The sequence below is a fragment of the Tauraco erythrolophus genome, chromosome 1, assembly GCF_009769465.1.
Source record: "Tauraco erythrolophus isolate bTauEry1 chromosome 1, bTauEry1.pri, whole genome shotgun sequence".
Classification (NCBI taxonomy): domain Eukaryota; kingdom Metazoa; phylum Chordata; class Aves; order Musophagiformes; family Musophagidae; genus Tauraco; species Tauraco erythrolophus.
The window spans coordinates 74,089,914-75,243,346 of NC_141465.1; the positions used below are offsets into that span (position 1 = coordinate 74,089,914).

The 1,153,433-nt window shown below is 39.9% G+C and overlaps 5 protein-coding genes across 8 annotated transcripts; 3 read left to right on the top strand and 2 right to left on the bottom strand.

Annotated features, from left to right (window-relative positions):
• The first annotated feature begins 5,980 nt into the window (after positions 1–5,980).
• On the top strand, positions 5,981–9,891 carry METTL21C (methyltransferase 21C, AARS1 lysine). Its single transcript, XM_009990939.2, has 4 exons — positions 5,981–6,134; positions 7,329–7,471; positions 9,081–9,198; positions 9,483–9,891. The coding sequence occupies exons 1-4, from the start codon at positions 5,981–5,983 to the stop codon at positions 9,875–9,877; spliced, it is 810 nt and encodes a 269-aa protein (XP_009989241.1). The 3' UTR covers positions 9,878–9,891.
• An 8-nt stretch (positions 9,892–9,899) lies between these two features.
• TPP2 (tripeptidyl peptidase 2) lies at positions 9,900–68,326 on the bottom strand. The gene is made up of 30 exons (XM_086620013.1): positions 68,165–68,326; positions 61,953–62,081; positions 60,697–60,792; positions 60,157–60,261; positions 59,338–59,462; positions 58,434–58,597; positions 56,210–56,364; positions 55,079–55,155; positions 54,452–54,579; positions 52,455–52,554; positions 50,136–50,284; positions 49,888–50,003; positions 47,713–47,881; positions 44,089–44,246; positions 41,992–42,068; positions 40,997–41,103; positions 40,036–40,190; positions 38,778–38,894; positions 37,109–37,209; positions 35,019–35,115; positions 34,625–34,762; positions 32,819–33,063; positions 32,536–32,614; positions 30,658–30,696; positions 23,401–23,552; positions 23,212–23,308; positions 22,170–22,300; positions 20,660–20,867; positions 11,801–11,920; positions 9,900–11,156 (listed from the first exon to the last, which is right to left on the bottom strand). The coding sequence occupies exons 1-30, from the start codon at positions 68,324–68,326 to the stop codon at positions 11,067–11,069; spliced, it is 3,786 nt and encodes a 1,261-aa protein (XP_086476139.1). The 3' UTR covers positions 9,900–11,066.
• Positions 68,327–148,401: 80,075 nt separating this feature from the next.
• FGF14 (fibroblast growth factor 14) lies at positions 148,402–583,355 on the top strand. 3 transcript variants are annotated; one of them, XM_086610973.1, is made up of 5 exons: positions 148,402–148,609; positions 477,722–477,832; positions 488,028–488,131; positions 580,454–580,652; positions 583,219–583,355. In XM_086610973.1, the coding sequence occupies exons 1-5, from the start codon at positions 148,402–148,404 to the stop codon at positions 583,353–583,355; spliced, it is 759 nt and encodes a 252-aa protein (XP_086467099.1). The 3 variants fall into 3 exon arrangements, with proteins under 3 accessions (XP_086467099.1, XP_086467112.1, XP_086467106.1); XM_086610980.1 differs by lacking the exon at positions 148,402–148,609 and adding an exon at positions 441,714–441,906; XM_086610986.1 differs by lacking the exon at positions 477,722–477,832.
• Positions 583,356–591,121: 7,766 nt separating this feature from the next.
• ITGBL1 (integrin subunit beta like 1) lies at positions 591,122–681,269 on the bottom strand. Its single transcript, XM_086610996.1, has 9 exons — positions 681,230–681,269; positions 677,268–677,390; positions 673,524–673,664; positions 670,617–670,757; positions 667,070–667,216; positions 615,913–616,029; positions 598,396–598,542; positions 592,697–592,810; positions 591,122–591,213 (listed from the first exon to the last, which is right to left on the bottom strand). Exons 1-9 carry the CDS (start codon positions 681,267–681,269, stop codon positions 591,122–591,124), a joined length of 1,062 nt encoding a protein of 353 aa, XP_086467122.1.
• A 92,002-nt stretch (positions 681,270–773,271) lies between these two features.
• NALCN (sodium leak channel, non-selective) lies at positions 773,272–1,027,225 on the top strand. Of its 2 annotated transcripts, XM_086611009.1 has the most exons (43): positions 773,272–773,379; positions 775,679–775,861; positions 796,377–796,460; positions 798,478–798,617; positions 799,443–799,571; positions 820,904–821,058; positions 859,022–859,164; positions 859,283–859,387; positions 862,121–862,207; positions 900,339–900,470; positions 907,398–907,565; positions 913,743–913,934; positions 921,390–921,527; positions 925,416–925,490; positions 959,559–959,695; positions 961,406–961,547; positions 977,735–977,808; positions 988,156–988,257; positions 988,685–988,754; positions 989,997–990,088; positions 993,057–993,179; positions 995,502–995,558; positions 995,929–996,049; positions 996,151–996,282; positions 998,122–998,289; positions 999,518–999,622; positions 1,000,326–1,000,432; positions 1,002,258–1,002,378; positions 1,002,464–1,002,562; positions 1,008,048–1,008,141; positions 1,008,672–1,008,778; positions 1,009,182–1,009,256; positions 1,012,331–1,012,450; positions 1,013,485–1,013,553; positions 1,015,383–1,015,531; positions 1,016,226–1,016,319; positions 1,017,117–1,017,249; positions 1,017,820–1,017,935; positions 1,020,259–1,020,416; positions 1,020,777–1,020,927; positions 1,024,315–1,024,464; positions 1,025,148–1,025,265; positions 1,027,032–1,027,225. In XM_086611009.1, exons 1-43 carry the CDS (start codon positions 773,272–773,274, stop codon positions 1,027,223–1,027,225), a joined length of 5,217 nt encoding a protein of 1,738 aa, XP_086467135.1. The 2 variants fall into 2 exon arrangements, with proteins under 2 accessions (XP_086467135.1, XP_086467141.1); XM_086611015.1 differs by lacking the exon at positions 862,121–862,207.
• The last annotated feature ends 126,208 nt before the right edge of the window (positions 1,027,226–1,153,433 follow it).

The window sequence follows — 1,153,433 nt, forward strand, 5'->3', positions numbered from 1 at the left end:
TCCCCGGTGACCAATACAATAAATATGACAGCTGGAACGTGCCTGCTAAAAAGACCATGTCTTTAAAAAAAGGTACGGCAGTCATTCCAACAGCAGCGTATCTGCCATTTTCTTTCTAATAACAGCTACTGACCTAGCCCAGGGCTGCTCACTTGCACTACTTGCAAAGTCATATTGCATTCAGCTCTGCAGTCCCCAACACAAGAAGGACATGGAGCTGCTGGAGTGAGTCCAGAGGAGGGCCACGAAGATGATCCGAGGGCTGGAGCACCTCTGCTATGAAGACAGGCTGAGAGAGTTGGGGCTGTTCAGCCTGGAGAAGAGAAGGCTCCGGGGTGATCTTATTGCAGCCTTCCAGTATTTAAAAGGGGCCTACAGGAAAGCTGGAGAGGGACTTTTTACAAGGGCATGTAGTGATAGGACAAGGGGCAATGGATTTAAACTGAAAGAGGGCAGATTTAGATTAGATCTAAGGAAGAAATTCTTCCCTCTTAGGGTGGTGAGGCACTGGAACAGGTTGCCCAGAGAAGTTGTAGATGCCCCATCCCTGGAGGTGTTCAAGGCCAGGTTGGATGAGGCTTTGGGCAACCTGGTGTAGTGGAGGGTTTCCCTGCCCATGGCAGGGAGGGTGGAAACTAGATGATCTTTGAGGTCCCTTTCAACCCTAACCATTCTATGATTCTATGACTCTGAAACACCATGTTTACGATATCAACTTAATACAGTTAGTATCATAATACTAGATCGTATGTATTAAAAAAAAAAAGTGCCTTAACTATCAAATTTCAGAGGAAAGAAACTGGTGAGCGTGGGGATGAGCATCCAAGAGCTTCTCATACTGGGTGTGACGACTAGAGACATGCAGTGGCCAAGGTGTGAAATGCACAGCTGCAGTGACAGAAAAAGCTCATTTTCCCTTTGTCACTCTTCAAGAGAGTGCTACCTGAAGTCAAAAGCTTTTCATCTAAAGATGTAAATGCCCATAACTTGAATTATAAATCTACGTTTTCCCCCCGCCTCCCACCTTATTTCTAATGCCAATATTCATTAGTTAGCCAGTTTTTTTTTCCCCCCTCACTTTATGATTTTTAAAGTTCCCTTTAATTTTTTCTACCCTCTAGTCAAATTTCTTTCTACAGAATCTTTTCCGAGAAGAAGGGAAGGCAGAAGGGCAGCAAAGCAGTAACTGCCTATAAAACTCTCGAATTCTTGAAATGTGTAAAGAATACATATTTGGTTTATCTACAACACCTATAATACCCACCTGTTTTAAAACAAGCAACTGCAAGATATTCTGATGAAAGTGTGATCTTCATGTTTGCACGCTCTCTTTCAGTACAGTACACACAGTATTTCCGACGGTTACGGCCTGCACTAAAGATGACGGGAAAGCTGTTAATTCCTTGGGACTGCCAGTTCCCCGCGCTCCCCATGACTCAGGGCAGGGGAGGGTACCCGGAGCTTCCCCAGCCAGATGCTCAGCAGGGCAAGGAAGATTTGACCTTTTCCTGGCAGCAGGAGCTTCGTGAACTTTTCTCTGCATTTGAGCTACTGCCAGGCAGCCACACACGTTATTTATGCGCTAGTTTGCCCGCGGTGAGTTGCTTGTTCAGGACAACGCTGCGGGCTGTAAGGTGAAGCAGGGAACCTTTAATCTGCAAAAACGGAACAAGAGGTTGGAGGAAGCTGAGACTTTTTCTGAAGGTTGGTATGCTTGGGACTTCAAAGCCTAAGAGCGTTTTTGTTTTGTACTGCAAATGTGGAAAAGCTTAGTAAGATTTCTGAGCGTTGCCTGGTAATGTTACTCTAAATAGCCTGCAATCCAACTGGTCGAAGCAGTTATTCCTTCCAGGTGCATGCCTATATAAAAACCTCTGGAGTGTGCATCTGCCCACAGGGAACCTCCAGCACCCTCTGCCACTGCAGGTAACTGCCCAGCTAACCTCATCTGGCATGTGTTTGTGTTCTCTGCTACCTAACAAAGGACATATGTTTGTCTGAACTCTTCTATTTCAGGTGTCAGCCAACAGAATCCAGCTTACTTAACACCTACGATTTCATGAGGAGTGACTATCATTGCTGGTTTTCAGTTTTGGATGCATTTACCTTGTGGACTCAAATATCATATAGATTTACTATAGTGATGTTCCTAGCACTGACGTTTATTTCCTAACATTTATATTCATTTTTTAATATATGTATACATATATATTTTTTTTTACTTAGTGCATGAGAATATGAGAAAAATGCGTTAAGCTCTAAGAAACACAGATGCTTGCGTATGGTATAAATGTATGTCTAAACCCTGTCTGACAAAGAACATACTGCAACTGTATTTCTATGTGAGTGAATGGAATTGGCTTTTGCTCACATAATTCAGACTAAAAGACTATGCCATGTAACTTTGTGCAGAGGTGAGAAACACATTTCAGCAGTTGTGTTTACAGCTGAAGACCCCGTGACACAATACTGCTCAGTAACCCTTTTTTTTTTGGGGGGGGGGGGGGGGGCGGGGGGGGGCGGGGCACATAGCTAGATTTAAAAAGCTTTTTCCAAGATATGGCTTTTGGAATTTAAGAGGCACAAAGTTTATTTTTATAGGGGATGAACTGTTACCTTAAGGTTTATCATCATCTTAACAATTCGGCTGTTTGTGTTTAATTACCTTGTCAAATAGATACAACTTTGTGAATTATTCTTTCTTCCTTAGGTTCTGAAGAAATCAAATGTGATTTTTAATTTGTTTTGTTCACAACAGTGTAAGACTATTAATGAAGTCGATATGGGTTTAAAACTTTGGAAAGCACAGAATTTAATGATGATTTCCCTTCAGGATCATTTTGCAAATAAATTGGCCACTAACATTCAGAAGGAGCCAACATTTTCTAAGGGAACAGATTTTGGTTGCAATATTATTATATTACCTCAAAATGCTTCTAGGGATATTGCATTTTCAGTGAAATATGGACCAGAAAAATATCAAAATAGTAAGAAATGTCAGTATTTACAATTCTAGAAGCACAGCAACGTGACTGTATTACACATAGTATATGTAATAATGCAAACATCACCTATTTGCAAATAGCTTACTCAATACTTGCTTGTGTCTGTAGTTTTCAGGTAGAGTTTGTCATTTAAAATGATAAAATAAAGCTGTGCATCATTAAGGTTAAGATGCTAATATACTTGAATTCTTGAAATTATAAGCTTAAAAAGCTTGACCTTCTACTCCAGTTTATGCAATACATAATTAATAGTTACGGCAGTAGGCTCTCTCTCTCTCTCAAAAACCACAATGAAAACCAACACCACCTTTCTCTTTCATAAAAAACTACCCCTATGAAGAGATATTATGATAGCATCTATAAGCCTCAGCCATAAACCAGAGCCCGGTGCATTAGGTGACATACAAACACAAAGTGCGTAATTTATATCCCCCCAGTTTACCATCTGAGGACTCCAGCAATCAATGGACTTAAGGACCGCATCAGTCACACCACAGGACCAGCGTGACCACTAGGCATCTTCTAGAACTTCTGGCCATTTTAGGAAGGGATTTAACAAAAAAAAAAGCAAAGCATTTTTGTAATATTTAAGCAGAGTCCTCTTTTAGAGGAGCTCAAAGGACAAAGGACCAGAAAGCATAGTGATTTTTATTTTGAAAATTTAATGTAAACATGTCTAATTTAATTTAGAATTTGATCGATACTGAATGAGTAATAATAGGGTATATATCATGATCAGAGATGCAATTGTATTTTACTGCAACTACCTAAGAGTAGATCAACAAATACATATTTACTAAGCTTGTTTCCAAGCTATTTTGTGGTACGCACTGTTATGCATAGCCAACTGAATTTTTTACCTGTTGCAGTAATAACTTATCTAAGCAAAGAAAAAATACAGAAGGATGACTTTGTCCTCAAATTGACAGGTTAAACAGTTTACTCATTAAACAAACCTTTATGGTTTTTACATACAAGGGTACTGTATAGTACAGATATTAATAATAGTACAGATTTCATGCTACAAAAGCCTTACAAAAGAAAAGACAAACAAAAAAAACAAACAGACAAAAACCTCACCAAACTTGGAAAATGTAGTGCTTTGCACGTTTAAACATAAAATGCTCAGAAGACTGGATCTTCAAATAAGTGTTGTCTGGGTGTAGCCATCATCAGTTCTAACATTCTTCTCTTTTCATTACACACCTTGCCAATTACACAAGTCTTAATATTATTTTTCCAGAGATTTCTTAAGACATTAAAACATAACCAGATTTTATTCTAGCTGAAGATATGAGAAAGAGGCATTGCTGAAAACTGGAAGTATACTTCTGATTACATGAGATTGCATAGAAACCATTGCTGCTATAAGGAGGCACACTTTCATGTGTGAAACTTGAACATGGATGCATTTGCTCCTATGTCAGGGAATGCTGTAACTGCAGCCTTATCTCAGTTTTTTACCTACCATCGTATCTCCAATTACACACAAAAGGTGCATAGCCAGAACTTATTACTAGCTAGATAGAGGCCCTCTGAGGAAAATAAACTAAAACAATAAATATCTACACAAATCAATTTACTGTAAAGCACACTCTTTTCTGAAACAGAACAAAATGACTGCCATGACTGAACAAACGCAGTGCTAGAGGAGTCAGAACACAAATCCTGTCCTTGTGAATAAACAAGAGTAGCAATAAGGAATATATCAGGTATCAGTAAAACTGCAATGGTGTCAATATCAGGTGTGCAATTCTTCTCACACTAGTCAGAAGTCACTCTGCTCCTTAAAAAACTACCTGCAGGAATTGCTGAATGTCCTGGCTGCTGACAAACCTCTGCCCCTTCTGGCCAGGGCATCTAGAAGAGCCGCCTGTGGCACGATGCAACCCAAATTATACAACACACTGCAGTGCGTGTGGCTGGAGAGAGGAAACACACATGCCTTCTCAAAAACGAACAGATTTAGGCAAATCATGGATAAAAACGCAGCACACTCCAGCCATCATGATATGTGGGAAGGATGAACTTGTACAGCCTCTGGCCAGAACAAGTTATGACGCATTTTCTTCTCTTTATAGATATGTATGTGTGTTTGCATATATATACACAAACACACAGATACGCATAGACATAGGTGCTATCACTGAAGAAAACTCTAGCAAAGCAAAAAGTTTCACTGGCATATTTCTCCCCAGGCCAATTTAGATCCAGTCCTACTCCTGCTTTTACTGCTCCTTAGCTGGCATCAAGAAGTTCCTCCTCACATTGGGTGCTGCCCTGTACACTGAGGATGCACAGTCATTCATAACACACACAGTTCTCCAAAAAAGCTTACTTATCCAAACTTCTCATTGCAATTATTTCCTAACCACAATCTGCATACTCTGCAGTTCACTACATTTCAGGGCAATTTCATCAGCTGTTCTGCACGAAAACACAGAGAAGAGAAAGCAACAGTATGCAAGGAGACAAAAATCAAGAGCACTGGCTGCAGCAAATTAACCAATTTCATCGCAGTAATGCCAAGTCCAGACTTCTTTGAGAAATGGTAAATTACACAGATAAAAGCCATAGACAGTAAAAGAGAGTTGATCATTCTCAGCTTTTGCTTCAACTGATAGGTGATAGCTCACTTTTCAGACTGATTCATGGCATCAATTCACTGACATAATACTAAGACTTTGCATAATTGAGAAAATAAACACAATAAAATAATAAATACAACAAACATGATAAAATAAAAACTCTGATAGTATTACTGCATTACCAGAAAGTGCTCAAAGCAATTTCCAGTGGCGTGGGGATGTCACCTCTCATCATAGCTTCCTGTCTCTTCAACCCATCATTGAAAACACCCCAAAACCAAAGCCATCCAAACTACTCTGTGTCTTCTTCCAGTCACCTTTCATACAAAGAGATTGTCTGCAAGCTTTTACAATAACATTTTCCCCCTTCCATTTCAGCTCTTTGCCATGATCTCTGCACAGCAGCCACCGTTCCCCAGCAAAATTCAGGGAGTAATGGACTGCCAAACCGAGGAAGAAGAAACTTGTGAAGAGCAGTATGACTCTGAAAACTGCACTTGCAGCTCCAAGCATACATCATCAATGGCAGAATCCCACTCAGGTTTAATCCAATTTAAATACTGCAATTACTAGGGCGTGCTAGCATTTCATACTTTCACTTTTCTCAGTCTTGAAATAGTAGATGCCACCATGTCACTACTTCTTTCTATCTCTATTTTTTTCCATTTCTCCTTATGCTTGTGTTTATTATCAGACCACATCCACGACAAGGACTATCTCTATAATCAAGATATAAGTTTAAAAAGGTCTTTGGATTTTATTTAGACATCTAAGAATTATTTCTCAATTACAATCAGAGATGATTATAATACACATTAATTGGGCTGGCACTGTTGAAGCCATGGTATTACAAGTTTTAACAGGCTAAACTGCTCAAACACCTACCAAGGACTTCAGACAGGCATCAACTAAAATCCATGCAGGCCAGAGCAAAATTTTTCTTTGCAGTTCAAGTTAATTTTTTATCACCTATGCATATTGTGCTAACTGGCTTCCAACAACAGTGCAGTCCTTCACAACAGTGTCCTTGTTCTCAGTAAGATCAGACGGAGCAGTTCAGCAGAGTTCTCACGGAAAAAAAAAATCAAATCTACAATTTACAAGGCTGCTTGCTATGACGAGACATGCTAGCACAACTGTAGTACTTACACTTGCTGGACAGCACTGTATGTGTCAACATACACTTAAAGAGTAACTTACAACTCTCCTTTTGTGGAAGAAATTAGAAAACAACCACTAAAAAGGGCTAGGTTTTCTTCAACACAAGAGGTAAATCCTAAATCCTTTTTTACAAAAGCAGCTTGATGTTCTAGATCTGCTGGCCCCGCAACTGAAAACTACAGCACACGCCCCTACCTAGCACACTTGGGCATAGTATATGAACTACGGCACACCCCAAAACACAAGGTAACTTGGTCCTGAAAGTCTTCTAGCTGTTATTAAGAGAGTTATATATTTGAATTAGTAGATTTTTCTAAAAGGCTCATTTCTATTCATAAATTGCCTACGCAAACACTCGGAATGGCAGGAAATGACCATTGCTCCTTTCACTCCTGGGCCAGCCAGACCATCCACTTCTGCACAGCAACTAGTCTCAAGACCAATGGCCTGACAGCTTCTTTAGCCCACATGCCTACACACTATTTTGCAAAATACTTTTTACCCTTTCTTTAACAAGTTGCATATAAACACCTGCATATACAAACAACTACGATTTTTGTCTTTTCTCTCTCAGATTCACCAGTAACTCTGAAGATACTACAGAACTGGGTCCCTAGAGTTTCACCCTACTTTGATAAAGAGCACTACACGTACGTAGGCCACCAGATCGTCATTCAGGAGTCCATAGAACACTTTGGAGCTGTGGTGTGGCCGGGGGTAAGTACCTGAAACAGCACCCAGAAAGCTGATGTGACGGAAGAGTAAACCATGGCAGTGGCACACAAATATTATGGAAGCTTTCTTAGATGGCGCTCCTGACAATGGAGGTTTCCCTAGGCAGAATGAAGCTGTGAAGTACTTCAGCAGAAAGCTCTGTCTCATGCTAATTTGTCAGTTCATGGCCAAAGAACTGTGGCATGTAAGTATTTGTAAATTGGATGCAGATATTTAAAAAAAAAATTAAGGGAGCCTGGGAAGAAGTGTTCAGCTTCTTCCATGTTTCCCATTAGTCGCTGCTGTGAAGCAAACAACAGTGCAAAAAGGAGGCTGAAAAAGAAAATTGTGAGAGATTAAATAAAGGAGTTTAAAACAATTATGCTTCTTTTAAAGAACAAGCTGGAAGAGTTCCATTGCAGTATGGAAAAATCAAAACTTCAGTCTTTGCTTCTCCTGCTCTTAAAAACAGAATTTTTTTGTGGACTGAGAAAACTGCCTTTGAGGGAAGAGAGTCAACTGATAAAGACATGAAAATTAAGATTTCAAAGTTTTTCAGATCCACATTTATTGAAAAAGCTCACAGGAAACAGCAGACAATTTCAAAACAATAGAGAAAAAGAAAGTGTATGGGCGAGTGAAACAGTATCTTATTTTGAAATGTCAGATCGTCAGTTCTCAGATTAATCAGGTGTCAGAATGCAAACGGTAAAACTCTCCAAGAAAATCAAGAGGTTGCACAAATTGGACTGGTGATTCATTAGCTGTCAGCTTCCCCAGAGCAGGTAGCCAGTGTTGCATTATGAAAAGCACAAGAGTTAAAACAGTAACAGTAATACAACTCTAAAGAAGAGAAGCAAAAGGGGGATGTTAGTTTCTTTGGCACCCATTTATGTTGTTTATAAACAGTTGATTTATATTCCATTGATAAGATCTTTACAAAGGTCTGATAAGCAATACTTCCATACAATGCACAGCTGTGAGGTTTTTTTGTTTGTTTTTTAAAGTTTATACTATTATCAATAGACAAGTGCTGAGCTGGTAAATGACAGATTTCTAATATTTTCTTTGCCAAAAAAAAAAATAAAGCAACAACAACAAAAAATCAGTTTTCAAAAAAATCTCTGCTGAAGCCTGAATCTACTTTATGATACTGATAATAAACCGTAACAATTATGATAATAAACCAGAACATTACTTTTTACATATTGTTAATCCTCTTGTTTCCTGTTCTGACTGTATGGTTCACATCTAAACACTACCTATCTTGAGCTGTCAGAGGACTCACAGTGTATAGAAGTGTGTAGCAAATCCATATCCCATAAACTTACAAATAGAATCATAGAATGGTTAGGGCTGGAAGGGACCTTCAAAGGTCATCTAGTCCAACCCCCCTGCAAGGAACAGGGACATCTCCAACTAGATCAACTAAATAAGCTGTTAAATTTTTTTATATTAAAAACAGGACACACACTAATTCTTTCCATATTACATCCTTATGTTACAGCCTTCAATGTTTTTCATTGTGTGAAAAAAACCTGTATAAAAACATCTAATGAATTTTTGTGCAACTTACCTGTCACCGCTTATGGATACGTGTTAACTGTTTTAGGCACTGGCTTTATCTCAATATCTGGAATCAAATCAAGAACAATTCAACCTCAAAGACAAAAAAGTTCTGGAAATTGGTGCTGGAACAGGCTTGGTTTCCATCGTGGCCTGTATCTTAGGTCTGTAAATTCATATTTCCTTTTGCATTTCTTGTGAAAGGTGATCTAGATCTGCCACTTTAAGGCAATGAAGCAACAGTGGAAGCAAACTTTGTTTGTCCCTTTTTTTTTAAAACTGAAAGTGATTTTAAAATACTGTTTATTAATAAAGTAACTACCCTAGTTATTGGTGAGGGGGAAGCTGGGGATGTTATGTAAACAGGTTTTTTATATATATACACCCACACATGTATGTATGTTCAACTACATACGGATGAACTGAAAAAAATTAATCTTTTCTTTAGGAGCTTACGTTACAGCTACTGATTTGCCTGAAGTTCTTGAAAATCTCTCGTATAATATTTCAAGAAATACACAAAACATGAATATGCACAAACCCGAAGTGAGAAAACTGGTATGGGGAGAAGACCTCAACGAAGACTTTCCTGTATCAACTTACCATTATGATTTCCTACTGGCAACTGATGTTGTATACCACCACACAGCTTTGGACCCCCTGCTAGCAACAATGGTGTATTTTTGTAAGCCAGGAACAGTATTACTATGGGCAAATAAATTCAGATTCAGTACAGACTATGAATTTTTGGAGAAACTTTGTGATATATTTAACGTAACCATTCTAGCAGAGTTTCCAGAATCAAACGTCAAGCTGCTTAAAGCCACAGCAAGAGAGAATTAAAGAGAAAACTACTACTAATTTTGATTTAATGGCAGCACCTTACAGTTTGGAATATTTTACAGCATTAAGGTGCACCTTCTGTGTGTTTATGTTTGTAAAGTTGCAGTTGTATCCGAGTTCTGCATTACAAGTTATGAAAAACCTGGCAAGACAAATGATACAGCAATTTGTCTCTGGTTGATACATAATGAACTTTACAAACAGACCAATTTCACTCCACTGAAGGAACAATGTTAGTAGCAAGAGTCAGTAAAAAGGCTTTAACAGAAAGCACTGATCATCTGGGCTGCACTGAACTTCTTTTGCTTGTAAGGGGTTTTCTTTCAGCAAGTTTCATTTATATACTCTTTCAGAAACCAATACAATTTTCAGCTTCATTATATGTTTTTATTAATTATAAAATAATCTTTTAAAGTATCAGAGTGCACATGGTGTTTTTTGATCTTCAACTTCGCACATTTATTCTGCTGTGGTTTACATTTTTAACATTATTAAACATATATGTATAGCTTTACAATACCTGATCAAGATTTAACTGTCTGGCACTTTTGTACATGTATCAGTCTGTCCTGATACTCGGCTTCACATGGATTTTTGAGTTTGCCTGAAATCACTCCAAAATGAAGATATACAAGAGCACCTATGCATCAGCAATTCTGAGTTACACACTGTAACTGTTGGAGAGGTTGAATTTTTCTTAAAAAAAATTTATATGTAAACTCTTGCAAACAATACAGGTAATGACGCCCCGTTACTTTAGTCTAATAAATAAGATTTTAGCTACTCTTGTAGTAGCTTTAAGGCCTTCATACAATTGAAATTAAGATCAAACTTGTTAAAATTCAGTTTACTGTAAAAAATACAGAGCTTTTACAGGTTTGCAGTTAAAAGTAACATTTAAGAACCTAACATGCATGCAATAAGCCTTTCCAGCCTAATTCCAAATCCTTGCTGTTGGCAGTTCTGGCACATCCATTGCCAGCAATGGGATGCACAATAAGGAAACTCCCTGATGACAGGAGTAAGGTTAACAGGTATTAAGCTGTACCCAGGTGCCTTTACTGATAAATACACACAATTTAATAATCAGCATTCAGTAATGAAAACATGCGTTCCAATAAAAAGTCAAACTTATCTTTTCATATCCTGCTCCATATAAAATCAGTTTAAGTTTACAATTACTGTTTTTCTAGAATACACAATAATCAGGTGGATACATGACAGGAAGCCAATTTTCAGTGAAAGTTGCACAATGAGTCCATCCAAGCAGCTTCATTAGCTGAAGAAAAAGTAAACATTAAAAAAAAGTGAGAAGCTCTAGGGTCTTACTCTTTTTTTAAATCTAAATCCTTCCAACAAACATCGCATTGATATCAACATCTTAAAGATATCTTATCAGAAAGATAACAGATTGGAGAACTGGAGATCTTTGATTTACTTAGTCCTGAAAGGGGAAAAAGAAAGCCATTCTACGTGATCTATAGCCTTTCAATCCAATGCACAAAAATTTTGTCCTAGGAGTTACAGTAATTCCCATTAATTCTCCAGCTACATTCTACCAGCAATATTTGTGATTAATAATAGTAACAATAACAGTGGTTAAACAGCAACATAATGGGATTTTAAATATGCAGAAGATCTTTGGCTAAGTTGTCTCTACTTTTTTTGTGTCCTACAGTAAATTCCTGAAAGTAAGTCTGCTAAAAATGAGTTACTCAGAAATTAGCTATTCTAGAAGAAAAACCTGAAGAAATCACTATTAAAAAGGGAGGCCAAGTCACAAAAGCCTGCATAAAGTGAAAACATTAAGTTTAGTCAGTTCTACAATATAAAAGGTATCAAAAATTCAGACACACTTGTATCTTACTTTTAAAAGCTTACTCAGCATGAACATAGCCCATTACTTCACAAAATACACCTTACCTGAATGCAGTTTTTCAAGTTGTCCTTCGTTGGCTTCTCTTCTGCAAGTTTTGTGGCAAACTTGAGACCTCTCCCATACATTTTATTAACCAATGCATGCTTATAGGCAAAAGTCAAAACCTACAATGTGAAAACAAACCCAAATTAGATATTTTAATCTTACAAGGGTTAATGAATAATAGCAGATTCTGTTCAGGTAGCCAAAGTGATTTAAACAAAGCAAAACATTTACACAAGATAGCTTGCATTTTTCTTTGCAGTTAAACAGATGATTCACAGTAGTAGTTATAAACATGAACTTCCTAGAGACTATTTCTGGCTTCATGAACACATTTGACTTCAGAACATCTTACGTAACACAGATGTCACCAATTCTTTATTCATCACATTTATAGCTTCTTTGGATTTTCACTCTCTAGAGGAAACTGTATGATATTAAAAAAGTAAAGAAAAAAATCAAGAATGAGCCAGGTATACCTTTGACCCACAGAAACAAAGACCCAATTGAGAGCTTTGATTCCTAGAAAGTTACAAACTAACTGCAGAAACACGTATGAACATACACAGTGAATGATACATACACACACACAGAGAAATGCACATAATTATAAACAAGCAATGAAGACAGGTAAGCATGAAGACAAGCCTCAGGTTTTGGGTCAGCTCCTCAATATTGGTAATTTCTGAAGAAGAGATTATAAAAAAGCTTCCTCTTGATAGTATTAATTCTAAAGAGACAGATTACAACACTTGTCAATGCTATAACTAACGCATGCCAATGAATGTGTCTACTGAAGAGCTAATGTTAAATAAATCAAGTTCTTAACACCCAAACACTGACAGCGTTCAGGGTGTTGCAAGATAGCTCATAACACTTCACCAGCTACAGCACTAAGACTTTGTGCAATCAAGACATTGTTTCATATATTCCCTTTGGAACATTCATAGTAAATAGCCTCTTTTTGATTTTTTACTGAGGAGTGGCATAGCAGCAAAGTTGGGAAATACGATGGTGTTTCTGTTGGTAAAGTTTAAGAAATCTTGTATTAGAGTTTGCTATTTATTTCCCTGCACTCATTACAGTATTTTTCCTTTCCCCTGACTCCTCCAACAAAAGTTAAATTTTCCCAATGTCCACTAAAAATATTCCATTAAGAAAAGCTAACAAAAACTTCAAGGATGTTCAGAAATAAATACTTGGCATTGCAGTCAAAAAAAAAAAATTTCTTAAGAACATAAACACTAAGGAATCTAAAATCCTGATCCTGCAAGGACTGAAGAACTTGACTAATTTTAGCTGCCTGAACACTTCAATTGAATGTTAATTGCACACACAAGTCTTTGCAGGATCAATACTTCAAAGACTGAGCTAAAAAAAAAAAACAACAATCTTAATTATCAAGCAAGTAAAGGTGTAACTTTGAAGCTCTAAAGTATATGTCAAGCACTCAGTTGCTCATTCTTCTTCTGACTTCAAGTACTTTTGTTGTGTTGAAGTATTCACTTAAGCTGTTGTAGCTTAAAACACACACATATATGCAACAATGAGCATACAGCACCATTCACATAGATTTTCCAAATATTGCTATTGGAAAAATACTTTGCATGCTGCATTCTCAATCCAATTATTTTGGATATTTCACTAAAGCAAAACACATTAGCAAACACTTCTGAATAACTGCTGAGCGGATCCATTAGCAGACTTAGTTGGTTAAACTAAACTTAAAAAAAAAAAAAAAATCCCTTCTGTAAAAGGTGATAGAACCACAAAACAAAACCAAACCAAAACAAAAAAGGTCAAATGAAAAATGCATTGGAGATCTCAGCAAATATAACATATTGGAGGCTAACCAGAAATAATGTCACTGCTCTATTAAGAAAGCTCTTACCTGACCCTGTAAGTTTTGAATGGTTATTGAACATCAGTGATAAAGGCAGGAGGAAAGCCACTTGACAGCCTTTCTTTCGTAACAGGGCTTCCTAGAGTTTTTGTGGCAAGAAAACAAAGCATTTTACGAAACACCCTTGCTCTGGCCAAATAAAAGATTGGGTATTTCTAAATGAGAAAAAAAGTTCTCTGCTGGACCAAAAGGTTGAAAACAATGCTCCAGGAGCTCTTGATAAAAGACAATAATTTCTGTCTTAGTCCTTGGAAAAAAACCCCCATCACCTGTATACAAGTTAAGTAAAACTACTAAAAGTTCATTAGCACTTCAGAAGTTAAGAATAATGCATGAGATGCTTTAAATCAGAATAGGTTTACAAGCAAAAAAATATTATATAAGGAATAAAACTTTAACTTGTACGCATATTGGTCAGATTAAACCTTATAATTAAAATATCGCAAGCTTTACCATATCACAGAAGTGAAGACTATGATTCCTTGATATGTGTAAACAAAATGTACACCGGAGTGCTATTAAGATATAACAGAGAAAACAGCTGCTATCGGAACGTGTAACAACAGCGAATCCACCCATTTGTAGGATTTAAAAGCAGTTGCTAGATGAAAGACTAGGAATGAATTTTAAGTATTCGATACTATTTCATAATTTCAAAAAATGTAATTAAGGCTAGCTTTTACGGAACAAATGACATGGCCCAGAAACCGACCAAAGAGCAATAAACAAAGGGTAATAAGAAAAGGCAATGTGTACTTCTATGATACTGGGGGGGAAATCACTGTTAGATACTTTATTCCCCAAGCAGCCTAACTTGCCATTGGCTACATAAAGATGCATGTTTAGGACAGTAAATTCCTGAAACGATCTCTCTCAAGACATTTGCCAGGCTAAAGTATTTAAAAGCCTAAAAGCACTCTTTAAAAAAGAACACTTTTTGAACCCAGCAACACTAAACTACTCAAAAAACACCCCACTTTTCTAATATCCTAATACTAATACCTATGAAAATGAAAGCAGACTTGTAGAACCAGTTACTTCATTATTTAAACAACTGATTACAATTAATCTATATTTACAAATAATTAAAATACTAGGTTAAGCGATATCATCTATAGGTAACACACTCCAACCACTTGTAAGAACACTGAAGATGTCATGTTTACAATTATCAGAAAATGAGATTTTTCAGGTTCATATACATCTATGGTAATAAACTAAGGTTTCTTAGCGATGTTTGTTGACTACTATCTGCTCTATCAATTGGCTTAATACAAATAAAAGTAATATTCATATAAAAAAACTGACTCATCGTATTTCTAAGAGAGGGAGGAGAGTCAAGAGAATCAAGTATCCAGCAACAAGTTTTTGGCAGCGACTGAATACGATTAGCTGGAAGAGACAGCTGCATCTGACAGTGCAGACATTAACATGAAAAATAATCCAGGCTAAAGATGGTTAAAAGACAGGATGGAAAGATCTGGGACTTTTATTAGTTTTTAACCTTATCTTTAAATGTGACTTCAGGCTTACCCTCAACAGCTAATGTAAAGGTTAAGGGGTTTTAAATTCTACAGACGAGTCACTCCCAGTAATAAACAGGCAACATCCTATTACTCTCCTGTAGCAGTTTTGTTTAAAACTGGGGATTTTGGCCTATGAGTTTTAAAGCTATGTTTTCTGTAACAGAAAAATTGCATTACTAAAAACACTAAAGCACTATCACAAATATGTTAGCATAATCAAACAAATACTTGATCGAGCTGTCTCACATGGAGTTTATTTGAAATGCTTTTGTGTACACAGAGGACAAATGTTTTCTTTCATGTTTCATTTAAAGTAAACCTTCGGAAATAAGTGATGTAACTAGAATAGCTGAAAGTGTCAACAAATGCCCTTACTATCACGAGTCAGCACCAGCCTCCCTACATACTTGCTACAATAAGGGCAGAAGCACAATAATTCAATGGAAAGCAGGCAATTCAAAGGAACTCAAGAATGACCTGTGGCAACACAGGTGCTACACCTGCAGAGAGGTGAAACAAGTGATAGTACTTGGTTTACTAGAGGGTGAGCAGAAACACACAGAGAAGTGATGATGTTTCTGATTCATCTTTAAAAACAACATAAAAGACAACATGGTCTCTCTTACTTAGTCTTTCAATTACTGACATCTGGATGAACTCTGACTTATGGGAAGCTTAGAAGTAAAGACACTTAGAGCAATGTTCCTATCTAAAGCCATAGATATACTTGAATGATCAGTGCAGTATTCAAGCACTTTATTTCCCTTCTCACTCAGCTGTTCCATCTTTCAAGTGCCAATGTCACAAAGCCATGTCCACATACAGGAAGATCTCCATGTTTTCGGTTCCAACATAGTGCTTCAGAATAAGCTAACTGCCTCTTGAGGACTCTCATTTGAAGGACATTCACACAAGGTCTATTCCTGATCTTGCATCGCTACTCCGCTTTGCCCTCCCTCCTTCCAAACCTCTTCTATTCACCAAAAGGCAAATGAGTCATGCAAGGTTAGGTGATGGAGCCAAGACGCAACACTTCATTTTATCAGACTTTTCCAAGTCAGTCCAGAGTAGCATCACAGAAAGGCCGCTAAAGCCATAATTTCTTGTCTTCTACCAAGGTGAATTTTACCAAGTGCAAGTGAGCTGGACTGAAGAACACAACCAACACTTTTGCCCTTACCCTAGCAAAAATACTTGTTTCTTAGACAGAATCTCTTTTGAAGCCTTAAACGCTACTTTACAAAATTAAGTCCTCAACACTGTTCCTAAACTCCCCATCTCAAAGGAAGCAAGCGACATGAACAGTACGGTTCCCCTTAAACAGTCAGCTTCAAAATTTCCCACTAACAGTCTGCAAAATAAAATTATTTGCACTAAGCTATTCAATTTGTTTTTAAAATAGCAAAGTATTCAAGTAGTACAACAGCATATTGCATGCAACATCAAGGTGGCGATTTATACAAGTGTTTCTTCCCAAGAGACAGAAGCAGCTGGAAAGGAGGAAGACCAAAAGCCACTGCAGATATTTAAAACATTCTATTGGCCCATCTCTAGGGCAGAAGACACTTTCTAAAATTCAAACAGGAAGGTGAGAGATTTTAAGCACAATTCCACCTCCAAAGCTTGTCAGCCATTATAAATAAAAATGAATGAATACTGATCAGACAGCTTGAACATAAGATGCAGTTTGGCAGAGGTGAGGGAATGAAGGAACCGTAAAGTATTAAGTTAATTTTTGAGGGAAAGTTACAGCCCATGACACGTGCACAGCTGTTCGCCCAGTTTACCACAAAGACAGCAGGGATATAGTTGTAATTTTTTTCTTACCCTTTTTTGTGTCAGGCCATATCATAATTATGTAGCCTTAGTCATTAATAGTGACACTCGAAAAAAGCTAAACAAAGCATAATTGGATCCTTATCCTATGTTTATGATTTGGAACAATCAAAGAACATTCCATCACTGACTGGAAACTGTAGTGCTAACAACTGAAACAGCTGGTCTGGAACAGTGTCATTGCTAACTACAGCCAGTTCCTAAGAAAACTACTAGATGGATATGACACCTGTTAATAAAGGAAATGAAAGACTATGAACAGCAGCAAGCATGAAACTTCTAGGAAGCAAAAAAGGAAAAACAATAAAGTTTTTTCTCAATTGCAAATAACGCCTTTGGCCCTAGCCCTAGTCCTTTTCTGCAAAACTGTTATCAGGGAGAATCATTAGAATGCTCTATTATCTTCTTTCAAAGCAAAATGGCCTTTCAAAGAGTTTCCAGAAAAAGAAAACCCCAAATTGTGAACAATTAAAAGTCTCAGTTCCAATAATCATATGAAAGCTTTAAGTAACAGCATGTATTTCTTTCCCTTCAAACCTTTTTTTTACCTTATCTGGAAGTACTGCTGGGATTAGAATTACTGAACAGTACCACAGGAGAAACGAGAGGATATATGCATGTGATCTTCAGATATATTAAACCGACAGCTAGCAAAACTAACACCACATCATTACTGACCAACATACGTGCTCCTAGATCACAGAAAGCATGAAGAAAACCACCACAGAAACTAGTGAGCTACAAAAACCACTTGCCAAGCAGTCACTCAATCACAAAATGGTTGAAGGCAGAAGGGAGCTCTGGAGATAGTCTATCCAACTTCTGCTGCTCAAAGCAGGGCCACCTATAGTAGGTTGCCCTGGATCATGTCTGATTAAGTTCTGACAGCCTCCAGGGACTGAGACTTCACCACCTCTCTGGGCAATCCATTGTAGTGTTTGATCACCCTCATAGTAAAAAAACCCAAGCAAACATACCACACCACCCTCTCCACCTACTCCTTCCAAAAAAAAACCCCCACAAACAAACCAACAACCCCCACAGAAAAACCAAAACCCAACTTTTTCTTAAGTAGATATTCCTGTGTTTTAGTTTGTGCCCACTGCCTCTTGCCCTGTCACTGGGAACCACTGGGAAGAGCCTGGATCCACCTTTACTCCCCCATGATTTATCCATACCCAAACAAAATCATCTTGAACTTTCTCTTCTCCACAGTGAACAGTCTCAGTCTCTCATATGACAGATGCTCCAGTCCCTTTAATCATCTTTGTGGCCTTCACAATACCACTTATATTAATAATCATAACTACACTGACACAGGGTAATTTGTCCAGCAGCAAGACAACATAGAAGATAAACTGCGGGCCAGGCAGGGTTGAGTAAGTGAGGCTAGGTAGGGTACAGGACAGAAAGGTTGCAGAAAAGCACAGGACAACGATGTACCTCAGGAGTCATTAGGATGTAGCATAATAGGCTCGTTTTCTCTGTTTTCAGAAGTCGCTCACTTAAAATATCCAGAGCACTCTAGAATGCTTCTGGGCTAAAAGTATCCTCAATGTGCTGGTTTTGGCTGGGATAGAGTTAATTTTCTTCACAGTAGCTCCTGTAGGCTATGTTTTGGATTTGCGACAAAAACAGTTTTGATAATACAGCGATGTTTTAGTTATTGCTGAGCAGTGCTAGCACAGAGTCAAGGCCTTTTCTGCTTTGCCCACCACCCCACCAGTGAGTAGGCTGGGGGTACACAAGAAGCAGGGAAGGGACACAGCCGGGACAGCTGACCCCAACTGACCAACCCATACAATATGATGTCACACTCAGCAATAAAAGAAGAATAGAGAAGAAGGAAGGGAGGATGTTCACAGTGATGGTGTTTGTCTTCCCAAGTAACCATTATGCGTGATGGAGCTCTGCTTTCCTGGAGGTGGCTGAATACCTGCCTGCTGATGGGAAGTGGTAAATGAATTCCTTGTTTTGCTTTGCTTGTGCATGCAGCTTTTGCTTTACCTATTAAACTGTCTTTATCTCAGCCCAGGAGTTGGCTCACTTATGTTTCCAATTCTCTTCCCCATCCTGCTGCAGGGCACTGAGCAAGTGGGTGTGTAAGGCTCACAACAGTAAATCAGTTTAGATTTAAGTTATTTCCGTATGAAATGCTACAAAAATCTAGAAAGTTTTGTTGGCCTTTCAGTACCAATTTAACCATACAGAAGCATCAATCTTCAGAGCAAAACCTGAATACACACTTAGACAAATCCATGGTCAAGGCAGTGAGAGACAGGTTCAATCCCTAATCTGTGCAATTCAGATCAGACTTACTTATTCCATGCCCAGAGCAAACAGCTCAGGAGTGCCAGGAATCAATATCTGTCTTGAAAAAAACCCTGTAACAAAGAGTGATAAACTCCCAATAAGATGTCTATATTGGCAGTTTTTCCACTGCAAATATTGCCATCAGCTTTAAAAACAATCAAAAGGCAGAAGTACACCAGGAGTCACTATACTGGAACACAGTACTGCATTTACAAATAGACAGCAAGAAAAATCACGTGCCAGATAATATGATTAAAGCACAAAATCTGCTACCACAGGATATTACAATCAGCTAAAGATTAGAAGAAGAATGCTGAAAAGAGGTAGGTGTACAAGAATATATACATTAAAATATATACATTAAAAGAAGTGAGGGTAACCACCATCAACCTTCTTGTTCAGGCTTCCAGCTAAAGCATGAGTTCTTACTGGGAGGATTATTTACTGTCAAGCAAACGAAGCAATTTTTTTAATTTTAAAGTTTTTCTTTTATAACTATCTGAAGTGCTTTGGGAATTTAATTGAATTATAAACAAATATACATTGGTCACCTCATCTTCCGCTAGAACAAAGCTGTATGCAAGAGTTGAGTATAGCAACTAATTAATACTCAGTAACTCAATGGTTAAACAAGGTCAAACTCTAAATTAAAAGCTACATAACGAATCACCTAAAACGGATCCCCCCCTGCCCCAGCCCCGGAACTTCTGTCCTGAATGAAGCACACAAAAACTTAATCTCAGAATGAGGAACCTTGAAATGACAAGGAAGTCTGTGCTAATAAATATGTAAGTGTAATTACTTCCAAGGATTTCTTCCTTTACCTCTACAGACATTAATGACAGCAAAACACAAAACTTCTCTTGTCCATAGTGTAGAAGAGGCTACAGAATGCAGGACTGAACAGAGTAGGGATGCTGCACACTTCTGTGTGTGTACAGCTAGAACAGTGCAGTGGCTAATCAAAAACATATCCTGAAAAGTACAGAAAGAAGCAATTCAATAAAGCAAGCAGCTTTTTAATGGAAATCTGATACTGTTCTATACCCTTCCCTTAACCTCTACATTCACATGCACAGAGATAGGCTTACCATGGATTTAACAGACTTGGTAAAACCTCTGTGCAAAAAGGTCATTAAGGAAGCACAACATACAGAGACAGCATGAAAAAGTAGAAGGGAGGAATGTATGAGGCTGTGCACACAAAGGCGGTGCATAATTCCAGGAGAAACCATTAAAAAACCCAACATGCAAACCAAAAAAAGCCTGCTCTGCTCTCTTACCTTGCTGTCAAAAAGATCAGTCCATTTTGTTGTTTCCCAGAATGTCTCTGTTAAAGCTTCTGAGCAGCTCTCATGATCCTCATCTTTGCCTTCTGCATCACTGGAAGCAGCCCCTTCTTGGGCCTGCCGATGAAGAAGTTGGTCAGCCAGTGCACTTCCTTTTCGACAAAGTGCATCCACTAAAGTAGTCTTCTGTTTTTCCATTTCACTAGAAAAAAAACACAGCATGGAAAATATTAAGGACTTTTTGCAGATACCTCATTAAAAATAGAATCAGTGCTGTACTGAGATTAAGCTAAAAAGTTTACTTCAGTTAGTACATACAAAACGAAGACAAGCACAAAGATACATTTTTAAAGTATGGCTATTTACCATAAATTAAGTGTAAAAAAAAAATGATCTAGACACTATGCATTAAATAAGCTAAATCATTCTTCTAAGTCTTAAACACCTTTGCTGTCTTAAGGCAAGGGCAATTCAGGCTTCTAAAACTGAGTAGGACAGCATCTAGAAATACAGCTTTACATTTCTTGGCATTATGAACAGAGAGAGTCAAATCCAACACTAACAGAAGCAGATACAATTCTGCTGACTTCAAAGGAATTGCACCCATTTAAAGCACCACTGAATTTGGTGTTCAATTTCAGATGTTAGAGATTCAACCACATGACCTAATGGGTCAACTTACCAAGAAATGTTTAGAATGAAGGTTATTATGTCATAGGTTTGCTTTTATTTCAGCAATGCTAGAATTATACAGAAATATTCAGGATAGCTAGAACAGACAGATTAGCTTTACAACTGAAATCTGGTATTTTATTTAAAATAATCAACAAATATGTATCTCTCCTTTCAAGAGCCTAATCTTCAAATCTGCTGCTCTATTTGCGGCTAAAACAGCACCACACCACACACTGTGAAATCTACCAGTTATTCTCCGGACTAGGGCATCACCTTCAAAATACTGTTTTCCTACGGATATATACTGGTAATTCAGAGGAACAATCTAAAACTAAAGAAAAAAATGGGTCTCAAGAATACTCTGAGGCACAAGCATGGTCATCATGTCTTTCACAAATGAAATCTTTTACAAGTAGTTACATCCTGCACTGCTGTCTATTTTTCTTCAAATCCAGATTCAGAAAGTTGACAAATATTACGAAAAGGCAGGTAGTGGTCAAATACCCCTCTAGATCGGTATTCTAGTAGTTCCTCTGATCTGATATTAAGCTTGATATAAAAACTTAATACCCCATTTTTCTGACATATTTAAATCCTGAAAGCACTCTTGTTTATTTTATTTAATATTTCTAAGTAAAACCTTTCAGGTTTCAGTGTTCCTGCATTCTGGAGATACAATAAGAGAACAAAACTTTGCATTCAAGTTTTAAATTACCTGTGTCCCCAAAATAACACAAGTTACTCAGTCATTCCATTTTTTTTATAAGCAGAGACAAAGTACATAGATTACAGAAATAGGATGCAGGAAAATTATTTACTGGGTAGGTACTTTTTTATAGTAGTTGCATCAGGCCTGGGATCAGTCTTCATGGCAAAATATACTGCTAGTGCTGTCTGATCAATATGAGAGATTACAGTATTTGCAGCTTCAACAATTTCATCAAGTCTTTTCATTCGTTCCTAAAAGGAGAATAAAAAAGGTGTTTAGCACTATGAAAATCACACTACTCGATTGTTGATTCTACCAACGCTAGGATAATTGCAAAGGCATGCAGAAATAACATTAGATGATTCAACACGTCCTCTTCTCCACTTTTTTATTTAAAAACCTGATAAGTCGTCTGCATTATCAAGATTTCTCACATATGTAGTCCATTTCACTGAAAATAAATTGTAAAATATGAAGTAGGTATATGCAAAATGCAGAACTTACAGGAAGAAAAAACACCTTTCAGTACAAATTAGTCTTCTTGAGTAATGGTAGCAGTCACTCATCTCAGAAATAAATATAAAATCGGAATCAAATAAATAGAAAAATATTCAACCTACTGACATATACACAAAGCTGTTTATCTTCCAAGACAAAAAAAAAAGCAGACATATGTGAAATTTTCTGTTCGCAGTTCTCATTTTTGACCACAGTGACAGATGGTGGACTTAACTGTGTCATTACAAGGGTTCCTGTCCTCAGTTGTCTGAGCAATTCTGCCAAAAAAAATTACCAATCCAGTAGAGGAGCAGAATGGGCTGTATGCTTGCCTCAGTAACCACGGTTTAGGATAATATCATTGTAGCCTAAACCAGTAAGGAAACTTACAATGTGTTTAACTTCACAAGGAGTAAGTGATAAGCAAGCATGCTACACAAAGGCATACCTTCTTTCACTCTGCTGTGGGATTAAGTAAATGACAGTCAGTTAGAGAGGCAGCTGCCAATCTTATTAGGAATTTCTGCTTTATAGTACTGGATACAGCTCTGGCAGTCACTTCAAGACCACATACATATAAAGAAAAATTCAGCCATTTACGTTACACGGATGTATTGCGACAAACATGTACTGAGATAAATCACGTTTTAAAGTGTTAAATAACCTTTTCAGAATCCAGTTGATGAAGTCTTGCAACATACAATGGAAGATGATTAGGAAACGCTTCTTTCAACTCATTATACATGTCAGTGGTATCCAGCCTAGAAGAGGAGGACACAGCATGAAAGTAAAGATTCTGGGGTTTTTTTTGTACAGATGCTTCAAGTTTGTGTAGTCATGAGAGTAGACATACTTGGTCATCCACTGTATTTTTAGATCTCTTAAAGCTTCAGCAAATTCTTCTTTTGCATCTTTTTCTTTTTCCTGTTCTCTTTCTTTCTCTTTGCTGCCATTTTTACTCTTTGATGGTGATGGTATCAGATGATAGTGAACAGTAAGGACATCCTGGAGGTGGGAAAAGAGACACATACTGAGAAGGATACAATACACTTTTTTCTGATGCTGTACAAAAGCCAAATCATAGCAAACAACTACTCTGAGCTATGCATGCATTGAGTAAGGATTCTGAGAGCAAAGGTATTAGTCATTAAGAATTCAAGAACTACTTTAGCTTTTTATTTTAAGCAATGCAAGGATGTAAATGTTAAAATGGCACACTGACTGTAAGACAAGAAGGTCTAAAATTTAGCAAGTTTGACATTTTTGTATTCATACAATTTCACATAATATTAGTTAGGGAATCAGAAGGGTGGGGTTTCTTGTTTAAAAAAGAGCAAATCGCTTGGTTTAAAGGCAAAGGAAAAAAATCAGTTAGAAACCCCATTCTACAAATCTGGAAATAAACAACTGAATAAAGATGACTGAATTCTAAGGAGTAACACAACAGTAGCATAAACATGAATCATGCCACAGGATACACAAGTTTACTCCTCCTGAAAGAATATTTCTTCCATGTGCCTACTGAATAAGCTGATGCATCCACAGGCAACTGTTTTCCAGTTTGCTGCTACAGACTTCCCAGTTTCACCTGTATCTGTGCCCCAATTAAGCAAACAACTGCAAAACTTTTTTCAAACCCTTTATGTCTGCACAGAAGTATCACTATAGTTTGAGTTCATGCTACACCAGTCGACAAACACTGTGAGAGAATCAGCTACAGCTATTTAAAAGGAAAATCCTAAATAATCTTAGACCATACTATGAAGTCTATTTCCTGAGATGATTTATATATAAATTTGCAAATGAGCCAGCATCAGACTTAAGTAATTGCTTCTGAAAGTTTACAATTGCTGAGGGAGGCCATTTTACTGGTTTTGGTTTTACTGTTGCAATTTTTTAAAAAGCCTCTCCCCAAACAGTGAGGGCACACGTCCAGTTATTTTACATACAGGATATTTCGCAGAGAAGATGACTTAAGTTTAAATCCTCTACGTATCATTTCTCTGTTATAACATTGTGCAAAATATTGTGTTGCATGCTCAACTGCTGTGGCAATTTAATTATTCATATCAATTATTCCAAAATACATTTGTGGGAATAAGTTTCCCATAAAACAAGTCAGTGTTGCCTAATGAAATGGAATCTTGTGCAAAAGATGGAGTTATTTCAGGTTACTTAAATAGTGAATAAAAGGTGACTGTTAGAAACTGCTATGCCTTGCAATAATGGACTTCAACACCACACTTCTGAAACTATTCAAGAACATTGATGTAGAACAATTTTATTTGAACTGATAGTTCAAACAGACCAGCAGCTTGCTATTGATTACTGGAAAAATACTGATAAGACAAAGTAACATCAATACCCCCTTAAAAACATTTTTCCAGCTACTTAACATGTAATTGCAGATGACCCACAAAATTGACATTTACTTTTTTTTTTTTTTAAACCTAGTTTAGATCACTAATCTACATTAAAGCATAGTTTTCACAGGAACTGTCCCACGCACACGCATTTCAAGTATGAAGAGCGTGACCAGGCAGTACACCCAAATAAGACTTCAACAAGATCTGGGCCAGAGCATGACAGAACAGGTCACGAAGGCAAACACATTCAGTGGAGGATATAGCAGTTAGGAATCATCATATGGAGCTGGCTAAGGTAATTAGAAAGGTAGAAAGCGACAACGTAGTTTATTAAAGCAAACCAAACATTTTAAGACGCCTAAGAAGCTAGCTCAGTACAAAAATCTGAATCAGTAATTTACAGTGTTTTTTAAAAGACATCCTCTATTGAGAGAAATACTTTCTCAAGAAACAAACTTGCCTTCCTAATATTTTCTTTCCTAACATTTTTCTCATATTTCAGGATTTAGTTCTTAAAAAGTTCTCTTCGATCTGACTTGGCAACATACGTTTGGAGTTATATACCCAAATGGCCTCTGCATTCTCAAGCCTTGTCTATATGAGAAGACTACTACTCTAGTTATCAAACCAAGCGTAATTAGATTAACAAATTCCCAGTTATGTAGGTCAACACTTTCATTTAAGAGACTAATTCTAGGTAGCTAAACCATCAATACTTAAATGTCATCTCACCCTTCTCTCAGCTAGGTAGTTTTGGTCTCACGAGATTCTGCAAGTATTACAGGCTATGACCATGGAAAGGAAAACTATGAGCTTCAGAACCAGGCACCCTCCTTTTTCAAAAGAGCTTACAGAAAAAGAGGTGCACACTTCTCTACAGATATCAAACTTACTTCATGGGACAAATAAGGTTTAGGTGCGTATCACATTTAACTGAAGTATCACAAGACCATAAGAAGGACTGAAAGCCTCCTTTTCTTTAATCTGTCTGTAAACACTAGCATTATTTATAAAGCTTGGCAACCCCTAGATACCAGAAGAACCCAGAATGGCACCATCATTGCTGTTACAAAAACATTCATAGTTAGAGATTAAGGAGAAGGCAATTCTTTACAATTCCATGCTTTAATCTATTTTCTTATTCAAACTTTGCTCTAACAATTCCACAGCGACAGAACTGCTAGAGCAGTGTACTAGATTTGATGTTATTTAAAAAGCTATAAAAAGATATAGAGCTATAGACAGAGATAGGCAGCAAGCAAGCATGTTGTCCAGTGAAAAAATGACTTTAAGGAAACTTCTAAATCAATGTGAAAACTGCCCTTTGTTTATCCTCTACAAAAAATCAAGCAATATCAAAAACTTTGAAAGCATATAGGATATGCCCTTTGGTCAGTGTACTCTGTGCTGTTTGATAAGCCCCAGTGAGTTTACTTTTAACTAGAACTGCAAACTGCATACATACAACAAGCGTAACGTCCTCAAAACAGTCACCTCTTAAAAGAGCTTAATTAACAATTAACAATTATGTTTAAAGATTTAAATTTAGATTTTTGTCCAATGATCCAACATCTGATATTTTATGTGGAAAAGACATATGAACTATTGTTCTTTGTACATTAAAGTATTCCACAGCAAAACCAACCACAGGAAAAAGCTCCTTGAAGGAACACATCCCTGGTCTCATTTTCCATTTAATAATATTGTGCATATCTGCATATACACACAGTTGAATGTGTATAAGGAATTTTTATCTACTTCAAGATGCAAACAATTCATGCAACGTTGCTCATTTTTACAGCAACACTCTTATTTAATTGAAAATTAATGAAGTTTCTTGAAGTCACCAGCCAGGCTTACACAAAATTCTCAGATGTGTACTTCATCCTATTTTTGAAGGCCTCCTGATTAAACAGGGGTAGTGTCTTAATGCTAAAAGGAAGTCGTTCTTTTACGTTTGACTTCACAATGGTATTTATTAGTCTTCCACTAGTACTTATCAATATCTGCATAATGTATTTCTTGCTTCAAACTGGAGGAACAGATGGCAGAGTAGGGAGGAAGATGTAGAAATTTTCTACCCCTTCGCTAGTTGGTACATACTGCTGTTCAAAAGCTGGATTACGTAAAACAATTAAAAAATGCTTCTTACAGACCAGAAGTACTCAATGATGTGTTTTCATTCTAACTATGTTTAGGACAAAACTTGGAGACAAACAGAAAAAAAAAAATCAGTTTGTAACTGCATTACAAAAGTTATGTTGTGAAAGATGAAAGGTACATAGAATCAATTTGGTTTTCACACTGTTGTTTAGCACGTGCCTCCCCATTAGAGACCAAGAGCAATTCTAAGGGTACATCAGCTTCCCAAGTCGTAGCAGTAGGGCACTGCCTTCCTTCATCGGGGATTAGTTCAAAGGAAAAGCATCACTGAATTCTGAACTTGATACATACTACAGTTCAGTAGTTAGAAAAAAAAAGGATTTTTTTTTTTTTTTAAGTCCAGACACACTGAAGATATTAAGTAAAAACCCATGGCCAAGGATTGTTTTGGGTTGTGATTTGGGTTTGGAGGTTTTTTTTTAGATAAAATTAAGTTTCCCAGAATAGCTCCTCGAGCAGAAAATTATGGATTAGGCATACAATTCTGCTAAATGTGTCCAGTAAAAAAGACACCTGCTTATAATATGGAAAGAACCCATGGACGTTTTTGCCAGTCACAAAAGAATTAACTATCTTCATTGGGAAATTAGGTTGCCATTTCCTGGCATAAACTCAAACTGCTTTCATGTGAAATAGAGAAGCTGTTGAAGTACGGGCTGGACAAGCAGTCAGGTGGATCGAAAACTACTGAATAGCCAGGCCCAGAGAGTGGTGACCAGTGGCACACTGTTGGAAGCCAGTAACTAGTGGTGTACTCCAGGGATCAATACGGGATCCAATCCTGCTCAACATCTTCATTAACAATCTGGATGATGGGGCAGAGCGCACCCTCAGCAAGTCTGCAGATGATGCCAAACAGAGGAGTGGCTGATATGCCAGAGGGTCATGCTGCCATCCAGAGGGACCTAAACAGACTGCAGAAATGGGCTGTCAGGAACATTATGAAGTTCAGTAAGAACTGCAAAGTCTTACACCAGGAGAAGAATAAACCCACGCAATAGCATGTGCTGGGAGCCACTCAGCTGGAAAGCAGCTTGGCAGGAAAGAACCTGGGGGTCCTGGTGGATACCAGCTTGAACGTAAGCCAGCAATGTGCCCTTGCAGCAAAGAGGGCTGATGGCGTCCTGGGCTGCATTAGACATACTACCAGCAGGTAAAAGGGGGTGATCCTTCTCCTCTACTCTGCACTGGTAAGGCTACACCTGAAGTACTGTGTCCAGTTCTGGGCTCCCCAGTACAAGAGAGACATGGATGTACTTGAGAGAGTCCAGTGAAGATCCATGAAGATGATGGACTGGAACATCTCTCGTATGAGGAAACGCTGAGAAAGCTGAGACTGTTCAACCTAGAGAAGACAAGGCACTTGAGGGATAGAGGGAGAGAGGGAATCTCATCAATATGTGTAAATATTTGTAGGGAAAGTGTAAAGAGAAATCAAGACTCTTTCTAGTGGTGCACAGTGACAAGATGAGAGGCAATGGCCATGAAAAAAAAACACTGGAGGTTCCTTCTGAACATCAGGAAATATTTTTTCACAGTGAGTGTGACTGAACCTGGGGCACAGGTTGCCCGGAAAGGTTGTGTAGTCTCCACCCCTGGAGATATTCAAAAGCTGCCTGGGCACGGTCCTGGTAAACTAAGCTGTAGGAGGCCCTGCTCAAGCAGGGGGGTTGGACCTGATGACCTCCAGAGGTCCCCTCCAGCCTCAGCCATTCTGTGATTCTTTGAAAATAAAAGTACTTTCAAACAAGCAGAAACGCCCACCCTGGATTTCTGGTAGTGTCATGCATAAAGGTGCAAGTTAACAAGTTCCATCTCTCCTCAACTAAACAAAAAAAAAAAGCTTCCACAGATTAGTCGTCACCAGTATCAGAGCAAAAAACATACATAAAATAAAACCGAGATTTGTAAATTAACACTTTTAATCCTACAACAGGACCTGGACTTGTCTGTGAAAAATATGAAAAATCTACAGATACCTTTTTGACTGACTGGGTCACAAGAGATCTACATAAACATGTTTTCCATGCTGAAAAACATCTTAACCACATGTAAACTTACAGCAAGGCACGGTAAATATTCAGAACTTGCCAACTAGGAAGCCCTCAGAGTTGTGCACTCAGAAAAATAATGGATCTTTTATGGATCGATGCTCTGAGATACTCTGTGTTTTATTTTTTGCTGCTAGTACGCTGATGCCTCTTAGGAGTAATAGGTGAAAGTATCAAGAAGAACAGTTTTTATTTTGGCTTGGGTGGGTATACTGCTCAGATCTGAACACAAATCTCTGTTCTAAAAACAAAAGAAAAAACCATGCAACCTCTTGGATTTGTTTAATTGGTTTTGTTAGGCAAAGTAAGTTATGATTCAAGTTTAACTCCCTTGTTAGAGATTCATTTAGTGAATATTTAATGCCCTATTCATCAGGAAGCTGTGCATTCACATGGCATTTTAAATCATCTTTCTAGAAGTGATCTGCATAATATTCAGATGCACTATGAAAATAAAATTACCACAATGGGCATTAAAATCTTTCTTGTGAAGCTTAATCACATTCCCACACAGTTATTACACTAAGACCAGAGGTAAGTTAGCAGGCTCAGTTACCAGCTTACTGTTAAAAAAAATAACAGATTAAGGCAATAAACTGTGTTATTCATGATTTCTGTGCCTTATTTCTAACAGAATCCTGACTAATTTGCATGTCACTCCAGAACACAGTACCTTGAAAACAAAAAAATGTAGTTAGCCTTACAACTTAAGAATGAAACAATAAAAAAAACCCATCACAGCAGCCTTATAAAGACAGCCTACTAAAGCAGGTTTTGGTTTTTTGTTTGTGTTTTTTTTCTTATAAAGACTGTTTCAGTCTGACTGCTGACACAATACTGTATTACCGAATGTAAAAATATGAGAAAGTACAATATTAAACACTGTTATGTTAAAGGTCATTCACTGCCTACCCAAAGTCTTATACATGCTCCAAAATTCTTTCTGTAAATTCTATCTGCTACATCACTGTATAAACTCTAGCCTATAACGAGTTATACTCGATTTGAGTAGAATCATGAACTGAGAGACTTTTCAATCAAGTCTGTCCCTCCCAAGAAAAAAACTGCTGGCTATAGTACGGTTTTTTACAACTAACGAAGTCAGCTCTCAGTTCAGTAGACTTGGTATACAGTTAGATGCTCAATTCTACATGAAAGTGTTAGGTCCATACTCAGTTCTCAATCTGCAGACAGAATAGAATAGGCAGAAACGCCACAGAAAACCTTGACCACAAACACTGAAGACTCCTGAGTATTTAATAAAGAAAAATTACAGACCACTGATCACCACATGCATTTTTAGAGCACTTATTGCACAAGTATCCAGATGCTCACGTGCCTCTCGGCTTTGTATTACAGTAGTGTTTTGTCATTCTACCAGTAGACATACTTAAGGTGCTGAAGTAAATAACTCAGGACTAAGGAGGCAGATGAAGGAGACAAATTAAAAACCAATACTGGTAGACAAATTCTTTAAGTCATATGCAAAAAGACTTAAGTATATCTTTTTCAAAAACTAACATTCAGTACCTTTTTAAATTTTCCTTGTCGCTTTGCTGCAGACTGCCCCTGGGAGTTAGAATAACATACTGTAAGAAAACATGCACACACCACACAGGATGGAGACACCTTCTCTGTACAATTACGGTTATACTTTCAACCTACAGATTTTTAAACTTTTAGAGAGTCACATCTATGATCAAACATGCTTTTAAAGCATGCTCTTTCAGGTTTTAAAAATTAATAAAACAATACATTATTGTGTATACAGTCCATTATTCCTGTAAGACAAGCAAGTGTTGTTAACCACTTAGCTTAAATTAATAAGTTACAGAAATTCAGCCTCAAAAGCGTAGATTTTAGGTTTTGCCTGTTTAGTGGCATTGTTCTATTTCATAATAAATACACACAAATTAGATACGTTTTCCCCTCAAATTGCATCCACTTGCTGACCTAGAGACAAATTTGCTTCCTAGTCCTCCTTTTTTGGCTCCTGGTACATACTGAGGTTCACTAAAGGCAGCAGAAAGTACCTGATGCTATTTGATACAGTTCGTTTTCCAGTGAAATATGACCATAACAGTAATGCCTTAGACTATAACATGAGACATGACTCTGCTAGAATTTATCTGTGTAAGCTCTTAAGTATTCCTCATCACATGAAATTTGACAGGTGATACCTACCTCCCTCCTACTTCCCATCCCATAACCACTTAGTCTGGTTTTAAAGTAAGATAAACATGAATTACAAACAATAGTTCAAGGAAGCACAGGATTCAAGTTAGGGAAACTATACTACACTACTGTAATGGATTTACCATGCATTTCATAGAAGTATACTTCCAACCTTGCGGGAACCAAAAAGAAACATAAAACTAAGTATTTTAGAGTTCTTAGTTACTGGGTTTTTCCTCACTGATCCATAAATTCTCCCGACAGACATTCTCTAACCTGCAGTTACATGCAATCTGTTCCAAAAGTACTACCTACAATCAAATCAGATTGAAAAAACTAAACTTTTCTACTCAACAAGATCTAAAGGTACGTGCCTACCTACTCACAGAAACTTATTTTCTATAAAAACATACTCTAGTTTTATACATGTTATTCACCCACATCTAGTGATATATGGACATAGATGAACTACCTGTAAATACTAACAATCACCAGGATTGATTTAAATTTACTCTCAGCTTTGCCATCTATTGAAAAATAGCTAAGGCAATCTTCTAAAGACCTTAGCAGCAGAAACACATAAGAGTGATCTGGTTACTATAATCACTGTTGCACTACGGATTCATAAAAGTTAGAAACCAGTTTTTACAGGATGCTGTATTACGACCAGAAAAACCTTACAGCTTTTTTCTAGCATCACATACAGATATCTTACATTACTCTGTGGGAGCACAGAGTCATGTTAGTGGTTGACAACATCAGTGTGCAGCAGGTAAGAGTATCTGCTTATGCATTCGAGTCAGCAAAATTCCTACTCCTTTAACAGTAACATGTAAGTGTTAAGAAAACAGATACTTTTGCCGAAAATTGTAAGCATGCAAGGAAGAGTATAGCTGTTTATCAGAGAACCAACATGCACAAAATATATATGCACGTATTTTTCATTCCAAAATTATACTAAGCTAGGCAATAACACAAAAATCACTTTTAAAAGCTCCACACCAACAAAAAAGCAGTTGCTTCTAGAAAATCAGGACTCGAGTGAAATAATTAGAATTCAAAATTTAGAAAATGCAATTAAGTTTGAAATTATAAGATGAAAATAAAGATAGAACTACTCAGAAGTTACTTTGAAATTATAATGAAACAACTGCTTCTAAAATGTGTTACGTTACTAAACCTAGTGCTCTTTAAAGAAAGAGAAAGAAGCCATCATCCATTTCAAATACTCACAGCTTTCTTTCCAAGTTCTGTTTTAGACAGCGTAAGAGCCCCTGCAAGATAACATCCTGGTCCTGCTCCTTTAGGTATTCTATTCAAAGAAAGAAAGTTCCGTGTTAAAAACAGATTCATTAATGTTCCATGGGAATTACAATAAAGAACCTGAACAGTGAAAGAGGAACACAAGTGGAATTACCAAGCCTAAACAGGTAGACACTATCAAAGTATCACTTTAGTTAGGTGCAGAGGCAGCTGGTTAGATGTAGATGAGAAAAACAGGACTTCAGTAACTTACTTGTCATCGGGCAGAGATGTAACAAAGAATGGCTGACTGTGTTTTGGTGGTAATGTCAAACTGTTGGATTTCTTCTTCCCTAAGAGAGCAAGGCTATGGTTTTCATAAATATCTAAGCTCAAGGTACTAGATAACCTGTGAGAAACAATAAATGGAAGGTCTTTGATGCGATCCAGCTCACTGTTCTGTTCATGACGAATTTGTAAACGAATAGTGTAATCTCCTTTTTCCAGTTTCACAGAATACTGAAAGAAAGAAGTTCTCATAAATGCCAAGATTAAATACTTCACCATTCACAAAGAAACCCAGAAATTAGACTGTCATGTTCTTCTTGATCCATATAGTTCCAGCCATTTGAAATACACTAGATTGCTTAGTTTTGGAATCTCCTGAAAATAGAGTGTTTTCAAGACTTGATAGCAGCCAAAACACATTTTGGATTGACTAAAAAAATAAGTTTTCAGATCGCAAAATAGGCTGACATAATTTGTTTCTATTCTAATACTGTATTAACTGCTCAAATAATAACCAGAATTCTTGATAAACTTTCAGTTCAAAATATCTAGCAGGTTTGCCTTGATAAACTTTCAGTTTACTAAGTAACTTTGGGTGCTCTGTAGTTTAGATCATAGGACATCATCTACTGTCTCAAACACTGTACCAGCTTTCACACTGAGGGACCCAGTATTCCTGTGAGATTTAAGGCTGTAGTTTAAAGAGCTGACAGACTCTGCACTGAGCTTTTTATATATTCAGCTAGGAGTATCTCCATTATTAAAAAAACAACCCTGTCCTCCCCCCACAAAAAACCCAGAACCCCCTACAAAAAAAAAAAAAAAAACAGGCTCTCAAGTACTTAGTTTGGAATACGTTCTTTCATTTCTATCAACCTAACAGGGCACCATGTGGATGTTTTGAGCAGTAGCATGCTAAGTTTCCTTTCTGTTGCTGCTGCTATAACATAAAAGGCAGTTTTAAGTAGAAACAGACAAAACTTCAGAACTATCCTGCTCCCAAAATCTCTCTCTCCTGGGTTAAGGAGTCACGATTCCTGTTGGTGTTTCTTCCTAGACTAAATAATTTTGAATTGCTTTAGAATTGTTTTATGATGCACAACACCGGAGATTTACAGTGTGGTGATCCACCAAGTGTAAGTAACAGACTACTTCAGTGATTTTTAGATTTCGTAGCATCTTAAAAATGCAAGTTAAGGAACAGAAGTTTAAATAATGCAATTTCTGAAACTCATTTATAAGATACAAAAGACATGCCTTAGCTGATCTTTATACAATTCCAGAAGGATCAAACTATTAAAATAAACACTACATTGATTAAGTTCAACTGTGATTTTAGTTGGTAAGAAATCGTTTCAAAACCAAAAACTACAGTGTTTCTCTTACTAATGGATCCTTTCCACCTTGAATAAAAAAGTCCAAGGTATCATCTTTGTAAAAAAACTCAAACAAAGACAACGAGAACTTGAATTCACTTCTTGAGAAGCATGAGTCAAAACTCAGAGTTGTTAATTTGCAATTTCTTGTAGAAATAAAACACACCATAACTCTTCCTCCTTCCTTGGAAGAGGAAAACAAAATCATAATAATCTATTTCATGGAAACAAACCTGTCAATCATTACTTCTTTTCATACAAATATATCACCACTGAACCTGTCTTCTTGTGAAGATACAAGAACATTATACCTATGCATCAGGAAATGTTAGGAGCTAACAGTAGGCCTGGGACATAAAAAGAATGAAAGTTTTCACACTGTGCAGAAAACAGACAGTAAATACATTACGCTGTACCTGGTGTGGATAGGCATCTCCTGAACCCATTTGTCTTTTGTTCTGGTCAAAAATAATCCACAGTTGACTATCAAATTCAGATTCGTACAACAATTCACAAAGAAGCGGACAGCTTGGAGTTACTTCTCCACTCTTAGGCTATTAAAAGAAAGGTCAGAACATTTAATCCACTACTGAATAAAACAAGTACAATCTTTACACACATATTCAAAAGGATACCTGAACTAAAGCCCATTTCAAACAACAATAGTTCCTGAAAAGAACCAAATCAGAATTTTGACTGTATAGAGTCTAGACCTTGTTTCTGATAGAAAGCTAAAGTTAAAATCTGGTTTTAGAAAACATGCTGTATTTATTAGTGACTTTTAAAAAAATAACCACCCATAACCCTTACCTGATGGAAGTTATAGGTCAAAATCATCTCATACAGTTGACGATTATTTGGTAAAATATCTCTGGACCCCAAAGGTTTTATTTTTGCACTCACTGGTCTGCAGTTAAACAACAAAAAAAACAACAGAAGGTACTATTAAGAAACACGCATCCTCCACCAGAATTTGTTGTGCTTAAGCAGAAGCATATTCTGAAGTGCAACTGAATTCAGCACACGCAACATCTCTTAAATATGGTAACTATCCAAGCAGCATAAATTCCTCAGTTACAATGAATGTCAGTTCAAAATCAAGGTTTAGTGATATTCTAGACACTGCCAAAAAAAGAAGCCAACAGAGCTTGGCAAGCACATCTAAATGCTCAGAATTGAAGCCTATTAAAAAAAAAAGAGAAAACAGACTTCAGGATTGAAAAAAAAAAAAAAAATCAGGTTACTTTACATCTGTAGCATCCATGCTGCAGTCAGCATTTTTAGTAATAGATTGAAAGATTAACAGCATCACAAGTAGAGGACAGAATAAATAGTTGGATATTTTTTGTGTTATAGAAGGTTGTATCAGAAGACAATTTGTAAGAAGTCTTACAGAAATCAGAGCAGTAACACAGAAGAAAGCTAACATATACTACCTACGTAATGTATATAAACTCAGATACAGTTATGACAAGCTGTTGTTCCGAGCAGCAGAAACACTTTAGACCTTAAGCATCAAAGAATATAGGCTAAATAATGACACAGCAAAATCAGAGCTTCAGAAGTAAAGAACAGTAAAAGAGGGTGGCGTGGCATCATTTAAGTTTACATTTCATTCATCCATTCATTCTCACAACCTTTAATTACGTGATCAACATTTTTCTAGAAGATCCTGTCAGCTCTTTCATTGTCAACAGCGTAGACTAGTCACCCAGTAAAACATCTGAGCTGGGTCAGACCACAAGTCCATTTAACGCAGGTTTCCTAGTCAGGCAGACACCAGATAGACTGCTGACAGAAGACTTAAGAACAGAATAATACCACACATGATATGTCTCCCTAACACTCACCCTGCCTCCAAGCATTTGAAACTCAAGAGACCGAATGAGAAGCCATTCAGTACCTTTTTTCCCCGTGTCACGAGTCATTACTTCATTCAAGAGATACTATTCACATCTTAATTTAAATACATAAATATTTCCCATTAGTTTAGTTGACTGTAGTTTGCTTACTGTCACAAGTGCCTCAAATATTACAAGGAGACAAGATTATCTCCATTTTACAAACCACGAATGAGACAAAGATATATTAGAGTATTGGTTTATTTCCTCACTTAAGGCATATCAAATCGGGTACTTCTAAATCTAAGGTTAGGTGGCATGTTCATTAAACATCAAACTCCTAGCAACCTCAACTCCACTTACAAGTATCCAAAAGTCCTAGATAGAGGCCAAGGTCTCCACTGAGAGGTCCTAATAATGGGAAACTTTGGATTACTGATCACTGTAAAATTGTGTGGCCCAGGTCTTAAAAGTACTGCTTAAACTGTATGGCATTTCTTTCTTCTCCATACGCAACCAACTGAAGCAATTGCTGCACCAATTCAGAATTTTTCCAACAAAGCTTCTCCAAATCAGCATGTGTCAAACTGACAACACCACCGTTTTGCACACAAAATTCTGCACCACATCCTACAAAACCACTTCCAATCAAGCAAGAGAGAGAAGACAGTCTTCCCAGGTCAAAATTGGACAGGATCTGAAGCAGCTGCTTAAAAAAAACCTGAAACAGACAGCACCAAATAACTCTAATTTGTTTATTTAGATGTTAAAGTGCCTTTTACCTCTAAGTGACTCCTTTGGAAGCAATGTATTTTTTTTTTTTTTAATTAGCTTAAGGAAAATAACTTGTGTGGAAAAAGTCACTGTAATTCCCAAATTTTGTCGAATGTAAAAGGAACCAAAAAGGAGAATGCTGAGAAATTTTAATTGATGCTTCCAAACATACTTAAAATTTGACAAGAATATTGTTATCCTAAATTTCACTGTTAACTTGTTACTGTTTTAGCCATATACTAATAGTTTTCCCACTTTCCCAATACAGTTCCCCAGAAACTCTACCTGAGCGTTTGAACCCAGCTTTTCAGATTTATGCATGGAGCAATGTCTTCATACTTCAACAGGGACTGAACATCAAATCGTACGATGCCTTCTGAAGCGTGCTAAAGAAAGAGTATATAACAATTATGCTTCTGTGCACTTATAACGTCAGATGCGGACCATCTGTTATGTCCCTCAAAAATCCGATGCAAACTGTATTTATACTATAAGTAGTAATACTGCGTGAGTCTGAAAGTCACAAGCTTATCTCTATTTTAAAACAACAGATATATTGGGACTTGCAAAACATTAGCAATTGGAGATAAATTCTTAAGTTATCAAGGGGAAAAAACAAGTATACAGAACTGTACAAGTCATACTTCGGGCAGGGCTGGGTTTCGTTTGTGCATTTGTGACGATTTCCTTTGAATATGTAATTCAATAAATACAAGTATTATTCATCTAGAATCTTAAACCAAGTATTTTACGATGCTTCTGCTTAGGATTATTATTACAAAATAGCTTAACTTTGCTAAAAAAATCCACAATACTACATACACAGGCTAGTGATGGGCAAAATAGTTCGAAAACTTTTTTCTAGCAGTATCCCATGACAAAGCCACCAGTATATCAGTACTCTCAAAATTTTATTTTATGAAAGTTATAGGTGCTGAAGAAGGATGGACAAAACTATTTGTATTCTCTCATTTTCAACTTTTCATTATTCAGTGGATCTAATCCTGCTGGAGTCAGGGGAGCTGCTGTACACATCGTCACCACCTGCTCCTTCTTCTTCTGCTCTAGTGGTTCAAGACTGGGTACTTGAGCACAATGCACCCACTCTTTTTTCCCCAGTTTATTCAGCTCTTAGACCCTAAATACATACAAATTCGCTTGAGGGAGAGCTATAATTTTCTCTGGCCTTAGCTGAAAAAAAGAGTGAGAAGCTAGGATAAATTCGCATAGTGCTGTTTCATGTAGGTATTGTGATCTCAGCTATCTATGAAAGTCCACTCCTGAGGGATGCAAAGTCAAGCCAAGCCAGGTTTTCACAGGATAGCAACGAACACAGGAGCGAGCCAAAGTACTGTAAATAGTATGATACTAGTGTTCTTAGTAACTTTTTCAATCCTTTAGTATTACAGAGTCTTAGGAATCATGACATCACTATTCACTGTGCCTTCAACTGCCCTAAATAATGAATCTCAAATCAACTGGTACATCTCAATAAAACATGGAACAGAAAATAAATTCTCATGACATTTTATTCTGAAAATGGTATTCAGAGTGTTGTCTTTTAGTAATGGTAGTCTATATATTCAAGTTTAAGAACTGTGGTCCCAAAGTTTACTCACACAGACAGTTGCTAGTGAAATATAGTGACAATTTAAGCCTTTTAGTATGTCCTTTCTATTGGGGTCGTGTTTTAGTTGGTTTTGTTTGGTTTTTTTCCTCCCTCTATTGATTTATAATAAAAAGGCATAGAAAAATTCATAAACAATGGTAACAGGCATATCTGTAGGACTGAGTTCCTATTTACCTATTTTTAAGGGAAAATATGAATACATCTCATGTATAAAGATACTTTTAGTCTTTTAAATACAGGCAAGAATGAAGAAAATATTTTTTATTTTTCTGAAATACCACAGGACTTTAGAATAACTCAAAATAAACACTCTGTAAAACTTACCATGTTTAGCTGAGGAGTAGCACAAAGCACACCATGGAAAGAAATTGTATAATTAATGCTAACATCGCTAAGGCTTGCCCACCACCGAGCCACACAAAATTCAATGGTTTTTCCAGCCTGGGTAACAAAAGCACAAAGTCAGACATAAGCTCCCACCTTCTCCTTCTATTCACCCCAGCCTCCCTCAACCCAAGCAAAAAAAATGGGAATATAGCTCAAAAGAGACCCTGTTATGTCCAGTTTATTCCAATTGTATAGGTCTGTACAGTACCAAGTAAGACACTCTACTTTGTTCAGAAAATACAGGACAGCTCCAACAAAACAGGATGACTAATGACTGCATCAAAACAAAGAGTGTCAGGGGTATGACCTACAGAGAAAGGTACAGCTTTTAAATATTACATCTTCATTTTGTCCTTCAAACTAGGCAGACAGGTTAGTTCATAGACTAGTTTAATGTGTGTGCCCTAGAAAATGTGTATCAGAAAAAAAGAGATCTCGTCTCGCTCTCTGAATAAATAAGATGACAATAAGCTTGGAAGGTTTGGGGTGGTTGTTTTTTTTTTTTTGGGGGGGGGTGCGCGGTTGTATGTGGGTATTTTTTTAACCAACATAAAATTCACAAGGTGTCAGCAGGACAAACTTAGCTTAGCATCCCCCACCTGACATTTTCACAGACGGTAAGGGAGTGAATAGCACAGAAACCACAAGCACTCTTAGGCTTTAGAGCTATACAACTAAATTAAGCAAGGTGGAGAACAAACTTGAGAAGTGGACTCTAGTATCCACACCCCTGAACTCTTAGCTCACTACTTGTTTCTGTTCTGGACTCCTGAGCTAGCATTATTCAAGCTAAGCCTGCTGTATCTAAGCAGTATGAATGTAAACCAGTCAGTATCACCTGGCTTCAACATCAATGAGATGTCCCAGATTATCACATTAAGCACTAAAACTACAGCTGCCCAACAAGTCATAGCTCCTATTGGAAAGGGAAACAAACTGGTTTGTATAAACAAGTATCAAGAAACTGAAGAGACTGACATGTATTATAAGGGTGATACCAAATAATTGAAGAAACACTAGCAATCTATTAAAGATTTTTTCAAAACTGAAAACCTGATGCATTCGCTACTGTAACAAATTTATGGTTTCTTGGTTTTGGACTTTTTCTTTGGAAAAAAAATCCAGAATGAGTTATGTTATACTGCACTGATTATATTATTTCCTCTCTTCTCCATGCCACCCTAAGGCAACTTACTAAGACAGGAAATGCTTCAGTCACTGATCCTTTTTCTGGTAAGGATGAAAATTTGTAGAACTCATGACTTCTATATGCTTTTTGTTTCACTAGCTGAACAGCATGAAGCACAAACTTGGCAGTCACATCAGATGAACATGAACATACTGTCACTTCTAGATTAAAAAAAAAATTAAGTTTAGTTTCAAGAGCCAAGAATTTTAGAAGGAAAGCACAGATTCACCAGAAAAACACTAGTTTCACAAGCAACTTGTAATTTAAGAAGTTATGCAGTACACCAAGTGGCTCCATACGTGAATAATGCTTATATATCAGTTATTTACAAAGACCCTTTCAGATTAAGGAAAACTAGCTAAATTCAAAGATCAGTTAAGAGAAACATGACTCAACTAAATGGTGAAAACTAATCAGAGAGTACAGATATATAATCTGTACAGGTCAGATTGTGCTAAATTCCAAATTAAGAGTCTTACCACTAACTTCAGTCTCAATGAAAGATTCTTGAAAGGATTATTATTTAGTAATCTCATACAGGAAGATGAGGAAAAAAACCCTTTTTTCCCTCCTTGCAGAATTATGAGCTACTGGCCCATTATGAAAACCACAATTTCTTCAGTTAAGACATCTTTCAACGCTACATCCACGCACCTTAAAAAAACTAGGCAAACCTCAGACTAATACTCTTCCATAAACATGGGGTATTCCTCCAGTTATAGGCAACCACTTCTGATTGTATTTGCTGGTTTCTAGAAGACTGAGAATCAGGATTCTACTATACCAGAAACCATGAGATAACTCAAAATCACTCCTCTAAAGAGCTTAGAATTAAATAAATATTTTGTGTATTCATGGGTCAAATCCTTCAGTCCTTATTCAGTCAGAACTCAAAATGATTTCAAAACAACTTGTCAAGTCTGACAGATGAGGTTTTTTATTTAATTAACATGATAATTTTCCTTACCAGCCCATGTAGCTCCCTGTGGAACATCAATGAAATGCCTTCGGATTTGACCAGGTTTAAAATGAATATCTGTGTATGTCAGGTCATAACTTGATGATTCATCTACTCTGTATGTCAAGAAGAAAACAGAAGCAGTAATCAAACAAGCTGTGAAGCCACTTGTTTTTTCAAATGCAAAAATACTCTCCAAAAAAGCATACAATGAGGACATGCAGTTCGCAGCACCCATTTTTAATCCATACTAGTACTGAATCTGACAGCACAATGTATCTAAGAGATTTAAAACATCAGCTTCATTGCATTATGCAGACACCCTCCCCATCCACCTGAAGTTACTGTGCTTAAACGTAAGTATCAAAGAATCCTATTTTTCAGTGGATCTGCTTTTCCTGGCTGAGCATCTTTCCACTAAAGTGAGCTAAGGTATGTAAGAAGTTATATTTCTACAAACGAGTTAGAGAAAAGTTGCATCATTTTTTCTCAGGGCAGATTGTCCACTGAATAGGTTTAATAAGACACTCTCCTTCCTTATCAACATCATTGAAGTCACATGTTTAAACCAATTATGGGCACAATAGTAACTCTCTAAATTTGCTGTATTGAAGCCATTACAGAAGATTATCCTAATGTTCACCTGCCAAATAACGTCCCCTGCATTCACGTACTCTAATCTACTAGTTAGAAATGAAAAAACAAGCTCCCAGTTGACCTACACCTATGAGTATATCAATTAACACTTTAGCCAACAAGCCAGAAGTCATCAATATTCTGATGGACAAAGAAGCTGCTGCCACTGTGGCTAAGCCCACCAGAACACCCTGCCTTCTGTCTGCCAGGACCAAAACTACAAAAAAGTCTGCTCCTTTGTGAATGTTAGTGGTATGTTCAAGGACTCCCAGAGAAAGCAGGTGATGAAATAAAATGACAACATGCAAAGTGGGTACAGAAAACCAAACTAGACTTAAAAAATTAAGATCAAGCCTAGGTTTACTGACCTTGTCGGTATAACAACAGTTATTGGAACTCTGAACAGAGGGCCTGCATTAGGCATTGCTATATCATATCCACACACCTGATAAAATAAAATACAGTCACTTAGAATCTTTAGTCAAAACGAAACTATAGAAGACAAAATTAAAGTAGTTGCACAGTATTTTGAATCTTTGTAGTTATCACTGAGGAAAAGAAATCTTCATTTGACCACTGTCACCCTAGAAATAGTAAAACTGCAACATTCATCAAGAAAAAAAAAATTAGTTTACACATTCACAATCATTTTAGCCTTTTCCCAGAAGCTTTCAACCCACATTTGATAGACCTTATATCAAAAGCTTGGCCTAGTTTCAACTCAGAATTTGTCCCAAACAGCCTTGTTATTTTAGCTATTGTATTAAAAATATTTTAATTCTTGTTTTCCAGGATTATATTTGAGAAAATACAGTTCAATTTACCGCATCTTTCATGGCCAAACTGTAAATACTACCTCTGAATAGGGCCAGGTCCTGCACTTGGGTCACAACAATCCCATGCAATGCTATAGGTTTGGGGAAAAGTGGCTGGAAAGCCGCCCAGCAGAAAAGGACCTGGAGGTATTCACCAAGAAAGCCAACAGCATCCTGGCTTGTATCAGAAATAGCATGGCCAGCAGGACTGGGGAAGTGATCGTCCCCCTGTACTGGGCACTGGTGAGGTTGCACCTCAAATACTGTGTTCAGTTTTGGGCCCCTCACTACCAGACAGACATGGAGGTGCTGGAGCATGTCCAAAGGACAACGAAGCTGGTAAAGGGTCTAGAGCACAAGTCCTGTGAGGAACAGCTGAGGGAACTGGGGTTGTGTAGCCTGGAGAAAAGGCTGAGGGGAGACCTTATCGCTGTTTGCAACTACTTGAAAGGAGGCTGTAGTGAGGTGGGTGTTGGTCTCTTCTCCCAAGCAACAAGCAACAGAATGAGAGGAAATGGCCTCAAGTTGTGCCAGGGGAGGTTTAGATTTGATATGAGGAAAAATGTCTTCACTGAAAGGGTTGTCAAGCACTGCAACAGGCTGCCCAGTCACCACCCCTAGAGGTAGTTAAAAGAGAGGTGGGTGTGGTGCTTAGGGACATGGTTTAGTAGTGGACTGGGCAGTATTAGGTTAACGGTTGGACTTGATGATCTTAAGGGTCTTTTCCAACCTAGACGATTCTGTGATTCTATGAAAATTTATTTCATCATCACTTTGCTAAATTGTTCTCAGAGGGACCATAGAAGACTCGCAACTCTAAGCATCTTGAGCAAGTAAGTTCCAAGAAGGAAGCTGATCATATCTTCATTATGATCAACTACAATGCACTGGAAACATTTCAATGTTAATGTAAGGTTTGGGATAAGGATGGAGAGGGCTGAAAAATATTTTCTGTTGGTGGGTTTCTTTTGCAGAAGTGAAACAGGATGTTCAGAAGAGAAAATGAGAAATTTAATGGCTTTTGTATTAAATTTGTCCAAATTTGAACATAGCTGTTCAAAGGCAGCAAAACGCTTCTGTTGTACACAGTCATTACGACACATTTTTTTTCCTCCACCTTCCAAAATGGGATGGGGTAGAGGTGAGGAAACAAGGAAACAGGTTGCACCACTATACCCAAGGTAAAGCAAAATCTTGGGTTCATATGAGACTGCATGGCAACACCACAAAAGCTAGGCTAGTTCTTAAGCTACCACATAAAGAGAGAAATATTTAAGACTTCTTAAAACCACAAAATCTCTGTCCTCAGTAATAATACAGGACTGAGCCAGGCAGTCAAATGTGAAAATATATCCAGAGAAAAAACCTTAATGTATTGTTATTTAATTTGGTTTAAGTTATTTATATGCTTTTATTTTTTAAACACAGATACACGAAGTCCCATTGGTATGTGCTATACAACACTGGACAGCGTAACTATTGCTGAAGCCTGGATTCAGCCTGTGCAGTGAAATGGAGCGTGGCAGTATTTTCCACTCTGTAGAGTACACAGCTTTTTCTCCTTAAAAATTACTTCTATAAAAAGTTGATAGAGACCACATGAAAAAGAAAATGCACACAATCTTGCTTAGAAAACCAATACTTCAGTACCTCTGTATAATGTAGTCCTTCTCTCAGGCCACGCGGATCCACACGAATATTTATGTGTCGACACTGATTCATAAGCTCTAAATGACTAGGACACTGGACCCATGATGCATTTGAAGTTAAAGCTAAGTGAAGCTGGAGAGATATTCTTTCAGTGTTTTCTGTCAAGAAAAAAGATTAAAAAACAGTTCAGTAACAGTTATTTGTGCTTATATTCTACTGCAACACAATTATTTGCCATTAAAATGTACACATCGATAAAATCATAGAATCATAGAATTTCTAGGTTGGAAAAGACCTTAGAGATCATCCAGTCCAACCGTCCCTAATCCCCCATTAAACCATGTCCCTAAGCAGTTCATCCACCCTTTCCTTAAAGCACATCCAGGGATGCGGGCTCAACCACCTCCCTGGGCAGCCTATTCCAGTGGCTGACAACCCTTTCAGAGAAGAAATTCCTTCTAACATCCAAACTGAACCTCCCCTGACTAAGCTTATACCCATTTCCTCTTGTCCTGTCACCCATAACTAATGTAAAGAGCCCTTCCCGCACCTCCCCACCATCCCTTCTCAAGTATTTGTAGGCTGTAATCAGGTCTCCCCTCAGCCTCCTCTTCTCTAGGCTAAACAGCCCCAACTCCCTTAGCCACTCCCCATAAGTTTTATTTTCCAGCCCCTTGACCAGTTGTAATACGTAATAGCAACCAATTCCTTAGAGTCCTTGGATGTCAGATTCTCCACACAGTGCAGTGTTCTATATTATTTCTTTTAACTTGAGAAAAATAGAATAGCATCAGCGTACAGTTAAGATAAAGGCTGTACACAACTTTGAAATTTTCCCCCTTGAAACAGTCAAGCCTGAAGTCAAAGGTAGGCTAGTAAGCAACACTTCAATTGCCCACAACGTAGTCTAGAAGTAGGTATAAACTTTCTTGTACAGATACAAAGCCTTGCCTAATGCTGAGAAATAAAATAAAAAGCAATTGTACTAATTCTGAAGGTTATGATAGTTACCAAATTACATTATAGAGCAACCTAAGTGAGAAGTAAAGTCTATTAAAAAATTACTATGATTATCTAGTCTGACTTTGCAAACAGTCAATTTAGCCAATTTCACAAATTAGCTTCCATGCCAAAAAAGCTATGGGTTAAAGCACAGCTTCCAGAAAAGCAATCAACCGTAGTTGAAATGTTTTAGTGATTAAAAAATCAGCTTTCTCCTGCTCCAAAGATTAATGACACTTTGAAGAAAAGATTTCCACGTTTTCTAGTCCTATTTAACCTCAGGTTAATTTTCAGACATTTTATCACGTCTGTGTTAAGTAGAGAAAAGAACACACTATTATCAGATGTAATTCCCTCACAGGTACACGAGAAGCAATAAAAGCTCAGAGAGAACTTCAACAGACAGAGCAGATCAGTCTCACTTAACTTCTTACTAAATTTTTTACAAAGACGAAGCCAGGCAGAAAGACTAGAAGGCCTGCACGGATGAACAAGGAGCTCCTGGACCAACTCAAACACAAAAAGGAAGCCTACAGAGGGTGGAAGCAAGGACAGGTAGCCTGAGAGGAATACACAGAACTTGTCCAAGCAGCCAGGGATCAAGTCAGGAAAACTAAAGCCCCGATAGCACTAAATCTCACCAGGGACATCAAAGGCAACAAGAAAAGCTTCTATAGGTACATCAGTGATAAAAGGAGGACTGGGGAAAACATGGGCCTTCTTTGGAATGAAATGGGAGAACTGGTTACCCAAGATATGGAGAAGGCTGAGATACTCAATGACTTTCTTGCCTCAGTCTTCACTGTCAAGTGCTCCAGCTGCACTGTCCATGTTGCAAAAGGCAAAGTCAGGGGCTGGGAGAATGAAGAACTGCCCACTGTAGCACAAGACAAGGTTCAAGACTATCTAAGAGTCCTGAAGATGCACAAGTCCATGGGATCTGATGAGATGCATCCATGGGTCCTGAGGGAACTGACAGATGAAGTTGCTAAACCATTATCCATAATATTTGAGAAGTTGTGACAGTCTGGTAAAGTTCCTGCTGACTGGAAAAGGGGAAGCATAGCCCCCACTTTAAAAAATGGAAAAAAGGAAGACCTGGGGAACTACAGGCCAGTCAGTCTCACCTCTGTGCCCAGCAAGATCATGGACCAGATGCTCCTGGAAACGATGCTGGAAATGATGCTAATGCACAGGGAACAAAGAGGTGACTGGTGACAGCCAACATGGCTTCACTAACGGCAAATCATGTCTGACAAATATGGTGGCCTTCTATGATGAGGTTACAGCACCGGTGGATAAGGGAAGAGCAACTGATGTCATCTACCTGGACTTGTCCAAAGCATTTGACACTGTCCCACAAGACATCCTTGTCTCTAAATTGGAGACACATGGATTTGAGGGATGGAGCACTCAGTAGATAAGGAATTGGCTGAAAAGTTGCACTCAAAGAGTTGAAGTCAATGGCTCAATGTCCTCCAAATGCAGACCAGTGATGAGTGGTGGTCCTCAGGGGTCAGTATTGGGGCTGGTGCTGTTTAATACCTTTCTCAGGGACATGGACAGTGGGATTGAGGGCACCCTCATGAAGTTTGCTGATGACAACTCAACATGCTGGAGGGAAGGGATGCCATCCAGAGGGACCTTTGACAGGCTTGGAGAGGTGGGCTTGCGTGAACTCATGAAACTCAACAAGACAAGTGCAAGGTCCTGCACATGGGTCAGGGCAATCCCAATCACAAGTACAGGCTGGGCGGAGAATTGATTGAGAGCAGCCCTGAGGAGGGGGACTTGGGGGTGTTGGTTAATGAGGAGCTCAACATGAGCCAGGAATGTGCACTTGCAGCCCAGAAAGCCAGTCACATCCTGGGCTGCGTGGCCAGCAGGTTGAGGGAGGTGATTCTGCCTCTCTGCTCTGCTCTCTTGAGACCCCACCTGGAGTACTGCGTTCAGCTCCGAGTCCTCCAAAATAAGAAGGACATGGAGCTGTCAGAGTGGGTCCAGAGGAGGGCCACAAAGATGATCTCAGAGCTGGAGCACCTCTCCTCTGAAGACAGGCTGAGAGTTGGGGTTGTTCAGCCTAGAGAAGGGAAGGCTCTGGGGAGATCTTCCAGCTGTCTTCCAGTACCTGAAGGGGGCCTACAAGAAAGCTGGAGAGGGAACTTTTGCAAGGGCGTGTAGTGATAGGTCAAGGGGCAATGGGTTTAAACTAAAAGAGGATAGATTTCAATTAGATCCAAGAGAGAAATTCTTCATTCTGAAGGTGGTGAGGCACTGGAACAGGTTGCCCAGAGAAGCTGTGGATGCCCCCTCCCTGGAAGTGTTCCAGGCCAGGCTGGATGAGGCTTTGAGCAATCTGATCTACTGGAAGGTGTCCCTGTCTATGGCAGGGGAGTTGGAACTAGATGATCTTCAATGTCCCTTCTAATCCAAACCATTCCATGATTCTATGACTGTTTATCTGCATGCCCTCATTTACTGTAAAATTTAGAGTTGCACTTACTCCTTTTATGGTACAGGCTCCTTTCACTCCTTATTATGACAGTTTATTTCTTTAAAGTTTACACTATTTCCCACTGCAGCCACCCCCTCCTCCCCCCACATACAAAAGCTCTTTCCTACCTGTATTCTCAGGAAAAACAGGTTCTATGCCAACCCCATGATCAGAAGGTGCAGCTATTTGGGCAGGATCTCTGAGGTAGATTCCACGGTTGCTGCCGACAGTAACTGTAAAGCCTATGTTACTTGTGAATGATGAATTCTGAATGAGGTAGTCATAGGCTTTATCAACCTGTTAGAAAGAATACATTCTAAATTAATCAATTTCAACTTTATATTAAAGATAATATTCATAAATTACTATTAAGTGTTCAGCAAGCACAGCAACAAACAGTGAGGTAACTCACGTGCTACCTCAGCTACACTGATTGTGCCTTACATGATACTCAGCACAGAAAAATGAGGCAATATTTTCAGTCTGCAGCATCTACACAGAGTACAGAAAGTCAAGACTTTTTTTTTTAAAAAAAAACACCCTCTTTTGCTATAAATCCATCAAAAGATGCACAAAAGTTTTCAGATACAACTGGAGAAGAGGAGGTTCTGGGGAGATCTTCTAGCAGCCTTCCATTACTTAAAGGGGGCCTACAAGAAAGCTGGAGAGGGATGTTTTGCAAGGGTGTGTAGCAATAGGGCAAGGGGTAACAGCTTTAAGCTGGAAGAGGGGAGATTTTAATTAGATCTAAGGAAGAAATTCTTCACTGTGAGTGTTGTGAGGCACTGGCACAGGTTGGCCAGAGAAGTTGTGGATGCCCCATCCCTGGGAAGTGTTCAAGGCCAGACTGGATGGGTCTTTCAGCAACCTGATCTAGGGCAAAGTGTCCCTGCCCATGGCAGCGGGGCTGGAACTACGTAATCTTTAAGGTCCCTTCCAATCCAAATCATTCTATGATTTTATAACTTCAAAGACAAAGAGGACTCCAAAGGCCCAGAACTACTACATTAATTTAGATGCCTTTTTCATATGTGGAGCAACATTAGTTACACATTTAAACCTTTTATACAATACAAGAAGTCCAGTAGCTCATAAGAGACAGGCAATATGAGATGCCCATAGAAGTTTTAAATATTGATATGAAATAAGAGAACCAGGTCATGAAATCCAGCCCTAGATTTAAGCAAATAAGCTGTCACAGTAAACTCAGATGACAAGTTCACCTTTTTGTTTCAAAAAGGCACTCTTTCATCTTGTTTTCTATTCCACTGATTCCAAAATCCTACATTCTCTTCTACTTCACAATGAGACATCTTCAGCAGCAGAGATTACGGCACTCTCCTTTGGGAGAACTGGACATATCACAGCCTTGATCTCCCAGATCAGCGTTTCAACCACATGTGTTAACACAGGCTTTAATCACAGACTATCAAATCACAAGATGACTGGTGCATTTCATTTTTCTGTGGCAATGTTTTTTTTGATATGGCTACCACTATTGTTGCCTTCTGTATCAAACTCAGTGTTACAGACGTGCTTAATGGATGTTAGGTACTAGGTTCTAGCACCTCCAGAATGTGAAGTTTAGGACTAAGCATTTAACATCTAGCATCTTTAAGCATGAGAGCAAAATCTCAGTACCTCTATTTGGCTAGGATGGGAGTGACTGCAGGAAAAAAAAAAAAACAACCAAACAAAAAAACCCAGCAACAGCTCTTAAAGAACCTAAGCTTATGCACAGAAAGACTGTCATTCAGTATGCCTTCATCATACAAAGGATAATATCTCAGATTTCCAAGCTACTTAGAAGTCCACAGGATACACTGAACACTCAGACTTTTCAATGCAGGCCCAGAGCAAAATCATCACACAACTGCAGCTGTACTGCTTTGTGAATCAGCGTGGGTATCTGTGTTTTCACTGCCCAGAACTTACAGATCCAGCTTTTGTCTACACAGAACAAGTTCATTTCTCTCTGACAATAGCATAAAAACATTTTTGAACATTAAGACAGAATTTAGGCATCCAAATCCATATGTGGGTGATAAAAACCCACATCCCACTTTTATGTCCACATATATTTTTCTTCAGCTTAAGAATGTGTCTAGTTAACACATTTATTCTACAGTAACCACATTCTGAAACTGAAAGAACCATCTCATTCCTCCTCCCCTCCCACTACATTCCCTTCTTCTCCCTTGATCAGATCTGAGAATCAAGAATCATCTAGAAAGCTGCTCATTTTTGTGAGTTAGTTTTCCACTGGCAGTTATTTTGTTGGGGGTTTTTTTGCTAGCAAATACCTGAATAATACCATGTCCTTGTGCAAATACTTCTATGTTTTCAGCTTTCACTGCAGTGTTTTCTAAAGCTCTTCTGACAGAATGAACAGTGTAATGAATATCATTAGCTTTGAGTCCTGAAATTAAAAATAAGAGTATTATTGGACATAACAAAAAAATCTGAAAGTTAGAGGTGGTTTTTTTTTAGAGGAAAAAGTATCTAATATCTTTTAGACTATGTATTTATATTTGACATTGTAACACATTACCTGACAATACTAATGCAATGCCTCCACATGCATTGGGAGAAGACATGGAAGTGCCATTCATGAGTTGTGTTCCTCGCAGAGTCCAGTTTGGAACAGAAGCAATAGCACCTCCTGGGGCACTGATGCTGACTCCAAGGGCTCCATCAGTGCTAGTGTTAAAACAGTATGGTTGAAAAAGAAACATTTTTTTCTGCACACTTTAAGTTATTCGTGCACTTAAAAAAAATTTAGCTTTAGGGAACATTTACAAGTATACTGCTCCACTAAATCCATTAACTCCTTAAACCCCCTAAAAAGCATCCCACTGAGTAGCAATTTAAAACATCACATTGATCATCAGCTGCACCTGTTTTACAGCGAAAGTTTTCTAAACTTTCACTCCTTCGATACTCTTCACCAGGCTTCAGTTTAGTCAAGAGAATATCTTCTGGGATTTGAATCAGAAAATGCATGCAAACAAACCTATTAAATACTTCAATACACAAATCAGTATTCTGCATGGTCTATTTAACAGTTATTATTTTTTAAAGGAAAATAGTAAAAGGAAACAGAAGACTAGAAGAGATACAAAATCCAGATCTCTAATTTTCCATGTTGTCACTTCATTATCATGTCAAATTCTGAATTACAATACAGAATCTGAGACAAAGAGGGCAAGGGGAGAAGACAAAAAAAGGCATGTCAAGAGATGGATCAGAATCAACTGGGCCTAAACCACTTTTCTTTTTTTCCCAAGCATATTAAAGAACAGAGTAAGCATCTATGGCACAGTTAAAGCAGCATCTAGTTTTCAACTGTATAAGCCCAATATACTCCACTTTCCTCAGTCTGGATAGACAAAAACTGCACTACCTGAATAAGATCCCCGTTGTGCCTGAGTGATTAAGTTCTGTGGAGAAGCAGGGTATTTTAGGATATTTACATCTCACACTAATAGCTTCGTATGTCTAAAATCTGTCTCAAATCAGAGTACTCTCAGTATGATACTGTAATGTAACTTTTGGACATATTTTATGACAGCCCCAGGTTCTGTCTCATGACACTTCTGGCCAAGCAGCGCACAGTCTATCTGCCTGAAAGCTTCTAGTGCTTACTCAGACAGATGGACCTCCCATTCCCAAGCCTGCTCCTGCAAAAACTTCAGGAACTCTCCAGTCACTTGCTTGTTGCACCCTACACAAGAGGAATCCCCCTTTAGCCACACTTGAACCTTTCAGCTGAAAGTACTCATTATATTTTACATCTCTAAGTGACAAAGCACACAAAATATAGTTTTTATATATATGTGTGTATATATGTATGTATATCAATATTAATTATAAATCTTTCTCCCTTTCTCAGCTGAAGGCAGAGAATTTATTTCTCTTTTCCCTACATGAAAGATGACAATTCCACATAAAAATGTTCTTGGAACAATATACTTGCCTGTAAAGATACAAACACCATGACAGCTAACTTTAAAGACGAATGCTAGTAGGGAAGCATTTGCTATGTAACCAGCAAATAAACCAAGTACCAACCTTGAGCTATGATTTTTTTATTCTTTCCTTTACCCTATAATATTGTAGGCTAAACTATAAAAGACAGTATACCGTAACTCCACAACTGGCAAGAACAATTCTAAAGTCTAAGCACCGGCAAAACTCAGGAAGAGATGCTATTCTCTTTTTCTTCTTTTGGCTACCACGTTACTATCAAATGCTTTTAGACATGAAATAAAAATTGAAGTTTTACTTTCTTTTTTTTCTAAAATTTTCTTTTATATACGTTTGAGATAATTATCTGTAACATGAGGTAGAAAAGCATTTTTTTCTGTCTATCTACATCCCTACTGGACTCAAGCAAAACCCTTAAGTTGTGCTATCACAGCAATGTCACTAAATCCAGAAGTAATACCACTGCAGTAGCAGTATTTCTGTTCACCTTCAGCAATAACAGAACAGTTAATTTCACTACACTAACTCAATGAAATAAATGCTATGGAAAAAAAAAAAAAATCATCTGCAAAAACAGATTTCAGAAAAAGAACAAATTTCCAAAGAGCTTTTCAACAATTTTTGTCACCTGTGAATAGGTCTGCACTCATCAGTTACACCTTCCTGAAACCTACAGGTTGTGCCGAGGCAGTTCAGTGGTCTTTCTCCTCCCCCAGGAGTTTTAGACCCTGACATACAAAGGCCTTCCAAGAACAGCAGGCTACCTACATTCTTCCCATAGGAAAGAAATACTTTTATTCTGATATTAATGACTAATTTTTAGATTTTGAATTACATAATCTGAACCCCAAAGTAGTGGATTTGTTTTTTTAGTATAACCTACCTAGGCCCTCTGGATGACCAAGTATATTGATTTGCTGGCAGTTTTTCTCTTAAAGAGTATTCAGCAACCATCATGTCAGGTGACACATAGGCACCAACACCTGTAAAAAACATTCAGCATTTTAGATGTACAATGAATTTTTATTAAAAGCAAAATTAAAATATTTCTTTGTTTTAAATTCATTATGCGAAGAATTTCTAGTTGACACTTAAAAATGGAAACACACATTTTCCATCTCATTAAATTAGGTACTTTTACAAAGCAAGTGTAAAGCAGCATGCTATGCATTAACAATGCTGATGGTCATACTGTATAATATTAAAATATTATGTAAGCTTCAAAGTTTCCTTTTCATTCCACTAGAATAGAATGTGTTTACTTTTTACAATTCTTTCTCAACAGATCACTTTTACATGTCTCCACTGTCTCCTGCCATCCCTTTGGCTGCGTTTACACTGTTACAAACTACACCAACCATACCTCAAAACAATCTGTGTGAATTGGTTCATGCTGACATGGCTCACAGCTACACCACCTGGAACAGATGGCCACATCCACACAGCTCAAACACAGCGATGAGACAGTCATTACTTTCCTGTATGCCAGTTCAAAGCGCCCAGAGTATGTTACTGCTTACGTTAAAGCCTCCTAAAGTTGTGTTTTTAGAACATGATGTCAAGGATGCACATTGCATCCATGCCGTGTACCTATTGCAAAGTGTACAACCCCTTTTCTTGATGGAATGAGCACTATCAGGATGGTAGAAAACTACCATACCAAGCTGACAAACAAATTTGGCAAGGTCCATGTTCATACTGTCTGTGTGAACTAAGACAACCCGACAATTGTATTTTGCTTTACACTCAAAACCAAAAAAAACCACACCCCTATCTGTTTCATTCCAGACAGAGGACAAGGAGCAAGCTACTTTGCATGCAGAGTGAATGACGACCCAGTCTCTAGAATGATATAACATGTAAGCTAAATTGACAGAGTAGATGCACTGCATGAGCAAAGACCTGAATGCAGACCTGAAAAGAGCTGTTAGTTCCAGTTTCAACCCCCAGGCTCAGTAGTAGAGTAACTGCAGAATAACTTTTGGAAAGTAGTCAGCATTAATTCTACTAGCTGTCCTGAAATAGTGTGTCTCAAACTTTCAAGCCTAAATGCTAGTCTCCTTGCATAAGAATTCTGAGACTTAACAAGTATCTCGTCTAATGCAGTAACACAACATCAGAGGATTTATATAAAAATTAAGACTAGGGAAGTTATTCCCAAATGCTAGACATTGTGCTAAGTCTTACACTTCAGTCTTTCACTGAAATACCAAAAAGATACACTAGCCCACCAGAACAACTAATTCTTATGCCAGTAATAGACCTGCACAGAAGTGGCTCTGCAGACAACAAAATTCTCCCCCTAGAAGAACTTGCCTAGGTCATGCCATGGGATTATTTTATATGCAAATTAAAAAGCTTTATTTCATTACAAATAAAAATTAGAGTATCTGATGAAGACAGATGATCTAAAACTGGTTCTGACAATTCAGAATGCATTATAAGACTTTCCAGAAGATTAAATAGAATCTGACTTGCTTATGGTTTTTTACAAGTTGCATTTACCAGCAGCTAATGGTCTAAGTGAAGTGGTGTGCAGTTACAGTTACAAAATAATCCTGGAATCTTCAAATAGGTCAGATCACAAAGACTCTTTTGAAAATTTTATACATAGCCAGATCAAATCAAGACCACCCGTCTCCTACCTCTGTTTTCTACATAAGTAAGATCTTGAATTGTAAGATGATAATAATCTAAATTTTTTTATATCTAAGCATATAGCAATTGCCTCTCAGAATTAGTCTTCTAGCCCAGTAGTCTTTCATATTTTTTTACATTTAGATCAGCAATCAGTGATCTCAAACATGTAACACAAGTAAAAAGCTTGAAAAGACAGAAGCTGAATACTGTCAAAGTGTTTTTTCAAAAGAAATTGTTTACCTATTACACTAGATGTAGTCCCACCAGGACATCCTACTGTAGAGAGGCAAGGGCCATTGTTTCCTGCACTCGAAACATAGATTACGTTGTGTTTCCACACTGCTTCATTAATTACTTCACAAATTCTCCTGATGTAAGAGAGAAAAAAAGTAGTTATTTAATCAACAATATTGCTTTTTTCCCCACAGGGCAAAACTCCCATTCCTAGCAGAATCTCTGTGACCAGTCACAGAATAAGGAATACTATACAGCCTGCTTCCCACACCTAGCAGAGGCGGTTTCAATACAGAAGCTGACCATGAAAAACATCACCTAGTTTTAAAAAGCAGTAACAGTTATGTAGTAATATTAGGACTTAAAACACCCCCACAGATTATATAGTGTTCCAGATACAAAAATTCTTTATTATTCTAAAATATTCTTTGTATTATAAATCGATAGCACTTTGATAGGTCTACCTAACTTTCAAAGACAGTAAAAAAAGTAAACTGCAACAGTTTAATGTATATGAATCATTTGGGCCTGAACGATTCATTCTTACTGACAGTTCATTCACGCAAAGCTCAAACAACATAATTCCACTTCTGCGATATTAAAATACTTAATATTAACCACAGTAGTACTCACCCAGAATTTGGCCAATGTGTTGCCTCTCCATAGCTATAGTTGACAAGATCACATTTGTATTTTATTGCTTCTATCATCTGATAAAGTAAAAATAAGAGCCAAAATACATATTAGCCATAGAATAAGTCACTTAAAGAATGGCAAAAAACATCTGCTTAAATTGATCTGCTACAGATCTAAGAAAAGGGGATAAATTTGACTCTACAAAATAAAATTATTTAATTTACTTCAATCAATTATTTAAGTGATATTTTCCCAGTGAACAAACAGAATAAAAAAATAACACTCCCTGAACAGTCTTATTCTTGCCATGTTCTAAGCTATAAATTAAGACATTACCCTAAGAGAAAACTGCAGACATCGTTATTATTGTCTCAAATGCCTGTCCTCAATAACATAGAATTCTCCTTTCCTAAGCAGTTTGGTTAAATTCCAAAAAGTCACAAAAACATTATTGTCCATATTCGTGTTGCTACAGTAAGATATTCTATGGGCCACATATGAAATTTTCTATTCTCTGTTCCTGTTCTTGTATAAAATTTTTCCCCATCAACTCACTACATGAAAAAGGTCTCAGGGCTTTCGTCATTAAAAAGGAGTGATATTTTTCCTCACTTCAAAGAAACAGAGTGAAAAAAAATTCAGCCACATGGGAAGATACTAGTCTCAACTATAGAATACTTAAGTATTTAAATAGTCTAGAATAATCTAAGTATCTATAAAAAAAAATACACTCACAACACAGAATAAGAATTTTAAATAGGCATGCAAGTAATTTAGCCTACGTGTCAAGCTAGCCAAACACACTGCAACTCTATCAGTCAGAAACACCCTGTAAGTGCTCTATGCAACAGAAGCCTTGTTTGATATCAAAAACACCAGTCTTAAGATATGTTTTAAAATATGTTCTGGTTGGTTTTGCGGGGTTATTTTTTTGTTTGAGATTTTTTTTTTGCAGGGGCATTTGGTTGTTTTGTTGTTTGGTGGGTTGTTTTTTTTTTTTGCGCTGTTGGAAATATTCTAGAACTATAAAAACATGTCCTATAAGCAAGTAGAGCAGGAAGTGTTTCATAATATTCTACAACTAAGTCACACTGTGGAGATTAACCATTTATTCAGTGAGATACTCACAGCTCTTATTAGACCGGTGCCAGTTTCCATTGTACTTAGTCTCGTATCGCCGATCTTGATTGCAAGAATCTGAGCTCCAGGAGCCACACCATTTCGTTCTGGTTCTTCTGGAAAGTATCCAGCTGCAATACTAGCCACGTGTGTTCCATGTGCTCCTGAGCAAATGAAAAGTTGTATCACTGCATGTTTAGTGAACTTCATTTATACAGCTCAATTAATTTTAACTTATTGAGCTGTAAGTATATAAATCCAGTTAGCAGTCTGTCACAAGTGGTGTTCCCCAGTGCTGAGTACTGGGATAAGTTTTGCTTAACATTTTTATTGATGATCTGGACTAAGGGATCGAGTGCAACCTCAGTAAGTTTGCAGATGACACCAAGTTGGGTGGGAGTGTTGATCTGCTTGAGGGAAGGAAGGCTCTACAGCAGGATCTAGACAGGCTGGATCAATGGGCCGAGGCCAATTGTATGAGGTTCAACAGGACTGAGTGCTGGTCCTGCACTTGGGTCACAACAACCCCATGCAATGCTACAGGCTTGGGGAATTGTGGCTGAAAAGCTGCCCGGCAGAAAATGACCTGAACATATTGGTCAACAGCCAGCTGAATATGAGCCAGCAGTGTGTCCAGGTGGCCAAGAAGGCCAACAGCATCCTGGCTTGTATTAGAAATAGCATGGCCAGCAGGTCAAGGGAAGTGATCATCCCCCTGTACTGGGCACTGGTGAGGCGGCACCTCAAATACTGTTTGGTTTTGTGCCTCTCATACAAGAAAGACATTGAGGTGTTGGAGCGTGTCCAGAGAGGAGCAATGAAGCTGGTGAAGGGTCTGGAGCACAAGTCCTGTGAGGAGTGGCTAAGGGAAGTGGAGTTGTTTAGCCTGGAGAAAAGGCTGAGGGGAGACCTTATCGCTGTTTGCAACTACTTGAAAGGAGGCTGTAGCGAGGTGGGTGTTGGTCTCTTCTCCCAAGTAACAAACAATAAGACAAGAGAAAATGGCCTCGAGTTGCACCAGGAGAGGTTTAGATTGGATATGAGGAAAAATTTCTACACTGAAAGGGCTGTCAAGCATTGGAACAGGCTGCCCAGGGAAGCGGTTGAGTCACTATCTGTGGAGGCTTGTAAAAGATGTGGCATTTAGGGATATGGTTTAGCGGCAGACTTAGCAGCGTTAGGTTAATGGTTGGACTTGATGATCTTAAGGGTCTTTTCCAATGTAAATGATCCTGTGATTCTACAAAATGAGCCCAGGGTTAAATCACTTTACTTAATAGATGTCATATTATACTAAGAAAAAAAAAAGCCAGTAAACAGTAGTAATCTGCAAAACGAAAATACAGCTTTCTGAGAGGAGAAAGGAGGCAGCAGGTGGACAGAAAGGAAGGACTAGCTTAATTCCACTAAAAAAAGTTACTCAGAAGGCTCAACACTTCCTACTCAAAGTTATGAGAATTATACCTGAGATGATTCAGAGGGAATTAAGAAAAAACACAGAAATAAAGCTGCTCAGAAATATAAAAAGGAATCTCTCAAAAAAATTACCATTGATTTAGAAAGCAGAACTGCTTCTGTAGTCTAGAGACGTGATAGTTTCATGAGAAATTAAGAGCATTTTCCAAAACAAAAATACATCCATACCACCTTAACCACTCAGGATGCTTCCAAAACAAAACATCATTATAAGAAAGAATACAAAAATATGGAGTCAGAGTGATTGGAGCTACAGCTAGTGACACCTCCATCACAAAAGAGTTCAAATAGACCAAAATAAAGATTAATATCCCTTTTTCTCATAGATGTCATATTTAAGATTTTTAAATTGCACAAGCATAAAGGACAGCAACTAAAAAAAAATAAAATCAATCAACACTCTACATTAAGAAACAAAATAAAATTGGTATTTTGAAAGAAGGTTCTCTCTGTTTTAGGCTTTAAGATGCAGGAACATGTTAAAGAGTACCTAAGTATACACTCTATGTGTACATGCATATGAACACAAAGCTGACATTATTTCAGAAAAAAACGCAAGCAAGATTGGTAACGAGCTGTTATTATAGGTTTAGTTCAGGAAATCGGAATATTGATCTTGATCATCATAGTAACGAACGCTGTATTAAAACAGCTGCACTGATTCATCCCAAGTATCAGAATCAGGACCCAATACAAATTGCTGCTTCTCATGATACCTACTCAGCAGCAAAATCTTCTTAAGATTACTTGCATTTACCTCCACTTGTCACAATAGAAAGAAGGTTTCCATCATCGTATATATTCACAGAATAATTCAACATCTCAGATGTTCCAAAAGATCCATATTCCTGAGCCTCTTTATAGGTTCTCAGCACTGTACAGCTAGTTAAGTCGCCACTCTCACTTGTATCTATGCAGGCTCTGTTGACAAAAACAAAAAAGGCAATTTTCGAGATGCTGTAAACTTTGTTATCTTCCTCTCTTCCTTCCCAAAGAGTACCACAAAGACTTCAAGAAATCTGGATCTGTGTTTATGGTATCTTACATATTTAAGTCAATATTTTTAAACCTGGTTGTTTTCATTTTGATTCAGAAACGATAAAGATCTCCAAATAAACTGTTTTTCAAATGCTACTAAATTCCAATAAATCTGTCTTTGAAAAGCAAGCATATGGAAATTCTGGCAATTTCTTCAAGGAAAAAAATTTTACTAAAGCTAGCTGTTCTGTGCTGGTACACAAACATTTGAAGCCTTACCCACTGTTTTGTATGATGCAAATTATCAGTCAAGAAAAGTGCCATATTATATCCTGAAGTTTGTGCAAAGACTTCTGTTCTGGGTTGGTTTGTTTGGTTCCCCCCCCTCCCCCCTCCCAAGCCTTTCTTCTATCACCAATGGATACTCAAAGCAATTTTACCATGCCTCAGAGGAAAATCCCACAAGCTTACACTTTCTATCCAATAAGACTTCATTCTACCTCATCTTCATTTAGGATCGAAACTTTGTCATGAAATTGAAGTGATATAGCAGGATTATTTTTAAAGCGAATAATGTTTAAGACCCCTATACAGAGGGTAGATTTAAAAGTTAACACAGTCTTCCGTACAAGCTGTTGTTTTATGTGTAGAACAAGATATTTTATATAAGTTTAGGCACTTACCTCCAAGTCTCACCATCATTCCATACTAGACAATCATACACTGGGCCAGGATCGCTATATTTTTTCTCAAAAGAATTTAACAGTTCCACTTGATTTTGAAGTTCTTCCTTTATTAGCTTATTTACCTAATAAGGCAACAAAAATATGGTTACAGTACCTCTAAAATTATTAGAAGATAGCTAATCCTATATTCCTTTCTGATGCTATATATTTGCTCTGTTACTTCATCAAGAAGGTAAGACTATCCTAGGAGTCAAACATCTAGAGTTCAATGGTCTTCTATTCATTTTTGGCCTATTAAGTATAACTACTGCTTTCTGGTTTGGGTTTTTTTTTGAGGGGGGGGGGTGGGGCGCGGGTGGTGGTGTGGTTGGTTGGTTGTTGTTTTGTTTTTGTTTTTTTTTTTTTTTTTACAGATTGTTAAATGATACAGAAATGACCTGTGGCATTTCTGGTACTTCATTGAAATAGTACCTAGCTTAAAAAAGAAACACCACATTTAGAAGATTCCATCTGGGAACACAGCAAGGATAACAGCCTCAAAAAAGAACATATTAAAAGTATAACTTACTAAAAATATGAATTGAAATAATACCCTTTTCATATCTGACAACAAGTTTAGAAAGTTAACAACGCTAAGCAAATCAAACAACCATCCATATAGTTTTAAATTAATCAGAAGATAAACTATTAAGTTTTCTGTCAAAATAATCACAAATATCTTTCCTTTGCTCATCTAATGAAATATTTTAATCTTCTCCAACAGTAACAAATTATTGCCAACAACAAGTTTACAAATTCATTTAGACTTATACAAACCTGGGAGGGAGAGCTATGAGCAGCATCAAATTCTTCTTGTTTCCTACAGGCCTCTGCTAGAGCCAGTCTGTGAACAGGATCCCAGAGCTTCTCCTTGCGTTCTTTCTGTAAAATAAAACCAGGATCCTCAATATACTGACAAATACATATGTCAAAGTATGAAGACTACAAAAATAATTTGAAAACTCTGATTTGAGACATAATGTCTAAAAAAGTTCAATACAATGCTATAAATAAACATCAGTTGTTACAAAGAAAAGAGAAATGGCTATCAGTAATTTCAGATTTTTTTGCCTCAATGCACGACTGTGAGGAAGACCACCGGGCCACCTCCTATTGTTCTAAAAAAATCACAGAAGAAATAGGTCATATCAAAACTACACAAAAAAAACCAACAAGATTTAAATCAATAGACTTCTCAAGTGCTGGCTAGCAGCCTATGTGTGTTAGCAAACCATATATTGTAGTTTCCTAGAAAAACATAAGTATCGGAACATTGAAATATGACTATACACCAGAAGCAAAATGTAATTTTTTTACCTGAATCCTCTCCTTAAGAGCTTTAGGATAGATATCATAGCCATTTTTTATGCCAATGTGGTATTTGCCTGAAGGATTTACCCAGTTTGCTGGAATCTACAGAGAAGTATATTCAGAAATAGATTAACAAATGGATAAAGAAAATAATAAAATCAATCAACCGTGTTTAAGAGAGCTTAGCAGAACAGACTTGAAAATATCACCAATTTAATTCCCTGTCTCCATGACAGTAACTACTGGCCTAAGTTTCAACAACATGACACAGCAATTCTGATCCAGTTTCAAAGGAATCAGTATCAACTCATGTGACACCACCATTGACCATCTTTAAGTATCAGTTGTCCCCATAATCCACTTTTAAATATACAGCCCCAGTCGTGACTTTATTGTATACAGGTCTAGGGAAATAATAGCACTATAAATGAAAAGAAGCACCCTAGCATGAAGTGGTGCTATGGTTAGAGGTCATGACAAACATCTGAATGTCTTAATTTCACATGTTGCTGCAGTTTAGGCTTTCACTATATATCCACTATTCCTAGAAATAGCAAAAGAGAGTGACAGATTCACCCTTACAATCATATTCTATGCAAAATTCAGAAGCAAGCTGATAGCACAGAGAGATCCAAAGATTTGATGCCCACATATCACCTCAAGAATATAACCAGCCAACCAAGAACATGTCAGTAACAACAGCAGTTCTATGTAGCTGAGACCTCTACTAGATCTCATCATATCCTTTCTGAAAGCCCTACAGCATTTCTGTTCTATTCACAGTAAGAATGCAGTGAGCCTAGAGAACTAAGTCCTCACAGCTTTTTCAGTCTCTAGAACTACTTACCACAAGCTTAACGCAATTCCTCTTGTAGTTTACACAAATGTGGAAAATACTAGCACTTTTAAAGACAGAACTGTTTGATGTTTTTAAAGCATGTTACGTTTTCTTCAGCCAACTTCCAAAACTGTACCAGATACTAATTTGAACAAAGAGTAATTAAATGATTATCAAGCCCCCAACAAAACTCCGTACACACTCTCATTCAGCTACAGAGAATATGTAATATAAAGACATATGAAAAGTAAAAGAAATGTCAAGCTATCCGTACAAAGATGAGCAAATGCAGTACTAGTTTTGGACAAGATCTGGTTAAAAGGAAGTAAGTTCTGCAGAAACCAAAATAGGTGCTATATTTTTTGTTAAACAAGAAAGAAAGAAAAAGATGCCCAGAGGTGTCTCTGTACCACCAACTACTCACCTTTAAAGTTCTTCCAGAAAGACCAAGAATTTCCCCATCTTTAGGTTCTACAATGGTACAGGTAGTTACATCACCACTGCCTGTTGTATCAATTATATCAATTATCTTGGGCTTACCATCAGTTGTAATCTGAAGATATGAGCACAGAAAAATTGAAAGCGTAGTTGAACAACATACAAACCAGAAAATTTTTCTTTTTTTTTAATAAAAACATTGACTAATTTTCTTAAGCACCCAACCGCTAACTGAAAGATATAAAACCAGCTTGATATTAGTTAAATTTTCAATGAACTAGCAAGGTGTCCATCTTTCTGGTTTATACAAATACACTGACTCATTTCTAAAAATGTTAGAATTCTGAGAAACAAGTAAAAATATTGTATCAATAAAGCACAGGAACCTCAATTTAAAACCAAGCCAAAATTTGCAAAAACTACTATTTGTTTTCAAATGATTTGTTGCATTGCTTCCATCTCACCATTCTGGCCAAATTTCACAGCAATGAGTGCACAACTCTAACAAAATGAAAGGTGCTGAAGTATATGCACTCATAAGCTTGAGTCTCTTAAATGAGCTTAAACCTAAACACGTTACCATCATCTTATTTTTCCTGTTTCAAGGATTCTGCTTCATGTTTTAATCAATTTGAAGTGTTAGGAGCTATGGCTATGTATACTTAATACTGTATAAGAAGTACGGCCCAACATAAGAAGAATATGGAGCTGCTGAAGCGAGTCCAGAGGAGGGCCACGAAGATGATCCGAGGGCTGGAGCACCTCTGCTATGAAGACAGGCTGCGAGAGTTGGGGCTGTTCAGCCTGGAGGAGAGAAGGCTCTGGGGAGACCTTCTAGCAGCCTTCCAGTACCTAAAGGGGACCTACAAGAAAGCTGGAGAGGGACTTTTTACAAGGGTATGTAGTGATAGAACAAGGGGCAATGGATTTAAATTGAAAGAGGGGAGATTTAGATTAGATCTAAGGAAGAAATTTTTCACTCAGAGCGTGGTGAGGCACAGGAACAGGTTGCCCACAGAAGTTGTGGGTGCCCCATCCCTGGAAGTGTTCAAGGCCAGGCTGGATGAGACTTTGGTCAACCTGGTGTAGTGGAGGGTGTCCCTGCCCATGGCACGGGGGTTGGAACTAGATGATCTTTGAGGTCCCTTCCAACCCTAACCATTTTATGATACTATTTTTACCAGGGTGAGGAGAAAGAGAGCTGACTAGCTAAGAAGAGTTTACAAGCACAAATTTAAAGCTTTCTTAAATTAAATGAAAACTAGCCCCGATTGACTTTGCAGTAGTTGCAGTCAACTAAACAACATCAAAAAAGAAACCACTAACCTACCTAAAAGTTCCTTTCACCTAGACAAACCTTCTACACTATTACCAAGAGTATGATTAATATAATTTATTTTTTTTAACATCTAGCAAAAATACTCCACGTTATCTCCTTGTAATAACATGCTTCATCTAGTAGGTGTCATATGAGTTTATTCAGCAAATAAACTATACGCCATATACAGTAGTATTTGCTCGAAGGGCAGTATGAATTCGGAAGGATGGAACATCTCTCCTGGGAGCTGAGAGAGCTGGGGTTGTTTAGCCTGGAGAAGAAAAGGCTTCGGGGAGATGTTATTGTAGCCTTTCAATACTTAGAGGGAGCTTATAAGATGGGGACAGACTTTTTAATAAGACCTGTAGCAACAGGACAAGAAGCAATGTTTTTAAACTAAGAGAAGGTAGATAAGGGAGAAAATTTTTACAATGACGGTGGTAAAACATTAGAACAGTGTTTTTATCACATCTCAACAAATAAGGATAAATACTACCAAGGCCTCAAATTCTCATTGTTTAAAAACGTACAGCCCCTCAAAAAAACCCAAAACACCACCACCACTCAACCAAAAACCTAAAAAATAAAACTCAAACACACCGAACGGAAAAATATCAAGCAACCAATAAAACCAGGTTTAAACAGCTGGAAAAAAACAGAACGAAACCTCCAAATCCAAACCCATAGCAGCCATAAAAAGGGCATTCGTTTCACTTCCCAGAAGGTAACAAACACTCCTTTTGAAGAGGCTTGCTAAGGAAGAACTTCCATTACAGAAACCAACACTGTTACTCTGTTCATAGAAATTCACGTTCAGTTAAGGAAACTGTTAAAGCATGTTAACCTGGTAAAACATCTACTGCACAACAGTTACACGGTAGTAAAAATTTACTTGGGAAACACAGCGCGCAGGCACTCAAACTATATAATTTTCTAGTTTTTGAAATTAGTGCCTTCAAATGCCAGTCTCCACTCACAGAAAAGTCAAGAACTGCTCCAATAATAAATCAACTGCAAGCCAAACCCGAGATTAACAGAATCAGACATTTTCCAATATGCCTCCAATCAAAGTGAATTATTCGGTGATCAAAGCCCAAAAAACAAAGAACGAAAATGTAATCCAAGGTGACTTGTATGAAGTAGACAAGTTACACTGCAACAGGTGGCCAGAACACAGATTTACGCTGTAGTGAGCTTGGGTAGCTTTAAAGTCGTTCCCCAGCCAGGAAGACAACGTGCAACACCTACGCTACACGGCTCTTCGCCTCCTAGCTGAACGGCAGGTCCACACACGCACGTGAGTTTGTGCAACGAGAATCAACAAACCAGAGTCTTTCAGTCAGACACAAGAAACTTAGAGTTTCAGCTGCAAAGGTCTAAGGTTTGGTTCCTAACAGCAGCAATCCAGACAGGTTCACGGTCAGTTAGTGCAAGTAACCGATAGGGCTGCTTCTGCCAACACGAACTGTTGCTTGGCATACTGCCCACCACTCGTAACGCTACCGTGAAACTCAGAGTTCAGCTAGGATTTCCTTTTCAAGTCTTGTAATTCTGAGGGGGGTAGAATCAATTCCCTTGTGTGAACAGAAAAATCCTGAAGTAATGGATTTATTACAGACAGAAGGTATGTTTTAGTACCTTTCACATTAAAATTCAAGAACCGAAGAACTTTTATACAATTAAAAATATTTTATAGTGTATTTATAGAAAAATCTCCAATCCTGCCTTTAATACCATGGTTTGCCTACAGCCATTTGAAAAAATAAATCAAATAGTGTACTCGTCTATAACTGAAAATTATTCTGTTGTTTATACATTTTAGTCTGAAGTTTAAAAAACATACTTCCATGTTAGCTCTGACTTCGTAAAACAAATAAATCAGAGAATTGAGCAGATGAAAAATAATCTACCTGCATAAAGTAGAGGAGCACCAGTATCTGTGATGATTTCAAATTAAAAGGCAAAGCCAGATGCATTTAACCATGTTTTTGCCAGACCATACAATGTTACTGATTCCAACCGACAGCTATTGCAGCAACAAGAGATGAACAAGTTCTTCAGCACTTTGGTCACAGGACAGCTGATCATCATCACAAATAAAATAATTTTCAAGCTTTTTTTTTTTTAACTCAATGATGAAAAGCAAGTCAAACCAAACCAACTGCTACTGCTAAAACATCTTCTCATAAAGGTACAATGTAATTTTAATAAATAGTAATTCTAACAGGTGCTTCACAAAATAAGCAACATTGCAAGAAGCACAATTATCTATCGTGAAACATAACAAGAAATGACAACAGCCACAGGGAAAGGACAGGGTGGGGTTGAACAAAGTCTGTACATACACAACCAACAACGCTCCATTGAATGTACCTTATCTGTCCACCTAAAATTTTATCAGTCACTGTGCCTTAATGAGGAATTACAAGCCATGACTCAGCACATAACAATAGGAAACAGATTCTACCAAGAGGGCTGAGAGGGGAAAAAGAAATAGCATGAAAGAAGCTGAACTTTACAGTTGACATTAACAGGTGGAGTGTAAAGCAATGGAAGATGAGGTGAAAAGAGTTCCCTAAAAGGCACCAGCTACTCAGAAATACTCAGCAAGAAAAGGAAAGTGAATACAAGTTAGATTAACATTTTGTGTAGCAAAAAAGCAAGCCAACCAATAGAAAAATTAAATCAATTTAAGAAAGTTTGTTAAGCCCAGCAACTATGCTCTCCATAGCAGCAAGTGTCCAGGGAAGAATATAAACATAATGCTACTTCCTTGTTAAACCCTGTCCCCAAATCTTTTTGCCCCTCAGCAAGTGATTGTATGCCATACATATATTTATGGTATCAGTGTTTACAAACCGAAGCATAACATCAACACACACAAAAAAAACAGCTTAACATTGTCCCAAGGTTAACTACTTGTTAAGAGTACAGCTACACTGTCTCTCTGTCTGTGCCCAGGACACTGCCTTATTTCACAGAGGCAAAATGTAAACTGCCTAACACTCCACAGAGTGAGGACATCCTCTTGCTGAAAAAAAAAAAAAAACACAAAAAAAACACACTTACAAAGCTATTCTACAGACTGCGTGCTACCTAAGTCCCTTTCATAATTCCCTGTACCCTATGCAATAAGCATCCCTGTTCTGTAGGTTACCCAAGTAGTCCAAGTCAGGTGTATTAAGTGGGTAGTGTGGAAAGAGCACACAGCTTCTTTACGCTTCTTTTTCTCCACCATCCCTGCAAACTCACTCTCACCCACTGCAAGACGAATTCCACACCCCACTTCACCCCTCTACAAGTCTTTTACTTCACTACCTGAAATTTTATCCTCCACATAAAGAAAACAGGTTGAAGAAAATTGGTATGGTCAACACTGAGATCATGAGAGTTCATAAGTATTCCTTATTATCCCTCATGAGCCTTGGGTTGCCTATCTCACAACAAAGCTTCCCTCTACTGCCCATAAACTCATGCTTTTGTTTTGATTGACCACTCCTCATTCATAATGTCTAGAGATTTAGGTTTTTTTGCTTTCATATGTGAAACTTCAGAACTATGCACATCTTGTTTATATTCACATCTTCCTAACTGTCTTTTACTACCTTCTGGTATACCCGTGGTATTATCTTGTTTAGTTTTTGTCTAGCTTTCTTTAAGCTTCCTAATTAATATTCCATTTACAACCTTTTGTCAAAGGCACCGGTTTCATTCCACCTTAAATCAATCGAACTTACAGCTGTCCATTTCCTCCTTTCACCCTGCCTGTCTGCTTCACTCATCCTTCCGCTTACCTGAACCCCTTAAGGAGTCACTTCAGAACACTGAACTAAAGATCTGCCAGAGTCAGGTCCCTGAAATAAGTCACTTAGGAGTAAAACCTGCCTGCGCCAAAGAAAGGACAGAAACCAACACAAGCCCTGCTTAGCTTAAAAAAAAAAAAAAAAGAGTATCCAAGCGAGTTGCATACAACTCTCTGAATCATTTCTCAAGGCTTGCTTTGCCACATCTGAGAGAAAACATGTTGACAAGAAATTGGAAGCAGTAGTGACATAAAAGGCCACGTACAAACTTATGCGACAAAGAAACATTAAAAGACAAGAGTTAAAAGAAATAAGGAAGTGCTGAGAAACGCCAAAATTGAAGTCACACACAGAGAAACGTACACATCTGAGACAGGGATCATAATGGCAATCACTGCGCGACCTGAGTTACGAAGCTAGCAGAGCCAAAACAAGCTGCCAGAACCAAATTTGATACAGATTGTTACTGCAACATAACACGCGAAAAGTACACTGAGAGAGGTATGCTAATTTTGCCAGAAAGACACTTTACATGTAAAAGATGTAAGCGGCTGCTCGTAGCCTCCAGCTACCTACTGTGGAAGTAACGCTCGTGTTTAGCAGAAACCCAGAGGTACCCCTTCATAACGAGCCGCACGGGAAAGAGGACAGACGAAGAGATTTAAGCACCGTGACACGCCTGCGAACGGCTTAAAAGGGGGATCCTTACACAAACACCCGACGCGACCGGCGCGGAGCCCCCGCCCGCAGGATTCCCCCGCCCGCCCGAGCCCCAGCTCACGCGAACGCTCAGCGGGAGCTGCGAGCAACCAAACAACGACGAGTCCCCGGGACAGCCCTCCGGGGACCTCCCTTGATCCCGCCGACGCCTCGGGCCGCTCGGGGACCATGGCCGCTCCCGCACGAACGCCCCGGTCCCCAGGGAGCGCGGCCGCCCCTGACCGCAGAGCCACGGGGGCAGGTTCCGGCAGGGCCCGGGTGCTCCCGCACACCCCGAGGGCCCTCCCGCCGCCGCTCCCCGCGGCCGTGACTCAGGGCCGCCGCCCGCCCCGGCGGCTCCTCCTCACCGCCCGTTACCTGCATGCCCGGCGCCCCCGGGTCCACGCCGGTGTCCAGCACAGCCATCAGCACCCCCCGCCCGTCGAAGTCGGGAAAACGGGCGAGGAAGGCGGCGGCGCCGGTCTCCTTCTTGGGCAGGAGACCGTGGAAGGGGAACGGCTCTTCGGCGGCGGCCGCCATCGCGGGAGCGGGGACCGAGCCGCGCGACACCAAGGCTCGGCCAACAGCGGCGGCTGCGGGTGGAAGGTGGGAAAGGACAAGGGGCGACGCATGCGCCATGCCGCCCCACCAATCGCGGGAGGGACGAGCGCTCTCGCGGCCCGCGGCGCGACCGAGCCGGCGCCGAAACGACCAATAGGGCCGCGCGGTGGGCGGGCACTCGCGACGGAGCTGGCGGGGCCCGCGGCGCGGGCAGCCAATCAGAGAACAGACGCGCTCCGCTCGCCGGAACCCGGGAGCGGGCCGTGCCGCGCGGGGCGGCGCGGGCGTCCACGGCGGCCACGTCCCGCGGCGACGGGGGAGCGGCTCGGAGGGGCGGGAGTCGCCTCCCGGGGTTTGCCGGCCCAGGGCGGCCTCAGCCCCGCTTCCTGGTGGGTGGGACGGCTGCGGTCTCCGCGGCGGGTCCGGCCTGCCTCAGGGCTGCTGTCTGGCAGCGGCCCGCGGCGGCGGCGGGTGCCCTCCCTTCCTCCCTCTCCCTCCCTCTTCCTCCCTCCCTCCGTCTCCCTCCCTCCCTCCCTCAGGCACCGCGGAGGGGACGTGCCAGTGCTGCAGCGCGGGGGTGCGCGAAACCCTCCGAATCAGAATCAGGACCGATGTGCAAACATTTACTTCCCCCCCCCCCCGCCCCCCGGATTCATTGTCCGGGATAAAAACACGTTCCGTGGTTGCGGTGCTCGCAGGAGCGCTGTCTCCGTCGCTTTGGATTGGCACGGCTTTTGTAACGTGTTACATGACAGTTTGATGCTTGTGCAGCTGTTTGGCAAAGAGAAAAAAGGCAAAGACTACTGGAAGGCTGTGGCGAGCTCCGAATAAAATTTGTGGTGAAGTAGTTAAGGGAAAAACTCGAAGAGGGGTTTTAAAGTTAGTTTCTAGCCTTCACGATCGCATGCAAAGAAAGCTGAACTGTCGAGTATCTGAAACCAAATATACAGAATACTTTTAAGACGTCTTCTTTGTAGTGTCTGACACATGGATTTTTAGACGTGTTAACTGGCAATAAGGGTACAAACTGGTTGGTTACTTCAGTATCACTTTGCTTTCTTCGGGCGAGTTTCTGTTCAGAGTTACGCTGGGGTAAAAAGATGAAATTTGTCTGGATTCATTAACATACTGTAAAGCAAAGGAAATTTTGACTTTTGAGAATTTTGCTATTTGTGTATTTTTTTTTTGCTTCACGAGTCTGATGAGATTGTTACTGAATGTTTACCACACATTAATTTTCATTGAACAAAAACTGGCATTTGTTCTTTCTTAGCAGAAATGGCGGAGGGGGAAGTTTGCTATAGCAAGTGGTGGTGCATGATGCATTTTCCGCATTTTGTGGGCCACCACTGGCAATGTCTTCCAGCTCATCAAAGTCTTTAGAGATCTACAGAATTTTTATGCAAGTACAGTACCAAAATAAACTTGAAGAACACTGCCTTAAAAATACATATTATTAAAAAAAAAGTCAAAGCTGTACCATATGCACTTACTGTGTAACTCAATCTGCTTCCCTCTTTGGCTTTCAATCATCAGTCACAATTTTACATTCTGATGTCTAGATACCATGTGCTTGACTGTCTTAGAATACTGCTGATGTCTGACAGCCATATTCAGATTTTTTAGAATTACAAAAAACATTGACTAATCTTACTTCAGGGGAATTATTCTGACGAGGTGGTTATTCACTTGTTTAATATCTAACTCACTGCCCGTTTGAGTTTAGTTTTCCTTCCATGTATCATTGCTAATGCATCTCAATGGGAGGTGCTTGTATTTCTGGCCACATGTTCAGATCAACAGAAGTCTAATATATCCTATTCCTAGTATATGTTGAGACATTAAACTACATCGAATTCTCAAAATGTTTCATATCCCATTCAATAAACAAGACGCCTGTTACAATTCGGAGACATTTATTAATAGCCCTGAAAATTTCTGCTGTATTCTGTTGCCTTGGTCTTAAGAGTTATACCACAAACAACTCATCTAATTAGCAGGTACATTAATTGTATAGATATATACAACTCAGTGGTGTGCACTGCCAAGTAGCAGGGCAGGTTCTACAGGAAAAATCAGGATCTGAGGGAGATGTGCCAAACATCTTTTAACAGACTTTAAAGAAAAACCATCAAAGAAAATCTAATTTCATTTTCTGTCTTTAAAATATAACCATATTATATTAATTGTACGAGTACTATTGCTGTATTAGGACACAGGGTTAGGGTTAAGGTTGTACATTTTACGGAGCCTTTGCAGATCTGAACATACTGAGATTTTTTGAATTTTACATTTAACTCTGAGCTTCTCAGGTTTTTGATGTTTAGTTTGCTTATAGAACTTGTTACAATAATTCTGCAATGTATTTATTTTATAATGGCAGTATGCACACTCAGCATTGATTCCCCTTACTGTGAGTTTCTGAACTGTAATAAATAGAGCTTTATTTTGCTCTGAGTTGCTATTGCTGTTCCACAAAAGTAAAGGCAAAAGTAAAGCTGCCATGTTGAAAACTCAGAAGAAGAGTTTGTCACAAAACTTCTTGAGACAGTATGGTTTGGTTGTTACAGTAATGATTTAGCCTTTCTTGGGATCTAAGTTTGTACAGCAGCTCATCTGGCTTTGCTGTGTTAAATAGGTTCACATCTTCATATTAGGAACTGTTTCAGCCATTTGTGTCTGAATCTGGGGACTGTGCCGAAGTGAAAGAGTAAGGGACTGCCGCCATGTCCCAGGAATCTGATTTTCAAAGGTGCGCATGATTTGCAGATCCCTTTGAAAGCGTTGAAAACTAGGGCTGCTCATTTTCCCTAGTGATCATCCCTCTACTGTGAAATAGGTTTCAGGCCTGGTAACATCTAAATGTCCACAGGTGGCTAGATTTCCACGGGCATGTGGTGCTCCGTCTGGATTCAGCTCTGAATACTCCCGATACAGACGTGCTTCTAGATCTGCTTCTGAGAGCCAGCAAAGCTGCTTCAGTCTTGACAGCACCGCGCCATTCCCTGCCTTGCTGATACGTTAGGCCTGTCAGGACGCAGGGCCAAGCCGACAACCCCCTTTGATTTCACATGCAGCCCTAAAGCACTTCAGATAAGAAGGCTGAGGGTACCTGCTGTGTCTTCTGCCCGACGTTACGCTCAAAAGCTGGATGCTGATCTCTTTTCTGTCTGAGCTTGCATCTTTCTGCAAACTAAATGTTTTAGCTGCTGCAGGGTTCTGAGTCAGGCGTTCCTGTTTTGCATGGAAGCATCCCAAAATGAACAAGAGACAACATGACCTAATATCTTAATAGTGCAGGCATTGACGTGGATGGAGAAGTATTGGAATTTTCATCCTTTCTCTAATTAACACTGAATAATTCTATGCAAAATATCAATTGGAGTTGAGCGCAAGAACTCTTTACATTTCGGTTGCAAGCAATTGCCTTAGTCACTAGGTTACAGATTCCACCCGCTTGTGTCTTCTTTCAACCCTGCCTCAGTTACAACATGTTGAGAGGAGGAATGAGCCTACCAGTTAGACTGGGAGAGGAGGTGCTTGATCAAATCACATTATGCAAGGGAGGCACTTCAGTATTCTGAGTGACTTCATTAATTACCAAAGTGTTCAGTAGAGACTCCTTCTCATTCCCATTTTGTGAGAGAGGGTTAGCTTCAGTATTTAACTTCTAGGTTATGATGGGGATAGATGGTCCTTGAATGACGTGGATGTCAAGATGCACCTAATTCCTGCCATTGCCTTTTGTCTTCCCCTTTACACTGACTCTCCTTAATCCCACATGAGTGTAAATCAACACAAGTCCTCCAGAAGGAACAGTTTCCTACTCCTTTCCAGCCTGATCCTTGGCCATTCACTCTCGTTCTGCTTCCCCAGTCACTTGCACTGATGTGGCTTCCTGGTGGAGCAGATCAAGGAATAAATCTGGTTGAAACTATCCCACAAAAGCAATTGGAAGCATTTACCTGAGACAGGTTCCTGTGCTGCCTCTGTCGTGCTTGTGCTGGTGCAGACTGGAGATGGTCCCTCACAGCACAGCGTTCCCTGGTTAAATGGGCCACAGGACTATGGCGCTGCACGGGGCGCCCTGGCAACCGCACATGGTCCACAGCGTGCACTAGCAGGGAGCTTGGGTTTACAGGATTTAGGTTTTGTTTACCAGGCACTGTACTGAGATTTCCACAAAGCACCTGGGTTGCTACAAGCCTGTGTATGCTTTTTGTTGGATCTATTTCATAAAGCTTTTCAGAGAAGGCCAGATCCTAGTACTTTTTTCTTTGATTAGTACAGAACGTTTCAGCGTGGACAAAGGTCTCAGATCTATGCAGGGAGCACTTTAACACTCTTTCTTCATAGAGAGAAAAACACTTACTTATCTTTTAGTTTTGATAAAAAAATGTTCCTTCCTGGACAACGTATCCTCAGCTTTGTCTTCGTGAAGTTATTTACTTGGTTTTATCAGTTTGCCGTGTTCATCCCTTGATAAATGTAAAATAAGATCATTGTATACACGTAAAATGATGAGATCATTAGCTGACAACAGCTGGCTGTTACTCTCCAATATAATCGTATTTCAAATACACCTGTAAGAGTTAGCAGAAGCTAAAATTAATGAATTCTTCTCTGTCACAGACACTTGAGGCCCAGCTAATGGTTTCAGGCTATGGTGTCATTTACGAAATTGTTAAAAATTGTCTGAAATGATACCCATATGGAGAGCAGGTCATATATTGCTTTAAACATTTTCTCAATAATGCTGCTCAAAGAACTGATTAGTCCTGAAAAATTAAGAAGGTAGGGTTTGTTTAGCAAGACATTGGCCTCAGCAAAAAGCTGCAGCGGAAGTCTAGTACCGGTCGAACATCAAATATCTAGTGGTCTTCTGTGGCAAAATTATTAGTAGAATTGCTTTTTAAAAACATGTTTTCTTGACAACAGAGGCACAAAACCAAACGCCATTCTCATTTTTAATCTTCAATGTAACTAACAAATGTTTTTTAAGTTTGCTTTTCTAGGTATAAAAAGAAATAAAGAAGAGAATCACACCCTGTGACAACAAACGCCTACAATGAAAGAAGGCTCAGAGGAGATGGGCAAGAATGATGAGCTCAGGGAAGAATATAAGAAATGGCCACCAATTATTGTAAGGAAAGCTGAACTTTTCTCAGCACAAAGGGTGTTGAGGGTGACCTTTGTTTTAGATATCCATCTGTACCAGTGGGGTTTTGAGCTGTGTAAACAGCCTTGCCTGAGATAATTAGGGGAGAGAAAGAGCTAGGGTGGAGAAGTGTGTGGGCGACTCAGCCAAACCTAAAAGTATAAAAGCTGAACAACCAAGAAAATGAGCTTTGAAGAGAGCAACTGACTTGAGCTGATTTCAACTCATGTCTTCTTCTCTGGTGACTCCCAGTGTCATAACAGCGACCATACAGGGGCTGGTAATGACAATCAGGTTTGTATTGTGATCCAGCTGTGTTCTGCAATTGCTATATTGCACTTTTGATTTTAGTACATTGCTCTATCACTCTGCTAGATCAAAATCCTGTATAAGATCGAATATCTGAAAATGAGGAAATTTGGTGTTAAACATGAAGCCCTCCTTGTGTGGAGTATCTCGGAGAACCTACTTAGAGAATATTGGACTCCGACACATCCCCAGCTGTAAGAGCCTTGAGGACCACCACAGGCCCTGCCACAGCTGGCAGTTGACCTTATAGGAAGCCTGCCTTCTCTGAATTCCTCATTCAGAATAACTCAAATCATTGGAGGTTGTGTTGCAGTTGCAGAGTGACTTTCTAGAAACTTGGCTTCCCTAAGAAAATTAGTCATGCATTTTTTGCTTCACGTGGTGGAGATGAGACGGATGTTTAAAGGAATGAGAGAATGTGTTTCTCTCATTAACTTACAGCTGAAGGTTTGCAATGATATAACAGCATGATGAGGATACAGCCAATGTGGCCTCCATGATCCGTTTTTTAGCTGGAGAGTGTTCAAAGCCAAGATAATATGTTCTGTTTAAAAACATGAATGAAACTGAGAGAGGCATGCCTTCATCGGCGGAGGACAGATGCAAGAAGGTCTGTGGGGTCTTCTTTAACTATGCTGCAGAAATGAGCAAAGAAATTGCTGAATATAAATACATACTTGCTATTTCTAGAGCTGAGTGTGCAGATTCATTTTTCAGTTTTCTCCGAAGCTTGAAACAGTTTTGAGACTTTTTCCCAGACTTGGCCTTGCACAACATGCAGACATGTGTAATAGAAATACAAAGATTGGTAGAATGAATTACCGATGGAAATGTATGTATGCAAAAGGACTGGAAGAAACAAGATGAAACAAAGGTTGAAGAACATCATATAGTGATAACAAAGGAGAAGGTTAATGTCAGTCAAAGGGATGAACACCAACATATGCATTGTTTACAGCAAGCCCAGGAGCCTGAGCTCTGATGGGGCCACAGCATGATCACACTTAAGCAGAAGACTTGAAGTCTGATAACAGGAGGATGGCAGCAGGGTTGTAGCCACAAAGATGCCCCAATGAGGATACACAGACCATGGGTAGCTACCTTCCCAAAGCTTTATGGAGGAGGAATCTTTAAGCAAGATTCTGAGGCAAAAGTTCATGCCATCGTAACTAACTCGCAAACTGAATAAAACTTATGTCTAAAACCTGTTGTCAGCAAGAGGAATCCAAGAGGTTTAGTTAGGAGTTGATAGCTGATGTCCCTTGTCCCCTGTGTCCTATATAAATTAAATTGGCCAGACTACTAGGACACACACATCTTGCTGCAAGTGAACATGTGAGTGCAGGAGAACAATCTATGAGATAATCAGTGTAAATGACCAAGATCGGTTTTGTTTAACATGGGTTTCACCTTCTTCGTCCATGTGGTTTCGCACTAGTTTTTGTTGTATTAAATTTCTGCAATCACAGGAATACTATATTACTAGGGTGATTGCCGAAGCAGACAGCATTGCAACAGTGTTTATTCTGTTACATGAAAGTCACTTTGGGGTTTTCAGGCTTTTAATTAGTTGAATTTTGTAAGACACCACAGCTTTGATTCTTTTTAAATTTGTGAATGCAAGTACTCTTGTGCAAGTTACGCCATGTCCTGGTTTAACCCCAGCCCACAACTAAGCCCTACCCAGCCACTCCCCCACTAGTGGGATGGGAGAGAGAATCAGAAGGGTGAAAGTGAAAAAAACTCATGAGTTGAGATAAAAACAGTGTAATAGGTAACACAAAAGCCACATGCTCAAACGAAGCAAAAGGAATTCATTCACTACTTCCCATCCGCAGGTAGGTGTTCAGACACCTCCAGAAAAGCAGGGCTCCATCACGCATAATGGTTACTTGGGGAGACAGATGTCATCGCCCTGAACATCCCCCTCTTGCTTCTTTTTCTGCCACCTTTATATGCTGAGCATGGTGTCATATGGTATGGAATATCCCTTTGGTCAGCTGGGGTCAGCTGTCCCAGCTGTGTTGCCTTCCAATTTCTTGTATACCCCCAGCCCACTTGCTGGTGGGGCGGTGTGACAAGCAGAAAAGGCCTTGACTCTGTGCAATCATAGAATCATAGACTGGTTAGGGTTGGAAGGGACCTCAAAGATCATCTAGTTCCAACCCGCCTCCCATGGGCAGGAACACTCTCCACTACACCAGGTTGCTCAAAGCCTCATCCAACCTGGCCTTGAATACCTCCAGAAATGGGACATCTACAACTTCTCTGGGCAACCTTTTCCAGTACCTCACCACTCTCAGAGGGAAGAATTTCTTCCTTATATCTAATCTAAATCTCCTCTCTTTCAGTTTAAATCCATTGCCCCTTGTCCTATCACTACATGCCTTTGTAAAAAGTCCCTCTCCAGCTTTCCTGTAGGCCCCTTTTAGGTACTGGAAGGCTGCAATAGGATCACCCCGGAGCCTTCTCTTCTCCAGGCTGAACAGCCCCAGCTCTTTCAACCTGTCTTCAGAGGAGAGGTGCTCCAGCCCTCAGATCATTTTTGTGGCCCTCCTCTGGACTCGCTCCAGCAGCTCCATGTCCTTCTTGTGTTGGGGACTCCAGAGCTGAATGCAGTACTGCAGGTGGGGTCTCACAAGAGCAGAGTAGAGGGGCAGAATCACCTCCCTCGACCTGCTGGCCACGCTTCTTTTGATGCAGCCCAGGACACGGTTGGCTTTCTGGGCTGCCAGCGCACATTGCCGGCTCGTGTTGAGCTTGATTACTAAATCAAGCTGAATACTAAATAGTCACTCGAATAACTAAAACATCCCTGTATTATCAACACTGTTTTCAGCACAAATCCAAAACATAGCCCCGTACTGGCTACTATGAAGACAATTAACTCTATCCCAGTCAAAACTGGCACATACTATTACAGATTTAAGTACAGAGATTCAAGCTTATTTATGTAAATCCTACATCCTTGCAAGCTGTTTCTGAAGATTTCCCATATCTGCTTAAACTCTAAAGTCCCATCTTGGAAAGGCTGAAAAATCTAGCGTGTATCTGCATACATATATGAAATATATTCATATTCCCTATGATGGAAATCAGAAGCTTTTGTCTGAGAAATGCTTTGTTCATTCAGAAGTAAATATATGAGGCATTTCAAACTATATTTTCTTTCAGAAACTATTCTATAAGCCAATGAAGTATATTTACAAATTTTCCTGTAACCACTTTTAAGATGTCTTTTGGCAATTTTTTTTTATTATAGATGAGCCTGAACTAAAATGGAGGCAGGATCTGAGCTCCCTTTGTCTCCATAAGGGACAAATCTGAACACCAAGTGTCTTTCTTTGGTTTACATGAATAGGAAATGGGCAGCAGCTATTGAATTCCAGTAGTCAGGATTAAGGAATGTGCTTTAAGTACCAGCTTGTCCTGAAAGAAAAAAAAAAAAAGAAGAAATCTGCATCAAGATAAGAGAGGTTACTGTGAATTTATTTAAGGTAAGGGATGTCTTTTGTGAGAAATCTCTCCGAACAGGAGCAGCTCTTTCCTCAAAGATAGTGGTGTCCATACCCCCCAGGTAAATCTCACTTCGTTGTTGTGCACCACGCAGTGGCACAAATACTCAGTGAAAGTTCACCTGCATTTTAAAAGAGAGGCAGCTACAAACCTCATACAAACTAGTTACAATATGTAGCAAATTTTTACATCTTGTAAGTAATTTCCCTATTTTTTTCAATGAGTACTTGAACACATTAGTAACCTTCAGCAGAGATATTGCTGTCTCTCTACAGGGTCATAGATACAGTTATGTAAAATGGCCTTTTATTTTCTGTTTTCCAGTGGGTGACAAAGAGCAGCATAACCCATGCTGTGATTCCTCTTTATGCCTATATATGCCTCTTTATGCCATAACCTCTTGACTTTTATGGTACTGTTGTCTCAGCCTCCAGTGTTTTATGTGTAGGTGCAGACATGCGGTACGACATTTTCTGTTGAGATCCGCATCAGCTAAATAGTGTCACGGCACACTCTCTGTGCTAACTGTGTACGATATACGAGCCTTTAATATAATTTCTTGAGCAGCACAATGCTAGAAGAACATCTAGCAATTAAGGAAAGTATTTCACAAAAGAAGACTTGAGTAATACCTGAAGATACTTAGATTGGTTTTGAGTTTAAATACTCAAACTATTTCTTTGTTTGTTTGTTTTTCTCAAGTTGCTCTCTAATTCTTTTTTTTTTTTTTTGTTACTCTTCCATTTTCCCAGAAAGACAAAGATGTGGCTAAACAAGAATTTCAAAGAAATTTGTAAATCCGTTGGTAGAATTTTGCTAATGGAACAAACCACCAAGAATCTCTAGAAAGTTTTCGACTGCTTCCAGGAAATACCTTTTTTGAAGAGCTGCAGAGCTCCTTCCAGGAGATAAAGAGAACACTGGACATCCACTAAAAATTAAGCAGTTTTCTTTTGCTGTGCATTCTTGCAACTAAGCCAGTCATATGCAATGAAGTTTAAAATGAGCTTTTAAATATGGTTTCTTAATAATGGATCTCAACCAAAGGCTGTGTAAGAAGCTTGGGTGCTTTGGACAGCTCTGGTGATTCATGAGCATATTCACACACGCCCAGTCAAGGCAAATGACATCTCTGGCTGTGTTCTGTCTACTGTGTCTTTGTCATGGACGTAGTGCTATGCTGTCAAGCAGAGAAGAGGAAAGAACTACAAACAAGATAGCAAAAACTACTTGCTGGGTCTGCCTATGTGTTGTCTTTGTGTCTTCCGTGTGGCTTCATTCTTCAGTGCAGTCTCATGCCACAGAACAAGTAAATGCAAACGATTACAGTGGTCAGTAGGCCTGCAACAGATTTCAGGAAGTATTTCTGCACCACAACGTAACACCTGCTGTTGCTACTGCTTGTATTAGTGCCACCTGCTGCATCAACCGTGGGCAAACTCTCTCAGCTGTCATATCAAATTCAATGCAAGCCTAAAAGGAACAACCTTTCTTTCTTCATTCATTTGTTAAGAAAATGTCTATCAAGAACAGTTTGAACTAGTGCTATATTTACTACTGAAGATAGCTGTGACTTCTGTGTGATCTTTGAATGAAGCTAGATAAAAGAGTAAATTAGACAAGTCTAAGCGTAACCTTTCGTGCTGGCAATGCTACAAAAGCACATTGACATGTCTCATTTTACTGGTACATTGGTCTTATTAATAGAAACTCTGTGATTCAGAACTTTTCTCTTTGCTTTTGACCCAGAAAGTATGCCTGACCCAGGAATGACCTGCTTCCCTTGAATTTATTTGAGGTACTAGAAAACATAATGCCCTCAAACTTGGAGAGTGAAGCAGACCTCCTGGGAACAATGGAAGGAGTTTGATTGCCCTTTTTTCATTCTGTGGCTTATTTCCAGCTCCCAAGAAAGTTGGATGTCATGCTCAGTGTGGTGTAGCTGGTTTGTACCAAACTGGACTCTACAGAAGTACTTGCAGTCTTGTAACAAGAACGTATGGTCTGGATGCATTATCCAAATCCCATACCTCAAATCCTTAAATAGTTTATGTATACTTAGATTATCCACTCGTGGTGATATTGATCAGTTCATCCGTCCTGGTTTCAGCTGGGATATAGTTTTCTTCTTAATGGCCAGAATAGCTCTGTGTTTTGGATTTATTATGGGAGTTGTTATGAAAAGAATGTTGATAACCCATTGATCTTTATAGTTGTTGCCAAGACATCAAGGACTTTTCGTCTTCCCATGTTTTGCCAGTGTGCAGGTACACAACAGGCTGGGAGGAAGCATAGCTGGAGCAAAGGACCCACTACTCCTAGTTTAGGATTTGAGTGTAAGCTTAAGATTGAGGCCCAAATTGGCCAATGAAATATTCCATATCATGCAATGTCACGCCCAGTATATAGATGAGGGTTGGCGGGAAGTTTTATTTCTCTCTTTTCTTCGGATCACTCTTCAGACCTCTCACTCTTCTGGGATTGCAGTTTTGGGACTTCTCTCTTTCAAGATCACTAGCTGGGATGGGTCGGGTGTTGGTCAGCAAACAGTGAGCAATTGCACTGTGCATCACTTGTTTGTGTATATTATTATAATTTTAATGTTATCATCTATATATTATTGTCATTTTATTATTAATCATGATTACTTTTAATTTTATTTTATTTCAATTATTAAATTGTACATATCTCAACCCATGAGTCTCCTTCCTTTTTCCCCTTCAATTTTTTTCCCTATTGAGGGTGGGGGAGGGTAAGCGAGTGGCTGCGTGGTGTTTAGTGTCTGGTCGGGTTAAACCATTACATCATCATAAGGCAGAGGAAATTTGGGGAAGGGATCCTCAAGGAATATCATGTAGACCAGAAGAATGAAACTCATGCTGATGTGAAATGCGGTAGGTGTTGCATGTCTTTCCTGAACGGGCTTTCCTCAGGCTTAGGAAGGAGACCTGTCCATAGAGGGTTGTTCTGTATGGTGCACAGGGTGAACTGCATCCAGGTTGGTGAGAGAGCATATGATTCAACATTCCATCTGTCTGTATGGCTGGGCTTACTCTCATCGCTTTCTGGGATGGCTGACTCTTGTTAGCAGCTGTTTCAGCTTCTTGCCTGTCTGTAAGACTCTGTTTTTGCACCATGTGGAGCCCCCTCCTGCCTGTGTCATTCCTTGAAGAGAGGCCAGCAGACAAACATCGAATGAAGCATCAGTTCGTCCTGCGTAGGGCTCGAGAGCGAGCTATCCCTTGTCCATACGTAGTGCTATATCCTGTCTTTTGGTTGGGGAACTCAAGGACTGTATGCTGCAGATCGGTCCTTATTGGGAATAAAGGCACTGATGACCCTGCATGAAGCACTCAAGAAGGCCAGTTGCTATGGTAGGTGGCTGCACTGGGTGAGCCAGAGAAATCAGTATAGCTTCCCTGAAGTCCTTTGGAGCGGTGGCCATGGAGCTCCCATCTAATCTTTGAGAAAGTTACCCCTTCTTTTCCCAGGCAGGTCTTCCTTTCACCAGAAGAGCAACTTCTGGCTAGCCAGAGAGGAAAGGTTTTTATCCATGTGCTTTAACGTGCCCTGAAGAACTAGCTTAATAAAATGTTGTACATGTCTGCTTGCTGTCACACACAGCAAGCTTCAGGGCCGTGTTATGTTATTGCTTTCAAAGGTATAAAAACCTCAAATCCTTGCTATTTCTGGCTGTGTTATCATTCTACATGTCACACTTGACTGAATTCATAAATGGCATAATTCCTGCCAAAATCAAAAAGTTTTCTTTACCCATATGAGTATCTTTAAATGTCTTCTGAATTTCTTCCTCTCTCCGCTAGTGTTACAGCATTTTTTCTCTATTGTAATTCAGAATTATAAAGTATATATTTGTACACAGATATATGTGCATCTCCTTAGGTGGATATTTCAAGTCTTATTAAGATGAATATAATTTAAATATAAAATAATAGCATCTGATACTTAATATACGAAATGCCTTTCAGATTAGCCATGCAAAGTATATAGAAATCATTCACTTTATGGCCACTAGATGTGGCTATTGCGCTATGTAGAAATAGCTGAAGCATCATTGACTGTTCTAAGTTGTAGTCCCTTAAAAAAACCTCTGTAGCTTTCTAGTGGTGTGTCCTCAATTCCATACATTGAGTATTCAGCATTTCTTAGAAGTTGTAGAGCAAGGGAAATACATTATTTCATTATTCTAAAGTCTTAACAATTACATCTTTGTACTAGATGAAAAATGTTTTTTCTATAAAAGTAAATTTATGGTAGAAAAATAAATGAGTAGGTCTTTGCATGGAAGAACTGCTAGATGCTCTTCAATTTAATACTCAAAATATTTTGTGGTTCAGAGAGAACCTGGAAATTAGAAAACATGCCTTTTCAATTGCTAATTTATTTCCTCCAGCTCCAAAATAATAAATTCAATAAATTTATAATTTTTTTTCCATATCATACCAAAGGTATGCCTAACACTCTCCAGATAACTATCACAAAATATCTTCTGGAGTCAAAGTCTTCTACTTATCCTTGCCCATGAATTCATGAGTGATACAAATATGATCAGGAAAGTAGAATTGGAAAGGGAAACCACAAGTCATTGTGAGGTGAAAACCTGTTCAGAATGGGATTCCAAGACTTTTGGATCCTCAAAAATAAAAGAATTATTTTCTATGAGCCTTAAGAGACCATGAGGCATGGACATAGCTTACTGGTTTTTAAGTCAGTGCATACAGTCCATGGGTTTAAAACTGTTTTTCATTGATGGAAAAGGTGAAACTTCAGAGAAGATTAAATTTATGCCTATCATCTCTTATCGTCCCACCACACACCACATTGGGGAGTCTTATTCTCATCTCCTTGATGACCTCCCTGTAGGCACTGGGGTAGCTGTGAGGTGTCCCCAAAGGGATCTCTTCCTCAGGCTGGATAAGATCCCTGCCCCAGGCTCTCCTCAAGGGCCCTGCTCGACTTTCACTGAACTTGCTGCAGTCTGTTGATGTCTTTCTTGTATTGTGGAGACCCAAACTGGCCGCAGTATCGAGATGTGGTCTAGTGAGTGCTGAGCAGAAGCGGGCAACTTGTGCTTCCCGATCTCCTGCCTGTGCTCCTGCTGATGCAGCCCAGGATGCTGTTGGCTGTCCGTGCTGCCAGGGGGTGCTGGTGGCTCATGTTGAAGTAATTGTTTGGAATAGGAAATTGTCGTGGGTTAGGCCGATGTGTTAAACCATGACGGAAATACAGCACAGAAAGAAGTTTTCAGCTTTTTAAACGGCAGGAAGTCATAAGTGAGTTCTGCATGGATCTGTGCTGGGACATGTTTATGTGCCTGGAGAAGGGGATGTGGCAAGGTAAGAGGTTTCAGACAATTCTAAATTACACAGGGAAATGAGGGCAAAAGGAGAGTGTTTCTTATATATGATACATAATTATACATATATGTATACGCATGTTGTGGTTTAGGCCAATCTGGCATCTGAACTCCACACAGCCGCTCTCTCACTCCTTCCCCAGTAAAGTGGAGAGGAGAAAAATGTAATACAAGGACTGAGGGTTGAGACAAGAACAGAGAGGGAGCACCCACCAACTGTGGTCCCGGGCAAAACAGACTCGGCTTTCTTAAAGCAAAGCAATTTATTAAAAGGATAAGGACAAACGAAACCAGTAACTTGAGAGGATAAAAAGAAACAAAGCCAGATCTTAAAACAACATCTCGCCCCCACCCCCTTTTTCTTTTCTTCCCGGCTCTACCTCCTCCCCCCAGCGGCGCAGGGGACAGGGAATGGGGGAGTGCAGGTCAGTTCATCCCATGCTGTTACTGCCACTCCTTTCTCAAAGGAGGAGGAGTCCTTACACCCTTTTCCCTTGCTCCAGTGGGTCCTCTACTCATGAGGAAAATCTACAATCTTCTCCAGCGTGAGTCCTATCCACAGGATGCAATCCTTCCCCATCGGATTGCTCCAGTGCTGGCTTTAACACAGTCTTGGATTCTTAGGGAGCTGTTGCCGCTCGCTCTGGCATGGGTCGTCCCACAGACTCTAGATGCGTCTCTACTTTGTCGTGCATCCCATGCTTCACGACTGTCCTCAGGCTCCGGCATCTCTTCTCTGACATGGGCTTCTCCACGGGCTGCGAGTGGGTCTCTGCTCTGCCAAGTCTGTCCTGGCTGCAGGGGGGCCACCTGCCATCTCGCCACCGGTTGCAAGGGAAACTCAGCTCCAGCACATCTCCTCTCGTTCCATCTTCACTGACCTGGTGTCTGTGTGGCCATTTCTCTCAGATCTCAGCCTTCTCTGGTTGAACTCAGCCCAGTGGGCACCCCGGGAGCGGGGTGCTCCCTGAGTTCCCCAGCGGGTGGCGCTGGCCTGGAGCAAGCCAGGAACCAGGGAGTGGGGGCAGCGCCCTCTTCCCCTCCCTCCTCCTGGGCAAAGCACGCCTTTCCGATTCCTTTGTCCCAACTTGAATAGGGCAATTTGCAGAGGCTAGATTGGCTCAACCCCGAGGGGGATGGGGGTCTGATCTGGTGGCCGGAACCGGGTCTGACCGGGTTTCAAAACCAGGGAGGTCACAGGGAGAAAATTCCCTCTCCTGCCACTAGAATCCCCCCCACATCAAACCATCACAGCACATGTACTCAAAAATGTCATTTTGGATTTTTCTGGATGCTCTGATGAAAACATCAAATCAGTGGCTGACAGGGGTCAAAAAACAAACCAAGTGCTAAGAGTTATTAGCAGAAGGTACAGAGGATAAGACAGAATATCATTATGCCACAGCTCCATACATAGTTCATTATATGCAGATCTGCTTGCTTCATATCAAAAAGGAAAGAATACAAAAAAAAAAAAGTCCAGACTGGAGAAATAAGAAAACAGAACTAGAAGTTCAGAGGAGAGCTACAAAGATGAGCAAGTTTATGGATTTCTCAGTAATCTGGGATGCTGGAAATACTGTGGAAAAGAGAAATGAGGAGGATAAGGCAGATATCTGTAAACAGATGAGTGGCGTGCTGAAGGTGAATAGAAATATGTTCCTCTCTCTATCTCCCAGTACAAAACCTAGCATGCAGGAGACAAAACTGGATGTATACTTTTGCACACAATATAATTAAGCTGCAGATTTGTTTTCAATGGATGTTGTGGGTACTAAAAATGTATGGATTCAGAGACCTCATGGTTCTTAGTCAAGTAGCAGTTATTAAGTGCTTATAAACCATGAAGTGTACAGGCCACAGAAAGTTGGAGAGCATATTGCATGGGAGAAACATCCTACATGTTTGTCCTGTTCTTCCATACTTCCTTGAGTATCCTCCTCTGGTTACTGCCAAGAACAGGGTAATGGTCTGAAGGGACCTCCAGTCTGAGCCAGTGTGGCCACTCTTGTTTCATCATTTTAACCAACATGGATAATAGAAAGGAATGAAGAGGAACTTCTGTATATAAAGCCTACTTCAGGCAAATTCAAAACTGTGTTGCTTACTTGACTATTGAAGACCCTGTAAAATGGCATGACAAGAAAAAAATAATAATTTTGTAACAAAATTGTACAATACAAGTTAACTAAAAAAGTTAATTTAAAATGTAGCTAATTTAAAAAGTAGTTAATTTAAAATATAGCATCAAAAGCACAAGCAATTACTGATTTAGTAAAATTTTATTTCTTAATAATTTTCAAAAACCTAAATGTAGACAACTGGCTACCTTATAATTAAGATTAGCTTAGCCGTGAGTGCTGGAAGATTGCGATGGAGAGCAAGAGATGTACACACATATATACACATACCATTTATGATAAAAAAGTCTAGTGGAAGGAGCCACGGAAGTTAGCTGCTGTGGCCTTGAAAGTGAAGTGGAACAAAAGTAGGCCATCAAAGGCTGTCTCCTTTTTTGTGGCAAAGGTATAGGCAGGAACTGGATTGCAGTTATTTCTTTATAAAATAAAATAAGTGAAAGACTTTGGAAGTGATGGCATTTATCGATGATGCCACTGACAAAGAAGAGAATTCTGGCAATTGGAGGAGCACAGGCAGCAACCATCAGTGAAGTGGCAGTGACAGAAATGGTTGTTAAATGGGGTCATGACCTCTTGATGTAGGAAACCTGCCAGTGGGAATCCCTGCTGGGCAGCAGATCCACAACAGAAACCAGAGCTACCCAGGAAGGTGATGGGGCCCCCACATGTTGTCCATTTGGCAGGAATGAGAAGCAGAGCTTCCCGATATTTAGGGTCCAGGTTTCAGAGAGTATAAGCATGGAGAAGGGTGGTACCTGGTGATTCGAAAGTGATTTACAACAATGGAAAGACTGAAGAGAAGGGATGGTTGCTGCCTTCTGTCAGGAGGTGAGAGCAGCAGTCCCACAGACTAGAAATCGTTTGGGTTTCTTGGGCTGGTGATACAGTAGGTTTGCTGGCCTTCTCTTCCCCACATAACGCTCCCGAAGAAGGTACCGTCGATGCAAAATGCTTTGCTTAAACTCATTCAAGTTAGTGCCTAGGTGGTGCAATTTGATCTGACAGGATTATTATGGCTGGCAGCCTGAGCTACTGTTATGTTCTTAAATGTCTAAAAATGAAACCCTGACATTCATAGGGTTAAATAGTGTCCTGCAGGAGAGATAAGTAGTCACATCGCAACAGCCATACCCAAAGGGGCAGGAGTTACTCCTTTCTACATCATCTAGGCTCCAGTGTTCACTGCTGCTCAGAAGTGTGGGCAAAAAGAAATGCTGGTATTTACCCATTGAGAAAATCAATAGTTACTTTCTCCGTTTTATGAGCTTGCTTAAAACTGATTTTTTTTCCCAAGTGCCCTGTTGAGGATCTTCCAATCTTGCTGTGCTGTGAAGTCTGCTCTGTCACCGAGTTGGGATTTTTTTCCTTTTCTGCTAGCAAGAGCAATAGCTATAATCCCAGCACTTCCCATAGTATTTCTCAGTCCTGTGACCAGACCCTTTGAAGCCCTACTGGAACTGAAGTGGTTCACCACCTAGGGCAGCTTCCCACTTGTGAAAAGTGTTAAAAGGCTTGAATGAATTATTTAAGCAGTGCTGGACATTTAAAATATCGAGGGCTCATCACCTGAAGCACTAAAACTTGGGTGGTCAGTCAGAGTGGCTCAGGAAAAAAGCAAAGTACCTTCTGGCTGCATTGCAGAGCCTGAGAACTGTGACCTTCCTGTAGAAACGCCCAGATGTCAGCCTGCAGACTCATGGCTCAAAGCTGAAGCATGGGCACATGGCAACTGTCCAACTTGCACCACGCAGACATGATGGTCCTTAGTCAGGTGGCATCTGCCAGCAATCAGTGTGGATATTCTGCTTGCTTATTCCCCAAGACAAGACATAAAATTAATCAATGGATGTTAAATGCACATTTCCTGACCCTGAGACCTCAGGCACGATTCCTTTTCAGTCAGTCTGGCATATGTAATATTCAATTTCTTGGCTTTTAAAATTAGGCATGAAAATTTTGGCAATGCTCACCACCTGCAAGAGCCTAGGGAACTTCACACACCATTAAAATTGGTGTCAATTGCCCTGATGTTAACAGTGTTCAGAGTCCTGCTCATCACCTTCACTTTGCCTCATTGTTTGTATAAAATATACTATCGCCTCTAATGTCTTTAACGTGCTTTAAGAGAAGCTTCTTTTCTTTTTTGATTAACCTTATTATCCATTTCTTCTCCCTTGAATTTTCCAGAAATTGCTGAGAGCAAGAGCAGAAGATAAGAAAGGCTAGGAAATTACAAGAAGCTGTGCACTAAAATGGATTTCTGAGTGCTTCTATTGGGTACCTAAAGTTACGCATTTTATGTTTGTTTAACACAGCAGGCCTGATTTTAAAACCTGCTATGCAGTCAAAGGTCCCATGGATTGTGAGACCATTTCGCACACAGTAAGACACGTTTTCTGCAGGCAGGTGGTAGCTACCAATCACAGTTTTCAGGATATACTCCAAGGGAATGAAGAATCCATCCCTTGAGGATCTTCATGGTTCTCATAAGAGTAAAGGTAAGTAAAACGGCTTACCTGTCTCTCTGTGGATCCAAGAAATGACAGAAATCTGCTGTGTTTCAGAATTTAATGTTACAGGTCACCAGATCTCTGATCCAAATGGTGGGATTTCAAAGGAACCATGTCTTTTGGAAAGAGCAAATGTTAATGGATCAGCAGGCTGCTATAAGAAAGCACTTTTTTCCTGGCCTCAAGTTCTGCTCCCTCAAACTTATGTAGCCCAGCTTAGCAGCACAACTGGAGAGGAATAGTATTGGGAATGTATCCACCCAGAAGTCTTCCAGATTCTTTCTCTCAATGAGCTGCAGCTTATTGCTGAGTTTTATTTGTATAACTCAGCAGGGCAATGGGAAGTTACCAAAAAAACATCGAAAGTGTCACAGAGTTCTCTTCCCTTCCAATCTTGTGCACATGGATAGGTGAGAGATGAGATCCAGCTGGACAGCTCGGCTCAGCAGGAGCCTTGGGATAAGAGCCATTCCCTTCTGTGTGAGGGATGTGTGAGATGCTCTGTGTATAACATCAGAGTCAACACGAAAATGATCATACATCAAGACACTTGAGTTCTTCATCCTCTGTAGGAAAAGGGACTGGGACAGTGTAGCAAAGAGGAAGCTGATAGTCGTTCCTTCTCAACTACAAACTGGTAACTACTAATGCTATGCTGCAGAGATTTCTGTTTAGGAATCAGTAGTAATGGAGAATTACACTAGCAGCTGCTGTTTTAGCATGTCTAGGATGGCCAGCTCCTCATGTTGCTACTCACCTGTCTCAGGTGAATTTGCATTACATGTCTGAAGCTGTCTTCTCCCTACCCAACTCCCCGCTTCTCTAAACCAGCGTGGCACCACTACCTGCGTGGTGCTGCTGGAGTCTTAATTCGTTTGGATTGTAGTTAATAATACTTTGCTACTTACACAGCGCTTCAATATTCAAAGTGCTTTACAAATATTCTCTAATTAACTTTGAAGTGTTTCCTGGCAGCATCATAGAAAGTAGAGATGGAAAATGCTTACAGATAGAAAAACGTTCTACCCATGACAATTTTCAGAATACTCAAAGATATGGGCATCAGTCACTTCTTTTGGACACTATTGGAAAAAGTGATCACCAACACCAATTAGCACCCTCCCTTCTAGTCCCTACCCTCGCTGTACAAATATCTCCCATGATTTCACAAGATGTCAACTAATTCAATATTGACATGTGTCTGGATCAACCTCTGTAATTCCTCTTCTTCCTTCTGGCTTGACGGAGTGTCATCTGCGCTGTAATTTGACTAACTGATAGTATTCTCTCTGATTATGCAGCATTAACGAAAAGGATTAGAGGAAAGAGCGAAGCAAAGATGAGATATCTCTTGAAAAATTGCTTAGAGGAGTTGTGGGAACAGCTAAATCCATTGAGTAAAGTTATATCTTCCAGGTGATAACTAGGACTGATAAAGTTATTTTTTTCAAAGGCAAAAAATGAGAGTTAAAAGCATTTATTTTGGAGAAATGGGATTTAGGGTGTGTTTCTCATGCAGATAAGGTGAGGCACTGACAAAGCAGTCCTAAAGCGTTGATGCACTTCACCTTGAGCAAAGTATCTATCTCTCTGCAATTAGCTTTTCAAATGAATGCACTGCTTTGTTGTTAAATTGTCTTGGATTGCAGTTAGGTAAGATCCATTTTAAAGTTGCTGGCATAGAAGCCACTCATTTCTCTACATTCGTAACTTAGTTTTCACAGAACGGGGTGAACAGATTTAAAATCCACCGCTGCCAACGGAGAGGTTTTGCTTCCTTTTCTGTCTGCCTTGCTACCTTCTCCTGCATGCATGCTCCTGTTGAGCTTTTGGAAGTGAATTTGGTTTGCCATCCCAGAGCAGAACAAACTAGGGAAGGGGGTTTGTTTGGCGGGTTAGTTTGGTTTGTTTTTTTTTTTATTTTATTTTATTATTGTGAGAAGGAAGCACGACAGAGAAGCAGATCCTTTCCTTTTTGGTGGTGACAAGTCATTATATTGAGGCATTGGTGAGATCACAGCTTAACACTGGGGATGAACCCTTGAAGCCAAGTGAGATGTGGTTGTTGCTGAGATGTCCAGTGTGTTTACACGGCAGGTGCTGACCAGGAGCCCTGAGAGCTACAATTCCCCGCCAGCGAGGAGCTCAGGGCAGCATCAATCTCCTGACACCGGAGCAAAGGGTGGGCCGAGGAGCACTGCAGACAGCCTGGACCAAAGCACAGGGAAGGTGGGACAGTGGCAGTCTGGTTCTCCAGCAGAGGGAAAGAGCGGCTGCTTGTCAGACACCTTCACAGGGAAATGGCAACGGCCAGACATTTATTGCTTTAACCCTTTCCCTGGTTGTTTATAGACCTCAATTAAATATGCTTTTTTGTTTTTTTTTTTTTTACAAAAACGTGAGTTTTTTGGTCACATGAGTCCTGGAGAGATATTTTCCCAGTGCCTGTACCATGAAGCTTGTCCCAGAGTCCCACTCCACATGCAGCCCTGTCTTTTAGGGAGGATAAGTGGGAGGAGAGATGGGTTTATCAGGAGGTGAGGCGGAGCAGGCAAACTGCTGTTTGCCTTGTAGGCGACCATGGCACTCGCTAAACTCCTTCCTCACCTGCTCTCCTCTGCCACATCATCGGAGTGGTGATCCCTGTGCCCGGGCAGGTCTCCCTCATCTTCTGGACCAGGAGCCTACAGAGGAATGTCCCTGTTTAAGGAACGTTTTCTGTGTGCGAGGAACGTTGTCCCTGTGTCTCTGGACCTCACTAAAACACTGCTATCTAACTCAGAGAGCTGACGTTGGCTCCAGGTCTGTGACAGGCGAGACAAGCCAAATGTTACACTTCATAAGGGCTAAATAATGCAACAGCTTTAAATAATTCAAGTCTTACATGCTATTAATGGGTTAATCTAGGAGATGTGGCAAAGGCAGATGAATAAAACTAATGTATGAGCAGCAGTTTTCAGTATCTACTAAGAGCAGGATGTTCTTGCTTAGCTGAGCATGACTGGATAGCCAAATTCACCTTTACCCGACACGGGTGCTGGACTCTGTTCAGACCCTCGCCTTTCAGAGGGTGTGGATTTGTGATCCTGAGCTACAGAGGATGTAGCATAGACCGTCTCTGAACTGCAATTAGGAGAACTTGTATGTTTGATGGTGTGATTCTGCTGAAGCCAGGAGCAAAATAAATGACTGAATGAATAAAGTCCCTTTACGTCAGTGGAGACCAAATTATCTAACAAATTAACGATAAATACCTTGCTAAATTAAATCTTGTTTTCTCCAAATAGCCACAAGGAGTTTGAACATTTAGCAGCAACCTGACTGCATAAAAACAAAGACATCTTAGGCAAATGCCAAATATTACAAACAGAGTATTGTTTAACAACCTGATACTCAGATAAGCGTTTATGAATGTTATTCAGACTTTACATAAGCATTCTCTTTACTTTTTGGAGGAAATCAAAGGCAAGCCTCAAGCCAAAACAATGCTTCAAGTCAAGTTTTTGATGCTATTAAAATAAGATTTTATGATGAAAGCTGATTGTATCTTTCTCGATAAATACCTGCTTCTTCTCAGTAAGATATAAGCTACTCCTTACAATATTACACTACTTATAGCTATTTTCTCTCCTCCCCTATATATATACACATACATGTATAAACATATGCATGCATTTGTGATCTAACATACATAGAGACACTCGCACATGCCACTTTCACACATCCTCAAGGGCTTTTTCAACTAATGGAGCACTCTAGCATCCTTAGGCTGAGATGAAATATTCAACACCTTACAGAGGTTATGCAATCCTTTTTTATATGTAATTAAACTATTCCAGTTTATATGGATTAAAAAATTCATGAACTCTTCAGTCATTCTGGTTAAAGCTTCTGCTAGTACAATGGAGTCATTCCTTGCAAATATTCTGTACAAACTTTCTTGTAGTGCCAGGGAGCATGTTCATCTTTTCCTCCAGAGTAACTAGCATGAAGAGACTGACATGAAAATTATGAGATTTTTGTATTTGTTTTTTTTTTTTTTTCTATTATGGAAGTGACAGTCTCTGAAACAAGTTGTCTGTAATCTAACTGATTTACTGTATCCTTTGTCCCCTCCTCTGTTTTCCCCCAACATGCCCTAGCCCTAACTCCCCAGCCCATGATGCTCATTTGCCGGAGACTGCACTGGTGTAGCTCGCTGTGTGCAGGCTGGCTCCCAGGCTGTTGACAAACTAGGGGTATTATAGCTGAATTCTGCCAGATTTTCTCAGTGGGAACATTAATATAAGCCCCTTTCCAGAAGCACTAATTTTCACATGGCTTATCACAGACTTCTCTTATTTTTTCACGTTCTCCTGAAAACGGCCAGTGGGTTCAATGCGTTTTGGTGGGCATGAGAGACACCTGAACACACAAGCAGGTAAGCAGAGCAATCACGTGAATTCCTTTTGCTTTCAGAAAGCCAACTGAGGAAAAAGAGGGGATATAAAACATCATGTTCAGGCCAAGCTACCGCTATTAACTGAGAGAGCATGGGAATAGGGATCCTACTGTGGACAGGCAATTCTGTATTTTTACAAATGCTTTTCTTGTTCCAGATACTGCTGGAAATAGGATACGGGTTAACTGATTTTATGGACTGATCAAAAAGGGCAGAAACATTTCAATCTTTTCTACAACATAAAGATTTTTTTTTAAAAAAAAAAGGAGAGAGGAAAAAGCAAATAGTTCTCTGAGCAGCAGAACCAATGTGGTGTGGTTTTCCCCATGCTGCAGAAGGATGAGAGCTTGTTTTCCTCACCCCAGCTCTTGTCCTTCCCATCCCTCAGCATGGCAGACTGTGGTCCCAGCTCCCAGGTGCTTGGTCCAAGCTCTGTTGGGCTTGGGGGTGTCCATGCACTGGCCAGCTGCCAGTGAGATTGATAAGAGGCTGAGAAATCATGACCTTTCCTTTTATGGTTTGACTGGGACCCTTTTCTACCCAGCTGCTGCTTTGCCTGGTGCCTGATATATTTAAGATCTCGACTAGTCTGTCAAATTTGATTGAAATTGTCTGGTAGGTTCAAAAATTATTACACAGTGAACATACGGAGAGGTGAACAGAGAGGGGGACAGGCAAGACAAAAATACCTCTCCTCTTGAATCTACACCTCATCAAAGTTTAATTAAAGTTTCTCATGAAAGTCACCTGGATGAGAAGCCTGATTTATGCTCCCATGATTTAATCATATCATCATCTGACTTTCTGCTTGAGAAATCTAAGTATTATTCTAAGCGTACAGACATCCCACCAAAATTCTTGCCTAAAAATCAGAAGTCCTCAGGTGCTGGTTTTCCAAGCTCAGAGTAATATTTTAGCAATAAATATGCCATGAATTTTATTTCCTCCTCTGTGTTGTTTTGCCTGCCATTACTAAGCTATATGAATGAAAACACTGGTTTTTATAGGCCGACTGCAGAAAGCAATGTGCAATTCAGAGAGAGGTCCTGAATTTAGTTACTGCAAGCTGCGTCACTCTCTGCTTTTTTTCTTTCAGCTTTTTCTCTTTAGCTGTCTTTTAAAAACCAGGTTAGTGATCATTTAAGAGTCTTAGTGACTTTGCACAGTGCGAGAGCAGTAAGGGGGGTGATGGGTGAGAGAAAGCGTGAGCTCTTCCCAGATCTCAGTAAGAAAGGGCTGACAACAAAAGGCTTAATAAGATAACTGCTTTAATGACACAGAACAGGAAGAGGAATATAGATAGTAAATGTTATATCCCTTTAGACACTGGGCACCCGCATTCATGCAGCATCGAGCCTAGCCTGGATGGATCTTCCCCTGGCGTGCTGTGCAGAGCAGATCCTGTCTGTGGAGAGAAGCTCCCACTTTTTGGTCACTCAATATATTGTATAGTACAAGAACTGTGTTGTATACAGAACCATGTAGAGTTTACCTTTCTCAATACTCTGTTATGAGTTGCAGATTATATTAATAACATTGAGGCTTCTGGAGCCCTAGCAAAGCAGACGTGGCCTGCCCAAGATCACCGTCTCCTCAAATGCAATGTCTTCAGCAAGGCACCCAGTACAGATGTGTACCTTTTAAGATTTTCCTCTACGACTTCCATTTAAAAATAAGCTAGTACATATAAAATGTGTATGAATCATTTTCAAATGTCACCAGAGAGTTACATTAAAGGGTACTGTAATACTCTGTAGCAACTAGAAATAAATCCCTTAGCATGGAAAACTGCTGTACTGCAGAACAACAATTACAAGAACACAAAAGGAAACAAGATTCTTGAATCTTCTGGCTGTATCTCCAAACCTAATTAGTATAGCCTCCAACTGTGTCAAAGTGCTTCATTAATGAACCTCTGAATCATCTGTACTCCTCTGTGACTGATAACCATGACTCAGTATTACCAGCTACAAGGATGAGGTGGTTTGGTGGTAAAGGCATTAAATTGCCCGCTATCTCCAGGTTCTGCCATGAACTTGCATGGGCAGGCTGTCAACTCTGCACCTCAGATCTTCATTGAAAGGCAATGTTCCTCAACATCATGACATTCCTGTTACTCATAGAACGGATCATGCATTGCAATGACCCTTGAGCCCAGCAGAGTCTTCTAGGTAGTCCTGAAGTGCTTGAGAAAGTAAAGAAAGTGTTCACAGCTGGGAGTCCTCAAATGCAGAACGACCTAACTTCCAGATGTGGCACAAGGAAGGCATTTTGGAAATGGGTAAGTTGTAGCAGTTGGGAAAGGAGGAATACGTTTTTAAGGAAACGATAATTAAGAGAGAAGAATGGATAAATTAGGAGAATTTAGGTAATTAGGAGAAGAATGGATAAAGGAAAGGGGAAGAAACAGTAAGCGGAGCTAAGTTTAAATTAACAGAGAAAAGATAGACATTCAGGAAAAGAAAATGGAGGTATTATCAGATTATGTGGAGAGAGATTAATAAGACAAGTGAATGCAGAAATCCTGGTAGGGAAACCAGAGAAGCCTGTTTTTTAATGAACGGAGGAAAGAACTACCTCAGTTAATTAAAACAGAGCTGCTCTCGTAAGATACTAGGTAAAACTAATATCCACAGATGCCATCATATTCAAATTGATCCTGACGACAAAGATACATTTTTGCTGTTTCTTTTCTTGCAGAGACACATCAATAATGCATATCTTAATTACACTCAACTACAGAACCTATGTATTAGTGTGGTGCCACGTTGGTGATGAATAGAGAGGTCTGCCAGTTTGTCATCTTGCTTAGTACAGTGCTGGGAAAAGCCTAGCTTGCCTGTGTAAGGGCTGCTCTTTAAGAGAAGACTGGAAAACAGGTATTAAAAAATACATCATACTGAATAGTAGTAGGTCTCTATGATGAATACTGTGCTGAATTCTGGCCTCCTCATTATGGCTCAGATATATTGTTAGATGTACCTGAAGTGCAAACAGTTCAAATGTGACAGCAAAACAAAAGAAAGATGAGGCTTGTACAACAAAAAGCATTGCAAAATCAAAGATCCCTTAACCTGAATATCAGAAAAAATAATAAAAATATAACATTTCAGGAAAAATGTTATTACAGTTTAAGGAATTCAGACACTTTAAATAGCTTTATCTGATTTTTCTAATGTCCTTGTAAATCTATCAAACAAAGAAAAGCTGAAGCTTATCACCTGTTTTCAAGTAGCATGAAAAATTCTGAACAGGTTTTGTTGCATATTGGCACATATACCACTTACTGTGCTCTACTGCTAACATACTTTTCACAATACAAGGATGGTAAGATTGCCTCCCTGAGAAGCTGTCTGTCAAAATCCTGTTTACTCTAGCATGTCATAAAATCCAAGTATAACAAACTTTTCTGTCAGCTTTAGGTTGCGACTATAGCTGGATCTGACATCAGTTCCCTATATAACAAATTTTGACTGTCACTTTAGATACTATAAAACAGACTTGTTTTGAAACAAGATTTGGGTAGGAATGTTGGCTTTTAATTTTTTTTAATTTTAAAATCTGAGGTTGAAACTTCTTCAATCGCAAATACTCTAAGTGGAAGGTGGCAACTGATTGTTGGTTGACATCTGAAACAACCCTGCATGGCAGGAACTAAAGTTGCATATTGCCTTTCTTTTCCTCTTTCTTGCTTGACTTTAAACAAAAACATGTGTTTCCTCAGAGCATCTTCTCCTAGGAATTGATCTGTAAGTATAGAAGAAGCATTCAGGTAGATACATTGGCATAGCATCAAAATTCAAAAGAGACTGTATGGGCTATGTCTGTGAAATCTTGTAGGAGAATTTCCTACAGTCTATGTTGGCCTTGAGGCTGTCTTGCAGAAACATAGGGGTGGTTGCTTTTGTACAGCTGGGCATCTAGTCTCTGGCACTCCTTCCAGTCCTCTCAACTACCTCATATCATGGAACTCACCACACCCACAGGCTGCCCTCATGCCCTTTAGAGGTCTGATGTTTTAACTTGGGGCCCACACCCTCATGCACAGCACGCCTTTCAACCGGTCCAAAGTGCAAGATGCAGCTTATCCATTTCTGGGTGGTAGTGATGCTAATCAGAAGGGTAACTGCCAGGAGGGACCCCTTCCCTTACCTGCTGCACAAAAATTTTGATGCTAGGCAACCGACATCTCTACAGCAGCCAGAGCCTGACTCGTGATGCCTGGAGAGCACCAGGGCAGTCCAGTGTGACCCTGCCCTCCACAAAGGGGACTTCAATATCACTGACTAAATACTATGACAGACATTGCCAAGCAAGCCAAATCTACCTGAGCCACCACAGACCCAGGGGCTGGGTTCAGTTGCTCACACAAGGACACTTACTGCCACTTGTGATGCTCTGGGATGTCTGAAACTTCTCTATAAGGGAGGCAGATGCAAGGTAGCAACTGACAGGGATCCAAGCCCTTCTTGGGCTGGTAACTAGAGGCCAAGCAGGGCACTCCAAGGCATCAGGAATGGTGCTAGATGCGTATGTGTGGGCAATTGAATTAAGTCCCAGGAGACAATGACACTAATTCTGACAAATGATGGCCACTGTCAAATGTATCAGAAACAGTTCAGAGCAGGCTGGATGACACAGAAATGCCCCACCAGGGATAATCAGCACATGACACTTTCAGGTCCCCTCCTCCTACCATGCACTAACCCCTTGGCAGTCCCCATTACCTACAGATCTCTGCCAAAAGCATAGAACCCTGTAATCCCACAGCCCAGCTTCCATATGTGCCTTAAACTCTGCAAAGTCCAAGTCCCAGGAGGCAACCAGGCTGGCACTCTCTTCATGTGGAGAAAGCCCTATGGGCATTAGGTGCTTCATATGGGATCAGAGGGACTGCATGGCTGAATGGCACTATGAAGCAGGGCACCTGCTTACTGGCTACTAAAGGTTTTCCTACTCACCTTCCAGGATGTCTTCAAAGCCCTCCTCACCTCATCACTCACAACTGAGTGAAATCTTTTCAGAAGTTGTAGAGTCATGCATGGCCCTACCAGATGTTGTAGTGGCATCTGTGTAAGGAAACTCTCCTATCGATAGGGTATTCAGGTGCCTCTGTATCTATAAGTGCTCAGAGCCTGTGCCGAGTAACAGTTCCTCTTAGGTGCATGCAGGCTGCTACATCTAGGAAACTTCGGTGTGCAGAGGGATGGTTGGAGGAGGAACTACTTCTGACTGTTAGCTCTCAGACTGCTTTTTGGGCACAGTTTCCTGGCTCCTGCACCATATCGTATTCCCACCTTTGTTGTTGTGTTTCTGAGAGATACCTCTAGGCCATCATGCTAAGTCAGTGTAGAAACACTGCAGAAAACTGAATGAAATTTCCTAGCAAAGCTTGTGTCCTTTCTACCACTGAGATGACCCAGAACAGTAGGAAAAGCAGAAGGAATTGCAGGAGACATTGTAGATCCTAGGCTCAGTTTCTTGGCTGTAAGGCCAAGACCTTTGACACAAGCTTTAGATGAGAATGTCATAAACCCAGTGGAGCAAACACTGAAAGTCTCTATCTGAAGCTATCCATGTAAAGGAAACTTCTAGTGCTGAGGAGATCTTAAGGAAACCATTTTATGTTGGTCCTGTTAGTCTCTTTGCCAGGGATTCGAGTGTCTAGTATTTTGTTTTACTTTACCTCACTCCTCAAATAAAACTCTTATAGTCAAATTTCTTCTCCTTTCATTCCCAGACTGCAAGGACCACTGATCAGACACAAACGAGGCTTCGTCCTCTCTATCAGAGTGCTGTAACATCTTATTTTACACTTCCACTCTCATCTTTTGTTGCAAGCCCGTTCATGTTGGCTTTTGGTTTTGTTGAACTTCCTCAGTCCCTCCTTTCTATGAGTCTGAGCTCAGAGCACTTCAAGCATTTATCTTCATGTGAGATTGCACTGGAGTGATCTGAGGTGTTATCTTTGAATAATTTTTCACTTTAAGTAATCCATCATTCTAAGTCAGACAGGGCAAGCATTATGAGTTTTGTGTGGCAGAAATAAAGTTCTGCAGTGGCAGTGAAAAAAGCTAAAAAGATCATACAGCAAAGTCTTCTTGTCCTTTTTTTTTCATCCTTAACCTTGACTATAAACACTAGATTGACCCTTCTTTCCATATTGAGCTAGTAATATCTGTCAGTGAAGAGAGAGTGGGGATTTTTGTGAATGCAGGTAACTAAAGTCTTCTAATGTTTTTTCCTGTCAATAGTATTCTAAACAGGATATTATTTCAACAAGGCCAGAAGTTTTGGACAGTGAGACATGTTAGTAGATGCATGGAGGTGCAATGGATTTCTGTGGGAAAATGACTGATCAGCTCATGCTATTTCATAGAATCATAGAATCATAGAATGGTTAGGGTTGGAAGGGACCTCAGAGATCATCTAGTTCCACCCCCCCTGCCATGGGCAGGGAAACCCTCCACTACACCAGGTTGACCAAAGCCTCATCCAACCTGGCCTTGAACACTTCCAGGGATGGGGCATCCACAACTCCTCTGGGCGACCTGTTCCGTTGCCTCGCCACCCTCAGAATGAAAAATTTCTTTCTTATATCTAATCTAAATCTGCCCTCTTTCAATTTAAAGCCATTGCCCCTTGTCCTATCACTACATACCCTTGTAAAAAGTCCCTCTCCAGCTTTCCTGTAGGCCCCCTTTAAGTACTGGAAGGCTGCCATAAGATCATCCCGGAGCCTTCCCTTCTCCAGGCTGAAGAGCCCCAACTCTCTCAGCCTGTCTTCATAGCAGAGGTGCTCCAGCCCTCGGATCATCTTCGTGGCCCTCCTCTGGACCTGCTCCAGCAACCTGGACCTCCAGCAACTCCATGTCCTTCTTGTGTTGGGGACTCCAGAGCTGAATGCAGTATTGCAAGTGGGGTCTCACCAGAGCAGAGTAGAGGGGCAGAATCACCTCCCTCGAACTGCTGGCCACGCTTCTTTTGATGCAGCCCAGGATATGGTTGGCTTTCTGGGCTGCAAGTGCACATTGCCAGCTCATGTTGAGCTTCTCATCCACCAGCACTCCCAAGTCCTTATCCTCAGGGCTACTCTCAATCCATTCTTCGCCCAGCCTGTACTTGTGCTTGGGATTGCCCCGACCCACATGCAGGACCTTGCACTTGGCCTTGTTGAACTTCATGAGGTTCTCACAGGCCCACCTCTCCAGCCTGTCAAGGTCCCTCTGGATGGCATCCCTTCCCTCCAGCGTATCCACCGCACCACACAACTTGATGTCATCTGCAAACTTGCTGAGGGTGTGCTCGATCTCACTGTCCATGTCACCGACAAAGATGTTAAATAGCACTGGCTCCAGTACTGATCCCTGAGGAACACCACTCATCACTGGCCTCCACTTGGACATTGAACCATTCACCATTTCCAGTGAGTGGGAACTTCACCAGACTGCCACGACTTCTCAGATATGTCCTTCTTTGGACACGCTCCAGCACCTCAATGTCTTTCTTGTAGTGAGGGGCCCAAAACTGAACACAGTATTCGAGGTGCAGCCTCACTAGTGCCAAGTACAGGGGGACAATCACTTCCCCAGTCCTGCTGGCTACACCATGTCAGTTCTTTTGTTTTCTTCAGTAGCTGTTTCTAAGGTTTTGTGTATTGGGTGGGGTTTTTTTTCCCTAATAGCAACTCTTCTTGATTTTGGATTTGGAGAGCAATGGACTTGTTCGCTGATTAGTTTCCTCAACTTTAATATCTGTGATTTCTCTGACCAGGCAAAAGAAGGCAGCAGATAAAATAGCTGAAGTCCTGACTGCTTTGTGACATTAATTGGGAAGTTGACGTAGACACCAGGTCAGATCAGAAGCAAGCGTGGAAGTGTCAGTCTCTGAGCTCAGACTTGCACAGCCACTGTAACTGCCTGATGGCTGAGCCACGGTCACTGTCGACAGCAGAGCCCCAGCTGATGACAAGTGCGATGCGATATGATTTAACTTAGCCCACTGTGAAGAAGAACAGCAGCAAGTTGCTTCCCGTACATTTGTCATGGTCCAGGAACATGTGCACCGTTAGCTCTTGCTTCTCAGCAGAAATGCGCTAACATTTTACCCTGCAGCAATCTGGTCGTGCCTCTGAGCCTAGTGAGGAACGTGCTAACACAGAAAAGCTCAGCTACTGTGAGCTTGGAAGGAAGAGAGAATATTTTGTCGTAGTCACAATGTGTTTGGAGTATTGTTAGAGGCGTTTGGCATACCACACTTGGCTCCTGATGCACGTCTTCCCAAGTGTGTTCAAAGACTTAAAAGTTTTAATTAAAGCCCCTTTTTTAAATCACTGACTATTGAGAGCATTAAGAATTTTCTGGGTGACAACTGTACTACGTATGGCGGACTGCTCAGTTACCAGTTAGCAGTAACATTAAATTTGTGATGCCAGTATATAAGTTAGCTAGAAAACCATGGAATATTATATTAATCAACTTGGGAAGTCACTATGTCAGAGGCTTGCTGGAATTAAAATTCAGCTTTGCATAATCATCTGATATGTAAGCACCAACAGATCCAGAAACTTTACTCATTTCTGGATTACTGTTATTAGTCAATTTTTAGTCTGTTAGGAGTATCTCAACACACATGTTAATCCACACAGATTATCCTAGTTTAGTATCTTCTCACTCATCCTTCCATTTTTTTAGCCAGTAGGCCTGTTACAAAAAGCGCTGTATTACTCTTAATCTTTTGTTCTATTTTAACCTAGCACAACCCACTTCCTTTTGTTCACATATGTGGCAGAATGTCACTATGGTAATAACTGTGCTATTTTTTTCAGCTGTTTTAATGGTATGCCAACATTTGTTGGAAGCTAGAGATTTTGCTGGGGTACTATTTCTCACAGCTGGAGCATATTGCCCACTGAGGTTTGTATTGTTGATTCAATTTCTGATTATAAATCTAGACCTAAATTTTATTTGTTCTCCTTGGCTTTCACTGAATGAACTAAATTTGTGGTTTTGCATTCTTTATGTGTAATTTTCCTTAAGACACTCTGTGAAAATCACTATGTAAGCACAATTTATGCTGCATGGTGTTATTAAATATTCTCTTTTAAGGTGTACAGTGAAAGAACTGTATAATTCATTTTGTTGTAGCTTCACAAATAAATATATTTTGCTAAAATATTTTTGATTAAAAATTGATGTGTCATGTAGCTACTTCCCACTGATTTTAAAATGAACATAGATAGGATAGGCTGGAGGATTTTCGAAAGACATGTTCATCTCATGTATTTTCTTCAAGTTGAATCTAAAAAGGTTTCCACTCACAAAACACTGTTTCAAAGCTACCACATGTAAGTTCCTATGCCACTGCTCCTATGGAGGTCAAGATTTTAGTGTCAGATCATCAACAATAGAATGTATATTTCATAGTTGAGATATGCGAATCAATCTCCTTTCTTTCACTTTGAATTTTAATATAATACAGATCATAGTATGAAGAACCATGGTATGTAGTACTGCCTAAAATATTCTGCTGGTGAGAAGGCAATGTGAGAACTGCCATTTAAAACAAAAAATCTGATTCTTACGTCAGACCAGGAGGTGATTATGCACTGCTACTTCGCAGTTCACCATAACAGCAGTGAATTGTGAATGACTGCCTCGAACACATGGGTGGCTGAGTTTCTAAACAGATTTTAACCAAACTGCGCTTCCACAGTAATCATCTCTGGTGCATTAGACATCTAACAGTTTTTTTTCTGTACCAGTATATTTTATGATGTAAAAAATTTTGGTTTGTTTGGACAACAGTTTTTACAGAATTTGCCTTTAATGCTTTGCAGAGGGATAACTTTGTCTATGGAGCTACAGTCTAGTATTACTCTCAGATCTACATGATCAGCTTTCATTTTTCTTCATAGTATTGATGAATGTATATACAATCTGATCTAATTTCACTATGCCATAGCTTACATTGGCAAAAAAAGTTCCAATTCAAATAAATCCCATACATTACATCTTTAATAAGCATTACATTTGAATCCAAACACCACTGAAACTTAGGAAGATCTCCAGTTTTCAGTAAGCACCTCAGTTACATTGAAAGTAATAAAAGCACTCGATCAAATCCAAATGGAAATACCCTTCAAAGTAGGCAAGGGAAGTTTAGAACTGGATCTGAGTTTATGTGACTCAAACCTGTCTTTAAGAGTTGAATTATGAAGTTACAACTGTTTCTTGATTTATTGACATGCACAGGGCATGGCAAAACTTGACATCCTCTGCTATACTGTACTGTAGCCCAATTTTGGCTTGTTTTTGAAGGAATCATCATCTTTCTGAATCACTGAGGTACAATAGCACCTCCTCTGCTCTTGTCACTGGCTCTTTCCATCAGTTTCTCTCTGGCTCACCACTTTCAATGTCCTATCCTGCCTGCTCTGCAGTCTTTCTATTCCTCAGTCAATATATTACTGGCATATACTTTTATCTTTCCTGCTTTTCTGGAATCCCTCTTCCTGAGAGATCTCTTGTGCTCCATATTCTCTGTAAACACTCTTGTATACTTGTAGCTTCTTTAAACCTATGTCTACTCTTCTGCTCAAATATTTAGGGGTGGGGGGCAGATCTAGGCTAAGTAACTCAGAAACTAGACTTGTGCCTCAATTTTCTATTCCTGGTTCATTAGTCCTTGTGAATTGGATGAGTCTCCTGTATAGCTAATGGAGTGAAGAGTGTGCTTTTGAAAGCCTTCAGGAGGAGGCCCTATCTGCTTGAATTTTAAGTGCAAGTTAAAAGCCTAAATTAGGCACACTGTGTGTCATGTTCCATGACTCGTTGGACGCAGAGATGAGATATTGTTTAGGCCTGTACTTCCTCAGCTTAAGACTACTAAAATTGAATTTTCTTTCTTCCTATCCCTCGTTTATGCTATTATCATTGACATTTCAGATGTACTTTCAGTAATTCAGATTTCCAGCTGTGCAGTTCTCTGACCTGTCTTATGTTTCTCATGGGCAGCTTTACTTTTTTAACATCCTTCAAAACCCATCCTTTTCTTTACATTTCTACCAGCAAAACCTCATGTAATTTTTTTTTTTTTTAGTTTTTCCAAGGTTACAGTATCCTTCTCTTCCTCCAGTCTCTCTCACTGAACATGTCCTTCTTACAATTGTTCAGCTTGCAACATTCACTCTATTCTGCTCTAAATTACAATTGACATGAGTTCTGACATCCTTGGTTCCTTATCTCTTGCAAGAGAATGCATTAACCCTGCTGTCTCCTGTTCAGAGAACCCACACTAAGTTGTTCTGTAACTGTGGTTCTTCTCCTCATTCGAGTGCCTTTCTGCCCTTGTGTTCCCTCTCTGTTACTGTCCGTCATTTTCCTACTTTGTTTCTTTCTTTTCTTCCTCTTTTGGAGATGCGGAATACATGACGGTAGATTCCTGTTCTCAGCTGGCTTGGCAGGACACTTTTCCTCTCTCCATTGACTATGGAAGGAGGCAAAGACAGCAAGCTTCTGTTGGGCCAGCCATCCGTTGTGTCTTCTTCTATACTCTTCCCTCTGCTTAGTGACTTTCTTGTAGTGTATTAAGGAACATGTCTCCCTATAACTCCTTCCTATCCAAAACCTATTTCTCTGTCTTCATCCTTGTAATACAACAATGATTCCCTGGGTCATTTCGTAGTGGACAGGGGCAACAGTATCTTCAGGCTGGATTGCTATGGAGAGCAGAGGAATTTATCATTTTAAATCTGAAGGATATTGGTAATTGCGGCACTTGTAAAAGATGTTCTCATGTGCAGGGAATGCTTGTTTCAAATTGTATTTTTCGCATAGCTTTTATTTCTACAAGTAACGTTTATTTTTAACATCAAAGTATTCATGTCAGGAGATGGTTTTTAACCTTCCTTGGTTTTATGTTTAAACTGCATTGAGAGTAATATTTTGATTAAAATATTTGTCTTAGACTTGAATGACAGAGCAAATGTTAATGAGAGATTCTACATCACAAGAGCTACAGAGAATGAAACAATCTTTAAAAAACCCACTTTTTGTCCTGCTCGCTTGAGCAGTGAAAGATTATGCTACCTGCCTGTGAAGTGCACTTTTCGTCCTAATTGTACTTCGTATTCCCAGGAGAGGGTCACACGGGACAGAAGCCACTCATTCATTCTAGCATGTGTCAGTTCTAGTGGACTTCTACTCCACATGCCCTGATAGAGTTAAATCTGGTCAGAGACATCAAGGACAACAAGAAAAACTTCTATAGATACATCAGTGATAAAAAGAGATCTAGGGAAAATGTAGGCCCTCTCCGGAAGGAAACGGGGACCTGGCTACCCGGGATATGGAGAAGGCTGAGGTTCTCAATGGCTTCTTTGCCTCAGTCTTCACTGAAAAGAGCTCCAGCTGCACAGCCCAAGTCACAGAAGGCAAAGGCAGGGACTGGGAGAATGAAGAACCACCCACTGTAGGAGAAGATCAGGTCCGAGACCATCTAAAGAACCTGAAGGTGAACAAGTCCATGGGATCTGATGAGGTGCATCTGCGGGTCCTGAGGGAACTGGCTGATGAAGTTGCTAAGCCACTATCCATCATATTTCAGAAGTCGTGGCAGTCTGGTGAAGTTCCCACTCACTGGAAATGGGGAAACATAGCCCCCACTTTAAAAAGGGGAAAAAAGAAGACCCAGGGAACTACAGGCCAGTCAGTCTCACCTCTGTGCCCGGCAAGATCATGGAGTAGATCCTCCTGGCAACTGTGCTAAGGCACATGGAAAAAAAGGAGGTGATTTGTGACAGCCAACATGGCTTCACTAAGGGCAAATGGTGCCTGAGTCATTTGGTGGCCTTCTATGATGAGGTTACAGCATTGATGGATAGGGGAAGAGCAACTGACATCGTCTACCTGGACTTATCCAAAGCATTTGATACTGTCCCACACGACATCCTTGTCTCTAAACTGGAAAGACATGGTTTTGATGGATGGACCACTCGGTGGATAAGGAATTGGCTGGATGGTCACACTCAGAGAGTTGTGGTGAATGGTTCAATGTCCAAGTGGAGGCCAGTGATGAGTGGTGTTCCTCAGGGGTCGGTACTTGGGCCAGTGCTATTTAACATCTTTGTTGGCAACATGGACAGTGAGATGGAGTGCACCCTCAGCAAGTTTGCAGATGACACCAAGTTGTGTGGTGTGGTGGATACGCTGGAGGGAAGGGATGCCATCCAGAGACACCTCGACGGGCTGGAGAGATGGGCCTGTGAGAACCTCATGAAGTTCAACAAGGCCAAGTGCAAGGTCCTGCATGTGGGTCGGGGCAATCCCAAGCACAAGTACAGGCTGGGCAGCAAATGGATTGAGAGTAGCCCTGAGGAAAAGGACTTGGGTGTGCTTGTGGATGAGAAGCTCAACATGAGCCGGCAATGTGGCAATGTGCGCTTGCAGCCCAGAAAGCCAACCGTATCCTGGGCTGCATCAAAAGAAGCATGGCCAGCAGGTCGAGGGAGATGATTCTGCCCCTCTACTCTGCTCTGGTGGGACCCCACTAGGAATACAGCGTTCAGCTCTGGAGTCTCCAACATAAGAAGGACATGGAGCTGCTGGAGCGAGTCCAGAGGATGGCCACGAAGATGATCCGAGGGCTGGAGCATCTCCAGCCTTCCAGTACTTAAAGGGGGCCTACAGGAAAGCTGGAGAGGGACATTTTACAAGGGTATATACTGATAAGATAAGGGGCAATGGATTTAAACTGAAAAAGGGTAGATTTAGATTGGATATAGGCAAGAAATTTTTCACTCTGACGGTGGTGAGGCACTGGAACAGGTTGCCCAGAGAAGTTGTGGATGCCCCATCCCTGGAAGTGTTCAAGGCCAGGTTGGACGAGGCTTTGGGCAACCTGGTGTAGTGGAGGGTTTCCCTGCCCATGGCAGGGGGAGTTGGAACTAGATGATCTTTGACATCCCTTCCAACCCTAATCGTTCTATGATCCTATGATTCTAAGAAGGTTAACGAAGCTGGTGAAGGGTCTAGAGCGCAAGTCTTATGAGGAGCAGTTGAGGGAACTGGAGTTGTTTAGCCTGGAGTAAAGGCTGAGAGGAGACCTCTCTCTGTAACTACTTGAAAGGAGGTTGTGGTGAGGTGGGTGTTGGTCTCTTCTCCCAAGTAACAAACAATAAGACAAGAGGAAATTGCCTCAAGTTGCACCAGAGGAGGTTTAGATTGGATATGAGGAAAAATTTCTTCACTGAAAGGGCTTTCAGGCATTGGAGGCTGCCCAGGGAAGCGATTGAGTCACCATCCTTGGAGGTATTTAAAAGACATGCAGTTGTGGTGCTTAGGGATGTGGCTTAGTGGAGACTTGGCAGTGCTAGGTTTGCGATTGGACTCGATGATCTTAAAGGTCTTTTCCAACCTAAATGATTCTATGATTCTATGATACTATAATATAATTCATTAAATGTTATATCAAAATGTCAATAAATCAGAGAAGGGAAGTGAAAGGGTTTGTGTCTTTATCAGAAGAAAACCAAAAGTATTAAATTAATTTTGCATGCAGTAATGCTTACAGAAGCATACATTAAGTCAAATGTAAAATGCTGCTGTCTTGAGAGATACAACTTGTTTCAGACAAAACCAATCTGCATTGTGTCCAATGTGTGGTAATGCATAGGTAATGTGTGGTCCCTTAGGGAAAACAGAATATAAATTAGTCGGTCTCCCCAGAGCTGACACTTCAGCACATGATAAAATACACATTAATTAATCAACAGGAACTTTTGTAGTTTTTAAATGGGTGAACACTGAAAGGCTTATCATGGCTATGTCCACACATTGCATAAGCATGAATGAATCAAACAACAGTAGAATCATAGAATCATTGAATGGTTAGGGTTGGAAGGGACCTCAAAGATCATCTAGTTCCAACCCCCCTGCCATGGGCAGGGAAACCCTCCACTACACCAGGCCACCCAAAGCTTCATCCAACCTGGCCTTGAACACTTCTAGGAATAGGGCATCCACAACTTCTCTGGGCAACCTGTTCCAGTGCCTCACCACCCTCAATGTAAAAAATTTCTTGCCTGTATCTAATCTAAATCTGCCCTCTTTCAGTTTAAAGTCATTGCCCCTTATCTTATCAGTATATACCCTTGTAAAAAGTCCCTCTTTAGCTTTCTTGTAGGCCCCCTTTAGGTACTGGAAGGCTGCTGTAAGATCACCCCGGAGCCTTCCCTTCTCCAGGCTGAAGAGCCCCAACTCTCTCAGCCTGTCTTCACAGCAGAGGTGCTCCAGCCCTCGGATCATCTTCGTGGCCCTCCTCTGGACTCGCTCGAACAGCTCCATGTCCTTCCAGTAGGTCGATACAATCAGCTACAGATATTTTGTTTAATTTTTTTTCTATTTCTAATATGAATACTGTTGGGTTTGGTGAAATTAGAATGGAGGTTTCCCTCTTGACTTATTACATTACTTTGGCAATTCACCTACAGCTATATACACAAACACAGTATTAAGAAATGTTGCTGACTAGTAACAGCAAATTTACTGCACAGTTAACCAGTCCAAGTCATTCGTTTACCATGGTAATTTATTAAATGATTAGAAGATTGATCACAAAAAAGAAGAACAGACTTTTTAAGCATAGCACTGTTATTTAGCATTTTGGGAGAAACCAAAGAGTATAAGATGTTTGTTTCTTGTGCAGCATCTTTCCTGGTTTACTTGTGGAGCTATAAAGCACAGTAATGATGCTTCAGAAATCTGTTTCGTTCTCTCATTGAAGGGTGAAGATTTAATTTCTAGAGAAGAGTGCTGAGAGATGAAAAGCCTGGGTATTTGGGGAAATTTCTTCAGATCTCAAAGTCCTGATGCCATCTATTTCCTCAGTAATCTTTGGAAAGTGCCAACTACGTGAAATTAAACACTGACAAAAATACCATTCTCAAAAAAAATACTCCTTATGTCTGATACTTATATGCTTGGTTAACCATTAACTGGGGATTAAAAAAACTAAATGGCTCTCTGTTGCATGAATTTTCTTCCAGCTTTCGTCTTTTCCTCACACATTTAACAAATGTTACACTAGCAAGATTTATAAGTTCATTAACACTCAGATTAATTGTGCCTTCATTATACATAGCAAGAGAAGCTTCTGGAAAAATCTGGCCAACAGTACCTTAGTATAACTTTGCAGTTGCAGTATTAAAGCACACGAGTTACATGAGCTTAAACACTTAATTAAATTTTATCAATATTAATGCTAAAACTGAAACCTGAGACAGTATCATCTACATTCCCTTATAGATCAGGCCCTTAATTCTCAGCTAAAAAAAAAAAAAAAAAAAGAATGTCAGGTCTTAATTAACTCACAGCAGTGTTACAAGTCTCCATTATTTTGTAAAATGTTTTGAAAATCTCAGAAGTTTAATGCTAGATTAATGATAACAGTCCTTATTACAATAATTATTAACTGTTTACAGTTGTAATCAGGGTGCTGAATGCCCTGCTCATTGCAAAGAGGCCGGAAAAAGTTCAACTTGTTGTATAATCAGCTATCTGCTCTTCAGTACACAAGCTAAATATAGTGGAAGATGTCAGTTACTAAATATGTAAGACTTGACGAAACAGCTCCTCTCTAACCTCAATTCTCCCAAACAAGTGCTATCAAATTCTGTAGAATTTTAGCTTTATTTAAATATCAGTATGGAGATAAACAGACTTGAGCCTATGTGGTTTAGATGAAAACCCTCTGAACATGAAGCAGAAATGACCAGAGCAATGCTTCCTTCCTCGAAGTTACGGGCACACAGCTGCTAGTGCTTCTGCTGCTGCTTCCAGCTTTCTCAAGTGTTATGGTTGGATGAAGTCCTTGGCACTGTTATCTGTAATAGGTGCCTGTTTTAGAATTGGTACCCCTGGCATTGCTGTGGACAGTGGTAACGCTGGGATCCCTGGGGAGAACTAAGCAGCTGACAAAACTTGGGTCAGAGTCATCCTCCATAAGCTTGGAAAAGCTTTGAAGAAGAGTACAGTGACAGTCTGGAACTATTTACAGGAGCAGAAGATACAAAATAGGATGAGAAGAGAAAGACAAGTTGTGGCTTCTTGCTGAACAATAAATAGTTTAGCGTTTCCAAAATCAAAGGTGGGAGAAGCAGAAAGAGAACGCTCCATCTGGCTTGAGCAGTTGGAAGAGCTGACGGGAAAGAAAGACTTTCTGTTATTTATCAGACTCTTACTTCCTGAAGAATGCAAGTGAAGAGTTTCTACAGCAGGGACAAAAGCCAACAGCTTCATAAGAATCCATGTGTAACACATTGAGAAGGGAAGATGTGCTATTCCCTCAGAGCCTTGAGGGATTTTGTTTCAGATCAGTTTTCTGCAAAGTGATAAAAATGAGAAATTCTTGGACTGAATTAGAAGAGAATCACAACCTTAATTTTTAAAGAGGGTTTTAAATAAAAAATTGACCGTGTTATGATTAAATATGGCTTACAGATCTTCTTCCTTTAGATTGTTATAACCTCGGATGACAACGTGGTTTCTAGACTTGGTTAGTCCTCAGAGTTGGCAGATGTGACTGGACTATTAATCTTCTGATTATTTGATTGCATAGGTTTGAATTTGCCTACTTCGTATTTGGGTTCAGGATGGTATCCTCACTGTTCTTGAAAAATGACATTCAGATGTCAGATGACACTTGCAAATAAAGGTGAAGATTCTGGGAATTGTGCTTCATCTGATAGTGAGGAAGGTAATAGTGAATAACTCCAGTTGGGATGGGATTAGTTTCATCTCACTTTAGACACTTAGTTATTTCCAGAAGAGTCACTCAAGCAGTGGTAGAGTCTCATACCACACTTCCTCATGGATTTAGTTCAAGACATCTATGTTACCAGCATGCCACAAGAGGCCAGAAACAAGGACTAGGATCCTCCTAGACCTTAAGGCAACAACATTAAAAAGAGCCGTTACTTGAGGTAAAATTTAACTGCAAAGAAAGCAAACCTGTGAAGAAAGGTAGGTATGATTAACTGCAGTAACGGTGATGTAATTGACAATTATCAGCCTCAAATAAGGAAAACTATTAGGAAGGGTGCAGTGCTCATGCTAATCATGTTTTAAGATTTTTATACAGTGATATCTCCAATAGGAGATGAGTATAAGAAATCGTAGGCATAGCTGACAGTCCCTCCTACAGTTCAATTTGCCTGACGCATTCCATTAGAAGACTCTGTTTTCAGTTATTTAAAATATTGTCAAAGATTAACCAAAGTTCTGGGCTAATTTTTTTCCCAGGCTGGGAATTTGTAGTTTCTTACAAGATATTAGGTAAAAATGAGACTGGAAACAAGCTCTTTGTCTGTCTTCTATTAAAAGCATTTTTGTTAAGAGCACTAATGCTCCCATGTTATAAAGAAGAATCTTCAAGTTTATTGGCAGGGTGTGTGTTTTCTCTCCCATAAGGATCTGAACAAATTTAAATGATTTAGAGACTTACCAAACATGCCCAGTTTGGCAGCAGAGGCAATAGAGCTTGATCACTGCAGTGGCTGAAGATGTTATCTGTGTTAAGCATTGGTTAGGTGGAACTGCAGGGTTTTCCGCACCCCCTAAAATGAATGTGGTGGCTTCACTTTAGAAATGGTTAGATGCTGGATTGAGATCCCAAAACAAGCACTGTGGTGCTATTACAAAAAGGACTCCCTGACTAGCACTTCAAACCCTTTCCAAAAGCCTCTTACATTAACTCATAAAACTGGCCCCGATACCTGCGTGTCACGGGCTACGAAAGAGTAACAACTTTGAAATACCAGAATTTGGTCGTCTGGCAGGTCATCTGGGCACCAAAATTAGTGAGCATTTATACCACTTTTCTCTTTGATATCTATGTCTAAAAAATAAAGGGCAGGTTGTCTTCCAGCTCCTGGGGGCCGGTCGCTATCCCAGCCACATCTGGACTGCACATTAAGATGAGAGCTCTGGTTGCATTTCCTCCATTCCCTGCCCACAGGCTGGTTTCCACTGGAAGAAAAGAAAGGGCAGAAACCACAGGATATCACAGTAGCTTCTTCAGTTTAGGTGATGGCGGATCAGGACTGTGAGCTTCTCGGAATCATCATCTGCTTCGTGACCCCACATGCACAAATAGGCTCTGCAGCCTCTTCCACCTCCTCTTCCAGCCTCCCTCGGGTTTGGCTGCTCATGCTTAAGCCAGCACTGGTATGGCCCAGCTCTGTCATCTGGGAGCAGATGGCTGGGAAGGAGCTGGGTCAGAAAGAGTGATCCTACCCATCCCTTAACTTGGGAACTGCTTTTAAACCCAGGCTTAACCTGAGCTTTAAGAGCAGCATCTGGTCCTTGCCTGAGCTACGCAACAGGAAGGCCAGTGCTCAATCTTCTGCTGCATTAAGCCTGACCTTGCTGTGCTGACTTGGCTTTCCAGCTTGACCTCGGCTCTGCCTTGCTGCTGTGAACTGCCCTGGCCATCTGGACTCTTGGCTGACCCAGGTGGCCGTTCCCAGACCTGCTCTGCTCCTCTTGCTTGGATGTCCTGGGTCCGCACCAGGCGAGTCAGGGTCCTATCCTATCCCACCATCACCCTCTGCTCCCAGCTCTCCTGCCTGCATGGGCAGCACCTGCCCTGCTTGTTCCCTGACACCCTTTGGCACAGATCCTGCTCTGGTGTAAATAAAAGCACATATAACATTAGTATGTAAACTCTGTCATCCACATCAAGATGATTGTTGAGCAGCTATAACGGTGTTTAAACACAGCCTTGTTTTTTTAAAAAATAAAATTACATTCAATACCAGAGAAGGTAGTAATGAACATTCAGAAACCTAGAAGTCCAAATATCCAGGCAAATATCCAATGAAACATATCACTGTGGATGCTCTTGCAGTTCTGTGCTGTTGCTCCCAGCAGTGTGCAGTTCGTGAGAGTCAGGAGGGTTGAGGGTCTCTCCGCTCAGGATTTGAGTAATGAAAGTGTCACGATGAAACTGGGCACTTTGGGCGATATCTTCACATGCCTCAAACTAAGCCTAGAAATCATTTATGCCTTATGCATTCAGAGTATGCGTTTTATGAATGAAACAAGCTGAAAGAAAAATAAAGCACAGGAACACAGAAACAATTTTTTCAATCAGCACATACCTTTTTAAGTTAAACATGGAAAAGCAGTATGTACATCTTGTTTGCACAAATACATAACCAGGGCACCCTGTAGGATCAGCACAAAGCAGAAGCAGGCAATAATAATCATTCTGTTAGTGTGGTTACCTTCACGTGGCTTTGCAAACTCAGCTCAGCATACGGGAGCAAAACCAGATTCTAAAAATTTCCCACATTCAGCTGACCAAATGTGCAACTGTACTCTCTACTCAATGGAGACACACCAGCCATTTGCCAGGAGTTACTGCTAGAAGGTTGTATTGTTAGTACTAGCCCAAGATCGCTGTCTACTGAGGTGCAAAGGGTGAAAAATAAAAAAGAAAAAAAGAAGAGAAGCAAGAAGAAAAAGGAGGATTTGACTAACAACTGTAATGTCTAAATAAAACTGTGAGAAGATTTATGTTTTTTCCCGACACGTGAATTTTACAAAACAAAAAAATAGCAAATCCACCTATTAAGTTTATCAGGAGTTTCTGCTTTTCATTGTGAGATGCTTTTTGGAACTCCAAATTCTATATGCCATGAATTCTTCATTGGAGGGGCCATTCTCACACTGAAATCAGGCTGTGCTGCTCTGCAATAAATTCTTCTGGCACCTGTATATTCCTGAGCCATAAACTGCACTTGAGAGTGACTGAACTTTGCCTGCCTGATAACCTCCACACAATGCAAAAAAAGAGACAAGCAGAAATTTTATGGAGCTACTTATAAGCTTATCTCCCCCAGAAGGCTTCACTTTCTAAGTCAGTCAGTAGCAGAAGTCAATCCAAACCTGCCAGTGACACTATTCTCGTAGAAAAGTGTGCTCTAATGCATTTGGAAGCAGAGAGAAAGTAATGTCAAACTCTAGTATGCGCTAGCAAAAGGAAAATCAAACAGGAAAAGGAGCTGCTGGCAGTTTTCTTTTTACTTGAAATTCTTCTATTTATTTTTCCAAAGCATCGATCTACAACTAGAAAATCAGAGTAATCTCTCATTCTCCCTCCTCCAAGGCAAAGGGTAATCCTGAACATGCCTCAAAACCTGACAGTTTGAAGAAAAGTCAATCCACACTTCACTGAGCACAGTGTTTAAAAACCACAGATATATCACTGTAGCTCAGTGTCCTCCCCTATTCCTTTGTCCCTTTCCTCACATTAGCTGACACCTGCCCCGTCCTTTGAACAATGGTATTCCACACTTAAGGCCGGTGTAGAGCTGGATTTTACTCTTCCATGCCTGCTGTTTTATCCCTTTTTTCTCTCACTGGACTGCTCTAATAAGCTCTTTGCTAACATTTCCTTCTGTATGTTTCTTGGTCATAGCACTTTGTGCCTGTCCTCAGCTCTCACCTTCTCCAGTCCTCTGACTTCCCTTCCTTGCTCCACTATCTCTGGGTTCAATGCCGTGAATCTCCGCCTCAGCTGCTTCCTGTTTCTTTACCCTTCTCACTTGCCCCTCAGCCCTAGTTCTACTCCATCTCTCACCTTCTCATCGAGTTTCTTTCTGGACCGTATCTCTATTTGCCTGCGTGGTATGTTTTCTCTAACCACAACCACATTTTCTTCTCTATCATTTCCTCTACCTGAAACTCTTCTTTTGCAGCCAGCCTTTTCAAATTTGCAGTAAAAATAACAACCCTAATACTCTTTGCCCCTTCCGTTTCTTTCATCTCATTTAAATTGAGATAATAGTTCAAAATTTCGCGTACAGCTTGTCCCTACAACTGTTGCATGGAGAGTGGGCAAACAGCTGATCCATTTTAGAAAAGAGAATTTGTTTCTTCAGCATCCAAATGCCAAATTAGGTAACTTCTCATATAGGAGATCCACTTACCATCTTAAAGGAAATATTAACTTCTGCTGTTGCATTTGAAAACTAAACAAGCCTGGGAAACTTAAAGAAGGCTTTGCTACAAGTTCAGAATAAGCAGATGTAAATGTCTGTAGCACCTTTCACTGGACTGAAGTGTAAGGAAGAAAGAAGACATAAATTCAGTATAAATCATAGATTGATATGAACAATAAATGGGTATAAACAGATAATAAATATAAATTAGTTATATAATTAAAAATACAAAAAATGAGAATTTTTCAAATGTAGCAATGCAATAGTATCCCTTAAATCTCCCAGTTCAAGAGAAGATTTTTTTTCTTTTTCTCATGTCCATTTTGCACTAAACTAACTCAGCACTCTTTATGCTCTGCATAGTGCCTTGCACAACAGAACTCTGCTCTGCCTGGACAGTAAAATAAGCCATAAAGATGAATATGCAGCCACAATTCTACAAAGAATAAAAATGAAGAGCAGTAATTTACACTACTGCATTTATAATTTCCTCCTGTTTTACGTCAGTACTGAAATGAAAAAGGTGAGGATGAAACAAGAACTCCGAACTGGAAAGAACAGCTCTGCTATTCTTCATTCAAAAATCTTTATAAGAGATGGAAAGGGAGCAGCCTCAATTAAGTAAGACAGTTTTCATCACATGCTGCTTCACCAAACAGGCTTTTGACATAGTCATATTTTGTGTTCCCCAAAATAGCACTTCAGCATGCTTCAGTTTCTGAACTTGTTTTTTTTTAACTCCTTTGAATTTAATTAGGCTATTCATCAGCTTGGTAAATGAAAAGAACCTTTTAAAAGGGGAACAGTGATTGATTTTTAAAGTGCTATAATCACTCCATCTAGCTGTAAATAAAATATTTTCCAGTTAGGTATTTCAAAGAATATTAATATTCAAGTTTAAAATTATAAGTCCTCTGTCCTTATTTTAATAAGTAACCAGGAAGCTGCCATAATGTCACTGGGTGAAGTCCTTCACCCAGAAAAGCCCTTGTATAAAGCTCTCATTAATATCCATGTTTCACGTGAATCATACTGACACAGGTCAGATCTTTTCTTGAGAGGAAATTTTGGGAGTCAAAGAAAGTTCACTCTGCACAGAGTCTGGATCTGGGTCTGAATGGACTCACATGCAAGCCAAAGCTGTATGGCCATACCAGCACCTCTCAATTAGGGTAAGCTACTGCTTCCCACACTCAAGTAACAGTGTTGAGAGGAGTCTCAAGTGCGTGTGTGTGCCATTGCACTGGGAGATGTCAGAAAACTGCAGAAAAATGGAAGCCCAGATCTGATTCTTCTGCTGGCAACCCAAAGGCATCAGGTCCAATTCAAGTCTCCTTTCATTTTAGTGGGGGATTTCCCTGCGCATGGCAGGGGGGTTGGAACTAGATGATCTTTGAGGTCCCTTCCAACCCTAACCATTCTATGATTCTATTCTATGATTTTGCAGAGTTGTGCACCGAGTTATATCAGAACAGTACTTTATAGATGGCAGCGTTTGTAACTTCAACAGTCAGTTAGTCCCAGGGAGGGAATTACTCCTGAAAGATGTTCCTTCTAGATGTTTTTGGGTTTAGATGGTGTCACAGACACAGCCCTGCTGCAGAGACTGAGGTTATTCCCTAAATGGCAGGGTTAGTCTTCAGGCGATTGGTGCGACAGCTTGCAACATTTGATTTCTTAGCACGGACCAAGAGCAACAGCTCGATCATCAGACATGTCTCCAGTGTGACAAGGCTGACTGACACCCAAGTGTGTTGTCACCACCACAAGTTTGGCTGCTGAGACCTCTTACAAAGACAGTGAATACCGTTCTGCTGTGTGAAATGCCTGTAGGTCTGCTGGAGCTGGCCAGTTCTGGAGCGAGGACTATTGCTTGCATCTTCTGCGCAGCTGCACTTCTGCAACCAGCAAGTGCTGTCATGTAAGGAAAGAGGTGGTGGCAGGACACCTTCAGCCTCTCATCTCTGTACGGCACATGGCTCACAACACTCCCTCATTCCTTCTCTGCACCAGCCCAAGTAGTTGACTTCACTGTCTCTCACTTCATCTATCTGTCCTCCTCTTATCCCTCAGCTCACAATCAGCTCTTTTCCAGCTATCCATCGAGTATCGTCCTGCACTTTATCTTTACTAAGTATTTTTCTCTTGCTTTGTCGTTAGTAACATTTCCCTTCCATATATCCCTTCACATCACTTACTCTACTACTGTTTCTTTGCTTTCTTTTCCTTTACCTCTTTGCCATCTTGGCTTGAGCAATGCGCAGGCAGACTCGATGACATTCCAGCCACAGCCTACAGCCCACTGAAATCCTGCATCAGCCATGGGGAGAGCGCAGTGTTGTGGTGCACACCCACAAAGCGCCATACCTTTAGAAAACAAGCATATATTCTGTCCAGCACACAGAGATTAAAAATTACAAAGTACGTGTGGGAGTATAATTGCCATTCCTGTCGTCTTACTGTTGGGTATAAAGCACGTTGAATTGACCACTGGAAAAGTATTTCAATTATCCCATTAACAGCACAGAGAAATCCAGTCATGAGTCACACCAGTAAATTTTAGGGGAGACAAACAGACTCACGCTGTGTGCACACAGTCCTCTTCTATTGATACAATACTTCGGAATCCCAAAGCGCCTGACTCAGTGCTGCACGTAGAGAGTGCTCCGTGCAGCTCAGGAGCCTGCTAGCGCTCAGGCATGCCCTCACAGCTCCTCAAACCATGGGTCAGCCAAAAGCAAGGAGCCTGGAAGAAGCAGAGCACAAGGCAAATGCCCTTCTCCCCTGCCAGGGAAGAGGGGAAGGCGGCACCGGCATCAGTACGGTGTTTTGCAAGAGCATCACTGGCTGCTCGGGTTCTGGCCTCGTGGGCTTATAAAGCAGAGAACTGGAGCCCAAGCATTTTTGTTTCAGGACAAAACAGCGTGCAAATGGGCACGTAACTGCAGCATTTACTGAGGTTTATGCTCGTCTGTCACACGTCTGCAAAAAGACTGCACTTTCGTTTTGGGAGGGAGTTTCAACTCCCTTCAATGGAGAACGCTGAACAGCAAGTGAACCCTCTTCGCTCCCCTCCATTTTATCTAACAGGTTTAAATAATTCATGTAATAGCTAGAAAAAATCCCGGAAAGCAAAAGTGTTTTAAAATTTCCTTCCATTTGTGTCCTTCAGGCTTCAATGAAACAGCTTAAAAAATATAGGCCCATTCAAGCTGAAACAGCACAATTTTGGGGGTTCTTGCACAAAAATACTTTTACGCTCAGAAGTAGTCTGCTCTGAGTGATCCTTTTCTCTCTCGATTTTGTTGTTACAAATAGCAAACCCTCCTGCCTCCAAGCCACATCACCTTGAGAGAATGAATGCTACTTACAGGATTCAGAGCACTATACATGCCATCAAAATATTACAATGCATTTCAAGTCTGGAGACAACATAGCATAGAAATACGCCCCAAGAATGCCAGAGGTGATGAAAGGCTGATGAATAGAACATGAGATGGAGGAGCACTGCTGTTGCTTCTTCTTTTTTTTTTTTTTTTCTCTGGGAAAAATGATAGCTTTTCTTTTTCCCAATGAAAAAGCTATTTTTATTTATTACAGTTCAATCCCCCTGTTATGTGCACCCTGCCCCTAATGGCTACAGGATGTGTAAGTGCTTAAAATGGATTCTGGTTGCAAAATTAATTCCTGCTTCCATTCAGATTACAGGAAGTTCTAGCTACAGTTTTTATAAATGTTTGATGCACATATCTTGATTATTTTACTAGAATAATCAGGTTCTGTTCTTACATAGTAGAAGTAATTTTTTAGAGGTTATACTTTTTTTTTTCACCTGTAAACTATTTCCATACATAAAATAAATGAGTCATTAATAAGTCAGATATACTTCCAATACAAGAAATAAAAGGGAGAATTGGATCAAGTCTGCCAAATTTAGCAATTTACTTGTACATACATTTTAGGTGCCTAACAAAGCAATCCTTCTGAAGTAAGCGTCAAAGTTTCCTGTATGGGCAATTAAGATGCATCATTGACTTTGATGGTTTCCAGAGGGAGAGAGGTGCTGTCTCTCCAAGCTGCATGGCTTGGATCCTGAGTGATGAGAAGCTGGAAGAGATTCCGCTTTTAGATGCTGGAGAGTTAAAAGAAGGCACTCTTTCATCACACTACGCTTTGCAGAAAAGTACTGCATGTCAAGGACTCATCCCTGACATCTTACATTGCACTTCACGATATCCATTTATATCAGGCTTCTTGTATTCCATCCCATGACCTGGGATAATGAGGTGTGTGGCTGGTGTGCCAGGATTTGATGTGTTGCAACATGGCATTATCTGCCTTGGGAAATGTGAAATGAAGGCATTGTCTGAAAAAACATAATTAAGGAAAAGGTTTCTTAGCCCTTAATAGCAGAGCACCAACATCATCAAGACTGTTGCTCTTTTCTGAAAAGAAATAGAATAACTAATGCTAAATGGAAATGTTTTTATTCTTATTTCTTTGGTTAGGGGAAGCATTCTGCAGAATACACGGCTTCAAGAAAAATGGAATGAAGTGAAGCAACTGAAATCAAGGCTATATAGTGCTCTTGCAAGCTTAACTGAGGCTTTGTGTTTGCATAATGCATTATTATATTTTCATATCACCTGCACCCCATTAAAAGGAACTATTCCTTGAAAATAAGTGTTCAGAGAATTCATATCCTCACAATGGAATCATGTCATGGGAATCAAAAACAAAAGGTTTGCTGGGTGGTCAGGACTCTGGAGTGAATTTGCTTTTGTACTACCTGCTCATGAAATCAGCCTACACTGCTGCTGAAATCACAAGGCTTTTTTTCATAGAAAAAATCACAGTTCTGTAGTTCACAGTTATACAAACAAAAAAGCAGCACTAATTATGCGTTCTTACGACTATCGCCAATACTGTTATTATCTGTAATGCAGGGGCACAAATGAGTAGCCCTAATATGGATTTGGGATCCATTGCACTGGGCACCCTAGAGTGAGATGTTATACAAGCACAAAAGATGGCACATGTGCTTGGAAGAGCTTACATCCTAGCTTGACATAACAAATCAATGAACCTCATTGGTACCAGATTGGAGGGAACATGGAAATAAAGAATAAAATATGGAGAATAAGACCATATGCTTACATAAGTGAGCAGGAATATTTATTACTTTTCTCTCTCAAAGACTTCTGAGAAAGACAAAACTAGATGTGTGTAAGACCTCGAGGCTCATTGTGTGTGAGCTGAGGTTGTGTTGAGTAGCTTCAAAAACAAGGTCCTGGCAGGGATGCTGCACTTCCCATGAGAGATCGATGTGTCGCAAAACCCTAAAAAGAAGCTGGTGTGAAAGATGAGGAATGCAAGAGGACAAATGAAGCAAAATAGTCCAAACAAGAAAATGTTTTTAGGATCAAGGCCTTAGCTTTTCATCCTCTACAGAGTCCTTTATATTGATTTCAGTGGTGTTTAAAACTCATCCTTTCCCTTTACTCATTGGATCAGGCTGTGTAGAGATGAACGCTATTTGACCTCATTGGCCCATCAGGGCAAGGATCTGGAAATTCTGCTTTCATGGTGTGGCAGAGTAGAAATAGTAAGTATGGCTGTACCTTCGTCATGCTCTAAAGCCTCTGTATTGACAGCTATGTCAGTGTGAGAGGGCCTTATTGTAAATGAGAATTAGACTGTGAGCGTCTACGTTCTTCTCTAGTATTTTCCTCACAGGGATGAAGCACATGCCTCCGCCAGGATGACTTTAGGCCCCACACTTCAAGAAGACTAGCTGGCCCACTTCTACTTGATGTGGTTGGAAACAGCTTCTTGAAGAAGCAGAAATAAGTGGAATTACCCTGCTCTAATACATCACTCAAAAGTGCGTTGATAAAACCTTAGCAAGTTCCTCATGTTGGCTCTGTATTTCATCCTTCCTTTAGGTTTTAAATGTGCAGTTTTGGCTTTATGAAGTCATTGAAATACAACAAGCAAGCAGACCACAATGATGAAGTGCTGAATATTGATGACAGAGCAATTGAAAGAACACTGTACCCAAAAAGGGCTGCAGTACTAATTTTGTCCTGTCTTTGTCCTGCATGTGTTGGACATCCTGTAATTGTCAAAGCAGTCCGATGACAAATTCCAGTGAAGTGGAATTGCTTTTTCAACTGATACAAAATAACACCACCAGGCTTTGGGTAAAATTGATGAAAATGGTGATATGAATATTGTGCACTCAATTACATGTTCCAAAACAGTCACTAATGTAAAAAAATTGATTACCGAAGGTGCTATACTTTGTTACCTGCCATCACTCACAAAAGACGCCTGTTGTCCAATATCGTGAATGTTGAATAAATTGACTTGACTGCAGGATGTAATTACTTACGTTAATAACCGTCATGAAAGATATTCCAGGCTCCTTCTGCAATACTTGCATCTGTTGAATTTGCATTTTTTGGGTCATATAAGGAAATTTAACCAATAATATTGAATTCAAACTGAATCACTTCCTCTCACAGATGGAGTCTTTTACATGAAGAAGAGATGAATATTTAGGACTAAGTTTTCAAGGCTTTCACAAGAGATAGTTATATCACTGTATAATTATATTGTTAGCAGAAATCGAGCAATAGCATTCAAATTCACATCTGGGCTAGAGTAAGGACTGGAGTCCATATTTAAGCTCTAAGCAAAGATTCAGTTCAGGCTTTGCTAGCGCAGAAACCCTCACAAGAACATGAGTGTGCCCACATGGGAAGATGCAGGTATATCTCTGAGCTCAGGGGTCCTGGCCTGCTCCTTGGTGGCATCCCATCATCTGCCCACATAAGCTCTACATGGCAATCCTAGGAACACTCTCTCTCTTCATACTGCACAAATCCTCTAACTTAATGCTTTGAACTTTCTGGCATTTAGACAAATGTTCAAGTGAAATGGCCGTTTAATTACCTCATTGGCAATTTCACTCATTAGTTGTTGGTGTTGGTCTATTGTTAGAAATGCCATGTTGGTTCTGGTAGTTTCAGATATACACATCTTTTCACATCAGCCTGTAAAGGTGAACTGCAGGTCCTGCAGGTATTTCCATTACAATGTACTGGGTTTATCCAGAGGGACAGACCAGCGAGAACAAAGAGCCACATTTATCTCTCAGCTTGGCATGTGCACATATATTTCATGCTAGACCCTGCAGCTGCATAAAAAGTTTCAGAGGACAAGCAGTAACGGATTGAAGGAGACTGGCTGAAAATGTTCCCTCCGCAGTTTTCACAGGAAGTCACAGGATATGTATATTTTTAAAAATCTTTTTACCACTTCCATTCTTTTCCTAGTGGTTGACTTTTCAGCTGACAAAGTGATTTATTAACTGTCTTTAAAAAGTTCCATTTCACTGAACAAATGATAAATATCAAAACCTGAAGCCTGACCCAACATCAATATCAAACTGGCTCAAACATTTGCAGGCTTAGTTTATTTTCCAAATAATAAACAAAAAGAAAGTGAATAAATACTCAATATAAGAATGCATTAGAAAAGAATTACTGTTAGTCACAGTGGCTGGAAGACCCAACTTACTGTTTTAATTCCACTAGAGGCAGAAGATAATCACATTTGAGAATTGTCAATCAGTCTCTTTTTCCCCTCCTCTCCTGGAGAAAGTGGGTTCATGAAGGAGGAAATGTAGTTTTAATAAGTAAATAAAACAAAGCGCTAAATTGTGTCCTTCTAGTTATCCTTCTCTTCCCCACCATTCACCTTCTGAAGGTCATGTGACAATCAGTGTTGCCACTTCTGCTGAAATCACGGAGAAGAATGATCTGGTGCTCCTGCAAGTAACCACAGCAGGGAAGATGGTCTCATTCCCAAATGCATACACACATGTGTACACACACAGTGAAAAGGCAAAGACTGTGAGGCACTCAAAATTCATTCTTTCCTTAGAAAAAGTGATTTCCTACTGTCACGAATGTCATTGGTTTCACATATACATGGTTTCATTTAAGCCATTTATAACTTGTTCATTGTATTTTGTTTAAGCATCAGTCTTCCTAAATGGATTCTTTTTTCTCAGTTAAATACTGTTTAAATATAAAAAGACATATAACTATGAAAATATTCATAACTGTGGTGCAGCTTATATTACATCTTGTTGATGCTAGCTGAACTGGCTGTCGAAGAAGAATGGAAGGGACGAAATGGTGCCCAGATGCAGCAATACCTGGCAGTTCTCTACACCTACTCAATGTAGGTCAGTTGACCTACCAGTCAGCTCAAGCCCAGGGTCCTGCAAGAAAAATGGAAATTCCACGTGATCAAGTGAGACCTCTTGCAACAGCACTATCACCTTGTTTTCTTAACATAAATCGTCACTTACTCCTTGAAAGATGTGAAGAGCTGCAGAGGTCCAAAGCTTTCCTGAATGGACCCAAAAGTTCTGCAGCCTGTTGCTTCTTAAATTGCATTTTGGCATGGGAAGCAGAGGAGCAAATGTCACGAGTTTCATCTTTTGTGACTGCACATACTGTTTTCTCCAAGCAAATCCTAGACATTACCTAAAAGATGATTTACCAGCATAAGTCAAGCCAGAATACCTTTAGGCTCTTAGAAACATAGCTACTCTGCACATTTCCTGGTGTCCATATGGCACAGCAGCATGTATCAGAAACAAATTTAGTTTTTAGAAAGAATCTGGAAAACTGCTCAAGGCAAAAGATTTTTGAGTAGAAGCAGAGGGTCAGGAGTGGAGATCCTGCACTGGAAGGAAAAGCAAGAAGCCGGAGGCAGTCAGGGCAGATTTCTCCACTGACACACATGTTTTCTCAGAGGAGAAATAATCCCGGGAGAAGACCAGAGGGAAGGCAGGTTTAAACCAGCAGCTGAAGGAATTAAAGGCTTTCTGGATTTACATCTGAGCTCAACCTTTTCTAAAGGAACTGCTGCATACAAGTATTTCTTTTAACAATTTAAAAAGTAAAAGTTAATTCTACATGGTCTTGTGATTTCCAGAAAGATGAACAAGAGGAAAATTTTTGCAGCTCAGGGAAGACTGAACATATTTATTTTCAGTTGCTCTCATAAAGGTCCCTGCTGTGTCAGAACCTGCTGAGAGACAGAGAAGCCCCTGCACAAAAGTGAGGAGAGGACAAAGAGGAGGAGAACAGCATTATCCCACAAGACAAGAATAGAGCACAGACTGAAAAAAGTGGAGTTTCTGACCTATCTTTTCTTGTGTAGAATACCAGATTAGTAAACAGTAAGTGTAGCTTGTCTCCCCGGCACCAGCTGAAGGCCAAAGATAGCACATCGACCTTCTCCAGGGTCTGCCGGGACAGGGGTAACCTTCGAGGTTGGGCTTGTCAGGTTTGCTGATATTACAGGAGATTGTCTCCATGGCTAAAACCTAGGCTGCCGGGATACCTCGTTTTGCTGCTTATCCAAGTGACCGTGAAGAAAAATGAATTCAGTTTCTCTGAAGCAGAAATGCACAAAACTCGTGTGGGTGGAAAAATGTGGGGCTGAATGGTGTTATGATTTGTCATAAGAGTAAATATATTTAATGACATGACCCAAATCTCCACCAATATTTAGCTTTCTACAAAATAATAAGAAACTCAATTGATGTGAATGGCTGTAGTGTCAGGAGTTGACAGAGCCTGTGACAGGTGCTTCTGGGAGAGGTAAAATGGAAAGAATCAAGAATAATTGTGCTATATGGACGGCAACCCCTTTATTTTAATGGTGATAATAAGCTCAGAAGGCTGAAGTCAAAGTCAAAGGAACTGTGTTCCTGAGTAATCCCATGTGTCATCCACGTCCAGCTTAGTCACAACCAACTCTGATAAGTGTTTCAACCCTCAGCATCCATAGCCAGATATCTTCTCCACAATTTTAATTACCTAGGATACTCCATTCCCTGGACTTTGCCAGAGAAGTCATCGTCATTAAAAGTGTTCAAGGCCAGGATGAACAGGGCTTGAGCAACCTGGTCTCGTGGAAGGTGTCCCTGTCCACAGCAGGAAGGTTGGACTAGATGATCTTGAAAAGTCCCTTCCAACCCAAACCATTCTATGATTCTATGATTCTATGACTTCTGCTTCTACCTCCTCAAATAAAGCCAGTATACACTTAATAACACCTCAGCTCCAAATTTAGACAGTAGAGGCAACCCTATCATTTTAGTTTGTTTTGCTTTTATTTAGTTTCAGAGATCAGACCCTTTCAAGACATGAATTTCCAATTCGGAGGGCTTCCTTATTCCTTCAGGACTGAAAACATCAGCAGAAACCAAAAATCCTGGGGAGCTACACACCCCGCCAAAGCTTTGTTAAAAATAATATATCTTCTTTAGGAAGAAAAAAAAAGAACTAATTGTGTTTCTTAGATCAGACAATTGCAGGAAAGAGTTTTAAATCTGCAAAAATCAGTTAAGGACCTGACTTCCATAGGAAAATAGTGGAAATCATGTATCTAACTAGCATTTGTATCTTACGAAACTTTCCTTTTCAGTGAATATTCAGTTATCCAATTTGCAAGCATAAATGCACAATTTTCATGATCTACTTAGGACAACATATTGTACAGCACTCTGAAATGGTTGTAAACTATTTATATGGCTATTTTACTGTCAGTGTAAAATACTTTTTTAATCTGGAAATACTTCTTTCACTTAGCTGCTGATCATGATTGAAGAAAAGATGTGTTCTTTACACTTCGTATAGGTGTCCACTGAGTCGTGATAAATATAGTCTAAAATATCTATCATAAATTAATGTCTTTCTTTTTTTTTTTCTTTTCTGGAGTAATAGCATCCAATTACTTTCTGTGTTTTCCCTGAGAGTAAGATCCACGCATTTTATCAGATAGCTGTAAATACGTTTGCTTTGGTCACTACATACATGTCAAAATGTTTTACTCTATTCTGATGTAACTTGTTATTAATAAAACTATACTTTCAAAAATTCTCTTGAAAAACATCTCTAGCCACATGAATCTGTTTGTCTTAATGGCCTCCAGACCATTTTGAAGTGTGATGTTTTGGACATATCAGAGCTTTTTTGACCCTTGCATCTAAATTTTAAGTTACCTACCTAATCAAGGAGTTAAACATCTTTTCCTGTAAGTAGGTGCACCTGTACATGTTTCAAACGTGTTTTTAGAACTACCTCTGGCCAATTGTTTGGTATCAAATGTGTCAAGTACTCAGCTTTTTAATTCCTTTTGGATTTGATTGACACTCTAAGAAGAAGGGTGAGGTGGTCAGGATATTTCACCTTAGTTCGATTTTCTCCTTTCCCTGTCCTTGAATCTTAAAATTTTGTCATTTATTTTTAGTGAAGTGGCAATAGATCCATAATGACAAGACATGTATCAGTCAATTAATGTATTCCTGTTTCTTTTTAAAATATAGAATCATAGAATGGCATAGGCTGGAAGGCCTGTATATAATATAGGCCTGTATATAATATACAAATATTTATATAATATATAATATACAAATATATGTATATAGGCCTGTATATAATATACAAAAATGCTAGTTCTCCACTTTCATAAGGACTACAAATGTAATTTCTATTTTATTTTTTTTTCCCCCAGAAATATTTTCCAGAAATCTTTTTCTGGAATTCATAAACTGTTTGAGTTTTTTTTTTTTTCTTACTCAATGGCCATCTCCATCACCTTACTGTCAGCTTTGTGTACTACTGTCCTTAGAGGTACTAGTATCACCCTTGATCGAGGAAGAAAGAGGGAGTATCGAAGTGGAGGGGGGGGCTACAATATTGCCTTAGCACATAGGAGCAACACACCACTGTAGTAGTTCTACTTCTGCAAGAGCTGTACTACTGTGCTGCAGTCCTATGCTGTGCTACTGTAATATGCCGGACTACCATAGAGGCTCTGCTACCCTCACTTCAAGAGGAAGAGTCATAAAATGAAATGGCTAAAAATAACTCTTAAGATGAGAAGCTGGTCCTATCCAGGTTATAAAAAGGAGGCTGAGATAAGATCTTGCATAGCTACTCATACATGTAGGGGAAAAAAAGATCTAAAAGAGTGCAGTTCTGGCTTTTAGAAAAGAAAGTAAGACTGAAAGTCTTTTCAGTCTTATATAACATGAGACAACCAGATCCAATGAGCAGAAGTCAGGCAAATTCACCTTGACATATGATGCAGTTTTCTAATAGGGAGGATGATAAATTAACGCTGATTTTGGAGGGTGGTGCAGTCACTATAATTGGAAGGTGACGTTAGTTGCCGTCCTAAAGATAGGATTTGATCCAGCTTCTGAGAGCTTGAAGGCTGCACAGGCAGGTACCTTAGTAAGCCTAGCTGGTTGTGTTCCTTCTTGCCTTAGATCCTGTGGCTCCAAATACCACTCTGCCATTCACTTTCAGCCACACATTCCTAGGGGAAGGAAGGTTTCACAGTCTTGCCTGCACAGTCACACAGATCTGGCAGCTCTGCCATAAATGACTGTAATCTGTTCCCATGGCTCCTCATTTGAAAAAGAGGAACAACAGGCCAAATTTTGTTTTCTCCATTTTTCTCCCTTATTCTAAAACATCAGACTGACTGGAGCTGGATGCAGGGCAGCAGATAGACTGGTACTCTGAGATGCCCCTGTCAGTAGACTGACAATTGATATTTACTCCAATCGAACATCAAATCTGGGATGATAAAGAAATGTTTCTGGGACGAAAAATATCTCCATACTGGAAGGACTCATGACACTTTTTGCAATCTAAGTAAAAGAAAACTAGGTCCTTTCTGTTGTAGTAGATCCCCTTCACTGTATACTGATGCCTCAATCTTGTCTGTTCCCTCCCTGTGGTATAAAAGGGTTTAGTTGCCTGAGGATTGAAATATTTAAGTCTAATTAAAGTCATTGTGTTCAGTACAGGAATGTGTGGGTGACATTTACATGCTTTTAATACATGAGAAGTCAGTTTAAGTAATTTAACAGTCATCTCTGGCCTCTGAAGATGACATACTCCTTGAAAAGATGAAATCACCACTTCTTCTAATGATCTTCCTCATGAATACAGCATCAAATGCAGTCATTAAATGTCATTTGTTACCCCAAAGCTTTTTGCTTATTGAGGGTCTTTTGGGCCCTTCTTACTCCTTTCAGTCTCCTCTCTGCTTCCTCGCTGGGGAGTCTGTGGGCCTCTGTGTCAGGAGCAGAGAGCTGGTACTCTGAGCCACATGCAACTTCTGCAACATCTGGAATGCAGCACTTGGGACAAGACCTCAGATCATCCTCCAGAATGGGGAGCTGGTGCCTCCATCCAGAGCCGAAGGGTTTAGGCTCGTAGCTATCGCCAGTAGAAAGGTGTCACATCTTCTTGGTCAATAGCAGGAGGCCCCCAGTATCTAATAGGCTCTGAGTGTATGTCTCCATGGCTCCAAGGTAAGGAGCTTTCAGAAGCCATAAATACATTCAGAAGGCAAAGATAAATGGAGAAGGTGGCAGCAAACAGAGGAACAGATCTTCTCACACAGGGGAGAGGTGCCCACCACCTTTAGCACATCTGTATCAGAAAATGAACCAATCTGTAACGAGATCTGCTTTACCACTTATCCCCAAAGCTACCAAGGCTGTCCAGCACCTGAGATTCACTTCTCCCTGGACCTCTTCTACCTGGATGATCCACACCCTCACTTTCAGGCATTGCTTCCCATCCCTTTTCCCACGAAACAAAGTCCCACCACTTGCTTTTGGTCACACCTTCAAAATCTGACTCCAAGCTCTTATTAAAATCCTCTTGGAATAGATTTTCCAGGCAAGGGGAAAAAAAAGACATTCTGAGATGAAAAAAAACCCAACCTTATATACAGTCACATTAGTCACAGCACTCCAGAACTCCACTCTCTGCCCAAGACTCCTTAGAGCTAGACAGGGTACAAACACAGAATAAAATACTGCCATGTCACAGACACTTATAATTCTTTGAGTATTAGCTTAAAAGCGCCAAGAAGTCTGGTAGATGGTGTTTTACATTCACTTTGTGCTGTACAGACAGACCAAAGAAAGTACAAGGAGTGGACAGTCAGGTTGGTTTCTTGATCCCTTGCAAGTCAAATGACCATTTCACTGTATCCTGAAAGTACCAAACATATATACCATGTGATGTGACACTGAGCTGTTTTAAATTACTTATTATAATAAGTGCTGTAGGAGGGGAGTCTGTGCAAGCAAAACCCAGTGTGTCTAACTGATGTGCAAAAATTTGAAGAAATTTTAGGTATTTGGACCTGATGGGAAAAGAAAGGGCCTGCATTTCCTTTAAAGTTAATGGAGCAGGGTGGGTGTCTCTGAAGATAGTGGAAGCGAGATGCAGCCTCACTAAGTCAGATGTTTATCTTCATTAATTGCACAGAGACTTAAATGCTAGATAACTTTGTCTATTCAGAATCCACTCCGTGTAGTCCTCTTTGAAGATATGGACCTAATAAAGCATGACCAGCAATTTTTAGAAAAGAAAATGATAACCACAGTGTCCCACTTTCCTATCATGTAGATATTAAAAGAGTGATGAAAATGCTTGATCCAGACTGGGACAGCCATGGCTGTGCACCCTGATAGACCTAGAGAAGTTTGTCTTGATCTTTTCCAGGAAAATTTCCTAACAAATAGGTTCTGGTGTACTAAGTAGATCCTTTCTTCTAAGGTGAAAAGACTATAGACTACCAGGTGAAAAAGCACAGTTGTGGGGTTTCTTACCCTGGACACTGCCATTCAGGGATTTTTGAGTGTGTGTTTTGTCATTTTGATAGATTTTCCACATCTTTTCCTGGAAATAACACAGATACGTCAATGTGATTGAGACTGCGTCCTTTCTGAGTTGCAAGAAATAGCCCAACAGCTGTAATTCTGCAGTCAGCCACATCGAGAAGTTGCCAATATGTATGAATTGCTTATGACACCAGAGTGGAGAAGAGCATAATACATTTAATATAGTGAAAGCTTTAACATAACTCAAGGTTTAGCTACTAACAGAGGTAGCTCACTCACCCTGCAGGGACTGCTGATCTCCACTTCGTAGTGAAGTGCTACCTTCAAGTTTATCGGCTGGCTTTCTCCAAGTCTTTCCAACTATTAGAAACATAAGCATGTATCTCTCATATCGATCTGAGTCTTTTATAAAGCAACACTTTGCACAGTATCTCAGTAATGAACAAGATGAAGCAGAGAACCAGAGCAAAAAGTTATTTTTGCAAAGGAGAAAAACACAACTGTTATTTTAAGATTTTAGGTTAGGAGGCTCCTTCCTCCCTTCTTTCTCCTCCCATCATAAATAAAATCCAGTTTGTCATAAAAGCCCCCTGTATGCAGGTTTGTGTGAAAGAGCTCGATAAGCTCCGTCAACCACTCCTCCCACAAGCCCATGAGAACTGATGAACTCACAACACCGTGAGTTGGCCAAATTTCAGGGCAGCTGCCAGTGGGCACCAGCCTCAGCAGCGGGTGGGCTGTCAAGAAGGAGAAGGAGGAGGAGGAGGTCGCTGCCCTGAAAAGGCTGTGGGCGGGTGCACACTCATCCCGCTGGACTGGGGCCCTTGGAGGACAGTGAGGCTGGATCCACCCCATGGCCCTCTGCCCCCAGAGCGAGTGTGCAGCCAGGAGGTCGATGGATAATTACCTGCTGCTAATTGTAACAGCCAGCCTCTATTAAGAGCAACAGCTTCAGTAATAAAAGGTCTCCTCGCAGATACTGGCTGTAGGCTGTCTCCCCTGATTTGGGAGCATGTCAAATGAAAGGGAATTTTCAAATTTTCCAGCCTATTTTTCAGTAGAAATCATATCTTTTCTTTTCTTCTCTTCCCCCCCCCCCAATAAAACCACAACATTTTGTTCTTGACCTTTTATTTTTTAGGCTGTCTTGACTACTATTTGAGGATTTTAGTTATTTATAATTATTCTTATCACTTTTTTGTTTACCTCACTGGCAAAACTGTAGATGTGGGGATGAAAATGCATCTTGTCAAGGCATTAAATGCTCTTGGTTTGTTTTTCAGGGAAAAAATAATAAAATATTATTTTAAATTTATCAAAGAGTTTATCTAAAGAAGAACCAACATTTTTCAGTTAGCTCTCTTGGGAAAAAATTGAGATACCTCCTTGAGCATACTATGATAGGAGCAAATCAATACAGCTGTGTAACTACCACATGTTCTGGGTAGAAGAAGGTAGCAAATGAACTGTAAAACCAAGGGTCTTCTTTCCTCAAGATTCACAGGCATTTTCTGCCTAGAAATAAGCTCAGGTTAGTCTATTAGGAAATGAATAAATAGTAAGATCACTTCAGAGGCTTTTTGTAAAATTGAGTCTTCAGCAATCCTAAATATAAATCCGCATCGCTTGGTACCAATCTTGTCCTGCTCTATCTATGGTTAGAGTTTGTCTGTATATGGGAATTTAGCTACAAGATAAAATAGTCCTTTATATAAATATCTTATGAGTCAGTCCCAGCTGTAACTCCAAAGCGGTGAAGTTGTTAAGTAAATGCTGTTAAGAGAAATGTAAAATGAGCTATGATTTCTTCACAAGAAAATGCTTTTATGGCATTCGATATAAGAAAAAATGCTTTAAAAAGGCAGCATTGGCCCCTGTGTCATGCTATACAAATGACTATTTGAAAAGTAACAGGGTTAAAATAAGACAGAGATAGCAGTCAACATGTCTAGTATAGCTATCGTGATGGGCTTACACCAGCCACACTGGGGCATCCTATGATGCTTCTGTAGATCAGATCTTACAATCTTTTCATAAAAAGAGAAATTGATCTTTTATGAATATGAAAAATGATGCACCCTGTACATAGTGTGTTTCTGTCTGTAGATAAATCTTCTTATTATTAGCTCATCAAACCTAATCTGTTATTCCACTATTAAAATTAGATAAATTATTTATATAATTTTTAATCAGTTGAATTAATGTTTGTCATGGTGGCTCGTGATAACTTCGATTTCTACTTTTTCTCACCAGGAATTTTTTAAAAAATATAATTAAAAGTCACATTATATTTTTAAGTTTTCTGTTTCATCTGCAGCATCTCCTGGAAATATAGCCTATGCACTATTTATTTTTTGTCACAAAACAGTTAATTTCTTTACAGCTTCATCAAAACTGGACTGCCTGGGGAGTAAGCCAATTTTATCAGCTATTAAAAAGGTCATTCTTTTAGATTTTAAAATATACTGAGTAACGTTTTTTATGGGCCATATGTTAAAATATAGCCGTATTCTGATAAGTGATCATCATGTACAACTGATTTCATGGTATTCTCATTTTTATTGTTCCTCAATGGCTTCATTCCACATCTGTCACTTTACAACCCAATTGTGATTGCTAGCTACGCAAATGTAAGTGGTGGAGCGCATGCTATCTTTCTTAGGTATATAGAGCTGACTTGGGGAAATAGCACCATCAGCAACAAATTTTGTTTCAGTTTCATTGACTTCTTTAGATGTTCCTGGAATTGTCTTATAACTGCCAGTGGCCTAAACCGTAACAGAGCCTTATTCCTGTGTGGTCACATCTGACCTGCATTGCTAACAACAGCAGAAAGGTTACAAGCGTTCCCTTTTGATCTGGTGACTTTACATAACTTTAAATGGGCACTGAGAACAGATCTGTGGCTGATGAATGTCCCGGTGCTGCTAATCTGGAAGCAGATGAAACTCACATTAAAGCCATCAAGACGTTGTACAGAGGAAAGGTCTGTCCATGCAAACCAGGCTGAACAGAGCCTCAGCATCTTCCCAAACCTCCAGCACCACAGTGGTGTAGGCCAGCGGTTGCTCAACAAGAAGGTGGCAGGGTGAATAAAAGGGTGGTTTTGATGGAAAGGAGGGGAACTGGGAAGCTTAAACATTTGTAATTCTTTTTTTTTTTTTTTTTGAGAGGAAGCAGGAAACATGAAGTCAGAGAATAATAGAATGATTTGGGTTGGAAGAAACCTTGAAGATCATCTAGTTCCAATGCCCCTGCCATGGGCAGGGACACCTTCCACTAGATCAGGTTGCTCAAAGACTCATCTAGCCTGGCCTTGAGCACTTCCAGGGACGAGGCATCCATGACTTCTCTGGGCAACCTGTTCCAGTGCCTCACCACCCTCAATGTAAAAAATTTCTTCCTTATATCTAATTGAAATCTCCCCTCTTTCAGTTTAAAGCCATTGCCCCTTGTCTTATCACTACACACCCTTGTAAAAAATCCCTCGCCAGCTTTCCTGGAGGCCCCCTTTAAGTACTGGAAGGCTGCTACAAGATGACCCCAGAGCCTTCTCTTCTCCAGGCTGAACAGCCCCAACTCTGTCAGCCTGTCTTCATAGAAGTACTCCATTTCTCAGCTGTATTACATACAGTCCTACCGTATTTTCCAGAAAAACTGGGGAACAGGCCAAACTTAAAACAGCGTTCACTTCTTTAAAAGTATAAACTGAGCAGAAAGTCAGGCAGAAAAGAGAAACAGCTGCAAAACTCTAAGACCAGATAGGAAGGCAGCAGAAATGACAAGAGTTGCGTGCATAGGCAAAGTCCATGCAAACCAGCCTCTGTCCCAGGAGAGGAAATAAGCAGCTGAGCGTTGTGTGTGTGTGAGGGTGAGCGAGTTACTCAGATGGACCTACTCAGCTGCTTAATTGCACCTGTACACACAAATGGCATCAGCTGCCTTGGAAGAGAGGCGACAAGGAGCAGTGCAGCTTGCTTGAACCAGCTGGCCACCCTCAGGCAGAAAGGAATAGATAAGGACAGGGAAGTGGTGGAACTAGGATGTGTGGCTAGCTGAATCATGGTTTGGGCCACTGTGGGGCCGTTTTCAAAACCACTTGCACTTTATGGCGATGATATAATATTTCTTACATGGAAGAGGTATCTTTAGGAAAGTATGTCAAAAGGGTAGTTACCTTTCTTTGATGCAGTTTAGATCTGGAGACAAGCACTGCTCTGGCAAGTGTCACTGGCCAGCTTTCTGCAGAGTACTGCCTACGTTCTCTGAAACACCACTTTCAGAAAATATGACCTGTGTTCCCAGAACTGTTCAGTTTGAGAGAAATTATTTCCAATTTATTTCTTTGCATATGAAATGAGTGTCTCTTTGGTCAGTGTCATGCCCTAGTCTGAGGGATGAGAAATGAGAATCCAATAGTCATGCTTCTTCTAGGATGAAAGCCTAGACCTTGTAAATATGACTTCTTAAATTGAAAGCATCTGAGCTGTGGCTGAAGTTGCAGAGCTTGGCTAGATGATAGTAGGAAAATATTATTTACTAAGATTAGTTAATCTGTAGATGTTTTCAGAGTGTTCAGAAAATGTGTAGGTCCACACAGCAGCTGATGAGTAGCAGTTTCTCTGATCTGAATCCCTGCAGATGCAAGGGAAACGACTATGTATCTAAGAAGCTGCTCCCTGTCCCAGAAGCCTGTGGTCAGCCTTCGTGATGCCCTGAGAAAGAAGCAGAAACAGAAGGTATCGCTCTGGAGAAGTCACTCCCCTAATGGATTGTGAGGAGGAGCTTTCTTTTTTTACCTATCGAAAAGAATCAGAGAATCATAGAATGGTTAAGGTTGGAAGGGACCTCAAAGATCATCTAGTTCCAACTCCCCTGCCAGGGGCAGGGACACCCTCCACTACACCAGGTTGCTCAAAACTTCATCCAACCTGGCCTTGAACACTTCAAGGGATGGGACATCCACAACTTCTCTAGGCAACCTGTTCCACTGCCTCACCACCCTCAGAATGAAGAATCTAAATCTGCCTTCTTTCAGTTTAAAGCCATTAAGACTTAAGGGGAACACAAGCTGCCATGGAAAATGAACTATTTACTTGATTTAGTGTGCTGGGGTCTGAATGCTGTAGATCTGGAAAACGGATTTTTAGTGTTTTCTTGGGACCCCTGTGATTAAAAAACATAATGGAAACAGTGGATTCTTCATGGAGGTCTGAGGGCCTTGATGACTTAATGGCATCAGTGAGAATAAAGGCAAAGAGGATACTAAGGATACATTTGAAAATGAACTTAGATGTTGTAGAGATGAAGGCAATTGAGGCAGATCTCAGAATGGGATCTAAATAATTACCACATTGAGCAGAACAATGCCTAAATACTTTCAATACTTAAAGGAGGCTTTTAAGAAAGATGGGGACAGACTTTTTGGTAGGCCCTGTTTCAATAGGACAAGGGATAATTGTTTTAAACTAAGAGTGGGTAGATTCAGACTAGATATAAGGAAGAAATTTTTTATGATGACGTGGTGAAACACTGGAACAGGTTGCCCAGAGAGGTGGTAGGTGCCCCATCCCTGGAAACGGGATGGGATGGAAAAAAAAAAAAGTCAGGATGGATTGGGCTCTGAGCACCTTGATCTAGTTGAAGATGTTCCTACTCATTGCAGGGGAGTTGGACTATGTGACCTTTAAAGGTCCCTTCCAATCCTATTCTAATTCTATGATTCTAAAGTCAAACTACTGAATGCAGGGTTGTGAGGTGAAAGTCAAGATAGTATTGACGTATACTCAAGTACATCCTCTGTCTTGGTCTTGACATAGATATCCTACCCCTTTTTCTTTCTCCTCAAAGTACCATTTCCTTAAAGAAGGGTCCTTCCGTGTCTTTTGAAGCCGGGCAGGGCTTCTTCCAACCTTTTAAAGCTTACTTACAGCTGCTGCCGCCGCCTTTCTGAAGAATAGGATAGTGGACAGAGCAGCTACTCAGGATGCAAATATTACAGTCTCCTCTCCACCTCAGGGCTTTCAAACCCCCTTTGTAAGGTCTGTAAGCATCCTAACTTCATGCAGCAACCAAGCAAGGGTAGTTGAGGATTAAAATGTCAAATTTAAGGTTTTTTTTTCCATTTTGTCTCATTCTGGTCCAAGCTAAAGAAGAGGAGAAGCAACAAACAGACACAGGTGGGTGCATGTGGGTGCATAAAGTGACATGGCTGTGCATTAAGGGTCACTGAGATCTCAGTCCTACTTCCAGGCATCCTCAGGAGAATCTTTGCAAGCCGCTTGCGTCTGTATAGGGGGAAGAAATGGTCTCACAGCAGCAGAGAATGGAAAAGTAATAAAAAAATTAAATTAGATGAAATTAGTTTAAATAATGAGAAAGACTATAGAGGAGATGATCTCAGAGGTAGGTGCCCTTTTGAGCAAGTAGCTTTATTAGATTTTGATTTAATTTATTAAAGCTAGGTTGACAGTGTCCTTTTTTAATGCTGCGTGGAACATTATCTTCTACTCCTGTTGATGGACAAAGGCAAGAAACAGTGCATCTAGTGTTGAGTGTGGTGAGAGGGAGGAGCTTCAAGTTCTGTTCCCGTTTTCATCTCTCCATATTTTGGCCCTATTTGGTGGTTGATGCCTGCTAAATAGGCTTACAGCTAAAAAGCCTTCCAATTTTATGATACATTGTGGGAGCTAACTTGCAAATAACATCAATAACACAATGAGACTTAGATTTGGTGGCTAAACAGTAAAAAAAATAAATAAGACATTACAATTTTAGTAGCTATTTTAGTTAAAGAATTTCAGGTGATTCCAGTTGGCTAACACAGCTTTTGGCTTCCTGACTCTTTCAGCTGAAATCAAGAGAGACATGAGGGCTTTTTCTATGCCCAGATCAGTGATAATCTAAACATTCTTGTTATCAAACCATATCTCTTGTGCTTGCTTATTGAGCTTACTGAGCTTATTTACTAAGGAAGAAATAGGGCCTTCATATTCCTAAACAAAACCACTCACGTTTAGAAATAGCAATATACCTATGCCAGCTTCGAGCACTCCTTGCTGGCATGGTACACTGCAGCAGGGGCTCTGCCTGTTTTTTTTCTCAGTTCTAATGTCTTTTCATTTCTTTGTAATAATGAGTTTATGAAGACACTTGTTAATGAAGCAAAATCTGATTTTCACATACATGTAGAACTCTCTACACTGCTCTGTGATCCCATGAGAGTTTATGAATGATGTAAAAAGAGATTAGCATAAACCAGAATAGGAAGCTCTGTCGTATCAGCCTGTGATGACTATTTACTTTTCTCTGTGTAAGTCCAATACATTCCAGGGATAGCCAGACCCTAGATGACTAGGTATCTAGGCAAATCTCTTACTTCCTATGGGCTCATGCTCAGCAGATGCTCCTTCAACCTCTACCAGTGCAGAAGGGAATGTTCCCTCCTGCCCAGATTCAGGCAGCCCTGAGATGAGATTCAGAATTTATTAGGTATATATTCCAAAAATTCTGGACCCCAGCTTATTTATTGAAGAGCACAACTGTTTTCTGCATCCTAGTTTTCCACAGCAGTATCTTCATCCTTGCCAGCTGCCACCTGGGTGGGACTCTCTCTAGAACTCCATTGAAACCTAATACATGTCAGAGGCAGGATTAAGTCATATAACCAGTAACCTGTTCACTCTTCAATGACTTCTGCAAGCCTTGTCTTGCTATCATTCAGTGAGAAAATGAGCCTTAGCTGAAGAACCAAGAGCAGAATTTCTGCAACTCCTATGACATCTAAACGCATATTAATTTTTATTAGGCTAATTTCTAGAATTCTTGATTTTACTGCTCTAGATGTGACTTCAGATGGCTAATAGGGTTAAAACAAATAACTTTAATTCTGTTTTTTAATGCTTTGTTGCTTTTTCTCTTAAATGAAAACTAACTAAATGCTGTGCCTGAACAGTCCTTTTTTTTAATTTAAAAAATAATAGCAGAATGGATCAGATGTCCCCGTAAAGAATGATTAGACCATTACCCTAAGCCTTCCTCTGCTCTTATTTGTATCTCTAATAATAAATAGCAACTCCAGTGATTTGACAGTTACTCCAGATTATCAAGAATGCAGATGGGAAACTAATTTGGGCTTTGCTTTCCAACGACACTCTCATTTAACACACCTCATTTTAATGTGCCTCGTTCTACACTTCCATGACACAAGCCACAGAGTAGTCATTTAGTGTAATATAAATGCAGGATCTAAGATGAGCAGTAGACACATTGTCAGTCTCTCTTGTAATTTATTATTTACAATATGTTCTCATTCATTTGCAGTACAAAAGTACATCACTATGTGTTTTAATTTATTAAATAGTAGATTGTTGCCTCTAAGGCCCATGCTCCAAGTACAAAGTAAAGCCTTTAACTGGAGTGTGTTTGCTGATCATTGTGCAAACTCTGTGCAGTACAAGTGGCTACTCAAAAATTAACAAATTTATGTAGCTGAAGAGCTAGTGAGTTGCCCTGATCAGACCTGAAGCTAATCATTTGGGTGAGGAAAAAATGTAAAAAAAATGTGAACATCTCATAGTGAAAATTTTTCCTCTGGTAAAAAAACACCAAGTAGTTTAGAGAAGTATTCTAGATTAACAGTTTGTTCAGCACGAGCATCCATTAGATATTGATATGAAGAGAAAGATCTGAAGAAAGAAGTTATATGTGTAATTTAGCACCTTTCATTCTAAGGCAAGATTACATTTATTTTGTCTTCACCATCTTTATTGCAGTAGTTAATGTTTTATTGGTATAGAACAAAGAATCCACTACAGATCCTTGTTTTTCAAAAAAATATTTCCAAAAAAGGACTTACATAATTCTTATTTGTAGATAGGCCTTGCTACTTTATTCGTGCAGAATACAAGAATTTAGAGTGAGTGCAACTGTAAATTCCTTCCAGATTAATACTTTTCATACAGTGGAGTGACAATAAGGGCATCTGAGTGTAAATGAGGATAGCAAACGCCTTTGGAAAAGCTTTGCCTTCCATTCCTCTGTGGTTACTTACACGGCTTGTATAGTCACTCACACCTAAGCGGAATAAATGTAATATAAAATCAGAAATATAAATATAATGTAATATATGTAATATAAATCAGAAGTCTCGATTTATCTAATAATTTCCAACTCTTTCTGTACATGATAGCACAAGGAGAAAGGCAAGGGAGGACACGACTTCTGTCTGTGTGCTGCAAATCTCTACACCATGCAGGAACTTGTAAGGGGAAAACCAGAAAAAAGCAAAGATGCTACCTGGAAAACATGTTAACTGGAAGAACATGGAGTAATAATCGTAGGACCATATAAAGAGCCTTTCACTAGCTGTACTAAGGTACTGCTTGCTTTCTTCACTGAAGAAGCTGTGGCCAACATTTTCAAGCTGGATATTTAAATCAACATTGCTGCAGAGCAATCTAAATAAATGTCCCAATTTTCAGATTTGATATACTGTTGTAGCTTTTCTTGGCTCCAGAAAGTATGAATTCTCAGTACCTCAGAAGATCAAGCTGTTTATGTGGGTGGTGATCATAGTAGAAAGTTAAACCAATGTAGCTTAACTTGCACATGCAGAAACCAGCATGTCCATATACAGGGTATTTTTCACCAGTAGATGTCCAACCTATCTACTATTTTACTCACTTTATTGCCAGTATGCTAATTTTTGAAACTAACTCAACTAGTTCTCACTTTCCGTTCATTGGCATGATACGTAATAAAGCATTGGATTCAACTTGCAGATTAAGGATCCTAAATGTAATCTGTATTATGGAGAGCTAGTCAGTAGAGTCAGTGGAATCAAGAGTAGTTTTCAGCTGACCTGATGCAAAGCTGACCAGACAGCTCTCTCACACATAGATAGATACAGATTACGTGTAAATACACGTAGACATCTTACATTTAGGCCTTTGAAACTGGGAGCAGAAATCACTTGCTACGACTATCATCAGGTATAAAGATTTGAATTCAGTCTTGAACAGTTACTTTATACATCCATTACAGAATAATTGCATTACTAGAGGTAAAAAGCTAAGTCCTGTTACAGCTGTCTTCAACAATACTCATCAGTTAATAAGATCTCAAAACCAAAGCATACAGGAAACTTATACAGTACCACTGAAGTAGAAAGCACGGCTTTGGAGCTAAACAATGGATAGTTTTCTTGGTGCGGTCTCTACCAAGAAAAGATTTTTCTTTATTTAGACAGGAAGAAAAAGCAGAAGTCATTTACCTGGGAGGACAGATTTCCAAATCTCAGTTGTATCTCAATGGCACAGAAAAATTGCCTATCAAGGTACTCAAGCTAGATCTGAATTAATTCTGTCTTGGGAAAGCCTTGGCTACTTTTATGGTCAAGGGAGAAAAAAGGAGAAGTAGTGTCTTTGTTCTTCTCGATCACTTCTGCTGTGGAAATGGTTAGTGATAATGAAATCTGGCACGTTGAGAGCTCTCACTGAAAAAAAAAACCCAACTCTTGGCACTGTCTCTGCTTACTAAGCTCTTTAATTCCTTTAACTGTTTTTTGTCTTATATATCTGGGCTACTGACAAATTGTTTTATAGAATCCGACATATATATAGAATAATAGAATCACAGAATCACATAATCACAGAATGATTGGGGTTGGAAGGGACCTTAAAGATCATACATGGTATACAACAAAGAAAAAGTTTCAGTCAGTGACCTTAGCATTATATTCTTGGGTCAAATCCTCAAAGTATTGCTTCCAGTGGGAAATACTTAAATATCTGCAATGGCTGGGCTGCAGCCCCTAACGTTAGGCATAAAAAGAGTGGAGAAGAGTAGTGCCAATAACTCCTTCCAGCAACCAATTCAGTGGATGGTTCTTTTACTTTTCGTCCTAATGCTCATGAAAACACAGCATAGAAATTTCTCATCGTTCATTATGCCGATGCCAGGAAGGAAAGTGTCAGAGACTGTGCAAGAATGGGACAAAAAGAAGTCCTTTTTTCCTTACAATGACAAATTTTTACAGAACATTCACAATTTTTATGTCTCCCTCTCCTGAACGAGGGAGATTCAACAGCTCTCCAGTACAGTTCTGCACCTGTAGATGTGCCCTGCTGCTGAAGGGATCAGTCTTCGTTATGGGAAACAAAAGGGAAGACTCCTTAGCTCCTTCCTCAGTTACGTTCAATGCCATGTTTTGCTTTGCCCATTGATATTTTGATCTTCTGCCTATGCTGCACACAGCTCTCCCTTCCCTCATATGTGGACAGGCAGTGCTGTGGCGACCGCATCTCTTTTAAGTTAATATTGAGAAATACAGCCACATAGTTCTCCATCATAGAATCATAGAATCATAGAATCATAGAATGGTTAGGGCTGGAAGGGACCTTCGAAGGTCATCTAGTCCAACCCCCCTGCAAGGAACAGGGATATCTCCAACTAGATCAGGTTGCTCAGGGCCTTGTCCAACCTGGCCTTGAACGTCTCCAGGGATGGAGCATCCACCACCTCTCTGGGCAACCTGTTCCAGTGTTCTACCACTCTCATAGTAAAAAATTTTTTTTTTTTTTTTCTTTTTTTTTTTTTTCTTAAAAAAGAAAGGCTACTTAAACATGCTTCTCATTTGTACTCAACTTGGGGCAATCTACATGTCCCTGCAGTGCGCCAGAAAAAAAAACAAAAAACAAAGGAAGAAGTAGAAATCTGACCCAGCTCTTTCCTGAGCTTGATGTGTTTGTGGACATGTCAGGAAAGAGAAAGCCTGAATCTACTGCAGGGCTCAAAGACCTTCACATAGGTGGAGAGATCTAATGCCTGGCACATGTATAGTTTGCTATATTGGACTGTTGTTATAGATAATGGCAATGAGAGGATCTAGTGAAGAGACAAATACTCTCTTCAGGCTGAAGATGGTCTCTTGCTTCCAGGTCTACAACTTCAGCCATTGACTAATTTTGGGGGTGGGCTGGATTCAGTTCTCTGCATAGTCAATGGAAAGACAAAGATACTCAGGTAGGGCAGACAGCATTTCCCCTCTTGTCTCCCACGGCCGAGTGTCTACAATTTCAGTGAGATCAGTTCCTATGTCAGGCAACTAGAAAGATGCATCGACTTCTGTGTCCAACTATTTCTTACCTACCTGTTTGAAAGGCACTGTTTATCTTACAACAGTTTGATATTGCTGACTAAGTTAGATGAATTACACAACAAACAAAGCCTGGAAAATAATTCATTCCAAGGGAAAAACACGTGTACTTGATTTAGGTTTTGAATGGTTTGGATTGTCTTCCTTCGAGTGACTCTGATTTCTTCCTGTGGATATTGATTCTTCTTTCAGAGAACATACGTGTTGATGTGAAAACACTTCAGTTAAAAAAACTTCGCTTCAGGAGAAAAGTCCTCTGTGTCCAGCAGGTACATGTTTGCAAATTCCCCTGCTCTGCTTTGATGGCAAGCAGATTTCTGCTGTCCTTTGGTGATCTGTCCTCATGTTCATGGTGCTGCATTGTCTACACACTTCACTGTGATTTGTTTCAATAGCTTGGCAGCCCACCGCACCACCTTTTGTACCCACCACTTTAATTGGTGCAGCTGTTGCCTGAGGGTGCTTTGCTGAACGGCATCAAGGCAAATATAAACAATCTGCAAATGTGAGTTCAAGCTTGTCACCACTGTACTTGTCTTTATTTCGTCAAGAACTGAGTCTCTGTGTTCTGTATCAATTACACTCTCATTTACATCAACATATATTGTACGTTTCCTTGTTGGATCATAGCATGAAGTGTGAAGTACCATGCTTTGCTTATGCTTTCATCAGTGTTTGTTGATTTTCTACTCTAAGGATTTTTCAGAGACTTCGTTACTCCTATTGCTCAGGTCAGTGACAAAATACTACAGTATCTTCCCCTTTCCCTAATAGTTTGATTTCTTCACACCTTTCAAATACATTAAATATAAACTGAGACACCAACGTAAAAGCTTTTCGGAAGCTCTGCTGAAGCAGAATTATTTTGTTCCACTTAAACCACTTGAAGCATTTGGCAGTCCTTCACTGACGCAATTTTTAATTAGCCACAGAGCTGTAACACAAATGTTTTGCCCTTTAAGAACTATAAAAGTTTCACTAGTCAGTCTTCATAGCAATTACACATATCTGAAATTAAATCAGGCAACTACAGATACCAAAGCATTGTATCACCTAAACAACTTAGAATAAGCTATTTTTAAGTCTTTCCTCTGGCCTAAAATCTGCAATATTTGCTTAGATTCACAGTTAATTGCTTCTTCAATGCTATTGCCCTTAAGTCCTTGAGATATTTCTTGCCATGTATTTGTTTTATCTTAACTGTAACTGCTTCTTCAATGTTTTTACATTTCTGCCCTGTAGTACATGCTCTTGCACTTTACAAAACTTTTATTATTGAAGGGAAAGAAAAGAGGCACAATCTGCATTTGAAAGTGGTGCCGGGACTAGGTTTGTTTAAAAATGAATGCCTTCTGCTCTAATACCCATCACTGTATTTTGTTTGTATGGCAACGATGATCTCAGATTTGCTACAGATTATGGTCTCTGTAACGACTGACTTGCGTTTCCACAGAGCAAAACACTCTATTTTTTTAGACTATTAGCCTCACGATTTAAACAGGGATATCGCCCGGTCCCCTGCCATAACCAGAGTGCTTTAGAGCTGCTCGTACATCGTGGACTGGCCAAGGCTCTGCTCTCCCAAAGTTTTGGTTGGTTGAGCCAGGCTCTGTGCTGACGCTGGCTGGAGTCGGTACAGGGGCAGCCCCGGAAAGCAGAGCCAGGAGATGGCTGCAGGCAGAAAAGCTCAATCTGTAAATCCCTCACCTGTCTCTAACCCCTGCCAAGTGTTTTGAAGGCGGTCACTGCCATCTGGTTGCCGCAGCTTAAGCAGAGGTAAGTACGGCCATCACAACCTGCTCAGGTACACCTGCCGCAAGTCTGATGGAGGGAATTTTAATAGGCTTCCTGAAGACAAATACCACATGCAGACCAACACGGGGCCCTCCCACATCGTACGTCACCCCTTTTGCTGGACTCTGTGCTCTGCCAGACCATCTGCATTTAGCTCCTCAACTTGGAAAAAGCAGGGGTGACACATACCCCGGTGACTGATACACGTTTATGATCACGGGACCCCACATTTGTCAGGAGAGATGTTCATACAGTTAAGGCATACAAAAGCATTTCTGTGCTTCTATGAACATATCTCATGTTTTTTAATGATTGATGAATTAATTACATTTTTTCTAATGTGGGACAACATCTGAGCTGTCTCATTCAAGCTATTTCTTCCAAGTGAGGTCTTTTATTCTTTCCTGCAAAGATAGATTTAGTCCAGGCATAGTTTTTGACTGTGTTTTCCCAGACCCAGCATGCCAAGGTTTCGATCCTTGACTAAGGCTCTTTGACATTACGACGTTAATAACAACAAACTTTTCAGTAAAGTGATCTTGGCACCTCCTTGTAAAGCGTTTCACTGTGCTTCCAGACCACAGCGGGAAGACCAGGATTTCTGATCTGGGTTTCTGAGTCTCAGACCATCTAGTGTAACACTCAGTTCACACCACAATCACATCTCACCCACCTCCCAGTTACTCTCTCATGAAATCTTACTATATTGTATGGAGAGAGTAGGATTCCTCCCACAATTGCTCCTCCTGAACATCAGGAACTTAGGCCCCTACTGAGCAGGCAGCTCAAGGCCCTTTTCCTCCCATTCATTTAGCTCCTTCTTTCCCACGCAGGTAATGCCGTCATGAGATACCAGGCTGGCAGGATAAACGCAGATAATGGGGAGAACACACATGTACATGAAAATATCCACTTGCCTTAATAACCTAAAACAATTCCAGGACCTCAATGTGTGTTCACTTTTACCTTAGCTACCCAATCAGGCATCAGAACACCACTGGTTTAGAGCACTATTCACCAGAGTTGCCCCAGGAACTCCCTGCAGCTCTTTCATCACCTTGGAACAACAGGGAAATCCTGATATTTGGTAACTTATTTTTGTATATATGTAGTTATGAACTTGCTGACATCTGCTTGTGAGAATATGGTCTATTCCCCATTGTCTCCCTTCCTTTCTCAGATAAGAAATGCCAACGTTATACTCCTACAGAAATCGGCACTGGGCTGGAAATGGTGGATCAACATGTTCTAATTTACAAGATGATCCAATGTTCAAACTCATCCTCTCCATTCCCTCAGGGTGAGTGCACCCGTATTCTGAATTGCAGGAGAATGACAGTATCTCCTTCTTCCCTTTCCTGTGACATTTCAGAAAAGGATTGATCCCTTTATCTCTATTGCTCTTGGTACTTGGGCACTTCTTTCTGATGTTCTCTCTGTGGAAGAGTCAAAAAACGTACCGTGAAGTATGACGAAGAGTTCAGAACTAGCTGTCTCCAAGGATGGCAAGAGTCTACAGTTAAAAACATTCAGTTTGACATACAACTTGTGGGTAAGACACCTAAACTGAATTATGTGAGCTGAATATCTAAGTTCCATTGTAATCGATAGGGATTTAGGAGCTCTATACAGTCGCCTACATGTGGATAACCATCACTGGCCAAGATGCTGTAGTATGTGGCTGCAGCTCCAAAAGGGCCCGGGACTCCTATAGATCCAGAATCATATCTGCCATGCCTTATGTTGCAAGATATCCAACGAAGTCTCAGATGGCACCAGACATCTAAATTTCAGCAGCCAAATGAAGTTCCAGATCTTCATAGACTGTAATGGATTCTAACCATCTAGTTTGCAGGTAGACATCTAGATGCCTTGTTCTGCAGGTTCAATCTCACTAAACGGCAGCTACCGTCTTTGTGTTTTCTAAGCTATATGGGAATTATGCAGGCTCCGTATTTTAGAAGACAAAGGAGTTTATGGTTGATGTATAAACAACTAGCCTTGTCTAATTTACTCTTGCACTCAGTGTATACTGAAATGTTGGGTTGAGGGAGTTACTCAGTCCACAGCCTTACTGACTAATATACAAGCTGCTTTATGTGGTATGTGTGCCTTGACATCTTGGGAAAACTCTCTCTGTTCTCAAAGGACTTCCAGAACAAGGCTTTGCTTAATTTTCCACCCATAAAAATAAGTCCTCTGATGCCACCACTCTATGAGGATGGGTTACCTGGAATTTTGCTCCTCCATCACAATCACGTTGGACTCCCGCATGGAGTCCCTAGGTAGGGTAGTCCCTTTTCTCTGATCTAGAAGGCAGAGACTCATGGTGGTATGATGTAAAAGCAAGGGGCCTTTCATCTTGTTATGTTCTCCCTCTCTCCCAAAGCTGCAATAGTCTCTGTCAATCAGAGGTCTTTCCGGTACAGCTAGGCTGACCAGAAAACTTCCTCACTGCTTTGTCCCTTTCCCCTAAATGGGAACCTGAAATCCTTGGAGGAAGAGCTGATCAAATGTTTCCTGTTAGTTTTCCACTTCTCTTGACCAGCAAAGTCTACGTAGATGACATTTTCTTCTATAGGTCTGCCAATTTTTTTTTATGTTTATATTCCTTTTCAAGTAAAGTCTTATTATTCCATGGTCCCAAGACAGATAAGAATCCTTAAGGAAATGTTTCCTTCTCTTTTTCCCAGTTGTTTTTTTGATTTGATCGCTTGCACATTGTAAGGAGTAAAGTATGAAATTTATTTTTGTTCATGAATCTTCCCACTGTGATAAAATGCATACACCCAGTTCAGTGTCAGTTAATGACAGGCCATTTATAAATTGATTAAAGTGTTGAAAAGGATGATTTATACTTAGGATAAATAGGTCTAAGTATATGTTTTAAACTTTTTAAGGTTGTTATAGGTATTTCATCTGAGAAGAGAAGACCTCCTGTTTTTTTTCCACATTCAGTCAACTCTTCTTTCAAAAGGCTAATCGTTCCATGACTTTGACCTTGCATAAAGAGGAATTCTGAATAAATTCTTGGTTTTGCTTGGGTATTCTTCTGCAGGCTTCCCATGTGTTGGGGACCTCCTCAAGGGCATTAAGTTACCAGACAGTCAAGGCAAACATTCATTTTCTCAGCCGAGATATGGAGTCTCTGATTCTGTTCTAATTCCAGTAAACCTTAAATCATGTATCATGATTTGGTTCTGCAGCCACAACTCCCAACACCTGAATGATGATGAGATGCTAAAGAGAAGTTTTACTTCCATTTAGATAGTGGGGAGTTACATGCTAGCCTGAGGGAGGTATATAAACCAATTACTTGGGTGGAAAGCTCGTCAATGACTTTTTGTTTTCTACAGATCACAGACTGTTCCCAGCTATATAATGTTGGCTCTTGTGGTCAAGGAAAGATGGACACAGACCTCAGATATTTTGTGAAAGCTCTAGATCAATTTGATGTTTGCAGGGAGCAGTGACATATGAACTACCATGAATAGCACAAAGGCTGCTGCGAACTCCCAGCCAGCTGGCTGCAGGGTGGCCGAGCCAGCTCATCCTCCCACCAGCCCATGTAACGTCTGCACGCCAGGAAGGACGGTTCGTTAGCTCAACAGGCAGCACAGCCAAGGCGGTGGGACAAGGGACCAAGCCACTTCCTAGCATTAACGTCTTCGGTTTCTAAATTTTCTTAAATTTCATCAATCAAGTTTTGCTTATTTTAATTTTTGCAAACTTGGGTGCTTAGAGGTAGGCACCTACCTCCTCACCCCAATGTTCTGCGGACTCCATGGGCCACTTCTCACAGCCCTTCATTCCTGTGTGTTATTCCTCATCTCTGTAAAACAGAGTAATGGTGTTTCAGTATCACGTAGATGAGGATCTGACAACCAAGCAGTTCATCTAGATGTGTAAATCCAGAATCTCGTTGAAATGGAAACTATTGGGAAATTTTCGGTTCCCAGAGCTTTTCTCGGTGTGCTGACCAAACATTTACTGTAAGAGCTCCGCAATGGCAGCTTCCACGGCTTCAGGAGAAAACACCAACCTCTGACCATGTCTGAATGAATGCAAATATTAATAGAAACGTTGGAGGTGAAAACAGTGTCCTGGTACTTCTACTTTTTACTCTTTTACTGGAAAAAGTTAAAAGAGAGGACCTTTTTCCAAAGAGGTAAAGATGACCAAGAAAGTGGATTTAGATGACTTTGGCAATGAGAGACAGAGCGGGAGAGGAGATCGAGTATTCACTGTCCCATTTCTATCACCTGTTTTCTCCTTCTACCTTCTTCTCAGCTGCTCCTTTCTACTACTTCTTCGTTGTCTTTTCCCTCATTTATTCATGCCCTCTGTCCCATCACTTACAACACCTTCCAGTATCCGCACAGTCCTGCAAAGCATCTAAAGGGGAGATGGAGAACAACGGGCACTAGCTTCCAGCTGGTCCAGTGCCACCGCTGCCATGCACGGGTGCAACCACGGTGGGCTTGGTCGGCACAGCCCTCTCCCAGATGCCAGGGAGGATGGGCAAAAGGGGCAACGCTGCTGAGTGGGACTGTGGGGAGCAGCGAGGGGTGCTGCTCAGGAGCTGGTCCATCTGCCTGTGGAACTCTCAACTTGTATGAACAGCAGGTGCTTTGTGGGGTTATTTTAGCATTGCCTCTGGAGGTATTTGCGGTGCTTGGGAACCCCGGTCACGGCCCAGGACTCCACGGTGCACGGTATCACGCTAACACGAAGCAGACGGCGCTCGCCTCGTCCCAAACCTCACCAGAACACTTTTTAGGTAGGACGCCAGCAGGAAACACCATTTTCAGGTCGGCTTCTGTTGGCCACCCGTGTTCCTTGAGACCACGGCGTGGCTAAAACGGGCAAAAGCCGGCCTCGGGGGAGGGCCAGGTGTCCGGGGTCAGGATGCTTCCTGGGGGGCTGGGTGGCATGCTGAGCGGCCTGCGGGGCAGCTTTGGGGCAGCTTTGGGGCGGCTTTGGGGCTGCTTTGGGGCAACTTTGGGGCGGCTTTGGGGCTGCCTTGGGGCAGCTTTGGGGCAACTTTGGGGCTGCTTTGGGGCTGCTTTGGGGCAGCTTTGGGGAAGCTTTGGGGCTGCTTTGGGGCAACTTTGGGGCTGCTTTGGGGCAGCATCGGGGCAGCTTCGGGGCACCTTCGCTGCAGCCCGCCTATCCTGCCCGCGGGCGGTGCCGGGCCGGGCCGCACGTGGGTGCATGACGGCGATGGGGGCCGGCGGGGCCCGGCGGCTCCTCCTCCCCCGGCGCCCGGCGGCGACTGGGCGCCGAGGCTGCGCGGGGCGGGGGGTGCTGCCTCCTGCGCGGCGGTGCGGGGCGCAGCGGCAGCCGGGGCCGGCAGGCGAGCGGCCCGCGCGGGCGAGGGCGGGCGGCGTCGCGGGGCGGCGGCGGCGGGGACTGCGGGGCATCGGCGGGGGCTGCGGGCGGGGTCGGCGCCCGCGGCCGGCAGCGGTCTCTGCGCCTCAGCCGGGCTTCGCCGGGTGCTGGTGGTGCGCTCTCCCGCCGCGGGGCTGCACAATGGCAGTCGTTCAGTAGGATGGATCCTGCCGTGGCTTTTGTTCTGCAGATCCACCCATCCTCCTAGCAGTCAAGTACCAGGCTATGGTTTTCTCTCTGGGGATCTTTCTTCCGCGTTTTGCCGGTGTCTCTGATGAGGTTTTGGCCTCGGCTGGGATTTCACTACCTTACTTTTCGTTTGGCTTCGCGCTGAAGGAAAAAGGGATTTCTTTTATTTTCTCTCCACGCTTTTGGTTATAAGCCAATGTTGATCTAGGGGGAATAACCATTCAGCCTGGCTGAAAAAAAAGCATCCGTTGAAAAGTCTCAAAGAAATATACCACGTGAGGAAAAAAAACTGGGAGAAGATCGGAATATAATCGTTTTTTCTATGATAAAACTGGTGCCCCTCTTCAGGAGAACTGGTCTCAATTTATTATTATGCAACCACAAGGATCTCTTCTTTCTCAGGGTGTATAAGCTGCTGGATTGCTTTTCGCCCAAATCAATGTGGTTTCTTTGGAACATTTTCAGCAAAGGATCGCATATGCTGCAGTGTCTTTGTGGCAAGAGTCTTAAGAAAAACAAGAACCAAACTGGTAAGCAATCCATTGCACTGCGTTGTTTTTCTTTTATGCTACCCTGTCTGTTGCTCGCCGAGGTAGATCTGCAATCCTGCTGAGGGGAGAAGGGGGAAATATAACGAGGCCAGCACGGACATGCATGTGCATACGTGTATTAATAAGCAAGGAGCGGTTTGGATTAGCTTCAGCCACTGTCACCACGGAAAAGAAAGGAAAAAAAAATCAGAGGCGACCCTAGCCCAGCCTGTATCTCCTAGTTTCAATGTGCTATTCCCAAGGAGGAAACTTTTATTTCGCTACCCTTTTTGAAGGGAAGCCAGTAGAGCCCCCCCCCTTCGCCCCGCTTCCCGTCCCCGATGCGAGCCCCCGTGCGCACCCCTAGTCAGTTTTTGGGAAGGGGAGCCCGGGTCTCCGGTGCTGCTGTGAGCCGGCCCTGCCTGCGGTGGGTGAGTGTGCCTGGGCTCAGGTCCTGCACAGCACTTTCTGATTAGCTTGCGATGTGTCATCCCGCCCCCCCCCCAACACACACACACCCCCACCCGCTTCGGTCGGCTTTCTGAAGTCAAGCCGGACACCCCTCGCCCCCGGCCTGGGGGCTCCCCGTTATCACACACCCCCGGGACTCTAGGCCGGGAAGGTGGAAGGGGGAGTGGGTGGGTGAGGAAAGGGGGTGGACACCTTCTTGGAGCTTGTGCCCAGACAGAAACTCAGCCAGCTATGCCGAGCGGCAGCAGCAGCAGCACTGCCTGGGTGGCTGCGTCTCTCCTCCGCTTCTCCCTGCCGGGATGACCCCTCTGTGCACACGCCGGTGTCTCTGCGTGCGTCTCCATGTCTGTTTGGCAGCCGGCATCATGCGCTTCCATTCGACCCGGCTCCGAGGGGGAAACTTGCAGTACATTACATAAGAAATGCAAATGCAGGTGCTCCGGGCCGCCCGGCCCCGGGGGGTCACGCTGCCGCTGTTGCATCCCTCCTGGTCGGGGCGTCCGTGCGGCCAAGCCCGCGGCTTGGGCGAGCGAGGTGGGAGAGGAGGGATGCTCGGCGGGCGGGGGAGCAGGGAGCTTCTCAGGGAAATACCGGCCCTCTCCGCCCCCCTCACACCGGGCTCTGGTTCCCCCCCCCCTTCCCCGCCGTCGTGCTCGCTCCCCCCCGGCCGGCAGCTCGTCTGCAAGCACTTGCGTGCCTGGGGAGGCGATTGCCGCTGGAGCCCGGGCTGTGAGGGGAGGGATGCCGTGTGTGCGCGCTGGTGTGTGTGTGTGCCGGCTGCCCTGCAGTGGCAGCTCCCGAGCAGGAGGCTCCTGACGCTGGCACTGCAGTGTAGTAGATCATAGGCTCTCGTTGCCTCTCTGACACCCCAACATCAACAAGCGGCAGCCCTGGCAGCCCGCACCCCTCTCCTCCCCACCCGGCAGCCGGGATGCCGGCTCCCGCTTTGCCCAGCTCGGGGCCGGTGCAGAGAGTCGAGGTGGGCACCTCGGCGCATTTTTGCGCTCCCCTCCTCGCTCCCGTTTGCCAGCTCGTCTCGCCCCTTCCCTCCCCGCCGCTGCAGCAAAGAGCAGCCACTTCTCAGCATACCAAAGAGGCCGAAATGCCCCGCCGGAGGCTGCGCTCCGCCTCCCGCAAAGTGCCCTTTGCTTCGCTCGCCCCTTGGCGCTGCAGCGAGCCGCCTCCCCCGGGGGGCAACTTCCAAGCCGTGTGCTCCTCCGGGGCGGGACGGGGCGGGCAGGGGCAGGGCAGCCGGCCACCTTCTCGCAGCCCCTGGGGACGCCCCTCTCCCCCTGCCTGGGGCGCGCTTGCAGCGCCCGTGACCGCAGTGGGGGAGCGGAGCCGTGGCGTGGCTCTGCCCGCCCTGCCCGCTGCCCTGCCCACCGCCCTGCCCGCCGTACTGCCCACTGCCCTGTCCGCTGTCGCCGCCGACTGCCCCCCGTGGGGAGGCCGGCTCCAGCGCCCTGGTGCCCTGGGCTGAGAGGCGATGCTCCGGAGGAAGGGCTTGAGGGAGGTGGTGGTTTCTAGACCTTTCAGTTTGCATACCAGGTGGGGGAAAGAGAGGCGTATAAACCCCCTTCCTCCCCCCAAAGGCCCATGTCTTTTCCTTGCTGAGGGGAGGCTGGTAAGGAAACGGCCCCTGAAGCCGAGACGTGCCCCTCGGAGTGCCAGAGTCCCCAGCACACCTCTCCCCCTCCCCAGGGACTTTGCCGCCCTTGCCCCCTCTGCACCGGGACCAGGCGGGTTCGGCGGCAGGAGCGGCACTGCACCCCGCCGCCGCTGCCAGCCTGCCTGGGGAGGGCTGAGCCTGCCCAGGGCCGCCGGGAGGGAGGGGGGGCAGGCGACCCGAGCAAGCGGGGCGAACTGAGGGGGCAGAAACCCGGGGGGGCGGGCTGGGAGAGCCGCTGCCCCCAGCTGCCGCGGGTGCCAAGGGGGCACCGGACGGTCGGGGAGCCGAGGGCGGAGGTGGGGGCTTGCGGGCGCTGTGCCCGCCGGCCAGGTCCGTGGTCCCGCTCTCTGCCAGGCGCGGTTTGCGCCGCACGCCCCGTCCTGACATCCCGTTCCCGCTAAACTGCGGCTGACTGTCTGGGGAGGCTAACAATCCGCTTGGCCGGATTAGCTGGTAGCTCGGTCACAGGCGCTGTTGCTCCGGGGGCAGATCGTCTCCATCTAGGCTGCGGTGGCCGGCGGGAGAGCAGGGAGCCGGTGCCGTGATGCTCTCCCTGCTTCGCCCGGTGCCCCGGCGCCCCGGGCCTTGGGGGTCCCCCTCTGCGGGCAGCTCCGCTGCGGCACCGGCCTCCGCTACCCGCCCCTTCCACCCGCCCCGGCCTCCCCTGGCCTCCGTTGCCCACCAAACTTTCCAGGAGCGACTGGGCTTTTTGGTCTCAAAAGGCACCACACGAGCGAGCAGCTGCTGCTGATCCAACCGTGCGGAAAATCAGGCAGGTTAGGCAGCTAACGCTGGCTGTAATTTCAGTTTATTTAGTTATTTTCGGCCTGGTGCACTCTTTTTGTCTCTTTCAGGAGCTGGTCTTTTTCCAGAAATGGGGCTGGGTGGCTCGTTTCAAGATGTTCTCTGCTTCGTGTTTCCTCTCCTCCTCCTCGCGGGGCTCCCCTGCCGTCCCTGGGGTCCCAGCTGGCCCCACCGGGCTCACCGGCAGCGGAGTGAGGGGCGCGTGGGGCAAGGAGGGATAGGGTGTCTGGTGGGGTGCATGCAAGTCTCTGGCAGGGTTGCATCAGGAGGCTTTGGTTTATCTGTCGTAGAAACACAGCTGGCTGAAACCTCTTGGAGTCAAATTTGAGATCCTGGAAAGGGGAGCTGCCTTTGATTGCTACAACAGTTTTACCTCTTTACAATTCTTCACAAGGAGAAAAACTTTGAGAAGCAATACATGTGGCATTGCTTGCACAGGTTGATTTTTTTTTTTAATTTTTCCAAAGTTTAATAGTACAAAAAGTAATGAAGCCCCACGTATCTTCAGCGTCCTACCTGGCATGAAAATATTTGCAATGTACTAGATTCCCTGGGCCTCGTTTGCTTTTGTAATGATTCCCATCTAACTTTGCCCTTTCTGCTTGTCACACACATGTAGAGGACTCCACAAAGTATGAGACAAAAGAGACTTTTTCTCACAAAGAGTTAAAAGTTGCTCAAAACCGTAAGGCTTGAGCCAGGGCTTGTAATGACAAGGTGCCATCCTGGTGGCTTCCCCTTAAGGCTCTAAACTGGCTATGTTCAGTCAGGGCATGCTAAGCTGTGGGGAGGATTTGAGAGTTGAGGGGAAACGGGAAAGAAGAGTATCTCTGGGTGTTTTCTGAGGCAAATACAGCAGGTGAATAGATTTTTTTTAACCAAATGGCAGCTGTTAGGGTGCCCATGGGAGATGAGTTAGTAGGCTGGAGCACTAGATGCCCCCCGCAGCGAGAATTGCTGTCACGTTTCACTCCTGGTGGGAACGCAGCAGGAAGAGGATGGATCAGGTTTCCTCTCCGTTTACCTCCAAGGGGAGGCATCTCTCCAACTCAGTCAGGGGTGTTGACAGCAGAGTAGATGGGAATTGGCATTACTATAAATACGTTGCTGATAGAGGAATTTGGTGTCTATTAGTATCAATCCCATATCAATCTCAAACACAAAACCTATTTAAAGAAAAGAGCATCTAAAATGCAGGCTGTGGCTGAACTGGGATCTCTGCATAGTCCTTTGTTAAACTCCATCTCTGCAAAATAGTCAGGCTGTTCTTTCATGGTTGCTTATCGTTTTTGAAAAAGTTTCTAAGCACAGCCATGCGATAACTGCATCTGTTTGAAGAAGAAGCTTGGATCCTGCCCATAAAATATATATTGTGCATCTTTATCTGAATTCTAAGTAAATTGGGCCCTCCTGCTGCCTTCCCACCTCCCACCAAAAGACGAAGGATATTTTGCCTCAGTAAGAGCTGCGGGATTGGGTCCTTGAAGTTACTTTCACATAGGTCTGAAAAGCAGCTCTGACTGCTTAAATAGGGTAGTTCCTGTACTGTTGATCAAGCTGCGGTGTGTTTCTCTTGCTCAAATGTAAAATTGCTTATTTACATGTATCTCACCTACTGAGGTTTTGTCCTCTGTGGAATATATTTCCTGAATTTATACAAATTTAATTATTCTTGACCAAATGAAATTGCATATTCTACTTGTTAAGGGGTGAAATTTATGCCTGCTCATGCATCTCCCTACTGTGATAAAATGCTTGCGCCGAGTTCAATGTCTGCTAATGATAGGCCATTTATAAATTAATTCAAATATACAAAGGATGACTTAGGCTTAGGGAAAATATACAAAATGTATTTACAGATATTATTGGTTTAAATATTTATGTGTATGCAGTTTTCCTTTGAGTTTGATGTTTATTCTACTTACCTGCTTTGATTATGTTAAGTATGTTAATTTTGAGCTAAAATTCCAATTGACTTCAAAGGTAGATACGGAGTGATTTAGACATTCATAATTTGTCCCTTTGCAAAGATTTTCTGTCTGGTAAATGTCCGTAAAAATAGAATCTGGAGAGGAAGAGTGTTGTTTGAACCTGGAAACCAGTTTTTCAAGAGGACTTCATGAAACTAAAGAAATAGGAAGGAGGGCATTGTACTGACTCTGGGTTGGTATTCCATAGTCGGTGGGGCACTACTGAGGTTTTTGTATAATCACTCAACATGTAGGATGAAACGCTGCAAGTCTAGAATGTAATTGGATAAATGAAGTGGTTGTGTGTAAATTGAACTCTACTGAATATTTACAGGTGTTTGCCAAACGTGCCTGTGAACACCGAGTCATACCGGAGCAAGTTTCATTCAGTCCAGGATGATATTGTTACTCTGGGTGCAGTGGTTTGTTTTGATACCTAATTCTGTTTCAGATGGCTTTTGTGATTTTGGGCACATTGTTACTTCCCTGTGCCTTGCTTTCCTGCTCGTTAAAAATCGCAGGCAATGTCTGAACATTGCACGACCGTGCTGTTGGTCCTTTTGTTTACTTTTCACATTTCAGTGCATGATAAGCTTTTCAAAGACAAATTACTAGTTTACTGAACAACTTTCTGAGTAACGAAACATTGAATGATCTTAAAATTTTGAAATCTCTGTTGTGAAAAAAAATTGCTGGTGGTGTAGCATAAGGCTTGATATACAGTTAACGTACCTGAGAGCTACTCGCCACTGCACAGAAAGAGTGTATCCAGTAGGAAATAAACTTTGCAGGACCGGGGCCGTGTTTAGTTCAGAAAGAGCCGGCTTCTTGCATAGTATGTAAACTGTCAGAACAAATGAAGCATCTGGGAAGAAAATATTTTTCTTGGAGACTATGTGATGAAGTGCTCAAAGGAGGACATTCATCTTCAGACTGGATATTAAGAAAGTTATTTATCGTGTTCTTAAAGTGGATCCTTAGAGCTTCTGAGCTACTCAGAAGTGCTGAAAATGATAATCGCAAAGGGAACCGATGGTGTTTGGCACCATGGTGGACTGAACTCACAGCGAGCAAAATGTATGGAAGTGACGTATTCTTTTTAATATGCTCTGCAGCAAAGGTAAATAGCGGGTGAATAACTTACAAAGTTGTTATTCAAATCAGGAGCACGCTGACTTTCAAGAGGACCTTTTTGAGGGCAAAACCTCGAAAATCATGAAGTGAAAGGCTTTTCATGGATAAAGAGAATGCGGGTTTGGTCTATCTGTAGCATATGCTGTTAGGAGTGCACACCTTAAATAGTAGCAAGGAAAGTAAATAGTTGCTGATGAGACAGCATTGAGAAGTCAGAAAAATAATATCTGTCGTGAAATTCAATGCACAAGTCAGAATAATAGCACCTTCTGCATTAAAATTCAATGCACTAGGTTAGGTAGCATACTGTGTTGAACATAATGGACATTTTAATAGTTTGAGAGTTAATATTGGATGGTTGTGTGGGTCAAATGACAATAAATGACACGCAGTTGCGAGCAGAAATTGATGGTGCAATTTTAATGTCCGCATTTTGTGTTTTCACTCTGACACCTGCTTATTTCACTTTTAACTGGAAACAGCATGAGGAATTGCACTGAACCAAGTTTAATGTTTGCATAAAGAATGCAGTATCTTGGAAATTACTTGGCTTAATCATTTTGTGGCACTGAAATTAACCTGGTCCCATCAGACAGTCAGATTGAAGCAAGGTTAAACATTTTAATTTCATTGGAATTGTTTTGGCTTTTGCTTGCAGACAGTGATACAAATAAACTGTAATCTTCTGTGAAAAATTTGTTTTAAGGAGATTCCAGAAAGGTTTGTATTTCATTGAGCTGATAGGAGAATAGACTTTGCTGTTCCCTGAAAATTCATCAAATCATCCATGTTTTTTTCCTGTGGCTTGGTCATCTGGAAAGATAAGAACACAGCGAGGATACAGAATGTGTGGGAATTGCGCCTCAGCACTTGAACGTGTCTTGTCTCCAGCTCTGGGCATTAGGTAGTGTGAGAAAAATAAAAGACACGGGGCAAATCTAGGTTTGATCCTTCCCTTAATCTGTCCTCTCAGTCTGAGGCTGTCATGGGACTGTCTTAAGTCAGAGGTTTTATTCAGGCGACTACATGTAGTAGCCTCTGAAGGAGCTACACACCTTTACTTGTTAAATAGCATTTTTATTTTGAGCATCGAAAACTTTGGGTGGAAGGGAACTCCACGTAACCATGTGCTGTGGGGAAAGGGTGCGGAGGGGTTTGTGCTTCCAGTGGGTACTCTTCGGTTCTTCTCCTGTTGAAAAACAGAGGCTAACGCTGCTATTCCTGCTCCGTGTTTGTGATTACTGATTACAGGGAGTTTTTCAGGGGTGAGTATCTCATCCATAAGGTGAAGGACACCCCGGTGATGATGCCTTCTCCTTCCTTGAACTGTCAGAGAACTCTGGGCATTTCTGTCACCTTAGTTCCTGTGCAGTTTAACTTGCCTCCTCTGAGGATATAGGGTGGCTCTGGCTTTGGAGGACAAAGATGAGACAGCAGCTGACACATACATCCCTTTGCCTGGGGATCTGCCTCTCTTGTCCTCCTGAAGACAGCCGAGGTTTTTGGTTGTGCGCCTGGATGTGCACAGGGCTCCAAAACTGTAGGGCTATGAGGAGTCGGGAGTCCTGTCTTGGCAGGTTGCCTCTGCTTTCGTCTAGCTAAGAGGAGTTCATTCCTACGGATTTTCTAGGCCTATGGGACAAGGAAGTGTCTCCTGAAAAGGGCATGTTTTCACAAAGTCCTTTCTCTTGAGGGAAGAAGCGCGATATTGCTCCCTTGAACAAGCTTTTAAAGAATTAAGCTCTAGTGTGACTGAAAACTAGAATTTTGTACCAGTGTTCAATGATTTGAACAGGAGAGAGAGCCTGCATATAAAAGCAGAGACTTCTGTTTACATATAAATCTCTTGGTTCTTACCAATGCTAGCAAAGGAAATATACAGGAATTTCATTGCCCTTTAATGAGGTTTGAGGCGAAAATGTTAATTTAAAGAAGGCAAGTTTGCCAGACTTGTTACTCTTTCAGTAAATGTATTTCTAAGCGTGTCCTGCTACATTTAAACAAAATGTCCAGAGGAAGCCATTCCCAATTCATGCTTCTCATTGGAGAATTGCATTATGGAGCATTGCTATTGCCCAGTATTTCCTACATGTATCACTCATTGCTAATGTAGGTACATTTATTGACATTGAATGAGGTGAACAAGAACTACCAGTGCAAAACATAGTGGAAAATATAGAAAAAGATGTGAAAAGATTATAGGGTAGGGAAATGCTGAAAAAAATCAGTTAAATCATTAGTACAGCAGTATCTTATAAAATAGAGTATCATATCAGGAATATCTTAATAAGGGTTAAATTAATTTTAGTGCTTATTAATTCATAGTGCTCATGATATGAAAAAACACTTTACAGTTCTGACTTTCTTGCAACTAGAAATTGCAAGTCGATACCCAGACTGCTAATAGTCCCTGAGAAACTGAACCTAGATGTGATTTAGGCAGATTATCCCACTAGGAGATCAACCCAAGATCTCAGATGTGAATTAACTTCAGGCTGTCTGAAACCCAGGTGCAATTTTGCGGCTTGGACTCTTTCAGCTTTCACTAAAATTCATGTTTTTAAATGGCATTAACAGGTGGATTAAAATTGTGCCCCCTAGAGATTTCCTCCTAGCCCCTTGCCAGTAGAAACCTTTTTTAAATGTTTGTTTGGATGTTTTGACCCTGTGTGAAGGAGACTTTCTGCCTCAAAAAAAAAACAAAACTAGAACTATGCAGACTCTCACTATGGACATTTGCTGGTCTCCTGGCTTTACTCAGACCTGTTTTATCTCCGTGAATATGACCTTGACCCGTCCCAAATGCTGTCATGTCTATTGTAGCCTCTCACATCTCTTTCAGTTTTTTCATCTGCTGCTTGTGCAGGCATCTCAACTTTTTATTTTGGGTTACGGTCTCTGAGGAGAATTAGCCCTTAATTAGATTTCTTTCAGATGTTTTTAAGTTCTCTCCACCACTTTGAATAATTAGGTAGTGGCAGTGAGCGGAACAACTGTACAGGTTATTACTAATGTAATAGATATTTATGATGGATGAAGGGTAGGCTGATGGACTATCCTTTGTTTTATTGGGCATGAGGTGTATGAATGATTAGTTTCCCACTTTCTGCTAATTTACAGGAGCAGAACAGTTGCAGAAGTACATAAATGCAGAGGCAGTAAAGCAACTGTGATTGATGAGGAAAAGACAGTAAAATCAGAAAGAGAATTCAGAAGACCTAAGAATAAATGTTTTCCATTTCAGTTGTTTTGAGGATTGTTTGAGGATATTACTTGATTTAGGATAAAATGCTTTATGTGAGATTCTGCTGTTAAAGCAGAGATCCTCAGCTTCCAGGAAAGTTTTTTGGATAATATTGCTGAACTCTTCTTACTTCACCTGGTAGAGAATCAGTTCCATGTCCTGACTTTGCCTGCCATGTGGATGCTACGTGCCTCCTTGAAGCTTGCTGAAGATTTCTCAGAGAATTGCAAAACCCTTATGGATGCAAGACATGCCCCATGTCCATACCTTCTGCAAGGTACAGACAGAGCAAACTTGTGGTCTGGATCTTGTTCACCTTTGATTCACCTTGTTCACCTTTGATTGAGTTCACTTTTGATAGTCTAGTTTTGAGTCATTATTGTATGAGAGGATTATAACATGTCCCTTCAGTGCACATGCTCTAGGATTCTTGCTGACCGGGGACATTTGTGGGAAAACCAGTGACCATATGTGTTATTAATTCCTGTGTTCTGAAGTGTTCTGCTCTGCCTGCTTGCACAAAGTTTTGAAACATGTCAGAGATTATTTCCCTTACCTTTAAAACTTGTAGCACGAACTCTTCTTCCATGGAACAGGACACCTAAAAGCAGCACAGGATTGTTTTACAGCAAATACATCATTATGTAGCGTTTGTATTGAAGACCACATTTTTTGAAGAAGGCCTTATTTTGTTTTAGAACTGGACTTTAAACCTTGATAATGTTTGTAGAGTTGTAAAAGTCTAAGTGGAAAAAAATAAAGCTGTTGTAGTTTCCTACGTCATACCTATCTGGGTAAAATCAATGATTTCACTCACAGTAGGAGGAATGTGTGCCAAGGTAGTGGGAATGGAGTCACTGTGATTTTGTGGTCTTTCCTCATTTCCATTCTTCTTTGCGATTTATAAGAGATGATGTATCTGGGGTATTACTGGAAGTGGAGATGAGTCCTGTGATTTGTGGGCCACAGAAGATATTCTCTCCTCACTGAAGGTTTTCAGTGAAAGTATATCTTAGAAGATATTTGCTTTCTTAGCACTTCAACATCATGCATGTTGATTTTGACCATTGCCGTACACCATTGAGGAAAAAACAGTCTAAGCGGTTCCTTAAGATACCTAAGTAAATATGGTGCTCTTGATTTAAAAAAAAAAATCTTTAAGCCCAATGAGAAAAAATAATTGAACCTAAGGATATGCAGGTGAATATCAGGCTAGTTTAGCTGTATGGCTACTTAGTTTCACAGTCTCTTAGATGCTGGATCAGAAGGGTTTTATTCCAGTTGTGCCAGCTGCTGTCAGGATGAAAGTGGAGGCAGCAGTTTAGGATCTTATAACGAAAGCAGGAGTAAGCTGTAAGTTGTGCAGGCTAGGTTAAAACCTTTTAATCAAATATCAGGAGAAACATCAACATGAGGGTTCATTATGTTTGCTGAGGCCCTTTTTCCTTGGCTTTCAGTGGCTGGCTGGAATGACTATGGTCTAAGGTAGCTTCCGAAAATAATACCTACCAATAGATTTAAGATGGAAGACGAGGGAAAGATAAATACTAAGCCTTGTAGTCATATATATAGACTAAGGATTGGGGGTGGAACTTGATAAGTTCGAACAAAAGTAAGTCAGAATGTGATGTTAGTACATTGGGGGAGATTTTTTTCAAGTGCTATGTGGATGATACATGAATAGTGTGGGATGCTCTCTCTCCCACTTATTCTCAGAGGGAGATGAAAAACCAGAATGACAAAAGAAATTATAAAGTAAATAATAAAGGGATTAAAGGAATCTGTAGTCATTTAGAAAGGTTAGTGATAGAGAGTCCTACAGGCAGGCAGAATTTAGAAATTATTTAAGCTACTTATCAATCAAAGAGCAAAGAGATCTGAAATTTAAGGATATTTTCATGGAAAACATCTATTTCTAGAAGTGTTTCTTTCCCAAGGACATCTAAGAGAGTTACGTTTGAGAGTCTAGCTTCTCTCAATTTATTCCATTTATAGCTATCTCGCTATAGGTAAGATACCCTTGTAAATGTTGCTTCGCTTTTATAAATGAAGGTGCTCCTGTGCTCTTATGAGTCTACCAGCTGTCACTGTGCAGCTCTGAAGGACAGGCCTCCAGGGTGACCTTCGGTAGAGTGTCTGGTGCCTCCTGCCCGCCTGCCTGCTGTCGCCCGGGTGGTCCGCGAGCCGCCTGCGTGAGCACCCCTGGCAGCCCTTACTGTTTCCGACTGGCATGGGCACGTGGAGCCCTACGTCTGCTCCAGCTGCCTGGGCTAGCACCTGCCGGCTTGACCTGCAGGAGATGGCACGCCAGTCTGCTCACAAGGGTGGCCCTCAAGATAAAGTGAAATGGTCGGCGTAGTTGCCACAGTAACTGCTGGTGAGAAGAAATGTGTTATTTCTACACCCCCCCACTCTTCCCCAAGTTGATTTACAACACAACTTTTAAAACATGATGCCTCTGCTTCTACGGATCTTAAGCTTTGTAAATCTTTGTATCAGACGCCATGCACTGGGCGGTGTAGACTGTAGATCTATCTAACATGGGAAGCATTTAAATAGCTTTTGTCTCTATCAGGGGGTTTCAATGGCATTGCTGCACACTTGCAAGCATTAGGCACTGCGAAGGAGGGTGGTATAGCTTCAATATTAATTTGCCTTTTTATTCCGATAGCTTATTAAGTCTACAGTCAAATGGGCCAAGAACGTTAGGTGCCATTCAGACCCAGCGGATCACCATAAATCTGCGTCAAGAAGCTCTTATTGGAGATGTTAAAATAACTTCAAAGGGAGAGTCAGTCTTTTCTTCTCATTAACAGATGGCAGGCAAGAATTGTGAGTAAGAACTGTCCACCTTCAGTTTGGCATTGTTATCCCTCTCCCACCTTAAACTCCTCCTAATTGCTCAGGAAGCTAAGGCTGAATTTACGTTACTTAATTAAAAAGGGCCAGGGATTGATCCATGTCCAGATGGCTCTGGCTGGCTCCTGTCCACATTACTTGTGGTTACCACCCTCCCTAACAGGTCTGGCTTGGAGAGAGCTAGCTGAAGTGGTCTAAAACCACCTGGGACTTAAGGAACAAATGTGGGTGACCAGGGATCTAGCACTTCTTTTATTTGGCTGTATGAGCACAGCCACAGAAGGTCAGAAAACCCCTTTCAGCTCCACTAAGGAGAGTTAGGGCAAGCTTTGCTCATAGGGTGATTTTCTTGTGTCCCCAGCCTCAGTGTGGGAATACATCCTGACTAATAACAGCATATGACACCGTCCCAGCTAGGCAAAGGGGACATCAGAACTTCAGTAGAAGGGATAAATCCCAGCTTCACCCTTTGAAGAAGGAGCACCTAGAAAGGGTCTTCCCATGGGCTCTCAGTTAACCCTGTGAAAAGCTGGTGGAGCAAAGAGACCGGAGTTACCCATGTCGGAGTAAGTCTGGCAGCTGAGCTCCAGAGACCTGAGCCTGCAAGGAATGAATCATAACAATTTCTGAGGAAGGTGAACCAGATAGGAAGGGAAGTTCAGTCTTGCTGTGGAAAGCAACGGATTTCCCCTTGCTACTCTCTCTGACAAGAAGAAGATGCAGCTCCAGGATAAGAAAGAGCTGAAGGACAGGAGGTTTCCTCTGTCTCTAAATAAAACCTTTTTCTTCCACTTCACTGACTTATACTTGCTTTCCTCCTCACTGACCTTAGTAGGGATCACCTCTTCATTTGTGTGAGCATCTGCAACAAAACTGGTCAATGCTATCAGTCATCTGAGTAATCTGTTGTTCTACTGCACAGCCATCATCTATTTGCTGAGCTATGCGGACACCAACCTGAGATACTGCTGCACATGCTTCTTGATCTTTAATTAAAGGGTACATATTTTTCTCCCCACATCACCACCAGTCCCTCTCTTTCCTTATATTCCTCCTTGTGAGGAGCACAAGTAAAGAAACATTTTTACCAATTATTGATGTTTTAAATATTTTGGCAGGCTAAATCTAGTCATGGTCTGTGATTAAAGGGGTCTGTCTTACAGTCTGACAGTATGGTCCAGTATATTTGTGTGTATTTTGCCTATATTAATGACAATTAGAAATCATAAAGCAGTTCATTTTTTTGTTGTTGTTTTTTTTTTTTATAATAATTTTAGGGAAAATCAGTTTATAGCACTTGGAATCTCTTGATTCTTTTCTCTGAGGATGCAAAGGGTATGTTTACTCTTACTTTTAATGCTAAACATGAAAAGGTTGAATTTAAGTAGTGGATTCTCCTCTTTTCATGAAATCCCTGTAAACTCCTTAAGGAAACTGTTCCTTTACAAATTAAAAATCTGAAGAAACCTAAGTATCATGACTTAATCTGAAACTAAGAAGGGTGCTGCATTAAAAAAGAACAGAAATTTTTATGCTTTCATTGTCTACAATAAAGCCAATCGTGAAATTATCTAATGATGGGACATAATTTTGTGTTGCCTTAAAATAAAGCACAGTGTGGGGCTGTGTTCAGCGTGTGGACTTGCAACTAAGTGCTGGGATTTCTGAAGCCCACTAACCCTCTAACCACTCTGTAAATTTGGAAGTCGAGTCAAATCTTCTAAGCCATAAAAGTCTTTTTAGCGATAGAGGAGTAAAAGACTTTCAGTATAAATACTTCTCAATTTATTAGATATCTTGGAAACTGTTTCTTTAGTTAGTAGCACATTAATGTAACAAGACTAGGACCTTTCACATGGCATGGCAATTAAGCCAACTTGGGCCAGACTAACTGCATTGAGATTCTTTCCAAGAGTGAAAATATCTTTTCTTCATTCCCCCTTCCAGGCTGGGGAAATGAAGTTTTTTTGGTGTCTCCTCATTTACGGTGTCTTTATTTTTGGTATACTACCTGAAAGCACCAACTTTAATCCTTCTATTGAAAGTTCCTTGCTATTTGCTTTGCGCTGCAGTGCTTCATTTTCAGATTAGGTCATCGAAGACCTCCAAAGAAGGGTTTTACAGGAGGATAAAGGGAGCATGGTCTCCATAGCCAGAGCATGGGAGCGTTGTTGTGATAGAAGTGATCTTTGCCCTCACAGGAAAAGAAGGGAAAAGTGTTTTTGGCCTTGGCACACTGCTTTGAGTTTTTAAAATCTAGCTAAATTTAAATACTCAAATCCTTTCTTGCTAATCCACCATTCCTTGGTCGCTGTAAGGAGAGGCCTCCATTTCTGTGGAAGACAAAAATTTTCTTGTGTGGATTAAATGGTTCTGTGCTTAATCAGCTGTTACTTGAATAATTCTTACAGCATCAGCCTCAGTCTGCTCCATCTTCTCGTCTATTTTAACTTACAGTGACTAATTCATGGAACAAGCATGTCTTCCTCAGTTTGCATCCAAGGTCATTAACATATAATGAAACTAATCTAGGTCTACAGAAACCGAATAGAACAAGCAGCAAATGAACAGTTGAGGTAGAACAATGATTTCCCCCTGTATGGACATGGTCCTCTTGGGTTTTCCCTCTAAAGAGAATTGAGCTTTTTCCTCAGAATCTCAAGGTTCTTGTTTTTTTTTCATTGCTTTCTCTCTATTAGGTACAGGCAGCAGTAGAAACCAGAACAAGCTGGAGGGTGCACATATAGATTTCAGAAGTCTCAGTGTGTCTTCAGTGAAGGACCTCGAAGCAAATTTATGAAATGAAAGGCTGAGTTAGCAGGAATTTCTAATCCGTTTGGAAAATAATTCCAAAAAAGGGAATATCAGAGAATGAAAGTTCAAACTGCAAACACTGCAGTACACAAATTACTAAGCAGGTCACCTGGTAGTCTCCTTGCCCCTGACACATGGCACTAATATTTCCCTCCTGAAGGGAATGTGCAACAACAGCATTCTAAGTCCTTGAGAGAGTACTATCTTTTTTTTTTTTTTTTTTTTAAATCCAGTGCAGAAAGATCTGGCTAGTGTAGAAATACGTCGCACCTGTTGATATTAACCGTACTTTCCAAAGAATGGCACCAAAAATATTAATCTTTTTAAGGTTAGCTATAATGGTGAGTTTATAAAGAGCACTGGTGGAATGTCCAGTATGTAACATGCTGCCAGATGGACTGCAGCACACGCTTCAACTAATGATGAAATAAAGGTCCATCACTGAAACAAAATGTAAAAATACTTGCTTAGGTTCAGTGCTGTTTGACCTAGGAGGGCAGTTAAGCCAGAAAGCCCCCTGATAGCCAGTGATGGTGGTACCCTCTGTGGGTGCCTAAGCCTTTCAAACCGAGAATACACGGAGAAAGTCAGGTGGCCAAGGCACTGAAGCAGTGTTTTCTGAAGGGTTTATAGGAACCAATTATATGTAATTTGTTTAAATTAGTGGTGAACAGTACTACATTAACAGTTGTCTTAGCGCTAATGACTAGGAGTGTCTGGACTGTGGTACTTCGCGTGCTCAAGTCGTACCTGTGCTTCAAGAGGAGCCAGATCTTTGATCACACCGATGCTTTCACACTGAAAGGATGGAGCTGAAGCTTTTTCGCTCAGATATTTTTACAAGTCCATTTTACCTCAGTGTACATTTACATTCCTATCTTCTTTTTTTCTATTTTGCTCATAACTGGGCAAACTGTTACCACACCATTTTCAAGGTCATAAATTAGCCATTTCTCCTACGTTTCCTGTCCCAGCCCTGTAAAAAGGCACCATTTTTGTCATAATATTTCACGTCTGACAACTGGATGGGCTGCTCTTGCCCCTCGATGCACAGTTACCTAATTAGAGATTATCCTGTTACAGAGTTCTTTAACCTATATTTCCTCTTCTTTGCCCATGGAGGACATGGGCATGGAAAAATTACTTTTGCCAGTGCCATAGCTTCTACTACAGTCCATCTGCTTATTCCCCTCTTTCCTCCTTCAGCTGCCTCTCCCCATCCTCCTTTCAGATATATTTGTTAGAGAGAGAGTGGAAATCCTGTTTTACAGCACCCAGCGGGGAAATTTTCCCACCTGGGGATGGGATTTGGAGCAAGTTTTTCTCACCGCTCACTCCATGTCTGTGGGTACAATGCAAAGCTCCCGTCAGGTCATGTCCTTCGCTGCAGCGTGCGGCCTCGGCAGCACTGTGTATTTCTGTGTATTTTATATCCTGATGGATTTTAAAAATCCTGAGAGCTAGGACGCCTCTGCTGCACTCTGCAAGGGATTTTGTGGTCTTTCTCCTACAGTTCCCTTCGGTGATGAGAAGAGGTATCCGGTGCCTGCTTTCAATGCCATAGTAACAATTACCATCATCCTTGGATCATGATGCGTGGCCCTGCCACCTGACGAGGTTTCTTCTTCTGTAACGGAAGAAACCTTTGCTTTAGGAGTGAAGAGATTTCGAACTTTGATTTTATGGTACCGTGGGGCAAGTACTGCCCTTCTGAGAACATGCTCTGCTCAGAACAAATTAGGGTGGATTCGAATAACAGATGGGAAGGGAAAGGGCTTCTGAAATGTCTCAAGAGAAAGCACAAGCCTTGCTCACTGTGGCATCCAGCCTGTATGCAGAAGGATTTGCGTGAGTGGAGTTGGGGGAGGAAAGAACAAAGCCAGTAAATCCACTGGTACCCAGATGTCCTGCAAATGAGCTTCAGGTTATGTGGCTGAGATATCAACATTTTTCTACAGAAGATGAAAAAATGCTTTAATTTTATGTCTAATTTTAGGATAGAAAGCCTTCCTGCAGTTCCATGTACTATACTGACAGTATTTGCTGTGTACTCCTTTCCCTTCTGGCTCTTCCAGGCTCATGGGTACCATGAGTCTGCTAATACCTACAAAATTACTTTTATTTTGATTCTTCTTTGCCATGCAGCAGCCATTTCAGCTGTGTGCACTCGACTGCTCCATTTCTGGTGATAAGGATGAGGATTTAAGAAGATAATGTCTGAAAAGGAGCCAAATAGTCATATTTATGATGGATATACAAGAACCTGAAGGAACACTTACAGGTCAATTTTGGTATTAGTGCCCTGATGTCTCATAGTTGGCATGTACTAATAAATATGAAGGATTTTTCAGTGGATGCTAGTTCTAATAGATTTTGGTTCTTAGCAGGCAATTTTTAGTTTAACAAGTCTAGTGATAATTTGAGAGATAAATAGATTAATACATGTTATACGAATTCCCATTCTGCTGTTAACAGATGATAAAATGTTCTTAGAGTGTAATGTGATGGTGGGATTGGGCTCATGGTTTAGTTGCATATTTTGGATATCAGTTGTGTTACAAAAAAACCCACCGTTTTTGCTTGGAGCATTCAGCCGTTGCCCAAAGGTCTTTTCAGTAAGGGGTAACACTGCCCTTGTCTTCGGTGAGTGTTGGAAAAAAAAATTTCCTTGTGCTTGTTTAATGCATGGGATTTATTTAATTAACAACAATGCAAAATGGAAGGTGCAATTGACCTGTTTGATTTTTAGGGTAGTATTAACATTCAGCTTCATAACCAACCTTTCCCTACTGTACACTTTTACCAATGCATTTCAGTATTTTGATAGGTTCAATGAAGAGCTCGGTCATTCAAAAATTGTACCAATTTAGTAATAGCAGAGTCAAGGCCCTGTCTGTGTCTCAGTCTTTACCCAGGTGAAGCTGCTAACCATTGATTATGTTACAAAGATTAGTAGCAAAAAGCAAGTATAAATTTGCTGTATTTAAGGTGCATTATTCCTGAAAATGATCCAGTAGTTGTATTTATTCTTCAGAAACTAAAATTACTCTAAGTATCTTTCCTCCCACCTTTTTTTTTTGTGTGTTTTTCTTTCCCTCTGCTCTTGAATACTGGAGAAAAAAAAGCGTTGCAGATTGCCTTTTCTCCCTCTCCACAGGTCTGGACTTTTCCTAACTGTTATAGTACTGCAAGAGGCCTAGATAAGGACTGATTTTACAGTATCCAGCGACTCACCATACAGCACGTTCACACCGAGCTGCACCCTGCACGACCTGTGCCACCTCATCCAGTCTCAGGCTGCAGCTTTGAAGAATTGTGTATGCAAAGATGGCAATTCCTACAATTTACAAGCTCGTGTCTGAAACTGATATTTTTCATTCACACACTTTGTTATAAATGCAACAGGAAAATATTGCCTACATGAAAGTCTGAGGAGATACAAGAACCACTGAGATTCCTGGGCCGAAGTTGTTGCTCGTGTAAATAGATGAAACTGCATTGACTTATTAAACTGACACTAAATGCTGTATAGTTCTTTCTGAAAGACTCAGTTAGGGAGTGGTCCAGTGGCCTAATGTAATAAATAATGGAGTAATAAAATACAGCCATATACAGGACCTTATTAATAGAGGCAGCAAACATATGTATGTCAAAGAGAGAGCAAACCAGTTAAGAAATAAAATTAAAGATTTTAGGGTATTTTCATTGCTGAAATAAGAAAAATGTTCACATTTAATAAACAGTGTGTAAACAGATGAAAAATGAATTATATTTAATTTGTTTTATTTATTACTATTTTAGCCTAAGACGATTTTACCTACATAAATAGGAAAATACTGAAGTAGGAAACAAGGAAAGTATTTATAACTTAACAATGTCTTTTAAAAGATAATTGCTCGCTGTTCACTCTAGGTAACCTTGATCATAAGGAAATGTCTTTGTTAGTCTTCATTGGTCTTTGAAGATGTTCCAGAGGTAAAAGGAAGGTAATGCTTCATTTGCCTTACCAGTGGCTTGTTCTCTCTTAGTAAATAAATAGGTCATAGTAGCCATAGGAGTGGAGGCACTTGGAGTCGTGGTCATATAATGTCTTCACTTTTAGAAGCAAGAATGGAAGCCCGTCTTGCTTGACATACCTTTTCAGGGACAAAAACGATTAAGAATGATGTCATCATAAAATTAAAATAGAGTTTTAGATGGTCACTGTTCTTCATCCCAAGACCTCACAGTACTTACTGCTTTCTGTTCAAATTTGACATCTCGCTGGGCAGTGGCAAGGGGTAGGATTTCATTACTGAGTGCCTCTGCTTTATCTGCATAGTATTGCCATGGTTGTGAAAAAAAGCACTAAAAATATGGGCTGACTGTGTCAGATGTACCTCAAGAAAATTCCCATACAATAATGTGCACTCATTTAAATGGTGCTATTCGTATGGTAAGGGCGAGATTATACTTAGTTCTGCACTTGGCATATGGAGGACAAGGCAGCACCCAGTTCTTTCTCTCCCTCGTTTTCCTGCAGGGTGGCTGGCACAAACAGATTTCTTCTATCCTGGGCGTAGAGGGATGTCCAGGAGATTGACTCTTGACAAGGTGGGAAAAGCCATGTCTCTGCTTTTTCTGCAGCAGCCAGAAGGCTAGAGGCAGACGTGTGGGCTACAGGACGTAGAGTAATACCCCAGTTCATCTGGTTACAGCAAATCCGTCTCTGATGTCACACGGAGTGGTGCGATTCTGCTGATTAAAAAGGCATCCGATTCCCAGATTCCCAATGGCACGTGAGACACAACTGCAAAGCCAGTACTCTGCTTTAAAGTAGATAGCAACTAAAATTGACAACTCTACCCCAATTGTTCATGGTATTTTTTCAGTGTTGTTAGGTGCTTCCTGCTCCTCACTCCTTTGTCCCTATGCCATAACAGGTAGTTCTACTTAAGCTGCAGTTGAAGTCTTCTGTTTTCCTCATTTCCTCTGCTCAGTTAACAGTGTACACTACTGTCGTACGTTGGAGAAATTAAAATAACAAGTTAAAGGATGCTATTTCAAATCTTTGATGAATAGTGACTTCTAAAGGCTGCTACTTGTGGGTTTAAGCAGGTAGAAGAATGGCGAGGGCTTTTAGCGTCTTTCATCTCAGAATTTGAGCTGTGACTCACATAGAGTTGCTAACATACAATATTTACACGAGTGGAAGCAATATTACCTGTTCTACTGCTCTCTGAGCATCTGTTCAAAGCTGGAGGTGGTTGATATCCAGATGACCCGATCACAGCACGTGCAATGCAGGCAGAAAGTCTGGGGTGTATTTTTGGCTGTTTATGCTTGAGTGAGGGTGACTTCGGCAATCAACAAGGTGGGGGAACAAAGAACCGCCTCTTGCTTCTTGCAGAATTGAGATGACTCCTTTTCCTAGTATTTCTGCTGTTTTCTTTTAAGACAGTTCCTTGACTATGGCTATGGCATGAAGCTAATGCGTGGGCATGTGATGTAAATAAACATCTTCACTGCAGACATACATTCCTTGACCAGCTTTCAGGTTTCCTGGTTCAGGTTAGAAGTGCTGTTCAACATTGACCCCAGGGGGTTCAAATGACAGTGAGAGAATAAAGAAAAGATGTCATGCCCCAGTTCCTCTGACCGCAACCTCCCCTCTGTCGACACGTGAAAGAAAATTGCCCAGGAGTCATAAGCATTTCTCTATCTGATGTGGGGATGATGTTGACAATTCTCTTATGTTTAAGCTACTGGATCTGCAGTGAGATACCAACAGCCTCAGGAGAAAAATTAGCCAAACCCGTCACCATAGAACAGTGTCTCAGCTGATGAAAACTGAAAAGGTTTCTTTCACATCAGTGATGCTTTGGAGATTTGCTTCTGTCACAATAGCACTTACCTCCTAGAAGGACTGCCGCATAATATAATATCTGAAACAAGTGCATTACCTTCTTTTCTGTATGAATAGAAGTAATGAAAAGTGCTTTAGAATATTTTGTGACTGTAGTGATTTTAAGGAGAAAGGGATAAAAGTCTTTGGCTGGTTTCATTGATAATGCCAAGCATTTTGATTTTTCTAGGAGGGAAAAGAGTAAAAAGAATAGCTAGTCCTGTGGAACATGATCAGATGCATGGTACTTTTCCTTTTTTTTTTCCTTTAATATCAGGTCCATTTAAATCGATTCGTCCAGTAGTATTCTGAAGGCTCTGAGAGAACAGAGCATAACCTGGAGCTCTGTATTCCTTTACTTTCTATATGGTAGACAGAAATTCCAGTTTGCAACATGCAGATTTTTTCAGCTGCACTATAGAAAAGAAAGTCAATAAAAATTAATTGCTTTAAAGTATTTGTATCCATCCATGATCATAATTTATTCTGCAGATATTAATTAGGACTTGCAAAATTTCTATGGGCTAAAGGAGTCTTACTAACGTCTGTTTAGAGATAGGAAAAAGAGAAATAGAAAAGTGTAATGACTTAACATTTTTGTATAATACTTTTTTGAAGAACACAACCTTGTTTTTCAATAAAAAACAAAAAATCATTCCCTTCTTACTAGCCTTCATACACTGGCATCCAGACATCTGAAAAAAGGTAAATAGCTCCCAGGGATGTGAGGCTGTTAGACCTGCTGCATGTAATCACGGTGCTTGTTTTCAGCTTGTTTTTGTTGCTGCTTGACAATATTTGTCAATACATTATTAAAACCAAACAAATCAATTAAAAGACATTAAAAGTAGTTGCAAAATCAAGCATTGCAATGTTAGGTCTGATTGACTTTAAAGCTGTAATGCCTTAACTACATCAGTAGGATTAAATCCCTTGGTTTGCAGGCCATTGTACCAGGAGGAATGAGAAGCCCTGGTATAAAGCAACCTCCTGTTGGCAGAGCAGTGAACTTTCTTCTTAACTGATCTCCATTGTATGTCTTAGTTGTGATAGATTTGGGCTGTAACGACTTGATTGCCTGTAGGTTTTTATTCTTTGTCTTCGCCACCCGAGTGCTGAGCATTGCCTGAGCGCGGCAGGAGCAGCGGTGGGAGGACCTCCCGGATCACTCAAGAAAGGTGTTAGAAGCAACCAGAGAAAAATCCTCCCTGCCCACTGATCAAAATCCTGGGCTGAAGCATGCACAGCACAACCACAGACTTTAGCTGCTAAATACTCTTAAGTCTGTTATAAATACACAGTCTGAGGTTTTCTGTGATACTTTTTCTGACGTCTGCTCTACTTCATGGATGCCGTAGACCTTTTCAGAGGAATGACTGAGAGGGTTTTTTTAAACATGGGCAAGACGTTTCCAGACAACTCAAGCTGACACTAATAAGTCTCAGGAGGACTTATTAGCTCAGGTGTGATTAGAAACCGAGCTGCCTGTGTATACTCGTGCTGCACCGTGCCCAAGTGAATAACGTTTCCTATAACGTGGCGTGCTGAAGAATGCAATGCAGAAGGTGTCTGAGTGGCTCCAAGCAAAGCTGTCTAGACCCACCTGAAACTGGTGCTCGTCTGGAGCTAAAGATCCCTGATGGATGCAAACTGATGCCAAGTGCCTCACACCATCTTGCTACTGGTGTGAGCCTAACTGGGGAGCGGAGGTATCCCCTCCCCATGCAGAAAGTAGTTAAGGTAGGGACCAGTACCTTACAAAGAGTTCAGGGTCCAAACGCCTTTCAGCACTGAGGACTGCTACCTGGCTAACTACGGAGTCTCTGTGAACTTTGACAGGAGAAATGGTTGCAGTTGCTCTTTAAGTTGACAGCTACTGTATGTGAACTGGTAAAACTATGTAGGATTCATAGGTTATTTTTCCCCTGTTTTTCTCTTTTTTTAATATTGTTTCCTGCTTTCTCACTTGTATGTAAACATGACCAGACACTGACTAAGTATTTTCTTTGTGGCTAAACTTTATTCTCTCTTTCTATGAACTAGAGCATAAAGTTTCACCGCTAAGAAAATAAACTACGGGACCACGTTATTTAAAGCTATAAGAGGACAGTGAACAATTTAAGGTGGTGTTTCACTACAGAAGTGAATGAGTTTTGTTTATGATACTGGGAATGGTGTATTACTTTGTATTTTCTAACCTCCTAATAGGAAGTCTTTATGGAAGGTCTATTTTTGTCAAATGTGTGTAATTACCTATGTATCAAAGTACAAAGCAAAATCAGTGTAGCCACTGCAATATTTTCCTTTGTGCACTTTCTGGACAGAAGCCTGGATTTTGCATTGTTGTTCTTTTCAGAAAGTGTTATACAAACACACCCAGAACATTGTATGGAAGTCTTGAAATGAGGTCTGAACATTTTTTAAATATTGTTTTGAGAAAGTACCTTCAGTGCGCAGATATTCACACTGAGCAAAATACAGCATTCAAAATGCTGCCTGAAATATTGTGAAGAAAATTTAAACAATTTGATACAGCTTTCCTCATAGTATTATTTGGCAGTTTACATAATGCATATTTATGAATAAAGAATGTATACCTTCGGAGCCATAGAGAAGGGAAAGGAGAGGTTTTAGTTTTAGCTCATGCATATAGATGTACATAATTTGTATTGCATTTATTACAGACTTTCAGGCTTTGTTTGTTTGACATATGCTATCAGTGATCGTGCCAATTTGTATATTGATTGTTATTTGCATGTAACCATAACCTTTCTGGACATGTACTGGAGAGCCTGCTCGTCGGGCTGTGGGTGCCAGGAAGGCACCCAGGATGCTGGGCTGAAGGTGGGATGAGGGCAGGTGATTGTGTCTTGCTGGAAGCTTCTGGTTGTTGTGAGGACTCAGTGATGGGGAAGACGGCTCAATAGGCTTACTCCTGCTTGGCCAGGAAGAAAGTTTTGAGGCAGGTTTGAGATGGGAGTAGGTGTGAAGGGAGTTGTCACATGCAGTAGCTCGGTGAATAAAGAGGCAGGAGATAAGACTGGGTCCTTCCTCTTGGGATGAAAGTGTTTGTTCTTCCGTACTTTGACTTCCTAAAAGTGTTGGGGAGATGGGATGGGTTGGGGTGGTCCCATGTGACACGATGAGCAATGACAAGGCTGTCAGGTGCCTTCCCAGGCAGCTCCACTGAATGAGAGGTTCCAACCTGCGAGCCGAGACTGCCGGGTGAAATGGATGTTTGGCAGCCCTGGCCACAGCCTGAAATGCAGTTTGTCGTCCAGGCCTTCACAAGCAAAGGTGAAACAGCAGCATCTCAGAACCAAATTCTTCCGGAGGGTCAGAAAATGTGACCCCAACGCTCCTCCACAAATCTTCCTGCAACGCCCTGGTTTCCAATCTCAAAATGTATATCTCAGTCAGTCCGGCAAACTGATGAAAATCTTGTCTGTTGCTGGTGCACTGTGACTTTTACACTCGAGCCTGGAAGGCAACTACATTTGTGGCCTTCTGGCACGGGCTCTTCGGGTGTGCCAGAGCAGGTCTCCCATCAGCGCCTAGATCTGTAACATCCTGGCTCCTTTCCTGGACAGTGATCTCAGTAGTTTGAACTCTCAGGCTAAGGGCATGTAGGAGATACATAAAACTGCCCCTGAGATTGGCTTCCATAAGCTTTGATTAACCAGTTTGGAGCCTCCTCTTCTAGATGTTTTCTGGGGAAGTGGGTGGAAGAAGAGGACTATCTGTAGGAAAGTGTCCTATTTCATTCTCTGGCTGCTTAAATAAAGATGAAGCTGGCAAACTCCTTTTTCGTTCCTATTACTGTTTTTCTCTTTTTGTTCGTAACTCCCAAGCAACGCGAAATAAAATGTTACAGTTTCAAAGGAAAATTGGATTATACTCACTTGGAACGAGGGAAGGAAGAAGAAAACAGGCTTTATATTTTGACAGAATTCAATCCAGACTTTTAAAAAATTAAAATGAATAGTTTTGCAATATTTTGTAAGACTGTGTATTCTAAAGACGCAGCTAATCAGATATGCATGCAAATTTAACACGGGTTGCCAACTCTCATGAATTTTTTTTTTTTTTTGCTACAATTATGCGGCGTAAAAATTGGCCTCTTGTGAGAAGTTGCTGACAGCTCAGCAGTTCTGCTTCAGTGCTGGCTGCAGAGGGTGGGATGGCGGCCAGAGCAGGAGGGTGGAAGATGGCTTAGGACGGGGGTGCAGGATGCTTCCAGCTGAGGCAGCTGTTGCACAGCCTTCACCGGTTTCTGCTGTCCCAGGTGCGGCAACCTGTGGGGCAAACCAAGGAGTCTGCTGCATCTCCTTACCCACTCTCTCCTTTTATTTGGGGTGAAGTGGGAGAGAGAAGCAAAGGAGAACATGGAGAAGATGCTCAGAATCTGTGTATTTCCCTGTCTTATCCCTGTTTGCATGTAATTAGATCCCAGAGGGGAAAAGGTGAGATGAGGCAAGGGGTAAGAGCTGTTTGGAAATAATATCTGCAGAGTGAGAAGTAAAAAAGCTGGTCATTTGGTCCTTTAATTAGGCATACCATGTAGAGAAAAAGGAAGGCAGCAGTTTTGGAAGAGATGAGAAACTGGGCAGGAGCAATGCCCGATGCTAGAATTGATGAACAAGATGGGGGTCTTGTCCACAGCTGTGGAGGGACACAGGAAGCAGCACACGGAGGAAGGAGCCAGGGCAAGTACCCCTGCCTTTTTGCGGAAGCAGAGAAATGAAGTTCTCTATGGGAGGTTTGCCCCAAATGCTCCAAAACAAAACCAGATGACTCCTTCCAAAGAATGGCCAAATCCCAGACAGAACTGCTCTATTCAGCATTGTGGTGACATTCGGCTTTGCTTGTGTGTTATAATCTCGCGAGGCTGGCAACGCTATGTGTGTGTGTATATATATATCTGCACTTATATAATTCAAGAAAATCTGCAAATTGAAAGAAAGCAGGAGGCAATAAAGCATTGTAGAGTATTTCTCCATTACTGTGTTATTTAAACTCTGAAAAGGTAGCTATGCCTTTATTAATTTGATGCCTTATATTTTTGGCTTTTTGACAAAATACTCCTGCCAGGTATTGGTCTATTATATTAACAATCCTATGCACAAGTTTATTGCATTTAAAAGACAGATATGACGTACTTCATTTTCTTTTATATTCTTGCATGTGTTGGTGTTTATTTGAAGACAAGAGTAAATCTGAGTTAGCCAATATTATTACCTGTAGCAAGTTCTGATGAACGGATATCCAAGCCAACCCTGGAAAATAAGTCTGCACAGAGATTTGGCCAATACAGGTGCTTTGGTTTGTGCCAAACGGTGGCTGGGAAACAGACCTTCCCTGACTCACTTGTCTCATTACAGTCTCCTGCTTGGTTCAGTGGTCAGATTGGAAATTTCAAACCGTGGTAGACAGCCAGTAGGAGCCAGCTGAAATGAAGAAAAGTTGTCAATTTTAGCAGTCTGCAAATATGTGGGAGTGAGAGCTAGCTGGTAAACAACTTGGAGAAATGTTAGGCTGACTTCTTCACTGCTGTGCACGGTGTGAGACCTCCTGTATTTGTGCAAAGCATAAATACTGAATGTGATCTGCCGGCTTATTGCTCTCTCGTTTGGCACGGTTGTGAGCCGCACGAGTTACGGGATGAAGGCCGGCGCCGGAAACAGCGTACGGGCTGGAGATGCCCCACATGGAGCTGACACTGATCGCCTTCGTTGCCTTGTGGCATCGTCGTCATCAACCTGACGCTGTTCCCCCGAGCCTGTGGCATAGAGGCTGGGTGTGTAGTATGGCGTCCGTGGCACCACGCTCTAGTTTCTGGCTCAGAATTCCCTTTACACCCAACCTGGAGCTGCTACACCTCCTGAGTCTCTACCTAATAAGGAACATCCCATTTTGTTAGCTTTTTGGGTGCTGCAGAAGAGCGTTATCACATGTCATAGCTGAAATGGTGAGATTTGTTTCTCGAGCTATAATTCCCTAAGCGTGAATGTTTTTGAGTGCTAATTTTAACTTAAAGACCAAAGACTTGAAGACTATTTTTAACTTAAAGACTTGATTCTCTGTGCTGGGAAACTAAAGCTGGGATACAGTCAAAGGACGTTATAAATACAGCATGCCTATTCTAACTCCTCGCTTTGTATTTTGATCACATAATGACTATTCAACCTGAGGGATTCCTATTGTAAGGGGATGTTGGCTTTTTTTGCAAGTTATAATCAAAATTAAAAAGAGAGAGATGGCAAGCTGTAACTTTGCAGTAGGTGTGTGGTTATATTATGTCTTGAAGAAGAAGACGGTCCAGAAAACCGTCTGGTACTGCAGACTTTGTACATATTTTAAAAAAGTCTTTGAGGGCAAACACTTAATTTGTGAGACAAACCTGATGAATACCAAGTGGATCACTTAAATATTTGCTATGAAACTATTAACGATTGACATTAAGCGTGTGACACTTATGGTGAGACAATAGCTCATCTTTTACGCAAAGAGAAGAGATGCAGAATAATCTTAATATCATGGCAAAGACACTGTATGTTTCCTCCTTAGAACTTTATAGTCGGATTTCAAATATATCACATCTTGGATTTGTGCTTGAAGTAGGAACAGAGCTAGGTGAAGCTGTTTTATTCTCATTTCCCCCGGTAGGTAGCTTGACTCTGTTCAGGAGAACATGGTTACTCACAGCAGTAGTTAGAAAAACAAGGGGTTTTAAATTATTGGAGAATATTAATGAAACATAAATAAGAGACTTAGGCTCATAAATGGACATACTGCAGATCAGATGAGTTATGCTTGTGTAATCAGCAAAAGTCACGTTCAGCTTGAGATCTGTCAAATTAACTTTAATTTTGAATTGTGAGTATCCAACTTATGATACATTCTCGCAATGAGCAGCTTATCACAAGTCTGTAGGAGAGGAGGCACATGCATTAAAACATGCTCAAAAGAATTTTGAACAATGAATGCGTTAATGGAAAACATGTTCCGTTCCTAGGCAATTCTTGTTGAGTAATAAGGGCTAAATTTGACTTAATTACTGGCTATTATTATTTCTCACTGTTTCATGTGTTAAACCCATTGCAAATGACCCAATTTTGTGAATTGGGGATTAAGTAAAAAGAAATCCTGCCCCTGTACTCGGCACTGGTGAGGCCGCACCTGGAATATTGTGTCCAGTTTTGGGCCCCTCGCTTTAAGAGAGATATTGAGCTCCTGGAGCGGGTCCAAAGAAGGGCAACTAAACTGGTCAAGGAGCTGGAAAATAAAACTTATGAGGAGCGGCTGAGGGAGTTGGGGCTGTTTAGCCTGGAGAAGAGGAGGCTGAGGGGAGACCTGATTACGGCCTATAAATACTTGAGAAAAGATGGTGGGGAGGTGGGGGAAGGGCTCTTTACATTAGTGATGGGTGATAGGACAAGAGGAAATGGGCATAAGCTTAGTCAGGGGAGATTCAGGTTGGATGTTAGGAAGTATTTCTTCTCTGAAAGGGTTGTCAGCCACTGGAATAGGCTGCCCAGGGAGGTGGTTGAGTCCCCATCCCTGGATGTGTTTAAGAATAGGGTGGATGATCTACTTGAGGATATGGTTTAATGGGGATTAGGGATGGTTGGACTCGATGATCTCTAAGGTCTTTTCCAACCTAGAAATCTATGAATCTATGAATCTATGAAAGTGAAATAGCAAGGATGATTTATTTCATTGTTGTCCTGAGAAATGCTTTCTAAAACACTATATAAAAATCAGGTGAGTCCAAATTATCTTGGTAAACCTTCTCTGAAAAACAGAGAGACTCTAATATGTGGTAATGGCATGAGGTCAGATGAAACTGTGCAGTCAGTATGTGAAACCAGCAGTGAAAGTGTGAGTCTGCTCTGAGTTTGTGCCAAAAATACATTTGATCCAGTTCTAGCTGGGCAGTAGATAATTAGAGCATGGGAAAGAAGGGGAGTGAGGTGCTGTAGAAGCCACAGGAGCGATCTTGCTCTCCTAAATCACTCTCTTGGCTGCAGAAACCAGTATGCCTTAACCAGACTAGTCAGCTTAGACTGGTATGGAAAAAAAAAAGCACACTATACTTAGCTGGTGAACACATCTCTAACTACTTTACTAGGTCTTTGGGCTGTGGACATGGGCACGTGTGGATGGGCATGTATTAGCTACAAAAAAGCTGTAGTGTTGCATACTATATCTTAGCTAATTTACCATGTTCTTGCCATAGGATAATAATATTTATCAGTTCTTGTACCTGAACAAAGCAAAGCATTTGTGGAGTAAGGAAAGGTGACTGATCACGACCTTTTCTTGTGCTTTACACTTCTTATGTAAGGAAACAGTTTCCTTTTCCATTGTTGCTCCATTTCCTTTCAGAAATGCGTTAAATGTTATTAATGTTTAGTATAGTGTATTGATACATAAATATGTATCAATAATACAATCAACACAATGCACTAATATATAATACCATATTAACCATTTCATCCTTTTCCTAAGATGAGGATTGCATATCGTTAAAGTGGCTGTTCTGGCTTTTTAGAAAGATCCATATGGTTGTTAGAGAAGATTCAAAGAAATGCAACTTGCCTTTGGAGTGAAAGGCAAGCCCCGTCTCTGGTGTCAATACATTTTGCTGAGAAAAAGTTTACTGTAGAAAGTTCTCTTGTGCCAGAAGGGTGAAATTATTTGCCAAATCCTCACTGCTTTTGAACTATTAGATATCTTGTTGCTCAGCCATTGAGTACTTTGAAAATAGGGATTAGGGCCTTCAACCTGATATTGCATGGAAAATGTATGCAATCCAAAACTAGGTCTGATAATCAAACTGGGTGTGGAGATGTGCTCCATTAGGCTGAGTCACCTGGTATTCACTCTTCTGTATAGATTAGGTTACTGATCTGCAGCTGAGTGGTGATGGAAGAATAAACACCCTAGGAAAGTGCAGGACTCACCAGCTAAGAAGTAAGTGAAATACAGTCTCGATTTAATAAGGAAACCCAAGTAAACTCTATTGCCATGACTTCTCTAGACAAATAAATATCCACCACTCTCTTTTGCTTCTCTTCTGTGTGCATATATATGCACGTGCACACACACATATCGCTGGAAGTGTTTCCATCCCTGAAAGTGTTCAAGACCAGGTTGGATGAGGCTTTGAGCAACATGGTGTAGTGGAAGGTGTCTCTGCCCATGGCAGAGCGTTGGAACTAGATGATCTTTGAGGTCATTTCCAACCCAAACCATTCTATGATTTGATGATATACGTATACATGTGCATCACCTTTTCAAATCCAGTCTGGAAGGCAATAGAAAGTATTTTATGCAATTATACATGCCATCACATGTGCATGTGTAGAGTTATATACCAGAAGGTAGTCTTTATGGTTATATACAGCTTGATTATGCACTGCTGCCTTTGAACACAATACCTGTACACGGTTTGACATGTCAAGAGGTGCAATTAAAAGGTGAGTTTTCAGATTAGCTATTTGTATCTGGTAAGAATTGAAAAAGGAGGATGAGCCTTATTGAATTTACATTTGTAAGTGTGTACACCTGCAGTTTTGATATAAATGAATGTAGTTATAATTAAAATGGTCTTTCTATAACATTTTCTGTTCATGCAATTAGAAGAAGGGTAACCTTTGTATGCAGCTTTGTTCAAGAATGCTTTCCTTAGGGAGAAACCGAAGTCCCTGTTGTCACTCCCAGGCTTAATTACTGTGGCATGTAGCCTACATGCCAAACCTCCTTTTTGTCTGCCTTTGTTTTTGCAGCAATTGTTGGGAAAGATGATACCTTCTTTCTATAAATAGGTGAAAAGTCGTAAGACAGAGAAGCATCCATCCATAGCTGAGACAATACTGCGAAACAAATGAATAGGATTACAACAAGTAGACATCAGAAAGGCTGAAGCTCTGATATCGAGTTTCAAAAGCCTCCATTTTTCTTAAGCACAGGGATCTTGTTAGGTGGCGTACCAAGGATTTGGATTCTATTTCATATATTCTGGAATAACTAGTCTAAATCAGAGGGTGGTCACTGACATTATAGTAATGTGCAGCTGACCTGAGCAGGGACCTTTCAGGCTGTGTGTTGGAGTCCTTAACCACAGACAAAATAATTTCTCTGTTAGTGCCTTAACCTTATGTCCTGTGTGTGACTGTCTTATAAAAACTGGTAGCACACTAACATTTTAGCTGCATTATGAAAATATTACAGTATATTTCTTCTGCTTTATTCATTAGAAAATACTGTCAAATGGCCAAGTTAAGTTCATGAAAGGTCTTGTTTTCTTTTATATTAACTAAAGCCTTTATGGGTTATTTTGTAAATAAGGACCTGATTCTCTTCTCCATTGTCTCTTGCTGAATTAATTCTCTAAGAGGCAGCGAAAATAATCAGTTCCTGAGAGCGATACCAAGAGAATCACTCCTGCGCACATGAAAATCATCCATGGAAGCTGCTTTAAAAAGTGCTCTCTAGAGGACAGGCTGCAAAGACATGATTAATATTGATTTTTTTAGTATATGAACATGTAACTCAGGTGAATTCAAGATTTCTGTTTCTCCTGAAGTTACAGTGAATAAAGTACCTCTGTCAGAAAGCAGTTTTGGTGCTGCAGCAGAGCTGCATTTACTACATCTGAGGGGGAGGTGGGACTCATAGGTTATGATTCATCTGGCACATAGTGTCTCTCTCACTGACGGGTGCAGCACAGAGGGGGAAGGACAAGGCTGATCCATTTTATTTTGATGGCTCAAAGTGGACATGATGTGTATATGGGCAACGAAGTTCAGGCCAGTTGCCAACTGTAGGCACACACTCACAGGCTGCCCCAGGAGGTTGTGCAGGCTCCATCCTTGGAGATTTTCCAGATTGAACTGGACAATGCCCTGAGTAACCTGATCTGATCTTGGAGCCAACCCTACTGTGAACAGGAGGTTGGACTAGAAACCTCCTGAGATTCCTTTCAACCCAGATTACCCTATGATCCTAACGGGGGATCAATAGCAGATTGCCATACAGCCACCCAAAATTGTCTTGTGGTTGCCAGCAGAATCCCTATCTGTGGGCAGTAGCAGCTGCTGGAGGACCCTGTGTCCACACAGCAGAAGGGGTGCTCCAAGGTCACCCAGGCACATAACTTCAGCTGTGGGACCCCGGCGAGTGTGCAGCACACTAACAGTGCAACGCAAATTTCAACCTAAATAGAGCCACTCTTTTATAGTAAATGGCTGGTATCAGTGCATGCTGTGTTGGCACGATGCTGCTGAGGGGTGAACTGGATCTTAGCATCACTTGGAAAAATCTCAGGGCTGTTCAAAATGCTGTCAGACTGTCAGAGATCTGACAGGTCGGTTTTGCCAACAGACATTGCTGGAATATTGTTTCTTCTATTTTTCTTAAATCCCATTCTTAGTAATTGGAAGCAGTGGGACACAACATTCTCTATTTCAGCTAGAAAACTCACATACTGGCAATCACTGTGTTAGGTTAGTCAAAGCTAACTGGTTGCACTTAGAACTTCTTATTTTTTTTAAAAAAATATCAGGCATAGGTATTAGTCTGTGTTCAGTTCATTTAAAAGGTATTGTGTTTGAAATAAGTTACCAAGAGCAGTTTCCCCATTTGGCTTTCAGATGAATATAAATATGGTCCTGTTCCAAAGAATTCTTTGTTTCAGGCCCTGGTTTTATAATATTATAGTTACAGTATAAATCATTCAACAGGTAGACATATCAACTGGTGCTGATTGCTTTGGCCATCAGACACAAATAAAATAAAATAGTTTCTTTATCGAAATAAAGCACTGATTAATGCAGGAATTTTTTTTTTTCTGCTTTGCATTGAGATGGCAGGTGGCATTTAGATGTTAGGATTCTCTTCTTTTTATGTATTCCAGTGAAATTTCCCTTTGTCACTTTCCAAAGAGTTCCTAAATTCAGTTAAATTATGCAAGAAATATTTTGCCTTGACTTGCTTAAAAGCATTGTAAATATGTCATCCACGAAGATGATCTGAGGGCTGGAGCACCTCTGCTGTGAAGACAGGCTGAGAGAGTTGGGGCTGTTCAGCCTGGAGAAGAGAAGGCTCTGGGGTGATCTTATAGCAGCTTTTCAGTACTTAAAGGGGGCCTACAGGAAAGCTGGAGAGGGACTTTTTACAAGGGCATGTAGTGATAGGACAAGGGGCAATGGATTCAAACTGAAAGAGGGCAGATTTCGATTAGATATAAGGAAGAAATTTTTTACATTGAGGGTGGTGAGGCAGTGGAACAGGTTTGCCAGAAAAGTTGTAGATGCCCCATCCCTGGAAGCGTTCAAGGCCAGGTTGGATGAGGCTTTGGGCAACCTGGTGTAGTGGAGAATTTCTCTGCCCATTGCAGGGGCATTGGAACTAGATGATCTTTAAGGTCCCTTCCAACCCTAACCGTTCTATGATTCTATGATTCTATATCAGAGTCTACGAAATAGCTACATCTCTGTTGTAGCTGATTTATATATTTTTCTGGATAGTATGTGATGATGTGATTGATTGAAAGTTTTACTTACATGTACCCGAATGTCAGAAATTTTGTATGACAGCCTGTTTTTTAATCACATAATAGTATTCTTCAGTGTTTAAATTTTTATAAATACCATTTTCCTTTTCATTTCTCAGCCTAATTGCTTATCTTGAATAAGTGGGATATCCAGCCCTAGTATAGACTAGATTCAATGCACAGCTGCAAGTAGAAATCGTCTAGGCCAACATTGAGATTAACATTGATGCAGATAGCAACAGTTTAAGTGACTCCATGTACTGATTGTGTGCTCACTGGAGACTCAATTATATTTGAAAATACCACATTCAATTGTTTCAACATCTAGATTGAATACAAAGAGGACAACTAATGGCAAAATCTCTTCAAATTTGCTCATTCTGAATATCCAGAGGGAATGACGGTGCAATACCTCTATGTTTATAAGGTTAAAAACCACAAAATATTGGGATGTATAGATAACAATACATTTGCATCTATGTCCACTTCAGTAGAGTTTAAGAATAAGGGCGGAGATCATAAAGGAAGAAGGTCAATTGCAAACTTGCTGAAGTCTTCCAAGTAAAATGTTCAGTGAGCATCAGAAGGGGGTGATCTGAAGAAGGCTTATTCTGTGCAGCAGCTCATGCAAAGTCTGCTAAAGTTCATAACATTCTTAAAATTTCTAAGGATTTTGCTTCAAACTTGTGAACAATAAGAAAGACACTAGATCTGGGGATTTTCATGCTGAATTGCAGACCAGTAATCTACTAATTGCTATCACTTTATTGTTGGCAAAAATATTTTCAGAATTTGCCAGTGTCTGCAAGAAGACGCTGGTATTATGCTGTGCATATTTAATGCAGCACGTTAGAATTTTTTTGTTTTGTTTTCATGGATTATTTGTTGACAGAAGATAAGGAATATCATCCCAGTTTTGTAAGAAACCGAACTCTAATTGACATTCATAGGAGTAAAAGTCACTCAGTACTTTATAACACTCAGTATCTTGCAATATCACAGTTTATGTTGTTGGAATAAAATATGACAGGATAAATTGAAGTGGATTGAAACAGTGTGTGCCATTACCAGTTCTCCTGTTGGAAAGAGGAATGGTGAGCAAAGCTTAATGCAATGAAGCCAAAGCTTGGTTTCAAGAACAGCTGTTTGTAGTTCTGACGATAAAGCTGTCCAAAGAATGGTGATTCTCATCAGGAAGTACTTGCCTGCTTATCAGACACTTACTGCTAGAATGAGTATGTTATCTAGTAATCTTCATAATCAGGCTGAAAAATTTTAGACTGTTGATTTCAGGATCATCGCTGCATAAATCAAGTCTGTCTCCCTTACAGAATCAAGGATTGAAATTTAAAGTACTAGTAAGATGTTGTCACAGAAGTTAATCAGGAAGAGAAAGTCTGGGCTGGGAATATAAAATGCAGGAGAAGTCTATAGCTTCAGTTATGTATAATTGCAGTGTGATACGTTATGTACTGCAACTGGTATATGATGTACTCTATAGGTAGACAATATCTAGAGTATCCTTTTGGGATAATTATTTGCTGGCACCTTGAGGCTTGTAGGTATTTCCCAATGTAAGTATGCTGTAATGATGTAATAGCAGAATATTTATTTAACATGATAGAGCTTACTTTTTGTTAAAAAAGTGGGACTCTACATATGTTATACCAGAATTTCGTAAATGCCTTTATCTGAATTGTGAGAGGTACTGTATCCTTCTCCCAGGTCAAGCATCAGAATACTTCACATTGCAGAGTGTGTCTTTCTGTGCTCAGAATTCGTGGAGTTTTGCTATCATGTTGGATTATATGTTTGAATCAAATAACATAACAATAAATGCAAACCACAACCTGCCCCCAGCAAACTACTTTCTGATATCTCTGAGATTTAATCTGCATGCTCAGGTGAAAGGAAATTCAGATATTTGGTGTGCACAGCATCTTCTGTGTCGCAAGAGTGTAGTAAATCCAGCTGTTCAGAAATTCCTTCACAAAGCAGACAAAAGAAGTAAATTAACAGTATCAATACATGACTGCTAATGTGGATTGTCTTATGCTTTGTACTGAATTTTCAACTTGAAATGTCAGAAATGATGCTGGATGTAATAGGAAATGTAATGGAATGCTAGTTGGCATTCCTGAAACCAAGTTTGTTCCTTTTCTTCTGTAGCACTCCTAGGAAGATTGGGAAAACCAAATCACTTCTCTTAGATTCCCATCTACAGTATGGGGAGGACACTCTTCTACCTCAGAGCAGTATTGAAAGGACAAATATGTGCTGGATGATGTGCTCAGAAGGGATGCAATCTTTGTCTATATTTATAACATTACTTTAGCAAAGCCTGTTGCTTTTGATTTCATAGATTCATAGATTCATAGATTCATAGATTTCTAGGTTGGAAAAGACCTTAGAGATCATCGAGTCCAACCATCCCTAATCCCCATTAAACCATATCCTCAAGTAGCTCATCCACCCTATTCTTAAACACATCCAGGGATGGGGACTCAACCACTTCCCTGGGCAGCCTATTCCAGTGGCTGACAACCCTTTCAGAGAAGAAATACTTCCTAACATCCAACCTGAATCTCCCCTGACTAAGCTTATGCCCATTTCCTCTTGTTCTATCTCCCATCACTAATGTAAAGAGCCCTTCCCCTAACTCCCCACCATCTTTTCTCAAGTATTTATAGGCCGTAATCAGGTCTCCCCTCAGCCTCCTCTTCTCCAGGCTAAACAGCCCCAACTCCCTCAGCCGCTCCTCATAAGTTTTATTTTCCAGCCCCTTGACCAGTTTAGTTGCCCTTCTTTGGACTCGCTCCAGGAGCTCAATATCTCTCTTAAAGCGAGGGGCCCAAAACTGGACACAATATTCCAGGTGCGGCCTCACCAGTGCCGAGTACAGGGGCAGGATCACTTCCCTGCTCCTGCTGGTCACACTGTTCTTGATACATGCCAGTATCCCATTGGCCTTTTTGGCCACCTGGGCACACTGCTGGCTCATATCAAGCCGGTAGTCAACCAACACCCCCAGGTCCTTTTCCGCCAGGCAGCTCTCCAGCCACTCCTCCCCGAGCCTATAGCGATGCTTGGGGTTTTTATACCCCAAGTGAAGGACTCTGCACTTGGCCTTATTAAAGCTCATGCCATTGGCCTCAGCCCAACGATCCAGTCTGTTCAAATCCCTCTGAAGGGCCTCCCTACCCTCGAGCATATCGACACAGCCTCCCAGCTTGGTGTCGTCCGCAAATTTACTGAGGGTACATTCAATCCCCTCATCCAGGTCATTGATAAAGATGTTAAACAGAACTGGACCCAGCACTGAGCCCTGGGGAACCCCACTGGTGACCGGCCTCCAGCCGGATTTAGCCCCATTTACCACCACTCTTTGGGCCCGGCCATCCAGCCAGTTTTTAACCCAAAGGAGGGTGTGCCTATCCAGGCCAGCAGTTACCAGTTTCTCAACCAGAACACTATGAGAAACTGTATCAAAGGCTTTACTGAGGTCCAGGAAAACTACATCCACAGCCCTTCCCTCGTCAACCAGGCGGGTCACCCTGTCATAGAAGGTGATCAGGTTTGATTGGCAAGACCTGCCTTTCATAAACCCATGTTGACTGGGCCTGATCACCCGGTTAACCTGTATGTGCTCATTAATAGCACTCAAGATAACCTGTTCCATGACTTTGCCCGTCACCGAGGTCAGACTGACAGGCCTGTAGTTCCCCGGATCCTCCTTCCGCCCTTTTTTGTAAATGGGGGTAACATCCGCCAGCCTCCAGTCCAGTGGAACTTCCCCAGTGAGCCAAGACTGCCCAAAGATAATGGACAGGGGTTTGGCAATGACATCCGCCAGCTCTCTCAGGACTCTCGGGTGGATACCATCAGGCCCCATAGACTTGTGGGCATCCAGCCGAAGGAGCAGATCCTTGACCCGTTCCTCTTGGATCACAGGAGCTTCGATCTGCTCTCCCTCCTTGCACTCAGACACCGAAGGCCAGCTCACCTGGGAACTGCTGACCTTATTATTAAAGACTGAGGCAAAGAAGGCATTAAGGACCTCAGCCTTGTCCTCATCCCTAGTGACTAACGTACCCCCTGAGTCCAGTAGGGGCTGGAGGTGATCTTTAGCCCTCCTTTTGTTATTAATATATTTATAGAAAGACTTTTTGTTGTCCCTTACGGAGCAGGCTAGTCTAAGTTCCAATTGGGCTTTTGCCTCCCTGATTATCTCCCTACATGCCCTAACTTCCTCCCTGTATTGATTCCTGGATGCCTGCCCATTCTTCCAAGACTTGTAGACATCCCTTTTTCTTTTGAGATGTTCCCAAATCTCCTTTGTTATCCAAGCTGGTTTTCTACCCCGGCGGCTCGACTTCCGGCACACAGGGACAGCTCGCTCCTGTGCCTCCAGAATTTCCTTTTTGAAAAGTAACCATCCCTCCTGCGCCCCCTTACCCTTGAGAGCTGTCTCCCATTGGACTTTGTTAACCAGACTTCTAAACAGCCCAAAGTCAGCTCGCCCAAAGTCCAGCTTGGCCGTTTTAGTGTTCCCCCTCCTAACTTCCCCTAGAATTGAGAATTCTATTATCTCGTGGTCACTAAGCCCCAGGCGTCCTCCAACCTTCACATCTCCCACAAGACCCTCTCTGTTCACAAACAGCAGGTCTAGGGGAGCTCCTTCTCTAGTCGGTTCACTAACCAGTTGTGAGAGGAAGTTGTCCTCCACACTCTGCAGGAACCGCCTAGACTGTTTCCTGACTGCCATGTTATACTTCCAACAGACATCAGGCAGGTTAAAGTCACCCATAAGGACAAGGGCTAGTGAGCGCGAGACTTCCCCCAGTTGTTTAAAGAATAGCTCATCAGTCTCACTGTCCTGATAGGGTGGCCTGTATTTCGGTCTAATACAGACAAATGCTATTATTAATGTACATGGTTTTGGATATAGTGTTTCGAGGACTGCAGCTTCTTGCCTTCACACTACAGTGAGCATATATTTTATTTTTATTTTTTTTTTGCCACAGCTGTGAAGTAACTTGTGGCTGGGAGCCACGTTCATTGTTTGAGAAGGAGGAACAACGCCTCAGGGGTTTCTGTGCATCACTTGTGTGTTTTGTGAAATCTGTTTCTGGAAATTCTGCTATGCTATATTTCTATGACTAAAGAAAAGTACAAAGAAAACATGACAGAAGTCAGCACTGTTATCGGAAATGCGTTGTAGTTTAAAGGATCAGTGTATTGTATGGGTATCCATATACCAATATCATGTTATGAGTTATGGATCTCATTTTGGAGTAAAATGTGCCTACGCGAGTCATTTAGCAACCTTAATCTCATTTTATAAGAGAGTAATTTATAAATGTCATGATCTCTGAAGAAATGAAATTGCTTTGTATACACTTTCTTTATACAGGGTAGACTCACAAGACTCACAGCCAAAGCACTGCATGTTTTGCAATTTATTATTGTTACGTCCATGATTCTCTCTAATTTAAAGCACATAATAAAAGCGAGCATTGCCAACAGTCTTTACAGGGATAAGAAGAATAGTCTGAAAAAAGGTGCTCATATATATGTATATGTGTATATATATGTGTATGATTTTTGTACTGTCTTTCAGTTGTTTCAGACTCTGGATATCTCTGTTTCTTTTCAAAGCTCATGCAATCTTACAATTTATTGACAGGTACAGCAGCTTCTGGATGCATTGCAGGTACTTTGCCTGCATTGCCTTAAGGTCACGCAATGCTGTAAATGTCAGAATTAATTTCATTAAATATACTGCTTATGTTTTAAATATTCATAGCAGTAATCTGTTTATTATAATGGCAGTAGCCACATGCTTATAATTCTAAGTGTGTAATTCCTCTGTAGCATTTTATAACATATTCAAAACTGGCAGAAGACATGTAATACCCACTATTTTATTAGAGTGTCATAATGCTTAGTACACTCTATTCGTTTTTAACTTTTTCAGTTATTTAAGGGTTATCGTCATTGAATGTATTTCCTGTTATTGATGCCTAGCAAACCTGTATATTCAGTAGCAAACAGTGCAATTAATATCAGGTTTTTGTTTCTTATCGACATATATCTTTCTAAACACTCATACTATTTTGAATTCTTCGTTTTAGTTTATTCCTTTCAATTGCATTGTTAGCATTTGAAACACTGCTAAATATTGTATTCTTGCACACAGATAAACAGTGTCAAAGCAGCTCTTTAAGGTAACAATTACATGTTGCTGAAGCACTGTCTTACACAGCACGCCGCTAAGCAAGGCATGTGTATTATATTGCTTGTTACTTAGTTTCAATCACAATTTCCTTTCTGGAAAATGATGTTATTTCTGATTTTCATCTTTCATAGTGCTGTAGCTGCTGCTGCCGCTGCTTTTTTAATATTATCATTTTTATTGTATTGTCTGGTTAAAGCCAGGCTTTGTCACTAGCAATTTTTTAGACCTGTATGCTATAAATAGTATCCCTCAGTTATTCATTATTTTATTATTCATGAAAAACTGCAACCCTTTTTCTTTATCCACTTGCCAACTGCTGTGCCTATTGTTTGTTCCTACTCTTTTGAAGAAGACTGAAGACTAGATGTGTTTCCATCTGCCCCAGTGATGGGAGAAAAAGATCAAACACGTAGCTGCTGTTGAGTCAATACTACTTGCCGTTGAGAAAATGACCGGTGGTTAGCCAGGCACATGAGCATCGATTTCGGCGAGGCCGTGCAGCTGCAGCTTAGAGCTAAAGCTGGTCAGAGGGCTGAACGCCAGGAGAGTTCAGGCCGTGCTGTATACACCCCTCCCTACCTGTGGGAACCCGGTTGTAATGCTCCACGGTGTGATGGTAGTGCCGAGGAGCGTTTGAAAACACGTGGGTAGCGTTAATACCTGGTTTATGAGACAGCCGCCAAGTCGCCTTCTCCTTTCACATATAGTTTTCCACGCTCAGGCTTTTTTATATTTCTCTCATAGAGGAGGTGAATATATCCAGTAAACAAAAAAAAGGTGTTTATGTGCATGTGGGTGTATATATAATCTTTAATCTGTCATTGGTTTCCAAAGAAGAAAAGAATTTTCCATAGAAACCTTGATAGTAACAAGAATAAAAATTGTGATTTCTTCACGGAAAGTTATAGAACTGTGGAGCCATAAAACTGTGTTAAAGATTAAAAAGAGCATTTTGGAGTCTGTGACTGCAATAGCAGAGATTGCTTTAGTTCAAAACAATTCTATACTAAAGGGCCTTTTTGGTGGCTTTGAGGAAATGCTGCTTTTGTTGCGTGTAACAGCTTCATTCCTACAGATGTAATTTATGAAAAATAGAGAAAACTCATAACTATTTTCCTACTTCAGACTCTGACAAGAAATGCGATGACAGATGTGATTTGTATCTTGCACGGAAGGGAAAAGCGAGGCAAAGAAATCACAAGTGTGGCTTGAGCTGAATAACTGGCTTTGGCTTGGCTATGTCCATGGGTGAAGATCAACCAAGCCAATAGGATTTTCTTCTGCTTTTCTGCTTTCTCATACCCATCACTTGATGCATATCCCTCTTCACTTGTAGGTAGTCAGTTCAAGTAACTTGCAGTTATACTTTGATCTGTAGAGACACAGCACTCCAGAAAGCAGAGCAAAGGCAGATCTCTCTTTGCTTGTGAGTTCATTTCCGTACTACTCAGGTGCATTGCAAAACCTAAGAAGTGCATGTCAGTGACAATTACTTTCTCTCTTCCACTTTCAGAATAATAACAGAACTATATGATTCTTCACATTTCCTAAGGGTCAGTAGCTTTTGCAGTTTCTGTGAAGACAGAATCTGTTTTCTCTTCTAGAAGTTAATTCCAGCACTGAGTGTGGTGTCAAGAAAAAGCTCCAATGCTTTTATGAATTTAACTGTTGAAAATGGAAGTCATATTGCTGTAGCGGGATATAGGTTTTCTGGAGGATCACATGAAGATGGTTTCATGGCAGTCGTCTTTTAAAGAGGAGGTCTTGATATTATTGAATTTGACTCATTGTTTAACGGGGCAGGCAGGTAGTGATGCACTTAATCACATGCTATTGATTTCTCTGTTCTGACTGAATTAGTTCCTTTAAAGATTAGAAGTGTCATAAAGAGAGAGGTGAATTGTAAAGACTACTCAGAGCTGTAGCTATGTAAATAATAAAGAGGCTTTACATATGAGGGCATTACAGTTCAGCCTTCATTTGACAAGATGAAGTCTAACCTTCTTTAAGCCCTGGAAAGAGGAATGTGTTTTTATAGCAGCGGCTACAGTTAGATTTTCAGAAACACTCATAAATCCGGGCGAACAGCCTGGTTACTACTGAAGGTCTTAGTGATCTCAGGGCAGACATTCATCATGGGGAGTGCTATTATGGAAGAACTTGTGTATTTCCGTCTGCTTTCCTCCTTGCCAGCATCACTTTAGTTCCCTGCGCATTCAGTTCTTCAGCCAGTTACTTGCCTCAGTCACTGAGTATCTGTTGTGCCTAACGTGACGGACAGAACGGCCATATCCTTACTCCACAGGCACCTCGGAGGATGGAAAAGAAGCTTTGCTGGACTTGACAGGAGACTGGACGAGCAATGCAAAGCATATTCACTGAGCAACAGTTATCTGCAGGTTACTATGACAATCATTGTTTTAACTCTGGTTGGAGCACGCTATGCTTTACGCATGAGTGCGTGTTTGAGGCAGAGCGTTTCATACCCTCAAGAGGGCTGGTGTGCTCAGCCTTGCTAGTGGCAAGTGTTTCTGGTAGCAATGGGAACACCAGAATCACGGACAATTCTGCAGTACAGCATCTTTTTTCTAGGACTTCATGTGGACGAGCTGAAAGAGAGGAAAATAATACTCTATAAGGAGTCTTATACTTATTGCATTGTTCTAGACAGAAGAATGCGTTTTTGGTTTAGAGAGGGGTCTTTTGCCTCTCCTGGTCAATTAATGATAGCCTCTGAGCATTAATGCCTCACATCCTCCTTCTAGCCCTTCTAGTAGATGGGTGTCACAGTTGCTAACCTCCAGTCAACGGGGACCCCCTCAGTTATACAGGACTGCTGATAAATGATAGAAAGTGGCTTGGAAAGCACTTCTTCCAGCTCTCTCAGTAGCAAAGAAGCTAGTTGCACCAATTTCATGGCTGCTGTTCAACTCCTCTGTTAAAGGTTGCTTGATTCCTTCTATGTACTGCCAAAGAAGCGTTAAAGTCTTGAATGCAGACTGAAGAATTTAAGCAATGCTGTGGATGAGTTTCATATGCAGTAAGGGCATACGTGAAACAGTCACAAATACGACAAGATTGGCCGAATGAAGAATACTGAATTAGTTTTTAATCTGTCTAATTCCTCTTACGGCCTTGAAATGCTTGGTTTATCACAGTGAATAGCTCTAGCTGCCACAGCTTTACTGTTCTATTTTCTGTCCATTGTGTCTAGTCAGAAAAAAACCCCATCAGATTCTTTCCCTCTTCTCGTTATGTCTATGCCATTGGCTCAGAGAGTATGTTGCAACTAAGAATTCAGCTGAGTCACAGCAACATACTATGGTTAATTCATGACAATGTGATGCAACATTTTGTAAACGGCACAGGTGGTACCATTTTACTTTGACACACAAGTCTTCGTTGTTTGCTAAGAATCCATCCTTAACATTTTGGTTATTGCAGTCCAGTGTCTTACTGAAATAAAACCAAAGTGCAACCTACTGTGGAAAGTGTCCAAGCAGCTGCCATCGACAGCAGGAGAAAAATCAAGGGCTGAGCTTGGGAAGCGATGAGTTAAATTTAAGGAGCCAGTCAAAAACATACCCATATTGCCTATGCCTTAAAATATGTCTATATTCTACACCATGCTTTGTTTTGTAAAAATACAGGATTTGTATCTTGTGTTTGTTTCTTAAAGTAAAAAAGAGGTAGAGATTTGCTAGGCCCTGGCTGATTGTGGATCTACTAATATGTGACTTGCTGCCTCTCACAGCACGCAGTTCCACTTTCCTGCTCCTCTGCTCCCTAAACTCCTGTTAACAGTCATATGCTGGAGATGAGGATGCTTTGAACAAATGTCAGAAATTCTGACTTTTCTCTCAGATACACAAAGTTGCATGATTTTACTGCTCTAAGGGCACCCTCTCACCATGGTTTTGCTTCTAGAAAGAAAATGACCATTATCTACTCATTTGCTCAGGAACTGTACACACACATTTAAAAAACCCCTGCTTGCCAAGTCATGTTGAGCACTCATGTAATAGGGGATTCCAACAGCAGTCGTAATGGGTTTAATGAAATTAACTGTTTTTCTGAGAACAAGTAAATGTGCACCCTATTCTAGGATTTTGATTTTCTATTACTGTTAAGAATGTGTCAGCATTTTCACCACAGAGACATTTCATGTTGTGATGGAAAATAATTTTCATCAGTCTGAAATTTGGTATGCTAGCTCAGCCCTTATTTAGACATCTAAATAAATGGATTGGTTTTGTCAAAGTATTTATCATACTAAAGTCAACACACCACAGAAGTAGAAAGCATTGTGGGAGGACTTGCTCGTCTTCAGCACTTTTGGAGCTATGGCACTTACGTTTGATTTAGGAAGCTGACTCTAGACAATCATATTTTAAAAATTTGAGCCTTAGTGCATAATAATATTTACTGCATAGTTTCTGTATCAAGGAGACAGTCTTGAAACAATTTCTAGTCTACCAGTCAGCATTTCTATGTCTATGAATGGTTTGTTACCATGATGATCTGGCTCTTCTTGATGAAACTTTTTAAAACTGGTTGCTCCTGTATTTGTAATACATTTTCTTCTACCTCTTTCTAAGCTGTGTCAAATCTTCTACATTGCAGCCTGCACTGTCAAAACATCATCAGTGTCTTGACATAGTTTTGAAATGGGAAGTGTGGGCAGCTGAATGCAGATTGGCAATGCAAGTAACGCTATTTGGGGACAAAGAAGTTGGGGAGAGGTTGAGGGATTTAGGTAATACACAATTTGAGATGGGCTCAAGGCAAAAATGAGGAAGTTTACTCATTCACTTTCTAGGTGCTAACTGATACGTGCTGACTGGTTTGGATCTAGTAGTCTTTGAATTGTTGTCAGCAGATCCCTAGAAGTCTTTGAGGCTATGGAAAGTGGTAGAAAGCTGTCCTGTGGAAGGAAACAGCTGGCAGTCTTTGCTGACACCTGCCTCTACTGGCTCTAATATAGCACAGCAGAGTCTTTAGGCCTTAAACAGTACCTGAGAGCCTCAAACTCTCTCATACCTGTGGCCGAAATGAAAAAACATGGAGTAAGACATAGAGGTAAGAAAGACACAGAGTAAGTTCCTAACATGCTAAAGAGGGTGTAGCAATCACTTTTGGAGACCTTTTATAGCATACTGTGAAAGTTACTGCCTTTTGCGTTTCACCTAGAACAGATCAAAAAGAGATATCAAGGGAAGAAAAGTCAAATGAAATAGTCACAGGTAAGAAACGATAGAAGAAATAAACTTTTTGTCTGCACAAGTCTCACAGGCTACCAAACAAGATCATGGTTTAGGGAACCAGAGGCTATAAAAATCAGGCTTAAGCTTAGACTGAAACTGCCTGGAAACAGGGTGATACCATAATTGCAACAACTTATCATATTTATAATAAAGCTGCTTAATTTTAGTGATTAGGTAGTAAAAGATGGGCTTTACCCTGGAGCAGTGTTCTTCTCGCAATGACACATTCATGCTCAGTTCCGATTTGCAGGCACAAAGGGACACTCTCCTCATCCCGGAAGTGAGATCTTTAGGGAAGCTTAGGGCAGCTGTAGCACAAAAAGGCTGACCTCCTGCTGAAGTTTATTTACATCTTTCAGCTTACATAAATGTCGTTGTAAGACTCTTCTTTTTGATAGGTTAATGAATTTATACATCTCATGCCTTTCTTTTCTACAATGTTTATACTACATGACTTCGATTTATTTGCCCTGTTCCACAATAAATATTTTAGATAATTGTCTTCTAGAATAAATCCCATGGATTACTTCATTTCAATCTGGAATGCATTTGGTGAATACTTTTACTTTCCTTCTCATTTCAGAGTCATTGCTTCTCTTCTGCTTATAACTCAGTGTGTCCCTTGACTGGTGGTAGGCACGTTGCTTAGTGGCACAATACTTAGTGGTTCAGGAGAAGTGTCAAGGTCTGACAGCAATCTGTTGGTCTAGACTTCTTGGAAACCACTAGTTAGACTAAAACATGTTTTTCATAGCCTTCTTAAGCTCCTTCTCGCCAAGTGCTATCTACGTAGGTTTCCAGTGCTGAAGCAGGTCAAAGGGCTATGCCAAGTATATGTAGGAAGGTGTGGGAACAGTGCTTTTCAAATACTGAGTCAGATTGAGTAGTGAGAGCTGCCAGAGTATGCCAAAGGTAAAGGCAAGGTGGCCGGCAACAAACAGTACACCCGTTTAACCCATTTAACATGATTGCTGACTGTTGGCCTTGGTTTGCTGTTGCTGAGGAAATGAGCTTATCCAGCACATCAGTGGTTACATCAGTGTGCTTAAGAGAAGGACATGATATATTTAGTGTCAGAGATAGTCTGCAACTTCAAAGTCTTTGATTATTTCTACTTCAAGAAAGTGAAAATTAGAAAGTCATCCAGCACAAGCATTTTGAAGAAGTAAAGGAAACCAGCTAGTTGCTGTAGTTGCTATTAATGTAGCCTTTTGGTTTTCATATGGATGAGCAAAACGAGGTCAAATGGAACAATTATGTCAAATTATGTTGGTTTTCCCACCCTTTTAATGAGGAAAAAAAAGAGAAATCCTTGGATATTTTCCTTGCTTTTCCAGTTTAGCAGGTGGGATTGCTTAATCACGCGGCCATACTTTACTGGGTCTGCACATGGCACGTGAACGTAGGAAAAGCAAACTATACCTCGCATGCTTTCTCCTCTGTGATCTCCGATTTAGGGTACGTTGCTGCTTCTCTGTCCAGAAGCACATTCTCCTTCATAGCCTTCAAAGCATAGGAGGAGGTGTGAGCGGTGAAGTGGAAGCAGGTCTGTCTGCAGAGCGTGCAGGAGCGCAGTGCCGGTCCTGCCTTGTTGTGTGGTTTGGAGGTGGCGGTGCCGGAGGGGTTAGCGATCAATCCAGCTGCAGAGTTATGGATCCCCTCAATGATCTGTCCACCTCTGTGACGCATATGTGCAAGGCAAGAGATGTGTCTTTATGTATCTGTCAGCCTTAATAAGGCTGTGCTCAATGCACCCGGCAACAAAATAATTAGCGTAGTTTTCAGGATACCACAGGTACCTGCTGCCAGCTGCCTGCTGAGCGAGCGGAGCCGGGCTGGGGGAAAGGGAAGAGCCAGGGCTTCCCATACCCTCTGCTAAATCAGGCAGGGTTGACAAAACCCTGACTTTTGGCACGCAGGTGCCTGCCAGAGAATGGCACACGTCAGCTGAAGGAAGAGCGACCTTCCGCAGGGATGTATTTTCCTCCTGCGTGGCTGCTGGTGGTTTGCAGTGCTGCCTGTTGGCATGCAGATTGCACGTTAGCTGATGAAAATAAGACTGTGGGTTTGTTAGGAGTGTTAATGGAGATACTGTTGGCCTGAAATCTCACAGTGAACACTGGTGGTCCTTAGAGCGTCCTTCCCCAGAATGAATAAAAATATGGTGGTAAAATCACTTGATCATAATTCATTTAATCTCGTCATGCCAAATACTAATGTTTTTCTTAGACATAATCGTTCAAATGCTCTTATCAGGTCAAGGATATCTCTGTATGCAGAGTGCCAGTGCTATGCATGTCAGCAACTGGTGTGTCCAAACAGATCGTCGTGTCTGCTCTACACCCAGTGCTGCTCTAGAGATGTTATCTCCATAATATGGCATGGGTCTCTCTGTCACCTCCTGATCGTTTTCTGCTGAACATTGAATAGATAGGGAAAATCTGTGTGTGTGATGAGGAGGGAAGATCAACCTAATGATTGAAAATGGCAAAAAGACAAAGATAAGAACTCTACAACTGGCGGAGGAAAGAAAATATTGAAGACAATCACCTTTTTGTTATAGAAATATCTCTTACATTTATTCAAAAATATTTTTGTGATTGTGCACACTGTACTTGTTTTTATGAGGAGGATGATGACGAGGATGTCCATGATAGTATGCAGAAAGAAAGCAGATTTTAAATAGGACCCTATGCTTGGCTTTGATTTCTTTTCTTTTTCCAAAGGTTGCATCTTTCAATTTCTTTCTTTTCATCCCCTCTCTGCGTTCTCTCGTTCTCTCCTTGTTCTAACCTTTTTCTTTTATTGTATAGATATAGCTACAATTATTTTTAGACAGTAGCTGTTGAACTAGTGGTGTAAGTGGAAGGTGAGAAGCTGAAGCAATGAGCAGTGTGTCACTGGCAGGCTTGACCTCATTTCTTTTTGATTCTTTTCTTACAGTGTGAGTAAAAAACACTTAGAGAGGGCACATGCATGCACTTTTGGGACCTACTTGCACATGTGAAGGCAGCTGAGGAGATCTCTGTTCTTCGCTGCTTGTTCCCACCTTCCCACCTCAGCTCTCCAACTTTGTGATTGTACTGGTACAAGTGATCTGCGAATCTGTTCTGCACACCAAGACTGGGAAATAATCTGGGATAAAAATAACTTTTCAGAAAACAGTGCACAACTGATACATCTGAGAGCTACAGCAGATGCATAGGGACCTGAAGCCAGAGTAGAAGTCTCTTAAACTGGCTTTGCCTCTGAGAAAAAGTATTTGTGGAGCTACATCCTGACATAGAGAAATATGCAAACACAAGAGTATACATACCAACCATATCCTGGGCTGCATTGAAAGAAGCGTGACCAGCAGGTCGAGGGAGGTGATTCCATCCCTCTACTCTGCTCTCATGAGACCCCACTTGTAGTACTACATTCAGCTCTGGGGTTCCCGAAACGGGAAGGACATGGAGCTGTTGAAGCGAGTCCAGAGGAGGGCCACGAAGATTATCTAAGGGCTGGAGCTCCTCTCCTATGAAGACAAGCTGAGAGAGTTGGGGCTGCTCAGCCTGGAGAGGAGAAGGCTCTGGGGAGACCTCGTACCTAAAGGGGCTACAAGAAGGCTGGAGAGGGACTTTTTACAAGGGCGTGTAGTGATAGGACAAGGGGCAATGGCTTTAAACTGAAAGAGGGCAGATTTCAATGAGGTCTAAGGAAGAAATTTTTTACATTGAAGGTGGTGAGGCACTGGAACAGGTTGCTCAGAGAAGTTGTGGATGCCTTGTCCCTGGAAGCATTCAAGGCCAGGTTGGATGAGTCTTTGAGCAACCTGATTTAGTGGAAGGTGTCCCTGCCCACAGTAGGGAGTTTAGAAGTAGATGATCTTTAAGGTCCCTTCCAACCCAAACCATTCTATGATTCTATACCTCCCTCATGCGATGCGGTAGGGTGCGAACAGGCAGGGACTGTTCAGTTCTCTAGTGCCCTTTCTACTACACTTCCCAATGCAGTTACCTGGGGGGACCTCCCTTTGGCAGGTAAGACCAGCCTCTCTGCTCTGCCCATCCGAACAGCTGAGCAGCACAGTCTGGCAGCAGGAAGGAAGGGCTGTGACAGGGAACGACCTGGGCTTCAAACACTGCCCACTAGGGACTTGGGATGCTGGGGGAATGCCTGCAAGGGGACACTTCTTTTCCTACCTGTCCTGCTTTGAGGCTCCTAACAAATTTCAAAGACTTCTGCTTTGGAAACTAGTGTTTTTAAAGAGGCTGTGGAGTGATAAGAAGTTGAAGGACTTAATGCAGTTACGAGGGGGAGGAAAAATCTTTAGTAAAGCATTCCTAGTCTTTTTTTTTTTTTTTTTTTTGTGTGTGTGTAACAATGTAAAGCATTTTCTTTCTAAAGATAGTTTGGATCCATGACATTTTTTTGTTCTGTGTGGACTTGCACTTTAGCATATATCCTTGAGACCTTTTCATTCATCATTTCCTTTAAACTAGGACTTTATTTTCTAAAACTATGGAAGTCAAAATAAAATTTATCATCTTGCCAGATACGGTTCCAGTGATGACCATTTCTATTATTGCTGTTTGTTTGTTTTTCCCCTGCTGTTTGTTGAATATTTTTGTACTTAGCAGGTTTGTCTGGTTTCTAAAATAGTTTCTTCACATATAGAATGAAGCCTTTGGCTTTTTATTTTTAAGGAGAACGAATAGAACATTTCACAAATTGAGACTGAATTAAGTTATATTTGTATCAGAGCTAATAACGGCAGGTACCCAGTATCTGTATTCCACCATAAAACTGTATGGAAGGAGAAGAGCAGTAAAGACACTCAGCTTGCAGACAGTATCTTCTTTCTGTAAGCTTCCATATATTCTTGGATCCAATGCAGGCTTGTAGCAGATTTTTGTGCAGGTTGATGACAAGTGATCACTAGGCAGAAGTAATATACGACCTTTGTATTTTGCTTTGATCACCTGAAGTATGTGTTGATAGGGACAATTGTAAAATGTATTCCCCTTTGTTGATTTTCTTTCTTTCCATTTTCTTTTAATCAACTTCATTGATAGAAAATCATGTCTCATTTGAAATCCTCACAGTTTCTTAAATTTATGCCTGGAAAACTGCCTGCTGATTGTGTTAATATAAAAGAAATTTCCATCTCAGCTATTGATAAAGTAGATTTTTAAAATACTTCTCACTGTCACATCTAGATGCCAAACCTTGATTAGAAAAATAACTGAGACTCCTTGTCTCCTGGAAAGTGACAATGATGGTTTTGAATGGTTTTGAATACAGTGAGATAGCATGATTTCATGAGATTGACAGAGAATCACAAATGTTAGTCACTTGAGAAACAATTTAGAAAGGAGTTATTTCTGAGCATTTCTTATCAAAATATACTCGTGTTTATAGGAACAAATTTTACTCATCAGCGGGACTTAAATCCCCAAATTATGAAATACTGAAGATGTGATTTTTTAGGTTATAAGGGTGAATAAGGAATGTATAAGGAAAAAATAGCCTGACAATAGTACTACTTCTGTAATTTTAACTAACAGCTGCTTTCCCCACTCTGTATTGACTCTATGCAATCAAAGATTTGGTAGCAGAGATCTTGGCCATGCGTTTCAGAACAGCAGGACCTTGTTGGCACTTTAAAGAGGAGGTCCCTCGGTTACCTTGTATAAACAGAGGCCGAAATTCTTGAGATGGAGCTAGTCAATGAACAGAGCACAATCACACATGGGATACACTGCAGAGTCTTTATCCTGTTGAAGACACCATTGGAAAAATCCTGGTGGATGTCAGTGGTCGTTTGAGTTAAAAGCTCACCGAAATAACTGGCAGTGGGATTGAGTCCCAATGCTGGCCACAGTGCATGTCATTATTGATGCTGATTAATTATAAGTAATGCTTAACTTTTCAGAGAGGTTAACATCTGGTAGGTTTGAAGGGGTAACAGCAAACTGCCTTGCGTTTACCAAGAGATAAACATTACATACAAAATTTAATGTTATGTTCTTCTGATTAGCATTGCAAATTTAAGTAATTTCTTTGTAACACTTAATTGGGTTTAAATGTTCTTTAAATTTTGAGAGAATATTTTTTCTTTTTTTTTTCTGTATCTGGCAATTTTCAGGTCGGGTAAATATTTTTAAGATCATATTATGATGTGAGATAGCCACAAAGCAGGACTTTTAGGATGGAGGTTCATTAGCAGTTGCTCCAGAGCTTAAGCTTCCCATCTCTTTGTTGTTTGCAAAATTAAAGCCAGCTTTGAGAGTAATTTCTAGTGTGTGACAGCAGTGACTGACTGTATAATGCACACACATGTTTAAACATGTATACAAGTAGCTTAAGAGAAGAAGAGATCTTTTGTTCTTTTCTGTTATCTATGACTCTGTCCTTACATCACTGGGAGTTAGCCTTGTTTTGTCAGAGATGAGTAAGTTCACTAGGAACGGTTAATTCCAGAATAGGTTCTCAAAAGAAGTGTTTTAGTAGATTTATCACAGTGTGCATTGTGTGCTTTATAGATTTCAAAAGGAAGATGTGTCATGTTGGAATGCAGTGACTGTATCCATGTGTCTTTGGAAATAGGGTAACTTGAGGAATGGGAGCTAAGTGGATGACAGAAAAGACAGCTGTCAGTAGGAAAATATTTTCCAGAAAAAAAATCATCTTTGTTGGTCCTGAAGTAATGCATTGTCTATTAGTACCAAAATTCACAAGGTTGTTTCCAGTAAAACTGTATTTGGAATAATTTCTTTGGGATAGTAATGGTGGAGACTTTTTTCCCCCCAAAATGCGATCACTCTGATCGTGTAAGCAACTTCATAGTCAAGAAACGAATGTACTCAATGCATTGAGATGCCTTTATTTGTTTCATACACACATGCTTTATAATTTCAGTACTTTCTGAAATAAAGTTTCAAAATTTTTTTTCAGTCCATTTATGCATAGTTGAGTTTTTTTACCACCAGATTTTCTCATGTTCTCTCAGAGGAATGAAGTTTCATACAAAGATACAGTAGAGACCAATCTTATGTTATCTGACTTTAAAATCTTTGTTTTCTCATTGATTCTTAGCCTATACTTTTGCTTCTGTTGGTTTAAATGGGAATAGCTAGAAATAGGACTCAGCTATTCAACTTTTTAATCATTGATGAACTGATATTTATATTGAATATCATCTTGCTTCCCCATTATTTTTTGTTTTTCAGAGGTGTAAGCAATAAAATTAAAATTGCAGCTATGAACGTTTTCTAACATTTGTAATAAGAAATAGAAATTGTTATAATATTATGTACAATTAACAGTTCAGTGCTAGAAATATGTAATTCATAAAGTTTACTGGAAGCAATTAAAAGTTTCATTCTGTAAGGAATAAAAAAAAATGGCCCTTAAGCTGGTTTGTAATGAAGCCTAAATTTAATCATAAGAAATTTTTTTTAAGAATTGCCACATTCTTAATGATTTTCCAATGCACTTATCTGAAAAGCAAGGAGAGAGGGACTTTTTAATTTTTTTAAAAATTGAATGTAAGTTATGTGAGGCAATGCTGCACAATTACTATAGAAATCTGTCGTGGGTTAGGCTGCTCCAGCAACCGAACCCACACAGCTGGTCACTCACCCTCCCCCAGCCCCAGGGATGAGGGAGAGAATTAAAGGAGAAACGGGAAACCCCATGGGTTGAGATAAGAACAATTTAATACAGATTATTTAATACACAGTGTAGATGCTCACCACCCCCTCGTATGCGAAGCCCGTCTTGTCCTGAAGCTGCAATCCCGGACGAACGTGAGGCCTCGAAATACAGAAGGGCAGAGAGAGAGAGAGAGTACTCCGAGAGTGGGAGTACTGGGAGAGAGAGGGGAAAAAAAAAGGCAATAGAGCAAAAGCGCAGAAGCACAAAAGAGCAGAAGCGGCGAAAGAGCCAAAGCGCAAAAGCCCTTCTTCCCGGCTGACCCTCACTTTATACTGGGCATGACGCTGCATGATATGGAATACTAATTGGCCAGTTTGGCCCTCAGTCTTAAGTTCCACCACAAATCACAAGGGGAATCGTGTCCCCCTTGTCCCGGCTATGCTCCCCCCTTATCCTGCCGTGCTTCTGCACTCCGGACAGAACACGGCACACTGAAAAGTCCTTGGAGTTTCACGTTCAACTACAAACATCAGCTTGCTATCAGCATTCTTCTCAGAGCGAGCCTCTGAGTAAAACCAAAACACGGAGCTCTTCTAGCTGCTAAAAACAAAGCGCTAACTCTGTCCCAGCTAAAACCAGGACAAAATCCCATAGCAGAATTGCAGTTCCTTAAAAGACAAATAAAATAGGACATTAAAGTCTAGCATGGTTACTCCAGGCATTTTCTCAAGGGGATTCTCCAGGCATTCTTTCTTTCCAGGGATTTTGGATTCCAGGAAAAGAAGCTTTTTCCTTCATTGGGAGCAGATTGTTGGTTGTCAGCATTACCATTACCTACAGATACTGAGGACTGTTAGAAGCAAACAACGGCAAGTGATGGCTGCAATCCCTTGGTTAGGCTAATACTGTTTTACCAGGAGTTTCTATGAGCAATAAAGCAAGGAAGTTGGTTTTCTTCAAAACTCAAACATACAATGTATTTATAAATTCGTTTGGAGTTCAGTAGTGGTGCCAGAAAGTCTGTTCTTAATGTTAAAATTGAAATTAGTTTAAATCTTGATCTAATGTTAAAAATAAGTAGTTGAAAGACTTATTTTTCTAGTTCTCAGCCGTAAGCAGAAAAGCTATTGTTCATTCAGCAAAGACATTAGAGCTGTGCTCAAATGAAATAAAAAAAAATTTAATTGTATTTTCTAGGTTTTGCTTTTGAACAGGGAGATGAAGAGGAAAATAGCTGTTAACTGGTGAAAAGCAAAAGCTGCTAGAGATAGGGCAGGCTAAGCAATACAGCAATCTTCTGGAAGCCAGGACAGGAGTTTGAGGCATTGATGTGGTCAAGCATGGTACATTTGCAAGCTCAACTTTTCAGCCTCCATTGTCTTACCAGCAGCCAGCCCTTGACTGCCTGGTGATGGCTAGTCTCTAGCACTGGAGAAAGACCTGGAGAAAATCTGCCTTTTCACTGTCTTGGCTGCATGGAGCTGTGTGACGCTGGAGCAGGAAAGCAGAATTACCACAGCCATCTGACCAAAAACTTTGTTGGCTTCTGGTAGCCATCTGAAGGACTATGAATTACTTATGAGGCTTATCCAGATCTTCCCTCCTTTTCTTGCATTGCTTCAGGAGGCACACGACAAACACAGAGGAGAGAGAAGGATTTTCTCTCTATCAGGGAGGATTTCCTGGTTCAAGCTGTAAAATAATGAGTGAGCACGGCCAGCAGTCCGAGGGAGGTGATTCTGCCCCTCTGCTCTGCTCTCGTGAGACCCCGCTTGCAGTACTGTGTTCAGCTCTGGGGCCTCCAACACAAGAAGGACATGGAGCTGCTGGAGTGAGTCCAGAAAAGGGCCACGAAGATGATCCAAGGGCTGGAGCACCTCTCCTATGAAGACAGGCTGAGAGAGTTGGGGCTGTTCAGCCTGGAGAAGAGAAGGCTCCAGGGTGATCTTCTAGCAGCCTTCCAATACTTAAAGGGGGCCTACAAGAAAGCTGGAGAGAGACTTTTTACCAGGGCATGTAGTGATAGGACAAGGGGCAATGGCTTTAAACTGGAAAAGCATAGATTTTGATTAGACATAAGGAAGAAAGTTTTTACCATGAGGGTAGTGAGACACTGGAACAGGTTGCCCAGAGAAGTTGTGGATGCCTCATCCCTGGAAGTGTTCAAGGCCAGATTGGATGAGGCTTTGAGCAATCTGGTGTAGTGGAAGGGTGTCCCTGCCTGTGGCAGGTGGTTGGAACTAGAAGATCTTTAAAGTCTCTTCCAACTCTAACCATTCTATGATTCTATGATTCTGTGAATGGTATGGGGATGCTGGCCCTTCCACAACAATACTTTGGCTGAGCTGTCAGCTCAGCACTGTGGATTGTGGCCATTCAGCTCATTCTGCTTCCATTGCAATTTTTCGTAAGTTGTCACCACACTGAGTCTTTTCTTCCCTTTTTTGTGTAGACAGGGCAGGAGGAGAACAAGTCAGGTTTTATGTTTTCTGACTTGATGTCTGGTAGTAAAATCATTCTGCAGGAAGTCCTAAAAATAATTGGAGTAAATGCCTTAGAAATGCTGACAAAGTTATGGGATGCTTTGCTAACTGGACTGTGGCACTGGGCTTTTGTGGGAGATGGCCTGGAACACCAGCAGCACAGGTTGTTCTGAGGCGGATCCATGATTCACAGTTGTGGTGTCTTACTCTGCATCTCCGAAAACACGGTGGATGTTGATTCGAATGGTTTTGGGCTCTGGGCTCTGTGAGCTGACTCATCCGTGGACATATACTGCTCAAACACCAAGCGAAGCAATGCAAATGAGTTGTCTCTCAGAAAGCTATAGAACATTTCAAAAAATATTTTGTAGAAGCTGATCTGAAAGTATCTGAAATGAGACCTCTTTGTCTGTCATCGGATTGCGAAGAAAAGAATAAATAAATGCAGTATGCACTTCCGTAGGAAAAATGTGCATCAGGGTGTGGGCATAAGAAAGTAAGATCCAGCTCTTCATATTTGTTTCAGGAAATTTCAAAGGTTTTGGAGCCAACAATTTTATTCAGAGTCAGGACATCCTACAAAGATCCACATGGGATAAGCAGATGGATGTTCGGCGTTTTCCCTTTTCCACTGCCTTGTTGAGCTTGGACCAATTTTATGACAATTAGCATGTACCTGGAATACCAAGCCTTAAAAAGCTGGAGGGAAAGAAGAAGGTTAAGCGTATGTTAGAGTGCTCTGGGTAGACATACAGAGATGAGAAGGCGGTTTTCCCACTTATTTTGCTATAGATGTCATAGAATTAAACCTCTAAATCTGATCTGGTAATTCTAATTTCATTTTATAGCTGATGGAGGGAAATGACAAATTCCAGAAGGTGCTTCATCGGACCTTTTTTAGACACGTTATTTGGGCTGAGCTGGATCACTCTTTGGAAATGCTAGTTTCTTTCCATTGAATACACAGTGCTCAGGCTGATTCACCCACCCTGGGTGTCCAGCATAATATTCCTACATTAGACTGGCTGAATTTCGCCTGGATTGTAGGAGACAGGAAATGTTGATCCAGACTTGATCAAGAAGCATGTTTTATCATGATAATTTCATTCTAGTGCATCTGCAGTGACTGTATGACTCAATATGAGGACTGGTCTATATTTACCTGCCTCATTCTCAAAGTCAGACTGTTTCCTCACAAAAAAAAAGGCAGCTTTGGAAGACAAAGAGAGGGAGGGTCACTAATAAGGAAACATACTGTTTCCATTCAATCCATCAGAAAATGTATAGAGAAAAACATCCTGTAATGATGAAGCAGGCCATTTCATGAGACCTCATTATCTAAAGCAACTGTTTCTCAAGAGATCCTCCTTAAAGAATCGAGGCAGAATTGTAGTCCCGTGGAGCACTGTGACGGGCTGTCGCACAGGGCTGGGCTGCGGAGGCTGAGTGGGGCTTTACGGTGCCAGGCGCTGACACTTTCCTGTTTTCTAAAGACCATTTTGCGAGCACACTGCGTGGCACCATGGGTTGCTTCCTCCAAACGGTAATTAAACTTCTACCTGGAGTCTTAGCCCTTGGGAAGCAGATTTTCATGAGATTCTAAGGTATCTAACCCAGAGGGGCCTCCAAGGAATGTTACACAGTTTTCAATATTACACTGAATGAAAACTTAAATCCTATCGTTACTTCTGATATTGCAGGAGACTGCGTGCTGTATATATAATGTCGTTCTCAAATTCCAAGCAAGAATTTATCTGAATTGTTAGTTTTTCTCTTCTGAGATTTAAACACGTTGAATGAATTGTATGTACAGTGTGATATTGTATTGTCCTGCCGCACATGTTTACGGAAGTTTCCTGATTGTATATTGCAAATATTGGGGCGCAGTATGATCTTGACGGTCTTGCTTGCCACAGTTTGTGTCTTCATAGAATCATAGAATGGCTTGAGTTGGAAGGGACCTCAGGCTTCCTCCGTGTCGTTCATCAATATTTGCAGCACCTCTGGGAAATGTGGGGAAAGAGAAGGGGTAGACTTTGTGGAGGACAATATTTCTGTGCATATGTTTATCTGCTACAAAGTTATTTTTCTAAGCTCTTACTTTGACCATGTTCTCTCCATGGCACCCCTAAACTTCCCTCTCAAGGCTCTTCATTACCCGTTGCTAATGTTATTATCTATCATTCCCTGTTAACATCCAGTTGGCCCAGGATGTTTGAGTATATGTGCCATTTGTTAATTATCAAACAAGAATTTTGGCTTTATAAATACTTTCTAAAACTTTATGTGTACAGTGAAAGTGTTATCTGTAAAAAGTGCTCTTTCTTTGTGAACTATAAGTTCCAGCCCCTACAGAAGAGTGAACTCTATGGACCTGTTCAACATTTCCTTCAAGATAATTATTTTAATTTTGTTTAATCATCCTCTTATCCCTATGAATATGACATAAGATTTACCTTCTCACACACCCTCTCCCTTTTTTTTTGTTTTGTTTTGTTGTTGGTTTTTTTTTGTTTTTTTTTTTTGTCTACTTCACTGAAATCTCTCAACTTTAAACCTTATTTCTTCCTTCTCCATATCTTCTGGTCTTTCTGTGGCTCTAGAGGCCTTGGTGGGGGGAGTTTTCTGTACTCTCTGTTGTTCCTCTTTGGTTTCAGAGAACTAAACATGGTGTTCCAGTTAAGGGTTGCCCTGGTTTCAGCTGGAGTAGAGTTAGATTTTTTTGTAGTAGCTAGAATAGCTCTGTGTTTTGTATTTGTCATTGAGATTTGGTATTAGAAGAATGTTGATGACATACTGATGTTTATAGTTGTTGCTAAGACATCAAGGACTTTTCAGCTCCCCATGTTTTACCAGTGTGCAGGTGCACAACAGGCTGGGGGAGGACACAGCGGGAGCAAAGGACCTGCAACTCCTGGTTTAGGATTTGGTTTTAGGCTTAGGATTGAGGCCCAAATTGGCCAATGGGATATCCCATATCATGCAATGTCATACTCAGTATATAGATGAGGGTTGGCCAAGAAGCTTTCTGTCTTCAAATCTCTCTTTGGATTTCTCTTTGAGGCTCTTGCTGTTCCAGGATTGCATGTTTGGGACTTCTCTGTTTCAGGATCACTAGCTGGGATGGGTGTTGGTCAGCAGGTGGTTAGCAATTGCACTGTGCGTTGCTTGTTTGTATATATTCATAGAATCATATTCTTATATTATTATTATTTTTATCATTATTACTTTTAATTGTATTTTATTTCAGTTATTACGTTTGTCTTATCTCAACCCACAAGTCTCCTTCCCTTTTTCCCCTTAGTTCTCTTCCCCATTCCCCGGCTCTGGGGAAGAGTGAGTGGCTGTGTGGGGTTTGGTGGCTGGCTGGGTTAAACTATGACAAGGCTGTACTGATTCATGTACCAGCCTTCTAATCACTCTAATATTATTTTCTCTTCAGTACCTTATACATCCCAGCATTGTTTGTTTATTAATTTGCAGGGTGAGCAAAAGTCTTCACTGAGCTCTTCTGCAGGATGTCCATAGTCTTTTCCTGTGAAACATTTTACTAGCTATAGTTTCTTCCTACTGGTTTACCTAAAATTTAGTTCTTATTCTCTGAAGCATAGAATTCACGTCTTTCTCATGATTTCTCTCTTCTTCCACCTTCTGTGCTATTTAGAGGTATAAGTATTAGTATCGTACCTTCTAAATTGCCTAAAAATCCTGAGTTTTCTTCATGCTGTGGTTAAAAAGTTTAGTGCACTCACTCTTTACTGCTGTGTCTTTTTGATTAGTGTTTCAATTTTTTTTTTAAATACCCCTCTCGGAAGATTAGTGTGATAATGTTATTTTATGGTATGATTACTCTGTGGAGGAAGTGGAACTTAATTGTATTGTGTCGCTGTTAATTAGTGGCTCAGCTGTAGTTACTTCTTAAACCAATTCCAGTATGTTTTAGAGGAGAAACCTGAGAATAGCTTCGAGTCCTGTATGCTGTGAAAGAAGCTGTTTTGAGAAGCCATAATTTTAGGGGTTAAACACATGTACCATATTTTACACGTGGAGCTGAAATGTCTTATAAACTCATGACATTTTATATCCCTTAAGTTTGTGCAACTGACTTCCTTTTCTTGGTCAACAGGCTTTTGAAATACCACTATTATGTTATATATTTATAAGTCAAGATTTGTATCCATTCATACTCTGTTGGAGATACCACTTCACTGATTTCGTAACGTATTTTTCAGATATAATGCTCCTTCCCTCCACTACAAAAACTCTGTCTTGCCTGTGTGTTTTAGGGTCAGGATTTACATTTATCTTCACTTACAGTGATTTTCTTTGTTTCTATGATGTCTTATATCATTACCAGGCAGACTAAATCACTTAGTCTTGTTTCTCAGATTCTCCTATTGCTTGCTGACATTTATCTTTTTATTTTTTTTTTAATATGGATGCTGTAACTATTTGAATAAAATCCCTGCTGTCTCACAGCATGTCACTTTTCAGATTTTACCTCAGATGTTCTGCTGTCTTACTTTCATTTCACATGATTTCTTCTGTCTCTATCCAGATACAGAGTTGTGTGTAATGTGAGGAAAGAGATACTGAATTTGGATGGCACATGCTCAGTTTCACACAACAAATAATAAAACATTGAAGTTTTTGAAAAAGATAGTAAGTAATGCCTAAGCTGTCGTGGTTTTAGGCCGATCCAGCAACTAAAACTCACACAGTCTCTCCTTGTCCAGTAAAGTGGAGAGGAGAAAAAATATAATAAAGGGACTGAGGGTTGAGACAAGAACAGAGGGAGCACCCACCAACCATGGTCCTGGGCAAAACAGACTGGGCTTTCTTAAAGCAAAACAATTTATTAACAATTACTTAAAAGGACAAAGGGAAACAAACCCGATTACTTGAGAGGATAAAAAGAAACAAAGCCAGATCTTAAAACCGACACCTTCCTCCCCCCCCTCCCAGCTTTCCTTTTCCTCCCGGCTCTACCTCCTCCCCCCAGCGGCGCAGGGGGACAGGGAATGGGAGAGTGCAGGTCAGTTCATTCCGTGCTGTTACTGCTGCTTCTTTCTTAAAGGAGGAGGAGTCCTTACACCCTTTTCCCCTGCTCCAATGGATCCCCTACCCACGAGGAAAAATCCACAAACTTCTCCAGCATGAGTCCAGCCCACAGGATGCAATCCTTCCCCATCGGATTGCTCCAGTGTGGGCTTTACCACAGTCTCGGATTCTTAGGGAGTTGTAGCCATTTGCTCCGGCATGGGTTGTTACACAGACTCCAGATGCCTCTCTACCTTGTTGTGCGTCCCAACATGACCGTCCTCAGGCTCAGGCATCTCCTCTCCACGGGCTGCGAGTGGGTCTCTACTCCACCGAGGCCGTCCTGGTTGCAGGGGGGGCCGCCTGCTATCTCACCACCAGCTGCAGGGAAAATCAGCTCCGGCACACCTCCTCCCGCTCCATCCTCACTGACCTGCTGTCGATGCGGCTGTTTCTCTCAGATCTCAGTCCTCTCCGGGTGAACTCAGCCCAGTGGGCACCCCAGGAGTGGGGCGCTCCCTGAGTTCCCCAGCTGGCTCCGCTGCCGCCATCCTCAGTGGGCGGCGCCGGCCCGATGCAGGCAGCTGCCCAGCCGGGAGCCAGGGAGCGGGGGCAGTGCCCTCCTCCCTTCTGTCCTCGCTCCTGGGCAAAGCGCCTTTTCCGGTTCCTTTGTCCTGACTTAAATAGGGCAATTCGCAGAGGTGCTGATTGGCTCAACCCTGAGGGGGATGGGATTCCGATCTGGTGGCCAGAACCAAGTCTAACCCGGTTCCAAAACCAGGGAGGTCACAGGGAAAAAAGTCCCTCTCCTGCCACCAGAACCTCCCCCCCCCATCAAACCATGACAAAGCTGAAGAATATTGCCTCCAGAACTAAGTAAATTCTTATTGGTATGATGGATAAAGATGAATTAGCCACAGTACTTCAAAGTGGAGGCTATTTGAGGACCAGGGACTAGGGATCATAAGCTAAATATATTCATTATAAGTAAAAGCAGAAAATCTCAGTAAGAAGTTGTCAGGAAAAAAAAATCTATGCCTGACAGAACTAGCAGCAATAGGAGCTTTGTGTTGGTTTGGTTTTTTTTTTCATTTGTTTGTTCAGAATAGACTAGAATAGAACAAACTAGACTATTTCAGTTGTAAAAGACCTACAATGATCATCTAGTCCAACTGCCTGACTATTTCAGGGCTGAAATGTTATAAGTATATACTTACAAAAAAAGTATAAAGTTAAAGTATATTGTTAAGGGCATTGTCCAAATGCTTCTTAAGCACTGACAGACTTGGGGCATAAACCACCTCTCTAGGAAGCCTGTTTCAGTGTTTCACTACACCCTCAGTAAAGAAATGCTTCCTCATGTCCAGTCTAAACCTCCTCTGGTGCAGCTTTGAACCATTCAAATTGAATGGTTCAAAATTGAATTGGCTCAATGGCCGTACTCAGAGAGTAGTGGTCAACGGCTCAATGTCCAAGTGGAGACCGGTCACGAGTGGCGTCCCTCAGGGATCCGTGTTGGGCCCGGCCCTCTTCAACATCTTTGTCGGTGACGTGGACAGTGGCATGGAGTGCACCCTCAGCAAGTTCGCCGATGACACCAAGCTGTGTGGTGCCGTCGACACGCTGGAAGGGAGGGATGCCATCCAGAGGGACCTCGACAGGCTGGAGAGGTGGGCCTGTACCAACCTCATGAAGTTTAACCAGGCCAAGTGCAAGGTCCTACATCTGGGTCGTGGCAATCCCAGGCACAAATACAGACTGGGCGGAGAATGGATCGTGAGCAGCCCTGAGGAGAAGGACTTGGGAGTACTGGTGGATGAGAAGCTCAATATGAGCCGGCAATGTGCTCTTGCGGCCCAGAAGGCCAACCGCGTCCTGGGCTGCATCAAGAGGAGCGTGGCCAGCAGGTCGAGGGAGGTGATTCTCCCCCTCTACTCTGCCCTCGTGAGACCTCACCTGGAGTACTGCGTCCAGTTCTGGAGTCCCCAACATAAGAAGGACATGGACCAGTTGGAGAGGGTCCAGAGGAGGGCCACGAAGATGATAAGAGGCCTGGAGCACCTTTCCTATGAGGACAGGCTGAAAGAGTTGGGGCTGTTCAGCCTGGAGAAGAGGAGGCTCCGGGGTGATCTTATAGCGGTCTTCCAGTACCTCAAGGGGGCCTACAAGAAAGATGGGGAGAGGCTGTTCAGGAGGGCCTGTGGTGATAGGACAAGGGGTAATGGTTTTAAAATAGAGGGAGGTAGATTCAGGTTGGATATTAGGAAAATATTTTTTACCATGAGAGTTGTAGAACACTGGAACAGGTTGCCCAGAGAGGTGGTGGATGCTCCATCCCTGGAGACGTTCAAGGCCCGGTTAGATGAGGCCCTGAGCAACCTGATCTAGTTGGAGATATCCCTGTTCCTTGCAGGGGGGTTGGACTAGATGACCTTTGAAGGTCCCTTCCAGCCCTAACGATTCTATGATTCTATGATTCTATGATTCCCACGCGTCCTGTCACTGGGTCCCAGGGAGAAGAGATCAGCACCTGCCTCTCCATTTCCCCTCCTCAGGAAGCTGCAGAGAGCAATGAGGTCACCCCTCAGCCTCCTTTTCTCCAAACTAGACAAGCCCAAAGTCCTTAGCTGCTCCTCACAGGGCATGCCTTCCAGCCCTTTTACCAGCTTTGTTGCCCTTTGGACGCATCCAAGGACCTTCACGTCTTTTTAAAGTGTGGGGCCCAGAACTGCACACAGCACTCAAGGTGAGGCTGTACCAACGCTGAATACAGCAGGATAATCACCCCTTTGACCAGCTGGTTATGCTGTGTTTGATGCACCCCAGGATGTGGTTTGCCCTCTTGGCTGCCAGGGCACACTACTGACTCCCATTGAGCCTGCTGCTGACCAGCACCCCCAGATCCGTTTCTACAGGGCTGCTCTCCAGCCCCTCCTCTCCCAATCCATCTTTGTGCCTGGTGTTACTCCATCCTAGGTGCAGAATCCGTCATTTTGACTTGTTAAATTTAATCCCATTAATCAGAGCGCAATCTATCTAGATCCTTCTGCAAGGCCTCCTGGCCCTCAAGAGAGTCAACAGCACCTCCCAGTTTATTATCTTCAGCAAACTTGCTAATGGTGCATTCAACTCCTGCATCCAGATCGTTGATAAAGGTAGTCAACAGGACTGGCCCTAGAATTGAACCCACTGGTGACTGGTCACTGGTCACATGTAGCTCCATTCACTACAACCCTTTGAGCTCTGCCTTTCAACCTGTTTTTCACCCAGTGCACTGTGAACCACCTCATCCCACAGCTGGACAACTTGTCCAGAACTATTCTGTGAGGGACAGTACCAAAAGCCTTACTAAAATCCAGAAAAACTGCACCCACCACCTTCCCATCACCCACTAGGCAGGTGACTTTATCATAGAAGGATAACAAATTAATTACACAGGACTTTCCCTTTGTGAACTCATGTTGACTGTGCCTGATGATTGCATTGCTCTTCACATGCCTTTCAATAATACGCAGTATAATCATCTCCGTAATTTTTCCAGGAACTGAGGTCAGACTACTGGATCTGTAGTTCCCTGGGTCTTCCCTCATGCCCTTTTTGTAGATTGGAATAATGTTGCCTAGCTGCCAATCAGCAAGGACCTCCCCAGACTCCCAAGACTTTTGGTAGATGATCGAGAGGTGTCTTACCATAATATCTGCTAGCACCTTCAGTACTCTGGGATGAATCCCATCAGGCTCTTGTGAACATACAGCTGATACAGCTGGTCCCTTACAATTTAATTGTCTGCAAATGGAAAGCCACTGTTTCCACACACATAGTCCTCTAACTCAGGGGACCAGGCAGCCCAAGGTCTATCAGTATTATTAAAGACTGAGGCAAAAAATGCATTGAATGCCTCCACTTGTTCTTCGTTGCTATTAGTCAGATGCCCACCTTCAACAAGTATCGGTACAATATTTTCTTTGGTGCTCCCTTTGCTATTAGTGTATTTTAAAAAAGCCATTCTTGTTAACAGAAACAACACTGGCCAGTTTCAACTCTAATTGAGCTTTGGCCTTTCGTGTCTTCTCCCTGCATAAACAAACCACAGCTCTGTACTCTTCCTGCAAAGCCTGACCTTGCTTTCAAAGATCATACAATTTCTTTTTCTTCCTGAGCTCCACGAGGAGTTCCCTGTTCAGCCAAGCTGATCTTCTGCCCCTCTTGTTTGACTTATGACACAGTGGAATTGCCTGCTCCCGTGCTTCTAAAAGGTGGTTCTTAAAGGCTAACCAGATACAGACCAAATAGATTAAGAACACAAGAAATGTTGGTAAAAGTGTCAGTCCGATATGCAACAGAAATTATAAAATTGCTAGTATGATTCAGGAAAAACAAAACTGTTCAAGAAATATTTCTTTTCTGTATTTGGAAAGAAACAGGATGATGTATTCTTATTACATGAAAATAATTTAGTCATTCTGATCCTGGTTCATAAACAATTAGGATATTAAACAACGTCTGCTAGGGATAAGCAGTTTTAAATCAGCAGAACTTGTAAGTAGCTGATTAGGAAGATAACTGTTGTCCTAGTGTTAATTTTGAATAAATATCAGAAAAATATTGCAATTTGAGAGAACTATCATAGGGCAACATTGCTCCAACATTAGAGAAGGGTAATTTGTCTGACATGGATAACCATAAATTGACACCAGTCTCAGGCAAAATAATGGAAAAGTTGATATGAGATGTAATTATTGTTTGATATATCTTACGTGCTACAGGGGTTTTAAAGTAGCGTTTTCCAATAAGCTCTTTGACAGCCTATCACTTTTCTTCTGACCTCACCCCTTATAACATATCCTTATTTAGTAAGGGATCTTTGAAATTTCATATCATAGAATGTTGATAACCACTTGTCAGATAACAGTTTTTCTGCAGCCATTTCTAGGGAAAACAAGCCCATCTAGGCTCCTTTCATGGTTATCAGCTGGGTAAATGAACCTATTCATCACTTTAGACTACAACACTCATATCCAGGAAGTTTTTTGTCTTAGTCATTAAAATCAGTTTCGACTACGTTATCATATCGAATTAAAACCACAACATTAAACTTGTGGTAGCAGAAACGTGTACACATGTGCACTTTTTTTTAAGGTCTTTGATTCATCAGAGTATCAGATGGAGGACGTATGTGGACTTTTTTGGTGGATTCTCTGTTATACAGTTCTTTTTCCTCCTTATACTGAACTGCTAGAGGGAAACAAATGTCTTAGTAGGCAACTTCTATTTTCCTCTCCCCTAAATGCCTTCATTTTGGCAGGGAGGAAGCATCTGCACAGTACTGTAATTTCTTCCCACTAATGTTCGCTCTGACGAGAAACACAGAGGAGAAAATCAGTCCGTGTTACAGACAGATTTAGAGGGTGGCATTTGCTTCACAAGCCTCCTCACTCCATTTTTTTAAAGCTCCATAGTGACAGTGCCATAAATGTAACCTCTGTCTAAATGACCTTGCACTTGTATGAAAAGTGATTAAGGACAACTCATACTGTTTGCATTTTGTTATGCATGCAGGCTCATGTTGCAACAGCTTTTGTAAATATTGTCTAGCTGTCATCAATGAATGTTTAGACAGGCCCAGTCACATTAAAATCTAGTCACTTTATTAGATGCCTTCGTTCCTTGATTTTTGAGTCTCAACATTGTATTTTAGATTTTTCTTTGACTATGAAGTTCACAATTCAGAATTAGCCTTATTTAGTCTTATATTTTAAAAGCAAAGACCAGTTTCTTCTGCTTTCTCATTTATGAATGAATAAGAGACTCTTCCTTCTTTCAAGTAAACTTTACTTTCAGCCCTTAAGAGATTCTATGCAACTCATCTTTTCTCTCTCCATACTCAGAACACGTCCCATTTTAACAAAGGCTTTTGTCGGTTCAAGCTATATTAAGTTATGAGATGAAAGATGGTCAGATAGTTAGATACTTCCAATGGAAATACAAAAGAAGCTTATATGGCCAAGAAGATGTTATTCTGAAACTTAAGAAAGATTGTCATTGTCAAAATTCGAAAACAAGAGGTAGTTTTTTCAAGAGTATATGTCTTTATGGCTTGTCAAAAATTTATGCGTCTCCCATTTTCCTTTGAGCAAGAGGTAGGTTCAAGGAACAAAAAACTTGCATTTGAATATTTTATTCTCACAGTAGCCTTGGATGGTCTATAGAACATGTGCCTTTGATCTGAGGCCCTCTTTTCTGTAAGTACTCTGTAGATCATTGATACCTGCTTCCTTCCAGGAAGAAAGCTTGAGGGGAGGTTGGTCAAAAACGTACCTTGCCTTTCAATACCTCCAAAATGAAGCATTTAAGATACACATTACAGAATCATGGAATAATTTAGGTTGGAAGTGATCTCTCTAGTTCTTCTGGTCCAAGTTCTGCTCAGTCTAGGCCCAAACAAATGAGGTTGCTCAGGGTTAAGTGTCGAGTATTTCCAAAGATGCCAATAATCAATCTGGGCAACCTGGTTCAACACTTGAACTCCTTGTATATATTAGCAGACGAATGCAGAAATTTTATGGAAAAGCTCTTCTTTTACATGTTTGGCATTACAAAGTCTCTTTTTCTAATGTGCTATATCTTCAACCTCAATGAATGGTAGAAAATGAAGAGTTTCCCATCTTGCTTTACCCCTATCAGAGCAGTGCATTCCTGTTTGCTCATGAATAAACCATACGCTAGAGTAGCAGAAGTCCAGATGATGTCTCACTTTACCTCCTTCCTGTTATTTGAGTCATCTACGCACAGACAGACCAGATCCATCATAGTTTTGTCTGTCATTTTGTAAGGCACAATTTTGTATGTTGTCTGTGATCATCTGGAAGGATTTTCAGCAGTCTTATTTTTAGTTTGGATAATGTCTGATCAAAGGAGACAGGGTTAAGGTTGATGCAGGAGAAACTCTGTAAGTTAATGCCATGATTACTCAGGAAACCATCACTTAAGAAAAATTTTAGAGTAAAAGGAAAAAATGAGATGTGCTTGGCAAATCAAAGAGTTTTATAATAATTGGTGCTACAGTAGCACAGCTACACGTATTTTTGGTCATGCCCTGGAATAAACTAAGGTGGAATTACACAGATACAAAACGGAATTATATGGATACAAGTCACCTTCTTGAAAAAAAGGAAGGAAGGAACAAAGACCTTACATTTGGAAAGGGCAATGTATGACACAGAAAGGTCTTGTTTTCAGTGTGCTATGCTAAGGAAATGGCAGCATGTTGTTTGTTTATTAATAACAACAGAAAGGTCAGATGCTGTTCCTTCTGCTATCAGCTCTATGTTCTGTCTGCTGCCTTCCCTAGAAAATTCCTAGGGCCTACAATAAGGGCATGAAGGTCATGTAGTATGTTCACATCAAAAAGATAATGCTATCTGCTTCAAGATGCTACTTAGGAAATTATAGGCAGAATGAGCACATTTTATAATTTGATTTGTAATGGTGTCTGTCATGGATCACAAGGTCAAAGGCATTGGAGTGCATTTGTTCTGACTGTAACAGATTTTGCTGGTATTTATGTTTTAACATTTATGAGTGAAAGGCAAAGCCAGTGGTTTGTGTAGAGTGAGTGAATGAAGACTGGAACTTGCTTCTCTGTCACCTGGTCCCACATAAGGGACTACAAAGGTTCCATACTTCCTTTATGGTAACACTCCCCTTTCATTGTCAACTTCCTCAAGTGAAGCCTGAAAGAGAAGTAATATGGGACCTTGTTGCATGTGAGGTCAATCAGTAAAGCCTTTTTTTGCTGAGAACAATCTGGGGGATTCTGTGCTCTGTGTTGATTAAGATTATTCTACTATGTGTTTGTTTGTTTCTTTTCCTCCACTGTTAAAAATATGACTGAAGATGAATGATAAGAACATTTTTTAAACAAATTGGAATGGTAGAAGGAGAGAAGTCTTGAAAGGAGAAAAAGACTTGAAAGATTATGACCATTCAGTTTAGGAAGGAGATGGATAGTAAGGAATGCAAAGGGATGAAGAAGGTAAATTAAAAGCTCTGATTACTCAGAGGTGCAGGAGCAAGCAAACTAAAGTACAGCTAGATGAAAAGCAGATTAAATATTTGTACTGCAAGAAACTCCTGTAGATCTACAATGCCAGTGGATATTAGTAAAGAAAAGACATAGGGTTAAAAGGATGACTGAACGTTTATGTGGAGTATAAAGCTTTCAGACATACAGCAGGGATTAAAAAGAAAAAACAGTAACTGGGCTGGTGCCTCAGCCGTGGCCATTCCATTGCCTTCAGTGCTGTCACACCAGCCTACGTGCTGAGGATCTACCTCTGGGACCCTGGAAAATTCAGTATCTCAACACTTTGAGGCATAAGCCAAACTTTAATTATTACTGGGGGATTAGGAATATTTTTTTCCCCAAAAAGAGTAATTAATAATTGCCTATTTCAGGATTTCTTTTGCTGTCCTCTGAAGAGATCTGAGGATGGTGCTGCAGGAGACGTTACTGGACTAGCCAGGCTGCCAGCCAGGCCTGGCATACTGTTTCTGGGCTATGCTGGAACATAAGCTCCGTGTGTTTAAAATGGATCTCGAGCCTATTTAGTAGTGCAGTGTGATAATTACAGTGTCACCACGATGCTCCTGAAATAGGATTTAAAATTCTGCAGACTCTCACAGCAGCTTTCATAGGACCAGATGCTTGAGCTCAATCTGTGTTGACTCAGCTCAAGTGAAAACTGCTTGAAGTTTTTGCAGTTAAGGGAGAAGTTGCTGTCTCCAGGAAAAAAAAAAATCGTTTATTTTTAACCTTCTTTTACTGATTTAAGAAGCTACAATTTTATTTTATGAAAAATCTTTTTTAAAAGACCTATGATCTACTGTGAAAACTTTAACCTTGAACTGACTTTATAATCACTAAAATGGACAGGTTTTTTAATAGATTGAGATATTCTTTACAGTTATGCAAATGTTTATCAAACTCACTTTGATCAGAATCCAACTGCAGAATCATAAAAAGCAGGTTAAAGGCCTCTTCTAGTTTCCATTTCTATCAGTAAGCTCTAGATACATCTCCCTCATCCATGGAACTCCTTCTCACTGGCATGTAGTTTGTTGGAGTCAAGCAAAAATATTTTGAAAATCAAATGTGACCTTAATGATTCAGGCTTTATATCATTTCATGATGGATGACATTATCTGAGTGGGAAACATAAGAAGATATTTGTTACTGTAAATTCCTTTGTGTTAAAGTTATTGATGCTGTCAAAATTTCATGCAGTATTTTTTTGGAAGGGAGATTTGTTCAAAAGAAGGGATCATGACTTCCCTGTCAAGTGTCATTAAAATGTAAATCATTGATTCCTTAGAAAGAACAAACATGATTTCTTCAATGATGATTCACTCTGAAATATATATGACCAATAATCTGGAAAGAGATCTTTTTTCCCTCTTTGCTACTGTTCTGAGTTGGTAAAAATTGGAATAATTTTTACACAATAAGTCATTGCAGCTTCCCTGTCATCCAAATGACTTGATACATTTGGTATGAATAGAGATGGGAACATTTTGTAAGTTATAACCACAAGATAATTTATTCATACAGAGAAGGCATTGTATTTGATAACTGATAAATTTTGTTCTGTTTTCATGATAAAAGCAAAAAAGGGTGTGTGGATTGCAGCTGCTAGCTTAATAGCGTTACTGATGACTAAGGAGGGAATGGATCTTTCTGTGAGTTATATAATCAGTTTAAAAGCTCTCCACATTCTGCCTGTGACAGTTTATTAAAAAAAAAAACCAAAACAAAACAAGAACCAACCATGAGATTTATTTAAAAAAAAAAAACACTTAGCTGTTCTAGATGAATGTAACAACAGCCAGATAAAGATCAGGTGTGAATTATATGAACAGTAGCTCTAGGAATATTTTTTAAAGTAAGCACTAAATCTCTTTTGTATTCAAATGAAACTAAATATTATGTTTATTTAGGCTCAGAGATTCTCATTTAGGAAACGATGAAGGGAAGGATGGAGTCTTTAGCTCCAACTAATTGGGAACTTGCTTGGAATTATAATAATTATTAACAACTGAGAGAAGTAGCAAGTAAGGCCTCTTTTCTCAATACACTGGGGGTTAGTGCTTCCTAAGATGGAGCTTTGACTTAAACAGTGATAGCCTAAGTAAACAGATAGCCCACAGAGCATTCTGTTTGCTTTTAAGCCTGGGACTTATTATTGGCTCAGCAAAATGCTAAGTAAGTGTGTGCTTACCCTCTGTCTCACTGAAGGTCTTTTATATACGTAACATTTACACTTATCCAGATTCTCTTTAAATGGAGTGGTGTTTAGAAGCCATGACAGAAAAAGCCCAAAAAGAAGAAAAGGGGTGAGGCCTTTCAGAGAAAGAGCAATCCCTCAAGAAACCCAAACAAAAAGAGGAGATATTTCAAAAGATATGGGCTTGGATGTTTTTTTTGAGCAAACACAATCTCAGAGTAGATGAAAAACCTTTTATAGTGTAAGCCCAGAGGTTTCTTGTCATCTCCAGGGAGGCTGAAGGTGTGTTTGCATCACTGGTTTTCTTCTCTGGACTCTGGAGAAGGCAAATGCAGCAGAGATTGGCATTAAAGTGGTAATGGGAGATTTCTGCTTTTATTCCCTTGCATGGAAACAGAGTCCATCACAAGCTGACCCAAAGCTAGAAATTAGAAACAACAAAGAGAACGAAATAGCTGGTTGATTAGGATGGGGAATGATTTTAGAAGATATAGGTGGAAGAATACCACCACAACTAAATTAGTCCCTGACCTTCATCCTGTGATCAGGCATGTAACACCACAAACGAGCTGTATTTCTTCCAACATCTGCATTTTTCTTTACTCTCTGTTTATCTTAAGCAAGTCATGTGACATTTTGAGGCCTTGGCTACCTCAGGTGTAGGATGGAAGAATTATTCCCAACATCTGGTAAAACACATTAGCTCCTTCCATGAAAGGCACTAGTTAAGTAGAAAGTGTTGACACCGTATTGTTGAACACTTCTGTCAGGTGATTTACTACCAGGCATTCTATTTGTCTCTGCATTTTCCAAACTGAATTTCACTTTTCTTTCTTCATAGGATGTTTTAGCCTCTCAAAGTCCTTTTGTATTTTCCATAATACCTCAATGACTTCAGATTTTTACAAAAATAAGATTTCTTTTGTGTCAAAAATGTATGTCAAAGAACCCGAAAGTTAAATACAGTGGGATCTACTAGCTTTTCAAAGATCAGCCTTGGAGAGTATTCGGTGGAGACCAGCTGAGCAATACAGCTCTACGTGTATGTGATGGTGATGTGTATGTGGCAGGGAGGAAGGTGGAAGACCAGGGATTTATAATCATAATTTTGTGGTGGCTTGACGGGAAACATTAAAAAGAGCAGAAAAATCCATCTGTAATGGGAAATTGGTTCTGTCTGTTTCCAAATTCTTTTTGTGCTCATTCGTTTTCCTCATATGTGATACTGGAATCTGGATCCACTTATCTCTGGCAAAACTGGGCGTATATGCCAGGTCTGGAGGCAATTCCAAGCAGCTTGGAAATAAATTGATTCTGGGAAAACACTACCTGTATATTCAGATAGTATTTCTCAAATTGTTCTTCCACACGATTTTCATCATCTCAGAGGACATTTTGAAAGACTCGAAATCCTGTGATGAAACAAGGCTGTTAGCAGTACTGAGAGCAATCAACAGAGTAATTCTGTGGCAGTGGATGGTCTCAAGTGCCCCTGGTGAGATAACTTTGGAGAACATTACTAGAAACCACAATGCAAGCTGGAAGATTAGCACTGCAGCCAAGTTCAGCAAGCAAGTTGTTGCATACATGGGCTCCCACAGTCCTATCTCAGTGCACCTGCAAGCTTAGTTTCCTCTTGGTTCTGCATCCCAAGCACAGGGAAAGTCCTGCTGGGTTGGTGACTTCAGTGCTCGGCACATCTGCTCCACCTGACCATGTGCGATGAGTCCAACAGCAAAGTTCTCACTTCTGTCTGGCAAGGGAGCAGCCCACACATTTGTTCATGTACTCAAAAGCACCACAAGAACAGCAGAGCAATCCTTTTCAGCTATCTTCTACTATATAAATAAATAAATATAGTAAGTAAAAGTGTTTGCTGCAAGATTACCTAGCATAAAGTCTGATGGTTTTCTTTTTCTAATTACGGAAAAAGTACATTGAACTGCATGTTCTTTATACCAAAACACCTTGGACTTATAGGCAAAGAAGAAGAATACACAATGTTTTATTATCCGTTGCTGCTTCTGTGGTCTGCAGAAAACACTAAAATTAAGGTCTTTGACAAAGCGCCTTTTCAGAAATACTAAATTTGTCACATTAATCTCAACTATTGAAACCATTAAAAGCTTGGTGTTTTTGTCAAGTAGAGTATTGAATGGATACCACATCATTTATTATCTTCTGAGATAACTGGGGCATACATATGAAGTTTGAAGGAGCTATTAGTTAATGAATTGCAATTTTGGGTTGGCTGACAGGACATTTAAAAGACAAGTAACAGTCTTGATCACTCGTCTGACCGCCTTGCATATCATACAGTTGTGGGAGACTGTATATTGGCCATCTGTGCAATAATTGCATTGTTTCATAACAAGATTGTAAAATAGCATGTTTAGTTCCAGATATGAATGTTAAGGTGGGCCATTACCCACCGTGATGAGAGCGTTGTGCTCTGCCTTGTGTCGTATTGATGTGGAAGCCAGAATAAGGCTGTAAATAAAGATTCTTTTCTCTCATTCTTTGCAAAAGCAGTGCATTAAGACATCCCCAAGTGGGTCTGGCATAGAAGGAAGCAGTAAACACTGTCATGTGGGGCATCAGTATCACTGGAAGGAGTGTAAAGGGGAGAAAAGTATGACTTACGTAGATGTCTGGTATTCCTACCTTGCTCAAACAGTATTGCTTGAAGACAAGAGTCCCATCATACACAATAGTGTTACTGTGGCTGCAAGGATAAGAGGATCTATCATGTTTGTCTCCTGGAAACACAGAATCATTCCCTGTATTTCAGTAGGGAATTACTGTATTATCACTCTATTATTGAAATAGTCTTGACTTCTATTTTAAAACTCTCAGAAAATGAGATTTGTATTTATTCTCTTGCCAGATTATTCTATGGCTGAATACAGGGTGCTTTTTTTTGAAATATACGTAAATATGTTTCTTCATTTATTTTTTTTTATTGCATTTTAAAATATCACTTTTCCCAAAAATGGCTTTAGTAGGCTTCAAATACTTGTAGGACACTGCCCTACTCCCAAAAAGAAGCAGCTATTTTGTAATAAATACATCTAATCTTTTTTTCATGCTAAACCACTTTGTGCTGCCTCTTACCCGCTTTATCTGATTTAGCATTGCTCTTTAGGTAACATGGTGCTACTAATTGAATCTGATGATTCAAAGGTAGTCACACTCAAGTGCTAAGGAAAGGCACGCATCGATTGCTAAAGGTGGTGTTTCAAAAGGGTAGGAAATGATTCAGTCATCAAAAAACCTGAAAGACATCATCTTTGACTTTACTAACTTGACGTTCAGTATCAGTAAACACTTTTCTTGCATAAAAGACTGCAAATCCACTGAAACAAATACAGCCATTTTGCCTACATTCTGAATATTAGCTTTCACTGATAAGTCTTCTCAGTTCTACTTTTGGAGCAGTCAGTGGCCCCTATTTTCAACTGTCAATTATTCTTAAGTGTCCAGGATTTGAGTACTTAATTTTCAAACATGGGACATGCACTTCAGCGCTTAGTACTGGTAGGGTTTGAATGCCACAGATATAAGTGATATGATCACTTATATTAATCATTTTACTCAAGTTGTATTTTTTTATTTCCTCCAAAATCCAGGAGTGGATGAGTTGGAAGTCGAGTGCACCTTCTTCAGTAAGGGTACAAGATTGCTACTGTCTCCTTTCTTTTAACATCCTTACTAAAAATTCAAGCATTGTAGAATGTATTTTTCCCGTAGGTATTCTGTAGATACTATTTATTTTAATAGAGTGTTGCTCTCTGATGAGAAGCAACAACACTGAAGATATAATATATTCCAAATTCTTTATGCTTTTTTATTTTCCTAAAAAAAACCTTTGTCTTTTGGGACAAACAGTTTCTTGCTTCTTCCTATTAATTCACAAGCTTCCTTGCACTGCATGTATCTTATGCAAATTCACAATGTTTCCATTTATTTTCTTTATCTGATATTTAGTGCCAATGAATGTAGTTAAAATTGCAAAATGCATATCTTGGAGCTGAATCTTTAAGGAGAGATTTTGCCTTGTACCTTCACCAGCTTCAGAGCAGGTGTTATCACCAGAACTAGATTGTAAAGCGGCTGTATGGAGCTTCTAGAGAAAAAACTCCATCGTCCTTTCTTCCCCTTCCTGGATGGAAAGAAGGAGATCCTCAGCAGTTATAAGCAGCATAAATTATGCTGTAACTTCAAACAGCATCATGTTGACATCCATTTTAGCACTTTGGAGAACTGAAAATATACAGGTGCCATAAATACAGGAGCATATGCTAGTCTTTTGCAGAACAAGTCTGGTTTATCTGGGATAGCACTAACTGTGTATGTGCCATTGAGTTGATCTGGGCATGGGCAGAAAGTCTGACACACAAAAAACTGCATCGGATTTACTGCATCCAAATGCCCGTAGCCTGCTCAGTGCGCAGGCAGGCATCCCAGGGAGAGATTTCGTACACGTGCACTTTGGAGCTGACTTATATTTAAGCAGTGGACATTTGCCTGTGCTTTTCTGAACATGTGGCAATGTGGATAGGGGTCGTGCTGCTGTACCAACCAATCTAGTAAACACTCAGACTGCTCTCATACACTCCTCCGAATATTGCACTAGTATGATATCAAGGTGGAAGGAGAGATGTGTGCAAAGGAGGTGTGCTCTGTCATATGTTGTGTGTTTTGCGGCACAGTGCTTGGCACATCAAGCCAGACAGAAAATTGCCTGTTTTGCATAGGATCTGGAGAGGCAGCAACACCACTGAAATAATCGTTCGTATGATGGGTCAGGACATGTACAGTTTACTGCAAATACATAGGAGAATTTAGACTTGGCTGCAGCTCTCTTTTGGTGATATCTCAGCTTTAGAATCATCTTATTTGCACTGAAAATCTAACATTTTCAAGAACTCAGTTGCAGCAGAGTTATTTTATCTCATTTCCCTCAGTTAGTCATTCCAGAAATTTTAAACTCAGACCGTAATTCGTAGACTTTGGTTATATATGTATAAAACTATGCTTTTACTGTCACATGCTCAGGCCAAGGATAACACTGATCTGGTGAATGTGTTAATCTCCCTTCTCAAAAGTATTTTATCTGAGGCATTGCTTAGATTATCAGTGCTGCTGGGGAGGTTTTGGCATGCCTACCTATAGTGTATCACCTGCATCGATGGTTTGTGCTGTAGTTGACAGTTCCACCATCACTTTCTTTAGACAAGAACTTGACTTCTCTTAAGACTTTTTTCTAAAATCACAAGTAATCATTTTTATACTCTAAGAAAAATATTTTCAGCTGTAGTTCTATTAATTATTTAAGCCTGTTGATACCTGTATTGAACAGCAAAGAGGCACGCTGGAGCCAATTCTTAAGTTTTTCATGTCCTTAGTTTCCAGTTCAGCTAGGTGCTTTAGATTCACATGTACATTAGAACACTAAATCAGTACTTTTGGGTAAACACGCATATAAACACTGTTTTGCTCTCATGGGGTATAGAATATTTCTTTGTTCGCTTTGCATGATTTCAAAATCTGAAAGCTTAGCGATGATGTTGGAATGTTTTCAAGAAGAGACTTGAAACACCTTATGTGGATTGTAAAAATCAAATATATCAGATGTTGCATGAGAGGTTATAGAGAGCTTAAAAAACAAAGTCTATCGAAGTTTTGCTTTTCCTCCTGTTTTACCAACATCCTGAGAAAAATGAGTGCTCATTGATTTCCTGAAGTAGCCTATCCATAGATGGACATCATGCAAAACAAGTATAAAAGAAATGCAAGCTGAGTGTTCCTGAAATTTAAAAAAATAAAATTTAAGTTAAGGGAGCCCCTTGAGATATTTGTTTGCTCTTGTGCATTGTAACACCCTTAAATTCCTGGGTAGAAGAGGCTAAAATCATGATACAAAGAAGTATTTTGCTGTATGGGTTTACTTTACAGCTTCAAGACACTGTAAGGACTATGAGTGGAATCCATTTTGTTTAATTTTTGACGTCTGAAAGACTGCTGAATGTCAGCTATTTATCCTCGGGCCTGTTAACAATGAGTAAAGAAAAGGCTACTCAAGAAGGCAATACTTCTTTTACTAAAATAGTCATCTGTGTCTTATCAGATCAATATAAAATGTGAACACCTTAATTTTAAACCCCTAAGCTCAGTCAGACGGAGTTCGCCCTAAGTCAGGAAACTGTCCTTCTAGTTCAGTGTCACCCATGTAAGGAGTTCAGGTAGCATTTTACCTTCAGTGAGCAAAGTTCGAAAATGACTTATTAGGTGATAAAGCTTGGTTAGCTTTGTGCAGTTGGTTGCTGAGGCAATGGACCAGGCAGGGATTTAAAGATGAGAGTGCACTATAGCTTTTTTAAGAGGGTCAGTTTTCTGTGAAAAGTTGTATTTGGTCTTTGTTACGTAAGAAATAGAGAACAGCATTAAGGAAATCCAAATTCAAATTCTGAGTACTACAACAAACACATAATTATCAAGAAATACTCTCCATTTAGTCCATGCCTGCCAAAGTTAAACAGAAGCTGAAGAAAAGTTAGCATTTGGTAAAGACAGATTTCAGATCTTTGCATAGGGTTTGATATACCAATTTAGTCTGGTCTTCTTGAATTATTGACTCGCATGTGGATAAAGGAGACTCTTTTGTAGTATCCTTTTAAAATTTCTTCCCTAAGATAGTTTGGGGTTTTGATCATCTCCTATTTTCTTATAAAACTGATGTAAAGAAAATGGTAAAATAACTTTAACTCATTCCACAGAGTCTTTGTAGTCTGATTCATAGGAAACAAAAAGCAGAAGTTACAAATAGAGTTAGAGAAAATTCTGGCTTTCTAGGTTGCATGGCCCTCCGAAGGTTCAGGGTGCAGAAGGCAGCTCTTCACTGGTGCAGGTCTGACTTGCTTTGCAGATCCAGAGAGAAAGCAACATGTGCCTACAAAAGGAAATTGTGGTATAATAAATGTAAATTAGCTCTATATTACTACTGCAACATAACTCAGTATTTCATCGGAAGGTCTCTGTTCATCACCAGAGTTCCTCCACGTAGGAAGCCTCGAGCAGGCAGCGCTTTGCTTGCTCCCGTGCTGCCACCGGCTCTGCTGCCTCCGTGTCCTGCAGCAGGGCTGGAGAGGGCAGCGCAAAGGACTCTGCTGACTTGGGGTGACCCGAGCTTAGATCCAACTGGTCTTGAGTGGAATTTAAAATAGTGCCAAAGCAGGAGTGGGGAAAGGAGAAGTAAAAGGCATATGCGCACCTAGGTGACAGCGAGAGGAGGAGAAGGCAGCAGCAGCAGCAGCAGCAGCACCTTCCCCGTACAGCTCTCTGCAGGCAAGGCTGTATTTACCTGATTGCATACCCAACAGAGTTTGCTGCCCATTTCCTGTCCTTTTGGGCCGGTAGAGAATTGGATCGATCATAGGAGTGGTGTCCATGGCAAGAGGCTGAAGTGGTCTGCCTGCCAGAGCCCAGAGGACCATGGCTTAGAGCACCTTTTGAATCAGATAAAACAGCAAAGAGAAGCAGCTGGGAAGTATCTCTGCAGTTTAAGAGCTTCAATATGTAATCATGGTACAAATGAATGATCCGGCCATTAAATGAGATTACTGACTTGTTACATCAGGCTACTTGGTTTTCCTTTATTAATATATTTCCTTACTTGGAGGCTGCAAAAGAACACTGCTTTTATGAGAGTATCTGACCATGGTTTTTTTTACAGAAGGAAAGCGTGCCTTGTCTATTTCTTTTATTTTATAAGAAGTTTTTTTTTTTAAAATAAGTAATTCAGTGAGATGTCTACTAGTCTGTCTATTGGGGTTTCTGGAGAGAGTGAGTCTGTAGATACTGAATTTTGCCCATACTAATAGAGGTGATTATAGTTGGCATCTGAACATCAAATGAACGAAGGTGCTCCAAAGGAGACCAGGAGGATCAAATATTCTCTCAGTCACTCTCTATGATAAGTTAACTTATTCCTGCCTTACAGTCAGAATAATTCAGCTTTCTTCTCATTGCATCTGCTGCTCTGTAGTTTTAAGTTGTCCCAAGGCTTGGTTTATTTAAGCATACGCTGCATGACACTGGACATCTGATGTGACTCCTTAGCACTGTGGGCTTCCACCCCGCAGGCAAGATTTAGAGAGCATTGCAAATAGAGTTGTATGCAACATTTTCTTCAAAAGAAAAATACTCCAATTTTACTGCCTTCTAATGAAAAAACTGTTTTGAGTAATATGTCATTTGCTAAAAATGTTCTTGTGCCAGTGAAAATGTTTATCTAAGTTGCCTGCCTGGTTTGTCTGCAAAAATGCTAATGCTATTTTACAAAAAAAGATGATTTTGAGCTTTGAGGTGGGTTGGAATGGACTGCTATCATACTTGAAATTATATTTTATTTCTTCAGCTTTCATAGGAGCTGGGTACTATTCAGTATCATTGCAGAGGTCTCTATAAGTTACTGTAGTACCACTTCTAAAAGGCTGTTTGCCTTTTGAATGATTTCTTGGATTCGGATCAATGAATCATATTGCATAGCTTTTTCAGTGTTTGAGATGCGTGCTGTTACAATTGCATGGCTTTGAACTGTCTCCCTTCCCTTCTCCCATTTTTGGAAATTCAAACAAATTTTGCTTTGGCATTCAAATAAATTTTGCACTGAGATAAGAGGCTAAGGAGAAGAAGTGGTCTCATCAGTCTATGCTGTTAGAATATACATATATACTAAACAAATGCAAGTAAATAAGATGGTAGCTGAGATAATCAAACTTTTATTCATCCTCACCACTCAAATTTATCTTACAATTATCTGATTTTCTCTGTTCTTAAAATAAAGCCTATGCAAGGTGCAAGCTATTGTTGATGAAGAAAGTAGCCTTGAGGTGATGTCTTTAATCTCTGAGCTAATATCAGATCCTCATGACTTCTTAGAAGACAACAAAATGGCATTTCTAACATTTATCCCCTTCTCCCATCTTTCTGTCCTTTATGTGTTGATTTTTTTCCCTTTTCCTACTCATTTTCTCTTTTTTCCACTGTTGTAGAGGAAAATGCTCCAAAACTTAAACAAAACCACAAGCAGGAGTAGTGAGCACTGTTTATGTCAAAATTAGGTGAGTGGTATGTGAGCATCCAGCAGCTATGGAGCTGCCAATCATATGGCAGCGTTCAGAGGCAGAAGATTAATTATACTTAATCACTATTGACCATTCACTAATTCGTACCCATCAGACACACCAATATTCTAAACCTCTCAGCTGCTTCAGGTTTCTGACCTTTAATAAATATACTTTGCAACAAATAATTTTTTTTTGTCGGGCAATTCATGGTACTCTGTCCTCTTTGGTACAAAATATGCAACAAACCACTGTATTTTCAACTGATTTTTACATTAAATGAGTGAGAATTAAAAGTTTGGTGTCTGATGTTCCTGAAAGTTTTTCACTGCATTAAAGGTTTTTTTTTATAGTTCTGAAAGGACTTAGATATATGCGTAGCAAATATTATCTAATCAGATGTCTAACATCAGAGAGATTGTATACTTAAAGCTATGAAATTTTTAGATGTAATTATTTATGTATAAATGTATAGTGCACAAACAAAAAAAGTGACTACCTCTCAATGTTAGGCATTTGAACTTACGTTGACTGAAAAATCTTCTTTAAAAGCAGGTCCTAAACATAGTTTGTATTTTTAGAAATGCTTACATAAAAGACTAGATATATTTAATTTTCAGAAAGTAATGAAAGAAAGCGTAATAACAATAGCTTTCTCCAAGCAAACATGCTTAGTGTATTAGAATGATAAAAATACAGCTTATAAAGCTAAGGCAAGATAGCAGTAGTTAAAGGAACTAAAAGAACTGTGTCCCAGTTATTTAATATTTATTATTTCTATTTTGTGTGTTACTTAAATGCCTGTCTAGTTAATCAGAAAGTTTGAAAGAACTAAGTGAACCTAGGAAAATGAAGGAGCGAGGGGGTGGACAAACATAAAAGTGGTAAATGGCTACATGAAAATGTGTGATTTAGTTGTGAAATTTTTAATTCACAGGCTCTTTGAGATGTCTTATAAGCTGCTTCTTAACTAGGAGATAATATAATAATATTTATCCAGATTTCACTTCTTGAGGGAGTGATGTTGCCTACTGAAAAGGTGAGGAAGAACTTTTTGTTTAAAATTCTTGGGTTTACTCTTTCCAGTGGCATGAGAATGTTTTATTTTAAGAGTTTCACAACTTCCCATGCTGTGTTTCCACCAGGCTATAACATGTCTTGGAGCAGTAACTCCACCTCTGTACTGGAAGAGAATAGTGAGAAAGACGATGATACGCACAGAACTGATGCTGTTATGGCAGTGACTGTTTAATGATACAAAGGATGCTCAGTTTGCAGGAAGAGGCAGCATCATTTGTAGCGTCAGCCGATACTGTCCGAAAAAAGCGGTAAAACCTCGTGTGCGCCCATCACCCTGGTGGGTGAGGCTGAAAGTTCATCTGCGGCTTCTGACTCTCTCAGGTGACCAGATAAAATGTACTGTCTCTCCCTGAAAACTGAATTGCCCTCACGTAACATGGAGGTGTAGCTGCAGCTGCCTTCTGGCTGGGAACAAGAGTAGGTGCCTTCTCAAGTTGCCTTCTGGGGGAGCCCGCAAGCACTGAGCTCTTTTGAGCGTGAGCCTTCATCCTGCTGGTGCTCACTAGACCTCCATGGCAGCTCCTGAACAGCTAAGCCATTTTTGAAAGAAATTCAGTTCCCTGATCTTGTCAACAAGCACTGCTTTGCCTGTTTTGCCATCAGGATGAGCTAAGCATGAACCACTATGTGTTGCCCCTTGTCTACTATGGATCCATTATAGCCTGCGTACCGGTAAGAGGATCACTGAGGCTTAGCAGCAGCCATTAATGCACTTATACACCCATTGCAGTTTACTTGCTTTTTTTTTCTAAAATCCTCTGCTTTGGAGTCAGATGAAGATTAGACGTATCATTGTTGGAATGACTTAAATGTTTAGCGGATCAGAATTTGATTCCTATGCGAGCGCGAGGCTCACAGATATAAACAGCATTCGGTGAATCCGCCTGCTTTGGCTGAGTACAATGAGAAGAGAACAGATAAGGTACCTTAAGAAACAGATCTTCACTAATCTAATCTACTCTGTGTATAATTTGATTTTATTCTGACTCAGAGGAAAGGTGATTTTTTTTTTGACATCTTTACAGAAGCCAGATCAGCAGCCTTTCCATCTTAAAGACTATGTATTTTAATTAGTTCAATAGCCTGAAGGCTGCAAATGCAAATCCCTTGATATGAAAGATGGGGAGACAAGCAAAGGAGATGTCTTGAAGAACTTCTGTGGAAGGTACATAGCCTACAGGGTAGTAGTCATCAACTTCTGAGGATCCTATTGGGAATACTGCACCCTTCTAAGGGCTTTACAGCCACTCTTACTCGGGCTCATCAAGACTATTGTAGCGTATTTAGACCCTCAGGCAATTGTCTCAGCAGGACTTCTCAATAACTTCTATCTGGGCTTGCCCAGCTTCGTTACAAAGTCTATCAAATAAGCAAAATGAGAACCAAGCAAAGAAAAACCTTTTCAAGAAAATACCATCTTCTCCCCAGACAAATCTGTTTGCCTACAGGTTTCTCAATACTCCTACATAATTTGGCAGCAGAATTAAAAGAGTTTGGATTCTTTTTTTGTGGTGCAGAGCTGATCTTAATCTTCTTTTCGAGGTGCTCCCTTTGTTATAGGGCAAAACCCTGCCCACCTTCCCTGTTCTTCCTTCTGTGGCAAAGGTCTTCATCCTCAAAATATTGGCTCCAAGACTTTTTATACACTTTTTTAGACACCAAGTCTACATCGACTGCAAAATTAAAGAAAACCAAGGATCTTGATGTGGTTCATAACCATTTTCTTTAGGATTAGCTTCAGAGCAGACTCCTGTCTGGACACAACGTAGTACCTGACCTTGGGTCTCCACTGGGCCCTGCAAGGGGAACACATTGCTGCCCTTCAGAGCAGCATTTCCATGCATGGTACCCAGGCTGTTGCAGTCCCTGGGTAAGGAGCGAGTGCTTAACCCTGCAAAACTTGGGACACAGTTGGAGCAAATCATATGGTGGTTGTTTTTACTGCCTTTTGGCACAATCTGTACTTCATGGAATGAAATGTCCAGAGAAAAGCGTCTAGGTTTTTTTCAGAGAGGACAGTAAATGCAGCCTTCAACTGTGTGAGGAAATATCAAGTAAGCAGTGGGAAAACTTCTGTGATTTAACAGCGTAGGTGTACCATAAGAATCTGGCAAGTTGTGGTGCAATGCTCAAAGACTCCCTTTGAGCTGTGTGGCTGAGGTGACAATGTGGGCTCTTGAGATATTTAATTCTGCTGCAAGCAAAATATCTGGGAGGAGTTAACATTAACGTGACCGCACTGCTTCTGATATCAAAATGGTGACACGTAGGCATGACTATCTGCTTGCTGTTGTTGGGATAGTCTTTGCCTTGTGGTTCTCAGATGGGGCTAGCCATGGCACCAAGACCCCTTCTTGCTGCCTCAAACACCATCATATCCTCCTACCTGTAGCATTCATAGATGGATCACCCCTTGACTGTCTAAGCCAGGTTTCTTGCTCTAGGACTTTAATCTACCCTTTTAAATAGCCTCTCTCTTTCTATAAGCTTCCTGTATATGTTACATCTCTGTTTGGGGAGGCCCAATAAATGCATAGTATATTCTTTTTGCTATCTGTCCCCAGTTGCTTCCTTTTTTTGTTGGTGGTGCAATGCTTCAAATTTTGTTGTGATGAAGAAAAATGATGAATCAGGAAGTCCACACAACCTGAAAGAGGTTCATTTTATCTTCTCTCTCTAGATTTTCAGTCCTTTGCAAACTTCATCTTGGTAAGGATAAGTATAAAAGATGTAATTGTTACAACCCAGGGCTTTCCAGCCATGCACAGTGATTTCTGATGTCTAACATTCTTACAATGAGGTTTGAGACTTGCTGCACCACAATCTTTGACTCCCACTGACCTTTAAGAGAGACTTGCAAAACAGCCATTACAATTACTCTGCTGGGACAGATTGTCTTTTGCTTTCTGCCATAATATATAGAAGGGTGAAATGGAAAAACAAAGTGGTGTTTGTTGAAAAATTTCTATCCCCGCACTAGTACCTCAATTTCCCTGCCGGGCTTTAGTGAGGGCTATCACTAGGGCCTTTGTATGGCAAAATCTGCAAGCAGATGGATCTCTGTGCTCCTAGAGTGTTCTGAGGGAATACAGAGGTTAGTGTCTACATGTGTTTTAAATAACACTGTTGGTAGCTGTTACAGTCCTGTCCAGAAATGGTCAATATGAATCTCTTTGATTTAAGTATTTGATGCATAGATTACTCAGACCAATTGATTTATGTATGGAATATTCTGGATTTATACATTAAGAGATACCCTGCTCTTAACAGACAGTTTCTCTTCTTTTCTCCCAAGGATAGGAGATGATTTCTCAAGGATCTTGATGTCTTTCTCTTCTTTCTTATTCTCAGCTACTAGAATTGATAGTGAGTGAAGTTTAGACCTTTATTTTGCCTGTAGATTAAAAAAATGCCAAGGCTGTAACCTTTTCAGAGGAACCAGGCTACCCAACTGTCACCAGTGAAGAGTGGTACACTTGAGTCCAATCACCAAGGCATCTTAAAGAAAAGGTTCCAGCTGACATAGGACCACTTTGCACAGTATTTCTTTGCATCCTAAGGTATGTCAAATGCTGCACTATGAGAAGTAATTTTTTCAAATGATAATTCAGCAACTTCCTATTTTGTCTGAAAGGAATGGTTCAGTAGAGGAATAAAATTGGATATTTTGCAGACAAACTTTGTGATATAAAATATAAAGTTTCAGGGATTAATTTTAGTTTTCCTGTTAATTTGTCATCTTGTGATGGACACAAAAAGAGCTGTTGCAAGGAAGTTGGTGTAAGGAGTGTCCACTTATTGCTCTCATCTTGAAATGTAGTTCAGTCTTCTGTATACTTAATCAGGATTTTGCAGTCTTCATCTTTAGACAAATATGGAGCCAAAATAAAGCTTGAAGATGCTTGTCCAGCTTGATTGAAAAATGGGATTGGAGAATGTATTTTCAAATTAATGTCACAATACATTATCCTCCAGTACAAATGGAGTTGCTTTCTTAATCAGTCTGGAACTACTGAGCAATGAGTTTGTTTTATGTGTGTGCTTTTGCTTGTTTGCTTGCTTTTAACATTCTGCATGCTCGCAAACCACCCTTTTTTTCCCCACCAAAATTCCTTATCCTCTGATAACCTCAAAACTGTCAGACAGTTTGTGGCTAAACTACCTTGCTCTATAGTCTGCTCTGAGAAGACAGGATTTCCTAAACCACTTTCTCTCCAAAAGCATTTTTTCTCAGGTAATTTTGCCCACCTCTTCTTTTCTTTCTTGCTCTCCTGAAAAATAGCAAGTGGTTTTCACTAGCAAGCTAGCAGGCTTGAAACCTCCCCAGCCAGCGGTGATGCAGCTGAATAGCCCCTTCCTGCTCTTCTTCTCTCCAGCAGCTCAATAGTCACTGGTGAGTCCTTACAGATGCCCCTGCTTCCTAACATGACTCTGCCCTCTCTTCCAGGTTGCGAGTGTGACGCCTAGTTGGATAGTTTTCCTCAGAGGCATGAATTTAAGGGGTAAAATATTTTTCAGGATTGTCATCCTTTGCTTTCAGAGTGAACGGTCCTGCTCGTACCAAAGCGTGCCCTTCATGGTTTCCAGGAAATCACTGCAAACACTGAGTTAAACACTGCTTTAAACATCACTTCAATTCTTCAGCCAAGTCCTGTTAGATAATGAGGAAACTATAGCTCCTGACAGTGAATTCATGTGGTAGCATACCCAGTTTATTTGTGCTCCTACTGACAGTTGCAGGAAAGGCTCAAAATCACTATTGGATCATATAATCTGGCCTTTTTTCTTTGACATAAATTATTCTGTCCACATTGGCAAACTTGACGTGCAAGGCCGGGTCAGGATGAGGAGATGTCCAGAGTACAGATGTCAATGGTCAATTTATATAGATTTAGTATTTCATTTACCAGATCTCGAGCCTTTGCAATGTGTTGGTTTTCACTTTCATCGTGAATAACATTGTGCTTACCAGCTGCCTGCCCAAATGAGGACTGTGCATTCAATCGACAAAAGAACTAGCGATGCACCTTTACGAAAAAGTAGATTAGAACAAAAAGATAAATAGACAGAGCTGAGATATTGGGGCTGGCTGTGATATCTTGATGATATGTACAGTTGTGTGTTTTCCTTTTTCCTAATATTATGCTGACACTGTATCAAGTGTCTGCCCTAAATGCATAGGAGAATCAGGAAAAAGTATTACATAAATGGAATATTAGAATTTACTACTGCCTTTGAGAAAACAGTGAATTTGACTTGGTCTTTGCAGGCACAATTTATTGAGTTGAATTTATTCATCGCTTAGTCTTTGCTTTTTGCTGGAATTTTTACAGGTCCTTTCACCACGGACCTGAATTTTTTTTTTGTTTCTAAGGGCTTGATTCAATAAAAAGACAGATTGCTTCTCTGCTGCATGTTTCATACACCAAACGATGCAGAACGCGCTGAGACATATGGAAAATATATACTCTGAAACGATGGGAATATCAGAGTTTATACAAATTATTTACAACAGGTACTTACAGCTGGAATTTCTAGAGCTAAGAGAGGAGATGAGGATGACAGATATGCCAACTAATAAAATGTATTTCATTTCAAAAGAATACAGAAGTGACAATTACTCATGCATATTATTTCCTTGCACGTGGTTTGCAATCTCTCAATGAAGAGCTAGATAAAAATAAGTAAAAGAACGGGAGATATTCTGAAGCCACTTTTGGGGTTTTGTATCCCAAACCATCAACCATAAATAACAAAAGAAGGTAAATGTCAAATTGTATCCCATCACAGCACGGCCCTAGTTAATTTAGCTACCAGAAAGGGTGTTCTGAAGGGACGTTTTCCTGCCATATGGCGCACTGCAAACGAAACGGCATCTTCCCTTGAGCTTCATTTGGTTTGGGTACACTCCAGTTCCGGCCTCTTTCTTGTCTTCTCCTCAATCAAAAAAAGGAGTTTGCAGTATCTTAATGCTTTAAAATGAGGCTGTAGTTTCGGCTGCGCGATGAGCGGTGTGAACGGGGCTCCTGTGAGTACGTTGCCAGACAGACGTGGCACCAGGCAGGGGCTTGGGCTTTCCTGTGGCTTCCAGAGACACTGGAGACACCCAGCACCCACTTTGCAGATAGTTTAGTTTAGTACAAGGAAGATATAGATCTGGTTTACTGGTCTGTATGCTTAAACCACCTCCTTTCTCTAATCTATTGTTAAAGGAGAGTCTATCCAGAAGATTTTCAGGATTCAAGGATCACCATTAGTTAGTGAATCCACCACTGCTTTAGCTTTCGTATGAAAATGAAAGTAAAAATAGTAATAGATATGTCAGACTATTCTCATGATTAAAATATAAGCTGTAGTTTAACAAAGATATACACAGGGAGTTCATAAAATCAGCCTAGGATCCACACCTTCATAATACAGTGTTCATATGGCCACATGGTAATTATATTTTATGAACTCCACCACATCAAACTGTGAGCATGTCTTAAATTTCTGCGGATTCTATTACCACCTGCAGTTTTTCAAACAGAGAAACCTAATAAATTATCAGCATAGGGATTCAGGCAGTAATAGAAAGAGCAACTGTGGAATTCATGTCTTTCATTACAACAGTACCAAAAAATCTAGTAAAATGGTTTTACCAGTAACCTACAGCAGAGCTGGGAGTTTCCTGGGGTTCAGCCATTGTGCAGTAACTGGTTACTGGTGACAATGACCAGTCCAGTGACAGGTCTGAACTCTCTGAAATTAATAGGGTTTCAGTCTCTGGATACAGCTAAAATTCACATCGAGGCTACCTGCTGCCTCAGGCACCTTGGCGTGTAGTAGTCTGGCCCTGTCTTCTTAAATGCTGCATGAGGATGAGAAGTAGGCTCCGAAATTACCTAGGCTGTCACTTTGACCTTTTCCAGCTGTAGCAAGTAATCATGAATTTTAGCTCTTCTTTTCGTTGGATTTTTTTTGCCAGTCTGAGCTCTTGGGTTGCCAGCACCAGAGTAACCCTTGGGACGGACAGGCAAAGTGGCGATGTGCTTTGGTAGGACTGACTTTGCTTCCAATCGAAATCAATCCCACTGATTCAAATGTCTTTCCTTGCTAACACCAGATGTGTTGCTGAAGCCAAAACAACAGCAGATTACAGTCAGCTGTACTGAGGCAAAAGCCAGTGCTAGGTACAATGGCGGAATGGTGCCTGAATCACTTGTTTTAAGCTTCTTTCATTCAACATACCTGTCTGCACAAGTGAAAACACAGATATGCAAACTAATTCATCAAACACACTCAAAAATAACCAGAAGCAATTAAAATATGAATTTACTGTCAATGATGTCTCATAATTTTATGCTAAAATGTTATTTATTTGGAGCTGTAGTTTTCTGTAAATGCACTTTTTTTAGAGAACATGAGAGTATAGATTCTTGTATGAGGATAAAAATATAAACTAAGAGAAACAAGTTCATTATCCCACTGTTTTCCCTCAAAGAAAAGTAGGAAAAAAAAAAGAAACACTGAGAAATATGAAAGAAGTTATAAATGTACTTTTCCTGCTGCAGGCTTCTTCTTGTCTTTATGTCTTTGCTATGGATAGTTAGACATAATTTTAACTTTTTTTTTTGTTACAAATTATATTATAGGCTGCTGAAAAAAAGTCACAGGCAGTTCAGGAATGCTATGCAATTATCACTCTACAGCAAAAAACATTTTTCCTCGTGATGTAACCCTTGCATTCTGACTTGGAGTACCTGATTCAGGATCGCTGGATGCTGATGTTATGGAGATGGTTGAATTAATTGCAAATAACAGGGAAGAAGAGTGAAAATTTGTCCCTATGTGCTGTTTTTAAAAACTCCTTGATTTCGATTTATATTTACACTGTATTTTAATTGTTTTGCAAACAACTTTTACAAATGCATATTAAAAATGCAGCAGTTGGCCAGACTAAGGTATTTAATTTGCTTATGTAACAAGGGGCCACACCTGGCCTCTCTCAGGGGCTTTTAAAGGCAACTACTCCATTGATTGTATCAGCAACTTTGGTACTTACTTCAATTGTGATGCTTAAGCAGTGCGTTAAAACATATATACAAGTCGGAGAGACTGGTTTCCTGCTACCTACTTGCTTTTCATAACATGCATCCAGCTTTGGTTATTTTTTGTTGTGCATGCAAGATATGACCAGAGCAGGTACAAATATCCCCAAACTAGTTTTCACCTCGGTCTGACAAAGGGGCGCAGAAGCCCGGATTTCACTGTAGGCTACACAACTACAACCTTATTGCCAGTTAAAATTTTATTACTGTACTTCAGCTTTATCAGCACCTGAGCAAACTAGTGCATTCAGCTATGCTTCTGCCAGCCTCATACAAATTTGTCCAGGAAAAGTGAAGTATATAAACCTTAAACTTTCCCTGATAACAGCTGTTATTGGCTGAATGAATTACCACAATTTGTGCAGTTGGTTCTCATTAACCAAAAGGCGAACATGCAGATCTCTCTATTCTGGCTTGGCAATACCTCTGTCTGCTATGTAGGAATTTTCATGCTGTTCTCAGCAAAGTCAGTGCATTGACTTCCTAGTCTCTTCTGAAGAAACAAGAGAACTTCAGCATATACATAAGGGAAGACCAAGTGATTGGACTGTAACACTATGGAGATTTTTTGAAATTAATTTTCTACCCTTTCCTCCTCTCCGTCCTTTTACACCTCCTCTATAAACTCCCTGCTTTAGGGAGTTCAAAAGCCACAAAATGATGATGATCACCCTGTACCTCCTCTTCACAGATACTGTGTCAGTAACAAAGTTTTTTGTATCCATCGTTCCACCTGAGAGCCAATGTCCTTTGAAATCACTTGAAAGGGAAGGAAAATTGTTTGCTTAGATTTGTGTTATGTGGTTTAATTCAGGTGATTACACAAATCCTGTATAGTTGTTACTGGTTGTGTAGTAGTTGTAGGCTGAACAATTCTATTTCTCTTACTGTGAGGTAACTTCTACTAAAGGTCATTGTTAAAACTGTCATCTGTTGTGATTCTTGGCACAGAAGGAATCAAGATTATTCCTCTGGAGAAAGATGTTGCACAGTATTAGTCCGTCCTTCATTTTCTATCTGTGAGGCATGCAGTCACAGCATCAATGTGAGATCTGATGCAGTTTCTGTGTTCCATATCTTACAAGACTGAGTAAAGTCAGAGGGCTATTATGTAAAGGATATGATCAGATGGCAATCATCTCAATTGTTTGATCTGTTGTGATGCCTTGAGATCTTGAGAGCTTTAACTTTGTAATAGGGATCTTTGAACTGAATGTGATAAGATAGGGATCCAGGCTCTTGATGTTGACTTTGATGCCGTGTGGTAATAGAAATACTAATACTCAACGGAGCATCAATACTTAGTATTTTCCTACGTCAACACATAGCATTATCTGTGGTGGAAGACCACCTTGTCCTTTGTCTTGTCAGATTTCAAGGATCTGCCTCCTGTTGAGAACTTGGCTAGTTTATGGTTTATCTTATTCCTGGTCTTTCCTTTGATGTCAGTCTTCAGCAGGTGCTGGAAATTTAAGAGGTATAATGCAGAACTATGGGTAGTCCTCATGATTGCTTCAGCTCCAGAGTGGATCCACTTTGCAGCCCCTTTGATTTAATCACAAATAACACAGAAGGAGAATGAAACTTTTTCCCTGTGTGCTGTTAATAAGAACTCCTTGATTTCAATTTATAGTTGCACCATATTTTACTGAAGTGGAACACAGATAGGCTGTGATACTAAAGAGCTATGAAAAGAATATGACTATGTATAGGGGTGGAGAGGGTAGTAATAACTATATGCCTTGCATTTTCTGTTTCATATTTAGGGCAATTTGCCATTCAGAAAGTCTTTGACTTAGAGATTTCTTATTTTCTCCCTTTCCTTTAAAATATAAACACTGTATACAAAATGTCAGTGTAATAACTAGTTTATTATTTCTGCTGCACTCTCAAGACATTGATTTTTTAGTCCAGAATAATGCAAGGTCTTAAGCATTTATGATAAAGCACCATAAGGTATCTGAACTATGTATAGAAGGTATGCACTGAGACTTTGTAATATGTATGTGGAATTGTTTTTTAATCCTGTACATATCTGACTCAAAAGTCAATGATTCTAGTGGAATCTGGGGGCTGTGTTTCTCTCTGTCATTACGAGCAACAAAAATTCTAGTCCTGAACCCTGAAGGTAAAAGGAAATTTAACTCTGGTGTTTGATTTGCCTTGGCACCTTAGAAGATCATGTCATTAACCTCGACTGAACATTTCATGATGCCAGTTCACATTCAAAAATAGTCTGGTGTATTTTTGACTCCTTGACAGAGCATTTTGAGGCAGGACACATTTGGGCAGACTTCAGGCTGCACAATCAAGTGTAAGTGTCCAATTAGTGCTCATTGTTCTCTGAGATGATTGATTGCGACTCACTGCCTGACCTCCCATTTTACAATTAAGACGATGTTTAAATGACTGGCCTCCATGAGAAGATCTGACAGGTTCTTGGTAGTCTATCAGAGTTGCCTTGCTTTGGGAAGGATTGAGCATAAATTGTTTTCTCTCTGAGCCTATTGCTTCTGGGAAGGGTGGCAGTGGATACTGCAACATTATTCTACTGTTTTGGAGTCTTTTAAAGAAAAAGATATACGAGAGTCTGTAAGAATTTCTTTTTAGCCTTTTTTTTTTTTTCTTTTTCCAAACAGAAAACCCTCTTTTTCATGACCCTTTTAAATCTTGAGTACTCCTTTTATCTTCCCTGACGGCACTACGCATCACTGTCTCATGATAGGTAGCAACCTCCTATTATTGCCTTAGCCTCTGTAAACTGACTGACTGCTGCGTGTCTCTCTCATGATATTGCAAATGAGAAAGCCAGACTTGTTCTGGCATCTGTGTTGAAGTGAGGAGCGTATAACAGTATTATATCTGGCAAATCATATGGATGCCTTGTTTGATCACATCAATCATTGGCTTTGTGGATGAGAGTTTTTAATGATAATACCAAGTACTTTCAAGGAATCTGGCTGAAAGAGAAAGGGCTGGACCCAAAGGAAGGATGTCAAAATCTAAATGTGTCTCAAGCAGAATTCAGAAGCCAGTACATGAAGTTGCGATGGGGAAGCTGCTGTTCATCTGCTCCCTAACCCTGGAAGAGCAGAATGAGTGCTGCTCTCTTTGACTGTAAAATTTCTCGGGCACCTGGAATCTGACTTCTGTAAATATACAGGCTCTTTCGTTCTTGATGCGATTAATAGCTTGCACTTAAGCCCCATTGGGACCTAAAGATGAGCTTCCTCTCCTTAAGCCAGGTTTTGTTTTTGAAAACAAAACCCAGTTTCTTGATACCTCTGGGTCCAAAGCCCCAACGTCTTGATGGTTGGAGCATACCAGAATTAGATATCAAGAGGGTAGCATTGTGCAAAAATAAGCCCAAGCTGCCAAGTACTAATACTCATAGTATTAGCTTACACTCTGAAACTGGTCACAGGGAAGAGAAGGAGGAGGAAAGTGAAGCAATCTGGTATAGGATGGAAAACACGAAGAGTGCGTGGGGAAGGTTAGGGACCATGCCAAGAGGTCTGGGAAGAACAAGACAGCTGGTAGGAGTGGGAGGGTGTAGGAGATAAGAGGAGAACACTACAGTGAGGCTCACCAGGTGAAGTGCTCAGGCAGCAAGTAGCAAATGTTGGTTCAGTTCCCTAATTTGTTGAATCTTCCACCTCCCAGAAAAGTGCCCAGTACCACCTGGTAGCCGACTTACTAAAGAGGAGGGAAGCTTCTTTGCTTTCTTGCTTCGTATCTCCATGTAAAGCAAGCTCACTACCATATAGAAGGAACTACTGTGGTCCCTGACCCAGCTGAGAAATGTTCATCTAATACTATTGAAATGAGTCTTTGGAGCAGGAACTGGTATTTGCACGCTCTCAGATGTGTATTGTAGCTACAAAATACAATGTTGCTAGTTTTTAGGTGACATTGCCTGGCATGACCTAGAGTATCTGTCGTAACTGAAAAAGTGGATTGAATTGTGCATGCCACGAGGTGGCAGATAATTGGATGCATGCATGTGTGCGGGTGAGTGTCCTGGGCTGAACTGATGAACTCTTGAGCAGAAGCCTGCCACTTGCTAGCTCCAATCAGTACGGGTTGCTTGTAAACTTTGATAACATCTGGACTAAACAAAAGTGTCATGTCCTCAGTTCTCCAATTAAGAGAGACATGAGCCAGAAACAGCAATTAGGAGGCTGATCACATATTGTGCTTCTGCACGTAGATGATTTAGGTCAGGAAAACTGGGAGCTTGGGGTGCTGGAAAAAAGAGCTGACGTCAATAAGAAGGGTTTCTGAAAAGAAGAGACAGTCTCCAAAAAAAGAAAAGAGCCTGGAAAGATGAAGATCTCGATTAGAAGAAATATCCTGGGAGTGATCCTAGAGACCAAAGATCTTACCAAAGACCGGAGTGGAGATGAATGCCAGGAGACACTGAGGGACCTTGGCCTGTAACAACCAAGATGAGTCATGGTGAGCAGTGACATAGCAGGAACTGACCTGACTTTCTGCCTGACTGTCCTGAGCCAACAATGACTTCCCTGCTCAAAAGGGATGGCAAGATCTAGTAACTATAGCACTGGAGGCAGTGAAAGAGTGGGTGCCTCATAATCAAGGAGGGTAAACCTCTTGACTCACTGATTGTTAAATAAACCCCGGTATCCACATCCACTGTGGGATGTTGTTCACTCTGTCTTGCCTGTGGCACTCTGAATCACAGATCTCAGGGCTATTGGGTCCCAGTGACTTGGAGCAGCCTTACAAATGCAACTCTACCCTCCCTTAGGGAGCAGAAATTTCTGAAGCTTGAAGGATTTTTGACCACATCCATTTTCCCTCTGTCATGCCTTAGCAAAGCCTACAGCTATTTCAGGCCAGGAACTCATATCAAGTTAGCATTTTCTACTAAAACTGGGTCTTTGGAAGGGCTTATAATTATCTAACTGAATGATGCGACCTGAACTTTTGTAAGACAGATGGTTTTAAATACAAAAATACCCTGCCTGTAGATACATAATATATTTTTGACTTATTTCTCCTCTTCTCTCCTCTCCTCAGTGAGTGACAAGTATTTAAGGCTTGCATATTCCTCAGTACAATTACAGCACGGCGTTCTCATTTTCTTACCTTTCTACAGTTTGTCATCCACTCTATTCTTTTTCACTGCCATACAGTATGTTCACATTTTCAGTATACTTCCCTTTCCCTGTCTGCTCAAAGGGCTTTTACTGGTGCAGGTTCATTGCCATAGAAGAGTCAGTGGAATACTTCAAATGTCCATGTACACTCTATGTCAAGGATTTATAAGCAGGAAAATTCAGCGTACCATCAAAGGAGGAAAGGCATTTATTTTCTTTAGTTATGGAAAATCACTAACAATAAATTTGGTTTAGATATAATAATATCATTAGTACTGTGCAGATTATTCCATTTTATTTGTGGTTTAGGTTTCCTGACTGAGATGCGTCTGGTAGAAGTCATAGAACCTGTAAAACCACTGGATTGGTGTCATAAGGTGGGGTGTTGGTAACGAGCAATGCTTTTCTATCAAAATAAGAACAGAAATAGGCCATATGGGACACAGCGAGTAATACCACTGGAGGTACTTCTGGCACAAGAAGTGTACATGTGCTAGAATTAGGTCATGCTCCTCGTCCAGTTTCTAGCACAGAATTGTCTGACCCTGGCACTTGCCCCAGTGCACCTGAGGGGAGCGATCTGGCCTGGCATCTGTCATCAGTTTTAAACCTTAAAATGGAGATTTGTGATAGTCTGGGGAAAAATCAGTGCTTCGAGCAGATCTGCCGTGGTCTGCATTATCTTCCCTGAGGGTGTCTGTGATTCTTGACAGACTCTTGGTTGTTAGGAAGGAAAACAGGAAACTGGAAGGGTTTTGTTTGAATCAAAAAGATCTTCTTACAGGGCTACCCTAAGCAGAACACTATGAGAGATACGGCCCGATAAAGACTCAGGGTGCACAAGTCAGATACCCCAGCTCTGACAGGCACAGACCTCAGGGATTTTTTCACTTTTTTCTGCAGCATGGACCACAGATCACCAGCTGAAATCACCTTGGCGACTGGCTCCTTGTCGTTCTCAGGGTCTTTGATATTGTCTACATGTCAAACTCTCCTGTTCTCTACATATAACAAGTGACTGCTCAGCCTCTTTGTAGGTTGAATTGCTTGGTTATGTCTTTATTAGTAAATAAAATGAGCCAGGAGCCGCCCTCTGGCCCCAAAACCAGCTCGTGCAGCTTGCCTTGTGTCCTTTGGGTGATGCTCTTCCTTCCTAAAGCAAGGATACACAGACCTAGCTAAAACCTTGTAAGAAACAGCTGTGACATTTTAATGCTCTGCCAATGTTCAGACGTATATATTGGTGCCCAACAGGTAGATGTTGATCCAACCAAAGTCTCTGAGCCTTTTCTAGAGGTGTTAATTAGCCAGCTGATACATAAAATCTACCTGATGAGCTGCGTATGTTTCGTATCAGGGATATGGAGGAGGCCAGTGCAATCTAAACGTAAGGGCAAACGGGCAGACCCAAGCTGTAGTGATCCAGAGATGCAATGTAGAGTGTGTATGTGGTGTAGGACTGGACCTGCTTGACATCCTGCATCCTCTGCCAGTATGTTGGATTAGGATTTGAAAATTAGACTCTGGGATTATCATGGTTGATAAAATGTACATGGGTGGGGAAGGCCAATATTGTATGTTTCTCCTGAAGAGGCTTCTCCTCGACTTCTGTTACTGATGCTTTAATCTGGAAATAGGTGCATTTCAATGTTTTAACTGTACAAAGGTTGATGTATGAGTTATAAATATTTCAACACTTCTTTTTTCTTTTATTCCTGCAGTGTAACGTGACATTTATCCTATTTATTGCCCAACCAGTCATGTGTCTTGCTGTAAAACTGCATGATCCTCTTTAATAGAAAGTCCTTGTGGGCCTAACATCCCTGATGCAGGTGAAGAAACACTGTCTTTTTGCTCACAAAAGGAAGCTTTTTGCAGGGGGAAAAGCACAATTATTTTGGATTTTAGTTTTACATACCACTGTAATGTTGGATACATATCAATGAATGGATAACATGCAATATATTACACCCTTTTAAGATGATTAAATGAATGCCTTCTCTGACTGATGATCAGCTTAATGCTAGAAATAACTTAGGAGGCTCTTTTATGTCAGCCTGCTTGTAGAGAGAGTGTGGCAGTGTTTTAAGTAGTGCAGTATGTTCTGTGAGTTTGGTGCAGTGCAGCAAGCTTGTATAATATTAGCATCATCTTGATGTTACATTTGGATCTTAACTTTGAGAAATGGAAAGCATCCAGTGTTTTGCCTTTCTTTTCTGTGTCTCTTCCCCTTGTCTTCTTTTTTTAAAAAATAAAATTGTAGCTCAACAAATGTGTTCCAGTACAACGTTGCTACCAGCAAGCCCATCATTTGCTGAGGTTTGATTTTTGACTAGATGGTTATAGAATCTTGAGGAAAGTTTCTGCTCACCCTGAGAAGTCATGGGTCTAAGTCCTTTTTTTACCCCTGTGTAGGCAGGGAACAGACGGTAAAATGCTTCTATGTTTTTCTCTGTTCAATGTTGTTCTTAAAAATCAGTTTCAGAGTCAGATCCATTCATTGTCAAATATTAACAAAAGCTCCAGAGCCAGTAGTTGTTGCAGGACTAATATTTTATATTTTCCTTTCTCTGAAATCTTTGGAAACATCCATGCAATACATTTTCCTTTTGCTACCAGGTTTGCTATTTTCTCACTTGCATTTGTTTCAATGTACTAGGGCTCTACAACCAGTTCCTTGAATTCCAGAATGTGAAGCTCACTTGAAAAAGCAGGAGTCATTAGCTGCTGTCTTTAAGTCTCTTCCTGCAGTGAAGGTGTGTTTTTCCAGGCCTCTTTCTATAGATCTGCTTAGTCTCATAGTAATCTTTTCTGCTTACTCATAAAGGGGCAATCTAATTTAGAAGGCTGCTTCTCCTGAAAGATAATTTTTTTATCTGCCAATTTTAGACTCATTTTTTTGGAATGAAGTCATCTTTTTCACAACTGAGGACTAAAAATGATGAATGATTTCATTTATTTATCCAGGCAGAATAATACACTTGTTTTTTTTTGGTATCTGGCTTATTTCAACATTAATGCACCTGAAACACAGTCAGCAGTCACCTTTCTCATTTTCCTCAGAGTCTTGTCATGATCATTAATTAAACTGTATCTTTTAAATGTAAATATACTGCAACAAAGTAAAAGTGTTTTATGGCCATCACTCTCATGGGTGTTGTTGCTAGGATGTTTATGCACACTTTGATTATTCTGCAGCCCTTAGGAAGAGTAACAGTGATGCAGTAATTCATAATTTCATAAAATATCGATTATCAATCATAACATTCAGATGCCTTCTAATAATAAAATTGTAGTGATTTTTGCACAATATCTCTCCCTTAATATTTAGTAATGGCAAAAGCATAGCAGGAAAAATAGAAATGGTTCAGGCAGGTTCTTTAACTATATCGTTATATGGTATTTTTATATATGCTGTTACTAAATTTCAATTACCCTGTCAGCCTCCTCTCTCCTTTTTCTTCCATTTTCTCAGGTTTTTGGTGATTTCAAATCCTAATCTCCTTCTTTCAGCTTCCTGAACCTAACTACTACCTGCAGAAGAAGCAATTTCTGATTCAGTTCTATGTTACATAGTTTCTGCTAAATGAAGTTCGTTCGTAAATGAGGCTTATAAATTAGCTTTCCAACCGAAAATGAGTCTTGATGTTGGATGCTGGACCAAAATCTAATCATGCAAAGACATCTGGGATAAGGCAGAAAGGAGATTTTAAGCCGATTTTTTTCTTCTTCTGAACTCATGCTGTTCTCCCACACACATACATGCACAATTTCTCTTCTCTGCCTCCCAGTACATTTGCCACCCCCCTTCTTCCTTACTCTTTGTTTTTCTCCCTCAATAAATGTCTAAAAACTGGAATTGGAGACCGATTATATTCGTATTGCGTTCATTGTAAAGGGAAGCTCTGACTCCCCTGCCCAGGTCGCGTACGTTAGCATTTCTCAAAGGGCATGGCATACAGTGGTAAGGAAGAAAAAAATTCATTGAAATTCCATCCAAACCCCTATTCCCTATTTTTATAGCTTCTCAGTCTCAAAGTTTTCATTTAAACATTTTTTTCTTCTTTCTTTTTATTTTTCTTTCTAATGAGAGGCCTTATTCTCCTAGTATTTTTAACACTGAGTGTAAAGGATAATGAATTTAAGGACAGCCACTGCCCAGATGGTCTCTCAGTTCTGTTAACAAAGACACTTTTTTCTCAACTCTGGCTGGACGTGTTCAACATAAGGTGAAAGCTGCACTCTTTCTTTAGCTAAGATGATGCAAAATCCCACTGAACGTAAGGGGTTTTATACCTCTCAGATACAATAACAGATCAAAGGATAGATTAAGGTGGAGCCTGAAAGTCCTAAAATGTTTTTAAAACTACCAGAGCCTTGTCTTCACCAGGACTTCGTCTCAGAGGTAGTTACCCCAAAACCAGAGTGACTTTGTGCTGAAAAAAAGACTGTAGGAAAGAAATGGGGTCTATTTGATACTGGGAAAAATTTGAAATATTAGCAGCCTGGGATAGAAAGGCTTGGGAAGAGCTGGTGCCCATTCTCATGATTTACTCATCAGAATACCACGTTTGAGGGTATTTTGCTTGTTTGTTTAAAGGTAAGGATCTAGCTGATGTAGTTACACTCCCCAAAAATGGGAGCTAAATGCAAGTTACATCACACTACAGTTCAGAAATATGACATTAGAGGTAACATTAAAAAGCTTTAAAAATGCCATCAGATCTCTCCTAATTAATTGTAATTTCCAGAGGTTGAACTCTCCTGTTTCTCAACCTCTGCACTTCTCAGTAGTATTAATGTGTTGTTTTGGTTTTGGGTGGGTTTTTTTGGGTTTTTTTTTGTTTTTTTCCTCAAGCTCTGTTAAGAAATTTTATTGTCCTCTGAAGGAACAGCATTTTTTCTGTGTTGAAGGAATGAACTTTAGGAAGGCTCCTGCACTACTAAATATCTTCGTTGATCCCTTTTACCTTTGGGGCTTTTAAGGTTTAAATGTCTTTGCATCTGCTGCCCTTTTTTCTGGTTATCTCTTGTTCTGGTGCATAGAAAAGACTAAACAGTCCATAATAGCTATGTCTTAGCAGATAGTGAGATGGTATTATTTATTCTTAAGAATAAAATCTTTGATATGATCTAAGCCACCAAGATGTGTGATAGAAAAACTAGCTGACTACATGACTGTAGTATTATTACCATCCTCCAGGTCCTCCTTTTCGTGAAACTTGCTAGTAGAATTTTGTTGCAAATAAGGCTCTGGGTCTCTGAAACAGAGTTTGTCCCATATTTTCTGGCATCCGTTCTTTAATTTTCTTCTGAAATGAAACAAACCTTCTCTTCCATTATAAGGGACACAGACAGGACCATGCATTTGTCCTGTGAGTGATTGGAAGGCTCAATCTATCAAGCCTTTGTAGAACAACCTGAAGCCATGTAATTGTTGATTAAACCTCCATTTTGGGGTAAAATGCATCCTGAGAAGAATGTTTCTGATAAGAATCAGCTACAAAGCTTTAAAGAAGGGAAGCTCTCCATCTATGTTTTCCCAAAGTTGAATTATATACCTGAACTAAAGACCACAGAGGCAGCTTTATACATGAAACGTCCACTTAGGCTAGGAGGGTGATGGAGAGCAAGGGACTAAACTCCTGGAGAGGGTCACTAGTGACGGTGTGAGCAGTAAATTGTGCCACCTTAGTTGTGCTGTTATGTTTTATTGAAAAAGTGCAGTGAGTACTTTGCTCTGGAACGTGATAGGGCTGTGAAACAAGGGACAAGACAACTCTTCCTAGCAAAATCTGAATGTTTCTTCCTTCACCAGCACTCTCAAGAAATTTTCATCCAGTCTCAGCTGGCGATGTACAGGAGGATAGGGAGGTAATTTGTACTCTTGATGCTGATTTGTTCTGAGTCACTAAGGAGGTGCTGTAATGAAGATGCCAAAAGGGCAAGTCAAATGGGCACCCTGAAGGGTAAGCACTGAATGTAAGTTTTAGAGTAGAACAGAGGTGATATACTGGGACTACAGTTTGGAGGTTGAATGGCCTAACAAAAAAGACAGTAAATTCTGAAGAAACTGTAAATGTTTTTGCCCCAAATTGGAATTCTGATTTGTTTTTTTTTCTTTTGGCTGGCAGTTCTTTCTCTTCCCCAAATCACCCTGCTGTTTGAAGTTAAGCAGTATATATTTAATTTGGAGTTAGGCATTGTGTAATTAGATCTATGCAGTAATCTGATAAAACCCTAAAAGAGACTACATTTCCTCTTCAAATTTATGAACAAATTACTTAAATACAAAATGATAAATTAAAAAAAAATAATCCCAGAAAAACTGCAGTCAGATTACATAACTGAATACTACCCTTATAGGGTGCAGAATCTCAGGTCTATTGGACCTGAGGGATGGAAGAAAGAACATCTAAAGTGATTTAAGTCTACATTTTGATATTATAAATATATTTTCACTCAATCTCTTCATATTTGTATTCAGTGCTACCATGGTGGTAACATCACATTGGTGAGTCAAAGTACAAAAAGAGAGGCTTTACATTTTCAAAAATGAGTAGGAGAGCAGCTATCATGCATCTGCAGAGATAGCAGTAATTGTCACAAGGCTTACTGGAGTTTGTGCAGAAGAAATTTTTCAATCGTTTAGAAATGACTGTCAGATGTAGGACAGCATGCAAATCGAGCAGATCACAAACGCAACCCTAGCATAGCTCAAGAACAGACTTCTTGCCTTTTGCAGTACTAACATTATGAAATAAGAAAATACAGTAAGTGATAAGAAGGATTCATGGAATCATAGAGTCCTAGAATGGTTTGGGTTGGAAGGGACTTTAAAGATCACCTAGTTCCAACCCCACCCCGCCATAGGCAGGAACACCTTCCACTAGATCAGGTTGCTCAAAGCCTCATCCAACCTGGCCTTGAACACTTCCAGGGATGGGGCATCTACAACTGCTCGGGGCAACCTTTTCCAGTGTCTCACCAAATATGCTGGCAAAAACATATGCTGGAGAAAATATGTTGGTTTACTACATGTGATGCATAATTATTCACATTGATCACTTAGCTGTGGTGGAATATTTAGTATTGCTGTTTGCCACACAGTAGGATAGAAACTTTATGCTTAGTCAGTTACGTATCAGTTCTTAAAATTAATGACTTGTTTGAAAGGATATGTGTTTCTTTGTGGCCACTGATGCCTCAAATGAAGGAAATACCAAAATGTTTCCAAATTAATTTTTTGTTATCACATAACCTCAGTGAAAATAGTGTGTTTTTTTTTTTCTTGGGTATTTTTTAAGAGTATTGGGGATATTTTAAAATAAAAGAATGCATACTGTATAAACTGATTTCCGTTTTGACAAGATATCTTCATCTGCAGCTAATAGTACTACTGGTTGTAGATACTATTTGTAGGCACCATCTTGTTCAGAGAGAAATGAAATTTAGGATGAGTGTTTGTTTCCAGATATTTACCAACTCGTGTGCTGCAGTGTTCAGCAAAGCTGAACATCAACCATCATTTCAAAGCTGTATAGTACAATTTTTTATTTCCTCCTTGTTATCAACTCCAAAAAGTTCAGAATTGTTCATATGCAACAAAATTTTCTCTGACCTCTGACTCTTTATCTCTTCAGCCTGCAGTCAAAAGTATATAAAAATATTTTCTAAGTGGTTTAAGTTGCTTTCTACTTTGTATGAAAATAGCAATTTTAAAGTTCTCTTAGGGATGACAAAGATGAAGAGATGCTGTCAGCAACATAATGCTAATTTCTATTTCTGTCACAGTATGTTTGAAGTTTTTATGAAGCAGTTTGGAAGCTAGAAAAAATTATCTTATACATGACAAAGTTTATGACATAATACAGTCACTTCAAGGGTGAATGATAGCAAGTCATTCGTGGAAAAAAAATCCGATAAATAAAATTTTTCTGTAGAAACATATCAGTATAAAGCAGTAAGACACAGAGATAAATTAATTCTGCAGCGTATTAGCACTCGAATACCTGCTTTCACACTTTAATTTCAAGAAGAAAATTTACCTTCACCTGATTTAGCCGTTTGCTCTTCTCTCAATTTCTTTGTCACTCTGGAGTTATGATGTTCAGTCCTGCCTCAAACACAGCAGTGGAAAGACCAGGTTGTCTAAAGAGTCATGGACAGATTGCAGAACCTGCTGCATATTGATTCTGTTAAGCCTGAGCTCCCAATTAAAATGAAGTTTAGTTTTTCCATACCCACAGTTCTGTAAATGAATAAAGATATATTCAAATGTATTAAAACTGCTAAGTGCTACTTTAAATAATAAATTCAGTTTTTTAATAATTGAACAATACATTTGGAGGCAGTAGAAGTGTACTTTGCAGGAAAAGTACGTGTTATATGGTATTTCTTGAAAAGATTCTGTTTCATCTCATTGTCATTTTTCTATCCAAGAAATATTTTGCCTCCAGGTTGACCCTACTATCAAAATAAGAATTAGTGGTAATTATTATGCTGGGAAAATCCAATAATCAATAGGAAAATCTCCCTCAGGTTTGACTAGCTGCAATAAACATCTACTGGCAATGACAGAAACTGATGTTTAAAAGCAAAGCAAAATACGTGAAGTATTTTCTTGGTCCGGTACAAATAAAACCAGTCTCTGAACTAATGGAACTCATCAGATATACAGCATGTTGTTGATGGCAAAAGAAAGAAATAATCTGTTTTTAAATAATGAATCCTCATTTACTTCATAGCATTTTAAAAACAGGTAATGTAAATGTTTGCACAAATATAAGCCACCTTTGAAATAGTGCATCTTCAGGATGACTTCATGCTGAAATGCATCTCTTTTTCTAAGGTGATTTATTTGACTTCTACTATTTTATTAACAGATTAATTATTTCTTTAAGCAATTTTCTTCTAAGAGGCTTGGTGCTAATTTGCGTCTTGTAGCATTACTGTTTAATTAGGCAATCACCTTTCTGTCTACATGCTGGCAGAAAAAAAGAAGGGACAGCATTACACAATGGGTTCATTTAAAACTGCAAAATACAAACTTGAACTAACAAAACAAAATGAAGTTAAAATACAGCTGAAGCCTATTAATAGTGAGATTCTTGATGTTAGCACAACCCTGCTGTTGGGGTATAATCTGTGTTTTCCTGTGTAGAGTATAACAGAAGTTTTCCAAATACACCATTATTTAACCTGATAATCCTTCCAAGACTTGTAAACTCCTTGAAGGCCTCATATTTAAGGTTGACCAGATTTTTCTTCCTTTACTTGTTTTGACTAATGTCTTTTATCCTTTCAAATTTTTGCTGTAACCCCTGAGATCACTTGCAGGACAAAGTGATGCTTATTCTCCCAAGAATGTGAGAATTCTCAATAGATTTTAACATCAAGAAAAACAGGTGAATCAGGCTACAGATACATATGCACATGACATAATTTGGAAGGCGTAACACATAAAATCAGCAAATTCCTTCAAAAGAGATGAACTTTGAAACGTGTCTGCAGCATACATTAGCAGTTCGGGGGTTTCTGGGACAACATAAAGAGCCAATTCCAAAGTTATGGGCCTCTTCTAAAAAAAAAAAAAAAAGTCTTAGTCCTTTATGTTTTCTGCATTGAGAAATCTCCAGAAACATCAATGAGAGCGATAATATTCAAATCCTCAAAATGCAGTCCAGAGTAGCTTGTTTTGAGTTATGTGGAAGAAATCAAAGATAGTGAAATGTTTCTGAGCCCTGGGTCTCAAATCATTTTATGGCTCTGCTTCTCCACCTGCAAAGTAAGGGGAGTCATAGTTATACATTGCTTAAATGCTTGCAGATTTGTAAATAATTAAAGATACCCCAAACCTGGTTTTGTATACTTTGTTTAAAAATATAAAGTAATTCTCAAACATATGAAATATTTTGCAGTGAAAATAATATGCTTACACTTTGGTTTGTTTCATAACTTTTTTCTCCCCCTGTTCTTCATGTGACATTTTCATCATGAAGACTATTCATTTAATATATTTTTTTTTAATAAAACCTAGGATTGTAATGAACTATCCTGATTCTGAAATTTAAAGGAAAAAAGCTTCAAATTACTGAAAGACTTTATAAAAAGTAATGAGGGGTTGTGCTACTCTATTACTGATTTGCTGTGGCACTTCTGGCTTTAGGAATTGTCACTGTTTGTGGCAGTGGAGGAGTAAAGAGCTTTCTTTGTTCTTGCATTTAACTTATTTTTTTAATTAAGGATGAAAAAAACATTCACAATAATTTAAAAATAAATTGTTCATATAATTAATCATCCCATTGAAATGTGTTATCCCCTTCTTCTTTTGTTCAATACTTCAGTAATCTTTGTCAGCTTTGCAATGCTTAAATCTCCCTACAATATGTGTCAGTTATTGGCCTAATTAACATACAGCTTTACATGATTGAGTGATCAGTGCAAATTAGATATCAACAGGGGCCATTGACCTAATGTGCAGATGATCCCAAAAAAACAGATCCTCAAAGTTTTACGTTGAATTCAGAATGCAGAGTTAGTATCACATACACTGCATGGCTGGGCTCAGCGTATGATGATATAAAAATCTAAAAATAGATTTTTAATCTCTTGGATTAAAAATAATTCTCTTGCCATTCAGAAAAGTAGAGAGGACTTGAGTGTGCCGAGAAAACTTCATGATGTCTCCTGTCAAAGCACAGAGCAGCAGAAGGAAGGTGAAAAGTGTGAAAAGTGACCTCAGTGTCGTTATGACATTACAAAACTTAAAATGACATTTTGAAGTAAACCACCCCTTTCTTTGGGAAAGCTCAATCTCCATGTGATACTCATTTTACTGGAAAGGTGAAAGGGGAGGTAACACTGAGTTTGCATATTTCTAACAAAGGAAAATGTATGTCTATTTAAAAATAAATCTCTGAGTTTCTGTAATTATTTTGTGGAAAATTACCTTAAAACTATTTTCAAATGTTGATGGCTAGTACTAATCAGGGGGCAGAGCCAAGGTTATTGTCAAAGCCAAGTGTATCTGTTAGTTCTGCTTAACTCCTTTCTGCAACTTGTGTTCATAAATACAAGGCCTTATACTGGATTAAGGTCAGGAGCATGTCTGTTGCCAAAATTCAGGGATGATGGATATGAAAATACTCTTTAAAAAATACATGCAAGAATTCTAGTGTGAGTTTTCTCTGAGACAATCTATTTGAAGAACAAATAGGCTGTGTGGCACATAGCGGTGTGGTTTGCCTTGTCAGAAACTTCACAGTTTAAGCAGTTTTTTGATCTGCCTCAGGTGCCTTTGCTTAAAACCTTTACAATAGTTGTGCAGAAGTTTCTTCATCTGACTTCCCAGTTTATTCCATTACAACCCAGACCTGTTACCCCCGGGTAGACCAAGCCCACCCTTACCCAGGCAATACAATGTGGTCTGCCCCGGTTCAGCAAGTTTTGGCTTGCGTCTGAGAGCATGAGTGACATCAGCAGGGTTCTTTTTTCTCACTGATATTAGCTCACAGGTGGACTCAAGTCCTGTTTGCTGGAAGGTTTTCTTGGCATCTGAAGCCAAAATATTCTTTGTAATGCTTTACAGTGAACAAGTCAACGCTTCAAAGCATAGACGTAGGGTTGCTAGACGTTGTCTTTCGTTTTTGCCCCCTGTGTACAGCTTCACAAAGCAGAACAGAGGGGGTTGTATCAGAAGAGGCTTCTGGTGGTTGCCATTTATTTATTTATTTATTCATTCATGCATTTTGCAAAACCACTGTTCATTTTATTTGTGCGTAGCAGATAATATTAATTACTGCACTGCAGATAATAACACGTAAAGGTCATCCTTTGAATTGTGTTTCACTTTGGTATCTTTTTCATGCTTTGAAGATAATAGTGTGAAGTTGTTTGTACACTGTGGAGTGTGCTTCTGTCCCTTGGGAAGCGTATTGAGAAAATAAATAATAGTAACAGGATGGTGCAGCATAGCTGTTCTGCAATGTTTGTCCCTGCTTTAAATGTCTCTGCTGCTTAAAGCAGTGCCTGACGACAGTGCAGGGGTTTCTCAGTCTGTAAATGCAAAGGTATCGATCTGAGGACACTGAAATAGATGTATCTGTGTGTGAGAAAAAGGATGTGTTGGGCTGGAGGTTATTAAATTATTCCAAATGGTTTGCTGCCGTGGTGCCACAGCCTTCCTGTGCGTCCCCCTCGCACCCAGTGCTGGGTGAGGAACAGCAGCTCAGCGTGGGTCTGGGCTCACGGAAAGGCATTTTGTTTATCAAGGATCTTTCCCCACACACAGTGCAGGAATGTAAATGAGCTACTTGGGAGAAATGTGTTAGATTTTGTCGGCACACACGTAGCATTTTTTTCCTTTGGAGAAGTGCTATGGGTTTACTGGTGGTCACATAGCATATGGTTTGGCTTCTCCACCTTGAACTGCAAGACAAACGTGTCGCATCGTCAATGAAGATGCAGATCGCAAGCGGCATGTGTTCAGGACCTGCTTGGGAAGAGGTTTCATCTTTTTTTAATCTCAGCAAGCAGGGACAGGTATAATTGTCATGTAGTGGAGTTGGCTGGGCCCCACCATCATGTTTGGTCACACCGTGGGCCTGTGGGGGTCCTGTGCTGGAGGCAGTGCGATGTGCCAAAGCTTCAGGGGCAGGGGAGGTGCACATGTGGGCCCATGGTGTGGCTTTACAGCTTCTCCCTGCTACCTGCAGAGCAGCTGGGAACGGCTGAGCTGCCAGGGCTGTGACAGGGAAGGGAGGAGAAGATGATGAGCGAGGGATGCTATGAGGAACTTGAGGGATGGAGGTCGATAGGGGCTTAAGGTCCATCTCCTTTTCTTGAAAACTAGCACCTGGAGTTTGTTAAAGAAGAGGAATGTTTTGCTGCTGAGAGTTGATCGTACAGCCTAGACAAGCCTTTTTGGTGAATGCAAAAAAGTCACTGAAAAAGAGAGAAAGGCGGTCTCATTACGGCTTACCTTCTGAGGATGAACAGTCTGTAGAGTTAAAGTAATTTCTAGCCTGTGAAATACCAAAAAACATTTAATTTGAAAGACACTTTAAAAAAATATACAGTATGTATTTTAATTTTTTGGGAAGAATTGGTAGTTTAGTAGGAATGGTAATGATGTTTGGAAATTTCTCCTTGTAGTTAATGCTTAAAATTCAGCCTGTTTAATGCTCTTCAAAAATGTACGTAATTTATCCAGTATTTTATTGGTACTGCATTGATTTCCATGCAGCTTTCACTAGAAAGATGCCTATTTCATTTTTGATTAAATAACAGTTAATGGTCTAAGTCTATGTCTATTATAAAGAATGAAACTGAGTCCTAACAGTATTCATAACTATAACATGTTGGTGAGCTATTGTGAATGTCTATGACCATACAGCTTCAGAGAACATTACAGTCTTTTTCTCAAGTACATAGTCATGCCTCAGAGAACCTGAAATAACCCTGTTGGAATATTAACCCAACATTCCAATAATGTGGCTCACAAATAGGCTCCTTATACAGAATTTAAAGAAAAGCTGTTTACTGCTCTAGCTTCAGCTGTTGTTGGTGATTGGGTAAGTTCTCTCTAGGGATATATAAGCTATACAAAAGCAAGATATATCCTACTTTGCATTATGAACAAGCCTTGTGTAGGTCAGAGGTGTTAAATCTGAAGCTGTTTAGAACACATCTGGGTCATCTGCACCCAGGAAAGGATGCAGTATATGAAAAGTACTTGTAATAAGCTGCAAAATAGTTTGAATTACCTCTGATGCCTTTGATAATTACCACGTGGTCCTTGGCTATTGATAGAAGTGTTTCAAAGGAGACATAGTGCTGAGTCTCGAGGACGTTGTTAGTGCTGATGAGGTCGCTTATAATCAGTAAGTGGTTCATCATGCTGTTAGAAACCAGTTGGGAAAGCCAATGATACAGAAAAAAGCCTCAAAGGAGCAGCATCACTGTGTCTCGCATTACTCATATTATTAGATGGATTCTCGTAGTAGCTTTACTTCTGGAAATAATTCTTCATGACAAGGAATGTGTGTGTCATTAAATGTTTGTGCCATGTAATAGGACCTAGGCCCGAAGAGTGTAAGCGAAGAATCAGTAAGATATTTTGAAGCTCAGAAAGACTCGCAATCCTACTGTTTTCAGTGAAAGCACATGAAATATAAGGTAAATGTGCAATTAGAAAAAAAATTCTGGTAGTGAACTACTTTAGTTTTAATCCTTAACTTACTACAGTTATTTAAAGAAGATTCAGTGTGTTTTGACAGTGATTTCCCTGCCAACAGATTAAGGCTGTAAGGCAAAAGCATGTGCACTTTGAGTGCCCCTTCAATTTTGACAAGTGTCTGGCTCTTGTCACGCTGGTTGCTAAACCTAAAGGTAATAAAAGCCCACTGTATAATTCTTGACATCCTGTCAAGGACTTTTGAGAGGTCCAATAAACTTGCTGTGGATATTCGAGACAACTGTCCTGAAACAATGGAAATAATTTAGCAGTCCAGGTTTATTTGGGTTGTGTGTTTTTCTCTCGTAAACAGTTGTACAGCGTGGTTCAGGACACATCTACTCTACTCTCGGTAGTTACTCTATGAGTGGAGGATCTGTAGGGTACTTTCTTCTTCATCAACCGGGCCCATCCATTTCTTAAAGGGAAATTGTCTAGTCAAAGGCAGTGCTGAAAACAGATTCTCCGTGAATTCAAAATAATTTAAAAATAATCAGCGACTGGCTGACTGTTCTGTTTGGTGCCGGGGCACAGGCTGCACCCCAAACAGCCTGCTTGTGAGTGGAGGACTTGCGTTGGCTTCAGCGGCAGCTGGGCACTCGCCTGCCTGAGAGGATCTCGGTCTTGTGGAGAGCGAGCGAAGGGTAAAACCCGTCAAAAGTCCCCAATGTCCGTTCTCAGCAGTGGCTTCCAGTGTTGCCATGCATCTTTTGAAGGTGTGCTGTAGTCCGTCAACTCATTTAACGAGATTATTTGATTTGCTTTTTCTTGTGTCAGCGCACAAAGGTGCACTTCCTTCTGCAGGTCTGTGCAGCAGAACACATTTGGGCAAATTTTCATTGTTTTATGCCTAATAATTCTCGAGTCTAAAGAGAGGCAGTAGGAACACAGTAGGTTCAGACCTATTCGACAGCGCAGGAAGCTGAACCGCTTCCAGAACCCTTGCTTTGTCTGCTGGCAGACTCCCTGAGACAGGATATGACTGGAAGACACCTCTCTCCCTCCTCCACTGCTCATCTCCAGCGCTTTATGTAAGAGATTCCGCACTCTTTTGTTTTCGGGACAAAGACGCGGCTCTGCAGAGCTGCTGGGAGGTGGGGCGTCGGTGGAGGTGACGGGCCCACACATTCTTCCCCAGAAGGGTGTGCGGGAGGTGTGAGCATTAGGCACAGGATGACTCATGTGATTGCCCTGGAGCAGGAGGCCATGGGACATTTGCAGACAACCCGTGGCTCTTCATCCGGCAGAGAACAAAGTGCCTCTGCAGAGAACACCACGGAACTCAGCCCGGCATGAGTGGTCCTCCCAGGGGGAATGGGCAGCAGCGTGCCCACCCGTCCAGCTCTTGTGCCTGTAATTAGGTCTTGTGGCCAAGCACAGTATTAAATACTGGACTGCCTTCTCCAGAGCAAGCACAGATAGTGTATGCTTTTTATGTGTTTCCTGCTGATTCAGGCAGCAGGTCTTCTCATCACCTTTCTTGGTCCACTCAATGCAAAAGAGTACTAAGGGTAGTCAGCTGGGTCAAGCCGGGAATGTTTTCTTTGCATCAGCACAAGATGGACAGCTGTGGTAGTAGGGGGAAATTTATTGAGAAGTCTGCCTAGTCTCTGCCAGGCACACGTATCTGCTGATGCCTTAGGAAGGCATCTGGCTCTTGGATGCAATGCCGAATCATTTCATGAAACGTTCTGGGCAATATATCTCTTACTGCTGTATGTGAGCTCTGCTCTGCTACCACAGTGTAAGAAGTGCTGAAATGCATGTGCTGAAGCAGTCAGCTCTTTCCTGAGGTGACCACAAATAGAAACGAGCCTCTTTATGTTATTTCTGGTCACTCATCATTCGAGTCAGAACTCCTTTCGGTCTGACCTGGAATAACAGTACTACTTTGTATCCTCAGGACTGTCTTTTCCTTGTTTCTGAATGCATTTGGCAGTCATTCCCACTCATCTTATAAAGTCAGGGAGCACATCTGCACCCCAATACGATATGGTAAGAGGAGATGACTCATAAATCCCGGATTTCCTATAGGGTTCATAAGGCTGATGTAGCCTTTCTCCGAACATGTAAGACAATATCATGTAATTTAGCACAACAGCTTTTGTCACTGCCATAGCATCAACTAACGTCAGCCTGCATCCTTAATTTTAACCTTGGAAGATTTATATCTCAGTGAAGCCTTGGATATGCCAGTTTTCTTCCTAGAAGTTTCTGTCTCAGCTAGATGAGGCAATACTGAATATTTTAGATGCTGGGAGGCTTTTATGGCTTCATAGCTAGATTGGTCAAAAAAGCTGATGAATTTGTGCTGATCGTTGGGTTTAAGAATTTATTCTGCTTACTCTGGTGAAATCACTATGGCTGTGCTATTACAGATCAGTTGCTACAAGTGTACGAGGCCTTGCCCAGAAGAATGCTCTAAAATGACTACTATTTCTGTACCAGAAACATTTTTTAATAGCTTCGAGTCGCTTCTGATAATTGAGATTTGCAGAGCTAATGTTTGGAGCACAGCTCAGTGTTCAACTTTGTGAAGAAAATTTGGATCTATTGCCCAGATTTATAAGTCAGTGAAGAATTTCTTTTTAACTGACCCTCTTTTTCTCAAAACCTTGGGAAGCATGAGAATCTCTTTAGTAAGGACTCTGGAATAGGAACAGAAAGTCTTCGAAGAAAAAGTGAGAATTACTTAACCGTACCTGGAATTAGTCAGAATCATAGAATCTTAGAATCACAGAATAGTTTGGGTTGGAAGAGACCTTTAAAGGTCATCTAGCCCAACCCTCCGGCCATGAGCAGGAACATCTTCAACTAGATCAAGTTGCTCAGAGCCCCATCCTACCTGGCCTTGAATGTTTCCAGTGATGGAGCATCTATCACTTCTCTGGGCAACCTATTCCAGTGTTTCACCACTCTCATGGTAAAAAATTTCTTCCTTATATCTCGTCTGAATCTACCCTCTTTTAGTTTAAAACCATTACCCGTTGTGCTACCACAACAGGCCCTGCTGAAAAGTCTACCCCAAACAAAACACCTGATCTAACTTCCTCCCTACTTCTATTCCAATTTTCTTGCTAAAGTCTCCTGGCTTTGCAAGTAGTAAGAGTATAGAAAACTGAAGTGACTTTCTGGCTGTTATAAGCATTTAGACTTTTTACTGGATAGATGTCACAGTGAGTTTTTAGAGGTTTCTGTTAGCACAACTCTTCTGTTACACTGCAGGTGTTCAGTTGAAGGGATGCCAGTTGCCCTCCTGTTTGATGGTGCAGTCTGCAATTGCAGTGAGTTGCTGGATGCCTGGTGATGCCACACAGCTGTTTCCGCCTGTTTACACTGTGGAACAGATTCTGATTGCTGCTCTTCCTTCCAAATACTGCTATGCCCAATCCTTCTCTCTTTAACCTTGAAAAGTCAGGATAACACAGAGCAGTGCAGTCTACTGCATAATCCATAGAGAAATATAAGAAATGCAGCAGCACTTTCTTTCACAAGTACTTCACAAGAAGACTTGATTCTTCACAAACCTTCCTGTCAGCTCAACAACAAAGTGATACCAAGCTGGACATGTACTTGGGATGGTTTTGAAGGGAACTCTATTGGTGATGGAAGAGATCTCCATTTAATAAATATAAGTAGTGGACTATACATTTTGTGTAATCGGGGTGCTTAGTGATTATTAGATAGCTTATATGAAGAGAATTAAGGCTTCATGTAGATTTCAATGTGTTTAATTTGATAGAGGCCATGCAATTTTTGTGTGACACGGTAACATTTGTAAGCTGATTCAAGTGCTTCATGCAGGTATTCTGTCAAAGTTTTCTTATTACAGTTATGCATATTAGCAACACAGTTATATGAAAACGATACTGCTTAGTTAAACACAGTACCAGAAGCATTTGCCCTCTATTCTGAAGAGCAGAGAAGTGGAAAAGTGCCAGACTTGGGGAGAGAACACCCTTCTTCCACCAAGTTTGCGTACAGCTCAACACGCTGCCTCTGCAGCTCAATTATGCTCCTGTCCAATTCAGCAGTTGAACCAGCTCTGCTTGGCATTGGGGAACATATCTGAGCTTTGAATAATTAGTCTTGGTTATTCTCATGGGAGGATGTACGTAAGCATATAATGATTTTCTCTGCTGCCTCACTCTTTTCAAATTCAAGTAGTACTTAGCATTGATTTGACTGGTAGGAAGCTTCACACTGCAAAGGGTGACTGTCACGTCTGGCTTTAAACATGTTAGTTTACAGATAAATAGCATTTTCTGTGGTGGCTTTATTCTCATGCTGAAGGTCTGTTCTGTGGCCCTAGGTCTTAGGAAGTATGCCCATAACACGAATCCTTTCAGGGCTTTTGTCTGTCCTCTGCAAAAGATACTAAGCAAACATTTCCCATGGAGTATGTGGATGCCATAAACTGAACACGGCAGTAAGTATGCTTACTGGGAGTTTCTTCAAGACCACGTTTTAGTTCATGTGACTTGTGTAGGCTTCTCTTCTACTCTTTCATGTTGCCAAAAACTGCTGAGTAAGGGGATTTTACTTGGTGGTCAATAATTTTGTCCAACCCTTCAAATTCTTCCCATGAAAACTGGTGAAACCCAAAATACAGCTTGTTGACTTCTCATATGTAACTGCATCCTATCTGAACTTCCTTTTCTTCTTTCTAGTGAAGTCCTCCTTCAGTGAAATCAGACTAGAAACACATGTTGGTTTAGGCACTAGCACCTCTTCTTTGAGTAACTGCTGAGTGCTGGATGTAAGGGTAGGGATGTTGGATCTTCTCCTTCCAAACAAGCTGCTTAGACTTCCAAAAATATTTGAAAAATGTTGCACCTACAGTATGTAACATGTCAAAACATGTAATTTTTCACCTGGTTAATACCTACCTCCTATACTTGCCTTCTGTTGCATTCAGCATAAAATACAACATCATTCTGAGTTTTATGTTTCATGATTAACTCTTGGCTAGTTTATACTGTTTTTTGAGATTTTATATACCTTAGCAGATGGTGTTAAAATTTCTGTGAATAGTTTAATATAATTTCTTCCCACTTTCTTAGCATCACCCTTTGCTTTTAATTATTTTGCTTGCAAACTAGCTGTTGCAAAGTAGCTGAACATTCAGTTACAATACAAACTTTAGGAGGTCAAAATATGAAGCAATTAACTAATTTTTAAAAGAAAACTTTTCAAGAGTGTGTCAACCTCTTTATTTCTGGTTATTGTATATATTAAAAAAATCCATTCCAGTATAGTGTGATAGGTATTCCTGAAGTTTGGCTATAAATCATCTTGCGCAAGTTTGTGCTCTAGTCACAGTCACAGGGAAAAGGAGAAACACAAGGATAAACTTTATCAGGCTCCAATTCTGCAAAGATGTCTTTTTGTGTGGGATCCATGCAATGCCAGGGCCTTTGTCAAAAAAAGAAAAAAAAAATGACTAGGAAAAGAGTTTTACTCTCATAACTTCATTTTCAGACATCTAAATACGATAGCATTTTTTCAGATGTACAATATATGCTATTAGGATGGATCAGAAATGTCTGTAGACTAATTCCAATCTTTCATTCTGAAAGTTAAGTACTTCAGGCAGGACTCAATTGACAAAATATAGGTGTAAAGTGCCATTTAAGACACTGGTGGCTAATATAACACAAGAGTTTTAGGAAACTCTCTGCCTTATGGAGTGGTAGCTAAGGCTTGGCAAGATACCTCATGGTGCTCAAAGTGGTGCTGGGTGTCTTAAATGAGATAATTGAATCCAGAATTTAGCACTGACACAGTGGGAGCTTCTGAATATCCACCACCTTTGAAGTCATGAATGTATCCAAGAATATGCATTGCATCAGATCATCTTCAAGAGTTTAATTTTAGGCAGCCAAAAAAAAAAAAAAAAAAAATTTCTACATGCTAAAGTACTGGCGAAACTAAATAACCCAAAATAATGAAAATTTTCATAGTGGTATGTTCCAAAAATAGTATTCTTGCTGTCCTATCTGTTATTAATGGCAATCTCCACACCTTGCTATTGTGTATTTTCTGCATCATTTACTGCAGTATTTTGAATGTCATGCTATTAACAAACTGCATCTGTCAATATGAGGAGTAGTTTTACCAGGTCTTGTTGATGACAGCAATATCCAAGTTTAAAAAAAAAAAAGCTTGAGGAACATTAAGTTTCAGTTGACATTTTTATAGACAGAAATCATGAATCAAATTTAATGCAGCATATTTTAATAACATTTCTTTATATGAAGAAAATTCTATTTCTTTGGATTTTTTTTTTCTCCTAACATATCAGAAGTGACTAAAACCTATTTAATTTTGGAAGTATGCCAGTAATTCACATAATATAAACTTTCTCATCTAAGAGTTTTTCTTATCTTACCTGGATGGAAAAGCTTAGTATGATTGGATTTTAATAAAAAATAAAGAAAAGCATGTGTCCCAACTGATGACAAAAAGTTATTGTCTCTCTCATGATTGTAGAATCTCCACATTTTTCTGTATTTTCAGAACTTCCTATGACTTTCAACAGCTACCCTTTGCACTCTTGCAACTGTCATGGTTTGATGTGGAGGGGGGGGTGGTTCTGGTGGCAGGAGAGGGGTTTTGGTCCCTGTGACCTCCCCGGTTTTGGAACCGGGTTAGGCTTAGTTCTGGCCACCAGATCAGACTGCCATCCCCCTCGGGACTGAGCCAATAGGGCGCTTCTGCGAATTGCCCTATTTAAGTCAGGACAAAGGAACCGGAAAAGGTGCTTCGCCCAGGATCGAGCAGGGAAGGGAGGAGGGCACTGCCCCCGCTCCCTGGCTCCCGGCCGGGCAGCTGCCTGCGTCGGGCCGGCGCCGCCCACGGAGAATGGCGGCGGCGGAGCCAGCTGGGGAACTCGGGGGCACCCCACTCCCGGGGTGCCCACTGGGCTGAGTTCACCTGGAGAGGACTGAGATCTGAGAGAAACAGCCGCATCGACAGCAGGTCAGTGAGGATGGAGCAGGAGGAGGTGTGCCGGAGCCGAGTTTCCCCTGCGGCTGATGGTGAGATAGCAGGCGGCCCCCCTGCAACCAGGACGGCCTCGGTGGAGCAGAGACCCACTCGCAGCCCGTGGGGAGAAGATGCCTGAGCCTGAGGATGGTCGTGTTGGGGTGCACGACAAGGCAGAGAGGCATCTGGAGTCTGTGTGACGACCCACGCCGGAGTGAGTGGCTACAGCTCCCTAAGTACCCGAGACTGTGGTAAAGCCCACACCGGAGCAATCTGTGGGGAAGGATTGTTTCCAGTGGGCTGGACTCATGCTGGAGAAGTTTGTGGATTTTTCCTCGTGGGTAGGGGATCCATTGGAGCAGGGGAAAAGGGTGTAAGGACTCCTTCTCCTTTAAGAAAGAAGCAGCAGTAACAGCACGGAATGAACTGACCTGCACTCCCCCAGTCCCTGCCCCCTGTGCTGCTGGGGGGAGGAGGTAGAGCCCGGAGGAAAAGGAAAGGGGGGGGGGAAAGTGTCGGTTTTAAGATCTGGTTTTGTTTCTTTCTGTCTTCTCAAGTAATCGGTTTTTGTTTCCCTTTGTCCTTCTAAGTAATCATTAATAAACTGTTTTGCTTTGAGAAAAGCCCTGTCTGGTTTGCCTGGGACCATGGTTGGTGGGTGCTCCCTCTGTTCTTGTCTCAACCCTCAGCCCCTTTGGTTTTTTTTCTCTCCTCTCTACTTTACTGGAGAAGGAGAGACTGTGTGAGTTTTAGTTGCTGGATCAGCCTAAAACCACGACAGCAACACATAGCTTTTCAATCTCCTTTTTCACCACCATTACACTGTCCTACTCTTTTTCATCTCTATTAAAAACATCTCTTTTACTCAACAGTGAAACATTGATTTCTTTTACCTGGGCACTAGCATCGTTTGCCATCAAATAAAAAAAAAAATTGGTCCAACTACTTTGATAGACCTGCACAGGTTTCAGGTTTGTTTTTATAAAAAAGGAAAAGCTATATTTAGCTAGAGTTACGTTTGCTGAACTGCAGCCTGAAGCTGAAACTAGTTTTCATTTTGAAGTTCTCTTTTTCCCCTGCTATAGTACTGACTTGTGATATTGGCTCTACATAAAAAAGACCAAATTCATGCTGGAAATAGAAACGAGTGTCTTCTCAAAATTACAAAAGTGATCTTTGCATCATCCCCTTCTCTGAAATTCTCACTTTAACCCGTACATCTCCACTGCTCAACATAGCCCCTTACTGACATGCCAAAATTAATATCCGTGCACACCTGTATAGTAACTATATTATAGGACCATAACCTGTATTAGAGCAAAGCTGTAAGTGATTCTGCAGTTTACAGTGTGTGGTTCAGTTCTAGCCTTGCTAGTGGGAGGTTTTTCCCTGCTGCAGAAGCATGAAAACATTATTCTATGTGTGTGCATGGAAATATGCAGGGAAAGATATAAACATGGACGTATTGGATATTTCTTTGCCCTGACATTTAAAGGCATTCGGTAATATCCAAAGCTTATATGGCTGTCAACGACAAGGTCTAATGTTAATTCTTCCCTTTATTTTACAAGGAATGCTGACCATCTCTTTTGAGCATTCACTTGTCCTTACAGCTGCTATCATAGGTAAAGTAAAACCGTTCTTGGCTTCTTCCTGTGTAATTTGATAGAGATAAGATCATCAAGGATTTTGTGTTCGTATTTTGACTTGCCCCTGGTATTCTTTTTCCACTGGATTTTGCCTGAAGAAGAAATAGGGCTTTTCTTAAGCCATCAAGAGCATACATTTTTACTAGTCATTGCCTTCTCATTTAAAAAGCTTCAGATAGCTTTTCTATGAACAGGGAATAGATAAAAATCAAAATTTCTCTAAGTAGAAAGAAAAATGAAAAGAACAAATGTCAAAACTTAATTACATAATAACATCCCTTGTATTATCTAGGAAATATATGTAGTGGAAGCGTTCAGTTGGAGAGTTTCTTGTGTTTTGGCATTTTTTAGATTTTATTAAAATATTTACAAGACATTACCTGCATTTTTATATCCATACACACATTTTACTGGTACTACTGTATCTGTTTTTCCCTTTTTACTTAGTCTAATAAAAGACCACAAGTAGTTACAATGAATGTATTTGAAGAATTCAGTCCTTTTCCCCTTGTGAGCCAGTAGTGTGTTCTTCCAGTTTTCCAGCACTTAACCTGCCTATGGCTTTTCCAAGACAGCTCACGGTATGATAGGCTTCATCCAAAGCAGCATTCATTCTTCCGTCTTCGTTTTCTCAACAGTTTATTTTACAGTGTCTTCACTGCTTTCTATTTTTTCAGACTTTTCTTTGTCTTTCCAAAGACAAATTTGAAAAGGGATTTCAGTATCACAATCATTACTGAAACATCACTGATTTAATATCTCTTTTTGTTTATTAGTATGCTTTCTTTTTCTTGGGGTTTGATGTTTATAAAAGCTCCTATTCCTCTTAATCTCTGTGGAGTATGAAAGAGATTTTTAAAATATACTCTTATTTTTAAAATATACTCTTATCAACCATGTGTTTCTTGTCTTTTCCTTTAAGTCTGCTGGTTTTCAGCCAGGTTTACTGATCCATTAGCATTGAGACTGTCATCACCAGGTTTCTCATGAGTACCAGAATACCTCTGTCTAAATTTTTGGCTCAACTATGCATCTATAACAGAATGCATTAGCATCACAGGCTTGAATAAATATTTAATTAATAGCAATATATGAGGTTGAGGGGATCAGAATCTGTTGCAGGTAAATGTTGTTGCCAGATGGAGCTGACTGGTGAGGACCTTTACCTAACATGGGCTTCAATTTTAGTCACTTAGTTCACCGAAACTGGTTTAATCTCCTAAACTATTTTCATAGAAGTACAAGTGGAAAGAGTTAGATACTTCAGAGGTGTCCAGAGAAAGAGCCATTGTGGCTGAATCTGTGTATTTATGCTAGACGGACATGCTATTCCTCTGCAAGCATTTCCCCTTCTCCATTTGCAATATGAGGAACTTGTTTTCCTTAGATAACTGCTTCACTGCTTAAAATTTGAGTGCAGATTAGCTGCCTGAATCTGGTAGATTGAGCCAACAAGGCTCAGCACAGGCTTCAAATCTTGCTGAAGAGAACCGTAGTTCGCATGGCAAAATGAGCATGTAGTTGCGCTGCAGACTGTTCAAGATTTCTGCTCAGCTCCGGATCAGCCCTTCATATACCAGCTCTTATGTGGTTTAGGAATTATACATGGCTCAAGCACCTGTGTTAAAAAAGCTAAGCAGATTGCCCTATCTAGGAAGTGAATGGAAAAAGAATTAAATCTCCTACTCACAGAGCAACTGGGACTGTCTTTGTTTTCATTTGAATTTCAGAGCCCTTTCTTTATAGCTTGGCTAAGCCCAATGCATATTTAAAGAAGGTACCAGGGATAACATGTTAGTGTGGAAATCTGTGAAAACGATTTAAACAAGTCTTTCGGTTAAGCTTAAAATTGTTTTCTGGCTTGTATCCAGACAAGAAAGGCACACAGAAATGCCTACCATTTTATATCCAATCCGTTATTTTTGGAGTAACAGCAGCTGAACTAACAAAACTCTAACAGAAGATGCGTGTACACACACTTTCACATGTGTTCACAATAGCAAACACTATTTTAATCCTGAGTAACAACCATCTCCAACCGTTTTTCAAGTGTGTATTGACATGCTGGTTAGAAGAGTTTTTGCTTAGAAGAGAAATGAGGATTATTGTTGCAAGTAGTTGCCATCAGAAAATAACCCCACTGATTCCAAGCTGCTGTTTTGTGGTCAGCAAAGATTTGCTTTATAGAGATTAATTTCAGCGCAGATTAATCTTAATGAAATTTTCGTTTAATTTTCTGTTTGAGTAAATGGCAGGTACAAAGACTGTAGATTTAGGATATACTGGAAAAGAACTCTAGATAGACTGAAAAGGACTACACTGCTCATAGGCCTTGAATGTATCACTGATTAGGAAGTTTTCTTAAAGTTCTAGTTCTTGGAGAAATATAAATATCAGAAACCCATTTATAGTTTTTAATATGTTCTTAGCTCTAGGACCTGCAAGATAAATGTTGGGAAATTATTCAAAAATGCTATTCAAATGCTCAAAAAACAGAAAACAAAACAAAGGCCCCTAAACAGTGTTCTCACATACACCCTAAATGCTGTCTTGTAGCATGTGGGGACCTGGTTCAAGAATTGTGAACATCTGGCATCAGCAATAACATGAAGGCTGTGGTGGATGCCTCGGATTATTTTTTTTTTCCCCACCACCTAATATATTGATAAAATTCCTGTTCAGAAGTAAAAAAGACTGTATCATCGGAGTGGGGGAGTTGCTGGTGAGTAGGCATCTGAGACTGTAATGCTGTAGAAAGTATGAGAAAACTGTACTGCTTGCTCAAGAGAATAAAATAAATTGAGAAAGAGAAATAATTAGTACCAGAGGAAATATCCCTGCTCCTGGGACTTTCTGCAGAGAGGATTCATACTGGCATTGAAGAAGTATATGTTGGCCAGAAATCTTGAACATCTGCCCCAATTCCCAATGTCATTCATAATCAATATGGAGAATTAAAAATAATTATTAACTGTTGAATGTTTTTACTATGCCCTTGTTGGTTGTGATTTTATATGCTGGATCTTGTGTGGTCTCAGTACAGCTTCAGAGAGGCAAGTGAATGGGGAGATGAAGCACAGAAATTTTAAGTTATTTGATTGCGTTGGGGCTTGCACATGTGCACAAACAGACTTAAGGAACCAATGGAGAAATCTGAGAGAGATGCTAATTTACAGCGATAAATTTACACACATATCTACTGTATGTTTTTATTCCCAACATTTACGAGCAAAAAATATCAGCCAAAAACACTGACTAAGAAGGCTGAAGAAAGATATCTTGACGTCCTTGGCAAAGTGCTGGTAGTACCAAGACAGTACTTAAAAAGACAATTAAAACAGACACAGAATATCATTGCTGATATTCCCTCCGGACAGATCACTTTACAGATAGCTAGCTACTTAGAGGCAGGCTAACAGTATTGGCACATGGCCATTGGAGGGCCCTTAACAGTATCATTTTGCTAAAAGCCTTGTCAGTTGGTATGCTGATATCGGGATGTTGTTTGTTTCGTTCCCCAAGAAGGCATTTGGCCAACCTAAATCAACTGCAATCTGATCTACTTTTTCTGGTTGCTACACAAACCATAAATAAATTTTATTGTTGTAAGTATCAATCTCCTTAACAAACTTAATCTAAGCAATCTCTTGCAAAGTAATATGCTTCCAGTTCATTCTTTTTTTGGTTTCCCACTTAATAAAATGTGAGGTTGTCCTGGAAACTCAGAAATCTGGCAGAAATGAATTATCTTCTCAAAACTTTTGGGTAATTTGGACCTTTTATTTCCTTATGGCTTATTGAACTGATCCACAAGCTAGTCCCGTTCCACCACATTGCAGAAGAAGATGCTGTGACACAGATTCGTGATATTTTGGCATTAGCTATATTAGGTACTTCTCCTGATGGATAAACTTAATTTAGGTAAGATGTCTGTTGGAAATCTTTTTCTTTTTTTTTTTTTTTCCGTATAAATTAAGAGACCCTGGGTTACTTTGGCTAAAAAATGTGTAGCAGTCAGGTTTTGAAGATCAGTATGGAATCAAATTGCACTTTATTTATGCTATAGGTAGTTGCCGTATCAAAGGTAAAACCAGTACCTAATATCTCTCCATTAAGTGTAGAAAGTTAAAAGCCTTTCTGGTTTGCTACCTAAACAAGCGGAGGAAACGGACAGAGGTTTGAAGAGGAAGAGGTAGTGCATATGATATGTCCAATGCTTAATGCACGTGAATAAACTAGACATTCAGGAGCTGTTTCAACTGAACAAACTGCATGAGAGTACAAGTTTTTGAAAAACAAACATGGAAGAAGTAGCATATGAGAATTGTACACTCCCGGGCTACAGCAATTAGCATATATGAAATCAGAACGGTAAATTTCATGCTTATTTTTCCTATTTTCTGAAGTGATAAAAGAATTAGAGCGTGATAGCCCTACTTGAAACCTGCAGAAAACCACCAAGCATGTTGTGCCCAGGACATTTGCAAAACATGGTGGCATTGTACAGCTTGGTCTGGCACATCCCAGCCTGTACCAGGCAGTGGGGCAAGTGGAGCTGCAGAGCCTAAGGACCTGCTCCTGCCACTGCTCTTTCATTTTAACAGGTGGATGTGAGCTGTATCAACAATAACTGCTTTTAAGAGGACTGTCACTCTTAACACTCTGTGTGGGTAGCGTTTTCCTAGCCCTGATGGTCTAAGGGCAAAATGAGGTACATTGGTAGAGTCAATACCATTTGTTAAACCTACCAGCGTAGCCAGAAGAAGGAGCCAATGCAACCGTTATTGGTAATTATTTCAATGACGTGGCCTAAAGAATGTAAAACTTATTTTTTTTAGCACCATTATACATCTGAGATATTACGATTCTTGAAATAATTTTTTTTTCTCCTTTGACATAACTGCTTTTTAAAGGAGCATGTCCTTCTCCCAGAAATATATTTACTATTTTGTAGTTGTGCCCTGAGCACACCCACGGCCCTGATGGCCCAGCTGAGCCTCACCTGGGACTGCCATCCTTCCCCATAGCCTAGGAGAAACCTGGACCATGAAACGTGCATGGGGGTCAGCTTGTACAATGCAAAAGCAGTTAAAATTAATTGTGACTCTGAATAATCACGTGATACAAAGGAGAGTAGGCTGAAAGATGGCACTTTAGAAGGCGGTGTAAAAATGCATAGGGACGTAACAATGCCTAGGGTTCCTTCCGTGGGTATCACAGCAAGATCAAGAGAGATATGAAGGGTGTAGATCTGTGAACTTCTTTCAGGAGTTTGTTAACTTTCAGTATGATTAGTTTTCAAGCATGCATGACTGAGCAACTCACAAGAGAGAGTGCCGTCTTGCACTTTCCTCCATGTTAGTATAGACCTTTAGCAGATTCTATTAATTTTAGAATTACAAATATTGTGTCATGGCTAATACAGGCAAACAGCATGATTTAATTCAATAAAATTGACCTGTTTAATGTGTATGTCTCATTTTCAAGGAAATAAAACCAAAGCTGGTTCACAGAAGCCATGTTAAAAGCTTGAAAGACTGTTTTCGCTTCAGATATTGATGTCTGATCTGTTAGTGCATATCTGTTCTGCTTAATTTAAATAGTACAACAATAGTTAGCAGAGGAATCGGAAAGAAAAAGAATGAGTAGGAACAATTTTTAAAGAGATTTTTATCAAGGTTGATTTGAGATTTTTTGGCCTGAGAATGTTTTAGAACGTTTTATATATTTATATCTTTAGAAAAGTTTTCTCTATTTTTTCTAGCTCTAGTTTGCTATCTTCTCTTTTATAATAAAAAAGTGAAAAATAAAGAGTACTGGGATGCTTTTGAAAATCCGATTTTCAATTTTACAGCATCCCTTTAAATCTCTGACCCATTCAGAAGGTATCAGTGGTGTCACTGGTGAGATTAGTATATATACTTACAATTGAGACAATATATACTGTTTTTTTTAAAAATGAGCCTTTAAAATTTAAAAATTTTGAAAAGTTTGTTTCAAAAGTTAAGACGGTAACTGCATCTAATAAACACCTCCTCTCCTTCCCATCAAATAATTGACTTTCTATCTTCCAAGCTACAATTACCATAAAACTTAGAATGAAGTTTTCCATATTTCTTTTTCTTAAGGCCAAAGAGTAACGCACTATGATACAGTCAGGACAAGAGATGGAGCTTCAGTTCTTGTAGCTGGGTTGCAGGGGCAGACTGCAGCTTCTAGGGTCACTACTATTTCCCATAGCAGATCTCAAGGTGAGCATGGCAATTCCCCCCATACCCACTGGAGCACAGCTTGCGAGGTCACAGCCTCAGTGGACTGATTATAGGTCCTTAATAAAGTCATATGTTTGGTTTTGGTATGTTTTTTTTTTTATTAATCATGTAAATGATTAATAAAATAGACAGCACTCGCACTCCTTGATGATGAACACTAAAACTACATAAAGACAGTTAAAAAAGTCATTTCTCCATGGAGCCATCCTCAAGCATTCTTGCTCTATTGAAATTATCATTCCATTCATATATCTGATACTTTCTTGTGAGGAGAAAAGAGTGCTGAATCCAAATGATGCTCATTTTTACTCTCTTATGATCATACTTGCATATCTTCTATGAACCGCAATAAGAAATTGTTAGATACGAAAAATTCAACAGAGTTGCAGGTTTTGAAATATACTTAGTCATGAAGTAGATTGTAATCCTACAAGCATACACCTAGCTGAATGTAAATGAATAGTCTGTTTCATTCAGTAATACTTTTCATATACGTAAAATTAAACTGATGTATTTATTTTATGCTGTTTAAACCTAAGGCTACACAATGCTTTTGTTTTCCTCACAGCTGGGTGAGTTGATGACTCTGGGATTGGAAAAATAAGGCTTAGAAACACAGACAAATTCATATGTTATAGAGACAGAAGTTATTCTGTTTATTATCTGCTTTTCACTATTTCACATGACAGCTACCATTTAGGAACTGGGCAAACTTCACAGAGATGGTTTCTTTAAAGAGTCTTAAATATTTATAACTTTTTTTTAACCTTAATTTCTTGTTCTTTCAGCTGCATATAGTGATGCTTAAAAGGTCTATCTTCAGATCAAAAGGAAAATTATTAGATACTTCTCCTTTCCCCAGATTGCCTTGTTCTTCAGAACAGATTTATTCTTTTACAAATTGTAGGCGTATATTCATTCCTTAATGAATTAAGAATTCATGAGACACTGTCTTGTCTCCGTTTTTGTGGAGTTGTCTGTGCTGCTGCTGCTACTTTGTGTTAGTGCATAGTGACGTAGCCTCTAACTTGTATGAAACAGTTAACATTTTTTTTCCTGAAGTGTACAGACTGTGGTTCCAGCACTTACGAGGAAGAGAGATGCGGTTTCTTCACTCATGAAACTCACTTCTGTGTACTTTCATGTTTTACTTCCCTTATGATGTAACTATAGTATCACCATTACTATGCTGCTGCAATATTTTCATTATTACAGCACGGGGTGCTTGAATACTCTAGAATCCTTTATTGAAGGGAAAAACAGATTTGTTCTTATTTCAAAAGGGCCAGAAGAGTTCAATTTTTACATTATTTTATCGCTTCTCCAGGTCGTTTCCTTCAAATGCAATAAGCTAACATGCACACATGCTCTTCAGTGTGCACAATATGGATAAACGCGAATATCTGAATATCTGAAGTCATGGTGTGGGCTAGGGTTCACAAGCTCTTTTAAGCAGAGAAATGGTTAAGGCAGGCACTGGCAAGACAGCAGATGGGATGATGAAATGCAGCTGCAAGGGATAAATGCACTCAGGAGAAGGCTGCAGAAGAGGGGAAGTGCCTAAGGATGCAGGGAGAGCACTTAGAGGAGTGCTGCTAGGAAGGCATGCTGTGAAGCTCAAGGTGACATGAGCCTCCAAAAGAAGGAAATGGGAAAGCAGCTCCTATGTGAAGGCGAAAAGATAAAGATGCACTTTTGGGAATGGATTTGAGAATGAGTGACAAAGACCCTTTTTTTCCTAGCAAAAGGTTGGCAAGATCGAGTCCTCGCACCTCAACTTGTTTGCAGGGCATGTGTGAGGTTCTGCTCCCCACACTTCAGAAGTCTTTTGTGGGGTATCAGTTTGTGTTTGAGCTAGTTAGTGTTGGCCCCTTCACCGTCAATGGAAAGAAACAGATGCTTTTAGGGAGTGATTCATCTGACCTGTTTTGGACACCTGCCTTAGGAGGAGATGAATCATGCCCTAGAACTGCTTCTTTCTCTCCATTGACTATAAAGGGATCCTAGGGCGACTAGCTCAGATTTAAATATCTATATAATAGATGTCTTGGCTTGCCCAGATATAAATGGTCCCAAAGAATGCCATGTAAGTGCTGAAGTTAATGTTTGAATGTCACCGTTGTGGCAGCTCTAGGGCATGAGCACTGTGGCAGTGTCTCTGTATTTACCTTTTACTCTGCTGCTTTGTGAGTAGATAGGATAAGGACAGTGGGAGATGGTGGCCTAAACTCAGACCCCTCATACCACCACTGGATGTGTGCTGAGGTCTGCTGGCTGCTACAGAAGCCTGTGGCTCTCCCAGCCGTCCTGCTGGTTCTGAGGAGTTGCTTCCCTCTGAGCTTCAGGGGAAAATTTTACAAAGGAGAAAGAGAGGAAAAAAAACACCCCAAAATCTTTCCTAAGGATGAAATTTGGCAAATCCACCAAGTTACTTGATGTGCTAAACTATCTCTCTCCCCATTTGTAAAGTAGCTCTGTAGCACTTCAGTGATTAGGAAGAAGACAATGAGGTTTTGCTGTGGAAGGGATAGGGTTATCTTCACATCAGCAATTTGTCTGTCCCGTGGAAACATGCTCAGTTCTGTCGGAATTGTGAGCCTCCGTGTACCTTAGTCCACATAAAGCCCATGGGAACTTGACAGTTTTCACTCGGTGTTTGTGGACACGTTGAACATGACATCATGGTGTCACAGTTTCCCAGCTGTGAAATCAGGATTGCTGTCATGGCTCTCACCTGCAAAGGAGATGAATTTTCCCAAGGCTTTTGATTAGTATAAATGATGACAGCCTTCAAAAAGCCTCTGAGGAAAGTAATGATCATTCTTTCAGATTAGGGTTTGAATCATTTGTAGTAAATAAGATAATAGGCTAAGCCTTGGACAATATTGAAATGTTGAATAGCTGTTCGTCAAGTAAGCACTGTCAAGGTAATGTACCTAATAAGACATAAGTGTGGTGGAAAAAAAAAAATTAAAGAAATAAGCACTCTTAGCTCGGGCATTTCCTAAAGGCTGAATATGAGCAAATGACTTCTGCAACCATAATAATGTTCTTTAAATTAACAATTTGTGTGCATCATTGCAATATTATAAAAACAGGTCCACTGTAATTATAAATATGTATATAGTCTTTACAGATATAAGTTTGAGTCTGTTATGATTCTGTTTGTAATATTTGTGCTAAGAACTGAAATGTCTTTTCTGATTCCTGAGCACAAGCTTAAAATCATTATGACTTCTCTGTAAGCTCAGCACAAGCCAAATTTGGCATATTTCCTTTTTCTACAGTAGGAGCTTGGATATGTGTCAAAACAACGGAGTTGGCTAAGGAAATGAACAAATTTAGGTCAGAATACAGATCTATATTCTATATTTATTCTTTATGTTTACAGTAAGCTGATATCATCAGTGACTTTTTAAAGATGGCAATATTTGAATTAAAAATCAATGGGATTATAATTATTTTATAATTTAGAAATTTTTCTGCATACTTTTCATATTGATTTTCCAATTATTTCATACTCAAAGTACAGAAATTAAATTTTTTCAATATAATCAAAAGCACAAGTGCCTTCACCATTAGGATATTTTTTGACTTTCGGTCGGTGTTTTGCATATATTCAGATACCGTGCTTTTCATTCATAGGCAGTTCAAATGACGCAAAGAAAATTAAAGCTTTGTTTAATGACTAGTACACAGCCGTGTTTGTAGAATTGGCCCTAAGAAGTGGATTCAAATCAAGGACTATTTTCCTCACCTAACTATACGTTCACTTGAAATTTAAAATAAAATTGGCCTTAATGGCAGATTTAGATTATTATCTTACCTGCATCTATTTGTGTATTTATTTTTTTTTCTGTTTAGGTGCTGGGAGTTAGACTAAATGATCTTTAGTGATCCTTCTAGTCCTGTTTTTATGATACTCACAGATAAGGGGAGAAGAGCACTGAAGTGACACAAATGAGGTCTTCTCTCTTGCTACCCTCGTATGGACACTGAAGCCCTCTTATAGCTAACAGAGAACACTCCAAGCTCTAACTCTAGTGACAGGACTCAGGAAAAGCCTGGTTAAGAGAAAAATTCAGGATGATCCAAAACTGCATTCCTTTCTTGTTGTGTCTGCCAAGATCTATTCCATTCCGAAGTTCACTAAAAGGACCTGAGGCTTGGATTTTACAGTAAGCAATGTTTAACTGATATTATCTAGTTATTAGAAATAAAGTATGAACTCTCCCAAATTACAAGTCATGCCTCGCTACAGAAGTCAGGTAAAACAGATGTGGTTATTTGACGAAAGAGTTAGTGAAAAGGAGAACTCTCCCATCCAGCCAAACCCCAGCAGTTTAACAAGGCTGCCTAGAGCTCCAGTTAAAATTGTCTTAGATTAGTTCACTTGTACGGAGAAAGGCAAAAGCAAGGAGTGCTGCTAATAAAGCTAACACTGCATTTTTCATCTAGTTTGAGCTGTTAACAACATTTGATACTTTGGTTAAAAATGTATTATTTGAGGCAGAGGTTTAAAAGTAAAGCATCAAAGATATGTGGGATGAGCCTCTGTGAAGCAAAGACTATCAACTTATTCTTTGTTGATAGATGTTTCTGACTCAGTGTAGCTGTACATATTGGTTTTGTGCATTTTTACAATTATTGAATACAACTCAACAATAAGATATACAATACTGTTTCTGAACTCTGACTAAATGAAGGAAATTTCTGAGGCAGACTAATTTATTACTTTCATCACATTAGGATGTGATTTGAATATGGAAAATGTCTATTTCCCATGCTTTCGTTTGAACAAATACTTGTAATTCAGTGAACTATTCCTGCATTAAGTTAAAAAACGTGGATGCTGAGTAAACTTCATATCTGGAATCCTGGACTTTTGTTCATATTTACATATATATATAGGTATATTATTTATTCATGTGAAACTTTTGGTCACTATTAAGACTTCTTTCATTTTCAATATCAAATTTGTATTTCCCTTTGCTGGGATTTTTCAATATTGTATCTGAAAAGGGTCTTCATCTTTGGCATGTAGGGTGCTCTAGTCTACACAGGTTGATTTTCTGCGGTTGCTGATTAACTTGTTTCTAGAATGAAACAGTGGCATAAATCTGTCCTGTACTTGATAAACAGTTTTGACACACACTCTAAAAACTCACTTGAGAAATATATTTTCTTTGTTTTTTAATAATAACAACAGAAACAGAATAAGGTTCACCAAGCTGAGGGAGTAGAAAAAACTCCAAGGAAAGGAAAGAAAAAAAAAGTAATACCTAAAACTTCTGAAGATTTGGAGCTAAGTCCTAATAATTTGTATTCTGGGAAGTGCATGGCCTGTTTGCCAAAACCTTGTATAAATTCTCCTGTGACACTTTTTTAGAGCTGCAGTTGTTATCACTATGGACCAGCAAAACAGGTTAAATCAGTCACTGTTCACCTGCGTGTCCACCTGAGTGTTCACCTGAAGAAGTCAATCATAACTGATTTTTGAGTGGTTTCATTGTCAATTAAATACACAATATGAGAGCATTTTTTGTATCTCTATATGGTAAAAAGACCCCTACACAATCCATCCAGAGAAATGTGTACTTTTGGGTACTTAAGAGGTACTTCAAAATGCTCAAGAACAATCATGCTTAAAAATTTATTGTGGTGAGTTTAGCAAGTAGGAAGGTAATTCAGGGCTTAACTCTCTCTGGAAGTCAGCAGTTGTGTCCATCACTCATCCTTGTGACCCAGGAGCACAGGAGGAAAATCCATTAAATAAATACTAGAAATTATGCAGATTTCAGTCACTGCTCTGCCTTGACGATGATGGATGGCTACTCCTCTTTTTCCATTTTGATGTAAATGGCAAAACTGAGAGCTCATTTAAAAAAAATATCAATAACTTCAGCAAAAGGGGGCATAAGTTTTAACTGTCTTTTTGCAGTGTGTTGGGACAGCTCCGTTCTTTTTGGTTTTCCTTTTTTTTCCAGTTAGTTGGAAGTGTTTCCCTGTTTGACTATGAGAGCAATGACCACGATCACTGTATTGCAACGGGTGCATAATAATAGCTTTATAGGTCTGAATGTCAAAATGCTATTAGTGCTGAGAAATATTGTTTTGGCAACTGGATCTTGTGTGGAACAGCCTAATTTTTAATAATGTAATTTGCTTAATGTTATGTATTCACAAAATTAACAGTCATTGAAATTTCCCATGTATTTTCTTTTTTGAATGGAAATAGTTTTGCCTGTCAGATGCCATGTTATTAAAGAACATTAGTTAAATTAAAATTGCACCTAGGCTGAGAGCGTTCATGACACTTAATGGACTTTTTGCAGTTTGCTTCCAAGTACTTACCTACTAACAAGATTAAAGGCATATTAAGACAAGTGTATTTGCGGAGGGAAATTGTGTGCTTAAAAAATAAAGCCACTTTCCATTTTATGTCTTTTGAGCCAGAAATTTGTCACACAGGAAGGTAAGCAAGGTAAGCAGCTCTTCTGCCATCCTTGCTGCAGTCTGGTGAGGCACTGAGCTGTAGCGAGGGAGAAGTCAGATGGGTGCCTGCCCCAGGCACTCTGAAAGAAAAAGCTTAAATAGCGAAGGGAGGTCTGAGCCCTGCTGACCAGCACTGTCCTCCAAGAAGGGCTGCGTGTCCTCGATGTCAGGATGGTGACAGGCAGCAGCTGTAAACATCTGGAGGTGGAATCATGGAGCGTCTCTCCCAGGAGAAATCAGCTTCCCTCCTTCCTGCCCCATCTTTATGCCACAATATTTTCTTACAGTTCTTCAGCAATAACCTACATTTACTGAGAGCTTTATTACGCATTTATGGTCTTGTGCAATTTGATAACTCCTCCAGACAGCAGAGTAACTTTCCAGAATACAAGCATAGTATTTCTGAAAATTATCAGGGTCTCAGGAGACTTCATCAGTATTTATAAAATGTCTTTAGATGTTCCTGTGAGAGGTGTTTTATATTGTGATAGCTGTTGTGGAACAAGCTCTCCTCCCTCCCTCTATCCCATACCCCAAACAAACATCTCTACAGTGATAATGAGAAATTTCCAGAGCACAAAGACAATTTTTTCCTCAAAGGGTTGTGCCATACCTCTCGTGAGATTTTCCACATCGGTATTCAAGTCTCGCTGCGGTAGCTATGGTAGTGTGAGGCTATCGAGTACAGAGAACTGGCAGTTTTAGCTGAGTTTTGCCTTTTGCAGCTTTCAAAGAGAAAGAGTTGAGATTGTGCTTTTCACCTTCAACATGGAACTAAATAAGCACTTTTGAAAAGCATCGTTTTAGGTTATAATCAGTGGGAGTGACACAGAGGCAGATAAGAAGAGTACCAATGACCCAAACCCAAATCAGAACCCCCACTCTGAACTTTCAGAAGTCAAAAGCTGGAAAGACAGATTTTAATTCTGCATCTGGGATCACAAACTTCTGTAACAGTAATATTGCCAAAAATTTATACTGCTCTTCTGCTCATTGTCAAAGCCTTCTTTAATGGGGGCATTTCTCCAGAAGAACAGTGAAGAAGTTTGTACTTCTACAAAATACGTCTCATTTTTATAGTTTTCTTTCTTTCAAGTATACACATTTAAATATGCTATTAGCCAGGATAGTACTTCTTAAAAATGTCAGAACTTTTAATTACTGAAATCAGAAAGGAATCTTGCTTTTATTAAGGAATAGAGAGAAATACATTTCCATCTTTAATAACTGGAGGCCTAAACCTCATCTTGATAAAGTCTGCAGAGATGAATCTCATACACAGAAGCTAATTAATATATTTTAAAAGTGACTAACCTCGAATAATTATTTTTAAAAAGAACTGTGCGCATGATTACATCTCTAACCTGTACCTGTAGAACACATAGTTTCCAGCATTCAGTGAACTGCAACCACCTATAAACTAATAGTAAGGGGAAACGGGTATTACCTAGCTGTGAGAAATGTGAAAATGCTCGTTTGGGCCAGATTAGGCTTTACATTGATCCAGACAGGACAAGCTGTAGGAAAGACTAAGTGCTGGAGATGCATAATTCAAATATGCTTGTGCAGCATCGTCGCCGGAGTACCTCGGGTGGTGCAGGTTGCCCATGAATGACTTTACTGGTTCCAGGAAATAGAAGCAGTACCGTTATTAACAGGTACTGGAAATCAGTGCCAAAATGAAATATCTTGAACTCTTAGAACGTGATAGTATTGTACTGTTGAAAAAGAATCATTAAGGCTCAGCAATAACTTTACTTGAGTGGAAGATCCATGTGTCTTCCAATAAAATTAAAAGAATCATAAGCATTCATTTCAGTAAAAGATTCATAAGCATTCATTACTGTGAGAGTAGGACTGAGCCATAAATTCCAGAGGAAGTTCAGTTGCTAGCCAGTAGGAATTTCTTTTTTGTGTGTACAGATTGAATTATAAAGCTGGTGCCACAACATTATTTCTAAACTTAGTGGTCATGGTTTTATTTTCTAATTTCAGCTCGTTTTGATGATGTACTTTTTTTGCTGAATTATACTTCAGAAGTAATTTCTTGTCTTTGATGATGTATCATACCTATGGCTCACAGCATTTATTATGAGTGTTGTTCAGAGACAAGTTTTCCTATTTTTATTTTTAGGAAAAGAAGGTATTCTTGGAGAAAGATCAGTTTGGTAACATGAGAAATCCATACGACGTGTCATCTAGCACATTATCATGTTTCTAATAGTCAGCTGTAGCAGTTGGTAGCAGAAGAAGACAGGACAAGCATACTGTGAACCTTCTTTCACTAATTATCCTGAATTTCAGTAGTCAAAATTTTGGAGGCTTTCCTTTCATGCTCCAAGCTGACAAAACACTTGCTAAGGGTCCGGAGGGAATACATCCTGAAAACTTGACATGAAATACATAGGAATATTTCCCCCTTGGCAACATCAGCTGTTTCTTAACATTCTTAACTTTTCAACACCTAGGAATGAAACAGTCCTGGAGACTAGTATTATACTAATCTTCATGTGTTGTTACAATATCTAAGGCCTTCAAAAAATAGTTTCTTGTTTCTGTAATTCTTTTCCTAAAATGATAAATAAACAATTTTTCTTATAGCTGAGAAAAATTAGAAAAATTATGATGAGATATTATTTTCAATTTTATTGCTGTGTTCTCAGGGCTACAAGTTTGTCTGGATATGCTGTTTTCATTTGATAAATTATGTTTCCTCTGTCTTGTTATGTAAAGACCCACATATGACACACGGTGACTTTTCCCCCTTACATGTAATTAATTTGTTCTGTACAAATGTAAAATTTTAAGCTATTTTGCAAAATCAGGCAAGGCAAACATGCATTAACTAGGAAGTGAGTGCACAATGGCAGTGGGCTTTTTCTTTCTTTTTCTTTAGTTCTCAGCTAGCATTGAATATCAACAGGTAATTATTAGTAGTACGCAAAGGTAAACTCATCACTTTTGAAAGAGAGTGGTTTTATATAAAGGCACCAAGAGGGCCTCCAGCTTGCCTTTTACTAGATGACAGATAAGTACTCTTGAAAGAGCTACATTTCACAGAGCTGTTTCACCTTTCTTCGGCAGTGCTGTCACAAGAGTAACAAGGGGACAGACGGGTGGATTTGAAAAGAAGGCTAAGTGGCTATTCGCTTCTGCTTGCCCTCTGCAGACACTGGCCTCTGGGTGCTCGGGAGGGAGACCTGTCCTCATTTATCCCTGTCCCTCGAAGCAGCTGTTGCAGTCCCACTTTTCCTATTCCTAACTTACTTTTGGGGCCATGTTCAGATACGATCCCAGTAAGGATAGGGCTCATTCCCAGAAGGGAGCATCTCCCTCCCCCTGCTCTTCTCACACAAAAGCCATTTTGCTCCGTATTATTTTTTTAATACAAAACCAGTAATTTTTGCCTATCCCTGCAGGTATCTGTAACAGCTTGAGCAAACCAGGTTAATGCTAAACTTAGCCTTAAAATGGTCTCACATGGCTGAAACTACACAGCACTTCATAACCCAGCACTATGTCCACTTCATAGTCTCCAGACGAGAGATTGTTGATAGACATTAGAATATAATAACTGTACAAGTTGAGAGATATTTCTCTATGTTTTTATATGGCTTTTCTCTAGTTTGTGTCCCCGGCACTTAGACCTACGCATACAAGAAAAAAGTCCGTTATGGAGGGACATCAGCTACATAATACTAATTCGATACAATTGCTGCAGTTTTAAAAGTCTTTCATTTTTCATTGCAGTGGCCAGTGTAGAGCAGGTTTGATATTCAGAGCGGAAAGGTGAAAATACATATTACTAGAGATTCAACAAAAACAGTGTACTTGAATGCCTGTTACAATATCTCATATGGAATATATATAGAAATTTTAGTTGGTTTAGACATCATTATGCTTTTCCATATTTTCCTTTTGATGTAAAAGTCTTCTACCTCAGGCTTTTACATGTATTAATAGTATATCACGATTTGGTATTTGTCTTATGTAAAGAATAAACATATTTTTTCTAAGATAAGTTTCACTATTGAATTCATGTGAGACAGATTATTTTAGTGTGGGTAAGAGATTATGTTGTACTCTACAGAAGTGAAACTGTTTGCAATATCAAAAGCCAGGGTTTCCTAAATCGATACTGAAATATCAAAACAAAAGGTCAAGTGCAAGCAAGGAATTTCTCTGTTCTAAGTAGGTGAGGTTTGTTAGACAGTGTATTTGTCCTGTGGGGTTACTTATGATTATGCATTTCTAAAGTATTCATCAACCACAGCACAAACATTGACCTGCAGTTGTCCATGTGGAAAAGGTATCACAGGTAGAGACGCCAGCACTGATTTAAAACTAGTAACTCCGGCCTTGTCATTTGGGTAGCACCACATTGGTCCTGTTCCCTGTGCTGGGTGCCGTACAGTCAGCAGTGGTGGCTCTCTGGGCATCTTCTCTTCGCTGCCTGTGGGGAGCAGTTGGGCAGGCGGTGGGGATAACTTCATAGAATCATAGAATACCAGGTTGGAAAGGACCTCAAGGATAATCTGGTCCAACCTTTCTTGGCAAAAGAAGGGCTGGACAAGATGGCCCAGCACCCTGTCCAGCCGAATCTTAAGTGTCCAATGTTGAGGAATCCACCACTTCTCTGGAGAGATTATCCCAATGGCTGATTGTTCTCATTATGAAAAATTTTCCTCTTGTTTCCAATCAGAATCTCCTCAGGAGTAACTTGTTCCCATTACCTCTCATCTCTTCCATGTGACTCCTGGAGAATCTCCATCTTCTCTGTAGCCACTCTTTAAATGCTGGAACATGGTGATAAGGTCTCCCCTAAGTCTTCTTTCTCGAGGCTGAAAAAACCCAGTTTTCTCAGCCTTTCCTTACATGGCAGGCTTCCCAGTCCTTTGATCATCTTTGTGGCCCTTCTCTGGACCCTCTCCAGCCTGCCCACATCTTTTTTTGTGTAGTGGGGACCAAAACTGAACACAGTATTCCAGCTGAGACCTGACAAGCACTGAGTAGAGTGGGATAATGACTTCTTTATCTCTGCTGGTGATGCCCTGGTCGATGCAACCCAGCATCCTGTTGGCTTTCTTTGCTGCAGCAGCACACTATTCACTCATATTGAGCTTGTTGTCCACCAGGACCCCCAGGTCCCTTTCCACAGTGCTGCTTCCCATCTGGGTAGATCTCAGCCTGTGCTGCACTCCCAGTTTGTGTTTTCCCAGGTTCAAGACCTTACATTTGTCTTTGTTGAACGTCATAAGGTTCGTGTTTGCCCACTCTTCCAGCCTTCCCAGGTCTTCCTGCAGGGTGGCTCTCCCTTTCAAAGTGTCCACTTCCCCACTCAGTTTTCTGTCATCAACAAACTTCATCATGATAACTTGATCCCATCATCCAGATCACTTAGGAAGATATTAAACAACGTTGGACCCAATACTGATGCCTGTGGGACCCCACTTGTGACTGGTTGCCAGTTTGAAAAGGAGCTGTTTACCACCACCCTCTGGGTGCAGCCTGTCAGCCATTTCCCACCCACTGTACGGACCACTTGTCTAGATCTTAATGCATCAGTTTCTCTAGGAGAAAGCTGTGGGAAACCATACTGAAAGCCTTGGAGAAATCCAGGCAGACAATGTCCACCACTCGCCCCACATCAATTGAGCAGGCTACTTTGTCATAGAAGGTGATTACACTTTGAGTTAACTCAGTTACCCCTCCAGTGAAGTCCTTCCATTTCTGTCTGGGCTTGGCTGTGCTATCTTCTGCTTCTCTTGCAAATGTACTTGTATAGATATACGTATTCTCTTAGGTTTGGGCAAGTTGCACAGAGCCTGTAACACAAAGGTGTTAACATGAATTATGTTAAAATGGAGTGAGGTATAATTCCACACGTAGCTTAAATGGATCTAAGATGACACTTCTGCTAAAGGAGGTGTGTTGACATGGCCACCCAGCCCACTGATGTCCCCTGGCTCGGGCACGCAAGCTGCACCCACTTAACAGAAGCCAGTGTGGCCCAGTGAGGTCAGCTCACCGATCCAGCTGAAAACGCTGAGCAGAATGGGAATGGACATTGGTTGCTGGTGGCTGTGTAGCCCCTTGGATACAGCTGTACCAAGGCCTCTTGGTAGCTAATGCTGGTTAGATGTGCCATGAGGTGGCTATGTTTACTGTGTCCTCACAATGGGGGCATATGAGTTGCCTTGAAGTAGCTGTAAATTCACATCAGCCTCATCAGCTCCCTTTTGTAGACAAGCCTGCAAGCTTATTACAGCATCTTTTTTGAGAACACGGAGAGCAATGTGTGCTTCACGGGTGTGTTGTAAGTTTACATCTGAAAAGACTTGTGAATCTTGGATGAAAACTAAATTTTAAATCCGTAAAAATCTTATTGATTATAGAACTGAGGATTCGGGAAGGTGGCAATTAATGTGAGAAATGACTGTTATTTTAACTGGAGTTATTGCAACCTACGGATTTTTAATGGGTAGGACGTAAAATCCTTGTTAATATTTATGTTATTTGTAAAAAGTAATGCCATAATTCCCCTGGGTAGCTGACTTCATTAAAGGTACATGATCTTTAAATTGCCAAGCGGGTGAGGTGAATGCAAGCTGCAGCAATAAATTGTTTACTTGGTGGGTTCACCTTAGTGCTCTTTCTTTCAAATCTCAGGCTTTGTCAATGGTTCTTGCAGGGTGTTTAATATTTTAAAAAGTGGCAGTTGCAACAATACGTAAAGGGAGTGGACAATAATAATCTGAAAATGCTGTCTTTTTCTTCTTGTGAGCCTATGAGTGTTTGCTGGATGCGGAGAAACACAATTCAAGGCTCTTTGTTAGGATGAGGCATAAAATTGTATAGAATAATACCATCCGGGAGTATCTTTTTTCTTTAGGATTGTGGCAAGCTGGTGTTTTAACCTACTGTGCACCTAATAATTGCATTGAAAACAGTCGTATTCCTTTTATTCTCTGTTAACTGTTGTTTTCTTCTTTCCCAAGCCTACATTTTTAATGTTTTGCCTGCTAATCTGTTATTTGCATCACAAGTCTCGTTTTTTTTTTGGTCACAGATGAAAACAATATAAAGTAATAGATTTGTCCTGATTAATTTCATGTGACATATTTGACTTAAATTTTGTTCGCATGGATAGGATGGCAGCTCAGTGAGGTTAAATAATGTATTTATTAACAATAAATAATTGGTGTAAATAATCTATTTTTGCAAGACAAAAATCTGAAAAGGTAACTTTTCCTGATTCATAAGTACAGTGGATGCTGATGAACCCCTTTAAAACCAAAATAAATTTGAAAAATATCACATGAAAAAAGAATAGATGAGGAAAGATGAAACCCCTCATGAAAAACCACTTCCTAAGGTTTTTTTCCCCTTTCAGTGTTTTTCATAGTATCAAACTGGGTAAACTTCTTGATTTAGTATTCTCTGGGGTTGTCAAAATAGGAAATTAATGTGAAGTAAACTGTTGAAGGAAGAAAAAATTATTTAAAAAAAAAATGAGGTTTTAATTCTACTTTATTTACACTTCTCATAGAAATTTCAAGAAAGGGAACTAAAGTCTGCTTCTTTTTTTTGACAGGATAGGCAATGTTGAGAAGGAAAGTTGATTGTCTTCAATATGGTGTTGCATGACACTTTTTTCAAAGATGAAAGCAGAAGAGAAGTGCTTGCTATTACGGCATGCGTTTGGATGATGATATGACTTTTAAATGGATATTTAAGACCAAAGTGAAAGCCTTCTGTTGGAAAGGTGTGCCAAATCCATGGCCCAGGCCAAGCTCAAGCTTGTCCATAGGCAGATAGGGTGAGCACACTGGTGAGGAGCAGACCTAAAGCTAAACCCCAAATACTCTGTCCTTGCTAGCCAGGGGTAGCTGATGGGTAAGTGGTCACCTGCAGCTGTCCCTCAGCAGGGAAAGTCAGACAGTGGCTACATCTGGGAGAGGCAGTGATAAAGAAGTGGCTTCCGTGATTGTGAAGGGGCAACATGGATCAGCCTTAGAGGTTTGAAGATGTTGCATGCAGGTCTAGGGAACTGAGAGTGGGCTGCTCATGAAACAGTGACAAGAACAGGAGAAATGTGTTTTTATCATGTTTTTCCAATAACTGGGCTGTCACCAGAGAGCCGTTGTCTGTTCCTGGTGGTGCGTTTTCCGAAAAAGATTCAATGGGGTTTGGTAAGTTGCTGAGGCATGAACGACGCATCTCCAGAACATCTATGAGCTGTATCTAATGGAGGTTTGCATAGTGCAGACACTACATCTCCAATGGAAGGTCCAGCTGTGAAGAAACTTTGAAAAGATGTGATATCTCCTCTCAGTTTTATTAGTAGGAAAATGAATGCCCTAAGAAAGGAATGAATTTTGGTTGCCAAGTAACATTTTCATATTATACCAAACTGAGGAAAGTTTTTGTGTTTTATATGAGTTTATTGAATAATCATGTTTAAAATCTTATTTTTGAGTGAAACATGGAATATAGTTGTTGTAATAGAGGTTCTCTAGGGAAAACAGGACAGAATGATATAAACTTTTTTTTCAGACTGGGAGGATATTAATGTTTTAGTGAAGTGAGTTTTAGGATGGTGCTATACTCACCAAATCCACCCAAAGATTTCAGAAAGTATTGCATTGTAAAACATGCACTTCTTACTTTCGCTAGAAATGGGTACATTAGTGTGCTGGTTTAATTATTTTTGCAATGAACATGAATTGGATGAAGAAATGTACATTCCTTTTTCACTCATTCTTCAATAACCTGGAATGTGGATAAGAAAATTCTCGTGATTTGCCACATTCCAATAATCCTGAAGGTTTGTTTGAAATGTTCTGAAATGGAAAAAGCAAGCCTATTTTTTTTTTAACTAAAACACAGTAGTACAGTTAGAATGATTTAAAAGCTGTTACTTCTCTTGAGTAAGAACCACAAACTTTTATCAAACTTTGCTTCAGCATTTTTTTGTTTTTTTTTTTTAACTTGTTTTTGATGTCAAGTTTTGGGAAAAAGACTCCACAATAGTTAAAAAATTTTTATTCCAGTGTAAGAATAATTTCCTCAGCTTCAGACAGGAAAAAATTCTGCAGTGGCTAACAACTTCTAAAGGAAGGAGTTTCAGGTAGCAGGGCAGCTTAGTGATTCCATTTTGAGTTACTGGGCACTTGAATATATATATGATTTTTATTTTTTTTTAACTGTAGTACTGAGGAGATGCTTCAGTCGCTTACAGAACTCTGTGAGAAATTAAATTCACTCATGTCTTTTCAAATTTTTCAGGAAGGGGATTTTGAAGCTTAATCGCTCGTTAATGAACTGTGCTTCTAGCTAACATTAGCGAAATTGTGTATGTGAATAAATTAGTAAAATAAAAGGAGCGTGTTTGAATTGGTTTACTTTTCCACCTAAATTAAATCAGCAACCAGGCTGAACACTGGCTTCTCCTTTATTGATCAGTTAATACTGCACACAACTACAAAGTTTCTAAGCAGTTCTGACTTTCAGGTTTGGACTAATTTTGTTCTTCGAGTTTGCAGATTCTGAAAAGTATACAGCTATTTGTAGGCTGTTCAAGCTACCTCAAAACCATAAACCCCTATGTTTTAAAGTAATTTTGTATTAAACATGTTGTTGGTTTTTTTTTGAAAAAGCTTTGTTTTCTTTTAAAAGCAAGGGGATTCTGAATTTTTTCAAGTAGAATGAGAGGACTCCGCTCTTGAGGGTTCATGGAGGCTAGCTGAGAACTTATTTGTATGTATATGGCATGCTGCTGCAACACTGGTGGTCCTTTCGACTCAGTGTTCAGCTGGGAAAGACAAGCAAATCTGTAATGGGAAAATCATATGGATGGATGGAAATTTATGAGATGTAAATATGATGAATTGTTGAAATACAGGTAGTTAGAGAAAGGGTCCTAAGAAAGGGGTGGTGGGAAGGTCACTGATCTTAAGAAATGAGGGTGAGACTGGATAAGAGTAAGCAAAGCATGGCCAGGAGCAGAAAGCTGTCTTAGACTTGCAGCATTGTGAAAAGCTATGCCCAAGCGAGAGAAGGATGAAGGTCTTTTTAGGATTCTGGGTTGATATGGACTTTGACACCCAGAAAAGGCTTTTTCCCTTAGGTGTTGCCAAATTCCCAGAACAACAAAACCACATAGGCACAATCGACTTCTGTGACAGACAATGTAGCAGGCTACTTCGGGTGCTGGCATTTCTCTGCCCTGCCTCAGTGCCCAAGGATGCAGAATTGCTGAGAGGCAGGACTGCATCTTTTTCCACCAATATAACCTCACTCTCCTTTATGCCTCGGGCCAAAGTGCTGTGTTGCTTGCAATCTGTGCTGAAACATCTGTGTCACACTTTGTGTGAAATGGCTGTACCCAAAATAGTTGGATGGAGAGCACTTTCCTTAGGGAGCAGGAGCTCGGGATCAGACCTGCTCCATGACCCTTCTGTGCCTACCAGAAAATTCAGTATGAGTGGTGTTTTTTTAAAAATGTGCTTTCTATCTCTTTCAGCAAGTTACTTAGGGGTTTTGACCAGGTTTTGGGTTATGTGCTTCCTTCTTGCTGTTAGTCAGTAAAGCATTAAATTAATTAGCTCAAGACTTCAACCTATGTAAACATACAATTAATGCTTTTAACACTTTACATATGGATTGAGTTCACGCCACAGAGTAGTAATAATAGTAATAAAAAAGCTCAACAACCAGGAGTTACTTAATGTAGCGATATTCAGGAAAGCACAAATGCAGCTACTCTGGTATATATGTGTGTGTGCAGCCCTTAGATTTCTTACCAATCTAAATAAGAAGCAAGCAGGTCTTTAGGGCATTATCTGGTTTTAGGGCCTGGATAAGGGCTACTCCGCTCTAGGTCTCTCTGAGTGCTTTCCTCACTGCTCTCCTAAGGTCTGCATGCCTCAGCAAGGCTGACTCAAGACTTGCCCTCACGTTAATGTGGTTGCACAGTGTCCGAGTGGGTTTATACTGACTGCTATGTCAGTACTGTACTCAAATGGACTGGGTAGATGACGTTTGCAGGCTGGAGCACTGTGGCTGTTTCTTACCAAGCTACAAGTTGTCCAGGAATGAATAAGTTTTGCACCGTAGCAACTCAGCTACAGGCACGTACATGAGTCACCTCTAAGAGGATTTCTTGGTATCTAGAAGAAAAAACTAATTGTATTTGAAGAAAAAGAAACTCAGATGTGACTGATTCATCTGGCCTGACGTTCAGGCAGGTGTTTACAAAGCACATGGCTGATCAGAGCGTTACTCAGCTGTGAAAAAATATATACTCCATACTTGCCCCATTTCTTTGTAAATTCTCAGTCAATAATTGATTTATTTTTCAAGTAGTATGTGTCCTGTTTGTTTGGAATTAGCATTTTGTCTGATCATCCTCTTGTGCGAACCATTTTGCTCGAATCAATATTTGTCACGTTTATTCTCCAAGGTGCTGAGTGATCCTGTGAAATCCTCAAATGTTGAAAGTGCTTCTGACATTCATGTGTGTTGATAATACTGAGTATTTTGCAGCACTGAACTCTGATTACCCTTTTACTGTCTTCTTTGATCTCTGCATCTGAGTCTGCCTGCTTGAGGAATCTCTCCTCTTTAACATCATTCTTTTCAGCTTATGTACTGTTGTTTAGTGAAAGTTTGAAACGTGTGTAAAGGATTAGTCTGTTGATTGCATGGGGTCCCTTTCCCAGCCTTCAGCAGAGTTGCCTACGGCATTCCTCTGTGCAAGCTCCCTTTGCATGAGCAACAACTGAGAAACAAATCATCCCATACTCCCCTTTTGCCGTACCATTGCTTATTGATTGTACTGAAGACTGGCATATGCAAAATAACAAGCAACATTTCTGTTCTAACAGAGCAGTCAGATTCAATCTATGCTAGTTAAAATGATCTTTGAATTCAGACACAGTAGAGGTATACAAGAAAAGAAAGGGTTACTTGAAATATAATTACTTGAGTTGAGTTAGGTGATTCCTCAGTCCTTTGCTTAGTGTTTAGGGTTACATATAAAACAAATAAGTATATTAAATAGTTAATTAATAAGCTGACGCATTGAGTCTCACAAGCCAACAAAGCCCTTAGGCTTTGAACAAAACTCCCCAGCTGCCAATCCTTTCCCAAATTGAGCTTTGTTGCATGTGAAGGATTGCATTATGGCATTTGCAAATAAGAAAAAAAAAAACTTGTTATTTAAGCATTTGGACCTTATTTACCAAAGCGGCCTAGTAGAAGCTAAAACAGCTCTTCCTTCTTTCTGCAAAATGTTTCTGGCTTGAAATAGCTATATTATCTTGATCTTCAGTGCTGTTATGGACTTAGAAAGAAGATCCGGCTGTTAGGTTGAACTCTTTCATTCTGGGGAAAGCAACAAAACCAGTAAGCTTAACTTCAATAATGTATATACCAAAGAAAAACTATTCATATGGACCAGTTGGTAAGACTTACATGAACTAAAGAGTGCAGGAGAGCTCACTTCGAGGAAGTAAAGATGTTCCTATGGATTCAAGTACAGATCTGTGTAAAATTTTCATTTTAGTGCGAAAAAGATCTAACAACCTATGAAAGTATATGGAGGATGAAAGCCAGAGGGGAATATGGCAAGATTGAGGTATACTCAAAAGACGCTGAACTGTGATGCTGAAATTAAAAAAAAAAAACAACCACAACAGAGAAATGTGAAAGAATTTACCTGATTTGCTTAGAAATGCTCCTGGGGAAAAATTTTTGACCATTATAAGATGCACAGTTAGAAGGGGAACAAGATAGGCTGCAAGCAATCTAGGAGGCTTGGAACCAATGCCAGATACCAATACATCACATGGATGATAGATTGACTGGTCAAGACTGATAGTCTCCCAGATCTGCTATGCAAAACAAGAAAGGATTTAGTTCAACTGGGTGTGACAATTAATCTGTGACAGTCTTAACTGTAGGGACCATGAAATACTGGAGTTCAAAATTAGAGGGGAGTGAGGAAGGCAGACAGCAGAGCACAGACCCTGGGCTTCAGGAGAGCCCAGGCTTCTGCAGGGAACTGATAGGTGGGATCCCAAGGGAGGCAGCTCTGAAGGGTAACAGACTTCAATAGAGCTGGCAGGTCCTTAAGGACAGCATCTAAACGTCCTTAAGGACAGCATCCTAAGCAAAAAAATGCTCTATTCCTGGTATCCTGGTATTGAGGAAAGCTAGTGACTATGTCAGGAGACCAGCTTGGCTAAAAAGGGAACTCATGAATGAGCTCTAGTGCACGAAAGTTGTACACAGTACATAGAAGCAAGGATGGGTTACAAAGGAGGAATATGGAAACACTGCCCAGCCTTGTATAGCTGATATTGGGAAAGCCAAAGCTCGACTGGAGTTGAAAGTGGTAAGGGATAATCAGAGAAAGAAAAGTTTCTAGTGCTACATTACTAGTAAGAGGCCAAACAAGGAAAGTGTGAGTCTATGGATGAATAGGCTGGGTGATTTAGTAACAGGAGGCACAGATAAGGCTGATGGGCTCCATGTCATCTTTGCTTCAGTCTTCACCAGAAAGGTTTCTCAGGCCTCCGTGCTTCGTGAAAGGCTTGGAGGAGGAGAAGAATGACCTGCAGTGGATGAGGACTGAGCCAGGGATTAGTTTTGAGAGCACAACCCATTCAAGTCCATGCGATCAGATTGGCTGCATTCAAGGCTGCCTAGAGAGCTGACTGATGTACTTGCAAGGCCACTCTCTTATCATCTTTGAAAGTCAGTGAGATCAGGGCAGGTCCCCAATGAGTAGAGAAAGACAGATGTTGCACGTGTCTTCATAAAAGGCAAAAAGGACAATCTGGGAAACTATAGGAGGTCAGCCTCACTGTGGCCCCTGGGAGGTATTGCAGAACAGGTCCTCTTGGAGCATGTTTCCTGGCATGTAAAGAAGGTGACTAGGAACAGCCAGGATTAATTTACCAAGGATGGATCATGGCTGACAAACCTGACTGCCTTTTTTGATAAAATTACTGGATTGGCGGACAAGGGGAGAGCAGTGAATGTCATTTACCTCAATTTTAGCAAAGCTTTCAGCACCATCTGCTACAGCATTCTTCTGTCCAAGTTAGGACATTGCAGACTAGATCAATGGACTACCAGATGGGTGAAAAAACAGTTGGATGGTCAGGCTAAAGTTCAGTGATCGTACTTTACCTGGAGGTCAGTTACAAGTGCAGTACTGCAGGGATCTGTCCTGGATCCTATTCTGTTTAATATCTTTATCAATGACTTGGAGGAGGACATGGAAGGCACCATCAACAAACTGAAGCCCTCAATATGCTTGAGGGTATGGCTACCATCCAGAGAGACCTAGACAACCAAGAGGAGTGAGCTGTCGTGAAATCCAACAAGAACAAATGTGAAGTCCCACAGCTGAGATGGACCACTGCTCTGCAACGATGCAGGCTGGGGATCATCTCTACAGAGAGGAGCTGGAGGTCTGGGCAGACCTGGAGCTGGACAGAGCCAGCAGCTAGCTGTGACAGCAGAGATTGCCAAAGTGTCCATGGCTGCATCAGTGGAAGCACAGCCAGGAGATTGGGATAGTGGTTGTCGCCCTCCGCTCCGCATAGCACCTGGAGTGCTGCCTATGGCTCTTACCTACTCCAGTACAAGAAAGATGTTGATATGTTCAAGCTCAGCAGAGGGCCACCAAATTGTTCAGTACTGGGGTAGACTGAGGAGGAGGTGCTTGTTCAGCCTGGGACAGAGATGGCTTCAAAAGACCTAACAGCAGGCCCATGGTGCCTACAGAAAAGGGCTGGGAAGTCTGAGCCAGGCTCCGAGGTGTATAAGTGAACGAGAGGCAGTGGCCACAGACTGAAAAATGGGAGGTTACAATCTTTTATAAAGCAGAACTTTCTCACCTCAGGAGGACATTTGGGCAGTGGGACAGGTTGTCCATGAAGGTTGTGCGGGCTTCATCCTTGGAGGGTTTCAAGATGCAAGAGGTTAAAGCCCTGAGCAATCTGTTCTTATCTCAGAGTTGACCTTCCTGTGAGTAGGAAGTTGGACTATACACCTTCTGAGGTCCATTCCAACCTGAATGATTCTGTGATTAAATAGAAATAAACCTATATTTAGTTTTCACAGAGTGTCAGATAATGCATTGATTTTTGTGTGTTCAGACAAGATTTTTAAGTTGGGAAGTGAGGGATTGAGGTATCTTAATCTGTAATGTGTGTTCTTTCCAGAATTTGGACATCAGTATTAATAAGTACTGGGTATGAAGAGGCAGAATAGTGAAGAGAGGGAAGTTTATCTTCTGATTTGGTGGTGTCTTCACTTGGTTTCAGTCAAAACAAAGTATTTTACGTAAGAGCTGGAGCCCATATCCTTCAATTTCTTGGGCATAAACTGATTCCAGTGTGATTATTTACTGGATGTATTCCATCGAGTATGGTGTTTAATGTTTCTTTGACTGATTGTTCTGACAGAAATTTCTTATGTAGTCATATAAAAATAAAACAGGAGGGAGAGAGGGAGCTTGAATTAGCAGCCTTCCAAACAACAAAATCATAAATCCACAACTGGCTTGCTTTCTCTTCCCTGAAGTCAGACATTATTTTCTTCTGATTGAATCTGTTATCTTCTGAAGAGTGAAGAAAAAAAATTGCAACTGTGTTTTGCAAATATGAGAATCTGTGAAACAGAATAAATTACCAACTATTGGCTTGATTCTGAAACCTGAATTCAAGTACGTGGTTGGTTAGTCATACAAATGTTTCTCAAGTAAGCTGGCATCCTATTCTCAGGTGTCAGGTTTTTTTTTTTAACTGTGATGTGATGAACAATTTAAGATATTTCAAGTTGATGTGAATATTAGAGTGATAATTACACCTAGCCTGTCTGTGTAGTTCCTTTCTGGCTAGTGTTTCCAATCTGCATTTATTTAAGTGCTTTGAAAGCACAGGCTGTTCTTTGTGTTGGAAAGGTACATGCGACCAAAATACAGGGGAATTTTACAGAGAATGTGAGGTATAATGTTGAATATTCCTCTTCTCTCTACTGTCCATTAAAATAGGTAAAATCTAAAAAGCCCAAGGGCCTAATCTGGTGTATTTGTTACTGCCTTAGATCTGCCCACAGCTGTCCCTTGAGGCACGTGGAAAGATTTGATAAGCAAACCTTGCCAGATGGCTAATGCTTGAAGGGAACGTTTTGCTACAAACATTGCAAAGTACAGAAATTTTAAAGCGTAGCAGCAGTCTGAAGGCATAGGACCGCACTGTACTTGGACGTACCTGCCCAAGTATCTCATCTTCTGGAGTGGGGACAAAGGGCTGAATCGGCTTTTCAAATACGCTGGACAGCTGGCGTTAGCATAAACATTTGTGGTGTTGATTCAATAAAAAAGTGAACAAAAATTATGTAGATGTGCACTGTAGGAAATTAAGGTACCTCCAGTGTGCCAGCTTCCTCACCACATTCTAGATGTATGAGGCTCTGGACAGGGAGGAAGAAAATTTGGCAAAGCTGTTAAAGTTGAGTTGACACTGTGCTGCACGCACACGGGAGAGAGGACAGGAGCTGCTGAGGGCAAATGCCAGCTGGTGGCAGTTGAGAAAGCAGTTTGCTGCACCTCCTCCTCTGTCCCCATCCCTGCCCTTGCTTATGGCAGGTAAGCAAAAAGGTATCAGGCTCAGGAAGGTGGCTGCTCCAGCCAAGTAAGAGGCTTTTGAGAAGAAGAAAGGCACTTTGATGCTTTGGTGGTTGTGGGTGTGTCATCAAAATAAACTTTTAGCGATAACAAGGCTGCCTCCAATGAGAAGGATGATATCCTGTGAAATAGTTGTGCTCGGACAAGTGCTTAAAGCTTCTCCTATACATGTGAATGGACAGAAAATAGATTAAGGTCAGTATTGCGTACTTGTAATTCGTTCTTTTAGAAATTGTGTTTTGGGATGAATAAACTGAAAATGATGGGGTTACATACATAATATGTATATATTATTAGTTTCCTATATCCTATATTATCAGTTCTCTTAGATTTTGGACATTTGTGAAGAAATGAGCCTAATTTTAAAATGTAAGGATCAAGTCCTTAGTTGCTACTCCAGAATATGATCCATCAGGTCTAGAAGTGTATGCAACTGGTGCATACATCTATTCTTTACATCTTTAAGGCCCAGCATCACATTCAGCATAGATTCTGACAAGGTGGAGGGATTGTAAGGATTCCTACAAGTACCCAGGTCCATGGTTCTTGGGAGAACTCTGTGCAACCTGTAGTGTAACATTGTGGTCTGAGGTGATGTTGACATCCCTCCCAAATTTGCAAATTCTACCTTCACTTGCTCTTTTCTCCTTTTCAACTGCCTTCTGTCATAGTTACTTAAAATTAAAGTCTTAACTACAGAACTACTGTATATAACATCATACAAATGCTTATACAGTTGAATAGTTTGACTAACCTTGAGCTGCTAGAAATGAAGTAAAATGTTGAAGCAAAACAGTAACTTTGGATGCTTGTGTTACCGGAAAGCATCCCATGATTGCTTCCTGAAGCACTTAAACATGAAATTTTTGCTTCCTAGACTTTATGTAAGCAACAGATCATAGGTCTGCTGGAAAAAAGAAACCTCAGCAAACCACAAAGGAGTTTTATGGTCATAACCTATGGAGCATCCTTTCCCTTGGTATTCCTCAGGATGAGCTGCTTGAGAAGTCCAAAATTTGCTTCCTTCATGCTATGAAAATAATTAGCTTAGCCACTTATAGGACACAAGTGCTGTCCATCACCTTTGGACAGCAGCACATTTGGATCTATAAATGGATGTTGTCAGAAGACACTGTACGGCAAAGGAGTTTTGCTTGTCGGTTCTGAATCACACTTGAAATGCGTGAGTATTCATTGCTAATTTGACAGCAAGCGCCATTAAGTTACAGAATAACATGCCTAGCGTTACTGCAATATCAATTTGTAAAACCAAATTCAAAACATATTCACTTAAACGCTAAAGCATTTTTTTTCTGCTATACTTGCAAAAGTTATGAACGTCTTTGTTCAAGTGAATCCCCATTTTTAAAAAAATGTGAAGTAAAATCCAAAATTAGTAGTCGGTGAGGACCACGTGTGCCATGTTTCAAATTTTAGCAGTTATTCCTGTAATCTTTCCTTAAGGAGTAAAAGCAGGATAAAAATATCAGCCTAAGAACATTATTCTTCACTCTTTGACTTTTGAAGGCAAGGGAAAATATACTGTAAGATTACCTACAGTGCTACCAATTAGCGTCTGGTAAAGCATTGCATAGGGGAAATTACTTGCAGGATGAGGGGGGAAAATACTTGTACAAATCGTATTGATAAATAACGTACCTCAGCAGCTTCCTGTGGTGTTTAATCTTAACTGTTTCAAAATGTTTTCCATAACTGTATGAATAAACCAGTCATTATACACAGTAAAGTGGTTTTATTTCATTATTTTCTTCCCTGCATTTGTTATGATTGATCACGTAGCATACCTCACCTCTAGAAGAGAAGAAATGGAAAGCTAGCAATGCACGCCAGTCACTCTTCCTTCAGAGGTGGAAAGATCCATTTAAGCTGCACAAGCTTAAACAACCCTGTAAGTCTTTTCTGGAATCAGGGCCGGACTGGACCGATGAGATTTCTTTACCTCCATACAGAAGATGCTTCTGTATTTCAAAGGGAGCCTCATCTGAGGCAAGGAGGCACCCAGAGCCCCACAGGCACCTGCTGTGACCTTGAGGAATACTCACTGGTGTCACAAGTCTTTCAGGTGGAATCTTTCTACGCAAGACAGTCAGGCACTTGCAAAAGACTATTTAAGTAAGAACAGAGCATTGCAAAGCACATTTCAATTTATTTTTTTCTTGAAGCAGTCAGGATGACTTGTATCATGTAAATGATGCTGCTTTTATTTTTTTTAAGAAAGCGAGTAGGGATTTGGTTTTGTTTTGTTTTTGCATTGGAAGATCCTATTTTGAGTGGTTTACAACTTTACCAAATTTAAACATAGGAGTGAAACTATTGGTGCTGAGTGTTTGCCTCAGAATGTCTTTGGTTTGCTTAGTGATTTTTGTCTTTTTTTTTAAAACCTCAAAGGAAGTATGTTGAAGGAAAACACAAGTCATGCAATTCTGAAGAATTTCAATTTATATGTACTCTGGCAAGTCTTTGATGATCCATAGCTGAATGTGAGTCATCTTAGATCTGAAATAGACAAGCATAGCTTTTTTTCCTTTTTTTTTTTTTTCATAATTTTGCTAATAATGAGCAGCCACTCTCATATGTGGAAATGAAAGTGCAATTAATGACTGATACATTTTTCCCGTACAGAAAAGACTGAATTAAGATTTTATAGATAAATTTCCTTTTTGAATACTCTGACTTTCAAAGACTTGTTATTTGCAATTTTAGCACATCTGATACAATGATTTGCAGTGTTAATTTTGTGTAAGCAGTTTTAGCTGATCATTTGTTTATCCCTGTAGGTTGGTCACAAATGTATAGTGCAGATTGAAGGCACATAAAACCAGATCTCCCTCTAGAGACAGCTCTGTTTTGTTTCCTTCTTGAACTTTAAGCAAAATAACATGAAAGCTTGGAGAAAACCCGACCTTGTTCTGTAAGAACAATTCCATACTATTAATGGCAAGTCTGGAGGTGGACGATTTCCATGAGCTCCATACATGTAGGGATTGATCGCAAACATTTTGCTTAACCCAACTGCTGCTTTTTTCCTTTTCCTTCTATATCTCCTGGAAAGGAAAGAAGATTAATTTTATCTTTTCCCCTTGTCTGCTGAATGTTAAATTCAATTTAGAAGCTTGAATCTTCAATACCACTTGAGTATGGAGCTCCAAAACAAGCAGAATATGGTGTGTTTGGAAAGGCATGCTGATTACAGTAGCTGACTTTTTCCTTTCACTAAGTGCCCATCAGCACAGGTGACGGGGACACACTTTAATTTGAATTCCTCTTCATTTGTTTGCTGTATGTATTGAAGGATGTGATTTTTTTTGAAATGTGTGACTATTTTGTAGTGGATTTAAGGAAAACTTAACAAGAGGTATTTATCCAGCAAAATTAGAAGCAAAATATTGATCCAGGAACAAGTGATAGTCAAAGATATCTCAAAGTAGAAGCTGCAGTGAGATTCCAACCCCAGTCCAACAGTGAATGTGTGAGCTTTTGCTAAGCTGAACTACCTGTTTACAAGAGTAGTAGAAGAGTGTCTCCTCTGACTTTACTGCATTGATGGGAAGGCTTATATAGTGCCATGAATGTTACTTCACTACCCTGGTACTTTCACATGCTAGAATGGGTAATTCTGAAATCCATATAATGCTTATTTGGTGTTGTTGATATTAGTGTAACACTTTTTTACATAGAGGAAAAAGCAGAGTTACATGTGTTTCTATAAATAAACCTAGTGAATTAAAGACCTTTAATGTGTCTCTCTCACTGTGGCTGATGAATTCAGAGACCATTTGCAGTTTTGAGTAACCGGGAGTGCGTCTATATCAGCATTTTGGTGAATGCCAGGTCCCTAGCACCAGCTGCTTTGCTCTACAGATCTGTTCGTATTGCAATAGGCCACATGCTAACATAGATGCCAGTGGGTACTGTGGGCTGCATTGTTCATGTTAGCAAATCTTTATCAAAGACTGGGCAGGTTGAGTCAGAGAGAGGAGAACAAGTGAGGACAAGCAGTGGAAACATTAAGCAGAAACTGAGACTTCCATTTTTGCAGAATATTTACATTTTTGTTTAGCTTTTTTAACTCCCCCCCACCCCTCCTTTTTTTTTTTTTCTAGAATGTTTATGGATTTATTTTGGTTTGTTCTGATTTCTGATGGGGAAAGATCCTGCTTGACTGCCTTCTACTATATTTAGAACTAATGACCATTCTCTTTGGAAGAGAAAAAGTTAGCTGAGATGGACTGCTGCTTTAAAGTTTTTTTTCTTAAGACAAAATGTACTAGAAAAAAGTAACAAAAATAGAAAAAGACGTTCTTGTCTCAGGTGCTGGAAGACGTAGGCAGAACACATGGTCTCATCAGCTGCTCTGCGATGTGGCAAACCTGTAGCAGGATTGGGCTGTTGAGAATATTATTGAGTTACCTCATTTGTCACAAGTTCACAGAAATGTTGCTTTGTGAAAAAGCTGGCCTTGCATGTCAAAGCGAGATTCTCAAAGAGGGGAGAAATAGGGAGCAATAGAAAACAGATGTCTACCAGGACTTGCGCAAGGTTTAGCTAGAGGTGATGGGCATGGTAGTAAAATCTGCATCCACCTCTCTGCTAGGTCTTGTTGGGACAATGTTCAAAAAGTAGGAGGTTCCTCACTGTCCTAATGGGTCTGTGACTCTGGGGAATGATGAGCAGGGTAGCAGCGAAGGTTGTTCATCCTCTGAGTTCACTTGTTCCCACTGTTTTGCTTCCCACCCAATGTCTTCTCCCACCCCTACTCTTACCCCCAGAACAGAGATAGATTAATCTAAAATAAAATACACTTTATTTCTCATTCTTTTGGATCCTTCATTTTCGTTCCTTTGTTCACCTGTCACAATGTTTGTTCCTTCTGTCAAAGGTATGAAATCTTTTTTTTTTTTAAACTAGGTCTGCCCTCCTGCTCCTCTTGTTTGCCTTAATCCAGTAACATTAGGATGTCGGGATGCATTATAAATCTTCACACAGTTTTCAAGAGTGAAATCTGAATAATACATACTGTTATAACTGGTAATGTGGTAGTGCTCTTGTCTAAGTGAATCATAAAGTGCTAGTGGTCAGTCCTCTGAAGTCATGTTTTTAATTTGAAGGATGTGAATATCTCAGTTGGGACATCTATACAACCTGATTATAGACATCTAACAGGAATCTAGGCTGGCCTTCTGGTCAAGAGAAATGTCCCCTGAATCTGGAGGAATTCTGCATTACCTTTGATTCCATAAAAAGCCTGAGAAAATGGTCTTACAAAATGACATATTCATAAGGAGGCACTTAAAACCCCAGAGCTAGTTGGTACTAACATCTCTTTCCAAGCTCTGGTCTGTGAACAGCTCTCATGCCTGCCTCTGTCCTCAGGGTAAGCTCATCCATCAGTGTTGCCATGATGTGAACATTACGATTTCAATGTATTTGTAAGCTTCAGTGTTTTTTTCACTTGCCCTCTCCACACCTCTTTTGCTCCCCTGTCCCACTGTGTTCTTTCTTCTACTTTATTTGACGTGATATTATAAAAAAGGGTGGGCTCTGGAAAGCAAGTTCTGGATAATAAAGCCTCTTTTTAAAAAACATATACATGAAGTAAAAATAACAAAAACTATCAAAAGAAACTGTTACTGCAAATGTATTTATTTTATCACCGTCGGAAAAGCTTGAATCAGCTCCAGGACTTCAGGACTACAATAATCAGTAATTTCTGTATGAGTACAACATCTATTTCTCTTTTAAAACATGGGACAATCTGAACCCCAGGCTGTCAGCTGCTTTCAAAAAGAGTTTGGGGGAAAAAAAAAAAAAGAAAAAAGATAGATCAACTACTTTCTGAACCATTTATCAGTTAATAATCCAGGTTGCTTGCAGGAGTGGGGTAAAGCATACCCCAGCATGGGGAAATAGAGCAACGTGAGAAGCCTCTGCTTCCGAGTGGTGCTGCTACAACCTGGGTTAGAAACTTTGACTTAGAGCCATGCTCCTGGAGGAAAGGGGGGTAGTGGGAACATTTCACAGGTGAGAAAAGGCAGTGTGGGAGGGAAAGGGATTTACAGCAGGTACTGTGGTAGCTCTTGTCAGTTGATGACTTCCCACTGCCAGGGGCTGGGCTGCCCTGGCATCCCTGACGCAGCCCAGCCCTGCTGCCCTTCGGTACCAGCAGGGACCTGGGCTGTGCAAACACTGCGGGTGGCTGCCTGCATCTACTGGGGTGGGAGAATTGCTCACATGACTGAAATCAGGAGCTGATCTGTGGGCTGCTGCTTCTGTTTGGAGACTCTGGCTGGGAGGGGAGGAGATGCTACAGAGATGTGATTCATTCCTGATAACGAGTGGGTGAAACTCAGGCAGGCAAAAAAGCTGTGATTCAATGAACCTCCTGAACAAAGAGGGGACAGGAAGAGAGCAACCAGCAAGGTTGCTTGGAGAATGAGTTACTGTGTACCATTAAAAAAACTATACAAAGGTGTCCACTTGAAATAACTTTTTTTGGAGGCCATTGTTGTTCTTTATACCAAAACATCCAAATGTGGCAATACCAATGTGTTCCCTAGTGCATTAAGACATTTCTTTCTATGGTTTCTTTTGTTTGATAGGTAATGGTTTGATCCAAACATCATAAGAAAACAACAATTTAAAAAAAAAAAATCAACTTATTAAAAACTATATTGAACTATTTTTCAAAATTTGATTTGAACGATATTTTCTCTGATGCAGCCAATTCACCATTTGGAAGCTTGAGGGACTAGGGGAAGAAAAGAGCAGAGAGAGAAATTATATAGCTTGCTGCCAGCTTCATAGATCCTGGGTGGATGAATTAGGTGGAGAAACAAAACCCAGAGCTGAAGGTCTTTTCAGCATCTTCTTAAAAAAAAAAAAAAAAAAAGCTGATTGGGAAGAAAAAGAAGAAATGGGAAATGTTGTAATAATAATAATAGTAATAAAAATTTAAACACACTTCTTTACTTGCGTTCCTCCCACCTTGCTATCTTTTATCTGTAGCTTTTCTTTTAAAGCGCTGAGTCTTTCTCAATTCCATGAGCAGAGACAACAGACTATGCAGAGTTTTATGGCTGTTTCAGGGTTTTGGCACGGTCTGAAGAGCCGTGCTTATGAATTTCAGTGCAGCATCAAACTGTCAGAGGGTGTGCTCTCTAGGGCAGAGATTATTAGCCCTTCATTTATGCTTTGCCGAGCCTATTCTGGATATTATCCCTGGACAGACAAGGGCTCTATTCCGCAGCGGCGAGGCCCCAGCTGACAGTGCGGTGACACTGCGGCACCGCTGTGTGATTACCCTCGCGGAGCTGGCAGAGTCCGAGGAGCACTGATAAGAGTCGAGCCTGGACTTAATTTCCTGGGCTCAGAGGTACAATGTGGGTCAAGAGAGATTTGAGGGGCATTTTCACTGGCCGTGTTCCTAGCCCTCACCTAGTAGCACTATATGTATTGTGTTTCAGTAATGTGAATTTATTTGTTGCTAACTGCGGTTTCCTTTCAAGGTGACAAATACACTTTAGCAGAGTGAGTCAAGAAGTAGTTGTATAGAACTCATGTGGGAATCGAGTTGCACAGTAGCATGTCCGTGCATAATATTGCTTTATATTTGGACAAATGTAATAGGCTTTTCTTAAAGAACTAAATACATACAGATTATTTATTCATTTGCTCAATTCTAGACAACAGTGTCCTGAGCTTTCCTCCAAGCTCTCTGAAAATAGTAATGATAGAAAGGACACATCATGAAAGTAAATTGTGAGGTCAGATGAAACATTAAAATGTTGCCTTATGGGCAGCATCCCACTATTCACGGGTGTAGCTCTTACCTTAAGGAAGAAAATTCCCACATATACTTCAACATTTAAATAAGTAGCCCTATTAATAAAAGGCAAGCAGATGAAACGGTGTATTTTCATATGTCAAGTTATATGATGTGCAAATATGTTAGGAACTTGGAAGACTTGGTCTGCCTTCTCATATATATGGCAACAGGTTGCTCTCAGCTAGCACAATTGATCAGTGAAGCTACTGTTTTCATGAGTTGCTTTAAAGGTTCCTTTCAATTTGCTAGACTTCTACTTTTGAAACATATATGTATGTAATTGATATAATAGTACCTTATATCTTAACTGAAAAGTCTATTAGGAGACTTCATGCAAAGCACTGCAGAAATCCCAGGGAGGCCTGCCATTTACATAGTAGGCAGGGGTGAAGGTTTATAGGTGCTCTAAGTAAACTGAGAAAATCCTGAGTTAAGAGTCCAAGGTTTGTATTCATGAAATGAAAGTTCGTATTCATGATGTGGTTCCTATTAAAATGCTTCATTTTCATTTGAAAATAAATTTAAGCTGTAATTATAAGGACAACATCAAATTCAAAAAGGTCTGTGCTGCTATTACTTTATATATTTAGAAAATCTTTCAACAAAGTTTCTGAAGATGTTGCTCCATGCTTAGAACTCCCTTTCCTATGAGCATTTTGGAGTAAAACTTTCAAAAAACTGTTGAGAAACATACCGTTATTGCAGTTAGAGCACTGGTTTTAGCATCTATACTGTAAATGTAAACCTTGATGACCCATTTGCAGAGTCCTTATGAGCTTAGCAATCTGTACTTCATGGCCCTTTTTGTCTGTGTTCAGTAATGCTTTCTATTTTAATCAGAACAGTTATGGTGGCAGACTCCACACTTGGGCTTGGGATGTGGAGCTCATTTGTCAAGGCATGCTGTTCTCACATTCGAAGCAGAGCCTCAGTGCAAGCATTGCTAAAAACACATTAGGAAGCTGATTTGGGTATTGTCTATTCAGGGCACGAAAGTGTTTGCAAGAAGTTTCTTCAGAGCAAAGAGAAATAAAGTTTGTGACAAAGGCTCGAAGAGAAAAAAGTTAGGAGCAACCTGGCATGAAAGCTGCTTGGTGGCTGTTTTCATGGCAAAGTCCTGGGTGCTTAGACAAGGGTGCAGTGTGTTATCGTGCTGTCCTAGGAGTAGCCTGGGAAGCACACTGTTCATGCGGGAAGGACCCCATTGGAGTCTGTCCAAGTCTCTGGTTTGACAGGTAGCCTTGTCGTGGGCAGCCATTGTTCCTGGCGCACAGGACGTCCCCAACCTGCTGTGCTAATAAGGGCTTGGGTGTCTTCATACAAGAGTTAGTAGCTGTAGGCTGGGTTGAACATCAGCATAGTTGACGAGTGGTGCAGATACAGTCATTACACGGCGGTGTTGCGGTGTTAAGCGGTGCGCGTTTCCAACGAGCCATGTGCAAACTGCAGAGGGCAAGATGAAGGGCCACAGCAGAACTTCTTAACTGCAAGTAATGTTGTTTGAATGGAAGCTGAATCTACATTCCCACTGGCTTCTCCTTTACCAGCTAAGTTTTAGTCTTCAAATACTCCTCTAAATACATCCACAGAGCTATTGATGTTGTTGAGGGTTTTGTATCTGAGCACTGCATGGCAATAACAACCTTTTGTTGTAGTCTCTGAAAAAATTATAACACTATGGAACAGTTAAAACAGTGTGTGTATAAGAGGGAAGAAAAGGATTTTGCATCTTTTTTTTTCCTTTAAAATTAATATTTAAGATTATTTTCTACATTTCTACAAGGTATATCTTATAGAATCACAGAACGGTTTGAGTTGGAAGAGACCTTAAAGATCATCTGGTTCCAACCCCCTGCCATGGGCAGGGACACCCTCCACTACACCAGGTTACTCTAAAAGCCTCATCCAACCTGGTCTTGAACACTTCCAGGGGTGGGGCATCCACAACATCTCTGGGCAACCTGTTCCAGTGCCTCACCTCCTGCACACTGCTGCTCTTCTTTCTGTTTATTTTATCAGTTCTCACACAGATCTACTTAAACCTGGACTCCGTTTTGTTGGTTGCAGTGAGGTCTAATACTAATTGCAAAGCCAGAATCCAAACTCAGCTTTCCTGGTCTCTGCAGTCCCTTTTGGGCTCCACTGTGTTACCGCTGTCTGTGAGAGGCTAAATGTACCAGTTGCTTGCTCCCGTCTGGACTGGTTGTTTTAGGGAACCCAATACCTGACAGCATGCCCAGGTGCAAGCGTTGTGGCCTGAGCAAATCTCCAGCTTCAGGAATGACCGTAGCTGCCTTCAGTTATTTCACAAAGAGCAGAACCAATTCTGCTTTTAATTTCTTCACTTTCTTAGCTTATTTTAGAACTTGCCAGAAATATGGATTTCTGCTGTTGTTTATAGAAATAAGTCTACTTATGTTTTTGTGTTTTCTCCATGGAACCTGATTCCTGTTTTCAGAGAGAGTAGGGATCTCACAGGGCAATCTGATCCTGAAGCAAAAAACAGCTACTGTTTGCCAACATCTCTTCAATGCTATATAAGGCAAGAGGAGTACGGTGCTTGAGGGAAGTGTGGTGAAGGCATTTTGTCCTTTGGAAAGTACAGAAACTAATGAGTCACTTCTTTCAAATAGAGGCTTTCCCCAAAGGAAACTACTAGGACAACTAGCTAGTGTTTGTCATTTTGTACACCTCATTTAAAGTAATCTTTGTCTTGACTTTGAAAAGGTCAGGGGGAAGAGGACAAAACGATGCTGGTTGAAAGTGAAGTTTTGTTGTTGACATTTTTTTGTTTGTTTCTTTTGCGTTACCCATATTGATGTCATTCAAATTTCACAGGCAGTCTTTGCCTCTCTGGAAAAGAGTACTGCAAAGCATCTGTCTTCAAATATATCAATAATGCCAGTGGAGAGGTCCAGTAAAGGACAATTCCGAGAATGAGGGTGAATTTTTGATCTTGATGAGGGACAGAATCATAACCTCCCTGCCAATGAAGAACTGAAGATGAAGGTAAGTTTGAGAAACTCCAAGCCTCCTAAGAAAAAAATAATGGTATTGATAACTTTGAGCACCATCCTTTAGTAGTTGACCTCAGAATATTAAGTATGAGAAGATGAACCACTTTAATAAATATCTTGTAATATCATTTTAGAATAAGTTTTTAACAACATCATGTGGAAGACATTCAAGTTAGAGAAGAGGGGAGTTAACAGGAAAAAATCAAACAAGAAATGGATGAAGGATACAGGGACAGGTTGGGACTGAGGGGAACATTTCTAAGATTTGTTGAACTGCATACATAAATATGCAAGTAAAGAAGTCAGCTTAGATTAAGAGAAAGGAATCTATTCATTGCCATAGTTGTTGCAAATTAGGGGAAATCTAGAGTAGATAGGTCAGAAAGACACTGAGATATGTTGTTTCACTTCTTTGGTATACAATCTCTGTACTTCTCAGAAAATTTTTGTCCTTTACCATATTAATTATTTTTGTAATTTACTTTTAGGTAAGAAAAAATGATGTCTATTAAGTCAAGAAAGTCTGATGCTTGGTTTGCTTCTGTAGACAACATTACCTCTTCTTGTTACCCAGCTGGCTTGTTGTTTTTTTTTCTATCCGATAGTCCATATATACAGGCTTCATTTTCTTTCTCTTGTTTCTACCACAAATTAAGCTTTTTTTTCCCAGTCACTTGATTTGTGATTGAGAATTACTTCAAATTTAACCCTATTTGTGTAATTTATCCCTTTCTAATACAAAATCAGAAATAAAGAAGCAAACTGATTAGCAATTCTCTCTCCTAAGATGGAAAAAGGAATATTATTTAAAATGTTATAATCATGTCCATTTGAGTCTTCTAGAGCTATTAAAAGGTTCTACATTAGATGTTAGAATGTACATGCTGCAGAGTGTATGTGAACTCTTGCAATTGAATGAGTACTATAGGGATGAATTTTGCCTCTGAATTTAACCCTAAAATTCATTCTTTTCCTCAATGGGGATGTCTGCAGCTTGGAGAAACTTGTGTTCTGCTGTTGTTTTTTTCTTCAGTTCAGGGGTCAGGAGGGAAAGGTAAATGTCTTCAAAAGGATTTAAATGTATCACTAATCAGATGAACATTGTGCCTTTTGGTGAGACAGTAATTTGCTCAGGTTTTTGTCATGCATTTCTCTTTTATATACCTAATGCTTTCTTCCAAGTAATTTTTTAAACCTTTTTCCTACCTTGACAGGGTCAAAAGCTTCTTATTTTTCAAGCTGTAAGAAATTGGTCAGGTCATGATTTCCCTTTGGAAAAAGCATTCCAAAAATCTTAAGAGGCTTTTGCTAAGATTTTCAATTGTCATGAAGTGACTGAAGGCTGATATTAAATGAGCATGAAGCAAGTGTCTTTCTAAGGAGCATAAAAGAACAAAACAGATAAACTCAGCAGTTTTAGTTGGATGTGGTTTGGCTTGATTTTACTTTGTCCCTTTTCCTTCTCAAAGTGACTCATAGTCTTGCCTGATAGAACTAATTCTTCCATCTATGATATTACTCTTAATGTTTAAGGATTATAGTCCAATCCAAAACCTAGTAGAATCAATGAACTGAAGAGCAATCTCTTCAATATCGTGGCTCTTGCTGAAAATATCCAAAGGTATTTTTAGCTGATAAACTGTAGGTTTGCTTAAAGTAGGCATTGCATCAGTGTGGAGTAACTCTCTGACGTGAAAATGTCTGAACTTTGCAGGGTTCTGAAAATACGTCTAGTACATCTTGTCTAAGACTGAATTATAGCCAGCTCCAGGCAAGGAGCAGATAATACTTATATGGCCTCTAGAGCAGACCAAAAGTGAAATTAACTCTCAGGTCCAAAGACTTGTGCCAAGTTTCTGGCTATTACATTGTAACGGCGGAGGTACACTCTCTCCAGTCATCCATCTATTCCAGCCCTTGAACAGTTCTTCATAAGCTATTGAAAGCCACGTCTGAAAGATAATCCTGTAGCCTGTATAATTCTCTATGAAAGGCTCCCTGCCCTAAGCTGTATATCTTCATGTTTTTGGATAGTTCTTCTCCCTGCCAAAACCACCTTAATATGCCCTTTTTGCAGATTGGATTTTTTTTCTTTCCCTTTGCCTATTTTTGATAGATCAACAGCACCACTGACTGCATTATTCACCTGTGTTATTTAACGAAAGAAATAAGCACTTAAATCTTTCTATTTGGTAGTTTTCAAATCAAATGCAGAAATCGTAGTCTTGCAGAATGTTAACTTTTGACTTCTTAACAGTTTACAGTTTTCACATCTCCTCTAAAAATAAAAATTCAGAAGCAAGAAAGGATAGTTTGTGACTGATTAATTTCTTGATTCTCTTAGAGCGTGATGCATGGATTGCTCATCAATTTTATAGGGTAATGTATCATGCCACTTATAAATACCTCATTATCTTCTCTATGCAAACACGTGTAACAGAAACACAATGCATGCAGGATTTATATTTCCCTAGAGAAAAGTAAAACTTCAGACTCATCAGAGCATCCCTGGGTCCAGTTGATTGGCATACCAAGCGTCACTTGTTTTACTGGGAACCTTTTCTAGGTTCAGGGCAGCAGTAAGTGCATCCTCATCAGAGTGTTAGGCAAGTATTTGGCTTGGTCATGGGCAAATTAATGTTTTCTCATTCTTTGTGAGAATTTTTCCTTTTGCTCCTTTATTTGACATGTGATTTAGAAGTTGAATTAGTGTATGAGGAAAAAGGTAGTGCTTTACTTGTAGGGCATATTTACACAAGCAGGAACCATGCAAATCACTTTAACATTCATGTTATTTTCAACTTTTTACTGCTACCAATTTTCTTCCCACACATTCAGAAAATATATTTAAGAACACCCAGAGATATAATTGGTTGGGGAATGGGAGATTTTGGCAAAGGATCCTGGAAAAAACTCTGTTTTTTGGAGAACCAATAGTTTCACAGAGACATTGATTGTGACAGTTATTTTCATAGAACTACCATCTCAGTAATAATCAGAAAATGTCAAGTGTTAGGAATTTTTAGGAAAAGAATAGAAAATTAAACAACAAAAAAAAAAGCTGAACATTTGTAAGTCTGTGGTTCATCCATGTCTTGAACACTGTACCATTCTTATTCCCACTTCTCAAAAAGGACATATTGCAGAAATGGAAAAGATTCAGGAAAAAGCACTGAGGGTAGCCAAAGGCAAGGAACAGCATCTATACAAGTGGTGACTCAGTGGACTGGCTGGTTTACATGGCAAGGTTTTGGTAGAGGAGTGGGCTGCAGGGGTGGCTTCTGTGAGAAGATGCCAGAAGTTGCCTCATGGTCAGAGAGAGCCAATGCCACCCAGCTCCAAAACAGACCCACCACTGGCCAAAGCTGAGCTAATCAGCAACGGTGGTTGCACCTCTGTGATAATATATTTAAGAAAGGGTAAAAGCTGCTGTGCAACAGCACCTGGGAGAAAGGAGTGAGAAGATGTGAGAGAAACAGCCTCACAGACAGTAAGATCAGTGAAGGAGGAGGGAGAGGAGGTGCTCCAAACACCAGAGCAGAGATTCCTCTGCAGCCCGTGTTGAAGACCATGGTGAGGCAGGCTGGCCCCCTGCAGCCCATGGAGGTCCATGGTGGAGCAGATGTCTGCCTTCAGCCCTTGGAGGACCCCACATCAGAGCAGGTAGATATGCCCGAAGCAAGCTGCAGCCAATGGAGAGCCCACTCCAAAGCAGGCTCCTGGCAGCACCTGTGACCTCATGGAGAGAGCAGCCCCTGCTGTAACAGGTTTTCTGGCAGGATGTGTGACCCTGTGGGGTCCCACGCTGGAGCAGACTTCCTGAAAAACTGCACCTCGTGGAAGGGACCCATGCTGGAGCAGTTTGTGAAGAGCTGCAGCCCATGGGAAGGACCAACTTGTGGAGGACTGTTTCCTGTGGGAGGGACCCCATGCTGGAGCAGGAGAACAGTGTGAGGAGGAAGGAGCATCAGAGAGAATGTGTAATGAACTGACCGCAACCTCCACTCCCCATCCCCTGCGCTGCTCGGGGGAAGGAGGTAGAGAAATCAGGAGTGGAGCTGAGCCTGGGAAGAAGGAACGTGTTTTTACATTTGTTCTTAGTTCTCATTATCTTACCCTGTTTAATTGGCATTAAATTAAATTGATTTCCCCAAGTCAAGTATGTTTTCCCTGTGACGGTAATTGGAAAGTGATCTCCCTGTCTTTATCTCGACCCATGAGCTTTTTTTTTTTTTAATTTTCTCCTCCAGTCCTCTTAATGGAGAGGAATGATAGAGTGACTTAGTGGGCACCTGGCAGCCAGACAAGGCCAACCCACCACACCATGATAAACACACAGGAAGTTGAGGTGCGTGGAGGAGACAGGGATATAATAATTCTAGAATCATGAATACCATGGAAAAAGGAGATGGTGTTTGCTGCCTCTGCCAATACAAGAACTAGGGGCATCAAATGAATCTACAAGAAGCCTATTACAAAACAGACTAAAGAAACATTTCTTTGTGTGATGGGAATCAGAACCAAGGAGCTTGCTGATAGGCAATGCTGTGCATCATAAAAGTCTACATGGGCTTGAGGAAGGAATGGACAAGCACTTGGAAGAAATATCTGTTGGTGGTTAGTAAACACAGAAATCATAGCAGGCTCTGGAAATCAGCTGAGTGGAAAACAGCTGCAAGCTAGGAAAGTACTCAGGGAAGTATCACTAAGTGTTCAAGGTAAGGTTGTGTATGGGGCTTTGAGCAACCTGGTCTAGTGAAAGATGTCCCTGTTCATGGCAGGGGGTTGGACTAGACAATCTTTGAAGATCCCTCCCAACTCAAGCCATTCTATGATTCTGTCTGGTTGTCGCTGTTTTTACTCTCCTCAAGCAGATGGCTATAGCCATTTATGGAAACATAATACCAGATCAGATGAACCCTTGGGCTTGCCCAGTACAATATTTTTATGAGGAAATATAAGAATGAAACCTATAGATAGCTAGAGTTAAACAAGATGGATCTCACTCAAATTTCTGAGAGGTAGGAAAGAAGTCCAACATGTGTATTTCAGGGTGAAGAAAGGGGACAAATTTTCCTCCTGGAAAATGCATCAGCTCTAACATCATCTTTGTCCATACAAGCAGACATCTGGGTACAAATGGTGAGCATCATAATTACTTTGAAAGCACTGCTCTGAAAAGACTGTATAAATGTAGAATCATAGAATCGTAGAATGGTTTGAGTTGGAAGGGACCTTAAAGATCATCTAGTTCCAACCCACCTGCCATGGGCAGGGACACCCTCCACTACACCAGGTTGCCCAAAGCCTCATCCAACCTGGCCTTGAACACTTCCAGGGATGGTGCATCCATGACATCTCTGGGCAACCTGTTCCAGTGCTTCACCACCAATTAACACTCAGAAATAGGATATTTCAGCTTTTTTGAGAACAAGAACAAATGACATCTTTGCCAGGTCATTTCTCATCAATTTTCTTCAAAGATCAGGTCATTTAGGTAAATCTGCATCAGCGAAAGGAGCAAACAGTTTAGAGGCACTTTGATACATGAAACTAAAGACATTAAAATTGTCTCAAAGACTGTGAATAACCTGTTTTCAGGCAGGTATTTTTGAGTTATTATTTTTATTTTGTGTTTTTGAGTGATAACATATTTTCTCTTGGAAAAAACTGTTCATCCAAAACAAAAAGCATCTTTTTTTTAAACCTGTTAAATTCAATCTCCCATTGAAATAATAATCAAAATTAGTGTCTAAAGGAGTGTTCTGTGATGGAAGTGGGGGCTGTAATTCTTGCACCACAGCCTAGGTTGTGGGTTTTTTTTATTTCAAGTTTTGACAAATAGATTAGTCATCTTCTTATTGATGAAGACAAAACAATATCTGTTTTACTTGAAGTATAAGGGTTCTTGTGTCAAACTTCATGGGTTTTCCTTATCTAGAATAAAAAAAAAATCATAGAATCATTTTGGTTGTAAAAGAAAGACCTTTAAGATCATCAAGACCAACTGTAATCCTAACACTGCCATGTCCGCCACTAAACGATGTCCCTAAGCATCACATCTACACGTTTTTTAAATACCTCCAGAGATGATGACTCAACCACTTCCCTGGGCATCCTGTTCCAATGCTTGAAAATCTTTTTGTTGAAAGAATTTTTCCCAGTATCCAATCTAAACCTCCCCTGGCGCAACTCGAGGCTGTTTCCTCTTGTGCTATCACTTGTTACGTAGGAAAACAGACCGACATCCACCTCACTGCAACCTCTTTTCAGGTAGTTGTACAGAATGATCAAGCCTCCCCTGAGCCTCCTTTTCTCCATGCAAATCTACTTATCATCTAACCAGTTTTGAAAAACTCAACTTGCATTTGCCATCTTCAACTATTTCGATAGCTTGTAGGGAGAGGTTACTCACCACTGCTGGTAACTACTGATTTAATCTCTGCTTTCTCTTAGAACTGCTTACTGAATGCCAGAGGGGTTTTGCAGTTTATTACCAGCCACTTTTAAGTAACTGTAAAATATGAAATGGAAGTCAGAGGATTTCAGCATAGAAATCTGCCCAGTTTCTTTTACAGTGAACACTAACACAAAGAATTTATTTTATTCCTTGCAATCTTTTCCTCTCTCAGGTTTCTCTCGTGTACTTTGATCATCAGTTCGTCTTACAGACTTTGCCAAGCTTCTTGCTAATGATGTGTTTGAAGAAAGATTTTGTATTTAGTTTTAGTTCCTTTTGCCAGTTGCTCTTCAATCTCTTTTTTGGACCCTCCTAGTTATGTTTTCACATTTAATCTGCCAGAGTTCATGATCATTTCCTTTTCCTTAGGTTTGACACAGCTTCAGCCTCCTGAGGGATGCCTTCTCGTTTCTAATAACCTCCCTTACTTGCTGTTCAGTTTTCATGACTTTTCCACCCTCTCTAGAAGTACTTTAAAAAATATCTGTGTAAGCATTCATCAGTGCTGCTCCTTCATTAATCTCCACACTGTCTTTAAGGTTTTAATCCTCTTAGCTGCTCATTTTAAACAAATTTCTTCATCTTTGTGTGGCTCTACCTCTTGAAACAGAGCAAAATTGTGGCGTATCTTTTTGGCTTTTGCTGCTCCTGTAGGGATACAGAATTTATCTAGATTCATATGTGCAGTTGTGAGCCAAGCCCTGTGTGATAGTCAGGACAAGGCTGAGGGAGGTGTCCCAGTTTGTGAGCTGTCTTCACAGCTGCTTCAAGATGTCCTTATTGATGCCCTCATAAAAATGTGACCTCTGTATTAGGTACCAGTGTGAATATTCATAAGGGTAACTGAAGGCCTCTACCACTGTCATGTTTCTTGCCCTTTCTGCCTCTTATCTCTCATGGCATAGCAGTCAGTGCTGCTGTCCTATCTGGGTGGTTGGTCATGTCTTATATTCTTCCTATTTAGGCCTTGAGTTTTGGTCCCTACGGGTGTTGAGGCACTTGATCAGGTAGGTAGTTTGTCTGTATTAATTCTTATCAAATTTGGCTTCTCTGGTCAGTGACTGTTAAGAGGATGAGTATAGACATGAGACCACGAGGCAGGAAGGGAGCAGCAACATCATTCAGGGAAAGGAATTCTTGCTCCAGGGATTCACCCAGGTTTCCTCCACGGTCAGAGGAGAGAGTGGGGCTCTTCTAAAGAACAATTTATCCCACCTTCTTTGGAATAAGACTACATAGTCTATTCTTAAAGTTAGATTGACTGCTTCTAAGTTATTTTTCCATATGCAAAATACACGTTCAAGGTCTCACTGATGAAGGATTGAAATGCCTGAAGCTTGTTGCCGGGGAAATATAAGCTTGTAGTGTACACTGATGGGGTTACGCTCCTTCCTCCTGCTGAAATTGGTCCAATTAACTCTCTTTTAAATGTTGCGGACAGAGCTTCTTAGCTGATAGGGCTCACAAGGGGAGGGCAGCAGAAATAGGATACATTGGTTCTGGTTCTTGGTCCAAGGACCTATTTTTATATTGAATAGTTAATGGGAAAGAGAAATCCTTGGAATGGAGATTGTCTGCCAATAAAGCAACTTTACTTCGTAGCTCTGTCAGTCTTGGGCTAGTTTTGCTTAAGCATGGAAGCACAGTTTCAAGTGCCCGAAGGATTTTAAAGTCTAGATTTTGAGGGTTAAACATTTTACTCTTTTCAGGGAGAGTGGATCACTTCTTTACATAAAGAGAGATGGATACACAAGGACAGGGAAAAAAAAGAATGAGAGTTGTATTGTTATGCGTGATGCATGTAAAAGAACCTAACCCCACTTAAGTATCTCAGAGAGATATATTATTAAGAGGTGCATACCAGTTATATAGATGCAGCAGTAGAAATAACTGGTTCTACCTAACAAATAAAGCTGAATATTTTGCAATAATTAAGTGATTAATCTGAGACTACTTCTATAAGACAGCAAACTTTATGTACCATCCCAATTGTAAAGGTGTAGGCACTAAACCATCTCTGGTTTGAAGGTGCAGAAAGCTATGGCAGCCCATGACAGCTGGTGAACTGCCTATAAATACACAGAAGATGGTTTCAGCAGCTGCTGCGACTTAACAAATTTAAAATCAACTTTCCTATGCATTGAAAGATAAAACAACAAATTCTTGGTGAATGCCCCAAATAATGAATGTCTTTGCAAGTTTTGGTCAATTTCAAATTTAGTGGACAATTGATGGAGTTGCAGCATCACTGCCTGAATTTTTTAATGCTAGGCTGTAAGCAGCTCCTTGTGGGTTTCCTAAGCACAGAGTGTGCTGTTTTGTTCTGGATGTTTTTATGACCATACTCAGAGGAAGTATTTAATGGGTGACAATTTGCTGATTTGAAGTCAGTTTTCAGCGTATATGACCCTGTGTACTACATTTCATAAGCAGCATCACAGGGATTTTAATGATTACTTTAAAAAAACAAACAAACAAACAAACTTTTATAGTACTTCTACTTAGAAAAAAAATATTAACCTTCCACTGATATGTGTTCCTGCTTAACAGCCCAGAGAAACTGCTTCAACTGACAACTCCCGCTACAGCCAGAATTATTCCTTATTGCAATCTCATACATCTAAGCATTTATATTCTTTTGTTCCATTTCATATCACGTAGCTTTTCATACTGTAGTGTCTAAGCAGCTTTCTGAAGTGCAGAAAGTAATGTGACTAGCGTCCATCATACCTATTCTTGCATCTATTCCCTATGGGAAAAATTAGAATAGTGGAGATGCTTTGAGTTTATAAATGAAGTCAAAGCTGAAAATAACTTGTGCACATAGATGCCCTTTGGTTACTCAGGAAATACATTTCAAACACTTAGCCCTGGAGAAAATGATGTTTCTAGTGCAGACGAGCTTCACCCTCACTGTAGAAAATTTCAACATGTCAGAGAAACAGTGCTGTTGGCAACATTGCTAGTGTTGGCCTTTCCGTTAACCTTGGCTGAAACAATGCCGTACTTGATAATAACTGAGACCTTGGGCAAGAATAAATACTACACAGAGAGACGGTTCAGGAAGCAGAGGACATATCTGCTGCTCAAACAGGAGACAGCGTTGTTTGAAGGAGGTGCTATAACATTTTGAACTTCTTAGTGTTTTGTAAGTGCTGAAGGCTACAAAAACAAATATGCTGTGTTACCTCGCTCGGCTCTGAATACTTCATGAGGTAGTATGATCACTGCCCACTGGCATAAAATGGAGGACTTCATGTCAGTGAAGAAAAGCAATCCAACTGACAGGCTGATGTCACTAGTCGTGGGTGCCTCTAGCAAAAAGATTATTTCAGGCTGACTTTTAGGTCTACCTGATTAAATACCAGCTCTAATGCCATGCTCTGGCTAAATAGAAATATTAACCAGCTAAGAAACAAGATATAGGTTTTTCCAGCTAGAGGGATTGTTTTTTCTGTTGCAGGTATCTCACGGCATCCCAGCCATTAAAGCTAAGGTAAGAATTAATTAGTCTGACACCTTCACATATCCTCCAGTTGATCTAAATAAATAAATAACGTCCCTCCAAATACCCAAGAAGTAATTTCTCCATGCTCCTAAGCTGTGTACCTGTTATTTTTGACTGTGTGAGTTGCTTTTCTATAACCGCAGCTGGAATTTGGCCTTTAATAGTGACTGTGTCTTCGCTCTTTCTAATGTAGGTCAAGAGAAGACATTAAATGATGTCATTGTGCTGCTTACTGAGGCATCCCCTAGGAGTTTGTGTGGTCCCTAATGATTGCCTTGAATCATTAATCAAAGGGTAACTGCACTGCACAGCCCACAGTATATTCTCAGCAGGCACTTGCATTGATGATGCTGCACCAAGAAAAAAGACTTAATTGCATTGACAGTACAGTTTTTTCACAGTTTAGAGTGTTTATCAAAATTGTGCTTGTAGCATCTAAAAATACTGTAATTAATGCAGCTTTTGGCCTCTTCACACATTGTTTTCTTTTTAGTTTCTTCTGTTAAAGAAGACAGCTGTTTGCTAGGAAAACAAATTCATCTCTTTTCCTTCTCTCTCTCGCCTCCTGTTTTGTATTTGAGTGCATCAGTAGGAGGCTCACAGTTTGTTGTAAATGTTCATTCACAGTTTCTGCAGATTCCTACATTCATATTCACAAAGGCAGAATATTTCAAGATGTCCTTCATATCAAGTTACTGTTACTTCACGTCTGACATGCAGAATACAAAATACAGATTTCAGGGACTTTGCTTCCTAAGGAAAAGCAACGATCCTTAAGGGAACATAAACCACTTTCCTCGAGGAGAGTGTGAAAATTTGGGTCAGCCATTTTTTTGTTCTTAAATTGTTTCTTTTAATTGCTGATCTAAATGTGGCTTGTGGGTATTAAATGCAGAGTATGTTACAGAATAAGGGAAGCAGACCTTCTTTGATCACATAAGGCATCTGTGAGAGAAGGTGAAGGAGATGCCAGCTGGTTCCACCACTAGGCTGTTGGGCTTTGGCTTCTGCGTAGGCAAAGATGATGCTTTTCTCTTCCTTATTAAATATTCAGGTTGCAAGAACCAGAAAGAACACGAAAGTGTGCCGTGTGGTTTGGGTGACCACCATGGGCTGTTGGTCCTGTGCTGGACAACCAGTGCACATATAGGGACCTGCAAGCCCATAAGAAACCCAACCTGAATAACGGTGAGCAGTCTGGGAGTGAGGGAGCAGCATATGCCCTCCGGTGCAGAAAGTGACAGGAGCAAAGGAAATTTGTAATGGAAAGAGATCTGTCTTAGATTAAAGAAGATGCTGGGAAGAAGAAATCTGTTTGAACATCAAGAAAAAGGAGAGTTAACATCTGTTTTGCTCATACCTCTGCAGAGAAGTAGCATTATCATGACTCATTTTTGTCATCCATCCGCTACCATTAACGACTGTAAAGTGCTTTGCTACTTCAGATATCCACATCAGGTTTTAAAATGTTCCAGTTCCTACATATTGCCTTGTAAATCTTGTATTACAGTGAAGAAGGCTGTGTATGTAGTGAAGCTTCGCAAGGCTGCAATTTCACTGAAATGACTGTTATTACCTTATAGACTGCAAGGGTAAAGCTCAAGTGGTGCAGTATAGGAAATCCTAAGGTTAAATAACGGACTTTGCCATAATGTTACACTGGACTTTATACTTCTGCTGCTGATGTAGGACTTGAAGCTCTATTAAGACAGGGGCCTATTGAAAATCTTTATCATCATCTGGCATAAAAACCAGCACAGTGTACACACACAGTGCCAAAGCTCAAGATAGCAGAGGAGGTGGAAGTATCTTGAATACTTGAATACTTGTATCTTGAATACTTGTGGATGCCCACAAGTCTATGGAGCCTGATGGTATCCACCCGAGAGTCCTGAGAGAGCTGGCGGATGTCATTGCCAAACCCCTGTCCATTATCTTTGGACAGTCTTGGCTCACTGGGGAAGTTCCGCTGGACTGGAGGCTGGCGGATGTTACCCCCATTTACAAAAAAGGGTGGAAGGAGGATCCGGGGAACTACAGGCCTGTCAGTCTGACCTCGGTGACGGGCAAAGTCATGGAACAGGTTATCTTGAGTGCTATTAATGAGCACATACAGGTTAACCGGGTGATCAGGCCCAGTCAACATGGGTTTATGAAAGGCAGGTCTTGCCAATCAAACCTGATCACCTTCTATGACAGGGTGACCCGCCTGGTTGACAAGGGAAGGGCTGTGGATGTAGTTTTCCTAGACCTTAGTAAAGCTTTTGATACAGTTTCTCATAGTGTTCTGGTTGAGAAGCTGATAACTGCTGGCCTGGATAGGCACACCCTCCTTTGGGTTAAAAACTGGCTGGATGGCCGGGCCCAAAGAGTGGTGGTAAATGGGGCTAAATCCGGCTGGAGGCCGGTCACCAGTGGGGTTCCCCAGGGCTCAGTGCTGGGTCCAGTTCTGTTTAACATCTTTATCAATGACCTGGATGAGGGGATTGAATGTACCCTCAGTAAATTTGCGGACGACACCAAGCTGGGAGGCTGTGTCGATCTGCTCGAGGGTAGGGAGGCCCTTCAGAGGGATTTGAACAGACTGGATCGTTGGGCTGAGGCCAATGGCATGAGCTTTAATAAGGCCAAGTGCAGAGTCCTTCACTTGGGGTATAAAAACCCCAAGCATCGCTATAGGCTCGGGGAAGAGTGGCTGGAGAGCTGCCTGGCGGAGAAGGACCTGGGGGTGTTGGTTGACTACCGGCTTGATATGAACCAGCAGTGTGCCCAGGTGGCCAAAAAGGCCAATGGGATACTGGCGTGTATCAAGAATAGTGTATCCAGCAGGAGCAGGGAAGTGATCCTGCCCCTGTACTCGGCACTGGTGAGGCTGCACCTGGAATATTGTGTCCAGTTTTGGGCCCCTCGCTTTAAGAGAGATATTGAGCTCCTGGAGCGAGTCCAAAGAAGGGCGACTAAACTGGTCAAGGGGCTGGAAAATAAAACTTATGAGGAGCGGCTGAGGGAGTTGGGGCTGTTTAGCCTGGAGAAGAGGAGGCTGAGGGGAGACCTGATTACAGCCTATAAATACTTGAGAAGGGATGGTGGGGAGGTGGGGGAAGGGCTCTTTACATTAGTGATGGGTGATAGAACAAGAGGAAATGGGCATAAGCTTAGTCAGGGGAGATTCAGGTTGGATGTTAGGAAGTATTTCTTCTCTGAAAGGGTTGTCAGCCACTGGAATAGGCTGCCCAGGGAGGTGGTTGAGTCCCCATCCCTGGATGTGTTTAAGAATAGGGTGGATGATCTACTTGAGAATATGGTTTAATGGGGATTAGGGATGGTTGGACTCGATGATCTCTAAGGTCTTTTCCAACCTAGAAATCTATGAATCTATGAATCTATGAATTCATCAAATGCTTTCTGCTCTGTGAGTTAAGATACTCAGACCCAAGCTGCCCTTACATTGCTAGTATACAGTGCATGGGAGAACTGAGATTATTTTAAATCTTATTAGTCTAGACTGCAGCCTCAGAGACTGTTTAATTAAATGAGCCTATGACAGTTTAAATAGTTAATCACTAGGATGCCCAACAGTTAAAATGGTGCCTGTTGAGCAGTACTGGAGCTGGAATCGGGTAAGATAACTGGTCCAGCTGTGAAGCGTGTGTCCACCTAAGCCTTTGCCCACCACAAGAAAAGCTGTATGAATTAATCAGCAACACACACATAGCACTAAAGAAGGAAATAAAACATAATTAAAGAATAAAATTCACAATAGTTAACAGAGAAGATAATGAAAATCAATTATATGTTAAATAATTAAGACTTTAATGAAGGTGCATAACAAAAGTCTTAATAGACATTCAATGCACGTAAACTGTGTTAAAGTGGTATTTTGTATGGGATGGGACAACTTGAAAATTTTTGTGTGATAGTCTTCAAGAAAATGTATTGAACAGACAGATTATTTAGGTTATTGGTTGCTATAAACTTCCAGAATAATTTGAGTTGAATGTCTTTGGGAAAAAGATGCCCCTTTCCTTTCCTTTCCTTTCCTTTCCTTTCCTTTCCTTTCCTTTCCTTTCCTTTCCTTTCCTTTCCTTTCCTTTCCTTTCCTTTCCTTTCCTTTCCTTTCCTTTCCTTTCCTTTCCTTTCCTTTCCTTTCCTTTCCTTTCCTTTCCTTTTCCTTTCCTTTCCTTTCCTTTCCTTTCCTTTTCCTTTCCTTTCCTTTCCTTTCCTTTCCTTTCCTTTCCTTTCCTTTCCTTTTCCTTTCCTTTCCTTTCCTTTCCTTTCCTTTCCTTTCCTTTCCTTTCCTTTCCTTTCCTTTCCTCTCCTTTCCTCTCCTTTCCTCTCCTTTCCTCTCCTTTCCTCTCCTTTCCTCTCCTTCCCTCTCCTTCCCTCTCCTTCCCTCTCCTTCCCTCTCCTTCCCTCTCCTTCCCTCTCCTTTCCTCTCCTTTCCTCTCCTTTCCTCTCCTTTCCTCTCCTTTCCTCTCCTTTCCTCTCCTTTCCTTTCCTTTCCTTTCCTTTCCTTTCCTTTCCTTTCCTTTCCTTTCCTTTCCTTTCCTTTCCTTTCCTTTCCTTTCCTTTCCTTTCCTTTCCTTTCCTTTCCTTTCCTTTCCTTTCCTTTCCTTTTCCTTTCCTTTCCTTTCCTTTCCTTTCCTTTCCTTTCCTTTTCCTTTCCTTTCCTTTCCTTTCCTTTCCTTTCCTTTCCTTTCCTTTCCTTTCCTTTCCTTTCCTTTCCTTTCCTTTCCTTTCCTTTCCTTTCCTTTCCTTTCCTTTCCTTTCCTTTCCTTTCCTTTCCTTTCCTTTTTCTTTCCCTTTCCTAGTACAAACTCTGCTCTTGGAAGTGAGCCCTTACAGATTAGATTAAATTTAATGCATGTAGATTTTGAGTCTTAAAACCACTGAAGAAACAAAGTGTCCCTAGAATTGATGGTGCAGCTTGTGCTGGCATTTCTTTTCATTCATTAGCAAGACAGCATTAAACTGTAGTGGTTATGCCACAGCTACTAAAATTACATGAGGACTGCCATTTAAAAGGGGTGAAAAAACACAGAGCAAACATTCTATACCTGATCTTAGATCAACTGTTGAAATCACCAATGGTCTTTGCATTGCAAGTTTATTTTTTTATTTATATAATGTTGAGAAAGATGGGTGCAGCTTATGAATTTTCCTTTGTCTATGTGATGGAAAACTACAGAAGGAAAATTATTTTCCAACTGAAAACCATTTTCTGCCTCCAAAAAGTGTGGCAGTGTAAGGTGTTAGATGAATAGAAACGAACCCCGGCTTTGCATTGAGCTGTTTTGATTTATGACTGTAAGCTGCTGCTGAGGCTTTTCCAGCCTTTCAAAGAGGCCATCATTATGGGTGAGAACATTGACGTTTGAAAGCCCTCTTACCTGCTGATGCTGAGAAGCGCCTAGACTGGCCTCCCTCTCCCCCAGCCATGCCCAGCTTCGTCACTTCTTAGCAGAGACCCTCTTGTCCTTCAGCTCAGCAGAGAAAGAAAAATAGCAGAAAGGGAAACATTGCTCATTAAAGATTAACCTAAATGTGCATGTGGATTTTTAAATAAGTGATGTAGCAGATTTTTAGCCAGTCGTCTGTCAGCTCCCCCAGTAAGGAGGGCACTGAGGCACGTCCAGTGCACCATGGGGGGCTTTGGAAAGCTGCCTACAGCCCGCTCTGCTCTACCGTGTGGAGGGCAAATGCTCTGCCCACAGCCCGGCGTTGGGCTGCCTGCGAACGCCCTGACCCACAGCACAAATGCTCCCACCTCTCCTTCTCCTTTCCCCAGCCCACACCTGGTCAACGTCTTCACCGGCGCAGCCAGAGGGACGCCCTGACGCCATCTCGCTGCAGCGACTTATTCCTGGCACTACTATTGCTCCCTGAAGGAAGCAAGTGTCAGAGACATCAGAAAAGAAACCGTAAATGGAGGGCTGGGATCAACCCAAAAGAGAAACCACAGTTTGCAGCTTATTAGTTGCAGTTTATTGAACGCGGGATCATCTTGACACAGGCAGGCTCAGCTTTGTGACACTGTCTTTGCTCCTCTTGTGACCCAGCAATTTACAGAGTCTTTGAGAGAGATTGTTGACATTAATGAAAACACAGAAGTAGACTGGCAATTTCAGTTCAGCTTTCGCTCTAATATTACTACTAGCCTGTTTTGGTTTTGTCCTGTGCTATTTTTAAAACGTTTAGTAGCGTCAAATGCTAAAATACAGGTGCTATTACTGACATTTAAGCTGAGCAGTTACACTAGAATTCAGTTACATTAGAATTCTTAAAATATTCCTGTCTAATTTTTCCACTGAGATGAAGTTTGGGTTGTAACTCCACAGGAATTGGTTCAGGGGAAGCAGAAACCAGGGTAGGTTGCAAGCGGTTCATGTCAAGCAGCCATTCAGATAACTGCAGCGCCAATTGCTTTAGAAAAAGCCAAATTGTTATTTGCAATAACCAACGGCTGCACAATACGTCTACTGATACCAAGGTCTAGTGATGAAAAGTGATCTAAGGCTGATGTCTGTTATACTGAAAAAAGATCCAGAAAATGGATTTTTTTCATGATGTATGTACTTTGGAAAAAGGAATTTTAAGCAATTAATTATCTAAAAGCTTAGCCTTTTCCTGCTCTTTAACACAGAAGGGTAATTTTGAGTGATATTTCAGCTGTAGGTAGATTTCAAATGTTGTTAAAGTTTTTATTCCTCGTTTAAATCATACACTAAACACCTTTAGCAGTCACAAGAGTTATGGACAGTGCTGAATCCTGTATCTCCTGTTCCTTACTAACCTAACACTTAGCTTTGCGTGTATGAATGAGATATGAACTTCCTTAGTTATCAAAAATGTAAAGTTTTTGAACAAAACCAACAGAAATTTACTTTGGTATCTACGATACTTTATTTTTCCTTCACTCATGGATTAACTTATCATACATTCAGGTGCTGTGTGCATGGCAGACTGCAGGATCATTGTTAAACTCTTGCAGAATTTATGGGAAGTAATAGTTTCCCTTGAAATATAGAAACAAACTTATACCAGCACTTATAGAATCATAGAATGGTTAGGGCTGGAAGGGACCTTCAAAGGTCATCTAGTCCAACCCCCCTGCAAGGAACAGGGATATCTCCAACTAGATCAGGTTGCTCAGGGCCTTGTCCAACCTGGCCTTGAACGTCTCCAGGGATGGAGCATCCACCACCTCTCTGGGCAACCTGTTCCAGTGTTCTACCACTCTCATAGTAAAAAATTTTTTCCTAATATCCAACCTGAACCTACCTCCCTCTATTTTAAAACCATTACCCCTTGTCCTATCATAACTGGCCCTCCTGAACAGCCTCTCCCCATCTTTCCTGTAGGCCCCCTTGAGGTACTGGAAGACCGCTATAAGGTCACCCCGGAGCCTCCTCTTCTCCAGGATATTTTACTTCTTTCTATGGGATAGGAAAAAACCCAGACTCAACAACAAAGCAACAACAACAACAAAAATTATTTCTAGATCCATGACTGAAAACTGTTTGGTCATTTTACTCCTGTGGCCATGTGTTTTGGCAGTTTAACAGCACTAGGTGCTGTTTGTGGAGTGACAGTGCTTACCGCCCTGAAATCTGGACCCCGCAGCCTTCTGTCATTTTTTGGTGCACTGGTAAATTATATAAACCGGGTCATTGGACAAGTACTCCGTAATCCAATGGGCTAATAACAGTGGGTCGCAATCCTTCGTCAGCCTCATTTGGACATTCATATAGTTTCTGTGCTTTTCGATCTTAGTGTACTGACGTGCGGAAACAGACTCCACAACTCGGAAAATTGTAAGGTAGGTATGTTTATTGCAGCACTGGGTGCACGGGGGATCACTCTACCACAAACATGCACACCGTATGGCAAAACAAGAACCAATTTATAATGCTAAGGCATACATGACTCATCAGATGGTCGTTAACAGTTCCCATTATCTTATCTGCTCCTTCTAAGGTCGTTACTCACAGACAATAGGGTTCCGGTAACAGTTCCTGTTACCTTTATGGCTTTAGATGGCTTTAAATGGCTTTAGATGGCTACTTATCTGTAGGATTCTTGCTTGTGACAGAGCTTCAGTATTTTGCTAAACTATTTGCTGTGTTGCAATGCCCGACTAAGTGTTAATTTCCGTATCAGTACTAGTCCTTCCACACTCTAACTTACCTTGAGCACACATGTACAAACTTCTCTTGCCACTCACCCCTGCAGTGTTGCAGGTATTTCTGGGGCTTCACTGCTGTTCACCATTGTGTAACCAAGATTACTGCAGGGCTTTCTGTTTCTGTAATACCTCCACACAAACAATTGTTAGCTAGATCCAGAATGAGGTCATTCCCAATCAGAGACCATTGCCTAAAACACCATTTTTCTCCTGTCTCGCTGACTACAGTCTGTAGACTTGCCGGTGTGCTGTGTGCCCCAGGCACCCAGTGTGTTTCAGGACATCGATAGCAACACCAAACTCTATTAACAAACGAGGCCTTTTCATTACATTTACAGCTTCCCCTGTAGGGTTGGTACTATAGGTCTCCCCTGGCTGATCAGACCTTAATCTACTGGGTCCCAAAGGGTTGAGCAAGTGGACCTCCCCAGTCTTAAAGGCTGACTACTCCTCAGCTAGTGGAGCTGCAAGTGTTGCTTTCATGTTGCTAGAGATCACCCACACTGGTTTCAACGCTTGACTCTTGGGACCTTCTTTTTCATGTCTAGTTTACAGTGCTGCCAACCTATGCATGAAGGTGGTAAGCAGTTTCTTATTCCATCTGGCTGTATCTTCTCCCAGACCACTTCCTCTTCCAAACCCTATTATTGATGTATTTCAAATGTTATCTTCATGACTCACCCAGCATTCCTGAAAAAATAAAAATGACAAAAATCCTTTGTGCCATCCTGCAGGCAAGCCCCATCCCCAGAACTGCGGGGGTCCATCTTGTTCTTACTTTTCAGGGACCTGGCTTGTTTGCCCTCAGGGCCTGTGTTAGACAGCATTATAACTGCTTGTATTTTTTTTTTTTTTACTATTGTATTTATGTGCCTTCTCCTTTTTTATTAGGTTCCTTAGGCTCTCCTCCTTACTGGAGAGTCTTCCCAGCCCTGCCAGGCTGCCCATCCAAATCCAGCTGGTTTACATTAGCAAGGTTCAGAGGACCTATAATCATGTGCAAGGGACTAGTGAATCCTCCAGCGCTATAGTTTTGAATATTAACTCCCATAACTAGACTCCACCTCCCTCCATCACCAGTTAAAGAACTACAGGACAGTAACTGCTTTTAATAATACGTGACTCTGGACTCATTTGGTTTTTGTTCTTCCAGATGAACTCTACAGACACCAATCCAGCTGCCTTAACAGATCTCAACACTGGCTGTAACGACTGTTAATTCCCCACAGCTGGTGTTTCTGTGGGTTGCGCATGGCCCATTGGGTGGCTGCACAAGCTGTTTAAGCCAGGTGATTTTGATCAGCATGGGTCCATTGGGAGTGACTTGCTTTCACAAGAAGTAGTCCCAGGTGGACTGGGATCATCCTCTCTGCCAGTCCTCAGGACCCCGCTTTGCTAGATGTCTTCTGGTTTTTACTGCAGCTGCTTTACCCATTGTATCCAGTCACTTCTGTTTAAGCATCTCAGTTATCTTCTTGTAGGAGCTGTGCTCCTCACCTTCCTGTCTCCTCTCATGTGTTTCCTTGAACACCACTGTAACAGCTGCCTTAGCCTGAGCCTACTCGCAGTTTTCTTTTTTTTCCCTTAGAGTGTTTTATATCTGAAACTTCTTTCTTCGATCTCTCCTCCCATCCTCACCATCCTCTCCTAGCAGAAGCTGTTTTTAGCCCTTCTGCAGCAAAGGTACATTCCCTGGCCTTGTACTCCCCAGCATGATCCCCACAGCTTTTTTTTCCCTCCCCTAATGCCCTGCTCTTATCTTCACCTGCTCTCAAGAGCTGTGCCTGCTGCCCAACATTCCTCCAGCCCAGGCTGCCCTCCCTATTAACTCTTTCTTTCCCCATAAGCAAGCCCTCAAAAATTCATACAACTTTACTTAAAAGACTTTTAAAAGCCTCAGAGGTCCAGCAGTCTGGATCCCACTGTCCTGCCTGTGCTTCTACCATAGAACCCATAGCAGTCTCTCTCCTTCAAAGATCATGACTGCATTCACTGGTGGCTTTGAAAACTTCTTCACCATCCTGCTTTGGCATACATGGGTCATGACCTTTTTACCAACCTGGTATTCCAGTGTTCTTGTTTGCTGTGTGTGACAATGATACAATTTCTATTTCTGCTCCACTCAGTTTCTCACACTTTTGCTCTTGTAGCCTTGATTGTTGAGTTCCCTGCATTCGCCACCAACCTGTTACAAGAAAAACAATGTATTTTTCTGCTTGCAGGACCCACCTGGTGCAGAGTAGACAAAAGAGAACAGGACTGATTTTTTACTACTTTTACTAAACAAAATTGAAAAAGACAGATAGTTGCTATCATTTCTCTTGGGCCAGGCAATTTTGGGGATCACTTACATGTGTATCAATATGAAAAAAGTCACAGGAAGGACACGATTAACAGGGAATCAGTCCTCGCCTGGAATCTTGCACGGTAGGTGGACTCTTCTGTCTGGTCAGTGTTCATTGTCGTCTCTATGTACTATTTTACCTTCATGTTTTTTTTCTAATATAGTGCAGTTTCACTAGAAAACACATTTTACAATGTTGGGTAACAAGTTTGGGGTTTTTTGCACAGTTCACTTGGTAGATAGTCTGCAACTACATTATGTATCAATGAAATGGTGTTTTGTGGAGTGGCCTTAGTTTTGCAGCAGCTTTGCAACCTACTTGTATTGCAAAGAGTTTATTTCAACTAATCTGCTAAACTCCTGAGAGTCTGTGGCAGCTGTGCTCTGGAGTGGAAATAATCATGGTCAGCAGCAGTGACCAGGATTTTCTGTGATGGATATTGTCTACTTGTAGCAAAAGTTAAGTGGAACTCAAGTGGTTTGTGGGCTTTTTCAGCTGTATCTTGAGAATTACGATTGCATTCCTCGTTTAAAGCTTTCACAGATGAACAAGTCTGTCAAGTCATAAAAATTATCAGGTAGTTAGATTGATTCTTTCTTCAGCAGGGAAAAGCCTGGGATGGAAACTACAAGTAAAAAGGCTCCAAAATAAGAAGAAAAAAGTTGGGTTTACTTTAAGTTTTCCAGTGAAGTTTTCTTTAGTGAATCTGGAGGGAAGTTGTCTCTTGATTATTAGTCCTATAAGCAGCCCTACAAGGGACCTAGTTGTGCCACGTGAAATTAAATTTAATCATGTTTTTTATCTTGTCTGTGTTCATCAAGACTGAGCAAACCTGTGGAATCAATGAGTTGTACATCATTTCCCATGTATGGAAGCAGTGACAGTTTTTTATTCCTTGCCATCACAAGCATCTTTGGCTTACTGTTAGCAAATATCTTCTGCAATGTCCTGGTTTTCAGATGTTCTTAACAGACCTAAAATTGTTAAGACAGTGTTTTTTGTTCTCTTAGCAGAGCTGCCAGTTTAGACAAAGAATATACACTGGATTTACTACATTTGTTTTGTATTTTACACGTCCTTTGGTCAGCTAAATCGATTTATGTCTCTCCTTTTTTCCTGTTGGTGACAAATGTGCAATTCTGGAAGTCTTAGGCAATTCCACACCTTCTTCCCACTTGCAACTGAAATATTGGTTGTAACTCACCAGAGTTTATTCCTTGCAGGTTTGGTTTTCTAGGATCCACAAGAGTCTTACTGGCCTTTTTGGTTGGAAGAAACTGCAATCCATGTCCCAGCTTACCAGAGCTTTCTGATTTATGGTGGCCAAAATCTACCAGTTAACCACATTTGATTTAGTATTTCCAAAGGAAGAGGGAAGTTGCTACAAATCAGATGACTCAGTCATCTTTATCATTACACCAGCTATAGAGTTTTTAAAATTCCTAGAAAAAAAATGATTTTGTTAATGAAAATAGGTATGAAACAATAGCATGTATTGACATTAATATGGTTTACTCCTTAACTATTTAGGACAGGGTGGTCTGTGATGCTGGCCATTTAAAGCTCTGAGGATCAGGAATGATATAGTGCTGCTGTTGGAAAAGGCTGTTACTGGAACTGTTGGCAGTCTCTGACCTCCCCTGCGTTTTTGGTAGGTTCATCTGAAATCCTCTTTCTTTAGAGAGAAAGAGAAAGACTATAGAGGTAGAAAAGACTAATATAGCTCATTCCTTGTAGAGTCTGTGCTCCTTTCTGGCCCTACTCAAGACAGCATGCCTCTTTCTACTGAATCTTTCTCATAAAGGTTAGAGTTATAAAGTTATTAGGGGCTCTATGACTGGGCATAGAGGTATCCAAGAAATGTGAGAGATTACATTATTATCTTCATTCCTCCTATAAGGTTTGGTGGGGTTTTTTTTGGATCTACATGTGAGGGTTTTTTTTGCCATAATTGATTTGTATTCATGGATTCTTTCTGAAGATGGCTTTCAAATGTTTTAGTATTTATCGTATGCATAATCACACATGTATCTAGCAACATGACTGAAACCCATTTGACCCCCTTCCCAACCTATACATTTCAAACATGATGCACAAATTAATATTAACACTGAGAAGTCAAATTTGAATTAGTTGGCACCTTCTACTCTTGCTTGATTTTGGATAAAATTCTGAGAACAAATTCTTTTCGTTATGCATCTGAATAACAAATAACTCAAAAGGGTGCTAGCAGAGCTTCAGTCGGATTTCTCCTAAAAAAAAACCAAACCCACAGCTTGCTATTATAATTGGCCAGATTACTCCTTTCTTTAAAACATGTCAAAAATGTCCCCTCCCATAAAAAAAAAAAAACAAACACCATACAGACAGTCATTATCTGAAATGCATGAAATTCAGATAGAGTTTAGATATTGGAACCATAAAAATACTACCACCAAATCCTTATAGAAAAGAAGGGATATGTATTTTCTGGTTGTGGTAGCCAATGGCCTGTCAATTTTCTTATTTTGAGTATAGAATAATTTTAATGTCTTTTTTTTGTTTTATTGGAAAGTGTCATTTTGAAAGAAGAGGAAATGCATACTCAGTTATGAGATCACCTATTTATTCTTATACTAAACTTGTATCAGAAGTGATAGGACGCATGGAAATGGTTCAAAGCTGCACCAGGGGAGGTTTAGAATGGACATGAGGAGGCATTTTTTTATCGAGAGGGTGGGCAAATACTGAAACAGGCTTCCTAGAGAGGTGGTCGGTTCCCCAAGCGTGTCAGTGCTTAAGAGGTGTTTGGACAATGCCCTTAATAACATGCATTAACTTTTGGTTAGCCCTGAACTGGTCAGGCAGTTGGACTAAGTGATCATTGTAGGTTCCTTCCAACTGAAAATATTCTATTCTATTCCATTCTATTCTATTCGATTCTCAAAGCCTGAAAACTGAGAAACAGAGCACTCAGATTTGTAGGCAAACATTACTATATCAAAGAAGGATATAAAACCCCCTAATCCTGACTGGTCTCATTTTTAGGTAAAGCCTTGCAAGAAGGTGAAATGCTTTAGCATAAGGGCATAGGATGCATGAGAAACATGAGCTAGGTTCTCTGTTTTTCCTCTTCTGTGACGTCACCATTGAATCGCTTGTAACATTTCTTGAAATGTAGTGAAAGACAAAAATGTGTACTTTAAAAGGACTAAATCAAAGGCTTCAGAGCAGATACAAAATGTTCATTCTTCACAGTCTGTGCGTTCATTTGGAAGTATTTGTGTCCTCAGTGCAAAGAATATGACAATTAGGTTTATGACAATACATACGTGTATTGGTATGGATGTATGTTTGACAGTATGTATATGCCAAGTCATCTTGAGGTTTGCAGATATTATTCTTCATCTTTGTTGAAAACAAATATCACTGTACTTGATAAATTATGAGTACATAAGAATGATAGTAAACAGGGAGTTTACTGGTTTGCATTTAAGAATAGTTGATACCTTCTCTTCAAATGTCCTTTCTGATTGTATTATAGCAATTTCAGTGCTTCACTGAGGAACGTGAAATATTAGTAAGGACTTTGTTTCTTCACAGCTGCTGCTAGATAGGGATAGGTAGAAGTATGTATCTTAGAAACTTGTGGTTTAGCACAACTTTGGTTTTGAGCCTGTTTAACAACCAGTAATGGCTGATGTAGAACAATTAAGAACGAAAGTTCTTTGCAGTCTAGATTTTGTTCTTACACCTTGATGACATTCAAGTTAATTGAATAATTACATTTAAACCACATCAAACATAGAAAGCACTCTTCTTGATAAGAGATTACAGTTTGATTCTGATCCAAATAAATTATCTTTTTAGTTTCGCAATGAGAATATGCTCTTACACCAGCAAGGTATGCTATCATTTTATAAAATATACAGCTATACATCTAATAAATGCACTGTGAGCTCTGCTCATTGAGTATACTGCCATCATTGGCTTAGCTTACTGGGAGTACTATAACGTGAACTCCTCCAATAGTTAATTTTTTTTTTTTAAATAATCTTAAATCCCAGACTTCCTCTGTTTTGGTCGGTTTGATTGGTTGGTTTGGGGTTTATTTTTCAGTTAGTAAGTTTACTTCTTTTGCATTGGAAAGAGCCTCACTATTTCCTTGCATTGACTGCGAAATTTTGTTATTGTTCAATCAGGGCTTTTACATGGCATCCCTATCCTTCCAGTGGCTAACTTTAAAATGATGAGGCATCCCTGAGCATAGGAGAAAAGAGGGTGTAGAACGAAGAAGGAAAGCCTTTAATAAATGAGGAAAACTTAAACTAAAATTTTCCCAAAATTATTCTTGCTGTAGCTTTACTTTAATGTTTGTTTTGCCCTCAAAAAAAAAAACCAACAAACCACCACAAAACAACCAACCCAGAAATTTACATGCAGCAAGTTTCCTACTGCAGAACTACTGGGAAAGGGAGGAAGAACCAAAGAAAACTTCAAGAAATGACTCAAGTGCACTTTATTGGAGATGGAGATGTAAGAATAAGTCCTGATTACAGATAGGAATTCTGCCAGGGTGTTCCCGTTCCATCTAAACCCTGAATATTATCTCGTGCCATCCACACTCCTCCTCAGCTGCAATAACTGTTTTCATTTTATTTAATTTTATTTAAAGTTATCTAGCTATTACTTACATTCTACACATCTCATCTACACGTTCTCTAGATAACAATATGCAACATGTCTATGGGCAAACAGAAGCCCAAAACAAGAAACTGAGGAAAAGAAAGGACAGCTTATGATTTTGGGGAAGGAATGTTTGACTTCCCACTGGTTAAGGCTTAACATCAACAAAACCTCACAAAACACGAAAAGCTATGTTCAGAATGTGCACGGCTATAACTGAGCATTTAGATTTGAATATTTTTTAGATTGGACAGGTGGATGGCACCCCCACCAGTCCCCTGAAGAACAGCCTCTTCAGGTAGCCCACTTCATTCACCCGGATTCCAGAATTAATTAGAATCATAGAATCATAGAATGGTTAGGGCTGGAAGGGACCTTCAAAGGTCATCTAGTCCAACCCCCCTGCAAGGAACAGGGATATCTCCAACTAGATCAGGTTGCTCAGGGCCTTGTCCAACCTGGCCTTGAACGTCTCCAGGGATGGAGCATCCACCACCTCTCTGGGCAACCTGTTCCAGTGTTCTACAACTCTTGTGGTAAAAAATTTTTTCCTAATATCCAACCTGAACCTACCTCCCTCTATTTTAAAACCATTACCCCTTGTCCTATCATAACTGGCCCTCCTGAACAGCCTCTCCCCTGAACCCCCATCCACAGTGTTTCCCTTTTCTTAAGGTTTGCCTTGTTTAATTTACCTGACTCTCTCCTCTCATCTTCCTTCTACACTATACTGTCTCCCACTTCATATTCACACCTTCAGCATTTTGTTCACCCTAATAAACTTAGCTGTAAGGATCGTTATATCAAACTCCCCTTTTTTTCGAGTTTCACTCTTGTTCTCCATGGTCAGAAGTCCACTCCCTTTGAATGTAAGGTCATCACAGCTCTGCACCTTTCAACATAATTTTTCCCTTGGCTTTGATTTCAAGTCAGAAATTCCTCTTCAAAGATTCATGTATTACATTTGCTCTGTTTAAACTCTGATACTTGCCTTTACTGCATTCCAGTTAAAAATAATTTTCATTAGTGTGCTTTAGAGATTAAAATTTTTACTTGCAGTGGAGTTGAAATAAACTATTACATATTCTTCACTTGTATGTAGACAGATACTTATCATAGTAGATTAAATTAAAAAAAAAAAAAGAAATAGCACATGGGAACAAGAAGACACAATCTTAGTCTTTGCAAGGTGTCTTCTGAGTTGCTGTTGGCCATGAGGCCAGCAACCTCCTGGCTGGACAGGAGACTGAGCCTGTCTCTGTGCTTTAGCCTTCCCAGCAAGCCTGAGCCTGTAGCACAGCTTACAGCAAACCTGCACAACATATTGGATTAGGTTGGGTTTTTTTGTGGTTTTTAATATGATGCAGCTCCCTCCTGGGCAGTCTGCAGCAGTGTCCATCTCTGCATCTGAGCTGTCAGGCTCTCAGAGTATATGCACATAGTTGCTTTGCAAGGTAATGCTTTATCTCCCCAAATTTCTACTACCTGTCACAACTTCAGTAGTGCAAGCAAATTGCTTTCTCTTGGCCACAGGAAACATTTTCCTCCTCTTTCTTAATGTGTGGTGATCACTACAAAGATATCATTTTGCAGTTATTTTCAAAGATACCTCATATTTCTTCCTGGTTTTAGACAGAGAGAAATCTATAATAACATTTGGTAGAGAATGTGATTCATTGCTGTGTTGCACTGCCTAAAGCCACTGTAACTCTGTCCACCAAAACTGGATTGGACTGATTCCTGGGAAAATTTCTGGAATTAGAATCATGTGAAACTAGGGTAGTGTGGTGATAAATCAGACCTATTCCCTTTTTAGCTGTTTCCTGCATTACTCTTCGTATTTGTACTGCTTCTAGAGGTGTGCTTAGTAACTACTCCCGTTACGAATGCTATCTTTGTAGATTTTCTGGATGCCTACACGAGCCTTTGAACAGCCATCTGGTAAAATGTGCTATGGCTTGTTATTTACATGACATTTAACTATGCCTCCGTAAGCTTCAGTAATATAATGGAGACCAACACTTTCTACTCAGCAAAACAATGAAACCAGGTTGTATAGCATGCTGTATCCAACCGTTAAAGAAAAGGAGTCAATATTAAACTGTAGGGGATTCCACTAGAAAATAGGAAACTAAATTTTTACTTTTGCTTTGTGTGATTCTTGCTTTTATTTTTTTTTCTCTTATGAAGCATGGTCAATCTCAGCAGTTGCCATGGGCAGTATCTTCAACTTAGGACTTTTTACCTTAATCCTTACCCCCATTCTGATTTAGATAATTTGTCTTTAGGGACATTCTATTTTGTTTTCTTTACAGCAAGTTACAGGAATAGAAGTGCTGGAAACAGAGTCATATTGACAACTCCCCAACATAACATACAAAGGATTAAGGCAAAGCTGTTAATTTTCTCTGTTTCCATTGATGCAATTTGGAATCATTATGACGCTGGCAAAGGAGGCTATTTAACCACATTGTTCTGTAGCTATTTATAAATGGGATCTCATTTAAATTTAGAATACAAAGCCTTCCTGGGTGGAAAACTGCCATCTTGTGTATCCGCATGCGGTGTGGTGCAAGGGATCCGATCAGATCACTGTTGGTATCACTCCTGCAATACAGACAGCAATAATGAGAAGAGCACAGAGTTGTCCATAGGGCTCGATTCTGTAACCTTGTCGCGTGTGAACCTCTGCCGTCATCAGTATGTGGAATTTTACAGAGACTGTGTGTTTAAATGGATGTGTTTATCAGGAATCATGGGGCATCAGATGTTCTGACTGTCACGTACATCAGAGCTGTGGGAGCTCTGAGCTCCCAGGAGTACCTGCTAACTGCACCATGGCAGCACCCCAGGGTGCACGGAGGGTGCCTACCCTCTTCTTTTTCCTTCTCTTCTCCTGCTGACCCTCTCTGTGTTCCTCTGGGAAGCAGACTGGGTGTTTGCACAAGGGGAGGTGGGACTGTGGGGAGCACTGGGTGCTCCCTGAGCAGGCACTGCAGTTTGGGTATAACTAACAGGAACTGGCTTGGCCACCTCGTGTTTGCACGGCTGCCAGCACTGTAAACGTAGGCTAACAAGGGTCAGAACTGCTGCTTTGCTGCAAATGTGCAGAGAGGAAACATTGATGCTAAATAGGACTATTTGTAATTCAAATTTGATATTTTGGATATTGACAAAGTTAATACCTCTCAATCTGTCCATAGTCTCACTAAGGTATGTAAGGCTTGGAGTCCTGAACCCTGCTCTGCTTTTACTATTTCAAAATTCTTAGAATTTGTTACAGGTAGTGGTCTTCATCCATGCAGAGCGGGTGAAACTACTCCATTGACAGTGATTTTTCAAGGATGTAGTAAAAATCATCCAACAAATATCTGTCTTTTTTTTTTTAGTATAGCAGTCGTAGCTGGAACCTTTTATGCATCCAAGTAGTTGCCATTTTTATCTAAACTGAGGTAAGGAGGAGTGCATTTATGAAGATTTATGAAAGATCTTTGTCTTACCTGTAATTTCTGTGTGCTAGTAGCACTTAGCACTGTCAGGTTCAAAGCACCTTACATTTGCAAACACTGCTTAATAAAAATTGTATGAAATGGTGATTGCACTCAGTTAATAGATGGGGGATCCGAAAAACAATGAAGTGATCCAGGCCTTTTGAGCCACAATTGTTCCATGTGGGAGAGGCTGATTCTCTCAGGTTAAGTATCACGATTCTCCCAGTTAAGTATCACGTATGAAGTGATTGGTATCCAACGGTGGTTACATGAGAAGAGTACAGTCATATAAATCACAATAGTTCGACCACTTTGGATTAACAAATTACTGCCTGCCAACTAAGCAGCACTAACTTAGCAGGTAAAAGTTACAAAGATGATTTTTATTATGATTTTTATTACAGTTAGTGTAAGTTTTTGAAAACTATCCTTGGGACATTTGATAAAATAGCTACATTTATATGCAACTTTTCTTGATGTTATATATACTTGAACTATTAAGCCATCACAAGTTGCCTACGCATAAATCTACAATATCAGTTTGTCCTTTTTCCTTAAATAAATTCTTGTTGTGTGTGAGATTTCAGACTAGCAGAGTCTACTGTTTATGTTGTTATCATATGAGTTTTCTACCTTTTGACTGTGACAGTTGTAGGGATATTGCATTTGTCAGGTATCATAATGATAAGAAGAAAAAAACCCATTGTTTCTGTGCTTGGAAGCAGATTTCAGGACACAGGGATGTGCTCTGACTATACTAGAAGTACGGATTTTATTATTTGTTTGTTCAAGTTTGAAAGGGGATATAACTACCAATACTGCTAGAAATTATAGACTTGCACTGCTATAATTCACACCATTGTGGATGCTTGTAGTGGCAGGCACAATGTATATAGGTTATATACTTCATCTTCCATATTTTTTTTGGTGCACTTGAAACACACTTGAGCCAGTGTAGAGAAACATGAGTTCAAAGTCAGGAATTCAATACTTGCGTGAACAAATGGAATAGCTGGTGAAGTCTTGCACTACAGGGATCACTTATAAAGTTCCTATGAGTTCAGTGGAGCTGGGACTTTACCTCTAACTTAAACTTCAGAAATGATGTATAGAGGATAGATGTATCTTTATCTCTACTAAATATCTACTTCACTGGCTGATCATTTATGGAACTGTTAGTTTATTAATCAGTGAGTGATAATAAACTGTGAAGACTTTGAAAGACTTGAAAACTTCTTTTCAACTTTGGAACATCAAAAACATTTCTTTTGTTTCAGCTCTCACTTTTATTATCACACCCCAAGTTCATGGTTTTGCCAGCAGCACAGGGTTTCAGGCTGTTGAAATATGCCTCTGGCACTGATGGCTGCAGAAGATCTGCAGATGCTGCTTGATTTGAAAAATTTTTCCTTTTGAAGGGGGCTCACCATGGTTTAATTGGCATGCTGTAAAGGTCTAAGCTGGCTTAAATGCAGGATTCGTCCACACCCATTCAGTTTGAGCATGAGTGCCCTTTTTTTTCTACATAGTTCATTACAATGTCTCTCTTTTCGAGCACAGTTGTGGAGATAAGAATATATGATGAGATGTGGTGTTCAGCGCAGCTTGATTTACAGTGCAGCAATGTATCCTCAAGCTGCAATCTGCTCAGATTTCAATAATCGGAAATAGGACTTTGCCGTTCCAAATTGTGATGAACCTCCTCCACGAAAATCCACTGTCAGGATACAAAGGGGTCTTCCTGGCCTTCCCCAGCCTCCTTTGTGGAGTCCCTTCATCCTGCCCATGGCCTAGCCTGGGGCCATCAGTTTCTTCCCCCAGTGATGCCATAACAGTCCTACAGGACTCCTCTTAAGAGTAAGAGCTTTAACTTTAGGGTTTTGGTTGAGTTCTGGAGAAGTTCTTTAGGCTGAGTAACAGTATACTGCATAGTGGCTTTAATCCACTACTGAAATACCTGTGACAGTGTCAACTTTGCTGAAGTTGCTAAGAATTCAGCACTGAGCTGCTGTGCCTTCTTTTGGAGGTGGCAGCACTTCCACAGTAGATCAGCACATGCAAGTGTAAATTTGCAAAGGCGTTTTTGAGGGGTCACCAACAGTCTGCCTGCGCACCCCTCGGAGACTGACCACTTCCGTGCCACTGGGACAGAAACAGCAGGTCCAGGAAAGAGTCCAGGGACTAAAAATATAACACATGCGGGCTGAGAGAGTGACATGATGTTTGAAAAACAGCATGCTTACCCTGCTGGGTCGTGTTGGATGAGACCTGGGTTTCCCGATCGTTTGAACGTGCAACGGGCGCTGCCTTAGCATCTCCGAGCGGATGTTTTATGTTGTACAATTATCAAAGGGCTCCATATACAATGAGCTTTGTTCTGCCCTTCGGAGTAAATGCATTTGATGACAAAGTTACTTGTAGACAGAGAAAACAGATCACCGTCTTCTATCTTCAGCATGCCGCCATGTCTAAGCAGCGAAAACAGTTCTGGCTGTTGGCTTCCATCAGTTTTTTTGTTTCTACTCTAGAAGCATTTGATCCTCAGAGCATGTTAGTTTTGTGGCTTGGAGATTGCAGCCAGTATTCAGTCCTAGTTTCTAAGTATATAATGTGAAGCACTGCTGTGGGATTTGAGACATAAAAAAAACCCTCATACCTGTGAAACTGTAAAACTAAAGAAAACGTAGGGCAGAGGGAAGAAGATTTTACAGAAAGTGGAAAAATGGCCGCACAGGGACTGCGATTATATGGACAGTACATCTAGGGAGGTAGGGAAAAGAAAAAAGGTGGTGCAGCTGTAATCAGTGGGAGGAAAAGTAGCTTACCAGCTATTATCAAAGCCCATAAAAGAAAGAGGAACGGTGGGCAGCCAGATTTGTTGAAACAGGAGTTAGTCATAGACACTGAGTAGGATGGGGAACCCAGGGGTAAAGTGAAAATGAGAGGAGGAAGCACGTGCGAAATTGAGTTGCAGTGAACAGTAATGAGCTTTCTCTTACAGAGGCAAAATAGTAGTGGGGGTTAATTGTAATGGGAGTGAAACAAAAGTTCCAGAAAATGGAAAGGAAGATAATTCTTTTTATAGCACCTCCAGAGATGGAGTGTGGGCAAAAATGCTGGGTTTCCCTAAGAACAAATGGACTCCAGGCTCGCACCAAAGTAAGCCAGGTTCGTATGTCCACTGCTCGTCTTGCCGTTCAGTCAGGCTCCAGCAGGCCTGACGGAATTCCAGTTTAAGTGAAATAGCAGCTTGAAAGAGGAAACTCCTACTGCGGACCATCCATTCCAGACACTCCTGGTAGTGGGATTTATTTCACTGGTCAGAAGTTTAAATGATAGCACCTTAGATTCCTAGAGTGTGATGAGTCTCCTTCACTACATCTGTTCCAAAGTCAGCCAGTGAACCTTGCCTTGTGGTGCTGGGAGCAAGGCAGGTACCCCTTGAAGACAGTTAATCCTATTTATTCTATATGTAATTTGGAATGGATGAACTTTCCTTGGAAGGCGTTTATTTTTCTCCCTGGCTTTAGAAAAGAAACCTGAAATACTGACGTTGATGAGAGATGTGTTTCAGGTCCAAACTGAGACATCCAAGAAGATACAAACATGTCTGGAGCAGGTGCGTGGGCACCTCTTAGAGTCAATGGAGATGCAGTCAATATGCCCAGCGGAGCAGAGCGTGCTGTTCAGGTGACCAGCACTGGTGGTTGCTTATGGTGAGACAACTCCTTCTGTCCCCCTTGAAGATATTGGCTAGATCTCAAGTGACTCCAAAGGGACTAGAGGCCCCCAAACTGAAGTATCTGAATCCAGAACCACACCCCAGCATGGATGCCTAACTTCTAAATAACTGAAGCCAAATTAAGGTAAATTAAGCCTAGAAGAAAATAAAAGCCTGTCTCTTCCCTTAATCCTAACTCAGGATTTTGTTCCTCTCAAAGATTTAGGTCTCCTTGTTTCTCTGCTTTCACTACAACATTTGCCTTTAGCGGTTTCTCTGCAGTTCCATTCTATTAAAAATATGCCTATAACTACAAAAGGAAAAAAATAGTAACAGAGCAAGGTCTGTATTTTCAGATGTTGAGGTGAAAACATGAATTACCTTAAAATAGTCAGACATTCTTTTACATATTCATTTTTAATTTTTCCACAGACTTGCAACCTGTCAATCTTTACCCAAAATACATCTTCTCTTGAATGGGTGGCCTAGATACTTTGCTAAAGAGGAGAGGTTTTCCCTCTTTCCTCCTGAGCGCACATTCCGAAAAAGGGATGAATGATACAGGCAATTGGCAGCCTTTTTTCCCCCTACTTAAATATTGATTTATTACTTGAATTTGGAGCTTGGTCTGAGAATTGGGCCCTACTTCTGCAAAAGATGTATGTGTTTCCTCTACATTTAATGACATGAATAGTTCCACTGAGATCTGGGAGTGTATTACAGCGTAAAAATTAAAGAGCTATAAATCTTTGCAAGATGAGGCTGTTGCAAGAAAAAAATTAACTAAATGCTTATAGTGGATCAAAAGTGGACAGAAGTCAGCGTGCTAAATTTGTCGTATATTGACGCTCTTACATTAAGGAATTTAATTTGTTTGAATTAATGAACCATCATATTCTATCACTTGACTAATACAAATAATTTAGATTTTTTCCTCTTGTCTTTTAAAAAACCCTTTTGTCAGTAATTCAGCGTTTAAGAAATGAAGGTGAATAAGCAGCACTGCTTTTAAAAAAGTTATAATTTATTATGCATTCAGTTACTTTGCTGAAGTTCTTACACAGATGAAATGCATTTGTGTGTGTACAAAGTTATTTTTTAAAAAGCTTGAAAAATCTCCTTGCTTACCCATGCATCAGTGCTTCTATTCCCAATTTGATGTTATTTCTCTTTGGGTCTTGGTAGGAAACTCTGAAATTACCAACCTTTTTAGAAGACTGCTGTCAGGTTAAATTTACATTTGAAAAGTTTTCTGGGATTTTGTTGAATTTTTTTATTTTTTTTAATGCTCATTAGGAGTACCAGCTCTACTGGATGTCAAAAGTGTTATTTGTAAAAGCTGTTAAAATGCCCAGCCATGTGCTATATTTGAAGTGCTTGGTGTGTCCCACAGTTTCATTTCTGAAAATGTACTGTAACACAAACTGAAAGCCTTATTTATTTATGGTAGTATACTACCTTTGGAGCTTTTCTTCAGTCTGTGTACAATTAATTACAAGTATTTTAGTTAATCTTTTTCTGGCTTAACGCTTCGGGGCTTTTAAGGACTTTTTTCCCCCTGAAAACATTGACAGACAGGTAACAACCAAGAAAGACATTGTCTTTGTCTTTGAAATGCTTTGTCTACAGATATCTGTCAAAATCTCATGCCAGGCAGAGAGTTGGTAGAAGTAGGTAACAGAATGGAGGAAGGAAAACTCTCTGAAAGAGTTTTACTAGCTGTGTGTTCCTGTCCAGGGATGCTACCACAGGGATAACCGCTGGCTGCTTTTGCAGGCGCTGCTGCTCCCGTACAATCGTTGGTACAGACGTTTATCACACTTGTACATTGTCTCTAAGTAAGAAGCATGTCATCTGGTTTCATTGTATGTTTAAATGTACAATGTTTATAACATCAGTTTGCTAGAGAAATTTTTAGCCTTCAGTTCTTATTTTCTTCCACTTGGTATACAATAGACTTCTATTTTCTTGATTTGGTATGGAGAAAATTCAAATTGCAAGCTCTTCAGAGGTGGGACACTCACAGAGGCCTGATTCTTCCTTTGAGTTGTTATCACTAACCAAAATAATGTGGGTGGTTGTTGAATCTTTGCCGTGGAACATTTTCTACTTGGAAATTCTTGTCAACAGAAATTAACTGAGAGATATGAAGCCACACAAGCAGCAGAATGTTCAGTTTTTATTTGCATCCCTAGTTCAATGCTTTGCTATAACGTAATATTTAAAAGGAGGTGCACGCTTTATGGTGTAGAGAAGCATACTCAAGTGTCTCATAGCATTGAAAGCTCATCTGTCTGTTTTTACATGATCCTAACACACAAAGGTAAGTTAAGTATATGGCAAAGACCGCGTTTCTGGTAGCATACTTAGAGGTATGTTTTAGCTTTAGTTTTAGTTTAGAAAGTCTATCATTGTTCAACAAGTTGTTACATTAGATAAGCAAGAGAACAAACTGTTTTCTCTGTGGAAGTAGCATGTGCTAAGAAGTTGTAATCCTGTTTTTCTCCTGGGCACGTTAAAACTTGTTAGATGGGCTTTTACTCAGTACAAGGACTCAGAGCTTTCCCTCAGGTTTTAATGAGGAGATCCCTCAGCTTTCACTTTCACAATAAAGTTAGTCATAAATCCCATAGATATTATGTTGGAACTTGAGGTAAAATGGTAATTGTCTCTCAGTAGTTTTCTTCAAATTTGGCATCTCTTTTGTGATGCCTGGAGCCCTGGAGGAAGATGCAAGCCCATAAGGCTGGCAGTCTACCACAGCTGTAATTACCAATAAGGATGCTTATGTTCCCCTCTCCAGTTAGTCATCCTTGGAGACGTGTCTTTTTTAGCGAAGAGGAGGGGATGAGCAGGTAGAGGGAGCCTATAAATATTCTTCAATAGATGTGGTACTGAAGAATTGGAGTGCTTCAGTTAATTTGTCAAAACACACCGAATGAAGTGAGTGGTGAGATCATACTTTTTTTTTTTTTGCCATACCAGTGACTTACTTGCTTTGGGAATGAAGCTGGGTGGCTTTAGACAGAATCGGGTCTCCCTGCCTACTGTATTATTAGATATAACGAAATTACGAAAAGCTGATTTAACCAATTGTATCTTGACTGTAGCAAGTGTGTTAGCTGTGCTGGTGAAATACAGCTTTGAAGTCATTTGGTTTACTAGTACTTGTAATTTAAAGGATACTTTCCTCCCCTCCCTGCTTTTTCCTGTGTGTAACGTTTTCAGCCTTTTTCATTTCAGTCCCACTGAATACACTAATAACATTTAGAAATATATGGTAGCTTCTTTGATACACTCTTGCATGGATTCTGAGATGATTGCCTTTTTCCCCAGATATGATGGGTTATACTCAGCTTCTTTATGAAGAGCGGATGCTGCAGCATTAAGCACAGATGATTCCCCCTCCTCCAGCATCCTGCGGGATAGTTCATGCCCTTGTTCACTCAAATCTGAGGGAGAAAAAGGCTTGTTCCTTCTCCCTGTGCATACTGATTGTTTCTCAACAGAATGTTCATCAAACTCCCTCTATTCAACCACTTTTCTAAACCCAACATCATTTATGAAAGAACTGAAGAGGTCTCACTTGCAGTAGGGCAAATTATATCACCTGTTCCCAGATCCTGTCGACTGAGTGATGATCTGGTATCCCAGGATCACAGCTTCAGGTTTTTTAACAGTCTGTCTGAATATGATGCTATTGGTAAGATGCTGGACAACTACCACTGTTGAAGTAGTCTTTGGCTACAGGAATATGTTCCCTGAATGATTTGTTAGTGGAAACATAAGTCATATGGGAACACCACTGTACTCGCGTTGAACCTAATAACTGTCATCACACAAAATGTGCATCAAACTATGGGCTTTTAAAAATGCTTCTTCCACTTTTGACAAACATTCCTTAAGTAATTCTAAAAGAAAAAAATATCCGTGTAAATATATTTAAGAGTATATCTTTATAGATTAAGTGTGAGTATTGTTTGAACATTGCACTAATGAGACTATGTAAGCATTAAAGGAAATAATGTTAGTATTAAGTAATGTTAATGAAACTGCAGACTTTGAAAAACACCATTCTTTTTCATGATGGAAATTTCGCTAGGGTAGGTACTTAACTTTTTTTTTTCCTGCTGCCATTTTGTGGACTTTATGTTAGAGATAGTTGGGACAGAGAAGGAAAGCAGAGTCTGATTTGAATGAGTCTTCTGATAGGGCTTGCTGATGCTAATTCAGTCTTATGCAGCATGTGGTCATTCTAGACTGCTTTTTTTAACTTGATATTGGCTGAAATTTGGTCTTTGAAGAGAGTTGATTGAAGAATACTGGAATGAAAGCTAATTGGTCCTGGAAATGGAGGGTTGTGAGTTTTCAGCCTTCCTCAGTGTTTCACGAGCAACTCAGTTGAATGGTCGTAACTCCTTCATGAAGTCTTAAAACAGTTGATGTAGAATGGGTTTATATCTCTGTTTCCATTTAATATCTGTACCCTATTCTGCATTAATTAGTTTTTTTAACAGACTTTTTGAGCCATGTATTATTTTCTTTCTTTGCAAGAAATGAGCATATTTGTATTATTGTCACAGATAACATGCTATCAAAATAATCTAGCACTTTTGCAGAATTGGCAGGGGGAGTTTTAGAAGACTGAGAGTTTGGGATTGCTACTGTTATTTGCTGACACGTACAGCTTTATAACAGAATTACACTTTTCAAGAATTTTTTTGTGTGCACATGTACGTAGTTTATGACATGTGAAATCTGTAGTGTGCGTCTGCTGGCAGCTACTGTAAAAATTCCAACCAGAGGCACTGCCCTCATCTCAGCCAGCATGTCAGTGGAGTTCAGCAATCTCACAGGACTAGCACCAGCAACCAGTTTTCAGGGACTCTTATCATTCGTTACAGCTTAATAAATCTCTGCATGAGAAGTAAAATCTGTGCTATAAATCAGTCCTTGTAATCAGCTAAATCTTCAACTTCGAGCAAAGGAGGGTACTGGGCTTTGCTGTGTGTCTGTGTACGCAGGGTCGGCTGGGTCTTCCCACTCTCTTTCTCAGGGGGTACGTTTTGGTCTCTGCCCCACAGCCTCTTGGTTCCTGTCATCCACCTGGGTACATATAAAGACTACAGATCCTGTAAGCAAGGGAATTAACTCAGTCCAATATTTTTGTATATTTTGTATATACAATAAAGTTGCCAAGAAAAAGATTGGGAAACTGGGACTTGGGAAACAAGGCTTGGGAAAAAATTAAGATGTATAAAATGAAACTCTTTTTAGGTGAAGGCCTAGGTGAAATTGGTATTAGTTCTTTCCACATCAATATACTAGGAGTTCTTTAGTCTGCTGCCTTCTGTAATGCTACAGAAAATACTTTAAGAAAATTAACTATTGCAAAATATAATACTGCTTGAATTTAACTATTTTTAATGAACAAATATTTCATCCTGTGAGAACTGTGCCTACTATGAATACACCTAGAAGGAGCATGTGCAAAAGACTGAACTCTAAGAATTAACATTGCTTGTATAACAGAATTTACCGTTCTGGTAGTAAATGATGAACATGTCTGAAGGTAACTTAGAAGAATTAGTAAAATTCGGTTATCTTCAGACACTGTCGTGATTTAGCCCAGCCAGCAACTAAAGACCACACAGCCACTCACTTGCCCTCCCCCACCCCCAGGGAATGGGGAATAAAATTAAAGAGGAAAAGGGAAAGAGACCCGTGGGTTGAGGTAAGAACAATATCATCATCATTATCATCATCATCATCATCAATATATATATGTATAGTGATAATAATATATACAAACAAGTGATGCACAATGTAATTGCTCACCACCCAGTGACTGATGCCTGTCCCATCCTGGTAAACAATTCCGAAACAGGTAAGTTCTGACCACGCAGGAAATGTCCAGGACCGCCTGGATGAGTGAGTGGCCCAAAAAGAGAATAAGAGAGAGAGCACTGCGAGAGCCTGAGAGTGAGAGCGCCTGGAAGAGCAAAAGCCCTTCTTTCAGGTCAGCCCTCATCTATATACTGGGCATGACGCTGTATGATATGGAATACTTCATTCGCCAATTTAGCCCTCAATCCTAAATCTAAGTTCACATCATAAGGAGGCTGTGGACCCCTTGTCCCGGCCGTGCTCCCCCCTATCCTGTTGTGCTCCTGCACACTGGCAAGAACACAGGAAGCTGAAAAGTCCTTGAGACCTCAGTGCCAACTATAAACATCAGTATCAGTGCACTATCAACATTCTTCTCATAACGAGTCCCAGACTAAAACCAGAACACAGAGCTCTTCTAGCAGCTAAAAAGAAAAACTAACTCTGTCCCAGCTGAAACCAGGACATAGAGAAAAGCCTTATACTTACAATACCCAACGGAGGTGTAATCTTCTTCCTATTAAGATCTCACTGTCATTATGCTTGAAATGTTCCTTTCTCTAGAGACAGTGTTGTAGGCATAAAGCTTTCACACTGCCAGGGGATGGTATCTCCCCCAAAAAACAGAGCTTTCTGTTTCAAAGGGATGTTGTTAATGCTTTGAGCACCTAAGTTTGCATCTCCTGTAAAAATGGATTTGAAAGACAATGAGAACCTACTCTAGGATTAGAGAGGGCATTTCCTTTTTTTTCTTTTTCTGCTGTTGCGCTGGACTCAGAAGTGAAAGAAACTAGTTAGCTCCTCAGTAGAGTGAAAAGCAAGTGAAGCAAACTGTATGAAACAAATTCATATTTTAGAACTTAGCTTTACTATCTAAGGTCGGTGAATAATTTAAAAAACAAAATTCATATCAGAGCATCACAAAATGCAATGAAGGGTAAAATGCTTTGGAAGAAGTGTTTTCCTAAGATCTCCAGTTAGAGTGAAGACTTGCTATTTTTGTCTAGGAAAGAAGAACTAACTAATTTGCATCATTTGTGCTCAGAAAGACTCAATGGCAATGCTAGAGTGTGGATTCATTTCCTAATTTTCTGATAACAGTAATTCTTTTGTCATTGAAATTCTTCTGAGTCTTCTCGTGTGAAGGAAATTGGCCTTGGGGTTGTACATCATTGTTTCCTTGCAAATATAGACACGTTTGTAATTAGCACAGAGAATCTCCACCAAAATTAGTGAAGACCCCTACTGAAACTCAAGATGGACGCCCAAGTGAGTGCCAAAGTGAATATTTTCCCGACTGCAAAGCAGTATTTGAGATATAAGTGAGTAACTGCTTCACACATGTATGTTATAGGCAGAGGTTTCTTTCAGGAGGCTGTTGCAATACAAACAGCATAAGGCTTGTGCCCTTTGTCACCCTTGTTCTGCAGCTGACTGCTTGACATTGACAGCTACAGTGACCCAGGGACATAAGGTCTCAGAGTCTGTCACCTTGTGCTAAATTGAGGTTCTAGTCATTCTACAAATGTGAGCTTTTCTGTTTGGGGAACTGTAATAGAAAATTAGGTTTATTTTGAATTGACATTTCTGGAATCTTTAGATCTTTGAGAAAATACTTAAGTGATGATTATAGTATGAAATTTATGTGTTGGCATTAATTATTGAGGCAGAGGACATTCAAGTCCTTTTGTTTCTAGGATCATTCTTGTAGCACAGATGGTTGGTGCAAAATTTGTAAAAAGCTCCAGATTACACTGGATTTTGTCTATTTGTGCAGCATATGTTCAAACAATGTCAGAACATTTTTCATATGAATTTCATTTTTAATAACGTTTATAGCCAAAACTCCTCCTCAGTTATTTACTGTACTAAGCTCAGTGTTGTGACCTAGCTCCTTCACAAACAACCCTATGTTTAGCAATCTATGATGCGATTTTTCTAAGTGTATACTTAGGAAGGCAATAACATTGCATAGTTTTACAGGAAAAATCAGTGCTAACGAGAGAACTGAACTGAGACGTTGTCAAAGGCAACTAATGCTGGAAATGTTTTTACTTACTTTATTGGTCTTTGAATTCATACTGAAACTCAAAACCAAATTGAACTACTTGAAATTCTTCAGTATATGAGACTCCTGTGTGCATGTAAAAATATGTGTCTATCTGAGAACTTCAGGAACAGAGTCTGTTATCAACTATTTTCGTAATGACGAAATGAGAAAGAAAAAATAAAATAAGTGAGGTTGCATTTTCCAGACTCTTTGTGAGTGAGCCACCTGCTTAGAGAAAAACATCTCAGCAATGGTCACTAAGTAGTGAGCTGAAGAGCAAACTCAGCTTCTTCTAGTAACTGGTTGCTTTTCCAGTCTAAGATATAACTACTAAGATTTTTAAGGGAAAAAAAAAATACACATTTCAGTAGATAAAGCCGAACTTGAAAGTGCCAACAGAACACAAGTAGGAGAGTCGATTGCTAAGCGATACCTATTTGTTTCCTGCTTCATCATGTGGCCATTTTTGAACCTGTTCTATCCAAATCTCAGCATAAGCAATGTAAGATGATGGGGAGGCTCATGGCATTCCCGTCTGGGGTGTCTGTCTAACGGTTATAAAAAGGTTTTAGAATGTCTTAGGTCTAAACCCTGGGATGTTTGTGAAGATGCTGAAATGACAGCTGTGAGGCCAGCTAAGGAGAAGCATGAGTTTTATTATACTGGAGAGTCAAGAAGAGGAGCAGGTCTGCATCTTCATTTAAATTCCAGGGTAGGATTAAACCCAATGCAGGACAGTAAGGAGAGAATTGCTTTTCTTCTCCCGGTGTAAAAATCAGGAGACCTGATCGTCATGCCCGCTACCGCGGGCAAGGTCGGCTGCTCTGCAGGGTGCCCACTGGAGCGGTGGTGCAAGGTGGTGTGGAGCGGGGTGGCACAGAGTGTGTTGCCCAGGGCAGAGGCACAACGGTGGTGGCCAGAGTGGCTGGGGGAATGTGGGGAATAGTCAATCTAAATTTAAACCACAGCTTCTCTGGTGAGACACAACACATACGAAAACAGTATAGCTTTCTGTTTTTCTATTTCTTTTTTTTTTTTTCCTTTCAGAATTAGACAAGGGTTTTTCTCCTCTGCCCCTCAGATGTTCATTCTTTCTATTTGGTTGGTTTTTCCTTACAAAAGGAGGGGAAGAAACAACCTGCTGAGCATATGTTATAAAACCTCTGTGAGATGCATGAAATAGTCAACTGAGAATAGAGGCAAAAGAAGAAATCCTTTTAGCTGTTGAAACTGCTAAAACTATCCTTAAAGAGACTTCTCACAGTGTGTGACTACAGACTTCTGCTTGAACATCTTAATCCCTAGCTAGTGCTTGTAAGGCAGTTTGGAAGGGGACTAGGAAAGATGACAAAGTTTCTCCCTTGTTTCATGGCCTGGAACATGTCTTGGGCTGGGTGAGATGAGAAAATCCACTCTATAGGTTTTGATCTTTCATTTTCCTTAATATTTTTCTTACAATTGTGCTTGTTCTTTTTATACTGTAGCTGTATTGTGAGCACCAATAAAAGATAAAAATTGCTCACTTCATATGATGACTGTTTCTTATAAACTGTAGTGGTAATCTTAGGGAACAGGACTCATAAGTCAATCTTTGGGGTACGGCCAGCTGTTAGGCAGCTGCATCTGGGTCTTGCTCTGGCATTGTTGCCTGCACAGCGATCAGGCTTCCGGAGTCCCTGATCTGCAGAGCCTACTGAGGCCAACACCAGCCCTCCGGGAAAAGAGCTTGAGTTCTGGAGTTCACCTAGGGATCACTTACTGCCACCTTCTACAAAAGGGGAAATAACGTGCCCTCCCCTGCCCCCAGCTTGTTTCTTGGAAAGACGAGTTGTGGGCACTGCTTGGCACACCAAAATCAAGGCTGCGGATTCCACGCCGGTCATGAGTCGAAGGAAGATGAGCTCACAGCCCTTGTTAATTATGTTTCCCACTGCTTGGCTTTTGATAACTTCCCACTTGGAGCACGAGTCTCTTGCCTTATCTCTAGTTTTTCTTGTGCATTGTATGCTTACTCTGTGTCTAGCTCGGAATTTTCTATTCTGCTCTTTGGCCAAGATTTTTAAAAAATTAGACATTATTTATACATTGCCGTTTAGACACTCCTAATTTAACATGGCTAATTCCTTCACTGAGTTATTTTTTAAGTCCTTTTATGAATTCAGGCCCAGATATTTAAAGTCTGGGGCCTCTGATGTTTGGTGTTAGAATGCTCCCAGTCACTCTGTAGATTTAGTAGCACTTAATTATCTTGAGAGGTTTACGGGAGAGCAAGAAATTGAGTCTCCATCCAAGGCTAGGACATTAATCACGGACTCTGTCCTGTGACATATGTTTTTCTAAGTTGCTCTGTTTGACTGATGGGTGTCAGCACATTGCTTTGCAATTAAGCACGGTCCTTACCGTTGTGTTTCTGAAACTAGGATTGGATATCTATACAGCCAAGTTGGTTCCATCAGTAGTCTGACTATTAGGATAAACTAAAAATCAATACATGACAGTATTTATGTATAAGATGACCCAGTTTATTTTCATGCTTGTAATTATCAACCAGTGTCCTGCCAAAGTCATTCTCAGCTCTGTCGGGGTGCAGTTGCTTCTTAAAACTGATCAAATCTAACAGGGTCTAATCCCCACCTGACCCACCCAGGGACCTGCAACTTCAGTCCCCTTTGCACTTGTGCAGCACACAGATGAGTTACATTGATTTCTTTTGCGGAGAATTAACTAATACAAGTTTGTAATGGGATTCAGGGTTTCACTGGATCATCAGGCTTATCCCATTTGCCCTGCATCTACATGTTCATGACATCTGGTGGAAGGCAGGCGGAAAATGTGCTTTTGGCAGCAGCATGTGATTAAACTTGGGTAGGTGTAACGCATTACATGTTCTGATAGAGGAGGCAGTGATTTAGTGTTTGTGTTAAGGTAATATTGAGCAATATTGTTATTTTTAGGGTAATATCAAGTAAAATTAGGTAATATTTTTAGGGTAGCATTTAGAGATCCCACTCATAGACTGGTACCCCTTCCAGGCTAAGCATAGTACAAACACGTAAGAAAAGGAGGATGATCCATGCAGCAGAGCAATCCTACGATCCTAAGTATAGGTTATAATGTGTGCTGGGGAAGTTTGGGAGGAAATAAGCAGGAAGATTCACCAGCAGTGAATATAAATGTCTTTCATTCACGATTGATAACTGCATGAGCTGTCTGTTAAGGTTAGACTGCTGAAATAAAATAGAATATCACCTGAATAAGTAGTTAAAACAAACTTTTAGCCTTACTTAACCAAGTTTTTATAAACTTTGCATGATTTCTGTAATTATTTCAGACTGCCTTTGGTTTTGTGGCATTATTTTTCCATATATTCTTGGCATTTTGTCATTTGATCATTATTTGTGACTGATGATGTCTGGTAGACTCTCCTGACTAAGCCAGTTCCTTACAGATTTGGTTGTTGTAATATACTGCCTTGTTTTGGAAGGAGGAAATATTAAGTCATTACTGAAAGATCCTAAATCGTTTTGAACTCGAAGACATTATTTCTTTTTATGTCAGCTATTGAAAGATGGCCATTTATTTCAAACTAAATAAGAAAACAAAATGCATTGGTTTAGCCATGTAAACTTAGGACAACTTTTATAGACTAGTAGCATCTTTATTAGCTATTGATTGGCTTTGAGAAATGCACAGAACAGTGAATACTATGAAGACCTTTATTGCTAAACTGATCTTTAACTTGTTGCAGTACATCAAGTACCATATATTTAGGGAGGAATATAATATGCTGAACTTTCTGAAACCTTAACAGTTATGACTGGAAAGACACATTACAGTGGATTTTACAATGCTTCTTTTCTACAGATACAAAATTTCTAACAGAAGAATTTAAATGTTTTGAAGTAAAATTATGAGTGAAGTCAGGACCAAGTAACGTATGCTGAAAAGATCACAGACTCGCAGAATAGAAGAGGTTGGACGGGATCCCAGGAGATCATAGAGTCCAACACCCCTGCCCAAGGCAGGGTCACCTAGACCAGGCTGTCCAGGTCCATATCCAGACAGGTGTTGAATATCGCCACAACTTACCTGAGCAACCTGTTGTTGTGTTTGACCACCCTCGCAGTAAAAAAAATTTTCTTATGGCTAATCAGAATTCTCCACATTTCAGTTTGTGCCCATTGCCTCGTATCCTGTCACTGGGCACCACTGAGAAGAATCTGGCTCTGTCTTCTTTACTCTCCCATCAGGTATTTATACACATTGATAAGATCCTCTCAGCCTTCCCTTCTCCAGACTGAGCAGCCCCAGCACTCTCAGCCTCTCCTCATATCACAGATGCTCTAGTTCTTTCATCATCTTCATGGACACTTGCTGATTGGCTCCAGTTTGACCATGTTTCTCTTGTACTAGAGTGTCCAGACCTTGACCCAGCTCCCCAGGTGTGTCTCACCAGTGTTGACTAGAGAGGAAAGATCACCTCCCTCAACCTGCTGGGAACACTCTGCCCTGTGCAGACCAGGAGGCTGTTGGCCACCTTTACCATGAGGGCGCATTGGTGACTCATAGTCAACTCAGTGTTTACCAGGACCCCTAGATTCCCCTCTGCCAAGCTGCTTTCCAGCTGGTCAGCCCACAGCCTGTACTGGTGCATGGGCCAAGTAGTATGGTCTGGTAAAATATGTATCCACAGATTAAATGTAGCTACATATGCTATTTATATTTACTTCTAATCATAGTTTATGCAATAAGAAAATGGTCAGCAAAATTTCTATAGGAAAAAGGATAAATTTGGAAAGACCTCTTGAACTGAAATTTGTCATTCCTGCAGATAATAGTATATAGGACACAAATAGCTGCACGGAGGGCTCAGAGGGTTTTTTTTTGTGTATAGTAAGAGGTACTGTGTTGGCTATTTTTCTATCAATAGGACAACGGTTCCACATGAACAAGTTCCAGCTATATGAATCTAAAATAAATCTTCATCTTCCCCTCTCCTCTCAGTTCTGTCCCTTACAAAACACAATTATTTTCATAGGAAAAAATATATATATACACAATTAAGATTCAGTTTTCTTTTTAAGGAATTTTTTATTTCAGTACTTGTGCCAAAATGCATATTTCATAAAATAAAGTAATGAAAGCTGCAGTGGTTAATAGCATAGCGCATGGTAAGATTATTTTTAACCTTTTTTTTTTTAATCACAACGTGCATGTATTAGTCCCTTTCCTTCGTCCCTCCCCATCCCTTCCTGGAAAGAAAGGTCAGTAAGGATAAGTAGACAGGTCAGGCTCAGTTTTTAGAAGATACTCAAGGATTTTTTTTTTTCTCGCCAAGCATGGGAGTCTCAGCAGCTGTGCCTCCAGCCTTCCACAGCAAGCCTTTGGCAATGTCTAAATTACAGCTTGGCCAGCTATCCCATTCTAATACTTCTTTTAATTTCCTTTCCTTTATGTTCAAAAATCTCAAGATGCAAGTCCAGGTCCTCAGCTGTGCTTTTCTGGGAGTCCAGAGAGTCTTTTAAGACCAGATATTTAACATTCTGCAAATCACCATGTGGACATAAGGGAAGCATCAAAACCAATGGGAGGAACATGCTTCTTGATCATTTAAAAGTCATGGGGACAACGGACTACTGCCTTTGTTTTCTAGTTAGCAGTTGAGACTACCTGTAAATGGTAATCCTTTGCCTGCCCTCTCCAAACCAAAGATGGCAGCTGGGCACAAGCATGGAGTGAAAATGCAAGTAATGCAATTTCATGCCACGTTCTGCAAACTGGGACTTATACACGATTATGTGTGTTAAAGTCTTGTTTATTACATTTTTTTAATGCTTTTGACTTGGTAGAAATTCACTGAAAAAACAAATAAGTGGGTAGATGAAGGAAAGGATTATTACTATTAGAATATAGCCTGATTTTCAATGGGCTTACTGCCCAACAAGATGTTGGGTTGGACAGAGGCTTGTGGTTCTTGATCAGAGCTTAAGCTCAGTCTTTTAAAAAAATAAGACACACTAAAAAAACTCCTCTGTAAACAAATAGCCACTAGGGAAGAAGTCTGCCTTTCTTCTTTATTTTATGTCCTGTTAAATATATGAAATACTTAAATATTAATGTATGCAGAGACTATGGTATTTTCTAGATACCTTGTTCACTAGACATCTCTTACTCTTCCCCTGCTCAAATGTTATGACAGAGCGTCAGTAGTCTTAAGCTGCAGAGCTCAGGAATGTGCTCTCTGTCCTAGAAGTACTTGGTCTTTTTGACTGCCCATTGAGATGGCTGAAGGAGTAGTTGCTCTAGTTTTCACCTACAACTTGTATTCCCATCTACTTCACTTTCAGTTTAACCAGACACAGTCAGAGTGCTAGATAATCTCATCTAGGCTCCCTTTCCCATGAAAGGTGGAACTGGATGATCTTTTGATGTCCCTTCCAGGCAGAGCTGTACTATGATTCTGTGTTTTCTGCCTGGGCCAAGTTGAAAGGCTAAAATAATAAGTCTGTGATGTATACTTATGCCTCAAAGTTATGGAACAAAACATTTAAACTTACATTTCTGTTTCTTTTTTATTCCTTGTTGTAAAATTTGATCATGTTTTTCAAGTTCCCTTGTATACAGCCAAATGAGGTTCTTTCATGTGAAGAATATAGGGTGTTTTTTTTTTTTTTAGGCAGTCTTCAGTAACGAATAAGGAGATTAGTTATTCAAGCTTGCAATAGAAAGAACATTAACTTAATTCCTGGTCAGGTTCTCTCACAGCTAGAACCTGGATACTGTTGCAACTATTTGGTGCAGAAGTGCTTGAAGTGTCACTGGAGCAAAGGCCAGTAAAAGCATTAACCTAAGATACTGTGAAAGTCTGTAACCAAATCTGTGAAGATGTCTATTATGTGAGCATATATATTCTTCTGACTCGTTTTCCTGGGTACCAGATCACACAAAGACATTTAAACAAATCAGTATTTTTTACTTTGGTGGTGTTCCGATAGGTCAATAGATGTGCTTTGAATATATAAGTTTCACTGGAAGTAAAGATTTTAAAATTGAATTAGATTTAGAATACGCTAATATGCTAGTGGTGTCCACTTTCTTGTGGAAATAAAGGGAGTAGTATTATCATTCTTTGCTGATGGAGGCTATTACCCGTGTTAGCTGGTTTATGTAAATCATCTCTAAGAATATCCTAATAAAATGCCATTGCCAGTAGATTTCTTCTAAAATAGATCTCCTATGCAGTGCTTAACCAGGTAGAAAGTGGACACGCTAATGAAACAACAGACCTTTGATTCCCTCTGGGCTCTTACAAGTCCCACCGGGTATTATTTGCATAACCGCGTGTAAGAATCTAAGGTAGGTGAGAGTGGAGGGAGGGAGAGAAAGATATTACTGTCTCTTCTCTGATACAGACTGAACTGATATGGCCATAAGGATAAAGTGCTTAAATGTGCTTCATTGCAAGTAAGATAAAGGCCACTGGATAAAATTAGCTGCTTCGTGTCTTTCCCGCCATTGGTTTCTATCACCTGGCAGCAGTGGACTAGAGTATCTCTGATACTTACACGATTCCAGGTGATGTTCTGGGGCTTTCAAGCACAACTCACCCAGATGGGACTGTGTTCTCTGATTTTTAGTTATGCCCTAAGGAAATAAGTAAGTATCATTAGGAAATCTGTTTCTGGGAAAACCTGGAAGTAAAATGTCTTGAATATGTGAAACATATTCACAATATTCAGGAGCATTCTCCTGAAATAGGAGCAGCTTTGTTCCCCAGGGATGGTCCCCATTCCAGGAACTCTTCAGATTTGCAATTGCCTGTGTCTGGATCTTCAGATTGACTCGAAAAATTGTGACAGGCTATTGTGGGTGAGGCTTCTCAGGTTTTATCCCCTGTTCTGCCAATTTGTTTTGATAGGAAGACAAAGGTCTAAACCAAGCATGAATTAATGTGGAATAACTCAGAAATATGGCTCGCCAGAGTGTGTACTAGTCCTGAGCTTCCAAAATGTCAAGAGCAAATACCAAAAATTAAAGAGAACCAAAAAGTGTCGATAATCCAGGCTAAGAAGTCTGCTGAATTCTGGACAAAGCTGGATAAGAATGAGAGCTGACTGCCACTGCCATCAACACAGGTCTGAGGAGTTATCTGCTTTCTCTCCTGATATTTGGAATTGTAATATTTGAAATTAGTGCTTTCTATGAAGTAGATAAACCTGAAAATGTATTGGAGTTTATACAATGCATTATTTTTAATCTCAAGATAGAGACAGATATTTCCTACCTATGTTCTTACATAGAAGAGGTAAAAAACAAAAATAAAATGTCTTCTTGAATTAAAATAAACATTTTCTGTCAAATGCTTGGATGCATTACTACTCTAAAAATTAGCTGATTTAGTTCTAAAAAAATGAGGTTTTCTTGTACTCCTTTATGGCACTTTTAGCAGAAAGTCTACTTAGAAACAGTGTCATCCTGAATAATTCATAGCTAAGCTTGTACTTAATGAACCATAGCTACTGGGAGACAACAGTTACATGGTCAAGTATCCATGATGTACATGTTTGAATATTTAGACTTCAGCCAAGTTTCAGGGACAAAATAATCTGTAACATTTCTGGTATAGTATGGAGCACAAACTAAGAAAGAAAATCCAAAAGGAATTATATTGCAGAATTCACATACCTTGACTTTGCTCTTAGAAAAATAAAAACATCCTCAAATAACCATTGTTTTGTACTAGGAGAGTCTTTATCTTTTCTTTATTCTTATATCCTAAAATGTCTGACTTTATTTCCCAAACAGGCACAATGGATATACCTTTACTTACAAATATAGGTAATGGAGATTTTGAAAACTGCTGTCAGAGATTTACAAGTCTACGTGGCTTTGATTTGAGATGCCTTATACATCTGCAAAACTTTTCCTTGAGCTCTTTGAGAAACATAACATATAACTTTCCCATGTTGTATTTGAGTGTGCCTTCCTTCTTTTATTTGCTCTTCTTGGCTCTTATTCATACCATGACCTAGTGATGTAGTCACTAGTGATGTGATGTGGAGTGAGCTTCTCCTAATTATACCAGATATGTTGCCTTCAGTATTTTGTGAGGTTATCAATTGGATAGTTTGTTTCTCTTTTTGCTTCCAGTTAAGTCATTTGAAAACATGTAGTTTGCTTAATTTTATTATTATTCTGCAATACAGAGTAAAATACGTTGAAACACAAGATTCAATTCCAGTATGACAGCTTCTGCAGTATGCGAGAAAATTATCTATATGGCATGTTTGCTGAAGTATATAGTGATGCTTCCAGAAGTTACAATGTGCTCTTTAGATTTATTGAGTATTTTAAGTGCATTTTGCTTTATGAAAGTTTAACCACAGAGCACAATGTTTCTGGTTAGTACAGTGGAAACATTATACAACAATAACAACAACAAAGTTTCATTGACTCACTGTTCAGATGTCTGTCAGGCAGGGTGTCTCAGCTGAACAACTGCACATCTGAATGACTTACCAAATTAACATGGGTTTACTTTTTTAATTTCAGAACCATGTCTTATGTCATTTGCGAAGTGCATAATATTTAATATTGAGATCATATGCCAAAATTAAAGTATGTGTAGAATTCATATGCATAGTTGTGCCTGAGCTTTCTGAGGAGGTTTGATGAAAGAGCACAATTATATGTGTAATTTATGCTAACAGTTTGACCCAGGAGTTACCTCATGCTTCTGTGAATAGTGACATGTCCTATCTCAAATGCGTCTTTGATGGTAACACTTTGAAGCTGGTAAAAAAGCTATTTGTACCAACTAATGGAGCTTTATAATCAATATGCTTTTTCCTTCAGAACTTCCTTCTCCCAGCCAGTGTCTTTAAAATATTGGGTAGCATGTATATTAAATGAGTTACAGTTGCCTCCTGACAAAATGTAACTGAATCCAATAAAGGTGATCTAAGGCCAATTGAATGATCAAGGGAAAAGGCCTTGATGAATAATTAGGCATATTTTACTCTGTCACAAAGTCATTAAGTTCCTTTACTGCAGCATGAAGAAAGCTGCTTCTTGTTAGAAGGATCAGAGATAAACTTTATTCAGGATGGAAACCAAAAAGTTTTGCTGTCCAAATGCAAGAAGCCAGACATCTTAACCATGTGGATACTGAAACTGTTATCTCCGAGGTGTGAAGACCAGATGCTCTTCTGTTAGCATACATTCTTTCTAAGAATGTCAAAAAGAAACGTGCCTATTCACATCTTGCATAAAATAGGTCTTTGTGTGTTCAAAACAGGTCTACAGCATAAATAATTCTGATAAATACCAGAAGCGTGAGAGCTTATGAAGACTGAAGAATGTGTTTTGTGTTCGAGGCTGACTATCAGTACAGCATCGGGTCTTACTTTTCAAGAGAGAAATAGGCAGCCACTGAGAGTTGGAAAGGGGTCCCTGGTATACAGCCATGGAAGGACTGGTCTTTGCAGTCTGCTTGTGTGTTACGGCTTTTTCCAGGTTTGAAAAACCATGTGGATTTCACTGAGAAGAGTGTCTGAAGCTAAACAACTTCTGATAAGAACACCCTGCTTTCTCACCTTTGGTTGAGTTAGTTTTCTATGTTTTGCATAATAATGATATTTTAATTGGCCTTAACCTGATTCGTTTTCCATCTTAAAGTTGGTTTTAGTATTGGCAAGATATGTTTACGCAAGACAGTATTTAAGCTGTTATGGAATACATCTTAGTAATTTTCTTAATCTTTACTGAAGCTAATGTTTTTCAGTGCTGGTCTTTATCTTAGTCACCATTTGAGAGCAATTTCAAAACCGGTACAGCAGGAAGACCAGTTAGAGACAGCCATGGCTTGTTATTGATGTCCCTTCTACTCTTAGGTTTTATGGTTGCAGATAACAAAGCATTTTCTGTAAGTTTCTTGACCTAACATAAGATCTCTCTGGGGATACATTATTCTGAGCAAGGTGGTTTGTTCTGACTTCCTAGGGGACGTCTCAAAACAGCCTGAGAGTTACGTGGAGCAGTTGCTGTAATGGATCAGGCTCAACAACTGGGCTCTGCATTATACCAGGATACACTGAATTAATGAACTTTGGTTCTTTCCATTACTAGTTACATGGAAAGGTAAAATAAGCATACCTCCTGACAGGAATTGTTTCCTAACACCTATCATAAAAACACTCTTTTTTTAAACAGTGTTGACTTTCTATTCCACTTTTGTTCAATTCCAGAAAGGAACGGGCCCTGACTTTGCTTTCATTTGTGTTAATGCAAATGTTTTAATAAACATAGCTGTCTGCAAGCAAGCAAATACTTCTTATACTTAGGACATGCATGCGTGTAGTGCTGAATGTATGTAGTAAAAGATCTATTGTGTCTATAAAACAAGATCTAGTTATTTATATGGTAGATGTACTGCCACTCTGAGAACAAAAACTAAAAATGTTTTGTCACTGCAATTATTTTTCCTTCTTGGCTGTAAAGAAGAGAATGTTGGTTAGCATTGTCATTCTCTCCTATTTTATAATGGATTTACTTTTAACTTGTTTTTCTAAAACCTTATATTCAAGGGACGATGACTAGAGAGTAGCACATTGTGAAATCAGAGAAAATAATAATGTGGTTAAAAGTTAAATCTCTTCTACAACCTCTGGACAGTTTTTTCCCTGACTCAGACTCAGCTGAAAGTGAATAATGTTTTCCTGAATGATTTCTTGTGTCACTGATGGAACGAATTATGCCTTGATTGCATGACTGTTGGGAAGTGGCATGATCATGGCTAAGTACCAAAATAAAGGAAAAGCCAAGGTCGGTGGAAAGGTAAGGGAGGGAGAGACTGTCTCTCAGATTTCTGTACTGCATGGTTCTTTGAAGAATAACTTTTCAGCAGTAATCATGTGTTAATACTTCAGATAGTACCCCCTGCTAACCTGTATGTTTTTGTAACTTGAAGTTTTATGAGACATTGCAAAATATATGTTATTTGGGGAAAATAACATTTTTATATCTTGAACCAGCCTATACTGGAAGTGATGGAAAATAATTGCAAAATGATTGTAAGCCTCTCCCATATGCTAAATCTTTGGTCATAATTTCCTAAATGCTGAATGTCAGCTCTACTCCTGAAAGAGAATTCCAAGGCACAGTCCATGCCCCACCCCTTGTTCCTGCATCTGTGCCAGCCAAAGCCTCAGACTGGCACAAACCTTCAAGCAGTAAACAGTGCTGGAAAGTTTCTCCAATTTAAAACCAACCTGGCAGGACTGTTTCTTTCAGTGGCAGGTCCAACTTAAACTGGTGTAATGTGTTCAACCAGCACAAGTACAGGCTGGACAGAGAATGGATTGAGAGCAGCCCTGAGGAAAAGGACTTGGGAGTGCTGGTGGATGAGAAGCTCAACATGAGCCGGCAATGTGCACTGGCAGCCCAGAAAGCCAACCATGTCCTGGGCTGTATCAAAAGGAGCGTGGCCAGCAAGTCAAGGGAAGTGATTCTGCCCCTCTACTCTGCTCTTGTGAGACCCCACCTGGAATACTGTGTTCAGCTCTGGAGTCCCCAATACAAGAAGGACATAGAGCTACTGGAACGAGTCCAGAGGAGGGCCACGAAGATGATCAGAGGGCTGGAGCACCTCTGCTATGAAGACAGGCTGAGAGAGTTGGGGCTGTTCAGCCTGGAGAAGAGAAGGCTCCGGGGTGATCTTGTTGCAGCTTCCCAGTACCTAAAGGGGGCCTACAGGAAAGCTGGAGAGGGTGTGTAGTGATAGGACAAGGGGCAATGGATTTAAACTGAAAGAAGGGAAATTTAGGTTAGATATAAGAAAGAAATTTTTCACTCTGAGAGTGGTGAGGCAGTGGAACAGGTTGCCTAGAGAAGTTGTGGATGCCTCATCCCTGGCAGTGTTCAAGGCCAGGTTGGACGAGGCTTTGGGCAACCTGGTGTAGTGGAGGGTTTCCCTGCCCATGGCAGGGGGGTTGGAACTAGATGATCTTTAAGGTCCCTTCCAACCCAAACCATTCTATGATTCTATGATTCTCTACTGCAACTACTTCGTTAGCTTAGTGCTACAAATATGGGTTAAAATAGTGAAGAAAAAATATGCTTTTGATACACAGGTACTACGATAAATCCTGATTTGTAGAAGCCTTTTTACAAAATTCCTGACTGGAATTTGCCTTTACTGATTTGCTACATGATCAAGGTGAAAAGGAAGTCTTTCCTCAGCCCCTGTAAAAATGTGAGGATCGGGTTCGCAGATTCAGCAAACAGCTCATGCACAATACTCTTTTTTTCTCTCAGCAGGTTGCTGACATTGAGGGCTATTGGGGAGGAAGTTTCTCTAGGTAGTAATAAATATAATAATAAAGCTCCTGATGGTTGCCCTCTCTGACACAGAAATGTTGCTCTTTGCTCAGTTTTGGTGATAGAGCAATAAAAGGGGAGAAAGTGAAGGGTCCTGGTAATCCATTTCCTGAAAATGTCGAGCTGATAAATGCCCCTATTGTGCATGTTTCCTTTCCCCTCATACTCATCCACCAGAGTGAAGACTATGATGCCTCTTTCTTTTTTTTTTTTTTTAATTCCCTTTACTGAAGAAGAGCAAGTCTATTGTGTGATGGTGGCTTTTATCAGTAGTATAAACTCTACATCAATTCCTTGTACGAATTTACCTGACTATCCATTTTTCATTTCTTGGGGACTGTGGCTTTATTCCTAACTTTTGCCTTTATGGAGGCAAACTTCCCTTTAGGAGGGAAGCAGGGATTTTCCAGAACTGTCCACCTGTTTTTCTGTTTTTTTTTTCTAGCTTTACAAACTTTGGAGAAATAGTCCAATTTTTTTTTTTTTTTTTTTTTTTTTAATTCTGAGAGCGAGCCAGTTCTGTCCTTGATTATGGATTCATTTCTGTGTATGTAATTATGTTTAACTTTCTCCCAGATGCCAGAAATACAGGGGACCAGGTTCAGACTCACTAGAGCTCTTCTAAACATAATTCAGGTGGCAGAAGAGCTTTCCCAAAGCTGCTTGTGCTCGGTTTTAGTACTGGGAAACTAAACCACAACCTCTTTGAACGTATTCTTGGCCTCACTTTCATTCTCACATAATTATGCTCATGCTTGGAAATAGGAAAAAGGAGAAACTTTTTATTTGGGTGGGGAAGGTAAGAGAAAGTGGAATATGAGGAAATATGTCAAGCAAATGTATAATAAAACCCCCAGAATTTCACCCACATCCAGGAATCTAGCTTGCCTCATAGATACAACAACCAAATTCTTTGGTCTCATTGAATTGTACAATAAAAGAAACCTCTTTGGCAGGTTTTTGGCAAGTCCATGGCAGTTAAAAACAGCAGCCCACTCTTCCCTTCACACTCTTTCTGCTCTTGCACCACCAACCACTGCTGGAAGGTACAACAGGCATTTATGAATTTTTGCAGCATTCCTAATCTGGCTCTCATAGGCTTATTCCACAAATGATATTAAAATAACTAGATAGAAAAAAGAGCAATTTTTTATTTGTCCCCTGGACAAAGTCTCTACTCAGTGCCCTTTGAGGCAAGGGCAGATCCCTTAGCTATGCCCTCTCGAGCTTGAATCATAGGCTGGTTTGACAGTCTGGCTTGTCCTGCAGAATCCCTCCCACTGGCCAGTTGTTTTGTGCAGTAAATGCTCTTTCACGATGCTGTTCAGCTCGAACTAGGTCAGTGATGGAGTAGACCCCTGTCATCTTTTTTTCTTTGATTACTGAAAAACACAGAATAAACTGTCTTGGATCAAGGTGACCTACTTGCCTATTCATAAGTCTAGTTACAGCAGTGCTCCAATATTGTACATACAGTCAGAGCTTGAATTCCCAGTAATACTACGAAATGTCATGTGCGGAGCTCTGGATAGCCTTAGTCACATCAAAATTAATGCCAGTGAGATGAGGTAAAATGATTTATTCCTCCTAGAGTTGGAGTGTCATTCCATTCCCCTAAACTTTGTAGTCACAGACCTCACATAGATGAGAAATAATCTCTATTCTGATCTATAAACGGTATCACAAATCCAGGCTTTTCTCTTAGGCTATTAGGATTTTTGAAGTTCCTTGAAAAATACTCCTGAGATTAAAGGCAAAAGGTTTTCCATTAATGTTTCTCTTCCTTCTTCAAGGAGTTGTGGTGAGTGTGCTGTGAAAGAAAATAATTTGTCCTGAGCATGTTGAGAAAGAAAATCATACAGAAAATAATCTATATACTGCAGTGTGTTTTCAGTCTGTATGTAAGACTTTTCAAGGGAGAAAGAGGAAAACGTCTTATGTTTCCATGGCACAAAAAGGAAAATAAGCACAGAGTCTTGTTTGCTAAATGCAAAAAATTCGGGCAGAAAACCTTCCCTGAATGAGCTGGGGGTCAGATCTTTGCGTGGATTTGGAGGACCGCTTCCTGACCTGCTGCTGCTTCTGTAATTTCACATAATTAGCTGCAATATAAATAGCTTCTCCTCCTGGATAAAGTCTCATTTCTTGCACAGTTCCTTTTTCTTAACAGTTTAATCAAACTAATTTTGACAAGCAGTGTATTTGTATAAATATTTAAATGTGGAGCATGAGGATTGAATTACTTATTCTGCAAATGTAAGCTTAATGTAACTATCTTTGGAAACCATCTCTTTCTCATATGGTTGTGCAATTTGGTCGTGCATACTGTCAGCTGAATTCCATGTTTAATGTCACAAATGCCTCAAATAGATTACATTCTTTGCGTAAATGCTAAACAAGATGCCAGAAGAAACAAAACCCAGGAGATTATCTTGGTTTAGCACATGGTAAAACTAGTTATCTTTCTAAATTCAACTGTCACGGGACCCCAGTTTCCTGAAAATAGGTTAAGAAAGATACAGGTGATGTCATTCGTTGTCCGATCTTGTCTCATGCACGAACAGGCATGTGTTTTGAGCTGGAAAGAAAACTATCGTACTGATGGCAGATGCCAAGCTGCACAAGGAGATACTGAATCTGAAACTCAGAACTGGATTTTTCTCTCCTGTGATATTGTGACTTGCACCATCCCTCCGAAGGGAGGATGGAGAACTGTATGTAATGGTGCATCCCACTGCACAGATGAGTTATTGCTCTCTAGGGAAAAGAACGCTGCTAAACGTGAAAAAGATACTGCACGAAAAACCATACTGCATCCCCGAAAGCAGGTGACTGGTAGAGTCTCTTGCTTGGCTGCACGCATTAAAGGGTGGCTTAACAGTGCACAAAGGCTTCTTCCTTACGCTTCCCATACGGAGCCTGGGATCAGCTGGCTCCAGCTGCCGCCATTCCAGCAGCAGAGGTTACGCTCTGGTTGCTGCTGCTCCCCTGGGCATCAGCCACCGAGCCGGGAGCCGTTTCGGCAGCCATGCTTCAGAGGCAAGGCATGGAGGAGGAGACCACAGCAGAGATTTGACAGGAGGAGAAGGGTTGGTGGCGTCAATAGGGATCGGTATTTGACATGTTTACTTTCATGTTCATTAGGCCTTGCGTTTCTGAGCAGCAATAGTGTCTGTATCACTAGACTGTACCTGGTGCCTCCTTACCTTCACACTCCTAATTTAGTGGGATGGTAGCAGAAAACTTCAAGGATATCAGTCAGCGAGCTGAAACTCATTAACAATAGTAAACTCCAAACTCAGCGAGAGCAATAGAGAAAGTTATTTCCATCCCCCATATCTATTCTTCCTCTAAAAAAGTGTGAAAGCATTTTCTGAAGGATTCAGTTGTTTGCCTCCCACTGATGGCCCCCAGTGCTGGTATCACCTACAGCATATTTGGAGAATGCTTGTATTTTCTGACTTCTTAGATGTGCAACAGACTTGCAGCAACATAATTCTCTTCTGCTTTTGAAAAAATCTTATTATGAAGATTTTCTTGTTTAAGTAAATTCAGTATGTCTGCACTACTTCAGAAAGCTTTGCTGTTTGATGTTAACATTGGGAACCTTCAGTAGGAGGCCAAGTATTCGTAGAATCGTAGAATCATAGAATGGTTTGGGTTGGAAGGGACCTTAAAGATCTAGTTCCAACCCTCCTGCCACAGGCAAGGACACCTTCCACTAGATCATGCTGCTCAAAGCCTCATCCAACCTGGCCTTGAACACTTGCAGGGATGAGGCATCCACAACTTCTCTGGGCAGCCTGTTCCAGTGCTTCACCACTCTCATTGTAAAAAATTACTTCCTTATATCTAATCTAAATCTACCCTCTTTCAGTTTAAAGCCATTGCCCCTTGTCCTGTCACTACACACCCTTGTAAAAAGTCCCTCTCCAGCTTTCTTGGAGGCCTCCTTTGAGTACTGGAAGGCTGCTAGAAGGACTTCCAAGAGCCTTCTCTTCTCCAGGCTGAACAATAATCCCAAGGAACATTGCTACAAAAAGGAGGGGGTAGACACCAATGCCTTCTGGGCTTATTATTTTTCCTTCTTTTTTTTTTTTTTTTCTCAGTAAGATTTGCAGGTTCTCAGCTATCCTACTCAGAGACCTAGAGAAGCCAGCTTGCCTGAGCAGAGCTTGTTGTGAGATCGCGGTTTTATTCACAAGCAGCCAAGTTTTGCTACATTCTTACTGTTTAAACCCCAAAAATTTGTCCTAGCACCTGTACTCAGATCAAGTATTCAAGACAGGAATTATTTTTAATTAGTTTTGCTCTTCAATTTCACTTGTCTCTGGCAAAAAAAATCTATAATTTTATCAAAATCAAGCATATCTCCAAATGTTATTTTTGACAGGATTTTCTAGGACTTAATTTCTGTTTTAAGATGAGACAGATCTGTCTTGGAATAAGTGATATTTCTTGGGATAAGTGGTATTTCAGGTATTTAGGCTATTTTTTTTGAAATGTGAGAGACCTTGGGTCTACACTGGTGTAGTGCCTTTCTGGCTTACATGCTTTTGGCGGAGAGGCAGTAGTTGTTCCTCTTCCATAAAATATCAAAACTCTCTAAAAGAGAGTTGAAGAAGGAAAACAACTTTCAAAATGTTTTTGTGGATTTTGTTTTTCCATCCATCTCTGCCAGTGTCCTTCAGATGATTTCATTCTCTTAGGAGAAGTGGTGTGAGTATTTCTAGAGACGCTTCTCTGCTCGATGACATCAGTTTTACTCAGTTTAGCAGAACTGCAAAAGTCTGAATTAACAAACCACTTCACTGTGCTCTGGTGCTAGAGCTAAATCAGCGAATACTGTTTTCAGTGAAGCATTGCTACTTCTTTCTCCCCCAAGGTTTCTCTCACCGGCAAGGTCTCAACAGGAGGAGAGGTGTTTAGTGAACAGATCAGAACACAGCTAAAATTTTACCATGTCACTGTTTTGGAGGGGCTTTAATTTCCCTCTGCAATGGACTCTGGCCAATACAGTGAACATAGTGTTATGGAACTTACTACGAAGATGCTGGTTTTAATTGTGCTTTTATCATAGGTAGAAAAAATCCAACTTAGTCTTTGGCGATTGACCTCTCTCAAAGGAAATGCCTGTTTTACTTGCACGTGTTGTCAGTGTGTTCCTCACAGCACCCGCAGAGGCGTTTTAGGGGAGCTGAGAGAGTGCGCACATACCAAGTATCCTATGGAGAAGGCTACAGCAAGAAGGGAGGTGGCGCCACCAGGACAAAGCTTTCTTTGGCTTTTATTTTTCCCATCAGGGCCAAAGACAAAATCCTTCTGACTTAGAGGAAGCAGAACATCTCTAGGATAACTCCCTTATTTATTCTGCCTCTGTTGTTTTTTTTTTTTTTCTTGAGCAATTAAAAATCTCTGCTAGTTAACTCTTATCCATCTGAGGAATATTTTCATTGAGAATGTGTAGAAATTAGAGATTTGTGTACTCTGATGGGACAAAGAAAGCACTTGCAAACTCCTCAACCCAAAGCTACGTAGTGAAGTGGGAAGTGTTCTACTGAAATCTGTGCTATTTCAAATGACAGCAGGATTTCACTGCAATATTTGTCTCTGATAAGAATATTTGTGAGGTCTCACTGAGGAACTGGATTTAAATATTCATTGTGCTTTACTACAGAGACCAAAATGATTTTGTTAAAACTTCTGTTAATGCTTTTTTACGGAAGGAACTTCTCCATGCATTAAAATGATAATGTAATTGTGTTAAGCGCTGCGGTTCAGCCATGGTGTTGAAGTAGTAGAACTTAGTTAAAGACCTCAGTTACCTTAAAAACTTGAAGTGCTGACTACAGTTATCTTTTGGTTAAAAAAAAAAAAGCATATGTTTCTCCTTAGCATATGCCAAAAGCATTTAGATGCCTAATAAAGCAGTCCTTCCAAAGTAAACAAGTATTACTCCTCTTTTAAAGGATAATAAACTTAGAGGAAAAAAAATCATTTTGATAGCTTACAGAGGAAGGTTTTGCCTGCCCAGTTAGCCTGTTTACACAGCATCTGTCTCCTCTGGGCTGTAGCTTGTCTTAAGCCACTTAAAGATTATGGCTACCCAGAGCAGCCGTGGGTTTTCTCACTTCTTTTACCTCACTTCTGGAAATCGGGGAACTGCTAACTTCATCTGGGTCTGAATATGCATGAAAGATGACTGGCACACAGCTTTCAATGGGAAGGAGGAGGTTAGGGAAATATGTTACAAGCGTTGGAGGGCGTAGCGCTTGCGCGCTGCGTGCTGCTACCCTCAAGTCTGTTTTTAGCTCAGTTCAGTGACAGCCTGTTGAGGGAAGGACGCTTCTTACTTTTATAAAAACAAGAATATTATTATTTTGCTTCATTTTTTTCATTTTGTATATTCTTGTATTTTGTAAGTTTTTCTTTCATGTTGTGTATTTATTTAATCTCTTGATAAAAAAAAAAGACATATTCTTGCCTACTAAGACCCCATTTGATAAAACCAGTTTAGCTAGAAATTTTCAATATAGATTTTCCTTCAAAACAAATAGAATTTTTAAGCTTTCTGTAGAGTAAGGAAATAATTTCATAGTAAAACAGCATGCTCTGTAACATCAAAAAGGAATGTGTGACTTGCCCTATTACCAGAAATTAAACACAATATGAAGGTGATAAGGAAAATGTGGTTGCTTTTGTAATGGATGCAGCTTATATGCCATTATATGTCATAACACTGTATGACTGGTGAAGCCAATAGGAAATTAAATTGTAATCATGGAGAAATGTTGCAGGAAGCCTTGAAAACAGGCAGGGTTTTTTGAGGTGAATGAAGAAAACAAGAAAATAAACTAAGTCTGTGTTTTGGGATTGTTGATAAACAACAGTTGTCTTACTCAAAGGTTAGTATTTTATTATTTCTTCATAGAATCATAGAATCACAGAAAGGTTAGGGTTGGAAGGGACCTCAAAGATCATCTAGTTCCAACCCCCCTGCCATGGGCAGGGAAATCCCCCACTAGATTGAGTTGCTCAAAGCGTCATCCAGCCTGGCCTTGAACACTTCCAGGGGTGGGGCATCTACAGCTTCTCTGGGCAACCTGTTCCAGTGCCTCACCATCCTCAATGTAAAAAATTTCTTCCCTGTATCTAATCAAAATCTACTATCTTTCAGTTTAAAGCCATTGCCTCTTGTCTTGTCATCATATAACCTTGTAAAAAGCCCCTCTCCAGCTTCCTTGTACTCCCTTCAGGTACTGGAAGGCTGCTATAAGATCACCCGGGAGCCTTCTCTTCTCCAGGCTGAACAACCCCAACTCTCTCAGCCTGTCTTCATAGGAGAGGTGCTTCAGGCCTCGGATCACCTTCATGGTCCTCCTCTGGACTCGCTCCAGCAGCTACATGTCCTTCTTGTGTTGGGATACACAGAACTGAACACAGTATTCCACGTGGGGTCTCACGAGAGCAGAGTAGAGGGGCAGAATCACCTTCATCGACCTGCTGGCCACGCTTCTTTTGATGCAGCCCAGGATATGGTTGGCTTTCTGGGCTTCAAGCGCACATTGCCGGCTCATGTTGAGCTTCTCATCCACCAGCACTCCCAAGTCCTTTTCCTCAGGGCTGCTCTCAATCCATTCTCCGCCCAGCCTGTAGTTGTGCTTGGGATTGCCCCGAACCACATGCAGGACCTTGCACTTGGCCTTGTTGAACTTCATTAGGTTCTCACAGGCCCATCTCTCCAGCCTGTCAAGGTCTCTCTGGATGGCATCCCTTCTCTCCAGCATGTCCACAACACAACACAGCTTGGTGTCGTCAGCAAACTTGCTGAGGGTGCACTTGTCGTGGGTTAGGCCGATCCGGCAACTAAACCCCACGCAGCTCTCCCACTCCAGTAAAGTGGAGAGGAGAAAAATATAATAAAAGAGCTGAGGGTCAAGACAGGAACAGAGGAGCACCCACCAACCATGGTCCCGAGCAAAAAGGATTGTTTTCTTAAAGCAAAACAGTTTATTAACAGCTACCTAAAAAGACAAAAGCAAACAAAAAATGGTTACTTGAGAGGATAACAAGAAAACAAGGCCAAATCTTAAAACCAACACCACTCCCCCCTGTGCCTTTTCTTCCCGGCTCTACCTCCTCCCACCAGCGGTGCAGGGGGCAGGGAATGGGAGAGCGTGGGTCAGTTCATTCCATGTTGTTACTGCCGCTTCTCTTAAAGGAGAAGGAGTCCTTACACCATTGTCCCTTGATCCAGTGGATCCCCTGCACACGGGGAAAGCGTGAGTCCTACCCGCAGGAGAAAATCCTTACCCCATCGGACTGCCCCAAGTGCGGGCTTTAGCACAGTCTCGGGTTCTTAGGGAGTTGTTGCCACTCACTGTGGCGTGGGTCGTCATATCGACCTTAAATGCGTCTTCATACAGACTTTAAATGCGTAAATGCACCTCGACCTGTGCCCATGATTCACAATAGTCTCAGGCTCAGGCATCTCCTTAAAACAAAGCACCTCCCCATCGACAGGGGTTGTCCCACGGACTCTAGATGTGTACCGTGCTCAGGCTCTGGCATCTCTTCTCGACGTGGATCCTCCACGGGCTGCGAGTGGGTCTCTGCTTGCTCCACCAAGGACTGGTTGCAAAGGGGCCGCTTGTAAGGGGGACTCAGCCGCGGCACACGTTGTCCCGTTCCATATTCACTGACCTGGTGTCTGCGTGGCCGTTTGTCTCAGATCTCAGTCTTTTCTGGGTGAATTCGGCCTGGTGGGCACCCCGGGAGCGGGGCTCTCTCCGAGTTCCCCAAGTGGCTCCACCACCACCATCCTCAGCGGGTGACACCAGCCCGAGCCCAGGGCACCGGCCCAGCTGGGCGCCAGGGAGCAGAGGCTGCACCCCCCCTCCCTTCTCCTCGCTCCTGGGCAAAGGCACACCTTTCCGGTTCCTTTGTCCTGATGTAAATAGGGCAATTCGCAGAGGCGCCGATTGGCTCAAGCCCGGAGGGGGCTGGGAGTCTGTTCTGATGGGCAGCTTCTGCCCCAGAACCTTCCCCCCACATCAAACCATGACAGCACTCGATCCCACTCTCCATCGGATCATACCAAGGACACACCTCTAGCACCTTTACTTGAAACAGCATTGTGACCCTTAGCTGTCTTGCATCACAGCTTCCAAAACTGTGACATTGAGCTCTTTATGCTATGTTGATATGCTCTGTGACTGTTTCTCAAATGATAAAAATGAGAGAGTCAAAAATTAATGTCTGATTCAGACTATTTATTTATCTTACAAGTGTTAAACCAACATATACCTGTCAAATCTTCCAGAATATTTAAGGTTTAGATTTTTAAAAAATCATAACTGTACTGAAGTGCTGAAAGGCTGCTTTATTTTCCTACAAGTAGATGGTAAATGCCAAAGTTCTGAAATTTAAAGTGCTTATTTATATGCAGTGTTTTTAGTATACATTCCATTAATTTAATGGAATATATTCTACGTACAAGTGATAGCTGAGGTGACTGACATTCCTAGACTCCTAGGGAATGTTAAATCATGAGAATAAATTAATTTAGGAAGGAAAGAGTGAGTGACTGAAGAAGTTAGACACTGTTAGACACTCCAGTAAAGATGACGTGCATACCAAGTATTTCAGTTAACATCTAAGCTCTGACATACCAGGATTTCTGCACTGGTATCAGTTTGAATTATGAAGTTATCAAGCATGAGGGAGAAAAGACTGAAATAATGAATTGTTTTTCTTTAAGGGAAGCTGGGAGCGTGTCAGCGCACTTGTGCCACATCACCTGTTTCTGCAGAAGTCAGAGGGGAAGTTAAACATCAGCTAATACACAAGAGCGTTTTTCTATCTGCAGGTTTGATAACTTAGAGTAAAGGTGTTCAGAAGAACTGACCACAAAGCTCTGAATCAGTGACAAAGTTAACAAATCTGATACTAATGATTTGAGAGAGCTGGAAAATGCAATGGGTCAGTATTTTTTGTTTGCTTTAAATGTAAGTACAAGCTTACAGAGAACACTGCAACCTGGTTAGCTCGTCATCAGAGCTTGAAGGCACCACAGGGGATGCGGTCAGTAAGACATCAGAGGACAAACGTTTACTTGAGTCAGTCAGTATAATTTTATGAAGAATGGAAGCTGTCACAAGAACATCAGTGATACCGTGTCATGCGGCGATGACAACTCTGCCTGCTGACTGTGCTGCTGAATTTCTGTAAGGCACTTGATTCAGTATCACTTGTGTTTGATGTTTGGAGTTTGGACTTTAAACAGTCCCATGTTGCGTCAGTTTGGTGCCCTTATTAAGGGCCCTTAATTTAAGAGGCATTCTTAAAAATACTGTGAGTGTTTTCTACCTTTCTTAAACTCATTATTATAATTTCAGATAGATTTCCTTTAATAAAAGAGTTTAATATTGAGACCCCTGGGGCAGAGAAACTGAAGTTTCAAAAACTTTGATTCTTTCTGCACTTAATCAACATTTTTGAAAGCCTGAAGCTGCTGGATTATATTTGATATCAATTTGTAATTAAAAATTAAAGGAAAAAATGTGAATATTTTTACTTAAAGTCACAACATTTCAATATTATGTTAGATAGTGTTGATATTATCTAACTGAAAATAGCTGTGAGAGATTTTATGGAAATCAGTGCTTGATTTCAGTTTAAAATGATTGCATTCTGTTCAATATTTCCTATTAAATATCAAGTAAAACAGGTATTTTAGGTGAAGACATGTTCAATAATTTCTTCTTTTGGCCAAAATACCTGTATGGAGACTTATCTTTCATTCCAAACTGCAAGAATTGACATTTTGATGTACTTTATCAAATGGACACTCATAATATCCTTGGTGCGTTGGCTCAAATGGCTTTGTTCGTGAATGGAGGAAAAGCAGCGGAGAGAACATCTTTCAGTTATTTGGAAGTGAACAAAGGGGCCAGTAATCGGCATTGAGTGCGTGAATCTCGGTGTTCTCCCACGTGCTGAACCACTGCTTGTGTACCAAGACAATAAACTATTCACAAAAACTACACAAGTTTCTTGGTATAACATTGAAAGTGAGATAATAAAATGGAAACATAGTATATATGACTTATTACCAGGCTGAGACACATTCATTTTTCAGTGTAGTACTCTGTAAATTTTCCTGAAAATCAATAAAACATTGATTAATGTAGAAAAACAATTTTTCTGAGTGTTTCCTACTGAATGCCATCATGTTGCCTTCCTTTTTCCCCATGCATCTAGCAGCTGTATCCTGGGCTGTATCAAAAGCAGCGTGGCCAGCAGGTCAAGGGAGGTGATTCTGCCCCTCTACTCTGCTCTCATGAGACCTGGAATACTGCGTTCAGCTCTGGAGTCCCCAGCACAAGAAGGACATGGAGCTGTTGGAGTGGGTCCAGAGGAGGGCCACGGGGATGATCAGAGGGCTGGAACACCTCTGCTATGAAGACAGGCTGAGAGAGTTGGAGCTGTTCAGCCTGGAGAAGAGAAGGCTCCGGGGTGATCTTACTGCTGCCTTCCAGTACTTAAAGGGGGCCTACAGGAAAGCTGGAGAGAGACTTTTTACAAGGGCATGTAGTGATAGGACAAGGGGCAATGGCTTTAAACTGAAAGAAGGTAGATTTTGATTAGATCTAAGAAAGAAATTCTTCACTCTGAGGGTGGTGAGGCTCTGGAACAGGTTGCCCAGAGAAGTTGTGGATGCCCCATCCCTGGAAGTGTTCAAGGCTGGGTTGGATGAGCCTTTGAGTAAGCTGGTGTAGTAGAGGGTTTCCCTGCCCATGGCAGGCGGGTTGGAACTAGATGATCTTTAAGGTCCCTTCCAACCCTAACCATTCTATGATTCTGTGATCCTGGAATATTTTTATTAAAGAGCCATGATATATATGTTTAGGTACTGCAAAATAAGCCATTAGTATAGATTCTCATTTATAGTACACCAGCTGGCAGTATTTATGAAGGTCTGTATGATCTGTGTTGATTCCTAAGACAGTGACTTCACTCTGTCATGCTGCTTAATCTTCAAGGTGTTACTATCATATGAGAAAGGAAAAAATAGATTTTGGGATAGTATCATGCTTGAGTAATATGTCTGTAATTTAAATGGTATTCTAAATAGCCTTCTTATTAAAAAGTTTTAAGAGTTAATGCAGAAACTCCCTGTGGACCGGCATAGATGCTTAAAAGATCATGGTCCTGAAGAGGAACACTAGGAAGATATTGGGAAAGACATCAACTCGTACTAAAACTGAGCAAGAATATTGCACCAACATTTGTGTTATAAGAACTTGTTGTGTTTATCCTTCGCAAATTAAAAAAAAAAATGTTTCAACTGCTCTATCTAATGAGCTTCAGAGATTTCTTGAATCTGAAATGTCATCTCTGACAAACTTCACGGTAGAAAGATTTATTAAAATTATTTGGGTGAATCACTAAGTAAAATCTCTGATTATGCCCATGGCAATGCAAGCACAGGTATTTACTTCCTCATACATTCTTTTATTATTTATTTCTAAGGTATAGAAAACTTACCTGAAAAAATTTTGAAAGAACAGCAGACAAGTTGGGAGATGTCATCTCAGCTACCCTGAAGCATGGGCCTGACAACCTCGAGCTTCTTGAGTGAGTTTGTGCACTGAAAGAGGCAGGAAACTCTCCAAAGCTGACCCAGCCGGCCCCAGCTGCTCTGAGGGTGGCTTTTCCCAGCTGGCTGCCTACCTCGTTGTGCTTTTTTGAAATGCTTGAATCAGAAAGAAGTGACTCATGGACCTCACTTTAAACGCAGCCCCTTGGAGAGATTAGGGCATCCTGGTGTAATTCCCAGCCCCTGAGGACGAGACAAGCAGCTTTTGGCTTCTGTTCCCCAAACGCTCATGTTCTTAGACTGATGAAGATTTCTCATGAGATGGTGCTAGCAGCTATACAGTTATTAGACTCAGGGGCTGTATGAACATGTATAGATATCTGCTTTAAAAGTATAGAATCATAGAATGGTTTGGGTTGGAAGGGACCTTTAAGATCATCTAGTTCCAAATCCCCTGCCATGGACAGGGAAACCCTCCACTACACCAGGTTGCCCAAAGCCTCATCCAACCTGGCCTTGAACACTTCCAGGGATGGGGCATCTACAACTTCTCTGGGCAACCTGTTCCAGAGCCTCACCACCCTCTGAGTGAAAAATTTCTGCCTTGTATCTAATCTAAATCTGCCCTCTTTCAGTTTAAAGCCATTGCCCCTTGTCCTGTCACTACATGCCCTTGTTAAAAGTCCGTCTCCAGCTTTCCTGTAGGCCCCCTTTAAGTACTGGAAGGCTGCAATAAGATCACCCCGGAGCCTTCTCTTCTCCAGGCTGAACAGCCCCAGCTCTCTCAGCCTGTCTTCATAGCAGAGGTGTTCCAGTCCTCTGATCATCCCCGTGGCCCTCCTCTGGACCCACTCCAACAGCTCCATGTCCTTCTTGTGCTGGGGACTCCAGAGCTGAACGCAGTATTCCAGGTCTCACGAGAGCAGAGTAGAGGGGCAGAATCACCTTCATCGACCTGCTGGCCACGCTGCTTTTGATACAGCCCAGGATACGGTTGGCTTTCTGGGCTGCCAGCACACATTGCCGGCTCATGTTGAGCTTCTCATCCACCAGCACTCCCAAGTCCTTTTCCTCAGGGCTGCTCTCAATCCATTCTCCACCCAGCCTGTACTTGTGCTTGGGATTGCCCCGACCCACGTGCAGGACCTTGCGCTTGGCCTTGTTGAACTTCCTGAGGTTCTCACAGGCCCCCCTCTCCAGCCTGTCGAGGTCCCTCGATACCTGTCAAGGTATGATGTAAAAACAATTTAATTCATGAATGCAATTCCATTTGGGAACATGAAATATTGAACATTAAATCCAGAAATTCTTTGGAATACGTAAATGCTTTGTATGATTTGTAAAACTTCTAGTTTGTAAGTTTGGTTTTTTTTCAGGCTGCAATTAACACACAAGACAAAAGAGCAATATATGTATAAATGAGGAAAAAAAAAAGCTGTTCAAATGAGTATCTTGAAAATAATTATAGGAAGAGTTAGCAGTGTATGTTCTCCAGGAATTCAGTACTAATTATTAGTTAGGAAAAATTAGATGTCTATGGCCTGCATCTAGATATAACCTATTTTTACCACCTGTTTGGTAGGAGAGGCTAGCACAATGCAGTTCTCTCAGAGTTTAGCAAGTATTTACAAGCTTGAGTTTTTTCCTTTAGAAAACAACTGTGGGAATGATGCTCTATCTCAACAGGTCTACTGTTTATTTGTATTCAGAACCTCAACTACTCGCTTGACCAAAAATAATCTATATTTTGCCTGTGATTCCTACACTGGGAAGGGAGTGAAATGAATTCTTGCTCACTTAAGGATCGTCAGAATAACTCTCCAAATAGTGCCTGTTATTTCTGTGTGAAATGCAAAGGGATACTTACTTACAGCTTATGCTCCATCCAGTGTAAATTTTACTCCTATCACAAGCCCTTCCACTTCTTTCCTTGGGTAACTGATTTACTAGGTTTTTGCCATAAAAATTTATAGCATCCTCTTTCTTCCACTTCTGACATTATTGGCAGAGAAAATTCACCTGCTCCAAAACTGTGAATTCATCCTTTGCACCTGCATTTAAGGGATTTAATGCCTGCAAGCTGGAAAACCAATATTAGCTTGGTTACTGTGGTAACAGACTCATTTTCGGCAGCCTGTAATGAATGCTGCTAGAAGCAGAGCTGCTGTTCTTGAATTTTATTTATGTAAATGTGTTTTAAGCACCTTTCTCCCATGTCACATCTCCTGCTAATAATCTCTAGGTATGAAGGTACTGGTATTTGAGGCTTTCTCATAAAGTTCAGATTTCAGTGGGACTGTTCATTTGGATGAAGTTAAAGTAAATTCAGATGCTTTTGGAAAACTCTGGCCTATCACTCCAATTCATACTGTACCAAAATCTTGCCCTCAGAACTGGCTGCTTCACTGAAGCTCTGATCTGTTTCTCTGCTTTACAGAAGCTTGTAGATGAAAAGACCTTATGGCATCTTGGTTTTTAGCCACATTTTTGAGAAAATGAAGGAGCCTGTTCTCCCATGACTTTGAAACTGGGTATATATCTCAGTTTAATAGTTGTGTTGTTAGAGACAGGAACATTGTTCCCTGGATTTCTTGTAAAGTAATAAGTACTCTTTAAATCACATCACAAAAACATTAAAAGAATTGCTCATCATTTATAAAGCTGCCAGTACCTTTATGAGATGCTTTTGTTTTTCCCCTCAGTGCTTGGCTCTCTTTGGAATTAAGTTTTCACAAATACATTATTTACACACATTTTATATGCAGTATACCAAGTCTTGTTTACCTGTTGTTCCTTGTCCTGCCTCTTACCCTGGCTGCTTTTGTTGTATTAAGAGGAGACAGTCTTACTACTTCCCTCTCTCCACTCCATGTGATCATCAGATTTTTTATTAAGTTTATTCATGCCAAAACCTAGAGACAAAATTCTGTAGGGATAATCGCTTTGAAGGAAGAAGCAAATATGCTATTAATCAGAACTAAAAATAGTACAAAGCTTAAAACACTAGTGAAAAAAAAAATTATCATATTTGCTGACCACTAAGTCTTTCTTACAGAGACTAACTGATTTTCACTATGAAACAGCTGAAAAATGCAAATCAGCATAATTGTCAGTCATAGTTACTTTCCGATATAGGAACAATACTTAAGGGAATTTATACAAATGTTACAGAAAGTTAATGATGAGAGAACAATGAAGGACTGAAATAGAAATGCCTGCATTACATTAGCTCATTGCTCAGAAGTGCTTTGGAGGAGGTTCCTCAACCTGCGACCGGTAGCTTCCCAAAGAGCTCAGAATGACACAAGCCTGCCCCGCTGAGGGAGGGAAGATGGGGCTAATACGACAGTTCATCACAATTACTCAATCTTTATATAACAAACCTACCAGCAGTGCTAGTAGCACCACTATTTTTCCTCTGACTGCTGTGAAAGGTTCCTGCCATAACTTGGAATGACCTCCATTTTATTTAAATACTTGTCCCTAAGATTAGGATGTTGTCTTCCTCGACTGCACATTGTCCTGGTTTCAGCTGGGACAGCTATGAGAACATATATGAAAAGATATGTATGAATTTGATCACGATGATCTCCGGGGTCATCCCCAGCTCACCTTCTTGCACAGTGCTGTGCTTCTCCCAGGGTTTCTAAGTACAGTAGCTGGAACGGACCGAAGCTGCTTATTGTCACAGTGTGATGCTAACTAAATTTGAGTTTTCTGTTCAGTACAGGGATTTTTTTCTCTCACTCTCTTGCTTCTATCCCGGAAATCTCTCGATGCATCTTTTAACCTTTTTTCCTTCTTTCTACTACAGTCAAGCATTAATAATGTGTTGATTTTAGCAGACATGCAGGTGATTTAAAGAAAATCGAGTACCTGGCTTTTATTCCGCAATCATTGCCTATTTTTTAAAGTGCTAGTAGACATATGTTACAAATAAGAATCAGACATCTTATTATGTAATATCATGTCATATCTGTCCTCTGAGATTCCAATTTTACATTTTCTGTCTGAAAGGCAAACATACTTACCAAATAGTCTTTTTCTTACCTGGGAAGAGTTTGAGCCAATTCTAGAGGAGCAAAAATTCCTCAGCTACTTTAGACTGGGCTGTAGCCATGTGGATTACAGATGCTAAACTACTGTAATGTTTAGTCTCCTTCCAGAAGGTGCTGTTTGCTGAGGACATGCACACGAGTTCAGTGATTTGGCATGTCTGGCACTGCTACATACAGAGGTTGATGAGCTGAAGGGAGAATGACCTGTGTCTCTACAGGAGCTGGTTTGCTCATACCCATGCTCTGCAAAATACCGTTGCCTGCTGGCTCAAACAACTTTTAAAATACATAGGATAGTGTGTGGTGATCCGTTTCTTTATTTAAGGTAGAAGAATGATGGGTTTTGGCCTTAGAGGGCCAGCAAAGTTCTGTAGTAAGTCGCTGGTGAGAGGAGAGACCCAAAAAGTGTTTCACGTTCATATAGAGAGCAGCAGAAGAAAATGCATCAGCCGTACCTTCTCTTGGAAGGATCATGAAAAGACACAGGGTGAACATATGTCTCTGGCTCCTGCAGGCTTTTGCTAGTTTCTCTGATCTAGACTGTTCAGGACTAAGTCTGCTCACAGACCTCAGCACAAAGCAGCCTTTGCTAGAGACAGCCTCGCTCACTCCGCTTGCGCTTCTTCACTGGCCAAGGGAGGCAAGGTCCTCCAGGAGCTCCAGATCTTGTATTTCTACTGTTGCCTTTTTATTGTCATCTTGCTGATGATGCTGTTGTCCGTGTAAAGCTGTGACTGAGTCACGGGAGGTTGTTTTCCGTGCGGTGTCCCGGACATAAAGAGACTGGAGCAGGGGCTATATCCCTGCTTCTTTATTGAGGCTAGTTTTGGTCTTCATTCAGAATTTTAAATTTTACTAGGAGACAGTGCACAGTCTAATCTTGTTCTGTTGCTTCCATGGCCCTCCAGTTTGCCTTGTATTGCATATAAAAAGCCAAAGAGCTGCATTTGACATGTGATTCCCCAGGCAAGCGAGCTATCTGAGAGCACAGTGCTGCTAGTATCTGAGTTGAATAGATGGTGAAGTTCATGTTGCAAATTATGCTGGTTTTCTACTCAAAAGAGAGATGTGGATCCAGTTGTGAGGGGAATAGGAAGTTGTTTTAATATTCTGAAATATTTGAATTTGTAATGATCTATAAAATGTTGTGTTTCAGGGAGTATAAATATCTTGGGGGGGGGATAATAAAAATGTTAATGGTAAATGTGTTTGAAAATTATGAATTTGAATACAATCCTGTGTGTAATTATCGGAGGTTACCATGCGATTAATGTGGTCTTGATGAGGAACTGGGATAGGGGAAAGAAAATGGAAGTGCTTCTCCTTACCTGTGTACATTAATAGAATATTTATATTTCTTCTCAGTAGGCTATTTCTATTTCCCTCCTGCTGACAGTAGGAAAGCACTTCAGAGAACAATTAACAGCATTTGACTTCCCTTTGTATGTTGTTTTACATAAATTTTGCAAGAAATTACATGGTTTTTCCAAGACCTGTAGCAGTTAGGTATTTTGACTCTACAGCTAAAGCACAGTCAGACAAAGCATCACAGCTTCTTTTCTTTGAGAGTAGAATGAGGGGAGAGTTTGTTTCTTTGTTAATACATTAAAAACAGATTGTGCTTGTTTTCTCATTTCAAATCCCTGAGTCACCACTGGGAATGAAATAGTTTGACAGTAGTGGTAATGCTATGGTTTATATCGAGCAAGAGAAAAATGAATATTTTTGCAGTGATTTTCTCCTTTGGATCATTGCTAGCAACGGGGCATGAGGTTTGTTTTTTGGAGTTGGGTTTGGTTTTTTTCTTTCTTGTTTTTAACTGGTATTGACAGAATCTGCTCGGCACTGAAATCCACTTCTCCTGCGTTACTGCTGCGGGTGTCAGGATGATCCCAATCAGAATTAGCCTGGATAAATCTGTATCTATTACAGTCATGTCTCCAATTGCACTGCTGGCATCCTGTAAATAGACATCCATATAGACCTCTTTCTGCTTTAGTATTTCTCATTGGCAGGATTTATTCCTAGAGTTAAACACCCTTGCTTTAAGAAAATGGTCTTGGGTCATCGCATTCACCACCTGTCACCACTCCTGCCAAATAGAAGAAGCCCCAGCGCTGAATCCTGCTGGAATAGCTAGCTAGGCATGTTTGATATGCAGGGCACTATAGCACGAGGGCCACCTCCATGGTTTCACTGCAAGGTTACGAGGCACTGGGGCATGCTCACAACTTCTAGACAAAGGTCTGAGAGTAGGCGCAGTAGCCGTAAAGGTACTAATGACATATTGCAAAAACAGTGCCGTGTGAAATCTACAATTACTTCTGTGGACCAGTAAGAAATTTGCCTGAGTATCTGCTCCCAGCATCCAGGGCCCTCTCTCTCCACTGTCATATGGGTGTACTCTGTCACCCTGGCTGCCAAACTTCACCTGAAACTTCCATAATGGACACCGAAGTATTTCCCTGTCCTGACAGAATGAATTGTGCAAGCAGCAGAGTTTCAGCATGAAACCTTACTGTGCTACTGCAGCCTGTGGTCATAACTAACACCAGCCCGTAGCCAGTTTACAGGAACAGCTGTAATATTTAGACTGAAATAGCGTTTGGTGTCAAATTCTTAAGGGAATAAAAAAAAAAGTTGCCAGCTTTCAATACTACCAATTTCTTGTATTTCTCTCTTTTCCTGGTGAAGAATTCCATCACGGTGACACAGAACAGTCATGCTGTTTATATAAAAATCTGAGAGTGTGTATTTGTAAGCAATGAGGGTGAATATCAATGCATCAGCAGTAAGGCCTCCACTGCAAACTGACTGTTGAAAAAAGAGAAATAGTATTCCTTTATGATTAAGCTTTTTTTTCCCTGATTCTAGGTTTTCCGGTGATAATGCAGTATGTATTTATAAGATAGTAATAAGGCTCTACTTAATGGCAGGATATACTTGAAGAAAAAGATAATTTAATATAAATGCAGTTCCTAATGAACTGTATGCCATGGGGAAATTGAACCTAGAAATGCGAACGATTGATAACAGACTGTTATATTTTCTCTATCAAATGCGAAAAATGAAATATGTATGTAAAAGACCCAAAAATGGGACTGGTTTAAAAATAGGGTGATTTTGTTAGAAGGCGTTTTCTTCCTCCCTCTGCTGTTCATTTTATTTTAGCATGTGTTCCACAGTTTGCATCCTCACCTCCTGGAACTTGTACATCTCTTTAAGCCCAATTGTTATACAGCATATTTAGTGCTTTGAGTATTAATACCAAGCTGTATTAATCATCTAAATTTCTACTAACATGCAGTATGTGGTTTAAAAGTATACTAACTCAAATAAAATCTGCTCATTTAAAAATACCGTATTTGAAGCACCTCATCGTACAATATTTTGATCAGTTTTTGTCATCTTAGTGTGGTTTTGTTGGGGTTTGGTTGTCCCTTGTGCTGTTTTCTGAGAGAAGAGAAACATCTGCAGTCAACCTTTAGGGGACAGTTGCAAAGCTCCCCATATGCAGACCTTCCTCCAAAGCTCATTTCAGGCTGTTTGGATCCTTCCAGAGTCTGAGGCAGGTTTTGGTTCAGTGTGCTGGCCAATAGTAGGTACGCACAGTGATGGGCATCTCGTGTTTTAGTAATGTTACTTGTATGCTTTGTCACAAGTTGATTTGCATTTGATTGTTTCTATCGAGCTGACTTTGCGTTGACTAAAAGCACCATGGACTTTTGCTATTCTAAAGCAAATACGTCTTGTGAACAGCTTTGTGATGGACCTTAAAAATATATTAGCATACAATCAACCGAAGGGTGATCATCACTGGCACACTGTGGGAGCATGAAGGCTCTTCATGGGTGCCCTGCGTGCTTCCTGGTCCAGATTGGTGCTGAGAGGAAGTTGGGAAAGTCAGGCTGAGGTCCTCTCTGCCTCCTCGCTGCTGCGTGCAGCACTCAGGCTCGGGCCTTAGGTGTGGTGATGGCTTCTGCTCAGGCCAGAGCTGTGCTCACTTTTTTCCCTAGACAGTATGTTGGACATTTGCTGCTTTCAGACTGATTGTGGTTATCTAAAGGCAACTATGCAGGCACTTTTATGTAACAGTGTTAAAATTACTTGTTCAAACCAAAGGTCTGCCTAGCTCTGTATGCCGTCACTCAATGATAGGTATTTGGGGAACAACAAAACCAGGGTGGACAGGTAGGGATACTTTTTCCAGAAAGTAATTTTCCAGTGGCAGGTAGTTTAGGGGCTTCTGTAGTCAGAGATAGCATATTTGGATTTAATTTGACTCAGGATTTTTGCCTGAGATCTGATTAAGCCAGTTTTGCCCCCTGTTTATGCCTTAATTCTTCTATAGTATCCAGTGACAAAGAGCTTGACCACTGAAATTTAGGAAACAACAGCGGATTAGCTTTCCCTTTATGAGTGTATGTGTATGTATGAGTGTGCATGTGCAATAATAATTTTTTTCAGCAGTTGCTATGGAAAACAGTATTCTGTGGTGAATCATACTTTGACTTTTGTTGAGTAATGTCATTGTGCTTATTTTACAGTAATTTTAGTTACAAAAATTTGTTGCAAACTAAAATGTTTATAAGTGGGATGTATGCTTAAATGGAGTCTGAATACACTTTAAAGATGATGCTTCTTTGTAGTTTATTGCATGATGTGTGGCATTTTCAATATCACTCTGTAAAAAAAAAGATATAAAATACTTTGTAGCGAAAGTGATATGTAGGAAGAATTGGGAGGACTAGTTTCCCTGTCTCTAGGACATGTCTCAATTTAAATGCATCCTGTTCTGCAGTGGGACTCAATGTTTGTAGATGAGCTGACAAGCATGTGCATCCGTCATGGAATAGCTAATCATCCAGTTAAGACACAACTGCAGATTTTTGCCATTTTACTATGTTTAGTCATTGGCCCAAAAAGAACCTAATAATCAACATTCTCTGGGTTATGGACACCAGGGTTAAAAAGTATCTCTTGTTAAGTTTTACAGCAAGTGGATCTTAAACAGGGTCTTCATACTCGTAAGTGTCATCCTTGCTGGGGTGTTATTTAAATATTACTTCTCTAGGCTTTCTTTTTTCTCCTTTTTTCTTTCCTCTTCCCACTTTAAAAAAAAAAAAAAAAAAAAGCCATTCTTGTGAAAAGTAACAAATTTGTTACAGCCAAATGTTTGGATTTGGCAAATCATTATTTTGACGTCTTTTCACATCTGCTCCCTCTCTTCTTTTCACTTCTGCTCTCTTCTTTTCATGTCTTTTCACTTCTGCTCCCTCCCCAGTGACAGTATCACCCTGCACTGCATGGAAGAATTACTGAGCTGCTCTTAGATCATTAAGTGAAATATGCAAGAAGTGGGAGAAAGCTCCTAATTTCAATTAATATTTCTAAGAAGGATCCAAAATAGTATAATTAAAAATAATAATGAGGAATGGCGAGTTTCATAGCAGACGAGTATTTTTCAAGTCAGCTTATAGTAAATAAACATTTAAGGCTTCATAAATTATTTTTTAATTCCCCATCAACACCCTTTAATGAGCTTAACATAAAATCTGATTTATATAAGCTTTATAAAAAGGACAAAACAAAACCCGAATTTGACATAGTCATTTTCATACCTGTTCCTTCTCCCATATATAATTTTTCTCTATTAAATTTGTTTCATGAAAACCTTGAAATTTGTAGTTGGAATAAGAGATCAGAACTGTTCAAAGAAGGTTATACTTATTTTGGCCTGTTAATTCTTTTCTGCTCATGTATGATATAACAAATTCAGTGAATAATTGGTGGTTATCCAAGTAGGTAATTCAAGTTGTCCTAACACTTGTAACAGAGAAGCTATGGTAATGAAAGATGAACATGCACGTGATTAAAACAACAAATCTCTGGCAGTATTAACTGTGATCCACCATCTGAACTACAGAAAGTTTGTGGCTGAATTTCACCTAGATGACAAACTGAATCCAAATCTTGAAAGATATTAGCCTTTATCTTGCCCCTCACTTAAGGTAATAACTGTTCTTCATCACCAGAAAAAAAAAAAAAAAAACCACACAAAAGAATATCACATTAGTTTGCATTTTAATCTTGATCTTCTCTTCACATTTTAGTCTTTTTAAATTTTTTTAAGTGTCTCGGTCCATTTTTTAATCATATGACAAAAAAAAAAAAATGTTGCCTCCATTATTTACCACCATTATTTACCACCTGTCTTTGGGATCTGAACATACTTGTCTTCACCTGGATTGTCTATATAAAGCTGCAGGCTTCCTGACTCCAGCTACGCCAAACCTATCAAGTCTTTCCTTTGTGAGTTCCAAAACTGACATAAAATACATTAAAAAAGGCAGATAAACAGAGATCAGAACTCTGAGCCTTGTGCCTTCTGATTTCCTGTTTTTCATATGTTCTTCACATTACTCTTGTTTCAGATAGCTCTCCCATATCTGATTTATTTTTCCTGTGTTAGCAGGAGGAAAAACTTTTGTTATAATTAATGATGCTTGGTTTCAAGTCTTCAAATATGCTATGTCTCAGTGGTCTAATAGTAACCGGATTTCTTGTATTACTATTTTGTGTTATTATTCTAATTACTTGTTTCAGCACAAGCTGAAGTAAAAAAAAATAAATAAAATGAAAAGAATCAATATTATAAAATAGATAACTGTGATGCACTGAATATACCTTGAAAACTTGTCAAGTTAAGCAGATACAATTACTTGCATTCAAGTTAATCCAATGATGCATTAGCTAGATTAAAAGCATTTGTATTAATTAATCTGTGTATAGGAAGAAAACGGAAGATTATACAAAATAAATTTCATTTTGCCTTTCTATGTTCAAGATCTTTCTGGTTTTTGATATATTTTTAAAGGTCTTTATTTTATGTGGGTTTCTAGCCAATAGCTTTGGTTTATATTTCTAAATGATTCAGCAGTAAGTGTTATATATTACTTAATAACCTGAAAGAGCTGATCTTACAAGTTACTCATTTTTATGGTGGGGTCCTTGTTTTTATCTCCAAATTAAATTGCTTCAACTGTAAGTAAATAAAAAGGAGTGTTGGTGAGATTTGTTTCTTTTTGAACAGCCCTGGTATGTATTGATCAGGATTGTTTCAGCTTTATGATGGTATCGGTAAAATGTCTTGTGCTCCAGGTTATTGAATCTTTCTCAGAGCTTCTTGTGTGTCATAACATTTTGTAAATGTAATTGGAAAGTTGCGACCAGTCACTGCCTCAGGATATTTTGGGATTTTGTTGTTCTATTACTGCATTTAGAAAAAAACAGAATAGTTTGTTGAGCAACTGCTTTAGTTTTATTTATGCTTTTTGCTCAACATGAGACGTATTTCAATTTTCCGTTGTTAGTGATAAAACTAAATAGCACTGTTATAGCAAATTCAGATGAGTGGACCAAAATGTGGAAAATAGCAAAAAGATGGTGACGCAACATAGAGGAGGTGGAGTGTGGGTGCTTTTTTTCATTGTTTTGTTGGGTAGCTTCCCCAACACACACCTCACCTGAATCATTGCAGTATAGTGGAGATAATGCTTTGAAGGAAACTGTAAGCATGTTCAATGGAATATGATCTTAATTTTATCACTAGCATTATTTCAGGAATTCTTTATGGGAAAAAAAAATGCTGAACCATCTGATATTGCAAATAGTTGTTCTTCTCAGCTAACAGCTGATATTCAGAAACTAGCTGAAAATGCTTTTTTTTTTTCTTGGTTAAGTTTAATTTCTGATTGCTTCTATATTATGATGATGCCATTTGACAAGTAAACCAAAGATACAGGTTAGGATTACAAGTCTGCTGTGCTTTTGCTCTAAGAGACTATCTGAAATTTGGTTGGTTGGTTTGTTTCTTTGGGCCAACGTTTGCCTTCAGTTGTTAGTGTTCTGTGTTTTGTCCGTTACATCTCAGAGTATTAAAAACAATGTTTTTGCCAGAAATCTGGTTCCTGTATTGGTGAAAACATGTAGGTTCACCTATATCAATTACCCTTCTCAAATGTTTCATGTTTCTAATAGTACTGCAGATAAATAATTATTGGTTTCTAGAGTAGCCATGGCATTTTTTCAGGTCATAGATATGTTCTGCTAAACATTGACATGCCAGAGACTGTCTGTTGGACTTGTCCAAAGACAAGGGCTTTAACTAGGATGTCTTTCCTCCGTAGTACCTCTTCTTGTTAAGGCTGCAAATTGTGTGCTAGGTCCATTCAACCTTGTGAAGAGATTTTAGAGGTTTGAATCAAATTATGAATGAAGAGGAGAACCCATTATAGTGGATTAATTTAATTTAATCCTCAGCATGCTGTCGTTGTTCATGGACTGACATGATACCTGTGGTCAGGATAATATTTTTCTTTTTACTATGAAACTCAAAACGAAGGAGTTTTGGATGATCTGTCTGTGTTTGGTCCTTTTAAAAGGAAGCTCAGCCTTTTGGTGGAGAGATTCTTCCCAGACTAGGGTAAAACCTAAATTCTCATTGTCATCATGGAGCAAAACTACTTCATCATGCTGGAAAAATGAGTCCCCAAAGTGTATTTTATTTAGATAACTGCATGTTGTGGAAAAAATATGAAGTAAGATGATAGAGAACTAATTAAGATGTAGAGGGTTTGTACTGTTGGAATTTAGAAAAAAAAGTTTCCTTGTGCTTTTTCCTCTCACTTTGCCAAAAAGCAGTTGAGGTGCAGTATAAGAAAATTTAGGAGTTAGAGATGCTTTTGGGGCAAGTAGCCATATACACTGTCAACAGCATGGGCTTCCAGAACGCCATCAGATTTTCAGCAGTAAAAAGGCCATTATACTGTATATGTCTTAAGTGCTTGAAGGACAATGTGCTTTCTCTTACATGCACACTCAGACTAGCCAGTAAAATACATATTTTTTTTTTAATTGCAAAATAACTAATTCGTAAGTGTCACCTTTAAGACTATTTTTGAAGAGATAAAAACCTATGAGATTTTCGAAAACATAGGAATGATCTGGTTTTAAGGATTGTTCCTATGATGGTATTTATATTTACTTTTATAGTTATAGTTATAGTTATTTATATTACATGTAAAAATATTTATGGATACTCATAGAACATATTAAAATAATTTTATATTACTACTGGTAAAAAAATCCAAAATATGAACAATTGGGTTTTTTTGTTAGGCAGGTTTCTTCTGGGGTTTCTTTACCCGTAAACATATTTTCTTTCCTACCATCTCATCCGTTCCTCTCTGTTTTCCTTATATCTGAAAAGATTTTTTTTTCAGATTGAAATGCACAGGATCATTTTTTATTCAGTGTTGTATTTTCATGAAAGTAATCCAACTTTCATGAAAGTAATCACAAAAAATCACAAAAGTAATTCACGAAAGTAATCCAACTTTATTCCATAGCTTAATGGATAAAGTGCTTTCTGTGGCTTTTGCATGGCTGTATGACCTATAGGAGATTGGCCTCAGATTTTTGTTTCTTCTGCTTCTTTCATGTATTATTGTACATAAATGAGTAAAATGCAAGCTTAAATTACTCTAAGTTTTCTTTGTTCAGGACTATATACATTTAAATGAACTGTTTAACTGTATAGAACTTGAATTACATGAAAGAAACCAAGATCATACGCATTTCTAACAAGCTTTCTGTAGTTTTTTCTAAAAATGCTCAATCGTTTCTATTTAATAATTTGCTCTGAGGTTCTTCCCATGTTTTATTAACTGAAATTAATCCTCTTAAATATGTAAAGCGTCATCGCTCAATTTTTGCTCCGGTGTTAAAGTAGATGAATCAAAACTATCCCATGTAATCTTGTACCATATATGCAGCAAGGCAAGTCTGAGGCATTAAATTCCTTAGATTAGTGAATAAAAAGGTATGTATATTTAAATATATAAATTTGGCTTGTGACATGGCTTGTGTTTTTTCACCATTGTGACGTGCAAGTCTTCCGTTACCTGTGTGTGGTCTTCTTTTCCCCATTTCCTGAGCAAAACCATCGGGCAAGGAGGTGTACAGAGCTGGGGAGCTGCAGCAGAAGAAGCGGCTGGAGGAGTACACAGAGCAACCTCTGCATTGGCAGCCTATCATCGTTTCTATTCTATTGCATTTATCATTGGCACTTCCCTGTCCAGATAAGAGCGAGTTATTCTGAACTGTTATCAACGGCGCTTTTATTTTGGTGTTTCCAAGTTTATCTGATATCAGTAACCGTATCTCTACTTCTCAGAGGCAAAAGCATCAGCTAACGCGAAAACGCCAGCGTCATGCTGGCAGTGCTGAAGTTATAATATTGCTTGTAGTGCTCTTCTGAATGATATTACAAACCCCCACATAAATGGCATATAAATGCCGTGGTTATTATGGAAGACAAACAGTGATTTACTGCTGTGTGCGATGGTGCTTTCACTCGTCGTGGGGAGTAGCAGGGTGTCGTGGTGGTTTTCTGAAGTGCTGTAGTGCATTTGAAATGTTTCAGGCTGTAAGACTAAGAGGAATAATAATATTGAGTCACAAAACTGGAAGTGGGGAAACTTAGAAATATAGATAAAATCACACGTGGGAATTGTTGATGTTATCTAGGAATCGAGACTTCTGTTTAAAATATGGTATGTGTCTCTTCCTCCATAGATATCGTAGCTAATATGTATTTCTGGACAGGTGGTTGCAATAAATAATGGTTGCAATTCCAGAGAACCTATTACACTTACCAAAGCTGTTCTCTTGAAAACGTTATTTACAGAGTATAATTAACCTCCTGCCTTTTCGTGTTCCTGCTGCATATGAGTAAGTGGAACAAATAACTCTGTTATAATTATCTTCCAGCACTCTCTTCCCTCTAACTCATCTTAAACATTTTATCACAACTTTCACTTTTTAATGTTTCCTATATAATTGGCAAAATTTTAATTTTATGTTGGCTTTACCAGAGTCATGGAAATTCATTTTATTTGGACACAGCTGTTAGGAATTTGAGAATACAATGACTGGAGGGACTTAATGCAGAGTTTTACCCTTTTATTTCAAGCGGCAAAGCTATTCACTTTTAAAATTGTTCCACATGGAAAACTGATATTTTTTCTTTTTCTCCACTATTCTTCAGAGCAAGATGTTCTACAATATCACTGATATGATATTTGAAAGGTGTTTTTTTCTTCCATAGTTCATTTTCTCCACCATAATTTGCTTTCATATTTTCTCCAGCAAATTCTGTTTTAATTTTATCTCAAAGGAAAGTTTAAAAGATCCCATGCTTCTGAAATTTTGGAATTTCTCACAAAATCAAATTCTTGTTTTCTGGAAGAGTAACTAAACTGTTGATTTGAATTTTTTTTAAAAAATTAAAATTTTAAGAACAAAGCCTCAAATTAGTTTTTATTTTATTTTTAATACAACTACTTAGGCTTCCCACCTTTCATCACAGGGTACAATTTCTAGTGCAACACACACTTACAGCCCAGAACAAAGAGTGTTTGTGCTGTCTCTGCAATGGTCTCTATCTTAAACATTCTGCTTGATCATGAATATCCTCTGCAAAGTATTTTTGTGGGGTAAAGGTGGCAATATAGTGCTGCTATTTTGACTGAGATTGCTGGGCATCTTCAGATTTGCCTTTCCATCTCTGGTTTCTAGGAGAGATTTAGAGACTGAAAAAACCACATCTGTGGGAGGGGAGAAAAGGGAATAAGAAATAGGTTTTATAGCTTAAAAAAGAAGATGAAAAAGCTATGAAAGGACAGAAGGATGAAAGGCAAGGGTGTTATGAAGATGGCAAAAAGGAGAACAGTCACACCCTCTCCTCATTACAAAAAAATCCAGCGAAAACCAAGTAAAAGCTTTAATATCTCATTTATTACCATTTATTAACAAATACTTGTTAACAAAGATACTATTCCTGCATTTCTGTTAACTCTTCATCATCATGGAGGGGAGAAATCCTGATAGTGATGTGCAGGACAACTGTGGCCAGGACCTCAGATTTGACTGACACTGGTGGGTCTGACTTCTGTTGTCCCAGTGCCACTTCCTGGTTCGTTGCCTGACCATAAGCATCGCCAGGGCAAAGTGCAGGGTGCACTAAGCCCTCTGATAACTGCTGGTCTGTAAGGACAGTGAAGGAAAGGTATGAGCAATGAACCTCTGAAGCTCTGGAGGACAAGGTGCACTCAGGTGCTTTTCCTGTAAAGGTGCTTCTAGAGTGTGCTCCCCCCCCAGCTGTGAGGCGGTGGGTTCATACCAGATTTTGGAGCAAGGCTTTTAAAGACTTTACAGGGATGCAAAATATGCCCTGATTAATAGTGTTTAATCATTTTGTATTCTGGAGGATGCTCAGGAGTGGCAGATTAAGTGGCTGCTGAGCAGAAATATGTCCAACCTATTGTACCCCTTGGACTCTTACCTACTCATAGTGTCAGAGACGATAACTGGAAACCAGGTCCTTTTTTGTGTCTTTTCCATCAAATGACTTTGGATGGTGTACGCTTGGTATCTATTTTGGAATTTGACCAGTAGAAGGTCTTTATAGTATATAAAGTAGATGTTCTTATGAGAAGAAAAATTTCAATTTCTTCTGTTTTCTTCTGATTGCTATTTTTCATGTGAGTGGGGATAGTGTAATTGTAGGCATGTCCTATTTGTATCATATATTTTGACCAGAATGAATACCTAAGTATTTTTGTTCCCTTCATTCTGAGTATACTAAATTTTTATCATCTGGGTAATTTTCACTCGACAGTAAATCAATTCACTCTATAGTAAAAATATATATTTTTGAAGCTTCATTAAAGACTTTGTACTTTTGCTTTTTATGATAATGAAGCAAGAACCTTCTTTAAGCCTCAATCAACAGGAATAGTTTTACAGTAATAATAGTAATGTCATAAAGTAATACACTCTTTCCGGGTTTTGTTTAGTTGGGATTTTTTGGAGTGAGATTGAGAGGTGCTTTAAATGAAAATATAACCAGGTATCACTTCCAGTCTTCATTTTGGTACATTTTCTTAAAGAGAATTTCTTGCTAGGATGAATTTGAGTCCAACAAGTGAGAGAGAGAGCGATTAAGAAAGCTGAAGCTGTATGTACAGAAGAAAACATTTTGTGAATACTCTTTGGCATTGCTTTGTAAAGCGTGCTTAGCACAGTGAGAAACATGGCCGATAGTCAAATTCTTCAAATACAGCAAGTTCTCCTGATTGTTAATAAAAAAAAATAAATATTATCTGACAAGCTGCTGAAGTCCTAATGGCTTCAGAAATATCACAGAAGAGGATTTATAAGGCTGAGGAAGTTATATTCACATGCTTCAAGTGACTTAACATGTGGTAGTTTCACAGTGGGCTGACTTAGTCCCATGTGGGGACACTGTGTCCAGAAGGTTTAGTGTTCTTGGACATGCAGTCTCCTTGAAGTGTGGCATCATCATCTCTCTATGCCAATAATAGCTGATTTCCTCTTGTCTCGATTCAGAAACAGCTGATTTGTCTCTCTTCCTGCTGCCAGCTAAGAGGGACATTTTCTTTGTGAAGAGGAATATCTTATCACTTTCTTTTTTTCTATTTTATTTTAATTTGGGGGGGGTTGAGTTCTTTTATCCTTAATAGTTATTGAAGAATTTTCTTGCAGTATGAGAAAGTGTCAATGAGATTTGGAAACCTTAATTTCATATAGAGCTTAGTGAAAAATTACTAACTGGGTAGAATTTGGAAGCTTTCTGTTTTCCAGAGCCAAAGATAGTAGTTTATAACAGAGTAATTTAACTGTATTTTACACTGCATTATTAAAAGTGCTTAAATCAAGAGAATGCACTGAAGCTGTGGCCTGTTGTGCAAGCTATTGATTAAGCTGGAATACTAGTTGGAAAAAAAAACCTAGTTCATTTATCATCTTAAATTTGCAGTTGAGTATAATAATTAAATCCTTAAAATCTGGTTGCAATCTTTTTCATAACTGTATGGTCTGCTGCCTTTCAATTTTCTTAATAATTGCATGTTAACCATGATGACACATAATGAATATCCATCCATGTGACAATTTGTAATATGAACCTACAGCAACCTATATCCTCGTGTAACTCCTTGCATATGTGTAAGTACTGCAGAAGTTCCTTTGAATCAGCAGGGGTGGTGATAGTGGTGGTGGTGAGATTTAGCATGTAAGATGTTAGCTAAAATTCTCAGCTGTTCTTCAGTGATGGTATTGCTCTTCTCCTAAGCTGAAGTGTTGGATGTGATGTGCCTTCATGTTACAAAAATAAATTCCTAGTTCTTATGGATGTGTATATAATTGGTTGATCGCAATCAGATCACTCAAAGAAAAGTGTTGATTTATGTTTATTTGCACAATATTTATCTTTTGTGCTTTTAATCACCTATAAACTGGAAGACATTTGACTTCTGATTTTTTTAGCTAAAATATTCCAGGTAATATGACTGAGATGTCAATGTTATTACATTAGGCATTTTCCTTTTTGGGTGGTATAATTTTTTTTCCAGGTTACTTTACATCTTTTGAGATGGAAATGTTAAAACAGAACTGGTGATGTTATTTTCTAAAACAGCTGAGACTCTCAGAGTTTTCTTTACATTCAACTCCAGCAACTTGTGTTATCTTGAGAAGTGCTGAGAGTCCTTCACACTCTTCAGACAGCAGGGAGCTCTTCAGTTTGCAGGACCTGACTCCCTGAGCTAAGAAATGCATATCCTCTTCCAGGCAGTGCCCAGCGCTGCTTCCCTTGAATGATGTGGCAGTGTCTTTGTTCAGGGATTAATTTTCCCCTCTGGTGATTGCATAATGCTGGATTAAATCCAATCCTGAGTCCTTGCCATGGTCAGAATATTCCAAAATGTTCTTGGGATAACATGAGAAACATTTGAGCAGAGAAATGGATTTTTCCCCTTGCTGATTGAGTGTCAGTCACCTGCAGAAATTTGAAGGAAGCTGTGGGTTGTGTGGCCTGGGCTTTCTCTGGCTGTCAGCTGTTAGAGAGGTCAGGAATGGAGATTACTGTCACACTTAAAAATTGTCTGTCCTCTGCTCCTCTGAGGAAACTTCACATAGAGAATGGGAGGAGACGCTGCTGGCTTCAGAAACTCGTGATGAGCTGTGGCAGATCCCACTCCCTATACCGCTACACATCATCTGGCTGTCTGGTAGTGTTCCTTGGTGTATAAACAACGTTCATGCATGAGAAGTAGGAGAAAGTACGTACTACACACACATGGACAAGCTGGACTCTGCCATTCCCAGGTGTCTACAGATACCACCTGTTGCCTGATGATGGGCAGGTTTAGGGGGAGAAGCATTACAGGGCAGGGAGTATTGCATACATCTTGGGGTTCATTTGTGGGAATATGGATAGCCTGCCTTTGGGAGGCTTTGCTGCAGCAGGTCCATGATGTTTATGATTACTATGTTGATTGATATGAAATCCCATTCAAAATTCATTCGAAATTTCTTCTTAACACTAGACCTGAGACCTGTGAAAAATTCAATAGTGGGATATGAAGCCTGATTAAATTATACTGTTTTGAAGGACAGCTGATTAGGAAATTAAAATCTTCAATCAGTCTAGAGTAATAAAGTGTTTAACCAAGGTGAGTCTTTTGTTGTAAATATTAGGAACGATCATGTTTTATTCACTTGGTAAATATACTTTTTTTTTAGTAACTGTAAGTACATTGAAGTGAGCAGATTCTTGCCTTGTATCTTAATTTCATTATGTCTTATACTGTCCTTTCTTATTATTTCACAAAAGTCAAGAAGATGTGTAGCAGGCTGTATCTGTTTCCACTTAACATGTTTGCAGACCTGGACTTCATGCTGGAAAATATGTTCAAGGTTCAAACTAACTCCAGTAACGTTAAGATATTTTTCACTTCATGATGAAGAAGATTGGGTTTCCTGAACTAGATTTTTCTTTTTCTGAAACACCAGCAAGGTACTCCAATCTTATATAGCTATCGAAATAAGACATCAGCTTTTTTGAAGATGCTAAATATGTCAGTTGTTAAGCATTTTCGAATTCTTTTTTTTTCTACATGAGTGGAAGCTGGGCATTTGGAAAAATAATCTACCAAGCATTTCTAGCTAGCTGGCATGCAGAGGAGATAGCCCAGTATTCGTTTACTCACTAATTGGAGAGCTATGGCAGGACCAAGAGAATGTGCACAAATCTTGTCTGCAATCACTAGTCTTATGTAGTAAGTTACAACAACTTGTGAAGGGTGGGTCATACTTACTGTTAAAAGAAGGGGCTTTAAAAAGCGCAGGAGACAGATAGGTGCTTCCTTTTCCAGCGAGTGTGCAGTTTCTTTTTCTTTCCTTTTGAGCCGATTCTTGAGATTTTTCAGCAAAATAATAAAGACCTTTTAAAAAAAATAATAGGAATTAAACAAGACATTTGTCGTTCTATACAATGTGCTGGACCCATAATAATTGCTGGTGCAAGTTAGGTACCACTCAACAGCTGTCTGATATGCAGACTGGACGAAATGCCAGCCCTGGATTCAAGCTGTTACAGACCAACGTAATGTGTTCTCATTGCTTTAGCACATAATATTCTTTGAATAAAAAGTTAATAAGTGATGCACTGAGGGGATATAATCAATACTTCTACAACTGATGTTAGTCAGCTTAGCTCCTATTCTAATACTTGGGGGGTACAAGTTTTAAAAACTACCCAATTGTTACATGTCAGAGTGAATTACTGTAGCTTACAAAAAGACCTCAGTATTCAACGCGATATTCTATAACCTTAGGCATTGAAACACTGTGTCTAAAAACATAGATGAATTGTATAATTTTTATAGGTTCTAAAAACTATTTTAGGCAGTCAGAATAGTGTGCTGTTGAGATCTACAGAAATACTGAGATTTCTAGAAAGACGTTGAAGTGTCATTTATTTACCTGCATTCTACTTACCGTGTGGATAGTCTTTAAAAAAAAGACTAATTGTACTTTCTTAAAACCTATTTTCAACTCTTTTAAATGTCTGCTTCTCTCCCCTGTTAATTATCTTCTATTTTAATCTCTTTTAATGCCAGTCTCCCCCCAACACACACACACAGACACACACATACACACTTTCTCTTATTCTGTTGTCCAATCTTCCTCCAGTTCTTTTCCATCTCTATATAATGTTCTTTCTCTCTCCTTCAAGTGAGCTTCCTCACTCAGTTCATACGAGGTTCAGCTTTTGTAGCTGGAAATAAACAATCCAGTTGCGTGCTACCTTAGTTCACTGGCTCTCTTAACACCCGTGCTTCTGAGCCCAAGCCTTTTGCTTCCAGACGACAATGGTGTTCAAGCATGAGGTATATCTCCTTTTGTGCATGCCTTATAGCGAGCTCATATTCACACTTTTGTTGACTTTGTTGACCCATGTATTACAGGTTGCTTCTACGTCTTGGTGAAGTGAGAAAATTACATGGTAACAGCTCTGAGCACCACATGTTGTTGTAGAAATATCCAATGTTACTGACACTCTGGCAGAGCACAGCCCATTAGTTTTAAGTGTGTCATTTCCTCAGTCTACTTCTGAATGCCCCGGGGTTTATTGGTTGGGGTTGGGTTTTTTTCAGTTTTGGTTTGTTTTGGTTTGTTGTTTTTTTTTTTTAATATCTTTTCTTCTTCTTTGCCAAGCAGACTTTCAAGGAGTAGCCTTTTTTTAAAGTCCTTCTGCGTTGCTTCGCTTTTTTCCTTTTTATTTTACCCCCAAGTATTCTGGAGCTGTTGTGTTCTTTACAATAGATAAAGCTGTCCTTCATCTCCACTGCCCAATAGGTGGTCTTTTTGTAACTGTTCTTATTATTTAGGTGCTCTCTTTTTTAATAGTCATTCACTCTGTACTCTTTATTCTGTGTACATTCACCACTTGCTAAACAGAGCATGTCCTGGCTAGAAAAGTCTGTCCTTTTCACGGAAATACCTTCTTTTTGTTTCTACACTGCCTGCTTCTGATCCAGCATTATGGCTGTCTTCTACTTAGACCAGTGGGACCTGTTGTTCAAATAATGACGTTTATATGGATATAAAACTTTACAAAAAAAAAATTGTTTTGCAGATCTATAGGAGAACTCCCAAGTGGGACAGCTTTCTTCTGAGAAAAAAATCTTTCTATGATTTTGAGATAAATTTGCAAGAACCTTTAGAATATGATATTTACCACCAAAAAGATGACCAATTCAGGTTTTGATTGACTACAGTGTTTCAACAGGTATTTCCAACATGTTAAATCTTTTGTATACGGAAACCACGACTTCCCATAAAGCTTCTGCAGGTTCAGGAGAGCTGGTTGGGATCAAATATTTTTTCTGTAGGAGAGAGATTGATAAAAATTTCTATATTTCATTTCAGTAAAAATACATTTAACTTAAATCAATGCCGTGATGGTTTCTGCCAAAGAACAAATTTTGCACTGTAGGAGCTGCTTATATAATTTTTTGGCAAACTTTTCATTCTAAAAGATCTTCCAGGCACCACAAGTGAATGACATCTTTTACTGTGCTCTCAGTGGGTTTCATGGCCATTAACGTGGTTTTGGCGTGAAAACCGTATGTATTATTTGAAGTGAAGATGACTGAGTGCACTGTTTATGGGCCTAAGAGCATTAGGCTCATGTTACCAGCACTGTGCAGTGAGATTTGGGCCTCCTTTGGTATTCTATACTACGTACGCTGTGCAGGCTTTGCTCCGATTAATCTGGGAAGGCACTGTGTATCTGGCAGCAAACTGCATTTAACAATGATGTAATCTGGCTGCTGGGTCTATTAGGATATTCCCACTGAATAAAATGTGTATGATGGAGGGGAGTTTGAACTCGTATGGGAAACCCAAGCCATCTGTTCTCCATCTTCAGTGACTGATACATATAAGCAAGACTTGACTTTGACCCTCCAGCTCAAGGTGGCTGGAGGGTCAAAACAGGCTCCACAGCCAAAAAGCCAGAAACATGGCCTCATGCCGCAGATCCCAGTTATACTCCTTGTTGGAATTTCTACCTGAGATCCTTTCTCCTCTGGAAAACATTTCTGAAGGTACAACAGCAGAGGTGGTGTGTCCTCTGGATCTGTAGCAAGATGCTGACTTTGAGCCTGCTTGAAGGGTCTGGTTCAGGTTACCCAGCCATGAACAGTGTATTTAGGAAACCAGAGGTTACTGGGTGTCATAGTAGCTGTATCACTTGCCTGTGTGCAGCAGCTATGGGATCCAGTTTGCCTTGTCCTCCCTAACCCAGTGGGTCATCTGATGGTGCTGCATTCTCCTGTTCTCTTGTGGCTTTTCAGTTTTCCTGGCTGTCTTCAGCAAATATCTTTTCTTTCCTACCTGAAAATAGAAGTTTATAAAGTATTTTGTAGCTACAACAAGGCAAATAGGTTAATTTATTTTGCTTCCAATCTATTTTAATTGCTCTTTTCCCTGGGGTTAACAGAACATTTCTATTTTCTCACAATTTCTTGGACTCTGAGTTCATTTTTTTATATATCGGGTTATTTGATCTTGAACCTGCCTTCAAAGTTTACTTCTGTTGGGTTTACTCTTGGAAAAAAATGACCTATAGAAGATGAATATTTATTTTCCATCTTTTCTTGGATTTTGCTTCTTCCATCATACTGCTGTTCCCTCTTGCTCTGTCTGCTCCCTGTGACTTAATTATATTGTTCTAAAGGGGAGTTCAAAAGGAGTTGGAGAATTTTAACGTTCATATGTTCAAATCTTTGCATCTGATTTAGATAAAACTTTTATAAAGATTTTTAAAAAAAATAAAAATCACTGTTTAAAGTTCGCAAGCTTCCCAATACTGTAATAATTATTCCAAAATGTACAGCTTAATTGCATTTCGGTTCCTACAGCTTAGTGAACGAACTGTAGCTCCTGTGTGAATTGATATAGAGGAGTGATTTATGTTTTTCTCGAGAATAGCTCTTTTATAATCCAGAACTAGTGGTTACAAGAAACATGTGTTTAAGGTGTAAGGAAACTGCATTTCTAAATCTTGTCCTGTTGTAGCATTTGACCAGTTAATACATGAGTATCGAACTTTCCCCCTTCTCCCCTTTGGCTTAGCTGCCTACTTATATTTTGAGATTTAAATCCGTGTAGAAACAGTGACATAACCTTCTGCAGCAAGGTATGTATTTCAACAGATATTCTTTCAATCTTCTTGAACTTATCTACAACCAGCTGTGAACCACCTACTTCACTCTGGTAGTAATTCCATCATATATGTCTTGTAACTACAACATCAGGTTCTCTTTATATTTTTAAGCATTGAAGCTGTTTTACATCTGTTGAGCTCTCTTATTTTAGGATAGTTTTGTTACCAAATGTTCTCTGAAGTTATTGGATGTTAATTTCCCTTTCCAGTAAGATCGTCAAAACCCAATTTTTAGTGCTCCAGAAGTTTATGTACCTGGTGTATTCAAGACACAACTTGCCAGATAATAAGGAAAGGATAGTCTGTATTTCAAAACCTGGATATTCCAAAATTTTCTGTGTGAGTCTCTTTGAGCCCTCTCATTTGTTTCTACACAAACACTCATTGGAGTCAGGCTTCATTAGTTTTCTGAACTACTTCCAGATGAAGTTGTTTGTGTAGCATGTGTTTATTTTCTTCAGTTTTCAGCATTATATATGAATTGCTATACCTCTTGGTTTTCTTAAGAGTCATCAGATGTACTTGCATCTTCCCTGACCTAGACCACAGTCATGCAAAGAAGAGGTCAGTTTTATTCTATGAGGAAGGAAGTTTTTAGCAATACTTGAACTAAGCATTGCTTAGTGCTGTGAAGATACTCCATTAGGTACAGAAAAACCTTAGATGTCTCCCTGTTCATGAGGAGCAGTGTATTGGAACATTTTAATCTTTTAGGTCAAAGGACTGAGGCAGTGAAGACTGCTATATACAAAGCTGACATTTGATCCTTGATAGTTCTTGCCACTATTGTAATCAACAAGACTTATTGGTTAATCTGGATGATTTTGATTGAAGAGTTCCTCAGGCTGGCAATTAAGAGGAGTCTATCTCTTAGTTTCATTTCTTACCACTTCTGCTGTTGTTTGGAATCTTATTTTGTAGGATGGGAGGAGACAGGACATACAAAAGTGTAAAATTACGTACTAGTAATTGTGTTTGTCATAGTCTTGTTTACTCCCATCCTATCTTCCTCCCTCTTTCCCCTTTTTACATTATACTCACTTTCTCCGTAATAGTATATTTCCTAAAGCTATAAAATTTTTCCCATTTTTTTAATGACTATAAGGGGGAGAAAGAGTGGAAGTTTACTGTATGTAATACCCCTGTGATTGACAGTCTTTTTGCCTCCTGCTTCCTAGTAGGTAGATAACGCTTGCTGTATGGGATCTTGTTTTGTAGGGTGGAAGAAGAGGGAGGACTACAACAAACACAAATAGTGGTATGTAATTTTCCCTTTCTCCTTTGTCTCTCCCTACTTACCAGTCTTTATCCAGAATGTGAACAATCATATGATGATGCTTTGTACTGCTATTTACTGTTTTTTATAAAAACACCTTTTCCAAGTTTTTGTTAGTTAATTGCCTGAAGCATTTTGAGGAAGAATGCAAATAAAATATTATGTGCAACACATAGGTAGTGGGTCAAATTGTGCTCACTCTTGGCCACAATGCCACTGAATGTACACTGAACATATTCTATATCCCATTCTGACATCTGAAATCCTCTAGTCATCCATTATCTTTTAAAATACGAACAGGCTATTTACTGTATGTGGGATTTTGGAGAAAACAGCTGTGATGGGGAAAGGGTAATCATCCTTCTGTTTAAAATAAAATCGACTACATGCATAGAATATGCTGTCTTTTTGAAAAGGTAATTCTGTAGAGCTGATAGAGAACTGCCTGATCTTCTGGGTCAAGTTTCATCAAAATATTCTAAACTTAAATTCTAGTTGCAGGATCTTAATTAGTTTGAATGGCACAGGGAGATGGTGACCAGCCTTGTGTAACACAGATTGTTTGGAGGTTAGAGGGATTTTTTCTCATAAAATGAAAGGAAGATTGCTGCTAGATAGAGGAGTTGTATTATTTCTAAGGGTAGGACAGCACTTTAAAAAGTATTGTGTTGTGTAGTGTTTGAACATTTCACTCAAAAGCTCAGAAGTTATTAAAAAGATGTTCTCATTTGATCTTGGGTTTGTTTTTTTTTTTCTATCATAAGGCTCACACTTCTGCACTCTTGTTAAAATGGTACAAATTAGCAGTGTTTATCAGGCATATAAAGCATCATAGCTGCAGCACAAAGTTATGGAAAAAATGCTTTATTGAATTCAGTTATCAAGAAGAACAGAGAAAAGCAAATGATGTGTCCAAAACTTGTTTCAAGAAAAATGCCATCTTCATTAGACCAATTTTTCTTAGTGTTGTTCTGGGCTGTTGGTTCACTTACTGACTGCGAAGGAACATGTCTGCCCAGTGAATCATTCCTAGTTTCTATGACACCCCTAAGATCTGCACAGTGCAGCTGCAGCAAAAAACAAGTCATATTTTCAAGTTCTGAATATCTGTGATAATCATGAAACAAAAGCTGCATTTGTATTTGCCATGATGATTGGAAAGCTTTTCTGTTTCGGTTGAAAACAAGAACAAAACCCAGTAAATCCTCAACAGAGTAGTGAATATGCACTCCTCTTGGTAAGGGCACACTAGGGATCAGATCCTGTACATTAACTGATCTGCACAGATTGTATGTCAAGAAAGTAAATAGAAAAGGTAGAATAAACTTTATCTGTCTGATACTCAGTAAAATAGAATCTTTTTTTTCCTTGTGAAGAGGACAACCCATTATAGTGGATTAATTTAATCCTCTGCATGCTGTCGTTGTTCATGGACTGACATGATACCTGTGGTCAGGATAATTTTTTTCTTTTTGCTATGAAACTCAAAGCAAAGGGGTTTTGGATGATTTGTCTGTATTTCGTCCTTTTAAAAGGAAGCTCAGCCTTTCGGTGGAGAGATTTTTCCCAGACTAGGGTAAAACCTAAATTCTCATTGTCATCATGGAGCAAAACTACTTCATCATGCTGGAAAAATGAGTCCCCGAAGTGTATTTTATTTAGATAACAACTGCATGTTGTGGAAAAAATATGAAGTAAGATGATAGAGGACTAATTAAGATGTAGAGGTTTTGTACTGTTGGCATTTAGAAAAAAAAGTTAATTGCTTTTATTCTGAGGTTCATAACATTACCATTAATTTTCATGATAACTTTGTTGCGTAGACATGACATATATTGAATCGAGCTGTCTGTTTGATAGAAAGTGCATGGGCTACTAAGATGTCAAGAAAAATGGCACTTTTAAAGTTTCAAAAGGATGTATTATTACTGTGGATTAAGTTTTACCTGAGCGTGGAGTGTGCTTTTCATTTTTGGTGTGTTTTTTTTTTAATGTGATCATGATGTGTCTGCAGAGCCATCACAAAACCTACATATATGATAGCTGCCTTCTCCCCATGCAGCCTAGAAGGTTGTCCATTTTAATTTCAAGAGGTATTCTTGACCTATAGTGGAGTGGCCACCACCTCCCAATTATACTCGTTCATATTATCTTTATATCGGTACTGTGGATGAAAGATATTTTTATGGGAATGGGTGTGGAATAGTGACTCTTTTACCAGATGGAGTGGAGAGGAGTAGTGGAACCTGGGAACTCCCAGAGAGCCCTTGGTATCTCTGCAACACCTAGAAGTCCTGGTTAGCAGCAAAGACCCCAGTATCTGTGTTGGCTGAATTTTGAAAGTAACATATATGTTGCAACAAGTTGTGGTTTAGCTCAGCTGACAGCTAAGCTACCATGCGGTTGCTCGCTCACTCCTCACCCTCGGTGGGGTGGGGAGGAGAAAAATCTAACAAAAGGCCTGAGGGTTGAGATGAGAATTGGGATCACCCACCGACTACAGCCCCTGGGCAAAACGGATTCAGTTGGGAAAAAATCAGTTTAATTCCTTAATAGTTCATTCAATGAGGATAACAAGGAACAGAACCGGATCTTAAAAACACCTTCCCCCAATCCCTGCCTTCTTCCTGGCGCTACCTCCTCCCCCAGTGCCGCAGGGGAACGGGGAATGGGGGAGTTGCAGGTCAGTTCATCTCATGTTGTTTCTGCTGTTTCTTTCTTAAAGGGGGAGGACTCCTTACAGTCTTTCCCCCGCTCCGTTGTAGCCCCTTCTCATGGGAAAAATGACTTCTCCAACATGAGTCCTTCCCACAGGATTCATTCCTTACCTACCAGATTGCTCCAGTGCAGGCTTTTCCCACAGAGTCACGGCTTCTTAGTGTGCAGCTACCTGCTCCAACATGGGATTCTCCACGGACTGCAGGTGCACCTCTGACTCGTCAGTCTCCAGCAGTGTGGGGGGTCCTTCCCATGGAGACAACTCTCTATGACCTCCCTTGGGCGCAGGCATCTCTGCTCCATTGTGGGGTCCTCCACGGGCTGTGGGTGGATCTCTGCTCCACTGTTAATCTCCACGGGTGGCATGGGGCCACCTGCATCTCACCACAGACTGCAAGGGAATCTCAGCCCCGGCACACCTCCTCCTGCTCCATCTTCACTGACTTTGTTTCTCTCATATCTCAGTCCTCTCTCCGCTGCAGCCGTGCTGAGCCTGACAAACCTGGGCAGTCCTGGCAGGACGAACTCCACCCAGTGGGCACCCCAGGAGTGAGGCACTTTGGAGCTCTCCAAGCCATGCCACCGTGGCCATCTCTAATGGTGGCCCAATGTGGGCAGCCACCTGCCAGCAAGGCCAGTGGGACTAGCCCCTCATGTCCCCCAGCTCTTTAGTGTAGGTCCAGCCTCGGTTCGGGCTCCTTTGTCCCCATCTTAAACATGGCATTCGCAGATGTGCTGACTGGCTCAGCCCTGGCCAGAGGGGATGGGGTTCCGATCTTCTCAGAGGTGATCTGACTGGTTTTGGAGCCAGGGAAGCTTCTCACAGCTCCTTACAGGGACTATCTCTGCAGCCCCTCCCCTGCTACCAAAATCCCATCATATAGACCCAGCACACGTCAGTCTTGTATTTGCTGTGTTTCCTGCAAACAAAGTTTGCAACAACCCTCCTAATGTGATGAAGCAGACATGGCAATTTGCTAAGAATACAACAAATCTTTTTAAGGAAAGCTTTCCTATGGATGTAAGTAGATACTTAGTAGCAGGTGTCTGGGTGTATTTTTTGCCATTTGCTAGATTTTTGTAATTTTTCTGTTACAAGTAATGAAAGACAACACTTAAGAATATTAAAGGGTAGATTTTGAGAATGGATCCTTAGAATATGAAGTTTAATATATTTTAAAAAAATAACATTCTGGTTCTTCAGTCATACTGAATTTTTACAATGTAAATTAGGAAGATGGCATGGCTTGAGTTGCTTCAGTACCTGAAAACTACTATTGAAGTGTAACAAATGAGATTAATAGTAGTCCTACGTTCATGCCTGTTTATTTTACATCTGAAGTATACTTTTGGCTGGCTTTTCTTTGACCCATAGCTCATAGTTTTCTTGTTTTATGCCAAATATCTTATGTTTATTTTACTCTTTAAAATAATTTCCGGTGTCCTCTGGTTTTGATCTTTTAGCCTATAATTATTGTAACAAGTTTATAAATATGCCCATCCATTTTTCTACCTGTTTTGAGATATTTATAATTCTCATTAGCAGTAGTAAGAGAGGAGATTTCTCTTGTTAAACACTGAGATAGTATTCTGGAAGTGCTGTGAAAATTGGTAATCATTGACTTGATGTCCAAACAAAGTAGACCTCAGCCAAAGAGAAGCAGAAGCCTTCTTCTGCATCTGCTACTTAGGGAAAGAGAATTACCAAAGTATTATCTTTCCTGAGGCCAAGGTGAGGCAAACCTGTAGTGTATATGCAATGAAACTCAAATCATTCTATGATTCTTTCATTTTACAAAATGAATTCCAGTCTAATGCTGCTCGAAAAACATCATATCTTCATGCCATTGCTTCCTTTGTGTTACAGCAACACTGATTTTTGCGAAGCTATTTCTGACCTCCACAGAACTGCTGGAGATGAGTGATAAGCAGCAATTCGACCCGTCTTACTTTAGCCTTGCTAAGATACAGGCAATGACTGCTACTTACTCAGTAAGCTTAGCTTACTCAGGGCTACTTAGTCAGGCTCAGTAGAGACTAGCCTCACCTGAAGCTGATCCTTCCCATGTGTCTGAGTAGTATTAGATACCTGTCTTAGCACCATGCTCCTGGCTTGGGTAGTGTAAATGGTTACTTTCACATCTCAGTTCAAGAAATTTGTAGCTCTGAGAGTTCTGCTGATTTTGTTCATGACTTTTAGATAATTTAAAGAGTCTCTAATTTAAATTTAGAGACTATCTAACCTTTTCAAAGTTGTCTTACACATGCTAACCCGCTTTAAAAAAAGTAAACTAGACATTTAATAGAGAATTTTCTGCTCAGTCCTGTCATAAAAGAATTCATATCATATTTAATAAATTTGTAGCATATTTTTTTGATTAGCATAAGAAAAAATAAAGAATAGTCCCTCATGAAGGAGGTAAAGCTTGCAGTAATATTCAAAAAACCAGATTTTATAAAATTGCTGTTTGGGAGGTGTATTGACACCCCAAGGCTGAGACATGTTGAATCATCAAAGATATCAGTTATTTCTCTAAGGTAACTTAGGAAGTTCTCACTGGAAAATATTACTTATTTGATACTGTGCAGGACTCATTATTTTTGGTGGTTTTTTTCTTTTTTTAGATTCTTTCTCAAGTGTTAAATATGCTCAGTTTAAAGTATATCTGTTCTACAAAGCATTCAAACCCTACAGAATTGTCCTAGAAATTGAAAGTCATTGCAGTCTCTCAGCTCTCCCATTGCGACCATCAATACATTTCTCCCATCATTATGTTTCTTGTCAAGCTACATGCTGCTCTCTCCATTGTTTCCAAATGCCAGTCTACGCTGCTACTGTCAATTCCTTTTTTTTTCTGAAAATATTTACTTTCAGGAGAAAAAACATAAATCACTCTGGGGTAGAGATTTGTCTGTATATGAACACATATAAAAAGCAAATTTTTGCGTATACAGAAACCTGTCTTACACACTTGTTGCACAGAGCAGAACAGTATTTTTGATCTTATACTCTGGACTTGTGAAGGGAGAAGTCAACAGAGGCACATGCTTAGTTGAATGATCTGGAAAAAAGTGGTCCCATACTTGGTCTATACTCTTCATGTACACCAAAGATATAAATAAGTGTATATGAATTGTATCCTAAGCTTTATTATCATTTTGGTGGTTACTTGTATTCCCCCTAAACCCAGGAGGGTTATTTGACTCTTTTTGTGCAACTTTGAAGAACACATCTAATACATAAATCATTTATCAATCAACTGCTTTTAATAACCAGATATGCAAAACAGAACCATGGTCAAAAGAGTTCAATTTAATTAAATGTTTAGTAGCATCTATATTATTTCTAAATTGGAAAATAATTATTATTTTATACTTGTGATGCAATTATACTGTTTTCTGCTTTGGAGCAGAGTTCGGAAGAGTTACTGAAATGTCAAAATGTAGACAAGAGGGAGGCTCATAACTGAAAGGACTCTTGCTTCTGTATCAGTCCAACCTGGCTCGTTGTCAGAACATATCTGGTATTTTGCTGTTCTTCTGAGTTCTTGCCTTCTTTATTGGACCTAATAACTGTAATTATATTATTTCCATTTGACCCACTGAGTATGGAATGTTAAACATGTTTATTAAGGGTATTAGAGTCAAATGATTTACCATGGAAACGGAAGGTTTCCCAGTCTTCATGCAATATTCTTGGAACCAGTCTTTTTAATAATGGAGTTTGTTTTGCCATATGCTTAATACCACTGATTTTCTGTGAAGCACAGGAGGTGAGATGGAGTATGTGGTTATTAAAACACCCCTGCTTAAAAAAATTTGGAAAATAGATCTTACCTATCAAAGGCAAGAGGACAACTGATTAGCTTTGTAACTTAACAATTTTTTACACTGCTGCTTATCCCCTTTATTAAGATACCGAAATAGTATTACTGAATTTACAGAGGTTCTGACTGGCACTCCGCAAGTCAACAGGAGCTGGACAGTCAGCTCTCTAAAAATAAATGGCCTGATTTTTATACTTTGGAGGAATTTTCACTGAAGCAAGAACATTGTCACTGCCAGATGGTGATGGAAGCATTACTACAGCAAGGGGATGTTAACAAAGATGCACTCAGCAAGGCAAATTGTTACCATAGTTACAGGATGCTAAGCATTTTCAAACAAATAAATAAATAAAATTAAACTGTATTATTTAGATAGCTCAATGGGAAAAAATAATTTGGGATGATTTTTCCTTTTTGAAATGGATGTGCTTTGCTACATTCTACTTAAAACTTTGTTACAAAACTCTCTTGCTGACTAGGTGCATTTCTTTCTACCTATATACCCTTATCAGCTGTATCAGCTGTATAATAGGACAAGGGGTAATGGTTTTAAAATAGAGGGAAGTAGATTCAGATTGGATATTAGGAAAAAATTTTTTACCATGAGAGTTGTAGAACACTGGAACAGGTTGCCCAGAGAGGTGGTGGATGCTCCATCCCTGGAGACGTTCAAGGCCCGGTTGGATGAGGCCCTGAGCAACCTGATCTAGTTGGAGATATCCCTGTTCCTTGCAGGGGGGTTGGACTAGATGACCTTTGAAGGTCCCTTCCAGCCCTAACCATTCTATGATTCTATGATTCTATGATTTATTTTTATTCTAGAACAAATCCTGGTACTTACTCCCTTTCCTTTCCACATTGCTTCCAGCATCTGCACAACCGAACAGAGCGTAACGTTCCATAGGATTTGTAAACATCCTTTAAGCTTTTATAGCAGGATGTGACATATGACAAACGGCAAAGTTAATGTTGGTGTTGCAACAGTTCTCGAGCTTCCTTAGCCAGTGACTTGCCTCCCACTGTGTTAGTTGCCACACAGAGGGAGTTTCATGGAAATGTGTCTACATTAAAGGGTCTTGAATGTGGTTTTAGCCACCATAAAGTGGGCCAACGGAAATCTTAGAGGAGGAAGAGTTTGCGGTACACAGGAATGTTAAAGCAAGTATACCTTAATATAGGAAGCAGCAGTAAGGTGTCTGTTAGCCTCATGGCCAAAGATAACATCTTTACTGTTGGGGGTGTGCTGTGGAGGTTGTGCTTTTTCTTAACGCCTTGTAAAAGTTGTTTGAGCCATACTGAAATTTGCAGTACGTTTACAAACGAACATATTTTCATGGAACAGGGAAAGGGAGGGAAAAGCAGAGCAAGGAGAGAAAATGCTGCTGCTGCTTGGATGTTTCTCCCTCCTCCTTTTGCTAGAAGTAATCATCAGATACCACTTACTTAAAGAAAAATTGTGACCTAAGAAATCAACACAGAAAAGGTTAAGGCCAATCTGGCAGCAGTTTAAAGTTGAGAGATTTCTCATCTTTACAAATGAGAGAAAATGGGGCTTCTTTTGGCTCAGTGGAGGCATTTTTCTGTGTGTTTGAAAATAGTGTCCTGACAAAGGCCTGAAAATGTAGAGATTTTTTAACCCCTTCATTGTTGAGTAACAGTTTGGCACAGGGTGGTTCTTGAACTAGTTTGACAACTTGTTGGTTTATGTAGGAATTGTAGCAATTCTGTTGCTGTTGGGACCAAGTAATTTTCTCTTTAAAGTGTTCACCACCAAGTTGAACATATGGAATATTGGTGTTGCTACCATGGCTGGACTCTCCTTCCTGTAGGATCACACTATGTGTTGTATTGGCACCACCTGTTGTTATTTTAAATACTCAGATTAATGGTCTATCACTAATTCAATGTCTCAAACTATTAATTGCTCTAGATCTGTAGAAAGGGAGACAAAGAGAACCTGAATTCCTCCAGGAAAAGTTGCTCTAATTTGATTTTTCACTTAAAATATTTTGTAGATTGGGGCCAAATACGCTAATGCAGTTCAAGCAAGCAAAGTATTTAGATGTGAATAATCCATGAATATACATAACAAATCATGCTTAATTACGTTTTGATGTCTGGATAGAAGCCAGTATGTTTTGTCAAGTCTCATAGGGAAACCACACAGGCTATTTATGCATCATTTCATAAATTGTTTTACCACCATGCTTCATTCTGTTCTTCAGGCATATTTGAAAGCTGACATCACTTGTTAAGACCAGCATCATATTAAAGAGGAAACACAAATTTCAGTATAAAAGCACCAAAGAATATTCCAGTGAAATTTTTTCAGTCAATCCATCTGAAAATTTTTCACGTCTTCTTGGATGTATGTTTTCCTTTTTCTTTAAATGTAATACATTTAATCCATTAAAAGCCTGTTGATATTTAATTTAATTTAATTTGTTATATTAGGTAGTCTTAGAGGGAACCTCTAGCCTTCTTTATAGAAATATATTGTAGTTATCTTGAAGGAACAATTTGTCATTTGTCTGCAATGCGCACCCACATACACACGTTTTCAAATGTGTAACACAGTTCCTTAATGACAAACAAACCTGTTCTAGCTTTTTTACTTACTCCTCTCACTATTGGGGATGCAGCCTTCAAAAATTTGACATTTAATTATTTTGTTACTTCACTTTTTTATTTGTTTTCTTTACAATAGTATGTACCTCATTTTCTGTGATTCCATAAATAAACAACGTTGAACATTGCAATTACATTTCTAGCTAGGGCAAGAGCAAAATCCAGAGGAACTACAGAAAATAAACTATTTTAAGTATGTAAAAATTATGATAGATAAGCTGCATTGTTTCTTTAGCCATTTACTAAATGCATTTATGCAATGTAGAAATGTGTGAGCATACATTTGTCTTGGCATAAAAATCAGACTTTTTCCAGACATTCATTTGCATGAGTATTTGGTTTATTATGATATGCATACTTAGTCGTGGTTTATTAAAAAAGCTATTCTTTTCCTACACACGTGTAACTTCACTGCCACTGCAAGAGACAACAAATTAATTCCTCTTTATTTGTCATGGAGGCCTGCAAATTCAAACAAATTAAACAAAGTAAATCTGACTGAATCAACCAAAATATCAAGAGAGATTTGGAAATGTTGCTAGAATGCAACAATGGTATTTTTCTTTTTGATCAGTGGTAGTCAATCTGTGCTAGTATTAGGTAAAAACTAAAACCTGCATGAAGCCTGGAAGTAAAGGAGATGTTTCCTCTGAAGTATTTAGGCATCCATGTCATAAGCAGTGCCATGTCTTAGGCCAATTACTTCCTTCTGCGCGCTCATAATCTCCAAAAATGTATGGTTTCTTGGCCGAGGCAGTCATCCTTCTGCCTTGAGGTTCTCCTCCTGTTGCATTTGGCGTCGGCAGAACATTACTGGCAAGCCTCAGCTGTTTATGCCACTTTCCCACTGTCAGTGTTTTTGTGTCCTTCATGAAATGAATTGCTTCACACACGGCTTGCTATCAAATGTCTGGGACTTCTTATTTGTGAATCTACTTTGAGGGAGTTTCTTTAGTTGGGCTCTGATGGAAACTGACCTTCTGTTTGGTGTTATACACATGATTTCAGTGTACTGTTTGGTGTTTTATACATGATTATAATAGTTTTCAATGAAAATGAAGTTTCATCCATCAAAAATTGCTGAGTGGAATTGTGTTATCTAAAATTACTACTTAAAAACCCCACTTTTACCACTTCGGAGTAAAGAAAAGTTGGAACTGGAAGATGGATGATCAGTAATACATGGATATATTTGAGGGCCCTAAACAGTATATGATCTGCAGGACACTTACATCAATAATAACTTTGGGGTTCTTAGCTCCTTTGGTGGCAGCAAGGGGGATGGTGGAGAAAGTAGGTGTGTATTTCTTTTTTTTCTGGTAACTTAGGCTCTTAAATAATAATAGTAGATCTCATAAAAATAATTTTTATAGATATATTTAATTTAGGCAATATATTTTAATTTGTGTTCTACCAGACAGTGTTCTCATCATTTGTTTGATAAATACCAACTGTTTAATCTTCATTTGCAAGGAAGATTCAGTGAAACTTGTTTGTATAAAAAACCCCCACTTTTGTGGAAGGAATATAGATCAGATAAATGCCTACTTTCATACTGAGCTGTAGAGACATGGATTTGACAGATGAACCACTCAGTGGATAAGGAATTGGCTGGATCATCGCACTCAAAGAATTGCAGTCAATGGCTCAATGTCCAAATGGAGACTCCAAATCCTCAGGAATCAGTACTGGGGCCAGTGCTGTTTAACATCTCTGTCAGCGACATGGACAGTGGGATCGAGTGCACCCTCAGCAAGTTTGCTGATGACACCAAGCTGTGTGGTGTTGTGGACACACTGGAGGGAAGGGATGCCATCCAGAGGGACCTTGACAGGCTTGAGAGGTAGGCCTGTGAGAACCTAATGAAGTTCTACAAAGCCAAGTGCAAGGTCCTGCACATGCGTTGGGGCAATCTCAAGTACAAATACAGGATGGACAGAGAATGGAGGAGAAGGACTTTAGGGTATAGGTTGATGAGAAGCTGAACTTGAGCCGGCAATATGTGCTTGGAGCCCAGAAAGCCAACCATATCCTGGGCTGCATCTAAAGAAGTGTGACCATCAGGTCAAGGGAGGCAATTCTGCCCCTCTACTCTGCTCTCGTGAGACCCCACCTGGAGTACTGCATTCAGCTCTGGGGTCCTCAACATAATAAGCACATAGAGCTGTTGGAGCGAATCCAGAGGAGGGCCATGAAAATGATCTCGGAGCTGGAGCATCTCTCTGGAGTCAGGCTGAGAGAGTTGGGGTTGTTCAGTCTGGAGAAGAGAAGGCTCCGGGGAGACCTTCTAGAAGCATTCCAGTACCTAAAGGAGGCCTCCAAGAAAGCTGGAGAGGGACTTTTAGAAGGGCATGCAGTGATAGGACAAGGAGCAATGGCTTTAAACTGAAAGAGGGCAGATTTAGATTAGATATAAGGAAGAATTTATTTCCTCTGAGGGTGGTGAAGCACTGGAACAGGTTGCCCAGAGAAGCTGTGAATGCCTCCTCCCTGAAAGTGTTCCAGGCCAGGTTGGATAGGGCTTTGAGCAACCTGGTGTAGTGGAGGGTGTCCCTGCCCATGGCAGGGGGCTTGAAACTAGATGATCTTTGAGGTCCCTTCCAACCCAAACCATTCTACGATTCTATTCTATTGCAAAATAAGCATGAAAGAAAATATGTTTTTATTAAATGTTGAAATTTATGTGACAACTTGTAGATTTTTTTATTTCCTTCTTTTCTGTTATTGTAAAAACAAGACATTGCTTTGGGTATTTTTTGTAGTTCTGCTGTAATTGTAGCTGTTCAAACCTTTCATTTAACATCATCAAAATCTTGCTAACTGTTAGCGGTTTGACCTAAAATATTTGTGTAGAAAAGTAAGGCTCACTTGGTCATGAAAAATTAAATGTATGGTGATAGCCTGACTGCACTGAGTTGAAAGAAAAATTACATTTTCTTCCCTATTATATTGTTTTATATTTTTTATGTCATCAAGCTCATTATATGTACTTATTCTTTCAAAATGTTAGAAAAGTGCCTTCTCATTCATGGAGGAGCAATACAGAGAACTGCGTCATTAGGAATAACACCTCCTTGGAAACCAGGTCCAAGCTGTCGTCCAAAGGAGATCTCAGCTTTTACCAAACATTGAGGGGACTTAAATTCTATAGGGCAATTTTTCCTTCCCCAAAATACCTCAAATTCTGTTTCTGTGCATATCAGGAAGCACTTTCTTGTTGACAGATTGAAGCAACCTGGTAGCTAGCTCATGGCTAGGGGCAGGCGGGACATGGGATGGCAGCATCTCCTTCACCAGAGCCTTGGTGTATAGGACCCACACAAGAAGAGCTTTTGTCTGAAGTACATGTAAGGCTTTCTCTTGAAAGGAAGGGGAGACAAGAACCAAACTGAGCTCTGTCAACTGTAGAACAGAGTTTAAACCATTTTAATTCACCTGGGCAGATCTGGGCCCCAAATCCATTGAGGGTGGTTCTGAGGCGTCATGCTTGCTGTAGACTTGTGGGACTCCAAAGTTGAATTAACTCTGACAATAAAAATGGGGTAGTCTTGAATAGTTAGTTTAAAAAGGACTGTCACCTTTTTGAAAAATGTGCAAGCTGTCTGCTTTTAGGATAGAGGAGTAGACTGGAGTATTGAGGAGATCTTTGGTAATTGTCTGATCTCCTGAAAACAAATGTCTTCTTGCTTTATTTTGGGGGTAGACAACTCCATCATCATCATGCTACTGGTTCCTCAACCTCACCATGTGTTTTACAGAAAACCTTGCTCCCTGTCTTGGGATCCTAGGGACTGTCCTGAGGTAAGACAGGTCTGCCAGTGTTGCTGTGAATAAAGGCATTGAGCAAACCACTTAGGCACCCAGTGCATTCGTTTGGCCCTACTAGTAGATGACTTTGACCTACTAGACTTCAAGTTTACTAGTCTTTGAGTTAAGGCTGCATCAAGATCCATGGGAAAATCAGCCTGGTATCCCAGGTTTCAGAAGTGAGTCCCACTGGGGATCCCTCTACTTGCCGAGATGACTTTGTTTACATTTGTATCTGATGGGTTTAAATATGGGGCAAGATCCAAATATTTAGACATTTTATAGCCCAGTGTCACAGAGACTGCAGACACTGGATAGGCTGAAAATTTTAATAGCTTGGGTTTTGGACCTAATGACTAGTGCTTCATGAAGAATAACAGATTTCTTTTGGTAACTGAGTCAAATTTTTCCAGTTGTCTTCTCTGCATAAAGTTCTCCAGTACAGCAGTTTTCCACTTACATAGTTTCATTAAAGTCAATGTAGTTGCTTGGTGTAATGCAGTAATACTTCAAGGTTGCAAACTGCTGGAAGTCTCATGGATTTTAAAATCCTAGAGACTGTAGTTATTTTCTTTTTTTTCCCTCTTTTCTTTTTCCTTCATTCATACTATTGATAGTGTTTTTTCTTTGTTTATTTTTAAAAATGTTAGTCAGAGGAAGCCAAATAAAAGACCAAAGATGTTTCTCTTGTGTGTGTGCCATGCCAGCATCTTCAGTTGTCTCACAACAGTTTTCAAACAATACAGTCTGTGCTTTTTTTCTACCAATCATTCTAGAAAAATGCATTAGATTTCAGTTATTCAATGTCTTAGTCTGTAAATAATTATTAGGAAGTTGAGCTCCAAACTCAGTTCAAAACTTCTAGTATAGATCTTATTCATTTCTTGCTAAAATTTTGGATTATGTACTGAGGCAACCAAATAGCAAAAGTATTTCACTATCAGAGAAGCAGTTTGGTCCTGAGTTGTCATTTACATCAGTCACCAAATATGGCCTTTTTTCTTGCTCAAGTCAGTTAAGTATTTTGAGCTGAAATGGTGTACATTATGAAAAAATCAAGGTAGCTCTCTTTTGAAATACCTTTCAAATTAGTAAAATACAAGTAAGATTAAAAACAAACTAATTTCTAATTTTCAAGCAATATTTAACAATTTAGAGAAGAAAAAAACTAGTATTTAGACTTCAAAAGATACTGAGTGTGTGATGTACATTACTGTATCAGAAACCTATTTGAAAACAAATATAGCTGCATTTACTTGGAAAAAGTGGAGCTGCCTTAGGATGCCAAGTCTCCTGCAACATCATCAAGTGAGGTTTGATAATCACGGAGGAAAAAGCCTGAGCTAATATTTTCATCCCTCTTGCTATACAGGTTTATCTCAGACTGTACCCTGATTCAAGTGCACTGGGCAGCAGATTTAACTTTTTGTATGCAATCCTGTTTGATTACATGAATTTTACTTTTAGGCAATTTTCTTCAAATGCCCATATGCATGGGTATATAATATACATTTTCTAGGGAAAGCTTCAATTATTCTTTAAAGAACAGTATTTATATACCAAGTACAAAATGCTTTTCAGCTTGGGAGTTACTGTTCTGTGATATGAAACGTGAGGACGTTTTTGTTGTGCATTTTAAGGATATTTCACTTACATGTATCTGCATTTAGCCTTTCCTAAGGCGGTGGGGTTTTTTTTTGCTTATAGTGCCCTCACCTGTAATGTAGGGGAAATTGCAGAACTTCAGCAGTAAAAATGGCAATTTTGTCTTTGAATCTTAGCCAAAGAAATACCTCTCTAAATGTCTTATTCTGAAAGCCAGAAACAGCTAACGTGTTCCAGCTGACTTGTATTAGTTTGCAAGATTATACTCAAAACATTACTGTGGTTTTTAGTGTACCCGAAACGCAGTTTACTTTTATGTCCAAACTCAGTCGTGTACTTTTACTCTGTAATGAAGCCTGCAAACGCTAATGAAGCAATTCATTTACACTTCAGTTTCAAGTACCGTCCTTAATTTAACCATTTATCAAGTTGTGGAACACAATAGTTCAAAAGAGAAACCAATTGGGTGGGAGAAACAAAGTAAGTTTAGCCGCTTTTTTTTAGTATGTATTTCTTTGTTTTGCCTTTTCTCACTTTTGCTGACTGCCCAGGTAAAATCTCTGAAGTTCACAAGAAGGATAAGTACCTCTTTCAGTAACAGGTTTCATTTAGCAAACTTTTCAGAAACGAAGAAGAAAACTGAGAAGGATTACTGATTTAGTCTGGATGCATCTTTAATTTTTTTTTTTTTAAGATACTGCAAAACTATCACTCAAAGAGTCGTAATTTAAATCAGCACAAAACTAAGTGGGTAGGCCTGTAGGGTGCAAAGCAGCTCTAATCTTCTCATTCTCAGGCCTTCTTGGTTTGGTATACAGACAAATACCATATAGGCTACCTTAGTTTACATTATGACTCCCAGTTTAGTACACCAGACACAAGGTGATGGCTGGTAGAGCACAGGTATTTTTCTAGTGCCTGAGCAAGTGAATGGAGTGCAACAGCTTCTCTTTGTCAGGGCGATTTGAATCTGGCAGGATCTTGCAGTACTGGGTTTCTGGGATTCCCTTTCTTTGGAAACTTTTCTCTCTACAGTGGTCTTCCAGGCTATGGATCTTCAGAACCCATGTTGGCAATCACACTACAGAATCAACTAGGGACACAGTTGTGGAATGTCAGAAAATAGAAGAAAGCTTGCTTTATTCTTTTCAAATGGAAAGTTCATCATACAAAAATTCAAGATTTTGGTCCAATGAGAAATGATGCAAGGTGGGAAGAGATGTAATGAGGACAGAGTCTGCAGATCAATCATTGGACTCAAAAAGTTCAGACTTCTGTGCAATTTGGGGGCAACTTTCCTTAGGTATGTTTTCCTGCCAGGAGCTGATAGTATTTTAGGGATGCTCTTGACTAACTTATTCTACAGAGCTGAATCTTATACCCTAAAATTTCAGAGAGGTAAAATGAGGGACGAGGAGAATGGATATGTGGAATTTCGTGTACTACATCGCTTCCTGCCTATTTTATATATATGCGTGAATATTTACGCATAGTTAATCTTCTCCTTTCATACCTCAATGTCTTGGGCCAGGACCCCACTGTGCTGAGGCTGTTCCAAACAGCCTTTCTGGGTTTGAAAGCCAAATTTAATGGGATAAATGGGATCACAGCCAATCTAAATTTAATTTTCACCATATGTATTCTACTCTCACAAAAATAATTTAGTTTTTCCCCCCTTTTTTTTTTCTTTTGGCTTCCTTTTTTTAGTTTTGTTCACTTCCCCGTTCTCAAGCATTAGCATTATGGTACAATAGCTGGACAACGAAGTGTGAGGAGATATTTCTTTAAAGACGGCTGTTTCCAATAAATATTTATTTCATGACATTTTTACTGAGCTTAAGTTTTTCGAAAGGTATCTTTATATCTTCCTTTTGAGCCAATTTACATAAGCAACTGCTCCTTTCAATATCAAGTGTTATAGGTGTCTTCCTCAAAACTTGTTCCAACATACATGTTTTACCATTCTTTTTTTTCTTTGCAAAAAAATGAGGTTGTATTAGAAATTATCCGTAAGCTGCTGACTACTAATATATGCATGTTTTATTGTAATAGTACTGGGAATTTGTATGGGCACAACAGATGGAAAAGGGCTCAGTGATTTTTGCTGTCTTGTAATGTGTCTGACCTTATAACCCTGGGCAAGGATTTTGGTTTGGCCTTCCAAAAGTGAAGATTATCAGCCTTTGCATGTGTTTGAGGTGGGTAGGTTGATATTCTAAAAGCATTGCCTCTGGAGTTCAGAGCCTGACTTTGAAAGCCTTGGCCTAGGTTGAGAGATTGAAATTTAGGGTGATAAATACATGAGCATTTGTTAGTGAAACGAGCTTCTTGTTGATGTGATAGAGGAGTGGAGAGTTTCTTTGGAAATTTTCTTTAGAAACTATTGACCAGAGCAAGCTGTGCCTGATTTCAGTCCAACAGACCATTTTTAAAAGGAAATTCAACTGCAAGAATTCCATTTAAGAACAAGACGTTCTTACAGCTGAACAGGAAAAAACAATCCTATTCCTTTGGATTTAAATGTAAAATAACAGTGCTTTTTGTGTGCGTGCGCATGTCTGCCGTGGTAGCTATAGCTTTGATTATACATCAGCAACTGGAGCTGCCAGTTCTGATGGTATTTGAGCTGCAGCAACATTTTCTTTCATCTGTTAATGAGCATCATTACAACTAGCCTAACAATAACTTCCTGTACAATATTCCTGTAAGCACATGACTCCTCCTGTGCCAAGCTTCAAACAAATAATGTCCTTGTTTTAAAATCGTTGTAAAATGATGCAGCCCTGGGCTACAGCAAAAGGAGCGTGGCCAGCAGGTCGAGGGAGGTGATTCTGCCCCTCTACTCTGCTCTCGTGAGACCCCACCTGGAATACTGTGTTCAGCTCTGGAGTCCCCAACACAAGAAGGACATGCGGCTGTTGGAGTGGGTCCAGAGGAGGGCCGTGAAAATGATCTCAGAGCTGGAGTACCTCTCTTCTAAAGACAGGCTGAGACAGTTGGGGCTGTTCAGCCTGGAGAAGAGAAGGCTCCGGGGTCATCTTCTAGCAGCCTTCCAGTACCTAAAGGGGGCCTACAGGAAAGCTGGAGAGGGACTTTTTACAAGGACCTGTAGTGATAGGACAAGAGGCAATAGCTTTAAACTGAAAGAGGGGAGATTTCCATTAGATCCAAGGAAGAAATTTTTTTACAATGAGAGTGGTGAGGCACTGGAATAAGTTTCCCGGAGAAGTTGTGGATGCCTCATCCCTGGAAGTGTTCAAGGCCAGGTTGGATTATACTTTGATCAACCTGGTGTAGTGGAGGATTTCTCTGCCCATGGCAGGGGCTTTGGACCTAGGTAATCTTTAAGGTCTCTTCCAACCCAAACCATTCTATGAATCTATGATTATATGAAGTGCCAAAAAAAAGTTTAAAACTTAGTGCTCACTTATTGGTTAACCTCACTATCATCTGAGTATTTGAGTCCATCGTTTATTTTCAAATTCTCTGCATACAGGTTTAAAGAAAACCTCTCTGATATGCTTTTTTTCATGTTATCCACAATAAATAATAAACCATATGTTCTTGTTCTGTATATATGCCTATATCTGTTGTGATGTAAAATCTTGATGTAACTGTTTAATGAAAATCTAACATTTCTTTCAGTCCATAGTATAGGATCTTGAGAGTGACCTCAAAGGTAAGATACTCTCGCACAGTCACCAGTGTGTATGAAGCCACCAGTTAAGTGCAAATTACCTTAATTCAGCAGAATGCATAGCTCAACAGTGTTTTTCTGAATCTCTGGTGTAATAAGACAGTTCTTCTAGGAGATGTTTTTGATTTATTTTTAATTATTTTGAGGAAATATCCCTCAAATGGAAATTTAGTTTGGTTCTCAGACTGTTAAAATCAGATGTAAGCAGAGCCTTTTTAACACTGGTTTTAATCCACTTGTTCTGCCTCCTCTTGTTCATTTTATGTAAATCAGACTTGAACTGACATTAAAAAGTTAAAACACTTTCAACTATGCTTCAGCCTGAGTAGACATTTCTTTACCTAGTAGTTGAATGCAAACTATTAAAAAACCCTGTGAAATATTTTAGAAAGAAAAAGATGCCTTTATGTAGAAAGGCAGTAGCAAATTAAGAAGCTTTGGTATTATTTGAGAGGAATATCATAATAAACAACCTTCTTCTCGAGGACGACACTTTAAAAACAATTATATTAACTTATATTTGCAAACTTTTTTTCTGAATTCTTCTATATACTTCTTGTCCACCACTGGGAAACTATTTTTTTCATGTTTTTTAGTAAGTATTACTTATTTCTTCTTTATTCCTTAAGTTTTCCCCTTTACCTTCCTTTTTTCCCCTACTTTTACCCATACTACCTAAGACAAATTCAGTATTATTACTTCATACCACACTGGAGTTGGGGGTCCAGGGGTTTAAATACACATCCTCTTTTAGAGGAAGGTGTCACAAATCTTCTCATCATTGAAACCATTTCTTATATAGGAAAGTTATTTCAGCATAGATAATTTTTGGACATAAATTTATAATGGTTTTCATTAAATTTACTAAATAATGTGCTCTGACCCATCACAACAGAAAGGCAGAAACTGTGTATAATAAAGTATTTCATTATGCTTTTCTCATATTTCTTGTTGCATGAATAAATTTGTGAGATGAAATAACAAGCAGCTCTCTACCCTACACCCCAACCCCCCTTACAGAGAGAAATATTTAAATACATTAGAAATAAATTCGAAGTACTCCAATTGGCAGCTATTTTGGGTTGGATCTATCAAAATCATTGACATTTTGTCATTGATTTCCATGAAAAGTCACTTCATCAGTGCTATCGCTGTAGTAAAAATAAGTACTTGTTACAAAGTGGACTGGCACAAAAGAGGTTTTCAACATCGTAACAAATATAAATATGCAGTTTCAATGTCTCACATAACCTAATCATTGAATCTCTGTGTTTGAAATAATTTGGAAAACAGGTCAGTGAACAACTCAAAGCAATGTTCATGTGCAACTATTCTTTCTAGTTTATAAACAAGGTTTTCTTCTATAGGTTGTTCAGATGGATTCACTGAATCTGTCATTTGTACTTACTTGTCCAATAGCATCTTCTTTGAAAAACAGTGGTAAGATAATTTGTTCTGATCATTGCTTCTGTTTCCAAGACTAATTAGCACTAGAGTACATCATGTCTTCTTCTAGATACTGCTTTTATTTGGTGATGGGAGAGGACTTACATTCTGATACGAACAAGACGTCACTGGCCCCTGTATTTCTTCATGACTTTAATTCACTGCTCATAGTCTTCTTGCCTTTCCTGGACTGGGATCGGTCTTCACAGGTGCCTGCTGCTAGCAGCTATAGAGTAATCTGAAAAGCACCATTATAGAGAAAACTATAAATGATCTGAATGCATTACTAGCTTACTAAAGTCACTCAATTGCTACACAGGAGAGCCAAGATACCACAGATCTTCACAGGACGTGTCTCATGGAATGATGGTAGTCCTTGTGCCCAGTATCAGTGAACTCCAGAGCAGAGGTCATACCATTACAAGCTTTGTCCTTCAGAAGTCATAACTGAGACTTGAGTCAGACTAATCTATATCTTCTCAGAAAGGTGAGAGCATGTATTAGGTGAATCAAGATCATTTGCCTTACTTTTTGACTCTGCTTTCTGAAGAGAGCGTAGTAGCTGATTTAGAAACGTACACAACATTGAACAGCAGAAGAGCATTTATGAATATCTTACGATAGTCTGAAAATTCCTGAAGTCCACAGCATCTTCTTTCTCTCAACACAAAAGTCTTTAAATTATCCTATATCCATGGCATTGTATGTGAAATAGCCTCACTGTTTGCATGTGATACTATCTCTGTACAAAGAGTCTCTGGAATATTCATTAAAGTAGATTTCAATTGATTTTAAAATGTAACTTAATTCTTTAAAATATTTATGAAGTCTAGAATATTACAGTCATAGACTTCCAGTAGCAATAATACCTTCTGTGCTAACAGTTCCCAGAATAATATGTGAACTTCAGAAGTTCAAGTATGTAAGGAAACCATCTATTACAGAGCACTAGACATTTTATTAAAATATATCAAGCTTTTATAAAGCCATACATCAGGGAGGACTTGTGGTTTTTGTGGCCTTACATTCTTCTTCCCTGCCGTCCATCACTGTGGCTACAGGCAAGCACAATCAGCATGATGATCCAGCAGATTAATCTGCTAAAACTAATGCCATTTTTTCTATTGGATCAGTGAGCTGCCTTGACTCCCCCTAAAAACTGCTGGTCACTGGAAGAGGGAAGCGGGGCTCAACTGAGGGAGCTGGAGACTCATGGTTAGATCAGCATGAAATAGAACTGAATCTCGGTCAGGATCTGAATATCTATCTAAACAGACAGAGTAAATGTAAACAGAAATGTGCTCTTGACCTTTCATCTCCACATAAAAGTGAAATAATGTCTTCTGCGATGGGCAAATTGCATTGCTGTACCTCTAAAGACTTTCAAAACAAGAGATGGATTCCTATTCCTGGCCCTTTATTACTGGGCCATACTTAGTGCCCCTTCCAGACTTTTGAATTTGAGGAAAAGGTGCACAAGAGGGAAGATGCTGTCTGCACAAATTGAATGTATTGGTGGGAATGTTCATTGACTAATCATTGACATTTCTTTTCTGCATCGTACTGACATTGACATGGCAATTCATTTTGTTTCTACTGCACCATTATATATAAGCAGTGGGGAATGGATAGACGTTTCCAAATTACTTGTCAACCTTTTAATTTGTAGCTGTTGGTTTTGTTAATGGGCAAGCGACCTGCTGTGAACTTTTCTCATTAAAATGGCTTGTAAAACAGGCAGCTGACAGTATTACTTGAATTTACACCTTTCATATCAAGGCTATGTCAGAGAAAAAGTCTTGGGTGTTTTCTGCTAGCTAGAATACTAGCCTTTGCTAACTTTTTATAGGCATCATGGAGAGTTGTTGTTTTCAGAAATGACCAGCAAATGTGATACCTTGTTTTTTGTATCAACAAAGCAGTGTTGACTATATCTCTAAAATGTTCCAACAATGCCACCTATGAACATTAGTCCCTTCTTTTTTTCCCTTAATGCTTCTGTTTGGTTTTTGACTAGAATGAAAATACTCGTGTTTTTCACATGACTTCTAAATGTGAAAATTTTCATGTTTTATGACTGCAAAGGCAGTTTCCTTGTCAAGCAGAATCATGCATTATGTGAATAAAATTTGTTTCATCTATAGTTCCTTGTCCTTACTAACAAAAAAGAATTTTATTTCTTTTTGGCAATTGTGCTGTAAACTACTCTGGGATTGTTTGTATTTGTCTCACTGATATTTACAACTAAAGTCCTCTTCTGAGGCTAAGTCCAGAACCCTCTTCGTTACTTTAAATATCAGAGCTTAGTTAATTTCTCCTGCCATATTGCACAGCTGGCAAAGCAGAAAATGATTGTCATTTTTTTGGTATAGCCTCTGTAGTCGTACACTTACTTGCTTGAGACTCTAGATATAGTGAGAGATCTTAGCTACACATCCTTTACAAACAGGAGGGGTTTGGGAATTGCAGTTTACAGACCAGGCAATGAGACGGGACGCTCCGTTCCTTCTGTACAGGCTGCAGCCCTGTGCAGCAAATAATGGGAGAGAGGAGTAGCAGGCGTGTCGGTAGCCTTGTGACAAAAATTTTCTGATGAAAGAGAGGCTTCCTGTCTTTCAGTTCCTATTGCTAGGATGATTCTTCACACTGTCCAGTGACTGTTTAGTGCAAAATCCCTTAGAGGATTAGTGAATAAATTACAGGATTTAGAAGGTTGAAGGGAAAGGCAAGGATTGTGGGTAGAGGGGAAGTAAAAGAGAGAAAAAAGTCGAAAGCAAAAGGTAGTGAGACAGAAAGCACATTAGATAATTTCTGCCAGTGTTAAGTACTGGAAGCACGTCTGATGGCATGTGATTCACAAAGATTAATAGCTCAGGAGATTAATAAAGTATTACCTAATCAAACAAGTGCATAGTAATCCTCAAAGTTTAAATATCATTCTTACTGCTCAGGATAGTAAAAAAAAAAAATAAATCATTAGTATTGTCCCTTAATCCCCAAGATCTTCTTATAATGAATCCAACATCTGTAGATGTTCTACTGAAAGTGACTCTTGCAAGATTTGAATGTAATTGTTTCCATGAGGAATTATTTAGCTAAAATCAATGTAGCTAATGAATTTTAATTTCTCTCTTCCCTTTTCATTTGAATAAGTTTCTAACATATCTATGGAAAGTTATGACATTTATGACCATTTAAACACAAGTTGACTGTGCTAAACAAACCAATGTTCCCTCTCCTGTTTCATCCCAACACAAAAAATGGCACCATGCTGACTGCAGTTCAGCACAATGCAGACGCTCAGAGGCAAAGTGGCTTCAACCTGCCTTGTGACTTCTCTGATTCTGGTCAGAATCTGCCCTTTAGCAGAGTGAGAACAGCTTCTGTGGTGCCTCTCTGACACTCAGAGGAAGAGAGACAGAGATCCAGAAAAGAAGACAAAGAATAGTTAGCAAAATACAGGATAGAAAGAATGAAGGTAGCCTATCGGCAGGTTTTACAAAATAAACTTGTAAAACCTTGCCCTGGATTATGAAGAAGACACAGGTATTGAACCTAAACTGGGCAGACAGGAGGGAACTCCATGCGCATAGCTGGGTGCAAAAAATTTTATGTTGTACCAGAGCTATTGAATGTTTTCCTCGTGCCTCACCTAATTCTTAGGAGCATGGATTTATTTATGATCAGTAGAAGGTGGCGATCATTTTCCAAAGGCTGGGTGGGTGTTCTTCTCCTTTGGACAGGTTAGTCCATGATAGAGGGAGCCAAAATTCCAAACTCCTAGTGACAACATTTAGGTGAGCTTAATCTAGTTCTTTGCATCTTTTTTCTTTATAAATCTTTATTGAGAGTGAATCTGAGTCTTTAAAGAGATCTTATTGTTTATGTATATTATATACATACATTCTCACATGATCTCCCACTCCAGATTCACACAGTGTTATGTTAGTAATGTTTCTTTGATTAGCTGAAGATTTCTTAATGGACTATAATAAACATGTTTTTTTTTTTTTCTAAAATCTGAGTAATATTAGCGTTGTTTAGATTTTAAGTTGAATCAGTGATACACAGAGCATAAAGGAATTATCTTTGATCCTGTTGTGAGGAAACTGTAGTACATAATAATATGTTTTGAGTGAGTTCAAGCAATATTGTTGCTCTTTGTGCTACTAGCTGGTCAGAGTGTATAGAGCAGGGGAATAGGGTAACATTTCATGCACTCTAATGTTCAACTTCTGACTGGGATTGTATTAGCTTGGCTTTTGTTTTTAATGTTTATCATAAAATATCAACTAGTTTCAATTGGAAAGTAATCAGTTAAGGAAGCATTACAAGTGAATTAGACTGTTCTGAGTGTCTATAATCTTGTTTTTGAAAGAATACGCCTTGATTTCTTTTTTATACTCATAAAATTTATTTAATGTCTGTTTTAGGGTTTTTGTTCTTTTATTTGGCATGGGGTGCAGGGAGAGGGTAAGCAAGGAAATTATCTATAATTGACAATGATAATGAGTGTGTCAGAGATAAAACTTTGTCTCTTAAAGTCTCCCTACTGTTCTTTAGTTTGCTCTTCCTTTCCTAAGTTAGGAATTGTAATTACCACTATCCTAAAAGAGCACAAAGACACCAGTGAGAATATGGCCCTACTTATGCTAAAGTTAGCCAGTTTATACAGTCTAATTTGTATTAAAGGAAGAACAGCTTTGTACTCTACATCAGAACTTTCAAAATGTTCTGATGCTGGCACTGATTTCCTCGTGCTGTTTTGTATTATGGGAGGAAGCCATTACTGGGATGGATAGGTGATGAAATCAGAAATGTTTAATACGTGGGAATCGCCAGTGGGCTAGAGGCTTTGTCTTGGCATAGCTCTCACAGAGGTTCAGTCCTTGCACTAGATAACAGACACACAGACAAGTGTGAGACCCTCCTCCACAGAGCTCAGTCAATAGCCATCAGGTTATAACACTGGAATGGGACTTCAGTGTTACACAAAGGAAAGCCCTGCCACGAAACAGAGCATAGGATTTGATTATAATGGATCTAAAACTAATTAATTAATAATTCAAAAATAATGCAGCCTGGATCTTGACGACGTACAAGAATTGGGTTTTTTTGGTAGCGCGGCAAAGTTAATGAAGTCAAAGGGATGGAACAGAGTAACAGGGAATTTTGTAGTGCTGTCCACCAAATAGAGAAAAGGGACACAGAAGACATGTTTTAGGAAAAGCCAGCTTGTTATCATTAATATCCATTTGAAAGCTGAGTATCTGCAAAGAGATCTTGGAAAAATAGAGGTGTTTTCTTGCTTGCACTTCTGTGTTCATCTGGAGAAGAGCAACTCAGAGCAGGGCAGTAGCTTCAGCTTGCCTTTAAATTCAAATTAAAGTAAAATTCAGCTTCCCAAGGAAATATCAAAATGAGCTGATGGTTAGAAGGAATGAGCTTGTGTCTTCTGTCTCAACAAAATAAGACATAAAGTTTCATTTTATGACAGAACTGTATGATGTAGGTTTTTTTAATTAATGGTTGACTTAGTTCAGTGAAAAAAATAGCGTTAAGCATATATAAAATAATAATGAACTATATAGTATTTTAATACAAATATTTACCTCAACTAGGAAATAGATTTTAAAATGGAAATATTCTTTTAGAATCAGAGTATATGACGGAAACTGATGGTTTTCTTCCTTCTCAGAAAAAAATCTTGCAATCTAGAAGTGCTTTACAACAAAGAACATTTCAGATTTTCATCTAATGCTCTGACTCTTCTTCCCGTCCTCCCACTCAAACACCCCATCACTAACACAATAGCTTCCCGCTTAACTGTGAGAATAGTGGAAAAGATAGCCAGCTCAACATAAAGAGGATAGATGCCAACACCAATATTAATTTCTCTTAGCAAAATAATAAAGCTCTTATTTTTTTATTTCAAGGATGAGGCCCAAATGTGAGCCCTTGTATGTAACAAAGTACATGCGGACTAGATTTTGATTATATGTCAGAATATCAATTAAGTGCAATGAGAAGAAAGAGGAAATCTGTCCTGGGATGTGTTCAGGCATCAACGAATAACGCGAAAAAATGATCACAGCTACAATACAAAATTATTGAAGTTTCAGCAGATATAACTAAATGTGTAAAAGTCAGTAATCCATGATAATTTATAATGTTTCTTTGCCTCACAGTAAAACAAATCTATATAATCTTTTAATTAGCACAGTCGTTGGCTTTAGTGAGAAAACTTAAATGGCCTAAAGATTTCTGAGGAGGATGCGTATTATAAAAACAAAAAAAAGGAAATCCAGGGTATTTCAGCTGACGCTGCAATACAGAAAGTCTAGTTCAAACAATGATTTATTACCTACTGAAAATTAATAACTTTTTTTTAAGATCTTTGAAAATTTCCTTTTTAAAAAGCTTATCTCAAACTTTTTGTTGTTTGTATAAAACCCTAAAGAAACTTAAATACTTTAAACTGTTTTAAGCTTTAGAGGTGCATTTCAGAAAAGCAGAATTAGGCTTCTGAATCTAAGCCTAAAAACTACCTTTAGAGCCAGTGGAAGAGAAGTGCAGTTCTGCATGCAGCAACTAAGAATACCTGCTGGCCAAAGGCCTGCACATCAAGGAGTTGAATGCCACCACTGAGAAGGTCCCTGTTACCTCGAACTCTGTGATAATTCCTATTAAGACAGCTTTTTCATGAATAGGGTTTGCCCATCAAATCCACTGATTTTCCTGGTTTTTGTTTGAAAATAAAAGGTCCTCGTTTTTGTTTGGAGCAGATCAAAAAGAGGCATAGGGCAAGGCTTCTTCTTGAACAATTTCTGTTGTTTCATTAGAAATGATACCATTCCTTCTAGTTTAGTCGTAGAGTTGTTAGTGATGACTGAAATTACTAAAAAATTTGCTCTAACTCTGCTATATATGATATGTTATGATATAGATCTCCATTTCAGGAAGATCAGACTTTCTGATGGGAAACAGTATGATACACTTACCTAGAAAACATTTTTGCTTCTAAAAATAAATAAATACAATCTTGCTGGCACTGTCCTCCATATACTTTTATTTCTATAGACAAAAAAGGCCAATGTCTTTTTCAGTCTGCAAAAGAGTTGCTTTTTTAATTGAAAGATATTTTCTCATAGCCTCATGTTTTTCTTGAATATTTGGAATGAAGAAAGCAAACTTCCTTCAGTATTGACTAGACTTGAAATTTGCTTGGATTGCTAAATTGGTCACTGGTTTCTTTGAAGATCATCTTCAATTGTATTGTCCAATCTCTCTAATGTTTGTGTATTTTCAGTTTGAGTATGTGTATAACATACATGTAATTTCTTTATCCTTGTACTAAAAAAATTCTGAGGAGTTAAAGATACTTCCATCTTGTAGCTATCTTTTCCTTATCATCCGCTTGTGAGAGGCTGTGAAGTTTTGTTTTCTGGAGTCCAGTTTTGCATTTCATTTTCAGCAGTGAGAAAATTTTATGTAGTTGTGTGTTGTATGTACAAATGCATGCCTTTTTAAAGAATAATTATTAAGGAAACCCTTTTTAAGTGAAAGTATAAGAAATTATGTCCCATGATAATCTTTGGAGAAGTTGCTTAAGCTTTCTGAGGTAACCTCTAATATTTGTATTTAAATCTACATAGACCATTGATAGATTCTTTTCATACAGACTAAAAGTTTGAATCTGTGGTTCATAAATCAAGGCCATCAGAAAATAATTTTTTGAAAGTCTACTAGAAGCTGTAGATTGTGCTTCAGAAAATCCCATATAATGTGAAGCATACAAAGAACAACCAAGGTTTAAACTACCAACAGCTCCATGTGTTTAAATGTGCTGTCATAGAATCAGAATCATAGAATGGTTTGGGTTGGAAGGGAAATTAAAGATCATCTAGTTCCAGCCCTCCTGCCATGAACAGGGACACCCTAGACCAGGTTGCTCAAAGCCTCATCCAACCTGGCCTTTAACACTTCCAAGGATGACACATTCACAGCTTCTCTGGCAACTGGTGCCAGTGCCTCACCACTCTCAGAGTGAAGAATTTCTTCCTTAAATCTAATCGAAATCTTCCGTCTTTCAGTTTAAAGCCATTACCTCTTGTCCCATCACTTATGCCCTTGTAGAAAGTCCGTCTCCAGCTTTCTTGGAGGGCCCCTTTAGGTACTGGAAGGCTTCTAGAAAGTCTCCCCAGAGCCTTCTCTTCTCCAGGCTGAACAACCCCAACTCTCTCAGCCTGTCTTCAGAGGAGAGGTGCTCCAGCCCTTGGATCATCTTTGTGACCCTCCTCTGGACTTGCTCAAACAGGTCCATGTCCTTCATATGTTAGGGAGCCCAGAACCAGATGCAATATTCCAGATGGGGTCTCATGAGAGCAGAGTAGAGCGGCAGAATCACCTTCATTGACCTGCTGGCCACACTTCTTTTGATGCAGCCCAGGATTGGTTGACTTTCCAGGCTGCAAGCGCACATTGCCGGCTCATGTTGAGCTTTTCGTCAACCAACACCCCCAAGTCCTTCTCCTCAGGGCTGCTCTCAATCCATTCTCCGTTCAGCCTGTATTTGTGCTTGAGATTGCCCTGACCCATGTGCAGGACCATGCACTTGGCCTTAGCATCCCTTCTCTCCAGCATGTTGACAATACCACACAGCTTGATGTCATCTGCAAACTTGCTGAGAGTGCACTCGATCCCACTGTCCATGTCACCGACAAAGATGTTAAACATCACCGGCCCCAGTACTGACCCCTGAGGAACACCACTCGTCACTGGTCTCCACTTGGACATTGAGACCTTGACCACAGGTCTTTGAGTGTGACCATTCAGCCAATTCCTTATCCACTGAGTGGTCCGTTCATCAAATCCATGCCTCTCTAATTTAGAGACAAGGATGTTGCGCAGGACAGTGTCAAATTGTTTACATAAGTCCAAGTAGATGACGTCAGTTGCTCTTCCTATATCCACCAATGCTGTAACCCCGGCATAGAAGGCCGCCAAATTAGTCAGGCATGATTTGCCCTTAATGAAGCCATGTTGGCTGTCACCAATCACCCCCTTATTTTCCTCGTGCCTTAGCATAGTTTCCAGGAGGATCTGCTGCATGATCTTGCCGGGCACAGAGGTGAGACTAACTAGCCTGTAATTCCCTGGATCTTCTTTTTTTTCTGCTATTTCGTTTTTTTCCACATTGTCTGATCATAAATAGTTTCAGAAATAAATTGTATCATGTCATGTTATGACACGATGTTAGGTCGATAGAGGACAGAGTGATGGACTACCTCGAGCCCTTTGAAAGACGAGACCCAACCCGCCTGCCACACTCCGTTTAAGGAGAAGGGAGGTTACCTTGAACCCTTTGCAATTTGACTGGCTTACAATTTGTCAAGCTTAAACTGACAGCGTCACTGGGACAAATCCCTCTGGAGAGCACGCTAAGTCAGATGGTGCACATCTAACCTATTCAGGGACCCTCACAGGCAGTGCACTGGGCCAAATCCCTTGTGTCCCCTGTATCAATTGTTGAAGTTTCTGGAAACTTATATATTATAAATTTTATTACATATGCTCATGACAGGATAGAGATTCGAAGATAGCTGGTGATAGGTACTGACTGCGAAAACACAACTTATCAAAAATAATTCTCAAGAGTTAGCAAGATGTGGTAACTAAGTACGCATAACACAGAGCTCTTACCCAACAGGCGTCCCTAGTCTGGGGCAGAAAGAGGTCCAGCCCAACGACTGATCCCAGACGTTCCGATGGAGGTCTTCCTCAACACTCCCTTCTCTTAAGCCATTTTTATACTTTCAGGTGGAGCTTGAGTGACTCTAGTCAAGCATATGCCTTCCAATACCTGAAGGGAACCTACAGGAAGGCTGGGGAGGGACTTTTTACAAGAGTGTCCACTGATAGGACAAGGGGAAATGGGTTTAAGTTGAAGGAGAACAGATTTAGATTAGATCTTAGGAAGAAATTCTTCAGTACGAGGGTGGTAAGACTTTGGAATAAGTTGCCCAGAGAAGTTGTGGATGCCCCCTCCCTGGAGGTGTTCAAGGCCAGGTTGGATGGAGCCTTGAGTAGCCTGGTCTAGTTGAGAGGCATCCCTGCCCATGACAGGGAGATTGGATTAGATGATCTCTAAGGTCCCTTCCAGCCTATACCATTCTATGATTCTATGATATCTTTGTCAGGATTGGTGTAAATTTTCCTGGCTTCAATTTAAAGGTGTAGACTAGAAGAAATTCAGGGCACATGCTCAGTGAGGGGTGGTCGCAGCCTGGAGGCAGGTAGCTTTTGGGATGGAGGTGTGTTTTGGTATTGTAATGATATTGAAATGAGCCAAGTTCACCTAAAGGACATGAATTTTGCAACTTCTTAAACATTAACATGGCCAAATTGCCTAGCTAAATGCCTGACTAGGTCTTGGCGTCCTAACTCTATTCACCACCATTGTTGAGGCAACAGTTGCGATCTGTCTTCCTTGACAGCTGTGCGGTTCCCTTTGCCAGCCATTCTCTATCCGTGAGAACAGGGACGAGCTGTGATACCTTCATACCGCTCTGTTTCCCATTTCAAGGATGTTGTAAGTTCTGTTTGGCCAGGGCAAGCCTTGTCCATGCCAACTGCATTCTGTTCCTCGGAGCAGCAACTGTGTCTCACCTCAAAGCTGCTTTAATATTACAACTTGTGAGTTGAACTTTGGGGAACAGTGTTCTTCCATTTCCTCCATTTTGGTCATTTTTCCACATATCACATAAAATATTTTTAATCCTTTTTGCATACATTTTCAGTTAAAAGATCCTGTTGTAAAACAGAAGTGTTATTCTGTCTTGGGAAACAAAAATATCAGATTTAGAAATATCTATATGCTTTTGAGATCCGGCTCTACATGCACAGAATTTCGATTTACAAAATCTTCTGTAGAGGTACTTCCAGAGGTCCTTTTCAGCCTGAACTATTCTACAGTAAACAAAAGCCAGGTTTCAGTAAATTTATTGGTTGTTTACATGCTTTTAATTAAGGAAATTCGTATTTTTAATAAATAGAACTTTCATCGCTTGACACTTCTAAGTTTGTATTTTTTATATGTTTGCAAAATCTTGCATAAAACTGTAACGGGAATTGCAGATGATGATAATAGATAATGGATATCACAAGACATCATTATTTCAGATCATTGTGTGCTTTCTTTGTTTTCCTCTAAACCTTCAGCAACATTAAGTAGGCAAATTTCTTTAGGCATGGGCCAAATCTTGAAATTATGAGGAAGCTGGTCTTCAAGGTGCTATTTTTCAAAGGAAATAATATGCAAGATTGATCGTACTTGCACAATATACTGAGAGACAGCTGTTTGGTTTTTTTTTCTTTTTAAATTAGGAGATTTAAAATAATAAAAATGTCTTTTTCTGAGAGGCTGACCTACCTGTATTGAAGGTTTTAGCAGTCATTTTAAAAAATGTGAATGGCATGAAAGCAGTATTATTTTGTATAACATAATTGTTAACAAAATCATTAAAAACAAACTTACATGAGTGATACTTCCAGCATGGTATAGTACCCTATTCCACATGTGTAAAACTGCAATGGTAAGCAAATATTTTTTTCACGATAAATGATGATATGTAGATTGTTTATATTTAAGTCTGTAAGACCTAGAAAGGATTGCTTTGTCTCTGGAGAGAGAATATTACTTGAGCTATGGTTCACAGCAATTTGGCTGCCAATATGTTCTATTTCTAATGACTTCTGTTCTTCCTTATCAGTCTTGCATAGCCGGAACCGCTCACTTATTATTTACAGAGCGCAGTTTGGATTGCATCAAAGAGAGCTTCCACTCATCAAGCTGTTTCCTGGTATTAATTTAGCTCTGCCTCCCTACATCTGTAGCTAAAGCAAGTTCCTGTAGCACTTAAACTAAGGCTGGAAATAAGTCAAAAAGCATTAAGACTTGGTGATACATTTATTTTATTTTATTTTATCTTATTTTATTTTATTTTATTTTATTTTATTTTATTTTATTTTATTTTATTTTATTTTATTTTATTTTATTTTATTTTATTTTATTTTATTTTATTTTATTTTATTTTATTTTATTTTTTTAAACACAAAGCTTACCTGAACACTGAAGAGCAATGCAAGGAATACTTGGAGACTTCTGGTAACAAATGAGTCCCAAAGGTTGAAGTCTGAATAGTGACCCTGTACTCCAGTAGCAAGTTCAGTTTCAAGGTGAATGGCTTGCGAAAAGTGGGCTTTGGGAAGGGACCGTGTTCTGCCCACCTGTGTTCAAGGCTGAGCAGGTTTAAAGGTTGATGTGACTGGAGGACAGTTTCAGCAGTCTCTCAGTCTAGTCCAGCTGTTCTGTTTTGATGGGATTCATGCACTGACTGATGGCTTCTAAGTCACTTTTATCCAGATAACAAGAAGCTGTGAACAAAGAGTCATTGACCCAGTGGACACTCAAGGTTCTCAAATATTGAAATACAACCAGTTAGAAGCCAGATCTCACAACAACCTTTCTAAACTTCCCAGCTTTCTGGGAGGCAATTTCACAACAGTCTTAGACTGATCTGAAGCTATCCCACCACTGATAAAGGCTTGCCCCTCTTCTTACTCCATGTTCAATTTATCCCGCTGTGCATGGCCAGATTGCATGGTAAGCCATATCAGTTTACTAATCGAGGTGAACAGTAAAAAAGAAAAAAAAAATAGACTAGATCTGCAACTGACTTTTCCTATGATGAAAAGCATAGCTCTCATAGACTTTTTGTGTGTCCTGTGTCCATGTACTGGTGACAGACTTAGGCCCTGTTTGTAAGTTTTCAGCTGCGTTAGCCAGACGAAGAGCATTAGGCTATTAAGATACTACGTATTCTTACTTGAAAAGTGCATTTATATAATACTGTTAGACTGGTGGGAATTTTAGGGAGAGCTTAATTAGTGATTAGAATATTGAGATAAGAAGGCAATTGCTGGAACTCTTGTAACTGTCTAAGAAGATAATATTTATTATCTGTGATTAACCTGTGCATTGCTTTCCTCAAATGCTTAGTTTTTCTTTCTGTCTCTAAGATGAATGAAAACTCCCTTCCAACTCGCTAGACTGATTCCTAGCTAATCCTTTTGCAACTCTCTGTGTTGGTCTTACGGCTATCTGTTTTTCTTCCTAGCCAAAAATCTACGCTTCAGCTTAATTTCAAAGTGCTTGTAAAAGTATCAGTGGGTAAAACATGTCCTTCGCAGATTTTAAACAATTATGTTATTCAACAAATGGTGCAGGCTATTGAAGTAAATATCCTATTTACAATTTTTTAGTTTGCTGATTTCATGATTTGTAACAATTTTATAGAAGCAATGTAAAAGAAGTACAATTTCATTGTCATAACCATCATTCTGTGAAAAAGATGAATGAAGAAATTGTCATTTTTTATATCAGAACACCTTCTCTAACTTGAAATGATCATGATAAAAGCAATTCCATGTGAATAAGTCAGTGTTTATTTTTCTTAGTTACTTTAAAATAACAGTTTTAAAATAAAGAGATAGTCTATCTGCTATCACACAGATGTTTACTCAGCTTTTAACTGGTACAAATAACTCCAAGTTCTTGCAGCAGTGCAAGTAAAAATTACCAGTATGTGTTGCAAGTTATTCCCCTCAATATAGCTGTGGATAACTAGAGTAACAGTGTCCACTGCTGGCAAATCAGATAATTGCACTGCACATTAGAGCCATATGCTATTGAAAGGTTTCAATGAGTTAAGTCTTGATTGTGAGATATTTTGTAATTTAGGTTTGTAGGACTGTGTTGCAAAATCAGGTCACTATGTTAGGAGTATTTACACTATTACTGCTAATAATAAATACTATGGTATTTGAACTAATAGCCAGGAATGTCAGCAGAGTAATATGAGCAGGCATATTGTGATATGTTTTTCAGGACTTAAAAATAATTGGAATATTCATGATATTCTTATGGATGTGTCTTCAAACTAAAGAAAAAGATAGTGAAAGTCTATGAACTGTCTTGATGGTCTAATCTATGTGAATAACAAGACAGGCAAGTCTAAGTTCTTTATCGTTTTTTTTTAGGTCAAAGCATTTGTTTCCAGTTTTCCTAGATTTTTCTTAAAGGTATAAATGAAGTAGGGAAGAAATTAATGTTTCTATTTGTGAAGAAGTAAATGGAAACATGCAGCTGGATATAGTAACTACCATTGTTAATGATGAAGCTAGTGCTGAATTAGGCTGATTATCAAAGAGAGGAGGAGAAAAGCGTAGTATTTAAAAAGTTATTTTAATCAATATTCTTCTGGTATTTTTTGTGGCAGAGAACATTTTTTTTGCATCTGTTGCTTAACAATGGTATGTTACTGCAAAGAAAATCTTTTGGTGAAAGAAAATAATACAGAGTGAAAGAAACATTAAGGGGAAAAAACCTGCATTATCAAGTCGGAAACTTCTGAATATATAGATTAACCAAAAAGAAGCTAAAGCAAACTTGTCAGATTTATATCTGTCATTGATCTACTCCATTCAATAGAAATAGTAGGCAACACACTGAATCTTCTGTTTGTCTGGAAATAAGGGAACACAGTAGCTCTTTTTAGGAAGCATTAGCTGTTTCTTAATCCCAAAGAAAGGGATGTTGCTCTATGAAAAGACCTCAGAGGAGATCAAGGTTTACCCCATGGATCAATGTGGCATCAGCCAGTGTTGTTCTATATCTACTTTTTCTCCCTTCAGAGACTTATCTTCTCCTGGTTAGTAGTACCCAGAGAAACCCTTTATTACCTTGCCTCTGGAACAAGAAAAAACTAGTATTTTAGGTTTCAGGGCTATTTTTCCCTTGCAAATGTCTTCAAAATAGTGTCAAATGGATTGCAAAACAGAAGTTATTTGAACATAAATAGTAGAAGAATTGTAAACAAGACAGATGACTATTAAAAAGTTCTTTTCCCAAATTAATTACACTGCCAATTTTTGGTTAGACAGAAAAGAAGATTAATTTTTCTAAACTATTTGCCCGGGAGTGTTCTTGTTTTCCTTCACCACAAAGTGGTATCGTGTATGTATGTGGGTGTATATGCATGCAAGTGCACAGGCAGTCGTGTTCCAATCTTTCCTGTCACTGGTGAAAATCACTTTGTATACTTATAGGATTATTGGATGCATTTTGGGAGGAATCATCTTCCTGCTTCTCATGCTAGTAATATATGTATGCCTCAACTCATCCTGTCTTTTCTGTTCAGCATTTTATTGTAATGGATATAACGTGCTTTTTCTCCTGGGTCTCTGTGAGATGATCAAAATCCAACACCTCCTTTTTCATTTAAGTCCAGAAATAAACCACTTTTTTTTTTCCTCACTTTGTCATATATTTTTGTATCTGTTCTGATGAAAGTAAGAAACCCTTATGTAAAGTTTTAAAATTAATATTTTGGAGACTTCAGAAAAACAGTCAGTAAACTTGGGCTATGCTAGGATTTTTTTATAAATATATTTATTTATTTATTACTTGAATGGTATTTTGGGTTTCCCAATAGTTTAAGACAGAAGATATAGCTTCAGTGTTTAAGTTGGGGTTTACATGTCATATCCTGTGCAGACAAGTTATTCACTTTTAAATGGTATTCAGAGGCCCCATCTGAATAAAAGGATCTCCTTACCAATCACCACAAATTCTCATAAATACAAAAATGCTCTCGTGTACGTATGCATGAATTTTTTTTTTACAATTTTACATGTTTGTGTATTTTATACTTTTCTATGTTCTGTGTTGTGGGTATCCACTGATATTATTGATTTAATTAGCAAAAAGACTAAAGAATTTGGCTCCTCTATGAAGATATCAAGTGAAACATCATAATCTAATTAACCAATAAATACTGTTATTGTGATGTAGGACAAAGTCTATGAAAGGAATGATCCCCTATCCGTATGCTGGTAAACATTTCCCAAATCACTGTTATCCAGATCCCCTATCCGTATGCTGGCAAACATTTCCCAAATCACTGTTATCCACAGAGCTGATTGCTTTTTCCTTATAGTTGTAGATTTTCATCTTGATGGCTACTTTTCTATAAGCCATCTTTTTTCTACAACTTGATGAGCAAAAACTAATGCGTGTTTAGGATAATATTTGTGATGATTCGAATCAAGAGACTGCGAGTAAGGTCATTGCAATCTCCTTATTTTTTTTGCTGGTTCAGGAGTAGGAAGCCCTCACAGGAGAGTATTGTCAGACATATAAAATAGCTTTCACATTGTCATACTCTGCCAGCTGTAGTGATTCCAGAGAAGGCTCACTATAGAGACTAAATTTTTTGGGAATGGCATTCTTTTAGTTTCTGTAGAACAAAATTAAGCAGACTCACATTATAGAGACTTTCAGTTACTTGGGAGGATAATAGCAAAGTCTGTTGCATGTTTCAGAAGTCAAGCGAAACAGGGAAGTCCTGCTGTGGCTAGATAAACAAGTGCAACAGATGTTGTTTTAAGCTGTGCATATGAGACATTAATGAAGAAGCTCTCCACGCGGGTTTTAAGTCTCTGAATCTTAAACTGCTCTGTGCATCTGTGTGGACTGGAAAGGGCGGGGTGGGGGTGGGGGAGTGTGTTTTTCTTCAATGAAAGTAGTTCTGGTTTGTGTCACCGGACCTTGTCTGAAGCATGCTGGTGGCAGATCATCTGCTATTAACTTCAGTGGAAGCAAAATAAATGGCAATGTGCTTCTGTTGTTGGTAACTACAAATCTCTCCTTGAGACAACTATCCAATATTTAAAGTTAAAATCATATTTCTCTAGGGCATGTCCTTGATAAGACAAGGGGCAATGGCTTTAAATGGAAAGAGGGGAGATTTTGATTAGATAGAAGGAAGAAATTCTTGATTCTATGATTTTTTATATATATACACGTATATATGTCATTGCAGAAACACCAATGTTTTTCAATTTTAAATTACTTTTACGGATTTGTCCCTGGAAGTTATCTTGATTCTTTTTTGTCATTGTTCTTGTTAACTGTTATTTAAAAGGCATTTGTTGGAGATAAGTTTTGGGCCTTGGTGAGCTATTTTGGATAGCCTCATATGATCTGTGTGCTGTTCAGCTTCTCTTGTGAATCCAGCTGATTTCTTTTGTTCATCTAGTTTCAAAAGAAGTGGTATCATGCGGGAAATGAGTGAGGACACCTGACACGATCAATGTGATCAAACAAGTGAACCTTTATTTGCATACACTCAGCGTGCTTTATAGCTTTCTAAACGAGACTTGGCAATCTATGATTGGTTACAATACAAACAATAGCCCACCCCCCAGCACGATCGGGAAGCAACGTCATCATGGTGTCAAATTCCCTTTCTGCATCCAGGCACCTGCTCTCAGGAAAGGCTGGATTGTTCACATGTCTGTTGATTCTCAGGTATCCTTCCACAGTATCAGAAGTAGAGGATAGATAGAGTGAAAACTAGGAAGGGTCATGAAAGATATCACAGGAGGTGTGCTAATAGTTGGGAGCTGTAATCATGCATCTTATCTTGCTGAAAGATCAATTGTAAAAAATGGCATAAGAATATCCATTCACTTTTCTTTTCCCTGTTGAAGAATGGTTAACCAATGAAAATGCAATTCTAAGTAATTAAAGTAGGTATTTTCCTTGGCACAGCGCTATTCGTGACACTTATTACTACAGTATAATCAATGCTAAATTTAAGGGAAGGAGAAAAGTAAAGTCAAAAAAGAAAAAGCAAGCCCAAGCAATTTGAGAATTATGTACTTTCTAAAGAATAAGACAACATCTATTCAGTGCTTTCATATTGATCATCTACAAGACAATTTTTTTCAGTTCCCTAAATGAACTTGAATCCTTACTAGCATAGAGGTACTCCATCCTTCAAGTTGCAGACGTATCCCAGGTAGCATGTCAAAGAAATGTCACTGGTCAATGCACTAGCTAAGCCGTTGACTCTGAGCCAGTATAGTCATTCTTACTTCCTTAGCTCTTATACATGTTCATGTTTAACTTTTCAGAGTTCTCTGCATAACCAGTCATCTAATGTAGGATTTCATTGCAGAGTGGGTTAATTTATTCTAGCATATGCAGTAATTATGTTTTAATGGTTCTTCTAATGACTTGGATACATGAAGTTGAGTAAGTCCAAAGCCTGTGAGGAAGCTGGCTAAAATATGTGCAGTCCTTTAAATATCACACTTGAAGCTTACTTTTGTCTTATCTGAAGGGATTGATGTATTCAAACAATTTGCTACATATTGTATCCTATGTAAATTTTAATAGACATGAGTTTGGCTCCTTGAGTGCATTGTTGTCCTGGTTTCAGCTGGGATAGAGTTGATTTTCTTCTTAGTAGCTAGAATAGCGCTGTGTTTTGGATTTAGTATGGGATTTGGTATGAGAAGAATATTGATAATACACTGATGTTTTCAGTTGTTGCTAAGAAATTAAGGACTTTTAAGCTTCCCATGCTTTGCTAGTGTGCAGGTGCACAAGAATCTGGGAGAGAACATAGCCAGAACAACTGACCCAAAGTGGCCACTGGGATATTCCACACCAGGCAACATCCTGTTCAATATATAAATGAGAGTTGGCCAGCAAGTGCTCTCTCTCTTTTCTGGGATTGTGGGTTTTGGGATTTCTCTCCATTGGGATCACTAGCTGGGGATGGGCTGGCCATTGGTCAGCAGGTGATGAGCAATTGCACTGTGCATCACTCATTTGTATTTTCTGTTGTTGTTATTATTATTATTATTATTATCATCATCATTATTATTATTATCATCATCATTTTTTCTTTTATTTCAGTTATTAAATTGTTCTTATCTCAACCCATGAATCTCCTTGCCTTTACCCCTCCAATTTTCTCCACCATCCCCCAGGGATGAGGAAGGGTGAGCAAGTGGCTGTGCGGTGTTTGGTTGTTGGCCAGATAAAAACCACAACAGTTGTGAATGTTGAGGCTGAAAGCTGAGTGCTTTTGATACAGAACAGTGTACAAGCATAGATACACAAATTCTGTGAAGTATATTAGCATATTTAATAAACTCTGTTCTTGGTGCTCTTCAAAGTCGAATCAACCAGCATCAGAGTGTTAAGGATTTTAAATTGCAGTGCTTCACAGTGCATTGTCTTCTGAGAAGTTAACAATAACTTATAAGGAGAATTATATCCAGATTAACATACAAGAACATGTAAACCTGATGTAATTTAAACTGTTGAAAACTCATTGCACAGCCATACTAGTCTTACAATAAGCATGGCATAATCTAAATTTAAACTGAAAGAGGGTAGATTTAGATTAGATATAAGGAAGAAATTCTTCACTCTGAGGGTGGTGAGGCACTGGAACAGGTTGCCTAGAGAAATTGGGGATGCCCCATCCCTGGAAGTGTTCAAGGCCAGGTTGGATGAGGGTTTGAGCAACCTACTGTAGTGGAGGGTGTCCCTGCCCATGGCAGGGGGGTTGGAACTAGATGATCTTTGAGGTCCCTTCCAACCCTAACCATTCTATGATTCTATAATGCACTTAAATTACCTGAAAATGTATTTCTTATCTATGATTTAAAAAATTAAGCTCTTAGCACCCTACAGAGTAAGCCGTAGACCATATTTCTTTCACCTTGTTCACGTCATTAAGTTATATCTCTTGCTCTAGCTTTGTCTCTCAAGAAAATTACATCAAGAATTTGAAGTTACTCTCACTTCCCAACGCCCATCCCCCACATACACATTGCATGCCCTGGGCAGATATCAGTTTGTAGTTATATGAATCATCCTATTTGTAGAACTGTATCACATTTTCTTATGATATCATTTTGTGGGAGTGGAGGGGTCTTATTATGTGAATTGAATTTAGACACTTGAATTACAGTCCAGTAAAATTATCAGCAACCTTCAGTAAATTTTTGATCAGTACCAACAAATGTTCAGAATCACAACCTTAGCTGGAAACAGCACTCTGGTAATCAGTCTGCAGTCTTATCGAAAGCACCGGACTGTTGATTAAATTAATCCATCAGAATTTATAAACAAATATATTTTCACTGCTGAGACATCTCTTCTTGGGATGACATTAAATTTTCCCAATGGCCCAGGTGTACTCTTATGCATACCTTGCAATCGTTATGTCTAAATTGGTACTTTTACCCCTAGAGTAGCCTTTCCAGTTTGAATGGAAGTTTAAGAAGTAATGTATTAATCTTGTTTGTAACTACAGCATGCACCATCTTAAAAGAAAAATAATCCTTTTCAGTGGCACAAAATGATCTACAACAAATAACATCTAGGTTCACAATACTGAATTAATTATTTCTAGAATATAAGATAGATTGACTTTACAACATCATATTCCTGAGCACTTAACTGGACAAGTGAGTTGTGTGTGCCTACTGTTGGCAAGCAAGTGCAATAAAACTTTAGTGGAGTTCATGAAACTAAAACATATTTAGTAGTGATGTAATAATCTGGCATTTTACACTTCTAGGAAATCTATGCTTGTAAAGACTTTGAGATATTTTTCTTAGGGCTTGGTTTGTTTTGGTTTTCTTATAAGGAATGGTTTCAGGATATCTGGGAGAAGAAAATGTGAGTGGAGTGTGTGTATTTGGGAACATATCTGTAGAAAGAAATTTTTGTTTACATTGAAGTGGTAAATGATTTATGAAAAGAAGGACTCCGTAGGGTTTTCATGGCTGCATTAACCAAAAACGACTGTAGCTTGTAACTCTGTCCAACCTAATGCAAAACACACAACAAGTGACAAGTGGGGGAGAAAAAAAAAAAAAAAAAAAAGAACACAGTCTTTAAACCATAAGGATGACATTTGGATCCTGATTAGGATAGAATATAAAGCATAGAATCTCATTTTTCTAAATTAAAGCCCTTAAAAAAAAACATTTTATATATCACTAGTGCATGTATATACAGTGTATATTTTAATATTGAACTTTGATGCCTGAAAATAGCGCATTGTAATTTACATTTTAAATTAGATTAAATGGAATTAAATTGAATATAGTTTGTCCCCAGTAATACAGAAAAAAATAAATTTAAGGATTAATAGTGTTTCATACTCTAGTATATAAAAAAGCAAGTATTTTATACACACTTTATATCTGTTGAATGCTTTCCTCTAAAATTCATTCAAGCAGGTAATTTTAAAGATTCTAAAACGCTTTTGTTTTAGAAAACTCCTGAAATCCATGATAAATTTGTGGTTAGAAATGAACAGATGGGAAAATAGAAAATATTGAAAATCCATTCTCCCTCTCTTTTGCTTTTAATAGTTTGTTTTCATAGCCAGAGTTTTGTTAATCAGAAATAAAATTCTATTTTAATGTAGCCAATGTTATAACTAAGATACTTCCATTTGTCCCAAATGCACGATTTTATGCAGTTACGGGTTTTTAAGGTGTCCGATATGTTCATACTTCTACAACCCATCTGTTAGCAAAACCTTCACTTTGACCGGAATCGTACACGTTTTATCACAGGTTAAGACAGCAGATGGCTCTCTTGAGTTTTCTTTGCAAAACCTCAAGCTGTAAACAACTGCTCTGCGTTTCTGAGATGCAAGTACAAAGCTATTGTTTTTGATCTCTGGAGTAAGAAACACGTTTTCTCTTGTCTGTAGGCATACTTCCCATTTTCGCCTTAATTCTTTCCTTTCTTTGCCATCACCCCGAACACCATATCAATGAGAAATGCCAGCGTGTTTTGGCAAAGGCCCCGTATTTGAAGGAAACTATGGGAAAGGAACAATAGTAGTGGATAGTGTATAGTGAATAGCATCGTTGGGTAAGATAAAGAGCTCCTTTCAGCAACAGGAAACGTGGAACCTACATCTTTCTGGGGAGGGTTTCTCATGCGAAAGTTAGGGCTGTATGCATTCCATTCCTAAACTCCTGTGAAAACTAAAGACTGTGGAAGGTTGGCCTTTATTTCGCTCTACTCCCTCTCATTCATCGCTTTGTTTGGAGCCAGGAGCCAGGTCGAGCAGGAGACTTTGGGCTGTGTCCTGTCACCTCCTCCGGCGGCGGCAGAGGCGGCTCCGGGGCCTCTGCGGGGCTGTCCATGGTGCTGAAGGCGGAGACCGACCTGGGGGCCGGCGGCCGGGGCCGGGGCCGGGGCCGGGGGTTGGAGGAGCGCTTCTGTCTTGAGCAGACTTAAGGAAGGTGACACCGTGTTTTGTCCGCTGCTGGGAAGTATGGAAAAGGGAAGCAGTATGTAAAACTACTACAGTGAAATTTAAACAAAAAACAAACAAACAAAACCAACCAAACAAAAAACCCCAACCAAACCCTCCCTGTCTAATTGCATTGGTTAAGGTAATTGTAACCGTTGTCAGGAAATTGCTGCTCTGTAAAACTTGCCAGACAGAAAATCCAGTGCGAGTGTTTTAGCTGAATCTCTTTAGAGACACTTTTAAATAGAATTAAAATGTATTATCCAGATCGGATTGTACATGTCCTACTCCTAGTTGGTCTGGTATTAATACAAAATCCCTGTATGAGGGAGTTCCCACCATACACTTTTGCCCTCTATATAAAAATAGCCCTTTGTAGATTAAAGGATTTAGAGAAATAATGGTCAGTATCAGAGACGCTGAAGCCTCTGCTGAAACAAGAACATACTCTTACCTATGAGGTTCTGTATTGCAAAGCAGTGAATTTACACTTCAAAGCCTGTTTTTGTAAGGAACTGTCTAATAAGAAATTAGAGTATTCTGAGAACAGTATAAACATTAGATATTTATTACACGGTATTTCCCTGTGCAAGCATCTGCCCTTCTTCACAGGATAACTCTGCAGGGTTTTTTTTTCTGTGTAGCTGCTGGCTTCCTTTTTCTACTTTCCTCTGGTTAGTTACAACTTCAGGAAGTCTTACCATTAGGCTGGCAGAAAGTAAATCTGAAAAACATTGAGCCTTTATTTGAAAAGGGAGAAGACCCAACAGATGGAAGGAAAGAAATGAGATGTCGTATTTTGTGTGGTATTTATTATCTGCAGTGTCTTGTGAGCTCCTCGGGGCAGAGACTCCTTAGGCATTCTATGTCTAGTGAGCTTGGCTGGTGCTTGCTCAAGTTCTCTGAGAAAATGAAAAAAATGAAGAAATCATTTTACATGGTGCTGGTGATCAATAAGTCTACCCACTGCGTCTGTTTGGGGGTGCCCTATGGAATTCCTTTGGTACTTCTGAAACCTCGGAAATCAGTTCAGGTTCCGAGTTAAAGGTCTGTTGGCGTTGGTGGAATCTTTTCTCCCCAAGAATCCGTGTTGGTTTGGGTGGAAGATCCCCTCAGCCTCGTAGATGTGTTTCTTCCTCACGGCTCTAAATGCTTCGTATGCAGCACAAACCCCTCTCTCGTCGGACTGCACCCCCCTCCCCGTCCGTTCCCGGGGTTTGGGGCGCCGTGCCCCGCTGCGGGCGGACTGGCTGGCAGAGGGGCTGCCGCGGGGCGGGGTGCCCGGGAGCGGACGGCGCTTCCCCCTCACCCGCCTTCCGCTGCTCCCGCAGCTTCCCTGGCCCGGGGACGGGGACAGGTACCGGTGTCACGGCTGGGCGCGGCGCGGCGGCCGCCCGCGGGCAGGGCGGCAGGGAGCCGGTGCGAGGGAGCTGGCGAGAGGGTGCGTGTCAGCGGGCCTCGGTGCGCAGGGGGGTGGGGAGAGCCCTGCGCCCCTCCGGCAGCGCCCCGCGCCCTCCTCCCCCGCGGGGAGGGAGCCCCGCACGAAGCCACCCGGAAAGCTGAGGGGGAGCAGAGGCAGCCGGCGGCGGATCCTCCGGGAACCCGCTGGTTCCCACCAGAAAACCGCAGCATTAACAAACACCCCTTCCCTCCGCCCCTCGCCCCCTCTGCTTTGTTCTCCTGCCTCTCCCCCGTCCCTCCTCCACCCCCCGCACCCTCGCCGCCCCTCGGCTTGGGGAGGACAAAAAAAGCTCCAGCGGTGCGTGCCTGTGTGTGTGTGTGTGTGTGTGTGTGTGCGCGCGCGTGTGTGTGTGTAGGGGAGGCTGGAGCGGGGTGGGACTGAAGAGCCGTGATTACAGCTCTCCCCGGAGAAGAAGATTGCTCTCTCCAGATGCTGATTTCTGAAGCACTTGGCAATCATCAGGCGGGAGCCTGCAAGAGGCGGCGGTAGCCGCCCCGGCCGCGGCGATGGCAGCGGCGGGCAGGCGAGCGGCGGCGGCGCGGGGCTGAGGGGCAGCCCCGGGAGGCGCCGTTGCCGGCCGGACCCGACCTGACCCGACCCGCCCGAGCGCGGCTCTGCCCCGCGCCCCGCTCGCTCCGCTCCGCGCCGCTCCGCGCCGCTCCAGCCCTCCCGCAGACACCCGCCGGCCGAGCAGGTGCCCCTGCGCCAGGGCGCGGCGGGAGGGGCGGCGGGGCACCCATGCGGTGACCCGCGGCGGCGGCAGCTCCGGCGGGCCGGAGGGCGGGGGTGCCCCGCTGCAGCCGCGCCTCGGGCCGGAGGAGGCTCCCGCTCGCCCGCGCCCCCGAGGATGGGTCCCCGCCGGGGCTGAGCGCCCCGCCGCCGCCCTCCCCCCTGCCCGTCGCGGCGCCGGCCGGCGTGGGCGAGCCGGCGAGCAGCCATGGCAGCGGCCATCGCCAGCGGCTTGATCCGCCAGAAGCGGCAGGCGAGGGAGCAGCACTGGGACCGGCCCTCGGCCAGCAGGAGGCGGAATAGCCCCAGCAAGAACCGCGGGCTCTGCAACGGCAACCTGGTGGACATTTTCTCCAAGGTCCGCATCTTCGGGCTCAAGAAGCGGCGGTTGCGGCGCCAAGGTGCGTCCCTGTGGCCGGGCCCGCCCGAGGGGCTCCCGGGGGGGCGGGCGGGAGGGGGCAACCTGTGGCGAGAAACTTCCCGGGCCGGGCGCCGCCGCCCCCGCTCCTGTCGGCGGGCGGCCCCCGGCTCCCTGTCAGCGGGCTGAGGGGCGCGGCGGTCCCGCGGACCCCTGCCGTGTCACCCCGCTGCCGGGCTCCGGGCAGGCGGCTGCCTGCGCCGCTGCCCCGCGGCCGGCGGGCCCGGGCTGCCCCGCCGGGGCTCAGGTGCTGGTCGCAGGTGGGGTCCGGCGCAGGAAGCCCCTCGCAGGGAGAGGCGACCCGCATGGCGTGGCGTGAGCCCTGCCCGTCGCCCCGCGTCTCGCCCCTGGTTTTCTTTAAAGGACAAAGAGCGCGCAGCGCGGACAGCTTTTTAAGTGTCCAGTGTCTGGGAGGCGTAGTTCGCCAGTCCCTGCCTTCCTGGAGCTGCCAGCTTGGCTTTGGTAGGCGCAGCCTGGCCGTGGCGCAGGGATCGCGCTCCCAGTTGCCCGGTGACTTCCCAGTCCGCAAACTGAGGGATGGGGCATGAGCCGGCGGCTGTGGGAGCACCCTGCGTGGGCGCTCGCCCTCCCGGGTCAGGGCCTTTTCCCGTACGGAGACCAGCAAGTTTTGCAGGCAGTCCTTCTTTGGGGTAGACGGCCAGTAGTTAGCCGAGGCGACTAAAACTAGTACCGTGGCGATCGCATTTTATCAGCGCTTTGTGTTAGAACCCTAACTAGAAATAAAAGGAGTTAAATGATATCGCAATTACTTTTCTATATTATTTTTTTTTAATTTTGTGGTATTCCACTCAATATTCAACAGCGTTCAGAAATGGTCATGACTTATTTTGTACTGGTCCCCAGGAAACAGGTAGTTTTAGAACAAAAGTATTGTATTATGAAGAGTGGAAATGTTAAGTGTATCACTCAAAACGTGGCTAATACCTAGCAGTCAATGGTGAAGTACCAGCCACCCTCCGTTACATTAGAGAATGCCACCATGTGTTGTAGGTTGGTATGTATACTATAGATCCTCTTTAGGTTGGGTCGGAAGATAATTTTAAGAAGCATAATCAGTGATCTGACCTGGTTGATCCTTCCTTCCTGCCTTTTTTTTTCCCATGCTTCTTTCTTGAAATAGCATAAATTGACAAAATCTACACAATTTTATTTTTACATGGCTTCCTTACTCTAAGGATTATTTTTTGTAACTCCTAATGCAAGCTAAATCTTGCCATTTTTAGATAGTACAGTGATAGAGGGAAGATAAGTGAGAAGATGTCAGTGGCAAAATCTATGGTGGCTTATTTGTAGACGGTCTGCATGTGTGCTCAAAAAGACAACTAGAGTACTTTGTTTATGATGGTGGATTTATATATGTGATACTTGTTAATGAAAACAACTTTAGGGGGATTTGCTAACTGAGCAATTGTTCTCGACCACCTGTGCAGTTGTCTTTTGGGGAAAACTGTGTGTTTGACTACATTATGGTTTGAGGAGGAGATGACTGTCTCACAGCCCTGAGATGCCAAACATTTTCTTAGGTAGGAAAGGGCTTTAAAGAGACTTCTGAACTCACCCTTTTTCATTCATTCATTTTTCATAAGGCATTTTGTGACATTCTTGAATAAGAGAACTGATTTAGACTATAACTCAGCTACTAACCCATACCACCGGTACAGGTGATTTCAGTTAAGAATAGTCAGAACAAGGGCTATTGACTAGTAAAATCTGCATCATCACACTCTCAAGTTTATTTTCTGTAAGAATCCTTCAAATTGAGACACGGCAATAGTTATCCATTGATTTACATTAAGGTCTCAGAATTACTGCTCATCCGTAAGAATTCCTGCTGAAAAAAGGTACTGTCATACCTTCTACTGTGTGTGTGTGTGTGTTCCAGATGCATGAAGTGATAAATGGACTACCTGTGGATTGGATGTTGCATGCTATTTAGGAGGGAAGCCAAAGAAAGAATCAAGCAGAAGTCGTTACTTAAACATCTTATGCAGAATTAATTTAGAATGAATAATCATTTGGAAAAAACACATTTTATAAGGCTGATTGCTTTAAAAATATCTGATATGAGTTACAAAATGAACTTTGATGAGAGTCTCTTTAGTTTTCCTCAACTGAGTTGAATGACCACTGAATTCTTCACTGAAATCATGCTGTCAAACCCATTAAAATAAGTCTTTGCCAAGCAAAATAGGATGCGTTTCAAAACATCTATTGTCAGAAAGGTGCTATGGGATTTTGACAAATAAACCTTGTGTAAATGATATGCCGAGTGTCACGAGAGCATTGTGAAAAATGAGCTAATCGAGATGTGACAAACCATCCGTAGCATTCTCATACGATTCAATGGAAGAGTAGAAGTGCATGTAAAATATTTGTTATGCAGAGAAGTAAAAGCTGGACTATATTTCTCGTGAAATAAAAAAAGTATTTTGCTTTGTACTTACACATGAAAAATAAGTGTCTTCCCATCTTTGAAAGTCAGGCAGCAAAAACTAGTGGTGCTGCTTTTTCAATTAAAAATGCACACTTACTCTTATGTGTATATGTGAATTAGATAAATAGATATACTCAATGTCTGCACACTTACCAACATGTTAGCAAACTTTTGAAAATATTCTTTATTTTTAAGCTCTTCTTAAAAAATGCCTTTTAGTACTGTTCTTGTTCAGTGGGATTTATTTGTGAACAAATGAAGTTATTATGAATACATAACATGCTAAAATTGTATGTATCCCCAGCTGAATAGAAAATTTTTCTGTCATTGTGACTAATTTTCTGTTCGTGGTCCTTCCTTTAGGGGCGTACTAAAATATCAACAGGAGTGTGTTTTGGGAGACTAACATTTAGGAAGGGCAGCATTAAAGATACAGCCAGGAGCTTACTCAGGGTAAAGGGTAATATTTGTGTTTGCTTGTATATTGGCTGTAATGATAGATGCAATGGTAGAATTAAACAGCTTTTCTAAAACTTTGATTAATGAATTAAACAGACAAAGTGATTTCCGTGGGAGACTTGTCTGACAATCTACTGAGTGGATGAAACCATTTTCATTTACCAGACAACTTTGATTCATATTGTTTAGTATTATGATATTTCAAATTTATTTCACCTTTATTTTATTATACCTGTCATCTGATGAAGAAATCACTGTCATTAATTTCCGGATAGCCATGAAGCCAAGATCTTGCCTGACACTGATGCCAGACATCAATCAATTATGAATCATCCTCTCCTGGATTAGAGGTTGTTCAGTTATAATGGTTTAATTTATGTTAATATAATCACAACTGGGAGACTTGACAGACAAGATTTTGAGTCCTCATGTGAAATAACCTTATATAACCTGGGGCTACCTAGTAAAAAGAAGAAAATAAATGTTATTTCTTCACCTCATGCAACTACAGTGCACAGAGATTAAAAACGTATGCTTGTCACTAGTAAAAATTCAAACTACTTAGCCTGTATTTTCATCTACATATCTAGCTTCTTTTCTAATCTGAAAAATAGTCATTTGGTTAATTAGGTCCCTTGAGACTATTCTACTGGAAAATACTCAGCATTTAAATGTATTAAAAACCAAGCGTGATGTTTACTATTCCTGTGTGCTAATACCACATTAAGACTTCTAAATTTATACATAGAGTGTATGAATTTTGGAATAGCTTGGCCTCTGATTTTGTACATCAATATTTATGAGAAAGAGAAACCTAGGGAACAAGTTCAGAAAATCCACTGATTAGATTTTATTGCATCTACAAAGGTAATTTGATTCACCAAAGAAAGCATTTTTGGAAAATTCCTCAGTATATCAGCTAATGTTTTGCGGCAGACGTGGGAGTGGCCCATAATCTCAAATGTAAGATAATTCCCCATATACATAGTGCCTTAGGTAGTTTTTAGCTCTCCTACTTGTGGAATGATGTGAGTGGAACTGAAATGGAGATCTGTGTGCGCGGGTGTACGTGCCTCGTTTCCCAAAGTTTAAGAAACCGCATCCAATCCCAATCAGTTAGCTCCAGCCTCGGATGATCTGGCTTGCTCGAAGTTTCAGCGGACCAAAACCTGTAGCTGCACTTTCTTTTGTGACTATCCTCAGAATTAATTATTCTTGGCAGTTCACTAAAGCCCACAGCTGCTGCATTGTCTAAGTGCATGATCGTCTCCTTTTCCAGGTGTCGAACTGATGTTGCATATTCTTCACTACTTTGCTTCAAATGAAACTGGTTAACCCACAACCCTTTTCGAACTATAAACTTAGTGGTATATATGAGAGATTTTTGATTTTTCAAAATTTTTTTCCTTCATTGCTGCTAATCTCTTCAAAGGACTGCATGATCATCACAAATTGAAAATGTGTAAATACGTTTTATCTCACGTAAAATATTCTAAGTATATTTTAAAATTATATTTGAACATGTGGTTTGCTAGACTCAGTGTCAAGTTTTCTTTCCCGTGCATTCAGTATTTCACATAGACCCTGTGCTTTCTAAGGGAGGCTTCAAAAAAGAAATGTAATGGCTGGAATGTAATTCTCTTATCCTGAACTAGCAGTGATGAGTGAGATGATTTTGAGAGGAAATGGGGAAAAATAAAATAGTAACATAATTTTAGGGACTATTGATTTTTAGAAATATCTTAAACATGGGTGATAGAATAGTGGGCATTTAATGTACATGTAGTGTTGTAGCAATGTTGTTTTAGAATATCTCCTGTTTTAATGTAAAGCGAGTAAAAAAATTTAACTATACCCATTGTATATCTTAAAATACTGTGGTAAAAGTAGATACCAGATGGCTTCAGAGAGTATTAAGTATTTTAACTTACGTTTTCTAAATATTCACAGTTTGGTAATAGTTGCAAGTTGAAGATTTCTTTGAAATTTCTCAAAGGCTTTGTAGTAGTTTTGGCTTCAATTCCTTGCTTGTTTTGTCTATAAAGTACTGTGGTATTCGGGGGGGGTTTGGGTCAATTCATTTGTGCTGATAAGCACTGGTTTACATTTATTTACCTCAGGAAATTTGCATACCTGGAGGATATGCAAAATTGGAGGAACCCAAATTTCACTTTTCCTATATACAAATGTTTCTTTTCACTATCTTCACTAGGTAATTGGTGATTTAACTCTTCATTAGCAAATGAACTCTTCATTCTTGAGTGATCTTACTGCATCTCCAAAGTTCAGTCAGTTTCTGTTTACATATAGTGGGGTTTTTTTTAGGGTATAGCAGTCATTGTAACTCTTAAATGCATGGTAGAATTAAAATATCTGGTTAATAGAGATATTAAGGGAGATTTCAGTATAGGTGGTTTCTGCTTCATGATGGTGTAGCAATGTTATGTTATAGGTGAGGTCAGGTTTCTATACTGTATTTGAGGACAGAATTCTGTCTTTTAAAAATATCTAATCTATCAGTGGGCGTCATTTTTTAAGGGTATTTCAGTGTGTTAATTTGAATTAAACTAAAATTAGTGCTTAAACTCATTTTGAATAATGAATTTTCAAGTCAGTAGCTTGTAAATAGCAGTAATTAGTTTTAATATACAGCTAACATTCAAAGTTTGGTACAGAAAACTTTGCTGTTAAAGTATTCTGATTTATATTCTAAGAACGATTTAGAAATTTGAACATACACAAGACTGTGAGATTGGATATCCGTTTTTTGTAATGAGTAAACAGAGGCCTATTTTTCATGGTCACATGTAAGCTCTTTCTGCCTTAGGAAGTATTAGAGTTATAGACAGGAAGATATACCCCAATGGCATATATACCCCGATGTGCCATCAGCTTTTTCTGAAAACCTTTGAAACTGGTACATTTGTGTTCTGAAGATTAGTGCTAATTCAGATCTTGTGCTCTGCCGTACACTGAGTGATGTGAAAAGAGTGTTTGATACTACATTCCATGGTAGAAGAGGATGAGAAAATTAGTAAAACTCTGATTTCCTCTACTGTGATCTAAAATCAGCAACCTGCTTTCATCACATTGTAGACCATAACATTTTTGTACGAGGGGTTTAATTTTCCATTTCAATTATATAAATCAGTTAATTTCAAGGTCAAGTTTAGATGTTCCAATATATTTTCCTATGGGACTGAAAATAAGGTAGCATACCCTTTCCTGGTGCCAAGAAAGAAACTATCTGCTTTTGGTGCCACGATTTAGGAATATATAGTTGGATCAAGTTAGAGACGTGCAAGAGTCGAGCCCAGGACTCTGAAGTTCTGTTTCTATGTTACAAACTAGAGATAATTTCAGCATATCCTGAAATAGGTGACATTACTTAAATTTACATTTCTGTAAATAAATAAATATATAGCCAAAGATGGAGATTTTTGGTATTTCAAAGGAAAGCTATTCTAAGAGTGGAAGAAGTAAATAGTAAAATGTTGATATAAAATATGAATAGATGGACTATGTTGAAAAAAACCCACAGAAATCTTGTCCCCTCAAGGTTTTCAATAGCCCAGGTTTTTTTGGTTGCCTTCTGTAAAATGGTGAGTGCAAGCTAATAAACACGATATTGGTTCTTCAGTAAGATTTTCATAAATGAAGCTAGAGAAAGTTGACTGAAGTAGGAATGTGAACTATATCCTTCCTCTAGGATATAAAGTATAATCTCTAGGATGTAACTAAATTAAACAATTTAATTAAATCTGTGGTCTTGATTCTAATCCCTTGCACAGGTATAGAACTTTTGAAAGGCTTTGGAGTTACTGTGCTATAAAATTGCACTAAATTCAACCAAGATTGGGCTGATTGGCAGTAGTCAGCATAAATAAATGATGGAACTGTACATTTGTTTAAAATATTAAATCAAGCATTTTATTTCATGTAAGAATAATTCAATATCATGAAAAACAAGCACATAGTCTTTTTCTCTCTGTAAAGTTAAGTTTTAAAAAAAGGTAAAAAGAAAAAGTCTTTCTTAATTAGCTAACATTTCCATTGGAAAGTCTGCCCTTTTTGCTTTATTTTGCAAACTCCAAGGTGTATCCGATACACTAAGTGTAGCTGCTGCTGCTCCTGCTTTGGTACTGTGAAGCCTGGCTCCAGGAAGCATCTAGTTTTGGTTGGTAGACTATTTCCAGTGTTTTTTGAAAAAATGCAAATGAGAGAAAGGAAGTAATGACTTTTTAAATTAGTCTCCATTTTATAATGGTTCGTTGTGCAGGTAAACCTGAGTGGAATTTCATGTCCCAGTGAAAAAGGACTTTTCAAGCCTCAGGGCATTTTTGTTACTGAATTTCAAAGTCACTCAGCAAACAGCAGATATGTCAGGCTTAAGAAAAGGTCAGCGGGTTTCTTTACAGTGGAGATTCTTGTGGAACTATGAACCTAAGAGGTGGGAGCTGGTACCAGGGTCTCCCTTAGTGCAATAATGCATGATAAGTATTTCTAGTCTGATTTTGATAAGACTTTGCACTCCCTGAGTGTTGTAGAGAGACTCACTTCCTTACTTACCATGTAAAACTAGAGAAATGAGGCGTTTTTTTTTTTACTGAAATTATTATGCTTTTATTGTAGTCTTTTCTGTAGTGTGAATGAAAGATGTCTTCGAAAGGCAACTATTTACTTCAGACTTCTGTGATCATAAGTACTAAATTTATGATTTGCATATACCTTCTTATATGAAAACATTACATATCTATAATGCCCAGATTATGTTAGTGCTCTTCTTTAAAATGTATATTCTGTAATAAAACAGTGAGTACTTCACAAGAAGTCTATTTCAGTATGATACTTACATTTTCTTTCCAAATCTGTGAGAGTTTTTCATATAGCAGCAGACTTAATTTTTGTGATTAGAACAGTGTGTGTGAAGTTTATTTATAATTCATAAAGAACAACCTGTGTGCTAGAGTATAAATTAAATAGGTGTTCATGCTTTTATTTATTTTGGTTTTAATCCATGATCATTTCTTCTTCGTTTTGACTTAAGAACAGTCTTACAACAAATTGGTATGTTTATAAATGTGATGAAGTAAGGTTTCTCACCAGTCAGTCTCCCTTGTAATCTAAACTCTGTAGTTCACGGATTGTAGTTCATAACTGTTCCAAAATCTTGCAGCATTTACTGACCGTTTAGTTGTTCTCACACTTAACTGCTTTATGCACTGTGAATATCCCAGCTTAAACAGATGCTCCTCTCATTTTCATCTATGTGGTTTATGTATAACTGAGACTTGAATTCCTCTACCTTAATTAGTGGTTTGTATCTCTTCATAGGAAATTCTGATGAGCTGAAAAATTTGCCACTGTAATCTGTATACCAGTGACTATGAAATAAATAAACTCTTAAACTTCATAGCTCTATTTTCTTGCTGTGTAATCAGAACAAATACATGTGAAATGTGTAATGTTTTGTTCCCAACAGCGTTTCAAACCATGTTATTTAAGCCAACAAGAATAAGATACCCTCAACTGCGGAATCTCCGTCTATGACACTAGAAAGAGACTTGCATGGCAGGATGGCTTCACTACAGACTTTTTAGCAAGGCTCCCCTGGTGTCCACTGCGAGTCTTGTCTTATCGGAGCCCTGGTCAGGCTTGTACCTGGAGGTATACTTATGGCATTGAAGTCCTGAAGGTTATCCATGCTTGCCCTCAAGCAAGTAGAGGTATGATTTCAGGATGAAGACCTAAGTACTGTTGTATAGATTTCATAGATTTCATAGATTTCTAGGTTGGAAAAGACCTTAGAGATCATCCAGTCCAACCGTCCCTGATCTCCCATTAAACCATATCCTTAAGTAGTTCATCCACCCTTTTCTTAAACACATCCAGGGATGGGGACTCAACCACCTCCCGGGGCAGCCTATTCCAGTGGCTGACAACCCTTTCAGAGAAGAAATACTTTCTAACATCCAACCTGAATCCCCCCTGACTAAGCTTATACCCATTTCCTCTTGTCCTATCACCCATCACTAATGTAAGGAGCCCTTCCCCCACCTCCCCACCATCTTTTCTCAAGTATTTGTAGGCCGTAATCAGGTCTCCCCTCAGCCTCCTCGTCTTCCCCTTTTCTTGCATAGAGACACATAAAAAATTAATAGCAGATTCCTCCCACTATTCGTTTTCATTATCTTATCAGTTACCTTGGATTATGACTGTGCCAAGAAGTAGGACTAATTATAAAATAACACAGGATACTTCAGAATTCTTTAATAGAAAACTGTTGCTGGGCTTGAAAAGTTGAGAGAGATTGATCCCTGCTCATGCAGGTAGTCTGAAGAAATGCAAACCTGTAGCAGGATCCCTACTGTAGACGGACCCGAGTCATGACCGTACACCAATATGGTTAGAAATCATGCTCGTTTATTACAAACAACACACAGCTTATACAGCAGAATATGGCGTGACATGACTACATTCTACAATTGGCTTGCTTAATGTAAACACACTCTCGTGGGTTATAGTGATAGGGCAGCATTAGCAGACCACAGGTAATAAGCTCATCCCTTTAGTCTCCTCATTGTGGTCATCGGAGAGGCATCCAGGAGGCATGCATCTTGGCAGGCGATCAATCTACATTTCCTTTTAAGGCCATTGAGTTAACTTGAAGGACAAAAGTAATCTAGTTGGTAACCTCGCGCTCTGGGGCCCAAGCAGGGATTGTCCATACCCGAGAGAATATTATGGCCAGTCTCGGAGACGAACTCCTCCACACAAATCTTTGTTGTTTCTAGCAAATTTATTGAACTTAGCTGTGTATGTTTTAAGGATTTTAATATATATATGTTCCTCCTAAGGATCTCATTAGAAAATTACTAATAGTGAAGAATACACATCATCGTCATCATCAGTTCTCACTACCAAGCAAGTGATTTTTTCTCATCTGAATAGCTTTATTTGGGTAAGCAAGTTTTGTGTTTATCACAAACTCCAAGCAGAGCGCTGATTATTTATACCTTTTTAATAAGTATTCAAAAATGAGGCCTGTAGTCTTCCTCACTAGCATAGTTTTTGCTTGCTTAAAATAACTGTGGATTTCCAAGAATCACTTTTTTTACTTCCCCTTTTTTTTTCCCTTCTGAAGATGGTTTTGTGCAGAGATTAGTTTATGGCTGAACTCTTCAAGGCATTAGATTCTTAAGTCCCACTTCATTATTGCTTCCAGTTACATTTTAGTTTTCTGATGAAGTAAAAATAACTGTCATTCTAGTTCCTGTGTCCATAGACGTTTGCTAGAGCAAATGAGAGACCTGCTTCCACAGAGCCTCAGTAATGGTTTTCTGTGGCAATATTAAGGAAAAAGAGAGAAAACTTTTTGAATTCCAGCTCTAAAGGCCAGATGTGCCCAAATTTGCAATTTGTGTACAAGTAGGAAATTTAGCATTTTAGTCCTTTTGTAGATGTATATGTGTTCATTAAATTCTGTTGTCTAAGTAGCTTGTATGTGGTAAATGACTGTGAGGTTGTGATGTTACTACCCTAAAACCAAATCTTTTGATGTAATGCACATGATTCTGGAAATCTTTGTAAAATTTATATACAATGTTCTGTATAAAAAGTATTCTGTTGTAACTTCTATGTAAAATGAGAAAAAAGTTATGTATGTAAATAAATCAAAACGAGTAGATGACTCAGATTTATATGAATTATGGCATTTAGAAAACCCTGAATGTTACTAGTAAGCAGCAGTCTTTCTTTGGAAACAGTGAATATCACTGTAGAGAGAAGATAATTGACTCCAAACCACAGAAAGACAGAAAAAATAAGCTATTTCCATTAGCCATACTACCTGGTTCTCTGCTTACAGATCGGTATATCAGCACTGTCAGACGTTTTTTGTCTCAAAAATGTGTCTCTGTTAACAAAAACTCACCAGGTTTTCCATACAGTTAAAAGCTACTGAAAACAGTGTAGGTTAAGCCTGAACAATCTGATTGTAGTTAAACGAAGGTAGGAATAGTCATTTGTATCTTGTGATGTCAAAGTGTCTGCATCAAGCCAATACCCATCTCAGGGCTGCTTATCCTATTCAGTACAATTCAATCAATCAATCAATCAATCAATCAATCAATCAATCAATCATCATCCCATTTACCAGGGTTTTATGTTGCAAATGGTAGTGGTTTAAATGAACCAGTGCCATAAGCGAACATGTCTCTAAAATTAGAACAGGGGGGTAGCTTTCTAGGTCATTAGATGTCAGTGGGCAGATCCTATTCAATGTTTGTCATGAATTGACTTTGAACAGTCAAGAATTCAGGATCTGACTTACTAAAACTCTCCACATGCAGAGCTCCAATAATAGCAGCAAAAAAACCTGTGGTTCAAGTAGCCCAAGTGGCACAAGTATGAAGAACATAGTGAATTTTAACTTAAAAAATGTTGATGCTTAGAGATTCTTAACTGTAATTTTGTCAGCTCGTTACCAGCTTCACACCGTATTGGTATTTTAGTTCTCACAGTTGGCATTTGTTTTAAATATAGGGAGCGATGTAAGGAGGATAAGCCTGTTTTCTACTTTTTGCTAATGAGTGTTTAGGTATAAGTAGTATAAGGGTGGAGTATAAGTAGTTAAGTCGGGAATGCATTGCTAGTAAATTGCTGATGCTGTTATTCCAAAAGCATTCACTTCAAATTTTGGCTAAACTTTAAGAAAATTCAGTCATGTTGAGGTGTGGAAAGGGTAACTTGAACACTTGGGCATGTAAGTACTTTTAGTTAAATGGACCTGTAAAGACAATGTAATTTTTAATTTTTTGGTTATTCCTGTCCTGATATTAGTATCCATCTAATTAGGGTTGTTGACAGCAGTATCTTTGAATTTGGGCTTCTTACTTATATACATAGTGTGATTAGCTTCAGTTCCTAATTACAGTAGGGAAACCAACCACATTTGAAGCCTGAAGCAGCAAAAAGGCTTTGCTTCTTTTTAGGTATTTTCGTTGCCGTTAATCATATGACATAGACTACTACAGAGAAGACCTGGCGTAGAATCTGTCTTTAACTATTTGCTACTTATTTTTTTTCTGTGTACTGTATTTATATGAGATGCAGCTAGTTTGTTGATTGTTAAATAGTTTATCTGTGTAATGGATTTAGTTCCAGTTGGTTTTCAGATAGATGTGTTCTATTACATCGGAACAGTTTGGGTGTATGCTGTTGATTTTCCAGAGCAGTTCAGATGTGACACCAGAGTACTAATGGCGCAACTCTCGTCTTGAGTCCAATAAATTGTGGCATACTGAGTTCTTTTTTAGGGATATGTCATAGCTGTGTAGGAGGTGAAAAAATGTTTCTTCACTTCTGCCATAGTATCAGCAATGTCTTGCACAGTGGCTCTAATATGTTGACAGCTTGGTGAGTCCTGAATGCCTCCATTTGGTTATCAGGTTGAATTTTTATCGCTGTGAAGGTTGTTGTTTGTTTTGTGTTGTGGTTTTTTTTTTTTTAAATAACATGAAAATTACACAGTTTTGGACTCTACTGTCTACTGCCATGGAAACAGAAAAATATCTTTAGGGGACAACTATTGAAATAACGTTGTGTTTTTTTTTTTTCCTATATCCCTTGTTGAGCTTTAAGAGGACATTTTCATCATGAATTGGACCTTGGTCTTTCTGCATAATGGATGCAGTTGGCCTTTCCTCATTTTGAGTGTGTGGCTAGTTATGTTTATTCTTCTCTCTTTGTAGGGATGCACTGGATCAGTGTTTTTTAAACTATTGTGAGGCAATTGATCAGTGAGCTAATTCTGAATATTGTTAGTTTGTGTATTTATTTACCGGTATCTAAGCTCCTATTTCAGGGGAAGATGAGAAGATTGAATAGATTTTCTTTATTCAGGTCATTCAGACTCTATATTTGGAGCAACATAGAAATTTTCCTATTTGCATTCCCACAGGAAAAGGAGAAACATTAATTTCTATAGCTCTGAAAGCCCTTTGCCGCCACCTTTGCCTGTAAACTTCAGCAGAGATGCTTTTGAAAAAAAACGGGATTGTTTTCCAGCCATCCAAACTTGCAGTTGCTCAGTCCTGCCTTTTGGAGTTGCAGGGATTTATGCTGCCGTCCTTCTGCATTGCAAATATAAGGCGGAAGGCTAGCCACGAGGCTGTTGATCAGTCATTACAGTAAGATCAACCAGCGCTGGATCTCACCTCTTCCTCCAGTGGCAGCAGTGAAACGGGTAACGTAGTGCTTCTATGCTGCTTGGATAGCTATGTGTCTGCAAATTAAATTAGACAAAAAGTAAAAGGGAGTGAAGAAGTTGTTTTGACTATCCTAGCAACAGGATGCGGCTATAGAGCCACAACACATGTAGATCAGTTATGATATTAAATGATAAGGTTGCTTCAGGTATTTATGTGACAGCTGTGACAAGTATGTACGGTGGTGATGTTGCTTCCATGAGCACCTGGATTCTTGAGAAGGATATGACTCTCTGATGTGGGTGAGGCCATAGTTATCCTTGGCTATGCTGTGTGTGACAAAGCTTAGACTGCTGGAAGGCACGTTGCCTTAGGCTCACATCTTGAGACCACTGAAAACCCCAAAACAGAGCAGAAGTGGTTTATGGTCTGCTTCAGAAGCAGCTCCTAACAGAAGGGCGTAGCAGTGCATTGGAAGCTGATCTGGCTGCTCAAAAGCTTCGGCTTGGGAATCAGAGTAGTAGTACCAACAACTTATTAAACAAAGCTGTTCAGAAAATGACTATACTGTCATCTGGGAAAACAAACTGACATTTAGGTTTGTGGAGTTTTTCACTGCAAAGCATGCTATATTTTCTACTTTGTCAGAACAGCATTTCCAGTCAAAGCCTGTTTTGACAGACACATCCTGACTGGGTAGTACTGTATAGCCATATTGGTAGGACACCTGATTACCTGAGAGGGAAAAAAAAAAACACAAAAATGAGCTATACGTATTTTGTTCCATCTAAAAATCTATAGTAGGTATACAAGACTTACTCAGAAGGCACTGTAACATGAATTGTTCAGACTTTAACTTTTATTTTATTGGTTCTGTAATGCCTCTTGTTTGCTATGATCCTTCAGTTTCATGTATTAAAAAACCAAGGCGAATAACAGTTGGTTTGTGACAACCAACTACCTAACAGCAAATATGTAATTTCAAGTCAGTGGAGTGGAGCGGAGCTGACAGCAAAGTCAGGCTTTGCTACGGGGGAGAGGCATTTAAAGATGAACATAATAGAAATGCAGCAAAACAACTCCAAACTTCAGGTCTATCCCAGTATCTCCAGTGTATTTAACTGAGTTTGTCTTACAGCTTTGTGCTACTAAAACGGACAGATAGTTGGAATTAGTTTCATTTCTGTAAAGGGAAAATAAAATGTAGCCAGTTGGTTCTGGGATTGCAAATTTGGAACCTGCTGATGACCATAACCAACTTTTGTACCGGTTTTGGTAAACAAAATCAGAGACTTTGATGCCATTTTGCTAATTTCTTTATGTACAGAAGTTACAGGTATCTTTCAAGTCTGAGGTTTTATTTTTTGCACATGAAGCTGCAGATTTGCTCCTCATTCTGAGTTCACCACTGGAACTAGCAAGCAAGGCTGTGAGAACATTTGTAACAGCACATTTCAAGTAGCCCTGGCAGTAGTAGATACATGAACAGACTTTTGATAAGGAAAAAGTGCATTTAGCACTGTGCAAAAAGCATATTTCTGTGCACTAACTGTTGATGATTCTGATGTCCCTCTGGCCTCATTTATATTTGTAGGTTTTAATGGCGTAACTTTAACCATGGAAACTTCAGAGCTGCTAACACTTAGGACTTTTATGACCCTGCCCTTTATACCTGCACCTGATCCCTTTCTGAACTACTCCTGAAATGGACCAATAAGGAATGAACTACTAAAAATTACTATTTGTCTCATAAAGAATCAGACTTGATTTAGAATATAAGTAAAATCATTCTGTTGGTGGAAGTTTTACTGGACGCTTACTAAAATGAGTCATGTTTGGCATCCAGACAGATTTCAGTACATTGCATTGGTTTCTAGCTTACGTTCTTAAAGCAGTTGCACTATCAAATGTAAGCAAATCAGCCAAACGTCGGATACGGAGGCCCAGCAACATGTTAGGTTAAACATCAAGAGCTGTGTAGGTTAGAAAGTCCCAGTCATCATTGTAAGGAAGCAGAGATAAGTATGGTACATGTTTTAGCAAAATGAGTTAAGAGTATGTTTTAACAAATTAAATAGCTTCATTTGTCTAGGGTTTATTTTTAGCAGCTCTACTGAACATAAATTTTGTAACAGTTTGTGCCATTTTATTTTTTCTTATAATGACTGTTAAAGGAGAGGCCACTGCCCAAGCATTCACACACCATTCGAGGAGCTGCACTCCCACCACCTGAGACTTGGAACAACTGGGAATGGAGCCCCTTTGCAGTGTGCTACTCCAGGGAGCCAACGAGTGCCCCTTTTGACTCCTCGTATGCAAACGCTCTGTACATTTCCTCTTCCTTCAGGTTCGACCCTAGATTTCCTGTAGCAGACTCTCAGGCATCAAGATTTTATAAAAATAAGTAATTTAATAGAGTGGTACAGCAGCTTGGTCAACTTGAGCTGAGTGCCTCTGGAGAGGCACCCTGTACAGAGAAATCCCTGGATGATTATCTCCTTAAAACCCATGCAGCCATCCCTCATGCACTCTTCGTGTGCCCTTTTGGTCCAATGGTGATTTCTGGTCTGGGGTCTTCTAACGTTTTATCGGATTCTTGCTCTGTTTCTAGGCTGGCCACCGCTGACTGTTCTTACCTTGCCGAGCTGCAGCTTCTACAAATGGTTGTAGCCTCCTCATCTTCTGGTATGCGCTTCTTGTGCACCTGCTCGCTAGTAGAACATGGGCAACTGAAAAAGTCCTAGACTTAAGACAAATACTATTCAGCAAGAGCCAAAATATCAGTGTGTTATCAACATTATTCTCATACTAATTCCAAAACACAGCATTGTACCAGATGCTAAGAAAAAAATTAACTCTATCCCAGCCAAAAGCATAGCTAGGAAGAAGTTCACAGCTTGTGGCCTAAGGTGTCAGCAAGTCTTGCCACTTATGCTAAGCAACGGATTCCATTTGAGCTAGAAAATGACTGCTACAACAATGACAAAGGAGTGATGACAGCAGTGAGTAGGCTTCACCTCTGCTGGAGCAGGTGGAACGGTGCACACGTGTGTGTGTGTGCGTGCTGAGTTTGAGACTGCCTGTTGCAGTTGTAGCAGTAGTGAAACTGGACACAAATGAGTAAGAGATTCTTTGGAAGATCTGGGTATTTTATTTTGTGACTTGTTCAAGTGACCTTCTGTTGTGCTATGCTCAGTTGCATTTGGCTTGGTTCTTTATGCTTGTCATTTTTTTTTTTCAAAAGAAAAAGAGAAGCAGTTCTTCAGGACTGTATATCATCATCAGAGGAAGGAGAAAAGAATTAACCAAATATTTTATGGTGAGCGAGTAAAGTGGAATTGTCACGTGTCTACAGTAATCTCTTCTTCTTAGTTAGATGAGCTACATTTTTTCCTGACCTTCTGGTAGAGGTTGTTGGACTGATATTTTGATTTTACCTGAAACTGTTTTATGGTTGTCAGGTTTGGCCAAATGCCAAGCTTCCATCAGAACAGGATAGTTCTATTAAAATTTCTTTTGGAAAATTGTCTTGAGGCTGGATAATTTTTTTTGTTAAACCCCAGGATGTAACAAGTAGCTCTGTGGCTTAAGTGCTCTCCTGTCGTGTGGACATTTCAAGTCTGAGTTCCTGCTTGCTTTGCCTGAGACGAAAAGCCATTAACCTGAATTTCCAGTGGGGGCTGATTGCCAGGCTGCTAGTTATTCTTGTGTGAGTAACTCTGGTATTGTTTTTCTCTTATTTTTATTTTTTTCTTGAAGAAAGCTTTGTTCTGGGCTTTATCCTGAAAAAATATTTCATGACGGGAATGTTATTTTCTGTTTAATTCTAGCTGGAAAGCTTTTTCAAAATGTATTGCCATAGTCAGATAAGAGGTGACTGATATTTGTTACCAATGCCTGGACATTATCAGAGAGTGTTTGGTGGTGTGAGATGATGATAGTTGTAAGACAGTTGCAGAACTCATTCTTGGTTGATGAGGTGAAAAGAGAATCACTGCAAAGAGCAGAAGAATCTGTATTTCATCAGCTGTTTTTGAATACTTACTAGACAGATACTCAAAAGCGATCACTTCACTGTCTTAGAAGCATTTTCTGCTGAACAAAGGCATAAACTTAATCCCCTTGAGGTTTACTTCATGCATTTTCTCACACCCATGTGCTGATTTTGGACATAAATTGTCCTAGCTGAATATCCATGGCACCTGTACACTGGTATTACCTGTACACTATGTTAGGGAACTAGATCTTTATGCAGTCTGCTTATTGCTGTTGAAGGATCTCATAAACTTGTTTCTTTGAGGGACTGCATAAGACAGACATCAAGTAGGACAGGGAAATACTCTTCTGGAATGCTGCAGGTGAGTGTCACAAAAGCAGAGGGTCTGGTCCCCTTCAGGTGTGTCTTTCAGGAAAGGTTTAACTACTGCCATGTGTTTCTTTAGACTTCTGACTTTAAGGTAGTCATGTTAATCTCTTTAGAGAGTACTAGAGTTACTGAGCACAGCTATTTCTTGTTCTCCCTAGTAGGAAATAATTTTCTGTTACGGCCAGCTTTGAAAAAGTTCTGTCTTCAGGATGGCATTTCAAAGGGTTTTGATACTGACTGAATTCAGATGACTCACAACATTTCTGAGAGAAGTTTCGTTGCAGTCATCAGTTACATCATTGGTTATTTGTTGTGATCATTTACCAGCGAAAGAGTATTTTTCTGTGATATTTTGATTCCACTGAGGTTCTGGGAAAAATGAAGTATGTTTTCCAGCCAATGAATAAGTGGTCATGGAGCTTCTCTAGACTCTTGGGATGAGATTCACCTGATTAAATGCAAATTCTTGCTATGTAGACACCAAAGCTTACACAACTTATAGGTTCATATTTTGGCTGTCATGCAGTTAATGAAAAATATTTATTTCTAGCATGTAGTTCATGATATCCTGAAATGATGGCTCCACTAGCTACAAAGGGAGCCTAGGAGGATTACATCAGATGTATGCTCAAGAAATCTTAATGACTCTAGTAGTAGAGTCTACTCTAGAACTGTAGGTTGCTTCTGGTTCCTGAGATGCTATGTGGCAGGCCTGAGGAGAGCTGAGACCCACAATAGTATTATGGGTCCCAAAACCAAGGTCTTTGCCTCTTGAAAGCCTCCCTGTCTCCAGTGTTCAGAGAGGCACAGGCTGCCTGGTAGAGCTGTGAGCCTGCACCTTTGGGAGACCTCCCTTGCGCTGTAGCGGCAGCTCAGCTTCCCACAGCCTCCAGCTCTCAGCAGAGCTGAGGAGAAAATTGAATTCATCTCTCACAGAAAAACTGTATTTCTAAAGAAGGAGGGGTGTTTTATGGTGGAATAAGTACTTTTTGTGGTCTAAAATTCCCCAACATTTACCTACAGTTGATTCCCTTCCACTTGTATTGATCCATAAAATTCTGATTATCTTAATTTTAGCTCTCGTCACTAACATTTATCTTCTTTTAACATGACCCTCTGGGCTCAGACATTTATGTGGAAGAAACCTAAAGCATTTACTAATGTTTTGTTATTTAGGAGATTTTGAGAACTTCAACATTTTAGATTTTTGCTGGTGTTCCAGCACTCTGTAAGGTAATCTTCATACTAATTTCCAGTTTACTCAGTTTTAAATGTCTCAGCAGTTTAAGAAAAGTCTTAGAGCTATTTACAGTGTACAAACACTGCCTTTAAAATGCTTTGTGACTTTCAAAGGTGGTAATTCCACTGAGAAATTATTTATTCTGAACAACACATATCCAGTCATTAGCATGAATTGTCCAAAATATAATTTTAAAGCAGATTATTTTATTTGGAATTGTTTGGAAACTGTTGACAAGGGTTTCTTTTTTTTTTTTTTCCCCCTTCCAGTTCCATTCATCACTAGATATTAAAGCGCTGGGGAAAGATTTTGTAAGCCGTCATTCTGCTACACAGATAGAAGGCTTCTAAGAAGTGATGTTTATTTCTGCTGACATCTGTTTATTTTATTAACAGTGGCAAGCCTTTTCCCCTTGCCTTCACTTCCCTCACTATAAATTCCTCTATTAAAATCCTTCCATTTGCCTCAACGGTGGGATTAGTACTGTCTTACACAAATAAACACACTCAATTTAATATAAAACTCAGGGTAGTAATTGGCCTCTGACATGCTTGTAAATAGTGGTTTCTGTCTATCCAGTTGTTAATTGTGTCTTTTCCAGTCATATCAAGTCCTTTTGTATAGCCTGGTAGGGGCATCTACATCCTGGACTAGGATGCAGAAACCCTCATTTTTATTGCCGCTTTGTGACAAACCGTCCATCCTCTTTGTGCTTCTGGTTTGCTGTCTGTAAAGTGAGGGTGATGCTGATCTCCTGTGTTCAGACTCTGCCTGGGAATCTGCTGGCAGCAGGGTCTTTTTACCGTGACTTTGCAATATGAGACTGGTGCTCATCCTCTTCCAGGAACGTGTCCCAGTGCTCTGGACCATCCCAGTCCCCTCCGAAGTGGAGCCTGACCCACGCTTCTCTACCAACTCAGACCTCTGGGGCCATCCTCACCTTCTTCACGCTGCTAGAGTCTTGGCATAACGTTATATTCATTAGAGTCTACAGCATGTTGTAATCAACAGGGCACGTACAAAATCTTGTAGATACCACAGGTTTTTTAACCTAGAAATAATGGAAGCAGCCTATATTTACTTTGAACTTGAATAATAATTTCAATTAATAACTGTATGCCCTTTAAAATATTTATGTCAAAATGTTCAAAACTAACCATGTTCTAAAAATAAAAGAATGCAAAATAGAAATAGCGGCAACTTGTGATGCTGTTTTGGGCAGAAATTAAAAACTAACTTTGATTTTCTTTGCCTTAGAGCTGAATGTATGGAGATTTCAGGAAGTAGCCAAGGAAATTCAATAGAGGACACTTATCCTCTCTGAGTGCATGACACTTTCCCAATGGGAAGGGCATAGATTCTGCTATTATGAGAATTTGAATCTGGTAGTAACACTCTGCTTCCTTAGTGCCTCAGTGTTTTCAAATAGGGCGTATATTTATGACAAGGTCTTTAGGTTTTGGGTCCTTTCACATACATCAGAACTAAGCTGGTAGGTGAAACCAAAGCCACTGATTTGATCCCATTAGCTCAGGTGGAAAGGATTTGTGTGCCTCTTCTTTAGATGGGATATTTGGTAGGACAGGGCTATTTTTAAAGGTACTTTTCTTTCCAAGCTTGTTCATTCTAAAATGTAGAACTCAGAGCAACAAAAGAGTCTTTTAAACTAACACACATGTTAGTTTAACCATATTGCTCTTTGTATGGGAAAAGGGTGAACCTGGAAGCAATCTAGAAGCCTTTTATTTTGAGATAGGCATTTTAAACTCTTTATTACTATTTTTTTTTAGAGTTTTGACATGAGCCTTTATTTCAAGTTGTCATTCTGTCTAATTTTAAAATTATAAAATCACACTCATCTTTAAAATGAAATATTTACTCTTTGACTGAATTAAGTACTTAGTTTGTCAGGAAATAAAGGATTTAATCTCTGAGTTACTGATGATTTTTTTTGTTTTGATGTGACCCAGTGGGTTTTTTTTAACTGCCAGTGGTACATCATTGCTTGCTTTGGTCTAGTAGAGAAGAATGGAAAAGCTTTTAATCCATTTGATTTTGCTTTTTATTTCAAGGATTATCCATTTGATTTTGATTTTTATTTCAAGGATTCTTTTTCTTTTATTTTGGTATACTACAGAAAGCTTTTTTTGCTCTTGGTTCTAAGTACGAAGGCCAGCCATCCCACTTCTGGGCAGTTGCTATGGAGGTCCAAGTCCTTTTTCGGTTGCAAGCATCCTGGTTGAAACTTTATTCACATCATCTAACTTCAGACCTCTGTCTTCAGCACTGGATGCCCTGAGTATTTTATGATTTTTCAGAGAGTAAGTCAGGGCACTCATCTTAAAGTCACCTAAAGTCATACAGCATAAATAGTTTCTGAGCTGTGTGCGTCAGTCCTTCTCGGTAATGTGAGTTGCTGCTATTTCTCTACTTACTGTTGCAACAGGGAAGCACCTGCTGAAAAACCCCTCCGTTGCTTTGAGAACACTGTGGCCAGGGCTGTATGGTTACCATAGGTAGGGAATGGCCCCACGTTGTCAGGCCTTCCATTGAAATGGGAGCTTTTACCTTCACTTTCTCCTTTCCTCCTTTTCCTTCTTTAGTAAACCCACACTTTGCATACAGCTAAAAACAGTCTCTTAGGAAAATCAAGTGTGATTCACTTGGTGGGGGCTATTGACACAGATTTTACTGGAGAACCTCATAAAGTGTAATCAAGGCCCATACATGCCCCTCTAGTCTGTGTGTAGAAAAGGGAGTTCGGTTTGTGTGTCAAATCTGAATAAGATTTATGTCAGAGATTTCTGCTGTATTTGAGTGTAGAAATAGAGAATTACATCAAAGGCCTCTGAAAAATAAACAAGCACTTCCACTATAATATAAGCTTTGTTGAAAAGGAAGCAGATTAATTTTGGACAGCTTTCTGAATTAGCAATATCCTTTCTGATTTTTTTTTTCCTTTTTTTTTTTTTTCTCTTTCTGGCTGCACTTAGGAGATGGAGAGGCTTGAATTTATGTCCTAATAAAAAAGTAGCATCTCTGAATCATCCCACATCAATGTGATCAAGTAGAAGTGTTGGGTGTTTCCTGGAACGCGATGTTGTTTATGAAGAGTGTGTAAAGATGCACTGAAGATGTGTTACAGTGTAGAGGTCACAGTATAGAGGAGCAGCCCTTGATCTGCACATCAGACAGCCCCAGTAAGAGCACTTGAGGGTTAGAAATTGACAAGGGGACAGGCAGAGAGGTTTTTTTACACTACACCGAGTCACTGCAGGGCTTTGAAGTCAGTGTGCCCACCTGCCAACCAGCCCAGTGGTTAGGGCGTTATTACAAAATAAGGTTTGCACCGCCTGTTGCAGCTGCTCAGTGGTACGGGCTAATAGCAACGCTGGCGCTGCAGCGTCAGCAGGCGCCGGCAAAAGCTTCTGTGGAAATCCCGGGGACAAATTTCCTGCTTTTCCATCTCTAATCTTTCCACTTCAAATAACATTTAAGTTGTCGGTATAATAAATGTGCAGGAAATGTAAGAGAGTTAAAGAGAGTTTAATATTAATACTCAGAAAAGGTTGTAATTCGTTCTTTAGGAGAGTACCTGTTGGCTCTTCCGAGTGCTGGCTGGCACGGCAGAGCCTCCGTCCGCACTGGGGCTGACAAGATACTGCTGCAGCACAAGTGAACGGATCTGGAGAATGAGATCCCTCCTGATTTGTGTTTAAAACATGCTAACTGAATGCGTGTGTTCTATAAAGCAGTTTTCAGGACAAGCTTCAAAGTAAAGGACGGAGTGGAAACCCTCGTGTGAGAAAAGTCTGCAGCTGATAGTTGAAGATGCTCAGCAAATCAGTTAAAATTTAGTTGTGCTCATATGGCTATATTTTTATAGTATAGATGGGTCTCCTGACACAACACAAGAGTGCATGAGTGGTTGGCTGGGTCAGACTAAGTCTAGTCCAAACAGACCAATCTGAGAGGAGCTGCAGTTGAGTCTTGGGGAGGAAAGGCTTATCCAAAGGCTTGAGAGCATTAGCGTCTCCAGGGGGTGAGCAGGCCTGAAGAGCACGATAGATGTTTTGGGTGGATAAGTAAGTTGTCTTGGATGCATTTTTGACCTGTCCTTCAGAATGAGGGAAATCATACCAAGAACTGCCTGTCTCTTCCCAGTCCTTCTTGAAGGGGTTCAAAATCACTAGCTCAGGGGCAGCTGTCCATACCTGGTCAGAGGAATGTCACTTGTTATTTCACTGGAGGACACCAATGACAGGTCTGGAATTTGCCTCATTTAGTATCTTCACAGATGTTATTTGGCATATGTAATACGAGATGATGCCAGACTTGACCAGGAATGAGACTGGTGTAACTGGTTTTGGCCAAGCAGACAGTGAAGGGAGGAGTCATAACCGTGGAAGTGTTGTGGCTCAGCACACTTGAGGAATATGTTTTGGTTTTGAGTTTTTCTGCCAGTTTTCTATTATACATCTTGGGAGAAAATACATATTCAGAACTGCCGTGGATCTTCAGTCTGAATCTCTACTCTGCAAAATGTATGTGAACGCTGATGAAGCTGGTGGTGGCTTTGGCTCAATGTGCCAATAGGCTTTTGTGTATACAACCAGAAATTATAGACAGTGTATTATTTCCTGGCAACTACAAGGTCGAGTTTGTATCTTCTGTTAAGTGCATAGAATCATAGAACTATAGAATGGTTTGGGTTGGAAGGGACCTCAAAGATCATTCAGTTCCAACCCTCCTGTCATGGGCAGGGACACCTTCCACTAGACCAGGCTGCTCAAAGCCTCATCCAACCTGGCCTTGAACACCTCCAGAAATATGATATCCACAGTTTCTCTGGGCAACCTATTCCAGTGCCTCACCACCCTCATTGTAAAAAATTTCTTCTTAGATCTAATCAAAATCTACCCTCTTTCAGTTGAAAGCCATTGCCTGTCACTATATACCGTTGTAAAAAGTCCCCCTCCAGCTTCCTTGTATCCCCTTCAGATACTGGAAGGCTGCAATAAGATCACCCCGGAGCCTTCTCTTCTCCAGGCTGAACAGCCCCAACTCTCTCAGCCCGTCTTCATAGGACAGGTGCTCCAGCGCTCGGATGATCTTTGTGGCCCTCCTCTGGACTCACTCCAATAACTCCATGTCCTTCTTGTGTTGGGGTCCCCAGAGCTGAACGCAGTATTCCAGGTGGGGTCTCACGAGAGCAGAGGAGAGGGGCAGAGTCACCTCCCTCAACCTGCTGGCCACACTTCTTTTGATGCATCCCAGGATACAGTTGGCTTTCTAGGCTGCCAGTGCACATTGTCAGCTCATGTTGAGCTTCTCATCAACCAGCACTCCCAAGTCCTTCTCCTCAGGGCTGCTCTGAATCCATTCTCTGCCCAGCCTGTACTTCTGCTTGGGATTGCCCTGACCCGTGTGCAAGACCTTGCACTTGCCATTGTTGAACTTCATGAGATTCACACAGGCCGACCTGTCAAGGTGGCAGTGGTGGTTTTATAGTTTGTATTCTAATAAAATTTAGATTTAGAGATTGAAAGCCCTTTCAGTGTTTTTGAGGTAATTTTGGGCAGGTCTTCATCAAAGTATGACCAACTTTTAGCTTCTCCAAAACCTACCACACATTTTCAATCTTGTGAGACTTTATAGAATACTTTTGGGTTTTGTAGGTGAACAGTAGGTTTAGTTTATGGTGCCAGTGAGAGGCTAGAGTAGTCTCTGCTGACTGTGTCTCCACTGTATCATTAAAAGACTCTGAATTGGAGGATATACTCCTTATTAGTGAATAATCGAGTTGACCTGAACTGTTTCTGTTCATTTTTTCATGGATGTTGCAAGTATAGTTCTGCTTAGTATCTAAATATCTGGACTAAATAGCCTTTCCAAGAGAGACAGAGTTATCTAGGTGGGATAAATGGTTTGGTTTTGTTTGGGTTTTTGTGTTGGTGGTTTTTCGTTGTTGTTGTTGTTGTTGTTTTTTTCCCCCCTCTAGAAGCATTAGGTGCCATCGAATGAGTCTGTCACTTGTAAACATTTTTTCCGTGCTAGAGTCAGTCTTGAAGCAAGAGCAGTTCCAGAGAAGCAAAGCTGGTTTTGCTGAGGTCCCTCAAAATGGATTTGTTGAGTGACTGCCTGTCACAGTTTTCTGTGATATGTCCTGTATCCTATGTGTATGGACACATATCCAGTGTCAAAATGTACTGATTTCCCCAGCTCCTGGGGTCGTGTAACTTCATAAGAGTTTGTTTTCTTTCTGTGTATTCCACATTTTCTTGGATAGCAGAGATGGGGATAAGAAATAAAGACTTTGAAGTTGTGGCCCAGGTTAACCTTAAACTCCAAAAATAAGAAGGGAGCACCTGTAGTAAAGAGGCATGGCTTTGTCATACCATTGACAGAAGTAGTGAGTCTGTAGTTCTGAATTCAAAATGGTACCGACTGTGTTCCTCAACTACAGGGGATTATTTTCTTGTCGCGCTGGCTGAAGATCAGTTTTCCGAGCTGCTTCTCTTTAAGATTTCTAAATTGTGTTTAATACCACAGATTATGAGGTCTTGCAGTCTGTAGGTGGAACAGGACTTTATCACAGTGAAGATTTGGGGAAAACGTGATCTCAGAAAACCAAAGCAGCCGTCCATTGCTTCTCTTTCTGTGTCTCCATCTCACTGCATTCTCGCAAATAAAATATACAAGTGCTTGTGCGTGTGGTAGAATAAAGTATAGGAGAATGCCTGCTATTTCTTCAGTGGGTCTTGGTTATATAGCATTCCAGTAACACTTAGTTACACTGCAGAAATGAAAGAACAGCTGAAATACTTAGTATGACTTGCTATTTTCTGGTTCAAGTACTTCTTAATAATCCGCTTCCTACAACTCATGACATTTCGTGGGTATATCATTTGGTTAAAAAAAAAAAAAGGCAGTAGATCCTCAATTATACTTTTTTGGTGATATTGCTTTCCTTTTATTTCTGTTGCCGTTAGAGATTTTGGAGATTAAACTGAAAATAGCAACTCTTTGTGAAAGAGCAATGGAATGTTACAAAAAATGTCAAATAATTATTAATGGTACTGTATGTATAATGATACTAAAAATTCTTTTGTAGAGCTTCCATGTGAATTAGTACCAGTGCCAGTTCATGCTTTCCTACGCAAATAAATATTTTTCTAAATAAATAAGGTATTTTATTCGTATTAACAGTGCAAACTTCAGTTTGTCTGATGGGACCTCTGTAATTGGGCTTTATACACAAAAAAAATAAAGATTTTTCCTAACTAATAATGAATATGGAAATGCATTTATTTCCTTTTCACAATGGGATTATCCATTTCTCAATCAATTTTCCTTTCATCCTGGCCACATATATTTGGAGTCCTGTATCTCCAGTAATATTACTTGTTCATGAAGAGAACTGAAATATAATTTGTGTTTAACAGTTCTCAAACAGTTCTCATTTTGCTGGGATTTTATGTCTTTGTAAACAAATCTGTTCAGATAGTGTTGGTAAATGATGTGATTTGACAGTGAGGATTTATGTTAAAGCATAAGAATTAAATAATAATATATAAAAATACATAATGTTCAACTAAGATAAATTTTGACTTTTCCACTTTTTTGAAGATCAGAAGTCAGTTTATTGATCCATATTTTTCATAGTAAATGCTTTCTGTCAGTTATAAAGAAAACAAGCAATCCTTGTGTATTGTACATCATTGAACAATAAATTAAAATGTAATTAATTTATCAACTTCCTTGGTACTTTTTTATTTCCTTTTGCAATCTTTTGTTGTTTTTTTAAAAAGTATCAGACTGGTTTATTTGTCTTTGGTCACAACTTAATGCTTTTATTTCTTTATTAATCAGTTTACATTTATGCACTAAATTGTTAGCATTAATGAAAAAGAACAAGAAGTCATGTTCTTGTTGGCTTTCTTATTTATGTGCTTAAATCTGCACAAATATCAGCTCAGTCTGCTCAAGCTAGCTAACGTGGAAATGGACAATTTGTGATTTTTTTTTTGTAATTTTGTAGAATGTAGTACTTTATCTGTTTATGGTGATGGCATTAAAGATTGAGACTGCTACATCAGGAGATGTATGGAATATGCTGCACTTGAAACCAGGAAAGCTTTTTATGTTGTTCAGCTGTGAAGGAAAACTGAGTGTCTGTGTTCTGCAATGAGTCTGTGACATACCATATGAGGACAAGTCCTGTGAGGAGCAGCTGAGGGAACTGGGGTTGTTTAGCCTGGAAAAAAGGAGGCTGAGGGGAGACCTTATCACTCTCTGTAACTACCTGAAAGGAGGTTGTAGTGAGGTGTGTGTCAGTCTCTTCTCCCAAGTAACAAGTGATAGGAAGAGAGGAGGTCGCCTCAAATTGTGCGAGGGAGGTTTAGATTGGATATTAGGAAAAATTTATTCACCAAAAAGGTTGTCAAGCATTGGAACAGGCTGCCCAGGGAAGTGGTTGAGTCATCATCCCTGGGAGTATTTAAAAGATGTGTAGACGTGGTGCTTAGGGACGTAGTTTAATGGTGGACTTGGCAGTGTGAGGGTAATGGTTGAACTCAATGATCTTAAAGGTCTATTCCAACCTAAATGATTCTATGATTTTATGATTCTATGATTTTATGATTCTATATATTGCAATTCCTAGTTATCACTTTGTAACTAGGTAAAATCTACTTTGTCCCAGTTTGCCTTCGCTTTTGAGGCTGGTCGGTAGATGAAAATGTGAAGTATCTTGAAAGTAATGCAAATGGTTTCTTTCAATATTTTGTGCCATTGGCAAGAAAGTAAAAGTAAATATAATACACTGTGTTCTTGAGGTGCACGTTTCAGAAGTGATGCTGTTGCATATCTAAGCAGAGGGAATATACTACTTCATTTTGTGGGCTTTTATGTATGCTGGCAAGAATTAAATCAAGTTAATAACAAGTTGAGAACCCCTGCCACTCGGTATTAAGGAAGTTTCCTGTATGTAACAGTAGAAAGTGAAGTGTGGTTTAGGATTTAATGCTTAGCATTGCAAATTATCCTGCTATCCTCTCTCCATTGAGCATTACCATGATAGTTTCGAATACTTTTAGAATAGATTGTTTAGATGCTTTCCAAATTTATTTCTAAGTCAGTTTGTGAAAGAAATAGAAGCTGCCTTCAAATATTTCATTGCTTTTTGATGCAGCATGCAAGTAGACAAATAGTCAAGATTTTAAAAATAAACATAATGTTTAAACATTCTAAAAATATGAATTATCTAGGAAAGGGAGAATCAAATTCATTCTTTGGTAAGTTAGGTGTTATGTGAAATATATTCAGTTACATTTGGGAAGGTCATTTATGTCCATCCTATTGTGCTTTCAACATTCAGTGACATCTTCAGAGAAATCTTAGTCTTAAAACCTGTTTATTTACTGATTCAAAGGGCAATGCATTAGTCAAATTTTATACATAAGTTAAATGGTAATAGAATCTGTCACATTGTGGTGCCTTAGTATTTTTTGAATGGGACTAAAATAAAATTTGGTCTTTCACAAGGCCTGTTCATGAGAAGCTAACAAAGTGGAGAGGATTATTGCAAAAACGAGGACGCAGAAATTGCTTAACTCTGGGATCTATTGCTTAATGTTTTTGTTCAAAAGATAAATGTTAAACAATGTTTTGTGTGATGTTTATGTTTTACTGTCAGAGTTCAGAAGCAAGAAAATACTAGGTAGAACTAAGATGTTCAAGTATAGGAAAGAGTCCTAAACAAAAGACTAGAAAAATATTTTATCTAAGTCAAGAAGATTCAGTAAGACAGGATATTTTTTAAACCTATGTAAAATGAAAAGAACAAATAAAAATTGTAATAGCAAGACTGCTCTAACATGGAACTTCAGACAATAGAATTTTTAGCATTTTGATGTAAACTTTGAGAAAGTGAATATAGTTGCAAAGATGATTTTTTGTGTCGGTGGAAGATGATGCTTGTCAGCTAACAGTTAAATGCATTGAACTGTGGATAGTGCTATCTCAGTAAGCCTGGAAGTAGAGCCCAGCTTCTTCTTAGTATTCCTGTATATGACATCAGCTATTTCAAATATTGATATATTAGAGATCATTTAGTTTTAGCACATTAGAAGGAACATGGGTGGAAGGCAGTATTTAGGGAGAAATGTCCCAACAAATCCATGCGTTGCAAGATCGGAAATACTGGAGATGTACAATATAGTCCAGTAAGAAGAGAAATGCAAATTATTAAATGAAGTTGCTAAAATTAAACTACCATACCCATGTAAAATTCTGATTTTGGAACAATGTGTTTTCTTAATGACGTAAAACTCTTCCCTTTCCAACAAATACCCTCCAAAAATAATATGGCCGGTAAAGGAGGCCGTTAACAATTATGCTGTAGACAAGTCTATTAAATCCAACCATTTTGTGAATCTGAACAGGCACAAATTATCCCAGCTAGAAGCCAAGTTGCTGTAATTCTGTTGATGACCAAATTTGTTCAAGTAAAACCATGTCGCAAGAAGAAAATCTCATGTAGTTTGAAATGCATTGTGAGACCTAGAGACAAAATGTCCGTGTGCACAAATGGACGGGAGCACATTTTGCGGTTAACATAAAAACATTTGCAATACAAAGGCAAGGACACCAGCACAAAGGGTACGATGCTGTGCTATCAAGAAAAGCAACCATTTTGCAGAACTCCGACCTGCTTTCATAGTTTACCAAGAAATTTCATCAATGCTGGGGAAGCGCTGGTGACAATGACAGCGCCGGAACGTAGGAGGACTCTCTGTCTCTCTTAAATGTGCTCTCAAAGCGAGGTTCTGCAGGAGATAAGCTTGTGATGTGAGGCATGAATGGACAAAAAGTAGAGTTAAAAATAAACATTGGAGTTGAGTGCCCTGTAATCTTTGTGAGGACAGAAAAATAAGTGAGCACAGAGAAACAGTCTCACAAAGCCACTGCGTTTCAGAATAAGTACTATTATTACTTATGGGAACAGGGAATAATGGAAGCTATTGCTTTTCTGAGTTCACATTATATCCTTTTCCCCTCTGTCCTGAATAGAGCAAAACTTTCTTTTAAAAATATTTTTCTTTCAAGTTTTTAATTAAACTTTAGTTTTCTGGTGTCTATTTTGAGACATTGAAAACATTATTATTTAAATAAGAGAGCACTAGCATATAGATGTCCATATTTTATCATTTCCTATTGACAATGAGAGAAAGTAAAAACAACACCATCAGAAACTTTTGAGACATTTAGACAACAGGTGAGAGGACAGTCAAAGTAATAAAGAAGTTAGAAGTCTATATTTGAATGCAAGAGCTGTATCATAAGAACAGCTGAAGAGTTTAATAATGAAGGAACATTATGGTTTTAGATGCCTGTTTAGACTTTTATCACCTTTAAATGAAGTACAAAATTCTGCATTTTGTTTTCCCCATTGGCTATGTACTTGCTTTAGGAAGCTTGCTTTTGTGATTGTGTAACACACATATCAGAGCATCCTGCACTTTTATGTGCTGGGATGACAATGCAAAACTTACCAAAAACAAGGCAAAAGGAGTGTAATGTGATCATCTGTACTGACTGTACCTCTTTCAGTACTTTTGCAGTTAAGCAGTATGCTTGAGAAGAAGACAACTTTTGGAAACTGGGAAAAGGAAGCAGGAACTAAAATATTTGAGCTTCCCAAAATGAAATGTCATTTTATGTGGGATTTTGTCCCTCCTTCTGCAGCTGAATTGCCTAGTGGAAAATATTTCTAAAATACTGAGTAGTACTGACACATATTTTAAAGTTTTGAATAGCATGCAGACATTGGTCTGAAGCATCATTTGATTTCTGTGCAGAAGTCAGTGAAGAGTTGGAGACTGCTTTGAGCTGTGATCTAGTGGGTGGGCCTCTAATCCCACCCATGGAGGGTAGTTAATTATTGTACAGAGTGGCTTCAGCAAGAGTGACTGCAAGAATTCTAGTCCAAAACTGCACACTACACTATTGTCAGAGTACTCTTGTGTGAGAAGTCAGGAAAAGTGGCCTTTTACACATCCCAGGCTTTATGAACTAAGTAGGGAACCAGTCTGGAGTGGGTGGGACACTGTGCTTTGGATGGGTGCTTTGCTTCACAACTTCACAAGAAATCTGGGGAGGTGCAGCTTTTTGGGAGTTTGAGGTTTTTTTTCAATCCTAAAACATATTATAAAGTTTAATAGATGAAGGAGAAGATTCCTAAGATATGTTTGTCATAACATCAGAGTGCAAGAAATGACATTCAAACCACAGTGACTGTGGGAGCATCAGAAATCTTGAAAAAAAGATGTCTGATTTATTCTGGACCAGCATGAGTAGTATTTTTAGCACTGAAATATTCAGAAGTGAAAACTGCAGGAGGCAAATGGAAAGAATAAAGGACAATTAAAATGTGGAGGACCTGGAGCTACCAATTTTTAATATGAGTTTGATGCTATGCTTATCCGAGCAGAATGTACCTCTAAGTGCTGGCTTTCATTTGGCTTGCTGAGCAATTTATTATGTGACAGACTGATAATTGACAGGGTAGTGCAGTTTATTCTCCATAAGAATGTGAGTTGATATGAGACTAACCCACCATTAAGCATTTGCTTGCACTCTCAAACAGGCTTTTATTTAGTACCTTTACTCGAAAGAGGGAGTGAGTAGATAATGACAAGCAGAAAAAGACCTGCTCTTGTAAAAATTAAAAATTAAAACTCCAATGGATGCCAAGGGATTCATATTTCATGGTGTTAAAATACAATGGGTGTATTCACCATTGTTCTTTTAGCATTGTAAATTCATTTATGTCTGAACAGAAAAGTAAAAGCCTTAACACCTGTATTTAATGAGTTTGTCCCCTTATTTGTAAAATTTATAAGGACATCTCTCCTGGCGGCCTGTGGGGCTGGGGAAGGAGATGCTAAAACTATTTTGATTGTGAACAGAAAATAACAGAAAACATAAAGTGTCATAATTGTTCTAAAGCAAGAGCTGCATTCAGGCTATCGCGAGTTAATGCCAAAGCCAGTTTTGTAGCCACTATTCGAGGGAGAAGAGAAGACATCTTAATTAAACTCTGCCTTTGTTGAGGACATCAGAAAAGCTGCTGACAGAGTGTGCATGCTAACTGCAATCATGCTTCCTGCTGTCGCCACAGACAAGGGAAAAAAAAGCAACAAAAGCGGGCTGCAAGTGGCTGCTGTCGCACAGGTTGCTGTGGACAAGAGGCTTGAGAAGCTGTTGCTTTGTCCATTCGGTACAACATCTTTGAATTTTCAGTGACAACCTCTAATAACTACAAGTCAGAATAATTCTTTCCATGGTGGGGCATTGCAGACTTGTCATGCCGAACTGTTCAACATCAGAAGCCAAGGTACAAAATAAGATCAATAAAAATCATTAGGAGATGTTGAACTTTCCTTTGATTTTGATCCATGGTGAAGGTGACTGGTTTGTTTTGGTGTTTTTTTTTTTCCGTGAAGTCAAGGTATTTAAAATTAAATAGAAATCGTATTTTTCACATAATCACCTGGCTAGGACTTAAGAGAACTAGTGACAAAAAATCTATAATAAAATCATGAGAGCTGGGAAGTCTTTGGTGAGGTCGTCTACTCTCATCCTGTTCTTTTGTGTTTTATTATTTTGCCCTGTTCTCTTGCCATTTCCTTTCTCTTTTCATGTGGGAAGAAAAAGGCGTGCGTGGGTTGTAAAGGGTAAGGGTAATTGCTGATTTGTCTACCTGTATCACTGAGGTGGGAGTTAAAAACCATAACGTATCCAGTGCACCTGCGGACAGGCAGCATCAGTCTTCTGCTGATGTTTCTGGGCATTGCTGGTTGCTCCTGCTTCCTAGCAGACAGTAAAAAACCCAAACACGTGTGGTCAAGAAAGATTTGAGAAACTCGTTTGCAAAGCATCTAAAGCTGTGACTGTTCCTGTAATATTATTAAGTGACAATGGGTAGATAAAATTCTATAGAAATACAGGGGCTAGCGGATTTCGCTTCTCTGCTTGCTGCCCAGGTGTCTCAAAAAGGACTTGAAAGAGTCATTTATCTTTCTGCAAGGAGAAGAGATAAATTCCTTGGCTGACAGGATTGTCTGCTTCATCTTGGAGATATTTACCTCGAGGCTGTATGGAGTAGTCTTTTTGACTATTGCTTCTTATGACTTGCACTGAGATCAATGAGTCATTTCATACAATTGCATCACTGAATCTGGGTTTCTTTTTGGCTGAAATCAAAGAAATACCATATCTTGTTGTCCAGTTCCCCCAGTATTTTTGAGCAGCTAAAACATTTAGTTGTTATTTTGATTTGTAGATCCAGAGTGCTGATATAAATTAACTAAATGTTAAGATCAAGAACTAGGAAAAAATGCATGATTAAATTGCTTGTCAGGAATAAAAGTTTTAATCTTGCTAAGGACAGGTAGGGTTTTAAGGTAGAAAAGACCTTCCTAGGAGGGTGAGTAAAAAAGATTGTAATAATCCACAGGAAAAAAAGTAAAAAGAAAGTTGCACTTGCTACATTTCATGGGAAGTTTTTTTACCATTTATTAGTCTGCAGAGATCTACTTTGCGCAATGAAAATATTACTTAGTATCACATTATTAGCAGTAAGTTCCAGTTTTCAATGAAACATTCAAGTGAAAGAGCCACGTTTTGGGACAGTTTTGTTCAGTTCTCTGACAAATGAAACCATTAAAACTGTATACAAGTGAGACAACACACATGACTAGGATCCTCTGATCTCATGCTGCAATAGTTACCATTTTCCTGTGTTTGAACTTGAGGGAACAAGTAAATCGGGGATTCATACCTCAACTCATCACACATAGCCTGAAATGCTAGCTGAAATGCATAGGTATCCGCCAAATTATTTTCATTCAGATATAATTTCGGATAGCTGGTAAAGCAGAGTTAACTTTAAATAGTGCTTTTGGTGAAAACACAGACAAATGGCTGTGCAATTTGTTGTTAGAAACTAGATTTTATTTGTGAATTTAGAAAAATGAATAGAATGAGTATAAAGAACAACTTTGAAAGTCACCTCTAAGTTTTGCTTTTTTCCCTTGAAGCAGTAGGTGTAAAGAGCTGGTGATAGCGAGTTGATTGTACTTTGCCTTCCTATGAGATACTTCTTTGAGCTAGAAGTGATGACAAAGAATCATTTATTCATGATTCTTTGGTGTAGAAGCTTTTTCAAAATATTGATATTTTTCCTGTAAATACTTTTTAAAGCTCTAGTTTTAATAATTTTGTTTTAATATTTGTCTTTAGTCTTTTAAGATGTCGTAAAGCAAATATGTTTAAAAACGTCGGTTCAGAAGTGCACATTGAAAGCATGCGTTGATAGGAATAGTGCCTGTGTAAGAGGAATTCAGTTTTCATTTTTAAATTAGGAAAATATTTTTTCAGTTGCCTGATGAAGTTGATTGAGACAGTGCATTCAAAGAAAATACAGTTTATTGTTTATAAATATGAAAAAATATTTTTTCTGAATATTCTTATGTAAAGACAGAAACTTTTGCTAATGTAAAAATGCATGAAAAGCAAAATTTGCAGTTACTAGCAAAAAAAGAAGTTGTAATGTGCTTACATGTTGATCATCAACTGTTTATGTTATTTATTTCCATGCCTTAAAAGTCTTACAGTGTTAATATTTATAATAACAGTTTCTATAATATTTACAGTTTAATCTTATATTTTTAATGTAGATGGGTTTATTGTTTAATATGACTCTGTAATTTGGATATTCAAGAAAAACTTACCATTTTCATAATAATTTCATGGAACAGAGCCTCTATGGAAAACTTCAGAGCATTCCACTCAGAGGCAGTTTTGTTTATTAGTGTTTATTTTCACCTCCCCTTAGGATATTATAAGTAACCCAGCATGATTGATTGTGAGAGCAATTATACACAAATTCAAGGAGGATTTTATATTCTGGCCACAGGGTTGCATGGAAATTATTTCTGTCTTCTTCAGAAGTTCACCTGCGCATTTTATTACATGTCTGTCTCAGTCTTTATGATTTTAGTTCATTATTGCAGAGCTAAGCATGGTATGATATAGATGCTTTTAATGCCATGTCCCCACAAGCTTATGTACTAGCTGAATGGAGTTGGGCCTAATAGTTTATGTTTAATAATATTTAAACCAATATCACACAGAGGTAGTGCTGTTTTTTTTTCTGAGACATGATGCCCTCTTCCTCAGCACTGAACCATTTCTGCAGCAGCTTAATTTGTGATTTGGTAAGGCACCGTCTTTGGGATGAATGATGAAGTTGTGGCTGGGCAGCCCCTGTCCAGTTCCTGGCAATTCTCATAAATACAGAGTATTAAACAGTGTAGCTTAACTATTCAGCTACCTGAATTTCCGATATACTTTCAGCTTACTAAGAGATTTTTCAGCTTTTTTCCTCTATTGGAAGAGAGTTATGTCTTGCCTGACTGTGGGTGTTATTCCCTTGGGGGTGGGAGAGGGCAGGTGAACTGTATCTGCTTCTAGATTGATAAAATAGTTTGGGAACTCTTCCGATGGGACTGTTACAAAATAATATATCAGATAAGTTTATCACTTTTGGTACAGAGTGAAAGGAGACAGATTTTTTTGCGCAAGTGTCCTTAAAACTTACATGAAGTATGATAAGTTACTAACATGTATGAAACAAGCAGAGTTCTTTATTGTTTTGTTAGTTTCTGTAAGGATCTATGCTTGTTGCTGATGTCTAAAATTTTTTGCAGGGCTTAATCTAGTTCAAGTCTGTTGACTATGAGTGTTTGGGGTATTCTTTCTCCCTGTGTTTTACCTCTGTTAATTATGATGAAGGATATTGGAGGCAGGTAACAGGACACGCAACTGGCCTAATGATACTCTGCGGCGAGTTTTTTCTCCATCTCCATCAGGATCCACCCTGTTGTAGTACTTACTTTTAAGACGGCAATGCTGCTTCACCAAACTTCCTCCTACAGTGAGAGAAGTAGGGATAACTCTTGGAAAAAGTTTTGAGGCTAGTGACAAAATATGTTTGTCTTTCAGATCCCCAGCTCAAGGGTATAGTGACCAGGTTATATTGCAGGCAAGGCTACTACTTGCAAATGCACCCCGATGGAAGTCTCGATGGAACCAAGGATGACAGCAGTAATTCTAGTAAGTGACTGCCCCAGGGGAATGTCTTAATCACACGCAGAGATTGCATCGCTCGAGTGTGTACGCGCAGACACGGTGTTAAATGCCTTTGGAGGGTTTCTGAATGTGGTTTGTGGAAAGGAGGAGGGTTCTGTCCATTTGAAGCCTGTTGACCCCCAGCACGGCTCATGCCGGACGTTGGCCTAAATATATTCCCCCCTGAAGGGGAAGGCGTGAGTGCCGAGGAACCTCAAGGGTGAGATATTTAGGCCAATGGTTGTCTTCTGGTAATTTTATAAAACCGGTAAAACTATATTAAAAGTATCTTTTATAAAAGCTATATATTTAACATATATTTCTTATCTTCAAATAAATAACTGAAAAAAAAAAGGAAACAAAAATTATTTGAAAAATCTGATCATGTAGGTCCTGATTCAGCAAAGCAAATAAGCGTCTGTCTAAGCCCTGCCTAAAGGGCACGCTGAAATAGCTCGCTGAATTGGGGCTAAAGATCCTACAGTCCCTATACCAGCAAGAGTTCCAGTGATTTTAAGAGAATTTCTGCCAGTGTGGGGACTGTGACAGTGGCAGTTTTCAAAATTATTCCCCAAAAAAAGTGGTCTTGAAAGGCCATGTGCGTCACTGCTTTGGTACTCTTTTCCTATGATATTGCCACATATTTTCATTCAATGAGCATATGTATTTGATAACTTCAGCTGAAAATTATAATTAAGCATACTTATTCTTACTCTAGAAACAGTTTATTTTTAATTTTCTATTTAGCAGAGAGAATTTGTATTTTGTTTAGTTTAATGATAATGAAATATTTAAGTAGCATATCTCTATGTGATCTTGAGGTCTATTTTAAGCATTTTTAACACAAAAGATTTATCTGCTTATTATGTAAATTAAATAAATTAATAAAATAAATAAGCCTTTAGATTCCTCAAAAACATTGGAATTAGGCTATAGAAATAAAGGCATTTGAGGCTTCTGATTTTCCTTGGTTAGATCCCTGTTTATCTGTTAATGCATGACCGTTATTTTTAACCCATTTCATAAACAGAGAGCATGATCATCTTTTATTGTTCTATTTTATTTTAGAATTGAGAAAAATAATTGATTAATCTATTTTGATGTGTGTTTTTCTCCCTGCTTTTTTTCCCAGTGTTTTTTTCCATTTTTCTTTTTTTTTTTTTTTTCTTCCCTTAGTATGTTCATCTCTCATGCCCACTTCTGTATTGGACTGGATACTAAAACTTTGTACAGACAAGATTGTTATTGCTTTTTATTGAAGCTTTGCCTATATGAAGTCCGAGAAATGTGTCCTAGAGTGCAAGCGTCTCTCTCTGTCTCCCTCTCTTTCTCTCCGTGCCCATCTCTCTCACTTATTTTCAGCTGCAGTGAGGAGCTGTGTATGACTGCAACAATTTTGAATGTTTTGATGTTATTTATGTTTTTTTTTTTTTTTTTAAATCTCAGGACTCTATGGATTTTGAATCTTTGCAAAGCTGGAACATAGTGCCTTACCTTCTTCTTTTCACTGTTGTCAGCTTTACAAATCTTCCTTTTTTTTTTTTTTTGCTTACTAGTCATTTTCCCTTTCTTTCCCCTCTTTCCTGCCTTTCTGCATTTCTATCTGCCCATCTCTCTTTTTCTTCTCAGTAGTTCCAAAATACAGAATAAATATTCTATATCATAAATATTCTGAAATGTAAAACTTCTCTAAACCCAACCAAATACCCGATAGAAGTATCGCAGATTGTCAATAAGTACTGTTAGATAGTATTGTATTTTACTTCAGCATGACTTTTAGGCTAAAACAAGTTTTTTGCATGAAGGGATTTTTTTTTTTCTGTCTTTAACTGATGTGATTCACTATTTGTTTCTTCACTAGTCCAATCTTACAATACTGTTTAGTAAAGACAGGTTAGACCTTAAAGATGTAAAATTAATGTGTTTGCCAGGAAAATATACAATCTCCACCTTAAATTTTGCTAGTTGTATTTATCAACACTGCATTGAGAGTTTAAAAGATTGATCCATTTGGTATATTCATGAATATATGTGTACGTGTCTGTTTCTTTTGTGCTGCCAGTCTTTCTCCTCAGTTCTTTTCCCATTCTCCTCTGTTTTCTTCCATTTCCTGATGAACTTTGTGTTTCCTATTGCTTTTCTTTATTGCAGCATATTTTGTTTTTACTTTCCTCTTTAAAAATATATAATTCTTGTGGATAGAATTCCTAGTCTTTCAGTCTTTCATTTTGTGAGCTCCTTATCAGGATAATTCGTGTCTGAGGCTTAACGGTAAAAAAGTTTGGGCATCTGGTAGAGGAGGAGGCACGGTCCCATCCTGCCAGACTCTGCTTGGGAGGGGAAAATTTCTCCTTCGGACCGTGGATCTTGCAGGCTTCCTATTTAATGCACCTTGTCAGCAAAGGGACGTATGTTAGCTGTCAATAGGACAGATGGGATCCTTACCTGGATAGTGAGGATGACTTCCATTCAAAGTGCATTTTGTAAAAGTGGAGGAAATAGATTGCTGAAGGGTGTGCATCTCTGCCAGCCTTTTACCTGTCTTCTGCACTATTCACTGTTACTGCAGCCTGTGAAAGAGTCCTCCTCACCATGGACCATCTGAGTAGCTGGGTGTCTTGGAGAAGCCAGAGTAAGTGAGTAGCGGGGGATAGAGAAGTGATTTTTTTTTTTCTTCAGCAAGGAAACTGAAGCTTAGTCATCCTGGTACTTTTTGTGCTGTTGCAATTTGTTCTGTATCAAGTAGTTGGGGGACTGCTTAAGGTTAAAATTCCCTCAAGTGTATGTATCATTTTGTACTTATTTTATATGTATGTCAGTAAACATGAGTTACACACTATTGGAGTCGCAATGTTACAGAGAAGTAACACAAAGTAAGATTAACATGTAGTCTGTTCACATTAAGTGGTTCTGTTTGCCCGTTTTTGTTTGTGTTTAAAGCTTCCTGGTAGTCTCTTTAATGTGGCTTTCTGCTTCTATCTGAAGTCAGGACAAGTTTTACCACTATAGTGTAAGCCATTGTCCCAACTTGCCTTAAGTTTGAGTAAAGGCTAGGGTCTGCAGAGATAGACGGTGAGATTTTTGATATATTACTGTGTGCAAATGCTTGCATGAAAAAGGAAGAAAGATGTGACTGCTTGTAATTGCATCCCTGAGTGTACTTCCGTCTGCTCATGTTGGTGGCCATGCTATTAGAACCCAGCCTAAACAGAGTGATGGGTTTTAGTTCATTGTTGTGATTTCTTTTTGTATCTCTTCCAAGTTAGTGATGTTTTGTGGCAGAGGGGGAGTTAATGCACCTGTTGGTTAATGGTGCTGAGTTTTCTTAAATCACATCACCAGACCAAGGCTGTTAGCTTAAACCGTCTTGTGTGTACAGTCTGTGTTTTTGCCAAATTCTCAGCGTTATGTGGAAAAAGGCTTTATTACATTGCTTCTCTTGTTTTAGCTGGTTTTCTTCTTTTCCTTCCTTTAATGCCTTACAGTTTCTGGTTTGTTTTTGTGACTTGCTTGTAGTGAAAGCAGGAATGACTGTGGTTAAAGCTGTAGACTGGGTTATTGAGGTCCTACTCAGTGTAGTTGTCCCTCTCTGCCTCTGATTTTCCTGGATTTTACAGCAGTTCTTACTATTGCTGGGTGCAAATGGAACTTGCTTCAGCGTTCTCCAAGGGCCTCACCATTAGTGATTAGGAAAAACAAGATACTACGCAAACTATCAAGAAATCAGAGATTTCTCTTGTGGTAACAAGCATTACATTCCCCTCCTGTCCTCCTCCCCACCCAAAATGGCTCATTTTCAGGCTTTGGTCTATCTTCAACATTTTGTCTCATGAATGAAGGGTAGGTTCAGTTGGAAGACTAGCCTAATTTGGAAGCAGGCGATTCTGATTCTTTAACTTCTGAGACTGCAACCCTGAATCTCTTAGCCCTATGACTTATTTTGATTCACATGAAGAGTGTATCTCAGCAAACAACCACTGAAAAAATTCAACATAAATTATGATACTTTCTTTGATAGGTGATAAACCTGATTTTAACACTCAAATGTTTCTATTTGTGCCTGTTGTGAAATTACAGTCATGTTTAAAACAGGTTTGAAAAGCATTGCTCATTTGTAGCCCTATTTCATAAACTGATAAATGCCAAAGTTAAGATTATCCAAACAACTTTGATTTGACTGTGCTGTGCACATCTATTGCTTAATTATACAGCAACATGCTTTACTTACTTCCTGGCACTTGGTACCTGAAAGATGTGGTGTTCAAGAAATCATGCAAGCATTTAACATTCCTTTATTTTCATCTTTTAATGCATGCTTCTAGTGCTTTATTTATATCTTCCAAATGGAATATAGAAGTATTAAGTTTTTAAGGTCTTTCTGAAGTACCTACCACTATCATATTTTGATTTGAAGATATTAATAAAATAATCTTCACAGCACCCTTGTAGGGTAAAGGAGGTAATTAGACAGAAATAAAGCACATAGAAGATTAAAAAACACCACCTGCAATGCTGTTAAATTTGGATTACTGAACTGAAATATTTGCAGTTTGATTTTTGCACTGTTTTTTACTGCAGTTTGTCTTCAAAAAATTACACAGGCATTTAGTCATCTATTTACGTCACCTTTGGGAGCTAGGTAAGCCCATTTCTCCCATCAGTATAATCTTAGTGTGACAGGATCAATGGAGGCCATGTTCAGCCATAACAAAAAGTGCGTTTTAATTATGTCTTGTATAACATCAGGCAGGTAGAATGGGTTTGCTTCATAAGAAATGGATGGACTGATATCTGAATACCAACCTCCCTGCACTCATTGACAGTCTAAAAGCTGTTCTCATGGAGTCGTCATTTTTGCCTGTAGGCCTGCAGATGGAAATAAATTAGGGAAATAGTCGCCTTGATCTGATTGCAGATTTGCTGCTGTGGAAAGTTTTCTTAACTGACAACAGGGCAGTGCACGTGCAGAACAGACAGCAAGTTTATAAGCCTTAAACAATTGGTCTCTAGCAAGCTTCTTGAGAAAAAGAGTGATCTGTAATGGCAATTTTCTTGTAGCTACAAGTCAGTCCTACCTAAACAGCCTTTCACAAGGATATGGAAATATCTAATTTTAAACATTTCAGATTTCAATTTAATATGCTGTGATGGTATTACATAAAAAAAGGAAAAAGAAATGTGGTGGCTTTGTGTTTTGCTCAAGGAAGGAGTTATTACTTATCAAAAACTGGACTTTAACCATACCTTTGGCTAAAACTTTGGGAGGATTAGAATCCAACTCAAATTTGTTCCTGCAAATCCCGTCCATGACACCTAAAACAATAACTTTTTTTATGCCAATTGTTACTGTTAACTGCAACACCCACCCCCACACCCCCCTTTTTTCTAATCATGTGTGTGGTGGAAGTAGGCTTGCAGGCTTAGGAAAAGGAAAAGAAACCATCTGCTATACAGTCATGGTTTAGAGGGAATACAAAGCAGAACTAAGGGAGAGTGCGCAGGTTCAGCACTGAAGAGGAGAAAGAGTTTTACTTGCACTGTTTTTGCTGATTGGTTCACTTGATTTCCCTGATGTTCCAATGTCTTATTTACAAGTGGATTTGCCAGGCTTTATACTTGAGCATGCAGTGTGGGAGCACTGAGCACCAAGCAGAATTATATTTCCTAGGTGTTTCATAGAATCACAGAATCATGGAATCACAGAATATTAGAATTGTTTAGGTTGGAAAAGACCTTTAAGATCATCAAGTCCAACTGTTAACCTCACACTGCCAAATCCATCACTAAACCATGTCCCTAAGCACCTCAGCTACACGTCTTTTAAATACCTGCAGGGATGGTGACTCAGCCACTTCCCTGGGCAGCTTGTTCCAATGCTTGACAACCCCTTCAGTGAAGAAATTTTTCCTCATATCCAATCTAAACCTTCTCTGGTGCAACTTGAGGCCGTTTCCTCTTGTCCTATTGTTTGTTACTTGGGAGAAGAGGCCCACACCCACCTCGCTACAATCTCCTTTCAGATAGTTGGAGAGAGCGATAAGGTCTCCCCTCAGCCTCCTTTTCTCCAGGCTAAACAAACCCAGTTCCCTCAGCTGCTCGTCACAGGACTTGTGCTCCAGACCCTTCACCAGCTTCGTTGTCCTTCTTTGGACATGCTCCAGCACCTCAATGTCTGTCTGGTAGTGAGGGGCCCAAATCCCAACACAGTATTTGACATGCAGCCTCACCAGTGCCCAGTACAGGGGAAGAACCACTTCCCTGGTCCTGCTGGCCATGCTGTTTCTGAAACAAGCCAGGATGCTATTGGCTTTCTTGGCCACTCTGGCACAATTCTGGCTCACGTTCAGCCGGCTGTCCACCAATACCTCCAGGTTGTTTTCTGCCGGGCAGGTTTCCAGCCACTCTTCCCCAAGCCTGTAGTGTTGCATGGGGTTGTTGTGACCCAAACCTTGTTGAATCTCATACAATTGGCCTCAGCCCGTTGATCCAGCCTGTCCAGATCCCTCTGTAGAGCCTTCTTTCACTCAAGGATATCAACAGTCCCATGCGACTTGGCGTCATCTGCAAACTTACTGAGGGTGCACTCGATCCTCTCGTGCAGATAAAGACATTAAACAGAACTGTCCACAATACTGGGCCCTGGGGAACACCACTTGTGACCGGCTGCCAACTGGATTTAACTCCATTCACCACCACTCTTTGGGCCAGCCATCCAGCCAGTTTTTTGTCCAGGAAAGAGGACACTTGTCCAAGCCATGAACAGCTGATTTTTCCAGGAGAATGCTGTAGGAAATGGTGTCAAAGGCTTTACTAAAGTCTAGACAGACAACATCCACAACCTTTCCTTCATCCACTAAGTGGGTCACTTTGTCATAGAAGGACATCAGGTTAGTCAATGAGGACCTGCCTTTCATAAAGCCATGCTGACTGGGCCTCGTCACCTGGTGTTCCTGTACATGCTGCGTGATGGCACTCAAGATGATCTGCTCCATAACCTTCCTTGGCACTGAGGTCAGACTGTCAGGCCTGTAGTTTCCTGGATCCTCCTTCCAGCCCTTCTTGTAGTTGGGCATCACATTTGCTAACCTCCAGTCAACTGAGACCTCCCTGGTTATCCAGGACTGTTGATAAATGACGGAAAGTGGCTTGATGAGCACTTCTGCCAGCTCCCTCAGTACCCTTGGGTGGATCCCATACGGCCACATAGACTTGTGTGTGTCTGTGTGGACTCACCAGGCTGGGTTTAGGTACCTAAAGATGTTCAGGGACCTAACTCCTGACTTAGTTTTGGGTTTGGATCATTGTCTTAAAGATAGAGGGAAGCTGAGGGCATGATCCTTTTTCACATCCCCCTCAGGTAAGGGCATGGCTGTGGCTCTGCAGACCTGAAACGCCAGCAAACTCTGGAAGACTTCCTGCTTTTCTCAAGGCAGGTTTATGTTAGAGTGGGGGATAGCGCATGTGAATCCTAGGAAGATTCGAAATGTGCAATTGGGCACAGAAGCCCTGCTCAGTAAAGAGTACTGCACAGCCAGATTCTGGAGGAAATTGAATTTCCTTTTGCCAGCTTCAGAGTCCATAAAAAACACGTGCTGTGCCTTACTGGTGCATGTTTTGCTGACCTCAGTGTGAAGCACATTGCTGAGTGTTTATCAATGAATAATTGAACCTAGACTGGCCTCCCTGGTTTCACTCAAGTCTGAAAGATTTTGTGGAAGTTACTGAATATGCTGTACGTGTGGCATTATAGTGTTTCAGATCACACTCTAAAATTTTATCGTCTTAGACTAATTACAGCAGGTCTGACAATCTCCAATTAAAACTTGGTGGCAGTAAAAGACACGTTATATCCCCTCCTCAGTGCTTTCTAAATTCACCAGCAACTATAAGCCGCTCTAGTAATTTTATAGGTTGCAGAAAACACTGCCATGTTACAGACCTCTAATTTTCCTTCAGCAGCAGTTGTTTTTTTCTAGGTTTGCTGCTTTATTTTTGGTGGTAATACAGAAAATTATGTCTACTTTCCAGAAGTTTTGACTGAACCACTATGATTTGGAGTTATTTTTCATTAGCAGTTTTCCATGTCTCACTTGTCTTTTGTGTTCACCTCTTTCCTTTACACAAATATTGTTTGTTTTTCCTTCCTGGTGTCCCCTCAATTGTTGCTACCCTCCCTCTAGCATGGTGTTCATATCCAAGTTTCCTCTTGGAATTTCTTTTCTTCTAGAAAACAAACTTAACTGCCATCTGAAACTTAGTTTTTCTGTCGCAGACTCCCTCTTCACCACCCACAATAGTGTTTTTTCTGATTTTGACATTGTTTCATATAAGGGTAATGGCTTGTTGTTTTTTTAACTTCCAAATTATATTGAACATTTGAAAGCCCTCTTAGGATATCTTGTCCATGAGTGCCATATTTCACTGATTTACATTTATCTTGAGTAGAGCAGAGAGGGAAGCTTGTCTGTACCCAGTATTTTTATAGTGAACAGCCCAGTAAGATCCTAGCATGACAAAAACTTTTGGAAACTTCAGAAACAAAAATGCTATATATTTGTGCTAATTCTTGTCTGATGTCATCTCTTATATTCTTTTTTTGCAAACCCATAAATCTATTTTATGTTCTTCCACAGCTCTTTTGAATATATTTTTCTTTTTTACAGTTGTAGGAAGTACTCTGCTACAACAGTTCCCAGCTTCATTTTGGTTTTGTGCATTCTTAAAAAGATCTTATGTTACATATTCTTTATTTTGTGTGAGTGTTGAAAGAAAGGAGTACTTGTCCATCCACTTCTATCTTTAAATTCTAATAGTCAACCTATGTTTTTTTCTCAGTTGTAAAGATTTGATCATCTTTGTCAGAAATGATCTGTGACCTTGCGTCCTTTGACTAACCAGGAGTTTTCACACCTTGAGAAAATGTATTTATCCACTGCAATTACATGACCCTTTTGCTCTTGCCAGCTTTACCCCTGGCATTCTGATTACAGATAGCCTCACAGGGTACACTTTCTGGTCACATCTATAGATACCCTTCCTAAATTTTGAGGAACTCACTGTAGGTGTTACTGCATTCCTGAGACCTGGCTTGATGGAACCATGGTCCTCGCTGCCTGTGTTGCACACGCAGGTTGCGCTTTTGGTTTTATCCAAGTACTTCTGAATCTGTGACTCATCCACAGTGGAAAACCGCTTAGCATGAGCTCTGGCTCATCCAGATCTTTTCTTCCGAGACTGTTTGATGTGTGCTTTGCATCTGATTTCCTAGCATGAGTCAGTAAACTTAGTATAGGTGTGTTCTGGCATAATTTTTAGAGAAGAAGTGGTCTCTCTCTCCTACTTATATCACTTCTTCTTTTGTTGTTCTGTGGTGGGGCTGGTAAACTCCAGCTCTTCACTCTGGTCTTTTTCAGACAGTAGTCAAAGCTGTGGCTGTTTTTGTTGTTACAGAGGCGTATACCATTGCTAGATTATCAGTTATTAGCTGGGTTTTATTTTTTTTTTCAGTTTTTGAACATATTCTACATTCAGCTCAATAGCATTTATGCACATTTAGATTCAAGAGCCAATTTCAGTGCTTTCCTGAGCTAGGATAAGCCTCTGCCATTACCTGAGGTCTGTGTACTACTGCTTGTATCAAATATATCATTCACAAAAGCAAAAAAAAATAATTTGGATATGAAATCACAGACCCCTTGAAAGCAATCTTAATGAGAGTACGTCTTAGTCCAAACCCATAAAAATGCCTTAGAAAATAAAAAAACTACTTGCCAGAATCAGAGAATATGTCTTCTGCAGGTTGTCTCGCAAGTATTACCCTTATGATCAGTCTACATTGATGAAGGAACTGTTGGGCTGTGACTCTTTTCGGATTGCTTGAGATACTTGTGTCTGCAGTGCTGCATAAATGATTACAGTCCAGTCTGTTGTGCTTTGTATTTGCTGGTTAGCACTTGTGCTGAATACTCTTTGAACTATTGCAGGACTTAACACCAGAGTTACTTAGGCTTTAATTTTAAAGGATTAACTTTACTAGAAGCAAGATTTTTCGAATTGATTTAATTTTAAAATCAGAAAAAAATATAGAGGGAGTAGTTTTATTTCTTTTTACTAATGATATTTATTAGAAAATTGCAATAACCATAGTATATTAATATCTGGTCATGCTTTTTCTTCACAGCGTTATTCAACCTTATACCTGTGGGACTTCGAGTTGTTGCTATCCAGGGTGTAAAGACTGGGTTGTATATAGCCCTAAATGGAGAAGGTTTCCTCTACACATCAGTAAGTACCTTTCTGAACTCTATTTGAGAGGCACAGCTGAAGTTGAAATCTACACAAGAATGAGATGCATATTCACTTTTAAGAAGTTCTATAATGCCTATATATGTATATACATATAGTACACACATCTGTGTAGCCATGTATGTATGCAGCATATCTATAAATGGGATACAGTAGAAATTACTGTGTACTATGTATGATAGTCTGTGTGTTAGCAGCTCTAAAAATCATTCTGCAGAGCACTTTTTCTGATGGGCTATACTGGTAGTGTGCAATACATCACAAAGATTATTATTTCCAGTTAAATTCTCCATAATTTTTAAATAATGATCTGCTATTCTTTTCTTAGTGACTTATTGATCAAAGTCCAGAAGTTGCTGCAGCAGTTATTTTTATTGAAAAGACTTACAGGTGTAACTTCTGTCTGAAAAGTCAGTAACAGTCTTACAGTTTATCATCGTAATCTTGTAATTATATGCTTAGCATTATTGATTTTTTTATTTCAGATGTCAGGAAAATAAAGAGTTCTGTGAGGGACTATATCTTTGTAGAATGATCAAAATTTAAGAAAAATTCTTTTGAGTCACAAACAAGACTCCTGGATAAAGCAATCGGAAAGTCCTCAGATTGTTTAACATATTCCAAATGATTTAATGCTAATCAGTCAGTGTGGTGTGAATAAAAAAATCCTCATTTTTGTGTAAATCTAGTGTCTTAACCTCCTATGAAAGACACACAGACTTTAATATGAACAGACAGTTCTGCTAGGTATTAACAAGTTGGCTTAAAGGATTTTTCATTACTATATTTTATTGCCATCTATGTTGAATTTATTTACATAGTGCTTTTTCCATTTTTTACGTCGCATAGTTCTTAATTCCCCACTGAATTGCAATGCATTGCTTTGTTTTCAATGTCCATTGAAAGGAAATTGGACAGATTAAGTTTCTGATGCCCTGAGGGAAAGTATTGTGTTTGTTTCAAATATGCAATTGTCTTGAAAAAGCTCATTAGGAAGAAAAAATGGAACTAATCTTGAATGTCAATGTCAAGACAAAGAGAAAATTCCTCCTCAAAAATATCTGCTAGAAACTCCAACAGTCTGGTCTAAAACATTTGTTTTCTTCTATTCAAAATAAAAAATTCTATCATCACAGGAAAACATGCAATATTTACTGTCAGAGAAAGAAAACTAGAAAAACCTAGAGTTATTAAAGAAAATGCATTCCTGACTTCCCAGTTCTATCACTTCATGTGGGGAGTTCTTTTCAGTATAATGGCATGAACAGTAATTTTTACTCTATTGGTACAGTTAAGAGTAGATTCTTGCCCAATACTGTTTCTGAAGTGAATTCTCAGTCCTCCAGAAAGAAATACAAATTTTAGAAAATGTACCAGGTTCCTGGAGGGTAATTCTGCACAGGGAGGGGCTCGACATGAACAAGTTCTGGCAGCCACTGTGTTTATGTATTATTCTGGAAATGGTCCAAGTTAAATGAATGGTGTCATGTGGGAAAGGGAAAGGAGTGGAAAGCACAAAGCCAGATAAGAAGAGACGGCTGGATCAAAACTTTGAATAGATGTGAACCTGACCCTTAGAACATCCTCAGGTCTGACAAGATATTTCTGTCACACCAATGGGAATTTGAATTGTTTTATCGCCATGTTTCTCTTTGAGCAACACAGATTACTTAGGTTGTGATCAGTCTCATGGATATAAGTAAACGGTTATATATAAGGAAAATATAATCCACGTGTTTAATGTTTTGCAGGATTGCATATTCTTCATTGCCACTAATGGCAAGATTTTTGGATTTAATGATTTCATATATTCCTGTAGTTATTGGCAATTTATTAAGTACTTCTGAATTTTGTTCTGTGAATATTGCTATGTTTTGAGTGTATATTTCACTTAAAAATTTCTTGGGAGAGTGTCACAATCTGTCGCTTTACCTTGTGTGAGGTAAGGAAACAAGTGCTTTTGGAATGTACTCCTTACTCTTCCTTGTGTGGAGAATGAAAGATGAATGGCTCATTAAGTGACAAAGAGATGTGACACATTAGAAAACTGAGTGGAAGCCTTTAGTTTTGGTATGTCTACAAAATTATTTTTAACTTACACTTTTGTCAAGTTGAAAAGTAGTAATATTTGGTAATCTAATGCAAATTTAAAAGTAGAGATTTCAAAACATCAGTGCTGTAATACAGGTTTGATTGTTTCGTATTAATGTATTGAAAACACTGACAATGTATTTTTGTCTTAGCAATTGCCTGCTTTCAGCTTAGAGACTAATGCATTTGAAAATAAGAAGACAAAGCATCAGAGAGAAGTCTGACTTCTCCCTGAGGATCAAGATGAAGAAATACTGCATGCAGAATATTTTAAATACTGTCATTTCTAGAGAAATGTTTTTAACCAATCACTTTCTATTACTGTCTTGTTGGTGGATTTTTTTGACTCTCTGTCACTGTTGTGTATCTGTTGCACCTGCAATGCAGAAGTTCTGTATTACATGTCATATATATTTTTCCCTTCTCATATAGATTTTTCCCTTGACTGTTCAGGGGAGGATGGGAGAAAAGAGTTTTCGAAGTCTCGTATGCCAACTGTCATCATTGAAAAAAAGTGCCACATAATGAGAATGCTAGTTAAAATTTACATGTATTTAGATATATTACCAATTTCTTATAAACATTTCAGACAAATGGAAGTGTGCACTATAAACTAAGTAGCATTAATAGTCTGAGATCAAAGTCCTGTCTAGTCCTCGCAGAATACCTCAGCATCCCTTTTTCCATTAGCAATAGCTTATAAGAATATCCTACATGTTGATGCCTCTCTCCAGAGAGTCAAGGCCCAAATTCAATTATTTTTGTCATCAACTTCACATGATGTTGACTAATTAAGCAGCAGCACTGACAGGAATGGTATTATGTCTGATCCTGCTTTCTGATATGTAGTATTTGGTAAGAGGAAAATGAAGGTACAGCGACAGACCAGTTTCACATATAGATTATCAAATGCAGATTTGCGTTGTTCTCTTGCTTTTTTGTTTGGGTTTTTTAAATTATTTTTAATGGTAATTTGTGTCAGTTTGGGAATCTCTTATTTTTTTCTTAATTTTTTCTGCCATATTTAAGACTTTTTCAACTAATTCACAGAATTAGAAATAGGAAAAAAGTGCAGAAATATCATAGAAAACTGTTATGGCAGTTCATGTTAGTCCATTTTATGATTCCTATTTTCCTGAGGTGAGAATGTGAGTCTTCTTGGATTATATCAATGAATTTCTCTCAAGAATTTCTTGATGTGTCTGGGAGGGTTTGGAAGGGCTACTGTTTTTCTTTTTTTCACTCTAGGAGCAAGGTGTTACCAATATTTGATGGCTACCAAAGGAAGAGAAAAGGGGAAAACTAAAATGTAGAAAGGAAAGAATTCCTAACTCTAAACCACCATTACCTGCTTGTGCTTTCTTCTTCATGTTTCCTTTTTATGATTTTTTCTGCCAGTTTTCACTGAGACTTGAGATGTGGACGAAACCAGAAAGGGAAGAGTACGCCTATGATATTGTCAGCAGCAGATATTAAAGTCATAACAATCCACTGCATGGTTCCTTAGTAAGACTAATGAACTACAGAGATGCTTTAAAAGATGACTGAGCCTGCAGGGCCAGGTCTGAACTGCCTGGTCACTTCTTCCAGTGTGGTGCCTGGCTGGAGTTATGCTCTGCGGCTCCAGGGCGTCTCTTCTGGGCATGGGGCAGTGGGAACCTCGCTGAGAGGGTGTAGAGAGTAATGGAGAGACATGGCTGCGTTTCTGGGAGGTCGTATGAACTTTTTATAAAGTATTTCAGAAGTAGGGATGGCACACTACTCGCTTTACAGAATAATCTTCTTGTAAGATAGGGGTTTGTGTTTGATCTGCCGTGTTACACAGTGTCGAGGATGTTGGAAGGGTGTTGGTTGAGTAGCATTTCTGTGGCAGTACGATGTCAGTCTGTGTCATAGCCTTCACAAATGAGAGAAAACATCAGTATCTGTTACTGGGAAGTGTATTTATCTCACTCTGGCAACTCTCACCTGAAAGAAAAGCCTTTGAGGGTTTCTCCTGACATTTCAGCAGCTTCCCAGTGCTGGTATTTCCATCACTTCTTCAAGCCTACATAATTGACCTGTCTGAGAAGAACAAAATTCAGCCTCAAGGAAGAAGATAGGAGCACAGACACTACAGCCTGCAAAAGAGTGAGAACAAGTAATCTGTATTTCTAGTATCTAAATCAAAAAGTCAAATGAGAAATAAGTTTCTGGTAGATTTTCATAGAGCCTCTCTTTGTGCTTTGGAATAACACTTAGTTGTGTGCAGTACTTTGAAGGTTCAAAGCTGCATAAAACCTTATAATAAACAGAACAGAGGAAGTTTAAACTAGGCAAAATCAAAGAGGAAATGTGATGTTGTAAAATTCATATTTTTTACAAGAATAATCAAAAAGAGATTAATGTGACATTGAGGCAGCATTTTTCTGTTGATTTTGTGTTGTTACAGTATAAGCGATTGATGTAGGTTTTTCCAGAGATTGTTCCCCATCTTGCCAGATACTGTAGAAATAGTCAGGAATATATCTCTTCAGAGAAATGTGGACAAATAGGAGCTTGCTTTATGATTTTAAATAGCTAGGCTTTCGTTCTAGTAGTCAGAAGAATACTGAATAATAGAATTGGGTTAATCTTGTTGCTTTTGAGGTATCTGTGGTTTTGTGAATGAAAGCACATCAGAGTGGAGTGGCTCCTTTAATAATATTGTGATCAATAGGAAACATGATTTTCTTTCTCATGTCAGACTTATGCTTTAGGATCTCAACCTGCTCCTGTGCTCTTATCTCCCAGCATAGACTTTACTAAGTCAGACAGGACCTTAGTTCACTTATCATTATCTGTGTCTTGAATCTACTCTGGCACACTTTGGAGAGGGGAAAATGGGTGAATTTATTTATTTGAAAATCACAGCTTCTGATAAAGACTTCTGAAAACTAGTTATGTTAACAGTGGTATTTGTAAGAGTGTAAATGTATTGACCCGATGCAAGCTCCATTCGCTGGTTTTGAGAGCTTACCACTAAAGTGCTTTCTTATGTATGAATATCTTCTTTGCATAGCCTGTTAACTTTTGTTCAGTTTGATATCAGTTGGAAGGTAACCTACGTTTTCCTCATATAACAAAAATTTGTTTGAGAGAGGAGTAAATAGCACGTTTCAGGGCTATGTTCCTGTGTAAGTTGAGTTGCATTGCTTGAAAAGTAAACAAGTTCAGCATGTTCCAGAAGTATTTGAATTACACTGACAGGGAGGAGGAAAGCATCTGCATGGTTTATGCTTATTTATATCTGTGTTTGGAGGTAGATAATTTGTCTCTCAAGTTGCCTGCCAAAAATAAATACAGAAAATTGCTCCTGCATTTATTTATTCTATGGTAGCACTTAAGGAACAACTGATAATGTAGCCCTGCTGCATTGTACAAAATACTGCCACATGTCCCTGCTAGAAAGCGTAGTAGAAAAGGCATATAAAATACATACAAAGTCCATGACTTTTTTCAGTGGGTTAGGTTTTCAGTACATTTTTGATTGAAGGTGCTGAAGCCAGTGTTTTCATGCACAAGATAAGGGAGAAAGGAGGCATGCACAGACACAGGAGAATTTGATAGGGCAGGAGAGAAGTGAGAAGGAACGAGATGAATGGAATGAGGCTGACAAGAGGAGACTGTGATAAGCAAGGATTTAAGAAAGCAGAGAAATAGCCCAGTTGAGCAGAACAGAATTGTAGAAAACCCTATGAGGATATCATCATTGTAGAAATGCCTGTGATGATATTGTCATTGAGTCTCGTGCTTGCATTTGTTTCTACCTGTCTGAATCTTTCACATGTAGAAATGGCTACTATTTAAACCACAGTTCATAAACAATATTAGTTAAAGAAATATGCTACTTTGAATATACAACAAAGGTAATTAGTACTATAAAGATACAGTATTTTAGTGTGGCTTCTCCATCTGTGGCAGCTGTTACACTCTCCTGCTCTTTAAGTGCTGTACTGGAGTAATAACGGAATTTGAGTCAAAACTTACTGTGATATTTCTTGCCAATTAAACTAAATGCATGTGTCCTGTTTGGTTCATTAAGGTTCACAGTATCCTTGACAGAATTTATTTGAAATTTATCTATAAGAAAAACTTTCATATTTGCTTAAAATATTTGTTTTCCTTTCCTGCCTTTATCTCTCATATGCACATGCAAAAAACCTCTTGGTATATGTCTTCTCTTTCCCTAAGATTACAGAAACGTACATAAATGCATCAAGGTTAAAAAGGTGCTCTTCCAAACTTTTTGTCAAAGCATGGAAGATCAGAGTCAGCAGCTGCAGCTGGACGTTTTTCAACTAATAGTTGTATGACAAGGAATAGTAAGTGTAGGTAGGTATGCTAAAATGAACGTAATCTAATCTCATGCTTCAGGAAGTAAGATGATTGCCACAGGGATCAAGAGGAATGCTTTCCTCAATATATGGCATCGCTTACTCTAGATGCACTGAAGGAGATTTGCCTCTGAACTGTTGTGCGATGGTCACAGCCAAAGGCTGAGCACAGGCGTGATGGACCAGCAGCTTAATCTAGTCTGTCAAATTTCCACTTCTGGCATTTCTGTCTCTCATGGTAACCTCCCTGTATTTTTGGCCAATGTTTGTTTCGTTGCATAAATACAACCACACTTCTGTGGATGTTTCTTTGTTCTTAGACATTTAGGGTTGCTGGTAATCCTAAATGTTGAATGCCATTTCACTGTGTATTGCTTAGTCTTCCAATATCCTTTTTGTCTTCTGTTCTTTTACTTCCCTAGTAATCGACACTGCACAAGCAAAAGGATCATGTTTGAAATTTCCAATTTTCTACTCATTACTATTTAATCTTACTCATCCATTGCATCAAAGTATGAAAAGTAGCTAACAAAAATCTAAAATCTCTCAAATTTTAGAAAATTATCAAAAACATGTTTCTAAAATAAAACCCAACTACTTCTTTTCATTATTGGTTAATGAATATTCAAAATCTTGAAGACATTGTAGATCGATTTTATGGTAAGTTTCATTTCCTTTCATAATGAATTTGGTTCTTATGATGTAAAGAAGACTTCTCACTGCATCTTCAAGATTTCTACGTAAGAAACAAAAATTAACTCTGTGTGGAGTAGAACAACAACTATTAGCCACATGTAGTACTGTCTATCACTGCTTTAGCTGCATAGCTAATCCAGCTTCTGTTACTCAGGGCTGTTTCCAAAAGATATACAGCTAGACACCAAGACAGATGAACAGAAATTATCTATGAGCTTTTAAATATAAAGTCTGTTCTCAAAAAAAATTCTTGTGGGCTGAAGAATGGCTTTAGTCAGGTAAAAATATGGTTTCATTATGCAGGAAAAATTCAGTATTTTCTTGCAGAAATTAAATGTATATTTTGATAATTTTTAATAATTTCTCTAAAACTTAACTCTCTGGATCAAAATAGTCAATATATATCCCATAATATTAAGATGAAAGAGGAAAACATTGTATTCACCTATGTAATTAAAGAGAGTTATGTAAGTATCCTTTAACTTCAGGGAGCTTGTTAAAGCAGCCTACATATCCTATAGTATGATGATGTGATCTCAAGTATGTGAGCAGTAATTTATCGTTGTATGTTTGCAATACAGTTCTGTATAACGTGTGATCCTTAAGATCGAGCTGCAAAAGAAGGATGGTATATTCAACATGTTATTGTAGTGCACAACCCTGCACCACAGGGCTTTGTATAAAGGATACGTTTCTATAAATACCTCGTGGAAAAAAGCCACATCAGTCTTCACCACTGTGGTAAAATGAAAGCGTTTTTGCAATGCAATAGCCATATGTATTTTCTGTATTAGTTTTAGATATGTTAATGACTGACATACATAATATGCGTTGTATTTTTGGAACAAAACAGGTTTCATATCATTCTTGATTATTTTAGGTCTTGTTTTACCTTGCTATTATACACATTTATTTTCTTGTTGCAGTATATTATTTTTTTTCACTTGAATAGGCAAGTGTATAGCTAAGACTAGTGAATGATGATCAGTGATAAATTTATATCCTCTGTAGTCTTCCCATATGCCAAGTGTGCCTGTGAAGTAATTTGGGATGTTTTAGTTTCTTCCTCCTTGGTGAGGCAGCTTTAGCCGTGGGCTGGATCCTGCATGGAAGCTTCACCACCTGGGCAGGCCTGTATAAATGCTGATTCTACATGTCCTGACTAATGATCCCTTACCCTGGCCTCTTGATTGTTGGTGGAGCCTATTAATCTGGGAGCTGCCCTAGGGGGCTCACGGCCCCTCGATTTATGTATGTGTGCTGGGGGGTACAGGGGCTGTTTTCCATCAGCTTTCCCCAGTTGGATTTTCCGTGGCCAGGGATTAGATACTGCGTGTGTCTTTGCAGAGTTGTGACAGTCTGTGGGTCAATGCATCCACATATAACAACTGGGATCATCTCTGAAGCCTTCTCAGTCCCATAGGTCTAAACCTCTCTGAAAGGGTAACGTGAGAGTACCTTTTATTCCCTTTTGCTAAATTTGTAGTTAACTAGTTGCTAATCAGAGTTCACTTACAATGTAAATGAATGTGTTAGGATTGATTTTTAGCTGTCTATACAAAACTGGCTAGAAAAGCATGTATCCAGTAACCTCTTGTACATAGTTGTAGCAAACATCAAGTCTTCATCTCCCTCGTGGTTTTTCATGTCAAAATCCTGAATCCTCCACTTTCTTTGCTGGCAACTTTCTCTAACAGCGATCCCTGGGCTATTTCCATGGATAGTCCCTGATCATATGTGCTCATTTAGACAAGTATGATAGACCTTATAACTTCCTTTTGACATTTTTCTTTGTAGAGTGTGACTCTTTTCTGCCTTCTCATTTTTCCCTCATTTGGGACACTATTAAGTCACCAGAGAGGCAGTTTTAGGTGGAGACAGGCAGATAGAGACCTCCAGGAGAAAGGTATGAGGTTCACCTATCTTGTTACTTGACCAAGCACTAGCTGTGGTGTGGCACTGGAACAACATCTAGCAATGGTGGGGCCTTTTCTGCCCATAGTGTAATGTAATGGCAAGCATCTTTAATCAAACAAAAGTTCCAGTTTCGAATTTGTGAAATACTGTCTGAATATCGGAGGGCTCTGAAATTCTCAGAAGTTCCAAGTGTTGGCCTAATTCTGATGCTAATTATAATTGCTGATCTCATAGATAGCAGAGTTGGCATAACTGAGCACTTTTAAAATTCCCTCTTGCAAGGGTTAAACTGGCAAGGTTTATTGTGCAATGTTTATTTAACATATTCCATTCACTGTCAGAGAATAAGCTGTCTTGACTGATTCTTGTTGACTTGACAAGGATTCTTGGGTTTTAGGAGACTAGAAATACAGCCTTGGGGACATGCTGTCTCTCCCTGAGGGTGTCTCAAAAGGAATCATAAATCTGTAGAAAATCCGCAGTCAAACCTGAATCCTGCACTAGAAGTGTTGGAGTAGGGGTGAGTAGACAACTCATCCCATCGTGTTTGAATTCAGTTGTGACTGTTCTCTACATTCTGGTCTCCTGATACGTTTGTCGCTAAACATTTCGTAATAGAAAGTGACACGATGCCACTACCTGGCAAAACATGAACGCCTGGACTTAACATGCAGGATCTATAGGAGAACCCTGTACTTAGAGTAAGGAAAACAAAAAACTGAATTCCTTCTGCGCACCTGTGGATTTCTTTTTCCAACAGCATGTCATGTTGTGGATAGCATTGGCTTATTAACAGAATGGTAAAACTTTTTAACCTTGCCAGACATTTACATTATATTATTTAATCTTTGGGTTTTTTGGGACCGTGAAGCTGAAACAAAGTGTTTCAACATGAAAATGAAATACCAGTACTTTGTGGCTCTGCAGATGTGCACAGCTAACGACCTAAGAGTTTTCCGCAAAAGAGATGTGATTGCCTAATTCACCATGGAATTGTTTACTTATTGCAGAATTGCCTAATGGCTGATGAATTTTAAAAAGATAGGGAAAGGGTTTTATATTACAGGCATAAACCAAAATATAGCCAAGATTTCAAAAGCATAATATGTTCTCTTTTTCATGTCCCTCTTGGCCAGCATTTGACTTCCGTGTTGTGACTGATGTCCCCTAAGCAGTTATACCCTGTCATATTGCCATTCAGGCTACAGGCCAAAACAGACACAGTCCAGATCATCAGGAAAGATAATAATATTATGAAAAGATCTACTCCTAAAATTAGTGTAGAAGATGTTAAGAATAGGTAGAATTATAAGATTTTTTTTAATCTATTTGCCAAGTATTTCTAGTATTTCTCCCACCGATTATACTTTATTGGCTGAGAATGGCTTTATTTTGAAAACTAAGAGTTTAATTTTTATAAAATTGTAATTAAAAAATAGACCCGCCTGTGATTAACCATGTTCCACAATCCTTGTGCGTATTTTTTTCTTTATCCTGGAATGTGTTTGGATGTTCCCTGCCAAGGGAAGAGCAAGGTGCATGTTACTGAAATAATGTGAGAGTAGACTGGTGAGACAAAAAAGTAAAGTATAATTAATCAAGAATAATCTGGAAGCACCATCTCTGTAAATTATATATGTTCTCAGAGAGAGAAAATGTATTCTCTCAGAACTCAGTTGCAGTTGTAATTTCATACTTTCATAAGAATTACTTTTCTTTCTGTAATGGCATAGAATAATTTTTAGATTTGATAGGAATTTTTCCATTCATTGCAGTGGGACCTGGAGCTATTGGGCTGTACTTCATTAGGTACCAGCAGGATTTGTATGAGTGCAAGCATCGTTCTCATTCAGCGTCTTCTTGAACAAAATACAGAAGGGAGAATCCCTCTGTTTAATTCATCATCCAAATGCTGTTAGTAAAAAATATGTTTAACTTTAATTTGCATACCTTTTGCTTTTTTTTCCCCTCTCTGTTTCCTGGAGAACTTCTTTTAAGATTTAGGGTAATATAGCAAGAGGCAGCATTTAATATTCTTTTTCAACACTTACATTGTTTGTGAGCGGGACTCAGTGGACTATTTTCTTCTTGACAGTTGAAGATCAGAAGTGTGCCCTTGTCTCTTCATTTTTGAGTATCTATTGGCACCAGCAGCAAAGGAGATGAAGGAATCGGCCTTTCAGGCATTGGAAGTGACAACTTCAGAAGCATCAGCTGAGGCAATTCTATCACCCATTTAGCATTCATTTGAGCATTGAAGGTGGCTGAAGAATAGCCTTTGAAAACAGAATAAGAGATAAAATTATTTCCCCTTAATACTTGCAGAAATTTCACTGCATCTTTGACAACAGACAGCATCCTGTCCTGTGCTATCTATCCTACTTAGAACTGTGAAAGCCACTTTTCTTCAGTTGACATGATTAGAATAGAAGGTATATCAGTTGATCTTTGATTTTCTAAGATTATTGTATTGATATGACTGCTCTATAGATGGCATGTAAGGAATAGTGAGATAATGTCTAAACTACTGTGTCCAACTCATAGCTTCAAGTGTCTAAGTATGGCGTTGAGAAAGAAGGAGGCAGAAGAAAGGATTAGGGTTAGATGATTGACAGGTAGATCATAGTAGGTTCACTTCATACTCTGCCAATCATATGAAAACAGTCTCACTAGTAAATTTTGCCTGAAACTACTCAAGGTAAAAATATCCTCATTTGAAATTGTTGGAATTACCCTGATAGGAAATGGGGGGCATTGGCCGTGTCAGATGCAGACAAGATGCAAAGTTCACACAAAGTGTCCTTTTATTCTGGCAGATCACAGATTTTGTTAGCTGTGAAGAGGCATGTTCAGTTTCATTCATCAGTAGGTACACCAAACTTAGAAATACAGCATGAAGTTTTGCAGTCCTGGCCTTAAAAATAAATACACTGTAACCTTGTTATCTTCTTGACTTCAGTAGACATATTTTTGCGTAAGCCTACAGTGAGAGAAGTTTCTTGGACGGATTTGTGGAATGAAACATTAGTCATGGAAATGTGAAGAAAACGTTGATGGGTTGTTTAACTGAAAAGTCACAAAATAAGTCCATGAGAGTAACTGTTAACTTGTGATATTACTGAATAAAGAAATGATGGATAACACTTGTGATACTGTAGCTGTTCATGACACCAATTCCTGAGTGTTAACGAGAGCAGAGGAAAGTTGATTGTGCTTGGACACCACCTGCGCCAGCAAAAAAAGTGGGTTTTTTTAAACATCTCATCTTGGACTTACTACAAGGTAAAATGAAAGACTTTTCCTAATTCTGTCTGTCGTCCACATTAGTAGAATTTAACGAGAGTATTGCAAAATTAGTAGTAAATCCTAGAAAATCTTGTTTCTTGGTTTACAGTTTTGCTGCGCAGAAAAAGTAAAAATGACAACTTGTGAAAATGAAAATATTTTGTTTAAGATATTAAATAAAAATTTAAAATATTTTGAAAGAGATACTTTGAAATTATCCAGGTATAAGTTTACTTTAAATCCAGAAATAATTGCTCAACAAAATTTTCATGATCTTGACTTGTATTCTGATTTCGGCTTGGGGAGAATGCTGAAATCTTCCTGGAATTTTTAGTCAAAATTCTAGAAAATCGCAAGAAAATAACAGCATCTATACAAACTGATTTAATAATGCTCCTATTGCTTGTATGTGTAAACGGATATGTTAGTATATATCCTGCCCCACTATGAATAAAAGTAATGTAAATTATACATAAAGATGTAATTTAATCAGAATTAAACAAAAACCCCACAAAACTATTTTAGAATGAACCTGTTCTCTGTTTATACAGCCTTAATAATCCAAATTATTTTCCAGTTTTACAAGAACTGAACTTGTGTATTTTGCAGATTCAGAGTATTTCTTTCATGCTTCTGTCAATAAAATGAAAGTGTTGATAATCAAATCAGGAAGCATTGCATTCAAAGGTATGTAACAGTAAATCTATAAAAAAACCAGAGAAAATTGGACAATTGTTTTACCTTCTTATTTATTACCATCTGTTGGTAATTTCTAATCAGACTAGGTGGTATTTCTGTAAAAGAAAAGGACTTCAGAAGTTCAGTAAATATGTTAGTGCATATGTGGTGTTTTTTTCCTCCAAAAAGATGAAACAACCATTTTTCTTCACATTCTTCCACTTGGCAAAGCAACAATTGTTGAAAAATGCCCGCATCTAATTTCTCCCTTTTTTGTCAAGTCCTATTTGTTAAAGTAGTGCTGTACTCCTTTCCTTTATCTCTGGATGGAAAGAGGAATTTTATTTGGCATTTCATGGCCTGCTGCTTCTTCTAAAGGTTTCCAACTCAATTCCCCTCACTGGTAGACAGCAGGGGGTTCTACAGCTCATGCTTGAGATTATTAGTAGTATCTTTCTGTTAATGTCAAATTGGTATCACTCTGTGATTGGAGTGACCTGGAAAGCAAGCTCTGCTGGATAAGCCCTTATTAAGGTGATATGTTGTTCCTTCATTGTGGGGCAAATATCTACTTCTAACTGTAAAAACCCCATCAAATATATAATAAAAAGACTCATTTGTTTATAGTATAAAGAGGTAAAACAAGTAAACATAAAAATAAGCAAATATTTTCATTAATTTATTTTTGTTTGCCGTATGTATTCTAAATGTAAGCATTGAAATGTCGACAGAAAGGCAGGTTTTTCTAGGGCAGGTTATTAAAATTATAATCTTACATTATGCTAATAAAAGAATGCACCAAGGATTTCTCACACACAACAGCAGTTTCATACTTTTGAGTAGTCTCAGTGAGGGGGAACTCTGCTGCTTCCATTAAAAAAACTTTGTGAAAACAGAGCCTAAGCAGTGCCAACAAATACCATAATATGATGACAGAAACTTCTTATTTAACAGCTTCCACCTGAGGATCCCAAAGAACTTAACATGCAGGGATGAATGTAGCTTTGTAACTCGCATGTGTGCTGTGCAAGAGTACCAGTAAGTTTTCTTGTCTTCCTTTAAAAAAACACATAAAAATTTTGGAAGCTGTTTAATTTGCAATTGTTTAATTGACTATGGTAACAGAAGTATATGTCAAGTGTTAAGTATACAGCAAAGATTTGAGATATGTGAACATGTAACAGTAGAAGCTAGTCTGCACAGAGCCCCTAGTTCTTTCTCTGGACTGTTTTGAAGCTGGGCTCTGTCAGGGTTAGAAAGGAAATATCTGAATTTCTTATTGTTATCTTGAATTTAAAAGTCATAGTAAATTCATCATTGCACCATAAAATGTGATTTGAAGGTAGTCACAAAGCCTCCTGTCATCTGGAAAACCTCTACTAAATGATTGACCTAGATTCAAATTATTTGAGATAACTTTATGGTAGAATGAATTTAACAAAACTTTGAAATTCTTTTTGAAGCAATGTATGTAGATTGCAGTGCGGAATATGCTAATTTCTGCCACTAAACCATGGCAAAATTGCGTTGTTCATCCACATGCTGTCTCCAGAAATGTCTCCCAAGTAGATTCTGTAAAAGTCCTAGCTCTTCATCATTATAACAAAATGATAAACACAGTGGCAGAACAGTGAGAAAACATAGTATGTGTTTTTCATACAGTTTGTTTGCCATGGGCTAAGACTTCATGTTCAAAGTAGCTGTGTAAAATGAGCTTTTTTGCTTCTCTTTTTTTTTTTTTTTTTCCATTTCTGGTGACTATTTCTTCCCTCAAGTCTGTTTTGTCAGCTAACTGGATTACCTGAATACTGGTACTAAGATGTAATTTCTTCCAGGGGAATTTTACATAGAGCCACCTTATCACTACACAGATAAAACTTTACTTTCACAACCTGCTCTGACTCCTTTGGTTCTGACCGTGAAAATCTCCTAGCTGTGCTAGAGTAAGACAAAGCAGCAGTACAAGAACCAAGCTACAACTTTTATTATGTTTTACTGCCTCTTGGAAAAGTTTTGCTAAATATGACTCTATTATCTTCTAGGTTTAACTTCTGCAGTGGAGAACAGTGAAGAAAAAGTAATATTGAACAGATAAAACATAAGTAATAATTTCAGATGTCAGACAGCATATACTCCATAATTATTTCAAAATTCCATAGTTTAAAAATACAAAATCCGTGTTTATTGAGTAACAAATTAAATGAAATGCAATGAAATGATAAGCACTCCAGCTCATGATCCTGTTAATGCTGCTATTAGATTGGGCCCTTACGTTCTAAGAGCATCGTAGGTGATTTGAAATGTAAATATCATTTAGAAAACTACCTATACTTTTATACAGCCCTCTCTACTTAATTAAATGATGTGACTTGTTAAGTTTTTATGCTTGAAAGGAATTATGTCAATAAAATTGGACAAGGTTCTTTCTCTTTGATGAGATGTACTTAGTAGTTTCTCTTTCATCTTAGAAGTACCATAATGTTGTAAGATCTTGGGCTGAAGCTGAAGAAACTCCTTTGTTTCCATTTCTTTATAGTTAAATGGCTTTTTATCCATTTTGTACAATTAAACTAATATGATACTAAAGCATTACCTTATCATTAACTACTATATTTTTTAAGATGCTGACAAATAAAATTAAGTAACAGCTAAAGCTAGTTGTTAGCGTGATATCTCAAGAGACCTGTCTTCTCATTTTGCAGAGCTTCTAGCACTGAGGAGCTTAATACAACTCCTTGAATACTTTTCCTAAGTGTAGCTCACCATGTATAGAGTGTATTATATGATTGCGTTTACTTTGGTCTTCAGGAATGCTTCTCAACATTTTTTACTTGAAGCCCGTATAATCTGTTTGGGTTATTTTCCCTGCTTTCTATATTTTCAAATGCTGCATGCCAGGAAATATAGTATATGAAAATATATTTTGCATGCGTCACCCCCTTCACTTCGAAGGTAAGCTTCAAATGTTTTCTGGATTGTATGTTGAAAATTAGTGGTCTAGAAGGCAGGATGAACATTTGTCCTAAAAATAGTCTGCTAGTCATGATAGTGTTAAGAAACTCCAGGGCAAGTTTTGTTGTTTTTTTTTTTTTTTCCATACCTTGCTTAACAAATTACTAAAAAGATAATGAAACATCAGAAACATCACTTAACGTTTCTCAGAAAAAGTCAACATTAGAGTCTCATTAACAGCACCCTTTATTGTGAAGAAAACATGGGGATAAATCAATCCTGCGGTATTACTGCGGTTAAAATTACAGGTGCTTAGTGCAATGGAGGATTAGGCTGCAAACAGTATGCCTGAGGGCGTCAAAATCGGTATTATGCAAGTAGCTTATGCGTAAACCTGGCTACAAATGATTTTCCAAGAAAAGTGCATATATAACAGAATCTAACATCCAGTTTTCTATTTTTGTTCATTATGACTTCTGCTTCCTTTCCTGAAGGATATGGAGGGGACATGAAGGGTGGCTGTACTTTTTGTTCCGTATAACCCTAAGAATGGCAGAGCCAAAGATAAATGCATCCTTCTGTAATAAAATTAGCTAAAAGTATATACATGGAGTTAGCAAACTCTTAACCAAACGTATTTTGATAAGTTTTTCCCCTTTTCCATTATATATAATCATTTGCATTGCTGTTCAAAGGAAGACTTTTGTACCAATTGTCAGGGAAAAGAAAAAGACTTTTCAAAGGGAATGCATCAGGATATTCTGTACCACCTAGTCATCAGTGCATAGTATGATGCTGGCTACCTTAATAAAAAAAAATTACTGTAATAAAAATTTCCAGTTAACTTGGAAATGTGAGATGGTAATGTGAACGCAGTTTTCTAATGCCCATCTCTGAGTGGCTCAACAGGACAATTACCAGGAGGAGGTATGAAGCAGACAAGTGCACCTGAAACCCCATATATACGAAATAGAAATTGCTGCAGAGATTGTTTTGAGAAAGACCCATATGAGTAAAAGGATAGTGAATCAATATGTAACTGGAGGTAAACGGTGTGAAAGCCTGTGAATAAATATATCATACTCTCTGCTGTTGAGATCTGAAAGGTAATTTGTGATTTAAAACTGCAGAATAGAGTTTTATTATGTACACTTGAGTGCTATCTGTAGTATAAATAGACTCCTTGTTAATATGTAATGAAGCTTTTCCTTTGTTTCTCCCTTCCTTTTTGCATACTGTTACTATGACTTACTACACTCAGGAGGCTGTGTTACTTCTCCGTTACCAAAAAGAGAAGAGATTTTTAGAGGACCTTTATTTGATGAGAGTTTTACAATTTAGGGTTTTGTGATTTTGTTCTACTGTTTGGGATTTTTTTTTACATGGGAAAATGTTGTATTTGGTCTCCCATTGGTCCTTAGCTAAGAACTAAGTGATACATTGCCACAATATTCATCATTTACATTGTTCGTGTTTGTTTCCTGCCCGCTGTCGATTTTTGTAACTTGATTAGAACATGCTTTTATGTCGAAAATGTGTCCATAACTTACTTTATATCCTTACAAGAACTCTCTCACATTAATTAAAAAGTGATTAACTAGAAGTTAAGTAATTCTTAAAGATTAATATAACTTTAAATGCATTAGTTTTGAAGACTTGTAACCTCTTTTCTGTTGTATTTCTTTCTTAAGTGTGCTTGCAGCTTAACCTTCTTTTATGTAGAAATGAAATCACTAAAATAAAATATTTTCTTAAGGTAAATCCTTAGAAAAAAGTTTCCTTATATATTCGTGGTGATTGAGAGTCTTCTTCAGAGCATTGAAAAAACTTAGTAGAATATTCTAAGAGTTTTTGGCAGCATAAAGTTTAGATTAATTTCTTTCAGTGCTTCCATTTTAATGTGACACATGCAAGTAAGGTAAGTAGGGAACTTTGGTACTTTTTTAATTAGGCCACAGGGCAAGACAAGAAAATTCTAAAGAACAGGATTTTTTTCTTTAATGTTTTTCATTACAAATACCTCTTAACAGATATGTGTTAACTACAGTGCATGTTTCTCATTTAAAAATGTAGTTATTTACAAGAAAGAAATTGTATGTTAAATAGGCATAAACAAGTGTTCTCAAACAATGTAGATGATTTTTTTTGAAAGGGAGTGACATTTACAGTACAAGTTAATCTTCCACATGTTTTTCTAATTCAGTGACTGTTGATCATATGATACATATGGTAGATTGTGTTATCCTCCCCCAGAGTGAAACCTGCAAGTGCTGATAGTAATACCATGTGTCTGTCTTTGGTACTGTAGTCCTGCTTTCCTTCCTTCCTCCTCTACTCCTTTGTCCAAACAAATTGTTGCCTTTTGTCAATTTTTTAGGCAGACCTGTAAGTGGATATATATAGATGTCCTGCCGTACCTCTAGCAGATCCACATTAATTTCAGCGGAACTCTGTCTGGAGCCACACATCAACGCAAATCTGCAAAGGACTAAAAATGTGCCCAAACAAATCAATATCCCAGATAGATACCCTAAAATCTTTCAGGCCCACTCAGTGGATAAATTGGAATTGTAGTTTGATGGAATTAGGTAAAATGTGAGTTTGAAGGCTGCTTTCAGAAAAAAGTCACAAAAGATGGAGTGAAAATAAATGGACTGTTGTATTAAGGAGAGCTGACATTTACTACAAGAGCCAAGATTAAGGAAAAACTAGCCAAACTATCATAAAACTAAAGAAAATAAGAAACTGCTTTGACTATTAGTCATGCAAATTGTAGAACAAATGGAAACAAGGATATGGGACTAAGGATGGATCTGGAGGACTAACTGAAGCACGTAATTTGGAAAAGAGAAACCTCTGAAAGTTATAGTGAGAAACATAAAAGGTGGCAAGAAGAGCCTGAATAAACATAACAACAGTAAGAGAAGGAAAAATGAGCCTATAAGTTCATCTTTAATAGGATGAGGAGCGTGCACAGCATTGAGAAGGCCAAAGTTGTCCAGAACTAATCTGAACCTAATTGGATCCTCTGGAGAGTGAGTCAAAACAAGACTCACTCGAAGCTTAGAGGACTTTAATATAGTTAGATATATTTGATCAGAATTGCCTGATGTTGACTGGCCTCTAACATGCCAAAGCAACTTGAAGCTGTGAGGGATAAGGTAGGACCCAAAAACCTAAAGCAAGGCAAGCATTGTATCTAGCGTTGAGGGATAGGATGGAGCGGGAGGGGAAGATAGAATTTAGCAAACTATCTTTCTAGATAGGTTCTTTGAAAAATCATTCATTTTATAAATATACAAATACTAATATAGTAAGAAACAGGCCGTATGAATTTATCAGGAAGTTACTGTGTGAAATCAGTCTCATTTCTTTCTTTGATAGCGTGGCTCACCTAGTGGTAATAATGAAGCTTTGTGTATGCTGTGTCTTGAATTTAGTAGGATTTTGACATTGAAGGAACTGGATTACATTAATCTGTACTGTAGAGGAGCAAGGAAAGCAAGCAATTATTTTTATATTCATCTAGGATAGCACAAGAGGTAACTAGTTTAATTGTCAGTGAAGACAATGTCAGGGAAAAATCTTTTAAGTGAATGAGGTGCTGGGAAAAGCTAAAAACCTATGAATCATCTCACTGGAGGTTTCTAACTATGAGTTAGACAAACTCTTGTCAGCATGATCTAGGCAGACTTGATTCCGATTCAGAGCAGGCAACTTCAGCAGGGTCTGTAACCTCTCTAACCAAAACCCCTTCTCCAGTCCAACACTTGTGTGATTGCTCTGATTTACATAGTCTATGACTCTTAGCCATTGAGAGATAATGCAATCAAATAATTACTAGCTGCAATCTTCTTTACCTTGGATGTATTGTCATTTGGACTGCAACACTTAATCAAGCTGTCAGAATAGAAAAAGAAATAGTTAGGGGACGGCCCATTTCAGTAAATCTGGTAATTAGAAGATCTGAAGCTGAGTTTTTCCTTCTAGTAAGCTTAGTTAATTCTAAATGTAAGAAAAGTAGCAGCCTGAAATTGAAAAAGTAGTAAGTGTCTGCCTTTATTTCTACTAAGAGCTGTACAGTTCTGAATATTAGGTTTAATTTCACAAGCTTGATGAATTTCAGTCAGTATTTGGTGTATTTCCCAGAGAAGATTTCTTCAGGTAGCATGCATGCTCAGACTAGTTCAATATGGCTGATACAGGTTCAGAATAATTTTTTTGAAGTCCCTTGGATACTTCCCACTTAGAAATATAAAGAAATAGCAATCTAAAAGTATGCTTTTATTGCTTACTTTACAGTAAATTCAGCCCAATTAACTCAAGACTTTGAGAGCCCTGTGGAATTCAGACTGAGAAGACTGAAACTGAACAATGCTTTTTTTTTTTAGTGAGGAGTACTTTTCCAGGGTCAGTAACATTCCCACAGATGCCACATTTGTTCTAGGAAGCTTAAAGGATACCAGTGAATTTAGTAACTGGGGATGCTTCAGAAGCTGAGATGATTTCTGAGGCTGCTCAGTTCCATGTGTGTGACTCACTAGACAGGGTTTTCAGAGAAAAATTGTTTGTATCTGCTTGTAAAGAAGTAACGCTGTAATTACGTGGCACACACCTTGTATAGGGTAATAGCAGATTGTTGCCAATTTTGTGTATATTACAATTTTATCTCTTTTACATGTGGGCTAGTAGTGGGCTGATCTATTAGAAAGAAAAATTAACTTATGCTCCAAAAAGTAGCGCAACCTCCCGTTGTACTCCTCTTGGCTTCCTGGTCTGCAAGGCTCATCTCTCGCCCTTCCTCCTTCCCTCCCTCCCTCTCTCTCTCCGAATTTTAATGCTTTAAAATATTGTCTTCACAAAACAAGATACTGTTGTGGTTTTTTTTTCATCTTATGTCCCTAAATTTTCATAACCGTGTTCTACATACGAGCAGCTTGCTTTATTTAATTTGGAAATTTCTATTCTGCACCAAGGGAATCAAAACTAATTGTTAGAGCAAAGACTGAACTGCATCTAGTCTCCCTTGAGAGGGTATTTGTAATGTCCCCATAGCAATTAGTGAAAAAAGAAGGTACACGGTGATGTTGTTATTATTTATTCTGGAGGTAAGGTTGCCTTTCTGTAAGTCATCAGATATACCCTCTTCTGTATGTGTTTTTCATGTTTAACATATAACAAAGTCTTGTGTTAATCAGTGGACTATGAGAATTAGCAGTGTTTTCCATGAATTCTGAAAGAAATGCATTAAAATCTGCTCTACTTCATCTGGGTTTTAAACCATCTTTAAGAAATACTGTGCATATATGAATATATAGAAGCCTAAATTTACTCTGACAGTAAGGTAAAGTCGCTTGATTTGTGTGATAATATTTCAGGAAAAAAATCAGCCACTGTAATTGGTAGTTGTCATCATATCATATGATATGAGTTTAATGTATATAATTCAAAGACAATATTTCCACACTCCTTTTTAAAAAGGACTCGTTTGTTACATGACAGGGAAGCTGTTGAACTCAGTACATTCCATAAAAACCCCTGGTGCTCTGGAGATCTGCAGTGAGATAGTTACATCACTAATATCAATCCCCAAATTTCTTATCCTGATCCTTCCTTCACAAAATATAGCTGGAACTTTATTTTGAGTGGTAACACAAAAAAAAAGAATATAAAAAGGGAACTGGGAGTGATTTGAAATAAAAGTAAAATCCAGTTAGCATCACAGAGCATAGAAAATCCTTCCGTTAATATTTTGTCCACTTCCTTTCTTTTTTTAATTGCTTTTTTCAGTAGTTCTTGTTGGTTATTTTTCTAGTTTCTTGCCCAATGTTAATGCTATAGTAGAGGTTAATTTTCATTTGAATCTGCAAGGCTGAAAATGAGTACAGAAAAATCCTTACTCTCAAATGTTTTAAATTTGAGATTGAACACTCTGGTCTTCAGTGCTGTCCTTTTTTACATTAAAATCTATAGCTTTATTTTTATCTTTGAGGGGACAAAATAAAACAAAAGTCTCTAGTCTAAATTATTTGTTGGAAAACAATGCATGCGGTGATCTCTGATCTCCAACAGAGCTCAAAGAAGGAGTAACGAGTGGCCTCTGTCCCTAGCTGAAATCTTATGGCACAACAGCACAGTTTTCTAGCTATAATGTAAGTAACACCTAGCCTCCTTCAGCAGGTCCAATGGCCCAAGCATAAAAATATTCATTTCAGCATAAAATTTGTGCTAAATTCAGCTGGAGCAAAAGCCAGATAAGAGTAAATACTTTTGAAAACTCCACTCCCTTTTTCATTAAACAGAACGTAGAAACAATTGCTTGTTTTCTGATGTAATGTTGTTATCACAGAAAATGAGATACCATGTAAAACGGCTCACAAGTAGTTGAACTGCTAACACTTTGAAAAATACATTTATTTCTTTGATTTAAATTTCCATTTTTCTGGCATTAGTTTCATTGTGAGGTCTGAACTGCTTTGATATATTCTTGAGAAGTGATGTTTTTAAGAAGTGAGAGACAATAATAATAACTCTTAATTGGTTTAGCAAGTTATTTAAGAATAACTTAGGGATAGTTCGTATTTTCTTCAAGACTTTCTGCAGCTTTGCTGTATGCTGTGCTTTGTGCATTTTAGTTTGAGTTGCTTTTCACTGTAAGGAGTAAACAATATTCAGGAAGGGAATAGCACGATGACCAGATGACAGTTCAGAAATGACATAATAATCCTTTTATTTGTACAATATTCCATGCTACTGAGAGGCGAGAAAAGTTAGGAAACCACATGAAAACAATTTTGATAAGCTGTGTAGTAGAGAAATATTTCATTTAAGTCATGGATGAAATTTAAGTGCTGAAAATCCTTTTATTTGTCCACTTCTTCAAAAATCAGAAGTAACCATTAATTGTTGATAAATGAAATTTCATGACAAGTGAGAAGTAAGCTAAGTTCTAGGAGGTCCTATTAGCGTACTATGAAACATTAATAACTGAAGTTTATATTCTTTGAGGAACTTACTCTGTAAACTTAAATGTGATTTTTTATTATGGTCTAAAATGTACCTTCATAAGAAGCTTCAGTTTAAGCTTGTAGTGTGCACCACTTCTTCATTCCCCTTTTACTTACTTTCCAGCAAAAACTAGAAATAGTTTTAATGCCTATAAATTCTTCTGGAAAGCAGTTTAATATGACATGGTGTGCAGTAGGGCACAACCTTTGACCTTAATGTGAAAGTTAAGTGTTCTTTAGAAATATTACAGAGATTAGGAAGCGATCTGACAGATGATTGTGACTTCGAGACTTAAAAAGCCTCCACAACACAAAAAATAAAAACATGAGTGTTCAACATTTTTTAAGCTAGCCAAAATGTTTAAGAACAAAATAGTATTGTGTCAAGGAGCTACTTGAATTTTGAGTGTATGCAGTAAAAGATAAATAGCGGAAGTTCATGCTCAGTCAAAAGTTTTGGAGCCACATAAACCTACTGCACCAATCTGTTAATTTTCTTCAGTTATCACAAGTGGATCAGGAAATATTTGAGGTAAGGAAATATTTGAGGTAATCCGTTATACTGCCAGGATTTATGTAGAATTTTTAGGTTGCTTTAGTAGTACATAGGTATAAAAAATTAAAAAAGTAAAATTATATAAGCTTTGGCATGTAATATAAGTACTACCATTATGGAGAGAAGTCCACAACCTCCTTTGGTTCATTAAGACTTTGGAATAAATTGCCCAGAGAAGTTGTGGATGTCCCCTCCCTGGAGGTGTTCAAGGCCAGGTTGGACGGAGACTTGAGTAGCCTAGTCTAGTTGAGAGGCGTCCCTGCCCGTGACAGGGAGTTTGGATTAGATGATCTCTGAGGTCCCTTCCAGCCTGTGCCATTCTATGATTCTATGATTCTATGATTAAGCTAATAGATACTGGTGATGAAGACACCCATCTAACCTTACTTCCTTCAAAATACAAGAATATTGTTTAGTAGTTTTCATGGACCAGGTCCAAGAATTTATGACTGAAAGAGTATAGAAATGAGTGTGGCAGCTTCCCTGCAACTTAGTTATAGGTTACAAGGTTACCTTGATTTGGTTTGCTTAAGGAAAAGGTCTAAACCTCTGAATTTCTGGCATGCAAAATGACTATTAACATGATTGTTCTCTGATATAGACATAAATTAGGAGATATGTTACTGAAAATAAATAAGCTAAATTAGTGCTGTTAATCAGAGGCTATTGTCCAGTTAATCAAGCTGTCTTTGAAATATGCTAAATTTGAATTAAATCTCCTAGGACAGGTAGTTCTTACTACAGTATAATTGAGTCGTTCATCAAGAGATGCACCTGGTGTCGTTTTTGGTTTTGTTTAGAATACAAATTCTCCTTATATGTTGAGTTTGTTTCTTGGCACACAAAATTGCACTTAGTGTCATGGTGGCATTGAGGTCTGCATGTTTGGTGAATTAAGTGGTAAATATACAGTTTTAGTTATGTCATATAGTACAGCAATAGCTAAATTTTTTGAAGATAATTTTTGTGCAGAACACTATAATGTAATTGAAGTCATCACAAAAGAAACAAATTATATAGAGGCTGTAGCTGTCTGTGTGTAGTCCAGCACACTGAATTCCCAAACCTTGTTGTCCATTGGTTTATAGCAGATTGGTTTAAGTGTTTAATTGAAAACGTGAGAATTCCACAGTTAAAAGTCCAAAACCAAATTATAATAGCACCTTTATCCAGAACTAATCTTCTAGTTTTTACAAGTCACAAATAAACATAGTGCCTGGTATCTTCTAAGACATCTGTAAAGAAAGATGTTCATGTTCGACCATTGTTCATCTTCCTGAAAGAGGTCTGCCACCATCCTACTCCTTCTCCCTTGTTCTGCGTGCAGATGTTGTTGCTGTACCTCTTACGAGATAGGAGGGGACGCAGTGTGCGTAAGCAGCTCTCATTTTATATAGGCCACCAGCATGCTAGGAGCATACCTGAATACGGCTTACAGGTGTGGGCTTTTTTTTTCCTTTTTTAAAGAAAGTAGTCAGTTTGATTCTCCAGGTGCCATACGTTTTCTATGCTGTTGCTGGGTTTTTTTGCTCTTTCTATATGAATCTATCTTTGGCCGCTGCCCTGTCTTAGAGGGCCAGATGAACTTTGTTCCGATGTGGCTCTTCTCTGTGGAGCCTTATATTCAATGAGACTGCAGTCGGGTTTATAGTGCCGGAATTCTGCTGTGTGCTGCGCTCTCACTAACTACACAGCGTGAAGTAGGTAGAGTAATGGCAGTATTTAAAAGATTTTAGGAGGCTGCATCTAAATCTGCTATACCTCTCTGCATTCCCTTTGACTTGTGTCAAAGAGTAATTTTTTTACCTATTTTTATGTTCCCTCAAATTGTGTTCTTGTTATTCTCAGCAACAGCAGTATTCCACCAGATTCGTGGTGATGAATCTTTGGTAACAGTGAGCAGCTGGCATCATGCCACATATTATTCCTTGGTGATGCAAAGATATTTATCATATTTTATAGGTACAGAATTCAATATGAAGACTTAAATTGTAGCTTCAAGAGCTGGGTTTTTAAAAATTCAGTTTCTCAACTGAGTAACAGCCACCTGTGCTTTTTGCTCTCAGAAGGAAATATCACTGCTGTTATTTATTAATTTAACAGTAATTAGCCAAGAGCTGTATTGGTGTATAATTTAAGAGTGCCTGTGTCAAGGTGATGCCGTCTCGGCTGTTTCCTGAGCTTTCTGAACCTGGCATCGTTCCTGGTCGGAGCAGTCCCAGGAGGCAAGGCCAGACGCCTGGGAGATTTCTGCCTCTTATTAAGATCTGCCAATACTCATTATTCTTGCAAAACAGAGTCGGTGTGGGGAGGCTTAGCTGTGGGCGCAGGGGTAATGTAATCAGCCTGCAAAGAAGCTGTGCTCACTTCTGCCGAGCATTTGTTTCGCTGAAACCGTGAGCCAGGGAGGTAATGCAAGAAAGCAGACACAGGGTGATGTGCAGACAGGTTACTGCTGCCTCTGCTCTGTCCTGTGGGTACTTGTGGGGTGCCCGTGGGGTAACTGTGGGGTCCTGTAGTTCGTTCCTAGGCTCAAGGATTGCAAAGCTGGACCTTGAGGTCACAGGTGTGTGGGTCTCTGTTACAAAATCTTTTTTTTCTGGGAGGATGGGTGCGCAAGTCAATACTGTCTATAACCAGCCATAGACAGCTGCAAACAGCTCATTTTGCTTTTTACTCCTCTTTCAGAGGAGTCATTATACTGCTGCCAGGCCTGATGGTGCTTTATTAAGATAGATGAAGCATGTCAGATACTTTAGTTATAGTTCTCTGCACTAGCTCTAGGAAATTCTACTAGTATTATCAAATTTTTGTGTGTATGTTTTCATTAGCATGATTTTGAGAGTGACATACCTGCTTTTGTATGTCCACTCATGCAATGGAAATACAGTTATTTATTTCTAAGAGTGTTGCAGTTTTAGCTCAAAATGTGACTGAAGAGTGCTACTGATTTAGCACTGACAGTGGCTGTGATTTTATTTTTGTTTCTTTTTAACTAGAGCTACTTGTTAAAACTCAGACCGTAGAGGAGACTAGACACGTGTGAAACATGTATTGTTAAGCTTTGTTCAGTTCTTAATCACTGATTCATATAATGTTTTCTGACACAGATCTTTGGCTGAAAACATAAAACAGGGATAAAAGAATTGAGGAGGAACTTTGGTTATCATTTCTTTTTTTTCCCCACAAACTAAAATAGAAACAAATGCTGTGCAGTAAAGTATGTAATCCTAAAGTATATTCTCTTTCATTAGTATGCAATATTCTATCTTAAACTGGCAAACACAATTGGAATAACAATAGGTGTATATAACATGCATAACAATTTGTGAGGACGTGACTTAAGCAATAAAAAAAAGAAGTCATTAGCTCACAGAACAAGCAACACCACAGTTATGGAACTAGTAAAAATCAATGTTTGCCTTTTGTACATATGAAAAATAAATTTTTGCTTTTTGTTCATACAGAAATCAATGTACTATAGTGAGTCCTTTGGATAAGGAAAAGTCCTCCTGACTCTCAGTTTGGGATTTGCATGATAATGTTGATTATTAAGCAGAGGCAGTGAACTTTGATGGGACTCAAGAATACTTTACTTCTGATAAAAGGACAGATTTATTTTACAGCGTTTGGAACGATTTTCTGATTTGCTTGTGGTTTAATGAGGGTGCTGTGTTGAAGGAAGCCATTATTACTGGTAGTGATCACATTCATTTCACATGGCTGAAGCAGTGCAATTCAGTGAGCAAAATTTGCAAATCAATGCTATAAAAATGATTTGCTGTGCTTCAGTCAAACAGCTGATGTGTCTGTTGCCTATAAAACTGAGATATAGCACATAGTGCAATGATGCGTAAACGGATATATAGTAAGTACAGATAGTTATTATTATGCCTTTCATGCCTTTATTTCTTTTCAGCACCCATCAAGGATGCATCTCTCTTTTATGTAATAAAGACAGTGCTTTCAAGAGTATGTTTTTATTAATGATTTAATATTTCAGACAGATCAGATTTAACTCAAACTATAGTAACTGATTAACGTGACATTTCAGTAACGGTTACTATTAGACACTAGTGACATAACTAATTTTACATGTTTTAGAAGTGAATGTAGGTGTAAAATTGAAGTCTTGAATAATTTTCTGTATTTGAGGACACTGAACTCAGTTGTTTTGCATTATGTTCATTGCCTTGGCTTTTGATTTAAATCTCCTCTTTTCACATATGGTAAGGTTAAGTATCGTTTTTCTTTTCCTTTTTTTCTCTTGAGTTTTCACTGCGATGAATAACCAATGGCCCTTTCTGAAGCAAGACTGGCTGTTTTGATAAAATTTTTTGATTTTGCAGGCTCTGGGATGGTTCAGATTTAGCTTTCCTAAGCTTCCAGATAGGATCTTTTTCACTTCTGTCTTTATAGAAGGTTTCAGTGTTTGCTTTTGTTCTTGAAAAGCATCTGTCCGTCTCATGACTGACATTTAAATACCATTTGTAATGGTTTATTACCTATTTTATGAATTACTGAAGCTGAAGATTTGAAGAAGTGAGAAGAAATACTTCCTTTTTTAAAAAAGCCTTCAAAGTAGTCCATGCTCCAGTTCTTTTCTTTCCTTTTGGCTTGTTATTCAGTCCTATATAAATCTATGGATTTGTAAGTTTTCAAAGAATCGGCTTTGTCGTCAACTATGGCTTTTAGGGAACTGGATAACCTTCAGAACTCAAAACTAAACTAATTCTTTCTTCAGTGTGCTATGCAGACATGAACTGATCAGTTCTAGCAGTGGTATTATCACCTTCATCATTTAGTAAGTACTGTAAGTATTATCCTTGCAGTCTGAGACTCTGGACTTGGTGCGACTCCAGAATACAGAGCTGTCACACTGGAGCTACTGGAGAAGGGGGAGGTCTCCACACAGCTCCTAGTGCTATGCTGTAGGGTGCACTCTGCTTTTCTGCATTGAACAGTTGCACGAGGTTCTTCCAGAAATTCACTTTGGCCAAAATACTGCATCACTTCATGTGAACAGATTGCAAAAGAAATTCATCTGGGAGATGGTTTTCGGCTGGAGGAGAAAGGAGCTTGGTTCTTATTCATGTGGTCAAAGTTGATCCAAATTTAAGTTATTTGTAATACTGCTGGCATCATGGTATTTGACGTCCACGTGTCTCAGCCTGTGTGGTTTTACACTTTTCACCTCTGACTTTCTATTTGATCGTAGTCTACTCCTTGGAAAACCAGAAACATAAAACTCTTATGGTTTTGCTCCTTTTATATTCCTTTTAAAATGTAATTCTAGCCCAGCTTGACTTCCTAGGTTTAATATACCGCTAAAAAAGGTTGCATATTTTAATTAAGAACTAGAAATAATTTGCACCAACATGTTTCTTAATAGTTCATGTAGTTTTGGTCATAGCTATGCCAAAGTTTCCTATGTATCCTTCAGCGTAGGGCTCTTCACTACAATAAGAAGTGTAAAATGTTTGAAATAGTTCTGATTCCCCATGCAATACCTTCAATGAGTAAACAAGGCAGCACTTTATTGACTTAATGGTGTGCAAATCTCTCTATGTAGTTAGGTGTGTCACTTACAAGCAATTTTTAGGAATTATGTGCACAAATGTTGAAATGAACTAAAAATCACATTTAGGATCTTTCATGTAAAATTTCGCTTTCTACTTTATAAATATCTTGTGAAGAGGTTTTCTTAAACATCTGTTAATCTTATTATTACGAAAAGCATGGTAGAGAGCTCCTGTTTGTTAGGGGAACTGATATGCTGAGATTTCATACCACAGCTGTATTCTGGAGAAGTCTGTAGAAGAAGCATATGCTGAATTTCACAATTGCTCTTTTCTGCATGACAAGTATTTAAAATCTGACTTAAACATTCTGCTTCATAGCTCCTTGGGACACTTGTTGCTCCACATAACTGAATTCAGCATGTGGATATTTTTAGTCATCCAACCTGTAGTCTAGTGGTCATCCTTAGGACTTCAACTGAGTAAAGTGTTCAGGGCTCTACCTAAATCTGGATATGGATAATCTAGAGTTCGTCCACTTGTTCATGGAATTACACCCCATGCATAGTTGCTGAAAGGTTTGAATGTCAGTAGAGAAATGTGAATAGAGAAAATATAGGTTTCCCATTGATCAGTTAAACTATGATTTTGTGACATGCATTTCTGTTAAGTTAGTAATATGCACTTAATAACGTTTCAGCTACAATTAACAGAATAAACTTCTAAAGCCTAAACCAGTCAGCCTCTCCAAGTCATTGCTCAGTCAGAGCAAATGGTACCAAACATAACTGATAGCAGGGCCATCCCAGAAACTTCGTTCCCCAGATCACACTTACCATACCATTCCCTCACAGCATCCTTTGCTCATATTCAGCTCATATTCATATGAATATGTTTCATATTCTGTTCACCTGAGATTTTCTGTTTTCTCTTCAGATGTGTTCAAACCTGGTCCTGAAGCCAAGTCTTACGACTTGCCTGTAAACCAAGAAGTTTAAAATCATTTCAAACAATGGAAATGAGGAGAAACCAAATCATTTTCTATCAAGGACTTGATGCAATTACATATTTTTTGCCAAGTGTTTAGTTAAAATCTCCCGTGCCATGCAGTATTGTACATGTCAAAACACAGCTTGCTTCAGTAGATCTATTCAACTGCTAAAAATCAAAAAATCTTTTTACAATTTGCCACCAGGGAACATTACACTGTGTTTATTTGTTGGCTTTTTTACCCTTCAGACATAAGGAATAACAGATCGTTTGACTTTTAGTGTATCAGACTACATCTCTGCTGGTTGACTGTGCTACACTGCTGTGTAAGGGCAGGAGGGCTAACGTGAGCAGCAGCAGTGGGGCCTCGGTGGTGAGGCAGCTGCAGTAGGCTAGGTGTGGCATGGGACCTCTTTCACAAAACATTTTTTATAACCCTTTTATTTTTTTTAGTTTTCATACTTCCTCAGCTAGACCCTCAGTGATTCAGTGCTAGGTAGTATAAAACCAGCCATTGTAGCAGAAGAAGCATGCTGGCATTTAGGGCTTGAGGGGTATCAGCAGGCACGTTCACTGCATGCAGCTGCGAGGGCTGCATGCTTCTTCCTCTCCCTTGTGTCAAGGACTGAGAGGACAGCGAGGAGCCCCCCAGATCTGTTTTAATCTTGGCATCCGTCAGCTGTCCCCTCCTTACCAAGGTGCTCCCCGCTACGTCCAAATCTGGTGATCAACATGCACAGTTCAAACCCGTATGTCTGATTATATCATTTTCATACCACTAGACAGGCTGATGAAAAACATCACTATAAGAAATTCTGAGAGATGAAAGCATAAAGTGCTTTTCTCATACATTTTTCTTCCTTTTTTAATACTTCTCTAATGTTTCCAGTTTGATTTTGATATATTTTTGAAGCTCTAGTTTTACAGACTATTGGTAAGTGACATAGATTAAAAAAAAAATCGTGTTTGGATCTTTAATGAACAATGAAAACTGACAATTTCTTAGTTTAAAAGAGCAGTCACTAAAAAGTGTTTCACTTAGCAATTCATGCAAACATTGTAAATGCAAAGGAGGTAACATTTTATTCGTGCTGGCAAGAAGGGATGTAATTTTATAGTTTTCCTATTCTGTAGTCCCTGAGCCTGGGGGAGTCCACAACACGTTTTGTCCTAACATGTATCACAAATGAAAACTGGTTACAAATCTGTTTCCTTAAATGGCAGTTTAAAACTTCTTTTACATTTGTAATAATTTCAAGTACTGCTCTTTTTATAGGTTTGGGAAGTGGTGGGCTGGAAGCTGTTATCGCAAACCAGCATGAAGACTAGAGGCAAAAATCTGAGGCAAAGTAGGCAAGTGAGCAAAATTAAAACAGAAGTTAAAAATGGTCCTTGTTTCAGCTATTCCCTGCATACTAAAGAAGCTTCAAATAGATTTTTCAGTTGAAATCTGGGCCAAAATAGACAATCTGAGGTTGAGATTGTCACCACTAACCTACACTCCTCCTGCTTAGCACAGGTGATGTTTACAGCCTTAAAGTTGTTTAAACATGCCCATCTTCTGTACAGCTTTCTAAATGTGCAGGAGAAATGGGTACAGAAGACAAAGCTGCAATAGTGTCTCATCATCCACAAATGTAACTGTGCTTTGACGCAAACCTTTCTTTAAAGCAATGTGGTTTTGCCTTTGCTTTGTGGTTGTATTAAAGCTCAGTATCTTTCATTCCTGTAATGTGTTGTGTCAAGCTTCGGAAACATTAGATTGCCTGGCATGTTGTTGCTACCTTCTTTTTGACGTATTATCCCATGAGGCAAATGAGCAATCTGCACTGGCATATTCCCTGGTGGCTTCGTATCAGCATAATGAATTCTCGACTTAAATCCCTTCACATGCTCTTCTGTATAGAAGTGGTTAGATGGAGCAGGTGTGCCAAAGGGCTGAGCGAGGTCTTGAAGGCACGATGATGAGTGAACAGGTTAAGGTACAAGAAGTAGCTTTGTTTCTAATTATGGTCAATTGTAAGCCTCACTGTCAGGAACAGGACGTGCCCTGAGGTAACAGGCAGCCAAGCAGACCAGCAATATCCTGAAACCTGCAGTAACCAACCTCTCTACCAAACTGGCAAAGTCCTATGAGCTCTTCCTTAACTGTGGCCTGCACAGATAACTACTACCTGTGTGACAGGATCCCAAGGGCAAGAAGGGAGATTCCCTAGGATGTCCTGTAACATCCTAGTCCAGATTAGAGACCTCTCTTAACATCTCCTATGCACCGAAGACCACACTGTTTTCTCCACTGTTTTATAGATGTAATACAGGACAAAATCTAATCTGTTCATATGCTCAGCAATACAAAAAGAGAAAAAAAAAAGTTAATGGTTCAACATACATGTTACTTGAAATATTCCACACCTCTTTCTGCTTTTTATCTTTATTTTCCAACCTGCCTGCTCGTAATGTTTTTTGCTGTCGTGCCCCTGCAGCATTATCGCGGCACTGCCTGTCGGTGGTGTCGGAGGCCAGGCAGTGAATTTCCTCGCCTCCTGCTTCTGCTCACCCTGAGCAGAGCTGCATCTGTTTGGTGGCAGCTTGCACACAGATACTGGCTGCAGCGATGCTTTCTGCAAATGCACATCTGACTTCTCAGCTGTGGAGTTTCATCTAAATGATTCTTTGGCAGTTCCCTGATGCCCGTCTTTTCATAATTGAGCCATCACACTCTGTTACATATTGTCTCCAACCCAGCAGTACAGAAATACTTCTTTTAGGAAGCCAGTTTGGGCTGATAAAATAGTTAAAATTTTAAGGTCAGTTTGGGGAAGATTTAGTTTAACACACATAACTTATCCAGATCTGGGTGTGGTTGCCTAATCCTGATTAATTTTTGTTACATAACTTTTCTCATACAGATCTCCGGCATGAAAGCTCTCTGAAATGAGCTCTCCAAGAAGACAGCATAGGTACTAAAGCTATATAGAGTATGATGATTAATAGAGTCTCCTCCTCTCTTTCCTCCTTCCATCCATCGGAAAAAAAAACAACTGTGGCAGACTAAAGAGATACACATTACTTATTTTCTGTCATTGTGATCTGGGTGGATTTATTCAGAATCCCTAAGAGACTGCAGAACAAGCACGTTTTGATTTTGCTTTCTGATTCGGTATGAGAAGCATTTTCTGCTTATATCCCAAAATATGGATTTAGGTTTGCCTGTATCCTAGGGCAAGCTGCAATCACTTTACAGTCAATAGCAGCTTTTCTGTGTGTTAAAATGTCATCACTTCGAAGTATTGTCTCTTACTACCTTTGAGGAGTGGGATATGAGGGTTGCCAGATTCTCGCTGTATCACAGCACTGAATTTAGCCCTTAAAGGCATTCAATGTCATGATGTTTTTAAAAGCAAAATAGTGTTGGGATTCCTGCTTAGAGACCTTTCACTGCTGATAATTTAGACATCTTGCAGAAGGATAAGAAGTACATTTCTAATACTTTCATTTGAAAATCCCTGGTACATTCTTGACATATTTTTCCTTGCAACAAGATTTATGCGTGCCAGCTCACACAATCGCAAGGTATAAATACTTTGATTAACACTTGTGCAAAGTGACATGTATAACTTCAGCATTTACTTGTCAGTTCTGAATTTGTTGTGGGTATGTGTCTAAACTGTTGTGATCATGGAACTTCATTTTTTTACCTGACAGTTTTCTATCCCTTCATTTTTAGAGTAGAGTTGACATGCCCAAGGCAATGAGAAGGTTAATGAAATACAAAAGGAACGTATTTTCCATCATTAAACTATCCGTGAACCATGAAGCAACGAGCCAAATATTTGTACTACAGCTTAATACAGTGCTATTTATTCTGTACATGTTTATAACAGGAATCTTGTAACCTAAGTGAGTTCCCTGTACACAAAATAACTGGGTAAAAGCTGTGATCCAGAATTATTTCTCAATGACTTTAAATTTGGGGATCGTATAGTCTCTTGAGTGATGATTACAACCATGTGTTTAGAAACTGTCATTGCAAATCTAGGATTTACCTTCATATGTTACTGGCACTGTGATATCTTAGTGCACACAATAAAATTTATCATGGTATTCCCTAGTAATTACACTATATTAAAATCTAGGTTCGTGTTGCTGAACAGTCAATGCATCTCATCAGTGCACTAAAATATTGCACTAGTAAAATTTCTGGTAGTGCATGACTTCTAACTTTGTTATGATACAGGATTTCTTTCATATTTTAATCTTTTTCTGCCTTTAGAAATCTTTAACCCTTTCTCACAACAACATTTTGCAGTGGCAGAAACTAATTGTAGCAGTATACAGACACCCTACTGTCCCAGTATTACCTTCAGGCATACAGCATTGTGCCATGCTGTAACAAAGCTGCTCTTAGGGTATGGTAGGTGATGAGAATCAAACTCCCTAAAATTCCATTTTTCCATCATCTCCCTGTATGTATTTTGTTTAAGCATCCAGCCATTATCTCCAGCTTGTTTCCTAACCACTGTTTCTCAAACTGGCTTTCAGTCTCTTCACCACTTCCTCAGCAGAAACTTGTATTTTGGAAAAATTGGTTGAAACTATGTGTGACCAATCTTTTTATATTCCTTCATTCAAACCAACTACCAGAGCAGTCAAAGGTGCTGCACTGGAAATGAGATCATTTGAGGGATGCATGATGAAGACAGTAAAGGAAAGTCACCAGATGGGTGATACAGGCATTTACACACCAGTTGCTTACAGTGGAGTAGCAGTTGTGAGCCCATTAAATACTCAGTGGCAGATGCGGTAAAGTGCAGCTACTTGTTGGCTGTTACAAAATTTTTGAGGGGGGGAATATCATTCCTGCAGTAGCGCATCATGCTCTTCCTGGCCCAGCAATGCAGTCAGCTGTGAGACCAGTGAAAACTGGTTTGATGATGGAAATATAGTTTGCTGTCCTGCCTAGGATTGGACAACGGTAATTAATTTGGCATCAGAAAATCCAGAGTAAGCAAAAAACTGGCTTGATGTCCGGGCCCAAAGAGTGGTGGTGAATGGAGTTAAATCCAGCTTGTGGCTGGTCATGAATGGTGTTCCACAGGGCTCAGTACTGGGGACAGTTCTGTTCAATATCTTTATCAGTGATCTAGATGAGGGGATCAAGTGCACCCTCAGTAAGTTTGCAGATGACACCAAGCTGGGCAGGAGTGTTGATCTGTCTGAGAGCAAGAAGGCTCTACAGAGGGATCTGGATAGACTGCATCAATGGGCCAAGGCCAATTGTATGAGGTTCAACGAGGCTGAGTGCTGCTCCTGCGCTGGGGTCTCAACGACCCCATGCAACGCTACAGGCTTGGGGAAGAGTGGCTGGAAAGCTGCCCGGCAGAAAATGACCTGAACGTATTGGTCAACAGCCAGCTGAATATGAGCCAGCATATTCAGCACCAGTGTGCCCAGGTGGACAAGAAGGCCAACAGCAACCTGGCATGTATCAGAAGTAGTGTGGTCAGCAGGACTGGGGAAGTGATCGTCCCCCTGTACTGGGCACTGGTGAGGCTGCACCTCAAATACTGTGTTCAGTTTTGGGCCCCTCACTACCAGACAGACATGGAGGTGCTGGAGCATGTCCAAAGAAGGACAATGAAGCTGGTAAAGGGTCTAGAGCACAAGTCCTGTGAGGAGCAGCTGAGGGAACTGAGGCTGTTTACCCTGGAAAAAAGGAGGCTGAGAGGAGACCTTATCGCTCTCTCCAACTACCTGAAAGGAGGTTGTAGTGAGGTGGGTGTTGGTCTCTTCTCCCAAGTAACAAACAATAGGACAAGAGGAAATGTTTAGATTGGATGTTAGGAAAATTTCTTCACTGAAAGGACTGTCAAGCATTGGAACAGGCTGCCCAGGGAAGTGGTTGAGTCACCATCCCTGGAGGTATTTAAAAGACGTGTAGTTGTGGTGCGTAGGGACATGGTTTAGTGGTGGATTTGGCGGTGTTGGGTTAATGGTTAAACTCAGTGATCTTCAAGGTTTCTTCCAACATAAATGATTCTAAGATTCTATGATTCTATACTTATTATCCACTGACAGCGAGTTGCAAGGCCAAGCAAGAGGATTCAGTGCCATTACTGTCCCAATGGCAACTCTTATGGGCCCAGACTGATCTTTGCCTCACAAAGCTGGAAAAGTTACAACAAAGAATTATTTACTATTTAAACATGCACAAGTCGATTTGGAGACACTGAATAAAATTATTTAGGCAGCAGAAATATCACAAAACTAAGCCAGATGCTAAGTCACCAAATATTGCGGCTATTGTTGCAAGCCACCTCAGAACTACCAATGTTCATATGTACCACTCACTTCTTCACAGATGTGGCCTGCTGAAGAGCAGTAGTGAAGACAGATGAATACATACTGACTGTGCCACATGTCTTTCCTCACTAGAGCATTAGAACATTGCATGGCACAAAAGTTTGGGCCGGCACCTACATTACCACCATCTCAACAAAGGGAAAATCTTTGCTTTGCTTCCTCTTCATGTTAGACAAAACTTATTTTCTTTAAAAAAAAAAAAAGGGAGAGAACGAAACAGTCATTACTCCATGAAAATTTAAATAAATATGCACTGGTATACAAAAGCTAAAATGAATCCCAGTCCCTTCAGAGAGGAGCTGTTGCTGCTGTTCTATTCTTACAACATTCAGTAATTTCTACCTGATTATTGAACTGAGGTGCAGCACGCAAGCAGTTTCTTTTGTACTTGAACTTTGGATCTCGAATACAAAAAAGTATATTTTCCTGTAGAACCACTACTTTTGATGAGTCCTGATTAATGTGCTTGCAATGTGGCACAGTCCAAGTATCCAGTTGCTGATTATTTTCCAGATATGCTTTGATATTTTCGCTACCATATATATTTCTATTTGTTTCCGAGCATTTTTACTTTTGCCTACATTAGGTGCCTCAATAAAGTGTTTTCTTTGGGAATCCAGACTTTTTGGTTGACTTTATGGGGTTTGTTTAAAGAAAACGCTCTACAACAAACACCACCACACAGCAGATTTCACGGAAAAATTTGCTGGGGACACAACATTTTTGGCATGCTCCTCTTCGTAGGTTGTGATTGATTCACAATTTGTCACCCTGTGTACCTTCTTTTACCACATACATGCCCCAGAAACAAACTGGTTACCTTGAAATAGCGTCTTTGTTCCCTGGCATTTACAGGGGGGAGAGAAGTGTCTGGAGATTATGATAGGACATTGAAAGTGAAACACTGAGGCAATAAAGAATGATGGTTTCTCTTCTTTTATTTTTTAATGCTTGTGATATGGAGAGTTGTAAATCGCTGGTTTCCTTTTCTGTCTTTCTCCATGGTTTTGTTGAGTCTGAAGCAGCTCCTGAGTCTTGTAGGCTCTGCATCTTCTGTGTTGCCTTTCGCTATGAGCTATTGTATGCCATGTGGTATTTGGGAGCTTTCCTGTGGGCATTGGAAGAGTCGTCTGCATTCCTGGAATGATACAGAGTCCCTGTGCAGAAATGACATTAAGCTCTCTACATAGTACACATATGTGGCAGCACCGTCTTTTGTTTATGTCCTTTGTCTTGCTTCAGAGCTGTGCTATCGCCATGCGATGAAAAGCATCTTCCATTAGATTTTGTGTCTTTTTTTTTCAATTGTCCAAAGGAATATCTGTATTCCCTCTGATTTCTGGCAGCTGGATGTCTGTGTTGATTTTTTTTACCCTCAGGCTGAAAAAAATCTAGGATCCCTTTCCCTATCTAGGGCACTAGCATCCACTTCTGCTGATAAGCTAGGCAAAGAAGGCCCATTTCCAAGACACAGTGACATCTTAAAGCTCTTGAATGTATAGTCATGTAATCCTTGGGCAGCAGAGGTAGGAAATCTGGCCAGCGGAGCCAGTGTTGCAGAGACAATGGCCCTGTCACATTGACGTTAGAGCTGTTTGTGCTGACAGACACCTACACAGACTGCCACAGTGGAGAACTGACAATCAATGGCTCATGTAACTCCAAGGATTGCTATTACTTTACTTGCAGAAGGTCAGGGTTTGGCTGTAAGGACTGAAACTAGACTAGAATACATGTATGCCCTAGACCATGCTGGTAAAAGATGCTTTATAGTGTAAACCACGTCTGATGTATTTTCGGGAAGAAGTCTCTCTCAAGATAATTCCTCAAATAGTTCTCAGCCTAAATTTCTCTCTTTAGATGTCCTTGGTTGCTTCATAATCTTTCTTTTGGGGGGACTGTTTGATACCAGCCCCCGGGCTGCTTGTGTTCCTATCCCACTGATGGCAGCTCTTGTTCAAAGGACATTTGTAGCAGCTATTTAATTCTGTGTGGGGAGCAGAAGCCTTTGAAATGGATGCAGTCGTGGCGAACTGTCAGAAAGGAGCATTAAAGAAACAGTTTTCCTGTCTTTAGAATATTGTTAGCATTTTACATAATTTAAACAGTTGGGAAGTCATGTTTTACTTATTTGAATGCTCCTTACTGTGACGGGTCTTGCAGCAGAGCTGTGAAGGGAGTGGAAATATTTCAAAGTAACCCTGCTTACTTGGGCAATACTGAATTCTGTGAAAAGGAGGTAATCTGAGAGGATTAGGCTGTGCTCATACATCCCTGAAAGTATTAGAGAACAGCAGCAAGCAGAAAATATTAATTTAGGAAAGGTCTTCTTTCCCCCACAGCCTTCTTTCTTTACTGTTTCTGCTAGACAGGTCTGCCCTCACACCACTGTGATGGAAGAGGAGGTTGTCATGGTTCGGAGAGTATTCAGTGGTTCTGAAAACTGCAGGTGAAATTAGGAAGAAGGAAAGAGTCCCAGGAATTTCAACGGTGGATGATTTTGCTAGAATTAAGAGTAAACATAACTGATGGTAAAAGGACTGGACAGTTTCATAAATGTAGCTGCGTGTTCTGCGAAGCCTGTTCAGGAGTATTCACAGTCTGACATCCCAGGGCCCTCAGCTGTTACTTGTGACTCAGTATACTGAAGATATTTATATGTGGACCGATAGGCAAATTCTTGCCATTTCACTGTTTAAAATAATTTTCTAATAATTAAAAAAAAAAAAAAAAAAAAGGGTGACAAAATAACCCCGCCCTACCATTTTGTTGATTCATTACCAATCCTGCAGATAAAATTAGGGAATCTTTTCCTTGGTTTCTGGTTGTCTGGTTTTGTGCTTCTTGGAGAACTTGGGCTCCCAGAGGAAAGCGGTGACTGCTTTTATTGTGCTTTTGGGGAGAGCTTTTGAATGAGCTTCCTGATCACAGATTTTTGAAAGTACAGTTCAGTTTACTTGAGGCTGGAGTAGTGAATGGACGACGATAGGTTTAAAGAGAAAACTGAGATGCTGAGATGTTGAGGTACACACCAGCTTGTCTTTTTCACTATCCATCTGGATAATAATGCTTCTTAAAAGGCTATTGATTCTTTTGTTAATTTTAAACTAAAACCGTGGTTTATTTAATAAAAAAAAATAAAATTGATTTCTGACAAAAAAAAATTCATTTATCAAAGATTTATCACTAATTATATTTAATTTCCAAAAATAATAATAAACCAAATCATGTTAAGTTTCAAGTACGTGTTTTTCTTTGTTTTCTTCAGTCATGAGTTTCAGTAAGTCAGACATGGAAAACAGATACACTCTTGGCTTCTAGTGCTTCATCTTTGACACTCTTGTTCCTCTTTTGTACTGGAAAATATTGCAGTCAATCCTTTGTGTGCCGTTTGGTTTGACAGGGTCAAAACCTTCCAAATAGCCGGAGCCATAGGTTGCCATCTCTCCGTTACCTCCCTTTGTAGTGGCACCCACCAGCTGACTGTGCAGCCCCTCAGGAGTGCTGCTCAGTTACTCATACGTTGATATGTCGTTGTCCAGAAGCGAATCGTCTTAGCAAAATACCACGTCCCTAGCTGTGGAGATCTGAGTTACCTGGCAAGGATGTGTGGTTATTCACTGCACTTTGTTACATCATGGCCAGGTTACATCATGGCACACAGCTCATCATGGGAGGGGAATCATGTCAAGACCCTGCCATCCTTAGCGGTGAGCTAGGTCTAGCTATGTTTGCCTATATGTGGCCAATGCTGGGTATAAATGAGCCTGGTTTCTTCCTCACTTTCCTCAAGCCATATCCCTGGCATGATTGCAGCAACAAATGCTACACATTTATAGCTGATTTTTCTGGAGCGGATGCATTGACTTTAGAGGTGCTTTATATTGTTTTACTGTGGTCAAGAATTGTTCTATGGTGAAGTAAGGAATCAGACACGGTGAAGTGAAGAATCAGACTGAAAAGCACTGGGCTTTTTAAAAAATTATTTTGAATACAGCTCAGTATCATTACTGGAGTTACAACATAAGTGTGAGACTGAAGTTACAAGAAGATGTCAAGTCAATGACAAAACTATCTTTCTGCAAGTCATCAGGCAGATTACATGAAGTAATTTTAAAAAATATAACAAAAATGAATTAATAGCATAACAATTCATACTTCTGAGAAACTAATAAAAACTTTACAAGAAAATTTATGTTAAAATAGCAAGACCTACATTGTCGTCTAGCTGTTTGTCATAATCCCTTTTCAAAATGCCTCCTTAGAAATAACTCAATCTTGGCATCATTGTGAAAATGCTTTCTTGATATAAACATTTGAGGGACTAGTGAAATATGGGGCACATTTTAAACTCTATCCTTTAAAGCCCTTCGAAGGATAAATCCTTTAAAAATGGATTTAGCATAATCTCAGTTTGATAGATTTTATGATATACAAGATCTATCCCACCTACTCTTCTCCTTTGTTAAAGTAGGATTATTCTTTGTTATTTGATAATACTTTATTAAATGGATTGTGTTCATTTAGATATTTAAAATCACTTTCCCTTCCCAGAGTTCTTTCCTTTTGTTAGTGTTTGGCAGCAGTGAACGGATTAAATATATTTAGTATACAAAATTTACATAAAATAGGAATGGCAGCTGTCCAATATGGCAGTGTAGCTTAGCATAATGAGCGCTAATGAAGAAGATAACAAGTCTATTAGCTAATATTATTTCTTAGACAATTGATGCAATTAAATGTAGCACAATACAGAGGAATTTAACGGTTGGAAAGACATTAGTCTGGCTACTTTAGCAATATCTGGTCTTAGTTTTAGAAACATGAATCCTGTTATTTTTAATTATGTCTGCTCCTATCTCCTTGAGCATCCCTTTTTCTACATGAACAATTGGATGTGGAATTTTGGATTTTGTCGTCTCCTCATCAACCTTTCTAATTTTTATTTTTTATAAATGAATGAATGAACAAACCTTTTCAACCACTTCAGTGCATTTCCTCCAAAACTGCTCGCATTCAGTGGCATGGAGGAGCTTCAAACTGCGTACGATATTCCAAGTGTAGTATCAGCAAAGTCATATGGATTAATAAATCAATTCTGTGATTACAGATGTGTATAATCAAACACTCAGATGCTTAATAAAGTCCTGTACTACACATGCCTCTCTAAGACATAACTTTCACCATGCTGTTCTCTTTGGGACTTACTTACATTAGGAAAAGTGTCAGGAACATCTCGTACTCTGTGTATGTTTTCTAAGATGCTTTCTCCAAATGTTTTTATTTCATGTTTCCTGTATGTGAAACAGACTTTCTTTCTGTATCTGTCTATTACCATTATTATTACTTTTTACATCAGAGTAAACACATTTTAATAAAATATAGTGGGTTATGTTGAGGAGTTAAAATCTTAACTTTTGATTAGCTGTTAACAGTGCATACTGATATAAGATGATCCTCAGATCTGAGGAGGAGTTCCTTTCAGTAAGTTATCATTCCTTTTTATTATATCCCCAATCCCATTAGTGCTTACAGCAACTTTCAATTCAGTATTATCTGTCAATTTAATTAATGTTGTTATCCCATCAGCTTACTTTTTAATTAAAATTGGAATTAGCACTGTTGTCTATATTTCCTTACTGAAAAACTAATGCTAACTAGGAATGTGTGAAATCACTAAGCACTAAAACCAAATATATTGTTATATTTTTACTATCTTGAGTGACCTATATGAATGACCTAACTACTACTTTTTCATTTAAAACTTTTTGAGCAATGACATGCAAACTATTTTTTACATTTTTTTCATTGAATAATTTTTTCTGGCTTTCTCTGCAGTGATATAATGGAATCCTTGGAGGACATTTTCAGTGAAAAACTAGAGTTATGATGATGCAAATTCTGAAATACTATAAAATTCATGAATGAAGTTATAGAAAAATGTAAAGGAAATAGATCCAAATGATAAGGACATTGCAAGATTTGATGAGGTTGACGATTGCTTTAGGATGGAAGGAGATTGGAGAACCTGAGTTTTTCGCTTTGTGAAGTTTGGATTGTTTTTTTTTTTCCCTGAATTCAGTGTGTTTTAGAAGTGGTCTGAGATTGTGTTCCTTCTTTTCAGCCCTCAGACTTCTGTACCCTCTGGAGCATAAAATCTGCTATCTTGGACAGTGGCTGTATCCCAATTGCGTTTTGCTCTTTCCTTTCATAAGATAACCAGAAATAATAGCTCATTTCTGGTGGTTTTGCACCCTTTCAGGAGTTAATAAAATTAAAGCAGTTTGTTGAATTTTTGCAGAGGTATATTTTTATAGCATACTGTGTCATACCAGGTTATTTCATGCAAAGCTATAATGTGCACTGTTGTCCTGCTTGAGTAGATACAGCATGCCTGCTTAAGCAAGGTTTTATTCAGAGGGTATTTCTCAGTGGACATGCATTCAATTGTAGAAACATTTCATGGTATAATGTATGATGAGAAGTCATGTTACTATAAGTTGCACAAAATATTTTTTCACGTGTAAATGCTTTACAGTCTTACACTGGAAGACAAAGATTAGCATTCATGGCTTCGTAACTACATTAGAGGTTTAGCAACAATGGAATAGAAAATATTTTTCTTATTAATATTTTGATATTGCATAAAACGAGGAAATATAAAAAATAAAATATAAACAAATAAAATATAAATAAATATATGATATATACTATATTATTATATTTATATATTATATTATATATTATAATATACAATAATATAATGTAATATAATAAAATATAAATGAGGAATGATTGATTTTAAAGTTAAGGTTGTTCAGTGATTTTGCTGAGAATATTTCTTTCCCTATCCACGTACAGGAAGTCGCTTTTTATGTAGCTTTCTTTTAAAAATGTGTATTTTTTCTAAGATACGCTCACCAAAAGATGCAATAAATGAATTCTAAGCTCTTCTATATAATAAGTGTTAGTTTTATCTTGGTATGGAATACCAAATAATGAACGTCTGTTCCTCACATTCCCACTGGTATGCTGTGTGTTTGCCTATATGGTAGGTGGTGAGTGGTCAGACTTGGCCTGTATCTCAACAAATTGGATTATGAGCTATATCTAATTCAAAATTCATACATTTGCATTAGTACTATGCCATGTGCAGCCAGTATACTCTGTTTCTCAACAAACTTTTGAGCCTGAGCTCAGAACTGTGTTGTGACAGAGTTTATGGGCTGGAGCTGTCTTGTGTCCTAGAGCACAAGGCAAAACTCGCTCAAAATTATTCAGTCTGTCGTATAGGCATCCCCTTAACGTTCACCAGTTATCGTATTTAATTTTGTGTTAGTTCCTCCTTTTTACAATAGGGTGATAAGACTTCATATCCCAACATGGATATTGGGGGAGGGTGAAGGGAAAATCACTAACGTTCCCTCTAAGTGTAGGGCACAGCCTGTAACACGTAACATAAAACCATTCAGACAGCCAAGCTCGATAGAAAGGAGCTGGCTCTACCACAGCTAGCAGCATTCTAGCTGCATCATTTTAGCACTATGCCCATTCTAATTAATTTCTCATGAGAGTAATTAGCATGGGCACAAAAGTATGTTCATGATGCTAGAAGTTACCTCGGTTCTGTCCCTTTACATGGCATTGCATTATAGGATGTTCCCAAGTGTCCCAAAGTAAGGAGGTTTTGAACAACTATCTTCAATAGATGTTGTGGCAGGATGTTATTCATGCAAACTAAATTTTAATGCACCTAAATTTTAATTCCAGTCTCCCTTGGAAACCTTCCTGTAAATTTAAATGATGGACAGCATACACTGGGAGATATTTCAGAAGGAGTTTTTTTGCAGAGGCAGTCCAGTAGACACTAAGATGAAAAAGTAGTCAGTTTAGGCTGACTAGATTTTTTACCACCTTTCAAGGTTTATACATTTTAATACTAGACATCCCACCATTTTGAACAGTCAGCCTTGCATAAGTCCTCAACAATATGTAATATACATCTTCCAAAAAGAACTGTGATAAAAGAACAGAGAAATGCAATGCCAGCCAGCTTCACAGCTGTTTATTCCCATGCCTCCAAATTTTAAAGAATGGACATCTGAAATGTAAACACTGTTCTGTCACTGACCTTATTATGCTGTATAGAGAGATAAAGCTGCCTTCTCTGAATTTTAGCTGGTCTTTAGTTTGTCAAGTCCAGGCTACTGTAAGCCCTGTTTCCACAGCACTGTGCACTGAGAATTCCTGCAAAGTCCCTTGTCTCTGCTGACCTTCTGTCCTTTGTAAAGTTTGCATTTTCCATAATTCTTCCTCCTTGTTTTAGAAGTATTACTTGAATCTTGTCTCTAAATGCCTGAATCTCCATGTGGCTGTATTAACAAGTATTCTGTCTGAATTTACCCCTCTTACCAAGCAGTCTACTTAATACCTGTCTTTCTCATCAGCTAACACTTGATGGAATCGTTGATGAATATGGCAGAGCTCCAATCTAGGATGAATTCTTAAAGGAGTATGGTTGAGACGTCTTAATTTTTTCAGTCAAAATGCTGTAAAGTACCAAGTAAGATGCTTTACCAAGTTAAAATATGGTGTATATGAACACAGTTTCCTTTGTCAGCTACCAAATTTAAATTAATCTCAGAGAATGAAACAGTATTTCTCTGACAAAATACATTTTCCGTAGTGTCATGTTGAATTGCCTAATTAAATTCTTAACTTTTAATTCTCTACTAATTAAATCCAATATAATATTTTAATTTTTTCTCTTTTTTCTGATTGGTTGTTTTGTTGCCTGCAATTGGTGCTGTATTAACTGACATGCAGTCAGCCCATTTGCCCTCTTCAAATATTGGCATAACAATAGAACCAGAATTACGCCACTAATTCCCATTTGTATTGAAAATGAACATCGTTGTTAGAGATTCTTCTTAGGCAGCTCTTTTACGTTCAATAAAAAGAATACATGTTCAGTTCTTTTCTGCAATACCAAAAAATAGTCAGCTGTTTGTAGAGATTTTCATGATGTTACCTACAGAACTCTGATACTGTAAAATAGTGCAAAACATAGATGTGGTTCTTGCCTCAGAGATTTTAGAGTATGCATTATTTGTCAGTCATGCATATTCACATGGACTGTGTATGTCATACCTACAAGTACAACTTTTCTCATCTATGGGTGGAAATTGTGAAGTTACATTATCTCTTGCACAAGAGAGAAAAAAGCGACTGACAGTAGAAGTCTCCTGCCCTTAAAGTAAATGGCATGGTGAGCACTATTTCAACAAACCTGGAATGATCTTCATGTTTTAGTGGCCTGAGAAAATTGTCTGAGTTTTAGTATTTTATAATCTACTGGATAGCTTGGTTGTCAGAGTTGCAAGCTAGTTTCTGTGCAGCTGGGGTCGGGACTTAGACGGGCCCACACGTTCTCCCTAGCTGCAAGTCAGCAGAGACTCAGTAGCCCATTGGGACAGTGTATATTTTATGCCTAGATGAAAGTAGGCTTCTTATGCATTTATTTTGCACTTAATTTGGTGTGGCAGGTTGCATTCATCTTGCAGTTGTGTTTTTTGAGTTCTTTCAGTAATTGCCGGTAAGCTTTACATTTACATTGTACCATGTGGAGTTTGGTACAGGTAGCCCATACAAGGATTGATGTGGCATGCATTACAGAAACCAGTGGAAAATCTGGATCTAAAGTGGATCCAATAACAACTTTGAAATGTACCAATATATTGCGTTTAATGTAGGAGCAGAATGGAATACCCAGAAAGCAATAGGCGTGGTAATTAGCTTTCCTGGTAGTGAACTATAACCAGATCTGATATTACATGCAATCTTCGAAGCAGTTCTAATTTAACTTATAAAATGAAAATTTCTTAAAATAAATGCATACTAACCCATTAACCAAATATAGTAGCCATAATAATTTTTGTTGCAATTAATTAGAACAATATCATATGGCCACATTTAAGGGATGCTTTAGTGATGGAACTGAGTCTTAGAAACTGTTTGAGGTCATCTTTACTTGCATTTCTTCTAGGAACTCTGAAAACAATAAGATCGGATCTAGCACCTTACCATCTCTGAGCTTTTGTGTGTTTAGTTACTTTGAAACTTATGCAAGCTTTGCATTAACCCTGAAAGAACAGGAAGGCAGAGGAGGGGAAGGTGCTCACCAGTATGAATTTTTGTGGTCTTTAGTCTTTGGATCCTCGATCTCTGCGTAAAGTGGAAGTTGGGAGACAAATATTTTGTGAGAGTGACCATCCAAGAGTCTAAAAGACTGTGCAGATTCCAAATTAAAAGCAGAAAAAAACTTTACATAAATAAATATTATTTGCAAATTGTAGTTGGAGATTTTATGACAGTATAAAAGTAGAGTTTTCTTATGGTCATAAAAAAATTTCTGGAAGATGGCTGTATTCACATTTCTGTCAGACTTAATCAATTATATTTTGGCATTTACATTGTATCTTTATGTCAGTTTCTCCTTATCTGCCTGAACAAGAAGCAAATCATTTCTTGTTGAAGTTCAGAGAAATTATCTGGTATGTTATTCCACAAACTGCATCTCTAATCTTTAAAAGAAGAACAGTGCGGGCAGATGATTTCACCTAAATAGAGGGCGTTTTGGGGGAATTCAGGGGACTCCGTGTGGGCACAATGATCTACATTTATGCACCCGTGGACCTCAAGACTCAGGCAATTAGAAGCATTAAAAGCTTAATTTGCTTGAGTACTTCCATTAATTTTAGTAAGGGTATTCACGGTAATAAGCACCGCGCTCAGAAGTGTTTCCAAGATCAGTCCCTGAAGTATTTAAATGATTGTGCAGTTCTGACACCTTTGCCACTGAACTTTCCCCGTTTTTTTCTTGTGTAAACAAATGATGCAGCTGCAAATACATGTCTGAAAACAGTGGTCTTCTCTGCTCCATCAGCATTTGTTGAACATACTAGGCCATGGATACTGTATGTGATTCTGTCGTTCTTCAGTTTTCTCCTCTGCTTCGGGAAAAGCCCAGCAACAGCGACAGCGATACCTGTTGGTAAACAGATGATCTCCGAATGCTGACAGCTGTACTGTAAAATCCCTATTACGGATAACCTTGCCGTGCTATTTGACTTTGCAAGGAACGTCTGTCCTTTTCTAAATTGAATGATTGGATGGAAATTGTCATTCTTAATATGTTTACCTTCCATTTAATGAGCAATCCCATTATGAAGGCTGAAGACAATGCAGCCTTGCACTCGGGTTTCGTTACAGTTCATCAAAGAAAATACCCTTGCAATGTCAGGGCTCCTCTGTGGCAGGCGGCACCAGGAGCTGCTTAACAACCCGCCGTGAAAGAGGGAATTGTTTAAAGTCAGTGCAAAAAGATTAAAGGGAAAAAATTTCAAACTAGGACTTATCTAAGGCCAGGAAACGCCTCAAGGTACCATCTGCAGAATTTCAGTATTTTGCACCTTCTGGTAATAGACTGTATGAGATCTTCCAGCAATCAGGGCTTCTCCTCCCCTGGCGCCCTCGCCCCCTTGCTCCTATTGCCAAGGCTTCATTGTTGTAACAGTCTAAAGACAACAGAAAGACATTTTCACAGATTTTTTTGCTTTCATGAAACTTCTTTGACCAATTTCTGCCTTTCTATTGAAGGTAAAAGCGCTGTTGGTGGCAGAATCTGTATTGCTGACTGCAGTTTTGAATGGCCCACATTTTATTTGTCTGGTCGATAAGCGCAAAGAGGAATCAAACGAGTGTAAACTATAGACAAAAACCCGACATGAAATGGCCAGGGTATGTGTGGCGTGCCATATTGTTGCCTGCCTTTTACGATCTGTTACTCCAGTCAATGATTTGCATTGCTAGAATGCTTCCAGTAAATTCAATTTCGTTAGTAAACTGTGGACAATATCATGGTCACAAAAATGGGCTGGCAGAGTTTGTGCCCATGGTATGTCAGGCTCCCCGTGAAACGCGGGCTCTGTGTGTCCTGCCGGATTCAAGGGCGAGCCAGGTTTGATGAGCCGTTCAGTAAAGGTCAACTCTGTGATTATTTTTCATCTCTTCTCATCTGGAGCTAGGAAGACGGTTAAAAAGCCGTGTTTGGTTGAAATACTTTCACAATGGCTGTTTATATCCCATGTCTCTGACTTTCAAAGAATTTCCATGACTATGCAATCTCATTTAATTCCTGACCCACAACTTTTTTTTTTTTCCTGTCATGTAAAATTTTGAAATCAGTGCTGCATTTTATAGTGAAAAAGCTGTATGGACTCCACATTTTTAGTTCTCTGGAAATTCCTTGACTTGTATCATTAAAATGGCATTTTCTGCTGCATTTTAATAAATGAACAGATCATCTTTAAGGCATTCTATATGCTTCTTCTGTCTTTGAGTCCCAGGCATTCTCATCTTCCTGATTATACAGATTATATGTTTCTAAGCTTTTCTACAGCTTTAAGTTTAATTAGAAGCATAACAAATTATAGTACATGAGCAGCAAGACCATAAAATCATGTAACATGTAACTATAGTAACAGATGTACATATTGACTGGACGTACAGGCACTGTGCTAAATTTGAATCTGTATCTCAGTAGAGTTAGAGTTTCCCCATAATTAATGTTGGTAATACAGAGATCCTATTTTAACAAGGGTAAACAAATTCAGTAATATTGTCTATATTTAGCTGCAAAGGAAAACTGAAAAATGTGTAGATGACTTTTAAAAATTCTTTTTCTGTTGCGTTATCACATACACAAGGTAAAATTAGGCACTATAATTAAAGGTACTTAGGGGCAGAATTTTGTTATTTATGCTTGCATATTTTAGAAATCTTTCAAACTCTCATTATGAACTTCTGATTTTATTTTCATTCCTAACATTTACTTTCAATTTGAAAGAAGAGTCTCAGAAATCATCAAAGTTTGAAACAGAAGTTGAAATCGTAAAGTAGGATGAATCTATTGAGAATAAATCATCACCATTTGCAAATGAGGACTGCTTTTGCTTTTAAAGTACAGACTTAACATTTACTAGGAGCATACTTTTTGGTTAAGCAAACTAATTATATGTTAAATTAAAATAATATCTGGTTTCAGATTCTACAGAAATCCTCATGTTGCTTCTTGAAGGTGATGTTGGAAATAGAAACCTAAGTTATTTCTGTATTTTCAAGGGCTACTAGAAATAGTAGAGACAGCCAGGTGAAGAGGTTAAAATAAGGATAAAACAATTACTTGGTGAAGCATGATACACACAAGGAAAAGGAAAGAGGTTTTTGCCTTATCCAGTAGATCAAAGCAGTTTCATGTTTAAGGCTGGCACAGAGAAAATCACTTGAGGTCAAGAAGGGTTTTTTTGCATTCTAGGAAGAAGATGAACATTCCTTTTTTTTTAGAAGAGTATTGAAATTACCATTTACAATGCAATGTGAAGCAGCTTAAAGCAGCTTACAACTCTTTACACCAGAAAAACAATTTACTAATTGAACTAATGAAAGTGAAAGCCCTTCACTGCTAGGTTACCCAGTCAAAGACTGATGGGAATCTTTTGAGTATGTGCATGCGTGTATTTGTGGTGCTACCTAAATGAGTCATATCTGTCAGTGTTCTTCCAACTTGAAAAGTACCTGCAGAACAATGGCTATACGTAATGGGCATCAACTGGAAACAGTCTCCAGCTCCAGAGCTTAGAAATGTACAGGGCATGAAGAAAGACCTGTTCTCTCATACTCCCGTTCTGAAGGAAAAGCCAACTTTTCCTTCCCTTTCTTTCAAAGGCGAAATTTGGCACAGTAATGTAGGCCACCGTCGACTATCCTTTGCACTGTGGACTCCTTAAGATTTTGTTTTCCAAGCGTGGTTTTCCCTTGCTCTCCTCCAGAAGTTTGAATTAACTGTACTTTTCAGTTTCTTTTTTTTTTTTTTTTTTTTCTGAAGGAGTTAGCAGTAGACAGCTACTCTATGATGGTGGTGGTCTCATGGCTGTATTTGGTTACTTCGTGTGGAGTAACAGTGACATCCAGTGGTTGGATATTTCAGCCAGATGTACAAATCACTGTACCAAGCAGTATTTCAATGAATAGTGAAATTTCAGTACTCCTACCAGTGCTTCAGTTAAAGCCCTTTCCAAGGTTCCCTTGGGTGGAAGGTGAGGGGAAACATGAATAAACTGTATGGCAAAAGAAATTTGCTCTGGGACTTTGAGCAAGTGTCATGCTGAAGTGGAAGAAAATTCTTTATGATTTTAAATCCAAAAAGCTTTTTTTTGTTGTTCATTTCTGTGGTTTAAAATCTGTTCATGCAGCAGTGGAAGATTGTTACTTATTGCATCATGACTTTCTGAGCTTTACTTTCTATCAGAAGTTCACTGAATAACTAGGCAGCTGTGCACATAAAAGAAGACATTTTCCTTTGCCATCTGCAATTAATATTCTTGTAGTTGAATAGGGGAGAGACAGAAGATAATGGGAAGAATTTTTCATTTCTTTTCTTTGTGGTATGACATATGTTTATTCTAGTGACTTGTTAAACTAAAGAATCTGTTATATATATCTATAAAAAAAACAGCAACGGCATTCATTCTGTACGGTGCAACTTGTTGGGTAAGTTTTTGGTTGTCAAAACTTGAATGAAGCTCTTAAGCATGAAAAGAAACTTTTATTATTGTTCATCTGAATCAGTCACGTTGGAAGGCATCTCAGACACAAATTCTTCCCTGTGTGCTACTGTGCAATTTTTCTTGTAGGCTTACTGGCTTCCATTCTTGACAGATGATCTGTCAGCTAGCAATGTAAACCTAAACAGTTTTTATTATATTAAAAAAATCACTTATTTTCAGTGTTATCTCAAGTTCTGTAATAGTTTCTCCATAAGTTTTCAATAGTAACGATTTCCCTGGTCAGTAAGGAGAAAGAAAAGAGGAGGTAGCTTTCTGCACCTTCTTTGCTGAATGCTGAAGATTTTTTGGTCCACCCAGTAACGAATCTTTGTTCTGAAATGCAAAATCATTTGAGATAGATAGAGAGAGTCTAAGCTTTGAAAAGGTCGAAGTGCTGGTGCATTGCTTCTGAGTTACGGTAGTAGTCGTTCCTGAAATAGTGCTCAAACTGATCAAGATATGATAGATGGCAATGCTTACAGGGTAATAAAGAAGCGTTGCTTTATGGTCTCCCTTGGTGATGTAACCGAAGAAGTCAACACGTTGCAAATCAAAACAGGCAATGTCCCTGTAATTTCAAGCCAAATACTGGGAAGCCTATGAATTTTATTACTGGTTAAGGAAGCAAGAAACTGATTTCATTTTGATAAAGTAGCAGTATGTTTCTGTTCTCTCATTTTTGTGTTTTTTTCCTACTTCTTTATGTACCCTGGTGCTAGTAGTTCTTGAGGAAATTTCTCTTTATAGGTTAGAGAGGAAAGCTTTGAACACAGAAAGCTTTTGTAAACCTTTCAAAATTTGGTGATTTGTCATCAATCTGTTCCAGGGTTAGTATGAATGATACCTTTCAGTTAGAGGCTGAGAACTGTAAGATTTTCTTTGAAGTCCCTCTAGGCTGGAAATAGTGGTTTCAGCTGTGCGTGCAGTGAAGCATTTACTGTGGAAGTGTCTGAGAAGACGTCAGGAGTTGTTTTGGGGGAAATCTTGTTTCTGTCCAAGCCTTTGCACGTGTGCAAGCTGATTTTTATTTTTTTTTAAGTTTATTTTAGCTCTCAGATTTGTACAGTTCGATGCTTAGTTTAATTTTATAGCTACCTTTCAATTCAAAATTTAAGTAAAAACCTGGTGTTCACTGTTCTTGGCTCCAGCTGTCATTAGGATGTAAATCATTCGGTGCAGTCAGGTAGGTGAGCTTCTGAGGAGACGCACTTCAGGGCTGATATCTGATGTGTGAAAAGAAGAGAGGTGGCTGGCTTGCTCCAGTACTTCGGCTGTAGATGGAGACATCTGTCTAATGAAATTCTTTTAACATGAAGTATATAAGTTTCTTTAAAAAGTACTTCACAGCGTATAATGCATAGGATGTATATTCCAGAAAAGCACTTTTCTCAATTACAGTTAAAGTAATACTTTGAATAAAAGGGGGTTTCCATTTGCATTTCATGTATTACTAGTTAAGATTACCTTCTTCTCAAAATACTATCATTACTTTCCTTCTGATTTGGAAATCGGTTGCAACAGTCCAGTACAACTGTTTCCTTCAAAGCAATTTAATTTAGGTAATGTAGAAAGAAATCCCTTCTTGATACTTGAAAAAAAAATTTTGCCATACATTTATCAACAAGATGAAAACTGACTAAAGATAATCTGGTTTCTGATAGCTTTACTATAACGGCTGCAGTCGTACATTTCCTTCAGATCTGTAAAATAAATCCTTTTTATTTTGAAGCACAAGAGTCTTACATAAAGTTCTCAAGTGAACAACTTGTTAACAAAAGGTTAGAATGATGATCTACACATGGGGAGCAGTACCACAGTACCACGAATTACTGTGCAGGCAAATCATTTTGTCCGTCTTTCTTGAACAACGAAGAGATCGTTTCAGGGATGCACTATGAAATGGCTTATTGTAGTGCTTGCTCTTGAGATGGCACTGAAACACACCATGGAGCCCAATGTCTGTTGCAACATTTCTGAAATCTATAACCTTAGTACCCCTGAAAGCTGTTTCTCCTCTGGTCCACATAATCCCATCCATAATCCCTCCTCCAGGGACGGGAGAGGCATTGGCTTCCCTGGTGGAGTCAGGACTGCACCCTGACTGTCAGGGGTGTTCTGGGCTACTGCTGGTAGAGTGGAAACTGTGGGTTTCCACTGGAAATGGCTTGGGGCCACCTAACCTAGGGATTTTATCTGTGAGTTTTTTATGCAGCCAGACATTTCAACCAATTCTTTCGTCTACTTGTGTAGTAAAAGTGAAAACAGTGAAATGCAAAAGGTTATTGATGCACCAAGAAATTATCTTGTGATTGCCCTTAGTTAACAGTGACTGTGAAAACAGTCATTAGATTTCAGTGTATCTATACAATTCTGATTTGGTAAGGAAGAGCTCTTGCTAACCTGTTTCATACCAAAACTCTCTTCTCCAAATCTGCAGCAGATTCAACCAGCATTCCTAACACAAGTCGTAATTTAATAAACGTATTTGGTGGTAGGGGCATTTTTCAGGGTTTGTTTGAGGTTACCTTAGTCTATTTAATTGTGTTTTCCTGACTTCTTCGCATCTCTGCAGTGTACAGCCTGTTATTGATTCAATCTGTTTCAAAGTTGGCATAACTTAAAACACGGTTCTGCATGAATCTTTCTTTTTTGTCATGCGAAAAACTTCATATATCTGTTTCTTTCTTATTTTTAACCTTGAGGTTTGATCTTTAGTGACAGTTTAGATTTGAAATCACTTCCTACTGTATCACATCAATAGAGTGATTGAAGGGAACAGGAATCCAAGCTGTTTACTCACTTAGCTGTCAGAAAGTTTCCCTTCAAGGGAAGGATTTCAATTAATGTTATACAAACCACAACGGCAGTGGAGACTGGCCCGAAGCCATATATACGGGTGTCATTTAAATTCAGATGTCAAACACAGCTTTTAATTACAGACCTACAACTGCAAATCAGAGTTGTTTAAAGCATGCTGGAGATTTCAGCTTCATTTCAGCAACCCATGATCTCTGAAAGAGATGCAAGAGCCTACAGGTGAAGGTACACGCATAGGCTCCACATGCTTCAAACTGTGAATATGAAGAGACAAATATATGGGAAATACGTGTTCATTTGCTCATCAGGGAAGTCTAACGAGTAAACAGACTTCTGTTTCCTTCACCATATCTTTGAATGATGGAACTGGCATTCTGGGGAGGGTAAACCTGGGCTAAAGGTACCTAAGAGATCTTCCAGCTACTGTAGTTGTAACCTCTGTATATACTGCTTGAGATCAAAATCTTGCCCTTTGGGTAGGCATTTTGGAGATCATGTTATTGTTTGCATGTATCTTTTAAAATAATTTTTGTAATTCACCTACTGGCTATTCATAGATTTCAGTGTCATCTGTAGAGCCTCTTTTTTCATCAAGAAAAATGTTTCTCAGATTTCGTATAATATTTCTGAGGTGCTTTTGAGTCAGCGTTGAAAGAAAGGACCATCATGATTTCCAAATAATGGTGAAAAAATTGTCAAATCGACATTAATATGGTGATGCAGAATCATCCAAAATTAATTATTTGAAAAGTTTGAATATAATAAAAGAATGGCAGTTCACCGTTCAAGAAAAATTGTCTTTCCTTTCTCGCTTATTGAGTGTTATGCTCACTCTTCCTGTTAGCAAGCACCGTAGCAGCACACCACCTGGTTAGCTTAGTGATATATGCTTTCTTTAACAGTATTCTCAGTACTTGAGAGTTTTCCTTTTACTTTGGAAAGCAGAAAAAATTTATTGTTCAACAGCATAAATTTACGGATGGAAATCTGTGATTTCTGATTACAGACAATTTTTGATTTTTGTGTTCACAGGCAGGAGGCAATTAGACATTTTACATTTTCCAGGTTTGTCCCCTTCACTTGTCCAAGACAAAAAGAATGTCTCCTTTGAATCCTTGCTGCAGTTCTAGGATCACAACAGCAATGTATCTTAAATATTTTAAACCCACCATTGCTGAAGCAAAACTATGGCTGAAAGCACAGAGTAAAATCGTAGAATCGTAGAATCATAGAATGGCTTAGGCTGAAAGGGACCTCAGAGATCATCTAATCCAACCTCCCTGTCACGGGCAGGGACACCTCTCAACTAGACCAGGCTACTCAAGGCTCCGTCCAACTTGGCCTTGAACACCTCCAGGGTGGGGGCATCCACAGCTTCTCCAGACAATTTATTCCAAAGTCTTACCACCCTCATACTGAAGAATTTCTTCCTAAGATCTAATCTAAATCCGTTCTCCTTCAACTTAAACCCATTTCTCCTTGTCCTATCAGTGGACACTCTTGCAAAAAGTCCCTCCCCAGCCTTCCTGTAGGTTCCCTTCAGGTATTGGAAGGCAGCTATTAGGTCCCCCCGAAGTCTTCTCTTTTAAGATCTTCTTTATTTTTCAGGATAGCATGTCAACCTGACATGCTATCCTGAAAATGCACCTTTGGAAACAAGGGTACCTGTAAAATTTTATTGCAAAATGCAAAGTGAGTTAACAAAGACTTCAAAGTGAAGAGTGTTTAGCTACACAACATCTAGAGCTCTGCTTCTGCTGATTCTTTTGGACAGTGAATTAAGTTGAAGTAATCAAAAGTCCGGAAAAAATACCACGTCGTTCTAACCAAATGATGAAACCTGGGCAATCCAACATGGCAGCCAAGCTCCCTGAAAACTGCCTAGAAATTTTCATTAAAGTGGAAAAAGGAAAAGAATCTCCTTTGGGGAAAAAAAGATCAAAAAAAGGAAGGATTAGAGTAGAGGTAATCTTTGTGAAATAGAGCCAAACTTAAAACTGATCGTTGTTAAGGGGTTTTGATTCACAGGGTGGGATACACGGTGCCTGTCAGAAGTGTAGATGTGCTTAAATTCTTAATAGCAAACCTTGGGACAGCAAGGAGCAAATGCAGATTTAAAGTGGTTTCTTTTAGTTCAGAAAAGAAAGGAGAAAAAGACCTCTGGAGCACTGGTCCAGTGCACTTTAAAACATTTCTCTCCTCTGACACTAAATGAATGTAATAATTAAAAAAAACCCTAGTATCTGCATCCTCTTGAGCTCTGGTCTGTCTTCTGTTTGAGGACAGGAGCCTAGCAGAGTCAGGCTTGTTTTCACAAGTGCATTGGCAGAGTCACCAGCATCCCACATCATTTGCATGTGGGCAGGTGGCTGGAAAGTTTTCCCACAACCATGGATATGTTTTTTTTGGTCCTTTTGGGTTTGAACCCACCTCTTGTAGCACTGAGTGTTCAGAAGAGAGGGGCACCTCTGCATCCACAGGACAGGTGCTTCTTGATATACATGGTTGTCTACAGAAACTTTTCAAAAAGGCAGTTAGGGTCCTGAGGAATTTTAGTATGAACAAAGAGAAACAGTACTGGGAAGTAGCTGCTTTAGATTTTATGTCTGGTGACAAAGAAATTTCTACGCACAAAATGTATAGCTTTGTTCAAATTTTGGTAGTCTTGTTCCCATGTAGTGAATAATTAATTCATTTCTAAGGCTTAGCACAGCAGAAATTTGGATAGCAGTGGTCAGACTTTCTCTGAAAGTCCCCATACATCTGATAGACAAAGACAGCATACATTTTATAATTTTGTGGGGTTTTTCTGGTTCTTTGGAGCACCCGTAAATTAAGGGGATTGTATTACGCTTATGTTTAAAATATAGTATGTTCTTTAATGCACAGCACCCCATAAGAAACATTTTTCTCTTTATGCAGAGATGGGCATATATATGTTTACACAACTACTTCCTATCAATGAATGTACCTGCATGTATCTGGAGAGAAATAATCTTTTTAAATTATCAATTATTTCCCACTAATAATAGAAAAATACTCTGTACTATTTAACTTCCTCATTATACACATCTGAACATGTTTTCTCATTTCCTTTTCAGAATTCATTTGAAGAAGGTGCTGATAAGGGTTAGATATAGTGTTAATTGGGTTACAGTGAATTTGTGAGAGAGATGAGGAAAAAAAGGAAGACAAAGTTCTTGCTCTGATGAAAAGAGTGGAAATGACTATGTGTCCCAGACTTCTCACTGCTATGATAATGTCATTTATTCCAAATAGCTACGGGACATTTCACATACAGGAAAAGTATTATTGGCTCATACTCAAGCTCTTTTGCCCTACTCTAATGACAAACAGTGTCTGCAAATGAAATTCATCCACATTTAACTGGATGTTTCTCCCCTTAAGAGTAATCCTCACTGACATCATGCTGCAATTCAGCTGCCTGCCACTGATTTTTGTCAATGGGCCAGAGTGGCTTTGAGAAGCTACTGTGATGTACAGTGGGCCCAAGAGCTGCTGGACAGCAGTTAGGTTAGTTTAAGCTAAACTGTTCTTTAGAAAGTCTCCAAATTCAAGCACTGGGAGTCCTCATTCTGGTCTTCTGTTGAGTGCAGGTTTTGTAGCAGCACACAAGCTGTAAGGTTTTCCTGCCTGTCTTCTGAGTGGCCAGTGAGCTATGGGGATTTTTAATATTTATTTATTTTTTTAAGTAGAGATGTTAAATTATCAAGCTATTTAAAATAAGTAGCTTACTTTGACAGTGCTGTATTGAAATGAAAATCACTGCAAGGAAAACGTAACTGTCTTTTATTTAATAGGTATATCTACTATGGAAGCATTTCTGAAAAGCTTATATACTATATAACACTGAAGAGCTATACAAAGTGGAAACACTCATAATTCATAAAAATTGCTTTCTTCCTAATGTTTCTAGTTACTGCACTGTTTTTTGTTTGCTGATTATACTGTAAAGCCCCTTCCTGCTTTCCACAGGCGACTCTCAGATGATTTGAGTGAAAAAAACAGCTTTAGCTCTGACAGCTATTAAATGCAGAGACCTGTAGCTGGAAATCAGAATTAAGGAGGGGGAAGAGACCTCTGTCCATGCATCTTTTAAAATGCGTGCCTGTGTTTACGCACTGCAGTCTGTCAAAGTGTTCTCAGCTCTGGCAGGTGAAACAGTGCCCCACAGAAAGCAGAAATAACCTGCTCCTGCCACTGTGATCTCTGCTAGCAACAAAGATATTCCCTTAGCAGCAAATGCTTACAGAAAACATAATTATTCTTCACCAACTGCATCTCTAGATCAACGTACATGCTCCCGTTGCTGTAGGCTGGAGGTGGATACCACAGCGATTACTACAGGCAGGGGCCAGGGCTCAGGTCCCTCTATGAACTGCCCGCTGTAGGTTCAAGACACATTAGAGCCTACTCTGGGTCTGAATTTCAGGAGAATAATGAAGAGTGTTTACTACTCCAGACCACTGCACTGTAGCCAAAGGCGAGCAGGATGGGCCACGGTCAGACTGCCAGTTACAGACAGTTCAGCGAAGCATCACACCTGAATCTGGACATTTGTATTTCTGGTCACTGGTGGGCATGTTGGCCATGTATTTTTATCCTCACCCTGGTTTCCAGTATTGTCAGTAACTATATACTTTTACACTATAACAGTTTCCTAAAATTATATTGCTGTCATTTTTTTTCTGTTGTTTTTTTTTTTAAATATGGACTATTTTTACACAATTAGCTATCAGATAAATTATAATGTGTAATGCAGAAACGTTATTGGAAAATAATTATGAAATATTTGAAATCCTGTGTGGCTTGTCTACTCTTAAAATACTTCACTATAATGGCACTAAATAAATCATTTTGTTACTCACCAGCATTCGTAATAATCCTTTTTATAACTCATGCATTCAAGAAGTACCTGCCCAATCTGTTTTAAACAGTGTTCTTCAGCTCCATCACAGGAGCATCCTTTGCTGACCAGCTGTATCACCAGAAAGAGGCTTCCCTCTTTGATAAAGGAGATTTTTGGCACTATAGTTTGGGAATCTGCTGGTTTACTTCTCCATCAAGGGAAGGCTGAGTTTTTTCTGTCTGGTATGGATTAATCTTTCTTAGGCAGTTAAACTGGATGTTGTCTAAGAGTTGGGTAACGGAGAGAGTTGTGTAGCCTATCAGCTGGAAACGGATGGCATTAACACAGCCTGTCTTTAACTACTAGTGACCACTCTGTTTTATAGATCGAGAGATTCCTTCAACAAAAAAGGTAAAGATTCATGCTTGGACTTTCTGAAATCTCCATGATCAAACTAGAACAAACATTTTCAAACAAGACGTTAGATCAAGAGATTCTTAAGGGCTTCACGTAGAAAAATGAAGCAGCAGCCTCATAGCCATAACTGATCTAACTCATGGACTTCCTATCACAAGTGACATCCAAAGAAAACCCCAAAAATATGGACACACACACATGCAAAATTTATATGTAGGTAGGAACAACTTGTGCACTATGTGGGGTTTTACTCCATACATTTAGTTAAGCTGCAGCTGTATAAGAATGAAATAGATTATTTATTCTCGTTTCAAAAAATGTTTGGGCTTGCAGGGTAAGCAAGCGGAGCATCAGGGTGGTTTTCATGTCTGTAACTATTTGTGCAAAAGTTGCCTCTTCCTCCTGTGTGTAACCCACAGATGAAATGAGTTGCTTTAGTTCCTCTCTCCCTTGTCTACAGTTCCCTAGACTTTGTTTTAAGATACCTGAATAAGCTGAAAGCAAATGGGGTCTCAAGTTCCCCTTCGTCTCCATTCCTCGGTCAGCTGGAGGTCACTTGGTTTACATTTCCCCAGCACGCCCACACTGAAGCAGCAAAGCTTTTGGCTATAGAAAATCCAATATGCCAAATCTGTAAATGATTTAAATCAAGAGAAATGGCTTTGCAATTTGATGCCGCACCGCTGTATGAAGAGACCGTTCTCCTCTGATTGTCAGTGTGCATGGACAGTGCACGTGGGAGCACCAAACCAGATGTGATTTGTCCACTATCAGTGCAAAGAGCACCCTGTGCGTTGATCCTGGGTTGCTGGGGCGTTATAAGCATTATCAGCGCCTGTGCAAATCTCTTACAATGGATTAATCAAGGACACACTCCTTAAATTTTCAGAGGGGGTGATGCAGTTTCCAGCTAAACCCATGCTGAGAATAGCATGGGAGCTGTCAGGTCCTCGAGGCTGTGACAGTTTTACACCTTGACCAGGAGTACTTTTGCATCTGGGCTGCCCTGACCTGTGGTCTGAGAAGCTGGCTCAGGTGTCAGACGCTTTTCTGTAGGTTCAGGTTCAAAAACTTTACCCAGTCTCATCCTTCCTTAATGAAACGCTGAGAGGAATAGGAATATATTTCTAATATATGTAATCAATTGAAGTGGGCTTCTTGATTGCCGCTTCAGTGTAGTCCCACCAGTCTGCTTAGGCTTGCTATTACTGTGACCTTTCCAATATTTTCACGTTTATAAATAACATTTAAGAAAAGATTGGTGATAGTGGTAAAGTAGTAAGTACATGGTGGTAGCTGCCTGCCTGAAGAGATTAAAAGGATAAATGAATATTAACTGAAGGATTTGCACTAGCAAAACACCACGATAAATTTAGGACCAGATTATCAGAGTCTGTGAAGAGGAAATGGTGATAATCAGAAGTTCCTCAAGTGGCTGGCTCTGAAAACTGCAAACCAGGAAGGGAGAAGAGGTTGCTAGTAGTGAAAGCAACTGAACTAAGGTTACTAATGGTGATGAGATGTCAGGTGTAATAGTGCTTGCAGGAAGGCGGCGGTCGGATTAAAGATGACGACAGACAATTTGAGGAAGAAGCAGCAGTTGTTTCTGTTGATGCCAGCTGAGATGTTACCAGGACTGGTCAGTGCCACGGCCTTTAGGAGCTGCCCTTCTTCCAGAACATGCATGAGTTGGCTTTATGTGCGTTGCCATTTCTGTCTGTATTTTACTGCAGGAAATGCACACTTAAAGAGTGCAGTGTTCTGCCTAAAGTTCCACTGGTAGCACTGGTTTCTGAGTTAGGCAGCTGTGAGCCAGGAACAAGGTGGAGATGAAGAGCATGTGTTTTTGACAGAATGCAAAAGCACCCAGTTGCAGCACAGAGAGCACCAGTAGTGATGGTGGACCCACGAGGAGGGAGTTTCCTTCACATTGGGGTTTTCATGAGATACTTGGATTGGTCACTGAATATCAGTCTCTAGAAAACCACATGTACTTTAAAATGTACTTACTAAAATTAATTTGTGACCGTTGTGTTTTTCACCCTTCTATCAAGAAGATAAACTCTGTCCAGAAAGAAACTGTCTTCCAATTAAATTGCGACATCTCACAGCTCTCTCAACGTACTTGCTCACATGTGTTGGTTTCTGAAATACCGTGCAGCATGGGGTGATGATTAATAGGATGTTTTGTTCCATTAATATGTTTTTTTGTAGAGACAGTCCTACTTGTTATTAAAGCCAGTGACACGTTAGAGTGGACTTCAGCTCCCAGAGCAGAAGTACTGGTGTTAGTTCCTGTTTGGTTGTTGCACATAAGTGAAAGCATTAGTGATGTCATATGATTGTGGAGCAAGCTTTTACTTATGTGGATTATTGGTTTCTTTAGGTAGCCTGTGTGCCACAGGTTGGGAAGGTGAGGAGAGACTTGTTAGCATGGACTTCTTCCAGTCTCTGTGCCGCCGGGTGTCCCACTGGGAGCAGACACCGTCTGGTTTCCCCATCACCTGCAAGCAGTGCCCAGGCTGCTGCTCAGTCATAGAATCATAGAATCACAGAATGGCATAGGCTGGAAGGGACCTCAATCATCATCTAATCCAACCTCCCTGTCATGGGCAGGGACGCCTCTCAACTACATCAGGCTACTCAAGGCTCCGTCCAACCTGGCCTTGAACACCTCCAGGGAGGGAGCATCCACAACTTCTCCGGGCAATTTGTTCCAAAGTCTTACCACCCTCGTACTGAAGAATTTCTTCCTAAAATCTAATCTTAATCTGTTCTCCTTCAACTTAAACCCATTTCCCCTTGTCCTATCAGTGGACACTCTTGTAAAAAGTCCCTCCCCAGCCTTCCTGTAAGTTCCCTTCAGGTATTGGAAGGCAGCTGTTAGGTCCCCCCAAAGTCTTCTCTTTTCAAGGCTGAACAATCCCAACTCCCGCAACCTGTCCTCGTAGCAGAGGTGCTCCAGCCCCTGGATCATCTTTGTGGCCCTCCTCTGAACACGCTCCAACAAATCTATGTCTCTCTTATGGTGGGGACACCAGAACTGGACGCAGTATTCAGGGTGGGGTCTCACAAGAGCAGAGTAGAGGGGGAGAATCACCTCTCTTGACGTGCTGACCACGCTTCTCTTGATACATCCCAGGATGCGGTTGGCCTTCTGGGTCGCATGAGCGCACTGCCGGCTCATGTTGAGCTTCTCATCTATAAACACCCCCAAATCCTTCTCTTCAGGGCTACTCTCAACCCACTCTGTGCCCAGTTTGTATTTGTGCCTAGGATTGGCCCGACCCAGGTGAAGGACCTTGCATTTTGACTTGTTGAAGCTCATGCAGTTTGCACTGGCCCAATTCTCAAGCCTATCAAGGTCCCTCTGTATGGCATCTCTTCCCTCAAGTGAGTCTATGGCACCACACAGCTTGGTGTCATCGGCAAACTTACTGAGGGTGCACTCAATGCCATCATCCATGTCGCTGACAAAGACGTTGAACAGCACTGGACCCAGAACAGACCCCTGAGGAACACCGCTTGACACTGGTCTCCATGTAGACATCGCACCATTGACCACAACTCTTTGAGTGCAACCAGCCAGCCAGTTCTTTATCCACCGAGTGGTCCATCTGTCAAATCCGTGTCTCTCCATTTTAGAGACAAGGATGTCATGTGGGACAGTGTCAAACGCCTTGCACAAGTCCAGGAAAATGACATCCGTTGCTTTACCCACGTCAACCAGTGCTGTAGCTTTGTCGTAGAAGGCCACTAAATTAGTCAAGCACGACTTGCCCCTAGTGAAGCCATGTTGGCTGTCACCAACCACTTGGTTATTTTTTATGTGCCTTAGTACAGCTCCCAGGAGAATCTGTTCCATGATTTTACCTGGCACAGAGGTAAGGCTGACTGGTCTGTAGTTTCCCTGGTTGTCCTTTGTCCCTTTTTTAAAGTCCTTCTTATTTGCTTGGACAGGGTCACAGGTTTCCAGTCCCTGTGGACCTGGCATGTTCTTCTTCTCCACGTTCCTAAAATTTACCATTGCATGCATGTAACATGTTATTGAATAACGATCTTAATGTGAGTAAATGATTCTAGGAAATAAATTCTGTTAACTATCATATTTGGGCTCTTGGGGTACTTGGTGCACTCCATCTGACTCTTTTACAAAAGAATGAGGGTACTGTTTCACATCTCCTGGAAAATTAAGTGCTCTTGGAAACACCTCCCAGGCTGCAGTTGCTATGGTGATAGATGTAGTATGGAGATGCAGATAGATTGCCTGAGCAATACTAGCCAATCATATTTTAATCTTCACTTTTTACAAACTGAACAACTCTCATTTGTTGGCTTTCTGTTTTTCCTTTCCTCTTTTACAAAGTGTATTAGCCCTGATTCTATAACTGAAGCCATGTGGGCTGTATCCATGAGTGCAAACCCTACGGTCATGGACCCTACGGTCTCTCTATATGAATATGATTTGGAGCACAAGACAATGATTGTTACTTAAATAGACTTTTTTTTTCATATAATTAATTTATTCCAACATATAGGAATTGTTCTCAAATGTACATGTCATTTTGGTAAGTGATATTAGCTTAAAAAACATCCTTGACAGTTACGATCAAAGAATCAGATTTTAATATTATTTATGCACACATTGCTGAAGATTCCTGAACAGCAAGTAATCCTCTCTTAAAAACGTGTATTTTCTGAGATACTTTACTCAGCCTGTTTAGGGAAGTAGGAAATGTGTAGGGTTTTCTATTTGCTGTTTTTCAGTTACTTTTTATTTTGTAAGTAAAGAGCACTCACCCTTCCTGTACTCCCAGTCCACATAATTAAACTGGAAAGTGGGTTGCGAGTCCTGTCGAAGCTTCTAAGAGGTCAGGGCAGAACCAGCTTCTAATCACCTGCATTTGGGTTTTTCCTGTAAGATGAGAAAGAAATGGACCCCGGCATGAAACACTTCTCTGGTTTTTCCTCTGTTACAATGTGCATTGCAACGTGCATGAAGCTGGGTGGTAACCACCAGCACTGCTTCAAACCCTAGGGTTCCCCAATGCTAATCATGTTCAGGAGTTCACCCATTGTTTTTTGGGGGAGAGGAATCTCTGCTAGGCACTGATGGGGTGCTGGCAGTATAGATCCCTGTGATAATAAACTCAAATTAAGAGAAGTTAAACATTCATTTGTATAAGTTATTAAAGGACATGCAGCTTGAAGTCATAACACTTGGCCATATATTTACTATTCAGTATTTCTTCTGTATCCTATGGCTTTGGATTTTCTTTTCCGGACTTCAGCAATTCTCATGGGATCAGTCTCCTGGGTGTTCTTTAGGACCAATGCAAGAGAAGAAACACCCTAAGAGGACAATTAATTCTACTTATTTTCAACATCATAGGTGGCAAGAGGTCACTGTGAAGGTATATCTATTTCTCAACTGGCTGTGTAAGAAGACTCGATAACTAAAATTATGCAAAAGAGATCCTATATATCCATTGCTACTGGATATATATATGTAGTGTAGAGTATATGTCCTATGTTCCAGGAGTATGGACTCATAGTAGTTACACCCTATACACATATACATCTATTAGCATGCCTACCCTTACTTGTTTTTTTGTCTCTCTGGCACGAGTGGGGCATTTTTCAGTGACAACTAGTATAAAGTAACTAATTCCTTTCTGAATCATTCCCGAGGATTTATTTCTTTTAAAAAGGCTTGGGTTATTTCCTGGAAGACCGGAAGGGTACGAAAGGCTTTGCATGAGAAACAGCACTCGGAGTCGGAGCTCGGCAGCGGGGAGTCAGACATGGCACTAAAAAGGTGCTCCCCGCGGCTGTGGCAGCCAGCCTGCCCTAATGTAGGTCACTGCCTGGGATGGAACTCTTCCTCGGGGCATCCGTGGAAAAAACAACAAGCAGGAAAATTTGGCTGACGCAGATTTAGTCTGAGGAAACGTGACATTTACAACCGCTGTCGTTGAATAGCACCATCCGAGGCCACCCAACAGCTGTCTAATGCTGTGATATAAGCAGAATACTAAGTGAATAAATATCCTGTGACAATCGTAGTTAGTGGTACATGAATAAATATCCTCCAAAGAATGTAGTTAGAAGTACATAGAGGCAAAAAAATAATTTGGAGCAAGGACCCAGGGCGAAAGCTGTGCAGTGGTAATATGTTTTTGATTGTCTTTGCTGTCAAAAGCTTCAGACAGCTGGATAATGACTCATCAGAAAGCCTCTTGGAGCGATTCCACAGTCCTGCGAACCCCCAGATTTGGGCTTTTGTTCCCGTAAAAAAATGCCATCAGCTATTCAGTTTCACACTGCTTGGCCAAGCAGCGTGGATTAGCACAGGAAAAAATCAAACGACGAGGCTTTTTTATTTTGTCACTGCCCTTGGGAATATAGGGCAGCTCGGAAAACGTGTCAGCGTGCGATGCTTTGCTCCAGGAGTTCCAGGAAAATATCGCTTGCCACGCAGGCGTTCGGCGCACCTTTGCCTCGGAAGGCCGGACCCATCTGCACCGTGATGGAGGTTTCAGGGAGAGGATGCTGGTCCTTTCCAAAGTCCGTGTTTTGAATTTGTGAAACTGTTTGACTAAAACCAAGAGGAAGTCTCCTAGGGAGTGCAGCCGTTCATTTGCGACTCTTAGGGTCTGAGCAATAATGTTCACTTCGGTTATTTACCCTGGTCTGCCAAGAGTGAGATTTGAATGATCTTCAGCGCAGTGAACCAGACACAGGATTGTTATTCTTGCAGAATGCACTTTGAAACTGTCCAAAAGCCCCAGAAAGAGACCAATTTTATGTCTTCATGGAGTTAGCAGCATATTATCCACTTATGTTCATTATAGGTTAGGGCAGGAGAGCTCAGAAATTTGCAGGACAAAAACCTTACTGTGCTGCTTATGTACTTTGGCCAAGAGTGGCTCCGTTTTTACAATAGCCCGCTGTTCTTTTATTTCCTTAACCATAAATTGTATACATCTGCACTCTGGTTTGCTTCTGACCTGAGAATTTTCTCCTTATGTGCTCCACAAAAAGATGCTCATTTGCTCCCTCCCACACTTTCAGAAAAACAACTTTACTGCTTCATCCCATTTTGGGTTTTTTTTTGGTAGCTAAATCTGCTCTCAAGCATTGTGGGGTGATTGTCTCCAAAACAATCATTCTTCTGCACTGAAAAATTATAATAAAGATTGGAAACAGTCCTAGTCTCTGACTGTAAGCCATTGCAAAGCTTATTTCTCTATGTGCTGGAAATGCTGCACATACGCTGCAAAATCCTTGACTCATTTCGTATCCCGGGCTCAAAAATTATCACAGTAAACATTTAAGTTTTTGGCTGTGGAAGAAATGTCAGGAAGGGTCCCGCGCCTTTCCGGCCTGTTGTTTCCATGTATTTGCTGCTGTTTGGACGAAGTGATAGATATGCAAAAAGTCTGTGGTTTTCCATCCATTTTATCATTGAGTATTGCTGTGGGTAAAAAGCTGTTATTTAATAATAAAGAAGTTTTTCTGAGAACCATGAAAGTCACAATATCTGCAATATAGCTAGGACTATGTTTATACTGCTGACTAACAGTGGACAAAAGCTAATCCTCCTGCCTCAAGGCAAAGAGGGTTTGCAAGTGGCTGACGAAACTGAGCCCCACGAGGCACAGGTGCTTTCAGAGGCCGCGTGTCTCACCCTAGCCCCAAGCCCAGCTGATGCCCTCACCCAGACCTGGAGAAGTGCAGAACGTTGGAAGTGACATTAAGGAATTTGAGGAGCGCAGGTGGGGAGGTGGTGCAGGTGCTGACAAGAAGCAAGAGAGGTGTAGAGGAAAGAGTCAATAAGAGAAGGTAAGCACAGAGTGTTAGGTAGACTTTGCTGTTTCTGAGTGGGTATTTTGGAAGATGCAAATATGCCTTTGCTTTTACTTGTCATGGGGTTGTTAATCTTGGGATCGGCCTTTGCTTGTATTCCAGCAGTGTTTGCACAGCTCTGCGAAGCAGATAATAACATATAACATGAAAACCTGCCTTGGTGTTATGCGTGTCTGATTGAAATACATTAGAATACAACTGATATATTTAAGTATAATCTTGATAGAATTTAAAGGAAAGATTAATTTAGGCTGCTATTAATCTTTGCTAAACAAACAGAATTCTCAAAAATGTATTCAGCCTCCACCATATGTTGTTTTAAAAGTGGCAAGTGATTAGAAGTGGAACAGTAGGTTAATTTTGTCTCTATTTCTTATAGTACTATAAAGGGTATTAACAATATGGTGAGTAGGAGTCTTAAGGCAGATATACTGCAAAAGTTTATTGCCAATCAAAACAAAGTGCAATGTATAGAAATGAATTATTTACTATTCTTTCCACTAATTAAATATTTTAAAAATAATAATTTCTTTCTGAAACTATAAAATTAAGCTGGAAAACAATATGAACAAAAAGTGGTGGCATGTCCTTTTTTTTTTGGCTGAGAATTTGCCTTCTGATTTTCTTCAGAAATAGACTGAAGACATGTCTACAGACATGTAGAGTATGTGAACTGACACTAAAATAAGTAAATTTCAATTTCTTGATTAGTATTGTTTGGCATTGATTTCTCTGAGCATTGTTACTTTTTTTATATTGGACCTCTGTGATAGATCCTGCTTGACAGTCTTTCTATCTTTTCCTTTTTTTCTTGGTAAGTCAATTAAGAGGGGATACTTACTGAATTCAGAGGAAATTTCACATGTTTTAAAGGGAATGCTTGGAATTTAAAGACTTTAGTACAGTAATTATCATCTGGTAAACGCTGATTTAAATATGGCCTGATTAGGAAATGCCTTAGTAAGTTGTTAATGCACAACCACTTTGTTGCTGGTACAATACTGCGCTGTTCCCCCCAAGTCATTGGAAATCCTTCATTTAACAATTATGAGATCTGAAAGCAGATAGCAAATATCAAGTTTAATTTAATTTTCTCTTGCCTTCTAAGCACTATGTATCCACCTGTTCAGAGTCTTTTCAACAGCTGTGGAAACTAAAACTTTTCATTACAGGAGAGTCGAAATTCTCCAGTAATTGCTTGCTGCCAATGTAGAAAGTAAACTAGTACCAGAAAAGAAGCCCTGAGCAGCCTCTTCTCATAGCTGACTGCTTGGAGCAGGAGGTTGGACCTTCTGAGGTCTTTTTAACTGGAATTATTCTGGCAGTCTGTGATATTTGCTGCTACAGCTAAAAAAGCTCTAGCAAAGCTCCAGGCAGGCCAGGACAAGCCCAAGGAGACCCTCACAAGTCCCGAGTCCTGTGCGCTGTCCCAACACACTGCCAGTGGCCTGATGCAAGCGACCGGGCCACCCTCAACTGCCTCCACTTCTGGAAATCACAGCTGGGTCTCCTTCACCTCCAGAGAAGAAAGGTGGAAACCCATTATTTCACTCATACTCTTGTGGCTGTGGTAAGCGTGAAGGGTTGATTGGGAGAGGACGTACCCTCATCCTTCTTCTTCCCGCCCCACTCAGCCCCTTCTGTTGTTGGGCTCTTCTGAAGAGGGAGCTCTTAGCAATACCTTGCAATAAAATAACTCAGCTCACCTCACCTCTCCTGAGGGTTTTCTCATCACCTTTCTGTGTACTCAGGTCTTGTTTACCTATCAGTAAAATCCCAGGGGGTGTTACAGTTTTTCTTTGCAACTGTATGGGAATTTACCTCTGTGATAGTTAAATGATGTCTTGATCTTACACCAATTTCTGCTATAGGATTAAATCAAGTATTAGGACTCATAGTCCTGCGTTGCGCTCATCCTTGGCACTAATCGCATTCATCATCTTCTGTTAAGAAAGAAGATCCGCAGTGAGAGAAATGCCGTTTTTGTTGGGTCCTCGATGTGTATTTGCAGTGTGTAACTGTGGGTGATTCAGGCTGGTTCATGAAACTGCTCTGCCATGAGACTTGCACCGGTTCTTCTCTTGTGGGGAATTATGTGGGATCGTTCAGCCATCTGCTCAGCCTGGCTCGGGAGTGACACTATAGATGAGGGGTTTGGATAAATGAAAGGTCAGTGAGCCTGTGAGTGAACACATGGTTACTATGCTGGTTTTCTTCAAACGCAAGTGTCTCTAACTTTGTGATTACAAAAAGAAGATATGTTTTGTAATTTTCTCCCTTTACTTGTAGAGAGACGCTTGAAACTGTTACAAATTAATATAAGGGCACATATAAATTATCTCAAATATTTTTAGTCGTGATTTTGATGTTGTTCCCTGCTTTTCTAAAGACAGAAATCATTGTGGGCTTGGATGTTCACATTTGGAAGAAAGGGCACCAAATGACCGAGTAACAGCGTGGAGCTTATAGGTTGTTCAGTGAAACCTGGACTTGACCTTTTACAGTTGAGTGCCATGTTCTGAGCCAGAAATCTCCCATTAATACGTTATCTCTGACTGCCTTTTTCTATCACCAGTGTGTTTAAGCACTGAGGCATTTAAAACCCAAAGAGAGTGTTGCTCGGGGGATCTGAAAAAATTACTGCTACAACAGCAGAGAGTTTTGTGGGCTGGGTGGGTTAGCTACTGCCTGTTCCACTTCAGGATTTTCATATATCTTTCAACGAGTGCTCGTAAATCAGTTTCATGAACTGGAACTTTAAATCAATGATTTCTTAAGGTTACTGCCTGGTATCCTGCAGTTTTGGTCTCAGGCAGCATCTCATATATTTAAATTTGTATTCTAATAAACTGTGTCCCAGTGCAAAATATCTCACAGTGGATTTGTGAGGAAGATGCACAAGAAGCAAAGCACATCAGCATCACTGGAGGAAGAGCCCTGTCTAATTCAAGTTTCAGATGAGCTCAGAAAGACAGGGCAGTGATGCTGAACCTGGTATCAGCAATAGTTAGAGAAGAGAGAGGCAGTAGAAGGGAACATTTTAGCAAGGAATTGTATTTAAGGAGATATGTAACTTTTAGTATGGAAAAAGAGCCCGTTACTTTGCCAGAACAGATGTTTAAATGTATTGACTTACTGAATCAGATGATAAGGTTTGCTCTGTAATAAATCAAATGTGAGATTTTTTTTTTTTTGCCATTGAGAAAATAAAGATCTGGCTTTTCTTAAGAAAAAAGTTGAATCAACTTGTAGTATGAGGAAAACAGAAACACAGGATAAAATACAAATTTAATGGGACAATAGGAAGGGACTTTTAAAATTGTAAAACAATCCAAGACCTTTTCTAAACTTTGTGTTCGGATTTTAGAATAGCTGCTGCAATCTCTTTTTTTTTTTAACAACACAACTGACCTAGTTCCTTTCTTTGTCACTCACATCATGTGCAGCTACCTTACTCATGCACAGTAATATTTTCTGAATTCAGTTATCACTTTGCAATAAATATCTCAGCTATGAAAGCATAGGAGAGAAATGTATTCCAATCCAGACATTTTGGTTTAGATTTAGATTTAGTTTCAAATCTCTAGATAATAAATTTATGTGTTTCGACAGTTTTCATCTGTGACTTTTTCAGTGGCAGGTATAGATGAGGTCATCACCGTATCTGCTTAGAGGAACCTGCATTGATAAATACCTGGAATGCTTCTCAGAGTACCTATTTTCAAATAATGATGTTATTGATTACAAATATTTATATATTTTAGTTTAACTCTGTAAATGTCCTCCTAATGTTAGATAATTAAGGTTATTAATATTTGTAAGTGTTTACAGGTTGAGGCTTTGTTATCCAAGGCAGCTGAGAGTTTTGAAGACTGATGGTTTATTCCATGTAAAACAAGCACTCTTCTGGGTGCTATGGGGGCCCTCTGTTCTTCATGAAGAAAAGTTGTTCTGTAAGTAATGTGTCTGCAGCTTCTGAGCCTTGGAAAGAATTAGAGTGCCCAGCAGTAGGGAATCAGTTCAGATGAGATTATCCATACCAGTAATTGAATGTTCCTGATTTTCATTTTAATAAAATAAATTGTAGCTCGTAACATTTTATGTTTCATTAAGTAATTTCATAAATGAGAGTCATAAATATTATATTTAGACAAATAAAACATTGATGATTATAAATTATTCAAGGATACTTTTACTCGGCTTTGAAATATGCTCTATTTGCCATTCTGCTCATTGGCTCTGAGGATTGAAACCTCATAGACGTTTCAGCAATTCAGAGAAAAGTTCATGCCATTAAAATAGAGAAGATTACATTAATATTGTAATTTTTGCATGGTGTTCAGCGTTTCATTTAAAAGCACGTAAACCAGAATATTATCAAACAAGAATTTCCCCTTTTTTATTCATTTACTGTTTTTGTTTTCCTTTCAAAGTAGTGAATTATCAAGAAAGAAAAACATGTTTCATGAAATACTGCAGAACTAGATAATCTTTTAAGGTTCCTTCCATCCCAAACCATTCTAGGATTCTACGATTCTATGAAGCATAAGTGGTAACTTGTTTACTTTTAACTGTGACGATACCTACAGAAGGCCTTTACCCTGAGATGTAAACAAGAAGTGACATATGAGCAAACATATTCCTCGTAAGTTAAAAAGATGTGAAAATTCAGTTGCTCGAGGACATGATTTTAGAAGCAAAATCTAAGAAAAGCATAATAAAGAAACGGCCGAGATAATGAAAGCCTGCATTATCTGCTGAGTTTCAGTGAAGGGAGAGAAAATCTGACCCAGCTAGGAGCAGCTTCCTTCGCCCCCCACCTTGGCTGCTGGACTTGCCTGGAAGAATACAAAAGCAAACGGCGTTTAATGTCCCATCACGGCTCGACGGTTTGTCTGGGAGGCTCAGGTCATGGCTTGACACTGCCACACACCGTGGCAGCTTCCAAGCAGACCCCAAAACGCAGGGTCTGGCTGTGCATCCCCCAAAAGCTGGAGTCTGGCTGTGCACCCCCGGAGCAGGTACCATGGAAAAAGACTGCTCCCCAGTGCCAGGCACCCATATCCCTGGCAGGAGCCAGGCTGGTCCCGGAGAAACTGCCTTTAGTGACATCCCTGTCGCATCCTCACGGTGTGATCTGTTTGTGCTTGAACTCAGGGCTTTAATTGAAGGGCCTTCCAAGCCCGTGCTCTGAGGCCCCTTAAAAAGTCCAAGGAAATGAACGTGAGTGAATCAGGGAAGGTTTGTATTTTCACTCCCTATGTCACACTGTTAGTCTTCACTCCTAAAATTTCAAAATTTGTAACTCTACTTTGTAACCCAGAGTAAATCAGGTTTGAGTCAGTCTTATGTTTGATAGACACACACGCTGAGGCACCGGATAACTCTTCAGTAGAAGGTACGTACACAGGCTGTGGGTGTCGTACAAGTCGTGAGCCTGAGAAGTGTCGGGTGAGAGACAGACACTGTGTGGGTAGAGAAAGGGTAATTTTTTTCTCAAATATTGCACCTCTTTGTTATTATTGATAAGAGCAAATAATGAAATACCTGCAATAGCATTCTGGAGGCAGTGGTAGGTTAGAAAAATAAAGCAGAGGGGTTTTTTTCTCTCTTTTTATAAGCACAACTCTATTTACTTAATTTCAGTTTCTAAAATAGCTTTGCTAACACAAATTGATCGGCTGACGCCGAGGGCGGATGGTACTCCCCAGATATCATTGTGAGCAAGTGTGCTGCTCACTTCAGAGCTCTGAAAAAGTGGTTTATACAGAATTCTGCCTACTTTTATAGTCACCGGCTGCAAAACACGTCTGGTAATTGAGTTGCCCTACCCTTTCACTTCCCAGATCTTCCTATGTGTCCTGCATGGATCTGAAGGTCCACAGCTTGAGAAGAGGGCTGGCAAAGCAGGGAAGTTTATACTATCCTGGGAGATATTCCTGGGGTCAGTGTGTTTGCTGATATCACCCAAAGCACATGGAGGAAGAGTGATTTTTAAAAGGAGAGGAGTGACAGGAAGATTCGGCTGCTAAAATGTTCCCCTCCTGCCAAAGAAATGAGGCAGAGTAGCAGACCTGAGAAGGAGGATGCCCTCAGGCCCACTAGTCCTATATGTTTAGCCGATCTCACGTACTTTTTTAACAAGGAAAAACGCCATTCTGCAGTGATAAAATTTACAAGAAGCTCTGCAAACAATCCCTAGCACTTCAATGAATATATGGGGGGAGAGTTTTCATAGAATCATAGAATCATGGAATTATTTGGGTTGGAAGGGACCTTTAAAGGTCATCTGGTCCAACCTCCCTGCCATGAGCAGGGCCGTCTTCAACTAGACCAGGTTGCTTAGAGCCCCATCCAACCTGACCTTGAATGTTTCTAGGAATGGGGCATCTGCCACCTCTCTGGGCAACCTGTTCCAGTGCTTCACCATTCTCATCTTAAAAAATTTCTTCCTTATATCTAGTCTAAATCTACCATTTTTTAGTTTAAAACCATTACCCCTTGTCCTATCACAACAGGCCCTACTAAAAAGTCTCTCTCCACCTTTCTTGCAGGACCCCTTTATATACTGGAAGACTGCTAGAAAGTCTCCCCAGAGCCTTCTCTTCTCCAGGCTGAACAGACCCACCTCTCTCAGCCTGGCTTCATAGCAGAGGTGCTTCAGCCCTCAGATCATCTTCGTGGCCCTCTTCTGGACTTGCTTCAACAGCTCCTTGTCCTTCTTATGTTGCGTGCCCCAGAGCTGAATGCATTATTCCAGGTGGGGTCTCACGAGAGCAGAGTAGAGGGGCAGAATCACCTCCCTCAACCTGCTGGCCACGCTTCTTTGGATGCAGCCCAGGATACGGTTGGCTTTCTGGGCTGCAAGTGCACATCGCCAGCTCATGTCCAGCTTTTCATCCACCAGTATTCCCAAGTCCTTCTCTGCAGGGCTGCTCTCAATACCTTCATCTCCCAGCCTGTATTGATACCAGGGGTTGCCCTGACCCATGTACAGGACCTTTCACTTGGTCTTGTTGAACTTCATGATGTTCACATGAGCCCACTTGTTGAGCTTGTCCAGGTCCCTCTGGATGGCATCCCGTCCATCAGGTATGTCAACTGCACCACACAGCTTGGTGTCATCTGTAAACTCGCTAAGGGTGCACTCGAACGCACTGTCTACATCATTGATTAAGCTATTAAACAGTACTGGTCCCAGTACAGACCCCTGAGGGAAATACTGTCTCTATGAACAATATTTCTGGACCTGTTTTGTTTGTTTATCCACATACGAATTTTCCTCTCATTCATATGACTCAACCCCTTGAATATCCCTACTGCTTTTTCTCTGAATTTCTCTAATGTCATCAGACAATTTTGGCCCGTGTCCACTCCTCCTTTTTGTCCAGGTCTTCCCAGACTAAGTACTAAAGATTTTTTTTTTTCTGTTTTCTATTTCTCCATAATTCTTGTGGTTGCAAACTTTGTCCTCCAAACTCATTTAGTGGATTCCCTTTTCCTTAAACACTTACCCTGCTGGAACACCAGCAGAAAATCTTTTCCCCTCCACACTAAATAGGTTTGCAACCGCAAAAGCTTAGCGTTTGATCCGCATATGTGTTTAAATGCGGACTGGTTTAAATTGGATAGGGAAAAACCTATTTTCTGTGTTGAGTGTTGTCCCCTAGGTATAGACAGGACAGCACGGGGCTAAGAGTCATGACCTGTGGTGAAACGGCCCCTGTCCACTCCTGGGGCTTCCTGAGGTGGCATGACATCCCATCCGACAGCTGGAGCACCTCTCCTGTGAAGACAGGCTGAGAGAGTTGGGGCTGTTCAGCCTGGAGAAGAGAAGGCTCCGGGGTGATCTTATTGCAGCTTTCCAGTACCTAAAGGGGGCCTACAGGAAAGCTGGAGAGGGACTTTTTACAAGGGCGTGTAGTGATAGGACACAGGACAATGGCTTTAAACTGAAAGAGGGGAGATTTAGATTGGATATAACGAAGAAATTTTTTACTCTAAGGGTGGTGAAGCACTGGAACAAGTTGCCCAGAGAAGCTGTGGATGCCCCATCCCTGGAAGTGTTCAAGGCCAGGTTGGATGAGGCTTTGGGCAACCTGGTGTAGTGGAAGGTGTCCTTGCCCATGACAGGGGAATTGGAACTAGATGGTCTTTAAGGTCCCTTCCAACTCAAACCATTCTATGATTCTATCATTCTGTGACATCAGCAAGCAGTGGATTTTAGCTGGCCTGAAAAGTAAGAATGATTTTGTGGGTTTGAGGAAGATCATCTGAGTAGATTTCCATAGTTGTGTATTTTGGGCATCTAAATGCCTGGCCTGATTTTCAGAAGAACTGAGGCTGCTGAGAGCGGTGCAGGGGCTGCTCAGCATAGCACAGCTGAATGTCTGGCCTCCAGGTATTGCTGCTAACAAGATAATCTCAAAATCAGAGACTACCTTTGAAAATGTTGGCTTTAATCTCAGTTTCCCAGGTTTTCCAAGCTGTAAAATGTACTCCAAAGACTTTTCTCCAATCCGTTTGCTGGCAGTGGTGGTTAGAATCACTAGTACAGACCTTTGAAGATATAAAGCTTAACAGAAATGAAAAAAAAAAAGATTTTCTGTTTGTCGTTTTGTGAAAGACCAGTCTTGCTATTGATGTAAATTGTGCACAATCTAAACATTGTGCTGGGGACTGAACACCTCAGCAGAAACTGCGAACGCGATTCACGGTGGCTCCCTGTTTGCTAATTATTGATCTCATACAAGTTTATTCTCTGAAAGTAGTGACTGGCATGGGCAGATAAATCCAACGCCTCCAATTTTATATTTGCTGCCAGCATTGTTTTAATGGCTGCTTTCTCCCATGGGAGAGGTCAACCCACAGGCTGATGGTTTCCCAGGAGCAGCAGAAGTGACACAGCTGCACACACACGTGCAGGGGCAGCTCCCAGCAGCAGCACTCATGGTTTAATCGCTGACATAGCATCGTGTCAGTGCACAACCTGAAGAAGAGGGTTTCTTTGGAAACCCCTCTCATTTGGAACTTCACAGCCTGTTACTGGCAGACAAACTACCTGCTCCGCACCCTGAGGTTTTCCAGGTATCTTGGTGCTTCCCCCTGACCCCTGGGAATGCTTGGAGAAATACTGAATCTACAAGGTCATGTATCAGTAAAGATGACCAGACCTTAAATGCCAAAGAGGTGTTACATTGTCAGGAATCCACTCAAATTGTACTATAAACCAATCTCTATTTAAATATGGATTTGAAAATAAATGTTTATTTTTTACTTAATATTAAGAGTATGTGTGATTGTTTGCAAAAAAAAACCCAATGCAATCGCTGCTGTCATAGTGTTTGAAACACGAACAGGTCTGATAGCTGACTGGTAATTAGAAAACAGGAACCCATAAGAATTGTTTTTTTTTCCCAGCTGTTTGAGACCTTCAGTGTATAAAGAATTAACCCTGGATCAGCCAAGTGATGTATCTGTACTAAAATATTGTAAATTATGTAGTAGAAAGTTACTCGCATTTCCAAAATAGGTAGATGCTTTGGATTTTTTTTTTTTTGCTTGTTTCCATGCTTTAAGGTAGGCCAAAAGTACAAACAATTTAAAAGACCTGACAGGCAAACTGAAGAGGCAGAAGAAGAGGGGGTGTCACCTGCTGTAAGTTTTATACTCTCAATTGCATGTTCTGTTGGTTGGTTTCTCCTGTAATGCCTCTGCAATCTCAATTTTGATGCATGAAATACAGCAGCTCCAATCCTCTATAAGCAGACTTGGTCTCCCTACTGTTATTTTCCTACATCTCTATACTCAACACATTATAGAAATCAGATCTTTGAACAGAATAATAGATAGTAGTCCCCAAACTCAGTGCTTTGTTTCGGTAGCTATCAAAAATCCTTGCAAAGGAACTCAAGTGGCATGAACGAGGTCCTGAGGAAATACTACTGATATTAGGTTAAAACTCACGGCGAAATTCCACTTAAAAAAATAAAAAAAAAAAAAAGAGGAGAGAAAAACAAGGCAGCATAACACAGAAAATTGTTTGGGAAAGCTTCCATTTAGTGCAATCAAAGCTCCCTTTCTTTGTCCACTCTTTCATTTGTATTTCCACAAACCATTGTTTTTAAGCATTTTGAAATGTATCTGTGTTCTGTCCTTACTTTGGCACTTGGAAATCATGGACACAGAAAGCGTGTTTCTCAGCTGCACTTTATTCCAGTGCAGAAATAGCCAATTTTGCAGGCTTGCCCCTCATAAGGGGTGTGCCAGTGCGGCAGAGGGCACGGTTAGAGATGTGGTAGTCCCGCAGCACCTCTGGGCCGTTGCGAGTTAGCACAGGTGAGATCAGCCCAGGCATTTGTTGAGTCTGACCAACTGCTTCAGTCCCAGTTGAGAAGTTGTATTTGCTTGCCTCTTCAGTGGAGCTTGTGTATCTAAACCTCCAAGTTAAAGGTTACCGCTGGTTCCATATGGAAGAAACGTCTATTCTATTATACAGATATAGACAATTGATTCCTTCATTCCCCACATCCTGCATGGTGTTTTATTTAGGTATTGAATGTATCTATTGAATGCATGTATTGAATGACATCTTGTGTTGTCATATTCTCTGCAAACAAGGTGTGTATTTCAACTATTGAAAAGAAATTAAAAAATACTGCTGAACAGGAAAATAAGTCCCCTTGTCTCTGGGCCATCTTTCTTTCCATATGGTGAAACATATTTGTTAATCATATGCATGGTGTTTTGTCTTTCATCCCCTATGCCCTCTAAACAGCTGCAAATGCTTTTGTGGAAAAAAAGAAAAAAAAATCCAGCAAATCGGGTGTCTCCTTTTCTGGCTGCCTGTTTTAAGTCTGCTTGTTTTAACTTTCCTTTTAGTGAAGATATAATTGAAAATCATTTTTTGTAAGGAATTATGAGCAGTAAGGAAAAAAAATGACCTGTTGACTATACAAAGGCAGCAGCACAGAGAATTTTTGGGGAAAAAAGGACGCATCCATCTCTATTTCTGTATCTATACAAGCATGAGGACCAAAGTCAGTTGTGATGAGTAAAGTACTAAAAAATAGACTTACACATAGGCGTACATGGGACTGCTTGTATCTGTCTGGACCCATGTGAAAGGCGGAAGCTAAAAGAAATGTGTACAAATGGAACAGAAGTTTAAGCCTAAACATAGGTGCTTTATCTGTATCTTTGCTTAATTTTAGGAACTTACTGAACTAATTCAATAGGAATAAGAGCAAAACATATACGCAGGTTTGATACATTTTACAAATGCATGCCGTGCAATGCCTTTGGGACACAGTGGGAGAAACTGGAAACTCAGATAAAGCTGAGGATGAGAGTTGTGTGTTTATAGCTCAAAGGATGAAAGTATAAGCAGGAATCAAATCTTTTCCCTGTTTTATGTTAGTTCAAGGTCAAGGTAAACAGCTACATTCATCAGCGTACGTGGGCATGGAAACAGGCATGCAATCATTCTGACATTCTCAGAAAAAAAAGAGTTCGTACGGCCTGTAGCAGCACTTTGAATATGCTGATAGTTTGATTATTGAGAGAGAATGAAAGAGAAAATATGGTTTAAAAGGTTCTTGAAAGACTTGAAGGGACAAGAAAAATGGAACGTAGAACAACAAATTCAAAAAATCCCACAATCTTGTAAGCAAGGAAGCACAATCATACAAAAGCGTAGCCAGTGCTTGACAATGTGACAGCAGTCAATGAATTAGTTTGCATATCTAGGAAAACTAATTAGAAGGAATCTTGCTCTGGAGGAATTAAGACACAGTCTAGTCGTGGGACACCTTTTCTTTTCCTGGCTGAGGTTTTTATCTTTTTTCTGCTCCAAGCTTCTCTCAAAATAGCAAACTTGCCAGATCTCGTTTGAGTCTGTTATTTTGTTTTGGTTTATTTTGCTTTCGTGAGTTTTCTTAATGTCTTTGAGACCTGAGCACATATGGAAAAGGAGGTAGCCATGTAAATACATACTAACAAAAAAAGAATATAAAACAGCTAGTGGGGAGGAATGACAGAAAGGGATATCATCTGAAAAACAAGTACAGAAATTTTGGTGAACTTCTTCCATGGGCTGGTAATCTAAGGATATATCTCCATTGGTTTTGGCCACAACGCTGAAGTTTAGAATTAAGTTTGTAGAGTGAGAGGATATATGAGTGAGTGCGCGCGTCCTCTATCTGAATTTCCCTGCTTGGGGAAAAGCCCCTGGCCAGAGCTGAAGCCAGCATATGGGCATGAAGGGTAAGCAGGACATTCTGGCCACAAGAAATAACACCTCAGCATAGGCACAGCCTTGAGCATAGGCTCAAGAGAAAACAGGCTAAAGAGAAAACAGGAGTTTTAATAAAGGAAACAACCCCAAAGCTCTTGAGGTAAATTGTAAGCAATGAAAAAACAAGTAAGAGGAAAGTTATGTGAGTTGTCAAGGACCACTGAGGTCTACGGAACCAGGGACTAAGTGATAAATTAGTGCTTGTAACCCACTGGTGAAGCAATTGCTCTCGGAAAAAAGCAGCTGAGATCAAGGTGACTTGAGAGGCGTCACCAGGCACCAGCTGGGGGTGACCAAGTCACTGGGTGAAGTTCAGCCTGTTTCCAGCCTTTCTGAATTGTCCCTTGTGGCTCAGCCTTTGTGCGCGGGAGGGCTGAATGCGTACCTTTCTTGGGAAAGAAAGAGAGGAAAAACTGTCCTCAGCTTTGGTGAATGGGTGAAGAATTGTGTTTTCAATGGACCTGGATATCAAAATACCTGATACTTTCACCTCCATGCTTTTTGCTTTAGAAATCAATAGGCTGTTTATAAGACCTTAAAACAGCCTTTTCCTTGCATTCAGCAGTTTGCCTCTGCTTCTTACAGATGATGTAGTAGGGAACACCTTAATATGTGTATTGATTGTTTTTCCTTTCCCAGTTGAAGGTGGGTTACAGATCGACTTACTTTTTTGAGTAGGCTATAGTTTTGACCCTGATACTATGCCTCCAATTGTTTTTATACACAGTTCAATAGTAATATATGCTTTCTAGCTCAGTTTATCTTTGTGATTAGACACTCAAGTCAATAGATAATGCATTGTTGAGGCCATATCGGCAAAGAGGAAGATCCTCCATTTCTCAGGAACACAGGCGATGTAAATTTGCTTCCAAGCAGGAATAAAAGCAGCCATAATCTTGAGTAAAACCTCATTGCTCTCTTTGAAACGTATTCACCACAGCTGAGCCTCTTTGCAAAACCTGGTGTGTGTGGTATGGTATAATGAATTGTGCTGGAAAGCAATAGGATATAGAAGAGTTAGTCCTCCCATTAGAGTACTGTAGATGCCAGGAAAAAAAAAAAAAAAAGTGGGTTGTGTTTTTTTTTCCTTTTGCAGTCTGCATTACTCAGGTGCAGATTAGAAGAATTAAATGTTGGATGTTTGTACATCTCATCATTCATCAGGATTGTTCATGAATAGATTGAAGCTGCTCTAGCATCAATATGTTTTTATCTATGCAATATGAAGCTTTAAATTTCCACAGGACAGCTGTAGGGATATGCTGTAACAGACAACGTGTTAGGTAGAGGCTTGAGAGCAAGGAGCTAACTGATTTTATGGGAAATTGTCAGATTTCTAACATCTTGAGCAAGTAGTGGCATTGATTATCACTCAGTTGCCAGCAGCTATGGATAAAAATCTTGGTTTGTTTATTGTTGTTATGAACGCTATTTGGTAAATCTATTTCCAAGTATTTTTTTTCAGTTCTGCAATGCATATTGTAACACCAAGGCAAACAAAAAGCCCTGATCCTTTGCTACCACTCTTATTTTTATACCTTTATGGGTTTTGCCAGCCAGACATCTATATATTCACATTGTTCATAATCAACCTTTATGAGCTTGTTGGTAAGCGAGGAATTTTATCTGAGCATCAGGATGTATCCATAATCATCCTGCTGTTACCCATCCATAACAAAAACAAGCATCACTGCTAAGTGTGTGTTAGGAGCTGCATGTAATCATCTCCTATATAATGAGGTATATTAAGTTCCTATTTTTTTAACATATAATGATATATGCAAAAGTGTCTGACTTGTTTCCTTTCGCCACTTCTGACTGGTTAACAGCGTGATGCCATTCTAAAAATACCTTTTAGTGGCTGACTTTTTATTCTGCATTAATTGTTTAGTTAAAACAGGAGACAGAATGGATTTTCTTTTGTCTTTGGTATTGATTTGCTATACAGCTTTTGAATGTTTGGGTGTGAATCTCTGTATTTTAAGGTTCTTCTGATAATGAATACTTGAAATAACAGTTATGTTGATGCTGTGTAAAATAATAATAAGAAAATATATTTAGATCTCTAGGTGAAATGAAATATATGAAGAGAAAACAGACTTTTTTAAGTGAAAATTACTATTTGCATGAGAGATATATATATAAAAAATATTTTCTGCCATTGTATTTCAAAACACTAGCAAGAAATTTAGGATTTTTGTTTATATTCATTAATTTCAGGATAGGCAACATTGCTTGTTAGCTGTTCTGGACAGGCATTATGTGGTGGGCAGCACTCTGTTGAGTGTCCCATCATACATACATTGACTTATTATGTTTGAGTGAAACAGTGCTGTAGACATCCATAGAATCATAGAATGGTTAGGTTTGGAAGGGACCTCAAAGATCATCTAGTTCCAACTCCCCTGCCATGGGCAGGGAAACCCTCCACTACACCAGGTTGCCCAAAGCCTCATCCAACCTGGCCTTGAACACTTCCGGGAATGGGGCATTCACAACTTCTCTGGGCAACTTGTTCCAGTGCTTCACCACCCTTAGAGTAAAAAATTTCTTCGTTATATCCAATCTAAATCTCCCCTCTTTCAGTTTAAAGCCATTGTCCCTTGTCTTATCACTACACGCCCTCGTAAAAAGTCCCTCTCCAGCTTTCCTGTAGGCCTCCTTTAGGTACTGGAAAGCTGCAATAAGATCACCCCAGAGCCTTCTCTTCTCCAGGCTGAACAGCCCCAACTCTCTCAGCCTGTCTTCATAGGAGATGTGCTCCAGCCCTCGGATCATCTTCGTGGTTCTGCTGGGCTTGCCTCTCATGTTCTTCTTATGAACACCCCCGTAAAACAGCAAAAGGATGGCAAAGAGACATTAGCAAGAAGTTCATGTAATTGCCTACACTAACTGACTTTTATTAATTCCAGCCCCTGTCTTTTATAGTAGTTGATTCTTTAAGCAGTATAATTCATGCACTGAGAGGTCATAAAAGAAGGCTGCAAGCAGAAAAACAAGTTCACAACTGTAAAGAAAAAAGAAATAAAAAAGAGTACACTAAAGTAGGCCACTTCTTATAACTTGAGTATTTTTGCAACTTTTTTGAGCTTCTCAGCTTGTAAATGACACCCATTTAAAACTTTCTTAAATTCACACATCTTTTGGAAGGAACATGTAGAACTGAGAAAGTTTAAAGTATACCTTACAAAATACCTCTGAATTTGCATCTATTTATGCTTACTTTTGCATTCGTAGATAGTTATGGACATGCCATACTATCGTACCCAGGGAGGTCTGCAAATACCATGTGATAACACTATATATATGAAAATATACTGTCCCATCTGACAATGTACAATCGTAGCTAATTAATGCTAATATGCCAGTCATGTGGTGGCAAAAACTGGAATCAGTTTTCTTTATCCAACATTTCAGTGCATTGCAGAGGAGCAGAGATTTCATTAGTGGTAAATGTCAAGAAAAAGTCATCCTCCTTGGTTCTTTTGGGGTACTTGGTCATTTTAATAACTATTTTGCTTTCGGTCTTGATAGTTTATATTATTTGAGGCATTTGGATTACAGAAAGTTGTCTACGGTAATGACTGTAAGTGTCTGGATAAAATTGTGTCAAAAAATTCCACTGTCGTTTGGAAAGGTTCCGTCTATATCTGAGAGTACTCTGTATTCCTCTTGCATTATTCATCCAGGGACAGAACCGTGGATTGATGGGCGACTGGATGAGAATTTCTTCCCCAGCCTATCGTGGTTTGTTTCTACAGCTACGTTGTTAAATCCTTCCTTTCCGTTTCTTAATATAGTGCTGTCCCATTTTTCCCTTGGCACTGACCTTTTCTAGCTGAGAACCTGGTGCTGTCTACAAGGTGATGAATTATGGCTGTTCTTAGTCGAAACGACCAGGGAAGACAGGCTGGTTTACTCACGTTCTTCTCTAGAACGTCCCATAACAGTAGTGGAAGAAAATATGCCCTACAACGCACGCAATTTCTCTTCGTCATGCCTTGGAGCGTGTGCCTTTCTCATTGATACTGGATTTCTTTAATCACAGATGCTGTACAGGAGATAAAATATGTCTTTCTGTGTTGATACAACAAGGAGTTATAGTTGGTGTTTAAGCTGAAGCCTTAAAGTAGCTGTTTACTACAAATTTAAATCTTAAGGGAAGCTAGGTGCTGAAGGTCAAGTGGGGAGGAGATTGTACTCTGGAAGAAAGAAGGTCTCATTTCACTGGACAGGGGTTCTGGCTGCATTTCCTTTAAGGCCAAGGATGTACTCAAGCCAAAAAATACATGTTTCTGTGAAAGTTCAGAGTGGGACTGAAGCAGAAAAATAACCTCACCCTCCTTTACATGTCTGTGAGAATGAAGGAGGATATTATCGCTATAACGTGTGATGGCTGTCGGTGGGCTGTAGCCCATTCTAAACCCGTATTGGCTAATCGCTAATATTTCCAAAATTCATTTTGCTTCTTTTATTCAGGTGAGGCAACACTTTTTTTGGCAGTTCTTCTCTTGAGCTTTTGTTGAAGTAGTCTAGTTTTGACACATAAATCCATAAAGACAGTTTTAAAATTATTAACCTTTTCCAAGCTGCTCTCCCAAACATTCTTTCGTATGTTTTTGAATTTAAACCACCTTGATTCAACTCGCTCCACGACAGTTGTGATTCAGATCTGCATAATGGGCTTCAGTTCAAAAACAAAACATTGGTTCACTTTTAGAGTCGAGCTGTACAACCTTAAATAACATATATCAGAAACACTTATATCAAGGAAATTTTGTTCTATTTCAGCCATGTCCCACTGAGTTGATGACTCTGAATTGTAGGTATCCATCAAAAGAACATAAATACCTGAGCACTGCTTGCATTATAATACTAACTTCTATGTGCATGGGGAGAGAGATATATAAGACTTCTCCTGGCTAGTGTATATAAGTAACAATTTGGGATCATTCTTGAAGTTATTATTTAAAATATGCTTTTATCTGGCATCATTGTTTAGTCTTGTAAATGGTTAAGTTTATGGAACTGATCAGTATGTGCTCTGCCTTCCATACGAAACATTATTGCCTGTAATCAATTTTAGTTTAATATGACCGTAGCTGCTAGTCGTAAGCAAAGCAACCTTTCTGTTATGAAACAAGGAAGTTTTTGTAATCCAAACTGGTTTATATTCTATTTCAATCTGGACAGAAAACAAAGCCAAATTCAGACTGCAATCAATACCATCTTAAACACAGAAACCTGTCCAAGCTAATTTTTGTTAGTTTGTCTTTATGTATGCTATGTGGCTTTTATTCATGACCTTATTTTAGGTGCTCATGAATGTACATGAATAAAAGAATTGCTACGTTATTAATATTACCAGTCATATCCCTGCTAATTAGAATCCCAGTTAAGTAAGTACTAATATTTGCAAGAGCATTGATTTACATTTACTTTTGCCTAAGTTTAGTCAGAAGTTGTGTTTTGTTTCTTTACAAGCAGTGATAGTTACATCTTCAGGTCTTTTAAAAAGTAAAAAAATGAGAGAAAGGAATTATGGCTAAAACTTCAGCTTTTACACAGGAGCATCCTTACTGCATTCTCAGTGATTCTTTAATCAGCAAGAATCATTCCTGTTTTTTATCTGCATCATATCAAGTTCTGTGGGAGCTTTTCTGTTTGGTTTTTGATTGTTGTATTTTAAGTCCATGTGTTAGAAACCTAACAGAACAGAAACAGAACAAAAATAACACTAGCTCTAAAGAGCCAATGTTGGTTTCTCTGGCTGTTTTAGTCTACTATGGAAATTTTCTGTCTGAAGACTGTGGAAAGTATGTGAACTGACTTCTGAGCATTTGCTGCTTTCATGGGGCATCTGTAGAATTGGCAGGTTCAGCTCTTAGTGCTTTTTATTTTGAAGCTTTGTTAGTAAAGTCATTGCAAGATTTGTAACATGGCAGGTAAAGCCTCCTGTTAGTCGGTATCTTACTAGTCCAGTTTGCACATCGAAAATTCTGCCAACTTTGCTGCTTCTTTTTTCATGTTTAAAAATTACGTTTGCATTATTGGGCTTTTAGGCCCAGATCAGCTAAAGGTCTTCTGAACATACAGATAACGTAGTATCAATTTCTCTTTAATCCCTAAAGTACCTAATCATGTGTTGCTGGGTTTTCTGCAATTTGAAGAGGAATTCTTGAACAAGTTCAAAATCTGTAGCCGTTTGGACAGCTTAAGAGTTGGAAAAATGGATGGGAAATCTTGAGTAACTCTTTTCTATTCTTTTACACTAGCATTTGTCAAATAGGTATACTGTAAGAAGGTAGTCTAAGTCATCTAATTCAAGGTGCAGCAAGTCAGAGAAATATCAATTTAGATATTTTTCAGTTGTCCCGTGCAGGTGAAGCCTCCAGCTTTTACAGGGCTTGCTGCATAAATATGTCTATGATACAGCCTTTTGCCCTTCTACAGCACTGCAGCTGTTTTCTGGGATCTCACCATTCCGCATCTCAGTTACTCCAGCATCCTCCTCTCCTGCACCAAGTAATGCAGTGCCACCCCCACGATCTCTGTTCAGATGTCTGCCACAAAGTTCATTTCCCAGCTTCATGATTTGAACTGTATTTCTCTTCTCTTTCGAGTGCCTTCTCCTCATTAAACACAGACTGCTCCTCTTCAATTTTAAGGCCCTTCTTCATGAGTCATTTCCAACCTTTCTATCCACTATTAAAATGTCACTTCCTTCTTTTGAGTCTGGTGTTGCTAGGCTGTAACCCCCAAAATACCTTTGTGCTGCCTCTATGCTGCTTTTCTCACTTCACAGAAGTCTCCCATGAGCCTCCACAAAGCTAGCATTGTCCTTTCTTCAGTCTCTCCTTAAAAATCTTTTGTCATTGTTCCTACAAAAAACGTTCGATAAACAGCTATGAGGATGCGGGTATCATTGCTTGGATGTTTTGTCGTTTTTTATACCGGGAATCAAGCTCTGTTTGTATTGAAGGGTGTTCACATTGGGCAGACTCCACTTGGTCTGTACTTCCAAAGGTCCTGTTCCATGGCCTGGACTTCTAAGTACAAGTAATAAATAGTATTAAACCAGGATTGTTTTCAACTGGCCTTGAGTTCTGAAGAGGATCAGTAATCAGATTTTTTTACTTTGTATGTTTAAACTTGGCTGTTCCTTGCCTGGCAATCTCTTTTGTCTTGCAGTTGTGTTTCCTGCTTGGCACCATGGAGAAGCTGTAGGTAGTGCAGACTGCAGCTGTGCTTTTCTGTCTGGTGTGATGAATGGGTCCCGTTGTGCCTATCACCAGGGGCTTCCACAGCCTCCTTATTTGCTGCTGGCTACAATTCAAGAGGCTGACCGCTAGCTATATCACTTCTGTGAGCTGTACCTAAAACAATACTCTCTTTTCCTATATCTCAGAATAAAAAGCAAATTTATGGAGGCTTGAAGGGTCAGAATGAGAAGTTAGGCAACTTTTATAGGGGCCCTTGACCTTGTATCTGCTTGTTTTGATGACTGCGGTAGAGCCATGGTCTTACACTCTCCCCTCATGGTGTGTGGTGGAAGGTTAGTTTTTGTTCTGTCGTGACAGTTCATTATTGATTGACTTACTGTCGTGGGTTAGGCCGCTCCAGCAACTGAACCCTACACAGTCGCTCACTCACCCTCCCCCAGCCCCAGGGATGAGGGAGAGAATGAAAGGATAAACAAGAAACCCATGGGTTGAGATAAGAACAATTTAATACAGATGATGTAATACACAGTGTAGATGCTCACCACCCCCTCGTATGCGAAGCCCGTCTCGTCCCGAAGCTGCAATCCCGGATGAACGCGAGGCCCTGAAATAGAGAGGGGCAGAGAGAGAGAGAGTACTCCGAGAGTGGGAGTACTGGGAGAGAGAGAAAAAAAGGCAATAGAGCAAAAGCGCAGCAAGCGCAAAAGAGCAGAAGCGGCGAAAGAGCCAAAGCGCAAAAGCCCTTCTGTCCGGCTGACCCTCACTTTATACTGGGCATGACGCTGCATGATATGGAATACTAATTGGCCAGTTTGGCCCTCAATCTTAAGTTCCACCACAAATCACAAGGGGAATCGTGGCCCCCTTGTCCCGGCTGTGCTCCCCCCTTTATCCTGCCGTGCTTCTGCACTCCGGCCAGAACACAGCACACTGAAAAGTCCTTGGAGTTTCACGTCCAACCACAAACATCAACTTGCTATCAGCATTCTTCTCAGAGTGAGCCTCTGAGTAAAACCAAAACACGGAGCTCTTCTAGCTGCTAAAAAGAGCTAACTCTGTCCCAGCTAAAACCAGGACACTTACTGAACAGAGGTATAGTTTAAAATACAAGTGTTAATGTAATTTTTAAACAGTATCTAGAAGCTATATGGCTAGCTGTGTTGTCATGCTAGGTTTTACTTTGCAACTCTGTGGTTCGCAGCATTGGTGTCTTGTCCACAACTGCATAATTAGGTTTTCTTTCTGAGAGCTGTAGTAGAAAAACTCCATGTTTTGTGGGGATTATTTTAAATTAAAGACCATGGCTACAAACGGATACGTGCAACTTCATTAAAGCTAGCTAAATTGAACAGACTAAATTTTGAAAGCCCAGTAACTGGCAGTAACACTGATAACTAATTCAAATATTTTCCTTTACTCAATGACTTGTGGGACAGTAAAGTTTGCTGTACTTTGATTTTGAACTATAGTCTTTTGCTAGTGTGCCATATTATTGATTAGCATGGAGGCCTGGCTTCATCATAGAATCATTTAGAATCGTAGAATCATTTAGGTTGGAAAAGACCTTTAAGATCATCAAGTCCAACCATAAATCATGTCAGACTTCAGCCTCTGATTGTCAGAAGGATGTTACTTGGTAGGGAATAAATCTCATCTGTGATCTGAATTGCTTTCTAACAATCCTGGTATCTCCAAGTTGTCAACACAGGTAACTGAGCTCCTTCATTCAGGTGCTTCTAAGTTTGAGAGGTGAATAAGGGCTCTTTTTTCTATATTTCATTCCTGTTTAGTTCTTAAATGAAAATAGATTCCACTACATGACTCCATGGACTAAGGCTCCACTATTATGATGTAATAATGTTAACATAACTATATATTAAGATATAATACGTAATAATATATGTATATAATGTTAACATAATTATGATGTAATAATGTTAATGTAACAATGCTGAGTTTTGGCGACACTGGTGGGGACCCTAAAACTAAAAACTCCCCAATTCCAGACCTTTTTGATTACGAGATATTGAAATCACAACCTGTGTGTTGTGATACTTACTAATGCTACAACAGAATTAAAACATCTCCAAATAGGACTCACATCAAGCTGGCAAAAATATCCAAGTGAAAATTCTTCTCAGCAAGCTGCTATTTAATATATCCTTCACTTCTCTAGGACCCAGGAAGCTGTATCAGATTGTAGTTTACAGCCAAAACCCACTCCTGGGGTTTTGGAAATTGGCAGCTGATATATACTTTACTTTTCAAATGTTGCCTTGACAGGAGAAAACCACCTTTTATGTAAGACTACAGGTTAAATCTGGGCACTGACCTTGGAAGAGAAATCCTGAGCACAAGTCCTTGTTTGCAAATCATGTCTGGTTTTGCAATTTATTCATTCACTTCCTAATACAAAATATGAAGACTATCCTGGGATCAAAACCCAAAAAGTCATTCTTGCAAGGAAGATCTAAATGGTTCATGTCAGTCAGATGCAGATTTGGATTCCTTCAGATTGGATACAGATAGGCTGGTAGCCTAGAAGAGTGCCCTCACTATTGCGTTTCTCTTATAAAATGCCATTGTAGTGCCTTTCCCCCCAGCAATGGATGTCAATAAGGTTAGTTGTGGATGTGTTTTTTTTTTTTAAAGTCGGTGCTGTTAGCACATTAGTCATTTTCTGAGAGTTATTACTGAGTTGAGTCTTAGGTATACAGATCTAGATTTGTCCTAGATATGTGCAGAAACAGCATTTTAAGTGTCATGGCTGCTTTACTGGAGAAAACATAGGTGCTTACAGCTTTTCAGCCAGCTGAGATGGTATCTGAGGCAAGGCTTTAGATGTCACTCTTCACTTAGAAATACTCAGTTTCCACCTGAGCCCCAGGGAAGGTGCCGGTTTCAGACGTCCCTTTCTGAGAAATTCTTTCCTCGGAGGAACTGGTGGCTTCACCAGTTCAGCACAGCCATCATCAGGTGCCTAATTTTAATTCATGAGTACTCTCTTTCCATCATGGTGGAAGTATTAGCCTGCTTTAATGTAGCATATATTTAAGTGACTCTTTGACTGAGGGTTTATCCCAGGCAGAATTGCATCCTAATATAGTGGGTGAATGCAGAGCTATCCAAAGCTGTTACACTACCCAGACATCTGGAGTAGGATAGCTGCAGTACTCCTGGGCAGAATACAGTATTCAGGTCTCGCTCTTCCTCATATGCCAAAAAAGATGAGCAGACTATTACCGTGCTTTTCGTAACTAACAAATAGTAATGAGGCCAGTTTGTCCAGTCTAGCAGTCTGTGTCCAGGAGTAGCCAAGTAATTGTGTTGACATCATCCATTTTCTTGACTTGGTAAATACCTACAGCTTCATGTGCTATTCACTGTCAGAAACACTATTGTATGTGCCAAAGAAATGAGAGAGGAAGGAGCCAGGTTTGATTCAGAGGCAGGATACGATTTGAAGGAATCTTGTTTCAGTATCCTAATGGATATTGTTTGAGAAAACACAAATACCATTTACGAGCAGCCAACCATCTCTAGTACGGAAGAGCAGGGAATGACAAATAGCTTTTGTTGACAGCAAAAAGTGAGTATTGGCTAAGAAGTAGTGTTTATGGTAATTGAGCTTTACAAGGAAGTAAAACTTAGTGGGGAAGGCAGGGGGTAGCATTTGCAGTGAAGCAGGTAATAAGGAGAGCTGTGTAGGCATTTCCTGATTAGCATCTGCTGTTTCAACAGCCCAGGAACATGACTCACATGTAAATGCTTGTGCTAGGCTTTAAGAGGCATTCCCTCTAGCATGCCACCCTGCCTTCTGGTTTTATTTTGAGTCTCCTTGAGCCCTTACTGTGATTTGAAATCAGTGGAGGAGAAAAGAGGGTAACACAAACAACAGATGTCTTGAAGTCTTGGAACAGAGAGAGAAGAAGCCCTGTGGCAAAGATGAAGGTGTAGTTAAGGTATTTCCTGTCATGAGCTTTTGGTGCCTGTAGTACAGACTGTATTTGCATTTCTGCATGTGTATATAATAAATACAGCTGCGCACATAGGTGGTAAAGAAGCAATAGTGCAAAAAGATGGCCAGTGCACACATCAGAGAGTATTTTTTGCATCCTGTAGACAAGCGTGACCTATAGACACGAAGTGTACTTGGTCACACAGACAAAGCAACCTATTATAGGGCAGGCTTACAAGTTATTTCCCAGCTGCTGCGGTAACTGCTTTTAGTCTGTTGCTGGATAAAATGCACTAATTCTTTTTTATTTGAGGGTAGAAGTTGCTCCATAATTGAGAAAGCTAATAGCATGCCTGGTATCTGTCAAGACAGCTTTGCTTACAGGTGGTAACTTAAGCTCTGGCAATACAAATGCTTTGCTCCCTGTAACATTAGGAGAACATGGTTGTGCGCTAAGTGACGTTTAGTGCAGGTTCAGAAAAGTACTTCATCTGTGCTTTCTGGTATGGGGAACTGTGTCTTCAAGGACTTTGATTTCCAGAAAGGAAATCTGTGACAGAAACAGCTGTGAAATTCTTATAATAGATAGGCAGCTGGGGATGGCATAGAGACCCTGAAAAGACATTACCTGCTGAGTGTTAACTCAGTACTGCATAGGGCTAGGAGGAAAAAGAAATGAGAAGGAAAGAAAAAAAAAACAACTGTGAATTAAGAAGTGAAAATATATGACATTTCCAGATTTTTACTTCTTGGGAAAGCTAATTGAAAAAAATATAAATATTAAAAAGAGGATTCAGGGCTGAGAACTTTCTGCTCTGAATGCTTAGCAAGCCATCTCCCACCGTCCCACATCTAACTCTTCCTTTTATGACAGGACTATCTTCCACAGGTTTCAGCAGATAGGTCCAAAGACTGAAAATCACATTCACATACAATCCTATTTTCTCATGATATTTTAAATGTGATTTTATTTGTTTGCTAACTTGCTGCGTTTTTTTCAAAGGATTTTGGTATACCCTATCTGAATATATGTTCACACCATTTATTTTGTTACTGTTACTTCTGTTATTAAAAAAATAAACAAATATTATTATTTAATAATAATTAAAGTTTGTTCCAGAAGTTTGTTCTTAGGTTAATCTTAGTGAGGAGTTCAGGACAATTGCTCTGTTACTGAATGTGACTTCTGGAAGCATTCCAGTTTTCAGCTGAATGCTGAGGATGTCAAGAGGAATTCTTTTTCTTTATACAGAAATTTGTGCATTAAAATAGTGTCTTCCTGTGGTGCTTCAGGCCATGCGTACTTTAGGAAATCATATTTATTTTAATTTGTTAGTAGCAGCATTTTTTAAGCATCAAATATTAGTTCTTGCAAACCATAGAGGGAATTTGTTGCATTTAGTGTGTTAAAATAGAACAACTGTTTTCTCAATTAATGCTATTTATCATAGAATTTCTTAATTATTACAAAGATATTCTGACAGAAAAATAAGCACAATAATAATTATGCCTGTATTTTAAATAGTGGTTTTATGCCTGCGTTGCCTCCTCTGTACTTTGAAAATATACTACCCCTGTTGCATAGATGGGGTAGTATCCATCGGAGGTGAAATAACTTCACCTGGAGGTCTTCTAGAGGAAGACAGATCTCCTGATCACAAAGCAGAACCTTATTATACCAAGTCATGTATTAAACTTATCAAGAGGTATCTGTAAGTTAACAAAACAGAAGCCGCACTTTAGAGACATCATTTAACATTTACTTTTCCTCCCACAGGAACTTTTTACACCGGAGTGCAAATTCAAGGAGTCTGTTTTTGAAAATTATTATGTAATCTACTCATCCATGCTGTACAGACAACAGGAGTCCGGGAGGGCCTGGTTCTTGGGGCTGAACAAAGAAGGGCAGGTCATGAAAGGAAACAGAGTGAAGAAAACAAAACCAGCAGCTCATTTTCTACCCAAGCCATTGGAAGGTGAGGTTCAGTCCATTGCTGGCAGATGCTCCTATAAATCTCACAAGAAGGAATGGTTTCTAAAATACCTTTGTGAATGTGCGTGCCCTGCGCAGGGGCCATTCCAACTGGCAGTCCTCAGGATTCATGGAGCAGTTTTGTGCTTCGGCATAGTGATGGTAGAAAGGGCATATGTAAAAACACTTTTTCCAGGGATTAAGAGGTCACTTCGCAAGAAAAGAAACCTTTTGTGGAAGTGCTTTGTGCTGATTTTAAAATATTCTCTTGGTAGGGACAAAAGCTGTCGTGAGTCTTGCAGTAAGAAAACAGTCCTTTCATTAAGCACAATGAAAATGGATATAGTAGGATAATTGGGAGTTATAAAGGGAATGGATGAAATGTCAGCATCTAAAAGTAAAAGCTTTCCAATACAAAACATAAAGGTCTCTTTATAAAATAAATCATACTGTATTAGCCAGTTGATGTAATTCACATAACTTGTGTAAATTGGCCTTTAAACCAAGATAGAAGCAAGTAAAAGTCATACAACCTTACACACTAAAATGATGTCACACATTCTCTGAAAAATACATTCATTTATATCTTGGAACTTTTGGGTTATCCTATGTATTCTGCAGGCCTTTATAAACCTACACTTCTTTTTGCTTCTTGTCCTGATGGCACTCCAAATTTCATTGGTATTATTGCTACACATAGCCTCAGTCATTATGAAAATTATCTCATGACTTGACATCTGAAAACACCTGAGTAATGCTTTGGTTAGCAGTCCCATTTCTTTTAACATTTTAACTTAAAATTTTTTATTAAAGGATGAGCTTGTTAAATGTTTTAAAGTTTCAGCATAAGGAAAGAATCTGAATAATCCTATGTTTTAACTTCATGTTTGAACTGGGATTGATGCCTTTGTGTTTCCCTTGCCTTGCGAAAGCTTATTGTATTTTCATGAGCTCTCAACGATATTGACGCTTTAAATGTCAATCCCTTTATATTAAATTATAAGAATTGTAGAGAGGGAAAGCCAGTGCATTTTCAAAAGTAACATCGATTCACATGGATTAGGAAAGAAGTTACTTTTTTCATTAATGTTTGGATGGTCAGACTCTATCAAAATAGCTTAGACAAGGCATAGTAATAACTTGCTTTACATTGCCCATGAGAGTCATCAAATATGACAGCTCTGCCAAATAATTCCTTACTTTATAGTTCCATCTCATGTTAGTTGACTTAATATTTTTGTAGGTCACGGTGTTATTTCATCAAGCTCTTTTAATTAATCAACAAAGTGTCCTAAACACAGTTACAGGGCTAGTCTGAAGACATAGATCATAACCAGCCTCATGTACTCTAGAGAAGACGTTTAATTTCAGACTTTCAGAAGCCATAAAAGGATTTAGATTATGTCACTGGAAATGTTCGAACAAGTATTTGATTAGATAATGATGCTATGGGGCCCTTCATATTTATTATGATACTTCACACCATTGAAGATCAAGGTCAGTACTTTGATGCTTCTGCCTCCTACTCTAATTAGCCAAGGGATGAAGGGATTGTGCTGTCTATGGCAGCACACAGCTGGTCCCAAAGTCATAGAGTGATGATTAATTCCTTTGACTGCTTTGACATGTCTTTTAACGTTGCTCTGATATAAATAAATGCTACTGAAGTTAGGTATAAGTGGAAATATTACCTGATTCAATGACATGGAAAATGAAATTGAATTATCCAAGAGCATTAATCATTAAGGCAGCTTAATGCTGGAACTGTGTAATTGAACACATGTATTTTCCTCAAAGGATTTAAAGTGGTTACATAGGGACTGAAGCCCAGAGGCAAACTTTTAGTTCCTCTAAGAATTCAGTTATTACTTTAATTTGGAGTTTTCTGCACTTGTACACTCAGTGGAGATCAGTGGCTACTGCAAACTTTTTTGGAAAGGAGGAAGAAGTCCAAACCTCTTGTGTACTCTCCACAGCACTGTCCTGGACATTTCTTCAGTACACACCCGAAGGGATCATGGCCAAGCACCTCAGATTTAGGAGACAGATGTACAGATAATTTTGTAGAACTGGACCTAAGCCTAGTCTTGCAACTTAGGACCAAAAAAGAACACTTAAGTCTAGACAATTGTATCATACGATCCCATTGGTTAAACGTCATCTGTCTTATCATATTTTACTTCTAAAAACTTGCATAATATTTATTTAAGGGGAACGTATACATATGTGTGTATATATATGTACATTTTGTGTGTCTGCCTCATGCAAAGACAGAACAGTGGGGTTTTATTTCCAAGGCTTCTATAGTTTCCATTAAACAAGCAAGCGTACACTTTTCTACTGTGTTTTTAAGTCAGATATGGAAGAAGTGAGAAATTTGGAGGGTCAAGCAAAGCTATCAGTCACGCAAAACAAGCGTCTGTCGAAGCAAATAGTTGCCCTCATGTGAAAGAGGAATATAGATTATATTACAATATGAGTTACTGTAGAAAATCAATCCTATCCGAGATGAGCTCTTAAATGAGATACATTCTAAAAAACGTCTCTCCTTTTCTCTTTCCTCCCGTCAGTTGCCATGTATCGAGAACCATCTTTGCATGATATTGGAGAAACAGTGCCAAAGGCTGGGGTGACTCCGAGTAAAAGCACAAGTGCGTCTGCAATAATGAATGGTGGCAAACCAGTTAACAAGAGTAAGACGACATAGCCAGATCCTCACAGGTGTTGTGACTTACTGCGTCCCGAGTACAGTTGAGCGATTTATCCTTGCCAGACTTCCCCTCTGCAGTGTCTGTGGATCAGCTTGCGGCAAGTCGCAGACTGGCCCCTTGCTGTTGCTGAGCTGAGTTGTTGCAAGCGGATAAATCTCAACACGTAGCTCCACCCACAACAAGAAGACACCTGGATGAACCAGCTAAACTCAGACCATGGAATGCCCTACCAGATATTGGAATGCCTTTTTAATATCTTTTCTGTGACTGTGACACTTCATGTGAATGACATACTTCACAAGTACACTTGATACCTTGCCTGCTGACAATTGCCCATAATCCCTTTTTGAGTCCAGTTTCAGCAAAATCCATGTGTTTAAGTTCTATTTTGTAGCACACAAATAATCAAGTAATTTCTAGTTAGATGCTGTAAACCTGTGCTATTATGGATTTCTCTTCTTCCCTTTTTTATAAGGCTGCTCGCTCCACTGTCTGTGACCTTTGGCAGGGATTGTGTTTCTCTATAACTTAAGTGTTGCCGGTTAGTTTTGAAAGCAATCAGGGAATCAGGAAGCCTTCAAAAATCTACTATTACAAATTATATCTATAAAGAATAGGATCGTTGTCTCTGGCTTACAATATTGATTAAATGTGAATACTCTTTAGTAACAGATACTGTGCTTCTGAGGTTGGCGTTGTAGTGGAGGGAAGAGTGTCAAACACAACCAACGGGAAGTTTTCTGCAACGAGTGTTTGGCATACCCCTATAGTTTCTTTTTGTGTGTGTGTTTTATACATATCACAGGCTTACTGGTAATGGTAACATTTGCCTTGCCCAGCGAGCAAGACCCACTCATTTTTGGGAAAGTGGGTCCAAAGAATTTTGTAGGCCTTGTAGGTCTGAATTAAGGCTCATTTTTCATCTACTAAATCGTCATTGTTTGAAAAACAACCACCGATAAAAAAAAATAAAATAAAATAAGACTGATCAGAATTGCGCTACCTAAATCCATTTCAAATATAATCCTTTCCTGTTTTTAAGGAACTGAACTTAATGCCATTGTTATTTTTGGCTGAATCCCACACCTACTTAGCAAAGCATGGGCAAGGATGTTGTTGTGTTCTTTTTTGCAGCACCAATGCAAAGGGTAGTTACAAATGATAGTTTAATATTTCTGATGTTTTAAAAAAAAAGTTTTAAAACTGGACATATTACAAAACTTTATTTTTATTTTTAGCTAAGCATGCAAAGTCCGGTCCTATGTATCTCACTAATATCCCAGTACGTACCTCCACCCAGCTTCCTAGGATAACATGCCCACCAAATTGCTAGATTGAAGGTGCCTTGCCTTGATCTCTGTATACTGTACTTTCTCCTATGTGAACCTAGAAGAAATCAAAAACATTATAAAATTGAAGCCTTGGATCATATTGCCAGAAACAACATCAACCCTTCGAGTTTATCACTTGTGAACGATTAAACCAATGGGGGATGGGGGGCAGAGGAGGAAGATTTAGAGAATGCTACAGAGATGCCACTGAAGTGTTGCACCCTTAGTCACAGGCTTTCAGAAAACTAAAATATGGGTATTCTCTGTATGCTTAAGGAGGTATTTGTTTCTCAGAAAGGGCAACAAGGACCAAACTGTACCTCAGTCTGGAAAACTGTGTTAAAGACAAAAAAAAAAAAAAGGAAATCATCCATTCCTTATTTAGCATTGTATTTCTGGCAATTTGTTTTATCACATCTTTGTGCTGAAGTCCCTAACAGAGACCGCTAGTCATTTCAAACTCCCCGTCTGCTCAGCTGAACAACTGATTCGGTCTGAATGAACTCTTCATGCTAGTTTTCAAATGTGTTCTGTTTTTATAAGCAACATGTAGTGCGCTCTTCACGGAGGCTACTGTAAAGCTGCTAAATTCTAGATAAACTTCATTCTTCCCATAGGCCAGATTTCCTTGTTTATGTATGTGATACGAGAACAACAAGCTAACATTTGATGTTGGATCTTTCTAGGGAGGGAATGAGTTAAGCATGAAGCCCATTACCCATGTAGAGGAAAAAATACAAACCTACTCTAATACTGTGATAAAAATGCAAAGAAACTTTGACTTAGACTGTGCCCTTGCCTGCTAGCAGAAAATATGTGTGCATGGGGAAAGCAACACTTTATTAAAAACTTCAGTGCATCCTTCTCATCCCTTCCAGTCCAGTGGGATTTGTGCACCATCCCTGAGAAAACAAAACAAAACCAAAGCAACTCATGTGGTGTGCTGGGGGCTTGCCTTGATGTTGTACTGTCTGCTGGGTCCCAGGAGAGGCCCCAGGCTTTCCTACAGCTCTAAGAGGAGCACTTCACAATATTTTGAGTAAGACAATACAGCTGAAGGCTACATTCTCCTTCTCTCTCACCTGAATTTTGTAAGGGTTCATGAGGAGGCAATACATGTGTTCATGCCCCATCCGGCCATCTTTTTACTCTCCCAGTGTAAGAGCTTGGGGAGAGGCAGGGCTGAAGACCTGGCTGAGCTGTGCAAGGAGGTTCTGGTTCATGGGCTCATGCTACATAAGTATTGTTTTCAACATTAAACCTTTGATCCTGAGCAATTATGATCTGCAAACAAGTTGGGGGGGGGGGCTATAATTAAGGCCAGATTTAATTTTTGTAAGCAGTTAGTACATACTGGAAATACAGCATTTTCTCTTTGTTATTTTCTGGTTCTGTTTCTGTGGGCTAAATCCGTATGTGTGTTTAATCCAATGAATAGATGTCCTAAAGAATATTTTTTCTACAATCTCTTTAAACATAGCAAAGAGGTCTTTGTGCTTTGTTTCCTCCCTTTAATTTTGTCTCTTGTCTCATCTGTTGCATGGGAAGAGGATGGCAAGGATGAACTGCATGTAGTAGGTCGTGTCTATCAACAAACTGTTGATCTGTATTACTAAATTTACATACATATATGCAAAGAGTTTGTCTGCATTGTACAGTTTGTGTTTATTCTTATTTGTTGTATACACAGATTCAACATGATGAATAAAAACATTTCTATGAAGGTATACCGGAAAACAACAAAAAAGTTTATATAAGACGTAGACTGTGCAAAACATCGTTGCACTGGCCACAGGATGGTGAAACTTCATGTAAATAGGCTGGCAAACTCATTTCTCCCCTTTTACCATGCCAAAGAAAATTATAGCTCCTTAATATAATAATACCTCTCTTGCTGTTCTCCAGGATGAGACTTCACCATTTTCTTCCCTCTAAAATTAATTTTGCTGTTAAGTGAACGCTGTTTTCAACTGTCTGTTACTACTAAAGTACTGTAAAGTAAACCTGATGGAATCAATTTGTATTTACAGATTGGGTTTTTTGTACTTACATGTCCAGCTGTCTGTGAATCTGCAGCGTTCCAGATCTTTTGCATGCTTGCTTTGTATTTTGTTCTTCTGGGTTTTATCTAATCTCTGAGAGACGGTTTGCACACCAATCCAACCTCATTTTACCATTTCATATGTCAACGCTGCACATAGTCATTATCTCCTTCCTTTTTGTAAATTGTTTCAGCCATAGTTGTATTTGGCAAAATCAGTCACACAGCACAGTCTTGGAAATCCAGTTTTAAGTTGATATGAACCACTTCAATGAAGCACCATTTTGTTGTACTTCAAAAAATTTATAGATGCACAAGAATCCTTATGAGATTGCTCACATGATAGAGTCTATAGAAAGGTGTCTATAGCTTTTAAGTGCTTTGTAGTTCACATAACACAGCTTTTCCTTAATTTGCTGGGGTTTTTAGCCACTCTCAAATAATTTTTTAATATACTGTCATTTTCATAAACTTATTTGTGTAGAGTCAGGTTGGTTCTTAACAGACCCTCTCCTCCTCCAAATATACAGTAAAGCAATTCACTTTGACTGTGGTACATACCTGAAACAACATTTAAGAACTCTGACTTTTTATATATACATTGGGAAACTTTTTATCTTGGTTTAAAACCACTGTAAGCAAAGAGGTATGAAAGCAGGCAGTTTGGTCCATGCATTAAAAGTGTGTCTTGCTGATCCATCTGTTTATTGGTATAAAGAAGAAATTATTCAACTCCTTTTAAATGGGAATGCAAGTAAAATTAGACTAATTGAGGAGGTTATATTTCTTTTAAATGCCCCTTTAGATAAACTCGTATTCTGTGCAATGCATTTTAAAATGTCTAATAACAGGGTTGGGTTTTTTTGTGATGACTAATTCAAATGCTATGACTTATTTTTAAAGATGTAATTAAATTTTGGTTCTGTTACCTAGTCACAGAAATATTCAACTTAGCTTTCTTCATCCCAGTAACATTTAACTGTATCATTTAGCTACAAAGTGAGATGTCATTCTGTAAAGACGAGAGGCAGTACATCAGAAATCTCAGAGCAGGTACATGATTAAATGTTCATCTATGTGTTTCTAAAAGAGAGTATGGCCAGGGAAAAAAGGATCACAAGCAGGTTAATAATTTATAGAAGCAAATCAATCCACAGCTCTTTCATAGGTGATATTACAAACGTGTTATACACAATAGGCACAATCGTGCAAGTCTACTGTAGAAGCATTCAGCACACTTTTGGATTGTGTTCTTTCTCTCATAAGAAGAAAGCAAGGCTATAGTATCTTTTGTTTGTAAGGTTTATCAATTTAGCCAGCATGATACCTCCATTTACCCAATTTGTTTTTACCACCTAGAACTGCCTTTTGCCACAGGCCTGGAAGCAAGTTTTTACAGTCACTAGGTATGAAGAGTCAAGCGGTATGTTTCACCCCCTTACACCTCTTCCTGCCTTTATAGTTTACATGTCTGGAATTCCCGTCACAGGGAATGAGGTGTAAAATCACAAGTTTATTAATACAGATGTTATTTTCACATATGTGGAATAATAATCTTGTTCCTTCCGATCTCATTTTTTTCTAGCGAGGAAATGAGCCACAAAACAGATCTGCTGGGAGTTACATCACCAGTTACCTCAGCATGAAGTGTGGGGGGAATGTTCAAGCTACATTATAAGAAACAATAAAAATTGGAAAGGAATTCATGTATAGATTGTATTTTTAGTAGTCTTAGTTAATACTTTAAGGTTATAGTGATAGCACCATTTTGTTTGATAATTTACATTTTAATGAACCACTGACAGTAGCTGTCTTAGAATATTGTAGTATTTCTCCATATGTACCTTAAAAAACAACTTGGATAAAACTTTTTGAAATGCCATGGCTATGTAATCCATGCAATAGCCAAAAATGTTGGAGTTGATTCTTTTTAAAAAAAAAATTCTAACTAGAAAGCAGAATCATCTTACACTCTGTAAGTATATCAATTCTAAATGAAAGCAAATTACAAAGTAAAACGCATCAAATATGACATTGCAACCCTCTAAAGAATTGTTCTTTTGTCTATGAATATGAGTACCTGAAACACCACAGCTGATCTACAGTATATATAAATGTGCTCATCATGCCATGAAACAAGTCAAAAGCATCTACTGAACCTGATAAGAGTTTTGACTATCAAGTATTTTCTTATTACAGTACTAAATACAAATGGAAAAAAATCAAGGAAAACTTTCTGTCTTTCATTGTTTACACTCTGATTCAGCAGATGAATGTATATGCAAAAAACATATTATGATTCAGGTCAGCGGTATTCATAAATACAAATAAAACCAACAATCTGTGCTCTCCAGACACCAGGGTTGACAAAATGCATATATGTTAAAATTTAAGAAAATGTTCCTGTTAAGCACTACAGAGTTTAAGGGTTATAAGTATAAAATATAAATTATAATTTCAAGATTAATTTTACTTGGAAGATTCCTTATATTGTATGAATAAATTTTAGAACTCTGCCTGTTATTTTGGTTATCTAAAAAGAAAGCAGCTAGCAGCTTTGGGATGTATGTCTCATTATTTATCTGCATAACTTCTGTATAAGTTAAGCATGGACGTTTGCTGATTATACTCCCTGAGAACATGGGTTTCACAAGCTTCATTTTTAGAAAGAAAGAATCCAGGTTAAGGAAAAAAATTGGGTAAGAGAAAGAGCAAGCTACATGGGAAGGGGGGATAATAAAAGTGATTAAATACATTTTTTTTTTTTTTTTGCATTCTATTACATGTTCTGTACCATTGTATTTTCCTGTTTCAAAATTGTCCTTTCTAAAAGAAAACTGATTTCTAGACTAATAATGGAAATACCTTTTTTGGTTGATATATAGTTCCCTTATTTCTGAGTCATGCACCTCTTCGAAAATCAAGACCTTGGCACCTAAACCACAATGTTACAGTTTGATATTAAAAAGAAATATTTTCCAACCATTTAAGCAATTTCTCGCTCAATCATGGTTTCACAAAATGTAAACACTTTTAAAAATAAAATGTATGTATCTTTTTTTGCTCTAAAGAATTCAAGGGCTGCCAAATCTACATGTATTTAAAAAAAGACTCATATGTAAATAAGTTAGGGAAGTCCCAATAGTTGTGCATCATTCATAACTCAATGTGAATTTCACACTGAGCAGCATTTCACCATTGGAAAATAAAAATAAAATTTTTGTTCATACCACTGCTTTGTTTGTATTTACTATATTAAAACTTCAATTACGTTGTTGCCATTGTCTGAACATCTTTGGCTGAGACCAGGCTACTGCATAGCATAGCTGATTTTTCAATCCAGTTGACCTTCAGGCTCCTCGCTTCTATACAAACAGTTAAATTCAATGAATACCATGTGTGACAGTGCAATCCGTTCCAAACAGTGAATTCTGATAGCATATAGAATTGTCATCCTAAAAGTTATTAGTATAACAAATTTTCTTTTACTTTACTTTTCAGAGGACGAGACAACTGTACATACATAGAACAGTATGATAAAAGTACATGTGAATTGCAGGATATATATTCATAATAGCTAATCATACATTTATACCTTTATTAATTTCATTCCTTATACTCCTATAGGTTATGTATTTGAAAGTATTGTAGTATGTAGACTAGATAACCCGCTTACACAATAAACACAGAAACCAAGTTCTCTTGTGGGCAAGGGTCTATTCAAACATTTTGGGTCTTCAGTCTATGGCTGTCAGGTAATTAGACCTCAGTTATACAAATACAATTCTTTGATCAAATAAAAAATCATTAGTGTTTTGATAAGCTTCTTTACAGCTTCTCTCAATTTATGAGCTGGTGCATAATCAGAACTGTTAGAAAGAAAAAAGGCCCAAACAATGTATTTGTCAAACACCATAAAATTAATCAAATTAATGATTTGACAAATATTCAACTAGTGCTAATCTTATAAAGGAATACGGTTGCATATTGATATGGAGAGGTGACAACCAAGTAAATAATGTTAAAAAAAAAAGACTTTCTTACACATTTTCCAAAGGTTGCTTAAGAAATAGGTATTATGGGTGTAGTTTTAGTCCCACTGAATTTACAAAAAAACTCTGGGGAAGTCCCACAGGGCCAGTATTTTATGAATTCACCTTTTAGAGCTTGGATTGTCCTGCTCCCAAGGCATTTTTAGTTTTTTTCTTTTGTTTTGTCATGCATTTCTTTAAGGAGCAGGCCCTCAAATGAGTGTTCTAGAGTATTTACACCCATGTACCTGTGCGTGAATGCACACCCACACCTACACACTGAATAATTCTGAAATTGAATGTTCTAGCAGCCTAAAGAAAAACAAACAAAAAAAACCCTCAGTCTCTGATGTCCTTCGTTAAGGGTACTCTCTCCCCAGCCAGATTTCACAAGCATTTCCATTCCATCCTTCCCAGCACTCACAGTTTCCACAGCTACAAACACCATTGCCTAGAACAGAATGAATAAAGGGCAATTATCACAATTGAAATGTACTACATAAAATGTGTTTTCTGGGAAGTAAAAAGCAATGCTCAAGCGGTTGCATTGTTCCTTTATTGTTCCCCCTCACCCCTTTTTTTTTTTTTGAAGAAAGCAATTACAGTACCATTGCATTAAGAAGCCACCCCAAACCTACACTTACAAAGCAGTAATAGCATTCTCTCAATAATTCCATCAGCAGAATTGCAAATACTGTAATTATGCTACCACTATTTGTACCCAGCTATTGAGGCTCAGCGTTCACACTATACCTCAAGGTGCATGGAAAAACAAGATTACTTTTAACTACTAAGCAGAAAGAAAAAGACGTAAAAAGTTACAAACAGAACAGCAATAAAAACATCACTTTGAACATGAAAAACTTTTAACCTAAATTCTCAGAAGTGCTATAGAAATAAATAATATCTCAAACTGTGTATTAGATGAAAAATGTGTTGAGCCTATTTTACAGCGAGGAAACATTAAGTACCGAGACCCATATTTTCATTTTATTTCAATATTTTTCATGACTTCTGGATGCTCAGCTTGAGACCTCTACAGCCTGGGTTTCCAGTGTGAGCTCCTGTTTCTATTGACTTTATGAAGATCTACGAAGATAAGGCTCCTGTTGCCTCTATACTGGCTACTTGCCCCCAGAAAAGGACCTTTGCAAATAGGGCTAACTGGGAGACACAATTTACTACTGTCAACCCTCCCACTCTCACTCTAATCGGCTTGCAGATTTCCTCCACATCTAATAATTGCTCAGCAAAGATTTTCTAAAATTAAGATTTGTAACAGGAAGCAGCCAGTGAGTTAATTTAGCAATTCCCATGTTGCTTCTTGTCACTAGATTTGTCATGAGGGTTTGTGGGCAGCCTGCCCATTTCCAGCTGCATCTGCCACCTGAACTCTCAGACAATGGTAAGGTGAAGCCGCTTTAATCACTAGCCATCATGTCATAAGAAAAACTGTCAGGTATTTCAGCCTCCCACTGACAATTCTCTGATTGCCAGGAAGCTCTGTTAACCCACAAACCTATGTCTCTCCCCTACTAAAGATCATCAGACAAGTGAATTTTATCTATGACTTAAATGCATTATAGACATAGAAAGCTCAGTAAGAGAATAAAAATTAAAGAAATCTCATGATCACAATGGTGACACTGTATTTCCCTTGCCAAAAAGCAGAAACTTGTAGTCTACTACCAGTGAAAATTGTTGATGGATTTCATAGCTGGCTTACTTATTTAAAATCATACGCAGGCTTTCAACTATTGTTTTGAAACCTTAAGTTGATTATCACGCTGCATGAAGAAACAATTATAGCAGGTTTGAACATCCAGCAAATGCACTTCCTCCGCCAGTGGAGAAAGAAGCTTGGCTTTATCTAACGTAATTCCCATCAACACAGTTTGTTTCTTAGAGCAATTAAGTGTCAGTCTGTACTGCACCTGTGCAAATGAGACCGTCATGTTTGTCGCAGTCTCTGTCATCACATTCACAGAAATCACCCGAAATGTACCATTCCTGTGGCGAACAGATGCACTTTCCACAGTGGCAGGAACCTGAAATCACAAAAATTATTACTCGCAGCCCAAGAGCACTGGCATTCTCAGACTGGAAAATAACATCCCCAGACACACACGTGCACACGTGCACACGCGCACATGTGCACAAAATTGCTGCCTAAGAAGCTATTGTATAAAAGAAAATAATCAAGCTAAAAGCTTTTTGAATAAAAGGATTCTTTTGGGGTGAGCTAGAGTATGGTGGGACGCTACTACTAATGCTTTGATTCTGCTATTTCACTTAATCAGGACGCACATTTTAAAGCTTTCCTTTGGTTTCAGAGACCTACAATCAGGGCTACTCTGCCTTGTAACTGTTTTTTGGGTTTTTGGGGGTTTTTTTTGACTAGAAGAGCTCAAATTGTCCCTGATTCACTGTTACCGAAGGCAATAAAATTGTACCCAGGAAGAAAACGGCCCACCTCATCTAAAGCCTTTAGGGGTGAGCCCACAAATGACCAGAGGTACCTAAGACTGACACTGAGACCCCAAAATCATCATCACCACAAATGAAGCTCCAACAGAATTACTAAATATTTGCTCTAGGTCAGAAGGAGTTTGTGCACGTAAGAGCAGCTCAGCAGCTTGCTCATTCCTGCAGAGTACCCCATTGCCCCTTGTTGGGATGTGCCACTCTCCTCCTCCTCAAGGATGTCAAGTTACACCCCTACAGGCAAAAGAGGGACTTCACGGTGACATTCAGGTGATGTCACAACCCACAGTGGAGCAGTGGGTTGCAGTGGAACAATGCAACAGTGGAGCAGCACCAGAAACCTCCCTTTAAGCGAAGACCCAGAGACATCCTTAACTTCAGGAGAAGGTTCATGACTCTGAATCCTGGAAAGAGACGGTTGCCCCAGGCAATCATGTGCCAGGAAATCTGTATCCTGAGAAGGGTGTGACAGAGGCTTTTCTGCAACTAGAAATGCCACTAGCAGATGGTACTTCCTCCTGGCTGATTCCAGTACTCGTCTGAAGAGAGCTGGCTTTTACAGAGCCCATCATCAGCTGCCTAATCCCATACAGAGTTCAGATACTTAAATGCCAAGGCGGGGAGCTTAGTAACTGCTGAGAAAAAATCCTTTGTGGACCTAGCCCTAAGAACTGGTTACAGCACAAATCAATACAAAAATCTCAAAAACCAAACAAGTGATAACAAAGAATACACATATAGTTTTAAATTATGAGAGGTGGAGTTAAAAAAAAAAAGAAGTCACCAAAGAAGCCGTCAACCTTTAACAGAACATACTTATAAATGAGTTAGATGCTGTTGAAAATCCCACCACCCTCTTGCAATATTTCCAGAATGATTCCAGTACAAAGTTACTAATGTGTTTAATGCAATATTAAAGAAAAATATATAGAAGGAAGCTTGGTTTTGTCAGAATATAACCTAAACAGAATTCATGGGGGTTACTTAACAGGGCCAAAGTGTATAAAATGATGCTTTTCCATCTTTTCATTCCTTTCAGTGATTTTTGAATCAAACCCCTACTAAAAATTCAAATACCTTTTTTAAAAAAAAAAGTGGCTCTATCGATATCAACTTTCCCCAGGTTTTTCCCATAAATACTGAAGTGTCTCTGATCACTGAAAGTTAATTCTTTAAAACTTCAGAACATCCTCAGCAGAGTATCTAATTTTTAAATTACAAATGTAAGTAATTTAGTGTTTAAGTTGACAAAAATTAACTAATTGCTTAATTTTAGAGAAATGCTGTTTGAACTTGTAACATATGGAACATGTAAATATATACAGGAAGAGTTAGTGACTGGAACATTTGGGGATGAGAGTATTTGGTTAAGCATCTTCTTTTTCCATGAGTTCTGAGTAGTGCTTACTGAGCCAGAGGCACAGAAAATACTGACATTCTCTACAGGATAAAAAATTCCATTGCATAGAGAGGTAGTGGAGAACAGAACACATATTGCATGGTTGCTGTATAAGAGCTACACTAAGACGTACCTGAGGGTCATTTAAACCAAATGTCTCTGTTTATACAAACTACAAGGTACTGACAGCTGAAAATAATGATGAATAGTGTAAGAATTTTAGTGAAATTAAAGCAGTTAATAAGAGCATGACATTGTAAGAAACCTGAAGTAAGTCTGCATAAGCAAGCACTGATGCTGCTGCTGATGGATGCCCACAATGTTTAAAACTATTTCGCAGAAGATACAGCAATTTTGACGGCAAGTCAACCAAGGAAGATCAAGCTCCATAATGTAAAATCTGTTAGGGAGAATGAACGTATCAAGTCTTTCCCTGAACAGAGCATGCTGCTCTGGGAGGCTCCTCAGTTTAATTAAAACGAGTCTAATGAGTTGCGGGGTGTTTCCTGGGATCCCGGCCAGATCCTCTCGGATGGGATTTGGCTCATTACCTAGCTTGCGTCTTGCATCGTTACAGTAGCCATCTGCAGCCCTACATTTACTGCCAGGGAGGCAGCAGCGTGGTGGGTGTTGCTGTTTTCCTTGGGAAGAGCTTCTACTACAGGTGGTGTAGTCAGTGAGCCAAGATTTCGAAAACAGTCTGGGAACATGGACGTCCAACTTTGCTTATATTAACAAGAGTGTAATTTTCTGAAAGTGTTCAGCAGTTCTCTGCTGAAAACCAGGACTCCTTAGAGTCTATTCAATCTGACACACAGAAACTCAAGCTCCCTCAGTCCATTATAGAGCTCGCATATCCTTGCTAGGTTTCCACTGAAGATGGAATAATCACCATTACTGCAGGGGTTCGAAGTTCCCTTTTATCTGACAAGTAATGGTTACTTATTGCTCAATGTAATGAAATAGAACAATTTGTCATTTTGGCCTCTGGACAGTGCCAGTCGTACTAGCTATGAACAACGTTTTAAAATATGGGTACCCAGTAAGACATGATTTCCAGACACATTTTTAAGCATCAAGAACACATTTGCCTAAAAAAACACCTAAACAACAAAACACAAACAAACAAACAAAAGCTAAGCATAGAAACAAAAGTTAGAAGCAATTTAACTGCCTTTGTCTGTGATCCCCATTCTGCTCAGAGAAGAGGAAGGAGATAGTAGCCTCCTTGGAAGTTCACTTGCCACACACTTCAGGAAGTTATCTTATGTAGGTAATTTCTTTGCTGGGACAAGCACTTACATATGACCAGCTATTCCCACAATAAAGCTGCTATAGTATCTAACTTGACACAGATTTATTGTATTGACTGTCCCCAGGGCAACCTTCCATCACATTGGAACCTCACCTGTGCTTGGAGGCAAAAGAAACTTTAAAAATATCCCACCAGTGTTGCTGAATATGGACTTAGGGTCAGGTTTGTAATCCCCATAGAAAGCAAAAGCTGTTCAATAGTGTGCTGCTACTACATTAGAAAATCTAGACCTTTGGAGCTACCATCCATGCAGCCAGGTTTAAAAGCACCGCCTACCTGCAGCTGGTTACAACCTAGAGCAACTTCCAGGCTGCTCCAGCCTGTATCAGTGACCAGATCCCAAACCAACCCCTGGGCAGCATAGCCAACAGAGGGAAAAAAATTCTTCACATCTCTGCAAATTCCTGCCAGATTATCTGCTCCCAAAGCCTCAAAGTAATTTGTAGCTTTTATAAATGTACTCAAAGATAATTATTCTCAGAATAAGACTCACAGGCTGGAATAAATAGCTCTCAGCCATCCTTACAAAAAGGTAGCAGATAATAGAAATACGTTAAAATTCAACATATTTTTTCATGTTTATATTTATTTAGCATCTTATACAGTATATTTTATCAATTTTAAGCATATTCACTCTCCTTCATGGTTTATATCACAAGGGAGGTGATTCTGCCCCTCTACTCTGCTCTCATGAGACCCCACCAGGAATACTGCATTCAGCTCTGGAGTCCCCAACACAAGAAGGACATGGAGTGGGTCCAGAGGAGGGCCACGAAGATGATCCGAGGCCTGGAGCACATCTCCTATGAAGACAGGCTGAGAGAGTTGGGGCTGTTCAGCTTGAAGAAGAGAAGGCTCTGGAGTGATCTTATTGCGGCCTTCGAGCACTTAAAGGGACCCTACAAGAAAGCTGGAGAGGGACTTTTTACAAGGGTATGTAGTGATAGGACAAGGGGCAATGGCTTTAAACTGAAAGAGGGGAAATTTAGATTGGATAGAAGGAAGAAATTTTTCACTCAGAGGGTGGTGAGGCACTGGAACAGGTTGCCCAGAGAAGTTTTAGATGCCCCATCCCTGGAAGTGTTCAAGGCCAGGTTGGATGAGGCTTTGGGCAACCTGGTGTAGTGAAGGGTTTCCCTGCCCAAGGCAGGGGGGTTGGAACTAGATGATCTTTGAGGTCCCTTCCAACCCAAACCATTCTATGATTCTATATAAAAAAATCACAGGGATACCAAGACTATGAGAAGAAAAATTAACTTCTGTAGTAAAACAGAATAACTCCACCTCTCCAGTAACTCAGTATCCTCTTACACATTCATTAATTTAAAGATAGTCACATCTTCTGGAAATAATAGAAAAACAGTGCAACTTCTTCATTTTCTATGACTTTGCGATGACTACGGGGGAGGGGGGGAACAAAATAAAAAGGTGCAGTGGGGAAGAATTCTGACAAGTGATAATACAGACGGAAGAAGGCAAGGCTGGAAACCCCATTTAAATTACCTTTGCACTGAAATAAAAGTTACCAAAGGGACAACTGGAAATCTGCCTGATGTAGAAGACCCCTAACTGCTTTTTTTTCAGCTAGCAGGCTTGTTCCCTGCCTGTGCGATGGATATACAAGCAGAGGAAATGACATGTCCAGTCTGGAGTGGGTGCATTTTCACCTCCAACCAGTCCCACCACTCATTTTTTGTCTATTCTCTTTCAGACATATTAGATACAAAAATAGGCAGTTTGCACTATGGGGGAGCTAAAAAGCCCTCTTTTCAGTAATGCAATTTCCTAGTCTGAAAGATGGCAAGGTAAGAACCTCAGAGAACAATTTCAGATAATTATCAAGATTTTCTAAATTTTATTCCTCCCTGTGGCAATTTTTTACAGCTGGACTAAAGCTGATGCAACCACCTGAATAAAAATTAGTAAATGAGAGAGTTTTTGGGATTCTGTTGCGGGGGCTGCAGATGTCTACCTTTCCTTTGCTGCTGTGTTCAGGAGGGGTGTGATGAAATATATCGTGTGTTGCTTTTAAACACTCTCCTCCATTTACTGTTGCCTGAGATACTACATTTGCCACCTTGCCCACTGCAGCGTTCTGCAGGTAATGCCCCTATCCCTCAAACTGGATGGAGTCCTAACAGTTTCTAATGTACAGCTGCTTAGTGCAGACCATTAGATAAACACATACAGGAAATTATATGCTATTAAAAAATTGCATAGGAAGCAGTGCTGCTAAACATGTACGGCTGCGGTGGGCGTTTGACAAAATGGATGAAAGTGCATTTCAGAGCCAAATACCCTTTTTAATAATAGATGCCTTTGTAAGAGAGGGTTACTAAACAACAACCCACTGCCATGCACATTACTCTTCCAGAACATGATCATTTTCCTCTGCCAGGGCACTGACATGCAGTAACTCAGCTGCCAGTTCTTACCTTTCCCTGAGCATAATATGCCATCCGCTGACTCGCAGAGACTTCTGCTCTCCTCCTCTGTCATGTTGCACTTCCGTGAATGCTGGCACAACTTTCCAAACCACCCGTCCTGGCAAATGCATCGGCCGCATGAGCAGATACCGTGGCCTGTAATGACACCAAGGTTTGTTATGAGCAAAACAAGCAGAACACAGCGACTGAGGTCACAACTGAGATCATTTCCACATCTCTGTCATGTGAAGCGCATGCTGTGGGATAGACGCACAGATAGATGGACAGCACAGCTTCCAGGCAAGGTGGACTTCTTCAGTTCTCTCATTTTTGTGTTAAACAGAGTGCCCTAGTGATGTGCAAAAAAGCATAGGCATGTCCCCTCATCTGAAAAGCTCAGCATCAACTCAACTTTATGGGATACCCCTAATCCACAGTTCACTGAGGGCAGACACACCCCTTCCCTCCCATGCCTTTAATCCTGAAGCCCAGTGCTAAAGTCTCACCTGCATATCCCATACTATCACCTGAAGCAGACCCCAGCACAGGGCTGAGAGCAGAGTAGTACAAAGCAGAACAGGGAAGGGAGCTAAAAGCTGCAATCTTCTCCAGCAGCCCATTACTGCTGATTATCTGCCGTAGTCCATGGAGCAGCTGATGTGCAAAGTCTGTACTCAACATACTCTGCAATTACTATAGATTAACTCATACAGTACAGGATGAAGATAATTCCCCCAGAGTCTCATGCATTTGCTAAAATTGGTTGTACATAAATCCAACTGGCAACCTGCAAAGAGTTTCTCTCATCACCCTAAAAACATCCTGTTTCTCTTCTGCATCTCTTCTCCAGACATAGCTATCCCAGCTCAGCAGTATAAAAAGTTTGGCACTTTCATTCCTGACACTGTACTGAAATGCTGAAGGAGGAGCAGGAGGGAGGAGGACCAGAGCATTCTCCAGAGCACATGCTCATATGACTTCAAGGCAGGATTTCAAAGAATGGGCAGGCTACCATGGTGGGTGCTCTCCACAGAGACACATAGATTTCAATTCCTAGATCAAGACAAAAAATCTGAATGAGAGGGACGATGGACAGGCAGAAGAAAACGGTAGCAAGGACATAGCTATCAAAAGATGATTAAGAATAAAGGGGGAAAACAGGGGGAAATGAAAGGACAGAAAGAAAAGAGGAATGAGAAAAAACATAAAATGGAGGGCAAGTGGGGAGGAATACGCTCTGAAATGTTAGAGAAAGGACAGGTAATGACAAATGAGAGAAAGGTCAAAGAAACCCTAGAACATGGGTCAAAGATAGTGCATAGAAGCTATAATAGATGTTTAAAAGAGGGGAAAAAAAAGATGAAATAGAATTTTTGTAATTGTTTATACAAAGATTAATAAAAAGGAAAATAAGTTGAGCAGTAAACTAAGGAGAAAATCTGGCTAGGAGGAAGGGAAAAGCAACAACAAATGCAGACAATACCGAAATGGAAAACAGAAGAAAAAATGTCTCCCAGCCAGAATTTCACTTTTCAACCTTGAATAATATTTCTGCAAGACAAGATCATTCCTTAGCTAATTAGTTTACTAGGCTTAAAAGAAGCAAATTATACATACCAGTGACTTTTGTCCTATCCTACCTGCTATGTAGGGCAAGGGAGTGGAAACGAGGGGACTGAGATAATTTGGGAGCATGGGCTGCGAGGAAGGGAACAAGCAGTAGGAGTATCTGGCAAAGCACTGAGGTGTAGGATGCAGAAAAGCAAACCAGCAATTTTGCTTTCCTAATTTGTGGACTTCTCATGAGGCAACAGTGCAACTTGACATTGTAACTGGGAGGCAGCACTGGTAGAAGCTGAAAGGGGAGACAAACCTTGTAGTTTGCTGTAAGTGGAGTTCTTTCTTTAATGATGGCCAAATGCATTATTAATTTAAATTAGAAAATGCTGGAAGCTCAAGGTCTTGGAGCTGTCATTTACAGCAATCTAAATGTTCAGAATAATTTTTGTAGCCCAGACTGTGTATTGATTTTTTTTTAAAAATCTTCTTACCTATTGAACTTAAAAAGCTCAGTAACAGTGATGCAGTCTTATTATGACAGTATTCCTCACCTCTTCTGCGAGTGACATTCAACACTTACAAATTTACATATAAGCATTTAACATATATCAAATATTACAAATTGATAACTAGTAACAACAGAAGATTGATAAAAAAGGTAATCTTTTCATCCATCCTTCCAGTTGCGAGCAATGACACTGGAAGAAGCAAGTCCATTCAATCAATTAATACGTGGCTCCGTGGCTGGTGTCATCGCCACAATTTTGGCTTTTTTGACAATGGCATGGGTCACATGGCACCAGGCCTACTGGCACCAGATAGAACTTGTCTTTCTCAGAGGGGAACAAGGGTCTTAGCGCAAAAGCTAGCAGGGCTCATCGACAGGGCTTTAAACTAGATTTGAAGGGGGAGGGGGGGAATATCAAGAATGATAAAGATATGCTGGAAGTACCTGTAGAACAGAAGGAGGGAATTCCAGCCGCTCCAGCCAGGAAGTCAGATTCATCTGGGGCTCAACTTAAATGCCTTTATGTCAACGCGCGCAGCATGGGGAATAAGCAAGAGGAGTTAGAAGTGTGTGCGTGCCTGTTGGGATATGATCTTATTGGCATCACGGAGACGTGGTGGGATGAATCCTATGACTGGAGTGGCAGAATAGAAGGGTATAGGCTCTTTAGGAAGGATAGGCAGGGGAGAAGAGGAGGAGGAGTTGCCCTCTATGTCAAGGACCAGCTAGAGTGCATGGAGCTGCACCTGGGGACGAATGAGGTCCCGACTGAGAGCTTATGGGTTAGGATTAAAAGGAGAGCAGGGACAGGGGATGTAGTAGTAGGGGTCTGCTACAGACCACCTGACCAGGAGCACTGGGTGGATGAGGCCCTCTACAGACAGATAGGAGCTGCCTCACGTTCACGAGCCCTGGTCCTCATGGGGGACTTCAACCACCCTGATATCTGTTGGAAGGACAACACAGCAGGGCATAGGCAATCCAGGAGGTTCCTGGAATGCATGGATGATAACTTCCTTCTCCAAGTGGTAGAGGAACCAACAAGGAGAGGTGCTTTGCTGGACCTTGTTCTCACCAACAATGAAGGGCTGGTGGGGAACGTGATGCTCAAGGACAGCCTTGGCTGCAGCGATCATGAAATGGTAGAATTCAAGATACTTAGAGAAGCAAGGAGGGTGCATAGCAGGCTCACTACCATGGATTTCAGGAGAGCAGATTTTGGCCTCTTCAGGGATCTCCTTGCTAGAGTACAATGGGACGAGGCCCTGGAGGGAAGAGGGGCACAAGAATGCTGGTTAATATTCAAGGATCACCTCCTCCAAGCTCAGGAGCGGTGCATCCCAACAAAGAGAAAGTCAGGTAGGAACACCAGGAGGCCTGCATGGATGAACAAGGAGCGCCTGGACCAACTCGGACACAAAAAGAAGGCCTATAGGGGGTGGAAGCAAGGACAGGTAGCCTGGGAAGAATACAGAGCGATTGTCCGAGCAACCAGAGATCAGGTTAGGAAAGCTAAAGCCCTGATAGAGTTAAATCTGGCCAGGGACATCAAGGGCAACAAGAAAAACTTCTATAGATATGTCAGTAATAAAAAGAGATCTAGGGAAAATGTAGGCCCTCTCCGGAAGGAAATGGGAGACCTGGCTACCCGGGATATGGAGAAGGCTGAGGTTCTCAATGACTTCTTTGCCTCAGTCTTCACTGGCAAGAGCTCCAGCAGCACAGCCCAAGCCACAGAAGGCAAAGGCAGGGACTGGGAAAGTGAAGAACTGCCCGCTGTAGGAGAAGATCAGGTCCGAGACCATCTTAAGAACCTGAAGGTGGACAAGTCCATGGGATCAGACGAGGTGCATCCGCGGGTTCTGAGGGAACTGGCAGATGAAGTTGCTAAGCCACTATCCATCATATTTCAGAAGTCATGGCAATCTGGTGAAGTTCCCACTGACTGGAAAAGGGGAAACATAGCCCCCATCTTTAAAAAGGGGAAAAAAGAATACCCAGGGATCTACAGGCCAGTCAGTCTCACCTCTGTGCCTGGCAAGATCATGGAGCAGATCCTCCTGGTGACTATGCTAAGGCACATAGAAAATAAGGAGGTGATTGGTGACAGCCAACATGGCTTCACTAAGGGCAAATCCTGCCTGACTAATTTGGTGGCCTTCTATGATGAGGTTACAGCATTGATGGATAGGGGAAGAGCAACTGACATTGTCTACCTGGACTTATCTAAAGCATTTGATACTGTCCCACACGACATCCTTGTCTCTAAACTGGAAAGACATGGTTTTGATGGACGGACCACTCGGTGGATAAGGATTTGGCTGGATGGTCTCACTCAAAGAGTTGTGGTCAACGGTTCAATGTCCAAGTGGAGGCCAGTGACGACTGGTGTTCCTCAGGGGTTGGTACTGAGGCCAGTGCTATTTAACATCTTTGTTGGTGACATGGACAGTGGGATCGAGTGCACCCTCAGCAAGTTTGCAGATGACACCAAGTTGTGTGGTGTTGTGGACACACTGGAGGGAAGGGATGCCATCCAGAGGGACCTTGATGGGCTGGAGAGGTGGGCCTGTGAGAACCTCATGAAGTTCAATAAGGCCAAGTGCAAGGTCCTGCACATGGGTCAGGGCAATCCCGAGCACAAGTATAGGCTGGGTGGAGAATGGATTGAGAGCAGCCCTGAAGAAAAGGACTTGGGAGTGCTGGTGGATGAGAAGCTCAACATGAGCCGGCAATGTGCACTGGCAGCCCAGAAAGCCAACCATATCCTGGGCTGTATCAAAAGCAGCGTGGCCAGCAGGTCGAGGGAAGTGATTCTGCCCCTCTACTCAGCTCTCGTGAGATCCCCACCTAGAATACTGTTTTCAGCTCTGGAGTCCCCAACACAAGAAGGACATGGAGCTACTGGAACGAGTCCAGAGGAGGGCCACGAAGATGATCTGAGGCCTGAAGCACCTCTGCTACGAAGACAGGCTGAGAGAGTTGGGGCTGTTCAGCCTGGAGAACAGAAGGCTCCGGGGTGATCTTATAGCAGCTTTCCAGTACCTAAAGGGGGCCTACAGGAAAGCTGGAGAGGGACTTTTTACAAGGGCATGTAGTGATAGGACAAGGGGCAATGGCTTTAAACTGAAAGAGGGCAGATTTAGATTAGATATAAGGAAGAAATTTTTTACATTGAGGGCAGTGAGGCACTGGAACAAGTTGCCCAGAGAAGTTGTGGATGCCCCATCCCTGGAAGTGTTCAAGACCAGGTTGGATGAGGCTTTGGGCAACCTGGTGTAGTGGAGGATTTCTCTGCCCATGGCAGGGGGGGTTGGAACTAGATGATCTTTGAGGTCCCTTCCAACCCTAACCATTCTATGATTCTTTGATTCTATGATTGATGCTACTTTAGTTTCTGTGTTAAATGGAAAAAACAACTATACCACAAACCATAATACAAGAGGTAGAAAACAAGCACATATACTTTCACATATTCTCCTTCCAAGTAGCTGGCATGCAATTGTCTACATTAACTTACTACGGCTAAGCTTCTGTCAGAGCATTTTTATGTGTCTTATTTATTTTTAACTAGCAACATATAGATTAGATTTGAGAATAGTTCAACCACTGAAGAGCAAAATATACAACTGGATGTCAGTGTTGGAAAATGACTGTGGAGATACAAAACCTTGCATTCATTTTTGCAGCTAATACTAAGAAAACCATGCTGATTTCACTGAGAAAATAATTTTGCATCATTTTTCTTGTATACTCATTATGATTTATAGAGACTCCTCATGTTTGTAAAGCCTTTACACAAGTCAAATAAAAAGGTAATGAATAATCTATTAATTTACAGCAGGGTTTACAGTTTACCACATAAAATTTTGACATGCATTTTTCTCAGATGACCATTCTTCTCCTCCTTTATGCCATATAAATCCTCAAAACATAAAAGATTCTTTTGTCTCAAGTAATTTATTTACCAAAATAATATTTACTCCTAGCTGACACCAGCTTGGCCAGCTGCAGCTCTTTGGATGCCTCATCCATCAGGCTGGTGAGTATGCAAGCGCTTAGCCCAGTGCTTGTTAACTCCTAGCTATCTTCTGTGTGTGCTAGCCTGTGAAAACTGCTTTACATGGTTCAGTTGTGTACATCCTCCTTGCAGAGGCTCTTTGCATTTGTTTGAAGATGTCCAAACAAGCTGACCAAAAGGAAAGGCCAAAACCCTATGAAGAACAGCTTTCAGCTGAATGTAATATTCAAATTACGTTCAAAGTGTCCCAATTTCATTCCAATGAATCCCAGACTCTCAAAATTATTAGCAAAAGCATCAACAAAAAGGTGCTGCTCTTGCTCATAGGTCCTTTTAGACCTTCTCTTAATTCCCTCCATAGAAGAGAATAAAATTGAAGAATACAGCAATCACAGAGAAAAGGTGAAAAGAAAAATCTCTAATTGAAGAAGTCCAGAACAACTGAATTGGCTAACACGATGAAATACTGATTTAACTATTCAGATTAAGCAGATTTACCGGAAAGTATTGGTCTATCATCAATTCAGATTTAACATAAAACACTTAAAATCACAAACAAATTGCATACAACAATGGCTTTGAGACTACAGATCTTCATTCATAAATGTTTGCGGGAATGAACATTTAAATATCTAACACTGGAACAAGTTGCCCAGAGAGGTGGTGGACGCTCCATCCCTGGAGACATTCAAGGCCAGGTTGGACGAGGCCCTGAGCAACCTGATCTAGTTGGAGATGTCCCTGTTCCTTGCAGGGGGGCTGGACTAGATGACCTTTGAAGGTCCCTTCCAGCCCTAACCATTCTATGATTCTATGATTCTATGAACAGAATGTTTTATATGTTAATTTCCAGCCAAGAAGAAAGACTGTGATAGGGGAGAGGCAAAAGAGAGAAAAAGGTGATGTTAAATATACCGTCGTTTTTTTTTAGAATTACCAATAAATCCAACAACCACAAGATTTAAATGTGAAACATGAATTCGGCAACAAAGCAAGCTGTGACAGATTACTAGCAGAGGTCCATTTAAACCCAAATCAACCCAAATCAAACTGGACACCAAGATGAAATATTTCTTACCATGTCTGAAAATAAAACTGGGTGGTTGTAGGGAACTTTAGTTCAGGACTACTCATGGAACTGTCGTCAGAGTTCCCAAAAAACCTACATGATATTTTTCTTACACAAAAGGTACCACTACATGGGAATGTCAGCATGATGAAAAAGGTGAAGTAATCATTGCAGAGCAAGCTGGTTCATATTTGTAGACTACTGATTATAACCTCATGATGGTCAAAAAGGGCAAACTGAGGCCAGTCCCAAACAAAATTTGGCACCTCAAGAGAGCAAACTAACATAATATAATAAATATATAATAAAGTCAATATTAATTAGAAATGGGAGAAACAAAACTTCAGCTACTAAAATATGAATTTGACTGTCCTGTATGAAGAGTTTATCTGATAGTTCAACAAGATTTCTCCACAGTAAGAGAGAAGTCCACCCATGGCTAATGGTGGAGAGATGCTACAAGTTAGGAATGGGAAGGCTCTACAGCCAAAGAAAGAAAGATGAAATATATCGCAACCAATATAAATGAGAAATTTTACTGTGAATAGAATGGACATAATAGTGAAAAAAAAACAAGACAAAAATCTATAACTAGATGAAAAATAGTAAGTTTTAAAGGATACTAGAAATATGAAAAATCTTAGCATAATGCAGGATCCCTGATTTAGAACAATACAGTAAACTACACAAATATCTATCTCTGTATTTAAATAAAACCAGGATTCTCTATTTTTTTATTATAGGACTATGATAAAGAACTTTCTGTCATATTGCTACCATAAGAGAATATTAACCAGCACCTATCTGGGAGAAATATTTCTAAGTCAGCAGGCTTCATTAACCTTCCCAAATATGCTTAAAAAGTTGGTAAAAACATTATTGGATCAATGATATTTATTTTTATTGAACACCAGGAGAATGCCATAAGACTGAAACAGTTGTGACAACTGCAGTTAGAGAAACCTAATATAAAAGTGAAGCAAAATACTGATTGTCTATTATGTTTTCATAATAGGTCACTTAGTATTGTCTAAATCTAATAAAGGTGGATTGTGGCTTCAGCGTGAGCAACACAACAGGCAGGGAGCTCAGTAAATACTGAGTAAATACTGGCTAATGCCATCCTCATATGCCTATAACTGGAGAGAAGCAAGTAGGAAGAGAAATGAGTAGGAACGTTCAGAACATTGATGTGATGGACATTAAAGTCCTGCAACTCACTGTGATATCCAAGTTTGAAGAGATTTTGAAAAACTTAGAAGAGTCCCAAAAGTTCCAAAGAAGGAATTCAAAGGGCAGAGAGAATGGTTTGTTGAAAGACCTTCAAATATCTGTATTTGCTCAGCTTATTGGAAAGAAAAAAAAAAAAAAAAAAGACAAAGAAGTATTTCAGGAGAATCTGAACTACCTTCTTGAAAGGTACCAGAATGGGAATTCTCAAAATACCAGAGAAAGACAAAGCAAGAACCATAGAGAAAAGCTGATATTGACAAATTCATTTGAGAAATGAAACAGCATTTCAAACACGGGTGATGACTACTGGAACAAACTTTCTAGTGATGTTGGCATGGGCTGCACATGCCTTACAGTCTTCAGAGCACAGCTTACTCAGAGACAGGCTTTAGTTGCACACAGTACACAGACTTCAACACAAGGGAAGGCTGGATATTTATAGCCTAAGATGTGAGGTTCAACATACAAGCAAGCCTCTGTTGGCTTTGCAAATAAATATCTATTAATCAACTTAAATGTTGATGCATTAGCAATTCCTTTACTGCTCATTTCAACAGAAAGAATCAATTAAAATGCTTTTTACAAACCTAGATCATATTTTATGCTATCTGAAAAGCTAAACAAACTACGTTCTCTGTGCATCTACGTAAAGTCTCAGCTTTTCAAACACCTGCACAAATGCCTGGGTGACCATGAAAGAAATTTGTAGTGCATTTAAAAGAAAAATTAGGAAAGTAAAATTCTCTAAGTAAAACCATATGAATTTAATACAGAATATACCATGCTGTCATGGTTTATCCCAGTTGGCAACTAAGTACCAGGCAGCTGCTTGCTCACTCCTCCTCTCCTGGTTGTATGGGGAGGAGAAAATATAACTAAAGGCTCAAGGACAGGGAGGGATTGCTCACCAATAATGGTCACAGGCAAAACAGACTCAAATTGGAGGAAAATAAATTTCATTTGTTACCAATCACATCAGAGAGGATAATAAGAAACAAAGCCAAATCTTAAAAACACCTTCCCCCGGCCGGCCCTTCTTCCCGGCTCTACCTCCTTCTCACAGTGGTGCAGGGGGATGGGGAATGAATGTGGTTGTGGTCAGTTCGTCACACATGGTTTCTGCTGCTTCTTCCTCTTCAAGGGGAGGTCTCCTCATACTCTTCCCCTGCTCCAGTGTGGAGTCCCTCTCACAGAGACAGTCTTCCACAAATTTTGACATGAGTCCTTCCCACGGGCTGCAGTTCTTCATGAACTGCTCCATTGTGGGTCCCTCCTGCAGGGTGCAGTCCTTCAGCGACAAACTGCTCCACTCTGGGCTTCCCATAGAGTCATGGCTTCTTCAGGCACAGCCACCTGCTCCAGTGTGGGGTCCTCCATGGCTGTGGGTAGATCTCTGCTCCACTGTTTCTCTCATGGGTGGCAGGGGGGCTGCCTGCCATCTCACCACAGGCTGCAGAGGAATCTGAGCTGTGGCACACCTCCTCCTGCTCCATCTTCACTGACCTTCGTGTCTACAGGGTTGTTTCTCTCACATCTCAGTCCTCTCTCCACTGCAGCCACAGTGGACCTGACCGGCCCAACAGACATGGGCAGCCCTGGCAGGACAAGCTCTGTCCAGCAGGCGCCCTGGGAGTGAGGAGCTTCGGAGCGCTCCAAGCTGCTCCGAGCAGTTGCTGCCACTCTCCCTGCCAGGGGCAGGGTGGAGGCAGCCCTGCACAGACATCCACCTGCATCTTCTCCCTCTCTCCACTGCAGGTCCTGCATGGCACAAGTTTCTTTGTCTCTTCTTATATCTGTTACTCACAGAGGCGCTACCAAAACCCCACCGCAGAAACCCAACACACATGCACATTAATACCCGTACTGGCCACATTCGTCACTCTCGTATGTAATTCAATACCTACAGATCCTATTGAATTTATCTGTTTCTGCCCCTGGGTGTGCCTCACGGCTAGGATGAAGTAGTTAAGTGCCAGGACACAGGCATTAAGTCATTATTCTCTACTTAAGCGTTGTCAAAATAAAACCCTAAATCACACTAGCTTTATGCCAGGTAGACTGACTTCTCCACTACTTAATACAGTCATTTTCACTTTTTTTTAGCACATTTTACCCAGTAAGCATGTGTTTGAACTTTTTTCCCCAGGAAAATCAATTGCATTTTTCAATAGCAAATACCATAATAGAAAATCTCTATTAAATAGTATAAAAATGCCTAGTGAATTTTGTAAGTTATATGTATTTTAAATTCCTCAGTCAAAAGAATATGGTCCCTGCTCTGAAGACTCTTCAACAGAAAAGATGAAAAACCTGTTGGGTAGTAAATAAACTAATACTTTAACATAGCAGGAACCACAGAGAAATTACAAGTTCAATTGCCTAGCGCCATTTAACATACCCAAAGATATCAAGGACATCCTCATGGTGGTGGCAGCTATGTAGGCATCTCTGTGTCCTTGTGAAGCCAAGCTAAGGTCAGGCAGGATAGCCTTGGGTATGAGAAATCATACAAAGTGCCTAAGTTTAGATAACTGAAGACTGAAACAATGTCCCATGTAGTCTGAGAAGCCATGGTAGAGTCAGGTAGTCTTCAGCTGGGAGAGAGGTCGGTATTATTTTCCTCTCCTAATTTGCATTTTAGGTATATTAGAGAGTTCCATAAATGTCCTACATACTTCTGTTTCTGTGAAGCAACATTACTGTAAGAAACGAGGAAATTGTCTGACAGCAACTGCACCATAATCTTCATATTTAGCTTTGCTTAGTGAAGCCTATAATTAATCATAACTCTCTCATTTTTATGGTTATGGTCTTATTGGTCCTCATAAGAACATGCTATCTGAAAATATTATGCTTCTGCTCCATTGAACATGTAACAAAAATAAATGTCATTCATGATCATGATTTCTGCATTATGGACTTAGAACATTCATAAAAAAGAATTCATAGTTTTTGCTATATATCTTTATCATATAATAACACATAGTTACATTCCAAAAAAAGAAAGGCAGGCAGTACTTCCTCTGAATCAAATTACTTAGCCTAGCTGGATAGTAATGAAAATTTTATATTCAATGGAGATGGCAATTAGGGGCAAGTTATATTAGCTTTTTTGAGAGGGAGCACTTCCATTGTACATCCTGGTGATGACTACGTGTCATGGTTTGATGGGGGGGGGGGGAGGGGGGGGGTCTGGTGGCAGGAGAGGGGCTTTGCTCCCTGTGACCTCCCTGGTTTTGGAACTGGGTTAGACTTGGTTCTGGCCACCAGATCGGACCCCCATCCCCCCTCAGGGTTGAGCCAATCAGCGCCTCTGTGAATTGCCCTATTTAAGTCAGGACAAAGGAACTGGAAAAGGTGCTTTGCCCAGGATCGAGCAGGGAAGGGAGGAGGGCACTGCCCCCACTCCCTGGCTCTCGGCCGGGCGGCTGCCTGCGTCGGGCTGGCACTGCCCACTGAGGATGGTGGCGGCGGAGCCAGCTGGGGAACTCGGGGAGCGCCCCACTCCCGGGGTGCCCACTGGGCTGAGTTCACCTGGAGAGGACTGAGATCTGAGAGAAACGGCTGCATCGACAGCAGGTCAGTGAGGATGGAGTGGGAGGAGATGTGCTGGAGCTGAGTTTCCCCTGCAGCTGGTAGTGAGACGGCAGGCGCCCCCCCGCAACCAGGACGGCCTTGGTGGAGTAGAGACCCACTCACAGCCCGTGGAGAGGAGATGCCTGAGCCTGAGGACGGTCGTGTTGGGATGCACGACAAGGTAAAGAGGCATCTGGAGTCTGCGTGATGACCCACACTGGAGCAAGTGGCTACAACTCCCTAAGAATCCAAGACTGTGGTAAAGCCCACACTGGGGCAATCCGATGGGGAAGGATTGCACCCTGTGGGCTGGACTCATGCTGGAGAAGTTTGTGGATTTTTCCTCGTGAGTAGGGGATCCACTGGAGCAGGGGAAAAGGGTGTAAGGACTCCTCCTCCTTTAAGAAAGAAGCAGCAGTAACAGCACGGAATGAACTGACCTGCACTCCCCCAGTCCCTGCTCCCTGCGCCGCTGGGGGGAGGAGGTAGAGCCGGGAGGAAAAGGAAAGGGGTGGGGGCGGGGAGAAGGAAGGTGTCAGTTTTAAGATCTGGCTTTGTTTCTTTTTATCCTCTCAAGTAACTGGTTTTGTTTCCCTTTGTCCTTTTAAGTAACCGTCAATAAATTGTTTTGCTTTAAGAAAGCCCAGTCTGTTTTGCCCGGGACCATGGTTGGTGGGTGCTGCTCTGTTCTTGTCTGAACCCTCAGTCCATTTATTATATTTTTCTCCTCTCCACTTTACTGGAGAAGGAGAGACTGTGTGAGTTTTAGTTGCTGGATCAGCCTAAAACCATGACACTATGCGATCCTAGAATCATTCACTAATTGTAAGAATATGACATGGAAGATACTGTCTCTGTTGTAAAAGTTTAAAACATCAGAAAGCTGGGAATTGTGGCTTTAAGTATATGTACACCTCATAAAACACAGCTTTTACCTCATTCTTTCTCAATACACGGAGACTTATATGGGAAATCTTAAGACTGATGTGAACGATGTAGCAAAGGAAATGTGCAGGTAAGCACATTCAAAAACATGACCTGTATTGATAACTGACAACACATTCACAGTAGTAAAACTGAGGAATGTATTATTTGTCAAAACCAGGATGCCTGTGCTCTTGTAAAACAATGGTATGAGGACTTCCATGACGACTGGGCAGCAGAAGACCAAGTGCTCAACAACATAGCATGTCAACACAGGCACAGTGCATAACGTGTCACTCCTTTCCTTGTGAGCCTTACAAGAACAGCATTGTCCTAAGAATGTCAAAAATGAGGAAGCACAGGCAACAGGCACCAGACTTGCTCAAAACTTACCGAGATGAAAGTAGGCAAAGTCGTGAGTCAAAAGGATCACCCTAACTGTTGGGTCCTAAATTATATAAAACAGTGTCTAAAAAAGTTTGTTGTTTTCAGTCAAGATGAAACAAAAAGACCTACTGAGAACTTAATGGGCTCCACCTCTTGTCCATCTTCTGTGTCACACACATTATCCTGACCAAACTACTTAAATCCAGACACTTTGACGTTTGTATGTGGGTATGAGAATGCGAGTGAATGAAATCAGTGAGAAAATGTGTCTGAGTGGTGAAGGTCAATTTAGTTGAGGATTTTATTAAAAAAATATATTAACTTCCTCTTCCATAAAGTCTCATGTAGAGTTTTGCGGCACTGGTGTCCTACAGCTAGAGGACAGAGAGGTGTGACGGCAGACCTAAGTAAGGAGGGAAATATTAATTACCTCAGCTTTTCCTCCAATAATAAGTCAGCTCCTCCAGCTTTTACAAGCCTTTATACTACAACCAGAATCTCAAACTAATGAGAACTAATGCCTTTTACCAAAAGGCATTTATATAAACAAACAAAAATATAGCTGCATTTGATGTGACAGGATGTGACATGTCATTCCATAACAAGATTCCCTACAGTCTTATGATTTTATTTTGATGTGCCATGGCAAAACAAATAGTTAAAAAGTCATCAAAGTGAATTTGCTCACTTGAAAATAAAAAATTCGGACTTCTCCACGTATTCATCATCAATCAAAGAACTGGCTTACTGGGATGACCGGAGGCTTAGTTGCTTCTCAGTGTTGAGGACAGTGCCAACATCCATGACTAAATATTAAAAGGTCCTATCAAAGCTGATTATCTAATTAGTGACCCAGCATATGAAGCACAGAGTGAAATACTGACATATAACAAAATGGGAGCATCTCTCGAAATATCTAAGGGCCTTGCTACCTGTTACGAGTTTCAACCTTCGCTGGTAGCCCTCGTCAAGAACTTCTGTGGAGATTCAACCACTTTTTTATGATTTTTGTCAGGTCTGTTTTTATTGTAGGGCTTTTAAGCAGCATAATCCCACACCAACCAGTAGCATGCAGAGGACACGAAAAAGCTTGGTTTATTCCTTCAATGCTTGCTACTTTGCTTTGACAAGAACTCACAGCTAGGCCAATAAAGGTCCAGAGAACAAATCAAAATAAATGGAGTTAAGAGCATTATCGAATCCATTTCAAATTGATCTTTACTGTTGTCCTGAATTCTTGTTGCCTGCCTGCCCTCAATTTTGAAAGAGAACAGACCATAATGGACAACAGTCAACCCAGGGAGGTGGAGCAGACAACGATGACATCAACTGAAAAACATGACTAGACACAGTAGGGGAACAAATTACACTTGAAAGTTCAGGACACATCTGCAGCTAGCAGCACAACCATACCTCAGAGGACAGAGAGAAGTCTCTCTCACCAGGATACAGGATAAGTAAATATCAAGCCTGGTGTACATCAGTGACATAGCCATGCCAAGAAAGAACTTCTGATGGCAAACCTGCAATTCTCCAGTCATGTGTGCGCACCAAAAAAACCTTAACTTGCCACATGAAAGACTCGAAGAACCAAGTAAAGCCAAAAAACACATGATGCTAAATACTGCTGTGGATCTACACTGCAATACACCTGGGAAAATCTTACATCATTGAAAAAAATTGGACTGTAGGGAATGGGCCTTTAGGTAGAACTTATCTATCTCAAAAAGGCTGCACAAGACACCTCCTCCAGCTGTAGCATATTAAGTCTCTGTGCAGAGGCACAGACAAAGGAAGGGGAAGATGAAAGAAAGATCTGGCAAGCAGGTTGAGGGAGGTGATTCTCCCTCTCTACTCTGCTCCCATGAGATCCAACCTAGGGTATTCCATCCAGTTCTGGGTCACCAGTACAAGACAGACATGGACCTATTCGAGCAGGCCCAGAGGAGGGCCACAAAAATGGGCAGAGAGCGGGAACTCTCTCCTGTGAAGAAAGCCAAGACAATTGGGGTTGTTCAGCATGGAGAAGAGAAGGCTCCATCGAGGCCTTATTGCTGTCATTCAATACTTACAGAGGGCTTATAAGAAAGACGGAGAAAGACTTTTCCAAGGCTTACAGTGACAGGACAAGGGGCAAGGGTTTTAAACCGAAAGAGGGTAGATTTAGGTTGGACATTAGGGAGAAATTCTTTACTATGAGTGTGTTAAGACACTGTAACAGAGAAGTTGCGAAGGCCTCATCATTGAAAGTGTTCAAGGTCTGGTTGGATGGGACTTTGAGCAACCTGATCTAGAGAAAGATGTCCCTGTCTATGGCAGGGGGGTTGAACTAGATCATCTTTAAAAGTCCCTAAACCATTCTATGATTCTATGAATCCATTTCTAATAGCAAAGTGCTATGGAAACTATGTCAAGTCCTCCTGCAACCTCTATCTTTGTGGAGATGTAATGTCTCTATTTTTGGTACTGCAATGATGGACAGCTGAATTTTTAAGTGAATGACTCATTACAATCATGCAGAAACAGGGTAATAGGGTCTCACTCAGTTGTACCCTAATATATCATATCTTTCGCCTCAGGTCTTTCTAGCATCACATGGACAGCTGGTCTGGAAAGCAAGCTATTAATCAATCTCTGCTGGTCAGAGGAAGACAGTAACAATTCTTATTCAAATGATTCAGGTTGTCATTCACATTTCTCATTTTAGCATGCATTTAATCTGAAAAAAAATGGTCTTCCTTCCTTATGCTTACAGGCAGTGAGTGCTCGCTCTCAGACTCTGCACATTCACAGAATCCAGCTTACGATTCTCTGAAACCAGAGTTACTATCAAGAGCTTATGTCCTGACAGGGATTGCCTAGGTAGCAACAGTGGTAGAAAAATAGTAATGAAAAGAGAAGAAGGAAAAAGGAAGTGGTGTCAAGAGGAAGTAGTGTTAGTTCAGCAAGTGGTGTCAAGAGGCTCAGGCTGAAATGCAAGCATGGAAAAACCCAAGAGGAAGAGAGAGAGGTGTGTGCCATTAGTGCAAAATTAATGATAGAAGTTCTGTGAATAGATCAGTTGCAAAAGAGGAACAAAAATAAGGTTAAAATTGGTAGAATCTCCTAAAAAGGGAGATATGTGAAATATTGTATAACAAAGACAACATTCAAAATGTTATCAGGGTAGAAAGTGATAGCCAAGCAAAACATGTGACAATTACTAAAGAGTAGGGCTGAAGCTATCAGTAACATCAGAGGCTATTGAGGATCTGAAAAAGGGTAACAATGACAGAAATTCCTACATTTGGTCAGAAACTGTGAGAAGAGACATTTCAACGAAAATGTTGGTGAAAGCCACAGTGAAAGATGAAGTCACAGAAAATGCATAAGGAGTAAATGGCCCATATGATGAGTTCGAAGGTGAGGGAAGGTGAGTGAAATTGTCTTTGTAAACGGTGAGTGAATAGAAAGCTACAATTGATGGAGACTCGCTGAAGATAAACATTCCTGTATGTAGTACTCATACCTAAATAGGTGCTGCCTTAAGTTATTGGGGTCAAGGATGGCCTCTTGAGGCAGGTGGATCAGAAACAGAGATGGACACTGGATGGTCAAAGAAAATAAGGTTTCAGGTTTTGCCAGCAGCAAAGAAAGCAGAAAAAAAGATATTTTTTTTTAAAAAAAAAAAAGAAGAAGGAAAGAGAGAGAAAGGGGAAATGAGGGAAGGAGCAATGTGGTTTTTTCTTACATAGAAATAAGGAATATAATAAAATGTGTCATTGTTCATATCAACCATTTTGTTAATATTAAGAATCAAGAAGTGATTTTTAAAAATAAAGAAAATAAAATCTAGAAAGAGAGCATTTAGGACAAATACTACTCACTTGTTTTTAAAATACTTCATGGTATGTATGCATTTACATATCTGAAACTAACTTGAAATATGGCTTAACACCAGCATACATTAGTGAAAAATCAAAAAGTGTGGTTTTCACTGTCAACATTAAAATAAACCCTCTGCACGTACAATTACTATGACAATGTATCTCATGCATATTAGATTCTTTCATAATATTTTCACTACTTTTTTAGAAAAAAGACATATAGCTGTCAGTGAATATGAAATATTCAAAAGTATTGCTGGTCATTATGTGTTTTACTTTAGGTAAAACAACATTCTCAGTAAAACATGAATTTTAATTTACACAAAGTAAAATTACCTATATTACATTATATTATTTTATATTATATTATGTGAACACATACCCCCACAGACATCACCGTCCACATTTTCACACTGTCGATCATCACATTCACAGTTTTTGCCATGAACTCTGCTGTCTCCTGGAGGGAAACAAGTGCACTGGCCACATTCACATCTCCCTGTAAGAACAAACAATTATTAGAGTCATGATTTTAGGGAAGTAAAATAACAAAACAAACTTATTCTATACCTTATCCTCCAAAGACAAACTACAAGTCATTCAGTATTAATTAAAGTATGCACATAAACACTATTAAAAAAACCCAAAACTGTCCCTCCTCCATGGCAACAAGAAGCAAAGTATAGCACCGTTATGTCCTTGTGGAAACAGCAACGATAAGCAATCATTGGCATTGTATGTTTTTCATAGCTCAACTTTGCATAACAGAGCTATGGCACATGTTTAACTGCATAATTAACCTCTATAATTCATCTAAAATATTTAGCACATACCTCAGAAATTCCAAAATGAATGCATTTAGAATTGAATAGTCTATGCACAGGGCTATCTAAGATACTCTCTATTCATGTAGAAACTTAACTTTTCAAATACTGTCAGGCATTTGGAAGGCAAAAATCCCAGTAATATTTCTTGTCTAGACCTGAGGAAATAGAAGTCGAAAGCACAACCTCTGTCAGAGTCTTCCCTTCCATCCACCTGTTCACAGGAGAACTCCCCAGAGCTTAAATGGGGAACAGATGCAGCCAAACGCCCACAGATCTTCCACTCCAAAGCCCTCAGAGCAGTGAGTTAAATGCTCAGATGTGAAAAAAACTAAGATGAAGGACAGTCTTACATTGTACCTGTACGAGACAGGCTCAGTTCAGGGTAACATTGGTTTTGTTATTTACTAAGTTCTGAGAGTTCGCCTCTGTATTTTTTAAATTGTTTTAATGCAATGCTACTGTGAGAACACACTGAATATGACACAAACTGTGGATCAAAGTAATAAATTTGATGGGCTTGGGAAAAAATGTTGTATGTAAAAAAGGGCCACCAGAGACATGGATTAGGATACAGAAAAGTCTGTTCCTCTCAATCTAATTAAATCACGGCAGCAGTGAGACTCAACCTGGGCCTGGACACTGCTCTACTGACCTCAGAACCCAAATTTACAGTAGGAGCAACTATAGCTGCAAAGCAAAAAATTCCTCCAAGTGCTGCCTTTCATTATGCAAGAAAACAGTTCAGCATGCAAATATTTTTCAAGCATTTACTGCAATATTTTGCAGAATGGGAAAGGACTATTAAAGAGAACTTACTGGGGCTTTTCTAACTGTAGGTTTTGTGACAATAAAACCTTTCAGATCAACATACTGCCAGATCATTGTTTATTTTAAATTGTTTATTTTAAATTGTTTATTTATTTTTCAACTTCTACGTCTTTCAACATTTAAATACGTTGCAGTAGGGAAGGATCTTATAGAAGAATTTCCAGCTCATTTAATAGCTGCCATACTATACATCTTCCCAACCATCAATGTATATTGCAATTTCAAACTGACATTCTATGTGACAGGATTCAATCTAGGACATTTTATTACCAACTTCACATGCAAGAATCTTTAAAAAGACATGCTGATAGAGAGAATTAACAGCACATACTTCGTAATACCTTTATAATATACATAGTTTTAAAACCATGTTGCATTGGCAATTGTATGAGGATATTCGTTCCAGAAAGAAACTTATTATTTACATTTACCATATCACAAAATACAGTTGTATTTGGTAATCAAGTCAATAGTTTAAGATATGATTGTTACAGAATGATTGATTTTATTTGCCTGCATTCTTTAAGCTGTAATTATTTGCCAAGGACAATTACTTTAGCAACTGGAACAAAATCGTTTCTTAGTACTTAAATATACAGAGACTTTTAATGAGTCCAACTTGTCACTATTTGGGGCTCTCACAGTCTCTTTCTGTGCATATACCTTAGACAACCTGGCTACTTCTACAAAAATGTCACATCACAGTGTCCCAAAGCACAGCCAATCACCCGTAGGCAGATGGGTACCTGATGAACAGGACCCATCTGTTGTGAGGACTCTATAAAATAAACAAAAGAACCATCTTTAACAGTGGTATCTTGGCCAGCTAATGCTATAATAAGGAGGATGCCTGAAGGACAACAAAATCAGTTTAAGCAAGTCGCTTTGAAGAGAAGAGTCAGCAGAGATGGAAAACCCTCCAGAGGGACGAGCAAAGGAAGCTTCTGTAATGAGGCTCCTGCATGTCCTGTAATTAAGCATTACCTTCTGTAATGCTTAATTTAATAAGTCAGAATGACCTGAGAGCCCAGTGGCTGGGCACTTGCGCTGGAATGGGAACAGGTCCCTCTCAGTCCCTGCTGCAATTACTATTTATTCATTTTAGTTAACGTGCAACAGTTTCACCAGAAAAAAACAAACAAACAAAAAAAAACCAACAAAAAAAAACCAACCTGAGGAATATCTCATTCCTAGGCAGATAGGGGACATTTTTGTCATGTAAGAAATACCATCTCAGGGTGTCTTCTCAAAATCAAGCACAAAGGGGATTTAGGCCCTACTTTCTCAATCTTTTCATCTTAGTTAATGAATAAAACACCAACACATATATTCAAAAAGCCTAAATTCCTTGTTGATACCTGTGCCTCATATTTTATTTTGGCTGGCTCCCACCTAAGTTCAGGGTATGATTCAGATCATCTGACTGCAGATCTCAGTAGAACTGAAAGTGTCTTGAAAATGGACAGAAACCTCAGTCAGTAAGTGCTCTGGAAAAGGATTTCTCTGAGCTATTTCTTTACTTTTAAATATTCAAAGACAAATATAGTAGTTTATTACACTGCTTCTAAAATTGATACTCAAATTATTAGTTCATCATTCCTTTTCTTTTACAAATGTGACAAAATCTGCACTAGGAACATGAGAAGTGAATTTAGTGGTGGCATTGGCGCTAAATAATTGGAACTTTTTACTGGCTTAAAAAGTATATTTTACCTCCAAAAGTACTGAGATTTTGGTTAGATTATGTAAGGTGGGCTCACTCTGCAGAGATAATTTGACAGAGAATTAAAGTCCTTTTGCTTCTGAACAGCTAACTACATAGGATGTAGCAAATGTAAACTTCAAAGGCTGTTTATCACTCTACAGATAAACACCAAAATTAACAGCATTCTGTAACAATAAATTTCAGGTTGCTTCCCTGAGAAAACCAGGGTAAGGTATCTGCAGGGTAGGTTTGCTTCAGCCATACTACTTTGTCAGATGTATCCTGCTACTGAAATAACAGAAGCCACACCTCACTCTGTGACCTTCTTCTCTTAGCTATTGTGATAAATACTTACCATACAAATTCAATCATTCAAAAGTAATTTGAAGCTCACATTATACTGAAAAGGGATCAGCACTTTATTAAACACACTCTTTCTTTGTCTAGAATAATAGGTTTACCATAGCAACCTGATTATAGAGGGAAAGCTACTGCCAAACACATCTTAAATTCTCTTTAAATTCCAGGGCATACAGAAACAATTAAACACAGGAGGACTATAATATTCTGCACCTTCTCAAATATCTGTGCAAGAGCTACACTTCATGAGTACAAAGAAACAAGTTCACCACAGACATTTTATAGCAAGTGGCTTCCTCTCCTCCTTGCTAAACAGGGAGAGAAAATGTCATCGTCTGATGACTTCAGATGAAGGAAGCTTTATGATGGAGGTTGTATTAGCTACTAGCACTGAAAAGCTTAACCTCCTTATTGCAATGCAAGATTCCAGAAATAGAATAATGATACAAGACATTTATTTTGTCGTAATATTTCCTCGCACTCTTTCTCCCCACTGATGTGGGGAGTAACTTATTACTAATAATTGTTATTACTCAAAGACTGAAAAAAGACCAGCTTAAGGTGTTTTTGAGAGAATTAAAGTGCCACATCTCATTACACACATCAGTTTGTTACATAACTGACTAGAATTCTAAAAATCCATGCATTAAGCATTTAGCTTTTGATTTACCATTTACTATAAAATTTTTTCATTCCTCTCGTCCAACATTTATGAAAGCATAACTAAAGTAAACTGTGCCTAGACCTATATTAAACCTGCTCCCATGCAAATTGCTGTGACCATTAGCTGCATGCATTCAAACCAGTTTCCAGCTGCCTATATCGACTGACTCAAAGTCTCTCTTATATGTGTAATTTTCATTTTAAAACTCTGTGCTAGAAGTATATAATTTGCTTAATAAAACATTTTTACCCTGTTATTGCCAGCAAAAATACCAGGAAGAAACAGCATTAGCTTTCAATGTAAAAATAAACACTGAATATAATGAGATGTGCTTCATTGTCTTTTCCTGTCTATAACTCTACGACATTACGAATTTTTCAGTGTATGGTGCTGAATTTTTATATTCTAAATGAAAATAAATAAATAAAGTTGTTTGGTTGTTTTGTTTTGGTTAGTTTGGGGTGTTTTTAATGTGTAAGGAACACAGGACCAAATTGCACTGCGATTGTGGCAAAAGCAAACCAGGTTCATGGGTACCTCAGAAAGACGGTGTTTCAGGCTAGTGATAAATAGAAGGGAACGTGCCTTTAGGAAGGACTTTTCTGTCCCATGGCTGGCCCAGGCTTAACATCCAAAATCGTTACCTGTCAGAAATTGCAATTTCTTTGTTATCAAGCAATCTCAGGCAACCTGAGCACATTCAGTAAAGCTGCTGTGTCTTTCTGCCAGCAGAACCCATTTCATGCTGGATGGGAACAGATGATCTAAAATAATGTTCAGAAATGGTAAATCAGAGAAGAGGGATGGGAACATCACAAATTTTCATGGGATACAGTGGGCGGGGGAAAGCAGATGTGACTTAAGGAAGTAATAGACAGGATGTAGCAGCTTCAAGTAAGGAAAAGGAAAATTCACTGACTGAGTGGTAGAGGGAAAAAAGATCAGTAAAGGGAGTAAACAGTACTACAAAATGGGCAAACAAAATGTAGCTCTTGCCAAAAATAAGGCGGACAATCTCGTCATGCCTTGCTAAGTCTGAGGTGTTAAGAGCAGTGCAATCCAGCTGAGCTTGATCAATCAATGTGGAGAAATCTATAGACTCAAACAGAAAACAACTACAGACTTCTCAGTGGGCACACATAGTTTATTTTGCATGTCCTATTCCCAAATGGTCTTGAATGACTTCCTACACCTGGAATGGTTTTTCATAAAAAAAAAAAAAAAATCCTATAAAAATATTGTACTGACTAGACAAAGAATAATTCTGCCTTTTACATGGAGGGATTCTTGGTTTTTAAAATGCTGGCAATTCTTGGACCTAGTCGATTGGATGGTTTATGAGGTGCCAGAAAAGTGGAACCTTTGGAAGCATCTTTAGTACATGCAAAAGTATCCTTGGAACGTATTTAAACACCTGAATATCTGGCTGATCTGGCTGATCATTTCTTACAAGAATTTTGAGCAAGTGAGAGCAATGTTCTACTTGTAATATATGAACAATGTCATCTGCAGCCTCTAGTTACATTGGGAAAAAATGTGTTTTCCTCTAACTTATATCAGTACAGTTCTGTTTGTCTCCAATGCTCCAACAGGTCTGAAGTTTTGTGACAAAACAGCTATACAGCCTAGCATAACTCTGATGCTACCTCTTCAGCAAAAGGAGTTCAACATCTACATGAAAAAATCAATTCTCCTGCTGATACTTGAACACCCCTTTCTGCACTGAAGTGCTATTTTACCATCCCAGAGAAATGAAGAACATCAGACTCCTTAAATGTGGCTTTTCCTTTGTACACAGTGCTCAGCAGTAGTCACAGAATGAAGAAGATGCACTGTGCTGCTCATCACGACACACCGACTTTATCGCAGGTACCGATGTTAGTTCATTCCTGGTGAGTGGCATAGTGATAGAAGCAGAGGCGTGTATGAAACGTATCAGTAGTGTGGCATCCTGGCTCTGCTGTGCTCTGTGCTTCAGGAGTCTTTGCAGGAAAGACAGAAAGCCAACAGCCCAGGAGAGGACATCTTGTACAGCAACTTCCTTGCATTTGAAACATTGGATGGGAACATTGATGTTTTTGTATTTCAGCTGAAGCTACAGGACTCATGAAGGATTTCTTTTCTTAGAGTGCACAGAATTGCTTTATTAGGTTGCTGGGAGTTTAGGGTGGGGGCCTTGTTTTTGTGGAGATATTCTGGTGAAAACTGGGTTTTCCACACAAGGTTCAAGCAACAAGCACTTTTTTTTTTTTTTCTGCAGTACATTGTGAAAAATAAAATTGTGCATTTATTTCCTCATACACAAGAAGAAATGCGCTGCAGCTATTACAAGAACAACTACTTGTTTGGATTTGGGTTGGGAGCTAACTTTCTTTTTCTAAATCAATACACGGAAAACAAACATGCCTTAAGTCTTCTCATAAAAAGAGATTATTTGCAGCATGACTGACCCAAGACTTCAACTAAAGATATAAAAGCTCCAGAGAAGAACTTAGCTGAATCATACAGACATAAAATGAAATGAAAATTGCTTTAATAAATCTAAAGTAATTTCCAAACTTCAGATTTTTGAACTACTTTTTTTTCAAGAATTTTGTACACTGAAGAGAACTTTTAGCAGTGAGTTCTGAGATTTTTATTTAAATAGCACAAACAGTAAGTATAGTATGTAACTGGGTTAAATATCTGTGTTTTCCTTAGTCTTACTAGGCACCTCTCAACTGCAATAACTGCATCAGCTACTATGTTCTGCAGTATCAACAGGGCTGAAGTAACTGCAATTAACTATTATCACATAACTATATCTTACACTTAGAAGACTTGTATCTATAGCTGATAACTTTTTGTTCCAGGTTGCATTATCTCACCTTAGGTCCATGTGACTTCAAAGGCCAGGATACTTTGACTAATTACTTATGCTGATAGACCTGTTTTTCTTTTAATATCAATTTCTTTTAATATCAATATCATGCTTGAAAAACCTACTCCAAATCTGTGACACTAGGCCATCCAGTGCTACATGGAACATCAATCATATTCCCATGTGAACGGTCTGCAAATAAGTTGAAAGACTTCACAAGGTGTGTGCAATGCAGGGAGTGCCACTATGGCTCTGAGGATTTTGCTGTGTACAGCTTCTCTTACCCTTTTCCTTTAGGAGAAGTCACCTAAAGCCCTATGTCTGCTCATCACCTACACTCAATGTCTTGCCATGGCTGTTGGTATAAAAAATTCAGCCTAAGAAAAACAGCAGAAATTCACGAATTAAGATATTCTTTTGTTAAAGCTGCCTGAGACTTTCCAGTGTCGCATGTATGTTTTATCAAGTTGTTCACTAGTACAAAGAAGTACGAAGCTGTCCCTCATATAATAAGGTGGTGGTGGTGGGTTTTCTCAGACAGAAAATATATGTTTCTTTTAATCTTTTTAAAATTGAATTGCTTTATAATGTGACAGAGTATTAAAAAAGGTCTGAGAATTTAGTTTTTTCCTTAAGGGAGAAAGAAAAAACACAGAAAACAAATATCCCTAAGATAAAAACCCTGGAGAAATAAAAGATGAGTATGTTATCCCAAACAGTGAAACTCCCACAACAGCACAAGCAACTGAATATCCAGGGTTGTGAAAGCAAGCATTACGCAAGAGCAGTTGCAAATGGCTGAGACTTGCCCCCCGCTTTAGTACACACCGCATGTGTGACTGGAAGCCTAATTGCACAGTTGGCATATGGCATCTGAAGTAAATGCTCTTCCTTTGTGACAGCCTAATAGCGAAATACTTCTTTAGATAAATCCACTCAACAGCACCACTTTACAGATTTAGCATCAGATAGTCTTTTACAGCTCTTGCTGATCAGCACTACTGATTTGTATCTTCTTTTCCACGTTGCTCTTCTTTTTTCTTCTTCCTTTTTCTCCTCTCTCTCTTTAAACATTCGGGTAAGAAGCACTGCTGTGCTGCTAGTTTCCTTTTCAGATTGTTAACTTGTTGACATCTGCTATCATCATCAAGCCGGCATGTCTCCTCCATCTGCCTCCTCTCAGTAGCAGTGCTCTGAGGATACACTCCTTCAAGGCTGCTATTGTGTTTCTGCAGAGCCAACAGGGAATTTCTAGAGGAGTTCCAGGAGAAGAGTCATTAAGAACACCCCTACCCGCTTTGCAAGAGCAGGATTTTAGCCATGCACCTCACTTTTCCTGGTGACATATTCCTCATTGCAGGCATGCCCTTGACAATTCACTCACTATATTAAGGGGACAAGTAGGACTACGAAGGCAATTTCTTCTCTCTTCGAATGAAATGTGATAGTCAATGTCACCACACAGAGGAGAGATGTGTGGAGAAGACAAGAAAGAAGGTGGCAAAACGCTTTCTGAACAAATGTGTTGTTAAGGCAGAGAACAGTGGAACTGGAAGAGGAGGAGGAATCCATTGGGGAAAAAGATTAAAAACCAGACAGCATGGCAAATGTCACTTCGAAGACATAAAAACCCTAGAATTCAGCAAGGCATCATCTGATTTTTTGCTACACTTCCCTCTTCTCTCACCCCAATAAAAATAGTTCCTCTTTCTTCCATTGGCCTCTTTCTTTTCTGCCTTTCTCTCTACTTTTTTTTTTTCCTATTTTCAACCAATTGGCCCTCCTCTCCTTTAGAATGTTTCACCGCTGATATTGAACATTTTGTACTTCTACAAATCACCTCGTCTTTCGTATCACTCCATGTTACCTTCTCTAGCTTGCACTGAGCTCTGTCTTTTCATCTCTTTTTCATTCTTTCCCTCCAAAATGCTTTCAATAACTCAAACTATCAAGAAAAACTACTGTAAAGAGATGACAATAAATCAAGTAAAGGATACATGGCATTCTACTACAACTAACATCTTCTCCACAAAATATGAAAAATGAAGTATTGTGTTTGATTTAAAGGACCTGACTTGAGAATGCTTTACCTTCACCTTGACAACTATCAGGAAATATAAGTCTAATTTCCCTTTCAGCCTGTCCGACTGTCTGATGCTTAGCATAAGCTGCTATAAAACATTTTCTAGCAAAACCCAAACATAATAAAGAGGCATGATCCAACAGCAAAAGATAAATCAAACACAAGGACGTTGTTCAAGAAGCTGTGATGGCTTTTGAGCCATTTACAGCTTTATACATTTGACTGCTTTATCATCCAGAGGATTGACTGCTTACTCCTTTTTTTTACATGATCTGCCATGTAGTGAGTCATAGCACTAATTCCACAGAGATATTTAATTTGCAGATTAATTTACTAGAAAATGTCAACTGCTTTGTGGAAGTTTAATCACCAAAATGTTAACCTTGTTCACTTCCTGCTGATGTCTGTTGTTTATTAGGCAGTAAATTTCAAGATATTTTAGGGTTGCAATATAAGCCTATCTATTAAAACGTTTAAACTCCTAGACACTCTGCTCTTTGAAGCTTTAGCCAAGATTAAAGAGCTTTATAATGGCAAAACAACAATATGAAAAGACTCAACTGCATAGCAACTATCAATATTATTTGCAGATAACAGACTGCTAAGTTCAGAAACCATGGCAACAAATGACATCACACTGTATCTACCTGATTGATCAGCTTTCACCTCAAGACTTTTTCCAGAAATGAAAGACATTACCTAGCAACTGCATCATTTCCTGAGTTGTTCCAAGTTAAAATGCTCTTACCCTTCACTTGTAGGCAAATTTTCTCTTTTTGTTGCCAACTGGCCAGATTGTGCACTAGCCTCTCGTTACAAGGCTCTCTATTTAATCTGTTGTAAAGACACTGCCTTATGGCTCCTAAAATCTTTGCCCCAAATGTAATTGCTTCTGTGAAATAATGCTTCTTCCCGGCACCCAAAAAGGTTGGCTCTGAGGAATTGTATGTCAAGTGTAATGAGGGAATTAAAAGCATAATTGTAACAGCTTTTCAAATGCAAAGTTTATCTCTAGAAAATAACACAGTCCTTCATTTTCCCACTCTCTGATTTCAAGTATTAGTAGTAAATTCTTCATCTGAGTTTACAGATTTAAGGAAGAGTGCATAGCAATAATAAAACAGTGAGCCACGAGTTATCAAAGGAGACCAGCTAGGCACATTATGTATCACTCTACAGATGTGCTTGTTTAAACTTCTTGAAAGTAATATCTGCTTTGTTCATCTGTCTTGATACAACCCCATGAGCAGGCAAGGACAATGTCTGTTAAGACTGAGTTAGAGAGAACAGGTATAATGATGAGCTTCACATATCTATACTCAGCCTCCTCTTTGGAGGACCTGGATAAAACTCAGCAATTAAAGACAACAGTTTTCAGGCTAGTCAAAACATATGCAACAAAGCCTACCAGTGAGGCCACAATATTCCTGCCACCAAAAAGATGGATTTGTGATCAGTCTCCAAACCTTCTTGACAAATACGCTTTTCTGAAACACTAAAATTAGGGCATTTTATTTTAATTAGTTAACTTAAGAAACTGCTATGAGGAGCCTAAGACTGAAATATTTGCCTATTGTTGCTAGTTCTGAGAGCAAGAAATCAGGTTTATAGTGTGCATTAGGCCCAAAATTTCTAGAAGAATAACCTCTAAATAAGACATTCGCTCCTGCCAATATTCCTGCTTTTACTGGAACTGACCTTCATCTTGCCAATCGGTCACAAGCAATAGGTTTACCTGCGTGCTTAAGTTGGAGCTGCAGAACACAGCAGTCTCACTGCGCGGCTGCCCGCTCCTTCCCCACCACCTGTTTTCAGTCCTGACCCATGTTGCCACCAGCTACTCTGTGTCTGCTCTCAGTGGCACAGCCCACTGAAAATGCTGACAGCCAGGAAACGTGCCTGGAAGAGCCTCAACCCATGGTCAGTGTCACCCACTGGACAGGGGGAGAGGAAACACCACCAATGAACAAAAGAGGTGCTTGAAACTGAATGGAGACTCAGGACCAAGAAAGCATCTTTCACATAAGCGCAGGGACTGCTATACTACCACACAATGTGAACTTCTGGGAGTGCCAGGGAAGGTTTATATAACTCACAATTCTTCCTATAATTCCTCTCTCAAATGAGGGGGAGAGAGAGAGAAGAAGGAGTCCAATGATCCCCAGGAAACATTAAAAGCTGTCCAGCGGATGGAGAATTCAAAACACATGACCAATCATTAGTCTCTTGAAAACTTCAATCAATATGATATTGAGGAAAAATGGTCACGTAAAATGTCAGTAATATGCCTGATGTTAAATATTGTACCTCTTTCGTTTTAAGGATATGGCTAATCTTTTTTGTCTTTAGAAGTTACTGTGTAAAAAGTGAGAATTTTATCAAAATTGATATATGGAAAAATTTAAGATGAAAATAAGAATAACAAAATGACATTTTTTTATAGCATCAGAAACATTCTGAAGTCGAAGCAAAAATAGAAAAGCTAAGGTCTATTATATAAATCAGAGAGTAAGAGGATCTTTTACAACTGATTAAAAATGTTAAGACTGTAAAGCCTGATAAGTACTGTAGGGAATTCTGTGCTAAATTGAAAACATCTATCCTCTGCTGTTTTGGAAATAAGTATGGATGTTACACAAAGTATTGCTTTGTCAATCTCCTCAGTCTACATGTAAGAACACAAAGACAATGCAAATAGTGCTTTCTACAGACCAATTGCTTCATTAAATATTTAAAAATTCATCAGAAATGAGATGGCTGACTAAAAAAGTAATCTTTTCAAGGAAAAAGCAATATTCACTGCAACAGTTTCTAGTAAAAAATATCTGCCAAGCGAAAGAACAAGAAGAGAAATCTGGACCTAGGCAGTGGACTGAGTGGTTTTATCCTGCTGGGCAGAGAAAGAGAAAGAATGCATCAAAGCTATCTGCTGCAGCAATTTGTGTGCCTCTTCTCCCCCAAAATACTTTGTCTAAGGAGGTCCGCTAAACTGTAAACTGAAGCTGCCTATTCCTCACCAATGAATATATAGAGAACACAGTGTTCCCAGAGACAGCAGTCACTATTACAGAAATATGAAGGTAGATGCGTCTCCCTATCCACTCCAGTTATTTAGAAACAGTTCTTTGCAACTTTGGAGCAAAATTACTCCAGTGGAGAGGAAAGAAAGAACTCAACCCTTCAGATACACCAGGCTTGTGAAATAAACCCTACAAGAGTCAATTTCAGTACATTTTTAGCCTTAACAAAAACTTACTCATAAAATAGCCAATGATGAAGTTAACAAAGCAGAAACACAGTGGAGATTTCATGTGAATGTAAAGGTGGGAGAGGCTGCTGGGAGATTTTTCTGTCTTTTTTTTTGTGCTTTTGCATTGAAGGGTAGGAGTAGGAAAAGTTATCTAAGTGGTTGCCAAGGTAGCAGAAGATGGGACACGGAGAGAAGACCATTACAATGACTAGTTACACTTTGGTAAGCACGCTCTGGAATATGTACGTGTAAGAGATGTAATCTAGCAGGTTCCACCAAAGAAAAAATCCCACGACTAAAGCCACAGCTGAGGATGGAAGCAAAATTTGGATGGGGAATGAAAAGGTATGAGAGAAGAAGGAAAGCCAGATATACTGAAAATTTGCAAATCTGGCAAACAAGAAGATTTTGAGAGCAGATTCCTAGATGAGGAGAATGGGTAACATCTGGCCATGAAATCAGGATACAAAAGCAAAACCAGTAACAGAGAAGAATCAGGTTTGAAGGGTAAGTTTGGAGTGCTCCAAACACTCTGAAAAATGAAGAAAAGAAGATATGGAATGGAAGAAGAGCAAAAACACCTGCAAATCATAGAATCATTTAGGTTTGAAAAGACCTTTAATATCACTGAGTCCAACCGTTAAGCTTACACTGCCAAGTCCACCACTAAGCCATATCCCTACGCATCACATCTACACGTCTTTTAAATGCCTCCAGGGATGGTGACTCCACCACTTCCCTGGGCAGCCTGTTCCAATGAAAAAGTTTTTCCTAATATCCAATGTAAACCTCCTCTGCCACAACTTGAGGCCATTTCCTCTCATCCTGTAACTTGCTACTTGGGAAAAGAGACTTGACACCCACCTTGCTACATCCTCCTTTCAGGTAGTTGTAGAGAGTGATAAGGTCTCCTCTTATCGCTGAGGAACCGACAAGGGAGGCAGGTCCATATCAAGAGCTCACAGAATAATAAGTGGGTGATGCTGTGAAAACAGAAAGTGAAGTGATCTGCCAAAAGAAAGGACAAAAGAAGAAGGAGAACCTATGACTGACACTCAGCAAAACAAGGCAGATTAATCTCAAAAATAGAGGGGTATGCAAACAGGGTGAGGATGAGTTGTTCTGAGGAAGATGCTCCAGCAAGTGGAAACGCAGGTGTCCTCAGGAAAATTTTTCCCATTTCCAGAAAAGAAGTGGCATTAAAAGAGAATTAAAGACAACAGGTAGCTCAAGCAGTGGTGCGAAGAGAGGGAAAAACTATATTATCCTCTAAAAGCAAAAGACCTTCTGTCCAAGTCAAAATGACTTTATCTATGGAAAGAGCCAACGCATTTTCCATAATAATAAATAATCACACCCCATTTCCATAGAATGACAGCTCTGATTAATCAAGACCTTCACCTTGCTGAACTATGAAGCAATGTATCATTTTACAGACTGCTGAGTCTACAGAAAGAAATACTATTTCCTGCGACACCATGGCTCAGAACTTTGCCAGCTGATTTTTATTGTCTAAGAACAATTTTTTTGTCACTGCTATGGCCACCTTTCCTCTTACACAGTGGCACCAATCTGCCTCTGAACCACCATGGCTCGTAAGGATGGAATGTTCGCCATAACACATGGGAAGCGTGATGGCATGGTTAGAGAGCTCATGCCAACCTGGAGAAAAACAGTGTTCCTGCTTGGCTGTTCAATCAAGCTAGATCTTTCTTTCAATAAAAACAACGGTTCCTACATGTTGACTTCTTATAATTAGAGAAGGCGTCATTGATCGTGGTGCATGGTTGCACCTGTGAGTTTCACCATGGATCTGAATTCAGGCAAATCATTAGCAATCCACGTTCTTGTCTACACGAATGAAGCAGGATTACAGCATCCGAGAGCAGGGCACTAGCAACCAGGGTATTAAAAGCAGTCAGCGTGCAAAGTGGCGTTATGAAAAAAAACACAACCCTACAACCTCCATCTTGCAAGAAGGGGAAATTTGCAAAGAACATCTCCAGATGGAGAAAGACAACGTGGAGGGAACTGCCCTTTACAGCTGCAAAATACCATTTAGCAGCTGACAGGAGCTCTTGTGCTGCTGTGAAAGTCAGGTGCTCTTGGCCCTTGGCTCCTGCTGCACTCAAAGGAGCCACAAGAGCTGGCAGTTCTTGGTTTGCATCAAAGGTGATGGCTCGCAGGAGCTTAGTGCTTAGAAGTAGCAGCTCTGCTGCCCGCAGAGGTATTGCCATGCTTGGGGCAGAAGGCACTCATGACTCCTGCTGAGCCCTGAGCTCCAGTGGATCTTTTGACAGCAGCAGGATCCAGCCCTGTTGGAAGGCAGCTGCCCCCAGAGCCAAACTCAGGTGGTAGGAGAGACCAGACAGGAGGCAAATCTCAGTGATGAAAAACATTGTTCCAGCACCAGGATGCCATCTCTGATTTTAGCATGGCATGAATTAATGCTAAAGCCATGTTTGCTCATATGGATTTTTACAGACTACCAAAAATTCATCCCATCCCTTTTCCAGGAAATATCAGAGTTCTGTTTAGTAAATATGAAAAAAAACAAACCACAAAACCAAACCGAAACCCAAACAATTACTGCTAACCAGATTGAGCACAATGAGTTTGGCAAGCTCTGTCATACGTGATTTCAGCTGGAAATCAGACCTAGATGGAGCATTCCACACTTATCATAAACATCTTATTAGAGAAACAAAATAGGCCTGGTATTACCAGTTTAAATTTGTCAAAATTGCTTTAAACACAGCATGAATGTGGGATTTATTTTATTGCTGTTTTAGAGAAAAATACCCCAAATTACTCTGACAAATAAAAGCAGCAGCTTAATGTCATGCTTAAAAAGCAATTAATTCTGCAGATCTATTTTTTAAGCTAATAAAGGTTTTGTTTTGTTTTGCTTTGTTTGTTTTTAACAGCAAGCAATAATGAACTAAACAGCATTTATTTCATGAAGAAAGATGGATTGACTCCTCCTTGCTAATATAGTCATAAGAAAATTGTATTTAAGCCTCCTCTCAGTAGTTTCATGCAACTGAAAAACTGGTGTGTTATTAAATTCCTGTGCAGAAAGATGTAAAGTCCCAGCAACTGCTTGGATTTTTACCCTTCTCCCCAGGAACCTGAGTTACGGCAGAGCACTGACAGCAGCAAATGGGAGGCTGCCACATAAGAATTAGTACTTTTGTTGCTATTTTCACTTCCCCCTCCTGGAGTGGGGAGGCTAGTGAGACTTGGTGCTGAGGGAGTGGGAAGAAATAAGGAAAATAATCAGCAGAACTCATTATTTTTCTGTGAGAAAAAGTGGGAGGCATAAGTTATAGGGGGTGGTAATTGTAGATCAGACAAGGGCAGAAACTGATACTCAGTTGTGAGAGGAAAAAGAGCAGTGGAGGCATCAGCTGAAAATAAGCAGCTACCACATGTACTATAACATCAGTAGCATGCAAATCACGTCAAAACTCTTGCAGTGCACACACACACACTCACAGAAATGAAGCATTTATTTTAAAAAGTCAGTCGCTCTTTGCTTCCTTCCCAAGAGCAGCAGCCCTGCCTCCTCCCTAGCAGTGAGGCTGCATCTCAGCATCGCCGCCAGAGATGTCGGGTCTCTCCACCTTGTGCAGTAATAGTTTGGCTTTCAGAAGTTATAATGGGCAAAGGGGTCAGAAGGAAGAGCAGCAGCAGGCGACTGCCAGAGCAGGATGCATTGCAGCAGACCTGGACAGCCTGGCATTGTCGCTCTCAGGATCAGGAGCCTGAGCACAGGCAGATCACAATGACAGAATTTAATATTTTCCTTGAAGCCTTCATTATCAGCACTGCTACTTAAATGAATGACTCATTCATCTATCCTGTCTCAAAGATCACAACAGGAAACATTACACCCATCTCTATCTGTTTCTCCACTACTTTATCTATAGCTTCAATTAATGAAAGAGAAATGTATTTTCTCAAGAAGTTTCACTACACAAATGAAAACTATCTGCAAACCAAATAGTTTATACAGTGTAAGAAATGCATATAAAACAATACACACAAAATCACCTCACTTTTAGTATCTATCTGAAAGACAACCTAGGCTTACCCTAAAAAAGCCACCACTGTTAAGCAGAGGTTCAGCGTTCAGAAGACCAACAAAATCAGCATACAAAACCAAACAAACCACACTCCAAATGTCAAGAGACATGCTGAGTGCAATATTTTGATAGGACAAGGGGTAATGGTTTTAAACTAAAAGAGGGTAGATTCAGACTAGGAAGAAAATTTTTACGATGAGGGTGGTGAAGCACTGGAACAGGCTACCCAGAGAGGTGGTAGATGCCCCTTCCCTGGAAACATTCAAGGTCAGGTTGGATGGGGCAACCTGACCTAATTGAAGATGTCTCTGCTCGTTGCTGGAGGATTGAACTAAATGACCTTTAAAGGTCCCTTCCAACCCAAACTATGCTATGTTTCTATCGTTCTGTTTCTATACTGCAAATGCAATTATTTTCATGGGCATTTTCCCCTAAAAAGACCTTCATCTGAAAAACTGTAGTAGAGGTGGATACAGGTATCTTCTATACAAAAAACCCATGCAAGACCACACACATGCAAGTGTTTCCTAAAGGCAAAAAGTAACAAATGTTGAGCTTTATCAGTAAACTGAACTGAAATCACACGATGACATGACTTATCATGACACTGAAGATCAATAGAATTCTATCGATAGAATATCGATATCTATCGATAGAATAAAATTCTATTGATCTTCAGCTTCAGATTTCAGTTCAGTTTGCTGATAAAGCTCAACGTCTATATTATCAATACAATAGAATTCTATTGATCTTCAGTGTCATGATAAGTCATGTCATCATGTGATTTCACAGGCAAATAACCCCACTACCCCCCAAAATGTCAGATTAAAATAAATTTCAAATGGACGAACATTTGGAACGGCAGGTACGATATATAGTTTGCAACATGCACACGGATCTGCAACAGCATGAAAGGCACTCACAAGTCCAACAGTGCAATTCTGTGTTTCATGTCATTTTCAACAAGTACACCCAAAACCCAAACACAGAACAAGACCCTGGTGGTTTACATAGTAAAGGGTAAGAAATTACATCTCAGTTTTCACCCCATCCTTCAGCTTCTGCTAGGAAGGAGATAAAATCTTTAGGTATTGATCTGTACAGTCTTTCCCAACAAAGCTGGATCCAAAACTCATTTATCACCACAAATACAGATGCTTAGCAGAGTTTAACAACTCGAGCATACCACTAAGCTAATGTGATTTCACATCTGGAGCTAAATCTTGGATGGCTAATACACTATGAAACAAACTCAGGACTTTCTGTAGAAGACCTTATGAACAAACTCTTAGGAATGCTAAAGAGTTTTAAGCTGATCCATGGCCTATGTTCCTAATGAAATATTTGTCTCAAGAATCTTATTAACTTCTAGACAGCTGTACATACCATACAAAGCCCTTGATTAGATGTGATCCATGGTAACTAGGGAGACGTGGCTGGAACTCAGGCTGTGTAGGAGCTCACATATTTGTCTTCTGTAGATAAAATTGATTTTATTTTTGTTAAAAATCTAAGAATGCCTGTGGCTCCAAATAGGTCAGTAAAGGAGAGCCCCACTAGTTCACACAAAGACTGAAGTGAACTGTAAACTAGTCAACAAGGGATGTATTCTTGCTAAACCTGAAACCCAGAAGGAGCAGCTCTCCAAACTCCCCACTTTAGCTCTCCTCTTGCCGTCAATGCTCTCTTCCCAGGGAAGCCCAGGCAGTCTCAGGGATTGCCTGCTGCAAGGGAATGAGTTACTGAGTAGTGAAGCGATGCGTGACCTTCCAATTCTCATGCACTTGTTACGCAAGGCAAAAAGGGAACACAGCACAACATACATTAACAGCACTATCTGCACAGATACATAAACCAGAGAGATGTACACACTGAGGAACGTCTTAGCTTTTCCTTTTCACTAGAATATCGGAGCAATGATGATCTCAGGTGTTAGCCTAGTACCATGAAATCACATCATTTCAAATTAGCAAGGAAATGGGACTAAGTGTCTCATACTGTTGTCTCCTACTCCTAAGGGACTGTAATATGTTATCTTTAATTGAAATTAATTCATTTGTATTGATAGGAAAATTAAACTGTTGCCATGAAACGATGCTGCAAAATTCAACAGATTTGTGTCCTTGTGGGAAAGTCTTTTCAGTTAATGCGAGTAACAGTGTAATCAATGGGGATCACGGAATAGTTGAGTTGGAAAGCCGCCCCTGGCGATCATCTAGTCCAACCCCTCTGCTGAGCATGGGGTGACCTACAGCAGGCTGCCCAGCACTGTGTCCAGTTGGACTCCAAGGATGGAGACTACACAAAATCTCTAGGCAACTTCTTCCAGTGTGTGGTCACTCTTGCAGTGAAAAGTTTTTTTTAATCTTAATCCTTTTCCTCCTCTGATCTACTATGCCACTAGGATGTTCATGGGTTTCCGTTACCCAGAAAAATCATAGAATTTTAAGATAAATTATTACAATACCTCCCTGTAAAAAAAAAAAAAAAAAAAAAAAAAAAAGAAAAAAGAAAGTTGGTTGACTAAAGATCATCGAGATTTTTTTTGAAAAACAAATCTAAGTTTCCCAAAAGCTTGCAGTGGAAACGCACAATATGTGTTTTCACTCAACATTTTCTGATTCATAAAAAAAAATATGAAAGAATCTGGGAAACTGAATGTTTTATAGAACATAACATCTCCACTCTGCACTCCTTTGAAAATGAAGTTATGTATCTGTTTCGCAAAGGCTGTATACTATTTTTGAGTAGAAGATGATGCTTTTTCCAAATACAAAAATTAGGACCAGAATTGATATGGCAACACATTTTACTGACTTCTAAGTAACACAAAAATTAATTCTTAAAAGTGTGCTTTTGCCAGCTTTAAACAGTGAGAGATTTCAAATTTCTATAAAGGAAATGCTTCACGTAACTTTTCTTGCCTTGCTGGGTGCAGGGTCCTGAGAAAGAACCTCAGAGTTAGAAGTGAAGTGGCATTCATTAAAATGGAAAGAAGTATTCTGCTTTTCAGACTTCGGCTATCAAAACTAGGCTCCACATTTATTATAAATATATTTCCTAAGGAAGATGAATGTTCATAAGTCATCTCATCCGAAATGGGTCATTTTTTTAACCAAAACTATGACAGGATTAATCTTCCTAAATGTTCTATCAAGAAATTTCAACTTATTTTTCTGTTTTTTTTTTATTAAAGAATCAAATAGCTCATAAAAAAAAATATTCTGTGTTCTTATCTTTGAGTCAGTCAGTAGCACTGACTATAATGCCTGATGATTTGTCTTAAGATCTAGTACAAGATCTACAGTAAAATCTCAAATCCAGATTAGGCACAAAGGAACTTTATATCCAAAACAAAACAAAATCTGATTTACACTTGCAGTGAGAGACTCTCAGGAGCAGGTCTGCAATTTGAAAACAAAAATTTACAGTGTGTGAAGACTGCCACAAACATTACCATTCTCTGCTCTGAGGATAAGGTGTAGTTGTTTTTCAATGTCTCCTAACATAAATCAGTGATTCACCTCCTCAAAACAGAACACTCTTCTTTTGGGAAAGGGTGAGAAAAAGAGCAAATCTCAAGTGGTAGCACTCTACCTTAGCAGGCTACTGAAAGGCACTTGGATATGGTGGGGATGCTGCGTAAGAGCACACACAGGTTGGAATGAATTCCAAACACCACAAAAGGTGTTATTCAAAGAAATTCAAGAGGACAAACAGGCTTATGGTGTTTAACAAAGCAATGCAGCAAGCCTCAAAAGCAGATCAACCTGTACGCAAAGCTAAGCCAATATTTAATAGGGCAGTCTGCAAGGAACATACATTTAACTGAAGCAAATTACATGGATTGAAGACAGGTGTGAAACAACCTCAAGCTCTTGAGATTTCTGGAGTTTTAAAAATACATTGCTCTAGATCTTTTAAACAATGCATTTTTCTGTTCTTTGTTGAGAGTACCTCTGATGTATAACAAAGTTCCCAAAATAGCATCATTTCAAGTTTACAACTATGAGGAAACATAAAGAATCAGTAAGAGTCTATGAGGGATATCTGTTTTGTACCAAGACAGGTTCGAAGCACATCAATGCACATCTTCTCAATAAAATAAAGTAAAATAAAATAAAACAAAATAATGAAGTGTATTCTAGGAGGCATTAAAACAATTTCTGGCAAAACAAGCATGACAGTAGGATAAAGCCTCAAAAGTACAAAAGCCTGGCAATTCCAAATTACACCACCCACATCCCCTTATCTGTGTCCCTTTTGTATAGCAGGATATATTACGGCTGAACAAAGAACAAATTATGCATCAGGGCCAAGTGTCATTGCTACTGTGTTCATTCACTTACATGCATATATGTAGGTAACTGTAACTGCTTTGTTTTTATCATATGCAATACATGAAAAAAAGCTAAAATTACTAGAAATGGAGTATTTATGATCTTAAACCACAGGGGCTCTAGTCCACAGAGTTTATCATGAGACTCTGCAGGTGAAAGACAACAGCTATTTCTCATTGTGCACTAAATAAATTTCATATCCAGTCCATATTATCTAAAAAAAAAGGGCTGTGGAAAGGTTCATATCCAAATGTCACTGGAATGAAAAGAATTGCTCAGTATGCCCCCATTTTCTAATCTGTGAAAGATTATCCAAGATCATGGGTTAACCCCTGTCAAGCGTTGTTCCTATGTTACAGTGTGTAGATGAAAGGGCAATAGAAGCTTTTTTTTTCTTCTCTCTCTCAAACAAATACTTTCAGTGAATTATTCCAGTATAATACCAGGATGAATTATAAGTGCTAGCATCAAAAAAGCACTAGTAGTCTAAGAATGAGTGCAGGGGCTTCCAAAATACAGCCAGTTGAATTACTTGGAGTTAGTAGCATGACTCACCAACAGACATGAACAAATAAAAGTGCTACCTCAGTGCTGTTTGATGTATTGAGATTGGTACGCCCATTAATTAAGTCAAACAAGAAGGCAATAAAGAGAGGAGAAGTATGTACTTGAAGCGTAGCATTCACGCGGCATGGTTTGGGCAAGGCAAAAGGCTGGTTCCATCTTCTTACCAGGAAGACATTAATATATCAAAGTGTAGAAAGTTATAGGGTCATGGCCCTGCTGACTCCTTGCAGCATGCTAAGAAACACAAGTGATTCACTGAGAGATGGATCTCATTACACCACCTGTAATAGGCACCAATCAGGCATTGCCCAAGCCCACTAATGAGCCAGTGAACAGCTGTATCTCCTGCTGTTCACTTCTGTTCTTCCTTAGGGATTTTTTATAACATAGATATTCTAGCCTGAAACTTAGATAAGGGATAGAGGAGGAAGGACAGGAAATTATCTGTTGTTATTCAAACCCCAGGATTTTTGCCCTTGAGGTTTATCTTTTCTTCAAATCGAAGTATTTCTGTGCATTGTCTTTCATGAAGTTATGGTCTTCCTGATATCTGACTCAATAATTAATGTGTAAAGTTATTGCTTGCATGCATAATCTTCCTCTCTCATGAATATGTGAAGGAGGAAAGATTATAAGTTGTCAAATGCTTCCAGAGCCTCTCTCCATGACAGAATGATAGATCCCAATGCTGTATTTAAAACACAGCTGAATAGATAAAAATAGTGTTTAACTTTTATAGTCATTACGAACCACAGTAATTTATTGAACCCTTCAATCAGCTGAGGAAACAAAAGATTGGGAATGGGTGAATGACTCATTTCTTTTCATGCCGTGTGCACTGATGCTCCAATAACTTGATGATCCACAGGCTAAATAAGACTGCACAAATGTATCACAGAAATGAAGCAAACAAAACACATCATAAACAAAAACAAATCAGTGGAAAGCACTTAGGGGAACTCCAACCAGTGGTTGGCTCTTAATTAGCTGTATCTGCAGGGTGTGTCTGAAATGGTTGGGAGACAAATGTGGATTTCACAGTGATTCAGAAAAAAAAAAATAGTTTCAATAGGAACAAGAAATCTATGTAAATAGGCTCAGATATTTCTGCTCTCAACAACTTGACTATGGAATACATGCATACGTTTTGCACTCTCTTTTTCTCTTTTCCCAGAAATTAGGACTTGTCCATGGAAGGAATTTGGATGCCACATTAACATTAGACAGTTTGACTGTAACTTCATATTGTATACTAATGGAAGGCATCATCTATTTATAATTACAGATGACTCAAAAAATAGTTTTGTACAACTTTGTTTATGAACTGGTGCCACCTGTCATGGAATATCCGTTAAGGTTACAGTTTGAATAAATGTGCCAAAACATAAAAAGAAATCCTGATCCAGTTTACACACAAAAAAAGAACAACGCAGAAATTGTTGTACTGAAGCAAAGCACTAGTATATATGATGCTGTGTCCCTTCACTGACCATGACAAGCTTCAGAAGATTCAGATTTGATATGCCAAACTCCATGTTACAAAGCTCAGCTCTCTTCCATGCATCCCTCACAGAAGAGCAGGGATCCCTTCAAGACTTCCTATGGATCCACAACCAGACACAATAATCTTTAAAAAGTCAGATGAGAAAAGGCTTATGACATTTATGAATTATAACGACTTGTTATGGTTTGAAGTGGGGGGGGAGGTCCGGGTGGCAGAAGCTGCCCATCACACCGGACTCCCATCCCCCTCGGGGCTTGTGCCAATCGGCGCCTCTGCGAATTGCCCTATTTACGTCGGACAAAGGAACCGGAAAGGTGTGCCTGTGCCCAGGAGCGAGGAGACGGGAGGGGGGGTACGGCCCCGCTCCCGGCCGGGCCGGCGGCCTGGGCCGGGGCCCGCCCCGTCGAGGATGGCGGCGGCGGAGGCGCTTGGGGAACTCGGGGAGAGCCCCGCTGCCGGGGCGCCCACCGGGCCGAGTTCACCCAGAAAGGACTGAGATCTGAGAGAAACGGCCACACAGATAAGAGGTCAGTGAAGATGGAACGGAACAACGTGTGCCGCGGCTGAGTCCTCCTTGCCAGCAGCCCCTTTGCAAACAAGTCCTCGGTGGAGCAACCCACTCGCAGCCCGTGGAGGATCCATGTCGAGAAGAGATGCCAGAGACTGAGCACGGTACGCATCTGGAGTCCGTGGGATGACCCCCGCCGATGGGGAGGTGCTTTGTTAAAAGAGATGCCTGAGCCTGAGACTATTGTGAATCGTGGGCACAGGTCGAGGCGCATTTAAGGTCGCATTTAAGGTCGACATGACGACCCACGGCCGGAGCGCATTTAAAGTTTGTTGATGACCCACGCCAGAGCGAGTGGCTACGGCTCCTTAAAGGTCCAGGACTGGTAAAGCCCGCACTTGGGCAAATCCGATGGGGTAAGGATTTGCCTCCCAGCGGGCAGGATTCACGCTTTCGCCGTGAGTAGGGGATCCACTGGATCAAGGGACAATGGTGTAAGGACTCCTTCTCCTTTTAGAGAAGCGGCAGTAACAACTTGGAATGAACTGACTTGCACTCCCCCATTCCCTGCCCCCTGCGCCGCTGGGGGGAGGAGGTAGAGCCAGGAAGAGGAGGCAAAGGGGGGGAGTGGTGTTGTTTTTAAGACCTGGCCTTGTTTTCTTGTTATTCTCTTAAGTAACCGTTTTTGTTTGCTTTTCTCTTTGTAGGTAGCTGTTAATAAATAGTTTTGCATTAAGAAAAAAGCCTCTTTTGCCCAGGACCGTGGTTGGTGGGTGCTCCTCTGTTCCTGTCTCGATCCTCAGCTCTTTTATTACATTTTTCTCTCCTTTCCATTTTACTGGACTGGGAGAGCTGCGTGGGTTTAGTTGCCGGATCGGCCTAACCCACGACACGACTCATGTTTGACTCTGAGTATAGAAAGCCTATTTGTTTCCAGGTATCAAAGGGGTAAACTTTTAGGAAGGGAAAACAAAAGGAGAGAAAAAAAAAAAATCACTCCTCGCCTTGTTCCATTCTCAAAATAGGTTGTTATTTTTTACCCTAAAGAAAATCAAACAACAAGCAGAAAGATTATTTCAGCACTTTCAAATGAAGGTCGAAAATTTGAAAGAGGTGTAAGCAGTTCTTATTGACTCCTAAGAATTAAAATACAACCATAAATACAGGTAGTGTTATGAATGCAGCCATGAGTATGCAATCTTCTATATAAATTTTGAATACACTGATGTTGTGGGTTGAATTGTAAACACCATTGCTGTTGACGCATTTGCACTTTGCACTTGTGAAATAAAGATAATCCTTTCAGCTGCTATCAAATAGCACTTAAAAAAAATAATAATTCTGCAAGAGTTTGCATTTTGTTTTGAAACTTTTCCTGTTCCTTACAGTATCTCAAAGTCCTCTTTGAAACAGCTGAAACAAGCTTTCAAGGTGTGAATAAAAAAATCTGGTAGATAACCATGTTGAAATTTCTCATCCAGGTACCAAGTCTGGCCTAATGACTAGAACTGCCCAATATTTATCTTTGTCAAAAGTCTTCATAACACCAAATACAAACCTGATTCATAGCAAATAGAAAGCAGTACAAAGAATTCCTGCTAGAGTAAATATGAAGGTACCAATAAATGTGTGGTGCAATCTAATTAATCTGTGTTGTTTTGAAATACGTAACACCTGTAATTACTACTCATTCTTCCACTAAGGTGATAGGCAATTAGGAATGTTATTGAGCCCCATTATGGGCAGAGAAAGTAGGTGTTTTTTTCATTTTTTCAGACTTCCAGTTCAAAACATTCTTTCATGCTGGTTTTAAGTATGCAACTATGTATTCTGTATTGAGGAATATCGGGCCTCAGAATAAAACATACAGTTTGTTGAACCCCGGAGCAGAGAAAGCAACATTATAATTGATAACACAGAAGACAAGAGAACAATTAAAATCTCAGCTAACACTAAGCCTGATAAGACAATGTTCCCTTTCGTCTCCCATCTGCCATTATGCATTGTCAACAGAACAGAAAGGACCTTCCTTAAACAAGAAACCTCTTCAGACAAGAGCCATCACCTGTTGCCACATAGGCATACAGTGCTTACAGAAATACTGCTGCCAACTCCCGATTGGAGACCAGAGGCATGAAGTGAATACAAATGATCACAGAGTAATTGAAACTAAGCCTGATATAGCTGGTGACTAAATGCAGAGCCTAAATATAAACCTCAGTTTGGTTTATTAAACATATAGACACAGTAGAATCATTAGCTTGCCATTATGCATCTACTCTCACACAAATAGTGCCCTTGAAAAGACTCCCCATGCAGTATTTTATGCTTCTTAAAGCTAACATGGTGTCTTTGAAGGCAAACAGGAAGAGGGATCTGAGCTATCAGTCTGAAGCAAGAGGTTACCTTGAAGCTACCTGCAAAACTATAAAACTACCCTGTGATGCATTTCTCTGTGAAATTCACAGCACTTTACACAGCTGTAAGAAGTGTAAAATTTGTGTGATACACTTTGCTACAGGCCTAATTAGAAACACCACTATTTGGGGCCTTTTAGAATGGAGAACAGGTCCCACTCATCACATCATTACCATCTAGAATATTATCTGAACATTTTGGTGTTTTACTAATGAAGTAGATGGTGCTGGGGAAAAAAAAAGAAAGGGAAAAAAAAAGAATAATTTTATAAGTCTCAATTGTTCAACTTTTTCTCTGTTAATAAGCCATTGCCATTGCTTGATCTTAAGAAATCTGTTGTTACCTGTGAAACCTGTGTTACCTGTGTTGTTACTGTGAAAACAGTAAAACTAATCTTAGCCCATCTTTGATGTTTTTTTCTAGGATACACAGTTTTACTAAATTCTGTTGTCATAGATTAAAACAGAAAAGCTAAACAAAGGGAGAATATACACTTCTAAGTAGTTTTTTTAAGATAATATGAAGTAGAAAAAAGAAGAGGGGAAAGATTTTAAAAGAATCTTCCTTGCTACTACTTTTTTTCAAGATTCTGTAAGTTTATAGAAACATGTATATTTATGCTCGGTATAGCATCATCCTTTAAGATTGTTAGAGAAGTTGGCCTTAATTTTTTATTATCTATCATTCTTTCCTATCCTGGTAGCTATTTAGTGTCTATTTTAAAGAAATTCCAAACTCACTACTACTTGACCTTTTTTGAAACACACTAATACTCAAAACCAAGTACAGTGCAATGGCTACATTTCCTGAATGATGATTTTTGGATCGCAAATTTGTACCATCTAAATATTTCTTCTAATGTGGCACCAAGTGAACAGCTAATAATACAATGCACAACTTACTTGTAAAGAAATTTTGGTCAAGTATTGGCAGTTTGTGCTTCTACCTGCCTAGATCATTCAGACCGAGTATTAGTAGTCACTGTTCACACTTAAAACTTCCAATGCCACCATTACCCAAAATTTCAGGTAATGATTTTGGGCTTGTTTTCATCTTGACTAAGGATAACTATCATTTGACAAATTATTAAAGCAGCGCATATATATAGATATATATATAATAGTATGAATTAAGCTTATTTTTCCTGAAACTGAAATATGATGACCATGAACTTTTGATTTTGTGGGAACAGGGAACCATTTTCCTCCTTCCAAGTAGGCCACCCCCAGAATCTGTGCTTGTTTATTTTTCAAATTCTTCTAGGTATTAGAGGAGACAGTATTAATGACTTGTTGAGTATTTATATTGCAAATGCTTATAGTAATGAAAGTGTTTAATCACCAAAATCAGAGAAAGTGCTGTGTTCACTTTCCAAATCAGGGTCATAAGCCTTTCTTAAAGATACGGCTTTGTTCTTAAATCAAACAGAAACTAATGACCTCAGTACGTAAGTGTCTATATGGAACTTAAACATCTGAATTGTAAACTGTCCTTTCAAAATTAAATTCAGTGGGTAAACCAGACCCGACCTGGAGAAAAGTAATCTTAATTATTATCATATTAATAATCATTTTTTCATAAATATTTAATATAGAACACTATTAAACAGATAACTACTAATTTGGGTACTGGGAAACAAAAAGATGAACATTAAAACTATACCTCTCCTACCCCTTTCCCATATTCAGCTTCACTCTTCCACTCCTGACTCTTGTATTCCCCTGCCAGGAGTGGCACAGGGGGATGGGGAACTAGAGGTTCTGGTCAGTCCATCACAGTTCATCTCTGCCGCTCCTTCCTCCTCACACTTTTCCCCTGCTCCAGTGTGGGCTCTCCACGGGCTGCAGTGGGTATCCGCTCTGTCGTGGAGCACCTCCTCCTCCTCCTTTCTCTGACTTGAGTGTTCATACTGCAGTTTCCCACTCTTTTTTCCCTCCTCTCTGTTCATCGTTTTCTGCCCTTTCTTACATACGCTTTCCCTGAGGTGTCACCACCTTGGCCGAGTGGCTCATCTGTGCCCCGCGGTGGGTCCATTGGACCCAGCTGGAAATGGCTGTGTCCAGCATGGGGCAGTGCCAGTGTCTCCTCACAGACAGTCCACCCCTGCAGACACCACCACCACCTTCCCACCTGCACCCAGTACAGGAGGAAAACAGAATGGATATTTTCCCAGTATTTTTTCATTTCCATTTCTTGCACTGGTCTCAAGGTCTATTTTACATTATTTGGACTTTATCCTATTTGTTTGTGTGGTTTTTTTTTACTGCTTCACTACTGAGCTGTACATAGATATTCAGATACAGCAAGAACACTTCACCTTGCCATAAAGGCTTCTACGTTCACCCCGCACTGTCTCCAAAGGAGTTTTAGAAAGCTCAGTGATGATTTACATGATACATTGATTACACGATTTTTTTGTTATTGATGATCGTGCCTTACACTGAAACATTTCTCCCATTATTAGGCAAATCATATTGTAGAAATATATCATTACTATGGCAATTCAGCACAAATTTCTTGAAGAAATGTAGATTTAATTATCTCCCCATGAGTATTTATTCCAGTAAATGAAGAACCCCCCTGAAGGCTTCCTACATGTAGAACTATATAGAAAATACTCAGCAGAACTCAAGAGCATTACCATGCTAAACTGTCAGTCTTGTAAAGTTTTCTGCATGAGGTACAAGGCATTTGGGATTCTGACAAAGGTTTTTAGAAACTGTAACATATTCTCTGTAAGATATACAGAGTGCATTACCTTTAGCACGGTACAATCCTTACTGACATAAAGTAATTCCATGTAAAGATTGTAATCAGGACCCTGACTGGCTTATTTACTTGCCTCTGGAAGGAGACTGAAAAATCCTGCTGGTCTTGCTGGTCCAAGCTTTGCCTTAAGTTTTTTTTTTTTTAAAAAAGTGTAGCAATTAGAGTGCAAATCTTGAAACTTCTGAACTTGATATTCACTTTCTGTGAGTGCCTGTGCAAGTAAATCTCACTCAGCTGTTCACAGATACAAATTCTTAAAAAGGCACAAGCAAGATAAAAGAAAATTAAGTTTTAAATTTGAATATTCAAAAATCATAGTGCCTATAGTCATCCACCTTAACTATGGCCAAATGGTCCACCATTGGAAATCTAGGAGTGTTAATCTCTAAAGAAAACTTGCTGTTATGAAAGGTAGAATAGCATTTTTCTAGCTTATAAGACATAGCTGTCAAAAAGTCACTCCTCTGTGAGGAGAGAAATTCCTTTTTTACAAGTTTTTAAGCAGAACAAATCATTATTGCACTCCATTATCTAAAGGATCTATTGCTCCTCAATCCTTTTAAAAGAATCTAGACAAGATTATGTCACCTTGCTGACTCAGTTCAGTCAATGTATAATACTCTGAAGAGTATAATACTAAGCCACGTGGATAAGATGGAATAAAACCTGAAAATATCACAGTATCAAATTTGTGATGATGCGAGTCATTCCCATTGAGAAAGAACAATATTTACCACCTAAGAAAGAGCTCTTCAGAAACACAGCTATACTTGTCATACGACAAAATGACAGTGAATATACAATTCAGTAAGGTCATTTAGTGTGAGTTATCATTTACACCTAAACTTGCCTCAGATTTAATTTAGATGTTACTTATCACTGGCTATGTTTGCGTGTCCTATTTGCATTGCAGCTAAGTCTAGCTCACCCAAACCCATCACACCAAGTTTTCTAACTGTTTGCTATAAAGAAAATAAACTCTTATCTTAAGAATTTACAAGTTAAACACAGAAGCAAGAAAACCTGCTAAACAGGAGAATGAACTCTAGTAGATGACTTGTTTCTTTCTATAGAGTATCTGCTTACTAAATCATCCTTGAAAGTTTGTCATTGGAGAAATCATCTACCTGATCTCAATAGAAATTGATACAACGTGCAAATTTACAGAAGTGCAAGCTTCCTACCCAAAAGACTGATGATCTCTTCAAGATGCTCATAAGCCTCACTACGCTTAACATCAGGAATGAGAAGTTTTCTCCGAAATTCCTTTGACCTACTGTTAATACATTCGCTGAGATGACCCAAGAATGGGACTGTAATTAATATTTGAAGTTTGGCATGCTAGATAAATCTACAAGTGACAGATTCTTGCACATCTTGCTTTGATTTAGACACAACTGTTCATCATTATGCTCTTCATTTCAGACCTCAGGAAAACCTGTATTAATGTTAATGAATGCATTTATATTTATATTCGCAATGCTCTTCCTTCTGTCTCTTCAGAGATTTTTTTTTTTTCCTGTCTGTTGCTTGGTTGCCGTTGCCACCAAAGAACTATTAAGGCTTAGGAAGTTATAAAGCCATATTTACACTTCTTATGATTTACATCTATTCATCATTACCCTTTTCTTTTTTGCGTGTTAATTACTTGAAATGCTTATAAAGTAATCATTGGGTGTTTATTATTCATTTACTATTAATTTGTATCCTCACAAAAAACTGGACAAATACATTCTTGACCATAACATTACTGTGATATCTCCAGTCAAAAATCAGTCACCTATGACTAATGAGTGTAAGATGCCAATAATGAAATTCAATACATCATGTATATATGAGACCAAGAGGCCTCCGAGTTGATTATTTCTTGCAAATATCTGTATTAGATGATAATCAATGGTGCATCACATTCATCACATTTCTAACGGATCAGTAGCAAAGATCACAGAGAGGTATCTAGAAGTATCTTTGAATCTGGGATATGAAAAGAAAAGACATCTAATACAAAATAAAGTTCAGGCTGTTAAGACTAATTACCTCATTCTTTCTACATCCAGAAGAGTGAAAAAAATATCAGCATATTTCTCGGTTATGGTAACAGCTTTTAAGTATTAAAACATGCTGAAACTAACAAAACATAACTATTACTCATTTGGGTAAACGCCCAAATAATGTAACTAGACGTAAAAATTTGAATGAAAGGATCCAGAATTTACAACATTTGCATGCCAGCTCAAGTTAACTGTCATTTCAATAATGATAAAACAGATTAGTAGCCTGTGCTTTTTGATAAAGGCATGGGCTAAGGATAACTAAATCAAATTTACTAATCACAACAAAGATTAAAGTGCACCTCTAGTTTAATCTAACATATAAGCAGCAAACAGAATTCCAGTATGCTATTACATACATAAAAACATAAGTCAGCATATGTCTGTGATATTTCTAGTTTCTATTCATTCCTTTTACTTTCAGAGTCCACTCAAAGATTATATGAAACTTTACAGGGTGGGGAAGACTTTGAGCTGCTCTTCAAATATGCTCCAGTGTGTATTCTGCATAAAAATCTGAACTCTGCAGTGAAGAATAAATGTCTTACTCCTCAAGCTACATAAAATTAATGCAATTCCTTGTGTAGCAAGGTTTTATTTGGGAAAAAAATCATGTGGTAGCATCTTCCCTAAATAGGCAGCATTTGTGAAGCACGTTTCCAACGAAGATTGGGTAAATGGAATAACCTCTGGGTAGCACAGCAGTACTCATGACCTGAATAACCCTTCCACAGCTATTTTGTCCATAATCATAAACAAACACCTTTGTTCTTCTCTGGCTCTCAACTTGGTCCTCTAACTAAAGTGTCATGACAAGAATCACCACTGTGACTAATTCCTTTGTATCAAGTAACACTGCAACCAGGTCACTGCATACAGGATGTCTGATGGTCCAGGGAATAATAGATTTTTTTCCATTGAGCAAAAATGTGCACTAAGGTATAATTCTATTTTGTTTCTTCAGTGCTACAGGGTGTAAACCTATGTAGGTCAGCTGACCTACTGAGACAAGGGTCTTTCAACTTAGTTCTTCAGTTTGACACTACTGTAAATGATTAAGGGCTGAAAATCACTGCCATTCGAAGGCTAGGTTTAGACAAAGCCATTGCTGATATGAATCCATTACTTAGTAGATATATCTTCATCACCACCAACAGTTGTATCTGGAAAGTTTTCCATGTTTGACAGTACCTCCTCCAAGCAGAGAAGGTTCATTTGCCCAGAATCTGAGAGGCTGCTGCTCACACTCACCTCAAGTTCACATCTGGATAAATGGTGGCTGTACAGGCACAAAGCAACAGCAAATTTAACCAAGTGTACAGTTTTCCACTATCCCGGCTGGGGAGGGAGACTAGACTGCTAGTGTACACACCCTCAGGGATGTCCAGCTCCTACCTACTGGTTAATGCCCGTGAAATAAACTTTCAACACACACAAAAGCCGCAAGGATCAATATCTGAATTATGCAGTGGAATTTGCAATACATTTTGAAACTCAATGGGTCTTGAAATATCTTCTACACTTCAGTCACTCATTTATCATTGCAAAGGTCACGGAGTCCAATATGACTAATGCACTAAAAATCTTCTGGTTAGCTTCCATCAAAATATCTTACTTTGTGAGCGGCCCTCTCAATTCAGTATCCATTGAAACAGGTCAAAAAAGTTCTTTTGCCAATATACATAGAATCATAGAATCATAGAATGGTTAAGGTTGGAAGCGACCTCAAAGATCATCTAGTTCCAACCCCCCTGCCATGGGCAGGGAAACCCTCCACTACACCAGGTTGCCCAAAGCCTCATCCAACCCGGCCTTGAATACTTCCAAGGATGGGGCATCTACAACTTCTCTGGGCAACCTCTTCCAGTGCCTCACCACCCTCTGAGTAAAAAATTTCTTCCTTATATCTAATCTAAATCTGCCCTCTTTCAGTTTAAAGCCATTGCCCCTTGTCCTATCACTACATGCCCTTGTAAAAAGTCCCTTCCCAGCTTTCTTGTAGGGTCCCTTTAAGTGCTCTAAGGTTGCAATAAGATCACCCCGGAGCCTTCTCTTCTCCAGGCTGAACAGCCCCAACTCTCTCAGCCTGTCTTCATAGCAGAGGTGCTCCAGCCCTCAGATCATCTTCATGGCCCTCCTCTGGACCCACTCCAGCAGCTCCATGTCCTTCTTGTGTTGGGGACTCCAGAGCTGAACACAGTATTCCAGGTGGGAATCTCCTTGTTAACTTTAGTGTGCTTTGTATTAAGCATTCAAAGGGGGTCGGGGGTGGGGAAAGACGTTAGTGATATGTAAGTTACACCTGGACTCGGGGTTGATGGGTTATTCCCTCAGCTCTGCCACAGGTCATTACAGATCTGCTACAGAAAAAAATAGTTGAGTCTATAGTCTGCAGGTGTTGCAGACAATAAGCAACAGGGCAGATTAATATCTCTTAAAGTTTTATTGAATGAAAACAGCAATAGTAAACTCTAAGGTCTCCATTAAATATTCTATTTTGTCTTCCAAGAGAGGAAAAGGAAATTCTTTCCTCTTCCTCACCCTGAAAAAAAGTAAAAATGACTACATCAGTTGAATCACATCATTCCATGAATCTGAAATGACTGTTTCATTTTGAAAAAAAAAGTAAAATAGCTTTGTTGAATTGAAATTGAAATAAGGAATTTTGACAAACATTTCAAAATAGCAGGTATGTATGATTTCCATGAATACTCTGAAAAGCAAGTCTATCAACCTCCCCCCACTCACAAAAAAAAACCTGGCAAAACTGTTTCAAACTGTTAGTTATTTAGTTAATATAAAGAATGCCATCTACTGGCAATAACAATAAGTAGCACTGTTTGTAAGCTGGTAGGTGTGGTAAGGTTGCCAGTTTCATGCACTGCCAATGGGTCCAAAGCTCATTTAAGAAGCAAAATCTCTAAATTTGAAATGAAGTGTTATATTCCGGGATTCTCTTCAATGCCTATTCTTAATAATTGCTTTATGTTTGTGTCATGGTTTGATGTGGGGGGAAGGTCCGGGTGGCAGAAGCTGCCCATCACACTGGACTCCCGTCCCCCTCGGGGCTTGAGCCAATCGGCACCTCTGCGAATTGCCCTATTTACGGCGGACAAAGGAACCGGAAAGGTGTGCCTTTGCCCAGGAGCAAGGAGAAGGGAGGGGGGCACAGCCCCTGCTCCCTGGAGCCCAGCTGGGCAGCGGCCTGTGTCAGGCCGGGGCCATCCGCTGGGGATGGCGGTGGTGGAGCTGCTTGGGGAACTCGGGGAGAGTTCCGCTCCCAGGGTGCCCGCTGGGCTGAGTTCACCCAGAAAAGACTGAGATCTGAGACAAACGGCCATGCAGACACCAGGTCAGTGAAGATGGAACGGGACAACGTGTGCCGCAGCTGAGTCCCCCTTGCGAGTGGCCCCTTGTAACCAGTCCTCAGTGGAGCAAGCAGAGACCCACTCGCAGCCCGTGGAGGATCCACGTCAAGAAGAGATGCCAGAGCCTGAGTACGGTACGCATCTGGAGTCTGTGGGACAATCCCCACTGATGGGGAGGTGTTTTGTTTAAAGGAGATGCCTGAGCCTGGGACTATTGTGAATTATGGGCACAGGTCGAGGCGCATTTGCGCATTTACGCATTTAAAGTCTGCATGGGAGGCACATTTATGCATTTGAAGTCTGTATGAAGACGCATTTAAGGTTGATATGACGACCCATGCCAGAGCGCATTTACAGTCTGTATGATGACCCACACCAGACCAAGTGGCTACAACTCCCTAAGAACCCGAGACTGTGGTAAAGCCCGCACTTGGGGCAATCCAATGGGGTAAGGATTGCCTCCTGTGGGTAGGACTCACGTTTTCCCGGTGAGTAGGGGATCCACTGGATCAAGGGACTACGGTGTAAGGACTCCTTCTCCTTTAAGAGAAGCGGCAGTAACAACATGGAATGAACTGACCTGCACTCCCCCATTCCCTGCCCCCTGTGCTGCTGAGGGGAGGAGGTAGAGCTGGGAAGAAAAGGCAAAGGGGGGGAGTGGTGGTGTTTTTTTAATATCTGGCCGTGTTTTCTTGTTATCCTCTCAAGTAACCGTTTTTGTTTGCTTTTCTCTTTGTAGGTAGCTGTTAATAAACTGTTTTGCTTTAAGGAAACAGCCTCTTTTGCCCAGGACCGTGGTTGGTGGGTGCTTCTCTGTTCCTGTCTCGATCCTCAGCTCTTTTATTATATTTTTCTCCTCTCCGTTTTACTGGAGTGGGAGAGCTGCATGGAGTTTAGTTGCCAGATCGGCCTAACCCACGACAGTTTGGAAACAAGTCTCTAGTAGGAAATAACAGGCTGGGTTCATGACTCACTTAGAAGGAATTCTCTGTGTGTGTGTGTTCCACAGCCTTATGAACATACACGGTACTGGCATAGTTACAAAATGGACACCTTTCACAACGAGAAGAAAGGCACGTATAGCAAGTAAACAGTAGTATAAACTAACTCCAAACACGCAGTTCCAAAGTTGGCCTGCATAAAGGAGGGAGAAGGTGCAGTTAAATGATTCATGAGTAAACTGGTAGAGAAAGTGACCCCATTAGACACATAGAGTTTGATGTTCAATTCTCTGTCATATAACTTTCCAAAAACATTCATTGAATAAAGTGGTGTCACTTTGAAATAAGTATTTAGGCAACGATTGATTTATAACAAGTAAACTAGATAGTATTTCTTTATTATAGTACAAATAAGAGAAAGAAATGGTGTACATGTTGCACTTTATAAAAAATAGGGAACAGCATGTCTTCGGATACTTAGGCTTTATAAAAAATAGGGAACAGCATGTCTTCGGATACTTAGGCTTTAAAACCATGACTATGACTCATGAGGAAAAAAAAAAAAACAAACACCAAAAAAACCCAACAAACCAACCAACCAAACAAACAAATGAAAACTTAAGATAAAACCATTAATGTTTAGTATCTCATTTGTCTGCCCTTCTCTGCCTCCATGTCTCAGAGGAAGCAGATTCAGAAAGTATTATTGTTTTTATGACATCAGTTTCTTGGATCTGGCATTTATCTGTCTTTCTGAAAACCTCTATAATTGTAAGATAGTTGTTTTGTTTGGTTTTACCCAACACTAAGCTTTTAATTTTAGAACTGGACAGCTGAAATCCAGTAAATTTCACAGAAATTATGGTTTAATCAGAAGTACTTCATTTCTGGGGTCATGTCTTGCTTTATTGGCTTTCTGAGTGTGATTTAGATGACAAATCAAAGAGAACACACACAAAGACAAATATAAGACTTCAAGTGTGCCATAAAATCATTTTCCTAACACAACTGGCAAAGCTGTCTACTGGAAGTATTTTGGGCACTGGACAAACGAATATGGCAAGGAAAGGGCAGAATGTTTTAATCCATGGGCCTATTACTTAGAAAAATTGCAGCAGTTCCTGTAAAACAAATGCACTAATGATATTCAGGAAACAAAAATGACATAACATATTACAGCAAGTTCTAGCTCCTCTTTGTGAAACACTATCTCAGAAAGAGATCTGCAACTTCTGGGACAAAGATTTTGACTTGGAAGAAGACTTCATTATGAATTTCTCAGTACAAAGACTGGCGTTCAGCCTGACTTTTCTTGATGTTGAACTGTCATTGAACTTTGCACCAGGTTTCTCCAAACATAAATTGCAGAAAATAAATTTACCCTAGAGTTATTTCCCAAGGTTTCATATTAATATTTAGACTTATACACAACAAAGACTTCAGAAAGTATTTAGGCTCTTAGTTGCTAACTACACTTCCCACTTTCCACTGATAACTGAAAAAACTCTCAATGAGAGTTCAGAAGCCTAGATACTTCCCCCCAGTCTCACTTCTCCCCAGGTTCCTTGCTTCCAATTAAAATATTTAGTCCAGTCTGTACTCAGTTCTCACAGTACACAGATGTCTCTAGAAGCACTTAAAAGTAGGGAAACATTTCTACATCTCTCTCTCTCATGGAGTTTACACTATCATTTCTGTTTCCTATGCAAAACAAAGGAACAAATTACCTTAAAAGCACTACCCACATAAAAAACGTTGCTGAGTTTTATTAATTGGTGTTTGACAAATCTTTAAAACACTAAAGAACTGATTTTCTAAAAACCATCTTTTTAAAGATGTTCTTACTTAATGGCAACCCATAACATTTCCTTTTTAGTTTCTTCAGAAAAAAAAATAATCAAATGACACGTTTTTGCAAGATATTGCTTTTTTCCTTATAAATTGTATCATTGATCACTGTGCACCTTCACACCAAATAAGCAACCTCAAAAAGTAGTACACTGAGAGTTCAGTTTAAATATCAAGATCATTTTGATTCAAATTCAGCATTTGCAAAATGTATTAACTTCTTAAAGTTACTTTACTGAAAAAAAAAAAAAAGATGGACTTTTGTTCCTGCAAAGAATGGACTTTTGTTCCTTGCTTGTTTTTATGCAAGCTTGCATAATTTGAAAATGAGATTCACTGGCTTAATAAATCACCTTTAGAGTGTTCTGACTCTTACAAATACCAGCATCTCTAATGTGTCAGTCAGTGCTTCATTCAAAGCTGGCAAACAGCACTTTAGAACTTAACTAAAGCAGAACATAGCTACTGATACAAACATGCAAGATTATTTTTGCCTATCAGAAAAATAAAGTTTGCTTATCTTTTTAATAGCTTTCCCCCTTACAGAATTTAAAGAAGTTTTTAATGTTTGTATCTTTATGCTTCAAATATACTGTACTGATACCCAGTTACTGTGGGAGTGGAATATCTTGTTCTGCACCATAATCATAACTTAGTAAAATATTTGAAGAGAAATAGTAAACTCCTCAAACAAGAAACTACAAGACACATAAGCAAGTAAGCATTGATTAGGCTAGAAACTGATCAAGTCTAAACCCAGTTAAGAAAAGGAGTGAGGTGTCATTTTTATACCACGGAAATTTTGGCTTCTAAAATTACACCATGAAGTCCAGGCTTCCTTTCCAAAAAGCCAATTCTGGAAAACCATGTGTCTTATGGTGTTCACGAAAAATCTAAAAGCTTTTGATTCTTAATAGTTTTCAGCTTAAAAAATTGCTTCCATTTGAATTTTCAGGGCCTTTAAGGCATTTTTAAGTAAAAATTTTCATAAAAGAAGCACGAAAGATGGAAGAAATCAAACTACTCAGTCAACCTGGAAATCTATTAAACTGCTGTCACACTATACCAAATCAATTTTGCGACACCACTGATCCATTTATTTTACACAAGCTGCCGTCTTGGAGAAGGCACAGAGCAGGTAACAGCTTCAGAGTAGGCAATGGGTCCTTGCTAAGGTGTGCTGGAAACTGTTTTCCTTCTTTCATCTTTTTCTGTAGGCTACATAGATACCACACCAACCACATTGCAGAAAGAAGGTCAATCTTCATTACTATAACAACAGTATTTGATAGATATCTCTTTACTAGTCAATTAAATGGGATTGGGACCGTTCCCTGGCATTGAGGCCAATTGGCGTGGAAGAACTGGCATCCGTACTACCAAGCTGTCTTTCACGAAGGTGGCCTCATCCAGGCTGTCTGCTGGGACCAGTCACTAGCCCATGCTAATTCCTGAACGATAAGCAGGAATTGTTTGGAAAGAATACTAGCTGGCACAGGGCAAAAGTGGGCCAGTGACTGTTCTAACAAGCTGACATTACAGGCAAGCGAGCCGCAGTACCTGGGGATGTTCCATAGTACTATTTAATTTACTAATCTAGATGGCACTGCCAAGGCAGCTCAAAACACTCCATAAACTACAACAAGATATTCAGAAAAAGAACTCATCTCAGCAGATCGACAGCAGAGGTTCTTTGCTCCAGCCCTCACAGACTTCTATTCATTTTATTTGTACTGTAATAAAACATCACAGTTGAGGTAAATAATCTCATAAACTGGTTGCATTCATAGAACCCAAATGCAGGCATCTAAAGGTTAGCCTGACAGTCATTCTCTTTAAGGACAGTAAGGAAAAGTATGAACAAGGACAATTCATCTTATAGTAACACAGAAATATAGAAGAAATGGGCAAATTGCCTCCAATTTAGAGGTACTATCATTTCACTGAAAACCAAGGCTGCAGTATCTCACATGTTGATGTCTAGATAAATTCAAGAGATGAAGCTCACTCAGAATATTCTACTGTGTTTACAATAGCTAGAGTATATTTAACATGATGACTTGACTTTGTTTTTCTCCCCTGTAGGCAGCTGTACAGGTAAACAAAAATTCTTATGTACACCCCAGTCAGTTCTGCATTTCCAAATGCAAGCTGGCTCATGCAATAAAGTTTCAATATACACACATTTATTATGAGGGTGAGTAAAAATTTTGGGCAACACAGGGCTTCACCTCACTTTCTGCTGCAATATACAACTTCATGACTTCATATCCGGTATTTGTTCTAGTCAATAAGCTGTGAAATCTAATCAGCTCTCACACATAAACATGTACACATGCCTCAACTGCTTCTTGTTTCCTAGCAGAGGTTCTTTTGGAATGTCTCCCGTCATTGTGATCAAACTCCAAATACCTGATACGCTAAAGTTATCAGAGAGATGGTACTTAAAGTCACTTTCATTTTGAGTAGCTGCTATGCTTCCACAAATGGAAGATGAACCCGCATCTCTCTCTCGTGTTGTATGCGTTTCATTAATATTCCTTCATATAATTGCCCTTGTACATTTCAAGGAATAATTTTTTCAGCAGTGTGAATCATTCCCATATCTCTGCAAGTACTCAAGACATTGATAAATCCTGACTTTAGGTCAGATATCATTTTGAAGTGAAACAAAACAGGATGAATACTTGGAGCAGCAAAATCTAATCTACTTTTAAAATTATTAATAATTTTAATTGGTTATATCTTCTTTGACTGGAACAAATAGTTTCTGTTATAGCTCCTTACAAATTATTTTGGTATATCAAAACAAGAAGTATATGTAACATTTGTTAGGCATCCTTCAGCAGAAGCTGTAGAAATATTACCACAAACTTCCGACTATCTGGATTTACTGCTTATGTGTATGCAGTTTCTCAATCTAGCATTCACAACAACATGTTCCCTTTCTAGGCTCTACAAGCACATCCCATCCATCAAAGGTGTTGACATATTGTGGGTCTATATGCAGCTCACTATCCAATCAAACGGAAGAGACAGACTAGATAAAAGATTCAGGGGAAGCCTAGCACAAATGAGTGTCAGTCCATTCTTTGATTAGGTAAGGGCAATTATGATAATTACAGCAATCCGCTACAGGGAAATGTTCCAAAATTGCCAGCCTGATGCAAAGCATAGCACTTGCAAGTATCCACTTACACAAAACTTTGCCTGAACTTTTTGAATACTAACCATGTTCTTCCAGCTGTAAACAGCTTAAAGTTGGCCTAGTAACTCAAGGCTGTGATCTACTAAAACATATTAACATATGGTGAATTCTTCTAAAATAGAACATCACCTACAGATAGGCACCTCACTGGAATGTAAAGAGAACAGGCATTATCGAAAATTTAACCCAAATTCACACACAACACTATGGCAAAACTATAATTTCTCACATACTTTTTTTCTGGATAACAATTTCAACACTGAGATTTTTATATTATATGTATATAAGATAAATACGTTATAAATTTTGTTTTCAGTTTGCCTTCTATATCATGTTCCTGCTCTACTATATAAGAAGCCAAGCTCAAACAATTTGAAAAAACAAGGATGCTGGGAAAAAAAAAGCCAATTACGTCAAAAGACACACTAACAATCACTGAATGTTTAGATTTAAAAACAGCCAAGAGAGACTCCCATCAATTTAAAATGGGAAGATACAGGCTAAGAACAATTAAGTAAGACTGACATACAGAAGAGACTATGTACAGAAGATAACCAGCTGTCAGAGAGAAGGCAGTGGTGGCCTTCAAGTTCTTTCATAGATATCTTTCACAAATGAAAGAAGTCGTCTTTGTCTGCTGGAGGAAGAATTACAATCAAGGGAACAAGAACGAGGAAGACTACATCACATACAAAAGGAAATTTGCAATGTGTCCAAAGATAGTAGCATTTCAGAAGCAATGACTGAGAGAATAAGAGGGAATTTTTCATGTGGTTAATGCTTACAGTCATCAGAAAAACACGTTCCTCCCTGAGCTGTGAAATGAGTAAGTCCACTATCTACAGATTTGTGCCTTTTGTACTGTACCCATTCTTATCCATCAGATTAACCCTGCCTAAATGCATGCCTCCAAATACACTCCAACAGGCATATGGCTCATTAGAAACAAAACCACGCAAGCTGGCTGGCTAGTGAGCTTGTGCAGATTGGCCCACTGAGTACAAAAACTGTATTGCTGCACTTTATGTCCCTTTTCACCAGTGGAGGCACAAAGTAGAACCTCGTGTCTTCACAGCTGCCAATAAAGCATTTGCACACTGATTTCTGTTTTCTGGAGATCTCGAAAAGAAAAGCTAAAGCTGAGCTGAATGACTGAATAAAAGCAAGGAAACACACTCCTCTACTTTTCTAACCAGTAAGCAGAAAGAATGTAAAGCCAAACTGTAACACGTATGCCAGGTTTCAAAATTCTGAAACAAGATGGCTGGCACTAATCTATGCATGGATCATTTATTTTGCTGTTATTTCCTGATAGATGAAGCTGCTACCTGCTATGATTTAATAGCCATTAATATGATGAAGAGGACTGACGTATGTCAAAACAAACTGGTTGCTTTTCAAATTCTGCAGCTGGAGGTGACCTATGGTCACACTAGGTGTTCCAGCTATTCTATGGAATTGTTTCTACTCTCTGAAGTATATAAGCTTTAAAAACAGCAAAGACATGTAGTTATAAATAATACATCCCACAGAATGGACAGTTACACAGTTGTATCCCAGTCTCTTCAAAATTGCACAAGAAATCAAAGCTGATTGACTACAAGATGTCTCATACATAGGTTGTACCATAGACTTATGGAATTCTCTATGCTGGAAGGGCCTCTAGAGGTCCACTAGGCCAAGGTCCCGCCCAGAGCAGCCCTATTACAGCAGGTTGCTCAGGGCTGTGACCCACAGAATTTTGAAAATCTGCAAGGATGGAGATATCAAATTTTCGTCACCAATATCCCCAAGTCCTTCTCCACAGGCTTGTTCTCAATCCATTCATCCCCTGTGTCTATCATCCCCTGATATTGAGGATTTCCTCAACCCAGGTGCAGACCTTGCACTCAGCCTTGTTGAGCTCCTCAAGCATGTCAGGGTCCCTCTGGATCGCATATCTTCCCTTAATCGTGTCAATTGCACCACTCAGTGTCATCTGCAGACTTGCTGAGGGTGCATTCAATCCCACCGTATACATTGTTGATGAAGATATTAAATAGCATTCGTTCCAGTACAGACTCTTGAGGAACACCACTTGTTACTGGTTTCAACTTGGACATTAAGCCATTGAGTATAACTCTTTGGACATGGCCATCCACCCAATTCTTCTTCCATCTAACAGTCCATCCATCAAACCCATCTCCCTCCAATTTAGTGGCAAGAATGCTGAGGGGGGACCATATCAAAGGCCTTACAGAAGTCCAGGTAGATGACATCTGTAGCTCTTCCCTTGTCCACTGATGCAGTTACTCCATCATAGAAGGCTACTAGATTACTCAGGCATGATTTGCCCTTGGTGAAGCTGTGTTGGCTGTCTCTCTAACCTCTCAGTCTTCCATATGCTTTGACATATCTTCCAAGAGGATCTCTTCCATGACCTTCCCAGGCACGGAGGTGAGGCTGACTGGTCAGTGGTTCCCAGAGTCCTCCTTTTTGCCAGTTTTAAAAATGGGTGTGATGTTCCCTTCTTCCAGTCACTGGGGACTTCACCTGACTGCCATGACTTTGCAAATATGATTGAAAGTGGCTTGGCAACTACATTTGCCAGTTCCCTCAGGACTCTGGGATGCATCTCATCAGGTCCTGTGGACTTATGTATGTTCAAGTTCCACAGGTGATCTCCAACCTGATCTTCTCCTACAATGGGAAGGATTTCCCTCAGTCCCTGCCTTGAGGGGCTTGAGAGATGTGGGAAGAATCTGCTAGATTACTTGCAGTGATTTTCCAGCAGATATCAAGGTGACTGAAATTGCCTGTGATGAGCAAGGTCTCCAATCTTGAGGCTTCCCTCAGCTGCTTAAAGAAGGCTTCACTTACATCCTTTGTTGATCAGGTAGTCTGTAGCACACACCTATCACACTCATAAGTAATTATATACGAACGTATCACATATGAATAATTGCATCAATATATCGTATATAAATAATTGTGCCTGCCTCTTCAATATCCATTTAAACATCAGAATTTACCACAAAACAAATTGCCTTTCTTACTGGTGTGAATAAACCAAAAGATATTTGATTCAAAAAATCCTATACTGAAAAAGAGCATGTCAAGTTATTCTGATTGCGAAGTGCTATCCACATTTGTTACTCTGCCAGCCATAGATGCCATGGTTTAAAGATTCCTTTGTTTTACTAGGCTTTTATCCCACAGCACTAATTCCTAAGTATCATCCTAAAACAGGTATGTTACTTTTCCTCTGTTCTTTACCTCTTCTCAAACTTCTCACTGTGAAAACAAATGCGAAACTTCAGAACATCAACAAATTCTGTTACAGAAATTTTTGTGAACTACTGCACTCTTGCAATATCACCTACGTGTCAGAAACAACTTCCAACACATCCTGCTTCTACCAGAACGGATTAAAAAAGCACTTATGCAGAAACAAAGTACTTCCTGAACCATGTATTTATTACTGAGTTATAAGCACTGCAAGTATGGGTTCACTGCAGAAATGAAATGTTCTCTTGATTTACAGTCCTTCCTAGGTTCCTCTGTCTCTACTTGCTGTCTCTCCCCAAAAGACAACAGTAAAAGGCAAAGACAATAGCCAGGAGTGCTGTAGGTGTGTCACTGACCAATAAGGAGCTTTCTCTACAAAGAAATACTGAAGTATTGAGCTCCTGAACACTTTCTGATAAAAGAAGATAAATGTATTTTAAAAAATCAGAAATGGAAAAAGGTGAAATATTCTCAGCAGCTCCAAATTGGCTTTCCTAACAAAAGGCAGCTGCCAGAGGATCCTGTTTCAATTAACAGAGATGGGCTCATACAGAGCCTGAATCAGAGCAGCAGTTTAAAACCAGTGATCTAAGCTATTGAGAGACAAATCTAAGACGAGCGTGATGCAACTATTTATCTGTATTTTTTCTCTTGGATATCAACAGACTACAAGTGGAGTTCAGATTGCCAATGCAGCATGTAAAGGTATGCCAAATTTTATAACAAATACTGTTACGCCAGCCTATTTGGCACTAAAGTACTAGTACAGTAGGAGTGCCTCTCTGCTTGAAGCACACAGATGTATAACAGAGCTCAGTTTCAAAGTTGATGAGGTGAAAGCTAAAGACGTGACGCATGACTTACATTTATGTTCTGTTCTTGTTACACCAGCTAATAACATTACTTGCTGTCAGGCTGTCTACTACAGTGCTTTAATTAAGACCTCCTTCAGAATGCAGGGGTCATGCAAAATGAGTGAAAACAGCATGCCAAATTCAGAGATGATGTACATTAGAGTAATTTACACTTCAATTAAACAGTGCAATTTGCATAATAAGAGGCTGCAATAAAGAGCTGGTAGCGGGGATAGTGACCTAGATCTTACCTTAGGACTGTTTACACTTTTCTGTACTAACTCCATCCTGTCATATATAAAGTATAGTGAATTATTCAAATGGCAAATTTTACTGTCATCTTCCTTTAATAAGTCAATAAACTTTAGAAAAAATATTTTCCTATAGGTACCTAATAGAAATAGGAAGTTTTGGGGGGTTGATTGATTTTGGCAATATCATACTAGAGGGGGACCATAAAGTCCTTAATTAATAACAGCACCCAGAACAAAACCAGAACTGCGAGGACCTAAAACTATAGCAACTAAGGCTCCAGTGGCAATAGCACAGAACTAGTTCTCATGATGCTGCACATGCCACCAGCAGCCCTTCTGCCCTTTTAAGGCATTATATCTATCTGTAAAGATTTAACTGTTGGAGAGACGATCAGATTGGCATTACTATATTACAGTTTGGATAGATTTAAAAATCTTGAAGATAGACTGAAAGATGTCATCCAAAGGTTTATATGAAGTCATAGTAGTTGGATTATCTAACCCAGAAATTATTTACAGGCTGAATATTTTATGTCATATTTGTGATCAGTCATGTAAGACTCCACAAAGATCAGAAGAGAATTGTATAGTTACATCTCACCTGCTTTTAGGCACCAATTTAGCACATATCTTTTTATCTAGTCTCCATCCACTCTTGTCAGTACACAGATGCGATTTATATCATGTGAGTTTCTCTTTCCTTCTGCATGTCATGGTGTGTTGTATCAACAGGAATTTACACCATTTCCTGTATCAGCCAAAGCTTTGATGAGCTATGTTTCAGAGCAGCATAAAGTGTAGCAGCATAAAGTGTACATTTCACAATAGTACAGCTGAGATATCCCAAAAAAGACTAGGACTTTACAGTAGCTGCTTGCCAGTGGCCCTGCTCTTCAGAGTTATCACTGACCTTTATCCCTAAGCTTTGTTTCCAGGCTCCAGGAGATGGTATCCTGCAGACTAGCAATATGCATTACAGAATCCCAACACTGAACACAAGGGATTGATTCACTGCCTCAGTTCATCACAAGGAATCTTTACTAATGCATTGAGCACTGTTGCTCTTCCACTAAGCCAGCCAACACCTGATAATTTTAAATACAGAAGAAACAGCAAAGTTACTGTAAAGTAACTGTGTCAGTAAACTTTCAAAACGCCATGCAACTTTTGAACTCACAAATTTCATATTTTGAAAATGGGATTTAGGAGAGTTTGCAAAACCAACAAAAATCTTTTTCAGTGCAGAATCCAAAAACCTCTTCATATTTCAGAAAGTCAATGCCAGAGCACAGATGTAAGGAAAAATTTCACAGAGAAAGAAATAGTCCCATTCTCTCTATGTGACAAATAAACAAAAGCAATTATAGAAAAGAGATTAAAATGGTAAAAGATGCTACCAATAAGAAGATTTGTCACTTATCTGTCTTTTGGATCACTGCAATGGGATGGCTGCCTTCAGTAAGGGTAACTGATGAGAACAAGATTATTTTTAAAAAAGCTCTCATCTATTATTCTCAAAATCTACCCTTTTTATTTTCAGTTCTCTTCCTGAAAGCTTTTTTATTATAACTATTTTGAAATCTCCTTTTTCCCCTAAGGGGAAACTCAAGTGGGTAATGTGCATTTTAAAGATAGAAAAGTCATTTATCTTGTCCCTTAATCCTGACAACAATATGCTATCTCTTTATTTTCTTACCATAAGGATTTTTTGGTGTGCCTTTTCCTTTATCTCTGACACTGGTCTTGTTGTACAGTATGTTTTTAAAAGGGACAGACTTTCACTGTGAATGTATTACATCTATAGTGAAAAGTCATGCAGCAAGTAACAAAACACTCTCAGGAGCAAAAGTGTAGAAGGAATTATTCACCTTATATGAACAAAGCTGACTAGAATCTCTCCTCGTCCTCAACATGCTTTTGTAGGAACAGTAATTTTTGGAAAGTACCTAGCAATAGTGTATTTTAATTTCCAAAATTTTCAGCTGATCCTTCTCTCCCATTATACATAACAGGAACTACTGAAGGTAAAGACAGCCTGATTGATGTAACTGAGAGGATTTATATTTCCTCTGCCTTTATAGCACCATTTGAGAATGTAGACATTCTCACTTACTGCTCAACATGTCGACGTAAAGCCTTCTCTCTCCTTTGCCTACTGAAGCAGCTAAGAAATACAAGACCATGGTGAAATATATTTTTGGCAGTATCTCTGCTCTCCCCACATGCTGACCAGCATGCATGAAACAGCTTATGATTCCTGTGAGTGACTGGGGAAAATCAGGAAGGGAATTGCAGTCTGGAGTAAAAGTTCACTGCTTCATCTGCTCTCAGGAGAGTGAAATGCAGATTAAGAAATTGTAATCTATAGCATTTTATAGATATTGATTATCTAATTAGGTCGTGTTGTTCATAACATCCTTTCAATTCTCCAAAATTTTTAATACAACTTTTAAATAGCCCTTATATATTAAACGCTTTACTTAAAAAAAGCTTTATTTCACTGTTAATTTTTCCTATATCTTTTTTTCTCTTACACAACTTATACAGGTTACACAACTTATAGATAATGGAGCCCGAGATTCTCAAAATCTGGGTGGTACGTGATAATTCTCTTAGTTTACATTGCTCATGCTTTCTCTGTTTATCACTATGTAGGAACATAATTTGCCTTAAAGGTAACTAATAAAAATTCAGGTACATTTTTTTAAAAAGCCAGTATTACAAACATATTGGGTCACTGAATCACTAGAAAAAGAGTAAAATTAGGTTAACATTTGCTTTCCTTTTCCATTCATCATTATCTGTAAAAACAAACTATAAGGTATAAGATAAGCACCTTCCAAAAATTAAACTTTTGGCCACTCAGACTGATTGAAAATTTTCAAAGAATATCACTTTGCCATGATTTTTATGTTAATATTGTAAAATTTTACAAAGCAAAATGAAGGAATTGTTTTTTAACATAAGCCCCCACCATCTCAAGTTTCTGACACATAAATAGAAATCCCAAATCTCTTTTATAAGGAATTTAGAAGATTTGTGAGCTTGGTTTTGGGGGTATTTTTGTATTTCTTTGTTGTTTACTGGTTCACCTTCTGTAATTACTTTTGGAGATTTTAAATACTGATGTTGAATCATTAGGAGTTTTATAGTCTTCCATATCAGAAAGTTTTGCAAAATGCACAAAAAACCTAAAAGTGGCCAGCCAGGCTTTGAAGAACTATTTCTTCAATGCATCCACAGACAGCATGGATTTTTTATTTTAGTACTATTAAAGTGAAGGATAATCACATTTTAAAATCATACTTAACATTTCAACAAGAAAACACAATCTGGGAAATATAGTTATTGTTAATCTTGGGAACAGAGTATCAAAACGGAAGCTTCTGATTTCTCAACCTGAAAATCTGAGCATATGTCAGCATGTAGACAGAGACTACCAAAAGAGACTATGAATGGTAACAGTTCTACCTTTTTCTCAGTACAAATTTTAGCTATCTATATGGCATTAAAAGTCCTAAAAATGCTTTGTCTTTCAATGTCTTTATCCAAGAGCATAAAAGTGATTACAAAAGAGTATGTTAGTTGTCGTAACTGTTGACTAACCTAGAAATAAAAGGTACAGATGAATAGAAAACGTCTTCAAGAAAATGCAATACACTGCGAAGTCGTAAAGTCATAGAACCATAGAATCATAGAACAGTTTTGGTTGCAAGGGCTTTAAAGGTCATCTAGTCCAACCCTCTCTGCAATGAGCAGAGACATCTTCAACTACATCAGGTTGCTTAGAGCCTGGTTCAACCTGACCTTGAATGTTTCCAGGGGTGGGGCATCTACCACCACTCTGGGCAACCTGTTCCAGTGTTTCACCACTCTCATCGTAAAAAATTCCTTCCTTATATCTAGTCTGAATCTACCCACTTTTAGTTTAAAACCGTTACCCATTGTCCTATTGCAACAGGCCCTGCTAAGAAGTTTTTCCCCATCTTTCTTATAAGCCCCTTCTAACTACTGAAAGTCCGCAAGAGGTCTCCCCGGAGCCTTCTCTTCTCCAGGCTGAACAACCCCAACTCTCTCAGCTCTTCCTCACAGGAGACGTGTTCCATCCCTCTGACCATTTTTGTGGTCCTCCTCTGGAGTCGCTCCAACAGGTCCATGCCTTTCCTGCGCTGAGGACTCCAGAGCTGGACACTTTACTCCAGGCAGTCTCACCAGAGCAGAGCAGAGAGAGAGAATCACCTCCCTTGACTTGCTGGCCATGCTTCTTTTTCTGTAGACCAGGATATGGTTGGCTTTCCGGGCTGCACATTGTCAGCTCATGTTCAGCTTTTCATCCACCAGTATCCCCACATCCTTTTCTGCAGGGCTACTCTCAACCCCTTCATCCTTCAACCTGTATTGCTACCAGAGGTTGCCCAGTATCAAGTCATGCACCTACATCTGTGGGTTCTCCATTCTACATCCTATTCCATACATAAACTAAAAGACCCTATTAAATAAGGATGCTAAGTTCTCAGCTTCTCCAGCAGTGGAGAGGATTACTGACCTGTACAAGGATCTGCACCATAGCCAGAAGAAAAATATTACAAGGAGGTGACCAAAACAATAATGTTCGAATGGAAAAGGAAACACTTCCATTTTTGTCATAACTTTCTCTTCCTTGTCAAACAATCCTCCCTATGGACTTCAGAGAAATTGAGATTGGTGTTACAAATCTGTGGCCTTTCCCACTCCCAGAAGACTTGAAAGGGGTTGTGTTTGATTGGAAATCCTTATTTTATTTCATTTGCTTTTGTAACACTTCTGTCTGTGACAAGCTATAATGCCAAGTAGTAGGATTTTCAAATGGGACCAAAGAATTTAACTGTGTGAGTCCAATGACAATTTTTCCTAGGAACTAAAGACCTACATCCCTTCAGCAGTACAGAAACTTTCTCACATTTTTTACTAGATCCAAAACATGATGAAAGAAAGGGAAATCCAAGGAGTCCAGGATAAAAAAAAAAAAAACAACAAACCACTATCTAGTAAATTAGAGATGATTAGACTAAAATTTCCTTTGTCTTTTTCTCTTCCAATTTTCTAAACAAAATTATTCATAGGACTAAAAAAAATACCTCATTCCATTCTAAAATTACAGTTTTCATGGGAATTTTTTTTTTCAAGCATGGAATGCAGAATCCCTTGCTCCTTCATTACAGCAGCTATCTATTACATCCTAGTTACACGTGCCATTTGGACCCCTTGTGAACCTTGGTGGTCTCTTCTTCTTTGGAAGTCAAAGGAAGCTCAGTCAAAGCTACTGTTGATTAAACCTTTTGTTCCAATAGATACTGCCTGTATTTTATTTGAAAATTTTGACTAACGGATCATTCAGTCAAATGAATTCACCTGAAAGGGACTTATTTCACTGCTAGTACCTCAACAGTAAAACACTGCTAGCATTAATACTCAGAGGTGGGTTTTTTTTCAGACATGAAGAGGATAGAATTATTGCCACTAATATTGAAATCTTCAAACTCACTCTTCCCACTATACTTAATAAAACTTTTCAAAATTTAAAATATAAATAGAACAATATGGTCTATAACTTAAGGCTTTATTTTTATTCAAATTGAACTTGTTTTTATGACTGTCATTCTTTTCTCTCTGTCATTTGACTCTCATAGTGCAGAATGCAATTAAATCATAGAACTGACTTCAAATGCTCAACATACACAACTCCTAGTGAAACAGATAAGAGAAGAGACATTCAGCATTCAATAAGAACAGGAAAAGAGTGAGCCAGTATTAAAAAGTAAAATAAAATCAAATGTCAATAGTCCTTTCTTTTTAACTACAATTCTTGTAATCATGAACAATAAAATGATGTTGATTCTCTGCAGATGCTCTTGTTTCACTTATGTTGTAGCCAAGAATGTTTCTGAGAATTTTTAGCAAGAGAGATGTAATTCACTCAGAAACTGTAGCCTAATTAAGAAAAAAGCAATCAACAATCTGTTAATATATAGTTCTTTTAAGATAAAGCTAATGATGCGTTTACTAAGTTATGAGCTGCTACGCATTTATAGGAGGAGAAAAATACAATTATCCCCCTGCTAACTTGGGTGGACAGCCTACAATTTTTTTACTATTTCGGATAGTGTTAGTGAAAGAAGAAATTGCAAATGAAATTACATTTAGGGTCAAATGCAGTAATTCAAGAGCAACTTTAGACCTTTTCCAGCAAATACTTAAGTGGGCAGAATTCATAACAACTTCAATTACCAGTTCTAGCGAAAGTCTGTGCCATACTTACTTCTCTTTCTTGTCTCTGCAGAAAATCACATTTCAAACAGTGAAAAAGGAAAAACAGCAGGTCTTTTTTCCTTTTGAGAAAAATTTCCTTTTGCTTGCAATGTGTATTTCAATTGTATGTATGACTGATTTAGTATTAGTCAAAGTTTTGAAAAGGCTACAGTGTCATAAAGACAGGGTTTCAAATGAAAAGCCAGTGGCTAACTAGCAAATTGCACTGAAGAACAACTACATTTTAGAAGTCAATCCTACACTCTGTAGGGCAGTTTCTTAGGCAATTTAAATCTGAACAGCTCTTATCACAATGGTGCCACAATATTTTACATAGGCTGAAAATCTCATTCTAGTTTTGTCAAAGAATGTAAAGAATAGGTTCATATTTTTAATGTCTGTTTAGCAAAGACTTAACTGCAGTGATCTTGAAAGCATCTTTGAAAACTTCCAAAACAAATACTGACATATGTAAAATTAAATACAAAGCAGTAGATGACAGGAAAAATAGTTGACCTTTTATTTTTCCCTTCCCTTCTCATAACTCACAAGTTATGCAGGTGTGATTCATGCACAGTAAGCCAAGAAAGTTCATATTTTTCAATACTAGTAATGCCAGACATCTGCAAAAATTCTTTTAATGGAAGGACATTTTAAGAGCATGAAAATTCTTCCTGAAATGGGCTTACCTCTTCCAGAGCAAGGTAAATTAGAATTTCCTTGGCATTTCTTGGCACTTTCTTCAACTGACAATGGACAAGAATGTGGATGTTCGCACTTCTTCCCAGTCCATCCTTCTCTACAGTCACACCTTCCACAATTACACTGTCCATGACCTTCACAACAAATACAATTAAAGATTAGCTTCTATACTGATGAGAGGTATTAAAACCTCACGATTAGATGAAATTTATCAAATTAATTATCTGATTAAATAACCAGACTGGCAAAAAATACAATCAACTCATTGTATCTACTTTTTTCTGACAACAACTCTGGTCTATTGCTCCATTTAAGCCATATTTCCTTTTAATTTCTTTCCTTAAGGCATGTTTTGCCACCTCACACACAATCCTCATGAGAAAGGGTGGAATAGAGCTTACAAATACACATTTTCTCATTGTCTGGAGAAGTGGGGCCATTGTAAGGCAATATTTCATTTACTTTTGTGTTTTTCTTTTTCTAACACAGTTGCAGCATGTTCTCCAAGTAATATATCAATACCATCTTTTATCTACTTGAAATCAACATGATCCACTAGAGATAAGCAATGCCACATCAATTCCAAGTCTCAAACTAGTGCCTTCTACTAAATCGTGATGTGCAAATAATAAAATATTGGATATAATCAATTTTCATTTCCATAGGGCAGTCAGATGTGGTTTTGGTATCTCATTAGCTAATTTGACTCTTCCTAACCATGTCTGAACATATTCTGTCCCTTGCTTTCATGTATACCTGCTGACAGGTTACGAATTGGACATATGTTCCCTGATTCACATAGATACTTACAAGAGGATGACGTTTTTTCATATAACATTTTCTTTGCTGGAGCCACAGCAAAGGAGCTAATGAGATGTGCGAATGTACAAATTTTCTTATGGAAGCCTTGTTTTCTTTCTATGTCAAGTTATGAAAGCTATTCTCTCTTTAAAGGAAGATAATCACTTTAATGCTGTGAACACCTCTGAAAGAAAATCAGTAAGATACTGAACAGCACTTCAGGTGTTAAAAGAAGGCATCCAGTTGCCAATATAAGGTACTGCAAATTGACATTCACCCCAAGCCATATGAAGTTTCCAGAGGTAGCTGCTGTTAAATCCTCACATCAGGACAGTCAATTCCTGTCATTTGTAGTTTATGAAATAAACATAGCATTTCATTCAGTAACAGTAAAACTCTTTGCATGTAAGCATGATTTCCTATGATTTCAATCTGCTACTCGGGACAATGAGTTTCCTGTCTCTACCTATTCAGTAGGCAGAACAAGATAGGAAAAGTTTTGTATATCACCTCCATTTGATGTAGGTTTTAAGAGAGCTGGATTACTCTCCCTAATCTGACTAATCCCTCTTTGATTCATCCTAAATCAATTTACAAATAATTGTGAGAAAAATTAGGATATTTTGCACACCTACTACATGCACACTTTGTGCACTAAGTAAATTTGTTTCACATAAACAAAAAAGCTGTCCAATTACAATTCTGCTAGTAAATCTTTGATTTAATTGGAGATTCTGTCTGTCTACCACAATAAACCAGAATTAATACTATGCATCTTGTCCACTTCTGAAACAGGACTAAACAGCCGGACTATAAGACATTGTTCACACTGCTTCATGTCAAAATGGAGAGTTTTGCACAACCTATTTGAGGAATGTGTACCTGGATGACCAGCTAAGGCAAAATTAGGCTTTTCTGAAACATAATGGAAAGGGAAGGGATAAGAATAAGAAGTAGTACTAAAATTTTTGCTGATCAGAGAGAAAAACTAAGCTATACTTCAACATGAGTTCTAGTTAGATCAAGCAAGCCATGAGTACCTTCTTTTGTATCTCTCTTAAGGTTTGCTCATTTACAGTTATGTCAGTGTAATAAAAAAACACTGTACCAGTCCTTAATCCAATGTCAAATGGCAGTATCTTCCCCTCAACACTTTTGTAACTGTCTGTACTTTCTTACACTCTGCTTTCACATAACCATTATGACCCTGGGCAGCAGCAGCAGCAATGGCAATAATGTCTGGGAAAGGGAGTTCGAGCTCTGTCTCAATGATGCAGCGTTAGCTGTAGATGCCATGGGTTTGCTTTAATCTAATTAGGTTTGAAACTCTTGTATTCACCCTTAACTACAGAAAACATTTACCATATTGTTTTTCAGCTTTGTATTCCTTAGCTGATGTTGACATTTTCATCAGTCCCTGAGTGCTATAAACATACTCGGCAACACAATAATACATTCAAAAACTGACAACATCCCAAACTCAATCCTCCTGCTGCTCTCCTGACTGCAGCTCTACATCCTTCCACCTTATTAGTTAAATAAACTTATATAACATTTGTAGGCAGCTGACACAGTAGCAAGCAAACAAATTGACTGAAGGTTTTCAGAAATGTTTCTTTCTTTTTTTTTTCCCCCAGTTTTGTTAGCTAGTGATTCATCAATAATTATTAAAAAAAAAAAAACAAAAACACAACAACAAAATCCCACCTAAAAACAACAGGTGAGAAACATTTATAACAGGCAAAGAAGAGGCTAAGAATTTTATATACTGTGTTTGTTTCAGCCTTTTCTCCCTATTACAGACAGCTCCTATGATCTTTCTACAATTGATCTCTTACTCTAGTAATAGGAGGAGAATATACCACTTCATTACTTTCCTTGATGTGACTGCATTTTGCCTATTATTAATTAGGTCAGATCAGATTTCTACAGGATGCATTAGAGCTGACAACCTGTAATCTGTCGAGTCCTTTCAAAACCACTCTCACGTGTTTTTGCAAAGTTCCTATGTGTACAAATTGCATGCTGTGTATTGATCAAAGTCCCTCCCTCCTGCCCACTATTAGTAGCTTTAGCAGTAACCATACAAAATTTTATGGAAGGTCTTGCTCAGAATCTCAGCTTTTGTTAGTTGATACATGGAACATCAGTCTAAATACACTGCCAGCCTTGGATGGTGTCCTGGTTTCAGCTGGGATAGAGTTAAATTTCTTCCCAGTAGCTAGAATAACACTGTGTTTTGGAATTAGTATGAGATTTGGTATGAGACGAATGTTGATAATATACTGATGTTTCTAGTTGTTGCTAAGAAATCAAGGACTTTTCAACTTCCCATGCTTTGCTTGTGTGCAGGTGCACAAGAAGCTGTGAGGGAGCATAGCTGGAGCCACGGACTCAAATTAACCAATGGGATATTCTGTATCATGCAACGTCATGCTCAGTATATAGATGAGGGTTGGCCAGGAGGTGCTCTTTTCTGGGATTGTGGTTTTGGTATTTCTCTCCTCTAGTATTGTTAGCTGGGAAAAAGTTGGGAATTGGGCGGTGGTTTTTTTACAGCATTATATGTTTTAATTTAAAAAGTCCACTCCCAAAAAAACCCAAACACCTAAAGCTTGGTGTATTTTAAGCTTGTTAAATGAGAACTGGAGCATGAAGGAAGAGCAAGATCAGACCAATTGGATGCTTTTGTTGTAAAACTACACATAAGTTCCTTTTATATGTATTCCTTACCTGAACAGAAGTCATCAGAGTATCTATCATACACTGCTTTGCAGTTTCTTTCATCACACTCACAAGTATCTCCATGAATATCTCCCCAGTCACCAGTTGGGTCCACATCATGGCATGTGCATTCCCCACATACACATGTGCCTGGGAAAGAGGGAAAAAAAAAAAAGAGATGATAGAGATAGAAGATTAACTGGGCAATTCAGGGTAATAGTACTTTGATTACAGGAATTTACACTTGTGAATTTTCTGCTCTCATAGGAATGCAGTTTCAAAGCTGAAAGTGTTAATCATGAACGTATGCTCACCTTCTGTATTTTAAAACCTTCTATGATTATTTAGTAGTAATACTTTATACAAACAAGTTGGCTTCCTCTTCAAGTTTCTTTTTGCTGTTGAGCCTTGTTAGGAAACAACAGAAAAATGTAGTGCACAAAACAGCCTTAAATCTTTGACATCAACAGTAATTTGCTCTGACACTAATGACAATAAAAATCAATGCTGTTTAAATGACTTGGGCTTGAGCACAGTGGATAATTAATGATTGTTAAAGCATAAACATTTAAACTAGAAGGAAATCCAAATTCTAATCCAGTTGAAAATGCCCAGGAGGTCATTCTTTACCCAAGAAGAATGTCAGCACAGATCTACATGAAAATGGTATTTTTTCACTTTTTCCAAGCCAATATTCAGGGCCACACCCTGTTGTTTACAATAAGAAGGGAAATGTGAAATATGACAGAGAGAATAATTTGGCACAACCTTACTGATACACAGAGAACATGCATCCTGCTTACTTAGGAGAAATCAGAACAAAAAAATAAAGCTTCCTTACTCAGGAACCCAAATATGCTTCAGGGCCATACGTTCACTGCTTTTTCTGACATGCCAAGAGGCACAAAGAAGCAGCCTAACCTTACAGATGTATGCAGTTCATTTCCTGGAAAGCACCTTCATCGTCTGCTTTTCCACCAAAGCCTTTGTCTTCTTATTCAGATTACTCTGAACAATATAATGCATTTGAAAACAACAGGACGGGGTGACTAAGGAGTACATATAGATATGGGCAAATTCTCTAAAAAGGGAAGGTCTACAGACTCATGCATGCATGACAGCTACATGACTGAGGAAGAGCTGCTGCCCAGTTCAGTGCTAAAGCCACCAAGACGCCCTCAAGTAATCTGTACCTGATGATTTATGCTTTCACAATGCAGTGATGTGACTGAAGGAGAACAAAAAACCCTGACAACAACAAACAAACAAACAAAACCCCCAGAAAATTAGGAAATGCCTCTGGAGAGCGATTAATCCTCCCAGAAACAACCTCAAAGTGAATTTGGATCAGCTGTCCTGCATATTGCAATGCAAAACATCATCTCACCAAAGTTTAAAAAAATCTAAAGGCACACATCTTGTCTCATCTGTTTGACTAGACAATTGGTGGAAAGATACAGACAATTTAACCATCTTAGAACTGAAGCAGGGTGGACAGCAAGGTTAGCCTCAATATTTAATTTTTAGAAGACTCAAGACTGACAAGATGAGCTGCACCTACATCACAAGATAACACAGGGTAAAAAAGACTAAAGAGAGTTTCCTTCCTTCCTGTGTTGGAAAGAAACTTTATATAGTCAAAAGCCTACAAAATTTTTATGTGGATAAAATCACAAATAAGGGAAAGGGAAAAAAAATTAGAAATATCCCACAAATTTATCTTTATGTAGGAGTTTGTAGCTATTCAGAATATCAGCTATACTGTTTATACTCATTTCCCCCAATTGCAATGTAAATTTAAAGAAATACTTGCACATTAAAATTTCAAATTTGAGCAGGAAGTTGCTTTGACAAGAAATTCTTCGACAATAAATTACTTTCTTGGTGCAAACAAAGCATCTGATCTGAAGTTGCTTTGATATTTATTCTTTCCAGAATTACAGAAAATTTTTTAGTGTTCAGGTCTCAAGACTAAATGAGCCTACATGATCTCTGTATTTGAGTCAATCTTTCAATTTCCTCACAATTAAGAGAAGAGAGTTTTCTAAATGTTCTTAGGATAATTAGATGTTCACACTATAGCAGGTTTGTCAGCAGAGACGTTTTTTAAGACGGGTATCTATGTGACTTATGCTTATGTTCTATGGTAATTATTCTGGACTATTGCCACAAAAATAACATTTTTTTAAACTCTGTTCAATGAAGACAAACAGTAGTTAGTGAAAAGCAATCTTGTTTTTTCAAGAGGTTGTTCTTGAACAGTGGACACAATATATCGTGGTTTGTTTTTTTTTTTTTTTTTTAAATGGCAAAATTATAAAAAGTACCAGGTCAAATTAAAATTCTGGGATTTTGTGCAAATAAAACCCCATGTAGTCAGAAATATTATGCAAAATCTATGTTTCCAGCTCCATATGCATTCCACAGCATTGTTACTGAATATTTCTTAGTTGTTTTTTCAGGTCACAGTGGAAACAAAAAGCTTTGTGTTTTCATTTTCCCTATTAAATTGTGGGTGCTTGATCTTCCTTAAGAATGAATTGACACATAGTCCTGTTGGCCTTACAGCACCAGTCCATTCAAAGTAAAAAATCTGATAATATTTTGCAATTTTGCAGGATAGGTCTCTCACCAAAGAAGAGGTACTGACAAATTATCCTGTGCAGTCTCACTACAAAAATGAGAACAGCTTTGGTCAGCTTAATCGAAAAACGGGTGTGGATATGTGCAAGTTTATACCTAAACACAGGTATCATCTACCCACTCACTTGGAAACATATATCCAGATTTTAAATATGTGAGAACAAACTAGAAACTATCAGCAAACACAGCCTACGTCCTAGTGCAGAAAACGCATCTCGTAAAACAAAAGCAAGATACATAAATATGCGTAGAAGGAACATGCGAATGACACACCTCTGTTGCTGCAGATTTTGCCATCTGGAGATGTGCATCTTTTCTTGATCTCCCAGGGGGTGATGTCACACTGGAATTCACATTTATCTCCATGCCAACCAGCCTCACAGTAACAGTTTCCACAGTAACACTTACCATGGCCTTAACCCAAAACAAATTTTATACAGTGAGAAAGAGGCAAGTTTCTAAAAAGCATTAACAATTTAACTGTTTTGATCTTTTCTTTTAAAAACTTTTAGTTCTAGACTCAGAATAGAAACAATTTATAGACCATATATGCCTACCTAAAATAAGACAAAGGATACCTGAATTATGCTTTTCCCCATCTATTTTAGAACGTTTTCATTTAATTACAGATTAAATCTAATCAATATACACTAAGAAAATAATATCAGTATTTTTACATTTGTAAGTTTAATTTTCAAAATTTCATAGGTAAATTTGGAAGATGGTAAACATAATAGTTAAAATTTAAGCACTTGCCCAGCATACTTGGCATGTCTAAGAAAGCATTGTGTGTTCTTGACTCCTCAGATAATTCCAGCAGAGTGACCTTGATTTACTACAACCTGTCTACATTGTATATGGCTTCCCTTCTTACCTGTTAGGAAGATTTTTGAACATTGACAAATCAGTTCATGAAAGATATGAATTAGTAAAATGAACCTTTTAAATGTTCATTTAAAAACCCACACATCTCCCCAAAAAGATAGTTGAGTCATCTAGGCTTGATGAAACCAGCTCCTGAACATTTTGATCCACTGAGGTACTTCTGCCATGTGCTTCAGTGATACAAAGCATTTCAATTAAGTAGTTGCAGCTCTTACTAATTTTGAAGCCATAAGTTAATTCTTTACTAGAAGGATCAAGTTAGGATCTTGTCCTTTTTTCCCTCTAGGTATGTTTAGCTTAGTAGACCTGGTTGTCTCTATCAGAGACTAGAACTTATCTCCTTAACTGTCAAGAGTGCAAAGTCAGATCTGTGGAATACAATTTTTTCCTGTTTTTACAATTACATATGGAATTTTCATAGCAATTGTTTGGTTACATGCAAAAAAAAACAACCAGAAGATAAAAATACCATCTTACTTTTAGATAACTAAACAACAAAGTCTAAAATATTGCTTATTACCAAGAGGTTGTTCTTGAACAGTGGACAAGAAATAAAGGGAAAATTTGTAAAGGGGTAAATTAATTTGATCTACTGGCAATTTTTGCAGATTAAAACGTCACTACTTCATTCTTGACTCGCACTTGTGTAGTCCCCAAATAAATATGAATTAAATGATACAATTTGCCACTAAATCTTGCCTTTGACTGAAGACAAAATCACTCCATTAGAGCAAAAAAGTCTTAGATAAAAAAGATCAGGATCAGAACTTAATTTGCTAGAAACCACGACACTTTATTAAAAATATGCTGCAACTTGATTCCAAAGTTTATGTAACCTCAAATAAAAAGTGATACAGACAACTGACTGATAAATATCCAACTAAGGCTTGAAAAGCTTGATACATCTTTGTAACTCTGCCCTATCTAAGAAGCGAATTGCTTAAAAAATGCAGTTCCCTTGTGCAAAGATTATAATGCATGTTATCCATATCTCAGCATGGCATTGTATGCTTTTGCAGGATAAAATCCCAGCTCACAGCTGCAGGCTTTAGAAACATGTGTGTAAATAGAAGCTTTTGTTTTTTCGTTAGCTTGATCCTCCTGAGCTGGCTTTCTTTGAAGACAATTAAAATCACCAAAACCTGTTTATAGCTTCAAGGGCAATAAAGGGTATGTAGCAACTAAGTCAGTGCTACACAAACTGAAAATACAACAGACGCTGAATAGGTTCACTCTGTCTCTGGAGAGTATTCAGGGGCCATTGCCAGCTAAGCAGAACTGGGCTGGAAGGCCATTTCTTTATTACTTCAAAAATAAACCTATACTTCATAAATAAACCTAAATGATTCCTGTGATGGAATTCTTGTGGTGGAACTCCTGTGGAAGGAAAGATGGGATAGAGGGTATCAAAGGAGATATTGGAGTGTGAGAGAGAAACCATAACCAGATAGGCATGTGGAGTCCACTTTTTCTGTGATGAAATTATGTACCTTTGTCCTTCGCTTCATTTGCTATCCATTTTTTTTGTCAGAAGGCATTTTTCAACATACGGTTATGTACTGCAGAGGTTTGTTAAAAAGTAAAGCAAAATCTAACACTGATAAGCTACGTGCATAAGTTTTTCAGCTTACAACAACCTAATCAAGCCAAGCACACCACTAGTTCACAGTTTATATTAACTTTAGAAGGCTTGAAACCTTACATAAGGTATCAGAGCTTTTTATACTGATGAATCACAGACCTTAGAGACTTGAATCTACCATCTTTTTCAGCCTTTTTCTTCAGCATACTTTGATTTCTGCATGCACATAAAACTAGTGTTTTACAGAGATGCATCTGGTCTGTTTTGCAATATGGCACCATTGGCCAAAACAAAGGGAAATAAAAGCTAAGAAAAACCTAACGATATAAACCAGGAGCAATAGAGGTGGGGAAAAAAAAAAACAAAAAACAAAAGCACAAACTGAAAAAAACAGCAGAAGGAGAATTTACTGGAACTAAATAAATGGTAAATTTTTATCATATTTGATATCATGTGTAATGGTTACAAGCAAATAAACATAAATGGGATCATTGGCACATAAAAATTATTGCCCTCCACTCATTTTATTTTAGGCAATTACTGGAAATATTGTACTCTACTCCTGGATTTGGACTTCAGAGGACCATGCTGTTAACTGTCATTTAAAATTCCTACCCAATCCTGTACAAAAAAAAACTTATTTTTGCCTTCAAAGGCACTTTAATAAATAGAATTTATTTTGTTCTCTAAGGATAAAGATAGATAAAGCTACTTTACACAAGTACTCCCATATCACACACACATGCAGACTACGCACTATTATCAGAGTGTGAATAGTCTATGAGCAGTTCTGAATCTTCCTGTGTGGATACAGACACAGTATGCACGTGTATAGCTGGAAAAATATTTGTAGCACCTTCTAGCTTAAGGACTAGCCTCTCCAGTAATATAGGCAACAAAATTTATAATGCCATAAATGGTGTGTATCACACAGTATCTAATTGCCAAGTTCCTATCTTACAATGAAAAGAAAGCACAATCTGAATTTTCATTGCTTTTCTATCTGTCAGCAGAGTTCACTCCATCTTATTCTCTTGCCTTTCCTATCACGGCTGAAATTTTTTTCATTCATTCCTTTCCCTTTTTATCTCCTGAATTCTCATCTGAGTTCTCATTCTCTATTTACTCTTGGTCTTCTTAATTTTTGCTTCCTTGCCAAAACTCCTAATCTGTTTTTCTTTTCTTTTGTATTTCTATGTCCTCCATCTTGCTCTCATCTATGCCACAAAGCATTCACATTTCTTATATCCTACCAAAGACAGACACACTAAGCTATGAATTGCCTTAGTGAATTACCTTGTATAATCCTCTTCGCAGTTCTTCCAAAAAGAGGAGGATGTCATAGGATTTCTTCATTCTTTAACCTCTTGCTTAGCTCATTTTTGCATCTGAAATTCCCACTTACAATTTGCAAGCTAAATTCTTGCAAATATAGTTACCTTTATTTTTTACATTCAGTAAAGACGTTTTGTAGGTCCATGCAATTAAATGATTTTATAACACTCTGTATTAATCTTCACCATTCTTCTTGTACTCATTAAAATACATACCTGTACAAATCTCTTCTGTCTCATCATCTATGCATTCTCTGTCATCACATTCACAAAATTTACCATAGACCAGTTCGTTTCCTTCTGAGTTTGCACATTTACACCTGCCACACTGACATGTGCCTGCAAATATTTAAGATGGTATTCAGTGACTGCAGTTTATGGAAAGAGTTTCATTAGTCCATCAGAGATGGTACGTAATTTATTTCTGAGAAGGCTGAAATCTAAAGATCATCCAGTCAAATGAAGACAGACACAGAAACAACCCACATCAACAAAAAGCCTAATCTTAGCTGTAAATAGATATGGCATTCAAGTGGTTCTTTCTTAATAACCAGTATGGTATTTTCCTAATACCATACTGAAAGGAGAAAATTTAACTTAGTTATCTTCTCAAGAATGAAGCCTGGTTCTGTCCAGTTCCACAGCCATGCTACAGGAGAAAAACAGGGCAAGGCTAACAACAACCTGAAAATATGTCTAAGTTCAAAAAGTTGCTTTGCACTACAGTCTCCACTCTCTTTTCTACAGTTGTCAGCTGAGGATTAAGATTTTAAAAGTACAGTCTTGGAGAAAAAGACAGGAATAAAAGGAAGAAAACTTTGGTGAGGAACATCTGCATGAAGAACTTATGATCAGATGTCAGGAAAAAAGGACACAATCTAGAAAGCAATTACCACAGCATTACCTTAATTATACAACAGAGAAGATAATTGTGGAGAGATACATTCATAGCGTTTTTAAACAAACCATAAGTATTATAATAGCGTATCAACAATTTTACAGCAAAATTACAGTTAAAAGCGTTAAACAACCAATTCTGTGATATTTACTAAAACCCTTGGTAGTATTCTTTATGCACATATTAATATAGTTTTCACCAACCACTTGCCATTTGCCCACCAATAGCTTTTTTTTTTCTTTCCCAGTGGTATCAATGTCTACATTACAAGTTATTTCATTCATTTGAAGAATTTTAGGAACCTCTGTAATAATATCTTGTTATTTCAGGGCTTTGACCCAATCTAACTTTAAACTTTTAGGGCTGGCTCATTTTCCTTCAGTTTGTGGGCGATGTCTCAGAAAACAGTTGATCTTGCAAGGAAGTTGAGAGACATAATAAAGACACATGCTGATCTGTCACAAGTAGGATGGGTTTTTACCCATGTCAGACCAGTGAGTGGTTTGACAAAACGGGTCTGCCTGAGATTGTCCCTCCCTGTAAGTACCCCCAGGGCTCCCAAATGTTTTGGAAGTGTAGAGCTGGTTTTTATTACAACATAAACCACAACAGAAAACCTTCTGAAATAAGGAAAAGCCATAGCGATGCAAAGGATGGAAATGGTTTTGTAAACAGATCTCTCTTCTGTTATCTGTGGTCTGGCAGCACATTTGCTTCTTGTTTTTTTGAGTAGGGTTGCCCCCTCACCTCAGTGGCTGCCTCTCTCCACGACTCACCCTCCCAAACAAAAAAAAAATTGTTTGTTGCTCTCAGGGAAGGAAGAATTACTCCTTTTCCCTCAGAGAGTCTATCTAACCTGAAGTTATCAACCTGCAGTTGCCAGGGCAAAGCAAACAACTGCCTTCTCCTCTTCCTTCTGAATATTTTCTAGTTTGGAACATAATGCATGGTAACATATAACAGCCATAAATAAACATATTAAGGAGTTAAACAGTCAAAAAAGGAAAAATATTATAAAATACCATTAGAAACAAATGTATTACTATGCCAGTCACATAAGAAATCTCTCTTCCCTACCTCTATCATCTTTATTAAAAATCTAAGGGTAGGAACTTTGTGCAATACCAGGTTAACTCAGGCCCTTATTAAAATAAAAAGTAATTTAATTCACTCATACTCCTCACATTACATCCCCACATATTCTAGCAAACATGGTTATTAACACAAAAGAAATCCTCCAAAATAGAAGATTTTGCTGAGTTTACACTAGTTTGCAGAAACCATTTTACATTTCACCATTACAAATACAGTATAATTTTTACTAAACATCATATTAATCCAAACAAGAAACAGAAGAATCGAGCTCTGTGACGTACATGGCCAATCTAAAAAAGTAAACTTTAAAAAATGTTTGCGAGAGCTAATATAATAAAATAGTAATAATGATAATAATACAACTGATAACATAAGTAAGTTACAGAACTAGAATTATTTGCTGCAATTACTTGGAAAATAAATACAAATATAGATAATTCTCAAACAAGAAAAAAGATAAAGTGGTAAATTGATTCATAAATTGGGCATCTACAGAGGTTCAGATAGACAGTGTCCTAAAAGTGTCCATTCCTTCACATTGACTAGAAGTGGAAATTGTTCACATAGAGAATCTTGGTTTAGGGAGGATGCCCTAGTTGCTCTGACAAATGATTAGTAACACTTGAGTCATAAAAGTCAAATTACAGGTAAATTTTGATTGTTTCATGAAAAGAATTGCAATAAATAGTTAGCTGTGCAACAGCAGGGGACTATTTTTGCAACAACTCATGTAGTCCCTTCCCGTCTCTTATTGGCAATTAAAAAACAGAGCTCAGATTCCAAAGGTAATGTTGGCAGTAGACTGAAAAGCAATCCCATCAAGACAAAATATGTATGGCTGCAGCCATCAAAGTTACCCCAAACTCCCCAGCCACTCTCACTGGAATACCTCTTCTGTTTAATACCAGAAACACTAAAAGCATTTGTTCCTCTCCTGATCTCACAAACACTACCTCTTAGCCACTTTTAGTGGTTGTTCAACTACTTTGTTTTTCCTATGAAAACTCAGTGATAAACAGTCTGAGGCCACTTCTAGCCAAGGAAAGAAAGAGAAAATAAAGTCTTAACATTCTTGTTTAAGTACTTTGATCACAATGAACTATGCTTATTTTTGAGAGTCAGTTTCTCATTTAGGTGTCTCATTTGTTAGTAAAACAATCATGAGTTTCATATAATCCATATTATTGTCATAAATAAAATGTATAATTTATTCAGTATGCCATATGCTTAAAATTTTATATTAAATTGGTTTCACTTGTTTTTGTGAAAGCTTATCTTCTCTATAGCAAGTCCCACAAATCCTTTGGGTTCTTTGCTCATGTCAGCAAATACCTTGTGAGAAATTTAGTTGTATAAAAATGTATGGACCCAGACAGAAATTTAAGGCCAGCAACAGTGAGAAGTGGGGTTCCTGAAACATTCTCTCATTCAGAGATCAATGTAATGGAAAAACTGGGAAGCAGATTCTGGTGTCAAACCTTGATTGGTAGCAAACGCCCTTCAAAATTTTCCCATCGGGCACTGAAGTCTTCTAAAAGGCTGTTTATTTTTCCTCTAATTCTTTTAAGGAAAGGACTTCCTATTTAAGTTAGGATGAGTCATAAAATTAGAGAATTAGAGAAAAGAGAGTTACCAAATCAGAAAAGAGAAGATGGAAGTACTCCATTAAAACAATTCAGTAGATCTTCCTGAACTGTTTTTAATAATCATTGTTACAGCTCAAAAGTGTATCAAAAATTGTACAGCTTATAAACATCCTGGAAAAATATTTGCAAATGCCATTTCTACATGCTAGAAACACAAACACAAAAAACCTTTTGACTGAGCAACCTGATCTAGTGGAAGGTGTCCCTGCCCATGGCAGGAGGGTTGGAATTAGATGACCTTTAAGGTCCCTTCCAACCCAAACCATTCTATGATTCTATGAAAATACATGACACAGCCACAGTTTCATCAACCTAAAATAGCTATGGATAAATTAGAGTACTAAAGTGGGCATTCTGAATCAGAGCACATCATATGCATAGGAACAGGCCTATAGGAAAATTAAGCATTTTAGTACAGTTATTTCTCAGACTCTTGAAACATACTCTACAAAATTCCTAATTAGAAAAGAAATTACAGTGATTCGCAAGATAACACAGGGAGAACATCAAGTCATCAAAAGCAACAAAAGACATCTTACCTGCACCAGAACAGATGATATCTTGAGAATTCTTACACATTTCATTGCTTTTCTTCCGTGTAAGATTGCAAGTAGTTGGATACTGACAAGCTTCACCATACCAGCCTTCATCACATTTGCACTTCCCACAGTCACACTTCCCATGGCCTAGCAGTGGAAGGAAAGAGTGTGTCAAGTCCTTTTTTTCATTCGGAAAGTGATATTTTCTAATCCAGCTTTTAAAATAGATTCCATCAATTATAGTTTAAAATGAATATGATTAACATATTCACTTAACGTAGTTCATATGCAATGAAAACCAGAAATGAATAAATATGATCTTAGATATGAGGAGACACCTGAAATCACAATGAAATCTAATGTATGTTATTTTGGTAGCTCTACATATGAATGCTTATTTTAAGAAGGAATACAGAACTAAAACATCCCATATGAACAATTTCATCTCTTTCTCATTCCCATGTTTGTCTACTGTTAACTATTATTAACACAACAGAACTCCAAGAGCAGAGATTCCATTCGCCTCCTTGGCCAGCTGTAGGCAAAGAACAGCCAGAAACTGTAGCCTGAGGACACAGGAGTAGCTGTTCTGATACAAACCTTATAAAGGAGCACAGAGAGGGCCAGCCACAGCAGCAAACACTAAGTCCCTCATGCATCAGAAGCTGCAGCTTCTACCTCTACTGAAAGGTGCAAATCCTTCTTCCTGAAGCCTGCTCTGGCTATTCATTCTCCAGCCCTCTCCTACCCACTTAGACTCTACTTGGCTGCTGCTGCAAAACTGAATTCTGTCTTTAAATATTGACACAATATTGACAAAGTAGTACATTTGGATACTCATAGGACTATATTTACCTATGATTATTTACTAAGTGTGAAGTATCTTAAAGAACCGATGCAGCTGCTCAATCTATTAGGACATGGCATGCTAGTCTTCAATCAGTTGAATAATACATTGCTTAAAATTATTACATATTATTACATATTACCACATATATTACAAATATTTACTAACATGAAGGATTATAAAAGTAAGGAAAGTTTAAGCTTTAAAAAATTATTTAGTTTTCTTTAAAAATGCCCAAATATACAGATGAACTGACAACTCTATTTATATTGCACATTAAGTATCATGTTTCACACTGAATTCCAGGTGCAAATTTCCATCACTTAATTCTTTAGCTTTTCTTTACAATTTTAGGTAATAAATGTGAAAACAATTGCAAATTTTTTAAATTAAAATATTCAATTTAAAAATAAATACCATTTTAATTGCTATTTAATACCAATAAATTAAAATATTCAATTTAAAAATAAATACCGATTGACAGAAGAAGATTCCCTTCCAATCACTACATCTCAAAAACAGAATCTTATTGAAGTCTATTTTAAATGCAATTGTTGCCTGCAGTTAGAGTCAACCGCCTGAAAATACAAACCCAGTCTGCTATCAATAAGAAGGAATTTAAATAACTATTGTAAATAGAAAATTTTAAAGAGAAAGAGGAGTACTTTTTGTTATTCAATAAAATCTTATTTGCCTTCCAAGATGGTCGTAAGACAAGATACAGTTCAATAACTGAAAAAAGCATACTTGAAAAACATATGAAAGAACTATGTTAGTTCTCATTTTAAAACAGGATTTGCCACCTTAAAAATGCTGAATAACAATTTCTTGGTTAAGGACAAGGACAAAAATAACTATGATATAAAACATATAATAAAAACCTACTCTCGTGATTACTCTGCTTCACTGACAGGCAACAGCAAAAACCATTCTGGAAAATGGTGATAAGTCCCAGGGTAGCTTAAAAAACTAAAGACAAAACACAACCATCTCCCTGTATTTTCCTTCCTTTCAAGAATTACTTATCACAATGACTTTTCATTTTCCATGTTCAGCACTCTTATGATTTAACAGTTTGGTTTCTGCTGGTGAAGAAAAGATGGTCTAGTAAAAGGACTGATTTTCCTGTTCCCATGTCCACACAACAAAGTAAGGCAGAAGCCACTGCTGGTTAGTGCTGATGGTCCAGCAGCTCTAACGTCTCTCAGTTAGAGATGCAATAATCTAACATAGTGGTGCAAAATGGAAAAAAATAATTTCACTTAAAATTCATGCAGCCTGCTTAAAGAAAATACATAAAAGACTTCCAGGAGAGTAGTCACACAGAGAAGTTTCTTGGCTTTATTTAACAAGAAAACACAAAAACCTGAAATTAATGATATTAAACTAAGAAAAATAATGGAAGATCTCTTGCACGCAACTGAAAGTAACTATAAGGAATTTAACTAATATGAATTTGTAAGATTGTATTCATGATTTGCACCTCAGCCATCCCCTCAAAATATCCTACTTTTGCCAACTGGGTTTTTTTTCAATTGTACAGCAATGGCAATATTCTGCCCAGAAATTTGAGTGAGAGGACTATATTGTAGTGTAGAAGGCCAAAAAAACTGCCTACAGTAGCTTGTATAACTCAGTGTATCTTCCCTATCACATAGATGATGCAGTAGATCTGCAAGTCAGTTTGACATAGTAATTCTCTTCTTGCTTATTTCCCAGATCTACATGTGCCAATCTTACAATCTTCCTCGTGGTAAAAACAGTGATGTGATGAACTACAAACCAAGCATGTGATAAGCTGTAAGAAAATTAGAGAGGGTATAAAAGGTTTCTGATTGGTTTCAGATTCCTTTCAGAAAGGTTTATGGAGGATCCCTTTTGTTGTACATAAATTTCTGCAATATTTAGAACAATACTACGAAATAGTAAATTAGAGTAAATAGCACTATGAAAGCTGTGAGGTGATCATGCAACTTCCCAGAAAATAAATTCTACTAATAAGGGGCAGACCCACGTATCTGAGGATGTGACACATAACACAAGAAAAGTCAGCTACAAGACCTTACTGAGTAGCTGGTCAAGAAAGCTGTGTCTCAGAGTAAGTGATGACACATCTATTCCATTTTTTTTTAAGATGGCTGTAACATGAATAAATGCTAAACATAAATAAATCTGAATTTCACTTTAAAAGAATCAGAAAACAAGGGATATAATGAGGACTCAAGGAAGTGCTAGAATTCCTTTAAGAAAAAGACCATAGCTGTTGGCTGTGAAAAACTTGCAGCTTCAAACATGTGGAAAAAACTTTTATAACAAAGGGCTCCATTTCTAACTAGATGAGCAGTCACCTCAGAGAGTGTATCTGGAGCGTGTAGAAAGTTTGTAGGGTGGAAAATGAAACGAATATGCAAGGAAAACTGTCAGAAAATATATGGAGAAAGTGAGAACAGAAAATGTTAAGCAAGGTCAGATCTTCAAAATTGCAAGTACTAAAATGTACTTTCATCATCCAAATAAAAAGAAAACAGGAAAAAAGGGTGGCTTCACCAAGCAGCAAAAAGCAGTTAAGATTAAAGATAATTTACAGGCAGGCCAAAACAAAATTAATATGGGGATGTTGACTACAGTAGCAAATGCAGTGTGGCTAATGATACAGACTGTGGAAATGAAAATTACTCATCTAAGATGAGATCAAAACAAAGACATAAAACTGTTTTTAAGGAAGTGTCTAGACTAGGAGGGCGAGACCCCATAATCTCCACTTGATAGTACTTACAATACTTGCACATAAAAGACCGGTTTAATAACAAAGACTTTTAATGAATCTATCAAGCTGGCAGTCAAATGTCTGAAAAATAAAAAACTTAACTTTTTTTTCTTGTAAGAAAAAGGAATGTACATGATCCAGGCAACATAAAAACAAGTGGCTCTGACCTCAACAGCTGTGTAAGGATTTGAAACAAACTATGAAGCACGGCATAGCTAGAGACACTGAGGTGATGAAGAAGGTAATATAATGAATAACAGCTTTATCCCAAAATAGACTATCATTATGCCAAATTAACCTGGCATCTCTCTTTATAAGACAACTGATATTTTAAGAAAAGGAACCAGGAAATCTAGCTGATATGATCATATATATTGGATACAATGCCACTTAGGAAAAAATAATTATTCTGAATAAGGTACTCTAGAAATGTAAAAGAATCACAACTTGGTTTAATGGAAGGAAACAACATTAGGACCAAAAGGGATATTACTGGGACAGAAGAAGATTATTGGTGATGTTTCAAAAGATGTTTTTGGAACTGAATGTGTTATACTGATATTGATGCAAAAATTCAGAATATGCTAACAACATTTGCCAATGACACAAATCTGTAAGCACTCAGAAGAAAGGTGTAGATGGAAAATTGCACAGAATGATCTGGACTGACAGTCTGAAGGACTGAAGTAATAAAAGTGGATTGGAACCAGAAATACAAAGCACTGGATCACACACCAGTGACAAGGAATCTTTTCTACTAAGTGATAGTGGGACATAAAAATGCAGACTCCTTAGAAACACTTAGCAGAAAGAAAAATAAGAAAAGACTGATCTTGAGGTTAAGACCTCGAATTGAAAGAAAGGTGACTGGGTTCAACTCTTGGATCTTTCATTTTCTGGATAACTTCTGGCACAGGACAACATCACCAGAGCTCCAAGAGATCAGCTTAAATCCCCTTCTTTGTAATGCTGATGGTTATAACTAACTTTGTCACAGAAATGTTGGTAAGGACAAATTTATTGGCATTTGAGAGCTTTCAGATATTATGTGTTATTAGAGATAGCTAATCTAAAAAATAATCAAACAAAAAAAAACAATGAGGCAAGTTAGTATCTTGAAATTCACTCTTTTTCTCAGTAAGATGAAGCGAGTACTCGCTGTCTAGGGGCAATTGTAAAACTATAATCATGTGCTTGTTAAACTGCAAGAAGCAAGCTCTTAAGTAAACCCTTGGTTCATTAAGCCAACATTATTGGAGATAATCCTTTGGCAGAATATCTATTTATGTGGTTATGCAGCATTAGTTATAACATGGTAACTCTCACTACAAAAGAAGATCCAGGCTCTTTTGACCAGACATTAAAGTACACTCAGATGTCCTCACTGTCACTTATTTTTCATAACTAAAGCCCAATTCTTCTATGTAAGAACACAACTGAGGGTAGTTCTCATTTTAAAATTGTAATGGAATCAATTTCCTACAGGCAGGTGAGATTTAGCATCAGGATTCCTCTCTATAGCATAAAGTCAGTCATCAGAAGGAAATCAGCAGCTGGCATGATAATTGAATTGGGCTCATTACTATTCATTTTTAGCAACCACTGAGTGATTCATGAAGTGCTTTCCAAACTTAAAAAACACTTTATGAAATAAGTGAAGAAATATGAAGAACACGTTGTTAAGGATTCCCGCTTTAAATTGAGATGTTAGATAGGACGGACGATTGAGTTTTAAGAATTGAAAATTTTTGGGAAAGTTAAAAATTAAAACATTGTTCTGCACTTTCAACCTAGACCAGCACAGTGAAGACTTTCTCTCCTGTAGTTAGTGAAGCAGATTCTGCTACTTTACCTCAGTGTAAAGCCAGTGAAAATATTTCGGATTACACTAGGATAAGATTAGCAAAATGGCCTCTTCTATTTAGCTGCATTTGAGATTCTCAATAACTATGCCTTGCATTCAGCTGAAACATATCTCTGAGTCTCTTTTTTTCAGAATCATTGGAGTTGCAGTTTCTGAAAAACTTGTTGTCATGTCTGAGAAAAAAAAAAGTTGGTATAATTACTTTTTTTTTCTGTGTCAGTGTGCTTGAAATGAATCTCTCCTTAAGGCTGGGGTCTTGATTGTTTATGTTGTGCTGCCTCCGATGAAAGCCAGATGTTTTCTAGACCTTTGCAGAATACCCTCGAGATTCTGCCCCTAATGAAATCAGGTTCAGCAACGCTGGGGTTTTCGCAAAAATACTGGTTCCTCCCTCACATCCCAATCACTTGTTTCTCTCCCCATGCTGGCACTACAAGCCTACACTATAGATTGATTAAGACAACTAATTTGAATTTAGAAACAACTCAAAACAACTGAAATGAGGGAAAACAACTGCCTAATGATAGTATAACATTTCAAGCCAATTTTGCCATGCAAGCCTCTTTATCAACAAACCATAGCCCTGATAAGAACTGCATCAGAGGTTTTTAAAGCAACAAAGGCCAGAAGGCTTTATAAAGGAAAAGAATCTAAACCTTTATTTACTTATTCTCAAAAGGCTATTAGAAATGCAAAAAACTTTGAACTTAGATATTCGTACATTAAGCCAATTTCTCTGTATTTATTTAGAGTGTCCAGACCTTGAAGCAGCCCGGAATAACGGATATGAACATTCAGCACTGGCCTTGGGCAGCTCGCGAGAGCGACTGAGTCACTGTGACAAGAGCACGCGGGGTCTGTAACACAGTTTGCCTCTCAGCTCTCTTTAGTGATTGGATTCCACACACGTCCCTCTTTAAGTCCATCTGAAATGGATTTTCAGAGTTAAAACAAAAAGTGGTGACAAACTTTCTCGATTTAGTTATTACTGGATGCATTCTAACAACAAAAACATCATAAATGGTGTTAAATCGTAACTCTAACAGAGCTACTAGAGAATTGATAAAAACAAACCACTGTATATACTTCTTCAGGAAAAGCCCTCTAGTACATAAAGCAAAAAAACCCCACACCAAACCCTCTTGCACTTGTTGTGCTACGTGTTGCAGGGATTGCTTAGCACAATGTTTTAGTAAACATATATTCAATAGCGTTCTAAAAAGATAAAATCAATCAGAACTCACATTAAAATATAAAAAATATGCCAGAGGTGGGTGTGAGGGCATGACTGCTGATGTTATTTAATTTTCAGGTTATAAATCAACCAGGTACAACAGGTATTTCTATTATACACACTCTGCAATATTATTTGTAGCAATAACTTTTGTTTCATGTTGCTGTAAGGACCTTAATACTTCGGTGTGTTCTCCATCACTTGAGTCAATGTGAATACAGCAGTTTTAAAATCTTCTAATCATATCCCAATACCAGTTGTGCAAATAAATTTATTCTAAAGCACTATTGCTAAATATGGAGATGAAAAGTATAAGCATTAGCAGAATGTTTTAAGAAAGCATTTAAAGTTTGCATCAGCATCATACATGATCTGTAAGTAATGCGCTGTCATTCGACAAAAAATTGTGATTTATTACACTAATAGAAATAAGAAACAGTAGATCAGAACAAACAATACTTTAAAAATCAGTATGTTTGGAAATGGAAACGGACTAGAAAACTAAACTGAAAATAAATAAATAGATAGATAGATAGATAGATAGATAGATAGATAGATAGATAAAAGAATAAATACATAAATAAATAAATAATGTTGCCCCATGGAGAGTATTTTGGACATTAAAATAAATTAAGCAATATTGGTAGAAAACTATTTTGGAAAGATAAAAACATCAGACTTTTTTAAGTATCAAACTTTTACTTAATGTCTTTAAATCATTGGGGCAAAAAAAAGAAAAAAAAAAAAAAAAAAAAGAGAATAATCTTTACTACTGAGACTACAGTTATCCTTCTCTGTCCAAAGAGGACATGCATGATTTTACTTAGTCTTGAAATTCAAAACTACACTTACTGTCAATTGTAATTCCACTGTCAAGATTAGAACTTCAATTACAGTAATGCTTATAAAAGGCTTTAATCACACATGCTGGTCATAGGTTGTTTTTACTATGTACTACTCTATTTCTATATTTTAGAACCTCAGAACAACAATTTCTGAAAGAGACCAGGAAGAACTTTTACTCTTTTACATGGTCCATTACTCATTTTACATCGTCCATTACTTACTTTTCTATGAAGTACTGAAGATCAGTCACAGTAAGGGACACACGTAGGTGAGAGTGTTTCCTGTGCTTTTAAAATTTCTTTGCACACAGCTCTGTGTGTCAGGTAATATGGCTGCATAGCCCTTTCTACATCTCCATCAACCTACTTCTGCTTAAACCCCAAATAAAGCATTAGAAACCAACTTTTCAGTATTTATTCAAACAGTATAATATGGAACTTTTTTAATATCAAAAAGTTTCAGTTGATTTAAAAAGATTTTTTTGGAAGTTGATTTCATGGCAAATTCTGAAATCTTTTTTGGTCATTGTTTAAAAAAAATAATGTGCAAGACAAGAAAATTTCCAAAACGTTGCCACTTCAATTTCCTTGTTTCCAATTGCAACACATGGCAAAGGTAATATATGATTTTAGCACTTCTGTGTACTGGACAGTGCTCTGAGACCAACACATAAATTGTCTTTCACAGTGTGAGTCTTTTACTTGAACTGTATATAAACCTCACATTTATATATGTAAAAAACTATATGTTTTATTACTGTGTATGTGTAATTAGTATAAATAAGTTTGTGTCTGTGTGTACAGACACATACTTCAAGATTCAAAGACAATAAGCATTTTTCCTCTACATGTACTAAAAAGGTGCAAAATAGAAGGAAAAAAAAAAGAAGATACTGCTGTTTAGTGGCATTTCCTTTTTCCCCTTCTTGGCTATTGAATTTAAATTCCCTGTAAAATGAACAGACCCAATTGTAATAAAAATCAATTAGATATTGTGAATGATTAAAATGAAGGAAAGCAACACTCAGTTGAATCAGCTCCAGTTTGTTACCCCGGAGGTGGCACAAGTTGATATAATTTTAAATGTGATTCATGCTGTTTAGACAGATGATATAAATATCTCAGGAAGACAGAGATAAATTAGTTTTATCCATCAAAACAGTCTAGAGTCAAGGTTTCCGTTAATAATTCAATGGTTCTGTGAAAGATTCCTTTCTTATTTTTAACCAAATGGTTTCTCATTTTTTTGAAGAACAAAAATAATCAACTTTTAAGTAGGAAGATCTTTTAATAGGCAGAGCAAGTATTCTTTGCCTTCTCTAGAAGACCGCTTTCCATATGTTACTTTCCCAGTACAGATTTTTGTACAGATACTGCACATATCTAACACAATTATACCTGAGACAAGAACAACTCCTTTCCACGAAATAACTTGCAGAGAAGGGGAAAAAAACAAAGGAGCTTCACATATTTAGCTACATAGACACTAAAACTTGTGGACACTAAAAACCACATTCCTGTGGGAAAGACAGACTTACAAACCCAGCAGGTTCAAATTTGTGTTACTGTGCTAGAAAGCTGAAATAACTTCAGTTATTAGGACTGTTGTGGTTTAACCCCAGCCAGCAAGTAAGCCTCATCCAGCCACTTGCTCACTCCTCCCCAGTGGGATAGGGGAGAGAATCAGAAGGGTGAAAGTGAGAAAACTCACGGGGTGAGATAAAGGCAGCTTAATAGATAGCACAAAAGCTACACACGCAAGCAAAGCAAAACAAGGAATTCATTCACTACTTCCCATCAGCAAGCAGGTGTTCAGCCATCTCCAGGAAAGCAAGGCTCCATCATGTGTAACTGTTACTTGGGAAGACAAATGCCATCACTCCAAATGTCCACGCCTTCCTTCCTTTTCCCTCAGCTTTATATTGCTGAGCATGATGTCATATGGTATGGAATACCCCTTTGGTCAGTTGGGGTCAGCTGTCCCGGCTGTGTCCCCTCCCAACTCCTTGTGCACCCTCAGTCTACTCGCTGGTGGGGTGGGGTGAGGAGCAGAAAAGGCTTTGACTCTGTGTAAGTGCTGCTCTGTGTCATGGTTTAGCCTAGCCAGCAGCTAAGCTCCCACATAGCCACTCACTCACTCCTCGCCCCCAGTGTGATGGAGAGAAGAAAAATGTCACAAAAGGCCTGAGGGTAGAGATAAGAACAGGGAAGGATCACCCACCAACCATGGCCCAGGGCAAAACAGACTCAGCGTGGGGACAAACCCATGTAATCCATGACCAGCCACATCAGAGAAGGTAATGAGAAACAAAGCCAGATCTTAACAACAACCTTCGCCCTCTCTTCAATGTAGGTCCCACGTGGCTTGGGTTCCTTTGTCCTCTTCTTGCATATGTCACTCATGGAGGTGCTGATTGGCTCGGCCCAGGCCAGGGGTGGGGCTTTACCCGGCCAGAGACTGGTCCAACCAGTTTTGGAGCAGGGAAATATCTCGCAGCTCCTTACAGGGGCTATCTCTGCAGCCCCTCTCCCGCTACCAAAACCCCATCACATAAACCCAGCACACCCAGCAATAACAAAAACTTCTGTGTTTCATCGACACTGTTTTCAGCACAAATCCAAAACATAGCCCCATACCAGCTACTACAAAGAAAATTAACTCAATCCCAGACAAAACCAGCACAATCATGTTTCCTGAATCTGGACCAGTTTGGTGTGTGCTCCAGGTTCACTAAGAAATGCTGGACCAGGTACCTTTCGCTCTCTTCTTCCACAGTCTGTGGCTGCACATGATCTTTGGGCTCCAAAAGCCTAAAAGTGATGATTCAAAACTGACTGAAGAAGAACTACTGAGTTTTTGTGTGATTAAGCAGTTGATGTTTGGCTTCACGATCACCATCACCATCCCAAAAGAAACCCACAAATGCTGCAGGAATTTTATTTTCAAAAAAAGCAGTACATAAATTTGTTAACAACTGTGCCCCCAAAGCCCTGCCCAGCAGCTACTTGATTTGAGCCAAACCATCAAAGAACTGCTAGACTCCCATGGGCATGAGAAATGTGAGGGTCTCCACAGTTCCATCTCCTTGGCTGTCCACTTGGAAGCCACGTTTGTATAGGAGCTCTCAAGGTTTCCAGCTGTGGAACTCGGTTCCAAAGACAGGTGAAGGACTCCTAATGCTTCCAATCTCAGGTATCTATGGTAGTGACCTGAAAACCTAACACTTAGTGGTTATTATTTGCAAAAAGCTCTTTCAAAAAGCTCTTTGTAAATCAATTTGAGGAAAGCTCTTTTCCTTCTGGATTCAACAAATGTGAAGTTTCCAGTGAAATCCCATTTCATTCAAAAATTCCCTGCTATCCCTGCTGCCGGCAACACCAATGCTCTGGTCTACAGAGCTATGTCTAGGTGGTGGTGCCATGGATACTGCCTCTCTCTCTCCACCTACTCAAACACCGTGCTTCCCACTCCAACATCCCCTGGAGCTTTGGGAGTCTGCTCTGATCAAGCATTAGTGACTATGCATATAGTAAAAAGCTCTGGGGTCCCCTCTCCTGCAATGTTTTTATTTTCTTCAGCAGTTTTGTGAGCCTGTTGAGGCCGTGAGGGGACCATCAGCTGCCTCCACCTCACCCATGACTTGGGTCCCCATGTCAGCCACCCAGGCCATCAGCCCCTGCCCCACTGACAACGCAGCAGGGTCCCCACAGTCCTGCCCTGCCTGGCCACAGACCCCCAAGCCGGGACCACCCACGGGCCCACATCCCAGCACAGCCTCAGCCCATCCTCATCCCCAGGGAGGTGCCTGATGCCCAATGGCTGGGGCTGCCCCAGTGCCCCTATCTGACATCTGCAGGCACTCACTGCAGTGAAGTCAGAGTTCTTAAACCCAGGATACTGGAAGACATTTTGTGGGAAGAGCTGCTTTTAGCTCACCACTGGGTACCTGAAAGATGAGCAGCATTAATGGGAAGTTTGTAGCTAAACCTTAAAAGCTTAGTTACTAAACTGAAGAGTTAGCTAAAGATCAAAAGGCTCAAATATATCCACTTAAATACAAACTAACTTCAAAAGTTACCAGTGTATCAGATGACTGAAAAAAATATTAAAAAATCAGAAATTATTTAGCTGTAAAGTTATGTTATACACATTGCACATTCAGAATGAATGCAGCTGGTACTGCAGACTAAGGGCACAGGTTGACACCACGAACTTCGCTTTAAGGACTGGGTGAGCTCAAATTAGCAGTAGTAACATTTGATTTGCTACATAGGAAATATGTGGCCAGGCTCACACTCAGCCTGGCGAGGATGCCAGCTGTGTGTCTTTGCCTTTGTCTTAAAGTTCTCATGTGAAAATTATTTTGCTTGACAGTCAAAATGACCTATAATGTTTACTTCTAAGAAAATCCCATAAGAGGTCTAAAGGCCATAACACTGGTGAACCTCAGACAGACAGGATCAGGCAGCCTGCCATGCCCTGAGTAGATGTCCATCTGATGCTGCACAACTTAATGGTGCCAGCATCTGAAGAGACGTAAGATCTTCTGTGCTATCCCTTTTTTCCTTCTTGTGTTACCTCCAAAAAATGGTAATTTTAAACAATATGATATGGAATTTGAGTGCCTTTCTTGCTGAGATCCATAACTAACTCTAGTGCAGGTGTGTTACAATTCTCTGTGGCATTTTCCAAAAAAAATCCCACCTTTTACAGTTTGCTAGTTAGCAGCTGGTCAAACAAGCTCCCAGTAAACATGCCAGTTACATAAATACTATACAGAACAGGTCAGCTGGGTAAGACAGCTCCACAGAGTAAAAACATGAGTCTTAGATATTATTCACAGCATGGCAAACGCAATGCCTGAATGCTCAAAATGTCAAGCCTGGCACAATCTGTACATGAGCTGCACACAGGAGAACCTATGCCTCATTCAAGCCAACTCACTGCACAAGGCCTGTTCGATGACTATGTAGTCACCATTGAGTCAGAAGCTAATAAATTTATGCTACATGTCCTTTGCATAGTGAGCTGGAGGGGAGAAAAGGGAACACATAAAATAACTACAAGCCTCCCACAATGACTACACTTAAGTGAAATTTAGTAGCAGCATGAAAAGTTGTCATTACCTCTTAAGGAATGACTAACAGGTGATCCAAGGACTTTTTTCAAACCAAGGATCTCCTAGAAGATGTACCTTCTTATCTGAAATAATTACAGTTAATGCTATTTATTAATGATAAATTAATTTTTAATATTTGTTATCAGTCATATGTGTGCTTTACAAAACATATTTTCTCGATAACTTCATGATAAGTATAGTTTCCTAATTGGAATGGATAACAATTCTATTTCATGGTGGTTTTACACATGCAGCAAATTAAGGGATGTACTTGCACATTCTTCCTACAGCTTTTGTTAAAAAGCTTAGTTTAAAATAAATTCTTTGTGGGTGTGCTTTGCACAGCAGCATCTCAACAAGAAAGCATAAACAAAGTTAATGAGTTTCCTCAGATTTAAATCAAAAACATATTTTTCAGTCTTTTGGTTAAACAGGAAAGTTCTCTAGTAATTTATGAATCCCTAAGCAGAGATCATAAACATCATTAACTGTCTCCTTTAGACTTGTGTCTGGTGGGAAATCTAGTTCCTCTCTTCAAAACAATGCAGATGCACACTTGACACAGAAAACATAAATGGGAAACAGCAGTTCCATAGCTCGTCACAGCATAGATTTAAATTGTTAAACACCAGCTAGTTATCCCTGAAACTGTGTCACTAACCTCTCCAAAACTTTTGTTAGCATATGGGGTAAACTCATTACAAAAAGAAGAGGTTTATAAAACCAGAATATTCAAGCATGTGCTAGCTTGCAGTAATGTTTAAAAACAAACTAGGCATTGCATATAATTTCAATAGTCCATTATTGGGGGAAAAACACAGGAACATTAAAATCTCATTTTAGAAAGTTTTGAAAATATCCGATCACCAAGGACGCATAAGAGGGGCATACCCTGGCATTCCAATGAAGACCATGGGTCAGAAGCAAAACATAATTCTGAGCACATTCAGTTTTGCCCACATTTATCCACTTTTTTTAGCAGTGCCAAATGTTAAACAAATGCTTCTTGAGATTTATTCTGGGTATGCTCTTCCCACTGTACTGCTAGGTACTAGGTTTTTCTTCCTTTGCTTTTTAAGCATTAATCATCTCTTAATACTGTCTAATTTTTTCCCTATGCTTTCAGAAAAGACAAACATTTGCAAACTTTTAACCTGTTCATAGATTGTGGAGTTCTTTATAAGAATCTAAAGTTCAGTGAAATATAGATCCTGTTTCCTAGAACATGCCTCAGGTTGACAGTTTCTTCTACAGTCCAGTCGAACCTTCTGCAGCATCTCCTGTTGTTATCACAGTCTCCAAAGTACAGACTCACCAATTTATCAAGTTGTGCACTGGGTCCTCAGTGAGACTAAACTAGACTTCACTTTCCAAAACATGCTGTATGGTATTTGGGAAATTTTACCCCTAACCTAACAGAGACAGAAGGCTAAAATATATTGTAATTGCCATCAGTCTTCAAAAATGGTCAGGTCTGGATCAGAAGCATCCTGACTTCTGAAAACGTTCTAAATCCAGTGACTTGATTCAGTGACTTCTTTCAGCCCTCAGAAGGAGGGCTCAGCAAGTGGAAAACAGGAGGATTGGTGAAGAGACTGTAGCAGAAACAAGGTATTCAAAACAGGACTCCTTAACAAATCATTGCACCTTCTTTGCAAATAGGAAGACTGGCAGAGAGAAGGAGGGGGAGAGGATGAAAAAAAATTACTTTTTTCCAGATATTTATTCAGAGAGGATTACGAAAACATTCTAGAATAGCTTGGTATTTGAGTATTATTAATTCTTACAAGGCCCTTCAATTCTTCCCATGGAAAAAATATGCACTTGAGTTACTTGGATAAGTTAAAAGCTGGACCAGCCTAAGCTTGTCTATATTCAAAGGGAGAGAGATAGGTGGCTCCAGCAAGTGGCTTAATTAGATTCAGATCTTTAGTAGGCCTGCTTATTTCCTGGAGGAAAATAGTCTATACCAGGATGTACATTATTCTTGCTTTACAGACTCCTAGACACTTTCCAGCTAACATGTTACCCTTTTCAGAAAACTCATCTATTTTGTCAAATATATATTGGAAACTGATATCTTCAGTTGCCTTTTGTGAGAACTTTACATATAGTTCATTGCCCCTTGCAGATCTGCACAGCACATACTGAAAACCAAAGCAAGCATTTTAGCAAGATAGGCAGGCTCCTAACTTAGGTGCCTCAGGTACTTCACCAAAACTGAGTGGGTGAAAATGCTCAGACCTTTCTGTAAAAGGCATGGTCAGACAATGTAGGGAGAGGCAAAGTAATGCACAGGCACTATTATATCATTTATTTTTCACGTCAGACAACTTAAAGCGCAAAATGAAAAACTACTTGCCCGGAGACAAAGTGAGAAAATAGCTGGCAGGTGGGAACAGGGCTCCAACTGTGACAGTATGGACAGATTACCATCCTTTTAAACAAAGAGCAATCAGCACAGTATTATATGTTTTTAAAACACCAGAGACTGCAATTCATGGCAAACTGAAATTAACTCTATTTTTATTCTTTGGTTTGAAATAAATCAGAGAAATCTCTTAAACTAGAAGAACATAATGGATAAAAGGTGAACATATTGTTTTATTTGCCCTTAAAACATTATGCTTCAGATTCCAAGTGTATAAAAGATTATTTCTAGGTGTGGGTGGTATAATTGAACTAATCAGTCCCTTTATGTTGTTATTCTCCTTGATGCACATTTAAATGTGGTGCTAATAAGCAATGAATTTAGAAAAAAAAATTCAATCCAAACAACTGAACGACATTTTCCATTTCTGACAAAGTATGAAGCACAGGGAAAATATATCTGAAAGTTCTGAAGTAATTTTGCGTGGAGTCCTAAATTCTTTTAACTTCAGATATTTATATCATTCCACTGCCGTATTAGGTGTTTGTATGGCCATTTAGATTTTTATGTTCACAATGCACAAAAACTGGGAGGGGGTGGAGGTAGGGAATTACCCATGCTTTACAGATGGAGAACAAAATGTACTGGAAAACAAATGAGACAAGTGAGTTTAGCTAACACTCCCCAGGTATTCATATGGCAGACAGGCTCTGTCTCCACACTTACTGTCATGGAAGTCAGTGGTCTTGTCCCTGCACTTTACACTGTGCACTGTGTGCTTTCTTCTTGGGTTGGGTAGCCAGGAAAGAATGGAAGAGAACATAACAAGATGAATCCTGAAAACAGAAAAGGAAACAGAAGAGACTGGCCTGCTGAAGTCAATCATGAAACTCCCATATTGATTTTCACATGTCTGGTTTTATTCTCAAGTCTAATCACTCTGCTCATGGCACGGAAGTCCTCTCATCTAATGAAACGATCCGAGGATCTTCAAAACTTCAATCACGGCAGCAGAAAGGAACGCTGTTCTAATAAAGGATGTTGAGTAGCTTTTGTTAACTTGTGCAGCTTGCACATACACAGACAAAAAGGCAGATTTTCTGTCAGTTTTCAAAAGAAAAGATTCCTAAGAACTTTGGTGGCAATAAATGAAAAAAAAGAAGAGAAAAAAAAAACCTCTCTTAAATTAGGAATTCAGTAAACAAGACTATTATTGTTCTTCTAAGTCTGATTTTGAGATGAAGATGATGAACCTTTTAAAGGAGACAATAGGAAAAAAGGAGCCAAACAGTTGAAGTTTCACCAAGCTAGCTTGATAACAGTAGTTGGGTTTTTTTCTCCCTCTCCCCCACTCTGGCCTTCTCTTAATTGCACACTTTAGAAAAATTTTGAGGGGAAAGGTGGAGGTAGAAGATGTAGAAAAACTAAATGGAGCCAAAAAGGAACATTCAGAAATCAAGCATAAACCCAAGACATTTCTGCTTCTGAAACATTCTAATAGGAAGTCTAATACAACATGTATTGCACTCATAATTCTTCTGTTCATGCTGGTTATTCATGCCTTTTCAAGCGTGACATAATCACAAACCCATCTAGTTACAGCAAGACCTTGGCTAGTCAGAGAATTAAATGGTTATTAATAGAACTTTAAAGAAAAGACGAAAAGAAAGAAACTAACTTGAAAAAAGAACCTACTGGAGACACAGAAAATAAGAATAATGCAATTAATCACCGTTAAAATAGTGTCTTGAAAGACAAAAACAACTCCAATTTCCTCTGTTCTCTTTTTTGGTAGCACAGCTTTGTTTCAAAAAGTTTTTCCAATGTGTAACCCTGGCTAGTTTTCATACTCCGTGGAAAATCAATTAACACAGAAATTAATAATGTCTGCTTAATACGGGTATGTTAGTTGTTCTAGGAAGTAGATCAATTTGAAAGATAGATTAGACAAGGTCAACAAATTTATGTCAACACTCTGATACTTATGAATATGGATAAGTATAAGACTGGATTTGATGGCTTAGACCAACAAATCTAAGCGAACGACAGATCAACACAACTACTTTGCAAACGGTACTTAAAATACTAAAATCTAAGGGGAATCTATATTTCTCCTTAAGTAAATATCCTCAGTTAATGCTCCCCATAAGAGAAAAAAAAGATAAAATAAGCTGAAAGGGGAATGTATAGTACTGGAGAGGGGAGAGGGGGAGAGGAACTGGGTAAAAACGTCAAAATTGCTTTAAGTACATAAGATCAATGGCTGTGGGTGTAGGCAGAGAACAGCATTAAATACAGCATGTGTATGGAACCTAGAAGCAAATGAAGAAGAAATGAGAGTCTGAGAGAGTAAACAAGGAAAATAAGGAAAGAAAAAGAGGCAGGCTCAGATGAGTAGAAAGATCTGAGATACAACATGGAACACAGGGAAGAAAACCACAGGACTGTAGAGAGGCATCAGAACAAATGAAGGACAGAAAATGAAAAGGGAAGGTGAGAAAACATAGACAATTGTTAAAATATATACTCAAAACGGAGAAGGAAGTGAAAGGAGGAAAAAAGCAGGGACATGGGGAGGAAAATGCAAAGAAAAGAAAAAGCATAAAAAACCAGCTTGTCAGAAAGAGTCAACCTTGTCAGTCAAAAGGATAAGATGTGATCACATCAAGAATCAATTCTGACCTTGCAGAAAATATTCCCCAACAGAATGCAATTTCCCTAAAGGAAATGCCTTTATAATAATAAGAATTAACAAATCAATACAAGAACTGTTTAATTTTCTTGCCATTAGTTCAAATTCATGTTCCCTGAAAAGAATGTCTGAATGACAATCATTGAGCAAAGCAGAATCTCATTTATATTACAGTTGCCAATCAAAGCTACAAAGCTCCAAAACGTGTACAACTGGGATCTTTGGTAGATATCTACAATAAGGCAGTCCACAAGAGAAAACCAAGTTAGTTCATTGTGGAATAAAGGAAGTTTTATTCTTTAATTGAATATAAGTTAGTCAAAGATTCTCTGTTACAAACATTTTAAAGTAAAGGTATGTGTAATAAAGTGTGACGTTCTTGAAAAGATGTATCTTAATGAATTCTTTATGAACACTGCTTGGTTTAATCTCAATTAGACAGTGGATATTTTAGTAAATCTTGGAAAGGCTTTAAGATCAGACAAACAGAACATATAAATCTTCACATGTTTCTAATTTCTTCTACATATCCCACCCAAATGCATATATAATATTCAAGCACAATTTCCTGTCATATAGAATGACTGATTACCTGCTGGTTTGTCTGTGTTTTTTCAGGAATACCCTGAAAGATGTCATCCTCAAAGCCCATAATCCTTTCCCTTTCACTTCAGTGTCCACAGCATGGAACAGAGCAGAAACAAACACTGAACCTACTCAAAATGCTAGCTAAATTCCTTTGCTATGTCCACACCCCTCCCAGTGTCCTACCCCTTGAATACAGTTGCTGATTTTATAGAATCATAGAATCATAGAATGGTTTGGGTTGGAAGGGACCTCAAAGATCATCTAGTTCCAACCCCCCTGCCATGGACAGGGACACCCTCCACTACAACAGGTTGCCCAAAGCCTCATCCAACCTGGCCTTGAACAATTCCAGGGATGGGGCATCCACAACTTCTCTGGGCAATCTGTTCCAGTGCCTCACCATCCTCAAAGTAAAAAATTTCTTCCTTACATCTAATCGAAATCTGCCCTCTTTCAGTTTGAATCCATTTCCCCTTGTCCCGTCACTACACACCCTTGGAAAAAGTCCCTCTCCAGCTTTCCTGTAGGCCCCCTTTAGGTACTGGAAAGCTGCTATAAGATCACCCCGGAGCCTTCTCTTCTCCAGGCTGAACAGCCCCAACTCTCTCAGCCTGTCTTCATAACAAAGGTGCTTCAGCCCTCGGATCATCTTTGTGGCCCTCCTCTGGACTCACTCCAGCAACTCCATGGCCTCCTTGTATTAGGGACTCCACAGCTGAATGCAGTATTCCAGGTGGGGGTCTCATGAGAGCAGAGTACAGGGGCAGAATTATCTCCCTCGACCTGCTGGCCACGCTTCTTTGGATGCAGCCCAGGATATGGTTGGCTTTCTGGGCTGCCAGTGCACATTGCCAGCTCATGTTTATAAATATGTTTATAAATACGTAAAGGGTGACTGTCATGAGGATGGAGCCAGGCTCTTCTCACTGGCATCCAATGACAGGACAAGGGAAAATGGATATAATGTGGAACATAGGAGGTTCTGCTTAAACATGAGGAAGAACTTCTTCCCAGTAAGGGTAACAGAACACTGGAACAGGCTGCCCAGAGAGGTTGTGGAGTCTTCTTCTCTGGAGATGTTCAAAACCCGCCTGGACGCGTTCTTGTGTGATCTGATCTAGGTGGTCCTGCTCAGGCAGGGGGATTGGACTAGATGATCCTTTGAGGTCCCTTCCAATCCCTAACATTCTGTGATTCTGTGATTCTGTGATTCTGTGATGTTGAGCTTCTCATCCACCAGCACTCCCAAGTCCTTTTCCTCTGTGCTGCTCTCAATCCATTCTCCGCCCAGTCTGTACCATTTTCAAAAGCCAAAATGTGTGCATTGCAGAGCAATTGTGAGTTTCGTTAATTCCAACTGAAATCAATGGTCTTGAGAGGTACTCAGTGCATCCCAGTAAAAAGCCTCAAAAAATGTTTATTGTTTTCCCACGTGGAGCTGACAGCCTACAGAAGCAGTGGGGTTTACATTTTGTTGGCGTGATTTATTGGTTAGGAAAAGAAGTTTACACTCATTTTAGAAATATATCACAGGCAGACTACATTGGAAGCAATTTAGCATTCCTGCTAGCTAAACTGCCAGATCTTCGCAGATTACTTTTAAGTGCTGTGTTGGTAGGCACACTTTGCCTAGCAACAAGTGCCAGATTTCATCTCATTTCCTGTGCACACAATAGAGGTCCATAAATTGCTTCAGGCTTTAAGCATTCAGGAATTATAGCTGCTGCTCAGAATGTATCTAGTCATAAAATTTCTTGCACATAAATACTTTACATAATCTCTTTACATAGATGAATATGTCTAAAGATAAACATGTGAGGGGTTGTTGGCTTGTTTAGGGTTGTTGAGTTTTTTTGTTCTCCAAATGCCTGTGGTTCTCCAAAGGAAATTTACATTACATAATAGCAGAAAAATTTTAAAACCACATATTTAGAATGAGGAGAAAATATACTAACATACTTAGATGCCAAGGAGACTATAAGAAACAGAAAATTATTTTAAAAGTCAGACTGTACGATAGAAAATCATTAATACAGAAATATTGTAGGGAGCTAATCAAGTACAAATGTTTATTAGAGGACTGAGAGTTAGAAGATAAATCTAGGTGAAAAATAATGTCTGCAAGCACATATCCCAAAACTTGACTATTGAAAGCACCAGCAGAAAGAGTATTCATTAATAAAGATAGGATCTAGTGACTGTGAAAAGAGAAGGTGAAAATATTTTAGGATGTATATTCTGCATGAAAGTAGATATTTCGAAAGAATGGAGATCTGGCAAATACATGTAACTAAAGAGAAGCTAAAACAATATTTAGAAAATATCACCTAGGTGGACCAGGTGGTCTGGATAATATTAGCCTATGTATTAGGTAGGTAGGTCTTTAGTTGTTCTTCACGTGTGAAGTGAAAAGGAAGCTAGAAGAGATGGTGGGGAATAAGGCAGGGATAGGACTGGGGAAAGAAAGACTCAAGTTCAAAACAGAAGAGTGCTGCAGGACTGTGCTCCTGACCATTACAAGGTTATCAGAAAAGATTATAATTTTGCCTTCCATATGCAACTTTTTATCACAAATATCATGTGAAATCAAAGGTAAAAAAACATGTGCCCTAAAACAATTTAAATTCATTTTACTATCTCAGATAATGCTATGACCTTTCTCTTGCATTTAAGAGCTGGTTCCTCCAAAATGACCTAGAATGGAGCAGGAGCACAATTTCGAACAGAGCGTTTTCTGGACAGCTATTGGTTTGGAATTTGCTGTTACCAGACAAATAACTTTATTTTTCTGAAGTTAAAACATGCCAAATCAACAAATAAACTACACTCCCCATCCCTCACCCCCTGCCAGTATTTAGCATTAATTTAATTATCACCCTTCAAATAAAATAATATGATAAATTTTTATAAGAGAAATAAAAACAATAGTTTGCTGTATTTCTAAAGCTAGCCAAGAAAATAAAAATAAACACTAGCAGAGAAGAGTGCAAAATTTCCCACTTAGAACTTTAATGTACATATCTGCTGCTCATTTTCTCCATGGATGTCTAAAAGAAAGAACAGTACATAGACTTCTTTTGAAGAAAGAGCTAAATATTGCACATTGCTTTTGTGGTATTAAACAATTCAAAAAGGTTACCCAGCAGTTTTTCCAATGCTTTTTCAGACAACTCCTTTCCACATACAGATATGTACACCCACTCACACACATATATAAAATATACCTACATATATACCTATAAAAGCAAAAATACCTTAATTAGCACAAAAACATATACACCACTTGGAGAGGGTATTGCAAGAGGGATAGAATAAGATCATAACTAAAATGAAAGATGAAGAAAAGGTATTTACTGTTGTACATGCTGCCACAAAATGTCAAAATAAATTTTTTAAAAATTCAGTAAAAATATATTAGGAACATAAGCATCAACCACACATCAATAATGAGAAAAGCAGAGAAACATAGTAGGTCTATTTTATATAGTTTTGCAATAGGCAGCAGGCATATTTTCAGCAGAAATCATCAAATGCTAGGAAGCAGATTTCAAGGAAGACAATTAGATGAAACTGATATTTTTTCTTTTTTCTTTGCACACTCTGTTTTCCAATCTTTCACTTTTGTAATGGTATTTCTTAAACTAGCTTTTCTTCTGAAGGAAATTGAGAGATCAAATACTAATGGCAACAGGATCTTATTATGCATATTTTTTCACTTATTAATTGAACATAAGAAGCCAAGTATCCTCTTTGCCTTTTTCACACAGAATGGCAGCCTTGGAAGAGCACTTTAACTTTGTTAACTTGGGTTTTATACAGATTTTTCTACCTTGACACCCTCTCAAATAGCACTCCATTGAAAACTCAGGAACTTCTGATCCTGAGGTTAGGCCTCACTGTTAGCAGGATTCTGCACATCAAGGAGAATTGCTTGAATTGGAAATGCTCCCTGTGATTCAGGGACACTCATGTAGCACAGGCTTGAAATAGGGAACAATTTCTAGCTAGCCCTTTGCTCCTCTTTTGGCTGAGGACCATACAACAACGCTATTCAGTGCAAGAGGGGAAAAGAAAGTGAAAGGAAAAGGACAAATGGAAAGTCATTTGGGTTCCCAGGAATACAAAATTGCAGAATGGACCAGATTTTATGTTAATTTTTTTCCAAAAAGTTCTCTACACTCTTCTGTAAATCATATAAATTTCTCTCTAGTTCTTCCAGTTTCCATCTGTCCTTCTGGAACATAGCCTGCTCTCCCCATCATTTGTCAAAGTAGCAGCTTTCGAATGGAGTACACAGGTGACTCAAGGGACAATTCGACACTACTATTCCAAGTAACGAAATGACATAGAATTCTTTAAAATCTGTCCTACCTTCATTGCTCTGTGAGCCATACTGGGACAATTGCCCCAAAAAATACATGAAGAATACGTAACGAAGATGACATCTCCCTAATGCTCAACTGATAAGCATAAAGCAAATTATAATATGAATTTCATCCTCATGCAACTGGTGGTTTAATATTGAGATTACAAAATAGATGAATAGGTAATTATTTCATTTCAATATCTATCCATTTCTTTCTTTTACTTCAACAGGATTTGGACCAAGCCCTAAACAGCTGCTAAACTCTTTGTCTCTTTGGAATTGCTTTTCCTCTCTGTTAGTATGAACAGTCTTGCAAAATACCTCCAGACCTTCCAGCAATAACATAGCACATTGGGATGTTTTAGGTTGGATTACACATAGGAATGTGTGTAGGTGTATGAACTATAGAACTCCTTCCTTCCCCCCCTGTGCCCCCACCCCCAGCAGCAGTAATACAGTAATGGTCTTGAGCAGAGTGTAAAATGCAGAATGCCGAATACTCTGTTTCAAATTCAATTGAAGGTAAGGCTGAGGTGCAGCAACCAAACACCTCCTGGAAAAGTCACAGGCTATATTTGTGACAGCTAACTGAGACTCAGCTCTTAGTCAAGTTATAATACCTTTTTCTGCACACTTGAAGTTGTTTCGGTATGAATTTTCCCCTCCCCTACTTCACAGCCAGAATCTCTCCCTTTCACTATTTCTGGCAAAAATAGATCAGTGAGAAAATTCTTCTAAACATATAAACCCACTTTTTAGGAAGGGAGCACCAGGACTTGAGTAAAGCTGAAAAGCCAGATCTCTGTATGATCTTGAGCTGACCTGAACACAGAAGACTTCCCACATGCTATTAAGCTACAAAGACAACAGGCAGTCATACTTCTAATATCAGGGCTTTAATCTGCAGTGAAAACTATCAAAATGAAAAACAGACTTGGTGAAATCAGATTTCATCCTCGAGATCTTGTGTCATCCACGATACCAGCACATTCTGTCCTGGTACTCTAACTCAGCCTCTCTGAGGCAGACAGAAAGTAAAAAGCACCAAGGAACAAAACTCATGCTATTTTCAGCAGCAGTTTCCACCCTAATTTCACCAGCACAGGACAGAAACATCTCACACAATACTAGCTTCCCACCTCTGTTTCAAGAATTGACTTATCTGCTGGTCTGAAACTGCCATGGGTGTTAATTAATGCACAGAAATTTTACCAGCTCCTATAAGAAAGAGAGAACAGGACACTGTGCAGAGCCTCTTCCTCTGCAGAAGCCAGGAAATTTTTGTCTCAAATGAAAACATGAAGGGTCACTGTGGTCTTACATCAGTAAGAAAAGCTAGAGGGGCTGTACACAATGATTTGACCCATCATCCAGATTTGAGACTTTCTATGAAGAATTTGTTTTTAATGTAGGTATTTACTGTACAGATCAGTCATGGATTCTTGTACAAGAAGCTGTAGCTATAAGTCATTTTCCACCCTTGCAAACTCTTGCAGCCGCACACATGAATCTAAGGCTTGCTACGATCCTTCATGGGTTTTCTCAGCTTTTTAGCAAAAATTTGCAATTTTGGATAATGTTTAGTCTTCCAAGCATTGAACAAGTGACATAGTTCCATTGGAGTATGCTGCAGAAGTCAGCTAAATACTACATTATGCATGTGGTTTAGAGAGGGCAATTGCTCCAGTAAAGTGAGTTTCAATTTCTGTGTAGTTGGGTTTTGACTTTGTTAACCATCCAGTTGTTTTCGTTTGTTGATACTGGTTTTATCATTACTTTGTCTTTGTTTTTTTCCTACTAAACTTTTCATGTAAATATTTATTACAGAATGATTATTTTTAGATAGCTTACTTTGAATACTTTATTATTTATTTATTTTGCAGAACCATCTGAAATGCTCCCATTGGTATCCTGACAGCCTTTGTAATTGGCTTTGTGAAAAATGCCCATGCAACTTTGCTGACATATTCACTGCTAGCCCCTGCTTACACTCCCATTAACTCCAGCTGGACTAGGATGTCTCACATAAATTAACAATATTTCCTATACGAGAGGTAGAAAACAAAAGATTTCACAGTTCTTAAAAGTTATAATCAGTTTTAAGTGAAAATACTTGGATGCAACAAAGGTAGTTTTGGTAGCAAACAAATGTTCACTGATGGAGCCCAATGGACACTATCAGTGAGCTCTGAGAACCTACACAACTCTGACAGTTATTATGTCTAGTAGTAAGACCAAATTGAAGAACAAAGTCTCTCTCACGCTTCCATGTCTAAATACCTAACACTGAGATTTTCTAAAATTGAATGTGTCAGCATTCAAAGGGATGGGAGGGGAGAAGGACAACAGAGACTATATACATAATTTCCATAACTTTTCTAACTCTTCTGGTTATCTTTGTCCAGAAGGATACAAGTATGCAATTAGTTACTATTTAAAATAAACAGTAATTATTAATTATTATTTAAATCGAAGCTCCTGTGATCCAAGAGGAACGGGTCAAGGATCTGCTCCTTCGGCTGGATGCCCACAAGTCTATGGAGCCTGATGGTATCCACCCGAGAGCCCTGAGAGAGCTGGCGGATGTCATTGCCAAACCCCTGTCCATTATCTTTGGGCAGTCTTGGCTCACTGGGGAAGTTCCGCTGGACTGGAGGCTGGCGGAAGTTACCCCCATTTACAAAAAAGGGCGGAAGGAGGATTCGGGGAACTACAGGCCTGTCAGTCTGACCTCGGTGACGGGCAAAGTCATGGAACAGGTTATCTTGAGTGCTATTAATGAGCACATACAGGTTAACTGGGTGATCAGGCCCAGTCAACATGGGTTTATGAAAGGCAGGTCTTGCCAATCAAACCTGATCACCTTCTATGACAGGGTGACCTGCCTAGTTGACGAGGGAAGGGCTGTGGATGTAGTTTTCCTGGACCTCAGTAAAGCCTTTGATACAGTTTCTCATAGTGTTCTGGTGGAGAAACTGGTAACTGCTGGCCTGGATAGGCACACCCTCCTTTGGGGTAAAAACTGGCTGGACGGCCGGGCCCAAAGAGTGGTGGTAAATGGGGCTAAATCCGTCTGGAGACTGGTCACCAGTGGGGTTCCCCATGGCTCAGTGCTGGGTCCAGTTCTGTTTAACATCTTTATCAATGACCTGGATGAGGGAATTGAATGTACCCTCAGTAAATTTGCGAACGACACCAAGCTGGGAGGCTGTGTCGATCTGCTCGAGGGTAGGGAGGCCCTTCAGAGGGATTTGAACAGACTGGATCGTTGGGCTGAGGCCAATGGCATGAGCTTTAATAAGGCCAAGTGCAGAGTCCTTCACTTGGGGTATAAAAACCCCAAGCATCGCTATAGGCTCGGGGAAGAGTGGCTGGAGAGCTGCCTGGCGGAGAAGGACCTGGGGGTGTTGGTTGACTACCGGCTTGATATGAGCCAGCAGTGTGCCCAGGTGGCCAAAAAGGCCAATGGGATACTGGCGTGTATCAAGAATAGTGTAACCAGCAGGAGCAGGGAAGTGATCCTGCCCCTGTACTCGGCACTGGTGAGGCCGCACCTGGAATATTGTGTCCAGTTTTGGGCCCCTCGCTTTAAGAGAGATATTGAGCTCCTGGAGCGAGTCCAAAGAAGGGCGACCAAACTGGTCAAGGGGCTGGAAAATAAAACTTATGAGGAGCGGCTGAGGGAGTTGGGGCTGTTTAGCCTGGAGAAGAGGAGGCTGAGGGGAGACCTGATTACGGCCTATAAATACTTGAGAAAAGATGGTGGGGAGGTGGGGGAAGGTCTCTTTACATTAGTGATGGGTGATAGAACAAGAGGAAATGGGCATAAGCTTAGTCAGGGGAGGTTCAGGTTGGATGTTAGGAAGTATTTCTTCTCTGAAAGGGTTGTCAGCCACTGGAATAAGCTGCCCAGGGAGGTGGTTGAGTCCCCATCCCTGGATGTGTTTAAGAATAGGGTGGATGATCTACTTGAGAATATGGTTTAATGGGGATTAGGGATGATTGGACTCGATGATCTCTAAGGTCTTTTCCAACCTAGAAATCTATGATATCTATGAAATCTATGAAATCTATGACAGAGCTTAGAAGACACAAAGCTCCAAGTGCCCCAAGAAGGAAGGCAGTATCGGTATCCTGTTTTTCTAGAAGCAGAACCCCTCACTGAACATCACCGAACAAGTCACTGGCAAAGCCAGGACCCAAAAGAAGGACTCAAGCCCTCCTCCAGTTGTCTGTCCCCTAAGCATGATATTCTGACTTGGTCTCTATTTCTAAAAACAGCCCTCTATACGTGAGTTTCTTATGTCCCATACAATTTCAGAATCTCCTCTAACTGGAATGAAAAACAGTAATGAGTACAATGGAGACCTGGTCCTTTGTGTCTCCCATCAGTGCGCATGTCTGTTTGCATACAATTTCTAGCCTTCGAGTGCTCGAGCTCTCCCAGTGTCAATGTTTTAATATGATTCCAGTGAGATTATGACAAGGAAAAGGCTAACAAGCAAAAAATTTTTAATGCTAGATGTACAAAAATGCACTAATCCAAATGTTCTGCTTTAAAAACAATAAAACTCACACATTCAAAAAAACTTTTCTTGTTTGTTTTACTTTTAAATTTTTCTCTCGAGTAAGGCTTTCTTTATACCTCTGCTTTGTTATTTTTCCTCCAGAGGTTAAATAAATTTCCCAGTTTGCTATGGAACTATACTGTATCACTTCTTGCCGACACCGCATATAGTATTCTTCCCTACATTCTTCATGCTATAATAATCTACCAGGGCATGCTCCCATCTCAGCAGTCTAGTATCAGCGGATATTTCTCTAATAGTTTAAAAATTAGCACTTAAAATGTTAATTGCTTCCTGACTAATGATGCAAACGATGAGTTAAATTTGCAAGAATTATTTATAAAGTGCAATGGCACACTAATTTTCTCTTCATATTTTAAAAATACAGCAGCCAGTGAGGAATTTTAGAGCAATTAGTAGTAAGGCTAGACCATACGAACCTGTGCATGTCAAGTTTTTGTAGTTTGTACTCCATGCTTTTTTGGTCTCTAAGGGTAAAGAGTGTCACATTCTTCACCTAAGATCTATTCTTACCCATGTCTTACTTCACCTGAAGCGTAAAAATTTCCTTGGCAGAAACGCACTATACCTACCAGTTAAATTCCGCTCCCATTGTAGTCAGTGTGTGAGTTCTGTATTCAATACAGCAGTGGAATCATGACAGCTTAAAATACAGTTATTCACAGTAGGACAAAAATCTTCAAGCACATAGTTTCTCCTTAAAAGAGAGATTAAATGTGGCCACCTGACCAGAGCTACTAGATACATTCATTTTCAGTGTTTTTTAAACTTCCAGACTGGATAATTCACTACTGTAAAGACTCAGAGGGGAAAAAGGTGATAGCTACAGTGGCATCAAGTTCAACATGCACACATTCACACAAACAGCTGTGCAATTTAGTAATACAGACATTTTTTTTCCATTGGCTTTCCCAGTACTTAGAATTTTCTTAGGTTCTCGCGTTGTAAGAGGATGAATGAATCTCCTAAATTTCAATATAATACAGATTATGCAAGACAGCTTCCTACAAGTTAAAATACACACATGCCTATATAATTTTGCTGCATGGTACAGAAAAAAAAAAAGTGTGTATACATTTTCTGAACAACAAAGAGAGAAACCAGATTTAGAGGAAGAATTCACTTTCAGTGGTTTCTCTGGATACCCAAAATACATCTACTGCAAGCTCCGCAGCTGTGGTTCTGTCTCCCTATTCATTGCTGTGAAAGCCATGAAAACTTGTTCCTTTTCTTCAGCTTTCAGCCTGAGGCTTCATCCAAGCAATACCTGCAGAACTGACCTACCAGGAATTAATCCTGAGCACCTATACTTCAATATCTTTCAAAATCCAGAGACAAATTCTTTCTGATTCATTTATTTGGAAAGTCACAGAAGAAAACATTGTCTGATTGTCAGGTTTCCCTGGCTTTGTTTGGTGTCCCGTTGAAGACAAGAGACATGTCCAAACATATAACAATTCCTTCCCAACAACACAAAAGACAACCTAAACATGATAGTCCTCTTTTACATGTCTGTGCTAGCCTATTTTTTGCGGGGGGAGGGTGACAAGGAGGCTGGAACAAAAAAAAACACCCACAGTTGTGGACATCCCTTCAGCCAGAGCACGAGGCTCCCACTACAGTTTTGATAGGATGTAAGAGGAAATCACAGCTGACTCAAAATGAGGCACAGAAAAAACATTATTCATTTCAAAAGAAGAAAATTAAATCAATACCTGCAAGGTGCAATATTAAGGTTAGAGAATATGCTAATTACTGAAAGCACATAAACAAGATAGTCATACACAATTAGGAGATAAAAGTGGAATGCTACAGTGACATTTTATAGTCAGTTTTTAAAAGCCGGCTTCATTTTTAGTGTCATACGTCTCTTTCGAGAAAAAAACAAGATGTCTGAAATCGTTCACTCTTACGTACCTCTGCTGGCCTGAAATTATCACTTTGGTAAGAAACTGGAGCTTTGTACCATAACCTACTTTTAGCCTATGCACATCTAGTGTAGACTGAATTAATTCATCATCAGTATTCATTTATACTGAAGTGCCTATGGCTAGAAGTGGAACAGACATTTTAAAGAAGAAGAAAATTAGGCTAAAAAAAAAAAAAGAAAGATAACATAAAGGTATTTGTCTACTGTTTTTAAAAGAAAGGAAAGTAAATTAGAGCTGCATTTGCTTGTCTGGCCATCACTTTTTGCAGCAGTTATGCTAAGGTCGCAGTTATTTTGATAGCACCACAAGGAACATATTTTCACATGGCTAACATGTTCTTGAATAATTGCTCCAGTGTATTACGAATAAAAGCATTCAAAACCAGCTACACAGGGTTACTTCCATCTTTCCCAAATCTGAAAATGTCAGACCCTGCTCCAGCATGGCTTTTCTTTCCATTGAAAGTTCACTAATACAGCAGCATAGCACACGTTTACGTACATAAAGAGATGGGAGTGCTGCCAAATATGATACCATTCAGACATATTATCTTTAAATTATTAATCTGGATTCATTTTAAAGGCTGATCAGTTTCAAAACACTAAACTGAGTTTCATTTTGAAAGGCTACAAGTCTGTAGGTCCTCACAAAACCTTTCCCAAAATTTCTCCTTTTTCACTACATAGCATTTACGTAAATCTTCAGTTATGGCAGTTTAGAAATTGTCTCCTAATCAAAAGTTTTACCCACAAACCATGTGGCAAACCGTGATTTAAGGATCTCAGATGAAGCAGGCAGGCAGCCTGTGCACCACACAGTCCTGATACACATAGGAACTCTGCGTGCACTATATAGCAAAATTAGAGAAGTAGCAAGTGGAGTCACGAAGACTGACGTTCAGAGGATGTAACCGGATGAATGGTCCAGCTGTAATAAAACAGGCTAAAGAATTACATGCTGAAGAGATTACCTAAAACTCTTACGATCTCATTAATACCTAGCTTTGCCACCTGGTCTTGGCATATGAAGCAGAATTTGCATCAAAAGAGATTAACATTGCCTCTGGGGCTAGTCAAATTTATTCTAGCAAACTAATGTGAAGCAAATAACCCTCCCTAATAGCATTTATATGAATGAGACAAAAGAGATCAAAATTTAAATATCCAGCAGGATTATATTACTCATCTATTGTCTAGGGAAAGAAACACTCACTACAGAAATCATAATAATAAAAAAAGTATGAAAGTAAGCACAACCTAAAATGCCATAATCACCTCTCACTATAAACAGACCTTATTTGTAAAAGCAAATGTGGGTACACGGCACCCAACTCACGGTGTTTTTCCAAGAGCAGCCACGTAAGAGAACAAGGTAGGTACGCAGAACAAAGTTATTTAGAGCGTTCTGTCAATAGGTAAATGATCTATTGGTAGGGCAGTTGGTTGGAAAATATTAGCAAATTGTAATGGTCTGTGATGTTGCAAATGCACAAACATCCATCAGTCCTTGTCAGCACGCACAGAGCGGATGATGTTACTGACAGAGCTTGGTACACTTTACAGGTATTATATATTATCGTGATGTTTGCTCTTGATCAGCCTTATTCAAAGTATTACTATCAGGACTTTCCCACAGCCAGTCGTTTTTCTTTCCTGGAAAGCTATTTTACTTTTTCAGCATATAGGATGCCTTGAGAAATGCTGCCAGATATTGTGAGGCTTTCTCATGGGCCTGGGTAACTGCAATTGCAAAAATTTACATACAGTACGTTGAGCTATATTTTATGTAAATACTGCCAGAGTATAATGCTCTCCAGGGCAGTAAGTGTCACGGTCATCAGTGTTTGGACAGCACACATCATCGTCCTGATTGGGATTTTCAGCTATTTATAACTGCTACATGAAAACACAAAAAAGTTATTTTTATTTTTAAGTCAAGTGAACAATTTATACTACCTCCAAATTTTTCTGTCCTGTCACCTGAGCTCTTTCAGTGACATTCCAAGCAGAACTTCCAGCATATAAACATTCACTAATACACTCAAAGCCTTTTAATTATTGCCTTTATGATAAAAAGAAAATCAGAAAAAAAATGACATTAAGGAATTTGAGTTAATCTGCCAAGAAAAGCCAAATCATGAGGCAAATGAGGAGACAGCTCTGAAGCTGGCAATACATTTGTCTGCAGAATCTGCCAAATAACCAGATGTTTCTGCTACACAAGCGCACCCAGAGCTCAGCACAGGAATACTACCAGAGATAACTAAAGCACAAAATGAATGACTAAAGTTTAACTTAGGGGAAAATGTTAATTTCAGACCATGTTTTCAGCAATTGTTGTCAAAGAAGTTTAGAATAATCACAGGAGAAAGAAATTTACCAAACAACTAATTGATAAATGTATCTCTAATTCATTGTAACTACTGCCACCTTGTACTACGTAATTGAAACAGAGATCCATTTCTGCAATACTTTAATAAAGATTTCTGACCTGAGTCATAAAAATAACTAAACCAAGTTCACCAGTGTTTCTGTAGAGTAACAGAGGATGTTTGAATGAACTCTACATCACAACATTTGCATATTAAAAGTAGAAATCCAGTTAAGAGGCTGATGACAGAATATGGCTTTACAGCCTTTACAAAACTACAGCATTTAGTGACATCAGTGGGAATTGTTTCTCTGATAAAATTGCAAGACACTCTCCTACAGCCATTCCAATGGAGCAAAATTAGAAGTACCACCCTTAATTTTCATTCTTCTTTTTCTCTGCATTGAAACAGCAAAGGCATTAAAAAATTAAACTTTTAGTGGTCTTTGCTGTGAACCCTGCACTGCTCCCTGCAGCAGTACATGCTGAATATCTTTTGTTGACAAAATATAACTAATAATGCTAAGAGAGCTGAGAGCCTAGCTTGAGTTCCTATGTCTGTAATTATCAAACATCAATTATGAGGCTTTTCTTTCTTTAATGTTTGAACTTGTTACTGTTTTCCATGAGACAAGAGACAAAACTTAAATGGTAGCAAGTACAACAGAAGTGAGTTAAAGTAAACATAAACATCCATCTGGATCCCCAATGACCATACAAAAATTTAAAATCTAACCTTTGGCATAAACTCTGAAGGCCTACGTGAATAAAACCTCTCCTAGAACTGAAAGGAAATGAAGCATGGGTTTTCAAAGTTCCCAGACCAGGACTTTGCTCTTACAAGGAGTGTAGTAATTTTGCATATGAGATGTACACATTAAACTTACATTTAAAAGATGTTTGAAACTTACTGAAGTTTATTCCATTTACAAGGATTCCACCAGTTACAGCACTATTCCCCAAAATTGAAGGTTGTGATTCAAATCAAAACAAAGAAAAGGATTACTGAAAGTTACATGCACACATTCTGAAGGCCTAAATCAGAATATTACTAAGGCTAATACTATTTCAAAATGTAAACTCTTTTAATGGAGTGTATTTGGTTTTCAGAAATACTTTTAGGAATTTTACTTACTTCATTTCTAAAGAGGTTCATAAAAAATAGAGGAATACCTGGATGTTTCTAAAATTAATTGAGATCTTTGTTTAAAAATAAAAGCCCTTCCTCCTTCACCAGCAGACATCAAGAGGAAAACCACCTGGGCCCCCAAGGGCTTGGCCCGCACCCCCAGAGCCACCCTCCATATGCTCCAGGTTTCCCCTGTCTGTATCACACAGGAAGAGCAGCAGGATTAATAGTGTGAGACCTGGACCAGCCTCAGCAGTCTTTCCACATCTCAGATCCATGACCCTGCCCAGAAACAAACCACGCTAGACAGCAGGGTAGGACACCAGACCGCTGTCTCCATCCCTCACCACAGTGATCCCTTCCTGTGTCCTCCTGGTGCTGCCATGTGGCTCAGGCACATCCAGCTCTGGGTCTTCCATGGAAACATCTCCCAGTCCCTCCTCTGCTACCAGGGCACTGACTCTCTTCTGCGGGTATCAGAGGTCACAAGCTTCCAGCCTTTGTCACCATTTCCCAGTCTGAAAAACACAGACTCTGCCTGCCCCTCTTTCAGTACAGCTGGGCACTCTGGCACCTGTAGTCTTCTTGGAGAAGACCCGTCCAATCTCCTTTTGATCAACTCTGATGCTGTGCAGTCTGCTGACCTTCTGTAGCTACTTTACTTGGTGACACAGACCCTCCACTTGCAGCCAAGGACACTTTCTCTCCCAGCCCCTGCCTCAGTGAGAGGCTCCAGGCACCTCTTGCATCCCCAGACCTGGAGAGCTTCATCCTCTCTTAGGACCATCATCTGACTTAAGGCTTCTCATGTTCCAGAAAGACTTGATCCACTTGGTGCTGAGAGATGATCGTGCCCTGCGCTACACCACCACCAGTGCTCGGCACGTGAACACTGTTCTCAGCAAAAGTTCTGCATATCCTTCTTTCTACTGCTTAGTTTTCATTGCAGTTTGCTGATGGCTCATTACCATGAAAATGTGTGCTTACCCTTCTCTGCAAGCTTGCTGCAAAAGCAGTCTTATTACCATCATTCACCAGTGGGTTGATAACTGAATCAATAAATTCATGAGTAGCATTGAAAACAGAGTATATCCTGGGTATTCATTAGTAAACTGCCTGTAAGCACCTTGAAGAAAGTCACAGTTCCTCGCCTGTTCTTTTAAATGGTGTCCCTAGCTCATCACAGTCTCACAGACACCATCCTGCCATGGCAGCAGCTGCTCCTGCAGTTTGTCTTCACAGCTTTTGTTAAAAGTTTTCTTCCATATCCATTTTTACATAAGCCACAACTCAAAATAACACAAAGATCTAATGGAACGCCTGTAGTGCAAAGTGCATACCTGGTAAACATAAAAATATACCTAGTATCTGAAACCTAAGTTCATGGAAACCTTGTTTCCTGTTTAACTTGTGACTTCAAGTTTTTGTCTACTGATGTCAGTAACTTGTTCAACTAAGAGAGATTCTAAATTTAGAGACAGCATGAAGACACACATTGTTTCCTTCAGTAACTTAAAATCTTCATCATGTTCCATCAGCCATACAAAAAAGCTCTCAGGTAACAGTATTCTAACAATGCCTGTTGTGATAAATTTTGGGCAAATCCAAAAAGTCTCCAAAACTGTGAATGGTTCAATCACCTCTGGAGGACCCAGGGGTCCTTCCTTTCCCTCATCCTCCAGAGCACATCCTTTCTTCTGTCTACATCAGGCAGAGGACTATTGCCAAGCTCAGGCACACCCCCCGCCCAAAAAAAAAAAAAAAAAAAAAAAGAGAGAACTCATGATAGGAGCTGGATTTCTGCAGTTATCTGCATGCACTGGAGTATGATAATCACCCCTTCAATCCCACGGATCAGACTTTGTTCAGGTCTGAAGTCCAGCAGCCAGTAACCATCTGGCTCTATCATTATCCAGGCAACTACTCACATGCATTGTTTAAACAGTTATCCCTTAGCACTGGCCGCTTTTTGCTTTCCTCCTGTGGCTTCTCTCCTCACATCAGCATCAAAGGTCTTCTGTTTGAACTCCCTCGAAAGGCAGTCTCAAGCTATTCCCAACTGAAATGATGCAGGGACAATCCCACGAAAAGCCTCCCACAGCCACCACCTCATTTCCCCTCGCCTTTTCCTGCCTCGCCGTAGCTCAGAAGGCTCAGTTTCCTCTCAGTGCTTGGAAGCAGAAGCGTTTGCCCCGCGCTGCCCGGCACCACACCTCACAATCCTCACCTGAAAAATGCTGACAACAGCCCCAAGCATCGCCACAGAAACACTTCACTGGATACTGTGTTTTTTTTGTAAACCAACTTGCGAAGGGAGACACGGGCTTGCTAAGAACTAACTAACCCACATCTCCTAAGTAACCAGCATGTATTTTCCCCAAGCAAAATACTTTTGCCACTGTTTTAAAGCCAATGCCACAAGCTTTTTTCCATAAGAACTTGAAAGTTGTCATGGGTTAGGCTGCTCCAGCAACCGAACCCCCCACACAGCCGGTCACTCACCCTCCTCCACCCCCAGGAATGAGGGAGAGAATTAAAGGAGAAACGGGAAACCCGTGGGTTGAGATAAGAACAATTTAATACAGATAAGTAATACACAGTGTAGATGCTTACCACCCCCTCTTATCTGCAGCCTGTCTCATCCCGAAACTGCAAATCCCGGAGGAACGCGAGGCCCCGAAATAGAGAGGGGCAGAGAGAGATAGTACTCCGAGAATGGGAGTACTGGAAGAAAGAGAAAAAAAAAGGCAATAGAGCAAAAGTGCAGCAAGAGCAAAAGAGCAGAAAAGGTGAAAGAGCCAAAGCGCAAAAGCCCTTCTTCCCGGCTGACCCTCACTTTTATACTGGGCATGATGCTGCATGATATGGAATACTAATTGGCCGGTTTGGCCCTCAGTCTTAAGTTCCACCACAAATCACAAGGGGAATCGTGTCCCCCTTGTCCCAGCTATGCTCCCCCCTTATCCCACCGTGCTTCTGCACTCCGGCACACTGAAAAGTCCTTGGAGTTTCACGTCCAACCACAAACATCAACTTGCTATCAGCATTCTTCTCAGAGCGAGCCTCTGAGTAAAACCAAACCACAGAGCTCTTCTAGCTGCTAAAAAGAAGAGCTAACTGTCCCAGCTAAAACCAGGACAAAAGTGCTGCTTGGACCCAGCAATTCCAATTTGCACAAGCAGGATTTAGTATCCTTGCCAATCAGAAGCACCATGTCTGCACAGAGGCAAAGCCGTACCACCGCCTCTCGGTGAAAATATCTGATCTTTATTCTATGTATGTCTCTGAAAAGAGAAGTCTGGGTGCTAAAAGCTGGACATTCCCTTCTCCCTACCCCAAGTCAATATTACAAATTTAGTGATGGAAAGAAAATTCTGCTGCTTTTTCCACTTCTTTGAATGTTCTTAAGCTTTCCTGACCCCTTGGACATTTTTCACCTCATCATCAAACGCCAGATCCATTAGCAGAAGATGGATCACATAAGCATCACGGGTGTCAGTAAGACATATCACTGTTCTAGTGTTTTATGCCCTAATTATCATCCTAATATTGACTCACAAAACTCAGGCATCTCATGGCAGCAAATAAAGCATAAAGAACCCTGGATGTCTCCAGGCTGATGCTGTAAAGCTTCTTTCCCATTGTAAAACGAGTGCATTTAGGAGACTCATAGATTTATAGTGGAGACTACTAAGTCTGAACAGCAGAGACCAGATGTAGTCATCCATGTGCTGAGCCCAAGGACTTATTCTTGACCAAAGAGTCAGTGCATCTGAGCCAGAATAACCTATCAAGCTAGCATGCGTAAGACACGACCACGCTGATGGCTTCAACTCATGGTTCTGGATTGGCAAAATTCTGCCACTGTGCCCCAAAATACACCTTTCCTGAAGACACTGGAAAATAAAAAAATTACATGATTTCCACAGCTGGTTTATTTCAGTTGCTATACCTTGTGATGCAGTCCATTGAGCCGGGCTGCAGATAGAAGGATGGATCATTTAACACAGAGGTAAGGAAGCAGGAACTCTTACGTCGGGTATTTCAGCCACAAGACTGAAAAGGCAAGGAGAGCAACTGCAAATACTAAATCTAGCTAAGGGTAGACAAAGCGGTGCAGGCAAGATCTGGAATTGTGAATTCTTGTTCCAGGTAGCTCCGTACTCATTTCCAGATGCTGCCTTAAATGCCAGCTCAGTCCTGGGATCTATGATTGGAGCCAATTAAAACCAGAAAAGCGATGCTCCTCTGAAGAAGAAAATCCTCTCAGTTCCTCAAAGGGAAGGTAATTTTTGAGCTGTGTGACACCATCTCGATTAAAAAACATGTACTTATTTTGCAGTATTCAACTGCGGTCCTCTGTTATCTATATGGGAAAGTTTTTTTAAAAAGGTGTGAATATACTTTAACATAAAAAAGTCATATCTTGATCATTTAAACAAATTTGAGTTTCTTCAGAGAATCAATCTTTATCCTTCACCGTGTCTCATTCTTGGTCCTTCTCCTCTCCTTTACTGCAAATTCTTTTTGAATTATGAATTCCTATAGTTCTATTTATTGCTTCTCTGTTTATGTATTAATATTAATATTAACAAACATCTTTATCGACCATTCTACCAGTCTCTGTGTCTTGTAAATTGTGATCAATGTCCAAGGCCTTTTTAAATCAGCAGGTTGCTATAAGAAAATAAATTGAATAGTGACTGTTATTAGAAGTTCACTCAGTGACAACAACCCATAAGAACTTTTTTTGAACCCACCAAAAAAAATCAAATACATCAATAAAATGTGAATCCATCAGAAAATTAAGTGTCTGGTTCTGAAAGTGATTAATGTAGACATTAATGATGGTATGACTTTCTTTTAAATTGGAAGACTTTCAATAACAAAACAAATACCACACAAAAACATAGCGTCCCAGCTAAGTAACCACTTTTAACAACCAAACTGGTAGTCTCTTCAAGTGATGAATTCAAGCTAATTCTAAGAAAAGTAATTTTCAAAGAGTCATTTCTATGAAAGCAGGTTGACTGTTACAAATTATATTCCCATTCTTTAATTCTTTATCAACCCAATCCCATATCAGTCCTATTATTTCACCCCAAACTTAGAATACCTTATAGGCCACCTGGATCATTAGGTTTGGAGTTTTTTAATAGTACTATTATAGAGCACTCTTTAGTTCTTATAAAATAATATATAAGGAGAGCATTATCTCATAATTCTGGTGTGCAAGTTTTTCACACTTAAATTTTAAATGTTTTAGTTTTAAAATGTTTTTTCTTAGTAAAGAATGTTTAATTTTCCTCTTGATAATATATGGTTGAGATGATATTTTGTAATCCTCACATGGTATCAGTATGTCATTCTCTCTAAATACAGAAAATTAATACCCATTGAACAAATTTACTTTTTCTGCCAAAGTACTCAGCAGTGCTAGGAACTGCCACCATGTTGTTAATAAAAGAATTTTTTAACTACCACGGTCCAAGAACTGGGAGCAATATTTGAAAGGTGTGATATTTTCAAATGGTTTCCCAAGGTGGTGGTCAAAGTGGTAATGTTCTGTTTAATTATATATTAGACTACATTAGTGGGGCAGATATATTATATGTAATGGATATAAAATAGTATAGGAGTAGGTGTTACTTGTCTTTGGACACTTCTTGGTATCAGAGATTTAAAAAAAAAAACAAACCACAAAACAACCAAAAACTTACAAATTCAACTACCTAAATCTGTAGCCTTGTATACTATTTACCTGCTTTATCTTTTACTTCAGGTATTTTGTTTTAGTGTTAATAGACAATTTAACACATTAAAGCTGTTTAAGCTTGCAAGTAATAAGTCTTTCAGGATTTATGTTTCATCTTTGCCTCTCCCGATTAAACGCTGTAAGAAGTTGTACCTTCCAAGTAGGGGAAAGAAGAGGATAAGAGGGAAAAAGGAAATAGATAGCAGTGGGGAGTCTTAACATGTCTTTCATTCCCAAGGTACTATTTGACCCTTGAACTCATTTTTCTCATACTTGCCAACCATTTTATATTTTATTTTTTAATATTAATAACATTGTACACTACATCTGTTTTAATTAGACTGTTGTCCAATTTTCCTTTTTCCATTTGTTTCTATTGGTATTTAATACTGACTGAAAAGTAATTAGTAGAGAATATTATTTTAGAGCAACTTTTCTAAACAGGACTAAATTTAACTTCAGATTACAAAAACAGTCAAGGAGATAAGTGGAAGAAAGCTTTAAGTAATATAAGCAACCAAGGCTTAATCAGCATTAAAAGCCAGCAATCTTAAATTAATAAGCTAAAAAGAATTAGAAACGTACCTTTAAAAAAACTCAACCCTTGCAACGTTAAAGCCTAAGTTGGATACATTTTTAGTGGTCTTTACTTGAGTAACCCAGGGAAAAGAGGCACAATATGCAATTCCTTGCATTATCCTAGCCATAATAACACAAAGTATGTTATAGAATCATAGAATCATAGAATGGTTAGGGCTGGAAGGGACCTTCAAAGGTCATCTAGTCCAACCCCCCTGCAAGGAACAGGGATATCTCCAACTAGATCAGGTTGCTCAGGGCCTTGTCCAACCTGGCCTTGAACGTCTCCAGGGATGGAGCATCCACCACCTCTCTGGGCAACCTGTTCCAGTGTTCTACCACTCTCATAGTAAAAAATTTTTTCCTAATATCCAACCTGAACCTACCTCCCTCTATTTTAAAACCATTACCCCTTGTCCTATCATAACTGGCCCTCCTGAACAGCCTCTCCCCATCTTTCCTGTAGGCCCCCTTGAGGTACTGGAAGACCGCTATAAGGTCACCCCGGAGCCTCCTCTTCTCCAGGCTGAACAGCCCCAACTCTTTCAGCCTGTCCTCATAGGAAAGGTGCTCCAGCCCTCTTATCATCTTCGTGGCCCTCCTCTGGACCCTCTCCAACTGGTCCATGTCCTTCTTATGTTGGGGACTCCAGAACTGGACGCAGTACTCCAAGTGAGGTCTCACAAGGGCAGAGTAGAGGGGGAGAATCACCTCCCTCGACCTGCTGGCCACACTCCTCTTGATGCAGCCCAGGACGCGGTTGGCCTTCTGGGCCGCAAGAGCACATTGCCGGCTCATATTGAGCTTCTCGTCCACCAGTACTCCCAAGTCCTTCTCCTCAGGGCTGCTCTCGATCCAATCACCACCCAGTCTGTATTTATGCCTGGGATTGCCACGACCCAGATGTAGGACCTTGCATTTGGCCTGGTTAAACTTCATGAGGTTGGTACGGGCCCACCTCTCCAGCCTGTCAAGGTCCCTCTGGATGGCATCCCTCCCTTCCAGCGTGTCAACGGCACCACACAGCTTGGTGTCATCGGCGAACTTGCTGAGGGTGCACTCCATGCCACTGTCCACGTCACCGACAAAGATGTTGAAGAGGGTCGGGCCCAACACGGACCCCTGAGGGACGCCACTCGTGACCGGTCTCCACTTGGACATTGAGCCGTTGACCACTACTCTCTGAGTGCGGCCATTGAGCCAATTCCTTATCCACCGAGTGGTCCATCCATCAAACCCATGACTCTCTAATTTAGAGAGAAGAATGTCGTGCGGGACAGTGTCAAAAGCTTTGCACAAGTCCAGGTAGATGACATCCATTGGTCGACCCTTGTCCACCGATGCTGTCACCCCATCGTAAAAGGCCACCAAGTTGGTCAGGCACGATCTGCCTTTGGTGAAGCCATGTTGGCTGTCACCCACCACCTCCTTGCTCTCCATGTGCCTTAGCATGGTTCCCAGGAGAATCTGCTCCATGACCTTGCCAGGCACAGAGGTGAGGCTGACCGGTCTGTAGTTGCCCGGGTCCTCCTTGTTCCCCTTTTTAAAAATGGGGGTTATGTTCCCTCTCTTCCAGTCATCGGGGACCTCGCCAGACCGCCACGACTTCTCGAATACAATAGCCAGTGGCTTGGCAACTTCATCCGCCAGTTCCTTCAGGACCCGCGGATGGATCTCATCAGGTCCCATGGACTTGTGCACCTTCAAGTTCCTCAGATGTTCTCGAACCTGGTCTTCAAGTACAGTGGGCGGTGGTTCATCCTCACAGTCCCTGCTAGTTCTTTCCACAGCTTGGGTGGTAAGACAAGAGGCTTTACCATTGAAGACTGAGGCAAAAAATTCATTAAGTACCTCAGCCTTCTCTATGTCCCGGGTAACCAGAGCACCAGTATCCTTCCGGAGGGGGCCTACATTCTCTTTGGACTTCCTTTTGTCCCCTACATACCTATAGAAGCATTTCTTGTTGCTTTTTATATCCCTTGCCAAATTCAATTCCTTCAGGGCTTTAGCCTTCCTCACTTGATCCCTGGTCACTCTTACAGCTTCTCTGTATTCCTCCCAGGCTATCTGTCTCCGCTTCCACCCTCTGTAGGCTAACCTCTTCATTTTCAGTTGGTCCAGGAGCTCCTTGCTCATCCACGCTGGCCTCCTGGTCTTTTTGCCCGACTTGTTCTTCGTCGGGATGCACCTCTGCTGAGCTTGGAGAAGGTGCTTCTTGAATGTAGACCAACTTTCCTGGGCCCCTTGTCCCTCCAGGGCCACCTCCCACAGCACTTTGCCCATCAGGTGCTTCAAGAGGCCGAAGTCCGCCTTCTTGAAGTCTAGGGTACAGAGCTTGCTGAATGGTTTCCTTGCTGCCCCATGGATCTTGAACTCCACTGTGTCGTGGTCACTGCAGCCAAGGCTGTCCTTAAGTTTCACCTCACCCACCAGTCCCTCCCTGTTGGTGAGCACAAGGTCGAGCATGGCACCCCTCCTTGTCGGCTCCTCTATCACCTGCAGGAGGAAGTTGTCATCCACGCATTCCAGGAACCTCCTGGACTGCCTGTGCCCTGCTGTATTGTCTCTCCAACAGATGTCAGGGTGGTTGAAGTCCCCCATGAGGACCAGGGCTTGTGACCGCGAGGCTGCTCCTATCTGGCTATAAAGCGCCTCATCTGCTCTGTCCTCCTGGCCAGGTGGCCTGTAACAGACCCCTACCGTAACATCCCCTATCCGTCTCCGTCCTCTAATCTTGACCCATAAGCTCTCTGTCAGCTCCTCCTCCGACCCCAGGCGAAGCTCCACGCATTCCAGCCGGTTGCTGACATAGAGAGCGACACCCCCTCCTCGTCTCCCCTTCCTGTCCTTTCTAAAAAGCTTATACCCCTCCATGTTGACACTCCAGTCATAGGAGTCGTCCCACCACGTCTCCGTGATGCCAATAAGGTCGTAGCCCTGCTCATGTGCACGCATCTCCAGCTCATCCTGTCACGGTAAAAAGGGTAGCTTTCAAAGACGTAAGGCAAAAGGTCCCAAATAAGATGGAAAATATCTTTTTCTAAAAAACAGAGTCAGTTATAACTGGCAAGAGTCAGAATTTTAATTTAAGTGTGCTTCATGAGAATAGACTGACAGCAGTGAGGACAATAAAATGTTCCTTAAGAGCATTAATGCAAAGCAGCATTCAAGAAAAATGTATTACTTAAAGGAAAGTAAAACTCAACTTTCTCCTAACAGTTTTAAATGCTGTTGTAGTCCTTTAAAAAGTCATTAATGTTTATTCATACTTTTCAGTCTGACACATTTTCTAAAAGTGCTATAAGCAACTCACACCTGCATATAGTCTCATTACTCTTTATTCAAAAGCCTCCAGTGATAATTTTGTAATGCATATTGTTAACTTTCTCCAAGTACTGTTTCTTCTAAAGTTAATAACACTCTTTTTTCATTGTTATTAAAAGCAACATGGAATGCTGAGTATTGGAGCGCTACAGAATTTTTACTTTCCTCATCAAAGTTAGAGAAAATGTACCATTGTGTTAGTCAACTGATTCATATGTACAGTCAACATTTTTAAAAATCTTTTTCTGAAAGAACATTAGAGAAAATTTAAGAGGTAGTCCTAAAAGTAATGACTTGACTTGGCAAGGATTTCTCTATACTTTTATCCTATAACCTTTCAGTACGGTATTTTTAAATCAAAACCCTGTACACAGAAATCCCTGGGAGTATCCTATGAGTTCCAGTAGTAAATTACAGCATATATCCAATAATGCTAAAGCACAGTTAGCACTATATCCCAGAAATATTAGAGAAAGAATAAAAAGACACAGGTAAGTAGAAGAAAAAAAGGAAAGCCATTAAGCCATTAACTTCCCATCAGAAATATATGGCTCAAAACTAAAAAATGAACCCAAAATCTTACACTGAGATCTTGTTCCTCTGAAGTCGATCATTACTGCACGTATAGAAAATGTAACACAAGTCCTTGCTTCTTAGCAGGACAAAACCCATGGGGTATGCCAAGACTCGCTGGCTTTTAAAATGTTTACCAGGATAGTGTATTAGGCCAAAAATCTGGATGTGGTGTGATCCAGTTTCCTTGTGCAAAGCCTAAACACTGTCTTTGTAGCTCTTGGTACAGATATTTCTTCTGGCAGCAGAGACTCCTTGGTTCAATGCTTAAGCTCACTGTCCTCCTAAACCCTTCAGCAGGTGCTACGCACTTTCTGACATCCAGCAAATGTGTAGTCTCCTCGTTTGTCACCTGCCGTTTGGGGAGTAAAACTCTGTGGTCACCCAAACAAGTTAGATGTATGTGCAGGAAACCACAGGCACCCACGAGCAATATGCTTCTCTAGAGGGCAGGTACGGTCGCTCCACGCCTCGAGGTGGGCTGCATTCGTGTGCTCACCACCTTCGCTTCAGAGGGTGTGATGTGGCCAGGCAAACAGCCATCCTTTTGAGTCATCTCCACTAACTTCCTTGCAGAGAAAGTTTTATTCATGGCCTTAAGGACTGGCTCACTCAGGGCAGCCAGCTAAGTCTCTCTTCCTCACACTTAAGACACAAGGACAAGGTGTAAAATGATCAAAACTACAGAAACCTAGAATTTAAAAAGTGTAGATGTGATTTTTTTCTTTAAGTTAAAAATCAAACTTGAACTCATAGTAAAGAGACAATGTCAGAAGAGGTGAGAGTATCCCACTGAAGGGGGACTGCCTTGATTTAGTTTCTCAGTACTGGGGAGAGGCAAGTTTGTGCCTCCTACTGTTGCTGCCTCCATCTCTCGGCATTGAGTTTACGCAGGAAATCAGTTTTTGGTTGCTGTCAAACTGGAACTTCACACAGCAGTAAGTTCACAGTGCTATCCAGAACTTGTAATAAAGCAAATCTTGAGCACCTCTTCATGTTTACTGAGCAATGAAATATCACGCCAGAATTAAAGGGTGTTTCTGAAAATAGTTTGAACGTGAATCAGAGGATATTTCAGCAGATCCAGTGGAGTAATTACAGGGTAGGAAGAACAAATAGACTGTAATAGATAAGTGAGACAGGCAATCATAGACAAACTGTTTACTTCCCTGCTGATGGATGAATGGAGCAAAGGGTCACCTAGGTGGGGGTTTTTATTTAATTTTTTGCTGGTATATATATTCTTGATGTCAGGCTTAACAGACAAGACCAGATCAACAATTTGGTAGCAATATACTAGATATTTTTAACACCAAACAGCTCTGTGGAAGTCTTCAACCACCATCTAAAACAGTTTTTTGTGGAAGGATGGTAAACATTATGTCTCATTCATAGAGAGGAGGATGAGATACAGGAAGTTTAAGTTACTTGTCCCATAGTCAAATTGAGCCAGGGCAACAAGACCTCCCAATTCTTAATCCAGTGTTAAACAGTGTCAAAGGAGCTGGCTTTGCAAGGATGTAATCAAGTGCTGGGAAAAAAACCTTCGGCCAAAGCTCCCAGAAACTGAGAGTCTTGGAGTCATTAAGCCTTCAGTGACCAATAACACAATTTGATATAACCATGATGAACTATTTCACTGCTTTTGATTATTAATGGCCCCTTACAAGGCACGAAGTCTAAGACACAGATAGTAGTTCTACAACTGCATCCTGTGTTTACAGAGAGATGCTTGGACCCAAGCAATAACACCAAAATGGTTTGGGTTTGGGTTTTTTGGTGTTTTGTTTTTTTTTTATTTCAATGATGAAATTTTCATGTTCATTCCTTCAGGCTATCTTTAACTGATAAACTTTTAAGGTCTTGCAACTTCAAAAATGCTTACTTGCAGGACTAAGTACGCCTAACCTTCTGCTTTCTGACATGTATCAGGCACCATTTCTGCTTTTCTTCCAACAGGAAATGCCCAACACTTCATCACAGACTCCATGGAGAAACCCAGGAATAATCAATCCAACTGGTTAGCATATATTCAATAGAAAAAGCCAAGTCTACTAGCGGCTTGAAAGGTCAGGGAAACATGAGAAACATAAAGTAACCCAGGGCAGATGGGCTGGTTGTGTGCTAATGAGGTAGGCAGAACTAGCCTAATTAACAGTCCTTCCTTAAAAGACAATCTATGAAAAAATTTTTCTTTTCTGCCTTTGTATTTATCTCAAGACTTGTTTGGGATTTTTTTTCTGATTTAAGCTACAGAGGTTTAAAAAACAACTCTCAGGATAAAAGTATTACACTTTTAATAAAGAAAATGGCAAAATAAATTGGTTTAGTTTCATAACCCATCTCTCCTCATGACAAAAATTATTTTTATTTTATGTTTACAATAAGAGGTATATAGAAAAAGGGCTATGCTTCAGAGGAGTTTTTAACTCATGTGTTCATTTTTCTCCTGTCAAAATTTCTGCTCGACCATGAGAATTAGCACTTTTCACAAAAGAGAAAAAAATAACTGACTGATTCTGACGTGATGGATTCCTGGTGAGGAGTACGGCTGGATGTGTGCAGCTGAATTTCAGAAAGGAGCACTGAAATTCCTCTTTTCATCATAAAGGTAAGTCTGCCTGTAGTGTTGAGCGTGCAACATAATCAAAATTGTGACACAAAGACAGCTACTGTCAGTAGCAGTGGTAAGAAGAGCCTGGGAATGCTGTCTCAGCACAACTGATATTAATATTCCTGAAGTTGAATTTTCATAATCCTGTCATTTCTGCTGCTTGAAAAACAAATGTCTATGTACCCTCTGCTACTTGCACTCAAATTCCTTTTGCATGTTCTAATTTCACTACAAACACTACAAACACTGCAGGCAAAGTAACTGAAGTTTTGCATGCAGGCAAAGTAACGAAGCAAAATGTTGTTTTTAATAGTTATTAGCAGCTGTATCTATGCCTATTTGCTTCTTTCTCATTTCATCCTCTATGATGAAAACCTCTCTTTCAACTACTAAAGAAATCCTCCTGCTCATCCTCTAGGACGAACAGTTGCCTCTAGGCATCCCCTGTACCATTTGTTCCAACGCCAATGTTTCTGTTAATTCCCTCCTCATTTACCAACTGCGCAATTGTTTATAAGATTCTGAGGACCACTTCTTACTACTCAGGAACCAAAAAGTATATCTTGAAGGTTCATGACAATACTAGCTTAAAATATTTACAGAGAGAAGCCCACAAGTCTATTCAGCAGGCTGCACAGCTCCATATGACTTTTCATCCCCCAGGATTTGTAAATCAGAGTGTTCTTAGGCTGTTTGCAAAACAGTAAAAGTGATCAAATTCTCAGTCATAGTAAAACACAGGTGGAAACATATTTAAGAGAAAATACAGAAATTGACAGCTGGACTGATATAAATGGTATGTAATAGACTATCTTCAGAGAGTCTTCTGTAGTGCATCCTACCATTAGGTGTTAGGAAAGCAGCAGAAAAGATTAACTGAGATGTGAATACGTCACTGGACAGCATCTTGCAAACAGGAAAAAAAAACAAAGTAGTTTCAAGATGCATTTATAGATCAAGTAACTCCTGACAGAGCTAATCTTGTTGTATTACCTCTGGAACTGTTTGATAGCCAGGTATATCAAAGTGCACCCTTGGTTAATGTACATACTATATCAACAGAAAAACAGCACCCAAGAACAGCAGAATAGATGGTCCTTAAAAGCATTATGGATGCTTATATGCCACTTAGAATACAAGGAATCTCTGTTTTTAAGGTTTACATCTCAAAATGACAAAAACTTCAATCTGAATTTGCATTGATCCGTCTCTACAGAAACCAGAAGCATGACTCTTGGTGTTCCGATAGCGATCTGCTCACCAAGTCACTCTGCTGCATTTGGACTGTATCTGTTTTAATTTTCAAACATAGAAATTTTAAAAGCTGTAATGCAAGTATTATTTTTTAACTGCTTATTTTACATGTTCCAGTATTTTGGGTGGAGAAGTAAATAATATTTTTATTTACATTGCATTTCTAGCACATTTATTATCACAAAGAGTATGAAAGTGCTTTCATCATTAAAACACTACCTTGGAAGAAGCCATTACTGAGGGGGATCCAATGAAGACATTGAACTATGTTCATTTCCCTGCTCATTTCATTTTAACTCCAAAATATATCTTGTAATGCCAATAAAATAGGTTTCAGAACCTATTAGGTTTGTCAAACAAATCATCTTTTTTGGCTTTCTCCCACATTTTTTCTAGAAATATATCTTGCCTATCCAAGTGTCTAAAATAGGATTTTCCCACCTATCTGTTTGCCTGAAAAGGTGTTAGTATTTGCCTATCAATTTTTGGCATCTGCCAGTTTAGTCTCCCCTTTCCGTACCACATGTACGATGTCTTCAGGCATTGGTTTCCTTCATTTGCAGGCTGAATGAAACCACTGGGTTAGGAATTTTGTGAATGTTACCATCACAAAATTAATTCACTGTTTAAAAACTGTGGCTGCTATAACAGACCTACATTTTCCTGTTCCGAGGAACACTTTGTACTGCATATAGTCTCATACATTCCAGCTGCTGCTTGTATATGAAGTCTTTACATATGTTTCCAACTGTCAATCCTTTTCTTCTTCTCACTTTCACCACATTAAATTTTTCTATGTGCATTTTGATTCTTTTTCAGCCAAGCAATAAGCCACGGCAGAGTGGACGTCTTGGCTTCTGATGCTTGCCAGAAGGCGTTAGGAGGTATGCAGCCAATGTAATGCTCAGTCTGACCCATTTTTGAAAAAAGATTTAAAAATTCAAACTGACAGTTCAGAATAGAAACAAAAGCTTCAGGTTTTGACATTGCTATGACAAAAAAAAAAAAGTGCTTAAGGAAAGCAGGTACTTATTATAAAGGTGTCAAGTAGGTGACCAAATGAAATGTTAGCTTTTAGGTAGCAAAGAGTCTCTGTTTATAGTCACATTAAGGTAGGGACAGAACTAGCAAAACTATCCATCAGCAATACCATATGACTCACTGAAAGACATTTAAAACCAATTATGTGACTCACATAGGGATGAAAGACAGAGTAAAAGAGGAAGAATAGTGCATGGTGGGAATGCCCATTATGTCAAGACCCTATAGGACCCTTTAACGCCGGCCTCTGTCACTATACTTCTGAGGTGACAATACTGTTGCATAGTACAGATGGAGTAGCATCACCCTCTAAAAGTACTGTCTTTTCTTCTGAGGCTAATCTAACAAAAAATTTTAAGCACCACAAAGTTATTTGGTTTTATAGAATACACAGTCCAGAAATGCAGATACTTCCCTTACAGCAACTTCTGAAATCATTACTTCTCAGCAGCAACAAACAATTGAACAGCACAATATCAGCAAGACCAAAACATAGCTCCACGAAGGGCTCGTCTGAAGGGATATGGGGGACACTGGGCTGGAGGAAAAGTTTAGCAGCAATGTTTTCATATTTCTTGGATGCAGGAGAAAAGGAGAAGACTGGGGAAGCTTTCTGTGAGGGCTGAACTCCCTATTTCCTTCCTACAAATGTGCACAAGAAGTGTGATGAATACCATGTGCCTAGGCAATGCAGGAATATCAACAGAGGGAAAGAAGGAAGAAGAAACATTCATACAGATCTGTGTTGTATGAACATAGCATCATCCTGTCTATTGCTGAGTAGTTTTAAGGTGAAGAAGGCAATAGTAGGGATAATTTCCCGATTCCCATTGATATAAAAGAAATCATGTTGACAGAAGTGTTGCACCCCTACAATGGCAACATCATCAGTCTAGGTAACGTTTTCAGCTATCAGCACAGGGTTCAGTTCATTGCTGTCCAAGAATAATTAACTTTCTGGAAGGTAAAATATTGCATTGAGGCAATATAGGGAATGCATATCCTCATGGCAGCACTTAAAAACTGTCCTATTTCTATAATTTTATTAGTAATGTAATACTACTTGCCATCCTTTTTTCATTATCTGACAAAATATTTTTACATATTTATTTCCAGTGAAAAATGCAGAACAGATGTGGTTCCTGGTTAAGTAGGAATTATGTTATTTGCTGTTTAATGGAGCTAACAAGGATACGGAGCTTCTAGCATATCATTTTTGTCACGGTCTATATTTTCCTACATCAAAATGCAGGATAACCATTCACTTTCCCTTGCTGTTTTGTTCATTTTGCCAGTTATCCATAAGGCCAGTGGTTGACTAAGAATGCATTTGTTTAAACAAAGCAAATGAAAAAATTGATATCTCTTTAATGCTTCCATTTCTAACTTTCCATCAAATTGCAAGGGTTGGATAAAAAAATGCTTTCCATGACTCTGAGCTTGTTACAGAAGTCAATCCACCACTTTTCTCTAGCAAGCATTAATGTATGCTTCTCTGGTGAAAAGATGCTTAAACTATAAACAAGCAAGCTCGCTCCCAGGATCCTTCCTGCTTAGAGACTTGGTAGTGATCATTCAGAAATCAAGTCATTTAGAAATTTGAAACAGACACTCATATTTTATAAAGGATTATAAATACTGCAGAAGATGAAAGTTCTTAGTCTTAACAGATTAAAATCAATGGTTATGCATCCCTTTCAATAAATTACTATATTTCAAAACATAATAGCATGACAAAAAACTATGATTGTACCACCACAGATCTTCCTCACCAAGGCAGAAAGAACACCAAGCTGAGAATTGGTTTCACAGCAACGTCAAAGAAAATCAGCTTCAAAGAGACCTCTGGAAGAGATCATCTGGTCCGCTTCTGTGACTAGAGGCGCAAACAAGTGTGTGTTGATCCTTCCTGACAGGTATTTGTCCAACCTATTCTTGAACCCCCAGTGACAGAGATTCCACAGTCTCCCTAAAACAAGCTTTTATACTTGTGGTATGGTCAAAACCATTCCCTCTCTTGGGAATAAGAAAAGAAACGCACAGATAATTCAGAGTAACTAAAACAAAACGTAAAATTTCAGTGTGCTGTGCCACCTACTCAAGGAAGAAGAGAAGGATGAAGCTGGGAGAAATGATGATACAGCAGTGTACACCTGATTTATGCCTATTCTAAAGATTCTGTGGTTTAGATTCATCTCCTCCCAGGAGTCTCTACAACCAAACAACACCTGCATGAATAAAGTACGAGCTAAGAAACAGTATTTAATTTCATACAACTGTAACTAACTTCTACAAGGTCAGTGAATACCCAAGGCAGTTCAGCTCCTCTTGAAGGCATGCCTCCCCCAAGGAAATATAGTCCTGGGACACAAGTGTGAGAGCAGAGGTCCTTGCTTTGAGAAGGAGCGACCAGGAAGTGTAAAAAGAGCCAAGGTGGGTCTAACTTCCACCCAGGTCCTCATGGAAACTGTTGTTTGACAAACCAGGGGAATGGATTAGGAAACCTGTGAAGAGCAGTGTCAAGGAACTGGGCCAGGTAGAGACCACCCAAAAAGTAGAACAGACTCTGAGAACAGGGACTGGAATTAGGAAAAACAATTTGGCAACTGAAGATAACCAAAATGTTCAGAGTGGGGCTGGCAACCACTGTTCATACAGAAAAAGATGGAGGAAAAGCCAAGACAACACCCGAAACCTTGAAAGACAGAGGACTAGAAGCCCATATGAAGGGCCAGAGGAACTATGTGCTTGTTTTGAAAGAGTTTGATAAATGAAGCCGCAGGCAGAGTAAGATTATTTTAAAACCCTCTAATTATTATTTTCTTTTGATAGGCACCCACAAAATAAAATGAAATCTGCGGTCACTGTATTATTTAGATATAACCTCCAAGATTTATCCTGCAAGAACTTAATTCAAAAAATTCTTATGTAATATGTCTCTTTGAAACCACCTACAGAGAAATCATGCTATATTTTCTGAATATTATCTGTAGATAAAATCTCTTGCTTAAGTATAGCAGCATACATTTAAGTAACTATCAGTTGCATTTAAAATGTAATTTTCTTATTTACAAAGCAAAATCTCACAATAGTCATATACGAAAGTATTAAGACAGAGGGGTGAGTGGGGATTGACACTTACCCTGCTCATCCAATTACAAAATCTTAATATTATTGTGACTTTCCAAATCAGCTGACCATTTCATAAAACTTGAGATAGTTCTGTCAGTGTAACTGATTTGTTAGTTAATACAGCAGAGTCTCACTCTTTGAAAGATTGGTTTTAATTTATCAGAATGTTTTCACACAAAAGTCTCATTTCTGCTAAGTCCAACTCTGCCACTCTGGAGAAAAATTATTTTGGTAAATGTCCTGTCAAACTACCGCTGAGTAACAAGTAACTCTTTAAAGCAGTATCATACACAGAAAAAAAAAAACCAAACAAAAAACCAAACAAAACAGAAGATTATGTAAAACGTTGTCAAGCTTAAAAGCATTCTAAACTTTGGAGATTTCATTATTGTTCTTATTGTTTTACTATTACCATTTGCAGTTAATGATGGTCTGTACAATGCTGTTGTACTTTTGCCTGCTATTTACAGGAGATTCTGGTCAAACGAGGGAGGGAAATGTTGTGAGATCAATTCTCTCTTGGCATAACGGTATTGATTTCATTAGACTTATGTCAGTGGAAAACACAGGTTTCTGTTTAGATTAAAAAAAAAAGTCACACCATTTGCTTTTATTAAAACATTTTTTTAACCCGAAGAGCAGAGATGAGTGACAGGATCCACTCCTAAATCTAACAAAGTACATTACTGGGGTTTGGTAATTTTACCAATCCCCATCTCCAATCAATTTTTTCTTGTATTTGTGCGTCACATACACAAAGCTAGTAGGAAGTTCAGCATTATAAATCTTGAAAAGACCTTGCACCATTATTTTTTTATTCTGATACACAAATTTATGCCACAGTTAAGCCTCTCTGTTTAGAAGAGGACACATACAAAGGAGAGCAGCTTGCAACCAATGCCAATGATAAGCTTTAGTATTTCTCCTCTGGGTTTCAATTAATAAAGCAGTCTTGGTAAAAAATAGCAGTAGGAAATGTACCAGTCCCTCTCACTGTAAGATGATGCCCTAAAGCTCTGGGAATACGAAAGGAATATGTTTGGGAAAAAGAAGAAAAGTTCACTGTTTCTGGAGTTGGCGGAGAAACAGGTTACGCAGAGTGGCTCATTTTGGGAAGTTCTCGGATGGATTTTCAGTAACAGAAGCAGGAAAGATATGGCTCCAAGAGCTCTCCAGGGCATGCCAGCCTTAGGTTAAGCTGCAATGACTGAATCAGCCAGAGTTAAGAAGCTAAGTGAGAGCTGGGCCAGTTAAAACTGGTCTCTTTTTTTTTCATAAAGGATAATTGTAAAAACGAAACTTGGGTTTTCTGTCTTAAATAAAAGATTTCCACAAACAAACAGACTGTAGGCAAAACTACATAAATGGAGAGTAGTTGTATTTAGTTGTGATTGCTCCTACTTTCCAATTCCCATCTAGAGAAACTGCCCTTTCTGGAGGTGATAGCTGGTGTCTGGATGTCTCCCAAGCACAAACTGGGAGTTGTGCTTCATGACGCTTGCTGCGTTTGTGATGAGGATTATCTGTGGCTTGAAAAAGAAGTGACAATTAAATTAAATTCGTTCAAAAGATGGTCATTAGATGTACCAGTTCTACAACAGTACTCTGATGAAGTGTTTCGAAACCATTTTCTGATTTTAAAAATATTTCTTACTGGTTATCTGCCTACCACAGAATTTACCTGACTACAAAGGCAACCAACAAAAAGCTAAGTAAATTTGTAATAGTGACTTCTATGTTTCTGTGAAGGAGGGTCTCAGCCTTATCACTGCAAGTCAGACTACAGTTGTATAATTAATTCATTGCTGCTCTTCTTTCCAGTTCAAAAACTGCTTGAGAAAGAACCAAATCAGTGCAGATCATGAGGGTAAAAGTGCTGTATGTTCTGAGAGCCCACATAAGCAGATTTTTACATGTAAAGCATACAGTGATTAAAAGGCACAATTCTGCAAAAGCATTCAGGAGAGCCACACTACATGTTCTTATAAGGCTTTTTTTGTCACAGCATCGCTACTATTGAGCACAATTTGGACCTTCTGCAATTATGCTCATAAGATTAAATTGATTGTCCTTCTCCATTTCCCCCTTCCAGTACTTAAAGGGCACCTACAGGAAAGCTGGAGAGGGACTTTTTACAGGGGCATGTAGTGATAGGACAAGGGGAAATGGATTTAAACTGAAAGAAGGTAGATTTAGATTGGATATAAAGAAGAAATTTTTCTCTCAGAGGATGGTGAGGCACTGGAATAGGTTGCCCAGAGAAATTGTAGATGCCCCATCCCTGGAAGTGTTCAAGGCCAGGTTGGATGAGGCTTTGGGCAACCTGGTGCAGTGGAGGGTGTCCCCGCCCATGGCAGGGGAGTTGGAACTAGATGATCTTTGAGGTCCCTTCCAACCTGAACCATTCTATGATTCTATGATTCTGTGATTTCAGTTCTTCCCTGTTCTTGAAGTAAGAGGTCAGAACTTCTCCAGTAATTCTTCAAAGCATGACTTTATACACAGTCTACCACGCATGTCACTGCACTGTAGTTGTCAACACTTCTTTATGATCTTTTTATGGTAAGTGAAAGTAAGTATCGTAAAAGGATACGAACTTAAAACTTTGTTTCTGTTTAAAAGCCTATCATTCTGGAAAAGCTTTGAAAATGGTTACTCTTAGCTTGATTAACCAAAGTTATTTCAGATTATTCTGAATGAGCAAACTTTCTGACCAATTCTCTGTGGGACTGGCCTGCTACAAATTCACCTTCTCATTTATAAATGGAACACTTACAAACTGGAAACATACTGGGTGTTTTCATAAATCAAAGCTGCTCTCACTTGGACAACGATACATAGGAATCAACAATTCAGGAGTATGTAACGCACAGATGGTTCTTTGGAAAAGGAATATATGACTATTATTTGTATGAAATAGTATTTTTAGCATCTAAGCAGGAAAAAAAAGGTTTTTTTTCCACAAAGTCTTAACTGATAATTTTTGTACTATCACTGTTTTTCTTGCATCTGATGGGGACTCAGTGGTTTAAGAGTCCCTGATCAGAACTCAGATACTTGGGCTCTCTTCTGAGTCTCACCATGAGTCTAAGATGATCAGGAGGCATATTTTTGATCTCTGACCCTCAGCTTCCCCTTTCTTCAATATCAGAAGAAAAATATGCACCATCTAATAACTTGTTGCACAAACTGCAAAGCAAGGTGTGTCACAGAGCTGGATGCTGTGATCATTACAATCCAGTGCCGTATATTGGACATGTTCACACCATCTGAAATGAAGCTTGCATTCTTTTCTGGAGGGCAGGAATCTATCCTGCTTGTATGAGCATGGCACTACCAGTTCAATTTACCATTAGCCTGTGGTCCCTAAGAATCCAGTAAACCCTGTTCAGAGGGAAAGAGAGATTACAGTTGAGTGTATCAAAGATTCCCAAAAGTAAACAAGATAATCACCATGCAGCTATATGAGAAAGAAAGGAAAAGTGGTTAAATTTCAGCTTCTGAACTATGACCTTGGGAAACAGGTTATTCACAACAGAAATGTGTTTTAGACATCCAGATTTGTTTAAAAAAGTTTAAAAGTCAAAAGCATTGCTCTCAGGACTAGTCAAAAACTGTATAGATGTGCAACTGAAAAGACAAAGAAAATGCCTCAACTAATTTTTCTTTTTTTTTTAGAGTACATACTCACCAGGATATACAGACATAGAAATGGATTGGATTATGTAAATTTACCTCTTGTTCACAGACAAATGCCATTCATTATTAACCTCTAAAAGAAACATCAGTATCTTCATCTGCTGAAAAGCCATTCAAACCATATACCAACTCTACTTGTATCAAAGAATCTCTGAAGGGGAGAAGTCAGACAAGAAATGAGTTTGGGTGTTTCAGAAAGTGGAGAGGAAGAGGATTTTCTCAAGAAGAGGGGCTTCTGACTTCTGAGACTCAATCAGCTTGCACCATTGAGTTCAGCAAACTTCCAGTCACTTTCTGTAAAACATAGTTTAAAACACTTGGAGTGAGGAAATAGGGTGTGAATAAACCTGTGCTACATGACAACGAACCGCTTTGCCATACATGTTCCCCGCACTTCAGACAAAAGAATGGACTAAGGTAAATGATTAACATTTATATCTTGCTTTAAATACGTTATCAAGTCTGTAAACTAAACCATTTGAAATGTCAGCAAGCAAACATTTCCCTCCCATCGCTGAAGCATAAGTCCACTGGAGAAAACCATAAAGAATACAAAACTAAAAGATGTATCAATCACAGTACAAATGCACAGGACTTTTCATTGGAGGTAGATAGTCAGATTTAGCATTCCTTAACTGTCAACCACGCAACTTCAAGATTTAAATAACTTTAACTTTAATGCATCCTAATTACATAGGAAATTACATGCAAACCAGGAAAAAATACGTAAAAGGAGCTATTTTTGCATTCAGTAGCCTCATGTAGATCATGAAAACTAACATCCCCAGTACTTAAAATGACTGATACCACCTGGTTTAAAAGACTAAACTGGAGCTGCTGGAAGCAGAGGACTGGAAAAAGCATGACTGAGGAAGGTGGACTGTGGCAGACTGTTTGGGGTACGGGAGGATTCCCCCACAGCCTGTTCATGCCTCTCCCCATCCCCAGCATCGCCCCCAGGAACACAACACTGTGACCAAGTGCTCCGGATACAACATCTGCTGCTGCAAGCTGCTGCCAAGGCAAGAGCGTTTGACTGGAACATTTTCCAAATCACAAAGTTATTCAATTCACTCCTGCCAGTGTCAGAGTTGGCACTCCCAGTCATTTTCCCCATAAAATGCCCCAGATATGCTTCCAAAGACTCTGACTGCCACTCTTCAAGCTACTGGCAAGAAAATGCCCCAGGTTATATCACTATCACTATATCACCTGCTACTCAGGTGGACAAGCAGATGGGCAAAGCAGCTCTTAGGAGCGTTAGGAATGCAACTGCTCTTTGAAGAAAGGCGACAGGTGCAACTAGAATTAAACTCTCTTGAATCTTTATTCCTCTTCATGTGAGAATCTGATCATGTAACTGCTTGAGATGGTGCTCCAGCCTACTCCCTATGTACCAACTCACAAACCCTTATCTGCGAATAAAGACTCACTCCATCACTAGGAAAGGAGGCTTTAAAATAGTCTTTTAAGACATTGTTTAAAAGAACATTTTTTCATTACATACGCAGACTTGGAACAGAGGAGTGGAGAAAAACATACCTCACTGAGTCTGGATATGTGTCTTTTCAATCTAGAACTATTACTATGAGCAGGGCTTGCAAATGGTTTGGGCCAAAACAATCCTCTCTTTCTAGGTAAAAATAAAAAATCTCAAAGAAATCAAAGAAAAAAACTCAAATAAACCCCCTCAAATTCCAGCACCTTTGCCTTGCTCTCCATAGTCCTGCCAGCTCCAAAGGAAATTTGACTCCAGCAATACAACTGTGGTGCACCACAAAGTGACGTGGCCTCCCTCCATCACCATATGCTCCAGTTAAAACACTGATAAGTTCCAGTACCATATGTATACTTTGGGGTTTTTATTCACATGGCAGCCAAGCACCAGTCCTTTTTAGGCACAAATTGCCCTTTTTCCAGGGACAGCACTAGCAATGTGTTCTTTCCTCATAAAAAAGCTCATGGAAAATTTTAAATCAGTGACATGTTACTTGTAAGGACAAACTACCTGGGAACATCTCCACTGAAAGGTCTATGGTCCGATGGCAGAAGTCATGGATGGTTTGAACCCCTTTACAGGACCAGCCATCAACAATAAGACTTTAAGTAAGCATGGAAACTCTTCCCAAGCCAGTCAGTTTGTCTGGCAAAGGCTATTGTAAGAACACTTACTGAAACCCATCCACTGATGAAATAAGTAAGATCGTTAATACACTCTTCTGTAACATTAAGTACATCTATTTTCATCATCCCTATCTTTTCCACATTAATAATAACAAAACACACATGTTTATAAAAGGATTAAGTCTGTGAAAGCCATTTTGTCATAAAGGGCATACTTTCAAATAAAAAAAGACTTCAGTTCATTATCAATCCATGAATAACATAAAATTTCGAACCCCCTCCAGAACATTTATTTACATTGTCAAAACCGTCCTGGTTTCAGCTGGGACAGAGTCAACTCTTCTTTTTAGCAGCCAGAAGAGCTCCATGTTTTGGTCTGAAACTTGCTCTGAGAAGAACGCTGACAGCGCACTGATGTTTATAGTTGGCACTGAGGTCTCGAGGACTTTTCAGCTGCCGTGTTCTTGCCAGTGTGCAGGAGCACAAACAGGATAGGGGAGAGCATGGCCAGGACAAAGGGTCCATGACTCTCCTTATGATTTGTACTTAGACTTAGGATTGAGGGCCAAACTGACCAATTAGTATTCCATATCATGCAGTGTCATGCCCAGTATAAAACTGAGGGTCAGACGGAAAGAAGGGCCTTTGCTCTTCTGGGGCTCTCACTCTCAGAGTGCTCTCTCTGTCTTGCGCTCTATTTTCAGGCCTCTCGCTCCTCTGGGATTGCGATATTGGGGCTTATCTGTTTCGGGATCACTAATTCGGGACGAGACGGGCTTCAGTCAAAGGGTGGTGAGCAATTGCACCATACATCATTCATTCATATGTCGCAGCTGGAAGGCTTCAGGCAGCTCCAAGCAGACCAATGTTCTAATGCAAAGGCTTTAGGCTCTACTCTAAGGAAGGCCCACACTCCTCCAAGGCTCAGGAGGAAATGCCTCACCCTTAGGAGTAAACGCCCTGCCTTAAATAGTCAGGAGTCACATGGTTTGCTAGATGGGTCAAGGCTATTGGTCACTTGACCATCCATCTCCCAGAGTGATTGGCTGAATGCTACAGCACCTGTTTCAAGGTAACTTTCCCAGTGTAATGAGCTACAGGTGTTTCTTAGTTAGCCTGCATAGGGAAAGAACCTTCACAGGATGCTGCAGCAGCCAAAAGGTTTCTCCACAATTCCCCCTTTTTGTTTTAAGATTAGTTTAAATCAAGCAGGGAGATTTTTCAGCAATACCATGGGAGATACATCTAGCAAACCAGTCATACATTTAGTTATTAATTCTAACATTCTGATGGAGACTTGAAATTTAGTCTCTACTTGTGGAAGGAACAGGTTGATGGCTGATGTCATTATTTCCATTAGAAGGGTCATTTGATAGATGATCACCGTTCTGGCCACCGTTCGGACGTTGCCTGTTCTGTTTCTGATGTTGCAGGTCAGGGCGGACGCATCTTGCGGGTAGCCATCATACCCCAGTATCTGTGGAAACGCAAGCATACCCACGACCCCAAGCAATAAGCTCATATGGGCTTTCCCACGTCTTAGTGAGTAGGTCCCATATCCAGACTTTCGCTCGGGGCAGGTGCGTCTCGCCTGAAGACTGCAACGAAAGAAAGTGATTCAAAATAATGGGATTATTTGAATTTGATGGCACCGTAAGATGGTTAATTGTGTATAACGCTTTTTCTAGGCGACTCTGTGGGGTTTCTCCATGCATTCTCCCTTTTTGTTTTTCTAAAACACGCTTCAAGGTGCCATGAGCGCGTTCAACAATGGCTTGGCCAGTAGGAGAATGTGGAATACCCAAAGTATGATTTACACCCCATAGTTGTTTTGTCATTAGGGTGTAAGGGGATCGTGAAAAAACAGTCCTTCAAATCAATGATCAAGATTTCCCACCCTGCTGGAATCATGGTGGGTGAGGGCATACCAGGCTGCAATGCCCCCATGCTTTCCATTACTGCATTGATTTTTTCGGAGATCTTGTAGCAATCTCCATTTTCCTGATTTCTTCTTAATTACGAAGACAGGCATATTCCAGGGACTGGTAGAAGGTTCAAGGTGTCCCTGTTGTAATTGTTCCTTAACTAGTTGATGAAGGGCGACTAATTTTTCTTTTGGTAGGGGCCACTGGGGTTGCCAGATGGGTTTGTTTGCTAACCATCGCAAAGGCAACGTAGGATACTGTGCGCCCTTCAGTACAGTGGCCCCCATCAAAAATTTGTCCCGATACGTACTCCCCAGGCCGCCAAGACATCCCACCCCCAGAGGTTGAGTGGAGCTGTAGTGACATAGGGCCGAATTGTAGCTGTTTGACCCTCTGCATTCTTTACCACCACAGGTCGTTCACTTCGATAACTCTGTGTGGTTCCTCCCAGTCCTGCGATGGCTGACCCCGCGGGGGCTAAAGGCCATGTAGGAGGCCATGCGGAGAAGGAGACGATTGTCACATCAGCCCCTGTGTCAATCAAACCTCGGAGCTGAATCCTGGACGGCTGGGCATCTGGCAATATTAAGGTGCAAGTCATCTGTGACTTTTGGCTGGAGATATCCGCAGTCCAGTAAACTTGCGGAAGTCCTGTGGAACCAAAGCCACCACCTTCACGACTGTCGTTTTGCCTTAGGGACGCTTGATTTGAAGGGTACAAGTTGAGCGATCCGAGTCTTTTCCGGTATTGTGACGGGGGGGTGGGCGTGGAAATCATCACACAAATTTGTCCTGTGAAGTCAGCGTCAATAACTCCTGGGTGAACAAAGATTCCTTGAATGGTGGTACTAGATCTTCCCACCAATAATGCACTTAACCCATGTCCTAGAGGCCCAAATGCATCCAAGGGAACCTTATAGACCCGACAGGATTCTAAGACAACTGTTGTTGCGGTGCATACATCCACCCCGGCTGATCCCTTTGTGCTGGCTGAAAGCTGGCTGAGTAAGCCTGGGTTGGTATCATGCCCTGGGGAAACATTTCTGTCTGAGCGCACATCCCCGTTGCGCTCCTGGGGAAGTTTCCCGAACGTGTCAGGGGTCGGCCATTGGCATGATACAGGGATTCACAATATCTCGCAGAATGGCCTGGCTTATCGCATCTTATGCGGCGAGCAGGTCTCCTGTTATCCTTGTTTCTTCTTTGTCTCGTCTGTCTTTGTCTATTGTCCCTCTTAGGTTGTCTTTTTGGTTCCGGGTCAGCATTTTTGGGTTGAATAGGCCGTAGAATTGTGGCCAGAGCAGACTTATAGCTTTCAGATTCTAGCTTAGAGCATGCTTCGATCATTTCTGTTAGTGTAGGCTCCCCTGGCATGGAATTTATGATTTTTCTACATTCTTCATTGGCATTGTCTTTTGCCAGCTGCTTACATAGTAGTTGTCTCAGGTTTTCATCTTCGACCTGTTTTTCAAGGGCTGCAGCAACTTTCTCTACGAAAGATAAAAAGTGTTCTTTCTGCCCCTGATAAATCTTCACGTACCGTGTTTTTGGAGCAGCCATATCTATGCCCTTTAATAGAGCTCCCACGCCGATCTTTTGGGCTTGCTCAAGAACTTGGGGGTGCCATGTAGCTTGAAAATCGGGGTCAGCGAAAGCATTGGCTCCCAGTAGAGCATCTGCTGGAGCTCCGTGTCTGGGGTCAGTTGGGGGTAATTGCATATTTCCAGCTGCAGCTCTCTCAGCCATTCTTCTCCAATTGGCCTCAAAGACCGTATATTGTACTGGTTGAAATAATACCTGACCTAGATGTTTAATGTCGAATGGGGAGAGTAGGTCAGTATCTAATATCCTGATGATCTGCATGACCTGAGGAGAGTCTAACCTGTATTGTGCTACCTTGGTTTGCAGGTCTTGGACTACCTTCCAGGCGATGGTTTCGTGTTTGTCAATTTGACCTGAGTTAGGAAGCGCCTTTTGTACTGGGAAGGCTTGGATAAGATCCTCTGTTCGTTCATTACTTCCCTGAACAATCTGCTCAGACCCCTTTTCAGGCAACCCAACTTTTTCTATTAGATCCCAGTCGCCAGCCTCCATAGCCCGCCTCTTGACTTCTTCCCAGAACCGTTTTGAATTTTTTGGACGCACAGTCACCTTGCATTTGGGAAGCGTCCAGGGACGGTTGTAGGCCGGCCATGTTTGTTGTTGTCTGACTGTCACCACGGCTTCCTGCAGTGATGAAACATTATCAGGCAGGGGTGTGTCCAATGGCTTCTGACAGGATGCAGACGCTGGGCCAACAGGTCGTGTAAAGGCAGAGGCTGTGGCCAGTTGTGGAACAGTCCACGGAGATACAGTCTGGGTTGTGGAAACTTGTGTCGGCACCACTGTCTGTGAAGGTGCCACTGCTGTTGTCAGTGGCATGCTTGGCGCCACTTCCGGGGTCGTTGCTGGGCTGGTTGGCACAGCCAGCCCAGGTTGTCCCGGTACAGATTCGGCAGCAGTAACCTGCTGCAACTTTTCCATCAATGCCGTTAGTTGTTGCGACACTCCTTGCAAACCTGCCATAACCTGCTGTATTATGAAATGCGTTGTTCGGGGTTGCTCCATTTGTGCCCGTGGCAGATAGCCAGGCGCTATGGGTGATGCCGCAGGACATGAAGTTGCGGTAAACCAGGGTGCCATGCCCAGGAACTGTCCTTGTGGTGCCTGGTCTGGTTGAGGGGCCAATGGCGGAGCAGTAGGAAGAACACGTTCTGCTGTAATGGCTGAAGTAGCCGGTTGAGATGCAGAAGAAGGGGAGGCTGTTGGGGCGAAGGGTGGGGGACGCTCCGATGCTTTGTCTTGTCCGGAGGAGCATTCCCGCAAAAAATCACGAGGAGGACACTTGGGTTGGACATAATCTCGCAGGGAGGGGTAAAGCTTCTGTGCAGTCCCCACAACTTTCTCCATATCTGAGGACAGCGGGGGCACAACTGGTGCACTACCCGTGGTCAGTCCCCTTTCAGATAACTCATCGTCCCCTTCAGAAACTTCACTTGCGGATTCATCAGAATCTGGCAATACTTTTTCCTTCCTTTCGACCGTCCATTTCTGCATTACATCATATACAGTTCCCCAAATACGTAGCAGACCGGTCAGGTTCTTTCATCCAAATACTGTTTCATAGATTAGCTTATCCCCTAGCTGCTTCCATGCTTCTGAGCTAAAGGGGGTGTTGAGGTCAGTCAGGCATTCATGCTCTGCCGCCCAATCTAACAGCTCACAGAGAGCTTCATCACTTATTTTAGCACCTGCAATTGTCATTGCAGGTTTGAGAATGGAAAACATCATGCTTTCTTTTGTGGAGCTTTGTCCCATCATTCTAATTTGCAGTTCGTCCCTTGGAGCCCCGTGTACGGAAGCACGTACCTTCAGATCTTAGTTGTGGCTGGACCACGTCGGGGTCACCAGTTGTCGCAGCTGGAAGGCTTCAGGCAGCTCCAAGCAGACCAATGTTCTAATGCAAAGGCTTTAGGCTCTACTCTAAGGAAGGCCCACACTCCTCCAAGGCTCAGGAGGAAATGCCTCACCCTTAGGAGTGAATGCCCTGCCTTAAATAGTCAGGAGTCACATGGTTTGCTAGATGGGTCAAGGCTATTGGTCACTTGACCATCCATCTCCCAGAGTGATTGGCTGAATGCTACAGCACCTGTTTCAAGGTAACTTTCCCAGTGTAATGAGCTACAGGTGTTTCTTAGTTAGCCTGCATAGGGAAAGAACCTTCACAGGATGCTGCAGCAGCCAAAAGGTTTCTCCACATTCATATATATTTATAATTGTACATATGTAAATATATTCATATATTAGTAGTAGTAGCATTAAATTGTTCTTATCTCAACCCACAACTGTTCTTATCTCTTTCTCTTTTCTCCTTTAATTCCCTTCCTCGTCCCCAGGGGGTGCAGGAGGCTGAGCGAGTGGCTGTGCGGAGTTTAGTTGCCGGAGCAGCCTAAACCACGACAAACTTGCACAAAGGTTTGCTTTTTCTCTGCAACAGATAAGCTTGTCATCCCGGTCTAAAGAAGGGCGAAAGGTGAAGGAGATGCTGCTCCCCCCTGCTTTGCTGTTGGTGATAGACAGAGGGGCTGCATTCCAGCTCTGCCAGCTGATGCAAAAAGCCCCTCCTTCCATATGGCCACTGTACTCACTTCTAGTTTTTAAGCAAGCACATATTTTCGGTGAGTAATATCTGCAGATGAGTGCTTTAGTTTGAAAGGGACGAAGGACTAAAGGTGCTCAAAATGAGGGCTAGGCATTTAGCCTCAAATAGTTTAGTGAGATACTTTAAAAACACTCCCCTTCTAGTAACATCCCCCACAGTGCCTCCCGCTGAGCCGCTCCTCGTGCCTCGGTCACCACCGCTATGGTCATACACACTGCGTGTGGCACTACAGCAATTGTAGATGTACCGAAGGCTGCTTGAGTTTACCCAGATCAGGTACCAACAGCATAAAGCTGAGAATAATACGGGCTTCAGCTTGTGCTTTGTAAGCCTGTCTGGGACTCCATGCACTCAGCACGGCAACGAGCCCACAATGATGTCTATGTTATCACAATTTCAGTTCTAGTAGAATCTGAGGGCCTGTTTGGAGATGAATGTGTATGCTATTATCACACCTACAAACCCCTGCTCCAGGATGAAATGTCGCTTAAGCCAAGTTCTGAAATCTAGACTAAAGCAAACCAGGTCAGAAAAGAACTATAATCTCCATTTCCATCAGTCACTTCCTGCCTTATTTTTAATTTGGTCTCTTTAGGAGGCTGTGTCTCCAATGACCACATGTGCCACAGCTGAATCTTCACAAACATAGACTCTGACAGAGAAGAGGCTTACCCTTGTTCTCAAAATAGAGGGCTTTGAAATTCACTTTGGATCAAATGGCAGTCGATGCAGGTCACAGAATGGCTTTTCTTCACACTTTTAGCAAGAAATGCTGCTCAATAAAAAATCACCATTGTCAGACCTCCCTCCCTTCAATACAAATCGTAGAATCATAGAATGGTTTGGGTTGGAAGGAACCTTAAAGATCATCTAGTTCCAAGTCCCCTGCCATGGGCAGGGACACCCTCTGCTACACCGGGTTGTTCAACGCCTCATCCAACCTGACCTTGAACACTTCCAGGGATGGGGCATCCACAACTTCTCTGGGCAACCTGTTCCACTGCCTCACCACCCTCTGAGTGAAAAATTTCTTCCTTATATCTAATCTAAATCTGCCCTCTTTCAGTTTAAAGCCATTGCCCCTTGTCCTATCACTATATGCCCTTGTAAAAAGTCCCTCTCCAGCTTTCCTGTAGGCCTCCTTCAGGTACAGGAAGACTGCTATAAAATCACCCCAGAGCCTTCTCTTCTCCAGGCTGAACAGCCCCAACTCTCTCAGCCTGTCTTCATAGCAGAGGTGCTCCAGCCCTCGGATCATCTTTGTGGCCCTCCTCTGGACTCACTCCAGCAGCTCCATGTCCTTTTTGTGTTGGGGACTCCAGAGCTGAATGCAGTATTCTAGGTGGGGATCTCATGAGAGCAGAGTAGAGGGGCAGAATCACCTCCCTCAACCCACTGGCCACGCTTATTTTGATGCAGCCCAGGATACGGTTGGCTTTCTGGGCTGCAAGCACACATTGCCGGCTCATGTTGACCTTCTCATCCACCAGCACTCCCAAGACCTTTTCCTCAGGGCTGCTCTCAATTCATTCTCCGCCCAGCCTGTAATTGTGCTTGAGATTGCCCTGACTCACATGTAGGACCTTGCACTTGGCCTTGTTGAACTTCATTAGGTTCTCACAGGCCCATCTCTCCAGCCTGTTAAGGTCCCTCTGGATGGCATGTACCATGGCATTTGTACCATGCAAAGGTACAGTTGTTAGAGCATTTCCAACTCAACTAAGATAGCTCTGCCTAAAAACATTATTCAGCTTTCATGTAAAGAGCAGTCCTCAGCTCAAAATTTTCTCCAAATTCCATTCTCAATTTCCTAACTCTCTCCAACTGATATATAGGGCCATATATCCAATTAACTCCCATGGATGCATAACTACTTATTACATCAATACTTCATTGTGGATTTATCTTGTATTTCTACATTCACTCTTTGTCAATTTAATTTTTCACTTGTGTTCTCTGCATAGTTTAAAGCCTTACAGAGTTGAAAATAATGGCAGTGATACCTTTCTGTCCTTCACATAACTATGGTAACACTTCTGGCTGTGAAAACCTACGACTAACACTGCCGTTACATTGCTGAACTAGTCTTAAATAGGTACAGCGTTTACAGCAACTACAGCTTTGGAGAAAGAAACAGAAAATTCTTTCACTGGCCCGAACAGAGGCAATGAAAGTTCCCCAGCAGCTGCTTATGGCAGTGGTAAATCATGCAATCTTAGTAACTATGGAAAAACAAATACAACAAATATAGTTGTGAGCAAAGAGGACCCTTCTTCTTCTTCTTCTTCTTCTTCTTCTTCTTCTTCTTTCTTCTTCCTCCTCTTCTTCTCCTTCTTCTTCTTCTTCTTCTTCTTCTGTTGCTCTCTCTACTGTCACCAAATTGTATCTGCCCCTTGACCTCGCCAACTATGAGCAATGCAATCATACTGACTCATGTCTCAGTTTGCAATTTCTGTGGTCCAGTGTCTAGGAATATCTAGAGTGTTCCCACTCCAGTTGGCCATGGAAGTCTACACTTAGTTCACTTTTTCTATCTTCATTAATCATAGGCACAGTAAAAAAGATTAACTAAAAAAAAAAACCCACTAAAATTGATTTTCCTCTACACTGCAAAACCACAGAAAAATAGGTATCAAGCAGTGATGTGACAGGAATTAGTGCCACGTTCCACTTTCCTTTGCACGCAACACAGGCTCCACTTACGCTAAGAAAGCCTGAGGCAGTATGAAACTGTCTGAGGTCGGAACTACTATTTGCAAACAAACAGCAACAAATATATTGTCTGCTCTGAATGAAGCGTAAATCCTTTAGGGTTTTGATTTAGTGTTTGATTCAGTCTTCCTCCTCTTAGCTCATCTCCTTGAAGATCAGCAGCAAATGACAAAAGAAAGATGTCAGATTTCCACAGGCAGATAAAAAGGCCACTGAGGAAGACAGAAGGCTCAGAGACTCAGACCACAGCATTTTATTTCTCTCTTCTTCTTTCTTTCTGACTCCATGAGAGACCACCTATTCCTTTATCAATCTCAGTGGGATAAAAGGCAAAAAAAATGATCAGAACTCCCTCTAAAGCACATGGAAATATCATGCAAGGGAAACATAGCAGAGAAGTCTCAAGGGAGAGTAAAAGGACAGAGACATTTGCATCTGCTTTTCTTCATTGCTCATGGCATAATCTCTTTCCCATTGCTTATACAAGGTGATAAGAAAAAGCCAATCATAAACAGCTGGACATCTTCTCCATCTTCAGGCCTTCCCTCTTCAGAATATGGATGTTCAACAACTGGTCCAGAAGGTGCCTTGAAGATGATGAGCTGCATATTGAGCAACTAAGTACTTTGTTTAGCTTGGGACAGAGAGGTAAGTGGAGGTACATCTGAACTGACTTGCAGGGAAACACAGTTCTTTCGCACGAGTGACTCAAACAGCTTTGTCTCTCTAACTAAATACGAACATCGCTGATGATTAGACATTTCAAGGCATCATTCTGGTGGCTTGAAAAGTAGCTTGTTCGAACAGCACTAATCTCGAATACCATGGCTCTCTAGAGAAATATTCAGTTAGTGTCTGCAAGTTCTGCATGTACCATTCATCAATTATTATTGTTGTACTCATCAGGAGAGACCAGCACTAAAGTTGGACAGTAAATATCAAACTAAAAATAGGAAAAAGAAAAACGAAAAAAAAGGAAACAGGAATAGAACTGCAGCAAGACATTTTGGCTATTCACCTAAACGAAACACAATTTCATCATCAAGTCAACAAATTTGCTCAAAAATGCAAAGAAAGGAAAGTATGTCATACATGGGAAATCAGCTTGATGGTGTAACGTAAAACATCAGAAGACACGTTTTACTGAGGGGTCGCTGCGGGAGTAGCATGTTACTCGTACAACATAAGGACTGGTCTCCTACCAGTTATGCTAGATCTGACCATCTTTTCTATTCTTCCCTCCTTCCATATACACACAACTTACAAGTTAAGTGACAAAAAAACGTGGGGTGGGAAATGAAGAGGGCAGCAAGCACAGGCTGGAAGTAGGAGTTTCCCTGCCCAGATCGAGGCTCTGCTTCCCGGCCCCAAAGGAGTTACCAGGAGCCGCTCTCCTGCAGTGCTGGGCAGCTCCGGACTCCCACAAAGTTAGCTGGACTTTCAGCACCATTGTCAAAGAAACAAGCCAAACAAGTAGAACCTCTGGGCCCTTCACAACTGTTTTCCTCCTCATGACTTTGTACTGAATTTTTTACTACTTTTTTTACCAGAAGAGTGAATTTAAATTATTTGACATCTCAGCGGTAACATGGCTGCAATACTCCAGCTAGAAAAGGTGACAACTACAAAAACTTAATTTTTTAAAAAACATTTAATCACTTAACATTCACATCTTTGAACTGCTGCATGAAGTGCTACACAAAAGCTAAATATTGTTAGAAATCTCTTGGTTTTGTTTATCCTGTCAGCACTCCTTTCCACCAAAGCACTGACAGAACTTGCAGCCACTGCTCATGACGTTAACAGGAACATAACAGTTGAGTTTGTTGCAGAATATTAAAATTGAGGAAGCTTTCAGTTTCACTTTATACAATTACCCCAGCAATAATAGCAAGCATATTGAAATCACACCACCAATCAAAAAAATCGCATTTGGGACAGCAAAGCACTGAACTGATTGGCAGACCCTGACATTTCTTATGTAACTGGACTTAACACTGCTGACTACAAGTCTATAATTCAGTTTCGCCACAAAACTCTAAAGTCATAGGTGCCAAATATAAACATTTTTCTCCCAATCCCATCCTTGACCTTTTCATGTTATTACTGGACTTCTTATTCTTAGCTACATCGTTGCTAAAATAAGTTGCTCTTTTTTTCCTACAAAATTTGCCAAACCCACTACTGGAATGCATTCGTATTATCCTCTTACTAGGAGAATTCCTGTAACATTCCTATTGACCTAATTGCAGTTTTTGGCCTGAAAAGATGACACGTTTGTGTGAATCTGGTAAAGCTGTTGAAGCAGGGATACTAGAAATGAAGTACCCTTGTGGCCTCTTTCATCAAGCTCCAGGCTGAATCCCCTTAGGAATGTGATGGCGTTTCTTCTCCCTGCTTTTTTCTAAAATCCTATTCTAAGCCGCTTAAAAAAAAGAAAAAGAAGTCCAAAATCTGACCGAAATAGCCCAGAAACTTAAGTAAAGACAGCTGGAAAGACCAAAGAGTGATAATGTTTAGATGCAAACCAAGCAACATGTTCCAACAACTGGCAGGGACTAAAATCCGTCCCAGAAATGTGTGTTATTTCATCTGTCATCAAAAAACACAGTGCCAGTGCGGAAATCTCTGAAACCACAATACAATTACATTGTTATAAGTCTCTATTTGGAAAATATTATCATTACTTAGAGAAAAACAGAGTTTTCATATTGATACTCCCTCAGTGTGGTACCTGTTGCAGCAAACCTTCCTCCTCATAGCAGGAGAGGGAAACGAATATAATTACAGGACAAAACTGATTGTTCAGAGACAGTTTAAAGCCTTGGTAGATACCATATGTCATTATCAGGCAAACAGTTAAAACGCAGCAATACTATATGAAAAATGCAAGCAATATTGTCCTGTATTAGATTCAGAACAAAGTTTGCAAAGCGTCCAACCCAAAGCAACTCGTGCTTTTGCCCCTTCTACAGATGAAGCTCACTCTGGGGAAAGTCTCATTTTATGACAGAGACAGTGCCTTCGACTTGTATCCTTTAATTTGGTGAAATCCTTGGATGTGCCCACTGTCCTGTTTAGACTCGTGGTTCAGGGACACATACATAACCGCGTCTCTACTATATGAGCGTGCTGTGTTCTCAATATATTTTCTGGTTGTAATACATACTCTTAATTTTCTAAGCTTCTGTCACTGCAGCGGTTTCCTTACCTGCACAGATCTTCCCATCATAGGTCTCACACACCCAGTCGTGGCACTCGCAGAGCGGGCCGTAGTATTTGCCGGTCTCAGTCACTTGGCAGATGCAGACTCCACACTCGCATCTGCCTCTGTCGCTGCACAGCTTTCCCCCTGGGACGCGGCACCTCAGTTCCGACTCGGTCCGGGACAGCCAGCATGAAGAAGGACCACCCAAACTGCTCCTGTGGAGGACAGCATGGAGAACAAGCTGCAGTCAAAGCCAGGGGCTGCAGCTCAGAGCTGATGAGAGCTTGGCTCGTGGGAAACCACCCTCCTGCCATAGCTCCAGCCGTTCCCTATAATACTGTTTTTAACACCACTGCTTTATTTACAGTTTTAAACTCCTACTTGCTTCAAATCACGGGATTTTCTCCTCTTTCATCAGAAATCTCATTGCTACCTGCAGGAATGTTTACATTGTATTTTAATTACCTTGTTAAACGGCATTAGGCCCATCATCTTTTTTGTTATGCATATCTGGTATATATGCACATACACATACAGTATGATTATCATGAAACATTTGATCTGAATTATTCAAAAAAGTTTAGAAAAGATGTACACATCCAAACATCTAGGTAGTGCAACACGAATATGACACCAAAAACCAAACCTCTGGTTGATTCTAATAAAATACATTTGTCAAAGTAATCCTTCCACTTGTCAAACACATAGGATCCATACTTTCATTGGAAAAGGAAACCAAAGTAATCACTGCTTTCCATGCAATAGCATAGTTTGTGGCAGCGGTTTGAGTAAAGTCAGCAGAATCCAGACCTGAAGATTTGCAGCTCTGCCACGCAATCATACCATGCACTGGAGTACACAGAGACTGGAACTTTCAGGACATACACAAGGAAAATCACACGTTGCCTCACCAGGAGCTGGACTGTAGAAAAACTGAACAAAGGACTGGCCAAGCCAAAAACAGGTGTTCACAACGCTAGGGAATATTGAGGATTCAAGTTACCAGTCCCTGCGCTTCTCAGGCACCAGATGTGGCAGGCTCTGAGGCAAAGGAACCGCTGGCTCTAAGAGCAGGCAGGTGCTGGCCTTGGTGGAGGGGACAAGCAAAGGGCAGCGTTCCTCGCTGTGCCACCACACGGAAGAGCAGGAACACAGGGGGTTTGTGGTTAGGCGCCTGCTCCGCTCGGGCAGCAGAACTGAGAGTTTGAGCGCAAAAAGCCATCGCTATCCAGCTCTTCCCCCTTCCCTACAGCCAAGGTCCGCATCTCGAAACACATCCCTGCGGATATCCCCCGCAGTGCGCACATCACCGATTGAGGCTCCCTGTGACCCAGAGCCCCTTCCCTCAGGGTCACTTCTAAGCAGGCAGAAGAGCTCCCAAAGCGCTCGGCCGCTCCGTCCGCGACCCCAGCCTCCACAGACATCTCGGTGAATCGGTCGCAACCCCCCCGGGGGCTGCCTTCGGCGCCGCACTTACCGCAGGGCCGGGGGGCCGGCCGGCGGCGCGGGGTGAGCGGCGGGCAGCGCGGAGAGCAGCAGCAGCAGCAGCGTCGGCAGCACCGGCGGCGGCGGCAGCACCAGCCCCGGCGGCCCCCGGGCCCGCATGGTGCGGCCTGCGCCCCGCCGCGCCGCGCCGCGCCCGCAGCGCTCGCACCGACGGCCGGCCGGACGGACAGACGGCCGGACAGACAGACGGCCGGGCAGAGGCGGCGGGAGCGCGGAGAGCTGTGAGCCGGGCAAGCCCAGCTCCAGGGCCGCTCCCCTCCACCCCCTCCGTGCTGCAGCGGCTCTGATTAGCTGCCTGGGAGCGGGATTTGGGCAGCGCTCTGGGAGGGAGGCCGGTGCCAAAGCCCCAAGTTTACAGTCTAGGCAGGGAAGTAATTAGAAACAGTTGCGCAGCCAGATGGGTTATTTAGATGTTTTAAAAGTGGCCCGTTGGTGGATGTGAAGGAGCCGTCTCATTCTCAAAGCGCAGGCACGGTAAATATTCGAGGTATGTGTATCCCCCCGTCCTCTGACGAGTGGCTGCTTGGGATGATCTGTGTAAGGTGAGGGGGGCAAACGTGCACCGCCGAGGAGACGGGACCAGCCCTGCCCGGCTGCAGCATCCCTGCCCGGCTGCTGGAGCGCCGCCTCCCTCCCTCCTGCCGCCCCGGCTCCCTCCCTTCCCTCCTCTTCCCAAAGGTGCCCGCTCCTGGCATCGCACCGTGCGACACCGCGGGCTGCCAACCTCCACCAGCCTGAGTGACCTCAAACTAAAAAAATATTAGCAGTTAGCCGTTTCTTTACGCCTCATTAAAACACCCTACTTGATCAGAGCGGTGGGAGATTTTGGAAGTACTTTAAAGCTAAGCTAGAACGAGGGATAGTCTCGCTAAATGAATCAAATTTGGCAGGAGTGGCCACGTGCGTTTCTTTACACTATAGAAAAGTTGCAACAACTTGTCATCCCTCTGGTTGTTCTGGGAAATTGCTGATTGCCCGATACCTCCCTGGGATGGAAAGCTCTTAAAGAAACAAACTTCCACTACAAAAGATGTTAGGATACAGGTGTCTTACTCTCCACACACACACTCACACATGCATTTGTAAAGCAGGCAGCTGACAGAAGAAACTTTGAGTGGTTCCAGAGCCTAAACTGGAGATTAAAGCCCTCAGAAGCTTTTCAAAATGCGCTAACTCTTGGTTTATTTTCATGTTAAACATCTGGTATACCACAGATTATACTGTGCTAGAAAACATTTTAAGATTCGGTTAAAAATCCTGTGACTCAGATGCTGCCTTTCCTAAAAGTGTAAATAGGAATCTTGCATTTTACATAGTGAACTCAAGGATACAATTCCTAGGATTCCTGCTAACATAGCTAGTTCTGCTAGTGCTCTTCCTGAAAAAAAAAAAAACAAAAACCCCAAAAAAACCGTTTTGACTTTGCTCAGCTGGTCTTACAGATGCCAAAAGAACCTTTAAAGTCCAGTTTGGGGCCTGTAAAATACAGTTTTTAGTCAAGTACCATTCAGTTGAAGTATAAACTTCCACTGAAACACAAAAGAGATTGGACATAATCTGTTCTAGCACATTTGTAAATATACATTCTTATTCCCTGAAGGTATACAGGTTAAAACCAAACATGTTTCCAATGGACTATTCAAACACAAGACTTTTGTCTTTTTTTAATTAGTTATCTTGAAGTTGTCAAGGGCAAGACTTTGCCCTCTATTTGTAGTGTACTGTCCTCTACATGACACATAATTTTGCCTTAAAACATGAGCAAGTAGAAATAGGATGTAAAAAAATCTAAAAGCGCTGTATATAACTGCTGCATATTGTACAGTAATTTTTAACAGTTTTGCTGCCCTTTATAGTATATTTCATATTGCAAATATGTTACAGAATTTTCTCATGCGATGCAGTTGGTAAAAATCCTGTATTAAGAGTGATCTGTTGGCTTCAGTCTTGTGAATGTTTACAGCTGTGCTAACCTCATGCATTTTACTTTGATGGATCTAGTGAAAAGGTAAGTAATATTGGCAGGCCTTTATTTCAGACAGTCCTTGAAGTCCATGCTTAATGCAGCACTATTTGTGTGATAGTTTTGTAAATTTATTTGTAGTGCTACAATAAAAAAAAAAAACAAAAACAAACAAACAGATTCAAAAAAAAAAAAAGAGCACTTTTAAGAACAGTATGATTGTCAGAAATTGTACTGCCAGAAGTCTGGAGTTAGAGAAGAATAAATAGAAAGCTTTGCATTTAAAACAATAGTAATTCCCTTTTGGCACTAAATTTATCTTTAATCCACAAACTAAAATGTTGCCATCTGTTCCTCTTCCTCCTTTTTTCCTATGCAGACTGGTGCTGATAGATATTCACAAGACCTTCAAGCAGCCTGCAGACTATAACTTCAAATGTACGAGGAGAAGACATCCATCATGATAAGTTGACCTTATCACAATCTTATTTTTTATTTATTTACATCTGCCAAGGTTTTAAGTAATACATACCTTTTGGCTGTGGACCTTTTGAATTTGGAGAAGCTGCAATTACACAGTCCAATGGTGCAGTATTTAAAATGGGCAACCAGAGCTTAAGTTTAATAATTGCTTTCATGTGTATGTGCCTCTAATACGGTATCTCAGTGCTCCCTTACTGGATTTTAACTTTTGCTCAGATTTGTTATTTAATCATTTAAGCCTACAATGTTTGTACACACTAAATGTGTATATATTTGGGAGCTAAGTCGCTCTCAAACAGACTGTAAATTCAGACTGTCACTCTCAAACAGACTGTAAGAGCAACAAAACTAGTGAAGGGTTTAGAGAACTTGTCCTATGAGGAGCGGCTGAGGGAGCTGGGACTGTTTAGTCTGGAGAAGAGGAGGCTCAGGGGAGACCTTATTGCTCTCTACAATTACCTGAAAGGAAGTTGTAGGGAGATGGGGGTCGGTCTCTTCTCCCACGTTATGGGATGAGAGGGAATGGCCTCAAGTTGCGCCAGGGGAAATTTAGGTTCGATATCAGGAAGAATTTCTTTACAGAGAGGGTTGTGAAGTATTGCAACAGGTTTCCCAGGGAGGTGGTGGAGTCCCCATCCCTGGAGGTGTTTAAAAACTGTGTGGATTTGGTGTTGAGCAACACGGGTTAGGGACCCTGACAGTGCAGGGTGAATGGTTGGACTCGATGATCTTGAAGGTCTCTTCCAACCAGACGATTCTATGATTCTACGATTCAATTTATAGGGAGCCAGACACTTTCTAAATGAGAACCTGGCACACTGTCTTGAGGACTGCTCGCATCCTTTAAGCCACTCCTGTACATAATCTCAAGGAGCTTTGTTCTCTACTGAATAACATACACCTACACAAAGTAGAGCACTCGTGAAATGCTGCTTTTCCTATATACTGGAGTTTCAGACTAATGCTTCAGATCTGGAGATGCTTGCTAGATGTACACTTTACAAATTGTAATGTCACTACCTGCAGAGTAAAGGTAAAGAAGAGAAAGTCAACACAATGCTGAGGAGGAGGAGGAGCTGGAACACACTGCTAATATGCAACAGCCTTTTGAAAACTAGGCAACAGGTTTAAATAATACTTGTCAGACAAGAAATGTCTTCAAATAAAGATGAATCAAGAAAATAAGTGTCGCTACACACACCTACACTTGAACCTTAGTTTAAGTGTATCACTATTAGTGTTCTCATTAAAAGTCTGCAGAATTTTATATGTCAGAGATTGGGATAAGCCTTTCTCCATCAATTTTATTTACCAGGAGAGAAACCAACAGTGTAATTTGTTATCCAAACTGGTGATTGCTCTTGTGTAGTTTCATAGCCTTCTGAACTGCGAAGAAGTGTGATTGTGCGTGAAAACCAAGTTGCAAGCCCTGAGGTAGACTAGGGAATTCATAAGCAATGATTTTTAATTTTTTTTTTTTAAAGGTGTCCTGGTTTGGGCTGAGACAGAGTTAGTTTTAATTTGTAGCAGCTAGAAGAGCTCTGTTTTGGATTTATTCTGGGATTTGCTATAAGAATGCTGATAGCACACTGAGACATCAAGGACCTTTCAGCTTCCCATGTTTTTGCCAGTGTGCAAGAGCACAACAGGCTGCGGGGGAGCATGGCCGGGACAGAGGGTCCACAACTTCCCTTGTTATTTGAGCTTAGATTTAGGATTGAGTGCTAAATTGGCCAATGCAATGTCATGTCCATTACAAAAATGAGGGTTGACTGGGAAGAAGGGCTCTTGCTCTTCCATGGTCTCTCTCTCTCTCTCTCTCTCTGACTCTCAGTCTCTTGGAGTTCTCTCTCTCTCTCTCCTCTTTTTCCGGGCCTCTCGCTCATCTGGGATTGCAGTGTCAGGACTTACCTGGTTTGGGATTGTTTGCCAGGACAGGATGGGCATTGATCACCAAGTGGTGAGTAGTTGTACTGTGCGTCACTTGTTTGTATATATTGTTATATATATATATCTTCATAGAATATTATTACTTTAAAATTTTTATTATTATTAAATTGTTCTTAACTCGATCCACGAGACTTTCCCTTTTCCGCTTTAATTCTCTTCCCCATTCCCCAGGGTTGGGGGAGGGTGAGCGAGTGGCTGTGTGGCGTTTAGTTAACCACAACAAAAGGCAAGCAATATCTTAACTTTGCTAGAATTGTTTTTGTAGTAAAGTGAATTAGAATAATATTAAAACGTAAGGGAAAAAAAAAACAGAAGAAAAAGCTTTTTTACTCTAAGAATGATCTAACACTGGAACAGATTGCCTAGAGAGGTTGTGGAGTCTCCATCCTTGGAAATACTCAAAACCTGCCTGGACAGGGTTCTGGGTAACCGGCTCTAGGCGACTGCTCTGAGCAGGCAGGTTAGACTAGATCATCTCCAGAGATCCCTTCCAACATCAAATATTCAGTAATTCTTTGACTCAGATGACGCACTGTGCTACTGAACAAGATTTGATTTGGTGTGGGGAGGCAGATGGACTCTGCCTCCTCCTTTATCACAGCCTCTTAGCGGTCAGCTTAATTTTCTTGTCACTTTAACAAAGCCATTATGTTTGCAAAACACATTCCATGCTATTTTTAAGGATATGTTTTTTTAACAAAACAAAGCAAAATACACATCCAGTGAACAGTCTAAGCTTAAAAAATAACTGGAGACCACCAAAATTTGTCAAATAATCCTCCTAGGTTTCCATGGAAGCCATTTTACTAACACCATGGGTTTATATCAGTGAAGACACTGCAAAGAAATTTGCTTACATAGCAATTTTCTAAAATTAACCAGAAGTCAAAAATCCCACATATCACACAAGTTATTATTTCTCCATAAAATCTGGAAGGAGGAGATTTGGAAGCTTCCAGTGATTCTTCGTCACTTCTGTCAAGGATACACAATCACTAAATGAGATGGCTGTAAAGATCTACAACAAATCACTTTAACATCCATGGACCAAAATACTTGCTGGAGTTAAGTAAAATCTGTCTAAATTAAACAGTTCAGAAATGCATGCAGCTGCTGAGAGTCATTGCTCTGCTAGCCGACGGCATCCTTGGAAGGGAGCAAGAGACAGAATACACTGGAGCTGTGCAGAACAGAAAATCTTGTGTTCATTTTGCTGACATGACGTGGAATCTGGGACAGCTGATGGTATCACACAGGGAATACAAATAGCTTTTGGAGTTATAGGATCAAGGTTAGAACAAGATTAAAGCTGAGCTGGCCTGAATGTAGCTGGCCTGAATAGTAGTGAATATAAGCTACCCAAACAGTTCATAGGGCAACATTAATCAAGATGTTATTGTGTTATGCTCTCGTGTAAAACCTTAGCTTACTCTTTCAGGTCCCAGTTGAAATTTTAAACAGTAGGTAGGTTTTTTGTTTGTTTACTGTTTACTAGGTAATTCCCCCAAACAGAAATAATACCCTGCTTTTACAGAGGCCTTAAGGCAGCATGAGATTTTTAAGAATGAGCTTGCAAGACAGTTCAGAATGCCAGCAATAACAGTATGTTTTAAAAAACATACTACTGAGTTCTTAACTGTTTAGCACTTATTTCAGAAAGTGAGTCAAGGTCTGGTGTAATCCAAGCTAACAGTATTGTTGAAGACGACAAGAAAGGAAATAAATGTCATTTTCCAACATAAATTCTCATTCCACGGTCAAACCGTGCCTTACCTCTCAAAGGGACAATATCCTTTGTTGCTGAGAATCTTGACAAATCTAAAATAGTGGGAAATACAATAAAAATAATGAATGTTTATGATTTTTATATGTTTTGAACTAGTTACCCAAATGACTTATAATGAAAGATCATTCTTATCTTGTTGACTGAAGAGTTGTTTCTAGGAATAGTAAATTAAAAAATAGACACTCCTGACTTCTTAGAGGAAAAATTGCAGTAATTCAGGTTTAGTGCCTGAGTCGAACAGATGCACACTAGATTCTGCAGGCAACAGCAACCATCTCGTGTGGTTTCAATGCTCTGTCTTGCAGTGGGTCCTGCTGCTTGTTGATAAACTGAAAATGAAGGAGAGACAGAAATTAAGAAAAAGGACAGGCAGGGGGAACACCCTTATCGCCCCTCTTCCGAGTACTCGGTACTTTTTGAAAGCAAACCAAATATATACATAGTTAGTCGTAGACTTGGGACACTCCTTAAGGTTTGAAATGTTGAAAATCATACTCCATGTCCTTTATTATGGTTCATCAATGTTGACATTGGTCACAGACAATCAAGAATGTCAGTTTTGTAATCCATCTCCATCAAAATTACTTATGAACATGAACTGATGCTCTCTTGCGGTCATTAGTCCGATGTTGCTCCATGACCATTTCTGTTGCGGTTATAGGCTTCAGAGCGAGACTGCCTCTCAGCCTGAGCCACACAGAGGAGACGGATGGAAGAAAGCCGGGCTGCTGGGCTGGCTGGAATCCTGTGGAGCCCTGGCAAGATTGAGGTGCTACTCAGCTTGTGCAGAGCAGGACTTCAGACTAAGGGAGAACTTCGTGGTAACTGCTATTAAGCTGATTGAGGACTCTGGACGCCCTGGGGCTAGACAGCAACAAAGCAGGAACAGAGCAGTTTTTGACTTGTATCCTATGCCTAAATGATTAAATCTTCCTTTGGTTCTGAAGTTTAATTCTAAATTTCAAAATGACATTTTGTGACCTTTTTGAAAAGCTCAAGCATCGTTTCAAAATGAATATTTCATGAATTCTTTTACTCATTATGGAATATCTGAAATCTGATCAAGCAGTGCATTTTTTCCTAAGTGGTAAATCAAATTCCAACAATGGCCTTTCTAATAAGCTCAACTCCTTGGGATGTTTTTAAAATTTGTTTACGTTACCCTTTAACTCCTTAACAGATACTTAGGGAAAGTAAGGACAAGAGAGTTACAAAAAAGCTCAAATAAATTCAGAAATAAAAATCCATAATTTCACTGTTTCTAATGTGGCTTTACTTCTTTTCAACCACAGTAGGATAACTAAAATACACTTATTGCTGTGGAAACGTGCATTTATACAGATGTCAGTAAATGGGAGAGTAACAACTGGATTTTATAAGATGGAACGGTTGGTCCTCAGCCTGCATTGGGGACCTACTAGTGTTTTTCCTTCTTAACACCTGCTCTTCTTCACTGAAAATGGGGAAGATGAGGATGTTCCTTACTTGCCTGCTTTGGTGCACTCTAGAAACACTTTACTCTTATTTTTATCCTGTTAATTGCTTGAGTTAACTGCATCCCAGAAAACAAAACAAAACAACACAACAGGGCTTGAGAGCTATACAAATTCTGCAATAAAACATGCAAAACTAAGTAGATGCTTTGCATTCCCTCTTTTTCTTCAGGACCTACTGAGCGAGCAGGTCTAGGAAACTTCAGTTTGTTAATTACCTATTATCCAGGAAGATCTGACTGTGTTTGCAGATCATCAGTTAAAAGTGATAGGCAAGGCTGAGAGTTCTCCCCTTGAATTCTCAGTATCAGTCTTCTGGAATTTTTCAAAATTTCCTTTTAAATGGAAGCTTCCCCATAGCCAGTTTCAACCATGTGTTTAAGTTTGAAGAATGAATAAGGAAAGTACTTTACCTGTTCTAGATTTATAGAGATGAGCGGTAAATCTTTACTAAGACATATCTTTGCTTTTGACCTATTTCACATTACCATTCAGTAACATGTTAAGATTAACTCCCATATTCAGTCCTTATCCGTGTGTTTATGGCTTGCTCCTTAGGTCAACGGGAATTTTCTACATTAGAACAAAACCAAACTTCAGCCCTAAATATCAAACATCGGCGTGGACTTTAAATAACTGACAGATTCTTCGCAAAATTATAGCAGCAATTTCATAAGTATCTTAAGTTTTCTACTTTATCCTCACACACATACATGCCACTCAAGTTATAAAATGTTCATAATTGCTTTTCACATGACAGATGTGAAAGTAAATTTGTGGTGAAATAGCAAAGCAAGAAAGGGCTTTTTCTTGCAAACAGCAGACCTTCACGCTCTGCACAATTCTTTAAATGGAACACAGTTCTATTCTTCTTTTGCACATAGGCAGGTACATGAAGGCATCAAGGGCTAAACCCTTCTTCCAGCATCGGCATCATCTGATGCAAGTCATGCTCACCGACGGGCCATCCAAGAGAATCCAACCTGCTGCTGAAAGTGTGGGTCCCCACTAGGAGCCTGCAGTTCACAGAGGCTCAGTATGGGCAGATAGGGCAAAGCTTAACAATGTGTTACCAAATATGATATGAGGTAAAAGTAGAAGTTTGAAATACATAAGGAAATAAGTATTCTATAATACAAACCACATGTAGGGCAAGTAAGCTTTTCTTTGGCACTCATTAAACGGTATCTAAAATACTGCATCCAATTTTGAGCCCCGCATCCAATACGTGAAAGATGTTAATATGTGAGTTCAGTGCCAGGCCACCAAGGTGGTTGGGGCTGGAGAACTTGCTCCATGAGGAGAGGCTGAAGGAGGTGGGTTTGTTTGGCCTGGAGAAGGGATGACTTTGGGGGAACCTAAGAGCAGTCTGCCAGGCTCTATAAGGAAGCTGTCAAGAAGATGGAGCTGGGCTCTTCCCAGAGGTGCATAGCAGGAGGAGGAGATGGCAGACAAGACAGGGTCAGGAAAAAATCCTTCACCATGAGGACAGTCAAGCACTGGAACAGGTTGACCAGGGAGGACGTACAGTCAGTGTCTGGGGAGGTTTTTAAGACTCAGCTGGATAAAGCCTTGGCAAGTTGGTGTGACCTCATAGCTGAGCCTGCTTTCAGCAGATTGGTCAGACGAGATGACCTCCTGAGGTCCCCTCCAACCTCAATTGTTCTATCAAGAATTATTTTACCTAGGCCAGTACATCCATAGAAAAACTGTTGCACAAAGTCACATCTGCTGGTAAATGCTGTTTTCTTTTGCTTAGATACAGCCGCAACACTTCACTGTTTGCAACTGTCAGTTTTCATCTACAAGATGCTATCACTGACAGCATAATGCTGCCTAGCAACTTCATAAAATATAACTGGGGAGGAAAAAGACAAAATGTGAAGAATATTATTTGTAAGCACATTCAAATTTATTTCTTTTCCTTTTTTTTTCTTTTTTTTTTTTTCTTCCATGAGATATCAGCTGGCCGATTGCTATCAAAGACATTAGTCCTGCCAACACTGAAATTAGGTGCTTAAATTTACTGGAATTGCTAATGCTGATAACACACATATGTAAGCGCTGGCAGGACTGCATCCATAATCCTGAGGCCAGCTCCCTAACTGGCTTATTAGTTTTAGTTTTAAGCGTCGAATAGATATAATCTAAAGGAACGTAATACAATTTATGCCATACGCTTTCCTTCTGCTTTCTGCGGTATTTTGCTAAGGGTTTTGTGTTTCAAATCCTATTCCATGTCTTTAATGCCATCATAGTAACAGCTGCATTTGCAGGATTACATCTTTAATTTTGCTAATTTTACAAGCTCCAGGCGGCTACAGGCTCACACTATTTCCTATCAACTAGTTTCATTTAAAGACAAATTATAATTTACAGAAATTTACCTTTTTTTTTTCTCCCCAAGAATATAAAAATACAGACTGGAACGTAGCAGCTTCATTTATAGAAATCATTTTCCAAGTATTTATTTATTCATTCATTCATTCATTTGATCATTTGTGGTATCTCTTTACAACAGGTGATGCTACTTTATGAATTTATTTCACTGTGGAGCTCAAGACTGAGTCTTTACTTGGCTCTTCCAGTGATGTGAAAATCAACCAGACCACCCGGCTGATGCTACCAATGAGGTAAACCCTCTGCAGCGGCAAAGTGCAGGAGCACTAAAAAAGCTTCGAGATGCACAAATGGGGTTTCTTACCAAAATAAAATAAAACAAAACTATCCTAGTACTTGAGGATCATCATGAGAAAAAAACCCCAAACCAAACACCCCAAGCCCCAAACGCCGACCTGTTGAACAGCGGCTGTTCCTGCTGAGCATCAGAGGGAAAGGGAGCACCCGGTGGGCTCCTCCTCGCCTCGCTCACCACTCGCGTGTTTCGGGGCGCGGCAAAAACACTTCACAGCCGCCGTGGGAGCGTTTCGCGTGGCGGGACCCCCGGCCGCCCCGGGCTCGGGCTCCCGACCCGTTACGCCGTATTTCTTCCTACCCGGGCGGCTTTAGCAACTCGAGGAGGGCGGCCGTGTGTGGGTTCTTTTTTTTTAACGTACGTGTGTGCGGTCGGTGCCGTCTCCTCCTCACCTGCCCCCTCCCCGGCCCACCCCCGCCCCGCCGCCGCCTCCCTCCCGCGGCCGCCCGCCCGCCGCCGTTGCCGAGAGACCGAAGGCGGCCGCCGCCGCCGCCGCCGGGCGGGCCCCGCCGCCCCGATCCACCGCGGAGAGGGCGGTGTACGAGGCAGGCACACAACCGCAACACCTCGCACACCCGCGGGGGCCGGCCCCGGCCCCTCCCTACCGCGCCATGAAGGGAGATGCTGGCGGTAGGTCGGAGGCGTCGGGCGCGGCTCGCTGCGCGGCGCTCGGCTCGGTACACGGTGGGCCCCGGCTCCTCCCCGCCCCCTTCCCCGGCCCTTTCATCGCCGGCCACCGCCGTGGCTCTCGCGGGGACACCGGCGGCTCCCAGGGAGGGGGCAGACGCGGCGAGAGGCCTGGCCGGCTCGGCGGGGGGCAGGCGCGGCGGCGCCCTCCTCATCGCCCGCCCCAACCGCCCGTCCCCCGCGGTGGGAGGGGGCGCTGCGTTCCGGCCGGCGGCCCCGCTGCCGCGCTGCCCGAGCCCTCCGGCGGCCTGCCCCGCAGCTCCGAGCCCTCTCCACGGTCCCTCACTGGGGCGAAAAAGTGCCACGCTCCGCTGCTGAGGCAGAGCGGGGCCCTGGGGTGAACGGGCCTCCTCGTGTGCCATAGGCCGGGGGCGCGCTGATGTGGTGGGGTGGCCGTGGATGGGGCCGAGGCGGGACGGGGTGTGCCGTGGGGAGCTGCTTCCCCGAGGGGGGCTTTCGCCTGGGTCGCAGGGGCTGGTGTCAGTGGGATCGGGGTGGTTGGAGAGAGCGAGGTACCGAGGCCTGAAGTCGGTCTCTTTAACGTGCGGTTTCAGGGGTCTCAACGCGGTTCCCTGGGTGGAGAGAGAGGGGCTTAGTATTTTTTTGTTGTTGACATCTTTTTATTTAGCACTCCCAGTAACGTCAGAGATGTTTCTGGGAAGGATGGAGGTTTCTGATGGCCTTTACGTGCAGATGTAGCTTTCAAGTCAGCTATGATTTGGTCAGTTATCCATTGTCGAGTTCTTGAGTCACTCAGAAGGGAAGTGTTCACAGTGAGAAAATACTAACTGAATGCTGTTTGAGTCTTTTGGTTTTGTCTTAAGCATCTTCAGTTTCCTCTTTCATTTCATTGTCCCTCTCTCTTTTCGTTTCCTTCCACAGCAGTCGCATCCCACCTGCCCTCTAAGTGACCAACAGAGAAATAATACATATTAACAATGAACTCAGTTTTGCTGCATAAATCAGAAAGTTAAGAGACGTTAATGGAGGGAGTAAAAGTTATAGTTCTTCGAGTTGGTCTGTCTGGTTGCTAGAAGACTCCAGCTCTGTTCGAGTTCATGCATATACCTTTGGGGACTTTTAGAAACAGTTGGGGAATTTTTGTTTAACCATTTGAGCTTGGTACTGTGTATTAAAATGAAATTTTAAACCATAACAATCAGCATGTAATTTGTGCTTTAGAAATGTAGATCCATAGTCTTTTTGTTTGGTGTGTGTTTTATTTTAATCTGAAATTTGGTCCATCACAGTTCATTCCCATTTAAGCTATACCTCCTGCAAATACAGTTGACTCTGTTTTGACTTATTTCCAGTTTCTGGACGTTGCTGGTATCATGAACACTATGTAGACCCATGTGGTATTCATCCAAACCTAGGTCTTGAAGCACAGAGATTTCAAGTCTTAAACCTTCATCACAGGAGATAAGTAGTATCAAGCTGTGTTGTAGAGACTAATGTGCTATTGGACCAAGCTCTGGAAGAGTCTTGGATTTTCATGGTTAAGAATGTCTTCTTAAGGCATGAGTATCTCATGATGAGATAGAACTGTTATTGGCTTCTGGGCATTTGGGTTTGCTCCCCACCCTTTTAGGTATTTAAGAATTCAGGCAGTGGTACACAAGATTTTTGGTGTGTTAATGAGAAAAATAGTGGTGTTGCAGTCACAAATTGTTTTTACTGTGTTACTAATAGAATACTTTCATGGTTAGAAAATGACTTGGATGTCCTGTAAATTTTGAGCATAAAATCTTTTTGGAGGTAAAGAGCAAAGTCAGCCTAATATGGCCATTATGAGTTGAATCGTATTTTATTTCCCTTTCAATATTTCTTTCTTTACCGCCATAGCCTCTTTTATTTCATTTGAAGTTTCCTGTATAAGTTAAGTACTGATATCTTGCTTTGGGAGATACCACTGCTAGACTATGGTTGCAAGTTGTCTTGGTTCTACTAGGTAATTTCTTTTTCCTTTATTTTCTGTGATATTTTCATCTTTCATTCCCCCCCACCACCCCCACCCCGTGAGGACAATCAAGCAGTGAAACAAGATGCTCAAAGAAATCCAACAGTCTCCATCATTGGAGGTTTTCAAGACCAGACTGGAGTAACCTGAGTAAAGTGCAGTAATCTGGTCTGACACCAGAGTTGACCCTGCTTAAACAGGAGATTGGACTGGAGATCTCCTGAGGTCCTTCCAACCTGAGACAGCTTATGATTCTGTGATCTCAATTTTCCTTTTTTTTTTTTTTTTTTCCTGAAATAAAGCCTTCAGATTCGGCCTTTTCTTCCTGGGGCATTACAATCAGTCATTGTGTTTATGAAGATGGTAGTACAGTACCAAAGGTTATGGCTGCAACTTCTAGGAACTGCCCTGCCACACTGAGAATGTGTATCACATGTCAATTTGTTTGTTTTAAAGGACAGATAAGAAGGTGAAAAGTTAAGAGTACTAATTTGGTTTTCAGGATTTCAAGTTTATGTAGGTGTTTACTGTTCCTCTGGCGATTCCTTAAATGATGGAAAATGGAGAATTTGGGAAGGGAAAATGATCTAGAATGTTCACATTTCTTAAATAATTATTTTAGCAAAAATTGTAGCATTGGTAAAAGAATATAACCACTGTTTATTTTAATTTTTAATGTATTTCAATGTCAATGATGAAAAGATGTGTATACAAGGTTCTAGGCATACTAACATGTAATTAGTGGTACAACAAAATCCCGGCAACACTTAAAATAATCACTTAAGCAGGCGTGCTGCCAGCCGTCTGCCTACAGAGGAGCTCCTTTCCACCCCTGCGTTGTTCAGGGAAGGGTACCCTCATCCCTTTCTTTAAAACCCTGTAAAAATAGATCTGCAGTATACATAGAAGGTTACTGGATGTGGGATCTTTTAAAGAGAGGACGTGCCACTCCCTCAATCCTCTCAAAGAATGACCTGCTGCTACCTGCCCCCTTTCTTTCATGGAGGGCTATAACACAGTTTCCACCTGGAGATGAGTAGACCACAAAAGCAAATCCCAGAACACTGCTGTCATATTTTCTAATATTTTTCAGCTGTTAAATTGAGATATACATCCATAAAGGGAATATATTACCATCAGTATATTCTCTACACATAATTACTGTGCACTCAGTAGCCACCGTTAAATTTTAACATTTTATCAACTGTTCTGACAGAGTAATGTCTAAGAGTATATTTAAATTGTAAGGCTTGGAAAGCTGTCCTTTTGTCCAGTCTTGCCAATACATTGGAGGGAGACTGAGGGTGCTCATCACTCTTGTGCTTTGGTTTCCACTGAAAGAAAAAGCTGATTACTTGTTCATGCTCGAAAGTGTCCCTCCTTTTGGGATACTTGGGGATCTAGGACTGTGAAATGTGAAAGCGTACCTGCTCTTTACTAGAGAAGTAGCTTTTAAGTACCTTGTTCTCTACTTTGTATGTAAAAGCAGCAGTGTGGTGGAATGGTCTATGGTGTGATCTAACAGCGGTGTTTGAAAAATCATCTTCAGTTTTTTTCTTTTACTCAAGCCAGTTTCTTAATTGAAAATGTCAAAAAGTTAACAAATTCTATTTAAAATTGCAATGTCTGTTATCTGGCTGCGTCATAGCACCATGTATGTGCGTGCATAGTTTCTTCAAAATTGTATCTTCCAGGTGTTAGAAGGCTTATAGTAAAAGGACTCATGATACGGGAGTATGTGATAGCAGTGATAGGCTGTGTATCTGGCTCGCATGAGATCTGATTTTGTATGCAACGTGATTTGATTCTGTCTCCTGAGTAGGTCAGAATTATTTTGGCTAGATCTGAGAGGAAGAACTTCTATTTAAGAAATAAATATTCTGTGAGCGTTGTCCGTAGCCAATAATAAGACAAGGTGCAGGAAGAAGCATGAGGAGCAAAGAGCTGAAGGCTGGACACCTGTCTGTTTTCAGACTCGATGTTACATTGGCAGCCTTAGGCAATTGTTAAACCTTTCTCAATGTGTGAACCCCAGTGCAGTATTTTCGGTCTGAGGTCCTGTTAGTAAGTAGAAGATGTCACCAGTTGTTCTTTCCTACCTGTATCCAAATGATTTGAAAATGTGAATGTAACTGGTTTTTAGGGTATTTCCTTCAGTATACTTTCTTTGTGAAGAATCTGGTTTGGTTTTAATAAATACTGAAGTTTGGTCAGCAATTAGCAGCATACTGTGTTCAAAATAACGAGGAGATCTTTCATGACATTTTATCAGATGCAATAACAGTACCACACAGAGAAAAAAAAGTACTGAAACAAGTTTTACTTTGAAACTAGTTATGAGTTAATAACATCCATAGTGGCATGTGCCGTGTGATTGTATACATTGGAATTCTGTCTTTACCCTTCTAAAATTAAAAGTATCTGTACTATCATGTATATAACTTGCTCACTTCAAACGTTTTGCTACATGAAAACAAATACTGAACCTGCACTCAAAAGCAGGGGTGGAAGAATGTGGGGATGGAGGGAGCAGGTAATAGAGAAATAGTGACGATTTGCTAAAAGGGAAAGAAGGAGGCTATTGAGATGAAAGAATGAGAACTTATCCTTTTCCTATAGCCATATAATGCATACTACGGTTAAGAGAAATTTCTTCTTTAAGGTAGCCTTTAGTTTTTGGGGGATTTTTAAAATGTGTTATATGGAAATGGGGTTTTGTCATCATGCTATATGTATAGGTGTTCACGGCCTCCTCCTATCACACATTTTAGCTTTCACAGATAATAAAAGGTTCAAAGACAATTATTCTCTTGGAAGTATACGTGCCACTTTGTGTGCCCCTGCTCTGGGAAAAGTTGGAAGGGAGTTGACGCTTTCAAAGAAGGGAGAATTGACGTTGAAGAGAGTGCTCATAGGTGGCCAGTCCCGGGAGGACCTTCGGGCAGTGCTCACATCATCTCAGGTGACAAAGTCAGCTGAGATCATACAGTGAGAAAGAAGTGTGTTGGAAGCCAGACATTACTACTTCCAAGGATTCGTCTGATTTTTAAACTCTCTCCATAAGTCATTAGTAGGAGTATCTGTTTTATTTTCTATTTATTTTTCTGTGAAGTAATTTTTCAACTGCTGCCTTTGTCTACCAGAGCATTTATAAGCATGTTTTCCTGATTTTGTGACAGAAATTTCTTGAGCAGATTATGCTGTATACAGTGAGCTTACTTTATAAATGAGACACAGATTTCTCAGCTTTTCATGTTGTGTAGGATCACCTACTTTTTAATGTTTGTCTTTGATTTTTGTAGAAACTGCAGTCTTCCATCAGCAGGAGTGTCTTGTGCTTAGTGTGGATATCACAGACTGGGATTAGACCTTCAGACTTTTTTTTCCCCCAAGGGCACAGTGGGTCTTAAGATCACCAGCTATTGTGCTAGTATATTTTCATTTCAGCAGAAGCTGCAAATTTAGTGGTTGTTGGTGGTTTAGACAGTGTAGCAGTTGCTGAACATACCTGCAAGTTCAGGGAGAGCGAGAGAGAGGAAAGGCCGACCAAATGGACCTGAAGAGGCTTAGGGTGTGAGTAATTTTCTTTTCAGTTCTCTTCCTTTAATTTGACTTTGCTTCTAAAAATAGAGGAGAGATTTAAAAGCAAAGACACTCCATTCCTCCCTGAGTAGGTTTACACCTGTGCTGTGGACTTTAATTGCTACTGTAAAGAAAATACTCCAAAGAAACATGAAGTGGACGTAGCCCCGACACTCCATTTTCCTGTCTCAAAACTTGTCTTTTCCCTGCACCCAATCTTTCTTAAAAGCTGTAGAGCTAGAAATATATCCTAGAGAATGTATTAAGCCTTTCATGTTAATAACAGGTTGTGATCAAAGAAAGACTTAATGATGTGTGTCAGAATCAATGCGGGACCTGCAGAGGTGGATTTGTAGTTGGGGTTAGGGAGCACTACAGCCTCTCCATTAGCACAGCTTGGTGTGGTGCTCACTGTCTGTCACATGCTGGAAGGAGCTGGTGCACAGCTCCCTTCCTCCTCTTCGTCTTTCACCTGGTTCCCCCTTGCAGAAACTGGTGCAAAAAGGATTGTAGTCCAAGAGTTAAAATTCTCTACACATGCACGGCAGAGTCCTGAGCCTGCACTGGGCTTTGTGTTGTTCTACAGTAGTAGTAAACACATTTAAAATCCTATGTGTTCCCAGGAAAAATACCAATAATGAGAACAACAACAACAAAATTGCGTAAAAGCTTGAGAGCAACTGTGCTATACTTTGAATAATCTTACTAAAGACCATTTCCAGAAGATTCTTGGCTTGTGGTCTTTAGTCTGCATTTTTTTTGTGGGCATTTCTGCTCATTTCAAGTGAAGTAAACAAGCTAGTTCTTATATTCCATAAACATTTCCTCCCTTCCGTTTCATTTATATACATGGCAATTTGTTTATTCAGGGCCACCTCTTAAAAATAAGAATTCTGATCTCTTTACTCGCAGCATTTAGGTATGTGAACTGAATCCGTTATGGACATCTAAAGTTCATGATATTTTCAGTGTCCAGATCAATTAAAAAAAAAAAAATAGAGGTACTGGGTAAAAGGGTAAATTGTAGTTTCATTAGAAGGATATGGCTAATCTTCCTACGCATCAGATGTATAAATAAGCAATACTGAGAAAAGCATAAAAGCAACAGAGCCTCTCTAATAGCCGGTTCATAATTATCTACTTTCTTCCCCAAATGGACATAGCTTGTTATTTAGACTGTCATTTATTTAAAAAAAAATCAGTAGTGGCTTGTCAGTGTTTCGTGTCTTGAGCCTTTTCTCATAATTATTAATTGTACTTATCTTATTGATCCTCTTTTTATTGGTACATATTTTCTTCAGAGTTTACAAGGACCATTGTCGTAACCATTACTAGAAATAGTAAACATAAAATTATTATTTTGTTAATTCACTGTTTAGCCTTTGAGTAACAGTTTCCAAATGAATATATTTGCAAGAAACATTTTAGAAAGTGTCTTTTTTTTCCCTAAAGTCTTGAGATGTGCAGCTCCCAAGACATTGCAGTAAATTTCTTATCACAGTGCTAAATGTAGCCATTTTAAGGTTTCATGACCTCAAAAAGTACACCAATATCTCTGAGGCTTCAAGCGTTTCTAGTTGTGCTTTGGTCCAAGCAGAGAAAATAGGTCAATACGTTAGGCTTAGAAATAAATACGAGAAAGCAGGAAAAATTGCTAAGAGGAGAAAGCAGTGAATTCAGTTATGAGAAAGAAGTCAGAGCATGAAGCTTGTGTATAAGGATTAAGAGAACATACAACTTGTATGAATATTGTTTCAATCTTCATTATTTAGGGAAAGACTATTAATTTATAATGTTCATTTTACAATATTTTTATATGTTTAGTGACAGCTTCCCGATTTCACTTGTACTAAGCTTGCTGTGACTGACCATCCAACACAAAGGTGTTAGAAGTTGTCCCATGTTTTGTGCCTTTATATAATTTCTGTTTATTTTTGGAAAATCAGCTGGGAGCATCAGTCCAAGACCTCGACCCTGTTGCTTTATGGTCTATACAAAGATAGATCAATGATTCAGACTTCATTTTTAAATATTAGACAAGAGATAGGTGCGTATAGGCAGGAAAACAAAAGGTTGTACTGACAGCACAGTTGTCATGATCAGGAGTTTTAGTTTACTGAGAGATGTGAAAGAAAGTATTGAAAAAACTCTATAGGATCTTGCAGGGAGCTCACATAGGGAGCTTGTCATGTGTGGAGACACCATGGGAGAAACAACAGAAGCACTCTTCTGAAAATGTAGCAAGGGAATTATAGAGACAGGAGCTGACTTCTTGAATTTGAAAGAGAGAAGATAGAGTAGAAGTAGACTCTGAGGGACTTGGAAGACGATTACTAGGTTACATTTGCCATAATTGCTAAAAGAAGAGACATCTAAGAATGTGAAGGTGCGTAGTGTTTGGACATGAAGCAGCAGCCTGTGTGGTGAAAAGGCCACCTGAGACCCAGCACATGGGTACTTCTGCAGTCCTGAGCCCACTATTTCCTCCAGCTAATCAAGGACAGTTTCTCTGGCATTCATGTTGCAGTCCTCATTGTGATACTTGGGTCTGTAATTACCAGTGACAGGACAAGGGGGCAACAGTTTTGAACTGAAAGGGGGAAGATTTAGATTGGACATAAGGAAGAAGTTCTTTATGATGAGGGTGGTAAGGCACTGCAACAGGTTGCCTAGAGAAGTTGTGGATGCCCCATCATTGAAGCTCTTCAAGGTCAGGTTGGATGGGGCTTTGAGCAACCTGATCTACTGAAAGAAGTCCCTGCCTATGGCAGGGGAGTTGCATCAAATGATCTTTGAATGTCCCTTCCAACCCAAACCATTCTATGATTCTATTTTATAGTAGTTTTAACAAACTTTTCAAAAGTTTAGTGTCACCTACAAACCACACGATCCAGAGTAAAGGTACAGAACAAGATCCCAACATCTAGCTTTCTCCTTCCCCTTCACTTTCCTGAAAAAAATGTCCCTAAAGGATTGTATTTCATGAATAACAGCTCTTGTCCAAACCCTGTGCTCCCTGCTGGGCAGACTGTTACTCCTTGGGAGAGTGTATCTTCTTAATTTCTATGGAATCTGTGCACTGTGTCTGCAGGAAGGTCAGTAGTTAAGATCTGGCCTGCCTTTCTGCCCTCTTGGTGTGTGTCGTGGTTTAGGCCCATCCGGCAACTAAACTCCACACGGCCACTCTCTCACTTCTTCTCCAGTAAAGTGGAGAGGAGAAGAATGTAATAAAAGGACTGAGGATTGAGACAAGAACAGAGGGAGCACCCACCAACCATGGTCCCGGGCAAAACAGACTCGGATTTCTTAAAGCAAAACAATTTATTAACGGTTACTTAAAAGGACAAAGGGAAACAAAACCTGTTACTTGAGAGGGTAAAAAGAAACAAAGCCAGATCTTAAAACCAACACCTTCCTCCCCCCCCCTTTCCTTTTCCTCCCGGCTCTACCTCCTCCCCCCAGCAGTGCAGGGGGACAGGGACTGGGGGAGTGCAGGTCAGTTCCTCCCATGCTGTTACTGCCGCTTCTTTCTTAAAGGAGGAGGAGTCCTTACACCCTTTTCCCTTGCTCCAGTGGATCCCCTGCTCACGAGGAAAAATCCACAAACTTCTCCAGCATGAGTCCAGCCCACAGGAAGCAATCCTTCCCCATCAGATTGCCCCAGTGTGGGCTTTACCCCAGTCTCAGATTCTTAGGGAGTTGCAGCCACTCGCTCTGGCATGGGTCGTCACGCAGACTCCAGATGCCTCTCTGCCTTGTTGTGCACCCCAACACGACCATCCTCAGGCTCAGGCATCTCCTCTCCACAGGCTGCGAGTGGGTCTCTACTCCACTGAGGCCGTCCTGGTTGCAGGGGGGCCGCCTGCTATCTCACCATCAGCCGCAGGGGAAACTCAGCTCCGGCACACCTCCTCCCGCTCCATCCTCACTGACCTGCTGTCGATGCGGCTGTTTCTCTCAGATCTCAGTCCTCTCCAGGTGAACTCAGCCCAGTGGGCACCCCGGGAGTGGGGCGCTCCCCGAGTTCCCCAGCTGGCTCCGCTGCCACCATCCTCAGTGGGTGGCGCCGGCCTGACTCAGGCAGCTGCCCAGCCAGGAGCCAGGGAGCGGGAGCAATGCCCTCCTCCCTTCTGTCCTCGCTCCTGGGCAAAGCACCTTTTCCAGTTCCTTTGTCCTGACTTAAATAGGGCAATTAGCAGAGGTGCCGATTGGCTCAACCCTGAGGGTGGATGGGAGTCCGATCTGGTGGCCAGAACCAGGTCTAACCCAGTTCCAAAAGCAGGGAGGTCACAGGGAGCAAAGCCCCTCTCCTGCCACCAGAACCACCCCCCCGCCATCAAACCATGACAGTGTGTCTGCTAGTTGTGGCTCACATCGCTGAGCGTACAGAAGACTCAGTCTGTGCCACCCGTGCCGGAATGGCCAGACTCCGCCTAACCTTGTGGAAACTACACATTTCCTCAGTACTTCCATGTGCCAACACAAACCTCAGAGACAGCCAACTGTCTGGCTGTCAGATAGATAATTACTAACTTAAAAAAAAGCATTAGAAAAATACATATTAATAGTAGTGTATAGCGAAAAGGCTCTTCTGATTTCAGTAAAGAACATTAACATCTGCTGGCTGCTTAGCATCGCCTGTTTGCTTTTGGCTTGTTGGGCTTTATCTTAGCCTAGTGTAATAAATGGAAATGTCACCGTTAAATTAAATGGCTCCAGGTCAAATCCATCCAGTGATTACTCTGGGTTTAAGTTCACAGCAATAGCATTCTTTGCATATTGGTACAAATTTTCTGCCAGCGTCGCTAAGTTTCTGGTAATTGTTTGCATTGCATACCTTTATGTAAATTTTTGTAAACTAACGAGAATCATGTCAGTGATTTATATACGCAAAGCTTTTTAGTAAAATGAAGATCCTGTTAATCAGTAAGTACAAAAGCAGTTTGCATGAAAACAAAACGCTTTAGGTTATTTATAAAACTGTTCAAAATGCATTATAAAATGGTTTTAGTTAATTAATGTCTTCTCTGTTTTTCTCCTCAAGGAGGTTTCATGATTATAGGTAACAAAAGTTAACTTCAGGATGCTAAAAAGGAAACAAAGTTCAAGGGTGGAAGCCCAGCCAGTTACAGATTTCGGTCCCGATGAATCTTTGTCAGACAATGCAGACATTCTGTGGATTAACAAACCAGTAGGTATCTCTTTCCGTAGTTGCTAATTTTAAGTTAAATGTAACTTGTATTGTTGAAATATGACTTCCACAAAAGATTCTGAAGTAGATATTTGTCAGAAACAAGTATTGAGCTATAGTTGCTAATCTACCAGTTATTTTTTTTAAAAAAAGTCCAAAACTAAATAAAAAGGTTTCTTTTGGTTGTTGCAAACTGGTGAGGATGATCAAGCAGTGTTTGCCAACCAGTTCATCTACTGATTGTTTTTTTAAACAACCATCCTTTCAATGTCTCTGGTTCCTAACATATGCATTGAAATTAGAGGTTAAGTTTGTAAAATGAGCTTTTGAAAAGGATGTCAAAAGGAGCATTTCATTGCTAAAGTGGTAGCTAGTAGTCGGCCCTTTTGACTTTCAGATCTCTCCTTTTACATCACTTCTGAATGTAAAAGTGTATTTTGTCTGGTTATTTTGAAGTACAGCTCACATTTTTCTGGCATCATTTAACTGACAACCTGCCCTACGCAATAGATAGGTATAAAAGCGGCTGGCAGCTTGAAACTGAGGAAAGCTTAGTGTAGTTATTGATAGGATGTGCAGTATTAAGAAACTGTCTTTACCATGTAAACATGGTTATTATGATTAAATTACTTATTCAGCAGTCTGTGCATCCAGGATTCCTGTGTTTTGAATGATTCATTCTTTTGCAGAGAAGGCATTTTCACATTTCTCTTAAAGTAGTGTCTAAATTTTTACTTTATAAAAGCAGAAAGTTGAATATTCTGAAATAATACATTGTTAGCATTACATTCTTTTAATGGAACTATCCTCTCATTTGCGACATGGATGCCAGATCCCCTCAGCTTTGCTGCCGAGTTTTAACACCTAAATCATTTACAAGACAACACATATATTAGTTCATGCTAAATGATCTTAAATAGAATGTTTGTATTGACTGCTGTAATAAACTCAGAATGTCATTGTAGAAATGTATGCTGGGTTATTTACCCGTGTTTCTTAGCACACAGTACACGGCTTTTCGATGGAATAATTTTTTTCTTGTCATGCTGATGGACTAGTTTTATATTGCTTAGCATGTATAATGTCGACATTTTACTGGGGCGGACAATGTTTTTTATATCAGCCACACTTTATGTTAATTTTTCCAGTTGAAGCAAGGTTTGGAACAAAGTGGGTATTAGTACGTCAGGTGTCTTCCAGTTCCAAATTATTAATTTGGGCTCACGGTATGCAAATGATAGAGCTATTCAATTCAGGTCAAATATTATTATACTTAGGTGAGTGTACAGTGAGTATTAAACTGAGTGTTCTTAAATCTTCTTGATATCAAGTCTGAGGTGGTGGAAATGAGTGTAGAATTTCTTGTCAGATGAAAAATTGGTATAAATATACTTTAGTTCAGTGGTTTTTGTTTGGGGATTTTTTTTCTTCCTGAAGCGTCCTTTTTATTATTTTGATAGATATGACCTTACTAACTCTGATTCTTTATACTTGTCTGGCTTCAAGATGTTTCCATGGTGTTTTGATTTAAAAGAAAAAAAAATTCAACCTTAAACACCTGTATTGATACACTCTACTTTTTCATTAGAGCTCCCACTGTGACTGGCACTGAATATCAGCTATATTAATAATGATTGTAGTGAGTCTGAGAGCTAAGTAGTCATAGGCATGAAGTGTTCTCTTACAGCAACAAAACTTGTTTGGAACAAAAGTGAATCCTCATCTTAAGAAGTAGATTTCTTCGACATGGTCTCCATTATATTTATTCTTTTTATAAATGGAAGGATGCTTTTAATCCCCGTGCCTCTTACTTAATTTTTGGAATTGTAAACTGATTTAAAGATCAGTTCATCTAAATGTGGAACTAAAATTTTCCACAGATATTTAATGTATTCACCCAATTTATAACATCAACTTATTCCACTTACTGCCTGCACATAAACGTGACAAGTTGTCATTTGAGAAGAAATTGGATCACAAAAACTGCAAAGTAGAAATTACAGCATCCTAATTTTCAGTTTCCTGACTCTTAATTCTTGGTTTCTGAATTGTACAACCTCCCAAATTAACTAATAAAATTATATATGTACGTTTATATATGTATATACACATATATATGTGTGTGTATATGTAAATAAAATAAAGTCAGGAGTGCTTAGTTTTGGATGAAGACCTTTAATATGTGGATCATGATGTAAAAGAAAAATGGAAAAGTATTTACAAAAAGTACAAGTTATGGAGGCTAAATATTTGAGCACATCAAAGCAATCTTGCAATGTCTTGTGTTTTTTTTTTCCAGTGGGTACATTCTTTACTACGGATCTGTGCCATCATCAGTGTTATTTCTGTTTGTATGAACACTCCAAAGACCTTCGAGCATTATCCTCCTCTCCAGTATGTGACGTTCGCTCTTGATACTCTGTTGATGTTTCTTTACACTGCAGAGATGATAGCAAAAATGCATATCCGTGGCATAGTTAAGGTAAGCATCTAAACAGGGTTCTGCATGTGCTCAAGCGGATGATCTGAATATGCGCGGGTGACATTTGGATTTTGTTTTTAAACTTCTCGGCTCTTATTACTATGGTTGTTTTTAACTGCAGGCAACACTATAACTTACAAACTGAAAAGATACATTGAGAAAGATGCAGCTTTACTGCATATTTAATCTCCTGAAATATAATACCCACTTTCATAATAATGGTTCCTTACTAAGAAAGAGATTGTTTCATTGTATTAGTATAAAGAATAAAAGGAAAAATAAGCTACATATGCATTAGCAAGAGTATTTTTGTAAATGTCTAGAGATCCATGTATGGATTTAGAACTTTGATTTTCATTTCAGAAGGCTGGATGTGTTGTGTGGTTACTTTATTTATCAGAACATATGTCTTACTGTGAGCTAAATGAGAATGCTTTACTGATTTTTTTTTTCCTTAATATAATGCATGTTGGTAAACAAATGCTTCTGTTACTGTGTGTTTACTGTGCTGGAGTAATTTGTATAAGTTGGTATGATACTGGAGAATGTAAAACTGCAGACTTTTTCAGTAATCATTATTTTTTAGCATTATTTTACTGATTGTTTCAAGTCTTCTGTAAAAAGATACAAATTCAGCTTACATAAAGAAAATCTGTTTGCAGGCCTTATGGACACTACAATTCTGCCACTGTTTCACAGAATAGATAATCAGTGTGTTATCCTTCCCTTTCACTCCTGAGAGGTCTGGTGACTCCAGAGACATCTGAGGTTATACTTAGCTCTTCCATTTGTTCTGAGTTTACAGATAGCATTTTTTGGTCACTGCCCAACTAAGCTATTACGTCATCACACTTAATGAATATTAATAGTGAAAGTTAAAGTATCATTAATATTAATATTTAGAAAATTACTGAAAAAATTACTGAAATTACCCACATCTCTCACCCTCTCCTCCTATGTCATGTGCTTCAGCTCTCTGACCTTTTTGGTGGCCCTCTGCTCCCTCTCTTATAACTATGTCCTTCTTGTACTGGGGAGCCCAGAACTGCACTCAGCTCAAAATTAAGTTTGTGGATGTGGTCTCACAATTGCTGAATAAAGGGGAAGGATAGTGTCACTGGACCTGGTAGCTGCACACTATTCGTGTGAATAGAACTGTAGTAAAAGGGTATGGGCTTGTGTCATTTATAGTAACTTTTGTAAAACTATGTTAGAAGTGGATTGACCTTTTTTCAGCTGTTAAATCAGAGCTTTTTGGATATGTTAGCAAATTGTTTCTTTGAATGCTAATCAATGAATAATCCTTTTTTAGGGAACTATTTGACTTTTTGGATTATTGATTCTAGGGAAAATATTGGTTAAATGTTACAACTCTGCCAAGAACATAATGATCCATGGACTTCCAAAGATAGTGGCAATCAAAATAAAATAAGGTAGTGTTTAGAAACCTGTTGGCATTTATTAAAGATGTTTGCATATGAAACATCTTTCTGTAAGGAAATTTGTTTATGAACTGTAGTTGTAATTTAAGTGCATTCAAAAGTTTTAGTGAACGTAGGATCAATGAATAGACTGTCATATGGTTCTACTGAACTTTACCATAAATCAGTATTTCTGTAAAGGCCACAGGAATTGAAATGATAATAAACTTTTGAACCATGATTAATGCAAAATTTTAGTCCAGTGAGAAACCTAATTTATGGAGAAAGTAGCCACCATCCACTTAAATCTCAATTAATAACAATGTAAGTATAGCTGAAAGATTTTGAAAATGTTAAGTCGTGTCTAATTAACACCTTCTGAAGATAAATGAGAAATTTACTTCCTTTGGTTCCCAGGGGCTTTTAGAAAAGGAAAGTAGTTTCTGAAAATCCTAACCTTTTTCCTCTTTCTCTTTTCCCAGCGTAAACTAAGTGACAAAATAAAGCAATACATCTGTCCAAGTGTTTTTTTACCCTAGAGGGAAAGTTAAACTGAAATGTTGCTGTGACATTGTGCCCTTTATTACTCATGCTTCCTTTTCAATAATTGTTGCTGTACTAGTCAAATCTATTCAAAATTTGGACTGCCTGTGCCTTGTGGGTGTTGGTTGTTACTTGTTCTGTTTGCAAAGACAATCGATACGGAGGACTCCTTGAATTACGAGGGCACTGCTCATATAGATATCCACCACCTACAAAGAAAATAGACACTGGCATGTGTTTAGACAAGGAGCACAAAATACAAATATTAAAGAAACCAGAAGATGACAGTATAGGACATATCTACTACAGGGTCCGAGGTCCTTTTGTTTTCAAAACAGTATATTGATATTCCTTGTTATTGCTATCTGTCGTGGTTTGGCCCAGCTGGTGGCTAAGCTACCACACAGCCACTCACTCACTCCTCTTTCCCTCTCTTCCACACCAGGCAGGGGAGGAAAGGAGTAAAAAAAAAACACATCCAAAAGGCTTGAGGGTCAAGATAAGAACAGGGAGGGATGACCCAGCGGCCATAGCCCCGGGCAAAACAGATGCCATTTGGTGACAAATCAATTTAATTTGTTATCAGTTCATTCAGAGAGGATAACAAGAAACAAAACCAGATCTTAAAAACACCTTCTCCCACCCCTCCCTTCTTCCCAGCTCTACCTCCTCCACACCAGTGGCATAGGGGGACTGGGAATGGGGGTTGCAGGTCAGTTTGTCACGTGCTGTTTCTGCCACTCCTTCCTCAAGGGCGCACACTCCATACAGTCTTCTCCTGCTCCAAAATGGGCCCCCTTCTCATGGGAAACAGTCCACCGTGAACTTCTTTGACATAAATCCTTCCCACAGGATGCAACCCTTACCCATCAGATTGTTCCAGTTCAAGTTTTCCCTGTGGAGTCATAGCTTCTTAGGGTGCAGCCACTCACTCCAGTGTGGGGTCCCTTCCCACGGACTGCAGATGCATCTCTGCTTCACCATCAGTCTCCAGCAGCATGGGGGGTCCTTTCCCATGGAGACAATTCTCTCCAAACTCCCTTAGGCACAAGCATCTCTGTTGCAGCATGGGGTCCTCCATAGGCTGTGGGTGGATCTCTGCTCCACTATTAACCTTCATGGGCAGCAGGGGGGCCACCTGCCGTCTCACCACAGGCTGCAGGGGAATCTCAGCTCCAGCACACCTCCTCCTGCCCCATCTTCACTGACCTGGTGTCTGCGTGGCTGTTCCTCTCAGATCTCAGTCCTCTCTCTGCTGCAGCCGTGCTGGGCACAACCAGCCTGACAAGCCTTGCTGGTCTGGCAGGATGAGCTCTGCCCTGAGAACGAGGTGTTTCGGAGGCCTCCCTCCCCGGGAGGCTGGGGAGGGGAAAAGCCAACCCCTCCTCCCACCCCTGCCTGCCCCTGCTCTTCACTGCAGATCCTACCTGGTTCGGATTCCTTTGTTGTCTTCCTAAATAGGGCATTCGCAAAGGTGCTGACTGGCTCGGCCCTGGCCAGAGGGGATGGGTGGTCTGACCTGGCCAGAGGCTGGTCCAACCGGTTTTGGAGCTGGAGAAACTTTTCGCAGCTTCTTACAGGGGCTATCTCTGCAGCCCCTCCCCGCTACCAAAACCCCATCACATAAACCCAGCACCCTATCATGCACTGTTTACATTTAATAGAGGCTGTGATAGATGACTCCTCGTGAGGAACTGAAATGGGCATAAACGTGCAGTGTAACAGATTATGCTCAGTATATAGGCACTACCTGGGGAGAAAGTACTGAAAAGCTTGTGTTATGATAATTGTATTGTAGTTTTTGGTAATTGTATTGTAGTTTTTGGTATTGCAGGCTATTGTTACTTGTCATGAACAAGTGAACTAATGCTAATAACATGTTCATCTTTACCTTGAAACTTATCTCTGAAAAATGAAATACAAGCTACAGTTTCTTACCGATTGAGGTCTTTCTAAATACAAAATTCTGGGGCAGTTTGCCTAATGTTGGCTGGTCGCGTTGCGTAAAATGTATGTACAAGCAGTAAGATAACTTGTAATGATTTGTGAAGTTTTGTATGATATAGAGAGAATTAAACCAAGTCAGTTTGTTTCTTAAAACATATTTTTGTGCTCGTACTCTAAATTATGTTCTAAATTGAAGAATGATGGCCTGTGATAGAGCTCACTGTGAAATGATAGAGTAGCTCAGGAAAATACTGTGTACACAGTATTAAATCTATTTCAAATAGATGAAGTCAGTGAATATATAGTATCACTGACTAGAGAATAACTTTCATGAATACTACCCGGCCTCCAACTGAATAGTTTGATGACATTGAAAGTTAGGTGTTAATTACTTCGTCAAGCAAGTTATTCAAGTAGTGTAAGAGAAACTATCGTGGCTTACTATTTTGATTTGTGTTTAACCTATTAGGTTTTTATGAGCAAATAATTTTGAATATGGATTTCAGTCATGAAAATATGCTGTAATAAGTACAGCAATATTTAAATAATGTTTTTTAAAAGTATTGCATTCCTAGATATGCAAGTTTTCATAACACATATTTTTTCTGCAGACTTTCTATTTAGATCACATATTTTAATGGTTGATCTACAATGGTTTAAAGCATTGCAAATTCTGTTCTCTGAGTAGCACATGAATTAATGGATGATGTGATGTAACAACATCAGTATTTTTGTAGGAATGGCTTATGACACATGTTACCAGATATCTGCTAAATTGTGTTACAGACACATCTTAAAAAGACCTAATGTTTTAGAAATTAAAAATTCTGGTCTCTTTAAAAGTCATTGAAAAAAATTAAAAAGATTAATGACAAATATCACAGACTCTCTACACATTAAAAAAAGCTGTGGAGTGTGTAAAATAAAAAAGGCCTTTTAATAAAATGGTGAATTAAGTTCTTTTAGTGTTACCACACGCATACTATTATTTCTTTGCCTCAGACCTAGAAACATTAAATATAAAGTATAGCTCTACTTCAGGGGTGATTGAAGGTAATAATAAAGGCCAGGAGACCTCTTGACGTTGACTTGTTACAACATCAAGACATGGTGTGTGGGGAAAGGCTGTGTGTTGACGCAAATTTTACATGAGATTTAATGACATCAGAACAGTGTGGATTTTAGGAATAGGAAAGTTTTAGTTAAATGAAATCAAACTTCTGTTTTTAATTATTTTTTACAATAGAGCACGAACAATAGCCATCAGTGTCAAGGACTTAAAAGTCTCCCAGTCCTAATGTGATGTCCAGTCTCATCATTCATTCAGTTCAGTGAGTAATTCAGGGGTGTTTCAAGAGATTACTTAATTATTTTTTTTAATTCTCTCATGTAAGATGGAAATGCGTTCACTTAGTCCATCTTCATGGGGTAATGTTTGTATTTGTAATTTATATTTGTATAACGAATCTAAAAGTTTAATGTTGTGTGCAACCATAATATACTTCTTTGGATTTATAAGTGAAATTACAGCCTTCTAAGAAACAAACACAATTTTGTCCACCACAGTACCACACTGTGTACTCATGTATAAAATGTCATAAATTTAGTGCAATGGTAAAAGTTACTGAATTCAATTTGACATTGGTATTTTCATGATCTTTTCAGTTCAGAATTCTGTTTTCTTCAATTGATCCTAGATTTTTTTGCATCATCTTCATTTCCCAGAATGTAAACGGAGTTCAGTAACTCAAGATTTCTTTCATGTCTCAAGCTCCTTGGTCAGAAGGAGCTCTGCTATAGTCAGCTGCATGAGGGAAGTGTTAAGTGTGTTTAAATGAAAGCCAATCAGTCTCCTTCATTGCATCTTGAATAAGATTTAAACTGGTCTCCCAATTACATGTCATTTATGCCTACTGCCTAACTTACCGATTGACTGGCAGGCTTCTGAGAGCGCCATGAATTAATTAATGTTTGTGTCTGTCAAAATAGTTCATGATTCAGCTTGTAACCTAACTGACAAGACTCGCAGTCCTTCAGAATCAAAGCTCACGTTTCCGTGCCCACTCATATGTCACTTCCGAACATGACTGTATGTGCTTGACATAGGTCTGTTCATTGATTCAAGCAAAGTTTCCAAAATGATCTCCTCGTTGAAAAAAGGAGGTGGAGTGGCTTTAGAGAAATGAAAGATATATCTCAAGCCTAAGACAGATGTGATATTAAATGAGCATCAGACTTCTGAAAGAAAGCAGGGAGCCTAACCTCTGATGGAAGGACTTTGTATTTCTTTTAATCAGTATGGTACAAAAATCACCTTCTGCTTTCTGATTAGGGGTCTCCTGAAGGTTATCTCACATGAGTATGAGCAAGGTAAGGATACCTTACTTTAAAGGTATCTTACCTTTATTAGAAGTTTTTACTTTCAGCCTTTGCATTAGGAGTCAGAATAAGGAGATAGGGAAATATTCCAGGTAAATCGCTTCTATTAGATGCAATTGCACTTGTGGCACTATGTATAATAAAATAACCAAAGAGGAAAAATATGCCAAAAATCTGAGAAACTTTCAGGAAACTGTGTTCATGATATGAAAGAGTTCACATCCACTACAACAAAAAGGAACCAAGTAACACATGTCTTAGGTGAAAATTCAGCCTTTAGGGAATGAGAGATGAATTAATATCATTTCACTCCATGGGCACTGTGAGGGCATGTGAAATTATCTTTATCATACTGCATCCTCATTGTGGCTTCTAATCACAATCATGATGGTATCAGAAAACCTACACTGAAATCACGTTGTGAAAAGGAGGCATGGTTTATCCTGTTATTCTCTGTTAGAAGAATAACACTGTAGAATAAAAAGTGTGAGAGTTCTGTCTCTTGTCTGCTAAAAAGGCCTAGCTGACACTTACTATACTATCATCATGCTGAAAATTAGAAATTTTTTTGTACAGCACGAGTGGTGCACTGAATTTATTAGAAGTGTCTTTCTTTTCACTGTGCAGTTGTGACGCGTCAGCTAACAAAGGAGATGATAGAGAGTCAGGAGCAATGGTCCTTGACATTTCCCCCATTGTTAAATCAATTACGTTCACAGCAAAACTTTTGTACCAGCTGAAGCAGTTGCGAGTGGATGTGTCAGACTGTATTTCAGTAGCGCGGAGCGCCATTCGCTGGCCTCAGCTCTCCTGCAAGGGGCTGAAGGAAATGGTTGCACCATGAGCTTTCGGCGCTCTCTTGGCGAATTCGTGCAGAAACTGAAACAAAGCTCAGTCTTCTACCAACCAGTCACAGATAGATGGGAGCTGTTTTCTTTGCATCTGTCTGGTACTAGAGACCAGTTAACTGAAATCAGTGGCTTTCAGTGTGTCAGGTGTTCCCAGGCATTGTCAGCCCTGTGCAGAGAGCACGTTTTCCTTGTTGTTTTTCTGATAGGTGCTTCAGTTGCTGTAGTTGCTATCTGTCTGCTCAAGAGGAGAGAATCAAGGACAGAGCAGGCTGGAAACTTACCTGAGCCATGTGGCCTTAACTCTGTGCATTCAGTTCTCTGCCAATATGAGGAATTTTCCACCTGTAGTGCAAGTGATGTGAGGTGGAGACGGGCTTTTGTGCTGTAATGAAATACTCTGCTTGCCATCATCTAAACTGGGGTCTGCAACTGTTTCCAGTGGCAGCTGATGTCCGTTTGCATATTCTGACACTTTTTTATTTTTGCTTGCATGAAATAGATTTTTGGGCTTAAAATAGAAACACTTTTAGTAGGATTCATGGTGCTGATTTGAGGGTCTGCAGTTGTCTGTAATTAGTTGTTTATGTCTAAACTAGGCTTTTCCAAAAGCTAATTTCTCTGGCCTGTTTTTCTCCATTGACTGAAAGGGAGGTTTAAAGAACGTAGGCTGACACCTAACCCTCAGGTAACTCACAGTCAGCGATTACTCTAACTCGTTGTTATAGATTTGGTGTCAATGGGCAGGTGGGCACTACAGAAAGTATACAGACAACTGGATGCTAGCTTCTTCCTTAACATTTATGGCATTAACTTATTTATGCTTAAGTAAGTTTCTTCCATAATCATCCTAATTCAGAAGTTTGTCTTGAATTATGGATTACAGAATTTTTTTACTGTACCTTAGTACAAGTATCTGTTTTGCCTTCTTTTCAGTACTTTTAATATTAAAAATTCCACCTTTATCTAACAAGAATGGAGAAATTACAAAATGGGTTTCATCCTTCTGATAAATGACAGAAATATCAATTGAATTATGGTGAAACACTGCCAGCTGGCTCATCAGCTTTTAGTAACTTTGTCATGGGAGTTTCTGCTGCATTACAGACTGAAAATGGAAAATGGAAATTCTGATACTGCTGCATTTTGTGACTTTAGGTGTGTTGAATATATCCCATGGTGTATAAATTATTTAAAGATCAGGAAGTTGTGTTGTTTTCAAAGGTCAGGTAGTAAATCAGAATACGTGGCTCCTGTCATCTTGTGTCAGCATGCTCTGATGTGCTCATGATGCCTAGTGGTGAAAACTCGGTCTCGGGATGTGCAAGTCACAAACAGGAGCGAGAACCTTGACCTGGAGGGCAGGGGCATAACCAGTGGAATCAGTGGCAAGGATGAGAAAATGCCAAGATGTTTTGATTAAACAGGGTGTAATTATGTGAAGGGAAGAAATAGAAAACAACTTACCTGTGTAGTAAAAAAGCTCATAGAGCAAGCATAAAAAAAGACTCAGTTGATTTAAGATTTGAGTTTCCCCTGTGACTCTACTTCTTGGGATTATAAAGTGAAAATTATTTGTCCTTGTGACAAATTATTTTACATATCTATATTAAAATAATAGTATTCTGTACTATGTATAATGCTGTTAGAAACCTAGATGTGTAGTGCAGATCCCATACTATTCTGTGTTGGCAGAAGTTATATTGTTTCAAATTGTCTTAAAATTAACTTAAAAAATACTGGAGTATTTTGGTGTTGGCAGCTGTGATGGTTGGTTTTAAATATTATTTCATAGCAAACAATATTGATACCTATTATTTGAATAAGCCATTCAGTCTACAAAAGTTGATTCTTCTCTCTCACCATTTTCCTGTATTTGTCTGTTGCTGTTTTGCTAAGCGCGTATGGCCATCGCAAGGACATCTGTTCCCAGCCTACTGGGATCATGTTGCCAGTGAAACGCTCCGATGCTGTTTCCAGTCACAGGAAATTAAAAAATTACAACTGATTATCATGAGGAAAACAAATACGAAGTTGCCTGCAGCATGCTGCTAGTTGGGCGTTACTGCCTGTGGGACAGGAAGGTTAGAGACCGTGGCGCTAGAATATACGCACCTGTTTCTATGGTTACTTGTGCCTGGTTTTGTTAAGAGTGTTTATTACAGGAAAGTAATGACTCATATTCCACAGTGGGGCTTTTTGCACCATTTTTGCATTAGAGCATTAGAAAACCAAAGACATTTAAATTACTTAGTGAACATAGGCAAAATTTCTAAAATAAAAATAATTTTTCTAACCAGTCAATGGGTCATAGAAATTTTTAGTGAGATATTATTTTTGGGCGTGGATTGAAGTATGTGTCCATATAATACCTAGTGACTTACCATGGTGATAATAATTTGACCTTAAAGTTATTAAGAAAAAATATACAACATACTGACTATCATAATGTATTTAGAAATTGCCCTTTCAATATGCAGACCAATTAGATGAACAAAACTTTACTTTTCAGTAATGGTTTTTTTTTTCCCCCATTCTAATAGCCCTTTCAAGGATTACTTTACTGCTTTTCTTCATTAAAGTAGCTTTTACTGAGGGGCATTGATAATGTATCACTTCATGTCAGGGTAAAATAACATATATCCTGGGATAGCAGTGAAATCAACTTATTGGATAACCTGTTATGTATTCAGGTAAGAAGAGAGGGAGCTTCATCCCTAATGTGCCTTTCTGTGTTGAAACTTGCGTTTTCAGAGAAGTCTGCTATAATTAAACAATATCTTTTATATTAATTTATGCCCGTGTTGTCTTCTCTCTTAATTTGAGAGAATAAAACAGGACATTGAGATGAAAAAATCTTAATGACGTCCAAATCCCTGTGGAAGGGAAGAAGAAGATTTCTATGCAGCTATATTTTCATGAAAAGGATGAAATTTGTGGGGGATTTTTAAGGTAGTAAGATGAATGAAAATTTTCATTGCGAAGTATTGTGTTCTCCACCACTAATATAAATATTGCTCTCTTACAACTATACTAAGATTGTTGTTTCAATAAACTTTTCCTGGTCTCTGTAGTATAAAATGGGTTCTCCAGATTTTAGTAATGCTAGTTATCAACTAATAAAATCTCCTTTCTGAAAAGTGCCTCCTTCTTATCTGTTCCATCTTTCCTCTTTGTGGCTTTTCTCTGTTGAAGGAAAGCTGTGGAAGACAATCACAGATTCGAGTTTTATTGTGTTAGATCAGACCATTTGCCTACCAAATCTCCCTATTCAATCTCCAGACAATATTGATGCTTCTGAATGAAAGCTTTCACCTGGAAACATTTGGATCCAAACCCACCCATTGCATCCGCAGTGAACATTGGAGCTAGGGGAGGGCAGAATACTGCTGGCTGAAGCACAGAAGCATTTAACACGTGTTGCTTTCTCAAGGCTGCATAGTACTTCCAAACACAAGCAAATGCCCATGCATGTGGAGCTAGATGTAGAACTGGAGTCTACCCCAAGGAACTGGCATCTTGAGGAGATAGTCTTAGATGCACACAACTGGAGAAAAGTCTGGGTTGGAAGCGACCTATGGAGATTGTCTGGATGAACCTCTTACTCAAAGCAGGGCCTTAGTTTGGTTATCCAGGGTCCTATCAAGTGGCATCTTGAATATTCCCAGTAAGGGAGGTGCTAGCACCTCTCTGAACAGTGTTCTTGTGTTTAAGTGTTCTCACGGTGAAGACTTTTTTCCTGTGCACTTCCTGGAAACAGTGAGTGCTGTTCCAGGTAGGGGCATCCTGTTAATCCTCCTCCTGATCAGCCATTTTTAGATTTACAGAATCTTTTAAGACATCCAAGGGAGCCAAGTCAGCTAGTAAAGCAATACTTAGGGCACTGGATACAGCTGGCTAATGAGTGGATGGAGAGAGAAATGAAATTCAGGCTTGCAGTGTAGTAACCCATAAAATCTCTCTGCAGAGTATGTTGGCACCCAACTGCAGTGGTAGAGCAGTGCAGCAAGAAAGCAGCAATGTAATAGAGCAGCAAAGCTCCTGTCCCCGCACGTTCTGCAGCTAAGCTGGAGAGGGACTTTTTACAAGGGCGTGTAGTGATAGGACAAGGGGAAATGGATTTAAACTGAAAGAGGGCAGATTTCGATTAGATCTAAGGAAAAAATTTTTCACTCAGAGGGTGGTGAGGCACTGGAACAGGTTGCCCAGAGAAGTTGTAGATGCCCCATCTCTGGAAGTGTTCAAGGCCAGGTTGGATGAGGCTTTGGGCAACCTGGTGTAGTAGAGGGTGTCCCTGCCCATGGCAGGGGGGTTGGAACTAGATGATCTTTGAGGTCCCTTCCAACCCAAACCATTCTATGATTCTATACCTACCGTTGGGTATTGATAAGAAGGTATCTGCATCTCTCACCTATTGACTATATATGAAGGCTGCGCCTGGCAGCACTGAGTAGTGGATAATCTGAATTACTTATCACTCAGCTGAACTGAGATGCTCTACAGTGACTCCACTGATGCAGGGGGTGTGTTGAGGCATTCCTTTCCTTCGTTTTGTGGAAATGGTTATTCACCTTGATGCATTTTGTGCTTGAGGAAGGGAGTGTTGTGCAATGTTTTCATGTTTGTTTCTATTTTGTTTTTAAATTTTCTTGAACATTTTTGCTTTAAAACACTGGTTTTTAATTTCCCCCAATTCTCCCCCCCTCCCCGCTTATTTTAAAGCAAATACTGTGGTAGAATTTTAACAAATAAAATGGTCCTTGTTCATCTGTTTGAAAGTCTGGATTCTTACTTCATAGCCAGGATTGTTTCTTCCTCTCACAACTTCCCTAAAACTGTTGCTGTTTTTACATGACGTAAGTCATTGAATCAAATGAAATGACATTGCATTTTTTTATTCTTTCTCTGAACAACCCAATAAGAATGCTATTTTTGATTCTTTAACGGATTTTGGTGTTGTGCCTTTTTTTTTCTTTCTGTTAGAAACAGCGAATGAAATGGAGAATACTATACTTTAAAAACCTCCCATTACAATACGAAAAGCGAAACACAAAGTTTGGTGAAGTTAATTACATAAATTCAAAAAATCTAATATGTCTTAAAAATATGTTTGAGACTGTTCTTTAATGAATGAAAGTCTTACATCTTCATGGGTAATTCCTAAAACAATCTGAAAATCTTAACAAAGTCACTTAAAAATATATGTTTTTTAATTATTGCAAATGATGAAGTAGTGATTCTGCCGTGATTATAGCTTTTTTGTAATGATAGATTGGAACTTTGTGTGTTTTGTGTCTGTAACATGCATGGAATCACCCTCTAATCCAAAGGACTAGCAAGAACTGTGTTTCATTTTTTGAATTGTAAATAGAGTAACTTTGTTTTGTGTACTGTAACATCAAGTGATTTTTCCAAGGTTTTTCTAGCATAGAATGCAAGATTACTATAAATATTACATTACATGTTATGACAAAGATAAATTACGCAGTATACAGTGTGTTACTTGGAAGCATCTGATGATGGAGCAGCTCAGTACAATACATGAGTAGTTACAATTGAACTTGTTTAACTCAGTCATAATAAAGTGATATTACACCCACTGTAGCTGTTTAGAGTTAAACTTCACACAGCAATTCTAATTCCATTGCTGTTACAAATCAATTGTTGTTTTGTGAATATATTTTAAATAAGTTCCTTCACTGTGAATGAAGACATTTTTATGAGAAAAATGAGAAGCTGTGTGTCTCCCCCGCCCTTAATTGTTTCTTTTTTCCCCCGAAATACAGACTATTTAAAAAAAAAATATGTGGGTTTATTTTGAAGTGATACTATCACTGTTGCAGAGGGCTAACTTAGAGACAACCATCTGTTTTGAAATACGCCAATTTTTGATCTTACCTAGAGCAGTCACTCACAATTTCCTTCGTTTCCTGCATGGATCATCATTTTACAGTCATAGAAGTACTTTGCATTAAAAGATGACTAGTCTATAATTTGCTGGTTGTTGCATAATAAAACGCTTCAGGTTGAATTTTTTAATGTCACGCAGAGTAAAAGATGGACTTTAAGTAGGTGGTGTGACTGAGAGTCGTCTGTCTGCTTGAGATCCCGCTTCAGTCAGTCCCTGAGGCAGCTGAGGGCTTGCAAAGCTCTGAAGAAGGAAGAAGGGGGCTAAAATTTGACACAAGTACATTTGAGTAATAGTTTTGTTTTGGGGGGACAGAAGAGGAGAATTGAGACCAGAAGTCAGAGGCAGCTTTTCTTCTTGATTAGGCTGCATCTCTTCATTCTCTTTTCTATGTGAGGAAAATGTTAAAAGCATTTGACAGGTTAGCATCTGGGTTGTCCACATCATTCTGCTCCTAAACAGACCTGTAAACTGCAGGTTTTAAGGCAATAGGAAAAGTTTGAAGTTGAGCTAGAAACATAAGGGATGTATGCGTATGTGTGACTGGGTAGGAGACATGTAGTCTTTGTATGTGTATGTATATCTTTATCTGTGTTTGCAGGAGGCAGAGGGAGGTTAGGCAAGGTGCTACCTTGAGCTCTGATTTCATTTTCTTTCCCACTCCCACCTCCATACACTTCGATGTTTGTGTGGAGTAAAGGAATGGGGGAGGGAGGGTGAGCCTTCTTTCCCTGACTCAGCTGTGCCCTCTCTTCTAGCTTGCTCTTTTTGCATTACAATGAGCATTGTGGAGGGGGAAGAAATGATCTCCCAAATTCTGATTCCCTCTATTCCTTTTATTCCTTCCTGTGCATTTATGCTGCTCCTAAAATACTAGTAAGTGTCAGCCTCCACCCCTTAATGCTCATTTGTAGTGCTACACAATGTAGCCCACAGGGTGATCTGAAGAATTTGCTGGAGTTGTTGATGTGCTATATTTACAGCCACCACATGCAGGATCCGGTGACCATGATAGAATAGCAAGAGTAGCTGGTCATTAGTGAGCTTGCTGGTCCCTTTGTATTTGTACCATCTTTCAGCTATCGTGTTTGTCAGAGAATGTGAGGAAAAGTGGGAGACTAAGGTTCTCTTAAGACAGACTCAAGACTACAGGACTCCCTTCCAGAGCAGGTCGTGATAGATGTGATTACCATCAGAGCAAATGTCACATCACTTCTTTTGTTTAGCTTTCCCACAGAGGCAGCTGGAAAGAGGCTGGAGGGAAGGATTCAGAGGACAGGTTGTAGTCAGGGATGAGAGAGAAAAAGAAATTGCTGAAGACAGGCGGGGAGGCAGTGGAGGCTTTTCACTTGCCGGGATTTGCTGTTCATCCTGAGGTGTTCCTGAGATGTTAAGAGAGAAGCAGGGCAGAAATCACCTAGGAGATGACTGTGCTATTGTCTAGCTAAGCTGTTTACCTTACCAATGAGATACTGAAATTGCTTAACAAAATTAGCAGACAAAATCAATCTCCTAGCAGACTGCTTTATGCAATTCAGATGTTGATTTTGTAGAGTATTTTGCTTTCAGCAAGGTTGATAATGGAATAAAAAATTATTGAAAAAATGCAGTTTGGCTAGCCTTCCCTTCTGATGTAAGCTACACTGTAATGGCTCTCATGGAGTCACTACCTCAGATGCTATTACTTCTTTATGTGGTTCTGTCTGTATTTTGTATTGGCTCACATTTCCAATGAGTTAGGTCTTATAAAATTGGTTTTTTTCCCTCTGAACTTGTATAACGACTGTTTAGGGCACCTAATACTGGCACTTGGTGTTTTATCTTTAATGTGCTGGTTACAATTGAGAAAGTGTGTCTTCTGGAATCTCAGTGCTGTTACTGGGGTATTAGTATTGCACGTGAAAATAGAAAATGACGAAACAGGGTAATACATTGTACTTAGTTAATGTAATGGTGCTAAAATTAGGTAAAAAACAGTTAAATGAGGAGAATGTAGGGAAAAGGAAGGAGATTTCTTTGTTGGTCCTATTTTTGAGTAGGTAAAGAAACACTAAGATCTTACACTGAACTTGAGGTATTCTTCCTTAGTTATGGCAAAATTGCCATAGAAAATTAAGTTCTTATAGAGCAGAGAATGTTTTAATTACAGATCGTTATGTCAACCTTCTGTTCTTTTGGGATGTCAAATTTCAGATTAATTCAAATTAGTATCTCTAAGAAAGAGGCAGACTTTTGATCCATTCCACATGTGTGGTTTACTAAGAAAGCCAGTTCCATGGTTGTGTACTAGCCTAACAGTGATTCTGACCTGTTGTAAGTAACTACTGAGGGAAAAGATGGAAGCATATTAGGAGAAACTATTTGGGGAGACTAGGAAGGGTATTACAAAATAATGAATAGATCTCTAGTTGACAAAGAAAAGATTGATCCATCTAACAGCTATGCAGTATTTCTGCTTTGAACTTCAGATTTTTTATATATCTTAAAACGCTTCGTGTTTAATAGCTGTTAGTTTGTTAGCGAGTCCACTGAGTTCAAGCAACACCTCTTAGTTTACCTGGGAAACGCATTAAGCGAGGACATGGTTTACTGTGCAAAGGCCTTCCAAAGGCTGCCCCAAGCCTGCAGGCATGGACTGTGTAAGTGGAGTGGCATCCACTACTCCATCAGAAGCAAATGGTTTTGTTGTCTAGATAGACTGTAAGTCATGTTGCTTTCAGGAGCTTTCAGAACTTGCTGTGCACGTTAAAGAGTCTACCATCCACTGTAGGAAGTAAGGAGTCAGCAACTTTAATGACTTTAAGAATCGTAGAATCATAGAATCGTCTGGTTGGAAGAGACCTTCAAGATCATCGAGTCCAACCATTCACCCTGCACTGTCAGGGTCCCTAAACCATGTTGCTCAACACCAAATCCACACGGTTTTTAAACACCTCCAGGGATGGAGACTCCGCCAGCTCCCTGGGCAGCCTGTTCCAATACTTCACAACCCTCTCTGTAAAGAAATTCTTCCTGATATCTAACCTAAATTTCCCCTGGCGTAACTTGAGGCCATTCCCTCTCGTCCTGTCATTCATAGCGTGGGAGAAGAGACCGACCCCCATCTCCCTACAACTTCCTTTCAGGTAATTGTAGAGAGCGATAAGATCCCCCCTGAGCCTCCTCTTCTCCAGACTAAACAGTCCCAGCTCCCTCAGCTGCTCCTCATAGGACAAGTTCTCTAAACCCTTCACTAGTTTTGTTGCCCTTCTCTGAACCCGCTCCAACACCTCAATGTCCTTCTTGAAGTGAGGGGCCCAAAACTGGACACGGTACTCAAGGTGTGGCCTCACCAGTGCTGAGTATAGGGGGAAAAGAGATCTGGATTAGTCTCAGCATGAGACTTCTAGACTACTGTACTAATTCTTTAACTTTTGCAAATGTTTAGACCACATTTCAAAGAATTATAAACCATAATGTAAATGGTCTGGGATAGCGCATTCACAAAAAAATGCTAAAACAATCCTCATCAATGATTCTCAAGTTTCAGCAGACGTGATGAAAAAAGGGTGAGGGATTAGCACATTGCAATACTTCAGCTATTTTAGGTGAGATGTATCCAGGTGTATTGGAATTTCATGTATCTGTATTCCTTTCTAAATCTAAGAACAGGCTGCCATTGACTGTGAGTGTGGAATTTCAACCCAAGCCTTTTTTAAATGTGAATGAAACTCATGGTTCATTGCTATTAATATGTGAGTGCTAGCCTGTGTTTAGTCAGAATTATATTCTTCATGGAAGTAGCACTAGAAGTCAATATCAAGATTCATACTAAGAAGTGTATTCCGATTTTCACATTAAGCAGGATGTGATCCTGCCTTAAAAATGCTTCCAACAGCAAATAATGTCCCATATGCCAATACACAATATCAATGAATTAAAGATTTCCCACCATGTCCACTGCCTGCCAAATGACAAATATGAAAAGGATTTAGCCAAAGCCTCCCTACATGCAAAGTGGTAATTGCTAGAACCTCCCCCCAAATCAGTAGTTTCTACAGATGTAATTTAGGTGCCCTAAGTTTCTGTGGGTGATCCACTGAAAGCCTCCCTGACAGGGAGGACATAGGAGTCGGAGCTGGCCTGATGTGACAATGAAAGAAGTGAGGTGGTGGAGCAGCCTGACTGGTGAGAAGACTGGAAAGGGTCACGACATATTCCTTTGTAAGGAGAAAACAGCAGAGCTGCTTCAATCATGCCACATGTATTTTTGAGAGAAAAAGCAATTTCTAAAAAAAGATTTGGCTTTTAGTGAGTACTTGACGGTTTATTCAGAGGAGGGTGAATACAGGAACTCCCGCACAAGTTCATACTCAGATCTGCACAGCACAACTCGGGGAAAACTTTTTGCTTTAGACAAAGGGTGCTTAAGAGAAGAAAAGTAAGTTTCAAAGAGTTCCTCAGCAAGAGGAAGACCAATCAGCATTTTTATTCAGAGCCACAGGTGAAGAACCCAAGCTGCATGTTGAAAAAGTCTCACCGGAGATTTGTTCACTAAGAGGAAACAGGGAAATAGGAGAAAGGGGTAAGAGATGTAGGGTGTTGGTAGCTGATCTCCACAGAGAAATAACATGTGTCTGCTTCAGAGTTACTGAACATAAGTGCTGAAACAGCTGAGTTTGTTCAGCCCTGAGTGAAGAGTTTCTGATTAGCTCAGACTTTACTTAGAGAACTAAGTCTACTTTCTTCAGAAGGGACAGGTTAAAAATGTGATGCAAAAGTTCCTGTTCTGTTGCTTTCGTGATTTGCAGTCTTGCTCTTCTTAATTCTTGGATTGAGAACTTTAGCAACCTTATGTGTTAGAAAATCCTCCATCTGAAAATAGACTGGAAGTTCTCTGTTCTTTATTTCTGATTCAAATACCACTTTGTTCACTTCTGCCCTGAAGAATTTCTGCAACTGAAATAAAATTTTTTTAAGAAAACGTGTTTTGTCCTATTTACATGATATATCTTGCTGTCAGCTACTGCAAGGAGTGTTATATCATTTTCAGGATAGTGTATATCATTGAAAATATTAGATTAAAACAAAACATCTTGTCTGTGCTTTTAGAATCAATGAAGATGCTGAGACATTTAAAAACAAATACAGGTTGACTTAAATAACTATCACTGAGATAAGAAACAATATGTATCAAGCCAGGGATCACATAACAGTCCAAAGTCCAGTAATGTCTTCCAGATTCTTGAGACATGACAATAATATTTTCCCCAATTATGCCTGTGAGAAGTGGATGTCAAACACTGTAGTTTGTATCTGGAAGAACACTAAACAGAGAAGAGGAACGAGAGAATGTATAAAGTAGAGGAGAGTATGTTCAATCCATTGGGAGAAACCTCATTTGGAAAGGGGTGTTTATGTGCCTTGAGATACACTGCTAATGTCTCTGCATATGTTTTTACATGAAACTGAGATAGCCACTTTCCTTAGGTCTATTCTTGCCTAGTCTCCCTTTCAAGTAGCTGCATCTCTCTATATGCTTTGGTCCCCAACTTCCTCTATTCTCCATGTGGTACACGAAACTATCTAACTCTAAGCTGTAATCTACCTAAGAAATGTAGGGGTTTTTTTCAGTTTAGTGGTTGAAGTGAAGTGTGAGAAATTAGCAACCCACCAAATGAGCGTTTTTATAGCTTACAGTGGAGAGCAAGTTGTGTGTCATTGGGAATGATGTGAGACGTGAGGATATCTAAGCATGCAAACTGGAGCAATGATTGAGAACAGTGTAGAGGAAATTAAGCTTAGATGCAGTCTTCTTCATGCTGCCTTTTAGGCATTGGACTGGATTGGACCATCACAAAAACCATGCTCAGGTGTTATTTTAGAGAGCTAGTTGAAGGAGGCTAAAGCAGAGCCAGAGAACAGGTAGGAAGGCATATGAGTCATCAAGGATCCAGTGCTCAGTTTTCTTTCCTGAATTTCTTTTATTCAGTCATGCAAAGGTGTGCTCTGAATCCTTGCACTAGACAATTAATAGGGTGTCAATAATACCAATGTTGAAAAGTTCACCATGCATATTATTAATAAAGTTTTAAGAATGGTCGTTTTGAGATGCTAAAGAGTTGCTCAGGAAATGTCCAAAGAAACTTGAAAGCCTACACTGTGATGACATGGAAGTTACTGTCTGGTGTTTTTGAAATGGCAAGACTTTTCTAAAGCATGAGAAATGATTGAAAACTTCATGGAAAAAAAGGAATGTAAAATAATACTGATTTAATTGGCATGAGCTTTAATAAGGCCAAGTGCAGAGTCCTTCACTTGGGGTATAAAAACCCCAAGCATCGCTATAGGCTCGGGGAAGAGTGGCTGGAGAGCTGCCTGGTGGAGAAGGACCTGGGGGTGTTGGTTGACTACCAGCTTGATATGAGCCAGCAGTGTGCCCAGGTGGCCAAAAAGGCCAATGGGATACTGGCGTGTATCAAGAATAGTGTGACCAGCAGGAGCAGGGAAGTGATCCTGCCCCTGTACTCGGCACTGGTGAGGCCGCACCTGGAATATTGTGTCCAGTTTTGGGCCCCTCGCTTTAAGAGAGATATTGAGCTCCTGGAGCGAGTCCAGAGAAGGGCGACTAAACTGGTCAAGGGGCTGGAAAATAAAACTTATGAGGAGCGGCTGAGGGAGTTGGGGCTGTTTAGCCTGGAGAAGAGGAGGCTGAGGGGAGACCTGATTACAGCCTACAAATACTTGAGAAGGGATGGTGGGGAGGTGGGGGAAGGTCTCTTTACATTAGTGATGGGTGATAGGACAAGAGGAAATGGGTATAAGCTTAGTCAGGGGAGATTCAGATTGGATGTTAGAAAGAATTTCTTCTCTGAAAGGGTTGTCAGCCACTGGAATAAGCTGCCCAGGGAGGTGGTTGAGTCCCCATCCCTGGATGTGTTTAAGAATAGGGTGGATGAACTACTTAAGGATATGGTTTAATGGGAGATTAGAGACGGTTGGACTGGATGATCTCTAAGATCTTTTCCAACCTAGAAATCTATGAAATCTATAATTGAAGCTGTCGAACAATACTGAAGTAATTGAATGGTACAATATTATATTTTTAGCATTTTTACACTTACCTTCTCGTGCAAGTATTTCGTAATGGGCAATATGGTGGAAAAGTGAGTCCAGTGTTTATTGTTTGTGTGTTTTTTGATTTAGGTCAAAGTGTAAATAATAGATTTCTTTTTAAGTTCTTTTTGACACAAGCTGAGGAGAAGTACTGCATGAGAATGAAGCTACCGTTTATTCACCCAGAAGACGTGTTCATATGTTTCCAGCATATTCTGGTACAGATACTAGGCTTTGGGGTCTTTCAAAAGTGGCATTTTAAAAGTGGTAGAGGGAAGACTCTTCCTTCTTCCAAGAACTTTTGTTTGTGATGTTTGTAAATCCTGACAGTAAAACAACAACAATTAACCTCTTTGCTTTTCTCTCTATTGTAGGGTGATAGCTCCTATGTAAAGGATCGTTGGTGTGTGTTTGATGGATTCATGGTCTTTTGTCTTTGGGTGTCACTGGTTTTGCAGGTAATTTATTTCGCTTACCTTTTTCTGTGAATAGTTCCTTAGTTGTGAAAAATATATGACACAAACAAATAATGATGAACTGTGGAGTATAGCTGTACATGGGCCAAATTGTTTTTAAAAAACTATGCTGAATTCAATAGCTCCGTAATTGCACATTGCAGCATATCTACATTAGCAGTAGAATTTATCTTGATTAATTTTTCTTACTGAGAAGTTCCACATTAATCTGAAGATTGTTACCATAAACCTTCTGCATAGTCAAAAGGAGACAGAAGGATCTTCAGAGCACCGTTTGTCTCTTACTCCATGTGACAGTTGTGCTCATCTCCTTACGCTGAGTCTGACAGGATGCCGCGGTGACTACTTAAGCAACTAAAGGGAGAATGGTTCCATGGTCGATGTCTGCCGTCCTGTAGACGTATTGTGTGGCAGGGTTTTGATAGCGAACAGAGGCTACAGGGGCGGCTCCTGTGAGAAGCTGCTGGAAGCTTCCCCAGCTCTGAGTCGAACCTGCTTCTGGCCAGGACTGAGCCCATCAGTGACGGTGGTGGCACCTCTGGGATAACACAGTTATGAAGGGGGAAAAAAACCCCAAACACCTGGGGACCCTGCAGCAGAGAGAGGTGGGAGGCACAGGATTCATCCCGGGCTCCTGCGCGGGCAGCTGCCTGTGCTGGGCCACTGCCTCTTCCCTGGCGGCGGGTGGTGGCCATGGTGGTACGGCTGGGGTGCAGCCCTGGGCCTGGGAGCAGTTTCTAGCAACCTGGCACCATCAGCCAAGGGCCTTTGTTCCCCCTATATGGAGACTCAGGGAGTGCTCCAAAGCTCCTTGCTCCCGGGTCACCCGCTGGGCAGGGCTTATCCCACTGGGACTGCCAGAGGTCATCAGGCCAGTTGGGCATGGCATGGCTGCAGGAGAGAGAGGAGCGGGATGTGAGAGAAACAACTCTGCAGACATGAAGGTCAGTGAAGATGGAGCAGGAGGAGGTGTGCCGGAGCTGAGATTCCCCTGCAGCCCATGGTGAGATGGCAGGTGGCCGCCCTGCTGCCTGTGGAGCAGAGATACATCTGCAGCCTGTGGAGAACCCCACACCAGAGCAAATGGCTGTGCTCAAAGAAGGCCATGACTCTGTGGGAAGCCCACACTGGTACAGTCTGTTCCTGAAGGACTGCAGTCTGTGGGAGGGACCCATGCTGGAGTGATTCATGAAGAGCTGCAGCTTATGGGAAGGACTCGTGTTGGAGAAGCTCATGAAGAACTGTCTCCCGTGGGAAGGGTCCCCATGTTGGAGCACAGGAAGAGTGTGAGGAGTCCTCCCCCCTGAAGAGGAAGGAGCAGCAGAAACAACATGTGACGAACTGACTGCAATCCCCATTCCCTGTCCTCCTCTACTGCTGTGGGGAAGGAGGTAGAGAAATTGGGAGCAGAGTTGAGCCCAGGAAGAACGGAGGGGTCAGGGGAAGGTGTTTTTTAAGATCTGGCTTTGTTTGTCATTATTTTCCTTTTACTTTGATTGGTAACAAATTGAATTGATTTGTCCCCAAGTTAAGCCTGTTTTGCCCATGACCATAATTGGGGGTGATCCCTCCCTGTCCCTGTCTCAACCCATGACCTTTTCATTATGTTTTCTCCTCCCATCCCACCAGGGGTGGGGAGTGAGCAAACGGTCACGTGGTGCTAAGTTGCTGGATGGACCTAAACCGTCACAGGTAGGACTAGCACAGAAGCAGGCAGCTGACACAAGCTTGCACAGTCTTCTTGAGTTGTTTGAGACAGAAGCATTATGAACAGAGTATATTTTTGGATTTTCATTAGAATAACTTATAAATGGATTAAAAGATTTAGTAAGACTTTTCTTTTAAAAATGTGGTTAAAATGAACTACAAAATAAACCAAGAGAAGATTGTAAATGAAAACAAAAATCATATATAGTATTCATAGTTTTAAAAGTTCTGTAATTGAATATAGGAACAGGACAGGGTCATCAAGAAAATTTCCTGATTCTTTTGTTTGTAGGTGTTTGAAATTGCTGAAATAGTTGACCAGATGTCACCGTGGGGCATGTTACGGATTCCACGACCACTCATTATGATTCGAGCATTCCGGATATATTTTCGATTTGAGCTGCCAAGAACTAGGATAACAAATATCTTGAAGTAAGTAAGGCTGTTATTTGGAGAACAACAGAGAAAATTTCAGTTTTGACTTAGAAGACTGACTACAGAGCTCAGAAAATGACCTTTCATGCTTAATGGGCATTTTCTTCCTGAGTTTTAGTTCTGGCCAAAAAGTTCTTGCTATTTTCCGTATTTAAAGAATCATCAAGTTTCCTAGAAAATGATTGAAACTGTCAAATATTTAAATAAATCTTAAGAATTTTGCTGATAACTGTAGCCAGCAATTTTCAACCAGTGGCAGTAAATTCTGTTCCATTAATATGAGTACTTAAAAATCAAAGTGAACACTTTTAGTAGGGTAATATTTGTACATAAAAGTACATGACCACATACCCTAACCATTACAGTTACAAGTGTACATATGTTGGTATAGGTATGGAGATGCTTACATACAAGCAAACACACATAAATATGTTTGGTACAGCATGTATTTGCAAAAACCATGTAATGGTAATGTGAAAGAGTTTTTTGATCTTTATTCCATATCTACTTCATCATCATAGCTTGTCTGTATGAGTCATTAGATACTATTTTACAAAAGCTAGACTTTATACATTTTATTTGACTTTTTTTTTGTTCCATCCTTTGTAGTTTGCAGCTGGTTTAATTACCCTAACTTATGGGTATAGAAAAAATTGTGGCTCCCTTTTCTATCTGCACAGAGTGAGAGATCGGTTCTAAGAACAAATTTTCTGCAGGATTAAATACTGTTTTGTCTGTGTGAGCATATTTTCTATTCTGGAGGTTCTCAGAGGATGCTTCACATTGCCTGTGCATTCAGTGTCGTATTTACCTTTTTGCCAGGCGTTCTGGAGAGCAGATCTGGAGCGTTTCAATTTTCCTTCTGTTCTTTCTCCTCCTGTATGGGATCCTGGGAGTGCAGATGTTTGGAACTTTTACATACCATTGTGTGACCGACGACACACAGCCAGGGTGAGTTAGCCTGTGCAGGCATGACGTGGGGCTGTTCTTTCATTACATATATATAATCGTAGTTAGCATCAGTGGGTGTAAAATGGATTTGATAGATTAAAAAAGCAGTCCACCAAAATGCACTAAGATAAATGGGGGAAACAAACATGTTAGGAATTATTAAAAAATACAAATTTTAACTGCAACAGAGAGATTACAAATTGTGGCATTTGGCTGCGGTCTGAGTTAGGAGGTGAGTGACTGTGTATGTGTGTGGGGGTCAGAGACCAGGAGAGCAGAGGAGGCTTTAAGAGGAGCATTGCCACTTGCAGCTGATTCAGGTCACTGGTGATTCATTGGTTTTTGCTGTATTCTCCTATTTTTCCAGAACTTCTGAGTGCAGGGCCAGACCTAAAGTGTAGGGCAGAACTACCCCTCGAGTTTCACACCCTTTCTAGATTAAGGTATCACTGGGACCTGATGCTCAGATGTAAAGACCCTTTTTACCCAGGCTTTGGAAAATACTTATGTTTAGTATTTTACACTGGTGATTGAGTATACATCACGGTTTTGATTTAGCACATACTAAAACACAAGATTGACTTGAAGTACAGTATAGCCTCTTGTCGCTGAGATGGCTCATAAAATCACAGATAAATATACATTTACGTGTCTTGTTGAATTCAGGGCTTGACTGTATGCTCAACCACCATTACGTTGTGAGATTCCTTTACATCTATTTCTTCGTTTTGTCCCTGTTTCTTTGGATAGAGAAATGTTAGCTCTGGAGTTCTTGCTTTTGCTTTAGTCAAAATTGGGTCCTTTTATTCCTGTATTGAATTTGTCAGGACATAAATAGAATAGACATTATAAAAAAGCAAAACACTGCTTAATATCTGCTACCATGCTGAATAAAAAGACTGATTATCGCAAAACTCCATGTTAAAGATTTTCTAAACTGAGACCTATAAGCTGACAAACAAAGAATGAGGTTATTGAAAACAGCAGATGCAAAAAACGTTACAAAATTATTTAATAATATGCTAGACATGATATGGGGTTTTGTTAACTGAAAAAAATTGGCTTTTGAATATTTCTTACTTACTTAATCAGTACTGTAGTAAAATGTGGGGCTGATCTTCACCTAGACTGGAAATGAGGTATTTCATTCTGACTTTTCCTCTTTTTTAAGAGAAAATCTTTATAGCACAGATTTTTTTTTTGCAGTTTCTCATAGACATGGGGAAATGATTTTTTTCGTGAAAAATTTGTTTGTGGTAATGAGAAGGTCTGTGATTCTGTGATTTATGTATGTTGTTGGAAAAACAAGAAGCAGAATAGACAACATAGGAAAGATGGGGCATCATATAATTGCTTCTGTCACCGCACACAGCTTTTCCCTGAAATCAGTAGAAAAAGAGGAAGTGGGACATAATATTGTTCTCAATATGGAAAGTTAAGTTTGTAACTTTAAGATTACCCATAAAAAATTTGTCTAATTTCTTCTGCATGTGTTGGGTTGCTCTCTGAATATTGCATTATTTTTTTAAAAAAGAAAGTTTATAGAAACACCTCAGTTTTTTGGTGTTGAAAGGACGAATTACAAGCAAAGGTTAAAAGGGTCAAATATCCAGTATATAAAAATAAAAATAAAAATAAAATAAAAATAAAAATAAAAATAAAATAAAAATAAAATAAAAATAAAAATAAAAATAAAACCCTGTCTTTAACCCATCTAAGTGAGTTAAAGTTGGAAAAGTCAAGTATGCAGAATTAAGGAAATTTAAGACTTGAGGTTGAACGTCTGGCCTTAACTCCTTTTTCTTTCAGTATCATCAAGTGTATATGTTTTCAGCTGTTTAGAAATCTAATTTAAGTTACTTTTTTAAGTACCTGGGGTAGGCACCTTCAGAAAGTAAATCACTTTTTCCATCTCTAAACCAGACTGGTAACTTTAAACGGCTCCATGGCTGTGTATGAGAACTACAGTTACATTGAAAAACACTTTTTCCCGAGAAGTGCTGCCTCTTTTATTCTGATGAATGGTGTTCACACAAAGAACAATATATTTTTTTCTTTGTTGCTCGACGTGTGGACTTAACACCTTACTTTTGGCATACTGCTCATTACTACTCTGAAAACACTGTTTCCTCTTCTTGTCTGTAGTGTTCATCGGTATACCTTGTGTACCTTGTGAACACTTGGAAGTATCTGATGCTTTTTTAATTTTTGAGGAACGCAGTTTGGAAGCTCTGAGTGGAGTCAGGCTGTGCCTTCTTCACGTAGGTCAGGGCTTGACCTTCCCAGAGCTGGCTGCAGAACATATAAGAAAAACTGCCATGGGCTGGGAAATAAATCTAGGAAAAGAAATAACAGTTCTGATGTGGAAAGAGGACGATTTAAAGGCAGACATTGGTCCAAACTGTCGTTAGAAAGGAGGCGACATGCGACTTCTGAATCCAGGAGAGTTTATTAGTTGAAATGTAGTAGAGCACAAAAAGCATGAAAATTGCCTAGGCAAAATTTACTTTTTTCTTCGAGGTTCAGTTTCTCAACTTTATAATGAGGATTAAACATTCCTCTCAGAAGCTGAGCCTGTCTCAGGTGGTTCTGTTCCAGGCAATGGAGAGTGGCCAAAGTTGGCTGTACTTGGCCTCAAATAACTTCAAAGTCTTTAATGAGCCACAGCTGTAAATACTCAGTATTTCTGCAAACCAGATCCCAGACTCCCAAATCAAGATTAGAAAATGAAAGGCATCCAATTAGTGGCCACCTGTGAGAACTTTAATTTTAGGTGATTTGCCTTGTATTATGCAGAATTCTATGGCAAGCGGCAAGGGTAAAATCTTATTATTGAGGTCAAGACTTCATCTATTTCAGAAATTTCAGAAATTACTCTAAATCTACTGCCTTCTGAATTATTATTCTAAGGGAGGCAAGTGTCTTTTGAAAACGGAGTCTTAAAATCTTGCTATTCTTTTTTATTTGAAAGGGCATGGCAGCCTCATCAGACACTCATTGCCTCTTTGACTGCTGCAAGTTCTTTTATCTTTCCATCCTTCTTGACGCCCACACTGCCTGACCTCCTGTCTCTCCACCTCCTCAGTAATTTTCTAATGTTAACTCTGACAAACAGAAATACTGAAGTGAGCTAACTGCGGTCTGAGTTTTTCATTCCATCCGTGAAATCAGCAAAATCTGACTTCCTTCCAAAGGCTGAAAAGTTTTTTTTGTTGTTATATGATGATAAATCTTTTTTTCCCTCATTCTTATAATCTTTATTTTGCCAGACTTTTTTCCCCACAGGGAACACTGTCTTCTTCCTAGACAATTTTCTCACTCAGTATTCCCTTATGATTATTACTTATCTTTTTACAACTGTGCTGTCACAGCTTTCCCCTGATGATTTCTCAAACTAGTATATCTTTTTTCTTTTTTTTCTTTTTTTTTACTTTTTTTGTATAAGTGGTATATTACATGGGTTTCCTTGGTACAGATCTTCTTTAGTTGCTTGAGACACACGTTATGGTTGGAGTGTAATGTATATATAATCCAATTATCTAGATAAGTCCATACATTATAAGCAGTTTAACAGGTTGTTTTGTTATATCTGAGATTAATTTCAAAGAATTGAACAAATGTGGTGAAAATGGGTTGTATTCCTGAATCTACTGTAATTTACTCTTCAGCACCTCCAGTATACATAAGGTACTTCCACAAGGGCAAGAGAGAGAAATTATTTCCAAATCATTGCTCTGATTGTTAGAATATTTTATATACCTTCACACACTAGCTACTGAATGTTTTCTCATTTTTATTACCAATATAGGTTAGATTACGGAAAAATACTTTCACACTTCATGATTAGATTATATTTATTCCACAATAATAAATTTTCCTTTTGTAGTTCTCAGTCTGCACTGGAGGTAAGAGAAAGGAAGCCTCATCAAAAGAAAGAAGGCTAATATGGCTAACGGCCATAAAATATAGTATTTACTTATTTCTTCTCCCAAAGTCATTCTTTAAGGGCCTTTTTTAACACTTTCAAAAGGATATAGGCTGAGTATTCCTGTAGACCTGTCTGCCTTGTCACCATGGCAGTCAATTTAAAATCCTTCTTTTTAAGATTTCTTGTTTAAAGTAGGAACTGCTCACGAAAATAGATAAGAAAAATAATTACCGAGTAATAGAAAGATCTAAGAGGTTCTTGGTCATCTTTCCATCTGTCTACGGATAGGCCCTGAAAATGTCAGAAAACAGCTTCAAAGGCTCTGGAGCTGAAAGTTCACCACAATATCTAATAGAGGAAATAAATATGATTAAGAAGAACAAAAGGGATTTGAGATACTGTCTTATATCAGCAATGGAAAAATGAGTAATTGGATTTCTGAGAAAGGGAAGAAATCAAAGACCAAGCCTGAAAAATCAACATAACAGGACTTCTTTAACAGGGCACATTAATTTATTGATGCTAGTTGAACGACCAGCACTGCTTTAATATTGCCTTTGGGATTTATTCACAATCTCTCTTAATGGTGATATGTCTCTAGTATAAACTTCTCAGGGAGAGGAGGAAGAAATCTTACTTTTCCAGGCCTGATGTTGTTTGGATCCAAACCAAAATTAAGAAAAATACAGCATCAGTCTAAAAAGGGAGTAATTCAATCAAAATCAAAAGGGTGGAATAGAGTGCTGAGGTGATGGCCAGTGCTGATGCCCAAGGGAAGCAGTCTTCAGGAGTGGGACTCTCCTCACTTTCAGAGGGCATGTGATTTCTGAGCATAAATCCTAATTTCATCTAGATTTGCTATACAGCCAGTTATCCAAAGCAATTGGACCATTGATTCATTTCACACAGGCTTTCCAGTGGTTTTGTTTGTCCAGCTCCATTTTGAGCAAGAAGGTGACCTTTTAATGAAGGTCTAGGATAGAGTGATGGGAACCCAATAGCCTCAGCTCTTGGTGGCTCAGTAAAGACACATGCTTATCTGTATTAAGATTTGGAGCCATTTGGGTTTACACAATTCTTTGTCCCAGTGAAAACATCGAAGATTATTGAACTTCTGCTCAGCCTGTTGACCTTTATGGGATTGCTTTCCTCTGGCTAGTAAGTCCTTTTAAGTAAGATGGACTGGATTTTATAGTTTATTGTGAAATTGGCTGACTATAAATACAAGAATTTGAATAATATAACATAACGACCATGTCTCCCCTTTTCTGTAGGGAAAGTTTTTATCCACAAGATTTTTACTTTATAATCACTGTACAGAATTGAGGCCTGGTGAGTACTGAAATTTCCACAGGAAACCTGCAGGAGGTCAGGATGCCGGAAGTCAGGACATCCTCTAGTATATCATATAATTGGGGGAAAGACCAGACATTTCTAGAAAAACAGAATTCTAAGAGTGATCACTGAATCTGCCAGATGGGTGATTAAGTGCTATTTTAGAAAGGAAACTGGAAAAGTTTTGTTCTTTATATTGCAAGAGGAAGCCAGACAACCAATGGAGAAGCCTGTGGATATCCTGACATTTGCAGGTTAGACAGCAGTACACCTCCCTTAACCTGGAAACGCTGTGAGGAAGAGACACTTCTGGATATGCAGGCACTTACAGGAAATAGTAAGAAAGAAGTTCTAAAAGAGACTTCAGCTCAGTTTCTGTGAGTGATCTATCTCATCTGTTGTTTTGAAAACCAAGTGACTGTTCTCAGTTTTGGGCTGCTTTCTGGAAGCTGAATGTGATTTGGATGAATGGACAGTTTGATTCCTGTCCCAATCCTTTGGATTATAGCAATTCAAAAAAGTGTGAAAAATGCTGGAATATTCATTCTGAGATACCTGTGAGCAGACTGAAGATATCAGCTCAGCTATTATATTATTATTTTGAGAACTTGTGGAGGGTCCATGAGGAACTAGGAGGCAGGAAAAGAGCAGAAATTTAAAAAGGAGGAAGGGATAAGAGACAGGGGAAAAGCCAGGGAATTATGGCTGGGATATCGGTAAGCTTAACTTCTATCCCTGAAAAATTCTATAGTAAATAAACAAACAAAAATTTGTTAACAGCTGGAAGATAACAAGAAAGTGAGTAGCAGCTAATATGGATTTATCAAGAACCATGTCAAACCAATATAATTATCTATGGCAGGGTAACAGCCATGTGAATTGGAGGGAAGAGTGGATGTCATATATTTTATTTTAGGAAGGCTTTGTAACAGTCTCAGAGCACATTTTTGTAAGGTGGCAGGAGAAACATAGTTAAGGTGAAAATAATCATAGAATAGGTGCAAAACTGCTTGGAAAACATGATCAGTGAGTTCATATTAATGACTCATTATTGGAACGGAAAGAGCAATGATCCACATAAGTCTGTCATGCTATTTGGAGGCTTCATTAACATCCTGAATGATGACAGATAGAATATACTTGTTACACTGAGGATGACATGAGGTTGGGAGGGCCTGGAAACATTTTGGAAGGCACGATTAGAATAAAAATGATCTTGACAAGTTGAAGACATGCTCTGAAAAAAATGGATGAAAGTCAGCAGGGACAATATACTGCACTTGGGAAAAAGGAGCTGTACACGTACAGCATTGTGAGTAACTGTGCAGGAGTGGGAGCATAATGGAGGAACAGATCAACAGTATTGTGCTCTCGTGAAAATGTAGAAATTGTAGTATCAGACGATATGTAGGCATCATTTGGAGAGAGTCTAAAGGAGGTGAAAAGGAAATGAGCTTAGATCTACAGAGCAGAGCTAATATGGAGCGTTTGGCAGTTTTTTAGCTCATCTGAAAAGAAGTGGTGGACACGTAGCAGTTTTTGGGTGGATAGAAACTGTTGCACAGAGAAAAGGAATTTTATCTCTGTTTCTGTGCTACTGCTAGGATAAGAAGTACTTGTATTAAATTTCAGGAATAAAATTTCAGGTTAGATAGGATATCAGGAAAAGTTTGCAGTGGTAGGGATAAGGCTGCACTTGGAGCCTTATCCTTGGAGAGTTTCTGAATTTCCCCGCTGGGGATCTTTAAAACAGGCTGTGAGAACTTCACTGAGAGAAAGTAGAAAGGTCTGGGGTAGGGAACTATATTTAGTGGACTGTTCATATCCAACCGTATTGTTCTATGATTCCATAGAAATGGTCCTTCTTGACATAACAGAATTCAAGTATCTTTATCTTCAGGGAGATACACTGGATGCAGGAGTGTAACTACTGGATGTTAGGGCAGAGGTGAGAGAGAGTGGCTTGCGGCGTCTTTTCTCTCTCTTTGTGTTTAACTAAACTTTGGAGTTGGGGTGAGAGCATGTTCCTGAATGTTCCAACTGTATTTTTTGTTCTACCTCACATGACATATCAAATTCTCTCACTAAAACATAGTTCTTACTATCAGAGGTGTTATTATTAATCTTTGTTTTACAGTAATGTAAAATATGTTTCTATTCAATCTTTACATGCATCCTCCTCATCCATCACTGCCTTTCCAGACTTATCTAGTCAGTCCCTGTCCCCTGCCCTCTCCCTCTCATATAAGATAAAAGAGTTTTAAGTTAATTTTCAGAAAAAAAACACAAATCCAGCATCGCTCTGTGTCTCCTTAGCATAGAACAGGCTCATCAGCTGCCTTTATACTCAATGAACCACATTGTTTGTACTCAACACAAATGCACCACATCATTGCCTCTTTTCCGGTGTCTGAAATACTGCCCACCCTTCTGCCCCTGCTGTAGCAGGCTCTGCTGGGCTCACTGCTGCCTGGTTTGACCAGTTTCCTTCACAGATCCATAGTTTACTGCCTTTCAGCTTCTTGTCTTTCTCCCTGTCCTCCTAGCTCCCCTCAAACAAAGGCGTAGCCTCCTCACACTCTCGTCATATGTGAGGTGTCTGCAAAGGCAGCAGGAACAAGGTTATCACCTGTTACAGCTTGATCTTTTGTGCTGCCTGTCTCTTTTCTTGATCATCATGATTGTTGCCTAGGGGCAGTATTAAAACTGCAATCCAGACCAACATTTTGTACACCTTCTACCTGGCAGGTTAATGAGAAGGGCTCTTCAGCTGGTATTTGGAGAAAATATAACCCTAACCATTCTATGATTCTGTGAAAAAGCTTTGTTTATGGACTGTCAGTGGCTCATTAGTTTTCTCTCTTGAGCTGGATGTACCCTATAGGCTTGAAGGCTAGACCAGTTTGGGCTTTTACATTTGGATTTCTTGGAGGTCCAGCAATATTTCAGATCTCTTATTGACAAAACTTTTTGTCGTTACTGGAGGTCTACTGCTACATGTTTTAAACATAATTGTTCTCTGTAGTGCCCTGTCAGTGAAGGCATTTCACCAGATAAAACAACCATCCCGTTCTGGCAGTAAGTCTTCCTGTCAACCTTGTGTACCAGTCATGCTGTAAAATGGACAGATCAAGCTGCTTTCTCCTGGGTAAAGTGAGAGCTTTGGTGGAACAGCCAGTTCTGTTATCAAATGCTAAGTAGTTTCCCTTTGGAGCTAGCTGGATGATGTTGAAAATTTGTTCTCAGGTGCTCAGTGATAGGTCTCTTTCTTTTGCTATGCCGAGTCCCATCTTCTGCCACTTCAGATGTTGCATTAGTAACTTGCCTGTGTAAATGCATTTGATGACCATCCTGTATATGGTCTTGACACTTTGCAACACAAGCTTTAGGAAGGAATTGGTTTTGCATGGAGTTTAGATTTGAATTCAGGGCAGTATTCTTTTATAACGCTGAGGATTACCCTATCTTGTGCCTAAGCAGAAAGTTTGTACAGATAAAACTGCGTGGTGCAGTGGTCCAAAGAGAGCCAGGGAAGCTTCCCATGCTTAGTAGTTGTGGCTAACTCTGCTGTTGTGGGTGATGGGTCCAAAAGTGCTTGTGAGCTTTGATGGAAGTGAATCTCAGCTGAACTTCAGGCTTATGATTTTCAAATCCTACAGTGCAGTTTTGTGATCTTGTGTTTTCCCCATAGTTGGTAGACAGCTACTCAGAAGGTATTCTTCTATAATTAATCCAAATAAGTCCAAATGCAAGCTTAGGTTTTTTGAAGTGATCCTGAACATACTTTAAAATAAAAATGGATGCAGTCTTCAGCTTAGATTTTCATATATTTCAGTTCATGTCCGTGCAATTTAAAAGAGAACAGAGGCATTTTGCACTCTTTCTTTTAAATTCTCTAAGAAAATGCTTTCTTGGATTGTAATAGGTACTGTAGGTATGAGATCATGTAACTTGTAAGTAAGTCTAATTTGATACACCTCGGTGAAATGCAGATTCATGCAAGCAAGCTAGATTTGTTTTTAACTCTTCCTGTTTATTTCCTGTGTATTAGCACTTACAGCGATAGCTTCTTTCGTGTGTGAATGCCATTAATTCATGTTGTTTTGATTCCTGTGAAACAAGCCTTGCATTAGCATACATATATTGCAATTGCTATTTGAATTCAAGTCCCTCATGAGTGATTGTAGCAGTCACAAAAATGGGCTGTCATAGAATTGTGGCATTTGATAAAATCTCAAAATAGTACTTTTCATGCATTACTACTTCAAGAACAAACCCATACTGGAACTTCTGAAAGTTTTCTTCTTTGAGCTTTGCTTTCTAGTGCCTGGATGTACGTTCCAGCAGTGTCCATAGGAAAGATTTTTTATTTTACTCATTTTTCTGTGGTTAACTTCTGTGGCTTTGTTACTCTGAAGGATAATGACAGAGTGATTTGCATTTAATTTCCTCTAGTGCCAGTAAATAGTGATCAAGCCAATAGCTTGTTAAAACTGTTAAGTATCCGCAAGCATCCTGTTTTCATTTGGGCAATGACAGCATTGACTTTGTGTATAAGGGATCTGCCATGAGTACTGAGTTGTCTAGTTTTGATGTTGGCACCTGTGTTACGAACCTAAATGCCTTGAATTCCCTCTCTGGCTAACAGAGAGAGAAAGGTGCTTCTGGAGTGTGACTGAACCCATTGATCTCCGAACCTCTGGAGATGTCTTTCTCTCTCTCTGTGTTCATTGTTTAAAATGTGGTGGGATAAGTCAGGACAGCAGAGCTGCAGCCTTTTATTGTGCAGCTCCTAGTGATTCAGCTAAGAGATATGAAGTCTTTGGATTTTCACATCCTGAAGTGTGAGATAAGGTTGGTGATTGAGTTTGAATCTCTTCAAAATTCTTGTGCAGTGAATAGGAATAGATGGAACATCAAAGGTACGTTTTATAGACTCTAACTTAGGTCATGTATGAACTGAAAAAAAGCTACAATCAAAATCAAATCAAACTTTACCTAGTATTACTGCCTCATGTAATAGGCAGTCTGATTTAATCATGCCTTATTACTGAATATGGGTGGGAGGAGAAAGAGAGTAAGACCAGTACTTTTCTTAATTTGTTAAATAAACGTGAACGATTTTCTTCTTGAAAAATTGACCAAAAAAGTAAGACTCCCCAAGTTCTGTCCACAAAGGCTCAAGCTTACATGCTAGAGGATTGTGAAAACTGTCAGAAAAACCCAATACTGAAACCTGAAACTGAACGTAAAAATAATGACTAAAAGATCTGAACTGAGTGATAAGATACGAAAATCTATGTACCTTGGGGCAAATATACTGAAAGACAATACATTAGCAGCAGTGAAATATTACAGTATCTATATATTGAATTTAGAGTCAAAAGAAACAATTGGATCATCTAGTCAGACTTCATTTTGTTTCCCTTCTGTGAGACTTTATAGCTTGTGTGTGACTCCAGTGTGTCTCCTAGAGATGTATCTGTTCTCTATTAGTTGGCAGAAGAACAATTCATAAGCAAGGGAACTTTTTGTTTTACCAAAAACTGTTTCAGTGTTAAAAAATGTGTTCCTAATTCATCATCTCAATTTGTCTGACTTCAACTGTTAGCTTTCTATTCTTGTTTTACTTTTTTATGCTAGATTACACAGAACCTTAATTCCCGGTATTTTCTCTGTGTGAATCCACTTACACTCAACAATTGAGGCACCTTTCAATATGCTTTTTAATAAACTTAACATTATTTAGCTCTTTAAATCTCTTTCTGCAAAGTGTGTTCTCTATTGTTCTCATTTTCATGTTTTTGTATGATTTCCTCAATTTTTCAAATATTTTTAAAAGATGAACAGAAAACCTGTACATAATATTAATCATAATTTGTATTAGTGCCATACAGAGAGGGACATTATTTGTTATTGTTCTGCTTGTTCAGTCCGGGAAAGCACTATCTCTTTCTTGCCATGGGACAAATATGAGAGGATGTCCTATTATATCCCCTCAACTCAAACTCTCATGTAGCATCTATAGTCTGTAATATAGTATTTCCATCCTCTTTTATCCCTTTTACTCTATAGGCCATAGGCCATAAGGTTTGCTTTCAGTGATCCTACCTCTATAACTTTACATTTGGCTGTATTAAAGCACATTTTGTTTTATAGTATCCAGGTAACCAAATGATCCTTATAACTTGTCAGACTGCCTGTCCTCATTGTTATTTATGTTTCTGTCCATATTCTTGATTTTATAACTGTTTCTCCCTTATTGAATATGGTAGATCCATTATGACCATTTCACTGGCAAGTGTTTTTCTGGCATGTCAGTTAGTCAGTTTTCAGCCCATTTAGCATGTGCTTTATTGATACTATATAATGCCAACTTTTTAATCAGTCATGTGTTATTGAATGATTTGCTTTACAAAGTCTAAGGTAAGCAAGTTTATTGGACAAATCTGTAATCTTACCAAAATCATGTTAGAATGATGAGAATCATTTTCTCTAAATCCATACTGCCTGCCATTAATTACATTCACATTCTTTTCTCTTTATCAATTAGACTTTGTATCAGTTCGCTCTTTCTTTTGTCTTGGTTGATGTCAGGCTAACCAGTTGTGCTGCTTGTTCTTTAAAAATTAATGGCACATTAGCATTCTTCCGGAATTTCCCTGCTATTTCAAGATTTATTAAAAATTAATAGAAGAGATGAGAGATGCCCTCATTTATTTAGGCCTGTTGATTTTAGTATAATTATCTCTAGTGGATGCTGTCTGATATTCTCCTCAGTTACTAATTCTTGAGTAGTGAAATCTGTGTTTGCAAAATTAAAATGTAAAATATGGAATGTTGCCAAAGCTGAAGCTTTGTGTTTGTAGTGTTCCTAAAGTCATGAGTCCTTTAAGCATGCTCTGTCTTATCTTTAGTGTGATAAAAATAATAAATAGATATCAGAGACAATCTGTTACCAGAAAGGTTTGAAAGCTTTATAGTTACAATTACAGATATAATTATGAGAAACATTAAATATAGATAAAGTTTTCACACCTACAGTTTTAGAGATAAAGCAGGTTTTGTTCTCAGGTTAAAAACAAGAGACTGGTTCTGTAAGTATGGTACGTGATGACTTTAGACCTAAGATTGTCTAAAAGTAAAACATAACATTTAAAAATGACTCTTGGGAATGCTAAGATCATAAAATATCGGAGGAAAAATTGTGCCTAGACGTGTCTGTCATCCTTAAGCCAGAGAGGTGCTCTCTGAAATTTCTCTAACTATCAACAGTGATTTTGGATGATACTGTTATTGGATTATCTAGAACCTGTAATGACTCTGGCAGCAGCATTGTCCTAAGTTGCAATCTCTTTCTTCACAAACTGGAAGATCTATCAATAGAACCCAATTACAGTATGACTCCCTTTCACTGAAGCTAATGGTTATATATGTGTCTGACTTCTGTGACAGGAGGGTTAGCTGACAGTGAGCACACTTTGAAAAAATAGCCCAATAATAATGATAAACTACTACTAGAAATTTCAGAAATATCGATAGCACTGTTTTATACATTAATATCTTCCTTGTTAAGGTGAGATCATAATGTGATAATAATTACGGAATTATCAGTAGAAAACTTAATGATAGAAACAAAGTTCTTATAAATTTAATTTTTATAACACAATATTATTATTCTAACAATTGTGCAGGAGTGGCTGTTGTTATTGTTATGTCTTTCTGCGAAAAGAGCAGTAGTGTAAGGAATTCTCAGATAAGAAAAGAGCAGTAGTGTAAGGAATTCTCAGATAAGAAAAGAGCAGTAGTGTAAGGTTCTTAGATACGAACCATCTGTTAATAGCAGTTGTACATTCAGAGCTCCCCACTGGAGCAAATTAACTTGACTGGGTTAGCACAGTAAGAATTAAGATGTGGATTTAGAAATAAAAGGCGCATTTAAAAGGACAAATGTAAGGAAATTTGCCTAGGTGCTTAGATTACTTTCATAGTCACCAAGCAGCAAATGAACTTTAACCCTCCTCCCTTTTATTTTTCACAAGGAGTCAGATGAAAAGCAAGCACTTTTCCATCTAGGCTTTCTATCTTTTATATTCTCAGAGTCTCTGAAAAAAAGTGTAATTTGGAATATGAGAGAAATATTTTTACCTCCATAGTGATACTGGGAGTGGTATAGTAGTTGACATGAGCTATCTGAACTTTTAAGAGGACATATTCTAAATAGAAAAGTTATTTACGACTTCCCTTGTGCACAGTGTTACTGATATAATGTTGTCACAGGAACTTTAATCTCCAATTTCCTGATTTTTATTGGTATAAAATTACAGGCATTAATGATGGGTATGCCACGAGTATTTTTTTTTCTTTTTCATTTCTGTAAATTATCTTCTTTAAGGAAAGTCACTTGACTGGAAAACAAGGTTCTGTGCTCTAAAACTGGACGGTGGTGTAGGAGGAAAGCAAACTGAGGCTGATGACTTGGCTTATTGACCATAGGAGCCATCATTTTTTAATGTGAAGGGCCTGATGCAGTTATCAATGTGTAGGCATTTAGGGCTACTTGAAATAACTAAGGTATCCAAGACACTGAAGTGTGACGCAGGGCTGTCAGGTGTGGCACAGGACCTACAGAGACCTGTGACCTCCTAGATCAGTATCTAAAGGTTAAGAGGGCTACCATCAGGCATCCCAAATGGCACTAGCAATCTGTGTGAGGAAAGTCAAATGGAGTTACAAGTCTTGGGTATTTGCATGGACTCAATTGCGGGAGGGAGCTTTAAATCTAGAATACAAAGTATGTGTGACTAAATGTGGAGAAACCTTTTGGCTGCTGCAGCATCCTGTGAAGGTTCTTTCCCTATGCAGGCTAACTAAGAAACACCTGTAGCTCGTTACACTGAGAAAGTTACCTTGAAACAGGTGCTGTAGCATTCAGCCAATCACTCTGGGAGATGGATGGTCAAGTGACCAATAGCCTTGACCCATCTAGCAAACCATGTGACTCCTGACTATTTAAGGCAGGGCGTTCACTCCTAAGGGTGAGGCATTTCCTCCTGAGCCTTGGAGGAGTGTGGGCCTTCCTTAGAGTAGAGCCTAAAGCCTTTGCATTAGAACATTGGCCTGCTTGGAGCTGCCTGAAGCCTTCCAGCTGCGACAACTGGTGACCCCGACGTGATCCAGCCACAACTAAGATCTGAAGGTATGTGCTTCCATACACGGGGCTCCAAGGGATGAACTGCAAATTAGAATGATGGGACAAAGCTCCACAAAAGAAAGCATGATGTTTTCCATTCTCAAACCTGCAATGACAGTCGCAGGGGCTAAAATAAGTGATGAAGATCTCTGTGAGCTGTTAGATTGGGCGGCAGAGCATGAATGCCTGACTGACCTCAACACCCCCTTTAGCTCAGAAGCGTGGAAGCAGCTAGGGGATAAGCTAATCTATGAAACAGTATTTGGACGAAAGAACCTTCACAGGATGCTGCAGCAGCCAAAAGGTTTCTCCACAACTAAATAGAGCTTATTCTGCATTTGATGTGAAAATCTGTTCTTTTGTACAATTAAATGTATAATCAAGAAATTGGCAAGAAAGAAGTTAGTATTTGCTACTCTAGGAATTAGTATTTGCTATATCAGATCTGTGACCTGAAGGGTTCTGTGATCATTACTCTGCCAGTTTATATGTATCTTGGATTTGTATTTTGATGCTTCAAAGAAAGCTCCAAAAACATTGTTAAAATCAGGATGCTTATGACACAGTTGACCTTAATTTTCCCACTAAGAATCCAGCCTGTAAATTGCATCTCATTTCATGAAATACTGATATAATATAGAATTTAAAGCTTAAGAAAAGTATTCATGAACTGTAATAATTGTCTAGAATGGTGCAGTGAAGGAGTTTCACAGAATTAAGGTAAATTAATTAGATATCATTCACCTATATAATATAAGAGAGCAGTATTAATAATACTTATGAGATAACTTGTCTAAAGTCAATGTAGAACCACAGTATTACTTCATCAGAAAATGTTTATTGAGTGGTCCTGGCCCAGAATCAATTTAATTTGAGCTTCAGGAACTTCTTTGCAGCATGGAGCTCTGTGCTCTCTTCCGGATTTATTTTAGGTTTATTGCTATATTCTCACTAGCTTGGAGCTTTTGCCTTCTGTGTTGGCAACATGACAAAACAGAAGAGTCTTTTAGAAAAATGTATAGGAATGGAACTTTTTTCAAAATTTCATGCTCAGAGTTAGACATCTAAATTCATATAGCAGAAGAGGAAACTATGAATTCTTGACATCTTAAAGAGAAATCTGTTATCAATAGTCTGATTCAAGCCTATTTCTATTTTAGTACTTTCTATACAGCAATGTCCATTTTGCGCTTAGGTTCTATCACTTTCTGAATTCATTATTTAACATTAAATCACAGTTATTGAGAGTAACCTTTAAGCTTTTCAGAACTACATAATCTTTCTCTATTCTCAAAGGTTTTTGTCATCCTTCAGCATATGCTTTGTGTGACTTTGATGAAGCAGGGTTCACACAGTCCTCCAGGTCACTAATGAAAATGGATAGCACAGAACCCAGTGCCAAGTCCTCTGAGATCCCAGTATTGCTCCTTATGCAATGTATTGCTCCTTATTTGGGAGCTGTACAGTTGCTACTTGCTTGCTTCATGATCCACCAGCCATTTTTTATGTCTGCTATGGTATTTTTACCAATGCAGTAATTCTTTAGTCAGCAGCTGTGCAGTGCCTGGCTTTGGTGCAGTGACAGACATAGGGTTCCTTTCAAGTAATACAGAAAATCCTTCAGCTCCAAATAATTAATTTTTAGTTACTGACTTCTTTACCTAATTGACCATTTGGAATTTTTTTTTAATACCTTATCAATAAATATCCTTCTTAATTTTTTCTGTAGTTTTCTGGATCTGGAAACTACATGAGTAGATTGCTAATTTTGAATGGCTTTCTGGTGATGTCTCAGAAAATTAATAAAATACCAGAATAAAAATTCCCATTTTTCTGCATTTCTATTGTTGGCAGAGAAAGTCAGGCTTACAGAAAACAGGAAGTTAGGAGCTGCCTCAGGTAATTTGTCTTTTAAGTTGTCAAAACCTGTCTTTGAAGAACAGCCCTGATAAATAGATGGTGCTCAAAGAGCGATTGTGCTCACATGATATGCTGGTTTTGGCTGGGGTAGAGTTAATTTTCTTTGTAGCAGCTGGTGTGGGGCTGTGTTTTGGATTTGTTCCGAAAAGTGTTGATTACACAGGGACATTTTTGCTATTGCTGAGCGGTGCTTACACAGAGTCAAGACCTATTCTGTTCCTCATACTGCCCTGCCAGCGAGTAGGCTGGGGGTGCATATGAAGTTAGGAGGGGACGCAGCTGGGACAGCTGACCCCAACTGACAAAAGAGATATAAGGAATTGGCTGGATGGTTGCATGCAAAGAGTTGCGGTCAATGACTCAATGTCCAAGTGGAGACCAGTAATGAGTAGTGTTTTTCAGGGGTTAGTATTGGGGCCAGTGCTGTTTAACGTCTTTGTCGGCGACATAGGCAGTGGGATCGAGTGCACCGTCAGCAAGTTTGCTGAGGACACCAAGCTGTCTAGTGTGTGCTGGAGGGAAGGGATGCCATCCAGAGGGATCTTGACAGGCTGGAGAGGTGGGCCTGTGAGAACCTCATAAAGTTCAACAAGGCCAAGTGCAAGGTCCTGCACATGGGTTGAGGCAATCCCAAGCACAACTGTAGGCTGGGTAGAGAATGGATGGAGAGCAGCCCAGAGGAGAAGGACTTGGGGGTGTTGGTTGATGAGAAGCTCAACATGAGCTGCCAGTGTGCGCTTGCGGCCCAGAAAGCCAACAGTGTCCCGGGCTGCAACGAAAGAAGCGTGGCCAGCAGATTGAGGGAGGTGATTCTACCCCTCTCCTCTGCTCTGGTAAGAACTACCTGGAATACTGTGTTCTACATGGAGCTGTTGAAGTGGGTCCAGAGGAGGGCCATGAAGATGATCTGAGGGCTGGAGCACCTGTCCTATGAAGACAGGCTGAGAGAGTTGGGGTTATTCAGCCTGGAGAAGAGAAGGCTCTGGGGAGATCTTACAGCAGCCTTCCAGTACCTAAAGGAGGCCTACAGGAAAGCTAGAGAGGGATTTTTTACAAGGACATGTAGTGATAGGACAAGAGGTAATGGCTTTAAACTGAAAGAGAGTAGATTTCGGTTAGTTATAAGGAGGAAATCGTTCCCTCTGAGGGTGGTGAACCACTGGAACAGATTGCCCAGGGAAGTTGTGGATGCCCCATCCCTGGAAGTGTTCAAGGCCAGGTTGGATGAGGCTTTGAGCAACCTGGTGTAGTGACAGGTGTCCCTGACCATGACAGGAGGATTGGAACTAGACAATCTTTGAGGTCTCTTCCAACCCAAACCATTCTATGATTCTATGATATTCCATACCATATGATGTCATGCTTAGCAATAAACTAGGGGAAATTTGGCCGCAGGGCTCCTGCTCAAGGACTGGCTGGGCATCAGTCAGTTGATGGTGAGCAATTTTTTTCATTTGCATCACTTGTCTTTCTTGGGTTTTATTTCTCTTAGTTATTTTCCTTTTCATTGTATTATTTTTATTTTATTTTATTTCATTTATTAAACTGTTCTTATCTCAACCCATGAGTTTTATCACTTTTATCCTTCCCATTCTCTTCTCCTTATCCTGCTGGGCAGGAAGTGAGCAAGTGGCTGTGTGATGCTTAGTTGCCAGCTGGGATTAAAGCTCAACATGTGAGTACATAGTGGTTGAAAGACTAGTTTTGCTACAGAGGCCAGGGAAAACAGGTGTGTATACTGCCAAGACATGTCAATTCAGGTTCTTCTTGTGGTGTGTGTATGTTTCTATGTAGTCAGAATGTTCTTCAGGCAGTTAAAAACATATCAGAGTCACACTCCTATGTCTTTTGCAACAATCTTATTATTGAAGGATTCTCATCAAGCCATGTGGAGTCAGTTATCTCCTTCTGCATCCTTCGCATTCCTGTGCAGAACTAATTTCTCAGCTCGCCTGTTGGGTTGGTGCTGTACTCCATACACATTGAATACTCTGCATAGAAATACTGAGTCGGTGTATTGGGATGGACTATATCTTTGGTCATGTTGCAAGAATTTGTAGTTTAATCAAGACACCTGATTCAGCAATATATTTAAGCATGTTGCCTAATCAAACTTTTGGGATTCTTAAAACTAGTTCTGTGCTGAATCAGCATCTCAGCACTTAGTTGATGTTGAGTATGGCTTATGAAGGAGTAAACTAATTTAAATCATCTTACATTGAAAACGTCTGGTGGTATTCCAGGCACTTCTGGACTAGATGTCTAATATTGTCTAGTCCATGTAGACTATTCTATGCTTATTTACTGTCTTGAGGCACAACACAAATTGCCTAGTGACATTGGTCCCAAAAAAGCCCCTATCTGTACAGATACAGGTACTATAAGCAGAGATTCTTCCTTTTCAGCATAAATCAGTGCATGGAGACAGCTGAGGAGACAGACCTCAGAAGGAGGTTTGATGTGATATAAAAATGACCTAGGTCTAAACGAAGCGCGTAAATGAGTGTTTTGTGTTGTAGTGATTGAGTCAGCAATACTTTTAATAATATGCCCTCATGCTGCTAGCCTCTTGGATCTGAGGGATTTTCTAACACAAACCATAATGTAAAATTAGTTAACTAGCAGTAGCTGGGGTTCTGAATCTACTTGAACCAATGAATTAATTTTCATTTCTGAAAATACTCGCAACATGTTGTCTTATGATAATCCTATATATTATAATGGCTTTTAGATGGCAGTGTCATAAATCTAACTTACTTAAAGCCTACAACTTGGTATGAATTAACATATTCTAGTATAAAGGAATTAAGGTGCTCAGATGAATTTTTAAATCCTTGAGTGACATGTGCTGAGCATGTTTGCAAAAAGTGAAATGAGTACATGTATGCTTGTGTATGTCTGTCTTTCTAGTTACACACAATGCTAAGTTCCAGGATGTTCTTTAAAACTTCAGCTGGAATTGTACTTGTCTGTGCACCCATGCAGATATGTGTGGCTCTCTGGTATCAGGAATAAATCAGTACAGAATGGGTGCGACTACAGTTATTTCTCTGCATTTATAATTACCTAGGAAAAATTGTGTAGGAAGCTTTAGTTTCACAGACAGATTTATACTAATCTATTGCTATCACATGCAGTGCATAAAAGCAAGAAAAATAAAGTAATTAAAGCTTCTGTTCACCCAATTTAGTTGTCAAAATGCATCTGTGGGTTACATTAAAAGAACAGGACTTTCAGAAGAACAATAAGATACTAATTATACTAAAGGGCAGACTGAAAAGTTTCACCTTTTCTGTGGACAAGCAAGATCAATTAAAATGATGAATTTTAAGGCATTGGTCTGAAGCTGCAGGATAACAAGGCAAATACTACAAGGTTTTCTTTGTAACTTTCAGCAGTTCATTTTGGGTGTTTCTGTATCAAAAGTCTGTACTGTGACCAGGGAGTCAGAATCAACCTGAACAGGAATGGGAAAATGCTATTGACTGTTTTTTTTCTCAGACCAGAACTCACTGTAATCAGCTTTTCATATCTGATTTGAAATTGCCCTAGGACTGAACCAAAAATTAGGATTTTCATTTGCTGGTTGAGAGAATACAAGCAAGGAAAAAAACCAGATACTACTTAGCTGTGTGCCTGTTCAGCACAGCTGGAGCTATGTCATGTTACGGTCTTTCTTCTCTTTGGTGTACCCAGCTGACTCATACCACGAGTAACATGAATCCTCACTTCTGTGCTGTAATACTGTCCTGTATTGTTTTGTAGACCCTAACAGGGACCTGCTCAGGATGGAGAGGGATGGTTTGCTAAGGTTACCTCTTAACTAAGCTACTGCTTGGGAAATGGGGTGACCAGTGTTTGGTTTTGGCAAAGGACTATGTATTGCGGTTATTAGCTGGGTGCTTTAAATGCTTAGGGGGAATCAGCAGCCTGAGCTTCTCCTTACCAAAGTTTGGGAGTACTTGGATACCCATCTTCATGTGTACATGCCACAGGCACAGATTTAACAGGACAGGGAGCTACAAACTTGTCCTCCCTCTTCTTTTAGCTTCTATGTCCCTTAGCGCTGAACCTACCTGAATTCCCATTGCGATACAATATGACAGAGCCTCTGCAGCAGCTGAGCCCCAGGTGCCAGAGGAGCTGGGAAAACAAGGGATATTCAGCCTCTGGTGACAGCAAAAAATGGCCAACATGCTGTGTTGCAGTGCTGCCCCTTGTCTCACGATCTTTCTATTTTTGTGTTACATTTACCAACATAAATCAGTTTGAACAAGTTCAAACCAGTTCAGTTTTTTTTCACCTGTTCTACCAAATCATTGCTGGACTGACCTAAAAGTGAATCAGATCTGTTTCAGTCACAGCAATGCCTAGGTAATAATTGCACTAAACATGTAATAATTTGACTTCTTGCCCGTGACTGTGGCTATCCATCTGTGGTGGAAACCTGGCCTGACCAAGGTACAAGAAGCTGAATACATACTCAGGTGGCTAACAAGTCATCCACAATGATCCTTTTAAGAAGTGTCAAAAGTAGCTCAGGTAACGTCTGTGGAAGTCAAAGTCACACTGTTGACTGCAGTTGAACACACTCTCAGAATTTGCAAAGGAGCCTGAAGCAGTAAGTGTCCAAACCGCATTAAAGAGCAGTTGGTGCAGCTGTATCTTAACTCCTCTGAGTCCTGGAGACTCTCCATTTTTGATGGGATCTCTAGGCATTATACGAAACTTCTGTCTTAGTATTTGTACTGTCATTGCATAAGACTAAAGTCTCAGGAGATAGTTAGCTTGCCCTTTACAATAAGTGCTTAATTAATGAAAATAACGTATACCAAAGAGCATCAGATAGCAAAAATAATAGCTGATGTACCTTTCACTTTAGTCCTCTTGCTTTCAGGTATTTAGTTTTGCTATAAGTTGAGTTTATGTAACACCTTAATTTTGTATTTTTCACAGAAATGTAACCTGGAATAATTTAGCTATCCCAGACACCCACTGTTCCAGAGAGCTAGAAGAAGGTTACCAGTGCCCACCTGGATTTAAATGCATGGACCTTGAAGATCTGGGACTAAGCAGGCAAGAGCTGGGCTACAGTGGCTTTAATGAGATAGGTCTGTCCTACTGGTAACATCCATTTCAGTATCCATTTAAAAATGTTTATGAAATGAATAGAACAGATAGCTTGTGTCTGTGCTGAAAAGATATCAAGTGCAATCAGTATTCTGCTCAAGTAGATCACATGGCAGAAATAGAAGCTGTGCTATTTGCTTTGGAAAGATGAAGTTATAATCTATTTTCACATTTCCTGGGATTCCAGGATTTAAATAACTTTAAAATGATGTCTTTATTTAGGAAGAGTCAACCATTGATTATCACCAGTATGCAAATGCAATGACTAATTTCTATGTTTTATCTATGATTCATTTTAGAGTATATAATTCATCCTATTTGTCTGATTTTAGTAGTCATTTCCAAAAAACTCACCCAGAATTACTTTGATAATCATCTTGGTACTAAAGAGGAGCGGGGAGAGAAAATGAGATCATGTGTATCTGTGGCAGTCTCGGTCCGAACTGTGTAAGTCAGAACATCACCCAGAAGAATGATTGGGAATCAGGCAGATTTTGCAATACAGGTGCAATTTGTGCTCTGTGAAAAACACTGCAGAGTCACCAGGAGAATACATTCTCTGGTAGCTGCAGCATGTCGTGCTATCCCATGGGGAAATGAACGTTAAACAATAATTCAAGAAAGGTGGCAAGAGCATGGACAGCTGTGGCAAGATCCATATCCAAATGGAAAATACGCAGTTACCCTGTTAGAACACTGTAATTGTCTCACGTTTATTTACCAGACAAAGGTCCAACAGGAGCCTGCAGCTGTACATTTTCATTTCAGCACAGGTAGGGAAGTATCTTTAAATGATAAAGCACGCCTGCAGGCCGTATTCTTTCTGATGCAGCTCTCTGACTCTAATACGCTTTGCAGCTGAAATCACTTCTGTTGGTTCCTGGGCTGCTGAATATACATGATGAGCCAGGGAGTTACAAGAAATAGTCCCAGAGTCCTGTTACAACAAGTATGCTGTGACACTAAATGTTTTCTGAACAAAACCTGCTATTTGTGGTTTTTCTTTTTTCTTGCGAGAAAGGGAGGAAAAAAGTGATTTCAACCAAGCTCCATTCTGTTTCCTCTGGGAGTCAGAAGCATACCAGTTGTACCAGTACTGCTAACTGAGAAGCACTATTGATGATACTTATCTTCTATACAAACTTTTTCTTCAGTAGATCTCAAAGGATGACCCTGCCTGATCTCTCAGACAACCTTCAGATTCCTAAGTTAGTGGCATACTGCCATGCCTGGGTGAACATGAGCTGAGTTCACACTGGAAGCTAAAAACATCCACACACAAGTTCTCTAGTTTGAGAGCGCTTAGCAGAGGAGTGTGGGATAGGTGTATCACCAGAAGAATTATGCCTCAGATTGAAATCACCCTTCTTATCTTGACATGCAAAATTATTTGTGGCATTGAAGGCTGTTATTCTAGCTGCCTACCTGGTCACCAGGGAAAAGTAGTTGCAACGCCTTAGACAAGCTTAAGCGGGTAGATGATTTGAACGAGGCTGAGAGTGCTTAATAAAGGAGGCCAGTATGTTTTTAATGATGGGAACAGGTTTGCAAAGACAGGTGGAATAGTTTGTCCATGGGTGCCTGCGAAGCTGGTTGAAAAAACAGGGCTCAAACTCTGGTCTCCTGAGTTGCAGTCCTATACTTTGTCAATATGTCATTCTGAATGCAGCATTTTAAAGATCAAAGATTGCTACTAGACTTAGGAGACTTGTCATTGATATATTGTTTTTGTCTAGAAAAAGGTAACCAGGATATAACACCTCTTGGCACAGCAGTCAGAAGTTAAGTTGAGTATCAGCTGAAAGCTGATTTCTAAACTTTAAAATATGGATAAGACGCAGCAGCCTTGCCGCAAAATGATAAATAAGCTTCCTCGAATTAGGAATGTTACGAACAGGGTTATAACCAGCAAGTTTATCAAAATTTTATAAGTCTCCATTTTGTGATGCACCTTTGTATGTAGTTAGTAGGTAAGTAATGCAGTAGATCTCTTCTGTGCATTTATACTATTTTATTGTATACCTTTATTGGTATTTTACTTACAGATATTATTATGCAGCCTGTCCTGTTGGTTCCTGAAATCTATCATTACAAAAATTATAAGAGCATAGCAGTTTGGCAGCTAGTGTATAATTAGTACCACTTAATTTGCGTTATAAAAGTACAAGCGATGCATATTTGAATTTGATCATTTGTTATTTTTCTTCTCTTTAAAGAAAAAGAGAGGGTTTTTAATAATTTTATTACTGAGTGAAGACTAAACTGTTCTAATCAGATAAAAGTTAATAGAGATTTTTATACTGTGAGGGCCATGCCAAATACAGTTTCATATTTGGAAAATCTTTTAATTTTGGACATACCCTGCTCCCACTTTTATAAATGGCTTTGGCTTTAAAGGGATGAAAATTGGAAAGATGATAGTGTAAGTTTTGGTGCCTGAAAATGTACTTCCTTCCCAAGTTTTCTATTTTTAGTTTTGAGATGTTCTGTTTATCTATTTTATGTATGCTTCTATGCAAGTATATATGTATTGTTTAAGGAAGACCATAGTTATAGACTACAGATAAATATGGCTCGAAGTCATGATAATCTAGGCCGTCCCCTTCCAATGTGAAGCAGACTTCACAATTTTCCCAGGCAATCTATCGTGCTGCTTTACTGTCTATACTTTTAGGAAAATTTTCTGAAAGTATAACCTGAATCTTTCTTAAATGACCTTAAATTGCAAAAAAGAAATTTCTCACCTTATTCACTGTAGACATAGTGAAAACTTCATAAAAGCTTTTCTGCATCTTTTAAGACTATCATTATGCCTCTTCGACCCTCTATGGCCCTGCTGGGCCATATAGCTCCAAATGTTTCAGTCTTTTGCTATAGGACTTACATTTTATACTTTAAATTATTCTTATTGTCCTTTTCCAGACTTTCTCCAGCTGATTCACCTCTTTATTGAAGTGCAGTACTGGAAAAATACACCAGTAGAACCATTATTTTATGTGTTTTTAAGCTTTATTATAGTTTCTACATCCTAGTGAGATGTTTTCCATTTTCAGAACAGCATGTTGTGGGTGATTCATGTGTTTTTCTGATTTGTTACAGCCTTTGTGTACTTTAGGAAGAGCTGCCATCACCGTTTGCCATCCTTTATTTGTTTATTTGATTATTTCTTTTTAAATGTAGACCCTTGCATTTGTCTCTGTTGAATAGTATACTTTTTTCCCGACTATTTCTTCAATTTGCAAAGATCTTCTGGAATTTTAATTCTTTCCTCCTGAAAAGGAGTGCCTCTTAGCATACTTTTATCTGAAATTTGATGAGTATAATTTATTTTCTATCAACTTGGTCAAGAGTGAAAAAATAAATAGCACCAGACCAAGATCAGACTCTGTTGGAACCTCGTTTGACAGTCTTCCTTTCTGATGATGTTTCATTAATAGCTGCTCATAAGGACACTTAACAAATGGTTTTGCACCCATCAGAGTAGTTTCACCTAGCCATATTTCTGCCTGTTGTCATGGTGAGACAATGTTAAAAGCCTTTTAACATCAAGATGTAGACCATCAAGCGTTTCTCCTCTCTTTACAAAAGCTGCTTCCATTCTGCATTTGTACAGTAATTATACAATAAGGTTTGTGCCATAGGTTCTGCAGTGCCTGCAGCCTTTCAGTATGTATTAATAATATGATGCTTACTCCTGATGTTTGTGAAGGTAATTTTTCAAACATGGTCCACATCAGTGTATATCTACAACTAATCCCTCTGTTCTTCAGTGTACATATTTCTAGATTGGATATAGAATCAAATTAACACCAGTTGGTTTTGCCAACTTTACCAGTGTGATCTCTAATGAGAGTGAAATTACTAAAAGCCAGGGCAGTTATGTCTGGCTATACCTCTAGGAAAGTTATGAGCAACAGTCACAGAGGTCTATCTTAGAACTGTTTGTGAAACTGGAGAATTAATGAAACATTGAATAGAGAACCAGTTAGCTAAGGCCTCAGTACCTCAAATCCCTTTCTCTGTGAAGTTCTGAAATGGGAGGAAGGAATCATCTGCTGCCCTAGGTGAGATGGCTTCAGATGTTTCAGGTCCCAGCTGATGGGAGGCTACAAAAAGTTACCGCTTTCTTCTAGTAAGTCGCTTGTGAACTCAGTTGAAACCTGAGTACTCTTTCTAATAGTTTGACACAGAACTTGACTTTTTAAGTAGGTATTGTTCTTATAAGGTGCGAGCCTTCATATTAAATTAAGTCTTTTATGCATCAGGATGCTTGAAAGATTTTTCAACTACTACCTGTGGGGCTGAGTGGGAGTAAGAGAAAGGATATGAATGAATGGCTTGGCTGGCTGTGTAAACGTGGGTGGCAAAGCTCCTTACTACTGACTATACCTGTATGGTACTGTCAAGCTCTTCTCTTTCTCAAATTTCTTAGCTGATTTTGATTCAGGCTTCTATAAAAAGGTTGATGTTTCCTTCATATTAGAACAGCCTTCAGCCTTGTCTCCCACTGAGAGCATCAGGTACGTTCACAGTCGGCTTGTTTCTTCTTTCTGATGTTATTCACTTCTCTGTGTTTTTCCTAGCTGTGTTTAATTCCATAGGGTGTAGCTGATAGGAGGACAGTATCATGGAGTGTGCAAAAAATGTTGAGCTGAATATTGAGAAGAATGACCTTTGTTTTGTGAATAAGCCTCAGAAATTGTACAACTCATTAGGCCTGTGATTGTATTTGCATAAGTATTTTAAACTGATATATCTAAGAAGCCTAATTATAATTGTTGAATTAAATAAGAGCATGCAAGACTTGGCAATTGGAGAACTATGACAAGTACTTCTGCTTGCCATGTCACTGTTTATCTGAGTATGCATCTACCTTTAGCCAATATTTAACGTGGCAGTAATTGCTATTAGGGCCACACTAAGCGTGATGGTAGAGCTGACTATGTGGGTGCTGCTGGAAAGAGTGCCACATAGACAGAAATGCTGTTGCTGGATCCTGGCCAGTTTTCCTCCTTACCTGTACTTTCCACCCAGTACAGATCCTTTTGCATTCAGATTTTTGTAACATCTGGCTAGTAATCATTCCACATGCCTCATGGGTGCAATCATCTGTAATCATCTACAGATGTACAGTTAGAACTACATTACTTGTTTTACTCTTCACATAATTCTAGAGAATGTTTTTTTTCGTGATTTGCAGTGCTACATATTGCTTCAAATATTCTCAAAAGGAAAAGGAAGTCAAGAATGAAAGATACATAAAAGTTAAACTATTCTACAAAGTAAGGGAAAGACGTTTTATGCCATGAAAGATCATTCTGAAAGGAAAAGAAGGAGATCTTACTCTATGCTGTACTGTCAACCTGTCTGTCATTTCCTAGAGCCAGTACCCTATTAAATGATACTAATTACATCTCGTACCTGCAGAGAGTATTTGACAAAGACTACCATATTAATGTCTGGTTTATGCATAGGAGATAAACACACATGTGTTGTATCTTGGAGACAAATAATTAAATTTCAATGGCAAGGAGTACTTCAAAGGACATACACAAAAATTACATCTGTATTAAACCTTTCTTGTCTTACGGTAGAAATGAACATTGTTCCATGGCACAATGAGCCAGCAAAATCATCTCATTTCATGGGCTGTAAAACAGCAACGGAGCTTTAAGTCTCAGATATTTCCCGCTTTTATTATAAGGCCTTTTCCTTTATAATATGTGACCCCAAATTTAAATGTTCTTGGCATGCTGACAGTTGAGAGCCTTTTTTTAAGTTGTTAATTAGATTAAAAGATTGTATGTGTCACTGCGAAAAATGTCTGCCATGATTACATTAAAAGTGAACCTAATTTAATGTTTGTTACAGGAAACATCGTGGTGGGGCCAAAGTCAACTTCCCCAATTCACTTATAAGTATTGTTTTAGTAAAAGACTTGTACAGGGATCAAAATAGCCCCTTTGTTTACCCATAAATTGAAATTTTATCTACCAAACACAGGAGTTACATTGATTCTCTTAGGAGTTCTTTTGTGAATGGGAAGACTTTTGAGTGTGCAACTAGTTTGAATTTCAAAGACTCTGCTCTTAGACAGGAAGAAGATTGAGGTTGTATTAGGTCCATTGTTCAGAAGGAAGGAATTAAGGTTAAGACAGTATGCTCTGAATCTGGATTTTCTACCTCACTGCCAAAATCTGTTAATTACATTTTCTATGAGAGATTTAAGGTTTCCTAGAGGTTGGGTACCTGTCTCTAGGATTAGAGTTCATAGTGACTGAGAAGTGTGTTGAGAGGTGAGGTGTGATGAACACATAAAAGCTGAACAGCTAGAAAGAGAGGAAGGGTATTCACACCAGTCCGGAGGAAAAGCTGAAAAGTCAGCCTAAATCAGGTCCTTGGTTAGGTGCTCCTAGAAACAGCAAGGATTCAGAGCTACAAGTCCATTTGTTTATATGGACACCTGTATAATGAATTTGACAGCAGGAGACTGATACAGGTTCTTACAGAGAAAGTAGAAGTGACCTACATTTTTATATAGCAGTGCAGTGGTCAATGTGAGACACTTGCATTCTGGAAGGATGTCTTACTCACCTTTGTGCAGGGGCCGAGGCAGAGCACACTCCCTTCTACCTCCCTCCCTCTGAGTATGCAGCAGCAGGAATTCCTGGCCCTGGAGGAAAGTGAGTAACATGAGACTGGTGACTAGAGGGAGTACTATAAAGATCTACTCTTTGTCATTCTTCTGTGAAGTTGTTTCCAATTTTTCTCCATGGACTGCCTAACACAAAAATGTATAAAATCACCTTTAACGTTCAGGAGGCTGAATGTTAACAAGACATACCAACATAAAAGAAAACACTTGAAAATCCAACTTTCTGATAGAGGCTGACCTTTTCGTTTTGCTGTCACTCTACAGCCACTTGACACACTCTCTCTTGGTGACAGTATTAGCAGCCACTTGGTCTTTCCAGGTCTCTGGCATGGGAAAAAGAAGCAGGTGGTTGACAACTGATTAACTGTCTTAGGCAACTGCCTACTTTGCCAACTCTGAGACTTTCAGGTTCATGAAGAACAGTGAATTATGAGTTGATGAACAGAATAAAAAACTATAGAATCATAGAATGGTTTGGGTTGGAAGGGACCTCAAAGATCATCTAGTTCCAAACCCCCTGCTATGGGCAGGGACACCCTCCACTACACCAGGTTGCTCAAAGCCCTGTCCAACTTGACCTTGAACACTTCCAGGGATGGGGCATCCACAACTTCTCTGGGCAATCTGTGTCAGTGCCTCACCACCCTCAATGTAAAAAATTTCTTCCTTATGTCTAATTTAAATCAACTCTCTTTCAATTTAAAGCCATTGCCCCTTGTCTTATCATCATATACCCTTGTAAAAAGTCCCTCTCCAGCTTTCCTGTAGGCCCTGTTTAGGTACTGGAAGACTGTTATAAGATCACCCCAGAGCCTTCTCTTCTCCAGGCTGAACAGCCCCAACTCTCTCAGCCTGTCTTCACAGGAGGTTATTTGTTCAAAGTGATAAATACAACTGACAGCGAAAAGAATTGCAAGGGTGTTTTCAGCCTCCTAATATGCCCCCCTTCCCTCCGCTCACTACCCTGTCACATGGTCATCTCCACCTGAATGAAGCCAGTGTCATTTTGCACAGACATAGATGACTAGAAATTCAAATCAGCTTCACGACCACAGCCTGAATCCCTTGGCTCTGAGTCATTTGATATCTGGGATAATAGAAAGCAATGAGGGGACGTAATTGTTAACTCAGAGCCTCCATATAATTGTACCCATTAAAAGCGGAGACATTGAGCTCTTAGGAAAGAAGCATTGGTTCAGTAATGATTTCATCAAAATTTGTGGTCAGACTCTTTTGTTCTACAGATGATACGTACACTTGATATATGTTTTGAGTCTTAATGCTCTGTTTTTCCTAGCAGGTGCATCATAGTATTAAATACTTTGATAAACAGGTCTAATCTTATTCCACTTCTACAGCTCTCTGATTCAGGCACTTGCATGTAAAATATGTAATAAGGAGGCCTTCATCTGTGACCGCAGCCTGTGGAGTTACCACGTGGTAACATGACAAGTGATAATAATGTTAATGGGTGAAGGTGTCAGAACATAATTAGGGAAGCCATTCAAGCTGTCTAGCGATAAAACTCATATTTTCTAGATGTGAGCCAAAATTACTTAAAGCATGCCTCATTAGTCCACTGACTGAGAAACCAGTGAAAATCATTATTTCAAAACCAGTGATAGATTTTTGATTTTCTCACTGGAATACCTTCTTCGTGCCCCTCCTGTGGACTCGCTCTAACAGCTCCATCTCCTTCTTGTGTTAGGGACACTTCTTCTCAGAGCTGCTCTCAATCCATTCTCTGCCCAGCCTGTACTTGTACTTGGGATTGCCTCGACCCATGTGCAGGACCTTGCACTTGGCCTTGTTGAACTTCATGAGGTTCGCCCAGACCCACCTCTCAAGCCTGTCAAGGTCCCTCTGGATGGCATCCCTTCCCTCCAGCATGTTGACCACACCACACAGCTTGGTGTCATCAGTAAACTTTCTGAGGGTCCCCTCAATCCCACTGTCATTTCACCGACAAAGAAATTAAACAGCACCGGACCCAATACCGACACCTGAGGAACACCACTTGTCACTGATCTCCACTTGGACATTGAGCCCTTGACTGTAACTCTTTGAGTGTGACCATCCAGCCAGTTCCTTATCCACCGAGTGGTCCATCCATCATATCCATGTCTCTCCAATTTAGAGAGAAAGATGTCATGTGGGACAGTGTCAAAGGCTTTGGACAAGTCCAGGTAGATTATGTACAAGTCCACGTAGATGATGAAAACTTACTTGTTTTTCTACCAATTAACATGAAGTTATAATCTCTCATTCTGGTATTGAGAAGCAAAGAAGACAAACAGTTAAAGAGGCACTTAGGGAAAACACCTTTCCTCCTTTGCCTGTCTGAATTTCAGTCCACACACCTCTCCTCCTCATGTTCTAGTCCCCACTCCTCTGCTTGTGGAGCATGTGAGGCGAGGAGTGGAGCAGGAGGCTGGTCTCAGTGCATAGTGGTTTCTTTTTTTGGCTGCTCCTTGTTTCTTACTGTTCTGCGCTGCTCCTTCCTTCTTAATCATCTCTTCTGCTCCAGAATGAGTTTAGCCATGGACTGCAGTCTCTTCACAAGTGTCCCTGCTCTGGTGTGCCCCCTGCTACCAAAAGCCTGCCAGTTATACCCACTGCAGGCACCTTCAGAGACTGACAGCTTAAACCACCTTTACCTGGGCACCTTCAGAAGGTTATAGAGGTTTTTGGTGAGCATAGAGGAGTAAAGAAAACGGTTCATATCCCCTGTGCAGGAGAGAACAGTTTACAATCCTCATTGTGTTGTTCCTCTTGGGAGGTAATTCTAGTTACAAAGGATGTGAACACTGAGGAGTGAAGCATGGCTATGTGAATAAGGTAAACGAGTTCAGTTTGTTCCTTAGATATAATGAATAAGTTGAAAGGGAGTCAACTAATAAATCCCTGTTTAGGCTTAAGGCATGATACCGTTTTCACTGGTTGCAACTTCTTAAGGACCTGCTTACAAGTCTGTGTTTAGTTTCTTATCAGGAAGAGTTTAATTATAGAAGGCTCTGGGAGTTTTTTGTCTTTGGGGTTTCTTTTTATTTGGTAGGAAAAGAACTAATGAAATTCAGTGGTTGGAAGTTGAATGTAGACAAATATATTTAGGAAAACATGAACATTTTGTATCAGTGAGTGCCACTACCTATAAAAACAATCACCAGGAAGTCCAAGTGAAAACACTCGCTCTCTCTCCTATGCTAGAGCCCATACAGAAGTTACTGGATTTGATGCAGGAAACACTTGGTGAAAAATCTCAGCTTTTTTTGCTATAAAAATTAATTTTAAATTATTCTAGCTTAATGCTAGATTAAATTATCCCACGGCTTCCTTTGGGCCTTAGGATTGATTCTGTGTATTATTTATTCTTTAGCTTGACAGTTTTGTCTTAGTCTTTTATGTGGCTGAGAAGTGAATGACCAGCAGCCATAGCGTAGGAGAAATAGTGTTTGTCTTTCGCTTTGTATTTCTCTGACTGTGGTTCTGACACTTCAATGTTTTAAACGAAATATAACAACTTTAGTATTTTTGATGTAGTACTGCTAATGGATTAGTATTTTCTTTCATTGTAAGTATCTGTGCTGTTTTTAGCATTTTTCTTAAGTGTTGTTTGACTTTACTCCTGGTTTTACATTTTCCTGTTCTACAAACATTTCTTAATGATTCTAAACCTCTTTTTCTTCCCTATAGTGAAAAAATGCAGATCTGCAATATACTCAGTTTTCACAGAATACGAAAAAGCGTTTTTTGACACAATATTCCTCTCTTTCGATGCTCACCTTTAATTCCCCTCACTGTTTAGCCACTCTTTCCTTTGAGGCTCCAAATGCCAGTTTGCTTAGAGGCTTGGCTTATGAAAGCACAATAATGACCATCTCTCTGCAGGGGTTTTACCCACAAACACCCTTTTCCATTGTGCTCATCAGCAGAATGTATAATTTTTGCCATCATGTGAGTCTGAAAGTATTGCAAGCATTGTTCATCTTAACGTTCCACTTGCTTGTGTTCTTTGTTAGTATTCTATCGTGTACATGATACGGGGTAATTTCTTTTAGAACAAATTTTCTTCTTACTGAAATTTTCTTGATACATCAAGTAGAATCAACATTTTAGGGACTCTTGTCATGATCCAAAGCAATAAAGGAAGCTTTTCCTTGAGAATTTTTTCTCTCAGAAATTCTAGATTTTTATTCTGGTTGCCAAGTCATGACATTTTTGATGCCTCATTCGTGTGCTGCCTCATATGCTTTGATGTCACCTAGATGGCTGAGTTACCACTTTTTCCTCTCCTCAGGAAAGCTGATTTTTTGAATGCCTTATCCTCCATGTAGAATTAATATCATTATTAACTTAATAGTTGAACAATTAAAACATTTTCAGGCATTCTGGTCCATCCTTCCCCCACTGCTGACATGCTCATTAGTTTAGTTGATATCTTAAAATAGAAAATACAATTGATATAATCTTGAATTGACAGAACTGAGAGATTTGGCAATGCAGTGTGTAGAAAATTCATTTTACTGTTAGAGAATTACTCAGGCTTGTCTAAGAAGCAAGATGATATGACTTAATTCTCAAATTGGTGCACTGAGAAAGGACTGTTGCTTATGAGCAAAAATAGAAGTAAAGAAGACTCGGCAAACTTAATTTATTGAAATATGCTTATATAGCCAAAATATTTCCAGCCTTGGCAGTGCCACTGGGACATGTATATCTCGTATTTCACAGTAAAGCAGAGCCCGGTAAACAAACACTTTGCAGATAACAGCAATAAGTTTTACCCCTTGACCTACCTCCACATTCTGCAAAGTGGACTTTATGTTTTGATCCTATTTCTATGCCTTTTAAGAAATATTAGCAAGAATTTTGAAGTTAGCCCCATAATTTTCCAAGTAGGTCACCAGTTCTGCAGTTTCCATGGCTGTGGCGGTGTGGTGGTGGTCCACTCTTGCTACGGCTCAGCAAGGATATCCCACCTTATGCTTGTCACTCCTCCCCCTTAAAGGAATGCTTACGGTTTATTGCTGTGTGTACTTTAGCTCAGCTCCCAAAGGAGGTGTCTCTGTTTTGTTCAGATGCAACACTGTCGGAACGTTTGTGCTGCTGCATTAGGTGGGCTCGAAGACGCTCATACTGGGTTTTTGCATCTGCAAAGTTACTTCTTGACTTGGAGACAGTCCTGTCCTCATTATACCTGTTTTCTCCATTTAGATTTAAGTTTATTTGAGGGTTCATAAACCTTATAATCAACAATACCATTTTTTAAGCTGTTTCTCAGGATGACTGACCAGCAGCCAACTGGTTTTAAAAATGCTGGTATCCTCAGTATGGAGTTTTCTCCTGAGCGGACACTGAGTGACTGGCCTTTACTGACTTCCTTTGATTGTAAATATGCTGTTTATCCTTTGTAAATCACTTGCTCGCACAGCCTGACAGGAAAGTGTTTATAACCCTGTATTAACTATGTATGTAAGTGACTATCCCTGTACTTTATACTTTGAGAATACAGTTTTTCTTACTTTCAGGTTATTCAGTAAGGTTTATAAAAAGCAGACAAAAACATGCGATTCACTATTTTTTCCTGATAGAGATGAGATATGGCAGTTACCAAACAGTTTGGGGCAATAGTGGTTTTAAGGTGAGTGACAATTAGCTCTGTTTAGCAAAAATTCTGTGGCACATGGCGAAATTATCATTGCTATAGAAGGACTGAACGTGCCTTTTAAACCTGAAGTCTTGATGAGCCTTCCACTGAAGAGGTGTCTTTTGCCAGACATCTTCAGATTATTTCAGTTTTGTTCTTTAGCATAACAATTCCATCTAAAGAAGCAGACTCATTTTAAAATGGAGGTTCTCTAACACAAGGCAGTGTTAGTGAGTTTGCATGGATTATGGATGTATGTGGAAAGAAGGAAACAGGTCGTTTCTTGGTTTGCAGGGAACACAATGCCAAAATGATGGGACTCTAGCAGGGAACATATTTCTTGAAAATTTTCAGTCTCTTTGAGCTCTCTGAATTCTTACCGTTGCTGAAGAGAGTCACATCTGTTGTATCGTTGTGTGGATGATGTAGATTAAGTTTTACTGGAGAATGTGTTAGCAAAGAGCCTTTCATGAGAAATTGTTGGCAGATTAGAAACAACTGTGTTTTAAATACATTGTGTAAGGCCCTGAATTTTCAGTGGAAAGCTGATGGGCTTTATCTAAAGGCTACATCTCAACTGGTGGGCCTGCATGTCTGAGGTCTTGGTTTTGTATACCCTGGCTATGTCGTGAGCTTATACCAGAGATATGCTTCTTTATACCTGCTTGATTTTGGTAGGAGAAGAAACCCTGATATGTGGACCAGAAGGAACCTCCAGTCTCCCTTCCCAAAGGCTGAGGCACCTGGGTCCTGGCCCTCTGCAGCACACACCAACTGCTTAAACTGGTTGTTATAAGTGAGTCTGAGGGCAGGACTCGAATGTAAACATTGGCTGTTACTGATGGTAACGGTGAGCTCTTTGTATTTCCGTATTGGAAGAGTAACACAGAGATACCTAAACCCACAGATTTTCAAAAAAGGTTGCTAAGACAATGTTTCTGATTTTAGACAACTGAGTAAGTGGCCTGAATTTGGAAAAAAAAAAAAAAAAAAAGCAAGATGCTCCAGTTAACTCCCTTAGTTAGCTCTTTGATGTTTCTGTGTGCTTGCCACTTTTCTCTGTGAGACCATTTTGGTTACCTAATTAGACCTTTTTTTAAAAGCAATGATTTAGAGACACAAAAAATTGGCACAAATAATGTCCATTGAATTAGCTCTGTTACGCTAACAAATGGTATGCAGAAAGTTGTAGAGTTTTGGAAATTTAGAGTAATTTGAGCAGCATCCAGAATTTTAATTTATCGCTGTGTTAATCCCAAAGTTATTGAGTATTGTGTTAAACTAGGCAATCAGATGAAACTAATGTGAATAAATTAGTACAGTTGTCTTCTACTGACAGTCAAAGAAAACTTTACTGCTGCTGAGAGAATTCAGTGGCACCTTCCCCCTGCCGTTTCAGGATGTTCTGTGTTAGTTTCAGCAGCTAAATAGTTAGATCTATAATGTAATAAAACAACTTTCCAGAAAGCTTTACTTCTTTTTTTTTTTCCTTAGTTTTCTTTGTAATTATGGATCTTTCCTGGCAGCTCTCTTTTTTTTGCTATATATAGTTTGATATATCGTTCGTTTCATTATAGTACACTGCACAGAATTTAATGACCTGTCTGACACCTGTGCTGTCCTCCTATCTCTGTTTCATTCCCATCTGCGCCTGGGAATGCAGAAGGAATGGTTTACACACTGAACCAATATGTTTTGGTTAGATTTCATTTTGAAAGTATTTTGAAGTTTTCCTTCTAATGTACCTTCTGATAAGTACTTGTGTGATAGGGATGGCAATGTTGAAAGAAAATAAAATCATACTTGCTGATGTTAAGTAAAAAGGCCCATAAACTGTCACTGATCATAAGCTGAAGAGATGGAAGAGCAAATTGTTGCAGAAAGGCTGTCTTATTAGAATGGTATAAGATGAATATTGAGACAGGCCAAATGCAAACTTTAATTGCATCTCATTATGCTTTTTTCTACTGTAAGCTTTAACACCTCAGACATACTGATCCCTTATTGATATATAAATTCATGTATTGTTTCTTAATCTATCTCAAGTAGCATATTCTAAAATTCTATGTAAGTCTTCCCCTGTGATTAGTAGGAGATGACAAGCAAAATTAAAAAAAAAAAAATTCAGTAGAACTCACTGGCACCCGCACAACTGTTGACTTCTAAGTGACCACTTAAATATCCCCACCCCTTGCTCCACACTGGTTTGTGTCTCAAGAGACTTACTTAGAATCGTAGAATCGTAGAATCATAGAATCATAGAATGGTTTGAGTTGGAAGGGACCTTAAAGATTGTCTGGTTCCAGCCCCCTTGCCATGTACAGGGACACCTTCTACTAGATTAGGTTGCTCAAAGCCTCATTCAACCTGGCCTTGAACACCTCCAGGGATGGAGCATCTACAACTTCTCTGGGCAACCTATTCCAGTGTTTCACCATCCTCAGAGGGAAGAATTTCTGCCTCATATCTAATCGAAATCTACCCTCTTTCAGTTTAAAGTCATAACCTGTTGTCCTATCACTACACGCTCTTGCAAAAAGTCCCTCTCCAGCTTTCCTGTAGGCCCCCTTTAGGTACTGGAAGGCTGCTAGAAAGTCTCCCAGAGCCTTCTCTTCTCCAGACTGAACAGCCCCAACTCTCTCAGCCTGTCTTCATAGGACAGGTGCTCCAGCCCTCGGGTCATCTTCATGGCCCTCCTCTGGACTCGGTTCAGCAGCTCCACGTCCTTCTTGTGTTGGGGACTCTAGAGCTGAACACAGTATTCCAGGTGAGGTCTCACGAGAGCAAAGGGGCAGAATCACCTCCCTCGACCTGCTGGCCACGCTCCTTTTGATACAGCCCAGGATACGGTTGGCTTTCTGGGCTGCCGGCGCACATTGCCTGCTCATGTTGAGCTTCTCATCCACCAGCACTCCCAAGTCCTTTTCCTCAGGGCTGCTCTCAATCCATTCTCCACACAGCCTGTACTTGTGCTTGGGATTGCCCCGACTCACGTGCAGGACCTTGCACTTGGCCTTGTTGAACTTCATGAGGTTCTCACAGGCCCATCTCTCCAGCCCATCAAGGTCTCTCTGGATGGCATCCCTTCCCTCCATCGTGTCCACCACACCACACAGCTTGGTGTCGTCAAGAAACTTGCTGAGGGTGCACTCGATCCTACTGTCCATGTCGCCGATAAAGAAATCGAACAGCACTGGCCCCAACATAACTTGCTCTGACATAAGAGTTTAAGGAGTCCTGGAGTGGAGCTCGCCGGGGCATGTGGTGCTGAAGACATTGCAACTGGCTCTGCAGGGCCCAGGCTCCCAGAGGGGGCCCCCAGGAAGCCTTTGCTCTGCAGCCCCAGAGAGTCTGCATGTGTCAGTGCCCAACTGCTGTGGACTGCGAGTTAAATGTAATGTAAGGACTATTTCTGCAGATGACCTTCTTATGCTCACTTTCTGCTGCCCCTGCTCCAGCGTTGCAAGGCTTCCCAGCATGATTTTGAGATGATACACACTCTGTGAAGGCAAAGGAGGAAATTTGCTTTTGTACTGCTGCTACTGTTTACTTGTAATTCCGATGGGAAGTGTGAGTTAAAACACTCAGGTCTATTATCTGCAGTGACATTTATTTTTCCTCTAATGCAGAATGCTAACCAAAGGGTCAGATAACTTCAAGAGACTAAGTAAAGCAGTCAGGGGACACATGCATGCTAGGAATGCCATGATCAAAGGGAAAGAAATGTGCATTAAGACCATCTCCTTAATGAGGATTTACTAAGAAAATAAACAGAAAGATCTGCTTCAAGCAAAACCAACCTCCCAGCCCACCAGTTTGCACTCTGCATGAGAACTGAAGAAAGGCTTATGTCAAAAACAATAACTATTTGTATGGACAGCTAATCAACAGTTCACAATCTGACAAGGAGCAGAGAACAGTGTGAAAAAATAGAAAGAGGAGTTAAAGGTGTGACAGTAGCGTGAAAAGCCCTGAAATAAAAGGCGTGACTAATGTCAGCCACACTAAGGAGCAGGAGACTTGTAGCCAATAGGCAAAGCCTGAAGTTAGGCAATTAGAAACCTGTCATTCCATACCAAGAAAATTAGATCCTATCGGTTTAATTATCAGTCAGTGCCATTAAGACAATATAGCTCTGCATAATGAAAGCTGCAGTTACTGGTAACAGAGGTAATTGTTTTCGAAGTGGAAGATTTTCTCTTTCAGATAAGAGCTTCAGTATGTGACCAGTTGGAGGCTTTGACCTTCAACACTTGCATAATGCATGGGACACATGGTTTTTACCTTGCCTCCTGAGATTTCATTATTTTATCCTAAACAGTGTTTTTGTAAAGTTGGTGGAAATGAGCAAAACCACCCACTACAGATAAAATCTACAACAGTCATCCAACATGCCCTCCGTTACTGTAATTAGAGCACCTTACCAAATCATCTTTGATTTAACACCTTTGATTTCATAACCCAGGGCCAGTTTGCGGCTTGGCTTTCCCACTTCTGCTGGAGAATAAGGGGGAATAATGCTATTCCAGAAAACCTAGATCACAGATGGTCACTCTAGAGGGGGTAGCACACACAGAGCAGAAGCTTAGGTGTGACTCTCCAGCACATCAGCTCATCCGTGGTATCTGACTTCATACATGCTGCTACCCTTGCAGCACCCTGTGGCAAATGTGTAATGGCGTACTCCTCCTTCATTAAATAGTGCATCGCCTCAATTTGCTGCTGTTACTCAAATATTTAACTATTGAATGTTTCTTTTCCTAAGTATCTTTTCCCTACTGTTCTTAGGGACTTTCAGTAGTTACTGTATTCTGCTCTAGGGTCGGTTTCGTGACATTGCCGGTTGAAGAAATTCTTACTCAGTATCTAGTATGGACTGAGTAGTATTGGAAAAGACCTAAGTTACAAGGTAAAAGAATAGTATAACAGTTTGGATCCCCTGTTAACTGCCAAAATACTTCTTCAAAAAACTGTCTAGTTCACTTCCAGTTGCTGCCTTTCTTACAGTAACTGAGAAAGAACAGAAATTACTCAAAAGACTAGAAGTGTTATCTAAGAACATTAAATACCTTATGTATTCTTTAATCTGATCATAAATTTTGGTTGTGATCAAACTGGAAGCCTGATCTTGCAGTTAGATAGTCAGAATAAATAGTCATCTGAATAAATCTTTAACACATCTAATGAAAAATTACCACTTCTGTTTTTTCTGTACTTAGGACACAGTGTTGGGAAATGCATCTTGATTTCTTTGCCACCGGGGCATTTTTGTTCTGTAAATTGTTTCAATATGCAAATTATGGCTGTCTTTCCTAAAATCTCTACAGATATTTTCAGTGGACAGACTCTTTAATGGTACAAGCTGCTTCGGCAGTTGTCCTTAATACGCTGCAGAATTTAGCACTTTTGAAGACATGCTATTCCATCTCCAGGGAGGGTGTAACTGGTGATCTTGGGAAGTGTCAAGATATATTTTCTCCCATACTGCAGTCAGCATTTTTCACTCTTATCCAAAAGCACCTTCAGAGGGTTATCCTCTACTTTTCCAACAAATACTTGCAGTAGGGAATACCATGATGATCAGTACTTGGCCTCATTTCAGTAAGAGATTTTGACCACAGTTTATGCCTCCCAAGGTTAGGTAATTAGCATGAACCCTCAATTTAAGAGTCTCAGTTCACATCTGAAAAAGAGTGAACCGCACAATAGTACCGCCTTTTTCTTTCCGCTGTGAAGAAGATTGCAGTAACTGAGCTCCCAACTTTGGCACTTCATTTAAACAGCTACGATGAGATTGGATAACTTAGGGCCCTGTTTCCAGCTAAGCTATACACCTTTTTAATTCATGATATTGAAAGAATTAAAATTGTATTTTATGGCGTGAAATTCAAAAGAAGTGAAAACAGCAAATTTACTGTCAGAAGACCTCATCAATTACCAATGAGACAAGGACATCTGACCTGACCATTCAGAGAGCATAGCTGCTCTGTGGTAGTGTGTAAAAGATAAAAACTTCAGAAATCTGTTCTAGTTCTCAAGGAGCTGACTCTATACATAGCTGATTCATCTTGACAGGAGTTACCCAGGGGCTGAAAAATTTGAATAAAATAGATTAGTCATAACAAGACTTCTGTATGTCTCTTCTGATAAACTGTGGTATTATTTTCTTCTAATTACCTGCCTGTGGCAGGTTTTGCATGGTTTTTATAGTGGTATGTGTACTACTTACATATCCTTCTGTATTAGCCAACTTTGCTGTATTCTACATATGAATATTTTTCTTACATTTATTTTTTCATCAGTTGTTTTTAGGCACTTTACTTAGAATTCTGAGGTTAAGTGACAATTAATTAAATATGACTATCATCATCTCTCAAACAAAAAAGCTTCAGTTGTATTAAAAAGGGAAAAAGGGAAGATTCAGGGAACTACTCAGTCTCACCTCTGTACCTGGCAAGATCATGGAGCAGATCCTTCTGGAAACTGTGCTAAGGCACGTGGAAGAATAAGGTTATTGGTAAAAGCCAGCATGGCTTCACTAAGGGTAAAACGTGCCTGACAAATTTGGTGGCCTTCTATGGCAAGGTTACAGTGTTGATGGATAAGGGGAGAGCAAATGACGTCATCTACCTAGACTTATCCAAAGCATTTTACACTGTCCCGCATGACATGCTTGTCTCTAAATTGGAGAGACCTGGATTTGATGAGTGGATAAGGAATTGGCTGGATCGTCACACTCAGAGAGTTGCGGTCAAGGGCTCAATGTCCAACCGGAGACCAGTAATGAAAGGTGTTCCTCAGGGGTCAATACTGGGGCAAGTGCTGTTTAACTTGTCAGTGACATGGACAGTGGGATTGAGTGCACCATCAGCAAGTTTACTTATGACACCAAGCTGTGTGGTGTGGTTGACATGCTGGAGGGAAGGGATGCCATCCAGAGGGACCTTGACAGGCTTGAGAGGTGGGCCTGTGCGAACATCGTGATGTTCAACAACGCCAAGTACAAGGTCCTGCATGAGGGTCGGGGCAATCCCAAGCACAAGTACAGGCTGTGTGGAGAATGGATTGAGAGCAGCCCTGAGGAGAAGGACTTGGGAGTGTTGATTGATGAGAAGCTCAACATGAGCTGGCAATCGTAGAATCAGAATCATAGAATGGTTGAGGTTGGAAGAGACCTTAAAGATCATCTAGTTCCAACCCCCCTGCCATGGGCAGGGAAATCCTCCACTACACCAGGTTGCCCAAAGCCTCATCTAACCTGGCCTTGAACACTTCCAGGGATGGGGCTTCCACAACTTCTCTGGGGAACCTGTTCCAGTGCCTCACCACCCTCAATGTAAAAAATTTCTTCCTTAGATCTAATAGAAATCTCCCCTCCTTCAGTTTAAATCCATTGCCCCTTGTCCTATCATTACACGCCCTTGTAAAAAGTCCCTCTCCAGCTTTCCTGTAGTCTCCCTTTAGGTACTGGAAAGCTGCTGTATGATCACCCCGGAGCCTTCTCTTCTCCAGGCTGAGCAGCCCCAACTCTCTCAGCCTGTCTTCATAGCAGAAGTGCTCCAGGCCTCAGATCATCTTCGTGGCCCTCCTCTGGACTCGCTCCAGTAGCTCCATGTCCTTCTTATGTTGGGGATTCCAGAGCTAAACACAGCATAATGTGCGCTTGCAGCCCAGAAAGCCAACTGTATCCTGGGCTGCGTCCAAAGAAGTGTGGCCAGCAGGTCAAGGGAGGTGATTCTGCCCCTCTACTCTGCTCTCGTGAGACCCCACCTGGAATACTGCATTCAGCTCTAGAGTCCCCAACACAAGAAGGACATGGACATGTTGTAGCAAGTCCAGAGGAGGGCCACAAAGATGATGCAAGGGCTGGAGCACCTCTGCTATGAAGACAGGCTGAGAGAGTTGGGGCTGTTCAGCCTGGAGAAGAGAAGGCTCCGGGGTAATCTTATAGCAGCCTTCCAGTACCTAAAGGGGGCCTACAGGAAAGCTGGAGAGGGACTTTTTACAAGGGCGTGTAGTGATAGGACAAGGGGCAATGGATTTAAACTGAAAGAGGGAAGATTTAAATTAGATATAAGGAAGAAATTCTTCCCTCTGAGAGTGGTGAAACACTGGCACAGATTGCCCAGAGGAGTTGTGGAAGCCCCATCCCTGGAAGTGTTCAAGGCTAGGTTGGATGAGGCTTTGAGCAACCTGATCTAGTGGAAAGTGTCCCTGCCTGTGACAGGGGGGTTGGAACCTGTGGGTTGAGATAAGAGTGATTTAATACAGATGATTTAATACAATGTAGGTGCTCACCACCCCCTCGTATGCGAAGCCCGTCTCGTCCCGAAAACTGCAAATCCCGGACGAACGCGAGGCCCCGAAATAGAGAGGGGCAGAGAGGGAGAGATAGTACTCCGAGAGTGGGAGTACTGGGAGAGAGAGAGAAGAAAGGAAAAAAAGAAAAGCAATAGAGCGAAAAAAAAACCACAGCAAGCGCAAAAGAGCAAAAGCGGCAAAAGCGCAAAAGCCAAAGCGCAAAAGCCCTTCTTCCCATCTGACCCTCGCTTTTATACTGGGCATGACGCTGCATGATATGGAATACTAATTGGCCAGTTTGGCCCTCAGTCTTAAGTTCCACACAAATCACAAGGGGAATCATGTCCCCCTTGTCCCATCTATGCTCCCCCCTTATCCCGCTGTGCTTCTGCACTCCGGCACACTGAAAAGTCCTTGGCAGCTTGTTATCAGTGTTCTTCTCAGAGTGAGCCTCTGAGTAAAACCAAAACATGGAGCTTTTCTAGCTGTTAAAAAAACCCAAACCCCTCTGTCCCAGCTAAAACTAGGACACTGATACAGAGCTATGGAGCTCTGGAGGATTCATGGAGGGGTAGTGGCAGTGAGTGGAAATTGTTTACTGCATAAGCCATTTAAAAAGTCAACTTTCTGCCATTATTATGCCATAGCCACAAATATATATTTCACTGACATTCACATATCAAGATGGCAAATGCTCTGGAAATAGCTAAGGATATTGACTGCGGTCATTGGAGCACTAAGAGAAATTCTGAAGAGAGCTTGGAGTATCAGGGGAGAATACTCTGCGGAGCTTGTAGGATTAATTTAATAGACATCTGTAGACAAACAGATTAGTTTTAGCAGTCTTCTGCTTCGTCGTTTTATTCAGTGAAAAACGTTGCTTCTACTGTGCCTTTACTCAGACTATGGTTAACCTGCACTACATTAATTTCACAAATGTCTTAAACCTAATCAAAATAGATTGTGTTAGTTGATTCACACCTATCTGTTTTCTGTCTATTCTCTTCTCAAATATTTTGCCAAAATTGTCAGATATGGTGCTTTATGTTATCATACCAAATGAGCTAGTCTCCATCAGCTTGTCTTTCTCCAGATGCTTTCTGATTTCATTCATTCCTTAGTAGTGCTATGAAATCCGTCACACACATGCTATCATGGATCAGCAGGCTCTTGGTATCTCCCAGAGCTATGACTTCTTTTTTTCCTAAACACGTTTACTTCCTTCTGGTCCTTAAGCAGACCTTCATTTCAGTTAAATATTAGGGTCATCAATAGATTTGACCCACTGTGCTGGCAGCAGTTTTTTAGAATGTTTGAACGGTTAGGGCTGCTGTATTGAACATTTTTAACCAAAGTATGGGGATATTGTTGGGTTTGTGTGCAATTAACTTCCCACAGACAGAAGTGCAGATTGCAGCTGTGTCCACAGTGTCCTCAGGCACAATGAGGAAGGTGCAACTTAGGAAGAGTTTTCACTGGAGAATTTCAATGCAGTTCAGAGTAAACAAATATTTTGTAACGAAACCAGGCTCTGCACCATAGAATGACCTTCCCCAGCTGTTGTGCAGTACTTTATTAAATCAGCCACATTGCTGAGAACTTCCAGAACAAAGCACAGTGTTAATCCTTCCTGCATAACTTCATTAGAAGCATTCTTAGACATTTCCCCTGTCAGGAAGCCAATGAAAATGAAATAATTGACATTTTTGTACTATTTGCTAATTAAGGATTAACCCTGTGTTATTTAAAACAACTGGACTCTATTGGACTTAGTAGGGTTTTGTTTGGGGCCTGTATCGTCACATTTACTGATGACACCTTGTTTTTCAGCTGGGAGGAACCTCAGTCATCCTCTTGTCCACTCCTCCTTGTGACCATAGGGAATTGTGCCATATCCATTGTTCATAAAAGTATGAAGACCCAACTTAGAAAACTTAGGAATGGAAGAGCCAAAACAAGATGAAGAACTCTTTCAGGCCTTCATTTCTTCGATGGTTAGAAAATGCCTAAAATCAGCCTACCTCATGTTCATGCCCACTTGTTTCAGTGCCAGTATTACCTTTTGTCTTTCTTTATGGTCAGAGACAAATGCTTAGTGGTATTTACCCTCTGTATTTTCCATTTTTTGGCAACCTAAACTTGAAAACTTCCTACTACCAGAGGTTGTATTTGCACTTAGATTTTGACCATGTATCTTGCTGGTGCGTAGTGCTGCAGAGCCATGTACTGTGAGAACATGTGTGAACTATGGAATTGAGTCAGAGCTGGGCTTTGTACTAGTAAAATCATCTGCTTGACATTGGCTTTGGTCTACAAACAATGTGATATAGACTGACTAGTGTTCGCACTGCTCAAGCCTGGTCCCTTCTGAAGCAGAATGGTTATGTATTCATATGTAATGTGGTTGGTTCTGATCTCCACTGCACCCCACGAGTCATCCTTGTGGCCCCAAAACATGACTCAAAAATAGGGGATTTTTCAGTTCGAAGTTCTCGTGAGCATTGGTGGGCTGTGACACCAGGGATGTGATTTTATAACCCAGTATTGAAGGTATGTATGGCACAAGGGAATATCAGCCTGTGGAAGATGTTGAGGACGTGAGCCTCTTTGAAATAGTACTGAAGATGTGTATGGATTGGAGGGAGCTACGCTTGGTACAGGCACACCCATGGGAAGACATTAGGGAACAGGAGCTACGGTATTTGACTACATAAAAGCTCGCAGAAGTGCTGCTTTGCAATAGGCTCAGACTGTGGTTTGACACATGTGGAGACCCGCAGTAGAGATTGCTCAGGATGAGGCAGAAGGCATGAACGTGTTAGTGTCGTAGTCACTGAGGGAGGCACACAATACAGAATTTGTACCAGCTTAATGCTTTTGGGCCAAATTCATGCTGGAAGTAGGAGAGCAGACAATACAGACTATGACACAAGTTAGGCTGCAGATGGACAATAGAAGTTGCAGAGTGCAACCTTTCAGTACAAAGTGAAGCCCTCAAGATAAGGATATTTTTTAAGGGGTGGAGTCAACTCACAGAAAATCGGTACTTTGTGTCTTGTGTCTGTAGTGCTTTTAACATGGTATTCATAGGCTTGCAAATAGAGGTAATTTACTATCAAATCATGTCCTGAATGACATTTTGTTTATTCACAGTGTTACTTTACATCTCTTACTTTACAGAACTTAGATCTATGACTCACAAATGCTTCCTTTATGGAAGAAAAAGAAAAAAGGGCTTTTTACTGAAGAGTATGATTTAGCTGGTTCAGAAGCAGTGGAACTTGGCTCTGCACCAGCACTCCTACAACAGTTTTCTAGGCAAAACCCTAATGCAAGGGGCTTTTTGCACTTTGAACTTTGTTTCTTGGTAATGTCTATGTGTAGCATTTGGAAAAGGTCATGTCTATGTGTGGCCTAAACAGACACAGGTTATCTTATGCATGTCAATATCATTCTATTTATAACTAGTAAGGATAAGATGCTGTACTGGCTTTACAGAATTCTATAATGCTGTAAAATTGGAGAAAACTAGTATGAGCCTTGAAAGGATATGTATTTGAAGGTCCAGCTCATTGCCTGAACACTCAAAAATTGAGTCACCTCTACCTATGTCATTCCTTATAGATGCTTATCTGATGTATTCTTAAAGAGCTCTGAGGAGACAAATTCTACAGTCCTCTCAGTTATTCCAGTGCTCACTATTGCCTGCCAGCAGTTGTTTCCCTTCTATTTCAACGATTATTGACCTGAGCACATGAATCCTGCTGAAAGCATTTAGTTGGTACTTTTATAAGTTCCTTAGAAAACTCACTGGAGTTTTAATGCCAGGGCACCACAGATCTGCCTCATGGTCAGCTTTGGAAGCAGATGGTTTTTGAGATTCTCTGTTGCATTTGTCTTCATTTAGGAAGATGAAGATCTCATCTCCCAGATGCTGTAAAGTGAATGGGTCTGGAAACAGTTGTGCTTTCTTCTCTTGACTACATCTTACAGTATCAATCTCTAGCTTTATTTTTAATGTGGTAAACGTTATATTAATAAGTGTTTTGAAAACAACATATCAATCAAATATACTATTTTCCCAACATCTTTTATGTTTTGTGGAGACTTACATGGTAGAATATCAGAACCATAGATATAACTCTGTTTCTACTAAAGTGATGATAAAATTCCCTTTGGCCTTGAGCACTACCATTCAGGCCAGGATTGAAAATTTCAAATTTGTCTCCTTCAGCATCTCAAAGAACCAGACTACGTCCAGCTATCCAAACATCAGCTCGTGTCTGACTTTGGGCAGTGCGATTTAAAAATTGTGAACATAGTTTTCTCTTGAAAAATGTTACATAAATGTGCTGGCAGAACTTCCAAGTTAGGATTTGTTTCCTGTTCTGAAAAATATAGGGACATAATGTAACAATATAAAACTCTGCCCAAGCCATGGTAGGACTCGCAGACATGTTACTGAGGATAACAAGGCGTGTTTATAAAGTCCAGCAGTAACTGTCCTTATGTACGCTTTTATTCCTAAATAAGTGACAGATAATTAGTGGTGCCTTTGACTTCATCAAAGGGAGTGCATAGACTTCCAAAGGTCTTTTTTAAGGTGAAGAGTAGGCAAGAGGTAGTCACTGTGAAGTAAATGGCATGCAGAAGTCATCCCCAAATTTATGTATGTGATTTGTTTTTTGTGCCTTCAAATCTCAAAGCTCTGATTTCATTTCACCAACTGAAAATTATTTTCATATGGAAAATGAGGTCTGTTTAGCTCATCTTTTGATAAAAAATTACTGGGGGTAGATCTGATCTGTATTTCTTGGGAAGCTGCTTCACTAAGCAATGGCAAAACTTTTTTTTTTCATACAGAGTCCTTTTTCTTCAAACCACATGTTCATGTGGCGCAGTACAAAATGTTGCATTTTGCACTTTAGCAAAAAGCTTTGAAGAAAAATATGTTAGGTATCGTAGGTCTATAAGAAATTAAAGCAGCTTTGAGTCAAAGCAGAGAATTGACACACACCTACACAAAGAACAAACATCTTTGCAGGTAAACTTAATGCTTAGAAACAAGAGAAAAGGCATGTCTGAGAAAATATAATTATTTATTTGACAGTGAGAAATCCAGGAAATTTCTGTTACGGGTGTGTGGAACTATTTCAGTAGTGCAGAAAGATCAGAAAGGATTTCTGCAGAAGGAGATAATATTGAAAACAAGGTTTAAACAGAGTGCATTAAAACTTTGAAAGTTCTCTCTCCCCAAAAATATCTGGCAGTTCATACAGCTTTTCTTGCCAAAGGTTTTGATTTTCATTTCCAAATAAACCTGCCAGCTGCTTAGTCTATTAGTGCTAGTCTTCCAAGAATTCGTTTGATAACCAGTAGATCTGTAGTCATGCAAACACTTTCTTTAAGACAGTCAAGAATAAAAGAAGTCAGATGTTACAAGAACTGATTTTCTTTTCAGCTCAACCTTTCATTTTCTGAAGGAGAGAAAAAGAAAAAGTTGTCTATTCTTGCTGAAATCCATGTGTGTTTTTTATTAAAATAAAAAAATCAGGTTATTTCTCTTAACATCCAGCTGAAGAACAAAAATTTTGACTACTCTAACCCCTCTTTTAAAATGAGAAATCTTCAAGGTAGTCTCACCTTAGGCATTGGTTCTTTTGCTGTTTGAGGAAAGTCTGAGTGGCTAACTTAATAGCCATCTCTGAAACAGAATTAACTATATACTTCTCTCGCAAGGGTGCTGTGGGGTTTGTGAGCTATCCCTGCCTCCACCTGCTCCCTAACTGCACGTATTAGGCTAGTTAGCAAACCTCTCACTCACATCAACCAAGTAGGTAAATTATTTTGCTTCTAGCGGCACGTAACAGGTACCGAGGAGTACTTAACTCGTTAATAGCTAAACAGGTCCTTGAGTGAGTGCTGTCTGGGTTTTCTTTTCACAGTCAATCCTAGAGCTTCTTTCTCCCATTTAGGAAAGGAAGATGTCTCTTCAGTTAGACTAGTCTCTTAAGATGCTTTTGGCACTGTATATTTGCTCCTGTTATTCAGACATGTGGAGGCTAATGAGATTTCTAACATCTATCTGTTTTATAATGCCTCCTTGGCCAGCTTTAATGTCTGGGATTTTTTTTCTTACAGAAATGCATTGAGCTAAGTGCTGCTGCTGTCTTATTTCTGGTCACTGAATACTCAGCAGGTCTTGCTAGTTGGGGTTTTTTACTGTTGTCCTTAAGTGAAACTTTTATACAGAAAACAGTAAAGTCTTGTTCAGGCAGTCACTATAAGCTGGAGCAAATTAAATTAGGATGCTTTGGAGAGGGAGTTAAAAAACATCTTACTTAAGATGACAACAGTTTTACCACTGATTGGGAGAGGGATAAAATTTTGTGCAACTGCTTTTGAAAATTTTATCTATGCAAGAGGAAGAGGCTGATCTCTTTGTTTTAAGAGAGAGAGAGTGCATCCTCAGAGAAGTGCCTACGATTCACAAATGATGCCGAGAGGAACTGAATGAAATTGAAATGGAGCTTTAGGCCAGAAAATCAGCTTTGGTTGTCCAGGTTCTCTTAAACTGTTGTTTCTTCTACCCTACAGTAAAAAAAAATATAAATAGAGCCTTCATAAGCTATTGAAATGATATACTGTGGAATTTCCTCCTTGAATACTTGCCTGTCTACCAGCATACCTGCCTGCTGTTACTCATCATCAGACTGGCCAACCATGTCACCACACACTGTCACCAGCATGGGTTCTTGTAGAGTGAATTTCAAGCTTGCTTTGGTCCTCTTCTGTCACTTAAACCTCTGCTGGAGGTGAAGAGGTTCTTTCCTTTGTTAAATATTTGTGCTGTTGGGGTTTTTTTGATTGCTGATTGATTGGACTGTTTGAAACTTTAGGATGAAGGAGTTGCACTGCAACTGGAAATAAGGAAACATATCATTGTGGGTTGTGTCAAAATATGCTGCTGTATGTTTGAAAATCACGTGCAAGTCTTTTTTAGCACTTTCTGGACATGATCTTTTTTTCTTTATGGATTATGCTAGCCTGTTTTTTCCTCTAAGGCTTTTTATCTTGAACTTCTCTGATTCCTCAGTTCTTGCTAATATAAATATCACATTGGAAATGCTCTGTTTGTGTCAGGCAATCTCTTGTAATCCGTAATTTCAAATGTGCACACAATTTTAGGGTCTCTGCTTCTACAGGTCTCCTAGTTACTAGTCTATTCAGCTAAATCACTAATGCGTGTTCTCATAAGCTGCTACATCTTTTCTTTTAGTGCACTTTTTCTGCCTCCACACATTTTCATAGAATCATAGAATGGTTTGGATTGGAAGGGATCTTAAAGATCGTCTTGTTCCAGCCCACTTGCCATGGGCAGGGACACCTTCCACTAGACCAGCTTGCTCAAAGCCTCATCCAACCTGACCTTGAACACTTCCAAGGGATGGGGCTTCCACAACTTCTCTGGGCAACCTGTTCCAGTGTTTCACCACCCTTGTCGTAAAAAATTTCTTCCTTCTATATAATATAAATCTCCCCTCTTTCAGTTTAAATCCATTGCCCCTTGTCCTATCACTACATGCCCTTGTAAAATGTCCCTCTCCAGCTTTCTTGTAGGGTCCCTTTAGATAGTAAAAGACTGCTAGAAGAGCCAGAGCCTTCTCTTCTCCAGGCCGAACAACCCCAACTCTCTCAGCCTATCTTCATAGCAGAGGTGCTCCAGCCCTCGGATCATCTTCGTGGCCCTCCTCTGGACTCGCTCCAGCGGCTCCATGTCCTTCTTGAGTTGGGGACTCCAGAGCTGAACGCAGTACTACAAGTGGGGTCTCACGAGAGCAGAGTAGAGGGGCAGAATCACCTCCCTCGACCTGCTGGCCACGCTTCTTTGCAGGCAGCCCAGGACGCGGTTGGCTTTCTGGGCTGCCGGCGCACATTGCTGGCTCATGTTGAGCTTCTTATCAACCAGCACTCCCAAGTCCTTCTCCTCAGGGCTGCTCTCAATCCATTCTCCGCCCAGCCTGTACTTGTGCTTGGGATTGCCTGAACCCATGTGCAGGGCCTTGCACTTGAACCTCACACCTTCATGCTTTCAAGACAGTTGATACTAGTTCACCAGACTCAAGAGTTGATGGAATGTTCTCTCGTGGTAAAGCTTACAGCCATGCTACTTATTTAACTCTGCTTTTGTGTAAAGTATCATCATGGTCCGGATTTCAATCTCAATCAATTCATCATGATTTCCCTGCCCATGGCAGGGGGGTTGGAACTAGATGATCTTTGAGGTCCCTTCCAACTCTAACCATTCTATGATTCTATGATTCTATGGTCACTCTAGATACAGAAATGTTACTATGTTAGTATATTCTATGGTTTCATTCTTCCATACTTCTTTCGTCTTACAATGCAGATTCATTTTTTATTAATTAAGCAAATTAGTTGACACTGTGATGCATGCTATGTTTACTGTTTCATGACTGCACTTAAAATGAATTAGATTGCTCTGCCTATTACTATTGGGAAAGTCGATGCAACAAATGAGTAGTTTTGATTGACAGTGTATGAAAGTCAATGCTGAATTTACATGCCTTGTGTCAAGGAAGATTTGCATGCTTTGTTTCCTCTCTAACAAAGGATTCCACCACTACCTTGATTTTAATAGTCATTCCCAATGTTTAATATATGAGTGAATGACATTCCAGATACATAATAACTGTACTGAGAACCTGCCTTAAATGTGTCTTTTTAATATGATAACCTTTGAATTGTTCATTAAATTTTAAATGTATCAATTTGTGTGAATTCCTGAATGTTTGGTTTCTGGACTGTCACTTTGCCTGGTTTTAAAGGCATCTACATACAGAATGTATTTTAAAAGAAGAAATAACAGTCCTATAAAAAGACGGCTCATTTTCAAAGGAATGAGTTAATATAAATTACAGAGTTTCTTCTGTTTAACATTTTTTATGTTACACAGTTTTGTCATAACATTTACTGTAGCAGTCATTTACTCTACTATGACTGTACTTTAAATCAGAGATGTTTCATTGGAAAGACAGAGGTGGTGGCAGGCCCATCTCCACAACGTTTGTGACTCTTAAAACCAAGGCCTAGAGATTTCTGTTTTCTTGGTTTCTAGACCTGAGAAGTGAGTATTATTACAGTTTGATTCTCTGACTGGAGAAAGCACAGAAGCGTCCTACTTCCAGGCTCCAGCCTGAAGCTTTGCCTGTTCCGTTGAGGATGGGAGCCCAGGGATCCAAGAAAAGTTGCATCCTTAAAACAACTCTCTAGGGAGAAGGAGAGGTGGGAGTTGTTGACTGTGCTGCAGAGCTTCCAGGTAGTGGTATGCGAGGTGTGAACAATTCACAGCTCAGCATTTCCTTGATTGTCATCAACTGCCAGTAAATGTTGTAAAGCTGCCACACACACAAAAACGCAGTGATTATAGGAGAGAGTGTATATTAGCACTACAGCTGTGTAATTGCAAAAAGGGAAAAGCAGACAATATTTATGCACGTAAAGCCAGCTTGTGAGCTCTGCTGACATTTTGGATCCCTATTTGCGAAGTTATTTGTGAACATACAGCTGAGGAGCACTTTAATCAAAAAAGTATTAAAGAAAAGCAAATATAAATGCTAGCCTGGCTAGATCTCCATAAACATGCACACCTAAAGTCATTCTGAAGAATGTTTGTCTCTATTTACGCCATGGACTTGTTCACAAATGTAAAACAGATTCCTCTTTTTAAAGCACAAAATATTACATCAGAGAGCACAAGCACTGTCATGTGTCTGACACCAATGGTGTGACTAAGCGTGAACTGCCATGCTCCCATTTACCCTCGGCAGTCAATACGTACGCCAGCATTGCTGCGTTCATATCAGTGAGCTGACACTTCTGAACAGTGAACAAATTTCCAAAATACTTGCGAACAGTGCAACTAAGTCCGTCAACATTTTTGCTGAAAGTTGGCTGACTTTGCATCTTCCCATTACTAAGTCTGTAGAACAAATTGCATTGATCCTAGCACTTAGATTCGCAATGCTTCTTTGTCTCTTTATTGGTGGCTTTATGTGCACAGTCTCTGTGTACAATCTCTTCTCGTATGTAAAAGCTTCATCTTCTTGTAAGGAAACGCTTTCAAAATGAAGAATCAATGGCACATCGCTCCCGTATGTCTGAAGTCACTGCACTTAACAAGGGTTAAAATAGTGTGTCCAGACTGGCAGTGTGTTTTTTCTGCTGTTGTAAAGCAGTGCTCTGCAGTTTCCATTTTGCCAGCTTTTCTGTAGCTCAGTCACAAGCAAATGGCAGTGGGGTCTGAGGTTTCAAAGGAGGAGTAGAGCATTGGCACGTTTTGCTTTTTTTCTCTTCCTCCTCATTTCTACTGGCTGTCAAACTGGCTGTTAGGAGTTGATCTGGGAGAGTAAAATAGAGTTGATCACTCACTCGGAGACAAGCAAGAAACCCCATGAAGCCAGTCAGGATTGGATTTTTTTGTTGATTTCAGTTTTATCTACCAGCTGCTTCCCAGAAGCACTAACAACTTTGTCCTTGCGTTTCTGGATACTTTTTATTCCCTTCTAGTTTCACCAAAGCGACAACATAAGACAGCTGGAAAACCCTGACTGCACACAATGTTTTACACATACCTTGATACTGAGAGATAAGACATAAATTAAAAGCTGCCTGGTCAGTGGGAGTATCCATGCCTTGCAGGAACATTCAGCTTCATGATTTTATCAGTGATAATGAGCAGAGACAGAAACGAGATTGATAACATTTCTGCAGCCTAAGTGAGAGGTCGTTTCTTCATGGACATAACATTCGCAAAGCCATCTGAAGGAAGGCTACGATTCGGTATTCAGCACAACAAATAGCGTTAACACAGACAGCAGCATCTGCTAGAAGGCTGCTTAGTTTTGCCGGGAAATAGAAAAATCAGTCCTTTTGCCAAGGCACCGGGAGGTTGGCAGCCTGCGCTCTCCGGGGTGGCGGCGCCTCCACGCCGGATGTTCCAGATGTGCCCGAGGTGCACGATCGCCATCTAGTGGCCACTGTAAAGTGAGGAAAAGGAGCCTGTTCCTCGCTGGCATCTGAGGCATGTTATGGGTGAAAATATGTAGTACTTTAAGCTTTTAATAACAACGCGTGCGTTTTTACTTGCCTGAATAATTCTTGGTTAAAAAGAAAAAAATACGAAATCAAAGTTTTATCGGTTTTTTGTTGTTGTTTTTTTGGGTTTTTTTTACACATAGAGTGGCCCTCTTGTAGATTTTCTTCCTCAGCAGCTTCACAGCAGACACAAGAAAACTGAGAGAACACTGATGTGGTAAGCCAAGGTAGCCAAATAAACATAGATTACACATGCAGAAAATGGGAGAGTTAATGGCATATCTAAACTTAGTTTTGGGGTTTTTTTTTTGTTTGTTTCTCACTTGGAATAGCTCTAAGTCGTATAGCACAAAGATATTAATAAAATACAACACTTTGACATGGTGCATTCTCTTCCTCTAATAATATGGGATTTTGAATCAAGAAGCAAGAATGTAACTTAGAGTTAGGAGGAAAGGGTTCTGTTTCCAGATTTAGTGAGTTTTCCGTGTGACCATTTAGCTCTGCTCCTTTAATTCTGCAGTTATAAAATGACAGCATTATTCAATGCACTCTCTTTTTCATGATGTCCATTCACAGAATAAGCTGATTGTAGCAAGAGCTGATGTCACAGAGCATGGTGGTGTCACAGAGGCACAGAAATAAGCAGAAAATCTTGTATGTTTACAAAATATGCATAAATATAAAATACACTATATAAAATAGCATCCCTGCGTAATGGTACTGTTGTTCTTCTGTCAGCTATGAATGCTTTTTTAAAATAAATACCTTCTATATTCCTTAGATATTCAAAAGAGAGGATTTGGGCAGGATAGGTTTCTTCACTCCCCTATAGAAAATCATCACCTATGTGCTCTGGCTCTTTTATTTTTTTTTTTCCCTGGTTTTATTTTATTGATTTTATTCATTTTTATTTGGTTTTATTCATCTATATGGCATGGAAGAGCCAAGTGACTTTGCTCCCTGATTAAGCATGGAAACCAGTAGAATTTTCTTTTATTGTAACGATTTAGGTGTTATAGCAACTATTTCCTCCATGCCCCTTCAGACTAATGCTCCCAGCTGGTAAATCTGAAAGAAACATGTACTGAAGACAACATGAGCCCCCTGCATCTCAGTGCTGAATGCCCGTATACCAAACATGCATTATTAGTAGAGATATAGTTTGTCTATGATTGCTGTTTTATCTTCTATATGGCATGAAACAAGTTGCAAGTGAAAATGTTGCATAAGCTGAGCAAGATTCAATCTCTTTTCCCATACTTCACTAGATTTTTCATTTTATGGATTTTTTTTTCCTTTTGTTTTTGATAATGACCATGTGCAGTTGTAGAACATTTTCAAAGGGAGAAGTGTTTATTGGTTGCATAAAAGCAGTCTTTTGAGACTGATACAGATTATGATATTGATTTATTTAGTTTTAATCTGTGTCTTGAAAAATGTTTTCCTTCCTTGTTTTGATTAACCATCAGCGTGGCTAAAGGAGTTGCTTTATTGTAACATCAATATGTGGAATTTATTAAACAAGTTCAAACGAAAGCACTGAAACAAATTTGAAAGTATATTCTTTTATTTTACTTCTGTTGTTATCAGAAAGTTCCTCCTAAATGACTTTAATCTTTCTTGCCACCAAGGCTTAGCCATCTACTGAAACAGATAGGAAAGTTATCATAAATATTTTCTAGATATTTTTATTTACTAAGATTTAACAGTATTGTAGATGCAGATGTTGAAATCCTAGTCCCAAATTCAGCAAGTTATCAATGCCAACATGCCTAAACTGATGAGTAATGTCCATTATAGTCATGTGCTTCACTCTCTTCATGGTTCAAAGCTTTTCCATGACTGAAATGTGTCACAGATGCCTGTAGTTAGATTGCATCAATCTTAGTCTAAATGTTCAGGACACTGACAACAGATGACTCCCGCTTTAAGAGAAGATCAGGTTCTCAACCACCTGTGAAACCTGAATATACATGAGTCTATAGGACCTGGCGAGGTGCATCCCAGAGTCCTGAGGAAATTGGCTGATGTAGTTGCTAAGCCACTCTCCGTGATATTTGAAAAGTCATGGCAGTCAGGGGAAGTCCCTGGTGACTGGAAAAAGGGAAACATTGCACCCATTTTTGAAAAGGTTGGAAAGGAGGATCCTAGGAGCTACTGACCTGTCAGCCTCACCTCTGTGCTTGGGAAGGTCTTGGAACAGATCCTCCTAGGAGCTATGCCAAAGCACATGGAGGACAGAGAGGTGATTCGAGATAGCCAGTATGTGAAGCCATATGCAAGGGCAAGTCCTACCTGACCAACCTAGTGGCCTTCTGTGATCGAGTGACTACATCAGTGGACAAGAGATGAGCTATGAATGTCAGCTGTCTGGACTTCTGTAAGGCCTTTGACACAGTCCCCCACATCATCCTTCTCTCTAAATTGGAGAAATACGAATTTGATGAGTGGACAGTTCAGTGGATGAGAAATTGGTTGGATGATCACATCCAGAGGGTAGTGGTCAATGGCTCAATGTCCAGATGGAGATCGATGACAAGTGGTGTCCCTCAGGGGTCTGTATAGGGACCAGTACTCTTTAATATTTTCATCAATGACATTGACAGTGGTTCTGAGTGCACCCTCAGCGAGCTTGCAGATGACACCAAGCTGAGTGGTGCAGTTGACATGCCTGAGAGATGGGATGCCATCCAGAGGGATCTGGGCAAGCTCAAGAAGTGGGCCCCTGTGAACCTCGTGAAGTTCAACAAGACCAAGTGAAAGGTCCTGCACCTGGGGCAACCTCTGATATCAGTACAGGCTGGGGATGAAGGGATTGAGAGCAGCCCTGAGGAGAAGGACTTGTGGATACTGGTGGGTGAAAAAACAGATATGAGCTGGCAATGTGCGCTTGCAGCCCACAAAGCCAACTGTATCCTGGGCTCCATCCAAAGAAACATGGCCAGCAGGTCGAGGGAGGTGATCCTCCTCCTCTACTCTGCTCTCATGAAACCCTACCTGGAGTACTGAGTTCAACTATGGAGTCCTCAGCACAGGAGAGACATGAGACTGTTGGAGCAAGTCCAGAGGAGGGCCACAAAAATGATCAAACAGCTAGAGCACCTCTCCTCTGAAGACAGGCTGAGAGAGTTGGGGTTGTTCAGCCTTGAGAAGAGTAAGCTTCGGGGAGACTTTATTGCAGCCTTTTAATACTTTCTTACCCTATAAAGAAAGATGGGAACAAACTTTTAGCAGGGTCTGTTGCAATAGGACAAGGGGTAATGGTTTTAAACTGAAAGAGGGTAGATTTAGGTTAGATATAAGAAAGAAATTTTTTAAGATGAGGGTGGTGAGACACTGGAACAGATCGCCCAGAGAGGTGATAAATGCCCCATCCCTGGAAACATTTGAGGTCAGGTTGGATGTGGGTCTGAACAACCTGATCTAGTGAAAGATGTCCCTGCTTATTGCAGGGAGATTGGACTAGGTGACCTTTAAAGTTCCTTTCCAACCCAAACTATTCTGTGATTCTACATTCTGACATATATGGGGCCTGTTGTGTGTCTGAGTATCCAGGCTTCGCAGGTTTTCAAGCCCTCGTTCCCCCTGCCACCGATATTCCTGCTTTTCTTCAACAAACTACAGGAGGTCCTATGCTCTCACTCTCGTGTGCCCTAACCATAGGACTGGACTCCTTGCACTATGTGGTCAGGGCTTAAGCCCTCTGAACTAGTAGAAGAAGACACTATGTCACTGATAGAATACTGAGACCTGCAGAAAAGAAGAATTTTGCCATTTGATCTAAGGGGCGTAAGTTAGGTTTTATACTCGGCAACATTGCCATGTCTGTTTTTTTGTGATGTATCCCACCATCACTTAAAATTTTGATACTTTCTCTCCCTTCATATGGCTTTGAACATGATGAGGAAAACAGAGCACACTGCTGTGAAAGGAGAATCTTTTTAGTAACTTACATGTGGCTTTGGGAAGATGTCAGGTACTAAAGAAATACTCAGAAAAAGTAGAATTTGTTGCTGATTGTCTTTAAATGTAACTTTGAGAAGAGCAAAAGCATGCAGTAAGGCAGATGTTAACTAAGAATTACCCTTCTTTTTGAAAACAAAACATTTCACACTGTTGGATGCCTTACTGTCATGCCTTTATTCTGTAGCCAGTTGAAACAGTATTTACAGACTGTTAACAGCATGGTTCCTGGCAGCGGTATTGAGAGCTTTATTACTTCCTAGTCGCATATGTTAAGTAAGAATGTATATGCTTAGTGGTGATTGCTTTCTAATAGCCTTAAGAACACCTGTACCAGTTATATACAAGACATATTTTTACTTTAGTGTCGCAGAGGAACATATATTATTTTAATTGGGTTAATTGTGCATTTTTGTCCATTCACAGTATTGCTTTACTGTGGCAGATGGCCCAGTGTATGTGTTATAAATACTTTGCATGACATCCCCTCTATTTTACTTATCTTCACTGTGACTTTCCCATTGGTAATGACTAATGACAGTTTCCTAGCCAGCAACTTTTAATAGATTCCTTTTTTTTTCTTAATCTCTGCCTGTCCTCAACTGCACTGTTTTGTTCAATAATTTAATCAGTTCAGCAACAGTATAATATTAGATAATTGAACCATTACTTTATGAATTTTTGAAATGCAAAATACCCATGAAGTAACCACTGATGAATATTTCAGTATTGATAGAGACCACTTCCTTTTTTGAAGAAATAGAAAGGGTTTTGCTATCTGTGCTTGAATGCTTTTTCTTTTCTTTTATTTTTATTTCTATCCATTGGTCCTGAAAACCGTATGCATTAAATAGGAAGGAATTCAATAACCGGAAGAATTAACAGAAAGAATTAACATTTTTGCCTACCCACCATGACCATGTTAACTATTCCACACCTACATATCAAAGGAGCGAGTTTATACAGAAAAAATCCGTTCATCCCTGTCTCCTCTGATCAGTGAAGATTTATCTGCAAAAGGGACTCCCTAAGGCAAAACCACTTCCAGGTTCATCCCAGCTGTGTTAGCAGACAAAAGGATGTAGATGCTGCAAATTCAGTGGGAGAATAACAGCGCAGAACACCTTATAGGCTGGTGTGATTTTTTTGGGAAACTCCTGGACTTGGGAATTTCTGAACAGAGCTGCTCCTTTCTCTGTGAACAGGATCAAACAGTGGGCTGGTCCATGCTTACTGTATGTATGTTGCTAGCAGCTGCTATGTTTGCTAAGGGCAGTACTCCCCATGCTCCCTCTCTTTTATCCAAGATGTTTCATGAAATGAAGCAGTGGAGGAGCTGAGCTCGCAGGTGGCTGTAGGACAATTCCGTGATTTCACAGAAGTTTGTGAGATTTCACAGTTTAATTTCACAGTTTAATTGTGTTTCTTCTCAGAACAAAAAATTCCTTCAAACAAGAACGCTGTGTGAGCCCTAACCACAATCTGTATTTTAATAGAAGCTTTCTTTGCAGAGATAAGGAGGAAGAAGCATTTGGCTGAAGCATATTATCACTCAGACATTAGGATAAGTGGATCTTAAGTTTAAAATTAATAACTTCATAGCTTTTATTCAAAAGTGGTTTTGGCACACGTAAACCCCTCATAACTTTTTTTTTTTCATTTTCTCCTCTGCTCCTCAGAGTGATATAGAAGTTCATCTTCAAAATGCTTTAATGTTTTATAAGGCGACACATATATGTTAATGCAGCTACCCTGGCTGCCCGCCTGAATTTCAAAACGGGTCAGTGGTTTGTTGTAGACGTTTAACTGTGCGTGCTCTTGTCAGGCTCCTTCTCTGTCTATTGCCGCTTACTCAGTGTTGCTGATACTAATAGTGATTCCTTTCACCTACTGAATGTTGATCCTGATAGTTTTAATTAAATCCACCTTTTCTCATGGACGCTGCTGAAGTCATATGATGGGACAAGTTCTGCCTTTGGAGACATTTGCATACTGCCAGTGAACCCATCTCAGGGATTGTGCATGTGTGTCCGGGGAGAGAAGGGAGTCGGTCTGGTCTGATACAAAACCAATTCATAATAAATTGCAAAAGGAGGAAACATGGAAGGCACCTGAAAAACTTCTGTTTGAAGGAGGAGGAGAGAGCCGATAACCTGTAGAGAAAAGGAAAATAGAGTAGATAAAAGATTATTGTTTGCTGATATTTAAAACTTTCAGGGAGGCTTAATGCCAAACATTTTCATTTTTCCTCTGACAGGCACAAGCATATTTACTGTTTACGAAGCTGCTTCTCAGGAAGGCTGGGTGTTCCTTATGTACCGAGCAATCGACAGTTTTCCCCGGTGGCGTTCATATTTCTATTTCATCACCTTAATTTTCTTTCTCGCCTGGCTTGTTAAGGTACTGAAAAATGTGTTCTTTTAAACCTGTCTGAAACATAGATCATATTAGAATGAATTTCTTCTCTCTTCTGCTTGCTGAGCTTTGTGTCAGCTGTTCTTCCTTATTCCTTTTTCAGAATGTTTTCATCGCAGTCATCATTGAAACATTTGCAGAAATTAGAGTGCAGTTCCAGCAGATGTGGGGGTCCCGGAGCAGTACTACTTCAACTGCCACCACCCAGGTGAAGCACCTGAGATGCTGAGATTCTCTGGGGATTTGATTGGATTTAGTTTATGAATGAATAATAAGCAGAAAAGTCATGTTAATTATTATTTTATCTGATTTATTTGACTTTGCATGTTACTATATATTTTTTAAAGTTGATACACACATTTTTCCATAAAATAAAATTAAATTATAGGTTATATTATCACACTAGGTTTTCTTAAAAAAGAGTAGTAGAGAAGGCTGTAACATGGTTCTTTATATGGCTGGGTGTGTTGTCGTTATGTTTTTATTTTCTTTTAATGAGATAGGAAAATGCTTTTTTATCATGTCATTGGTGGGTTTGGGATTGGGGTTGCTATTGAATATCACTTTCTGTACTAAGGAAGAAGAGCTGAAATTGCACGCTCTAGCTGGAAGTAGTGAGGTCAGACAGTAGTCGAAGTGTTTGGGGAAGCTGGTACTGGAACTGAGAAGGGCATATTGAGACCAAGGAGGAATGAGGTGCTGAGGCCATGCTGATGGTTGAGGTAGCCACAGAAAGTGAGACCCTGAATCTGAGGTAAAGGTAGGAAGAAACCATGATAGAAAGGGTGCTGCCTGTGGGCTGGGTAGTGTGAAAGACCCAGTATGAAAAACGAGGGCTAACAGGTTGAAGTTAAAATTCTCTCACTCATTATTGTAACAATCATGTTCTGTATCCTGAACGTACAAAAGGCCAAGCTTTTCCAGGCTAGTGCAGTTTGCCATCTATAAGAACCAGTACTGACTGCCTGCAAAAAGCCCTTAGGAACACAGATCTGAGAAACATATCCATGAAGAAAATTTTTCTAACCTCTGTAGCTAGAGATTGTTTGTTTTCTTAAGCCAGAGGACTTAAGTGTTTCAAAATTATTTATTAAATATTTTCTGATATTCCTTTGGATATTCCTGTAATCCATATGTAAATCTAGTCCTTTTCTACCTGCTGCTACATTTTTTTTGCCTCAAATAGACTTTGAGGCAATAATTTCTACTCTATGTATGTCTTTGTCAAAGCAGACTTGGTGATATTGATTTAAAATCTAACAAAAAAAACCCGACTTTTCCACATGACACATACTTAGCCTAAGGAACGTAATGTTCGTTTCAGCTCTGATGGGACAAATTCCTGAGCCGTATAGGCTTAACTGACAAATTCTGAATTTGAAGCTGGAACAGAGAGATCAATGTGGGAAAACTCAAGAAGCAGCCAACACTAAGGAATTTCAAAGATAAAAGAGATTCCCAAAATAATATCATCATGCCAAAGAATATGAACGTGTTGAATGTAAATTGCATCATGCAAAATAAAAATAGCATGTTGGCTGCAAACAAGCAAATGGTTACTTTGTTCCTTGAGCCACTGGCATAACGGGACATAAAGGGAGTCCAGCTTTCTGAACTACAAAAATGATTTCTTGTTTTCTGTATTAAGAAGGGCAGAAAATTTCTTGCAAATTTCTTGTTCAAAGCACCAGACGAAAGTTAAAAACCTTGTTTGTTTTGTGCATGAAATAACCTCTAGAAAAAGCGACAGTATCTTTCTTCATGTGCCCACCTCATAAATCATTAAACTGGTCCCAAAACTTAGTCCTGTAGAAAAGAAAATGAGTGTCCAAGAGTCAAAGTCAAGGAAGCGGTCTCTGGAGAAGGATAAAAGGAGGTTCTTGTAAAGCACTTTAGCACTGCACATTAAAGCATGGTACAAAGAGGAGTAACTCAGTGCATATCTGAGTTGGCAGCTCCTCCTGGTGCAGAGGTGCTACCTGAGGACTCAGCAGCATTACGACTATATTTGTGTGACACTGTCCCCAGTCTAACGAGCACTGATCTCAGGATGGCTTTTAAGCTTCATCCACACTACTGTGGCTGTGTTCTCGAGGTGACTTGTTTGGGTGCTGGGTGTCAAGGAAAAGGTGGGAGTGAGGTGGGAACATCGCCACACTTCATTACATGGTATATGCAGACTCTCAGGTGGCAATTCGAAATGCTAGAGCCATTCATTTTCTTTCAAGGACAGTGTTAATCACTTCCAGACATGGTTTCTCACTGTTCCTTATGTCCAGCAGTCTGCATCTTTTTATGTCCTAATTTCTGAGGGGAAAAAAAAAAAGCCAGAATGCCTACACTTATGCTTCCAGACGTTACTGGTAAAATGAATAACACTGGTCAAGAGAGCCTTTTCCAATGACATCATTAGAGCTTGGATATCATTCAGCTCTTTGCAGGATTTATAAGCTCTGGGTAACAGTACAGAAGAACTGTACAGTTACTCTTGATATGCATTAGTGCAAAAAAAATTAAGTCTGATCCTTGGAGTAAAAAAATTTTGCCAGTAAAATAGACAAAATTGTCTATTATTTCCAAATGCACCATAAAACTTATTTTTTGGTCACAACGTATTTGTGTTTCCTCAGGATAAGCTTACCTTAGTAAGGAATTTATTCTGAACAGGTACCATCATCTAATGATACTGATCAGAGATTACTTGAATCAGTTTCTACATTAGGACTAATAGAGAGTGTTTGATGTTATCTGAGTAAAATTCAGAATCTATTAATGTGGGAAAAAGAGCATGTTCCTTTTTTCTGCAGCCGTAAGAACCATTTCTCTCTTATTTAAACTAGCTATCATCAAAATGTATGCAGGTCCTTAAGGGGAATGTATTAGATTTCACTTGTATTTATTGGCACATAAAACATTACTGACAACAGTTTTCTCTTTCAAGATGTTTCATGAAGATGCTGCTGGAGGTTGGCAGCTTGTGGCTGTTGATGTGAATAAACCCCAGGGCAGAGCTCCTGCATGTCTACAGGTATGACATTGCTTTTTAATAAATCAGTGTGTGTAACCAGCACCACTCAAATATTGGCATAAAGAGACTGTGGTGAGAAACAGCTTCAATAGTCCCAGTCAGAAATTTCTTTAATCCATTGCTTTCCACAGTGTAGGCTTGTTCTTGAAAATCACAGATCAACAGAAAAAGATATACCACACCCAAAGGGAGAGGATTAGAAAAATGCATTCCTTATAAAGTCTGTGTTCTGTGTGCTCATGAGAAAAAGATTTTAGATTTTTAAAATCTAAAATAACGTAAGTAGTCATCCTTTATCTCTCAGACTTTATATACAAACTGATTCCATTCCTAGGTTGTTGACAACAGAAATGCTTGTTTATTAATTGCAAAATACAATAACATATGCCAAGAAGCATGACTAATCATAATAAACACCGAAGTACCTCATTTCTCTTATTCCATCTTGAAAATAGGCTCACAGAAGAAGGGAGAAGAGGTATGTAGGTAGTAAGCTATACAGTGTTTGAAACTTCCAGATTTAATATTCTCACTTGGTTATAGGTGAGTTTGTAAAACTCTATCCTCATTGTTTAAATAAATCCAGACTAAGGTAAGTAATATTGTTATAAATCCCTTTTTATTAAAGCACACTGTACAGCATCTCAAATTTTTATTTACAAGTTAAATAATGTCACTACTGGATGAAGCAAACTTGCTTCAGAGTAGAAAGCCAAATCTACTATAGCAGTCTGATAGCAGGATGTTTGCTAGCAGTTTTGGTTATGTTTTCTTTAATGTGTAAACTAAAATACACTACTTGTTGGCAGCATGTATATTGCTGAACTCTAAGCTGGCAAGCACCTTTCATCCTCTCCACAAGCTGTTCATTCTCAGATATCTCTGCTTTGTGAAACTGCTGCCATATTTTTAATTACAGCATATGTCTTAACTGATAATTCCTCTTCCCAAATTTAATTCTTGGATTTGACAGCAACACGAACATCGTTTGTGGTGTTCTCAAGTAACAGTCTCAGGTATGTGGATAAAATGTAGCTGAACTCACAATGCAAACTCCTCCAGATGAAAGTTAAGATAACATCTGACTTACCTGGTCTACCTTTATTTGTAATATTGCATTCTTGCCCCTTCTAGGAATCATGTGAACTCACAGTAAATTGTGTTCCAGGGGACATAAACCTCATGCATCAGTGGGTGCTGCAACTTTTTATAATTGCAACTCAACTAGCAGTTTTCTTTTCATTCTTCATCCCTTTGTGCAACATCTGCAAGATTTCCAGTAATCCATGACCTTGCTGGATGTCAATCCAAAGGAGAGCAATGCATTAAAATATTATTTTATTAGCATAGTGCCCCAATAGCCTTTATTCTTACTAAATATAGACTAAAATACAATGCAAAGAAAGCAAAATCTCAAAGTCTGGTGTACAGGGTTTGCGTCATGGGGGTTTGGTAGTGGGGGAGGGGCTACAGGGGTGACTCCTGTGGGAAGCTTCCCTGCATGTGCCGTGCAGGACTGTGCAGGGCCCCGGCCGGGGAGTGGTTCCGGCATCGGCCAATGGCCTTGGTCCCCAAAATCAAGACTCGGAGAGTGCTCCAAAGCACCCCGCTCCCAGAGCACCCACTGGGTGAAGCTCATCCCGCCGGGGCCACCCAGGTTCATCCCTGGCGTGGCAGTGGGAAGAAAGGAATGGTGTGAGAGAAACAACTCTGCAAATGCCAAGGTCATTGAAGATGGAGGGGGAGGAGATGTGCCAGAGCTGAGATTCCCCTGCAGCCCGTGATGAGACGGCAGGCGGACCCCCTGCCGCCCTTGCAGGTTAACAGTGGAGCAGAGATTCACCCGCAGCCATGGAGGACCCCACACCAGAGCAGGTGGCTGCGCCTGAAGAAGACCATGACTCTGTGGGAATCCCACGCTGGAGCAGTCTGTTCCTGAAGGACTGCACCCTATGGGAGGAACTCCATGCTGTAGCAGTTCGTGAAGAACTGTAGCCTGCGGGAAGGACTCACATTGGAGGAGTTTGTGGATAGTTGTCTCCTGTGGGAGGGATCTCACGCTGGAGCAGGGGGAAGAGTGTGAAGAGTCCTTCCCCTGAGGAAGAAGGAGCAACAAAACCAGCGTGTGATGAACTAACTGCAACCTCCATTCCCTGTCTTTCTGTGCTGCTGTGGGGGAGGAGGTAGAGCAATCAGGAGCAGAGTTGAGCCTGGGAAGAAGGGAATGGTCAGGGAAAGGTCTTTTTAAGATTTAATTTTATTTCTCATTATCCTCCTGTCGTATGATTGGTAGCAAATTAAATTGATTTTTCCCCAAGTTGAGTCTGTTTTGCCTGTGACCGTTATTGGTGAGAGATCCCTCCCTGTCCTTGTCTTGATCCTCGAGCCTTTTGTTATATTTTCTCCTCCCTGTCCTACTGGGAGGCAACAAGTGAGCAAGCTGGCTGGGCCTAAACCACAACATCTGGATAAACACACACACCTTTATTAATTTCACTATGCATTATTGTTTCAGTTCTATCAATCGAAAGGAAAAAGATAATAGGCTTCCTAAAAAAAATAATGTATTTAAAGATTTGCAATATGTTAAAGATATTCTTTGTGCATTAAATTCCTAGTGAGAGATGAGGTAGTTATTTTCTAAGAGTTTGGGTGGGTTTTGTTCCTTAAGAGGAACATGGTGCATAAATCTGAATCTAGGAAAGAGTTAATGAGATTGGAGAATATATATCCTGCCTTTAGGACACATTCAGTTAATATTTATTCTTCTGACCTTTATTGGCTAAGTATGTTGTCATTCAATATCCTGTGAAGGATGGAGTTCTTAGAAAAAGGTAGTGAAGACTCTTTATTGCCCTGTATCATTTTAATTAAATTTTGCAGTGTTTGGTTTTATTAATTCCTCTCTGGGCTCTGTAAATATTACAGATCCAAATACGAAAGGGAATGTTATTAAAAGTTCTATTTCAACAGTTATATGGGTCTGGGTTTGTGCTTTGGTGGAACTCCACTTATTCAGTGTATTGAGTTATTTAGAATTTACTTCCTCGACAAACTATACTGTGCATCAGGAGAGGAAATATCCTAGCAACTAAGGGAGTGGAGAGGGACTCTGGAGATCTGGGTTCAATTTATTGGCCAAGCACAAATTTCCTGTAGACCTTGAGAAAACTACTAAATAGAAATCTTTGCTTTAGTTTGCAGTCCTTATGGTGGAAAAGTGTATCCCTCTCAGGTTTGAATACTGTGGTGTTTAAACCTACTAACTACTTCAGAGGCACTCCAATAAGATGGGCTTGTTCTATCTAAGTTAGCAAATAGATGCATCCAGCTCTCTAAGGCACGGAGTGATGGAGGAAAGAATAATGTGAATTATGTGTGATGTGTAACATAAAAACCTCTCTAATACAGGTTTTGGAATATACTTCACACAGAGTAGCTGGATCTGTTGGGTTTTACTAGTTTGGCCTTTGTACAGTCATGCTTACTCACACCGACTGGGTCAGGGATTTCAGCCTGGCAGGCCTTGCTAGGCTAGGTAGAACTTTGCAATGGCACCTGAAGCAATGCAGGTCTGGTGTTACTCCTGAGCAAACAAATAGTTCAGACAGAGATACCGTGTAGGCTTTGTGCAGAGCCTTTGTAACTCCGTCTCACACAATTGTGTCGTTCTTGCACCAAAATGCTCAATTAGGTAAATGAATAAGCAGGCTAACCAAGTCTTTACACTTCCGTCACAGCTGATTTGCAAAGAGAGGATTACAAAGGAGTTTCAGAATCCCATCTAGTGAGTAGTGTGACTTGGTATGGCTAAATTGCTGGACAGGTGAGCACCACTGTGCTTGCCAGGGCACCCCTTCTTGTCTCTCCTGAGAGCCCACCTGCCTTTCCACTGGGCCCATGGCATACAGGCAGGACAGAACCAGCATGTGCATGCAGGTCTGGGATCTGCAAGGGGCAGTTGTATACAGCAGCATAGTAATTAAAAGTAAATAAGACTAAACCATGAGAGATGGGCAAGAAAAGTGGGCATTAATCTGATGGTTTTGAAGAACTCTGACTTGGATGCCTAAGTTTTCTTTAGGTTTTAGAAGTGACTGGAAGTGGCAACATGAAAAATTAGTATCAGTATGGTTTCTGATTTTTACTTGCAAATTTATCCTAATGTGGGGCAAAGAGGCTTTTATTTCAGTATAATGGTTTTATATTCAATACATTTTTCTTTTGAGTGTTCCCAAAGGTGCTTTCTGGTCTTTGGTTACTTATTCTCACTGTTCCTCATGACTGACATTGATTTTAAATATTGATTTTCTTTTGTCACTGAGAAATAGTCTTTGTGTTTTCCATTTCAACATGAACCATTTGGCATGAATACATGCTGAGGCTCCCACACTGCCACATTATTTTGCTGTTGTTGATATTACTTTAACATATTGTAGTGCATTAGAACTTCCTGCCTACCGTGATTTACTCCTACGAGCACAGTAGGAAGCTCTCAGTCCACAAATAAAGAAAGACTGAGCACCAGGTTCCAGAAAAAATCCTTTAAGAAACTCTTTGAGCATGTATTTACCCCTTTAATCCCATGTTAAAGGCACACTGTGTTTCTTATTATTCCTTTCCTGTTAATTTTAGAGGTTGTTGATGTTTTTATCACTCCTTCCTTCTCTTTGTCTTCCTGTCCGCAAAGACTTGTAAAATATGCATACTGATTGAAAGCTGAACTGGAAAGTTTTAACTCACATGTCGTCCATGAATCTGTGGTTGGTGTTACTAACACCAAGTAATGACATCTTTAGTCTTCTCAATACTTAGTTTTGTGATGAGCAAAGAAAGTCTGGAACTCTGGTTCCTGTGGGGGACAATGGGTCAGACAGCAATTCGCTGTCCATGCTAATATTTTGGGGTCGTACGTCCGGCAGAAAATGAAACGCCCAGCTGGAGATGGAATGATGTTTAGAAAAAGCTTGGGAACACTGTGTGTGATGTAGCAGCATAAATGGAAGTGGTCACCTACTCACAAACTGTATGTGTCCTCATAATCTGATAATAAAATCTTCAACAGGTTAAACCCACTGTATTCACTTTTAATCATATGTGTTTCATCTGAGGAAGAAACAGAAGGTCACAAAGCTATGATCCGAGCAAGCGAGTGATATTATCATGATTACAGGGCTCTTGGACCTATGATTAATTTCAGAAATTTAATCATATCTTTCTGCCTGAAAAAAAAGTTAGTTCTTCATGCTACATATTATCAGAATGTGTTACAGAATTCTATACAGTTACAGCATTTTATAGAACCTTGAAGGAAAGACAAAAAGATCAGAAGTAATATCGAAAGACAGAAAACGTATAGAGGGTGAAGGAGACATGGCCAGAGAAGCAGGAATTGAGTGTTTCAGAAGTTTCATAATGGACATACTGAATGAGAGAGAGAGAAATGAGATAAAACAGTACTTAGGGATTTTCATTGCAGGAGTAACAGAAGAGAGCACAAGTGGGTTTTCGCTTCTTCTCTGTCATGGGAAGTAATTATTGGTGAACCAGAAAAGTGTGGTAGAGTCTATTTATATACTAATGTGCCCTTTAGTGTAACGTTGGAATCAAGCAAAAGGAATGCCCACTCAGTCCTATTCTCTTCTTACCTACAGTGGCGGCTTTCATTAAATTAAATACATATATAATATATTTCTTCCAATTAGCTGAAATCCTCTCTTACAGTGAAAGAAAAATCTTCTCTTTCAGTTGGTTAAAATTAAGTTTTGATCTGAATAAGTTTATTATTTGAGTATATTACATTAGTTTATTCAGAAGCAGATTAAATTGATTCCAAATCCTTAACTTCTGAGGCTGTCATTAAAAAAAAAAATCCACTTCTTTTTTCTATGCCCTGTTCTCATTTAGAAAGCCTAGAAATTGCATCAGTTAACAGAAGGTTGGATAGTTCAGTCATGTACTCGGCACTGAAATAGCACTGAAAAACAACCATATTAGTTTTACTGAGGAGACTCCGGAGCAGAATATGCAAAGCTTAAATGTAAAAGCAAGCTGTTAGTTTTGGTGAGGTAAAAATGGTTAAAAAAATGAGGTGGAATGGAAGACTGCAAGGAAACTAGAAATGTTGGCAACAGAAGAATATGCAGAAAAAGTCCAGCCCCATCCAACCTTCCTATCTTGAGTTGTATATGGGAAGACAGGGAAAAAAAAAAAAAAAGATATTTCCACTGTTTTTCACTTGTGCATAGGATGTGGGAAGAAATTGTGAAGTGTGGTGAATGGAGTAAAGGGGTAGAAACTCCAACATCTGAATAACTCTCGCACTAGTTGGGGTTTCATGAAATGAACTGTCATTAAATGTGTGCTCAGTTTGAGCTTTATGCCATTTCAGATGAGGATGGTAGAGCCATTACCATCCTCTGCTATCTGCTTGCCTCTGTTTTTCAGGGGCTTTAACCACAGTAACAATGGCAACTGAAGAGGCACTGAGTTTCCTCCTGGGACACCTCAGCTCACTGTCTCATCTGGTAGTGTAAACTGGTGTTCGCTTCCGTTTACGTTATTAAAAGAAGTCATGAATTCAGACAGGTGAAATTATTACATTCTGTTTAACTGGAGGAAGGAGGGGACAGGACAATTATAATGTAAACCAGCTGCTGCTGTGGTGTTTAGAGCAACTATCTTTTTTCTGATCTGAATTAAAAGGGTAATCTCATAAAACTAGGGAACCAAACATATTTTGCCTGTATACATTTTTTATGTACTTAAATTTGTCATTTTTTACTAAAAGGGACCTGAAAAATAATAAGCCTCATGATGTAGATACCAGAGAATGCATAAAACTAGCAGACAAACAATGTATTTGCCATGTCTCCAAAATCAGCCAGTACCAGAAATAGACATATATAGATCATCCTTCTCTGAGCTTCTGGATATCCATTTATGCCCTCGCTCTCTTAGACTCCAGCAATCATTCATTTAGGGACTTTCTGAAGTGGATGTTAAATTTAGGCTGTTATATTTAGTATCCGTTGATGGATTTATCACCTATCCATTTGTCTAGCCTTTTTTTTGAACCCATTTATCGTTTTGGCCTCCAGAACATCTTGTGGGAAGAAGTTACATAAAGTAACTATGTAGCATTTTAATTGATTACAATTGAGGAGTTAGTTTGCTGATTTTCTTGAGATTACTCAGAAATTACAAAAAATGTAGTGCAAAGATTATTAGTTGTAATTTTGAGATGGATGCTCCTTTTCAATAATTAAAGGATTTGAAACAATGAAACTTGACAATGAAAGGATCACAAGCTGTTGTAACATACAATCAGCAGCAAGAGGAGGACAGACATGAGTCTCTGAGGATGATAAACACCAAGTATGGGGATGATTGGTTTATGTTCGTGTATACAAACAGAATTATCAGTGATGAGGAAACTTCAGAAAGGGAAATATACTTTGAATATCAGGAAGGGCTGTTAAAAAAAGAGTGTTCAGTTCTGGGGACTCCAGCATAACAAGGACACGAAGCTGTTGGAGTGGGTCCAGAGGAGGGCTACAAAGATGATCTGAGGGCTGGAGCACCTCTCCTATGAAGACAGGCTGAGAGAATTGAGGTTGTTCAGCCTGGAGAAGAGAAGGCCCTGGGGAGACCTTCTAGCAGCCTTCTAGTACCCAAAGGGGGCCTACAAGAAAGCTGGAGAGGGACTATTTACAAGGGCATGTAGTGATAGGACAAGGGGCAATGGCATTAAACTGAAAGAGGGCAGATTTCGATTAGATCTAAGGAAGAAATTCTTCCCTCTGAGGGTGGTGAGGCACTGGAACAGGTTGCTCAGAGAAGTTGTGGATGCCCCATCCCTGGAAGTGTTCAAGGCCAGGTTGGATGAGGCTTTGGGCAACCTGGTGTAGTGGAAGGTGCCCCTGCCCATGGCAGGGGGCTTGGAACTAGATGATCTTTGAGGTCTCTTCCAACCCAAACCATTCTATGATTCTATGATTCTATGATTCTATGATTCTATGATTAGTGTATTTTGGTGACGAAGCTGTCATTTGTAAGACAACGTTCAGATCTCCCATAGGTAACATTCTGGTATTAACAAACATTAATTAACTCAATGATTATTAGATTCCTATTGTAATTTTGTCTATGCTTCTATTTCTCTGCTATTGTATGCATGTATCTAAATGAAAAGTAATTTCAAGCGAGTGCAGAACCGCATGTGTATTTCCAGTCTGCAAGGCATACACCCAACCTCCCTCTCTCCTTTCTTCCTCTCCCTCCCTCCCTCCCTCCCTCCTTTCCTCCCCTCCCCTCCCCTCCCCTCCCCTCCCCTCCCCTCCCCTCCCCTCCCCTCCCCTCCCCTCCCCTCCCCTCCCCTCCCCTCCCCTCCCCTCCCTCCCTCCCTCTGTCCTTTCTTCCTTCATTCCCACTCCTTTGTCTCCCTCGCTCTCTCCCTCCACTTTCTTGCCTACTTGCCGCCTTTTCCTTTAGAACTGTTACACCAAAGCACATATGTTAACAGTGAGTTAGAGACATAGTTCTTTTTTGTTCATAGTTTCTTCTCTGTAGTTTCTATTTACTTGCTGAACTGGCTGTTCTTCTTCATTACAATCAAAGTAAATTACTAGTCACAGTTTGTAGCAATCTAACCACAGAAACTAAACAAAAAAGAAAGAAAACATGTTATTGAGATCACTGTTTTGCATTTGAACAAATAGACTTCATGAACATGACTTCCTCAGCTTGAAAATATTATTTTCCTACAGACTTGTAACTATCACAATCCTGTCACAAAGAAAGAACAGATAGGTGTTAAACTGTGATTAAGCTTATAAAAGGACAGTGGTTTTCCTTGGCAGTATTCTTCCTTAGAGGAGGGTCTGCTGCAGCAGAAAACATGGTTACATCAGGCCCTTGGCATATCCTTGGGAGACTTAATAACAAGTGTTTGGAATTTGTCTGAGGCAGTAGGTTTTCAAAAATCTTTGTATGTCAGAGTTATGAAAGCTTTGACTGACACTAATAATCAGTCAAGATCTCTGAACTTCTCCTTACTTTTGGAAAAACTGAAAGTAGAAACTTTTGTGTGAATCCTGATTTTCTGCTCCACGAGTAAAAAGTTTTGCATAAGGAATTTTTATAAATCTTGACCCTCTTTCACACAGGCCTGTACAGTTCACTGATAAATCACATAAAGTAGTGACATTCAGTTCTTCCAACATCACGATCTAATTAATAAGCTAAAAATCTCCCATCATAAAAATATGCAAGTTGCTATATTTTTAAAAGACCTCTTCAGCTATGTGTTTGTTTTTTTTTTTTCCCCTCAGTCTTTTTGCTGTGATCTGAAGAGGCAGAGTGGATTGTTTTTTCTAGAATTCTTGTCAGCAATGGACTTCAGTATAGCTTGTACTCATAATTTGCACTTAGAAATTTTAAGGCACATTGGTGTCAGTGGATTGTAGAAACTATTCGGTAATGCCACTAAAATCAAAGTTCAGCTGAGTTTCCTTTGGAAAATTTTATTTCTGGGGTTAAATGTGTCCAGTGTTTCAAATCCCATCAAACTGAAAACAGGTATTTAAATTGTCATGTGGCTTTTTTGTGTTTAGCACAATTACAGCAATCAAAGCGTTGGAAGCAGCAGCAGCAGCAGCATGACTTCCTTTAGAGCTGTAACTTGGATGACAAATCTGAGCAAAGTGGAAGACTGCAGAGTCTTAGAATAAAACTAGCAGGGATTTTTTTTTTTTCTTTGTGTGAGTTGTTTTCCCCCCCAATATTTTCCATATTTCTAATGTTTCTCAAAGAACGGTCTCTTTTCACTACAACTGCAAAGAACATCATGTACTACAGCTCTGTAGGCTATTAGATTGTTCTTTATAGATGTTCTTTTCAGATTCTTGAAACTTTAAAAACAAAATCACTTTGCAGTATATTTTTTTACTTTTGGGGTCTGTAATCCTTTAGATTCCTCAGTAGTCAGTGGAGAGAGTGATTCCCATCATGAATCTGAAGACAATTCACATGTTGGGGATGCTGAATTGTCTTTCACATTGTCTGTATTTCTTCATTGTCATGGGGAGGTGACATAACTGTGTGGCCTTCTCAGCACCTCAGTGAGGTTCCTAAGAGTAATTGGGATGAGTCTGAGCTAATAGGTATTTAAATAAACAGCTCTTACTACATTCTGAGATTTTAAAGTGGCTATTTCATATTCAGATTACAATTTTTACTTTCAATTATTTGTAAATGTAGTCTTTGCTTTTTTTTTATCATATTCTTGGTGTTCTGAACACTGACTAACTCCTCTGAGAATCAGTGTGGTGCTGATTCATCTCACGTGTCTTTAAGCCCTTAACAAATGCCAGTGGTAGGATCATAGTGGCACATTGCCAGAGGACAGCTGAAGATCTGAATCTGGTGTTGCACATCACTCTACAGACTACATCAGAGTGCAGGCTGCGTGCTGCCCTATTTCAGGTGTGCCAGTTCTTTTGGGGTGAATCTCTAAAGCCAAAGCCTTTACCTCCTCTCCAGCAGGCCATAATAATCTATATTAGATATTTTTGATGTGCAGATGTAAAGCAAAATTAAGTCCTGCTTCAGCAAGCATGCATGCTGAATTTTCGTATGTATTTTGCATCTATTAAATTCTACTGAAATCAGTAGAAGTTACCTAGACCTTTGAGAATCATGTTTTTATATGAACTTCATTGACAGAAATGCAGTTGTTATACAGAGAGGTATTTGCCCTGTCGTGTCAAAGTCTACATCCTTTATGCTTTGTGAATTTTAAAGTCCCGGCTAGAGAGAAGCGCTTCAGCGGACCTCTGCATTTTAACAAGTTGAAGGCTGCAGTGCAGTACCATAAATTCAGATCTTCAAGCTGCTTCCCTCACAGTTTTGCTTCCCTGTCCTAGAATTCCCTTTCTCTCCTACGCTTGCCTCAGACCTTTGCAAAGAGGGTCTTTGAGGCCTGAGAGGAGTGAAGAGGAAAGCTAGCGATGTGGCGTGTGGAGGAAGGACGCTGAGTTTCTTCGTGTTTAATGTATGTGAACCAATAGCACATGCTTGCACCCTTCTTTGGCATAAATGTACTTTGATTTCTAGCCTGAGTTTTAGTTTGGTATTCAGGGTATTTTGCAGTCTGAGGTCTTTTTTTTCTGTTTGTTATTTTAAATCCTCCGTACAAAAAAAAAATAAATCATTTTATGCTCTTGTCTCAGAGCTTTCAGACAATGTACAAAACTGAACTGTCACAATAAAAGTATGTGTTCCCTTTTACAGACTTGTTATCTTTATTTTTCTAGCTAAAGAGGGCCAGGATGGATACCTGGCCCAGAGGCCATCTGGCATGAACTGTGGCCTTTCATACTTCCTTCTCCAGAACAGATCGATCATGCCCACTTTACACAGTGCTTGGCCCTTTGTCTCATCCGGGCCCCTGTGGCATCCCTGTGTCCTTCAGACAGAATTATTTCTCTGTTTTTTTTTTTCAGTTCTGAGTATCCACAATAATGCAAGGGCTGTGCTGTGGCTCACCAGAGCAGTAGTTTTATGGTCTGATGCTGAGTTCATGCGTTGCATGCTCTCAGGTTTGATACTAGGATGAGTGAGGTTATTCAAGGGTGCAAAGACTTTTGTGATGTTAGAGGATTGTACAGAACGGAAGGAGACATGCTTGAGTGTTTTTTTAAGGAGAACTAACTGAAGAGGTCTAAACCAGAGCTGTGCAGCCAGCTGGAAATTAAGCAGACTGGATATGGCGATCTGTTTTTGTAGTTGCTTCTTGGCTTTCATTACTTTAACAGGGTAAAAGTATCAGATGAATGAATACCAAAGAATGAATTTTCCTCAGGTGAAAAGTTTTTTGACAAATTCTTTCATAACACAGGGGCAAAAATGCAATACTTAGATGCAGAAAACAAACATGCCTGGTTGTTAATGTTGTTAATGAGTAGAGAGGACAGAAAACTAGGATAGGGTGGAGCAGGGCGTACATTGTATGGTACAAGCAAGTATAACTAAGACTAAGGGCATAATATTAAGAAAGAGGGAATTTACGGCCAACAACGAATGTTGTAGATTCTGTGGAAGAGTTTGTGTGGTAGCAGGGAAATGCTTTCCAGTGGCTGCGGTCATTATCAGGCCAGGGAACAAAAGGCTAGAAAATAATTCTGCATTGATAGGGATAAGAGTGTGGTGCAGTAGATACTTCTTTTACTCTCTCATAGTATAAGACAGACAAAAATGAGTCACAACTGAAAGACTGGCATGCAGCTATGTTAGGTTCTTTCCCCAACTTTGCCTTTTGTCTGCTGGATGAGGAACCTTGGTCTTTCCACCTCAGGTCAGTGCAGAACTGTTATGTGGGCTTCTTTTTCTTAGGGCCGTTGGCAAAACACTAGCATATTCTTTCCCAGCACGCAATAACTAGTTGTTCCTATGGGCAGGAATGGACATTTAACTTACTTTAGATATTTTAAATTTAGTTACCCAGCTGAGGCACAGAAGGTCATACTTGGTGGAGAGAAGCAAGCACCTTCAGCAGATGCTTTCTTTGCTAGTTGTGACATGGATTTTTAAATACTTTTATAAGCCTAGACTCACAACATACTGTTTCATATTTAAATTGCAGTGTTGCAGGATTTTTTATAATTGCTTTCTACGATCAGTCATTTTCATTTAATCTTGACCTCATCCTTTGAACAGTAGCTTGAGACATCATACTTCAAGTGCTATACGTTATTTTGCCATTAATGCCACCTGGTGTGTATAATCTATGTGGTGACATTTTATTAATTGCACAGTACCCAGAGTGTATATAATTAATTTCCGCTTCTCAATTATAAGCTTTTCAGAAAAGTTTGACTGAGGAAACGGTAATATAGCAGAGTTGGTGGTACATGTGCTGTGCTCCTTCCTTTATTTCTGACCTCCACTTCCCTCTGTAAGATCCTAGATATTCAGAGGAGGAACTAATGAGTGAAAATTGACTGTACACACAGTTCCCTCCCTCATGCTCTCTTTATCCGCATACAGTTCTGCCATCCAATCTATTATTCTGTTAGCTCAGAACTATCATCTTGTGTATCTTCTTAGTTTTCTTTGATATCTTCTAAGCCAACTCTCTTTTAGTAAGAATCATAGAATCATAGAATGGTTAGGGTTGGAAGGGACCTCAAAGATCGTGGAATCATGGAATCATGGAATGGTTTGGGTTGGAAGAGACCTCAAAGATCATCTAGTTCCAAGCCCCCTGCCATGGGCAGGGACATCGTCCACTACACCAGGTTGCTCAACGCCTCATCCAACCTGGCCTTGAACACTTCCAGGGATGGGGCATCCACAACTTCTCTGGGCAACCTGTTCCAGTGCCTCACCACCCTCAGAGGGAAGAATTTCTTCCTTACATCTAATCGAAATCTGCCTTCTTCCAGTTTAAAGCCCTTGTCCCTTGTCCTATCACTACATGCCCTTGTAAAAAGTCCCTCTCCAGCTTTCTTGTAGGCCCCTTTCAGGTACTGGAAGACTGCTGTAAGATCATCCCAGGGCCTTCTCTTCTCCAGGCTGAGCAGCCCCAACTCTCTCAGCCTGTCTTCATAGGAGAGGTGCTCCAGCCCTCCGTTCATCTTCATGGCCCTCCTCTGGACTCACTCCAACAGCTCCACGTCATTCTTGTGTTGGGGACTCCAGAGCTGAACGCAGTACTCCCTCCTACTGACTATTGATAGATTCATAGATTCATAGATTTCTAGGTTGGAAAAGACCTTAGAGATCATCGAGTCCAACCATCCCTAATCCCCATTAAACCATATCGCTAAGTAGATCATCCACCCTATTCTTAAACACATCCAGGGATGGGGACTCAACCACCTCCCTGGGCAGCCTATTCCAGTGGCTGACAACCCTTTCAGAGAAGAAATACTTCCTAACATCTAACCTGAATCTCCCCTGACTAAGCTTATGCCCATTTCCTCTTGTTCTATCATCCATCACTAGTGTAAAGAGTCCTTCCCCTACCTCCCCACCATCTTTTCTCAAGTATTTATAGGCCGTAATCAGGTCTCCCCTCAGCCTCCTCTTCTCCAGGCTAAACAGCCCCAACTCCCTCAGCCTCTCTTCATAAGTTTTATTTTCCAGCCCCTTGACCAGTTTAGTCGCCCTTCTTTGGACTCGCTCCAGGAGCTCAATATCTCTCTTAAAGCGAGGGGCCCAAAACTGGACACAATATTCCAGGTGCGGCCTCACCAGTGCCGAGTACAGGGGCAGGATCACTTCCCTGCTCCTGCTGGTCACACTATTCTTGATACACGCCAGTATCCCATTGGCCTTTTTGGCCACCTGGGCACACTGCTGGCTCATATCAAGCCGGTAGTCAACCAACACCCCCAGGTCCTTCTCCGCCAGGCAGCTCTCCAGCCACTCTTCCCCGAGCCTATAGCGATGCTTGGGGTTTTTATACCCCAAGTGAAGGACTCTGCACTTGGCCTTATTAAAGCTCATGCCATTGGCCTCAGCCCAACGATCCAGTCTGTTCAAATCCCTCTGAAGGGCCTCCCTACCCTCGAGCAGATCGACACAGCCTCCCAGCTTGGTGTCATCCGCAAATTTACTGAGGGTACATTCAATCCCCTCGTCCAGGTCATTGATAAAGATGTTAAACAGAACTGGACCCAGCACTGAGCCCTGGGGAACCCCACTGGTGACCGGCCTCCAGCCGGATTTAGCCCCATTTACCACCACTCTTTGGGCCCGGCCGTCCAGCCAGTTTTTAACCCAAAGGAGGGTGTGCCTATCCAGGCCAGCAGTTACCAGTTTCTCAACCAGAACACTATGAGAAACTGTATCAAAGGCTTTACTGAGGTCTAGGAAAACTACATCCACAGCCCTTCCCTCGTCAACTAGGTGGGTCACCCTGTCATAGAAGGTGATCAGGTTTGATTGGCAAGACCTGCCTTTCATAAACGTTTGCAAGAAAAGTCTTACTATTTTTGCCCTTAGCCACTCCATTTCATGCCCTGTCCAAAGTAGAATTTCCCAATACTGCATAACTTAGAAGCTCCTATCGATAGATCCATTCACAGATCCTTGATTTCTTCTTCCTTTCTTCTCTAGCCAAGGTTCAGCCACCTTTGGTCTATGCTGGTTGTCCTTAGCCAAGGCTGATAATCCTTCACTGATAAGACCTACTCTCCCTCATCTATTTTGGTGCTGCCACTAAATCAGAACCATAAAGAGAAATGTGTTTCTTCATACATATACACATACACATACACATACACATACACATACATATACATATACATATACATATTCATATACATATACATGCACCTTTATGCATATCAGTTACTGAAACAGGGCAGAAGCAAAACAATTCTAAGACTCCTCTGAGCAAGTTTGTTATGGGTGAGAAATCCCATGCTCTGTCTCTGGAAGATAATCATCTGAACCATTTCTTCTGATGGGCGTCTTGATTTTCCACTGAGTGCACACCTGTTGTATGCTTTGTGGAACACGAATATCTCCCGTATTGCTCTTTTTTGCATAGATTAAATCTTTTCCTGTTAAAGCAAACAGTGGTTTGTGCACCACTAGGTAACAAGTGGACTTTAGCCATACCTACCCACAGCATATGTGTTTTGCTGAGATCGGGGTATGACTGTTTGGTTGATATCGTTCCATCACACCCTCATAGTAATCAGTCTACTAAGCACACTCAAAAATAACCTCATTTGAAAGGCAAAATTTTGGCAACTGTAAATTCTGCAAACAAGCCCGTTTTCTCATATTTGTACATTAACTCTTTTAAGCAAAGTTCCCATCTTTCTTTACATTGCACATTTCCTTTGAAGTGATTTTATTGAAAAGTTTTAAATACCAGTACCAATGAATTTAAAGTAAAAAAAAAAGAGATTTTCCGCTAAAGTCAGATACCTTTAAAATGCGGAACACTCTAGTAATGACTGGTTTGTAAAAGTTTCAGACAGCTTGGTTAGCATCACAAAGTTTTCAGCAGAGATAGACATCAAATACAGTTCTCCAAAGAAGTATTCAGCTGCCTTAAGGATGAAGCCATCCTCCTCCCTGTGCCATTCTCTGCCTTATTCACACCGCATGTTGCAGGATATTTCACCTACTGATGTGCATCCTACAGCCCCTTGAAGTTCACTAAAAAGTTCAGGACTTTGGTGACCATGTCCGTAAAGGGTGTGTTATAGCATGCGCATGCCAGATACCGATGACCTTAATTCCAACATTTGGTAATTCATGGCTTTGCAGATTTAATAATGTTCTTTTGTTATCAGATTTCCTTTTAACAGGAAATAATTTTCAACTAAGAAGCTATTAAGTATATAGGTCCTTATTTGGTTTCCTGAGTACCAGTAGTTTATTCAGCAAAAAATCCAGTTCAGCAAGCATAGGCATATATATGAATCTCATTAAAGTAGTTGAAATATGTCAGGATTTTGTGCACCAGTCCTCTTTTTGAAGCCATTGGCATTATTTGCGGAAAGGTAAGGGTGCAGGTATGGACGGGAGTCTGTTTTACACTGTCTTGTAGTGGGATGGTATTTGTTTTATTTGTGTGCTCCCAGTCAGAAGGATTCCCATGAGAGAAAGGAGCACTGTTCCATTTTCTAGGATGCTACTGAGCATGCTTCACATGGAGATGGTTGCAAAGGATGTGGATGAAGTCAGGCAAGATGTAGCTGTGTTGCTGCATTAGGATCTTACAGCTTATACCAGGAGACTTCGAGGTGGCAGTGAGTAGGCATCCTTAGAGAGGTGATAGGAGTAACCTCCTGGGGGACAGAGCAGACTGAGCAGAGTTTGTTGCAGCTGAGAATGCCGTTAACTAAAACCAAACCTGGAGCAATGATCTGCCTGCAAGGATACTTGGGCAGCTGTGTGTGATACAGAGACACCAACCTTGGCTTGCCAGTGTTTCACTTGACTGTTCTGAGGCAGATTGTTATTCACCGATGGAGCTGCAAGAGAGGATGATTCACTGCTCTCAAATTGGGTTTCTGTTAAGAAAATTGGTGGGGGATTCTCAGTGTTCTGCAGAGCTAAGTAGAGCCAAGCGCTGATACTTGAAGACCTTCTTCTACCTACCCCTCAGAAAAGAGGTGAGGAGGAAAGGGCATGTGACAGGCACAGTTTTTTTCACCCTCCATTCCTCCAGATTTTTTCTGGTTCTCGTTGAGGAAAGTGCAGAAGGGAAACAGTAGAACCCTGGCACCATCAGACTCAGCAAGTGTTTTGCCACTGGCTGTACTGGAGAAGGATTTCATCTCTAATGTTGTGAATATACAACATTGGTTTTGCAGACATGAAAAATGGCAGATTGAAACAAATCTAAATGCCAAACAGTCTTGAAATAAATAAAAAGACCATACACCCATGAGGTAAAAGGGACATGCTAAGTGTTCCTCCTTAAAATCACGAAGATTTAGAGATGTATGGGAGAAAATGGCTGTTTATTTCTCCCAGCTATAAATATAATGAAAAAGGGAGTTCCTTAAATTTACTCAAGCTGTAACAAATTTACTTTGCTGCTTATTTTTAACACTGAACACATTTCTAGAATACTGCCTAGTTCTCAGAATAAGTGATGTACTGTGCTTCAGCAATTCCAAGAATTGTTTTGTACCTATTTCATTCCTTCAATGGAACTTACATGTCTAAATCCACTTGACTGCTTTGAAAATATTGATCTCTAAGAAGACTATTCCACATATGAGTATACTGTGTATTCATAAACCAGTAAGGAGCTTATATTGAGACAGATAAGTGTATGTACAAGGCAGATAGTGAATGCTACAAATTTACTCATTTTTATGGATTATGATTATGCAAATGTGTTCAACTAAAAACATTAGTAACTGCAATTATCATTTAAATAAAACGACAGTAATACCAGTGGGTATATATGAACCAGTGTAGTTATTTTTGCAGATCATTTGGAAAATTATCAGTAGTGATGCTGGCACTGAAGTTCCTTTTTCACATTAAAAAACCCCACATTGTAAATCAATGTACGATATATGCTGTACACAACATTCCAGTTCAGCATTAATCATGAATATTTAAGCAGCAAGGTTAATCCTACTGGTTGTTTAAGAGAAGAGTAAGTTATGGTATGCAAAGGGTGAACAACTGAATATAACTTTGGCTTAGAAAGGGATGTATGGCAGTGATAGATGCAGCTTTAATTTAAATGTTTTTACTCTTTGCACTGGTGGAATAACAACATTAGCCAGAAATTAATTTAAAAATTATTTTAAAGCCTTAGGGATGGGAATGAGGGCAAGAATAGATATTTATGCGTAGGTGTGATTGTACAGACATAGACATAGAAGGAGTGGAATTTATTTGGCTGTCTTAGGAGTCTGGCAATTAAATGTGCTGATAGGAGTTGATCACCTTAGGCACTTTATAATCAGAAGAAAAAGACATCAACAGGAGGTGATTCGTATAATTTTAAGACAGTCATTGATGATAGCTCAAAGCCTGGGTCATTTAAACATTCAAGACTCCAGCTGAATTCACAATGCAAATACTGAATCACATATTGTGGTAATGCGTTTTCAATAGGCCCTACTCTTCAAGTAGATATAAAACCCCATCATGTTGATAATGAGAAGCATTTTGGTGCACATTCTAGTTTACAGACCCACCAAATTTCATCTGCTAAAAATAAAACTCTAGCCAACCAAAACTGGACATACATACATTTATCACAGCCTTCCAGTACTTAAAGGGGGTCTACAGGAAGGCTGTAGAGGGACTTTTTCCAAGGACGTGTAGTGATAAGACGAGGAGCAATGGATTTAAACTGAAAGAGGGCAGATTTCGATTAGATATAAGGAAGACGTTTTTCACTCAGAGGGTGGTGAGGTACTGGAACAGGTTGCCCAGAGCAGCTGTGGATACCCCATCCCTGGAAGTGTTCAAGGCCAAATTGGATGAGGCTTTGGGCAACCTGGTGTAGTGGAGGGTTTCCCTGCCCATGGCAGGGGGGTTGGAACTAGATGATCTTTGAGGTCCCATCCAATCCTAACCTTTCTATGATTCTATGATACAGGTCAAAAGAGTTTCTACTTGATTGGTATTTAGAATAGCATATTAATTCAGTATACTGCACTATGTCAATGACAACAGTTGCCTTTAAAGAATTTTTACAGGACAAAAATACACCAGGAGTGCATATTTCATGATATTTTACAAATAGTTCTTCAGTTTTGGATGTATTTCATTGGCCATAATTGAAGAGATGGTTTTCAGTAAAGGCAAATACATTTCTTAACACTTGATACTATCAAGATCATATAAACCTAACACTTATAAGATAGCTGGAATTTCTGTATTTTCCTAGTTTTCAGGGATGACTGTACAAATGGAAATACTACTTCATGAGATATATTAATGTGACCATTTTTAAAAGTGCTGTAGATCGTCCTTGGCAAAATAAAATCAGCTGAATGATTTTCAAATGAGAAAATATCTAAATTTGCAAAACTTGCATCAGTATTGTCAGACTTATGTTATTAGTTTGTTTTATCACTTAATTACAGCATCCTTCTTTCCTCAAGCCTTATGAGATACCTTATAGTTCCATTGAGAATTATAAAATAAGAATTATATTTTACAAATATAGGACAACAGCATTTTCCTATCAAAGGATATTCCTTTGTTGTTCAAAAAAATGTTTGATGCTCATATTTTTAAAGAAACCCTTTGAAGTTAACTTCAATAGAAACTCTTACCATACAGACCAGAAGAGATTTAGTTTACTAATTAGCTGCTTCATTTTGATTTAGTATACATTAAAATCAATTCACAATTATAGATTTTTTATTAATTAAACTTTTAAAACCAGCTGTGTATGTGCTGATGGCAAACTTTTAACCTGCCTTTTCATTTATTTAATTTTCTTTCTTCTCAATTCCCAACTTGATTTAGTGTTCTACATTTCTAGAAGTGAGGCTCATGTAAATCCTTATCCTAGAATGAGTTTTACAGTCCATGAATGGCAATTCCCCTATCACTGCCACCAGTCAGTTGTAGACTACTCTTAGGAGCTCACTATGATACTAAACCCTTTGTTCTCCTTTGCACCTGTTCTGCTTTTCTGTCCTTCCCCTGCTGTGAGGGTAACATTTCTTAATTCCCGCCTTGTGTGCTTTCACATCAGGTAAGTATTTCTGAAGTGAAAATTCATAAAGGACATATGGGAATAATTTTTGAAAGGATGGATTATAGGGAGAAGAGCATCGTAAAAAGTTCAAGAATTTGTGGGAAGGGGAAGTTATGTATCTTCTTTCCCATCACTAACTTAATCAACGTTCTATCCATGTGCTTCTCAGTGTTGAGGACATGCCCCAAAATTTATCATTTTCATCCAAAGTCATTACCTTCTATGTCTTTACTGCTTTCTCAATCCCATTTATTTTGCTGTAATCCCATCCATTTCTAGCAGCATTCAGTGAAGCAGTTCTTAATTAGGTGGTGTTAAAACTGTCAGTGTTGCAAATCAGCTCTACTGGCAGCTAAACTGCTCTTCTAGTTTGCTGGATATAGATGAGCAGAAGCTGACACAGCTCCAGCAAGTTGTGATGGTGAAAAGAGTCAAAAAAAAATGCAGTTGTGCCCGCCTACACACAATCTCCTAGCCTTTGAAAGAAGACTCACTAGTATCTGCCTCTGGTGCATCTGTGATTTGCCTTTTGAAGGACTTGCTAGGTTTTGTGCCCTAAGTATGTCATAGTTATAAACACTACGCATTATGCTTATCTCTTTTTATATGGCATCTACATTTTTAACTCTTCTTAATCTGGTTTGGAAAAACAGTCAAAAGAATGGAAATTATGTGCAGATTTCTAAAAGATTCTTTATAGTTTGGTTTTTTGGAGGTGGGATGGAATGATTTTCAAAGAGGACTGAAATTTGGATTGCACATGTTAGGTTTGAGACTATCTCTATGTCTCAGGTCTCTCGCTTTAAATAAATTTCTTAAAATAACTTTTTATAAAAGAAAGCTGGCAATGTTGAACTATGAACTGGCTGAAAATGACCATAACAAGTCACCTTTGTGTGTGGTTATGAAACTGAAGAGCTATTGTGCTGCTTATTCAATTACCCAACTAAGTTTGAGTTCAACTAAATTTGGAAAGGTGAGCTTCAAAATAACCAGAAAGCTGCAGTCTCTGGTATTCTAGGACTCCAGCCTCTCCAAGAGATTTACACAACAGGATTCCTGTGTGATCCAGTCCAAATCCAACTTTAATTTCATGACCTTTTTAGAAACAGGGGAAATACTTTTTTGTGCTACTACATGTGAGAGGGAAGCAATTAAAAATGGGCAAATCTTTGATCTTAGAATCAAATTATTTTCATTCTGAAATACTATAATCTAAGCCACATTAGTTTGAGTTATCTTTCCATATTCCCTTGTTTAGACAGCTCTGCACCACTGGTTCTACATTAGTGAAGGGAAGAGGGATATCACAGCTTGACTGCAGTAAAACTAGCCCAGCTGGTAAAGTTGGAGAACAGATGCTTTTTTTTTTTTTTTAAAATCCCTTTTAAAAAAGGGATTTTTTTTTTAAAAAAAAGGATGTAGGCAATCACTGTCCCTTGCCCTCCAAATTAAGAGCAATCAAAATCTCTGATTAGCTCTGCTATCCCCCTGCTCAGGACAACAGTGCCTATAAGTTGTGAGCAGTTTCAAGCACTATTTCAGTTAGGAGGGAATCATAGAATGATTAGGGTTGGAAGGGACCTCAAAGATCATCTAGTTCTGACCCCCCCCTGCCATGGGCAGGTGTCGTGGTTTTAGGCTGATCCAGCAACTAAAACTCACACAGTCTCTCCTTCTCCAGTAGAGAGGAGAGAAAAAAAAAATCAAAGGGACTGAGGGTTGAGACAAGAACAGAGGGAGCACCCACCAACCATGGTCCTGGGCAAAACAGGCAGAGCTTTTCTCAAAGCAAAACAGTTTATTAATGATTACTTAGAAGGACAAAGGGAAACAAAAACCGATTACTTGAGAGGACAGAAAGAAACAAAACCAGATCTTAAAACCGACACCTTCCCCCCCCCCCTTTCCTTTTCCTCCCGGCTCTACCTCCTCCCCCCAGCAGCACAGGGGGCAGGGACTGGGGGAGTGCAGGTCAGTTCATTCCGTGCTGTTACTGCTGCTTCTTTCTTAAAGGAGAAGGAGTCCTTACACCCTTTCCCCTGCTCCAATGGATCCCCTACCCACGAGGAAAAATCCACAAACTTCTCCAACGTGAGTCCAGCCCACTGGAAACAATCCTTCCCCACAGATTGCTCCGGTGTGGGCTTTACCACAGTCTCGGGTACTTAGGGAGCTGTAGCCACTCGCTCCGGCGTGGGTTGTCACTCAGACTCCAGATGCCGCTCTGCCTCGTCGTGCACCCCAACACGACCATCCTCAGGCTCAGGCATCTTCTCCCCACGGGCTGCGAGTGGGTCTCTGCTCCACCGAGGCCGTCCTGGTTGCAGGGGGCCGCCTGCTATCTCACTATCAGCCGCAGGGGAAACTCGGCTCCGGCACACCTCCTCCCGCTCCATCCTCACTGACCTGGTGTTGATGCAGCTGTTTCTCTCAGATCTCAGTCCTCTCCAGGTGAACTCAGCCCAGTGGGCACCCCGGGAGTGGGGTGCCCCCGAGTTCCCCAGCTGGCTCCGCCGCCACCATTCTCCGTGGGCGGCGCCAGCCCGACGCAGGCAGCTGCCCGGCCGGGAGCCAGGGAGCAGGGGCAGTGCCCTCCTCCCTTCTCTGCTCGATCCTGGGCGAAGCACCTTTTCCGGTCCCTTTGTCCTGACTTAAATAGGGCAATTCGCAGAGGCGCCCTATTGGCTCAACCCCGAGGGGGATGGCAGTCTGATCTGGTGGCCAGAACTAAGCCTAAGCCGGTTCCAAAACCGGGGAGGTCGCAGGGAGCAAAACCCCTCTCCTGCCACCAGAACCACCCCCCCTCCACATCAAACCATGACAGCAGGGAAACCCTCCACTACACCAGGCTGCCCAAAGCCTCATCCAACCTGGCCTTGAACACCTCCAGGGATGGGGCATCTACAGCTTCTCTGGGCAACCTGTTCCAGTACCTCACCACCCTCAATGTAAAGAATTTCTTTCTTATATCTAAGCTAAATCTGCCCTCTTTCAGTTTAAATCCATTGCCCCTTGTCCTATCAATACTTCAATGATTCTCTTCCATGTGTTTTGTCTGAAAAAAACCTGGTTACTAGAAAGTAGATTTTGACTCTAAGTGCAAAAAGTCTTTTTCCCTTCTAATTATTCATCTGATCACTTCTTTAATGGGGCATTTGATTTATTTCAAAGTAATCTCAGCTTTTATATGTAAATCACAAGTTTTAGAGTGTGGTAATTAAATTATGCAAGGAAAATGCAAGGAAAAACTGTTCCAGTCAAAAGGTGGAAATGCCATTAAAATATCTGGTATTTATTTATATAGCCAAATAACTCATCTTAGAAAAATGTTTTTTTCTAAAAATTAGGATTACTTAGTGTACCACTATGGACATGTTCCTTATGTTTCCCATCACATACCTGCCTAGCTATTTCTGAATGATCCAAGCCTTTTAGTATGAAGTGAAATTTTTGTTGCCTCGTTGAGGCACACAAAAGTGTAAAAGTGATAAAGATCAGAAGCAAAAGTGTTTTAAGGGAGGTAGCTGTTTCCAGTCTGAAGCGTAATGTACACTGTGTTCCCAAGGCAAGTACAGTACATATGGTAACCACGAAGATTAATGTACTCTTGTTAGGCAAAGCGTTGCAATCAGAAACCAATAATCAATACAAATGGCCAGTCTGACACAGGAAAAGATTTTCGTTAATTCTGCGTAGAGTTGCCTTAATTGGCTAAAGCACACATTTGACAGTTTTTAGTTCAGAAGGAAAGTTATCAAAGAACTGAAATGTTCTACTGCTTCTAATGCTGATCAAGTACTTCCGTAAGTTTTAAACAGCTCAACAATACAAGAAAAAGTGCTGAAATTCAGCTCGGCTTTCTAAGAAATTTCAAAGCATACATGCTGTAATAATCATTGTACTAAGATAAAAAGCTGCAATAAGAACTAAGAGAAGGTAAGGAGCTCCAGCTGAGTATAAAGCTTTTCCATGATGAAGTTTTTTTTTCTTACTGTCTTTGACTGGGAAATAAAACAATAGTAAAAAGAAAACCCAGTGAAGAAATTATTTCCTTCCTTGAGGAATTGCTTTCTTAGAATCTCATTTTCCAAGTTTTCGTGCTGTTTGGAAATACTGACAGCAAGATGTCTGAAGAGAAAACTGAATGCTTCTACCCATATATTTTGATGTTAGAAAAGAAATTATTTAGAGGGACATGTTTTCTGCTGTTTCCGTGTAACACAACCCTTGAAGCGTTTGGATTTCATTTTTGGTTTTTTCGCCATCACTTCTTCAAAATGAAGAAAACTGCTCCCCTTCTTTTTATTTTTTTTTATTTGTTTCTCTTCTTTTCTGTTAAAACATATGGTCTTGTTAGTGCTTTCTCAGTGTATGTAAGAAGCAAGAAGCAGTTTGGGATTCAAAATGGTCCTTCATGCATGTACCAGAAGTTGCTGGCAAATAGAGACTCAATTTCTGCTTATCCTGAATTGCTCTGTGTGTTGTTTTCTTATAAGCTTAAAGGAACTGGAAGATGTGCCCTAAAGTCTTCTTAACAGCAGAATTTATGTTTCCAGTTCTTCAATTTATTCTGAGCAATGTCAGCTCTCTTCTGCCCTCTGTCACTTTATCAGCAACACCCACGTAAGTCGCTGACGGTACGTGAACGCTGTTGTGAGGAGAGGTGGGCTAAAGCACATGGGTACGGCACTGAGCTTGAATTCCCCTCCAAGAGCCATTTCTTCTACAGTCTGTGCAGAATTAGTAGATACCAACTTTGATATGAGCAGCTTGCTCATTGGAGTTGACACAGCAATGCGGTCATGCTGAGACTGAATCCAGGCTTTATACTTGAGAAGGTGGTGAGAGGACAAAAGGGAAGGGCAGGCAGTGTATTTAACCCCTCTCTAGCTCAGCTGTGCCTGTCTTGGTACATGGTAATGCCATATCCCAAAAATAATAGCATGAATTCTGAAGAATTTCGTGATGATCCCGAGTAAGTACCAACTGAAGAATGTGGTGCAATGCTTGTGTTATGGTCTATTGCCTTTTCAGCTCATGAGCTACTTATTGCAATAAAAGCGATGTCTTCCTTCATATTTATAAAGCAGCTAGTAAATCATGAACAATACTGCAACAACATAAAAATAAGAACACATTTCCAATGAACTGAGAAATAAAAGGCTAAAGAAAATTAATAAAACAGAGATGGTGAGAATGGCTGACTCACGTCTGGTTAATAAATGACATTTCAAAGACATGAATCTTGAATTGAAATGTAAGTGAAAGAGTAAGTAGCCTATTGAAGCAATTTCAGAGAGGCATTCCAAGTGAGGTCTTCAAAGGCGTATAATTCAAGGAACCACTGTTAATGGAAAATTGTTGGAAGTGGGGCTCCTAGGGTTGTATAATGTAAAAGTTTATTTTGAAGGCATGAAAAAAAATTACAGTGCAAGTAGGTTCCAAATTTCTTCTCTCCTCACTCACCTTCTCTGCATATTTGAGGGAAAGTTAAAGCACATGTAATAATCACTTACTTTTCAAAATTATATTTTAATGTGTTTCTGAAGGAGTGTGCAATATATTACGTACCATAGCTCATATATGGTACAGCTTTTAAATAATAGGAAATAGACTTACTATTAGAGATGGAGCTGTCCCACTGCACAGTAAGCACAACATTATTATGGTGGTTTTTTCCTTTTATGGTTAACGTATTTCAATAGAAATATCAACATTTTTGACATAAATAAAATAGAAGATTATATGTGGAGGGTTCAGAAAAAATACGTAAATACAGACAAAGTTATAATGCAGATGCTGAAGCAACATGAGTTTTCAGAGTGAAACTTAGCAAATGTAGATTAATAATGTCAAATGCATCCATTATGACGTGACTGACAGAACACAGCATCACAAATCAGCTATAAACTTGGCCTGCTCTTTAAATGTGTACATATATATTCATATATGTTTGTGTATATGTATATATACATGTATATTTTGGAAGCGTTCAAAGTCAGGTTGGATGTGGCTTTGAGAAACTTGATCAAGTGAAAATGTCCTTGCCTATGGCAGGACTGTTGGACTAGATGATCTTGAAAGGTCCTTTCCAATCCAAACCATTCTGTGATTCTGTGGATTTTTAATATATTTGTGATGGAAGTGTTAAATTGGTTCTATACCTCTTCCTGTACCTGTATGTAGATGCATTTATCACTGTAATTTGAAACTAGTTCAGATACCTAGGTGGCTGCTAAGAGATCAGTGATAATTGCAAATTTAGAGTATTTTGTTTTGTGAAAGGAGAACTTGTAGACTTTCTTTTTGAATGCACTATGGTGCAAGTGAGTATACTAATCCACACAGGACAGGTAGGTGGTTAATTACACCTTAGTAAAGTACAGGGTCCACTTCAACCCTACAGCTTAGATGAAGTCACTAGATATAAACCAAAAATTAATTTGGCCTATTTCATTTCAGTTTGTATACAATAATTATTTTTTGTCTCGTTGTGTTTTCTGAATTGAGCCATGTTGCAATGTTTAGGAAGAAGAGTTAAATCTGTATTCATGTTATTTGGATTGTATTTTGCATTTCATGGCATGTAGCTTTAAGAAAATTACAGCTGAGGTGATGATATACTTACTAACAGTTCTAAAATCTGAGGGGAAGGTAACAATCTCTATGCATTATTGTTATCATGAACAATTTAAGTAGTATTTTTAGGTTCCTTTTATGTTGCAGCTGCTGCTCTCCATTTCTCTAAGTCAGATTGCAGTCACTGAAAGGCTGCTTACTTCCTGTCTGTCTTTTTGCAAAGAAAATGACATATCTCTGTTAGCTGATTTATAAAGTGGTGAGGAGGAGGTTCATTTAGTTTCAAAGAAGCCATTATTTCATGGATTTTTAGGGCAGAAGAGTCACCATTTCTCTTTTTGACTGTGCTCTTAGAAGTTTGCGGGAGGAGAAGAGTGACTACCGTTAGTAAGAGGCGTACAGGAGCGTACCCGTGCTACGGCTTCATCTGTTATTGCAGGGTATGAATTAACAGGAGGCAGCTAGTCTGAAGGACGCACGTGCAACACTTACTCTTTAGCACTGTAGCAGAAATAGTACTTGGGCTATCAAATCCAAGATGTAAGGAAAAATGTATCTAATTTCTGACATAAACTTTTGCCTTTAAAGTTTGATTACTCGGAAAAGTCGTATCTAACAGTTTTTCCTTTCTCTTCAGTAGGCTTTCTACTATTTTTTCCATTCATTTGCTTCCTAAGTGTGTATTTTCTCATTCTTCCTGTGTTATTAACTTTACTTCATTCCTTCAACCAGAATTCAGTTTGCCCTTTTTAAGTAGCTTTTTATTTTTAAATCAAAATTTCCTATGCAGAAAGGCAGGAGAGTCTGGGACAGTATGACAGGTTCATGAATTGCTTGTATTTTCAACTGTTATAGAGACAATTAGAGTTACGGAAGATAGCCCTTGGCAGTTTCTGATTTCTGTACTATTTTAGCTATAAATAATCTGAAAATGACATTTGCTTTAAAAAATGTATTTTGATAGCACAAAAAGCAGGACCCTACTTACATATCAGAGCAAATGTTTGCACGTCCTGAAATGTTGCCATTATTCAGTAATAGTCCCGTTTCCAGTTTATTTTGAGGCTGCGTTGTAGGAGGCCCTGTAAAAACACATAGTTCTACACACAGTGCCTACCTTGAGTGTTACATACTAATCAGATGAGATAGAAGGTGGAAATAGGAGCATAATGAAGTGAAATGTGTAGAATATTTTTCCAGCCAGGACAGTTTACTGTCGCTGCTCTTTCTGCCAGGCCATTGTCACCTCTGCTGCAACCAGATAACATTTATAGAAAGGTTCCCAATGGCATATTCTAAAACTTGCAAGAGTTAGGATGTTATTTGTTTTTTGAGGAGCGTTGTGCTGCCTTGAATGTCACCATACCTTCTGCATTATCTCCTGCGACTGGTAATCTCTATGCTATAGTGATCTTAAAGTAACTAGAGTTTCCAAGGAGATTTTTCATTGGACTATGCATCTTAAAGAGTCTTTACATTCATCTCTACTATATTGCTACCTTGAGAAGTTCCTCTCCCATCATAAAGAATGTTAAAGCAAGTGTCTGTAGCCTAAACTGGTGAAGAATCACCCGACTCTCATTGCACTGGGACAAGCAGCCTGTATTGCAAAGGCAAGACTGCCTCCCTGCCTCACCACAGTTAATAATGTCTGAGCTGAGACTACTGATTTATTTTCTTTGCAGTGTCTAAAACCCACCCCATTCAGTATCCCTCCCCATGGCAGGGGGTTTGGAACTAGATGATCTTTGAGGTCCCTTCCAACCCAAACCATTCTATGATGATTCTATGATTCTGTGATCTTTAGTTATAAACTCTCCCTTCACCTGTTTCCTCAAAGAAGTTGCATTACTTGAATTCGTCTAGCATCTGGAAGTTCCTCTCAAATACAGTAGATGATATCTCAGATTTAAAATGTTTTTTTAATATCCCACACTGATATATGACTGCATCAGTGTAAGATATTAAAAAGCCTGTTCTCTTAAAATTTGTGGTTAATGCTTAATAATTTTCAGAAATGTTCCAATTGCAGAGCATGAGAATTCTCCTTACAAGCGTATCTTTGTCAGGCAGTCATAAAGTAACTTGAAAGCAAAATGGTTTATAGAAAATTAGTTACACAGCTTGTAAAATGCTCTACAATGTTCTGCAAACAAAAGGGGAAATTTCCTGCAATTTCACAATTTTGTACTTGCTGAGATGGCCATTAACCAACAAGATGAAAATCAAATTTATCCTATTCATGCTGTGAATTATATGTGATTAGCAGTGTATAGAATGTGATTTTCTAAAGCTCCATTCATAGTCAAGGTATCTTCAAGCACTTTGTCAAAAAAAAAAAAAAAAAAAAAGACAAAATAAACACCACAAGTATACTAAACCTGTATGGGATCAAAAAACTTGCCCTTTTCTTTAGGCCAAGATGGAATCTTTGCACAGTGGCTCTTCTGCATAGAATGCTAATAGTTTTCTTTGCTATTTCTGGTCTTGTTCCAGGACCAGTACCTTGTAAGAATTTCTGAGGCATGTGATGTCTCCTGCTTTCAATATCAAATCTATATCAGCTAGCACCTTGAGTGACTGTTTCCTGTGTTACTTTCTTAGTGGTATGAATTCTATGCGTACAAGTTAAACTGGCCCTGTTGTATAAAACCTATGATCCTTCTATATGTATTTAGAAGTTGTGGTCCAAGCTCCGAAGAAATTGTCAAAACAAAAGAAAGAGAATATACTCACAACATGTTTTCATTTTTTATTTGACTTACAGCTTTCTGTGCTGCTGTAAAAAACTTGAGTCATGCTTGTGAGCAAGAGTTCTGTGTTCTGTGGCACTCATGTGACCCCAGCTAATGGGGCTTTAAGAAACCATCGGGTACCATAAGACTTGCAGTGCAGTTACAAAACATACTCCCACCGCAAGACATGGCAGTGCTGTGCACAGAAATAAGCTGGGAGTTACATTTGCCTTCATGCCACTGCAGTGGTATGATCTGTGCTGCAACAGGCCCATAAGTAAAAAAGACTGGTGTAGCACAAATGTAACTTTTTCAGTTGTGGTAACTGTTCTAAAATATCACCCAACTCTTCTGTGGACATCTAAACAGCAACTTTAACAAATCAAAATCTGTTCTTGCTACCAGAGAGGATGATCTTCCTTGAAGATGAAAAGGGCATAAGCAGCTTGCCAGAACCATCCTTTTAATACATGGAGGAGGAGATTACGAAGTGTTATAGCATATCTAAAAGAGATATGCTTTAGAAAGAGATACAGGTATAACTGTATTTTTCCTACAGTCGTGTGTCGATGAATATACAATTCGAAAGTATCAAAATTGGGAAAATCACTGCTTACCCATATAGTGATTATCAGTCTTTTAGTTAAATGATGTTTACACTTTTCATTAATTGGTTTGGTAGTTTTGAGAGCTACCCTGCCACTTTGACAATTATGCGCTTTAAGCTTTTCACATACTAAATGGCCAAAATAAGCAGAGCTTTTCTTCATATCAAATCCTCACTATGTCTTGCTCAGTACTAATAAGCTTGAGGGCCTTGTTGGTAATTTTTTATTCTTCAAGCCAATTTGTCCTCTTTTTTTTTTTCTTAGACCATCACCAAGAGTGTTAAGTTTTGTCAAATACAGTCGGAATTTTTGTAGGTTTGAACTAAAACCATTGAGCCCTTTGAAGACACCTCTTTCAAGGTTTCACATGGTAATATTGAATATTACCAGCCTGGCTGGTTTTCAGCTAATAATATCAGGGTAACACGGCCCATGTGTTCTTTTATTATTAAGTCAGTCAGACCCTAGAAGTTTGCAACACTTACCTGCTTGCTTAGTAAGCAAGATCTATTAAAGACTTGAAACAAAAATCCCATGTAAAGGATGGTAGTACAATGAATGACATGATGTACATATTAAGCCCCTAAAAAAGGGTTTGGCATTGGGAAAATGTAATTCCGTCTTCAGTTATTCTGGTTTGCTTAGCGACTATTTTCCTGAGCCAGGGTCTGAGTGGCTCTGGCTGTGTAAGATGGCAGCTGCTGTGGATTTTCTCCATGGCAGTGGGCTCGCAAAGGCCAGTTTGTGTCACTCGTCCTCCCTTTGCCATGCAGGAAGGTGGAAGGAGTATTAGAGCAATGCACCCCATTCTGGTACTCCTGGAGTGACAGAAGACAGCTTTAGGCCATGCATGGTAATGGTCCAATAGACCAGGTGACCCAGGTAGGCTTCTCCTGTCAGCAATTCCAGTGTCATTGCTTACTTGAATATTGGGTGAATCCAGGATATTACATATGGTTCTTCATTTAGAGTTTCTCAGCTGTAACAAGCACATCCTAATGTTAAGTAAATGAGTAGTATTTTAGTAGTCTTTTCTGCTTTTATGAAATTCCCATCTAGGCACAAAGCAAATCCTCAACTCCTTTGTGCATTTCCAAACACTGAAAGAACTTGGATCATTAACGGTTTGTAATGTATTTGTTTTATGGCCATTGCATCTCTAATGCACTGTGCCATCCATGCTCTTCACAGTGTCCTGGACAATGAGAATCATCGTCCCACATGAAGCCAGATGCCAGCATTACAAGTGATTAATAGTACACGTAAGAAATTCTTCACTGTTGTAGCTGATTGATGGCAGCAGCAGGGCATTTCACTTGAGACTGCTTCAACATAGCTAATCTTAAGTCCAATTTAATATTAGACACAATTTTCCCATCATGCAACTGGCTGACAGCAACATCAGAACGTTTCTTTCATCTTATTCCTACACACTTTAAGAAACACACATCCAAGGGCTGAAAAAGGTCAGTAAATTAAACAAGAACAAAAAATGGCATTATGTCTCTTCTTTCAAGTTTGCAGAGAATTTTCCATTGCTGTGTGCTCTGAGAAGGGCTGTAATGCAAATGACACGCTGCTGATCCGGTGATCCAAAACGATTTTTAAGGCTTGGGCAAGTGCTGTGGGCTAAATTCAGCTTTCTCTTAGACCTCGTTCAAACACAGTAACGTGTAAAGAGACAATGAACTCTCATGGTCAAACATTACAGCAGAAGAGCGGTTGAAGCGTTTCAAGGGTACAAATCCAAATCAAAATTCTGTGATGCAGAAAGAACGAACTAAGACAGATTAAAGTAGAAGGAAAGTTGGACACAGTAGGTGTGTGGGCTAGAGCACTGTGATTGATCTCCTGAGGATATTGCAGTCTGTCTCTGAGAGGCAAACAGGAAAGCTGCTTATCATACGTAGCATTCATGACAAGTGAGCAGCTAGATTCTGACACGCTGTAGAAAAAATTAGGAAACACAGATACCAATCTGGCCCCCATGAGCAGGCCAGTCCTGGGATTTAAAAGAAATTAATTTCTCTTTTGGGTCTCCTCAGCATAGTGTTTTCGCTGTGGATGTGTTTTTGCTCAGATAGATACCTCCACCTTGCTGGTCCTGTGGACTTTCTGTCTTTCTGCCAGCAGCTAGCTGCTTTTCACATTGCCTGCCACAGCCAGCTCCTAATTCACTGCCTCAGCCAGCTGTTCTGCCTTTACATAGGCTGTGCCTAGCTTGTATTCTGTCTGAACCTCCTTCCTTATTGTCTTGGTGTTGAATTGTGTTATGCCAACATAATGCTCTCTATTAGCTAAATTGACTCCTTTCAGTTCAGTTGAGGTAGGAAGGCGACCTTTGGTAATGGACAAGAAGCTTTACTGAATGTAACTGAATCATATTACGATTAGGATATTATTTATGTTACTGTAATTTATTTTCCAGTATTAAATATTCCATTGGAAAATCTTTCTATGAGTGTCCGAAGGTATGGACTGTATGAGAAAGTATGCATATACATATACACATACCAAGGCAGTGTATGCAGTTATTCTTCTTGTATTACCATTTTGCTTCCCTGCTGCCGTTTTTTCCCGAAGGGAGACAAAAGTGCATTTTACAGCCTCACTTACTAGTTTCTTTTAGCAAGTCCTTTCACAATGAGGCAGAATACTTCATTGCTATGAAGGGAATGTTGACGCTATTACAAATACAATGTAAAATATGCAAAGAGACTATCTGTTTAGAACTTGTGTGAAATAGAAATGTAACAGATACAATGCTACCTGTTTTGAATCACACCACTGACAGAAATGCATGATTGATTGCAGTAGCCCTATCTTTAATTATTGTATTCTTATAGCTTGCCTGGTGGATTAAAAATAAAAGCAAGACCTCATTTAGCTACTCCATTTTGGTGACTTCACTGTGCTTTAGGCGTTGTTATTAACACAGGCTTGTAAATTCTGTAAATTTCTGACTGTCAGGCTTTATATCCTAAGCCTCTCTTGGCTTGACTGGAATATACAACCATTTTATGCCACTAGGGTCGAAGGGAAGACAGCTTGCATGAGGAGAGTTAAGGTGCCTTCTGTCTGCAATGCATGCAGTGTGATGATTCACACAAGAAGTCCAGATTTTAAGAGACAAGAGGCAGTCCTATTAGCTGAATGCTTGTAAATATGTGCTTAGTCTCCAGTCAGCTTCAATTTAAGCAAACTACCTTAGAATACCAGTGGAATTCAATAGGGGATGAATTCTTCTGTAGGCAGGTACAAGTCTTTGCTAAAAGCCTGAACAAGTGCTAGTCCTTGCAGCCTCCCATACAGACTGTATTATGTTCTAATTTGGTCTCAAAAACCCCAGTAGTATGAAGAGTAGCTTGGTCAAGACCCTGAGCTCCAGGCAGGGTTAAACATAAAATATAAGTGTGGACAATTCTTTGTCAATGTAACAACCTCAGCTCACTAAAGACTGAGTCAGTATTTTACAACTGTGTATATGAATCATCTAACACGTTAATATATCTTTACAAATGTAAAAACGTGTTACTTAATTTTTGCATTCTTCTATAACATCTTCACATTCACAGGGTCTGATTCTCTTGTGGCAATTTAACTGCTCTGTTACCTGCTAGAAAGGCAACACAGCAGGAAACAATCCAGATTTCGAGATTGCAGTGATGTTAACTTCCTAACACTTGAGCTGATGAGGGCAGATGTTCTGGCTGGACCTCATGCTTACAAGCAAGGAGGAACTGATGAGGTTGTGAGGTTCTGGAGCAGTCTTGGTTGCAAATGACCATAAGATTGTGGAGTTCAGGATCGTGCAAGGAGGGAACAAAACGAAAAAACACAACCACAATCCTTGTGTTCAGGACAGCAGACTTTTTCACGTTCAGGTGTGTCGTGGTTTAGGCCAATCCCAGCAGCTAAACTCCACACAGTCACTCTCTCACTCCTTCCCCAGTAAAGTGGAGAGGAGAAAAATATAATAAAAGGACTGAGGGTCGAGACAAGAACAGAGAGGGAGCACCCACCAACTATGGTCCCGGGCAAAACAGACTCGGATTGGGAATAAAGCAATTCATTTTATTAACAGGTACTTAAAAGAATAAAGAGAAACAAAACCAGTTACTTGAGAGGATAAAAAGAAACAAAGCCAGATCTTAAAAACAACGCCTCCCCCCTCCTTTCCGTTTCTTCCTAGCTCTACCTCCTTCCCCAGCAGCGCAGGGGGACAGGGAATGGGGGAGTGCAGGTCAGTTCATCCCATGTTGTTATTGCTGCTCCTTTTCTTAAAGGAGGAGGAGTCCTTACACCCTTTTCCCTTGCTCCAGTGGATCTCCTACTCACAAGGAAAATCCACAGACTTCTCCAGAGTGAGTCCTACCTGCAGGATGCAATCCTTCCCCATCACATTACTCCAGTGTGGGCTTTTGCCACAGTCATGGATTCTTAGGGAGTTGTTGCCGCTCGCTCCAGCGTGGGTCGTCACACGGACTTTAGATATGCCTCTCCTCAGGCTCAGCATCTCGTCTCCAACGTGGGCTTCTCCACGAGCTGCGAGTGGGTCTCTGCTCCACTGAGTCCGTCCTGGCTGCAGGGGGGCCGCCTGCCATCTTGCCGCCAGTTGCAGGGGAAACTCAGCTCCGGCACACCTCCTCCCGTTCCATCTTCACTGACCCAGTGTCTGTGTGGCCGTTTCTTTCAGATCTTAGTCCTCTCTGGGTGAACTCGGCCCAGCGGGCACCCCGGGAGCGGGGCGCTGCCCGAGCTCCCCAGCTGGCTCCGCTGCAGCCATGCTCAGCGGGTGGCACCAGCCCTGCATGGGCAGCCGCCCGGCCGGGAGCCAGGGAGCGGGGGCAGTGCCCTCCTCCCTTCTCTCCTCACTCCTGGGCAAAGCACCTTTTCCGGTTCCTTTGTCCCAGCTTAAATAGGGCAATTCACAGAGGTGCCGATTGGCTCAACCCCGAGGGGGATGGGAGTCTGATCTGGTGGTCAGAACGGGGTCTAACCCAGTTCCAAAACCAGGGAGGTCACAGGGAGCAAAGCCCCTCTCCTGCCACCAGAACCCCTTTACATCAACCCATCACAAGGTATCTGCGTGGAAGAATCACGTGAGATACAGTCCTAGAGAGCGTCCGAAAGAACTGATTGATTTTCAAAGATCTTCTTCTCCAAACTCAAGCAAATGTGGCAGGAGGCCCACATGGATAAAAAAGTAGCTCTGAACAAAACTCAAAAATAAAAAGAAAGCATACAAAAGGTGGAATTTCTCCAGGTGGCCCAGGAGGAATACAAAGATTTTGTCTGAGAGTGGAGGGATAGGGTTAGGAAAGCCAAAGCCCACGTGGAGTTGGATCTGCCAAGGGATATGAATGGCAACAAGAATGGCTTCTACGGCTATAAGCACAGCAAAAGGAGGACTAGGAAAAATGTGGGCCTGCTTCTGAATGGATATGGGGACCTGGTGACATGGAGAGGGTTGAGGTACTCAAAGCCTTTTTCACCTCCATCTCGATAAGTAAGACTGACCTTCAAGAATCCTAAGCACCTGAGACTTGTGAGAAGATCTAGAGTCATGATGACTTACTCTTGGTGTAAGAGGATCACGTTAAGAAGCATTTAAACAAACTGGATGTACAGATGTCTGTGGAATCTGATGGGATGAACCCATGATTGCTAAGGAAGCTGGCCAATATTATTGCAAAGCCGCTCTTGATTCATCAACACTCTCTTTAATGATCTGGATGATGACCCAGAGTGCCCCTTCAAGAAGTTTGCAAATGATAGAAAAATGAGAGGAATGGCTGATACACCAGATGGTTGTGCTACCACTGAGAGAGACCTTGATAAGCCAGAGAACTGACCACACAGGAACCTCATGCTGTTCAACAAAGAGAAGAGCAAAGTCCGACACCCAAGAAGGAATAACTGCATGCACCTGTACAGGCTTGGCACCAACCATCTGCAGTTAAGCAGAAAAGGCCTTGGGCGTCCTGGTAGATAACAAGTTGAATGTGAGCCAGCCCTGTGTTCTTGAGGCAAAGGCAGCCAACAACTCTCTGGACAGAATTAGGAATAGCATTGCCAGCAGGCTGGTGGAGGTGATCTCCCTCTACTTAGGTCTGGTGAGGCCATCAAGAATGTCGTGTCCAGTTTTGGGCTCCTCAATACAAGAAAGATATGGACATACTGGACTGAGTCTAGCAGAGGGCCACAAAGATGATAAAGGGACTGGAGCATCTTTCATATGAGGAAAGACTGAGAGAGATGCAAGTGTTTAGCCTGGAGAAAATAAAGTTCAGAAGGAGATCTTATCAGTATGGAAAAATATCTGATGTGAGGAAGTAAAGAACATGGAGCCAGGCTCTTCTCAATAGTGTCAATAGTAGTAGGATAAGAGGCAACAGGCACAAACTGAAACATCAAGAAATTCCATTTAAACATGAGAAAAAAAAATTTCAGTGTAAGAACACAGGATGAGGTTGCTCAGGCAGGTTGTAGAGTTTCCATCCTTGGAGATACTTGAAACCTGACTGGATGTGGTCCTGAGCAACCTTCAGTAGGTGACGCTGCTTTGAGTAGAGGGGTTGGACTGAATGATCTCAAGAGGCCCGTGCTAATCTTAAAGATTCTGTGATCTGATTTTTCTTTTGTCTCTCACTGGAGATTTTTAATATCTGAAGACAAGAAAACATTCTTTTGCTGTGAAGGTGGTCAAACAGTGGGACAGGTTGCACAGGCAGGTTGTGGAGTCTTTATCTGTCAAGATATTCAAACTCTGACTGGACGTACTCCTGGAATACCTGCTCTAGCTGACTCTGCTTGAGCAGGCAGGGGCAGACTAGATAATCTCAAGAGATCCCTTCCAACCTAAATAAATGTGTGATTCTGTGAATATAAACCGGTACAGGCACACAAAGTCTTTAGGAAGAAGTGGAGAAGAGGCAGAGTTCTTCTATATTTTAAGTTTTATTTTTCCAGAAATTTTGTCAGGCACTTTTGCATATAAACTCAGGAGCAAATAAAAATGGCCTTTTCCAATGTGAACACAGCTTAAATTTACACACAAACATAAGGAACCATAATGGTGCATAGCTTATGCTGTGTTTGCAAATAAGCATTAAAGACATAAATGGAATTATTTTTGACAGATTGTAAAAAATGTTGATTGGTTTAATGTAAAATAACACTACATTCTGCCTGTTTGACTCTAGCTTCTACTGGAACAGCTGTGGCTGGCCCAGTGAGGGCAGTGGTTAAGTTTTAAGGGTAAATCGTAAGGCCACGCTCTTTGTAGTGGGGGCCTAGAAGTTAGTTCTTTGAACTTGTGGTGTATCTCTTATCACTGCTGTTTCGTCAACTCATGGTAAACTCCTGGCCCGTGCTGTATAACTCTATTTCTCTTTTCTCCTGTGGGATTGCAGCAGCAGTGACACAAAGCATTAAGTGCACAGATATGTAAATTATCTGTGAAGTACTTCACAGTTCATTGGCTCAGCTGTGCATATCTACTTTATGTAGATATGTTTTATACTTTTAGGCAATAGTTTGACATCAGACGAATCCTGTATGACTTGTCTTTCTTGAGCAAAAGCAATGCATCAGATAGAATTGATGTTACTTGTTCCTGAACAGTAAGTCATTAAGATCTGCATGAATAAATCATAATGAAGAAGGATTAACCAAGGACAACTGAGTAGACAGAAATACGGTTTACACTTTAAAAAAGTACTAAAGCAATGGATATCATACTAAATGATAAACTTTCAGTAAGAAGTCAATTGGCAAATAAAAAACTGAAAAAAAAAACAACAACTTGCACATATAAACCAGTTGAAGCAATGTATTAGAATATACCTTAAAGAGTAATAAATTAGAATCATGTAAAGAAGTTTTGTAAAAACATATTATTATAGCTGATTGTGTTTTGACAGTGTAATAAAACTTTATAATGCATTTGGTTTGACTCATTTTGATGATAAAATTTTCTTTTTCTTTTGCAGAAAATGATGAGGTCATCTGTGTTTCATATGTTCATACTAAGCATGGTGGCTGTAGATGTGATTGTTGCTGCTAGTAACTACTACAAAGGAGAAAATTTCAAGAGACAATATGATGAATTTTACCTAGCTGAGGTGAGTACGCTGAAATGACTATCTGGATATTTTTCAAGATAAGCTAAAGTAGAAAATGTGAATGTCAAGCACATTTTAGAATGCAATTTTTTTATTCCCTTAAGCATTCCGAGAATTCTTTGCTAACTTGTTCAAGTTCCTCTCTCTGACAATGGCTGACAGCCCTATCTTACAACCTTTTGAAAGGTAATTTCCTCAAACAAAATGTCAGTGGTAATGAGCTGAGACTTAAGTATAACATCTTCAGGCAATGCATGGCTGCTGAATTGCTATCTTTCTCTAGCAGGAGTGTAACATCCAGAAGAACTTAACTTTTAAAAAATGATAAAACACTGTACTTAAAGAATACAGTACTTCTTCCTAAATCATCTTTATTCAACATATACTTAGCTTCAAGAAGGTCCTTAAGCATAACCAAAATAGAGTTGCAAACAGCCTGGTTTCAGCCACCTCAAGAGCACACTACAAAAAAAGCATTTATCCAGTCATGAATTTGGTGAAGGAGGAGGCTGTGCTCCTGAACCAGTGAAGTGGAGGTAAAAAACTTCTTTACATGTGACGTTCTGGCAGGGAGCCTGCTTGAGTCATTAGCTGGTCAAGGATTTTACTGTAGAACATGCACTAGAGATCATAGAACCTTGCCTATATATATATTTTGTAATATTTAATTCAGTTTAAAAAAATAATAAAGAATTGAAATCTTTGGTACTAAGGTAAAGGCATAGCTTCAAATCAATACTTGCTTTTCCTGAATCAGGAGTGAAATCAGTATTGTAGCATTCTTTATTGAAAATACTTACTTCCATGAGCACTGTGAATTGTCACTTCCTTTTAGTATAAAGCCACCAGTGCTGAAATTCACTTGAGATCAGTTCTCTGAAAGTGTTGATCATGGTTGCTTGGACTGGACACATGTCCAGCTTTATGGTTACTGTAGTTTCCCTGGCTTCAATAATTACTCGGTCCTTCTTGGGAGCCAGAGGGAACATTCTTTAGGGAACAGCTAAAACATCCCTGGTTTATCAACATCGTTTTCATCACAAATTCAAAACATCACTATACAAACTACCACAAAGAAAATTAACTGTATCTCAGCCAAAACCAGTACAATGTCCTAGGCCGGAAACAAATAATTAAGTCAGCATGAAAGGATGTGATAGCGGTATATTCCTTGTGATTCCTCTGCCATTGGTGTTGCCTTGTTGGCAACCAATTTACCAATGGCAGAGGAATCACAAGTCAAAAAGTTCAATGATTTGTACTCTTGTGGTTATAAATGTCTAAATACTTTTGAGAGTCAGATTCAAGTGCCCAACTCTAAACCCTTTAGTCCATAACATTATGATGCTTTATGAATCTCCCTTTTTTTAGGGAGTTTGAGTTGTCACTCATTTTTTAATTTATCTTAGTTTTAGAGTTCATATCTAGTCTCTTGAAATCTTATGAAGCTAAGACTTCACCATTTCCTTGACAAAAATTAAAGCAAAGAAAAGTTAAAGTTAGCACCGGAGTTCAAAGCCTCAAAAAAGTGCAGATTGTGGAGACATCCGCGCTGTGTCATGCTCTGTTGTCTTTCATGCTGCTGGAGATAGCTGTAGTTTGTATGAACATTGAGTAAACATTGGCCCAGCCAACAATTACAGGAGTAATTGAAATGCGTTACCTTTATTTTATCTCAAGTTTTAAGCATATTCAAAAAAAGCATGAACTTGAAAGAGGAAAACCCTAGGAATAAGAGATCGGAATAAAACCAATGAATGCTGGATTCTCTTATGACGTCTCCCACAGATTTGATGATAGAAGTGAGAAGAGGGAAACTAATTTTAATCTCTGTTGTGGTTTAAACCTGGCAGGCAGCCCCACACAGCCGCTCGCTCACTCTCTCCCAGTGGGATGGGGAGAGAATTGGAAACGTAAAAGTGAGACAATTTGTGGGTTGAGATAAAGGCAGTCTAATAGGTAAAGCAAAAGCCAAGTGCACAAGCAAAGTGAAACAAGGAATTCATTCACTACTTCCCATCGGCAGGCAGGTGTTCAGCCATCTCCAGGAAAGCAGGGATCCATCACACGTAACGGTTACTTGGGAAGACAAACGCCATCACTCTAAATGTCCCCCTCTTCCTTCTTCCCTCAGCTTTATATGCTGAGCCTGATGTCATATGGTATGAAATTTCCCTTTAGTCAGTTGGGGTCAGCTGTCCCGGCTGTGTCCCCTCGCAAATCCTTGTGCACCCCCAGCCTGGTCACTGGTGGGGTGAGGTGAGGAGCAGAAAAGGTCTTGATGCTGTGCAAGCACTGCTCAGCAACAGCTAAAAGATCCCTGGTTTATCAATATTGTTTTCATCACAAATTCAAAACATCACTATACAAACTACCATGAAGAAAATTAACTGTATCCCAGCCAAAACCAGTACAATGTCCTAGGCCGGAAACAAATAGTTAAGTCAGCATGAAAGCCTGAGACCATGAACTTTTCACGGTAGGCATTTTTGCTTTATGCCCAGGATACAGCAAGTGGAGCCTGGATTCTTAACAAAATAACATTAATTCTATTTATATTCAATATAAGAAATGCTGCATGTGCTATTTCTGTTTTGGCACTGAATATATATTGTAATTATGCTTTTATTAATCAGTGATAGAAACACTCTCTTCAACATCTATTTCAAGTGTAGGGTTTGGGGTGTTTTTTCCAACAGAAATTCTTGCCAGGGTTTAATAATCCAAGATGAGTATGTCATATAGACTAGTGTATTATAATTCTGTCCTATAAGCAATGTCCAGTTTTCATTAAAGATACATTTTTCTGTTTCTACATCACTTAGATTATTGATTTATTACTGAGAAAGTTGTCAGAAAACTCATTTGTTTAGATGCTACATGTTAATATTTCTAAGTATATAAGGTAAATTGGTCTGGAATAGAGAAAAGTATTTTGTTTCTTTGTAAGACATACTCTTTTGATGTCTATTTGTTGTTTTTTTCTTTATTTTTTTTTGCCTGTGATGCTTTTACTAGAGATACGATAAAAATCAAACAAGAAGAGACCCCTGGTATCTTGTAGAAGGAGGTATAAAATACATCATCAGAAGAGCAGAAAAGTAAAAAAATCCTGGGAGAGGGGAGAAGTTGATAAACTGGCGTCATTTCCTACTCAGTTATTGTAAAACTTGTTCTTTACAGCACAAGGCATATGAAGAAATTGTTTTTAAGAGGCTAAATACTCAAACAATGTGGATTATTCCAGAGTGCCTGGTTTGTTTCCTTGGTGAGGAAGACTGGTTGGAGCAGGATGCACTGCTGTTGCTCTATATTTTCCGTTAGACTAAGCTGCAGAAAGCTTTCCCTTCAGAGGGAGCTGACTTGAGCAGCCAACAGCAGTGGGGACTATCTTTGCTAAAGGAAATGGCCAGACAGGTTAAAGCAAACATATCTGGCTTTCTGATACATTTTCCGGAAGTCATCTTGGAAGCTGCTGGCTTTAGGAGCAGATATGTCCAATGAAATAGCTCACTCAGTCCGTTCTATGGACCACACGTTGTAGCGGCCTAGAACTGTAGAAATGCATCCACTTAGATTCAGTAGGCAAAGCTAAGTGAAGTTCTTGAGATACCCAGTACCAAGAAAAAAAAAAATGTTTTCTTCGTGGAAAGAGAAGACAGACTCAAGAGAAAAGGAGGCAAAGGTTAGACACAAAGAAAAAAGATAGAAATTACTTCTAAAGCCAGATCTCATTGGTTGCATAGTTTTGTATACTCAGTAGTAAGTAAAAGATTCTGACAAGCATTTCAACTTGTATACATCAGCCCTGATGTATTAAGCCCTGATGTACTAAGCAAAACCAGACTTTTAACAGGATAACAATGCAGTAGCTGAGAACCTGGAAAGAGTAGAGCTTCAAACTCATGTTGGTAATTGTTATTGAGGATATTGACTTTACCTGCTCAATATCTAGTCAGAATAGTGATGGATGTTTGGTTTTAAATGCAACTGCCACATTGTCTTGCATTAGAAGAGGTTACAGACTAGAAATCTTATCGGAGACGTGAGATTTCTACAAGTACTGCTTTAAAGGGTCTGAAAACCAGACTTCCAAACCGGGTGCTCTTATACACTTCCTCCTAGGTTCCTTTTGCAGTCTGTCCCCTTGCACTGCTGTCTTTGTGTAGCCTTCGCCCTGTCTTGGCTGAAGGAAAGATTGAGTGCTGTGTCAAATCTGGTAGCAAGGGGGGTGCTGGAGGTCTGTGCCCTTAATCCCACTGATTCTGCGTGGGAGAATTCTTATCTTTCCCAACAGCTTCACAATCTTTCATGTAAGCTACAGTTAACAAAGAGAACTAGCTGGGTCTGACACTGTTGGATGTTGGCTGATACTGAGCTCTGCCTCTGCAAGAAAAAAGTTAAGGGGCTACTGGCAAAAGTTAATGTTGCTGAAGGTGGCATTAATATCATAAAACTTCCGGGTCACTGAATGGGAGATGGCCCTCAGAGAAACACCTCATTCCTGGTAGCTGCTCTTTGGCCTACGCAAAGCAAAATTTGCAACCTGGTGGAGGATTGCTGCTCCTGTGTTACATCTGCTTTTTCTCTGTGGGTCTGCTCTGTCTTCTTATGTGAATTTGTCTTTACCCTGTCTCTATAGCAATGAAAGGAGTGATTTCAGTTTTTAAAAAGTCTGTAAAATTTAATTACATTTCACACCTAACAAAAAGTTCTAGTCAGATATTCTGAATCTTCTCCTGTAATTAATTACAAGGAAGGAAAAAAATACAAGCTCTGTCAGCAGGAAGACAGGTGTATAAATGTAATCAGATGTTATGCAAACCATTTGATACATTTTTAAGTACTAGTGGTTTGAATTCGTTTGACAAGTATGGAAAATGCAAATGATCCCACCCACACATTTTTAGAATAAATTAAAATACACTTAACATCGTATTTGTTAGTCTTGTCCTAATAGGAAGCCTATGTACTCTGAAGTATGTATGTGTGTGTATTTAAATGGCATCGTTATTCCACCTGCTCTGAAGCTGAATTCCAGCTGCTTTCTACCCACTGTTATATTTTTCCTAATTCGCCCCCGTTATTCTTTCAGGACTCAATTAGATGTTTTTTCCTTTAAAAGGATCTTTCATTTTAAAATTTTTGAGAAAACATTTTCCTTGTGTTTCAGATAGAGATTTTCATATAAAGAGGTAGTTTCTTCAAACTTGTCTCATGGTTCTCCTTGAGCTCTTTGACATATTAGAACACGGGCTGAAAAACTGGCCAGATACATTGAAGAATATGAGCCTGAAAGTGTCCCTACACTGTGTACATGGATCCTTGTGTGCCTGAAATCACACAAATATTTCTTAGTAGTGTTTCTTTCCTAATGTAAAGAATTTTCTTGAGTGCTGTGAAGCATTTCGCCATGATTTAATCATTCAGAGGGCATTTGAAACCTGGTAACTATTTTGCATGCCTTGAGGAAGCCATATAGTATAGCTGGTAGCACTGCTCATAAACAACTGTATGGACTAGGGGGATAAACAATATTTAATTTCCATCTCCACTCCTGCTTGTGACAGTCCTGTACACATAAATATGTAAAATTTTATTTAGCTATCTCACAAACGCCTCTTTCATCTTGGTAAATACATTTATGATGGACTGGAGAGTTAAAATTTTAAATAATGCAATTACTTAAGGCAGGATCTCAGAGATTGTCACTGTCAGATTCAGGATTAAAATCTTAGTCTCTAACTTTGTTATCCCCTGCCAAATCCAGTAAACCTTATGGCCCACAGTCGATTAATCCGCCATCTTAAAAGATTAATAATGCTTTTGCTCAAAGGAGGTTTGAGCTGTGTTTTGTTAACATTTGCACAGCACTTTGAAAGTTACAGCTGTGTATAGATGCCACCTAATGTTATTTCAGGGTCCTTTTTTAAGGCATAAAGTGTGTAAAGGGCCAGAAAGGAAAATTGCTGAGTCAAGGAAAAAATTTTTCCTGTTGGGTTTCCTGGCTGCTGGAAAGGGAGGGAGAGAGTATCTCAGAAGATATACAGTGGTAAATTAAGAAGGCAAGTGAGGAGGAAGTGTGTCTAGCCAGAATGATTTTCAGTAGTGAGAGAAGAAAGAGAAAATAAATTTTGAAGATGTAAACCTATGTAAAATTGTCTCCCTTTTTTCAAGCCGAACATCATGCATTTTAGCATGTAAATATTTCAAGAAAGACTTCTGACATAAATAATTCTGAAATAAATATTCTGAAAGAATCCCACAGTCGTCCGATGCCTACAAGTAGATTTCTTCCCCTGTAACTTCCAACCTTACTCTCTTTTCTTAGCTTCTTTAACACCATCTTTTTAAAATTGTGAAAATTTACCAATTCTAGACTGAGCTTGAATTTCCTCTTTTTTTAATTTGCTCTAATGCTTAAGTCCCATCACCTCCTTTTGTACCTGTTTTGGTTGTCATATTACTATGGATGTTTTAGAAAAGTGAAGTAGCAATTTTCAAACAAGGGATCTTTAAACTTTGGTTTGTTCCTTAGATTTCTTAAAATTCTTCGGACAGTTCATACATGTTGCTTCACATTTTGAAAAAAAATCTCATCTTTTTTTTTCCTTTTTATCTGTGTACACAAAGTGAAAGGTCAACTGGATGGATTTATTATTTATTATTCATGCTTTCCAAATTGCGGAATCTACATGTATGTGTTGAGACTTCAGAAAATTTCATGAAGTGTACATTTTAAGGAAGAATATGAACCAATATAAGGAAATCTATAGTTGTTTACGCTGTGTGGAGTATGAGTGGTTTTGTTAATTAGTATGGAAATCTTTATTTTTGCCATACAAAACCTCGATAGACATCATGACATAGAAACTTGTACAACTCAGTGTTTTGAATGCATCTTTCTTGTTTTATATATTTGTCTAGGTTGCTTTTACAGTTCTGTTTGATTTAGAAGCTCTCCTGAAGATCTGGTGTTTGGGTTTCACAGGATACATCAGCTCATCTCTTCACAAGTTTGAGTTGCTGCTTGTAATTGGAACCACTCTTCATATTTATCCAGATCTCTATCACTCTCAGTTTACATATTTTCAGGTACGATCAACTACTTTTACGTTTTACTCTTTAAAATAACAAATATGTCTGCTCTTAACTGTGTTTATTTGGGTGGATTTGCAGAAACAGGATTCTTTCTAACTTTGCCAAGAAGTCTTTTCTGTTTTCAGTAACTCCCATTACTTATCTTAGCCACACTGCTCTGTAGGTTCTGGATTAGTTTATTCACTGTCCTTCATGTAGCCTTGACCTTGCATATAGGTGTTTACAGTGTTACCTTCCTGTAGTGTCCACCACTGCTTTCCCAGCTTCTGTCCCTGAGGTCTCAGTACAATTGCTGTTGCTTCTCCAAATCTTCATCTCTGTGGCAGTCACATGCCTAAGAGTCTCTGCTCCACTTATTGTGAGTCTTCTGAAGTAATTTCTCCAGGATCACTGTAGTGTTTGTTTTTATAGCTCTCCAGCCATTCCTTATGAGAGGAAGTGCTCACCAAGCCACTTCCAATCATTTATCAGCAGTCCTGGATAACCAGGGAGGTCCCAGTTGACTGGAAGATAGCAAATGTGACACCCATCTACAAGAAGGGCCAGAAAGAGGATTCAGGGAACTACAGGCCTGTCAGTCTGACCTCAGTGCTGGGGAAGGTTATAGAGCAGACCATCCTGAGTGCCATCATGCGGCACATACAGGACAACCAGGTGATCAGGCCCAGTCAGCACGGCTTTACGAAAGGCAGGTCCTCATTGACTAACCTGGTCTCCTTCTATGACAAGGTGACCCACTTAGTGGATGAAAGAAAGGCTGTGCATGTTGTCTGTCTAGACTTTAGTAAAGCCTTTGACACCATTTCCTACATCATTATCCTGGAGAAACTGACTGCTTGTGGCTTGAATGGGCATACTCTTCACTGAGTGAAAAACTGGCTGGATGGCCAAGCCCAAAGAGTTGTGGTGAATGGAGTTAAATCCAGTTGACAGCCAGTCACAAGTGATGTTCCCCAGGACTCAGTATTTGGACCAGTTCTGTTTAATGTCTTTACCAATGATCTGGATGAGCAGATCGAGTACATCCTCAGTAAGTTTGCAGATAACACCAAGTTGGGCAGGAGAATTGATCTGCTTGAGGGTAGGAAGGCTCTACAGAGGTATTTGGACAGGCTGCATCGATGGGCTGAGGCCAATTGTATGAGATTCAACAAGGCTAAGTGCCAGGTCCTGCACTTGGGTCACAACAACCCCATGTAATCCTACAGACTTTGGGAAGAGTGACTGGAAAGCTGCCCGGCAGAAAATGACCTGAGGGTATTGATTGACAGCCAGCTGAATATGAGCCAGCAGTGTGCCCAGGTGGCCAAGAAGGCCAATTAGCTTCCTGGCTTGTATCAGAAGTAGTGTGGCCAGCAGGACTAGGGAAGTGATTGTCCCCCTGTACTCAGCACTGATTGATGATGCCACTCGTTGAATATTGTGTTCAGTTTTGGGCCCCTCACTACAAGAAAGACATTAAGGTGCAAGAGTGTGTCCAAAGAAGGGCAACAAAGCTGGTGAAGGGTATAGAGCACAAGTCTTATGAGGAGCAGCTGAGAGAGCTGAGTTTTTTCAGCCTGGAGAAAAGGAGGCTCAGGGGAGAACTTATCACTCTCTACAACTACCTGAAAGGAGATTGTAGCGAGGCAGGTGTGGGTCTCTTCTCCCAAGTAACAAGTGACAGGACAAGAAGGAATGGTCTCAAGTTGCACCAGGGGAGGTTTAGATTGGATATTAGGAAAAATTTCTTCACCAAAAGGATTGTCAGACATTGGAACAGGCTGCCCAGGGAAGTGATTGAATCACCATCCCTGGAGGTATTTAAAAGACATGTAGACCTGGTGCTTAGGGGCATGGTTTAGTGGTGGACTTGGCAGTGTTAGGTTAATGGTTGGACTTGATGATCTTCAAGGTCTCTTCCAGCCTAAATGATTCTATGATTCTATGACTCTTATATAGAGAGAAAGTGTGTTTATTGAGGCTCTTCCTGCATTTTCGTTTTGGGGAACAGCAGGAAGGAGAGACAAAGAAAGACTGATTAATTCAGGCTTCTGATTCTTCCTCTGTCAGCCAGTCCAACCCATTCCTCATTCATCCTTCTTTCTTCCTCCTCCAGTTGTGGGAGAAAGCACTGAGGTTCATTATGATGCACTAAGTTCTACAGTGCTAAAGAAAGGGATTTTCTAAGAAAAAAAAATTAAACAATTCGTATCCGACCATTATTTAAGAGTAGATTGGCGTGGTGAATAATTAGTAGTCAATAAAGGCAAATAATAAATCATTGGACAGAGTCCTGTCAATAAATGTAATTGGCTATAGTGACACATATTGTAGTCAAGTGAGTACAGTATGGGGTGAGCAGTCTTCCTAAGTGTGTGTTGAAATATGACGGCCTTTTCAGGCTTCTGCAAATGCCATCCTATATTTGTTCTAAATGGTTCTACAAACCTGCTCAAGAAAGCTTTCGGGATGACATATTCTGTTTTGCTTTCACCTGGTATCATCTGGAGGCTTTTAGATGGTTATAGCTTTAATTTTGCTGTCCAAATATGTAAAATGTTGTTAATTCAATGTGGCATGATATTTCTAACCTGGAAGAGAGATGATCTATCATGAACATGCCGTTGCACTTTTGTGTCAAAAGCACACAGGAAACCTAGTTGGGAGCTCTCAGTTAACGAAAGTTAGCAACTTAGTTAATAGTTGATCCATATTTCTTAGGGTAGAGTCCACTTACATCTGATAATTTCTTTCTAGGAATTTTAAGTATGAAAAATGAACATGTTGGACTAAATAGATAACATCATTGCTAACTCATAGGATTGAAAGTATAATTAAAATGTAGCCAGATGTTGATAATAAAATAGTAAGTCTTTTCTTTTTAATGGATTCAATTAATTTCCTGGGGCGGTGTGGGACGGGGGCAGTGGTGGGATTTTTTAAAAAAGTGCTAGCTTTTATGACAGAAAATGTCAGGATGTGATTTTTTTTCTTCCAAAATAAATGAGACATACATTTTACAAGCAGAAACACCTGCTACACTGAAAGATTTCGGTTGTATTTTGCAATCCAAATCCCCTAAGAGGCAAATGACAGTAAGGTTGGAAAATACTTTACCTTTGATGTCAGTGTGTAAGGGAGGTATGCACCATATTGCCCCCAATTAAGCTTCTGGGCAAGCTAGATAACACATTTTCAAATCAACCAAGGTCGAAAAGTCTTTTTCACATGAATACGTCTTGATGTTAGGCAGATTTCCAGGCCTTTAGATATTAATGATGACAGGTTAAATGTGTTCCTTGTCAGCCAACAAAACAGATTACTGAAAACAGAAGTCCTATTTGACACATTCCAGCATAGTGAGCAGAAATATCGTTTGGCTTATCGTCTTTCTTAGCATGTATTTCGGTCTGCATTATTCATTTGTCTTTATCGTTACCTTTTGCCAACACATCATTCACTCTTCACCGCATTGGCTACTGTCCACCCTCCCACCTACCTTTCTTGCATTCACTCTACATTCATTCAAAACACTTTGCAAAGCCCTCTGTGAGAGACTGCAGCAAAGCACCGTTCCGTGGCTATAATCTACAGAATGCAAAATCAGTGGAGCAATGACAGAATTTGCATATTATTGCAGAGATCTGTGATAAACCAACATAAAAGAGAGAGATTTAAACAGAATTTGTCCTATACTGAACTGAAGAGATGGTATTGTATTTGTGCTTGGGGAAAATAATGCTGAGTCATTTTCTGAATAAATATCATCAGTTTTAGTAGATGTAGCCATTATTCTTAACACAGCTGTGGTTTGTCTTTTATATTTTTCATTTCGATTTGTTTTTTAACATTTTTATATTTAATTCAAATAGTGCGCCTCTGCAGCTCTTAAATTTAATACAATTTGCAATCCAGTTACATAGAATGCATAAATGTTCATTAGAGTGTACTTTTGCTAGATTCAATTTGTCGCCTAATGAAAATAAATGAAAAAAACAAATAGTATCAATAAGATTAGTGTGTTGCTTAAAGGTCAATTAAAGTTCCCCAAAGGAAGGGGAAAAAAAAGTAAGGCAGATAATACAGTTTCTAAAACACAATTCGGAATAACTACTAGCGAGAAATCTTCACCCCGCTGGGATCAGTGTTGAAACTAGTATTGATGGGAACAAAGCTAGTGTTTACACTGTGAGTAGATCTTGTAAGTAAGAAAGCACCATGTTTACATGTTCCTAGTACTTGGAAATCTCAATCATCTCACTATCTGTCACTGCCTTGGTGACCAGTTTCATGTACTCAGATTATATGTAATGTGATCACAGTACCAATGTGAAAGAAAGGACTTTATCTCATCTTTTTCTGATGTTGTGAAAGTTAAGCTGTCTAGTGTGACCTCTGTATCTAGGACCCTTTTAAACTACTGAAGACAGCCAGAGCTCATCCCATCTCACACAAAGGGTCTGGTATGTTTGGAGTAAGTTGTTCTCTTGAGTTGACTTTCTCTCTCTCTCCCCTTTGACAGTAAAGCCTACATAGCTAGCATATTCTGCATACCTGACAGATAGGGTGACAAATTTCATGCAAAATGCAAAGATGCACATTATTAGTAAGCTACAAGGTACAGTGAAGTCTTTCTGTAAACAACTGCCATATCCTTCTGTCAAACTTATTTTCCCTCCAAAAGCAGCACAGTAATTGTATTTGACTTGTACATAAGGTCAGCCTATAATTGCACTGTAATTCCTACCTTTCAGTTTCAATACGATTCTTGTGAAAATGTAGATGATACCTTGGGCTAGAGGTTCGTTTTCTTCCTAAGAACTGCAGAATCTCATTTGCCTCATATGCCGCTGTCTGTTGTCTCCAGCAACTGTTGTGGCTGCCACTACCTCTTGTTGTTACTGATGTTATGTCTCTATTTGTGCCACCATGAGTGGCAGAAATAGGAGGATCAGAGCTTGTCAGCAGCTTTTCCAAAGTAGAGTTAGCAGTGAATGGATCAGGAATTCCATGCATGATCACAGTTCTGCCGCCACTATTAATACTGAGAGGTGTCAAATATGTCAAATATGGCAGTGGCACACAATACTATTTCCTCCGATTATGAGAAATGCCACCCAAAATTCCCTTGTATATAGTATGAAAAAGCAAAGTATGTTTATTACCAAACTAGCTAGGTTATATGGTACACTATGCAAGCAATTTTGTCTTGAGTCACTGAAAGAGAATGATGACTTGTGGAAGAAGAGTTGGCAACTCTTTATGTAAATACATAATATGGTGTACCAAGTAACACAGAATCACTGAAAAATCTAGATTGGAAGTGGCCTTTCAAAGTCATCTCAGCTAGCCTGCTGCTCAAAGCAGAGCTTTATTCAAAGACTGTTCAAAACCCTATCTATTTAGAATAAGTTTGAATTTTTAACAGTGATGATAATCAAACTGGAGCAATTAACCTAGCACTGCAGTATATTCTCAGTTGCTAAATCTTGACTGATGTATTTTGAGCTCTGCCTGAAGCCATTCTTATGTTTGCTAACACACTATAAACCTTCACTGGTCTGTAATTCCACATTACATTCAGTTTTACTATCATCTGTGGTGTGTTTTGATCCCTTTGTTACTCTCAAAACAGCTTTACCCAACTGCATTTCTGTGATGGTTGTTGGTGATTGGCGAGTTGATTATAGCCTTGGGGGCCTTGAGTATCCTCCCGTGCCTGTACTCTCGAGACCTCTGCTGTCATCCCATGCCTGTACACACTGATGCTGCATTTTATGGAAGGGTTGTAAGTAGTTCATTCTATGCAAAATTACAGCTTGTTATTACTATACGTTAGGAAAAAAGATATCTATAACAATAAGCATTACATCACATGATCATGAAAAAACTAAGCAAAAGATAAAGTAGTTTACAGTTATCTGGTCATTAGGTTGCTGCTGTTACTAGCTAAAACAAATCTCCAGGCAGGTCAAGGTAAGTATAGACAAAGCCTGACAGGTTCCAGGGCTTGTGTCCTTAACCTGACACACAACTTGTGGTCTGTTACAAGCGGTGGCAACCTGATATTTACTGGGCTACAAGGCTGCAAGTCCCTTTTTGGCCTTGAAGTCTCTGATCCTGTGAAAAATTGTTGATTAATGTAATGATCAAATAACTGATAGAGTTCTATTTTCTCTTTCTTTGCAGGTTCTTAGAGTAGTTCGGCTGATAAAGATTTCCCCTGCTTTGGAGGATTTTGTCTATAAGATATTTGGACCAGGAAAAAAACTTGGGAGTTTGGTGGTATTTACTGCCAGCCTTTTAATTGTAATGTCAGCAATCAGTTTACAGATGTTTTGCTTTGTGGAAGAACTGGATAGATTTACAACCTTTCCACGGGCAAGTATAAAAAGCATCGATTACTTATTGCTTGTTATTATTTTCATCATTTATATATCGTATTTGTTATTATATTAGCAGTCTTCCTTTTCTTCTAAGAACCATGGAGCAGTTTATCTCCATATGCATAGATAAAAGATTTGTATTTTCTGGGTGTAACAGGCTTCCTGTAGTCCTTCAGTAGTGAAGTTTGTCTTTGTTTGGGTTAGGTGTTCTCTTTCTGCTGTTGAGGAAACATAGAGAAATTTTATGTCTGCAGCCTGATGATGACACAACAAAGCATATGGATAATGCTAGTCTAGCATGCTACAGAAAGAGGATTCATGTCCACAATCGTGAATATTAGCCACAAAATGTGTATAAAGCATGTCTACACATGATTTATATCTTCATATTATGAAAGTGGTTGTTCTTGATTTGTACAGGAATGCTTGTTTTACACAGGGTTATAAAACCTGTCTGCATTGACAAAATAAGTGTTTGCCTTCTGGGTATAAATAATGGATATTTGCGGGCATTGTGTTAATTTAGAAGAAAACATTGAAAATCAGTGGAAATTGGAGCTAATGTATTTGTTGAAGCACACTGTTCTGAATGAAAATACTGTTATTTCTTTAATAATGGATTAGACCGAGTGTATGTTAATTGGTTCCAGTCACCATTTATTTGTTTCTATCGTTCCGACTTGGTTATCCAATGCATCTATTTTAGTGAAGGTGCATTGTTTGGAACAATTAAATGACAATGAATAAGACAGCCTCAAGGGTCATGCAATTGGCAAACAAAATGGCTAGGCAACAACTTGTAATTATCAACCTGGACTTGATGCATGGGAAGCTCGCCATCAAATAGAAGACAAAAAATACCTACCCACAGGGAGTAATGTAACACCATGCTTTCTAATTTGGAAAACATACTTAGAAAAGCAGCCAGTAGGATCATTAAGAATTTAGTATAATTCATTTTTTACATGCTGAAGAAAGCAAAAAGAATGTAATAAAGCCTAAGCTTTTCTAATGAAGCAGGGCCTCTCTCTCTAAACTGAGTGGTAGTACCACCTTATTGAATGCTCAGCTCACATGTATAACTTCTGAAAAAAACTTCCAACTGCAAGTTTGAAATCACTGTGGAATTTGGTTTTAGAATTATTTTTATTATTTATGCACAATGGCAATGACAGTCCTGAAAGAATTACTGTAGTATAATTAAAATAAGACAGAGTCACAACCTGCACGTTTTAACTGGATAAATAGATATAAATATCAGAGAAAGATCCACTTGCAGGAAAACATTGCCAAGGTACATCAAAATGTTAGTAAAGTTTTAAATTATTTTGGACATTTTGATCTGAGGCCATTTAGGCCTCAATAAGAACTTCTATCATATTGAATTTTAACAGATATATATATATATTCTAAAATACGTGTTTAAAGAGTGAGAAAATATTTACTCCAGTAAATTACACTGTTTTTTACAAACATAAAATATCTAAACTTGTCTATTTTTCTGACTTAAGTTTTGGAAAAACAGAAGACCTGTTACCAATAATAAGGGAGTATTCCAGTGATACTGAATTGAAATGAGTCCCCATCCCTGGATGTGTTTAAGAATAGGGTGGATGAGCTACTTGAGGATATGGTTTAATGGGGATTAGGGATGGTTGGACTCAATGATCTCTAAGGTCTTTTCCAACCTAGAAATCTATGAATCTATGAATCTATGAATCTATGAATGAAATAGATTATTATTTTTTATTTGATAGCCAGATGCAAGAGTCTCTCCTTATCTTTTAGTTATTGTTTATTTGTATACATATTCACCTCGTTATGAGTGGTTCAGAAGTATACTTTGTAGTATATGGTTTCTTTTTGCAGTTTTCTAATGAAACATCTCTTAATAGGCTAATAGAGTCAGCAAAAATCATAGAATCATAGAATGGTTTGGGTTAGAAGGGACCTTAAAAATCATCTAGTTCCAAACCCCCCTGCCATGGCCAGGGACACCTTCCACTAGACCAGGTTGCCCAAAGCCTCATCCAACCTGGCCTTGAACACTTCCAGGAATAGGGCGTCCACAACTTCTCTGGACAACCTGTTCCAGTGCCTCACCACCTTCAATGTAAAAAAAAAATTTGTACTCAAAAATTGTGTTTGATGGTGTGAGTGATGGTGTCACTCTGAAGGAGTGTGTCGTCCTAGCAAAGGCTGGAGGATTCCTGCTGATGTTGTCTGCTCTGAATAAAAACCACTGAATCAGTTTACAATTAGACAATTTTAACATACGCAATTTAGGGTTTGTCTGGACTGCATTATTTTCAAAACATGACTGAAAACATACTTGCATTACTGTATGACATAGGAGGTGTTGTGAGATCCGCGTAGCAGAATTTGCTACGATACATTTTTAGGGGCTTTCTCTCAAAGAAGAGCAAACCTAAAATGTCCAGGACTGTTGCTGTGGACATTTTCAGTTACAAACACAGAAAGGACATGCACACTAACGAAAATGGTGACACTAGAGGCTAAATTTCGAGTTTGTGCATTGAAGTGCCTTCTACACTGAAACAGACAAAACCTAAAATCATTTTGAAACCGTAAGTGCTTTATAAGAAGGCACAGTAGGGGTTTTGGAACAAGTAGACCTCCTCCTCTTGCTAATGCCTCTAAATTGCATGTTTTCACATGGTTTCCTGACAACAGTCAATAGGCACAAGCTCCATGTTGCCATGGTTACAAATTTCACCCTTCTTTTGGCCATCGCAACTTCCCAAATGGACTTTTTCTCTAATACTAAGTATAAAAATATAGATGTTTGCTATACTGTTTTTAACCGATCCGCCATCTCTGTTTTTGCACGTCTTCTTGGGCTGCGCATATTGAGCCATGAGAAGGACGGGGGGCAGCTGGGTCCCCCAAAGAAGGAATGGTACAGGGGAGTCTGTTCAAAGGCGTCAGTGCAAGATGGACACTAAGAAATTTTAAAATTCACTGTATGGAAAACAAAACACATAGTTAGTGTCCCTGACTTTCATGGCCTGGTTTCTCTTGAGGTTTGGGGCCATGTGCTGGCTACTCGGTGTCTCAAGTTAGAAAACTGGGAATGCTGCTCTTCTTTTAAATGGGTCAACACCAGATGAAAGCCAGGCCCAGATGATCTCAGCAGTAAAAATCACGAGTCTTCAGCAAAACCAGGACTTCACTTCTAGCCTTGAGATTGGAGAAGGCTCAAGTTGTGAAATGTTAGTTCAAGCTAAGCATTATCCATTTAAAAAGTTGAACAATGTAGCCTTAATTTAATTCTCTGATGCAGTTCACAATCTCAGTGCCACTGCCAGATTTTTACAGGATGGCTACTCTTCTCTCGGGGTGTTACTCATGACTATGTTAAGAGGAAAAAGTAAGTTTACACAGGTGGAACAAGTTGCAAGCATTTCACAGCACTGGTCTCAATCCTGTTAGCTTAATTGGCCTAAGTAGTCCCACTGATTGTAGGACTGCTTTTGCGAATAAGGCGATTGGGATTTGGCCCGTAACATTCTATGGACAAGCAGCAGTTACAAGTCAAGTACATTATAACTGTAAGTAGTAGCTTGTGTGGGACCACTCCTGTAACAGTTGGACAAGATATCAGAACTGTCACTTGGGCTGGTACATTCCACCAAACCTTTGCCAATGTTCCACTATAAATAAAAAGGTAGTTTGACTTCCATCATCAAAACATTTGATTAAGTAATAGAGCATAAATACTTAAAGAAATTGACAGTCTTTTCTATAACAGGAATTAATTCAGAAAATCACCATTTGCATAAATCTCTAAGTCTCGTCTTCACAGATGTTGATTCTGTCAGCTAGTTGCATTTCAAATTAATTTTAAAATAAACAGTGGGAAGTATACCTTTCAGCTAAAAATAACTTGCTCCGAAGGAGATTGCTGGGTGCAAAGCACATACTCATTGTGCACTGACTTATTTTCTTAAAACTAACATTTTGTCATATACTGGACTTTAATGTTATAATTAAATGTTTAAATTATTTTGAAAAGCCATTTTATAGAACTATGTGCTTTATGGGCAACTGTTTAAAAAGATGGAAGATTAGATTTTTGTGGTGCTAAAAGAATGTATTTTCCACATTAATCTAGGGTTTGTGTTAATGACAGCATAGTGTTGGAGGTATCTCTATACCTTGAAGAATCAAATAAAATATATATATTTTTGAAAAGCAACTAACGATGGTAATTTAGTATGATTCAGAAGAAAGGATACTGCACTGGTTCAATTATCCAGTCCCTCAGGTGTTTTTAAATCCAGCAGTGGGATGTATTACTTAATGTAGTGCCCACCTTATATTTCAGCAAGGAGTGTCGCACCAGTCAGGTATGACCACCACTGGCTCCAGAGATGCTCTGAGTGCAGGGAAACAGCGACTGCCTGGTGTAGCTTCACCTCCTGTCACGAAGGGAAGCTGCGAAGTGGTGCTGAGCACTAATGAGGTGGTTGTCTTCTTCACCCTCGAGCACCACTGGCAGCTGTTAAGGAGACTGAATTTCCTGGTTGTTTCATTCATGCTCCTCTGGCTACAGAAGGCTTCTCCTAGCTAAAGATCCCAAATGTTTCCTTATCTGCATGTTTTGCATGAGGAAGTATTTTGCAGAGCTAGGTAACTCTTGTTGGGGTTGGATTCTTTTACAGGACCCTCATCATGATTTTTTCTAAGGAAAGGAATCACTAGTAAGAGTTTGTAATTTTGCGCAATGTAAGGAGTCTGTGTGCATGGTTCTGAGCGGGCACTAATTCGAAGGGAGGATCTGGCCACAGATTGGCAGCATGCTAGTTGAGGCCAAGGTTTCTGGCAGGAATATAAATTAGAAGGCACTGTGCAAATTCCGGCCCTCGTATTTGTGCTCTCCTAACACATGACACAGCAAAGATTTTAACTGACAAAAAGAATTTACAGAAAAGTAGTTGCAAGCAGTTTTCTCTGCTGCTTCTAGTTTATGGTAGCCTCTGTTCTCTGTGGGACCTGTGTGTTCGAAGGAGAGGCTGAGACATTAAGTTTGGTTAGGATGTTGGTGATGTAGAAATTAAAATCTTGATTTTAACTTCATCTACTGATGTGTGTCGGATGCCTTGATGTGTTCCGTGCACACCTTAGCTTCACTTCTTGTGAGTGATTTGGACTTGTAGGTTTAATCATCTCTGAGAATTTGATTAGTGTGATTTAATTCTGAAAAGCAACTGTAAAAATAGCTCTCAAACTCCATGGTCTTAGCCTCATAGTGTGTTTATGCTTCTGTTTGCTTCAGAGTGCCACAGAACTGGCACTGGCATAGGGTGGATGATCTACTTAAGGATATGGTTTAATGGGGATTAGGGACGGTTGGACTGGATGATCTCTAAGGTCTTTTCCAACCTAGAAATCTATGAAATCTGTGAAACTTAGCAGCAATAAGAAACCAAGACGGATTCTGGTGCGGGATTTTTTTGTTAGAGCCAGCGGGTGAATTTTTTACAAAGCCCTTAGCAGCTAAATGTTAGGGACCCCTCTAACAGGGTGAAAATGCACAGTTCTTCCTCTGAACATGATCTAGAGGCAACATGATCCCATTTTTGTACTTTAAAGTATGCACTAATTATAATGGACAGAGGAGAAAAAGCTTTGGTCCTAGGATCCTTATCAGTGGCCAATGAAAGAGGGCCAGACACTGAGCTCAAGCACTGGCTCCTGATACTGATACTGCTTAGTTGTTCACTTTCTTCCTGCTTCCAGCAAACTCTCCCTGAGACAATCCGTGGGGACAGACAGGGGAATAGTTCTCTCCAAATGGACATACCAAAAAGGCAGTGCCTTTTATGCAGTTCCTTGCCTAACAAGATGCACCAGATTACATTGTCCCTGCCTTACCGAGCCCTCCTACACCACCCCAGCAAGCTTTGCATTTACCAGCTCTCCTTTCAAATTTTAAGCATACAGCATATACTCTTGATTCCGTAACACAGACATTGCGTGGCAAGCTATGCCACATCCTTCCTATTGTTTCAGATAGTTGGAACGAGCTCCTTGCCACCGAATACTAATGATGTGTTATGACCGTAGGGACATCACATAGGGCCATGAGGACATGCACGTGGACAGTCAGCTCTAGAGTAAATTGGCCTGTGCTGCAAGGTAGAAATCACAGCCTGGAGTGGACTCCTTTTAGGGTGTAAACGTAATCTTAAGGGTCCTGTTTGCATTGGGAGAAACTGCTTACAGAAGACACTGTTTTGTTTGAAAAACTGCAAATTTGATAAGGAGCCCAAGCGGAGTATTTGCCTGTAGTTAATATTAGTAATATAAACTTGAAGTCTCCCTTTAGTTTTGCCAGCAGCTTTAAAAATTAATTTTAAAAATTAATTAGAGCTCATTTTACTGTTTTTCAAGGACATAAATTTATATTTCTACATGTTTCCAGCTTTTCCAGCATGCATTTGGGCTTAGGGCAAGTTGATGTGAAGGGCTTTCCAGAAACTTTCTCAGGAGTGACAAGAAGAGTCCTGTTCTCTTTGTGCCAAGTGCATTACTGTGTTCATCTGCTGTTGCTGGGGGTGTCAGACACACTGAGCAGAGACATAATATGTCTTTATCACTGTTTTAACATTTTGGATTTGAGGAATCCTAATATCTGAATGCTGTGTTGTTAATGTCTTCAGTTTCGAACACTTTTTTGTTATATATTTAAATTCAGTAAGCACTTCTCCTGTGAAGACAGGCCGAGAGAGTTCATATGTTCCTTTCACCAAAGAGAGTTGATTGAAATATTCCCGTTATTCTTAGTATTTTTGATAGCTACACCTGATCTAAAGGGATTTGAAAATGTTACAGGAACAGTTCTGCAAAGAATGCTATTTACAAAATGCATAGGGCAAGAATCTGACAGACTGAAAGAAGTGGAGTACTGGGACTTTGCCTTGTATTTGTTAGTCTCATCTGTGGGGTGCCTAGAATGCTTCTGCTATTAAGATAACATAAATGTATGGTCACATTTATTATATCTATATTTATAGAGAGGTCTATATTTATATTTATAGAGAGGTAACACAGAAGAATAAGCATATTCAAGAAATCACAATACAGTGTGACATTCAAAACAATGATCTCTGATGCTCAGGATATTTCTCCTATTTTGTCAGCCCTGGAGGAAACCAAAAAGCTCTTCATATGGGATAATGGAGCTAGGACTATGTTTACAAGTTGCAGATTACAGTTCAGTCAAAGGTTAAGCTTTTTACTTCTCCTGTAGCTTTGGAATAGCATTTCACATGACTTTAAAAGTTGAAATACATTTGTTTATTAAGATGTAAAGCACAAACTGAAACAGATGTTCTGCTCTATTAAATAAACTTGAGAAATGGGTCAATAAAACCATATTAATATAGTTTATGAAATGTTAATATGTTTGTAATTCTTCTTGCAGGCATTCATGTCAATGTTTCAGATTCTCACACAGGAAGGATGGGTGGATGTCATGGATCAGACACTGAATGCTGTAGGACATATGTGGGCACCAGTAGTTGCTATTTATTTTATACTGTATCATCTTTTTGCTACTCTGGTAAGTCTTCACTTGCAAATATGCTGTGCGGCTCTTTGTTTTGAATTATTCTCACAGCTCTTGTCTTACTTATTTTTCTCAACAAGTTAAAACTGATTGTGATGCTCATTTTCAGTGTAGAGGGCTTTAGGATTAGTTCTTTGATGTGGTAGAATTTACCCTTCAGCCATGTGGTGTAAGGTGATGGCCTTTGTTCTGGTGTGAGGTGTTGTTCCTCATAAGATCCAAGTCACACTGCTAGACTAACAGTGTAATTGTTAACTGTCTTGTATCTTCACAGTTCTAATGATTGCAGAGTTAAGCAAGTGCTTTTATTTATCATGTAGAAGTGGTCTCCTTAGTTTCCATCACATTCGCTTTGCACCAGTAATTAAAGTGAGAAGTGTAAAGCTTCAGGATATAAACTCTTAACTAGAAATCAGTACTTTCCTGTTGCCTGATGCAAAATCACTGCATGAAAAATATATTATATAGTATATCAGGCAATAAATGGATGAGAACTAATACAGCAGTTCGTGCGTGTGTATGGAAATGGGGATTATATCTAAAAAACCATGTTTTCTGTATGCATTTCAAATGGGATGATTTCATTTTTTAATAGAGATAATGGTAAGGAAAACATCTTTCTGGATATCCTACATCAACAAGGACTTGGTACTGTATTTTGAATACCAACAGAGAGAAAATACCACAGTCAAGGGAATAAACATTTTACGTACCCTTAATTGACTCCTGCTTTTGCTCATTTTGTATTTTACATTCACTGCACTGCAGTTTTTCATGCACTTGTTTTCACATTCTTCATTCCATTTTCTTTCTTAGCTCAGTTGTCTACTTGTAGAAGGTACTAACTGTATTTATACAATCTCCATCAGCTTCCATCTACTTCTTTTTCTTTACAATATGTCCTGTTTCACTTCTAAAGACTGAATAATCCGACTGCGATTGTGACTACAGCAGGTTCCTTCATATGGATTGAAATCTTGACCACTTTATAAATGGCAGTAAAGTGCATTTGATGCTCTTAGAGCTGCTTAACCAAATTAAAGTATAAGCCAAACAAACGTATGTATCAGCAGATATATAGGACCTGTAATTTGCTCGCAGTGGTCAGAGGAGTCCTTGGGGTCTGGAAAAGCAACTTTTCATGCTGAAGTGATATTTAAAAGTCCTTGGGAAATGGGGAAAAGGGAAGTGTGTTTTAGTTATGGATTTGAAAGCAGTTACTGGTTAGATAATCTTATTGCTGTTTTTCCGATTCTTCGCCAAGAACATTGCCTGAACTGGAATCTGTTTTTATCTCTTAGATGAGCATTAAGCAAGTCCATAAAGTAAATTAGTGTCAGGTGGTCTTCTGTGCTGAAAGTTCACACCTTAATTGAGAAGTAACTTAGCTGTAAGAGCAATTTCATTGTTCTGCTTTATGTTTCACTTTTTGAGTCATCTGGGACTTCTCCATTTGTTTACTCAAAGCACTTATTTTGCTAGGAGCAAAGTCACTTTTCAGTACACCATCATCAGTCCTTTTACACGGAATTTTCATTTAAGTACACAGTCCTTGCTTTGCTTCATAAGTGTACACATTTCTTCTCATGCATCTATGCAGATTTTACATGGATGAAGAAACTCTGCTAAGACGACTTTGCAGAATTACCTGGCCTTACAAAGTTGTTAGTTTTGGTTCTAAGATCTTCCTAATACCCTGGAAAAGAAAAGCTGTGTAGGAGAGAGTTGAGGCAAAAGAAGCTTAAAGAAAGAAAATAATGTGGAATTGGTAAAGGAGCATGAAAACGGTTGGGCTGCTGCTAAAACTAAAAAGAAAAGTTCTAAGAATAAACAGCCATCGGTGAATAACAAGAGTGAAGTCAAATGAATAAATGACTTTCACCAGCCAGAAGAGGGGGGAGGATTAGAATTGAGAAGTGATAATTGCAGACATTTGGCAAAGCAGACTGCAAAGCCTTGGAAAGAAATGAATAGGCTTCACATTAGAAGGCAAAGAAAAGTCGAAGCTCAAAAACAAAACCTCTGTTGGAAATGAGGACTGTTATTAGTTGAGATCGCAGCGGAGGATGTTAAACAAATAATGAGTTTGCGTTTAACTTTTCTTTTGTGGTGCATCGTCTTTGGTTCTTGCTGAAAAAAGTGAGAAGGGAGTTAATTGAAGTCTTGATGTCTTGATACATATCTGTGCATGAAGCAGCAAGACTGTAAGGGGTTATGTGTTTAATGAGTACTATACATCTTTGTAGTGTGGAACTGTACTTCCTTAGCTAGTATGCTCTGAACTGTGGGTACTGGAGTGTCATAGACCGTATAATAGATATGAAGAAAAAAACCCACCATAATGTAAAATCCTGGCAGAATAATAGTAAAACTTTTTATCAGCAATTAGGCATTGAAGTAGTTTGTGCGAGGGATTATGTATTTTATCAGAATTCTGTCTTGCTTTGCCATTTTGAAGGCTGTCTTAACTTCCACCATTCATAGTAGTCAGTTCGTTAAAACTGTATGAGGTACTGTTAAAGTATGTGGCATATATAATTTGTCTTTCTGAACAGCTGCAGGGAATCCTGCATATTGCTAAAGCCAGTTTCCTATTAAAAGAACATTTCTATCTCTGAACACTGACATTTTATAAATTTATGGGTAAGAGTCCTTCCTGTGTCTTCCATACCTTTATAGTTCATGAAGGGAAAGGGAATCTGTCTGTGGAACAAGGTCCAGACGCCCAGCTCAAATGCAATTTGAGTTCCAAACTCCTTGACCGGTGTACTAAGCTACTTAAATTTCATAGATCAGGAATAATTTTCCAGTGTGATTGAATGACAGGTAAACTTACACTTCATTTACAACAGTGGTAGACAGGTATGTCTGCTCTGGTTGTCACTCAGTGGTCCAAGACCACAGAAAAATTTTAGGCTTGTAACTCTTTTAAAAGACTTTCATTTCCTTCTCATATCTCTAGGAAATTGATTCTTGCCTGTAGGAGCTCAGTATGTTTGAGGATATTTGCCTTGAACCTCATAGACTAAAACCTTGGCGGTTGCTGACAGCTGTAAAAAAAAAAAAAAAAAAACCTAATTAAAAATTTAATGCCTTAAGATGTAAATTGTCTGAGAATATATGCTGAACAGTGATATCCTCCCTCACCTACATCCTTGCCCTCCTAGTTCTCTCTCCTTCTCAGTTATATCAGTCACATTTTCAGCTTCTTTGGCCTCTGGTCAGTATTTCAAGGAAAATACAACAATCTGGTACATACGTTTTTTCCCCTAGGATTCTTCCTCCTAGAGGCATATTTACGCAATATTTAATGTGGAGTAAATGGAAGTGCATGGGTTTCCTGAACTGTGGCTCCCAATGCATGCAAATAATGAGGCAGCTTATTTTCTTTCAATGTGGAGTTAGCTACTTTGCACAGAGGCACTCTGAGCAGTGAGCAAGTCCATAAAGAAAGCTAGTGTTAGATGGCCTCTGTGCTAAAAATTCACACCTTAATTGAAAAGCATCTTAGCTTTGAGAGCTGTTTTAGGATTCTGCTTTGTGTTTCTTTTTATTATTATTATTTCTGATGAATTTAATTTTATTTACACAGTAAATACATTTTGATGTGTATATTGTTAAACATGCATAATGCATTGGTCATAAAACCTAGAATTCAAAATTTTTGAATTCTTATAGTACTTGTGAGATAAACAAAAAAACCCACAATTTACTACTTGGAAAATGGGTAGCAGACATATAGTGGGAGGTGATATAAGTTCAACAGATTCCAAAGGCAAGACTCCCATTTACATTGTAGGGCCCTCATTTTTCCATGCCATTTCATAGTACTTCTTAAGAAAAATGTCAAGCTTTAACAAATAATTTGCAATTATTTTGTAGATTCTGCTGAGCTTGTTTGTTGCTGTTATTTTGGACAATTTGGAACTTGATGAAGATCTGAAGAAACTTAAACAAGTAAGAATATGTTTTTATTGTACTTGGAAGTAGTTTCAATAAAATGTTACTGGTGGTTTTGTGGTAAAAGATGTGAAAAATCTTCATCAAAATTAATGGAACAGTAGATGTTGAAGAGAATAGCAGTATTTTGTTAGATAGTTGACCATCATATAACGTGAGGCAGAAATTAAGAGGTTGTAAAAGAGATTTAGAAATTGGTTTAAAGATTCGATAAAAGTCATTTTAGATGATAGTAATCTAATTAAAATAATTTTCAAATCACAGCTAGGCCATCTTTTTGCTTATAAACTAGTGAAAGGTATCCCTGCCCATGGCAGGGGGGTTGGACTTGATAGTCTTTAAATGTCCCTTCCTACCCAAACTGTTCTATTTGCTACTTCATGAGCACACCACAGCACCGCTGCAGGCGAGAGTACTGGCAGGAGTCCACAGACAGGAAGCGGTAGAGGGGACTGGGTTGAATGTGTTAGGTCTGAGTGCTAAAGACACTTGGCAAAGTTAACTTGCTTGATTCACCAGATTTGGGGATCAATATTACCAAGAAGCCATTCTCTCATGCTCGAAACCCCAAATGACAGTCACTAGAGCTAATGTTAGCCCTTCTGACCTCATGCACAAACCACCAGAGAGGAAGGTGTCTGTAGCTTTTACGTAAATATATATATGGCTGTGCTTTAGTCTGTGCAAAGAGGAGGAAAACCATCAACATTTGCCTATTTCATGCATGAAACAGCAAATCGAGAGCTGAATATGTGGGAACCTCTTTTGTAATATTTGGGTTATAGCCTTCTTTCACCCATTGTTTACTGGTTTTGTTCATCTTTCAGGTGCAGCAGCAGTTGTTGTAGAATTATTTTCTTTCAGTTATTGAAAAATAACCACCCAGACAATTTAGTGATTTTACATTGAGCTATTACATTGAAACTAATGTGCCAAATAAGTCCCTTATTTTTCCTTCTATATTGTTTTTCTTTTAGTTTTAAAGCTGAAGTGATGTGTTTATTCATTTATTTTGTTTATATTTGTTGTGCTCATTTTCTACAAGCTTCTCATTTGTGGATTTAGAGATTGTATGTTTCATGTACGCTCACTGAATATGTAGAATGTGTCAAACTAATATTGCTTCCCAATCTTTTGTTACTTCAAGGCACTCAGAATATTATATAGTTACTTTAAATTCTTCTTTATAGAATTCAGTACAGAAATCAATATTGGTTTTGCTGTTGCAGTATTAAATATCAGTATGTATTGCAAACTTGAAATAACTTAAAAGAGCAGGATTTTTCTGCCACAGAGAAATACAAATAATGGATTTCAGTTAGTCAGCTCACATATGTGAAATAAAAGATCTTATAAATGATGGCCAGACAGTCTTGAGTATGCAAACTGAGTAAATCAAATCAAGTTTATTAATTTTTCTCCTTAGCAGTCTCAAGAGGTAAAATGATCTGAAATGAAAATGGTTCAGATATATGGTAAGCAATGTCATATCATACTGATAATCTTACATGGAAATTTTCATAATGTCTGCATGAGTAAGGAGCACAAATCAACTTTCTTAAGTGAAGAGCTTAAGATTTGAAAACTGGCTTTTCTGTGAAACTTAGCATCTTCAATTCATAAACCGCTTTAAAAGTGTGCACCTTTGCTCGTGAGATGGCAGCAGCATGGCTTTGTGTTTTAACAACCCACTCTGGAACTAATGAACAAAAAGAAATTAGGAGAGGCCACCACTTGCAATGCTTGCCACTTGTTTTCAGTTAGCCTGACATCTTGTTAGCCTCGCAGGAATCTTGTCTCCGTAATAGCAGTTGAGCACACTCAAGTGAAAGACCTAAATAGAATTTAAAAAAAAAGTCCCCCAACTTCATAGCTTTGAGACTGGCAGCAGCATAACTACCTGAGTGTGGTGCTGGGATGGAGTAAAACCACTGCCTGAGTCACCAGACCTTCTAGCTACCGTGAAGTGTGGCACCATGATGACATTGGTAGTCTGTTCGCATGACCCAAGTAGGTGTTTAACCAGAGAACAGCACTTTGCCGTTGGACATATGAGTTTGATTGACTGGCATAATGGTATATGCATTATATACCATTATGATGTATCAAAATGTCCAAGGTGGCTGACGCAGGTTCACTTGTGTTTATACTTTTGAAATGTGGCTTTGAACAGTAGTCTTTCTTCAGAAACTATTACTCAGTACTATTGACTGTTTTCCCTTCTAGTATTTTATCCAAACAAATTAATGTTATACAAAGTGTTGCATGTTTTTTAAATGCCTAAAGTGAAAGGAGGTAAGAGGTAGGTTCTTGGAGCTGGATCATATGGAATTACTGGAATGATTGGACAACTGATTGTCTAGAACAGAAAAGGTTTCCTGGGGGATAAATGTGATGGTGCCACAGGCTCAGTGGTGATAGTGACTGTGCACTATTACACTGAAATATTGGTTGTCTTATCTCAGAAGATAAAGCAGAAAATGTTTTTAATTCAACAATATTTTGAATTTTCCACTAAAAAAAATGGACCAGAAGAAAGAGGATTGTGAAGTAATTCTTTGGTTTTAATCAAGACAGTTTCTGTGAAGGAATAGCTCTATATTGCTGCACAGGATAATTTTTTTACATCTATAATTAAAAGCTGAATGGTGTTCCAAGGGAGGAGTCACATAATTCAAACTGTTAATGTAAAATACATTGTTTGGTTGAGAATGGTGAAGCTGTAATGCCCTCAAATGTATTTCCATCCTCATGTTTGCATTTTTTCTCTACCTTTAATGGCTGTAAAGCTTGAGGCCCAGCGCATTTACTGGTGATGAAATATTGAATGCTTTTCCAGGAAGGGAGGAGAATATATTTAGGACAGAAATTACACCTAGCTAATAATCCCTTTTGGGATATGTCCTTCTTAATTAGGACTTAATTCCTTTTCGTGAACTTTATAAGAAAAATAATATTACTTACCTTTCAGATGATTGGGAAAGGACTAATTAGTTAATATTTGCAATGTACTCTAAAATGTAACATGATATGTAAACATTTGGTATTCATGTTAGTGCAGTAAATGTGTTTAAATATGAATAAATCAAAGCAAAAATACATTAAATGACTAGGAGATTATAAGTAAGATTGCAAGATAATGTATTTAAAAGCTAGTAAACTTTTAGAATTAAATTTGCCAGTGTAAATCTAGTTAAGGATATACATCGTGATTCGGTTTTTAATTATGTCATTATATAATATTCTTTCCAGAAGTTTGGCCTCCTTTAGTGCAAAGAGTAGATAGAGCTCACTTTAATAAGCCAGTAGTCGATATTTTTTCTCTTTATTGTACAGTGTGTGATCCCTGTGCATTATTTATTACACAGTATTGAAGCTTTTCTACAAAGACAAAACTATTAATCTCCTTCCTGACTTTTTTTATGGCACCCCTGATAAGTATCTAGAACAAACATAAAATTTGTAAAAGATTAATTTAAGTGGTTTACTTAGCACCACAGGCACACGTAGGAATAGAATATGTTTTTCCAAGACACCATTCAGCTGGTTTAAGAACAGAATCATTCTTTGTATTCTTACAGCTCTGTTCATTTGCAGTACATCTCCAATGTTCTGACACTTGTCTCATCCTCTCTGCTTTGTCTGCTGCGGTAGCTCAAGTCAAGTGAAAAGGGGTTGTACTATAGCTCATAGTCACCTTCTGTCTGTGCAATAAACTTGATCTTCTGCAGCAATCTGGACTGACCCTAACACATTACTTAACCTCCAAGTATGCGATTGATCCTGCTCATCTTCCCATGAGGCCCCTTTCTGTGGTGTTCCGTGCATCAGTTATGCAAATGGTATCAATCTTAAGGCACAAGAAATCTATCAGCTACAATCTTAACTTCCTTCTCTTTTATTCCTGTCTTCTGCGCCATCTCCATGAACTGTTGCCCCAGGGTTAAAAAGAAACTGAAAGGATTTATTTGATTTCTTTCACCTTTTGTGATAAAGTTTGGACTTTCTATTTAGAAATTCAGCTACCTCACATGAGTTGAGTTATTGTTATCCAGATGTTGTTTGACTCCTTCAAAGAAATCCAACAGATTATGAAGCATGACTTTCCTTTACAGCAGCTGTGTCAACTTTTCCCATTATATTTTCCACGTATTTACTAATTCTATTATTATTAAATTTCTATCAGTTTGCCTAGATATGATGTCAGACTGGTTAGTTTCTAATTTCCCATGCTCTATCCTGAAACCCTTTTTTAAAGTTAGTCACATTTGCCAGTTTCCTTTCTCTAGCTACTGAGTTGATTTAGGGACAAGTTATTCACCACTGCTAGTATCGTCAGCGTTGTTATGTCTGAGATCCTTTAGAAGTCTTGAGTGAGTGTTATCAGGTCTTGGAAAGTAACAAATTGACCTTGTGTCAGTTATCTTCCAAAAGCTTTTCTCTTGACATTTTTGTTGGAGATTAGTCTTCAGCACAGTTTAGGGTCTTCTTTGACCTCTTCTGTGGTTGACACAATTAATTTTGCTTTCTTGCTTTGATTTTAGTTTTCTGAACACTCTCTTTTAATAGTCTATTACTCTTTTAAACTCTGCAGATCTTACTGCTTTCGGTAAGATTTTATTTCTTTTGAAATTAGTTCCTCAAAATCTTTGTTTTATAAAAAAGTTGCCAGAATTTATGCTTTTGTCTCTATTCTTTGCTTAACATATGGCTTCTTTTTCTGAAACATATCCATTTAATTTTAAAAGCCTTCTTTGCACTCCGGTTGACATTGCTGGCTTTTCTGACCTCCAGGTTTTTCTGTAGGTGGTAGATGTATTCTGTGCTTCTAAAACAGCATGTTTAAAGTTAGTCCATACACTTCCCTCCCAGTTTCTGTTGTTTGGCCATTCCTTTAAATTTATTTTCAAAAGTTTTATGATTTTATGTAACTAATGTTTTAATTTAAATTCAATGTAGTAGTTGGTTTTGACCTTCTACTTGTAAAAAAGTCCTGAATTTAAGAGCATTTTTGTCACTGTTACAGAATAGCTTTTTGATATTTATTTGATGAACTAGATCTTGCTCAGTACTAAACCATGACATACTACTTCACTTAGGTGTTCTCTGACTATATAGTTCAGTGAGGAGTCACTTACGAGTAAAAAGTTAATCTCTTTCTTTTACCCTTTCCTAAACACGTGAGGGTAAACAAAGGCTTCCTACTATTATTACTGCTTCTCTTTAGGCCTTTAATACTACTTTGCATATTAAAGTTACTTTCTAATCGTCATCTACATTTATTTCTTCCAGTTTCAATACAGAGGGATCCTGTCCTGTTTGTATATGCATTTACCTTATTCACTTTATTGACTAGATTTTCTGTAACAAATGGCACCAGTCTTTCACTGGTGCAGTGTACTGTCAGTCTGGATAATACGTTGCCTGGTTCTGCATATTCTGATTCTGTAGGATCCTACTGCTTATTACTTTTGTGTCAACATTGTGGGTTTTTTAATAAGAGAAATTCTAGCTCAATCATTATTTTTTAGGGTTCTACTGATAGGATAAAAGACTGTATATGTGTCATTCTTGTCTAGTTTTATGTCCCCTCCTTAGCATGGCTTTATTTCTCATGTTTCTCTGTTTCCCCTCAGAATTTTGTAAACTTTTAGGATTCCCATAGCCTCATTCTATACAGAGAAACTCACTTTTACCTTGTTGATTACTACATTTTGGGCTTACTCTACTGTTTTAGTACCTTCTCCCTGAAGTAGCTTTTGCAGCCAGTGAAGTTAATTTAAAATGTCACAGTTTTAAACACCTGGGTGAATTTCATCCCGCTTCACTAATACATTACAAAGTTGTATATGCAGTTTGAAATACTTATGCAGGTTTCCTTCTCTAGGCATTGAAGAGAAGTGAATACTTTTGGAGGGCAATTTTTAGAGAGGTATGTTTTGTTTGTAAGGTGGCTATAAGAAAATTTGAAGTCAACTGTGAGATTGTACGCAAGCTGCCCAGGCTGTATGAATTAGCTGTCCTTCAGCAGAAGCATAGTTTGTAACTTACAGCAATGGCACCTGTATGACACTACTTCTCAAGTGTATATTCCAGCTTCCCTTGTACCATACAAAGTGAATCCCTTCCAAGCTTACATAATTTAAAAAGAAAGATTTTCTTGTGGAACAACGATGAAAAGATAGGGGGAAAAAGGTAAGGATAAATGTGGTTTTTTTCATAATAGAGGAGAGGTACCAGCAGAATTCTGTGATGACCTTGGCTGGAACTCGTGCTGGTCAGTATTCATAAGTTATCAGTATTCATAAGTTATCTAGAAAATGGGGTGAATAGTGAGTTGACAGAGTTTGCTGATGATGCAAAATAAAGGCATTCAAAATTAAAGCTGACTGTGAAGTATTCATATTTTGTGTTTGAGAAATAAAATGTCAGATGAAATGTAATGTCAATAAATACACATAGAGAAGCCTGCTAGATACATGAATGTAGACTTTAATTAGACCGGTCCAGAAAGATTTTTGGGTCATTGTAGATATTCTCTACCATGTCAGTTCAGTGCTTACCAAAAGAGAAGGCAAACACGTTGTTAAAAATGATTAGAGAAAATTTTTAAATAGAGGTGAAATCATTCCTGTTCTGCCGTATACATCCAAGATGCTTCCATGTCTTGAATACTGCATGCAGGTAAGATCACACCATCTTTTTAAAAATAAGATATAATAAACCTAGAAAAGGTACAGAAAAGGATAATAAGGATGATCTTCAGCTTGTAAATTGAGATGATTGAGGAGGAGGCTAAGAGTTACACGAAATCGCAAAACATGAGAAGTTGAATAGGAGAAGACTTTTATTTTTCTCACCATGAGAAGATGAGAGAGCACTAAATCAAATCAAATTGGTTTAGTTTTAAGACAAATTAGTAGAATAAAAATCCTATAAGAGCTGGTAGTTTAGATGTAGCTTTCAGCCCCGGAGGTTGTCAAAGCTAGGAAGGCATGCAGGAAGTTTAATTGCTCCGTGTTTAATCTGTTCTTATACTCATTTCTCAGACACCTTCCACTGGTCCTTGTCAGAGATAAAGTACTGGTGAAATGCACCTTTGATCTAACACAGTGCAGATATCAATTTGCCCATAATATTCCATAATATTCCATAATATTCCATAATATTCCATAATATTCCATAATATTCCATAATATTCCATAATCTGGATGAGATTTCAGAAGCAATTTGCAAATAGCTTAAGGAGGAACTAAATTTATATAGCCTATTGGTGGCTAAAACCATATGTGCCACCACTTTACTGAGTTGTATTTCTACAAGGGAAAAAGCAAGCATGTCAAGCATCTCTGAGTATAAGCAGTGGACTTTCTTGTCCATGTAATCTTACTTCTGCAATCCTATTTCCTGGAATTCCATGGTTAAAATATATATAATTTTAACAGTATTAACAGATAAAATGTTCTTGATTTGTCTTATGCTATGATAACAACCCCAGTGTACCTCACTAACTTTGAAGGGTTTATCTTGTGGTTTATATTAGATAAGATTATTGTGTTCCTGTTTTACAACTGGAGAATCAAAGCTGAAGAAGTGACATCTCTGGGTTCATATATAAATTCCCAGTAAAGTGAGGAATCAAGCAAAGTCTGTTCTGATGCTTAGGCCTCTAAAGTCAATCAGGAACATCCATCCAATTCAAATTGTTGAAATCTCACATAAGCATAGTTCTGCTCCTTCAAAGGAATATTCCCTTAAGGAAGATCAGACTTCTGTCATATCATACATGTGCTGTCTGTACTCACTAGTGCACGCTCACAACGTAAGTACAGATGGCATTCATTACTAAAAATATTTTCCCAATACATGCCTTACTACCTGCCAACAGAAATTCTTGGGGGAGTAAACAAGAGTATGCAGTAGGGATGCTACTCTTCTAATTTAATGAAATTCTCATTCTCACCAATAAAGGTACTTGCCAAATGTACATGCTCCTTTCCATCCAGTTCTGCTCCACACCATGAAATATATGCAAGATTTTTTTCCCTGCTGAATCCATATCAAAGCAGCAAATGCAGGAGGCTGCAGAGATGTATATATATAAACTTATAGTATATATACTTATAGTGTGTATATATATATACACACACTTATAGTATATATATTTTTTTAAAAAATTCTGCCTTTAGAATTGTATTACTTTTCCTCAGTGCTTTTGAAAATAAGAGATGTTTACCTTGTTAATTTTCTCTTTTTTAAATCTTACTTTTAACTATTTGATATTGAAAACAGAAACTTTCATAACAAAGAACCTTGGAGATAAGAATAACTTCTTTGCTGTTTTATCTGTTGAGAAGGATTCTTGATTTTGACAGTGGTTAATGTCTGAGGAGCTCAATTTGATGCCAGCGATTCAGGGTCAAGTTTTAAAATGCTCAGAAACTTTGCATTAAACAGGCAGTTCAACAACCGCTAGTGGTCTTGACAGGACTTTCACAGCAAAAGCATAAAGGGAAGCTAGTAGGCAATCTGTATGATAGGAAGGAGCAATTTCAGTAGAAGAAAGTTAATCAGGAGTTGGGTGCCATCAAAATTAGCAGAACTATCATGGAATCTAGTTCTAGTTCTCTTTTTTTATTGGCAGTAGTGGTGGTGATGGGGGCATGGGGAGGTCTATACTGGAATCCATTACCGCCTTGTGGTCCAGAATTACAGCAGCAGGGTACAGAAGTCTTCAAAAAGATTTAAAAAAAAAAAAAAAAAAAAAAGAGTATTCATTTTTAGGTGTCAATCTCTGATCTTAAAATCTACTGTGTTTTTTCCCAGTTTTGTTGTCAGGGAAACAGCAGTTAACACTTCTTTTTTTCTCACTAAGCAGTTGCTTTTACTTCTTCACTACTCAATACTTAGGTTAGAAAATCCCTGATTTATAGTGAAACTTTTGGCTTCCTACTATCTAAAGGGAGAGTATCTGATGTTTTCTGAACGTTTTTCAAAATAATTCTGGCACAAATACTCTGAATATGAGTTTGACACTGCTCTCCTTTCTTGCAAGAATAGTTAAAAGAAATTTTGGTCAATGTCAGTCAAGACAAAGCAAGTTAGTCTCCAAAGAGATTGCACTGAGTCGTTCTACATTTTTCTCTAAGGTAAAATGAATTTGAACAAAAGATTCAAACCAGACATTTATATTAAGTAGAATAAAATATTTTTTCAGTGTTGCAGGACTCTGGTCGCCATAGCATCTTGTTGATTTTAGGAGGGTCACAGATAATCAGTTGCTTGTAGAATTGGAATTTTTATTAAACTAAAGAGGTACTCACATACATCACTCAATTCAAACTAACATCCCCAGAGCAAACATAAAATTTCTTTTCTGTGATTGCTATACAGGTTTGTTTGTCTGTAAGGTAGAGAGAAGCAGCACAATTTGTACCTTTGATCTTAAATTCATGTGCAATCGATTGTTAAGTTTACAATTATTATTGTGATGCAGTTAAAAAATATTTCCATTGTGCTTTTCATATCTAACTCACAGCAATTTGAGTCACATTTTTAATCCGTGTAAAAGAAATCTCCCAAGAATAAAAAACTCTGCGTTTAGAAAAATGCAATTATTTTTAATGAAGAAGAGTATCTTATGACATACACTGAAAAAATAAAAAGAAGAAAATTTTGTGTGCTTACGCAGTAAGCAGCATAACAGAAGTTTTAATGCTTTTGTAGTTAATCCAATGCTCAGAAGTTTAGAATCAACAATCTTCAAGTTTTGGAACAATTATACAGGAGGAAAAAAATTCTTACTCTTTTAGATAGCGGTTGGAATTTTCTAAAGTGTCAAAGGATAGGATTCATGTCACCTTGTTAGCTATGAAAAAAGTTAGACGTGTAGTCTAAGCTACTCATCTGTGGTTGCCTGTAGTCATAGTTACCCTCCAGGGAATCATTCATCCCATCCAAGTTGGGTGCTCTCTTTTTCTGTTACAGAGGAAGTCTAGACAACTAATTAGGCAAAATGCCTGATTTTCAATGGATAAAGTTAAATGACATGAATCTCCAACTTTAGTGAACTAGGAACCCGCGTTTCACTGACATTTAATCATATGGGTGCTTTTACATTACTGAGGCCCAAAATCACGATGTGTACCACTAGGCATCTTACTGAAGTTGCTAGGTTGGGATCCTAATTTAGGTTAGGGACTTAGATGGCAATGGCAAGAAAGACGAATAAAAGTCAACATTCAAAGCTGGTCGTCTCTCTTCACTCATAGCAGAGAACTAATTCCTCATTTATGAACTTAGGCTCATAAAATAGCAGGTCCTTGGTGCTGGCACTTCAGTTAATTTCCTAAAGGTGTGGTGTGAATCCGATGGGATCTTTGTAGAGGTTCCCGACTTTCACCTGAGTTGGCTCAGAAGGAAATACATGCCCTGGCTCACTTGTGGAGCAAAAGGCATGCTCAGAGGAGAAGGCAGTGTGGTCTGTGTAAAACCAGACATTGACCATTTGCTTTGGGTATATGTCAGAAATGTGGCTTTCACACGTTTTAATGTATCCTACTAAGTTTCTGTAGTTATGTTTGGTTTTAAAATACAAAGATATAAATAATTGCTTCTCCAGAGAATAAGGCTCTCGCTGCACTGCCAATGGTGTTGAGTATATCCATCTTATATTCCCTGCAATGATATGTTTACCAGTGTTGCTGCATCAATATCAAGATACTAGGAATTATGGTTTTTTTCATTTACTATGGCACTCCAGTATTCTTCTTGCCAATATGCTCAGCACCTTTCGCCTCTCAGCCGTCATCATTATGGTTCTCATTTTCTCAACTATTGGTTCTTTTTCTTTCATATCCAGGCATAGTGCAGTCTTTTGTTTACATTAGATCACACATTTATTACTGTCTGTGGTCATTTCTCCATGATCATTGTCAAAGGAGTTTACCTATCCTCCCATTGCTTGAATTTTGCAAAACAACTATCTGTTTATTGAGAGAGCCTCCATGACTTCACAGATGCAGCACTGGTTTCCTCGAAACCTTTCAAGGTGTCTCTCCTTTTTAAAGTTGGCTCTCGCTCTGGGAATGATCACTACTCTCTTTTGGACTAAAACTTCCTTCTAACAGTTGATTGTCAGTGTTTCTGTGTCCGAGGCATATCCTTATTGCTGAAATTTTTGATGTGAGATAAAGCTTTCACACAAACTAGGTTTCCAATATGGAAATCACACTGGCAAAGAGATAAAAAAGAGCAGTACACTGATCATTTCTGGAACTAAATGCAGAAGTCAGGCTTGCAACCCAATGTTCCATGAGATTTTTGGCTCTCACATGTAGCATGTTTCTACTTTCAGTGCTGCGAATGGTTGCAAATTTTAACTCATTTTCAGGCTTGAGGTTTTTTGTTGTTGTTATCATTCTGTTGAAATCAGATGAACAGAAAGAAAAGGCCAAGTGTTTGCTACTGACCTCTTGAGTATATGTACATTCTTGATGTTTGCTGAAGCTGTCTGTCTATTTATACCTTTCCAGTTTTTGTTTTCTTTTTAAACGATTTCTAGATACTAAGCTATGAAATTTGGTTTCTTTACAATCTTTCCCTCCAGATATTCGTCATCTCGTCGTATAAAGCAGTTCTAACAACTGAAACAGCTCACTTCTTTTCTAGCTAGTGAAAATACATTCTATTTTTATAGATTCTGCTAGACACTCCTGCTGCTGTCTTTTTGTATTGTCTCTGTAGAACAAATGAAGAAAGCAACGTGAACTAAGTGTCCTGTTTATTTTTCTTTGTTTTTACATAAAGAACTTGTGAACTTCCAAGAATAAATATTTCTGCATTGATCCTTACCTTTGTTTCAGTTGAGATATCTTCATAATTAAATCCCTGTGAGAGCTTTGCAGAGGTGAAGGCTAACAAAGTTGTTTTTTCAGCAAAACTGGTCATAGGGAGAAGTCAGAATCTGTCAGCCAAGCTGAAGCCCGTGTGCTCCAGTACCATGAGCAAGGCCAAGAAGTTCTCCCTAAGCCTGGTTCCAGTAGAAGAAGGAAGTCTAGACTGTCTGGTATGAAGGATAATCAAAATGAGATGCCTGAAACAGTGCAAAAGTAAAAGCTGTTCCTTAATGTGGATTTGGGAATTGAGAAAATGTAGTTACGCACTGTAAGAGAGCTCTAAAGAGAAATTATTTTCATCTCTGTTAAAATGAAAGCATATAAACTAACTAAGACTCTGTGTGGCTTTTTTTCTCCATGCTGATCCCTGATTTCTCACAGAACATGTTCACATGGCAGCTAGCCAGTGGTCTGTGAACTGCTGACCACGCTATCGTGCATGACTTACTAAAAGCAAAGTACCTGCCTTTTGGGAGGGAAATAACTCCTTGGAAAGCAAGCCATTTTAAAGAGGACTGTGCTAGGGAAAAGAACATAATGTATTGGAAGTGTCCCTGATCCTCCCTTTCTCCCTCTTATGAAAACCAAACCATAAACAATTCAGGTTTCAGAGTAAAGCACAGATACACAGCTATCTGCAGCCCAAACCATCTGTGATTTGCTATTTAAAGTGCACGAGCCTGCATTATTCTTAAACCAGAATACCTGCAATAGTGAAACTAAGCAGATGGCACTTTTACCAACACTAACCAAAAAAGGAGTTTGTATCGAACAGGGTAACTGTATTCAATAGCCTATTGTTTCAGAATGCTCCTTATGTTAAGTATATGCCTTATGCCTTGGGGTCTGGATAGCCATATGGATAACAGAAGAGGAAAATGTAATGCTTTCATTGGTTCACTCTGTGTCTTAAGTGACTTCCTGATGTATATCAACTAAGTCTGGATTCCTGAAAAGATTTAGATGAGCTTAGAGAAAACAAGCTGCTTGCAATAGCTGCAAGTAATTTTAAGACTTGCCAGAGCTACTATAGGAACTAAAACTGTTAATGCTGGCTGTCATTTTTAATCTTTGAATTGTGATATCAACAGATCTGCATAAAGCTTCTCTAAAAAGACTTTCCGATGTCAGGTCTTATCCATCCTGTAAAGATATTGTAGGCTTAGATTAAAGCCATTCAAGAAGCAAGGGACACCATATTTTCATGAGATATATAGGATGCAGTCCCCCACAGTATAAAACTGTACTTCAACTCTATGATTCTGGAGTAGTCCTCATCCTCTTCCTCTTCTTCTTTTTCTTCTTCTTATTTGAAACTTAGTGAATGTCCCTCAAACTTCTTAGAATATGTTTCTATTTTAAATTATGAGAAGAAAAATACTTTCTGGTTCAGTTCTAGGAGATCAAACTTGCCCAGGTCATTTACTGAAGCTGTAGCTTATATAGGAGTTCAGGAGTTGTGAAAAGTTACTACTAGAAGATTTTCTCTATGAGAGCCATAATGTGATCTTCATTTGTATTTGGCGCTGCTTACATTTTCGTTTATTTCAAAATGTGCCTGTCTTGAAAAACTGACTTGAAAGTCTGTAATGAATATAAGTATTAGTGAAAAAAAGTAGAAGAATACTTGTGGGAACTTGTTGAAAGTTGTAATTTGTAAGAGATAGAGTTTCAACAGATAGATAGGTTTTTTTAACTGAAGATGTTACTGAGAATGCATGTTCTTATACAAATGTATGGGGGTTTCGCTGGCTCTGCCTAAGCTCACAGTAATGTGGCAATTTGGACTAAGCATGAGCAGGGGTAGGAGAAGGTTATAAGGTCATTCACAATGAGATGGCCATTTTTTTCTGTTTTCCGATGTGTAGCAACTAAATTTTCTTTGTCTTGTTAGGTTTACCTTGAAAATGAATAACATATATCCTTCCTTGCTTTGTATAATATTATTCTCTCAAACCTCCTCTGTGTTATACATGCATATGTGCATACACAGACACATGTGTCTGCTATAAAGGTTTCTGTTAAGGACTCCACTAGCTAAAAACCAGTTATATATGCCACTGCAAAATGCTAAGGCTGACTTACTGGTGCGAGTGAAGTTAGCAGGAGCTTCAACATTAACTTCAACAGAATGAAGTTATTCTATAAACCTAAGTTGAACAGCAGTACAAACTACGTAATGATCATCATCTCCACTCAGTATCACTTTGTGTAGAAATCCAGTCTGTTAGTTCAAGGTTCCCTGTAGGCAGCTGAAATGAATGTACTTCAAAATGGAGCTTCCTATCCACCAGAGGAAGTGTAAATTCTAGAAGAATGTTACATAGCCGTGGCAATACTTGACGTGTTCTGCCCATCACAGTGCAGCGATGATGCGTTCCTATTGGCACAGTGTTTCAATAAAACTTTCACACAATGATCAAGTAGTAACTAAGATTTCTGAAGTGCATTGCCAGCTATCCGGTCTCCAACTTTTTATGTCAAGTACAACATTAGGACAACATTGAATCGTCATTACCACTTCTGTCTTCCAGAACTGTCCTCACTATGTCATGCTCAACCAAGCAAAAGTGACCCCTTACATGGTTTCAAATAACAAGGGTGACCCATAGGCCTGATTTTGTCTTTTCAGCCATTTCTTTTTCCAATGCCTCTCCCACTGCCCCTTTTCATTCTTGAGCTCCAAAAAGGCTTGCAGTGTCCTTGCAAAATCAGAGGGGAAAAGGGCAAGACCTGACTTTGGTTTCTATTTTGGGCAGGTCACAAAGGACCAGTCCTTATTTCTGTGGAGGCATCTTCCTGTCACTTAAAAGCATAAAGCAAGTTCAATATGTGTGACATGCTAGCCTTTCACTTTCATATTTAGCCAACAGGAACAACAGTAATTCTTCTAGTCCAATCTTCCTGTGTCTTGGTGAATTCACATGCTGACCTCATGAGGACAGAAGAGGCCTGTTTATAGTGCATTGATACAGCTTTTGGCACAATATCATGTCCCAGGCTCTGCTGAAATCTCTAAGCATTACTGTAATATCCATAAGACTTTTTAAAAGGTGGTGAGTGCTTTTGCTAGGAGATAAAAGAGAAAAGGAGTCATCTTGCTTTCTCCTTTTTATTTACATAAGTTCCTGCTGCGGTGATTGTGTCCTGAAGAAAAAGATGCGTGGTATGAACAAATTTAACTTTACGCTCATATAACCAGCTTCTATAATTTCCATTTATGTGAATAGATCCTTCAAAAGCAGTTAGACAAAACATAGATCTTAGTTAATGGGCTTATGCTGCCACTAGTTGGGCAGTGTCAGTAACTCAGCATAGTTAAATAGTATTGTATTCTTGGCAAGGTATTATAGAAACTTTTAGAAGTTGTTTTTTTTCTTTATAGAAGCATAAACAAACTCATTTCTGGTTTACATTACTAGTGGTAGGGTAATTTTTATAAAAATACAGTGGCAAATCTACTAGTAAAGATTGAGCCAGTCCTGTAAATGCTTAAATTTATAGTAGAGCCATCCTAAAATCTCATACAGAATTTTAGATTATAATGCTTACAGCTATTCATTTAAATGTTAAAGCCCTGACTTGGCTAAAACTCACTGACACAAACCTTGTAGGAGCTAACTTTAAGGCTTGGGATTCATTCCTTCTAACTTCTGCCATCATCAATATAGTTGCATTAGTTCCCTGAGCAATGGAGAGGAACTGACTTCTTCAGAGACAGAATGATACCTTAGGTATGCTAAATTGTCTTCTGCAGATCTCTCTCTCTTCATCTCATTCTTTCTTGTGGCTGGAGTCCAGGATACCTGTTTTACTAAGCTAGGTGCCTTGTTTAATTTCTTACAGTTGAAATAAATTAATTTAGTGTCAGAGTATAACTTTTACTGGAGAATTTACTCAAAATTCAAAGTCACATTAGGTTCTTATTATACCTCTATGCATGGAAACAGTCAGTCTGTAGAAGTGCAGCTATTAAACATAGCCAATAGCAATTAATTTTACTTACAGGTCAGAGGATTCCAGGCATCAGGTTAAAAACTAGGATGGGGGAGCACAAAGTCTTGCAAGGAGCTTGTAGAAAAGGTGTAATTCAGCTCTTAGCGAAGAATGAAGAGGCTATTTTTCATTTGCATTGACCACATCCTTCTGAAAAGAAATGTGTCTGCTTGTCATGTTTAAAATATTTCACATAGGTTTTTAAAAAAGAGGAATAACCTAAAAATGTAAAGAATCTTAGTATTTGTCTTTTAAAACATAGAAAACTCTGAATCAGATATTTTCTAGTTATACAGCCAGTGCCTTGAGGTAGTTAAAAAGCTCGCAATGTGCTGCATTCCATTCTGCACTAAAAATAACATGCAAGTTCTGGGAGGATGAGGTACCCTCTAGGCGGTAGTATAAGCAATTATGTTCAGGGCAAAAAAAGCACCTATCAAATGTCAGGACAAGCTCTTCTTTTTGGGTTGCTTTTATGTTATTTGAAAAGAATAAAGGATAGTTAGACCTCCTAAGTGTACTTTCAGATGCATATTTTTCTGTTCTAGGCGTCTGATTATCATATCCTAAATGTGTATTTTTGTCTGCTTTCCAGCTCAACCACAAAAACATATATTTTTGCTCTCTAATACCAGCAGCCTATGTGATTTCAAATGTATACAGACACACTCATATGTGCAAACCATTTCAGGATCATAAAAGTTTTCCTCCATGTTGGGTCCTGCAAATACCTTTGTTACATATGCATATGTGAATGCAGGTGTATACACACACTCAGACGCTATAAACTTGTCAAATAGACAGTTTTTCGAAGTGCCTTGATTTTTACAGGTTACGGAACAACAACAAATCCCATTTAAAATCAGGCTAATTTTAAGTGCTGAATATATTCCCAAAGCTTGAAAATGTGTGTGCATACCTTATAAGAATATTGTTCTTTAAAAAAAAAAAAAATCATTAAATCCTTAACAGCTCCAACAGTGCCTCTAATGAGCTTTCTTGTGTTTAGTACTTTTTCTTTTTTTTCCACCGGGCATGTTTTAATTCCATAAGATTATTTTATCCATTGTCAGTAATGAAATGATGTGGAGTACCTGCATATCTTGTTTGGAATGGCAGCGGACTGTCCTAAGGGAGTAAGTCCTACTAGAGACTTTTACTTTGGTGGCACAAGTGTACTGTGTTCAAATGTAAGTCCTTTCGGTCCTCTTTCCTAAATTACTTCTCTTTAAGTATGATATTGCTTGGTATTCGAGATGATGGTCACTGACGCCAGACAAAAGCCTTCTGCAGCCCTTACCCTCAGAAACCCCAGTCTCTAGGGTAAGGATAGCTTCTGGTAACCCATGTCTGCTTTCTAGCTTTAATTATACCAGTGCTAATGTAACCTGAAAGTGGAACCAAGGCACTGACAATCACTTTGCAGTTTCTTGTGAACAATGATTGATACAATTTCACTAGCTATGTTTCTGGTAAAAAAAAAAAAAAAAAAAAAAAAGCCAATATTGTGCTTAAACATTTATTATGAAGCTTACTGAGGAAGAACCTGTAGGCTCAGAATATAACAGCTGTACTTGGTCAAAGCAAAGGTACTCCTGGTTCAGTATGTAGTCCTGCTGGTAGCCAGTAAAAGATATTTAGGGACTGGCATAAGAACAGGGAAGGCACATAGTGATATTTCATTCTCCAGTCGTATTTCATATTTGAGTGATAGTCACTCTCCAGGGATTTGGGAGCTTCCAGTGTCCAGCATAGTGTATCTTTGTCTAATAGCCCTTGATGGATTTTTTCTTGCATGTGTTTGCTAAATCTATTTCCAAATCTCTGTGTATTCTAGCATTTACTGCTTGCAGTAGCAAAGATAAATTTAACAATGCACTATGTGAAAAAATATTTCTTTTTCTACTTATGAATCTGCCACTTGATTATTTCATTTGATGCCCCCTAGCTCATGATGTTCAGTCTTTCCAGTCAAATGCTTCCTCAGTGCTCTCTCCTTCCTACCGTGCCTGTTATTACTTCCATTGTATTCTGTCTTTGTGCACCTGTACATGCAGCTTTAGAATCTGACCAAAGTTTCTTTTCACTGGATAAGTCTATTTGAAGTGCTCTGCATTTGCAAGCAAATTTGGCAGTTTAATTAACGCATCTTGGAAAAAGTCATGTTTAATATTCATTACAAACCCTCTCAGTTTTTTTCTAAGTAAATAAATCAGCATATGGAATTACTAGGATTGAATTTCTGTAACACCATTTAGAAAATTATTTTCTTTCTAACAAGAATTATAGAATCATAGAATGGTTTGGGTTGGAAGGGACCTCAAAGATCACCTAGTTCCAACCCCCCTGCCATGGGCAGGGAAATCCTCCACTACACCAGGTTGCCCAAAGCCTCATCCAACCTGGCCTTGAACACTTCCGGGAATGGGGCATTCACAACTTCTCTGGGCAATCTGTTCCAGTGCCTCACCACTCTAAGAGTGAAAAATTTCTTTCTTAGATCTAATCTAAATCTCCCCTCTTTCAGTTTAAATCCATTGCCCCTTGTCCTATCGCTACACGCCATTGTAAAATGTCCCTCTCCAGCTTTCCTGTAAGCCCCCTTTAAGTACTGGAAGGCCACAATAATATCACCGCGGAGCCTTCTCTTCTCCAGGCTGAACAGCCCCAACTCTCTCAGCCTGTCTTCATAGCAGAGGTGCTCCAGCCCTCTGATCATCTTCGTGGCCCTCCTCCTGACTCGTTCCAGCAGCTCCATGTCCTTCTTGTGTTGGGGACTCCAGAGCTGAACGCAGTATTCCAGGTGGGGTCTCACGAGAGCTGAGTAGAGGGGCAGAATCACCTCCCTCGACCTGCTGGCCACGCTTCTTTTGATGCAGCCCAGGATACGGTTGGCTTTCTGGGCTGCCAGCGCACATTGCCGGCTCATGTTGAGCTTCTCATCCACCAGCACTCCCAAGTCCTTTTCCTCAGGGCTGCTCTCAATCCATTCTCTGCCCAGCCTGATAATTCAAAATATCTAGTCTGTAATAGAAAAAATATTAGCAAGGCAGTCTGAAATAATCAGAAGTCCTGTCACCCTGCATGCAGCTAGCTTGCTGATGCTTACTGGTACTGTTTTTCAGGGATTTCATCCTTTTGGTTTCTTCTTGTCTGCCTTTGCTCTCCTCAGATCCCTCTTTCTGGTGAGGCAGCTTAGTATTGGAAAGCAAGCTGTTTCTAGGGGAAGTCCAGGCCATTCAGATACAGTCATTATTCATTCAGCAGATAGTTTTGACCTTACTTCTGTTAATACTAAGGAGTCTCACTGTTCTGGCAATGCAAACATCATTTTGGCAGACCTATTAACAACTTCTTTATTCAGTGAGGAGCAAAACTGTACTCAAACTTTATGATTCAGTTGTACTTTTCAGTGCGAAGGAGTTTTTCTTTCCCTGCTCTAGCCCCCTGCCCCCAGATTCTTGTTAAGTGGAACAAAAGCAGTAGCTCACTACTGCCTTTAATGGAGACCAGGAACAATGGCAGGTCAAACACTGGTAATTGATTTTTTGGGCACATGGCTCCAAAAGCTATGTTGAGTGATATCTCAGAAGAGACATTTTGTCTATCAGTAGAGAAGGAGATGGGAAAGATAGGATTTGGAGGCTTTCTACCTGTGGGACCAAAGTGTTTTGATATGTATAGGACCACGTTGTAAACCAGGAGCAGAGCTTTGAAAAATCAAAGGCTTTGATAGAGGCATTAAGAACCATCTAGATATTTCTTTCCTTTTTCAAGAATTCTTTTCTTTATTTCCTTTTTCATCTCGATGATACCCATTAGAATTGCACAGCGAAGAGCAGCAAAGCAGAAAGCTCATCCGGTCCTGACTGCCTTGCTGCATCCCATTCTGGGATGCTGAACACGTTTGGTCAGAACACGTTGCCGGAGCCCTGTGCCTTTCACCCAGCACCTCCAGGCATTCAGCAGATCTAGGAAGATGCCAATGACAATTTCAGCAGTAACATCACTTCCGAATTTTGTGTGCTGAGGTTTCAGCATTAAAGTGGGAGTTTCAGCATGGGGATTTTTCATGAACATATTGTGCGAACAGGGTGTTATAATTGGTGTATCTAATTTAAACACACTCAGCATAAAATTTTATATATATATGTGAATGTGTGTGTGAAAATCAAAGAGCTTTTTAAAGCCTAGTTAGATTTACTTGCCTCCAGAATATTTTTATTCTGAGGACAGTGCTTGAGGTAATTCCAAATGGGAAGTAACTACGAAATAGAATAAAAATGAAAAATTACCTTTTCATTATATCTGATCCTATGTAAATGGATTTTTAACAAGTGGCAGGAAAGATAAGTGTCGAATACATTTTATTAACAAATGAAAAGTACAATAATGGTTCCAAACTGAATTTTAAGTACTACGTAAAATACATTAAATCCTTCTTTTCATCATAGAGGGAAGATAGTCGAAAGTTCACAAAAATCAAGTTGGTCCTCCATTCCTGGGCCATATGCAGAGCATTTAAAGTAGCATTATTTCAAAAGTAGTAAACTTTACAGAGGACATGTCCATTTCTAGAAAAGAACCTGTCCTTTCAAGACTGGAAAACATGGTCATCTGGAAAACTGCTTGTGCCAGACTCTTTCCTTTTTTAATAACTAAGAAAGTTTTGAAAGTCTCCTAAAGGCTGTAGCTTCCACTTTTTTTTTTCCTACTTCTTACCTCATCTATCACCTTTTTTAAAAACAGTATCAGTGAATCACAAATTCTGGCTTATATGTTTGATGCCCAATGGTGATATAAACACCAAAGTATTACTCCAGAAGTTGCCAATATCTACTATGTGCAATACAGTATTATTTGTCAAGAAATCACATTAAATTCAATAGAGGTTCTCTTGGAGGAAGATTTTATTGTATAAAATAGGGACCTTTGAAAATTCTAGTCCAAGATTGTATTCAAAGCACGCACTTTTCAAGAAGGAGAGATGGGAGTCAGATTTGCTATGAATGTGTGAATAGCAGTAACAAAAATATAAATATAAGCTTCTGCTGCTTCATTTATATCACCAGGGAAGAAAATGCTTACCTAGCTTTTACATTACCAGGAGCTCATCTAATCTTTATTTTTTGTTTTATTTGGTTGATACCTAAGAAAAATGCAAGTGCTTCTCAGGGCACATAGGTGATTCTAGATGCTCCATCCTCTGAATTAAGGGACAGTCTTGTAGCTCTTTGGAAGGAAGGAGAGGGCTTGTGAAGCATTACTTGTTATTTTGATGGTGACTGGATCCTTGAAAATCCATGCTATGTTTGCCTTTGAGTCCTTCTGTGTCACATAAGTCTTCATTGACTTTTCTGAACTGTCTTAGGCCCATAGGAGCTTGTGGATCTGCACACTTGTGTACACATTGTGCATAAGCTTTGTGTGCTTATATAAAGTAGAGGCCTGACCTTTGCATGAGATTTAATTTCTTGTTCAGTCATTAAAAAAAGCTAGCTGCTTGAAAGGATGAATTCACGATATTTTTACTGAGATTTTTAGGTACCTGAGTGTCAGTCAGTTATTTTCCACTTAGAATTCAGAAGACTTCTCTTTATAGTTCCTGAAGAATGGATCAGGCACTCTTTTTAAAACATGACAGAAGACGAGGAAGCCTGCACAGTTTTCCTGCATAATACCCAATGAGTGGGAGCACTATTTCAGAACTAAGGGCAAATTCTTACCCATATCTCCCAATTTAAAGAGGCAATCCATCACTACAAGAACACAGAGAGAACCATCCCCATCTCTTGCAAAAAGGAATAGCAGAACACAGGAATCTAGCCCTGGCTAAAATTTCATCAGCAGACTCGTGTGGGAGAAAGGGCAGCCAGTAACACCAACACTACTTTTGTTTTCATCTAGTCCAGCCAAGAAGGTTTCTGAACAGCCTCTGTGTCTTCCTAGCTACCACTCATATATGTTTGCCTTTTCGTATCCTTTGGTTAAATTTGCTTTCTGTGCGAATCTCTATACTGGAGAAATACTGTAAAACTGCAATGAATCTAAAACTCAGGCCATCTGTGTCAAATTAAATGTACTGCCTCTGGTTCAAAACAAACAAACCACAAAAAGGCAATTTGTGCAAAGACAAAGTCTTTCCTGTTTAAAGAAATATACTGGATTCCGACCTCAGCTACAGCTCTGAGTTTTTTCTCAACTTTGGTTACATTTTCTCAGTCCTAAGGATATTCGATTGTAGAAATTGGTCGACTATGTGGGCTGCAAATACTCAAATGCAAGTTTTATTAATTGCCTTCTCACAGAATATAACAAAGCCCAGTTACTGTTTGAACGAAAGTACAAGTTATCTGGGAGATGGCAGATGCATATACACAACAGTGAAACTGAAGAGCATAATTATCTGCTGTCATGCAGTTCATAGCTATCACCAAATTGTAGAATCATAGAAAAGTCTAGGTTGGAAGGGACTTCTGGAGACCATCTGGTCCAAGCTGCTGTTGAAAGGAGGCCATTATATGAGATTACCCAGAGTCCTATCAGGCCAATCTTGAATATTTCCGGTGATAAAAATTCTGTAGCTTCTCTGTACAACTGATTGCAATTATTGTCTTAATAGTGAAGAATTGCTTTGTTCTATCTAGACAGATTTTTCCGTGAAGCAAATGATGCTCTTTGCCTCCTGTCGTGTGACCAAGTGTCCTTGCAAAGAGTGTGCCTGTATATTCTCTAGAACTACCGTATAGAGATCTCTGTGACCTGTCCACAGACTCTCTCCAGTTTTCCAATCTGGAAACAAATTGATTATGTGGAGATCAGATCAAGTGTACAGCTTCATACATATTTAGCTGAATATATTTAATGAAACAAATCCACATGATAATGGTGTTTATAATAAAAGCACTGGAAACAGAAGAAAGTACAGTGCACTGTGGTTGAGGTTTGCTTAGCTTGCCCTATGAGTAAGACCAAGAATAATGCATTCATTATCACTTTTGGTACTTATGTTAGGGTATTTTTAGGAAGATTTATCTGGTGTCTCATCTGAATTGTATTCCATGTCGTAGATAAAGCATTCTTGTCCTAGCTACACTGTTCACGAGTAGATCATCCTTTTTGTCTTTGTAGAGATCTTTTATATGTTAGAAGATATTATTATATTGATATATGCCAGCAAAGTATGCCTTTACAAGAACAGCCATAGACACTGCAGCATACCTAAAAAGAAGGAAACACAGGTTTGCATTGCCACGACCCACAGAAACAACACACAAACTGATGCACAAGCACCTGCATCATGATCTGTGACAAATACTATTCAGCATCTAGACCTAACTGCTTCCACCTCAAGCAGCACTCCCAAATTCAGAGGGAACACATAGGTTGGTTTTGGAGTCTGGAGTTAAGTTCACATAGCATAGGTATATTTCCTACCATGCACATGAAACTAAATAGTAAGTCAAGTTGAATATGCCTTATGTCGACACCAGTTTAGTGGTGATCTATCCCATGTAATACCCCAGACAGGGCATACAGCAGCATGTACAAATCACATGGAATGAAGGTTTTGCATCTATGGATTAAATTCCAGTCTTCCTATGTGTTTGTGTTAAGAGGGCCTTGGTCAAAGTTAAACTCTGAGCAGGGACACAAAGATTCTCTGCAGATTGAGTATTTTATCCGTGTGACCTCACTGCTCTTCAGCATTTTATATACCTCTCACTGTCTGTATCCTGATAGGAAGTCAAGGTGATGACTTCCTCGGTCAATCACAGTCTGGTTCTCTGAGTGTCTTCAGCTCTTTTTTAAGTAAATGGGAGCTGCCTGTGGTGAGAACCTTTGAAAGTCTGTTCGCAATTATCATTTCCCAGATTGGCTCTATTTTTCTGTGAACGCAGCAGAGCAGATGAAGTTGTGCGTCTCGGCTACATGTAGGTAAGCACCATTTACAAAGCTACCTCCAGGAATCTTCCTTTGTGCAGGGTCTGGAATAGCTAAGCAAACATTTACAGTCTCTGAATTGTCTTGCAATGGTACTTCCTTGCTTCCTGCACAGAAGCACCCTTTCAGGTTGTAATGAATTTTACTGAGTCTTGAAGATGAACACGTTGTACCTAGTCAGTATTGGATGATTATGTTTGTACAAGAGCAGAATTCATACATCTTGTGCTTTTGTTCACTTGAAAATATTATAGTTGCTTATTGTCCATCAAATATACAATTCATCACAAATAATGATGCCTAGTTTAAGTGAAGTCTCAAGCAGTTTCCTCTGATGAAATGGAGCATGTAATGCATTTTTTATTATAATGGATATTCTTTTGTGACTCAACAACCTTTGTATGGAAACAAAAATATTTCTGCTACTTTTCTCAAAATAAAAATAATGAGTATGAAAATAGTAAAGCTGCATTTATATGTGAAAAAGCTATTAAAAGAATAGTTATACATGTTAGCATTAGATTTCTGTTTCATTTCCATTAACTATTCTGAACTATCCATCCAAAAAGGTACCTACCCCTGAACTGTTTTAAAATAAGGGTGGAGTTTATCTTATCTAAGATAAGCCATTTTATCTTATCTAAACTAGAGCATCTTCTCTAAGCTAATGATTTAGACAATCTATATCAAGAGAGAGAGCTGTCCAGGACCTGCTCTCTGTCCCTAAAGACCCCTAAAGACCCTATGGCTGGCCGGCATAGCCTGGCTTATACACACAGTTCAGTTATTTTCCCTTTCCATACTGCCCACTGGGAATGTCCCCAGCTGCAGTAAGCCCCACACTGTGCTCAGGCATGATCAGGGAGAGCACTAGCTGGCCAAGACCAAAACTGTGCAAGTGGCCTTGCTAACTGTGTCACAGAAGGGACAATCTTATTCCAGTTCTTAGGCCTATACCCCAGTACCTTACTGATATAGGTGTAGCCATATACTGTCTCTGCATTCAACGAAGGAGTCGAATGTCACTCTAAGGTGATATTCCATCTGGCTTGTCTTACTTATGTGTTAGTATGGGATGAGTCAGTATCTGGAGATACCTTTTTCACTTAAACATAGGAAATGCCCAGATGATTATATGATAACTGGCGGATGAAGTTGCCAAGCCACTGGCCATTGTATTTGAGAAGTCGTGGCGGTCTGGCGAGGTCCCCGATGACTGGAAGAGAGGGAACATAACCCCCATTTTTAAAAAGGGGAACAAGGAGAACCCGGGCAACTACAGGCCGGTCAGCCTCACCTCTGTGCCTGGCAAGGTCATGGAGCAGATTCTCCTGGGAACCATGCTAAGGCACATGGAGAGCAAGGAGGTGGTGGGTGACAGCCAACATGGCTTCACCAAAGGCAGATCGTGCCTGACCAACTTGGTGGCCTTTTATGATGGGGTGACAACATCGGTGGACAAGGGTCGACCAACGGATGTCATCTACCTGGACTTGTGCAAAGCTTTTGACACTGTCCCGCACGACATTCTTCTCTCTAAACTAGAGAGGCATGGGTTTGATGGATGGACCACTCGGTGGATAAGGAATTGGCTCAATGGCCGTACTCAGAGAGTAGTGGTCAACGGCTCGATGTCCATGTGGAGACCGGTCACGAGTGGCGTCCCTCAGGGGTCCGTGTTGGGCCCGGCCCTCTTCAACATCTTTGTCGGTGACGTGGACAGTGGCATGGAGTGCACCCTCAGCAAGTTCGCCGATGACACCAAGCTGTGTGGTGCCGTCGACACGCTGGAAGGGAGGGATGCCATCCAGAGGGACCTCGACAGGCTGGAGAGGTGGGCCCGTACCAACCTCATGAAGTTTAACCAGGCCAAGTGCAAGGTCCTACATCTGGGTCATGGCAATCCCAGGCACAAATACAGACTGGGCGGAGAATGGATCGAGAGCAGCCCTGAGGAGAAGGACTTGGGAGTACTGGTGGACGAGAAGCTCAATATGAGCCGGCAATGTGCTCTTGCGGCCCAGAAGGCCAACCGCATCCTGGGCTGCATCAAGAGGAGCGTGGCCAGCAGGTCAAGGGAGGTGATTCTCCCCCTCTACTCTGCCCTCGTGAGACCTTACTTGGAGTATTGCGTCCAGTTCTGGAGTCCCCAACATAAGAAGGACATGGACCAGTTGGAGAGGGTCCAGAGGAGGGCCACGAAGATGATAAGAGGGCTGGAGCACCTTTCCTATGAGGACAGGCTGAAAGAGTTGGGGCTGTTCAGCCTGGAGAAGAGGAGGCTCCGGGGTGACCTTATAGCGGTCTTCCAGTACCTCAAGGGGGCCTACAAGAAAGATGGGGAGAGGCTGTTCAGGAGGGCCAGTTGTGATAGGACAAGGGGTAATGGTTTTAAAATAGAGGGAGGTAGATTCAGGTTGGATATTAGGAAAAAATTTTTTACCATGAGAGTTGTAGAACACTGGAACAGGTTGCCCAGAGAGGTGGTGGATGCTCCATCCCTGGAGACGTTCAAGGCCCGGTTGGATGAGGCCCTGAGCAACCTGATCTAGTTGGAGATATCCCTGTTCCTTGCAGGGGGGTTGGACTAGATGACCTTTGAAGGTCCCTTCCAGCCCTAACCATTCTATGATTCTATGATTCTATGATTCTATGATATACTTCACATTTGGACAACTATAATTAACTGAGATGAATACCATCATAGATGCTATGGCCTAGATTCATCCTGCCTAACACTGGTGGGAATCACACACATGATTTAAAGAACATACTGGATTCAAGTTCCCTACTTAGTGAATGGAAAAAAGATAAGCATATCTGAAAGATATAGCCAGCCAACAGTCTGAACTGACTTCTACAAGTGGCTCTTTGTCACTTTTGGCTATGAAGAGAGACTAAGACAACCATAACTTAATTAACTTTGGTAGGTACCTCAGTCTAAAGGCAAGAAAGTTGAATCTGGTCTGGTAAGCACTTTCCTGGGGCCCTGACTACAGACACTGACTGCACAGAATCTTGGATCTCATATTTTTAAAATGGTATATATAATTCTTGCTACTGCAGAGAGGAAGAAGATTTGGAAATGTGGCTAAAGTGTAATCAATGTAGCAATGTTTGCCTGAGTCTGTAGACAGTATGAAGTAATAGCTCTGAAAAATTAATCTTACTTATCTCAGTTAATCAAAGGGAAACTCTCTGACACACTGGATTCCTGTCCTCTATTAGATAAATGGACTAAATCTTAGCCAAATTTTGCTAGAGGAGTTTTGTACCATTTGAATTGCAATCACATCTTGTCAGCAGCGTTTGTTCCTGAAGAACTGATAGGAGCTACAATTACTGGAAGGAAGTTATTAAAAAACCCACATTTGTGAAACCTTACTCAATCTCTTATTAATTTGGAAGGCTTCATGCAAAATTGAAGAAAAAGTTATTTAAATGAGCAATTGGGAAATAGCAGTCACAGCACCAAATCGTACTACGCACAGCATATAAACCCTGTGACACAGAAGAGTTGTTTATAAAAAACCTAAATTGTATGTGCATGAGAAATATATGTGTAATCTTGTTCCTCCATCTGCCAGGAACTTTTTCAGTTTATTTTACCCTTATATTATCAACAGTGCAGTCTCTACTGTGAACGCCAGCACCACTGTAATCATATTTTTTGGTACGTTTCACTGAAAATTCCCCAAGGCAACACAGAATGTGGTTAAAATCAATTTAGATTCTGTTTTACAGTCCCTACATGGGAGAATTTTTTATTGCTTGCGATGTCCCCATTTGTTTAGGTGAGCCCGAAGGGCAAAATTCGCAACTGGTACATCTAGGCAGTTGGCTAAAAGAGGACAAGAGAGCAAAGCTCAAGCGTTAACCCCTTGCCTGCGCACGCCGCGTAACTGTTCGCTCACTGCTGGCTCTCCCCTGTAGCTCTGGCTACTTTCTCCCAGACAATACTTTGATGTAGTTCAACTCAGGTACTTGTTTTAAAGAAAGCACGGACAAAGCCTCGCCAGGTTGGACTGGAAGCCACACAGTCCCGTGATTCCATCCCACCTTCAGCCAGACTCACAAGCTCTTCTGCTTCTCAAAGCAGGCGATGTACGACCCAGATGTCATCCTGTGGAAGTGCTGCTCAGGGGAATTGCGCATAAAAGCTCTCATGTTGTTTCAGATGTCTTGAAGAACTGGAAAACGTGTAGAAAATTAACTATTGTAATTATGTCTCAGGGCCACCACACAGTACCTAGAAGAACCTAGAGCCAAATATTGTGAACTATGGTTGAAGTTAGCAGGTACCATCTGACACTAAGCAAGGCGTTAGGCCCTTGGCAGTCTTTTGTATAGCACTATAGACATGCTAATAAGATCTATACATCATAAATACTGGCTTTTAACAGTGTTGCTTTTACCCAAATTCAATTTGTCAAATGTTTTTACCTTTATTTCCAGATTGTTTTTTGCCTTCCTATTTTCATGGTGCAGTTCATAAAATGCAGGTGTAAATAATAGTAACTGAACAGCCGATTTGTGTTGAACTTTAAATCAAACACAGGTACAAAAATGTTGATACAATTGGATGCCAAAGCTGAATGTGGGCTGTGAAAGCTTACCCATATGCATGTCTTCTTTTAGTTTAGCTCATTCATGTCCAAAAATTTATCATGTGTATACGATCTCAGAATAACAGAAAGGAAAAAAGTGGCTCATTTAATCTGCCTTTCTGATTTTTAATTGTTTAATTTACATGCCATTTAATGCTAATTACTTGGATTTTATTCAAAGCTCCTTTTGACAAGCCAAAGGTGATGGTAAATGTGAGAATTTGGATAAGCAAAAAATTCTGGAAAGCTGTTGGATGGGTGTTGCTATCAGTTTGTGATGTCCTTCATCCCTGTGCACTTTCGTGCTCAAAGTGTTTGGTGTTGGAGCACACAGCGTATCCTGCTAGGAGTGTAACACAGGTATTATATAGTCACTTATTCTTCAAATACAGCCCCTAAAGGAGATTTGTGGTGAAAGATGTTGATTTATAGCACTGCACTATAACGTACCAAACAATATTAATTTAAAACTATCCTGTAGTGAGACCCCCTGAACTTTCTTCAAAGGTTTGAACTTTTCAGTCACCATGAGATTATTCTGGGCAGCTGGCCAGTTCCTAAATAAACTGTGTGTACATCAGTAGCAAAGCTTTTACTTTTGGACATGATTGATCTTGCCCTGTTATGAAAACTGTCAACTAAAATGAAAGAGTTAGAGCATTGCAGTAAATTTTTCATAATCATTTAATTTCATTGAAATATTTGCAGAGCGTTTAAGTGAATTTCACATACACTTACCTCACAGGCCATATGAAAACTGGACATTTTTCACACTTTACATTTTGCGCATTGCTGGCTCCTCTTCCATGGTCAGAATTGAATGAATAGAGAACAAAAGAAAAAGTTAGGAAGGGTAGGTCTTAGTCCTTTGGTTATGGTTAACTCTGTTTTTCCTTTGGCATGTTCTCACCAAAGTGTCAATGTCTTAGAGACTCAATGACTGTGTTGAATTTGAGCTTTCGATTTGCTTTGCCAAGAACATTACTTTCGAGGATGTCTCTGTCTGTAAATGCAAATTGGTTATATTAAGAGATACCTTAGTTAGCCCTTTGAACTGTTGAAGTGATCTCGTTCATATCACCAGAACCCGGAGCACTTCCACCTTGCAGGCTGTCAGCTCCCACCTGAGTCCGTAATGAGACCTCTGCGTGTGCAGACACTTCTCACATCCTGCTTCTGTGCTAGGGGATGTGGGCTGGAGGGCAGGCGTGACACTGCCCTGCGACTGCCTGAAGATCTGAAGTTCACTGTGGCGTGTCTCTTCTGGTGGGTGTAGGGAGAGACTGTGGGAATGCAGCTTTTCTAATCAGGTCCTGCTGGCTTGTCTCACTCCAATGCTTTAATGCTTTTTCGGCAGCTCCAGTTACTGCTATCAAAGAAGTTGCAGAATGCGCTTCAAAAGAACTCACTACTTTCACCCTGACCACGCTTGCAGTGATTAATATCTGGGTGGTGCTAGTACTACAGTATTTTAAGATTAAAAAAAAGAAGAACCACCATTTGTTGCCTTACTTTCCTCTTCGGGTTCTGCATAACACTGCATGTTATGGTTTTTTTAATCTTTAAATGTCACCGCTTTAATTTCCGAAACACAATGAGAGAACTTTAGTAGCTGGCAGAGGCGGGATGGTTTGTGAACAGTCTCCGGTGTGGCTCTGTTGGTACGGTGAGACCAGTGTGGTTACGTGGGAGATGCCAGCTCCCTGCTGGGAAGGCTGCTGTCTCCAGTGGGGCAGTGATTGCTTTTCTGACCATCCCAGCACAATTGTCTGACCACAGCCAGGGTGCTTCTGCATTGAAGAGCTAAGCCTGCCCCTTTTTCTCACTAGTCACTACCCACCGTCTCTTTTATTCCCTCTGCCTCTACCTCACTCTTCCATTTTCACCACCATTCATGCTACTGTATGTATTTAGGACAACCACTTACAGGTTCTCTTCAGTTTTAAGGGCCCAAATCTTAATTACGCTAAAGCTGGTTTTAGCAATCACCTTTTTGTAAGGAAGCCTTGAAGCCACAAAGAAATTTACCGCTGAAGCTGCATTAAGTAGTACGAATGAGATCGTCCTACGTTAACAGCTGGGCTGCGCCGTGGGAGAGGGTCAGTGCAGCAGTTGCTGCTGCCGCCACAGTTGAAGAGATTTTGCTTCAGAAGAGATTCAGTCTCACACTGGGCTACGTGCCCCATCACATGTGGGCTTGAAAGCCACCGTTGATTCTGATCCTTACGTCAGTCTCAGTGCCTGGAGTGCCTTTGTGTGTAACCGAGGTGGAGCTTGGGGTTTTGTTTCCTCCAAGAAGAATCTGTTTTGCATTCACTTCAAACTGCCCTGAACCACATGGAGACATAGCCATAATACCTTTCTGGGAGAAAAAAAACCCACAGATATGCTCTGTTCACCAATAAATCTGCCTTTCTCACAGCTGTCTTTTGTATTGATCTGAGACAATTATGTGAACAGATCAGGGATAGCTTGGATTTCAGGGACCCCTATCTGAATGTGCTGTGCAAGCTACCATTGGAATGCCAAATTAAGATTTCCTCTCTGCCACTCCTCACCATTTATGTACTATTTGGATAAGTTCTTCTGATCTAGGTTCGGAGCAGGCAGTTGTGCTGTATGTATTGTGCCATTAAATATGGCCCTATAAACTCAAGCACCATGGAATAGTGGAAATAGACATAAATTCCTTCTATGGCTTTACAGGAACCGTTCCAGAAGCCACAAGAAATTTTAGCCAGGCCAGGCTGACAAAATGTTGGTGAACTGCTCCCAGTAGGCTCTTCGGAGCTGGAGATAGAGGGCCCACCCAGAGCAAATCAGACCAGTGTGCGTTTCCTTGCCAAGAGTAATAATAATAAATACAATTAAAAATCATAGATAAAATGTCTCAATAATTTATTTTGGGTTTAGCTGTTACTAGGAACACTCTGCACCATTATTACCACATTTCAATGTAGTCTTGTACCTTTAAAAGTATAAGTGTTTGTTATTCAGTAAAGAAAGTTGAAATATACAGGTTTTAAGCAACGATACAAAGTAAGATGTATGTCATGTGGAGCAACAATTACACCCTAAGTGCGTAGAGAAGAACTCAGTGAAGCTAAATGCCTCGTGCTCCCCAATATGTAATATTATCACAGCGTGAGTAATTGGAGATATTCTGTAGAAATGGTTTGGCTTTAGGTTATTTTAAAGCCTATCTTGAATCATTCCTCTGTTCAGATGGGGGTTATTGCTGTCCCCTTGCTTACCTTTTGAACTATACAGTTTTCTTCTTCCAAGCTCTCCCTGATCTGTTCTGCACTGAGCCTTCAGACAACATTGCAATCTATCATATGCTGTCTATTCTGTATAGACCGACTTCTGCGAACAGGAGTTCATAGCTGTAAGAGACATTGTCCATGCCAAAATCTACATATTTGTGCAATGATTTCTTATTAAAAAGCAAACCAGCAGAAACTGGAAACCTTTTTTCCCTCCGAAAATTACCCCTTCCCAAAGCTTTTCTACAGTACAATGTTGCAGAAAAGCCCTGTTAGATTATCCAATTCATTTCCTTGTCAGTGAGGGATTTCTTTCTGCAGTGCTCTGGTGTTTCAAGTTCTGTCTAGTCTGAACTTTAAATGATGAGGCACTTCCCTCCAGAGACCTCTCTGAACATACAGAGATTTCCCTGTAAGGGCAGTAGTCTTTTTTCTCAGCCTAAGAATTCCCTTTCTTAATTTCATACTCTCATTCCTGTATTTGGGGTACTCTATTATATTCTTGAAATAATATGTTTTCAAATATTTCTTACATAAATTTACATCATCTCACCTTTAAGTTGTGGTCGATGTAGTATAAATATTGGCCTCCTTTCGTCTTTTTTCCTTTTTTCTCCCTTGTCCTAGTTGGTTTATGTACCTCTCCCCTGCTTTTCATGACCCTCTTCTGCACTGTTTGGGCTTGTCAGTTTGAGACTGATAAAATGGAATTTAGAAGTGAGTGCATACCCAAGTATGGTCTCTTCAAAGCCTTATGGAGAGGAGCTGTGGACTTCTGTATCATTTTCTACAACTGTGTAATGTCTAACCAATAGAGATTGGTTGTGAACATAGCCTTTGGCTGGCAATGCCCAATTTGGCCTTTTGATGCTGTATTGAAGTACAAGTTCTTCTTTAGTTTCTGCTCCTATTCTTGCTCTAGAATTATTTCAGTCTGTTATTTCCTGCCCCTATTTCTAAATCTGTCCTTTTCCTTGTCCTCTGTGGTATTTGCAACTCTTCACATTTTAATATCAAGTGAATTTCATTAATGTCATAATTTCTTCCTTTTAAGGATCATTAGTGAAGCAATTAAATAGGACTGGATACAATAGAGATTTATGCAATATTCCACTTCTATTCTGACTCGGTGTTTTACCATTAATCATGAGGCTTTTTGTAGCTCTTCAAAGAGTTTTCAGTCCACATGATAACTTACATCCAACCAAATATGAATTGATTTTCAGTTTAAGCTGTACTATGGCTGGAAGTGCTGGTGTTGCTGATAGCATGACAGTGCAGCAGAGCAGTTGCTCTTCTACAGCATGCTGTGGGAGCGTGCATTTCACTAGGCAGTGCAAATGAGAGTTAAAGCTCCATTCGACTTCCTGGGCAATTCCTCCTGGTAAAAATCGATAGCTGATATCTATCAGCAGTATTCCCTGCAGGTGCTGATGGTGGAAATCTGTTTTAAAACATAAGCTTCTAAACCTGTGCTCACAAGCAGATGGGAGAAAGAGAATTGAAATAATCTCAGTTAGATGTAAGCTTACTGAAATAATATGCAGTACGCATATCATTTAAAATAAATGTAAACATGAATTTCACTGATTCTTTTTGACTTGGTATTTTGTTGCAATGACACAACTGAATTGCTACATAAGGTAATTAGAATTCAGGAATATCTCCATATCATATCTTTTTTATCTTAGATCATTAGATGTGATCATCTGTCCACATAAATAGATGTATCTGCCTTTTCTGTACTTAGATGTGTGTTATTCCATGGTATAACTGTTTATGGATACTTAAAAATGCAACATTTGTTATGTGATTTGCTGCAGCTCAGTATCAGAATTGCTGATGTAGATGGATTCTTTTGAGTCCTTTGTTACTACTTATAATACTCATCTTTTCTTGTTATTTTCATGTTCTGAGAGCTGGATTTCTTTAAAATTACTCCCTTTTAAAATGCAATGTTCTATTTGAATATTGAAGAGCTGTCAACATGTATAGAAAAATGTGCCCAATAAGAAAAGATCATGGATGTTTATTTGCTTGATAAAGTGTTAGGAATCTGTAAAAAAACCCATAGAAATAAGCATATTGAATAGGACACTAATATGCTTCGTATTTTAAAATTAAAATTATTAGCAATCCTCCCATTTTATGACTTTCAACTAAAGACATGGTATTGTTAGGTATTTATCAGCTTCTAGCACAAGCAGACCAATAAGCTCCAGGCATCAAGTTTACCCTCTATAGTCCTTTGCTGCCATCTTCTGTTTCTTTAAATGATTGCCGTTACTATTTGGATTCTGAAAAACAAGAGCAAAATTTCGCTTTCTAGCATTTTTTTCATTTCCTTGTTTTCAGCTAAAGCAAAGTGAAGCAAATGCAGATACAAAGGAGAAGCTTCCATTGCGTCTTCGCATCTTTGAAAAATTTCCAAACAGGCCACAAATGGTGAAAATCTCCAAACTTCCTTCAGATTTCACAGTTCCAAAAATAAGGTATTGAAATACTTCCCTTGCTAGTATGCTATAAACCTGTCTGGTGCCACATAGCACCCAAAATATTTAACTATTTTGCTTGTGGATTAGCAGATAGTTCAGAAAAATCAGAAGTGAAACAGAATTAACATTGGCATCAAAAGGAGGTTAACGTCTTGGGTTTACTTCATTTTTACTTTTGGAAAAAAAAATAAAATCCTTAGATTCCTTATAACTTATTCATGAAAGCAACTAGATTGATCAGAACCGACACAGGTACAGTATGATTGAAAAGTGCATTGCTGTTTCTCAGCTCCCATTTGGATGTTTAATTCTTGGCTGACATACACAACTAGCAGTCTAATGAATTCTCATGTAGCTTTTTAAAGATAAAATCAACTGACAGCAAATCATTAGAGGGGATAACACAAGCCATCCAATACCAGTTAGTCTGTGATGACCTTGTCCCCTCTTTGGATTTGCTTAGTCACCACTTTCCTGTAAAACTCACCTTAATAAAGGATCAGATCCTCAGTTGACTACTAGATCATCAGTTACAGTACAATTACTCTTGGCATGGTCCCAAAAAAAAGTTTAAAGAAATCCAAGGGCTGCGCTAGTATGTACAGGCTGCCAAGACAGCTGAATCAGCACAGGCTGGCCAAACAGGTTCTCTGGCCATGCTCATTCCAGTATCCCCACCGAGCACGTGCTGAGAGAGAGGATGGTATGAAAGATGGCTGTCATTGTTCTGGATCTCCTGAGGTTACATTTCTTTTGATTACACTCACAAGGAAGTAATACAAAGGAATCATAGAATAATGCTGGTCAGAAGGGTCAGGATGAGCAACCTTCCAAACCTCAAGGAAGCAGTCTTAGATATTTTGCTTTCAATGCCAAAATACTGTTTGGTTATATATTGAGGGCATTGTTGTCCGAGTCTTAGTCTTTTCTGGTATTTCTTTCTAGCTGTGGTTTTCCCAGCATACTCTAGACTAATATGTGAACATACTAACTACTGAAATAGACTTCAAACTATCATAGCAAATCATATCTTTTAATCTGAAGCTATTGTGCTATGTAGAACTATATCTCCAGATGAAAATTAGTTTTGACATAGTTAATTTACGCTGAAAATAGGGCAACTCTACTAAACTTAGAATACAGCAAGATAAATGTACATTTGTTGTAAGCAGAAATGCTTCTGCATTTTAAACATGGCATATGTGAGGCAGAGAACTGCTGAAGCACCTTAATACTGGCAATCAAAGCAGTTATATGAACAGATGTTGTTTGAAATCTCGAAGAAAGAATTTCTTGCAAAGAGTATGTTTCCTTTGGATTATATCAGCATTTGATTTACACTGAAGCAACAACTCACTGTTTAATGAGCTCAAAAGAGCTGAAAACTGCAAAAGGCACTTCAAATATTTACCACTTTAACTGGTAAATAAATAAGTAAAAGAATTATTATTAAAAGGAATAAAATTATTTTCTTTGAAGCTACATACAAGCCACCCAACTCTCAAATCAGTTGCATATTTCTTTAATAAATGAATTTATCAGTTGTTTCATCTCTCTGTCCATTTATACATCTATAGCCCAGTACAAGTTTTTCTTGACGTTTATCCATCGTAGCACTAATGAGTTGTGACACATCACGAAAAAAAAAAACAAATATTAAGTCTTTCTGTGTTTTTAATCCATCAATATTTTCTGTTTGTTCACAAGGGAGAGTTTTATGAAGCAGTTTATTGATCGCCAGCAACAAGATACCAGCTGTTTGCTGAGAAGACTTCCTTCAGCATCTTCTTCCTCATGTGACCACTCTAAAAGATCAGCAATTGAAGAAAACAAATATATTGATCAAAAGGTAAATAAAGAGTACAGGACAATGTATGTATTTCTTTGAGTATTGTGAGGAGAGATCTCAGATAATTCAGTTTGTTGAACTACATAAAAGTGAACATGAGCTAGGATGACTGAGCACAGGCTAAAAGGCTATGTTTAATTTAGCCTAAAACAGACATCACAGCAGATCCTCATTTGGTTTAAATTTTCCTGTCTGTTTTGACTTCAAAATTCAGGATTTGATACATCATTTTTGTTCAATGCATCCATCTTATGTAGCTATATTTTTTAAGTAGTCTTGCTGTTAATCACTAAGAAGCTAGTCAAAAATTAAAGTTCGTGAATATCACATTGGATTTTTGAGTGTCTTTATACCATGTTGAAAATACACTTCACTGAAGCACAGTCTCTGTGAAATCACTGGAGATGAGTGAAAATTTAAGGATCATTCTGATTATTTAGAGGACGTTAGCGTCTCTGTACGCATTGGAATTACTGGAAGACAGATGCTGAGCACATATATTTGAGACCCATTGTGTTAAATGCTGCTAGTCTCCCAGCCACACTGGCATGGATGGTTGGATTTGAGAAGTATCAGGACTGCTTGGAATGACGATGATGCTGCAGCATAAGTAAATGTGTGTGACTTCTGGCACCTTGCAGATCTACAGGATCAGAAGAAAATCTTCATGTGCATCATGGAAAATACTGATTTCCCCGATTCCTAGTGGCATCCACACTGACAGCACTTCTTGATCACTTGTAATATTGTGTGACTTATTAGCGACATTTTAACAGACAAAAGAAAAGTCTTTTCAGTATTCATAACAGGGTGCTGGAATCCTGTTTGAATATTAATGTCAGGGCATTGTAAATTTAAGTCAGAGAATCACAGACAAGAAAAAGAAAGAGGGTATGACTATAGCTACATAGTAACAGTATAGGTTTCCTAGTATGTGGTTTGCAACTATAACTCAGGACAGCATTTGTACAGGCAGGAAGCAGATTTGGGGAAAACAATACTCTTCTGATCATGGATGAAAAGAGGTAATTTTCAAACTGCTTTTAATTTCCATCCCTATTTCAGTGCAAGAACTCATTCCTGTGGCTGATATATTCTATAGCATCAGTAAACCAAAGGTGAACAGCATGACCTGAGAGGGAGGTCTGTGGTAAAATATTATTTATCAGACAAGGAAGGTCACAGGAAGAAATCAAACCTAAATGGACATCATCTACTCTAACAAGCACAGCAGAAAAACTGGCTAAGTTATTGAACGACAGGCCTAGGGGTCAGCAGAACTATGCCAAATATCGCTAATGATGGACCTCAAACACTGCCGGGGGAGCCAGAGTACATTTCTACCATGTAATGAAGAGGTGAACAAGAGACCTTAATCTTGTCCCAGTCACACAGATGAGTCCCCAGAATTCAGTGCAGAGCTGTGCAATGATTCAGTAGCTCTGTTTACATGAATATAGTTTAAATATATTAAATTGCAATCTTAATTCCTTCTGCCTGCTGTTCACAAAAAGTGAATCCTTATTGTGTTTGAAGATGAATATATGGCACAGTTTATTCAACGAGATCTTGCAATATTAAAACAGAATGCTGCATTCTTTTCAAATTTTCACTTCCCTCAAAGAGCAAGTATGCGTGATCTGACTTTCATTTTTGAATTGAAGTAAGTGTTTGCAAATTGGTTTTGCACTACTCAACCTGCTTTAAGCACATACTTTTGGATTCCTATGCCTCAAGGGTAGAATCAATGATGAGTAATATATCTGATAAACGTAGCTTAAAACAAGGTATTTACACATTCCTATTAAGAGGGAGAAAGCACTAGGAAGGATTTTGTGAAAGTAATTACTCTGGCTTTCTATAGTTACAGTTGCCAAGGCAACCTCGCTTTTCTATGAACAAATCTGCTTAAAAATATCTTATCCTTAAAACAAGCTTGGAGTGACTGGTTCCATTTAAATACAGTTCTTGCATGCGTACTTTATTTTTCTTTGTAAAAAAAAGAAACCTCATCAAATATGTTACTGATCCCAGTGCCTAGTAGGATGCATTCCCAGTGCTCCTGATTTTGTTTTACGGTGGCTGAACTGGACTTTTCAGTATTACAATTACCCACTTCCTTGAAAAGGAAGTAGATGTTCATTACATTCTTACTTTTTTTTAAGGTATTTTACCTTCTCAAAATAATTGACAAGTTTATTTATTTGTATATATTACCATAACCATGATGACAATTGATTTGGAATTATTTTCACCTGTGCCAAATCAAAAGAACAGCTTTGGAAAACAGATTTCTCTCCTATATTCCTTTTTTCTAGTCAAGTCTGTGAGCTCCAGAAGTTTTTCTAATTCTTCCAAATTTCTGAACTATTATCAAAGTAACGAACTAACCAAACACTAATATAAAAAAATTGCTTTTAGATACCTAAATGCTCTTTACCTTAGATACATCCCCTAAGAGTTCTCTCTCAGTGTGTGAGGTCTGAGCAGGTGTGTGGGGACAGACCATGCCGTGTTCATTCTTCTACATCCAATGCCAGCAACACCTGAGCTATCTCAGACAGGGATGCTCGATAGGCAGCTTAGCATGATGCTTTGCTTCAGTTGTCTATAATTATCTGTAACTTTGTGTGCAGGACTGGGATTCTCTGAACTTAACACTGCTGGAAGTGCAGGATGGTCATTCTTTGCTCTCTGCTTGAGGTCCTGCTGAGCAGATTTTCTTAAACCAATTGATCTTGCCACAGACCTCCTTTATTGCATGCCGAGCTATTCTGTCCTGATGTGGTCTGCAGGCCATGAGTTGAAGAGCTCTGGGTCTAATTAGAGAAACCAGGACTGTCAAGGTTGGTGAAGGTATCCCTGTTGTAGTAGAAAGTACCATGAAGGTGCTTTCTGGTGAAAGAAGGAAGACCGCTCAGAAAAAGTGCAAGTATAAGGAGATAGTACCATTATACAATTAATGGGAAAAGTGTCTGTGAAAAGGGTGAAAAAATGAAAAGAGGAAGTTATGGTATTAAATGAACATTATAGATGTGGGAGAAGAGGAATTTTAAAGGCAGAGAGGAAAGCGTTCTTTCATACTTCTACATTTGTATGAATATTATCCATGATACGCTGGGAATTTCCTTAGCTAACCAATATTTCATTAAATTCTTGGACAAAATAACTGGATGAAGTATGGAAACAGATAATTTTTGTGTGAGTGGGTGAATGAGAAAAAAAGGAATTTGGCAGAAAATAAGGACATCTCACTGTGGTCTCTCTCACAAGAGCCTGAGGGATGGTCACAGCAAGTTTTGGAGGGCAGAAAGCTAAACGAGTAGTAAGTTTTGCAACAAATCAAGTGTCCAGTAAGATACCCTTGATTTGACTGCAGAGCATTGGCCTTGGCTTCTTAACTTCAATATTAGGATCAGAGGAGCACAGAAACACCTCATGATACTTTCCTAAGAGATATACAACTTTTAGCAAGCCCTGCAGAAAGTTGTTGTGAGGACGACACTCCTGAATCAGTTACTTACCTTTGGCCGCACAGCACAGTACTTGCTGTTAAAGTAAAATTCTAAACTGACAGGCTCATGAGATGAACTTTGAAAGTGCCTGTGGCTCAATATGTACAGGTGCCCATGTGTGTGCTTACAGCAGTGGCACAGCAGGAGTGAATTACAAAACAAAGCAAAAGCACCTTTAATATATCCATGTATTTTATAGTTCAGACTTTGAGCATCTCCCATTTAATGGAAGGAATATAAGCAAGCTGACCCTCTTATTTCTGCATTTGTAGTGTTAACTGAACAGCAGCAAACATTTTCTCTTTTCTATCCTCTTTATCATCCTGTTTCCTTTCTGTTTCCTTTCACATGTATGAGTTTTGGTTTTAGCTCTGCAAGCAGTGAAGTTAGTAGCCATTCCTTTTTCCTGGGGCAACAAGATCCATCATTAAGGTCTAGTTCCTGTGAAAGCTTGACCTCCCACACCATATGCCTCTGCCGTTGATTTCCTAGTTACAGCAGAATGTACCTGTATAATGGGAGGACATGGTCAGAAAGTGAGAGCTCATCTTGGAGGTAGCCAGAGCCGCTGCCATGGAGGACTATCAGTATTCAGCAGCAGACCTCACGCTGGGTTCTGCATTCTTTGGGGTGTCAGTGCACAGAGCAGAGCACTGAGGCGATATGTTCATGATGACCTTTGTTGTCTTGTAGTTGGGGTGATGAGCTTTTGGCTTCATTCCCAGATATGATCCTGCTGATAAACATTAAACTTAGATGGGATTGAACTCAAACATCAACTCGATTATAAGCCTTATCCTGCAAGGGTCTGAGTATTTCCTTGGAGATCAGCTCCCTGTGATTTATGTAGAAATCATTGTCTCTTGACACCTCAGGGAAAGTTTATGATTTTATCTGTTTACAATTTCACACACAAATTCAACACATAAGATTGCCCACAACTTTTAATGCATGTTTGGTTAAGATCACAGATACTCCATTTGTGAGCTGCTGAGACATACCACCTATTCTTGATAAGATGTTGTTGTTTCATCTGGCAATTTGTTTCGGCCTGTATTTTTCTGATCTGTGCTCACCGTCTTTCATTAACTGTTCTGTTTCTTGCAAAAAGAACCACGTATATTCTGAGAGTATTCTGAAAGGGCTTTTCCTTGCAGGAAGTATTTGTAATTGTAAAAGCTGAAATAGTCTTTCACCTTTTTTAAGGCATAGCTTTTAGTATTGAAGACGGAGTATGCCAAGATATCTTTCAGAAAATCATTAGGCATGAAGACACACTTATAAACTTTATTTGTATTTTTTCCTTCTTAGAAAAGAACCAAGGGTAGAATATTTATTCATAAATTGTTATTTCCAGAATTTCTGCTTCCTATTGTAATAAACTTATGACTCAAATTAATCAACCTCTTCTGAACTTTGGGCATTATATTGCTCAAAGCAGAATATTGGCGCAAAAAAGTACGATAGCATTCTGTTGTGTTCCTGATTATTCTATTATTCTTTTCTTTAATTAATTTGAAAAAATAATTTTATCACATTAATTTTGAATAAAGCAGAAACTCATAAAGTGCAATTGCACATGAATTCCAAGTAGAAAAGATTATTTATTTTAAACACTAATAAATATTACATTTTTTCTGAAGTAAGTCTTGCAGAACTTTGTGCATTAGTATCAACAGAAATCATTCAAACTTTATCTTCATCTCCCTGTACTGAGTATCTGAGTAGAACTCTGTCCTACAATTTCAGTTTCCCTATATCGCTTGTTAATTAAACACAGCCAAGTGCTTCGGTCTTGCCTATTTATGTTATTCACAGGATATTGCCAAAATCTATCTAGCTATAACATTCAGAAAAGTCATTAAAACAATCTACCTGCTGGAATGATAATAACTTATGAATCCAGCATTTTCTTGCTCATTACAGTCTTGATTTTCAAAGATTATTTTTGTCCCATGTCTGTTCTCATCAGATCTTTCTAATGAAGTTAATATATGGAAATACAGTGATGTGTTTAAGGTTTTCTGAAAATTAATCAGGAGACCTCTTTGTCTGTTGTACATTTTTTAAACATTTTGTTTCATGGAATCCTAGAACGGTTTGGGTTGGAAGGGCCCTTAAAGATCATCTAGTTCCAGCCCCCCTGCCATGGGCAGAGACACCTTTCACTGGATCAGGTTTTCCAAAGCTCCATCCAACCTGGTCTTGAACACTTCCGGGGATGGGGCATCCACAGCTTCTCTGAGCAACCTGTTCCAGGGCCTCACCACCCTCAGAGTGAAGAATTTTTTCCTTAGATCTAATTGAAACCTGTCCTCTTTCAGTTTAAAGCCATTGTTGTCCCAAAACTTGGATTCATTGCCCAATGTGCAATGAGCCAATCCACACAATAAATTCCTTTTATTACATATATATGTATGTATGGGTGCCTGTCCCAAGACAGCACACCAAGGCTCCAAATTGATTTCATAGACTGGATTTCATAGATTTCTAGGTTGGAAAAGACCTTAGAGATCATCGAGTCCAACCATCCCTAATCCCCATTAAACCATATCCTCAAGTAGCTCATCCACCCTATTCTTAAACACAGCCAGGGATGGGGACTCAACCACCTCCCTGGGCAGCTTATTCCAGTGGCTGACAACCCTTTCAGAGAAGAAATACTTCCTAACATCCAACCTGAATCTCCCCTGACTAAGCTTATGCCCATTTCCTCTTGTTCTATCTCCCATCACTAATGTAAAGAGCCCTTCCCCTAACTCCCCACCATCTTTTCTCAAGTATTTATAGGCCGTAATCAGGTCTCCCCTCAGCCTCCTCTTCTCCAGGCTAAACAGCCCCAACTCCCTCAGCCGCTCCTCATAAGTTTTATTTTCCAGCCCCTTGACCAGTTTAGTTGCCCTTCTTTGGACTCGCTCCAGGAGCTCAATATCTCTCTTAAAGCGAGGGGCCCAAAACTGGACACAATATTCCAGGTGCGGCCTCACCAGTGCCGAGTACAGGGGCAGGATCACTTCCCTGCTCCTGCTGGTCACACTATTCTTGATACATGCCAGTATCCCATTGGCCTTTTTGGCCACCTGGGCACACTGCTGGCTCATATCAAGCCGGTAGTCAACCAACACCCCCAGGTCCTTCTCTGCCAGGCAGCTCTCCAGCCACTCCTCCCCGAGCCTATAGCGATGCTTGGGGTTTTTATACCCCAAGTGAAGGACTCTGCACTTGGCCTTATTAAAGCTCATGCCATTGGCCTCAGCCCAACGATCCAGTCTGTTCAAATCCCTCTGAAGGGCCTCCCTACCCTCGAGCAGATCGACACAGCCTCCCAGCTTGGTGTCGTCCGCAAATTTACTGAGGGTGATGATGGTTATTTATACACAGATAAATTAACATATTCATCTTCCTAATACATATACATAGTAATTCTGTTAAATGATTGGTTAAGATTTCTTTGCCTAGAATGCAAATTAGAATGCACACTCAGTTTCCTACTTCTATTGTTCGCTTTTGAGTAAGTGGTATCATCTGAGTAGGTGGTCAATGAGTCAGTGGTCGCAATCTCCCTCTGCCAGAATTACCTTTCCACTACTTACTACCTTCTTTTGGCAGATCCAGGCAGTTCTTCATGGATTGCTGATTAAGCTAGTAATTCATCACTTTAAACTTCTGCTTTAGACAGATATATACAATGGCACATTGTATATATATTAAGATCCTGGTTCCACAATTTCCCTGAGTCCGGTAGAGTTAATTTCTAACCCACAGTATTTCAACATCACCATTACCCCTTGTCCTTTCACTATATGCCCTTCTAGAAAGACCCTCTCCAGCTTTCTTAGAGGCCCCCTTTGAGTACTGGAAGGCTGCTAGAAGGTCTCTCCAGAGCCTTCTCTTCTCCAGGCTGAACAACCCTGACATTCTCAGCCTCTCTTCAGAGGAGAGATGCTCCAGCCCTCAGATCATCTCTCTGGCCCTCCTCTGGATCCACTCCAACAGCTCCATGTCCTTCTTATGCTGGGAGCCCCAGAGCTGAACACCGTACTGCAGGTGGGGTCTCATGAGAGCAGAGTAGAGGAGCAGAATCACCTCCCTTGACCTGCTGGCCGTGCTTCTTTGGATGCAAGTGCACATTGCCGGCTCATGTTGAGCTTCTCATCAACCAACACTCCCACGTCCTTCTCCTCCGTGCTGCTCTCAATCCATTCTCCGCCCAGCCTGTACTTGTGCTTGGGATTGCCCTGACCCATGTACAGGACCTTGCATTTAGCCTCATTGAACTTCATGAGGTTTGTATGGGCCCATCTCTCAAGCCTATCAAGGTCCCTCTGGATGGCATCCCTTCCCTCCAGCATGTCCACAACACCACACCACAAGTTTGGTGTCCTCTCCATCTTGCTGAGGGTGCACTCAATCCCACTGTCCTTGTCACTGACAGAGATGTTAAACACCACCAGACCCAATACCGACCCCTGAGGAACACCACTCATCACTGGCCTCCACTTGAACATTGAGACATTGACCACAACTCTTTGAGTGCAAACGTTCAGCCAATTCCTTATCCACCGAGTCATCCATCCATCAAATCCATATCTCTCCAGTTAGAGACAAGGATGTTGTGTGGGAAAGTGTCAGATGCTTTGCACAAGTCCAGATAGATGGTATCAGTTGATGTCAGTTTATTTTCAGATAAAATGGATATGTAACAATGTCCCTATGTCTAAATAATCAATTTATAGAAAAAGACCCTTTTCATGAAGTGTTTTACCACATACACATTTCAGCTGTTAATGTGTAACTTTCGTGGCCATGTTTGCCTTCAGAGCAGAGAAAACAGAACTGCAATAGTAACAAGACTCTGACTTTGCTACAGTCTGGCTTCTGATGTTTCAAATTGCTTTGTCGCTCTTGCCTCTGCATAGTATGTTCAAAATTCTGTCTGGTAAAGACCAATTTTAAATTATACTCTGAGAGAAAAGAGGCTGAGGACTTTGCCATTTTCCAAGTGCCATAATTCAGCACTTCATTCTGGCATTGGCTTTTACTTTGTACTTCATCAATTTTGTGCTAAAAGATTTCAAGGGTTTGATACGAAGGCTGTGAAGATGCATTAAAACGCAAGGGACTGATCATACCCTTCCTGTTTCTTCAATCAAAAAAAAAAAATCAGACATGGTAAAATTTTCAGGGCTGCTGTATTTTAACAGAAAAGAGCATGCATTTGTTTGGAGTGAAGGGAGAGGCAATGAAGGGATAGGGTACAGGTAAGTCCTTCTGTTTGAGTCTTGTACTCTCCCTTTCCCTGTTCCTGTCAAGGAACCCAGATCTTCTCCAAGCCCTTCAGTCTCCCTCACTCACTCACAGGACTCATTCACAAGAACTGATTAGATACAGTTGTGATCACTTCGTTCTTGAGAAGGGAATTATATGCATGTACTTGTACAACAGGAGTAATGTTCTTTCTTGTTTCCCCGACCTAAGTTACCTCCCACTTGAAATTCCCAGTCCATATCAGTCTCCTTCCACTCCCAGTCCAGCCCAACCTGGAAGTCCCTTCTTCTCTAGAGCCTCAAGATCCTCAGCTCAAGGTGTGGGGTGGAACCTTCTCTTCCATCACTGTGCACCCAGCAGAATGCATTACAACCCCACATCAAACTGGGCAGGACTCCTCACTTCCACCTTGCTATTGACTGCCATGAGTTAATCTGCCCAGCCCTCCCTTTTTTCTAGCTTTTCCCAAGATTTCCCTGGCTTCTGCTTCAAGTAGAGATAGAAAACAAAAAAAAACCCCAAACTTATCCAAGGTTGCACTTGCCAAAATGATCAGAGGGATGGACCACCTCTCCTGTGGCAACAGTCTGGGAGAGTTGGAGTTGTTTAGCCTGGAGAAGAGAAGGCTCCAAGGAGACCTTATTGTGGCCTTTCAGTACTTGAAGGGGGTGTGTAAGAAAGATGAGGACAAACTTTTGAGCAGGGCCTGTTGTTATAGGACAAGGGGTAATGTTTTTAAACTAAAGGAGGGTAGATTCAGACCAGATGTAAGGAAGAAATGAGGGTGGTGAAACACTGGAACAGGTTGCCCAGAGAAATGGTAGATGCCCCATCCTGGAAACATTCAAGGTCAGGTTGAATGGGACTCTGAGCAACCTGGTCTAGTTGAAGGTGTCCCTGCTCTTTGCAGGGGATTTGGACTAGATGACCTGTAAAAGTCCTTTCCAACCCAAACTATTCTATGATTCTGTGCAAAACCTACTCTTTAAACCACTGAAAATAAAAAAACTCAGATATGCCTAAGGAGAAAACCCAATCATAGTATGACAAGGCATAAAAGAGAGGGATTCTTCTCCCTCCCTGTAGCTGCTCCCCTGTGTGTCTCAGATGGACTATTATCATCCCCTTTAAGTCTTTGGTGGTTTTATGAGTATGCTAATATTAGCCTTGTCCACATTCTCACACTTAATTGAAAAATGTTCTTGGTTATGAAAGAACATGTAGATTTTCCAGACCAGTAGTCAGCTAATTAGAAGAACATGGCTTTCCTTAAGAGACAGACAGCAATCAAGGGCTACAAAAGGAAATAAGGCTGTTTCAGGTCAATGACTCCAGAGAGATAAGGAGATTATGCCCACTTCTCATTTCAGGCATTTGATCAAAAGGAACAGCCTTTGACTCCTTGTGGCCCTTACCTAATGCTAGACCACTTTCTTGACTGTTAACGAGCCTGTTTCTTATATAGGAGAACCTTACCAAGAACCAGATTTTCAAAGTCCAAATGAAAATATTTCTACTTTGAGAGAGGGAAATGTATTCAGTGATCTCTAGAGATCCTTTGTAACTGGATCATTTATGATTCTGTAGGCACTAAGCAAAGTTTTCAAAAGAGCTTAAGAAATTCCCCACTGACTTCTATAGGATGTAGTCACTTAGCCTGCTTAAATTCTTTTGAACATTTTGTTAGGTACCTACCAACAACTTGTAGCCTGGCCTTCCATCACTCTTCATATTTTCGTTACATTGATTTTGCTGTACTCCGATCTATTCAAGCCAAAGATGCATAGGCAGAATGTTGCTGAACGAATAATAATGTATGCATTTGAGAGGCCGCATAGCAAACTCCTGTGGGCCAAAAATACCCTGTATTTAATGGAATGCTCAAGCTTTGAACAGATTCTGCCCAAATATTTCCTCGCAGTTTCTTAAAGATCACTCTGATATATTGCTTATTGTACTGACTCTTCATATTTTCCCAAAAAGCTGTACATGTTTAAATAATGACATAATACCTAACAATCTGTTCATTCTGCAAGTCCACATAAACCATCAATTGGCATCCAACAAATTCCAAACTGAAACAGAAGCTTTGGATGATTTTTTTTTCCATTGCTTGGAATTTCTGGCATGGTACAGAAGACTATTCCCATATGGTCCTGCATTTGCCTTTAAAAGATTGGTATTAACAGCACTGAGCTTAAATTCCTAATTTTCATATAATACTTAAGAAATGTTATATTAGAAAAATATATTGCATACCCTTTTTTTTTTCTCTCTTTTCAACCAAACATTTCAGACACTTATCTCTCATTATTTACTTCCGACCTTGTCTCACTTTATGTTGCAGAACACCCACCAACACTTGTTTCTTCTGCCAGCTCTGCAGTGGTGCAATACAAAAATACTACACTACATCACCACAGTTTTTACCTGTTGATAGCATACAATTCTCTGTCAAATTCAGGTTGAAAACAATTGCTTTATGCAGTGCTTGCTGGGGTTTGTGCAACACGAACACGTTGCTAAGAAAACATATCAAAACCTTCAGAATTAATAGCATTTCTGGAAACTTAAAACCACTGAGCTCTATCTTAGCTGTTTGTTACGAATTGGCATAGATCCCTCTGAAGTCAGCAGAGCTGTGCCAATATACGTAGGCTGTAGGACTGGTCCACAGTCATTAGCTGTCATCCAGCAAAGGTATCACCCTGTGTTGCTTTATTTTTGATCTTATGCCAAGGATTTTCTTTTTCCAGGGTAGAAAGCCTGGATTTTTAAAATATATTACTAAATAGATATCGTTGTTTAAAATGTCTGCAGTACCTTTTCAAAGCAGCGGGTGGCACTTGCAGAGCAACAACAAGATTTAGCTTTTTACAACAGTTACAGTGGTTTATTGCTTTGTCTTTGTCGTTTTGGGCAAATGGGGTTTCATAGGATGTAGCATTCAGATTGAGTTCACACTGACTGGACTGAGTCATTTTGTCTGCCTGAAGTTTACTCTGCCAACAGCAGTGGTGCAGGGTGCCAGCACTTGTGGAAGAAGCACTGCCTGCAGATCTCCAGATTCTGTGTCTACGGGCACATCTGTGTAAATAAATTCAAAGGAATGTGGGAACCAAGACATGAGCTTTATTCATGGTGTCGTAGGAGCGCATGCTTTCCATCTAAAACCTTTTCATCCAGGAAATATTATTGGTAATTTGCTGACCTGTCACAGATTAAATCCTTACAGATTAAAGTAACCGACAGGAGTTCTTTAAAAAGTGTTGTTGAAAAGATATTTAACAGTCATCAGATACTGTTAGGTGATGTCAGGACAGCATCTTATGCTAAAAAATAATGCTCTCTAGCAGAAGGCTATATGGCACTGTTATTTCTTCACTGAGTGTATTTATAGGCTGCATTAATAGGTAAATAAATAAATAATGGCTAATAAAGATACACTGAGGGTGTCCTCACAATCTGTAATAAAAACCCCAGCAGGCTAAACAGATATACCCTAAAATAACCTCAGCACAGTACACTGTACATATTTAATTTCACATCGTCTGATCGAGTAACGTCTTTTGTACATTAACACTGCTAATAATTTCCGCTGCAATATTCAAGAACCCGGCAGGTATCACAAGTTTTAATTGCTAGCCGCCTTCTACACCAGCATGCAGCATCTAGACATTATTAAACAAAATACTGATCATCACTCCTGTTTTCTGTTTGTTCAGTTCCATTGCATTTGCCTGATGTGCTATAAAAATTTGGAAAATTAAATGGGAAGCAGTTTGGCTTATTTATCTAATGTAGAAATAAGGACACTTATTTTAAAAATCTATAGTAATGTTTGATTTTCTTCAACACACATATTGACATATGCATGTTGCTGTTTGACTGACTGCTGCTTCCTTTAAATACAAGAAACTGATCGATATCTAAAAATATCATCTTGTATTGCTTCTTCTGGGTATTTTAAATTTAAGATAAATTCACCAGAGCTCTGCTGAAGCAAGGACTCCTAAGTCCTAAAGAGCGATGAGGACCATCATCTTCAGAAGCTGTAATCCTTGGAAGTGCCTGGGTTGTATTAGCAGTTCCATTTTGGACCACTGAGATCCCTGGGCACCAAAGTATAGGATCTTGTGCATGCTCATGTATTGCTGGATTAAAGAACTGGATACCTGGATCCAGACTAAATTCTATCACAATGCAGAGGCAGGCTGGATGGTAACAAACCTTCAAAACTTCACCTAAGCCTCATTCCACTGGGTATGCTTAGGCCATGGTCAATGCCCAAGGACATACTGCCTCAGGTGCAAGTTTCACAGCTAGTCCTTCTGAAAAAAAAGCACAGGAAAAGTAAATGCACTCTTTGCACTAATAACCTGGTGCAACATCCTGTGTTCTGGTTGCTTTCCCCATTCCCATGACTTTTTAGGCATTTATTTGTTTAAGCATCACTGAATTAAATTAATGAACAGCTTTGGGAGTAGGAACCGGAACCCAGCCTTTTCTCCCCATCTCAGTGGCTCCAGAAATGAGCTCTTCATCCTGCTCATCTCCTTCCTACTGCTTCACTTTGTCTCTCTGGCTCTGTCGAGGTTGCACCTCTGGCTGTGCAGTGGCCAAATACCAGAGTGCAGCACTGTCCTTGCAAATCTCCAGCAGACGACTAGAGTGTTCATTGAACGCGTCAAAAACAAGAAGTCAAACCATTTTCAGCTGAGGCGTGCAAGGGATTTAGCAGTATGCTTTTATGCAAAACACACACCACTGCTTCCTTCTTTTTAAGTCTTGCTACCCAGAGGGACGATTTGGCAGTCCCTGGTTAACAAACGTGCCAGGCGTAAGTAGCCCTTGTCCTAGACCAGCCAACAGCTCTTCTTGAGCTTCTTCTTGAGTTGCTCTTCTTCCCTGCTGGCACTAGATGGTTTAACATATGACTTGAGGAAGCACTAAATGTATCTGTGCAAGCGCCCAGCCTCCCTTGTAAAGTCTTTGAAAAGTAGTCGACTCCTCGCTCCCACTTTCCCAGGCACGTTCCGTTGTTGATGGCCTGAGTGAATTTCCTTGCTCAGGCCATACACTTAATGCCGAGGTGTTTTGGCACCTGTTTTTAACCTATAAAAGAAGTGGCCTATGCCAGATAGGGAGATGTATTCATTCAAATTTAAGGAAAAATTATTTGCCTCAGCTTTTTTTCTGAAATTGAGTGAGCAAAAGCTGGAAACGTGGAAGAAAATTAATGCTTTCTGTGATTGAAATCTTTTCATTTTCTCAGATGTTAACAAGCAAAGAATTGTTACTAGAATTAAATGGACATAACACATTAGTAGGCATCACACTTTTTTTTCCCCTGATGTTTGATGTAATTGCAATTATTATAAACCAATTATTTATAACAGGAAAAAACAACTGACACAAAAAGGCTTGTTTTCCACCTTGATTATTCCCATAAATTTGATGTTCCTACTTGAGCCCTAAAAAATTATTAGGTAACACCTTGCGAAAGGATAGATATCACTCCTGTAGTCTGGAGGTTTCATTTCTTTCCACAATCCTGATAAGGGAGAAAATCAGTTCTCTGGGATTCCGGTTACTAACCGTTGACATTAGAATAAAAAGATGTGAAGAAGTTGCCTTTGCTTTCACCATTGTCAGTTATATCTAAATCCATAATAAAGTGCCACGCTGATAAATCCACTAAACCTGTGCTGATGTACTGCAAATAAGTTAAAACCTACACAAATATGTTTCAATATATGAAATATTTACCCTTACACAATATTTAATGTAATAGTATATCTCATACTGTGATTTTGAGTTTATTTTGATGTTAACCATACCCAGATAATGGAACAATTTTCTGGTTTATATTCAACAATTCTATTCAACAAATATTCAACAATTCTGTTACCATTTTTTTAATCTTACCTGAAGTTCCAGTACTTTATTTTCCAAACTACATTCTGAAGTGTCGCATACTTTATTTCAGTTTTCAAGTTGCAGGATTTTTGAGAAACCCACAGAATCTCAAAATAGTGGCGTTTTCAAATCATTTATGTTCTTACTTCCACAGGTTGTACAGAGATGGGTTAGGACTTGAGAAAGGCTAAAGGGGCCAGACTTGAAAAAGCAAATGTTAGGAGAGAGTCTGTAGCCTGCTGTTACAGATGTGGCTTAAAAAGCAGTAGCCATTTTATTAAGGACAGCCAGTATAATTAACAAGTTTTAAGGTATTTTGTAGGCTTCCATTTTTCTCCAAACTGTGACATCTTAACATGAATCTGAGTCAGTATGAGTCTTGAGGGAAGTTCTAGTCTAGTGACTCTGGATTTGAGGTAGTGTTTTAGAAATCTGTTACTTACATCCTTAGGTCAGACACAGATCATTAAACAAATCTGGTATTTTTAATAAATAGTTTTAAAGCAACATGCTTAAAGATACTGTTTCAGATTGATCAAAAACAGGGCACATGTTGCTAGGAGCTCCCAAGTCTCTCTCAATCATTCGTTTCAAGATAATGATCTCCACACAGTTGACAGAATTAAGCCTTACAAGGTGCCAGAGTCTTTCTGTTCAACACAGGTGCAATTCCTCAACCAGATTCTTCAGCTGTGATTCATTCCTTCATTAGCCATGTTTGTTACTACTTGCTTAGGAATTAAGTGCTTGTTTTCTCTTGTATCCTAGTCCTTTCATTTAATGTCCAGGAAGCCCTGTTCACAAGAATATGCCTAAAATGCTATGCATGACCAGAGGCAAACACAAGCACATTTTCCTCACCATATTTTCTGCTTTACATCAGGGGGCAAAAAAGGAAAAAAAATGATAGTGAAGATGGCAAGGACAAGAACAGGCAAGCAAACCTGATTTCAGGAGAAACAGGAGCCCTACTTTCACCTAACTCTAGGCACTGAAATGAGACATCTAAGCCCTACCCGCGGCTTTTCTGTATAGTCAAGGCATCTCTAGAGTGTGATCCAGCCTAGTCGAAATCCAAAGTGGAGAAGGAGTAGCAAGGATCAAGACAAAGGTGTGGTTTGGCCAGAGAAGAAAATAAATCTGTAATAAAGGGAATAATATTAGTGCTGGTCAACAAAACTGTCTGCTTCTTTGCACCCAGAACTGGGTAGGGATTGGGGATTGGGATAGGGAGGCCGAAAGCTGCAAGATAAGGCTAGGATCTTACACATTCCTCAAGGAATTTGCTTTTGGTGACCATTTTGATTTTTTCCACCACCCTTTCCCTGGAAAAGGACACCTGTGCCATAGACTGTGAAGAACAGCTTTATGATAGAGAACATTGTTTGTTTAATTTTACATACTCTCAGCATCATGGTGTTTTATTGGTCTGTCAGATATTTTGCAGCAATTAAAAAGTACACTGTCTTTTTCTTAATTTTATAGCTCCGTAAATCTGTTTTCAGCATCAGAGCAAGAAACCTTCTGGAAAAAGAGACAGCAATCAATAAAATTCTAAGGTAAGAGTCAGCAGTGATTCGATATTGTTTTGACTGTCGTCTGATTTCTCATAACCTTTTTTTTCATGAATGTTACTTTATGTATAATATTTATTATAGTGTATCATTTTGTAGTACATTTATCACCTTCATTATCAAAGATAAATCGCTCTTTTCTCTGGGTATCTTACATGCCTGAACAGCAACAAGAGAGACATTGTTCTTCTTCAGTATGTATTTGAATTCTATGTCATGCAGAAAAATAATTTTTCAGCTTTCTTCGCATCTTCCTTCTAAATTAACCAAAAAATGTCTCTTCATAAGCGATGTTATTTTGCCTAAAGAATTCCAGCCTGGTTCTTGCATATATATGCACATAAACATTCACAGGGGTTGTACACTAGAATGCACAGACAACTGCTAATCATATTCCAAGTAGGAAATGTACAATGAACTGTGTCTTCTGTTGAAGGATTTCCTGAGTGTTTTAGTAATGATCATTCATTTTGGTACTCCATATCAAGTAAGTACTCAGCACCGTAAGTAAATAATGCACTCCTAAGTCTCCCAGACCCATATCTAATGTTACCAGATGGGTATCACCGTGCTGCAGCTTTTCATACCACTGTTGGTTTTACGTTAGAATGACTGTCATTGATATAAGGTGCATTAGCAATGCCAACAATATATAGGTCATTCTTTTTTTATATTTGCATTCTCACCAAAGCAGGTGTGTCTCCAGAATATTGTGAATGACTCGTCCCGGCTAAATAAGCAATGTAAACAGGAATAGCTGATCTGAGAAGTACAGCTGTAGGATTAGATCAAGTATGGCAGTGTTTTATAAGGAGCAGTGCGCTAGAAATTCAGTGTGATTTCTGACTTGTGAAGTTGCTTGAAAAGCACCTAATAATTACATGCCATTTGAGAAATATTACGGCTCTTTAGTTCTTTTTAATACTCTATAAGAATACAGCACAGGGAGAAATTAATGTGCAACTTTATCTGTCTTTAAATCTGTGGTAATGAAAACATGAACAATTACTAATTCAAATGAATGCTCTTTGTCAAAATATTACTGAGAAATTTAACTGCAAAACTATCGGTATTCTATTTTAACAAAACTTAGGGCTCTATTTGTGAGTATTTCTTTTGGTTGTACTTGATTTTACAGGCATTATTGTTATGGATAGATAAATACAAGTCTGTGCTAATCAAAAACCTTTAAAATACAGGTTTAGATACAGGCTTCATGGCAGTGGTTCAGAAAAACATTTGTAATTAAATTCTATGTTATATTACAGCTGTGAAATGTTATTGATTCCTCTAGGGTTACACAAATGTCAGTTTGTTTGGCATGTTTCTTATACAAAGAGAATATCCTACTCTTTTATATTTTAAAAAATTTCAAAAACCTGTGACATCTGTAGGGGCTACATTCTTTCTTACACAGAAGAAAAATATGAGAAGTCTTACGACTTGAAATTCAAAATTCTGGTTGATTCTTCCATCAGCACAGAACTGTCCCCTTTTCAGGAGAAGTCTGAAGCAGAATGGGAGGAGAATCCAACCGAACCATTATTTGGACTTCACTAAGTTCTCAGAGGTGCCAGAATAAAATCAGAATTCAGTCCTTCCAATTTCAATCTTGCTGATTTCCACTTGGTCCTTCAGAGCATGGTTTCTGCGAAAGTTTTGTATCTTGCAGGACTTCTCATCTATTCACCTCTGAATTCCTCTGAAGAAAAGTTTCAGAGGCAGAAGAAGAAAGTTTTCATTTACTGATCTATTACTTTATTTTAATTAATCTATTTAATCTAATAATTTTAACTACATTTACTATGCTTTCCCATCTACTTCCTGGGTTATCAGTGACGAACTTTTGCAGAACACAGAGAAAAAGAGGGAACGTCTGTCAAGTAAGCAAAATGTGGGATCACATGTCCTCTAGTGCTTTCTAGGGATGCTTGGAAGTCATTTACAAAGAGATGGTCTTAATCTGCTCCTGGGAAAAAGGAGCAAATAGACTATTGTTCCTTATTATTGCCTCAGAATTGTTAAACAAGCTGTGAACTGTGACCTCTGCAATACATCTGTTCCAGCATAAGAAAATTGTGTTCATGGTTTATCTGGTGGCCGTGCTGATGGAGAATATTGCCAGCGATGGGCCTGCTGATCCTGACCGCTGTCAGTGTTTCTGTGTTGATGCTAGTGTTGTCAGTGTTGATGATGGGAAGTTTTACAGAGAAGGAAGTCCTAAGAAAGGATAAAATTTACAACTGAAACTTTGGATTCAGTTCAAGGAACACAGGAAAACTCAAACTCACAAGACATGAGTGTAAAATGTAAATGCTGTAAATGTCCTTAATAAAAGTCACTGAGTCTCAGCTATTCAGAGTATCTGACAAAAGAAGAAATGGTATTTATGCTAAGAACAAGAAGACGTACCTCAGAATGTCCCTTCTGAAAAGATTCCTTCTTGCGTCTTTTTAATTTTTGTCTGCCTGAACTAAGGAGCATTTCTCTAAAGCAGTGCCTCTACACAGTAAAGCTGCCCATGGGCAACTTCACCTTAATCAAATTGCCATACTGAAAAGAGAATTTTAAGTCTCTTCTAGCTTATGTCCATGTTTTACCTTTCCCCCCCTACTTTTTAAACCTACTTTTTTTTTTATGTTTCAACATAACCAACCACATAGAAAGAATATCACACAGGTACCTTTATGTCTCCCTTATGCATCTTCCTCTATCTTAACCTTGGTTTTCCCTTTATATACTGAACTGTAGCTTGACATCTTCTTCCCCAAGAGGAGGAAGAAGGGCATAAATAGCCCTCAACCACCCAGAGGGACAGTTCATACATTCCATCCTAGGTGTCTCACCTGCTCATCTAATGTTACATTATGCAGCAAAATGGAGGTCTCAGATCTCTTAATTTTCCTCCAACTTTCTTACTCCACTCTGGGGGAACCGCCTATTTTCTGAAGATTCTTGCTTGGAAACCAGCCCTTACCTTTCCCCCTTGAGGTCTTGGTGCAATTAGTCCTGGGAACAGAGTCAAGGATGGAGCAACTGCTATGCTGGGTACTTTGACTCTGACCAGTGACTTGCCTCACCCCTACCAGTGTCAGAGCACAGAGAGGCTTAACTCTCCACATAAATCCTTTCTGAGGTGAGGACTTCACCCTTCCAAGGAAAATGAAACAAGACAAAAGTGAGTTACAGACAGGTAGAACAACTTTTTCAAAACACGATCACATTTAGTAGTGCCTCTGAATTACAAACAGCACCATTTCTTTCTGAAAATGATGATGTATTTCCCTCATCAGCAATAACTGCTGCTTCCAACAAATTTAATTTCTCCTCCATATCTTCATTATTTCCCGCTTTCCTCTCACCCTCTCTTGCCATGGGCACTGTTTTTTATTTTAAAAGCAAGTTCTGTGCCTGTGGTTTTTCTGACCCTCGTTTCTTGTGGGATCATTATCTGAGAATGGATGTCTAGTCCTTTATTAGTCCCACTGGGTTTCTGAAGCAGAGAGGGTGGAGAAGGTCTAGTCAAAATATTTTGTATCAACCAATACATTCTCTCCAGTACTGAAGATAAGTTGTACACAGCATAGAATGGTGGGACAACTGAGCAAATTAAAAGTAGACTCACATAGTCCAAAATATAACCAACGTATCAGTAGTGCAGAACATGATTCTGGTGTCTATCAAACTATGCTTCAGAGAATCACAGAATAGTTGAGGTTAGAAGGGACCTCTGAGGGTCATCTGGTCCAACCCCCTTGCTCAAGCAAGGCCACCTAGAGTGAGTTGCCTAGGACTATGGCCAGATGGCTCTTGAGTATCTCCAAGGATGGAGATTCTACAACCTCTCTGGGCCACCTGCACCACTCCTCTGTCACCCTCACATAAGGGTTTATGCCCTTATTTTATAAAATACAAAGAATAACTTCAAAGTTCTCTGGTCTGTTGATAAGAAAATCAAACTCACCACAATGACAAAAATTTGGTTTATTATAAAGTATATATTGTGACAGTTTGGGAAACTAACATTTTTTAAATGGGCAACTTTTTATTTGCTTTTCATTACAGCTGATGTCATAGTGAAACTGTAAACTGATGCTTGGGGTATATGTTATAGGATTTTCACTGTTTTTGTCAAGATTTGTCTGATGCTTTTACTGGACCTGAGGGAATAACATAGCTCATGCTTAAGTGGAACTTTCAGTTTCATAAACAACTAATTGAGTGAAGTGAATTTATCACGTCTGAAACTGAGACTGCCATGAGTCCGTCTTGGGAAAAAAAAAAAGAATCACTTGAATGAGGTATTCAGTTTTACTAATTTACTAATATACCAGAAGATAATGCAAACTGTGTTCATACAAGTATTCCTGCAAAATACAATCATTTTTTCTGAATATTAGAATGAGCAAGAAATTAGATTCTCTGTGCTTCTAGGAAAGTTATAAATTTAATCTCTGAATAAATTCTCTCTGGACACTAACACAGTGGTATAATACACCACCTCTCGTAAGAGAATGAGCAAACATTTTCATTAGTTTATCACAGGAACATGGATGTTTTGATTGGAAGGGATCTTTGATGACCATGTTGTCCTACTGCGCACTTGAAGTAGGACTGTTACTGACCCCGGATCAGATTAGCATTGCATCTTCCACCTGCTCTGGTTCCAGCACTGCAGTACCATACCCTTGAGAGAGGATTTTCCTGATATACCGTCTGAATCCTCCAAGCCACAGTTTCTGGTCATTGCTCACTGCTCTGTCATCTCGCAGTAACAAGAATTTAGCTTTATGTTTTAAACTCCTCTTTGTCAAAAGAAACAAGCCCAGCTCTCTCAAGACTCCCTGGAGATCATGTGTTGTAAGCCACTGACCTCTTGTACTTACTCCAGTCTTTCAGCATCCCTCTTGGAGTACCCAGAACTGTATCCCAGGTGCAGCCTCTCCATCTTGGAGTAGAGGAGGGATAATAACTTCCCTCGATCTGTTGGCGACACTCTGCCTTAATATAGTAAGCAATTTGCCTTACTGATGGCAGGAAAGCATTCATCCAGTTATCATCTGGGTAATTCCATCCTACTCAGACCCAGTGCACGGTGTAACTCCCAGATCCTTTTCCTCAAGCAGCCACTCCACAGCCTGCATGGATGCATGGAGCTATTCTGCAGCAAGTGTGGACTTTTACACATTTCCTTGTCCAACTTCCTGAAGCTTTTACTGAATCAGTCCTCAAGTTTATCAGAGTCCTTCTGGTTTAACGCTCTACCATTCAGTCTGTCAAACACTGCTTTTCACTTGTCCACGTATCCAGTCATTTCATCATAGAAGGCATACCTTTGGTGTCCTTTATTATGAACTTGCCTGCATTAAATAACTGATTTGTATCAGTCAGTTCTAAATGACTTACAACAAGTTTCTCTGTATATATTTTATTTTCTCTCTTAAGAGTATGATTTCTTTCTTCATAACTGTGAGGCTTTGATACCATCCATTTATCAGAAAAAATGTTCCAGGTCAGCTCAGTTTATGATCTGCTGGACTTTGATACCATGCATCAGAACAAATATTCTGGTTAAGCTCAGATGATGATTGTTGGCATCAGGAGCAAAATCCAGACTTCGTTACCACCTTCTTAAATCTCCACAAGCGTATGACATCATTGGATTTCACCTGCCTCCTTCGAAGACAAACAGAAAGAAACACTGAAATGCACATTTCCATTGGTAAGAAGTTACTCTGGTTTATGGGTTTTGTGCCAAGTGACCACCATGTTGTAAATCACTGTAAAATCTACATGTTGTGAAGTACTGCTAGTGGGCTGTGAAGTCCCCAACGCTGCAGGTATAGAAAGAAAGTTAGACAATTATCAGCCCAGAATAGTGCAGATATCATTGATCCTACTTTGAAAGAGGTGATAGACTAGATGGCTCTTTGAGATTCCTTCTTTTTCATTGATTCTACCAGTTTTTCTGTAATCCAAGGAAAATAACTATGCAAACACCTGCTAGAGGAAAAGCAGAAACAGCAAAGTAAGAATGACAATGAGAATACAAAACAGCTAAAGGAAAGAAAGCCTGTTACCGTAGTTCAACAGACTGAGCAGACACTAAAGAAAATAAGTGGCTATTTTTTTTTTCCTTAGAGACATATGAAAGGAAAAAAGAAAAACCACGAATTATCCAAGTTGCATTAATAATTCATTTTGTTTTACCAGCCAAATTCAGATTTCTTTAAAAAATAGTATATTTTTTCCAAAGAAGAGTAGTGTAGCTGTGATGAAAATGTGCATTTTGCTTGCTATTCAAACAGTGCCTCATTGAATTAAATTTATAAAATGAAAGAGAAAAGCACTAGAACACCTATCAGGTGGATTCACCATGAATCTTAGGTTGTCACATTTAACCGTATTTTCCAAATTAGAGGGAAATATAATGAGAGCATAGAAAGATTTAGTAAGGATAGGGAGTCATAGTGAAAACTGTGCTGAATGATGTTGATAATTGAGTGTCTTACTGAAGAATACCACACTGCTAAGACTTCACTGTGAGCACGCTTCAGGGAGAACAAGAACAAAAGTACACAATAATATATGCAGCTACTACAGAACACATAAATATTCACTAATTAAAATAATACAGAAAAAATAACAAATCGGTGTTACACTGGGATGCAAGAAGACGAGTCAACAATTGTTGTGTAAAGGACACCTCCCTAAAAAGTCCAAGAGTGAGCCATATGCGTACTGTCTGCAAGAGACCTCACAATATTCATTAAAGGTATAGTATTTTGAAGTATTGATCAAAGCATTTAACATTTTGCATTACCTCAAAGAGTGTTACTTGAACACACTGTTCACAACTTATTTTCCAGGGGTTCCAAAGAATGAGAGAGTTTAAAGGACTTAAAAAGTTTGAACCTCATAATTGCAGGTAATACAAACTATGTAATATTCCAGTATACATTGTTCTGTATGATCTTAACCTGAAGCCTGGCTTTCTGGTAACCTACCAAATCACATTTTCTTTTTCAGAATGTTTTATTCCATTTGTGCTTTTCAAGAAAAATTTAGAGCATGTAGTTTGCAGCTACTGAATTGTGTTCAGAGTTCTACAAGTACAAAGTCCAGAAGCTTGACATACTTCTTATCTCTTCTCCTTTGTTTCTTAACTTCCTCTTTTATCCATAAGTGAACATGAACCTATCTAATATTTCATAGAAGTGGTATAGGAAGATGGGAAGGACAATTTTAGCTAAAAAAAAAAGGGCATTTTTTCTGCATTGTTATAGAAAGATCAAAAGATTCTGACCAGCTACGGTTACATGATTGTGTATCAAGTTAAGAAAACATTTATTTTGAACTCTAATTTGCAAACCACTGAATTTTTAAAAAACACTGTGACACAGTGATTGTCCCACGTATAGGATTCACCCCCAGACTACCAGATGTGCTTGTGAGCTGTGTTGAAACTGTCATCGAGTTGATAGAGGTCTAGTCAATACAGGCAGTGGAGCCCAGTGAGATCTTTGGCTGACTGCTTTGTCTTCAGATGCCAGCTTTATGATTACTTGAATATCTTCCAGGCATCGTTAATTAAATTAATTGAGCAAGTTTTCAATGAATTTGCCCACATATGGACATCTAGTAATGTATGATATGCCAGAGGATGTCCAAGACATCGTCTTGAGGATGGCAGGTAAGACAGAAAATTGTAGGAGACCCATACTGTGTTGGAGCAGCAGCTGGAAACTGGCAAAATACTCTAAGGCAATGCAGGTGGCGCTTAGCCACCTCTGTACAACCAATTAAATGGAGCCCTGCATCTCCACTCATTATGAGGGAAGCCTGGACAGATGGCTCACATGCAGGCACTAAGACTAAGCACAAAAGTGCAGGTGTCTACAATAAGAAGTCAAATCCTATTGTAGGTTTTAAAATAGACAACTTTGCAATTCTGAAAACTTCATGGCACCTGCCTTTTTTGTCAAAAGTCCCCAAAGATCTGCAACGCTAGGTGCCTAAACAGCTGAAAAATATCTGGTTCCCGAGTTGAAAGGCAAACAAAGCGTGGCTTTAACTAAGAGTTAATACAAGGAAGGTTAAGGCACTAATTCCCATCAAGTGGAGGGTGCTGGGAGAGAGACTGTCAAAAGTAGCCACAGTCTTTACGGCACAGCATTTTTGACTCTGAAAATACAAAAGTTTCTTTGCAGTTACTTGATAACAATTTCTGATCTCTGTGCTATACAAGTGGCATTTCATTATTTCTCTGTTGATTTCAGTAGGAGCTGCAGGGCTTCCAGAGTTATTGAAAATGAGGCAATGGATATAAATTCTAAATATGGATTTAGGAATCTTATTTAGACAGAGATCATAGGCTATCCTGACAATCTTTCTATAGGTGCCACCCTTTATGCATGCCCATTTTGTGTAGTATATGGTTGAGTTTATTTTATTATACCATTAAGAATCAAATAAACCATCTCATTCATTGGTCAGGTAAAGAATTTATTGTTTGCGCAGTTAATGTTCTCTTTTATTATAGACACTAAGAGTTTACATAACTGGGTATTCCAGTAACCTGTGTTCAAGGCCATGAAAAGTATATGTGCAAGTCACTTTTTGATGCCAAGAAAATAGCTTCTAACTGTTAAAAGCAGAGCACAATAATTCATATTTACAGGAAAAAAGCTAAGTTACCCTCTTTGTCACAGCAAGAAGCCTCTATACAGAGGTCAGAACCCAGAATTTCCTACTGTCTCTACTGGGAAAAACTGGATTGTCATTTTAGTGGAGTTAGGTAGGATCTATTCCAAGGAAATAATATTTATCTGTTTCGTTGTGTTTTTTGTCAAGAAAATTGGACAGGTATTCAAATGATATATCTGTTGTCTTCTGACAGTGTTATGTAGTCTCATCCTCCGTAATATAATGCTTAAAATCCATTGATATTAAAATGTTCATGATTTGACTAACATAAGCTGTTTTATAAGATACACAGTAGTTTTCTTAAATGTCATGATGCTTCAGTTCAGTATAGTGTAACCTAACGCAATAATGAATGTAGAACAATGTATTTTTCTAGCATGCTAATATGATTGACAGTGATGACACTGACAAGCATTCCAAGCCTCTCATTTTTGTTCCAGATCTCACTTTGGATCCCTACTCCAATCATTTATGTGTTGAAACCCAGAAGAAGAAATAGTGAAGAAGAGTGAAAAACAAAGTCATAGTGAGGAAGGAATGTGCCTGGGACACCTTTTGCCATCAAGCATGATCATCCCGCGCTGTCAAGGATAGCATTTATCCAAGCCTTACAGTAGACTGGCAAATAGAGTGATTACTCCAATAGCATGTAGTTTTTTTCATGTTTTCAAAAAAAGTGGAGATTCAGTTCATTAAAAAGTATGAAATGTTACCAGCTGGATCTTGTATGAGTTTCTCCGAATGATCGCATAGCACAGAGTGAGCAATAAGATGTGCACTGTGTCAATTTAAAATTGCAGCATTCCTGGAAAGCTAAAATATTTTTCCAAAGTTGAAATTCCATTTCTCAGCCATCAGCAGAGTTATGTGAGCTCTTTTAGTGGAAACTTCTCTTATTATTAAGCAAATAGATGCGTGCTCTGTTTAGCTGTAGCACACTTACTATCCAACAAATACTAATTTCCGCTGAAGTACTGTCAAATGTGTTTGCCAAAATCCAGCAAAAGCAAAATGAAAGAAATGAGTAAACAAGTGCAAAAAAACCCACATAACAAAATGCTGCAAATTCAGTACATTTCCAGAGAGCAGACATTTTATATTGCAGGATATCAGCAACATGCAGCTTTTCATTTCAAACCATGTATGGTCCCAGTAACGTAGAAGAACACTCACAGATATGCTGTAAGTTTTGAGTATGTACATAAATATTTTGCCATGTATAGCCCTGAAAGAGAGCCACCCAAAAATGACAGCTGTACTTGTACTGTTCCCCTCTTTATTGCTGAGAAGCCGGTTTTACTGATGATTAGTGCATTCATTGACCCTTTTCACACTCAGTGAAGTCTTGAGGGACCATAAATTCTACAGCAAACTGAAAAAAACTCAAAGATGGGCCTTGCTAAGGCATGGAGAAATGTTCATCAGACGAGCAGTTATGTTACAGAGTGGGGACCATTGCTTTGGAAATACGTTTTCAGAGAAAGTCCACTTTTGTTTTACTATTATTGTCTGTTAAACTGTGCACTTGCTTCCCAGAAAGCCACGCTGACTTGTCTGAATGCGCTACCTCAGAAATTATCGTTTATACTGAAACCTCTGTGTCATCATCATTCTATTTCTTTGTAGGGCCTGCACTAGACAACGCATGCTGAGTGGATCTTTTGAGGGGCAGCCTGCAAAGGAAAGGTCAATACTTAGTGTCCAGCATCACATACGACAAGAACGCAGGTAAACATGGGCAGAAAGGATGGTGTAAAAATATTCTTAAAATAAAAGTGGTGAAAAGAATTAAGTTTGAGCAATACATAATGTGTGAAAAACTGAAATGACTTGTACAAAGAACTGAATTCTTCATTGTAACCATAATGAAATTCATTTTACTGTATAAATGGAAAAAAAGCCTTTTAATTTCAAATGTCATTTCCTTCACCAATGACAAAGCTATCAATTTAAAGATCAGAAGGAAAGAAATTGGCTTATGTTAGAGCAGATTGAAAACAACTGAAGAACATACAAGCTTCTGATGTTAGCGAGAGAAAAATGATAAGAATTTGAGATAGTAGGTGACTGGAGAGCAGTACTTTATAATGGCCATCCTATAAAGGTCAAAATTTCATCTGGAGATGTATCGTTAAATTGATTATGATTGTTTCAGGTCACTGAGACATGGTTCCAACAGCCAGCGAATCAGCAGAGGAAAATCTCTTGAAACATTGACTCAAGATGTAAGTCCTCATAAAAACGTTTGTTTCAATTTGAGAATACAAGAAATAAGAATATGTACTATGTAAAAAATGCTTGTGTAAGGCTAATGTCGATCTATGATCTTGTTTGCAATTTGTCTTTTGAAATCTTGAAGGAAATCGTAAAACAAATACTGTAATTGCTTTAGAATTATCCTCAAAATAATTGACACAGTTATTTCACTGATAAGACCTCCTGGTTTTGCAACACTCGCTGAGATAGATTCACTGAAGCTGTAGACACTACATTAGGAACTCAACAATTGCTACCCAGGACACCTTAAAAAGCCTTACTCTGGAATTGCACAAATCACTCAGACTGGCAAAACAGCACTTCGACATTTCCAAAGGAGGTTTAACAATACTTTTCAAACATGAGAACTGTCAGACAAAAGGACAAAGACTAAAAGGGAGAATAGTAATCATGTATTTCATGTATTTCATAATGATATTTTGTGGATCTCTGTGACTATGAAAATTGAAGGGGCGATACTAGTCTCTCCATTTCCAAACTACGGTAGTCATTTTCTAGATGTGCTTCTTACTTAGAAACAACTGCATAAGAAGTAATTAATGAATTACCCTGCATGATAGTAGAAAGAAACTGTAGGTTACGAATCTTTTAATGCAAATGTGGCTTTCCTTGTGTCCATTAATAAGGGTAACATCCAGTATTACTGCTCCGGGAGTGCTCCAAAGACTCTGTTAACTCGTAATAGTGATACTGATTGTACCTTCCACTGGATGAGCTCAGGCAACTGTCCTCCCTCCCTCTCCCTCTCCCCTCTCCCTGAGCTCTGCAGTCGCTAACTGTCTGTTCTGCACAACTCACTGCCTGGCAGCACATACAGCAAACTTGGGAAGCTGAAAGTGTCTAAAGCCTTTTCTTTCCCACCCTTTGTCCTTAGTAACTTTTATGGTTTTCATTCCAGTTTAGAGAGATTGACTGAGCTTACAGGACCTCTGCTTTTAAAGTTAAAAGTTGCATTGGATGGGACTTCACACATGAAATTAAAACTAAAATTAACCTTGATGAAAATAAGCAGCCTTGTGCTGCAGATAGAAAATACTGTATAAGATACTTGACTGAGTTGATGTGCAGTGCATTTGGAAAGATTTTTCATTTGAATCTTCCTATGTAAAATATCTTATCTTGTGTTCATCTGAAACATTAAAAAACAACAACCCTCAGACCTCATTTAAAAGGAATCGTTTTGCTTCTAGCACTCCAACACAGTGAGATACAGAAATGCACAGAGAGAAGACAGTGAAATAAAGATGATCCAAGAAAAAAAAGAACAAGCTGAAATGAAAAGGTATTTAAAAATCAAAAGTCTGAGTACACACTTTTCTGTATTGAGTATACTCTGTATAAAGTAAAAAGTATGAGTCATTATGAAAAAAGAACAAAGTATAAGGAATATTTTTTCCAGGTATGATGCATAAATTATAGAATAGTTTGGGTTGGAAGGGACCTTAAAGATCATCTGGTTCCAAACCCCCTGCCACAGGCAGGGACACTGTCCATTAAATCAGGTTGCTCACAACCTGGCCTTGAACACTTCCAGGGATGGGGCATCCACAGCTTCTCTGGGCAACCTGTTCCAGTGCTTCACCACTCTCAGAGAGAAGAATCTCATCCTTAAAGCTAATCTAAATCTACCCTCTTTTGCTTTAAATCCATTACCACTTGTCCTATCAGTACCCATTCTTGTAGAATGTCCCTCTCCCACCTCCTTGTAGGCCCCTCCTTTTTAGTGCTGGAAGGCTGCTAGAAGGTCTCCCCAGAGCCTTCTCTTCTCCAGGCTGAACAGCCCCAACTCTCTCAGCCTGTCTTCGTAAAAGAGGTGCTCTAGCCCTTGAATCATCTTTGTGGCACACCTCGGGACCCACTCCAACACCTCCATGTCCTTTTTATGTTGGGGACCCCAGAACTGAAAGCAGTACTGCAGGTGGGGTCTCACAAGAGCAGAGTAGAGGGGCAGAATCACCTCCCTCAACGTGCTGGCCACACTTCTTTTGATGCAGCCCAGGATACGGTTGGCTTTCTGGGCTGCCAGCGCACATTGCCAGCTCATGTTGAGCTTCTCATCAACCAACACTCCCAAGTCCTTCTCCTCCGTGCTGCTCTCAATCCATTCTCTGCCCAGCCTGTACTTGTGCTTGGGATTGCCCCGACCCATGTGCAGGACCTTGCACCTGGCCTTGTTGAGCTTCATGCAGATTGCATGGGCCCACCTCTCAAGACTGTCAAGGTCCCTCTGAATGGCATCCCTTCCCTCCAACACGTCAGCTGCTCCACATAGCTTGGTGTCATCAGCAAACTTGCTGAGAGTGCACTCAATCCCACTGTTCATGCCGTCGATAAAGATGTTAAACAGCACTGAACCAAATACCAACCCTTGAGGAACACCGCTCATCACTGGTCTCCACTGGAACATCGAGCCATTGACTGCAGCTCTTTGAGTGCAGCCGTCCAGCCAATTCCTTATCCACCAAGTTCTCCATCTGTCAAATCCATGTCTCTCCAATGTAGAGACAAGGTTGTCGGGTGGGACAGTGCCAAATGCTTTGTACAAGTCCAGGTAGATGACATCAGTTGCTCTTCCTTTATCCACTAATGCTGCAACCCCATCATAGAAGGCCACCAAATCTGTCAGGCACCATTTGCTCCTAGTGAAGCCATGTTGGCTGTCACCAATCACCCCCTTATTTTCCATGTGCCTTAGCACAGTCGCCAAGAGGATCTGCTGCATGATCTTGCCAGGCACAGAGGTGAGACTAACTGGCCTGTAGTTCCCCAGGTCTTCCTTTTTTCCCTTTTTAAATAAGGGAGTTATGTATCCCATTTCCAGTCAGTGAGAACTTCACCGGACTGCCACAACTTCTCAAATATGATGGATAATGGCTTAGCAACTTCATCTGCCAGTTCCCTCAGGACCTGTGGATGCATCTCATAGGTCCCATGGACTTGTGTACCTTCAGGTTCCTTAGATGGTCTCGAACCTGACCTTCTCCTACAGTGGATGGTTCTTCATTCTCTCAGTCCCTGCCTTTGCCTTCTGTGACTTGGGCTGTGCAGCTGGAGCTATTGCCAGTGAAGACTGAGGCAAAGAAGTCATTGAGTACCTCAGCCTTCTCCATATCCTGGATAGCCAGGTCTCCCGTTTCTTTCTAGAGAGGGCCCACCTTTTCCCTAGTCCTTTTATCACTGACATACCTATAGAAGCTTTTCTTGTGGCCCTTGATGTTCCTGGCCAGATTTAATTCTATCAGGGCTTTTGCTTTTCTAACCTGATCCCTGGTTGCTCAGACAATTTCTCTGTATTCCTCCCAGAGTACTTGTCTTTGCTTCCACCCTCTGTAGACTTCCTTTTTGTGTTTGAGTTTGTCCAGGAGCTCCTTGTTCATCCATGTAGGCCTCCTGGCATTTCTGCTCAACTTCCTCTTTGCTGGGATACACCACCCCTGACCTTGGAGAAGGTGATCCTTAGGTGTTATCCAGCTTTCTTGGGCCTCTCTTCCCTCCAGGGCTTCATCTCATCGTAGTCTACGAAGCAGATCCCTGAAGAGGCCAAAGTCTGCTCTCCTGAACTCCAGGGCAGTGAGCTTGCTATGTGCTCTTCTTGCTGCCCTAAGGATCTTGAACTCAACCATTTCGTGGTCACTGCAGCTAAGGTTGCCTTTGAGCTTCACATTCCCCACCAGCCCCTCCTTGTTGTTGAGAACAAGGTCCAGCATAGCACCTCTCCTCGTTGGTTCCTCTATCACCTGGAGAAGGAAGTTATCATCCACGCATTCCAGGAAGCTCCTGGATTGCTTCTGCTCTGCTATGTTGTTCCTCCAACAGATGTTGGAGTGGTTGCAGTCCTCCATGAGGACCAGGGCTTGTGAATGTGAGGCTACTTCTATCTGTCTATAAAGGGCCTCATCCACTCAGTCCTTCTGGTCAGGATGTGCAAAGACCCTTTTCCCCTCTTTGCGAAAGATGAATCCAATCTGGCACCTGAAAGCCTGGTGCCGTGTAGGCTATTCCGTTATCGAAAAACCCAAAATTGTGGTGACACCACACGGAGCCATGGGCCTGTCAGTAGACTGGGTGTGTCCGTTTCTTCCAATGTCGCTTCCCACAACTAGTTGAAGAAGAGAGCAAAAAATAACCTGTGCTCCAGATTCTCTTACCAACTGTCCCAGGGCCCTGAAGTATCTTTTGATCACCCTTGACTTCATTGCCGCCACATTAAATGTATATCACTTAATAATTTATGTTCTGTCTTTCAAAAGGAAAGTCCAAGAGGAGGAGCTGCGAGAGAATCATCCATATTTTGATAAACCACTTTTCATAGTTGGTCGTGAGCACAGATTCAGGAATTTCTGCCGAGTGGTGGTACGAGCTCGCTTTAACGCGTAAGTTTATTCCGTGTCAACAATTGGTTCAGACAAGTTTTTACCTTCATGTCCTCAGAAATCTAAGTCTAACTTCTATTTTGAAAGGGAAACTGCGTATAATGTGGTCACCACGCGAACTGGCAGTCAGTTGCCTATGGTATAGTCTTGCTGTTGGAGGAAAGGAAGCAGTAAAGTGCTGCATGAGGGCAGATGTGTTTGAGCGGTCTGTGACGCTGAGAAGGGATAAGACTGTGGGGAAACTACAGACGTGAGCTGAGAGGAGGGGGTAGTGCTTTGTACCCTCATTTTTAGACCTTGGGGAATCAGCTTGCAATGGCCTGCCTATTCCCTATTCTGGGGTGGGAAGTTTTTGTACACCAGCAGTTATTCAAAGAATAGGAAAAGATGAAGAGAAATGAGTCCCACCTATGCTCATCTGAAGACTCTTTAGCCCATAATTAGAAACGCAGAATGGGATGGGAGGTGTTCAGCAGTAGGAGATGAAAGCACAGAAGCTGAGACCAAGTGAAAACCAGGAAGACTCAGTAACTGTAAACTGTAGGTGTATGGAAGCGTGGCAGATACAGATTGATGTACAAGCAGCTTGATATAAAATCATCTCATAGCACTTATTTTAAACCTCTGTCAATGGCTGGCACCCTAATTTTAGAGGGTTAATGCATGTCCCCTTGCAAACAGGCAGCATAAGACAGCAGATAGCTCAAGGCTGTGAGCTTGGCGCTTGGAAGACCAGGTTTGAGCACCTGTTTTGCTGTCAATTTTCGTTGTTCCCTTCAACAAATTACTTCAAGGATAGAACAACAGGAAGGTTAGATACCCAGTTTTACCGTACCTATATTTAAGTGTTCTGTCACATATGTAGAAGGACATCCTTGAGTTAGTTGCCTACTTTTCTATGCAACTGCTAACTTGATTGTCGCTCACTGGTCCATGAAGCAGTTGCAAATTAAAACAGCAAAACAAAACATAAACATGAGTTCCCGTCCAGTTGTCAAATGCATGTCAGTGCCCGTTAGCATCGTAGAGTGCCCAGGGGTAACAGGATATTTATACTACAAACAGTTTAATTAAAATGTTTGCAATTATGAGAAGAAACTGATTTTGTTAAACAGTCATTTTTTAATTTATTTTAAACCTACCTACTTTATTCATGATCCCATCCAGCTTGCAAAGTAAAATATTCTAGAGATTTTTTTCAAACTGATAAGACAGATATTTTCTTCTAGTAAAAGAACGTGGAGAAATGCCACTATATACAATGTGGGGAAGAGGCATGAGCCTAAGATGCACGAGTCAGTGGGTTCAGTGGGAAGGCACTAAAACCGGTGTATTCTGTATACTGACTGGTGTAAGTGGGTGAGCCTGGCCTGTGGAAGATGCCTCTTGTTGTCCTTGTGTGCATCTTGCGTTCTTGTAATTCATAACCATGAGATCTCTTCTGGTGGTAATGCCTCAAGTCAGGTCAGTCCATTTTTCACTTTAAGCTCAGCGAGGAAGCGATGGCAATTTCACATGGCTAGAGCCTTCACGTGGGATATAGGATACCTCAGTACAGATCCTGTGATGCATGATTTGCCACAAGGATTTGAAAGATAAGTAGAAAGTGCCCCAACCACTGGGGCAGGGGAGGCTTCTTGGATAGGATTCTTGTAGCTTCTCCTGCTGAAGCCAATCTGTGTTGCATAAAAAGGCTAAATAATTGCTGGAGCAAGAACTTAACTTGTGTCACCTAGATATGTGCTTATGACTTATAGAGTGGTTCTCACTCTCTCTGGCTGCCTACGGGGTGTTTGGATATGGTAGATGAAACCGACAATTTCATCATAGGAAAATTCTGATATGGAGAAACTAGAAATATTCCTCAGAAAATGACTGAAGAAGTAATAAAACAAATAGGGCTTGGAGAAGGATTTTTTTTGTGTGTCAACTGAGGATATGGTCCAAGAGGTTTTGAAGTAAAAGGAAAGAACTCCTGAAGAAGCATTTGGAACATAAAATTCAGTAGCAGGTTATCCCTCACCCCGTCCCCAGGCAAAATACAAAATTAAGTCTTTGCTTACGAAAGTAAGACCTAAAAAACCAGGAGTTTAAAGAATTGTTAGAGGAATTACAGATAGGCCATGAATTAAAGTGATACTAGCTGTGTTGACAAAATGACTAAAATTAAATGAAACTTACACAGACATTTAAAATGAAGCCAAAGTTAAAATGTAGCCTTGATTTTGGATATAAATTACTTTGAGGTGATGGATGCATGGTATAATTATAATGCTAACTAAAATAAAATGTAAATGACTGTATCTTTTCTTCTTTTTATAGTTCTAAAACAGATCCTGTTACTGGAGCTGTGAAAAATACCAAATACCATCAGCTTTAGTAAGCACTGCAAAAGTAATTTTACTTGGTCACATAAGCCTGCAGTATAAGGGAGTGAGCACACACATGCATGTATGTGTGTATGTGTGCATGCACGTGTGTTGTTTTTTTTTTTTCACGAAAAAAGGTTTTTCTTTCCATGGAGTTGTTTGGGGAGGAGGATGAGTAGGAAGAGCATTTTTTTTATCAGACTTGTCTTCTTCACTTGCATGTCACTTCCCTGGTTTTACTATGCATTTCTGAAATCTTTGACACTCCTCTGCTTAATTTATTTTTCATAGGAAAGCACTTAACTGTGGTGTAGACACAATACAAGTGACACAGAGCTCTTGGCATTTCTGTAATGGTTATCCTTATGTATTGTTCACAGTGACTTGTTGGGTTTGGTTACTTACCTGGACTGGGTCATGATCATTGTTACTATATGCTCCTGCATTTCCATGATGTTCGAATCCCCCTTTAGAAGAGTTATGCATGCTCCAACACTCCAGGTACTGTCACTGAATCATTTTACATTTAATGAAGCACAGCCACCTTGTTTTTCTCCACTGCCTATTCCTAAATTATGACTGTTCTCTGCTTTGATTTTCAGATTGCTGAATATGTTTTTGTAATATTCATGAGCATAGAGCTTAATCTGAAGATTATGGCAGATGGCTTGTTTTTTACACCAACAGCTGTCATTAGAGACTTTGGAGGAGTTATGGACATATTTATTTATCTTGTAAGTTTTTATATTTCTGGTAGGTTTCTGTAGCATTCTTAACTTTGATCTCTTTGGATATATAAATGTTTTGTAATGTTAAGAAGTATGGCTCTGCACCCTGGTGCAAATGCAGTAGTGTAACTTGTGTACAAACACTGCTGTTTTCATGTGCAGTCCTATCAGTAATGTGTACAAATGTTTGTTTGGACATCTAAAAATACACTGATGTGATAAGCATCTGGAAATTTAGTGTACAGCCATTGTATGGGCCCTTTTAGTTGTTTATTTGTTCATATGTTTTAAGTATCAGACCTGATTTCATTCCAAAGTAAACTCAAGATCTCTGACCTTGCTTCAGCATTTTTATGCAGGAGAATCTTTATCTATTTCTTAGTCATTCTTTGCTTCTTCCCCTCTCAAAAGTTCTCCTGCTTTATAGAAGGTGTTTCAAAAGCCTCTGCTGTTTGACAGAAGAGCACATCGTTGTTGCTGTTGTTGCTGGAGCACAAAGAAAGCAAAGCAACATCTTTCTTTATTCCATACCTGTCAGTACTGTTTCTCAGGAAAAAAAATATGCTACTATTTTCTGGTCCCCCAGAAGTTTCTTGCATTCCATTCAAATACAAGAGAAGGGGGTCCATTTCCTCTTCACTTATGGCAGTAAGCACCACAAAATGTGTCAAAACAAGTGCTCAGTGTAATACAGTATGAAATATTTTCTAACTAAAGAAATTACTAAGCAAAATGGCTTTGATGGATTTAGATTAAATCTTTCAGAGACTAATCCACCAGACAGATGTGCTGCATAAAATTTGTCATGATTAATTCGTATCAAAGGTTCCATTGTTAGCATAAATAAAAATATGCATACTTATACAAAACTCCTACTGTAGTATGCATAATCTGTATGTGCATTAGTTTCTTGAAATCCCTCTGAATCCCTCTGGTTGTCTGAAGGAAAATTTAGGTGGTGTAGCCTGGATATTCCAAATGTGCCTGTGGTGGTCTTAAAAGAGTGTGAAAGAAAGTCAGAAGCACTGGCAAATCTTTTTGGTTTGGTGGGGCAGCTGTCTTTTACCACTGTTGTTTTTAACAAATGGTATTATGTTTTCAGTCATATTGGTGATGTCAGCTTGATCCTCCATTTTTTGTGCACTTACCTCTTTGTAACACTCTCACCTGTCTCCCTATAATAACATTGACTTTATATAAGTATTTTTTTAAAAATACTTATATGTATATTCAAAAATACCTTTTTTAAAAAATAAGAAATAATTAATAGACTTTATAATCAATAACCATCTTTCAGACGTCGTTCAGGCTACACGACACAGCTGTGCTGTTTTCAAACACTTTTGAATGCATAATACTGTTGTGATAAAATCACACCGTTACAAAACTACTTATGCTGGTAACAAAGTGGTAGGAAAAACTGGCGAGGAAACTGTTAAGAGGCTTTGCAGGCGCGAATATCTCAGTTTCAGGATAGAATCTCTGTTTGAAATGAGAAGAGAGAAGAGAGATGCCGCTGCCTGCTCCAAGAATGTCGTTCATGTTCCTGCTCTGAATCAGCCAATTCGATTTCTTCTTTTGAAACTGTTCCATCTGCTGAAAATAATAAAATAGATTTTGAGTCAAAGGGGAAGACAGAGACTGAAGCTGATGCCCATTAGTTGGGACAATCAGCCAGGGCACTGGAGATCCAAGTCCTTTTTCTAAATTAGGTTTGTTTTGCCTTAACCTTCCCTTTAATTTTAAGGAAGAGAAGTGTTCCTTGATCTTCCACGCTGTGTCTATGTCAAGTAAGACATTGTAAGCGTAATCCTTCTTTGCCTTTTCCTGCCCTGTCTCCTCAAGGTGAGTTTGATATTCCTGTGCTGGATGCCACAGAACGTGCCTGCCAAATCCGGAGCTCAGCTCTTAATGGTACTCCGCTGCCTCCGACCTCTTCGAATTTTCAAACTGGTCCCTCAGATGAGAAAAGTGGTGCGAGAGCTATTCAGTGGCTTTAAGGAAATCTTTTTGGTATGTGCCTGTTATTTCATTCTTCTTGTTAAAAAGAAGATATGGAGGAGTAATAAGATACCATTTTGCTATAATGTTTATGTTTTCCAATCTTTTCTCCATTGTTGTCTGCTTACTTTTCCTTGCAGCTTCCACTGCAGATGACCAAAGAACAAGTTAAAATTTAGGAATATAAGTAACTCCTTTACGTTTATACTGAATAAAGCTGCTGTAATAATTCTTTTATAAATTATGTTATTCCTTCAGTATATATTTGGCCATAATTACACAGGCAGACTACTGAAATAAGATCTACCCCTTATTCACAGTTCTAGTTGGGAAAGGAAGATGAGAAGTAGGGTATGGTAGCTCTGCAAGAACTAAAGTAAACCTGGATTCTGAGCTGAAGGTCTCTACCTCCAAGTTTTTTGTGAGGCAACTAGAGACAATGCAATTGTTCATCACAGATCTGGATCTCATTGTTATGTCATTGTTGTTGTTATTATGATCATGATTATGCAGTTGTTGTTGTAGTAGTAATTATAATAATTATTATAATAATAGAGTTTGTGACTGCTTGATCAGAACCTAATCTATTGTCTTGGGACCCAACTTTCCCTAAGTGATATGTGTCAGCCTAAACAACAGACATTTTATTCCTGAACACAATATTGTATTAGGTCAGGTCGTTATAAAAAGCTGAGCTAGAAAATATTTGCAGACAGTAATAGAACAAGGAAAAAAAGTATAAAGCTAGTTAACATTTCATAGGTACTGTATCCTATTGAAGATATTTACATCATTAGGTGCTCATGCATATTTTTATTGTAGCTATCGTGGAATTAAATATCTAACAATGGCTTACTCGGATTAATTAGTAAAGACTGATTTAGCAAAACAGAAGCAGCATGTATATAAGTACTTGAAGAGTTCTCTTTAAAGTGAATGGCAATTCTTATGCCTGTGGAATTTAGCAAGGTTGTACACTGAGTGCAAGAAAGCTTTGATCCTATCTACAATGTCAGCTTTGATCCTTATCTACAATTCTTAGATGCTATGTTACTAACAATAATATTAATGACACAGCACCTGGTCACTGGATCAGCACCTAAAGTAACGTGTTGGTCGTGAAAGCCTTTCTCCAGGTGTATGCAACACAACGATCCTCCTTGCAGTTCACAGAAGGATCTGACCCCCTTTCTCAAGTCTGCAGGCGGAGAGCTTGACAACTCTAACTTCATTTTTACAGGTTTCTATTCTTTTGCTGACATTAATGCTTGTTTTTGCAAGCTTTGGAGTGCAGCTGTTTGCTGGAAAACTGGCTAAATGCAACGATCCACACATCATCTCTAGGGTAAGAACTGCTTTCCTGCTTCAAAATAATGGTATGCTATGCCATTTCTGCCTGCTAGGGAAAGCCAGAGGGGTAATCAGAGCTATCATATGAGAGTTGGAGATCTTGGGCACTTTCTTGTTCAGAGCAGGACAATGGAGGAAATGGTGATAAAGGAGTGAGTAAATGAGGGTAAGGCTGGGTTTTCATGTGAAAACATAATGCAAATCCAAATATTGGGGACTTTCTGAAAAAGCTGTCAAATTCCTGCCACATTGTCTGCAAAGGACTGGATGAATTAACCATGGAATATGACACCTTTGCATTCCCAGGTCAGCAGCTAAAAAACAGGTTAGGCAGCTAGAGGTCAAAAGCACTGGGAATGCCATGTAAGTTACATGAAGAAAGTTGACTGTGTTTCTTATGCCATTTAGAGAAATATCACCTGAAGAGAGCAATGGTCTTTAGGAAAGAGGTGAAAGGCAAGATAAGTCTTGTAAAATGAAAAGCACTCTTAGTCCTGGAAGAATGGTTTTTTGAATCCTTCCTAAGATGCATTTTTCCTTTGGGTAAAGGTCCATGACTATTAATCCCAGACTTGTAAATAACCCTTCATTTCTGTTTACATTGCTTCCCATCATGACAAGTATGCTGACCATGATGGCATTTTGGCATCTCTCACAGGCCATTGTTTAATCTCAGGCTATGGTTTATTTCACTATAGGAAGATTGTCATGGCATCTTCAGAATCAATGTAAGTGTTTCCAAAAATCTCAATTTAAAGTTAAGACCTGGAGAGAAAAAGCCTGGATTTTGGGTGCCACGAGTCTGGTGAGTTGCTACACATTGGTCTATCTTTCTTCAAAAACTCAGCTGTTGATGTAGAAAATGGCTCAGATCTCATGACGTTAAACTACTGATGGGGGAGTTTTATTGTAAGTTAAATGATATTAAGGGTAAAAATTTTGGTATATTTAGTAAAAAGCCAGATATATGAAACTTTTCCAGATTTAACCTGCTGTTCTATTCATAAAGCAGAAATGAAAAAATTGCCTCTAAGTACCGAACCTAGATAGGAATTAGATGTGATTATTATTACAATAGAGTTAGTGACTTGAACCTAGATTATCACTTAGTTGTGCTTTAGTACTATTATGAAGGCATCTTGAGAGCCATACGTCAACAACAGAACTTAAGAATAAATAGGAAAATATGGGGAAAGAAAGAAAGGGAAATCAACCTGCCTACAGCTACCCACAAAAAAAAGAACAAGCAAGTCATGCATAAAGCCAGCCTTTCTCTTCTATAGCAATCAACCATGCCAGCTAGCAGCTTCTTTCTGTTTCCAATGCAAGGAATCCTTGTGGTCTACCTAGTGCAGCAGTGCAGTAAAAATTATTTAAGAGCTAACATTACGTTTATTATTAGTATCTGATAAAGTCTATTTAATATTTCCCAACACCTGATCAGGCAAAAAAAAACTTTTTAATTGTTTACATTTTGAAGTTGGTTGATATTTTGCAAAATCAGCTAAACAGTGACAATTATTTTAATTGACTATGTGTGTGAATAAAGAATGTACCAGCAGTGGCAGATTCACAGCCATCCTACACTAATGAAATAATATACTGTGATTTGAATAGTCAGTGAAACTCTGACATCTGCAGAAGTCTTTGTTTTTGTATATTTCAGACAAATTCTTCCTCGAGTAAGCAAATTCGATCCTCTTCAGCTTGATCCAGAAATAAGCAAAAACTGTCCTAATCAGCATAACTGTTAACTTTGGGGAATGTTTTGTTATTGCAGAAAAATATTTTACTTCAAGGACATTTATACCACCTGTTGACTGTGTCAGGCCAGATTTTCAAGAGCCAGATGTCAGCATAATGACCACATTTAAAAGAAATAGCTACATCTGAGAGCTCTCTTTTTCACTGAATGGCTGGATTTTCAAAAGCACCAAGCATTTAACAATTCTTCTGCAATACAACTATTTACTTTATAAATTCTTCAACATTAATTGGGCTCTTTGGATTATCTGTCTCGGATTGTAGAGGCAGAGCAATGTGCAAACCTAGCCCAAAGAGGGTACCTTTAATGTTCAGCTGGAAACACCCTCTTGAATTTCAACTGATACAAAAGGTACATGAAAGCCAAGAAGATGTGATGTCCTCTCAGTGAGTTTTGCTTTAGACCATTGGGTCCTGATGATAATGAAATAAGGAACAACATTTTCTAAACAATCTCACTGACTTTGGAGTCATTTATGTGAGTTTGAGACTGGTCTCCTTCAGGTACATTTATTTTAGAATCTGTCTGATGCCATCAGACCCATTTTTTCTTGAGTGCTGTGTTTCGCTAATTTCATTGAAAAAACACTGAAATGCAGCAACATGTTATAAGCTTTATTACCATGAATCAGATTCTGAGTAGCAAAACAAAACATGCTTAGGGATCAAGAAAAATTATGCTGTACATATTTGTTGCTGTTGCTATTGTTTTGTTTTTCTTGGGACAGAATTTTGAGTGATATATTTCAGAGGCTTTCACACCAACTTGGCAAGGTATTTAAAAATTAGTTGGACTATGAAGAATCAAGGTAGCAGAAAGAACAACTTTATTGCGAAGTTACACCTATTTGTGTACTGCATTTCAGGGCAAATCCTCGGAATTTTAATTTTGACAATGTGGGGAACGCAATGCTGGCACTGTTTGAAGTTCTTTCATTAAAAGGCTGGGTGGAAGTCAGAGATGTTATTATTCATCGCGTTGGGCCGGTAAGGAAGCACGTCAGAGTCTTTGAATTCTACAACACATACCTTGATTTGTTTTAATGATTAATCCTGTTTTTTTTCTGTTCAGATCCATGGAATCTACATTCATGTTTTTGTATTCCTTGGCTGCATGATTGGACTGACACTTTTCGTTGGAGTTGTCATCGCTAATTTCAATGAAAACAAGGTACTGAGTGAGGTGGTTCATCTTGTGTAGAACTGGCTTTGTAAGAAACCTGAAGCTGGTATTACACTGTCTGTTCTACCTAGTAAGACTACCTTTCAGATTGACTTACCAATCTTGCATTCTGCAAGACTGCAAGTATGGTTTCAGACACACCTGATCCGTATTTGCTACAGAACTCAAGCCTGGGATGATAGCAATCCATCACACACTCTTTAAAAGCTGTCTGAGTGAATTTACAATGCAGCCATGTTGCCAGATGGAGATTGAACCTGAAGCACAATGTACTTACAGATGCTCCACATTTTGGTGATTTAGTCTGATGTAGGCATACATTCAGGGGCAGGTGAAAAGATGTGTTATGCTTGTTTGTGTTACAACTGACGGATCTCATTAGAGCTCTGCGATTGCAGTGTTTCAGATTCAAAGGAAAGCCGTGTGTCTTTTTGCTGGCAAACAGCAGAGTATGTTGTAAAATTCAATTGTCCATCACTCAAACAAAAAAATAGCTAGTGTACTAGGAAGAAGCTGCAGTTCACATGGGCTTTGCAAATTGCACTGAAAAGTATAGAAAACTGTCCCTAGATTAATTGTTACAGAGCAGCTCATGTCTACACGGCTTGAAGACAGCATCCTCTGGATGGGATTGCTGCATACACACAGTCCTTAATCTGACTTTCTTATCATCTTTCAGTTCAAAGTGCCCCAAAATAATGAGATATCTGCGTTGCAGCTAGCTAGAGTGATATTTTTATCACTCATGGCACTGGAGAGAAGGAATGGTTGTGTGCTGTGGCACTTGGAGATGCAAGACAACCCCGTGTGCTAGTGCTGGAGACAAAGTGGGTGCTGGCCATAGCCCTGCTATGGCCCTGACCCGAACTGTAGTAAATACAACTGTTGAGTTTCCCTTCAAGAAAAGCACTTGACTCCTTCTGAAAGGAAGCTGAACAGCACACTACCAAGTGTCCAATGTGGGCAAGCAAGGCGTCATGAAATGAAGTCAAACACGACGTGAGCCAAATAAATAGCTGTCGTGGTTTAACCCCAGTGGCAGCTAAGTCCCACGCAGCCACTCACTCACTTTCCTTGGTGAGATGGAGGAGAGAATCAGGAGTGTAAAAGTGAGAAAGCTCATGGATTGAGATAAAGATAGTTTAAGAGGAAAAGCAAAAGTCATGCACACAAGCAAAGCAAAACAAGGAATTCATTCGCTACGTCCCATCAGCAGGCAGGTGTTCAGCCATCTCCAGGAAAGCAGGGCTCCATCATGCCTAACAGTTACTTGGGAAGACAAACACCATCACTCTGAACATCCCTCCCTTCCTCCTTCTTCCGCCAGCTTTATATGCTCGGCATGATGTCATATGATATGGGATATTCCTTTGGTCAGTTGGGGTCAGCTGTCCCAGCTGTGTCCCCTCCCAACTCCTTGTGCACCCCCAGCCTGCTCCCTGGCAGGGTGGGCTGAGGAGCAGAAGAGGGCTTGACTCTGTGTAAGCACTGCTCAGCAATACCTAAAACATCCCTGTATTATCAACACTATTTCCAGCACAAATCCAAAATATAGCCCCATACCAGCTACTATGAAGAAAATTAATTCTACCTCAGCAAAAATCAGCACAATAGCCTAAAACTCCTGCTGTTGAGAAGGTGTTTTTATGCTTGCATAATTCAAGTGTTATTTTGGTGAGATAAAATGCAGTCGTTCTTGGTAAAATACATCTGTTCTAGAGAACAAGGAGCAATATGCTATTCATTTATATTCTTATTCACTAAATTTTGCCTAGTGAATTAAAAAAGCTGAAATTTCTCCAGTATGAGAATCCCACTGGATTTTCATAGATGCTTTGGCCCCTTCCTATTCAGCTGTGTAATATTACTTTTCCTTCAAATGTTTCAATGTTACACTGATGAGTAAAAAATATCTTTCAGCAAGTCCTGAAAAAAATAACATCGTTTATTTAAATTACAGATCATTAAAATATTCTTTGAAATGCTGAAATTATTTTAATGTTTTTCTTCTATAGCTTTAATGTATTTAGCTATGTATGTTTCTGTCATGTACATCATAGTTCATGAAACTCAGCTGAGATGTTAGCTGAGCATTTCTATCAGAGAAACTTTCTTCATTCCTCTTTACAGTTTCTATGCAGGGTAATTTCCTCTAAAACCTCTTCATAGGCACAAGTATAGGTGAGAAGAAGAACTATCAACATTGCAGAGTTTGCTTTTAAATAGCTTTTGATCATGTGTGCTTAAACATCTTTCCTTTACCCTGTAAGGGTAAAGCAGTGCGTTTCCCCTTTAGCTTTGCATGGGGTCTTAAATGTATGTGCCATGAATTCTGAGCCAGCTCTGTGGGCAACGGAGAATCATTGGGAGCCACTTGCTGCTCTGGGTTGCCTTACTACACATACGAGCATCTACTTTTGGCTGTTGTCACAGAGAAAAAGGTACCAATGAAGCTGGAGCTTTGTCCTTACTAGTATGACTTGTACTATGCTTTTGTGACAATAGACTCAATCTTATCAAATGCTGTTAATCTCCTAGACAGTGTTTTTACTCTTAATTCCCACTCTTTCCATAGGAGTCACTCACCAAATCAAGTTCACTGTGTCAGCCTGTCTCCTTCAAAGGCAGCTTGTGAGATTTCTTTCACAAATTAGTGAGATGTCATTAACTTATAACTCAGTATTCATCTGTGTAGTCAACCATTGACTATGGTGAATAAGGTGATCTGGGCCAACCCACAGGTTACTTTTGAAGTGATTTATCCACAATATCAGTGTAAATCTTTCACCAGTGGTTTTTTATTTAAGATTTGAGATATAAACATGAACCAGGGAAAAAAGCCCTTAATTGTATGTGACTGCATATCAGATTCATATTTCATTCCCTTCTCCTAGATATGCAGCTTCAAAGACACAAGACAACTCAAATTCATGTGGAAATTGAAAGTTTATTTATGTTCACTGTGGTTCAAAATGAGAGGGAACAGAAAGATGTGAACAGGAGACTTACAAGGATTGTGATCACAGGAGATAATTAAACAGTTCGTCTTATCCCTGACTGCCCCTGCATGAGCTGCCAGTGTAAATGTGGAAGTCTGAGGTCTACAGCCTGATTTAGGGTTCCCGTTATTTTCAGAAAACTATCTGATTTTTACATTTATCGTTTTGGAGTAGTTTTCTCTGCTTGTACGTTTTCCTCAAACTATAACCACCTTTTCAGATATGAATGCTCTAGTCTCTTAATTCCATATCTGAATACAGGGAAGGCATTAATCTGAACATCAGAAAAGCTACTTGTTAACAGTTCCCTGTAAATTACACAACAGGCACATCATGCAGTATTTCTATAGATTTTACATGATACTAAAAATACAATCAGTATAAATCATTCGTGAATAATGTCATCTGGTTCAACTTCTTCAGTTGTTTCTAAGTTAGTAACTTCAGGTAGCTGCTGCAGCATGTAATGTTTGTTTTTCTCTTTTTTCTTGAATACCTGTTTCTTGTGTATTTAATATAGGGAAAAGAAAACGTCTTCAGATTTGAGTTGAAAAGATGGATATGTTAGTTTTTGCAGTAGGGGAAAAAATCTCAGCACAATCAACAGTCAAGTAGAGTGAAGAAATGTCCAGGAACTGAAATAAGTGTGAAGTAAGATAGAGAGAAGGCCAGCAATTAGTCCAGAAAGAAGAGAGCAAAACAGTCCACTGTATGAGGTTAAGTTACATCTTCTTGAAACTAGTTACTTGGCCAAGCTATTGGTGTTTTAAGTAGATGTTGATGTTGGCTTTAGAAAATTCATGGCTGATACATGGTTAGAGTAGTGTCAGGAGCTGTTGAAGAGGGTCAGAGATGGGCAATTACTGAATGAACTATTTTACATGAGAACAAACAAATTAAAAAAAACAACCAACCACAAATATTTTCAGTTATTCCATAGTATTTCATGTGAGCTGTCAGAGCTGCAGGCCTGGAGACATTGGACTGGGAAGTACCACAAGGAGATCTGGGCTGGGTCCTCAGCTGTCCCAGCAACACAGCAGTTGCCCAAAGTGTTCCACCACCCCCATTTTACAATGCCCACACATCACTTGTTGTAGCTTCCAAGTGCCACATGTTCAATTGGCAGTGAAGATGTGATCGACTCAAATAGCATCTGGCAGTTTTGAGCCGAAGTCCAAATGCAAATGCAACTCCTCCAGCAGTGGTGCCACTCGCAAAGCTCTGCTCTGTGGTCCTCTTATAGTGGTCTTGCTGGTGGAGGTGGTAGTTTCTGAGAAAGAGACTGACTTGACATTGCTGTTTCTAAATTTTACAAAGGTCCACTTTTATTGCCACCTTATGTCTTCTTTGCAGTGAAAGCTCTCCAAGAGTATAAAACAGACACACTCATTTGGTTGCCTTTTAATCTAAGCATTTCTAAACAGTACAGTTTGAGCCTGACACAAGTAATAGGCATCCTTATATCTATCACTTTGTCCGCATCATGTTGGAAGGCACCTCCTCCCAGGGTGCTGTCTGGGGATGCGGCTCTATCAAGAGATTATGTCCACTGAGAGGGAGATCTCCTGACCTTATCAGTTGCACAGCCAGATGCAGTTCCAGCACCTATGCAAGCCAATGCTGAGGCTAGCCCCAAAGATCACACCAGCCCTCATCCATCTCAGTGTGGCTCCTTGCTGACTGTGGGAGCAGCCAAGTATCTGGGAGACAGGCTCGTGACATTTAACTTGAAAAGGTCTGACTTGTTTTTGTAACTCAAGACTCCTTCCGTGAGATTTTACAGTTCTCTGAAGTCATGAGGACCTCATTTTGTTTTCAAGGTCATTTTAAATAACATTGAATTCTGTTTGTGGTTTGCTTGTTTCTTTCTGTATTATGAAAACATTTACACACATTACTGTCTACCACCACCCACCCTAAAGGTGTATCTCCAGCTGTCCTTGTGCTTCCTTTGTGGGGAACCCTTGTAGATTCATAGCATACTATTGTTTTATTTCAATTACACTCCAAGCAGAGAGCTGTGGAGAGCAGCAGTAGAGAGCAGCAGTAGTCTCCTACAGGTCTTGTTCCCTGAGAAACTGTAGTGGCACTGACAAGCCGTAGGATTTCCTGCAGCAAAGTCCAGACAAAATCGACCACTCTTTAAAACAGTGCTTCCTGGCAAATGATGTTCAGTCAAATGGAAGACCTCCTGCAGTGTTTCGCTGCCCACATTGGGCTGCTGCTACAAAGTGCAACAACTGCGCCTGCTGAGTTGAGTCCCAGAAACTCACAGCTAATGCATCTAGAAATCCTCTTGAGTACTGGCTGATAGTTTAGACTCCTTTACCCAAACTGTGTGTTATTTAAGGAGAGTTGCGTATGTAACTTTATTTCAGGCACCAAAGAGAGCGTTGTTTTCATGCTTACAGCATTAAATGTTCTAGCTCTTATATGACAAAAGCTTTTCATGCTTCTCTCTCTTTATTAAGGGGACAGCTTTACTGACTGTGGATCAGAGACGATGGGAAGATCTGAAAAGCAGGCTGAAGATAGCACAACCTCTTCATCTCCCACCTCGCCCGGGTATCAAAGATATTTTGATTTTATTTATGTTGAGCCCTAGTGTTCATAATTCCCCAGGAGTCTGCAGTTCAAATTAAAATTGTAATCATGAGGCCATGAGGAGGTTGTGCATAAGTTAACGTTGAAAGAGGCTCCAACTACAGATCTCTGCATAAGGCTATTAAAATCAACCCAAAAAAGGTTGTGCTTCGATGGTTTTAGGATAAGCCTTAATGAAAAAAATGAATTTCTAAATGAAATATATTTGCAGTTGGCTGTTAATGATATGAATGGATTGTATTAACCCGATAGCAGTTGAATGATGCACTTGGCCTACAAGTACCAAAGCCTTCATGCAACACTGCTGTTGGATATTTGAAATTGTATGTTCAGAAGCCCTATTTGATATGGAAAATTGTAGCAGGAAATTAGAAATGTGTTTTGAAACTGGTAAAGGATTATTTTGTGCCTAATGAGCATGGAAAATATGTCAAGAAACGGGGGAAAATATGTGTATTTCAACTCTCCTCCTTGAACTCTTTCTTTTTCAGATAACGATGGCTTTAGAGCTAAGATGTATGATATAACTCAGCATCCATTTTTTAAGAGAACTATTGCTGTACTTGTTCTGGCCCAGTCCGTGTTGTTATCAGTTAAGGTAATTGAGTTTCTTTTAAGCGTTTCGTTATTGCAGTACAGCATGTGTTGCACATTTCCTAACACCAATTAATGATCAGTTAAGCCATTACTGTCATGAATGCAGGGAAACATGATTTCTAGGCACAGCAATCTCAGTTGGCACAGATCACTGTAGATTAATTGTAACTTGTGGAACTGAGTCAATTGCTGCCTTTTTGTAGCATGGTCCACTATTTTTAATTTCCAGTTAAGCTGTAAATCTGTGAGAGAAGAATACACCGAGATGCCATTCCTGTCTGAGTATATTTTAAAGTGAAATCTATTAGTTAACAAAACCCGCAAGAAAACTTAAGGCAATGAAGAGGCATTTAGTTCTGTTTAGGAGCTACGCTTCCACAAATGGATTTTTTTTTGCATTTCAGTGGGATGCTGCAGATCCGGTGACTGTGCCTTTAGCCACAATGTCTGTTGTTTTCACGTTCATTTTTGTCCTTGAGGTAAAGTAACGTATTTTATGACTTCTTGAGATTAAGAGTAGTGTGTATATAATTCATCTTGGCTTTAGGGATGTTGTTTCATTCTTCCCTACGGTTTTTATTTCTGAATATGTACATTTGGAGCTCTCCATGTCACTTGTCTTTTAACATGTATTGTAGGAATAAACTTTTAATTTGTTGTAGTTGTACTTCTCCACTGCCTTGAGCTTTGTGTCCTTTATATATATATTCAACTCTGAGCATTTCAACTTGTGTTTTGGTGAACCCAGTGAACTCTTTTCTTGCAGAAATCTCAGATATAATTCACTTCATACAACGCGATGTCTGTGTTGTATCATGGAAGTTCTGCTCAATCCATTTATATTTTGCCTGATCCTTTGAAATAGGGTGCATTAATTCCCACTGTTCTGTAGCTGTGACATCATCAAACCTCTCTCAGTTTTGTTTTGTTTTGGTTTTTTAAGTACCATATTTCATTTTAATACCTTTTAATAAGCTATGTCAAATTCCTGTATTGTCTATCTTTTGTTGCACAGATCCAAATCCTGTGTGGTAACAGTTCTCTATCTATGAGAAAATTGTCAACATAACCAACTTTACAAGATGCAATTAGCCTGATTTCATTAGATTGAAATATAAGGACTTAAACACATTTTTAAAAGCATATTTTTTTCTTTATGTATAAAGATATCTATAGCGTGACAAAGCACACATTTATGAGCTTAAAGAAGATGCTTCCTCTGTGGTTAGATCAGTACATAATTCTTTTATAAATTTGTGGTTGAGTATTATTCTTTTCAGTCCCCTCTGAATAGCTGATACTGACCACTATCAGAAACAGGAGAGTAGACTATGTTTCCCACTGCTCTAATCCAATATGACAGTTCCTATGTTCCCGTGATAGGTTTTGCCAGCAGTGATGAATAAACAATGAAGTGAATACCTTGTAGCAGCTGTAACTAGAGTTTGTCCATCTTGTTGCTTCTTTTTTCCCCTACCCAGGAGAAATCAATATCTCTTGAGAGACTGAGCAAACACAGGAAAGTTTGATTTGTATCGCACACAGACAGGTTTTAATTTACCTACTAACTATGTCTTTAGAAGGACTTTTTTCTCTTATACTGCCAGAGGAAACAAATACATGTCTAGAATTTCAAAGGAACCTTGTCAGAGCCAAGAAAAATTTGTTGACTGTCTCAACAGGCAAGCTATCACACTGTGAGTGCACACGATTTATGGACAGAGGAAGCAGCTTCCTGCCCAGGATCTTCCCTAATGCAGCATAGTCTGGTTACAGAGTCTGCTATGTACATGGTCTGCTACCACTAGCAGGCACGGTCCATGAGGGAGACCAAAGCTTTCTGCATAGCTAATGGCCCTGTGTCCAGTCTAAGGGCTGCTGATTTAGTCTCAAACCTCTACTGCTCACCTCAGTATATGTGGTATAGAAGAACAGGAAGAATTCGGAGATCTCACTTTTGTTGTCACACTGATGATCACAGAATGAAGTGAGATGTGATTTTTTTTATTTGCACAGTGTGGTGTTCAGTTCAAGATTATCGGCATTTGAACTTAGGTGTTTAAATTCTACATCTGAGGTAGGTGTTCAAGCTGTCACTGGGATCAAGGGAGATGTAGGGCGAGATTCAGTTGCGTAAATAACTGAAGGCATCGAAACCTTTATAGAGTACCCTACCTGATCCCCTCTTACCTCCATTAGCCTCTACAGAAGGGCAGGGATGTTTGCAGGTCTTGTGTCATCCCTGCCAGACCCATGCATCTGTCTCAAATATTCTAGGACATCTCAGCTGACTGGAGAGAGGTGAGGCAAGGTACCTTCAGGTACCTCAAATGATAATTAGAGATTCAGAGACTGTATTCTTTATTTTGTAGTGAGGCTTGAGAAAACATTATATGGCAAAAAATGAACTGGAAAATCAGATTTTTACATCAAACTAATGTCCCTTTATATATAGTTTGGGTTTCAGAAATGTAAAGAATCCTACTAAATGGCAGTGTTGCAAGATGGGATGGAAAAAAATCATATAATGAATCATAGAATGGTTAGGGTTGGAAGGGACCTTAAAGATCATCTAGTTCCAACCCCCCTGCCATGGGCGGGGAAACCCTCCACTACACCAGGTTGCCCAAAGCCTCATCCAACCTGGCCTTGAACACTTCCAGGGGTGGGAATGCTTGAAATTTATAACTTTTATATAGTACTCACTTGACTTGCTTTGAGATTTGATACAAATTGTGTATGAGAAACTCTCTGATGTCTCCTCTACCTGCATCACCCTGCCTCAATATCTGTTAGCTGTTGTGGCTGTTTCTTACCAGTAGCTGTTCTTAAGCTGCCTGCTTGAAGTCCTATTACCTATACTGGAAATGTCAAGCACTTTGGCTGCTGTTTTTAACCAGGAACATTGTAAAATGTGCTGCCTTTGCTGTTCTTAGCTTTCTTGTCTTATACACTGATGAATACAGATGGTGCTAAGTACAGATCATTCCTTAAAGCAAGAGATACTTGCAGTATAGGAATGTTTTTTAATTAATTTGAAATATGGGAGCTACAGAACACAATTATATTCTTGAGTTCAAATGTGCTTATATGATTTTAGCCTGCTTATGGACAGCTAAATAGATAGGATACTACTACCTCTTTTAGCTACATATTATCAATATAATCATTTTCTTACTTCATAACTTGCTTAACTTTTAGAAATCTTAAGCCCACATTCACTCAGCAATCTATACATTAAGCATTCAGTCTGAGGTAGTCAGCTGCACTCCTTTGATACTTGATGGAGAGAGACACTTCCAGAATACTGCTCATCCCCTCGTCTCAGTTATCTGTGGTCTTCCACAAGTACCAGCTTTCCGCCATCTAACTTATATGATCCAGTTAGTCTAGCATCCTAACTTGTCCTCGTGGGAACAGTTAGCTGATGTGAAAGCTGCCCTTGGTTGTTTGAAAACATTCATAAGATGAACTCAATCAAATGTTTTAGAGGTTCTTATAGTAAGAATTAACCATTTCTTCCATACAACCAAGGAATTGATTTTATCCATAGGTCACAATGAAGATTATTGCCATGTCGCCTTCTGGCTTCTGGCAAAGCAGAAGAAATCGGTATGATCTCTTGGTGACGTCTCTTGGAGTTATATGGGTGATACTTCATTTTGCCTTACTGGTAAGCTTTCCAAAACAATTTCAGTGATTAAGCTTGATTTTATCTGCTAAGCACCAGCAGGAGGATCACTGCTATACATCCAGATAAATCCTTAGGAGTTTAATAAGGCTGAAATATGGCTGAAATAGATTAAGCTCGATGCTAAGAAGAAGGAATCCTTGTCTTGGGCAATGATGAAGTACAAAAATTGTCTGATATGAGATGGAGTCTGTAAATGTGGTAAAAAACTGAAGTCTTTGGAAGGGATGTGAGTAAGGAAAGGAAGGAACCTGAAGAGACTGAGAGCTCTTGCCAAAGAGAGAATGCACAAAATCCAGATAGGAACAGAGGTCTAGAAGAAGGCATAGGTTCAAAATTGCTGAACAGTACAATCTGTCCTAAACCCAGCAGTGATTCTGCACCACTGGTTTTGATTAAGAGGCTATGTTTAATCCAAGAAGGCATGGAGGAGAGGGGAAGAAATCAGCTCTCCCTCCATCTCATCCTGTTTTTTTAAAGCTGGCTGCACCCCTGATTCCCTTACTTTTGAGGAAAGGAGAAGGGATGATTGATGTTTGTCACTAATCACAAGTTGTGGAACTCACCACTCTAAAATGACTGGGGGCTTCTCTCCTGCCTGCCCCAGTCTCTGTTTGGAGGAAAACCTGTCTTGTGTGGTTTGTCATTTTGCCTTGACAGCCACAGTTTGCTCCCTGCTGCTGAGTAACTTGGAAAGCCTGAGGAGTTTCTGTAAGTCAGCAGGTGCCTGGACAGGTAGACTGGGGCTGCTGGACATAATGACAGCCCAGCTAATAGAGGACTGAAGGATTTTTGCTTTGAAGTATGGGGAGGTTGGATGGATGTTTTTGAAGTGATAAAGCATCTTCTGTTAGTTTCTTACTGCTCCACCGTTACTGAAATATTGGTGCTACTAGTTTATGATTTCTCTTATTTCATATGGTGACTGCCCTACATTATTAAAAGACCAATTACCCTGATCTTTCCATGAGATCCCTGGGGGACAATGTATTAAGTCTTCTGTGTTTCTGTTCCAGAATGCATACACATACATGATGGGGGCATGCGTGATTGTCTTCAGGTTTTTCTCAATTTGTGGGAAGCATGTAAGTATAAATTAGGAACTACAACCATTGCAGTGCTTATGTGTAGATTAAAAGAGTAGTTGCTGCATATTTCCAGTGCACATTCTGTAAGGCTCCACTTTATATGCCAAAAAAAAGAGGAGACTTCAAGCAGCAGTCTCGAATTTTACATGCTGTCTTTAAAATGCTAGGATTTTATATATATTCTATAATAGCACTACGTTATGGTTACTGGAAAAGCTGCATTTTTTGAAAAAAGAAAAAGTGCAACTGCAATACCATATAGTTTTTTAAAAATTCTCTCTAAAACTCTGAATATACATTGTGCTACTTTCAGTCTTTGCCATTTCAGTGTGGTGTCATGTGCATGCTATTTATTTATTTTCTCTGCGAGACTAGTGGAGTGGTGGTTGATGCACTCATCTTGTTATGATAGCACTCTCTTATAGAAGTTTCTTCCTCCGGAGTGTAGGTCTGTGTCTTGTGTCTCTGCAATGTATGTCTTACCACAGTACAGGATTTATGTTCAATTTAAAAAAGTATTGGACCAAGATATTCTGGAAACACTGGGATGGTGACAAAGCCAGTCACTTCTGAAGTTTACATTTCTTTTGTGTTTAGATTCACTCTGGTGTAATTGAGAGTAGACTGGCAGAATAAGCATAGGCAGAGAACAAACACGTTTGTTTAACAAGTGGTGACACCTGCATTCTCTTGCTGTAGAATTTTTTTGACTATCCAAACATTTTCTGTGAATTCTGACATATTAAAGTAAATGTGATGAAAAGACTGCTATACAGGGTTACTGGGGTTAAGAACAGTAAGTCAGAGGGTATTTTCAGTAAAGATAAAAAGTTTTCCTTCAGTCAAACTATACAGAGTCTGTAGATTCTTGGAAGTCAAACGAAAAATCCTTGCTTCTCCTATGCAGCCAGGCCAAGTGATTGCCTTCAAAGCCTTCTGATTGATTCTAAAGTGTTTTCAAGTTTTTAACCTACTAGTTTGTGCTTTCATGTTAGAAGCTGCATCAGTTTCATTAATGTATCTGTTGTTAAGCAATGTGATGGCTAAAAGTGAGCATGAGTTATGAGTTTGGCATGATTCTAGAGAAAACTGCTACCCTTGATCCCATTAAAGAGAATTTTCCATAGCATCCAAAGTGGTTAAGGAGGTTAGGGCAATCTAAGGCAATAATTTTATCGAGAGTAAAATGTACAATATACATGCATGGAAAAGTGATATCTATTACTTAGACCTACTGCCTATGTCATTTCCAGAATTATGCTCTCTTCTTAAGCTCTTTGGCCAACTTGCTTGAGATATTAACTAGTTTAATCAAGCTGTGCTGATCTTAAGGAAATCTCCTTCTCTATACATCAACCCGTTTCTTTAGGTAGGCTTCAGTATCTGTGGTTTCCACCTAACAGTTAGCATCTCTTTCAGATGAGCTCAAAGTAGTGTACTGCACCACTGTTCATACAATGTTAATTTTGATACTTCTGGAGTATACTTATCCTAGAATATTATAGTTAAGCTTATGCTGTATTACTGCTTTATTATCATACATTATCTTATTCTATATATACTCTTTGAGGAGCAACATCTTGACCTTGTAAATTAGACTGATATGCTGATCTCTCTAACAAGTAAAAAGCACACTGAATTTCAGAGGAAAACATAAAACGTTCAGTTCCAATCAGGTTCATAACGTGCCATTTCCCTGGACTCATCCATTAACATCTATATGTAAAGAATTCATTGTCAAAATGGCAAGTGCAATAACTCTCTTTTCCCTTTTATCTCTGCTTTCCTGAATGGTGTCATGGATTGTTTTTTCTCTGTCTTCCCAGGTGACACTAAAAATGCTACTCCTGACTGTGGTTGTCAGCATGTACAAGAGTTTCTTCATTATAGTAGGAATGTTCTTACTGCTTCTTTGTTACGCTTTTGCTGGAGTGGTTTTATTTGGTACAGTGAAATATGGAGAGAATATTAACAGGTACAGTATGTACTACCTTATGTGGATGTTCTTTAAACAGCCAAAAAAAATCACCTTCTGCTAGAGAGAAGTCTATCTGTGGTACAAAACAGACAAGTCCTCAGGTCTAGCTGAAGAGCTCTAAATAGGATTTCTGATAGGAGGCACTGAGCCATCTTTCCAGTCTTTGTGCATTGAACCAAATGACACTTGATGTCACCCAGAGCAGGCTGAAAGCTGTTCTTCATTACATCAGCTGGAATATGCTTCAAAGCAGCACTGCGCTAGCTGCAGGCTGCTGAAACACAGTGTACCTACTACAACTTACCAGCATCACCCAGGAACAGGATCCACGTACCAGGCTGATACAGAGAGGGGACAGTTCTGTGAACTGGCTGTTAACTGGAGATTTCACAATCAACAGCATCATCAGGCTTCAGGATGAAAATGGAGACAGGAGATAGGATTTGGCCCCAAGTCTGCTTTTGCTTTTTGATAAAATGAGCCAAAATACTCAGACCTATGTCTGAGCTAAAGTTATAAAATCTTAAGTCATGAAATAAATCATTCCATGAGCTCATTCAAATAATACTGTAAGTATTTTCAGTTTAAAATGGTAGAACAGTAGAAAATGGAAATGGTTTGCGTTTTTTCTTGCCAACATTTTAGTTCTGGGGTATGAAATGATCAATCTCTCTCTTTTTGTTTAAAACAGACATGCAAATTTTTCATCAGCTGGCAAGGCTATTACTGTACTCTTCAGAATAGTTACTGGAGAAGACTGGAACAAAATTATGCATGACTGCATGGTAAATACAATACTGCCAGAGATAAAGTAGACAAGAAACAGGAGACACCCTTGTGTGTCACAGTGTTTCCGATATCTTAGCTTTGTACAAGGGATGGTTGTGATTGTCTTTATCCCTTCAAGATATGTAATGTTCACTAAACCTCAGAACATGACACACAGATTGCACTTCCAATAACACACTCACAATATAACATTTCATGGGGCTAGGCTATTGCATTATTTAAAAACAAAAATAAAAATATGTTATGTAAATCAGAAGCACAGTAACTCGCTTTTCCACTGTTATCTCTGCTTTGACTGCGGCAAGGTGGCTTTCCAGATTAACTTTGTCTTTAATGCCTGAATTTTGGCTCGTTCCATGTGAATGGTAGTCTTAATGACCTCAAAATTTGTTCTTGAATCATTTTATTTCACCTAAGTAACTTTAGCAAATTTCTATTGGTGGTTTCCATTGCAATGAAAATCATACTATTCCCTTCCTTTTTAAAATGAATGAGCAGAGAGGTGTTTTGAAAACCAGCACATTTCGGAACACCGAGTTGTTTCTTTACATTGGTATAATGCAAAATGTGCCTTGTGTGTGATAGGGAGATCCCTGCCAAGGCCTCTTTTGTCATACCTCTCTCTGTTTTGTTTCTGACTGCTAAAGGAGCAACAAAAAACTGCCCACAGTAATACCCACAGCATTATTCCCTACTTGTGAAGCTTTAAAAAAATAAGTCCTAAGTATTAATTGCAGAGAAATTAAGAATCTCTTCTTATGATTGATTGACTTTGTTTTCTTTTGTTTTGAAGGTTCAGCCTCCATTCTGTACACCAGATAACAGCACCTACTGGAAAACAGACTGTGGAAATTATGCTGGTGCTCTTATGTATTTCTGTTCATTTTACGTCATCATTGCATACATCATGCTAAATTTGCTTGTCGGTAAGTAAAAATATACATTAATAATAAAAAGGTTCATTTTGGCACATAGTATGTTAGATTTGAGTCTGTCGTGCTATTCAGCTCTGAGGTTACCTCATACCTTCGCTGTTACCTTATATGCAAATGATGGTTTTGATAGTTCTCTGCTATGGTGTATGCTAAAACTCAGGAAGTTTGGGAATGGAAGTTTTTTGAACAAAGAGGTGTGTTGTATTTGTATAGTTGCCCTAAGGAATATTATTTTCTGAGCTTTTCCTTCCTCCAGTTAACATTTTTCCAACATTGTTGGAATTCTCCTAATAGATTTTAGAAGATGTTAGATTAGATATCTCGCCAGCATTTAAGATACAGCTTTCCAAAAGTGAGCACAGAGAATATTGATGTAGCACGACAGTGTATTACCTATTCAAAATCCTCATCTGAACATACAGCTAAAGGCATTTATTAGTGTGAAGTTTGCACAACAGAATTCACATTCTGTTGAAATTCATTGTTGCTTGCAAAGATTAACCAGTTAGAATGTAACTACAAGGCTTTCTCTACAGTGTATTTTGGTTTTGTGATTTGCAGCTATCATTGTGGAGAATTTCTCGTTGTTTTATTCAACTGAAGAAGACCAACTTTTAAGTTATAATGATCTTAGGCATTTTCAAATTATATGGAACATGGTTGATGACAAAAGAGAGGTAAGAAACTTGATAATAAGCACAGAAATCCAGTAAATTTACATTTTTCTTTGAAAAAACATATAGTGAAAACAAAGTGTGCTGATGAAACTCACTGAGCGGTTACTGTTCAGGTTGTGAAAGTTCAGTTAGCATGATCTAACATTGTTCATGACACTTCAACTTTTAACCTGTATTCTTTACAACTTACAATAGTAGATTTAAAAACAAATTAGATATTCATAGGATCAATACAATAGCATCTTTCCTCCCAACTCCCTGAGAGTTGATCCCTTGAAAGTCTACAGACTCACATCTATTTATGTGCCTGATCTTCAGAAGGGCTTTGCTGAGATTTTTACACTGTCTCCTGTAGGATCCTCATAGAGAAGCTGATAAAGTATGGGCTGGATGAGGAGACGATGAGGTGGACTGAACACTGGCTGAATGGTTGAGCCCAGAGGGTGGATGATCAGGGGCACAGAGTCTAGTTGGAGGCCAGTAACTAGTGGTGTACCTCAGGGATCAATATTGGGTCAAACCCTGTTCAACATCTTCATTAATGATCTGGATGATGAGGCAGAGTGCACTCTCAGCAAGTTTGCAGATGACACCAGAATGGGAGGAGTATCTGATACAGCAGAGGATCATGCTGCTATCCAGAGGGACCTAAACAGGCTGGAGAAATGGGATAACAGGAACCTCATGCAGTTCAACAAGGGGAAGTGCAAAGTCCCACACCTAGGGAAGAACAACCCCAGGCACCAGTACATGCTGGGTGCTGACCATGTGGAAAGCAGCTTGGCAAAAAAGGACGTGGGAGTCCTGGTGGACACCAGTCTGAACATGAGCCAGCAACGTGCCCTTATGACAAAGAGGGCTAATGGTATCCTGGGCTGCATTAGACAAAGTGTTGCCATCAGGACAAGGAGGAGGATCCTTCACCTCTACTCAGCACTGATGAGGCCACACCTGGAGTCCTGGGTCCAGCTCTGGACTCCTCTGTACAACAGAGACATAGACGTACTGGAGAGAGTCCAGCAAAGGGACACGAAGATGATGAAGGGACTAGAGCATCTCTCCTATGAGGAGAGGCTGAGAGAGCTGGGACTGTTCAGCCTGGAGAAGGCTCAGGGCAGATCTTATCAATGTTTATAAATACCTGAAGGGTGCCACGAGGATGGAGCCAGGCTCCTTCCAGTGGTGCCTAGTGACAGGACAAGAGGCAATGGGCACAAACTGAAACACAGGAGGTTCCCTCTGAACATGAGGAAAGACTTTTTCACAGTGAGGGCAAATGAGCAATGGTACAGGTTGCCCGGGGAGATTGTGGAATTTCCATCCTTGGAGATATTCAAAAGCTATCTGGACATGGGTAAATGGCTTTAGGAGGCCCTGCTTAAGCAGAGGGGGTCAAACTAGGTGACCTCCAGAGGTCCCTTCCAACCTCAACCATTCTGGGATTCTGGGATGAGAAGAGCATCTGGGAGACTGAGCTATTCAGATGCCCACGCAAGTTAAATCATCATCTGAATGAGTCATGACATCACTAAGACTTGAATATGAACAACATTATGGTGAAAGAAGTTGTTTGCTTGTAGTTAGCACATGGCTGTGCTGGAGATGGAAGCCACAGTCCATACTAATGTAGATGGAAAGTTCTGCATCCATTGTGCCCAGCACTGACAGTATCTCCCTTGGATGTGGAACAACACATTACAGCAAAAATAGTTCCAGTCAGGCTCATTTAGCAGAACAAAATATTTGAATAGTATGGATACCACAGTTTCAGAGGGAAATACTTTCAGTCCTGATTTTTTAACAGCAGATCAAAATTTTTGTCACAAAAAGTGCAACACATGCTAGGTTGACTCTTAGAGCAGGACACCTTTGAAAATCCAGTAATCTCCCATCACTCTCCTGTCCAAAGATGCACAGAGAAGGGACCAGGTTTACAGCCAGTTATAAGCCTGACTGTGAGTTTTTAAATTGTAGTTTAATTTCAGTTTTTCAAAGGCAGCTCGTTGGGCATATAATTCTCATTACCGATTAATGCAAATGGGGAAACTAAATCCCCAAGCAATTTTGAACTTTTCTGACAAAATTACCAGTACAGATTCTCATTGTGTATCAGTCAAATAACAGCAAAGACTTCCATGAATGTGCTGAAGAGCTGGCTGCATGCGTATATTCTTCAGTAATGTATTCACAGTGACTTAAATAGGCCAGGATTTGACATGGAGTCTTTGGGGAAGCAGTGTTTCTCTCACTGATCAAGATGAATATCTGAGTTGATTGTTAGGTCACAGTAATAATTTACCATCTATTATGCAATTTTACCCAGGGAGTAATCCCTACCTTCCGAGTGAAGTTTCTGCTGAGGCTTCTGCGGGGCAGGCTGGAGGTGGATCTCGACAAGGACAAGCTGCTGTTCAAGCACATGTGCTACGAAATGGAACGGCTCCATAATGGTGGTGATGTCACCTTCCATGACGTGCTCAGGTACTCTGAGATTTTCTCTAAATTTGTAGAATGGGTATGATGGCGTGTATTTCTTTGCAGGCTAACAGGTTATTCATTAGGTTTGGGAAAAGGCAAGACTGGTAGCCACAGAGACACTGCCATTTTAAATGAGGTACAAAAATTAGATTTCCCTTTTTTTCCTGAAAAAATATTAATGATAGAAAACATCCTAGGGAATCAGCTCTAAGTCATTTTAACATTTTAATTTTGAGCAGTCACGTGTTGTTCTTGTATCCCGAGCACTGAAATGTTGCACTAAGGTCTTAAATATGAGCTTTGATTTTCTAAATTAAAATGTAAGGTCACCAGTTAAAAAAAGTGAAACTGTGTTTCTTCCAGCATGCTTTCATATAGGTCTGTTGATATCAGAAAAAGTCTCCAACTGGAAGAGCTGCTTGCTAGGGAACAACTGGAATATACCATAGAAGAGGAGGTGGCCAAACAGACCATACGCATGTGGCTGAAGAAGTGCTTAAAGAGAATCAGAGCAGTAAGTCAAACTAAACCAAATCTGAATGTTTGCAGAAATTGTACTGCTCAACAATGCTGGAATTTGCTGTCACTATGCTTCATTTGCTCTGGAGTCACAATAATATTTATGTGAAGAAGTATGTGGCGGTTGCTAACTCAGCACAAAAAGTGTGTTACAGCTCAACTGAAAGCGCTACAAAAATAAGCATCTTTTGAAGGCAAAAACTGTCTTCCTGCCAAAAATTTATCTGTCTTTTCAATACAGCAGGAAGATGCATGTGCAGAGACCAAAGCCAAAGGAATAAAGAAAAAACAATGTGATTTGATGGAACCTCATAGGCCTAATCTTTCCTGACAGAATATAACTGTATAATTTTCTTGCCTCTGCTGGCAGAAGATATCATGATCAACTACCAGCAGATGTGGGATCCATATCAAGATACATCATTTGAATGAGCCATTACAGTAACTCTGTGTATTCAATGATCAATGTGTACGTGTAAATCAGATTTATGAACCGTGGCACACAGGAACTGTGTCTATGCTAAGTTAAGCAGGGCCAAGGCATTGGCTCAGGACTGGGATGGGGTCACCCATACTCGTTAGGCTGTTCCTCAGCACAGTTTTGGCCTGTGTGTACTCATACTGTCCCAGATCACTGCTGTTTGGTCTCCCAGAACACTGCCATAGGAGCATCACCGCCCTCCAGGCGTGGGTCAGGGTGGACACTGCTCCCAGTAGAAAGTGGTTGAAGCTGTCTGGTGTGGTAGAGGAGAGATTAGTCAAGTCGTGCAGGTCCTGGCCTGTCACTTGGCTTCAGTGCTCCAGGAAATCCCAGTCTGTTTGATTTTCTGGTTACAGACCTAGCCAGTGCTTCTGTATTCTGTTTATGCAGTGCTTCTGGTTGTCAGAAACGTTTTTGCCTTTGCTCAGGTGTCGTGGTTTAGCCCAGCCAGCAGCTGAGCTACCAGGCAGCTGCTCACTCACTCCTCCTCCTCGGTGGGGTGGAGAGGAGAAAAATGTAACCAAAGGACTGAGGGTTGAGACAAGAACAGGGAGGGATCATCCACCACCCATGGCACTGGGCAAAACAGACTTGGCTTGGGGACAAATCAATTTAATTTGTTATCAGTTCATTCAGAGAGGATACCAAGAAACAAAGCCAGACCTTAAAAACACCTTCCCCCACCCCTCCCTTCTTCCCCATTCTACCCCAGCAGCACAGGGGGACAGGGAATGGGGGTTGCAGATCATTTCGTCATGTGCTGTTTCTGCCGCTCCTTCCTTAAGGAGGAGGTCTCCTTACACTCTTCCCCTGCTCCAGAGTGTCACCCTTCCCACAGGTGACTGTTCCCCATGAACTTCTCTGACTGAGTCCTTCCTGCAGGATGCAATCCTTGCCCATCAGATTGCTCCAGCAGGGGCTTTTCCCATGGAGTCATGGCTTCTTAGGGCACAGCCACCCACTCTGGAGTGGGCACCTCCACAGACTTCAGATGTGTCTCTGCTTCATTGTCAGTCTCCAGCAGCATGTGGGGTCCTTCCCATGGAGACAGTCCTATATGACCTCCCTTGGGTGCAGGCATCTCTGCTCCAGCGTGGGGTTCTCCATGGGCTGCGGGTGGGTCTCTGCTCCACTGTTAATCCCCACGGGCTGCAGGGGAGCCGCCTGCCTTCTCACCACAGGCTGCAGGGGAATCAGCTCCAACACACCTTCTCCCACTCCATCTTTGCTGTCCTTGGTGTCTGCGTGGCTGTTCCTTTCAGGTCTCAGTCCCCTCTCTGCTGCACCTGCACTGAGCCCAACTGGCCCAACAAACCTCGGCAGTCCAGACAGGACGAACTCTGCCCAGTGGGCACCCTGGGAGCAGGGCGCTTCGGAGCTCTCCCAGCTGCACCTCTGTGGCCATCTCCGATCGAGTCGTGGCTGCCCAATGTGGGCAGTTGCCCACCTGGGAGGCCAAATGGGGGCCAGTCCCCCGTTTCCTCCCTCTCTCACTGCAGGTCGAGCGTGGCTCAGGTTCTTTTGCCCCTTTCTTAAATATGTCATTCGCAGAGGTGCTGACTGGGGGATCTCATCTGCCCAGAGGCCGGTCTGACCGGTTTTGGAGCCCGAGAAGCTTCTCACATCCCCTCACAGGGGCTGTATCTGCAGCCCCTCCCCTGCTACCAAAACCCCACCACATAAACACAGCACATATATACTGATCAAAGTTTGTCTTAGATTAAATTTATATTAAAAATTTTCAGGAAATTTGAATTGGGTTTTGCAGTTATTCTCCTCATTTCTTCCAAAACCAGCTCTTCCTTTATGTAAAAAGTCACAGCCTGATTGCCTTGATGATCGATTTTTTCAGTTACTGTAAGGCTGAGTCCTTTTGATGCACATATTTTTTATTTTTATAGAAGCTTACTTCTTGTGTGTGGAGGTTTCCCAGAGAGACCCACGATCATGATCTGCCTTTTTCTGTTTGTAAATTTATAAAAAAAAAAAACCTGGACAATTTGAATGTAATGTACATTCCAGCTGAAATGTCGATGTTCAAGGCATATTCACAGACAGATAGTTTCATTTTTATCTCATCTCTGTAATAATAATGGCAGTAAATTTAATCTCAGCTCTCAATTCTGGGTTTGTTTGATTCTGTTGTTCATTTCATTATGATATTGAATTACACTATGTTAAAGTAAATATGCTATTCATTTCACTCTAATAATATGGTTCAGATCATTTCACATTGTACGAACCTTTTATAAACTGAATGTAATTATGGAAGTTAATATATATTTTCAAATTCTCTTATTAGTCTCTAAGTCTCTCTAGAGGGAGCATGTGAAGACTACCCAGGAAAGTGAAACCCTTCCTAAGAGCCGTTTATTTTAATTTAAAAGCAAATTAGGTTGTAAGATCATAATGGTAGTGGTTTTGTTTTCTATTTGTACTGTAAATCTATACTCAGTCCCAAGGTTTCCACTATTGTTTTATTCATTCATATTGACAGCGTTTTCCAAAGTCCATGAAAGAAATCAGAATCTTTTCATTACCTTCGTGTAATTCTTAGTGAATCTCTACCAATGTCCTTGTTTCTTTTCCTTTGCAAGAACTTTTAACTCATAAATTCAAAAATTTATATGTTTTTAAACCCTAAGTTTAAACCAACAGCTGAGTAGCTTGCCTTCCAATATAGTTTATAAGTTTCATCCTTTATTTCCTACATAAAGGTCAGACATACGCTGGAAGTCACTTTATTTAAATAGCAACCATCTGATACATGTAGCTTTATCAATGCACCTGGTGTCCACATCTGACACTCACTGTTTAAATATTTAGAAGGCTTTAACAAAAATCAAACACTGTGACACACCAATGAGAACATTTTTGTTGTCACATATTGTACCTTGATAGAAACAACAGCAGTCGTGCAGCATTATCCATAGTCTACGAGAGAGTCAACAGCAGGAGTTGAGCCGATTTCTGAATCCTCCCAGCATTGAGACGACACAGCCAAGTGAAGATATGAATGCTATTAATCAGGATAACAGTGCACAGCCAGAGGTATGTTAACCAGAAGACTATCAGCTACTCAGAACAAATTCAGAAAACTTCCATGTTTCTTATTTGTTCTTTTTTAAACATCATTTTTACTGGAAAAGTTGAAAGCGATATCTTGTTTTGCTTCAGTCTTTGCCTTCAGATCTAAAGGCGAGATGGTCTAAGGCAGTGATTCCGCAGCTTAGTTAGCTGTCTTGCTAGCACCATAAAGGGCAAACTCAGCTGTACAACTCTGTCAGCACCGACTTCCAGCGCTTGCATGAGCTGTGTACAGGCTCAGGGACTTAAGTTTTCCTGTTCAAGCATTATGAAGTAGTTTTTACACTGAGAGTGAGAACGTTGGGCTTGCTGGCCCTGTGGGTAGGAGTCCTGGGCTCTTCCAGAGTAGGGAAGGAAGAATGTACAACATAAGGACTCCACTGTAAAAGGCTGAAAACAATTTTGTGCCTTTCAGTGGGACCATATAATGGAATTGAGCCCAAATGATCTTTTTTTTTTTCTTTTTCCTATATGTAGTAGTTTCCTGGGGCAGGAAAGAATAGAAACCATGCTACCTTAACAAATGGCAATATATTTTGTTTGTATTCATGTATAAAACTTGGAAATAGAATAAGAAAGATAACCTTCCTTGGGATTACCCCCATGCAATGGGGACCTATGACCGAGATTCTTTTTCCTCTGTTCAGACCAGTAGCCAGCAGCAGCTCCTTAGCCCAACACTTTCTGACAGAGGCGGCTATCGACAAGACTCTGCAGATGCTGGTAAGCCTCAGCGGAAATTTGGACAATGGCGTTTGCCATCAGGTCAGTGAAAAATGTGTATCAGTATAGTTCCCACATGCCAAATCAGTGCTGTACAATAACAAGGCCATGAGAGGCTTCGTGATTCACAGTTCTACCTCCTGCCTGTTGCTTGCATCCACATCAGTACTTTTCTACCCTCATGCATACTGAAATACCGCAATCTCTCCCCTTCCTCCCAGTTCTGAAAGTTTGGAATATGGGCTCAAGCACTGCCATGTGCAGGAGGTTGTTGGGATTTTTTACTTTTTCATACATTTACTCCAGATCTTTGGGTTGGGGGCTGTACTGTCCCTTATGTTTGTGAAGTATCTTGTGCATTTAGAGTTCTCTTTTATCACTTAAAGCACAGTGAAAATGAATGATGTTTTCCTAACAACAGTAATAACTTCTCAGTGTCTTGTCTTGCCTAAGCACACCAGGTGTATGATTTATATTTTACACCATAACAATACATTTTTATATCTTCACTTCAGCCAGAAATTGGCCAAGTATACAATCAGTTTCCTGTTTATTTTTACAAACAGGAAATATCCTCAAGTTATTCTGGTAACTACTGTCCACCAGAAAAGGAAGGCTAGACTATACCTTATAGGAGGGTGCTTATAGGAGGGTGGGAGAGGTCCATAGGTACAGTCTGAGGCCTTATTGAGTCTTTTTCTCAAAAGCACTCTCCATCACCTGAAATATTCTCACTTAAAGTGCATATTGACCTCTGCTGCCTGCCACACTCATTACCAGCAGGTTAGATGTCTGCACATCAACCTGCTTTCAGCTGTCATCGGTCAGTCCTATTCTGAGGGAGAGCACTGCCTTCAAAGACTGCCACTATTCAAACCCTAATCATATCTAGGTGGAAGTAGAAGAGCTGGTCATACTATGAGTACCATTAACCCTACTTTTGTGACCAGAGTACTTGTCCAAGAAACAGGACAGCTTAATAGAGAGCTTTCAACCCATGTTTTCCACTTAAATTTTCACTGGGCGGCAAAGATCAGCATTTTGTTGGAACAGAGAGAAAGAGTAAAAGAGGGAGCATGCTGAGGAGGAATCGTACTATTGCAGCCAACTGGATAGGTTTTTCAAGTGAGAATGAGGAGTTCACGGTTTCCTTTCTTAGCACTTATCTTGGCCATGTCGCTCTTGAATGTTCCTTGGTGGACGATCTCAGAAAGGAAGATCACCTCCATGCACAGTACAGCAAATGATAAGTACTCTGCCCCTAATCCAACAAAGACATGTATTTAAGATCATGAATGGCATCATTAAGATCAGTGTGGGCTTTGTATACTTACACCTGTGTTTTAGTGGTTTCCTAAAGCCATACCAGCACTTTTTACTGGCGTCCACCCCTAGGCCATAGTTAAATATCACTTTGTAGGTGTAGCTGCCAACTCTAAATGCACTTTTCCCTCCCTCTTTCTGGCACTTAACACTTTCACCATTTTTTAAGCAGGTCAGCCCATGTAAGTACTGCCTAAACCATTTAGATTGCAATTAGCCGGGTAAGAAGAGATCTATTTCATCAGCTATCCCAGCAGAAGGAAATAAGGCACTGCTCAGTTCAACTGCTCTACCAGCAGATTAGTGGGAGTGAGGTGAACAGCTGAAGCTGAAAAAAAACCACATTAGAACAGAGCCTTGCTCTTGCTGCACTAAATCAGTTTAAGGCTGCCCTAGTCCAGCCAGCTGTGTATACCTGAATTTTAAGCAAAAATGTTCAAGAAGCAGATCTACTCTAATACAGAACTTTCTGTTTAATTTCATAGCCCCTAAACCAATAAGCCATTCAGTGTCTTCAGTCAACCTTCGCTTTGGTGGACGTTCAACTATGAAAACTGTAGTATGCAAAATGAATCCCATGTCTGATGCTGCTTCTTGTGGATCAGAAGTCAAGAAATGGTGGACAAGACAATTAACTGTGGAGAGTGATGAGAGTGGAGAGGACCTTCTTGATATCTGAGAAGAGTTTAAGTCATACTGCAACAACAGCCACTTCAAGTACATCTAATTTTTTATGTTTAGAATTGAAGAAGCTGTGTGATGTACGATTTCTTTAAATTCAATGTAATAAATTTTTTCAAATGCTTGTCCTTCTACCATGTGAAGCATAGCACACACCTACATGTTAGAATTCACCTCTAGAGGTACTAACTGTACTTTAAGAAACCTGTATGTGACAGCAGTACTAACAAAGCCAGAGAGACTACATTGCCTTTAGCAGACAGAGCGTTGAAAGATGTCATATGTTCTGTAGCTATATAATGAAAATATATTTTGATATACACAGTCCTGTGTTTTTCTTCAACCTGCACCGTACTTTAAAGTGGCAACACTTTACAATACAGGGGTAATATATTCTTTCTGTGTTTTCCCTCAGTTCTTATTTAGTAACATTCCTTTAGAGAGATTTTATTATACACAAATGACCTGAAGAGGTCAGCACTGACTTCATGTTCAAGGGAAGTATTTTTACAAAGTACAGATTCTGAATTACAAATCTAAGCTTTTTCTGGACCTTTTTTTAAAATATGCAAGATGCAGGATAACTCATTTTAAAATCAGAAGGTGAAGGACTGGCTTTTAAAATGTAAATATCTTTGGATTTTGGTTAATTATGCAAAGAGCTTGATTTTCATAGAGAAAACAGGAAAAAAAAAAAGAAAAAAGACACTAAAACTGTGCATTTAAGCATCTAGCAGGAGACGTCCATGTGAAAAACATGGTTTATGCTTCGTTTCAGAATATACTAGTTACATATATGTATGATCATCATTCTCATGTTGATTGAGTCCCATTTCCTTGCGTAGTCATAAGATAACTTTTTTCTTGTCTATGTGGTAAAAATTAGCATGTTGGGGGTTCTAATTACACAGTTGTATTGTATGGCTTTTAAAATACAGTTCAGTTTTGCCTGTATAGGTAGAAGTGAGTTTTGCTTACCCATGTTACTACTCGTGCTACAGCCCTGCAAAGCTAAGGCATGACACTGTACTGTGGGTAAGTACCTTTGTCCCTTTTATCCCACTGCATCCTGTTTTGACATGTTAGTCTTTTATTTTATGAAGCACCAGTAGTGCTACATTATCGCTAGTGAAAAAGCAGCTATCCCTTTCATAAAAGTTTTTCCAGTGAAAGGCCACTGCTATACAGAGACAAAGGTGGAGAAAAAAAAGCCACAAAATGCAGTAGAGTTTGTTAGTTTCAGAGTTTAAGGCTGTCTGAAAATGTGGGCTAAAAATGTGCCCATCCCTCTAGGAAGAACTAAGAGCTTGCAGATTTTGTTACTTGGCCACCAACTGGGTTTTTTAGCATAGCTGGGACCTTTCTGTTACCATTGTTTCCTATGGAAATGATAGGTTACTCTAACATGGGCTGGTGTGAGATCTTGTAAGAGGCTCACAGTTAATGTACATCACCACTTATAAAATAAATCTGTTAAAAAGCAGACAAAAGCCAATGCTTTGCGATGTTTTCTGGCCAAAATATTCACGTAGAGTGGTCAGAATACAGCATTGTTTTCACGGATGCCTTCACCATAAATGCAAAATTAGTTTTGGCCATAAAATACAGTTTACTTGGCATCTATCAATGTTTTGTTCCCTGTGTATGGTTGAACATGGTTTAGTTTTTTTTTAAAATAGTCATATTGAACATGTCTGTATTTTGTGGTTTCTTTATCTGTTTGGGGGTATATTTAAGTTTAAATCTAGTCAACTGTAATTCTATAGTAACAGAATATGTGCTTTCTCTTGTTTGCTAGATTATGAAACATCAACAAAACTTCATATCTAAATCCATTATTTTGTGTTCTGTTTTGTGCTTGTTTAAGTTGAGCTTTTGTATATATGACAAAAAGGTAAATACTGGATTTATAGAAGATAGTATCTTTGAAAGTTCAATAATATATTGAACTGCAGATCTTTCTGAATCATTCTTGCTGCAAATCTTCTTTTTAAAAAATCTGGCAAACATTTTTTCCTTGCCTTACAGTACTCTGTCAATAAAAGTGAGTTGCTTTAAGCAATATTCCTCCCTCTGGTTTTCATTCTAACTGCATTGGCTATATCTGGTTCATCTGTGATAATGGTGCATAGTGGCTAGGTGTGTGGTTTGTAAAGAATTATGTAAAGAGACGCTTTCAATCTCATCTAATTGGAGGGCCTTTGTTTTTTTTTGCGAAAAGTCCAGCAACTGACCTTATCAATACTGCCACGAGGGGTCTCATTCAAAAAATGGGGCTAAATAGGACTGTTGATTATTTATTTTTACTTCTTTAGGGTCTGGATGTGAGTGAGTGAGTGAGTGAGTGAGTGTGTGTGTGTTCTTCCAAAGCACTATGCAGATATAGGAAGTGAAATGGGATTACAAAGATATGAAAATAATATATACTAGAGCACCCACGCGACTAGGTTAAGGTGAAAACCACCTTTAGTATGCAGCTCCAACACAACTAAAGAAAGTGGTAACCATCTACTTTGCAGCAGAGCAACCAATGCGCATTTGCACATGAAGGTGAAGAAGCAGAGAGGAGAGTTGAAGAGTGACTGAAGTTCAAACAGCCTGCACAAACAATGGAGAGACACAGAGGAAATAGTGCATCAGGAAATCAGTCAGACCAGGCAGCCTGAGAGAAAAGTTCAAACAAGAACAGACCCTGGACAAAGGTAAACAAAAAATTGCTGGGGGAATATTACTAGCTATGGTGCTCTTGACTCCTGGAATTAAATACAGAGTTATCCTATACAAATGAAAAGAAGAAAGTGTTTGGACTCCTTTTCATGCACTAAGAGAGCTCTGTTCCATAGGAGGCAAGTTGTAGAAGTCTTCATGGCTTGGGTGGGCAAAAAGTGGAGTGCATGTTGTCAGGGCTCAACTTAAATCCAGTTTGTGGGAAGTCTGAGAACATGCAAGTTCTCAGAGTACAAGTTGGGGACTGAACTGTTGGGGAGCAGCACCTGGAGGTCCTGGTGGACAGCAGGATGACCATGAGCCAGCAATGTGCCCTTGTGGCCAAGAAGGCCAATGGCATCCTGGGCTGTATTAGAAGGGGTGTGGTTAGTAGGTCGAGAGAGGTTCTCCTCCCCCTCTACTCTGCCCTGGTGAGGCCGCATCTGGAATATTGTGTCCAGTTCTGGGCCCCTCAGTTCAAGAAGGACAAGGAACTGCTTGAGAGAGTCCAGCGCAGGGCCACAAAGATGATTAAGGGAGTGGAGCATCTCCCTTATGAGGAAAGGCTGAGGGAGCTGGGTCTCTTTAGCTTGGAGAAGAGGAGACTGAGGGAGGACCTCATTAATGTTTATAAATATGTAAAGGGTGACTGTCATGAGGATGGAGCCAGGCTCTTCTCAGTGGCATCCAATGATAGGACAAGGGGAAATGGATATAAGCTGGAACATAGGAGGTTCCACTTAAACATGAGGAAGAACTTCTTCCCAGTAAGGGTAACAACACTGGAACAGGCTGCTCAGAGAGGTTGTGGAGTCTCCTTCTCTGGAGACGTTCAAAATCCGCCTGGATGCTTTCTTGTGTGATCTGATCTAGGTGGTCCTGCTCAGGCAGGGGGATTGGACTAGATGATCCCTTGGAGTCCCTTCCAATCCCTAACATTCTGTGATGCAGCAAAGATGTATCGCAATATCATTCCAAAGACAGGTCAGATTTCAGACAATCACTTTTGTAATGGAGAAATTAATAACCTGAAACCATTTGCTACTGGAAGATATCCAAGTGAATTAAAAGCTAAAAACATAAAATACACTTTTATCTGGCAAGCTGAAAATTCCATCCTTGTTTTAACTAATGAGGACCAATCAGGCTTAAACATCTTCAAAATAACATTACGCTTAGTATTGTCTGCATCCAAAGACCAGTATCACAGCTTCTGAGAAGCCAAAGATTTAGATGCTAAAAGCGAGTGACTTTGTGAAAATAATCTTTTTTGTTCTCTTCTTTTATTCACAACATGCCCACAGCTCTTGTTATTGTGCAGCTAAGGATGTCCGTGAATAACTGAAGCAGGAGAAGGTTTCGCACTGTTGTAACAGTACATTTGGAGCCCCAGCAAGCAAGATGTATTGTAAACCTGCCATCCAAGAATGCACACTCCTCCTGCAACATTTCCACAAGTAAAACCAAACACTGGCCTCAGTTGTCAGTCAAAATTACCGATAGGATTATCTCAGTCTCCCTGAATCTAGCTTTAGGAGGCTACATTCATTCCTTCTATTGAAGGCAGTTTAGTCACACTGCAGATGAACTTGCCACAATGCATAGGCTGATGCTGGGAAGTTGGCCGCCCTGTTTTGTTCAATTGCTCTGCAACACAAAGGGAGCCTCACTAGAATTCAATTAACCTTCCTCTTCATCCCAAGGGGCTAGTGTCAGACCCTGTTAGCAGCTGTTGCCCATTGTTCTCAGTGAAGAACCTCGAATCACCAAGTTATTAACCCATCAGTGAGCTAAGTGTACAGACAGTGGCATTTTATTTTCTGCAGGTTCCTGTCTCAGATAGTTATTCCAGTACCCTTACTGGTTTCATACATTCACCTGACTTGCATATCTGTGCTGGGGAATTTATGTAAATTACTTAGGCACCTACAAAAGTGTGTTTCATAAAAGAGTAGCTTACTGGAAAGGCAAGAAATGTCTAAGTACAGATAGGAAAGGAAAAAAAACTATTCACCAGCCTGAAGAGTCGTTGACATTAGCCTTTTCTTCTTCCTGAATTTAAGCAGCAGCCACCAGTGGCACAAGCCTCCAGTGTCTCAGTGGGCATTGCTGTGTCTCAGGAAAAATTTTGCTAAGGTTGGAAACAAACTGGCTAGTACCAGATAGACATCAGTGGGTCCTAGAGGCTTGGTCAGTCAAGTTCTAACTGGATCATCCACATGATGGAAATAACTGTGATGAGACTACTGTTTCTGAGTAAGTTTACCCCCAAAGGTAAGAGAAGAGGTTTTGTCCTTGAGTTCAGTGGTAGAGAAGCTGGATCCCTTGTCTTCTCTCACACTCTGTATTCTGGTTTCTGAAGTCGGTTCAGCCCAAACATTGGTTTGCTGACAACTCTGTGGGTCTTCTTCCCAAACGCTTCAAATATTTCAAAAACCTAACATCATCAAAGGAAAAACAAAATCACTTTTCCCAGTTCCTCCTCAGCTGCCTGTCAAGCCCTCCAGTGACACCAGGCACGTGGTGGTGAGTTTTGCGGTGCCCCTGTAGGCACTGCTGGCCCCAGCTGCCCCGCTGTTGGAAACAACCACTTCCTCATCAAAGACGGTAGATGCATATAGGTGCCTGCACCTCTGTCCTCCGTGGCAAAACCTGGCTTTTCAGCCACACCTGCTGTGGAGGGGAGTTAAAGCTCTACCAAGGTCGGCAGAGTCTGAGCAAATGCAGGGCCCCCTCCAGCCACTCCGCTGGGAGAGGGACACCTCCGGCCATGCAGCGCTTGGGCAGCAAGAGTAGCCAACAAGCGCAACAACACTCACCTGAACTTTTCTGCCAAAACTTTCAAATAGGTAATGTTAAGCATGCAATTTACCCACTCCTGTGCTATGGACACTCCTGAGGACATGATCGAGTGAACTGTTTCAGCTGCTGTGAGTAAGAAGGTCTCAAACACGGTTGCTCCTAGCCAGCTCCAGCTTATTTTGCACCAGAAAGTACGATGCTCTGAGCTCTTCCAGTTTAACTCTTCACCCAGTTGCTTCTTTCTCTGAGCTCTGTAAAATACTCTAAGTTTAAAAATCCAGGTATTAAAACCTTCATCTTAATTGGATCAGCAACAGCAAGAATATTTTTCTGACCTTGACCTATAGATATATTTCAACTTTATATGCATACGTCAATTCAGCCTGTATCTGTAAGGGCTTATCTACATGAGGAAGTTGCACCAGCTTAAATTTAACTGGTTGTTGCAAATTGATTTCTCTAAATCAGTTTGAATACCTGTGGAAATGCTTATTTCAGTTTAAAGATTTTTTTCTATTGATCTGTGTTAAAACCCAGATAACCTTGGTTTTATTCTAATAGCAAGAGTGCTCCCACAGGCCTACACATCAACCGTCTTAATTGGTTTTAAAACCACGCCTTTAATTATATGGTTGTAACCATAAAGGAGGCCTTTCTTACAATCTCTGGGAGTGGCTGAGGTGCTAAATAAAAGCTGTCTCAGGAGCACTTTGCCCCCTGTGCCCTGAGCAGCCATGCCACCTGGTGCTAGCACAGCCCCAGCGCTGCCATGGGCCAATGCAATCACGTTGCTCCAAGACATTGAGGCAGTTCGGGGTCATTTACACCAGGAATCCCCCCCTCTGGAGACATGTCAGTTAAGACTGTGCTGGGTGTGGCTCCTTCCACCTTGTGCAGCCCTCAGATATGATGCGAGCAGCTTCATAGCCCCAAGTATCCCCACAAGCCCCCCTGCCACGCCACGGAGCATGCAGGAGATCCTCTTAGTTTCACACCATGGGTGGTGCAACACAACCCTTGCCTTATTGCAGGTGATTGAGCTGAACAAAACACACAAAGAATATGATGGTTATTTATTAGGCCCATATAAACACCAAATAGGGCCTAGGGTATGTCCTGTGGATGTGACGGGGCTTCTGCAGAGGGTCTCACCTCGTGCCGTGTGGCCGTACAGCTCCTGGCATGTGCCCTCAGAGGCGGGGGCACCCATCTCTCCCTTACTTCACTTTTAAACACAAATAGTCAGCTTGGGCTTGGATGGCTTTCACAAAGCCTTTCTTCTTTCAAGTTAAGTGAGTGCTTTTCAGTAGGAAAAGGTCTTAGTACGATCCGTAAGACTGGTTTTCTGAGCCAATCTAGCTACGGTGTTTTATTTTAATATATGTTCAGCCATCCACAGTTGTAATCAAACATTATATTCCCCCTAAGCCGGACAGTTAGAAATGCCAAAGACAGGCCGTTTCAACAATTTTCCATAGCTGAGCCTTCTACTAAGGTATTGCAAAACTATGAGAAATTTAAACTCTTTTTTAACACTAGAGGGCTAGCGTTACTTCACGTTGGCTGGCTGCACACACACACACGCACACACACAATTAGTAGATTGATCGTCTTTGTGGCAGAAATTTAGTATTTTTTTTTGCTTTGTAGAGTACTTAGATACCACAGTAACAATAAATTTCCAACATCATTGTATGACAAGAGTCCTTTCATTAACCTTGTAGTACTTACTGAAAAACTGCTTTATTCTGTTTGTGGAAGCATGACTCTTTGGGAAACTAATGACATTTGCATTCCCACTTGTATATGATGTGCACAGAAGTTGTAACAGAAGATTGAGTTAGCAACGTTTCATTTTCTCTGTCTCAAATGATTGTGGTATTTGCAAGTCAGCTGGAATGCAGCTTATATTTGCATTTCAATTCCCAGGGAAATTCAGGAGTTATATCGTTTTCAAAATCTAACAACTGCAGTTAAACAAATAGCTAAGGACGTCAGGTATCTCATACTGCAAAATAAATGCACATTTCATTTCTTGGACACAGAAATTATGCTCAATAATTGGAACTGTGACACCTACTTTTTATGATGCCTGCTTTTCGTTTCTGGATTTTCTTTGCCTGACTGTAAGCATCTACATACGTCCACTTACAAGCTATGGTTGGCTGAGAAATACCGTTACAGATGATATTTGTGCATGGAGAGCTTAATAATTTAGAGAAATACTTGAAAGTGCAGCTTTCTTTCTGAGCTTTAGTATGAAAAGCAGGGAGTGCTTGGGGTTATTTTTTCATAACAATTTTTACAGTGAGAGGGAGAGGAAAGAAGAAGCACAGGATGGTGCACAACGTCCATTGAAAGCAGCGTGAAGTTTCCCTTTGGCTTCAGTGAGCCCATGGTGTCCCTCCTTAATGGGCATTTTAAGCTAATGTGGTTTATTTCCCTTTCAGACTGGCTGCACACGTGTACCATACCCAGCTGTGTGCAGTGACTTGTCCAGTCATAGTTCACCCACATTCAGTTACATGACCACATCTTTGCTTAACATTACTGGTTGCTCTCATTATTTTGGGCTTCCCCTCAAGAGTTCAGCCAACACAAACCACAAGACTTTCTGCCATATTGAAATATTTGCCGGGTAAGCTGTCTCACTAAGGGATTAGTTGACTTGAATTACATATGAATTTTATTTAAACTCTTCAGTGCGCATCTGCATCTGAAATTTGCTGCAAGTGTGCTGCTCAGTGGTGTCTGGGAAGTGGCACGCGACCTGCGTGCCGCAGCTCCTGCTGCCTGGCCCTTTGCTGCTGTGACTGCCTGTTCCATTGAGCGTCACAGTTAAACACCTGCATTGCTCAGCTGCCATGTGCTAAGAAAAGGGATGGGTGATTTTCTTTCCTATGGGCAGTGAGATGCCTACCAGCAGAAAATGTGATCTGGAGCCCAAATCAGAGTAAAAACCTTCCATCGTTCTTTTCCATTTTTCTCCAAACATTTAGCTGGAGGGGGGAGGAGCAGACGTGGAGGAAATACTGGCAACTTCTGTGGTCATCCTATTGATAAAGATAAGCAGGCTGCTCCAAAGTTAGAGTTATGCAGTGGGTAGAGGTTCAGGCAGCAAGGGCACAGAGGAAGGAGGAAAGAGAGAAAGCTGCAGTAGAGGAGGGCCTGGATGTGTTTTCATGGGCATTGCTCCTTGCGAGAGCCCTGCAATGACTGTGAGTCCCGCCGAAGCTGCACAATGGCCAGCAGCAAAGGCAGAATGTAAGATGCATAAAATCATTTTTCAGGAAATCTTTACAGAGCTTCCCTGCAGATATTAGTTTTCTTTTCATCTAAAGAAGTGAGGGCCTTGCAGGAGTTTGTTGTCCTGCTGTATCACTGACTTCCAGCTAACTGGTATGGGGCTAGTCTGCAAGGTGCCAGGGGTGTCGTGGTAGTGGTGTGTGCAGCCACGAAGCAGGTGCCAAATGCAAGGGTTGTTATGGTAGCCAGGGGGGCTTTAGGGGTTATTTAGAATAGAATAGAAACAGAAGTATAGAAATAGAATAGAATAGAATAGAATAGAATAGAATAGAATAGAATAGAATAGAATAGAATAGAATAGAATAGAATAGAATAGAATATTTTAGTTGGAAGGGACCTACATCAATCACCTAGTCCAACTGCCTGATCACTTCAGGGCTGAACAAAACTTAAAGCATGTTGTTAAGGGCATTGTCCAAACACCTCTTAAACACTGACAGGCTTGGGGCATTGACCACCTCTCTAGGAAGCCTGTTCCAGTGTTCGACCACCCTCTCGGTAAAGAAATGCTTCCTCATGTCCAGTCTAAACATCCTCTAAGATTTACAAAGGACATGGGACCATACTGCGGCCACTGTAACACTCGACAGACAGAGTGGGTTCATCACATCAGCGGTGCAAGGCTGGGAAATTAGGGACAACAGTTGTCTCAGAAGTGTCTTCAGTAGCTTCTGTTTAAAACTATATGGAGCAGCTCAGGAAGACAGGTCATGCCACTGTTTAGCACAGTGCTGTCCCCAAAGATGAGGTGTGGAAGTAAGAGGGAAACATATGTTCTCTAGGCAGGAGAAAAGCAACTTGCAAAGTTATATGATTTCTGTGCCAAGTCAGAGCTTTAATTGGCACAAAAATTATCTTTACTAACACCTGCAAGTCAGTGTATAGTACACTGCAAAATTAATAGTCAGAGGGAGAATGAATTCCCTGGAGCACAAAGGAAAAAACGTTGCCTCTTGTAGATGATGGTGTAGCACGGTATCTCAGACTGCTTCAAAGCCAAGAGCATTAGTGAAACCAAGAGCCAGAACGGTGACACCCTGCTTTATTTCAGGTGTGAACCTCTTCAGTAAAAGTGCTCTCCCTCAAAGAAAGAAACCTGACTGAAGCTATATGAGCTCGTCAGTGTGGAGTTTAGTCAGGTGAGAAGGAGCGATACACAAGCACTGCTGGAAAGAAATCTGGGATGTGTTGAGATCATGGAAAAGAGAGCAAGGTTGGTCTTTGATGAGGTTTTTCAGTTACGGAGCAAAGGATAGAAGGAGATGTTAAAAGCATAAGCAGCAGTTCTCTGACATGGCAACCTCCTAATTGAAGGTGCTTACTGCTTTCTTTTGTAGGTGTCATATGTACTTCCATCCATGCTTTTTCCTGCTCAGCCCTTACAGTGGGGCCAAAAATGATCTTCCAAATCCTTCACTTTTCCATGATCTGACTTTTTGCAAGTATTCATGGATGACACCAAGCGCATGCCTGCAGGTAAATCATGTTTCTGAATGTTCTGCTCTCCAGGTGCTGGATAATACTCAGGGCTGGTTCGCTTTTGTGGCAGACCAGCATCTGGCAGAGTAACTCATCTGAGGTGGCTGAGACATCTCGTACATCCCCTGACCCTTCACCAAAACAATCCCTGTTGTGATTTGAAAGCTACAGGCTTCTCCTTCAGGTTGACCCAATGTCGTGGTTTTAGGCCGATCCAGCAACTAAACTCCACGCAGCCGGTCTCTCACTCCAGTAAAGTGGAGAGGAGAAAAAAATATAATAGAAGGACTGAGAGTTGAGACAAGAACAGAGGGAGCACCCACCAACCATGGTCCCAGGCAAAAGCGACTGGGCTTTCTTAAAGCAAAACAATTTATTAACGGTTACTTAAAAGGACAAAGGGAAACAAAACTGGATACTTGAGAGGGTAAAAAGAAACAAAGCCAGATCTTAAAACCGACACCTTCCTCCCCCCCCCGCCCCTTTCCTTTTCCTCCTGGCTCTACCTCCCCCACCCAGCGGTGCAGGGGGACAGGGAGTGGGGAAGCGCAGGTCAGTTCATCCCATGCTGTTCTTCCTGCTTCTGTCTTAAAGGAGGAGGAGTCCTTACACCCTTTTCCCTTGCTCCAGTGGATCCCCTACTCACGAGGAAAAATCCACAAACTTCTCCAGCATGAGTCCTTCCCCATCGGATTGCTCCAGTGCGGGCTTTACCACAGTCTCGGATTCTTAGGGCGTTGTAGCCACTCGCGCTGGCATGGATCGTCACGCAGACTCCAGATGCCTCTCTGCCTTGTCGTGCGTCCTAACACGACCGTCCTCAGGCTCAGGCATCTCCTCTCCACGGGCTGCGAGTGGGTCTCTACTCCACTGAGGCCATTCTGGTTGCAGGGGGTCGCCTGCCGTCTCGCCACTGGCTGCAGGAGGGAACTCAGGTCTGGGACACCTCCTCCCGCTCCATCCTCACTGACCTGGTGTCGATGCGTCTGTTTTTCTCAGTTCTCAGTCCCCTCTGGATGGACTCAGCCCAATGGGTGCCCCGGGAGTGGGGTGCTCCCCGAGTTCGCCAGCCGGCTGTGTCGCTGCCATTCTCAGTGGGTGGCACTGGCCCGATGCAGGCAGCTGCCTGGCCAGGAGCCAGGAAGCGGGGGCAATGCCCTCCTCCCTTCTCTCCTCACTCCTGGGCAAAGCAGCTTTTTTTTTTTTTTTTTTCGGTTCCTTTGTCCCAACTTAAATAGGGCAATTCGAAGAGGCGCTGATTGGCTCAACCCCGAGGGGGATGGGAGTCTGATCTGGTGGCCAGAACCAGGTCTGACCCGGTTTCAAAACCAGGGAGGTCACAGGGAACAAAGCCCCTCTCCTGCCACCAGAATCCCCCACACACATCAAACCATGATACCCAAACAGTTGTTCAAGGCCTGGGATGTGAGAGACTAGTAGGGTCTCAACAGCTGTGTCCACCTTGAAGTGAAAAGGTTGTTTGAGTCTTGAACTTGAGTCGATTAGGCATTCCCAAAAATGTAGAGTGTAAGGACAGGGCCCATCGCGTATAGGGATGTATTTTTCATTGTAATGCAGCACTCTAAGGCTTCTAACTCTCTAACAGCTAAGCTTTGGTTTGCTAATTGACTGCAGCACTGGCCATCACAAATCCTGCACTACAGCAAGTAGAATTACAGAGGTGCATTGTCCCACATGGAGATTGAATTCAGCATAAGAAAGCACATCTCAGTAACAGGCAGCTTTGGGGAACCCGGGTGCAGGACCTGGGAAGAAGCTGAGCCCAGCAGTGCCTTCTCAGGGTTTCACCTTGGGCCATTTGAGTGAAGTACAGCTTGTCCATGGCTCCAGAACAAAAAGATCTGTAAATTGTCTGGGGTTGTTTTTTTTTCCTCTGCCTTTTTGGGCCCTTTTCCTCCTGGAGACCAGGGCAGATGCATAGTCCAAGCACACTCAGCCAGAATTTTGATCCCCTTTGGATCAGAGCTTCTTTGTGCAGATACAGGTTGGATATTGTAGATTCAGGTTGGATATTAGGAAAAAAATTTTTTACCATGAGAGTTGTAGAACACTGGAACAGGTTGCCCAGAGAGGTGGTGGATGCTCCATCCCTGGAGACGTTCAAGGCCCGGTTGGATGAGGCCCTGAGCAACCTGATCTAGTTGGAGATATCCCTGTTCCTTGCAGGGGGGTTGGACTAGATGACCTTTGAAGGTCCCTTCCAGCCCTAACGATTCTATGATTCTATGATTCTATACTTGGTTCTTGAACGGTTACATGGACCCGTAACACCCCTGAACACATAGTGAGGCCTCTCGTGGGGATATAGGATGGGTGTTAGCAGGTGTGAGCACAAAAGGAAAATTAATGTGAGGGAAGAAAAACACTTGGAATTATCGAAATTGGATTTATCAAATGTATTCCAGAAAGTAATATCTTAGACTTAGGGGAAGAACCGGTCATTCAGTCACTTGAAATATTTGTAAAGAAGGATGCTCAGGTCCTGGAAAACCATTTCAGTAAATGGGGAACTGTGTAGAGGCTTTACCTCTTTTTCCTGAAACCTGCAAAATTACAGCTTTCCAGCAGTAAAAGTTACTGGGAGGGAGGGCTCCTGGAAATGCTTATGTTTCATACTTCTTTCTTTTTTTATTTTTTATTTGTCACTTCATCCCGAGGAACAACATCACAGACCGGAGCACCTGCGCCGGGGCGGGTTGGAGGGCAGCCGTGCCGGTGGCTGGGGACTCGGTACACACAGCCGCCTGCCGCCCAGGGAGCGGATGAGTGGCAGCTCTGGCTTTCGCGGGAGGGTGCCAGGCGGGAGGTCTGCCCCCGGGACTGTGCCTCGGAGCCCTTTTCGGGAGCCGTCTGGACTCTGCCCAGCTCCAGCTGGCGCAGAATTACTCGGGACCTAATTACAACAACCTGGTGACAGCCCAGCGAGAGGAGTCCCTCATTAAACGTGACGGTCTGGATGCCACGGCTGGCGCTGGAAACTCTTAAATGGTTATTGCTGGAAACGGCGAGTGCATACCAGGGGAAAGATCACTCTATAAATGCACTATTTCTTACATTCTTTCTCCGAGCATCTGTTATTGCTCTCTGCCAAAGACAGGATATTGGATCCTTAGCTTGGCTCAGTGCAGCCAATCTTCTGGTTTTATGGTTAGGTCTGTAACAGCAGCTACAAGAAAAACTTTAAAATACTTGAGTGGAAAAAAATCCTTTAGTAGTATTCATGCCTTTTGTTTGACTCCTGGATATTAAGTAATACAAGGGGATGCACCATATTGATCAGCACGGTTCCACCAGCAGTATTTGCTTTCTGTTTCCATTAAGTCATAGTAATGTTTCATATAAGTAAAATTTATATATGTTGGAATATTACATAAAGTAGAAGACAAGCCTTTTCTGATACAGTTAGTTGTACTGTGGTGAACAATAGCTCTCATGTTGTGTGGCACGTAGTGGAAAAGCTTTTTGCCTTTTTACTTTGATGAGATGGAGTAAAGAACCGGTTGAGCCAGTAGAAATCTGTCTGATCTAAAAATAAAAGACAAGACCTAAAAAACTGTACCGTGCCAGGGACCTTTGACAAGGTCTATTCAGAGACTGAACGTACGGCCTCCTGATTTCAGAAACATGGTTTTCCTTCCCTTTCTTCACCTTGCTTTGCAAGTTTTAGAAGCCAGTTGCCATGAAGCCAGTTTGGAGTTTCGGGACGCCGATGGCTCATCATCGGCGAAACAGAGGAGCAGTAACAAGTGTCTCTGCATGTGGTTGAGCTCCAAAGGTTTCACACGTTTTCTGTCCATTAGATACAGCATCTCCCTCCAAACCACTGCCAACACAAATGGATCCTCATTCATCCTTCGCAAACATCTTCATACTTGGTGTGTCCTAGGGCTTATCCAAAGACATTCTGTTGGTTCCCTCTGGATTCAATTCTTCCTCCTGCTTCAGTGTCCCAATCCTCCTCTCCTTTGACATGTGTGCTCGTCTGAGGCTCCCCTTCATTATGTCTCTTGGGGTGTCAAGTTTCCCAGAAGCAGCAAAGTATGTGATCTCAGTGATAACATGGCTGGAGCTTCTCTGGCAGGATTTCCTGCAGTAGTAGTAAGCCTTCGCTATGTTGAATTGTAATTAGCATTTCATTGCTACTGTCACGAGTAATTAAAAATTACCTGAAGTCACTCCAGCAGTTTTTTAATTGCTGCTCTTCTCCTGTGAATCTCCGTTAGTAACAACAGACAAAGCAACAATACAGCATAAAAGCAGATTTTAATTTCTTTTTTATTATTTTACAGTGCTGTTTCCTACTGATGTGGGGCACTGCAGGACATGTAAGCATAAATGCAATATGAGCTGCCAAACATGAAAGCCCTGACCACCTGTTCTTTTGCTGAGATGAATGATGAAAAATTCCAGTTAAAACAAATTTCAAAGTAGGTTTACTTTAAAATTACTCCAACTTTGCAAGTCAAGTGTTTCAGGCTCCAAATAATTATTTTAGCATCTCCTTATTTTCAGAGAAAATCCTCCTCTCCAAGAATGATCTTTTTTTCTGTATTTACCTGGGAGCCACACAAAAGCAAGGCTTTTTGTTTGACAGCTCCTGCTAAGCTCAGGTCTCCTTGATGCTCTAAAACTGTGCAGAAAGAGGCAATCTTTGCCCAAAGGACTTTAAGGACCAGAATCTTTAAGGTCTTGTGGAGAAAAATCTGGAGTCACACTGTTTTGGACATGGAAAGCCTCCACTCCAGCAGGAACTGAGTATTTTTGAAAATGCTGTTGTGGGGACGTGTCCGGCCCATGGCACATAGCCATCATGCACCCAGGCATTGCAGAAAGCGCTTGCCAAGGCCATTTGCTCAAGGCAGAGCTGCAGATCTCACTTGCCTATAACAGAGATCCCCAGCGACACCTGCACTTTGCTCATGTATGACCTGGCACTAAGACTTCTGAAGTTGCCTTTCAGCACCCCACGACCCAGGACCTCTCCAGGAACTGGGTTTTAAGATACTGCTGGAGAACTTGTCTGTTTTTCCCAAATCCCTGAGCAGAAGTGCTCCTGCCCTGTTAAAACATTAGGGGATGCTCCCAGCCCCACAGGCACCTTGCTTCTGTCTGCTCCAGCAAAAGACCCAATCACAGAATCACAGAATCACAGAATGTTGGGGATTGGAAGGGACCTCAAAGGATCATCTAGTCCAATCCCCTTGCCTGAGGAGGACCACCTAGATTAAATCACACAAGAACGCATCCAGGCGGATTTTGAACATCTCCAGAGAAAGAGACTCCACAACCTCTCTGGGAAGCCTGTTCCAGTGTTCTGTTACCCTTATTGGGAAGAAGTTCTTCCTCATATTTAAGTGGAACCTCCTATGTTCCAGCTTATATCCATTTCCCCTTGTCCTATCATTGGATGCCACTGAGAAGAGCCTGGCTCCATCCTCATGACAGTCACCCTTTACATATTTATAAACATTAATGAGGTCCCCCCTCAGTCTCCTCCAAGCTAAAGAGACCCAGCTCCCTCAGCCTTTCCTCATAAGGGAGATGCTCCACTCCCTTAATCATCTTTGTGGCCCTGCGCTGGACTCTCTCAAGCAGTTCCTTGTCCTTCTTGAACTGAGGGGCCCAGAACTGGACACAATATTCCAGATGCGGCCTCACCAGGGCAGAGTAGAGGGGGAGGAGAACCTCTCTCGACCTACTAACCACACCCCTTCTAATACAGCCCAGGATGCCATTGGCCTTCTTGGCCACAAGGGCACATTGCTGGCTCATGGTCATCCTGCTGTCCACCAGGACCCCCAGGTCCCTTTCCCCTGTGCTGTTCCCCAACAGTTCAGTCCCCAACTTGTACTGGTAGATGGGGTTGTTCTTACCCAGATGCAAGACTCTACACTTGCCCTTGTTGTATTTCATTAAATTTCTCCCTGCCCAACTCTCCAGCCTGTCCAGGTCTCTCTGAATGGCAGCACAGCCTTCAGGTGTGTCAGCCACTCCTCACAGTTTAGTGTCATCAGCAAACTTGCTGACCATGCTCTCTATTCCCTCATCCAAGTCATTGATGAATATGTTAAACAATACAGGTCCCAGTACCAATCCTTGAGGAACTCCACTGGATACAGGCCTCCAACTGGACTCTGTCCCATTGACCACTACTCTCTGGCTTTTATCCTTCAGCCAGTTTACAATGCACCTCACTACCTGATCATCCAGACCACACTTCCTCAGTTTAGCTGTGAGGATGCCGTGGGAGACTGTGTCAAATGCTTTACTGAAGTCAAGATAGACCACATCCACTGCTCTACCATCATCCACCCACTGGGTGATGTCCTCATAAAAGGCTATCAGGTTTGTCAAGCACGACTTCCCCTTAGTGAAGCCGTGTTGACTGCCCCTAATGACCCTCTTATCCTTGATATGCCTAGAGACAGCACCAAGGATAAGTTGTTCCATTATCTTTCCAGGGACGGAGGTGAGGCTGACCGGGCTATAGTTACCTAGGTCTTCCTTCTTGCCCTTTTTGAAGACCAGAGTGACATTTGCTTTCCTCCAATCCTCAGGCACCTCTCCCATTCCCCACGATTTAGCAAAGATGATGATGAGTGGCCTGGCAATGACATCCGCCAGCTCCCTCAGCACCCGCGGGTGCATCCCATCAGGACCCATGGACTTATGGATGGCCAGGTTGCTTAACTGGCCCCTAACCAAGTCCTCGTCAACCAGGGTAGCCTCCTTCTCTATCCTGACTTCCTCAGGAGCCTCAGGGTTCCGGGGCTCATCAGGGTAGCCTCCAGCAGTATAGACTGAGGCAAAGAAGGCATTCAGTAACTCTGCCTTCTTCTTATCCTCCATCACAAGGGCACCCTCCTCATTCACCAGTGGGCCTACATTGCCTCTAGTGTTAGTTTTATATGCAATGTATTTGAAGAAGCCCTTTCTGTTGTCCTTGACATTTCTTGCAAGGTTTAATTCCAAGGAGGTCTTAGCTTTTCTAGTTGCCGCCCCACATCCTCTGACAGCAGACCTATATTCCTCCCAAGTGGCCTGCCCCTCCTTCCATGATCTGTACACTCTCTTTTTCCACTTGAGTTTTCCCAACAGTTCCCCATTTAACCATGCAGGTCTCTTGGTGCCCTTTATTGACTTCCTACCTGTTGGGATGCACCGGTCTTGAGCTCGGAAGAAGTGGTCCTTGAAGGCTAACCAACTGTCTTGGGCCCCTTTACCTTCCAGTACTCTGCCCCATGGGATTTCTCCTAGCAATTGTTTGAAAAGATCAAAGTTGGCCCTACTGAAGTCCAGGGTTCTAGTTCTGCTAGGTATTCTCTTCCTGCCACATGAGATCCTGAACTCCACCATTTCATGGTCACTACAACCAAGGCTACCCTCGACCTTCAGCGCTTCAACCAGACCCTCCTTATTTGTGAGAATAAGATCCAGCAGCGCTCCTCTCCTACTAGGCTCATCCACCATTTGCATCAGGAAGTTATCATCAATGCACTGAAGGAACCTCTTGGACTGTGGATGGCTGGCTGAGTAGGCCTTCCAGCAGATATCAGGATAGTTGAAGTCCCCCATGACAACCAGGGCCTGCATTTGCGAGACCGCTGTCAGCTGCCTGTAGAAGGCCTCATCAACCTCCTCATCCTGATCCTGTGGTCTGTAATAGACACCAGTAACAGTATCACACATGCCAGATTGTCCTTTAACTCGCACCCACAATCTCTCAACTTGCTCCTGATCCGCCCCTGGACAGAACTCAATGCACCCTAGTCGCTCCCTCACGTAAAGAGCAACTCCACCATCTCGCCTTGCTGGCCTGTCTTTCCTGAAGAGGACATAGCCATCCATGACCACATTCCAGTCATGCGAGCTGTCCGACCAAGTCTCAGTAATTGCTACCAGATCATAACCCCCTGATGGAACACAGATTTCTGACTCCTGCTGTTTGTTCCCCATGCTGCGTGCATTGGTGTACAGGCATTTCAGAGAGCCAGCTGAGCACGCCGATTCCACCCTAGGGGTGTGGGAGGCCTTATTCCCTGGGCCTAGTTCACTGAGCCCAGTTATATCCCCCTCCCCCTTCAAACCTAGTTTAAAGCCCTCTTGATAAGCCCCGCCAGCTCATGAGCAAGAATCCTTTTCCCCTTTTGAGACAGCTGAAATCTGTCATTCGCCATCAGACCCGGTTCTGTGAAAGCCTCCCCATGATCAAAGAAACCAAAATTTTGTCGATGGCACCAGCCTCTGAGCCATCTGTTAATCAGGTGTATTTTCTTGTTCCTATCTGTATTCTTTCCTGCCACTAAAGGGATTGAGGAAAACACTACCTGCGCTCCTGACCCTTCAACCAATTGCCCCAATGCCCTGAAATCCCTTTTGATGGCAATGTTCCTACTTTGAAATAAAATGGTGTTTTACCACAATTAGCTTCCTCTGAAGCACTAGAAGACATCTCAGCATTGGCTCCTGAGCTATTGGAAGTGGCAAGACTGGGCAAAGTTTTCATTTACAGTAGTTTGGATGTATCTGGCTTTGGCTGTGGATTACCGCTTTATAGACTGGAGTTTATGGGGCTGAACGTGACGAAGCTTGGAGGGATGGGAGTCTCTTCTTACCAGGCTTGCCAGATGCCACTGTCGAGTGGGAGACTTATCCAGGTGCTTTCTGCTCCACACACCTCTGTCCTAAGGCTCTGCCTTCCTCTATCTTATCCCACATATGGAAACATCTGGAGTCTTTGGCACAGCCCCACATTCAAAAAAAGCTCAGCTTGGACCCAGGCACTTCCAACAACAGCCAAATACCATGCCACCTAAGCAATAGTCCAAGAGCAGATCCTCATCATAGGATCCCATATGGAAGTATGACTCCACTGTGCGAGTCCAGCCATGGGCTCCATCTGACGTGCAAAATATACATAAACAACATGAGCCATCTTGTAAGACGATATGATATGCATCAGTGATACGCAGCAACCCGAAACACGACAGCTTAATCAGCTCTTGAACTCCAGAAAGAAAACTGCCTTCCATCTATGCATAAAATCTTTCCTGTGCTTAAAATAGACTTCCAACTCCAGTGGTCCATTCCTCAAAGACAAAGTCCTGGCATTGCACATCCTGCTGTATGAATTTGAAATGGTAGGACTCAGTCTTCAGGAGGAACAACTCCTAATTTTGCTGCATGCACTTAAGTTTTATCAGCCAGCTCACTTAGTTACTTTGCCCAAGCTGATAAATGACCCAAATATTCAAATTTATTTCGAAAGTTCTGCTCATTCTTTGTGATCTGGTTTCACATCCACAGACAACTATTTTCATATACATTTTAAAAGCAGAACTTCAAGTATAAAGGTTATTAATTTCCAGAAACTCCTGTCCCTGGGCAATCTTCTAAGGTCCCTGACTACCAACAGCAGCTTGCTGTTTGTTCTCCTTATGCTGACATGTAGGTTTGTTCAAAGACCCCTGAAGAATTGAAGGCTTGTTGCAGTCATAAATTTCCCAGGATGTCTGCCAGAGGCATAACATGTTCCTAACTATCTGAAAGTCACCGGAGAACTCTGAGAAGGCAATATTTAAAACCAAAGCTAGCAGTGAACCTTTGCACTTTATACAGATACAGTAAATTAAAAAAAAATCCTCAAACGACTTTGTTGATGTGGTTTAGAAAGCTGATTATACGAAAACTATGGAAACAATTTTCTGCCTCTCCTCAGAGACAGCAAGCGGACTCACTAGCCTTAGGTAGAAAAACTGTCGAGTGCCTTCAAGGCACAAGGGTGCCTTCTAGTTAGGCAGTCAAACACAAGCCAAACTGGGTGCTGTAAGCAGAAATCCAGGACACTTAAAAGCTGGAAGTGAATCGAATATGGGGAGAGCAAGTCAGTGGAGGCATCTCCAGGCTTATGTTGATTTGGAAGGAGCAGCAGTAGCTCCAGAACTTCTCAAGGAATGGCAATACGAAATTAACTTTGACATCTTACACTAAATTTTGGAGATACCTGGACAAGGTAGTATCCCTAGTCTGGGGCAATCAAATCAGAGCTTATTGCTGCTTCAACATTTTCCGTGCCAGGGAAGCCTTTGATTATTTTATTTAGCCAAGCATAATGAGATGGTAGAAAGTATCCCACCAGAAGCTGAAAATAGTATTCTGGCCATGCACAGAAAAGAGATGGAATGGAATGGAATAGAATAGAATAGAATAGAATAGAATAGAATAGAATAGAATAGAATAGAATAGAATAGAATTTCCTTCAGTTGGAAGGGGCCTTCAGCAATCATCTAGTCCAACTGTCTGACCACTACAGGGCTGACCAAAAGTTAAAGCATGTTATTAAGGTCATTGTTCAAATGCCTCTTCAGCACTGAAAGGTTTGGGGCATCGACCACCTCTCTAGGAAGCCTGTTGCAGTGTTTGGCCATCCTCTGGGTAAAGAAACGCTTCCTAATGTCCAGTCTGAACCTCACTTGGCACAGCTTTGAAGCATTACCATGCGTCCTATCACTGTCTTTTCATCAGCCGAGAACTGATGAGTATATTAAGACAAGAGAGCTGGTAACCTGCTTCTATGGAATTTTTGTTCAATTTTTAGGTGACCCTGATCAGAAGCAGGGGAAACAGCACTGGGGTGCAGGTTGAGCTCTGATGTAGAGGCTGGTTGGTAGTAGAGCTGCCAACCTCTCACTGCCTGCCGAGAGCCTTATAAATGAGCACAACCAGTGGACAGATATAAAGCTACAAATCACTTCTTCACTTCTTGCAGTTCCAGGAGCTGTCAGAGAGGCTGTCCTGGGACAATGCGTTGACACAGGCAAAGTGTAACATGCTGAGTTAAGCATTCTTGCACGCAAGCTAAAACAATAATCTTCTTTTCCTTTTGTTTAATAATAGCTAAGTAAGTGTAGCTACATCTCCAGATGAAGATTCAGCTTTCTTCTGGAAAGTTTCTTTCTTCTCTTGGAAGCTGTCTTGCATCAGGTGTGAGAGATATATGGCCAAAGAAAATTTGGCTTCCACTCTCAAGTGAAGCTAGCTGTGTCCCACTGCATGTAAAATCCTGTATAATAATGCATTTATTGGTTTTCATCCAAAAATCTTTCCTACTGTTGCTAGCATTCCCCTCCAGCTGAGAGTCTGGCTTCCACACAGCTCTCTCACCAAGCTGTTCCCTCAGCCTTGAAGAATTCCTTGAAAAATGGATTTAGGATGCTCACAAGTCTGCCTGGCTGTTGGGGCTTCCTACCAGGCATCCAGTGCTGCGACCTGTGAAATAGCTGTTATTCAGACTAATGAACATTGTTCGTGCAAAAACTGGTGGGTAGAAAGTGGCCATGAATATATTTAGGATGGAAATTAGACAAATATTTCTAAGCCTCAGAAAAGGATGGTTCTGGAAAAGCCTTTTGTTATATCAGTGGTGACTAAATCTTGAGCTACTTCCATTAAAAACAAAAAGTTCAAGCAGTTTGTGTTCTGCCTGCAAAAGAAGAGTACAAACCAGCCTTTTCAACCACAGTGTTGCCAAGCCCGAATATTAACACAGGCACCTCCGCACTGCTCAGTGGTGACCCCCCCATGGCAGGGGGGTTGGAACTAGATGATCTTTGAGGTCCCTTCCAACCCTAACCATTCTATTCTACATCTTTCACTAGACCAGGTTGCTCAAAGCCTCATCCAACCTGGCCTTGAACACTTCCAGGGATGGGGCATCCACACCTTCCTGGGACAAACTGTTCCAGTGCATCACCACCCTCAGAGGGAAGAATTTCTTTCTTAAATCTAATCGAAACCTGCTCTCTTTCAGTTTAAATGCATTGCCCTTTGTCCTCTCACTACACGCCTTCCCCCCCTCACCCCACCCCAAGGTGACTGCTTGATGGCATAGTATCAGAATATCCTGGACCTTGTTATAGAAGGGTCTTCAGAAATTTTTGGGTGTTCATTAATATTTTTTCATTATCTAGCACTGTGGTTTACCTGTTGCATTCGTCTTGAACGTGTGCTTCAGTGGTCACTTGTTATTTACATGTCAATAATAAGTAAATAAACCTCTTTGATCCAGATGGGGTTTAAACAGCATGAACAGTGCAGTATTTCCCTGTGACACAGCAGCTGAAAAGGTGGTCACTACCTAAAAGAGTTTACAAGGGATGGGTAAACTGGATGGAGACACGCAAGAGACCAGCGAACTGAAGTGGTGCAGAGGTCTCTGCTCAGCTGCAGCCTGGCCACTGTCAAGTTTTGCTGCTGGCATCGCAGTAGAGGAGGGTTTTAAAAAGGAATTAGCCATCAGAGCATCTTCCTTCTGCTTCCTTTTGTGCTTCTGTGCTTTCTCTGCTGGCTAGAAAGCAGCAGGTAAGTAGCCTGCATTATTGTCAGAGTTTTTCTTGCTGTTATTGATGATCTGCAGCAGCACAATGAGAGCGAGCAGAGCCTTAGAGAGTAAAGCTCCAAAGAAACAAAACTAAGAAAATCAATGTTTGCTAACGGAGAAAAGAAAATCATCTGCACTGAAAGGAACTGACAGATGGAATAGGGTCTTATGGGTCCCTGCCTTGGTTCCCATAGGCAATCGCCTCTGTTTAGCAAGAGAGAGAAGGAAGGAGAAAGAGAGGAGAATGGTAAAACACTGCTCTGTGAATTAGGGCAAATAATCCTCCCATTCTTGGATGTTTCAGCTTTGCCTGCAGAGTCTGTGCAAGTCAAAGCAGTTCATGGGATGCATTTTCATTTTATATCCAAGTAGCTGTACGTTCCCTTCTGTGTCCCTCTCAGGTGTGAAGTGGACATGAGCTAACCTGTATTTAAAGCAGCGACAAGGGGAAGAAGTAAAATACTGCTCCTAATCTGCGGCAACACAGAAAAAAAAATCCTTTATTTCTTTTTCTTTTTATTAGCAATGCATGGAACTCATGTGAATTGGCTACCCAGAATGGGGTGGTTTGTTCTTATTCAGAAGCGTGCACTATGTGGGATTATTGATTTCTTCTCTGCTTGGAGATAAAAAACAGAATAAGCAGGAAACAGTTGTCACACTTGACCTCATGCATGTTTAGCCCTGAATTGTTTCCTAGCAGGTTCTCATGCATCCGTTTTTAACCTTTAGGTACCGCTGTCTTTATGCACTCAGCAAGGACACTCCACACACAGTTATCTCCTCCTTGCCATCAGCTAATTGGTCTTTCCCAAATGCACTTTATTCAGCCCCAAATTATTAAATCAATGGTAGTTTTTGTCCAAACCATTAATCATTTTATTTCTGCTTGTGTGCTTGATTTTGTCAGATTTTCTATAGTTCTGTATCCTTTTCTATGCTATATAACGCATAGCTGTACATCAACTGTGCAAGCAAGGAAAGTTGCTTTTTTTATAAAATAATTGATTTTGAAATTGCAGATCGAGTAAGTACACTGTATGTTTTAAAAGAAATTTGTAATTTAAATGTTCTTCTCAATAAAAAGGAACTGATATTTATTTAATAGGCTTTTATTTCTGGAGTTGCTAAATCCTTTACTGCTATATTGCAGTAAGAGGAAGCCAAGTGATTATTGATGTATGCTCTAATGAATCATTTCCCTCTTTTTCCAAATCTGTGTCAGCACCGTCATTGCTTCTATTTTAATAACAGAAGACGTTAACAGAAGACAAAATATCAACATTTTGGATGGCTTCCTTTTGGCCTTGCGCTGCTATTTTTTTCCTGGATTGATACTTTAACTCCTCAGTTATTTTAATCCAACTTGTCCCATCACTAGCAGATATTTACAAAGGAAACGTGGGCTCGTTCCAGCTAAAAAGCTGGTGTTTATGGCAGGTAAATAACTCCAGCTAGTTCCTATTGGTTTTCTGGTGGTGTCATATTTCCATGAACAACAGGACATTTTTAAAATATAAAACAACAATTGAATTGTCACAGTATGGGTGGCATTTCAGTTCTGCACCGCTTCCTCACTGGACCAGAAGATAAAAGGTTGAAATATTAAGGGACATGGAGCCAGACATGCTTCATCTGTTAGCATCCCAGCATGGCGCCAGAAATGTGGTTCTGAGAAAGAAACATTAAAATGAAGTCCCCAGGGATGTTAACCCTTGTGTCACTGTTCTTTACCTTTAGCCCGCATGTTCCTCTCCTCAGAAAATGCGGGTAATGCCACTGTGGAGGCAAACAGCAGGGTGTGGTTTAAGTTACGTTGGTGAAATTGCATACAAAAGCGTGGGATGACTGCTGAGGACCTCCACCTCTCACCAAGGGTTGATTCAGTGAGACTCCTTCTGGAGCCTCAACATTGCAACCAACTCCCTGCATCTCCAAAGCTTTTGGACTTCATCTTTTTTTTTTTTTTCATTTATTTTATTTTTTCCCCCGTGGTTCCTTCAGCTGTGGCAGCTGAAACCCTGAGTCCTCTCTGCAGCCCTTCTCCAGCTCTCTTCCTGTGGGCTTTCATCTAGCTGTTGCAGAGCATCCCCTCACTAATATCTCTGACTTCACCTTATGGTAACAAAGACCAAGCTATTTTCAGCTCTATGCCTGTTTCTTCACACACTCTTTTTTCTTTTCTGAACAACCTTCTTGGCCAAGGTGCCTGAACTGTGACTTTATCCCAAGAGATACTTGAATTTTGCTTAAGATAATTGAGAGAAATGTGAATATTTGCCAGTTCCAGTTTGCTTAGGAGAACATGAAGCCTGAAGCCAGCCTATGCAGTTGAAACTGGTACCCTCTGTGTGGTCTGGCATGGTCCAAAGGCATGCCAGGCACTGCAGTAACAGCTCCCCAGAGTCACAGGTACATCTCAGCACCTTGGCCCATGCCCTAACACTTTTAATTTTCTGTGGAGAAGCAGTCCAGATATATTATTTAGTCACTGATCACCTGCATCTCCATCCGTGTATGGATATAATGTTGTTTCTGAGAAGGTCCTGTTTGCGTTCCATTAAGGAACAGTCTCTCCTTCAAAGCTAGAGTAAAGCCTGTCTGATTTCTAATTGTTTCAAGACAGAAGAGGAGTGAGGAAATTAAATGGGACAGAAATGTAATGTGAATAGTAGGCTTTCAACTGCTTGGGAATCCTAAGTAAAATGTAAAATGCTTTTTGAAAAGGTCACGTAGTAGAAACCATCAATTTTAATTAGACATTCCTCTCCACTGTTGAGACAAAAGTGTCAATATGCAACAACCTCCTACCAAAAGTGCACGAAGCAAAAATCTCTGGTGTGTTTAAATACTATTGGAAATTATGAGAAAACATACTCTTATGGAGTATGTAATTTACGTCTTAAATAAAATCATATATATGGAAGGTCACATTTAGTCTCAGTAAGGTTGAATGACAAGAATGAAAAAGAAGCTGACTTGTGTGGGCTGAATTTTCAGAGCAGTGCCTGGGCAATTTTTTTGGACTCCATGTTTTGCATACAGAGAGAAAACACATCTCAGCAGCACATAGCAAAGCACCTGCAACCTGAATTTCTAGGCTTCTGTTTACGATGGTGGTCAGGTACCTGCACAAAACTTATCATCAATTCAGTGGTCCCTGGAGAGTCACATTAATTAGAAAAGCCTGGTCTCAGTCGGTAACAGCAGAGGTCACAGCTCCCATGCAGACTGCCCCACCAGACTCTCCGGGGTTTAATTGATGAGTTTACACAGGCTCAACTGATTTTTGCCCATGCCATTTAACTTGTTGTTCCTTCTCCCAGGCTATTTATTAACAGGTCTCTGTGTAGTAAATATAGTTACCTATTTTCTCTGAAGCTCAGCTCTCCTCACCACACACATTTGCAGAAAAGCCTGTAACTACTGCAAGCGTTTAACTAAAGATGTAACTGGCTTTTTGTGACTAGATCTTGCTGATTTGTGCAAAGATATCTTATACGAATAAAATGACGGCCCAGCAACTTAATGAATGACTGATATACTCAATGTGTTTCAACTATTTATTGACAAATCTGAAAAAGTCATTTAAATACGAAAAAGGAAGTGAATGTATGGATTGACCGAGTCATTTGTCTCTGCTTGCAAATGTGGTTATTTAGCTCTATCATATGCCAAAGTGTACACAAACCTTCAGAACGCAACTGCTAATAGTGCCAATAATAAAGCTAATCACAGAATCATAGAATGGTTAGGGTTAGAAGGGACTTCAAAGATCATCTAGTTCCAAGCCCCCTGCCATGGGCAAGGACACCTTCCACTACACCAGGTTGCCCAAAGCCTCGTCCAACCTGGCCTTGAGGCATCCAACACTTCCAGGGATGGGGCATCTACAACTTCTCTGGACAACCTGTTCCAGTGCCTCACTACCCTCAGACTGAAAAATTTCTTTCTTATATCCAATCTAAATCTCCCCTCTTTCAGTTTAAATCCATTGCCCCTTGTCCTATCACTACATACCCTTGTAAAAAGTCCCTGCCCAGCTTTCCCGTAGGCCCCCTTTAAGTACTGGAAAGCTGCTATAAGACCATCCCAGAGCCTTCTCTTCTCCAGGCTGAACAGCCCCAACTCTCTCAGCCTAACAATATCTGTTAACAAAGTTATTGTGCTCCTTGAGCATCTGCTTGCATCCACTGCCAGTGCCACTGTTAAACAAGACGGAAGAGTGAGAAGGAGTTTTTTCAGCAAGACAGCGAGGAAGGAGGAAGGGTTATGTGATAATAAATTAGCTTGGATATATAAAAAAGCACAGCTTTTTGTTTGGGCTGCTGAGGTGAACCAAGTAAGATTACTTGCCAACAGACAAGTAAAGACGAGAGTTCTGCAGATGTCAGTGGGTCCAGTTTCACTGCAGAAATGGAAACATGATAAAAAGAAAAAAGGGCAGCTCATGAGAGAATTTTAAAACGTGCATGGCATAGAAAATGCAGCTAATAGCAGACACCAAAATGCAACTACTTCAACTACTTCTTTGTATTATTGAGAGAGACATACAACTTCTGGTATTCTCACAGCTTTACTCCAGAACTTCTGGATGACAATCATTTTTGAAAGGAGCTCATGTCTTTGGGTCCTTGTCACACATAGACCCAAGTCATGTTGCAGAGTTGTAGTTCATGTTTTTAAGTGATTGCCTCCTCACTTACAAAAGGAAGTATTATGGCCATTTTAGTGTTTATGTGCAATTTTTAAAGACCTTGTTTTACAGAAGCTGAGTGTGGGATCCCTGCAGGCTTAATGAACAAAATTCATTCTCAAGATTACATATTATTGCCATCATCCAGCTGTCATTTCACTGTTTATTTTATATGTTCAGTCACTATTTTCTTTCTCTAATTCCTTGTATGGGGCGTTTTTCGATGTACCAGACAAGCAAAAATATCAGATTTCCTTCTGGCTAATGGACAGCAAAACTAGCAGGGCACAGCAAGCCTCTGATTTTAAGGAAAAGAAAAAATCCTATCTCTTGTCAATTGTGCTGTTATAGTACTCTGGTTAAAGGTGGACAGAAAAGTAGCAACAAGGCTGAGAAAGGACTGAAATATGATTACAGCAACAGCCTTCTTCCAAATACTTTACAAATAATAAAGGGAGAAATAAAGACAGTGTTTAGTGTTCAATGATTCTCTCTCCGAGTTTTTGCAGTGTTTGTGTCGCCTGCACAAGAGCTTTTTGCAGCCATGGTGCCAGCCCCTGGCACCAAAAGGCTTGCTCTTGAAAGCTGCATGGCATGGGCAGGCCTCGGACTCACCCAGGTTCATTCATCAGCTCTCTAGAAATATTGATTTCTGAGTGTAAATAACACCTGCAGTGGAAAGCTAGCTCTCTTTTCTGTTAAAGTGATAATTTAAAAAATAATTCTTGCCTGTTATGAGATTCCTGTTTCCCTATGACTATTCCTGAGAGTCTATGCCATTGTACAATTAATCTAATTAACCAGTCTTTTTCACAATAACCTGATCATGTGGCTCCACATTTGTGAGTGGGCAGCTGTTATGACAGCCTGCTGGGTCAGCTCTCAGATTTACAGCAAAAAGAACGAATTGCATTTATGCATCATTCATTTCTCACCTGGGGCATAATAAATACGAGTCCTTGTGATAACCGATTGGCTGTCTCAGCCAGAAGAAAAGAACACGTAAAAATGTGACAATTCTGTTGTTCACCTAAAATATGGTAGAAATTGCTGCTAGCCCCCATAGGAAAATCTGACGTCCTGTTCTTTTCTTGTTATTGAGGATCTACAACAACTCAATCCTTGGCCTTAATTTCTCCCTATCCTTTGCAATATTTTTTCATGGCTAACTGACTTCATGCTTCACTCTTTTGCTTTTTTTCACATGTATACTTAACTTCTGGGACTACTGTTTAGTCAGGAAAAATCTCTGGTTCATCCTTAAAATGTAGAGTAAAATCTCTCTGTATGTATGCTGGGAAGACTAGACTAGGACTTTTCTTACAAGAAATACAATGACCTTCAGAGTCATACTTGGGATCATATGACGTCTCTGCTTCTGGTGTACTAGAAAGACTTAAACTTGCCTAAATGTGGTATCCCAGGACTCCCCAGAGCAGAGGAATCCTTCTGTCATGAAAGAGCATGTTCGGACAGCTTGGGGAGAAAAGCAGCACAGTCAGGCCAAATGTGTCCTTATCATCTCAGCAAAAGGTAACACCTCAAGCCTTCACCTGCTCACTTCAGCTGTCCACATACAAGTGACTACCACTATTTCAGATGCCAGCGCGTGCCAAAGGCTGCCCTATGGGGCTGGCAGAAGCGTAGGACCTATGGCAACGTGAGCCCTTGGGAAGAGAAGGGAAGATCTGTACAAGAAGCCACAACAACAAAAAGTGATCTGACTGTAGTGTTTAAAAATACAGCCTTTCTTCCCTGAGTTTTCCATTTTCGTTTTTAATCTGTGGTCTTTGAGCTCAATGGTTTATCCATCTCTTGCCTATCTGAGACTAATCCACTGATTCTTAACACTGGAGTCTAATATCACTGTTTGGCACTTTAGAAAATGACATTAGCATTTATTAGCATATATTAGCCATAATAAAAAGCAACAATATATTTGTTGCTTTATTCCTTCGGACATGATCCACTAGTCCAAAACAATTTTTGAAACCCTTGTAGCGAAACCATAATACGAAGGTCACACAGTAGTGAGCAAATTAGAAGCATGCTCATCTTTTTACATAAAATGCATATGCAAAGAGACGGATATGCATCTTGCAATTTAAACCCATAATTTGGTGTGCTTTTCTAATAATGCATGTGGGAATTTAGAAAGTGTGTAATACAAATTTCAAAATACATCACTGAACTAAAAAAAAAGCAGATATACAAAGACGAAAAATAATCTAGAAACTAAGCCCAAAATCCCATTGTATGGGCAATCATTGCCTTTGATTTTTTTCTTACACGAAGCAGAATGTCTCACCTTTGTTTGTGCAGATGGGTAACATGGTAGTACAAATGTCACTGCGTGAAATATCTATGTGAGTTTTAAACTTTACACGTTTGCACCTTATAATCACCAAAGATGGATTCCGTTCACAGATTAAGACAATTCAAGGTGTCTTGTGAGCTGAGTGTCTTAGTTCCCAATATACTCCATGGAAATCTAGACAATATGTCAGAAATCAGTTTATATGCCCATGCTATTGTCCGGAGGCCCATGTGAGATGCCCTAGGGCATCCCTCCCTACCTCCAGCCACCGCTCCACACCATGCCCTCAAGGCATGAGTCTCATAAGAGCTCTGTCAGCCCAGTGCAGATGTCTCAGATCCTTTAGGGCATCAGAGATGCATGAGATGCCTGCATTTAGAATAACTTAATAGACCACTCCTTATGCCATATGTGGAGAGGGATTTATTTGCCTCCATAGCAGACACAAACACATCAGCTGAGTGATTTCAGATGGCCAGGTAGGGGTCCCGTGGGGATCTGATACTACTGGAGATGCTCAGGAGCATCCCAGGTTCCTACACAGTGTGGGCAAACACAATACAAACTTACGAGAGACTGCTCTTTCTGAAACAGACTCTGGAGATCGAGTGGCAAAAAATGACTCTGTAGCCCTTATGTTTGGTGAAGTCAGCTCCTCTAGAAATTTCCGTCACTTATAACAGAGATTTGATATCCAGTTCATATGTAGACATGTAAGTGCAGACATTTTGAGTTACTGAAACCCACCTCCACAGTCTAAACCAGGTAATTTATTTTTACAGGTCATGTTAACTAGTCAGCAATCTTCTGTGATCATTTAAAAGCAATATTTAACCATATTTTCAAGCCATGGCTCACAGAAAGACAGAAACTGATCTCACAGACTTGATATGCCTCACCCTTTCTCCTTTGAGGAGCTGAAGCCAGGCACAAGACTCACTCCTAATCTTTCTCTTCAATGTATAAAAATTTGAGCCAGATAAAGTGGAGCAGGACACCTTCTTATACTCAGGGCTTTTCTTAACCAGAAAGAGAGAAAAGAAGCATGATTCCTCCAAAAACATATTCAAAAAGGCAACTAAAGAGCAGCCTAGGAATGCTGTCCACAAGAGTAAATTCCACTATTGCTAACGCTTTGGCTTTTATTAGCAGACTTGTGATAGGGAGAGATGTTTTTTAGAGTCCAGGATCATTTCTGCGAATCTCAACATCAATTAGAAAAAAAAAGAGACAGGAGAGGACAGAAGATGGGAAAAGAGAAAGAGAAGGGAAGATAGGCAAGTGAAGGCAAGGAAGGGTGAAAGGAAAGGCAAGGTGAAAGGAAAGGCAAGGAGAAATATCTAGACCTAACTTTCACAGAAGAATACTTATGATAGTGACTCATATGTACCCTAACAGCACGTAAAAGACAAGGAAATAAAAAACCTTTTTATTATTTACACTTTTTCCTTAAAAAGTTCTAGCTTCTAACTCAACATCACTTATGGGAGTGTGATTTATGAATTTTGAACATTTGGGGTCGGCTGGGTTAAAACACATAAGGATCAAGAGTAATAGAGGGTGATCAGAACAGCATAATGTGTCTTCAGGTTTTACGTCTGATGAATTTCCCTCAAAGAGAAAAACATTAGAGGGAACATCACTGGCAGTAAAAAGCTGAGCACTTGGATGCCCGCCATGCCCAATTCCCCATTGACACTGAAGTGCCTGAGATAATGCAGAACAGTACCTTGCAAGGCTTGCTTTAGTTCTCCTTCGCTGCATGTAAATGTTTCTTTTTCCTCCTATGGCAACCACTTAAAAAGCTGAGTGGTTATGCTACCCAAATGTTTCAAATATAAAAACTTCCTGTAAGGTTGAGAACTTACTATAAGTACCTCCTTACTGTTTGCCCTGTTTAATGCTGAAAATGGATGTATAATTTCAATCTATTAATATGCAAAGTGCCGCCTTCCTCTCCTAAGGATGAATAAATGGCAATAGAATCGAAACTAATGCCTGCCTTGTAACCCAAGGGGTGGAGAGGTGGAAGGAGATTTTCCAATCACAGGGTGCAGAACATCAGAAGGGAACCCTGCCACCTTGGACAACATTAATGTTCCTCCAAGGGCTTGACACAGAGTCCCTATGACTATAAGAGCAGTTAAGTGAACATCAGCTCAGACAACAGAGAGCAAGAAATGGATAAGTAGCTGGACAGGAGCCTCCATGCTATAAAGTCAGAGGTCCATAGAATGAGAAGCCATCATGCTCACCCATTTCATCCCTCCATAGCAACAGAAGAATTGCCAAGCAGGACCAGACCAACAAAGTCCATGAAGTCCAAGCAATGCTGTTTCCAATCATATAATTCCAGAGTATCCAGCTCGTCTCCTAATCACACCTGGCAATGCTGCACTTTCACAGAGGAGGGAGGAGAAGTGCATGCCTTGAAGCTACCAGTCTGGGCATGACAGTGTTCCTGAAAGCGTGGGTCTCCCCTAGGGTGTATATAGATCAAATGGACTGATTCCCTCACAAAACAAGCAATTCTGAACTGATATATTACCTGCCTTCCCACTCAGGAGGGCGGATCACCTGTTTCTGAAGTTATGACCCCTTCTTGGATGAGTAACTTGTTCAGGTAATTGAATAGTCCATGTCATCAAATTTTAAGCACCATTGCTTAAAGGCGTTCCACGTTTTCAAACAACTTTACAGCGATTGCTCAAAAAAGGCATGTACACATTTGACAGTTAATAGCTGATGTTTAGAGCAGAGTGCTTCTCCTAGAAAGCAATAAATGTCTGTTTCCAGGGGATGCAGTATTCTACAAGCCAATCACCAGTACAAGATGACCTAAAAATTAACTGTTGCCTAGGTAGCAATGATCATGATCTGATTACATTTATGTTGTACAAACAGACATGGCGTCAACAGATGATGTATAAACTTATGCCTTTAAAAATAACAGTTTTCTAAAAGTTAAAGCAACCTTTGGCATAGCTGACTAGTTTTAAATGTGGTTCAAGAATGCTCTAAAATCAAAGTTTGCATAAATGTTGCGGGCAAAAAACTCATTGCTTAAAAAAAAAAGGATCCAACATTACTGTTTAATAAAAACTTGAAACGAATCAATGCATGAAGATTGGATGCATAAAGAGTGGATGAAAGGGAATGCTGAAAAACAAGAGTAAGGAAAGCAAACAATCAATACTGATAAATACACTAAAAGCCACTCAAAACACATTCAAGAGAAAACAAGCCTTCCTTCAAATAAAGTAGATGCAGATGGTAAAAAGGAAAGTAATGGTATAAAAATATTCAGTGTATATATCTATTCTGTATTTTAAATCAGGCAAGAAGATGTATTCACTCTATTTGATGCTGATGGAGAATGTTACTATTGACATCAAAAAGGATGGTAGGAAAGTATGTGATAAAGTTCACGTTTTCTGTTGCACACATATAGAAAATCTGTATCTGAAAAGGAAGTAGGTGTGGAGCTTTCTGAAACCATCTGTTGAATTTTGAATAGATATTGGAAAACAATGACATCTTCCAGTGGCAGTGCGGAATATCAAAATACAAGCCAAAAAGGTATACTGCTATCCCAAAGGATATTGATAGTACTTCAAGGACCTAGTACAAAGTAGTGAAACTCCTAAACACAACTAGTATAATTCCAAGTGTTAAATGAGCACAAGGGGCTTACAAGCCAGTTTGCCTGATGTGAATAACAAAGAAAATAATCTAAAGCCCCAAGCTAAACTGTGGCTAACTGTACACTCAGCCAATAAGGAATCAAAGGTTGAGGGTGAGATACAAAAAGGCTGGAGCACCTCTGCTATGAAGACAGGCTGAGAGAGTTGGGGCTGTTCAGCCTGGAGAAGAGAAGGCTCCGGGGTGATCTTATAGCAGCTTTCCAATACCTAAAGGGGGACTACAGGAAAGCTGGAGAGGGACTTTTTACAAGGGCGTGTAGTGATAGGACAAGGGGCAATGGATTTAAACTGAAAGAGGGCAGATTTAGGTTAGATATAAGAAAGAAATTTTTTACATTGAGGGTGGTGAGGCACTGGAACAGGTTGCCCGGAGAAGTTGTGGATGCCCCATCCCTGGAGGTGTTCAAGGCCAGGTTGGATGAGGCTTTGGGCAACCTGGTGTAGTGAAGGGTTTCCCTGCCCATGGCAGGGGGGTTGAAACTAGACGATCTTTGTGGTCCCTTCCAACCCTAACCATTCTATGATTCTATGATTCAAGACATGAACAAAAATTGAAAAAAAAACTGTAGGTACCTACCTCTCACACATATCTAAGGCATGAGGGTTTTTGCTTGACCAGTGCTTTCCAAGTTGCCCAGATGTGGTGCAGTTTTGGTTAAACTAATCCTTAGTTTAGAATAAACCTGTGGTTTAATAACCTATAAAACCTGCACCATCCCTGGAGATAGAAAGACTAGGGATAGAGATTAAAGATGTAGAAAATGATTATATGAGACCTAAGTTAGAAAGAATAGACCCTTGCCAGGTGTCCTAGGAGCTGTCTTTACATGCTCCAGCAGTAGAGATCTCAGCTCAAAACATACAGTAGCAATTGTCTTTGCCTCTTGTGTGATTGTCAAGTGGTCAGAACACTTCTGCAGGGACCAGAACATGGGAGATCTGGTTCCTCCTGAGTTTACAGGGTTGTTCATCCAGCCTTCCTCCTCCCCCCAGCCTCGCTTCTGGGCTATCAGGAACAGTAGGTCCTGAGAAGCTGAACTGCTTGTGCATTTAGCGTATGACAAACACTGAACGAAAACAGCTTCCAAATGGACATATGGTTGGGTGAAGCATCTCTTTGAGGTGACTCTGCCAATACTACATGAAATCTGGCTCATAACCCTGTCACCAGTTTTTCCTAAAACTTCACACCCTGGTTATTGAGCAAGGTCAAGAAGGATAACAAGATCCAAGACAAGAATTTGTAAGATAGTGAAATATTCAAGGTTCTGAAAGCCAACATACACAACTTTGGTGAGAAAACACTAAAATGCTGCAATGGGGCCCTAATTTTTGTCTGTGAGGTTCTGGGTTAAATTATACTGTAATGAGTCTTGACTGTAACGCACTATTTCTGACTGACTTCTCTCTCGAGTTACCCAAAGCAGGTGGTTTGCCTCAACGCAGCTCTCAACGAGAGTGCAAGGGATCTCCGAACCCCACTGCTCCTACCGCCACAAATTGCAGCCTCCATCAGGAGATCAACAATTTATCTGTCACAGAAAACTGACATCTTACTGCTAAAGGCAGGCTTGTCAGATCAGTGCTGAAAAACCTGTCCTGCTGCCTCCCGTGCTGCACCTGCTCTGTGGATAATGAGAGGACTTCAGGCTCCAGGACTGTCAGACTGACACCTTTGACAAGCACTAAATCCTAGGCCAGGGGGAGAATAGTCTTTTTTTCTTTTGTTTTTCTTTTGTTTTTCTTTTTTTGTTTTTCTTTTTTTTTTTTGCGGGGGGGGTTGTCTTTTGTTTTTTAAGGTAACGCTCATGGCTACAATTGACTGCCTGGCCCCAGTGACAGTACATTTTCATTCTTTATAACCTGGCTTTCTGCTCCTCGCAGTGGATGCAGACTACCTGGGATGCACTTGTATGTGTCTTGGCTATTTTGTCGCCTTGCTCCCAGTGTTACAGTCCGATGTCTTGGCTGGTGCGACAGCTTTTACTACAGCAATGACAAATGTTACCTTGTGCTGTGGATGTGCAGCCAGAACTTCACTGCAAGGAATTTCTCCCTCAACCTGAGACTTTGCTGTCTCCCCCCATCCATGTATCCTTTCAGTGGCTCTGCTGTGTTAGGCAAAGGCCATGTGTGCCTTCCTCCTCTGCAGTCCCCTCTTCCTCCTCCCTCCCTCAGCACCAGCAGGTCCTGGGGAGATGCTTCTCCTGCTATCTCTCATGCAGCTCAACATCTTTGTTGTTTTTTTACGGTCTCTTGCCTGTGGGTATTAAGATAGGAGTTTGGGAGGAGATGGACGATCTCTTTGTTCGGTGTCTCTGTAGCACACAGTGTCACAGAAATGCCTCCCGTTTCAAGCTGCTTTGGCAATACAAACTAAACAAGAGCAGTGACATGGCTGCCTAATTACCCTGTTTTCTCCCCCTTGTCGGCAGCGATTTCAATCAGTTGAATTTTGTAGTGACAGAGTTGAGAGCGGGCACCATACCAAGTCTCTTCTTTTGCCCCCTGATGGCTGAGAGTTTCTGAGCACAGGTCCTTAAAGAGCTAATGACACTGTGAAAAGTCAAAAGCCAGAGTCGTCTGCTTCTTCTCCAGGTCCTTAGAGTGACCTGGGGATGTTTCTCTTCCCCTTCTTTGAATTATTTTCCCCTGCTCAGTGGCTGTCTTGTTTTCCTGCTCCAGTCCTGTGAAAGAAGGCTCTGGGGCTCTCCCCCTTTGCTCTCCCTCTGGGGGAGGCAGCTCCTGCTGGTGCCACCAGCCATGTCCCAGGCAAAGGCCACTCATGTGTTGCACTTCCAATGCCAGCTGTGCTGCCGCGCTACAGCTATCAGATGTTCTGCCACATTACACTTTTAAAAATGTGCAACTTCTGCTTTGATCTTGGCAGCCTGAGACAGTGATTTAAATGCCTCCTACCTCCTTTCCTGAGTGAACACTTCAGCATCGCTGCTAAGAAGCACGGCTAGCTGACAGCTCGCTGGGAATCAGCCTCCTGAAACAAGTCCCAGGGAGAGGGAAATGTGGCATGCTGCCCTGCTTGCTTTGCAGATCTGAAATACATAGGGGCTCAAATGACTAATTCTTCAAAGTTTTTCTTTTTTAAATGAGCAGCTTTCTAAATACGGTAGGAGCTCTTAGTGATGGTTCTTACTGAAAATGGTACCTTCCACTCAGGACCAGCTCTCCTGTGCCATTGCTGGGATTTTTAGTGGTAGATGTTTGAGTTCAGGCAAAGCCTGACCACACTCTCTGTGTAATGCTGCTGGTGTAGGGTGCCTTTGGGACTCCCTGGGGCAGCCCTCCTTAATGGGCTTCGAGAACCCTCTGCAAGAAACTCAACAGCTCCCCAGATGAGAAACTGGCATCAGTACTGAACCAAGCAGCTAATGGTCAAGAGCCATCTGTCATTCAGCTCAGAGCTTTCTTTTCAAAAGCAAATTTAACCTTATTTTTTGTTGCTCCTAGCTGAAACTTAAGAAAAAAGGTCCATGAATCAGCAAACTAACTGTCTTTTGTATGAGCTTGGCATGTTTAGTATGAGTGCATAACTAAGTAAATACTGAGATTAGTGCTCTCAGGAGTATCAAATTTCTGCAGATGTTTTGGCTAGAACTTGAATGTGATCTGATGGCAGGCAAGGGATTTTGAAAAAAATGGTTATTGGTGGTCTGCTATAGGCAGCTCAGCCAGGAAGACCGAGCGGATGAGGCTCTTTATAGACAGATAGGAGCAACCTCACATTCATGAGCCCTGGTCCTCATGGAGGCCTTCAACCACCCCAATATCTGTTGGACGCACAACACAGGAGGGCATAAGCAACTCAGGAGGTTCCTGGAATGCCCTGATGGTGACTTCCTTCTCTAAGTGACAGAGGAAGCAATGAGGAGAGGTGATATGCTGGACCTTGTTCTCACCAACAAGGAGGGGCTGGTGGCGAATGGGAAGCTCAAGGGCAGCCTTAGCTTTAGGGACCGTGAAATTGTGGAGTTCAAGATTCTTAGGGAGGCAAGGAGAGCGCATAGCAAGCTCACTGCCCTGGAGTTCAGGAGAGCAGACTTCGGCCTCTTCAGGGATGTCCTTGGTAGAGTACAATGGGATGAAGCCCTGGAGGGAAGAGGGGCCCAAGAAAGCTGGTTAGTATTCAAGGTTCACCTTCTCCAAGCTTAGGGGCAGTGCATCCCAGCAAAGAGGAAGTCAAGCAGAAACAGCAGGAGGCCTGCATGGATGAACAAAGAGCTCCTGGACAAACTTAAAAACATGAAAAGGAAGTCTACAGAGGATGGAAGCAAGGACAAGTACTCTGGGAACAATATAGAGAAATTGTTCGAGCAACCAGAGATCAGGTTAGGAAGGCTAAAGCCTTGATAGAATTAAATCTGGCTAGGGACATCAAGGGCCACAAGAAAAGCTTCTATAGGTATATCAGTGATGAAAGGAGGACTAGGGAAGGTGTGAGCCCTCTCTAGAAGGAAACAGGAGACTTGGTTACCATGAATATGGAGAAGGCTGATGTACTCAACAATGTTTTTGCCTCAGTCTTCACTAGCAAGAGCTCCAGACACACTGCCCAAGTCACAGAAGGCAAAGGCAGGGACTGTGAGAATGAAGAACTGCCCACTGTAGGAGAAGAAGCTTCCACCGACTGGAAAAGAGGAAACATAGCTCCCATTTTTAAAAAGGGAAAACGGGAAGACCCAGGGAACTACAGGCCAGTCAGTCTCACCTCTGTGCCTGGCAAGATCATGGAGCAGATCCTCCTGGAAACTATGCTAAGGCACAGGGAAAACAAAGAGGTCATTAGTGACAGCCAACACTGCTTCATTAAGTGCAAATCCTGCCTGAGAAATTTGGTGGCCTCCTAAGATGGGGTTACAGCGTTGGTGGGTAATAGAAGAGCAACTGACGTCATATACCTGGAATTACGCAAAGCATTTGACATTGTCCCACATGATATCCTTGTCTCTAAATTGGAGAGGCATGGATTTGACGGATGGAGCACTCAGTGGATAAGGAATTGGCTGGATGGTCGCACTCAAAGAGTTGTGGTCAATGGCTCAATGTTCAACTGGAGAGCAGCGACGAGTGGTGTTCCTCAGGGGTCCGTATTGAGACTGACTCTGTTTAACATGTTCATTGGTGACACGAACAGTGAGATTGAGTGCACTCAGCAAGTTTACTGATGACACCAAACTGTATGGTGTGGTTGACACGCTGGAGGGAAGGGATGCCACTCAGGGGGACCTTGACAGGCTTGAGAGGTGGGCCCGTGCGAACCTCACGATGTTCAACAACGCCAAGTATAAGGTCCTGCATGAGGGTCAGGGCAATCCCAAGCACAAATACAGGCTGGGCAGAGAATAGATTGAGAACAGCCCTGAGGAGAAGGACTTGGGAGTGCTTAACATGAGCCAGCAGTGTGCGCTTGCAGCCCAGAAAGCCAACCGTATCCCAGGCTGCATCCAAAGAAGCGTGGCCAGCAGGTCAAGGGAGGTGATTCTGCCCCTCTACTCTGCTCTTGTGAGACCCCACCTGCAGAACTGCTTTCAGTTCTGAGGTCCCCAACGTAAGAAGGACATGGAGCTGTAGGAACAAGCCCTGAGGAAGGCCATGAAAATGATCCAAGAGCAGGAGCACCTCCCCTCTGAAGACAGGATGAAAGAGCTGGAGTTGTTCAGCCTGGAGAAGAGAAGGTTACAGGGAGACCTTCTAGCAGCCTTCCAGTACCTAAAGGGGGCCTCCAAGAAAGTGGGGGAGAGACTTTTTTACCAGGGCGTGTAGTGCTAGGACAAGAGGCAATGGATTTAAACTGAAAGAGGGTAGATTTCGTTTAGACGTAAGGAAGAAATTCTTCCCACTGAGAGTGATGAAGCGCTGGAACAGGTTGCCCAAGAAGTTGTGGATGCCTCATCCCTGGAAGTGCTCAAGGTCAGGTTGGATGGGGCTTTGAGTAACCTGCTTTAGTGGAACGTGTCCCTGCCTATGGCAGGGGGGTTGGAACTAGAGTAAAAGAGCTGAATAGTCACAAAAATAATTAATACAAAGCTTTTTCTTTTTTTTCCCCAGATGAAATTTATAGGAATTTGTGATATTAAGGTATAATGTCAATTGGAACTCAGCTCTCAAATATCTTTGATGACAAGATCCCTGTTCCTACAGACAGCTCGTACAGAGCTTTGTTACTTCGATCTGACGTAGACTGTTATCCTTTTTAAACAAAAATTGATGTACCTTATGAATATAGCCAGTCTGTTTTTTCTGATGAGATTTGCAGAATTATGTCCAAATATCTACAAAATTTACATGAAAGCTGAGGCACAGTGGTAGACAGCAGCAATACCGAGTAGCTTCTTCCATGTTTTCTGCATATAGATGCACAAAAGGGCATCCTTGAACCTTCAGCTGGAAATTTTGCTTGCAAAGGAACACTTCCCGTTGTACTGACTGATATGAAAATTAACAGTGGTCTTGGCCCACTGGTTTCCTTGTGGCATGGCACAACGCTTACAGCTTAATCTAATGAAACCAGACACACCAAGTGTGATTTGCATTTTCTAACGAGATGAGCTTTGCCTAGGGGATCCTAGGTTCAGATACTAGCTTTTCAGTTTCAGTTAAAATTTAGGTTCTTAGAAATACAGGAACTGGACGCAGAACTGGACCAAAATCCTCTTTCATCCATTGTCTTATCCCTGACAATGGCCAGCAAGCAATGCATCCCTGGGAGGTATAAGTGCGGCATAATGTCTCTTACTAAGTCAGCAGGAACCCTTTTTTGCACAAGCAGTCATTTAGCGCCTGACGAGGCTTGCTAGATACCTTTTTCAAGAAGCGTTCTCTGAATTGCAGCAATTTACCTGACTAGATTTTTCATTATGTAGCTAACTTCGCCATGCATATTTGTGCAGTGTACATTTTAAAAGCTGCATATTTTACGGCTACAGCTCATAATTTGACAAGGCTTATAGCTTGGTCAAATGAAACCGATTTCCCGCACAACAAGCTGCTTTTCAGCAAATGCTGTTTCCCTGCCAAATTCCACTTACAGCCCCAAGCCTTTTCACTCATCTCATATCATTTCATATACAGCTGCTTAAAACATGGGCCCTTTTCTGAATCTCCCCAAACTCAAAATGCCTCATCAATTTTTCCTGTCTCTCTCCCTCCACTCCCTTAAGGCTGAAAATAAATATTTGACTCGGTTTTTACTTTTTACCTGGCTGATTCTGTAGAATACCACTTGTATAAGCCTGTAGCTCCACTGGGTCCTCAGAGAGTGTTTCTAGAAATGGAAGCATCTGGAAATTATCAGTAACTAAAAAATAAAGACAAAATGAAAAGTCTTCAGCGACCTTAACAAAAGGGGTTAACACCTCTCTTTTAGTTGGTGAAAGCACCCAGATATGTAAATTGGAACCTAGACAAGTAAACACTCGAGTGCGATCTGTTGTGGTTGTTTTCTGTCTCTTAATGAAGATAAATCAATGCACCTTTTGTGAAAGACAACTCCTTACCCTAGGAGTTTCAGTCAGTATTGTGCACTGCTAGTTATTACAAGCTGATTTGCTCAAAATAAAGGTGTGTTGAAAGCCAAGAAAATTAGACTTACTTTTGTTATGAAGTTGAATCAAATTGACTGACAAAACTATGAAAGCTTTGAAATGAAGACTGCAGTGAAGTATTATCCTAATGTGCATAAATCTTATTGTAAATCTTCATTGCATTAGACTATTTTCTGAAGATCAGAAAACTAAATGACCCGTGGCCCATTACATACCAAATTGATTTTGTCTAATTCTTTGTCAAGATGTCGTACTATAGGCAGATCGAGACAGTGCTGTCTGTGCCATAGCCTTCTAGACCTTATCTAGGCCATAATTAAGTTCGTTGGCTAGTCGTTATGTTTAAGGCAGAACAGTAAGTCAGGGAGGGCAGTCTTCATTTGAGTAAAACTTCCTTTTACTTCAACCTAAGTTTGCTTACTACATTGGGCAAATCGATCTACCAACTACAGGAAAGTTGGAAAGGACATGAAAAGTACATATGAGTCATACAGCTCAAGAACTACTATTCTTAGCTGCTTAATAGCTTTTTACCACCAAGGAGATATTTTGCTGTACAGCTAGGTGGGGAGGAACACTCTCATCATACTGACTAGAATGCAAAATACTAGTATTAAAGCTGATTTCTATTGAAAAGTATTTGTCTCTAATGACAAGAAATTAAGGCTCACAGATATCTATATGAACTCTTGTTAAAGCAGTTTAACAGATGTTCCAGGAACTGAATATGACTGGGAGTTTCTCTTCATTACTGGACATAGGCCTTTTGGGTTATGATTAAGATTTTTCAGCAAAACAAGGAAGGAATCATGCCCTGCTTCAGGTTCCTGTGACTGTGGACCCAGTTAGCTAATTTACTTATTAACAATAACAGTTTAAAATTTCACTTTTGATTTAAAGCTGAAGTGAGATGCAATTTAATATGCCCACTTTGTCTGGGAGCTGAACAATGGTAGGCAATGAAGGAGGTTATGAGTTGTATAGGCCTTTCTAAAGATCATTGACAAATTTTACTTTAAAAATGTGATTAAAAGCAGGAAGGTAGCATAAATTTGCTGGATTATAAACAAAGATAGACAAACTGGTAAGTTCTGTCTTTCTCCTAAAGGTCTGTATCAATTTTGGAAGCTTGTGTAGCACACTAGCACAGATGGAAGATAAAACTCAAAGGAAGAGGATTCTGGTTAAGTCAAGTCTTGTGGCCATGAAGCCTCTGAGCTGTCATGGTTTACAATGCTTAAGGATCTGAACCATTGTCTATATATCTTTCTTGCCCCATAATTCTAATGAATTTGACACGGGTGGCCACATACAAAAATTGAATAAAAACCTCTTTGCCTTAAAATTCTGAGCATTTAACACTCGGTAATTCACCCCAGGGGGGAAAAAGAAACAAACAAACAAAAAACCAAAACCAAAACCAAAACAGGATACCACTGTCATGAAGAAAGAAATGTTTGTTTCCTTTTCCACAAGCTTTTTTCTAATCAAATACCTTGTCTAGAAGAAACATGTGCTGACATTTTGTTCCTAGAGAAAGCCACCTGCAAAGCTGTCTCAAGAATGGAAAAGATAGGGACTGTCCAGCCATAGACAAAGCAAATGTCTATGTGCAGGAAAGCTACCACACTTGTCCTGCTTTACAGTTTCAGTTCAAAGGACTGCTCCACCCACCGCAACAGCCTTGCTGAGAATAAAGCCGGATGAAAAGCAAGCAGAAGTTTGCTACTACTGAAGTTGCTTTGCAAATACTGAGGAATCTTGAAGCTGAAAATTAGGAAGAGTGAGGTACAAAATGTGTTCTTTATAGCAGACTTTATGGTCAAGTGCAGTTGCCTAGTCAGACAAAACCAGTGGGGACCTTCGATCAGAGAAGTTGGATGTGCATTGAGAAAAGCCTTGCAATCAAATGTCAGCAAGTTGTATATGACCCTTACTGCTGTGTTGCCAATCCAGCAGCACAAATGAAACTAACTCTTCCCGACAGACCACACACTTTTGTTCTTTTTTTTTTATTAACTAATAAAAGTATCTCATCTCTACCAGCTTGCTAATCCCAGCAAATTCTCTGCAAGCAGCTGTCAAAAGATCGTCTGAATCTCAGCATCAAAAAGGAAGCTACAGAGGCATCGAAGAGATGTAACTCACAATACCTTCCACACCTATCATGAGTAAATGGGAAAAATGATAGCTTTTTATGCTGGGAAAAATCATTGATACTCTCTTTAAAAACAGAATGAATGAAAGCCAGGGCTGGCCTAGCTAATAAAAAGCAAAAGAATATCAAGCTTCTGCGGGTTTGCTTATTATCTTGTTTTTTATTTCATTGGATGTATGTGATCTTTAATTGCCTGGTGTTGATCTGAACATACATATTCCTTATTTGACTATAAACATAGAATTAGTGAAGGTTAAAAAACTCCACATTTTTAAACAACTCATCAGAATCTGGATCACTTTCTTGACCCAATTTAGAGCATAAATGTACATACATCTGAGCTATCTGGGCAAGATTCAGAGGGGGAAGCAGGCTTGCCTGCAGAGGATAGGCATGTGTAGCTGAGTTTGAGAGGAGGAAGGAACTTCTTTAGTCAGCCTTATCACCAGAAAAATCATGGGATCCAACCACTTCTTGTGTTAAAGCTTATAGTTAATGTGATTAGACTGCCTTAACCTCAAAGTGAACTTGTCAACAGAACAGAATAAAGACAAAGCAAAGCAATGCAGAAATATAACGGAGCTACTTTTGTTTAAACTGCTGCTCAGTTCCCAGGAAGGAATTGAGAAATAGATGTGTCTTAATAACTATACTGGAAGAACTGACAAAAAAAGAATCTGCCTTTTTAATTATAAAGTGCTTTTACTAACCATGGATTTTTGTTAGTCACGGGTAAATTCGGTCGTGCCTTTTCAGGAGCGTGACAAATGCAGCCTGTACTGTTTCTGTTCAAAGAAGTGACTTGACATTCTTGATCAGTTGGCATCACTCAGATTAGTGAAATGGGAACTAAGTTTATTTTTGATAGTATGTTTGCTGAGCTGTGAAGAAGTGTCACAAAAATATTTTAACCTCAGTTTCAATGTGATTTTGGAGAAACAGAATAGTCTGTTTTGGAGACAAGTATGTGCTGTAAATGTACAGCTAACGCATCTCTTACAGCTAGGATAACACTGTAGGTAATTAAGTTGAAGAGTCACTTATTGTACATGCTAATTGATAACATCCTCTTCACTATTGACTTAATCCTGTGCTGCTGAAGTAAAGAGGAAAGCCCAGTTGCAATATTAGGGCTTCAATTCACACTGCACCCTTGGTACCCCTCAATGAAGTCTAATTGAAATTTTCAAATTAGTATTCCACTCACACAGTAAATGCACTTTGTGTTGCTGTAGAGTTAACTCCAACATTGTTTTTAAATGCTCATTTAGACTAATGTAGGGAGAAGTAATTATTTTAAATTCCTGACCCATTTCAGCCTGTTTTTCTATGGAAGCAATCTTGCATGACTGATCTGGATGGGATTCAACCTACCTAACTTCAAAAATCTACAATGCAGATGGTTAGGTATCCTTAGATACAGATCTATTATATCTTAGATACAGATCTAATTTGTTATAATTTCTGTGAAATTGGCCAACGTAGCAAAGAAGACAGATCCTGTAACTATACAAACCAAGCGAAAGGCTACAACTGAAGTTTCTCCATTTGCAAAGCTCAGATAAACCACATAGATGTGGTCTGGCAAAAGTCCCAGGTGGGCAGAGGCAACTAGTCCCCTAAACTGGACATCTGTCACGGATATAAATCTATGATAACTAAGGTGAAAGTAAGCTTAACCTTGGAAGCTATAGCTTTACAACATAGATGTCTGCACCTGAACTGATCACCTGAGACTCCCTTTTGCATGGGGAAAAATACATTCAGGGTGCTGCTCATCTGACCCATTTTAGATGTCTAAATGAAGCACCCTCAACATATCCCTGTCCATGGCTAATAAAGGATTTTAGGATGACTATCTTAGATATTCATTTGGTATGATCAATTCCTTCCTAGTCTCTTAAAACTAATACCTACCTCCCCCAAATAAATAGCGAAGAGTGGAAGATGCCTTCAAATGATTAGAGAGGAGAATACCAACCACCTAAACAACTTAGTCATTGATTATGTGGTAACCTGAGACATTTACCTTTGATGCATTGTCCTGCTGCTTGCCTAAATTTTAAGAACCAGCTTGATCTCTAAATTATAGATTTCTAGGTTGGAAAAGACCTTAGAGATCATCGAGTCCAACCATCCCTAATCCCCATTAAACCATATCCTCAAGTAGCTCATCCACCCTATTCTTAAACACATCCAGGGATGGGGACTCAACCACTTCCCTGGGCAGCTTATTCCAGTGGCTGACAACCCTTTCAGAGAAGAAATACTTCCTAACATCCAACCTGAATCTCCCCTGACTAAGCTTATGCCCATTTCCTCTTGTTCTATCTCCCATCACTAATGTAAAGAGCCCTTCCCCTACCTCCCCACCATCTTTTCTCAAGTATTTATAGGCCGTAATCAGGTCTCCCCTCAGCCTCCTCTTCTCCAGGCTAAACAGCCCCAACTCCCTCAGCCGCTCCTCATAAGTTTTATTTTCCAGCCCCTTGACCAGTTTAGTCGCCCTTCTTTGGACTCGCTCCAGGAGCTCAATATCTCTCTTAAAGCGAGGGGCCCAAAACTGGACACAATATTCCAGGTGCGGCCTCACCAGTGCCGAGTACAGGGGCAGGATCACTTCCCTGCTCCTGCTGGTCACACTATTCTTGATACATGCCAGTATCCCATTGACCTTTTTGGCCACCTGGGCACACTGCTGGCTCATATCAAGCCGGTAGTCAACCAAAGGCAGACTTGATATTACCACCAGCTTCAATAATTCTCCTTAGAAAAAAAGTTGCTACTTTTTCTCTCCCTCAGGAAATGTTTAAGTAAAGGATGGTTCAACTGCTGGTCTCTCAGGTTATCTAGATAGTCAGCAAAGTATTTGCAAGAGATTATGAAAGTAAAGAATGAGAAGTAAAGGAAAAAATGAAGACTAGAAGAAAGAGACAAAGCTCATGTAAAAGAATAAATATTTATTTTAATATACTTTCAGAAAAGTATATTTATGTTTGGAAACAAATATTGGATAAATTCCCAGCAAATGCATAGCAACTAGTCATAGCTTCTCAAAAAACTTCTATTACTGTTAACTATTTCTGGCCGCCAATATGACTGTAGCCTGGGTACTTTTGTGTACAAAAGTTAAGCCAAGTATTGCAGTACTTCCATAGCAAGTTATTCTTACTTTCCTAGTCAAAGGAGCAGATTTATCTCACCCAGATGCAACCTTTTAAGCATTAACTATCTACATTTCCTACAATTGCAGGAAAGAAATAGGAAAATAGAAACTGATCTTCATCCTGGCTATGGGAGGTTGAAGTTTCACAATTGCCTTTTACTGGTCCTCAGCTGTTGTAACCCTGCCTAACCCACACTCAGTCCCAGCCACGTCTCCAACGTTGGTAATGCTGACCACAAATTGAGTTAAATTAGTTTGGCGAACACTGGATGTTTTTCCATCTTTCTGTAAGTATCTCAGTGATAAAAGGAGGGCTAGGGAAAACGTGGGCGCTCTCTGGAAGGAAATGGGAGACCTGATTACCCAGGATATGTATAAGGCTGAGGTACTCAATGACTTCTTTGCCTCAGTCTTCACTGGCAAGTGCTCCAGCTGCACTGCCCAAGTTGCAGAAGGCAAAGGCAGGGACTGGGAGAATGAAGAACCACTCACTGGAGGAAAAGATCAAATTCAAGACCATCTAAGGAACCTGAAGGTGCACAAGTCATAGAATCATAGAATCATAGATTCTCTGCTCTGCTCTTGTGAGATCTTACCTGCAGTACTGTGTTCAGCTGTGGAGTTCCCTACCTAAGAAGAATATGGAGCTGGTGGAGTGACCCCAGAAGAGGGCAACGCAGATGATCCGAGGGCTGGAGCACCTCTCCTCTGGAGACAGGATGAAAGAGTGAGGGTTGCTCAGCCTGGAGAAGAGAAGGCTCCAGGGAGACCTTCTAGCAGCCTTCCAGTATTCAAAGAGGGCCTACCAGCAAGCTGGAGAGAGATTTTTTACAAGGGCGTGTAGTGATAGGACAAGGAGTAATGGCTTTAAACTGAAAGAGGGTAGATTTCGGTTAGATGTAAGGAAGAAATTCTTCCCTGTGAGGGTGATGAAGCACTGGAACAGGTTGCCCCAAGAAGTCGTGGATGCCTCATCCATGAAATTGTTCAAGGTCAGGTTGGATGAGGCTTTGAGCAACCTGATCTAGGGGAAGGTGTGCCTGCCCATGGCAGGAGGGTTGTAACTAGATGATCTTTAACGTCCTTTCCAACCCAAACCATGATTCTATCATTCTTTATAGGAGCAAAAGAAAAGAACAGCAATCCACCTCAATCAACTGTTGTCAGATTGCTAAACTCATCAGAGGGAAGGCGACACAGATGCTCAGCTGGGGACAGGGAGAGCTTGGGTCCTGTCATTTCGACAACATGACCTCTCATACAAAGTTAGGCTGATCATGACACTGCACTGTTAAACCACTGTCCAAAGAGAGTATGAGTTACCTTCTTCAAAGCCCCTTTCCCTCTGCTGACTGCAAAGGGAGTTTAGATTTATGCATTTAACCCATAGTTGGCTAACATTAGTTTCAGAAATTGTATCCAGACTTAATCAGAACGAAGCTATCACGAGAGAGACAACCAGTCTTCTCAGCATGTTTCACCAGGGAAGTTCTCCTTTCCACAGGGGTGGACCAAATGAATGCTCCAAGGAACGTTTGTTTACCTGTTATGCAGATTTAGTGGTTTTTCTCTTCCATGATGGGATTTTACAATGCTTTGCTCAGCAGCAGCATTCAGGGAGGTATGCAGTGGTATTCAGCTCTTCGGGTCAACTGAGAATTCCCAGTCAATTCTCTAACCTCATACTCATGGATTGCACACATACTAAAACCTTGCCAGTAAAATCTGCCCATTCGCTACATCTTTTTTTTTTCTGATTATACCTTGATTATATCCAAAATTTCCTTCAGCCACCACACTAAAGCTATAGAAGGCATTTTTTAGCATTAGACTTCTGCACGCAGAACTGCATTTCCATAAGCTTTAACTAGTCTTCTGACATGGAAGAAAATCAGATCTGTATCTAGGTCCTTCATAAGAAATCTAACAACAGTGGCTTAATAATAAATGCACATAAGAAACTTCTGAAGCACCTTAATCAAGCCTTTCAGATGGATTCTCACCTTGCTTATGTCCCTCTCTCAACTCCAACCAACTTGAATTTTTCTATTTCTCGTTCACACTAGTGTAAGTGAAATCTAAAGGAAAAACATGAAACATCAGATCATTTGGGGTGGGGGGGAAATATTGTGAGGATCCTGCTCATTTACAGTGTTCTACCATTCATGGAATAAATTACATTACCAAAACCAGCATATTGATGGACTAATAAATATGATCATCATATACTGAGAAAAAGGAAACCGAGGAAAAGAAAAACAAAATTAGAAGACAAAGCGGTTTGGTTAGATTAGAGGCACAAACCTTGAGAGGAGTATACGAGTCTTAGCTAAAGCATCTAAATCTTTTAACTAGACGCTCTCCCACGTGATCTTACATGGTGATCATGTGGATCAAGCCTTGTGTGTGTGCACACAAAGTTGCTGAAGTTTTGTCAAATCAGAGTTTTGCAGTATCTGCTGCCAGTCACACCCAGAACATGAATGGGAGAGAAAGGAAAGTAAGGGAGAAAGCTCCATTCATGTTTGTTTTGAGTTTTCTGCAAAAAGTGTTTATAGACAAATTTGAGTAGTAGTTGCATAGATGCTGGCATAAGATGAAGTAGTAATGTCCTGGAAAAATAAAGAACAATATAAAGAAACTACTTTCAATGTTCTCCTTGCAGATAAAAGAAAAAGCAGACACTTCTAAAGCAGAAAAGAAAAGAGTGAACACTTTCCTGTAAGGCTGTATATAGCCCTGCGAAATGCCTTTTATAACTTGAATGATTACTGGCTCTCTCCCACCGTTTCTGAAGATTGAGACATTAGTCATCAAATGAACAATTGCCACTAATCATTCATTTGGTCGCATTCCAAATAATAGTGAGTCATGGGACAGGTATGGTGTTTTATATATGAGAAGAAGTAGGAATGTTTTCCTAGTTATTGACTAGTTCAGAAAATCCCTAAAGACACATTAAAAAAAAAAATCCCCCCAAGAAACAGAGGAGGAATATATGGAATGAAAATTTGCTGAAGAAAGGTCTTTTCCACACACACGTCAATATTACTGTTTGCAATAAAGCATGAACAGATTTCAGAGAGATATTAGATGAGAAATCTTCCCAAGTACATGGTATCTCAGGCCAATCCATTCAAATTTGACTATGATCAGACTTCTGAAATCAGTGCCAGCCACTCAGTTCTGAAACTTTCCCTTTTTGTCTACATATAGATTCAGAGATTAACATTTGGACTGAAATCAATGAGAGAAACAAAAAGCAGATTATAACATGAAAGACTTTTAATTTATGGCATACTAGGATGCAACATAAACCCTTTCATACGAAGATTCAAATCAAACATGATCTGGGTCTGCTCTGTTTTTACAGTCAGGCCCTTCCTAACATAGAAAACACAGTTCAGAAATGTATTGAAAAAATGGTTAAAGTCCTTAAGAATTCAAAAACTGTTCGCATGAGATCTAATCCAAAGCATTCTCATGTCAATGGGAGACCTGTTTCTCTAGACAGAAGTTGTTATACTGTCTCAGTTATGCTATTTCTAACTCGTGGGATGGATGCCTATGGAGTTTTTTCACTTGTTGCCTATGCTTAGGCTGCCAAGCACCTAAACTTTAAAAAATGTAGTGGGTAAAATGAACTTGAATCAAGACACGTAGTGAACTTACCAACAGTTCAAGTAGCAAAACCAACGTATTTTATAAATTGATATATAAATCTTCTATGCTACCTTTGGCTGAAGTAATAAGCCATTGAACTCACACAAGTTTGGGGGATTTTGACAGTTAATTTATATATAAATGACAGCTCAGAACAAGCAATTAAGACTTCAGGTCTCTCTGTGCCAAAAAGTAATTAGCTTGAACCTACATGAGTTCGCTAGCAGTTAAAGACAAGCTGAGCTGTTTTATGTACCCTGTAGAACATCATCCTTTCAACTTTGTGCAAATGAGCTTTCTTTGCAGCCTTGCACAAGTCTATTGTAAACGAAGGCCAGATTCTGTCCCAGAGGAATTCAGTGAAATCTAGGGACTGAATTTGGCCTGTACTTTTTAATCAACTTGCAAAATTAAAAAATGCCATCTCTTCCAGGCACAAATTTGTCATCTCCTTTCAAATTGAGCATATACGATAAGCCATAATGACACAGTAAATTATAATGAATATCACTAAAACCTAGCATTAATTAAACACATATGTGAATTCTCTTACAGCAGAAGTACAGAGGGGTTCAGATCTATGGAGCCAATAAATGCAGAAATTAATGCAAGTTCTACCATCCCTGGCAGTCTTTTAACAATGTGAGGGTAGTTTGATAAAAGGACAGACTGATAAACTATTATGTTTTACTTCACAGCTGAATCAGTGCTTTAGGAAGTCTGATAGCCTGTAATGTTCCTAGCACATAATAAAAAATGGGCGAGATGATGATACAAGTTTTACTTCAGCCTTTGACCTATAAAGACGAACACTTCTGTTGCTATTATTCAGTGTCACTGAATCTCTGGACTGCATCTAGATCATTCTTGTCAATTAAAACATCGTGAAGCCTAAAGGCCTTCACTGAGAAATGGAGTTATGTCATTTTGAAGATGCATAAAGAACACAAATATCTTGAAAAAAAGTCCTCCAGTGCTTGCTTGAGTCCCAGAGATAGGACTAGAAAATAGTTTTCTTCTGAATCGTCATTCTTGCTTTTTTCCCTGGATCTTACTGCTTTAGTATAGTGGAAAACCTGTGGGACAAACTTGAGAGCTCCAACTTTTAGCACAGAGTGACTATTTTCCTTGAATGTAACGCTTTCGAATCGAAGTGAAAGAGCATGTGCAATTTCTGCAGCAGCACAGTTAGCAACTATAATCTTCAATCAGTATGAAACGGCAGTCACTTGAAGCCATGCCAGCACAATAAAGAAATAATTAGGTCATTGCACTTTCCAATTTCTGACACAAAAACACTGAATGAAGGAGGAAAATTTGTTTCCATCGAATACACTGCTGCTAATTTCACTCTGAAGACATTCTTCAGCGTTTCAGCCTCAGCGTCATTCCCCCTGCTCTCGCAGTCCCGCAGCAGTGACAAATTGCCAGGCCTGCGTAACTGCAGCCCCATTTCAGTTTCTCATTTTCTCTAATCTCTCTCAGAGGAACAAAGATTTGCCCAGCAATATTTCCTGAGAAATTTCATTCATAGGTTTTAGACATGAAAAGAGAGATTGCGGTCAATTTTTTTAAATCTCACTTTCTATTACTCTCTCCAACTTCATGAGAGAAGACTGCACATTTGCTTAAAAGCCACAGACCTCAAACCTGTGTATATAGAACTTGCCTTTGAAGAGAAGATCCAGACATCGGTGCCTACACTTGGTTACAGGCCTAGCTTTAGGCTGGCGTGCAAGTTTCAAAACCTTGGTGGAAACGCACAGAGATAAAATATATTTTTTCTTTTTTAACAGAGATTTCTTCTTTTCATAGTTTTGTAAGTTCTTACAGTTTGCAGCATAAAGCACTTTTAAGTACACCCAGATAAAGTGGGATCTAGGTGATTTCCCATCAGATCTTGCGTCTGTCAAGGAAATAAAATATTCTTTCTGTCATAATCACATATTTTTCTTCTCTTTATCTCATATGTAATAAATGTTTTTGGGGTTACAGAGAGACATTTGGTAATCTATGACCTGCTGATATTCCACAATTAGCAAACAGAGAAAATTGTCACAAAAATATTTCTGAGAAAAAGGCACTTGTTAGTTGCGAGTTTATACAGAATTTACAGAAAGACCAGGATGAAATTTCTATACTCCTGGACAAACACGGTGCAATTCTCCAGCAGAGATGAGAGACTAATGCCTTAGGATATAGCCTCTCTTGCTGCACATACCAACCACTCTTACTGCTAACGGAATTACATACACTTACTGAAATGCAAAAACACATCTCTCTGCCAATAGCTAAATGCTAAACAAGGAAATAAAAAGTGTGTTTATTACAGAAAGAGCTTATACAGACAAGGTTGTTCCTAAGGATGTTCTTACTACAGTTGTCTTGTATTATCTTGATGGACAATCAGTGTTGTCAGGACCCTGAAGAAGGGACTGCATTCCTTTATTAGCACTAATGGTCTAAAAGGTGTCTACACTGTAATTGACAGTTGGATTAAGATTTTATTTTACAAAGAGCAGGGGACATTTGTATATAGCTATGGTGTCAGCTCCCAAAAAGTCATTGAAAATTTGAATATATGTTTGATATTTTTCCGAAGTGTTCAGCCTTATGTATGTATGAAGGAATTAGAAATCAATGAGAATATCACATTTCGTTTAAAAAACACAATATATTTTAACTTCTTGCAGTGAAAGGTTTGCTTTTTTAAGGTGTTTTGGATTGAACAGTAGCTTGCTTCTGTGTTTGTTTTTAAATCTCCAGCTAGGCTAAGGATTTATAAATAGTCTGGCACTGTTACACTGCTAAAAAGATCAAGAGTGGGATTCAAATTACAAATTAAATTTAAGTGTCTCCTTATAGGAATCCAAATGGATGCATCTGAATGCCTTTTTCAGTCAATGGAGATCTTGTTAATACTGTCAAAGGAGCCAAGAGGTAGATTCAGCTGATGAAAAGCAAACTGAATGACTCTTTAAATCCCAGTGACAGTGCTGATTAGGGAGTAAATTTTGCCTAAGTAAGGCACTCAGTGTATTTGAGATGCCATATGGCACCCTGCCTGGCCTTCCAGCATGGCCGTCAACCCCAAAGTCCTGCATTGTGTCTGTTAACCCCATAGAATCATAGAATCACAGAACAGTTTGAGTTGGGAGGGATCTTCAAAGATCATCTAGTCCAACCCTCCCTGCCATATGCAGGGACAACTTTCACTAGGTCAGGTTCCACAAAGCCCTGTCCAACATGACCTTGAGCACTTTCAGTGACGGGGCATCCACAACTTGCCTGAGCAACCCATTCCAGTGTCTCACCACCCTCATCATAAAGAATTTATTCCTTACGTCTAATCTGAATCTACACACTTTCAGTTTAAAACCGTTGCCCCTTGTCCTGTCACTAAGGGCCTTCTTAGTGACAGTCTGTCTTCATCTTTCTTATAAGCCCCCTTTATATATAAAGGTCACAACAAGGTCTACCTGGAGTCTTCTCTTCTCCAGGCTAGACCACCCCAACTCTCTCAGTCTTTCTTCATAGGAGAGATACTCCAACCCTCTGACCATTTTCATGGCCCCCCTCTGGACCCGTCCAACAGGTCCATGCCTTTCTTGTACTGGGGACCCCAGACCTGGATGCAGTACTGCAGGAGGGTCTCATGAAAGTAGAATAGAGGGCCAGAATCACCTCCCTCGACCTGCTGGTCACACAGGATATGGTTGGCTTTCTGGGCTGCAAGCACATTTGCCGGCTCATGCCAATTTTTTGTCCACCAATATCCTCAAGTCTTTCTATGCAGAGGCTGCTCTCAATCCATTCGTCCCTTAGTCTACATTGATACTGAGTATTGCCCTGACCCGGGTGCAGGATCTTGCACTTGGTCTTGTTAAGTCTCATGTAAATATCTTGCAGACTAAGGCATGTCCAAAACTGTCCTTCTGCAAGCAACTGAATCCAGCTCTCTCCCTGTGATTGAGCTTCAGAACGTAGGTATCTGAAAGGAGGTTGTTAAATGTTGGTGACCCAACATGAGCTGGTGTTTCTGTGCCCCTTTTAGTCACTGGAGAACAATATTGATCAACATAAGTGTTAGAGACAGCTCATTTCTAGATCCTTAGGAGTGAAATCCTAAATTTGAGTGTCTTAAACTATGGGTAAATCTCATACCTCAGATGCCACTCTTTCCCCAAGACAGTCTGCTCCATTTCACGCCCAGCAGCTCCTGCAGTCCTTCCAAGGAGAGAAGCAGATACTGAGTTCTCAGCAGCCTTTTCCCTCATCAGAAGAATGCAGCTGTAGGAAGACGACAGTGCCATGACAAAGACATGACAGAGGACACCAGAGGCAATGGCTGAAGGAAAAGGTCCTCCCATGTAAAGAGGAAATAGTATAGAGGCTCATACCCAGGATGGCAGAGTAGGTGAGATGGCGAGAAGTCAACACAGACAGCACACAGCGCACGCATCGTTGGTTTGAAAAAAGTCCTTCAGACCTACAAGCTAGTGTTGGCAGTTATGGTTATTTTATGTAAGAAACATAGCAAATTCCAAAATCAGCACTGAGCAGCTCCTCCCTCGAGGCTGGGCAGCAGGGTGCTGTGGGGAGCTCTGGGATGAGTGTTGCAGGCAGAGCCAGGGCCAACAACAGGGTCACCAACAGCCCCTGACACTTTTAGGGGGCAACAAGCTGGGGCCCCAGCCTGGCCCGAGGCAGCACAGAGACAGGACTGAGCATAGGCACTCCCATGGCATCACTGGAGCTGGGATGAGGCATGGCAGAGCTGAAATGAGGCACAGCGTCCCAGGTGTGCAGTCCCAGGTGAGACTCATTAAGGACAATAAGTCTTTGTAGTGCCCTCAGGGCCATGCACCATATCTCAGAGGAAATCTTTAATACTGCTAAAAGTTTCGCTGCTGAATCCCTTTAGCTTCTTAGGTCTACTGGGGAGCTGAGTACAAACAAGCCGACACACACACTAAAAATAACCCCATGAAATCCACATGTAGCCAAGTACATTCTCCCATCGGCATGTCTAATATCAGCTTCCCTCTCTTGCTACAGCCAAAGACTCAGCTACAAATGACGTTGAGATGGTCCACCTGGAGGTGACACTACATCCTAAAGGCTTTATCATGAAAGCATTTTTAGGCCACAGAGATGTTTTGCTTTTCCCCATCCAGCTCTAGAGGTGTTGACTATCCCTTGTCAGAAACTATTGCCCAGTCTGACAGTGGAACAATGCCTTAATTCGTCTCAGGCAAACTCAGACTGATTGTCTTAGACAGTTTAAATCTTTGGTCGAAGATTGCCTGACTGATTTTGCCTATAGCAAATTAGGAAGCACATGCATGTGTCGCTTTGCAGGTCTATAGGTCCAAACCTTGTTCTTACTAACATAAATGCCTGTCTTAGCTGTTTAATTCCTGAGGTTGAAGAAGCCTGCCAAATAGTTTATATATTTACAAAAAAATAAAATGTAAGTGTTCTGCTTTTGTCTGTTAGAATGTGAAAGAGGACATTGAATAATAAGGGGGTTCCCCGTTATTTCAGTTGCATATTTAGATTGCCACTGTTTATGCTAGTTTTTAATTAACAGACGGTACTTATTTTATTTCTGTATTCTCAGTTATTTGCTGTGCTCCTTGGCAAAGTTATGAAGCAAGTTAAATGGAGAGAAGGTTTTTGAGGCTGCAGGGGATGGCAGAGAAGAGGGGCACAGACATCAGAGAGCTGGGAGCCTGCACCTCCTCCAGAAAGCCTGAGGGTCTTTGATGAGGTCCAGAAAGCCAGTGGCCAGGTCTGAGAGGGAATGGGAAGAATTTCACAGGAGGCAGAAGACACTGGGAAAGCTGTGACTCACTCAGGTTTCCACAAATACATTAACAACCTTCAAAATCAGGTGCATGCATCAGCAAGTCCATAGCGAGAAAGGACTAGTGCATTCATTCAGCTATGAAAAAACGGCTCATAACTGAAGACCCATAAGCTAAAATCTTACGAGCTGTTCAAACCCAACCAGGAAGATGCCCACAAAAAAACCCAAAAAAGATATGCCAGAATCTCTGATCACCAGAGAAAGGCTAAAGGAGCTGCTTGCAGATGGTGAGATGATCATCTGGACAATTTTGATATTGATTGCTCAGATTCTTGTGTACTTCCATTAAATTAATCTCCATTTTGACAGACATGCAGTTTGGGTTCCACTGAAGCCAAAGTTAAATCTGAACTTGTAATTAGGTATGACAGGTCTAGCAAGTCAGTAACCTTCAGCAGGATGCGATAATGTGCTTCCAGAGTTTGTATCTTCTTCTGTTCGCTGAGCTATATCTGGAAACCGGCATTGGCTTATGCATCAGGTTCGGCCAAAAAAAAAAGCACCTCTGCCAAAATAAGAGTGTCCATGGAGTTTTTAAGATAGTGTAATTATACCAGTTTATATTCACCAGTCTCAGCAGTGTTATTTGTACAGAGTGGTAAAAGGGAGGGCTTATGGGGGTGATCTGCAGCCTTCTTCATTCTGCTAGACAGACAGCTGTTACAGTAGACCAAAAACTCTTCATGGCAGGGATCTCATTACCTCTTCATTTTCTTTCTGTAACTTTTTCAGACTCTACTTTTGATGAACATGAACCTGTTTGTAGATTTTCGATTTTAGACAAAAAGGAAAAGCATAGTCTGCTCACTGCCAGACACTGCTCAGAGTGCAAGCCAGAACTACAAATGAGAGTGTTGCTGGCTTTCCTTCAGATGCATTGCTACAGCTAGACTGTACTACATCTGCCTCAATATTTTGCAGCAGGAAACATTTCTACTATTCCCTCACTTTTGTGAATTTTCAATCCATCCTCGTAGCTAAAAATGTCATGCTCAGTCTTTTTTTTTTTTAATTATTAAACGATGTGGCAATGACTCAATTTTTTAAAAAAGTTATGGTTGTACTCATTGCTATCATGCTTCTTTTTCAGCTCTGCAGTTTTCCTCTTGACATGAAGCTGCATAATCGCTTTGTGCTCCATAAAGTTATCTCAACCAAAACCTGCTACAACACTTACCTAATTAAGCTCTGGTAGTAGGATGGGTCCTCCAACTTCAATTCTTACTATGTAGGTTATATCAGCTGAAATCTTGACCACTGCCAGGTAGTTTCTGTATTTTTTGTCTCCTAGGTAAAATTTTCAAATAATCTCCAAGCTGCACCTAAAGAGATGACATGCTGTTAGATGACTGTGAGCCTACTTTGATGACTGTTAGGACTAATAGAAAGGCACATAATTTTCATAGACAATAGGGCCACAAGGACTACTAGATAATGTTCTTTCCAGTTACATATATATCACAGGCTGATGAATTTCGCAGTGTTACCTTTGCATTCAGCCCAGCCAGTATTTTTAAGCTGATCAAGGCTACATTCCTGGCCCTCTTCAATGATGGCAATGCCCTCCCTGGCCTGAGAGAAACAGCTTACCTATTTTGGAGCCCCAAGAGAAAGAGCAATGACCCTTCGGTGCTCACCAGGCCACACGTGTATCAGCCACATGTATCACTGTGACATCAGTAAATCCATGGCAGTCTTTGCTATTGTAGAGGCCATCCATCATTTAGGCTGCTGGTCACACGTAGGTTGTTGTGTAATTTAGGAGGAGAGACACTGCCCTGAGCTCATCAACAAATCCGATGTCATGAGAGAGGTTTCTACAGGACAGTTTTTGGATTATATGAAAAAATGATCTAATTTAAACATCCTCAAGGGATTGACCAACATTATGAGTGTTTATTGCACATTGGACATAGCAGAGATGTACATAATCTCACATTTTGGAATGCTATCCTTAGCTTCCTGGGTCAACCAGCTTCATCTTTCTGCCCAGTTACACAAAATGTTATGAAAATACATACCTCCTTTGTTAGCAACACTATATTGTTACCTCAATGTATTGCAGCTATACAAAGCAGCAGAGCACAGATCATCTCTGTCCTTCCCTCCTGATGAATTTTAATGGCCATCATCACCACTGGTGGGAAAGGAGACAACTTTATCCAGGGAGATTTGAGGAGAACTGGACGCTTTTGCAGCTCATCACCTCTTCTAACACTAACATTTCACAGGCTTGGTGAGTATGATTCAGTGGAAGACGTGGTTGTACGTGAAACAAGGCCCACTGGTATTGCCAGATTTGCCACCCTCAAGGGACAGTCATGACCGATATATGTATCTTCATTTGGACTCAAGATTCAGGGCTGATCTTCTCATTCCCGGATACCTTTCCTTTTTTAAGTTGCTTTCTCTACCATCCATATTCACCCTGGAAGATCAACCAGGTGGTGGAACAGCTTCCTCTGCTCAAGGTTCTCTCTGTCCTCCTCCCAGTGGGAAAGAAGCTGTATTTCCCAAATCAGCCTGCAAGAGAAGGTTGTCACACCTGATCATTCTTGATGTATGCTTAAGCTCATGAGGGCAAATTTCTTCTTGTATTGCTGGATATTTTCACATGGCTGTCGCTACGCTCCCACCAGAGCTCTTTGCCCCATGGGATAAATATACAGGCCAGGTCCCAAAAAATGTCAACTTTCAACCTTAGCACTGCTTTCTCAGGCACTGCTGGGGCATGTTCTATACGGAACAAGCAAGGTGGTACTGTGGAGTTACAGTAGTCCTTGACACATGTTTGGAGATTCTTGGACCTCACCACATGTCACACACACAAGTTTATTTCCATTCTCTCCCTGAGATGTCAACAAAGGTCTGTCTTTCCCGAGGGCGCTCCTTCCTGAGGGAGGCCACAGCCCAATCTCCAAATGGCCAGAGTTTGTAATGGCTGAGTACAGGACCCTCAGAAGGAAATTTCCACCCTGTGCACCAAGGAGACGGGGGTAATGAAGAGAGGAGATACACTTAAAGGCCTTCTCAAAGCTCCTGAATCTAGAGCGGCGAGGTTTGAAGGGAAAGACCCTTCCTTATGTAAAGGAGTTTTGGGCATGAAGTGAGCCCTAACCACCAAACTAGAAATGACACAGATTTTTCTTTTCCTCCTTGGAGATCCAGAAGCCATGCAGAGCACACACATAGACTTGTCCTTTTTGAGACGTCTAAGATTACTTAGACTTCATTTATATAAAAGCCAGTTCCTCTCTGGGGCCTCAGGCAGAATATTCAAAGAAAGATGGGAAACATAAAAACAGGCTACCTCCTGGCTTGGCTTATTAGAAAATCAATCATTCTGGTGTAAATGGGATCTGTTAGACTGCATTGATACTTGTAGAAGGGAATACAAGCTTTCCTCCTGCTTTCACAGCCATTTTCTTTGTTTATCTCTTAATTAACTTTTCAGAGCACGTCAAGAACAGAAAACAACCCATCTTTCCCTCTCGCTTCAGAAACTATTCTTTAATATTGCCCAGCAGAGGCTCAAGATTTGTTTAGCACTCTGCAGTTAAGTGAGGAAGAGCAAGGCAGTTATCAGGGTGTATTAAAGAGATTTGAACTATTCATAATCCTGTAAAGAATGCAACTTAGAATCATAGAATCATAGAATCGTTAGGGCTGGAAGGGACCTTCAAAGGTCATCTAGTCCAACCCCCCTGCAAGGAACAGGGATATCTCCAACTAGATCAGGTTGCTCAGGGCCTCATCCAACCAGGCCTTGAACGTCTCCAGGGATGGAGCATCCACCACCTCTCTGGGCAACCTGTTCCAGTGTTCTACAACTCTCGAAATATTTCAAAAAAAAACTTGAAATATGTTTTCATATAAGAAGTGAAAAAGTGAGGGAAATTCTTTGACTTCATAATGTTTCTCAGTGTCTGAGATACCTGTTGTGTTGCTGGGGGCCTTGCAGTCTCAGCTCCACAGCCTGTCTTTTGCTGCCAGCTCTGCACCCTCTCACCCAAGCTGCCAAGGCAGCAGTTTCCAGAGCCCCCAGGGCTGTATTTTTTTCCTTGTTGCTCTCATACTATTGCTCTCATATTGTTATTCTCATGGCCTTGCATCTACTAGCCCTGTTAGTGTCATTATAGCAGATTCTCCTTTTTGTCATTGGCATGAGAATCACACCTTCCTTCCTCCCTTTTCCTAACCTTGATTGCAGCCTTTACTTTACATTATGGGAGTCAACACATGCACCGAGCTTAATGACCAAGAGCAGCATCTATCCCTCATCAAAGCATGCTCCTCTCAGTGCTGATAGCACCATAAGCAAGGACAGCAAGAGAGAGTTTGAGCAGATCTTGACAAAGAGAGTGTAGTTACCACAGGAAACATTTTTTTTTTGGCGGGGGGAGGGACCCTGCTGCACTGGAGAGGGCATCTGGGGAGGATGTTTAACTGGGGACCTCCATCACTGCTTCTCCTGGCTGGCCCTAGGGAAAGCCTTTCAGCTTTTTCTTTTACTTGCTCTGTCTTCTTCTGTTTCTATTTTTCCCCCAGAGTAACTTTCACAATTACAGTCAATGTATGTTAGCGGCTACAGACCATGCTAAGAAACCTTTAAGTATGTGAACCTGGCTCAACATCCTTTGTGAAGCAATAACAAAGCTAAGCCTCCAGTGTTAGAGATACCATCTTGGTAGGCTTGTGGAGTTCCCAAGTAGGGTATAAAGGGGATTAGAGAAAAAGGCAATTAAAAGAGCCAGAGCAGAGGAGACAGCCTCAGATCAGGACTCAAGGCTTGGAAGTAAAACCAAGACAATACAGAAGTTCACTGAACTATGAGATCATAAACCATTAAGATGATATAGAGGTAGGACAAAAATTCCAGTCAAAAGCCTAAAAAGTGCAGTCAGAGTGAGTTTGTAAAAACAGCATGAAAATTGTTCAAAGGGTAGAAGCATAGACGTTAGACATATCCAGTCGTCAGACAGCTTTTGTGTTTTTAAGAAGCAAAATCATTTTATGTATGTCTGGAGACATGGACTGACAGTACTGCAAAAGAAACAAAGTGAAAGCGCTATAATAATCTATATCGTCATTAGCAAGGCTACATCAACAGTCAAGACTTTTGCGAGCAGGGAATCAAGAGGATTTGTTCTGCCAATGGTTTAAGATACAGCTACATCTAGGGAGTACAATAACATACGATTATGAACATTATTAGCTTACTATTATCAAAATATAATTATTAATAATGAACATTTGGTAGGATTCAGTGTTTATTTCTGCTGAAAACTAACAATTACAATCCGTGCTTCAATGTTGTTCATTAAATTTGGTGTACTAGATAACAGACTACAGTATTACTGTTTGGAGGTTGAATGCTCTGAAAAACTGAATGATTTCAAACTCTTTTTTTTCACATTCTTCATAGCAACCATCTTGCCTGCCTGTGGAAATAGTGTGAAAACTGTTTCAAAGTTATTTTAAGAGGTAAAGGAATCAAATTAAAACTGCTTCGAATATGATACCACTCAGTTACAGAGCAGTTCTTGCTTCCAGGGGACTTGTTTAATACAACACTTGGAATTTCATCTGTCTACCAGCTACTGAAGTTAAAAGCAGAGAAAATGTGAATTCCTACAACCACCGTGTAAATGCAGAGTGGGTTATGATCCAGAATCACATCACTTATCACCTTGGCAGGTCCCATGAGGCAATCAGGAAGGAGTGGAGACCAGGAGCTAACACAGGAGGCCCTTTGGCACTTCCAGAAGAGGCAATGAAGCCCTGAATCCACATGGCCCTTTGACAGGGTGGCTTATTTTGAATTGAAGCGGTAGCGTTTTAGAGTGAGTCACCACTGCGAGGCCAAGAAGGAGAAGATAGATTTTTCCACGTATGGGTCAGTTGACAGACACCTGGCTGCTCTCACAGCACAAATAAACCAGTATTAGACAGTGACAACTCAACATGAGTGACTGGGACACTGCCCAGTCCTCCAGCCAGGCTCTAACCACAACTTCAATCATACAGCCTTGACCCAAACATGATTTCACAAGGTCATCAGACAATGGCCATCCTATAACGTACCACCACACCCAGCTCTTTCTCCTCCTCTGCTGTTTTCAGTTTATGAACTCACAGCAATAAATGCTACAGCAGTATTTGTTATTCATTGTTAAATTCCCAGAGTTTCACTTTGTGCTACTAAATTTCACCAGAGCTCTAACCCCCTAACCTGCAAGGTCATCTACTTTGTATAAAATACTCATACTCTCTTTGATATTAATAGTGCCAACCAGCTTTATGGCATCAGCACTAGAAAATTCATCTGTGAAATGCCAACCTTTTTTGCCAAGGTCACTAATGAAAATAACAAAGCAGATTAATCACAAGAGGAAAAAGAAAGAAAAAAAAAAACTAAAACCATTATACTTTCTTTTCAGTAACATTATCCCATCTCTATAAAGAAATTTGGTATCTGAAATATTGGCTCCTTGCTTGGAGATATTGGCCATTTCAAAACCTGTTCTATGTGTATCTTATAAATTATTCCTTGCAGAGGTGTAAAATTAAATTTTTAATGTATGAATAATTTCCCCCGGCTAAGGAGGCACTGTATAGATAGAGAAAGAATTTGAAAAATCTTATGGCCAAGTTACATCTGCAAAGCCAAGCGCCTTTATTTACTGTTGTAAGCTGCACAGTTATCCAAGTGTTTCATGTATGCGGTCTTTGAACTTCTAGAAACAAATATATAGGGTTTTTAGACTAGATTACATCAAACAGATCAAAAAGAGCTCAATCGCATATACTAGAGGATTGGGAGCTGATTTACTAATATTTTTTACTTCCTTACTAATATTTTTTACTTCCTTATTTAACTTTCCGAATTTTTTTTTTATGCTTCACATGCATTTTGCTGATTTCTAGTAGAAATTAAGACTGTTATAATTACTTTAAATTTACAGAGAGTAATTGGTCTAATTGAGACACTAACAAAATGCAAATCCATGACATTTTAACATTCTGGGTCACCTTAACACATTCTGAGTAAATAATGGAACATAAAAAGGTTTGTCTACATCCACTTATTTCATGCAAAACTACAGAGAAGCAACCTACAAAACACGTTTCGCCCTGTACCAAATGCAACAGGACAAATACACTTTCTTGCCTTGCTCTTTCCTTTCAATCCATCCCACAGCAAGGAGCAAAAGCAGCGACAAAGGGAAGTGCCAGACCTGTGCTGTCAGTCCTGGGACAGCCCAAACCTGGGAAGTGTCTTGTCTAGTGATGCAAATCCTGTGCCACATCCTCTCTCTTCCAAGAGCTAATTGTTGTAGCCTACATCTCCCACATATGTTAGATAATTAGCAAGCAGCACTCCTCAATGAAACTCATAATTCTCTTTTGCTTTTGTCTTTTAATTAAAACAACTCCCTATCATATTTTCTTGACTTGTCTGAGGTGATAGCCACACTTCTGCTTGTCAGCTAACAGCAGTAATTCTACAGATATTTCTGGGAACCAAATGACACAAGCAAAAGAATAAATCCCTGATGTCAGGGGCTGCTGTTGATTTGATCTACAGAGATCGACAGTAGATCTGATATAGTTTCTGAGGTCAGAGTATGTAAGTAGTAGCTTATGTTTTTTTTTTTTCCCTGCCTAAGTCCATATCTTGTATGGATTCATTTCCTGCAAATGGGTTCATAAAATGCCTTCGGAGAATGTTTAGAGATGAACATCATAATGGGGATTAGTGCTTTTCTGTTTCCAAATTGTTTTTCTTTCACCACAGCATTTGGTCTCTTTGGCAGCATGGGAAGATGCCATTAGTAAATAACATTACTGCCTTCAGAAGACTTTCACATTTCTGGCTGGCTGTCCCTTATGGTCCTCAATATAAACAATATGGACACAAACTTTCCAAAAGGCTGAGATTGTTTTGGGAAGTGCTGATGAGGGGATAAATTTTGGAAGTATTTAAGTACTGAAACATTTTTCACAGCTCCTTTGCTCACACTTCATCCACATCTTTACCGTAAAATGAACAGGAGGTTGTAGCTGCAAGTCGCATGTCTCTCCACATGTTCCAGCACATGTAACTGAGAGCAAAAGTTTTGTTCACCAAGCTGTCTGATGGGTTTTCTGCCTGTGTTCAACACCTCTGGACCCTGGAGAAGTCCTTACTTTACTGTTAGCTTATTCGAAGGTGTTCAAAAATGCAGGCAAGTGTGGAATGAGACCTTAGATTTTGATTCCTCTGAGGAAGACTAGATTTCAGTTTACAAGCCTATTTGGAAGATCTGATCAATAGGAAGTACAAAATTGCTCCATTAATTTTTCAACAAATAACTTACTTAGCTAGAAGATCCTGCATGTTACTTTTCTTTCCAGATGAAAAATGTATGAGAAATGTAACCAAGACATATTGTAAGAGGAATTATTCATGTAACATCATGGAGAAAATAATATGTTTTGATCAAAATATTTTTTAAAGGAAAACAAAGGAACAAAGACTCACCTTGAGGTTAAAGCAACACATAAGGAATCAGGAGATAAAGATTTATTCTGAACCTTATATTTTATGGCTGTGTGACTTTGAGTAGCTCACATATGTCTTGGTACTGCTCCCATAGAAGCCAGTGACAAATCTTTCATAACTTTCAGTAGTAAAATAGCTACTGTGTAAAATGTGAGACCCTGAAGCACTGTAAGATGTTAAGTAGATGCAGATGTGTGGAGGGATTTCATAAATGCAGTTGTGGTCCTTCTTGGCCATCTTGGGCCATCTTGGGCCAAACTGCACATCCTCCATCTGGGAATTAATTGACTTTACTCATTTTCATATAGCTATTTAGTTTTAAAAAGCCCCAAATGCGCAATGAAATGCAATGCAATGCAATGTGGTATAATACGATATGACATCATATGATATCATATCAACTATTGTGATAGTATAATAATGCAATATAGAGTAATTACAATATAATTTTGATATTATATATATAACATCTTTAACTGTTTAAGCTCACGAAAGGGAAATCCACTGACAGTTACTAAATTCTTAGTAACCATAGCCTACTCAAATTCTCTCCTGAGCTACTAAATGTCAGAGGCTGTTGAGAATTTAGAAGTATCATATACCTTATCCTGTTCCTATACTGTACCTGCAAATACAGTTTTAGCCATGAGACAGGATAGATAGTTGCACAGAACTGTGTACAGGTAGTGAACAGGCCAGTGTGGTCCCTATGTTCTTATAGAAGGAGTCTGTAACTCCAGACTGCCATGGAAAATTACTCAGGTTGGGGTGGGAGGTTGGGGGGGAGCTGATGCTGTAGACAATTTAGCACATGGTAATTTTAATCATGTGAATGATCTCTCTGAAATTAGGTCCTAAATCAATAGTATATTTATTACATTGCAGAAAGCTCTGAAGCTCTGAGAATAAGTCTGGAAAGGAGAAACAGTCCCTGAGTTGCAAACAAACCCTAACGAACGGCTGCGCTGACAGGCTGCTAGGGGACGGGGAAGGAGGCATTTGGGATCTCTGTCTGGGGAGTAAGCGTGTGCAAAGTGCAAGACGACTGGGAATTTGTGGTCATCATTCTGAATAAGAAGTTATTTAAAACTCTCTGATGAAGCAATTGCGGCCTGGGAAGAAAAAGACCTAGGCTGGTTGGCCACCTCTGCAAATGCACAATGGTTATCTTCATGCACGCATGGCTAGGGTGAAAACTACTGCTGGGCATGTATATTCCAATTTATACAGAGGAAAATCTCTTAAAGGTAATATGAATTACTGGGACTCAGATAACTATCAAACAGAAAGTACCAACTCTTAATTGAGAATAGTTTTCTTGATTGACAGATTTATTTCTTTTTTAGTGCTTTTGTCTGAAAATTTCTATTTTAACTATATTTTCTTTAGAATGCAATCACAGAAAACTAAAGCAAGCTGTGAGATCAGTTGTTTGTATAGTGCAAATGCTGGCACAGAGGGATCTCCTGTTTATTAGATACCCTATTTATTAAAAGTATGATCGGACTACTGAAGCTTAATAAAAGCTTAGCTCAGGGGGCCAAGGTCCAAAAGCCTGATAGTGCTGCATTGCCTTCCTTGAGAGACATAATGTTCGCTTTTGCCTTGAAAGTAGTAATGTATGGTGGAATTATACAACTGGTGTGTGGGCTGAGTTCAGGTGTAAAAAAAAATAATCTGCTTAGTCTGCCCTCAGGTCTGTTCTTGCCATTTGATGTCAATTGGCCATAAAGGAGAACTATCACTGTGAATCATCAGAGGACATTAGGGGGCCTAATCATCTAAGATATTATTTTAGAAGAGAAATCTTTACTGTGATTTTTCTCCTCAGATAAAATAACTTGTAATAAAGCAAAGACAATAATTAAAATTTAAGATATTATTTTCTCTCTTGTGTAACCTCTCGCACAGTTAAAGGTTTGCACTTCATAGATCTGTAACAATAACCGAATCCCTCTAGACATGCTAGCCTATTGCAGGCTGAGGTAGGAATAATATTTTGGTCTCATTTGATAAAATTTGCTGATTCTTTCAGTAAGGTGGGATTGAATTTTAAAAGGCTAACTTACAATTTCAGGTAAAATGCTGTTCATTCATGAAAACTGTAACATTATATGCAGAGATAACACATCTAATTCTTTATGGCTCTCAGGAGAAAACATGGCAATTCTACACCTGCAGAAAGTTACATGTGTTTATATTTAGTGTGCAAGATCCAGACCTAAAAATATTGCTGACTCATATGTGAGTTAAGAGAGATGCTGGTACTGGTTTGCCCAAGTGGCTGGAAAGAGTTCACTGTCTCTGTGATGCAAAAAAACCCATGTAGATGTTAAAATCTCCTTTTCTGCACAGCTCTTCACCTTTCCCACTGACATTTCCTTAAACATCAGTTCCTCTCTATGCAAAGGATGTATATTTTAGAATTGGCTTGATGTAAGCTGAATTTTTTTCTCAAGCTTACTGTTCATGGTAGTGGAGTAAACAATGTGTTTGTTCATGACTGTGGACGTTGCTCAAAGACAGCCTGCCTGAACTTTTCTGCAATTATGTTTATAAAGCGTTCAACGAATAAATCGCAGAACGTGAACGTTCTGCCTCCAAATACAAAAGTAAATATTCAGGATTTCAGAACACGTGACTGGTGCTCTCTGTGTTTCAGAAGAGACTTCAGTGAAGGCATGGTTAATGAACTCAAAGACCCATGAGGTATCTGTGGTAACTATCAAATACAGGAATGGCTATTTCATGTTCATCCTATCTATCTCAAATGACTGTAGTGAAGACTGAGCCTTGAGTTCCTTTAAAACCAGCTATTCTCTGTAAAATACAGCTAATACTAACAGGAGAAAAGATAGATTTTTTAATTAATGTTATGACATTTTTACTGCATGATCAAGTAACTATTTCTAAATCTCCAGGAAGTTTTCTGCCTACAAACAAGTGCCTTAAATGTGAACTAAAACCTTTATAAAAATTGACTAAAACTGATGTCACGATCAATAGGCTAGTGTCTATTATGAAATATAGTCTTGAAGATTGCATTGATTTCAGTGAAATAACCACAGGTCTTCTTGGCGTCTGAGAGTACTGGATAACCACTTGGGAATACATCATGTTTGCAACGGTCAGAAAAGGTCTGGAGTTAGTAGCATCAGACTGAATAACAGTTTGAGGGGTAGCCACAGATCTCTTCTTGTTTCATGAAAAATGATGGGCATGCATCAGAGCATTGCTAACTAGTTTTGTCCATGTCTCCCAAAACAAAGGCAAGGTAATCTCATTTTAGTTGCCAAAAACTCTGGGTTTGACACCTATTCTGTCTTTGTTTTCTACATCCTCCACTTTTGTCAGGTTGACTCTGACAAAAAACATCCAAATATTTACAGTGTATATATCAGCCCTTCCATTATAATTTTATACTAGTTCTCTAATCAGCTATTAACACAGCAGACCTATAAAAGCATTTTGAGAGGTTTTCTTCTCATCTTTAGCTAAGTAGATACTTTTACCACTGTTGAGCTAATCCGACAGCAGCGAAGACTCTTTTCCAGGGAAATTTCCTGTGCTGGGATGTGTGACTGGCATTTTTTTCTGGAAAAATCTGTCTAAGATGGTATAAATGCTTCCTCACAAACTCACCAGGCAATGAACAGAAAGAGGTTTCTCTCCAGGGCAGCTTGTCCTACCTACCTGACACTTACCTGAGAGCAAGAAAAATCACCTGTTGGAGCTGTCTCTTTCTCTTTACAGACTCAGTGGTCTCCTACAAAACTAATTTTAATCGGGTGTCTCATTTTTAGAAGGGAGTTGAAGACAGGCAGCAAGAATCCCTTCTAGACTCTTCAGTCTAGTCTCTCACCTGAAGGGAAGGTGAAGAAAAACAGTTTTAAGATTTTGTGTCTATATGTTAGAAAACTTCATCCCTACTGTGTCTAATGTTATCAAGAAGTTCAGCCAATTATAGAGTTTGCTGGTCACATTAATTCAATCAAGAGACACTAAGTGACAACGAATAGACAAAACACCATTGGCAATGTATTGATTTACTGTGGTTTTAACGGAGTTATAGTGAGTTTCCTTCTGAAAGAGTCTGTAAAAAGCCATTCAGAGTAGGCCATTATAAACAATCCTTCTGGAATGCAGCATGGAGTCATTTGCTCCAAAATACCCAGAATTGAACTTCGAAGAAAAGATCATGGAGTTTGTTTTCTGAATAACAAACATTCAACTATCAAATCATTCTTTTCATGTCTCAGCTGTTTCTTTCTTGCTTTTTAAAGGAGGAAATGTTAAAAAAAAAAAGAAGATTCAAATATTCTTAGCATTTTCATGGCAGGATAGGTAGTACTGAGTCAATAAAAACAAATTAAAATACAGAATCCTGATGTATCTCTGTTGACTTCCATTGGATGGACACTTTGGGTGCAAGTTCAGCCCAACAGGAAAGTAATTCTTTCCAAGCTATCTTCGTGATAATGATGCTGAGTATCATTGTTTTATCATGGTGTATTTTGATTTTTTTGTTTGTTTTTAAGCACCTACTTTTAGAATGGAGAAGTGTATGATTTGTGTTTTAAGAAAATATAATTTTCTTGACACTATGAACACGACAGTCCCTTTATTAGGGAAAAGAAAATAAAAGAAGCAAGAAACCAACTCAGATAAATCAGTGAAACTTGACCCTTTGCCCATTATTAATACGAAAATACTCTGCGAATATAAGATAAAATACAAATTAAAGAAAACTTCACTAATCCAGAAGATAGAAAAGGATGTTGACATAGATAATGTACAACAATAACTAAATAAGATAATAGAAAGTGAGTTTGAACTTCCAGACTGGGGGATGGGACAGAACAGGAAATCCAAATCTCATATTGGAAACCTGAGAAATCCATGTTCTTACCAAGTTTTCAGGAGTTAGTATCTATAAAAGTTTGACATCTGTGTGTGGTGGCTATATCTTTTTCAGTATTAACAACATTCAACCACGACAAATGACTACTGTCAAAACACACAAAACCTTTGTTAAGAAAAGATTTGGTTTTTCCCCTCCTATTACTTAAGCCTGTGGCTTTGAATGTAGTATTTCATGGAGGCAGAGGCAGCAATTTATTTCCTTAGAAAAATAAGGCAACTCCCTAATAATTCAAACTGTTTTTTTCAGCACAGTAACACTGTAAATATTCAAGTTTTATTGCTGATCTAAATTTAATTACAATATTCATGGTTTACTGTTTCACTCTTTGTTTTAATAGGTTTAGAACACATTCAGTGTCTTTATCACCAGTTTGGGATTTTTAGTTTGAGCACTGCAAGCTTTGCATCACCTATAAAAAATTATTCTTTTTCTTCATCACTAGAAAAAGAAACAATTAAAATTTGTTTATTTCTCCTCCTATGACTGCAGTTTTACATTTGTTAAATATCAGCTCAAATCTGCAAATACCTACTCAGCCTTATTATCTGCAAGTAATCTCAGTGGAATCGACAAGTAGGATTTGCAGGATACTCAGTGGCATCACATCAATCTTCCTATTAACTTAAAAGAAATTCAGGTCAATCATCATAAGAAAAATTGGGGACAAGAAGGAGTTCCTTAATTATTCCTGAATCATTTGTGCATTTCTTACAAATTCTGTATCAAATACAGTTTTGCAGAAAGGAAAAGCATACCTGTAAATGAAGCTTTCTTTGAAAGGTAGCCTGGGGCCACTAATTACTCATTTGAAATTCTGATTTTCAGCATGGTATTGCATTGTACATAGTGTATTAGTATTTGCAACATACTTCTAAAAGCCACTGTTCCTGTTATAATTGAGGCCAGCGTGACTGTCCATTCCTACCTTAGTGCACTGCCTGCCCTTTTATACTCCATGATGATCACATAACAGCCCTGATTCAGTTACAGTAAATTCTTACATAGAACAGTCAAGCAAAGAAGCTTTTTTTTTTTTTTTTTTTCCTTTTTATAGAGGAAAAAGGATAGTGAGCAGCATGCAGCTGCCTTCTTTTCCTCCCATCACTTTTCCTTATTAAGGATCCAGCATATGCAGCACCACAGCTACCAGCCTGCTTGCAGTGCCAGTGCTCAGCATATTCACTCACAAAACAGCCCTGGGCTCAGTCAGAATCTTCACTGAGCACCCCTGAGCCCTCTCTTGACTGCTGGAAGAGAGCCACAACCAGTCCGTGCCATCTCAGACCAAAACACTCATTCTGGAGAGGAACCTTGTCTTTTTCTTTGACACATCCAATTGTCTGCTCATCCTTGAAGAAGCTGGTATTGATTCAACCTGCTGTCAGCCCAACATCCAGCTTCTCAGCCCTAAGGAAGCAGAAACAAAAACAAGGTAAAGGCTAACTACACACTCAGTCTAAGTTAATACCTGAAAACCGTCAGTTGTGGATGTAGGCTACAAGGTATAATGGGAAGAGCTACAGCACTGCCTGTGATTGATCGGCTGCTCTCAGTTCTCTTCCCATCTGCTGGGATCTCTCTGCAGCATTTGGCAGTCTCAAGTATGAGCTATAGTGGTGTCAGCTGAAAGTAGGTCTCAGGAAGTTCTCTAAAACAGTTTAAATGTGTCACAAAGAATAGTGAAAGGAGATTCTACCTCTCTTTGTAATGTCTCCCAATGTTCACTTTTACTCTTTTCATTTTCAGCGTTTACTTACAACTACTAGCTAAACAATCAAGTTGTTAGAAAAGCAAAGGAAAACATTCTGAAAAGTTTTCAGAGAGGGAGATTCACATCCATAGAGGGAAATTCAAGTCCGCATCCTGTTTTCTTTCCCGACACCAAGGTCTCTCATAGTAGCATTCCTAAACAACCAAGTAGCTCTGTGAGGTTAGGAGACTGCATCCTATCTTCCCTCTATTGATTTTTCCTTTCCTATAAATGTCTTTATCACTTCCATGTGGACAAAAGCAATATAATAACCTAGACTTCAGCTAGTACAGAATATTCAGCATGAATCCTCAGCAAAACAGCATCCTAGGGGCATATAAAACCGTCTTACAGCTTTCTGTATTGTCTTTCCAGAAGATATCAAATGAGGCTCAAAGTTGTCATGGGTTAACCTCAGCCAGCAACTAAGCCCCACCCAGCCGCTTGCTTAGTCCCCTCGATGGGATGCAGGAGAAAATCAGAAGAGTAAAAGTGAGAAACTTGTGGGTTGAGATAAAGACAGTTTAAGAGGCAAAGCAAAAGCCAAGTGCACAAGTAAAGCAAAACAAGGAATTTATTCGCTACTTCCCATCAGCAGGCAGGTGTTCAGCCATCTCCAGGAAAGCAGGGCTCCATCATACCTAACATTTACTTGGGAAGACAAATGGCATCACTGTGAATATCCCTCCCTTCCTCCTTCTTCCCCCAGCTTTATATGCTGAGCATGATATCATATGGTATGGGATATCCCTTCAGTCAGTTGGGGTCAGCTGTCCCAGCTGTGTCCCCACCCAGCTTCTTGTGCACTCCCAGCCCACTTGCTGGCAGGGTGGGGTGAGACGCAAAAAAGGCCTTAACTCTGTGAAAGCACTGCTCAGCGATAACTGAAACATCCCTTTGTTATCAACATCGTTTTCAGCACAAATCCAGAACATAGCCTCATACTAGCTACCATGAAGAAAATTAACTGTATCCCAGCCAAAATCAGCACAAAAGTCTCGCGCTTCCTCATTAAGGCTTCCCCTCTTTAAGCCTGTTGCAGGCTGGCTGCATGGTTGACAATTCTGTTCTGCTGGTGTAATGTGCTTTTCTATAGTAAGTGTATAGTTTTCCTTTTTCAGACAAGGAGCTTTCTCAAGGGACTGGATGATGCAGGGCTATAGACTGAACTCACGTGGAAACTAAGGACTGTCACAAAATTCCGCACCTTCTGCTGCTTGAATGTCTCATTCTTTAATGCAAATAGAGGTTGCCCTGCACAGCAGAAGAAGGTCTCCTAAAGTGTCCCACCCAACATAAACATACCACTGCACATGTTATTTTTTTTCATAGAGAGGAAATGCAAGAAAAAATAATCTCTGTATGACAGATGTTCACTACGCTGCTCAATACACTCCTGAAAAAATGCTGGACCTTTTTGGTAGTGAGGCTCGTATAAAGAACAGGCCAGGCCAGGCCAGGCTAGCATAGAATAGAATAGAATAGAATAGAATAGAATAGAATAGAATAGAATAGAATAGAATAGAATAGAATAGAATAGAATAGAATAGAATAGAATAGGATCAGTCCATCCTCTAGCCAAAGAACTTGGTAGTGAAGTTAGTTCAGGATGTCACTTCAACGGTTTTGCTTTAATATTGATGCAGACATTAATCTTTACCACCTTGGCCTTCAGCGTAAAAATGAGAGCACCTGTACTCCTCAGAAGAATCCTAATTCTGTACTGTCTTACAGTCATGAACGCAAAGTGAGTACAGATGTCATGGTGACACTGGTTTTTTAACAGCCTTGGAACTCTCTTTGCTAAAGTGGAACCGATTGCATAAAGAGAAAGTCAAGGAAGCTCCAGATCTCAGTAGTGCTGGGAAAAACAGTTTTGTCGTGTTAGCTACATAAAGCAGTCGTAAGTTTGCCTTTTCCTGTCAGCTCAGGTAGGTTTCATTACTCAGTTGTTTTACTAGAAGAGCATAAAAAATATGGGTTGATGTTTAACCATTTGCACAGGTAAAGAAAATTCCCATTAAAGAAGTATAACCAAACAGTTGTATCGCAACACTTTGTTACCTAAATGGAAATATATGAGTCTAGTGCTATTTTCAATCTATATCCCTGTAACTCTTGTGAAGACTACATAAAAACAGATTCATTGTTGGGGGTTGAAGTCCTAAAGGACTGCAAATCTGTGACAGCTTGGGATTCTCCAATTTTTTGTTCAGCTTCATTTCATCTTAAAACAGGAGTGAGTTTTATTTGCTGAATAAAGAAAACATATGAACCGTTGTACTACTTTGGCTTTTCTTTTAATACTTTTCAAAATTAGAGGGGATGCCTTTCATTTAACTGGAATTTTACCAGAAGTGGTAAAAAAGTGATAAATGTTGAAGTTAAGCATTGTTAAAAAAAAAGATAACAATATGTTCTAAATTCAGCCAGTTGCCTTTGTTTATCTCATTAGCTGATCATGACTTACCTGAAATGTGGAAGGTCAATACACAGCTTGACAGGCTGTTACATTATCAGCATTAATAGCAGGCATCCTAATGTAGAAATACTGCACATAATTACATGGTGAGTTAAAATAACAGTTCCTTCACAAATGTATAAGAAACGAGCACATAGCTGCTGCAGTAAGCATCACAGGACTCCAGCCAGAGGGTGGGGTATGGGATCACTTCCAAGTCTGATCAAACTCCAGCTTGGTCCCAACTATACAACAAGATTAAACTTGGGTCCATATCATGTAGCTCCTCCACACTTCACTCTGTTTTCAGTGAGAAGACGTTTTAGTGGTCAAGTAGAGATGTGACAGACCTCCCAGTCTGTCAACTGGGGCACCAGGTTACCAGGGAACACTCTGCAGTACAGCGATCTGCGTATCTGCTATAACGACCGATGAGTATTATAAAAAGCTCAGTTCATCTTTAAGGGCCATTATCATTAACAGTCACTGACATTTTTAAGTGATACAGGAAAACTCAGCTTCATTGTCTTTGGACACCTCAGGCCTACTCTCTTGCACAGCCAAATTGTCTACACGTACTGTAACACACCATGTTTCGTAACTTCTAAGCACTACGCATGCTTTGCACTAGAGAAATTTTAACTAGCTGATGTTAAATTTGTCATTAGAGAAAATGAGTAACGGAATAGTTGTAAGATATGAAAGCTCTTTTAAGCGAGCGATTTTGAAGAGTGATTTTGTCTCTTACCAAAGCGTGTTGAAATACTCATCAACATATCACAATTAGAGACTGGCATTGCTGATAGGATCTGTAGAGTTATAAAAAGCAGAGTTAAACTCTTCTTTATTTATTGAGCTGCTTCATCCTTTGGCAGTCTGATATGTGCTAAAATGCATGAGTTTATTAAAAAGAATTGCTATTACATGTATGCTGTGCAACCCAGCAGAATTTGACTCTCACGTTATACATTAAAGGAGTATCAGAGGAATTGTTGTAAGGAAAATATCAGTCATATTTAGTTCTCAGGTACATTGGTTCCCCACTGAGCCCAGGGCTTACTGGACATGATATTTTAGAGTTCAGACATTCACACTATGAAATGTTTCCAAACCCAAACTTAGCCCCAGCTGAATGTTCCTTTTTTTATCATTTCCTTTTTATTTATGATTCACCACATTTATTAAGATAAAAGCTTGCACTGCAGAAACAGTCTAAAGTATACCCCCTACATACAAACTGATCTCCAGATTGCTAGCAAAATTGCTGCCTTTGTATACTTATGGGCTGACGTGATAACTGAAAATAACTTCCATTAGCACTATAAAAACTCCAGCTGATACCAAATGAATTTCATTTGATACCAGCAGAGAAAAATATTGGCTACTGAGATATTCTTTGTTCATGGTTATTTACAGTTAGCTAGAATCCATGTACTGTTCAGGAATCAGAAGTCTCCAGATGTTTTTCTTTACATCAGGTTCTTAAACATGAGCTTTTCCCTCTTCTCACTTAGTTGGCATGGCTTCTGTGTCTTTGATTCATTGCAAAAGCATTTTGTGTAAAGGGGCTACAGGAGCTTGACTACAGCCTGGTTTGATTTTATCTTGCTTCCACATAATTTGCTGAAAAGATGGCTCTTTAGATTCATGGAAGGCAGAGGTAGCCGGTGTTACAGGCTATGGTGAAATTATTTTCTTCTTGATATGTTGCCAAACCATATTGTACATGCAGAACCAGAGCACTTTTGTATCAAGAAAAGACCAAGATGCCATGCAGATATTTAATGTCACTGCATCCCTGAGTGAACGATCGTGTTCATCATCTGCTGAAGGGCGAGCCACAGAGATTATGTTAGAGTATTTCGACTGATCAATAAAAGAGAGTGTCTTGATGGGTAGTTTGAATACTTTGACATTACTGGATAGTTCCAATTGTTTTTTTCCAAAGCACAGGGATGCTTTTTGGTTGTCATGAAAATACCACTATGAAACAATGCTGCTTATATTCAGCTGCAGACTACTTTCAGTTTGTCTTTGCTGTGCAATTACTGACTGAGGGTCTACAAAAAGAAAAAAACAAAACAAAACAAAACAAAACAAAACAACCAAGCAAACAAACCCCACTAAAACAAACAAACAAAAAAAAACCATAATCCAAAGCCATAGTTAAATTTTGTTGGCTATCTATTTCTTTGCAACGTCTTAAAATGAGAGGTCAGTGGATTGCTTAAACGTAAGATTTTTGTTTGCTGAATGGATACTCTAAATATAGTTTTCCTTTTTTAGTAGTTCAGTTAGTGCTTCTCAGTTTCATTCTTACAGTTAAGTATAATTAAGTATATTGAAGAACTGTTTCTAAAAAGATCCTTTACATAGGGTTCATTTTGTCTGTCTTGTGTTTCTGTACTTTTTATTTTCTATGTGTATACATATTTTCCAAGTTTTTTATTTTTCTATTTTATTTTGTCTATCTATAACTGTTAAAAAGTAGGCTTCAAATGTAACCAAATTATTCAAGTCTTCCTTATTGTCAGAGAAGAAATAAAGACACTCAGATAGAAGCTTATCCCATGCAAAAGTAAGTACCTAAGACATGGAGGATATGGAGTCCTCTGGAAGGTATGTCTTTGCTGCTTTTGCTGGCTACAGCATGAGTCTAAACGATTAGCTCTTAGCAGACATCTGACTTTTCTGTAGCTCCTGGTGGATGAGATATATTTCACATGTGACACAGTCTGTTTCGTACTTTTTACGAACAGCCTCAGTGTTATTTACAATTATATCCTTTAAGCTTAGTTGCCCAAATGTAAACATATGTCCTGGATTGGTATTTATGGAAGTCTCTGCTAGTTCCTTATGAGCTAGCTTTCCCATTTACAGATCCAACAGATTCTAAATTGTGGATTTTTGGTTTATTCTTATCTTTTTTTATAGTTTTCTTGTAAATAATGCTAGACACAAAGCTGTATTTAGGTCACACTTAATCCCAACTATGTGAAGCCCGGTTTCCAGAGTGTTTTCTCAACTGTTGCTTCCCCTGAGTTCAGAAAAGTTTGAATGTATTCTAATTTTCTGAAAATCAAGCCAGAAAGTATGTCTAGAAACTTCTATTGACATGTTTTTGGACTTTCATACTCACTTTCAAGTATCTAGGTCTGAACAAGCTTGGTCCTGCTTCTGGAAGCTGAAGAAATTTTGTAGCATGGCTGTGGTCATCACTGGTGCTTTCCACTCTGGAGGGCAAGGGTATGTCTCTACTGTGGGATGGAATACAGAGATCTTCAGTCAAGCTCTGGGCAAACTATTACATCCATATGACAACCCAGCACCAATATCACTCAGGTCCCAAGAAGGATGCACAGCCAGGCCCATCTAGCACTGTGCCTCTTGGCCATCGCTGTGATGGGATACAGAGCTGGCTCAGTTGAAGTCAGCTGAAAGATTTGTCACCACACCACGGTGAGCTGTGCAAATTTGCTATTAGATGCTCAAATTCATTTCTAGTTCTAAGCCAATTTCTGCGATTTCCAACTTAGATATACTGGGTGCTACCAGTTACTACTCAGCACAAGTAAGGACAGTAGAATTATGTTTCCTGGTAGGCTTCACTAACAAGTATGGAAGGGGAAATCTCAATTACTAGAAAAAGTCACTTTGCTGGAAAAATATACTGAAACATAAGCTAATTTCATATATGCATGTCCAGTACTCCTTAATATTTTAGAAAAAATATGTTTGAGATAAAATTGCAAACTCATACAACTATAATCAACATTTTTAATTCAGTATTTACAAATGTTACCTTGAGTACATTAGATGGTAGACAACTTCCTATTGTCTTTGTTTAAATCCTTTCTGAAGGAATTTTCTAAACTTTTTCATCTGTCTCCTTCATTGGGAGACTTCTCCAAAAAGAGTTTTTCCAGTGACTTTTACTATAAAATCTTCATAGCTGTCTAAATATTTGTGGTTTGGCTTTGTTTTGGAGTAATAGGATCATTTGTCCAGTGTAAACCTCTTGACCACCCAGGAATAACAGATGGATTGCTTATACCAAACTCAGAAAATAAACAAATTCTACCATTTATTTGCTTTTAAGAATATTGCTAGGATATTTATTTCTCTAGTCTCCAGGCTTCTCACTTAGATCTACCAGGGCAAATACTTGCTCTGGACCTTTCTGCTAAAACATCTTCTGTATGCAGTTTCAATCTTCTAAGGGAGTCTGATACTTTTTTTCTGTTTCCTGAACAAGTAAAAAAAAAAATATTAAAACAGAAATGAAGAAATTAAAGTAGGCAGCTTGAATATTTGCATGTTTTTTGGGTTTCATTCAGCTGACATAAGAAATGAGACTTTGTTTTGGTCAGTAAGAGTAGAGTCTTCTACCTCGCGGAGCTCTACCTACTAGAGATTGTCTATAACGTATTTCTAATAATGACAGCTTAAGACGTTGCAACCTGTATCATTGTTGTTAATTTTGCTTCCACAGTGTTCAGGGAACTGCAGGTAGTGAGTTTTTCCTCTTGGAGGCTTATTACAGAAAACTGTGATAGCAAAAAGGGAATTAATAAAGCATCAGTGTAGCTAGCAATGGTGAAACAAAGAACTGCCTTTGAGAACAATGTGATGAAGTCCAAAAAGTAGATCAAGTCAGAGCTGTCTTAGCCTTGAAGATAAAGTGAGGAAGTTTACATTTATTGATCTACTTTAGTATTGAAAAGGGGCCTTATAAAGAAGAGATGAGGCATAAGTCATAATTAAGGACATATAATGTTTAGTTTACCCATAAACATAAACATGGGACGATTTTCATGATCACAATGGTGGAATGAGATTCATCCCTGACACATATTTTCTCCAGGTTCTATCGATGTTTGTGTCGACAAATCCTCTGTATGGAGCCACTCAATGACCTTGAAAGTCCCTGGTATCGAGGTTCATTCAGCTGACAACTGGCCAATTTTCAAAGGTAATGACAACGGAGAAGTAGGGATGCATATTGTCTGTAAAGCAGCTTAAGCTATACTTACTGTCAGATAAGTGTTTTGTTTCTATGGAAAAAACAGAACGTGAGTCCTTTAAGCTCAGATCAGATTGACAGATTGGAAACATAATGCTGAAAGATTGCTTACCCCGCAGCTAAGCCCATATTTTTAAAATGAGGCTATACACCAAAAAGTGACTGAATAAATCGCCCAATTTTTATTTTATTATTTATTTGGATTTATGAGTATATAAAAAGTGGGTAAACTGTGTTTTGACATTTTAAACCCCCACAAATCAAACTACAATGGGAAAACCAGCAGCAAATACCATTAACGAGAGTGGTAAGGATGCAATCCTCATAAAATATTACGGAGTATCTTGTTTTCTGGCTTTTCCAGCCTGAATCACTCTTGAAACCTAAGGAAAAATCATCAGTTGTGTGGCATACTATGAGAGTAAAACTAATTTCTTATGGACCTCGAGTACATTCGCAGTTACTCCCCTTCCCTGCCTTTGCTAATGTTGTCACTGAGTGCAGCTGTACCATCAGTTTCCACATTTCTCTGTCAATACAGAAACAGCTAATGCTGATTTTGTTCACTATTAAAATTCCATTCAGGTCTTTCTAGACAAGCCAGACTCTTTCTAACTTGTGCTGCCACAGAAAGACAAACATTCTCAAGCACAGTAGGTGATGCTGGAAATTAATTAATCATTCTGTTGAAGATGAACATGCCCCAGGGGACATGAGCTCCTGCTCACATGCTCTCTTTGGTTCTGCAGTGCTAACAGCGTAACACACTCTTGGTTAACATGAGAAGGAAGTAGGTATGAACAGCCTGAAAAAGCCTTGTTTCTTACCACCACCAGTCTCCAGAGAATTATCTTCTCTACCACAAAACCTAATCAACGCTCAAAGATAACTACACAGGTCTCTAACAGAGAATTCAAATTGATCAGAACGTTATGGATTACCAACTTCAGTTATGGGCCTTCCGCATTTACTAGGAAAATGGAGATCTCAACCTTGTACAGAGTAACATCTCCTTTCTAGGTCCTTCCTCAATTTAGATTTGTCTGTACAAACACAGAATACCGCTGTGATGACCAGGAGAGATGTCATTCACAGAAACAATCATTTCATAGAATCATAGAATCATAGAATCATAGAATCATAGAATGGTTAGGGCTGGAAGGGACCTTCAAAGGTCATCTAGTCCAACCCCCCTGCAAGGAACAGGGATATCTCCAACTAGATCAGGTTGCTCACGGCCTCGTCCAACCTGGCATTGAACGTCTCCAGGGATGGTGCTGTGTGGTGCTGTCGACACGCTGGAAGGGAGGGATGCCATCCAGAGGGACCTCGACAGGCTGGAGAGGTGGGCCCGTGTCAACCTCATGAAGTTCAACCAGGCCAAGTGCAAGGTCCTACATCTGGGTCGTGGCAATCCCAGGCACAAATACAGACTGGGTGGTGAATGGATCGAGAGCAGCCCTGAGGAGAAGGACTTGGGAGTACTGGTGGACGAGAAGCTCAATATGAGCCGGCAATGTGCTCTTGCGGCCCAGAAGGCCAACCGCATCCTGGGCTGCATCAAGAGGAGCATGGCCAGCAGGTCAAGAGAGGTGATTCTTCCCCTCTACCTGGTGTCATCGGCAAACTTGCTGAGGATGTACTCCATGCCACTGTTCACGTCACCGACAAAGATGTTGAAGAGGGCCGGGCCCAACACGGACCCCTGAGGGACGCCACTCGTGACCGGTCTCCACTTGGACATCGAGCCGTTGACCACTACTCTCTGAGTGTGGCCATTGAGCCAATTCCTTATCCACCGAATGGTCCATCCATCAAACCCATGCCTCTCTAGTTTAGAGAGAAGAATGTCGTGCGGGACAGTGTCAAAAGCTTTGCACAAGTCCAGGTAGATGATATCCGTTGGTCGACCCTTGTCCACCGATGCTGTCACCCCATCATAAAAGGCCACCAAGTTGGTCAGGCACGATCTACCTTTGCTGAAGCCATGTTGGCTGTCACCCACCACCTCCTTGCTCTCCATGTGTCTTAGCATGGTTCCCAGGAGAATCTGCTCCATGACCTTGCCAGGCACAGAGGTGAGGCTGACCTTTAGCATCCAAGAACTATTGTTTTATGAACACCTAAGGGACATTTTCATTTTACTTGTTAAAAACAACCAAATTAATCATCCTGGCAACTGGCAACAACATCTAAGCTCAAGAGGCCAATGAGATAGAAATAGAGGCCAATTCAGACAGAAAAGCATCCAGGGCTACCAAGTTCAGTTCCTCAGATGGCCAATGAAGACAAGTAGTTTAGATGCCTGTTGGATATTTGAATTTGTTGATTCATGTAATTTCATCATTTTCTCTCTCTCCTGCCTGTATAAGCAGGACCTAGGGTCTCCCAGTCATGGGTGATGTGTATCTTTCCTCCACCTCTTGAACTTTACATAACAGCAATGACATCAGTGGTGAAGATCATTATTTAATTTTGACAGCCTACTGAGTAAATATCTAGACTAGGACAACCATCTAATCAGTGAAGGGGACAGGCAACTTCAAAGGCCAGGCCTTCTTACTTATCTCAGGTATTTTCAGTATCCATCTTACCTGAGATGAATACAATTCTGGAAATGTCCGTCTCTCTCTCTCTTCAGAAACTATGAAGAGAGACAACTGGTTTAGTCCATACCTTATCCTCAGACAGATAAGGTGATTTTGCCATGACCTCAATTCTAGAAATCCAGTTTATTTACCCAGACATTTGGTAGGTATATTTGTTCTCATACCAGAATTAAATTGCTATAATATCAATACACTGCAACAGGCTTCTCTAGTATTTGCTTCTAGAGACTTCTTGTTTTAATCTATTCAATTGTTGATTGGTGGATGTTTTTCTGAGGAAAGCTCTTCATCTCTTCTCTTTTTCACATCTACCTCTTTCTGTCTTTGGGATTCTGCTCTTCAGCTTCCCTTGAAGTATAGTCAGCCTCTGCCATCTTCCATACCCTACTTGCTCATCCCATTCCCCTCCCCTGTTTTTGCCCTTTCCAAGCCATCAACTCTACTCTCTCTTTGCTCAGAGCACAGTGTCCTGAAAGAGGAAGGCAGTCTGGTAACACAACTGTAAAATCTAAAGGTAAGTGCCTAGTTTAAATTAGAGTCAACTTACCACCTCTCTGCATCACTTTCTCTGTATGTAGGTTATTTTACCCTGAACAAAAAACCTGAATCCTTATGGAACAATATGGTCTCTGCATAGAGATAGAATCTGCAAGTCATAGAATCATAGAATCATAGAATCATAGAAAGGTTTGGGTTGGAGGGGACCTTAAAGATCATCTAGTTCCAACCCTGCTGCCATGGAGGATCCACTAGAACAGATTGCTCAAAGCCTCATCCAACCTGGCCTTGAACATCTCCAGGGGTAGGACATCCACAACTTCTCTGGGCAACCTGTTCCAGTGTTTCACCACCCTCATTGTAAAATATTTCTTCCTTAGATCTCATTGAAATCTCCCCTCTTTCAGTTTAAAGCCATTGCCCCTTTTCCTAACATTAGATGCCCTTGAAAAAATTCCTTCTCCAGCTTTCTTGTAGGCCCCCTTTAGGTACTGGAAAGCTGTTGGAAGGTCTCCCTGGAGCCTTCTCTTCTAGAGGCTGAACAGCCCCAGCTCTCTCAGCCTGTCTTCATAGGAGAGGTGCTCCAGCCCTCGGATCATTTTTGTGGCCCTCCTCTGGACTCGCTCCAACAGCTCCATGTCCTTCTCTAGTTGGGGCCCCAGAGCTGTACACAGTACTGCAAGTGAGGTCTCATGAGAGCAGAGTAGAGGGGCAGAATCATCTCTCTCAACCTGCTGGCCATGCATCTTTTGAAGGATATAGATGGCTTTCTGGGCTGCAAGCACGCATTGCCAGCTCATGTTGAGCTTCTCATCAAGCAAGTCCCTGATTTCAGTCCCACAACAGCAGTTACTGCACTGACATAGACAGGCAACATAATGCCTGTGCTCCTTGTTGATGCAATAGAGAAAAAGAACATGGTTTTCCACAGTCTGCTTATTTTTGGTGCCTCACTTAGGTATGTCTCAGAAGTAGCTGAGGCTCCTAGTGCTCCATGAGAGGGGATGCTCTTTCTACCCAACATAGCTGTCAAAACACTTGGAAAGCACCTGCCATGCGTTTCTCACATAATGAAGTAAAGCACGTGAAATCCGTTTCTGGTAAATATTTAATGCTTCCATTGGGAGTACAGGAAAACAACAGAAATATTGAGCTTCTCTATCAGGTCACGGTTGTGTCTGCCTGTTCCCCTCCTGAGAATAAGCACCTACCAATGCTGCCCTGGGGCGATCTGAGCAACGGTTGGCTATTTTACAGCCAGGGATGCAGCAGACACAGAGCTAGACAAAGAACCAGGATGATGTCAGCAGCAAGCTGCCTCCTCACCAGCCTTCTCTGCCTGCCCTAATGATGGCTAGAAAGGGACGCGCCCTCAGCTGAGCTTGCCTTGGGCCTTTTGATCGTTCGAGTTTCTCCCGCTCTGAATGAGTGCACCAGCTGCTAGACCCTTGTGCACAAGGTGAGACATGTTCTGATGCAAGTCAAGCTAGACCTAGATGTATCCACCTTTTTGTCATTCTCCAGGAATTTAAGCAAGTACCTGCCCAAAAATTAGAAGCTACGCAGCTTCAAGAAAAAAGTAGGTACCCGTCTCCCAAAAAACAGTCTTCTCAGAGTGACTGTTCACAGATAATTAATAGTAAGCATTAGAAGGGCTTTCAAATTGGGTAGGGAGGTATCTAGAGAGCTGAGGTACATAAAAAAAGTGTCAAGCCCCTGCAAAGTGAAGGGACCAGGTTGCTGTGTCACCCTAGGACTGGTTTTAATCACTGCTAGTGAGTATTGCCTCCTCTAAGGTCAAAAATGGCAGAGTAGAATTTTATTCATACCTGCCTCTCACATCAAAAATGTATTTATCTGCACAACATTTTCAAACACAGGGCAAGTCCTGACCCTTTGACTACTTGCAAATTGCTGTGACTTTTGTGAAACATGGTGGCCTCAGGTACTGAGGGTGAAATAGGCTTTTTGGAGGAGAAGGATCATGTTGCTAGTAGAAAGAAAACTTTGTTTTCCTAAAAACTTTTTGTCCCAGCCCCAAGGCTGGTCAATGGACATTTGCAGCACATCACCAATGTTCCCTGAACTCTAGCACAGTGACGTGAAAATGCTCTTTTGGCTAACTGGAAAGATTTGTTTGCTTTGCAATGTCACGACATTAAACCATGGAACGCCTCAACTTATTTCAATCTGCGTACATAAACATAAAGTGTACTTAACCCCAGATGTTGCAGAAATATGATCTGCAAGTTAGTAACAACATATTCAGAGGCTAGATATCATAGCAAACAAACTTTCTCCTTTCCACATAAGTTCCTTTTTTGTTTGTATGTTGATTGCTTTTGTTTCTAAGTTGGAAAAAGACTAATCTTCTCTAATAAAACCCCACCAGCACTCTGAGATATACAACAGTGCAGCACCCTGGCTCTGCTACAGCACGACGCCAAATGAAGCCACAATGGAATTAAGTGTTTTCCATATAGAGAGCAGCATACATGCTTTGTTCACTGTCCTACACCCAAAATTCACATGGGGAGAGAAGGCACTTCTCACCATGTGGAAACTGTTAAGAGGATGTGAAAACAAATGTTTTTAATTGAAATTGTCATTACTGAGCCAGACTGCTGTCTGGGGTATCTTGCTGAAAAGTGACAGCAGCAGCAGGGAAACGATGTAAGAGATTGTAAAACCAGTTTCCATTCTGTACTAATGCAGGGACCACATATGGGATGCTATCGTGTGGTTTATTTTAAGACCTAAAACTAAGGGTGAAAAGCCTCTTGGTGGTGTGAGTTGGGGAGGAAGAACAGTCTGGGTCAGACACTGGAGATCTGTGTCCCTCCACCACTGACCTGCTGTGTAACTTTGTGCCACTCACGTCATCCTCCCTGCCTGTGTCTCCTCTTGAGCTCTGTCATTATTCTGTCTCTTGAAATCACCCTTTCGCTGGGTACAGGGACAATCTTTTGTAACACATCCTTAAGCACCAATGCAGTAACACTGTGAATAAGTTTTGCACTGGTACAGTGGCTGTGGAAGGTCTCGTTTCCCTCCAGCCCAGCTCTCCAAACCCGTTGCAAGAGAGTCTGACAGAGACTTGTCAATCCTGAAACGATTCTTTGTAAAGTCTAATATTTATTTAATTTGTATTCATATTTTTTAAATATATCTGCTCTTTTTTAAGCAGTGAAATCTTGAAAGTTTGACTACGTGAGTTTTGCTGGCGCAGGCCTGGGCTCTGTGCACGTGTGTTATCACCCAGCACACACACCAGCAAAGTGTCTCCAGCAGGTCGGTGCCCAGGCACGGGGTCAAGCTGCCCTCTTTAGCTCACCCAGAGAAGATCAAAGCTGTGACACAGCAGCCCTACCGCTGTTTTTCACAGCAATATTTATAGCCAAAACATGTTCTGTAAGAACGGGTGTCTAAAGCTGGATGTCGAGCACAAAGCTGCGAGCTGATGCATGTGTGCCTGCTCTCCAGCACTTCCCTTTCAGCTCCTGCTTCAGGCTTTAAAGCACCCATGAAAAGCAATGTCATCTAGTTTTCTTCTGTTTTCGCACAAATTTACCCAGCAAATGGTAAAGGGAGATGAATCCCAAGACAAGAATAATTTTGATTTTCCACTTGTATGAATGAGACAGAAGGGCTTTACCTCTTTCATGGGAGGCAGGGACAGCAATTCTTGCTAAGCCAGACTGATCTTTCTGAACTCAGAAGACAGAGTATTGCCAATTCTGTCAAAATGGTTTCAGTTACATGAATAAACCTGGTAATATATTCAGGCAGACCAAAACTATCTGCAAAAAGCTTCTACATCAGTTCACAGCATGAATGAATGACAAGCAAACCTTTTCTGTTTCAGATGAAGGGGAACTGAAATCAGAGAATTAGTGCAATTATATATTCTGATTCAGAGAATTACATAATGTTCATGCTACCACCGAATCCATAAATAGCCTTACTCCTCCTGCCTGCTCTTGCCTCCCGAGTTCTTGAAATATTAAACCCTTTTTGATAGCATCCTTTGGGTTCTTGGTTTAAGCACTGCATGAGCAAATTAAGTTTGTGTATATGTGTAACGTAATGTTCATGTAAAGCGCCTCTTCTTTTTGCGTATATGCAGCTTTGGTACGGAAATGGGAATGCTTTGGGCATGTAGCATTCTGCAGACCGTTCTGGACTCGTGCACCTGTAGCAAGGAGCCAACTGCTGCATCTTTTTCCTGGTATGGGGAAGCACATTGCAATGCCTTGCTCAAGGTGTGCACTCTGGGCATGCTCCATGCTGCAGGTTGCAATCAAAACTCTAGTAACAGCCATCTCTCCTGTCCCTGTGCCTGGTTTCTACAGGAAGGGAAGCTGGCCCCCTGAAAATACAAAGGGTCACATGCAGCTTTCTTATTGTGAGTGACTAGGGAAGCAGGATACAGTGCAGCTCACCCTTGCACTGCTGTTTAAATATATCCAGAGTCTGTTCAGCATTGCGCCTCCCTCCTCCCCTATAAGAGACTAGACTTGATCCCCCAAGCAGTCTCTTCTATCTTTGTCCCTCAAGTCAAATTTTAAGCACATATGCCCCCCACCTTCTGAGGATGCTTCCAATTCTAATTCAAGAGCCAACTCCCTTTGGCACAGATTTGTGTCTCCACACTTTTGTGATGGAAAATTATGAGCTGAGATAAATAATCATGAGCCTGTGGTAGCAGAAAGAATGATGTCCCCTAAAGGAAGAAATCCTCAGCAATTTCAGTTGTCTGCATAATTGATTTTTTTGTGTCCCTCATTTGGAGTCTCTGTCACACTTTGCAAATCCACACCAGGGCATTGCAGCTATTGCTTTAGGGCACAAGCCATTTATATTCTCTAAGTCCCATTTTGGAAGCCTCAGTCCCACTGAGCAGATATTATACATTCAAGGAATCTCACTGATACCAAAATGACTAACCGTGTGAGTGCAACTCACGGCATCAATAAGCTACGTGACCTACTAGATAAATTAGTATTGCTTTGCAAATGCATTGCAAAGTAATGCAAAGGCTGTGTGTTACTTTGCAGAAGGAATGGGTTAAATCACCTGGGAGTCTTGCCTTACAGCTGCCTGAGGTGAGGTAGGAGAGGCTGTTTTGGTTTGATTTTTCCTAAAAGATTTGTACAGTTCAAACAGAAAACACGAACTTGTTGGGGAAAGGTAAACAAGGGTCTGAGTGCAGGAAGCTGGACTGAGTGATCATAAGACAAGTAAACGCCAAGTAGATGCGGTCTTCACATAGTTTGTCTCGTTCCTCCTGTTCATACACAGACCATTGTTAAGATTAATCTCAGTGTGAAACTCAGCACCAGATGTGAAATGTTAAGCATGCCATGAAAATGGTAGGTTTGGTGTATATTGTTAAAAAGTCAATCAAATTCAGACTCACACCTAAAGACACCTTTCAGCTTTTCCCCGTTTCCACAAGTGTCTGTAGTATCTTAATTATTCACATATTCACATTATGCTATTCCCTTCTCTCTAACCGCAAATGCAGAGTTCAGAGGCTGACTTTTTTTTCATTACTTATATCCATTTCATAAATAGCTCAAATTATTTTGAACTATATTTTCTATTACCTAAATGACTTTGTTTGTGAGTTGATATCTATAAAGTGTGTAATTTTTGCCATGACTGTCACGTGATTTCTGTCATCATTTTCCATAGCATCTGTTGTACATAAAGCATGAAGAAATTGGTTTGGTTTTGACTTGACTTGTTTTGTATTGTTTTCATTTTTTTAAGTCAGAATATGCAATGTGCATTTTGGCCAGGGCAGTAAGTGTTCTCACTGCCCTTCCTCTGCAACAAGCTTTTTAATCTAGAGAGTCTTCTGAATTTATTTTCAGTTTCCCTAAAGCTGCTGCTATACCATGCCTCCTCTTAGACTGACCTCACTGAACACAGCTGCCATTTCTTATGCATTATCCTCTCCTAGAGCTCAGACCTATTTAAACAACGGAAAAAAATCACTGCCTCTCCGTTTCTTCCCTTGAGATGACACTGCTCCCTAATTATGAATAATCTCCCTAAGATGGCCGATGTGATTGGGTTAGCAACTAAACTATTTAAGGGAAGATAACCTAGACTGATTTAAGAAAAATAATAGTTTAATAGATTTTAAGGCCATAGGGGCTGCTGTGATTATATGGGTTAAATTCCTTCCAAACACTAGGCTAATTCCTGGCTGAGTTAAATAATATGTTTCTGAAGCCAATTCAGGTTTGAATTAAAGATACATCCCTTGGCAAATTTCTCCAGTGATTAATTACCTTTGCTATTTAAAACTACTAAGCCCCCTTGAAATGTCAAGTTTCAGTTGGTAGTCTGAACACATACACGAGCTCTTGCTTCTTCCATGGGGTTCACGACTTCTCTGGTGTCAGATACTCCCACCCTCTCTAGGGGTGTTCAAAGGCTGTTCTCAGCTCAGCTTAGGATCTTCTCCTTTTTTTTGTTGACAGGCTAAAGGAGCTGCTTCCACAAGATTCTTACAGCAGAGTATTTTTCCATACTTGTAGTCATTGTTGTTCCTTTCTAAAATCACTTGATCATCCTTTCTAAAAAATCTCTAGTTTTCATCATATCTTTTTTTTTTTTTCTCCTTTTAAGCCTGGCACTAGGATGGGGCACGGTATTCTGCAAACGATCCTGCCAGTGCTGTATGATGGGTCAACACAACCTTCCGCTCCCGCCTGACATTGCACTGTTTGCACCTCCTTGGCTCTCATCCACGCTCTCAGCCAGCACGTCTCAGTGCGAGCTCATGTTCAGTGCGTTAAACACTGAGACTGGCCGAAAAACTTGAAACATAACTGCTTTTCGATAGAAAATTTTAAGACTGCTTTTCCCACTTTCTGTCATATCCCAACACACACACACATATATAGAAGACCCTGCAGATAAAATGCTTCAATCAAGACTTGCTGCTTTAATGCCCCTCGGGTATGACTGCTTGCTTTCTCCCTGGTCTCCTCATCGGGTGAGGCTTCTCAGTCAGGCCAAGAGGTGAGGAGAGGAGATAAAAGCGGTGACAAGAACCAGAGCAGCAATGAACAGAGCCTTCTCCCCAGCAAGGCGTCCATGCCCTGCTACCCCTGCCATGCGCATGTCCTCTTGTGCCAAGAGGAATGGCAGTTGCATGGCACGGCACTGCCAGACTTGGTGCACAGAGCGGCTCAGGTCATCCAAAACTCAAATGCCATGGTGCTCTACAGCCAGGTCTGAGTTTCGGGCTTTTCCGTTTTAAATCACAGCAGTTTGTGTCATCCAGAGTCAGATGATCCCACCAAAAACTGTCCTTTTATTCATTAACAGATCCACCACTGTGTCTTTGGTCCTCTTCAAAGCCTCCATTGCCCACAGTGCAGTCCTCTCCTTCTCCATCCATCAGGCACACATGATCCTTCTGAGATGCAGTTACAGTTTTGGAAATCAATGTTTAAACTGGACACACAAAGTGGTGGGCAGCAGACTCCTTCAGACTGGCAAAGTGCAGCCACCACACCTGACCTGCACCAAGAAGGGTGCAGAGGGGCACCAACTCTGCCTTCCCTGCCATCCCTTCTGACTGCACTCTGCATTCTTCTTATAGAGGATTATTGCACCTTAGGCAGCCTTAAGAGCTATACAGACAATTAATACTCTCTCGTCACACTTTCATGTCCACACTTCAAAGACTCTTTACTTTGCTCTCCTGTAGCAGTCACCTCTCTGACAGAAATGTTGCTAAAGGGACATCTGAAGGCTCTCAATCTCAACTCTCTACTCCGCTATCACTTTCTCTCACTCCTTTTTTCTTTATTTTAGCTGAGCTAACATTTTTATCCCAATGTGCTCACTTCGAAATCGATCGGTCATTTATTCTCTGCTTCTCTTGGGGTTTTTTTCATACACTTTCTTCACAGCTCCTTATGTCTTTGAGAATAAATATTTCTGTCTTCATGTCCAGTATGAGTCATGAAAACAACAGCCAAGTGGCTGTTGGTTCATGCCGAGTCAGCCACGCTGCACTGATTCAGTATGCATACATGGTGTAAACTTAAAAGAATCTCTCATTACATGCATTATAAGACATCTTTTTGATTGTCACACTCTGGAGAGTATGATATGGAAAGTTAACTTTCAGAGGAAACTGAGAACAAACAGCAGTTGAGTAGAGTTTCAGATAAAATTGCCCTGGTTTTATTCCTCTCTTGGTATAACTTGTCAGGATTTGATGCCTCTCCCTTTTTTGTGTGTTTATTGTTATAGTGTAGTTTTGCATATTACCAATAAAAGAAAAAAAATGACGAAGTCAGAAAGAACCGGGCAATTATTTCTTCCTCTACCAATTAAATATCAATCTATGTGCCACCTTGTCTTGAGAGTCACTATGGCCCTGTCTCAGCAAAGTTCTCAACCACACGCTTAGCTGCAAGCCTGCAAACAGTCCCATTGACTTTGCTTAGCCGCATGTTCAAGTTTGACTGAATCGAGACCTCTAACAGATGTATGCAACTTCTATTAAATGCAAAACTGAGGAATACAAGGTGCCTGGCTTTCTGAATAGCCTGAAAATCAGGCAGGAGCACTAGAAAGGTTACTCATATTTGTGAGGTTTAGTGTGGATATCATAGATTCATAGATTCATAGATTCATAGATTTCTAGGTTGGAAAAGACCTTAGAGATCATCAAGTCCAACCATCCCTAATCCCCATTAAACCATATCCTCAAGTAGCTCATCCACCCTATTCTTAAACACATCCAGGGATGGGGACTCAACCACCTCCCTGGGCAGCTTATTCCAGTGGTTGACAACCCTTTCAGAGAAGAAATACTTCCTAACATCCAACCTGAATCTCCCCTGACTAAGCTTATGCCCATTTCCTCTTGTTCTATCACCCATCACTAATGTAAAGAGCCCTTCCCCTACCTCCCCACCATCTTTTCTCAAGTATTTATAGGCCGTAATCAGGTCTCCCCTCAGCCTCCTCTTCTCCAGGCTAAACAGCCCCAACTCCCTCAGCCGCTCCTCATAAGTTTTATTTTCCAGCCCCTTGACCAGTTTAGTCGCCCTTCTTTGGACTCGCTCCAGGAGCTCAATATCTCTCTTAAAGCGAGGGGCCCAAAACTGGACACAATATTCCAGGTGCGGCCTCACCAGTGCCGAGTACAGGGGCAGGATCACTTCCCTGCTCCTGGTGGTCACACTATTCTTGATACACGCCAGTATCCCATTGGCCTTTTTGGCCACCTGGGCACACTGCTGGCTCATATCAAGCCGGTAGTCAACCAACACCCCCAGGTCCTTCTCCGCCAGGCAGCTCTCCAGCCACTCCTCCCCGAGCCTATAGCGATGCTTGGGGTTTTTATACCCCAAGTGAAGGACTCTGCACTTGGCCTTATTAAAGCTCATGCCATTGGCCTCAGCCCAACGATCCAGTCTGTTCAAATCCCTCTGAAGGGCCTCCCTACCCTCGAGCAGACACAGCCTCCCAGCTTGGTGTCGTCCGCAAATTTACTGAGGGTACATTCAATCCCCTCATCCAGGTCATTGATAAAGATGTTAAACAGAACTGGACCCAGCACTGAGCCCTGGGGAACCCCACTGGTGACCGGCCTCCAGCCGGATTTAGCCCCATTTACCACCACTCTTTGGGCCCAGCCATCCAGCCAGTTTTTAACCCAAAGGAGGGTGTACCTATCCAGGCCAGCAGTTACCAGTTTCTCAACCAGAACACTATGAGAAACTGTATCAAAGGCTTTACTGAGGTCCAGGAAAACTACATCCACAGCCCTTCCCTCGTCAACCAGGCGGGTCACCCTGTCATAGAAGGTGATCAGGTTTGATTGGCAAGACCTGCCTTTCATAAACCCATGTTGACTGGGCCTGATCACCCGGTTAACCTGTATGTGCTCATTAATAGCACTCAAGATAACCTGTTCCATGACTTTGCCCGTCACCGAGGTCAGACTGACAGGCCTGTAGTTCCCCGGATCCTCCTTCCACCCTTTTTTGTAAATGGGGGTAACATCCGCCAGCCTCCAGTCCAGCGGAACTTCCCCAGTGAGCCAAGACTGCCCAAAGATAATGGACAGGGGTTTGGCAATGACATCCGCCAGCTCTCTCAGGACTCTCGGGTGGATACCATCAGGCCCCATAGACTTGTGGGCATCCAGCCGAAGGAGCAGATCCTTGACCCGTTCCTCTTGGATCACAGGAGTTTCGATCTGCTCTCCCTCCCTGCACTCAGACACCGAAGGCCAGCTCACCTGGGAACTGCTGACCTTATTATTAAAGACTGAGGCAAAGAAGGCATTAAGGACCTCAGCCTTGTCTTCATCCCTAGTGACTAACGTACCCCCTGAGTCCAGTAGGGGCTGGAGGTGATCTTTAGCCCTCCTTTTGTTATTAATATATTTATAGAAAGACTTTTTGTTGTCCCTTACGGAGCTGGCTAGTCTAAGTTCCAATTGGGCTTTTGCCTCCCTGATTATCTCCCTACATGCCCTAACTTCCTCCCTGTATTGATTCCTGGATGCCTGCCCATTCTTCCAAGACTTGTAGACATCCCTTTTTCTTTTGAGTTGTTCCCAAATCTCCTTTGTTATCCAAGCTGGTTTTCTACCCCGGCGGCTCGACTTCCGGCACACAGGGACAGCTCGCTCCTGTGCCTCCAGAATTTCCTTTTTGAATAGTAACCATCCCTCCTGCGCCCCCTTACCCTTGAGAGCTGTCTCCCATTGGACTTTGTTAACCAGACTTCTAAACAGCCCAAAGTCAGCTCTCCCAAAGTCCAGCTTGGCCGTTTTAGTGTTCCCCCTCCTAACTTCCCCTAGAATTGAGAATTCTATTATCTCGTGGTCACTAAGCCCCAGGCGTCCTCCAACCTTCACATCTCCCACAAGACCTTCTCTGTTCACAAACAGCAGGTCTAGGGGAGCTCCTTCTCTAGTCGGTGTACTAACCAGTTGTGAGAGGAAGTTGTCCTCCACACTCTGCAGGAACCGCCTAGACTGTTTCCTGATTGCCATGTTATACTTCCAACAGACATCAGGCAGGTTAAAGTCACCCATAAGGACAAGGGCTAGTGAACGCGAGACTTCCCCCAGTTGTTTAAAGAATAGCTCATCAGTCTCACTGTCCTGATAGGGTGGCCTGTAGCAGATACCCAGTACAATATCCGCCTTCATAGGCCCCTCTTTGATTTTCACCCACAGACATTCTACTAGGTCATCCCCAACATTTAACTCTAAACAGTTTAGATCTTCCCTTACATACAGGGCAACCCCACCACCCCTTCTACCTCTCCTATCCCTCCTGAAGAGCTTGTAGCCATCCATGGTAGCACTCCAGTTATACGAGTCATCCCACCATGTTTCAGTGATGGCAACTATGTAGTAGTTTCCCCGGATAGCAAGAGCTTCCAGTTCCTCTTGTTTATTGCCCATACTGCGTGCGTTCGTATAGAAGCACGTAAGTTGGGCTTTCGACCCCACAGCACCCCTAGGGGGGGAAGTTTTATTACCTGAGCTGTTATTTTTGGGATTCTCTTTAACCTCTAGGCAACTTGTGTGTTGCTCTTGACTACACATATCACCCCCTACTATCACTAAGGCAGCAGCCTGAAGGCACCTGCCTACACTCCTTTCATCAGACAATGGAGGGCCGTCCTCGGCTGTTAATCCTCTAAGTCTGACAATACCCCCCACCCCCTTCACATCTAGTTTAAAGCCCTGTTGATGATCCCAGCTAGTTCTGTAGCGAGCAGCCTTTTCCCCCGTGGAGACAAACCCGCCCCGTCCCTAGATAGAAGATCTGGCATTAAGGTCAGCCCGTGGTTAAAGAAGCCTAGGTTGTTTTCCTCACACCACTTTTGTAGCCAATTATTTAAATCCTCGATCTTTGTTTTCCATCCTGTGTCATGTCCTAGAGTCGGTATGATAGAAGAGAATATTACTTGGGCCCCTGATCCCTTCAACATTCTTCCCAAAACCCTGGGATCTTTCTTAATAGTCCGGATGTTTCTTTTCCTAATGTCATCCATACCAACTTGGAAAATAAGAAGAGGGTAGTAATCAGTGGGCCTGACTATAGATGGGAGTTTTTTTATTACATCCCTAATTGTTGCCCCAGGAAGGGAGCAGACCTCCCTGTGTAAAGGGTCAGGTCTACAAATCTGGCCCTCCACACCCCTCAAAAGGGAGTCTCCTAAAACGATCACCCGCTTTTCCTTCTTAACTGAGGCTGTCTTGATGATACGTGTGGTCCTAGGGAAGGATACTAGCGTGTGTGTATCATCATCCTCCCTGGGTGTTGGTTCCACTTGCAGAGCTTCAAATCTGTTGTGTAATGGAACCTGGGAGGTAGTTGCAGGAGCAGAGGGGGCAGGCTTGCCGCGCCGGGCAGGGACCTGCTGCCATTGCTCATTCCCACCTGGATTCCTCTTCCCGGCCAGGTGGGGAGAGGTTGGGGGCTCCTCAGTCTGAGAAGCTGTGGTAGCCTGTTGGGTCTGCGGGAGGGAGCACAGAGTACTGGTCCATTGGTCAATCTCCCTCTCGCACTCCCTGATGGCCCTCAGCCTGCTTACCTCCTCTCTGAGCTCTGTCACCAGGCAGAGGAGTTCCTCCACCCTGGCACAGCTCCCACAAGTGAGTTCCCCGGTGGCAACCTGAGCCAATACACTTGGGGAACAAGACCTGCAGCTTACCTGGGTGGCAGCGTGCACCCAGCGGGGGTCCGTCTGGGAGGCTGCGTCGGTCCTGGCTGGCACCGGGCTGGAGGCAGCCTTCGCTATATATCAACAAAATGAACATCAACTTTTTCTTCCCAAGCATTCCTCTCCCTTCCTGACCTAGATGGTGCTATCTGGGATAAATGCAAACCCAGGTTCATACTATTATGGCTTGGTTTTGCAGAACCAAAACTGTAGTCAGTATAGTCTGCTGCAGTGTGTCTAAGACTGAAAGAAGGTGGTAGAAATAAGCTTGGGCTCTGCAAATTAGATGCTTTTGATCCCCATTTCCTGCCATTAACTTTCACACATAGCCTGTCTCGGGCCATTCTACACTCTTCATGATTATGTCTCCACAGGTTTGATCTCAGTACAGAACTCGAGGCATTTGCTTGCCATTCCTCCTTTGTTTGCCCCTTTGATAAAATGGGAAGGGGCCTCTTCAGCTAGAACCACATCCAGCTCTGCTTCCTAGAACAAAAGCAAAATATGATGTAGGGACATCAAGCATGCAAAAGGAGAGGAGAATGGGGATCTTCACTGAAGAGGAGTTATCAGGTTGCTCAAAACCTCATCCAACCTGGAAGTGTTCAAGGTCAGGTTGGATGAGTTTTTGAGTAACCTGATCTGGTGGAAAGTGTCCCTGCCCATGGCAGGGCAGTTGGAACTAGATGATCTTTAAGGTCTCTTCCAACCTAAACCATTCTGTGATTCTATGATCTTTTAAAAAGTTAGCAATTTTTTGTTTTATAGCTCTGGTCTCTAATATGTTACAAGAAAGGATGAGGGCTTAAAATAGTAAAGCAAGAGCTGTGAACTCGGAGCACCAAGTTTTGTACTGCTTTATAAGCCTGTTCATCTGACCTGACACTGGTTGGGAAGCCAGCTCAGAAAGTGAAGGCCAGCAAGCATTTCATCACTTAAACCTGGAACAGTGGTCAGTCTGGCTGTGGCATTTTGAACAATCTCTAATTTGATAATTAAAGTTTAAGGGTGGTCAAAATAAAGTGAACTACATGAATCGACAGCTGCTAATGGACACCAGCAAGTCTTCCATTTCAGTGGAACTACAATTTAATAAAGATGAATTGTGTTGCATGGCAGAGGATTACAACTGCATAATTGTTGGAAATATTGCCTGATGATGACGAAAGCAGCAAGACCTGGACATTGCTCTGTACCCAGAACCTGGAGAGTAACCAGACTGGGGAGATGCATGAGACAGTCTCCTAAACACCACCAGTGGTCTCAGGAGAGATGCCCTGGGGTACTAGGGATGCTTATGTTCATGCAGTGGGTTGAGTCTCTCCTCAACTGAGCCGGTGAAGTCTGGACGGCCATTCAGCATCATTTGCAAGGGTTATACAAATAGCTCTTTGGATCTTTCACACTCTATCAACCAGCTGCATGATTTAGTTGCTTACACATAGGAATCTGGTATCAGATTGAGGTACTGTGGGATATGCCATTTGTCTTGAGTAGACTTGCAATATGCAGTAAGTAGTGTGACACACCTGTTACCTGCAGAGAAGTATCTTGAATACTCTATGACGTCTCAGAAAGCACTAATCACCTATGTATAGGCAACTAACCTCCTCCTAGACCTTCACTGACTGTAGCAGGAGCTCACATGCTATACACTCACGGCTTACATGTAGAGACTGACGAATAGACGTATGAATCTGGATGTCTTTATTGTTGAGCTGAACCCCATCTCTGCTGACCCGGTAACCTTCACCTATTGTACCCAAAACACACACCCAGTAAAAGATCAATGTTCACTGGCTTTTTCTCACTTTTGTGCTCTTTAGATTCAGGATACTCATGAAGTTGCTTATAGTTCCTTTCACTTTTTTCTTCTTCATTCTCCAGTCCTCGTGCTCCCTCAGTTATTTCAGCCTCTTTCCTTCTTCCTTTTCCACATCTTTTATCCACTGTTTTATGTACTGCTGTTTGCCATTCTATGGCCTTTCTCCTTCAGTCCCTGCATCCTGAATCCTGTCACAATCTTTAGAAATTATCACAGCTGCCTGGTCTCTGCAACATAGCAACATACCCCATCAGTGAGCACTGGAGAGAACATCTACCACAGTGCTGAGGTCCTTGTTTTGCTAGCTGGCTGGTATAGGTCTGACGTTCCCCTGGTTGAGGAACACCTTCAGTCTTAGTCTGGGTTAAGTGCTGGTCAAATACTTTTGTACTAAACAAGGTGCCATACAAGAAAAAATGTAGCAGCCAAGATTTCGAAGAATGACAGGATTCAGATATCCCTGCTCTTAGCATTTACTGTCAGCAAACTCTAGGCACACCCTGTTCCCCGTGCCAGCTATTTTTGATCCCATATGGAGATACCAAACTGGTATATGTTCAAATGGCACGATACCACTTTGTGAAGGTACCTGAGGAATCTTTGAGCCAGGTAGTTTAAGTGTACATCACTGTAATTCTCTTCTTGAGTAACAAGACCTGTCGAGAAAAAAAAAATACATGGAAGCACTAGAATATGTGTTTTAAAAGTTGCATGAATCACTGATTCAGCCCTTCCAGAAATTTCTGCCTTCACCAGACATAAAGCTGCTTAAGACTATGTGTAGATTAAGAGGCTGGACATTTTTCTGGTTCTTAGGTACATGATTCAGCAGTATCCCAACTCCAGAAAGATCAAGAGCCCTCGATGCATCTTGTCTTCTACAGAAAGGAATCAAACAGCTGTGCATTAGAAAGTAAATACACGGCCCAGACAACATTGGGCCAGGATACTGGGTGCACCCAGCCAGTAGTCCAGATTTAGACTGTGTCCCCTAGACCTTTGGATTGTGCCTAGTTTGTAATTCCTGAGATCAAAAGCTCTTACAGGCAGAGAGCGCACTGTTTTTTGTGCAGAGCGCAGTTCAAGCCTTCAGTGCTGAGTAAATAATACATCACAAGTTTTGCAGCCAGGACTTAAAGTGTCTAACAGTTCTCTTGTGGCAGCTGCATATTTGCTCGCTGTGGGAAATGAGTGACACTGGAACGCATGCAGGCAGGCAGGTAGTCGGTCTGGGCAGCTGCGTCACCCCTCCCACCAGCTCCTGGTTCCAGTGTCTGATCCGTGACACAGGGGTGAGGTTTGGTTCCAGCTCCAAGCAAATCTCAACAGAGGCTTCGGTTTGCCTCTTCAGAGGTATTTCTAGAGGTGTAGGAGAAGCTGTTTTTCTAGAGCTTCAACAGCTCTGAATACACCAAAGGTACAGTTGCACCGTTGTCCTTGAGGCAGCAGCGTCCCTTCGCCAGGTTTGTCTGGCATGAGGAAAGGAAAGGAGGCTTGCCTGAGGTCCCTGAGTCCTCCTCTCTGTAACTGGAAAGAGTTACAAAACTAGGCGTAATGCATGCATTGTGAACCGGTTCTCATTTATAGTTCTCACTGATATTACCCATGAGATTTTCATTCAAATTGCAGAAAGTAGACAAGGTCAAATAGTTCACCTGGTTTTGTTTGGTTTTGAAGAAAAAAAGCATTTTTCATAGGAACACAGACCTGGAAGGAATCTCCCACACCATCTAATCCTGCTTTCTGCTGCCTCTTTCAGTCACATCACTTTATCCCTTTCTTCAGATGCTCATGCTCTATCTTGAATCTACTCAGGCCTCTTGCTGCCCCTGTTCCTACTGGGAAGCAGCTCCAGAGCCTCATACTTCCTCAACTTTGAAACCTATTAATTTGCAGATGATGTATAGTGCTAGCCTGTTTATATTGCTTAGTTCTGCTCTCTGCCTTGTCTTCTGCCCTAGAGTCCTGTTCCCCTGAAGTACTTTGAGGGAGCAGTCTTTGTTTCACTTGACTAAACAAGCTGAGCCCTAGTTTCTTTTTTATCTCATCTTCAGCAAAATCACCTCCAAACAAAAAATGTCCAAGCAACATTGCTCCATGCCCCTTGGGAATTTGTACTTGGGAAGGAACGCCATCTTTCTAGAAAAAGACCATGCCATAGGGTGATATTTCCACTTGCCTCTCCATGATAGAGTTGTGAATCACCTGAAAACGTCAGGAAAATGAGTGCCTGCAAAAGTGCAGAAGACCCAGGGTGCAGGTCCATCCCATGCATTTCTCACTACTTTTTCTATCCTTTTCCTCTGTGGCTCTATTCTCATTTTGTCTCTTTCAGCTCATTGCCTGTCTAGAAGCATCCCCTGAACTTGGGGTAACTGTGAAAATGGCTCCATGCATCAGTCAATATTCCCATAGAGAATCTCATAATTTACACCAAGCCAGGTTTCTCCACCTGAAGTCCCAAGAGCAGTCCCTCTGCTTCCCCCAGTACAAAAGTCTATGTGATTCCGTCACTTTGCACAAGGCAGTGAAACGAGCAGGTTTCTACTTGCACCCTCTCCATCTGCACACAAACCAGTGGGAGCCTTTGTAGGCTTTAGCATGTGATTAGACTAGCATGGAGTACTAGTGCTGTAAGATGAACTCTTCTGTGGCGGGTTCATCTGTGGCGGGTTCTAACCTTGTATTTTTCAACATATTGAGAGAATATATCTCTGGATTTAATGTTCATCATAAGGACATGACAGCCAAAGCATCCTTTTCCAAGGAAAATACAATTATGACTTATTTTAGAATGCTCTTTTTAACGGGTTGTCACAGATAAGATCAAACCATAGGACATTGTTAAAAATACATGTCACTCCAGACACTTCAACCTACACCATGTTTTCAACAACTCATGTTCTGATTGTAAAGTTACCTTTGCAATGCTCATTACTGTCTGCCCATATCTGAATAGATTTATTTTACATCCTTACCTTGTGGTCTTTAGATTTGTGTTTCACTTCTCTTGCAATTAAATCTTTTTTTTCTTGGGGTTTGTTTTTTGGTGGTTTTTTTTTTTCCAAACAGGTACAGTGCAACTGCTAATGAAAAAAAAAAAAAAGATCCACTTACTCATAGGTGATAAAAATTCACAGTAAAGCCACAGATGTAGCAGAGTGAGAATTACTGTAGCAGCAGGAACAGAAGATAAAGAGGATTACATATGACCAAATGTAGTAATTGACTAGAAGTCACTGAAAAATACCAGATGGATGTCACTATTCCACACAGCTCTAATACGCCTGTAGATTTTATTGAGCTTCACTTGAGCTTTGCTTTTAGTATTTTCCTGAGTGTAATTGAGGTTTATTGATACGCTATTATGGGCCAGTTTATATGTGATTGTAAAAAAATACAGTTTGAGGCCCCTGTATAACCCAGAACATTGTACTATTCTGCTTAGCTGAAGACAGTCACATTAATGACTGCAATAAGATAAATTCCTGTTTCCTCCCTTAGACTTTTGCATAGAGTATGAACAGTAAATGCCTCACAGAGCATTTAAATTGCAGGAGCATTTTCAGTGAGGGATTGCTGCATAAAAAGATCAGGCACGTAATTTCAGATACTGCCAGAAGAAGCTTATATGGGATTTTGATTCTGGTTTTGTGTATAAAGAAAACAAATCTACATACTGTAATGACTTGCCATAGCCAGTTTGGAGCTCTGCTTAGTTATCAAGAATTTATTTTTCTATTTATTTTAGCACTAAGGGCAGGGGAGGAAGGAAATATTTGAATTTTGCTCTTTTTTATCTCCTTCCACCTGGCAGAGGTTGAAATAAAAGGAAGCGAGGGAAAGATACCTCTCTCTCTTCTGATTGAGTCAGAGAGTCCTGCCATTTTCTCGATTTGGCTGGTGAGAGGTGCCTCAGTGGCCAGGAATTTGTTATTAGCAGGATTAGCTGGTACCTAACTCAAAAGTTTCTTTCCGCCTTCCTGGCAAAGGATTAGAGCATCCCACATGGGAAGAAAAGATACCTCACCTGAGATACCTACTGTGGCTGGATTTTCACTCTGGACTGAAGCATGGGTTTCAGGGTAAGTGAAACCAACTCTTAAATCTGCACCTGTCGTTCTGCGCTCCACCGCCACAGGGTGGGATGGACCATTTTGCTTTCTCTCTCCCAAAAAGCATTTGGGAGAGTGGAGCACCTAAACAAGGGATTTGCATAGACCTGTGATCTGGACAGGGAGGCTGTTAAGCCAGCCAACAAGCAGAACAGAACCCAACACAGTACCTCCGAAATACCAAACACAGAGAGGTGCCCGGTGCTGGTCACAAGCTGAGCCAGGAGCTCAGCCCAAGCTCACGTCAGAGGAAACACAGCTCTTGCAAACACAGGTATGTCACCTTGAGGGCTTGTGTGAGGGCACAAGAGGAAACCAGCCTAGAGAATCCAAGTGCTGGGATGCCAGATCAGGTGAGCCTGGCTGAGAGGCCAGAGACAAGCACCTTCCTCCATTCAGGATGGGCAGCTGTGAGCCTTCTCCTGGGGTTCAGCTTGTCCACTGGGTCAGATTTCCCAGGAACACTGTCTCCTCCTTATCCTCACCCTCACTCTCACTCTCACCCTCATCCTCATCCTTATCTTCATCCTCATACTCATCTTCATCCTCATCCTCATCTTCATCCTCATCTTCATTCTTATCTTCCATTTCTCTATCTCCCCTTGCATTTCCAGCTTCTCCACCTGTGGCCTTTTGCACAACCATTGTGATGCTAGCTCAGAGGCACACAAGTTTAAAAAGTGAAACCTCGGGGTGCCAGCACTCTGGTCTGTGCCGCATTGCCCTGCAGCAGAGAGGCTGTCCCACAGCCAGCCGGGCACCGGGGCGCAAGCAGGAGGCAGCTGCAGGCTCGCCCAGGAGCCAGCAGGCAGGTGTGGGGCAGGCAGCTTCGGGCATCTGCTGGCCACGGTCTGGGAAGCAGCTCTGCAGCATCAGCACTGCTGGACACGCCAGCAAACCCTGCCACAGCTACAGACGCCTGTCTCCTTCTGTCTGTAATTCGTTCCTTTAAACCACTGGCATCACTTGCTGGCTCTCTGTTCCTGATGTAGAAGTTTGCATGAACGCTCTGCCTCCACACCTCTTTCATCCAAAAGAAGGAAAGGGAGGCGCCTCCCACCCTCTCATAGCCCACTTCAAATGTTTCTTCTTAACGCGTTCACTTAAACTATGCATTGACTGTAAGACATTATGTTGGCATTTTACCCGCACAGGAAAAAAGGCACGACTGCTTCAGTTTAACTCTCACATGTTGATTCTCTTGTGTCCTTGTAAACACTCTTCCTCCAATTGAACTCTGATAGAGAAGGCAGGAGAGCCAAGCAACATAGCCCTGCTCTGCCATGTATGCTACATCTTCAAAATCCCAAAAGCCCTTCTTTTTCCTCCCCCCTGCCAAGGCACCTGTATTTCTGACAAATACCACTCTGTTTGGTGTATCTTTCCCCTTTTGTACAGCCAATCAGCAGGGTCATTTTGAAATACATCAAAACCTGCTGGTCTGACAAGCTCCTAACACCCAACATGTCGCTCACCGAATCAGAGTGCACTGTGACTGTGGCCACTGACATTGAGTCTCTAATTAAAGTTTTGCACCTACTGTGGAGAAGATGATGTATCCAGTGTGATGTGTATTTCAATCATCATTCAGCAAAAAAATCCAAAGGAATCTTTTAGTTCTTTCTTCCCTTCTAAAACATCTTCAATGAGCATTAGATTATAGCCAGTAAGGGAAAGGTAATTCACTACCTAGTCATTTTTAGGAAGTAAATTGCAGGAGGCTGTCAAACATACTTGCCCTTAAACCCATTTGAATAAAGTTTTATTTATGTAATATAAAACAATTATACTGTATTGGGACACACGTAATTTTCATTTATGTAAATGAGATCTTTATAGGAAAAATGTTGTTCTAGTTGTGACATTGTCCACGTTGTGCGTGTTGCCACTGAATACTCTTCATGGTACAAAGGCATCATAGTATATGGACCTCATTTCCACTACAGATATTACAGAGTGCAATCAGAAATGCCATTTTACAAAATGGTAAAAAAGAGCTTGTCAGTACATATTTTCAAGCAACCATTTTCAAATTCTTTTTAGAAAATCAAAAATAAATTTTGCTGAAAACAAATGTATTTTTAAAAGTTCAATTGACAGAAATGAAAAATACTTTTTCGGTTTGGAGGTCTTACTCGAAAACAAAATTAGGGCAATTTTGTAAACTAACTGCATTTAAAATACATAAAGTCAAATATTCATCTTGACAAATAGGAAAAAAAGTATTTATATTATTCAGATTTTATTTTCTGAGGGTTTTTTTTAATTGCTTGGTGGCAATGAAACAACTTTGGAAAATAGTTCGATAGTGTAGAATATACATCATAGATTTAGAGGGAACACTCCTAATTACAGGAAAACTGTGACACAAATCGTCTTTGCTCTCTACAGTTTTCACTTTCAACAAGATGTCCACAGTATATTTTTTCCCTTGAACAAACATTGGCCTTGTCTTTTGGTCTCTAACATCTACTTCTTGTACACATACAACTACTTTATTGTTGTTCTTCTGACTCCAGTTTGCTGTTCAACTGGACACACATTGCCTACATATTTAAGAAAGCACTATTTGCATTGCTGGTAATAAATTAAAAGCTGTCACAGGAACACATAATAAATAGATTAAATGCACAGTTCAACATTTGAAGATGAAATTGTAAACCCCAGCAAGCTGTCACCTTGACATTTGCATACTTTCATCTAGAAGCCAATTTAAATATCTTTGACTGTTTATTTCAGTGTAATGTCACTTCCTTTCTCCAGAAGGATACATTAAAAAAAAACCTTATAGAAAGAGAGCAGAACAAAAAAATATTCAACTCTAATATGCAACCCCATTGCAAACAAAAAATTATATTCAGTAGAAACCCATATAAGAACCCTAGCATAATGGCAACCCTTTGGAAGGGATAAAGGGCTGAACCAGAGCAACATGAATATGTTAGAAAAGTATTTTTAATAATTTTTCTTGATCCTCACATATATATGAGTTCTTACGAACTCACGCAGAAACACACACTGTCTGATAAACTGCAGAATGAGCATTTGGCACCAGCGTTAATTATTCCCCAATGACGGTCTCATCCACACCAGGTATTTGCTCATTAGCATGCCGCCCTAGTGCCAAAGGATGGATGAGAGAAAAACAGACATAAGAGAAGAGATAAAAGGAGGTGAACGGGGGGAAAGGTCTTTTAAGTGTCTGTCTCTCTTCTCTCTGAGGATCTCTCTCCCAAACTACCTTAAGTCAAGTGGCTGACAGATGGGTTGCAGTGCTGGTAGAGATGCAGTACCTCTGTGTCAAGTGTAGTTATTTGGTACTTTTCACTTTCTCTTTGCCTTCCACAATGGTGATGAGAAGCCAGATTATTCCAAGTATCCCCACAATTACAGCAGTGAGAACATGTCTTGTTGCTAATAATAGAAACAATTGTTTTTCCAAGTTCTGTATTTTATTCGGAGCGATTTCTCTCAATTTTAGTAACATCACACTTTCAGAAATGAATATAATTAGCTTATTCTTGGCTGAAGTAAAATAAGCAAAATTGTTCTCCCATCGATCAAAAAGAAGCCAGTGAAAAGAAGGCTGATTACAATGCACACATAGTAACATCTAATCTAATATTCCACTTTATGAGGGAAAGAAGAATCAGACAAGAAGTTTATATCATAATCACATCAAATAACTACTTTCCTACTGTCTTGTCTGTAATGCAACAGCTGAATGAGGATGACAGACCCAGTATTTATGAAGTCTGACAAGGGAGCACAGCTCAAGAGGTTTTGATATACACTGGCACAAATATGTCCTTTTTATTTTATTTTGCTGCTTGGATCAGACAGAAATTTATCACTCTGATTAGTAAGTATTTATGTCAGCAAATTCATTTCTCTTCCAGCTTTCCCGGTTTCACAGCTTTGGAGATTTGTAGGGAAACAGGGGAAAACCAGAAGGATACTCGTATTTCATAGCGGACATGGTTTTCAACAAGAACTGTGGGCAAAAAACAGCTTGCAAGCTAGTAACCACCATTTAAACAGGTTTGGAGCTCATTTAGGGAAGATAAGGGACCTTTTGAACTGTAATCATAAATATCACACTACATAGTAACACAATTTTGCCTATATACCTCACTGTGGGGATAATAGAGGGGCTTCTTCTTTATGGAACTCTCCCTAAGCAATTTTCAGTCTCTTTGAAGAAAAAGATAGCTTCAGAGCACTCATTGCTCACAGAAATGTCCGATCCCCATCCTGAGCACAAACAAATCTTCTAATAAATATCCACAGAATGCTGCTGCTTGGAAGATATTTACAGTGAGATCATCTAAAGGGTTTCATTCTCCTGATGTACGATGTCATAAACAACCCATCTGTAAAATACATCATTAGAGCATTAATCCTTATAATTATATACAGCAGACGTAGAAGCAATGGAATAGTGACATTTCCCAGTTCAGGACATACCAGTTGTTCCCTCTTGTTGTTAAAGCTACTGCTAGCAATGCAGAGGCCCCTTATTTTACACCTCACTCCAATTTTGGCCTGCATAGTGTTTCAGCACTGATTAGATCATATTTCTGGTATTGTACTTCTGCTAAGAAACCTTTCCCTTGGCCTACAATTGGACTAACAGCTTCACAGACTAGACATGAACTGATGAATAGATACACATTTTCTAATGTTGGCTACAAAGTGGTCTTTCGCTCATGCAGAATAAGCAATTCCACGAGCATCAGATGTGACAAAGCCTCCGTTTCTTGCCATTTGTGTTCTGTGATATTTTCTGTGATGTTACTTTTGTTTGCCAAATTACACAACAACCTTCCATTAACACCACAAATACATACTATGTCTTCCCACGGAATATACTGGCAATGACCCTCGGGCTGGCACATTCAGTGATGCCAAAAAGCCAGAGGGATCAGACATAAGCCAGGGGTGAATTTGCAAGTGTTCATACTTTCATTTCTCATCTACCCAACTGCCTGTTTTTATAAAACTGGTAAAAACATAATTACTTTTGAGACCTCTGCCTCTCTGTCAAAACTGGCTGGAAACAGCTACTGAGTTCAAGAGTTATTAAGGGTAAGGAGAGAGACCCACGGGCTGAAGTAGGGATCATCCCAGGCTTGTTTCCATGGGAAATCAAGATACAAATATTCAGAAAAAAAGTGAGGTTTAGCACAGTACACAGCCTGCATGAGATGAGCTGGGAGCAGGCCAAACTCACTCCGACGGGGAAAGCTGTCAAGGCTGCCGAGGAAGGGAATGGCGTAGGGCAGATGCCTAGGGTCAGCCAAGAGGAGAACTGCAGGAGTTCCCAAAACAGGATCAGCTATTTGGAGTTGAACTCTGCTGTGCTGCCCAGACTAATAAAACCCTTCACAGTGGTTGCTGGCAAGGCAGAGAGTGACTCCAAAACCTTCTGGCTCAGCTCGGCTGCCAGCAGCAGAAGCCCTGGAAATCAACCATTCTCAGCAACGCACTCTCCATCCCAAAAGGGAAACAGGAAAGGGCTCATGCGTCATCTTCCTCTTGCCCAGCAATCCCCAAGCACTCGATAGCCTTACCATTCATCTTCAAAATGACTTTTCCCTTTGTAGCTTTGCAGATACTCTCCACAGGGCACAGATGGATGCCTCTTCATAGGTAGGGTTTCTCCTCATGTGCACTTTGTAGCCTCCAAGATAGTGTAAGCTCTAAAGAAAGCTTTTTCCCTCTCTTAGGGGTCTTAACAGACATCTCTCCCAAGTGGTGCCACAGGTATCTACTAAGATGACAAATTGTGTTAAAGCTTTCTTTTAGAGAAGTTTCAGAAACCATACTATTTTTGAGATTTCATGGATTCATACTGAGTTAGGTTAAGCCACAGACGGTTTACAAAGACCCTGCTTTTTTAGAAAGTAAAGCTAAAAATGTAAAAACTTCCTCTGGTTTAGATAGTTTTCTAGTGGCTCTCCTGATGCTTCCTACTAAAAGCCTGACAAATGATCCATCTGATTTCATACTTAGCCTGTGTAACTCAGAATGCATAACAGTCTTGAGGGAACTAGTGGATGAAGTTGCTAAGCCATTAGCCATATATGAGAAGTCGTGGCAGTCCAGTGAAGTTCCCACTGACTGGAAAAGGGGAAACATAATCCTCATTTTTAAAAAGGGAAGAAACAAAGACTCAGGGAACTACAGGCCAGTCAGTCTCACGTCTGTGTCCAGCAAGATCATGGAGCAGATTCTCCTGGCAATTATGCAAAGGCACATGGAAAAAAAGGGAGCTGATTGGTGGCAGCCAACATGGCTTCACTAAGGGAAAATCGTGCCTGATATTTGGTGGCCTTCTACAATGGGGTCACAACATTGGTAGATAAGGGAAGAGCAACCAATATTATCTACCTGGACTTGTCCAAAGCATTTGACGCTGTCCCACATGACATCCTTGTCTCTACATTGGAGAGATGGATTTGACAGATGGGCCATTCGGTGGCTGGATGGTCGCACTCAAAGAGTTGTCAACGTCTTGATGTTCAAGTGGAGAGTAGTGACAAGTGGTGTTCCTCAGGGGTTGGTATTGGAACAGGCGTTGTTTAACATCTTTGTTGGGGACATGGACAGTGGGATCGAGTGCACCCTCAGCAATTTTGCTGATGACACCAAGCTGTGTGGTGTGGTTGATATACTGGAGGGAAGTGATGCCATCCAGAGGGACCTTGAAAGGCTGGAGAGGTGGGCTTGTACAAACCTCATGAAGTTCAACAAGTCCAACTGCAAGGTCCTGTACATGGGTCAGGGCAATCCCAAGCACAAATACAGACTAGAAAGAGAATGGACTGAGAGTAGCCTTGACAAGAAGGACTTGGAGGTGTTGGTTGACGAGAAGCTCAACATGAGCCGGCAATGTGCGCTTGCAGCCCAGAAAACCAGCTGTATCCTGGGCTGCATCAAAAGAAGTGTGGTCACCAAGTCAAGGGAGGTGATTCTGCCCCTCTACTCTGCTCTCGTGAGACCCCATCTGGAGTATTGTGTTCAGCTCTGGAGTCTCCAACACAAGAAGGACATGGAGCTGCTGGAGCGAGTGCAGAGGAGGGCCACGAAGATGATCCAAGGGCTGGAGCACCTCTCCTCTGAAGACACGCGGAGAGAGTTGGGGTTGTTCAGCCTGGAGAAGAGAAAGCTCCAGGGAGACCTTCTAGCAGCCTTCCAGTAACTAAAGAGGGCCTATAAGAAAGCTGGAGAGGAACTTTTATAGGACAAGAAATAATGGCTTTAAACTGAAAGAGGGTAGATTTAAATTAGATATAAGGAAGGAATTCTTCCCTCTGAGGGTGGTGAGGCACTGGAACAGGCTGCTCAGAAAAGTTGTAGATGTCCTACCATTGGAAGTGTTCTAGGTCAAGTTGGATGAGGCTTTGAGCAACCTGTTCTAGTGGAAGGTATCCCTGCCCATGGCAGAGGGGTTGGAACTAGATGATCTTTAAGGTCTCTTCCAACCCAAACCATTCTATGATTCTATATCTTTGTAGAATTATTCAAGTTTGAATCTACTATTTTTCTTCTGATTAAAACCATTAATCCAAAAATATTGCTATGGATAGTAAATCTTTTCTAAATAAATACATTTTTTTGATAATGAATCGACTGTTACCTGAAAATCTATCCTGTCCTATTTTGTTTTTCAGCTCAGTACTGCAACCTGAGTACTACATTCATTTTTTCTAATTAATTGTCTGTACAGAATGCATTTTCCCCCAGTCTTTTAGAAGTGCCTCTGACAACTTTGCGCTTCTGTCTGGATCAGGTCTTTGACAAGGTTGTATGTTGCCCTCTAAGTGTGTTCATTACACAACAAGGAGAATTGCAGGTAAGTTAAGTCTGGATTGAAAACAACATATTTTTGAATCACATATGTCACAGCACCAGTTAGAAGTAAAGTAGGGGAAATGTAGTGCAGTCTGCAAGTTGTCAGTGTTTATGCGTTCATTTTACTGATGGTACAACTTCTTGGTTGTCTGCTGTTGAATATCCTTTCATCTTTGTCTCTCCTGCCTAGTGATGTGTGCTAAGAGACTTAATCAGTTCTGTCCAGATGGATGCTAATGAAGGAGACATTATACAAAACACTATTATAAATTCTTATTCATATCTCATTTTCTTTTGTCTCATTCTATTTTTAGAGCTGATTTCTGGAGATGCAATTACAATTCCAATATTTATCAAGCAGGCAACATCTGAAGGTGCTATTTCATGTCCACCCACTTCAATTTTTATCTGCCAACAGTTGATGAACAAGTCCTACATGTATTATTCATCTATCCCATAATAATATTGACCTTGTGTGACATTTATATAACAAACAGTACCAAAACCACATTATGTTTCTAGATATGTGATAAAGACATATTTTTATCTATATATTAGGGCAGCCATTTTTTACAGAGATTATTTGAGCTCACTCATGAGCAGCAGCAGCACATTAATATTCAGGACAGCGACTGGAAAATATTTCAGGTTTCAATTTCAGGAAATGTTAGGAAGGAACAAGTGGTTCTGTGAGATGCTAATAAAGTCTGATTACTGTCAGACTTGGATATTGTAGCTGACTGACTTTGGTCCCTAAGAAGCTGCAAGCACCAGTGAAACTATTGTCAGAATTGGGACATTCATAGTTCAGTTCTCCTGCTGAATTTTTCTGGTGTCAGTAAAGGACAATGTCATGCTGTCAGGGCCTCAACAGGACTTCTCTCACCAGCACCCACCCTCACAAAGTTCAAAGAAATGCAATGACCTTTGGGATGCCTATCCTTTTGTGAAGCGACCAAAGCTGTCAAAGGTGTCCAGAAACAATTAATAGGGAGAAGAGGCAACCGGATGGGCTGACACACAAAGACTTGACAGCCTTGCACAAAACTGTGAAACTGAGGCAAAGTGTAGCTAGTGAAGTCATGCCACACCAAGCATGCTTCCAAACAGTGTACTTGTGCTTCTTTACCAAACACAGCTGTTTAAACTTTGAGTTTACTTTTGATTCAAAAGATGACACTTTATACCAGAGAAGGCTGGCTCTTCTCTCGCTAGGATATCATTTTACTGCTGACTTAGAAGGAGATACACCTCTGAAGAAAGGCAAAAACTTGGGTTTTGTGATGCTCTAACTGCCGAGATCAGGGGGAAAGGAAGGAAGAGGGCTGGGTCTGATGACTGCTGTGCTCCTGCGACTGTCAGAACAAAGGCATGCTTGTTTTTGAGAAAAATGACCTCTGATAGTCTGGGGAAAGAGAAATGGAACTACAGGCAATGCTGGTAGCAAAAGCTTTAGTTAAGTCTTCCTGATATCTTTTTTTTTTCCCTTACTATTTGGTTGCTTAAAACTTTGCCAGACCCAAACTTTATGGGCTGGCCTTTTTGCTATCCAGCATCTACTTCCATTGACTCACTGTCATGCCACATGCAGAGCCCACCACACCCATTTGTCACAAGAGCCAAGTGGACAGAAAAGATGACACCACCTCCAACTTCTTAGTTTAAGGAATCCTTGTGGATGTGGTACTGAGGGAGTGTAGTGCCCCATGCCTTGGAAGAAGACTTCGTATTATCAGGTAAATCACCTTGCTGGGAGTGATGTGATGTTTGTGCTTTTTGAAAACTGCCCCATATTTGGTCATGTAATGAGTGGAGAAATCTTGTCTTGCCTTGATGGTTCCCTTTAAATAGGCTTACACTCCTCTGAATCAGCAAGTACCCTCCCCTTTCTATTTTGGCATTGCTATTTGTTAGCTGCTGGCACCATTGATTTATTATTATTATTTCTTCCCAACGTTTGTGCTTCATGGAGTGCTGAACAAGCAGAGACAACAGCCAATCCCCCTCCCTGGAAGAGCTGCCAGCCTGATGAGTACAAGAAGGCAACCAGACTAACTAATTTCAGGCCAGGGAATGGCACTTTTGCAACCTTTAAATTATTCACAAGCTCTCTTTGTAAATTATTAAGTTCCCAGTTCTTAGATTTAGCTCTTTGAGTTTACAGGATACGTTTTCAGATGCTTATATCTGTAGCTGACTGCCGTTCATCTCACTCAGAGGATGGCAGCGCAGCCCTTCAGAGTTAAGCATCCTAGTTTTCCTTTCTTGTTATAATTTTCTTTTGGCTTCTCTGCTCTTTAAAAAGACGACTACCAAAGGCAGGCAAGGGAAAGGAAGGGCAAAATACTTACATTGACACTTAACCATACCTCAGATCACTCGGATTCTTCCACTCATCCCAAGGGTCTGCTCAATTCTCTACTGCTAAATAACAGTGCTTTCAGTTGCCCCAGTGCAAATAAAAAGAAAATAAAATTTGGCTCTTCTCCAAGACTAAGTCCTGTGCAGGAATACTTTCATCATTCTGAGCTTGGTGTCTGCAGGCCCAAGGCCAGAGACACCAACTGCAGATTGGTAAGAACAGGTAAGAACAGCACTGTGACATGTTCCTGTCCCTTATCCTCTTTTCCTCAGCCACTGGTGATGTCTATCCTCAGCCCCATCCTAAATGCAGATGTTAATCAGTAAATAACAAAATTTTGGTGTACATTGCTTAGTCAGTATTGCAATTCACCTGACAGGTCACTGAGTATTATGGTCTCTGTTGGGAGACAGCAACAGATTCATGCCAGCATTCAAAATGTGGGTGTCATAAGTCACATCCTATTTCATTGAAGTGATATTTTGGAATTTGGTGTTTCCTGTCCTCCTGCTTTTCCACAGATGCTAAGTATCCACAGGATCCATGCAAGTATCCGAAATTTTGTCACACTGGCCACAGGGACACATGCAATGCAACACAATTAAGCAGGGGAAGAGCTTTGTCTAGAATTATGATGAATGAGATCCTGAAACCCAGCAAGCTGCTGCCTAGAGCTAAGCAATCTTGCCTCTATTTTCAGCATAAGCTAGCATTTCTCTCTGTCACACTTGTCCAATGGACTCTCCCCTGACTGTGAAAATCAAAACTTTCTGCTTCTCTCATTGTAGTTCTCTGTTGGGTACTGGCTTTCCTTGGCATGTTTATGCTCTCATCCTTCTCTCTGTATGCTGTGGATTTACTCCTGCTGTATCTGAAGCTTGTCCCCTGACATAGGCTTACCCTCTGTGCCTCTTGATGTACATACTTTCCTTGGTGCTCTGGCTTTGCCACTTTATAGCTATTCTTGCAGATGCTTGCTATACTTGGCCAGGTCTTCTAAGTTTGTTCTCACCACACAAACTCATCCTACATGTCCTTGGAATTACTTTTACACATGTCATATGGCTCAACTTCCTTTATAAACTGTGATAAGAAAGATCCAGAAACCCACTGTGAAAAGTTATTAACCCAGTCCCAGGGCTTCCAAACTGAAACTTTGGCTCTACTGCTGTGTTACTTTCCTTATCTTTTCAGTGCATTAATGTCACAAACAGGTTTTTTCCTATTTGTTTCAGATCTCTGAAAAATCCACTCCACTATCCATAGCTATAAGCTCAGATTTCTGTAGCTCTGGTTGGCCTATGAGAGATAGCCAGAGCTCATGCCCAAGCAATGCTGAGTTCTATCCTGAAGGAGCAATGCGAAGGGCACAGTAAAATTTTGTAGTAGAGAGAGTTTCTTATTTCTGGAACTTCCTTCTCCACTATTTCCAAATAATTTTGAGATATTGTTTCCCCACACTTTTAGGGATAGAAATCTTCATTCTGGAACGGTAGATATATTTTCCTTGTACCACCAGAGGAATCTGCTTTTGCCTGTGAACACATCCTCAGCAGGTCCCAGCTGTGCCAGGTGAAGACCTCACCCTTCCTTGCTCACACTCAGTTGCTTGTTGTTGCTCTTTGAGAGAGGACAACGTGCTGCTCAGGAAGCCAGCTGAGCCAATCTGCTCCCTGTGAACAGATGAGACAAGCTAGCAAAGACCTAGCAGTTAATTTCCTTAAGCTGTTTGACTTACGGTGTCTAAGATGAATTAGGGACTGACTAAGCGAAGAGTGCAGCAGGCAGATCTGAGGAGGATCCAAGGACCCTCCAGCTGGTGGGAGGAGCGATGACAAGGAGCTCTCCACCTTCTGGGAGTGACAATGTCTCAAGTAACATTGCTGAAAAAAGGTGTGTGTCCCCAGCCCCAGCAGTGCCACATCAGGCAGAGGCAAAGCTTTGGAGCAAATCCACTGTTTCTCCTCATCTACAGTCTTCTTAAAAAAAGCTGCAGCCTACTAAAGACAGCTGGGCAGTGGCACATATTTGTAGGGAGGCTGCAGTCCTCCCGCTCTTTCAACAAACAGAGCCAATTACCAGGTCCTCCCCAGGGCTGCTAGGAGGATGTCTGATCTGTTTGTACAACAGTAAACAATCTGAAATCCAGAGAACAACATTGTTGTGTCGGTCAAAAGCTGGCATCAACAAACTGGTTGCCCGCATCTAAACAAAACCTTTTTAAGGCCTAACTACATTTTATTTATCTTTTGTTGGTTTTCATTTGCTTCCCACAGCTTTCCATTTTTTAGATGCCGATGGACAAAGACAAGAAGCACAAAAAAAGATAAAAAAAGAAAACCCATATTCATAACATTTTCACATTTTCAGTCTTAGAAAGTAGCAGAAAAGAGGGAGGAGGTGCTTCTGAAAATGCCTCATTTCAGGTTTTCACATACAGGCATTTCAGATATGAATTAGTGCTCCTGTTGGACCATAATCTGAAACACTTCTTATTATATACACTGTCAGAAGAGACCAGGAATCTGATCAGAGATCATTTAGAAGCTCAGTGATTACAGCATGAAAATACCTGGATTACTAAACCATCTCATGTCCACCCATTCTTGTTTGTGTCATGATCTTAGTCTGTGAATTCCTCAGCTCCCTCAGCTTCTATTGAAATCGTTAAGCATTGCAGCGGATGCACGTATCACTTTGAAGAGCAAAGCCTTTAGCTTCTCTCACTTCCGAAGCTGTGTTGCTTGTTATTTGGCACAGGAATCTCTTGCAGAGCTGCAAATCAATCCCACTCAGACGCTGACCTTCACTTTGTTCAGATATAAACCACGAGGAGGAATGAATCTACAAGAGAAACATGAACTAAATTAGTTTTATTCTCTTCCAGGTGACAGAGTTCATAGATATCATCTATTTCCACCTTCAGGCTACACAGAAAGTCATTGCCAGCCAGGCAATGTAAGATGCGTGCATGCTAGATGAAAAACACCCAGGGGAGATTCTCTCAGCTATCCTGAGACATTCCTTCTACTGCGATAGGTAAGTGGTTGTATTCCCAAAATAAGAGTGTGAATGAATTTGCTGGTCTTAAACCAGATTCTCCATCTCCAGATTGACCAGCCATGAGAAGTGTGATTCGTCCTGCAGTGGAGAGCATGCCAGAGACCGGTTTATGTGCAAGACTGTGCTAAGGTAAAAACAGAGCAAAAGAGACCAAACGTGCACAGAAAGTCAAGGTAATCCTGCTAACTTTGCAGTGATTCTGGCTGAAGGCTTGTTTTGAGGGGCAAAAACGGGAAGAAGTAGATAGCTGAAAGTTCAGTCCCTCCACACTTTCACATAATTGCTGTTGGCCTCACTTCCTCAGCAGGACAGGGAAGAGGTTTGGAAACACCCAGTATGATCAGTATGTTTTCTTCAATTTGCAACCATTCAACTCAACTTGCAGAGCCAGAATAAGTGTCAGCCTCTGGGTTCTTGCAGAGCTCCTTGAAGTGACAAAAAGAGAGACCTTTCTTCCACAAGTTTGAAAGCTGTGAATTAAGTCACAGCTTTGAGGATCATGCCTCTCTCCTACCTGTTGCTGTAAGAATATGCAGGCAGGCTTAGGACACAGAGCTGCCTTGTTTCGTAACCAGGCTTCCGGTACATGCCTGGGGGGTTACCTGTGGATTACGTATGGCCACTGTAAATCAAACTAGCAGGGAATCTCAGAGCTATGAGGAAGGTGAGAAAGCATGAGAGAGAGCTCATGACAGGTCTCTCGAGAAGGTTTGGGATGGAAGTTCCACCATTGCCACAATAACCTGGAAATGTGAAATCTCTGCAAGAAAACCTTTCTTGAGATTTTGGTGTTTGCTTCTAGTAACAGAAAAGCTTTAAGACAAAGTGGTCCTTAAACAGAGAAACTTTGAAAGAATATCTGCTTGCATTTATAGACCCAAGTAATAGAGGTTGTATAAAACTTCTTCTTCATCCTCTATCTCCTATCAGATGAAAAATAGGAATTCATTAGAGCCACTGGCAGAAAGCCTGAACCCAGAACAGTTGCAGACTGTGTGCAGACTGATTCTTGTTTGTACCACCTTTTTTTCACTATTAATGATTTTTATTAAGATTTTAAAGAAAAAAATCAAGCAGGAATGATCACTTTGTCTGACCTTTTCTTTTAAGATCTGGTAATTTTTCTGTTCCAGGCTTCTATTTACCTTAAAATATAGAGGCATTTAGGACTGTTAGCTAAAAATAATCACTATGTGCCACGAAAACTGAGGAAGGGATCATGCAAACACAGCTCTGTGCCTGAGATTGCAGAACAATATGCTTCAGAGTAGTCCTTTTTTTTTTCTTGTAAGGTCTGCCATAGCTTCATCTTTTGCTGCTTGGCCTCTATCTTTACTTAGAATACTAATTTTACAGATTGGCAAAGAAGAATTTCCTTTTGGACTCATGGCATTGTCTTCTTCAGGAAAAAAAAAATCTTTCTAATGGATGCATCATTTCCTTCCTATAGGAAAAAAAAAAAAAAAGAATGGTCATAGTTACCTTAAAACCTGAAATTTGATCAAGAAAACCTCAAGCCATCCATCCTCACACAGTTACAGCTGTAGAGGGTAATGGCTGTACTATTGCTACCTGCCCAGTGGCAACCGTGATTACTGGTGACAGCTTCCCTCTGCTAACTGTCAGACTGAGTGACAATAACGTATCATTTGCTGCAGCTTGGGAGAATAACAAGATGTATTTATTGCAAAGACAGCAAGATTATAGATTATTTTCAAGTTAAATTTCTGTCTTTTTTTTTTCCCCCAGGCAGCAAAAGTCCTGTTTATAATATCTCATAATAAGGAATGCAAAGTGCCTATGGGTGCTTTTTATGTTCCTGTGCTAATCTTCCTGGTCATTCAGACACGCTACTTAGTGAGTCTCCCAGATGTTGTGTGTGGCCCAGAGGACAGATTCAAAGCATCCAGTTTTGTGAGGTAATTAAATGTTAATGTAATGGATAATCCTATTTTTTACAAGCTACAGAGGAAGATTGTTTATAGGCAATAGTTTGAGATCAACTCCAAAAATAAGTTAAGTGAGGATGTTCACAAGGGAAGTCTTTCAGACAGCTGGCTTACAAAATTTTCACACCGGAGAATCCTCTGGAAATATTGTCATGAAAGTGACTGGAGTCGTCTACTTTAGACGACTACTACTACAATGCCCTGGGTTGAGTAAAAATATATGCTCTAAATGACACTGATAAATGCAAAAAAAAACCTGTCAGCAGAAAGTTGCTTGACAAATAGTATGAGAAATTGTTAATTTTCTATTTCTTCTCCACTAAAATTTAATATTTTAAAAAATGAAAATATGTAAAAGGCATAACATGCTGCAATAATGGCAATGAAATAAAAAGATAAATGTTATTAGCATGGTAGATCAGGCTTGGGCTAATCCAAGAAGGTAGGCTCGCTTCACTGAAACTAAACTTGTAGTGAATGTGCAAACCTAATGAAGTTCAACAAAGCCAAGTGCAAGGTCCCGCACACGGGTCGGGGCAATCCCAAGCACAAGAACAGGATAGATGGAGAATGGATTGAGAGCAGCCCTGAGGAAAAGGACTTGGGAGTTTTGGTTGATGAGAAGCTCAACATGAGCCGGCAATGTGCGCTTGCAGCCCAGAAAGCCAACTGTATCCTGGGCTGCATCCAAACAAGTGCGGCGAGCAGGTCAAGGGAGGTGATTCTGCCTCTCTACTCTGCTCTTATGAGACCCCACTTGGAGTACTGTCTTCAGCTCTGGAGTCTTCAACACAAGAAGGACATGGAGCTGTTGGAGCAAGTCCAGAGGAGGGCCACGAAGATGATCTGAGGGCTGGAGCACCTCTCCTCTGAAGACAGGCTGAGACAGTTGGGGTTGTTCAGCCTGGAGAAGAGAAGGCTCCAGGGTCATCTTCTAGCAGCGTTCCAGTACCTAAAGGGAGCCTATAAGAAAGCTGGAGAGGGACTTTTTACAAAGGTATGTAGTGATAAGACAAGGGGCAATGGCTTTAAACTGAAAGAGTGCAGATTTCAATTAGAAATAAGGAAGACATTTTTTACATTGAGGGAGGTGAGGCACAGGAATAGGTTGCCCAGAGAAGTTGTAGATGCTCCATCCCTGGAAGTTCTCAAGGCCAGGTTGGATGAGGCTTTGAGCTACTTGGTGTAGTGGAGGGTTGTCCCTGCCCATGGCAGGGGGGTTGGAATTAGATGATTCTATGATTCTATGATTAACGTTGCCAGTCTTTCTCCACAAAAGAATGGCTCACATCAATAGCTAAACTATCCTGGGTTTGAATCCCTCCTTTGCTTGTATTTGGTGTGATGTCACAGAAAGGATCTTGAGATAGCCTTATATGCACAAATTTTTGTCTGTGAGATCTTTGGCTACTCACATTGACTTCAAGGTTACCATTAAGAACAAAAAATGTCAACGATTATTTTTCACGAGGCTTTTCCCATAATCCTGGATAACTTTCATCAGGACTGCTCATGACTTTTCCCCCTATTAGCACTAACTGGAGCACATTTTGATCAGGTGCAGGTGCTGCCCAATCATCTGTTGTCAATCTTTGTGCATGCACATCATTGATTAATACTTACTGGCTATTTACGTTATTATTATCTACATTGTTATTCATTGAGTCTTGTTTTTCATCTGATGTAAACTAAAAGCTTCAAAACAAGGACTAAGAAAAAGTGGACAACAAAGAGCCAATTCCACGCAGGTGGCAATTACTTCACATGAGAAACCTGACCTAACAATAATATTGGGCTTTGCAGGTGTAAAATGGTGAGAATAACAGCACAACAACAGCATGAGAACTACAATGGAAAATATTGCCACAGCATCTTACGTAAAAGGTCACAGATTTCATATAAAAGGCAGACTACAGGGCTGCAAATAGACGACCCTTAGCATTTCAAAGGTTAGGGCACTGAGAAAGGATGGTGTTCATAACCAGCTCAAAGTGGACTTTACAAGTGCTGTTTTACTTAGTTGTGAGGCAACTGAGAAGTTCCAGAGTGGCAAACCTTAGGAAACCTCTCCCACCAGTTTGCCAGTCACTTAATTTTGTTTCAGCTATTCTGCACTGGATCCACTTACAAAGTATTAAAAGATGAGGTCAACCTGGGCCACTTGAAGAAATGGCAAGCTGACCCAAATTCTACTATTAGCTGAGCTGGTCTTCTCAGAGTTGGAAATTCTGCTCTGCACTTGCAGAAGGTAAATGAGGAGTTCATTCATGGCTTTGAAAGCTTGAAGATCATCAATGAGTTCCGGGAATACATCAGAACCAAAAAGTTGGTTTTCATCACACAAAAAAATACATTTCACTCAGAAAAGGCACAAAAAGAAAGGCTACAGCAGGATCAGAACATTGTCTACTGGCACTATGGCATGACACAAATGGGAAGGAAAATGGAAAATAACCTTCCTTTCCCACCTCCAAAGCTCACTGTCCATGTAGCAGATGGCTGAGTGCATGCACCATTGGACTCGCACTTTCTAATAAGTTTCCTCTCCATCCAGTTCATAGAAAATGGAAGTGGTTTCAGCCCTTTTAACATGTCTGGTTTTGTAAAAGAAAGAGCTCCAAGCTATATTTACAGAGATCCTTGATAGTTTTAATAATCCAAGTGAAAAAGTGTTTTCGATGGCTTTGGGGGCAATTGCCAGAATTGTCACAGACTGCAAGAGCAAGGACAAACGTGGCATGGAATTTGTGAAGATTGCCATAGTTTCAACCATTCTCGGATGATGTAAAGCACAAAGCAGAGTGATGAGTTTAGTAAGTGTTAAAGCTTTAAGGGACTAGTCCAAGTGTGTGTATGTCTGTGCAAGCAGAATAAAAATAGAAGCAAAATCTGATTTTACAGAAAACTGAAAGCATGCTTTAGAAGAGCAATAAATTCAGTCATTTCATCCTTCCAGAGCCTGGCTTTTCCATTTGCTTTTCTGCCAGGTACTCCAGCAACAAACACTAATAATAGCAAATGCCATCCACCATAATAAGAGTAACAACCAAACACACTTATGCATGCTAACCCTGAACAGAATAAATGAAAACAGAAAAGACTTGCTCCCATAAGGACAAAAATGAATCCTGTAAGGCTGAATGCAAACCATATACAGAGTTTGTATAGCCTCTACTCTTTTTGCTATAAATGAAGCGGAGCTAAAATTGATGGAATTACAGTACCATGAAATCAGCACAAAAGTAATATCAGGCCTGAAGCGTGTAATCCGTAATACACTAAGGATGACATTACTATATAGGATCACAGGCTGTATAACTATATGGTATCATATTCAAACCTGATACTATTCACAGATATGCCTGGTGCAACTTGACATATTGATATCTAAGTCAAAAGTAGAACATCTTCTTTCATCACACTGCTCATGCCAGAGATACCACCCATGCCTTAATTTGTTAATGTTCAGCAATTGAAGATCTCACAGTGTTTACAAAACCTTTTGGAAATGTTATCTAATTAAGACTTACAGAGCCCCAGTGCAGTAGGTAAGTGTTGTCATCACCATGTGTTGTGATGGGAAAACAGACACAGATGTTTAATGACTTGCCTAGCCAAGGTCACCCTAGGAGCTGCAAGTATCCCATAGCATAAGCAGCCAAACCTCAGGAGAACGAAAGTGAAGAACCCTTTAGATAAGAGGTTAATACTAATTGTATTTGGCTGTATTTGGATTTGAAGTTGTCATTTGCATTCTACACATGACTCAAATAGACTCTAGCTCCTCACTCTGGCTGTAGTGCTCACAAGACCATGCCTTTTCAAAACCTCTTCATCAGTGGAAATACTTATTAAAGTCTACATTTTGCCAAATTGAAAACCATTCTCCTTCTGTCAGTGATTTGCCTGTGCTGTGACCACTCTCTAAAATTGGTGAAGCCCTTCCCTGTGGTGTATTTCACAGGAGCGGCACAAAAATGCTGCACTGCGTTTAAATTATTTAAAGATTTGCTCAGAGCTGTGAATGTGAAAGATCATTTCCTAATAGAAGAGGAAGCCCTCACTAGCATTGTCACGCTGCTGCTGAATCTGCAGGAGCAGAGTTCTGACGTGATCAAAGAGCCATTCATGCCACAGCACTGAAGAACACAAATGTTTGTTAGCTCCTCCAGTCTCCCAAAACTGCAGAGTCTCACATTTTCAGGCTCCTATATTTCCCATATCAATGGATGAAGAAATGAAGACATCACTCCAGGTATTCACTTCTTATTTCCCAGGTGCTCAGCTCATTAAGCATGACTCGTTTAAGAAGACCTAGATGTGAGTGGCTCAGCAGACCACCTGGAGCCAGCTGGCTACCTCACTGGAACTGGTGTGACAGAGGAATGACAAACAAGAGGATGAACACACGGCCCACTGCGGTCCTTTAACATTCATTCTCCTACATTTACATTCTCAACGGACAGTAAACAATGTTGTAACTGTCCATCAGTACTCATCCTGGAATGCTTGCTTGTGTCCTTGTATTTTGTAGGTTTGCGCAAAGACTGTAAAGTCTTTTTGCGGTGGACTTCAAATGACAGCCAGGAATTCAGGAAAAACAACTGTAAGCAACTTGCAAGGAAACCCTGTGCAAGCATCTTGGTTTTAATTGTCCATAAATAAGGATGACATCTTTCACCCTGCTCACCTCAGACTCTGCTTTTGGGGATCCAGCAGCACCAGGACCATGCTGAGGAGGGTGACAGAGGCTTCACTTTTCTGCAAAGTGCTCTGAGATGTCCCACATAGCCCTACTGCACCACATCTTGGAAAGATGCTCAAATGGAGGTCTCTCTAAAAACTGGAAGGGAGAAAACACAGCAAACACCCTTCATTTCAAAACTGTGAAGGACTTGAGTGATTTTCAGTATTCTGTATGACCATAATTTCCAGCCCCAGCCAGAGTACTAGTACTTTACAATATTTTTATTTGAAAAGATTTTTTTTGTTTTGTTTTTATTTTTGCAATAAGCAATAGCCCAAAATTTATAGCACATACGCACTCCCAGAAATTTTGCTCCTCACCAGTCTGAGAATTTTCTGTGTTTCTTTCCACGTTGAGCAATGTCTGGAAAGATTATTTGACTTTTTAGACCAGATCAATGGATATCTTGGAAGCCCATGTGCTTCCTTAAGGAGACTTGCCAGGAAATCTATAGGCAACCGAAAAATAATTTTCTCTCCTTTCAAGAGCTACCAGCAAATCCTTTACCATGCTGAGAAACTGTTCCCGTTGTCTGGCAGAAATAATAATGCTTGATTCAGAAAGACTTGATTTGATTTCCTTCACCTCAGGAGCTTAACACCAAGAATGTAAAGAAGAATGGGGGAAACGAATTGTTATGCTACCTCCCCTTTTCTACCATAACAGTCCTTCTAAATAGTCCTCACATGCCCTGTAAAGACATCTTGAATATTGCTACTGGAGAAATCTCTTTTCTAAACACCTTTTTTCTTAATCTGAAAACTGATGGCAGAATGAAATACTAAACCATAGCATTTAAGAACGTAAAAAACAACAAGAAATGTTAATTGTTCTTATAGCAAATTTAGACGGCGCATTCCACTATGTGGAAACCAACTTGGGACAAAAGGGAGAAGTGGATTTGTCTCAGCATGTTAAGCAATGATTGAGAACAAACATATTTCCTTCTCTTTCATATCTAAATATTATCTATATTTGCCTAAGAGTACACAAAATGTTCAAAACATATTTGTTTCAATTATAGGTGCCTGCTCCTATGGATGTATGTAATACAGTTTCACATTGTGTATAAATTATACACAATCAACTGCATATACTCTCCTGTTACTCTGTTGCAGCACAGTTCATAGCTACAGCATGGGAAATTTTTTTCTCTCTTCAACTGATTTTGGCAAAAAGCATAATTTTTTTTGCAGAGCAGTTCATCCTTGAATTGGGCTTGAATTTGCCAGGCAGTTTTAATTTTAAATGTCAAGAGAGAGATAAATCAGGAATGAAAGAGAGAGAACAAGAATAAAAAAGGCAGAAGGGAATACCCTTCTCCAGCTTCTTTGTCAGCACTCCTGGCTAGTGAGTGAATAGTTTGAAAAAGCCTCACTGCTGTTTGTCTTACCACCCTGTGTTTGCCTTGCTCTTTTGTGTTTCACATCTTCACCTAGTTCTTCATTTCTATTGTTCTTTTTTAAGAGATTCAAAAATACAAATCTGTTGAGTGGTCAAATCAGCAAAATTAAGGTGGGAGGCAGACATGGATTGTTGCCCCTACCTCTTCTGCTCTTTCTACGCTTGTTTTTAATATGGCTTACCATTCTTTTAAATTCCTGAAGACACTTCTTTCCTTCTTATGTTAATTCTTAGAAACAGGCTAGAGACTACATGCATCATTTGTTCTACAGATTGCATCTTGACCCTCATTTTATGAAACTTGAAATGAAATGTCGTGAATGAAAAGTCTTCCATTCTTTGAGTTTAACAGTCTTGATCCTCCATTTCAGGTATTTAACCTTCATTTTAAGCAGGTATGTAACCTCTTCCCTCTGTCATACATTAATCATCAAAAGTTAAGGAATAGTTCAATCCTAAACAGTCCATGAAACGTGAAAAGAATGAGAGTAAAACCCTCCAAGAACGAAGCAAGTCTAGAGCTCAGTAGAACAGAAGTAGTAGGACACATAGAAAAGGTGCTGAGATATACCCATAATAATGAAAAAAATCCAGCAACAGTAAGAAGCGTGGAGTCATTCTAGTGACGATGGTCTGGTCTTCAAGCAGTCATTTTGACTGCCATTTCTTCTTTGGATCAGTTTTCAGCTCTTCACCCTTAGAAACAAAATTTTCCACCCACATCGTTTCTAGCGTAACCATTGAGGAGAAACCAGCACCATGTAGATTCCTCCAGTAAGCTCGATTTTGGAGAAGTACAGGAAAATGAATATAATCAATTACTGTCTTTTAGGCTGCTGGTTTAACACATTCACAGTCACAAAAGACTTCATGTTCACAGACTGAAGCATATCCAGGTCTGGCATTATAATCCTAATTCTGTACTACTGGAATATTGGTATATTGGAATTATGATAATAGTTATATTAAAAATATAGCCAGAAAAATCAGGGACAAAATGTCTCCATCCCCGTCCCACTCTAGAGGTCTCCCAGTCTCATTGCACTAATTTGAGATGACCAGATAGTTTAAAAAATATCTGAAAACCCAAAAGGCTTGATGCACACATGACAAAAGAGGTTTCATAGCTTAAGATCTCTAAAAGCACGCAAATTTGAATTAGTCAGAACGACTGTAAAGGGAATTGAAAAGCCTACAGAGCTAGAAGTCAGATGCACGCTGAACTCATGCATCTACAGTTTGTGGTACTATTACTCTGGGTCCTGAGCAATGCAGTTCGAGGATGATCCTTAGGAAGCTTTTCTCAGATATCGAAAGAGGTCCATCAGGTCTCTTCTGAAATCAAGTCAAAACCATCAGCCCTTTACTCCAATTCCTGTATCCTAATTGAAAATCCTTCTGGAAAATCCCTAGAAGGGCCAAGGAGGTGTCATTCGGGAGTGCATGGCAGGGAGTAACTGCAAAACTGAAGGCGAGTACAGAGTTGATTAACAGGTCATAGTGATCTAAACCAAAAGATCTATCTTTGTGGGAGGCTTTTGAAGGCTGTTCTTACAGTCTTCTCATTTGGCTATTTTTTCCCTTTGACAGCTCTCGGAACTACTGTCTATAATTCCATCTCTAGCACTTCTAAAGTGGAGCAGACTCACATATCAATGTGCATAATTGTCAGTAAAAATTATCTTCTGCTTCTTAGAATTTTTTATATTAGTAGAATCAAATAATTAATAATGGAAGCCACTGTTCCTGGCTCTTCAAGTTTTCCCACCACACAGTTGCCTTTTTCATTCTTTTTCTCTTTTGGAAAGATAGAAATTGCAATCAGTATGTGTACCGATCAGCCTTCGAGACGGGAACAAGCACCACTACCCTCCTCCTGCTTTATATCTGGAATGTCCTCTGGGATGAGGCTGCCAGACCTCACTCCAGGCCACATGACAGAGTTTGCTTCTCCTCTCTATCACACTTACAACTCTCTAGCTTACAAATTCACGTGGGGGGTTTGCAGCATTTGCTGAATTGTGAGTACAAGGGCTAAATGCTATATACCATAGTCTTATTTTTAATTACAATGGTTATAGTAAACCACTTTTTATGATAAACAATTATGTCTTCCCAGTGGAGGATTTTCAGTTGCCTTCCAGCCACTCTTCCTCAGCCAGGTTCTTAGTCTGAGCCTACTCACTTATGAAACTCAGACCTTTGAAGTAAGCAGCGGTCAGTATTACGAATTTTTAAATCTGCAAACAGTAGCCTTGTCACGTTGTGAGGTCAAAATGACCGGTCTGTATAATAAGGGCAAAAGTTTCTGGAACTTTTTTATATATAACTTTGGGGAGTACACCTGTTCGATAGTACTATAGCCCAACCTCCTAATAATAATAAGGGCAAAAGTCTCCAGAACTTTTGTATATATATGATTTTATTAGTGACAGGATATAGATTCATAGATAGCTCGTGTTAGTGACTGACTACAGAAACAACGTTGATTGAAAAACTGCAGCGATAATACTAAATAGCTAGCAAGGTGTTAGCAACTAAGCGCACATAACAGAGTTTTTACCCAACAGGCGTCCCTATCGGGAGGAGAAGAGAGGTTCAGCCCGTCGACTGATCCCAGACGTTCCAATGGGGGTCTTCTCCCTAACATCCCCTTTGTCTTTTGCTCTTTTATACTATCTCATTACTTTTAGGTGGAGCTTGAGTGACTCTAGTCATACATACCTTTGTTAGGATTGGTGAGCTTTTGCGGTGGAGGTGTGTTTTGGTATTATAATGATATTATAATAAGCATAGTTCACCCAAAAGGCCAGCCACCTGCCAGCATGTTAAATATTAACATGCTCAAATGGCCTAGGTGAATGCTTGGCTATGTTCACCATTGGTGGGGTGAGGGCCACCATTCATCTTCCTTGACAGTTGTGCGGTTCCCTTTGACAGCTGTTCTTCTATCCTTGAGAACAGGGACAAGCCGTGGTACCTTCATACCACTCTGCTCCCCATTTCAAGGACATTGCATGTTCTGTTCGGCCAGGGCAGGCCTTGGCCCCGCCAACTGCATTGTGTTCCTGGGAGCAGCAGCTGCGCCTTACCTCAAAGCTACCTTTAATATTACAGCTTTCGAGCTGAACTTTGCGAAACAGTGTTTTTCCATTTTCCCCCAATTTGGGTCGTTTTCCTACAAGCCTGAATTGGGTACGAAGTGCTTTGGTATATAAGGAAGTAGGCAGATATCTCCTTCCAGTCCATGAAATAGAGTTTGGCATACATGTAGCACAGCAAATACACTTTTAAAGGTCTGTATCTTTAGAATCCAAGATAGCCTTAGAAGTAATCAACATTTATCACATAGCAACAGGAGTTATTATCGAGCACCAGTTCTACCAAAAGTATTTATACAGGCTTCCTGAAATCTCAGCTTGCGGCACGCACGAAAAAGAAAATGACCTTGAGGTCACAAGCAAATTACTATTATACATCACCAAGGACGGCATGTCAAGTACTATATTTATGTGTGAAGTGGAAAGGAATTAATGAACACAAGTAGAATTCAGACAGTGTATGTTCTCGGGAGCAGTATAAATGAACGATGTCTTGCAACAATTATTGAGCCAGATCTATTCAGATAGGAATTACTAACATATTAACATGTTAATTGATTTGTTAACCATCATGACTATTAAGTGCATAACAGAAAACTTGCATTATTCTTTCTGAGGTTTTTAACAAGCTTTTCATTTTCCAAATAAACACTTAATTGTCAAGAGATTGTTCGGCTATCATGGGCATTATATACATTGCTCAAACTTCGGACAGATAATACAATATACAATATACAATTTTACACAATATCTACTTGAGTATTGTGCATGAGGCTGAGATAAATAATTAATTCGTGAATGTTCAATCATCACTACTGGTGACATCTAGTTATTAGTGTCTGGTTAGTTCAAGCACCTGATATTTTTTCCCTCTGAATAACCTGTTCTTTACTGCAGGCAAGATTTTGTCACCCTTGCCCATACTGGTAGAGATTTCTACTCAGACAAGGCTAATCAGTATCAGTGGTGAACTAGGAAAATTTAGCAGAAGACAAGAAAAAGAAGAGACAACCTTAACAGGAATAGACACTGTAAGAAAGGTCCCAGCAAACTCTGACACCAAACTATCTTAGAATTTGGAAAAGAACCGTTTACAGATTTAGGAACCTACTTTCCAAATAGGTAGCCGAGGATCTTCTCTCTAGTGTTTGTCTCATGGAGAAGAGAATACATTTTACCAACAGAAAGATAAAAACTATGCAGGCCTGTAGAGGTGTAGGCAAAGTACAGAATTGATTTTGTATTCTTTTTCTTTTCACTGGGAAGTGAGAACTTTTAGCCAAAGCTAAATTGTCAGTCACTCCTGGAGCAACCGATCAGTAGAGGAAAAATCTGTGTGCAGGGTGGGTACCATGCAGTATCGAGCCGTTTGTTCAGATGTTATTATAGTATCCCTCTGTTTCTCTATTT

Excerpts from the sequence above, each read along its gene's own strand:
- ITGBL1 (XM_086610996.1), bottom strand. The coding sequence starts at position 681,269 with ATGTGTAAGAATTCTCAAGATATCATCTGTTCTGGTGCAG. Across the intron at positions 673,665-677,267 it reads GACAGAAGAGATTTGTACAG|GCCATGGTAAGTGTTACTGT; the intron begins GTATGTATTTTA and ends TTTTGGGTTAAG. Across the intron at positions 616,030-667,069 it reads TTTACCTTGCTCTGGAAGAG|GGAGATGTGAATGTGGCCAG; the intron begins GTAAGCCCATTT and ends TTGTTCTTACAG.
- TPP2 (XM_086620013.1), bottom strand. The coding sequence starts at position 68,326 with ATGGCGGCCGCCGCCGAAGAGCCGTTCCCCTTCCACGGTCTCCTGCCC. Across the intron at positions 47,882-49,887 it reads AAGGACATGGTATTATTCAG|GTTGATAAAGCCTATGACTA; the intron begins GTATTTGCTAGC and ends TCTTTCTAACAG. Across the intron at positions 41,104-41,991 it reads ACTGTTGTTATACCGACAAG|AGTAGATGAATCATCAAGTT; the intron begins GTCAGTAAACCT and ends CTTGACATACAG.
- FGF14 (XM_086610973.1), top strand. The coding sequence starts at position 148,402 with ATGATAAAACTGGTGCCCCTCTTCAGGAGAACTGGTCTCAATTTATTA. Across the intron at positions 148,610-477,721 it reads GAAAAACAAGAACCAAACTG|ATCCCCAGCTCAAGGGTATA; the intron begins GTAAGCAATCCA and ends TTTGTCTTTCAG. Across the intron at positions 580,653-583,218 it reads TCTACCCAAGCCATTGGAAG|TTGCCATGTATCGAGAACCA; the intron begins GTGAGGTTCAGT and ends TCCTCCCGTCAG.
- METTL21C (XM_009990939.2), top strand. The coding sequence starts at position 5,981 with ATGATCTCTGCACAGCAGCCACCGTTCCCCAGCAAAATTCAGGGAGTA. Across the intron at positions 6,135-7,328 it reads AATGGCAGAATCCCACTCAG|ATTCACCAGTAACTCTGAAG; the intron begins GTTTAATCCAAT and ends TTTCTCTCTCAG. Across the intron at positions 9,199-9,482 it reads CATCGTGGCCTGTATCTTAG|GAGCTTACGTTACAGCTACT; the intron begins GTCTGTAAATTC and ends TCTTTTCTTTAG.
- NALCN (XM_086611009.1), top strand. The coding sequence starts at position 773,272 with ATGCTAAAAAGGAAACAAAGTTCAAGGGTGGAAGCCCAGCCAGTTACA. Across the intron at positions 996,050-996,150 it reads TGCATGCTCCAACACTCCAG|ATTGCTGAATATGTTTTTGT; the intron begins GTACTGTCACTG and ends TTTGATTTTCAG. Across the intron at positions 1,013,554-1,015,382 it reads TCTCAATTTGTGGGAAGCAT|GTGACACTAAAAATGCTACT; the intron begins GTAAGTATAAAT and ends CTGTCTTCCCAG.